Here is a 1,098,119-nt window from a genome sequence, read left to right as displayed (position 1 = left end):
AGCTGCAGTTTTTTTAAAAATCCTGCTTTAAAGTAGAGCTGACGATTTCTCGAACATGTTCGAGAAGAAATTTCTCGTGAGACTCGCCTTCTCGCGAGATTCTCGAATCTCGAATTACTCGTAACTCTCGCGAGATTCTCGAATCTCGAATTTCTCGTAAGGCTAGCGAGATTCCCTAATCTCGAATTACTCGTAAGGCTCGCGAGCTTCTCGACATTCAACTTAATCGATTCATTGGCTGCTTTATATAGAGCTTACGATTTCTTCTGGAGCACAAGCCAAATGTCCGCCAAACCAAAAGTAAAAAACCCCGAAATGTATAGAATATTGCCAATGCAGCGACTGAATTGAAAGTCGAGAAGATAGCGAGTATTACGAGTAATTCGAGATTCGAGAATCTCGCGAGGAGGCGTGTTCTTGATGTCTCGTTGAAAAATAAAATATTGCGAACAAAATTAAATGTATAATAAATATGTTTTGAGTTAAATGTTATTGGAAGCAATATAGTCAACAAAAAAGTAACAAATAAAAAAAACTAAGTGTATAAATACTGTCCATACAGCGATTAAGTAAAATGTCGAGAAGCTCGCGAGATTTACGAGTACTTCGAGACACGAGAATCTCCATTTCTCGGGTCTCGAAAAGCTCCCTTGTGTTCGAGAAGAAATCGTAAGCTCTACTTTAAAGACATAACTCATATGAAGAGTATATAAAAAAAAATTGTCGGAAATATTTTAAATACAATTTAGCGAAATCACAAAATCCGGAAAAATCTCATGATCATTAGTAAGATTCCTATTGTCTGAAATAAACTAACATCTAGTTCTTGAAGAGTGACAAAAAATTCGCCTAGTTGATTTAACAGCCTCCTTTCTTTTGAGCATAGTTTCCTTCTATCTACGACACTTTTCTTACTTTTTTTGTTTTTTATTTTTTTGCTTCAAAATAAAGCGAAAAAAAACCAACACGAAAATAGCGGTTACAATTTTTATCACGTCGATAAATTTTTCTTTTCGTTTTTTGAATTTCGTTACTGAAACAATGTTAACCAATATCGAAAGAGTTTGAAATAAATACAAAAATTCGAGAAAATTTAGAAAAATTTTCGTCTTTTTCGTGTATTGAAAAAATAAAAGAGTAAAGTAATTTGTTTTATTAAACATAATCTTTTTTATTACAAAGTTGATTACAATATAAAATTTTTGTATAACTAAACTTTGGCGTAGTGCCGTCGGTTTATAAGTACTTGTAGTAAGTTTTTCTGTACATTATATAATAAAATATTTCTTAAATATAAGTTCCAGAATTCCTCTTCCAAAACTGATTCAATGTGATCCAGTTTTTACCATTTAGGTATTAATTAATCTCTTAGTTACACTTTTTTTAAAAAATAATATTCTATATTCCATAAGTACGGGACAACTACCCAGAAAGTGTTATTGGACAGCGGTCATCTGGATGCTGAAGATGAAGTTCATAATTTAGCTTCAATTAGAGTTGTGCTTTTCGTTCATTTCGGAGATTCGAATCTTTCGTTCTTTTTCTGATGAACGAACAAGTTGTTCTTTTTGTTCATTTGTTCATTTTTTCTTTTTTTTTTCAAGCAAATTTGTTCACTGCTGTTCGCCCCCGCGGAAAAAGCCAACAAGTATAGATTGGGGTGTGTTGCAGCAATGCTTTGTGTAGGTATATTTAAATGAGTTATGAATAAATAAGTTAATATATATATATATATATATATATATATAATTAACTTAAAAAAAAAAAGTTACAAATTTCGGAAGATCCAGGAAATTGAAAGAGTACAGACACAAATTGTAAATATGAACTTTTCAAGTTTAATAAATGTAATAATTAGTTTCTTACAAAACATGTTTTTCATAAATAGTCCATACAATATTGTTGTAGCAGATCACCACACATATCTTTAGTGCTCACTGTGAATTTCTGCGTACATATGTATGAATTTACGCATGTATGTTCGCGAAATAGATGAGAGAAAGAATAACATTAGATAAAACGAACTAAAAGAACAAATGAACTAAATAGTTCTCCTCTTACGCGAAACAAATTGCTGATTGCATATATGCTAAATTCATCTCTAAAATAATTAAGCTCACAAAGATTATGTTCGAGGACGTGGTAGGTTCGTCTTACTTCGCTAGCTTGAGCTTTCAACAGAAAATGTTCTCTTTTCACTGCGTCTATTTTAGCTAATATATTGCGGTGCCAATGTCTCCACAACGTGTTATCATTTATTAGAATTTTGGTTTAGCAGAGAGGAAAAATGTGCTACCAAACTTCCGCATCTAACTGTGCACTCTTCGCGAACCCCGAACCATTTAGCTTCTTCACAAACACCCAGTACTCTGTACTATCTTTAATATCGCAAAGTTTCTAAATTGCTTCTAATGAATTTAGATGATAAAAGTAGTTGTATCATCTAAGTGGGAAATAATATATCCCCAAAAAGACGGATAAACAAAATGGATCGAAAGGTCTAATTGTTGACGATCGCTTCGTGTATTGATTTTCAACAATTTTTTTTGGAAGAGTGTCTTATACTTTGTTCTATACGAACAGCGAAGAGGATTTAACACTTACTTACTTACTTAATTGGCGCTTAACCGTCTAAACGGTTATGGCCGTCCAACAAGGCGCGCCAGTCGCTCCTTCGCTCCGCCAACCGGCGCCAATTGATCACACCAAGGGAGTTTAAATCGTTTTCCACCTGGTCCTTCCAACGGAGTGGGGGCCGCCCTCTACCTCTGCTTCCATAGGCGGGTTCCGATAGAAACACTTTCTTGGCCGGAGCATCATCATTCATTCGCATAACATGGCCTAGCCAGCGCAGCCGCTGCGTTTTAATTCGCTGGACTATGTTCATGTCTGCGTATAGCTCGTACAGCTCATCATTAAATCTTCTTCGGTACTCGCCATCGCCAACGCGTAGAGGTCCATAAATCTTTCGAAGAACTTTTCTCTCGAACACTCCCAAAGCCGCTTCATCTGCTGTTGTCATGGTGCATGCTTATGCCCCATATAGCAGAACGGGTACGATAAGTGACTTGTAGAGTATGATTTTCGTACGCCGAGAGAGGACTTTACTTTTCAATTGCCTACCTAGTTCAAAGTAGCATTTATTGGCAAGATTGATTCTTCGCTGGATTTCAGTGCTGATGTTGTTGCTAGTGTTGATGCTGGTTCCCAAATAAACGAAGTCTTTTACTATTTCGAAATTATGGCTGCCAACAGTAGCGTGGTTGCCAAGGCGCGAATGCGCTGCCTCTTTGCTGGATGACAGCAGGTACTTCGTTTTGTCCTCATTCACCATCAAACCCATCTTTACTGCTTCTTTTTCCAGTTTGGAGTAAGCAGAACTAACAGCGCGGGTGTTTAGGCCGATGATATCAATGTCATCAGCAAATGCCAGTAATTGCACGCTTTTATAGAATATTGTTCCAGTGCGGGTAAGTTCTGCAGCTAGTATAATTTTCTTCAACATCAAATTAAAGAAATCGCACGATAGGGGGTCACCCTGTCTGAAACCTCGTTTAGTTTCGAACGGCTCGGAGAGGTCCTTCACAATTCTGACTGAGCTGATGGTGTTGCTCCACGTCATTTTGCACAGCCGTATAAGTTTTGCGGGGAAACCAAATTCAGACATAGCGGCATATAGGCAGCTCCTTTTCGTGCTGTCGAAGGCGGCTTTAAAGTCGACGAAGAGGTGATGTGTGTCGATTCTCTTTTCACGGGTTTTTTCCAAGATTTGGCGCATTGTGAAAATCTGGTCGATGGTAGATTTACCAGGTCTGAAGCCGCACTGATAAGGTCCAATCAGCCGGTTCACGGTGGGCTTCAATCTTTCGCACAATACACTTGAAAGGACCTTATATGCGATATTAAGAAGGCTGATTCCACGATAGTTGGTGCATTTTGCAGTACCCCCCTTCTTGTGGACTGGGAAAAGAACACTTAGATTCCAACCGTCGGGCGTGCACTCGTCCGCCTATATTTTGCTAAGAAGCTGCTGCATGCGCCTTACCAACTCCTCGCCGCCGTACTTGAATAGCTCCGCAGGCAATCCATCAGCGCCCTCGGCCTTGTTGTTTTTCAATCTGGTTATTGCTATTCTAACTTCGTCATAATCGGGCGGGGGGACATATATTCCATCATCATCGATTGCGGGATCGGGTTATTCATCTCGGCGCCGTGGATTGCTGCCTCCATTTAGGAGAGCAGAGAATTATTCCCTCCATAATCTAAGCACTCTCTGGACATCAGTTACAAGGTCGCCGTTTTCATTCCTACAGGAGTTTGCCCCGGTCTTAAAACCTTCCGTCTGTCGCCGTATTTTTTGGTAGAATTTTCGGGCGTTATTCCTGGTGGCAAGCAGCTCAAGCTCCTCGCACTCACGCCTTTCTGCTTCTTTCTTCCTGAAAAGGCGTCTCGCTTCCCTTTTCAACTCACGATAGCGTTCACACACTCCTCTTGTGGCGCTCGCTTTTAATGTAGCCCTGTAGGCAGCGTCGTTTCTTTCGGTTGCAACGCGGCATTCTTCATCGTACCAGTTGTTTTTTCGTGGCCGCCGGTAACCAATTTTTTCCTCGGCGGCAGTACGAAGTGCTTTGGATATATGCTGCTATGACACTGCTCCTGTATTCCTTCAGGATGAATTGTGCTCTCAGAGAGCAGGTGTGAGAGTCGAGTTGCGAAATCATTGGCAGTATGTTGTGATTGAAGCTTTTCGACGTCTAGCTTTCCTTGCGTTTTTTGTTCCTTGGTTTTAGCCGCGTTGAGGCGGGTGCGTATTTTGGCTGCAACGAGATAATGGTCCGAGTCGATGTTAAGTCCTCGGATCGTGCGCACATCTAAAACACTGGAGGCATGCCGTCCGTCTATCACAACGTGATCGATCTGATTGCGAGTATTTCGATCAGGAGACAGCCATGTAGCTTGATGTATCTTTTTATGCATGAACCTCGTGCTGGATATGACCATGTTTCGAGCACCGGCGAAGTCAATCAGCCTCAGTCCGTTAGGAGAAGCTTCATTGTGTAGTCTGAACTTTCCGAATGTAGGGCCAAAAACACCTTCTTTGCACACCCTGGTCAAGTACGACTTTTATATCGTGGCGGGGGCAGCGCTCGTATGCGCGTTCTAATTGTTCATAAAAGTGTCTTTCACCTCATCGTTTTTCTCCTCCGTCGGCGCATGGGCGCAGATGAATGATATATTAAAAAATGTTGCTTTTATTCGGATAGCGGCGAGACGCTCGTCCACAGGCGTGAACGCCAGCACTTGGCGACAAAGTCTCTCTCCCACCACGAATCCGACGCTGAAACTGCGCTTATTCGTATGGCCACTCAAATTGATGTCACAATTTTTGATCTTCTTTCTTCCTTGCTTCGTCCACCGCATTTCTTGGATGACGGTGATGTCAGATTTTGCTTTGACGAGGACATCAACCAGCCGGGCATCTGCACCAATCCCATTCAGGGATCGAACATTCCAGGTGCATGCCCTCAATTCATTGTCCTTCAAACATTTGCCATGATCGTCATCAATAGAGAGAATATTTATCCGAGGCTTGTTGTTATATTTCATTGGAGTATGGTTTTACGTGGCGGATCAAAAGCCCAGCGCACAACCCGCTCAGTGGGGGTGAAAATATTACTTGCACGTTTATATAGCGAGACGCTTGCTCCAAGACAGGCACTAGCTTGCAGCCGCACCTAGAGGTGTACAGACGCTGCCGATGAGATCTCCCCCGGCTAGCCCTTAAACCGATTATGTCAGAGTGGCCTAGCCAGGTTGTCGCCTTCTCACATTAGCTCACCGCTAAACGGATGTTTGGAGGCTACCCAGAGGATACTTGGCCGCAAGCGACCGGCAGTAGTGAGCTGCTTGAACCGCATGCAAAAGAATCGCTCTGGCCATTCCCAGGTGAATGGCGGTCAGAAGCTTTCCCCACTTTCGTGAACTTCTTTACACGGCTCCACCCACCCTCCACCCTAGGGGAAAAATGTCAGAAATCAATGTGATTATTAAAAGACCTAAAATTTGTTCTTTGACTAAAGTTTTTTCTTAGTAAGACTAAAATTGAGGGCTACTACAAAAAGTTCAAAAAAATCTAAAAGAAAAATGTCGAGATTTTCGTAAAATTTTCTCGACTTTTCGAGATTTGTTTGAAAATGGTTCAAGGATTTGTTTGTTACAAATTTCCTTGGCATTTTTTTTATGTTATCGAAAACCAAAAAATACAAATTTAGTTGACGAAATTTGAGAAGAATTGCCACTGATATTTAGAAAAACTGGATCTAATTTAAATAGGGTAATAAGTTAAGAGGAAATTTAATAAAAAACGTTTATATAAGAAAAAAAAAAATAGCAATTACAACGCAAGAAATTATGAAAAACATTTAGAAAAATTTAAAAGAAACTAAAATATAAATAACACCAACTAATTTTATTTAAGAAACAAAAACAAAGAAGACCGCAGAAAAAAATTTTTCCCAAAGCAAAGAATTGAACTTATTTCGACTTCATTCTAGCTTTTGAAATTCCAAGATCAAATCTGTAATATTTTCAGAACACTCGAATCGAAATCTAAAGAATTGCTGTCTGTGATTTTACTTCGATATAGAATTTCCTTCTGTGAAATGTTTGTTGAAAATGCAAAAAAAAAAACAACAATAAGAAATTTCTTAGCCCAAAAAGGGATGCGGCCACCGTGGTGTGATGGTAGCGTGGTCCGCCCACCACACCGAATGCCCTGGGTTCACATCCAGGGCAAAGCAGCATCAAAATTTTAGAAATAAGGTTTTCCAATTAGAAGAAAATTTTTCTAAGCGGGGTCGCCCCTCGGAAGTGTTTGGCAAGCACTCCGAGTATATTTCTGCCATGAAAAACTCTCAGCGAAAACTCATCTGCCTCGCAGATGCCGTTCGGAGTCGGTATAAAAAAATTAGGTCCCGTCCCGCCAATTTGTGGGAAAAATTAAAAAAGAGCGCGACCTAAAATCTCTTCGGAGGTTATCGCGCCTTACATTTATTATTTTATTGGAAAAAGAATGCCAAAGAATTTAGGATACAGTTATCGCCTTGAAAGAGGCATAGTAACTAATTTCAAAAATTTTCGGATCTCCAGCTGAGATTAGAGCGTATTAGGGATTAGGGCGTATAAAGACTCAATATATTAATATACCGCATACATGGACCAATAGGGAGCTAACTGAAAAGTCTGAAATTTCGAAGCCCTGAGTAGCTCCGAACTTCCCAGCTCAATACCTACCGAATTGTATACTCGTTTTATAAGTAAATCTAATAATCAACGAGAAAAGACTCTGAGACTGGTTCAGTCAGTTTTGGGACGCCAAAATCTGGAAGTCATGGGAATAATTTATTATGTAGACTATTTCTGGTGTTGGGAGTAGACATCTCTTGTACAAGTTTCAACACTTATAAGCTATACAAAAGTATTAGTTGTGTCAAGTCGTTGGCTACATGGAAGATCATCTATTTTTATAATTCTTATGGAAAATAAGCAGCTTTAATTTTTTAGGTGGAGGACTACCACACTTCAAACGCTTGCGTGGACGTTAAGCAATTATTAAATTAAGCTTTAAGCAATTTCTAAGATATCTTTGGTTTAGATTTCAGTCCACACATTTGAAAAATATCATTATAGATGAAAAATTTAAAAGTAAAGCCAAATAGTTTTACCAGTACCCCGTTTCTAAACTTTTTTGTTCTATATTGTTACAATATTAGCAACACTAAGGGGTACTGCCATCTCTAAGCCGATGCTAAACAGTGATATCAGCACATCCATAGATCAGTCATTATGTATCTACATAAACGAATCAATAATTGCGTCTACACATATGTACGTATACGAGCAGCGGAGAAGCAATGCACAAACACATGCATATATCTTATCTGACATGCTCACAAGAGAGGGCAATAATTTGTGCAAGTATTACTCAAATGAAAAGTTATAAACGTAGTTGTGGCTGGCGATTTTGTAGCTGATAACTAACTAGTAAGTTCTGGAATGGAAAGGCCTAGAAGTATGCAATGAGAAATCAGAAAGTATAAAAGGCGTGACAGTAGAGACGAGAAGTCAGTTTTCATTTGAGCTATCAATCAGTTTGGTTGTTAAGCAAGCTAGTTGCAAAGTATAAGTGTTATTGTGAAGTACTTTAATAAAGGCCATTTTTCCATTATTCAATATTGGAGTTATTTATTCAACAGTTTAGTGATTCGAACTTAGCAGAAGGGCAAATAAGAGGATTTGCAAGTAAATTCGTTACAATTGGTGTCAGAAGAGGAATTGTTGAATAAATTCCGAAGATTGGGAATACTACTTGGACATGGCAAAGTTGAGTAAATTGAGGATCCAGCAACTGAAAAAGGAGTTGGAGAACCGTGGATTGAATACAACCGGCAATAAGATCGAACTTCAAGCACGGCTACGAGAGGTAATGGGGTCGCAAGGAATCAATGTGGAAGATTATGTCTTTTATCCTGATGGCGACGAGACAACAACAACAATTGAAGAGAAAAACGAATCATCGCAGACAGTTACGAGCACAGACTTGAACATGATTTTGGCTGCAATATCTGCTCAAACATCGACAGTCTCAACTCAACTGGAAGAACAGAAAACGTATATTTCATCAAAGATGGAATCCCAAGAGACATGAAAATCATCGGAGATTGAAACACAGCTCGAAGAACAGAAGACATATATGGCATCCCAACTGAAAGAGCAGAAGACATATATGGTATCCCAACTGGAATCACAGGAGGCACGTATTTCAGAAATGACGTCGCAAGTGTCATCTCAACTGGAAGACCAAAAGACATATATGGCATCTCAATTGGAAGCGCAAGAGGCACGTATATCTGAAATGTCCGCAGAAATTTTGGAACAGGTGTCATCAAAACTGGAAGCGCAGGATGCAAAAATGGCTCAATTTCAGGCATAAGTAGATGATTTAAAATATCGTATGGAGCAGTTACAATTAAACCGCCCAGCTGTTTCAACAAGCAATCCAAAGATAAAAACACCATCCTTTGACGGTTCTGTTCCTTTCCAGGTGTTTAAGATTCAGTTTGAGAAGACCGCAGCAGTGAACAAATGGAGTGCTGAAGATAAAGTTGCTGCACTATTCGTGCCATTGAAAGGATCTGCTGCTGAAATCCTACAGACTATTCCCGAGGGAGAGTGGAACAACTACGAAACATTGATGAGCGCTCTAGAGAGGTGATACGGAAGCGAACACACCACTACCAAAAAGCTAATGAGACTTTGCAGGAGTTTGCGTCAGATGTCGCAAGGCTTGCACATTTGGCGAATGCCGACGCACCCGTGGAATACACCGAAAGGGTAAAAATTCAGAGCTTTATAAATGGAATATGGGACGTCGAAACGAAGCGAGCCACATACGCAAACCCAAAGCCAACATTTGCAGAAACGGTATCACATTCATTGACTCAGGAAACTGCCGCAATATTGAGTAAACCAGCATACAAAGCTCATCGTGTGGAAATGGAAAGACCAGATTGGGTAGACACAATTTTGGAAGCACTGAAGGGATCACAACAGAAGAATGCCGGAGTTATTAAATGTTTCAAGTGCGGCAACCTAGGTCATATTGCACGACATTGCAGCACCGGTCCCAATAGCTCCAACAATGTGGGTGGCTGCAAGAGCAGAGCTGAGGAGATGAGCAAATCTTCAAGTCCACTCAATCGTTAAACTAAAGCGAGTCAGCCGCAAGGGGCGACAGCTGGCTCCCTCAATTGAATGTCGCATAATCTCTATCTCACAAATTGGAAGAAGGTCAAACAATCTTACTGTTGGAGGACATGTGGATGGAAAGGAACGTATACTGACTGTAGATACGGGCGCATCTCATTCCATCATTCGAGCGGATTTAGTAATCAAAAAGATAAGACCATTGCTTGGAGCAAGATTACGTACAGCCACGGGAGAGGACACCCAGGTAATTGGAGAAGTAGAATGTGAAGAAGCAATTGGGAACGTCACGGTACTACACAATTTTTTAGTGTCAGATATTGTTGATGAAATCATAATAGGAGTGGATTAGTTAAACAACCAAGGCATCAAGATCTATATGCAAAGCAAGACGATGCGATATAAGAACATGCATGTGCCGCTTAAATTCGGCTACGAGAGAGGCTACAGCAGTAAACGAGTGCTGGTGGACGTTTTCCGGTAAGAGTACTCAATGAGTTCAAGTCACCATTTAATTTGACCAAAGGAGCTATTTTGGGAAGATGCCAAGAGGCTGAAGTAGTTATTAACTGTGAACAGCTCCAGGAACACGTTTCATTTAGTAATACTGATCTTTCAAATTACATCACGGCATGGACGCATGCTCCTAAAGAACGCGAACATATTTGACCAGGATGGTTCCAAACCAGGCCGCACCAATGTTGTGAAACATCAAATTGACACTGGAGACGCGAGGCCGATACGCCAAGCTCCTCGTTCCACTGGCGAAACGGGAAGTTGTGAGTCAAATCGTATAAGAAATGAGCGACAGCGGCGTCATCGAACCATCTGCTAGTCCATGGAGCTCACCGGTATTACTTGTAAAGAAAAAGGATGGAAAAATGAGGTTTTGCGTGGACTACCGGAAGTCGAATGACGTTACGAAAAAGGATAGCAACCCATTGCCAAGAATGGACGACACTCTGGACTCGCTATCTGGTACGAAATGGTTTTCCACACTTGACTTGAAAAGCGGCTACTGTCAAGTGGAGGTGGAGGAGGAAGATAAAGTAAAAAAAGCCTTCAGTGTCGGTGATGGTCTTTGGCAATTTACAGTGATGCCTTTTGGACTTTGTAATGCACCAGCTACTTTTGAGAGACTCATGCACCAGGTACTAAAAGGACTACATTGGAAAACATGCTTGGTGTACCTGAACGGCATCATCGTATTGGGGAAGAACTGTGATGAACATCTTAAGAATTTGGAGGAAGTTTTGCAGAGAATAGCTGGCGCTGGTCTGAAGTTAAGTCCCAAAAAGTGTACGCTGTTTAAAAAGGAAGTAAATTATTTGGGTCACAAGGTAACGACAGAAGGTATCTGTACAGCGAATGAAAAGATAGAGGCAGTAAAGGATTGGCCAAGACCACAGAATCTGCATGAATTGGGAAGTTTCCTTGGGCTGTGCACATATTACCGCCGATTTGTACCAAATTTTGCCAGCGTAGCCAATAGTCTCCACGAGCTAACAAGAAAAAATAAAGCTTTTGAAGAAGAAGGAGCAAGAAGTAGCTTTCCAAACATTGAAAGAGCGTTTGTGCACTGCCCCATTGTTGGCATATCCGATTCCAGGAGCAACGTTTATTCTAGATACAGATGCGAGCGGACATGCTATAGGAGGCGTTTTATCACAACTGGTCGATGGACAGGAGAAGGTAGTTGCATATTACAGCCGTTCAATTGGAAAAACAGAGAGGAACTATTGCGTTACACGGAGAGAGCTGTTGGCATTGGTAGAGTGCATTAAATATTTCCACAAATACCTCTACGGCCAGCGATTCTGCGTCAGGACAGATCACGCAGCGTTGAAATGGCTTCTGCAGTTCCGTATTCCGGAAGGACAATTGGCACTATGACTTTTCCATTGAGCATCGAAAAGGTAGTACCCATGGAAATGCTGATGCAATGTCACGAAGACCATGTAGTTTGGAATGCAAGCACTGTTCAAAGGCCGAGGCTAAAGAAGACATTATAGATGTCCGGCTAATGACTATAACATGTACAGATGAATGGGACAAGGAACAGCTAAGAAAGTGTCAGCTAGAAGATACAGATCTGTCACGTATTATGCAAGGGCTCGAACGAAACGAAAGACCAAACAGAGAAGATATGTCAGCAGAGAGTTCCATTGCGAAGTCATATTGGGCACAGTGGAACGGTTTAGAATTGATATCCGGTTGCCTTCATCGAGTATGGGAGAGTAAGGATGGTAAATGCAAGAAGAAACTGATAGTTGTTCCCAGAAAGAGGATTCCTGACGTGCTCAGCGAGCTGCATAATGGTCCAAGTGGAGGTCATCTTGGAATCACGAAGACGCTCAATAAAATTAAGCAGAGATTCTATTGGGTTGGTTGCCGTCAGTCGATCACCGAGTGGATTGCCAACTGCGAGGTTTGCAACAGAGCGAAAGGGCCCAACACACGAAGTCATGGCCAGATGAAGCAGTATATTTCAGGTGCACCATTTGAAAGGATCGCCATGGATGTCGCAGGTCCATTTCCTACTAGCGACCACGGAAACAAATACGTACTGGTGGTTATGGATTAATTCAGTAAATGGCCAGAGGTATACCCAATCCCAAACCAAGAAGCAGAAAAAGTAGCAGAAGTGGTTACAAACGAATGGGTTGCAAAGTATGGTGTACCAATGGAGATACATTCTGACCAAGGCAGGAATTTTGAATCAGCTGTGTTCCAAGAAATGTGCAAGAAGTTGGGCATTCGAAAAACACGGCCAACTGCATTGCATCCTCAGCCCGATGGTATGGTGGAACGTTTCAATAGAACATTGGAGGAGCATTTAAGGAAAGTAGTAGACAAGTACCATAAGGACTGGGATACACACATATCATTATTCTTGATGGCCTACAGATCGGCAGTACATGAGACAACGGGCTAAACTCCCGCAAAGGTAATTTTTGGCAATGACCTTCGACTGATTTGAAGTATGGGATAGATGCCGATGCGAAGTGGAATGTCAAGAAATCCACTGGTGTCTTGGAAGAAGAGCTGAGAGAGATACACGATCTGGTAAGGCAACGAGCGAAGATTATGAGTGACAAGATGAAAGCGAGGTACGATAAAGCAATTAATTCGGAAGGGTTTCAGGAAGGAGATTTGGTGCTGCTATACAACCCACAACGAAAAAAAGGTTTGTCCCCGAAATTGCAGTGTAACTGGGAAGGCCCATACAAAGTTGTAAAACGGATCAACGATGTAGTGCACCGCATACAAACCATTGGCAAACCACGAACCAAAATGAAAGTGGTTAATTTGGAGAGGCTAGCAGCGTTTAGATCGAGAGATTTGTCTGATCGGGACGATCAGACTTAAGCGGAGGGCAGTGTTTCAATATTAGCAACACTAAGGGGTACTGCCATCTCTAAGCCGATGCTAAACAGTGATATCATGCACATCCATAGATCAATCATTATGTACGTATACGAGCAGCGGAGAAGCAATGCACAAACAGATTCATATAACTTATCTGAATTGCTCACAAGAGAGGGCAATAATTTGTGCAAGTATTACTCAAATGAGAAGTTATAAACGTAGTTGTGGCTGGCGATTTTGTAGCTGATAACTAACTAGTAAGTTCTGGAATGGAAAAGCCTAGAAGTATGCAATGAGAAATCAGAAAGTATAAAAAGCGCGACAGTAGAGGCGAGAAGTCAGTTTTCATTTGAGCTATCAATCAGTTTGGTTGTTAAGCAAGCTAGTTGCAAAGTATAAGCGTTATTGTGAAGTACTTTAATAAAGGCCATTTTTCCATTATTCAATATTGGAGTTATTTATTCAACAGTTTAGTGATTCGAACTTAGCAGAAGGGCAAATAAGAGGAGTTGCAAGTAAATTCGTTACAATTGGTGTCAGAAGAGGAATTGTTGAATAAATTCCAGAGGACAACAGGGACATGGCAAGTTAAACTCTTTTAGAACTCTAACAACAGGAGCATTGGCCGCATAATTGGTCCTCGCCGGCCCAACGTATAATGAAGCATGATTCCTTAAACAAATATTAGGAATAACAAAGAATATGCGTTCAAGTAAAAAGGGGAAGTCAACCACCCCAGATATTAAATTAAAAATGAAAGTGAGAGATAGGAAGGTTCTCCTACAGTTTAATGTATTTAGATCAATAAGCATACATCTAGATTCATACGCCGGAACAGGAAGATCAAAATGAAGGGGGCGCAGAGCGTACTTTATAAAGACTTTCTGAACTCTCTCCAAACGACTTATATGACAGGAATAATACGGAGGCCAAATAATATTCAAATCTCGAGCGCACCAGTGAGGTAAAGAGAGTTTTTAAGGTATACGGTTCCGAGAAATCTGAGCTGAAACGTCTAACAAAAGCCAGCATAGAGTAAGACTCAGCTATAATATAATTAAGATGGCTTTGAAACGAGAACTTCGAGTCAAAGATCAGTAATTTTGGAAAAAATGCTTAGTTGTGAGCCTGCAATATAATATGAAGTAGGGATAGGGGAGCGGGATTTGGAATAGGAGACATGGGAGCATTTTTTATTATTTAAGGGAAGCATATTTTTCTGGCACCAAGCTACAACATCGTCTAGAACACTCTGAAGTTTCAACGAGTCAGCGGGACACGTAATATTACTAAAAATCTTCATGTCATCAGCATATAAGAGAAATTTTGAAAATCTAAAACAACTAGTAATATCGTTGATGAAAATCACAAAAAGAATTGGGCCTAAAATGCTTGCCTGAGGAACGCCTGAAGAAGCACTTAAAGAGTACGACAACACCCCGTCAACTACAACTGAACAAGATCGATTTGAGAGGTACGATTTGATCCAGCTTAAAAAACTTGAGGGGAAGCCAAACCACCGGAACTTCGATAATAAGATACGATGATTGACTTTATCAAACGCTTTCGAAAAATCAGTATGCACGGTGTCAACTTGGGCCCGGTTACTAAAAGCTTCAATGCAGTATTCGGAGAAAACTGCTAAATTAGAGGTAGTTGATCTCCCCGACATGAAACCATGCTGGTCTACCGAGATGAGACGACTAATGGCAAAGAAAATTTTCTTTTTTATTATACATTCAAAAAGTTTTGAGATAGTCGAAATTTTAGAAATTGGACGATAATTGGTGATATCATCTTTATTGCCAGATTTAAAAATTGGCGTAATAAAGGAGATTTTCCATGCGTCAATGAAAACACCTTGCCAAAGAGATTTATTAAAAAGCAGCCATATTGGGTAGGCGAGAGTTGAACAATTCTTAAAAAGGTGAGACGAAAAACCATCAACATCAGTCTGGGACGACAAATTGATTTCACGAATTCCCAGTACAACATCGTCTAAAGATATTTCAAGAGCCCCAAAGTTTAGCGCGGAACTACTAGCACCAAAACCACTGTAAAAATCACTAGTACTCTACTGGCCTCAAAATTCGAGCTGAAAAAATCCGCAAAAAATTTGCAGCAACTGATGCTGAATCAGCTTGTGTATTCTTGTAAAATACAACAGAGGGAATACTCGAACACGATTTTTTATACTTCACAAACGCCAAAAAGCTTTCGGATTCAGTTTAATATCCTCTTCGAACTTTCCTATAAAGTTATGCTTCAAGACTTTTCTCAATGATTTAAACTCGTTCAAATATTTTATATACATTTCTTTGTAAAAAGGAAGCCTTGAATTTTTAAATTTTTTGAAAAACTCCTTCGTGAATCAAGGAATTTTGTAAACTTTTTTCTTTATTTTAGGAATGTGCTCACTACAAATACAATTTAGATTATTCTTAAAAATATTGAAACAACCGGTCGCATCAACCTCAGTAAATAGCGTATCCCAATCAATACAGTCAATTGCTGCATTAACCACATCAACATCATAATTTTTAAAACAAAACTTGGAAATTGTATCCTCTACCTCTACGTAGTATTAAACTTCTAAAATTCCAAATGAAGAACCAGCGGAACATGATGTGGACCAGGATCGGACAAAGGGTCCAGACATTCCTGAAGGCAAAAGTTCATGTTATCACTTAAAAATATGAGATCCAATATTCTATGAAAACTGTTATTAAAACTGTTAATCTGACTAAGGTCACATCTTGAAAAACCGTCATTCACATATGTTTCAGCAAACGCATTTGAAGACTTTGGAAGAAGCCCCCTACTATTGTCAAAAGTAGACCATTCTAATTTACTGAGGTTGAAGTCGCCAATTACGCAAACATTTTCATGGCTAGATGCTAAGGCTGAAATATTATCAACATGCTCTTTATAAAGTAAATCGCTACTAGAAGGGGGTATATACGAAGCACAAACTAAAAGTGTAGAAACTCCATGAAGAGAAATGCAGAGGATATCCAATAGGGAATCAGCATTCGGCAAAGGCACCAAAGTCGCACGAAATTTTCGTCGAAACGAAATTAAAACGCCTCCTCCTCTTGATAAACCAGTTTATGATGCATCGCGATCTTTACGAAAAATGCAGTATAAATGTTTATCGAAGAATTCACCATCCATAAAAGTATCAATAAGCCAAGTCTCAACTATTACAAATATATCATAATCCAGGTTTGAACTCATCGTAAAGAGTGAGTCGGATTTGGTTCTTAGGCCAGATACATTTTGAAAGTAAATTTTAATATCTTTGTGAGAATGTGTATTTACTACAACCCATTTTGAGGTGGCCCGTCCTTGCGAAAAGAACGAAATGGCCGTATTTGAATATTTGTAGGCCAGATTCTGGTGTTAACTACCTTATCGTAGAAGCAGAGCGGCACGGCAAGTTTAAAACTAACTTTAACCAACTCATGAATATCAACATCCCGCTTAACGAGGGCATAACAAACCAAAAACTTAGGGTTGATTTCAGCGTACTTCGATACATAGGCAATAATATCAGCATTCGTCACGTTTGAAGAAAAAGACGACAGATGCAGCCACCTCATTTTAGGAGCAACCTGAAGTTCTAGGTTATCACTCGATCCAACCACTATAGGCTTGCTCAGATTTCTGAGTGAATTTATGACAGCATTCCCACTGGGTGCATTTACTTCCTTTTCGCCAGCATTCCCACTGGGTGCATTTACTTCCTTTTCGCCAGCATTCACACTAGGTGCATTTATTTCATTCTCGGCAGAGGCATTTGTCACAGAAGCGGTAACAGCGGCGGCTGACGTCGACGCCCTTTGTGAAGAATAAGGCGCCAAAAGCGAATGAGCGCAAGACAAACTAACAGCACCAGGATAAGTGTGTGCACTAGCGAGAGTAGCACCAGATGTAGTGTTAATTGCACAAACAACAGACAGGAATAACTGTATCAACAAGCACTTCAGTGCTCTCAGCATTGTTTTTGTTCGACTCGTCAATTGGTGTATCATTAATAGGGCTCGGAATCTTATGCACATGCAAGGTGTTGTTATTCCGTTCGCCTGGCTTAGCAGAGTTTGGCTGATCAGCAGATATAATTTGCTTGTTGTTTTTAGCTTTACGCTGCTATGTCTGAATTTAAGTTTCTTGCAAAGTATATAAGACTCTGCGAAATGACTTTGAGTGATACCACTTGCTTTTTAAGAATTTAGAAAGACCTCTCCGAGGCATTCGAAACCTAACGCGGCTTTAGACAAGGCCACTCTGTTTCATGCGATTGCTTTAAAGAAATTCTGGAGAAGATAATTCTAGCACTAAACCGTGATGGCTCAATCTATTATAAGAACGTACAGTTACTGGTGCTGCTAAAATTGATTTAATTTCCTTAGCAAACGCTCCATTAATTTTTCCTCTTCTTAGTTAAATAAAGATGCAAAATAGTGGGTCTTGCGATAAATAAGAACAGAATGTAGAGGTTGCTATTATGCAAAAAGATTCGGCATTCCCGCATTGGGTGCCACGGCACTGTTGGAGGGTATGAATTCGAGACTGCGAAGGACTTCGGCTATCTGGAAAATAATGTCTTTGGACTACGTAGTCACTTAAAATGTAAAGTCCTCTCTCGAGGAAACAAAATTATTGCTTTGCAAGTCGCTCATCATACCTGTCCTGAAGTATGTCTTGGAATGTCGACACGGACGATGTCGATAAAAGCTAAGATGGCCCTTGGAGTGTTCGAGAGAAAATTTTCTGTCAGATTTATGGTAATTTTTGTGCTGCTGATGGAGGATATGGAAGACTTTAAACTATGACCAGTATGAGCTTTAAGCATATATGAAAACTTCAAGCCCTCGCAGATTACGTCCTGTTTTGCGAATGGCCAAAGACGTTCCGACTAAGAATGTATATACAGGAACTGAAGTCCAAAGGGTCATTTTACACTAGACACGTGGATGACATAATAGGCGTTTTAACTACTATTAACGATGAGCCAGCATGGGAGTATCTCAACAAGCAGCACCGGAAGCAAATATTCACAATGGAAGCCGGGAAGGGCAGAGGAATCAACAATCTAGACCTCAAGATAAATATTGATAAAGTTTCCATTTGATTTACCAAAAACTTATATAGAAAGCCAACGGCCACCGAAATAATACTTACAAATCACCTCGACAGCATAAAACTGCAGCATTAAGGCATTTGGTAAATAGGCTTGAAAGAACACCTCTTACACAAAAAGCATATAAGATAGAGCTTGAGGTAAAATATAACATTGCTGCAAACAACGGATATAAAAAAGCACTAGTAAATAAACTCGGAAGCAATCATGGAGAACCAGAAAGAAATATTGAAAAGGAAAATACTACACTTGGACGACTTTGACATATACTTGAAAAGCAACAAATAAATTAGCAAACGTTTACAAAAAATAAAACATTTACACAGCATTCAAAATATCGAACAATTTAAGCGAAAACTAAGAACTTACACAAACTCAGGGGATCCGTTGAGCAGCCACGGCGTGTACAATCTTAACTGTAGATACCAACACAGTTAGATAGGACAAACAGAACGGCAAATAAAAACGAAGTTCAGAGAAAAAATTAGAGATTCCAACAAAAAATACGGAATTCAAACTTCCTACCAGAGTCCAACTTCACGAATCACATGGCCGAAAATGAATGTTTTCCCAAAACCATCTATAAGACAGTCAAGTTCCTTCACATACAAGCAAAAGCCCGACGTCTGAGCGTACCCGGAAACATGGAAATCCACAAATAGAAATATTCGACGGTAGAATAATAAATGAACAGGCAAACACAATTTCTGACACAATATTTGAATCTTTCAAACTTGTTTTCAAGAAACAAACTAATAGCACAGGCAAAACAGACAACCACAAAGCAATAAACGCACCAGAGCAACAAACATACAAAGGTGGTAAAACGACTAGAATTACTGACCTCTACCTACCTCAGTCAGCCACACAAATCGATCAGTAAAAACTACTCTCGGAACGAACACACAGCACATACATATACGCAAACATCCATTTTTCCAATGCCTAAAACTATAAATGGGTAATTCTCACTAAATCTTGAAATTCCTGTCATTTCAGGTTTTACAAAAATCTAACCGACATACGATGGTAACTTTTTTTCCTTGAAGAGAAGGGTATTAAGCCTAATTCTAATTGTGTATAATTTTTGATCCATGTGGATATCTTTAAAGAATAACAAAAATACAGTACCCTCAATATCATTCCCTCACTATGTCCCAAACCCCAGATTATAACACCTCCGAATTTTTAGATCAAAATCTTCTCAAAAATTCTGTTTGCAGCTTTGACTAATTGATTAAAAATACAATAAATTTTCAAAAATTTTATGTATTTTGAATAAAATGTAAAGAGCGAGTTTTTGACAAGGGTTTTACCTGTGTTCCACAAAAAAAAAAAATCATTCCCTCACACCTTTACCGACAGTCGATAAGTAAATGTATTTTTAAGAATTCAAACATTACCCTCATTGGTTTTTGATAGTTGGCAATAGTGTCAATTATTCGAAGCAGTGAATTCATCTTGTGGTCGCTACAGAACTTGTTTCAACAATTTTTCATTGAAATTTTAAATAATTACATTTTTGGTCGTCATTCCATCACATAAAAAAAAAAACAGGTATTTACAATATATAAATATTAATTATTCAGTGAAGTAGGTTTTGAGAGATAGAAAGCATATACAAAAATTTAGACGCGGCAAATTGTTATGGTGCAAGTTTTGTTTGGTTATGTTTGATTTCATCATTCCCTCACCGCCATTCCCTCATTTCGATTTCGTATAATTTGGTTAAAACACATGTATTCTGGAGACCACTATGCTGTTAAAATCTAATAACATAAGTACTACAAAAGTGACAATAAAAAAATAAAAATTGATAAAAATATTTTTTATAAATTTATTTATATCTTATTTCAAGATTTCGTGAGAATCACCCAAATATAAGACAAACGACATCAACAGATCAGAACGAAAATTGACAGTGATGATGACACAACGGCGAAACCGGCTTGTCTCGAAACCAAATTTGACAAGGGATGACGGAAAACCGTTCCAATATACATCTATTTCAGAGGAAGGGGAAGACCTCCACTAAGTTGGGGAGATGTATTGGAGAAGGTCGCATTTGTGTTATATCTTCTTAAACTTGAGAACAGATTGGCAAAGTAAATAAAAAGTTTTCTGCCAGTGGACATTTTTAAAAGAAAACAAGTAAGGAAGGTTAAGTTCGGGTGTAACCGAACATTACATACTCAGTTGAGAGCTATGGTGACAACATAAGGGAAAATAACCATGTAGAAAAATGAACCCAGGGAAACCCTGGAATGTGTTTGTATGACATGTCTATCAAATGAAAGGCACTAAAGAGTATTTTATGAGGGAGTGGGCCATAGTTCTATAGGTGGACGCCATTTAGGGATATCGCCATAAAGGTGGATCAGGGTTGACTCTAGAATTTGTTTGCACGATATTGGTATCAAACGAAAGGTGGTAATGAGTATTTTAAAAGGGAATAATCCTTAGTTCCATAGGTGGACGCCGTTTCGAGATATCGCCATAAAGGTGGACCAGGGGTGACCCTAGAATTTGTTTGTACAATATGGGTATCAAAAGAAAGGTGTTAATGAGTATTTTAAAAGGGAGTGATGCTTAGTTCCACAGGTGTACGCCGTTTCGAGATATCGCCATAAAGGTGGACCAGGTGTGACCCTAGAATTTGTTTGTACCATATGGGTATCAAATTAAAGGTATTAATGAGGGTTTTAAAAGGGAGTGGGCCTTAGTTCTGTAGGTGGACGCCTCTTCGAGATATCGCTATAAAGGTGGACCAGGGGTGACCCTAGAATTTGTTTGTACAATATGGGTATCAAAAGAAAGGTGTTAATGAGCATTTTAAAGGGAGTGATCCTTAGTTCCATAGGTGGACGCCGTTTGGAGATATCGCCATAAAAGTGGACCAGGGGTGACCCTAGAATTTGTTTGTACGATATGGGTATCAAATTAAAGGCATTAATAAGGGTTTTAAAAGGGAGTGGTGGTAGTTGTATAGGTGGTCGCCTTTTCAGAGATATCGCCATAAAGGCGGACCAGGGGTGACTCTAGAACGCGTTTGTACAATATGGGTATCAAAAGAAAGGTGTTAATGAGTATTTTAAAAGGGAAAGGCCTTAGTTCTATAGGTGGACGCCTTTTCGAGGCATCGCAATTTAGACTTTGTTTGTACGATATGGGTATGAAATGAAAGGTGTTAATGAGTATTATTAAAAGGGAGTTGGTCTTCTTTCTATAGGTGGTCGCTTTTTCGAGATATCGCCATAAAGGTGGACCAGGAGTGACTCTAGAATATGTTTGTACGATATGGGTATCAAATTAAAGGTATTAATGAGAGTTTTAGTTTAGTGGTGGTAGTTGTATATGTGAGGGCGTTTTCCAGATATCGACCAAAATATGGACCAGGGTGACCCAGAACATCATCTGTTGGATACCGCTCATTTATTTATATATGTAATACCTGCCAAGATTTCAAGGGTTTTTTATTTCGCACTGCAGAACTTTTTCATTTTCTTCTACTTAATATGGTAGGTGTCATACCCATTTTACAAAGTTTTTTATAAAGTTATATTTTGCGTCTATAAAGCAATCCAGTTACCATGTTTCATCCCTTTTATCGTGTTTGGTATAGAATTATGGCATTTTTTTCATTTTTCGTAATTTTCGATATCGAAAAAGTGGGCGTGGTCATAGTCGGATTTCGTTAATTTTTTATGCCAAGATAAAGTGAGTTCAGATAAGTACGTGAACTAAGTTCAGTAAAGATATGTCGATTTTTGCCCAAGTTATCGTGTTAACGGCCATGCGGAAGGACACACGGACGACTGTGTATAAAAACTGGGCGTGGCTTCAAACCGATTTCGCCCATTTTCACAGAGAACAGTTATCGTCCTAGGATCTAAGCTCCTACCAAATTTCACAAGGATTGGTAAATTTGTGTTCGACTTATGGCATTAAAAGTATCCTATACAAATTAAATGAAAAAGGGCGGAGCCACGCCCATTTTGAAATTTTCTTTTATTTTTGTATTTTGTTGCACCATATCATTACTGGAGTTGAATATTGACATAATTTACTTATATACTGTAAAAATAGTTAAATTTTTTTAAAAGTGGGCGTGGTCTTTTCCGATTTTGCTAATTTTTATTAAGCGTACATATAGTAATAGGAGCAATGTTCCTGCCAAACAGACGGGCGGACAGACGGACGAACATTGCTCAATCAAATTTTTTTTCGATCCTGATGATTTTGATATATGGAAATCTATATCTATCTCGATTCCTTTATACCTGTACAACCAACCGTTATCCAATCAAACTTAATATACTCTGTGAGCTCTGCTTAACTGAGTATAAAAATAGTGTTATTAATTTTGTGGCAAAGCAAAGATGAAGTCATACTTGAATAAACATTGTCAGTTTATTGATAAAAACAAAAAAAAAAAAATAAAAATTATACGAAAAATGAATTAAATAAGAGTTTTGAAGTAGCAGTACGGTGTCTACAGCGCTCAGATATAAGCGAACATATGTCATGTATGTACAAGGAACCACTTGAGTTTAAAATTGGTGTATATACATATCTATATAAACGTTATTTAATAAACATAGATATATAACATTAAGTGTAGAATAAATAAGATCAGGGTTGTCCAAAAATGTTTATATTGAAGTGCAAATAAAAATACAAAATTATATGTACACTGAAACTATTTAAATAGCAAAAAAAATAATAAAAATAAATAAATAATTTTTTAAATGTTTAAAGAATTTTGAATTAAATTTTTTCTCAGTGCTACAATATTGTTGTGTTGTCAATTAAACAAAAAATAAATGTAAGGCGCATTAACCTCCGAAGAGATCTAAGGCCGAGCTTCTCTTCCAATTTGCGTCGCGCTCCAAATGATTTTCCCTACAAATCGGCCGGACGGGACCTACATGTTTTATGTCGACTCCGAACGGCATCTGCAAGGCAGATGAGTTTTCACCGAGAGCTTTTCATGGAAGAAATACACCCGGAGCGCTTTCCAAACACTTCCGAGAGGCGACCCCGCTTAGAAAATCTTTCTTCTAATTGAAAAACCTTATTTCTAAAATTTTGATGTTGCTTTGCCCGGGGTGTGAACCCAGGGCATACGGTGTGGTAGGCGGAGCACGCTACCATCACACCACGGTCGTCAATTGGTTAGTATGAATTTGAATATTATACCGAAGTGCCTTGGCTTCATATGGAAGTGCTTTTTCTTTGCACTTTCATATGAAATTCAGGCACTTTAATATGAATCGAATTAGTATGAGGGCATATGGGAGTGCCATGAAAACTTTTTTTATATTAAAAGTGTGAATTTGTATCTATGCCTATTCTTCAGAGCAAACCAAAAACAAAAGAGCTATAAAAGTATTGGGGTTGAGCAGCTCTAAATATGATATACATATATAAATTAAACTTTCAACCAAAAAACTCAGTCTGAGTTGCAGAAACGTTATCTACGGTTTCAATAACGTTGCTAATACGAAGTCACCTTGGCAAGATTAAATTTTATCGTTATATATATTTGTATTAACTGTGACAATTTATTTGAGTTTAGTGAGATCAAGATTTTCGCGAATCTCTTTCGCTATTACGGGATAAATCCCAGAGTTTAAATATTCATTGTTTTTCAACAAGTCGGCTTCCAAGTTGAATCATAAGCACAAGGATTTCATCGTAATTTCGAACTCTGATAAAAGCAACAATATTGTTATGACATATAGCATGAAGTTAAAGCATAAAATGTGATAATTACTGAATGACAGAAACTTGCAAGGCCAAACGAAAATTTCAGTCCAAAAACTACGACTGGTAATAAGATCAACAGTGGAAGAACATATTTGATCTTAATTCCTAAAGCGATGTGAAAAATACCAACTACTATACTTCTTCAAAGAGAGGCGGTGCCACGCCCATTTTCAAATATTTTTTTTTATTTTTCCAACTTTTTAGTATTGTATCGAATTTAGGGGAAGCTCCGCTTATTTTACACTTCAACAAATGTTCGTATCGCTAAACTGTTGAATTAATAACTCCAATATTCAATAATGCAAAATGGTCTTTATTAGACTACTTTGAAAATACAGTTATACTTCGCAACTGATAGCGTGCTTAAATCAAACTGATACTGATTACTCAGCTTTAACTCCTTATATACTCTCTGATGTCTCGTTCGCATACTTCTAGGCGTTCCTTCTTCTAGAATTTACTACTGGGTTACCAGCTATAAACTTACGAGCTATAAAATACATATTTATTTATTTATTACAGCTTATAAGCCTAGATTAATAACTCCATATCACATATTACATATTATATGAGATCTCTTCTATCTATCTTAATGCAGTTGTACGACAATATGACATTAATTTCTTTTTAGATACATTCAGCTCTTCACAGTTTCTTATATCTATAGGAAGTTCATTAAATCTTTTTAATCCTTTGTAAAATAAGTTGAGCTGTCCGCTTTCCGTGGAAAAGAGCGGAAGCCTAAAATTATTATTATTTCTAGTATTAATATTGTCAATATCTTTTTGGTATGCAATATTATTGCTCAAATACTCCGGTAAATTCCCTTTTTTAATATTAAAAACAAAAATCATTACAAAATAAAGTATACGCTGTTTAACACTAAGCCAATGTAATATGTTCAGCATATCACTTGTCGGAGTATCATGTTCTTTATTTAATATAAATCTCATCGCCTTATTTTGCATTTTTTGTAAGCTATCTATTGTGTTATCTGCCACCAGAAATAGTATGGTAGGGCAGTAATTAAAATGGCCCTCCACTATAGTTCTATATACTAAGATCTTGTGCTTCTTCGATACGTATTTAGATGACCTGTACAGCAAACCTATTTTTTTAGCAATCTTTTGCTTACGACCATTTATGTGGTCTTCAAATTTCAATCTATTATCAATAACTATACCTAAATAGTTTAGTTTTGACACTTCCATACGTACACTGTTGTCTATTTTTAGTTCATAACTGTTACTAACGGGGGTTCTACTCAGAATCATATACTTGGTCTTATCGGCATTTATATTTAATTTGTTTTGGCACGTCCATATGTATATACTAGCTAGGTCTGATTGCATTTGTTGCATAGCTATATTAAAATTTTTATCGCTTATCAAAATAAGAGTATCATCTGCAAACAACTTTAAGTTACAATGCTTTACTGATTTAATTATATCATTTATATATATTTTAAACAATATTGGTGCAAGTACTGATCCTTGTGGAAGGCCAATATGGACTGGTATTTGATTTGAGAGAAATGTTTCATTTACTAGTGTTCTTTGGCGACGATTTGAGAAGTAAGCGCTTTATCTCTCACTCCAATGCTGTAATGTTTTTCTATCGCAATTTGTTGAGATATTGTTTCGAACGCTTGTTTTAGGTCTAAGAATACCGCAATTACAAAATTTTTTTCATTAAGTTGGTTTTTCCATTCAAAAACAATTGAGTTTAAAACAGACTCGCAAGAATATTTTTTCGAAAACCAGATTGCTCTGGTATTACAATTTTGTTCAACCCCAGGTACTTTTCCAGCTGTTCTTTTACAATTGATTCAATGATTTTTTCATCGGCAGGCAAGGTATTTATGGGTCGCATTTCATTAGATTTTATAGTATTTTTAACTTTTTGAATAGGTATAACTGTTGTTAGCTTCCAAAAGTCTGGCATTGTACCAGTTCTGAAGCTTTCATTAATAATATTCGTATAAAAGTATCCTCTGTACATAACAGAGTCTTTAATTACACCTTCCGTAATAAGACTATGTCCGCCTATCTTATGTTTAAACTTATTAACAATTTGTGTCACTGTATCGACAGTCACTTCATCAAATTCAAAGTAGCTGGTCACGTTGTATTCGTGGTTAAAGTTATTTGTGACTATTTCAATGTCATTGTTTATATCTTTTATACTCTTAACGATAAATATATTAAGATTATTAGCTATATCTTTTCCATCTTCATATACTTTGTTATCGATTTCGATCTTTTTAATTAGAGATTTTTATTTTTTCATATTTACGGTGTCTTTTAGACATTTCCACATTTGTTTACTATTTTTGCTATTTATCGAAATTTTATTTTCTAGGTGTTTAGTCTTCTTAATTTTAATTAATTTTTTGTATTGCTTGTTTATAGTTTTATACTGCATCCAGTCACCGTTTATTTGACAAATTTTATACAAGCTATTTTTACACTTATTTAAGTCTGTTAGCTCTCGATCATACCATTTGTTCATGAGTTTTACTTCAACTTGTTTTTCAAAAGTTAAACATTTCATGGCTTGAGCCATAACATCATTTATTATTCGAACTTTTTCTTCGACTGATACCATATTCATTAAACTCAGGTTATAGTTTCGGAATATATTCCAAAGATTTTCAGCACTGTAGTATTCCCATGAGGTTATACACGTTTTAAACACATTTGGTATTCTTTCTCTGATATCAGATTAAACCTAATTGTTTCGTGGTCAGATATTTTATTATCTTCAAGTCTCTCACAATTAATGTTATCACTATTAGAGTATAATAAATCAATCCTTGTTTGGGAGGTTTCTGTGATTCGGGTATTGAAATCAATTTTTTGAGTCATGCATACATTTGCTAGAGTGTCATTTAAGTTATTTCGAATTGTAGTATTTCTGTTCATGTCTATATTGAAATCTCCTATAAGAATATTACTCTCAGTTGGTACAAATTTCACTAAAATACTTTCATTTAAGTAATATATAAAATCAATGTCATTACTATTGGGTGAATGATATAATACTCCGACACACCATTTTGTACCACTGTTCCTTATTTTATTAATTATACACCACACATTTTGGCTTATACTGCTGTTGTATATAACCTTATATTCTATTGTTTCATGCACGTATATAAGCACACCGCCAGTATATCTGCTGTGCGAATCACATCTAACGATATTGTAATTAGTTATTTTTAATTCGCTTTCTTCTATATTACATGTAGTTCTAGATTCGGAACATAACACAATAAACGGATTTTTTCATATATTAGCATTTCAAGTTCATATTGGTTAGCTAAGATGCTATTTATATTAAGATACATATATGCCTAATAGTTTCTATTTACGGTTTGGCTTTTTTGTTGGCAGTATTTTGTATATGCCGGGCATTTAACACTAAATGCAGAATGATTCACGTCAACGTCTAATAACTTTTTTTGCACTAGTTCGTAGCAATTAACACATTTTATTACTTCAGACTTACAGTCTTTTTCTTCATGTGCACCACCGCTCTTTACACCGGCAATTTTGTTCATACATTCACTGGATTTGTGTTGAAAGCCTAAACATTTAAAACATCTTAGTACGTTGTAATATTCGAACACTCTGCAACTATCGTATTCTATTTTGATTATTCTTTTCGCAATTAGCAACTCACATGTATCAAAATCACTCTCAGATGCACGATTATAGCTTCTCGCATAGCCATATACGCGTGTATATATGAGTGATACTCCCACCGATGATGGCACTTTTGTGAGTAGCTCAGATATATGCATGTGTTTGTGCGTTTCTCTCCGCTGCTTGTATGTTCATATGTGTAGACATAATGATTGATTTGTTTATGTAGATACAAGTGACTGCTTAGTATCGGCTTAGAGATGATAGTATGCCTTAGTGTTGCTAATATTCGTCACAGTATTAAAGTATTTCGGAAGTAAACAAAACATTTATATATAGTAACTTTTTCATAATGCCGTGTTTTTTTACATGTATATACATCCACATTTGCGACTACAAAAAGCGTCATCGACATTTGCTCATAGTAGTGTATGGAGAAATAGTAGAGACACAAACCTTTCTGGTCATAGTGTGTAACGCATACCAAAATTGAAAGTGGAGATTAGTGGATTAGTGGAGACATACACTTTTAGTAATAATTTTATGCGCACCAATTTCACAAGTGAAGATAAAGTTATGCACTTAGCAGTCCATATAAAGTTTGAGTGCTTATGTATATACATACATATAAGAAAATGTCGTTTATAACCTTTTACGATCCTTTCAATTTTTTTTTAAATAAAAGCAGGCGTGGTCATTGCCGAGCTTGCACATTTTTAAAAGAAATTTTCACATTTTCACAATTTGTGGCGATAGAAGAACTCACCTTCGAGTTGTTGCCCGCGAAACGTAGGAAAAGGCTTCGACGAAAAAAGGACGATGCCCTTTTTCAAAAATTTGAGAACTTGCCTTTTATTCTCATTTAAGATCGTTTTAAAATCTTCTGCATAAAAGTGGGCGAGGTCGAAAACCGATTACGATATTGGTTTTCAGGTACATTACCTCTTCTAAGAAAATCTGATGAACCAATTTTTTTTTGATGACAGCTGAGTATAAAAAGAAACGATATTAGAGATAGTATTTAATTTTGTTTGCCTCCAATAAATGTTGTTGACATTAAAAAATGAAATCTTTATACTCATATTAGATGCTCTTATTTGTTTATTCTACCTTTGGTTTGCAACTGGGCAAAAAGCTTAGGGGTCGGGGTAAATCTGGATTAAACTGAGCTCGTCCTCTTCACAAGAAGGTACAAAACGCCGAACCTCATACCTCCTAAGGTTGACGGCGTAAACCTAGTTTTCATCATTCTGGATAGGAAATTACTCTGGAGAGACAATATTGAGGACAGGGTAAAGAAAGCAACAACTGCGTTGTTTTCTTGCAAAAGGGCAATTGGAGTCTCGTGGGGTTTCTCTCCAAAAGTAGTACATTGGATCTATAGAGTCATTTTGCGCCCAATTCTTTTGTATGAAGTTCTGGTCTGGTGGTCGGCGCTCAAAAAGATCACGAACCTCAAATGCTTACAAAAAGTCCAGAGGAGTTCGGAGCTCTTTATTAGCGGCGCTCTTGTTTCCATTCCCACGAATGCACTCAACAATATTCTGCACCTTCCACAACTTGATTTGGTGGCAAAAGAATCAACCGTTATCGCGGCGCTACGGGTTAGAGAAACTGGTGGCTGGAGGAATGAGGGTGGTGGCCACTCTAGTATCTTGAGCACTGAAGTCTTAGCAATACGCGGTACTGTAAATCAGTTGGCACTTGTTCGAGCGACCATTTGAAGACGCCAAGAAAAGAGCAAGGACACAAACAATAGCTAAGTGGCAAGAACGGGCGGGAGGCTCGAGTAAAGGGCGTTGGACCTTCACGTTAGTTTGGGACGTAGCTCAATGGAATGAGCGGAAGCACGGCGAACTGAACTACCATCTCACGCAGATATCGAGGGTACATGGCAGTTGCAAAGAGTATTTATGGAAGCGTAGGATAGAGGAAGATCCTCTTCCAAGATGTCCCACGGACACTTTTATTTAATTGTGTGATGACTAGTACCTAAGGCCTACCTAATTATTTTATAGCTTTTAATATTATTATTACTTCATGTAGGTATTGTTTTCAATAAAACCGTTTAACTTAAAAATTTTTTTAAATTATTTTATTTAGTCTACGCACACACGGTTGCTACGACGGCAGCAATTATGGTGCATTAGGCATTTTTCAGCCCTCCCGTAAAAAAAAAGAAAAATCGCTACAAGTTAGCAAATATAAACATATACACATACAAATATGCTTCAGTAAACATATTGTAGGTATATTCTAAAAAACCTTCCGAGTTTCACAAAATTTAACTTTATCCCTTAATTTTTTTTAATACTCCCCTCGAATTTCGGCATCAATATTAAGGGCCATGACAACCACTTTCAATTGTTTGTAATTTTAGCGTTGAAAACTCTTTCAAAAACTTTCTTTCCATTAAACGCCAGCTGTCAGTTTACAGCTGCAGGTAATAGTAACCGATTTGAAACTAAAAATTGTTTAAATTAACTTAATTCAACCCCAATTTTTCTCGCTAAACTTTTTTAATGCACTTTGTGCGCATTTTGTGTAAATATTTGCAATTTGTAAGCAATTATTTCTTTTAAATTTCGTAAACAAAACTAACCCCCAGCATTTGTGTGCGGCAGCAACTTGACTGAGAATTCACTGGGATTGATTTCATTTCAACATACAAACATCAAACATACTAATCCATTGATAAAAATCAAAGTTTCGTATACGACACGTACGCCATGATCCAAATATGTGTGGAATCTAAGTGTGCTTGTGTGAGTGTGTTGGTGTTGGACTGCATTTGTGTAGTTTTTAGTTGAGCCTCGAAATTCGCACTCGTAACCACAAAAATTATTGTGAAAACTTTTCTTTTGTTTCCGCTTTAGGCGGGGGTTGTAAAAAAAGTTTTGCTTGCATAAGCACACAAACTCATGGTGAGGTGGTTTTATTAGTGATGTGCTAATCAGTGTAAATACATATTTACCAATGTGGGTTAGGCGAGCTCAGTTTCAGTTCGACTGTTTTGTGTGGTTTCAGTGCACAACTTAACCCAATTGATGATTACAAACAATACAAATCCTTGGTTTTTTTGCAATTAAATTTTGAGTATTTTAGAATTTGAATAACTGGTCAGCTTTTTTTTAACCGGTGGCGTAGATTAGGGCTGATGATTTTAATCGGGGGCAATGAGAAACCCGAATACCCATGTGGCGGGTTTCTGGTTACATATTAGGATAATAGCGGAACACCCTGAATATGTTTAAAGTAAGCTCTAAGGCAATGCGCAAGTTTTTGTTGAGAGTAAAATTTGGAAAAAAGTTGGAATAGATCGCCAGCTTAATTTGTACACGAAAATAGAATATAAAACTGCTCCATTTTGCTATTTCCTGGGGACTTTTGATGCGTACAATATGTTAGGTATTATTTCGGAAATGATTCTAAAAATCACCTGATTCTGAAAAAGTATCCGGATCCGAAAAAGTAGCAGGGTTTGAAAATGTACTGTAGCTGGTTCTAAAAAAAAACGCGAATCAAAAAAGTAGTCGGTTTACATTAAGGACCCGGTTTTAAAAAAGTAGCTGGTTCTAAAATGGTATCCGGTTGTGAAAAACTAATCGGTTTTAAAAATGTACCAGGTAACGTAAAGTATTCACTTCTAAAAAGTACCCAAATCCGTACAAGGTTCAAAAAAAGTACCCGTTTCTAGGAAACTATCTAGCTCTACAAAGAATGCGGATCTGGAAAAAAGGTTCAAAAAAGAACCTTTTTTAAAAAAGTACATGGATCCAAAAAGGAAACTTTTCAAAAAAGTACCCGGCTTTAAAACGTTGGCTTTAAACGGTTGTAAAAACGTACCGATCCGAAAAAGTACCCCGATCAAAAAATGTATCCAGATTTGAAAATATACCCGGTTCTCGAAAACAACTCCTTCTAAAAAATTGCCCGGTACCTAGAAAAAACACACCAAAGGCACTTGGTCACAATAAAATATCCGGTTCTAAAAAAGTGGTTAGTAATTTCGCAGTTTAGCTTATCGTGGAAATTTCTAGATTGAAAGCCGCCTTTTTGAAACCTCCTCATACAAAATTCCCAGTGATCTCGTGGTGTTGCTCAATATGCATACTTTTTACCAAATCCACCGTGTTTGAACAACTCGGCTGAGAGCTAAATATTGCCGGCGCTTCGTTGCTTTTTTAGCCGTGATATCGCGTTCTCACTTCACCACTGTCGGATGGCAGGAAGTATATTCTGTCGTCAGAGATGGGAGCAGATATCGAGTTTATCAATTTCCTACGCTCTATCCTTACAGCATTTTTGAATATTAATCTGAGGCGCCCTGTCCGGAGTGCCATTCGGCATTACAAACCAATAACTCGTCGATACCAATTCGGTGAAATGCCGATAACAAATCGATAACTTTTCGATAACAAGTCTAAACTTTCCGATAACTGTTTGATGATAAAGCGATAAATTTTCGATAACTTTTCGATAAGTCGTCGATAAAAACTCGATAAACCGTCGTCAAAGAGGAAATGGCCTAGAAGGTTTAATGTGGTCATCTTAATCGTTCCTGAGATGGTCGGGCTCGTACCTTAATCCAGCAAACGACCAGCCCCAATTGCCCCACGCTCATATTCTGGATTCCCCCAAACCGCTAGAAAATTTGCTCATACATAAAAAAGTTGCAGGTTTAAACTCTAATTAACTTTAAATGTGGTTTAAACTCGCACTGAAAATTCGGGTCCAATTCACAGAGTGTTAAAATATATGTGAAGCCTCATTGGCACAATTGTGCTGTCTGTGTGTCTAGTAACCGAACTCTGCAACACCAGCGAAAAGGTAAGCACAAAATAACGAAAGCTACATAGACTGTGCAGACTTATTTAGTGCAGCGTATATACACGATATGCTGATTAGTTTGATATTAGCTCATTGTAAGTAAACTATGGTGAGATATGGTATATTGTGAATATTACTAATATTGCTTATGGTGAAAAATCTAATCATTTGTAAACAATAGGCGAGTTTTTTTTCATATGCACTTAAACTTTATATGGATTGCTAAGTGTGTAACTTTATCTACACGTATGAAATTGTTGCGCATAAAATTATTACTGCTAAATTTCAGTATGAATTGTTCTCAATTGTAACTGAAATGTGTCTCTACACTAGTTTTCACTTCTATGACGGAAAAGGGTGTGTGTCCACTATTTATCGCAAGCGATTCAGTTATAGGTTATACACTACGACCAACATAGATGCGTGTCTCCGCTATTCCGTACAACCCGTTTTGTGGCGAGTTATTTACCACAAGCGCGAGTCTTCAATAATTGTCGCTAGATGCGTCTCCTTAACATTATCCAAATGATGATAAGCGTATTTTTTTTAACCACAAACGTAGATGTATATACATGTAAAAAATACGGCTAAAATTTCCGTGTAGATATTGTGCCGAATATTAGCATCACTAAGCTGGTAGTAAATAATCACGCAGCAACAAAAACATGAACCAGCCAATCTTATGTATGTGTGCACGCTAAAGCTAGCAATACTTATCTAGAATGCGACGAAGAGCTATCTCACAAACACAGATGTAGTCATAAGTCAGTCAGTAGTTACTCACACATACATACGCATATGGCTATAAACTACAAATATACATGTATTTATATAGCTAGTAACAAACCAAGCATGAGCTACACTTACTTACTTACTTAATTGGCGCTTAACCGTCTAAACGGTTATCGCCGTCCAACAAGGCGCGCCAGTCGCTCCTTCGCTCCGCCAACCGGCGCCAATTGGTCACACCAATGCAGTTTAAATCGTTTTCCACCTGGTCCTTCCAACGGAGTGGGGCCGCCCTCTACCTCTGCTTCCATAGGTGGGTTCCGATAGAAACGCTTTCTTGGCCGGAGCATCATCATTCATTCGCATAACATGGCCTAGCCAGCGCAGCCGCTGCGTTTTAATTCGCTGGACTATGTTGATGTCTGCGTATAGCTCGTACAGCTCATCATTAAATCTTCTTCGGTACTCGCCATCGCCAACGCGTAGAGGTCCATAAATCTTTCGAAGCATGAACTACAACTGTTCGCGAAATTACTAGACTTTAGGAGAAATGGGTTAACGAGGAAACTGAGAGTATAAAAGCAGCGCAAGCTGAGTAATAACGAGTCAGTTTTGATTTAAGCACGCTATTGGTTGTGAAGTTTATTTGTGAAGTACGACTCCCAAAGTGATCTAAATAAAGGCCAGTTTGCAATACCGAATATGAGAGAGATTTATTCAACAGCTTAGCGATTCGAACATTAGCAGAAGGTTTCAAATAAGCGGAATTTCCCCAAAATTCGTTACAATATTTTATTTAAAAAATCAATAAAACGAAAAAGCGATTGCAATAAATTGATGAACTATCAAATTTGTCACAATATTAAATATGCTTGCCTTAAACCTAATTACATTTCGGCATCAAATCGGAAAACTATTTCAGTGATTTCTTTTAAAATGGAAAATATTTGTGGTGAGAGAAATTGGTGATTTCGTCGTACTTTTGCACGACCCTGTATACGTATGTATGAAAATAAAGCTATTAAAACAATGTGCATTTTAGTTTGCATAATCGCTTGTATGTGTATATGTATGTATGTGAGTATATACGTGTAAGTAGTACATTTCTCCCCACTCGAGCGCGATTGTTTTTTGCAGCCATCACCTCCGACGGGGACGCCTGCTTTGACTGCAGGGCGTTTATGCCGTTGTTCGTATTTTACGTAATTTAACTACATATTTGAAATATGCAAACAAGTGCACATACAATAACAAACAGGTAAATGTGTGTGTATTTGTTTGGTTTTACAAAACGTCATGCAGATGTAGTCCAACTTTATTTTTGTTAGCTTTTTCAATCACTTTTTGTTGAGTAAAATATTTTTGCACCACAAAACCACAACTTTAGGTTAGAATTACTGTGGCAAAAACAAAGCAAAGCAAGTTTCAGGTAAAAAGCAAAAAAGAAAATCAAATATGTGATATTCTGACTGAGAAGTTGGGCTAAAACGCCAGTGCAAGTGTTGAAAATGTTTGAAGTGTGGATTTGTTAAAGATCAACCAAGTGGCAGTGATAAGCCAGCTGAATGTCATTATTGTATGAAAAAGTTCTTCACAAGTTTTTTACGCACACGCATGCAAAAATGTAGATATTTACATATGTGCATAGGTATCTACATAAAATTTCTTGTTCTGAACTGGTGAGATTCTAGTGCATAAAGAACTTTTACTAGTTCCTCGTAAATCTTTACGCTATCAACTGGCGAGGAAATTTTTCTAAACGGGTTCGCCACTCGGCAGTGTTTGGCAAGCCCTCCGACTGTATTTCTGCCATGAAAAGCTCTCAGTGAAAACTCATCTGCAGTGCAGATGCCGTTCGGAGTCGGCATAAAACAACTAGGTCCCGTACTGCCAATTTGTAGGAAAAATTAAAAGGGGCACGACGCAAATTGCAAGAGAAGCTCGGCGGCTTGAACATGGCGCTATTCCAAGTAGTGAAAGTCCACCGTTTCAAACGTGTTCGCATATCGGTACCAAATTGTTCACTCTGTTATCAACGGCAGGCATAGCAATACTGTGCTGGAGGCGTGCACCCTACAAGGATCAAATATAGAGGAAAGTGCGGGAAGTAACACAAGAAAATCATACCCTCAAGTAGCATATCAGCTTAGCCCTCAAATAACTGTACTCGGTTATCGGACCTGCTGTTTGAAATAAAACTATTATTGTGTTGATAAAAGTATTATTACCATCGTAGTGCTGGTGGTTTATTCTTCGATTAACGATCAACAAGGCAAGACATACGCACACACACTTGTCAACACTCAACGCAAATAAACAACAGCCTCATCGGATGTTGCCCGGTCGCGTGCTCAGAACTACAAAACGAAAGAGAATAATAATATGTGTGAAGTAAGCGAGAATTATTATTTCATAAACTGACGAACTGCTCTAAAACTCACTTATCGAACTCGGCTTGCCAGATAGTGAATACGCATGGACATCAGATGGGGTGGCTATGGGAGTGTTCGAGGGGTAAAGTTCTTCAAAAGATTTATGGACCTCTAAAAATTGATGAGATCGGTCGTATATATAGTATATATCCCCCACAACCGATTGTTCAGATAAAGAACTTTTCGTAATTACTGCCCTATTTTAAGAGCTAGAGGCTTCAAATTTCAACGAATGCTTACGTATATAGCATATATTGATGTCTGAAAAAATCATAAAGATCGGTGGTATATATAGTATATATATGGTGGTATATATATTATATATATATAGTATATATATATATATTTTCGCAAATTTTAGCCCCATTTTAACAGCTAGAAGCTTCAAATTTCACCGAATACTTACGTATATAGCATATATTGTTGTCTGAAAAAATCATAAAGATCGGTGGTATATATAGTATATATATGGTGGTATATATATTATATATATATAGTATATATATATATATTTTCGCAAATTTAAGCCCCATTTTAACAGCTAGAAGCTTCAAATTTCACCGACTACTTACGTATATAGCATATATTGTTGTCTGAAAAAATCATAGAGATCGGTTGTATATATAGTATATATCTCATACAACCGGTTGTTCAGATAAGAAACTTTTCGCAATTTCTACCCCATTTTAACAGCTATAAGCTTCAAATTTCACCGATTGCTTACGTATATAGCATATATTGTTGTCTGAAAAAATCATAGAGATCGGTTGTATATATAGTATATATCTCATACAACCGGTTGTTCAGATAAGAAACTTTTCGCAATTTCTACCCCATTTTAACAGCTATAAGCTTCAAATTTCACCGATTGCTTACGTATATAGCATATATTGTTGTCTGAAAAAATCATAGAGATCGGTTGTATATATAGTATATATCTCATACAACCGGTTGTTCAGATAAGAAACTTTTCGCAATTTCTACCCCATTTTAACAGCTAGAAGCTTCAAATTTCACCGACTACTTACGTATATAGCATATATTGTTGTCTGAAAAAATCATAGAGATCGGTTGTATATATAGTATATATCTCATACAACCGGTTGTTCAGATAAGAAACTTTTCGCAATTTCTACCCCATTTTAACAGCTATAAGCTTCAAATTTCACCGATTGCTTACGTATATAGCATATATTGTTGTCTGAAAAAATCATAGAGATCGGTTGTATATATAGTATATATCTCATACAACCGGTTGTTCAGATAAGAAACTTTTCGCAATTTCTACCCCATTTTAACAGCCATAAGCTTCAAATTTCACCGATTGCTTACGTATATAGCATATATTGTTGTCTGAAAAAATCATAGAGATCGGTTGTATATATAGTATATATCTCATACAACCGGTTGTTCAGATAAGAAACTTTTCGCAATTTCTACCCCATTTTAACAGCTATAAGCTTCAAATTTCACCGATTGCTTACGTATATAGCATATATTGTTGTCTGAAAAAATCATAGAGATCGGTTGTATATATAGTATATATCTCATACAACCGGTTGTTCAGATAAGAAACTTTTCGCAATTTCTACCCCATTTTAACAGCTATAAGCTTCAAATTTCACCGATTGCTTACGTATATAGCATATATTGTTGTCTGAAAAAATCATAGAGATCGGTTGTATATATAGTATATATCTCATACAACCGATTGTTCAGATAAGAAACTTTTCGCAATTTCTACCCCATTTTAACAGCTATAAGCTTCAAATTTCACCGATTGCTTACGTATATAGCATATATTGTTGTCTGAAAAAATCATAGAGATCGGTTGTATATATAGTATATATCTCATACAACCGGTTGTTCAGATAAGAAACTTTTCGCAATTTCTACCCCATTTTAACAGCTATAAGCTTCAAATTTCACCGATTGCTTACGTATATAGCATATATTGTTGTCTGAAAAAATCATAGAGATCGGTTGTATATATAGTATATATCTCATACAACCGATTGTTCAGATAAGAAACTTTTCGCAATTTCTACCCCATTTTAACAGCTATAAGCTTCAAATTTCACCGATTGCTTACGTATATAGCATATATTGTTGTCTGAAAAAATCATAGAGATCGGTTGTATATATAGTATATATCTCATACAACCGGTTGTTCAGATAAGAAACTTTTCGCAATTTCTACCCCATTTTAACAGCTATAAGCTTCAAATTTCACCGATTGCTTACGTATATAGCATATATTGTTGTCTGAAAAAATCATAGAGATCGGTTGTATATATAGTATATATCTCATACAACCGATTGTTCAGATAAGAAACTTTTCGCAATTTCTACCCCATTTTAACAGCTATAAGCTTCAAATTTCACCGATTGCTTACGTATATAGCATATATTGTTGTCTGAAAAAATCATAGAGATCGGTTGTATATATTTATTTATTTATTTATTTATTTATTTATTCATATTATAGTCTAGGACAATCAGAACCTCCTTACAGACTATTTACTAATATATCTTAACTAATAAATATAAAATATTCAAATAATTTCATTCAATAGCAGTTTAAACCTAAATTTATTTAATGCAAAATCAATATCTATAGAATACAGCAAATTAAACTCCCTCATTGCCCTAGCAATTGGAGAGTTGGAAGCATAAGTCGTTCTAAATCTATCTAACCAGAAAAAATCGTGACATCGAAGGGTTCGCGATGGTACATTGAACCGTATACATTCTAAAAGATAGGGCGAGTCAACCGTCCCATTGATGATATCATATAAAAATGTCAATGAAAGCATTGATCTTCTACTCACTAAAGATTTAAGGTTAATTAAAAGACACCTAGAACTGTATGTTGGAACAGGGTCTTGAAAACGCAAAGACCGGAGGGCAAATCGCAAAAATATTTTTTGAATACGCTCAAGTCGGTCTATATGGCAGGCATGGTACGGCCTCCAAATGAAAACAGCATATTCTAGTTTAGACCGCACTAGGGTTGTAAATAAAAGTTTTAGAGTATAAGGATCACTAAAATCCATACTGAAACGGCGAATGAACGCAAGTGTGGAATAAGACTTCGCAATGACATAATTAATCTGACTGTGGAATAGAAACTTCGCATCAAAGACTACACCAAGATCTGATATTTCATCAACAACCCTCAGCGTAGAGTCCCCAATATGATACGAAACAGGAAGAACATTTCGAGTTTTAGCAAAGGTAATACTAAAACATTTACTTATATTTAAAAGCAGACGATTCCGTTTACACCAGTCCATTACGTTATCAAGATCAGCTTGGAGCATAGTGGACTCAGATTGAGTCGTGATTGATGCAAAAATTTTCAAGTCATCAGCAAACAATAAGAATTCAGCATAACTGAAACAATGACGTATGTCATTAATAAAGATAACAAATAATAAGGGACCCAACACGCTCCCTTGGGGTACACCAGAATTGGCAGTAAACGACCGCGAAGAAATACCATCTACCACAACAACACAGCTACGATCTGCCAAGTAAGATCTCACCCAAGATAGCATACTAGAATGGAAGCCGAAGCCAGCAAGTTTAGATATTAGTAATGAATGGTTGACTTTGTCAAAAGCCTTCGAAAAATCGGTATAGATAGTATCAACTTGCGCCCTCCTATTAAATGAAGAAATACAGTATTCAGAAAATACTGCTAGATTAGTTACAGTTGATCTGCCAGGCATAAATCCATGCTGATTAGGTGAAATCAAGGTCTTTACTGCGAAGAATATTTTATCCTTAACTACAATTTCAAACAATTTCGAGACAGTGGAAAGTTTAGAAATAGGACGGTAGTTGGCAACATTACTTTTATTACCACTCTTGAATATCGGGGTAATAGACGTTACCTTCCAAGCGTTTATGAAATCTCCATTCATGAGAGATTTATTAAAAATTAATAAGATTGGATACGCAACTGCTGCAATATTTTTAAACAAAAAAGAACAGAACCCATCTACATCCATTTGCACTGACGACTTGATCACCGAGATGCCACAAATGACATCTTCAAGAGTCAGGGACAATTGACCAAAATTAATAGGGGTGTCATTTTCCGTATCTGGTTCCTCGGTGAGAAACGTCCCAGTCTCAAAATTCGCCCCGAAAAAATCAGCAAAGAGGTTGACAGCTTCGCCGAGGGAATACGCAGATTTTCCATTGTAAGAAACTTTAGATGGGATACTTGCACACGACTTTTTAGCCTTAACGTAACGCCAAAAAGATTTAGGGTTTAACTTAATATTCCTTTCAAATTTAGCAACATACTCTTTATGAAGTTTCTTACTCAAAGATTTAAACTTACTTGAGTATAATAAATATTTATCCTTATGAAGACGCATCTTCGATAATTTATACCTTTTAAAAAACTTATTCCTTAAATTTTTAAGTCTTTTCAACTTTCTTGTATACCAAGGTATTTTGTAACATTTCCTTTTCACTCGAGGAATTAAAGTGGAGCAAATTTCATTGACTTTAACTTTGAAAAGATCAAAGCATTCATTTACACTCTTCCCAGAAAATATAGTATCCCAATCATGCAAATTGATTCTATCGCTAATGGCATTAAAGTTGCAATTTTTGAAACAGTAATTAACCGGTAGCAAATCTAAGTCGACATTTCTAAATTCGTAAAACTCCAGTTGCAGGACAAGAGGAACATGATGCAAGCCGGGGCATGACAGAGGGTCGAGACATTCTTCCAAAGAAAAACTCATATCTTCACTTAAAAAAATTAGATCTAATGTTTTAAACAGTTTATTTAAAATTGAATTAATTTGAGTAAGATTGACGCATAATAAGTTGTCAACAACATACGTTTCGGAAAAGCTAGTTACATTGTTGGGGTACAAAGTTAAACTCTCACCCACTGGCGCCCAGCTCACATCTCCTATATTGAAATCACCTAAAATACAAAAATTACACTCTGATTTCGTAGAAACTAAGTCTATAAGATTATCAGTATGTGCTTTATACAAACTGTCAATACTACCAGGCGGAATGTAAGATACACATATAAAGAGTGTCGACGACCCATTGACACATACACACAGTTGATCCAACCGAGTGTCCTCATTCTGCAGTATATATCTCATACAACCGGTTGTTCAGATAAGAAACTTTTCGCAATTTCTTCCCCATTTTAACAGCTATAAGCTTCAAATTTCACCGATTGCTTACGTATATAGCATATATTGTTGTCTGAAAAAATCATAGAGATCGGTTGTATATATAGTATATATCTCATACAACCGGTTGTTCAGATAAGAAACTTTTCGCAATTTCTACCCCATTTTAACAGCTATAAGCTTCAAATTTCACCGATTGCTTACGTATATAGCATATTTTGTTGTCTGAAAAAATCATAGAGATCGGTTGTATATATAGTATATGTCTCATACAACCGATTGTTCAGATAAGAAACTTTTCGCAATTTCTACCCCATTTTAACAGCTATAAGCTTCAAATTTCACCGATTGCTTACGTATATAGCATATATTGTTGTCTGAAAAAATCATAGAGATCGGTTGTATATATAGTATATATCTCATACAACCGATTGTTCAGATAAGAAACTTTTCGCAATTTCTACCCCATTTTAACAGCTATAAGCTTCAAATTTCACCGATTGCTTACGTATATAGCATATATTGTTGTCTGAAAAAATCATAGAGATCGGTTGTATATATAGTATATATCTCATACAACCGGTTGTTCAGATAAGAAACTTTTCGCAATTTCTACCCCATTTTAACAGCTATAAGCTTCAAATTTCACCGATTGCTTACGTATATAGCATATATTGTTGTCTGAAAAAATCATAGAGATCGGTTGTATATATAGTATATATCTCATACAACCGGTTGTTCAGATAAGAAACTTTTCGCAATTTTTACCCCATTTTAACAGCTATAAGCTTCAAATTTCACCGAATACTTACGTATATAGCATATATTGATGTCTGAAAAAATCATAGAGATTGGTGGTATATATATTATATACTTCATATAAATTGTCATTTTTGCCCCTTTTTTACGGCTAGAAGCTTCAAAATTCATCAAATTTCATCAAATAGTTACGTTTACGTCATATATTTTTGAAATACGTGATTCGTAGTCATAGTTTTTACACGCAGACCACAAAAAACGTGAAGCTTTGCATCCTCACACAAAGTACCTACCTATTTTTTATTTTATATTTATCTTAAAAATCGTTTAGGTATGTAGATATGTTCACTATATATTTCTTATCTTATACATCGGAGATTACGAACGGGATAAGATTATTGTTCAGCTCCATTCATGACAGGTATGAAGCCTTCGGCACAGCCGAAGACAGTCCCGTTCTTACTTGTTAAAAAAAAAAATAAATGTAAGGCGCGATAACCTCCGAAGAGATCTAAGGCCGAGCTTCTCTTCCAATTTGCGTCGTGCTCCTCTTGATTTTTCCCTACAAATTGGCCGGACGGGACCTACATGTTTTTATGCCGACTCCGAACGGCATCTGCAAGGCAGATGAGTTTTCACTGAGAGCTTTTCATGGCAGAAATACAATCGGAGCGCTAGCCAGACACTGCCGAGGGGTGACCCCGCTTAGAAAAATTTTCTTCTAATTGAAAAATCTTATTTCTAAAATTTTGATGTTGCTTTGCCCGGGAGTTGAACCCAGGGAATACGGTGTGATAGGCGGAGCACGCTACCATCACACCACGGTGGCCACCTTACTTGTTACCATATGATTTATTCAAACATATGTAGGAAAAGATAAATCTAGTAGCAGATCTAAACCGCAATGGCCCAATCTAATACAAGGGTGTTCACTCGCTGACGCGTGCTTATGATTATAATTTATATTACTTAGGGGAAATGTGTCCTCCATAGCTTAAGCACACATTTGACTCGGTCTTGATACCTTCCGTCTTCCTCCGGATTTTTTTGGTAAAATTTTTGGGCATTATTCCTATCAGAGAGCATCTGAAGCTCCTCTTATTCAAGCCGTTCTGTGTCACGTTTTTTCCCCCTTAAAGAGGCACCTCTTTTCCTTCTTCGCGTACTAGCTATTCTTGCAGGGCTGCTGGAAACCTATGGTGTCAGTAGCGGCTGTACGTATGAGAAAGAAAAATGCTTCCACTGCTTGGTCACATTGTTAGGTCGAAGATTGTCCTAAGTGAGCAAGTGTGACATTGTACAGCGAACCTTTTTTTCTAAGACACCAAAGTTCTTATTGTTCGAACTTGACTAAAGGCCTCTAGTGACCCCTCTTTAAATGCAAATAAAAAATAACTCAGGAAAAAAATATCGAAATAGCTACAATGCAACAAAAATTTCGAATTTTATTGGACCGTTAGGCTAAGTTGAACTGGCCGGTCCATAAGGACCACACATAGACTAAATGAGTCCGCAGTGTTACCAGAAGTTTGCTTAATGACCAAATTGAAAAAATCTATCAAAAACCAGGATCTAGGTTACGAAATAACTTCGTCCTCTTGTCAAACAATATTCCCCCTGTGGGTTAGGGGTTAGAATATGCCTACGGTAGGTATACCGGTCGTAAAAGGCGACCATAATACCATGGGTACCCAATCCATGAGTAAGGTGTTTTACTAGAAAGGTAGCAGGGTGGACGCGGGTATCACCCTGTGGGACCCTAGGCAAGGTCTTTACAAAAACTGCTACCGCGGGAGAAGGAGAAGCCAGTGTGATCTGGTGCACTGCATCAAACGATGCTTTGTACTCAGGTCCCACCTCCTGTCCTGGGATGGCCCCCTTGTGGGAGCAACGCGGTGGCTGTGGTTTCAAATAGAGTTCACTTATGACACACGCTCTGAGTAGACTTGTTTTCCCTTGGGGCGTGCAAACCCAAGGGAATTCGGTATCATGCTTGCCACAGCAGTCCCAATTTCATTGAGAAACTGACCCTGAGGGACAGAAGAAAGGTTGGTCACATCCCTTGATTGTGGCAACCGGAGATGCCGGTTACATATGCTGAAAAACGGTGACGAAAGATGGTGAAGAAACGCATGTCTATCGTCAGCCGAAAAACAATCGATAATTGTACGAGTGGGCCGGTGCTCATCTCGTCTTTTGAGATGTTTGAGGCTGCTTTAGACTGCGTAAGCGAATAGGAGGCGTTCGCGGAATGGATGGCCACACCCAAAAATGTGGCAAGATTTGACGCTGTCAAATCACTGCAGTGTGGCGGACTGCAATGCAAGGATGTTGCTGGGGCAGGTACTCGGTCACTTACAGGTCTGTGAGCGGAAAAGGTTGGACACATCCCTTTAATTGTGGTAGGAGTGTAATTGGAGGCAAAATGAAGCATAATTGTTGCGTAATTGAGTGAAAATTGGAGTGAAATAATAGTAGCAAAAATGGAAGCCAATAGTAGCACAATATGGCACACAATGGCAAGTCAACGTAGTGTGGCCTCAAGCGATGTCGAGGGCTTTGTTGAGGCGGGCACTCGGCACTCACAGGTCTGTGTGCGGAAAAGGTTGGTCACATCCCTTGATTTTAATTGTGACGGAGTTTAAGACGGAGCATAATTGGTGCCAAGCTCACTCTGTTTGTCAACGTAGTGCGGCCCTTAAGCAATATCTAAGCAAAACCAGCTCCGTCGTCAACAATGTTTACATTGTTGTCACACTGCAGGACAGGAAAGGTTGGTCACATTCCTAAATTGCGACAAAACACAATATCTCAATCTGATTAACATGTTAATATTGCCGTGCAACCGGGTGCCATTACCCCAAAATGGAAGAGGAGGATGGATAGTCCTCCTCGGCCAAACCAAGGCTGGTTGACTTGAACACCCCAGCTCACCGATTGGTACCAACTTGTTGGGCAGAAGATCAACGGACATTGATCTGTGTTTTACACCGGAGGTAGGTCTACGAAGACAGGGACTCCTGTAAGCACGCATTGTCTGTCTGTCAAACAATATAAGCTTTCTAGGACCTGTGCTACATGCTGCTACTAGATCTCACAGCTGTATCCCCCCTAATAGCTGGAGTCTTAGCCTGGTAAGCGCAGGGCACGTGTTTGATCCTTTCTTACTTAAAACTGCACTACCTTAATCTGGTATCATCGACCAAGCCTAATTTAAAGAAATTTGACGCCAGAAGGCGTACATACATGAGTATATATACTTCTCTTTTTCATGATAGAAGTAACTTTGTCAGCTTAAGGTTGTAAGACCTACACATAATCTTCGACACTTTACAACCCCGCGCTTGGCTTTACGCCTTTCCCGCTTGGTCGATCATGTGCACCTCTCGTCTTCTCTTAATATCGCTCAATTTAATTGGGGCATCTAAGGAGCAAGCTTCAAGGGATGCGCCCTTTTTTAGCTAGTTCATCCCATTTTTCATTTCCATCTATTCCCGTATGGCCTGGGACTCAATATAGATGTATGCTTCTACCTGTTCCGTTTCTTTCCAGGGATTGTTTGCTCTCTAACATACTTTTAAATGCTGTGCTATGCGAGATGATTGCCTTAATTGCTACAAAGGCTGTCAATATAAAAGTTAACACGGCTACAGTTTAAGCTATTTTCTTGCAGTTTTTCTACTGCTTTGGTTATGGCTCCTAATTTCGACTGAGAAACGCTACAGTAATCTGGCAGCTTGTAGGATCTGATTATTTCTGAATCAAGCCAATATACCACAGACCCTACTCCTTCCACTTGTTTGGAATCATTGGTGTACACGTGTATCGCTTCGTCTGTCATTTGGGCACCCTTGCGCCAACCATCCACCTCTATTGTGGCTTTAAGAGCTCCTTGTGAAGCGCAGTTACGGTAAAAGATAGTCTGTCTATTCGTCCTGTAATTGATGATGGTCATATGGTCTGCGCTCAAGCTGCCCCGTGGCACTCAGCCTGCCTCGTGTTATTAATTAAATTGTATGCTTGAAATTAGTTTAAAGTAAGTTTAAATAACTCACTCTTTACAAGAAAATAATATTCTATACACAATTTAATATTGTATAACCGCAAAACATTTATCGATTAATTAAATTATGCGATAAATTGAAACAATAGCCCAAAGGTGAATATAGACTGCTGTCATTTAAAACATCAGCGCTAGATTACATTAAGCAATTAACTGATATACAACTAATTGAATATGCGTTTCAACTGAAGAGCACAATGCAATTAGTTAACAATATTGGTTTAGTGCATCGTGCCTGAGAGTGGAATAAAGTTGTGCATTTGACAAAACTGTTATAGAAGTTGAATTCTTGTGAATTGAGTTACATGAGCTGTGACTTTAAGGAATGGCAAAATTTATTTATTTGGGTATTTTATTTTTTGCTTTGCTCACTCTGACCGAGACCAAGCTGCGCGTTATCATTGACGAAACAAGTCGGGATCATGAACCTTTTGCCAAATTGGCGTTATATATGACCGAACGTTTCATTAGTCCAAAAACGAATACTCTCATTATAATTGAGAAATGTGCACACTGTAGAATGGGTCTACAAAATATGCATACGCGTTTGTTACGTCATTTTTTGAAAAGATTTACGCCCACAATGTCATTGCAGTTATTTTTTGGTTTGCCAGAAGATCGTCTATGGGATTATAATATGTTTATTGTGGATTCAATTAATGCTTTTAAGTGAGCTTTTAATGAGTTTTCTACCCAGTTGTACTTGTACACAGCGTATTATAACTGTGATTGGATAACGGTTGGTTGTACAGGTATAAAGGAATCGAGATGGATATAGACTTCCATATATCAAAATCATCAGTCCCGAAAAAAAATTTGAGTTAGTCATGTCCGTCCGTCTGTCTGTCCACTATAACTTGAGCAAATTTCAAAATATTCAGTATACGTGCTATCTGGACTCAGAATAGATTGTTACTGAAAATGAGTGAAACCGAACGATAACCACGCCCACTTTTTCGATATCAAAATTTAGAAAAATGGAAAAATGACATAATTCAAAAACGAATATCGCAGCAACGAACGCAAAAATGACCGCAAACATAAATTCACAAAATTTTTAAAATATGGGCGTGGCACCGTCCACATTTATAAGAAAATTGGAAGTTTAAGAAGCCGTTAAAGATATAACATTGAAATTTGACACAGGCACCATCCTTGCCAAATTATATAGACTGAGTGAAGATAATCAAAATCGGTTAAAGAACACGCACACTTTTCCGTAAGCTCTAACCCTAATCCTAGGAAGCTTCTAGTATTTGACAAGAGGACGTAGTTATTTTATAACATAGGTCCTGGTTTTTTATAGGGTTTTTCAGTTTGGTCGTTAAAAAAAACTTATGGTAACACTACGGGCTTATTCAGTCTATGTGAGGTCCTCATGGACCGGCAAGTTCAACCTAACCTAACCCTGGCAAAGTTGGCAATATCTATCTGGTATTTAACTACATTTAACTGATATTCTAACTCAGTATGGTTGAGCTAATAATAAAACTTAAACATATTTTGAAAATGGGCGTGAGCCGCCCCTTTTTTTGTTACTCTTTCCAAAATACTTTTAATGCCATAGGTCGAACAAAAATTGCCCAATCCGAACGAAATTTGTCATAAACATTTTTTTCATAGCTACAACTGTCTGCACTAAAAATTGGCGAAATCGCCTGAAAGCCACTCCTACTTCAGCGTTTCAAGTGCACAGCTGGGTATGTAATGTTCGGTATCAACCAAATTTCAGACTTTCTTACTCCTTTTCTTTTTAAAGAAAAATAGTAAATTATTTATTTTTTTCTTTCTGCAGGAATTTAAGTATCAACATGCCTGTGACACGTTACGAGTATTCATTACATTTTTCATCATATTGACATTACGCTCCAGAACCGAGCGTCCGGCCATAGAGCATATGAATAAAATATTTAACGAATGTTTGCGCTTTCATGTTGATCACGCTGTAATTATGTTACAAATGCCACGCAATGAAGATTTTGGTTTTTATACGTACACTGCTTTTGGTGTAGATTTTACGAATGGACGTTTAATGCAAGATCGCCTATTTAGCCCACCTTTGCGTAGTTTTCATAATTGTACATTAAATATTAGAGGTAATCATAGTAGTTTGGAACACCTACAAGATATTAATCGCTTGGAAGGCATAGAAAGTGATGTTTTAATTGATCTGGAAAAGACAATGATTTGTAGTGTAGAATTCTCAATACCAGAAGGCGAGAGTATTATTGGCGATCAGAACGATTCGGAGGGCTGTTTTGACGAGGTAAATGTATAAATGATTTTAAAATTAATATTAAAGGAGTTTGCATTTCGGCGATTGAGGGGTGTATCTCAGTTGCCGTATGGTAATCGTTCATCTCAGCAAAAAAATGTTTAATGACCCATCCCAGTATTCACGTCAAAAACGCCTTAGCTTACATATGTTTGAAGAGCGCTCTGTGTATTGAAACGAATTTTAGGAAATTTCTGATTATTTTGCAGCTTCTCTTAGCGTTCGAATCTCTGAACTGACGAATAAATAACTCAAATATTCAGTGTAGTGAAATTTTCTTTATTTACACTACTTTGGTAGCAGTACTTCATAATTACAATACTCACGTACTTTACCAATAGCGTGTTAGCTTCACAAACAAATTTTTATAGCGATAATTGTGGTTTTTGGCTGGGTGCTCTAAGTCCTGTGGCCAAGCTTGATTTATTCGTGAGAAGAAATAAGATCTCTGCATTGAGATCATCCTCTTTTGGTCGAGTACCGCTGTTATTATCGGTAGAGTTAAGTACTTTTACATTAAACTGAAGAGCAAGCTGTCATAAAAGCTTGTTATTAAAAGAAGAGCTAGGACAACGTTGTTTGCTGGGAGAGAGTTGGACACTCCAGCATGAGTACTGATCGTCTCGGAGTCAGTATGGCTATGAAAGGATATCTCGGGCAGGGTGTCATCCAGTGTATCATATGTTAGGGGGCTTAACATCTACTTGGGCAGGTAGGCGGTTAATAAGCCAATACAAAACGGAAAACTAGACGCATTTTTTGGAATAGCCGAATGAGATGTCCCAATCCGCTTGAGCGGAATTAAAACCCGACGGGATTTGCAAACGATCCATCAAGCGTAGGCGTGGATAGAAGCACGGTGCTGCAAAACTTCCAATATCATTAGACTCGCAAAATTGCTCCTATCTATTAAGAGAGGAGACTTACGGCTCACGATGGGCATGATGGACACTGCCTTTTGACGTCACATGCTTATAAATTAGTCCTCGATAGTAAAAGCACATTTAGGAAGAGAAAGCTGCAGGAAGAAACGGTGGATCACGTTCTGTGTTTGTAGCTACTAGGTTCTAAAAAACTTCTAGTATTTTAACTCCGTAGTATAATAACTCCGTTCCCCTTGTTATTCTATAATATAAATTTAGGTAACTGATTGGGGGTTTCCGTTGGTCATCAAACAAATTCTCCAACACTATGTACACATGTGAAATTATAGAGGTATATCGCTGTTACTCGGCGATTCATTTCTAATTGGAAATCAATATCGCCGTTAGTTAATGTGGCACTATAACTGGCCGTAACAGTGTTCCAGTGACTAACTATGCACTGGCACTTGAAATGCGCTGTTTTCCCCCGGTGAAACAGCTGTCAGTCAAGTTAAGCTAGGATAGCAGAATCCGTTCAGAGTGGTATAAAAACCGTATTTGCCACAAATTTGTAGGAACAATTTAAAAGTTGTACAACACAAGTTTGAGGAGAAGCTTGGCTCCGGATATTATTTATCTCCTCTTTTCTTTCACTTTCTATCTTCGTCCCTTTTTATACCCAGCTGTACTTGTACACAGGGTATTATAACTTTGATCGGATAACGGTTGGTTGTACAGGTATAAAGGAACTGAGATAGATATAGACTTCCATATATCAAAATCATCAGTATCGAACAAAAATTTGATTGAGCCATGTCCGTCCGTCCGTCTGTACGTTAACACAATAACTTGAGTAAATATTGAGATATCTTCACCAAATTTGGTACACGAGCTTATCTGGACCCAGAAGAGATTGGTATTGAAAATAAGCGAAATCGGATGATAACGACGCCCACTTTTTATATATATAACATTTTGGAAAACACAAAAAACCTGATATTGAGGCTTTTGATAAAAATTAGAAATTTTTTTTTAAATCGGCGTGGCACCGCCCACTTCTGATAAAATCAATTTTACAAATATTATTAATCATAAATCAAAAATCGTTAAACCTATCGTAACAAAATTGGGCAGAGAGGTTGCATTTACTATAAGGAATGCTTTGAAGAAAAATTAACGAAATCGGTTAAGGACCACGCCAACTTTTATATAAACGATTTTTAAAAGGGCCGTGGACTAATAAAATAATCTATATATTTTCAAAAAGAGCTATATATCAATGGTATTTTCCCAAGTCGATTATAACAATAAATAGGAAAAAAATTAATTTAAAATAATGGGCGTGGTACCGCCCCTTTTATGACTTCGGGAGCCATAACTCGAAGAAAAATTAGTTCAGAATAGAACCATATGTATATGTATTATTGCGCAGCCTTGTAACACTATTAACAAACAACAACAGCATATCAAGGGTACAGCAGGGTATGTAATGCTCGGTTATACACGAACTTAGACTTCCTTTCTTGTTATTTTTTCACCTCGATACTTTTCTAATAAAGTTTTTTTTTCTATTTTACCACAGGTTGCTACATATAAGTCGGACGTTGCAATTGGCTGTTTCAGTAGCTCAGCTTATCTTAGCTATCTCTTTAGTTATACTATACCATACCATCAGAGCACGAAGGTATTTATTGTACGTAGTGGCTTACATTTCGAACCGATCGAGCAATTGGGAAACGCATTTTGCTATGAAGTTTGGCAATGCCTTGGTTGTTGTTGCATTATTGGTATGATTTTCAAACGAATAATCGTTAAATATACAAGTCGTGAGGTATGTCAGCAAATAGTCGGTGAACCGAGTAGTAGCAATTTTACTAGATTAATCACCGCTTTGATGGGCAATCCACTACAAGTAATGCCACGTCACAATTATGCCCGTCTTTTGCTTATGTCATGGTTAGTGGCAACATTTTTCTTACGTAATGCATATCAAGCTAATATGTTTGACACATTACGTATATCCAGACGTATACCCATACCACACGGCATTCAAGGTTTAATAGATCAGCAATACACGCTATTATCACATAGATATGTGGAATTTTATCCAAAAAATATGACCTTGATTGTATTAAATATAACGCAACGTTATGCACTTGTACAACAGAGTGAAACACTAAAAATGGCTACTTATTCATCGTTGGCTACTTTGGCATGACATAATCGCCAAAATTGGAAAACAAGTCGTTTGACATATGTTACAGAACCGATTTATCAAATGCAAATATCGATGGTTCTTAAGAAACACTCCAAGTTACGTTCGATTTTTGATTTTCGTCTGAAACAATTAATGACAGCTGGCATAACGGCACATATTGGCGAAAAACATATAAAGAATCAATTTGAAGTTATGAATGCTGGCTCACAACTTTTGCCAGAAATTAGTCTTAATATGTTGAAAGGCCTGTTTATGTTGTATGAAATGTTAATGGGCCTAGCTTTTGTGCTTTTTATCCTGGAAATTCTGGCTGGCAAATTTTCGTTTTTCAAGGAAATGATGGATTGGATGCACTGTTTAAAGGCTGTGTAAGTTGAAGAAGGAGAGCATGATATATCCTTCGTTCACCCTTAATTAAATAATTGAAAAAAAAAACAAGTAAGGACGGGACTGTCTTCGGCTGTGCCCAAGACTTCATACCTTTCATGAATGGGGCTGAACAATAATCTTATCCCGTTCGTAATCTCCAAATAATCGGATGTATAAGATAAGAAATATATAGATGTACATACCTAAACGATTTTTAAGATAAATATAAAACAAAAAATGGCAAAAGCTCCCTTATCTGAACGATCGGTTGTATGGGATATATATTATATATAGCTCCGATCAAAGTGATTTTTTCAGGAAATCTTCTATGATATATTAGAATATATATCACCGAGTTTCACGTTTATACTTTTTAAATTGCGGCAGGAATGACCAAAATCGTCTTATCTGAACGATCGGTTGTGTGGGAGATATATGTTATAGTGGTCCGATCCTACTGTATCCGACAATTGTCTAAAATAATACAAAAATACATCCTTGTGCCAAATTTCATTGAGATATCTCAAAATTTGAAGGACTAGTTTGCGTTCAAACAGACGGACATGGCTATATCAACTCAGTTCGTCGCCCTGATCAATTCGGTATACTTAATGGTGAGTCTATCTTCTATATTTCTCAACGTTACAAACATCGGACCAAAGTTAATATGCCATTTCATGTTCATGAAAGGTATAAAAAACAATATATTTTTGAATATACCGTAAGGCCAGCTAGCAGTGGCTTAACAATATGTTTCATTAACTTATGGAGCAGAAAACGTAGTCGCTTTTGTTCGGGCATTGGGCAAATTTAATGATATCGGTGATATCACATCGCAATAATAACGTTCATTGCTTGTCGTACTAGTTTACTCTAAAAAAACTACTTATGTATTTGTATGTACACATAATTTTTAAAGTTCCAAATAAAATTATAAATTTAAACTGAAAACTACAAAATATGTTTTAATAAATATTTGGCCGATATGGCAGACTTTGCCTTGACAAAAGATTGGCCTACCTACATGCTCTACCTGCTCTCTTATCACTATCTTCTTATCTATCCTTCAATTGTCCATCCCACTGTTGCTTTCTGTTTCTTTGTCTTCGCCTTAGCCTCTTCTTCCTCTTCCGCTTCTGTTAACGTCTTTCGTTCATCTCCATCTACAACTCCATATCCATTTCTATTTTTATTTCCATTTCCATCTACCTCTCCATCTCTATCTTTATCTGTATCTGTAATCCCTCTCTATCTCTATCTCTATATCTATCTCAATCTCCATCTCTATCTATATCTTATACCTCCATTTCTATCTTCGCCTCCATCTCCCTATTGATTTCCGTCTCCATTGTCATCTCTTTCTCCATCTTTATCGCATCCCTATCTCCATTTTGATCTCCATATCCGTTTGCATTTCTATCCCCATCTTCATTTCCATCTCCATTTGAATTTCAATATCCATCGCCATCTCCTTCTTCGTCTTATCTACATCGACATATTCATCCTCTTTTTCGTCTTGTCGCCATCAACAACTCCGCTTCATCTCCACCTTGGACCCGCCTTCGTCTACAGCTCCATATCACTCTTTCACCCCTATTATCGGCCACCAGCACCGCTATGAACTCGGTAACCTATCCTCAATGTGCAAAAGAAATCACCACCATCACCAACTTTGATGGTTATGTGTTTTTTACATGTATATACATATGCATTTAAACTTTATATGGAATGCCAAGTGCATAACTTTATCTACACTTATGAAACTGTTGCGCAGAAAGTTAGTACTGTTCAATATGCATTATACTCAGTTGCAACCGATATGTGTCACGTCTCTCCATTTTATCTGTACATTATTCTTCACTTCTATGATCGAAAAATGTATGTGTCCACTATTAATCGCAACCGATTCAGCTATTAGTTATACACTATGATTTACAGATATGCGTATCTCCGCTTTTCAGTACAACCAGTTTTGTATCTAGTTATTTACCACTACCTAGAAGCTGGACTGAGGCGAAATATGGAAGAACGCTCCAGAAAAGCCACATTGGCGCTCACCATCTGTAGATCAGCTATTGGAAAAGGGTGGGGTCTTCAGCCTCACATTGTACATTGGATCTACACGGCAGTTGTGCGACCCATACTCTTCTACACAGTCACCGTATGGTGGCCGGCTCCGGATATCGAAGCTAACAAGAGCAAAGCAACAAAGGTGCATTATTCTCAAGCTCAATATAAATAAGAGCCTACACTTACCAGACTACTGTACTGTTTTTCAAGCTGAGCTTTTAGCTATCTGGAAAGCTGCTCTTTATCTAATCAACCTGCCGGTAACTAACTCTGTTTCCATTTGTTCCAACAGCAAAGCTGCCATAGAATCTCTGCATCGTAGTGATATATCGTTACTATTGGCGTTTAAGTGCAGGGGAGTTCTAAACAAGCTAGCTAATAAGTGCAACCTGAGCATAATATTGGTCCCATGCCACAGTTACATCTCGGGAAACTACACTGCCGATGAGCTGGCAAGTGAAGTCACTAGCACGCAAACAACCACCTCTGCTGGCTGCGTGAATCCTCTTCTGAATACTTGTAAGCACTGGCTGCGATATCAGTTCACGGAACAAGCTAAAGCGAGATGGGCCATTGAACCAGCATATAGGTTGTCCAGGCAAATCTGCCCCAAGCTGGATGAAAAGAGTTCGCAATCGGTCATACGTCTGGATCGCCTCTCTATTAACCCATTAGTGGATATGCTAACAGGACGCTGTCTTATGGGTGCCCATGTGGCTCATATGGGTCTGCAAACAAATTACTTATGCCGCAGCTGCAGTGACGAGGAAGAGCTAGAAAGTGTAGAGCACTATCTACGTAATTTTTCCACAGACACTTCTTTGGGTGCATTGCAGAGCATTAATTTGCAAATATAAACGAATTTCTGCACTATATTAGGTGGTTTTAGCTTTACGTTTGTACGAATCACATTCCGCAGAAGGGAAAAAAGGGCTCTTTCGTGGTATTATAACAGGCCACATTGCCCTACGTGAGCCTCCGCTTGGGCAGTGGAGGCGGCCACTTTAACCTAACCTAACCTACTGCCGCGAGGGATCTCCTTAACATCAGCTAAGTTATGATAAGCGCTTCCTTACCACAAATGTAGCTGTATAAGAAAACACGGGTATTATAGTTATATAAGGTAAGGGTATATCCCTTTTCAGACAACTTTGATATGTAAAATATGTTTAACAATATTTGGTAATATAAATTCAACATAAGTTGCTGCTTTCAAAGTCTATCATAACAGACGTTGAATAGAAAAACCACACGCAACGTAATAAATGTCGAAATTGGCAACACAGAATGACTGCAAACATTTAAAAATATTAACTTAATTTTTAAAGAAATCAAATATCAAAACTGACAGTGATGCCCAACCTCAATGTCAACTGCATTTTCATTGTCTGTCACACCAATGAAAGAAAAACTACCAGAATATGCTTTTAAAAGTCAACAAAAGAAAAATGAATGCAACACAATAATATTGATTTTTATACTCAGCTGAGCAGAGCTCACAGAGTATATTAACTTTGATTGGATAACGGTTGGTTGTACAGGTATAAAGGAATCGAGATAGATATAGACTTCTATATATCAAAATGATCTGCGCGAAAAAGGAAACACGATAACTTTAGTAAATTTTGAGGTATCTTGATAAAATTTGGTATGTAGGTTTCTGGGCACCCACCTCAGATCGCTATTTAAAATGAACGAAATAGGACTATAACCACGCCTACTTTTTCTATATCGAAAATTTCGAAAAACCGAAAAAGTGCGATAATTCATTACCAAAGACGGCTAAAGCGATTAAACTTGGTAGGTGGGTTGACCTTATGACACAGAATAGAAAATTGGTAAAATTTTGGACAATGGGCGTGGCACCACCCACTTTTAAAAGAAGGTAATTTCAAAGTTTTGCAAGCTGTAATTTGGCAGTCGTTGAAGATATCATGATGAAATTAAGGACGAACTTTGCTCCTATTACTATATGTGCGCTAAGGAAAAACTAGCAAAATCGGATTACGAACACGCTCACTTTAAAAAAAAAATTTTTTTTTAAAGTCAAATTTTAACAAAAAATTTAATATCTTTACAGTATATAAGTAAATTATGTCAACATTCAACTCCAGTAATGATATGGTGCAACAAAATTCAAAAATAAAAGAAAATTTCAAAATGGGCGTGGCTTCGCCCTTTTTCATTTAATTTTTCTAGAATACTTTTGATGCCATAAATCGAACAAAAATTTACCAATCCTTTTCAAATTTGGTAGGGGCATAGATTTTATGACGTTAACTGTTTTTTGTGAAAATGGGCGAAATCGGTTGAAGCCATGCCCAGTTTTTATACACAATCGACCGTCTGTCCTTCCGCACGATAACTTGAGCAAAAATCGGCATATCTTTACTGAACTTAGTTCACATACTTATCTGAACTCACTTTATCTTGGTATAGAAAAATGGCCGAAATCCGACTACGACCACGCCCACTTTTTCGGTATCGAAAATTACGAAAAATGAAACAAATGCCATAATTCTATACCAAATATGAAAAAAGAGATGAAACATGTTAAATGGATTGGTTTGTTGACGCAAAATATAACTTTAGAAAAAACTTTGTAAAATGGGTGTGACACCTACCATATTAAGTACAAGAAAATGACAAAAGTTCTGCAGGGCGAAATCAAACGCCCTTGGAATCTTGGCATGAATACTGTTCCTGGTATTACATATATAAATAAATTAGCGGTACCCGACATATGATGTTCTGGGTAACCCTGGTCCACATTTTGGTCGATATCTTCAAAATGCCTTCACATATACAACGAAGGGCCACTCCCTTTTAACCCGCTCATTAATACCTTTAACTTGATACCCATATCGTACAAACACATTCTAGAGTCACCCCTGGTCCACCTTTATGGCGATATCTCGAAAAAGCATCCACCTATAGAACTAAGGCCCACTACCTTTTAAAATACTAATTAACGCCTTTCATTTGATACCCATATCGTACAAGCACATTCTAGAGTCACCCCTGGTCGACCTTTATGGCAATATCCCGAAATGGCGTCCACCTATAGAACTATGACCCACTCCCTTTTAAAATACTCTTTAATACCTTCCATTTGATACGCATGTCATAAAAACATATTCCAGGGTTTCCCTAGGTTAATTTTCCTACATGGTGATTATCCCTTATTTTGTCCCCAAAGCTCTCAGCTGAGTATGTAATGTTCGGTTACACACGAACTTAGCCTTCCTTACTTGTTTATTTATTATTTTTGCAGAGGCAATACAACTCCACTGCACTTGCAACTGACTGACAGGTCGTCAGACAACTGACAGTTACATACCAACACACATTTATACTTGCAATGATTTTTTTTAAGCTTGGAATTTTGTCGACTTTATGGGAGTAGCCGTATATTGTGGGTTGTAGTATACTGAAAAGAAGAGCACGACTTTAGTAATTTTTTAACCTCAAGTCAAATTCAGCATAATATGAAAGTCTTTCGTTGTCGACAGAAATGTGGTTAACTAGCTAATATATTTTTGTATGTTATTTATGTGACCAAAAAAAAAAAAAAACAAAAAAAAAAGAGACTCTCATTGCACAGATATTTAGGCCCGTAATCATAGTCGAAATAAAATAGAGTTTTATTGGTTTAAACATGGTTCTAAATTAAATATCATTTTAAGTCTGTTATAGTCCACTTAAACACTATTTTATCTCTAAAAAAGTAATCACCCCTATTCTGCATTTCGATTACGTTCCCGTTCTACGCTCCGCTTTAATAGAAGTTGAGTATTCTGCACTACGACGGAATTGTATTGAGAAGAGGAAGAGCAAATGTTTTTTCGAAATCAGCTGTTTGTACGGAGTGTGTGAACATTGGAACAAAATAAATTAAAGAAAATTTGTAAAAAACACTGAAAAACGTTTATATTTTATTATCCAAGCCATTTTGTACAAAGAAAAGGAATAGAATATATTACCCCCGTGTTATATTATTTTGAGTGAAGTGCTTTCATAATTGTAAGTGTGTTTTTGTCGTTCTTTTGGCCAATTCCTTGCCGTGGCCACCAAGTTTTGTTAAAACGGATTCCTGAACGAATATAGTTGATATTTTCTGAATTTTATGGATGCCAATTTCACTGCACTGGTCTAAAATACTTTATGAAGGTTTATTTATTCTTTCCGCAAGGATTGTTTACGTTTTCGCTTCACCTTCCTCTACTCCGGCAGCTTGCTTTGGCATATAACTGGACCCAAGGAACAGACACAAATTATAGCTGTCTATTATAATGGAACAATAGCCGCGGCATTATTTGTGGTGTTTTAAAACAACTCATACGAAAATGGCCAGGCGAGTATGGAAAGGCAAATATTGCGAGATTTGTGTAATCCATTTGAGATGGGTGACGAATTGTAAGAAATTGAACTTAAAAGTGGTAAAGTTTAATGACTTATTTTCTTATTTAGGTTCAAAAAAAACTTTCGACTTAATAAGGATGCTTTCAAGTATGTGTTAGATACTTTTGCGGGAAAATTCGTCCAAGAACTTCGGCATCGGGATCTGCCTTAATATTATAGTAGCTGCTTTGAGATTTGTTGCAGAAGGCAGTTACCAGCATGTACAAGGGGCGGATTATAATGAAGGAATGGGAGAGTCAACAGTGTCAAAGTCACTGTCTACGTTTCTGGATGTAATGCAACCAAAATTATGCCCTCAGTAGATAACATTTGTACAAAATGAAGAGGAGAAAAGACAAGCGAAGCAAGAATTTGATGCGAAAGCTGGCTTCCCAGGAGTCATCATATCCCGCTTTGTTGCCATTAAATTAGCCAACGTCTCATACTGCACTTGTATTGGAGACATATAAAAAACAATCACCATCAAGCCTTTTACGCTTCTCAACAAGTTTTACTTACATTTTTGTTAAAATTCTGTTATAAATTAATAAAAAAATAAAAAGAAAATATTTTTCCGCCAACAAATTTGCAACTTAGAAAAACGGAACAACGATTGAAATGCAGAATACACAAAATCGAATGATTCGAAGTTGGATCGAAAGAGATTGGAAAACAGAATACCAAAGTTGCCAAATCGAAAACATTCCAATCCAAGTAGAAATGCAGAATAGGGGTGATTCTAAATTTAAAATGACATGAGCGCGATTTTAATTTGTATACTCAGTTGAGCAGAGCTCACAGAGCATATTAAGTTTGATTGGATAACGGCTGGTTGTACATATATAAAGGAATCAAGATAGATATAGACTTCCATATATCAAAATAATCAGGATCGAAAAAAAATTCGATTAAGCCATGTCTGTCCGTCCGTTAACACGATAACTTGAGTAAATTTTGAGGTATATTGATGAAATTTGGTACGTAGGTTCCTGAGCACTCATCTCAGATCGGTATTTAAAATGAACGATATCGGACTATAATCACGCCCACTTTTTCGATAACGAAAATTTCGAAAAACCGAAAAAGTGCGATAATTCATTACCAAAGACAGATAAAGCGACGAAACTTGGTGGATGAGTTGAATTTATGACGCAGAATAGAAAATTAGTAACATTTTGGACAATGGGCGTGGCACCGCCCACTTTTAAAAGAAGGCAATTTAAAATTTTTGCAAGCTGTAATTTGTCAGTCGTTGAAGATATCATGATGAAATTTCGCAGGGACGTTACTCCTATTACTATATGTACGCCTAATAAAAATTAGCAAAATCGGAGAAGGACCACGCCCACTTTTAAAAAAATAAATTTTTTTAAAGTAAAATTTTAACAAAAAATTAATATCTTTACAGTATATAAGTAAATTATGTCAACATTCAACTCCAGTAATGATATGGTGCAACGAAATACAAAAATAAAAGAAAATTTCAAAATGGACGTGGCTCCGCCCATTTTCATTTAATTTGTCTAGGATACTTTTAACGCCATAAGTCGAACAAAAATTAACCAATCCTTTTGAAATTTGGTAGGGGCATAGATTTTATGTGAAACGGGCGAAATCGGTTGATGCCACGCCCAGTTTTTATACACAGTCGTTCGTCTGTCCTTCCGCGATAACTTGAGCAAAAATCGACATAGTCTATATAGTCTTCTATACCAAATACGAAAAAAGGGATGAAACATGTCAAGGTAATTGGATTGGTTTATTAACGCGAAATATAACTTTAGAAAAAACTTTATAAAATGGTTGTGACACCTACCATATCAAGTAGAAGAAAATGAAAAAGTTCTGCAGGGCGAAATAAAAAACCCTTAAAATCTTGGCAGGTATTACATATATAAATAAATTAGCGGTATCCAACAGATGATGTTCTGGGTCACCCTGGTCCACACTTTGGTCGATATCTGGAATACGCCTTCACATATACAACTACCACCACTCCCTTTTAAAACTCTCATTAATACCTTTAATTTGATACCCATATCGTACAAACACATTCTAGAGTCACCCCTGGTCCACCTTTATGACGATATTTCGAAACGGCGTCCACCTATAGAACTAAGGCCCACTCCCTTTTAAAACCCTCATTAATACCTTTAATTTGATACCCATATCGTACAAACACATTCTAGAGTCACACCTGGTCCACATTTATGGCGATATCTCGAAACGGCGTCCACCTGTGGAACTAAGCATCACTTCCTTATAAATACTCATTAACACCTTTCTTTTGATACCCATATTGTACAAACAAATTCTAGGGTCACCCCTGGTCCACCTTTATGGCGATATCTCGAAACGGCGTCCACCTATGGAACTAAGGATTACTCCCTTTGAAAATACTCATTAACATCTTTCGTTTGATACCCATATTGTACAAACGCATTCTAGGGTCACACCTGGTCCACCTTTATGGCGATGTCTCGAAACGGCGTCCACCTGTGGGACTAAGCATCACTCCCTTTTAAAATACTCATTCAAACCTTTCTTTTGATACCCATATTGTACAAACAAATTCTAGGGTCACCCTGGTCCACCTTTGTGGCGATATCGCGAAACGGCGTCCACCTATGGAACTAAGGATTACTCCCTTTTAAAATACTCATTAACACCTTTCTTTTGATACCCATATTGTACAAACAAATTCTAGGGTCACCCCTGGTCCACCTTTATGGCGATATTTCGAAACGGCGTCCACCTATGGAACTAAGGATTACTCCCTTTTAAAATACTCATTAACACTTTTCATTTGATAACCATATCGTACAAACGCATTCTAGAGTCACCCCTGGTCCACCTTTATGGCGATATTCCGGAACAGCGTCCACCTATAGAACTAAGGCCCACTCCCTTTTAAAACCCTCATTAATACCTTTAATTTGATACCCATGTGGTACAAACAAATTCTAGGGTCACACCTGGTCCACCTTTATGGCGATATCTCGAAACGGCGTCCACCTGTGCAACTAAGCATCACTCCCTTTTAAAATACTCATTAATACCTTTCTTTTGATACCCATATTGTACAAAAAAATTCTAGGGTCACCCCTGGTCCACCTTTATGGCGATATCTCGAAACGGCGTCCACCTATGGAACTAAGGATTACTCCCTTTTAAAATACTCATTAACATATTTCGTTTGATACCCATATTGTACAAACAAATTCTAGGGTCACCCTTGGTCCACCTTTATGCCGAAATCTCGAAAAGGCGACCACCTATACAACTACCACCACTCCCTTTTAAAACCCCCCTTAATACCTTTAATTTGATACCGATATCGAACAAACGCATTCTAGGGTCACACCTGGTCCACCTTTATGGCGATATCTCGAAACGGCGTCCACCTGTGGAACTAAGCATCACTCCCTTTTAAAATACTCATTAACACCTTTCTTTTGATACCCATATTGTACAAACAAATTCTAGGGTCACCCCTGGTCCACCTTTATGGCGATATTTCGAAACGGCGTCCACCTATGGAACTAAGGATTACTCCCTTCTAAAATACTCATTAACACCTTTCTTTTGATACCCATATTGTACAAACAAATTCTAGGGTCACCCTTGGTCCACCTTTATGCCGAAATCTCGAAAAGGCGACCACCTATACAACTACCACCACTCCCTTTTAAAACCCCCCTTAATACCTTTAATTTGATACCGATATCGTACAAACAAATTCTAGGGTCACACCTGGTCCACCTTTATGGCAATATCTCGAAACGGCGTACACCTGTGGAACTAAGCATCACTCCCTTTTAAAATACTCATTAACACCTTTCTTTTGATACCCATATTGTACAAAAAAATTCTAGGGTCACCCCTGGTCCACCTTTATGCCGATATCTCGAAACGACGTACACCTGTGGAACTAAGCATCACTCCCTTTTAAAATACTCATTAACACCTTTCTTTTGATACCCATATTGTACAAACAAATTCTAGGGTCACCCCTGGTCCACCTTTATGGCGATATCTCGAAAAGGCGTCAACCTATGGAACTAAGGATTACTCCCTTTTAAAATACTCATTAACACCTTTCATTTGATACCCATATCGTACAAACAAATTCTAGGGTCACACCTGGTCCACCTTTATGGCGATATCTCGAAACGGCGTACACCTGTGGAACTAAGCATCACTCCCTTTTAAAATACTCATTAACCCCTTTCTTTTGATACCCATATTGTACAAACAAATCCTAGGGTCACCCCTGGTCCATCTTTATGGCGATATCTCGAAACGGCGTCCACCTATGGAACTAAGGATTACTCCCTTTTAAAATACTCATTAACACCTTTCTTTTGATACCCATATTGTACAAACAAATTCTAGGGTCACCCCTGGTCCACCTTTATGGCGATATCTCGAAACGGCGTCCACCTATGGAACTAAGGATTACTCCCTTTTAAAATACTCATTAACACCTTTTTTTGATACCCATATTGTACAAACAAATTCAAGGGTCACCCCTGGTCCACCTTTATGGCGATATCTCGAAACGGCGTCCACCTATGGAACTAAGGATTACTCCCTTTTAAAATACTCATTAACACCTTTCATTTGATACCCATATTGTACAAACAAATTCAAGGGTCACCCCTGGTCCACCTTTATGGCGATATCTCGAAACGGCGTCCACCTATGGAACTAAGGATTACTCCCTTTTAAAATACTCATTAACATATTTCGTTTGATACCCACATTGTACAAACGCATTCTAGGGTCACACCTGGTCCACCTTTATGGCGATATCTCGAAACGGCGTCCACCTGTGGAACTAAGCATCACTCCCTTTTAAAATACTCATTAACCCCTTTCTTTTGATACCCATATTGTACAAACAAATTCTAGGGTCACCCCTGGTCCACCTTTGTGGCGATATCTCGAAACGGCGTCCACCTATGGAACTAAGGATTACTCCCTTTTAAAATACTCATTAACACCTTTCTTTTGATATCCATATTGTACAAACAAATTCTAGGGTCACCCCTGGTCCACCTTTATGGCGATATTTCGAAACGGCGTCCACCTATGGAACTAAGGATTACTCACTTTTAAAATACTCATTAACACTTTTCATTTGATACCCATATCGTACAAACGCATTCTAGAGTCACCCCTGGTCCACCTTTATGGCGATATTTCGGAACGGCGTCCACCTACAGAACTAAGGCCCACTCCCTTTTAAAACCCTCATTAATACCTTTAATTTGATACCCATATGGTACAAACAAATTCTAGGGTCACACCTGGTCCACCTTTATGGCGATATCTCGAAACGGCGTACACCTGTGGAACTAAGCATCACTCCCTTTTAAAATACTCATTAACACCTTTCTTTTGATACCCATATTGTACAAACAAATTCTAGGGTCACCCCTGGTCCACCTTTATGGCGATATCTCGAAACGGCGTCCACCTATGGAACTAAGGATTATTCCCTTTTAAAATACTCATTACCACCTTTCGTTTGATACCAATATCGTGCAAACAAATTCTAGAGTCAACCCTGATCCACCTTTATGGCGATATCCCTAAATGGCGTCCACCTATAGAACTATGGCCCACTCCCTCATAAAATACTCTTTAGTGCCTTTCATTTGATAGACATGTCATACAAACACATTCCAGGGTTTCCCTGGGTTCATTTTTCTACATGGTTATTTTCCCTTATGTTGTCACCATAGCTCTCAACTGAGTATGTAAAGTTCGGTTACACCCGAACTTAGCCTTCCTTACTTGTTTAAAATAGGTTTTAAGATGGTGGTCAGCTGTAAAAAGTTGCGAGAAATTAAACAATTTGCTATTTAAACGCGATGAACTTAAATGGAAGTAAAAAAAAGGCTTCCCCGACAAGCAAATATGCGTCAGGAGCTAATTTATTATACCTATAATGCGTATTAATATGTCTGTGACGAAAATTACACAATCTTAAAATGTGCGATGGTTACTTCGCTCCACATATGCGAAATCTTTAATTAAGACTATTCCGCATGCAAAGATATTTGTGAGTTTAGTATCTTTTGAGGAAAAAGTAGCATTTTATACTGATTTTGGCATTAAATTTAGAAATAAATATTCAATGAGAGGAATTATTTACCACAGGCGTCGATTTTTAACACATGTCGGGAGAGGTGTCAAATGACGCGTTTTAATTTCGGAAGCAATAATAATCCGAAGGCTGCAAAGGACTACTTGTACTCTGCCAATATATTTTTGCACAAAAAAAGTTTCAGACTTTCATGTGGTTGATGTAATTTTGGTGATATTGTTGTACACTGAAAAGAATTAACTGAAAAGGCGTTTTGCGCTGGTACAATTTTCACCAGTTTCGCAGCCATTTGAGAGTAATTATTCGGGTTTTTGTGAATATCTATTAATAAAAGAACAATTTCTTATTTCCGACTTCTAATTATTGAATTACATTACAGAGTTCTTGAATTCAATTCTGCTGACATTTCCTTTTGTGTCTTCTATTCCCCTTTACATTTGCCAATTCCTCTTAAAAAAAAGCGTGAAATAAAACACGGAATACAACAAGGATTAGCAACAAAAATTTTAGGAACTGTTTGGTATGGGTGCCGCTGAACTACTTGGAATCCAAATCTATAAATAAAGCTTTGGTTGTAAAGATAGAGATTCGGGCTATTAGCGAGCTTTGGGCAATTTTGGTCGTAGTGCTTCGGTTTAGCTATATTATATAATCTATTTGTAGTATGGCACTATAGTGAATATTTGCACTGCATTACCGGTAGTTGCTACCATACGCCAGCTGTAAGTTTTATTTGATTGATAGAACAGCTGATTTCTGTTGATATTTGATAAGATACTTTTATATTGGTTGCGCAAGATGCGCACGGGTCCGGCTCGTCTGTCTTAATGCAAACAACTTTTCCTTACAACATTTTTACAAACTATTCAACATTAGTATGAGTGTAGGAGTGGATAGCCTTGTTGCTTCCTTGGCTTTAAAGAGCCCAAATGCGCTTGAACTACCTATTCGTTTATGTTGCGAGATTTAAATAATTTTTTAAGTACGAAATTAAGTAAATTTTCTTTAAATAAGTATGTTCATGTTCAATTAACAGATTGTGCACTCAATTTTAAATTGACGGCTGATAAAAAATAGCGATTTTTTACAAAACGGTTGCTAATAACTTTTAAATAGAATTAAATGATAATTACCCGCCACCGGATTATGATCAAAACACGTTTTCGGGTAGGTAGTTGAAATGGCTGCGATCCTGGTCGCCCAAGTAGCTATTTAAAGCCGTTTTGATGCCATGTAACTCGTCTAAAAACCTACGGAATGTTACGGTCAATGTATTAAAACCAGCCAGAGTTGTTGATAAAATTAAGAATATTCGGGGTTGCTATCACAGATAACCCTCTGAGGTCTTCTAGAAACGGGGTTCCAAGGAACCTTAGCCGGAATCTAGCTAGAGCCGGGCATTTACACATAAAGTGTTCTGCTGTCTTCCTGGCATTTGGAACTTTGCAGCTTCTGCAGTACTCGTTATACGGAATGCACATCTTTTCCGCATGCGTACCTACTCCCCAATGACCGGTGCAGACTGCTATCAGTTTGCGTGTGTTAGCCCTGGATTTGTTCAGAAGACTTCTCGTCCTCTTTCCATCATAGTTTGGCCAAAAAGATTTTGATATCGCAGAGGTGGTGATGTTATTACACTTTGTTTGTGCTTTCTTCAAGGAGAAGCTTTGGATATTCCCCTTGGCTACTGCTAAGGGTATGCCTACTTCGACACTGGTGCATTTTCGGGTACTCCTTTGACAATTTTTGTGGTATTTCAGAGTTTTTGTCAAGTAAATAATTGCAATTTTTTATACGTGGAGACAAGTAAGCACGGTTGTAAGGAACAGGGTGAACTTTTAAAACTTCTAAAAAAATTTCTTCATAACGCCAATCAATGCCTTTTTTTTATGCGGATACCTTGTCCATGCTTATTTTAGCTGAAAACTGTGTTTAATATGTCTATGACCGACCAAAATTTTAAATCCCATTTTTAATTTAGGCAAAATTTAAATTAAAGATTATTTTAGTCAGCGACTATGTTTACGGGCCTTAGTGTTCGCATGCACAGACACATGAATATATTTGTATACTTATTTGTTTGCAAAAATAATTGCAAACAGAAAAGGAAATGTGTATTCGTATTGAGCTTCAATGCAAATTGTGTGAAATATTTAACCAACATACCCTGCAGGGAGAAAGCAATTTTTAAAGTTTTAGTTTTTACAAAATTGTTTTCTTCTTAACACGCTTATATTGTCTACACTTGCATGTATAGTTGAGTGTAACTCTCTAGGCTGGACGCGCAAAGGAGAGTTAGACCCATCTAGCGGCAATTATTGAAGACTCGCGGCAGTGGTTAAATAACTCGCTACAAAACGAGTTGTGCTTAATAGCGGACACACGAACCTTTTTTATACCAAGCTGTACTTGTACACGCATAAGCCGTTTCTTTGTTATCAAGCCGGACTTTTATTTTGGCCTTAAAAAATAAAAGTCCGGATTTAACTTTCATTTCCGGACTTTTAATTTTAAAAGTCTGAGTTTAACTAGTTCTATCAAACTCAAAAAATAAAAATACAGATTTTACTTTTATATGTGGACTTTTATGGAAAAAGTTCGAAAAACAAAAAGGATGCATGATTCGACATGATATTGCTATAGGGATGAACTCAAACATTTTCACCTACGACAATTTTTTGACCCGTACTTTTTCGACTCGGAAAAAAAAGATAATAATTATTTTCCGTCCCTGAAAAAAAAATGTCGCAAATTTTTTAAAATCTACGAAAACGTTTAAAGAATTTAGTTTTGCATTGATATATATATGTAAATACATATACAATTGATTCATTCCATAAAACTTTCCAAAACATACCACCGCACTATGGCAGCCGCCCGCACCACGGCAGCACCTTCCATACAAATACGATAATTCCTACTGCATATCTCCGGAAGTGTTTATGGAAATAACCTGTTAATTTGTATAAAGTTGTAGTTGCTAAAAGGAGAGGATGGGAAGTAGTCAATTAGAATGAGAGAAAATGGGGTTTGTAATAAATGAAAGTCAAATTAACACATAACAAGGTCTGACTGGTCTACTAGTTTTTTTTTTTATTATTTTGTACATATATTCTTCACTATTAACGGAAACGGCTTGACCTGTTTCGATAAAAGTATGTATGTAAGTAATAGGCAACATACAAAGCTTCTTGTAGCGATAAAGAGACTACCCGACCATTTTGGGAAGCTTGATCGAGGTTGATGGCCCTTTGCTAGATACAGATTCGGTACGTTTCGAAAACTAGTACCATCAAGATACTACCCCGACCATCTCGGAAACGATTTGATATGACCACGTCGAGCTTTCAGGGTCATTCAACCGCCTCCTTCCGTAAGGAATACGAAGTCGCCAGAGCCTCGGCTGCTAAAAAAAAAAGAATAAGTCACAGTTAGGTGAGGTTTAGAATTGGGATGAACCGAATAATTGCACATTAGTGTTGCTTATTAGGCTGACAATGCTGTAACCTGTTTGATATGAAAGATGTTTTACATAGATTAAAAAAAAAATAAAATTATTGTGTAGAGTTGCCACCTTAGAGCTGTTACCTATAATTATATCAATGTATAATTGTGTATCGTGAAATCGTGGAAGCTCTGAGGTAAAGTAAGTCACGCCGTAATAAATTCGGTCTCGCAACTACTTAGAATTATTTCACTTCATATAGAGAGACTTATGTACATCTTAATATATTAAAAACATGTGTCACAACATTTTTGGGTGCAATGGACTCCTAAACTACTGAACCGATTTTGAATTTGTTTTGCACCCCGTGTGTAGTTTGATCTAACTTGAGAGATAGGATAGGTTATATCTCAGTTCATAGTCGCAATATTATTTTGTTGCAAATGTTTTTATTTGTTTATACGTAATAATAAAATGGCAGTGGCACTCATATTTTCAGATGATTCGGATATACAACCGCGTAATTGCTTGGTGTTTAATTAAACAACCTGCTTATCAATAAAAAATATTATAGCGAATGATATCAAGTATAGCACATCACCAGGCCCGCCGAGAGGGTGGGGTTTCTGAGGAGGCCCGCGATTTAGAGGTACTATGACATTTTTTTTTTAATTCAGGCGAGTCTTTAGTTGTGTAGAGGGTAATTTTGATACCCCTGGGTGACTAGGGTCTCGAGATATAGGCCAAAACGTGGGCCAGTGAATGCCTAGACAGTGTTTATACAATATGGATATCAAATAAAAGCCGTTGATGAGCGCTTTGGTACAGAGTAATATATTATCCAGAAACGGACTGGAACTGGGATTAGGACTAGGACTGGGACTGAGACTCGGTGAGACTGGGACTGGAATAAAATACATACCACCCTCTGGGACAGGCAATAAGGGATGCAGAAGAATGAGAAGAAATTAAGAGAAGAGAAAAGAGAGAAGGAGATTGAGAAAGAGAGAAAATGAGACGAATATGGAGATAGATGAAGCGAAAAAGACGGAGGAGGAGTGAATAAAAGGATTAGGAAAAAGTGTAGAGGGGGGAGGGCAGTCAGACGGAAAAAGCGTATTAAAATGTATGCAGATAGGCCAAATTTAGGGCAGGACAACGTCTGCCGGGTCTTCTAGTACATATATATGCATATGACAATTTTTTCTATCTCATAGCACTGGTGTTTGAACTTAAAGGTGAGTTACTCAATTAAGCACGTTTGTGCCGAAAATAGAAACCGAGTAGAAACCTGTATTTTTAAAGTGGAGAATTAAACCATCCTATTCGTCAAAGGGTTAGTAAAGCCCGAATTATTTTTCATCCCATTAGATATTAAAAAAAAACTTTTTTAAATAATCGTACTGCGTGAGTAAAATGCCAACAATTAAAAAGTATTCACATAACAAATTCTAACGCTCGACTATTTGCCAGTTTGTTTATTGTTGGCGGCTAGAATTACAAGTGGTTTAAGTTTTTGCTGGCGGCTTGAATTGCAAGTGGTTTAGGAAGCTTCATACTCCTTCTTCACCTAACGCATTCCTGTTAACTTAAATAAAGTCACGTTTCGGTCGTTAGCGCGCAAAACTTCGCGGAGTTTGCAGTTGAAATCTTGACTACTTATTACTTGCATACACGCTTAACTTTCGGCAATGACTTTGGAGTAAAGCTGCATCATTAAATACATATGTGAATTGAAAACTCGTATATGAATGTAAAAAGAGGACACCTAGAAGAACTCTCTCTATGATAAGCGAATGAGATGTGTGTGAGAGTAACGTGTGATGATAGTAAGAGCTAGTTAGAGGCAAGAGAGATGGATGCTAAAACCGTATTCAACCCCTACCTAAGATACAGAAGTAACGCCACTGCGGAAGCTAAACCTTCAGAATAGGAGGACAGCAGTCTAGCCACACACCCATGACGGCCGCAAAGGTAAACATAAGTATGTATGCAGTTTGGGACGGTAGGTATTCAGTTGACCAGAAGAAGAAATGATTTGCTAAATGTAGCGAGACTGATTTTAAGAGGGAAAAGGAATGGAAGCGCCGAGTGGTAAGGAAGGTAACGCCCATCGACAATATCCTGCGAGATCTATAGCTATAAGACTGATGCCTCTATAGCGAAGAAAAAGGCAAGACAAAAACGCAGCGCCAGGATATAAATCCCAATTGTGGTAAAGTTGAAGGATGCGATGGCCTGAATATACCAGTACGGGATTGTGGAACACTTCGCCTATCTAAGCCTACGAAAGAGGATCAGCATTACAAGCTACGATATGTATTACACAGATTGGCAAATTGTCCTGCGAAACAGACAATATGTAATTACGCATCATAAAGAGAAGTCCTAAGAAAAAAAGGCATGAGTACCAAGTACTGGTGAAGCTCGATGTGTACAACTAGAAAGCTAATGTTTTTAAGTAAGGGAAAGTTCACACCACAACAGAGGTAACTTAACCAAAAGCAAATATTTTCGGTATTTTTGAGGAGGGCTTCGTCGGCTTATTATAGATTACAACCGATACCGCGGTCGGTATGCCTGTCGTAAGAGGCTACTAAAACATCCTAATGATTAAAAGGGTTGTGTAGCGTAACCCTTTCAAGGGCATGCCAGCGCAATTGTCAACCTCACCTACCTGGCGACCCCAATTTCCTTATGAAACTAGAAAGGGGCGGAGAAGGTTCAATGTGGTCATATTAAATCATTTCCAAAATGGTCAAGCCTGTACCTTAATGGTGCCTGTAGCCGGAACGTACCGGGTCTATATCCGGCAAAGGATAATCAACATCCATAACAGTCCCTAAAACCTTCGGGTAGTGTCTTTATCGCTGCAACAACAACAACAACAACTAATTGTTTTACTGTCGGCTTATTATCGATAGCTAATTATCATCGCCGAGTTACTTACTTACTAACTTAATTGGCGCTTAACCGTTTAAAGGGTTATGGCCATCCAACAAGATGCGCGAGTCGCTTCTTCTCTCTGCTAGCCGGCGCCTATTGGTCACACCAAGGGAGTTTGAATCGTTTTCCACTTGGTCCTTCCAGCGGAGTGAGGGCCACCCTCTACCTATTTTCCATAGGCGAGTTCCGATAGAAACACTTTTTTGGCCGGAGCGTCATCTTTCATTCGCATAACATGGCCTAGCCAGCGCAGCCGCTGCGTTTTAATTCGCTGGATGTCTGCGTAGAGCACGTACAGCTCATCGTTAAATCTTTTTCGGTACTCGCCATCGCCAATGCGTGGACCTCTACGTCTTTAGAAGAACTAACTCTAAATCTTTAGAAGAACTTTTCTCTCGAACACTTTCCGAGTTATCGACTTGTTATTGAGTTCTTCGAGTCATCTGCTTTGTATTCGTTTCTTTTCAGATTGTTTTCGATGGAATACAGACGTTTCATCGGTTTTATATTGAAGTTTTAGCCGTATCTGTTTCCTAACAGGCCGATTAATCATTGTTAACAAGTCGATAAAAAATCAGTAATGATCCGATAAGAAATCCATAATTTTTCGGTAAAAATTGCATTTCTGATAGCAAAACGAAAACTTGTACAAAAAATAGATAACACCTCGATTACAAGTCGATGTTTTTCAGTAACGAATTGGTAATTTTTTGAAAATATATGGATAAATTTCGAAATCGATAGCACGCCGCTAACAAATTGGTGCTGTATTCCGATAACAAATCTATAATTTTTGGATAAATAATCGAATGTTCTTCGATAATCAAGCTATAACTTTTCGATAACAAACTTGTGAATAAGAAATATTAGCAAATTCTGATTTTATAAGTCATTCAAACCCTTTAGAGACCTTGAAAAATCACACTCTGACCAAAAAGGGTCGAAAACCAAATAATTGAGTACCTGCTAAAATAGAGCAGTATGATCAAGCCTATCCTATAATTCAATTAAAATACAATTTAGTGCTTTTGACACCTGATTAACCTTCCTTATGCATGCTCACCATCAAATGGGCTTCTTCAATTAATGCGACAATATATCCAACAACTGTCAAACCGAATCAGCTAACAGTGCTTCTCACACATAAATTTGCCATCTTGACATGGTTTTGAATGAAAACGCAAACGCAGACATTATTGCACAAATGTACTTGGTCATGCGAAGGGGGTGCAAATGTTGGTGGCGCGTAACATCAGCGATATGAGCTAACAAAAGAAACCGCAGTACTCCCACTGGGTGTCAAATACACGAAAAGGGAAGGCAGTCGCTAAAGGCTGCTTGCAAGTACTCAGTGTAATGTGTAATTGATAGTTGTTAGGAGGAAAATGGGGGTGCAATGTTGACTAACAAATAGGCGCGCGTACCAGGCATCTGTTTGCTTAGCAGCTGCTCTCCTTCTCCGAGTGCAGATATTCCACTTATTCACTTCAAGTTGAAATATGCCGCCTGACGCTGACATATTTGCCACTTAACAGCATTGGTATCCTACAGCAAAAGTAAAGCAGTCAGCAACACCAGTTGCTGTTGTTGTAGCGCTGCGGAACTGAATCTCTTGCCATTTGGTTTTAGTTGAACTGCTGCAATTGGCGTAAAATGCACAATTAGGGTTTTGTGGTTGTAGCAAATACGAGCGAAAAAAAAAGCTAAGAAACAAAAATGACGCGAATGCAAACATATTAAAGAATCAACAAAAACTTAAATGGGGCTACAAAAAGTGCTCTTACACTTTCTTCATGCGCATCTTAAGCCTTCACTTGCATCGCACGCATTCACAACAACAATAACCACCAGAGAAATAAGCCAGTAAACACGCAGTCGAGCGCACTTACCGCATTTGCTCAATTTGTGGCAATTTACGCTATGCCATTTGTGGTAACGCCACTCGCTATCCTTCACACTCCCACTTGAATTATTTTTTTCTGTACCAAATGTTAACCGCACAGTGGTGTAAGGTTGGTAGAAAAAGGCGTGAGTACCAAGTACTCGTGAAGTTCGATGTGTAAACATACAGGTGCACGTTTAGAAAACTGATGTTTTCATGTTAGCTAGAGCTCGCCCAGGCGTTGAAGCATTGGGGTTAAGGTAACGTTACCAGAACCTAATAACTTTGGACTTTATGAGAAAAGAAAAGTCGGCTTATCATCGTTAGTTAATTATTATCGTCGAGTAATCGGTTTATTATGGGCTTGTTATCACCAAGTCATTATCGGTTTCTTACTGATTTCTTATCGGCTTGTTATGAACGGGTTACAGATGTCTATGGGTATCTGTTTTCAAAACAAAGGGATGAGTCGCGGTAACAATTCGGTAACACTCTGATAAGAAATCGATAGCTCTTTATATCAAATCGGTAACTTTTTTCAAACAAATCGAAAACTTTTGGATTACAAATCTATAATGTTTTGGTAACAAATCAATAAACTTTCGATAGCAAGCCCTTAACAAATTGATGATACCCCATTAAGACATTAATGCCATTTTCATAACATATCGATTTTTATAAAAACTAGATCACTTTTGGATAATAAACCGATAAATTTTCGAGAAAACTTCGATATCATATTACCAACTTTTTTTTTAAATCTCGATAACTTTTAACTATTAAATCGAAAGCTTTTCGATAGTAAATTGACAACAAACCAATAACTCGTCGGTTGAATACAAAAACTTATTTACAACTTTTGTGCCAATAGCAAATTGATAACAGTTGGATAACAAATCAATAACTCGCCTATACCTCGTCGATAAGAAATGAACAAAACGCCCATAACCGGTCGATAAAAAACCATTCAAACTTGGAAATCTAATTGATATCTAATATTTCCTTTCCACTCCCCTGCTTTCTCTTTTCTTCTTTCCACGACTTGTAGCTGGAGCCTTGGCCTCGCAAGAAAGCAACACAGGCTTAGAGAGTATGTCGATAAAACTACGATAAGAAATCAATATCTTTTATATCAAATCCAAAACTTTTTTTCAAGATAAATCGAAAACTTTTTGATAACAAATCCATAATATTTACGTGACAAGTCTCAAGCCCAGATACAGCCTCAGTCGGGGAGAGATTTATGCGCACGACCGCTAGTTAATGGGCCTACGAAGTTTTGAATGGTAGAATTTCGCCTTCCACGTAGCGTGTAACCATTAGAAAAAGAAACAGCATCCTTATCGGACTTTGCGCAGTCTTCGTAAGCAACAATCCCGGAAGGAAGCTTGTTCTGTCATTATCCGAATTCAACAGGCCGCTCCATTATTTCTCCACCACCTTTATTCGAACGTCGCTGCTTTTCTACTTGCGCAATCTCCATCTCCATAAAAACACGGTTGGTTGCTTTATAGCTGCCATCTCGTGTCACGTGACGCATATGTCTGTCCCTCCATAGTATTCCTCAGGTATCGACCAACTGCAGCTGATCACTAGCAGCATTTTTACCATCGCCCAATATTATCAGAAGCTATTGCCGATAACTAGTTGTACCGCAACGCTGATGTTGCCTACCTATTGCTGTTACGATATCATCTACAAACATCGGCCTCTTACAGTTTAAATGCTGTTTCCGTTACCGCTTACTGCTGCTCAACTGTTGTCGTGAACCGGCCACCTCATCTTACAAGTGGTCTCTGATACGATCCAATCCAAATTGATCCGTTCGTAGTTACCGATATGCTAGGCCATCTTTAAATTTCACTTCCTTACTCTCTTAGTACGGAAATTTGGGGTTTGTTGGAGCCTGGATTGTCTGCTTGCTACATCCGCAGCCGTAGTTAATTTCATCATAGCTAAAGACGAGAACTGGGTACTTGAAGAACATCTTTGTAAAGGATAAAGCCCTCGTAGAAAAGCTCTATTTCTGCCAGCTGACCTTGCCTTTCTTGGCACGCGTTCCTTAGATTCCTGATACCGATTGACGAATTTGGTCGTGGCTGTGTTTCGGGCTTATGCGGGCGGTCTGTACCAGAAATATAAAAGGAATTCACATCTTCCTTTTGAATGTTGTGAATGGCCCAGCCTGCTTCATAGACGATAGTCCGGCACAATAAGTAGACATTTTGGGACCGTTTAATAGTGGAGATTTGGTAGACAAATATACAATATTGTGGCGAATGTTGACACCACCAGGATGTTAGTAAATAATCACGCAAAAACAAAAACATGAAGCAGCCACTCTTATATACATGTCCACATTAAAGCTAGCAACACTTATGTGGAAGGTGATATCTCACACACACACACATGTAGTCATCAGCCGAAGTAGATACTCGCATATGGCTATAAACTACAAATATACATGAATATAGCTGGTAGCCAAGCATGAGCTACAAGAGTTCTAGAAGCTGAAACGTCTAGACCTTTCGAAAAATATGCGAACGAAGCAACGGAGAGTATAAAAGCAGCGCAAGCTGAGTAATCAGTAATCAATTTGATTTAAACACGCTATTAATTGCGAAGTGCAGTATCAGTCGTGAAGTATTATTGTACTACTCCCCAAGTAAACTAAATAAAACCAGTTTGCAATACTGGATATTGGAGTGATTTATTCAACAGTTTAGCGATTCGAAAGTTAGCAGAAGGTTTCAAATAAGCGGAATTTCCCTAAATTCGTTACAATATGAACCGGAGCTATCCAGATTCTTATACAGCTAAGGACAGCTTAAAGAGCAACGCAAATTCAATATACTTACTTGCCCATAAGTATGAAGGAGTTACCTGTGAAATAATGATTAAATTTAAGTATATCTATTACTTTTGTCCTTCAGTGTTTTGAATATTGACCACTGTACAGAGAGCGTTTATCGAGTGTGCATTTAGTAATAGAAAAATCACTTGAGCTCATTTATAATTCAATTTTCTGTATGTACTTGTGGTGTTTTGTTGAGGTTATTCTAGTTGTTGTTGTTGTTATTATTATTTGCTTAGGTTGCAGTTGTTAGCGTGTGAAATTTGTTGGATGTCATGTGCAGTGTTGACTTAATAGATTGTAAGCACATTACTTATGTAAGTAAAGCAAGTGTTTGGTGGCAAGCAAAGTGTGAGTTGGCTAACGTTTATTACTCCTAATGTTAAGCATGAAACGCTGTGTATGCATGTATATATGTTAGTGTGTGTATGTGTTTACAAGTGTGTTTGTCAGTTTTTCGAGTACACTTTGATTAATGCGAATCTGAGTGTGAAGTGGCGAGTGATGTAATTGCTGAGTAAGTATTTTAATTATAATACGAGTAATGTTAATGGTTTTTATAGACTTGCCCTGCGTGTAATGTTGTGTGAAATGTGTGAAATTAGTCTTAAGTGTAAATGTTAGAAAACAACGCGTCTTGTTGAGGTTGTTGCCAAAGAGAAAATAGGTATTAGAAAATCTAGTACGTAATAAGAACGAAGAGGGGCAGCATACATGAGGCAGATAAACCCAGCTGGGTTTATCCAGCTCATAATAATATGAGTATTCGCTCATGGAATTGAGGAATCCTGAAAGAAAGCGTAAGATGTAAATGTAAGCGTTAGTGTAATCGTAGTTTTTGTAAAAGGGGTGTTCCATGTGGGATACATGTAGGATGTAAGTGCAGGCGTAGTGTGTAATATTGGTAGGCTATCCGGAGTAATAAAGTGTGAGAGCGTAAGTATTGTGGGAGCAAGCTATCCGTCAGCCATTGTCCACAGTAACCAGCTCGATAATACTATACGCAGCACCATTGTGGCACGGATCGAAACGAATCCTTCAAAAAGATATATTAGCAGCAATACCGACTTGCAGCTATAATAAAGCAAGTGCTTATCGGACGGTGTCCGACGACGCGATACTGGTCCTAACCCGTAAAATCCCAATGGACTTACTGGCAAGCGAAACGGTCGATCTGTATAACACTAATATCGAGCGACCATTTGAAGACGCCAAGAAAAAAGCAAGGACACAAACAATAGTTAAGTGGCAAGAACGGTGGGAGGCCTAGAGTAAAAGGCGTTGAACCTTCGCGTTAGTTTGGAACGTAGCTCAATGGAAGCACGGGGAACTGAACTCCCATCTCACGCAGATACTGAGTGGACATGGCGGTTTCAAAGAATATTTATGGAAGGGTAGGATAGAGGAATATCCTCTTTCTCCAAGGTGTACCATGGAGTTAAAAACTCAGGACACGTCAAGTTCGACTGCCCCCGTTTTGACGAGGAAAGACTCACCTTGCATAGAGTTTTTGGGGAGGAGCCTACCACCAGAAATTTAGTATCAAAAATGTGCAACAAGAAGGAATGCTGGACTGCAGTGTGCAAAATGGCATTTATAGTCATGACACGCCTGATGGATGCTGAGAGGGAGGGCAGAGAAACGTGCAGGCGAAGCAGTGGCGATTAAATCGAATAGAGCAAATAGCGCGAACCTGGAAGCAGGGACAACAGTAGGCTCTTAAAAAATGAGAAATATGGAACGCCACCCTGAAGTAATGCGAGAGCGGTACAGGGATGGGCGACGGTTCCAAAACTTGGGTTGCTTTTTAGTCTACGGACACACGGTTGCTGCGGCGGCAGCAATTATGACGCAGTAGCCATTTTTTAGCCCTACCGCAAAAGCCCTACTACAAAAGAAAAAACAAAACAAAAAACAAACCAAAAATGTGGGAGCAAGGTTCGTGGTAGCGTTGATATGAGCGAAATCACATAGCAACTCGATGCAAAAATGTCACGTACGCATGAATCTAAGTCTTTAAGCATATACAAAAATTTTTTTGCATGCAAGTGATCGAACAGATGTATACATTGCTATTTTGTTGGAAATAACGAGCTAGAACAAAATGAACAGATGCAAAAACTGTTTACAAAAAAAAAGCACATGGTTAGGCAAAATATAATAAAATTAAATAAATTTAAATAAAAACAAGTAAGGAAGGCTAAGTTCGGGTGTAACCGAACATTACATACTCAGCTGCCAAATTACAGCTTGCAAAACTTTTAAATTACTTTCTTTTACAAGTGGGCGGTGCCACGCGCATTGTCCAAAATTTTACAAATTTTCTATTCTGCGTCATAAGGTCAACCCAGGACGGACATGGCTAAATGAATTTCTTCTTTCGCCCAGATCATTTTGATATATAGAAGTCTATATCTATCTCGGTTAGTTTATGCCGTTACGGTGTACCGTTATGCGAATAATATATATAGAAGTCTATATCTATCTCGATTAGTTTATGCCGTTACGGGGTTTCGTTACGCGAACAAAATTAATATACTCCGTGAGCTCTACTCAGCTGAGAGAGTCGAATAGAGCTCAAGGCCTAACAATAAAAAAGTGTTAATAAATATGACACTATGGCATCATTGCCATGATTCGTCTTTGCAACAGATATTGCAGCGCTGTGAAAATCAATTGGCAAGAACCAGGATAGAAGTAGAAATAATGAAGGTAAACAAACAACCGCTCTGTTAGCTGAATGGTTACAGCAGCGGCGCCTAAACGTTGCCAATGAAGGAATTTAGCGGTTCCCGAAATGGATCTGTACAACGAGCTTTGGCAGTTGTCTAAAATTTTTTCGTTCTTATATTCTAATTTAAAAACTGTTTCATTTGAGAAAAAATTTATGATAACAATAATAATGGTAAAATAATTATTTAAGGCCTTGAGCACGATTCGAACCCGTGATCTTAAAAAGGAAATAGTATAAAATATATAGAATAAAATTAAAAAAAAAAAATTTTATAAAAAAATTTTAAGCACTTCCTTTATATAAATGGACAAAAATCAGCGAAAAATTTCTCCTTATATAAACACATATTCTTGCTAAACTTTAATTTTTAAATTTTGACATAGAAATTGCAAAAATATTTATGAGAAGTAAAAATATAAAAGTGGAGCGCACATTACTTGGATTGGAAAGTTGGTAGGAAAGGAGGTATTATTAGTCAATTAATTGCGCTCCACCTTTATATTTTTACTTTTCATAAATATTTTTGCAATTTCTTTGTCAAAGTTTAAAAATCAAAGTTTAGCAAGAATATGTCTTTATATAAGGAGACATTTTTCGCTGATTTTTGTCCATTTATATAAAGGAAGTGCTTAACATTTTTTTGTTATATTTTTTATTTTCTCCTTTCTTATATTTTCATGGTGTCTTAACCTAAGTGTTAAGTTTCACGATTGTAGCTCAGTGAGAACTTACATAAAAATCAATCGCAAAATTCCCTCCGTTCCGTTTGATGTTTTTAAATATCTCAGTCCGTGCGCTCCGTAGCGAAACTTTTTGTATTGTGTCATCGGCTGTCATCGACCTCCGAATTAAGCTCCAAAGTTTTAACCTCTAGCTCATCGAGAAGTTACATAAAACCCGGTTTGAAAATTTCAAAATTATTATCTAATTTTTTCGATCCGTGCGCCACCTAACGGAATTTGTTTCTCCTTTTGATCCGTTGTCGCGGCGTCTTAACCTGTCTCTGAGGTTTCATGTTTGTAGCTCAATGAGAAGTTACTTTAAAATTAATCTCAAAACACAAAATTTCCAAATTTTTATCTAAATATTTCGATCCCTGCGCCACGTAACGGAATTTTATTCTCCATTTCTTAAATTTTCTCGGCGTCTTATCCTATCTGTGAAGTTTTACAGTTGTAGCTCAATGAGAACTTACATAAAAATCAATACCAAAATTTCCTCTGTTTCGTGCGATTTTTCTAAATATCTCATCCCGTGCGCCCCCTAGCGAACCTTTTTGTATCGTGTCATCGGCTGTCATCGACCTCTGAATTAAGTTTGAAACTTCAAGTCTCTAGCTCATCGAGAAGTTACTAAAAAGCTGGTTTGAAAATTTTCAAATTCTTATCTAAATATTTCGATCCGTGCGCCACCTAACGGATTTTCCCTTTTGTTGCATTGTCACGGTGTTCTAACCTATGTGTAACATTTAACGTTTGTAGTTGAATGAGAAGTAACTTAAAAATCGATTACAAAATTTGTATGAAAAGCGGGCAAACATTCAACCGACCTAATATAAAGGTAGTAAAAATATGTAAAAATAAAACAAAATAACAAAATTAAATAAAGTAAAATGAAACAACATAAAATCAAATAAATTAAATTAAAGTTAAGCTAAGTTAAATAAATTTTTTTTGTAAATGCACAAATTAACTACTTCGCCGACCCGTTGCGAATCCTGTTACTTTAACAGTCGAGGCTATGGCGACCCAAGTTCCTCATGGATCCAGGATGTGGAAGGGTCGGATGGCATTGAAAGTTTCATGTGGTATACTAAATCGTTCCCGAGATGGTCGGGCTAGTGCCTTAAGGGTACTTGATACCGGTACGTACCGGATATGCATCCGGCAAAGGACTATCAGCATTGATAACACTCTCCAAGGCCTTCGGGGAGTGTTGTTATCGCTATAACAACAACAACAAACAGTGTATATCAGCCATGAAAAGCTTCTTAAGCAAATTCATCTGCCTTAGGATGATTTGAAAATAATTCTAAAATCTCGTAGTGGCACTGAAGCAATAATGATATAGTCCAGAAATTATCCAGAAAACAAGCCTGGAGTTTTGAAATCGTCCCGAATCGCTGCTAAAATCAAATCTAAAGTAGTTTTCCAATAGTGTTAATTGATCCCGAATAAAAATCCATAAAAAAACCGAAATCATCTCGGTGCAATTGACACCAAAAGCTACCTCGAAATGGACTCAACAGCTCGGTAAGCGCTGCTTGTAATTTTGGTTTTTGAATACCACATAAACTTCCTTTGGTCATATATTCACAGTAAATAAATAGAAGATGTGAGTAGAAGTGGGAGTGTGAGTGAGAGTGTACTGCGTGTGGAAGTGGGACTTGGCGTTGAACTTTGAGTGGGAGTGGTGTTAGGTGTGAGAGTCGTACTTTGGATCGCCAAACCAGGCAATATATCGTTCCACAGTATTGGGTCTCTGGATATGAAATTTCAACTAATTTCTATGCCGCCCTTCTGACGTGTTTGAGTAGCAAAGTCAAACGTCACCCACGTTTTCATTTTATAATATTGTAACGAATTTTGGGCATTTCTGATTATTTTGCACCTTCTTGTATCGTTCGAATTCCGAATCGCTGAACTGTCGAATAAATAACTCAAATATTTAGTATAGCAATATCTCCTTTATTTACAACTCTACTATATTAGTAGTACTTTACAATACTCGCGTACTAAAAGCGTCTTAAAATCAAACTGATTCCCTCTTCCTCAACTTGCGCTGCTTTTATACCCTCTGTTGCCTCGTTCACATTTTCATTTTAATAATCGTAAAATTTAAAAGAAAATTCTTTCAAAAGAAACAGCAGATTCTATACATACACAAATTTATATTGCTTGAAATGGCTAATAAATACAAACAATAGCAAAAATAAAATCGAAAATTGCGGGATTAACAAGAAAATTCTAAATGCAAATACAAAACGTCTTGACCAACAATTTTTTTTGTTATTGTTATTAATGCCGGCTTAATATGGAGTGTAAATAAATATGTATGTACATATATACATATATATACAAGTTTATGTATTTATGCATACGCATTTATGCCTATCCTTGAAAGTATGTATCTTTGTATTTGCAATGTCGTTTAAACTACAGAATAACCAGAATTCATGCGTCAATAATTTATTCATAACTACACATTTATTATGCAAATATTGTGCAGACATAAATGCACACATACACACCTATACATGCACACATACATATACACACAATTGATAAAGCAAATACGAGATGTACGATGAGCGAAAAATAAAGCAATAACTTGGAAAAAGCCATATAAGATATTTATGCACACATTGCCACCCATCATAGTTCTGCCATCATAGCCGCAACAACAAAGTTCCGCACCCGAGGCAAATCATTTCCTTTGGGGTGAGCAGAAATAGAAAATGTTCATGCATATCTACATATGTATGAATTCGGTTCAGCGACTGACTAACGGACGATGTAAATAGTTTTTATTAGTTTGTATTCGTGTATGTATTTGTGTTATTGGCAACTGACAGGAAGTGTGTAGAAAATTGCACACACATACACACTCAGCCACACATACTTGCATGGTTTGGTATTTGATACTTTGCTGGTATAGATGACTAACTATCAATGTATGACAACAATTTTGTTGTTATGCCTAGTTGTGCTTAGTGCATGAGGTATTATAATTTTGATCCCTTCACAGGTCTAAACCAAGGCTCACTAGTCCAGAATGAGCTGATTTTTTTTTTTAATAAATACAGATAATCATCATGTTAATTCCCAATAAATTAGTGGGTTACTGTAATTTTTGATTACATTCCTGTTGAAAATGGAGATTTTCGTTTTACATGTGTGGGAAATAATGGCATTCACAGACCACGTCATCATGTTGGATAGCCCGACTTGCACAGTCATGAGTAAATGAGAATCCTAATCTCAATATCACGAGCCTGAGCCCTACGTTGATTACAAGCCCGGTTAGCTTAGTTGATAGTGAATGAGACTTTTAATTTCCACACCTGGGTCTTGACCCCAAGTTGGGCACAAATGTTATGCCGTTAATTTGTTTGTTGTAAGGTTGCGCCACCGTTCATTAGGAACAATACCGCAATAGGAGTATTATGCATTACCAGTTAAGTTAACCGGGTCTAAAGCGATGCTAAACGAACCTCACATCCATTTGTGCAAAATATATGCTAATCGGCACAGTCAAATAAGCTTACACCTACCATTAAATGAGTCCACAATGCTACCAAAAGTTGGTGGTAAATATTGCCAATATTTGCCACGTCCACTTTGTAAATAAGATCGCTGAAGGCTTGGCCCATAGCGTCGCGTCATTAAGATTGAACTTCGTATTTCTTGTTTTAATCCACGTTGTTCCAACTTCTTTTTGAGTTGTTGGCCCTCCAGTTCGCTCCCCAACTTTACCATATCATTATTGATCTCCTGGCCTTGTTTAGCGAACCCCTTTAGCTCACCCCTTATTTTTGTTTTCTTTGACATTTACTGTTGGCTTCGTTTTTGCATATTTGCATATGTGCCTGTAGCTTTCGAAATCGCGTTCCTACGTTGTCCTTGTTTGCTAGTGGCGGGAGTAATAGTTGTGGTGGTGTCGATACTGGACCACTTTCAATTGGATGCTATATTTCAAGCCAGATCCTTAGAAATATATACAGAAGGAAATTGCTTTGAAATTGAAGACTATGTGCGAACAAACAAACAGACGAAATAAAGTTTTTAAAAACTGTTGATTTGGTTTTTTTTCGTAAAAATAAGAATCAAGTACGATTTGATTTCTCCTTAATTTTACAAAAGACCCACAACTAGTTATATAATAATCACTTCTACGCTAACTCTATCTTCCTAACCTACTTCTGCCAGTATTTTGTCGCCTGTTAGTTTGATTCATATTTAGTTAGTCTGATGTTTTCGAGGGAGGGTGCATAATAATTTTAACGCCCCGAAGGAGTTCTTGACAAGCACTCAAAAAAGAAAGCAGAATAATATTTACGTAACAAATTTGTCGTACATTTATTTATCGAAAATATCCGAATGACTTAAATGTTTATGCTTATGAAAGCAATAAAATTTTCTAAGCAATTTACAAATTATTTGCTTAAAGTCTCATGAATAAATGTATGTACATAAGTATTTGTGTTTAGGAGATAAATACATTTTTCGTTATATTCTTATATGCACCCTGTAGTAAATAAAACTAGTTTGGAACAACAGCAAAACTAGGAAAAATACGGACAAGTGATGGAGGGTGTTAAAACTTAACTGAAGTCAATTTAAACGAGTACAACTGAGAGATAAGGAAGGATAAGAGATAGAGTTAAAAAAATTATTTGTCAAGGAAGTATGTACAACCATCCATGAGGCGGTAACACCTTATAAAGCTTCAACCAAATAGTAAAAGGGAGATAAATGTAGCTTCTCGCTTCCTGCAGGATATTATAAAACCACAGTGAAAGAGAGTACTGGCCCCTTCTGGAAGCCATTTTTCCTGGAAGTGAGGCCAAGCACATTAGAAAAGCTTCCAAAGAGTGGGCTTCTTGTCCTCTTCTAGTAGTATACATAAGTTTTGGTAGGCTGATAGGATAGTACCTAGTGCAATCTTACAATCCATGTTCGAGGTGGGCCAGAGTCTTGAAACATGGAGCACGCATCAGAACCCAATTACAACTAAGCATGGGGGGAAAAATTTACTAGGTGATCCAGTGATCGAACAAACTAAAAACTCTCCCAACTTTCAAGGAACTTGCCGATAACTTAGAGACTTGAAACTTTATACAGGGCCCTATTAAGTTGTAATGTTTAATATTCAAACATTTTCTATATGAGGTGGGGGTCGAGATAATTAGAAAATGTGTAACGTTCCGCCGAGCTGTAGCTTTGCTTGCCTTATACACGCTACGTGGTCCAGGGATCGTGAAAATTTAAAAAATCATCCAAACTTGGAAAATCTGCTTTCTAGCTTTAAGGAACTTCCCAATAACCCAGAGACCTGAAAGACAGGGATCGTGATACTTAGCATTGGGGCAATTACTCGGAGAGCTATATTCTTGAAACTAAGAATATGCTTCATAGCCCCATGGCAACGCAAATATGGAAATTTTACTTTCGACTTTCAAGGAACGTCACGATAATTTAGAGATATGAAATTTATTCATATCCCAGAGCCCTATTAAAGTTGAAATGTTTAACAAACAAAAATTTTCTAGATGAGGCAGGGATCGAGATAATTGGAGACTTAACGAAAATTAGTATAATTAGACAAACAAACGGTCTTGGAATGGGAAGCCCCACATCAGCCATTCTTATGGAAGTGTTCATGCAAAATCTGGAAGAAAAGTACATACAAGAGCTGAAGTCCAAATTAGGTGTGTCATTTTATGCTAGATACGTGGATGACATAATATGCGTTTTAACTACTAATAACGAAGAGCTTGTACTGGAGTACCTCAACAAGCAGCACGGAAATATAAAATTTACAATGGAAACCTAAAAAGACGGAGGCATCAACTATCTAGACCTCACGATAAATATTGATAAAGAAGCCAAAAGATTTAACTATGACATATATAGAAAGTCAACGGCCACCGATACAATAATACACAATACCTCAAATCACCCTCAACAGCATAAAAATGCAGCATTAAGGCACTTGGTACATAGACTTGAAAGAACACCGCTTACACAAGAGGCATATAAGAGAGAACTTGAAGTAATATATAATATCACTGCAAACAACGGATATAAAAAAGCACTAGTAGATAAGCTCAGAAGGACAAATGGACAACCAAAAAGAAATAATGAAAAGGAAAATAATATCTGGACGACTATGACATATACTGGAAAAGCAACATATAAATTGGCAAACTTCTTTAAAAAATACAACATTAACACAGCATTCAAAACATCGAACAATCTAGGGCGAAAACTAAGAACTAACATTAACTCAGAGGATCCGTTTAGCAGCCACGGCGTATACAAGCTTACCTGCGGATGCCAGCATAGTTACATAGGACAAACAGGACGGCAAATAAGAACGAGGTTCAGAGAACATATTCGAGATTACAACAAAAAAATACGGAATCCAAACATTATATCCGAGTCTAACTTCGCGAATCACATGGTCGAGAATGAATGCTCCCCAGCAAATATCAATAAAACAGTTAGGGTTCTTCACATACAGGAAAAGGGCCGACGACTCAACGTACTCGAAAACATGGAAATCTACAAACAGAAAACATTCGACGGTAGAATAATAAACGAACAGATAAACACAATTTCTGACACAATATTCGAGCCTTTAAAACTTGTTTACAGGAAACAACTTAATCATACAGGTACAACAGACAAACACACAACAACAAATAAACACAAAACAATTAACACACCAAAACAAAAAACCGACAAAGAAGGTCAAACGACTAAAATCACAGATTTCTACCTACCCCAGTCAGCCACACAAATCGATTAGTAAACCACCCTCGGTTCTGAATGAACACACAGCACATACACATAACTAAATATACACAAGCATCAATTTGGCAATACCTGCTCTTATACCTACGAACTATAAATACAGGACAAACGACAACAGCAGATCAGAACGAAAATCGACACTGACGATGGCACAACGCCGAAACCGGTTTGTCTCAAAACCAAATTTGACAAGGGATGACGGAAAATCGTTCCAATATACATCATTTATCCACCCTGTCGGAAAATCAACCAAACAAGATAAGAAAATTAGTAACTTATCGTGAAGCTGGATTCTTGAAACTTTAAACATACTTCAGAACCCGAAGACTTGGAGTGGCACAGCTATCAGATCTAGAAGCAGCATGTAGCATAGGTCCTAGAAAGCTTCTTATATTTACCAAGAAGACGGAGATACTTATAGCTAATATATCCTGGTTTCTAATAAGACTTTTCAGTTTGGCCATTGTGCAAACTTCTGGACTCATACATTCTATGTAAGGTCTCACGGACCAGCCAGTTCAACCTAACCTAGCCAGTAGGCTGATAGCGTTGAACCCAGCGTATAAATTTTAATTCCAGGCCTTTACAGATCACCCTATTTCAAACAATATCTAAATAAAGTGTTTTTTTTTTTAAGTTTTCGAATCGGCAGACGAGATAGGGTATTATTCCACTCAGATGTTGATATATGAAGCTAACAAAGCACGCTTCAAAATTTGCCGATCTCATAAACGAAAAATTTATTTAATTTGAAAAAGGTTTCATTTGACATGAAAAGCTTTCATTTGCAAAGAAGAAACTTCATTTGAAATAAAAAGGTTTCATTTGATTTGAAAAAGTATCATTTGATTAAAAAAATTTTAATTTGAAATAGAAAAAGTTTAATTTGAAATTGAAAAAGATTCATTTGAAATGATAACAATTTCATTTGTTTTGAAAACCTCCATTTGGTCTAATTTAAAATTAAAAAAGTTTAACTTGAAATTAAGAAAGTTTAATTTGAAGCAAAAAATTTGAATTTGAAAGAAAAAGTTTTATTTGATTTGCAAAAAAGTTCATTTGAAATGAAAAAAAAATTATTTGAAATACAAAAGATTCGTTTGGTTTGAAAAAAGTTTCAAGGTATTATTTAGAATAAATATTTTTTCACTTGATTTGAAAATAGTTTCATTGTAGACGAAAAAAGTTTCATTTGAAATTAAAAAAGTTTCATTTGAAATGTAAAATGTCTCATTTGATTATTTGAAATATAAGTTTAGTTTGATATTTGAAAAGATTCATTTGAAATGAAGAAATTTCATTTGTTTTGAAAAGTTTCATTTGGTTTAATTTAAAATTAAAAAAGTTTAACTTGAAATTAAATGAAAGGAAACTTAGTTAACTTGGAATTAAGAAAGTTTAGCTTGAAGCGAAAAAAGTTTAATTTGCAATGAAAATAGTTTCATTTGAAATCAAAAAGTTTTATTTGATTTGATAAAGGCTTCATTTGAAATGCAAAAAAAATTATTTAAAATAAAAAATTATTCACTTGATTTGAAAAAGTTTCGTTTTATAGGGAAAATGATTCATTTGACTTGAAAAAATTTCATTTGATTTCAAAAAGTTTAATTTGAAATGAAAAAGGTTTTATTTGAAATGAAAAAATTATTTTAAAAAGAAAAAAAAAAAAAAAAATGATTCAAGGCTCGATTCAAGCTCAAGGCCAGAACAATAATTTTTTTTCTAATGATAATTATTGTTATTTTTTAATTTTTCTAAATTTGAAAAATTGTATTTTGCTTTTGGAATAGTAAGTAGAAATTTTTTCAGACAACCTGCCATAGCTGCGCAGATAGATCCATTTCGAAGGATGTTAAGCCTCAGCAGTAAGCTCTAGGCACGCTGCGCTAACCGTTGAACTATACAGCGGTGGTTTGTTTGACTAGCAAAATGGCTACTTCTATTCCTTTTACCAACTATATTTATTCAGTGTTGCGCCATCTGGTGCAAATCACTGATAATGCTGAATTTTTGTTTATTGTCAATTACTTTGTTTGACATTCCCAAGTGCTCATGGTTTATTAACAATTGCTTTTGTTTTTCTACTTACTATTCCAAAAACAAAATACAATTTTTCAAATTTAGAAAAATTAAAAAATAACAATAATTATCATTAGAAAAAAATTATTATTCTGGCCTTGAGCTCGAATCGAACCTTGAATCATTTATCAATAGGCTGATAAAAACAAAAACAATTGAAAAAAAAAAAATGTTTCTGTTTATTCGATCATTTAGGCTTAACTGCAACAATTTGATATCCCTCGGTTGCTTTAAGGATTCTGATTATGAATTGATGACTTCTTCAATTATTGTTATCGGTTCGTGTCTCTTAATTGCTAATATTATATACAAAAACACTGGTTACAAACAACTAATTTTATTAAGAACGGACAATACAAGGGAAATTTCCAACTTTACGAGTTAAAATCAAATTGGGTCTTCGTGCGAGGACTTAGCCCCGATTATATAGCCCACCAGTGCGCTAGAGTTCTCTCACTTGGTTGCCTCCTCGAGCGTCTAGATTGCTTACGTGTATGACATTGTCGAACGCATCTGATATATCGGCATATTACAGCGTCTACTTAACTAATTTGCTAGTACTTCGCCGCCATATTAAAAATTAAAGTTGCATTGATTCCCACTAAATGCCTAATTTCACTACTACTATTTGTTTTAGGAAAAAGCGCTGGAATCATGTAACTTATATTATTCTGCAGTGATATTTATTTACTTGTATGTATGTCTTTGTTTGCCGGCTACAATAATTTCGCTCAGCAATTCATTTCATACCGAATTTCATTGTTGCCTCGAGCGGTAATTCATCAAAATTTTACTAGTAGTGAGAAAATGGGCGTAACATAGAATGGGCGTGTATGTAAGTGCAACAGCCAATTTTTTCATTACAGAACGCGTTTACTATTCATCTCTTTAATACATGCACATAGTCTTTTTCTTCCTTCCTCTTCAATGTCTGCCAAAAGATAGAGAAATCCCAAAAATTGCGGGCCGCATATGCAGCTCGTGTTGCAAGTGCTGCGACTTACTTACGCACATATATATGTATGTAGTACATGCATATGTGGCAAGTTGCGTGAAGTATCTCAAGCATCTGTCAGTGGTAACAGCAGCAGCAGCGGAACAAAGCATCAGATGCCTCGAAAATGTTAACAATTTCTTGGCAAAGATTTGAAATGTTTCTAAAATTGTTTTTGTAGCACGTAAATGGTCTTTGCATTTATTTGGCTTGGTATGCAACACATGCAATGCATTGCTCTATCAGTTGGGTTTGTTCTACTTTTTCATTTGTCTGCCATTTTGACAAATGTTGGAAAATAATCAACTTTTTATTTATTACATTTTATTCGCGAATTTTTAAGCCGTCAGATAAGACACATTCTCACTTGATTAGTACACATTTAGTTGCGTAAGTTTGTGATTGTTTTCCACTTGATTGATGCATAAGATAGGAACACAGGATGAGGAGGGCTGCTAAAAGTAAGGATGCCAACTTTGAATAATTTCAATCCTTGAGGTTTGATCTACCAGTAAGGCGACCTGATAGCTGGTTTATATTAAAAAGCGTATGCTTGAACATAGGTGATTTTCAATGTAATCTTAACCGAGTATGTTCCATACCGCTAGGGCTTAGGACGCCCACCAGGTGGCGCTGTGATTAAGAAATTAAAACAAATCGTATTTACTGACCAATTAGGTCAATTTTTAAAGTATAGTTTAACGAGCTGTTAATAAACACTTTTACTAAAAATTTACTTTTAAGGTGGTGTTGAAATCGACCAACGCGTAAAAATCGGTCACTATTAGAGTATAGCTTAAGTATAGATATATAGATGAACGATTTAGGTTACAACTGAATTATAGACCACAACTGAATTATCGCCCCAGTGGTTTAGGGGGCTTAGAATATACCTGGCCTTAGGTATGCCTGCCGAAAGAGGCGACTCAAATACCAAATTCATTCAAGGGATTGTGTAACGCAACCCTATCAAAGGCGTTGTCAATGCAATATATAGCTTCTCCAACCCAATTGCCAACTTCACCTACCCGTGGCAAATCCTGTCTCATTAACAGCCGAAGCTCTGGCGACCCCGAACTCCTGATGGATCTAGGGGGTGAGAGGGTGGTATGGCTTAGAAAGTGGTCATACCAAATCGTTCCCGAGATGGTCCGGCTAGTCCATTTATGGTGCTTGTTACCGGAACGTACTGGATCTGCATCCGTCAAAGGACCATCAACATCGATAGCACTCCCCAAGTGCTCTTCTCGCTACAACAACAACGACCAATAATTGATAAGAAGTGTTTTATCAAAAATATATAAAAATTATTTTCAATTAAAATTTTAATTTCTAGGTCGTGATGTGGTTGTTAATATAAAAACATATATGTAGGTGCTGGTTAAAGTAGATGAAAGGTTGACCCGTGAGTACTAAGTACTCGTGAAGTTTGATAGTCGTGTCTTGAAAACTAATGTTTTTAAATTAGCTAGAGTTCCCCTAAAGGTTGAAATAAAACCAGAACAGAAGTAGTTTTACCAGAAAGAAACTGTTTTTGGCTGTTTGGTAATAGCTTTGGTGGTTTTTAACACCATAACATTAGCTTCATCTGTATCTTTGTTTGTTTGTTTGTAACCGAATCCTTTAGACTCGATTTTGACTTGCTTTGAACGAACATATTTCATTCAAACTATGCACACTTATCAAAAACCGATGACAATGCAATAATTTAATGATGAGGTGACATAAGGTCAACGGACACTAGGTCGGTTGGCTTTATTTTATGACCACTTCAAATGGCCATAAGGTCAATTTTAACTTTGCGCACTGTACCAAAGACCGTGACTTAAATTTAACGGACATAAGGTCAATTGGCCAAATGAACATTTTAAACGGCATTAAGTTCAATCGAAAACCCTACACATGATCAAGGGCCAATAACAATGCAATCCATTTAATGTTGGAGTGACATAAAGTCAACGGAAATAAGGCCACCTCAAATGACCATAAGCTCAATTTTAACTTTGCACATGTATCAAGGACCGATGCAATAATTTGATGGTGGGGTGACAAAAAGTCAACCGACATAAGGCCAACTTAGCTTATGGGCATATGAATTCGTCGTAAGGCGAATTGGCTATAAGCCAACGGACTTTGTGACATTTACCAATTTGGTGTAATGTCTTTTTGGGAAATTTCCGTTTGACCATGTGGCTATTTCGTGGAAAAGGCCATAACCCTATTTTTAAAGAATTGAGACCAGCACAAAGACAAGAACTAAAAAACTAAAAAATAAATAACAGTTAGGAAAAACTAAAAAAAAGCAAACCTTTTATAGCTAACTGAACTAAAAATTTAAAAATAATGTTTAATCACAAATAATTTATTTCCTACCACCGATACGATACCCCTCTCTTTCTAGTCCACCCCTGTTGAAACCGCATGTTTTCTTGAACTCCCTTTAGAGGATATTGATGACAATTTGTGAGTGGTCGCATCTATTTGATGGGGGCGAGGCACTACTACAACAACAACAACGGGTTAATGCTATAATATCGGCTTATTAGCGATAGCGAAATCACCATCGAGATTTTTATCAGCATGTTATCGCTGATTAAGCGGCTTCTTATTGATTTCTTATCCGCTCGTTACTGACGGTATGTGTCATCCAATATATATTGAAGTTAAAACGTTTTATGACAAACCGATAAGTTTCCGATAGTAAATGGAAAATACGCCGATAATACTTTGGTAACACTTCGACAATAAATCCATAACTTTTTATTAAAAAATCGATCTTTTCGAAAAAAAATCGTATTCTTCGACAACACGCCGACAACAAATTGCTAACACTCCAATAAAAAATCGGCAACTTTTCGATAATTTTTCAAAACCAAGTCGAAAACTTCGCAATAAAATATTTATAACTTTTCGATAGCCAGCCGCCGAATCGTTGAAAAAATGTCGAAAGTTCATCGATAGCACATTTTTAACCTTTCGACAACAAATCGATTACTCGTCTTCTCTATAACATATGGATAACAAAGTCTCGTTACATTTGCTCTAGAAGGGGATGTGGATAAAATGCAGCCGCCGGGATTATTTTATGGGATCCCGTTATACAATTCATTGATAGCCTCTATATTTGTGTGGCTTTCCAAAAAAGAACTACTCAGCAAATTGTAATCATACCATATATTTTGCTTTACTTATGTCATTTCAAACCCAACAACAAATTATGCTACGCAGATTTGCTATATAAGACACGTATATACTCTTGGCAAATACTACAAGTTTCTTAGAACCTTCCTAACATGCTCTAAGACCTACCTTACTTGCTGCTTAGAGGTCTGATACCTGTGCCACTCCTTTGCCATTTTGATGTAGAACAATTATGGTCACATTTTCATATGAGCATACTCAAATTTATAGAGGTGTGGCTACTATACCTCGCAAAGGTTTTCACTTGACTTTTCAAAAATAGCATTATATAGCCTATATAATAGACCTTTGTAATATGAGGTGTTGAATGCGTACGTAAAATTGCGAGCTAAGTTTATTCGCGCACTCAAACTTTAATAAAGATCGAACGGACATTATATTTTTTCTCCATTCTGCTGTGCTTTTAAATCAACAGACACAATGATCCATCTATGGAACAATGTTTATGTTATAGATTCGAATATCTACAGCAGCGAACAGAAAAATAGCAGTAGAATTTTTTATCTATTACACTCATTTTCTTATTTTAAATATTTTAAGAATAAACTTCTATGAATTTGGCACCTGGAATTGTGTAAAAAAATTTCAAAGCGTTTTCGAAAAAATTTTATCAAAGCTTTGATTTTGAGTTTTTGATTTTTTTTGTTGGTTTTTTCAGATCTTCTTTCATATAGGAAATGTATGTACACGATTTATATGAAGCAAAATCCAAAACAGCCTTTGGGAAAAAATTTCAAAAAAACCTACGAATTTGGAGAGATCTTTAAATTGTACTCAGTGATTGAAAATGCTATGCTACTCTGAAGTGTTTTTTGCTTTTGCTCTGGTTTTGAACATAAACAGAGCATAGAGCAGAGCCGTATCACAAAATAGTAATAGCATTTCTTAGGCTCTGCTACGAGCTACGTTGTGTTTTAAAGCGGAGCAAAGATTAGAATACAGCTCGGATTATATGCTTTTTGTAGCGGAGCGATATCAACAAATAGATTTAATGCTTTTTGCTCTGTTGGGCATTATCGTGCAAAGCTTTATCTGAGAGCCTAGGAAATGCTTTCACCTTTTAAACGGTTTTATTTAGCGCTTGACTGTGTAGAAGGCGTTCTTTGCGAATTTTGTAATTGAAACTTAAGTAACTTCCCGATAAGCTACAAGCTTGAAACTTGGAATGTAGTTCAGAACCCGACGACAATACAATAAAAAGAAGAAAAAACTCCGCAAGGTGGCGCATGGATCGATATGTTTCGAAAAATCGTTTTTTGGTCCAATTTGGCTCATATTTGGAACACATATTACATGCAGAAATAAAAATCGCTTTATGAAAAAAACTTCCCGCTAGGTAGCGCAAGGATCGAGATATTTCAAAAAATCGTATTTGTGATCCAATTTGGCTCATATTAGGAACACATATTACATAAAGAAATAGAAACTGCTTTGTGAAAAAAAATTCTCGATGGGTGGTGCAAGGATCGATATATTTTAAAAATTATCGTATTTGTGGCCCGATTTGGCTCATATTTGGAATAAATATTACATACAGTCCGGTAGAAGTAACATCAGAATATTTTCGAGCTCTAGAAGGGACAAGCATACGTGGCGCTGAGTCGAGTGAAGTCTTTGGAAGGATTATGTATTAAGAGTCAGATTGTAACAAATTGTCAGGAAAGAGTCCTTGTAATAATGAGTCACTAAATGAACTAAATAGAATGAGAAATAATAGGAAATTAAATAAAAACTAAAAACTTGAAAATAGAATAATTATAAAATATGTTGAAGTTAAACGGTTTTATTGAAAGCTATACTTACATTAAGTAATAATAATACTAAAAGCTAGAAAATAATTAGGTAGGTCGTAGGTACTAGTCATCACACTCCTCATCAATATAGGACATTGATCAGATAAATTAATGAAAGCGTTGGGGGCGTGAAATTTCTAAAAACGTAAGGCGTAGCATAACCTGATTAAGGATCAGTTGGTCTTACTTAAACATATATTAAAAAATTATTTGTAAAGATAAGAGCGGTTGACTATCAATAGAAATTTGACGCGACCCACGCTTTTATTTATTTGTCCGATCAACGCCCTACATTGATGAAGAGTGTGATGACTAGTACTTAGGACCTACCTAATTATTTTCTAGCTATAATATTATTATTACTTAATGTAAGTATTTTTTACCGTTTAACCTGAAAATATTTTTTAAATTATTTTATTTGTGCTATGGCTCTGCTCTCTTCATGTTCTGAGCCGCAGCAGTAGCAGAGCATGCTTATATTTAGAGTTCAAATTAAGTGTTCAAAATTTTCTCGTGTTTTAGAGAACATTTTTGAGATTAGATTGGATAGTTTTAGTTACAATTTTTACTGAAGTTTTTTCTAAAAATATCGAAAATAAAAACGGGAAGAATTTAATTGACGAAATTTAATAAAAATTTCCGCTGCAGTTTTTCTGTTCGCTGCTGTGTATACTTATGGCTTTATGTTGTAAGTACATATGAATCTATGCACAAAATAAACAAAAACAGGAAGTTTAGCTGAATTTTTATCAGCGAAAAAGTTGTTCCGCTTCCCTAGAAAAAGTATTTAGCAAAATATTTTTCGTATGCAAAATCAACTTTCGAAAGTGCTTTACAACAACAACTGAAGACGCATACATACAACGTATGTATGTATTTGCGGAATATGCTAAATGGCTTCTTAGATAAGAATGCCAGCAAATCTATTAAGACTACATTAAGATGTAACGAAATAAATCACCAGAAAAAGAGAAAGAAAATTCATGCCGGACGTCATCAATCACTTAAAAGTCGTTAAATTGCATCCAGTATATTGTTAAAAGTTATGATACAAGTATTGCTAATATTTGTTTTGTTTTTGTATGAAACTTCACTTTTCTAGTAGAGCCATCAATTAAGTACGCTTGAGAGATTAAATTGTTTTTTGTTTAAAGTTCGTTCATCTTGTACGTTCATCTTGATAAACATAATACAAAACTGAATATTACCAGTAAACTTACAGCCGCTCTTACAGCAAAAAAGCCGTGGACAAAAGCACGGGGCTGCAGAATTTCTAAAAGCATGTGCAAAGCCTACGGCAGAGTTGCTTCATCTATATGCCCAATAAGTCCCTCATTTACGATGATTAAACTGAAATAACAAATCTTGATATGGTGAGATCCAAGTTTTTACGCGACTAGGAACTGGCTGTTGTAGGTATGAGATAAGCTTTGTGTAGTTGGCACCTATATGTGCGATTAATTGAAAAAACCCATATCTCATTCGTTGGTCTACCTTTTGGTAAAAAATTATATATAAAACAAACAATTTTATAACTTTTTAACAAAACGTAGATAGACGAAAACTTTTCTTAGAAAAACATGGAGAAACGATGGGCAAACGACGGACGTACGATTTAGCACAAATTAGATATGGTTTTTTAATTAATCGCACAACTACACAAAGCTAATGAGATAATCATAAGTTATAGTATTGAAGTCCTAATTAAAGCCCGACAAGGACAATGACATAAGCCTAAAATTATTTGCTTGATGGTGACCATGCTAAGGAGAAAGAAATGTGTCTGGAGCTTAGACGGACAACTGAAACAATATTGGCGTATTTGTGTAACTGTACTGATGTGTTTTACCCATTGAAGAACTGTAACGATGGTACAAGGCCGAAACCGGTTTGTCTCCATACCAAAAATGACAAGGGATGACGGAAAATCGTTCCAATACACATCAATTATCCAACCTGTCGGAAAATCAATAAATAAAAACATTGTATGTGTTAGAACCACATTACAGTGGCACCAAAATCAATTTTTCAACTGAAGAAAGCTCCTAGTGGTGACACTGAACAGAGCTCTAACGTGAATTGCTCATGTTGGAGCTACCGATAGCAAATGAACAAGACATTTTTATAGTGGTGGAGATTCCACAAATGGTGCTTGAAAACTTTAACATATTCCTGCGGCTAAGATAGGAAATATGGCAGAACATATGAAGATTGTGAAAAAGTTCATAGAGAATCCTAATCTGCAACTGTGTGTTGCAATAGCCCCTATACTCAGAATCTCACGAAACTTTGGGTGTCCCCTTTGATCGGTGTGATTTGGGAATTTATACACTGAGCTTAACATAGACGTTTGACTCGCTTATGGATCAAAATTGCATAATCATACAACGCGAGCCGATAACTATGAACCAAAATTCAATAAATCGATAACAAAAATAGGTTACGGTAAATAATAACTACATCAAGATTTGACCTTGAGGCGTATCTATCAGTCTTGCGTAGCTAGTAGAGATGAGCTAGAAGCATGGGTTTATTAGGAAGAGGCAGACAACCTTACCTAGCAGGATGTTACAACAGCATATTATGGTTCATAGCCTTTGAAAGGTTAGCAAAGCTCACAAAAAAGAAGTCATGAGTTACTGGAAAAAAAAGTAGAGACGACACTTGATTGATTGCTAAGGGCAACGACAGGCCAAGTTGTTTCTACTCAACAAAACAAGTGTATGTAAAAAAGACATCAAAATGTTGGCACCGGTTACTTTTCTGCCACCGGCTGCTTTTTGCAACTGTTTGTGTTTATTATAACCGCTAACTTTATGGAAGTGCTTACTTTCTCACAACCGGTTTCTCTTTTGGAAGCGGCAACTCGTTTGAAATCGATTACATTCCGTTACATTTTAGAAATCGGTTACTCACTGTTAATACGCTACTTTTAGGAACCGGTGTCTTTCATAGAACCGGGTCCTTTTTGGAATCGGGTACTTTTTTGCAAAGAGTTACTTTTTTGTAAAAGGTAACTTCTTTCAACCGATTACTATATTACGTTTATTACGACCGATTACTTTCTTGCAAATATTTACTTTTCAGAAATGGTCACGCTTTAGGATCCGGTGTTTTTGAACCGGTCACCTTTTAGAACCGGTGACGTTTTTGAGGCTTTTACGTTTCTGGAGCCGGTTACTTTTTTGGAACCGGTTACACTTTGACAGCTGGTTACTTTTTTGGAACGGGTTACTCTTTGAAAGCTGTGTATTCTTTTGGAACCGATTACTCTTTAAATGCCGGCTATTTAAAAGTATCCGCTTCTTTTTATTGAGCCGGTTACTTTTTGAAACCATTCGCTTTTTCGTTTCCATCTACCTTCCAATGCCCGGGGACCCTATGTAGATGTATGTTTATCCCTGTATAAGTATAGGGATAATTTAAGCTCATACTTTTAGGCACTTTTCGAAATATTTTGCTATATGATAGGATTGCCTCAATTGTTGCTTAGCTCTCACCACAAACGTTGACGCGATGTAGTTGAAGCTGTTTTGCCCCATTATTTCTACTGGCTGAACGCAAGCAGGACCCAAACTCTTCCTTTCGCCTAAAAAACACTACATCGATCTGAAAGCTTGTAGGGTCTATTTAATACCGGTGCCTCCATTAGTTTGACACCATCGAGGTACACGTGTATCGACTCATCAGCCGTTTCCGCGTTCTTGCGCTAACCTTCCACCTTTATTGTGGCTGCAAGATCCTCATCGGTGCAAAGGATGCAATATTCCTCAAGACATTTTTATGGGAACCTAATAAATATGAGTTTCGAAAATTTTTGTGAATGAGTTTATAACCCCATCAGAATTGCTAACGAGATATTGATTAAATTCATGGAAAACACACTTTGGTAGTACTAACGTCTCATCATTCGTCCTCACCTCCTTCTCATCTACGTACATATGCTGATGTTCATTTCTACCCCATACATTTGCTGCCAATGTTGCCAAACCAAACGACTTACTGTCCGAGACAGTTGTCATATTGAATGCTTTTTAATCGACTGTTGATGATGTTCAGTTGTTTATTGTTTTTGACGTTATTGTCAGTGCTTGTCGTCATTCATGCTATTGAATTTATGCTTTTTTTGCAACTTTTTCTTAGATGCACTACAGTCTTCGATGAATCATTGCTTTCGTTTCCTTTATTTTGCGTATTGTTACGAACTCTCTGATTATCATTTGCTTGGGGTCAAGGATATGGTCGTTGTGAACGATTTTTTCTATTTTACACGTCATTCTCTTATATAATCACTTGCTAGTATCTATTGATTTGTCTGCCACAGAGTCCGTTGAGTTATCTTTGAGTCTATGCATATCTTCTTGTGATGAATAGCCAGTTGATCGCTTGTACTTTGTCTACCCAAAAATGTGTCCGTGTGCTCCACAAAGATTGTAATTGAAATGCACTCGTGCTGTTGTAAATTACTTACGTGATTGAAATATGAATGCTTTTCAATAATATTCTTGTCATTTTTTCAAATCAAGTAAATATTTACTGGTTAGGTTTAAAGTGTGAATTACTTTGTAGAGCATGAAGGGGTAATTTGACAGTAGCATAGAGTGGGGTGGCAAACATGATGGGACATGACAGGAAATTGTTGAAGATAAATAATAGCTGCAAGAGTCTAAAGTCCCTTCATCGTACAGCTGCTCTGCGATTAGCGTCCGCTTAGAGAACCGTATCAGGACCATAATCGTCGGTAAAATCTACCTATCGATCTATCGACCAAGCAAGAAGGCGGTAGACAAGGAAGTAGGGTAGGAGTGTATACATTCTGTTGCGAAGCATGCTAAATGAACAACGAGGACGATGAGCACAGGATACTGATCACAGATGCTACAAGATGCATCATTAGAAGTTTGGTGAAGTAAGTTTCTATGTTACTCAAATGTTCTCTGGACACGGATATTTCAAAAAATTGCTCTGGAAAAGGCCGGAAAGGGTGACAAAAAATCAGCAGCTTTAGAGAAGCTACAGGCAGAGCTGAATGCGACTAAGACGTAGTAAAATATTGTTAGGACTGCATGTTTGTCCCAAGAGGCGACTAAAAGCCACATATCACAAGTTTCGACGGGGCCAACAAAATAGCTGCCTCAGGTGTTGGGCTTCTACCGTAGCGTACACGGTCCACATCCGACAAAGAACAACCCAAATCTAGCTAAACCTATGGGTAGTCTTTTTGTTTTTGATTCTTAAAAATTAAGAATTATACAACGTAACCCTGAAATAATGAAAAAACGGAAAAGGTGAAGAGATGTTTTAAAATTTTAGGAAAGTTTTTTAGTCCACGAACATGTGGTTGCTGTGCTGGCAGCAATTATGATACACTAGGCATCTCATCAAAGACATAGACTTACTGTGACTTGTAATACTAGTCGTGTGATACTGTGCTGGCCTAACCAACAATGGTTCCTGATTTAAATGATGAGATCAGACACATTAAAATAACAAGGAACATTGCTCTAAAACCAGATAGCTCCTAGCAATTATTTGAGAAGCACCTCGAGTGTATTTCAGCCCCCCCAAAGGATTAGGGGGCTTAGAATATACCCACGGCAGGTATGCTTGTTGTAAGAGGCGACTACAAGGTGTTGCCAACGTAAAATATAGCTTCTCCAACCCAATTGTTAACTTCACCTGCCCGTTGCGAATCCTGTTACTTTAACAGCCGAGGCTCTGGCGACCCGAGTTCCTCATGGATCTGGGGGTTGGGAGGGTCGGATGGCCTTAAAGGTTTCATGTGGTATACTAAATCGTTCCCGACATGGTCGGGCTGGTGCCATAATGGTGCTTGTTACCGCAACGTACCGGATCTGCATCCGGCAAATGACCATAAACATTGATAAAACTCCCCAAGGCCTTCGAGAGTGTTGTTATCGCTAAAACAACAAGAACAACAAACAGTGTAATTCAGCCATGAAAAGCTTCTTAAGCAAATTTATCTGCCTTAGCATGATGTGAAAATAATCCTAAAATGATCTCGAAGTGGCACTGAAGCAGTAATGATGTAGTCCAGAAATTATCCAGAAAACGAGCCTGGAGTTTTGAAATAGTCCCGAATCGCTGCTAAAATCAAATCTGAAGTAGTTTTGCAATTGTGTTAATTGATCCCGAATAATAATCCAAAAAAAAACCAAAATCATCCCGGTGCAACTGACACCAAAAACTAACTCGAAATGGATTCAACAACTCGGTAAGCACTACTTGTAATTTTGGTTTTTGAATACGACACAAAATTGGTTTGGTCATATATTCACAGTAAATAAATAGAAGATGGGAGTAGAAGTGAGAGTGTGAGTGAGAGTGTACTGCGTGTGGAAATGGGACTTGGCGTTGAACTTTGAGTGGGAGTGGTGTTGGGTGTGAGTGTCGGAGTAGTACAGAGAGTAAGAGTAGAAGTGGCTTAAATTATTGTGCAATACTAGTGGAAGTGGGATAGTGAATGAGAGTGGGAGTGGGTGCGTAATTAGGATTGGGAGCGGGATACACAGATAAAAGGAATAAGAGAAGGAAGGAAAAGTAGACAAGGATGGTATGGAAAGTGATAGGTGGATAAGAGATACACTTATCAAACGTGGAAACACCTAATTTTCGGGCAGGACAGCGTCTGCTTGGTACGCCAGTAGCTAATAAATAATATCCCTTTTCTAATTGCGCTCATGTAAATTCAACCAGTAACATGTCACGATTAAGTCGCATGATTCTTTCATCACGTAAGCAAAGATGTTAACACAAAAAACTCATGGGGGGAGGGAACATTACCTCGATAGTCGGAGACAACCATAACTGATCTTCCGGTCCTACTTAAGTTCGTATGGGAAAGTAATTGCTTCAATGAAAACTAAGCCAGACCTATCTGCTGGCACGAATGTGCCTGACTTTCAGTATTCACAATAGACAAGAATGTCTCCGATAGGAATCATATCAAATTTCTTGTACGTCCCCTCAACCTAACATAAACCATATTACGTCATAGGTAATTGGCACTTAACAACCTAAGCGGCTTTGTCCGTTTTGTGACTAGTAACGGCAGCTATCATTGTTTTGGGAAAATTTACGCCAATTAAGAGCACCAAAGGAGGTAAAGTCCTCCTGCCTCTCCCAACTCAGTGTAGGTCGCACTCTCTTCTGCTGCCAAATGCGCATATCGATTGAAATACTTTCTTCGCCTTTAGTACATTCGGATAACATGACCTAGCCAGCATAACATTTGGTATTTTATTTGTTCCACTATCTTCATAATTGCTTAAAACTCATCATTATACCTCATTGCTGTTGGCATCACGTAGAAGACCATAAATCTTCCGTAGAACTTATCTCTCAAATTCTCCATTAGCTTTCATATTTTCTTTCAACACCGTCCGTGATTCGAGCCACACATTGAGACAGGTCGGACCAGTGACTTTAACTATTATACAAACTTGTATAATTTTAAGCCCTCCAAGCTTATTTTATGAGTTTTTGATATCATATGGATTTAAATTTTTCATTCAAGAAGATTATTTATGTTGTTGTATTAGAATTTGAAATACTTATACAAATAAGCCGCTGTTGCCTGTTTGTTGGTAAGAAAAGTTTTCCTTTATTTTGTGTATTCTCTAAAGCTGTCAAATATTCATGAGTTACAAATGTTTTTCCACCTGATTTCGCTGAGAAAGAAAAAAAAATAGACGCAAGCTGCCCACTTCTCCGCCAACATTGCATCGCTGCTTACCCCACCGCATTAAACATAAAAAATTTCCACTTCAATACGCCGAGTACTTCTGCTTATTTTTATACCTTTCATGAACATGAAATGGTATATTAACTTTGGTCCGATGTTTGTAACGTTGAGAAATATAGAAGATAGGCTCACCATTAAGTATACCGAATTGAACAGGGCGACGAACTGAGTTGATATAGCCATGTCCGTCTGTACGTCCGTCCGTCTGTCTGTTTGAACGCAAACTAGTCCCTAAAATTTTGAGATATCTCAATGAAATTTGGCACAAGGATGTATTTTTGTATTATAGTAGAAATTTGTCGGATCCGGTAGGATCGCGCCACTATAACATATATCTCCCATACAACCGATCGTTCAGATAAGACGATTTTGGTCATTCCTGCCGCAATTTAAAAGTACAAACGTGAAACTCGGTGATATATATTCTAATATATCACAAAAGATATCCTGAAAAAATCACTTTAATCAGAGCTATATATAGTATATTTCCCATACAACCGATCGTTCAGATAGAAATATTTTGGCAATTTCTCCCTTAATTTCCAATATAAAAACGTTAAACTTGGTGATATTTATTTTAATATGTCATAGAAGATTTCATGAAAAAATCATTTCGATCGGAGCTATATATAATATATCCCATACAACCGATCGTTCAGATCGTAAAAATCGTTTAGGTATGTACATCTGTTCACTATATATTTCTTATCTTATACATCCGATTATTTGGAGATTACGAACGGGATAAGATTATTGTTCAGCCCCATTCGTGAAAGGTATGAAGTCTTCGGCTCAGCCGAAGACAGTCCCGTCCTTACTTGTTTTCCTTTGAACTTGCTTTTGTATTTGTTGTTGTTATTATTCTGTTACATTTCATTTGTTCGACATTAAAGGCGATGAAAAAAGTTGAGAAAGTTGTATGGACGCGTCGCTTGCTTAACACGCTTGGTTGATATTAGTTGTTGTTGTTGCATTGGTTTTTGAAGTGTGGCCAACTGCGTTTTGGTTGCCACACTTCATGTTGCCACAGATGTGGTGACTTTCTCTCAATTTCTATTTATGTTGTTGTGGCTTTTATTGCAGGCACTTGCTGTAGTTATTTTGCAATAACGCCAGTTGTTGTTGTCGCTTTTTGTTGTTGTAGCCTGTTGCCTTTTGCTTTTGTTATTGAAATTTATTATTGCTACAACGATTGAATTTCTGCTACGCTTGCAGCTTATTCCTTTTTTTACTCAACTCACCTACTCCTCCATTCGTCTAGCAACTTATTTGCTCCCTCTTCAATGCTTACGAATTGGGTTATTTGCTTTAAGTTGTTGCAACATAAATCATTTTTTCCTTCTACCACTTTTTCAATACATTGCTTTTCGCCAAGTTTGTAGAAATTTACAAGCTACACAAATGGACAACAAAGCAATAATAAGTAGCCCAGTAGAAAATAGAAAGCGTAAGGTGCTTAATTACAGACGCTGTTCCTAGGGCTCCATCTGTATAATTTTGTTAATAAATTTTTAAATGAAACGAGCCAAAGTTTTGGGGCTGTTGTTTCCTTTCCGAATAAATGAAAGACATTGCCTCTTCGGGATTTAAGGGTTTTATAAGCGCAATACAAAGCTTTATAGCTTCAAAACTTCCGAATTCTAATTCTCAACCTACGCGAGGGGAATCCTGTTACAAATATGAATGTATCATACACACATTTAGCCGGCGAGGCTCTGGCGACCCCAAGACCTTCATGGAACTAGGGGGTGGGGAGGGAGGGATGGCCTGAAGATTTAATGTGGTCACATTAATCGTTCCCGAGATGGTTGGGCTAGTGCCTTAATGGTGCTTTGTTACCGGAACGTACCGGATCTATATCCGGAAAAGAACCATCAACATCGATAATAATCCCTAAAACCTTCGGGGAGTATCTTTATCGTTAAAACAACAACAACAACATTGCTTCTTGACTAGTTTGGTTTGTCTTGGATTTACGCATTGCCAGTTTGCTGCTCAAAAATGAGGAAGCGCTACCGGTGAAGTGCTGCATAGCCGTGTTTTGCTATTGCTTAGAAGTTGGTCTGTAACGACTGACAAGAAAGAGCCTTTCAAAGATTTTCTTCTGGGACTAAATCCACATACTTCTGTGTATGAAAGCGGACCAAAGCAAAAAAAAAACGTAACTGAAGTTATAAGTTATTTTTACTTATAAAAGTGGCACACATTGGAGGGATTCGATAGAAAATGACTAACTGTTATCTGTGGCGAAAGTGTTGCACAGTGGGATACTCTTAGCCTTTGATTTTTGGCTTTGGTGTTGGTAGTTTTATCTGCACATGAAATAAGAGATATGCATTGCTTGAATCGGTATAAATATATAAGACAGTCTGTACGAGGTTGGAGCATCACGCCTAAACCACTCCACCGAATAACGTTTAACTAGTCACAGGTCTATATTTTGCCATCGGAACGATAACAAGCATAGTTTTCATGGTTTTTTTGACAGAAAATGTTGGGTAGTGGAGCAGGGGCCGACCTATTCTAAATAAAAAAGTGTACGATGCGATTTACTTGAAATTCTATATATGGGTCCTAGCGTGACTAGCTTCCTCCATCGGGTTAGGGGGTTAGAATATACCCGCGGCAGGTATGCCTGTCGTAAGAGGCGACAAAAATACCAAGTTGATTCAAGGGGGATTACCTATTTGGCCAAGATAAAATTTGAGAAACTTTTCATTTCGGAAAGTCTCCCAGGGCCCAACCTTTTCTAAATAAAATAGTGTACGGTGCGATTTGCTGGAAATTCGGTATAGGGTAACTTCCGTGAATGGCTCATTATTTTAGCAAATTTTCTTTCCGGGAAGTGGACCAGGAACCGACCTATTCCAAACATTTTTATCTATGGTGTGATTCTCCTGAAATTCTGTACAGGAGACTGCATTGAAGAACGATAACCCATTGATAAATTTTGTTAATTAATAACGGTTCGATAACTCATTTATATTTCATCGAAAGCACTTGGATAAAACCCGATAATAAATGGCAACTCGTCGATCAATAACAACCCGTACATTAAAAAAAAATAAATACAGGGCGCGATAGCCTCCGAAGAGATTTCAGACTGAGCTTCTATTCCAATTTGCGCCATGCTCCATTTAGTTTTGCCTACAAATTCACGGGACGGGACCTGCTTGTTTTATGCCGACTCCGAACGGCATCTGCAATGCAGATGAGTTGTCAGTGAAAAGTTTTTCATGGCAGAAATACACTCCAATTGTTCACTAAACCACTGCTGAGGGGCAACCCCCGCTTAGAAGGAGTTTAATTTTAAGAGCTTGTTTCTAAATTTTTGATGTTGCTTTGCCCGAGAATCGAAACCAGGGTCTTCGGTGTCGTAGGCGAATACTTATTCAACTCATAATTCATTTCCAGTTTTGAAGCTATGCAGGGTTGGTATAGTCTTCCCATAAATTAGTTTATACAGACAGCAGCAAAGTTGACGAAACCCGAAAAAAGTGAAAGAAAAGTTATTCACTGGAAACATTTTTTTAGGTGTGCTATATTTTCCCAGTTGATACATATCTCATTGAATAGCTCTAAATATTTTCATATACGATCTCAATAGAAACTGAAAATCGGGTTAGAGCCAACAAAGTTATAGGCTCGCAAGAGTCAAAAGGTGCGAAAAACCGGTGTTTGGCCGTAACTCACGATTTTGGGGTTGTCCGAAAAAAATCTTGTCTACAGTCATTGTTAAATTTTCACAATATACTAGAAAATGATATGACTAGCAAAGTTAGATAACGAAAGTTTTTGATTCTTGTGGTGAACATTGATAATACTTCAGCTTTTTAGGCGATATGTTAGAACGAGAAAATTAGTAAGCCCCTAGCAGTTTTCGTAAAACTGACAGTATTTAATGAAATAAATAGTGTCGTCCTTAAGGAAAAAACTTACATAATTATTTACAAACTGCAAATCCCTCGAAATATCTGAAAATCTTAGGCAATGTACATTGCAATGGATCATCCATTAGGGGATTCTGGATCAAAAATATGGAATCGATGACTTTATCCACTCGTTCTGAAAGCCGTTAAGCACGAAAGGCCACTGAATACGGTGGTAGGGATATCATCAAGAGCACATTTAAAACTACTGCAGACATTGCCACAGAGTTGGAGGATAGTATAGACATGAAAATTAGAATGGCAACGATACACCGTCTATTGAGGAAGAATAATTTGATGGCCCATGGCTAGAAAAAATCCGCTTCTCATCACAAAAAAAAAAAGATCCAGCACGCTAAGTTGGCACTCTCTTATGAGTTCAAAATAAATTTTATTCAGTTAAGGTTCGCGATGCGCAGCAACTCCAAAAAATACAACAAGATTGAGTCTAAGCCGTGGTAAGGTGAGCGTGAATGGTTACTTGTATGTACGCAAGAAAGCCCATGGAATTTGCTTAGATTTTGTTAATGAACGCAGTTCTGAATCAAAACCTTTTTATTAAGGTCACTTACAAATATATGTACGTAAAATATCACAATTTGTATAACTACAACTAACACATCGATACCATCTGTGCGTGATACATTTGTCAACTAAAATTAAAAATTATATGCAAAGCAAATAAGCCGCTACAATGCAATTAGTGTCCTCTTTCATGTTTACTGTTTTGTACCTTTTCTGCATTATTCTTAAGCTCTCTATGGTGTATCTGATCTTCATCCGTTTTTCTTTATCTAATATTTTGGCATTTTGTAAATCAGCTGTGAGGCCACTCGCTGTAGTGTGCTGTGAGAGAGCTGTGTTTGTTTTCTTCTTTCTAAGGTCCGCTTCATGTTCATTTAGTCGAACGCCAAAGCTTCGTTTGGTTGTGCCTATGTATATTTTATCACAGCTTTCGTTCTCTGTCCCTTTGCCTGGTATTTCGTATTACTATTATGTTGTGAAGTTTAAAGTAGGGTTTTTGTTTTTGTAAAAATGCTTCCTAATGTTTTGTTGGATTTATATGCCAAGCGTATGTTATTTTTGTTGGATGTGATTTAAGAAGGCTTAAATAGATTTTGGCATATGACGACAGACAAATTCAAATCGACTTGGCCTTTTTGCTATCCCGCCGTCTTCTTCTTCTTGTGCTACTCTGTTGATGCTGCTGTGGCACCAATTCATTACTCATTTCAGTGAATACCATATGAAACGCAATAATGTGCATTGTTTATACTGTGAGGAATATTAGCATCACTAAGCTGATACTAGCATCACTAAGCTGATATTAAGCAGCCACTCGTTTGTACGTAAACAAATCAATCATCATTATCATTTACACACATACATACAAGGCAACGGAGAGATACTCACAAACACATGTAATCACCTGCCGAAGTAGTACTCACATATACACACGCATATGCCTACAAACTACAAATATACATGGTAACCAAGCGTGCAGTTCGCGAAATTACTGGACCTTAGGAAAAATGGGTGAACGAAGAAACCGAGTGTATAAAAGCAGCGCAAGCTGAGGCATGACCAATCAGTTTGATTTAAACACGCTATCAATTGCGAAGTGAAGTTTAATTGTGAAGTATAATTGTACTACTCCCAACGTAGTCTAATAAAGACCATTTTGCTATACAGAATATTGGAGTGATTTATTCAACAGTTTAGCGATTCGGACGTTAGCAGAAGGTTGAAAATAAGCAGAATTTCCCGAAATTCGTTACAATACTTTATTTCTTAATTTCACACAAATTCGTAACAATAATTAAACTTTTAAATTTTAAACAAAATAAGAAATGCGCAACGAAATTCCAATTGACAAAACAGCTGACCTTAAAAATTCGAAATTCCTATTCCCCAATTATTGTTCTCAATTGGAGAAAAGAATTGGAGGAATTTTTCCGTGGGAATAAAAAAATCCGCGAGAAAAAATTCCGAGGGAATATTTAGAATTGGGTTGTATATAAGTGAATTAAACACAGCGGCTGCGCTGGGACTCGCCTATGGAAGCAGCGGAACGGCGGTCCTCACACCGCAGAGAGACCAGGTGGTAAACGATTTAAATTCCCTAGGTGTTAACAATTGCCACCAGTTAGCGGAGAAGCGACTGGTGCGCCCTGTTGGGCGGCCAAAACCCATTAAACGGTTAAGCGCCAATTAAGTAGCTAAGCAAGGGGAAGTCGTTGGGTTGCAAAACGAAGCTATGTCATGATATTGTAATAAATTGTTACTGAGAGGTTTAATTATGCTGCTCGTATTATCTGCTACATCATGCGATTAAAGAAATTGTTTTCTTACGATTCGGTTTAGCACTAAAGAAATTACAATTCCACTTTCTACTTTTTTTTAAAGAAATTTTCGTTCCAAAGGGTCTGAACCCTTAAAATAGTTTTTATATTTTGTGAGCAAGAATCAATACATTAATTTTACTTTAGTTAATTTAATGATTTTTATATTAATTTAAATTTTTTTTATTTCTCTTCTTCCAACTAACCGTTTTCTGCTTCCAACTGCCCACATAAGGTGGCAGTTGAACTGGACTATCGGACACCACCATTGGGCCAAATTTTAATTTGTTTAGCTTATAAATTGCTAAATTGATAAATTGTTGACCGGCTATCATTAAAAATCTTTTTATTTTACGCAGTACAAATCTATATTGAATATATTTATTTTGAGACCAGTTTCTTTTTTCGCAGTACAAGTTTAGCAGCGGGGAGACTGTTTTTTTTGTGGTAAGAAGCTCGTTTTACTCTAGCGAGGGCCCACCTAATTAATATACGTCAAGTGACGGTGCACCAACGATACTATAATTTTCACGTTTAAAATTTCCTTCAATTCCGCAGAACTTTTTGGAGCATTTTAAAATGTATTAAGAAAAGATACATGATGATATTCGTATCAACGCGTTCAGTGGCCTTTCGTGGGCGTCCATTTGGATAACGGGGAGTTAAAGTAACCTTTACAGTATATTTCGCCCATAATATTGTGGTGAGTTTAAATATCACTATGATGTTATTAAATAATTAAAACAACAAAAAAAGCAAGCAGCCACACTTATGTACATGTAAAAATTAAAGCAAGCAGCCACACTTAATTACAAGGCAACGAAGAATAGTCCACACACATAATCACCAACTCGAAGTCCAGAGATTATTTCACATACACATATTTAGTCATCAGTTAAGAGCAGAAGTTGTTAATCACACATATACACGCATATAGCTACATAACCAAGTCTAAGATATAACTGTTCCAAAAAGTATGTTCGTGAAAAGTATAGAGACATATGCGAACGAGGAAACAGAGAGTATAAAAGTAGCACAAGCTGAGGAATAACTAATCGGTTTGATTTGAACACGCTATTAGTGAAGTATATTTGCGATTGTGAAGTACTATTCCCAAAGTAGTCTAAATAAAGACCATTTTGCAATATTGAATATTGGAGTTATTTATTCGACAGTTGGGCGATTCGAACGTTAGCAGAAGGTGTATAATTATGAAGTATTCCTCAAAATGTACTCCGCCTACGCTTCTCATATTTTGCGCGATTTTGCCTTTGTAGACAATTATATAAACTTTTTTTTTTTCAATGAAAAAACTAATACTTTTATGAAATAAAGCTGCTTTTAGGAAAACTGCTAGGGACATTCTAACTTCGTAGCCTTAATTAGGATGCCACATACAGAGTTAAGGAATTATCGATGTTAACCAAAATAACTAAAAAATGTTTGTTGCGTAGTTGTAGTGACCGCAGAAACGGCGTAACAGGGACAACATTTCGGTCGAATTTTTTTTTTTAACCGTGAAGTATTTGAAAAAAAAAAAAAATAATAAAAATTAAGAATAATTTTTAGTACAATTTGCGTATTTTACAGAAAAGTTTTTCTCTTTCTCAGCAACTGTAGAACGAGAACTACCCAAAACATTTTTTCTTGTTTTTCGAGGTTGGTATTCCAAAAAAATTTTGCAAACTCAAAGCAACTTAAAACACTATATGCGCCATTGCACACTGGTCGGTCTTATATGGAGTTGGTGGCCAAAAATACTTCCAGTACAGATATCAAAGTGAAACTTTGGTCACGGCTTTACAAGTATGTGAGAGTTATTTTTTCAGAAAATAGGTGCGGGTGATAGCTTCATACCATCCCACAACCACCCACTTCCACCGCATGCATACAAAAAGTAAGTAGATGTGGTGGGAAAATTGGTAAGATGTGTCTATCTCAAATACAATGTTTAATAGGATTAAATAAAGAAATTAAAGTTATTAAAATAAAAAAAAAACAAAAAAAAAAAAAAAAAAAAAAAACAGCAAGCTAAAGACTTTAGAATTATTTCAAAATGAAGTAAATAACTTTGACTTCAATATTGTTTTTTATTTATTTCAATACAATGATATTACATGTATTTTTAACTTGCTCACACTGCAAACACCAACTGATATCATAACCTCACTTTTGAAGCTATTCTTAAAGAGTTCAGTTCGAATACAACAAAAAGAAAAATGAATTTTTAAAGGGCTGCTCCCATAAGAGATACTAACGACACACTTGGTGACAAACTTTTCATTTTTATTTTTTTATTTTTGGCCTACTGAAGTGACCACTGTGCATTGTCCTCTTCGGTATGTGTAACTAAAAAAAACTAAGCTAATATATGCACAGCTATTGCCTATATTGAAAAAGATACATATGTACATATGTTCATATGTGGAAGATTAAGTTGCGGTGCGTTTTGCTTCCTAACCTTAAATATGTGCTTAAGTATATTTCTACTTGCGGCTACATTCATAAGTTTAGATATGTAACTATGTTCGTTACGCTTTTTTGCTACGGTTTCATATTTCATATGTTACATGAGTGTTTCAACCGCGTCTGGAACTTTTAGTGAAAAACGAGCGTTTGAATTTTTTTTTTAAAGAGTAAAAGAAGAAAAAGTGCTCAAGAATTTGCTTTAGACCCATTCCACTAATGCCCTTCGATATGTTGCTTGTTCGCTGCCTGCCGCACCATTGTCATTATTCAAACATTTTGCTTAAGTTGCTCGATTATTTATTTTGTTTACTTGTAGTTAGTGTTGTTGCGGTTACCTTACTTCTTAAGTTACATCTGTTTTGTTTTTTGTTTTGCGTCTGCAACACTAGTGTATATGTGTATGTGTGCATATGTTTCGTGTATATTTATCGCTTTGACTATAATTTATGCATGATACTCATGTTTCTTGTACGTGTCAATACGTTTCGCCTTCTAGGTCAGACAAGTCAGTAACACAAGCTACAAAAGCAAAAGAAACATTTTAAAATTAAAACGGACAAGAAAAATAAATAAAAAGTGCTTTTTTACCCTTTAGTAATACTACAGGCTTCCTATAGTGAAGAACCCCGACGGTATGAGCTCAGCATACAATTTCTGGATTTAATAATTTCTTCAAGAGTCAATGTCGGAAACATGTCGAAAGGTTACTCATACGCCGTGGCGCATACGTCTCTAGAAACTCTCTGTATGTAAACATATATGTACATTATGAAATATGTATTGTTATTATTATTATGTATTTAGGATTAAAATGAATTTTAAGACTATATGAAATATGTAATTTTACTATGCTTCGTTAAATTTAATTTTTTCGCCTACTTAGAAGTAAATACTTATATATGTACCTGCTTCTTATTTGCGAAAGTTTAGAAATAAAAAAAGTAAGTGCCTAATGTGAAGTAAGGATAGTCCTGGAATGAGTTTTTACGCTATGAGTAGTAAAACGAAAGGTGATGAAAACGGGTTGTAAAATAAAGTGAAATTTTGTATACCCAGCGTGTAGTTGAAAACAAGAATATTGTTCTAACGGTATATAGGAATCGAGATAGATATGGATTTCAATATATCAACACTATCAGCATCGAAATTTTTCTGATGCGTTACTAGAAGTTTGCCAATCAACAGAACTGCAAAACCCAATCAAAAATCAGGTGCTCAGTTGTAAAACAACTTTGTCCCTCTTGGCATATACCAGAAGCATTTTCTATGCTAATTGTTTTTCTAGACGTGCTCGATCGTTTTCTCCTCCAATTCGTACTTTCTACCTCTGCTACCACTCACTAGGCCTAAGCATGTGATGCGAGAAGGTAGTGTCTACGAATACTCATCATGAGCCTACAGTTCCCTCTTTTCAATGATAAGAGTAACTTTGTTAGTCTATAATTGAAAGACCTGCACATGATCTTTAACACTTTGCAGCCACGCGCTTGGTTCCACGGCTCTACTGTTGGTCGAATGTGCATTTCTCGCCTTTTTTCAACCTTGATAGATCTAATTGGCACGTCTACGATACGAGCTTCAAGGGGCGCGCCCACTTTAGTTGGCTTATCCGCGTTTCCATTTCCATGTATTCCCAATATATCTAATATATAAAATTCTTCTGTCACGGTTTTAGAGGCTGAACTCCTTCGAAACGGCTGAACCGATTCTCATGAAATTTTGTGAGCATATTGGGTAGGTCTGAGAATTGGCCAACGTCTACCTTTTTTTCGCTACGTGCCTAGGGTCTGATCAAAACGTCCACCCGGGTACCCCTAGAATGTGTTTATACAATATGGATATCAAATTAAAGCTGTTGATGAGCGCTATAGACAGGATAATTTTCATACCCCTGGGTGACTAGGTTCTCGAGATATAGGCCAAAAAGTGAACCCGGGTACCCCTAGAATGTGTTTGTACAATATGGATATCAAATGAAAGCTGTTGATGAGTGCTATAGTACAGGATAATTTTCATACAACTGGGAGGCTAGGGTCTCGAGATATAGCCCAAAACGTGGACCCGGTTACCCCTAGAATGTGTTTATACAATATGGGTATCAAATGAAAGCTGTTGATGAGTGCTATAGTACAGGATAATTTTCATACAACTGGGAGGCTAGGGTCTCGATATATAGCCCAAAACGTGGACCCGGATACATCTAGAATGTGTTTTTACATTATGGGTATAAAATTGAAGCTGTTGATGTATGCTTTAGTACAGAGTAAGTTTTACACCGCTGGGTGACTACGGTCTCGAGATATAGGCCAAAACATGGACCCGGATACACCTAGAATGTGTTTTTATATTATGGGTATCAAATTGAAGCTGTTGATGTGTGCTATAATACAGAGTAAATTTTGCGCCGCTGGGTGACTAGTGTCTCGAGATATAGGCCAAAACATGGACCCGGATACACCTAGAATGTTTTTTATATTATGGGTATCAAATACCCCTAGAATGTGTGTGTATTATGGATATCAAATGAAAGCTGTTGCTGAGAGCTCTAAAGTTCATTGCGATATTCGATTTAGTCGCATCAACTAGGCAAAACTGAAAAATATGCAAGACAAGAATTAATAATACCCACATACCCATTTACATACGTCCTATTCGATTTGCCTGAAATTTCATATATAAATTTGCCTATATTAGTATTTACGATGCTTTTTTCCGGGAAGTATACCAGAGGCGGACTGGGACTGGGATTAGGACTAGGACTGGGACTGAGACTCGGGGTGGGACTGGGACTGAGGCTCGGAATGGGACTGGAACAAAATACATACCACCCTCTGGGACTGGCAATAACAGATGAAGAAGAAGGAGAAAACCTTAGAGAAGAGAAAAGAGAGAAGGAGACTTAAAAAGAGATAGAATGAGATGAAGATGGAGATGACGGAGGGAGGAGTGAATAAAAAGATTAGGAAAAAGTGTAGAGTGGTAGGGCAGATAGGCCAAATTTAGGGCAGAACAACGTCTTCCGGGTCTGCTAGTCTTAATATATAAAAATCACGTGTCACTATGTTTGTTCCCGATGGACTCCTCAGCTACTGAACTGATTTTGAATTTCTTTTGCACCCCGTGTGTTGTTCGATCTAACTTGAAATATAGGATAGGTTATATCTCAGTTTATAGTCGCAATAATAATAATAATAAAATAATAATAAATATAATAATAATAAAATGTTACGTATACGCACCGGCACTCACATTTTCAGGTGGTGCGGATATACTTCCATGTAATTGGTTGGTGTTTAATTAAACAACGTGCTTATCAATAAAAAATATTATAGCGAATGATATCAAGTATAGCACATCACCAGGCCCGCCGAGAACGTAGGGGGGGGGGGGGGGGGGGATTAGCCCCGGGCCCTGGATTTCTGAGGAGGTCCGCGATTTAGAGGTACTATGAAATTTTTTTTTATTCAGCAGAGTCTTTAGTTGTTCCATGTGCAATTTTTAAGCCGAATTTCAAAAGCAACGAAAATATGAATTTCGTTTTAACATTGTAATGAAGTGTGAAAAATGAACATCTATATACATATGTAAAAAGAAAGCCCAAAATGTGTGTTAGTTGGTCGCCGGTGTTTGAAGAGATGCGTCTGTCGATTTTGTTCAAACCTTCACACAAGTTGCGTAAACCTCACGCGGTGGTTACTACATAGGTTGGTTGCGATCGACGTACAGGGTCTCGAGATATAGGCCGAAACGTGGACTCGAGTACCCCTAGAATGTGTTTATAGAATATGGATATCAAATGAAAGCTGTTGATGAGAGCTTTAGTACAGAGTAGTATATTATCCATAGACGGACTGGGACTGAGATTAGGACTAGGACTGGGGCTGGGACAGGCAATAAGGGATGCAGAAGAATGAGAAGAAATTGAGAGAAGAGAAAAGAGAGTGGGAGAAAGAGATTGAGAAAGAGATAGAATGAGACGAAGGTGAAGCGAAAAAGACGGAGGGAGGAGTGAATAAAAGGATTAGGTAAAAGTGAAGAGGGGGGGAGGGCAGAGTCAGACAGAGAAAGCTTATTAAAATGTATGTAGATAGGCCAAATTTAGGGCAGAGTAACGTCTGCGGGGTCTTCTAGTATAGCTATATATTTCTACCTATGCTGATTCTTTCTAGGGACTTCTGTAACACACATTCATATGTTGTGCTCTGCGAGATTATTGCCTTAATTGCTGCATTGCTGTTAATGTAAGTCTGACGCGTCTACAGTTTCAGCTATTTTTTTCCATTGTTCTTACTGCTTTAGTTACGACTACTACTTCCGCCTGGCAGGTTGTAGGACGTGTTTATTTCTTGAAGAGCGTAGTATACTGCATAACCTACTCCTTCCATTACTTTGGAGCTATCGGTGTTTAAGTGTACCGCCTCGTCTGCCCTGTAGAGAGTTTATACAGTATTGTGGCTTTAATAGACCCATCGAAGCGCAGATAGGGAGCTAGGTACTCTGCTCGTCCAATGTTTGTTAACGCTATACTATTATGGTCGTATGGTCTGTGCCTAAGCTGCCCCGAGGCACTGAGTCTCGTTGCAGTTGTCAACACTATGTTCTACGCCAGCTGGTATATATGAATGTCGTATAGTGCAGCCGTTATGTTAAACATTGATAACCTGTATACCCCCTGTAATTTTTTGAGGTAGGTTCTTTTTTATGCGGTCGTTTACCAAAGAAGAAATCTATAGTATAGTGTGGGCATTACAATCGCTGTAAAAATCCAATGAGGGAGAGAGAGAGAGCGATCGACCACGTACACCCCAGCATTCTGTTAAATACATAAAGTGCCGTAGAGGCCTTCTTCACTCTCTCCTCCACGTTGAATGATTCCTAAGTAATTGGTACAAGGTCTACACTGCAGGGTCACTCCTCATAGTTTAGGCCTAATCAGATTCGGGACCATGTACCTCCTGGTAAACAATATTGTATTTGTCCTCTGCATGTTGGCGCTAAACCCGACATTAGATACCCAGGTTTGTATATCCTGAAGTGCAGGAGATGCGATTCAGTTGTATGCACCCGTTCAATATTATTTTGTATCATTCGACGATCGCTGTACTGGAGATTTGTAGCATGGCAGAGAATGTACCATCTGTGCGGCGAAAAGCGCTTCAAGGAACTATTCACTACTACTACGTAACCATTCCTCGTTCTCTTTCCTTATTAGCCCCTGTACTGTATTTCCCCCAGCTGGGATTAGACTGGTATAGAAAGTGAGAGAAATTGAGCGATGACTTTTCGATATAAAAAGTTTCATGAAATGCAAAAAAATGTGATAATTCATTACCAGTAATATTTTCAACAGGCACTCTTAACATTGTGGTGTTCTACGAAATGGCCAAGAACTTTTCGACTCGTTCTCAATTGGTTTAGCGGTTCCGAGATCGTCGCTCGTACTTAAGCGCAGTTGGCATTAGCGTGGCTACCAATTGTCCCACTCTGCATGCTATTAGCACCAGTTCGGGGAAGAAATTAAAGCTGTAGCACGATATTCGTGCTTTGCGTAACTGTCTTTTATTTTCTCTGCAGGGTCGAAAAGATACTTTGACTCCAGTCAGTGTGGATTATCGAGTTGAGCTCTACCTTATATATATGCTACCCAGGCTTCTTACGCGGAATAGTTCGAATTTGCCTTCATTAGACAGTACCAACCAATACGAGTCCAGCGCTTTCTGAAACGTGGGCAACGTTAGGAAAATAACTCACTTATTTTTTAAAAAGAAATATTACCATTTTGTTAGGGTTTATAGCCAGTCCGAATGATGCCATCCACCTGGTCACCATGGCCAGCTAACCCTGCAAAATATTGTCCACCTTAATAATGTCATTTCACTCTACACGTATCGGACTAAAATGGACTGCGGTTTGAGGGCCGACTTCTTCTCTGAACAGATAATAATATCACACTCAATGGGTGCAACCACTCAGAAGTTGTTATCAAAGTCATCTAACAGAAGTCTGAGGACTAGAAGTTCTAACAGGGGTGGACCATATGGAAGCTGGTAGGTTTCATATTAAAATGGAAAGATGGTTGATATCATGTGGGGACACATCACACGTGGGCAAGTAAGAGTTGAACCTGCTGAGACATCCCGTAGCAGTACTGTGTGCAGCATTTGTAAGAAAGCAATGCAGCAATTCTTTTGCAAGTGTGTAGCACTAGGCAGGTACTGAAATTTAGGAAGTTTTGTATTGTTCATCGCGATACTGTGTCCGAGTGCTCTGTAAGTAGCATTCTATAGGGGTGACATAATTTCAACAGCCATAACATCGATTCACCTTATAACACTTCATATGACCGCAGGATAGCTCATCCTACGGTTTATGATGTGATCTCAATTCATTGGTTATGAGATCAAACGTCGAATTTAAAAAGGTCTTATAAAAATTTCAAGTGGCGGCCGCCGTGGTGTAATGGTAGCGTGATCCGCCTACCACACCGAAGATTCTGGGTTCACACCCCGGTCAAAACAACATCAGAATTTTACAAACAAGGTTTTCCAATTAGAAGAACATTTTTCTAAATGGGTTTTCTCCTCGGGAGTGTTTGGCAAGTACTCCGATTGTATTTCTGTCATGAAGAGCTCTCAGTGAAAAGTCGTCTGCCTTGCAGATTCCGTTCGGGGTCGGCATAAAACAAGTAGGTCCCGTACCGCCAATTTGTAGGAAAAACTAAAACGGAGCACGACGCAAATTTCAAGTGAAGCTCGGCCTAACATCTCTTCGGAGGCTATAGCGCCTTACATTTATTTATTTAATTAATTTAAAGTGATTATCAGGCCAATTGCCCTTATGACCATTTGAAGCGGTCATAAGGTCGTCGAACTTAAGTCGCTCCACCAAGCTTCTCACTCTTCGACGACCGACGGAAAATTATTGTCCAGTATAAGCTTCAAGGATTCTTCGCCGCACATCGCCAAGAATAACATTGATATTCTTCAGACCGTAAACAGCGCGAATCGTAGCCCACGAGATATTCCTTGAAACTCTCCACGTTTTCGCAGAAGCTACGCCACGAGAAGGATTTCGCCTTCCCGAGTTCTGACTACTTAATAGGTAAAAACTAAATTGACTTTTCACATGAAATTCTTTACATTGCAAATAACCTGTTGTTGTTGTTGTTGTAGCAGTGCTTCGCTCCATCCAATAGCTGCGACCGATCACAAATTGCCATCAAACCTCTAACGGGAGTCCAAGGAAACTTGCTGTTTCAACAGAGGTGGACCATAACGAGAGGGGTGTTAGAGCCGTTAGTTCCACAATACAGTTGAGGAGATGGTTTGTGTCATTCTAGATAGGTAAGAGTTTAACCTGTTATAGTATCTAGATCGATGTTGAGCTAGAGTGACTCGCGTTTCCCTAGGGAGCGTGCGTTCCTCTTCTGCAAGTTTTGGGTATTGTTCTTTGAGTATAGGATTCACCGGGAAATTCCTGGCATAGAGGTCCGACGCCTGTTTGTGGAGTTCACTGAGGGCCTGCTTGTGTTTTTGGCTTCATATTTCCTCATAACCATAGCGGTTCTGAGGGCAGTATTTTCGCAGGCCTGTTGCTTCTTATCGGGGATGTAGCGACCATATCGGGGATGCTTGCAAATATTTATTATTTTATTTGTTACCCCATTTGCAAATGACCTCACTCCTCATAATCCAAAAAAAGTTTTATATCAAATTTTATTGATATTAATATTAGACCGATTTTGATATTTACAATTTGTTTCAGATATTTGTTTTACTAAATGTTTTTCATGCTCAATTTCAATATGCGAACACAAATGCTGCTGCTTCTATGTGCTTCCCATTCAAACCAAGCGTTGTTGGTGTAAAATCTCATTTAACAAATTAATTGCCGCTTAATGCTTTTTAGCAACTTTCTTAAGTTCTCTTTACATTTGATGGTTCGTTGCGCGTACCAGTGGCGTTACAATAACAAAAAGTAGTCGAACATAGAAAAAAGTTAAAGGGAACTTAAAACAAGTAAGGAAGGCTAAGTTCGGGTGTAACCGAACATTACATACTAAATAAGGGAAAACCACCAAGTAGGAAAATGAACCTAGGGTAACCTTGGAACGTGATTGTATGACATGTGTATCAAATGAAAGGTGTTAACGAGTATTTTAAAAGGTGGACCAAGGTGACTCTAGAATTTGTTTGTACGATATGAGTATCAAACGAAAGGTATTAATGAGGGTTTTAAAAGGGAGTGGTGGTAGTTGTATATGTGAATGCGGTTTCGAGATATCGACCAAAATGTGGACCAGGGTGACCCAGACTATCATCATTCCAAGGGCTTTTGATTTCGCCCTGCAGAACTTTTTCATTTTCTTCTACTTAATATGGTAGGTGTCACACCCATTTTACAAAGTTTTTTTCTAAAGTTATATTTTGCGTCAATAAGCCAATCCAATTTACATGTTTCATCCCTTTTTTCGTATTTGGTATAGAATTATGGAGTTTTTTAAATTTTTCGTAATTTTCGATATTGAAAAAGTGGGCGTGGTCATAGTCGGATTTCAGCCATTTTTTATACCAATACAAAGTGAGTTCAGATAATTACGAGAACTGAGTTTAGTAAAGATATATCGATTTTTCCTCAAGTTATCGAGGTAACGGCCGAGCGGAAGGACAGCCGGTCGACTGTGTATAAAAACTGGGCGTGGCTTCAACCGGTTTCGCCCTTTTTAACAGAAAACAGTTATCGTCCTAGGATCTAAGCCCCTACCAAATTTCACAAGGATTGGTAAATTTGTGTTCGACTTAAGGCATTAAAAGTATCCTAGACAAATTGAATGAAAAAGGGCGGAGCCACGCCCGTTTTGAAATTTTCTTTTGTTTTTGTATTTTGTTGCACCATATCATTACTGGAGTTGAATGTTGACATAATTTACTTATATACTGTAAAGATATTAAATATATTTTTTTTTTAATTTGACTTTAAAAAAATTTTTTTTTAAAAGTGGGCGCGGTCGTTCGCCGATTTTCCTAATTTTTATTAAGCATACATATAGTAATAGGAGTAAGGTTCCTGCTAAACTTCATCATGATATATTCAACGACTGCCAAATTACAAATTGCAAAACTTCTAAATTACCTTCTTTTAAAAGTAAGCGGTGTCACGCCCATTGTCCAAAATTTTACTAATTTTCTATTCTGCGTCATAAGTTGAACACACCTACCAAGCTTCATCGCTTTATCCGCCTTTGGTAATGAATTATCGCACTTTTTCGATTTTTCGAAATTTTCGATATCGAAAAAGTGGGCGTGGTTATAGTCCGATATCGTTCATTTTAAATAGCGATCTGAGATGAGTGCCCAGGAACCTACATACCAAATTTCATCAAGATATCCCAAAATTTACTCAAGTTATCGTGTTAACGGGCGGACTGACGGACGGACGGACGGACGGACATGGCTCAATCAAATTTTTTTTCGATACTGATCATTTTGATATATGGAAGTCTATATCTATCTCGATTCCTTTATACCTGTACAACCAACCGTTATCCAATCAAAGTTATTATACTCTGTGAGCTCTGCTCAACTGAGTATAAAAAGTTAGAGGGGGGAGGGGGGTGGGAGGAATTGAGGAAGAAGTAATGCTACCTAAGTGAGATTCTACTCAGCTCAACTTTGCTTGCTGGCCGCCTTCCAATATTAGTTGGCTCAGAAATCGTGCGCGCCAAATGATTCAATTTAAATTAATTATTATTTGTGCCACAAGTGTTTTTTGAGATGCACAAGAATACACACATACACACACAGGCATACACACTACACTATAGAACTTTTAATTATGGTTGGCAGCGTGTTTGTGTAAAATAGCAAAGTAATAAAATAGCACGTTTTTTGTTGTTGTAAACTTTTATGCAGCATCGATTAAAAGAATCGTTCTGTTGATGAAGCCGCTAAGGGCGCTCCAATAAAACCAAAACAAACGCTTTGCCAATTTCAGTTGCTACTACACCGGCAGCTATTGTTCTTGTTGTTGATGTTGCAATATGGCGGCCAGCTTTGTTGTTCTCCCTACAACATTTCCGTTCCTACGTTTGTTCGTTGGTTGTTTGTTGCAATTTTATGCCAGCTCCTTTTTGGTTGTTTGCAATTTGGCGCTAACGCAGCGAAATTTGTTGAAATTCAATTTTGTCAAAACTTTGCCATAATCATCTACGCCTTCGGGCAGGTGTAACAGGCATGCCATGGCGTATGCGGTTAGCAACAGTTGTGCAACCAAAATCTCATTATTTCTCGCATCTTTCTGCATAATAGCGCAGAGTTGAGCTAAGTAGTTAAGGTAAGGAGGAGTGAAAGGAAGGAGATCGAAGAATAAAAAAGTAGATATTTTGTTTCAAGTTTTTTTTTTTTTTTGTTTTTTGTTTACTGCTTGATGAAGTGTTGCAAGTTAGCTGATTCTGTTATTGCTAACCATTCATATTGCCTTGCAGGTGTAACTTTTGTTTGTGTCAGCTTCTTTTTAAATTAGTGCAGGCTGCACCGGGTTTGCCGAGCTGATATTTGGAATTCGGGCTCAAAGTAACAAAAAGAGAACTTAAGGAGGATAATGTCAAATAAAAAGTGATTTATAGCAATTATCTTTAATGAATTTTCTGTGTATCGAAAAGTTTTGGATTGAGTAAGTGTGATTTCGTAAATAATTCAAAACAATGGCTGTTAATAATAACAAGTAAGGAAGGCTAATTTTGGGTGTACCCGAACATAACATACTCAGTTGAGAGCTTTGGAGACAAATGTTGGAGTGGAATCTTGACATAATTTACTTATATACTGTAAAAATACTCAATTTTTTGTCAAAATTTGACTTTAAAAATTTTTGTTAAGCGTTCATTATCGTCGTGTTCGTCATCCGATTTTGCTAATTTGGAACACATATTGTAACAGGGGTAATGTTCCTGCCAAATTTCATCATGATATCTTCAACGACTGCCAAATTACAGCTTGCAAAACTTTTGAATTGCCTTATTTGAAAAGTGGGCGGTGCCACGCCCATTGTCCAAAATTTTACTAATTTTCTATTCTGCGTCATACGGTCAACCCATCTCCCAAGTTTCATCCCTTTACCCGCCTTTGGTAATGAATTATCGCACTTTTTCGGTTTTCCAAAAGTTTTCGATATCGAAAAAGTGGGCGTGGTTATAGTCCGATTTAGCTCATTTTAAATAGCGATCTGAGATGGGTGCTGAGGAACTTACATATGAAATTTCATTAAGATACTTCAAAATTTACTCAAGTTATCGTGTTTACGGGCAGACAAACGGACGGACGGACATGGCTAAATGAATTTCTTTTTTCGCCCAGATCATTTTGATATATAGAAGTCTATATCTATCTCGATTAGTTTATGCCATTTCGGTGTACCGTTATGCGAACAAAATTAATATACTCTGTGAGCTCTGCTAAGCTGAGTATAATAATAAATCGGTATAGCACTCGGCTGAGTATTGTATCAAAGCGTTTTTTGAAGATATTTATCTATTAGGAAAACGAATCTCTAGAGCATCATGTACTCGCGAAGTTCGAGTATAATTGTATGTCGAGAAAACAAATGTTTTTAAGTAGATTAGATTTTGACTTGAAGTTAAAGCCCATCCACCACAGAGGTAACTCCCGCAGAAACAAACAACTGCGACCTTTTTGAGAAAAGCATTGTCGGCTTCTTATCGATAACAATCGATACTGAGAAGTTTTTGTCTCATTATCGGCTTGTTATCGATAGCAAATTATTATTGTCTAGTTATCGGTTTGTTTAAGCCGCGTAAACGACTTTTTATTCGTTTCTTATCGGCTTGCTTAAATAGGATACAAATATTTCATTGATTTTGTAATGAAGTTTTATCGATATCTGTTTTATAACAAAGCGATGAGTTGTCGATAACAAATCGCCCACAAGTCAATAAAACACTGAAATTACTCCGATAAGGAACTGCTAACTTTTTGATATCAAATTGTTAGCATTCCGCAAATAAATGGATAACTGTTCAATAGCAAACCAATAACTTTATGATAACAAATCGATAACTTTTCGATAGCAAAACGATATCTTTTTGATAGCTATCAGATAACTTTCCATTCACATACTGAAAACATGTCAATAACTCGGTAACACGTCGATAAAAAATTGTTACTACTCCGCAAACAAATTGATAAATTTTCGATAGCATACCGATAAATTTCTGATAACATATCAATACGTTTCTGATAACAAAGCGATAACTTTACGATAAAAAATCGATATATTTTCGATATCAAAACGTTAATTTTTGTGATAGCTATTAGATAATGTTTCTTTAACAAACCATTAAAACTTCCGATAACAAATCGCTGTGATGCCGCTAAAACCCGTTAAAAATAGATATTTTCTCAATAAATAAACGATAAATTTTCGATAATGAAATCTTGGATAAAAGACCGATAACTTAACGCAACCTTTTCGATAACCAACCGATAACTCGTGAATAAAGTGTATAACTCATCGATCACTTATTTTATCAGTTTAGTTAATTTGCAGCATCTCGACAACAAATCGGTATTGATCGTCTATATTCTATTAACAAAACAATAACTCGCCTAAAATAATGTATAACACAACAACGACAACAACAACAAAATGGATAACGTGCCCATAATACGTCGATAAAAAAAATGAAAACTCATCAACTCAACATGCCGTTACTTCGCTAACTCGGTTTCGGTTCCAGTATTTACTTCTAATATTTTTTTTCGTCTCCCTTACTTTACCTTTTTCCTATAAACAAAACGATAACTCCTTTCTTTTCTTTTACTTCCATATCCTTTCTGTCGGATACATTTTTGTCCACTGTGAGTCTACTTAGAGAGTGACGGCACATTCGGCAAATGGAATTACTTCTTAGTGGTCCTCAACAAACCACTTGTTATGAGTTGATTTCTCTTCCTCCTCATTCTGACAGATCCTACAGAGTGAGGTTGTTGGTATGTGCCACCGTCGGAGCATCAGTGCAATAACGCAATGACCTGTGATGACACCTTTAAGTACTTCCACTGAAGATTTGTTTAGGATGAGAAGGAAGGTAGCTCCTTTCCTATCCAAACATCGGCATAAGGAACTTGAGACCTCGCAATCAAGGCTTTTGGTCCAGGGAAAGTCAGTTGCTCTAATCTCATATTCCTCGAATTTCCTTAGGAGATCACCCAGTGGTGCTCTTACGGAGCTGTCTGGCTCGCTTATGCTCATTTCAAAACCTTTCCTATCCGTCACATCTGCAAATTCATTCGCTTCAATAACGCTGTGCCCCGGGACCCGGCAAATCGAAATATATTCCAATTTATAACGTTAGATTCCTATTTCTTTGAGGCGACGTGGCTGTCGACAAAGATTGTTACATTGGTGTCTGGGACCGTATTTTTTCGGAGCAGCATAGCTGCTCTTGCTGTATCATAGTCCTCCGCTAGGAAGACGCTGAGTACAATCCAGCTCTCTTTCCCTTTTCAATATTCGAAAGTCTGTGTAGATTTAATGCACCTACTACTGTATAGGCTTTTCTATCATTCCTCCGTTGACGGATATCTTATGATTCCGTTTAATCCTATAATTCCAGGCATTGTACGAATACTTGTAAAGGCATCAAGTGAAAAATTCGGATTAACATTTCCAGAGGTAGTAGTTGTCAAATCATTTGGGTCGGAGACAATCGGCTGGAAAGGCTTAACCTCTGAAACAAACCAAATTAGAAGTTTGGGTTAAGTCAGGTTAAGCTAGGTGAAGTGGTTTGTTGGCTATCACGTAGAAGAAACTCAATTCAACTGCATGCAGATCCAATGTGCCATAAAAACTTAGAAAATCGCTGTACGGCACCGATGTAGTTTCAATACGTATAATCTTAACCCAAACAAAGCCCCTTGACATCTAAGTGTGTAGAGACTAAAGTACTTTCGATCAGTTATAGGAAAAGAGAGCCAATGACTTGCAGGCTACGCCAAACGCTCCCAGACATAGTAACTGCTTAGCTGTCTGAGAGGTTATGTCCCGTTTAGGGAATCAGTAAAAAATTTTCTCGGGTCAGACCTTTTTACCTAACTTATCAAATCGTATATTGGTTCCCAGGTCAACTGAGCTTTTTAACAGGGTCCTTAAAATAATTATCCAGTCTATTTAAGTTCTACAGCCTGTATTAATTTCTCCATTATGAAATTAAACACATCGAATGATAAAGATAACCCTGTCTGAAACCACGTTTAGTATCAAGCAGCTCGGAGAGGTCCTCTCCGAGTAGTAGTAATGATTTTTTCTTTAATCCGAGTTGTTTTGTGTTATCAATTAAGTCTTTGAATTTGCGTTGGTTGTAAGTGAAATGTGGCTAATGAACTTGCTAAACATCGATGAAGAAGTCGCTTCGCTTTTGGTTTGGGTGCTGCCATTAATTACTTTCAAATGGATTCAATGTGCATATAAAACAACAACAAAGAACTTTGAAGAACTGCAGTTCCATCAAACAATTGCATTACAATTAAGTTTTCTTTGAATTACCCCCCATATTTCAAATGACCTCAACATTTTCCTTTTGTCACGCAAAACTACTCTGCAACACTTAAACGTGCTGCGAGCTCAAATTGCAAAATGAAGAATGATTATTTCGATACAACCAAACTACAAAGTTCATTTACACAACACCCATTTGAACTTGCTTAATGTCGCCAATGGCCAGACCACTTTAATTTATATTTAGCCACAAAATTCGATTAAGTAAAACCTCAATGCCCAATGGGGCAGAGTGAAATGACTAGTGGGTTTGGGTGTATGTGTGCCACAAAAAATGCAATTCAAACCTGAAGAGGACCAGAGTTCGAGCTATTATTGCTGACGTCTTTGTGAAATTTCAACAATTATTGTATCTTACCCGTGTGTGTTGGTATGTATATATGTGTGTTGTTACGTGTAAGTATTGATATATCTGCAAAGTAGTTGATTTTCCTATGCGTCATCTTAGCAACTTCAGACGACAGTTCCGTGCAACATTCATCACCCTCCATTGCCCTTCTCAAACAATTATTGCAATTCAATGGCATACAATGTCCGCAATTGGTTCTGCCCATGGTCCAGCCGTACAGTCAAGCTATTGTTTATTTATTTGCTTGAGTTGGCTTATTGTTCTATGGTCGTAATATTGAACTTTAACGTTTTTGTTGTATATACCTACAAACATATTATTTTGCCGGAAGGAACTAAGGAAACATGTACACTTATGCATTTGGATGTATGTATGTAAGTTAGTATATGTATGACGTCCCAATGAACAACAACAAAAAATCTCGGAGTTTTGGTAAAATTGCAATTTTCAGTTAGTCTTCGAAAACTATTTTGTTTCAACTTAAGCCTTTTAATTTAAGAACTCATATCACCATTTCCCTATTATCTCTTTTACTGTTAAAGGAATAAGCCCGTTGTTTTACTAAAAAACAACCAATTACACCCAAACATATTCCTACCACATGAAAAGACGGTTACCGTTGCGCAAACGTAACATTTTTTTTACTGTTTTGCATAATAGTTACATATATATATACATGTGAAGCTCACAAAATGGTCTTAAATAAAAAAATAAAAAAACAAAGTTTAGTTAAACGGTTTTATTGAAAACAATACTTACATTCAGTAGAAAGGTTCCGACTTAGATATAAGTGAGGTGGACAGCTCTGTCCGACCGCCGCTGAGTTTTCTCCTAGGGAGAATCCACGAATATGAGAATAAGGCAACGGACTTGCTATGGACCAATAGGGTTGACTGCGAACTCTCAAGGTCATTATGGTCATGCTTGGATAGGAAAGGCACAAGCTTCCTTCTCAAACTGAACAAATCTTCGGTGAGGGTACTTACGGGTGCCATCACATGTCATTGTGCTATCGCGAATACCAACAAGCTCCCTCTGCAGAAGCAGTCAGGATGAGGAGGAAGAGGAGTCGATCTACCACTTTCTCTGCCGATGTCCGGCGCTTCAAAGAAGAAAGCTCAGATTTCTGCGCTCACGCTTCTTCGACAGCCTGGCAGAGGTTGGGAAGGTGGACGTCTCGCTTCTTCTTGGGTTCATTAGAGAAAGCAAGTGGTTCATTGAGGACCACAGGTAATGAATTTTCCGCCACCCTGTACTTACTGAGGGCACTCACAATGGACAAATATGTTTCCGAGTGGAAGTGTGGGTAACACGCACGCACGCCCCCTTAACCTGACCTTACTTACATTCAGTAATAATAATACTAAATAATAGAAAATAATAGATACTAGTCATTACACTCCTCACCAATTTAGGGCGTTGATCAGAAAAATAAATAAAAGCATTGGGCGCGTGAAATTTCTAAAAACGTGAGGCTAACGATAACCTAATTAAGGTTCAGTTGATCGTACTTATGCATATATGAAAATATCATTTATAAAGATGTAAGCGGTTGACTATCAGTAGAAATTTGACGTGCTCACGCTTTTATTTAATTTTATGATCAACGCTCTAGATTGATGAGCAAAAATCGCGAGTACTCCAGGCATGCATGTATGGATTACTCGCTATGGACCAAGCGAGTGTTCCAAAATTAACCACAATTCATACAAAAAATATGGTCCAATTAACATTGCGATGTCCTAGGGCTGGACCATATACTCCAGCTCCGCATTAGATCGGAGTACTCCATGGAGTACTCACAGTCCAATAAACATCGTGTAGTGATTACAATCGTTAAAAACGAGCAATGATCGGCTTAAAATATGTTTGTGTAGAAATATGAGTTGGTCCATTGCTGCATTACAGCGGAGTATAATGGTACGTACTCCAGTGGACCGATCATGATCCAACGATTTTTGCAGGGTACTCGCGATTTTTCCAGGGTAATATTTGTTCAATGAGCCAAATTGGACAGACAAGTACGAGTTTTTTAAATATCTCAATTCTTGCGGCACCTAGCGTGAATTTTCTTTACTAAAGCGGTTTCTATTTCTGCATGTCATATATGTTTTCCAAATATGAGCCAAATCGGACCAAAAATACGATTTTTTTAAAATATTTCGATCCATGCGCCACTTATCGGAGTTTTTTTCTTATTATTGCATTGCCATCGGGTTCTGAATTATATTTCAAGTTGCAAACTTGTAGCTTATCGGGAAGTTATTTAAATTTCGTTTAAAAAACTCGTTCACAACGGCCGGCCGGCCGCCCTGTCATGTGAAGCTAAATAAAACCGTTTAAAACATATTCCATCATAAAGTAATTTTAGCATTCAGGGGGTTGCCAGCGCAATTAATAGCTTTTCCGCCTCAATTGCCCAAATCACCTACCTGTGACGAATACTGTTTATTTATCAAGCGATGCTTTGGCGTCCTCTAGTTCCTTACGGAAGGAGGCGGGTTGGATGACCAAGAAGGCTCATCACGGTCACATAAAATAGTTCACATCACGACTGTCTGACTGGCGAATTACATCTTCTTTGCCTGCCCTCACATTAAAATCGGCCGTATGTGAGTTTCATGCGCGCGTAGAAGGTGCCCGTATCATCATCGTCCATATATTAGACTATTCTGCCTGCATGCTAGTGGTGCTAAGATGGTGAAGAAGTCTGTCTCCCACTGGAGCGCGGTTTTATGTGACCAGTTCCAAGCGCAGTGCAAAACGCGATCTATGCTTATGTAGTGATCTGATTGATCTACGACAGATGCCCGGTTGCCCATGAATCCCTCCTGCAAGTCCTTAAACCGATTATGCAAGCGGCCTTGTCGTGTTCTCACTTTTTGACATTTAGCTTACCACCCAATGGATGTTCAGTGGCTACCCAGAGAAGATTTGATACAAGTGACCGATGAAATGTTTTATATGCATACAAAAGCATCGCTCTAGCCATTCCCTGGTGGCTGGCGATCAGATTAGTTAGTAGGAATACTTTGGTTGCCCATCTGCCACTTAATTTCTTCTTCGTTGTTTTTTGACATTCGTCGGACAGCCTAAAGGAACTTTGTTCTATGAGGAGGCTGACGTTTCGAATTCGAACACCATCTGGAAAGGAAAACATTCCTCGAGAGCCGTTTCGGCATCTCGACACGCCTACTGTGACGAAAGGTGTACGGAAACAGCTCTTCGTTTGATTTTGAAATTATAGAGGGGTCCATCGAGACCAAAGAATTTGTTCTAGGAGCTTCTCTTGAAATAGACGGAGTCTTGAACATTGTCCTACCAGCGGCGATTCAAAAGGCCTTTGAGCACTTGGAGTCGCATCGACTCTGGTCGAATATATCAGCACATTTTTGAGAGACAGAATTGAATCGGAGTGGGGAGAGGGGAGCGACGGCTGAGAGCAAAGATTATTGTAGAGAACAGAGCGTTTAACGCTACGGTTGCCTTGTACAGCTGTGAAGGGGCAATTGCCAAACGCTGGAGTTTTCTGGAAGGGTGGTACATTGGCTGTACGATATGGTGTTCAAGTCGATTTCGTTCTATAATGTTCTGGTCTGGTGGAGAGCATTAGACCCATGGTCACAAGGTTGGAAGCATTGCAGTGATGGTTGAAATAAGCGGGGCTTTTCGTACAAAACCTACAATGGCACTAAAAGCAATGCTTAATTTTTACCCACTTGATATCGTGGACAAAATGGTCACATCCTGGGCTGGAATTCGGCTTCGTGACATGAAATATTAGCTTGTGAATTACAGGCACTCTTACATTCTGACCGACTTTTACTTCATCCCTGGCAGGACATACTACTGTGCGCTGACTTCCACTCCTGTTGCCATATTCACCATTCATAGCCCCGTCATGTAAGGAATATAGTGGGGAATTAATACGGGACGGTAGTTTAGTGAGCATGTGCACGGATGGATACTTGATGAACGGCAGGATTAGGGGTAAGCTATTCTGACATTAACTCGTTGTTGGCCTGAAATTTCGGCTGTTCGATCACTGCAGCGTCTTGTAGGCACGGCCACTATAAAGGTTTTTATTAAATGCCTGGGTATAGGGATTTTTTTATTTATTTTTTATAGGGATATCCCCGGCAGCTACGAGGTTCTTGGCGCGGGCAAGTACTGATGCACTGAACGTGCCTACTAATGAAGACTTTAGGATTCCGCTGACCACTTTATATCTACTTCTGAACCCCTTTTTATATTAAGCTGAGCAGAGCTCACAGTGTATATTAATTTCGTTCTCATAACGGTACCCTGGAACGGCATAAACTAATCGAGTTAGATATAGACTGATCTGGGCGAAAAAAGAAATTAATTTAGCCATGTACGTCCGTCTATCCGTAAACACGATAACTTGAGTAAATTTTGAGGTATCTTAATGAAATTTGGTATATAAGTTTCTGGGCACTCATATCAGATCGCTATTTAAAATGAACGAAATCAGACTATAACCACGCCCACTTTTTCGATATCGAAAATTTCGAAAAACCGAAAAAGTGCGACAAAAGATTGCTAAAACGAGGAAACTTGGTAGGTGGGTTGACCTTATGGAGCAGAATAGAAAATTAGTAAAATTTTGGATAATGCGCGTGGCTCCGCCCACTTTTAAAAGAAGGTAATTGAAAAGTTTTGCAAGCTGTTATTTGGCAGCTGAGTATGTAATGTTCGGTTACACCCGAACTAAGCCTTCCTTCTTTGTTGTTGAGGCTTTCCAGGCCCCTTGTTGACTCCAAGTGCTAGACAAGCTAATACGAAGTGTTTAACAAAGTTCATCTATCCATGGGTTTTTGGCGTGTTATAACGGCACTGCTTACTGGGTGGTATGCGGTATCCCTTAATATTCTGGATGGCTCGTGCTGTGTTAGCTGTATTGAAGTAGATGAGGTGGAATCATCCATTCGCTTTATGATCAGGTGTATATATCTCGATAGGGATGTATTCCCCTTTCGGAAGGAATATTTCAAAATCAATATATGCGTTATTCGTAGCTTTATCGATTCGCTAAATAACCGATAGAATATGGTGTAACAAAGCGGATCAGCAAAAAGTGTCCTTAGTACACAGTTGCCACCCAACCTAACCTAACTTAACCTAACCTTAGGCAGTGTTTAAGATGCACTTCCCATTGAGAACGTTTTCACCGTTTCTTTTAATATTAGTTCGCCAATACTTTTCAAATTAATATTGAGAAAATATGTTTATTGGGATGCAGGTACGTCCATACTTTATATGTATGAGTGTAACAGTTGGCAAGAGCTCAACTATTACTTACGGCTTGTAGGCCATATCAAGGTTTGATTAAATTGAGTCGGATGTAATAAAAATATAATATACCTACTATCTAATCGTAATGAAAGTGTTCAATAGAGATATAAATAAACAAAGTGAAATCAAGTAGGAGGATAATATGAACTCATTTAAAGAAGATACGAAAATGAGAAAGTTTGTGGTTGGATAGTATTTAAGTGATATAAAAATTGGATGGTGATTACATACAAAATGAAATACTTAACGGAGGAGTTTTCACTAGCTTTTCACAGCTTAGTTAGTTTTCCATTACAGTTACAAAATGGTTGATAGGTGTAATGTTTGGAAATATCACATGCGAGACCTACATCACGTATGCGGGGGTGATCCCAGATCGAAGCAGGAAACACGGTTTTAAAACCGAACCTGATGCTTTGGAGGAAGCCACCTCATGTGTGGATACGTTTGCGAACTAGCACATGTTTTTCTGGATGAAACGGTCGGATCTCATTTTTGTACTTACGAAGATTTCTTCTTTCCATACTGGAGGAGCGACCTCATCAAATAGCTGTCTACTGCAATGTCGCCGATTATTGTGCTTATTAACCGTTTACACTTTCGCCTAGCTTTGTAAATAGTATACATATATAAGTGATAAGGAAACATTATACTCCAGTCACGACTGCGGAGTTTTGGTAGTCCTGCCACTTAGTGTGCTGCGAAGAAGCGATACGAGGATGTTTTTATGACTCAGTACTTTGGAAGCAATTGCGGATACATGTGCGCTGAAGCAGTCACTATGATTGTGTTCTGCGGTTGATAGCGTTACGCATTCAACTTAAATATACAATTTTTGTGTTATCTACCACGCCCATATCATAAACACTGCAGTCATAGATTAAGTCAGTGACACTGTCAAGTAAATTAAAGGAGAAAAAAAACCGAGACCAAGGGAGGATTCTGTTTATTATGGAGCAGCTGACATCTATCGAAGGTGGAGTCGCTTGCAAAACACCGACTTTACCCCCGTTAAATTTCTTATTTGCTTCTTTTGGGCTTTAGTTTTCAAGTAAAATACCAGCGGCCGCCGTGGTTAGCGTGCTCCGTCTACCACACCGAAGATCCTGGCTTCAACTCCCGGGCAAAGCAACATCAAAAATTTAGAAACAAGGTTTTTCAATTAGAAAAAAAGTTTTTCTAGGCGGGGACGCCCCTCCGCACCGATTTGCCAAACACTCCGAGTGTATTGCTATATGAAAAGCTTCTCAGTAAAAACTAATCTGCTGTGTCGCTCTGAGTTTACCGTAAAACAGGTAGGTCCTGTACCGCCAATTTGTAGGAAAATTATAAGGAGCACGTCGCAGGTTGGAAGAGAAGTTCGGACTAAATCTCTTCGGTGATGTATCGCGCCTTATATTTATTTATTTCTAATTCCATACCCAGTACAAATATTATATTATTTATTACACCTAATTTCAGAACCTTTGTGTGATGGCAAATGTTTTCACCTTTTATTAATTTCATTGAACCAATGCTGAGAGATTCAAGTTATTGGTTCATTTAAAACTATACCTTACCATAGCTTCAAGAAATCCTAAATTTCAGATTGAAAAACACTCATTAAATCTGGTGGGCGCATAGATATGGATGTGACCTGAGCTAGTGTACATCTTTTCATTTCTCAACCACAGCCTATTTTAGATCCGTGCGTGGAAACTGAAATATCGAATTTCTAAGTAAGTACACATCTTCTCAGTACTTATTTGTTGGAAAGTGAAACCTTAGTTTTTATCGTAGTACCATTAGCACAATTTAGTATGTTTTTGATAAAGGAGCCATACACTATCCTTAGCTCCAACTATCGCAGCCGTAGGACACCATAGCTCGACACAAAGGTCGATAAGTATAAAATAACATATCACGTTTATGTTGCATATCGTGTTAAGGCCTCCGAAGGGCACTAACGAATTACCTTGTCGCAAGAGGGCTTAGTGTTTCCTATATGATTCCAGTGATGCCAATTATCGAGCTACAACGTTACTTTGCTTGGGGCACCACTTAAGCTCCATTCATTTTATTCTGAAGAAGTTAATAAAAAAAACTGCTATTTCCTACATTATGAGGTACTTAGGATACTATTTTTCTGGATAGCGAAATAGGGAGCGATCTTAGCGAAACATCTGATTTATGATGCGATCTTTGATAACTCGCTTACATTAATACTTCCCATATTTTTTTTAGGAAATGGATAACTTGCAATTTGGATATTGGAAACGAAAGAAAGCAACACGAGGGAAGGAGGAAGAGATATAGTTCGATAAAGATGGAGAGATACAAAAAGATCGAGCGGGGGAGTGAGAAGGGGAGGCATCCAGAGATAGGGAGAGGATTGGGTAGAAAATGCCGGAAAGGAAAAAAGAGACGCATCCGGTTAGGGGGCTTAGATTATACCCCCGGCAGGTATGCCTGTCGTGGTAGACGACTAAAGTATCCTAGAGATTGCAGGGGTTGCTTAGTGCAACCCTTTCAAGGGACTACCAGCGCAATTTATAGTTTCTACAATCCAATTTTCCACCTCAACTCCTCGCTGATATATTGGGCTGAGCGGTCACATACGTAGCAGATTTTACACTGAAAGAAAAAGACTGGTAAAATCAGCCGAAATACGGGTCAATTCAACCGAAGTTTCTGTCAATTTTTATCCATCGCATTAAGATATTGAATCAACTGCGCACAAATCGTTGATTCGCAATTAACCGTTTTAGTAGTCAAATGAACAAGAAAAAGGTGTTGCGACAGCTTTGTACGAAAGTACCTATGTTGCCATATATATAAGTAAATAAATAAATGTAAGGCGCGATAACCTCCGAAGAGATCTAAGGCCGAGCTTCTCTTCCAATTTACGTCGTGCTCCTCTTGGTTTTCCCTACAAATTGGCCGGACGGGACCTACATGTATTATGCCGACTCCGAACGGCATCTGCAACGCAGATGAGTTTTCACTGAGAGCTTTTCATGGCAGAAATTCACTCGGAGCGCTTGCCAAACACTGCCGAGGGGCGACTACGCTTAGAAAAATTTTCTTCTAATTGAAAAACTTTATTTCTAAAATTTTGATTTTGCTTTGCCCGGGGTGCGAACCCAGGGTCTTCGGTGTGGTAGCTGGAGCTCGCTACCATCACACCACGGTGGCCACCATATACATACGTAAATACGTGAATGCATAAATACGCATGCTTGCTACATATACATATATATGTACGCACTTAATAATCGAATTTCAATTGGGCGTACATCAAATATGCTGGCGCCCATTAAACATTATACACTTTATTATTTTGTTTTATTAAACGCACTTTCACCAAATTTTATATATTATAATTTATATTTGTTGTTTTTTGGCCTTCAATATTTAAATTATTCAATTTTTCGAGCTCAAGGCCACACATAAATAAAAAACCAAATATTTTATATCTTTCAATAAATATATTTGTTTAATGGTTGATCGATATTTCGACCTCAAACTGAGATCGTCCTCAGGACTAAAAATATTACAAAACAATAAAAACATCAAAAAGTGCATTTTACGTACATCCCTATAACACAACTTACACTCTTGGCTGTGCCTGATCGACTAATTTTAAAAGATTACAAATCAAACGAATATAAACAATTTAATTTAAACAAATAAAAACCGTAAATATAAACAAATTTTTGACAAAAACAACCATATACAAATTTCTCCAACTATTCGTCGCGCTCAGCATACCTATATATGTACATATATCAGCTACAGGTAAACTGTTGTTGTCTAACATTATAATACAAATATTGGTGGGACATTAAACTAACAAATTACTCTCAAAGGGCTTTTTTGTTTCTGCTTATTAGCTGCCTATAGGCCGAAGCACAATTTTCCGTGTCCGTTTTAAAATTTATCCGTTTTTCGCTCTCTATATTGATAATATGAAGCATTTCAAGTATGTATCTCTTATTATGTTGCTTCTCTTGTTGCAAAATTCTCACATTGTCTAAATCTGGACAATGTCCCGTAGCGCTACATTGATGTGTTATCGTTCAAATTATTTCTGTTTTTTATATTCGACTTGTGTCCGGAAATCCTTGTCTTAAGCTTAGATTTAGTTGTCCCCACATATACTTTGTTGCATAAGTGGGACCCGTCACCATTACAATTAATTTGGTATATTACGTTGGATTTCTCGTATTTTTCAATCCTGCTTTTCATGTTGCTGTGTATTTGTCGTAGAGTGTTGTCGTACGTGAAAGCTATTTGGAACTTGTCCCGGTCATACATATTTGAATTCTTCAGTCTGTTGGACAAGCCTGGAATGTATGTGGCTGTCTTGAATATTTTCTTGGCGTCCTGTCTGATCTCAGTAGTATTCGCTTTAGCGTAAAAATCTCTTATTTAGCTATTGATTAAAGATGGAGAAAAATCGTTGTATGTTAATATTTGCTTGATCAGGGCAATATTTGCTTCATGGTAACATGCGTCGCTAATAGAGAGAACTCTTCTAACAAAGTTCTTTGCCGTGTTTACTATGATTCTTCTTTCATGCTTGGAATAAAAGTTTATTAATCTCACAGACGCAGTGGGTTTTTGTACCATTTAAATGTAAGTTTATTGTTATGTCTTATTATCATCGTATCTAAGAATGGTAATTTTCCGTCAACTTCCATCTCTGGCGTGAACTTTATAGACTTCATATAGCTATTTAGAGTGGCCACCGTTTCTTGGACTTTATCTGTTTTGACGATAGCAAATATATCATCCACATATTTCGTAAGCAAACGTGGTTTATGTGAAAAATCTTCCATGCATTTGTTCAGCAATTCCCCCATTACAATATCTGCAATGACTGGCGATGCTGGGGATCCCATAGGCATTACATAGCGATGTTCGTATATTTTGTCTCTAAATTTAAAATATCTGTTGACCTTTATGCAGAATCGTACTACCCCAAGAAATAAGTCCTTCGTTAACGAAGTGTGGCTTTTTATCAAATCCCTCTTAATTTCAATAATTTTCATGGCATGGTCTACTGGAACGCTAGGGAAAAGAGATACCACATCAAAAGAAACTAAACTTTCATCGTCATATATATATGTCTTTTTTATTTTGTCTTTAAACTCGATTGAGTCTTTTACATTGAAAATGGAAGATTTTGTTATGTTCTCAGGTATGTTAGTGAGGTATTTACAAACTATATGATGGCGAATTTACTGATGAAAATTTTGGTCTCAATGGAATTCCTTCCTTGTGGACCTTCGGTAGACCATAGAGTCTAGGCGAATTAGCTGTTTCGCTTAGCAGACGGTATTTTTCACTCAGACTAATCATTTTGTTTTTAAACATCTTTTCGACAAATTCATTATTCTTTTCTTGGAGTTTGTTGTGGGGATCTCTTTTCAGAACTCTGTATGACGTGATGTCATTAACTATTTTCCCTAACTTCGTTTCATATTCAGATTTTTCCAAAACCACTGTAACATTACCTTTATATGCATTGAGGACCAGTAGGTGTTTATTATTACTGAGGAACTTGAGCTCGAAAAATTGAATAACTTAAATATTGAAGGCCGAAAAACAACAAATAAAAATTATGGATCGGAGAGCACACCGAAATGACAACAATGCAATTGGAGTCTACAAAAACATCAAGAACAGGTATGACATGAAGACCAGGAGGTGCACAAAACGTTATCAATATAATACACAACAACTGATTGGGCTGACGGAGTCGATAAAAGTTTTGGGTAGATGCAGGAAGAGCGGCATAATACCAAATTTCATCAAAAATGCCACCAAAACATTGTATACATCCTTGAATGCAACATCAAATACGAGAAAATTTTATCAAAGATCAACAAAGCAGCGTCATCATATTTGGTAACAGTCCAAAAGAAATTATTAAATATAATTATCAAAATCAAGCACGAACTTCGGAAGAAAAAGGAAAAGGAGTTAAATAAACTAACAACAAATTTAAAACAACAATTAAAAGATTCCGTCGTATTTTTCGAGAATGAAACTCTGCTAACTAACAAACTTACAACAAAAATCAAGAAAACACAAACGAACAAATTTTATAGACTTAAAGACGAAAAAAAAACAACTACTAAACATAAAACACATTCGCCAGTGGTTTTGTAACTCGACATCAACAAATATACCACCTGACACTCAGTGGCTTCTCTCGTTAGGTCCAAAATATGCTTTGCCAACAACAACGAAAAATTTTCCACTTTTTAAGATAATAGCAGACGAAGAAGACTGTATACAAACCATCGGAGACAGAGAAAGGCAAGAGACAGAAAGAAATAATTTAACCACATTAATACGGGATCACCTTAAAAGGCCAAATTATAAAACGAGAGATCATTTTGTTTTAGACACCCTACATTCAACAAAAGAGTTCCTAAGTAACAATAAACACCTACTGGTCCTCAATGCAGATAAAGGTAATGTTACAGTGGTTTTGGAAAAATCTGAATATGAAACGAAGTCAGGTAAAATAGTTAATGACATCACGTCATACAGAGTTCTGAAAAGATATCCCACCAACAAACTCCAAGAAAAGAATAATGAATTTGTCAAAAAGATGTTTAAAAATAAAATGATTAGTCTGAGTGAAAAATACCGTCTGCTAAGCAAAACAGCTAATGCGCCGAGACTCTATGGTCTACCGAAGATCCACAAGGAAGGAATTCCATTGAGACCAAAATTTTCATAGTAAATTCGCCATCATATAGTTTGTGTAAATACCTCACTAACACACTTAAGAACATAAAAAAATCTTCCATTTTCAATGTAAAAGACTCAATCGAGTTTAAAGACAAAATAAAAAAGACATATATATATGACGATGAAAGTCTAGTTTCTTTTGATGTGGTATCTCTTTTCCTAGCGTTCCAGTAGACCATGCGATGAAAATTATTGAAATTAAGAGGGATTTGATAAAAAGCCACACTTCGTTATCGAAGGACTTATTTCTTGGGGTAGTACGATTCTGCATAAAGGACAACAGATATTTTAAATTTAGAGACAAAATATACGAACATCGCTATGGAATGCCTATGGGATCCCCAGCATCGCCAGTCATTGCAGATATTGTAATGGGGGAATTGCTGAACAAATGCATGGAAGATTTTTCACATAAACCACGTTTGCTTACGAAATATGTGGATGATATATTTGCTATCGTCAAAACAGATAAAGTCCAAGAAACGGTGGCCACTCTAAATAGCTATATGAAGTCTATAAAGTTCACGTCAGAGATGGAAGTTGACGGAAAATTACCATTCTTAGATACGATGATAATAAGACATAACATTAAACTTATATTTAAATGGTACAAAAACCCACTGCGTCTGTGAGATTAATAAACTTTTATTCCAAGCATGAAAGAAGAATCATAGTAAACACGGCAAAGAACTTTGTTAGAAGAGTTCTCTCTATTAGCGACGCATGTTACCATGAAGCAAATATTGCCCTGATCAAGCAAATATTAACATATAACGATTTTTCTCCATCTTTAATCAATAGCTACATAAGAGATTTTTACGCTAAAGCGAATACTTTTGAGATCAGACAGGACGCCAAGAAAATATTCAAGACAGCCACATACATTCCAGGCTTGTCCAACAGACTGAAGAATTCAAATATGTATGACCGGGACAAGTTCCAAATAGCTTTCACGTACGACAAAACTCTACGACAAATACACAGCAACATGAAAAGCAGGATTGAAAAATACGAGAAATCCAACGTAGTATACCAAATTAATTGTAATGGTGACGGGTCCCACTTATGCAACAAAGTATATGTGGGGACAACTAAATCTAAGCTTAAGACAAGGATTTCCGGACACAAGTCGAATATAAAAAAACAGAAATAATTTGAACGATAACACATCAATGTAGCGCTACGGGACATTGTTCAGATTTAGACAATGTGAGAATTTTGCAACAAGAGAAGCAACATAATAAGAGATACATACTTGAAATGCTTCATATTATCAATATAGAGAGCGAAAAACGGATAAATTTTAAAATGGACAAGGAAAATTGTGCTTCGGCCTATAGGCAGCTAATAAGCAGAAACAAAAAAGCCCTTCGAGAGTAATTTGTTACGTAATGTCCTACCAATATTTGTATTATAATTTATTTAATAATTTTTAATTTATTGTATTATAATGTTAGACAGCAACAGTTTACCTGTAGCTGATATATGTACATATATAGGTATGCTGAGCGCGACGAACAGTTGGAGAAATTTGTACATGGTTGTTTTTGTCAAAATTTGTTTATATTTACGGTATTTATTTGTTTAAATTATATTGTTTATATTCGTTTGATATGTAATCTTTTAAAATTAGTCGATCAGGCACAGCCAAGAGTGTAAGTTGTGTTCAGATTGAGGTAGAAATATCAATCAATCATTAAACAAATATATTTATTGAAAGATATAAAATATTTGGTGTTTTATTTATGCGTGGCCTTGAGCTCGAAAAATTGAATAATTTATTATAATTTATTTAATTTAGAGTTTTGAACTTCGCTTTTCAAAGAGAAATGAAAATAGTAGTCACAAAACTGATTCTCAATTCTTTCAGTTGCAACTCAGCTCATTCTCAATTTCTTCTCTCGCATGTAGTTGCCACACTTGATTGTTTCGAACAAAACTTGTAGTATAAATGTTTGACATAACATTTTAAATAGAGAACTTGTAAGTTATAGAAAAGTAAAGAATTAAATCGCAGGAAGGTAATTCACCACTGGAGTAACTTTACATGTAATTCTGCAAGTTTAATTTTGGTAACACTTTAAGTTGAAACGATTCCAAAACAACTCAAACTTTTATGTTGTCGGAAACATCAACATTAAAAAGGATGTTTTTTATTATCTTATTAGATTCGTTCGCGTGAGTGAAAATTCGTAAAGCCTTGAACAAAATGTTACTAACTTTGGAAAAATCCTGTTCGTAAGGGGCGCAATTTTGCATGTCGCTTGGAGGAGAGGGTGAAAAATTGTACCCGATAAATAGGTGTCCCGTTATCTCATAATTTTTGCACAGTAAATTCAAAAAAGGGTTTTTACGTTTTGAATTGATAACTGATAAACTAGCTTTTTGTTGTTTTCCCATTTTGTGTGTTTTTTCGATTTGGTGGTTTTCTTATTTTGAAGTTTTTTTTTTTAACAAGTGGTACCATCGTCATAAGTACAAAGTAGAGAGCCCAGTGAGCGTAAAATTCTCTTTGAAATTTGCTCATGTATTGACTGTTGATCGTTGTTGAAATGACCAGTGAGATTAGTTGTGTTAACAAAAAAATCAGTTAGATTGATTAGGAATCTGTCAATTTTACAGAATTTTGTTAACTTAAGAGCGACAATTTCTGTTCTGTTGAAATGACTAAACTAATTTGTTTGCTTGACAAAGAACTCGGTCGAATTAACCATAATTCGATCAATTTCATCGAATCTCCGTCATGTCGGGAACAACAGAACCGATTTGTTGATTTTACTAGCATCATTTCCTTCAGTGTACTATCAGCAAGAACTTTGGAATTCCGCTAATCACTTGCCGTCTACTTCGTCTCTGGTCGGGCTGACCAATGAACTTAATGAATAAACGACAAAATACACAAGAAATCTTAAGTAATTTTTGAGGAGAGCCAAAACAACAGCAGCTACAACTTGGATTGTCTAGTTAAAGCGGAATGGCAATTTAAAGAAGGGATTTCCGTATGAAAAAGTAGACCTTAGAAAGCCCTTACTATTAATTTTCTAAAAGCGAATTCTTTACAAATAATTTAATTACATTCACTACAAAAGCTTTAGCATACATTTAAATTATCTTTGAATTTTTGTCAATCATCTCCTCTAAGCCACACAGTATATCTGTCTGTTAAAGGTTTCGGAACTTCCACTATCTGTGTCTGCTGCTTAGTAATTTATACCATTTCATGCTGTTATGTTAGCCTTTCATTGTTATTATTGTTAATTTAATTCTTGTGATTATTAGCTTAACATTTGAGAAAGTTTTGCCCTACCCAATACGGATGCATTAAATAACTTTATTGAAATCATTGAACCAAAAAGTTTTCGGTCAATAATCATTGACAGCACATAAAGCAATGAGCATATTTCCGTTTTGATTATATTTGAAAAAAAAAACTTCGTTTGTTTGAGAATTTGTCTCTACTCTCAATGCATAAGAGGGTTTCTGTTATACCTTTAACAGGGCGGGATTAACCCTTAACGGGCCCTAGGCAACCATCAATTTGGGGGCCCATTTTTTTCACGTCCGTTCCCTTCTTCTTTCGATTATAAAATACTAACTTACATATATCTTTCATAAAAATTTTATTGTTACAATGTAAAAGTATCAATAAAATTACTATCTACATTTTTAAATTGTCGTTCTACATTTGTTTTCGGTAAATTCACCAATTATATCATCAATATTGATTTTGTTAAATAAATCTGACTCAACGCAAAGTATACCTAATATCTCTTGTCGAGTTTTAGCTCTTTCAGCAGCTTTTATTCTTTGTAATTGCGAGAAGGTAGAACAATTTGTGATCATTAATTTAAAAAAAAATCCGAAGAGATATTTTTGTGTTAAGAAATACAGCGGCTAATTGATCTTCGATTAGAATCTTATACAAATGACTATGAGTTTTTTGTGCATCAGTGTATCTGGAGTTCACGTAACTTTGGAATTGTTCGACTTCAATGAAAAATCCTCCCAAATCTCTAGAATAAAAACAAACTAAGTTATTTATAGCTTCGTGGAGGTCTCCATCACTTAGAGAAAAGTTGATGAGAAATGCAAATCTCTCTGAAACTTCTATATGCACTTTCGCACGTCGTTTGATTTCACTGTGAAAATTGTCGATGATTTCGAGGAAACCTCTTGTCCTAAAATCATAGCGAGGCGAAAATTCTACTTCTGGACTTCTGGCGCATTTCCGTCATTAGGTTGGTTTTTCTACGACGAGCACGTTTTACGATATAACGTTTTATGTATAACCTACACCAGGTAATAATTGTTTTGTTTTTTCTTCGAAATCATTGAACTTTTCACGGAATGAAACTAAACTCTCTTCTAATAATCTGTACAAAAAACCACACGTTTGGAAATCTGCTTTTTCACTTTGCAATGACTTACTCACTGAACGCATAGCAGTCAAAATAGAGTTCCATAAAATCGACATGAAACCAAATTCGAATTTTTGCATTTTGTTCGCGATACACGTCGCCTCATAACGAGTATCAGTATTTTGTAACTCATCATCAGCAATGGTTTCTAGAGCCTTTAATATGATATCAAATGAATCGTAAACTGCATTCGTCGCATTCGAATGTGCTTCCCAGCGTGTAGTTGACAATGTCTTCAAAGTTTTCTCATTATTTATTTTATTTTTTACGCCCCAACGATAGGTGGAAGCGGAAAAAATTATATAATGTCTGTATAATGGCGAAAAAATATACTGCATAAAAAACAGCACTTAACAACGTGCCCTCCAAACAAATTAAGGAAATGCGCGGAACAGGGAATATAGATCGCATTCTCATTAAAACTCAATATTCTTGCTTGCACAACTTTATACTTGCCGCACATGTTTAATGCGTTGTCGTATTATTGTCCTCTACAAATTTAAATATCTAAACCACAGTCTTCAGTAAGAAACTTTAAAGTTTGATTCACCAGTATGACCTTCCAACTGAAGAAAAGTTATAAACCTTTTTTATTATTCAATATACTCCCCTTTCACTTCGATACACTTCTTTGCACGCTCACACAATTTGTCAAATGAGTCGGAAATGTCCTTTTTAGGAGTCTTGTCTAGTTTGTCGATCGTCGCCTTTTGAATGCGGTCGATTGAGTTTAATTTATTTGAGTAAAATTTATTTTCAATTCTGATAATATTTTTGTTTCACTCTGTAGAATTTTATGTCTGTAAGAAAATTTTAGAAGTCTTTTTAATTTTTCGGGGCCCCCTAAAATCGGGGACCTCAGGCAACTGCCTATTCTGCCCACTTGTTGATAAGGCCCTGACTTTTACTAACAATAGTTAACACCACAAAAATACTGCCTTCAACTACCAAATAAAAGATAATGAAAAGTTTTCTTATTATCTTTTCGATATTTCCAATTAACGCTTTGTTTGTGCTTTTCTGTGCGCTCACCTTCGCATCTATTTTGTGTGTCAAAGAAGAATATGAAGAAATATTTCCATATTGATTAGCTTTAGGTTTTGTTATGAGGTTAGAAAAATATAGTAGAATCAAGTTTTGTAAAAAATTAGCCAATGACTTTATTTGGTAATAATGTTATATTAAAACTTTTGCTTGAATGTTAGTTTAGGTGGTCTGTTAAATTACCTTGTAGGAAAATTTAGGCAATAACTTGAAACTGTTTTTATAGTATTTTATAGTAGTAGTAGTATTAACAATGATTTTTCAGCTTTTCGAGGCTGTCAGATTCATCTACCTTCTCAAGGTTTTTGGCATAGACCTGTTTAAACTTAAAGTTAAGAGGAATTGAAGCGATGCATAAAAAGACCTTTAGAAACCACCATGTGGGGAAAATCTCAAAATTGGTGCGCTTCTAGTATATACGTAACCACTACCAGTTCTCCAACCATCTCTTTTACATGCCTTCAACTGACCAGATTAACAAGGCGATGTCCTAGGCAGTGCGAATTCTCACGCTGCATTACCCTTTCTATAGTTTCGAAATAGATAAAAATTTCCACTGTAGAACCAGTTGCTAGTGAAAGTGTACAGTTTAGTTGTAGTTCTTTTCTTGGTAATATTTCGTAAGCTTCGAACTGGACTGAGATTCTACATGTTGCTTCTAGTACGATATTATCCTTTTTTGTTAGTTCCGAAACGGTGGGAAAGAAGCCATACTCGATGTCGAAGCTACTGAAGTTGGTACTTACCAGTTTTCTTTGTTGGTGGCCTATTTCTCAAAAATATATGTTAAATATGAAATATAAAAACTCATACTTTCGATTTTATAAATAGAGAGAAAACTAGTTACTAACGGACTAGTACTTATTTGAAACTTTGGGTCTAGTTTCGAGCCAAAAATTTGTATCACTAGTTACTGACTTCCCTTCACGGCAGTTACTCTGATATTCCTCACTGAAATCTGAAGAAAAAAATCGTAGATAATTCATAACATAATTTCTTCGGAGTCTTGTCTCACTATATAGCGTTTTCAGATCAAATGAAACCTTAGTCAAGCCAAATTTGACTTTTTTCAAGTTAAATAAAACATTTTTTAAATCAAAATAAACTTTTTCAAATAAAATGCAACTTCTTTCAAGTCAAATTAAACTTTTTTCAAGTCAAACTAAACTTGTTTCTAGTTACTGCTGACTGAGCTGTTCAAAGTTGGCGACACTCGTGAGGACAAGCGTAAGCAAATCAAAAATATGGAGGGTTCTCCAAGAAGATACAAATATTTGTCTCCAAAAATTGAAGATTGCTCCTTTTTAAACAGAGCCACATAAAAATGCTCGCATTGAGTTCACCAAGAAACATATAAAAATGGACTAGTCTTAAGTAGGGAAGTTTAATTGGTTTTTTTGAACCCATATTTATGTTTCGCCTTTTTTGCAGGTTATATTTTCAAATAATAAAAAATGGAACTTAGATATCCCGGACGGAAATAGAGGATATTGGAAAGATTTGAAGATGGAGCCACACATTTTATTAAAGATAAATTTTGTACTTATATTTAAGAATTCATGAGCTTAACACCGGCTTATAATAATTGAATTTCAATTATTATGTTTTTCTAAGAGAAACTGAAAAGAACGAAACATTTACTGGCATATGCGATGGTACCATTTCGAAAACCGCCACGTAATCATCATTAGGCAATTTCATAATGTTATCAAAGGTTTCACCGAGATTCGAACCGCGAATCACACGGGGAAACTGCAGTTGCCTTAACCACTAGGCTATCCTGCTGGTATTTGTTCATGCTTATTTCAGTTTTTCTCATTTCTACACTAACAACACAATTGAGACTCTATATTAATTTGTGTGCCATGTAGATTTGTTTTTGTAAAGTGCTTCATCGCTGAGAATGAGAAGTTTTGTAAAATCGGGCTCAGTTTTACATATTTATGTTTGTTTGTTGAATGGTGTGTACAGTTTATAGTTATATTTAAGAATTTATGAGCTTAACACAATTCAAACCGTGAATCTCGGTGAAACCTTTGATAACATTACAAAATTGCCTGATGATGATTACGTTGGCGGTTTTCGAAATTGTTCCATCGCAATATGCCAGAAAATGTTTCTTTCTTTTCAGTTTCTCTTAGAAAAACATAATAATTGAAACTCAATTACTATAAGCCGGTGTTAAGCTCATGAGTTCTTAAATATAAGTCTAAACTGAACACACCATTAAACAAACATAGATAAATTTTGTACTTGTGTCGTTGATGATTTGGGGAGCCTTTGCAGTCGACGCCGTACTAGACCTGCATTTTGTGAGCTCAAACATGAAGAGTTCACATTACGTTAATGTATCTCAATGCAGCCATCTTCCCTTTTTGCGAGCAATTAGTGAAAAACGGTGGACTTTTCAGTAGGCCAATGCACGCATAGCTGTAAGTCGCGCGAAAAAAATTGTTTTTTTCTGAAAATAGATTTACTGTTTTGGATTGGCCAGCTTGTTCGCCCGACCTTAATTCCATGGAGAATATATCGACATTATTAGCCCGCAGAGTCTATGCCAAAAACCACCAAACGAACTGAAGTATACCATTGTAGATAAATGGGAGCAACTGGAGGACAATTTTCTTTTGAATTAAGTAAATTCTATGTATAATAAAATTTTTGAATGTATTCAACATTCAAATGGAAATCCAATAAATCAAAGATATCAATGAAAAAACTCGAATTTTATGATACGATTTCCTATAAGGGCACTCTGTTGCTTTTCTATGACGTTAACATGATTGGAAGAATTCGAAAAGTCAGTCGCTGAAACGAAAGAGGATAAGTAGCTGTACTTATCCACATTTTTATTTTGTTTCTATTTCGTTTTGGGTTCACACCCAGGGCAACTCAACATCAAAATTTTAGAAATAAGGTTTTTCAATTAGAAGAAAATTTTTCTAAGCTGGGTCGCCCCTCGGCAGTGTTTGGCAAGCGCTCTGGGTGTATTTCTGCCATGAAAAGCTCTCAGTGAAAACTCATCTGCCTTGCAGATGCCGTTCGGAGTCGGCATAAAACATGTAGGTCCCGTCCGGCCAATTTGTAGGGAAAATCAAGAGGATCACGACGCAAAATGGAAGAGAAGCTCGGCCTTAGATCTCTTCAGAGGTTATCGCGCCTTACATTTATTTTTATACTCAGTTGAGCAGAGCTCACAGAGTATATTAACTTTGATTGGATAACGGTTGGTTGTACAGGTATAAAGGAATCGAGATAGATATAGACTTCCATATATCAAAATCATCAGTATCGAAAAAAAATTCGATTGAGCCATGTCCGTCCGTCCGTCCGTCTGTCCGTTAACACGATAACTTGCGTAAATTTTGAGGTATCTTGATGAAATTTGGTATGTCGGTTCCTGGGCACTCATCTCAGATCGCTATTTGAAATGAATGATATCGGACAATAACCACTCCCACTTTTTCGATATAGAAAAATTCGAAAAATTGTAAAAATTCGATAATTCATTACCAAATACGGATTAAGCGATGAACCTTGGTAGGTGAGTTGAACTTATGACGCAGAACAGAAAACTAGTAAAATTTTGGACAATGGGCGTGGCACGGCCCACTTTTAAAAGAAGGTAGTTTAGAAGTTTTGCAAGCTGTAATTTGGCAGGCGTTGAAGATATCATAATGAAATCACTCTTATTACTATATGTCTGCTTAATAAAAATTAGCAAAATCGGAGAACGACCACGCCCACTTTTTTAAAAAAAATTTTTTTAATTGAAATTTTAAAGGAAAAGTTAATATCTTTAGAGCATATAAGTAAATTATGTCAACATTCAACTAAGGCCTACTCCCTTTTAAAATACTCATTAACACCTTTCATTTGATACCCATATAGCACAAACAAATTCTAGAGTCACCCCTGGTCCACCTTTATGCCGATATCTCTAAAAGGCGACCACCTGTACAACTACCACCACTCCCTTTTAATACCCTCATTAGTACCTTTTATTTCATACCCATATCATACAAACGCATTCTAGGGTCACCCCTGGTCCACCTTTATGGCGATGTCTCGAAACGGCATCCACTTATGGAACTAAGGATCCCTCCCTTTTAAAATACTCATTAACACCTTTCGTTTGATACCCATATCGTACAAACAAATTCTAGAGTCAACCCTGATCCACCTTTATGGCGATATCCCTAAATGGCGTCCACCTATAGAACTATGGCCCACTCCCTCATAAAATACTCTTTAAATTCATTTGATACACATGTCATACAAACACATTCCAGGGTTACCCTCTCAGCTGAGTATGTAATGTTCGGTTACACCCGAACTTAGCCTTCCTTACTTGCTTTTATTTTACTTTAGCAAAGAAAAGTGAGTTTAAGTATGTAAATCGATTTAATTTTATTTCAAATTTTTCTACGGGTCAAGTAAGTGTTTTGCTTGTGTTTCAAAAAGGTGAATTTCACAAAAGTTTGTCAAGTAAATTGATTGAGTTATCATTGATATTGAAATGTGTCAATGCGGTTTACGATAGCCATACTTATATACATAAGTATTTTGCATTGAAAATAAACTTTTTGTAAAGGGGTTGGATTTAATTAACACAGATTTATGTTGTTTGCGGTGACACTTCTTTTTTTTTTGCTGTGTACACGCACATTCGAAAGCGTTAATCGTATTAGTCACTGGATTAACTATGCAAACAAGAAATAAAAAAGTAAGTTATTAACACATTTTAACAGTTACTTTACTGCCTCGACTTTAATTGCTACAGGAATAGCAAATTTGAATAGTATTTTTAGTTAAAATACAACTTTTTTCAAATTAAATGAAACCTTTTCAAAAAAAGTGAACATTTTTTCTAGTCAAGTGAAGCTTTATCAGATTGACTGGAAATTTTTCAATTCAAATTAAACCTTTTAAAAATGAAATGAAACTTTTTTCTGTTCAAATAAAACCATTTTTTCTAATTAAATTAATCTTTTTCGAATAAAGTAAAACATTTTCAAATAAAGTGAAACTTTTTGAACGGTTTTATTTAGCTTGAGTTGGCTGGTTGGCACGAATTTTGTAATTGAAATTTAAGTAACTTCCTGATAAGCTACAAGCTTGAAACTTAGAATATAGTTCAGAACCCGATGACAATGCAATAGTCAGAAAAAAAATTGCCGCTAGGTGGCGCAAGGATCGAGATATTCACAAAAATTGTATTTGTTGTCCGATTTGGCTAATATTTGGAACACATAATACATAGAAGACTAGAAAGCGACCTATGAAACAAATCGCCGTTAGGTGGCGCCAGGATCGAGATATTCACAAAAATCGTATTTGTGGTCCGATTGGCTCATATTTGGAACATATAATACATACAATAATAGAAAGCGGCCTATGAAAAAAAATCGCCGCTGGGTGGCGCCAGGATCGAGATATTCACGAAAATCGTATTTGTGGTCCAATTTGGCTCATATTTGTAACACATAATACATACATGAATAGAAAGCGACCTCTGATGTCCGATTTGGCTCATATTTGGAACAAATATTACATACAGTCCGGTAGAAGTTACATCAAAATATTTTTGAGTGCATACGTGACGCAGAGTCGAGTAAAGTCTTTGGATTATATATTGAGGACTTAGATTGTAATAAATTGTCAGAAAAGAGTCCTTGTAATAATGAGTTACTAAATGAACTAAATAGAACGAGAAATAATGACTAAAAACTTGAAAATAAAATAGTCAGATCAAACTTTTTTCAAATTAACTGATTTTTTTCAAATCAAATGAAACCTTTTAAAAATCATATGAAATTTTTCAAATGAATTGAAATGTTTTTCTAGTCAAATGAAACTTTTTTCTAGTAATATGAAACTTTTTTCAATTAACGAAACATTTTTTTAGTCAAATTAAACTCTTTTAAATTAACTGAAAATTTTTCAAATCAAATGAAACTTTTTGTTAGTCAAATGAAACTTTTTTCAAATTAAATGAAACTTTTTCAAATACAGTGGAACTTTTTTAATTATTTGAAGGGGTATACAATTTTTGGTATATATGCAGATTCTATAATTGTATTCTATATATGAGGTCATTTAGATTGGACCGGTAGTGGCCGTAAAAGTGGGTGCAGGAGTGACGTGAATGAAACAATGATAAAATTCTCCTTGCCACCGTAATCTGGTGAAGGTGGTATCCAATATTTGGTACATAGATTCCATATGTGAAGTAATTTAGGTGGAAAAGGTAGAAGGAGTGTAAGAGTGGTAATGGGAATGATAGTGGAAGTGGAAATGGAATATCTTTGGAAGTGAGAGGGAGAAAAAAAATGAGAAGAGATTGAAGAAAAAGGAAATAAGGAAAGGACAGGTAAGAGAAGGAGAAATTTAAGAAAAAGTACTGAAATTGTAGTTTGGTCGATAATATTATAACGCATTTTAGAGGTATTCCTCTTATCTGCAACCCTCTGATAACGTTCAAATCACTAAACTGTTGAATAAATAACTCCAATATTCAATAATGCAAAATGGTCTTTATTAGACTACTTTATTAGACTACCTTATTATAGACTACTTCTACTTCTCAACAACTAACGTGCTTAAATCAAACTGATTACCATGCCTCAGCTGGCGCTGCTTTTATACTCTTCGGTTTCCTCTTTTGCATATTTCTAGGCGTTTCTAGAATTTACTATTTGTTTACCAGCTATAAACTCACCAGCTATAACTACAGATGCACTAATATAACTTCTTGCATAGCCATATGCGCCTGTATATGTGAGTGATACTTCCATCGATGATTGCCTACTTTTGGGAGTATCTCAGATATGTGCATGTATTTGTGCGTTTCCCTCCGCTGCTTATGGATATAATGATTGATTTGTTTATGTGCATGCAAATCACTGCTCAGTATCGGCTTAGAGATGATAGTATCCCTTAGTGTTGCTAATATTTGTCACAATATAGAGAATGATAGAGGGAAGGGAAGTCCAATTTTCAAAAATAGGTCAGGAGAATGTCTGCCGGGTACGCTACTATTCAATAAAATAAAAAGGAATGCTTACAAAAATGTGTACAAATAAACTATATTTTTATCAACTTTGTTTTGTATTTACATATGTCGAACCACATATCTTCAAAAAATAATTCTTTAAAATTCGTTGAACAAACTAAAAATATATATAAACTTATTTGAAATGATAAAAGAAGAGCACTTAATACTGTGCGATGCACTAAGCTGTTGCTTTTGACAGTTTGACGTTTTTATTAAATTATGTCACCACTTCAACGCACACAGTTGAGCATGCACATTAGACTGAACCGTATTTTTTTTACAGAATTTGCGATTCCCAAACACCGGATAAAAAGATACAAACCAAAAATTTGCCGCCATCCTGGTTAAAATAGTGGGCGCTCAATTCCAGTAGGATATGAAAATATTTGAAACAAAATCTATTTTCTGAGACTTTATCTTAGAAAAGCAATACAAATTTGAGACGTAGGAAAATTTGAGATAAGGATGTTTTTCCAAAATAACAGCCAATCTAATGTATGTAAACAATAACACAGAGCTTTAGTTTTTCAACCAGCAAAGTCCATAAATGTAGCATACGCCACCTACATACGTGTACTTATGTTTCCGTATAAAATCGTAGATCAGAAAAGCTTGCATTTTCCCAAGGCGTGTCATATTTTGTTGTTGTGCACGTTTTTTTTGGTAAAGCACACATGCGTCCCTAAATGCTTAGCTAAATGCCACAAATAACCGACAGAGCACCCAGATTGACTTTCACACTGCTACGCACGCACACAGATAACAAAAAAATTGTGCTCTACCATGTGTGTACATATGTATGTATGTATATTCAAATGTATCCCCCAAAGCGTTTATACTCTTACTCACATATACCCTATGGTCAGTCCAACTATTAATAAATTACCTCGCAACTTGTACGAATCAGCTTTCCAAGTATTCAGTCAACATTCGTTTTCCATTTAGGAAATTCCTTACTTATATTATTAAAGCAAACGGTTTATGTGGCTTTTGCCGTCCGGCAAGGTGCACCAGTCAAAAGAAAAGAAAACAAGTAAGGAAGGCTAAGTTCGGGTGTAACCGAACATTGCCTACTCAGCTGAGAGCTTTGGAGACAAAATATGAGAAAATCACCATGTAGGTATTTTAAAAGGTAGTGGACCTTAGTTATATAGGTGTACGCCTTTTCGAGATATCGCCATAAAGGTGGACCAGGGGTGACTCTAGAATGTGTTTGTACGATATGGGTTCAAATTAAAGGTATTAATGAGGGTTTTAAAAGGGAGTGGCCCTAAGTTGTATATGTGAAGGCGTTTTCGAGATATCGACCAAAATGTGGACCAGAGGTGACCCAGAACATCATCTGCCGGGTACCGCTAATTCATTTATATATGCAATACCACGAATAGTATTCCTGCCAAGATTCCAAGAGATTTTGATTTCGCCCTGCAGAACTTTTTCATTTTATTCTATTTAATATAGGAGGTGTCACACCCATTTTTCAAAGTTTTTTCTTAAGTTATATTTTGCGTCAATAAAATAATCCAGTTACAATGTTTCATCCCTTTTTTCATATTTGGTATAGAATTATGGCATTTTTTTCATTTTTCGTAATTTTCGATATCGAAAAAGTGGGCGTGGTCATAGTCGGATTTCGGTAATTTTTTATACCAAGATAAAGTGAGTTCAGAAAATACGTGAACTAAGTTTAGTAAAGATATATCGATTTTTGCTCAAGTTAATGTGTTAAGGGCCGAGCGAAAGGACAGACGGTCGACTGTGTATAAAAACTGGGCGTGACTTCGACCGCTTTCGCCCATTTTCACAGAAATCAGTTATCGTCATAGAATCTATGCCCGTACCAAATTTCACAAAGAATTGGTTAATTTTTGTTCGACTTATGGCATTAAAAGTATTCTAGACAAATTAAATAAAAAAGGCCTGAGCCATGCCCGTTTTGAAATTTTCTGTTATTTTAGTATTTTACTGCACCATATCATTACTATAGTTGAATGTTGACATAATTTGCTTATATACTGTAAAGATATTCAATTTTTTGTTATAATTTGACAAAATTTTTTTTTTAAAGTGGGCGTGTTCGTCATCCGATTTTGCTAATTTTTATTAAGCATACATATAGTAATAGGAGTAACGTTCCTGCCAAATTTTATCATGATATCTTCAACGACTGATAAATTGCAGCTTGCAAAACTTCTAAATTACCTTCTTTTAAAAGTGGGCGGTGCCACGCCCATTGTCCAAAATTTTACTGATTTTATATTCTACATCATAAGGTCAACCCACCTACCAAGCTTCATCCTTTATCCGTCTTTGGTAATGAATTATCGCACTTTTTGGGTTTTTCGAAATTTTCGATATCGAAAAAGTGGGCGCGGTTATAGTCCGATATCGTTCATTTTAAATAGGGATCTGATATTAGTGCCCAGGAATCTATGTATCATATTTTATCAAGATACCTCAAAATTTACTCAAGTTATCGTGTTTACGGACGGACGGACGAACATGGCTAAATAAATTTCTTTTTTCGCCCAGATCATTTTGATATATAGAAGTCTATATCTGTCTCGATTAGTTTATGCCGTCACGGATTACCGTTATGCGAACAGAGTTAATATACTCTGTGAGCTCTGCTCAGCTGAGTATAAAAAAAAGAGAAATGAAAAGGAAGAGGAAAAGAGAAGAAAGGAACTGAAATGAAAGGAAAGAAAAGGAAAGGAAAGGAAAGGTAAGGAAAGAAAAGGAAGGGAACGCTAACAGTAAATGTTGGGAGAGGAAACGAAACATTAGATGTTCAAAGTGTTCTAAATGTCTGTCATTGATGAGTTTGCCGTTTGTTATCGACGGATTATGGAATTGTTATTTATTTCTTATCGACAAGTAATGGGTTTTTTATACATATAAGTGTTTTCGATTTGTTATCGTAGTGTTATATATTTGCTATCGAAAACGAAGATCATCAAAATGTTACCGATTTTTATTGACGAGTTAACGATTATTAATTAACCTATTATCGAAAAGCTATCGATATGTTAACAAAAGATTAAATCAATGATATCTATTTGTTATCGAAAAACTTTGTATAGAAAACATATCGGTATGTTATTGAAAATCCATTGACATATCATATATAACTTATCTAAAGATTCTCGATTTGTTATCAAAAATGTATCGATTTCCTATCGCAGAGTTGCTGATTTGTTGTCGGCGTGTTAACGATTTGTTATCGAAAGTTTATCGCTTTGTTATCAAAAGGGTGTTGGAGCCAATAAAAAATAGAAAACATCGAAAAGTTATCGATTTCTATTGAAGTGTTACCAATTTTCACGCCACGTTATCAATGACTCATCGGTTTATTATGAAATAGATACCGACACAACATCGATGACATATATATAACCCGTCGATGACAAGAAAAGCGTCTACAAGCAGAATGAATTTTCGCCAAGAAGCTTTTCACGGCGGGAATACACTCGAAGTACTTGCCAAGCTAATGCAGAAGGGCGATGTTGTTTTATCGGGCCTTTGGCCCAAGAGTGAGTTAGGCGAGCGTGCTACCTTCACATCACGATGGCCGCTTAATAAGGACTAAGTCAATACGAAGTCAAAAAGTGGTGAGACAAACCCCCCACTAAATAAATACACATAATTTGCGTTCTAATATCTAACCTCAGACACACTGGCTAAGGTGGTAAGAGGAGGTTTCGAAAGAATTGGATAGAGAACTTGCCTCTCCTAGTAGTGAGACGCGGACTAAGTAGTGTCAGGTGGCGGTATCATTGGTGGCGAAGCAATTTAGCTCTGAAAAGTGGTAGAGCTGGAGGCGTTCGATTGTAATCAATGTGTGTTAGGGAGTTTGCGTTTGACGGTGGATGCTTCTTCGGAGATGTCCTTCAACATTAAACTTCTTTCAGGGAGTAGCCGCATGCTACGTCCTTCGTTTTAATAAGTTTGATATAAGTAAAGTTATTCAGGAACTGTGGGCTTGATTAGAACCAAACATAATTTTAACTATGTAGTTATACAAAGAAATTGGCTTGGACTCTAAACACTAACATCCAGTCTTAACTATATGGATCGGCTGCATGTTAAATTGCAGGAAGATTACCTCACAATGGAGATTGTATGAGGCCACGAAATCAGTGAACAGGGGCACGCCATAGGGTGGGGTGCTATCACCTCTCCTGTGGACGCTGATCACCAACCAACTGCTAAGGATATTCGATGAGGGACCCGTAAAATTTACGGCTTACGTAGATGACATTGCAATTGACAAAAGTGGAATCTGCCTTCCAACGTTTAGCTCTTTGATGGATCGGGTGCTTCGGCATATTCATACTTGAACATTTAATGTCGAGTTGACAGCCAACGCGGAGAAGACGGATTGTAAACGCTATTCTATACGAAGAGCGTAAACCATATTCCATACTATGGAGTTCTTGTTTGGTGGAGAACCACACAAAAAAGAACCTACCTCAAAAAATTAGAGGGAGTATGCAGGCTATCCATGCTTAGCATTACGGGAGCCCTGTAAGCAGCCCCGGCGGCTGCACTGTATGCGATTCTGCACATTCCACCTGTATACCTGGTAGCAAAGAACATAGCGTTAACAACTGCAATGAGGCTCAATGCCTCGGGGCAGCTTGAGCGTAGACCATACGGCCATAGTAGTATAGCGACATCAATTACAATTACAGGACGAACAGACTACCTGATTTCATATCTGCACTTCGAGGGAGATCTTAAAGTCACAATAGAGGTGGATGGTTGGCGGAAGGGTGCTCAAATGGCGGACGAGGCGATAAATGTGTACATAGATGGTTCCAAAGTATTGCAAGGAGTAGGGTCTGCAGTATACAGTGCTGATCTAGAAATAAAAAGATCCTACAAGCTGTCAGATCACTGTAGCGTTTTCCAAGCGGTAGTATTAGCCGTAACCAAAGCAGTAGAAATACTGGAAGAGAATAGCTTAAACTGCAGCCGTGTTAACTTTTATATTGACAGCCAAGCAGGCAATAATCTCGCAAGCACAACATCTAAAAGTGGGAAAGACGGGAAAAGCAGTCGACTATATTGGGTTCCACGGCATATTGGAATAGATGGGAATGAAAAAGCGGATGAACTAGCTAAAACCGGTGCATCCCTTGAAGCTTTCTCCTTAGACGTCCCAACTAGATTGGTAGAGATTAAGAGAAGGCGAGTGGTGCACATGACCGACCAAGCGGGAAAGGCGTGGATCTAAGGGCGGGCCTGTAAAGTGTCAAAGACTATGTGTAGGTTTTACAACCCTAGACTAACAAAGTTGCTTCTATAATTAAAAAGAGAGGACTGCAGGCTCACGACGGGTATTCTGACTGGACACTGCCTTCTGGCGTCAAACGCCTTTAAATTAGGCTTGGTCAGTGATAGCTGATGTAGGAAGTGCGGGTTGGAGGAAGAAACGATGGAGCACGTTTTGTGCTCGTGCCCTGCGCTTGCCAGGCTAAGACTCCAGCTATTAGTAGTGATACAGCTGTCAGATCTAGAAGCAGCAAGTCCTAGAAAGCTGCTAGTATTTGCCAAGAGGACGGAGATATTTTATACCGTAGGTTCTGGCTCTTGATAGGGTTTATCAGTTTGGTAAACTTCTGGTAGCACTACGGACTCATTCAGTCTATGTGAGGTCCTCATGGACCGGCCAGTTCAACCTAACCTAATACTAAAATGGAAAATGCGAAGTCTTTAATAACGCTTTACTCTTAAAGTTGGGCTGTCGAAAAACGCTGGAGTACTGGTTACTGATTACTGACACTTTGACTTCGTCAGGCTTTGCATGCTGTTTTAGATGTTACCCCTAGAGAAGAAAAAGCTCTAGAGTCTAAAAATATAGCCCTCTGCGCTTTTATTGATACATATATTAGTGGCTTTCGATAGCACAACACATCAAGCTATCGAACAAGCTATGATTGACAAGGACATAAGCCCTATAATAATTCGATGGGTGCTGTCCATGTTAAAGAGTAGAAAAATCCATTGGGACCTGGGAGGGATAACTGAATCAATTGCGGCCATATGAGGATGCCTACAAGGAGGTGTGCTCTCCCCTCTCCTGTGGACCCAGGTCACAGATGACCTCCTTTATTTAATGAAAACAAAGGGATTTGACACACAAGAATATGCAGATGACCTAGTTATTTTCATCACAGGTATGCACGAAGATACAATATCAGATCGTATGCAACAAGCCCTTTGCATCATAGAGACGTGGGGCGATACCAAAGGAGTGTCTATCAATTCTAACAAAACGTATAGTGCCTTTCACCCAGAGAAGGAAAGTATTCATCCCAGAACCATCCCTGGGTGGTACAAAAATGCAATTATCAATGGAGGCTAAATATCTAGGGGTCACGCTGGATAGAACCCTCACATGGAATGCTCATTTGGATAGTATCCAGGCTTTCTTTGCCTGGTCTCTATGGCAAAACATGGGGGATATGTCCAAAAATGTTATATTGGACTTTTATACTGTTGTAAGGCCAATAGTCACCTATGCTTCCCTAGTTTGGTGGCAGAGGGCCACGCAAAGAACGGCAACAGCTAAACTAAGCAAATTGCATCGACTAGTTTACGTTGGCATAACGGGGCGATGAGAACCGCCCCTTCTGATGCACTTAGTGCTTTAGTGGGAATACCTCCCTTCCTTATTCTGATAGAGAAAGAGGCAACGCTAGGCGCACTAAGACTTCCAAATATTTCTGATTTGAAGCAAGGAAAGAAAAGTATCAGTCAAAATCATTAATCGAAGCAGGGAGGACCTAAGAACTCTCACTGGGTACTATACGCGACACTGCGGTCTACGATATCACCTACGTATATTAAATCTATCCGATACCCAAATTTGTTATTTTCTGTGAGCTGGATGATGAAACACCGGTTCACATTCTCTACGAATGCGTCGCTCTAGCTAGGCAGAGACTATCCCATCTAGGTGGTGGGACTCTTAATCCATATATGATAGAAGAAGTACTCAGATATCAAAAGCCTCCAGATACAATATTAGGCTGAAAAGTCTTGCACAATAGATCTGTACAAAGGTCGCAGTGCTTCCAGACTTATTAATAATAATAATACCCCTAGAGAGGGCGCAGGTACAATAAACGCAATGCGAGTATCAAATTAAGTAAGCGAAGTTAATATTAGTATCGGACCAAGTATAGTCCTTTCCAGTGCGATTTCACTCAATAAATTAATGTTGTGAACCAGCGTCTTTTCGTTTACCAATTTGTTGTACCATTGCATGGTATATATTTTATCCACATACATACATTTTCAACGGTGTATTTCGAGTGTACGCACTTACACACGCACGAGTATTTTTTGGTAAATTTTTACTTACTTACTTAATTGGCGCTTAACCGTCTAAACGGTTATGGCCGTACAACAAGGCGCGCCAGTCGCTCCTTCGCTCCGCCAACCGGCGCCAATTGGTCACACCAAGGGAGTTTAAATCGTTTTCCACCTGGTCCTTCCAACGGAGTGGGGGCCGCCCTCTACCTCTGCTTCCATAGGCGGGTTCCGATAGAAACACTTTCTTGGCCGGAGTATCATCTTTCATTCGCATAACATGGCCTAGCCAGCGCAGCCGCTGCGTTTTAATTCGCTGGACTATGTTGATGTCTGCGTATAGCTCGTACAGCTCATCATTAAATCTTCTTCGGTACTCGCCATCGCCAACGCGTAGAGGTCCATAAATCTTTCGAAGAACTTTTCTCTCGAACACTCCCAAAGCCGCTTCATCAGCTGTTGTCATGGTCCATGCTTCTGCCCCATATAGCAGGACGGGTATGATAAGTGACTTGTAGAGTATGATTTTCGTTCGCCGAGAGAGGACTTTACTTTTCAATTGCCTACCTAGTCCAAAGTAGCATTTATTGGCAAGATTGATTCTTCGCTGGATTTCAGTGCTGATGTTGTTGCTAATGTTGATGCGGGTTCCCAAATAAACGAAGTCTTTTACTATTTCGAAATTATGGCTGCCAACAGTAGCGTGGTTGCCAAGGCGCATATGCGCTGACTCTTTGCTCGATGACAGCAGGTACTTCGTTTTGTCCTCATTCACCATCAAACCCATCTTTACCGCTTCTTTTTCCAGCTTGGAGTAAGCAGAACTAACAGCGCGGGTGTTTAGGCCGATGATATCAATGTCATCAGCATATGCCAGTAATTGCACGCTTTTATAGTATATTGTTCCAGTGCGGTTAAGTTCTGCAGCTAGTATAATTTTCTCCAGCATCAAATTAAAGAAATCGCACGATAGGGGGTCACCCTGTCTGAAACCTCGTTTAGTTTCGAACGGCTCGGGGAGGTCCTTCCCAATTCTGACTGAGCTGATGGTGTTGCTCAACGTCATTTTGCACAGCCGTATAAGTTTTGCGGGGAAACCAAATTCAGACATAGCGGCATATAGGCAGCTCCTTTTCGTGCTGTCGATGGCGGCTTTAAAGTCGACGAAGAGGTGATGTGTGTCGATTCTCTTTTCACGGGTTTTTTCCAAGACTTGGCGCATTGTGAAAATCTGGTCGATGGTAGATTTACCAGGTCTGAAGCCGCACTGATAAGGTCCAATCAGCCGGTTCACGGTGGGCTTCAATCTTTCGCACAATACACTTGAAAGGACCTTATATGCGATATTAAGAAGGCTGATTCCACGATAGTTGGTGCATTTTGCAGTATCCCCCTTCTTGTGGACTGGGCAAAGAACACTTAGATTCCAACCGTCGGGCATGCTTTCGTCCGCCCATATTTTGCTAAGAAGCTGCTGCATGCGCCTTACCAACTCCTCGCCGCCGAACTTGAATAGCTCCGCAGGCAATCCATCAGCGCCCACGGCCTTGTTGTTTTTCAATCTGGTTATTGCTATTCTAACTTCGTCATAATCGGGCGGGGGGACATATATTCCATCATCATCGATTGCGGGATCGGGTTCTTCATCTCTGCGCGGTGAATTGCTGCCTCTATTTAGGAGAGCAGAGAAGTGTTCCCTCCATAATCTAAGCACTCTCTGGACATCAGTTACAAGGTCGCCGTTTTCATTCCTACAGGAGTTTGCCCCGGTCTTAAAACCTTCCGTCTGTCGCCGTATTTTTTGGTAGAATTTTCGGGCGTTATTCCTGGTGGCTAGCAGCTCAAGTTCCTCGCACTCACGCCTTTCTGCTTCTGCTTTTTTCTTCCTGAAAAGGCGTCTCGCTTCCCTTTTCAACTCACGATAGCGTTCACACACTCCTCTTGTCGCGCTCGCTTTTAACGTAGCCCTGTAGGCAGCGTCTTTTCTTTCGGTTGCAACGCGGCATTCTTCATCATACCAGCTGTTTTTTCGTGGCCGCCGGTAACCAATTTTTTCCTCGGCGGCAGTATGAAGTGCTTTGGAGATATGCTCCCACTGCTCCTGTATTCCTGCAGGATGAGTTGTGCCCTCAGAGAGCAGGTATATATGGGGAGTGGTGGTCGTTGGATATGTGAAGGCGTTTTCCAGATATCGACCAAAATGTGGACCAGGGTGACCCAGAACATCATCTTTTGGATACCGGTAATTTATTTATATATGTAATACCTGCCAAGATTTCAAGGGTTCTTTATTTCGCCCTGCAGAACTTTTTCATTTTCTTCTACTTAATATGGTAGGTGTCACAACCATTTTACAAAGTTTTTTCTTAAGTTATATTTCGCGTCAATAAACCAATTCAATTACCATGTTTCATCCCTCTTTTCGTATTTGGTATAGAATTACGGCATTTTTTTCAATTTTCCTAATTATCGATATCGAAAAAGTGGCCGTGGTCATAGTCGAATTTCGTTCATTTTTTATACCAAGATAAAGTGAGTTCAGGTAAGTACGTGAACTAAATTCAGTAAAGATATGTCGATTTTTGCTCAAGTTATCATGTTAACGGCCATGCAGAAGGACAGACGGACGACTGTGTATAAAAACTGGGCGTGGCTTCAACCGATTTCGCCCATTTTCACAGAAAACAGTTAACGTCCTAATATCTATGCCCCTACCAAATTTCAAAAGGATTGGTAAATTTTTGTTCGACTTATGGCATTAAAATTATCCTAGACAAATTAAATGAAAAAGGGCGGAGCCACGACCATTTTGAAATTTTCTTTTATTTTTGTATTTTGTTGCACCATATCATTACTGGATTTGAATGTTGACATAATTTACTTATATACTGTAAAGATACTAAATTTTTTGTTAAAATTTTACTTTAAAAAATTTTTTTTTTAAAGTGGGCGTGGTCCTTCTCCGATTTTGCTAATTTTTATTAAGCGTACATATAGTAATAGGAGTAACGTTCCTGCCAAATTTCATCATGATATCTTCAACGACTGCTAAATTACAGCTTGCAAAACTTTTAAATTACCTTCTTTTTAAAGTGGGCGGTGCCACGCCCATTGTCCAAAATTTTACTAGTTTTCTATTCTGTGTGATAAGGTCAACCCATCATCGTTTTAGCTTTCTTTGGTAATGAATTATCGCACTTTTTCGGTTTTTCGAAATTTTCGATATCGAAAAAGTGGGCGTTGTTATGGTCCGATTTCGTTCATTTTAAATAGCGATCTGAGATAAGTGCTCAGGAACCTACATACCAAATTTCAAGTTATCGTGTTAACGGACGGACGGACGGACATGGCTCAATCAAATTTTTTTTCGATCCTGATTATTTTGATATATGGAAGTCTATATCTATCTCGATTCCTTTATACCTGTACAACCAACCGTTATCCAATCAAACTTAATATACTCTGTGAGCTCTGCTCAAATTTTTACTGCCCCACAGCAATTGATGATGTCCAAAATGCTCAGTCACCTATTCTGCTTCAATTTTATATGATTTTTATGAAGTGCTTCTCCACTTCTGTTCGTTCCTCCTTGCTTGCGTCACGTCTATTCACCACCCGATAAGCTGTCTGTCAAGGACACTTTATTAGGGTTATTAATTTTAGTGCCTACTGGACATATTGTCAAAGAATGAAAAAAAAACTGAGTTTGTATGTTGAGGCATTTGTGTATTAAAGTCTATTGGTCTATTAAACTCAGTAGCAGACGCGTTGAGTGCAAACTGCCTACAGGGAAGGAAAAACAAAATAGGACAAACTTTTTTCTCTCTTCCGTATTATATATGTATGTACGGTTTGGAAATTTCACAATGCCGTCGAAGTGTACCTACATGCGTACACAATGAGTACAATATGACTACTTTTCTATTGTTCATACATATCAGAGTGTTAGAAAAACTTTTTCCGCGGCAGAAGACATTCTATATAGCAATAGAATAATGGAGTGCATTATTAATGATTTGAAAATATCTTCAGCAACACATTTAGCTATTGAAAATGTTTTTAGACACTCGATTTGTACAAAAGGACAAATATTATGCGTGCCATAAGGGTTGTGAGTGGATATAACTGACAACTACCTCAGTTACATGAGAAAAATCCTCTTAGAAACATGAATGTACCAGCTCTGGCTCTGGCTACCCCAAGACCCTTACGGGAGGAGAGGGCGCGATGAGCTAGAAGGTTCAACGTGGTCTTATCAAATCATTCCCGAAATGGTCGATCTAGTACCTCTTTGGCTTCAGGAACATAATGGACGAATATCCAGCAACGGAACTTCAAAATTGGAAACATTTTCTAAAACCTTGAAGAAGTGTCTTAATTCCTTCAAACAGAAGAAAAGGAAGTTGGTTCTGTAGGCAAAGCTAATTTGTGTGGGATATTAATACTTCCAAAGTCTACAGAGGGGGATCGAATTATTTCTATGCAGCTTCAAAGCTCTTTGTGAATTCCTTGCCGGGAGTTGGCCATTATTTACTCAAATATCTAGAAATTGTGCTATATAACAAAGTCTTGAAGCATATTAAAAAACCATCTTCACTTCAAAGGCTGGTTCACATCTACCTCCTTCTTAAAAACCTCAACCAATCAGTATGTCTTCATTCAATTCACAAATAAAGGAGACATTAGAACTCAAAAAACTTACTCCGGGTGCTTTCTGTGCATCTCGAAGCCAGCCGCCGATAAACTGGCAATTTTTTTCAGGGGTTAAATTACACCCTGAACCAAACGATGTCATTTAAGTAGATTGGATATTAAGCTTCGTGAAATAATATGCGGGCCCATAGTTCTTACCAACTTTGACTTTATCCCAGTCAGTACAGGTCAGCGTCTTAATTTTCTCGGGACAGTTAAAGGAGAGGGGTCCAACCGTGGCAGTGGATCTGTTGACAGATTCAAGCCAAATTCGAGAGGGAGGTTGGTGGCGTGGTTTACTGTAAGAAGCGTAATTTAAGCCGCAATTTCAAGCTGCCTAATTACTGTATGGCCTTCCACGGAAGTCGCCATCACGAAGGTTGAGCTGTTTCTAATGCCATAAAGTGCTGCCACGGTTAAAGAATTTAACACCAATTGCTAAGCGGCAATCCAAGCTTTTAGCTCGAATGGGTTGTTGCAGCGCGCGGTCTTGGTTGTCTAGAATTTATATAACATTGGGAACATCTAAATAACGAAGCAGGATAAAAAAAATGTAAGGCGCTATAACCTCTAAAAAGATATTAGGCCGAGCTTCTCTTCCAATTTGTGTCGTGCTTCTTTTAATTTTTCCTACAAATTGGCGAGACAGGACCTACTTGCTTTATGTCGACTCCGAACGGGATCTGCAATGCAGATGAGTTTTCACTGAGAGCTTTTCATAGCATAAATACACTCGGAGTGCTTGCCAAACACTGCCGAGAGGCGACCCGGCTAAAAAAATTTTCTTCTAATTGAAAATGCTTGTTTCCAAACTTCTGATGGTGCTTTTCCCGGGGCGTTAACCCAGCACCTTCGGTGTGGACGGCGGAGTACGCTGCCATCAAAACACGGCGGCAGACCATCGAACGAAGCAGGATTACATCTTAGAAATTTGTTGCGCAAATCTTTTAGCCCGATTTGGCTGGACTGGGCGTACATTGCAGTAGGGATCCGTTGACTAGCTGTAGTCTGCTCTTGTACATATGGTCGTAGAGTCAGCTACAAAACCGTTGGGCAGGCACTCCCTTTCCGGAGCTAGACAGAACAGAAATGAGAACCAAAAACGGACCGGAACTGAAAACGGCCTAAGACGAAAGTGAATTTGGAATTGAAACTGGATATCAAAGCCTTACCGCAGCAGAGCCCAGAGCAAGTTCGAGGTCCAAATGAAGCTAAGATAAGAACCGAAACTAGAATAGAAAAGAGAAAACATGCCACAACAGAAATAGAATCCAGAAGTGAACCTGAAGGTTAGTGGTGGGATCTCCGATCAGAAGCCGAATTAAGCTGGAAGTTTGAGTTATACAAATTATTTTAACATTATAGGATTATCTGTGTTCCGGCGCATGATAATATCCCACTAACTGTATCGTGGATCTTGTGTTAGAGTATTTGAACCGGACGTGAATCCTATATAGGGAGTTCGGAGTTCTACTGGTCACCTATGGTCTGCTGCTGCTACGCAACGACTTCTAAGTAGCTGTAGCTTACGTCACCGTTATTTTATGTGGTATCACAGGGACCCATGCTGTCCAAATGACCCTCCCCTACCAGGGCAGCTACCACCTAACCTAATCTAATGTGCAGAGAGATTATGGGACTGCTGTGAGTAAAATAGCTTTTCTAGTTATGCTGCGAGTACACATGCTGAAAGGGAGCACACAGAAATGCGCATGCGAAGCAGTGGTGAACTAATCGCCTCTGGGATTGGGATTGGACCGAAAACGATGGCTACAAAGGGACAGGAGTGATAAGAAAGGGGGGGAAGGATATTTTCCAAGTAAAGGCAAGCCAAAAAAACGTGTTGCTTAAAAAACTGCATGCGAAAATAATAAAATGTGTGCATGTATATTTTAATGAAAAAACGAATAAAAACATGTGATGAATTTCATATCAAAACCTATAAAATAAATAATAGTTTAAAAAACTAAAACAAAAACGCTTTTATAGCAAACCGAACTAAATAAATAATAGTTTAAAAAAACTAAAAAAAACACGCTTTTATAGCAAACCGAACTAAAAAATAGAAAATAATTTTCAATTAAAAAGAGTTTATATAACAAAATAAAATTATAATAAAATTTAAGTTATTAACAGAATAATTTAATTCACAGTAAAAAGCATGGGGTGCTTGATATTGAATGTTACAATCATTCTATTGGCAACTATCTGAGAGGAAAGATATGAAATGTAGTCAAATGCACCCCACGCTTTTTACCCTGAATTAAATTATTCTGTTAATAACTTAAATTTTATTATAATTTTATTTTGAGGTGATTAACTATAAACGATTGTTTGACCTTCTACTACTGTTATACAAACTCTTTTTAATTGAAAATTATTTTCTATTTTCTAGTTCTGTTTGCTATAAAAGCGTGTTTGTTTAGTTTTTTTAAACTATTATTTATTTATTTCGGTTTGCTATAAAAGCGTGTTTTTTAGTTTTCTTAAACTATTATATATTTTTAATTTTTTAGTTCAAGTAATTTTAAAAGTTTTAGTCGAGAGTGATGAAACCTCGAAACGCCAGCTGTCCATGGATGAATCCAACCCCACGGCACAGAAAAGGGCCTGGACGCGGTCTTTCGCCGAAATTGCCAAGGGTCGGCAGATCATTGGCATTATAGATGAGATTGACCTTATGGCCGTTGACCTTATGTCACCACACCATCACATTAATGCATTGTCATCGGTCCTTGATACGTGCGCAAAGCTTCAAATGAATCAGTCTTCTAGAAACCGGTGAAAATTAAGCTCAAAGATTCCGCTACATGCAGGCCAAGCTAATAAAAGCGTGCTAAAAAGGGCTCCAGTATCCTCTTTCGTAGATGTGCTATGCATCCACTTCTGTCATTAATAAAGGAATGTGTTTTTCGCATTATGTGCAAGGTTTCAAATTTATGGCCATTTGGGGTGGCCACAAGATCAATTGACCTTATGTCCGTTAACCTTATGTGACCCTACCATCACATTATAGCATTGTCATCGAGCCTTGATACGTGTGCAAAGTTTCAATCAATCTTATGGCCATTCAAAGTGGTAATAAGGCCAATTGACCTTATGGCCGTTGACCTTATGTCAACACACCATCACACTAATGCGTTGTCATCGAGCTTTAATACGTGTGAAAAGTTTTAATCAAACTTATGGCCATTCAAAGTGGTAATAAGGCCAATTGACCTTATGGCCGTTGACCTTATGTCACCACACCATCACATTAATGCATTGTCATCGAGCTTTGATACGTATGCAAAGTTTCAATCAAACTTATGGCCATTCAAAGTGGTAATAAGGCCAGTTGAGCTTATGGCCGTTGACCTTATGTCACCACACTATCACAATAATGCATTGTCATCGAGCCTTAATATGTGTGCAAAGTTTCAATCAAACTTATGGCCATTCAAAGTGGTAATAAGGCCGTTGATCTTATGTCACCACACCATCACATTAATGCATTGTCATCGGTCCTTGATACGTGTGCAAAGCTTCAAATTAATCAGTCTTCTAGAAACCGGTGAAAATTAAGCTCAAAGATTCCGCTACATGAAGGCCAAGCTAATAAAAGCGTGTTAAAAAGGGCTCCAGTATGCTCTTTCGTAGATGTGCCATGCATCCACTTCTGTCATTAATAAAGGAATGCGTTTTTCGCATTATATGCAAGGTTTCAAATTTATGGCCATTTGGGGTGGTCACCAGATCAATTGACCTTATGTCCGTTAACCTTATGTGACCCTACCATCACATTATAGCGTTGTCATCGAGCCTTGATATGTTTGCAAAGTTTCAATCAATCTTATGGCCATTCAAAGTGGTAATAAGGCCAATTGACCTTATGGCCGTTGCCCTTATGTCACCACACCATCACACTAATGCGTTGTCATTGAGCTTTGATACGTGTGAAAAGTTTTAATCAAACTTATGGCCATTCAAAGTGGTAATAAGGCCAATTGACCTTATGGCCGTTGACCTTATGTCACCACACCATCACATTAATGCATTGTCATCGAGCTTTGATACGTGTGCAAAGTTTCAATCAAACTTATGGCCATTCAAACTGGTAATAAGGCCAGTTGACCTTATGGCCGTTTACCTTCTGTCACCACACTATCGCAATAATGCATTGTCATCGAGCCTTAATATGTGTGCAAAGTTTCAATCAAACTTATGGCCATTCAAAGTGGTAATAAGGCCAATTGACCTTATGGCCGTTGACCTTATGTCACCACACCATCACATTAATGCATTGTCATCGGTCCTTGATACGTATGCAAAGCTTCAAATTAATCAGACTTTTAGAAACCGGTGAAAATTAAGCTAAAAAATTCCGTTACATAGATACAGGCCAAGCTAATAAAAGCGTGATAAAAAAGGGCTCCAGTATGCTCTTTCGTAGATGTGCCATGCATCCACTTCTACCATCAATAAAGGAATGCGTTTATCGCATTATGTGCAAGGTTTCAAATTTATGGCCATTTGGGGTGGTCACAAGTTCAATTGACCTTATGGCCGTTGACCTTATGTCACCACACCATTACATTAATGCATTGTCATCGACGCTTGATACCCTTGATACACCTCGTTTTTAGAAATTGTACTTTTGAAAATTGTGGGCGTGGCAAGATGTTAAAGTTGTGAAAAAATGCGTGAAAAATGACGGTAATAGGTAATTTTGAGCTGTGATAACTACAGAATGGCTCATCCGAGTTCCAAGATCTTGGTACCATTGGAAAGGTGTTCTAATCGGCTATCGAAATTGTACACTGAGACAATTTTTGTGACACAGAAAATCATTTTTTTGTTTTTAAATGCTTGATCTTTGTAATTTATTCCAAGTTTAGTTTTTAAAAAACTTAAAAAAAAAAAACAAGTAAGGACGGGACTGTCATCATATCTTTCATGAATGGGGCTGAACAAAAATCTTATCCCGTTCGTAATCTCCAAATAATCGGGTGTATAAGATAAGAAATATATAGTGAACAGATGTACATACCTAAACGATTTTTAAGATAAATATAAAATAAAAAATGACAAAAAACCCCTTTATCTGAAAGATCGGTTGTATGTGATATATATTATATATAGCTCCGATCGAAATGATTTTTACAGGAAATCTTCTATGATATATTAGAATATACATCACCAAGTTTCACGTTTTTATATTTGAAATTAAGGGAGAAATGGCTAAAAATCTTTCTATCTGAACGATCGGTTGTATGGGATATATATTATATATAGCTCCGATCGAAATGATTTTTTCATGAAATCTTCTATGATACATTAAAATATATATTACCGAGTTTCACGTTTATATTTTCTAAATTAACGAAAAAATGGCCAAAAATCTTTCTATCTGAACGATCGGTTGTATGGGATATATATTATATATAGCTCCGATGGAAATGATTTTTACAGGAAATCTTTTATGATATATTAGAATATACATCACCAAGTTTCATGATTTTATATTTGAAATTAAGGGAGAAATGGCTAAAAATCTTTCTATCTGAATGATCGGTTGTATGGGATATATATTATATATAGCTCCGATCGAAATGATTTTTTCATGAAATCTTCTATGATACATTAAAATATATATTACCGAGTTTCACGTTTATACTTTCTAAATAAACGGAAAAATGGCCAAAAATCTTTCTATCTGAACGATCGGTTGTATGGGATATATATTATATATAGCTCCGATCGAAATGATTTTTACAGGAAATCTTATATGATATTGTCACGGCTATTAGCATCCCTAAGCTATACCATCACTAAGGCGATGCTAAGCGATGTTCACGTCAATAATCAAATCATGTATACACATATATAAGGCAGCCGAGAGATGTCACACACAGATGCATTTACTTATACGCCTATGTGTGTGCGAGAGACTGTAAACTACAAACTCACATACATCTGAGAGACGCTGAAAAGTAGAAAATTGTAAACAAGTAGAAACTATATGAGAACTATAAACACTCGAAATAGTTGGTAAGTTCTGGAAATAGAAGAGCCTAGATGTATGCAGCGTAAACTATAAAAGCGGCACAAGCGAGTAAAATGGAATTCAGTTTGATTTGAATTGTCCAGCAGCTACGAGTAAGACGATATCTAGCGAGCAATAGCACTATTATTTTGAAAGTCAGTTTCCTTTAAGATATCAGTTTGGTTATTAAGCTATTCGTTGCACAGTTTGAGTGTTATTGTGAAGCATTTTAATAAAGGCCATTTTTCCATTATTCAATATTGGAGTTATTCATTCAACAGTTTAGCGATACGAACCTAGCAAAAGGGGCAAATAAGAGGATTTGCAGCAAATTCGTTACAATTGGTGTCAGAAGAGGAATTGTTGAATAAATTCCGGAGGACAACAAGGACATGGCAAAGTTCAGTGAATTGAAGATCCAGCAACTAAAGAAGGAGTTGGAGAGCCGTGGATTGAATACAAGCGGCGTTAAACTTGAACTTCAGGCACGGCTACGAGAGGCAATGGAAGCGGAAGGAATTGATGTGGAAGAGTATGACTTTCATCTTGATGGCGAGGAAGTAACAAAAATTGAAGAGAAAAACGAAACATCGCAGACGGTTACCAGCACAGACTTGAACATGATATTGTCTGCAATATCTGCACAAACATCGACTGTAGCATCAATGTCGTCACAAATGTCATCACAACTGGAAGAGCAGAAGACATATATGGCATCACAACTGGAAGAACAAAAAACGTATATGTCATCTCAACTGGAAGAACAGAAAACGTATATGTCATCTCAACTGGAATCGCAGGAGAACCGTATAACATCGAAGATTGAAGCACAAGAGGCACGAATATCCGAAATGTCGGCACAAATATCAGCGCAGATCTCTGCTCAACTGGAAGAGCAAGAAGGACGTATTTCCTCGAAGTTGGAGGCGCAAGATACAAAAATTTTACAGTTTGAAGAAAAAATCGAGGCCGAGGTGGATGCTTTGAGAGGACGTATCGAGCAGTTGCAACTAAATCGCCCAGCAGTTTCAACGAGTAATCCAAAAGTAAAAACACCTTCTTTTGACGGTTCTGTTCCTTTTCAGGTCTTTAAGCTGCAGTTTGAGAAGACCGCAGCAGTGCACCAATGGAATGCTGAAGATAAAGTTGCAGCTCTGTTCGTGGCACTGAAAGGGCCTGCCGCGGAAATCTTACAGACTATCCCAGAGTATGAGCGGAACCACTACGAAACATTGATGAGCGCTTTAGAGAGACGTTACGGAAGCGAGCATAGGAAACAGATATTCCAAATTGAGTTGCAAAACCGCTACCAAAAAGCAAATGAGACATTGCAGGAGTTTGCTTCAGATATTGAAAGATTGGCTCATCTTGCAAATGCAGACGCACCCGTGGAATACACTGAAAGGGTAAAAATCCAGAGCTTCATAAATGGCATACGAGATGTGGAAACGAAGCGGGCTACATATGCGAATCCAAAACTAACGTTTGCTGAAACGGTATCGCATGCACTGACTCAGGAAACAGCCTCACTTTTGAGTAAGCCAGCGTACAAAGCTCATCGCGTGGAAGTGGAAAAGCCAGACAGGGTAGACGCAATTTTGGAAGCATTGAAGGGTACGCAGCAGAAGAATAATGATGCAGTCAAATGCTTTAATTGTGGAAAGCCAGGGCATATTGCGCGTTATTGCAACACCAACCCTAACAGTTCCAACAATGTGGGTGGCCGTAAACGCAAAGCTGGCGGAAATGAGCAAGAGCGTGTCGAATGTAAAGAACGGAAACTTGCCCCGGCTGTTGAATATCCTGTGATATCTGTGTCGCAAATTGGAAGGAAATCAAGCAGTCTTACCGTCAGAGGGAATGTGGATGGTAAAGAGCGTGTACTGACTGTAGATACGGGGGCATCTCATTCCTTGATTCGATCTGATTTGGTCTACAGGAGAGTAAAGTCATTACCTGGAGCAAGGTTGCGTACGGTAACAGGCGAATATAATCAAGTCCAAGGCGAAGTGGTATGTGAGGTATTAATTGGAAAAGTCATGGTTCTACACAAATTCGTTGTGGCGGAGATCGTTGATGAAGTCATATTGGGAGTGGACTTCTTGGTTGACCATGACGTCAGGATCGATATGCGGAGAAAAATTATGCGCTATAAGAACCAGGACATACCACTTAACTTTAGTTTGGAAAAAGGGTTCAGCAGTAATCGGGTACTGGTGGAGAAGACTCGACGAAAGCCACGAAATTCAAAGGTAAAGGTTGATGGAACAAATGGGCCAAACAAATCAAAACCGAAGGTACCTGTGAGAGAAACACTGGCATTAAAAAGCCCTAACGGACGTACTGAAACGAAGAAAGAATGCAAGGGTGGTTTCAAGCCAAGGCACACTACTGTTGTGAAGCGTCGGAACGATACTGATTATGCAAAGGAAATCCGTCCAGCGCAAGCTCTACGAAGTAGTTCTTCATTGGTCAAGAAACAGAGTGCGAGGGAACGATTCAGGATAATGAGTAGTAAGATGAAACACAGGTACGACAAGGAAAATAATTCGAAAGGTTTCTTGGCGGGAGATTTGGTACTGTTATACAACCCTCACCGCGGAAAGGTGTTCCATCCAAATTTCGGTGCAGTGGGGAAGCCCGTACAAGGTTGTGAAGAAGATCAGTGATACTATCTACCGCATACAAAGCATTGAGAAACCACGGAGTAGAAGAGTGGTACATTTGGCGATGCTAGCAGCGTTTAGATCGAGAGATTTGTCTGATCGGGACGATCAGACTTAGGTGGAGGGCAGTGTCACGGATATTAGCATCCCTAAGCTATACCATCACTAAGGCGATGCTAAGCGATGTTCACGTCAATAATCAAATCATGTATACACATATATAAGGCAGCCGAGAGATGTCACACACAGATGCATTTACTTATACGCCTATGTGTGTGCGAGAGACTGTAAACTACAAACTCACATACATCTGAGAGACGCTGAAAAGTAGAAAATTGTAAACAAGTAGAAACTATATGAGAACTATAAACACTCGAAATAGTTGGTAAGTTCTGGAAATAGAAGAGCCTAGATGTATGCAGCGTAAACTATAAAAGCGGCACAAGCGAGTAAAATGGAATTCAGTTTGATTTGAATTGTCCAGCAGCTACGAGTAAGACGATATCTAGCGAGCAATAGCACTATTATTTTGAAAGTCAGTTTCCTTTAAGATATCAGTTTGGTTATTAAGCTATTCCTTGCACAGTTTGAGTGTTATTGTGAAGCATTTTAATAAAGGCCATTTTTCCATTATTCAATATTGGAGTTATTTATTCAACAGTTTAGCGATACGAACCTAGCAAAAGGGGCAAATAAGAGGATTTGCAGCAAATTCGTTACAATATATTGGAATATATTTCACCAAGTTTCACGTTTTTATATTTGAAATTAAGGGAGAAATGGCTAAAAATCTTTCTATCTGAACGATCGATTGTATGGGATATACATTATATATAGCTCCGATCGAAATGATTTTTTCATGAAATCTTCTATGATATATTAAAATATATATTACCGAGTTTCACGTTTATACTTTCAAAATTAACGGAAAAATGGCCAAAAATCTTTCTATCTGAACGATCGGTTGTATGGGATATAACTATATATAGCTCCGATCAAGTTATTTTTTCAGGATATCTCCTATGATATATTAGAATATATATCACAGAGTTTCTCGTTTATACTTTCTAAATTGCGGCAGGAATAACCAAAATCGTCTTATCTGAACGATCGGTTGTATGGGAGCTATATGTTATAGTGGTCTGATCGTACCGGATCCGACAAATGTCTAATGTAATATAAAAATACATCCTTGTGCCAAATTTCATTGAGATATCTCAAAATTTGAGGGACTAGTTTACGTTCAAACAGACAGACGGACGGGCGGACAGACTCACATGGCTATATCAACTGAGTTCGTCGCCCTGAACAATTCGGTATCCTTAATGGTTGGTCTATCTTTTATATTTCTCAACGTTACAAACATCGGACCAAAGTTAATATACCATTTCATGTTCATGAAAGGTATAAAAATAGGTTTACAGCAAAACAAAAATTCTTTCAGTATACGTTTTCCAAAGCCTATTTGAATACCTTTCTAATGGTACGAAGACCTTTAAAATCGGTTCAGCCATTCTGTAGTTATAACAGCTCAAAGGTACTATGATATCAAAATATAGAGAGATGAATTTACTTAAATATTTTTATAAGAAAAAAGGAAAAAAAATCCATTTTAGTTTTCGGATATGTTATATTTCCTAAATATACCTTACTAATAATAATATATATTATTTTAAAAAACTACGCCTTTGAAATTTTTTCCAAGTTTAAAATTTTATTTTTGAAACAAAAAATTTTTCAGTGTATATACTTCACAGTATATATATATTTCACAGTATATATTTTCGAAAGCCGATACAAAGACCTTTATAATGGTACCAAGATATTTGAAATCGGTTGAGCCATTCCGTAGTTATCACAGCTCAAAAGTACCTATTACCGTCATTTTTCACGCATTTTTCACAATTTTAACACCTTGCCACGCCCACAATTTTTCAAAAATGAAACTTATAAAAATGAGGTTGTGTTTGTATAGGTAAAGTGTACCTGTATGCAAAGTTTCATCAAAATCTGAGGGGGTCGGGTTCAATGCACATCGGTTTTGATATGAAATTCATCTTGTCTGAAAATAAATGTGAGCCTGAAAGTGCAGAACACCTCATGGGATACCATTAAAAAAAAAAAAACGTTGCTCAATCAGACGGAAAACTATTTCCGGCATTTTACTTACAAATGCAGTTACCTCCATACGATTCGGCATGGCATACAGCCGCTAACACACACTTACAAACTCATTGAATTTTCGCGACTGTTGCGCACCATTTACCACGCTTCACAGCTGCCCTTATCTCAAGTTTTGTCAACCAATTTTGGTGCTGTTAAGTTTTGCCGTTTTGCCACTTTGCCAATTTGGCCAACCGGCTGCACTATCTCGCAGTCACAGTCGAGCTGATCGCGCGTGCAGTTTTCTCCCATATTTTGTTTTTGCAGCTGCTTTATTTGTCGTCAGTTTTGCAGTTTGTTTAGATAAGAAAATGCCGCACGGTGCATTGTGCAACTTACCGGCAACTTCCGTTTCCTTTCCCACCAACCAATATAAGCGTGGATGTCTAATATAAGTTGTCGCTCGTTGTAGGGTCGTTCGCGCATGTAAGTTAGTGCGTTTGTGTGTGCTGTATTAAAGAAGATGTAATTTTAAGTTTGAAAGTTGTTTGCCAAATATGCTGAACATTGAATACTAAGTAAAATTTGTTAGAGAAGCGCATTCAAAGTTACCGGCTACTAATACTAAGGCGGATCTCACACTGAACGTTATCTTCAAGCCATTCTTTCGTAGGCTGCTTTGAATGCCCATATGCATATATTGAAGTAGATATAACTTTTTCAGTGTTTGCATTTGTTGCCTCTGCATTGAGCAAGTTCTAAGTGCTGCTGCTGTTGATTGCTGACAAAATCTTACTTGGCAACATGTGTCGGCCGAAGTTTAATTTGTGAAATTGAACGAAAATTGTCAAATTTGCATAGTGAAAATTGAGTTGGAGATATTTCTTTGATGGTGATAGATTAAATTCGTATTTGAATGTAAAAATGTTATTTACGCTTTATTAACGGTAGTACACTTTGGTGTGATTAAAAAATTTAGAATTTAGCTGCTAAGAGATGCTGTTTTCGTATCAAAATTTAAAGAATTTTTATTAAATTATAGCCAATTACGGATTCTTCTTCTGAATAGTTGATATCTTTGCCCTTGGTGTTACCGTTTGAAGGATTTGGAGCGGGATTGGGGGTTGGAGTCGGAGAGGAAGTAAATGTATGCGTGGGAGTCGGGAGGAGTGGAAGTGGATGTGGAAGTAGGAGTGACTGTGGTGGTTGAGATGGGAGGTGGTAAAGGAACGGAGGAAGTGGGAGTGGAAATGAAAGAGGGAGTAGAAGCGGGATTGAGATAGAGAGTGGGAGTAAGAATGAGAGAGAGATTTGAGTGATAGTGAAAGTGAGTGTGGGAGTGGAAATGAGTGCGGGAGTGGAAGTGGAAGCTGGAGTGTGAGTGGATGTAGGTATGAGAAAAGGAGTGGGAGTTAGATTTGGAGTGGGATTGAGTGTGAGAGTGGGAAAAGCAGGGGATGGGAATCGGAGTGGGAGTGATAGTAAAGGCTGAAGTGAGAGTGGTATTGGGAATGGGAATATGATTTGGAGTGCAAGTGCGACTTAGGGAGTAGGAGTGAAACTGGCAGCACCCATATGGTCGCTGCCGAATCTGCTCAGTATGCTAAATATACCATCTGTATAAACGTGGATCGCCTGTCCCACAATTTATTCACCTACAATTTATGCCAAGCTTCAACCACTATTGTGTCTCTATGATGCACATCCAAGCACAGCTATGGAGTCACATAATCTGTACACGCAATGTTAAATGATGATACATGACTAAAGCCGTATGGTTTGCGGGCAGAGTTCCGCAAGGTATTGTGCTTCGCTGCATTACTTAAAGCGGTATTACTTCCGTTGCCGTCGTGGAGACCAGAACAAACGGTGCAAAAAGTGGTAGGGACTAAGAGTATGTTTTCCTAACCTACGCGATTGCTGCCGGAAAGAGGGGGAGAAGAAGGCAACAAGGTGTCCTTAGGCCAAGGCTGATGGCTGACGCTCGGCATTGCTACCGACTCTACTACGAAGATTGTAGTTATGAGTGGGAGCGGCCGTTTGAGCTGGTTGTGCCTTAGGGCGCGAGCAGCAGCGGGTACTTGTTGTGGTTTGCTGAGCAACAGGACTGCTGGAAGGTAGTGGGGGGGGGGGGGGCGCTAAGGTGCAGACAACGGGACGCCCTTGGGCGGGCGTGAACAGCAAGGGGCCAAAAAATATTTATAAAAGTTACGAGGATGTCGGGTTTTGGGGTCTAGCCCAGAACAACGTGTCCGATGCAACCATCCCTTGCACGTCACACACTGGCAAGACTGTGACCGTCCTAAAAAGATTATTTTTCGGCAAACGTAGGAAAACCATTTCTCAGGACCGGCGTCAGGTGAAGGACCCGGATTGGATCTTTCCCGGAGCAAAAAGGTATGGCGCAGTCCCACTGCGGGGACCTGCTGGGAGGATGAAAATTTGTGGGGGACGCAACAAATTAAATGGGATTACATTGAAATGATAGCCCTTGGTCGGGAAAACCCCGAGTTGCTCCGGTACGTAGAACTGCCTGCCTTGGGAAGCAGTTAATCTCTGCATCTCGTAGTTTGGTTTGCGTAGCTTCGAAATTTGACTATTCCACCGTCACTTGTATCGTGTCTCTCCATGTTCCTCTGCGTATCATGATTGACTGCTTGCTTTACTGAATGTATTTCGCTGCGCTCGCACGTCTCGTAGTTTTCTAAAGCTCTACGAAGCACTCGAGTACACGACTGTTTTATGCTTGTAAAAATATATGAAAAAGCATAACTTTTAGCAAGCGTTGTGCTCAACTTTCTCCACCAAGCCTGACGGCATTTAAATTACACATTATAACAAAATTGGAGCAATTATGGTATTTTCCTTAAAGCACTCTTCGCACAGAGCATTCTTGATGAACACACTTAAAGGTTAGGGACTGGGAGTGGTATTCCGTCAAATTATAAAAAAATCTGGATGAGTGGCAACCTCAGTATCCTAGAAGTGTGAATGTGAAAATTTGTGAAAATGCCACGTGAAATTTAGCAACCCGTTGCAATATCATGTAGCAACAGTCGATGCCTCCCTGAAAAGAGTAGTGAATTTTTTCCAAGTGTTAGTATTCAACTCTGCATGATTCTGTGCACTTGGCCAAAGGACACCTTGTTACCAGTTTAGCCTTTCATCGCAAATTAGAAGTAAACTAAAGCAAACAATTCAAGGGGTTGCGTAGCGGAACCCTTTAATGGGGGTAGGGGGCGGAATGGCCAAAAAAGTTCAATGTGGTCATATTAAATCCTTTCCGAGATGGTCGAGCTTTTATCTTAAAGCTGCTTGTTACCGGATCTGCAAAGGATCATCAACATCGATAACACTCCCAAAACCTTCAGTTGCGCCTTTGTCGCTACAACAACAACAAATACATTTAGTCTTGGTATCATATTCAGATATTGGTATATCATTCAGAAAAACCTATCTTGTAGCATTGCTGATCACACCTTTTGATTTGGGCCATGGCTCAACTATGTATGTATATGGTTGGCTCACGTCGTCAGTTGATTTTATTTATTTCATATCACTGGCGTAGGAATTGTCAAAAGGAGAAACTCAAAATGAAACCAACACATAGACAACACACAAAAAATGCTAAGTTTTATGTTTTCATTCCATTCCATTCGCCTAACACCAACACTCAGATTTTGACAATCTGAACAAAGGTATGTGTTTGCTTTAGAGATGAGCCAACAATAAAGTTGAGCCATGATTTGGGCGAAGTTTATTGATATTGTGGTGAATATTAGCATCACTATGCTGTTAGTAAATAATCACAACAAAAAAAAAAAACAGCAAACCGGTACACTTATGTACATGTACACATACAAAGCGACGAAGAATATTTCACACATATAACGAGCTTGGTAAAGCAAAGAGATTATCTGACATACACATATTTAGTCATCAGCTAAATGCAGAAGTCGTTACTGATACATACACACGCATATAGCTAAATTACCAAGCAGTGGACACAAGAGTTCTAGACGGTGAAAAGTCTAGACCTTAGGAGAAGTATGCGAACGAGGCAATAGCGAGTATAAAGGCAGCGCAAGCTGAGTAATAACTAATCAGTTTGATTTAAACACCCGATTAGTTGTGAAGTGAAGTATAATTGTACTACTCCCATAGTAGTCTAAATAAAGACCATTTGCAATACTGAATATTGGAGTTATTTATTCGACAATTCAGAGATTCGCACGTTTTCAGAATGTGTACAACTATCGGAATTTCCCCAGAATTCGTTACAATGTGAAATTGAATCGTATGACATATTACGTATACGCAGTGTTGAACCAAAAAGCAAAACATACTAAAATTTATATAAGATTATCAAATGGCTAATAAATATGTGTTGAATTCTATGTTAAAAACCCTACCAACAATCGTAAATGAAAAAGAGACAATTTGTGCGACATGAAAAACCAAAATCCATTACAACTTTCTAATAATGAAAATTAAAAGTCTGCCAACTTGTTGGTCGCGCACATCCATCTAAATTGTTGTTGTAATTGTTGTGGCGACTAACTGGCATTGCTTTGATTTTCCTGCCATTGTTGTTGTTTTAATACAAACTTTGATAATTAAACTTTTCGAAAAAATTGAACACAAAAGCAGAAAGACATACTTTTTTAGGTGCATGTAGGAATCCATAAAGAAGACTAGAAAGAACAGGAAAATGTGTGTGAAAATTCGCTGCTTACATAGATGTACATTTGTATCTCAGAACATAAAGCCGACAAACCAAAAATAGTTAGTGAATAAATGAAAGCGAATGAGTTGTCATAAAAACTACAACTTGAAAGTTGGCAATACAGCAAAATCTCTCTGAGAACTTGAATACAACACTAATATGCTAAATGTTAGCATATAGCGAGTAGCATACAAATTTTCGAGGCTAGTAGAAACATTTTTAGATGATTTTGTTGTTGTTAAATTAATAAACTGCACCTCCACAGAAAGCAATTTCTAATGCACTTTCACAATTTTAAGCCAAACTTGAAAGGAATTGAATTTTTAATTTTTTTTTTAATCTTTGGACTTGACCAAAAAATCGTGAGTACCAATGACTCGGGAAGTTCGATGTGTAAGCAACAGCTGAAGTTAAACCATTATATTTGAGAAGTGTTTCGTCGGTTTGTTATCGATAACAACCAATATCGACATGTTATTGTTTTAGTATCGGCTTACTAACGTTGGTAAAATTATCGTCGAGCCATCAGTTTGCTATCGCCGAGTCATCAGATTCTGCAAATAGATGAGTCGTCGTTGGCAAATCTAAAACACGTCGACAACAAGTTGATAACACTCCGATAAGCAATCGGTAACTTTTCGCTAGCAAATCGATAACTTTGATAGCTTTTTTAAAATATTGGATCACTTTCCGATAAATAGTCGATAACTTTTACATAATAACTATATGACTTTGCAATAACAAATCGATAACAACTTTCATAACAAATCGGTACATTGTCGATAAGATAGCTTTTCGTTAAAAAGTCGAAAATTTTTGGGTAAAAAAATCAATAACACTTTCATAAAAAATCGAACATATCAATAACTTCGCGGAAATAAATCGATAACTATTCGAAAACCTATCGAGAGCTTTTGATAACAAATCTATAATAAACTAATAATTTCTTTATAACAAATTGATAGCTTTTCGATACAAAATCGATAGCTTACCAATATTCAAGTTATAAAAAAGTGTTAACACCCCAATAACAAACTGAAAACGTTTGGATAAAAAATCTATTCTTTAATGATAAATATAGCGATAACTTTTTGAAAGTTATTTGGCAAATTTTTGTCAAAAGTATAAGCAATAAAACGATAAGTTCCGGTAACCCATTGATATCCTCTGTTATCGAAAACAAATTTATATAACTTCGATAATAAATCGATAACTTGTCTTTATTTCGTCGAAAATCAACCTATAACACGTCGAAAAGAAATGGATAACACGCCGATAACTCGTCGACAACAAACCGACAAATCATCGATAAGAAACCGTTAATACTCCGATAACAATACAGCACCTGAGAACTCAGCCGTATGTAGAAGAAAAATGCAAAAAGGTCTCCAGTGATATCTACAAAACAGCTCCGGACCTTTGTGCCGGAAATTGCCCGGCGAAAATAAATACCCTGAACTTGCAGAATTGGAAAGCGATTTGCCTAGGGAGACACGCGCCACTCTAGCTCAACTTCCATATGCATAATGTAACACGTTAAACTCTTATCTATTCGAAATCAACCCTGCTTGCAACGTGTCACCAAATGACACCAATCATCTCTTTAATTGAAATGTGGAACCAACGCCTCTAACACCCGTCTCGCTCTTATCCACACTTGTTTTCTCGACTCCCGTTATATTGCTGACAATTTGTGAGTGGTCGCACATTTAGGATGGAGCGAAGCACTGCTACAACAGCTTCGATAACAAATTGATACCATCTCGCTTTGATTCACGCTGTTTGACTTGGGTTTTGACTTGGGTTTTGACTTATAATATGTTCTTTCTTTCTCCTCTCCTCTCCTCTCCTCTCCTCTCCTCTCCTCTCCTCTCCTCTCCTCTCCTCTCATCTCCTCTCTTCTCCTCTCCTCTCCTCTCCTCTCCTCTCCTCTCCTCTCCTCTCCTCTCCTCTCCTCTCCTCTCCTCTCCTCTCCTCTCCTCTCCTCTCCTCTCCTCTCCTCTCCTCTCCTCTCCTCTCCTCTCCTCTCCTCTCCTCTCCTCTCCTCTCCTCTCCTCTCCTCTCCTCTCCTCTCCTCTCCTCTCCTCTCCTCTCCTCTCCTCTCCTCTCCTCTCCTCTCCTCTCCTCTCCTCTCCTCTCCTCTCCTCTCCTCTCCTCTCCTCTCCTCTCCTCTCCCCTCCTCTCCTCTCCTCTCCTCTCCTCTCCTCTCCTCTCCCCTCCTCTCCTCTCCTCTCCTCTCCTCTCACATCCTCCCCTCTCCTCTCCTCTTCTCTCCTCTCCTATCCTCTCCTCTCCTCTTCTCTCCTCTCCTCTCCTCTCCTCTCCTCTCCTCTCCTCTCCTCTCCTCTCCTCTCCTCTCCTCTCCTCTCCTCTCCTCTCCTCTCCTCTCCTCTCCTCTCCTCTCCTCTCCTCTCCTCTCCTCTCCTCTCCTCTCCTCTCCTCTCCTCTCCTCTCCACTCCTCTCACATCCTCTCCTCTCCTCTTCTCTCCTCTCCTATCCTCTCCTCTCCTCTTCTCTCCTCTCCTTTCCTCTCCTCTCCTCTCCTCTCCTCTCCTCTCCTCTCCTCTCCTCTCCTCTCCTCTCCTCTCCCTCCTCTCCACTCCTCTCACATCCTCCCCTCTCCTCTTCTCTCCTCTCCTATCCTCTCCTCTCCTCTCCTCTCCTCTCCTCTCCTCTCCTCTCCTCTCCTCTCCTCTCCTCTCCTCTCCTCTCCTCTCCTCTCCTCTCCTCTCCTCTCCTCTCCTCTCCTCTCCTCTCCTCTCCTCTCCTCTCATCTCCTCTCCTCTCCTATCCTCTCCTCTCCTCTTCTCTCCTCTCCTCTCCTCTCCTCTCCTCTCCTCTCCTCTCCTCTCCACTCCTCTCACATCCTCCCCTCTCCTCTCCTCTTCTCTCCTCTCCTATCCTCTCCTCTACTCTTCTCTTCTCTCCTCTTCTCTCTTCTCCTCTCCTCTCCTCTCCTCTCCTCTTCTCTTCTCTCCTCTCACCACCACTCCTTTCCTCTCCTCTCCTCTCCATCCTTCCTTTTTACTTTTCTTTTGCTTTCCTTACTATCTGTTTTCGCTTAAACCACGTAAATTGTTCCCATATTCAACTACACTAAAGCTTACATTCTGTATTCCCCATATGGTGAGCAAAGATTTTTGCACAAAAAAAACCTATGCAGCACCATATGCGTGACAAAAGTTAACTTCTTGTTTTAAATGTAATATCTCCCGCATACATACTTGGCCACAGAAAAAACCCAATTCTAGTTAAAATTTTGGCTGAACTTTACACTTTTAATTCCACGTTTTCAGATAGTACTGCAATTTTGTTGGCGTAAAAGCGTATTAGCGCACAATAATTTTGGCGTATTGACGTAAATGCGTAACAGCGTATTAGCATAATAGCGTAGAATATATTAATTCGCTACAGATGATTACAGCCAAATAGACGAAGCTTAACCATAGACGCATAAAATACTATCTATCGCAGGGCTGGGGTTCATAGTGGTATAGTTGTAGTCATAAGCGCATAATGCGTATTAGCGTATATAATAAAAGCGTATTAGCGTAAGCGTAAACGAATTTAGCACATCTCTGACAACATATGTATGTATATATGCCATTGTGTGCTGTTGCTGTGAATAATGTGCGCAAAGTGGAAACAGAAAATATCTCTCGGTTTTTCATTTTTGTAATTCTTTTTATATTTGACTTATTTAGTTTTATTTCGCTATATTCCTTTTGGTGCTAACCAACTTAACTAACTTTACAAACTCGGCTAATCTACTGTTGTTGCTGCTAATTATTTTCCTTTTAAGAGTCACTATGATAGTCTTGGTAAGTTGACAAGATTTGTGCGCCTTTATGTGGTATTTGTGAGATTCTTCGAGTGTATGGAAAGTCATTAAAGCCAGTTTGATTGCCCTCTTTGGCTTAATTTGCAAGGATTTTAAGATGAATGCCAGTGCTTAGAACAAGTGTTGGTTACTAAATATAGGGTATAACTGTTGGTGTTCTTACTTAGAATGGGTTCCTTGTTGTAGCGTTGTTTGGAGTTTTATACTCAGCGTGCTTTGCACACAGAGTATATTAACATTGATTGGATAACGGTCGGTTGTACAGGTATAAAGGAATCGAGATAGATATAGACTTCCATATATCAAAATCATTAGTGTCGGAAAAAAATTTGATTTAACCATGACCGTCCGTCAGTTTGTCCGTTAACACGATAACTTGAGTAAATATTGAGATATCTTCACCAAATTTGGTACACGAGCTTACCTGGACCCATAATAGATTGCTGTTGAAAATGAGCGAAATCGGATGATAACCATGCCCAGTTTTTATATATAAAACATTTGGAAAACACAAAAAGGTCATTATTTAGTAAATAATACACCTAGAACGTTGAAATTTGACGTGAGGACTGATATTGAGATTCTTGATGAAAATTAAAAAAAAAATTTTTTTTAAATGGGCGTGGCACCGCCCACTTGTGATAAAATCAATTTTACAAATATTATTAATCATAAATCAAAAATCATTAAACCTATCGGTACAAAATTCGGCAGAGAGGTTGCCTTTACTCTAAGGAATGCTTTGAAGAAAAATTAACGAAATCGGTTAAGGACCACACCCACTTTTATATAAAAGATTTTTAAAAGGGTCGTGGGTGAATAAAATGAGCTTTATCTCTGCTAAAAATAGCTTTATATCGATGGTATTTCATTTCCCAAGTCGATTCATAACAGTAAATAGGAAAAACTTTAAATTCTAAAAAAACGGTGTGGTACCGCCCCTTTTATGACTAAGCAATTTTCTATCATAGATACGACGAAGGGCGGCATGCTTACATTGTTGCTGGGAAGCCTTTGAATTATCTATTGAAAGGGGAACAATTAGAAGCGGTTTCCAATTTATCCCTCTACATAGCTACAATATACGAAGTTTCGCGTTGAGGGCAAGAGCGATGATAACCAGCAACCCTCAGCGTCATCTCTTTATTTATGCCGATGGTCTCTTATTTTGGTATGCACTACTCAAAACGAAATTATTATCTCTTCAGCCTTTTCCGATTTTGTTCTCTGTTGTGAAAACACCGTAGATTTGTGAAGCGTTCGTTCGTTCTATGATCTGAAAGTAGTCCTAAATTTTGCTATGCCACAATTTTGTTGATCATCCCCAAAAACTTACGTCAATTAGATTATATTACTCAGAGTTTCGCTCTCTAGATGATAAATCCTCCAGTAGAAGACTAGAACGATATATCTACTGCAGGCACTGAGTCGACGGCCATATTTATGGCTGCTCCGAGCTCAATCCTAATGTGGGCAGCGATATCTATTCAGAAGATATTTCCCTTACCTAGAGTATGAGGCTGCCGAGCCACTTTGGCATCTTTCAGGTAATTGAAGCCATAATGGTTGCTTATCGATGACCGTCATTTTTAAATTCATTTAGCTTAAAAGCTTAAGTGGTTGAAAAAAGGGCATTTAAGGGGTTGATTAGCGTAATTAATAGCTTCCGCAACCCAACTGTTAATCTCACCTACGCGAGGGGAATCCTGTTACAAATATGCATGTATCATACTGTGACGAATATTAGCAACACAAAGGGATACAATCATCTCTAAGCCAATACTAAGCAATCACTTGTATCTGCATAAACAAATCAACCATTATGTCTAGGCATATGTGTATACAGCAGCGGAGAGATACTCACAAAAGTATGCAATCATCAGCAAAGTAGTTCTCACACATGCACATGCATATTTCTGAGATTCTCACAAAAGTATACAATCTTCAGCGAACTAGTAAATTCTAGAAGGAGAAACGCCTAGAAATATGTGAACGGGGAAACCGAAGAGTATAAAATCAGCACCAGCTGAGGCGTGATCAGTCAGTTTGATTTAATCGCGCTATTGGTTGTGAAGTGTAATTGTGAAGTACTTTCAAGTAGTCTAATAAAGACCATTTTTGCATTATTGAATATTTATTCAACAGTTTAGTGATTCGAATGTTAGCAGAAGATTTGGAATAAGCGGAGTTTCCCTAAATTCGTTACATTACAAATACTAAGCAGGCGAGGCCCTGGTGACCCCAAGTTCCTCATGTAAATCCCGCCGTATGTGTGATTGCATAGAAGGTTCAATGTGGTCATTTTAAATCGTTCCCGATAGAGTCGGGCTAGTACCTTAATGGTGATTGTTACCGGAACGTACCGAATCTATACCCGGCAAAGGTAGCAATAGGCAGAAGACAGCCAATAAAGGAACTTGCTTGGTGTTGACATATTTAAAAGATCACATTGGAACTATGCTGCCGATGAAAAAGCGTGCAGGCTATTGAATAAAGCGAGTTGAACCACGCTCTTCGGCTTGTTACGTGAAAAGTACTTATTCGTGTCTGTATTCACCAAAAAAGCTATAGTCAGAGTAGCACTGAAACCCAGATGTGGGATGTCCAGCTAAGGTGTCCAACAAACTTGGCCTCGCATAAATAAGCACCGAGCTGGATTCTTAATTTGTTTCTCTTAAAGTTCACTGATTGGCATATTAATGGGAAAATGTCTAATGCCTAGTGAATTCATGGAAATCTCAAGAAAAAAATTTTTTGGAGCCCTGGGGACGGAAAGGAAATACTACTTTGAGATGTAGTATTCAAAACTAACTTTTCTCTACACTGATCAGAGTAAGTATGGTGTATCTGAACGAGTACTTAATCGGCAGTTTGTATACCCGCTACCATCTCGAAACATGTTGACCCACCAGGATGACATTTGTTGTCACTCTAAGCTCTGCTGCTTGTATGTTGCCTACTTATGATGATGTTGAATGGTTGCCACTTATTTGAAATAAAAAAACATGTAAAACGGGTATAAAATGAAATGTGTTTTAGGTGGTTTTTCTATACATATATTTTGCTATATAGGGTTGCCATATAAAGTTATTATATTTTACTCCTTTATTTATCCGTTACAATGTTGAAAACGGTCTAACCATTTTCATTGAAATTGTTTCGTAGGTAACACGCTGCATTCTTAGCTGTCATGCTAAGGCTTATCTGCGAAGAATCTTTCATGAGGTTACCACTTGTTTGAAAAAAAAAAAAATAAAATAAAAATTTAATAAAGTATATATAGTGTCACGGATATTAGCATCACTAAGCTATACCATCACTAAGGCGATGCTAAGGCCATGCTAAGCGATATTTACGTCAATAATCAACTCATGTATACACATATATAAGGCAGCCGTGAGATGTCACACACAGATGCATTTACTTATACGCCTATGTGTGCGCGAGAGACTGTAAACTACAAACATTCGCATCAATAATTCAGTCGTTATGTCCACACATATGTAGGTACACGCAGCTGAGAAGCAAAGCACAACCATATGCAGACATCTTATTTGAGATGCTCCTAAATGTAGGCAATTATAATTGTGGAAGTGTCGCTCACACATACAAGCATGGGGTATGAGAGAAGCTATAAAATCGTGCAATTTTAGTTATAGCTGAGAAGTTTGAGAGCTCATGGACAATGCTAGTAGATTCTAGAAGATGCGAACGAGACAACCAGGGAGTATAAAAGGCCGCAGATGTAGATGCGCTGTAATTCAGTTTGATTTGAGTTTCGATTAAGACGATATCTAGCGAGCAAAAGCAGTATTATTTTGAATAGTAGAGTTTCATTTGAGCTATCAATCAGTTTGGTTATTAAGCAAGCTATTCGTTGCAACAGTTTGAGTATTATTGTGAAGTACTTTAATAAAGGCCATTTTGCATTATTCAATATTGGAGTTATTTATTCAACAGTTTAGCGATACGAACTTAGCAGAAGGACAAATAAGAGGGATTTGCAGTTTGTTACAATAGGTATAAAACGGAAGGTATTCAACTTAATTCCGTAAAAAAAAAATATTTTTTTAAAGGGTTGCTACCTAATCCTAACTATATATTGAGAAGCACTCGAATTCCTGAGGCAAAGAAACACCACCTAAACCACATATCTTCAAAAAATGGAGTAGACATTGTGCCTTTTGGCAAAAGTAATTAAGTCCAGCAAACGTGAAAGGCTATTGAACAAAGCGAGTGGAACCACACTCTTCCGCGTGTGACGTATTCACAAAAAAAGGTATATCCAGAGTATCACTGAAACCCAGATATGGGATGTCCAGCTAAGGTATCCAACAGACTTGGCTTCGTATAAGTGAGCACAGAGCTGGGTTCTTAATTAATTTCTCTTTAAGTCGACTGATTGGCATATTAATGGAAAAATGTCTAATGAGAGTACACTGTGAATTGATGGAAATCTCAAGAAAAACCTTTATTGGTGCCGTGAGGACGGAAAGGAAATAGAAAGTGTTCAAAACTATGGAGTAGACATTGTACCTTTTGGCGAAAGCAATTAAGCCAGAGTTAAAGGCATGTTTTGCTCACTCTCTGTAGAAGTTCAGCTATAGCATAAAACAAACACTTTTTTTCTGATAATATGATTCTATAACTTTTTGTCAGATCTTCATTTAAATATGTCAAATATCGTCAATTTATTTTATTTTCTAACAGTTATCTATTCAGTTAATAGTGCACAACAAAATATTCAACCTAACCATCATCGTCTCGATTAGTAAATGTTTCACTCCACTTTGATTTGAGTAGCGCATACAAATCGCTTTCATTTGGTATAATTATTTCGTTAGATTATTTTATTATATATATATATTTTTTTTTACCACCTCAGCCACAGTTGAAGCTTAATCCTTACTAAATTTCAACAATTCAACTTGGTCCACTTGAAATAAATTTGAAATATTTTTATCTAAAATACTTTGTGGGTTATTGTACGACCGAATGACTAATGCAGACCGAAAAACATCAGATTAAAATAAAGTAACAAAACAGTTTAAATTGTGGGCAAGCAGTAATGAAGCAGGGAGAGTGCGGTTGGATATATAGCAATCAGCAGTCGGCTTGTTGCCACAATACGAACATTGCCTAATTCCATCTGTTTAACGTAATTCTCGTACAATTGTTATATTGGCAAAACATCAACAGAAACAGATCAAAAAGTATATTCAAAGCAATCATTTGTATCTCCTTTTTACTACTAACCCTACTCTGCTTACTTACCCCTCGCTGCTTTGTTTTGGATGCATCATAAATAAATGTTTACTTCAGTGGCTGATCCTGGATTTTGAGAAGGGGGATCCAATATATATATATACTTTTTTGCTTGCTTTTAAAATAAAATATTTGTTTGTATTGGCAATGAGGATCGTAGTTGAAAAATCAAGACCTGGGTTGGTTAGTTTGAACTGGCCGGTCCATGAGGACCTGGGAAAAGCTACAAAATTGGCAGATGATGCTTTGAGAGAATTTAAGGTAAAGCGGCAAAACGCTGACTCGTGCTTTCATTTTATCTTCGAGAAGGTTGTTGAAATGTGTTTCAAATAGGACATTGAAAACAAAAGGCTGCTTAGCCAAAAATTTTAATATTTTCTAACTTTTGTTATAAATCCACTAAGAAAGTAAGATATCATTGATACTAAACTCCTTTTCGCAAAGGTATAGCTTTTTATATTCGTCTACGCCCCTTTTAAAAGTCTTTTATATAAATGTAAAGCGTGGCCTTTAACCGATCTCGTCCAGTTTTTCTAGAAATATTTCCTGCTACAAGGAAAATTTGTGAAAATGTAAGGCGCGATAACCTCCGAAGAGATTTTAGGCCGAGCTTCTCTTCCAATCTGTGTCGTGCTCCTTTTTTTATTTTTCCTACAAATTGGCGTGACAGGACCTACTTGTTTCATGCCGACTCCGAACGGCATCTGCAAATTTTTTCTAAAATTTTTGTTGCTTTTCCCAGGGCGTGAACCCATGATCTTCGGTGTGGATGGCGGAGTACGCTACCATCACACCACGGCAGCCGTCATAAAAGGGGCAGTGCCACGCCCATTTTAAAAAGTTTAAATTTTTTCCTATTTCTTGTTATAAATCCACTTGGAAAAAGAAACACTCTCTTTTAGAAACCATTTTGCTAATTTTATTCGTTCACGACCCTTTTAAAAATCTGGATGTGTTCTCTCATTGATTTTGATAATATTTCTTCAAAGCATTTCTTATCCAAAGTAGTGGTTCCTGCTTCCAAAGTAGTGGAGGGAGTAGGGTCTGCGGTATACTGTGCTGATCCGGAAATAAAAAGATCCTACAGGCTGCCGGATTACTGTAGCGTTTTCCAAGCGGAAATAGTAGCCGCAACATACGCAGTAGAAACCCTGGAAGAAAATAGCCCAAGCTGCAATCGTGTTAACATTTTTATTGACAGTCAAGCAGCAATTAAGGTAATAATCTCGCCTAGAACAGCATCTAAATGCGTGTTAGAGTGTAAGCAGTCCCTGGAGAGAATCGAGACGGGGAGAAGCATACATCTATATTGGGTCCCAGGGCATATGGGAATAGATGAGAATGCAAAAGCGGATGAACTAGCTAAAAAAGGCGCATCTCTTGAAGCTTGATCCGTAGACGTCCCAATTAGACTGGGCGAAATTAAGCGAAGGCAAGAGGTGCACATGATCGACAAAGCAGGAAAGGCGTGGGTTCCAGCGCGGGGCTGTAAAGTGTCGAAGATTATGTGTAGGTCTTGCAACCTTAGACTAACAAAGCTGCTTCTATCATTAAAAAGAGAGGACTGTAGACTCATGGCGGTTATTCTGACTGGCCACTGCCTTCTGGCGTCACATGCCTTTAATCTAGGCTTGGTCAGTGATGGCAGATGTACGAAGTGCGGGCTGGAGGAGGAAACGATTGAACACGTTCTGTGTTCGGGCCCGCGCTTGCAAGGCTAAGACTCCAGCTATTAGGAGTGATACAGCTGTCAGATCTAGAAGCAGCAAGTGGCTTAAGTCCTAGGAAGCTTCTAGTATTTGCCAAGAGGATGGATTTATTTTATAAAATAGGTCCTGGTTTTTGATAGTGTTACAGTTTGGTCGTTAAAACAAACTTCTGGTAACATTACGGACTTATTCAGTCTATGTGAGGTCCTCATGGACTGGCCAGTTTAACCTATCCTAACCTATTACTTATAATGTAGTTCCTTATATATATATAAAGGCATCGTCTCTGCCAAATTTTGTTAAGATAGGTTTGACGATTTTTGATTTATGATTAATCCCATTTTCCAAATTTTTATCAAGAGCCTCAAAATCAGTCCCCACATGAAATTTCAATATTCTAGGTGTATTATTTACTAAATAATCAGATTTTTAATGTTTTCCAAAATATGATATACTAGAATTTACCCGCGGCCACGTCCACAAAGGAGAAAATAAAATAATGGGCTATTAACGTTAGCCTGCTTATCAAGTTATCTGTTTAATAAAAAAATGTCTGTCTAATGTATTTTACAGAAACGATCCCTGAAGGGTACCAAAATGATCCCAAAATAGTCCCGAAAAAGCTCCGAAACGACCCTGACGGGCTCCTGGACGGACCACAAACACCATCCAGAAAATATACCTGAAGGGTCCCTAAATTATTCCGACATAGTCCAGAAAAAGTCCCGAAATGATGTCGACGTCGGGGATCCCGAAAACCATCAAGACATTATGGCGGAAGGGTCCTCAAATAATCACGAAATAATCAAGAAAAAGTCTCGAAATTACCCTGACGGGATCCCGCACGGATCCCTAAAATCATCCCAAAATGATGCCGCAAGGGTCCCAAGGTGATCCTGAAATAGCCCCGAAATGAGCCTGACGGAATCCCGGACGGATCCCCACAATCATCCCGAAATGATGCCGGAAGGGTCCCAAGGTGATCCTGAAATAGTCCCGAAAAGAGCCTGATGGGACCCCGACAGGATTCCGAAAACCATCCAGAAATGATGCCGCAAAGGTCCCCAAATAATCCCCAAATAGCCCCGAAACGACCCTGACGGGATGCCAAAAACCATCCAGAAATGATCCCGGAATAGTCCCGAAAAAGACCCAAAATATCACCGACCGGGTCCCGGAAGGATTCCGAAAACTATCCAGAAATTATCCCAAAATGATCCCGAAGTAGTCCCGAAAAAGACCCTAAATGACCAAGACGGGATCCCGGACGGATCCCGAAAACCATCCAGAAATGATCCCGGAAGGGTCTCGATATAACCCTGACGGGATTACAAATAAGGTGAAGCTAATTATAAAAGCATGCCAATAAGGCAACGGGCGCGTTGAAGCGAATGAAGAGTTACAAATAAACATACAGGTAAAGCAAATAAAAGCGTGCTAATAAAAACAATTGAAGGAGGGAGATGGCGGGAGGAGACGGAGCAACACCGATCGTTTTTTCAAAATTGTTTAGATCTCGATCTGTATGAGCCAGATACCAAAAATTATTGGTTTAGGAAAAAATTTATATTGAGTTATAACAATTTATAGATTTTGTGCCAGAGGGGGTGACAGGGAAGGCGGGGTGAGGAGACGGAGGGTGTCACTGCTCACTTTGTAAGCCTTCGACTTATTTGACCTATTGAGTTTGTAATATTGCTGAAGGTCAGTAAATGTAAAGTTATAATGTGTAAAAATTATTAAAAAGTAATTGTTCCAAGGATCGTGGGCATCCCCCTTTCCATTTTCCTAAAAAATTTCGCCAGTAGACTATTGTCTACCTGTGTCTCAAATTACATCAAAATCCCTGTAGCCCTTCTGGCGTGATTCAGTCACAAAGACGAAAAAATACAATAATTCAGTTATAACTGTTCCTAGGGGGAGGGGACCTCCTCCCTTTTCAAAAAAATATAGCTAGTAGATCCCTTTAGACCATTGGCTATATGTGTGCCAAATTTCATCCAAATCCGTACGGACGTTCTTGCTTGATTCGTCACAAAGACAAAACGTCCGGACATCCAAAAATCCAAACATTCGCATTTATAATATTAAGATTAAGATCAAGATAAGATAAGATGGGTATGGGGGAAAGCCAAAAACTAATTGGTTGGCTATGTTATCGTTACGACTAAGGCGTTATTCTATGACTTCCATAGAGTTGGTTGAGCCAGCTGTTGTTTGCGAAGTTTGACAGGACCTCAAAGTAGTTATTCCGCAATTTTTGTTTTTATCTCATGATCTATTCATACACGTGGGAACTTTACAGTCGTGATCAAAGTTCGGTCTCACATCTTAAGTCATTTACATGCACCGCACTTTAATTGTATGCAATAAAATATATTTATTTACTCGTCATAACAATTTATTTTTACATGATATAAGACAAAAATATTGCTATATCGACTGCTGAGTAGTGGGATATCACCATAAATATCTCAAAGAATGTGTTGAAAATGCGTTATCTTAAACGTCATCGCGTAATCTATTTGGCGTCTTAAAAAGTATGCAACATCTGGGTCTGTTACATCTGTATATAAACCGGCAGCACCGGGGTATTCACAAGGGCTTTGTACCACCCCACAAAGTCGTCCTTCCACAAGGGCCCCTGCTCCAACATCTAATTCACACACACCACTTCCACTACATGCAGCACACTTTATTGTTGTTGGTAAAACTTTCCGAAGAAGACTGTTGCACTCCGACCTTGCCTTTAGAATGAATTCAGCTGTTTGGATAATAAAATGTGGAGTATCAATATCTGCAGCCCATCCACTAACATGCATCACTGTGCCCGGTGTTAAGGAAACACTGCAAAGCTCGATTGGTTTTACGGCATCATTCTCCTTAACATGCCGATCCAATATAAGCACAGCTATATCGAACTTGCCTGTTTCTGGATTAAAATTATGGTGAAATCTCTTTGCCACATAGGCCTTTTGCCCTATTCCTGCATTTATGTCACATATATCGGCTGCACCAACTAATACTGCAAGTACCATCTTTTCTATTATGCAATGCGCAACGGTAACCACCACATTGCTACGGACTAAGGTACCAGCGCACTTATAGACGAGAGGATCAAATATAGCAACCAAATGCGAACTCTGCTCTATTGTTATACTTCGGCCATTTTGAACACGAAACTGCGCATCCGTAAATGTGGAATGGCAGCTTAGCCCGACAAACAGGATCGTTAAATGAATGAGAGTATTCATTTTATTTTTAAGAACTTTTCGCAACACTTTTTAAGTATGAAATACATCGAGATTAATTTTGTGAGCGCTATTTATACCTAATTGAGTGGTGTGAATAAAAAATAAGCAAACACTTTTCAGTCAAAATTTCAGGAATTTCAAATAACAACAATACATCTTAATTATAGTTAAAGCTATACAATAAACAATCTTGTTTGTTTTCATTCGGTTCATTATAAAAAAAAATAAAATAAATACATGCAACGTGCTAACCTCTGAAGAGACTTTAGGCTGAGCTTATCTCCCAATTTGCGTCATGCTTCTTTTAATATTTCCGTAGTTTTTAATTAGTTAAACAAACAGATTTTCTCTATTAATAAAACAAATTCAAGGTTTTTACCCATATTTCAGCGAAATAAAATGAACGCGACCACCGTGGTGTGATGGTAGCGTGCTCCGCCTACCACACCGTATGCCCTGAGTTCAAACCCCGGGCAAAGCAACATCAAAATTTTAGAAATAAGATTTTTCAATTCGAAGAAAATTTTTCTAAGCGGAGCCGCACCTCGGCAGTGTTTGGCAACCGCTCCGGGTGTATTTCTGCCATGAAAAGCTCTCAATGAAAACTCATCTGCCTTGCAGATGCCGTTCGGAGTCGGCATAAAACATGTAGGTCCCGTCCGGCCAATTTGTAGGGAAAATCAATAGGAGCACGACGCAAATTAGAAGAGAAGCTCGGTCTTAGATCTCTTCGGAGGTTATCGCGCCTTACATTTATTTTTTTTTTTATTTAAAATGAACGCGGCTTTAACAAAATATTTTTTACTTGTTGCTTTATATAAGTACTAGTCTTTAAAATATATGGGCTATTCAAGTTAAAAAAATAACTAAATGAGCTAAAAAGCTGAAAGGCACGCTTACGTGAATAGAACAATACAGTTTTTTCGAATTAAAAAAATACATTTTGTTTTGTTTTTAAGTTAAATTATTAAGTTATATTTGTTTGCAAACTAATTATGTGATCTATTGTATACTGCCATAAAACCAGATTAAATACGGAAAAGCAAACATATCCCACTCATTAAGTTGTATTTGTTTGCAAACTAATTATTTGATCTATTGTATACTGCCATAAAACCAGATTATGTTATATCTGGTCCCCGACGGAATCCCGAAAACCATCCAGATATGACTCTGGAGGGATCCTCAATTGATCCCGGAAGTCTCCAAATAACTCCGACGGGATACCGGACGAATTCCGAAAATCATTCAGAAATTATCCCGAAATGGTCCCAAAATGAGGACAGATCCCGAAAGTTACCCAGAAATTATCCTGGAGGGTTCCCAAAATGATTCCGAAATAGTCCCGAAAAATTCCCGAAATTACCCTGATGGGCTCCCGGACGGATCCCGAAACCCATTCAGGATTGATCTCTGAAGGGTCCGCAAATGATCCCGAAATAGCACGAAAAAGTCCCGAAAAAACTACGACGGGATCCTGGACAGATCCCGGAAATCACTCAGAAATTATCCAGGATGGGTCCCAAAATGATTTCGAAATAGTCCCGAAAAGTCGCGAAATAACCCTGATGGGATCCCGGATGGATCCCGAAAACCATCCAGAAATGATCTCTGAAGGGTCCGCAACTGACGCCGAAATAATACTGAAAAAGTCCCGAAATAACCCCGACGGGATCCCGAAAACCATCCAGAAATTATCCCGGAAGTGCATCGATATAACCCTGAAGGGATTACAAATAAGGTAAACCCAATTATGAAAGCAAGGAGACGGAGGTTGTCACTGCTCACTTTATAAGCCCTCGACTTATTTGACCTATTGAGTTTGGAACATTGGAAAAGGTCAGGAAATGTAAAGTTATAATGTGTAGAAATTCTAAAAATTGCAAAAACTTGAAGGAAAAGAAATCAAATCTGATAGTAAAGGAATTTCGCCATAATCAATTTCAAGAAGTTGTTTATCAAATGCTGCCGCTGAAGTGTTTCCGCCAATATGAGCTCTCATATTTTTAAAGAGAGTAAATTTTTGTACGTAAAGCCATCGATATACGAAAAAGCACGCACTTACTTCATCTGCGGCTGTTCCAACAAGTAAGAGGGAAGCACCACCCTTGAGATGATCATCACACCTCAAATCCTTAAGGGTTCGGTCTAAAACTTGCAGCGCCTTTTTATGAGTTATGGTGCACTCATTCCACACACTCACTTTGGCCTGACCGTTTGTTTATGTTGCACATCGGTGTATCAGAAGTTTGCACGCAGTGGTAATTTAAATGCAGAGTGAGCTGTACGTCCACCACACAAAGGGTATCCGCGGTATCTGAGGAAGCAACTGGCAAAGTGATTTCTCTTTTCGCTTTTACATCAATTAATATCAAATTTAGCAGAAATGTTCTTTTCCGGTTCCTCCAGGAGCATCCAGAAATACCAACCCTAAAGATAACAAACCCCAAAAGAATACTAAGGGAATAACAGCCAAACCCAGCTCTGCAATCAAACTTTACGGGTTGAAATAACCTAAGGTTTTACAGCAGCCATAGTTTTGAAAAATACCATTTATCTTCCTTTTCTCAATTCCACATTTTACTGGAGGCGTTAGGACTTAACGTCATATACCTCCTTACCAATTCTCATTATCCTACCATTACTACATCCAGAGATATGCAATATGATATATTCCATTTGTATGGGAGGTGCCACCTTCTCCCTCAGCCCACATTTTGTTGGTAGTGTTAGGGATATAACTCCTTACTGAATTTCAATGTTCTAGCATGAATACCTTCAGAGTTATGCAGTACCAAAGATTCCATTTGTATGCGAGGTGCCACGCCCCTTTTATATATCGAACCATCCCTTGGCGGCCACCGTGGTGTGATGGTAGCGTGCTCCGCCTATCACACCGTATGCCTCGGGTTCAACTCCCGGGCAAAGCAACATCAAAATTTTAGAAATAAGGTTTTTCAATTAGAAGAAAATTTTTGTAAGCGGGGTCGCCCCTCGGCAGTGTTTGGCAAGCGCTCCGGGTGTATTTCTGCCATGAAAAGCTCTCAGTGAAAACTCATCTGCCTTGCAGATGCCGTTCGGAGTCGGCATAAAACATGTAGGTCCCGTCCGGCGAATTTGTAGGGAAAATCAAGAGGAGCACGACGCAAATTGGAAAAGAAGCTCGGCCTTAGATCTCTTCGGAGGTTATCGCGCCTTACATTTATTTTATTTTTATCCCTGGAAGGTTTCTAGTGGGTTGTGCAAATTTGGTTGTGATCGGTTGATCCGTTTAGGACGCAACCCGATCTATACATACATATATAATTTAAATTTTATATATATAGATTAGATTAGATTATGGCGAATATTCGCATTTCTAACATCACTGTGCTGTTAGTAAATAAACACAACAGTAAGCCATTTACACATATAAATAGAAGGCGACGAAGAATATTTCAGAATCTTAACCAGCAGCTGGAAGCAAAGAGATTATTTAAGATACAGATATGCAGTCATCGGCTAAGAGCAGAAGTTCTCACTCACACATACACACGCATATAGCTAGAAGATATACATGTATATAACTATATAACCAAGTATGAGATATAACTGTTCCGGAAGGTACTAGGAGAAATAGGTGAAAGAGGCTAACTGAAAGCATAAAAGCAGCGCGGTGTAAAATATAATCAATCAATAATTTGATTTTAACCCGGTAGTTCCCATAACTTTTTTTGTCTTGTATTTAGTTGGAAAGAAGCTGTCTTATAGATTTTGACCTCCTGAACACGAAAATGGTGTCCATTTATTAATTCACTGTTACGCTTTTCCGGAAAATCGGGAAAACTTGCGTTACCATGTGGTAACCCTGGGTCGTCTAGGGTACAGGTTTTTGATGAAAGAAAACACTACTTTGGACATGTTTTTTTTTTAATTTTATTTCACAAATAATAGCCGTTTTTAAACATTTTTATTAAACCGTAAATAAGGAAAGAACAAGTTTATAAAAATATAATAGAAAAACATTTTCTGAACTAAAATATAGGTGGTTGAAGTCATGGTTTAGTACGGTAACTTGCAAAACTTTTCACACAATTCATACATGCTGTTTGTCCCTTAGCTTTGCATTTTTCACCGGAACAACGGCTACGATTCGATGGTACTACAACACGTACCTCTGATCAAAAGGGGGCATACGTTATCAGGGATTCCAGTACAATCATCTTCAGATACTCTCCGCCAGATATGTTTCCGCCTACAGGAGGCTCGATATAAAGAGTGGTTGGTATATCTTGAATGTAATCAAGTATTTGTCGCGACGATAAACCTCTGAAAATCGTAGTATTTAAAAAATTCTGCAGATTATATCAGATAAATTTACAAAAAGGCACAGAAAAGCCATTGATACGCGTAGAAAACTGTAACCTAGCATAGAAAATCCCATGAAATACGAAGAAAAAACCTGTACCCTAGCCGACCCACGGTTACCATATGGTAAAGCCTTAAATAAAATGTAAAAAATAACTAGAAATTAAATAATTATAGCAAAAAATTAACTTAAATATAATAACTTATTTCATTAGTTACCGACTTTTATAGTTTTTATTTAAATGTTCTTAAAAATTATTACTATAATCGCGTACTTACAGACGTGCCATATTGAAAAACGAGAATTTTCCACTTTTCTTTTTCTCACTTAAATTTGACGTACGATAGCTTCACTATTTGAACCCAGACTGACCAAAGCTTTGTTTTTCGGAAAGTCACGGATATTCTGTATAAAATAGCGTTATTAATTTTTGGATTTGTTGTGCAGGTTAGATTTAATTCGTGGAAATATAGCGACACCTTTTGCGTTACCACATGGTAATCGAGGGTTATTTCGGGTTAACACGCTTTGGGGAAGTACGCGGTGATTGTGAAGTACTACTCCCAAAGAAGTCTAAATAAAGACCATTTTTCAATATTGAATATTGGAGTTATTTATTCGACAGTTCAGCGATTCGAACGTTAGCAGAAGGTGCATAATTATCAGGAACTCCCAAAATTCGTTACAATATGTAAAAATTGGGCGTGGTTATCATCCGATTTCGCTCGTTTTAAATAGTTAGGAGATGAGTGCCAAGAAGCCCATATATCAAATTTGAATAAGATATCTCAATATTTACTCAAGTTATCGTAATCACAGATAGGCGGACAGACAGACGGACCGACGGACGGACAAGGCTAAATCAATTTCTTTCTTCATCCTAAGCATTTTCATATATGGAATTCTATATTTATCACGATGCGACCAATTTTCCAAAGCTTGACAATAACTGGTCAAGCTGAATTCGAAAATGGAAATTGCATAGAACTTTACAACATTTATGAATAGTTTCTGGATTGTTTTGAAAGTGATTTCGTCTCTGGTGTCAAAATGTGAAGGCAACGAATTTGCGATCGAAGCACTGGGTGCGTTGTTGGTAAATTTTCTAAAAATTAAAATCTTTAGGACCATATAATTTTAGCAAGTTTTGGCAGTATTGACTGTTACTACAGCAACTCTGAAACGTGCTTTTTCAATCTTAACAAGAAACAAGAATTATTTGAGCAATACGATAAGAGAAGAGCGTTTCAATGGTCTAGCTTCATATACATAAACGGATTTTTTTGATTGAAGACGAATTCCTGAACGAATTTTCCACACCCCTTCGAACTTCTCCTCCCCGTGGATACGCCCTTGGCTTACTTACTTATTTACTTACTTACATATTTACATTCTGCTATTTTTACTTTGTGGTGCACAATTGGTTGTTTTTGTTATTTGTTGTTAATGTTTTTTGCTCGTTTTAAATTTAGAAACTGCAAAAAGTTTTTCATCAATTTTCACATGACATTTGTGTTGATTTTCATTCATTTCCACTTTTGCAGTTTGCATTTCCAAATGAGCTCAATTTTATTACAAACAAAAATATTTATTTTCAAATTAAATGGGAATTTCACTAAATTACTTAAATAGCTAAAGTGAAGGAAGAAGATTTTAAAATCGAAGATCAATTGTCGCTTTGAAACCTCATATAAATAATACAAAATATATGTGGGGGTTGTATTTAATATTTTGCATATTTAAATTTCTTAAGGATCTGGGTGAGTGAACTTAGCTCCGAGAATTCTATTATTTATTAGTACAAATTCAAAAATTCAGAAAGAACGAATCACTTTACTTCAATGCATTAAAATAATGTTTTTGAGTTAAAGAATGTTTATCTGATATTAAACAAAAATTTGAAGGATTGCTACTTTTCTGGAATTGTTTTTGGTATGGTTCCAAGACAATTTCATAGTTGATTCCCAGATCATTTGGTAGTATTTCCAGGTAATTTGAATTGTTTTCGAGTTCATTTTGAGCGGATGCCGAGACTATTTGGCTAGGATTACTGCGACTATTTCAGAATCACTTTTTGACCATTTCGAGATTGTTTTCAAGACCGAATGTAAGCTGGACAAAAGAGTTTAGTGATCCTTACGTTACAAAAACCCTTTTTACATTATTGGTGAGGCCGATATTAGAATATGGATCAATAATTTTGAATCCACGTTATCAAGTTCATGTGGCTAGACTAGAATCAATTCAAAAACAGTTTTTACTTTTCGCCTTGAGAAATCTGCAATGGGACTCTCCGTATAAACTTCTTCCTTACGCTAATCGGTTAAATATAATAAACCTTCCTACCCTTGCAAGTCGTAGAGTAATGTTAGGTGTACTATTTATGGCTAGATTTTTAAATGGATCGATTTCAAGCCCATTTCTTTTGAACGAAGAAAACTTGAATGTTCGATGCCGAGTTTCAAGGCATTATAAACCTATAATTCTTAAACAATGCAGAAGCAATTTCCAACTAAACGAACCTTTTCTATGCTTGTGTGAAGATTATAACTCTCACTCGAGAATAATTGATGTTTCGGACTCGCTCTTTGCCATAAAAAACGGTTTTATCTTCTCTTAATAATTAAAAAGTTATATTTATACTTTTAATCTATTGTATTTGTGAATCTCTATTTCTCAGCTGATGAGTTTCACTGTAGCTGAGCGGTTTTATATCTCGGCGCCTCTCAAAGACTCGGTAACAATAAAAATTATAAATTATAAATAAAACATAAATAAGATAATTAGGATACAAAATACAAAAAAAAAAAAACTATGTATGAAAAAAAATAATAATAATAACAGGATTAGCCTGGTATCATCGAGCCACTTGAGGGCAGTGCGCTGCCACAAAAAAGCGGGAAACACAGAATGAAGGCGTAATCGGGGAACAATGTACGTGACAGATTTGATATAGGCGAAATCAATCAACAAATCAGATAATGGAAAATAACGCAGACAGAACTAAAAATCTATAAAAGAAAGGAACTAAATGAAAAAAAAAAAAAAAAATTAATAGAATAAGAGGGCGAAGAAACAGTCCAATGCCCATAATAATGTAGATAATAACAACGCTTATATTGATTGTCATGTTTCCTAAGATAAGGCAAGGAAAGAAAAGCATTAGGTTAGGATGAACTGGCCGGTACATGAGGACGTCACATATACGGAATGAGCCCGTAGTGTTACGAGAAGTTTGTTTAACGACTAAACTGAAAAATCGAATCAAAAACCAACACATACGTTATAAAATAACTCCGTACTCTTGGCAAATACTAAAAGCTTTCTAGGACATATGCCACTTGTTGCTTCTAAATCTGACAGCTGTATCACTTTAATAGCTGGAGTCTAAGCCTGGCAAACGCAGGGCACGAGCACAAAACGTGCTTGATCGTTTCCTCTTCCAACTAACTTTTCCTACATCTAATATCACTGCCTATTTTAAAGGCTTGCGACGCCAAAAGGCTGTGTCCAGTCAGTATACCCGTTATGAGTCTACACTCCTCTCTTTTTAATGATAGGAGTAACTATGTTAGTCTAAGGTTGTGAGACCTAAGCATGATCTGCGGAACTTTGCAGCCCCTCGCTTGGGTCCACGCGTTTCCCGCTTGGTCACTCATGTGCACCTCTCGACTTCTCTTAATATCGCCCGATGTTAATTTAAAAGTTGACGCGGTTGCAGTTTAAGCTATTTTCTTCTCAGGCAGCTTGAAAGATCTGTACAGTATACCGCTGATCCTACGCCTTCCATTATTTTGGAACCGTCGGTGTACATGGGTATCGTTTCGTCCGCCATTTGCGCTAAACATCCACCTCTATTGTGGCTCTTGGAGCCCTTTCAAAGGGTAGAAACGGAATCAGGTAGTCCGCTTGCCTTGTAATTGATGACGCCATACTATCATGTTATTTTCCATCAGGTCTGCAGGTGAAATGTGCAGAATGGCATACAGTGCAGCCATCGGGGTTGGATTTAGAACTCCAGTAATGCTAAATATTGATAGCCTACTTACACTCTCTAAGTTTTTGAGGGATGTCTTTTTTTGAGCGAAATGGAAGGGAAAGGAAAGAAGTGAAGTCAAATCCGGAGCCGGAACCTAACCGGATGGCGTGTTGTCAATTTGTGGTCGAAGCGTTAACGGTTTTTTATCGAGTAGTTATCTGTTTTCGAGTGGAGCCGGTCGCCCTGGTGTGGCGGTTGGGTGCATCTGGGTTCAACTCCCGGGGAAAAATTTTATTTATTTATTTTGAAAATATACGTACACTTGTATATTCAAATACGTGGCAACCTTCTGGGAACCAACATTGAAGTAAAAGAGCTTGGAATAAAGTATATACTTACATACCAAATTTTATCCAAATAATATAAATAATAATGCAGGGTTGTTATATTATAACTATGTCTGGCACAGGCGCGGATCTACGGGGGGGGGGTTGCCGAAAGTCGACATAGTCGGCACTAGTTCATTGTTTTCAAAAGAAACAAATGATAATACTATATCCGATTTCTCCAGGGACGTAGGTCATTATATCGGCCTAAAGATAAGCGACTTAGTGAAAAGAGAACTCCTGGAAACCCCTTGGATACCATCAAGTAATTACACATTTCCATTTTCTACTAGAACAATTTGTGGCAAAGAGATTACAAATTATGTATCGCATAAATATTTAGCTGATTACAGTAAATGGCTGGTTTTGTCTGATATAAAAAAGGGCTCTATTGCAAGTACTGTCCATGGTTCACTATTAATAATGTAGGAGGTTATGCAAAAAATACACCTTTAAGAGTGCTCGTCACGAAACCCTTAGTCAACTTCAAAAATATATCTGGCAAATCGGGAGTACTGGAAATCCATTCTCAAAAGCTATACCACAAGAATTCAGTTGCCGCAGGCAAAGACTTTTTGAAAAATTACCACAATCCACAATTCGACGTGCGCAATGTGATTAATGAAGATTACCTATTACAACGTCAAGAAAACAGAAAATTTTTGAAGTCTATTGTAAGAGCAGTTATTTTTCTCGGAAGGCAAAACATGGCATTTCGTGGGCATAGGGATGACGGAAGTATTATAGAAGAATCAGTCCCTGAACGGAACGAAGGAAATTTTCGGGCACTGCTCAGATACCAGTTTGAATCAGGAGATGCAATACTAGAAAACCGCTTAAAAATTTCTTCGTCGGTTGCGACATATACCAGTAAAACAACACAAGATAAACTAATCGATTGCTGCTGACTTGATATTCAAGAAAAAATTTTGCGACGTGTCAGTGAATCTGAATTCTACTATATTAAATTTGATGAAACCTCAGGAAAAGCACACGTAAATAATTCTCTCTTTTTTTCTAACATCTTCAATAAATTTCCAATAAGAAAAGTAATTTTTCAAAACCTAAAACCTAAAAAAAAGAAGGAAATTTTTTCTAAGCGCACAATCTTTGACGGTCATAGGTAGTAAAATGTTGAACTTATGCTTTCATTGCCTACTTTCAAATGCATAATCAGCAGCGAAGAGAATAAAAACTCCACACATCACTGGCAAAAGCGAAGCAAGTTTTCGTTCGTCAAAATTTTTGGCAAAGAAACAAAAGCAAACGAAAATAACCAGTGACTGACCATATGCTTTGCTAATTTTTAAAATATTTCTTTTCCACACAGATAAGTCTCATACTACGCTATATCGACGTTTCTTCCGGAAGACTTTGCGTCAGAGAAGACTTCATAGATTTTGTTGATGCTTTTGGAGAACTTTCAAAAGAAGTAAATAGACGTGGTGGAGATCTCAACGACTGTGCAAATTTTGAAGATGTTGGTGAAGAAAGTGAAAATACAGAAGATGGCGTAGAATTATCACTGACCGGGCTAGCCCTAGGGAAAATTGTTTTGAAGATAATGAAGAAACTAAACTTAAATTTGGAAAACTGTGTCTCTATAGGGGCTGACGCGTGCATTGTTAATATTTCAGAAAAATGTGGAGCTGTCAATGAAATAAAAAAAGAAGCAAAAAACGCTGTTATTTTACTGTGCTTATCCCACAAGCTGAACAGCAGTCTAATGAAATCTTCTAATATTCAGTCAATTCAAAAAGTTTGCGACATCATACGGCAGGTGACGAAATTCTTTCAAAATGCACATCCTAAACGTTCTACAGCATTATCGGAAGTTCTTGGGCATAAACTCAAAAGTTTATGCGATACAAGATGGGTCGAACGACACGATTCTGTACTCCAGTTTGTCGCAGATTTTCCAAACATTATTAAAGCGTTAAATAAAGTTAGTAAATCGAACAACAGAGAAACAGCGGGTAAAGCAATAGTACTTATTGCTGCTCTGAGTGCATTCAAATTTATCATAGGACTGTTTTGTGTAAGTGATGTTTTATCTTTGACGCGCCCCCTTAGTGTATCTCTTCAAAAAGATGACACAGATTTGGCAAACGCTTCCCAAGAAATCGCATCGCTAATCGCAGTTTTGGCAGATCAAAGACGAGAGGCCGAAGAAAAGTTTAGGCAAATATTTACTGATGCAAAGAAATTGGCAGAAGAATTGAACATAGATGTGAGGAAACCAAGAACAATTGGAAGACAAATAAAACGAGAAAATCACGAAACATCTAACTGTGAAGACTATTTCCGCGTCTCCATGTACATTCCTCATCTAGAAAATATTATAGAAGATTTGAAAATTCGATTTTCTCCAGAAGTTTTGTCTGGCTTTCAGAAATGTTCATTGCTACCGAAGAGTATAAAAGATACGACAACGAGTCAAATTACAAATTTAGTCGAATGTTTAACACAGCGCTTCTCCACACTTTTGAAGGAATCCGATAAGCTTCTCTACTAAAGACTTCAAGGAGAAATGGCTCATTGGCAATATTTTTGGAAGCAAAAGATAGTCGAAAATTCTCAAACAACCTCTGGTATACCAACTAACGCTGTGGAAACTTTGGAATTTTGTGACAAAAATGTATACCCAACCATCCATGCTTTGCTCGAAATTTTATGTACGATGTGTGTCACGAATGCAAGCGCCGAAAGGTCCTTTTCAACAATACGTCTGTTGAAAACATGGCTCAGAACGACTATGCTTCAGCAAAGATTGGTCCGTCTGGCGTTGCTGAATATACATTCGGACATTGAAATGAAACTAGAAGATAGCGTCGAATGATTCGCGAATCAGGGAGGACATAGGATGGTTTTATAGTGCGTGTTTATTTTTGAGTGAACATTTCTGAAAGTGATCACCTAAGAACGTCATAATTTATTTTTGAGCAACAAAGGTATTATTTGATAGCTATCGATAATACAAAGAAATGCTCGTCTTCGATTTTTCCAACAAAAACTGTATCCTTAATTATCGCCATTTGAATTTTCTTTGTCCTTTTCCTTTTAAAGTTGAATAGCAGCCGATAGGCTCCTCCGATTTTGACAATTCAAACACCAATTTGCTTGTAATTAAAAACTCTTTAAAGGCAATTTTTTTTATTTCTGTGAAATAAACTTATATTTTTAAAATTGTTGCAAAAGCCGTGCAAAAAAAATTCGGATCATCGTTTAGGCTCTGAGCAACTGTTCCTTCGGCCACCACTAAGTGTAACATTCGTTACTTCGGCCATCGAAACATGGGAGTCACTACCTAGCTTTGTCTAAAATGCATAAACGGTTTAAAAGGCTAAGTGCCAATCAAGTTGGCAAATAAGTTATTTGGCTTGATATACATCCAAAGAGATTTCGATTTTCGCTGTGTTTTTTAAGTTATTTCTGAGAGCAATACAATTTGTAGTCTTACCATACCTGCTGCGGGAGATGATCCCATTTGAAAACTTTCTAACCTGGTATCTTCGACATATTAAGCAAACACACTACCTGAAAGCCTTAACGGCTAGTAGATATTTTATTTCCAATATCTCCCTTGAAACCATAACCAATATTCTCTACTCAGCAAAGCTTAAGCGTATGGTTTTAAATATCCATTAAATGATTGGCAATTAATACACAAGTAGCCTTTTCATAATGCCAACAGAAACCTCTCAAAGGAATTAAATACTAACAAAACAAGCCAAATAGTAAACCGTGTTTTTTTATATTACGTAGTAAGTACATTCATTTCTTTCAATTTCACACTTTTACAAATAATACACAAGTTTAAATATTTGAAACCACACCAGGCTTCCACTGCAAGTAGGCGCCGCTAAGCTTAATGGAAATTTGTTTGAATGAATCGATATTTAAATATATCCCACAGTATCATCAGCTTAATGTAAGCTACCTCACAACTAGTACGATTCCCAAGCGAACGAGTCCACCAATGGTTTTTTTTTTTTTTCAAATAAGCCAAAAGTATTTTCGAGGCATCGCAACGGTTATGACTTTTGAAATAAAAGTCTATTTTTAAAAGCTATTTTTTTACTTTTATCATAACAGACAAATTTTAAGACTTTTATTATAAAAGTCAAAAATAATAATAAAAATTTTATATTATTTTAAAAGTGAATAGTTTGCTTTTATTATAAAAGTCAAAAATAGTAGTTGACATTTCAGTTTTTTATATGAGTCAAAAATAAAAGTTAAATTTAATTATTAAAGTCAAAAACAAAAAATTAAAATTTTTATTATAAAAGCCAAAAATTAAAAGTTAAAAGCTGACTTTTATTATAAAAGTCAAAAATAAAAGTTAAAAGTTGAATAATGGTTAAAATTTGACTTTTATTATAAAAGTATAAAATAACAGTTAAAATTTGACTTTTATTATAAAAGTCAAAATAGACGTTAAAGCTCGACTTTTATTAAAAAGTTAAAAATAATAGTTAAAATTTGAACAGTAGCTAAAATTTGGCGTTTGTTATAAAAGTCTAAATAAAAGTTAAAAGTTGCCTTTTATTGTAAAAGAAAAAGAATAGGTAAAATTTGTAAAAGTTGTTGTAAAAGTCAAAAATAAAAGTTAAAAGTTGAATAATGGTTAAAATTTGACTTTTATTATAAAAGTATAAAATAACAGTTAAAAGTTGACTTTTATTATAAAAGTTAAAAGTTGAATAGTGGTTAAAATTTGACTTTTATTATAAAAGTATAAAATAACCGTTAAAAGTTGACTTTTATTATAGAAGTCAAAAATAGAATTTAAAACTTGACTTTTATTAAAAAGTTAAAAATAAAAGTTAAAAGTTGACTTTTATTAAAACTCAAAAATAATAGTTAAAATTTGACTTTTATGATAAAAATAAAAAAATAGGTGTAACTTGACTGTTATTATAAAAGCTAAAAGTTAACTTTTATTATAAAAGTCAAAAATAGAAGTTAAAAGCTGAGTTTTATTATAAAAGTAAAAAAAAAATTAGAATTGTAGTTAAAATTTTACTTTTATTATAAAAGTCAAAAATAAAATTCAAAAGTGGTTTTTCGATTTTTTTTATAATAAGAATCAACTCAGAAACGAAAAGTGCGCTTTTTTGGATTAGTTTGATATCAGCAAGACATTTTTTTCTGTAGCTACAGCGTATACATACATACGTTTGATGTATTCACATAAATGACGAACGCAATACAAGGCATGCAATCATAAAAGTTCAATTAATTTTCACTGATTAACTTTAAATTGAGTTCAATTGCAAAAAGCGTCAGCACCAACTATAGATCAGGTTAATAAAATATGATTGCAGGTGAAGATTTAAAGTATATGCTCGGACTATTATGTTCAGTATTCATCATTCAGTTTCTTAAATCGTTCTTTCAATTGTTAAAAAAAAGTCGTGAGTACTAAATACGCGTGAAGGTCGGTCACACAGATGTTCGGCGAGAAAATGTTTAAGTTAATTCACAACAGAGATAAAATTGCCGAAACCAAATAATTTCAGAGTATTTGAAAAGAACTTCGTCGACTTCTTATCAGTAAAAACCAATACCAACAAGTTAGAGTTTAATTATCGTCTTATTATCAAAAGCGAAATCATCGTTGGTTTGCTGTTGGCTCTTATCTCCAAATCATTGGCTTGTTATCGCCGGGTAACACATGTGACATAGATTTTGTATTGAAGTTTTATAAGTATTTGTTTCGTAATGAACCGATGTGTGGTCGATAGAAAATGGGTACCTTTTCGAAAACATATCGATAAGTTTTTGATACCGAATCGATAAGTAATATTAAACACGCCATTAACAAATTGGTAGCACTCCGATTGCAAATCAATAAAAAAGCGATAGCGTGTTGATAACTTTTCGAATAATATCAGTTTATCGATAACAAAAGTTAGTAACAGAAAATTAGCTTATCGAAAACAAAGGTTAATAACACTTAATATCTCTTCTGTACCTCGTAGATATTTCTTCGATAACACGCCCTTATTCCATATTTGACCAATCGATAACTCGCCGATAACAAACCGTTATAAACAATGATAAATGGAATGATGTGAATATTCCAATAACCCCAAAATTATAAGCTATTAGCTATATCGCAGCAAATAAAAATTTATAATATTACTCATACGCCCTAGGGCACGAAATATTAACGATTCCAAGTATTGGTTAGCACTAGGCCAGAGGAGGCTGCAGCTTAAATAAAATGAAAGCAACACAGACACGTGTGAGTAGACGAAACCCCCAGCGAGTTAGGGGGCTTAGAATATACCCGCGGCAGGTATGCCAGTCGTAAGAGGCGACTAAATTATCTAATTGATTCAGAGGGGTTGAGTAGCGCAACGCTTTCAAGGGGTTTCCAGCGCAATTTATAGCTTCTTCAATCCAATTGTCAACCTGACCTACCCGTGGCGAATCGTGTTTCCTTACCAGCCGAAGAGGGTTTCATATGGTCATACTGAATCGTTCCCGAGATGGTCGACCTAATACCTTAATGGTGCTTGTTTCCGCAACGATCCGCATCCGGAAAAGGATCATCAACATCGATAACACAATCGCTACAACAACAACAACCAGTAAAACGAAAAGAGTAGGCAATGAAGTTTATAGGAAAGTTTATAGGAAGTAAATAGGAATTTGGCATCAACAGAAACAACCATCTAGTGAATTTGAACTGGCTGGTCCATGAAAACCACGCATAGACTGAATAAGTCCATAGTGTAAAAAGCCAGTGAAATTTCGTGCTTTAAGAGAAGTGCCTCGCACTGCCAAGCTTTAAAAGAAATCCGCTGAGGAGAGAGGATCTCCATTTGTTTTATGGGTGAATGTTAACAATTTATTAAAACGGACCTGAGATTAGCTGGTAGGAAGGATAGTTTTCAACGTTTTAATATTATCCGAAATGGTCACGCTGGACCACCAACACTGATAACCTTTGTGGAATATATTTATCGCTACAACAACAACAATAGGGACCTTACTATTTAATTTATATGCCTACATGATACTGACATGTTGATATTTACTTTCGTCATATAGGAACTAATTGAAGTCCTCGGTATGGCTCTTTCAGAACTAGGCATTCCGAAAATATGGATATAGTGACAAAATAAATCTGTTTTCTCGGGAAACATGCTTATCAGGGTGAGTCCTATGAAACAATATCTCTCACTTCATTATTAGCACTTTAAAAGATGGTGCCGCCTTAGGCTACATTGAGCTGGCTGGTCTGAAGGGATGGTTGTGCCTTATTGTTGTGATAACAAACTTTTCAGACAAATGAAGGTATTACGCAACATCTTTGAAAGAAACTGGCCGTTCGATGGAACTCAACTTTCATTGAGTCAAAAAATAAGTACTACTACTTGAAGCTTAGGCAATACTAAGGAAGACGTTTGTCCAAAAAATCCAGGGAAGCGTTAAAAAAACACATCGCGTTAACAACTGCAACAAGGCTTAAGGCCTCGGAGCGGCTAGAGTGCAAGCCTTATCGCCATATCAGTATAGTGCCATCTAATATCGGGCAAACGGAATGTATGGCCCGCGTATGAGCTCTTGGGGCCACAATTGAGCCGATGATAGGTGTCAGAGTACAGAAATGGCAGAACATACTATTCACGTGTAAACTGATGGCTCCAAGTTAACGGAAGTAGTCGGGTCTGCTGTTTACTGTGTCGACCCAGAAATAAGTAGATCCTACGGCTGCCAGAATACTGAAGCGCCTTTCGGGCGGAAATTATATCAGTGACGAAAGCAGCTGAATTTCTGGAGGAAGCGTGCTTAAGCTGCAGTCGCGCCAATATATATAATAATAGTCAGGCGGGGATTAAGGCAATAATCTCACACAGTGCTTCATCAAGAAGTGTTCTGGAAAGCAAGGAAGCATTGTAGAGTCTTTGCTCAGGCCGGATCATACATCTATACTGGGTTTTCGGTCATAAAGGTATAAAAGGTAACGTCCCATGAGTTGGAAAAGGAGGGTGCAACACTCGCTGAATCGACAATAGACTTCCCAATCTGTTTGGGAGAAATAAAAAGGAGACAGCAGTTGCATAAGTTCCACCAAACAGGAAAGTTGCGATCAAAAGCGCGGGGCGGCAAAATTTCCAAGATTATGTGCAAAGCCGACGATATAAGACTTACGATGGGCATACTAACTGGACGTTGCCTTCTGTCGTCACATGCTTACAAGTTAGGCCTCGTCAATAACAGCAGGAGTAGGAAGTACGACCTGCAGGAAGAAATAGTTGAGCACGTTCTGTGTTCCTGTCCTGCGCTCACCAGGTCAGGTCCATCTATAAGGGGCGGCAGAGCTGCCATATCTCAAGGCAGCAACTAAGCTAGGTCCTAGACATTTTCCAAGAGGACAAAGTTATTAAACGGTTTTATTTAACTTGAGTTGACAGGCCGCATGGCCGCATGCACGGCTGCACGGCCGTTGTGAACGAATCTTGTAATTGAAATTTAAGTAACTTCCCGATAAGATACAAGCATGAAACTTGGAATATAGTTTAGAACCCGCAATGACAACGCAATAAAAAGAAAAAATCGCCACTAGGTGGCGCATGGATCGAGATATTCGCAAAAATCGTATTTGTAGACCGATTTGGCTCATATTTGGAACACTTAATACATACAAGAATAGAAATCGACCTGTGAAAAAAAAATCGCCGCTAGGTAGCGCATAGATCGAGATATTCACAAAAATCCTATTTGTGGCCCGATTTGGCTCATATGTGGAACACATAATACATACAAGAATAGAAAGCGACCTATGAAAAAAATCGCCGCTAGGTGGCGCATGGATCGAGATATTCGCAAAAATCGTATTTGTGGACCGATTTGGCTCATATTTGGAACACATAATACATACATGAATAGAAAACGGCCTGTAGAAAAATCTCGCTAGGTTGGCGCATTGGAACATATAATACATACATGAATAGAAAACGGCCTGTGAAAAAAATTACCGCTAGGTTGCGCAAGGGTCGAGGTATTCATAAAAATCGTATTTGTGGTCCGATTTGGTCCATATTTGGAACATATAATACATACATGAACAAAAAGCGACCTATGATGTCCGATTTGGCTCATATTTGGAACAAATATCACATAGAGTCCGGTAGAAGTGACATCAAAATATTTTGGAGTTCGAGGAGGGACAAGCGTACGTGGCGCAGAGTCGAGTAAAGTCTTTGGATGGGTTATGTATTGAGGACTTAGATTGTAACAAATTGTCAGGAAAGAGTTCCCGTAATAATGAGTCACTAAATGAACTAAATAGAATGAGAAATAATAGGCAATTAAATAAAGACTAAGAACTTGAAAAAAATAAAAATAATAAAAATAAGTAAGGAAGGCTAAGTTCGGGTGTAACCGAACATTACATACTCAGCTGAGAGCTATGGTGACAAAATAAGGGAAAATCACCATGTAGGAAAATGAACATGTATGACATGTATATCAAATGGAAGGTATTAAAGAGTATTTTAAGAGGGAGTAGGCCATTGTTCTATGGGTGGACGCCATTTGGGGATATCGCCATAAAGGTGGACCAGGGCTGACTCTAGAATTTGTTTGTACGATATGGGTATCAAATGAAAGGTGTTAATGAGTATTTTCAAAGAGAATGGGCCTTATTTCTATAGGTGGACGCCTTTTAGAGTTGTCGCCATAAAGGTGGACCAGGGGTGACTCTAGAATGCGTTTGCGAAATATGGGTATCAAATGAAAGGTATTAATGAGTATTTTAAGAGGGAGTGGTGGTAGTTGTACATGTGAAAGCGTTTTCGATATATTGACCAAAATGTGGACCAGGGTGACCCAGAACATCACCTGTCGGGTGCCGCTAATTTATTTATATATGTAATACCACGAACAGTATTCCTGCCAAGATTCCAAGGGCTTTTGATTTCGCCTGCAGAACTTTTTCATTTTCTTCTACTTAATATGGTAGGTGTCACATCCATTTTACAAAGTTTTTTCTAAAGTTAAATGTTGCGTCAATAAACCAATCCAATTACCATGTTTCATCCTTTTTTCGTATTTGGTACAGAATTATGGCATTTTTTTCATTTTTCGTAACTTTCGATATCGAAAAAGGGGGCGTGGTCATAGTCGGATTTCGGCCGTTTTTTACACCAATAGAAAGTGAGTTGAGATAAGTACGTGAACTGAGTATAGTACAGATACATCGAATTTTGCTCAAGTTATCGTGTTAACGGCCGAGCGGAAGGACAGACGGTCGACTGTGTATGAAAACATTTATCGTCCTAGAATCTAACCCCCAAATTTCACAAGGATTGGTAAATTTTTGCCCGACTTATGGCACTAAAAGTATCTTAGACAAATTAAATGAAAAAGGGCGGAGCCACGCCCATTTTGAAATTTTCTTTTATTTTTGTATTTTGTTGCACCATGTCATTACTGGAGTTGAATGTTGACATAATTTACTTATATACTGTAAAGATATTAAATTTTTTGTTAAAATTTGACTTTAAAAAAAATTTTTTTTAAAGTGGGAGTGGTCGTTCTCCGATTTTGCTAATTTGTATTAAGCATACATATAGTAACAGGAGTAATGTTCCTGCCAAATTTCATCATGATATCTTCAACGACTGCCAAATTACAGCTTGCAAAACTTTTAAAATACCTTCTTTTAAAAGTGGGCGTTGCCACGTCCATTGTCCAAAATTTTACTAATTTTCTCTTCTGCGTCAAAAGGTCAACCCACCTACCAAGTTTCATCGCTTTATCCGTCTTTGGTGATGAATTATCGCACTTTTTCGATTTTTCGAAATTTTCTATATCGAAAAAGTGGGCGTGGTCATAGTCCGATTTTAAATAGCGATCTGAGATGAGTGATCAGGAACTTACGCACCAAATTCCATTAAGATACCTCAAAATTTACTCAAGTTATCATGTTAAGGGACAGACGGACGGACATGGCTCAATCAAATTTTTTTTCGATACTGATGATTTTGATATATGGAAGTCTATATCTATCTCGATTCCTTTATACCTGCACAACCAACCGTTATCCAATCAAAGTTAATATACTCTGTGAGCTCTGCTCAACTGAGTATAAAAACATTTTTAAGTTCAACGGTTTTATTGAAAACAATACTTTCTACTTAAAAGCTAGAAAATAATTAGGTAGGTCCTAGGTAGATACTTCGCAGAATTCTTGATGATGCTTTATTTCTTGGAGAAAAAGGATTGGCATTTAGAGGGGATAATCCATTGATCGGAAGTCCAAAAAAAGGAAACTTTCTTGGTATTTTGGAACTGATCAGCAATTATGACCCCCTATTGCATGAACATTTGGAGAAGGTGAGGGAATCTCAAACGAAAAAGAATCGTCTCCAAGAACATTATTTGTCTGATGGAATACAAAATGAGTTCATAGAAATCTGTGCAAGTCAAGTAATTAGAAAGATAGAAGGCGAGACGAAGTCCGTCAAGTATTATACAGTAATAGTGGATGCAACCCCTTATTCGGCGCATGCTGAGCAGACTGTTTTTATATTGCGTTATGTTTTATTAGTTAGGGACTCCGGGAAATGGAAAATCCATGAACGCTTCTTAGAGTTTGTCGAGCGTAACGCAAAAACAGGAGAAGCTATCGCTGAGCTGATTCGCAGCACTCTAAAAAAGCACAATATTCCCCTGTATGACTGCCGTGGGCAAGGGTATGATGATGGCAGTAATATGAGCGATCATTACAAAGGAGCGCAGATCCATATCCTGAGAGATAACTCCCTGGCAATATTTGTACCTTGTGCAATTTGCTGAATGTTGTGCAGAAGTGATCACATTTTTCGGTATTATGCAGAAATTGTATAATATCTTTAGCGCAAGCCCTCAGAGATGGGAAATTCTCAAAGTAAAAACGAATTGCCCCTTGCACAGCATGTCAAAAACATGATGATCTGCTCGTGTGGATAGTGCGAAACCTTTTGCAACTCACATTCCCCAAATATTGAATCTGAGTTCAGAAACAGTAACGGATTCGAAAGGTATTGAAGCATATATGAGGAAATTTGAGTGTATCCTCTTAGCCTCCATTTGGCTCAAAGTGTTGACGGTAATCAACCATCGAAATCTGGTGCTGCAAGCTAGAAATGCCACACTGGACGTGGAAACAGAAAATATGCGTAGCCTGATTGATGAGTTGAAGAAATTCAGGCATCAATGGTAAGGTTCTGGCAGGGAGTATATGAGTTGTGAACACCTTCGCACAGAAAAGAAGGAAGATAAGAAAGCACCAGTTCGATGAATTACCTGGCGAATGACCTGAGTGTGATTCCGAAACTCAATTCAAACAGCAAGTTTTTTACGTTCTTTTGGAGTGCTTGATTGGTAACATGACAAGATGTTCCGGAGCCGTAAATGACATTGCGATTAAATTTAGTTTTTGTGGAAGTATCAGAATCTGACGGAAGAGCTCAGAGAAAAGGCAGCGGCATTCTGCACGATTTATGGTATCGATATTTCTACGGATCTAATAGATGAAATCATTCACCTCAAAGCTATCCACTTAGCAAATTTGGGATGTGATTCGCTGCCACCATTTCAACTTCTGAACAAATTTCATGACTTGAAGATGGAAGTATTACTTCCGAACATCTGCATAGCATTAAGAATATTTTGCACACTTCCAGTCAGTGTGGCTGAAGGGGAGCGTTCTTTTAGTCTATTATCTTGCGTGAAAAATTTTTTACGTTCTACTATGAGCCAAAATTGCTTGACAAGCCTTGGAACATTGGCGTTGGAGTCCAGCCTTGCTCGCAGCATAAGTTTTGAATCGGTAATTTCCATATTCGCAGACCAAAAAACACGGACGGTTTTCCTTGGCTGATTCAAGCTCTCAAAATGTACATATTTAGAAAAAGTTAATGTAAGCAAATCAAACAATGAAATCTAACATTTCATTTATGTAAGTGCTCCCGTAAATCTTATTTTATATGAAATAAAACTGACAATGTGAATTGAAAAATTTATGTATGTTATGTTATTTTTTTACTGGATTGAGTATATTTTTCAGGGGGCCCGGCTCAGCTCTCTGCGGCCCTGAATACTTTTTATATTTTTTATTTGGTACTTTTATTATCACTGGGTATGTACATTTCATACTTATATAATTTTAATACACCAATGTACTTAATAATAACAATGTAAATAAATTTTATGTTTAAAGACACAGAGTGAAAATTCCTTAAAGTGATTTTTGAGCAACAAAGTTATTATTATATATATATTATATCGATAATACAAACAAATGCTCGTCTTCGATTTATCCAAAAAATACTGTATCATTAATTATCGTCATTTGAATTTTCTTTGTCCCTATTCTTTTAAAGTTGAATAGCAGCTGATAGGCTCCACCGATTTTGACAATTCGGTAAAAGTCTAGTTGAGGGGTCGATTGCTAATACGCTACTAAAAATATCGAGAGAGGTGTCAAACGACGCGTATTGACCTCAGTATTAATACTCCGTAGGCGGAAGCGGTTTAGCAGTCGATCCCTCAACTAGACTTTTACCGAAAACTCAAACACCAATTTGCTTGTAATTAAAAACTCTATTTTTTCACAGATGCTTGGTATTGTATTACTGCAGGTCTGTCGGCCCTGTGCCCTTGCCCGCACACCCATGCAACTATATGTAAAATACTGAAAGCTTTCATGGTCAGAAACCAAACCAATCCCCAAAAAATAAAATTAAAAAAAAAAACTGAATAAGGCACTCTAAAGTCGCGTTTTATGCAGCATCAAGTCATGTCAACGGCAGATTTTATCAAGTTGTTGTTGTTATTGCTGTCCTTGTTTTTCACTCTTCCTTTTGGCTGCCTTGCTTTCAGTTTATTTATGCCACATGCGGCACATCAACGATATTGCCATTCGTCTGACATTCATAACACCATCATCCACGTCATCATCTCCAACATGATTGTCATCATTAGCATTCACAGCGTATTTAACACCAGCTACAATGATAACAACAGCAATAAAAACAGCATATACATCACTGACTGCAACAATTGCATTGTTGTTTTTGTTAGTCTCATGTCGTCAAGTGAAAACATTGGCGCCCAACGCACTCATAAAGCATTGCCTAGGCAGATGACTCAATTTTCTTTTCTCACCCACCCCAATCTACCCACATTCACACACTTCCCATCAACTTCAATCAAATTCAATTGAATTGTATTTTTATTGAGGCATAAAATGTTCTTAACACGCGGCGCCACTGAATATGTTCTGATTTGTTGGGCTCATTGTAGGCAGTTAAAAAGTACTCGCATATATTGTGGGGAAACATTTACACATAATCACATTTCACCTTTAACGTAATGAATATTTTAAAGGTGTTTCATTGATTCTTTATTTGAACTTTCCTTTTATGTTTTTATACTCAGCTGTGCAAGCGGAATTAGTGCACTAAAGCTATCTAAAAGTGATTTTTCCAGAGCTACCTGGAGCAATCTTTGACGAAATAGATAAAAGGCGTGAATACCAAGTACTCATTAAGTTCGATGTGCGTTTAATTGTACTACTGAAAAATAATATCTGGCCTCTTGAGGGATCGATTTGGGAGCTTTTTTTTCATTTTTTTCAGAATCTATTTGATTACAAACTCATGAAACGTCGATAACATTATGGATAACACACCGAAAACTCGTCTATAACAAATCGATAACGCACCCACAACACTGCGGTAACAAATCAATAACATTTCAATAGCAAACTGATAGCTTTTCGATAGCAAACCGATAACTTATCGCTAAAAAAATCCATAGCCTGCCGATAATAAACCGATAACTCATCGATAGCGTATGTGATCGATAAAAATGTATAACACTCGATATCATATCGATAACTTTTCTATATCTCGTCGATGGCACGCCGATGAGAAACCGATTACAAATGTATAACAAACCGATAACTCGTCGGTAAGGTTTGTTAAATATAACAAAATGCTAAGACATCGATATCAAATCTATGGCAGACCTTCATGAAGGCTTTACAAAAAGATAAGGCAGCATCTTCAGCTTCTTCCCATGCAAATCACTTGTCTCTAAGGATATCACTCCCCTGATGATGCAGAATCTTGGTAAGCCTAGAGTTCTCATTCTACCCAAAATTTGTCAAAGTTGAAGGAGGAAATCGCTGAACAGTATAGACACACAGGCCTTACCTCGTCCATGCTGAATGTCATTTAAAGGGAGGTTATTCGTAACTGCCATCCATGAGCTCGTAGCTGCCATGGACACTACAAATAATGCACTATGGTAGCCCCTTTCAACTTAAAGGTAACACTATAGAAACCAACTTGATTACCAACGCCTAAAGTGGAGCTGGTAGAAACAGCCATATCCGCCACCGCACACACCGTAAAAAAAAGCTAACAAAAAACCACGTGTAAGCAGAGTAACTTACCAGAAAGCAGTTTTCTCACCACTTCTGAATAAAATTCTAAGTACTGGAGCTAAAAACAATACAGATAACGGGTTGCTCCTACAATCGGCTATCTGTCTGTGCGACCAAAACCAGGTAGAATAGAAATCGTAAAAAGGCTGAGCTGACTCTCTTTACTAACAAAAATTAAATATTACACTTTCGTCTGCTCACGAGAATTAAGTGTATGGATTCATTAGACCCACACTAATGTGTGGATCGATGTAGAGCGGCCTGCCTTAGATATACAATATAAACTTTAAAATCTTAATAAGGGACGGCGGGCAGTCTTCTAAGTGGCAAAAAGAGCACTTAGGTCGAATCCAACTAAACAAGATCATCGTCAACCAGCTACTTCGGGACTTTCGTATACAGGAAACCAGCAACTGTTCAGTTGTAGAACTCTGTACGTCTGTGTATGGCCACATTGGTATCTTCAACAGTTTGTATCATCATAAGATAACCAAGCGCAATCGCTGAGTCATGGGATGAGTTGTAAAATAAGGTTCTCCTCAGGGATTGGTGGCTAGACGAACTGCAGCATTAGAGCTGGGATTTTTTTCTGATTAGCTTAAGTTCGCTCTTTCTGTACGGCTTATTGACTCAGCTTCGAGCACACACCGCGTTTAATACTTTAGCCCACTATATATTGTCGAAACTTAAGAATTTGATAGAATGCTCCATACAGGATAGTAAGGGGGTCATCGACCGAACCATTGGGCAGCTAACAATATTGTCGTATTCATGTAAAATTTTTGGATTTGAGTTTTACAGTTACAGTCGCAGTAATGGCTACGGTTAACTTGAACGTTGCATTAAAATTAAATAAGAGCTACAACTGGGGTTATTGTTGCGGTTGCGTTTACTGGTATGGTAGCGGTTTTTACACTATTAATGTGTGGCTTGCGGTTGCATTTATGAATACGGCGATGGCTTTGTTGACTGGTTATAGCTATGGCAACAGCTTCAGTTACGCTTACAGTTTAGCACAGCTATGGTTTTGGTTACAGCTACAGTAACGGTTATAGTAAGGGTCACATTAAAGGTTACGTTCACCATCGTGCTGAAGGTTTTATTGACTGTTTCGACTATCCTTACAGTGAAGGTTATACTGTGGATTACTGTTGCCGGCACAGTTCCACGTTGACTGTTTCTGTTTGAGTTACACGCGCAGTTATGGTAACAGGTACGGTTGCGTTTACCATTATAGTTATGTTTACGATAGCGGTGAAGCTCACGCTGACTCTTATGCTAACCGTTACCATTTAAGTCAAGGTTGCAGGTACAGTGAGAGTTAAGCCTGTGGTCTGTGTTACTGTTACGGTTAATTATTATGGTTACAGCTACGGACGCGGTTATGTTTACAATTCTGGTAACTACTATTGCTACGATTACAGTTACATTTACGTTTACAGTGACGAATGTGGTTATGTTTACGGGTATGGTCATTGTTACAGCAACGAGTATTGTTACGGTTACGACTATGGTTGCGGTTACAGTTACATTATTGGTTACAGTTATAGTTATGGTTACGGTTATTGTTACGTTACGTACATGGTTACGGCTACGACTATGTCTACGGTTACGGTTATGGTTATTGTTTCGGCAACGACTATGGTTACGGTTACGATTGTGGTTGCGTTTACAGTTACATTATTGGTTACGGTTATAGTTATGATTACGGTTAAAGTTACATTATTGATTACGGTTACAGTTGCACATATAATAAAATGAAATTCATCATTGCATTCTCATTTTTGTCCATTTTGTTCATATCACTCGAAGTTTGTGTCCTTACTCAGCAAATGTCTCACTTGCTTTCTTGTTAACAAATTTTCAAAACGTGCAGCTGACTATACATACATACATTTCTATGTTTCAATATATACATTTTTGTTTCATCTGAACCTTCATAAGCCTACCGCTTTTAAATATTTCTTTCCTTCCTTCCTTTTTATGATATTCACCTTCCCATGTAGCCTTAAATGACTAATATTGCTTATGTGACTCAATTTACGCTTACGTCTCTTACACTTTTATACAAGAAACGCCTTAAAATTTACTTAATTTTTTCACACGACCTGAGAACTTCGCAGCCATTTTTTTCGACATAGCCCACTCAGCATTTGGGTGATTAAATTTTGAATTTCCCTGCATATCAATACAATTTGAATACTCTTTCTGACTAAATAATGAGTTATCATACAATTGAACAAAAGAAATAATCAAATGTGAATACTTTTGATGATCAAAAACTGAATATAGTTTTTCAATCACATTTTGGAATCAAATTTGAATCAAATGTGTTTATTTTACGTGATCAAAAATTTTTTATCATTTTTCATTCAGCTTTCTGAATACCTTTGTTGACTGAATAATGAATTTTATACTTGTTGAAATTTTACTATTCATTAAAAATTTTATTTTTTTCAAATACACATATTTTTTCAATCATGATCATGAAGCTAAGAAAAAAAATATAAAAAATTTATTATTTATGCAAAATACATTCTTCAAGACAAAAAATAATGTAATGTTGCTCGTGAACGAAGTTTTCCCCAACCATTTCTCCCCTTCAGCTTCCCAGAAAATACATAATGATTGGACAATACATAGGTTGTGAGCTATTTGAACCCCAGGTAAGTGAAACTATCTTGATATATCTGGATACGCCTTCAACATCCCGTATCGTATCCGTATTTTAAGATGTAGACGATAATGCTGATGTTGGATGTTGTAGTCGCAGGTGTATATCGGTAAAGTTTGTTTGCGAGTTAGCTGTGGTTCGAATAGCTCACTTTCGCATGCTTTCTTCCCCTGATGGAAAAGATTATTATGTAGTCCTATTTTGAATGAGATATGAAGAATAAATGCATTATAATGGCATTCAAAAATGATTCAAAAATCTCAACCAAAACGATTGAAATATATTCACGAATATGATCAGAAAATGACTGTGAAAAGCAGTAAAATATTACTCTAAAACTATTAAAGCTCAATTTTACAATGATATAATATATGAATAAAAAACGTTTCGAAATAGGAATCATAAATGATTATTCAAGAATAATCACATTTATGGTACATTTTTCTCCCGACGATATATTAATTTTCGAACAGAAAATGCTTTTGAATTTGAACGTTTTTGATCATCTTGGGGTATGATATTTAAATATTTTTTGATCAAAATGTTCAAAAAATGCTGGCTGGGAGGTTTTCGTTTCATTTCTAGCGGAGCTTTGAGTTCAATTGAAGTCAACTGAGTGCTTTTATAAGTGACGTAAAATGTGTGAGTATGTGTTCTTTTGATCGTGTGTGTCAACATATTGTTTCACTTCAATTCAATTTGTTTGCTTTCAGCATCATATACTTAAGAAAGTGGTGTGTTTAAATAGATATATTCCCAGTCAGCCATTGCGCTCAATGATCCCTCGAACTCCGTGTCTATCGACAAAAACTATATCTACTGCAAAAAATTTTCTCAGAGGAAAGATGGCAGCTCTGATATTAGTGCTTTCCATTTTGATGTTCAGTTCTCGGTAGTTGGTGGATTCAAATGCAATATAAGCCTCTGGAATTTGGGCCCTTTTAAGTGACATTTTTTTTTGCTGTACTATTGAATGGCTAAGCAATGAAAGGAAAACTTATTTTTATTTTTTTGTGTACTAGAAATAATAAATTATCATTACAAATATGGTTGGTTGGGTTGTGTATGCGCTTAAGGATGTCATGGTCTGCCTCTAATAATAAAACATACATATATATGTACTTTCTTATAAGTATATAGCAAAAAATAAACGTTTACCTTACAAAAAGCTTATTTAATTTGTTCAAGAGGCTTACAATACGAGACCTTTGTGATGTGAAAACATCTTTGCCCACGAAATTCAAAATGTAAGCGTAGGCGTAAGTGTAAATGAAGTCAGTATGCTGTAGTCTAATATAGCAACAAAGTATGTCTGTATGTGTTAGAGTTGATAAGAGCGCATATATACGGCAAATCAGTTATAGAAAGGAAAAATATTAAAATCGGAAAATAAAAAACAGAAACTTCGATGGAAAAATAGAAGTAAATGTAAACAGGAGAAAAGAGAAATAATGATGTATGGGAGAGAAGCGAAGGAAAGGAAAGCCTAAGAAACGGTAAGAAACCAAAACCGGAACGAAAAAAGAAACCGAAACTAAATCCGGATCAAAAACAAGACTCGAAACAAGCACCGAAGCTATAACTGATGCCGGAGCTTAATCCGAAATCAATTTCATAGCAGGAGCCGTAATCCAAACCGAGTGCGAACAAAACCCGACACAAAACAGGAGTCGAATCCAAAACAGTAATCGAAACCATAAACAGAACCGAAATCGTAATCAAACAAAAGAATTTGGAACTCAAAACGGAAACGGAACCAACCAAAACCTACTTGGTGCTGAAAGCAGACCCAAACCCGACACTTAGACCAAAACCGGAATCGAAACCAATCAAAACAAACTTAGAACTAAAACAGAGATCAAACCTGAAACTGACACCGGAACCAAACAAATCAAACTTGGAACCGAAACCAGACCTAAAACAGGAACCATAACCGTAACTGAGACCAAAACCAGAACCGAAACTAGAACCAACAAAAACAGACTTCAAGCCGTCACCATCTATAAAAATCGATATAAAAGTTTAAAAATCTTTACTATCTGCTATCTAAAGTGCCCTTTATGATAAATTTGCAATCACTTTAGAACTTTTTATATTTTTCTTGAAAACCCAATGCTTTTGACGGAATACGTGAAAAGTACTTGCAAGGTATTTGGGACCACAAGCAATGTTCACTAAAAACGCCCAAACACGCTCGACTTTTGCGTCGTTTTGGTGCTGGCCTCGCTTCGAAGGGGCTTTTACAGCCACAGTGAAAGGGATCCCAAATCGGGGAAGGGGCGATAAACGTGTACACCGATGCTTTCAAAGTGGTGGAAGAAGTAGGGTCTGCGGTATACTGTGCCAGATCACTGTAGCGTTTTTCAAGCGGAAGTAGTAGCAGTAACCTAAGCAGTAGAAAAACCTGGAAGAAAATATCTCAAATTATAGCTGCTCCAACTCTTATATAGACAACCAAGCAACAGTTTAGGCAATAATTTCGCATATCACAGCATCTAAAAGTGTGTTAGAGTGTAAGCAATCCCTGGAAAGAATCGGGACAGGGAGAAGCATACATCTATATTGGGTCCCAGGGCATATGGAAATATATGGGAATGAAAAAGCGGATGAACAACGCATCCATCGAAGCTTGTTCCTTAGACGAACAAAGCTACTGCTTTCATTTGAAAAGAGAGGACTGTAGGCTTATGATGGGTATTCTGACTGAACACTGCCATATTGCTGCGCATACCCTTAAACTAGACTTGGTCAGTGATAGCAGATGTAGGAAGTGCGGGTTGAAGGAGAAACGATAGAGCACGTGTTGTGCTCATGCCCTGCGCTTGCCAGACTAAGACTCCAGCTATTAGGAGTGATACAGCTTTCTGATCTAGAAGTAGCAGGTGGCATGGGTTCTAGAAAGCTTCTAGTATTTGCAAGGAGGGCGAATTTATTTTATAACATAGGTATTGGTTTTAAAAAGAGTTTCTTAGTTTGGTCGTTAAACAAACTTCTGGTAACACTACGCACTAATTCAGTCTATGTGAGGTCCTCATGGACCGGCCAATTCAACCTTACCTAACCGCCGGAGCTCTCCCAGCGAGAAGGAGACGAGCCAAAGTTTATTCAATGACCTTTCGGAAAGCACATTCCCTTGACGGAGACCAATTTGGATAGGGACGACAGAGGTAAGATGATTAAGATCGTACATCTACAAGACGTGGTTTTGTACAAGGTTTTTGACAACATATCGATCATCGCAGGGGTGACTCGAATACTACTTCCGGGCGAAAAGTTATTTTAACCAAAATATTAAAAGAAAGAACGCTCGTTAAAAGTTTTCCTGCCACATACATTAAATAAATACATTTTTTAATTCGAAAGATATTATTGCAAATTAAATAAAACCAATTGAAAACATAATCAGTTCGAGCAAAATTCAAAGGTTAAAAAGAAATGAAATGACAACGCCAGAAAAAGGTAAGTTTTTTAAATGTTTTTCGTTACTTTAGCGTTCCTATTGCCTTGTCGGTGGATTAAGAACCATCACATAAAGACGTGTGTGTTCAAAGTCAGCTGTTGACTCAACGTAAGCGCCAAAACGACGCAGAAGTCGAATGTATTTGGGCTTTAAGAGGTTCATTAAAATCACGTATACAATTTTGTGTTGGTTATGTTTACAATATGCGAACATATGTACATATATTGTTGAATGTATGTATGTATGGCATTGCGTATGAGCGACAAAGTGTGCATTGAATTTAGCTGCGAGTTAACAAAATCGCTAGAGGATAATAACGTGACAAGAACATGACTTTCAGAAAATTTCTACGAGCTAAAAGAGGTGTGTTTGCTTAAAAAGAATTATGCATAATTTTATGCGTCGGCAAGCACAAATCGCGAAAACTGCATAATTTACTCACTTAAATAAATTTTATTTAGAATTTGAAAGTTGCCATTTTTGGAAGTGCCTAGTTTAGGAATAACAAGTAAGGACGGGACGGCACAGCCGAAGACTTCATACCTTTCATGAATGGAGATGAACAATAATCTTATACATACATAAGCGATTTTTAAGATAAATATAAAATAAAAGTAATTTAAAAACAATTTTTAAGTTCAACGGTTTTATTGAAAACAATACTTGCATGAAGTAATAATAATACTAAAAGCTAGAAAATAATTAGGTAGGCCCTGGGTACTAGTCATCATACTCGTCATCAATCTAGAGCATTAATGAGACAATTAAATAAAAGCGTTCGACGCGTGAAATTTCTAAAAATGTGAGGCGTAGCATAACCTGGTTAAGGTTCAGTTGGTCTTACTTATGACTATCAATAGAAATTTGACGCGTTTAACACGTTTATTTGTCTGCACAACGCCCTAGGTTGATGGCGAGTGTGATGACTAGTACCTAGGACCTACCTAATTATTTTCTAGCTTTTAGTATTATTATTACTTCATGCAAGTATTGTTTTCAATAAAACCGTTGAACTTAAAAATGTTTTTATACTCAGTTTAGCAGAGCTCATAGAGTATATTAAGTTTGATTGGATAACGGTTGGTTGTGCAGGTATAAAGGAATCGAGATAGATATAGACTTCCATATATCAAAATCATCAGTATCGAAAAAAAATTTGATTGAGCCATGTCCGTCCGTCTGTCCCTTAACATGATAACTTGAGTAAATTGTGAGGTCTCTTAATGAAATTTGGTACCTAAGTTCCTGGGCACTCATCTTAGATCGCTATTTAAGATGAACGATATCGGACTATAACCACGCCCACATTTTCGATATCGAAAATTTCGAAAAATCGAAAAAGTGCGATAATTCATTATCAAAGACCGATAAAGCGATGAAACTTGGTAGGTGGGTTGACCTTATGACGCAGAATAGAAAATTAGTAAAATTTTGAACAATGGACGTGGCAACGCCCACTTTTAAAAGAAGGTATTTTAAAAGTTTTGGAAGCTGTAATTTGGCAGTTGTTGAAGATATCACTTTGAAATTTGGCAGGAACATTACTCCTATTACTATATGTATGATTAATAAAAATTAGCAAAATCGGAGAAAGACCACGCCCACTTCTAAAAAAAATGTTTTTTTAAGTCAAATTTTAACAAAAAATTTAATATCTTTACAGTATATAAGTAAATTATGTCAAGATTTAACTCCAGTAATGATATGGTGCAACAAAATACAAAAATAAGAGAAAATTTCAAAATGGGCGTGGCTCCACCCTTTTTCATTTAATTTGTCTAAGATAGTTTTTTAATGCCATAAGTCGAACAAAAATTTACCAATCCTTGTGAAATTTGGTAGGGGCTTAGATTCTAGGACGATAACTGTTTTCATACACAGTCGACCGTCTGTCCTTCCGCTCGGCCGTTAACACGATAACTTGAGCAAAAATCGATGTATCTTTACTATACTCAGTTCACGTACTTATCTCAACTCACTTTGTATTTGTGTAAAAAATGGCCGAAATCCGACTATGACCACGCCCCCTTTTTCGATATCGAAAGTTACGAAAAATGAAAAAAATGCCATAATTCTGTACCAAATACGAAAAAAGGATGAAACATGGTAATTGGATTGGGTTATTGATGCAAAATATAACTTTAGAAAAAACTTTGTAAAATGGGTGTGACACCTACCATATTAAGTAGAAGAAAATGAAAAAGTTCTGCAGGCGAAATCAAAAGCCCTTGGAATCTTGGAAGGAATACTGTTCGTGGTATTACATATATAAATAAATTAGCGGCACCCGACAGATCATGTTCTGGGTCACCCTGTTCCACATTTTGGTCAATATCTCGAAAACGCCTTCACATATGCCACTACCACCACTTCCTCTTAAAATACTCATTAAGACCTTTAATTTGATACCCATATTGTGCAAACGCATTCTAGAGTCACCCCTGGTCCACCTTTATGGCGATATCTCGAAAAGGCGTGCACCTGTAGAACTAAGGCCCACTCCCTTTTAAAATACTTATTAACACATTTCGTTTGATACCCATATTGTGCAAACGCATTCTAGAGTCACCCCTGGTCCACCTTTATGGCGATATCGCGAAAAGGCGTCCCCCTGAAGAACTAAGGCCCACTCCCTTTTAAAATACTCATTAACACCTTTCATTTGATACCCATATCGTACAAACAAATTCTATAGTCAGCCCTGGTCCACCTTTATGGCGAGTTCCCCAAATGGCGTCCACCCATAGAACTATGGCCTACTCCCTCTTAAAATACTCTTTAATACCTTCTGTTTGATATACATGTCATACAAACACATTTCAGTGTTACCCTAGAAAACAATGTTTGCTCTATACGTAAGCATTCGTTGAAATTTAACAGTTAAAGTGGGCCAGAAATTACGAAAAGTTTCTTATCTGATCAATCAGTTGTGGGGGATATATGTTATATATACGACCGATCTCATCCATTTTTCCAGCAACAATATATGCAATATACGAAAGCATATGGTGAAGTTTGAAGCTTCAATCTGATAAAATGAGGAAGATATGACAAAAATCATCTTTTCTCAAAAATCGGTTATATGGGGCAGATATACTATAGTGGCCCGATCCGGCCGGTTCCGACAAATGTCTAATCGGACACCTAAATACACCCGCTCACCAAATTTTATCAAGATATCTCAAAAATTGAGGGACTAGTTTGCATACAAACAGACAGACGGACATGGCCAAATAAACTCAGCTCTTCATCATGATCATTTCTGTATACTTATTGGTGGGTCTATCTCTTCTCCAAAAGCACGCGCGCAAAAATACTGGAGCAATAGAAGGAAAACCATTAGCTCTCGAGCACAGCTCACTATGCGAGTCACCATTAATGTGCAACAGGGGTCCTATCGCACGGTGGGGTATTTGATCAATCTAGCTGGCCGAAACTAGATTTTTCAAAATATTCCAATTTTTTTCTTTTTAATATACTCCCTGTTGTTCCTAGATGTCCACTGAATATTATACATACCCCAAAACCCATCTGTAACATCAACGGAGCTATCCGCGCACATCTAAAGTTGTATAAAAATTGTATGCAGTTCGATGTATTTTTGGATTAAAAAGCAATATACCCTTCTATCCTAAATACTTGAACACTTGTTTAGCATTAATCATTCTCTTCTAGGACAGGTAAATTTGTTTTTAATTCATTTGTTAGATTTTTTGTTTTAACTTGCAATACTACCACTTCTCAATATTAATTTTTTAAAGAAAAATAAAAGCGTTGAGCAGGTGAAATTTCTAAAAATGTGAGACATAGGAAAACATGATTAAGGTTCAGTTGGTCTTATATATGACTACCAATAAAAATTTGACCCGTCCAACGCTTTTATTTAATTGTCTGATCAACGCCATATGTTGATGAGGAGTGTGATGACTAGTATCTAAGATCTACCTAATTATTTTCTAGCTTTTAGTATTATTATTACTTCGTGTAAGTATTGTTTTCAATAAAACCGTTTAACTTAAACATTTTTTTTAATTATTTTATTTTCGAGTTTTTAGTCTTTATTTAATTGCCTATTACTTCTCGTTCTATTTAGTTCATTTAGTGATTCATTATTACAAGGACTCTTTCCTGACAATTTGTTACAATCTAAGTCCTCAATACATAATCCTTCCAAAGACTTTACTCGACTCTTCCCCACGTATTCTTCTCCCTACTCCAACTCCAAAATATTTTGATGTCACTTCTACCGGACTGTATGTATTATTTGTTCCAAATATGGACCAAATCGGACCACAAATACGATTTTTTTGAATTCTCGACCATTGCGCCACCTAGCGGTGATTTTTTTCACAGGCCGTTTTCTATTCATGTATGTATTATGTGTTCCAAATATGAGCCAAATCGGACCACAAATACGATTTTTGTGAATATCGCGATCCTTGCCTCACCTAGCAGCGATTTTTTCATAGGTCGCTTTCAATTATTGTATGTATTGTGTGTTTCAAATATGAGCCAAATTGGACCACAAGTACGATTTTTGTGAACATATCGATCCTTGCTCCACCTAGCGGCGATTTTTTTCTTATTACCGTATTGTCACCGGGGTCTGAAGGCCAGACCATACATCTATACTAGATTCGCGGTCATAAAGGGTAAAAGGTAACGAAAAGGCCAACTCGATGAAACGACAGTAGGCGTCTCAATCTTTTTGGGAGAAATTAAAAGAAGACAAGAGCTGCATATGATCCATCATGCAGGAAAGGCGTGGACAAAAGCGTGGAGCTGGAAATATCTAAGATCATATGCAAGGTCTACGATATTAGACTCACAAAGTGGCTCATATCTCTGAAGAGAGAATACTTAAGGCTCACGATGGGCATACTAATTGGACATTGCCTTCTGGCGTCACACGCTTATTAGTTAGGCCTCTTCAGTAACAGCAGTTGCAGAAAGTACGAGCTGCCGAAAGAAACGGTTCAGCACGTTCTGTGTTCGTTCGTTTCCTGCGCTCGCCAGGTCAAGGCTACAGTTATTAGGGGCAGCAGAGGCAGCAATTAAGCTAGGTCATAGAAAACTTCTAGTGTTTGCCAAGACGACGGAGTTATTCTACAAAATAAGTCCTGGGACCTTATTGGGCTTCTTCTCTTTAGTCGTCAAACATATTCTGATATCACTATGAACACTTTCAATCTAAGTGAGGAATTTATTGACCGGCCAGTTCAACCTAATCTAACCTCACGAATATGTTAATCAGCGCCGTGCGTTTATAAAAAAAATTTGCTCTGTATGCACTTTCTTTCAATTTTAAAGAGCACACTGAAAACATATTAGTGGTGTTACCATGTGGATAAGATTGGACGCCGACTGTTTGGAGAGTAATTCCTCTCAACTAGTAAGTGTAAGAAATAAGTGAAAAAGCACTCAGCCGTCTTTAACGTTACGAGATCATACTTTGTCGAGATCACTGTTGTCGCCCTTTTATATTGTCCGACTTCCTCGTTGTATATTGCTAGGCTTTTCTAATTCCAGAACTTACTAGTTAGTTATAAATTTCTCAGCTACAACTACAGATGTATAATTTTTATAGCTTCTCTCATACCCCATGCGCTGGTATGTGTGTGCGACACTTCCACAATCACAATTGCATATCTTTAGGAGCATTTCAGATAAGATATCTGCATGTGCTTGTGCGTTGCTTCTCAGCTGCGTATACGTACATATGTGTAGACATAATGATTGAATTATTGATGTGCATTCACGTCACTGCTTAGCATCGGCTTAGAGATGACAGTACCCTTAGTGTTGCTAATATTTGTTACAGTATTAATGGTTTTTCATCCACATTCAAATACTCGCGCTACTGCCGAACGATCGATTTGACATGGCCACGCTTGATCTTCTAGCACATCTCACCCTCATCTTCCATAAAGAAATAAAGTGTTTCCAAAGCCTGCTGTTGACACTTGGATTTGAGATAGTAGCTACATATTTGTTGATCTTAACAGCCTCTTGAATTTCACAGTGAAGTGAACGTGGTCAATGTATATAAGCTACAAGAAAGCGCTCTACTGTTAGATGACAGAAGAAATGACCGTATCGTTGAACTTGGGCTTATCTGCTTGTTCTTGATTACTTAGGAGTCCTCTAAAACCGGGCACCCTTAGACGCTGTTTTAATCATCTTATACAGAAAATGGTTCTGACTTTTATACAAAACTATGTAAAGCTGCCTCCTTCAAACTCATGAAGTTTCCAATATTTGCAAACCATTCCATACATATTTACTGCACACATACTCACACTTTCATTGATACTCGTTGAATTCAGCTAATATGATAAAAGCCCCCCATAAAGGCTAATGTCATATAATAATAGAGAAAATTTTATAGAATGCTATCATTTTGACTTTGGTGAGAAATTGAGATACATAAAAGCAAACTTTGCGAAAAAGTTTAAAGACGTTGAGCAGATCGAGGGGCTATGAGTTGTATGAGCGTAAAGTGAACGACAATTGCAGTAACTTGACAATTGATTCAATTTAGAGGCATACAAAAGCACATGCAAAGACACATTTATGCTCATTTCAATGCCCCACCCTTGTATCCACACACACATACACACATACATATAAATGAACATACATACACAAAGCACATGCGTTGAACGGCTTTGCTGTTGGCATCGTTAATGTCGAAAAGTTTGATTATGGGAAAACTTTTAAAATAGCCATAATAGTTGGCGAATAGTTCGAATGCGTAGGTTACTTTTATACCCAACGTGCTTTGCACACAGAGTATATTAACTTAGATAACATAACGGTTTATCGTAATGGCATAAACGAATCGAGAGAAATATAGGCTTCCATTTGTCAAAATGCCCAGGATGAAAAAAGGAATTGATTTAGCCATGTCCGTCCGTCCGACCGTTCGTCTGTCCGTCCGTCTGTCTGAGTTCACGAAAATTTGAGTAAATATCGAGAGCTCTATATCAATGGTGTTTCTATTCCCAAGTGGAATTATAACAAGAAATAGGAAAAAATTAAATTTTTTGAAAATGGGCGTAACACCGCCTCTTTTAACTAATTAAATTTCCATTGTTTCGGGAGCCATAATTTGAACAAAAATTAATGGATCGTGATAAAATTGACAATACATACTTTCTTTATAGCAGGAAATGTATGTAGTAAAAATTAACGGGATCGGTTAAGCACCACCCCCACTTTTATTTAAAAGATGCTTAAAAGGGTAGTACTCTAGAAAAATAAGCTATATCTTAACGAAAAATAGTTTTGTATCAATGATATTTCACTTACTAAGTTTTATTGTAAGAGGAAATTTGGAGACATTTTTTTTAAATGGGCGGTGCCACGCCCCTGTTTCGATCAAGCATTACACAATATTTCTAGAGCCTCAAAAAAATTATCGGTAACAAAATTCGATACACATGTCAGTCTTATAAAAAGAAATATTTCTGGTAATAAATGCCTAGAACGGTTAAAGACCACGCCCACTTTTATTTAAAATATGTAATATGCAAAGTCTATTCGAAACATTTTTTATATCAGTGATATTTTACTTTCAAAGTGTTATTATAACAAGAAAAAGGAAAATTGAAAAAAAGTTTAATAGGTGTGGCATCGCCCTCGTATGTTTTTGGAGCCGTAACTCGAACAAGAGTTGATGTATACATAAGTTGGTACACATATTTCCCTTATAATGGAAATGTTTGGTTAATAGCCACACACTCTATTGATAATACTTTTTGTCAAAAATTTTCCTTTAGTAATATTGGAAAAGTAATATATCTGAAAGGAACTCACGCTGAGTATATACATAAATGTTCGGTAACACTCGAACTTAGACACCCTTACTTGTTATACATAGCTGTGCTAGTAGGCAAACTGTTATAATGTTGGTAGTACTGTTACCAGGGCCGTAGAGAGAAAATCCGGGCCTGAGACTAAACAATTTGCGGGCCCCCTATAAAAAAAAGACTAATACATTTGATTAATTTGAATTAATGACGTCTCATTCATGAATCATTATTGATGGATTACATAAAAAAAATTGTTGGCACATCAACGAAATGCTTTTTGGACTAAGAGCTGAAAATAAAATTCACACAGAATATTTACTATTTATACTGTTTTATTGTAACGTAGAAATAAAATTCTCTTTTAACATCCACATATTGTTTCATATAATCTTTTCTAGTTATTTGGTAACATTTTAATACATTTCTGTTAAATTTAATGGTGATTATAAATTTTAATTATTCAATATAGAAAGTTCGGATTTCAAAGAGTGGCTTTATTTGCTTGTTTCGCCGCAAAATTTTTTATAATAATATCAAAATTTAACTGTCTTGCCAAAACGGATTCAACACAAAGCGTGGCAAGTCTTGAAACTCGCTCTTGACATGAACAAAATCTATGAAAGTTTTTGATTCTTGCAAGAACGCTGAAGGGACGTTCTGCACTAGCTACAGTGACAGGTATAGTGCAAAAGATACGTGAAGCAACAGAAATGTTGGGGAAAATTGAATACAGATTTTGAACATAGAAGGCATTTAGCAATTCCAATGGTGACAGATCTTTATCAAAATTTGCTTCGTAAATGTGTTCCACCTGAATTATTTCGCATTCTAAGCTTTGAGAAACGTCCGACTTGTATTTTTCTACAAATTTTGCTGCGCTAGCCCGAACCGTAGTTTCATCCATGTCTCCAAATTGCCACAAAAAGGAAAACGTGTCGCTCAAATTTCTCATAGCTGCAAATCGTTTAGTAATAATTTCAGTGATTACCGAATCAACGATCACTAGGAATGTATTGTTTTTAAAATCAGACTCTGAATCATCCATAATCATCCCATTTAAATTATATTCAAAACGTCTTTTGGGTGTTCTCCTTCGAATGTCCGGAAACTTTGGCGAGATGTTCAATTGAATAGCAACTGTTTTGCATTCGTTTAAAATTGTCTCCCATTGCTTCCTGAGCAACTTCAAATCAGCCACTAAGGCATCTAGATGTCGGACTTCAACATCTATGGTGGCGTCACTAGCTGGTAGTCAGTATTTTGAACCAAATTGAGGACAGCAAGATACATTCGAACTTGCTGATGTACTTGAGAATGCCGGTAACATCTCTGTATGCTTGCGCAGTCAAATTTGACTTTTGGCTGAAAGACTATGAAGAGAGCTCGGTACATTTTTTTTGAGGATATCCCATCGTTGTGGAGTGCTGTTGAAAATAGTAAAAAATTTTTTACAACTCCGAAGAAAGTTATTGCAGCCGTGCAACATTCTGCAGCATCAACGCTACATAAATTGAGACTGTGGGTTGCACAAGGCGAGTAATCAGCATTCGAGTTTTTGTCGAGAATGTGACGTAGTGCTCCGTTGTAAGCTCTTTTCATATTTGCGCCATTATCGTACCCTTGTGCACGACAATCTTTTAATGGAATTTCATTTTTACCTAGAGTATGGCAAATTAGATCAGCGATTTTCTGGACAGTTCTTTGGTCACAATTCACGAAAGCCAAAAACCGTTCTTGAATTGTAAATTTTGTTGCTTTCGAATTGAAATGGAGTTAGCGCAAAATGAACGTAGTGACGTGACTAGCATCAGGCATAGCATCAACGATAATAGCAAAATACTTGGCTTTCTTTGCCTTGATCTAATATAGTTTACCTCACGTGCACAAATTTCTATAAACTCGTTCTGAATGTCTGGGGAAAGATAGTAACCTGTAAACGTTTGTGCTGCTGTTGTGAAATCCTAACTATCTCCAAATGATCTCTAAGTATCGGATCATAATGGCTTATGAGATTTTAGATGCCCAAAAAATGTCCATCGTTTCGTTCACCAAGATATATACTTTCGCCTTTGAAAGCTAGGCCTATTATATCCAAAAATAAAATAGTGTCCAAAATTCTATATAAAATTTCTTTCCACTTTTGAGTTTCAGTGATTAGCTGTTCATTGATAACTATATCAATTTTAGCCTCCTTTTGAATTAGATTTTGTAAAGATCGCCATTGAATATAACATTTAATGTGATCTTGAGTATTTTCGTGTGATGGCAGTTTATCGTATAGCTTCTTCCATACCTGGAATTTCGAATATCTGCAGAACAAATTTTAGGTCGATTTAAAGTATTGGTGCTTAATAGACGACATGGTAGGCAATAAAAGCATTGCTACTGGCACTCCACACTAACCAGTCACGCTCCACTCTCTCTCCATTTGGTAAGATTCTGTTTAACAACGATGTAGGAAATGCCTTGTCATGACAATCACGTGGAAAAATAATAGGACAGTTTTGATTACCTAGACGAATTATTTCGTTGACTTCTTCAGATCGCAAAAACTCATTATTCACGGTACCGATATCGAAGTCGTTTAAATAATCTGGACTTTGATACAGAGTTGGTGGTATTGTTCGAAGACTTTTTGAAGATGAGCCTTCATCACTGTCACCACGAAAACTTTACGATTTCGGATTCATGTAAACATACATTTTTGTTTGATGTTTTTATTGTCTCCTCGCTGTTCGAAGGCCCAAGCTAAGAATCATTATCAATATTCGTTGCTTTTGAAATTCGGCTTAAAATTTGCACATGGAACAACTAAAAACTCTCCTGAATAAAAAAAAATGTCTTAGTACCTCTAAATCGCGGGCCCCCTGAAAAACCCCGGAACCGGGGGAATCCCCTCATTCCCCCCCCCCCCCTTTCACCGGGCCTGAATGTTGCAGCTCACCGTCTGGTTGTATGTGTTTGGCTTCAGCTAAGACTTCCTTGCATTTTTTGTTGCTGTTGACTGAAACTAACATTTATTATTTTAGTAATTTCTCTGGGCAAGAGTGTGAGTAGTGCCAATTTCGGATGCTAATAAACGGTAGGCGAAGCAATGCCGTGTCGACTCGGGCAACGGATTAGCAACAGCATTCAAAGCGAGCCAATGATTATGATGAGCAACTTGAAACATTTGCAATTTCTATAGCCGAAAGCGAAAAAAGTAAGCTAAAGTCGAATTCATTGTAAATAAGGAGCTGCTTGCAACTAACGAATCGAAGTTTTATGAGTTACGAGTATTGTGTTGTTGTATTGGCGCTGCAATTGGTTGTGCTGCTCACAACGTTGCTCTAAATTCGTTGCATATGAGAAAATTATTGAACAACAACTGTTTTTAAGATCGCGGGTTCGAATCGAGCTCAAGGCCTAACAATAATTTTTTATCATTATTATTGTGATGAAATATTTTTCTTAATTGAAAAAATTTTTAAATTAGAATAGAAGAAAGAAAAAATTTTAGACAACTGCCAAAGCTCGTTGTATAGATCCATTTCGGGAACTGCTAAATTCCTTCATCGGCAACGTTTAGGCGCCGCTGCTATAACCATTCAGCTATCACACCGGTTTTTTGTTTGTCTTCATTAATCCTACTTCTATTCTGTTTTTGTTTTTATCGGCCTATTGATAAATGATTCAAGGTTCGATTCGAGCTCAAGGCCAGAACAATAAATAGTTAGCGCAGCGTGCCTTAAGCGTACTGATGATGAAGGCTTAGCACCCTTCGAAATGGATCTATCTGTGCAGCTATGGCAGGTTGTCTGAAAAATTTTCTACTTACTATTCCAAAAAGAAAAATACAATTTTTCAAATTTAGAAAAATTAAAAAATAACAATAATTATCATTAAAAAAAATTATTGTTCTGGCCTTGAGCTCGATTCGAACCTTGTTTGAACAACAACATAAAAATGCTATAGAGAAGAAAAGTTCGAATTTGAAAATCACTATGTAGTTATTGTGTTTATCCCATGGTATTTGCAATTTATGTTGTGCGCTCCTTTCTATTGTTGTTTTTATTGCCATTCGTTAGCATCAATTGATTTTATGCAGCCAGGCGCACAGTGCATTGTGCATTGATGAAATTCGATATACATTCATATTACACTTCTAGATCTAGAGCAGGGCTGTTCAAAATTTTTGTATATTGAAGTGCAAATCACAATACATATAAAAAATTTAATGTATACTGAAACGTTTTAAATGAAAAAAAAAATTATTATAAATGTTTAAAAAAATTTGATGGCCCCCTTGATGAATAAATTTTGAATTAAAATTTTTCTCAGCGCTACAATAATTTTGAAAAATTGTTTATTGTCAATTTGTTAGTGTAAATTTGAATATTATACCGAAGTGCCTTGCCTTCATATGGAAGTACTTTTTCTTTGCACTTTCATATGAAATTCAGGCACTTTCATATAAATCGGATTCACGTATATGTGAGGGCATGATTTTTTTTTATATTAAAAGAGTGAATTTGTATCTGTGCTTATTTTTCAGGGCAAAACAAAAACAAAAGTGCTATAAGTGTAAAGGGCTTGAGCAGCTCTGATTTAGAGCAAGCTAACTCGGAAATCTTTAATTTTCAAATTGTGCACAATACCGCGTTCCTCATTTCAATACCGATTTGTACCTCCCTTAAAGCTGCACAACTCACCGATAAAAGCCTTTAAGTATGCGTTTTCTAATACTTCCTTGACAGCTTTCCCTACAGAGAGTTTGTGAAAAAGTTTTTATATGTATTTAATTAGAGACTTGCTCATATTGCTTTATACAAGAGTTTTTTCTCTAATATCACTAACGAAAAAGTTTTTCTCTAATATCAATAACAAAAACAAAAGTTTAAATGTTTTTATACCCAACGTATACTTGTACACAAGGATATACAATTTTGATTAGATAACAGTACTCTGGCAAAAGTATTCGATCATATATTGCATGGTAAACTATTCGATTACATCGGTAATGCTATAGTTGAGTGCCAACATGGATTCTTTCCTGGAAGATCCACCTCCACTAATTTAGCTTTGGTCACCAATCAAATTGTCGGTGCTTTTGAGCACCAAGAGCAACTTGATGTTATTTATACGGACTTCTCTAAAGCGTTTGACAAATCGATCATTCTATACACAAGCTGGCGATGTACGGTATCAATGGTAACCTGCTTACAATTCTTCTCAAGTTTTTTGGAAAACAGGATGCTGTATGTGTCAATTGGAGCCGATAGGTCATCCTTGCTTATCAACGCCTGGTCAGGAAAACCTCAGGGTACCCATTGCAGTCCTCTACTATTCCTAATTTTTATCAATGATCTGCCTCAGCAATTCAAGTTCGCTAAATGTCTAATGTTTGCAGACGACGTCAAGATTTTTCTAAGAGTCCGTGATACTTCCGACCACTTAAACTTACAATCCGATCTCAATTATTTTGCCGAATGGTGCTCAAACAATAACTTGCTCCTAAACACAAACAAATGTTGTGTTATTTCATATTCTAAAAAAAATCGACAAATTTTTGATAATTCGATAACTTTTCGATGTGGTTCTATACGACAGCATGACATTCTTAACACACCCCCGCGGTTGTGTAGCGCAACCCTTTCAATTGTTTGCCAGCGCAATATATAGCTTCTTCAACTCAATTGGCAACCTCACCTTCCCGTGGCGAATCCTGTTTCTTTAACAGCCGAGGCTTTGGCGACCCCAAGTTCCTCATGGATCTAGGGGTGGGAGAGCGTTATGGCCTAGAAAGTTTCGTGTGGTCATTCCAAATCGTTTCCGAGATGGTCGGGCTAGTACCCCAAAGGTGCTTCTTACCGAAACGTGCCGGATCTGCAAAGGACTATCAACATCGACAACGATCATCTGGTAGTGTCCTTATCGCTACAACAACAACAGCATTCTTAGCACAAGTCCGATAGTATAGGAACGGACGTCCAAAACGCCCTTAAACATTTTCCTTCTGTTAAAAGATATTTGCAAAGCAATTCAAATTTTTCATGTGGTTATTGTTATTTGTTGTACACAGAAACTAATACGTAGAAAAGTTATTTCCGCGGATGTAGTTTTGATCCCGAACCGTTGTTGGAGTAAATTACAATTTTAACATCACTTTTAAAAATGTTTTCCTGGAATATTATTTCCGGTGACGAGCTACAGCAGTGGTGAAAGCAAAGCAACCTGTGGCGAAAAAAGGGGATGATATCCAGTCTCTTGTTTGTTTTTTCATATCTGACGAACCGAGTGCGGAGTGTATTCATCAGATTTTACGTTGTTAAAAGCGCCTTCCACGTCAAAAAATGTCGCTAGGGTGAATTTTTCACGTCGAAGCGATTTCCCTCACTCTATACACTACTTCATGAAGTTGAAGTGGATTTTGCTGAGAGATATGCATACTGTGCCGTAGAGAGGGGGAACTCATCGAGAAGTTCTTTTATGCCTGGATGCATGTCATTTATTGGCCTGATATTCTTACCCAGACAATGCCCCCTTCAGCACGGTTTTTGATAAAAAACTATGCTTGTTTTGCTTAGCGTGGCGATAGTAATGTTCAGACGAATGCATACAATGCATATTTTCTAAATTAAAGATTTCTGTATCTTCAGCAACAAAATGTAGAAAATGCCAACTACTGATTCATATAGCAAAAATCTGTTGTTGTTGTTGTTGTTGTAGCGATTAAGACATTTCTCAAAGGTTTTGGGGAGTGTTATTGATGTTGATGGTTGAACACAGATCCGGTACGTTCCGGTAACAAGCAACATTTAAGTACAAGCCCGACCGTCTCGGGAACGATTTAACATGACCACATTGAAGCTTCTAGGCCATCCCACCACACATCACCTAGTTCCATGGAACTTGGGGCCGCCAGAGCCTCGACTGCTAAAGAAACATGATTCCGCACGTGTAGGTGAGGTTGAAAATTGGGTTGGAGAAGCTATAAATTTCGCTGGCAGCCCCTTCAATCATTTGGATATTTTAGTCACCTCTTACGACAGGCATGCCTACCGCCGATATATTTGAAGCCCCCTAACTCGTTGGGGTGCAAGAAGCTCTTCATTTCCAAGGGCATTTTTTCTTCGGGTATTATTTTTTCATCCAACAACTCATTTGCTACCTGATGTGTTGTTTATGCAAATCTTGGTCCTGTATGTTGGACAGGATGCTTTGTACGCTGACTGAGAATTTTTACAAGAGACCTAACGCAGTCATTCATATTGTAACGAATTTTGGGAAATTCCGCTTATTTGAAACCTTCTGCTAACGTTCGAGTTGCTAAACTTTTGAATAAATCACTCCAATATTCTGTATTGCAAAATGGTCTTTGTTAGACTAATTTGGGAGTAGTATAATTATACTTCACTTGGCAACTGATAGCGTATTTAAATCAAACTGATTTATTATTACGCAGCTTGCGCTGCTTTTATTCTCTCTGTTGCCTCGCCCGCATATTTCTTCAAAGGTCTAGACGTTTCACCTTCTAGAACTTTTGTATCCCCTGCTTGGTAATTAGTTATATGCGTGTATATACGTGAGCAAGAACTTCGGCTGATCATTACATGTGTTTGTGAGTACCTCTTCGTTGCCTTCTATGTATGTGTATAAGTGATTATTTATGTGTTCATTTACACCAGTGTGGCTCGCTTTAACGTGGGCATGTATATAAAAGTGGCTGCTTCATGTTTTTGTTGTTGCGTGATTATTTACTGACAGTCTAGTGATGTCAACATTTGCCACAATATTGTCTATTGCTTGGATATTGTAGTCTTAATGCTATAGAAAATCTGTCGAATAAGCTCCCAGATGTTCTGTTCGGATTTCTGTGTTGAGGATTCAACTCCCTCTCCATGTCTATATCAAGGAGGATGGTATGGTGGTTCGATAGAGAGATTTTTTCGAAACCTGCCAGTTCTTTACAGAAAGATCTTGGGAATTATGAACTACTGTAGCATCAAGTTCCTCCTTCAAATCTGCAAAGTTGTTTGAACTTGGAGAGATAAATAATTTGAAGTCATAAGACACTCACCTCGTTACTCACAAATAGTTTCACAATATTCTGAATCTTATGAGCTTCAACTTCCATACTTCTTAAATTGACGTTTTTTTTTATTTTACCCGGAGGACAAAAGCGCATAAGCTTATGATTATTTCTGACAGCTTTTTGCTATTCAATTCAATATTCAATGAAATATATTTCACTGTAGTTCTTTATAATAAATAATATAATAAATTGCAACAATTGAAGTGCAACTACGACAGGAAAACAACAGTCGCTGAGGGAAGAGAGGAATACAAAAAGTGAAAAAGGTCTTGACTCCTGCATTGTTGTAGTGAAATTTCTTTTCCTTAGTCGCAAAATGCTGTCGCAGTGCAATAAATCGTTTTACCACATAAATAAATCTGTCTTCGTTATTCCATTTGATTTAATCGATTACAACTATCGACGAGCACAGGAATGAAATGCTTCTTTGTATGAAGGCATATGTAGTTTGGAGTATCGCACTATGCTCGAGTTCATATGTACTATGAAAATATAAATTTATATTTGTGCGCATTTATTCCACTCAATTGAATTACAACTCAATTATTTATGAATTTTTTCTGAAATAATGCGGAAAGATAATCGCAAAATAATTTGTGGGCTTTAGATAAGTGAAAATAAATTGTTTTGAAGATTAAAGAAATCGAAGATAGGTAAAGGAACAAGAAAGGATTTTTTTTTGTGGATAAGAGCAAAAATTTGCCTAATCAAACATATTGTGACGAATATTAGTGACACTAAGTGATGCTCACATCACTAGTCTGATGCTAATTATATGAAGCCACAACAACAATAAAGCAGGCAGACACTTGTAGCTACATAAACGAATCAATCATTATTTCTACACATATGTACATGAATATATCTTATCTGAGATGCTCCCAAAAGTAGGCAATTATCTGTGGAAGTATCACTCACATATACACGCGCACATGAGAAGCTATAACGTGCATCTGTAGTTATGTTATAGCTGGTAGCAAATTCTAGAAATAGAAACGCCTAGAAATATGTCAACGAGGAAACCAAAAAGTATAAAAGCAGCAGCAGCTGAGGCATGAGAGTCAGTTTTATTTAAGCACGCTATCTGTCGAGAAGTATAAGTGTTATTGTGAAGTACTTTAATAAAGGCCATTTTGCATTATTGAATAGTGGAGTTATTTATTCAACAGTTTAGTGATTCGAACGTTAGTAGAAGGTTGCAAATAAGAGGATTTGCCCAAAATTCGTTACAATATTTACAAAACGAGCCGCTTATAAACACGATATTGCCTGTTTGGCCACCTTTTATTCCAGGACAGCAACCCGAGGTGCATGGGAGTGTTACTTTGACGCGAAGAAGGAAGTGGAAAAAGAAACGTGAGGTAGTTGATGGCGGATGTCGCAAGGTTTAAAGACCACGCCAATTCCCCCAAGAATGACAATGAGTAAATAAAATTAATACAAGGCGCTATAGCCTCCAAAGAGAATTTATGCCGAGCATCTCCTCTAGTGTGAGTCGTGTTCTGTTTAATTTTTCCTACAAAGTGGCGGGGCAAGACCTACTTGTTTAATGCCGACTCCCAACGGCATCTGCAAGGCAGATGAGTTTTCGTTGAGAAGCTTTTGATTGCAGAAATAGACTCGGAGATATCACTTATCTCATTGTTTTTCCTAAAAACGTTTGAGTGGCGTCATTTATTTGTACATAAGGGGAATGGAGTTCTTCGAAGCTACTGTCCGCATCGAAACAAAAATATTTTAAGGGCCGGTGAATTAAAATGAGACTTCATTCCATTGTAATGCAAATAATAATCATTTATTTGTACATAAGGGGAATGGAGTTCTGCGAAGCTACTGTCCGCATCGAAACAAAAATATTTTAAGGGCCGGTGAATTAAAATGAGACTTCATTCCATTGTAATGCAAATAATAATAAAAAAATTGCTCTTTTGACCTTTCCGCTGGGTTGTCGACAGGTGACAGAAAGGTGTACAGTTGCACGCCAACTGGAGTTTTCTTAGGTATATGGGTCTTTAAGCTAATGACTACAAAGTCACTGCATACGCAGATGACCTGGAAGTCCTAGTCAATGGTAAATTTCTAAATACGCTGCACGATGTTCTGCGGAACCTTCTATAGATTAGCCAAGTCGTGTGAATTGACCAAAAACCCCAAAAAAACGGAACAGATATTGGTCACCTCCTGCAGGTTTTTCTCCATTTAACGATGATAAAAGGTCTGAGCTCGACTGTGTTGCTTTCGTGGGTAGTCTGGAAGTGCCTGGCATCGCTTGAAATTGCCTCAAATTATTTTAATATGTGGATCATCTGGCTCCCGGAGCATAGCAACAATTTTTATGCGGATCTCTTAGTCTGAATGGGCACAATGGGGACGTGGCAGGCTGTATGAAATTTGTAGTCCCGATATGATCCAGCTTTATCAGAGCTCGGGAAAAGTATTTCGGCAACGATTCATTCCTATCTCTGGTTGATTTACCCAAGGTTGATATTAGTCATAATCGCAACCATAGGTCGTTTCATAGCTATGATCCAAACAATTCTAGTTTATATTATCGTTTGGCCGGAACATCATCTTTCATTCGCATAACATACCCTAGCCCTGCGCACCATAGGAAGGTGTTGTGATTTCAAAAGACTGTTTATCAACCTAATCATAGTTCCTTTCAATCTGAATAGGGGAAACCCCCCTATCCCCTATCCCCCCCCCCCCCCCCCCCCCCCTTCCCCAAAAAGGTCGAGAAACCCGAATTTGGTGCAGAAATTAAAATATACACTTATTGAAATCATTCTTCGTTCGGAAATGGTTCATGCCTATTATCTATTTTCAAATTGTTAGATTACAATGATTTTTAATTTTGTAAGTAGTGTGTATTAAACAACATGTTGTAAACACACGCCAAACCTGTGCAATCGATAGTCATTTGCGTGCTGGTATATCTTGCTACATGCATGCTGCTATGAGTGCTGGTATATCGATATATCGATCGAATGTGAATATACAGTCAGAACTATTGCGAATATATCAAAGTGGAAAAGTGTTTTTATTAAATTGTGGAAGTTATAATATTTTATCCTTCGAGATAAGTGCTTGAATTTGCTTTTTAATAAAGCAGTTGTGAAAAATAGAAAGTGGTAAGTAAATATGTTGTTACATGCATTAGGAATTCAATGTTCCGCACTCAGTGGGCAACAAATAATTTAAAATTGATTTGACTCGTACTCGTTACAGTGCGCGATGAAATTACATATTGTAACGAATATTAGCAGCACTAAGGGACACTATCATCTCTTAGCCGATGCTAAGCAGTGACTTGTATGCACATCAATAATTCAATCATTATGTCTACACCCAGAAAAAAAACAACATAAAATCAAAAAAAAAAAAAAAAAACCATATTGATTCAATAAGAAACATTAACGAAAGTCTAGTAATGTCGAAAATTCTTATTTCAATATAGAACAACTTTATTTTAATATTGCGCAATATTCAACATATTTAATATTTTTCGACATTGATTTAATATTTGATTCTTTGGAATTGAGTTGTCGTCTTATTGAATCAATATGAAAGAATTATTAAATTAATAGTGAGCATTGTTGATGCAAAACAGAAGCAATACTAAATTTAGAATGCCAATTACTAATATTAAATTAAAACGTTATTAAATTAAAAACGTACATTATTAAATTAAAAACGCACGCTATTAATATTAAATTACGAAATTGTAGACCTCTCCCCCTCCTTTACTACCCCCTTTAAGGTTTTACTGACTTTACGAAACCTTCAGTAAAATTCATATACCATTTTTTATTCGTATTCTTCGATATAAAGAGCTTCACTTACCAAACTCTTGTGAAATATAAACACAATATAATTTTCAAGAGAGAACAAAAATTCAAAAGATTTCTTGAAAATACAACGTAACAAATGTTTTACCATTGCATAGCGGATATAGATGTAGAGGCGAAGTATTTAACTCTGAAAATGTTTTTATATCTAAACTTTCCTTTAAAGATCCAATTTCATACGATTGGAAATGTGAACCAAATTTATTTATGAAAACTTCTTGACATAAAATATAAGCTATGCTATTTTGATACAAAAACATTTTTATTTTATATAACTTAAATGCGCTGCTATGTAAGTTGGTGGACAAATAATATTTTTTTTTTTTTATTTCATTCCACTATAAATACGTTCATAACAATATTGTATTCTTTTCAGGTCGATATCGTATGTTTGAGTCATTTTAGAGAAATAGCGTTGTTTGGTAATATCAACAAATTCTTCTGATTGAACGCTTATGATAGGTTCGATTCCATTTCATCCAAAAGACTTGATGAATCCTAAATATAATAAACAAAAAAACTGAAATGTTTACCAAAAAGTTGCGCTTTAATTACTTTATTAAGACAGCCATGGACATTGCATACATCTAGAAGAAGGGATGGCGCTGGAGATGGACTATTAAGACTGCTTTGTTTCATCCATTTTCTAAAGTCCGACTTTAAGGAATCTTCTTCATATTCAATACCAAACTAAAAATAATTTCAAAGAAAAAATCATTTCAAAATGCTTGAGATAGGCGGCAAAGCACTTCTTACCTCTTTCTTTCTCCATGCAATGAGCTTGCTGTGAAACTTTTCCCGGTGGCCAATCGGTGGAATAGCCTCCTTTATGTCATCCTTGTCTAAATCCTGAAGGCTTTCGAGAGTTACCTACGCATCTACACTTATATATACAAATTTAAAATTATAATTTTTTAATATTAATAATAATAGATAAACTTGCTTTGAAGGTACACCAAAACTTTTGATAATGCATGATCTTTCAGCCATTCGATCAGCTTTTTTCTATCTTCTTCGTCATTGGCTTCATCGATGGACACAGTATTTTGGTCACTTTCACTGAAATTCACATTTTCTAGTGCAAATTCTTCAACAATTGCACCTTGATCTTGCATTATTGTCACAATTTCACCATTTTTGGTGAATAAAATACCGTCTTTTAAATTTAATTTAATAGACATTTTTTAAAAGCACGTGTTATAATTTGCAACAAAGAACGATTCAGCTGATTGATTTAAAATGTTGCCATATTGATTTAAAAATTTTTTCTTATTGATTCAATGCTTTGCAATTTTAACGTCATTGATCCATGTTGTCTCAATATTGATTTAATGTTGTGCAATATAGATTTAAAAATGTTTCAATTTAGCGTTAGAATCAATATCAAAAATTCTTAAAATAATATGGGTGCAGCATTAAAATAAAGGTTTTTCAATATTATTTTCCAAATAATTAATAAATACAATCAAATCAAAGTTCAAAATTGTTAAATTAATGTTTTTCAATATTATTTTTCCCCTAAGTTGAAAGTTATTGAATTAATATGTCGCGTTCTTGTTTTTACAATGCACGTTTTGGCTCAGTGTACACATATGTACGTACACGCAACGGAGAAGCAACGCACAACCACATGCATAAATCTGAGATACTCCCGAAAGTATGCAATAGTTGTGCAAGTATCGCTCACACATACAAGCGCATGGGGTTTGAGAGAAGCTATAAAATCATGCATCTGTAGTTACAGCTGAGTAATTTTATAGCTGATAACTAACTAGTAAGTTCTGGAAATAGTAAAGTCTAGAAATATGCAACGAGGAAATCGGACAGTATAAAAGGCAGCAACAGTAGAGGCACGACAATCAGTTTCATTTAATTACGCTATCTGTCGAGCAATAGAAGTGTTATTTTGAAAGTAGTCTAATAAAGACCATTTTGCATTATCGAATATTGGAGTTATTTGTTCATCAGCTTAGTGATTCGAACGTTAGAAGAAGGTTGCAAATAAGCAGAATTGCAGTAAATTCGTTACAATATTGTGTAATAAAATTTATGTTTCCAGTCTTATCAGCAGCCGTCAATTTCCACTTTCTTTCAACCTCTTAAGAAAAAAAGATTGAAGAGGCTTTCTCAGATCATGCTGACGTGAAACATCAAGTTACAGATACTACAGCAAATAATACCTCATTGGATCAAGAAATTCCAAGTTCATCGAAAGTCGACATAGTCGGCATTAGATCATTGAAAAAATTTCTGAAACAGATCACTTAAAAACGTGATAATTTATTTTTGAGCAACAGAAGTATTATTTGAAAGCTGCCGATAATACAAAAAAAAGCATATCTTCGATTTTTCCAAAAAAAAAAAAAAATTGTGGCCTTAATAATTGCCATTTGAGTTTTTTGTCCTCTTTCTTTTGAAGTTGAGTAGCAGCCTATAGGCTTCACCGATGTTAACAATTCAAACAACAATTTGCTTGTAATTAAAAACTTTTTAAAATCACATTTTTTTCTTTCTGTGAAATAAATTTCTATTTTTATAATTGTTGCAAAATCCGTGCAAAAAAAAAATGTTCTGGAGCACATTTTTGCACGCAAGGAAGACCACATACTCAAAATTTAACTCTCTATGATATTCCGTTGAGAAAAAAATGGCCCGCAGTATTGATGCTAGTATTTTCTTATTTATTTTCATTTGAACACCTTGGACTTGAAGACATACAAAATTTTATTTTTCAAATACTATATCGGCTGCTATTCAACTTTAAAAGAAAAAGGACAAAGAAAATTCAAATGGCGATAATTAAGGATACAGTTTTTTGTTGGAAAAATCGAAGACGAGCATCTGTTTGTATTATCGATAGCTATCAAATAATAATACCTTTATTGCTCAAAAATAAATTATGACGTTTTTCGGTGATCACTTTCAGAAATTTTCACTCTGTCTTTAAACATAACATTTATTTACACTGTTATTATTACTTTATTTTTTTTTAAATTATATAAGTATGTATAAGTATATCACGGTGGGTTTTAAAAAATTTAAATTTTTCTGCCGAGCACCCGGGAAATTTTTTTGCAGGCTTATTCTAGGAGGTGCCTAGTGTCAAAAAAAGCCAACCGCGAAATCTCATATTCGGCGTTTTTTTTTAGAGTCATTTGAACTTTTTAATTTTTTAAATTTTGCAATTAAAGCTTTCATACGCGTTACAATTTTTAAAAAAACTGAGCGTGTTCTTTTCCGTTTTCTTCCCAAGCTCTGACATTTTTATCATAGGTATAGTTGAGTCAACTCTAAAAAATTATGAAAATGTTTCATTATTATGGACATCATTAAAGCTTGATAAATTTAAGTGTAAAATCGCAACAGGCTTGAAATTAGTGAATATATTAATAGGCATTATGAACATGCCAGTAAATATCCTTGCACTTGGTGTACAGTATCTAGTGACAATTTAAATACGTGCGGTATGCCAAGTGTTCGGCGGTTGCTTAAAAAATGTTAGAGCTTGGGAAGAAAACGGAGGTAAAAAGAACATGCTCAGTTTTTTAAAAATTGTGTAAACAAACCTCTCTTTGATTTTGATGATAACATTGAAATAATAGAGTTCATTCCACCTCCGGAACTTCATCTCTTACTTGGCGTTATAAAAAAACTTTATGAAAGCACGTTAAAAGAATTTGAAAAAGAAAGCAATGAATGGGGTAAAGAATGCCATGTCGATCGTGAATTTTACTTCGGACAGTCTTCTTTTAACGGCAATTCCTGCAAAAAATTGCTTAAAAATGTAGATATTTTGAGAAGAATTTCAGAAAAACATGACCGTAAATGTATGAAATATCTTCAGTGTTTTCAAGATTTTGGTATGGTAGTTAACTCTTGCTTTTCGCATAATCTAGACCCTCATTTCAAAGTGCATATTAATAAATTTAAAGCAAGTTATGAGGACTTGGAAATTAGAATTACACCTAAGGTTTATGCTGTAATTGAACACGTGCCTTACTTTTGTTCAAAACATGGAAAAGGACTCGGTTTTTGGAGAGAGCAAGTTTTTGAATCTGTGCATGCAGATTTTGAAAAGACGTGGGTTAAGTAAAGTGTTAAAATATATCATCCAGAATACTCTAGTCGTTTATTGAGAGCAGTTTGCGAATACTATAGTTGCCATTTGTGATTCAAATACATTGGAGAAGCTGATTACCGAACTTTTGTGGTTTCAAACAAAAATATGCATTATTATGTAAATTTTGTTTAAAATAACTGTCTGCATTGTATGTAACGTTACATGAAATAAATGTTTGCATTATTTTTTGCAAAGAAACATGATTATTATTGCGTTAAAATAGATTTCCCTATCAATAACGCGTAGACAGCTTTAATTGCAAAAATTAAAAAATTCAAGTGACTCTAAAAAAAAGCGCCGAATATGCGATTTCGCGGTTGACTCTTTTGACACTAAGCACCTCCTAGAGTAAACCGACAGAAAAATCTCCCGGGTGGTCGGCAGAAAATTTTAAATTTTTTAAAACCCACCGTGATATAATTATATAAGTATGAAAAGTACCAAATAAAAAATACAAAAAGTATTTAAAAAGAGAATACATACATACTTTCGAAAATACTTTGAAATCGAAAGCTTACATTTTGGAATTATTAAGCGTTGTACGCAGATTAGAAGCAAACATTCAAGAAAAATTTTGCATTTTTCTTGAGCATGAAAATAGCAGTAAGCACAAAATATTGTCATTTCACGATGCATGACAATTAATACCGCTTTTATAAAAATAAAACAATATTTTAGAAACTTTTTGATACCAATCACAATACTGGATTGAATGCCCAGGATGAAGGCAGGTCAAATTCTTTATACTCCCAGCAACATAATGGATATGGAAAAATCAAATTTGATCTAGAAAAGGTAGGTGGGTTATTACATGAATTTGTTTATATAGTAAATATTGCATTCTGCGTGCTATGTACACCTGAGTATAATTAATTGCCCTTTCTAAAAAATGAAATACATAACTCTTTTTTAGCCATTACTTTTGAAAAGCGACAGCGCCACCTTTAGTTCAAGTATTCGTGCTTTCGAGGGTTGCAGCAACTGTGCAGCCGCTATGGCCCGCCAGATGTCGCAATTATTACAAAACAGATAACCCTTGCCTATCTGTATATATAGATACTTTTACCGCAGATAATGCCCACATTTTGTAGTAAAAACTTTCTCGCCATGGCTGTATAATCAGATAATGTTAATTAAACCAGATAACTTAACAGGGAAGATACTTTTGGCCAAGATAACAAACACAGTCTAGCCAGTGAATATTAGAAATATGTTAGGTAATAAAACCTCTTTTAGCCACGCCTGTTGAATAAATGAAGAAAAGGTAAGAATTTTGAACATTCAAGTCATTAAATTCCAACCTTAGCTAATAAAGCTAAAACCAGCTAGAACGATTGTTTAACCCAGTTTTTCAGTGCGAGTTTAAACTACAGTTAAAGTTGACTGGTGTTTAACCTTGCCACTTTGTTCGATAACATAAAGTTTTGCTGCTCTTCTCAGCTTAAGCGGCCGAAGTTGCAGGTTTAAGACTAGTCAACTTTAACTTAGTTTAAACTTGCGCAGGCATTCGAATGCGGGGGCTGGTATTAGGGAATTGACAAGAACTTGAAATTATTAAACTAGTTGTTCTAAATAAATTTAATTTTGTTCGCCAATAGATATTCAAAGTAATTGCTAATAATATATTAAACAAAAACTTAAGAATATATACAGTTTAGCCATTTTTGTAGAACGCTTATTTAACTTTAGTCGTTCTTCCACTCTTTTGCTCCATCTTATATTCAAAGGAGAGCTTTTGATCAACTTAAGCTGAAAGGTAACTCACCATTAACTTATTTTCTTACCGCATGGTGAACAACTCGCCCGCCATGCTGCAGCGGTTTGCGGGTGTGGTGATTTTTCCTTTATCGTGATTGAACAAGTAAAAGTCAAAGAGGATAAAATGATGGAAAATTCTTTTGTTGGTTAAATTATAAATAAAAACAAGTATGCGCATATAATAAATAAACGGAATATACAAATCTATGTAATAAATAGCTAACTGAATAAAATAAGACTAAAAAACCAAACAAACAACTCACACTTTCCTGGTTTTCCTCCCTTTTTCTTCTTCGTTTGCAGAAATGGCCGCTATTACATTTCCGCTTGCATTTCACAATTTAAATATTCAATTAAACACTTTATATACCTTTATTAACACGCTATAACACTTTATTCCACTTTCACTGCACTTAAATAATTAAAATATGTATGTAGTTTATCATCTGCATTTATTTTCCAGATCACAAAAACGGAACATTAGAAAAACGACGCGCCCGCCACTTCAAAGCAAAACTTCACAACTTGAAGCTATGAGAATGGCCAACGATGAACTGTCAACTTACGATAGGTAGCTCACCACATTAGAGCTGATTACATTCAACACGGCGTCTACAGACCACAACCACAATAAAGCAAAGCTTGATGCCAACCGTAGTCAAGCACTCGCGGCAGCCACCAATATAAATTACAGCAAACAGTAGCGAAAAATTTAGAAAAAATATTAAACACCCAAAAGAATGATTTTAGTTTTTTATTGTCTGTTGTTTACTTCTATTGTAGTTTTTATTGACAAAATAAAAAGGACGCCACTCACTGTCACTTCCCAAAAATAGAATTAGGTTTAATCTGGCTACAACGGCCTTCGTGATTGATTGTCGTGCCGCTCTGTCGCGCTGAAAATAATGTAATTAGCCCTATTGCCTGCCGGAAGATTATCAATTGCTTTACACTACGTTTCCACCATACCCAAACTCCACCTAGACCCGACCTTTTAATGCAATATAAAATAGAATCGAATAAAATGAAATAAATCGAAATAAAATGAAATATTAATACAAAAATAAACTAAATAAAATAAAATAGAACAAAATAAAAATATATTAATGAAAAAAAATATATAATAACTTAAAAGAAATTAAAACAAGTAAAGGTGTTCAAGTTCGGGTGTAACCGAACATTATATACTCAACGTGAGCTTCAATTGTACATTACATTTCAAATAAATTACTTTTCTACATAACACGTGGCACCGCCCGTTAAAAAAAAATGTCTCCCCATTTCCTCTTACAATAAAACTTGATAAGTGATATTGATTCAAAACTATTTTTTGCTAAGTTATAGCTTATTATTCTAGTCTACGACGCTTTTAAACTCGTTTTACATCTAAGTTGCCGTGGTCTTTAACCGATCCCGTCCATTTTTGCTAGAAAAATTTTCTGCTACAAGGAAAATATGTGTATACAATTTCATTACGATATGTTAATTTTTCTTCCAGTTATGGCTCCCGAAACATAGAAAATTGTTTAGTCATAAAAGGGGCGGTGCCACACCCATTTTCAAAAATGTTAGTGTTTTTCAATTTAATGTTATAATTCAATTTAGAAAGTAAAATTCTATTGATACAAAGCATTTTTTCGCTAAAATATATCGTATTATTTTCGTCTACGACCCTTTTAAAAATCTTTTATATAAAAGGGGGCGTGGTCCTTAACCGATTTCGTTAATTCTTCTTCAAAACATTCAATATAGTAAAGGCAACCTCTGTGCCGAATTTTGTTACGATAGGTTTAACGATTCTGGATTTATGATTAATAATATTTGTAAAATTGATTTTATAACAAGTGGGCGTTGCCACACCCATTTTAAAAAATTTGTTCAAATTTTTATGAAGAGTCTCAGTATCAGTCCACATGTTAAATTTCAACATTCTACTTGTATTATTTCCTAAATAATCAGGTTTTTTGTGTTTTCCAAAATGTTATATATATAAAAAGTGGGCATGGTTATCATCCGATTTCGCTCATTTTCAATATCAATATATTCTGGGTCCAGATAAACTCGTGTACCAAATTTTGTGAAGATATCTCAATATTTACGCAAGTTATTGTGTCAACGGACAGACGGACGGACATGGCTCAATCAATTTTTTTTCGACACTGATGATTTTGATATATGGAAGTCTACATCACCCTCGATTCCTTTATACCTGTACAACCAACCGTTATCCAATAAATGTTAATGTACTCTGTGTGCGAAGCATGCTGAGTATAAAAATACAGTGAAATAAAATAGAATAAGACAAACCAAAACAAAAATAAAACGAAATAAATTAAAATAAAATAATAAAGTAAAATAAAATAACAAAACTGAATATAATAAAATAGAGTGAAATAAAATAATGTATTTTTAAATTTTTGAGCTGAAGGCCAATTTAAATAAAAACATAACTTTTTGTATTATAGTTGTATAATTTATTCTTGTCGATATTTCGGCTTTATTCTAAAGCCATCTTCGGGACTAGGGGTATAAAAAAAAAACAAACCATTAGAACGTATTCATCATAATGTTTACGTATATATGTACATATAATAAGCGACTTACTCATATAAATATGTTCGATCGACTAAATTAGCAATGGACAAAAATCTGTGTTGAAGGTACAAAAAGCGAGAGCATGAAAAATAAACAAATGTACAGAATACCGCAAATGTAAACAAATTTTCAAGAACAGTAAGTATAAACAAAAATTTTACAATAATAAAATACATGTAACAATAAGACATAACTTAGTATGTATATCAACCCCCTTTTGCTTAGTTGTTGTCTTGAAGTGTGCTGGATGCTGAATATTCTTATTTAAGTGAGCGCGGTGTATGTTGTTGTTGTTTCAAAATCAAATTGCGATAAGCACTCGCACAGTGGGCAGTGTCCATTTTAAAATTAATTCGTTTTTCACTAGGAGTGTTCAATATATGTAGCATTTCTAAGGTATAGCGTTTTTGGTAATGTTTTTCCTTCTCCAATATATTTACGTTCTCAAAATCAGGGTGATGTCCTGTATCTTTGCAGAGGGCAGATAGGGCCGTCTTATTTCCTGAAAAACTGTTCCTTAATTTTATGTTTGACCTATGACCGGAAATCCTTGTCAGGAGCTTGAGTTTTGTTGTCCCCACATATACCTTCTCGCATACGCGGGACCCGTCGCCGTTGCATGGGATTCGATAAACTACGTCAGATTTCTCGAACTTGGGGATGTTATCCTTTAAATAAATAAAAAAATGTAAGGCGCGAAAACCTCCGAAGAGATCTAAGGCCGAGCTTCTCTTCCAATTTGCGTCGTGCTCCTCTTGATTTTTCCCTACAAATTGGCCGGACGGGACCTACATGTTTTATGCCGACTCCGAACGGCATCTGCAAGGCAGATGAGTTTTCACTGAGAGCTTTTCATGGCAGAAATACAATCGGAGCGCTTGCCAGACACTGCCGAGGGGCGACCCCGCTTAGAAAAATTTTCTTCTAATTGAAAAATCGTATTTCTAAAATTTTGATGTTGCTTTGCCCGGGAGTTGAACCCAGGGCATACGGTGTGATAGGCGGAGCACGCTACCATCACACCACGGTGGCCGCCGATCTTATCCTTTATGTTATTAAAAACTTGCCTTAGTGTATTTTTGTACGTGAACGCTAGATTATAGCTATCCTCGTCGTATAGATTGGAGCTCTTTATCCTCTCCGATAATCCTGGAACATATTCCATTGTCAAATACTTTTTGTTGGCAGCGTCCGTTCTTTTTTCTTCATTATTTTTCGTGGTATGAAAATTGTGAATAAGTCTATTTGTTAACTCTTTGGGAAAGTCGTTCTGTTCCAGGGTTACTTTAATTATTTTAATATTTTTCTCGTGGGAAACCTCATCACTGATTTGTGAACCCTGCTAATAAAATTTTTCGCCGTGTTTATTATTGTCCTTCTTTCATGCTTGGAGTTGTAGCTTATCAGCCTTCCAGAAGACGTTGGTTTCTGATACCAGTCAATAAGTAACTTGTTATTCTTTCTGACTATTAACGTATCGAGGTAGGGGAGTTGACCATCCCTTTCTATTTCTACTGTAAATTGTATGTTCTTGTGGTACGTATTAAGCATGTGGAGCATATTTTGAATGTGTTCTTTTTTGACAACAGCAAAGATGTCGTCCACATATTTTGTTAGCAGCCTTGGTTTTTCTTTGGACTCTAGCTCAAATTTTGTCAGTAGCTCTTCCATAACTATATCCGCTATAACTGGCGAGACTGGTGACCCCATAGGCATTCCTAACCGTTGCTCGTATACTTTGTCATTATATTTAAAATATCTGTTTTCTTTTATGCAAAATTTAACTACTGTTAAGAAAAACTCTTTGTTCATCAACGTATATTTTTTGATATCATTCCACCTCGAGGCTATGATTTCAATCGCCAAATCAACAGGAATACTGGGAAATAACGAAACCACGTCAAATGACACCAAACTCTCATCGTCATAAAAATTCTAGGACCTATTTTACATGCTGCTTCTATGGGGCCTGTATTCACACCATTTCGCTACAAAAGGGGCGAGCGGGATGTTGGTTACCAAGACTGCCAAGCTCTAATCCTGGGTGTTATGCGGGCCGTGCACTTTCAATTATTTGCTGTCAGGGAGCATATTTGGCTGAATTTACACGGACTCTTCCCGATACCGGACCGCCTCGAGAAGTAACAAGAGCCACTGCAAGAGGGTTGCATGACGGGCAAGTGGTCGTAAGACCAAGATGAACTCCAAAAAATTGCAAGAGGAAGGAAGGACGAGGAAAATATAGAAAAAGCGACGCAATCCAGGAATAGGAAATCACTATCGGTGATGAATCGGACGCGGTTAGCGAGGAAAGTGTGCAGTCAATGAGCTTCAGAAAGAAACGGTCTGCCAGCCGGAACAAACAACAAGAGTTGGAACGGAAACGAGATGTAGAGTTTAAGAGAACTCTCTCCGCGCATCATTAAGAAACTTCGCTGAGCGTGAGCGCTTAGTGGAAGCAGGTCGAAGACAGTTCACTGACAAATAATTTGCTCGAATCTGCAAACATTTTGAGAAAAAAGAAGCCCCGAATGGAAGAAGAGACATCGATCGACTGAGAGCGACAAGTCTTCTCTTAAGAGGCTCTTAAGCCAATCTAGTCGGAAAGACAGGACCCACTCCTCTAGATCTACAAAGCAGAGTACAGAGGGAAGTCTTAGTATAGAAAAATCATGTACCTCAAAAGCTGCAATGCAGATAAAAAATGGTAGCATATGAAGAAAAGAGGAAGAGATTGATAAGCTAAAGGGTGGCAACGACGAGCGCTGATTCCCACAATACCAAAAGCTAAAGGACAAACAGCTGCAAAATTCTGCAAGCAAAGAAGTAAAAAGGAAGCTCGAGAACATGAAAAAAGCTGTAAAAATTCATATGTAGGAAAAGTTTCTAGACTCAGCATGCGCTAATTTGGCACCTTTTAGCAACTTAAAGCAGGGTTAAAGCTGCAGTCATTGTAGTCTGATATGCTTTCTAACTTCAGCACTAAAGACTTAGCGGTGGTTCAAATATAGCTGGAAAAAACAATCCCTTATCCTGGCATAAAGCTACAAGGCTCACAACATGGATGCCCCACTAGAATGCTCGAAATATTGGTGTATCAAGAAGGACGCAAGAGACGACTTGTTATAGGCGCGGGTGCTAATGCGCATCACAGCGTATGGAACGGGACGATATTAACGATTACGAGCTCCTTTTTGGTATATACTAAGAGCAGTCAATAAGTGTCGAGGTCTTTCAGGCCCGTTGTTTACTTGAAAGCGTATAGCGGAGATATCAGGGTTGACAGAAGCTCATCTATCTATGGTTATTGGAATAATAACAGGACACGGCCCAACGAGAGCCTATGGTGTGCGCCTTAATATACTGAACAGAGCCGGCTGTATTAGCCGTATCTAGGATGACAAGATGGAATTATCCAGTCACTTTAAGCTCACCTGTCCGGCTTTTGCCATATCGAGGGGTAAATGTCTAGGTCAGGGCGAAAACGACGATACGGAGGAAGTTTGCAAGATCGATGTGTGCCTCATTTGTAGTTGTATCGTTGCCACGCAATTCCTAGCTAAAGAACTGTAAACCAGTTACACCAAACCTAACCTAACACAGCCTGGTAACCAGTTGGTTTGTTTGGTCGTTTGGTCGTCAAATAAATTCTTGTAAAATTGATGTATATTGGAAAAACTGTCAACACATTTAGTCTATGCGAAGCCTTTATTATAATTCTAAGCACCTCGTACTGCCGCGAAGAAAAAAATTGGTGACCGTCGACCACGGAAAAACAACTTGTACGATGAAGAATGCCGCTATGCTACCGAAAGAAAAGACGCTGCCTACAAGGCTACATTAACAGCGAATGCAATAAGAGGAGTGTGTGAACGCTACCGCGAGTTGAAAAAGAAACCGGGATGCCTTTTCAGGAAGAAAAAAGCAGAGGCAGGAATGAAGAAAAAAAATTCGGCGACAGGCGGAAGGGGAAACTCCTGTAAGAACGAAAACGGCGACTTGGAAACCGATGTCCAGAGATTGCTTAGATTATGGAGGCATCATTTCTATGCTCTTCTAAATGGAGGCGGCCATGTACCACACAGGGATGATGAGCCCGATCCCGCAATAGATGTTGATGGAATAAATGTCCCCCACCCGATTATGACGAGGTAAGATTCAAGGAAGCTGGCGCCGATGAATTGCCTGCGGAGCTATTCAAATTCGTCGGCGCGGAGTTGGTAAAGCACACGCATAAGCGGGCGAGTGCATGCGTGACGATAGGAATCTATTTGTTCTTTGACCAGTCTACAAAAGTGGGATCCTGCAACTGCGACCAATATCGCGGAATCAGCGCTCTGGAACAATATTCTATAAAAGCACGGCGTATGCTGATGACATTGATCGGGGTAAGTTCTGCTTACTTTAAACTGGAAAATGAAGCGGAAAAGATAGGTTTGATGGGCAATGAGGACACGAACGAAGTACCTGATGTCATCGTGCAAAGAGTCGGCACATTTGCGCCATGATTTCAGAATAGTAAAAGGCTTCGTTTATTTGAGAACCAACAAATATACAAACAACAACGGCAGCTTAGAAATCCAGCGAAGAATCACTCTTGCCAATAAATGCTACTTTGGACTAGGTAGGCAATTGAAAAGTAAAGCCCTCTCTCGGTAAATAAAAATCATGCTCTACAAGTCACTTATGGTACCCGTTCTGCTATATGGTGTAGATGCATCGACATTGACAACATCCGATGAGGCGGCTCTGGAAGTGTTCTAGAGAAAAGTTCTTCTAAAATTTGCGGACCTCTACGCGTTGGCGACGGCGAGTACCGAAGAAGATTTAATGATGAACTGTATGAATTAAAACGCAGCGACTACGCTGGCTAGACCATGTTTTGCGAATAAAAGATGATACTCCTGCTAAAAAAGTATTTTTTATCGGAACCTGCCTATGGAGGCAAAGAAAGAGGGAAGGACCAGGTGGAAAATAATTAAATTCCATTGGTTTGAGCAATTGGCGCCAGATAGCAGAGCCAAGAAGCGACTGTCGGCCCTTGTTGCACGATCATAACCGTTTAAACTGTTAAGCACCAATTAAGAAGAAGAGAAGTTCTTGTGATTGTACCGCCAATTACAAGCTAATTTGGTACCAATGATTCGGTTACGAAGTGCTTGGGTAAGGATGGGTAGATCCGTGTGTTTGACATTGTGAGGTGGAGCCGAAGAGGCAGGTAATCACGTTAAACGTATATATTTTAATTTTCTCCGTTCTCGCCAAACACTTACAAAAAATGGAAAGTACGCAAATGGGCAAACGAAGTGTAAGCTCAAAGTTGAACGCCAGTCTATAATTACATTTCTATGAAGTTGGTGCTCTGCTCAGAATAAATATGAACGCATTGTTAATTTTTTGAGCAAATTTTTTTACGAATGTCTCTCAGTACTTTTGCTATGTCGCTTTACATTCGTTATTATATTCTTGCTAGCAGAACATTGGCGCTTATAAATTTTCCACGTACGGAAAAATTATGAATTGGAAAATAAAATAAATACAGTTTTTCCACCACTACAGTTATTAGTATAGAACAAACATGAAACGAGAATCTAAAGCAGAACAACCACACAAAGCGGAAAGCACAAAACTTGCGAATGAATATATCGAAGTATTAAAGTTGAAAGGCGACATTAGAAACAACGCGCAAATGCAAAACAAACAAAAAAGCTTAAAAAGGGGTTACAAAGCATGAAAATTTTAAAAACAAAAATAACCAAGTAAGGGTGTCTATGTTCGGGTGTAACCGAACAATATATACTCGGCGTGAGCTTCAATTAAAAAAGTTCATTTCAGATAAATTACCTTCATAATCCTACTGAGTCATATTTTAAACATAAACTATTTCCAAGAAAAGTAAGGGAGTCTAAGTTCCGGAGCTGAAGTTGCATTAACGTTGCTGTTTATTTTACACATCTGCATTTTAAGAAAACATACCTAAAACTTGAACTTTGGATAGGTTTCAAAATTGTGAACTTTGTTAACATAACTGTTGATCTTAGCGGCATAAACGAATCGAGATATTTATAGACTTCCATATATCAAAATGCTCAGGATGAATAACGGAATTGATTTAGTCATGTATGTACGTCCGTCCGTCCGTCCATCTGTCTGTGATCACGATAACTTAATTAAATATTGAGATATCTTATTGAAATTTGGTATATGGGTTCCTTGGCTCTTTAAAATGAACGAAGTCGGTTGGTAACCACGCCCAATTTTCATATATATAACACTTTGGAAAACACAAAAAACCTGATTATTTAGTAAATAATACACCTAGAATTTTGAAATTTTATTTAGGCCATTTTAACTGGAAATATCTCTTATTATAAGCCTAACATGTGAATCGAATTTTGATACGAGCGATTTATTTTTTTTGAGGCTCTAGAAATGTTGTGTAGTTCTTGATCGAAATAGGGAAGTGGCACCGCTCATTTAAAAAAAAAAATGTCTCTCAATTTCTTCTCACAATAAAACTTGGTAAATGAAATATCATTGACACAAAACTATTTTTCGCTAAAATATTGCTTATTATGCTTGCGACGACCCTTTTAGACATATTTTTTATAAATGGGGGCATGGTTCTTAACCGATCCCGTCCATAGAAACATTTCCTGCTATCAAGAAAGGATGTATTACAAATTTTATTAAGATATTTTAGTTTTTCTTCGAGTTATGGTTCCCGAAACATATAAAATTGCATGGCCAAAAAAGAGGCAGTGCCACGCCCATTTTCAAAAATTTTAATATTTTCTAATTTTTTGTTATAATTCCATTAAAGTAAAATGTCATTGGTATTAAGCTTTTTTTTGCAAAGTCAAAGCTTATTTTATTCGTCTACGACCTTTTTAAACATCTTTTTTATAAATGTGGGCGTGGTCCTTGCCCGATCTCGTTTAGTTTTTCTAGAAATATTTCCTGCTATAGGAAAAGTTCTTATACCCAATCTTAGTACGATCCGTAAATTTTTCTTCGAGTAATGGCTCCCGAAATATAGAAAGATGTCTGACATTTTTCAAAAATTTTAATTTTTTCCTATTTCTTGTTATAAATCCACTTGGGAGATGAAATACCATTGATATAAAGCTCTTTTTTTGAAAAGATATAGCTTATTTTATTCGTCCACGACCCTTTTAAAAATCTTTTATATAAAAATGGGCGTGGTACTTAGCTGATTTCGTTAATTTTTCTGCGAAGCATTCCTTATTGTAAAGGCAACCCTTCTGCCGAGTTTGGCAATGATAGGTTTAACGGATTTTGATTTATGATTAATAATATTTGTAAAATTGATTTTACCACAAGTGGGCGGTGCCACGCCCAATTAAAAAATTTTTTTTCAAACTTTTATCAAAAGTGCAAACATCAAATTTCTACATTCTAGGTGTATTATTTACTAAATAATCGAGTTTTTTGTTTTTTGAAATATTATATATATAAAAAGTGGGCGTGGCTATCATTTGATTTCGCTCATTTTAAATAGCAATGAGAGATGAGTGCCAAGGAAACCATATATCAAATTTCAATAAGATATCTCAATATTTACCCCAGTTGTCGTGATCATAGACAGACGCACGGACCGATGAATATGGCTAAATAAATTCCTTATTTAATTCTGAGCATTTTGATGCATGGAAGTCTATATTTATCTCGATTCCTTTATGCCGCTACGATCAACTGTTATGATATCAAAGTTAATATGTATACTCTCTGTGCAAAGCACGCTGAGTATAAAAATACAATTAAAAAAAGCGCAAAGCCAACAACACCAATAACAAAAGCGTGTGAGCAATTTTTTTGTTCTGCTTTCGCACCTGCATTACCAGCTCGTTTACTCTTTGTTCGTTGGTATGTTCGCATCGTTTACCTTCGGTGGCAAAATTTGCTTTGCTTTGCGTTTTCTACATTTTCTGCATTGTAGGTTGTGCCACTTGCTTTTGTTCACTTCATTCTTTCTGTGTCTTGCATGGCTATCTATTCTGCCGCTTATTTTGCTGGTCTAACTTCTTTTACGTTCTCATTCGTTTGCTTTCATCAAACTAAAGTAAAACGCTCTGCCATAGCCGACTTAGGTTCGTGTCTTAATTCTTTGGTTTATTTCATGTTTAGTTTCTTCGTGTGCTTCGTAGGTGTTGGTTGTGTTTAGCGATTGAGAGCGGCTGACTGTCTTATTTATGTAGTATTTTTAATAAAAGCTGAATATCTTAACTGTGCTGATGTGAGTTATCAACGAAAAACTCAAATTAATTGTATGGGAAACTAGCGAAAAGTTTGAAAATGAAAACAAAGTGATTTTTTCTCTCGTTTCAATATTAAATGAAAAATAACGAAAAGAATTTCACATTTGCAAAATACCAAAACCAAAAATATAGCAACAACGAAAAATATGCCTATGGTCTTTTCTATAGTTTGTCTTTGCAAAGTCAGTGTGTAAAAACAAAACAGTGCAAGTGCATGTGTGTGAGTGTATGTTTATATTAGTACTAATGTGAAAGTGCTAATAAAAGCTAATAAAACAAACAAAATAAATGATTACATGGAATGAATGCATATTCCAAATTATTCCTGGTGAAATTTTCTGCTTGCAAATAAAATAGAGAATTTGCATAAAATAGTGACAAAAGAAAATAAAAAAAATAAAAACAAAAAAAAAAAAATTCGGAACACGCTACGTTGCAGCTGAGTCTGATAAAAAAAAATATTGAAAAGTAAGCAAAATCACATACGTATATATTTTTATGAATTTCTGATGCATATAAAACATATAAAGAGAAATATTTTACGTATTGCGTACTTTGAAAATATGGAAGAACTAAAAGCTGTCTACTACGGAGTTCCTTACTTAACATCATTTCTGCTCAAATCCTTTGAGCGGCTGATAGATGTGTAAATAAAGTCCAACGTAAATGAAAAACTGTTCTTCACAACACAACATGCGTACACCAAAGGCAAGTCGTTAGACATTGCACTGCATAGGGTGGTAAAAAAAAAACACAGAGAGTCTTGGAATATAAGGAGTATGCCTTAGAAGTCTTCTTAGACATTGCCGATGCTTTCAACAATGTCTCTAATCAGGCGATCATGTATGGTCTTGACTACATTCAAGTACATACAGCCATAACCAGATGGATCGGCTGCATGTTAAATTGCAGGAAGGTTACTTCACAAATGGGTATTGTATGATGCCACGAAACCAGTCAACAGGTGCACGATGCTGGACGCTGTGTTATCACCTCTGCTGTGGTTGCTGGTAATAAACCAACTGCTCAGGCAGCTCGAGGAAGCACCTGTCAAACATACGGCTTACGCAGATGAATTTACAATTGTTACAAATGGAAAGTGCCCTTCAAAAATTAGCTCTTTGATGGATCGGGCGCTTCGCGATAAACATAACTAGGCATCTAATGTCCAACTCAGAGAATAAGAATATGGTTGTTGTTGTTGTTGTTGTATTAACGATAAAGACACTTCTCGAAAGCTGTGGGTAGTGTTATCGATGATGATGGTTCTTTGCCCGATATAGATCCGGTACGTTCCGGTAACAAAGCATCATTAAGGTACTAGCCCGACCATCTCGGGAACGATTTATATGACCACATTAAACCTTCTAGGCCATCCCGCTCTCCCCACCCCCTAGTTCCATAAGGAACTTGGGGTCGTCAGAGCCTCGGGTGTCAATGAAACAGGATTCGCCACGGGTAGGCGAGGTTGACAATTGGGTTGGAGAAGCTATATATTGCGCTGGCAACCCCTTGAGAGGTTGGCCCTATACAACCCCTTGAATCAATTTGGTATTTTGGTCCCCTCTCACTACAGGCATACCTACCGCGGGTATATTCTAACCCTCTAACCTGCTGGGGTATAAGAATATGTTCTTCTATACTAAGCGGTACAAGATCCGAAATTGTACCAGACCCAAGCTAGGAGGGCTTATCCTGCAAGAGATACCTTGAACAAAATATCTTTGAAATATTCTACATAGTTAGTTGTTGTGGAAGCTCAACGTGGAGGAGAGAGTAAAGCAGGCCTCTACTACATTTTATGCATACAAAAGACTGCTCGGGTATACGTGAGGTTAATCGCCCTCTCTCTCTCATTGGGTATTTACAGTGATTGTAAAACCTATCCTATACTGCAAAGTTTTGTTTGCTGGACAGCCACATAAAAAGAACCCACCTGAAAAAATTAGGAAAGGTATGCAGACTTGCAATGCTTAGCATAACGGGAGCCCTAAAAAAAACCCGAAGGATTTTATGTATGCCATAGCTTATTGTGATCTAGGAAGTGATTATGTGCGATTTTATATGTATGCCTCCATTAAATTCTTGTCTTCCACAGCAACGCAAATGCAGAAAAACTCCTCTCCCTTATTTATTGCCGTTGCCTTCTCAAAAATTCCCTCCATCCGTGATAGATTGGACCAAAAGATCTGGGACCATAATGGCAGGCTTTATGCACTCATGCAAGCACTGGTAGGGACTCAGTCTGTTGACGAGTAAAATTTAATAAATCAAAGTAAATATCTGAACACGATCGAAAAATATGCGGGCTAGTCAATCTTATAGGCTTCCTGAATCTTGAAATATCTTTAAACCTTAGGTCTATGTCAGAGATATCGTTCCAGCACTTTTGCGTATCTAACTCATACTGCAAGGATATTTCAATATTGTTCGTAAGACTAAGTCTCGCTGGCGTTCAGAGAAGACCATAAGGCTTCGATTTTCCTGGTCTCGGGACACAGGAATATTGAAAGGAAAGAAGTTGCTGCCGTCATTGCCAGGAAGGATTCCGAAATCGATATTAGCAAAGTGAAAAGCTTTGTATCAGCCTATTGGTGTATTTACTGAAGAGAAGTGAACCAGCTTTAATCGCAAACTAAACTAATTTGCTTTGAAAGTACTTCGGGTTTCAACATAGGCTACTGTAATCTAAGCCCAATCCATAAGAAAGAAGATGCTGCGAACTGCCTCATCTATCACGGAATTAGATGGTATTATCACCAATGCTGTGGATGCTGCTCATCAAGCAATTGCTTAGGCGGAGAACCAGCCGAAATTTATGACGTTTCAGTCATCATAAGTGGCAGAAGCAGAAAATCAGCTCTCTGATAGAGCTGTAGTCGGATTAACAGACAATGCGGAAAAACCATAAAAATTCTATCAAAAAATATCCATGAGTTTTACTAGATAGTATGTTGTCGTGGAAAATCCATGTGGAAGACAGAGCGAAGAAAATCTCTGCAGCACTGTATGCATGCAAAATGGAGCCAGGATTCACGTGGGGCCTATCACCCAAACTCTCTTAGTGGGTATTTACGACAGTTGTCAAACCTATACTTTAATATGTGGTGCTTGTTTGGTGGACAGCCACACAAAAAGTACGTAAACACGAAGCACGTAAACCCAAAGAAGCACGGGGCTGCAAAATTAATAAGATCATGCGCAAATACGACGATATTAGACTCACACAGTGGTTCATATCTCTGAAGAGAGAAGACTTAAGGCTCGCGATGAGTATACTAACTGCTTTCTAGTGTCACATGTTTATAAGTTGGACCTCGTCAGTAACAGCAGATGTAGGAAGTGGGAGATGCAGGAAGAAAAGGTTGAGCACCTTCTGTGTTCGTGTCCTGCGCTCGCCAGGTCAAGGCTCCAGCTATTAAGGGCGGCGGAGTATCCAGCTATCGAGGCAGCAATTAAGGTCCAAGAAAGCTTCTAGTATTTGCCAAGAGGACATTGTTATTCTATAACATAAGTCCTGGCACCTTATTAGGGTTCTCCCGTTTGGTCGTCAAACAAGTTCTAGTAACATTATGGACACATTTAGTCTATATGAGGGCTTTATTGGCAAGCCAGTTCAACCTAACCGACCTAACATATGGCTTCATGCTCAATTTTAATGCTTGACATGTAGTTTTAAATACCAAATTATATACAAGGTCTTAATATTATTTTAGTATTATTAAGTACTACGCCGTTATCGCAGCAATTTATTCCAAAATATTTAAACAATTTCGCTTGCTTTTGTTTTTGTTCATATGTTTTTACTTTATGTTTTTTTATTTTTAATTTTTGTGCTTGTCACGTTTATTATTTTGTTTTTTGATTTGTAATTAATTTTTTCTGTAGCTGTTTTTTCATTCGCTTTTTGCTTGGCTAAGCAAATTTTCCAGTTAGCGTACGATCATGAATGTAATAAATTAATGCACAAAAAAAAAAAAACAAAAACAAACAAAAAAACACCGGCATAAGCTAGGTAAATGTATATGTTAGAGTGGTCCTTAAATATTGTGTGAAACATATATTTCAGTCTCACCTTAAGCTTTCGTTTTCTCGAATTTGTTCGAGAAGGAGGTTCTTGCGAGTCTTGGCTTCTCGTGATATATTGTCGAATCTTGAAATACTCGTGAAGCTCGGGAGATTCTCGACATTCAATTTCATCGCTGCATTATCAGTATTATATTGAGCTTAAGATTTCTTCTGAGACATAAGCGAAAATTTCTATAAAACTGCAAGTAAAAAACAACGAAATGCATAAAATACGCTCACCGCAACCCTTTCCAATTTTCAAGTGTTACCTTTAACTATAGGCGTCTCTATTTTGGATATTAACTAGATAAAACAAGGAATATTTGATTCAACCCGTTTTGGCATTAGAAAAAAAAGAGTCCGCATAAAGATACCTAAATTTTGACCCATGTGCGACACATCGCAACCACGTTCAATCGGAGCCAAAGTCGTTCATTTTCCCTTAAAGAACCACCCTTGTCTACACACATACATACAAAACACTCTCATACATACACACATACACATACCTTGAACACTGATTGGTGTGAAGATAAGTTTAAAAATATAAATTAACGTCATTGTTCGACAGTTTAATGTCAATGATAATTAAAGCTTAGCTATAATTAACGGAGATTCGAATAACAAAATAAATGTAAATTAAAGATCAATATACTTATATATAAGAATAGCTTATAAAACAGAATAGCTTTCGAAGATTAGGACTTTCCTACAAGCGAGGCCCAAACTTGTTCAAGGTAAAAGTGAACACTACGATCTGGTCGTATAGCATAGCTTCCATCATGGACTCTTAGTAAATAAGTTTAGTAGTGCACTACTTAAAAGAAGTTTGCTATTACTCTTCCTTCAAAGGAATTTAAATGATGAATATAGCAGATTACACAATGTTACAAAAAAGACAAAAGTGAAAATACCTCGGAAGTGATACCATTTTTATAGTAGATATTGAAGACCTAAGAATAACTGCGTACAAGATTTCCCTCAGACAACCTCAAAACGTGTACCTTTGGACTCTTCAGAGCCTGAAGAAGAGATTTAGAGATAAAGTTTTGTCTATCCAAAAATGTTAAATGGTCTTAAATAGTCTTTATTGGAACGATTTTCCGTCATCCCTTGTCAAATTTGGCTTTGAAACAAATAGCTTTCGTCATTGTGCCATCACCAGTGCCGATTTTCGTTCTGATCTGTTGTTGTCGTTTGGCTTGTATTTATAGTTCGTAGGTATGTACATGAGGAGGTGTTGTCAAAATTGATGCTTGTGTAAATTTGTGTGTATGTGCTGTGTGTTCATTCAGAACCGACTGTGGTTTTTACTGATCGATTTGTGTAGCTGACTGAGGCAGGGAAAATTCAGTGATTCTAGTCGTTTGATAACTACAAAAGTTACAGTCATATCGGTCTATAAAAAAAAAACTTCTGTAATGCAAAGAAGCATTGGAAACACTTTGCTCAAGCCGGACCATACATCTATACTGGCTTCCTGGTCATAACGGGATTGAAGGTAACGAAAAGGCCTATGAGAGTGCAACGCCCGCTGTTTCGACGAAAGAGTTGCATATGATGCATCAAGCAGGAAAGGCGTGAACAAAATCACTGTGCTGCAAAATCTCTAAGATCATGGGCAAAGCCTACGGTATTAGACACAAAAATCGGCTCATATCTCTGAAAAGAGAAGACTTAAGGCTCACGATGGACATACTAACTGGACACTGCCTTCTGGCGTCACAAGCTTATAAGTTGGGTCTCGTCAGTAACAGCAGGTGTAGGAAGTGCGAGCTGCAGTAATAAACGGCTAAGCACGTTCTGTGTTCGTATCCTGCGCTAGCCAGGTCAAGGCTACATCTATAAGGGGCGGCTGAGTTGCCAGATCTCGAGGCAACAATTAAGCTAGGTCCTAGAAAACTTCTAGTATTTGCCAAGAGAATGGAGTTTTTTATAACAAAACAAAATGGCCGATGAGTTGGCAAAGGAGGCACTCGCTAAATCGACGATAGACGTCCCAATCAATTTAGGAGAAATCAAAAGGAGACAGGAGTTGCATATGATCCATCAAGCAGTAAATGCGGGGGCAAAACCACGGGACTGCAAAATTTCTAAGATCAGCAGGAGGACGGAGTTATTAACATAAGCCTTGGCATCTGATTGGGGTTCTTCCGTTAGATCGTCAAACAAATTCTGGTAATCCTATGGACACACTCAGTCTATGTGAGATATTTATTGGCCGGCCAGTTCAACCTAACCTAAACTTGTTGTTGTGACTTTACAATCCGGACAAATATGCATTCCATGCACCGTTTTCAAGAAAAAGCGAATCCCGCTATTATCATGACAACTGACAACAAGCTTTTTGTTTAATATTTGAAATAGTTTGCACATATTTTTTTTATTAAGAAATTTAATGGTTTCCTTTTTCCACAATGGATAATTTCGATTGCTTTGCAACACGAAACAAAAAAATATGAGAGAATAGTTTAGAGAAATTGTTGAGAGTTAAATAGGAGGCTTTCTCTAATACTCCGGACTTTACAATTTAGTTCTGGACCAAAACAATATTGGAATATAATTCACTGCGAGTTTATAACAAACAAATAGCTGATTTGCCTTTCCTTGTCCTCTTTTCTTGCCCTTTAGAAGGCCGAATAGCTTTATTTCATACTGATTGTTTTTGACAACATCGAAGCTGAAGGTAAGAACAAGAATACGTAGGTAATTTCTTGTTCACTGTCTAGTGCATTTCTAAATTTGCAAATACTGCAAATAGTTAGCCAAGGAAAGAATTTTATTGGCAATAAAACACGTCACCTACAATCAACATAATCGCAAAGATACCATTGACAACTACAACACAAACGAAGCGTTAACCAAAAACGGCCAAACGCCGTTGTATGCTTTTTATGTTGCGCTGCTTGAGCTTAACAAACCATAGAGGAGATTATTGTGGCTTCCACAATAACAACAATAATTATAAATAAGAACGTGAAATAATGAAGAAACAAAGAATGCACAACTACATAAAACAATAAAAATAAAAAACAACTAAAACACAACCCCAACATTAAAAAATACAAGATAGTAAAATTGAATACATTGAAAAGAACAAGAAAAGAAAGGCAAGACAACAACAGCAGGTAAAACACCAAAAGCTACACAAGTCAGTTATTTAGTCACGAAGTGCGTTGCACAGTGGGGTATTTTGAAAAAAGGTCTCAAAATAAAAATTCTGCAAAACTGAGAAATTTACTTCCTCATATTTTTATACTCAGTTGAGCAGAGCTCACAGAGTATATTAAGTTTGATTGGATAACGGTTGGTTGTACATATATAAAGGAATCGAGATAGATATAGACTTCCATATATCAAAATAATCAGGATCGAAAAAAATTTGATTGAGCCATGTCCGCCCGTCCGTCCGTCCGTTAACACGATAACTTGAGTAAATTTTGAGGTATCTTGATGAAATTTGGTATGTAGGTTCCTGAGCAATCATCTCAGATCGCTATTTAAAATGAACGATATCGGACTATAACCACGCCCACTTTTTCGATATCGAAAATTTCGAAAAACCGAAAAAGTGCGATAATTCATTACAAAAGAACTTATGACGCAGAATAGAAAATTAGTAAAATTTTGGACAATGGGCGTGGCACCGCCCACTTTTAAAAGAAGGTAATTTAAAACTTTTGCAAGCTGTAATTTGGCAGTCGTTGAAGATATCATGATGAAATTTGGTAGGAGCGTTACTCCTATTACTATATGTACGCCTAATAAAAATTAGAAAAATCGGATAAGGACCACGCCCACTTTTAAAAAAAATTTTTTTTTAAAGTAAAATTTTAACAAAAAATTGACTATCTTTACAGTATATAAGTAAATTATGTCAACATTCAACTCCAGTAATGATATGGTGCAACAAAATACAAAAATAAAAGAAAATTTCAAAATGGGCGTGGCTCCGCCCTTTTTCATTTAATTTGTCTAGGATACTTTTAACGCCATAAGTCGAAAAAAAATTAACCAATCCTTTTGAAATTTGGTGGGGGCATAGATTTTATGACGTTAACTGTTTTCGGTGAAAATGGGCGAAATCGGTTGATGCCACGCCCAGTTTTTATACACAGTCGTCCGTCTGTCCTTCCGCATGGCCGTTAACACGATAACTTGGGCAAAAATCGACATATCTGTAATGAACTTAGTTCACGTGCTTACTTGAACTCACTTTATCTTGGTACAAAAATGAACGAAATCCGACTATGACCACGCCCACTTTTTCGATATCGAAAATTACGAAAAATGAAAAAAATGCCATAATTCTATACCAAATACGAAAAAAAGGATGAAACATGGTAAGGTAATTGGATTGTTTTATTGACGCGAAATATAACTTTAGAAAAAACTTTATAAAATGGTTGTAACACCTACCATATTAAGTAGAAGAAAATGAAAAAGTTCTGCAGGGCGAAATAAAAAACTCTTAAAATCTTGGCAGATATTAAATAAATAAAAATAAATGTAAGGCGCGATAACCTCCGAAGAGATCTAAGGCCGAGCTTCTCTTCCAATTTGCGTCGTGCTCCTCTTGATTTTCCCTACAAATTGGCCGGACGGGACCTACATGTTTTATGCCGACTCCGAACGGCATCTGCAAAGCAGATGAGTTTTCACTGAGAGCTTTTCATGGCAGAAATACACCCGGAGTGCTTGCCAAACACTGCCGAGGGGCGACCCCGCTTAGAAAAATTTTCTTCTAATTGAAAAATCTTATTTCTAAAATTTTGATGTTGCTTTGCCCGGGAGTTGAACCCATGGCATACGGTGTAATAGGCGGAGCATGCTACCATCACAGCCGCCGATTGGCAGATATTACATATATAAATAAATTAGCGGTATCCAACAGATGATGTTCTGGGTCACCCTGGTCCACATTTTGGTCGATATCTGGAAAACGCCTTCACATATACAACTACCACCACTCCCTTTTAAAACTCTCATTAATACCTTTAATTTTATACCCATATCGTACAAACTCATTCTAGAGTCACCCCTGGTCCACCTTTATGGCGATATCTCGAAAAGGCGTCCACCTATAGAACTAAGCCCCACGCCCTTTTAAAATACTCATTAGCACCTTTCATTTGATACCCATATCGTACAAACATATTCTAAAGTCACCCCTGGTCCACCTTTATGCCGATATCTCGAAAAGGCGAACACCTATAGAACAAAGGCCCGCTCCGTTTTAAAAATACTCATTAGCACCTTTCATTTGATACCCATATCGTACAAACAAAGTCTAGAGTCACCCCTGGTCCACCTTTATTGCGATACCTCGAAAATGCGTCCACCTATAGATCTAAGGCCCACTCCCTTTTAAAATACTCATTAACTCCTTTCGATTGATACCCATATTTCACAAACGAATTCTAGAGTCACCTCTGGCCCACCTTTATGGCGATATCTCGAAACGGCGTCCACCTATGGAACTAAGGATTACTCCCTTTTAAAATACTCATTAACACCTTTCTTTTGATACCCATATTGTACAAACAAATTCTAGGGTCACCCCTGGTCCACCTTTATGGCGATATCTCGAAACGGCGTCCACCTATGGAACTAATGATTACTCCCTTTTAGAATACTCATTAACACCTTTCATTTGACACCCATATCGTTCAAACGCATTCTAGAGTCACCCCTGGTCCACCTTTATGTCGATATCTCGAAAAGACGACCACCTATACAACAACCACCACTCCCTTTTAAAACCCTCATTAATACCTTTAATTTGATACCCATATCGTACAAACACATTCTAGAGTCACCCCTGGTCCACCTTTATGGCTATATCCCTAAATGGCGTCCACCTATAGAACTATGGCCCACTCCCTCATAAAATACTCTTTAATGCCTTTCATTTGATACACATGTCATATAAGCACATTCCAGGGTTTCCCTCGGTTCATTTTCCTACATGGTTATTTTCCCTTATGTTGTCACCATAGCTCTCAACTGAGTATGTAATGTTCGGTTACACCCGAACTTAACCTTCCTTACTTGTTTTTTTCTAAAAACGGACCATAAAGGTTGGCGTGATTACCGTGGTTATGGGTGACCCAAGTTTGGCGTCGGCCACTATTATCAACATATTTTAGAAAACTTGCCTAAATCGAAGTCGCCTGTCGGCAGTTGTTTGGTGTGCCCTTTGAGCGTATTTCAATCATTAAAAGCTTCTTGCAAACTCATATGCCTTTCGGAGTCGGCACAAAAAAGCTAGTTTGAAAATATTGAAAAGGAAGTACAGCAGAAATCGAAAGAGAAGCCGGCTTTAATCTCTTTAGAGGTATATTTATTAATAAAAAAAAAAAAATATGAGGCTCTGAAAGGCTCTCTTTTACACAAAATTTTAATCAACATAACCGTTTCTCCATTCATAGAAGATTACAACTGCTGCCGCAAGAACCCCAATATCCCAATGGCCATGTACTATTTCAATACATTTTCTGTAGTCTTAGTCGACAAGAAAGAGGAACGTATCTGAGGACATGGAATCACCTACGTATAAGACGACTGACAACTTTGCCAGAGTAGATGCTGGATAGACATTCATAGGTACCAAAGCACTCCCCGCCATCGAAGCCACGGACAGACACTTTGCGATTATTTGAGAAAGTCGAGACTGGGAACTATCGACGGGCTCATGATATCATCGACAGCAGAATATCTAGCTAGGTGTCTGGTGTGAAAAACGGCACTGCAGACAATTTGTAGAATTGCTGGCTGGTCATTTCATGGGATACAAAGGCGTTTCTGTGAGCAGTTCACATGTCGGTCTAGAGTTGGCTGTGTATTTTTTGTCTATTTGTTCCAATCCGGATTTTTCACTGTGAAAAAATACAACCCTTCATAAAACCTTAAGACGCTAAAAACTCCACCAAACCTGCTATCTCCAAAATTAATCCCAAACGAGAAAGCTGTTGTTGTTGTATAAACGACAAAGACAGTCTCCTAAGGTTTTGGGGAGTTTTATCGATATTGATGGTCCTTTTCCGGATACAGATCCGGTACGTTCCGGTAACAAGCACCATTAAGATACTAGCACGACCATCTCGGTAACGATTTGGATTACCACCTTCTAGGCCATCCCACCCTCCAACCCCTAGATCCATAAGCAACTTGGGGTCGCCAGAGCCTCGGCTGTCAAAGGAACTGGAATCGCCACGGGTAGGTGAGGTTGACAATTGGGTTGGAGAAGTTATATATTGCGCTGCCAACCCCTTCAATCAATTTGGTTATTTAATGTCGCCTCTTACGACAGGCATACCTGCCGCGTGTATATTCTTAGCCCCCTAACCCGTTGGGGATATCTTTTTTTTACTTTATTCGTTAAAACCTATCATAATACGGCAGTAACTCCCGAAAACTATAGACATACCCCGATAAAACGCATTATTTTTTAGAGAGGGTAAGTCACAGGGAGCCTGAGTTTTTAATGTTATTAAAGACAAGCGCCAGCTCTGCTTCTATCAGACATAATCTCTTCTTCCATGAATTGTCCTAGAGCAGGTAACATTTCGCTGGTCTAAAACAAAGCAATAATAAGATCGACAAGATACCGCGTTTAACATGTTCTTGGCGCTTATGATTGTGATAGGTGGGGTCGAACATAATTATAACATACGAAATAAACTTAGCGAAAGTTTTGACAGAAATTATAGAGTGTAGTTTTCCCAAGTAGGAGTGGAGGGAAGAGCGGGTATGCAGACAATAGAAACTCTTATTCTATATCGAACGATCCAAAAGGGACTACGGCGTAGGAGCTGTTACTTTCTCTGCCAGATTTAGGCTTTGTTTTCAGTTCTGTCTTTCTGCCTCGGCTAATATTTTCTAGCGGAAATACTCCATGTAAAAAGACCCTCTAAACTCCTGTCGGCGGACTTAGTGAGAAGGTGTAAAGTATGCATTTACTCATACAGTCAAGCAGCTCTTATGCCGCAAAGGATGATTTATCCCACTAAAATGGAGTTACCAAAGGAACATTGGATGCAATAAGGAAAGAGATGAAGTTTTATGTCATCGGTCGCTAAATCATTGAAGCGATTCATAAAGGCAATGATAGCAAGCTGATGCTATGAAATGGAGACACCAGTTTCAAAATCAGGCGCTCTTAGGTGGTCTTTATGCACCATTCACTCAAATTACAAAAAAAAACATGGGAGGTTAAAGGAGATAACGATTTGGAAATGTGGAAGTACTCTTCAGAACCTGTTGGTCATTCAAAAATGCATGTTATGAAGAGAGCAACGGACCTGCTAACCAGAGACCGTAAAATAAATACTTAAGAATACTCGCACAATCATGAAAAGAGGACCGCCACTGAACTACATATGCGGATATAAGGGAGAGGATGTCTGCAAAGAAAAATTCGCACTGCATCTGTGCTAATGCTGAGCACAAGCACGTTTCGACGTAAATAAAGAAATTGCCAGCTTCCTCATAAAGTGTATCAGGAAGTTCATCGAGCGAATCAAACATAATATGCGATACTAATCAAACAGCAGCTAGTAATAATGGGTTCCAGGTGAAGGTGTATCAAATAGAGCACCGTTTGCTCCTTGGGCTTGGATTATTATAACCTTGGAGGCACATTAACCAACTAATTAAACATTATATCTAATAACCTATAGATTATTTAATACCAAGTAAGTGAACGAAACATTTTTTCACCTATAGTCGACCGATATTGACTACCCCCTCGATGTCTAGGAACACTGAAAGATTAAATTATTTCGTATATATCCATCTTATGAACCACGCGATGTGGGGAAGAGCCACAGTGCCTCTCCTTCTGAGAATTCAATAGTAGACTTGGAGTTTTTTTTAATTTCTTTCTTTTTTTTTTTTTGCTTATCTACACTTTAAGAAGTTTTAAGTCCAACTGCATTCTCTGCAATATCGCTACCATATTTACCATATATATATTTCAACAAAATACTCCACAGTGTGGATCAACAAAAAAACACTAAGGAACATGTTGTAGTATAGGAAATTAATTTTCAGAAGTAAACAAAAAAATATAACGAACCAAAAACCATCGCCCCATCGTCGATAGTTCCGCTAACTTGAACGCAACGCGTCTCACTTACCTTCACCAGCGACCCATAAACGCGAGCGACCAGCAAACGAATGGCTAACGAAACGAGCAAAACCTACCACTACTACAACATCCAACAACAAATGGCACCACAATGCGCACCACACACGGCACAATCAGTCAATCAGCAAGACGTTGAGAAAGCAATAGAGAAAATAGAAAAAAAAAGAAAATAAAAACTAAAGGTATTCTGTTGTTCCGCTTTAGAGTTCCTTCTTTTACATTTCTACTTCTTTTGCTTCTTCTTGCATCTCCCTCACCTACTACCTAGCCACTTGACAAGCTGTTAGTGTGTCTCTGGTTACACTGCACGCTTTTGACGGGTTTCTTTTTAGCCAACTCGAATTGAGGCTTTCGTTTGGTGAGCGCTGCACCTTCCTCAAGTGTTTACAAAAACAAAAAAGTATGTAGCTGAAACTGTAAGGTGCAGTGAGAAGGCATTCATAAATAAAGAAAGAAAAGAAAACGATAAGAGATACCGCTAAGCGTAGAGTAGCTGCCACTTGAATGCCGCCAGCAAAATCAGCTTTTTGAAATCAATAATCAAACAAAGAAAAAAAAACTTGTAAAAAATTTATTTATGTAAAGTGTTGTAAATTTATTTAAATTGATAAAAAAATTTTTACAAAAAAATGTGACCAATAACAAAAACGCTTTATCATAGCAAAAAATAATAGTTCGTATATTAGAAAAACCAGAATAGTAAAAAAAATATAAAGATTGCAAAAAACCATCTGATGTGTAAAAAATATACTTAAAACACTGCTCTTTAAATTTCCAGAAAATAAAAAAATATTTTTAAATTCCAAAATCGCTGAGCCACAATTTCATATTCCCACGGGATAAAATAATACAATTCCTCAGGTGAGTTACATTTCATCTTACTACCTCAGATTTATCTTCCTAAATATACAAATACATACAGTAACCGCCAATCAATATGATATTGATATTTATTTTTAAATTTTTCATTTTAAAATTGCTTAGGATATTTTGTAAATGGTAGAGCTTTTATGTTTTCGAATACAGGCAAATTGTTCTTTTTGGCGTCTTATTAAAAACGCAAACATTTAAATTTTTCTAGATATTGTTGTTGCTGTACTAACAATAAAGACACTCTTACTGATGTTGATGGTCCTTTGCCTAATATAGATACGATACGTTCCGGTAATAAAGCGCCATTAAGATACTATGTAGCCCGACCATCTCGGTAACGATTAACATGACTCCATTAAACATTCTAGGCAATCCCTCGTGACATTCGATCAATACCTACATTTTGGAGAGCATTCAATTAAAATTATACCTAAGATTCAGAGCTTTAACAAAACCTTCAAATCTCTCACAGACAGCACTTGAGGCAAAGGCAAAGAAACATACACAGCCACTTATGAATCAATTGCCCAGTCGTTTGCTACGCGTACCATATATGGTCGCCGAGCTTAATGGAAACAAACTGTAGAAAACTGCAGGCCTGTCAAAACACTGTGCTCATAACCACGTGACGCCTTCTTATGTGACCACAACATCAGCTACACAGTGAGGCGAGAAAACTCCCCATTAAGAAAAGAAATCAAATGCTGAGTAAACAGTTTCCTTTGAAAACCCAGAAACCTTGGCAGTCAAACGGACATCTTATTGAAGAGGCTCCACCTCCAGGCAGGAGTCGACTCCGTTGGCACTATGACGAAATTCGGCACTCAAGAAGTCAGCAGTTTGGAAAAAAGCATTCAAGGGCTCTCAGAGACATCCACAAAAAGTCAGCAAATTACTATGTCAATAAATGTGCGGCGAGCGCCCATCTCAATAACAAATATCTCAAACTCGCTGCTGAGTAAAGCAATCTCCAAAGAAGACGCACGTCACTCTGGCTCAACTTCGATCTGGATAGCGTATTTGGTTAAACTCTTACTTGTCCAGAATCAAACCCCTATATACCCAATATATTTCACGCTTTTAAAGTCCTCCACTTGACAACAATCATTTTTTCATTTACTAGTGCTTACTTAGGCTCTTTTGACCATTGGCGTTTGGTGCAAATAAAAACAAACTTATTTCACCATTCCAACCCGACGTTTCGCTAGTCTCTCTAGCTTTTTTAAGGGCGATCTGTGTATTTTAATAACAAAAAGCAATACATTAATATAAAACCAGAAAAGGCATAAGTGCGTAACATTTCAATATTAGTAATCACAGTATTACATACAAACAAATATCACAAAACAAGAGGCAAAATTTTTTCAATTGTAATGTAGAATCAACGCCCCTAACACCAATATTTCCTTCGTCCAACCCTGTTAAATCTGTAAGTTTCCACGGACTTCCGTTAGACAATATTGATGACAATAATAAGAGTGTACGCACCTATACCATATGGCGAAGCACTGCTACAACAACACCAACAACAGTAGCTTAACATAAATTATGGAAAAAACTTTATTAACATAAATACTAAGAAAGTTTTAAGAAATACCTTAAAAATAAAAGCAATTATAAAAAAGAATTGAAAAAATAAAACGAAAATTTTAGAAGATGATTTCTTCTTCTATTAAATGCAAGTTCGAATGTTTTACAATACTTTACGGATTAGACTATTCGAATAATCGATTAGTCGATTAGCAAAAGTAGTTTAGAAAAATAATCCACTATCAATAATCAACTAATTTTTTTGCATTCGACAGATTCGACTATTCGAATAATGGTTTTATTTTCTAATTTTTAACGAGTTCTGCGATTTGTAAAGACGTTGTCGAGTTATTGTAATGTATCTGCAACTCAGATATTTTAAATTTAGTTCTTTGGCATGCTGAGAAATAAAAAAGAAATTACATACCCGGCTGCGTTTCCGGAAACTAATTTTCCAGCAAACAACAACATTTTTGTCTTGATTTTTTTGACAAAAAATTTTATTTATGAATACGTCACTTTTGAATATTCAAAATTTATCGATTGCATGTTATGTTGAAATTAAATACCAGTAAACTTGTCGATTTTCAATCAGTGCAAAAGTTTCAACACGACTTATCTACTCGTCGACTAGCCGAATAATCGATTACAAATGAATGTCTCTTTTGCAGCTATAAAATTTAATCAAAATCTAAAACTGAATTAAAATTTAGAAAATATTGTAACGAATTTTGGGAAATTGCGCTTATTTGAAACCTTCTGCTAACGTTCGATTCACTAAACTATTGAACACATCACTCCAATATTCTGTATTGCAAAATGGTCTTTATTAGACTATTTTGGGAGTAGTACAATTATACTTCACTGCGCAACTGATAGCTAGTTTAAATCAAACTGATTAATGACTACTCAGCTTGCGCTGCTTTTATACTCTCCGTTGCCTCGTTCGCATATTTCTCCTAAAGTCTAGACGTTTCACCTTCAAGAAGTTTTGTATCTCCTGCTTGGCTAGTTACCAGCTATATAAATACATACATATTTGTAATTTATAGCCATATGCATGTGTGTGTGTGACTAACTAATTCGGTTGATGACTACATCTGTGTGTGTGAGATAGCTCTTCGTCGCCTTCTACATAAGTTTTGCTAGCTTTAATGTGTACACGTACAAAAAAGTGGCTGATTCATGTTTTTGTTGTTGCGTGTTTATTTACTAACAGCTTAGTGATGCTAATATTCGTCACAATATTAAAATTTTTGATAATGGCTGTGGTGCTGCCCCTTTTTTGACTATGTTTCGGGAGCCATATCTTGAAGAAAAATTAGCATATCGTAATAAAATTGGGAAGACATACTTTCTTTATAGCAGGAAATATTTCTATTAAAAATGGGAGCGATCGGTTAAGAACCACGTCCACTTATATAAAAAAGATATTTATAAGGGTCACGGACTGGAATAGTAAGATATATCATAGCGAAAAAAAGCTTTGTTTAATGATATTTAACTTACCAAGTTTTATTGTAAGAGGAAATTGGGAGACAAGCGATACACAACATTTCTAGAGTCGAAAAAAAATAAATAAATTCCTCCTAACAAAATTCTATACACATGTTAGGCCTATAACAAGAAATAATTCCAGTTAAAATAACAAAAATCAAATTTCAACATATTTGGTGTATTATTTACTAAAGAATCAGTTTTTTGTGTTTTCCAAAATGTTATATATATAAAAAGTGGGCGTGGTTATCATCCGATATCGCTCACTTTAAATAGTTATGGGAGATGAATACCAAGGAACCCCTATACCAAATTTCAATAAGATATCTCAATATTTATTTCAAGTTATTGTGATCAAACAACGGCGGACGGACGGACATGGCTAACTCAATTCCTTTTTTTATCTTCAGAATTTTGGTATATGGAAGTTTAAATTAACCCGATTCGTTTATGCTATTACGATCATAATATTGAAACATATCGAAAGCTTCAAATTTTAGGTATATTACCTTAAAACGAAGATATGTAAATAAATATGGGGCATTCCATCCCATTTCGACCAATTTTGAACCCCACCCCTTTAGAATTGGCTGACAGTTTTTCTTCTTTTTCTAGCTTACTAAAGACGTTTTTCAGAAGTTTTTCAAATTTTTCATCCAACTCAAAAAAAGTTATGTATTTAAAAAAAAAACACCGTTTTTGTTTTCAAAATGCTTTGAATTTTTCAAAAATTGACCATTTGGGATCTTTTTTTTTTAAATTTGTTTTTAAATGTACTTTTCGGAAAAAATTCAAAAAAATGTTTAAAGTTTTTTTTTTGAAATTTTTCAGTTTTTCGAGATTTTTCGAATTTTGCCCTTTTTTCTCATAAAAAATTTCAAACAATTCTGCAATCATCCCCACTTATCCCGGAGTAGGCCGAGAATTTTTTTTTTTTTTTTATTTAATTGAAAAAACAACTTTAATTTTTTTTTTGTATTTTTTCCGAAAAGTACATTTAAAAACATATTTAAAAAAAAAAATGATCCCAAACGGTCAAAATATTTAAAACTTATTTTGAGTTGGAAAACGGTGTTTTTTTCAAATTGCTATAACCTTTTCAAAAATTGAGCGTTTGGGATCATTTTTTTTTTTAAATAGGTTTTTAAATGTACTTTTCGGAAAAAATACAAAAAAAAATTTTAAAGTTTTTTTTTTTCAATTAAATAAAAAAAAAAATTCTCGGCCCACTCCGGGATTAGTAGGGATGATTGCAGAATTTATTGAAGTTTTTTATGAGAACAAAAAAACAAAAAAAGGGCGAAATTCGAAAAATCTCGAAAAATTGAAAAATTACAAAAAAAAAACTTTAAACATTTTTTTGAATTTTTTCCGAAAAGTACATTTAAAAACAAATTTAAAAAAAAAAAGATCCCAAACGGTCAATTTTTGAAAAAGTTATAGCATTTTGAAAAAAACACCGTTTTTTTTTTAAATTCATAACTTATTTTGAGTTGGATGAAAAAATTTGCAAAAATTCTGAAAAACGTCCTTCGTAAGCTAGAAAAAGAAGAAAAACTTTCAGCCAATTCTAAAGGGGTCGGGTTCAAAATTGGTCGAAATGGGATGGAATACCCCATATGTAAAATAAACAGCAGCGTAAATGCCAATTCGATTTCACCCGAACTTAGACTCCCCTATTTTTTTTTGGAATAGTTTGTGCTTAAAATATGCCTCAGTAGGATTATTAAAGTAATTTACCTGAAATTAACTGTACAATTGAAACTCACGCTGAGTATATAATATATTCTGTTACACCCGAACTTAGACACCCTTAATTGTTAATTTTTATTCCTATTCCTCTCTCAATTCCTATACATTTTACTACTCTTCTTCTTATAACTTTTCATTTCCCATTTGCTTTCCTATTGTTATTCTCATTCCCAATTTCGTTCCTATTCCTATTCCTTTTCCTATTCTCATTCATATTCCTATTTCTGTTTCTATTCCTATTACTATTGCTATTCCTATTCCTATTCAAATTCCGTTTTCCATTCTTATTTTTATTCCAATTCCTATTCCTGTTATAATTCCAATTGCATTGCAATTTGTTTTCCCTTTCCTATTCCTATTTTTTATTCCTATTACTACTTTTCTTACTATTACTTTTTATTTCCTATTGACTTTCCTGTCCTTATTCTCATTCCTAGTCTCGTCCCTTTTACTTTCACTATTCTTACTCCTACTCCTACTCCCCTCATATTTCTATTCTTACTTCTATTCCTACTCCCACTCCTATTCCAATTCCCACTCCTATTTCTATTCCAACTCCTATTCCTTCTCCTGCTCCTATTATGTCCTTTTTGTTATTCTTTTTCTTATTCATATTTCTAAAAAGTATCGATTATTGAAAATTACAAAAATTTTTAGTTGTTTCAAATCTTCAAAATTTAAAAATTTCCAAAAATTTCATATTGCTAAGTGGATAAAGGCCTTGCCTTTACACTAGTATAAAGTATGAATGCTGGAGATTTCGAGTTCAATACTCAGCTCCCGAGAAGCTAGCTGATGAAGAAGTGGAATTCAGAAACATGTCCTAGAAACCATAGCCGTTTGTAAACTTTGTAATTTTCTCTAATAGCAATAACAAAAACAATTTTTTGAAAATTTTAAAATATTCTTAAGAATTTTATAATGTTAGGAGCACATTACAAATTTCTAAAGGAATTCATTGGTATATAATTTTTTGAGCTCGAAAATACCTTCTCACTGTATCGCAGAATTTCCTATCCCTCTTTCTCCTTCGCTCGCTTTAGAACTATAAATACATTTTTTTTTTTTTCAAATATATCACCCCTTTCTAAGCCCCCTGAAACCGATTCTACCATTAAGGGTAGCAGGGTGATTACTTTCGTCTTATGTACATAATTTATGCTCTTTTAATTTTTTTCTATATACGTAAATATTTAAGATTCAATTGGGAAGAAGTTTTTAGTTGTAACAAGATCCGAAACATTTTTGACGACAGACATACATACATATATACATACATACATATTTTCATGTCTTAATGCATAAGTGTGTTTCTTAATGAGAATCAAGCAGGAAGTTTCATGCAGCGACGATTAAAAATCTCCATAAATTTAGCTTAGAATTAAAGCTTCTGCAATGGCATTGAACTGTTAGTAATTCTCCTCTCAAATTCTTAATCTCCTTTTATTATTTTTTTATTCTAATTTCCTTGTTTTTTTTTTTTTTTTTTTTTTTTTTTTTTTTTTGCTTTGTTATATAGAGAGAGGTCAATGGCATTCACTTTTGACTTGGGGCACATCAATATAGACAAAATTTTTATACTCAGTTGAGCAGAGCTCACAGAGTATATTAACTTTGATTGGATAACGGTTGGTTGTACAGGTATAAAGGAATCGAGATAGATATAGACTTCCATATATCAAAATCATCAGTATCGAAAAAAAATTTGATTGAGCCATGTCCGTCCGTCCGTCCGCCCGTTAACACGATAACTTCAGTAAATTTTGAGGTATCATGATGAAATTTGGTATGTAGGCGATCTCAGATCGCTATTAAAATGAACGATATTGGACTATAACGCGTCCACTTTTTCGATATCGAAAATTTCGAAAAACTTAAAAAGTGCGATAATTCATTACCAAAGACGGATAAAGCGATAAAACTTGGTAGGTGAATTGAATTTATGATACAGAATAGAAAATTAGTAAAATTTTGGACAATGGGCGTGGCACCGCCCACTTTTAAAAGAGGGTAATTTAAAAGTTTTGCAAGCTGTAATTTGGCAGTCGTTGAAGATATCATGATGAAATTTGGCAGGAACGTTACTCCTATTACTATATGTATGCCTACTAAAAAATTAGCAAAATCGGAGAACGACCACGCCCACTTTAAAAAAAATTTTTTAAGTCAAATTTTAACAAAAAATTTAATATCTTTACAGTATATAAGTAAATTATGTCAACATTCGACTCCAGTAATGATATGGTGGAACAAAATACAAAAATAAAAGAAAATTTCAAAATGGGCGTGGCTCCGCCCTTTTTCATTTAATTTGTCTAGGATACTTTTAGTGCCATAAGTCGAACAAAAATTTACCAATCCTTGTGAAATTTGGTAGGGGTTTAGATCCTAGGACGATAACTTATTTCTGTGAAATATGGCGAAATCGGTTTGAAGCCACGCCCAGCTTTTATACACAGTCGACCGTCTGTCCTTCCGCTCGGCCGTTAACACAATAACCGACATATCTTTACTGAACTTAGTTCACGTACTTATCTGAACTCACTTTATCTTGGTATAAAAAATGAACGAAATCCGGCTTTGACCACGCCCACTTTTTCGATATCGAAAATTACGAAAAATTAAAAGAATGCCATAATTCTATACCAAATACGAAAAAAGGAATGAAACATGGTAATTTGATTGGTTTGTTGACGCAAAATATAACTTTAGAAAAAACTTTGTAAAATGGGTGTGACACCTACCATATTAAGTAGAAGAAAATGGAAAAGATTTGCAGGGCGAAATAAAAACCCTTGAAATCTTAGCAGGAATACTGTTCGTGGTATTACATATATAAATAAATTAGCGGTATCCAACAGATGGTGTTCTGGGTCACCCTGGTCCACATTTTGGTCGATATCTGGAAAACGCGTTCACATATACAACTACCACCACTCCCTTTTAAAACCCTCATTAATACCTTTAATTTGATACCCATATCATACAAACACATTCTAGAGTCACCCCTGGTCCACCTTTATGGCGATATCTCGAAAAGGCGTCCACCTATAGAACTATGGCCCACTCCCTTTTAAAATACTCATTAACGCCTTTCGTTTGATACCCATATTGTACAAACACATTCTAGAGTCACCCCTGGTCCACCTTTATGGCGATATCTCGAAAAGGCGACCACCTACAGAACTATGGCCCACTCCCTCATAAAATACTCTTTAATAACTTTCGTTTGATACACATGTCATACAAACACATTCCAGGGTTACCCTCCGTTCATTTTCCTACAAGTTTATTTTCCCTTATCTTGTCACCATAGCTCTCAACTGAGTATGTAATGTTCGGTTAGACAGGAACTTAACCTTCCTTACTTGTTCAATGTTGAGGTTGTAATTTTTGATAGGAACTGAATTTTGAGTATTTTTATGGGCTTAGCATAAATTTGAATTTGTAGCTCTTTGAAAAATTTAAATACAGATTTTCACTGAAACGTTGAATTGTTTTATCTGCCTAAAAGCATATTTTAAAATAAATTTAGCTTAAGTGATATTATTGGATCATAGACGAATAAAAATTGTAACGTATGTACATTTGCATGTAAGCATATGTAGTAGGGCTGCTTTGTTCTAGAAATTCGTGATATTTTTGGTACACAGTCAATAAATCGAACATGCAATTTATTTGCACCACTAAATAATGATAATATCTGTCCAGGTAACGAACTTCTTACATTTGACAAGTTCCACACTCAAACCATTCGCCTAAAGTAGGTGGCAACAGATCTAGAAGATTCAACGTGGTCATATGAAATCGTCTCAGAGATAGTAGGGCTACTACCTTAATAGTGCTAATTTCTGAAACATACTGGATAAATATCCGACAAACATACAAGAAGAAGAAGGCACACTGTTCAAAGAATGTCATAGGTTGCCTGAAATCAGCTTTCACCGAAATGATTTTAGTCCCCTGGGAAACATCATTTGTGAAACATGCCATTTTTCTCTGTCATGCAAAACTGCTCGACTAAAATGCCGTTGTGACGTCAAACGACGACAATGTGTGGTAGTTCTTAATGCATTTGCTCGCACGCAGTATTTTCCTCTTGAGAATTTCAGTATAACTTAGTATTTTTATGGTAAAGGTGGTTGAATGGAAGGGGTGACATAAGGTCAATTTCAAATAGGGAGGGTTATCGTTGTTGATGGTCCTTTGGCGGATATATGTAGGTATCCGTTACGTTCACGAAACAAGTACCTTCGGGAGTGTCTTTATAGCTAAAACAACAACACGAGGTCAACGACTATAACCCACTTTAAATGACCACATATTCAATTGAAGTTATGACCATATGAAATAGTTAAACTTCAAAGGGTTACAATGTCAACGATGTTGACATTATGACTATTCTGCTTTACCAAAAAAGTCAAAAAGTAACTCTTTTTTTCTTAACTGGCCATAAGGTCAATAATTTTTACTATACTTTTGCTATACTTGTATTCAATCGTACGAAAAATAGTTTTTTTTTTAATTTTTCAATGTTTCTGTTAGACGCGTAGGTTCCACATTACAATTGAAAATATGGTTGGAGTAATGTGGGGATACATCGCATGTAGGATATACGTTACGCATATCGGGGTTGATTCGGGACTAGTAAGAGTTTAACCTGTTACAGTATCCAGAACGAAGTTGGGTCGTGTCTCTCTTAGGAGTCTGCTCTCTTCCCCTATAAGGGCTAAACATATTGTATTCATAACAAGGTCCGAGTGCGACCTAGTGAGGGTGTATGTCGATTTTGTATGGATTACGCTTAGTGGCTTCTTACGCTTATCTGAATCTAACGGCTGCATAGGTAGTTGCCGAATCTCATCATAATGCTTGCAATTTCTAGGGCATATGACTGATAGTGAACGTCCAATATTTGCGCCACCTGTTCCTTGCACGCAATAAATAGAACGCTCGTGGATCTGGTTGGTGATAGATCACGCGAGGTGAAGAAACGAAAAAGACTGGATACATAACTATTTATTTTAGAAACTGATTCGCCTGTTGCCATTATTGTGCAGTCGTCGGCATAAGAAATTATATTAACTCCTTGAGGTGGGGCCGGCAGTTTTGATATTTAGAAATTAAATAGAATAGGAGACCATACTATGGCATCCCTTGTATAATTCTCCTAGGATTTTAGGTTTCGAAAGAGCGTCCCATGGTTAACTGTGTCAAAAGTGCCACAGGTAAAGTGCCACGACCACCGTCCTGGGATATAGTTTTGGCTGGCTTGGTCCGTAATTTATCTGGGTGTTTATTGCGTTTAGCGCGCTTTTAGTGTTATGCATTTGGCGGAAGTCATACTGATGGGTGGCTAAGCGAAGATTCGCAGTAAAATGGGGGAGAAGGACGATTTACAACGCCTTCGCTACTGTCGTAACCACATTTAATTTGGTGTACTTAATCCCGAAGTGGTCATAAGATCAAACGGAAATTTCCTAAATCTTTTATAAAGTTTAATTGAGCTTTTTTGGAGTTAACCTTATGTCACATTACCGGTTGAATATGCTTATCTATTATTTTTGGTGCTTGACGTATCACGAACTTTTGAATGGCTCATTTAGGTTGTGGATATGATATGAGCGGATTTAGCATATGCTAAAACCATGTTTTGAAAAGTGATAATACGATAAAGATTGAAAGAATACCCCTTTGATGTGTTCCGAACATCTGATCAATGTTTGGGAAGCTTTCTTCTAGGTAGAATAGGTCTTACGATAGCAATATCGAAAACATATCGTACATTGAACCGAAAATGTACACATAAAATACAGGGAGCAGTGACATGAGGTCAACTGCCAGAAATGGCTACAAGGTCAACCATATTGACATTATGTTCACTCTGCTTTTTTGAAGTGGTCACAAAGTCAACTCATATTTCTTAAACGGCCGAAAGTTAAATTATTTTGCTTCGTACTTGAACGTTCATACTAAAATTTAACAGGTGGCGAATTATCAGTTCTGTGCTTCAAAAATTTCATGTGAAAGCTAAAATTGGAAAGTCGGCTAATAGATCCGATATTTTGCTCAAACAAGCCTTTAGATTTTTAAACCGTACGGATAAGCTTTATGGGTGAGGTTATCTACCAGATATAACCTTTTCAGATGACATTCGCATACCAAAAGAAGATGTAGCTGAGCTCTTTACGAAATTTTAAGATTCGTGTTAAAAGGCTTCTGATGAAAACAAAGTCTACGCGTGGTGCACATTTTTTGTTGGGCTTATATTTCTGAATTCGCAATTATGTTTATATCTATGTTTTATTCATTTCGCTTGCGGTTTTGTTTAGCGATTTATGTATCTGACTTACGTGCACGACTTTTATTCTTCATCTTCAGTTTCTTTCTGCTTTTATACCTTTCATGAATATGAAATGGTATATTAACTTTGGTCCGATGTTCGTAACGTTGAGAAATATAGAAGATAGACTCACCATTAAGTATACCGAATTGATCAGGGCGACGAACTGAGTTGATATAGCCATATCCGTCTGTCTGTTTGAACGCAAACTAGTCCCTCAAAGTTTGAGATATCTGAATGAAATTTGGCACAAGGATGTATTTTTTTTATTATATTTGACATTTGTTGGATCCGGTAGGATCGGACCACTATAAGATATATCTCCCATACAACCGATCGTTCAGATAAGATGATTTTGGTTATTCCTGCCGCAATTTAGAAAGTATAAACGTGAAACTCGGTGATATATATATTCTAATATATCATAGAAGATATCCCGAAAAAATCACTTTGGTCGGAGCTATATATAATATATATCCCATACAACCGATCGTTCAGATAAGGGGGTTTTTGCCATTTTTTATTTTATATTTATCTTAAAAATCGTTTAGGTATGTACATCTGTTCACTATATATTTCCTACCTTATACATCCGATTATTTGTAGATTACGAACGGGATAAGATTATTGTTCAGCCCCATTCATGAAAGGTATGAAGTCTTCAGCACAGCCGAAGACAGTTCCGTCCTTACTTGTTATTCTTGCTCTCTTCATCTAATTCTTTATTACTACCAATCAAATGCAATGCTTTTGCAAAAAATGCCTCTGGCAACGTTGATCTATGTATTGTTATATCTATTTATTTGATACTAATGCCGTTCGAAGAACTTCTTGTGCAACTGCTAAGTTCGAGCAGTCTAGGTTGTCCGGTCATGCGGCTGAGCCCATTCGAGCCATCTAATTACTTATACTTTCTTGTATCATCTACCTTGCGAGGCTGCCTCTGGCGTTTGCTTAATGAAGTAAAACACAAATAGTGCAACACAGTTTAGTGCTCTAGCCTATGCTATTAGAAAAGCCTTGAGCGGCACTAATCTCCTTCATATCGACACTTGGAGCCATGTACTACCGCAAAAGTCCACTTATGATAATTTAGTGAGCACATCGCTATGTCAGATAACAAAAATTGATTGCTGCACAAATTAAGGCAAATTGGCAGTTAAGTTGGCAGCAAATGTTGGATATAGAGGAAGGAGATGCTGGTGACGTGGTAGGGCTAAGTCAAGCTTCATTTAACAGTCTTAACATACGCTTCATCGTCGGCGGCTTAAGATTCTACTCTTCTTCTTCTTCTTATGCAGAATGTGAATATTTCATTAGTTTTTATGGTTTTACGCTTGTCTGAGGCAAGAAGAAGGTAAATGCTTTGTAGATATACAAATATAATTTAGAAGCATTTCAGTTAAGATATTGTGAAGATCGCATACGTGCATAGTTCGTTCTTGAGAGGAAGAGAGGAGGAAAGTTCGCTGTAAATGCGAGTTGGTACCACTGTGATCAATCTTCTGTGTGATGCATTTGCACTTGTGAAGAGTTTAGCTACGCAAAGAATTTAAAGAAATGAATTCATAAGGTCGAACTGAAATTCAATGGACGAGCGATATTATCATATGCCTAATTTATCTTTCGGAGAAGTTCTTCGTGTACTTTATTTCTTGTGTAATGAATTTAACGCGTGATGCAGCAAACGTCGCGTGATGTATATATCATGTGATGATTTAGAAATGCTTCGTAATTTTTGGTGTGATAATTTTTCTGTCAGAAGTATGGGGAGAAGAGAATTTACAGAAAAGTCCGAAAAACCATCGAAGTTTAACCACATTAAACTGTCTTTCATGACAAACAACTCCACCGGGGGAGGAGGGAGGTTGACGTGAGAGAAGGAGAGAAATTAAAAAGGTAAGAAGATGAGAGGATAAGAAGGAAAGAGTGGGAAAAATGAGGGGGGGGGGGGGGCTAAAAGGCGACTAAATGTAAGACGCGAAGGAGCGAGGGACTCAAGCATTTGAATAGCGCTATCATTTCAAGGGGTTTCCAGCGCAATGTACAGCTTCTCAAAACCAATTTTCTACCTCAGCTACCCGTGGTAAATCATGTTTATTTACCAGGCGATGTTCTGGGCGATCACAGTAATTTCTCGCGGAAGTTGGGGGCGGATGTCGCAGGTGACTTAACGCGCTCATATCAAAACGTTCCCGAGATGGGTGGGCTAGTACCTTTATAGCTTTATTTTTTTTGGAACGTACCAGATCAATATTGACCAAAGGCACATTAACATCGATAAAACTCTCCAAAATGTCACGGGAGTCTCCTTATCACTACAAGAAAATCAAGATGAAGTGGCGGAGCGAAGTATGGAATAGGAGAGAATTAAAGGCACGGAGGTTTGGGTAGAGGTAGACATTAAGCAAGTTTGAGAACCTGGAAGAATATGAGTGCGGGAGAGCTAAAGCGAAAGCATTTAGATTCCAATCATCAGGCAAGAACTTATCCCTCCATATTATGTAAAAAAGAAACAAATTATGAACCCAGGTTATCCATCAGCGCCAGTCGAGTGGGGCAACATTAACACCATCGCCAAGGATTGAGGCCTTCTGGCGCATCCCTGGGCGCTTTGTTCTACCACCCATATACGAAGGCAAGTGTTCACTCTATTCTTTAAGTAAATGCTGGATATAAGCAAATGTTGTATATTTGAGACCAGGTCGCTTATTTCGTTTTTATAAGAGTTTGCCCCGGTCTTAAAACCTATCGTTTGTTGCCCAATGTTTCGGAAATATTTTCCGCCGCTATTCCTGCAGGATACCAGCTACAGCTCTTGGCACTCACGCCTTTTCCAATTTTTTCTTCTTACAACAGCACTGAAGTTTGTTGTCGATCGATGAAAAAAACGATAAATTTTCTGTAATAAAAAATCATCGTAGTCGACATTGGCGACTAACCGACTAAACGTTTTAGCCCTTCAGTGACATTTTACGCCAGCTGTCACTATTTCGCGATAACTGACTGACTGATCATTTGGAGCGCCAAGGGACGCTAACTCTGCCTCCATATGCCTGTCTCAACTCAGTTAGGGTCCTCCCTTCCTCTCCTTCCAAACTGCGGTGTCGACTGAAATCTTAAACGTCTTAATCCACTCGCATAACATGACCAAGCTAGCGAAGTTTTTGGGATTTTATTCTTTGCACTGTACTCATACTTGGGTAAAGCTCATATAGGTCACCATTATGCCTAATTCAATACAAGCCATCGATATAACGGACAGGACCATTAATATCCCGGAGAAATTTTTTACCCCACACTACGAGGGCCTTCTCATCTTGTTTCGACACTTTTCATGATTCCGAGACATGAATCAAGATTGGGATGATGAGCGACTCGTAGAGTACGTCGAGAGAGGACTTTATTTTCCAATCACGCACTCAGCCCAAAGTAGCAGTTGTTGGCAAGAGTTATTCCTCGTTTCATTTCTTAGCTGTTAGTGCTGGTTTCCTGGTAAAGGAAGTCGATTCTTTCTTGTATGACAGCCGATAAATCAGGGCCTTGTCCTCATTTACCGCAAGGCCGACTTTTTTTTCTTCTTCCATGATAAATCGTTGAGACTTCAATATTAAATCGATTACTTTTCGATAAAAAATCTATATTTTTCGACAATTATTCGATAACTTTTTGTTATCGATAACAAATATATAACACTTTAATAACTAATCGATAACTCGTCTATACCTCTTCAATGACAGAGCGATAGCAAATGGATAAAAAACCGATTACTCATCTAAAAATAAATGAATAGCACGCCCATACCCCGTCGATGACAATCCGATCATTAGGTTCATAAGCTTACCTGCAATAAGTGCCTAGCTCAACAAGGGCTCAACCCAATAAACTAATTAGGCTCAATCTAACAATATAAAGTTTATTAAGCACATTTTATGAGGACAATTTTCCATAAAACTATACCTTGTTGGGCTATCTGCATGGAAAACCTGCCATATTTTCGATGACTCGGCTCGCCGAATGATTTTGCTGCTACAAGTCCATACATGTTTGCAACATGGCTAGATCGACCGACCATTCACCCATAAAAAAACCATTGCAACCTTCACCATTGATATTGTTAACTATTATTGCATGCATATAAAAGGGCAAGCGTTGTTGTTATTGTCGATATATTTGGAATAGTTTGAAATGATCTGCTACAACAACAAAGTATTGATGTTGTTCCTGCTACCAAAAGCAAATACTTCTTTTATTTCGATTTCAGTAGTTTGCTTAGACTAAACTTCAAATGTGTGTTGTTGTATTTGTCCTTTCCGTTGTTGCTCTGTTGTTATTGTAAACTTAGCTTTTCTTTTTGTTTGCTATGCAATTTTCTATTCGCCTTGCAAAAGTTAACCACATTAGCATGTCAACAATAGCAGCAACAACAAAATTTCCACACTTACAACAACAACAACAACAACAGCAATGTTAACTTAGCATCATCATTTCGTTTGTTCGAAAGGCATTGTGGACAAACAATTTTAACAAAAAGAAAACTACATTCACCATAGTAAAAATTTTGTGAATAAATAGCATTCAAAGTCAAATGATTGCCACAGCGCCATATAAAAAGATCACCAGCAACAACACCAACAATGGAAATGAAACTATATAGCGACGTAGGCAACAACATTCACTGCCAAAAGCGTTGGTTTATTACTAAAGCTTCTTCTGATGATTTACTAACTTGCTCGTTATTGTTGCGTTTATTAATTTTTTCTTGGTACTGTTCATTTATTATTTTGTTATTGCTTTTATTTTTTGTTTTAGCTCTTTTTTTAAGTATTTTTTATTAATTCTTTTGACTTCCTTTATATTAAGTCGGTGTCATGTTTGCCTGCGAATTTCAGTACAAAATAGAGGAATTTCGCCGGCGATTTTTGAGTAACTTTTCATAGAGCTAAAACTTGTTTCAAAACCCGACAAAAATGCAGCGGGTTAGGGGGCTTAAAATATACCCACGGTAGGTATACCTGCCGTAAGAGGCCACTTAAATACCAAATTGATTCAAGTGGTTGCCAGCGCAATATATAGCTTGTCCAACCCAATTGTCAAACTCACTAACCCGTGGCGAATCCTGTTTCTTTACAGCCGAGTCTTTGACGACCTCAAGTTCTCCATGGATCTAGGAGGTGGGAGGGCGGTATGACCTAGAAGGTTTCATGACGTCATACCAAATCGTTCCCGGGAAGTTTGGGTTAGTACCTTAATGGTGCTTGTTACCGGAACGTACCGGATCTACATCCGGCAGAGGACTATCAACATCGATAGCACTGCCCAGGGCCTTCGTGGAGTGTCCTTATCGCTACAACAACAACCACAACTACAACAACAATGCAACATAAGACAAAAAACTGGGGCTATGCGACACGGAGATCGTAACTTTCATGAAGTAACTTTCTGATAACTTATAGACCTGGAACTTAATAGCTTAGAACCCTATTAAAATGCAATATTTGGGTTCAAAAATTCTGTAAGATGTAGAAGAGAAGGAGATAGTTTGACATATTTACACAAATGTGGGATCTTAAGATCAATTTACAAGTAACTTCTCATTGAGCTAGCAGCTTGAAACCTCACATTTAAAGAAATGTCCTCGAATGCAAGGCACCATTAGAGGTAATTCGCACAGGTCGATGTGTTAGCAAAGTAGGGTTCAGCACTCGACTTATCCACAGTAGACGTCTCGATTCGCTTCGAAGAAACTCAAAAGAGGCAGGAGCTGCATATGATCAACCAAGCAGTTACGGCGTGAATCGAAGTGCAGGCCTGCGAGTTTCTAAGATTGTGTCCAAACTCGCAATTTGGTTCTGGTTCTGTTACCTAGTTCTATATTATGTCTGCGATGATATTGAAGGCTCCCGATCATTTTTCGTATCTTTGAACCATACTTGGACGCAAGCGCATGAGTGTTCGCGAGCTGCTTGACGACCATGCAAATTCATCGCCCTAAGCTTTTCTCGGTAGAAGCTTTATCTATTTGCATGGATTTACGCTCACAGCTCTAGTCTGCTGTTGGTTATATGATGTTCAGCTAAACTTGGACTTTTAGTTTTATTTTTTTTGCCTCCTGTTATGCCTTGGCTTCTCTATTACTTTGTTATTTCTACTTCCTTTTCATCTTCTTCTAGCGTCTCGATTAACAATAGGAGGTAACTACCACCAACCGACAGCAAATCTGTAGCGCGCAAATACATTCATTGCCAGTCGCTTCGACTTCTGAATTTTAGATCATATTGTGCCTCTATAAAAGCTACAAGGTACGCCAGCAGCTGCCGGCAACTCAACGCCACACCTCTAATAACCAAACTATGCAGTGCGGCTACTCGCAATCGACATTCACTTGAGTGGTTGGAAAATTCACGGCTGTGAATGTAACGAGTTATTTTTCCTTACTACAATATCAATTGCAGCTTAAATTTTTCCCTCTCGATGCTTGTTTTGTTGTTCTTATTTCAATTCTTATTCTACCTACCTACTAACCTAGGCGTAGATACAGTTCTTGTGGTGTATGTGCGATGTTGTTGTATGCGAAATTTTTATTCTTGGCATCTGCAACGTTTGCTTGTTGTTTATTTCCGACTGACAATTGCTGCCATTACAGCCGGGCATATTCATAGGTAGCAACTGAATACAGCAGCAGCAACGGTAACAGACAATAACCTACAAACAACAATAACAATGGTTATTATGCTTATTGCAACGCGTTTTGATTTTGTAGTTTTGCAAGCAAAATGAATGCAATAAAATGAAATGAAACTGCATTCCTCAATCGAGCTGTAAAGCTTCACCTAATATCTGGTTCTAGATTTTTCGTTCATAACCATATCAACATAGAACTTGATTTAATACAGAAATGCAATTTATTATCTATACCAACGCACGAAGTGTCATAATGAACATGTTTATTACATTCTAGTTCTTTATTAATGAAATCATCGTGATCAATGTCTTTGAATTTTTTTTCTGCTGAGGGCAGACTCCTCTTATATAGCAGCTGAGCTGGATTGGAGAGATTTAATTTATCGATGTATACATATTGTAATGCAATGTGGTGGTAACACTGGACAAGCAATCCCTGTCGCGGTCACATGCTCAATTCATCTAGCCAAGTTTACGCGGATGATATTGTCGTTTTGTATTTGCTCACGGTATGCGGGAACACAGAATGTGTGTGTAAGGTAAGTGTAGACGTAAGCATAGCCTTTAAAGTGTTACGCTATATGTGGTGTTGGCACACTGTATGGAGGAATACACAATGTAAGCGTAAGTGTAGTCACTATAACGTAATGTGGAAACAATGAGCGTTGTAGAGGTGAAGTGAGTGAAATCAGACAGCAAATTAAGGAAAGGCAAAACAAAGAAAGGAAAAAACATTTGAAACGGCGGGAGAGAAAAAAAGAAAAGGAGAGGAGGAGAAAAGAAAGTAAATATAAGAAACAGGTAAGGACGGGGCTGTCTTCCGCTGTGCTGAAAACCTCATACCTTTCATGAATGGAGCTGAACCATAATGTGTTGAAATTTCAAAAATTTATAAAATCTGAATCAGTTGTATGGGACATCTTAATATATAAAAAACACGTGTCACCAAATTTTTGGCCGCGATGGGCTCCTAAACTACTGAACCCATTTTGAATTTGTTTTGCGCCACGTGTGTAGTTTGATCTAACTTGAAAGATAGTATAGGTTATATCTCAGTTTATGGTCGCAATATTATTTTATTGCAATATTTTTTATTTGTTTATACGTAATAATAAAATGTTACGTACACGCAACGGCACTCACATTTTCGGGGGTGCGGATATACTTCCGTGTAATTGCTTTGTGTTTAATTAAACAATCTGCTTATCAATAAAAAATATTATAGTGAATGATATCAAGTATAGCACATCACCAAGCCCACCGAGAGGGTGGGGGGAGGGGGTCCTGAGGGGGCCCGCGATTTAGAGGTACTATGACATTTTTTTTATTTTTTTTATTCAGGAGAGTCTTTAATTGTTCCATGTGCAATTTTTAAGCCGAATTTCAAAAGCATCGAAAATCTGCATTTCGTTTTAATATTATAGTGAAGTGTGAAAAATAAAAATCTATATATATGAAAAGAAAGGCTAAAATGTGTGTTAGTTGGTCGCCGGTGTTTGAAGAGATGCGTCGGTCGATTTTGTTCAAACTTTCACACAAGTTGCGTAAACCTCACGCGGTGGTTACTACATAGGTTTGGTTGCGATCGACGTACAGGGTCTCGAGATATAGGCCGAAACGTGGACCCGAGTACCCCTAGAATGTGTTTATAGAATATGGATATCAAATGAAAGCTGTTGATGAGGGCTTTAGTAAAGAGTAGTATATTATCCAGAGACGGACTGGGACTGGGATTAGGACTAGGACTCGGACTGAGACTCGGAGTGCGACTGGGACTGGAATAAAATACATACCACCCACTGGGACAGGCAATAAGGGATGCAGAAGAATGAGAAGGAATTGAGAGAAGAGAAAAGAGATTGAGAAAGAGAATGAGACGAAGATGGAGATAGATGAAGCGAAAAAGACGGAGGGAGGAGTGAATAAAATTATTAGGAAAAAGTGAAGAGGGGGGAGGGCAGAGTCAGACGGAAAAAGCTTATTAAAATGTATGCAGATAGGCCAAATTTAGGGCAGGACAACGTCTGCCGGGCCTTCTAGTAAATTATATATATGTAGTGTTTTTATTTTAATATTTATTAATTCATTTTATTTTGTAATATAAGAATGTTAATAATAGTACATAGTTTAGATTAATAGCAGATAAATCATTTTAAGTTCAGTATAGTTAAATTGATAACTTTAATTAAAGTTGTATCGACTACTTTTTATATTAGCGCGCGCGTCTATCGAGATTGGGTGTCCGTGTTCAACTGTCCTTTTTGAATCGTTCGTTAGCTGTTCGTATAGTTTTGTAGTTGGCGTTGGTTAAGCTCGGCAGCGTTTCGTTCAGTCTGTCCTAACGTGTATAGGGTTGCATTTGCCTTAACCCTTCCTACATATATGAGAGGACGTGACGATTTTTTTAGCCAACAATTCATGCCTTACATGTAATCATCCTGCGAAATTTCAATTTTATTGCTGTTAAAATTAAGAATAAATGAAAAAACTATATTTTTCGAAAAATTGGTTGTGTAGGGGTATATACTATGGTAATCCAAACCGGTCGGTCCGACAAATGATCAATCGGACACCCAATTATACCAGTTCACCAAATTTCATTAATATATTTAAAAAATTGAGTGACTAGTTTGCGTTTAAGCATACAAACGGAAATGGTTAAATCAACTCAGTTCGCCATCCTGTTCATTTCGGTACATACATATATTGGTTGATCAATCTCTTCTCTTTCAAGGACTTACAATTTTGAGGTTCGCGACAAACTTAATATACCATTTAATTTTCATGAAAGATATAACAAACCTAAGTCAGAGCTTAAACCCACCGGCGTGTTATCAATTTGTTATCTAAATGTCATACATTTGCTACCAACAACATAGGTTTTTAAGGATATACTAATTTTTATCGACTAGCTATCGGTTGTCGGAAAAGTTATCGGTTTGTTATCGAAAATGTATCGATATGTTGTAAAAATGCGAGCGATTTGTTATCTAAATTTATCGATAGACAATCGAAAATTATTAAATGGTTATCGATTTTTTATCAAAAATCGATCAGCTTGGTATCAAGAAGCTACATAATTTTCTTGGACAAGTTATCGATTTACTAACGATAAGTTATTGAATATCTATCGAAAGTTTATCGATATGTTACTAAAGTGATATCAATTTTTATCAAGCTGTTATCGATTTGTTATCTTACAGCATTATATGGAAACAAAAAACAGAGCGAAAATGAGCGAAATCAGACAGGAAATTAATGTAACGCAGGGTAAGGAAAGAAACGCAAAGAAAAGGATAGGAAAGGAAAAAAGAAACGGGGGGTTATGGTAAAGGAAAGATTTGACTTCAAAACCAAAGACAATACCAATGATGGGAACGAAAACGGCCTGCATGTTATCAATTTGTTAATGAAGTGTTAATGGCATTGGCAATGGCGAGTACCGAAGAAGATTTAACGATGAGCTGTACGAGCTGCACGCAGACATCAACATAGTCCAGCGAATTAAAACGCAGCGGCTGCGCTGGCTAGGCCATCTTATGCAAATGGAAGATGCCGCTCCTGCTAAGAAAGTGTTTCTATCGGAACCCGCCTATGGAACAGAGGAAGAGGGCGGCCACTACTCCGCTGGAAGGACCAGGTGGAAAACGATTTAAACTCCCTTGGTGTGACCAATTGGCGCCAGTTGGCAGAGAGAAGAAACGACTGGCGCACCTTGTTGAACGGCCATAACCGTTTAAACGGTTAAGCTCCAAATAAATAAGTAAGTAAGTGGTAACGTCTTGTTGTTCCTGAGTTTTCGGTTTGCTATCGGCGGGCTATGGAGCTTTTGATATTCGATTAATAGAATATTCGAATTACTCGAACTCCCTAATATTCGGTTTTCAGAGTACGATTATGTAAAATCGAATAATAGTGCATCGTCGATTATTCAAATAATTGCTCTTTGTTGATTATTCGAACAATCGCTGCTGAATGATAATTCGAAATGAAATGTGATGAAATGACCTCGAACTATTGGCTTTTTGTAGCAGACGGTTAGGATAAGAGGGCATTGGCTTTTGTATTTGCCTTTGGAGTCACCCGCGATGATTATACGGACTGTCGGAATGATTTGGGGAATTTCCTAATGATCTTGTGGACTATTTCAGGGTTCTCCCGGTGTCAACTAGGGATCACTTCGTGGTAAACTCGGGATGGTTTTGGAGACTTTCACGATGTCATTTCAGGATCATTTTATGGTAACTTCAGATACTATCAGCGTCATGTCCTAATAGCTTAAGGAAGGTTTTGAAGACTATTTCTTCCAGGGTCATTTCGTGATTAATTTGTGGTGATTTCGTGATGTTTCCGGTACTCAGGCAACCTCCAGGTTCATTTATGCCTACATATTACAGCAGTTGCCATGCCTAACGGCTTTAAATTTTACCCACATTACTTATTTCTTCCCTCTTGCAGCATAATCACTATATGTATGAGGTTCCAATTATGTTGTCTCTTACAGAACACTGTTGTTGTAATGCTGCATATATGTTTGATGCACTGAAGTGCCTAGTTTATTTCAAGAAAGATAAAGGGATTGGCGACACTGAAATTTTTGGGAATAGATTTCAAAATTTTTTGGAATAATATCGAAATGAAAATGATAAACATTTTCGAGCATGTCTGGTGTTTAATGGTACCCAATGTAACTCCTTAGTGTGTAATGCCGAAAAGTCTCAAAACTATCCCGTAATATCCTCAAAATTATCGAGCATTACTCTGAAACTAATCACGAAACTAGCGGTGACATGTCTCTGAAACAAAATTAATTGGTAGCACTTAGGTCATATTTAGTTTCTTGCAACTCAAGTAAGTATTTGTAAAAACCGTCTGCGGTTTTGCGATTAATTATGTGGACTTGAATTTAAAGCAATGTGCTATGAACAGAGTGATCCTAAATGGCTTTTAAAAACTTTTCTCACGTTTTCTTGGATCCAAGGCGGATTTTCAGTTTCATAGAACATTTTCAAGAAATCGGTGTTCAAAGCTTACTTCTCAGCCTATTGTCACTGATCACATTTCGAGCGTACTTTTGATCGTAGAAATATGAGGTACATGACACGTTAGAAAAGTACGGACGTCGCCTTTATTTTTAAAATTGAAAAAAAAAATTCGATAATTGACCATTTTTTTACTCTCTTACGAAAATATTAATATTTCCCGAAAATTTGTATGTTTACTTATGATTTTCTCACCGGAAGCTGAAAGTTCGGAGAATCTTACTACGGACACCATTTTTGAGACATACCGTTTCAAGATTTCAATATCTACTAATAAGTCGAATTCACAAAAACTGAGCAGAGAAAAATATTTTTACATGCATGGCGTATGCGTAAGTTTTTTGTATAAAATTTTCAAACAAAATCGAACTTCGATTTTGAAAATCGAATAAGCGCTGAATGGCAATTTTTCGAATAATCTAAACAAATCAACTCTTCCAAAAGTGAAATTCGATTGATTAACGTACAAAAATCTAAAATCGAATAATCTAAAACTCGATTTATCGAAAAACAACTAGGGCTCTTAACTACTTGTTATCAATTTTTTATCGACTAGCTATCGGTTTGTTAACGAAAATTGGTCGATTTATTATCGAAAGAGTAATTGATTATTTAATGGAAAGTTATCAAGAATCTGTAAATTAGTTATCGAAAAGTCATTGACTTGATATCAAAAAACTATCGATTTTTTAACAAGCGATTATCGATTTGTGATCATAAATTTATCAATGAGTTATGAAGAAGCTATCGGTAGTTGTAGGTAGCTCTAGATAGCAACCCTATATGGCATACCCTGCAAAAATTGTTGGATTACGTGTTCCATTTTCTTCATGTTGGAGTACTCTAACAATACTCCTTTGCAATGCATTTGCGGACCATCATCAGCCGATCATTGCTCGTTTTTTAAGGACCGTGATTGCGACACGATGACGATCGGACAGAGTTGCCAAAAGTAAAATATTGCGTACAAATAACTGATAATAAAATTTTACTATGGCAACTCTGATAAAATGCAACCGCGCAATGGTTTTATGTATACATGTTATAGTATAGAGAAATATTAGTTTCTTTATTCACGCAAATGCTAAATAACATAAGAACATTCGCAGTATAAAACATAAAAGTTGTATTGCCCCTCTTCATTTACTTTCATTTTAAATTAAATTCACTCCGATAATTCTTTCCGACACAATTCCTCTTTAGTATTTTGGCATATGATCATCTGTGGGTGTTCCATGGAGTACTACAGTGAAAGTACTGTGGAAAGTACTCTCACGTATGTACTCTATGGAATACTCACAAACAAAGCGAGAGTGAGATCACCTACTCCTCTCCTAGGACATCGTAATGTTAATTGGAGCACATTTCTTGTATGAATACAGATTAGTTTTGGAACACTCCTATACTCCTAAAGGAGTATTCCTTACACTATTTATGGAGTACTCGCGTTTTTCGAAGGGTAGCTCATTTAATTTGGAAACAATTTGTTGAACCTTGTAAAATTATCATAAGTGGCAACACTTGGTAGAAAGTCTTAAAATGTGATAATGCATCATTCTCGTTTTGATGTCGGCGCTATCTTTTAAACAATTACCATTGAATAAGATAAATGTACAAATTTCATTTTAAAAAACAACAGGTGAATTTTTTTATCGTAAATGCTTAATATTTCAATCAACAAGCTAATTTAATTTTGTTTTTGTTTCCTCCAATTTATAGCTTACCATCTAACGCAATTCGTTTCCATAATAAAAAGAAAACTTGTTTCAATAAATTTCTTGTTTCCAATGTCTGCTTCATAAAATATGAAAAATTATTAACTTGTTTTATCATAAATTAGCATTAATTATAAATTAGACAGCTACATACATACAAACATAACACACGATCAGCGACATATGAATAAAGCAAAAGTTTGTAAAGAAAATGTTGTAGCTCCACTTCACCAATCAAGTTGTTGTAGCTGGTTCGGCGTTCGAGGTGATTGTATGCAAATCAACAAATGCGTTCACATTTGCGCCTGCGCAATTGAATCTCCTCGTACAGCATTACTCCGGGGCGCTAACAAACAAGCAACGAAAAAATCATTCAAGCATTCAAAAACAAAAAACACGTTTCATTCGTGTTAATAAGTTTAATTTACTTTGTTGGTTTTGTTTTTTGTTTTGTTTATCTACTTCAGATGCTAAAACGTTGAGTTCATCTTTAAATTTTCAGTTATGATTCAGGCTTAAACAATTTTTTGCGTTGAAGTTAACATTCATATTTCGTATAGAATTTTTAATTAAGTGATTAATGCATTTGCACTTGTTTTTGGAATTAAACTTTTTGGTTTAAAAATCTCCTCTCAATATGGCACAAATGTTTTATCAAAAAATTAGATATGCAGCGGAAGGTTCGTGCAAATTTATACATGTATGTACATGTATGGCGAACTGGTATAAAGCCTAAGCAAGTAATGAACCTGATACCGTAACCAACAAGCATAAAAATTCCATGGAAATTCGCCCATTGCCAGGATGTGCTAGTTTGGGCTGTGTTATCAAGTTAGCATTAAAATTGTCTTTAAGAGAGTAAATATCATGTTCTATAAAGTTCTAATGGTATTCGAGAATAAGTTCATCCGGCTGATTAACGCAGCTGTAAAAATAATGCGGCAAATAAGATCCGCAGGGTATTCCTATTTAAACACAACTTTTTCAGCATAAAACAACAGAAGCTGCTATAGAGTTGGGTATATCACTTTCAGGATGGCTTTACATCCTTTGCTAACACTTCATTTCAAGCATGCGTGCCTCATCCATACTGACGACGAAAACTAAAAAATAAAACAACATTAGTAGAAAACAAACAATGAAGCGAGCGTGATCGCCGTTCGTTTGTTCATACGACGTTCATACTCGTTGTTGTTGTTAACCCCAGCGGGTTAGGGGGTCAGAATATTCCCGCGGTAGGTATGCCTGTCGTAAGAGGCGACTAAAATACCAGATTCAAGGGGCTGTGTAGCGCAACCCTTCAGGTTGCCAGCGCAATATATATCTTCTCCAAACCCAATTGTCAACCTCACCTATCCGCGGCGAATCCTGTTTCACTAACAGACGAGGCTCTGGTGACCCCAAGCTCCTCATGGAACTTGGGGGAGGGGAGGGAGGGAATGGCCTGAAGGTTTAATGTGGTCACATTATTTCGTTTCCGAGATGGTCGAGCTAGTCTGTTGTTGTTGCTTTTGTAACGATAAGGATACTCCCCGAAGGCCTTGGGGAGTGTTATAGATATTGAGGTTGCAGATCCGGTACGTTACGGTACCAATCCCAACCATCTCGGGAACGATTTGTTATGACCGCATGCGACCTTCTAGGCCATACCGCCCTCCCACCCCTAGATCCATGAGGAGCTAGGGGTCACTAGAGCCTCGGCTGTTAATGAAACAGGATTCGCCACGGATAGATGAGGTTGACAATTGGGTTTGGAGAAGCTATACATTGAGCTGGCAATCTGAAAGCGTTTTGGGTCTTCCTTAACCGTCTGAAAATGATAGTTCAACTTGACTAAGTATAGTTATTTATTGTGCAGATAAGTGCGCTACAGGGTTGTGCTACACAACCCATTGAATCTATTTGGTATTTAGTCGCCTCTTACGACAGGCATACCTACCGCGAGTATATTCCAACCCGCTGGGGGCGTCGAGCGTTTTAACGGTCCTTGTTATCGGAACGTACTGGATTTATATTCGTCAAAGGACCATCAACATCGATACCACTCCCCAAAGCCTTCGGGAAATTGTCTTTACCGCTACACCGACAACAACAACAATAAGTAAATTTAAACAAAAAATGTATAATATACTATCATACCCGATAGGCGTTCTCTGGCCGAAAATTTCATTACGTACGTTTTAAAAGTATTCCTTACTTCCCTCCTTATCATCTATTCCACTTTATGTTTAATTTCTTCTTCCTTTTCCAGTTCCACGCTTATATACGTCCCCATCTCTCTCTCTCTACATCACTCATACCCTCCCACTTCCATGCCCATTTACACTCTGAGCCCCATGTTTGCGCTCAGTTTCACTTCCGTTTCCGCTCACACTCACACGCATTACTGTCCTGTGTACAGTAAGTCACCAATGCTATGCTAGCTCTTCGCATCCTACTTCAAACAGCTTTGCGTGTATTACCTCATTTCATTAATTTTTAGTGGATATATTTACACTGTCAATTTGTCCAGGTAGAATGCTCAAACTTACTCACCATCGCATGCTTTGGGATATCAGTGGCATTATCTGCTTCACAATGACGAAGTGTTTCTCCTATAAAATAAATATGCTCTGTATATCGGCTACCAGGCCGCCACTCTTTTTCCTGCAGGAACTCGCGCCTATCATGAAACCTTCCGTCAAGAGATTAATTTCTTCGAAGAAATTTTAGACAAGCAGCCTAATTTTTTCGCACTTACTTCTCGCATACACTTTTTTGCACTCATGTCGCTTACTGCCTCTTTTTCTGCCTAGGCGTTTCTCTACTCTCTTCGTGTCACACTTATGCTTACTAACAATACGCGTTGCTCACAAGCGCAAATTGCTAAAGAGTCGATTTCCTGGTTAAATCTTTTCAAATACTAAGCGACTATTCATGCATAACTTGTTGTAATATAGTGAGGGATAAATATGCTCCTACTCAGAGCCGGTGAAAGACGTGGGCATATATCCCCACCTGGCAATTAGTGAAAAAAATTTCAAATAGTCGATAGAAATGACAATAAAAACTTATATTATTACTTGCCGATAGATTATTGATCATAATTGTAATTTGTAGAATAATATAACCCCTCGTGCCACTTTTATCGCCGATTCAAACACCTCACCTGGATTTTGCACATTTCGCCGGCCCTGATCTTACGGTTGTTATATATGCGTGTGCAAGATTCGATAGCAGTTATTCTATCCTATTTGCCTATCCCACCCAACTTTCGATATTTTATATTTGAAGCTGGTAATGGTTAGGGAGATCCATTAAATTTAAATAAAACCGCTACATTCAATGGCTTTTAAGCTGATGCTTACGGCACTTCGAATGTGCAGAACACAAATTCGTTTGATGAATACCCACACTGCTATTAACAATTAAGTGCATAAATTCATGCAGTTATACTATGTACTTAAACAGCTTGACATTTATTAGTTGTTAAAATATCTACTATAGCTAATATTTGTATAAATATTTGCACAATGCATAACACAACAACAAACTACAAAAAAAAAAAAAAAAACATAAATAACAACGCCGACAACATATTTACAAGATATTACAAAATCATCTTGAAGACTACAAAGCGTTTGCTTAATCGGCGTAACCATTTGATATAATCTGTGTTTTTTTACTTTGAGTAAATATAAAAAATTTTACAAACAAATAATAAAATCTACAAAAAATTATTTATCTAGCATCTATCTATGCAAAATAATTTAAAAAAAAATTATCAAATAAAGGTGTATGTTTTTATTTAATAGATACTGGAAAAAAATTTCCCACTAGTATCTGAGAAGATTCATTCGCCTTGCACCTGTACCATGTAGTACTGGTTACAGAGTAGTCTCAAAGTAATGCATTTCAAATGCAATAACAGCCAGAATATGAAGTTCGATTTAGGAGTGGTCATGGTCATTCATCGGTTTAAGCATTTTTGAAACTTTTTTGTACTAAACTAGATCCTTACAATTTACTTCTCTTTGTTTGTTTTTATACTCAGCGTGCTTTGCACACAGAGTATATTAACTTTGGTTGGATAACGGTTGGTTTTACAGGTATAAAGGAATCGAGATAGATATAGACTTCCATATATCAAAATCATCAGCATCGAAAAAAAATTTGATTGTGCCATGTCCGTCCGTCCGTCCGTTAACACGATAACTTGAGTAAATATTGGGATATCTTCACAACGAGCTTACCTGGACCCAGCATAGATTGGTGTTGAAAATGAGCGAAATCGAATGATAACCACGCCCACTTTTTATATATATAACATTTTTTAAAACACAAAAAACCTGATTATTTAGTAAATAATACACCCAGAATGTTGAAATTTGACGTGTGGACTGATATTGAGACTCTTGATAAAAATTTGAAAAAAAAAAATAAAAATTTTTAAATGGGCGTGGCACCGCCTACTGGTGACAAAATCAATTTAACAAATATTATTAATCATAAATCAAAAATTGTTAAACCTATCTTAACAAAATTCGGCAGAGGAATGCTTTGAAGAAAAATTAACGAAATCGATTAAGGACCACGCCTACTTTTATATAAAAGATTTTTAAAAGGGTCTCGTGTACGAATAAAATAAGCTATATCTTTGGAAAAAATGGCTTTATATCAATGGTATTTCATCTCCCAAGTGGATTTATAACAGTAAATAGGAAAAACTTCAAATTTTAAAAAATCGGCGTGGCACCGCCCATTTTATGACTAAGCAATTTTCAATGTTTCGGGAGCCGTAACTCGAAGAAAAATTAACGGCTCGTAAAATTGGGTACACAAATTTTCCTTATAGCAGCAAATATTTCTAATAAAAATGCACGGGATCGGTTAAAGACCACGGCAATTTAGATACAAAACAAATTTAAAAGGGTCGTAGACTAGAATAATAAGCTATAAAAAAAAAAATAAATGTGAGGCGCGATAACCTCCGAAGAGATCTAAGGCCGAGCTTCTCTTCCAATTTGCGTCGTGCTCCTATTGATTTTCCCTACAAATCGGCCGGACGGGACCTACATGTTTTATGCCGGCTCCGAACGGCATCTGCAAGGCAGATGAGTTTTCACTGAGAGCTTTTCATGACAGACATACACCCGGAGCCCTTGCCAAACACTACCGAGTGTGGCCACCGTGGTGTGATGGTAGCGTGCTCCGCCTACCACACCGTATGCCCTGGGTTCACACCCTGCGCAAAGCAACAACAAAATTTTAGAAATAAGGTTTTTCAATTAGAAGATAATTTTTCTAAGCGGGGTCGCCCCTCGGCAATAATAAGCTATAACTTAGCAAACAATAGTTTTGAATCAATGATCAAGTTTTATTGTAAGAGGAAATGGGGAGACATTTTTATAAACGGGCGGTGCCACTTGTTATGTAGAAAAGTGATTTATCTGAAATGAAATGTACAATTGAAGCCCACGATGAGCATATAATGTTCGGTTACACCCGAACTTAGACACCTTTACTTGTTTTTTACACTCAGCTGAGCAGAGCTCCCAGAATATATTAACTTTGTTCGCATAACGGTAATCCGTACCGGTATAAACTAATCGAAACAGATATAGACTTCTATATATCAAAACGATCTGGGCGAAAAAAGAAATTTATTTAGCCATGTCCGTCCGTCCGTACACACGATAACTTGAGTAAATTTTGCGGTATCTTGATGAAATTTGGTACGTTGGTTCCAGGGCGCTCATCTCATATCGCTATTTAAAATGAACGAAATCGGACTACAACCACGCCCACTTTTTCGATATCGAAAATTTCGAAAAACCGAAAAAGTGCGATAATTCATTACCAAAGACGGATAAAGCGTTGACACTTGGTAGGTGGGTTGAGCTTATGGCGCATAATATAAAATTAGTAAAATTTTGGACAACGGGCGTGGCACCGCCCCATTTTAAAAGAAGGTAATTTAAAAGTTTTGCAAGCTGTAATTTCGTAGTCGTTGAAGATATTGTAATGAAATTTGACAGACACATTACTCCTATTACTATATGTGTGCTAAATAAAAATAAGCAAAATCGGATGACGACCACGCCCACTTAAAAAAATTTTTTGAAGTCAAATTTTAACAAAAAATTTAATATCTATACAGTATATAAGTAAATTATGTCAACATTCAACTCCAGTAATTATATGGTGCAACAAAATACAAAAATAAAAGAAGATTTCAAAATGGGGGTGGCTCCGCCCTTTTTCATTTAATTCGTCTAGAATACTTTTAGGGCCATAAGACGAACGAAAATTTACAAATCCTTGTGAAATTTGGTAGGTAGGTAGGTTGAACTGGCCGGTCCATGAGGACCTCACATAGACTGATTGAGTCCGTAGTGTTACCAGAAGTTTGTTTTAACGACCAAACTGAAAAACCCTATCAAAAACCAGGACCTATGCTATAAAATAACTCCGTCCTCTTGGCAAATAATAGAAGCTTCCTAGGACTTAAGCCACTTGCTGCTTCTAGATCTGACAGCTGTAACACTCCTAATAGCGGGAGTCTTAGCCTGGAAAGTACAGGGCACGAGCACAAAACGTGCTCGATCATTTCCTCTTCCAACCCGCACTTCCTACATCTGCTGCTATCACTGACCAAGCCTAATTTAAAGGCATGTGACGCCAGAAGGCAGTGTCCAGTCAGAATACCCGTCATGAGTCTACAGTCCTCTCTTTTTAATGATAGGAGCAACTGTGTTAGTCTAAGTTTGTAAGACCTACACATAACTTTCGACACTTTACAGCCCCGCGCTTGAAACCACGCCTTTCCCGCTTGGTCGATCATGTGCACCATTCGCCTTCGCTTAATCTCGCCTAATCTAATTGGGATATCTACGAAGCAAGCTTCACGGGATGCGCCCTTTTAGCTAGTTTGTCCGCTTTTTCATTCCCATCTATTCCCATATGCCGTGGGGCCCAATATAGATGTATGCTTCTCCCTGTCCCGATTCTTTCCAGAGACTGCTTACACTCTAACACGCATTTAGATGCTGTGCTATGCGAAATTATTGCCTTAATTGCTGCTTGACTGTCAATATAAAAGTTAACACGGTTGCAGCTTAAGCTATTCTCTTCCAGGGTTTCTACTGCTTTGGTTACGGCTAATATTTCCGCTTCGAAAACGCTACAGTAATCCCGCAGCCTTTATGATCTGCTTATTTCCGGATCAGCGCAGTATACCGCATACCCTACTCCTTCCACTACTTTGGAACCATCGGTGTACACATGTATCGCTTCGTCTGCCATTTGCGCACCCTTGCGCCAACCGCCCACCTCTACTGTGGCCTTAAGATCTCCCTCGAAGCGCAGATAGGGAATCAGGTAGTCTGTTCGTCTTGTTATTGATGAAGCTGTACTACTATGGCCATATGGTCGGCGCTCAAGCTGCCCCGAGGCACCGAGCCTGGTTGTAGTTTTTAATGCTATGTTCTTTGCTACCAGGTCTACAGGTGCAATGTGCAGAATGGCCGGGGTTGTTTTCAGGGTTCCCGTAATGCTTAGCATCGATAGTCTGCATACCCCCTCTAATTTTTTGAGGTATGTTGTTTTTTGTGTGGCTTTCAACCAAACAAGAACTGTATAGAATACAATAGGGCTTACAATCGCTGTAAAAACTCAATGAGAAAGAGAGGGCGATAAGCCCCACGTACACCACAGCATTCTTTTACATGCATAGAGTGCCGTTGAGGCCTTCTTGACCCTCTCCTCCACGTTGAGCTTCCATGACAGCTTACTGTTTAGGATGATTCCTAGATATGTTGTGCAAGGTTTCTCCTGTAAGGTCACCCCTCCTAACTTAGCCCTGGTCCAATTTGGGACCTTGTACCTCTTTGTAAACAAGACCATATCCGTCTTCTCTGCATTGACTTTCAACCCGACATTAGATGCCCAGGTATGAATATCCCGAAGCGCCCGATCCATCAAAGAACTAATCGTTGGAAGGCACTTTCCACTTATGACAATTGCAACGTCATCTGCGTAAGCCGTAAGTTTTACGGGTCCCTCATCGAATTGCCTGAGCAGTTGGTTGATGACCAGTGACCACAGCAGAGGTCATAGCACCCCTCCCTGCGGCGTGCCCCTGTCCAATGATTTCGTGGCCTCGTAAAATCCCCATTGTGATGTAATCTTTCTGCAATTTAACATGCAGCCGATCCATCTGATTAAGGCAGGATGTACTTTAATGTAATTAAGACCAGCCATAATCGCCCATTTTGCAACATTATTGAAAGCCCCGGTAATGTCCAAGAAGACTCCTAAAGCATACTCCTTATATTCCAGGTATTTATCTATGCTTATTACCACCCTATGCATTGCGGTGTCTACCGACATGCCTTTGGTGTACGCGTGCTGTGTTGTGGAGAGCAGCTTTTCATCCACGTTGGACTTTATGTACACATCTATCAGCCTCTCAAAGGTTTTGAGCAGAAATTATGTTAAATTAAATGGGATACACGTGACCGATCTTCCCCGCCTGTGGTAGAAAAGCTACACGAGCAGTTCTTCAAGAGTGCGGTACATGATTCAGTCTTATGCACCTATCGATTATTATTTTAAGCCATTCCACGACCGCCCTACTTGAGACTTGTAGCATGGCCGGGAATATACCATCTGGGCCCGGCGATTTAAACTTAGAAAACGTCTTCACTGCCCACCCGATCTTGGTATCGGTCACCAAGCCCGGCACTACTAGCTCTGTGATCGAAGTGTGAGTGATGTCTGCTGGCTCTTCTAAACCGTCTCCCGATGGGAAATGTGTATCGACAAGCACCTCAAGGGATTCCTCACTATTACGTGACCATTCCCCGTTCTCTTTCTTTATTAGTCCCTGGACTATGTTTCCCTTTGCTAGGACTTTTTCAAAGTGCTGTTTCGCTGGAGCACTCTATGTCCGTACAGAAAGTTTTCCATGAGTTTCTCTTCGCCCTGGTAATTTCACGCTTGTAGATCGTCAGTAGATCCCTGTACTCGTCCCGACACGCTTCGCTTTCCGCGGTCTTTGCGAGCTTAAAAATTTCTTTTACCTGTCTTCTTAGAAGAATCAGCTCATTGATCCACCATGGCGGCTTTGCTTTTCCTCTGAATCTTCTTAGAGGGCAAGCTTTGTTATACGCAGTCATAAGCGTCCTTGTTAGGAATACATTCGACTCCTCCAGTTCCTCTACATTAGCAACCTCTTTGGGTTGTCCCAGTTTTGTTTCTACATGTTTCTGGAATTTAGTCCAGTTCGTTGACCTAGGGTTTCTAAAGGTTCCTCACTTCTCTACCCTCTTTAGGGGGATGCTGAAGCTGATATACGCATGGTCGGAGAGGGATGGTCTCTCAAGAACCATCCAATCATACCTTGATATATCACGCTCGGAGCTCAATGTAATATCCAGAACATTGCTGGATGTTGGACCAATGTATGTAGGGACATTTCCCCTGTTGGCTATATGCAAATTGGTTTGCAGGATGTAACAAAACAGAGATTCGCCTCCCTCGTTCGTATCTGCTCCTCCCCACGCATTGTGGTGCGCATTTGCATATGCGCCTATGAACAAATGCCCTTTGCGCCCTTCCTCCTGTACTAGCATTTTGCACTCTATCGGTGGAACCTCCGCAGCATGAGCCATGTAGCAGGCCGCCAGGATAAATGCCTGCTTATTCTTTTGCTCAACGGCCACCGCTACGAGATCCTCAGTGGTGTAATTAGACAGCATATATGAATGCAGCTGTTTCCTTACCATTACTACAGCTCGCACCCGTCCTTCCGTTTGCGCGTAGTAAACGCCAAACCCGCGCGCGCTAAGTCCAGAAACCTTTCCTCCCGATAAGAGCGACGGCTCCTGGATCAGCGCCACGTCAAACGAACCCTCCTCAAGGGTTAGGAGGAGTTCGCTCGACGCCACTTTACTGTGTTGGAGGATTATCTGTAGGACTCGCAGCACCATTGGGCTGTTTGTCCCCCTCCAGCACCTTCGTCTTGACGTCGTCGTCCTCCCCTTACCCTTTTGGTTTAGAGTATTCGAGGCCCCCTTCAGCCTCTTGTGACTGTTGTGCCGGGTGTTCCTCTGTGCGAGTCACAGCACCATTTAGCGGTTGGTCCTCTTCTAGCACGTTCGGGGTGCATCGGGGACCTCCACCTCTCTTTTTTCCCTTAGGCTTTTGAGGTCCTATTCGACTTCGCCCACCTCTAGCGTGTTAGGGTTTTTATCCTCGGGACTTCTTTTCCTGAGTCGCATGTAAATTTTGCCAGTGCCAAAGGACATTTTGCCAAGCTGCGTGTACAAAATATCTTCCGCCTGCTTGTTTATTTGGAAGATGTAGAGCTGACCATCCTCAGTAGGCCGAGATACAGTAAGTACCTTTCAATCCTGTGTCGGTATGTTCGGATTCTGATTCTGCAGAAGTCGCAGTGTATCCTCAGACTTCATCACGCATAGTATCCATACCTTAACTTTTGGTACCGTGGGGATTTGCGCTTTATCCACCACCTCAAACCGCGCGTTTGTGCCTTGTCTTTGCAGGTTTGGAACCACTTCCTCCACCTACCGCAAGCTCGCGATGTTGTCGCACACTATCATCTTCACACCATTATACCATCGCCCCGAATCAAAGGTTGGAAGGGGCTTACTTGGTTGTTCCCGCATCATCTTAAGCATTAAGCTAATAAGCTCCCTTTCCACAGATCTCCACCTTTCAGTAGTCATTTGTCCGAAAGGACTGCTACGATCAACCAGCGCCATAGTCAGTGACTGCTTTGCCACATCACTCATCTTCTCGGGAAAAGCAGGAGTCTTAGTGTTATCTCCTTTTGGCACCTCCGAGAAAGCCGAATTCTTAGCGTTAACTCCCTTTAGCGCCTCCGAGAAAGCCGGAGTCTTAGCGTTATCTCCCTTTGGCTTATCTCCTACTTCCTTAATTGGAACTTCCCTCTGACTCGCAGCTTTCGAGGTAGTTGCTACCTCGCTATTGGATCCCATCTGTCTTACAGCTTTGGGCCTACTTGTCTTGTCTATGCGACTGCCCTGCCTCACGGCTCTAGGACTGGGTCCTTTCTGCCTCTTGAAAGCAGGCTTGTCGCCTTCCGCCGAACGTTGCCTCTTCATTCTGCCATTCGACGCTTCTTCCTCCTCGTACCGGTTGCATAACCGAGGATTTCTCGCAGCAAACCTTTTGAACTGCCTTCGACCTACTTCTACCGCTTCATGGGCCCATTCCAAGCGCTCGATCTCCACTTCTGTTGGGTCGGCCACTACTCCCAAGCGTTGTACAATTCTTAGTGCTGCATGATACTGCGAGAGAGCTCTTTTACTTCCTCTGCTCCGTACCCTTCTCCACTCTTCTACTCCGTTTTCATTTGTGTGCTTCTTCAACACGGAGTTCATTGAATCAGCACTACTCTCGCTCCCCGAGTCCGACGCATCGCTTAATTCGTATTTGTCGTCCTTGGATTGCGACTCAGTCCTCCTATTTACATCGTCCTTATTACAATCAGGTAATGAGTCGTTCATCTTGGTCGTACGACCACCTGCCCGACAAGGTGGGCTCAGCGGTCCAGCATTATATACGGGGAAAGAACCGTCCGCCACAGCAGCGCCCCTTACTTTGGTAAGGCCACTAATACTTCCCGAGGTGGCCCGGTATCGGGAAGGCTCCGTTCGAATACAGCCGAATTTATCCCCTGGCTGCAAATCGTCCAATAGGCACGGTCCGCATAACACCCTGGATTAGGGGGTTGGCAGTTCTTGGTCACCTCGTATGAGGCGAAACGGCGTAGATGTCAGTCCTAAACAGCTCCGCCTCATAGTCGGGCGCTATGGAGTTCGGCTAAACCCTCACACCAACGACAAGGTGCCTACCCTAGTGAGGGTGAAATTTGGTAGGTGCGAAGATTCTATGACAATAACTGTTTTCTGTGAAAATGGGCGAAATCGGTTGAAGCCACGCCCAGTTTTTATACACAGTCGACCGTCTGGCCTTCCGCTCGGCCGTTGACACGATAACTTGAGCAAAAATCGATATATCTTTACTAAACTCAGTTCACGTACTTATCTGAACTCGCTTTTTATTGGTATAAAAAATGGCCCAAATTCGACTATGACCACGGCCACTTTTTCGATATCGAAAGTTACGAAAAATGAAAAAAATGCCATAATTCTATACCAAACACGATAAAAGGGATGAAACATGGTAACTGGATTGCTTTATAGACGCAAAATATAACTTTATAAAAAACTTTGTAAAATGGGTGTGACACCTACCATATTAAGTAGAAGAAAATGAAAAGGTTCTGCAGGACGAAATCAAAAGCTTTTGGAATCTTGGCAGGAACACTGTTCGTGGTATGACATATATAAATAAATTAGCGGTACCCGACAGATGATGTTCTGGGTCACCCTGATCCACATTTTGGTCGATATCCCGAACACGCCTTCACATATACAAATAAGGGCCACTCCCTTTTAAAACCATCATTAATACCTTTAATTTGATACCCATATCGTACAAACACATTCTAGAGTCACACCTGGTCCACCTTTATGGCGATATCCCGAAATGGCGTCCACCTATAGAACTATGGCGCACTCCCTTTTAAAATACTCTTTAATACTTTCCATTTGAAACCCATGTCATACAAACACATTCCAGGGTTATCCTAGGTTCATTTTGCTAAATGGTGATTTTCCCTTATTTTGTCTCCAAAGCTCTCAACTGAGTATGTAATGTTCGGTTACACCCGAACTTAGCCTTCCTTACTTGTTTTTTTTTAATTTTTATTCAGTATCAATTTAAAATTAATTTGAACCATAAGTCTAGAAGCTTATATTGTTTTGCAATAAAACCAAAAGAACAATTTTTGTAGTTATATCGGCTTCCTGATTTGTCTATTCCAATGTAAAAAAAACTTTCATTTAAGAAAAATTTTTGAGTTTTGTTTATAGTGTATTTTAAATTTTTGGTGAGTTATTGAGCTCAAACCCGCGATAAAACCAAAAGTCTTTAATAAAAATAAAAATAAAAATAAACACAAGGCTCCATATACCTCTGAAGAGATTTAGGCCAACCTTCTCTTCCAACGTGCGTGGTGCTCCTTGTCATATTTCCTGCAAACAGGCGGGACCTAACTTAATTGATTTACGCCGACTCCAGAAATATACTCAGAGTACTTGCCAAATCACAGCCGACTCCGTTTAGAAAAACTTGTTTCTAAATTTTTGATGTTGCTTTGGCCGGAGCACGCTACAACCAAAAAAGTTTTAAAAATCTAAAAACGGTGTGGCGAATATTCGAAGTTTTATACATCACTATGATGCTGCTAAATAAATGCACAACAACAACAAAGCAAGCAGCCACACTTATGTACATGAACACACTAAAGCAAGCTGCCATACATACACATAACCAGCAGCTTGAAGCAAAGGGATTCTTTCACATACACATCACATTATCATCAGCTAAGAGCAGAAGTTGTTACACACACATACACAGCTAAATAACCAAGTATGAGATACAACTGTTCCAGAAGGCATGTTCGTGAAAAGTCTAGACCTTAGGAGAAATATTCGAACGAGGTAACCGAGAGTATAACAGCAGCGCAAGAAAGTTGAGGAATTAGTAATCAGTTCGATTTAAACACGCTATTAGTGAAGTATAATTGTGATTGTGAAGCACTACTCCCAAAGTAGTCTAAATAAACACCATTTTGCAATACTGATTTTGGAGTTATCTATTCGACAGTTCAGCGATTCGAGCGTTAGCAGAAGGTGTATAATTATCAGGAATTTCCCAAAATTCGTTACAATAGAAACTTGTATTCACTTCTGGGCTTAAAAGAAAACCAAATCGTTTCAAAAATCTAAAAATGGAAACTTGTATACCCGTCTGGTTTTAAAACAAACCCCAAGAGTTTAAAATTGCTGCTGAAAATTTTAGAATGATTTGATTGATGAATGAATTTCGTTTGTGAAAAGTGTTGCAATTCATAGATTCTTCTTCGAAACATATTGTTTTATATATGAAGTGTTTTGTTATGTGGCACGTCGATTCGAAACCAGGACACCGCCCATTTTCCTTTTTTATAACTGCAACTCTTTATTTTCAAATTGAAACCCATTTCTGTGCACATATTTTCAGAAAGACTGGTTTAATCTATATTTGAACCCAAATTTGGTTTGGTCATATATGAATGTAGTACACACATTAACATGGACCTTCCAGATAAAGCAAAGATAAAGCCTTGCCAATTTATCAATGTTTTTAATCATTTCACTTGATTTTCATAAGCAAGCGCAATTAAAAAGCAAAAACAAAAACCACAGTGAGTGAAATCAGTCTAGTCAGATGCAGAGCTTAATTGTTTGAGACCCACCGGGACCAACGAAGCAATTTTATTAAATAGTTTCTTATCAACGGTTTCTTTTCGACCGATTTATAAAGAAGTCGTTTCTTACATATTTTTTAAGTTATTGAACGAAAGATTACAATGAAGTTAATGGGAAAAATGCAGTGTCTCGTTCGTACATCATAAGTTTTAAGTCTTCTCTCTTTTGAGATACGATCAACTTTTTCCTGCTTGATTTATTGAGCAAACGGATTCGGATATATATCATAGATTTATCGAGTGCTGCACCCTTCTTTGCCAATTCACCAGTTTTTCGTTATCTTATTTCTCTTAATGACTGCGAACCCAGTATATATATATATATATATATTGACACGACAGCAGATTATACGAACTACCTCTAGAATCTCTGCCTTTTACGCAGCTTTCCGCCAACCCTCCAACTTTATTGTGGCTCCAAGATATATTTCGAAGCTCAACCACGGAGCCATATAATCTGTTCGCGCTATATTAAAGGACTTTGTACTGCTATGGCCTGCACTCAGCCCGCCCCGAGAAATACTTACCTTATTCCCTAAATGTTTTTATACTAAAACCGGAAATGAAATAGGGACCAAACAATTTTAAAAAAGTTTTATATAAGATGCGAGTAGCTTGAAATTGGGTACACAGCTACCTCTTTGCCTCGGTCTGATATACTTTCCTTTCCAGGGACTTATTTGTTTCAAATTTTGAACATAGTAAGCCTTTTGAAAAGACTTTTCTCTGGGAAGTGAACCAAATAGCACATATTCGAAAAAAACTAATGGGTTTAGCGATTTTCCTGATGCTTGGTACAAAACTTTTCACTGTTGTTAGTATTTGGGATACTTTCCATTCCAAAAAATGCACCAGAGACCTTCCAATTTTAAAAATTTGTATTTATGATGTCTGTTGTGGACAGCGAGAGGGAAGGGAAGGCAAAGAATTAAACGAACAGAGACATGGTAAGAGCAAACGCGCTGTGAGTTCTATATTTTCAGGACTAGATAACGAAGCAAAAAAAGTTGGTCTGGCAGTTCATCCAAGAAATAATCGGCGCATTTCCGCCTTTCCAGTTAAGTCACTGTTGACCGATATAACTTCGAGACTGTGAAGGAGTTCGTCTATTTGAGAACAAGCAATAACTAGCTCTTGCTACTTTGAACTGAGTAGGCTTATTGAAAAGTAACTTCCTCTCTCGACAAACAAAAGTCACGCTCTACATGTCGCTCATCATACCTGCCCTTATTTATGGTGCGGAATTATGGACGGCGTCGAGAGAAGATGAGAAGGCTCTTAAAGTGTTCGAGAGCAAAATTCTCTGATAGATTTATAGTCATGTTCGTGATGCCGGCGGCGAATATCGAAGGAGGCCTTAATGATGAGATGTATGAGCTTTACCAAAGGCTTCGCTGGCTAAGTCATATTATGCGGATGGACGAAGACGCTCAGGCCACAAACGTATTTCAGTCAGCACCGCAGTTTGGAAGCAGAGGAAGGGGGAGACCTCCGTCGAGTTGGGAGAGGCAGGTCTAGGAAAACTTTACCTCTCTTCGTGCTCCAACTTGACGTCAGTTATCGCAAAATAGGGATAGCTGGCGCGGCGCGACTTGTTACAAAACAACCAAAATAGCTAAACCGGTTAAGTGCCAATGAACGCTAAATGATGACATAGCGAGGCAATGAGAAAGGAATGTATACATTGACGGAAGTGAGACAGGGGTTAGAATGGGGAGAAAGTTATGGAAAGAAAGAAGTAAAGGGATAGGAAATGGGAGAGGGAGATGCAGAGGAAGAGGGCTAGGGAAAGGAGAGAGAGAGCCTTCGGACTGACAAAATGGTTATAAGAATACAACAAGTATTAGGGGAAAGAGGAAAAGTGAGAGAAGCAAGAGTATTAATGATGATCTAAATGAAATTAATTTTTAAAATAAATGTTGGTTTCTGCAAAAAAAAACTAGAGCGGCGGCAATTGCTTTTTAATATATAGAGTGTGATAAGGTGCTTATTTACTTATTTAATTAGCACTTAACAGTTTAACCGGTTATGGCAGTTCAACAAGGCCAGCCAGTCGCTTCTACGCCCCCACATGACAAAACCAGCTCTTCAATTTTAATGGGGAACCAACGCCTCTAACACCCCTCTTACTATGGTCCACCCCTGTTGAAACTGCAAGTTTCCTTGTACTCGCGTTAGAGGACATCGATGACAATGTGATCGGTCGCACCTATTGTATGGGGCGAAGCACTGCTACAACAACAACGCTCTGCTAATTCACCTAGTCCTTCCATAGGCGACAAGGGATATCAGCTAACTCCAAAAGTCTCTCAAGAGCTATTGCCCTGCGACCAGTCCCAGATACAGGACGGACTAAACACATTTTTTGCAGGTATAACTAAACTTAAGTCCAATGATTTGTAAGCTTTTGATTTTGATCGTTGCTAAGTTTCCACTTCATTTATCGCAATGACGATGCCGTACGGCTGCATTCAGTTGGTTTTGTAATATAAATAAATATATATGCATATATGTATTTCTATGGTTATGTAAGCAATGCAAGCAAATCATCAATACCTGCGAAAACAGCAAAACATTTGATAGCGTTGGGTATATAAAAAAAAAAAAAACAAAAAAAAAAAAACTTTAAAAAACATTTGAAAATATATTCGCTAATATTTCAAAGTGGTGCTCATAAATATTTCACGCTAATTTTAATTGTTAATCGATTTCGTAGTCTTCCATTCGGAACCCGTTTTTATACTCAGCGCACTTTGCACACAGAGTATATTATATTAACTTTGATTGGATAACGGTTGGTTGTACAAGTATAAAGGAATTGAGATAGATATAGACTTCCATATATCAAAATCATCAGTATCGAAAAAATATTTGATTGAGCCATGTCCGTCCGTCCGATTGTCCATCCGTTAACACGATAACTTGAGTGAATATTGAGATATCTTCACCAAATTTGGTACACGAGCTTATCTGGACCCAGAATAGATTGGCACTGAAAATGAGAGAAATCGGATGATAATCACGCAGACATTTTATATATATAACATAACACAAAAAACCTGATTATTTAGTAAATAATACACTTAGAATGCTGAAATTTTACATGTGGACTGATATTGAGACTCTTGATACAAATTTGAAAAATTTAAAATTGCCTTTACTATAAAGAATGCTTTGAAGAAAACTTACCGAAATCGGTTAAGGACCACGCCCACTTTTATATAAAAGATTTTTAAAAGGGTCGTTGGCGAATAAAATAAGCTATATCTTTATATAAATGGCACTTCATTTTCCAGGTGGATTTATAACAGTAAGCAGGAAAAATTTCAAATTTAAAAAAATGGGCGTGGCTCCGCCCTTTTATGACTAAGTAATTTTCTATGTTTCGGGAACCATAAATCGAAGAAAAATTAACGGATCGTAATAAAATTTGGTATACAAATTTTCCCTATAACAGGAAATATTTCTAGAAAAATGTACGAGATCGGTTAAAGACCGCGCCCACTTTTGTATAAAAGATTTTTAAAAGGGTCGCAGATGAAAATAATAACCTATAATTTAGCAAAAAGTAGTTTTGAATCAATGATATTTCACTTATCAAGTTTTATTGTAAGAGGAAATGGGGAGAATTTTTTTTTTTTAACGGGCGGTGCCACGTGTTATGTAGAAAAGTAATTTATCTGAAATGAAATGTGCAATTGAAGCTCACGCTGAGTATATAATGTTCGGTTACACACGAATTTAGACACCTTTACTTGTTTTTTTTAACATTTCTTTTTTTTTTTGCAATAAATTTTTATGGTTACAATTTTTGGTTTTTTCTTTTACAAGAAATAGCGGTAACACAATTCAGCTACACGAGGACAAATAGGTAAACATATGTACGTATTTCATATTTATTTACATGGCTTATATCGATTTACAGTTACATGTGAGTACAAGTTGAAATAAAAAAACAAAAAACGGTCATTGAAGTCGAAATCGAAGCGTATATGAAATCAAGTGCTTCCGCACCGATACAACAATCAATGGCTTTGGTTGGCATATATTTAGTATTATAGTTGTTGTCTACAATTATAGTGTTATTGATCATTGCATTAGATATACATTCACTAGGGTGGTTCGAAAAAGTCGAAGTTAGCGTTAAGCGGCTTAGAATATATTCGCGGCAGGTATGCCTGCCAAAATAGGCTATTATAATACCCAAATAATTCAAGGGGTGGCCAGCGCAATTTATAGCTTCTTCAACCCAATTGTCAACCTAATCTACCATGTCGAATCCTGTATCTTTAGCAGCTGAAGCGCTGACGACCCCAAGCTCCTCGTGGAAGTTGAGAGTGGGGAGCGGGAAAGTCAATGCAAAGCAATGTGGTCATATTAAATCGTTACCGAGATGATCGGGCTTGTACCTAAATGGTTCTAGTTACCAGAAAGTACCGGATCTATATCCGTCAAAGCACCACCAATAACGATGGCACTCCCCTATACTTTCGGGAAGTGTTTTCACGCTACCACAACAACAACAAGTTCTACATTATTTATTTATTTATTTGTATAAACAATTTGTACAAGTAAGACTAAATACTTTTAGGTAGTACATCAATCAGTCTTAAAGATTACAAAGGAAATATGACACATATAAATATAATTCCAAAGAAATAATAAAAAAGAAAACCATAATAATACTAATAACATTAATATCTTAAAAATAGCATTATACATTTTAACATAGAAACATTTTCGGTACACAGATTAAGAATCAAAGATCGAACTATCTTTTAAGATAAGTTAAGAGCTGAGGAAAGTTATTACTGCTCGTTTGAAACATCCTGCTTTTCGTATAGCTTTTGTCTTAGATGGAAGTGAGTTCCATAGACGGATTGAACTGACAAAGAACATTCTGGATGATGATGAGTACCTAAAGTTCGGAACCAAAAGATTCATAGTTCGAGTAGACTGGCACAAATTTAGTTTTTTAAATAAGTAAGGTGGATTTTGGGAACAGAGTAGCTTATGCAAAAAGCAAAGATTTCTCATTTTTAAGAAAGTATATATGCACAAGAAATGCGTTGGACGAAGCAAGGAAGAAAGAAGATCAAAAATTGTGACATATATTGGGGTGGCCATACCAATAAGCGCAGTTTCGGCGTCGGATTCGTGGTGGGAGAGAGACTTTGTCGCCAAGTCCTGGGTTCACGCCTGTGGACGAGCGTCTTGCCGCTATCCGAATAAAAGCAAAATTTTTTAATATATCATTCATCTGCGCCCATGCGCCGACAGAGGAGAAAGACGATGAGGTGAAAGACACTTTTTATGAACAATTAGAACGCACATACGAGCGCTGCCCCCGTCATGATATAAAAGTCGTGCTTGGCGACTTTAACGCCAGGGTGGGCAAAGAAGGCGTTTTTGGCCCTACAGTCTGAAAGCTCAGCCTACACAATGAAACTTCTCCTAACAGACTGAGGCTGATTGACTTTGCCGGTGCTCGAAACATGGTCATATCCAGCACGAGGTTCATGCATAAAAAGATACATCAAGCTACATGGCTCGTTGCAGCCAAAATACGCACCCGCCTCAACGCGGCTAAAACCAAGGAACAAAAAATACAAGGAAAGCTAGACGTCGAAAAGCTTCAATCACAACAGACTGCCAATGATTTCGCAACTCGACTCTCACACCTGCTCAATTAGAGCACAACTCATCCTGAAGGAATACAGGAGCAGTGGGAGCATATCTCCAAAGCACTTCGTACTGCCGCCGAGGAAAAAATTGGTTACCGGCGGCCACGAAAAAACAACTGGTACGATGAAGAATGCCGCGTTGCAACCGAAAGAAAAGACGCTGCCTACAGGGCTACGTTAAAAGCGAGCGAGACAAGAGGAGCGTGTGAACGCTATTGTGAGTTGAAAAGAGAAACGAGACGCCTTTTCAGGAAGAAAAAATCAAAAGCAGAAAGGCGTGAGTGCGAGGAGTTTGAGCTGCTAGCCACCAGGAATAACGCCCGAAATTTCTACCAAAAATACGGCGACAGACGAAAGGTTTTAAGACCGGGGCAAACTCCTGTAGGAATGAAAACGGCGACCTTGTAACTGATGTCCAGAGAGTGCTTAGATTATGGTGGGAATACTTCTCTGCTCTCCTAAATGGAGGCAGCAATTCACTGCGCAGAGATAAAGAACCCGATCCCGCAATCGATGATGATGGAATATTGGATTTGGATTGCCCGCGGAGCTATTCAAGTACGGCGGCGGGGAGTTGGTAAGGCGCATGCAGCAGCTTCTTAGCAAAATATGGGCGGACGAGTGCATGCCCGATGGTTGGAATCTAAGTGTTCTTTGCCCAGTCCACAAGAAGGGGGATACTGCAAAATGCACCAACTATCGTGGAATCAGCCTTCTTAATATCACATATAAGGTCCTTTCAAGTGTATTGTGCGAAAGATTGAAGCCCACCGTGAACCGACTGATTGGACCTTATCAGTGCGGCTTCAGACCTGGTAAATCTACCATCGACTAGATTTTTAGAATGCGCCAAATCTTGGAAAAAACCCGTGAAAAGATAATCGACACACATCAACTCTTCGTCGACTTTAAAGCCGCCTTCGACAGCACGAAAAGGAGCTGCCTATATGCCGCTATGTCTGAATTAGGTTTCCCCGCAAAACTTATACGGCTGTGCAAAATGACGTTGAACAACACCATCAGCTCAGTCAGAATTGGGAAGGACCTCTCCGAGCCGTTCGAAACTAAACGAGGTTTCAGACAGGGTGACGCCCTATCGTGCGATTTCTTTAATTTGATGCTGGAGAAAATTATAGTAGCTGCAGAACTTAACCGCACTGGAACAGTATTCTATAAAATCGTGCAATTACTGGCATATGCTGATGACATTGATATCATCGGCCTAAACACCCGCGCTGTTAGTTCTGCTTACTCCAAGCTGGAAAAAGAAGCGGTAAAGATGGGTTTGATGGTGAATGAGGACAAAACGAAGTACCTGCTGTCATCGAGCAAAGAGTCAGCGCATACGCGCCTTGGCAACCACGCTACTGTTGGCAGCCATAATTTCGAAATAGTAAAAGACGTCGTTTATTTGGGAACCAGTATCAACACTAGCAACAACATCAACACTGAAATCCATCGAAGAATCATTCTTGCCAATAAATGCTACTTTGGACTAGGTAGGCAATTGAAAAGTAAAGTCCTCTCTTGGCGAACGAAAATCATACTCTACAAGTCACTTATCGTACCTGTCCTGCTATATGGGACAGAAGCATGGACCATGACAACAGCAGATGAAGCGGCTTTGGGAATGTTCGAGAGAAAAGTTTTTCGAAAGATTTATGGCGAGTACCGAAGAAGATTTAATGATGACCTGTACGAGCTATACGAAGCTATCAACATAGTCCAGCGAAGAAAGTGTTTCTATCGGAACCCGCCTATGGAAGCAGAGGTAGAGGGTGGCCCCCACTCCGTTGGAAGGACCAGGTGGAAAACGATTTAAACTCCCTTGGTGTGACCAATTGGCGCCGGTTGGCGGAGCGAAGGAGCGACTGGCACGCCTTGTTGGACAGCCATATCCGTTTAGACGGTTAAGCGCCAATTAAGTAAGTAAGTAAGTAATATATGTACATCGCATCCGAGGATTTGTGTGGAAAATGAAGATATATGATCATACTTCCTTTTAGAAAAAATGAACCGGACCGCATTGTTTAAGGCCAATTGTAATTTGTTTAGCGATATCGAGTCAAGGTTACCGTATATAAGCTCACTGTAGGAAATAGGAGGTACAATAAGAGATTTTACCAGCTTCATCTTGGTGTCTCGCGACAACAAATAGGCAGTTCTGTATAATCTTCGTAGAGTACTATAACTTTTAGCAGTGACAAGGTTCATATGATCAACACAAGTCAGAGTGGAGTTGATTTTAAATCCTAAATTGGTAACCACATCGTGGAAGAACATTTTGTCTCCATTAAGCAAAATTTCAGGAAGGTCTTTTAAGTCATACGAGACGTTCGATATTGCTATTGCCTTTGATTTAGTTGCATTAAGGGATAGTTTGTTTAATTGAGCCCACTCTCCTATGCGTGTTAAGTCTTCATTCAGCCTGAAAAATAGGTCTTCGGAAAGACCAATTGGACGAGACATATATATCTGAGTATCATCGGCATAAAGATGAATGGAGACATTGCGACAACAGGCGACTATGTCATTAATAAAAACCTTAAAGAGTATTGGACCTAAGATAGATCCTTGCGGAACACCAGATGTTATGGAATTTAAATTTGAGGAATTTTTCTTGTTGAAACCGATAACAGAGGTAGTTTTGCACTAACTTTATGGCATATGGGCTGAAGTTAAAAAAAGACATTTAATAGCAAGATATCTGGTAGCCGTGATCGTAGTGACCCACATAGTACGAACTATTTCGAACTCCATTTTGAGTTGCTGGGTCGTCAATTCTTTCATTTTTGCCACTTCAAGTACTGTGTATAATTGAAGAATCTCCTTTCTGACACCATTTTCTTTTTTTGACCAATGTACCCTGCAAAAAATGCGATTAATCTACGATAAGTCGGGGATCGGTCGGAAAGGAGCATGCGACTAATGCCAGTTTTGATCTCTTTATATGCTTTGAACTGTTCCTTTATCTTTGAGCACGTCATATGAAGAGATTAATTGTACGCATTTATACCCGACCAATCCCCTTTCTACTCATATGGGAACAAATGAAGACTAATCTCTTTTCTCATCGAAAAGTGTTAGTTTTCGTATGGTACGAGGTTACGTACATTTGAAATGCAATATTAAAACTTACAAAAAATTGTTATCGTCTATGTAAAAAGAATTATGAAGTAGCGAACTCATTCCAAGTGTTATGGGTCCACGATAATGAAACATATGGTCCAAGTCATGTAGGTTAGGTATAGGGCTCCACATTTTTCTTAAATAATTCAAATCAATCACCTCTTAAAATGGACTAATTGAATTTCAACCTGACTAATCTCAACTGTGCCCAAAAGGGACTAGAGGGGATAAATTTTGACCCAATGTAGACAAAAGAGGTCAATCGGAGACCGCTCTCTTTAAGGACTAGTCGCACTATATTTTGAAGGGTAATATATAGTTATACAAATACATATTAATGTAATGTGACTGAATTGTAATAACAATATAATATGTTCAGTCATATAGAAATCTGCATGGTGTATTATTCATATGTTTGTATCTGACTTTAAGTTGTGGCCAACGGACTTTGTTTGGGGAAGTCGTGTGTACGGATTGCGATTTTTAAAGAAAGAAAAAATTGTTTATGCTTTTGTGAACGTTAACATGAATGTCAATATTTTTTTTAATAGCGCATTTGAATATTGTCAATAATAATCGTGAAGATCTGGTCGACAGTGGATTTACCAGTTCTAAAGCCGCACTGATAAGGTCCAATCAGTTCGTTGATTTTGGCTTCAATATTTCGCACAGTACGCTAGATAGAACCTTGTACGCGATAATAACTAGACTGATTCTGCGATTATTAGCGTGATTTGCAAGATCGCTTTTCTTGTGGATTGAGCTGAGCATACTTGATTTCCAATCTGAAGGCATGATCTCATTCGTCCATGTTTTGCCTAAGAGTTGATACATGGTTTTTACCAATTCTTCGCCTGCTTGTTTAGATATCCTCTAAAAATTACGTCCCAGCGTTAATGTGATACGGAAACAGCTTTGTAGGTGCTGGCTATAGTTGGGAAGAAGACTTAGACTTATGAACCACGTCGCATTGTTAAAATTGCTTGGCTCATTAAACGGATCGATGGCAAAGAATGAAAAAAACTATAAACTCCTCATAGCACTCCGGATAAATACTTAAGCACGTTGTAGATGTTTTATTATCAGTAAAAGGTATAGAATGAGTCAATGGACTTGCAGGCTTTGGTCTTCCAGATAGTTTCCTGATACACCGCAGTAGAGGGGAAAAGACTGCGTCATTCGTCCTTATGCCTGTGTAACTGCCTGGCCCACCGAAGGATACATACTTACCGACTTATCATCAAGTTTAATTGAGTTGAACAAAGATTTGACTGTTTTTTATTACGTTAGCACAGATGAAGCTACAGGACCCTAAATAATATAAAGATATCCTAGCGAACTATGTATCTTCTATATTGCGCTATCACGGCCGGAGAGTAGATAGGCAAGAAATATAACAATTTCATTATATATTTGCTATCAATAAGTTAAAATTTAGCAGGCACTTTCACCCAAAATTTTTAAAACGCTATAATGGATCGCAGTAGTGTGGTAGTGTCGTGCTCCACCTACCACAGCAAAGATCATGTGTTCAATTCCCGGGTAAAGCAACATCAAAAATTTAGGAACAAATTTCTCAATTAGCACAAAGTTTTGCTAAGCGGAATCGGCCTTCGGCAGCGATTTGACAAACACTCCGAGTGTATATATGAAAAGCTTCTTAGTGCCTTGCAGATGTCATTCGGAGTCGCCTGCCAATTTGTAGAAAAAACTGAAAGGAGCACGACGAAAATCAGAAGAGAAGCTATTGATTTATAATGGGCAGAAAAAAGAAGATTCTCTTTGTACAACTTTAAATTAAATTTAGAAGTATCTTTGTTATTTCAAATTCCGGAAACCTAGAAGAAAATGTTTTTGCTTATATTTTATTCACACAGCCCAATATTGTACAAATAGCGCCCATAAAATTAATTTCGGTGTATTTTATACTTAAAAAGTATCGAAAGAGTCCTAAAGTAAAATGTTTCGGGAATCATATCGGAAGAACTGCTACCAAATATTTTTTAACTCTAAGCGAATCTGTTCGTTGTTTTCGGAATTATTTCAAGTTCATTTCAAAAGATAAGTTTTTTTAGGGGTGTTATGACTCAAAATTTATATCTGGATCTGTGGCAGTAAACAATAGAACATTAGCAGTTTGGAAACAGATAAAGCTAATTAAGTGTTCCATTGTACTTTTCTGTGTTTATTCATCAAAAATACAGTCATTGTACATATTTCAAATTAGTAATACAATTCAACTCCGCCAATACATACCTACATAATCAAACAATTACTAGGAAATTTTCTTTTGAAAAACTAAAGCACGTGTTTTGTTAAAGCTGAGCTCATTTCATTTCCCTGGAATATAGCAAAACCAATTCATTCAACTAATTAAACATAAAGATTTTTTTTTGTATTCGTGGAACCCATAAAAAAAAGTTGTCGTTTATTTTTTATTCACACAGCCCAATATTGTACAAATAGCGCCCACAAAATTAATTTCGGTGTATTTTATACTTAAAAAGTATGGAAAGAGTCCTAAAATAAAATCTTTCGGGAATCATATCGGAAGGACTGCTACCAAATATTTTTTAACTATAAGCGAATCTGTTCGTTGTTTTCGGAATTATTTCAAGATCATTTCAAAAGATAAGTTTTTTTAGGGGTGTTATGACTCAAAATTTATATCTGGTTCTGTGGCAGTAAACAATAGAACATTAGCAGTTTGGAAACAGATAAAGCTAATTAAGTGTTCCATTGTACTTTTCTGTGTTTATTCATCAAAAATACAGTCATTGTACATATTTCAAATTAGTAATACAATTCAACTCCGCCAATACATACCTACATAATCAAACAATTACTAGGAAATTTTCTTTTGAAAAACTAAAGCACGTGTTTTGTTAAAGCTGAGCTCATTTCATTTCCCTGGAATATAGCAAAACCAATTCATTCAACTAATTAAACATAAAGATTTTTTTTTGTATTCGTGGAACCCATAAAAAAAAGTTGTCGTTTATTTTTTATTCACACAGCCCAATATTGTACAAATAGCGCCCACAAAATTAATTTCGGTGTATTTTATACTTAAAAAGTATGGAAAGAGTCCTAAAATAAAATCTTTCGGGAATCATATCGGAAGGACTGCTACCAAATATTTTTTAACTATAAGCGAATCTGTTCGTTGTTTTCGGAATTATTTCAAGATCATTTCAAAAGATAAGTTTTTTTAGGGGTGTTATGACTCAAAATTTATATCTGGTTCTGTGGCAGTAAACAATAGAACATTAGCAGTTTGGAAACAGATAAAGCTAATTAAGTGTTCCATTGTACTTTTCTGTGTTTATTCATCAAAAATACAGTCATTGTACATATTTCAAATTAGTAATACAATTCAACTCCGCCAATACATACCTACATAATCAAACAATTACTAGGAAATTTTCTTTTGAAAAACTAAAGCACGTGTTTTGTTAAAGCTGAGCTCATTTCATTTCCCTGGAATATAGCAAAACCAATTCATTCAACTAATTAAACATAAAGATTTTTTTTTGTATTCGTGGAACCCATAAAAAAAAGTTGTCGTTTATTTTTTATTCACACAGCCCAATATTGTACAAATAGCGCCCACAAAATTAATTTCGGTGTATTTTATACTTAAAAAGTATGGAAAGAGTCCTAAAATAAAATCTTTCGGGAATCATATCGGAAGGACTGCTACCAAATATTTTTTAACTATAAGCGAATCTGTTCATTGTTTTCGGAATTATTTCAAGATCATTTCAAAAGATAAGTTTTTTTAGGGGTGTTATGACTCAAAATTTATATCTGGTTCTGTGGCAGTAAACAATAGAACATTAGCAGTTTGGAAACAGATAAAGCTAATTAAGTGTTCCATTGTACTTTTCTGTGTTTATTCATCAAAAATACAGTCATTGTACATATTTCAAATTAGTAATACAATTCAACTCCGCCAATACATACCTACATAATCAAACAATTACTAGGAAATTTTCTTTTGAAAAACTAAAGCACGTGTTTTGTTAAAGCTGAGCTCATTTCATTTCCCTGGAATATAGCAAAACCAATTCATTCAACTAATTAAACATAAAGATTTTTTTTTGTATTCGTGGAACCCATAAAAAAAAGTTGTCGTTTATTTTTTATTCACACAGCCCAATATTGTACAAATAGCGCCCACAAAATTAATTTCGGTGTATTTTATACTTAAAAAGTATGGAAAGAGTCCTAAAATAAAATCTTTCGGGAATCATATCGGAAGGACTGCTACCAAATATTTTTTAACTATAAGCGAATCTGTTCGTTGTTTTCGGAATTATTTCAAGATCATTTCAAAAGATAAGTTTTTTTAGGGGTGTTATGACTCAAAATTTATATCTGGTTCTGTGGCAGTAAACAATAGAACATTAGCAGTTTGGAAACAGATAAAGCTAATTAAGTGTTCCATTGTACTTTTCTGTGTTTATTCATCAAAAATACAGTCATTGTACATATTTCAAATTAGTAATACAATTCAACTCCGCCAATACATACCTACATAATCAAACAATTACTAGGAAATTTTCTTTTGAAAAACTAAAGCACGTGTTTTGTTAAAGCTGAGCTCATTTCATTTCCCTGGAATATAGCAAAACCAATTCATTCAACTAATTAAACATAAAGATTTTTTTTTGTATTCGTGGAACCCATAAAAAAAAGTTGTCGTTTATTTTTTATTCACACAGCCCAATATTGTACAAATAGCGCCCACAAAATTAATTTCGGTGTATTTTATACTTAAAAAGTATGGAAAGAGTCCTAAAATAAAATCTTTCGGGAATCATATCGGAAGGACTGCTACCAAATATTTTTTAACTATAAGCGAATCTGTTCGTTGTTTTCGGAATTATTTCAAGATCATTTCAAAAGATAAGTTTTTTTAGGGGTGTTATGACTCAAAATTTATATCTGGTTCTGTGGCAGTAAACAATAGAACATTAGCAGTTTGGAAACAGATAAAGCTAATTAAGTGTTCCATTGTACTTTTCTGTGTTTATTCATCAAAAATACAGTCATTGTACATATTTCAAATTAGTAATACAATTCAACTCCGCCAATACATACCTACATAATCAAACAATTTACTAGGAAATTTTCTTTTGAAAAACTAAAGCACGTGTTTTGTTAAAGCTGAGCTCATTTCATTTCCCTGGAATATAGCAAAACCAATTCATTCAACTAATTAAACATAAAGATTTTTTTTTGTATTCGTGGAACCCATAAAAAAAAGTTGTCGTTTATTTTTTATTCACACAGCCCAATATTGTACAAATAGCGCCCACAAAATTAATTTCGGTGTATTTTATACTTAAAAAGTATGGAAAGAGTCCTAAAATAAAATCTTTCGGGAATCATATCGGAAGGACTGCTACCAAATATTTTTTAACTATAAGCGAATCTGTTCGTTGTTTTCGGAATTATTTCAAGATCATTTCAAAAGATAAGTTTTTTTAGGGGTGTTATGACTCAAAATTTATATCTGGTTCTGTGGCAGTAAACAATAGAACATTAGCAGTTTGGAAACAGATAAAGCTAATTAAGTGTTCCATTGTACTTTTCTGTGTTTATTCATCAAAAATACAGTCATTGTACATATTTCAAATTAGTAATACAATTCAACTCCGCCAATACATACCTACATAATCAAACAATTACTAGGAAATTTTCTTTTGAAAAACTAAAGCACGTGTTTTGTTAAAGCTGAGCTCGTTTCATTTCCCTGGAATATAGCAAAACCAATTTGTTCAACTAATTAAACATAAAGATTTTTTTTTGTATTCGTGGAACTCATAAAAAAAAGTTGTCGTTTATTTTTTATTCACACGACTCCTTTAGGTATAAATAGCGCCCACAAAATTTATCAAATAGTACTTTATATTTAAAAAGTAGTGCAAAAGGTCTTAAAGTAAAATGTATTCAAGCATTCATTTCGTGATCTTGTCTCTCGTGCTTAGCAAATACTTGACAAATACGAATGCGCAATTACGCATTGTAGGTGGTGAGGATATAAGTATAGAGCAGAGTCCTCATTCGATTGCAATTTTTCACGAAAGCAAGTATATATGCGTTGGTAGCTTAATCAACATGAATATGGTGGTAACAGCTGCGCATTGCGTAGTACAACCAGATGTGACGCAGTTCGTCGTTGTAGCTGGCGTAACCGATTTATATGAAGTAAACATTGGTGGAGGGCAACAACACATTTTGGATACAGTATATTATCATTGTGACTATGATAGACCAACAGCATATATAGATATAGCTGTGGTTAAAGTGGATGGATTATTTTGGGAGACATATCAAGTAAAACCAATATCTCTTTGCGAAAATCAATTAATACCGCGTACACCACTGCAAATTAGTGGATGGGGTTCGGCACAACCAAATGCTATAAGTTATTATCGTCTTCTCCAATTTATTGAATTGAATATAGTAAGCTTTGAACAATGCACGAATATTTATTTGCATCAACAACCACCGATATATTTACGAGACACACTCATTTGTGCTCGATGTCCCGGAAAAAGTCCATGTCATGGAGACTCTGGAGCAGGAGCCCTTGTGCAAGGAAAACTGTGTGCGGTAGTACGTGGTGGTTGTGAGGACTCCAATATTCCGAGTTTATATACAGATGTAAGACATCCAAAATCTAACGAGTTATTAAGTTTCGTGATATTAATGTAGTAATTGAAGGGTGTTGTTATAAATTGACTGTTGACTGGAATATCACCCTAGCTCGGCTGAGCGCGGAATAACGAATTATTTGGAGATGTGGCGTTTTCCAAACAGCAGCTGAGATATAATCTTATTCCACTCAGCATTCGAAATAGCCATATTTTTATATTGTTTCAATTACAAATAAATTTTTATAATTACGAGTCAATAAATATTTTTGATTATTTGCAATAAAAGTGTGACGTAAGTAAATGCTTTTAGTTGTGTGACCAAGTTTTGCTCACGACTGTAAAGTTAAATCATGTATGAATAGATCATGAGATAGAAAGAAAGTTGCGAAGTAACTACCAACCTTATGGAAATTAATGTAATGGACTATTGAAGCCATAGAATAACGTTTTTTTCATAACTAACGATACCATAGCCAACCAATAAGTTTTTGGGTTTCCACCATATTCATAATCTATAAATTTTTGGGTTGGCGAATTTATTCACATTTTGGAGATTTTATTTTTTTTTTTTTAATTTTTTGACGTTTCCCATTTTATGAAGTTATCACATTTCTTAGGTTTATTTTCAGGACCTTTAAATGATCGTATTAAAAAAAAAAAAATTTATAGCTGCGTCCGGTTCCGAGAAAAGTGAGTGTCTGCTGGCTTAAGTCTCAACCCAGCTGCCATTTCGTGAAAACACAACGCACAGATCCCGAACGACCTGAACAATTTATATCTCATTTAGTGGCATTTTATTACCGCCACAAAAATGTATAATTTATCGAAACTATCGCTTGTAGCGATTAAGTGGAGCAGTATAGAGGAATTATAAGTTTATACATAATATGAAACGCATTGGTAACCCTTGTTATGCTGGCATGTTGTAACGCTTTTTGTCTTTTGTCCAAAAATATCGGGAGAGGTATCAAACGATGTGTCTTGACTCCGAGAACAAAAATCCGAAGGTGGAAAAGAGAAAGTGTAAGCTGTTAGGAGATGTTTGTAGTTGAATTTGAAAGTTTTCATTTGGTTGTTGTAACGTTGTTGTATACAACAAGTGAATTGGTGTAGAAAGAGGTTATTCACGGATTTAATTGCAATCCCTAAGAAGTGTTGGACTGGCCAGTGCAATTTAATGTAAGCGCGGGCGAAAGCCGCCAATGCAGAAAAGTATTCTGTGTAAAAACCAGGGTTGCAAATCGTTTCAAACCCCGAACGGACCCGCTATTTTGGGGCTTTGAAGGGAACTACGAACCGAACCGTCTTTTCTTTCATAACTCCAAACACCGTCCCGAACATATCGACAATACGCTGGTAACTATCCGATAACAAATCGATACATTTTTGATAACATATTGATAATTTTTTGATAACATATCTATAGTTAATCGATAACATTGCGATGATAAATAGGGAACTTTGATGGCAAATCTATTAAGTCGAGTCGATAAAAATCGAACACACGGTGATAGCAAATTGATAACACTTTTCGATAGCAAATCAATAATTTTTTATCAACACCTCTATAAATTCGCGATTAATAAGCGATAACCTATGGATTACAAAAAGATAATTTTCGAATAACACACCGATAATTTTGCGATAAATATTCGAAAACTTTTTTATAGCAAACAGATAACTCGTCTATAATTTCGACAACTCACCGATGACGTTTGTTTTTGATACCAAATTTATCACAAATCGATGACTCGTCCATAATAAACGGGTAACACATCTATAATAAATCGATAACTCGTCGATAACAAACCACTATCAAAACATTTCACTCACAACGCTACAGTAAAGTGACTGCACATACGCTTACATTCTGTATTGCCCCATACAGCCTACCAATAACACATACTACGCTTACACTTATGCTTACACTCTGGATGCTCCCATGCGGTGAGCAAAGCTATTTACACATCAATAAGTCCTAGAGACGGTCGCTTAAGAGTAACCACATGGCACTCTTTACGACTAATTCGATGGTCGTAAGCTTATCGAATTTAATGTAGGGTAATTATCATTCAAATTACATTTGCTGCAACAAAATATGTATGTCGATGTATTAAGGTGTCATATTAGGATTCCTTTAAGGAAATAATTTGTGAGTCTTATATCTTAGGATTTTCAAATGATCTTAGAAATGTCGCAGCCTGGCGCTTCTTTCCACGCCTTTTGCTTGATGGTTCATATGCAAATCTTTTCTCCTTTGATTACTCTCAAAGGGATGCTATATCGTTGATTTAGCGAGTGCTGCACGCTCCTTTGCCAACACATCGGACTTTTTGTTACCTTTTGTGGCTTTATGACCGGGAACCCAGTACTGATGCATAGTTCTTGTTGAAGTACTGTGTGCGTTTATCACCTTAAGTGCTGCCTTACTATCAATATAAATATATTGAAATAATCAAAGTTTCAACGGAAAACTTGCAAGAAAAGTTTAAAAGATAGCATAATAGAAATAGTGGCATAAAATATATAGCACATCTACCACTTTAACGGTAGCAATTCGAGCACTAATCAGTTGCAGCATACCAGAAATATTGCAAACAAATAAACTGGAGTTTCAACGAGATATTCCGGAAACAAAGTTTACGCATCACTTGATTGTTCTGCGTCAGGGAAATGGAAACTCGTCGCTCTATATTAAGTATGGTAACTGATAGGCTAACCAAGGTTGTTGATATGTTTGATATGGCAATGCAAAATCAGCGAACACTAGCGCAAAGTAGAAAGAGAGTGAAAAAGCGAATACAAAAATAATTGACTGTGCAATGAAGATAACTGAAAGTAAACAAAGTGGTGTTTGAGATAAGTGAGGAAAACAATTTTTAGTCAAGTCTTACTTGACTAAATGTTGAGGCGATCAGTTACGAGTGTGTTATATTTATCTCACTTTCGACAAAAACTGCGCGCCCAACACTGGTATACGTCTTCAATCAAATTTAATCATTATGCAGCTGTATTAGCTGCGAACGAAATACGCGAATATTCAAACCAAGGCTGATTTAAAGTGGTGTTTAATAATTAGTTTCAAACCCTAAGAGATTAAACAAATTATATAAAATTCACTCACTTACACCCAAAGGCGTCTTATACGGTGGTGGATCGTAAATTGACAAATAACTATAACTTATATTTTCCTCAAAGAAATTTAGATACATAGATATTGTTAAAAAAAAATTCAAAAAAATCGGTACAGCGTTACTCATCCAAATTTAGAGTGAAGTCGTGGCACTAAAACATAGTAAATCATTATGCAGCTTTTGAGTTAGGCACATCTCACACGCGTAAGAAATGTTAGCTTCCCTGTAGGGAAACTCTCTGCTCTCTGTTTCAATATCCTAGGCGGTGCAAATTATTCTCGCTGCATTGCATTTCCTGTAGTTCGAACTACACCCTTTTCAATTTTAGTTCAGAAAGTTGAAATTGAAGTTCAGAAAATTACAATGAAGTAAAATTTTAAAAATTCAAATCGAAATAATTTCAAACAAGGAAAAAATTTGTCAAAAACAAGAAAAGCAAGTAAGGACGGAACTGTCTGTTGTGCCGAAGACTTCACACCTTTCATGAATGGGGGCTGAACAATAATCTTATCCCGTTCGTAATCTCCAAATAATCGGATGTAGAAGATAAGAAATATATAATGAACAGATGCACACACCTAAGCGATTTTTAGGATAAAAAAAAAATTTACAAAAAATTAGGTAGGTAATTTGTGTGAGGATGCAAAGTTTCACGTTTCTTGTGATCTGCATGTAAAAACTATGACTACGAATTACGTATTTCAACAATATATGACGTAAACGTAAGTATTTGATGAAATTTGAGTCTTCTAGCCGTTAAAAAGGGGCAGAAATGATAGTTTATATGGGGTATATAATATATATACAACCGATCTATAAAATTGTTTCAGACAATAATGACGGCTTTATACACTGAAAGAAATGGTGCTAGTAAAATCAACAAATCGGTTCTGTTGTTCTTGACTTAACGGAGATTCGGTGAAATTGATCGAATTACGGTTAATTCGACCGAATTCTTTGTCAAACGAACAAATTAGTTTAGTCAATTCAACAGAAGAGAAATTGTCGCTCTTAAGTTAACAAACTTCTGTAAAATTGACAGATTCCTGGTCAATCTAACTGATTTTTCTGTTAACACAACTGAACTCACCGGTCATTCCAACAGCAATCAACAGTCAATACATGAGCAAATTTCAAAGAAAATTTTACGCTCACTGCGCTCTCCACTTTGTACTTATGACGATGGTGCCACTTGTTTAAAAAAAATACCAAAATAAGAAAACCACCAAATTGAAAAAACACACAAAATGGGAAAACAACAAAAAACTAGTTTTTCAGTTATCAATACAAAACTAAAAACCTCTTTTGAATTTACTGTGCAAAATATTATGAGATACCGGGACATCTATTTATCGGGTACAATTTTCCAACTTCTCCTCCAAGCGAAATGCAAAATTGCGCCCTCTTATTGAAAAAGTTTTGTTTGAACGAAGAGGATTTTTCCAAAGCTAGTAACATTTTGTTCAAGTTTTTACGAATTTTCACTCACGCGAACGAATTTATTCAGATAATAAAAAACATTATTTTTTAATGTTGATGTTTCCGACAACATAAAAGTTTGAGTTGTGTTGGATTCGTTTCAACTTATAGTGTTACGAAAATTAAACTTGACGAATTACATGTAAAGTTACTCCAGTGGTGAATTACCTTCCTGCGATTTGATTCTTTACTTTTCTATAACTTAGAAGTTTTCTATTTAATAGTTATGTCAAACATTTATACAAGTTTTGCTCGAAACAATCAAGTGTGGCAACTACATGCAAGAGAAGAAATTGAGTATGAGCTGAGCTGCAACTGAAAGAATTGAGAATCAGTTTTGTGACTACTATTTTCATTTCTATTTGCAAAGCGAAGTTCAAAACTATACATTAAATAAATTATAAAATATAAAATTTGGTGAAAGTGCGTTTAATAAAACAAAATAATAAAGTGTATAATGTTTAATGTATTTTTGCCATGAAAAGCTCTCAGTGAAAGCTCATCTGCCTTGCAGCCGCCGGTCGGAGTCGGCATAAAACATGTAGGTCCCGTCCGGCCAATTTGTAGGGAAAATCAATAGGAGTACGACGTAAATTGGAAGAGAAGCTCGGCCTTAGATCTCTTCGGAGGTTATCGCGCCTTTCATTTATTTATTTATATGGCAACATAGGTACTTTCGTACAAAGCTGTCGCAACAACTTTTTTTGTTCATTTGACTACTTAAACGGCCAATTACGAATCAACGATTTGTGCGCAGTTGATTCAACATCTTGTTGCGATGGATAAAAATTAACAGAAATTTCGGTTGCATTGACCCGTATTTCGGTTGATTTTACCAGTCTTTTTCTTTTAGTGTACGTAAGCATTCGGTGAAATTTGAAGCGTCTATTTATTAAAATGGTGCAGTAATTACGAAAAGCTTCTTATCTGAACAATCGGTTGTGGGGGATATATACTACATATATGTATATCGGTCGTACATCATCCATTTTTTCAGACAACAATATGTGCAATATACGGAAGCATATGGTGAAGTTTAGCTTCAGTCTGATAAATTAAGCAAAATATGACAAAAATCCTCTTTTCTGAAAAATCGGTTGTATGGGAGATATATGCTATAGTGGTCCGATCCGGTCGGTTCCGACAAATGTCTAATTGGGTACATAAATATATCCGCTCACCAAATTTAATCAAGATATCTCAAAAATTTGCATATAAACAGACAGACGGACATACTCAGCTCTTCATCCTGATCATTTCGGTATACTAATTCATCTATTTTCCTTTAAGGACTTACAATTTTGTGATTCGCGACAAAGTTAATGCATCATTTCATTTTCATGAAAGGTATAAATATAAAGGCAATTCTGTCAGTCTAAAAAACGGGGTAAACGTAGAAACTATGACACGTATTCTGGGCCAAATATACAACACTCAGAGAACGCACCACTTATACATAGTTGTATCTCTTCTATCTGATCCTGCATATAGCGGCAAAAGTGAAATATAAAATGTACATATTGCGACGAATATTAACATTTTTAAGCTGTTAGTAAATAGTCTTATGTACATGTACACATTAAAGCTAGCAACACTTATGTAGAAGGCGACGAAGAGCTATCTCACACACACAGATGTAGGTACCAGGCGAAGTAGGTACTTACACATACACATGCATATGGCTATAAACTACAAATATACATGAGCTACAACTGTTCGGGAAATTACTAGACTTTAGGAGAAATGGGTTAACGAGGAAACCGAGAGTATAAAAGCAGCACAAGCTGAGTAATAACGAATCAATTGTGATTTAAGCACGCTATTGGCTGTGAAGTAAAATTGTGAAGTACTAATTCCAAAGTAATCTAAATAAAGACCAGTTGGCAATACTGAATATTGGAGTGATTTATTCACCATTTTAGCGATTCGAACGCTAGCAGAAGGGTTCAAATAAGCGGAATTTCCTCAAAATTCGTTACAATATTATATATCTAAAAAGTTTACATTTTTCGCGCACAGAAAATTTTTTTTTCTTTTTTGTAATGAAATTTCAGTCTAAACGTTCTTGTCACGTTTATAAATTTTCTATTCAACTATACATGAGTTTGTGTCATGATGTAATAATAAAGGGGAAGTCAACAACATAACATCACTTTTTCGATAGCCTTTTTTCCAGTATTTACTTGTATTACAAAAGTATTACATTTTGATTGCTTAATTTTTCGTATAAAATTCCCCAAAAAATTTGTTTTCTGCAAAATTGGTTCTATACTCTTTTGGCTAAACAATTCTATTAACGGCTTATATAGTCATAATATTTCTAAATGTTTAGCAAAATCTACTCCGATCGTAGTAGAACTCAAAGGCAGTTCTGTATGATAGACTACCCTCTAAGGTATGCATGCCAAACTTGTCAGAATAAGGGAAACATCAACGGGATGAGAACACCTGAATATTCATTTCATCATGAGTTTGTGTATAGAAAATGTGGAAACAGTAGAAAATTGTTCACAAATGTATTTTGGTTTTGCGTGTAGAAAACTTTTGACTGTAAAATGGAAAATGGTTTCTAGACAGAGAGAATACCCTTTTTAAAACGTGGGAAAATTTTCATTTTCTCAGGCCATATTCAGATGACTTTTTTTTTGAATTTCATCAGTTTAGAAAAAAATCCGTCCCCTATGCCCAGATCAGCCAGAATAAGAGCTATCTGTGTTTGGCTATAGTTTGGATGTGATGCATGGCTGATCGGAAAAATTTTTTTATTAAAAAAGTTTCACATTGGCGGCCGCCGTGGTGTGACGGTAGCGTGCTCCGCCTACCACACCGAAGATCCTGGGTTCACGCCCCGGGCAAAGCAACATAAAAATTTTAGAAAAAAGTTTTTTCAATTATAAGACAATTTTTCTAAGCGGCGTCGCCCCTCGGCAGTGTTGGCAAGCACTACGAGTGTATTTCTGCCATAAAAAGCTTCTCAGTGAAAATTCGTCCGCCTTGCAGATGCCGTTCGGAGTCGGTATAAAAACAAGTAAGTCCCATCCCGCCAATTTGCAGGTAAAAATAAAAAAGGAGCACGACGCATATTGGAATAGAAGCTCGGCATAAAATCTCTTCGGAGGTGAAAATAGTAGACTGGTAGTCAGTTGACATGTTATGTAGAAAGAGCCACCTCTGTCTATTTATCGGCCATTTCGATCATACAAAATTAGTTAAAAAAATATAGATAATAGTGTTTGTTAGCTAATGCGAAACCAACTTTTAATTAGTTTCTTTTCCTGCTGGGTATTTACCAAAAATTTAAAAATTGATCATTAAAATCTCCCCTAAAATTATACTCAATAGTGTTAAAAAGCTTGTACGAGTAGTTATGTTATTTATGTAATTTTGTATGTATGTAAATGTGTATGTACAAATGTAAATAAATATTAGCGCGTGGTGATTGTTTTGCACCATTACTTTCGTTAATCTATCAATTTGTTTGACGGAAATGAAAATCGCAATTTGTTGGCATGCTTTTAAGCAATTGGTTTTGATTTCAAGTGAAATTTTTAATGAAAAAAATCCAAATTTTTTAAACTTAATTATAGTGAATGCTAATAAAATTAACAAAATTTACTTATTTATTTATTTATTATTCTACAAATTTAACAATTAATCATACCAAAAATAGTTAGGGATTTACTGTACAGATGCAAGGTGAACAAAATTTATATTGTAACGAATTTACTGCAAATCCTCTTATTTGCAACATCCTGCTAAGTTCGAATCACTAAACTGTTGAATAAATAACTCCAATATGTAATAATGCAAAATGGCCTTTATTAAAGTACTTCACAATAACACTCCAACTATTTTCAAAGTAATACTGCTATTGCTCGCTAGATAGCGTCTTAATCGAAACTAATTGATAGCTTCAATGAAACTAAACTCTCGTGCCTCTACTGTCGCTTTTTATACTGTCTGATTTCCTCGTTGCATACTTCTAGGCTTTTCCATTCCAGAACTTACTAGTTAGTTATCAGCTACAAAATCACCAACCACAACTATGTTCATTGCTTCTCATATGCGCGCGAGTAATACTTGCACAAATTATTGCCCTCTCTTGCGAGCACCTTAGATAAGATATATGCATGTGTTTGTGCGTTGCTTCTCCGCTGCGTTTACGTACATATGTGTAGACGCAATTATTAATTCGTTTATGCAGATACATAATGATCGATTTATAGATGTGCATGATATCGCTGTTTAGCATCGGCTTAGAGATGGCAGTACCCCTTAGTGTTGCTAATATTCGTAACAATATTATATAGCATGTATGCACATATATTATTAAATCAGTTGTCGGTATGGACTGTGATGTCGAGCCACGGGAATTAATTATTAGTATTGGCCGTAATTTCGAGAGGTTAATTTATATATACACCCCACTAGTTGGGGCTGCGTTGTCTGGGAGGTTGGAAAGGACGTGATTCCAAGCCACGCACCCGAGCAACGGCAATCGATTATTAGTGCTGTCGCAATGGAAGTGACTTCGTGCAGCTGATGTATAATTAACACACAATTAGTAGGGCTGCGATATGTGGGAGGTTGGAAAGGACGTGCTTCCAAGCCACCCGCCCAAAATTATTGCAGCTGGTTGGAAAGGAGGTGATTCCAAGCCACCCACCCAAATCATTGCGTATTTAAAGTAGTCAGTAAATAATTTTTTCTTTTTTTAGTTAACATATGTTGGTAAATTTTGGTTAAAAAAATGTTTTTTTTTAATTATTTAGCTAAGTAAGATGGTAGCGTGCTCCGCCTACACACCGTATGCCCTGGGTTCACACCCCGGACAAAGCAACGTCGAAATTTTAGAAATAAGAGCACGACAAGCTCGGCCTTAGATCTCTTCGGAGGTTATCGCGCCTTACATTTATTTTTTTTAAGATTGGTTTTTAATTACAGTATTTACATGCCTAGTTATATTTATAAACAGGCAGACCCGGCAGACGTTCTTCAGCCCTAAATTTGGTTTATCTGCATAATTTTTAAGTAGTTTTTACCTCATACTCTGCCTCCGTCTCTCTCCCCCTTTTCATTATCCTTTCATTCACTCCTCCCTCTGCCTTTCACTTTCCCTGCTTCTTTTTCTCCCTCTTCGCCTTTTCTCTCACTGCTTTTTTGCTCCGTCTTTCCCTATCTCTCTATTTTCGCCTCGTTCTATCTGTTTCTCAGTCTCTTTCTCCTTCCCACTTTTCTCTTCGCTAGTTCTTCTTATTTTTCACCATCCCTTATTCCCAGTCCCAGTTTCTGCTAAAGACCCAGCCCAAGTCCAAGCCCTAATTCCTGTCTGAGTCCAAGTTCAAGTCCAAGTCCCCGTCCCAGTCCCAGTCCCAGTCCCAGTCCCGGTCCATGTTCAAAGTTCCAGTTCTAATTCTAGTTCAAGTTCCAGTCCCAGACTCACTCCCAGTTCCAAGTTCTAGTTCTAGTTCTAGATCCAGTCGCACTCCCTGTTGACCCCTGGTCCATTTCCCGGAAATAAAAGTGCCGTAAATACTAATAAATGCAAGGTTGCCTATATACCGAATTTCAGGCAAACTTAACGATGAATAGAATTTGTTCGAATAGATCAGTCCCTGTTCCACGTTCCAAAAAAAAAGGTTCGTAAATACTAATATAGGCAAAGGGATACTTAGATAACACATTTCTGGCGAATCGAAATATGAACAGGATTTGTTCGAATAATTTAAGATGCATTACGCATGCCTGTCCACAAATCACTGCACCATACCAACGACACGCTTTTGACAGTGAAAGCTTAAATTTAATTAACATTTGTAAGTGTATACTTACATACATGCCAACCAAATAAATGTTTTAAAAATTATAATCATGAGAATAGCAATTGTTCAATGAGAAAGTCAAGCAATATGTGACCCTAACGTTGCCCGCCAAAAAAATCTTATAAACAGCTTTTGCAGCATTAGCTTGACCGCTTTAGAATTATTATAATCAATTGATGCTTAACTGCCTATGCGCTTTTGGACGTTTCATAAGAAATCACGCCAGCTATCTCCATTTCGCGATAGTTGACATCGATTTGGAATACCAAGGGAGATCAAGTCTTTCTACATCTCTCAGCTAAGTGGAGCTATTTTCCTTCAACTGTTTCCAAATATGGATTTCGATAGAAATACTTTCTTGGCCGGAGCGTCTTCTTGAAGTTGAACCACGGTTTGGAAGGATCTCCATAAGACTGACCGAATGAGTACATAGTGTTATCAGAAGTTTGCTCAACGACCAAACTGAAAAACCCTATCAGAAACAAAAACCTGCGTTATAAAAAAACTCCGTCCTCATGCACAGTACTAAAGGCTTTCTATGACCTCTGCTACTAGCTGATTCTAGATCCTATAGCTGTGCACGAGCACAAAACGTGCTGACTTGGTTACGGACCAAATCCACGGCGACCTTATTTGCAGCATGGACATGACAAATATCGACCATATTGTACAACGACGCCGATGACTATACGCCACCGACTGTCCTACATCAAAAAATACTGGAGGTGAAGTTCGATCAGGATTTATTTTTTGGCGAGCATGGAACTGCAATCATACCTAAAGTCCAGAGCCGCTACAAAATCCTCAAGTCTTTTGCCGACAGCACTTGGGGCAAAGATAAAGAAACGCTCGTAACCACCTATAAAGCTATTGGCCGGTCACTTGCATGCTACGCGTCCCCAATATGGTCACCGAGCCTACAAACCCAATGTATGTCCCGCTTGTAATGTGTCCCCACATGACACCAACCATCTTTTCAATTGCAATGTGCAACCAGCACCTCTAACACCTATTAGAACTGATCCAACCCTATTAAAACTGCAAGTTTCCTCGGACGCCCGTTAAATGACTTTGATGGCATTTAGCGAGTGGCCGTACCCATTGGATGGGGCGAAGCACTGCAACAAACACAGCAACAACAACAAAACGTGTTCGATCGTTTCCTCCACCACACTTCCTACATCTGCTATCACCTACAAAGTGCATTTCAAAAGCATGTAACGCCAGAAGGCATTGTCATGTGGGAATACCCAATCATGAGCTTACAGTCCCTCTTTTCAATGATAAGAGTAACTTTGTCGTAAGCTCGTAAGACATGCTCGTTATCTTTGACATTTTGCAACCCAGCGTTCAGTTCCGCGCCTTTTCTGCTTGGTCTATCATGTGCAACTTTCGCCTTCTTTTATCGCGCCCAATCCGATTTGAACGTCTACGATGCAAGCTTCGCGGGATGCGCCCTGTTTAGCATCATGCCAGGGGACCCAATATAGATGTATATTTCTCCCCATCCCCATTCTTTCCAGGAATTACTTACACTCTTACACACTTTTGGATGCTGTGCTATGCGAGATGATTGTCTTAAATGCTGCATGACTCTCAATGTACAAATGACACGGCTGCAGTTTAAGCAATTTTCCTTCCTCTACCGCTTTAGTTACGGCTACTACTTCCGCCTGAAAAACACTACAGTGCTCTGGCAGCTTACAGGATGTGTATATTTGCGGACCAGCGCAGTGTATCGAAGGAAGGAAACTACCTTTTGTGCGGTCATCAACCAAACAAAAAGTCCATAGTATAGGATAGGTTTTAAAATCGATATAACGGTCTAATGAGAGACAGAGAGAGCGATATACCCAACAAACACCACATCATTCTTTTATATACATAAAGCGCCGTCGCGGCCCTTTTCACTCTCTCCTGCAGGTTACGCTTCTACGACAACACAGAAAAGTCCATCCTTATAGGGTATGGTGTTGATTTTGTTGCGACCGCGGTGGTGTGGTGGTAACGTGTTTCGCACCAAAGAGCCTGGATTCAAACCCCGGCAAAGCAACATCGAAAAATTTAGAAAAAAGTTTTTGCCTAGCGGGGTCGCCCCTCGACTGTGATTTGGCTAATGCTCGGAGGGGTTCCGTCATGAAAAGCTTTTTGAAACCCAACGAAAGTCGCTGTTTCAACAGCGTTGCACCAAAGGAGCATGGGTATAAGAGACGTTGGTACCATATTGTAGCTGAAAATATGCAGGTCGGTGTTTGATTCTAAGTTGCTTAGTGCAAGTTTAACCTATAAGGGTATCCAGATCGAAGCTGTGTTAGAGTAGCGCTCGTTCCTAAAAAATCTGCTACCATCGTATACAACTTTGCATACTCTTTGTGTATAAGGCTAAAGGTCTGTTGTTGTTCATCTGGTTCAAACGGCTGAATGCTTGTGGGGGCAGAGCAAACTTAAATTCCGATTTAGAGCAATGCATTCGTCCGACCATAGGAGTTGCTGCATGATTTCTACCAACTTTTAAGGCTCCGTGGTTGCACAGCTCGGTGAGTAATCCGCCATTGCCTGGCGGCTTGTTGTTCTTTAGCTGGGATATTGCCGTTCTCACTTCGTCACGTGGAGTTTTGCTCCAACCGCTTCCTTAGCACACTCTGTACATCAGTTACCAAGTCGCCATTATCATGAAAAACAAGTTCGGTGCGACTTCGTATTACTGCGGTTGCTATCGGGATATAAAACGGACGACCATCAAAAAACTACTTTAAAAAGAGGACGACCGTCACAACAGCGACTAATATTTCCACATTAATTGATATAAACTTTTTATTAATCCTCTGATTAGAAAAAATTTAATAAAAAATTTTATGCACTTCCTTTATATAAATAGACAAAAATCAGCGAAAAATATCTCCTTATATAAAGATACATATATTCTTGCTAAACTTTGATTTTTAAATTTTGACATAGAAATTACAAAAATATTTATGAGAAGTACAATTATAAAAGTGGAGCGGACATTACTAGGATTGGAAAATTGGTAAGGAAGGAGATATCAATTGCGCTCCACCTTATATTTTTACTTCTCATAAATATTTCTGCAATTTCTATGTCGAAGTTTAAAAAGTTTAGCGTGTCTTTATATAAGGAGAAATTTTTCGCCGATTTTTCTCTATTTATATAAAGGAAGTGCTTAAAATTGTTTTAATTTATTTTTATTTTCTCCTTTTCAGTTCTAGGTGGAAAAGAGTAATGCCTTATGATTTACAAGGTGAAAAACTTACTGTGTTAAGGAAGTCTCTTAAAATTTGATAGCGAGATTCCCCCCGTTACGTACGATTTGTCGCCCCCTATTGAAACACTTTGTAATATGTTTTCACTGTCATAGCCCTCTAGCTCACCGAGAAGTTACTTAAAAACCGATCTCTTAATTCCCAATTTCGAAATCCGTATCTAAATATTTATTATCTAATTATTTCAATCCGTGCGCCACCTACCGGATTTTTTTCTTTTGTTGCATTGTCACGGTGTTTTAACCTATCTAACCTAACCTAACATCTGAATTAAGTTTGAAATTTCAAGTATCTAGCTCATCAAGAAGTTACTTAAAAGCTGGTTTGAGAATTTTCAAATTCTTATCCAATTATTTCGATCCCAGCGCCACCTAACGAAGTTTTTTTTTTGTTGCATTGTCAAGGCATCTTAACCTATCTGTGAAGTTTCATATTTATAGCTCAATGGGAAGTTACTTAAAATTCGATCTCAAAACTCCAAATTTCCAAATTCTTATTTAAATATTTCGATCCGTGCGCCATCTAACGAAATTTTTTCTCCTTTTCTTACATTTTCTCGGTATCTTAACCTATCTGTTAAGTTTTACGCTTGTAGCTCAATAAGAACTTACATAAAAATCAATCCCAAAATTCCCTCCGTTCCGTTTGATTTTTCTAAATACCTCAGTCCGTGCGCCCCCTAGCGAAACTTTTTGTATGTCATCGGCTGCCAGTGACCTCTGAATTAAGTTTCATAGCTCATGGAGAAGTTACTTAAAAGCTGGTTTGAAAATTTTCAAATTCTTATCTAATTATTCCGATCCGTGCGCCACCTAACGGATTTTTTTCCTTTTGCTGCATTGTCACGGTGTTCTAACCTATGTGTAAAGTTCCACGTTTGTAGCTCAGTGAGAAGTTACTTAAAAATCGATTGCAAGATTTGTATGAAAAGGGGACAAACATTCAACCGACCTAATATAAAGGAAGTAAAATATCAAATAGAAATAAATACAAAGTGGAGTATTTCGTGTTACGAAAATGAAAAAGAAAAAATTTATTTTCGCAAAACCTCAAAATCTGTTTGAGTTATTTCATGCTCGCTGATATATTTCATTACGTTATGTAAGTTCGATTACAAAACAGAATTACAAAACTGTTGCTTATTTTACTATGTCAATGGGAACTACTTATAAATTGTCACCAAATCAAGAGCAAAATGCCAAAAATTGTAAAAACTAAAAAAAAACATTTTAAAAAACCTTGAAACTACCGTTGTTCTCAATTTCAAATGAGGTTTTTAATATTTTTTTTTCTATATACATATAACGGTTTCGCTTTTCAAATGACAAAAAATCAGAAACCACGTTTTGCGCAAAATTGTATACGATCTTAAGTGCAATGGTTTTTTACATATACGTACAAGCGTGCATACGTACTACATACGTGTAAGTAACTCCATTTACGTATATCTTACATACCCTTTCATTCACACAAGTAGTCACAGTTTACTGTTACAGCTAAAGTTGCACTTGGTTCCAAACAATTGCAAACACGGAATTTCATGTTAAGCCAAAAACAATTGAAATCGCAAAACAAGAGTGTGAGAAAATCTCGGTATTCAATATCTATGTATGTATGTTTATTGAATGCTTTATACCAGATATGCAGGCCTTTTGTTTTTGTGCCTAAGCATATATAAGCGTCGCCACCACAAACGGTTAACCTCAATACCATTCAGTAGAATTCAAAGCCATAGCACCACACGTGAGTGAATTGCACATAAAAAGTGTTGGCGGTGGAATTGGTGACGCTGCTGGCCAGTCAAGTAGACAGCGAGTCAACAAATAGAGCAAACATTGTTGTTTAACAAAATAAAATAAAGGAAATGCATACTTTTTCATATTTAGATAACTGGCTTTTGTTTTAGATACGTTTTTGCCCATTTTTTTCGTACAGCGAATACTTTCAGCTTCTACTTTAGCTTGGCTTCATTTGCATACAATTCTACAACAAAAAGTGTTGTTGTTAACTGGTTTACATATGTAATTTCTGTCACGCCACAACACCCACCCAAAGGCGTAAGATTTCTGCAATGCAAATTTTTAATTTTATTTAAAAAAAAAAACTGTTTTCTTTTTTCTGCTGATAATCGCAATGGCGTTGCACAGTGGGCGATTTGCCCGCGCTGGCGGTGTGAAATTTAACTCTAATGTGAAATAAAGCGTGACGTTTTTTATTTCTTATCGATACCGCAGCGGCCACCGTGGCATGCTCCGTCTACCACACCGTATGCCCTTTTTTTTTTATTTTATTAATTTATTACTAATTTAGCCAAATTTATTTTCAAATAACAAAAAAAAAAATATATTTTTTTAAAATGTTTTTCAGATTCTTCAGACTTTTTTCGAATTTCTGTTTTTTAATATTTTGAAATGAATTGATTCTATTCAATTTTCGGGAAAGAAATGTTAAGATAAGTTATTTCCCAATTTTTTTTTTTATTAAAAAAGCGAGTTTCTTTTAAAAATAATTTTTATCATACCTTTTCAAAAACAAAAAAATTTAAAATGACAAAAAATATTTAATTGCAAAAAAAATATTTTCAAAATTTTTGCATTTTTAATTTAAAACAAGTAAAGGTGTGTAAGTTCGGATGTAACCGAACATTATATACTCAGCGTGAACTTTAATTGTACATTTCATTTCAAATAAATTACTTTTCTACATAACATGTGGCACCGCCCGTTTAAAAAAAGTTCTCCCCATTTCCTCTTACAATTAAACTTGATGAGTGAAATATCATTGATTCAAAACTATGTTTTGCTAAGTTCTAGCTTATTATTCTAGTCTAGCACTTTTTTAAACTTGTTTCATATCTAAGTTGCCGTGGTCTTTAACCGATCCCGTCCATTTTAAGCGGTTTTATTTAGCCGCACGGCCGGCTGCACTGCCGTTGTGAACGAATTTTGTAATGAAATTTAAGTAACTTTCCGATAAGCTACAAGCTTGAAACTTGGAATATAGTTCAGAACCCGATGGAAATGCAATAATAAGAAAAAAACTCCGATAGGTGGTGCATGGATCGAAATATTTCACACAATCGTATTCGTCCGATTTGGGTCATATTTCAAAAAATCGAATTTGTGGTCCGATTTGGTTCATATTTGAAACACATAATACATACATGAATAGAAAAGACCTATGAAAAAATCACCGCTAGGTAGCGCAAGGATCGAGATATTCAAAAAAAATCGTCCTATTTGGTCCATATTTGGACAACATCATACATACATGAATAGAAAGCGACATATGAAGTCCGATTTGGCTCATATTTGGAACAACATACAGTCCGGTAGAAGTGACATCAAAATATTATGGAGTTGGAGGATGGACAAGCATACGTGGCGCAGAGTCGAGTAAAGTCTTACGAAGGATTATGTACACTGAAAAAATGTTGCTAGTTAAATCAACAAATCGGTTCTGTTTTTCTTGACTTAACGGAGATTCGGTGAAATTGATCGAATTATGGTTAATTCGACAGGGTTCTTTGTCAAGCGAACTAATTAGTTTAGTCATTTCAACAGAAGAGAAATTGTCGCTCTTAAGTTAACAAAATTTTGTAAAATCGACAGATTCCTAATCAATCTAACTGATTTTTCTGTTAACACAACTGATTTTACAGGTCATTTCAACGGCGATCAACTGTCAATACATGAGCAAATTTCAAAGAGAATTTTACGCTCACTGCGCTCTCAACTTTGTACTTATGACGATGGTGCCACTTGTTAAAAAAAACACCAAAATAAGAAAACCATCAAATCGAAAGAACACACAAAATGGGAAAACAATAATAAACTAGTTTTTCAGCTATCACAACAAAACGAAAAACCCCTTTTTTGAATTTACTGTGCAAAAAATTATGAGACACCGGGACACCTATTCATCGGGTACAATTTTGCAATTTCTCGTCCAAGAGATATGCAAACTTGCGCCCCTTGTTGCAAAAGTTTTGCTTGAACAAACAGGGTTTTCCAAAGTTAGTAACATTTTGTTCAAGTTTTTATGAATTTTCACCCACGCGAACGAATCTAATAAGATAATAAAAAAAATATTCTTTTTTAAGGTTGATGTTTCCGACAAAATACAAGTTTGAGTTGTTTTGGAATCGTTTCAACTTAAAGTGTTACGAAAATTAAACTTGCCGAATTACATGTAAAGTAGCAAGCATGCGTATTTATGTATTCGCATATTTACGTATTTATATGGCGGCCGCCGTGGTGTGATGGTAGCGTGCTCCGCCTACCACACCGAAGACCCTGGGTTCACACCCGGGAAAATCAGCATCAAAATCTTAGAAACAAATTTTTTCAATTAGAAGACAAATTTTCTAAGCGGAGTCACCCCTCGGCAGTGTTCGGTAAGCACTCCGAGTGCATTTCTGCCATGAAATGCTCTCACTGAAAACTCATATGCCTTGCAGATGCCGTTCAGAGTGAGCATAAAACAAGTAGGTCGCGTCCCGGCAATTTTTAAGAAAAATCAAAAAGGAGCACGACGCAAATTGAAGGAGAAGTTCAGCCTAAAATCTCTTCGGAGGTTATCGCGTCTTACATTTATTTATTTATATGGCAACATAGGTACTTTCATACATTTGTTCAATTGACTACTAAAACGGTCAATTATGAATCAACGATTTGTGCGCAGTTGATTCAACATCGTGTTGCGGTGGATACAAATTGACAGAAATTTCGGTTGAATTGACCCGTATTTCGGTTGATTTTACCAGTCTTTTTCATTCAGTGTATTGAGGATTTAGATTGTAACAAATTGTCCGGAAAGGGTCCTTGTAATAATGATTTACTCAATGAACTAAATAGAATGATAAATAAAAGGCAATTAAATAAAAACTTAAAACTTGAAAATAAAATAATTTAAAAAAATTTTAAGTTAAACGGTTTTATGGAAAACAATACTTACATGAGACGATAATAATACTAAAAGCTAGAAAATAATTAGGTAGGCCCTAGGTACTAGTCATCACACTCCTCATCATTTTAGGGCGTTGATCAGACAATTAAAAAAAGCGTTGGGCGCGTCAAATTTCTATTGATAGTCATATATAAGACCAACTGAACTTTAATAAGGTCATGCTTTGCCTCATTTTTAGAAATTTCACGTGCCAAATGCTTTTATTTATTTTTCTGATCAATTTATGTTGATATAAAACAGAGTCTTACAAAATTTGTATAAATAACTTGTTAATTTAAGAAAAATATATTTTTAAAAATTGTTTGAGTTATAAAGTTATCTTTGAACTTTAAATGACTCGATTAAACTCGAACTTGACACCGAATAATTATTTTGTAGCATTTATTGAGTAAAAATTAAAATCCGAATTTCTTAAAGAACTTTTGGAGATATTTAATTTACTTTAGGAGCTATTAATTTCCCCCGCAAGCGAGGTCAAATCGACCACTATGCATTAGTGATTATGCTATTTACATTTCTTTTTAATTTTTTTTATGGCTTTTGGCTTTTTTCTCAATAGGTTTGTATATGATTTTTTGCCCATTGTACTTAGTTTGGTTGTTTTTTCACGCTTATATTGTCTTCTCGTTCACATACTATTTTTTGCACTTTCTTCTACATTTTTTATTTTTATTTTTTGGACTTCTATTGTCGGTAACTTTTCTATGTTTTAGGGATTTTTTCACCTGAGGGTATTTTAAATACATACGTAGTGAGATATGCAATTATGAATATACATACATATGTACTTCTCATAACTAGCTCTACAGCTAACTAATCAATTTCTCGACTGGATCTTTTCATTTTACTATTTTATAGAAGGGAAAGTGATATTGTTGGTCTCAATGAGTGTAACTTGTTGGATTATGCGGAAAATGTTGTCTGAGGATGGCTTACGTCCATATCTGAATATAAAACCCATACCTCCATATGAAGTATAACTTCAACACTTCTTTGCTTCTCAGGTTAACTGTGTTTTGGAACAGTTTTCCGTCATGCCTTGTCAAATTTAAGGTGGTACAATCCGGTTCGGAGTTGACAGCTGTTCGTTGACTTGAATGTGGTCTGGTTTTTTGAGTAGCATACTGAAAGTTCAGTCAATCTTTTAATATAATTTCTAAAAGTCTTTATAAACTTTTAGAAGATGAGTACTACAGGCTAATGAACCTTATATACAGAAAATTATCACACCAAATTTTCTGTTAAGCTGTTACAATAAGCTTTCGGTAGTAGCCCTAGGTTGTTTTCTTGACATACTTTGCAAGCATTTAGGACTCGAGTTAGAATTACATATTCGAAAACTAAGAAGATACACGTAAGTTACTCAATTTCTGTTAACCACAGTCATACCGAGAGCACCCTGCTTTGTATGGGGAGCAGTTGCGTAGCCTCCGAAAGCTGCTATTGGGTAAAAACAAATCACTTAAATGTGGGAGAGTTTCTCAACGCTCGATTTAGCACACAAATTTAAACGTTGTTACTCTTCTCATTACAGTTGAATATCTTAAACTTTGATGTTGTTAAGCCACAAATCGTGTAAATGGCTATTGATCAAGAATGAAGCCCACCTCACCTAAGACCAGCTGAAGGAGATGAGTTGCTGATGCTAACGTTTACTGATATGAGGTTTTCCAAACGGCAGCCGAGATATTATAGGGTCTCAGCAGTCTAGATATTAAATTTTTGTGTCATATACTTCAGCTAACTTTCGCAGAGTTGAGTTTAAGAAGAGCTTAGGCAGTTTCTAATCGGTAACAACTGATACCAGCAAAGTTATGCTTTAATTATCTTCATAATATCGTTAGCGAATTATTATAATCGAGTCATCCGTTTGTTATCGGTTTGTTGATGCTTTTTGATTGGCTTGTTATCGAAGGGTTAGAGATGTACCATGGATTTAATATCGAAGATTTATCGAGATCTATTTTATTAAAAGCTGATGAGCCATCGACATAAAATCGACAAACGGCGATAGCAAATTTCTAACACTCTGAGAAGAAATAGATATTTTTTCGGTATCAAACCGAAAATTTTTTGATAACTAATCGATAGCTTTTCGATAATGTGTCGACGATAAATCGATAATAAGCCAATAAAAAATTGGGTCCACTCCGATAATTGTCGATAGTGAATCGATAACTTTTGGATAACGAATCGGTAACTTGTCAATAACAAATTTATATCAGTTTCACCCAATCCGAAAACTCTTGTATACCTCGTCGATAACATACCTTTACGAAACTGATAGCCACCGATAAGAAATGGATAACAAGCCCTTAATCCGATACCTCTCGATAAGTAGTAACCCTTCAAGAAGAAATCGATATTTTTCGATGTCAAATCGAAACCTCTTTGATGACAAATCGATAGCTTATCGACGAGTCGACGATAAATGGATAGCCGATAACACTTCGATAGTAAATGGATAAATTTTCGATGACATGGCAATAAATTTTGTATAACGAATCGGTAAGTTGTCGATAAGAAATCTATATCAGTTCCACCCAAATCGAAAACTCCTTTATACTCCATCGATAAAACACCTATAAGAAACTGATAGCCACCGATAAGAAATTGATAACAAGCCCTTAGTCCGATACTCATCGATAAGTAACCCTCCGAGAGGAAATCGATATTTTTTCGATGTCAAATCGAAACCTCTTTGATTACAAATTGATAGCTTATAGATGAGTCAACAACAAATCGATAACATGCCGATAACAAATTTGTAACACTTCGATAGTAAATCGATAAATTTTCAATTACATGGCAATAACTTTTGAATTTCGAATCGGTAACTTGTGGATAACAAATTTATATCAGTTTCACCCAATCCATAACTCGGTTATATCTCGTCGATAACACACTTATAAGATGCTGTGTAATACCGAAAATAAATAGATAACAATCCATTAATTCGATGATCATCGACAAGTAACCGTTATTAAGTCTACTACATACAATGCAGTGACAAAACTTACGCCGCAATTGTGCCGAAAATCCAGAGCCGTAATAAAATCCTCAAATCTCTTGCTGGCAGTACTTGGGAAAAAGATAAAGAAATGCTCATTACCACTTACAAAGCAATTGGCCAGCCGATTGCATGCTACGCGTCATCGATATGTTCGCCAAGCCTAAAAAGTACTCACTGGAAGAAGCTACAGGCCTGCCAAGGTATTGCCCTCAGAATCGCCACGGGTTGTGTTCTTATGTCCCCAGAACATCATCTACATAATGAGACGATAATACTCCCCATCAGGGAGAGAAATGAAATGCTAACAAAACAGTTCCTGTTGAATACTCAGAAACCTCGGCATCCCAACAGACATGTGATTGATGAGCCAACACCGCCCAGGGGCATAAGGAGTCATCACTGTAAGCATTATGAGGAAATACGGCACCTGAGAACACGGCCGTGTGAAGTCAAAAAACACAATCAGGTCGTCAGGGAATTCCACAAACAGGCGTCGGACCTCTAAGTCAGGAATTTCCCGGTTAATACTGTAACAGGTTAAACTCTTACCTATCCAGAATCAACCCCGACATACAAAATGTATGCTCTGCTTGCAATGTGTCCCCCATAACACCAACCATCTCTCCAATTATAATGTGGAACCTACGCCTCTAACACCCCTCTCATTATGGTCCAACCCTGTTGAAACAGCAAGTTACCTTAGGACTCTCGTTAGAGGATATTGATGAAAATTTGTGATCGTTCGCACCTATTGGATGGGGCGAAGCACTGCTACAACAACAACAACAACACACTACGCTTATGCTTACATTCTATGTTCCTCCAAAAAGCATACCACTTCCAAGGCTACGCTTACGCGTACATTGTGAATTCTCGCATATCATGAGCAAAGATGTTTACACATCAAAATAAGTAGAGTCAAAGTCAGGACAAAGCGTTACGAAAGGGAAAATTATCAACCACATGAGGCAGCAGGGCAAACAATAACAACGACAGTTATATTGTCACATAAAAGTGAAAAGCTAGTGTATATAATTGGCTGCTGTTTGTTGATAATAAATTGCACCTTAGTTGAGGTAGCAACAGCACCAGCAGCAAGGAGGACCAAAATTCCAAGCATCAAAAGCTGAAAAAGCCACTTTTGTCCACACTCGTTGTCTGCATGTTTTGTTTGTAGTGAAAGTTTTTCGTTTGCGTTTTTAATTTGAGTTGTAGTGAAGTTGAAGTTAATCAATGAAAAGTGATGACAGTGAAACTGCGTGATGATAATTAAGTGAAGATATGAGGTACATACAAACATGGTGGAAACTTTTGTTGGAATTTCATAATTAAAAACTTACAGATATTTATATTCTCTAAGGTACTCTTTAAACTTATCGGATTGAAAATATTTATGTTTGTTTTGGGGAGGTTGCATGCTATATAATATTTCTAGAGGTCCTAGGACTCTCCGCAATCGACTCGATAGGTCTTGAGAGCTTATAAAGACCACTAGTGATAGAAAAGGGAAAGACTGAAAGCAGAACCCAACAAAAAAAAATGGTGATGTTGTATTTCAATGCTGAGGTCGAATTATACCATGTTATCTTACTACAACTTGGATCCTCGATGCTTACATAGATATTCACTAGAACTGTAAGCCAAACTGCAATGCTCTCAACTGAAGAATATACAGAATTTCAACTCTCAGCTAACATCAATACTTCAACATGACTAACAACTAGTTATAGTTGTCCAAGATAATAAATTGCACCATATGGACTCACATCATACACTGCCTTATAGACATTCTAAGTACTATGGATAGATGTGGTTCAGCAGGTCCTAGTAATTCAGCAAAACGCTTGAGATCAACAACTGGCCACATGGACCTTGACAACTTGCAAAATATTGTGTCAGAAAAGCATTTGCTTAGCTGATACTGGATGCGACTGTCCGGAATCAGATACCAAGTAGCCAACGGAATTCCAAAGCCCGTACTTAGCAGCCACGTTCAGTACACATGTGGCCAAGAGATCAGCGTGACATTTGTTCAAGATGTCATTATGCGCTGGCACTCAAATAATTAAAAAAAAAAATAGTTCAATGCAACGCGATCAAGGCCATGTACTTCGCCTTTAATAGCCGCGCGTCCGAGTAATTATTTAATTTCATAACAGTGAAAGCGGCGAAGAGCATTCCATACATCGCATTCTTAAAAGCGATGACCTCCACCTGAACAATGCTGCAGTGATAGCGCAATCTTAGTTTTTCGCTGACGCTGAGACTCTGAGGGAATACATAGGAATTTCGGAGTAGCCATGATCAGCAAGCATTTAAAAGCATCCCAAAATTTGATACCAACCAGGCTATGAAATATTGAACTGCTTTCATCTGCTTGGCCGCGAAGCTGTATCTAGCGTTGTCTACCAAACCAGAAATGCACAGAAGAGAATCGACTTTGACCAACTTATCATGCAGCCAATTTAACACTATTGAATAGATACGATTATATTTCCCGTTGCTATGACAGCACCAGCTGTACTGACCTAATTGAGAACGGTCTAAATTCCGGAACCAAGTTTTTTCTTGGAATCGTGGAAGGTGTGCGTAGAAGATGGGATGACCCTTAATGTATTTATAAATAATGTAAAAAATAAATGTAAGGCGCGGTAACCTTCGAAGAGATTTTAAGGCTAGCTTCTCTCTTCCTTTTCCTACAAATTGGCGGGACGGTAGGTGAGTTGAGTTTTCATTGAAAAGCTTTTCATGGCAGAAATTCAATAGGAGTTCTTGCCAAATACTGCCGAGGGGCGACGCCGTTTATACAAGTATTCTCTTAATTGAAAAAGCTTGTTTCTAAAATTTTGCTGTTACTTTATTTGGGGCGTGAACCCAGGATCTTTGGTGTGGTAGACGGAGCACGCTACCATCACACCACGACGGCCGCCAAAAGTATTTTTAACTATTCCAAATAATAAAACAAAATTTCGCAATGATTACGATGAAGAGAAGACTGAATAAAATGTTTTTCCAATCAAAAAAAAAAAACTCTCAGAACATGCAAAATGGGATTAATGTAAAAATTTTAAATGTATGTAAGACAGCTTCGTTGTTTTCAGAAAAATTTTATTGTTTTGGAGTAGAAATTGTATATCCATTTTACCGAGTCCTTTCTTTCTGAAATATGATGCTCAGGCCTAGAAAGTATTTCTATCGAAACTTGCCTATGGCAGCAGAGGAAGAAGGCAGCCCCAACTCCGCTGGAAAGACCAGGCGGAAAGCGATCTAAATTCCCTTGGTGTGACCAATTGGCGCCAGTTAACCCAAGGAATAAGCGATTGACGGCCATAATCGTTTAACCTGTTAAGTGCCAATTAAGTAAATTTCTTTCTGTTCACCATGAAGAACTCACAAACTCACTCCAACATAGGTTGTACATCAACGTACATACATGTGTTTATATTTTAAATTTTTTTCATACACCTCTGTAAATTAACTCAAGCGAAAACAAGTAAGGACGGGACTGTCTTCGGCTGTGCCGAAGACTTCATACCTTTCATGAATTGGGCTGAACAATAATCTTATCCCGTTGGTAATCTCCAAATAATCGGATGTATAAGATAAGAAATATATAGTGAACAGAAGATGTACATACCTAAACGATTTTTAAGATAAATATAATAAAAAATGGCAAAAAACCCCCTTATCTGAACGACCGGTTGTATGGGATATATATTATATATAGCTCCGATCGAAATGATTTGTACAGGATATCTTCTATGATGTATTAGAATATATATATCACCGAGTTTCACGTTTATACTTTCTAAATTGCGGCAGGAATGACCAAAATCGTCTTATCTGAACGATCGGTTGTATGGGAGATATATGTTATAGTGGTCCGATCCTACCGGATCCGACAAATGTCTGTTGTATTATATTACAAAATTAAATCCTTTTGCCAAATTTCATTGAGATATCTCAAATTTTGAGGGACTAGTTTGCGTTCCAACATACACACGGATGGACGGACGGACAGGCGGACGGACGGACAGACGGACATGGCTATATCAACTCAGTTCGTCGCCCTGATCAATTCGGCATACTTAATGGTGAGTCTATCTTCTATATTTCTCAACGTTACAAACATCGGACCAAAGTTAATATACCATTTCATGTTCATGAAAGGTATAAAAAGTAGTGGAAATTTATTTTTCTACTTCGCTAAGATGAAGCGGCATTTTCCGACGGATTTGTGCCATATCTTTTTTGCATTAATAGCTTAGAAGTATACATATATATGTATATATATACTAGTAACTAGTATATCATTAGAAAATTTTTGCACAACAGAAACAAATTTGTGGAACGGAAGCATGTGAGTGGCCGAAATTTTGTTAGAAAGTTGTGAAAGATGATGCGTCCGGAATCAAAGAGCTTACATTTACATATTTTTTTTTAAAGACTGGCTGGCTGAGTGCTGCACTTAAGTAATTGATAAATGAAACTGGTTTTTGTTTGGCGCGCATAAAACTATTAACGTTTTCACATCTTGTATACCATTTATTATTACTGGTTTCTTAAATATTTTGTGATATATATAACAGAAAGTTGCTTTAGTGGTTGGCTCCGCAGCTTCGAAGGAAATCGTTAATCCCTGAAATAATACATTACTTCATCTTTTCATTATCATCGTTAGTTGGTGCTTAACCTCCAACCTCCAAATACGGGTACCGATGAGGATACTTTCTTAAGCAGAGGATCTCCTTTCACTTCCTTAACATGAACTAGCCGGCGAAGCCATCAATTCAGGCTTTAATTCGCTGCACTATGTTTTTGCATATAATCCTTCTTAAATACACGTCGTTGGCATCATAGACAGGACCATAAATATTCCTAAGGGATTTTCTCTCGAATACTCGAAGGGCTGTTACATGCTCTCTCGACGACGTTTATGATTCCGAGTCATATATCAGGACAAATATGAGAATTAGATATTAGAAATTTATGGAGAATGAGCAAGAATCCGCATGGTAAATGATCGCTTCATCTGAAGCATCGTTTGGTTACCAATGGCTCGAAGGAAACTTCAATTTGAAAACTGCTTTGAAGTTAAAAATAATTTTGAACCAGAGGGTGCGGTCGGAATGGCTCAAAATGTTCAGTTTGGTCATTCTACATCGTTTCCGAGATAATCGGAGTAGCAGCTAATAATTCTTTTTACCGAAACATACAGGATCTATATCCGGCAAAGGACCATCAACATCGATAACACTCCACAAAACCTTCGGGGAGTGTTTTTATCGCTACAAAAACAACAACAATAAGTAAAAAAAAATGGTGCGTATCGATTTTCCTATCGTGTGCTTTCTCCAGTATATGCTATATCGTAAAGATCTGGTCGATAGTAGATAAATTAGGTCTGAAGCTACACCAATAAGGTCCATTCAGTTCGTTGAAGGTGGACCTCAATCTTTCCCACAATACGCCGGATAGAACCTTAAACGTGATATTATGAAGGGTGATTCGCGGTAATAAGTGCGGTTTGAAAGCTTCCCTCTTCCCCAATATTTACAGGTAAAATTTTCGATTGTTATTCCTAACAGCCAGAACCTGAAGCTTCTCGCTTTTACGCAGTTTTGCCTCACGTTTCTTCTGAGAATATGTCAACGTCCGTACGCCAAGTGGTCCGATAGGCAGCTTCTCAATGTGTGCACTTCCTTTGCATACACTTGGACGGACTGTAGGTAGTAGCCGCAGGCGATATTTGGGATTCGTAGCGTGAGTATTTCCAAGGCAGCGATGAAAAGTCTGCAGTCAATCGCTAGGTGATCGAGCTTGGTTTAACATTCTTCTATCAGAAGATAAACAAGTAGCTTGGCGTATAATTTTCAGCTAGAACCTAGCACTGCAGTGTCGTTGCGGCAAGTTATATTGCGGAGGTTGGATTTTTCTACAGTAGAACCAAAGGTGCCTTCCTTGCGCACACTGACATTTAAGCCGCAAAGCATCACGGCGAGGGCGGTCTTCATATGGCTTTTCGAGTTTCTCATAGCCCTTATCTTCCTGGACGGCATCATTTTTGAGGCATTAAGGCTCAGCGATCCGAATAACTTTTCCCCTGTCATGACCTTTGCGAGAGATATCACAGTATTGTCATCCTGTCTTATGTCGTCTAACGTGTGGCAGCCTTTACCTTCATGAGGTCATAAGCCAGTCGGGTACACGCCTTCAAATCATAGTCCTTTCCACGTTTTTATCATAGGTAGGGGTTTTTGGGTGGCGGGTCCCAAACGAATCACACCCCGAGTATGGTCGGAGGCAAAATTATGGCCAGCATTTGCTATAGTCTCAAAGATACCTAATAAGTTTGCATAACTACATCCACCGGTACAATCTATCGCTTTACTTCCCTTGGCACCGGTTAAGCATTCACAGCTTAGTGGTGTCCGACCGACACCGTTATATTCGGTATAACATATATATCCTCCATCGCTTACAGATTTTACTGATAGCTTTGGCGAAGTCCATCTCCATGACCCTTTATTCGCCTTAGTAGGTACAGCTCTCTGACACGGTACTTTTTTCTGCCACAAATATTATCAACTAACCTAAAGTTTATTGAAAAATAAAGAAGTGGGTCCACCAGAGCCATTTGTGAGATGAATATTATAAACATAAATTGTCGAGTGTTGGCAGATCAGGTGTTTCAGGGCTAAGCTGTCTTGGACATCTCATGTCTCAACTACTCCCGATATCAGCTGGCCTCTACCAGCTGACTCATCTTTCGTTTAATAATAATAAACATTTTAGTGGATCTCGAAAGGTTGGTTCTAATTTCTCGATCATCTCTAGCAACTAAAATTTGCTTCAAGTCATTCTTAATTCGCATCGAAACAGCGCGGTTTATTCGGTATTATTTCATTATCGTTTCAGTGCCCAGTTCCAAGTGTCTCAATAAATCCTAGACTGGCGTTCATAGTTCGGCGACGAGTCTTGATCTTGACTTTGATTTGCCTAGGTCTCTGTTTAAGTGACGCAGTTTAGCACCAAATTAGCCTTTAATCTAGTCAGTAAGATTTGTTACCATTGACTTAATAAAGATTTATTTGAAATTATATCTGTGGTGCCACTTACATTAGCCACGTGCTTCCATCCACTTAGCCACTAAAAAATGAAAATCTTCAAAAAGGAAAATCATGTTCTGCGCATGCTTACAATTTTGCCAGCTTCCACTCCAAATTACGTTCTACCACTTTTTCGCAAGGTAATTTCCCCCACAACAAGAGAAATCGTTGTAATGCTGGCGAGAAAATACCAATCATAAAGAAGCTCATGTTACAGTTTTGCAAAAAAAAAAAAAAAACAATAAGAACTATTCAAGAGCCGGCCTTTGCATGTTGGTAATATGACCCTACTGAAAAGTTTTATCTTCACTATGTGCGTACTCGTTCTGTATTTGAAATACACGTGCTATGTACTCCTATATAAGATATGAACTTTTTCTCAAAACTGTTTTAGTTTCACAGTGCAGTGCTTATGTAGGTACAAACATATGTAGGTATAATTACATTAGTTTTAATATATACGCACTTACCCTCTAGGAAAAATGTCTAGTTCAAAACTGGTGACCCTTCGGAACCCCTACTAGTTCCTCCTATATTCTTTTTGAATGCTTTTAACCGGCGGATTTTTAAATGGCGATGTGCTAGGCGGTGGAAATCGTTCCCGCTGCATTGTGTTTTCTGTACTTCCGAACTACACCTTTTCCAGTTTAAGTTCAGAAAATTACAACTCAAGTTCAGAAATTTACAATTAAAGTTCAGAATTTCTAATTCAAGTTCTGGTTGTATTCAATTCAAGTTCTGTTGAATTGTAATTTTATTCAATTTCAGAAATTCCAATTTAAATTCAGAAAATTACAATTCAAGTTCAGAAATTCCAATTTAAATTCAGAAAATTACAATTCAAGTTCAGAAAATTACAATTAAAGTTCAGAAAATTGCATTTCAAATTCAGAAAATTACAATCTAAGTTCAGAAAATTAGAATTCAAGTTCAGAAAGTTTGTCAAGAATTTTTTCTTTCATGCACTTCTTAACTCACTTCTGAACTTCTTAGCTCACTTAAATGAATTTTGCTCACATGAAGGAGATAGCGAAAAACGCCGCTTCCTCTCTTCTCTCTCCTTCTCTCATAAGAGGTCAGTCACAAGGACATCCAGCTATATTCCAAAGGTCACAAGCATTCATCTGCATTGAGTATGACAGCAGTGATGACGAAATCAACAGAGCGTCCACAATCCCGCAAGTAACGTATAAGTACTGTGTGCACAGATCGAGTCTTCCTCCACCTGCCTCTTCTACATAGCAACTCTGTGGAGGTGTCCCCCTTCCATTTCTTCCAAACTGAGGTGTCGACTGAAGTACTCGATGTACCCGCCTTGGGGAAAACTTGGGCCACAGTATATCCAAGCCACCAAATAACATATAAGTATTACATTACGTAGTATGAATTGGAATAACTTTTGAAAAATAACACCCTACTTATAATTTTCTGAATTTGAATTGTAATTTCCTGCACTTGAATTGTAATTTTCTGAACTTGAAATGAAAATTCTGAACTTGAATTGTAATTTTCTGAATTTAAATTGGAATTTCTGAACTTGAATTGTAATTTTCTGAACTTGAATTGGAAATTCTGAACTTGAGTTCTAATTTTCTGAACTTGAATTGTAGATTTCTAAATTTCAATTGGAAATTCTGAACTTAAACTGGAAAAGGTGTAGATAAAATTTCCACTTTAGAAAGTTTATAAGCACTTTTTTCTTTTACTTTGAGATCTGTTTCTCTTGTTAATACTAATTCGTTGGTTCCGAAGCATTCCTCATGTTTTTTATAAAACGATTTTTCGGCAATTCCAAACCACTAAATATATTTCTGCTTTGTAAATATCAACCACCTTTTTAAGCGTTCTGATCCAAGCGAAAATTCGAAATGTTTTAGCTAAGACCTTTCTGCATTGCCGGCCTTCGGTCTTTCTATAAATGAATATCCCTGGATCGGTCTAACACCGACTACGCGAAACAAAGCATTTACTGGTAGAAGTCCTTTTATAAGTGTAAGGACTGGTAAAGAAATTCTGCGAATTGAGAACTCCTTATCAGTTTTTTAGTAATGAAACAGTAGGATTGGAATAAATTATTATTTTTGAATTGGCATGACATTTTTAAAAATATATTAGCTTCTGAAGTCAAGCCTTCAACAAATTCAAAGATTAATATGAAAAATCCCAAAGTTACTTACAAAAAGCTGGCGAAACTTACAAGATCACCCTACGACAATGCCCAAAGATCGGATTTGAAAGGGGGCTTAGTGAGGAATAAGCAAGTGGCCGCCCAAAGGGATCAGCACACGCCCGAAAAATGTCCGATACACGTCAAAGAGAAATCTTGCCAAAATAGCCAAAACCACAAATGTGTAAGTCACAGGAATCCATCAGAGAAATGCCATTAAAACATACAAAAAGGAAAAAGTTCGAAAACGGAATGCAAAAAAGACGTCAAAAAGCTTTTCTCTTGCACGTAAACTCCATGAGATCATTTTGGCAAACGAACATTTTTGTGTGATTATGGACGACAAAACCTACTTATAAATGGACCTGAGAACGTTACCAGGTACCCAGTTCAACTGCTGGCAGTCTGGAGAGGACATTCCTGATTCGGATATAACCATCCAAATAGAAAAGTTTACAGAAAGGTTCCGATTTGGCCAGCTATATATAAACACAGAAATTTACGTGAAAGAGTGTCATCAAAAACCTATTTTCCCATTCATACGTCGTCATAATGATCCAGCTATGTATATTTTGGCAAGACTTGGCCCCAGCACATTGCGCAAATGTTACCGGAAAGTGGTTCGAAGATAACAGCGTAAATTATGTTAGGAAGAACATTAATCCACTCAACGTGCCTGAGTTACGGTCAATTGAGCAATTTTGGGCTCAGAAGAAAGCAAAACTTTTGAGAATATGGAAACCAACAAAACCCGTTAAAAAAGTTAAAATAATGTGGCTAACAGTGTGGCTTAAAGTGGATAAAACAGGATGTCGATTCTTTCCATAAAAGTTCCGTCATACAGACAGAAACATAAAAACTGATAAAATTTCCATAACTGTGATTGATATAAATATGTATTTCCATGTTAATAAAAAACAAAAGTAAAGAAAAGGAACGGTTACTACTGTGGCAAATATTAGCATCATTATGCTGTTAGTAAATAATCACAACAACAAAAACAGCAAACAGCCAGACTTACATATGTACATGTACACACTAAAGCAAGCAGCCACACATATGTACAAAGCAACGAAGAATATTCCATACATATAACCATCAGCTTGAAGCAGAGAGATTATTTCAGATACATACATGTGGCCGGCAGCTAAGAGTGGTTACTCACACATACACAGGCATATGGCTATAAGAAAAACATAAACTACATACACATATTATGTACATGTATATAGCTAAGTAACCAAGCATGAGATACAACTGTTCTAGAAGGCATGTTTGTGAAAAATTGACACCTTAGAAGAAATATGCGAATCAGGTAACCGAGAGCATAGAAGAAACGCAAGCTGAGGAATCAGTAATCAGTTTGATTTAAACACGCTATTAGTGAAGTATAATTTTAATTGTGAAGTACTATCCCAAAGTAGTCTAAATAAACACCATTTTGTAATACTGAACATTGGAATTATTTATTCGATAGTTCAGCGATTCGAACGTTAGCAGAAGGTGTATAATTATCAGAAATTTCCCAAAATTCGTTACACTACTTTATTGGCATTTTTTAATTTGCAGATCTTTTTGTATCAGTTCTTATATGTGTATAAGAACAATACGAATTCACTCAAATATAAATTGCCCTTTCTTGCCAGTTTGCTTAACTATATCTATGAAGTTTACGTAAGGCAAAAGCTTTAAGATTTAGGGAAAAAAGGCATACACATAGTCGAGGCCCCTTATTACAAAACCCACACTGTTGATATTTGAACTAGAGAGAATCTAGTTAATATCTTACTATAAGTCTCGTTTTGAACCATATATTTGTATCCTTAATTATCGACTTCTCTACAGTGAACATATACAAATTTATCATGCTAACAAAACAGAACTGTTGCGCTCTATAACCTCGAGTTGCAACGATGTTGTTTTAGTTTATGCAATTTCCATTGTATTTTCTACGATTTTGTTGTAAAAGAAAATTGCTTCAAATTACATTAATTTGCTTGAGAATCTGCGCAATGACGACTTAGCTCTGACGCTGATCCATTTTTATGCTTCATGCATTTGTATTTAAATGAAGGCTTTACTGGCTAGTAGCTAGTAGAATGTGTACTATATGCTTGCTAACTGCTGACAAAATGAAATTAGAGTAGAAGCCGCATCTGGTATTTTGGTCATTTTACTATGCTTTGTTCATTTTAAGTGCAAATATATACCGCAGCCCACAAAGAGCAAGACGAAATTCACATTAACTTGCTTCGAGGGCAGCTATAGAAAGTCTCAGTCTGATACACAAATAAGTGTATCAGTTATTTTTCTCGCTGACCTATTTCACTCTTGCCCAAACTTCCAAAGTTCCTCATTATTTTATTATTCTTCCTCCTCTACTTCTCGCTCATCGCACTACTAAATGCAAGGCGAATGCAATACCAGGTGCTGTTATCCTAACAGTGAATTGCTTCTTCTTGATTATTTTCCATACAACGCCTTGTACTGAAACATGTCAGTTAATCGGAATGAATGAAAATTTTCTTTTGACTTGACATTATTCTGCACGGCGAATTGGTTGAATTCGCTTTGACACCACGTGGTATGGATTCGCCTAGACTAAATGGGATAACTATACCAAATTTGTTTGAAATAGTTGCTGAGATTTTTGTTTATCAAATGGTTGCAGAAACCATCTCGCACAACCAAACAATGCAAAAACTTTCCGGAAAAAGTTCTGAAAGTATCGGCATAAAAAATTAAGACAATCCCTAAATAGTATAGGAAGTATCTCAAATCCCGAAATGACATCGAAATTGTTTCGAAACATCTCCAAAACATCATGAAGTATTATCAAAAGGATTCAAATACAATTCCGACATCTTCCGAAATGGTATGAGAACAATCGCGAAATAGATCAAATATACCCTCAGAATTTATTGAAAACAGTCTCGAAATATTCCAAAGACAGTTCCGAAGTAATCTGCAGATAGTTCACTTTTGGGTTTTAAAACTATTTAGAAGTGATCTGGAAAACAATACGGATGTTATTTGATCATAGCCTCAAAATGGCCCTGCCATGATTAGAAAATCCTACCGAATTAGTCTTTTAATGACACGAAGTTTCGAACTGATTGGTCCGTAAATAGTCTCAAAAAATTTCTGAAATATTCAAGAAAATATCCCAGAATTATCACAAAGCAATCGCGAAATTATTCAAAAAGAGAATTGAAATTTTGTGAAGATACACTCAAAAGAAAAAAATAACTTCCTTAGAACATGCAAAATGGGATTGATTTTTCGCTAAAGAAATTTGTTTTTCAATTTAATATACAAATTGTTGAATAATGAAGAAAATTTCACAACAGCTGATTGCTTCTTCTTCATAATTTTCCATACAACGCTTTGTACAACAATATGCAAGGCGAATTCATACCAGGTGGCAAAAGCGAATTTAACCAATTCGCCATGCAGAAGAATGTCAAGTCAAAAGAAAATATTCATTGATGTTGTAGTACAAGGCGTTGTATAGAAAATAATCAAGAAGAAGCAATCAGCTGTTGGGATAACAACACCTGGAACTGAATGCGCCTTGACAATATGTCAGTTAATCGAAATCAATGAAATTTTTCTTTTGACTTCACATTCTCCCGCAGGGCAAATTGGTTGAATTCGCTTTGCTACTACCTGGTGTAAGTTCGCCTTGGTTAGTAAGACAGCTTTCCTTATTTTTAGAGAAAGTTTTTGGTTTTGAGCAATCAATTTGTATGGCGAGAAATCATTCCTATTTTGAAAAAAAAAAGTTTTCTGAGTTTACTCTCGAAATTATACGGAAGTAGTCTCAAAATTAACCCTAAATCATCCATATAAAAAATATGTTCACACTTTGGAGGACACCCAAAAACAACCTTCGGAAAAAAATGTCAAAAATCAACGCGAATTTCCAGAGACCTATAAGCTTTACTCAAAACAAGTAAGGAAGGCTAAGATCGGGTGCAACCGAACATTACATACTCAGCTGAGAGCTTTGGAGACAAAATAAGGGAAAATCACCATTTAGCAAAATGAACCTAGGGTAACCCTGGAATGTGTTTGTATGACATGTGTATCAAATGGAAAGTATTAAAGAGTATTTTAAAAAGGAGTGTGCATTAGTTCTATAGGTGGACGCCATTTAGGGATATCGCCATAAATGTGAACCATGGGTGGCTCTAGAATGTGTTTGTACGATATGGGTATCAAATTAAAAGTATTAATGAGGGTTTTAAAAGGGAGTAGCCCTTAGTTGTATATGTGAAGGCGTTTTAGAGATATCGACCAAAATGTGGACCAGGGTGACCGAGAACATCTTCTGTCGGGTACCGCTAATTTATTTATATATGTCATACCACGAACAGTATTCCTGCCAAGAATCCAAGGGCTTTTGATTTCGCCCTGCAGAACTTTTTCATTTTCTTCTACTTAATATGGTAGGTGTCACACCCATTTTACAATGTTTTTTCTAAAGTTATATTTTGCGTCAATAAACCAATCCAATTACCATGTTTCATCTCTTTTTTCATATTTGGTACAGAATTATGGCATTTTTTTCATTTTTCGTAATTTTCGGTATCGGAAAAGTGGGCGTGGTCATAGTCGGATTTCGGCCATATTTTATACCAAGCTAAAGTGACGTCAGATAAGTACATGAACTAAGTTTAGTTAAGTTATATCTTTTTTTGCGCAAGTTATCATGTTAACCGCCGAGCGGAAGGGCAGACGGTCGACTGTGTATAAAAACTGGGCGTGTCTTGAACCGATTTCGCCCATTTTCACAGAAAACAGTTATCGTCATATAATCTATGTCCCTACCAAATTTCACAAGGATTGTGAAATGTTTGTTCGACTTATGGCATTAAAAGTATTCTAGACGAATTAAATGAAAAAGGGCGGAGTTACGCCCATTTTAAAATTTTCTTTTATCTTTGTATTTTGTTGCACCATATCATTACTGGAGTCGAATGTTGACATAATTTACTTTTATACTGTAAGGATATTAAATTTTTTGTTAAAATTTGGCTTTAAAAAAATTTTTTTTTTTAAAGTGGGCGTGTTCGTAATCCGATTTCGCTAATTTTTATTTAGCACACATATAGTAATAGGAGTAACGTGCCTGCCAAATTTCATCATGATATCTTCAACGACTGCGAAATTACAGCTTGCAAAACTTTTAAATTACCTTCTTTTAAAAGTGGGCGGTGCCACGCCCATTGTCCAAAATTTTACTAATTTTCAATTTTGCATCATAAGGTCAAGGCGCCTACCTAGTTTCATCGCTTTATTCGTCTTTGGTAATGAATTATCGCACTTTTTCGGTTTACGAAATTTTCGATATCGAAAAAGTGGGCGTGGTTGTGGTCCGATTTCGTTCATTTTAAATAGCGGTCTGAGATGAGCGCCCAGGAAACTACACGCCAAATTTCATCAAGATACCTCAAAATTTACTCAAGTTATCGTGTTTACGGACGGAAGGACGGACGGACGGATATGGCTAAATGAATTTCTTTTTTCGCTGAGATAATTTTGATATATAGAAGTCTATATCTTTCTCGATTAGTTTATGCTGTTACGGATTAATGTTATGCGAACAAAGTTAATATACTCTGTGAGCTCTGCTCAGCTGAGTATAAAAAAAAATACTTGGCGCGGTTTACCTCCGAAGAGATGTACGCCGAGCTTCTCTTCAAGTTTGTGTTGTGCTCCTTTTAATTTACCCGACAAGTTGGCGGGACGGGAACGAATGGGAACGTTTTAAGCCAACTCCGGACGACATCTGAAAGGCAGATGAATTTTCAATGATGAGCTTTTCATGGCAGAAATAAATACACTCCGATTGTTTGCCGAATCACTGCCGCGTGGCGACTCCGATTAGAAAAAATGTTTCCTAATTGAAAACTCTGTTTTCTGACTTTTTATGTCACTTTGCCCGGGAGTTAAACCCAGGACCTGCGGTGTGTTGGGCATAGCACGCTACCACCACACCACGACGCCCGCCGTACTTGTACTTTGTTGCACTAATATTGTTTGGGCTACAAAACTGTATACTCAAAAAATTCTGATAATTCTAAAAAAAAATTAAAACTTTCGTAAAACCTTCGAATTTTTCTAAAACGTTTTTCATAATGGTTTTCACAGTTTCAGTTAAAAAAACATAAGAGTAGCTAACAGTATCGAAAATGACGAAAGAAAAATTAAATTGACGAATTTTTATAATAACTACCACCGCTATTTGTCTGTTCGATGTTGTATATTTTTATATGCCTACAGGTTTACTTAGCTGTCACAACACCGACACTTTTGCATATTTCGCCTTCTGGCATTTTGTGGGTTGGTCGCAATTTGATACATTGTACAAATTTACTGTCAAATCTTGAACGCCTAGAAAGGATTTTATTTATGTATTATAAAATTCATACATGTACACCATCATAAATAATATTGCAAATAACAAAAATTGCGCAAATTTTCAGCAGTAAAAATTCCTGTCGTCATAACACATTCCTAAGACCACTTATGTACATACTTAGGCACTAACAAACTTACATATGAATGCAGATATAACAAAGTATGCACATATTTAAATAGCGCATTTGGGTGCCAGACTCCAATTGCAATTATCGCAATTGCCGACAGGGCGTTGAAATTCATCTATAGCTCATATAGAGTCTTCCAAATGTACAACAAAATGCAATAAAAAAAATACAAAAATTGTTATGATATTTATAGCTTTTAAGTGTTTAGGTTTTGTTTTTTAATTTTTTCAAAAACGTCACCTATTTTTACTCAATACCTTATTTAAACTTGGTAGCACCTGGGCGACCGAGCTTTGCTCAGCAATCTTCGAGTATGCGGCATAACATACTTTGTTCTACATGTCATCATTTATCAAACTCTACTTTTTTATATGTACATATTTTATCTTATATCTCGTTTAAAGAGCAATTCATGTATATTTGTATATATGTATATATTTGTGGACGCACGTTTACGCAAATCCTCCAAACGCTGCGTACGTTCCCTCGAATGATTCATTAGCTAACCGTTGCGCCTTGCGCAAACGGCCCTGGCAACATTAAAAGAATAAGATTTTTCATCACTTACAGTTTTTGCTATATTTTCCAAGCATCTCGATTTTGCAGCACGCGTAGGGCGTTGTGCTGGCAACGTTTCTCGAGCATCTTCATGCGCCGAATTATTAATTTTAAAAATTTTTTTCGTTATACACTATGAAAGACTCACAATGTTATTACATTCCAAAAACTTGCAAATTTCACGAATGACAACTATCAGTTAGTTTAATTAAACGTCAACTTACTTCCATAAGCGCCATCTGTTGGTGAGAAGTTAAATGGTTAGATGTCGTTTTTAAATTGAACATACATATGCCTCTAGTATTCAACTGTAGCAAATTACCATGGTGAAAAATTTTCTAATAGTAATATGTGAGAAATTGCAATTATTCATTTCATATTTGCCAAAAATATGCATTTAAATATATTTTGCTAGAATTTGCCACGGTGCCTTCATATTGCATTTCAATTTTATAGCGTGTGTGAAATTAATAAAATTAAGTCGAAACATGTGTAAGATTTTTTTACGACGATTTTTTACTTTAATATTCTCCTTTAAAGCTTTAATAGAATATGAGTAAGTAGAGTATTATTTCGTCTAACCCCAACCCTAAATGGCAACCCTACTTAAAAATGTCCATATTGTAATGCGGAGTGAAATACGTTTCGTTTGATTCCCATATCGCCATATCTCATGCAATTTTTTTTAAATTTCGAATACGTGGCAACTCTAAATGGCAATCCCACTCAAAAATGTCCCTATTGCAATGCGGAGTGAAATACCTTTTGTTTGATACCCATATAGGCATATCCCATGCAATTTTTTTTAATTTCCAGTAGGTGGCAACCATAAATGGCAACCCTACTCAAAAATGTCCCTATTGTAATGCGGAGTGAAATACCTTTCGTTTGATACCCATATTGGCATATCTCATGCAATTTTTTTTTTATTTCGAATAAGTGGCAACCCTAAATGGCAACCCCACTCAAAAATGTCCCTATTGTAATGCGGAGTGAAATACCTTTCGTTTGATACCCATAACGGTATATCTCATGCAATTTTTTTTAATTTCCAGTAGGTGGCAACCCTAAATGGCAACGTCACTCAAAAATGTTCCTATTGTAATGCGGAGTGAAATACCTTTCGTTTGAAACCAATATCGGCATATCTCATGCAATTTTTTTTAATTTCGAATAAGTGGCAACCCTAAATGGCAACCCCACTCAAAAATTTTCCCTATTGTAATGCGGAGTGAAATACCTTTCATTTGAAACCAATATCGGTATATCTCATGCAATTTTTTTAATTTCGAATAGGTGGCAGCCCTAAAAGGCAACCCCACTCAAAAATTTTCCCTATTGTAATGCGGAGTGAAATACCTTTCGTTTGATACCCATATAGGCATATCTCATGCAATTTTTTTTTTTAATTTCGAATAGGTGGCAACCCTAAATGGCACCTCCACTCAAAAATATCCCTATTGTAATGCGGAGTGAAATACCAGTAGGTGGCAACCCTAAATGGCAACCCTACTCAAAAATGTCCCTATTGTAATGCGGAGTGAAATACCTTTCGTCTGATACCCATATCGGCATATCTCATGCAACTTTTTTAATTTCGAATAGGTGGCAACCCTGAATGACAACCCCACTCAAAAATATTCCTATTGCAATGCGGAGTGAAATACCTTTCGTTTGATAGCCATATCGGCATATCTCATGCAATTTTTTTTTTTATTTCCAGTAGGAGGCAACCCTAAATGGCAACCCTACCCAAAAATGTCCCTATGGTAATGCGGAGTGAAATACCTTTCGTTTGATACCCATATCGACATATCTCGTGCATTTTTTTTTAATTTCCAGTAGGTGGCAACCCTAAATGGCAACCCTACTCAAAAATGTTCCTATTGTAATGCGGAGTGAAATACCTTTCGTTTGATACCCATATCGGCATATCTGATGCAATTTTTTTTAATGTCGAATAGGTGGCAACCTTGTGAAACATTCTGAGTGGCAACACCTAGGTAGAAAGTCTTAGAAGGTGATACATTATCTCTGTGCCAAATTTCATTTAAATCGGTTGAGCCGTTCCCGAGATCGTTCGGCTATACAAACATAAAATATACGAATATATTTGCTCGTTTAAAGTTATAAGATATGACTTATTGGTACGTATGTGTATATGTATTTGACTATAATTTAAAGCTCAGTTTTACACTTCAACGAATTTAACTAATACAAAATTTGTGGTTTGAAAACTCAAAAGTGCAAACAAGTGCTGTCCGCACTAACGCCTCCTTGTCAAAACTGCCATGAATGAAAAGCTAATAAATAAATAAGAAAAGTATATTTCAAAACATTTTAAAATTCAAAAGTAAACAATAAATAAATAACAAAAAAACTAAATTTTTTCTTTTCTCTTTTCTTTATTTTGCAGTTATCGAATACATTCGTCCATAAAAATTGGTGAGTGTCAATTCTTTTGTTTACATCTTCTATACATGAGAAAATTGAATGGGTGAAATTTCACTTTCTAATATTTGAACAAACAAAAGTGCATAACCACTCACGCATACATACATATCCACACACATACATGCCACGTCCAACGAAAACTCTCAATTTTCGTTGAGGTAGGGTGGCGTTGCAGGGCAAGCTTACTTGGACAATATGAAGGATCGTTGTAATAGCAAATAAGATAACGGTGAAGTGAGCTATAACTACTTAGATAAGACCGATTACGACCCTGGATAAGTCCCGCGGAGATCATAGTGAGCCTAGACCGGAATACTTTCGCGTATTTATGGTAAAAGCTGGACAAACAAGCATGAAGTGCCTCGATAATTCCACGTCGCCATGCTCCATGAAGCTGCAGCAAGAGGATGTATGTTGAGGCGTACTCTCCATTGATAGACGGGCCTTAGTGACACACAATAATAATTTCGGAACTACTTTGGAACAGATTCCTAACAATATCGGAATTTTTTTTGGTTTTATTTCCGGATTATTTAGGTCCCATTTATGGTTTTGTTGAGAAGATTTCGAAACTACTTTCGAACCGGTTAGCAATACATACGGGACTATCTTGGAGTTGATTTAGAGAATATTTTCTGAATTCTTTCCTCTATTTAAAACGATTTCCGTAATGTCCCGTCTACTGTGTACACACACACACACACACACACCCCCCCCCCCCCCCCCCTTCTCCTTTTTTCCCTAATACTTTATGTTGTATAGCTGCTAATCAACGATTGCCGTAATGTGCTCTGTGTCAGATGTAAGGTGAGTTTGAGCTCCGTTTTATCATCTTCCTTCTATACCATCTAATATATGCTCCGAAGGCCTTTGCGCACGTATACTAAAACAGAGCTTTTCTTTTGCTATGCGAGAATTATGCCAAAATTTTTGTTGCAAGCTGAGAAAGGGAGTTTTTGATAGCCTAGGGAACAGGACATGTTTGGTTTTTGAGAACAAAGTGCTGTGACCGTAATACACTAATCGTTTGAAGGAATTTACGTAAAAATAGTTTCACGTCAGCATAGGCGACCAGATTTGTTCCTTTTGCTCGGAGGGTTTGCAGTACTACATTAGCCAGTGTCCATATAAGAGGCGACAACACATCTTCCTGAATACACTAAATGCCTGGAAGCCAGACCGACTATACTCATTGACGATTTAAACAAATCTTTATTTCCGAGCTGCATCTATACGGGGAATGTAACATCGTTTCGTATTTTCAAGTAAATAAGCCGCAGGATGAAGGAAGAGAGGCATTTTGTTATGGAATCTCTGGCATCCTCAAGGTTTAAAATTCTACATTAAGTGGGAAAGTAATCCGTAGGCTTCGATAGGCTTCCGGTACATAATCATCTTTTAATCATCTTCACAAAATTGCAAGTAGGTGGGATACCAATTTCTACCCAATCATGTCCCCCGAATTGGTTATGCTCGAATAATTTGGAAGCAAATCTATCTTGTTCTGATCTGCTATGTCAGAGACGTCAGTTTACGACAACGAAACGAAAGGTACAGGTGCCCAAGGGTATTGCGTATTACCTAGAGCATCTACATTCGATTCAATTCTACCCAGGAGGATGGGCGCTAGGAAATCCGCGTGACATTTTCCAAGGATATTGCTTTGATATGGCACCAATATTATAGTTATTTTTAAATAGTTTGACGTAGCCGCAAGCATGTTCAGGCATTTCCATACCATCTATGATCGAACCACAGTCGAATTTAGGGCTTTAATAGCCGTTATCGGCTATCAGAGTAGACAGCATTCAATCCACCGCATCCCTTATAGGTGCAACTTCAGCTTGTGTTACTAAAGTGATCGGGGAACTTAAACTTTCAGCTTACATTGATCTCCTGAAAGTTAGTCCCGCTTCCCCTCCAAGCTTCTCGTCCTATTTCAGCGCATCTGTGAACAATTAATTTCGTACCCCACTCCTACCTTACCCTAAAGTGTCAGCCGGATTCCGGAAGTCCCGAAAGCAGGCATTTTGTACATCCTCGTAAAAATTACCTACTTCGGTTATTCATAGCCAGTCCACATAGCTGAGCCCGCTTTGTCACTGATTTCAGATAGCCTTGCATAGTATCGCGCATGATGTCCGGTAACAACCGATATCCACAAGTTATTATTTTGTTACCGGACTTATTTTCGGAGGTAAAACTATCGTCGAGCTATCGGCTTGTTTCCACCGCGTCATAGCCTTGTTACTGGTTTCCAATCGGCTTGTTATCGAGGTGCTACAAATGTGCAATCGATTTTGTGTTGAGGTTTCATCGGTATCTGTTTTATAACTAGCCAATATGCCATGAACAACTAATCGATAACATACCGATAACAAATTGTTGATACTTACTTAAGAAATCGATAACTTATTGATAACATATCGAAGAATTAACGATAGATAACTGACATCTTTTCGATAAGAAATGTATAACCTTTCGATAGAAATATATAATTTGTCAATAAAAAACATCGATAACTCTACGTTAGATTTTGTTATCGATAGCAAGTTTATAGCACTTCGACAACAAATCGTTAACTCGTCTACGCTTCGTTGACGAATACATACCGATAGCCCGTCGATAAGAATTAGATAACTCACCCATATCCCGTCGACAACAAACCGATAACTCGTCGATAACATACCGTTAATACTTCGATAATAAATTGATAGCACGCCGTCCGCTCCCGCTCTTCAGTTTTGACTTCTAAACTATCTCTTACGTTCCCCCCTTTATTTAAATTTTTTTTTGTGAGTAAAGATGTTTACACATCAAAAATTCTAACAATGGTCGGTTGGCATGTTACTTCATAATAATTTGCTCTGACAGTTTCCCTAACAATAATTGAAAGTGATTTTCTTCTTTTCCGCTCTTTGCTTTCTATTTATAAGGAAAAGTATAAAGCGGTCAAACCAGCAGACCAAGCACTTAATTTCAGTTGTTTTGGGTGTTGACTTTCGGTTGAAAACAATTGTTTTTTTTGGCTTCTGCACTTTTCACTTTTCAACAAATATGTAGAAAAATAGAGCTACTCATATAATTACATACGTATTTCATACAACCCAAGCTCGTATATATGGTAACTAATTTTTACTTACTTACTCGGTATACATTTTTAGGTAATTATTTAACAGTAAGCAATAAAGAAGCAATAAAATGAAAGTCCATTCAAGTGTCGCATTTTTACGCTTGGGTATATACTTAATTATGTATTTTTGTACAAACAACAGCAAAGTGTAAAATCCACGTAGACTTCCGCATTTTACCATTGCGGCAGTCATATATTTCGTTTGACGAGCTTATCGTCGTGTGTTGTTTAGGCCAAGTCAAATGCGCATGCGTAGCGGTCATAATGTGAGGCGTGCTTATTATACGTATGTATATGGGTGGGGTGTATGTAAAACATTCATGTGGGCAGATCTGCATGCTTATTATGTTTATGCGGTAGTAAATACTTGACGCTTTACTCCCAAGGCTGTAATTGTTGTTGGTGATTGTTTATCATATTTTTTGTGTAGCTGCTGACCGTTTTTATTGTTATATATTTATTTTTCTCGTTTTGCTTTAAATCCCTGCTGTCATTTTCGCTTTCAAACAAGAAACGAGCCACTCGGTCTACCATGAATTATTTGCATTTTTTTTTTTCACGTTCACACATAGCACTTGGCTTCATAAAAATCTGTTTGTTGCCGCTGTTTCTGTTGCTTAGTTTTCTGGTTTGCTAAAAAGTCTTTACTAAGTGTATGACGAGTGTCAAAAATTACAATTTTTTTTTTTTCTTAGATAATCTTGGTTGAATATTGCATGTTAGCAAGCTGTAACACAAGGACATATTGTGATAGATTTACTACTATTATTATTAGGCCTGGAAGCACTGCGACCTTTGTGTAGATCTATTGTGCATGACTTTTCAGTCTAATTTTGTATGTGGAGGCTTTTAATATATTTAAGTAATTCTTCATGTTTTTACTCCATATCACAAAGGGATTAAAAGTCACACCACCTAGATGGGATAGTCTCTGCTTTGCCAGAGCGACGCATGCGCAGAGAATGTGAACCGACGTTTCATCCTCCAGCTCACAGAAATGTCAGATTTGAGTACCGGATAGATGCAACAAACTTAGGTGATATCATAGACCACAGTGTTCCGTATAGTACCCAGTGAGAGTTCGTAGGTCCTGCCTACTTAGTTAATGAGTTTGGCTGATACTTTCGTTGCCGGAAGTATAAATAGTTTGGCCTGTTTTTGCCCTGGGCTGTCAATCCAGTGACGTCTGAATTGTTTTGTTTCCCACTTACTTATGGTTTTCCTGGTGTGTGCTTTTGTGAGTACACAAAAGGGCTCTGGACCATAGAATGCTGCTGTAGCACCCTGCTTTGCTAAGTAATCTGCATGTTCATTACCTTCATGTCGCTGATGTCCGTGAACCCATCCTAAGATAGATTTAAAAATTAGCCTCATTGAACTATTAGAAATTTGGGTTTAAAGGATTGCATCAAGGATTACCAATCAACGGCCTTAATGGCTCTTTGCGGCTCACAACAAGATCACTTTGGCTCTTTTTAGCTGTCAACAAGAAACAATTAAGATAAGGGCGGCTACCTGGGTTCACGCCTCGGGCAAAGCAACATAAAACTTTAAGAAAGAAATTTTTTCAATTAGAAGAAAGTTCGGCAAGCACTCCGAAAGTATCCCTGGCATGAAAACTTTATCAGTGAAAACTGAGAGGCCTTGAGGCCTTGCGGACGCCGTTCGGAGTCGACATAAAACATTTAGGTCCCGCCCCGCAAATTTGTGGGAAAAATTAAAAGTAGCAAATTGAAAGAGAAGCTCGGCCTAAAATCTTATCGAAGGTAATCGCGTCTTACATTATTTGTCTGTTTTTTATTTATGAATATCTAGTCAGGATTCCTGATATAACTTTATTTACTGTAGCGAGTCCTCGAGTCGCCTCCGTTTCCAGTTAATTCGCCATTTTGATGTCTCAATTCGTGTATTAACCAGTAAAAAATGTTTCAAGAAAACTGATTAATGTTCGAAGGTTCCCACATCCAATTTTGTTCGACCCCTTGAGTTTAAATATTTGAGAAGCTCTTCAGGCCCATCTAAGTTTATTAAGTAAATTTCTTCAACGAAAGTGGATCGATTGCTCCTACATGCACTAGAGAACTGCATACGCTTTCACTTATTATTGTTCTCGTCGAATAAGTGCTGAAAAATACAAGCCTTGATGAGATCCAGGCTGCAAGGATCTCTTTCGCTACTGAAATATCAAGTGCCAACTTATGTCGTGCTAGCTCATCAGAAATCTCGTTCCTTTTTATGCTACGATGTCCTTGCTCACAAAATAGTGGGCTCGACAGATTCACGGCCACTCTACCCACTGACTAAACATATTTGGTAATATCGTTGGTGACCCGGGAGGTGTTGTTTGCATCCACTTATGCTTTACTATCCTAGATAATCCTAGACATTGAGGAAATCAAATTGAAACATTGTTTCTTCGTTCGAGAGATGCATTGGTAGAGGCTTAATTCCGGATCTCTGATTGAGGTTATTATCTTTCCAATTACTCCTTGTAGAAAAACGATTCTTACAATTTGTATCTAAACCGTCATACTTTATGTCTTAGACTATATAGTCGCTTTATATGTAGAAGTCGTTTATATTCCCTCGTTCCAGAGTTCCGATATCCGAATGCTTAAAATATTCTGCGATGCCATTTCCCTTATGAATAGATCGGGCCATATCCCGTTCGGAGGCTCTGTCTATTATGATTCAATGACACGCAGCACACCGTTGAATTTTTACCAGCAAGGTACTTGACCTCGTTCAACACTACAAGCGGTAGCCCCTTTGTTAAAAGAGTGGTTTCAACTCAAACACCTTGTGAACAGAATTATTTGACTTATCAGTTAGTCCATAGGATTCAAACAATATGCCACAATACAAAATGTGCAAGAAGAGTACACAAAAACATTTCTCCTTCACCGAATTTCCAGGCCAACAGTATAGACCAGATCTTGGCAGCCCAGCCCGAATTTTTCAGGTCCTTAAAGAGGTCGTTCAGAACTACGATCCTGGGGACAAGAAATAGTACACTACCTTGTAGCGTATCCCTTCCTTCTCTAAACTGCTCCTTATACGCGGTACTCAGTGGGCGCTGTAATGTAAGTGGAAGTGGTATGCTATATAGGGGAATATAGAATGTAAGTGTAGTCACTACACTGTAGGCTAATGTGGGAACAATGTACGGTATAGACGAGTTATTGACTTAATATTGAAGTGCTAAAGATTTGCTGGTGATAATAAAAGTTATCGATATGTTATCCTATTTATATCGACGAGCTATCGGTCTTTGATCGGTTTGTTATAGATTTTTTATCTTTCTTAATTTATCGATTTATTGTCGATTGCTAATCCGAAAATTACAAAAAGTTATTGTTTTATTTTTGATAAGTTATCGATTTTTCATCGCAGTCATACCAACTAACTATCGGTCTGTTATCTAAAAGGTATCGATTTGTCTTATAAATTTTTTATCGGCCTGTCATCGATTGGCTATCGAAAATGTAATGATTTGTTATCAAAAAGTTATCGATTTAGTATCAAAAAATTATCGACTTCTCGAAGTGAAACCCATTATTTATGGGCATCTTATCGATTTGTTATCGATGACTGATCGATTTATTATAAAAGAGATATGATAAAACTGCGATATAAAATCGATGATACATTTGTAGCCCTTCGATAACAACTCAGTCGATGACTTGACGACAACAAGGCGATAACGAACGGCATATAAAAATTTGGTTTCGATGATAAAAAAAAAAATGAAAAAAAAAACTTGGCGCGATTTACCTCCCAAGAGATTTAGGCCGAGCTTCACTTCAAATTTGCGTCGTGCTCCTCTTTAATTTATCCTACAAACTCGTGGAACAGGACCAACATGTTTCATGCCGCCTCCAAACGGCATCTGCAAGGCAGATTAATTTTTTCCTTAGAAGCTTTTCATGGCAGAAATGCACTGGCAGTGTTTGCCAAATCACTGCCGAGGGGTGATTGCGCTTAAAAATCGATTTTTACAATTGCAAACACTTTACTTTTCTTTTCTTTTTCTAAATTTTCGATTTGCTTTGCCCGGGACTTGAACCCAGAACCGTCAGTGTAGTAGGTAGAGCAGGTTACCACCGCACCAACACACCATCGCCACCTATAATAAGCCGATAAGAAGTCTATAATAAACCAATTAGTTGTCAGCACCGATTTTCACCGATAAACAGGTGATGAAGCTCTTTTCAAATATCCCGAATATTTTTTGCTTTTCCTAAAGTTACCTCCGTTGCGATCTAACTTCAACCCCTCGGCGAGCTTTAGTTAACTTAAAAACATTCATTACACATTAAACCTCACCGCAAGAATTTGAAACTAATCCTTTTTTTCTAAATTAGTGAAAGGGAAAGAGAGTTCCACATTAATTTTTTTTACTTCGAAAACGATAGCCTCAAAGGCAACTAAGGACCGTCATCATTTCAAAAACTCAAAAGCGGCCATAAAAGTGTTTAATTATCGGTTTGTTTTTTCTTTTTTCTTTCTCTTTTTATTATCAGACCAATACCCGAATATTTCTGCATCAAACCGACAATTCGACATTGATCAATTTCCGCCTCTTCATCAATAAAATTTTCTAAGCTTCTTTTAATCATCTGACCAGAGTAGGTTAATGAAGAAAACGTCGTTAATCTTGCTCTCATTCAATTTAATGACGTTCATAAAAGCAAACGCAGATTAAAAATTTAATACATTTTTATGTAAGTAGCAAAGTTAAGCTTGTTTTTTTATATCGATCCATACGTATGTCTGTTCGATTGCAGCAAATTAATTGCGTTTTAACAGCAAGAAAAAATAAGTAAGTAAGAAGGCTAAGTTCGGGTGTAACCGAACATTACATACTCAGCTGAGAGCTTTGGAGACAAAATAAGGGAAAATCACCATTTAGCAAAATGAACCTAGGGTAACCCTGGAATGTGTTTGTATGACATGTGTATCAAATGGAAGGTATTAAAGAGTATTTTAAAAAGGAGTGTGCATTAGTTCTATAGGTGGACGCCATTTAGGGATATCGCCATAAATGTGAACCATGGGTGGGTCTAGAATGTGTTTGTACGATATGGGTATCAAATTAAAAGTATTAATGAGGGTTTTTAAAGGGAGTAGCCCTTAGTTGTATATGTGAAGGCGTTTTAGAGATATCGACCAAAATGTGGACCAGGGTGACCGAGAACATCATCTGTTAGATACTGCTAATTTATTTATATATGTAGTACCTGCCAAGATTTCAAGGGTTTTTTATTTCGCACTGCAGAACTTTTTCATTTTCTTCTACTTAATATGGTAGGTGTCATACCCATTTTACAAAGTTTTTTATAAAGTTATATTTTGCGTCTATAAAGCAATCCAGTTACCATGTTTCATCCCTTTTATCGTGTTTGGTATAGAATTATGGCATTTTTTTCATTTTTCGTAATTTTCGATATCGAAAAAGTGGGCGTGGTCATAGTCGGATTTCGGCCATATTTTATACCAAGCTAAAGTGACTTCAGATAAGTACGTGAACTAAGTTTAGTTAAGATATATCTTTTTTTGCGCAAGTTATCATGTTAACCGCCGAGCGGAAGGGCAGACGGTCCACTGTGTATAAAAACTGGGCGTGTCTTGAACCGATTTCGCCCATTTTCACAGAAAACAGTTATCGTCATATAATCTATGTCCCTACCAAATTTCACAAGGAGTGGTAAATGTTTGTTCGACTTATGGCATTAAAAGTATTCTAGACGAATTAAATGAAAAAGGGCGGAGTTACGCCCATTTTAAAATTTTCTTTTATCTTTGTATTTTGTTGCACCATATCATTACTGGAGTCGAATGTTGACATAATTTACTTATATACTGTAAAGATATTAAATTTTTTGTTAAAATTTGACTTAAAAAAAAAAATTTTTTTTAAAGTGGGCGTGTTCGTAATCCGATTTCGCTAATTTTTATTTAGCACACATATAGTAATAGGAGTAACGTGTCCACCAAATTTCATCATGATATCATCAACGACTGCCAAATTACAGCTTGCAAAACTTTAATATTACCTTCTTTTAAAAGTGGGCGGTGCCACGCCCATTGTACAAAATTTTTCTAATTTTCTATTTTACGTCATAAGGTCAACGCACCTACCAAGTTTCATCGCTTTATCCGTCTTTGGTAATGAATTATCGCACTTTTTCGGTTTTTCTAAGTTTTCGATATCAAAAAAGTGGGCGTGGTTGTAGTGAATTTCTTTTTTCACCCAGATCATTTTGATATATATCTATCTCGATTAGTTTATGCTGTTACGCATTACCGTTATGCGAACAAAGTTAATATACTCTGTGATCTCTGCTCAGCTGAGTATAACAAGTAAGGCCGGGACTGTATCTGGCTGTGCTGAAGACTTCATACCTTTCATGAATGTGGCTGAACAATAATTTTATCCAATTCGTAATATACAAATAATCGGCTGTAGAAGATAAGAAATACATATATGTGACCCGGCCTATTAAAAGGTGGCTTATGACTCAAAAAAGAAATTGCGAGAAACAGCTGTTAAAGATAAACAATGCGTTTCTTCTCCGTTTCTTAGTAGTTTTTCTTTTGCATTATGAACAGTCATGCCCAAAAGGCAAAGCACAAACCAGTTTTTGACCGATATTTTGGCTCCATTGCCATCGAAAAAATGCTATCAAAAAAATCTGAGGATGCTTCAGCAGCCAGCAAAGTGGCATCGAAGGAAGCAAAGGCTTCATCGTCTTTCATGTGTGCTCTTCTTTCTCTACATTTTCTAGCAAGTTAGGACGTTCTCAAATACTATCGAAACCAGAAAAAAGTGGAAACATTTTTTTTTAGTCATAAGCAACCTTTTCATAGACCGGGTCACTTATAGTGAACAGATGCACATACCTAAGCGGTTTTTAAGATAAATATATGTAAAATAAAAAATTGGTAGGTACTTTGTGTGAGGATGCAAAGTTGCACGTTTTTTGTGGTCTGCATGAAAAAACTGTGACCATGAATCACTTATTTCAACAATATATGACGAAAGCGTAAGTATTTGGTGAAATTTTAAGCTTCTTGCTGTAAAATGGGGCAGTAATTACGAAACTGGCGGCCGGCGTGGTGTGAAGGTAGCATGATCCACCATCCACACCGCAGATCCTGGGTTCATGCCCCGAGTAAAGCAACATCAAAATTTTAGAAACAAGTTTTTTCAATTAGAAAACAAATTTCTAAGCTGCGTTGCCCCTCGGCAGTGTGGCAAGCACTTCGAGCGTATTTCTCAGTGAAAACTCATCTGCCTTACAGATTCCGTTTATGCATAAAACAAGTAGGTCCCGTCCTGTCAATTTGTAGGAAAAATCAAGAGGAGCTCTACGCAAATTGGAAGAGAAGCTCGGCCTAAAATCTCTTCGGAGGTTATCACGCCTTACTTTTTTTTTATTAATTACGAAAAACTTCTTATCTGAACAATCGGTTGTAGGGGATATTTTCATTTTTACATTTATGTACAACATACGAAAGCATATGGTGAAGTTGGAAGCTTCAATCTGATAAATTGATGAGGATATGGTAAAAATCTTCTTTTCTGAAAAATCGGTTGTATGGGGGATATATTGTAGTGTTGCGTGGAATTCACCTAATTTCGAATGCGCTTAACGTTAAAAATATACATACACACCAACGTTCATATTTAACTGACCCAGATAACCACTATGAGTTCATTCGCATTTGCCAAACCGCCCAATATATAGATTCGTCATACCAACCAGCTTATATGCAGATCATATTGACAATATGTAGGTCAATAAAATAATATGCTGACAAACAATTATTTATTATGAAATCATGTACTTTTTAGTATGTAAGCATTAATGTAATTATGTATGTGTAGTTTAAGAATTTTTGTATAAATAGAAATGGATTTCTTTAATATGCAAGAATCACTTTTTAACGCTACACATCGGCGTTCCTCTTTGTTTATTTAACGTCCTTACAATATGCTTTAGTCGTTCCATCCGACCGGTTCCGACAAATGTCTAATCGGATACATAAATATACCCGCTCGCCAGATTTGATCAAGATATCTCAAAAATTGAGGGACTAATTTGCATACAAACAGACAGACGGATATGGCGAAATCAACTCAGCTCTTCATCCTGATCATTTCTGTATACTTATGGGTGGGTCTATCTCTTTCTTTAAGGACATACAATTTTGAGATTCGTGACAAAATTAATATACCTTTACATTTTCATGAAAGGTGTAAAAAAGTCCTAAGCACAAGTCAAAGCAACTTAATGCTGAAAAACAATAAATTTGTAGAAGAAAAAAACTAATAATATTCAAAATGGCATAAGCCAACGTACAAACATCGATCAAATGCTTTTGGCAGTGTCGTTAGCAACAAAAATAAGCCAAACAAGCAAAAAGTTGTTGCCTCCTTCCACTATTATGACTAAAACATCTCCATCGCTCAGTCAACAATCCATACCTACACTACAAGTCGGAGTCAACAACATTTATGTATTTAAAGTAGCAAAAAAATAATAATAACATTAACAATTGCGAACATATCTTCTTTTTTTGGCACTCTCGTTTGCCTTTGGCATAACTGAGACTCCCTCCATGCGTGCGTGCCACATGACATTACATGACGCGACTCTACAACACGATTGGCGAAAGGTGTATCCTATTGTTTACTTATACATATTTTGTTTTTGTTGCTAAACTTTATTACATTTATTGTTGTTGTTGTTGTTGTGAAGCTTGTTATAGGCTGCTTATGATTAAACGAACAATCGGCTATTGCAAACGGCTACACAGTTCGAGACGCAATGACAGCCATCAATGCACAGATACGAGTCGATACGCATGCGCTTGTACAACGGGGAAAAACACTTTCTAATGACATTTTAACCAGTTCAAATGTCTTGCAGTGATTTTAAATACAAAAAGTAATTACGATAATGAAAATTTTATTATGCAGTTATGCTCGTGCATTCATTTATTTGTATTTAATTACTTATTTAGCTTTTCGTATACACAAATGATTGAATAGTAGCGAATTTGAACAAGAAGTAATCAAATTTATTCAAATTTAAATTAACTATCGTTAAATGTTCGTATTGAAAATAAGTTGCAATAAGTATGAGTGGAACGGGTTTGGTGACATAATTTCAACGGCCAAAAGGTCCATTGACTTTATAGCTCTCCTCAATTTCACTTTATAGCCATTTATGATATTTCTGTTTAGCCTTATGAGCACTTCGGCGAAAAGACCATAATCGTAACCACTAACAACAATTTAAGATCAGCACAAAATCAAAAAACGTTTGCAAGATTTGTTAAACGTTTAGTTGAATATTTTCTTCTATTTTTAAAATAATCTAAACCGGCCCAGATTTTAATCCGGCTTTGCACGAACCCAGAATTGTGCAATTTTTTAGCCCAAATTTTATCTTAATTTTTAGTTGAATAAGTGCTTATGGAAGCAGTCAGAGGAAGAGAGTGGCCTTCACTCCGCTGAAACGACCAGGTGGAAAACGATTTAAATCCCTTTGGTGTGACCAGTTGGCGCCAGTTGGCGGAGAGAAGAAGCGACTGGCGCGTCTTGTTGGACGGCCATAACGGTTCAAACGGTTAAGCGCCAATTAAGTAAGTAAGTTCTTATCTCTTCGCTGACCTGACTGGGCCAGTTTTTATCACATTTTTCACTAGAATATTAGTATATGTGAGGTCCTCATGTATCGGCCAGTTCAACCTAACCTAACCTTCACTAGAATGAGACCAAAATATAGGAAATGGAGCGCAGTATCCGGTGGTGGCTTCAATACCACCTATCATATTAAGTTTTAAAGCTAAACATATTTATTTTAATACACATGTTGCCATTAAAGTTGTGCTAAAAGGCTACTAAAATCTTTTACTGTATCAACTTAATCAATTTATTAATAAAATTAAAAATCATTTTTATATGTTTTTTTTTTTTTTGGTTTGAGTGAATGAACACAACTTCGTCCGTTAAAGTATGAGCGTGGACAAGATGTCTAACGACAAAATTGCAGCGATCGCTTTGGAGCCATCAAGAGTGCAACATTTTTCACTACTTTGTCACTTGAGGTCTATCAAGTGCATGCGCGTGTGGCATAGCGTGTAAGTCAGATATGCGTATGAATGTGCGAAAGTGTGCGATGTCGATAAATATAACTGGTAAAAAAATGAAATTAAAAACCAGAATTTGATTTAAAATTAAGCGCAATTTTGGTCATAAAACTTTGATCTGGAATTGGCTAAATGGTGAATACCAGCGCTTCACACCGCAAAATACAGTTTTAATTACAAGCGTATGTGTGTGTGTGTGTGAACAGCGCTCGTGTAGCCAGCAATTGATCTCACTCTTCGTATTTGTCCTTTTGCATCATCTGGTAATCAAACTGTGCGTACTTATCTAGCTCAACTGGTTTGTTTGCTAACAAAAGCTCCAACACAACAAATTTAGATGAGCAGCAACAGCAATCGCAACAACATTAACTGTTAATGGTCGAGTGATAAAAAATGTTGAAGCTTATTTATTTTAAATGATTTTGCGTATTTTTTTTTTTTTTTAATAAATCGTAACTTTTCATTTCACCCTCGTCAATTTCAGTTTGGCAAAAGTCATTTAGTTTGCTGTAGGGGAGTTCATGTACCTTTGGGCATTACACAATTTTTGTGATTTTATAGCGCCTATGTTGCTTGTATGAATGTGTATTTTGTAATGATTGTAAATTGCCTTTAAATTTTTAATTTCTGTAACATCGCCTTTTAAGATTTCTTGACGAGACAACTATCACAAAACAACATTTCTCAAGGCTGTCATACACTGAGCATAAACTCTTAACTGGTTGCTTTAATGCTGACAAGTTTGTTGAACAATTTAATAGCGAAAATTAAGTTGTCATATCGTTGATCAAAAATTGTTTTTAAAATTTAAATTTTTATGATGTTATGGAGGCTTTTCAGTCATAATTAACTAGATTTTGGATTGACCTTCAATAATAATATTATCAATAATTAGAAGAGCCGGCAGACATTGTTCTGCCCTAAATTTGGCCTATCTGCATACATTTTAATAAGCTTTTTCCGTCTGACTCTCCCCTCCCCCTCTTCTCTTTTCTCTTCTCTCAATTTCTTCTCATTCTTCTGCATCCTGGCCTTTGGCCTGGGTTCGCATCCCGGGCAAAGGAACATCAAAATTTTAGAAATAAGGTTTTTCAATTAGAAGAAAATTTTTCTAAGCGGGTCGCCCCTCGGCAGTGTTTGGCAAGGACTCCGAGTGTATTTCTGCCATGAAAAGCTCTCAGTGAAAACTCATCTGCCTTGCAGATGCCGTTCGGAGTCGGCATAAAACATGCAGCTCCCGTCCGGCCAATTTTTAGGGAAAATCAAGAGGAGCACGACGCAAATTGGAAGAGAAGTTCGGCCTTAGATCTCTTCGGAGGTTATCGCGCCTTACATTTATTTTATGTTATACTAAAGCACTCATCAACAGCTTTCATTTGTTATCCATATTCTATAAACACATTCTAGGAGTACTCGGGTCCACGTTTCGGCCTATATCTCGACACGCTGTACGTCGATCGCAACCAAGCCTATGTAGTAACCACCGCGTGGGGTTTACGCAACTTTTTTGAAAGTTTGAACAAAATCGACCGACGCATCTCTTCAAACACCGGCGACCAACTAACACACATTTTAGCCTTTCTTTTTATATATATAGATTTTTATTTTTCACACTTCACTATAATATTAAAACAAAATACAGATTTTCGTTGCTTTTGAAATTCGGCTTAAAAATTTTACATGGAACAACTAAAGACTCTCCTGAATTAAAAAATGTCATAGTACCTCTAAATCTCGGGTCCCCTCAGAAACCCCGGGCCCGGGGCTAATCCCCCACCTTCTCGACGGGCCAGTGATGTGCTATACTTGATATCATTCTCTATAATATTTTTTATTGATAAGCACGTTGTTTCATTAAAGACGAACCAATTACACGGAAGTATATCCGCACCAGCTGAAAATGTGAGTGCATGTGCGTATACCTAACATTTTATTATTAGTATAAACAAATAAAAAAATTTGCAATAAAATAACATTGCGACTATAAACTGAGATATAACCTCTACTATATTTCAAGTTGGATCGAACTACACACGGAGTGCAAAACAAATTCAAAATCGGTTATGTACTTTAGGAGTCCATCGGGAACAAACATAGTGACACGTGATTTTTATTTATTAATATGTGCGATATGCGTCCGAGGAAATTTAGACCAAGCTTCTGCTCCACCTTCGTCTTGCTACTTTTAAATGGTTCCTACAAATGGGCGGGACGAGGCCTGCACTTTTTGTGTCGACTCTGAACTACATCTGCAACGCGATATTGTTATTGTTGTTGTTGTTGTTGTAGCAGTGCTTCGCACCATACAATAGGTGCAGCCTATCACAAGTTGTCATCAATGTCCTCTAACGGGAGTTCAAGGAAACTTTCAGTTTCAACAGGGGTAGGCCATAGTGAGAGAGGTGTTAGAGGCGTTGGTTCTACATTACAATTGAAGAGATGGTTGGTGTCATATGGGGACACATTGCAAGCAGGACATATATTTTGTATATCGGGGTTGATTCTGGATAGGTAAGAGTTTGTTGTTGTTGTTGTAGCGATAAAGATACTCCGCCAAGGCCATGAGGAGTGTTACCGATGTTGATGGTCCTTTGCCGGATGCAGATCCGGTACATTCCGGTAACAAGTACCATAAAGGTACTAGCCCGAACATATCGGGAACGATTTGGTATGACCATATGAAACATTCAACGCCATACCGCTCTCCCACCCCCTACATTAATGAGGAGTTCGGGGTCACCAAAGCCTCGGCTGTTAATGAAACAGGATTCGCCACGGGTAGGTGAGGTTGATAAATGGGTTGGAAATGCCATATATTGCGCTGGCAACCCCTTGAAAGGGTTGCGCTACACAACCTCTTGAACCAATTTGGTATTTTAGTCGTCTTTTACGATTGGCGTACCTACCGCGGGTATATTCTAAGCCCCCTAAACCACTGGGTGTGGTAAGAGTTTAACCTGTTACACTATCCACATCGAAGTTGAGTTTGAGTGACGCGCGATTGCCTAGGTAGAGTGCGTTCCTCTTCTGCGAGTTCTGGGTATTTTTTTTTTGAAAAATATGACTTTTTGTTGAGCAACTTTATATTATATTCAGGATGCCAAAACACTGCCGGCAGTGCTTAGAAACAACTTTTTGTGGTAGGCGAGCACGCCGCCTCCGCAAAGATGATTTTAAAACGCCAAGCGGAAAATAAAAAAAGACCAAGAAGGAATACTGTAAGAGCAACAAGGAATCACGTAAAATCGTTCCAATATATATCAACAACACCGAGCCTCATGTGTACACGCAGACCCGCACTTTTTAGAATGCACCAAGAGAGCACCAACTTATGCCTATCGGGGAAAAACGACCATTCCGTTTCGCAGTCAATCAACTCCTATATGGTTGCATTTATTTTAGAATACGAGTAGACGGGACTTCAAGATACCTTTCCAGCTACCTTCTTTTTTCTGCTGCTGCGTCTGTTAGTCTTTTCTCGTCAGAACTCTGGAAAAAACTTCAAGAAAACTTAATTAAAAATAGTTTATCTAATTGACTAATACAGTGCTCAGAATATGTGTTCTGCTTTCCACGTGTGGTCACAGAGGAAGGAACATGTCCAACCCCTATTAGAGCTGCTTAAGACCGCACTTAACCCACAAGGCTACTGGTCTTGTTACAGCAGCCTTATAGTAAGCAAAATTTAAGATACATATACCACAGTTTGGATCATCACTCTTAAATGGACTGTGGCACAACTTTTCATCGAGTACGTTAAATAGTCATGTGGAACCGTAAACTGAACTGGAATAGACATATCTAAAACATACCTGTCGAAAGCAGATCCAGAAAGACCAGCAGCTCGAAGCGATGAGATTAATTCACATACACATATGTAGTCAGCAGATAACAGCGCAGAAGAAGGAGAAACAATCACATATCACGTTATCATCAGCTAATCACACATTCATACGCATATATGTAGCTAAGTAACTTAGTATGAGATAGAACTGTTCCAGGAAGCATGTTCGTAAAAAGTCTTGACCTTAAGACAAATATGCGATCGAGACAACAGATGGTATAAAAGCAGCAAGCGCTATTAGTGACGTATAATTGTAATTGTGAAGTACTACTCCCAAAGAAGTCTAAATAAAGACCATTTTGTAATACTGAATATTCGAGTTATTTATTCGATAGTTCAGCGATTCGAACGTTAACAGAAGGTGCATAGTAATCAGAAATTCCCGAAATTCGTTATAATATGGTATACAATGAAAGGCCGATTTTAATGAAAAATGCACCAATCTAGAGGGCTGGTGTATAGACCAAAATATGAAAAACGGAATATATCTTATGGTAATAATGCCAGGCTAATGATACTTGGCAGGCAGATTCAAAACGAAGATATTGTGTCAGGGAAGCTAAGGAGCAGGAGTTGAAATTTAGCTGTGAGCTCACATATATTCTTATACCTTTCATGAAAATGAAATGGTATATTAATTTCGTCACGAAACCCAAAATTGTAAGTCCTTAAAGGAAAATAGATAAACCCACCCTTATGTATACCGAAATAATCAGGATGAAGAGCTGAGTTGATTTAGCCATGTCTGTCTTTCCGTCTGTCCGTCTGTCTGTTTGTATGTCCCTAGTCCCTCAACTTTTGAGATATCTTGATAAAATTTGGTGAGTGGGTGTACTTGGGTGTCCGATTAGACATTTGTCGGAACTGACCAGATCGGACCACTATAGAATATATCCTCCATACAACCGATTTTTCATAAAGAGAGGATTTTTGTCATATCTTCCTCAATTTAACAGATTGAAGCTTCTAACTTCACCATATACTTTCGTATATTGCACATATTGTTGTCTGCAAAAATTGATGAGATCGATCGTATATATAGTATATATCCCCCACAGCCGATTGTTCAGATAAGAAACTTTTCGTAATTACTGCACTATTTTAATAGCTAGGGGCTTCAAATTTCAACGAATTCTTACGTATATAGCATATAGTATTGTCTGAAAAAATCATAGAGATCGGGGGTATATATATAATATTTTTGCCCCTTTTATACGGCTAGAAGTTTCAAAATTCATCAAATTTCATCAAATAGTTACGTTCACGTCATATATTTTTGAAATACGTGATTCGTAGTCATAGTTTTTACATGCATACCACAAAAAACGTGAAGCTTTGCATCCTCACACAAAGTACCTACCTATTTTTATACTCAGTTGAGCAGAGCTCACAGAGTATATTAACTTTGATTGGATAACGGTTGGTTGTACAGGTATAAAGGAATCGAGATAGATATAGACTTCCATATATCAAAATCATCAGTATCGAGAAAAAATTCGATTGAGCCATGTCCGTCCGTCCGTCCGTCTGTCCGTTAACACGATAACTTGAGTAAATTTTGAGGTATCTTGATGAAATTTGGTACGTAGGTTCCTGGGCACTCCTCTCAGATCGCTATTTAAAATGAACGATATCGGACAGTAACCACGCCCACTTTTTCGATATCGAAAATTTCGAAAAATCGAAAAAGTGCGGTAATTCATTACCAAATACGGATTAAGCGATGAAACTTGGTACGTAAGTTGAACTTATGACGCAGAATAGAAAACTAGTAAAATTTTGGACAATGGGCGTAGCACCGCCCACTTTTAAAAGAAGGTAATTTAGAAGTTTTGCAAGCTGTAATTTGGCAGTCATTGAAGATATCATGATGAAATTTGGCAGGACGTTACTCCTATTACTATATGTCTGCTTAATAAAAATTAGCAAAATCGGAGAACGACCACGCCCACTTTTTAAAAAAAAATTTTTCTAAATTCAAATTTTAAAAGAAAAGTTAATATCTTTACAGTATATAAGTAAATTATGTCAACATTCAACTCCAGTAATGATATGTTGCAACAAAATACAAAAATAAAAGAATACTGATGAAGATAACTGTTTTCTGTGAAAAAGGGCGAAATCGGTTTAAGCCACGCCCAGTTTTTATACACAGTCGACCGTCTGTCCTTCCGCTCGGCCGTTAACACGATAACTTGAGCAAAAATCGATATATATTTACTAAACTTAGTTCACGTACTTATCTGAACTCACTTTGTATTGGTGTAAAAAATGGCCGAAATCCGACTATGACCACGCCCACTTTTCGATATCGAAAATTACGAAAAATGAAAAAAATGCCATAATTATATACCAAATACGAAAAAAGGGATGAAACATGGTAATTGTATTGGTCTATTGACGCAAAATATAACTTTAGAAAAAAACTTGGTAAAATGGGTGTGACACCTACCATATTAAGTAGAAGAAAATGAAAAAGTTTTGCAGGGCGAAATCAAAAGCCTTTGGAATCTTGGAAGGAATACTGTACGTGGTATGACATATATAAATAAATTAGCGTTACCCGACAGATGATGTTCTGGTTCACCCTGGTCCACATTTTGGTCGATATCTCGAGAACGCCTTCACATATACAACTAAGGGCCACTCCCTTTTAAAACCCTCATTAATACCTTTAATTTGATACCCATATCGTACAAACACATTCTAGAGTCACCCCTGGTTCACGTTTATGGCGATATCTCGAAAAGGCATCCACATATAGAACTAAGGCCCACTCCTTTTTAAAATACTCATTACCACCTTTCATTTGATACCCATATCGTACAAAAAAATGCTAGAGTCACCCCTGGCCCACCTTTATGGCGATATCCCGAAAAGGCATCCACCTATAGAACCTTAGGCCCACTCCCTTTTAAAATACTCATTAACACCTTTCTTTTGATACCCATATCGTACAAACAAATTCTAGAGTCACCCCCGGTCCACCTTTATGGCGATATCTTGAAAAGGCGTCCACCTATAGAACTAAGGCCCACGCCCTTTTAAAATACTCATTAACACCTTTCATTTGATACCCATATCGTACAAACAAATTCTAGAGTCACTCCTGGTCCACCTTTATGGCGATATCTGGAAAAGGCGTCCACCTATAGAACTAAGGCCCACGCCCTTTTAAAATACTCATTAAAACCTTTCATTTGATACCCAAATCGTACAAACAAATTCTAGAGTCACTCCTGGTCCACCTTTATGGCGATATCTCGAAAAGGCGTCCACCTATAGAACTTAGGCCCACTCCCTTTTAAAATTATCATTAACACATTTCATTTGATACCCATATCGTACAAACAAATTCTAGAGTCAGGCCTGGTCCACCTTTATGGCGATATCCCTAAATGGCGTCCATCTATAGAACTATGGCCCACTTCCTCTTAAAATACTCTTTAATACCTTCCATTTGATACACATGTCATACAAACACATTCAAGGGTTACCCTAGGTTCTTTTTACAACATGGTGATTTTCCCTTACTTTTCTCCACAGCTCTCAACTGAGTATGTAATGTTCGGTTACACCCGAACTTAGCCTTCCTTACTTCTTTATTTTATATTTATCTTAAAAATCGTTTAGGTATGCACATCTGTTCACTATATATTTCTTATCTTCTACATCCGATTATTTGGAGATTACGAACGGGATAGGATTATTGTTCAGCCCCATTAATAAAAGGTGTGAAGTCCCGTCCTTACTTGTTTTTTTTTTTTTTTTTTTTTTTTGCAATATCGCTACAGCCTTTAGAGTTGATAAAATTTTTTTACCTTGGTCGAATTTTCCGCAACGAGCTAGATTTAATATTGAGGTATTGACATGGCACTCCGTATAGATTTTAGGCCGGACTTCTCTTCCTGTTTGCATCGTGCTCCTATTTAATTTTTCCTACAATTTGGAGGGACGGGACCTATATACATGTTTCACACCGACTGCGACCGGCATTTGCAAGGCAGATAAATTTGCTCTGAGAAGCTTTTATTGGCAGAAGTACATTCGGAGTGATTGGTATTTGTTGTTATTTAACACAGCTTTGTCTTTCTTTTTTCTCCTTGCCTACTATTGTTAATGCTCACCAAATATAGCCAGTGTATTAAAACCTATTACCTAATGCCTTCAACCTTTCCCAATTTCAACTTAATACAAATGAATTAATTACTTATTTCTTCATTAATATCTCTAATGATGTATTTCCTTCCGAAACATATATAATTTATATCCAAATTATTTTCAAATACTTGAATATTTCAGAACTTAGTTTTCGTAACAGTGTTGGTAGTTAAAAAATAATTTGCGAATCTATTTTATAATTATTTTTTAATGGATTTAGCTAATTTTGGTAATAAATTACTTAAGATATTAATCAAGTTATGACCAACACATCAACTTGTGTGATTCTAATTTGGCAGCGAGTTTGGCATTGGCGAACTTTTTTAATTTTATTTTAGTGCAACAAATATGAGACAGCTCAATAAAAAGCAACATTAATAATATCAACAATTGTGCATATCAATTTGTGTTACTAAAACATTAATTACGCTCTCATTGCCAACTAAAACAAAGAAATCAGTTCCAAAAAAACGGCAAAGTCATCTAAAAACTTGAAAACAAATAAAAATAAAATTATAAAAGTTTAAGCACTTCCTTTATATAAATAGACAAAAATCAGCGAAAAATATCTCCTTATATAAAGATACATATATTCTTGCTAAACTTTCATTTTTAAACTTTGACATAGAAATTGCAAAAATATTTATGAGAAGTAAAAATATAAAAGTGGAGCGCAATTGATTGACTAATAATACATCCTTTCCTACCAACTTTCCAATCCAAGTGATGTGCGCTCCACCCTTATATTTTTACCTCTGATAAATATCTTTGCAATTTCTATATCAAAATTTTAAAATCAAAGTTTAGGAAGAATATTTCTTTATATAAGGAAACATTTTTCGGTGATTTTTGTCCATTTATATAAAGGAAGCGCATAAAATTTTTATATTTTATTTTTATTTTCTCCTTTCTTTACATTTTCTCGGTGTCTTAACCTATCTGTTAAGTTTTACGCTTGTAGCTCCATGAGAACCTACATAAAAATCAATCCCAAAATTCCCTCCGTTCCGTTTGATTTTTCTAAATATCTCAGTCCCTGCGCCCCCTAGCGAAACTTTTTGTATTATGTCATCGGCTGTCATCGACCTCTGAATTAAGCTCTAAATCTTTAGCTTCTAGCTCATCGAGAAGTTACTTAAAATCCAATTTCAAATTTCCAAATTATTATCTAGTTTTTTCGATCCGTGCGCCACCTAACGGAATTTTTTCTCCTTTTCTTAAATTATCTCGACGCCTTATCCTATCCATGAAGTTTTACAGTTGTAGCTCAATGAGAACTTACATAAAAATAAAACCGAATCCCAAAATTCCCTCCGTTTCGTACAATTTTTCTAAATGTCTCATCCCGTGCGCCCCCTAGCGAATCTCTTTGTATCGTGCCATCGGCTGTCATCGACCTCTGAATTAAGTTTGAAATTTCAAGTATCTAGCTCATCGAGAAGTTACTTAAAAGCTGGTTTGAAAATTTTCAAATTCTTATCTAATTATTTCGATCCGTGCGCCACCTAACGGATTTTTTTTTTTTTGCTTTTGTTGCATTGTCGCGGTGTTCTAACCTATGTGTAAAGTTTCACGTTTGTAGCTCAATGAGAAGTTACTTAAAAATCGATTGCAAGATTCGTGTGAAAAGCGGACAAACATTCAACCGACCTAATATAAAGGAAGTAAAAATCAACCTTAACTAGGCAAAAGTAAAAAAAAACAACAACATAAAAAAACTTAAGCCAACCTGTTTTGTTGCAAAGCTATGCTTATGTGTCACAAAGGAGTGTTGCGCTATTTTTTCTTTCTGCATCTTATGTACAATCATTTTATTATTCCTGGTGTCATCGTTGCTTCTATAATATGAATGTTATAACCAGTAAAGTACAAGCGATAATAATACAACTTGCATTTGCATATACATACATACATATACGTTTATCTACAGTCAATACCGCACCACTGCCAAAGTAATCAAAATACCAAAGTACATCTGTACCGCGGCGTATGGGTAACCATACTTGGGTGTAACATTGAAGGAATTATAACAAAATATCGGCATAGATTGGACTATCTCGCTGTATAAACAAATCATGCAGCCAGTGCTGTAAGTAGCCGCATATTCGAATATCTGTATATCCATCCGGATTATCCGCTGACACGGATAAAATACGGGAAGCATGCATACCTGGTTAATATTCATTTGTGAAATTATCCGTATATTTGGACTTATGAAGATTCGGGTTATAACCGTATTTTCGGATATTCAGTGAAAGCAACAAACTGATGTACCATGTTCTTTGATTTAGCAGTTAGGTTAGATTAGGTTAGGTTCAAGTGGCTGCCGTTCACATTTGAGCGGCACACTTAGGCCTTTATAGGCCCATTGTGAAACCACACGGATTTGTTCCTACTCTCCTAATCAAATCACTTCGTTGAGTTTATGAAGCTAAGTAAGCGTCGTGTATTGACCTCAGCTATATGAGTCAGATCTACGAGAAACATCTTGCCCATAAAATGTTACCTTCTTCTACCGAGCGCTGGACATTCACAGAATAGATGCCTAACAGTTTCAGGGTCTTCTTCGTTGTGCAGCTTTGACAATAATCATAGAATGAGCGCCAATCCTTTGCGCATGCAGTCCAATACAAACATGACCCGTGAGAAGACCTAAAACTAAGGAAAGATCCCTCTTGCGTAAGGTGAGAAGCTCTCGCAATCTCTTCTCATTCCATTCCGGCCATGTGAGTTTTGCCGTGTGGCAACTATCATGATGCTCCCACCTCGCTCCCGTTTCCATCAGTAGAGCCTCCTTTATCTTGAGCTTACAGGTGGAGAGCGGCATGCCCAACTCCTTCCAGGATGGCGAAAGTGGAAGCGAGGCACCCTTTCTTGCAAGCTTATCCGCCATCTCATTACCTGGTATGCCCTTATGTCCCGGAACCCATACCAGATGCAGAGTAAACTGTTCAGCCATCACGTTAAGTGATCTGCGACAGCCTACTACAGTTTCAGAATTAGCTGTGACAGAGTCAAGGGCATTCAGTGCTGCTTGACTGTCTGGGAAAATATAAATGTGCTTCTGGAGACTGCCTTCTCCCTAAGGCAGTCCACAGCGTTTTGTATGGCCGCAAGCTCGGCCTGAAAAACGCTACAGTGATCCGGAAGGCGAAACGATCTTTGTGTCTCCAATCGTTGTGAATAGACACCCCCTCGACCCTGTTATCCAGTTTAGATCCATCTGTGTATAATGCTGTTAGTGAACCAATCAGGGTCATTCACCCACTGTTCCCTCTCAGGGATTAATATCTCGTATCCATTGTTAAATTTGGTATGTGGTTTGCAGAAATCTGTCCATTCTGATATGCAGAATCTGTCGAGAATTTCAGTATGTTTGCAGTGAGACCATGTGGTCAGTTTCCTCATCCTAATAGCTGCACATACTGCATATTTAATGCTTACTATATCTATGGGTAGTAGGTTCAGAACGAAGATCGACACTGATGATGGCACAACGCCGAAACCGGTTTGTCTCAAAACCAAATTTGACAAGGGATGACGGAAAATCGTTCCAATATACATCATTTATCCACCCTGTCGAAAAATCAACAAAACAAGATAAGTTCAGTATTACATTCATAGCCACCGTTGGCGTTGTGCGGGTGGCTCCGCTTATGCATAGTAGTGCAGATCTTTGCACCTTTTGAAGAGCAAGAAACGTCGACGATTTATTCAGGGCGGGCCACCATACCGCCACCCCGTATAGCAAAATTGGCCTAACTATGGCCGTGTATATCCAATGTACTATCATAGGGGACATACCCCATTTCCGTCCAGTTGCCCCTTTACATGTGTAGAGGGCAACTGTGACCTTACGGTCACGTTCCGTGTTGGTTTGTGTCCAGTTCAATTTCTTATCAAGCGTGAGCCCTAGATAGTTGGCGGACTCACTTAACTTAAGCACTGTCTTTGCCAGCACTGGAGTTGAGAGACGTGGTATCTTATACCTCCCCCTTGATTTAACAGTAATAACAGTACTTAAATCCTGGCAATATTTATCATTCCAAATAACAGTGAATACAAAAAAAGGCTCGTATTGAGAAATATATTATTTGGCATTGAAATATTCTTATGCTGGTATAAAAAACAAGTGCCGGTATCAGTTTTCAACTACTCAATTTCCGGCACAGGGAAATATCATTTCAGAAGCACTTGAAATGGCCACATATCCGAGTTTTCAAAGATTGGAAAATATTTGTTCACGATCTTGCCACCAATTTCTGGCACTGAGTTTTTGGTTTAATTGTTCTTAGAAAATCTAGCGCCATTCCTCCTTTGTATCACTCTCATTATCATTTAGGATTAAATCCATGGCCGTGGAAACTGGGATCTCAGTTCCGTTTATGTAGCCGGATATCCGGATTTTTTGCATAGCTATCCGAATACTCGAACATTCGGTTTATACTTTTGTCTATTTTCAGCCCTTTCAAGTCACCAGGACTGGATGCGATCCAGGATATAAATCTTATATTGTATTTGTTTCTTGTAACCAGAGCAGAAAACTTATGACAGAATTATCCCTTGGCGTCCGCAAAATCCGATTTTCCATAGAAGCAAAATACCTTGGGGGCACACTCGACAGAATTCTCAGGTGTAATTCTCATCTAGATGCTACCTTCAACAATGTAACAAGAGCTCTCTTCACCTGCACTCCACTCTATGGCAAAAGAGGGGTATTAAATATCTCCCAAAATGATATATTGGAAGCCAATAGTCACAAAAAAAAATTTTTGAGGAACAACGAATCCATATACTGACGCTGATTGCGAGGACTGGTTCACGGGTGGATCAAATTTGGACGCATATATCTGCCGAATTTTATTACGATAGGTTTAACTGGTTTTGATTTATGATTAATAATATTTTTAAAATTGATTTTATCACAAGTGGGCGGTGTCACGCTCATTTTCAAAAATGTGTTTTTTCAAATTTATATCAAGAGTCTCAATATCAGTCGACACATACATATACCAAATTTCAATAAGATATCTCATGTATATTTTGACTGTCATCAAGAGTAGACGTGTTTTCAGTGTGTGTGGGGTACGCGCATTTGATATCGCTTTTTACATTATTATTATAATCAAGTTTTATTAAAATTTACGCTAAGTTTTCACTTCAAACAATGAATTGTAAAATCTGCAATCAAAAAGTAGACCGCGCGGACGGTGGTAAAGTCACCTGTGCCGACTGCAAATATATTTTTCATTGTGTGTGCGTCAATTTAAATAAATCCGATGTCAATTTTATGAGAAGCAACAACACCAAGTTTAGATGTGATGTATGTGGTGTCGCTCGTCGTAAATCGTTGCACATTCAGCCTCTGCCACCACCAGCGACTGCCTATGGGTTTGCAAATACCTCCAAAGCTGATTCGATGCTGGAAAAAAATTTGGCATCTACAAGTTTGGATCAAGCCAAAAAACAACAACAACTGTCCGCAAAAGCAACTTCAGGTAATGCAAATGGGCAAGGCAATGGCTAAAGAAAACATTGCGTCTAATACGAACATAAATATGTAATCAAAAATAGCAGATAGACAAATACACGGGTCAACAACCTAACGATAACTCCGACAGCAGTAGCAAAGCAGTCTCTCTTCAGTTGTTATATGAAGAGATAATTGCGCTAAGAGAAGTCAACATCAATGTTCTTAATGCACTCGGCGTGCTGAAAGAGGAGAATGAAGCACTTAAGAAAAAGGTGACAGTATTGAAGAGCAAACTCATTTGGAGAGAGCATGGAGATTATGGGAATTCAATTGAAATTACTGGCATCCCACAACAGTACAGCAGCAATGCTAAAGCTTGTGTACAAAAAATTATTGTGGACACATTAGGAGTCACAATCGCGACTCAGATATCGACAAATGCGTGGTAAAAACCATTAAACGTAAAAATTACTCTTCGTGTGCCCGTGACGTAGTTTGCGTGCATTTCTCATCTAATGCAATCAAGAAGAGAGTGATGACCGCAAGAAAAGCAAAAGCGCGCTCGCTGTCAGCAAAGCTATTTGATGACTCCAACAATAATAAAATATACATAAACGATGCTCTCTCATGATCTACTTGAGCTTTGTTTACTGCGGCATATAAATTAAAACAAGAAAAACGATATAAATATTTATGGTTAGGAAAATCTAGCTTCCTAATGAAAAAAGCCGATAATGAGAAGGTTATCAGTATAAGAACATTTGATGATTTGCATTTAATAGTTAACCAACTAACTTTAGCTCTTCTCTTAATTTTTATATTTACTTTTAAAGATGTTCTCAGATGTTCTGCCTAAAGGCTCCATTACTGATACTTAGCATAGGCCTGACTTGGCTTGCGAACTGTCACTTACAGTTCTGTTAAATTAACATTGCATGTTACTGATTACTCAAAACTTAACTTGACTTAGAAGTCTGTTGAATTTTGATTTTCTATGTAAGTTCTAAGTGACGTTTACATTTTGAGATGCCATTTGTTTGTTTCCATTTCATTTTGACATTTGTCATACAAATTGACATTTATTTAAAAATAAATTTCAACGCTGATTATGACGCCAAGTGGAGTATAATCGTGGCTAAGTTGCCAAGTTTACGCCAAGTCAAGTCTATGCTAAGTATCAGTAATGGGGGCTTAATGATCGTCGCTAGCAATAATGTTTTGAATAACTCGGCCTCAGCTGATTCTAACAAATTATTAGTTATTCATCAAAATATACGTAGTCTTAGACAAAATTTCAATGTATTCGTTGGTAATATAGAAGCGTTAGGTATAAAACCAGATATTATATTTTCGTCTGAAATATAGATTTTTTCGTATGAAGTAGGGGATTATAAAATCCCCAATTATAACTTTTATACAAATACTAATGACAGCTTACAAAGTGCAGATACGTTACAGCTTTCCATTAATATCAAATGCGAACTATTTGTTTGCTTGGGGGTATACCGATTTCAGTCTATACCTATCTCGTTATTCCTTGAAAAATATTCCTCTTTAGTGGTAAATGCGAAATCGGTAAATTTTTTTATTCTTGTTGACATCAATTTGGATATTTTGCATCGTTCCAGTATTACTAACGAATATTTGGCTTTAATGGCGGTAAATTGTTTGGAATCCTACATAAATGAACCAACACGAACAAGTTCAGGCACTTGCATTGACCACGCGTTTTGTCGTTTCAACTCGCTTCCTAATAGAAGTCTTAATATGGACTTGCAAGTAACCGATCACACGATGACTGGTATACAGCTAACTGGTATTACGTCAGGCAAACCAAGTATCAACCGCGCTCGTAAATCGATTTCTAAGGTAAACTTTACGATGCTGAATAAGAAGCTTCTTCTCGAAAATTGGTCAGACGTGTACGCGGAAAGTAACGTATCGGCAGCTAATGGTATATTTTTAAACACTTTAAAAGTGCATGTCAATAACTGCACTCTTAATGTGATTCAGCGTGAACAAGTTCTACTACTCAAACCTTGGATTACCCGAGATCTATTAAGGAAAATAAAGTTCAAAAATAAGTTAGGCAAAAAATGTGCTAAGCATCCTAATTGTAGGAAGCTTCGCACTCGCTACAATAAAATTAGCAATCAGTCCAATAAAGCAATACGCACTACGCGCGATACCTTTTTAAAAACAAGTTTAACTCAGCTTTGGACAATACCAGAAAAGAATGGGACGTCATCCACAGTTTCCTAAACCTCGACAGTGTAGGGAGCCACGAGCCAGTTACCTTACGTGCTGAAAGTCAGCTGACTACAGACCCAGAAGAAGTTGCTAACAAATTTAATACATACTTTACCTCGATTGGTAATTCAAGTGCAACCCTTTGTGATTGGCAGTTTGCAGCCAATCTACCCTCATGCCAATTTGCAACTAATAGTTTCTTTTTTAACCCCGAAATCGCTAAAATTATAAAAACGTTAACCAACTCTAGCTCTTGCGGCGATGACGGTATTTCAAATAGTTTATTAAAAAAAATATCGCTTAAAATAGTAGATATACTGAAACATTTATTCAATAAAAGTATAACTCAGGGTGTTTTTCCTGATGATCTTAAATGTGCCATTATAATCCCGATCTTCAAAAAAGGGGATAAAAGGGACGCACGTAACTACAGGCCCATATCTCTACTCCCAACGATTTCCAAAGTATTTGAAAAGGCGTTTAAAAATAGAGTAGTGAACTTTCTAGATAAATCGAACTTTTTCAGCCCCATGCAGTTCGGATTTCGATCCAGACTCTCAACAGAGGACGCTCTGCTAGATTTCTGCTCAAAGGTGTACAAAGCTCAATATAGTAAAAGTAACTGTGCTGGTATATTTGTTGACATCACAAAAGCTTTTGATATGGTAGACAGGAATATATTTCTGGACAAAATACATCGTGCAGGTTTTCGTGGCTTTATGTACAAATGGTTTACATCTTATCTTTCTAATAGAATACAAAAAGTTAAAGTGGGTAGTTACTACAGTAGCCTGCAGGACGTTAATCTGGGCGTACCCCAAGGCTCTGTCCTTGGCCCGGTACTGTTCCTGATTTATATTAATTCAATTTTTTCAATTCCACTGAAGGGCAAAACGACTGCCTTTGCAGATGATGTTGCCATTGCGTATATTACAACGAGCTACTTCGAACTAATATGTGATATTAGCCACGATGTACATATGCTGAGGACTTGGTTTGCTTTACACAAGCAGGCTTGTGATCTTTTTTTTCATTCAGCAGAATGCGCACGTTTTAACATGCATCATATGGCGTACACTTTGAATGCCACAAAAAGTTCATTCGCAACCAACGTTAAATGCAGCGGTAACTGCTTCAGGATTGATGTTGTTGAAAATCTCAAATACCTAGGTATTATAATCGATAGTCATTTAAATTGGTCTGCACACATTCAGAAACTAAAACATTACTTTCTGTACACTACCCGTCACTTCTATCGTCTTAAAATTGTTGCACTATGCCCACTCTAAAAGCTGTTTACTATGGTCTAGTCCAATCGAAACTTCAATATGGGATTACCTGCTGGGGTGGCGCCTTGGCTAGTAAGTTGTCACCCATTGTTACACTCCAAAAGGGAATTATAAGACGCATATGTGGCGCAAACTACAGGTCTCACGCTATGATATCTTTTAGGAGACTAGATATACTACCATTTCGTCATCTATATTTATTTAAAGTCCCAAAAACTTTCTTTATTAGATCGGGGTACTTAGAAAGTTATCCTTCTGAAGTCTACAACCTTAGGAGCAATCTGCTTCCATCGCACAGTGTTTCGTGTAGAACAAACTAGCTGGACAAAAACAAAGTTCTTAAAAGTTCAAGAAAAGTGTAATGAGAAATGAAAGAAAACAAACAAAGTAACGGGATTTTTGCTTTTTTTTTGATATTTTTGCTCATATATATTGAGTAATTGAAGTAAGAAAGCAGGAGTGGCCGTAAAATTCATTGATTAATTTGCAAAATTCTTGTTGAATATTAAGCTTCATATTTCTTTTAAGTGAACACTTTTATATAATTTTTTTGATGGATTCTAAGCTCGAAGGCAAGTACAATTTTTTAATAGTAATTCTTTCGCAATTAGAGTATTTTCAATATATTTAGCATTCCGTTATTAAGAAGAAACGGTGTTTTTTCTCTATATTTTTAAATTTAGGGACAAAAAATTTACATACATCCGCGGACATCCGGGCTAAATTTTACATATGCTATAGTCGCAAGTATTCTCTAGTAGTCGGAAGAAAAAACCATTGCGAATTCTTTGCACATCTATTTTAAATTTTTTTTTGTAGATTTAGTTATCTCTACATATAAAATAGGATGTGACGTACCAGCTCCGACGCGATATTTGAACATTTAAAGCTGATCTACAAACGAATTCTTTGCACATCTATTTTAAATTTTTTTTTTGCAGATTTAGTTATCTCTACATATAAAATAGGATGTGACGTACCAGCTCCGACGCGATATTTGAACCTTTAAAACTGATCTATAAACGGCAAAACCAATTCCCAGGTACAGGGAATAAACACGTAGCCATAAAAACACACAAATATAAACGCGCAAGGTCAACAAGAGCACACCAAAAGCAAAAAGGCGAAGATCACTGACTTCAACCTGCCACAACATAGCGCACCAGTCACCAAGGCATAAAAACACATATAAAGCAATCCTAATGCAGGTATAACCACACAGGAACGCTACACAAAACAACCCCATTTGGTAGCATCTACGTCAATACCTGAATGTAATATAAATACTGCACAACTGATAACAAATCAGAACGATCAATGATACTTAAGATGGCAGCACAACAATCATCAACTATTCACCCTGTCGAAAAATCAACAACACAAAGTAGTTTAGTTATAACCGTGCCAAGAAAGGAGTTTTTTGACATTTGGGTTCAAAATTTGAAGGAAACCAGATGTAAAGAATTATTGAGTTTTGTTGTACTTAAGTACGATTTAAGCGAAGCAGCCGAGTATTCAATAAAAAGTTTAAGCTTACAAATATCGGCATATTCGTCGAAGCTGGTTCAAAAGTGGAACACTTCTGGAAGACATAAGGAGCGATTTTTGAATAAAAACTCGGAGTTGCTTTCGGGTCCAGACTTCACATTTACAATAACGGTGGATTCAAAGTTGCCATTAGACCAACCAACCACTTCTTCAGGTAACCCCTGAAGGACTTTGTTAGCTGCAGTGAAAAAACCAAACGGCGTCGAGTGAATGAACTCTTGCAATCTAGAAGTCCTGGAGAGTTACTTTATGCGGCAGAAGTATCAACGCGTATGTCCGGCAACAGAAATGTTGCTAACATTATAAAAAAATCACAGGAAACCACTCAAATATTCGGCAAAAAGGATGACATGTGAGCCAGGTGCAAGATGCTTCAGCAATGTAGAAGCTTTAGCATACTACGTAGATAGAAATTCGACGACTCATGGGTACAAAACGACTTGGAAGTGGAGCATCAAGGCAGGCCATAAGGTTTATCCATCATTTTATAGTCTAAGAAAAGCTAAGGCAGAATGCTATCCAAATGAAATTAATGTGGGTGAAACACGTGCGGAAATTAAAGTCCAGTCCGTATTAGATAAAACTGTTGAGCGTTTAGTTTTAGCAAATCAAGAAGTTTTTGTTAGTTTATTACCTACAAACTTGACGTATACTTTAATCAGCAAGTGGGGTTGCAATGGAAGCTCTGGCCATAGCACATATAAGCAAAAGTTTACATGCAGTTCTGACACTGATGAGTTTTTGCTTATATTTTCTTTCGTTCCTCTTCAAATACAGAATGAAAAAGGTAACATTGTTTGGCAGAATCCTCGACCTTCTTCTACCATGTATTGTCATCCAATTAAATTTATTTTTTCTAAAGAAACAAAAGATTGTATTGTTTTTGAAACGAACAAAGTTTTAGAGGAGATAAATGCGTTGTTGCCAACAAAGTATATGCTCGAAGAATACGAAGTTTCCGTAAATCACAATATGCTTCTAACAATGATTGACGGAAAAGTTTGCAATGCTTTGACTGAAACTTATTCTGCACAAAAGTGTTACATTTGTGGTGCCACTCCAAAAGATATGAATAATGAGTTACGGGACTTTACGCCTAACCGAGATAATCTTGGTTTTGGTTTGTATACTCTCCATGCATGGATAAGATGTTTTGGATGCTTGCTTCACATAAGGTATCGCCTCGAAGTAAAAAAATGGCAGCTTAGGAATGAGGCAGATAAAGAGAGTGTAAAACTACGTTCCAACGAAATCCAGAATACATTTAAAAGTGTACTTGGATTGATAGTAGATAAACCAAAACCAGGTTTCGGCAATACCAATGACGGCAACACTTCTCGTAGGTTTTTCGAAAATTCTGAGGCTAGTGCTGGGATTACGGGATTGGATGTAACGGTCATCAAAAGATTCGACACTCTCCTTCGCGCATTAACATCTGGGTACAATATAAATATCCAAAGATTTGAAAAATTTGCGGTCGAGACTAAAAAACTATACATAGATCTCTATCCATGGTTTAATATGTCTGTTACAGTTCATAAAATCTTAGTGCATAGTACTGATATTATAGAATCAGCAATTTTACCTATTGGTCAAGCACAGGAAGCTCGTAACAAAGATTTGAGACGATTCAGGGATGATAGCACACAAAAGCAGTCGCGTGAAGCCACGAATAGATATCGTGTGAAAATGTTGCTTATAACATCGGATCCTTTAGTTAACAGTTTTAGGGAGATACCTAAGAAAAAATTTAAAAGTCTGACTTCAGAAGTCTTAAATTTACTGTCCCCCGATAATGTTGAGGAGTCAATAAATACCCCAGTTGTTTCAAGCTTTCGCAGTAGTATTGCTGATGCTCATGACTATTCCACAAGTGACTCATCGAATTAAAGTGATGATAGCGAATAATAACATAATTATAAAAGATAACCTACCCTATAACTTTTTGTTGGATCAGGTTTTATTTAATTTAAATCTACTGTCTTTTCTATTTTGTATGATACTTTACTTTTAAGTTTTTGTAATAAGTAATTTTTACATAATTAATTTAATTATTTACATTGCTATTATTATTATTGTAATTCTCTTTTACATTCCTGACTGGTACTATAAAATAATTTTGTAAAAATTGCAGTGCCAGAATAAATAATCAAATAAATACAAAATATGTATATACATATGTACAGTCACTCACATAAATAAGTAGACACCCCTTTTTGGACAATTCTTACAATTTTCGCTTTCGCAAATTTATTTTAACTAATTTCCCATAAGAAAATTTGTCACGATCTATAACAAAAACTAAATTATATTTAAAAAATGTTTGAAAAATTCGACGAATTTTCATATTTTAACTAATTTCCCATAAGAAAATTTGACACGATCTATAACAAAAACTAAATTATATTAAAAAATTTTTGAAAAATTCGACGAATTTTCATAAAAAATTATAATTTTTTTTTTCCGAATTTTTAGAATTTTTTAGAGTATTGAGATTTGTAGTCCATTCAATTTAAGTACAATAAAGTAATATTCTTAAGTCCTTTAAATTTATTTGGATCTATGACACTTATTCACATGAGTTACGGTATATGAAATAAGCAAATGTATGCATACGAAGTAAAATTTTGGAAAAAAATAAAAAAAAGAACATATGGCTGAAAAAATGACGTAGTTGTAATAAATGACTGTATATGAAACGGAAAATCTCATAAAATAATTTTGTCTAGCATGTTCTATACGAAACACTGTGCATCGGTACAAATCCCGCATGCTAGGACATCCCATTTCAGAAGCTTTTATACATACACGTCGTGCAAAATGTTCAAATCTCTCCCTGCTTCTGTACAGGTTATAAGAAATCGGAACATTAACTAATTAACTGAATTATTATGAGCTTATTCTATAATATTATTAAAAACTATACACCCCACACTGAAAAAGAATTTTACTATGTGAACTCACATTTAATACTATTTTAAAATTTAATATAAAAAATACCATGTACTTTTCTTATGCTATATAGTAATAGAATGTGCTCTTTCAATATTGTAATTTATTTAAAATATGCATTAAGAAAATGTTTAATAAATAAATAAAATAAAATGAATAAATATTTACTCAAGTTATCGTGTGCACAGACAGGCGGAGGGACGGACAGCCGAGCGGACGGACATGGCTAAATCAATTCCTGTTTTCATCTTGAGCATTTTGATATATGGAAGTCTATATTTATCTTGATTCGTTTATGCCGTTACTATCACAGGTTATGTTACTAAAGTTAATATACTCTGTGTGCAAAGCACGCTGAGTATAATTGAGCACCTTAATGTGTATGTTGAATAACTGTTATTAATTTACTTTGAATTGATTTAGTGATATTACGTAACAGCAAACAACACGTACAAAGTAGTAATAACAATTACACTTACAAAGCATTTATTCTTAATCTAGTCATTATATGTAAATGACAGCGTCGAACTTACATGCATCTATACGTACGTAGGTATGTACTTTCATATGTACGTATGTATATGCACGCGTGTTAAATGGTTTGATTATTACAATGTCAGCTGGTCCATTAACAGCCAAGGTCATTACACTTGCACTGCCTCACATGACTAAGCATTGCACTAAATAAACACGTACATATGTTTATGAATAAATGTAAACATGTTAATATATGTACACATACATACACAAAGATATTTAATGGGCTGATTTAACTGTCAATAATTATGATATGCACATTCGCTTTGTTAAAAATAAAAAGCATGTGTTTTTCAATGAAGTTTTAGCCACTTTTTAAGCTCAACGAAACTGCTGCATCACTTCTTTGAAATCATAACTTTTACGTTTATAACATAACCTCACAACATGCATCTGTGCCTCAGCAACCACGTTACTGTAGGTGATTGTACAGTTGCGGTTAAAATATTTGTAGTGCATTTCATTTAAGTGGCCAAGATTTTTTTAGCACAACAGGATCCACTGTAAAATATATTAGACAAAGAAGTCGACTTCAAAATTTGTATGACATTTCAGTTGCAACGGCTTTTTAGTCAGTCAAGATCTAATAGTACGTGAAGAAGTGTATAAAAAGTTAATATTGTGGCGAATATTAGTATTTCTAGCATCACTATGCTGTTAGTAAATAATCACAACACAAAAAAAGCAAGCAGCCACACTTATTTACATGTACACATTAAAGCAAGCAGCCACACTTTTTTACATGTATACATTATGGCAAGCAGTCACACTTATGTACCAGGCAGCAAAGAATATTCCACACACATAGCCAGCAGCTCGAAGCGAAGAGATTATTTCACCTACACATATGTAGTCAGCAGATAAGAGCGAAGAAGAAAGAGAAGCAATCACACATCACGTTATCATCACCTAAGAGCAGAAGCTGTTACTCACACATGCACACATGTAGCTAGAAGAAAAACATAAACTACAGATATAGCTAAATAACCAAGTATGAGATACAACTGTTCCAGAAGGCATGTTCGTAAAAAATGTAGACCTTAGGAGAAATAGGTGAACGGGGCTAACTGAGAGTATAAAAGTAGCGCGGTGCAAGCGATAGTCAATCAGTTTGATTTTAACACGCGGTATTTGTGAAGTACTACTCCCAAAGTAGTCTATAAAGCCCACTTTGCAATACTGAATATTGTATTTATTTATTCGACAGCTCAGCGGTTTGAACGTTATCAGAAGGTCCATCATTATCAGGAACTCCCCAAAATTCATTACAATATTATCGCGATTCTCCTTGTGAAGAATTTAAAAAGAATGCTTAAGTTTAGTTTATATAATTGATTTTCTATATTATTATTACTCCTTGTTCAGTTATGTCGAGAAAGATGAATTGCACACCTTAGCAGCGCGCTCTCAACAAAAAATGTATTGCTGATGGCAAAACTTTTGTGGAAATGCAAATTGGTTGCTCACCAACAATGGTACGTTATGCCATCAAGTACCAACCAAGTAGCAAATAGCGTGGAAGAAAGATTGATTGCTTTGGGTAAAGAAAGTTGAGTCCGTCAATTCTACACCTCAGTGCATTTCATCGTAGTTCAATTAGATTAGGTCGAAGTGGCGGCCATGGAGGCACACTTCGGCCAGAGTCAGGAAGCCCTTTGCGATACCATTACCTCTTCTATTCGAACTATTTCGAGGAACTAGTAAGAGCTACTAAGTCTTTGATTGCGTACTCCATGACCTGGTGGTAGATTATGCAAAAAGGGAACTCTATCTGGTAGTACTTTACGCCGTGCAGTCGCACCTGAGGTGGTCTACCGTTTTTATTGGGCAAAATCTTGAAGAGATCAGCGACAGTTTAATTTTATTACTATCAGGATTGAATGATTAAGAGCCAAGGTGTTTGATAGCCGCTTGGCTGTCGCTAGAAATTAAGAATTCATGTGTTTTTTGCTATTCAAACTGAGGCTGCCATGATATCTGATACTTTTACCTAGAAAACACTAGAATGATCATCTAGTCTGAAAGAGGTGGATGCCTTGCTCCTTTGAATATACCTCTCCTCCAAACCTGCCGCTTAACATAGAACGTCGATATATATCGATACGCTGCCACAAGCAGTGAAGCACCGACCTGACTAAACCCGAACATCCCTGCTGGAAATGGTAACAATAACGTTGCTGTCCGCAAGAGACGAAAACAATATATTTTTTTATTGGACGTTGGGGTAGCGAACTACCCTCAAGTGGCCCAATGAAACCAAGCTAATCTTCTTCATGTGTCCGCACCCCGTGGGACCGCCCTTAGACATAACGTCACGGGGGGGGAAAGGCGATTTAGTCGCCACTACTTCGTATGCGCATTTATCTGCGCTCCCTTTCAGCATGCATCAATTTCGTCATAACTATAAAAGCCATCTTGCTCAGAGCAGTCCAACAATCTTTTTGTGCACACATTCGGGGAACTAAATTCCTAATGGAAAGGGCCTCTCCAAATCTCTGTGTAAAGAGAGTCTTTCGCCATGAAAACGAGGGCAGTGAAACATTAAATGTTCTACGCTTTCCAATTCGGAGGGACGGTGTGGACAGAAAGGATTTTCCTCTATACCACGCTTATGTCGAAAAAGGACTTTTCAATTGCCTACGCAGTTAAAAGTAGCACTTATTGGTACGAGTTATTCACCGTATCATTTCTAAGCTGGCCTTTTCATCACGGGTGCCCAGATAGAAGCATTACTTCCGCAGGGTCGAATACTAGCGGAAGTTTGCAGAAAAACTTAAAAAAGATCACGACTCAAATTGGAAGAGATATGCGAGGCCAAAAAATCTGAAAACAGAGTTACGTCGCATGGTGGGGTATTACCATCAATGCCGTGGACGCTGGTGATCAACCAATAGCTAAGGCAGTTCGACAGAGGACTATTCCAACTAGCGGCGTATGCAGATGACGTTACAGTCATCATAAGTGGCAGATGTCTACCAACCATCACCTCTCTGATGGATCAGGCGCTTCGGGATGTACAAGCCTGGACATCTGGAGTCAGATTAGCCGTTAACGAGAAAAAAACGATCTAGTATTACTTACCCTATAATTATAAGAATACATAGTAACCTGTTGTGGAAGCTCCGTGTGGAAGAGAAAGCCTTCGTAGCGCCATATGCCTGCAAGGTAATGCTAGGATGCACGTAGGCTCGTCTTCCAAATTATCTCTCTAACTTTCACGTTAGGTTTTTATGGTAATTGTCAAGCCCTACTTTACTTATATCACTTGTAATTGCAACAAGGCTTAAGGCCTCGAGGCAGCTTAACCACAGCATATAATGCCAAGTCCCGCGCCTGAGCTTCGAAAGAGTTTTTGGGGCCACAACAGAGCCGGACTGTTGGCGCAAAGGTGCGAAAATGGAAGAAAATACTACATACCTGTATATCGATGGTTCCAAGTTAACGGAAGGAGTCAGATCTACTATTTACTGTGTCTATCCAGAAATAAGTAGATCCTACAGGTTGCCAAATCATTTCAATGATTATCACTTGGTAATTGAAGTAGTGAAGAAAGCAGCAGTAGGAAGCGTTCTTAAGCTGCAGCAGCGTCAATTTAATCCCATAGAGTACTTCATTAGGAAGTGTCCTGGAATGCAAAGAAGCAGCTCAGGCCGGACCATATTTCTGTTCTGAGTTTTCGGTCGCAAACGGATAGAAGTTAACGAAAAGGTCAACGAGTTGGCATAGTAGGGAGTGACAGGAGTTGCGTATGATCCACGAAGCAGAAAAGGCGCGGACAGAAGCGCGGGGCTGACAAATTTCTAAAATCATGTGCAAATCCTAGAGGCTTCGACTCGCAAAGTTGCTCATATCTCCTAAGAGACAAGACTCAAGGTTTACGATGGGCATCCTAACTGGACACTTCCATCTGGCATCATTTTCTTATACCCTGCAGTAAAAAGCCAAAGCAGTCAGCAGGTTATTCATATTCATGGATAGTTTATTGACTAGAATTCTGTTGCGTTATTCATACTTGGTAGTATTTTATTTAGATTTTGTCTGTTGTCCGTTGCTTCTGCGTACGAAAGAAGCCATTAAAAGGGTCAGGCCTTTTAAATCGATAGACCTAGAGGGAATAGCTATGCCGATGCTAAAACACCTAGGTCATGGTCATAAGGACATCAACCTTACGCATGTTTTGTACTGTCATTTAAGCCTTGTCTTTTCAGAATAATAAAGAAATGAAATACCAAAGTGAGGAAACTCAGCTAATGATGGTGAGTCGTATCTACAGATGTCATTCATTTAAAGACAAATATTCTGTTAGCCAGCCATCAGCGTGGCTTTCGTTAAATACATATCACTACCACCGCATCAAACGAGATTAATACCGAGATATATTGCGGACTGAACCAACCAAAACTCCATCGTGGGACGGCGCTCGTGGCACTTGATCTGCCAAAAGCTTTTGGCATAGTCAACCACAGCGCACTATTCCCAAAGGAATAGGGAAACAACTTCGTAAGTACTACGATGAGATACGGCGCCTTCCAACTCATCCGGTTGAATCAGATTAACATAAGGAGGTGCTAGTCCACAAAAATTCATGAGATATGCCTATATGCGTATCAAACGAAAGGTATTTCACTCCGCATTACATTAGGGACATTTTTTAGTAAAGTTGCCATTTAGGGTTGCCACCTATTCGAAATTTAAAAAAATTGCATGAGATATGCCGATATGGGTATCAAACGAAAGGTATTTCACTCCGCATTACAATAGGGACATTTTTTAGTAAAGTTGCCATTTAGGGTTGCCACCTATTCGAAATTTAAAAAAATTGCATGAGATATGCCGATATGGGTATCAAACGAAAGGTATTTCACTCCGCATTACAAAAGGGACATTTTTGAGTAGGGTTGCCATTTCGGGTTGCTATCTACTGGAAATTAAAAAAATTTCATAAGATATGCCTATATGCGTATCAAACGAAAGGTATTTCACTCCGCATTACAATAGGGCCATTTTTGAGTAGGGTTGCCATTTCGGGTTGCTATCTACTGGAAATTAAAAAAATTTCATGAGATATGCCTATATGCTTATCAACCGAAAGGTATTTCACTCCGCATTACAACAGGGACATTTTTGAGTAGGGTTACCAATTAGGGTTGCCAGCTATTCGAAATTAAAAAAAAAATTGCATGAGATATGCCGATATGGGTATCAAACGAAAGGTATTTCACTCCGCATTACAATAGGGACATTTTTTAGTAAGGCTGCCGTTTAGGGTTGCCACCTATTCGAAATGAAAAAAATTGCATGAGATATGGCGACATGGGTATCAAGCGAAACGTATTTCACTCCGCATTACAAGAGGGACATTTTTGAGTAGGGTTGCCATTTAGGGTTGCAACCTATTCGAAATTTAAAAAAATTGCATGAAATATTCCGATATGGGTATCAAACGAAAGGTATTTCACTCCGCATTACAAAAGGGACATTTTTGAGTAGAGTTGCCATTTAAGGTTGCCACGTATTCGAAATTAAAAAACAGAAACGTTGCCAGCACAACGAAACATTGCAGAGCAAAGCTCGGTCGCCCAGGTACTACATATATATTAGACTGACCCGATTTTGCGAAAGCGAATGATTAAGCACCTCCAGCGAGTGATTTTTTCTAGAAAACTCCGAAAATGATTAAAACAATACAATATCGGAATTATTAACGAATTAAAAGTTTAAAAACTTAGAATTAACCCGATTACACGAAATATTACTGTTTTTCGTATTAGGAGCATTTAAGTATTTTGCTCAGATCTCGAAGCGAGTCGATTCAAATTGTGCCATTTTATTTTAGCATTCAAAGTGATAATTTCCTATTTTTTGTACATTTTTTGTAAATTGTTCGTGATTTTTGCGAGATATATTGGTTGTAGAGAAAAACTACCGGCATCGTGTTCAGCGACCTCGAAAACATATACATAGTTAGCCTATTGTCGGATACATTTTTTATTATCAACTATCCTCGCCTTCTCTGCAAGGAAGCTCTAAAAAAGAGTCGTAAGAAACAGACACTCGCATGGGGCAAAGTTTCGATATTCACCTCCAAACTCTGTGAAATGACTTCTGAGACCTATTCGAAGGTTTTTAGCATTCAGCATCAATAATATAGAGATATGATGCAAAATTAATTGGGTAAGTTTAATATATATATATATATATATATATATATATATATATATATATATGTGTGTGTAGCTTTTATTGTCTTCTACCTACATTGTCATTGTTTTTGATGAAGCGTTCGTTAGCCACAATGATGACATGATACGAAACATTCATTCTCTCTCAATTCGTTTCCAGGAATGGGTCTTAAAGTTCATTCAATTGTAAACATTGGTTCATTCGATTGTAAACAAACTTCATTCGTTTCCAAGAATGGGTCTTGCAGATCAGAGTTGCGTAAACCGCGCAAAAAAAATTCCAAGAAAATCGGTGCGTTTTCATTATTTTTCATTTCAAGTGTATTCAACTACATAAGCGGATCAAAAATTTGTAAAAAAGGTACAAGAAATAACAAAATTAAATGAGCTGTTATATTAACGCACGAAAAGAGATAAGTACATTTTATCTTAGCTATCAAAAACTTAAATTTCACGTGTTGACACGGAAAAATTTTTAACGGGTAAAATAAGCTTTTTTTTGTATTTGTGATCTTGAAAAAATTCGAGTTTTTTGATATCCCATTTGACAATTTTGAGTAAGTTTTCGGTGAAAATCATAAATTAAACCTTTACCATGTAAAATACCCCAAAGTTATTCCGAAACGCCCAAATTTGATTTTGAGGATGATGGCATCTATGGTCAATGTTATAAAAAATGCACGTTTTCACGCGCTCTCAGAGTGCGAGAAGTTTCATATCATGTCATCATTGCTTAGACAGTTGGGAATAAGAGTTACATAGTGATGTACGATGCTTGATAGCGATATCATAAAAACTATTTTTTGCAAAACATTACACAATTTTTAAATACAAAAATCATAAAAATGAAACGTCATGAGAAAAAATAGAATATTACATATTTCACAGCAAGCTTTGCAAACGTAAGCCATCTTAAGTATCATATTAAATCAACCAAAAATTCAACTGTGTACAAAGCATAAGTAGAAGTTAAAGTTTTATGGTCACCCGGTGGCATTTATGACAGAGCAGTGCAGAAATAAATAAACAAAATTAAAATATTGTTTTACTAATGCCCGATTGCGCAGGCGCATGTACTTGGTAGTAGTAAGCATATTCATCGCCACAAGCTCACCAGTTGTGGGAATCATTAATTAAATATGAATTTTCATTACCTTATTATTGCGGCGACTCGGTCGTAATTTTTTGTGACTTGAGACACCATTGCGTATACTTTATTAGCTATCCGGCACAGTGGATTCTGAAACAAAGATGTTGAAACAGAAATATGAATTATTTTCATAGTTTTTCTTTTAATTTTAGTGTTTGTGTTGCCTTAGCTATCATAATATCATATACATATCTTTTACATTCATATAGCTAATTATTATAAGTCAATTGCTTGTTTGTTGTTACCACAACAAAATTTACGATGAAGGCGTTACTCGCCACTGTATCGCTGGTACTTAAGATGACCCGCCAATTATGAAGCTTTTTTTGGTCTTTTATTTGCGTATTACTTCAGTCTTGTTTAATTATACTGTAATTGAGCGGTGTCGCCTTTGTGACAAATTAATTATTGTTGCATAAGCTAAGTAAACATTTTCTTAGCGCTTGAGCTTTTTGTCTGTCGAAAAGATTTCTTTGTTGCAAACAATTTTTTGTTTAGCGAGGTTCCATGAGAAGGTGAACCTTGGTGCGGAGATAATTTTTCTTATTATACTGGAGACATTGTGGATACTAAAAATAAAAAAATAAAAAATAAATGTAAGGCGCGATAACCTCCGAAGAGATTTTAGGCCGAGCTTCTCCTCCAATTTGCGCCGTGCTCCTTTAAATTTTTCTTACAAATTGGCGGGACGGGACCCAATTGTTTTATGCCGAGTGCGAACGGCATGTGCTAGGCAGATGAGTTTTCACTGAGAGCTTTTCATGGCAGAAGTACTAGTAAAGTACTTCACAATAAATAACACTGTTATTGCTCGCCAGATAGCGTCTTAATCAAAACTGATTGTAGCGCCTCTACCTTTGGTTCTTTTATACTCTGTGATTTCCTCGTTGCATCTTCTAGGTGCTTCCAGAATTTACTTAGTTACTGCCATATAATTATAACTACAGATGCACGTGTAAAGCTTCTCATATGCGCGCGTATTTATGAGCGACACTTCCACAATTACAATTGCATACTTTCGGGAGCATTTCAGATAAGATATCTGCATGTTTTGTGTATCTCTTCTCCGCTGCGTATACGTACATATGTGTAGACATAATGATTGATTCGTTTATGTAGATACATAATGATTGATTTATGGATGTACATACAAGGCGCTGCTTAGCATCGTCTTAGAGATGGCAGTACCCCTTAGTGTTGCTAATATTCGTAACAGTATTTATACAAAATTATTCTAGTTAAATCTTATGAGCTACCTACATTACATATTTACATTAATACATACTAAGTGTACAAAATATAATTAGGCGCTTTGCCAGCGAACTCTGTAGATACATGTATTCAGTTCGGTGGAAAACGCAAGCTCAGCATAAATAAAATTAGTTGTGGAAAATGCATAATAAGCAAAAACGGAATAGGGTATGGAAAATGCAGTTTTAAGTGTAAACAAGTCGTGCGAATAAATTGTGTGTTGGCAAGATTTGTGGTGATCAATTAGCCAGCTTTAAATTGAAATAGAAGAAGCCTCAAGATACGTGACGTAGACCGTTGTAGCTCGTGTCGGAATATGTATGTACAAATGAATGAATATGTATGTAAGAGTTCAACGCATCTCAAGACATACCGAAACGAGTCAAAATATATGTTTGTACAAATGAATGTATGACTGAATGAATGAGTGAATGAATGAATGCTACAGAGTGTGTCAGGTGGAGCACGATACCATCACAATACAGCGGCCGCACAAAAAAATTTTCAATCAACCTAAAAATATTATATTTGGGCTGAGTGAGAGTTCGCTAAATTTTAGGTATCTATACTAATATTAAACTGGAACTTTTCGGCACTGCTACATTTTAAACAAAAAAACTGTCAAAAATGTGCGTGTTAATTTGACAACTAAATATTGGTTGCTTATGCAAATTATGCAAAATTACGATGACCTTGTATATGCAAGCTTCAACAGAGCAGTGATCGAGGGAGGTCAATTATCACTAGATCGAAGTACAAGAAAATGTAGCGTCTCCAGTTTATACAAAGGGCGTTTTTTCCGGACATCGTAAAGCACGTGGATAGGGACGGATGTCACCGACTCAAGCTGAACCTTATGATGTGACTAACATTTTGTGTGACCCATATAGCTTATTTCAGGGTAAATGTGGTGTGCTGAGAAGTATGAACCGATTTCGATGCACATCTGATGATCAAGAATCCAATTTTTATTCCGCCAGCAATAAAGCAAGGCTATTTGGAACCATCACTACACTACTCAAGAATCAATCGGACACCAACTGCTGCGCCAATCCTAGTCCTATGGTAATATATGGTGCTTCTTATGAATGCACAGGCGGAGTTTGTTTGCACTTACAAATGGAAAAAATGAAATAAAATTATCTAGATTTTTTTTTTAACATTTGGCATTTATATTTAGGTTAACAAGTATGTATGATCGAAAGAATTTTAAATTTTCTATTTTGCACTGCTCTGTAGATAGTTTCCAGTTGTTCAGGTTTTTTCTCAATTTAGGTAGCAATTTAGAAAAACTTGAACACAGCCTAAAACTGTGCGAGTTTACTTGACAAAATGAGATCGCAGCCAGTGCTTGCAAGTACTCAGATGAGGATTTACCCACCCAACAGAGGTGATTTCTTGCAAGCTATTTGTTGCTTCCCTAAGTAGCTCTGAGCAGCGCAGTTTCCTGAGATGTAACTATGGCGTGGGACTAATACTATACTCAGGTTGCACTTACCAGCTAGATTGTTTAGGCTTCCCAGCCATTTAACGCCACTAATGACGATGTATCATTGCAAGGATTACATTGCAGGGATTTTATGGCAGCTTGGCAGTCGTAAAAAATGGAATGAGAGTTAGTTACCGGCAGGTTAAGTAAATAGAGGGCAGCTTCCCACATAGCTTTAAGTTAAGCTTAATAAAACACTGCAGGGGTCTGGTAAGCGTAGGCTCTTATTTGTATTGAGCATCTCTGAGAATATTTCACTGTCAACTCTGTTGTTCAGTTTAGATGTAGATACAGATTTCTTGGCTTCAGGTTCCAAGCAATTTGCTCACTCGATCCTCTCCGGGATCTTCGTGGAAATTTCGTTGTCACAGCAAGGGAAAGTTATTGTGTGGTCTAGCTTTAAGAATGTATCGGATACTTTTTTCAGGATTTGGGCATGCCCAAACCTGCAGTGCGTTCAAGGTTCGCTGCATTGAGCCTTTCCCCGATGCAGATGGCAGAATATTTCCCATTAAGGTCAGTAGGGAGAAGAAATAGTTGTAATAGTAGTAGAGAAATAGTAGTAGAGAGAAGAATAGTATGGTATAGTGCACCGCAAGTAAGCATAGCCACCCAGTAAGCGAAGCTCTTTTGAGCTTCGATATCGAGAGCCGTGCACCATACGGTAACTCCGTAGAACACTATGACTGGCAACACTGCCAGCAGTATTATTCTATAATATAAGTTGTGCTACTTCCTTTGGCTTTTCTAAGAGCAATTCGAAAATCGGAAAAATTTACGATTTTCCTTCGGGTGCTCGAGCATAAATTACTCTAAAAAACATGTTTGGTCAAAAGCACCATAAATTGGAGATATTTACTAATATAGCATGGCCTCATCTTCCTCTGATTGTTAGCACAGCAAATTAAACACTTTTTGTCGCAATTATTAATCTACAAATTTTCCAGAAGTATGCAAGCAAAAACTTTAAAATATTTCTAAAAATTACATTACAATCGCAGTTGTTTTGCAATGCCCCAAGCAAGGTGTGTTTAACTTCTTATGCAAGCAAACATAGTGATTGGCATAATTGATATGAATTGGGTGTAATTATCAAAGCACTTTATAAAAAAAACCAAGTTTTACTAAAACTATTTAATTTTTATAGCTCGCGTGAAATAAGAATAATAAAAAAATTTAATTAATATTGTCACGAATATTAGCAACACTAAGGGATACTATCATCTCTAAGCCGGTGCTAAGCAGTGACTTGTATGCACATAATTAAATCAAGGATTATGTCTTCACATATGTACGTACACGCAGCAGAGAAGAGATGCACAAACACATGCAGATATCTTATCTAAGATGCTCCCAAAAGTATGCAATTATAATTGTACTCACATATACGCGCATATGAGAAGCTATAAACGTAGTAATTTCATAGCTGATAACCAACTAGTAAATTCTAGAAATGGAAGCGCCTAGAAGATGCGAACGAGAAATCACAGAGTATAAAAGGCAGCAACAGTAGAGGTACGACAATCAGTTTCATTTAAGCAAGCTATTGGTTGTGAAGTATCAGTGTTATTGTGAAGTATTTTAATAAAGGCCATTTTGCATTGTGAAATATTGGAGTTATTTATTCAATAGTTTAGCGATACGAACGTTAGTAGAAGGTTGGAAATATGAGGATTGCACTAAATTCGTTACAATATCAATGACAAATTAAACGTATTTTTGTATTTCATTTATAGCGTTATAGTAGCTCATTGCTTTTAATGTATGAACTTATTTTCTTCTTTTTTTTTTTTTTGATAATTTAATAATTTGAGAAAAAATGTGACGTCAAGATGAAGAAGGCCACAGCTTGTTGATTATACCATGCAAATATCTGCAAAGCTTTTTTCACGGTAGTGAGATTCCAACCTGCACTCCTGCGAAAATTAAACGGTTGACCAACAAATTCAGCTAAAGCCATGCTTTTGTTGTTGTGAAAAGAAACATAAATCACTTATCAGCCTAAAGAGCTACGTATTTGTATCTAGATAGCTTTTTATGTTTGTAAACAAAGTCGCACTAAACCAATTGTAAAGAAGGACAAACGTCACGATTCAATGACAATGGTAACATGCTAATTGCACCAATTATCTATATTTGTAGGTATTTTACACTGAAATAGAGTTGCTTATATATATATATAAATGTAGCTACACATATTTCTATAGCTACATTAGAGTGACCCTTATTTGTGTGGAAAAAAAATTTTCAAATTTTTAAGGTCTTACCCCCTGAAATGGTTATATATAAGGAGCAAATAATCCTCACAAAATTTTGACTTAATTGACCAACGTAAACTCGTGCCACAAACGTGTTGAAATAATGAACCAAGCCATTTACCACTCTTGGGTGCTGATATGAAGGTGATTCAACAGACATATATGTTTACATATTACAGAAATTAATCCTCTCAACTTTTCATTTATTTAACAACAAATAATTCATGTACATATAGGTAAAAAAATGTATAAAATAATTAACTTAAATCCTGCTGAAGCTTCATTGAAAGCGTTTGTTTTTGATAATTTGGATACTTTTTTTGTAATCCGACACAACTTGTATGACAAACTGTTTCTGATCTTCATCCGTGCTCAACTTGGAGTTATACTCTTCGATCAACCGTACCCCTCTCTCAGCTGTATCATTACAACCTTAATTTTTTTAGCAATTTTTTTCGCCTCTCTATACTCTTTATTCGACTCCCATCCGAAGGCTGATTCATTTAAAAAAGAGGCACTTATACCAAATCGATTAAAAAACAAGTAAGGAAGGTTAAGTTCGGGTGTAACCGAACATTACATACTCAGTTGAGAGCTATGGTGACAACATAAGGGAAAATAACCATGTAGGAAAATGAACCGAGGGAAACCCTGGAATGTGTTTGTATGACTGTGTATCAAATGAAAGGCATTAAAGAGTATTTTATGAAGGAGTGGGCCATAGTTCTATAGGTGGACGCCATTTAGGGATATTGCCATAAAGGTGGACCAGGGTTGACTCTAGAATTTGTTTGTACAATATGGGTATCAAATGAATGGTGTTAAAGAGTATTTTATGAGGGAGTGGGCCATAGTTCTATAGGTGGACGCCATTTAGGGATATAGCCATAAAGGTGGACCAGGGTTGACTGTAGAATGCGTTTGTACGATATGGGTATCAAATGAAAGGTGTTAATGAGTATTTTAAAAGGGAGTAATCCTTAGTTCCATAGGTGGACGCAGTTTCGAGATATCGCCATAAAGGTGGACCAGGTGTGACCCTAGAATTTGTTTGTACAATATGGGTATCAAAAGAAAGGTGTTAATGAGTATTTTAAAAGGGAGTGATGCTTAGTTCCACAGGTGGACGCCGTTTCGAGATATCGCCATAAAGGTGGACCAGGGGTGACCCTAGAATTTGTATGTACGATATGGGTATAAAATTAAGGGTTTTAATGAGGGTTTTAAAAGGGAGTGGTGGTAGTTGTATAGGTGGTCGCCTTTTCGAGATATCGCCATAAAGGTGGACCAGGGGTGACTCTAGGGACCCTAGAATTTGTTTGTACAATATGGGCATCAAAAGAAAGGTGTTAATGAGTATTTTAAAAGGGAGTAATCCTTAGTTCCATAGGTGGACGCCGTTTCGAGATATCGCCATAAAGGTGGACCAGGGGTGACCCTAGAATTTGTTTGTACAATATGGGTATCAAAAGAAAGGTGTTAATGAGTATTTTAAAAGGGAGTAATCCTTAGTTCCATAGGTGGACGCCGTTTCGAGATATCGCCATAAAGGTGGACCAGGGGTGACCCTAGAATTTGTTTGTACAATATGGGTATCAAAAGAAAGGTGTTAATGAGTATTTTAAAAGGGAGTGATGCTAAGTTCCACAGGTGGACGCCGTTTCGAGATATTGCCATAAAGGTGGACCAGGTGTGACCCTAGAATTTGTTTTTACGATATGGGTATCAAATTAAAGGTATTAATGAGGGTTTTAAAAGGGAGTGGTGGTAGTTGTATAGGTGGTCGCCTTTTCGAGATATCGCCATAAAGGTGGACCAGGGGTGACTCTAGAATGCGTTTGTACGATATGGGTATCAAATGAAAGGTGTTAATGAGTATTTTAAAAGGGAGTGGGCCTTTGTTCTATAGGTGGACGCCGTTTCGAAATATCGCCATAAAGGTGGACCAGAGGTGACTCTAGAATGTGTTTGTACCATATGGGTATCAAATTAAAGGTATTAATGAGAGTTTTAAAATGGAGTGGTGGTAGTTGTATATGTGAAGGCGTTTTCCAGATATCGACCAAAATGTGGACCAGGGTGACCCAGAACATCATCTGTTGGATACCGCTAATTTATTTATATATGTAATACCTGCCAAGATTTTTAGGGTTTTTTTATTTCGCCCTGCAGAACTTTTTCATTTTCTTCTATTTAATATGGTTGGTGTCAAAACCATTTTATAAAGTTTTTTCTAAAGTTATGTTTCACGTCAATAAACCAATCCAATTACCTCACCATGTTTCATCCCTTTTTTCGTATTTGGTATAGAATTATTGCATTTTTTCTTTTTTCGTAATTTTCGATATCGAAAAAGTGGGCGTGGTCATTGTCGGATTTCGTTCATTTTTCATACCAAGATAAAGTGAGTTCAAGTAAGTACGTGAACTAAGTTCATTAAAGATATGTCGATTTTTGCTCAAGTTATCGTGTTTACAGCCATGCGGAAGGACAGACAAACGACTGTGTATAAAAACTGGGCGTGGCATCAACCGATTTCGCCCGTTTTCACAGAAAACAGTTAACATCATATAATCTATGTCCCTACCAAATTTCAAAAGGATTGGTTAATTTTTGTTCGATTTATGGCGTTAAAAGTATCCTAGACAAATTAAATGAAAAAGGGCGGAGCCACGCCCATTTTGAAATTTTCTTTTATTTTTGTATTTTGTTGCACCATATCATTACTGGAGTTGAATGTTGACATAATTTACTTATATACTGTAAAGATATTACATTTTTTGTTAAAATTTTACTTTAAAAAAATTTTTTTTTAAAAGTGGGCGTGGTCCTTCTCCGATTTTGCTAATTTTTATTAGGCGTACATATAGTAATAGGGGTAACGTCCCTGCCAAATTTCCTCATGATATCTTCAACGACTGACAAATTACAGCTTGCAAAAATTTTAAACTACCTTCTTTTAAAAGTGGGCGGTGCCACGCCCATTGTCCAAAATTTTACTAATTTTCTATTCTGCGTCATAAATTCAACTCATCTACCAAGTTTCGTCGCTTTATCTGTCTTTGATAATGAATTATCGCACTTTTTCGGTTTTTCGAAATTTTCGATATCGAAAAAGTGGGCGTGGTTATAGTCCGACATTGTTCATTTTAAATAGCGATCTGAGATGAGCGCTCAGGAACCTACATACCAAATTTCATCAAGATACCTCAAAATTTACTCAAGTTATCGTGTTAACGGACGGACGGACGAACGGACATGGCTCAATCAAATTTTTTTCGATCCTGATTATTTTGATATATGGAAGTCTATATCTATCTCGATTCCTTTATATATGTACAACCAACCGTTATCCAATCAAACTTAATATACTCTGTGAGCTCTGCTCAACTGAGTATAATAATTTTGTTGCTGGACAAGTAAACTGATGCAGTCCTTTGTTCGTCTGTAACAACCGTCTGTTACAACCGAACGTGTAATCATTACTCTTTTAGGTGGCCGCATTTCTTCTTCCGCTTCAACTACAATATTTATGTTTGTTCGCATATTCTCCTTCGTTTCCAAGTCAATTTCATCATCAAATAAGGAAAATGCCATTGCTTCAGGACATAGATACCATAGATGATTAAGCAATTTACCTAAAACTGTACCCGATAATTCTTCATTTACATTTCTAAATTCATGCAAATACATAATAAGCTTCAAGTCAGTCTGTGGCGCTTTCATAGAAAGTGAAATAAAAACCAGTACTCCACATAAATTTCTACTATGAAGATGCAAAGGTCACGTAACGTTGAAGAAGTAGAAGCATTCATCTTAAATTCAGTTCTAAATAGATATATTTTTAAAGTATAAATGGCCTTGGACATCCACCGAGCGTGGTGCATTGCTCCTGGATATTTAAAGCTTATATTTTTCTTTGGAAATTCGCCCAAGAAAATCAAACAAAGTACAGAAAATTCTTCATAATCATTTCGAGTAAAATTGTGAAAGGATCTCAAAAACTCCACTATCGTGCATTTATCCACATTGAAAATATCAGATATTTGTTTTTCTTCAACTCCAGGTAAGAATTTGCTTTTATCAGTATTTGGCCAGCCATCTTGAAATCTTTTAAACAATGGAACATTTGAACCAGACGATTTGGGAAGTTTGCACTCAAAAGCTGCCCTTAACAATATCTTAGTTATATGATGTCTACAGGGCAGGTAAAGAAGTCGTCTTTCTAGAAGGCCTTCGAGAAGAACGCACGCTCCATTCAGTACACCAGTCTTGGTCGCAGTTCTGTCCAAACAACAAGCTTTTACAGAACTATCCAAACCCCAGTCAAACAACGCGTGAAAGACAGCTTCTGTTTGTATTTTCCCAGTACCATTTTCAAGAGACGGCACATGTAGAATTTGTTCTATATCCCCATTACTTATAATAATCGGAAGTCTATCAACTATTTCACGACCCATTAATCCAGGTAAAAGCTTTCCATCCCAGTGAACTACTGCCGAATTCAGATCAATGTTATTGAACATCTTTTTTATTTTTTCAGCTTTTTTCTTTCGAAGTGCCCGCCGGCAGCTTGGTAGGGATGTTCTATTTAACACCAAAGTATTCAAATCATGGCCCAACGCATCAGCAATAGCGGAAATTAAGTGCATTGCTTCTCGATCACTTACTTTACACTTATCTAGGGTACAAATCATACGTTCATTGATCACCTGGGCCCGAATCGCAACACACGATCACAGGTCGGCAACCATACGAAAGAAAATTACGTGATACGATACGATAGCAAACGGAACGTAATTTATTTTCAATTCACAATAAATTCTACGATCCACATTAGGTTGGATTGTATTTTTAGCTCACAATAGATTTTGAAATGTCAAATTGGTTGACAAAATATAAAAAATAAAGTAAATAACTGCGATGTATCAAATTTTATTGTTTTGTTTGAGCTCCAGTAATAGCGAGGGCGATGAAAAGATAGTTCAAAGGCGGTTAAGAGAGTGCAGTAACCCTTTGGACTTATCGAACAAAGCGCAAGCATATCATTTATGTATTATATCTTTGTAACAAAAAATTATTGCAGTTTCTTGAAGAGATTGCGCTTAACTTAAGAAGCTTTTAGTTACTATCTGGAGAAGTTAAATTTGAAGCAAGCCAAAACGGGTGTCTTGCCATGAATTTCGCCAATATTTCATTTTGGCTTGGATGCAGCTTGTTTAACTTCGACCTTTGTTAATAATAAGAGTTTGAAATTTGTTATTATATTTTACATGGTAATCTACTTTAACAATTTTCTTACATTTTCATTGAAATTTGTTTGTATACGATCGCCAGTTTGTGTTCGAATGAAAGTGGAACGGAACGTGTACGTTCAGCCACTCGTCACGTATGTTATGATCCAAGATTACGATCGAAGTAGTACGTTCACCTATGTCATAATCCGAAAATCATATTTTTACGTGACGAGTTATACGATCACGGATGTTACGATTTGGTCTCTGCTTTCTGCCGCGTCTTCTTTGTGGAACATATTCCTCAATTTTCCTATCTAATGGTTTTCTGACACAAATGGTTTCCTCACTTTCGCTTGTATCATATAGGTAAACTTCTTCAGCTAAAAAATTGTATTGCGTCATAATCAGAATAAGATTTATTTGTCACGGAAAGCCGATAAAACTTACCTGACTCCTCCAATATTTGATTCCACCTCCGAAACATTTGCGTGACTAGCCAAAGCAGCACTTACTAGAAGTGATGCTGCCAATGCTCGAAATTCGAGCCGTTTGTGGCACGGGTTAGAGTTGTTAAATCGGGTGGAAATTTTTAGGGAACTCTTTTTTTATCACATACAACCATTTCAGGGGATAAGACCTAGACATTTCCGATTTCGCAAAATAAGGGTGACTCTAAGCTACATATGTGGTATAACTGCCGGTACCTTCCAAAAAACATTTTTGTCAATTCTCAGTTTGAGATACGTTTGTGAAGCAGCCCATTTCTCACATTTCAAACGTTAGTTTTCAAATGCATTTCAAATAACCGCTGATAGCATTCTCAAGCTAAAAGGCACATTTTTAATATGGAATTTTTCTTTATTTTTAAATTGAGAATTTTTGGATTCTCAACTCCACTGTTGTGCCACTTTCGGTAATCAAATGCATTATTTGCCTCACTTCACTTTTAACTTGTTTAGAGTTATGCATAATGTAGTACAATATAACTTAATATTATTAAAATGTATAAATAATTTCTTATTTTTTCACTTTATATCCAACTTCACTCAATAAAATCGCTTGTTTACATTTCCAGTTAAAATATGCAAATTAGAGATCGACGAATTATCAACGGCATTATCGATAGCATTGATGTAAAATAAGCATGTTGTACTATGTTTTATTTTATTTTTGGGTTTCATGAACACTTATTATGTACTTTAAATTTGGCGCAAAAAGTATTCACATTATTATTAACAAAAATGTTCCATGATATCGTTGGTTTTCAGCCAGAATGGAACGAAATGCAAGTATATCTCAAACCATTCTTAAATTGAAGAACAACGTTTGAGAAGAGGTTGAGAGAATATTTAGCTTCAAATGATTAATAATGCTGAATATCAAATATTTCAGAGAAAAAAATTTTCAAGTATGTCTCAAATTATTCTCAACTTGAAGAAAAAGTCGAGTTTGAGAAAAATCGAGAAAATATTTTGTTTCAAATGATAAATAATGTTGAATATCAAACTGAGAATCAATGTTTTTCTCAAACATTTGAGATTTTTTTCTTCAGTGTTTGTTGAGCTTCGTCTGTCAAACATAAAAAACACATACATACACAAACATACATTCCCTAACACTATATTTACGAATAACAACAAGAATCAATGGCAGCTTTTTAGTTAGTTTACAATGTACATATGTACAGTTGCGAACAAGAAATTAGCAATAGCAAGTTTTATCAAATTTCAGCAATTAATTTTTTTTCCGATAATTTAAGAAAAAACTTCATGACTTTCGTAACTGATACTATGCAAACCAGTCTCAAAACGCTTTCACTTTTGTAGCCCAATCAATTTTAGTCTTAGTAATGAGTTTCTCAAAGTTCGAGTTGATTTCGAACAATTTTTTTTTTTTTTCTTATTATTTAAGTATTCATGAGCTTAACACCGGCTTATAAAATTGAATATTCAATTATTATGTTTGTTTAAGAGAATCTGAAAAGAGAGAAACATTTACTGGCATATTGCGATAGAACCATTTCGAAAACCGCCACGTAATCATCATCAGGCAATTTCGTAATGTTATCAAAGGTTTCACCCAGATTCGAACCGCGAATCACACGGTGAAACTGCAGTTGCCTTAACCATTAGGTTATCCTGCTTGTATTTGTTTCCTGGCGTAATTCAATTTATCGCATTTCTACACTAGCAACATAATTGAGACATTCTGTGTCTGTATTAATTTTTGCGTTATGTATATTTGTTTTTTGTAAAGTTTCTTTTTCGTTGCGAATTAGAAGATTTGTAAACTCGGGCTCAGTTTCTCTTAGAAAACATAATAATTGAATATTCAATTATTATAAGCCGGTGTTAAGCTCATGAATTCTTAAATAATAAGTATATAATAGAGAAAAATCTAAAGCACCCTCCGAAAAAAAGGAGACATCAATGCAGAATTTTAATATCGTTATTGTTGGTTGGTCGCTATGCTGCCCGACCGGCGCCTGGCTTAAGTAGCGTCCTAGGCGCGCCTTTTGAAGCACCTTCACCTGGAATCAATTAGTTAACATGTATTTTGAATCGTTGTACAATGAGCTTGTTTTTACTCCAACCTTCTGCTTAGTTCAATAAACCTTTTCAAATCTTCTACGGCGCACTTTGACTACACTCTTAGAAGGAACAGCACGAAACCGCCTAGAGATCGGTACTTGATATTTGCCAACGGTGGGCATTAGCAGAGGAAACGAGTAACCGTTTCCGTACAACTTTCTAGGTTGCAATTCCTGCACCTGTCGTTGAAGGGGATTTCCATTTTTTCTGCGTGTGGACCAAATTACCAATGTCCTGCAATTGTAACTGTCGTCTTATATATTTGTTTCCTAAACAATTTTATCAAATCACCCTTTTTCTCTTATAGTCCGGCCAAATTTTTTGGTGATCCCACATGAGTCCGTAGAGTACCAATTTTAAATAGCGTGTTTCTTTAAATGCAAATTTTTATTGATGTAAGCAGTTGATATACCGCGACTGCCTCGGAAACATGAAATAATGCACCACTCTTTGTCATTTCATCCGCTTTATTTCTGGAGTCTACTTTCCTGTGACCTGGTATCTATGAGGTGAATCCAACGCCATAAGCGCTGCTTGGCCATTGAAAATTTGCATATTTTTACTAATTGTAGAGTTCTTCAATAGGAAGCAAAAGACCTTCTCTATTCCTAGCAACTCTTGTAAGATACAAGCCTGAATTTGGAAGATGGATTAAGCGTGCGATTTCTAGCTGTTCGGAGGAGACCCCTGCACTAACATCGCAGTCAATTTGGAACACGTCGGTGAAGAGTGAGGAGACACCCTTCTTATGGTATGTAAGAAAGTTGTCATCTCGGCTGACCATTCCCTTCTCCTTAAAGTTTTTGTCAAAGCTCAATGTAGGTGAAAGATAATGTATTGTTCAATCTACATCGGGTACACTTCTTTGGTTACCGCTGTGATTAGGATACTGCCTTTCTTTCCAGTATAAAGGCTACCTAATTCTGATGACAGATGTAGTAGCTGTACGGCGTAGATGGAGGTCCAGTGGAAGCTGGTTAAAGATAACGGGTAACGCATCGGTCGTGCACAACCTAAGTACTCCTGTTAATGTTGTTTTGCTTGTCCAGAGCTGGTATCAACATTATCGCTCCGTACGATAGGATGGGTCTTATGACTGTTGCTTAAAGTCACATCGTAAGTCTTGGTCTCAGGCTCCAGTTTCTGCTAAATGTTCTTTAAAGCGAGTAGTAGTGGATGTACGCTTTATTTTCTCTTCTTCGAACTTGGAATTTCTAGTTATTAAGAATGAAATTAATTGGGCTATCTGTCTATTTAAGAATTCTGAAAACTCTAAAAAAAATCGAGATTTGCGTAAATGGGGTTATAATGAATGAAATGTCAGTCCTTGGTCGGGAAAAATCCCGACTCGCTCCGGTACATAGAACCAACTGCCTTGGGAGGCTATGAGGAAATATGGCACCTGAGAACACAGCCGTATGAAGCCAAAAAACATAAGCAGGTCCTTGGTGAAATCCATAACAGGCGTCGGACCTCTATGTCAGGAATTGCTCGGTGAATCCAGTACTCAAAGAGCAATACCCTAAACTTGCGGAATAGGAACGCACACTCTCTAGGGAACGCGAGTCACCCTCGTCCAACTTCGATCTGGATACTTTAACAGGTTAAACTCTTACCAATCCAGAATCAACCCCGACATAAAAAATGTATGCCCTGCTTGCAATGTGTCCCCACATGACACCAACCATCTCTTTAATTGTAATGTGGAACCAATGCCTCTAACACCCCTTTCATTATTGTCCACCCCTGTCGAAACAGCAAGTTTCCTCGAACTCCCGTTAGAGGACATTGATTACAATTCGTGATTGGTCAGACCTGTTGGATGGGGCGAAGCACTGCTACAACAACAACAACAACAGATTTGCGTATAATTTACTCGAATTTTAAAATTGTTCCGAAAACGGTTTGAGATTGGCATTCAAGCAGTTACAATATTCTGGCAGTTTTTTTTTTTTAATTACCGAAAATAAAAAAAAAAAACAAGAAAATAATTAGTATAATTTTCCAAGAATTGCCACTGCCTTTTTGGTACTCGCAGCTGTATACAAATGTAGGTGACTAGTACATATACTAAAACTTCTGCTGCAGTTTTTTTTATGTCACTTAGCAAGTTAGTAAATTGTTGGCAGAATGCTTTTTTTGCTTTCATAATCTTCTGTAGCCTCATGCGCTGTCATTTATTATTTTTTGCCCCGTTCAAGCGACATACAGGCTGAGAACATTGCCCATTGAAATTCATGTTATGCTCTTTTTTTGTATGGTTAATAATTGCAGCTCACCACGGAGTACACCGATAATGAAATGGGTTGTGCTGAAGGTGTGACATCTTGTGACCGCACCTGTAATTTATATTAATTCAAGTCGCATAATGATGATATGGTTATAATAGAGCCAAGCTTACTTTCCAGTGTAGAAGATGGTACTTCGTATTTGCATACACACTGAAAGAAAAAGACTGGTAAAATCAACCGAAATACCAGTCAATTCAACCGAAATTTCTGTCAATTTTTATCCATCGCAACAAGATTTTGGATCAACTGCGCACAAATCGTTGATTCGTAATTGACCGTTTTAGTAGTCAAATGAACAAAATAAAATTCTTGCGACAGCTTTGTTGCGACATTTGCAAGGCAGATGAACTTCACTGAAATCTTTCCATGGCAAAAATACACTCGGAGTGCTTGCCGAACAGTGCCGAGGGGCGACCCCGCTTAGGAAAATTTTCTTCTAATTGAAAAACCTTAATTCTAAAATTTTTATGTTGCTTTGCCCGGGATGTGAACCCAGGATCTTCGGTGTGGTATGCGGAGCACGCTACCATCACACCACGGCGGTCGCCATATACATACGTAAATATGTGCATAAATATAGTACACAGCATACATAAGTACAAAGCATAGAGCACAGTGAGCATAAAATTCTCTTTGACATTTGCTCATGTATTGACTGTTGATCGCTGTTGAAATGGCCAGTGAGATCAGTTGTGTTAACAAAAAAATCAGTTAGATTGATTAGGAATATGGCAATTTCACAGAATTTTGTTAACTTAAGAGCGACAATTTCTCTTCTGTTGAAATGACTAAACTAATTTGTTCGCTTGACAAAGAACTCGGTCGAATTAACCATAATTCGATCAATTTCACCGAATCCCCTTTAAATCAAGAACAACAGAACCGATTTGTTGAATTTACTAGCACCATTTCTTTCAGTGCAGTTTTATTCAATGTTGTAAGTTACTTCGGTGTATTTGTTTGGCTTACAAAATTACTATATTATTTATAATTAAATAACATGCAAAATCTACTTAACAACGTTGGTGATAGTTTTCTGTTAACCTTTGCATTTTATTGTTTGTTAATGAAATAGTTTCAGGCATAATTATATTTATTCTTTCACAAAAGTTTTTTTTTCATGCAAAGCTGGCACTTATGTGGAGGTTTGAATGGCCTAGACTATATCTATGGCTATTTGCTGGGAGCAGCATAGCTGAAATAAGGTCACGCAATCTTAGATATATAATTTTCGTGTCCCAGTGTTTGTGGTGGAACTTCTTTCGGGAAGGATCGACTGATTCTCTTTAAATTTTGTAAGCACATTGAGTAGGCTTGAGAATCGGATCTTATCTATTTTTCATACCTCAAAAATGGTAAGGGTGATCCACCACTTAAGTTTTTTTAGACAAAATGTTTTGTTTAATTTTTTTATGAAACGTCTTTCAAAAGTACATACAACCCTCTAGGACTGGGAGTACAATCAGAGAAAAAATCGTTCTAAAACGAACGAAACAAGTTCAAAATTAACAACATTCGTTGACAAAAGTCTGATAAGTACGTTTTTACTTAACTCGTGGCCGACGGGCTTGTTTTAAGAACAGTTTTCCAAGCACACCGTTCGTATTTTATGACCAGTTTGATCGTAACCTTCTGTGCTCATTTCAAGCACTACTTCAGTTAAGATTTTTCGTACTAACTCTTCGAGAACGAAGTGTGGTTGATTTAACATTTTTCTGCCTCAATTCAAGAACGGTTTGTGCTTGATCTTTGGGAGGGGTGGGAAGGTAATATTTTCAATAGTACCCATTTATTTATTTTTTTATTAATAATATTTTTTTGTCATTAATACAAAATATTAATGACAAAAAATCTATTATTAAAATTCAAAAGATGAAAAACGCATATTATGCATTTTTTTATGTATTTCTCTTATTGAGAAATTCTTATTTTTATTGATGCAATCTGAATATATACTTAAAACATTTCATAACAAGTTTGAGAATTACCTGTGCATATGTGAGTGGAACTGAACGAAAAATAAGAGTTAAAAAGATAGAACATAAAAAAATTGTTTTAAAAGACTTCAGAGTTTGACGGCGATCGAACTCGCGCCACACGATCGCAACCGCAACATCATTACCGCTGGGCCACTACAACTGCTAAGTAGCTTGTGCTAAATATATTATTTAACACTGTAGTGCACACGAGTTGTACCGGTTCTTTTAATTTAAGAACATCGTTCTCATTAATAGAACATTTGTTCATATTTTAAGACCAACCGTTCTCTTTTCAATAAAATGGTGTTAATTTAATAACAAGGTTCTTGTTTTAAGAACAGGTCATTCGTTTTTCAAGAACAAAAAAATAAAAACATGAAAAGCTTGAATTGAGTCCGGTGGTGCTGGACTTTAGAACGGCGTTTTTCTCTGAGTATAGGAATAAGGGATGGAGTAGACTAAACAGAACTAGAGAGAAGAAAAACAAGGAATGGAGAAAAAGACTGAGAAAGTGTTAGACGAAGCTAGAGAAGTAGGGATAGATGGAGTGGGGGAGGCTGAATAAGAGAGAGCTAGCGAGAAAAGAAGGGACGAAAAAAATGGAGAAAGCTAAAGATAAGCATAAAGATATGAGTGAATAGAAGGATAAAAAAGTGTGTGTGAAAAAAGATATGCTGTTTCACCAAAATATGGCAGAACAAAGTCGGCCGGGTCTGTTAGTATTTTATTTTCTTTATATTAGGTCGGTTCAATGTCTGTCCGCTTTTCATACAAATCTTGCAATCGATTTTTAAGTAACTTCTCATTGAGCTACAAACGTGAAACTTTACTCATAGGTTAGAACACCGTGACAATGTAACAAAAGGAACAAAATCCGTTAGGTGGCACACGGATAAGAATTTGAAAATTTTCAAACCAGCTTTTAAGTAACTTCGTGATGAGTTAGAGACTTGAAATTCCAAACTTAATTCAGAGGTCGATGCCAGCCATACAGGATCAGATATTTAGAAAAATCGTACGAAACGTGGGGAATTTTGGGATTGATTTTTACATAAGTTCTCATTGAGCGACAACTGTAAAACTTCACGGATAGGATAAGACGCCGAGATAATTTAAGAAAAGGAGAAAAAAATTCCGTTAGGTGGCGTACGGATCCAAATATTTAGATACGAGTTTGGAAATTTCGTGTTTTGAGATAGATTTTAAAGTAACTTATCATTGAGCTACAAACATAAAACCTCAGAGTATCCTCAGCCCAATTCTAAACAAAAATTCCGTGCGAGTTTTTTCCCTTCTCCCATTCCTCGTATTCTAAATAAAAATTCCTTGTGAGTTTTTTCACTTCTCCCTTTCCTCCTATTCTGAACAGTGTTCGAAAAAGTGGAAACCGGTTATGGGAGAAAAGTAGGTATTATGAATTTGAGTCAGAGGGAGATTTACCTGTCATTTCTTAGGAGTTTTTTCACTTGTTAAATTAAAGGGAATGCATCAAAATAGTTAAAGGACATTGGTCCTTTTAAGAAAGAACACTTATTTGTACAAATTTGTGCTAAAATATATACATTCTACCACAATATTCCTTATTTTAAGTCGAAAGGTATATCATAAGCAATGGAAGAGCTCTTGGTATATTTGATTCAGCCATGCAGAAATTGCGCAAGGATTTTTTAAGAATGCTTAAATAGATTTTAGTATATGGCGAAAGACGAACTCAACTCGACTTGGCCGCCAGAAAATTGCTTTGCTGAATGGAAGCAGGCAACTCCAGCGGATTTGTGTTATCCCGCCATCTTCTTTTTCTTATGCTCCTCCGTTGATGTTGCTGTGGCATCAAATCATTTCAGTGAATACCACATGAAATGCAATACTGTGCAATCAAATTTGCAACAATAATTAAACTTTTAAATTTTTTAAACTAAATAAGAAATGCGCAACGAAATTTCAATTGACAAAACAGCTGACTTCGAAATTCCTATTCCCCAATTATTGCTCTCCTTAGGAGAAAGAATTGGAGGAAATTTTCCGCGCGAATAAAAAAATCCGCGAGAACAAAATTCCGAGGGAATATTTAGAATTCGGCTGCCTGTCTCTGACACCGTGACAAAGGAACAAGAGGAAAACAATTCCGTTAGGTGGGCACGGATCGAAATATTTAGATACGAATTTGGAAATTTGGTGTTTTGAGACAGATTTTAAAGTAACTTCTCATTGAGCTACAAACATGAAACCTCAGAGACAGGTTAAGGTACCGTGACAAAGGAACAAAAGGAGAAAAAAATTCCGCTAGGTGGAGCACGGATCAAAAAAAATTAGATAAGAATTTGGAAATTTGAAACCGGGATTTAAGTAACTTCTCGATGAGCTAGAAGCTAAAAATTTAGAGCTTAATTCAGAGATCGATGACAGCCGATGACACAATACAAAAAGTTTCGCTAGGGGCGCACGGACTGAAAAAATTTAGAAAAATTAAATGGAACGGAGGGAATTTTGGGATTGATTTTTATGTAGGTTCTCATGGAGCTACAAGCGTAAAACTTAACAGATAGGTTAAGACACCGAGAAAATACAAGAAAAGGAGAAAATAAAACTAAAATAATATATTTTTGCTAAACTTTGATTTTTAAATTTTGACATAGAAATTGCAAAAATATATATGAAAAGTAAAAATATTGTAACGAATTTACTGGAATTCCGCTTATTCCAAATCTTCTACTAACGTTCGTATCGCTAAGCTGTTGAATAAAAAACTCCAATAGTTAATAATGCAAAATGGCCTTTTTTAAAGTATTTCACAATAACACTGATACTTCACAACCAATAGCTTGCTTAAATGAAACTGATTGTCGCGCCTCTACTGATGCTGCTTTTATACTGTGCGGTTTCCTCGTTCACATATTTCTAGGCGCTTCCATTTCCAGAACTTACTAGTTAGTGCTATATAATTATAACTACAGATGCACGTATATAGCTCTCATATGCGCGTGTATTTGTGAGCGACACTTTTACAATTATAATTGCATACTTTTTGGAGCATCTCAGATAAGATATCTGCATGTGTTTGTGCGTTGCTTCTCCGCTGCGAGTACGTACATATGTGTAGACATAATGATTGATCTATTTATGTGCATACAAGTCACTGCTTAGCATCGGCTTAGAGATGATAGTATCCCTTAGTGCTGCTAATATTCGTTACAATATAAAGGTGGAGCGCAATTGATTGACTAATAATATTTTCTTTCCTACCAACTTTCCAATCCAAGTAATGTGTGCTCCACTTTTATATTTTTATTTCTCATAAATATTTTTGCAATTTCTATATCAAAATTTAAAAATCAAAGTTTAGTAAGAATATGTATTTTTATAAGGAAACATTTTTCGATGATCTTTGTCCATTTATATAAAGGAAGTGCTTAAAATTTTTTTATTTTATTTTTTTTTATATTAATTTCATCATATTATTGACCCAGCAGCCAAAATATTTCTTAAGTACTGGTACAGAAAGCTCTGCAAATTTCGAGCTCCCTATAAGTTTCTTGAAGGCTTTGAATTAAGTATTTCTCAATTGGTGTTTCATAACATTTTTACAAATGTATTTGCTTCTGAAGACAAGCCTTCCACAATTAGGAAAATGAGTAAGAAGGAAGAGCTACGTAAAAAAATTGTGTACATTTGGACTAATAATTCCAATGTTAGTTACAAAAATATAAAAAAACTCACAGCATTATTTTATGAGACTGCCCCAACAAGGGTTTTTTATTTCAAGGAAGGCTTAGTAAAGAACCAGCCAAGGAGTGACCACTCAAAGGGTTCAGCAGGCGCCCAGTTGAAGAATAGTGTGCCATCCCTACTGACCGAGCCATGTCAACAAGAGATGGTGCCAAAATTTCATATGAGCCAGTCAGAGAAATAATATTAAAACCTACAAAAGTAAAAAAGTTCCAAAACGAAGTGACATCAAAAGTATTTCTTTGCACATAAAAAGTATTTATTTATTTATTTATTAATAGTAAAATAATAGTGAAACTTATTATTCTACTTAAAAGCTAAAGCTACTAAGGCTTTCAGCTATTTAAGCTGAAAAATAAATGTTAATAGATAATATAATAAATATTAGATAAGATAATAAAGGAAATAAATCGACTATATATTTTTATTTTTTTACTTATGTATGTAATGGTGTATGTGTTTGATGCTTAAATCTGACGTAACTATAAGTTTATATTGAAACGAATTTTGGAGAATTCCGCTTATTTCAAACCTTCTGCTAACGTTCGAATCGATAAAGAGTTAAATAAATAACTCCAGTATTCAATAATGCAAAATGGTCCTTATTAGACTTCTTTGAGAGTACTTCAAAATAACACTTATACTTCACAACCAATAGCGTGCTTAAATCAAAACTGATTAGTCATGCCTCAGCTTGCGCTGCTTTTATACTTCGGTTTCCTCATTCACCCATTTCTCCTAAGGTCTAGTAATTTCGCGAACTTAATTCTTGGTTACCAGCCATATATATGTATATTGGTAGTTTGTAGCCATATGCGTATGTATATGTGAGTACTACTTCGGCCGATGATTACATGTGTTTGGGAGTATCTCTCCGTTGCCTTGTATGTATGTGTATAAATGATGACTAATGTGTTTATGTTTTTGTTGTTGTGCATTTATTTAATAACCTCAGTGATGTTAAAATTCGCCACAATATTTTATTGAATAGTCCTGTATTTAGTAGAAAATCATTGATATTTTGTATATTTTCTGTAGTGGGCGATGCTAGTAGGTCCAGAGGGTTGGCCGAATTGCAGCTGCTCCTCCTGTGGGTGGGTGGTTACGGTTGGGCAATGGATGAGGATGTGCTCGATACTTATTATCTCCCTTAAGCAAAAATGGCAAATGGGCTTTGGGGTTTTGTTTAAAATGTGTTAGTGTGTTAGTTTGGTGTGGCCGATACGGAGCCTTACCAAATTAGCGATGTGGCTTGGCAGGCAATGGGTAGGGTAATCTGGTTTTTCTATTTTTGGTTTAATTTGCGTATGGTGATGCGATATATTTTTCCACTCTTCAAGGGAGTGTTCTCTGTTACGTATTGTAATTTCTCTAAGTATGTCCTTTTTGTTTATGTATGGAAACGTGAGCAAGTGCTGGTTAGTGGCAAGCTTAGCCCTTTTGTCAGCATACTCATTTCCTGTTAGACCCGCGTGGCCGGGTAGCCACATAATTTTTATTTTGTTGGTGTTGTTCAGTAGCTTACTTCTTATAGTGGTTATGACGGGGTCGTTGTTTGAGATATTTTGGACCGCGCATATAATTGATAAGCTTTCGGTGGATATAATAAACTTTCCTCTCTTTTTTGTGGCATATTCGACAGCTTTGAGTATCGCTGTAGCTTCAGCTGAGAAAACTGAACAAAAGTGGGTAAGTAAGCCTGCAGTTATTGTGTCTCCCCGAAATCTATAAGAAAAAGTTGTTGTTTATTTTTTATTCACACGACTCAATTAGGTATAAATAGCGCCCACAAAATTTATTACTTAGTACTTTATACTTAAAAATTAGTGCAAAAGGTGTGAAACTAAAAAATGAATTCAATTATTCATATCGCGATTCTGTCTCGCGTACTTAGCTGGTGTTTGACTGACGCTAATGCGCAATTTCGCGTTTTCAATGGCAACGATATAAGCATAGAAGAGAGCCCACATTCGATAGCTATTATTTATGATAACGCATATAAATGCGTTGGCTCCTTAGTCAGTTTGGATTCGGTGGTAACAGTGGCGCATTCTGTAATACAGCGAGAGCCGAAATTGTTCCTCCTTCTTGCTGGCGTAGCCGATTTACATGAAATGAACACAGAAAGAGCACAAAAACGCATTGGGCTGAGTACACATCCTCATTCTGACTATAATGGAGCGAAAGCATATGCCGATATAGCTGTGATTAAAGTGGCTGAATTATTTTTGAAGACAAATCAAGTAAAACCCATATCCCTTTGTGTTCTATTATAAGAGTGCACACCTCTGCGAATTAGTGGTTGGGGTTCGGTAAACCGGGGTGAAAAAGGTTTTTATAATCTTCTCCAAACTGTTGCATTATATATATCAAACTTAGAAGAATGCAAGTTAATTTATCAGAATATAAAGCGGGGATATTTGTCAGATACAATCATTTGTGCTCGAGTTACTGGATCAAATCCGTTTTATGGAGACTCTGGAGCAGGGGCCGTTGTAGAAGGAAAACTTTGTGCGGTGGTACAGGGTGGTTGTGATAGCATAAATATTCCGAGTTTATATACAGATGTAACACATCCAATATTTAACGCCTTTTTAAGATCCATGATAAAAAGTAATTGAAGAGTGTTTTTATAAATTGACTGTTGACTGGAATATCACCCTAACTCGACTGAACGCCGAATTTTGAATTATTTTAAGATGGGCCGTTTTCCAAACAGTTGTTGAGACATGGTGATATTCCACTCAGCAGTCGAAATAGCCATATATATTTTTTTTTGTATCATGTACAAATAAATTTTTATAATTATGAATCAGGAAATATTTTTGAGTGTTTGCAGTAAAAGTGTGACGTAAGTAAATGTCTTTAGTTGTGAGACTAAATTTTGTTCCCGAGTTCAATCATGTATGAATAGATCATGAGAGAGAAAGAAAGTTGCGAAATAATGACCAGCCTTATGGAAATTAATGTAATTGATTATTGAAGCCATAGAATAACGCCCTTGTCATAACAACACCATAGCCAACCAATAAGTTTTTGGTTTTCCGCCATATTCATAATTTATAAATTTTTGGGTTGGCGAATTTATTCACATTTTGGAGATTTTATTTTTTGTTTTAAAATTTTTTGACGTTTCCTATTTTATGAAGTTATCACATTTTTTAGAATGAGGCACCAATAACAGATGCCAATATACATATGGGGTATTCCTTCCCATTTCGACCAATTTTGAACCCGATCCCTTTAGAATTGGCTGAAAGTTTTTCTTCTTTTTCTAGCTTACGAAAGACGTTTTTCAGAATTTTTTCAAACTTTTTCATCCAACTCAAAAAAAGTTATGAATTTTTAAAAAAACACCGTTTTTGTTTTCAAAATGCTATAACTTTTTCAAAAATTGACCGTTTGGAATCTTTTTTTTTTAAATTTGTTTTTAAATGTACTTTTCGGAAAAAATACAAAAAAAATTTTAAAGTTTTTTTTTGTAATTTTTCAGTTTTTCAAGATTTTTCGAAATTCGCCATTTTTTTTTTTTTTTTTTCTCATAAAAAACTTCAATCAATTCTGCAATCATCCCCACTATTCCCGGAGTGGGCCGATATTTTTTTTTTTTTTATTTAATTGAAAAAAAAAACTTTAAAAATTTGTTTGTATTTTTTCCGAAAAGTACATTTAAAAACAAATTAAAAAAAAAAAGATCCCAAACGGTCAATTTTTGAAAAAGTTATAGCATTTTGAAAAAAAACACCGTTTTTTTTTTCAAATTCATAACTTATTTTGAGTTAGACACCGTTTTTGTTTTCAAAATGCTACAACTTTTTCAAAAATTTACCGTTTGGGATCCTTTTTTTTTAAATTTGTTTTTAAAAAATACAAAAAAAATTTTAAAGTTTTTTTTTTCAATTAAATAAAAAAAAAAAATATCGGCCCACTCCGGGATTAGTGGGGATGATTGCAGAATTGATTGAAGTTTCTTATGAGAAAAAAAAAATGGCGAAATTCGAAAAATCTCGAAAAACTGAAAAATTACAACAAAAAAAAACTTTAAAAATTTTTTTGTATTTTTTCCGAAAAGTACAGTTAAAAACAAATTTAAAAAAAAGGTTCCAAACGGTAAATTTTTGAAAAAGTTATAGCATTTTGAAAAGAAAAACGGTGTTTTTTTTTAAATTCATAACTTTTTTTGAGTTGGATGAAAAAATTTGAAAAAATTCTGAAAAGCGTTTTTCGTAAGCTAGAAAAAGAAGAAAAACTTTTAGCCAATTCTAATGGGGTCGGGTTCAAAATTGGTCGAAATGGGATGGAATACCCCATATAAATACATATGTTATAAATATGGCAAATTTTTTAGGGCCTTAAAAGCGCCGATATTCTATCAAAATAAGATTTTACTTTGGCAATACGTATCGCACTGATTGGAAAAAAAAAATAGGTGGGGCCATTTGCGTCCGTAGTAGAGGTTTACGCCAGTCAGTTAATCGGCGGCGGCGACTTAGACTCTATTATACACCGGCGGCGGCGGCGTGGCCGGCGTAAACCTCTGAATTGAATGGCTGGACTTCAGAGTATCACACTGTCCATATAGAAACATACTGCTGACGTCAGGGGTATGTTTAACGATATGGAACAATATCATTAACTTGCGGATGGGTATCTGGGAGGCTTGTAAAGCTAAAACTAAAAAAAATAATATTTGGAAAGGTTTTGTTTATATGTATTTAAGGAAATCGACGTTTCGGCAATTTCGGAAATATCCGCGGTTTTTGCCTCAAAATCACGCGGATCGTTCAAAAAATTTCGAGAGTAGAGAGGGAGAAATACTTAAAATGGTCAAACTTTTGCAGCGTAGTTTCACCGAAGCAGATGTGCTGGGCTAACTCTAATACCCGTCGTCGGCACGGTTTCTTTAAATAATTTGTGGCTACATGCTGGTCACGCACAAAGGCGACTTATTGTTGCTATCAATTATCTACTAATAGTCATGCCTCTCGTGGCACAGTTTTAGCGATAATCATCAATGCTGGTTTATTGTTGATCGCGCCAAAGGGCGTCTTCAGTTTTTTCTAGGAGCTGCAATTCCCTACGTGCGAACAGTAGCAATCCCCACCACTAGTCACTACCACGCATCCTGGCCCTTATACCATATGCCAGCACAGAAGCTATAGGACTGCGGCTTCGAACTCATAACTTCGTCGACGTCACTTTCCTAGAAGCCCTAGGTGTAGCTCCGAAGACTTTCTGACGGAAGTTTTTGTCGCGCTATGCTTTCGAGCTACACCAAAAAAACACCTTGGAACGTTAGGGAGTAACTATTCGGCCAAGGATGCCGCCCTCGAAATCATAAGCAGTCTAAGTGGATATCATTGCATAACACATGGGTGAAAGTCGTATAATCCTTGTCGCACCTACATAATTTAAACTTTAAAAGGACCGTGGATAAAAGTCTTAAAATGTGGACCAAAATTGCAGACGTTTGTGTTCGGTACATTGAACTCAATAGTCTTCGTTTACGGCCTTATGATATAAGAGCTCATTATGGATTACCGCCTTCAGTTTTCTGAAAAGTTCGACTATCCCCTATGTTAGGTAGTAGAACACCCGGTAATTTCTTCGACTTTTTTGAGAAAGCTTTTGCTTCACCACTTTGAGTGTTCTTACGAAGGACAAAGCCTAACCTGGTTAAAAAATATGCCTACGTGTTCAGATTTGTAACAGGAGCCGGCGCGTGTTGGTCATATTTAAACATGGTTGATAGGCTATATCCAATGTGATTTACTCCAAAGGACTAGTTGGGGATAGGGCCGCCAACTTTAGGAAATGTCGAACCGGGAGACTTGGGTATTGAATGATGAAGTGTGAAAATCAAAATTAAGATTTCAGACGCTCTTTTATAGTTAAGCAAATAAAGTGATTTTTCAAACCCTTCTCATACGTGTTGAAGATATATGCAACTTAAGTGTGAGCTGAGAATCATTTCAAAGGAGAATTTAAACCACTGGAGACTACTAAAGGATTTTTGCATCACTGATTTCGCTTATTCTTTCATCCAATCGGGTTATAAAATTTGGCACCTTTTTCGGGTAACTTGCTTTTTTAACAACTTGCGGACAATTTCAAATATGTTCGACATTTTGGGACATTTTATATAAATTCTAATAATAATTTAAATTTTGAAAGAATTATGCGATTATAAATTTATTATATAATTTTTTTTTTAAGTGTTTTGTTTTAATAACTTGGTGAATTCGACGGCGGCGGCGGCGTATATCTCTACTCCGTAGCAATTTAAGCCTAAACTTCGCTTCCAATTTTCGTTGTGGTTCTTTTAGGGTTTTCCTACAAATTGGATGGACGGGAGCTACTTGTTTATTGCCGACAGAAATGCATTCGGAACGTTTGCAAAACCGCGGCCGACGAATGACCACGCTTAGAGTAAACTCAAATGAAACAACTTTTTGCGAAGTTGTTGATGTTGCTTTGTACAGAATTCAGCCCAAGACCTTGGCGGAGCCTTAGACGGGGTCGCAAAAAACAGTCGCAAAAGTCTGCGTAAGACTAATAGTAATTCATGTACCGAACTCTTGTAGAACTGCTCGTTAAGCGTTCCTACCAAAGATGAGGGGAAGATTGGTCATATGTATCGTAAAGACTGCAAGGCCATTAGCTTAATATCAAAACTGCCCTCGACAACACAACATGCGTATACCAAAGGAAAGTCCTTCGACACTGCACTGCATAGGGTGGTAAGAAACATACAGAAAGCTCTGGAATATAAGGAGTATACCTTAGGAGCCTTCTTAGACATTGCCGGAGCTTTCAACAACGTCTTTAAACAGGCGATCATGGATGGTCTCAGCTACAATAAAGAACATCCAGCCATAACCAGATGGATATGCTGCATGTTAAATTGCAGGAAGATTACTTCAATGAGGAATGTATGGGGTTTCGAAATCGGTGGACAGAGGCACGCCGTAGGGCGGGGTTTTATCACATCTGCTGTGGACGCTGGTTATCAACCAACTGCTTAGGTACTGAAGTAGGGGACTGTAATTAACATTATATGCAAACTAATTTCATTGTAAATAAGTATATTGTTTATTTGTATTTAGGGAAATAAAGTGTTTGTGAAAAATTGGTGGGATATAGGGTAGTAAACCCATCATATTTTTAAGTTCTTCTGTTATTGGTCTAATGGTTGTGCATAATGGATAATACTTTGAATTCGGGATTGTCATCCAAGGAAGTTTTATAAAACAACTTATATGAAGCAATTTTAAGAAATGAGATTCATTGTATTATAACCCAAGACACAGCTTCTCCATTAGTGTTTTTCTTTCCATTATTGATTGATTTAGTTGTTTTGTGGAAATTAAATCTTTTTTACTACCATCAAGTAAAGGACTCTAAGCCATTTTTACTACCATCAAGTAAAGGACTCCAAGTTCGGGTATAACCGAACATTATATACTCAGCGTGCAGCAAGCGATGATGATGGAATATATGTCCACCCGCCCGATTATGATGAAGTTAGAATAGCAATAACCTGATTGAAAAACAACAAGGCCATGGGAGCTGATGGATTGCCTACGGAGCTATTCAAGTACGGTGGCGAGGAGTTGGTAAGACGCATGCAACAGCTTCTTCGCAAAATATGGGCTGACGTTGCATGCCCGACGATTGGAATCTAAGTGTTCTTTGGCCAGTCCACAAGAAGGGGGATACTGCAAAATTCACCAACTATCGTGGAATCAGCCTTCTTAGTATAGCATATAAGATCCTTTCAAGTGTATTGTGCGAAGCCCACTGTGAACCGGCCGATTGGACCCTATCAGTGCGGCTTCAGAGCTGGTAAATCTACCATCGACCAGATTTTCACAATGCGCCAAAAACCCGTGAAAAGAGAATTGACACACATCACCTCTTCGTCGATTTTAAAGCCGCCTTCGACAGCACGAAAGGGAGCTGCCTATATGCCGCTGTGCCTGAATTAGATTTTCCCGCAAAACTTATACGGCTGTGAAAAATGACGTTGAGCAACACCATCAGCTCAGTCTGAATTGGGAAGGACCTCTCCGAGCCGTTCGAAACTAAACGAGGTTTCAGACATGGTGACCGCCTATCGTGCGATTTCTTTAATTTGATGCTGGAGAAAATTATACTAGCTGCAGAACTTAACCTCACTGGAACAATATTCTATAAAAGCGTGCAATTACTGGCATTTCAGCGCATCTCTGCTGTGTACGAACGTGTTTCACTAGAGCTCTGTGTTTTTCGTTTCACGATATTTTTCTATTTGTGTAATACAAATATATTTTGTGCTAAACAAATATAAACAAATATTAACAATTTGTGCAAAGCAGATTTAAATCAATTCTGTGCAATTCAATATATATATAAACAATATAAATTATAAAGTAGTGCAGGTGTATGTTGATTTTAGCTGTTGACAGTTGTCTGCTTCGTATATTCTTTGCCTTGTCTACACGTTGTTTTTGTCTTCATAGCTGGTTTTCACAAACAATATGCCGTTTCTGTGGACACAGAGTTAAACGCGCTCAAAGCAGAGTGCAGTGTGAAAAATGTAAAAAAGTTTATCACCTGCAGTGTGTTGTTGGTACCTTAGCTGCCGATTTGGATTACTTTAAAAATTCGCCGAAATGTATATTTGTGGCGATTGTGCTGTTGGTGACAATGCTATTGCTGTACAAAAACAACAGCAACAACATGTAAATGATAATAATCTAAATTTTATGTTATCGTCTATTCTTGCCGAAGTGAAAAGTTTGCGAGCACAGCAAGCAATCGTGTTTGCCGGTATACACTCTCTGCAAGCGGACAAAAACCGGTTATTAGGCGAATTAGAAATTTTACGTTCAGAGCTCAGTAATTTACATAAGCTCTATGATGAAGCGGTGTGTGGTGTACTGCGTGGTAGTGCGGGCAAAAAAAGAAACGAAACAAAGACAAAGGCACAATCATGGTTAACAATTCTGCCGACGCTAACATTGAAAAGAGTTCTGGCCCCGTTTCTGCTGCTAATGTCCAAAGCAATTTCAATGATGCTGTAAGCTCTGCCGAAGTGCCTTGCGCTACTAACACTGCTAATGCCGGCGCTAACATTTCTATGAACACTGCCCCTTCTCATGCTGTTAATAACCAAAATATTAGCCGTGTTTTTTTCACACGCGTATACGTTTACGTTTGCGCGTATAAAAAAGCGCTTATCCTCGCTTAGATAATGCTTAGGAGACCCATCTAGCGGCAGTGGTTAAATAACTAGAGCTACAGCACAGAGTGTACCGAAAAGCGGAGACACAACCCTCTGATGGCCATAGGGTATAACATACAGCTGAATCAGTTGCGATGAATTGTGGACACACATAGAATACGTAGAATTAGCTTAGCAGTCAATATAAAGTTTAAGCGTAAACGGATACACGCGTGTTAAAAAACACGGCTATTTTTGATGTTGCTGGAAATTTGGGTGATACTAATTTAGATCCGGCTGGTCCTAGGTTGGTTACTGCCGTGCCGCCCCGACGGGCAATTTTCGTATCAAGATTGCATCCATCTCTGACGGAGTCTGATGTGGTAAATTATATCTTAGCTAAGATTAATAGTACAGTTTCTATTAACATTAGTGCACATAAATTTGTTTTTAAGTATGTGAGGGATTTTTTTTTTTCATTTAAAATATCGGTTCCAGATGTATGTTTTGATATGGTTCTTGACAAAACTTTTTGGCCTATACATACGGTGGTACATTTGTACACCACAAAGTCGAAGGTTGAGCCTCACGCACGTATAGTTTCAAAAAACTTGATTACCAGCCCTGCAAATACAATTCAAAAGTAACTATTCACTATCAGAATGTCCGTGGTTTACGTTCTAAATTAAATGCGTTTTACTTTAACAGTTTTACTTTTACAGCGGAAGTGATTGCTTTCACAGAGACTTGGCTAAAACCTGATAATTTAAATTCAGAGTTATTTTCAAATGACTACGTTGTTTTTCGGTGTGATCGTCAGTCGAGAGCAGGCGGTGTCCTGATCGCTGTATTGTCCAGTATTTCTACTGAATTGTTGAGCTTTGATGACGTGCTTGACATTGAATTCATAGCTGTAAAGCTCTTGTTCCCGAATTTTTTCTTATATATTTCTTGTTCCTACATACCGCCTCGGTCAGATGTGTACGTGTATGATTGCCATAAAGCAATTATCCACAGCCTATATTCTCGTTTGCGTGATAACGATCGCCTAGTGATTCTTGGGGACTTTAACTTACCATACGTTAGTTGGATTGGCAACGATGATTGAAACTTTTTGACTCCTCTCACTCAGCATGATTTTATTGGTTCGCTTATTGAATTGCCGCTAGTTCAGATAAATAATGTGGTGAACTCTAAAAATAAGTTGTTAGATTTCGTTTTTGGTGATAGTTCTATAGGTACTGGTCTCTGTCGAATCCCTGCCTTATCCCTGCCTGAAGATCCCCCACACTTGAGGTTACACTGGATAATTTACTGCCTACGATTAATTTCATGGAAGTGTCATGTTGTTCTCGTTCGAGATGTTTTAATAAGGCTAACTTTGATTTGCTTAATCAACTGTTAGCTTCCCACGATTGGTCTGACCTTTATGCTTGTACTGATGTTGAGGCTGCCACGTCTATTTTTTATAGTTACCTAAGTGACTTTATTAATCGTTGCGTTCCGGTTCATTTTGTTAAGGCTAAAAGTAGTAAACTACCTTGGTTCTCGAGGCAACTTGCTAACCTGACAATATTAAATCGAGGCTCTATAAGCGTTTTAAAAGATCTGGTTCTTCTGAAGATTTTTCTAAATATTTAGTTGTCCGTTCTAATTCCAACGCCTGAATCAAAACTGCTACAAGTCGTATTTAACAAGATGCCAAATTGAGTTTTTTAACAATCCTAAAAAATTTTATGGGTTTGTTAATTCAAAACGCAAATCTTCGGGATTTCCATCATCTTTGTCTTTGGGTGGCAAGAATGCTAGCCTTGACCATGATATTGCCGACTTATTCGCAGACTTTTTCAAATCGACCTATTCGTCAATCTGTACCCAAACCGGTAGTTATCCGTTCGAAATAGTTAGTTCTAACTGTATTCTCAATCCAGTCATTGATAGTGCCACTGTACTTCAGAGTTTTTTAGCTCTGAAACCGATTTTTTCTCCAGGGCCCGATGGTATTCCTGGCTGTGTGCTTAAGTTCTGTGCTGTGAACTTAACATAACCGAACGCAAAATTGTTCAATTTATCTTTGCAATCGGCGTCATTTCCATCAATTTGGAAACAGTCATTTATCATACCTCTGCACAAAAAAGGTAGTAGATCTAATATTGAGAATTATAGAGGAATTTCTAAGCTTTCAGCTATTCCTAAAACCTTTGAACAAATAATTACCTGTCAGCTGCAACATTCGTGTACTTCCATATTATCACCCTTTCAGCATGGGTTTGTGAGATGTAGATCAACCACCACAAACCTACTTGAATTTACCTCTTTAGTTCGAGATGGTTTTTTGGCTAGAAAGCAAACAGATGTGATTTATATGGATTTTAGTAAAGCTTTTGATCCAGTGAATCACGAAGTTCTGATTCTGAAGCTTGATTTACTGGGCTTTCCGAAGAATCTGACTTCTTGGCTCTCAAGCTATCTTTCTAATAGAACCCAAAAGGTGCTTTATAAAAATATTATTTCAAAATCAATTAATGTTACCTCTGGTGTACCTCAGGGCAGTCATTTAGGCCCATTGCTTTTTACTCTTTTTATTAATGATCTGTCACAGATTTTGAATCATTCACGAGCTCTAATGTATAATGAATGTATATGATGTAAGAATTTGCTATACATGCTTGCCTTCGGATTTAACTCGCTCAAATCTACTTCAGGTTGATTTGGACTCATTTCAACGTTGGTGTATAATAAATGCATTAGTTCTAAACTGTTCCAAATGTAAGTTCAGGACATTTCATCACGTGAAGCCTGTCCTGTCGTCTTATGCACTTTATGGCACTCTCATGGAACGTATATCTTCGATTAACGATTTAGGGGTTCTGTTTGACTCGAAACTGAGCTTAAATTCACATATTTCAGCTACTGCGAAGAAAGCAATGGCTACACTTGGTTTTGTTAAACGCTGGGCTAAGGAGTTCAAGGATCCGTATCCGACCAAAGTCCTCTACACTTCGCTGGTCCGCCCAATACTTGAGTATTGCTCGTGTGTTTGGTGTCCATTATATATTTCTCATATAAAGCGTATTGAGTCTGTGCAGAAACAATTTTTAATTTTTGCTCTACGGGCCTTTAACTGGGACTCAAATCTTTATCTTCCGTCTTATAGAAGTAGACTTCTTCTCATTGATTTTCCAACTCTGGAAAATCGTAGAATATTACTCGGGGTAATGTTTCTGCATAAGCTAATTCTAGCTGAGCTTGACTCCTCTGAGCTGCTAAGCCGATTGAACTTTGCAGTTCCTGCTAGGGTGTCCAGACACTACGTGCCCTTCCATTTACCCCTGTGTCGTATAAATTTTGGCAAAAATGATCCTATACGTGTTTGGTGCTCGTACTATAACGACTTTTATAATTGCATTAGTATCGAATGTTCATTTGTTGCCTTACGCAATGCTATAATTTTCAGTCTCAACTGATATCTTAAAGTTTAATTGTTTAATTTGTAATGATAGTTTAATTTTAGTTCTTGTTCAACGTTAAACAAAATTGGAAATTTTTAATTCTATACTTGTATATATTTTTACGCTATCTTTTTTTATGTTACTTTCCTTTCTATTTTGTTACTCGACCACTCTCGTTAGTTGACTTTAAATAATTAAATAAATAAATAAATAAATATGCTGATCAAATTGATAACATCGACCTAAACACCCGCGCTGTTAGTTCATCTTACTCCAAACTCGAAAAAAAAGCGGGAAAGATGGGTTTGATGGTGAATGAGGACAAAACGAAGTACCTGCTGTCATCGAGCAAAGAGTCAGCGCATACGCGCCTTGGCAACCACGCTACTGTTGGCAGCCATAATTTCGAAATAGTAAAAGACGTCGTTTATTTGGGAACCAGCATCAACACTAGCAACAACATCAACACTGAAATCCATCGAAGAATCAATCTTGCCAATAAATGCTACTTTGGACTAGGTAGGCAATTGAAAAGTAAAGTCCTCTCTCGGCGAACGAAAATCATACTCTACAAGTCACTTATCGTACCCGTCCTGCTATATGGGCCAGAAGCATGGACCATGACAACAGCAGATGAAGCGGCTTTGGGAGTGTTCGAGAGAAAAGTTCTTTGAAAGATTTATTGACATCTACGCTCTGGCGATGGCGAGTACCGAAGAAGATTTAATGATGAGCTGTACGAGCTATACGCAGATATCTACATAGTCCAGCGAATTAAAACGCAGCGGCTGCCCTGGCTAGGCCATGTTATGCGAACGAAAGATGATGCTCCAGCCAAGAAAGTGTTTCTATCGGAACCCGCCTATGGAAGCAGAGGTAGAGGGCGGCCCCACTCCGTTCGAAAGACCAGGTTGAAAACGATTTAAACTGCCTTGGTGTGACCAATTGGCGCCGGTTGGCGGAGCGAAGGAGCGACTGGCGCGCCTTGTTGGACGGCCATAACCGTTTAGACGGTTAAGCGCCAATTAAGTAAGTAAGTAATATACTCAGCGTGAGCTTCAATTATACATTTAATTTCAGATAAATTAATTTTCTGCATAACACGTGGCAGCGCCCCTTAAAAAATGTCTCCCCATTTCCTCTTATGTACAATAAAACTTGATAAATGAAATATCATTGATTCAAAACTATTTTTTGTTAAGTTATAGCTTATTATTTTCGTCTACGACCCTTTTAAAATTCTTTTATATAAAAGTGAGCCTGGTCTTTAATCGATCTCGCCCATTTTTTCCAGAAATATTTCCTACTATAGGAAAATTTGTGTACCCAATTTTATTACCATCCGTTAATTTTTCTTCGAGTTATATCTCCCGAAACAAATGGGAATTTGTAAGTCATAAAAGGGGCGGTGCCACCCCCATTTTTTAAATTTGAAGTTTTTCCTATTTATTGTTAGAAATCCACTTGGGAAATGAAATACCGTTGATGTAAAGCTAATTCGCAAAGATATAGCTTTTTTTTATTCGTCCACTACCTTTTAATTAAAAGTGGACGTGGTCCTTAACCAATTTCGTTAATTTTTCTTCGAAGCCTTCCTTATAGTAAAGGCAACCTCTCTGGCGAATTTTGTTCCGATACGTTTAACGATTTTTGATTTATGATTAATAATATTTGTTAAAATTATTTTATCACAAGTGGGCGGTGCTACGCCTATTTAAAAAATGTTTTCCAAATTTTTATCAAGAGTCTCAATATCAGTCCACACGTCAAATTTCAACATTCTAGGTGTATTATTTACCAAATAATCAGGTTTTTTGTGTTTTCCAAAATGTTATGTATATAAAAAGTGGGCGTGGTTATCATCCGATTTCGCGCATTTTCAATACCAATCTATTCTGGGTACAGATAAGCTCGTATACCAAATTTGGTGAACATATCTCAATATTTACTCAAGTTGTCGTGTTAACGGACAGACGGACATGGATCAATCAAATTTTGTTTCGATACTGATGATTTTGATATAAGGAAGTCAATATCTATTTCGATTCCTTTATACCTGTACAACCAACCGTTATCCAATCAAAGTTAATATACTCTGTGTGCAAAGCACGCTGAGTATAAAAATGGGGTTTTCTTTTTATATTATTACTAATTATAATAATGATCAAGAATGTATAAATAATTATATTTTTAAACGGTTTTATTTAGCTTGACTTGACCAGCTGGCTGGATGGATGGATGGCCGGCCTGAATTTTGTAATTGAAATTAAAGTAACTTCCCGATAATCTGCAAGCTTTAAACTTGTAATATAGTTCAGAACCCGATGACAATGCAATAATACGAAAAAAATCGTCGCTACGTGGCGCAAGGATCGAGATATTCACAAAAATCGTATTTGTGGTCCGATTTGGCTCATATTTGGAACTTATAATACATACAATAATAGAAAGCGATCTATGAAAAAAATCGCCGCTAGGTGGCACAAGGATCGAGATATTCACAAAAATCGTATTTGCGGTCCGATTTGGCTCATATTTGGAACACATAATACATACAAGAATAGAAAGAGACCTGTGAAAAAAATCGCGTTGATCAGACAATAAAATAAAAGCGTTGGGCGCATCAAATTTCTATTGATAGTCATAAGTATGACCAACTGAACCTTAATCAGGTTATGCTACGCCTCACATTTTTAGAAATTTCACGCGCCCAACGCTTTTATTTTATTGTCTGATCAACGCCCTAGATTGATGAGGAGGGTGATGACTGATACCTAGGACCTACCTAATTATTTTCTAGCTTTTAGTTTTATTATTACTTCATGTAAGTATTCACCCCTATTCTGCATTCCGATTATGTTCCCGTTCTACGTTCCGCTTTAATCGAAGTTGGGTATTCTGCATTACGACGGAATCGTAACGAGAAAGGGAAGAGCAAATGATTTTTCGAAATCAGCTGTTTGTACGGAATGTGTGAACATTGGAACAAAATAAATTAAAGAAAATTTGTAAAAAAAACACTGCAAAACGTTTATATTTTATTATCCACGCCATTTTGTACAAAAAAAAGCAATAGAATATATTGCCGCAGTGTTATATTTTTTTGAGTGAAGTGCTTTCATAATTGTAAGTGTGTTTTTGTCGTTTGGCCAATTCCCTGCCGTGGCCGCCAAGTTTTGTTAAAACGGATTCCTGCACGAATATAGTTGACTTTTTCTGAATTTTATGGATGCTAATTTCATTGCACTGGGGCCGTATTCAGTAACTGTGAGTTTTAAAATGTACACTTTTCCTTCATATAATTTGTATGAAAGAAAAATGTACATTTCAAAACTCATAGTTACTGAATACGGCCATCCTGGCCTAAAATATTTTATGAAGATTTATTTATTCTTTCCTTAAGGATTGTTTACGTTTTCGCTTCACCTTCCTCTACTCCGCCAGCTTACTTTGGCATATAACTGGACCCAAGGAACAGACACAAATTATAGATGTCTATTATACTGTTTTCACACAGAAACTTAATGATCTCATTTCACCTGCTAATGAAATCGTAAATTTTTTGCTTTCACACAGAAGTAACTGCTCGATTAGTATGAAGGATGAGACAGACAATCATGGCGGAATGATACAAGGTGTGAGCATGGTGACATACCTACAAACAAAAACAAATCGGCCACGACGACACGATGCGGCACAAACGATGCGGCCACCTTGTATCGTTCCGCCATGCAGACAATGACATTTGCTTTGACAAATGACATTTTTAAGCACTGAACACACCAAAAACTAAGAAGCGGAATGCTACCAACAGAGTTGCATTGTGCTTTTGACTTCATTAGCTGAATAAGCGTCTTAATGTAGAAAATTGCCTTTATTATTCAATAAGCCGTCTGTGTGAAAATAGTATTATACTGGAATCAATAGCCGCGGCATTATTTGTGGAATTGGAAAGCAACACATACGAAAATGGCCCGGCGAGAATGGAAAGGCAAATATTGCGAGATTTGTGTAATCCATTTGAGATGAGTGATGAATTGTAAGAAATTGAACTTAAAAGTGGTAAATTTTAATGACTTATCTTCTTATTTAGGTTCAAAAAAAAACTTTCGACTTAATAAGGGTGCTTTCAAATATGTGTTAAACACTTTTACGGGGCAAATTCGTCCAAGAACTTCGGCATCGGCATCTGCTATTAATATTGTAGTAGCTGCTTTGAGATTTTTTGCAGAAGGCTGTTACCAGCATGGAATAGGGGCGGATTATAATCTAGGAATGGGAGAGTCAACAGTGTGAAAGTCACTGTCTACGTTTCTTGATGTAATGCAACCATCATTATGCCCTCAGTGGATAACATTTGAACAAAGTGAAGAGGAGAAAATACAAGCGAAGCAAGAATTTTATGCGAAGGCTGGCTTCTCAGGAGTCATCATATCCCGCTTTGTTGCCATTAAATTAGCCAACGTCTCATACTGCACTTGTGTTGGAAACATACAAAAAACAATCACCATCTGCCTTTTACGTCTCTCAACAAGTTTTACTTACATTTTTGTTAAAATTCTGTTATAAATTAATAAAAAAATAAAAAGAAAATATTTTTCCGCCAACAAATTTGCAACTTAGAAAAACGGAACTACGATCGAAATGCAGAATACACAAAATCGAACGATTCGAAGCTGGATCGAAAGAGATTGGAACACAGAATACCAAAGTTGTCAAATCGAAAAAATTCCAATCCAAGTCGAAATGCAGAATAGGGGTGATTGTTTTCAATAAAACCGTTTAACTTAAATTGTTTTTATATTATTTTATTTAATTTTAGTTTCTATCAAACGAAAATCGCAATCATTTGGCAAAAAAAGGACCACATACCATACATTTACGATCAACTGTTTCAACATTATTATTAGATGAATGAACAACTTTTAACCAAATTAAAGCTATGTTAATGTTACGATTTTGTCCTGAGCAAGCATCACTGTAAGCTGTGACATGCTTTTGCGTAGTAATGTTCCGAATATGCTTTACGAAGCAGGACGCAACTTCCTTTGATCCTCTTGAGGCGATTGTTTTATCCAATGCATACATTTTAGCATTTTCATTGTGGACATTTTGAGCCCCTAAATTGTATACATACGTACATGTAGCGCTTATAATAAACTACCGAAATAGAAATTTTTGGGTAAGAAAGTGCTTTCTGTAAATCAAATGTGAATCTGTAATATTCAGTCGGTTCATCTTTTGCTTTTTGTATGTCATCTGTTAAACTTTTTTTAGCCTGTTCGGCACTGCTAAGATGTGAATCATAAATTTCCATAAGATTCTTCATTACCGGATGCTTAAATTTTTAGTTTTAGCGTATCACATTTTTGGCACATGTCTTTACGGAGTGTATGAAAATTTAAGTCGAACTCCATATTGAATATTTTCCTGTAAGTCCACTCCTTCACACATGATGTATTATTTTCATCACATTTTTTCACACACAGCTCATACATTTTTCGAATATCTAAGTCAGCACATACATAGATACTTTCAACATGAAGTGTGATGTGATCTCGTGTAATGGCTCTGACATGCTGGAAAACTCAGAATATGTTCTCGTACCACTTTAATTTTTTCTTCATCTGTTTTTATACTCACTTGAGCAGAGCTTACAGAGTATATTAACTTTGATTGGATAACGGTTCGTTGTACAGGTATAAAGCAATCGAGATAGATATAGACTTCCATATATCAAAATCATCAGTATCGAAAAAAAATTTGATTGAGCCATGTCCGTCCGTCCGTCTGTCCGTTAACACGATAACTTGAGTAAATTATGAGGTATCTTGATGAAATTTGGTACGTGGGTTCCTGGGCACTCATCTCAGATCGCTATTTGAAATGAACGATATCGGACTATATCCACGCTCACTTTTTCGATATCGAAAATTTCGAAAAATGGAAAAAGTGCGATAATTCATTATCAAAGACGGATAAAGCGATGAAACTTTGTAGGTGAGTTGAACTTATGACGCAGAATGGAAAATTTGTAAAATTTTTGACAATGGGCGTGGCACCGCCCACTTTTAAAAGAAGGTAATTTAGAAGTTTTGCAAGCTGTAATTTGGCAGTCGTTGAAGATATCATTATGAAATTTGGCAGGAACGTTACTGCTATATTTATATGTATGCTTAATAAAAATACTCCCTTTTAAAATACTCATTATCATCTTTCGTTTGACACCCATATTGTACCAACGCATTCTAGGGTCAACCCTGGTCCACCTTTATAACGATATGCCGAAAAGGCATCCACCTATAGAACTAAGGCCAACTCCCTTTTAAAATTCTCATTAAAACCTTTCATTTGATACCCATATCGTACACACAAATTCTACAGTCACCCCTGGTCCACCTTTATGGCGATATCTCGAAAAGGTGTCTACCCATAGAACTAAGGCCAACTCCCTTTTAAAATTCTCATTAAAACCTTTCATTTGATACCCATATCGTACAAACAAGTTCTAGAGTCACCCCTGGTCCACCTTTATGGCGATATCTCGAAAAGGTGTCTACCCATAGAACTAAGGCCAACTCCCTTTTAAAATTCTCATTAAAACCTTTCATTTGATACCCATATCGTACAAACAAGTTCTAGAGTCACCCCTGGTCCACCTTTATGGCGATATCTCGAAAAGGTGTCCACCTATAGAACTAAGGCCTACTCCCTTTTAAAATAGTTATTAACACCTTTCATTTGATACCCATATCGTACACACAAATTCTACAGTCACCCCTGGTCCACATTTATGGCGATATCTCGAAAAGGTGTCTACCCATAGAACTAAGGCCAACTCCCTTTTAAAATTCTCATTAAAACCTTTCATTTGATACCCATATCGTACAAACAAGTTCTAGAGTCACCCCTGGTCCACCTTTATGGCGATATCTCGAAAAGGTGTCCACCTATAGAACTAAGGCCCACTCCCTTTTAAAATAGTTATTAACACCTTTCATTTGATACCCATATCGTACAAACAAATTCTACAGTCACCCCTGGTCCACCTTTATGGCGATATCTCGAAAAGGCGTCTACCCATAGAACTAAGGCAAGCTCCCTTTTAAAATACTCATTAACACCTTTCGTTTGATACCAATATCGTACAAACACATTCTAGAGTCACCCCTGGTCCACCTTTATGGCGATATCCCTAAATGGCGTCCACCTATAGAACCAAGGCCCTCTTAAAATACTTTTTAATACCATCCATTTGATACACATGTCATACAAACACATTCCAGGGGTACCCTAGGTTCATTTTCCTACATGGTTATTTTCCCTTACTTTGTCTCCATAGCTCTCAACTGAGTATGTAATGTTCGGTTACACCCGAACTTAGCCTTCCTTACTTGTTCTAGATGAACCAGCCATTTTGCCACGACCATCTGTTCAGGGTTTTTTAGCATTTAAGACACGGCTTAATCTTCCGTTAGATATTTTGAAAGTATTCAAAACAAACTTCAAATGAAACTTAAAACTACATTTTCTCATATATTCTTCGTAATTTCTGGGTCGTCTTTGTTTTATTGATTGTGTTCGAACCAAACCATACAGAAACTAATTTATTTCTCGAAACTTGCTTATTTCCAAAAATAATCAAAATTAGCTTTCCTATCTTCATATCCGATTCAATTTATATATTTTTTGGAACAAAGGCAATCTTTATTTTCGAAAAGTTTACCACTCATATGCTTAGGCTCTTTTGTTTCATATTCCTCTCCACTATTTCTCTTCATTTTAATTATATTTTGTGCATAATAACGTTGATTTCGTGCCCCCTTTCCTGATTTCATTTTGCTTTCTTACATTTGTGAGGGTTCCGAATTCACATTTAAAGTATGAACTGATTCATCTGGAGACGATATTAGTCTTATTCGTTTCCGCTTATTAGAGCATTACTTATACTTCTTCGCCTTATAATGTGTACAATTAACTATAAATAGTACATTTTGACATTAAAAATATTACGTGATTATTACACTGGGTCGATTTATTAAACGATATCGCGCCATCGATTTTTCGATAGGATTTGGGCTCAGGAAAAAAGTTCCACTACGCATACACAAAAAAATAATTTTCGAGCCTGCGAAAATTTTTTACTTTTTTCGACTTTGACTTTTAAGGTTTTTTTCATGACCTACTAAAAAAAATTTCATTTGATTGTAAAATTCTTATGTATATCCTGTCCGCTAAAAACGTTGTCGATAACAGTTTTTTGAAAAAAAAAAAAAATAATAATAATAATAATACAGGGTATGCATATGAAATTTTTTGTAGAAGATCATGAAAAAAATGGGTCTACCATGTTATCTCCAAAATCAAAATCCCCAACACAAAATCCCCATTTTATGTGTGAAAAAATTCAAATTAGGTTTAAAATCGCCGCGACCAAAAAAGGCTAATAATCCATACCAACATTCTGCATAGGCGGCCTTCGGCCGCGCTTATAAAAAATAACCTTGGGCTACGCCATCCAAGGCCGGGTGTGTGGTATAACCGTGGCTACCTCCACGGTGATGTCCTTCTGCGTAGTACACGCTTCTTTTAGCTTGTTCGAATTATACAAACATAAATATGAATGAAAGAGCAAAGAGATATTGCTATTTTTTACACGGTCATGATGTTTATAATAGCACTGGGATTTTGTGTTTGGGGATTTTGATTTTGGGGATTTTGATTTTGGGGATTCTGATTTTGGGGATTTTGAATTTGGGGATTATGTGTTTGGGTATTTTTTTTTTGGGGGATTTTATGTTTGGGTATTTTTTTTGGGATTTCGTGGCACTCCCGAAAAAAACCTTAAAAATCAAAGTCGAAAAAATTTAAAAAAATGAAATTATGCAGGCTCGAAACTTTTTTTGGGTAGGCGTAGTGGAACTTTTTTTCTGAACCTAAATCCTATCGAAAAATCGATAGCGCGATATCGGTTAATTTTCGTCCATACAAATCGACCCACCCTAGTGATTATACCTGAGCCGCTATCTGAAGACATGACAAAATTACCAATTGTTTTGCCAAACTTTGTCAAACATTTTATCGAGTTAATTTTCATGGCATACAGCCAATCTCTTCAGATAATGTTATTTTATTAGGATTCGATATGAAATAGCTTATTAACTAGATTTTTTAAATTTTTGACTTATACCACTTTCAAAACAAAGGGCTCATATACAAAATGAAATAATTATTAGTTTTTGATAACAGTCAACTTGCGGTAGAAAAAAATGAACTTTGTGGCTCGCATTAAAATAGTTTTTGACTCTTGTAATTATAACGAAAAAGTTAACACACACGCACACAGCTACATAAAAACTAGCAAAAAGTGAACGCGCTGCAGATCAACTCCTAAGTGCTTCATTATCTACAAATGATGAGTGTCATATCAAAACCTATCAAAAAAGGCACATTTTGAACCCGACCCCCTCAGATTTTGATGAAATTTTGCATAAGGGTACATGTTAACTATACAAACACCACCTCGTTTTTAGAAATTGCATTTTTGAAAAATTGTGGGCGTGGCAAAGTTTCAAAGTTGTGAAAAATGTGTGAAAAATTACGGTAATAGGTAATTTTGAGCTGTGATAGCTACGGAATGGCTCAATCGATTTCCATGGTCTTGGCACCATTGGAAAGGTATTCTAATCGGCTATAGAAGTCGTACACCGAGAAAATTTTGCAAAATTTTTATTACACTGAAAAGCATTTTTTTTTTAATGCTTGGTCTTTTTAATTTTTTTCAAGTTTAGTTTAAAAAAATGGTTTTTCAGCGAAACCAAAATTCTTACAGTATACCTTTCCAATGGTATCAAGATCGGTTCAGCCATTCGGTAGTTATCACAGCTCAAAAGTAATATGATATCAAAATATAGAGACATGACATTTACTTAAAAATTTTTATAAAAAAAAAGCAAAAAAACGACATTTTAGTTTTTGGATATGTTATATATAATAAATAGACCTTTCTAATAAAAATATATTTTATTTTAAAACACTTGACCTTTGAATTTTTTTCCAAGTTTAAAATTTTATTTTTGTAACAAAAAAAATTTCAGTGTAATAAAATTTGTTCACGGTACTAGAAGACCCGGCAGACGTTGTTCTGCCCTAAATTTGGCCTATCTGCATACATTTTAATAAGCTTTTTCCGTCTGACTCTGCCCTCTCCCCCTCTTCACTTTTTCCTAATCCTTTTATTCACTCCTCCCTCCGTCTTTTTCGCTTCATCTATCTCCATCTTCGTCTCATTCTATCTCTTTCTCAATCTCCTTCTCTCTTTTCTCTTCTCTCAATTTCTTCTCATTCTTCTGCATCCCTTATTTCCTGTCCCAGAGGGTGGTATGTATTTTATTCCAGTCCCAGTCCCATTCCCAGTCGTAGTCCTAACCCCAGTCCCAGTCCGTCTATGGATAATATATTACTCTGTACTAAAGCACTCATCAACAGCTTTCGCTTGACATCCATATTGTATAAACACTGTCTACGCATTCACTGGCCCACGTTTTGGCCTATATCTCGAGACCCTAGTCACACAGGAGTGTGAGAATTACCCTCTACTAAAGCACACATCAACAGATTTCATTTCCTATCCATATTCTATAAACACATTCTAGGGGTACTCGAGTCCACGTTTCGGCCTATATCTCTATACCCTGTACGTCGATCGCAACCAAACCTATGTAGTAACTGTAGGGTTATATTTATATTCAACTTTAAATGTACCTACATTAAATAAATTGAATTTTTTGTTCTTGTTAATTTTTTATATTTCAATTTTGAAATGATTGTTTCAAAAATTTTCATTCTGATATAAAATTTTTAAAACGAATTGTTAGCATACATTTAGGAGTGATTATAATAAAGATATTTTATAAAAATAAAATAGTACATGTACAATAATTAGTGGTATATTTAACGACTACCACATTGGCGATCAGTCAGCCTTTTTAAAAACGTACAAAACAACCAAGCAAACATTAAATAATAACAACACCGTGCAAGAAAAACAAGCAGCAACAAAAGCAAAAGCAGTAGCAGCAACAGCAGTAGTAACAAAAACAGCAAGAAAGGAAAAAAAAACGCTCCTCGTTGATTAAAACAAAATAGTTGGAGCCGAACAATACATATTGGGCTGAGTGGGTAATCCTTGTGCATTTTAAGCCAAAATTGTATTAAAAGAAAAAAATTAGATACACACAATAAGCAGTGCGATTTATTATTATTATAACATCCTGTATACAATTAATATAACTCCAAACTACAATCTAAATTTAACTAAAGAATTCATTTGAAATAAAGAGCAGTAAACTAAAACAACTACAATAGAAAGCCGGAACACACAACAACAAATGTAATAGAAACAACAGCTCGCCCGTGAGTACAGGGAACGTGTGGGAAGGAACTTAGGACATTTTTTACGAAGTTTTGGGTCTTCTGGACAAACACCTTTTTTCAAAATCAGTAAAAAATATACAATTGCGACAACTATCAACAACAAATAAAGGAATTTGGTGAGCTGTATCTAACATTTAGTTTATTTAAATGTATATTATCTATATGTATATGTATCAAAATAGATTAAACATTTTTGTTTTGTAAACGCTTCTTTCCGGACATTTTTATTTCTTCCTATATTATAATTTTTGTAATTAATTTTATTAACAATGTTTCATTCACCACCAAATAATACACATACATCTACACCACGAAATCAAGTAAACGATTCGCTTATTGATTTGGATAATGAAAATTATGAAAATGATTTACCAAATCCATATGCGAATCAAAATAACGAAATTTTTGCTACATCGGTAAAACTTCCCCAATTTTGGACTAATTGCCCTGAAGCATGGTTCATCCATGCTGAAATGCAATTTAGTCGAAAGAACATTACTCAGGAAGGGACAAAATATGAATATGTCATAACTGCACTTACGCAGAATGTAATTATGACAATTCTTGATTTTATTCAAAATCCTTCTGAAGATGACAAATTTTCTGCATTAAAGAAAATTTTAATTGAACGGCACTCATTAAGTGAGAATGCCAAGTTAGATCGAGTGTTATCCGATTCAGAAATGGGAGATCGTAAACCTTCTGAGTTTTATCGGTCTCTGGTGCTACTCTCTGGAAACAATTTTAGCAAGGAAATTCTTAAAAATCTTTGGATAAGAAAGTTACCAAAAAATTTAAGTATTATTCTTGCTAGTTCGAATTTGACTGAAATAAGTGAATTAGTTAAATTAGCCGATAATATATGGGAAGCTTATAATAAAAATGAAATAGCTTCAGTTAGTAATTTTCCAAATTCTAAAAGCGAAAATACAATTATTTCAAATTTGGTTCAAACAACTAACATTATTTGCAAAAATTTTGAAAAATTATCATTAGAGATCAGTGATTTTAAAAATCAGATGAGTCAAAATTATTCAATGTCCCGATCTTTTAGTAGGAATCGCTTTAGAAGTCCCTTTAGATATCGATCAAAGTCTCGTGACAACCCAAATTGGCTCTGTAGGTATCATTATAAGTTTGGTAATCAGGCTTTGAAGTGTAAACAACCATGCGCTTTTAAAAATAACAATTGTTCGTCAGACTAAAGTCATCCGTTGTTGCGGCGACAAACAACGGAAATTTAGACACCTTTAGACGTCGCTTATTTATTTTTGATAAATCAAACAAATTGAATTTTTTAATAGATAGTGGAGCTGAAATTTCAGTGCTTCCGGTATCAAAATCTTCATGTTCGAGAAAGTCATCAGATATTATTCTAACAGCAGCTAACGGTTCAACGTTTTCTACATACGGTAAAAAACTTTTAAATATAAATTTAGGACTGCGTCGCGAATTTCCGTTCACGTTTTTAATAGCAGATATAGCTAAACCTATTATCGGTGCTGATTTTCTGTGTAAATATGGTCTCTTAATTGATGTTAAACGCAAATGCTTAGTAGATCCGGTAACAAGTCTTTCAGTTAACACAATTTCATGTGTTTGTAATGTTTCGCTACCAAAAGTTTTCGCTGTTGATAACAAATTTACAACCTTATTGAAAGAATTTCCTTCTTTATTTTCTGAACCAGATTATTCACAACCAGTTAGACATACAACAGTTCACAGACTAGTCACTGAAGGAAATTTGCTATTTTCTAAACCAAGGCGTTTAGACCCTATTAAATTCAAAGTAGCTAAAACTGAATTCGGTTTTTTAGTAAAGACAGGGATATCAAGGCCATCTAACTCAGCGGTAGCATCTCCTTTGCATTTTGTACCCAAGAAGTAGTTAAATGACTGGCGTCCTTGTGGAGATTTTAGAAGATTAAACGTTGTAACAGTCCCTGATCGTTATCCTTTGCCCCATGTTCATGACTTCAACATGAATCTCAGAAATAAGAAAGTATTTTCGAAGCTAGATTTGGTAAGAGCTTATCACCAAATTCAAATGGCAGAAGAGGATATCTATAAAACTGCAATCACTACGCCTTTTGGCATGTTTGAATTTGTACTCCGCGCAAACTTTTCAACGATTTATTAATGAAGTAGTTAATGATTTAGACTTTGTTTTTACATATATTGTGATCCCTTAGTGGCAAGCGAAAATGAGGAACAACATTTCAAAGATCTTCGCGTACTATTTCAGCGCCTCACGGAGTACGGTTTAAATATAAAACCAAGTAAATGTACTTTTGGCGTAACAAATGTTTACTTTTTAGGACATAATATTTCTGAAACGGGAATTAGGCCCTCGGAAGAAAAAGTTTTAGCCATTCGAAATTTTGATCGTCCAAAATCTATTAAGCAGGCACAAAAATTTATTGGTATGGTTAATTATTACCATCGATATATACCAAAATTAGCAGAGTTTACGACAGTTATCTATGATTTAATTAATAGAAAAAATAAGAAGCGAGACAAGATTTTAATTTGGGATGATACATCTAATAAGGCTTTCGAATGCATTAAAGAAAAGTTTGCATCTGCGATATTGTTAAATCATTTTAACAAAGATGCAAAACTTTCTTTAAATATAGATGCATCCAGTACGGCAATAGGTGGTGTCATACATCAGACTTTTAATAATAAATCAGAACAACTTGCATTCTTTTCAAAGAAACTGTCTCCATTCGAAATTAAATATAGTGCATTTGATAGGGAACTGTTAGCTATTTATTTGAACATTAAACATTTTCGTTACCTTCTAGAAGGACGTCAATTTACAGTTTTCACAGATCACAAGCCTCTAGTATTTGCTTTAAATTCAAAAACAGAAAGCAGTCCAAGACAAACTAGACATATGGAATTCATTGCACAGTTTACGAATGACAATAGGTATATTAAAGGACAGGAAAATGTTGTAGCTGATACTTTATCTCGTGCGTTTGAAGTAGAAGCGATTAATAATGCTGACATTAATTTAAAAATTTTAAAAAGCGAACAACAACAAGATAGTGAATTAGGCAAACTTACCTCAGAGCAAACATTTTTAAATTTGAAACTAATAAAAATTCCTGTTCTTAACTTTAATATATGGTGCAAAGTGTCAGGAGAAAATCCTAGACCATTCATTCCAAACAATTTAAGAAAAATAATATTTGATATGTTACATGGGATTTCACATCCTGGTAGTAGAGCTACACGTGGTTTGATAGTTAAGAAATATTTTTGGCCAAAAATGAATAAGGACATCAATACTTGGTCCAAAGAATGTATAAGTTGTCAAAAATCGAAAGTACATCGTCATACAAAATCTCCAGTTGCGAAAATTCCAAACGCTAGATTTGAACACATTCACTTAGATATTGTCGGACCCTTGCCTGTTTCAAAGGGATACATATTAACTATAATTGATAGATTTATACGTTGGCATTTGCGCTAAGAGATATTTCTGCAGTTGCGGTTGTAAATAAATTTTTTAAGGAATATATTTCACGTTTTGGGTCCCATTAGAAATAATATCGGATCAGGGATCTCAGTTTACTTCAAACTTGTTTTCAGAATTAACGAAACTTCTTGGAAGTCATCAAACAACGACTTCTTCCTATCATCCCCAAGCTAATGGAATGATAGAACGTTTCAATAGATAGCTTAAATCTTCAATAATGGCTAGGAATGGGTCCAGGGATTGGTATGAAGAGTTACCAATAGTGATTATGGGTTTGCGATCGATTTTTAAGGAAGATATTTCGGCAACACCAGATGAAATGGTTTATGGCCAAAATTTAAGATTACCTGGTGAATTATTTGTTTCAACTACAGAGAAGGTAACTTCAGCGGATGTTTTAAATAGTTTGCGTGAACATTTTAAAAAATTTAAATCAAATTTGGAACATCATCAAAATTCTAGCGGTATTTTTGTTCCAAAAGATTTAAAAGATTGTCATTTTGTTTTTGTACGTGTAATAAACACACATTCCTTGCAGCGTCCGTATGAGGGTCCTTATAGAGTTATTGAAAAAGATATTAAAAATTTGAAAATTGAGATAAATAATGAAATTAAATCTATTCCTATTGATCGTTTAAAACCAGCAATGATTGATAAAATACAGATACCTAACACAAAAACAAAAAAGAAAGTTACTTTTAATTTATTTAACGTTAAATCTCCGGAAGGGGGAGTATTGTAGGGTTATATTTATATTCAACTTTAAATGTACCTACTTTAAATAAATTGAATTTTTTGTTCTTGTTAATTTTTTATATTTCAATTTTGAAATGATTGTTTCAAAAATTTTCATTCTGATATAAAATTTGTAAAACGAATTGTTAGCCTACATTTAGGAGTGACTATAATAAAGATATTTTATAAAAATAAAATAGTACGTGTACAATAATTAGTGGTATATTTAACGACTACCACAGTAACCACCGCATGAGGTTTACGCAACTTGTGTGAAAGTTTGAACAAAATCGACCGACGCATCTCTTCAAACACCGGCGACCAACTAACACACATTTTAGCCTTTCTTTTTATACATATAAATTTTTATTTTCACACTTCATTATAATATTGTAACGATTTACTTGCAAATCCTCTTATTTGCAATCCTCTGCTAAGTTCGAATCACTAAACTGTTGAATAAATAACTCCAATATTGAATAATGGAAAAATGGCCTTTATTAAAGTACTTCACAATGACACTTATACTTTGCTACTCGCTGGCTTAATAACCAAACTGATTGATAACTCAAATTGAACTCTACTATTGGCCGCCAGATCGCGTGCTTAATCAATAACTGATTGATTGCTCAACTCAAACTGAATTGCAGCGCCTCTACATCTGTTGCCTTTTATACCCTTTGTAGCGACTAATCCTAGCAAATGAAACTCAAAGGAAATAAGTATTACTTGCTATTAATGGATTTATTTGACAATATTAAAATTTGATGTTTTCTCGGCGGTGTCAATTTGTGAATGTTATAATTTGCACAGTTCTTCGAATCAATTCAGTTTAACTCTAACGGAATATATTTACAGGCAAATGGGGATATATATACGTACATATGTGCGCTATAATATGAGCAAATGAGAGGGTTCGAATATTTAAGTGAGAATTCATGAATATGTATACATATGTAAGAAATATAAATGATCCAAAGTTACATTTGTATAAAGATAAATTAGGGTGCACCCCATTAGCATGAAGTAAAATTGTAAATTATATTGCGGTAGCAATAACATTCCACCTCCAGGTGTATCACTAAGAGGATTCACAATCATCAAATGCGGCTAGCTTATTGCCTGGTCGTCGTAATACGCCCTGGCTGGTTTGTACTAATGCGGTTCTAACTTGGCCGTCTTTAGCAGTGACTACGTCTTTTATTATACCCTTTATCCATTGGCTACGGGGTAGACCGGAATCGCAAACGATGACAACCTGGCCTGGCTTTAAAGGTTCCACCATCTCTCTCCATTTGGGTCGGCGTAGTAATGATGGCAAATATTCTCTTACCCATTTCTTCCATAATTTGTCTTTTAAAGCTTGCGATATTCTGTATTGTTTTCGTAGACATGTATGTTCTTCCTCGAAATTGGCGTTAGGGTAGAATTAAGGCTACCCAATAGGAAGTGGTTTGGGGTTAACGGCTCCGGGTCATTCGGAGATACGGGAACATCCGTAAGAGGGCGACTATTTAATATGTTTTCCGCTTCGATGAGCGTACTTCTAAAGGTTTCCAAACGTGGTGACACTTCTTTTAGGACGTGGTAAAGCAGACGTTTTACGCAACGTACTAACCTTTCCCAGCACCCGCCAGCTGATGGATTGGCAGGACAATTAAATACCCATTCAATGCCACGCTTCGTACACTCTTGTTCGATCCTGTTGAAATCAAATAGGCTGTTCCCGGACCGCAGGATTTTCTGGGCGCCAACAAAATTAGTACCGTTGTCACTTCTAATTCGGATTGGCGTTCCCCTTCTGTTGACAAAGTTTCGTAAACAAATCAGAAATGAATCGGTAGACAAATCTTCTGCCACCTCCAGATGTATAGCTCGTACGGTGAGACAAGTGAATAGAGCGACCCAACGTTTTTCACGTCGTCGACCAATAGCTATTTGGAATGGACCACAATAGTCGACCCCTGTGTAATTAAAAGGGCGAGTATATGGCGTTAAACGGTCGATTGGCAATTGTCCCATCATTGGCGTATTAGGCTTTGCGGCATTCATTTTGCACGTTGGACATGATCTTTTTACGCACTTCAATACCGAGCGGATGTGCGGTGCCCAGTACTTTTGCCTGACTTCGTTTATGGTTAAGTTGTCGTTTTGGTGGTGAAACATTTTATGGAAATGATCAACGATCAAGCGAGTGAAATTTTGATTTCGCGGCAATATAACTGGACGACGAGCTGATACTGGGAGACAAAATGCTGTATCGATACGACCGTTGACCTTTATTAACCCATCGGCATCAAGAAATGGAGTTAGTCCGTAAATGTGACTGGTCTTATCGACTCTTTGTTTGGATTGCAATTGGAGAAGTTCGGCAGCGAATTCATGATTCAGCAATTTCGAAAGGTTTCAGTTCCCCTGTACGTCGTTGAAAACTTTTGACGTTGTGTATAAATCTCAGTACCCAACCCATGACTCTTAGTACCTTAAAAAAAGATGAAAATTTATTTAAATTCAAGATATACTCATCTTTTGGCAACACGAGCAACATAATGTTCTTTTTCTCTTCGTTGGCGCATTTATCGGATGTGAAATCAGCGGGTTCTGGCGGCCATTCTTCCTCTCCGGATCTTAAAAATTCTGGTCCCTTTATCCATCTACCGTTTGGATTAATTTCTGACACAGGTTTACCTCGTGTGGCATCGTCAGCCACATTTAGCGATGTTGATACCCACCTCCACTGACACGGTTCTGTTAAAGCAAGAATTTCAGCTACTCTGCATGCGACAAATTGTTTATACTCCCGTGTGGTTGACCTGATCCGCAACAGCACTGTTTTAGAGTCACTCCAATAGACGATTTTATCAATGTTAAATTCATGGCAATCTTGTACGGATTTTGACAAACGGCACCCTAAGACAGCTGCCTGAAGCTCTAGACGAGGTACCGTCATACCTTTCAGCGGAGCGCATCGTGCTTTAGCTGCAACAAAGGCGACATCAAGGGTACTATCTTTGCACATACGCAAATAGGCAACGGCTGCTTATGCACTTGAGCTAGCGTCGACGAACACGTGCAGCTGGATTTTATCAGCTGACATTAGTACGGGTGAGTAGCACCTTGGTACGGAAAATGACGACACATTTTGAAAACTTTCCCACCATGATATCCATTGGTGATTGAGCTGTTGTGGTAGTGGATCGTCCCACTGCGTTTGACATTTCCAGAGTGATTGTAGAAACAGCTTCATGTAGATGGTAACATTGGCTAAAAGTCTAAATATATCGTAAATTGCCATTACGATACCTAAAAGTTCACGCTTCGTTGGTGGACGGTTACCGCTCAACACATCTCGAGCAATTTTATGAAATTTGATGTGGAATTCGAAAGAATCATTGAGTGTGTTCCAAAACATACCCAAGACCTTATCTACATTAGGCTCGTGCTCCATGTTCACGAACGTCATCGGCGTCTCTATGTCACCACATAGTATACTTTGAAGTGCCTTATCGTTTGACAAAAAGTTTCGTAATTTGAAACCAGCGGCTAAACTTATGACAATGGCTTCTTTAACGACTTTCTCGGCTTCAGTGGGATCGTTAAACCTGATTACTAAATCATCGACGTACATATTGTGGATTACGGCTGCGGAACCCTGTGGCATGGTTGACTTAAACCTGGCAGCGTTTGTATTCTTAACAAATTCGGCACAGCATGGAGAACAAATTGCTCCGAAAATCATTGACGACATTACATATGTCTGAATCGGCTTTGTCGGATCACCGTTCCGCCACAAAAATCGCTGCGAACTTTGATCGTCATCTCTTATTTTCACCTGCGAAAACATCTCTTAAATGTCGGCTGCTACTACCACGACACCCTGTCGGAATTTGTGAATAATTGCAATGAGTGGTTTCGCATGGTCAGGACCTTTTAACAAAACTGAATTTAAGGAAACATTGGAGGTGGCGGCCGCGGCGTCGAAAACAATACGTAATTTGTTTGGTTTATGGGGATTAACCACCCCAAAATGCGGCAAATACCAGGTAGTAGGTCTTGACTTTAACCTTTCTTCCTGTCGCAATGGCCGGGCGTAACCTTTACTTATATACGCGTCTATCTCGTTTTTATATCTCTCAGCAAAACTAACATCCTTGAGCATTCGTGTCTCCAGATTTTCTAAACGATGACAAGCCATATCATAACTAGGCGGTAGTATTGTTGTATCACTTCGCCATAACAAACCTACTTCGTATTTTTTACCAATTTCTTTAGTGGTGTTTTGTAAAATGGCCCTTGCTCTACGGTCATCATCTGACTCCATCACGACGTTCGTACTACGTACCCCAAAGTTCTCTACCGAATAGTGCTCTTGCACTAACCTATGCAACTCTTGTAATGACTGTGACTGACGAACGTGCAACACTCTTGGTTGCGAAACTTGCTTATGTTGGCGGGGTCCATACACCACCCACCCCAATCGCGTGGCTGTAGCAATTGGTTGCTTCGGACCTGCCTCTACCGTGCTGTCACTTATACCAAGGTAACTGTTGTCCAGACCTAACAACAATATCGGCTTAACATTTGTATAACCTTTTATTGGCAAAGACTGCAAATGTGCAAATTGTTGTTTATCAAAAGTTTGATTTGGCAAATTCAGTGACTTGACTGTATGTACTTTTTTAAGATAAAACTCTGTTGTACTACCCTTAATGGCAACCGATACTTCTCTGGACTGTCTTTGACTTGACTTTCGCCATACCACTGCAATGTAAGCGGCATGGTCCTACCACGAAGACCTAATTGGTTGGCAATATTTTCTTCTAATAACGTGATTGACGACCCTTCGTCGAACATTGCGTATGCAGACAACTTTCCGTTTGGACCGTATAATGTGATGGGCATGATTTTAAAAAGTGTCGACTGCCCATAGGAGGAACAGTTTAAAACGCGTTCTACCTCTTCGGTGGCCACGGGAGCGGATTCGGATGCACTTTGATGTAGCGACGTGTGATGCATGCGCTTACAACCATCAACCGTACATTCTTTACGTTGGCGGCAATTGCCTAAACTATGGCCTTTGCGCAAGCAACCAAAACACAAATGATTATTTTTGACAAAGCTCCACTTTGTTGGGAGATCAAGCGAAAGAAATTGTTTACATTCACCTATTTTATGAGGCTGACTACATTTTAAACATACACCCTTCGTTTCCGGCTGCACTTCTTTGTTATGCAATACACGACGTGCATTATTTGCACTAGAACGAATAACGCTCTTTGACTGCGTAGTCGACGCTGCCTGCATAATGTTGGATTGGATGGAGCGGAGCGATACATCCGACACACCTGGCAACAATGACACGAATTTGGCAATTTCACTAAGCCATTTCGCAAAATTTTCTACGGTAGGAAAGGGGGTAATACCTGCCGCGCGCTGACTCCACTCGTATTGCTTCGATGGAGGCAATTTCGCAACTAAACACTCAAGCAATGTAGGATTCATTAGATGATGAGCACATCTTGCCGACTTAAAAAATGCAACCATATTTCTGGTGCGGTTAGAAAAATCTAAAATCTGATCTAACCGACTCTCATCTATAGATGTAAACCTCTGTACCCTCTGTAATTGGGCTTTTATTAATAACTCAGGGCGGCCAAAGTTAAACTCAAGTTCTTGAATAACCTTTGGCACATCTTCGGGATATATTAGCAGCGACGTAATTGCTCGTTTCGAGGCGCCTTGCAAGGCTTTGTGAAGGCGTATCAGATTTTGTCTGTTACTATATTGAAACTCCATGGTTGTGTCATTATAATTGGCTAAGAAAAGTGGCCAGTCTTCCGGATTACCATCAAAATTTGGCAACGGAAAAAGCTTGGCGGCAGAATTGTCCATAAATGTTAACGTACCTGTATTGAATGTTTGCGTTGGCAGCATTCGTGTTGGCAAATATGTAGATGACAAAGGCTGTTGTATTTGTGGTGGTATATGTATTGATGACGAAGGCAGATGTCTCTGCGATGTTAAATACGTTGATGACGGCAGCGGCTGCTGGAATTGTGACGTCGAATAAGTTGGCATATGGATTGACGACGAAGATTGCTGTGTTGTTAAGAACGTTGACGATAGTGGCTGCTGTGTCGGTGCTGGCTGCTGAACAACATGCGGGCGTAGCTGCTCTGCTGACGATTGCGTTTGCGGTGACGTTTGTAGCGGTGGCGGAGCATTGTCGGACCGAACAGCGTTGGCACAGCTGTCTCCGACCACATGCTTACTACGGGTGGCGTCAATTCGCAACTCCTCGACATATTCACGAAGCGATTTAATGCTGGACACCAATAACGCTATTTGATCAGCAGGAAGCGCTATTGGATGACTTCCAGCTGCAGCTTCTTGTTGTGCTTCATTCTTACCTTGTCCCTGTTGTTCTTCCGCGTCCGAGTGTTCACTTATGGATTCTGAGCTTCCTGTTAGCTTTTTTGCGTTTCTTGTAAGCGGCATTTTGTAAATGACACCGAGAAAACAAATTTTAAACAAATGTAGCGACTAATCCTAGCAAATGAAACTCAAAGGAAATAAGTATTACTTGCTATTAATGGATTTATTTGACAATATTAAAATTTGATGTGTTCTCGGCGGTGTCAATTTGTGAATGTTATAATTTGCACAGTTCTTCGAATCAATTCAGTTTAACTCTAACGGAATATATTTACAGGCAAATGGGGATATATACACGTACATATGTGCGCTATGATATGAGCAAATGAGAGGATTCGAATATTTAAGTGAGAATTCATGAATATGTATACATATGTAAGAAATATAAATGATCCAAAGTTGCATTTGTATAAAGATAAATTAGGGTGCACCCCATTAGCATGAAGTAAAATTGTAAATTATATTGCGGTAGCAATAACACCCTTTGTTTCCTCGTTCGCATTTTTCCAGAATGTACTAGCATTGTCCATGAGCTCTCAAACTTCTCAGCTATAACTAAAATTGCACAATTTTATACATCTTTTAGGCGCTTCCAGAATCTACTAGTTCAGTAGCTCTCAAACTTCTCAGATATATGCATGTGTTTGCGCATTGACTCTCCGCTGCTCGTATTCGTACATGGTACATATGTGTAGACGCAATTATTTATTCGTTTATGTAGATACATAAAGATTGAATTATTGATGTGAATGTTTGTAGTTTACAGTCTCTCGCGCGCACATAGGCGTATAAGTAAATGCATCTGTGTGTGACATCTCTCTGGGCTGCCTTATATATGTGTATACTTGATTTGATTATTAACGTAAATACTGCTTGGCATGGCCTTAGCATCGCCTTAGTGATGGGATAACTTAGTGATGCTAATATCCGTGACACTGCCCTCCACCTAAGTCTGATCGTCCAGATCAGACAAATCTCTCGATCTAAACATTGCCAGCCTTTCCAAATGGACCACTTTCATTTTGGTTCGTGGTTTACCGATGGTTTGTATGCGGTACACTACATCGTTGATCCGTTTTACAACTTTGTATGGGCCTTCCCAATTACACTGCAATTTCGGGGACAAACCTTTTTTTCGTTGTGGGTTGTATAACAGCACCAAATCTCCTTCCTGAAAACCTTCTGAATTAATTGCTTTATCATATCTGGCTTTCATCTTGTCACTCATAATCTTTTTACGTTGCCTTATCAGATCATGTATTTCTCTGAGCTCTTCTTCCAAATCACTAGTGGATTTCCTGACATTTCTCTCCGCATTGGCATCTATCCCAAACTTCAAATCAGCTGGCAGTCTAAGGTCATTGCCAAAAATTACTTTTGCAGGGGTTTGGCCCCTTGTCTCATGCGCTGCTGATCGGTAAGCCATCAAGAATAATGGTATGCGGGTATCCCATTCTTTATAGTACTTGTCTACTACTTTCCTTAAGTGCTCCTCCAATGTTCTATTGAATCGTTCTACCATACCATCGGATTGAGGATGCAATGCAGTTGTCCGTGTTTTTCGAATGCCCAATGACTTACACATTTCCTGGAACACAGCTGATTCGAAATGCCTGCCTTGGTCAGAATGTAACTCCATTGGTACACCATACCTTGCAACCCATTCGTTTTTAACCACTTCTGCTACTGTTTCTGCTTCTTGGTTTGGGTGGATTTCCTGACATTTCTCTCCGCATTGGCATCTATCCCAAACTTCAAATCAGCTGGCAGTCTAAGGTCATTGCCAAAAATTACTTTTGCAGGGGTTTGGCCCGTTGTCTCATGCACTGCTGATCGGTAAGCCATCAAGAATAATGGTATGCGGGTATCCCATTCTTTATAGTACTTGTCTACTACTTTCCTTAAGTGCTCCTCCAATGTTCTATTGAATCGTTCTACCATACCATCGGATTGAGGATGCAATGCAGTTGTCTGGGTTTTTCGAATGCCCAATGACTTACACATTTCCTGGAACACAGCTGATTCGAAATTCCTGCCTTGGTCAGAATGTAACTCCATTGGTACACCATACCTTGCAACCCATTCGTTTTTAACCACTTCTGCTACTGTTTCTGCTTCTTGGTTTGGGATTGGGTATACCTCTGGCCATTTACTGAAATAATCCATAACCACCAGTACGTATTTGTTTCCGCGGTTGCTAGTAGGAAATGGACCTGCGACATCCATGGCGATCCTTTCAAATGGCGCACCTGAGTTGTATTGCTTCATCTGGCCATGACTTCGTGTTCTGGGCCCTTTCGCTCTGCTGCAAACCTCGCAATTCGCAATCCACTCAGTGACCGACTGACGGCAACCAACCCAATAGAATCTCTGTTTAATCTTCTCGAGCGTCTTCGTGATTCCAAGATGACCTCCGCTTGGACCATTATGCAGCTCGCTGAGCACGTCAGGAATCCTCTTTCTGGGAACAACTATCAGTTTATTCTTGTATTTACCATCCTCACTCTCCCATACTCGATGAAGGCAACCGGATATCAATTCTAAACTGTTCCACTGTGCCCAATATGACTTCGCAATGGGACTCTCTGCTGACATCTCTTCTCTGTTTGGTCTTTCCTTTCGTTCGAGCCCTTGCATAACACGTGACAGATCTGCATCTTCTAGCTGGCACTTTCTTAGCTGTTCCTTGTCCCATTCATCTGTACATGTTATATTCATTAGCCGGACATCTATAATGTCTTCTTTAGCATCGGCTTTTGAACAGTGCTTGCATTCCAAACTACATGATCTTCGTGACATTGCATCAGCATTTCCATGGGTACTACCTTTTCGATGCTCAATGGAAAAGTCGCAGCTTTGTAGTCGCTCGATCCACCGTGCCAATTGTCCTTCCGGATTACGGAACTGCAGAAGCCATTTCAACGCTGCGTGATCTGTCCTGACGCGGAATCGCTGGCCGTAGAGGTATTTGTGAAAATGTTTAATGTACTCTACCAATGCCAACAGATCTCTCCGCGTAACACAGTAGTTCCTCTCTGGTTTTCCAATCGAACGGCTGTAATATGCAACTACCTTCTCCTGTCCATCGACCAGTTGTGATAAAACGCCTCCTATAGCATATCCACTCGCATCTGTATCTAGAATAAATGTTGCTCCTGGAATCGGATATGCTAACATTGGGGCAGTGCATAAACGCTCCTTCAATGTTTGGAAAGCCACTTCTTGCTCCTTCTTCCATTCAAAAGCTTTGTTTTTTCTTGTAAGCTCATGGAGGCTATGGGCTACGCTGGAAAAATTTGGTACAAATCGGCGGTAATATGTGCACAGCCCAAGAAAACTTCTCAATTCATGTAGGTTCTGTGGTCTTGGCCAATCCTTTACTGCCTCTATCTTTTCATTCGCTGTACAGACACCTTCTGTAGTTACCTTGTGGCCCAAATAATTTACTTCCTTTTTAAACAGCGTACACTTTTTGGGACTTAACTTCAGGCCAGCGCCAGCTATTCTCTGGAAAACTTCCTCCAAGTTCTTAAGATGTTCATCAAAACTCTTTCCCAATACGATCATGTCGTCCAGGTACACCAAGCATGTTTTCCAATGTAGTCCTTTCAGTACATGGTCCATGAGTCTCTCAAAAGTAGCTGGTGCATTACAAAGTCCAAAAGGCATCACTGTAAATTGCCAAAGACCATCACCGACACTGAAGGCTGTTTTCTCTTCATCTTCCTCCTTCACCTCAACTTGCCAGTAGCCGCTTTTCAAAGTCCAGTGTGGAAAACCATTTCGTACCAGATAGCAAGTCCAGAGTGTCGTCAATTCTTGGCAACGGGTAGCTATCCTTTTTCGTAACGTCATTCAACTTCCGGTAGTCCAAGCAAAACCTCATTTTTCCATCCTTCTTCTTTACAAGTACTACCGGTGAGCTCCATGGACTAGCTGATGGTTCGATGACGCCGCTGTCACTCATTTCTTGTATGATTTGACTCATAACTTCCCGCTTCGCCAGTGGAACACTACGTGGAGCTTGACGGATCGGCCTCGCATCTCCAGTGTCAATTTGATGTTTCACAACATTGGTGCGGCCTGGTTTATAATGATCCTGGCCAAATATGTTCGCGTACTTTAGGAGCAGTTGTTTTGCCTTACTCTGATATGCTTCCTCTAGCCCCTGCGTCCATGCCGTGATGTTATTTGAAAGATCAGTATTACTAGCTGAAACGTGTTCCTGGAGCTGTTCACAGTTAATAACTACTTCATCCTCTTGGCATCTTCCCAAAATAGCTCCTTTAGTCAGCTTGAGTGGTGACTTGAACCCATTGAGTACTCTTACCGGAATACGTCCATCTTGTTTTGTCATAGCCAGGGTTTTTGCTACAAGTATGTTTAGTGCTGATTTGTTTGCTGCTTCGACAACCCACAATTTGTTTGTCCCACAATCTCCATTAACCTTTTCCCAGATCACTGCTTCGGATTTTGGTGGTATTTGCTGACTCTCTTCCACCAGCACTCGTTTACTGCTGTAGCCTCTCTCGTAGCCGAAATTAAGTGGTACATCCATGTTTTTATATCGCATCGTCTTGCTTTGCATGTCGATCTTGATGCCCTGGTCGACTAAGAAGTCCACTCCAATTATGATTTCATCAACAATTTCTGCCACTATAAAATTGTGTACTACCGTGACGTTTCCAATTGCGACTTCACAATCTACTTCTCCAATTACCTGGGTGCCCTCTCCCGTGGCTGTACGTAATCTCGCTCCCAGCAATGGTCTTATCTTTTTGTTGACTAAATCCGCTCGAATGATGGAATGAGATGCACCCGTATCTACAGTCAGTAAACGTTCCTTTCCGTCCACATGTCCTCCTACAGTAAGATTGTTCGATCTTCTTCCAATCTGCGAGATAGAGATTATGGGGCATTCAATTGCGGGAGCCAGCTGTCGCCCCTTGCGGCTGACTCGATTTAGTTTAACGATTGAGTGGTCTTGGAGATTTGCTCATCACCTTCTGCTCTGCCTTTACGACCACCCACATTGTTGGAGCTATTGGGACCGCTGCTGAAATGTTTTGCAATATGACCTGGGTTGCCGCACTTGAAACATTTAATAACTCCGGCATTTTTCTGTTGTGATCCCTTCAGTGCTTTCAAAATTGTGTCTACCCAATCTGGTCTTTCCACTTCCACACGATGCGCTTTGTATGCTGGTTTACTCAATAGTGAGGACGTTTCCTGAGTCAATGCATGTGATACCGTTTCAGCAAATGTCAGCTTTGGGTTTGCGTATGTAGCTCGCCTCGTTTCCACGTCCCATATGCCATTTATGAAACTCTGGATTTTTACCCTTTCAGTGTATTCCACGGGTGCGTCCGAATTTGCAAGATGAGCCAATCTTTCAATATCTGATACAAACTCCTGCAATGTCTCATTTACTTTTTGGTAGCGGTTTTGCAATTCAATTTGGAATATCTGTTTTCTATGCTCGCTTTCATAACGTCGTTCTACAGCAGCCATCAATGCTTCATAATTGTTCCGCTCTCCTTAGGGAATCGTCTGTAGGATTTCCGCTGCTGGCCCCTTCAATGCCACGAACAGTGCAGCAACTTTATCTTCCGCATTCCATTGGTTCACTGCTGCGGTCTTCTCAAACTGTAGCTTAAAGAGCTGAAAAGGAACAGAACCGTCAAAGGATGGTGTCTTTACCTTTAGATTACTCGCTGAAACTGTTGGGCGATTTATTTGCAACTCCTGTATATGACCTCTCAAAGCTTCTATCTCGGCACCCATTTTGTCCTCGAGCTGTACAATTTTTGTATTCTGTGATTCTAACTGCGAAGACATTTATGCCACCTGCAATGATAAGCGCTCCTCTTGTACTTCCATCTTGGATGTAATCTGTGTCGACATTTCTGAAATACGCGTTTCTTGTGCTTCAATCTTCGATGTTATTTCTGACGACATTTCTGCAATACGTGTCTCCTGTGATTCCATCTTGGATGCCATATATGTTTTCTGTTCTTCCAGTTGAATTTCCATCTTGGATGTTATACGTGTCTCCTGTGATTCCATCTTGCATGCCATATATGTTTTCTGTTCTTCCAGTTGAGTTGCCATTGTCGATGTTTGAGCAGATATTGCAGCCAAAATCATGTTCAGGTCTGTGCTCGCAACTGTCTGCGTAACTGTCTCTTCAATTTTTGTTGTTTCCTCGCCATCAGGATGAAAGTCGTACTCTTCCACGTCAATTCCTTCTACTTCCATTGCCTCTCGTAGCCGTGCCTGAAGTTCAAGTTTACCGCCGCTTGTATTCAATCCACGGCTCTCCAACTCCTTCTTCAGTTGCTGGATCTTCAATTCACTGAACTTTGCCATGTCCTTGTTGTCCTCTGGAATTTATTCAACAATTCTTCTTCTGACACCAATTGTAACGAATTTGCTGCAAATCCTCTTATTTGCCCTTTTGCTAGGTTCATATCGCTAAACTGTTGAATAAATAACTCCAATATTGAATAATGGAAAAATGGCCTTTATTAAAATACTTCACAATAACACTCAAACTGTGCAACGAATAGCTTAATAACCAAACTGATAGCTTAAATGAAACTGACTTTCAAAATAATACTGCTATTGCTCGCTAGTTATCGTCTTAGTCGCAACTGCTTGACAACTCAAATCAAACTGAATTTCAGCGCCTCTACATCTGTCGCCTGAATACTCTTTGATTTTAACATTCCCATCTTCTAGTCGCTTCCAGAATATACTAGTACAGCAGCTCTCAAACTTCTCAGCTGTAACTACAATTGCACAATTTTATAGTTTTTCTCATTGCATACTTATAGGAGTATCTCAGATATATGCATGTGTTTGCTCATTGACTCTCCGCTGCTCGTATTCGTACATGTTACATATGTGTAGACGCAATTATTTATTCGTTTATGTAGATACAGAATGATTGAATTATTGATGTGAATGTTTGTAGTTTACAATCTCTCGCGCACACAAAGGTGTATAAGTAAATGCATCTGTGTGTGACATCTCTCTGGGCTGCCTTATATATGTGTATACTTGATTTGATTATTAACGTAAATATCGCTTAGCATAGCCTTAGCATCGCCTTAGTGATGGGATAACTTAGTGATGTTAATATCCGTGACAATATTATCTTTCTTAAAATAACTAGTATACCATATAGTATAATTCTGACGAGAGGCTGACTGGTGTATTAATTGGTATTGTAACGAATGTTAGCAGCACTGAGCGATGCTATCGTCTCTAAGCCGATGATATGCAGTGACGTGAATGCACATCAATAATTCAATCATTATGTATCTACATAAACGAAACAATAACCGCATCTACATATATGTACCATGTACGTATACGAGCAGCGGAGAGTCAATGCACAAACACATGCATATATCTGAGATACTCCTATAAATATGCAATGAGAAAAACTATAAAATTGTGCAACTGTAGTTACAGCTGAGAAGTTTGAGAGCTACTGGACTAGTGGATTCTGGAAGCGCCTAGAAGATGCGAATGTTAAAATCAAAGAGTATAAAGGCGACAGATGTAGAAGCGCTGCAATTCGGTTTGATTTGAGTTTCGATTAAGACGATATCTAGCGAGCAATAGCAGTATTATTTTGAAAGTCAGTTTCCTTTAAGCTATCAGGTTGGTTATTAAGCCAGCTATTTGCAAAGTATAAGTGTTATTGTGAAGTACTTACTAAAGGCCATTTTTCCATTATTCAATATTGGAGTTATTTATTCAACAGTTTAGTGATACGAACTTAGCAAAAGGGCAAATAAGAGGATTGCAAGCAAATTCGTTACAATTGGTGTCAGAAGAGGATTTGTTGAACAAATTGCAGAGGACAACAAGGACATGGCAAAGTTAAGTGAATTGAAGATCACGCAACTGAAGAAGGAGTTGGAGAACCGTGGATTGAATACAACCGGCATTAAACTCGAACTTCAGGCACGACTACGAGAGGCAATGGAATTAGAAGGAATTGATGTGGAAGAGTAAGTCTTTCATCTTGATCGCGAGGAGACAACAAAAATTGAAGAGAAAAACGAAACATCGCAGACAATTACCAGCACAGGCTTGAACGTGATATTGGCTGCAATAACTGCTCAAACATCGACAGTAACATCCAAGATGGAAGCGCAAGAGGCACGTATAACAGAAATGTCATCACAAATATCCACAAATATGGCATCCCAACTGGAATCGCAAGAGACACGTTTAACATCTAAGATGGAAGCACAAGAAACGCGCATGTCAGAAATGTCGACACAGATTACATCCAAGATGGAAACACAGCTAGAAGAACAGAAGGCATATATGGCATCGCAACTGGAAGAGCAGAAGACATATATGGCATCCCAACTGGAATCACAGGAGGCACGTATTTCAGAAATGACGTCGCAAGTGTCATCTCAACTGGAAGATCAGAAGACATATATGGCATCTCAATTGGAAGCGCAAGAGGCACGTATATCTAAAATGTGGGCAGAAATTTTGGAACAGGTATCATCAAAACTGGAAACACAGGATGCAAAAATGGCTCAATTTCAGGCAGAAGTAGATGATTTAAAAGGTCGTATGGAGCAGTTACAACTAAATCGGCCAGCTGTTTCAGCAAGCAATCCATAGGTAAAAACCCCATCCTTTGACGGTTCTGTTCCTTTCCAGGTGTTTAAGCTACAGTTTGAGAAGACCGCAACAGTGAACAACTGGAATGCTGAAGATAAAGTTGCTGCACTCTTTGTATCATTGAAAGGACCAGCTGCCGAAATCTTACAGACTATTCCAGAGTACGAACGGAACAGCTATGAAGCATTGATGGCCGCTGTCGAAAGACGATACGGAAGCGAACACAGGAAGCAGATACACCAAATATAGTTGCAAAACCGCTAATGAGACTTTGCAGGAGTTTGCGTCAGATGTCGAAAGGCTTGCACATTTGGCGAATGCCGACGCACCCGTGGTATACACCGAAAGGGTAAAAATTCAGAGCTTTATAAATGGTATACGGGACGTCGAAATGAAGCGAGCCACATACGCAAACCCAAAGCCAACATTTGCAGAAACGGTACCACATACATTGACTCAGGAAACTGCCTCACTATTGAGTAGACCAGCATACAAAGCTCATCGTGTGGAAGTGGAAAGGCCAGAGTGGGTAGACACAATTTTTGAAGCACTGAAGGGATCTCAACAGAAGAATGCCGGAGTTATTAAATGTTTCAAGTGCGGCAACCCAGGTCACATTGCACGTCATTGCGATCTTGGTCCTAATAGTTCCAACAATGTGGGTGGCCGTAAACGCAAAGCTGGCGGAAATGAGCAAGAGCGTGTCGGATGTAAAGAACGAAAACTTTCCCCGGCTATTGAATGTCCTGTGATATCTGTGTCGCAGATTGGAAGGAAATCAAGCAGTCTTACCGTCAGAGGGAATGTGGATGGTAAAGAGCGTGTACTGACTGTGGATACGGGGGCATCTCATTCCTTGTTTCGATCTGATTTGGTCTACAGGAGAGTAAAGTCATTACCTGGAGCAAGGTTGCGTACGGTCACAGGCGAGTATAATCAAGTCCAAGGCGAAGTGGTATGTGAGGTATTAATTGGAAAAGTCATGGTTCTACACAAATTCGTTGAGGCGGAGATCGTTGATAAAGTCATATTAGGAGTGGGCTTCTTGGTTGACCATGACGTCAGGATCGACATGCGGAGAAAAATTATGCGCTATAAGAACCAGGACATACCACTTAACTTTAGTTTGGAAAAAGGGTTCAGCAGTAATCGGGTACTGGTGGAAAAGACTCGACAAAGACCACGAAAGTCAAAGGCAAAGGTTGATAGATCGAATGGGTCAAATAAATCAAAATCAAAAGTACCTGCGAGAGAAACACTGGCAAAACCTAAAAGACGCAGGAAAATGAAGCAACGAATTTCCGAGAAAGAATGCTAGGGTAGTTTTAAGCCAGAGCGCACTACTGTGGGGAAACGTGGGAACGATACTGATTATGCAAAGCAAATCCGTCCAGCGCAAGCTCTACGAAGTAGTTCATCGGCCAAACAACAGAGTGTGAAGGAACGAACCAGGGTATTGAGTAGTACGATGAAACACAGGCACCATGAGAACAATAATTCGAAAGGTTTCTTGGTGGGAGATTTTGTACTGTTATACAACCCTGACCGGCGGAAAGGTGTTCCATCCAAATTTCGGAGCAGTTGTGAAGGCCCGTACAAGGTTGTGAAGAAGATCAGTGATACCATCTACCGCATACAAAGCATTGAGAAACCACGGATTAGAAGAGTGGTACATTTGGAGATGCAAGCGACGTTTAGATCGGGAGATTTGTCTGATCGGGACGATCTGACTTAGGTGGAGGGCAGTGTAACGAATGTTAGCAGCACTGAGCGATGCTATCGTCTCTAAGCCGATGCTATGCAGTGACGTTAATGCACATCAATAATTCAATCATTATGTATCTACATAAACGAAGCAATAACCGCGTCTACATATATGTACCATGTACGTATACGAGCAGCGGAGAGTCAATGCATAAATACATGCATATATCTGAGATACTCCTATAAGTATGCAATGAGAAAAACTATAAAATTGTGCAATTGTAGTTACAGCTGAGAAGTTTGAGAGCTACTGGACTAGTAGATTCTGGAAGCACCTAGAAGATGCGAATGTTAAAATCAAAGAGTATAAAGGGCGACAGATGTAGAGGCGCTGCAATTCAGTTTGATTTGAGTTTCGATTAAGACGATATCTAGCTAGCAATAGCAGTATTATTTTGAAAGTCAGTTTCATTTAAGCTATCAGTTTGGTTATTAAGCTATTCGTTGCACAGTTTGAGTGTTCTTGTGAAGTACTTTAATAAAGGCCATTTTTCCATTGTTCAATATTGGAGTTATTTATTCAACAGTTTAGTGATACGAACTTAGCAAAAGGACAAATAAGAGGATTGCAAGCAAATTCGTGGCAGTATGATCCTGATGCAGAGACTGGCAATTGATATTTCGTAGGATACCGCCATGTTAACAATACCAGTTACAAATATGGAAAAAGGCAGAACCCTAACTAGTTGGGTTTTTTTTTGCAAACTAGCAGTTTTCTAGTATACAACTAATTGGCTTAAATACAGGGTAGTTAGACCTCGTCAGTAGCAGCATACGCAGGAAGCGCAAGCTGCAGGAGGAAATTTCTGAGCGCGTTCTGTGTTCGTGTCTTGCGCTCGCGAGGCCAAGGCAAAGTGCCAGATCTAGTGCCAGCAACTAAGCTAGGTTCAAGGAGGCTTCGAATATTTGCCAAGAATACGGAGTTATTCTATAGAATAAGTCCTGGCACCCGATTCGGGTTCTTTGTTTGGTCGTCAAACAAATTCTGATTCAGTCCATGTGAAGTCCTCATCGACCGGCCAGTTCAATCTAATCTAGCTTGATAACCAGCATATGGCACAATCTGCGTATATACAGATATATTATAGACTGACTCGATTTTGCGAAAGCGAATGATTAAGCACCTCCAGCGAGTGAGTTTTTCTAGAAAGCTCCAAAAATGATTTAAACAATACAATATCGGAATTACTAGCGAATTAAAAGTTTAAAAACTTAGAATTAACCTCAATAGTCTATTCCCGGAGTCATTGACCCGATTACACGTAATATTACGGTTTTTCGTATTAGGAGCATTTAAGTATTTTGCTCAGATAATTTCCTTTTTTTGTTTTGTTACATTTTTTGTAAATTGTTCGTGATTTTTGCAAGATCTATTGGTTGTAGAGAAAAACTACCGGCATCGTGGTCAGCGACCTCGAAAACATATAGTTAGCCTATTGTCGGATACATTTTTTATTATCAACTATCCTCGCCTTCTCTGCAAGGAAGCTCTAAAATGGAGTCGTAAAAAACAGACACTCGCATGGGGTAAATTTTCGAGATTCACCTCCAAACTCTGTGAAATGACTTCTGAGACCTATTCGAAGGCCTTTAGCATTCAGCATCAAAATTATAAAGATATGATGCAAAATGGGGTAAGTATAATATATATATATATATATACATATATATATATATATATGTGTATAGCTTTTATTGTCTTCTTCCTACATTGCCATTGTTGTTGATGAAGCCTTCACTAGCCAGGTGGGAATAAGAGTTACCTAGTGATGTACGATACTTGATAACGATATCATAAAATCTAATTTTTGTAAAACATTGCACAAATTTTAAATACAAAAGTCATAAAAATGAAATAAGTCATGAGAAAAAAAAATATTACATATTTCATAGCAAGTGTCTAAGCTTTGGGCAATTGAGGGCGAGCAGTTTAATAAGAGTTATAAGTGAGTAATTTTATGTGCTTGTAAGCGTATGAGTCGTGGCACAGTGGCTGACGTACCCGACCAAACGCCCGGGGTTGCGGGTTCAACTCCCACCAAGCATTCCCTTTTTTTTAATTTATAAATTATTATTATTAATGGACTGTATTGAGTTTATGGGGTTTTTGATTTAATGTATTCCATTTATTGAGTTGGGTAGTTTGAGTGTTATTGGTGTATTTAAGTCATGGGAGGATGCATAGCATCAGTACACCTTTATTTATTTATTTGTGTTTATTTTAAGGGATTCAGTTTATTAAGTTGGGTAGTTGTAGTGTTATTGGAGTGTTTAAGTCATGGGAGGATGCATAGCATCAGTACACCTTTTATTTATTTAATTTGGGGGCAAGCACTGGGGGCTCTGAGGCTTCGCTCTACTGAGCCACCTCATCCTCTATTTGAAGAACCCTTTAAAATGTGATATGGAGGCGAGCACGGGACGGCTCTGAGGTATTGGCACCCCATTTTCTACAAGAAAAACCTCTATTTATTTAATTTGGGGCGAGCGTTGGGCACTCTGAGATTTCACTCTAATGAGCCACCTCATCTTCTATTTGAAGAACCCCTTCAAAGTGTGATATGGAGGCGAGCACTGGGCTCTGATGTATTAGCACACCATCCGAAGAACCTCGATTTTAATTAAAAACCTCAAACTATGTCTTTAGAATATTTCACTAACCAGTTGAGAATTACAAGCACACTCAATGGCTACTGAAATAAACGAACGAAAAATGTTCATAGTTTAAGTCGCTTAAACATACTGAGCCACCTCATCCTCTATTTGAAGAACCCCTTCAAAGTGTGATATGGAGGCGAGCACTGGGCTCTGATGTATTAGCACACCATCCGAAGAACCTCCATTTTAATTAAAAAACTCAAACTATGTCTTTAGAATATTTCACTAACCAGTTGAGAATTACAAGCACACTCAATGGCTACTGAAACAAACGAACGAAAAATGTTCATAGTTTAAGTCGCTTAAACATACTCCCCCCTTAGACGGCTTAGTCGTCTAATGAAACTTCCATACGAGCCAGTCATCCGGCTCGAAGGACCATGTCTAAGCTTTGGGCAATTGAGGTTGAGCAGTTTAATAAGAGTTATAAGTGAGTAATTTTATGTGCTTGTAAGCGTATGAGTCGTGGCACAGTGGCTGACGTACCCGACCAAACGCCCGGGGTTGCGGGTTCAACTCCCACCAAGCATTCCCTTTTTTTTAATTTATAAATTATTATTATTAATGGACTGTATTGAGTTTATGGGGTTTTTGATTTAATGTATTCCATTTATTGAGTTGGGTAGTTTGAGTGTTATTGGTGTATTTAAGTCATGGGAGGATGCATAGCATCAGTACTTCTTTATTTATTTTTTTGTGTTTATTTTAAGGGATTCAGTTTATTAAGTTGGGTAGTTTTAGTGTTATTGGTGTGTTTAAGTCATGGGAGGATGCATAGCATCAGTACACCTTTTATTTATTTAATTTGGGGGCGAGCACTGGGGGCTCTGAGGCTTCGCTCTACTGAGCCACCTCATCCTCTATTTGAAGAACCCTTTAAAATGTGATATGGAGGCGAGCACGGGACGGCTCTGAGGTATTGGCACCCCATTTTCTACAAGAAAAACCTCTATTTATTTAATTTGGGGCGAGCGTTGGGCACTCTGAGATTTCACTCTAATGAGCCACCTCATCTTCTATTTGAAGAACCCCTTCAAAGTGTGATATGGAGGCGAGCACTGGGCTCTGATGTATTAGCACACCATCCGAAGAACCTCGATTTTAATTAAAAACCTCAAACTATGTCTTTAGAATATTTCACTAACCAGTTGAGAATTACAAGCACACTCAATGGCTACTGAAATAAACGAACGAAAAATGTTCATAGTTTAAGTCGCTTAAACAGCAAGCTTTGTAAACGTAAGCCATCATAAGTATTATATTAAATCAACCAAAAATTCAACTGTGTACAAAGCATAAGTAGAAGCTAAAGTTTTATGGTCACCCAGTGGCAATTAAGACAGAGCAGTGCAGAAATAAATAAACAAAATTAAAATATTTTTTACTAATGCCCGGTTGCGCTGGCGCATGTACTTGGTAGTATTAAGAATATCCATCACCACAAGCTTACCAGTAGTGGGTATCATTAATTAAATATGAATTTTCATTACCTTATTATTGCGGCGACTCGGTCGTAATTTTTTGTGACTTGAGACACCATTGCGTATACTTTATGAGCTATCCGGCGCAGTAGATTCTGAAACAAAGATGTTGAAACAGAAATATGAATTATTTTCATAATTATACCTTTCATGAACATGAAATGGTATATTAACTTTGGTCCGATGTTTGTAACGTTGAGAAATATAGAAGATAGGCTCACCATTAAGAATACCGAATTGATCAGGGCGACGAACTGAGTTGATATAGACATGTCCGTCTGTCCGTCCGTCTGTCCGTCTGTCTGTTTGAACGCAAACTAGTCCCTCAAATTTTGAGATATATCAATGAAATTTGGCACAAGGATGTATATTTGTATTATATTAGACATTTTTCGGATCCGGTAGGATCGGACCACTATAACATATATCTCCCATACAACCGATCGTTCAGATAAAACGATTTTGGTCATTCCTGCCGCAATTTAGAAAGTATTAACGTGAAATTCGGTGATATATATTTGAATATATCATAGAAGATTTTCCGAAAAAATCACTTTGATCGGAGCTATATATAGTATATATCCCATACAACCGATCGTTCAGATAGAAAGATTTTTGGCCATTTCTCCCTGAATTTAGAAAGTATAAACGTGAAACTCGGTGATATATATTTTAATATATCATGGAAGATTTTCCGAAAAAATCACTTTGATCGGAGCTATATATAGTATATATCCCATACAACCGATCGTTCAGATAGAAAGATTTTAGGCCATTTCTCCCTTAGTTTCCAATATAAAAACATGAAACTTGGTGATATATATTCTAATATATCATAGAAGATTTCCTGTAAAAATCATTTCGATCGGAGCTATATATAATAAATATCCCATACAACCGATCATTCAGATAAGGGGGTTTTTTGCCATTTTTTATTTCATATTTATCTTAAAAATCGTTTAGGTATGTACATCTGTTCACTATATATTTCTTATCTTATACATCCGATTATTTGGATATTACGAACAGGATAAGATTATTGTTCAGCCCCATTCATGAAAGGTATGAAGTCCTTAGTTGTTTTTTTTTTTTTTTAATTTTAGTGTTTGTGTGGCCTTAGCTGCCATAATATCATATACATATCTTTTACATTCATATAGCTAATTATTATAATTCAATTGCTTGTTTGTTGTTGCCACATCAAAATTTACGATGAAGGCGTCACTCGTCACTGTATCGCTGGTACTTAAGATGACCCGCCAATTATGAAGTTTTTTTGGTCTTATATTTACTTATTACTTTAGTATTCTCTAACTATACTGTAATTAAGCGGTTTCGCCTTTGTGAAAAATTAATTATTATTGCATAAGCTAAATAAATGATTTTCTTTGCTCTTGAGCTTGTTGTCTGTCGAAAAGATATCTTTGTTGCAATAAATTTTTTGTTTAGGGAGGTTCCATGAGAAAGTGAACCTTGGTTCGGAGATAGTTCTTCTTATTATACTGGAGACAGTGTGGATACTAAAAATAAAAAAATAAAAAATAAATGTAAGGCGCGATAACCTCCGAAGAGATTTTAGGTCGAGCTCTCCTCCAATTTTCGCCGTGCTCCTTTAAATTTTTCTTATAAATTGGCGGGACGGAACCCAATTGTTTTATTCCGAATGCGAACGGCATGTGCAAGGCAGATGAGTTTTCACTGAGAGCTTTTCATGGCAGAAGTACAATCGGAGTGCTTGCCAAACACTGCCGAGGTTCGATTCCGTTAGAACAAATTTTCTAATTGAAAAAATATGTTTCTAAAATAGGTTTGATGTTGCTTTTCCCGGGGGAGATGTTTAGCAGACTGCTTTTTAAATAGCAGTCTGCTTGTTATCAAGCAGGTATGGCAGGATCGCCATATAGTATAAATGCAATGAATTAGTTTCTGGTTTGATGTCAAAACAATAATTATTTTTATTAGCGAAGTTACATTAGTATTGTAACGAATTTACTGCAATTCCCCTTATTTGCAATCTTCTGCTAACGTACGGATCACTAAACTGTTGAATAAATAACTCCAATATTGAATAATGGAAAAATGGCCTTTATGAAAGTACTTCACAATAAATAATACTGCTATTGCTAGCCAGATAGCGTCTTAATCAAAACTGATTGTAGCGTCTCTACTTTTGGTGCTTTTATACTCTGTGATTTCCTCGTTGCATCTTCTAGGCGCTTCCAGAATTTACTTAGTTAAAAAAAAAATGAAAAAAGATCTAAGGCCGAACTTCTCTTCCAATTTGCGTCGTGCTCCTCTTTTGATTTTCCCTACAAATTGGCCGGACGGGACCTACATGTTTTATGCCAACTCCGAACGGCATCTGCAAGGCAGATGAGTTTTCACTGAGAGCTTTTCATGGCAGAAATACACCCGGAGCGCTTGCCAAACACTGCCGAGGGGCGACCCCGCTTAGAAAAATTTTCTTCTAATTGAAAAACCTTATTTCTAAAATTTTGATGTTGCTTTGCCCGGGGTGTGAACCCAGGGCATACGGCGTGGTAGGCGGAGCACGCTACCATCACACCACGGTGGCCGCCAATTTACTTAGTTACTGCCATATAATTATAACTACAGATGTACGTGTGTAGCTTCTCATATGCGCGCGTATTTGTGAGCGACACTTCCATAATTACAATTGCATACTTTCGGGAGCATCTCAGATAAGATATCTGCATGTGTTTGTGCATCTCTTCTCCGCTGCGTGTACGTACATATGTGTAGACATAATGATTTATTCGTTTATGTAGATACATAATGATTGATCTATGGATGTGCATGCAAGGCGCTGCTTAGCATCGGCTTAGAGATGGCAGTACCCCTTAGTGTTGCTAATATTCGTAACAGTATTTATACAAAATTATTCTAGTTAATTCTTATGAGCTACCTACATTACATATTTACATTAATACATACTTACATACTAAGTGTACAAAATATAATTAGGCGCCTTGCCAGCGAACTGCGTAGATACATGTATTCAGTTCGGTGGGAAGCGCAAGCTCAGCATAAATAAAATTGTGGGAAATGCATAATAAGCAAAAACGGAATAGGGTATGGAAAATGCAGTTTTAAGTGTAAACAAGTCGTGCGAATAAATTGTGTGCAGGCAAGGTTTGTGGTGAGCAACTAGTCAGCTTTAAATTGAAATAGAAGAAGCCCCAAGTTACGTGACGTAGACCGTTGTAGCTTGTGACGGAATATGTATGTACAAATGAATGAATATGTATGTAAGAGTTCAACGCATCTCAAGATATACCAAAACGAGTAAAAATATATGCTTGTACAAGTGAGTGAATGACTGAATGAATGAATGCTACAGAGTGTATCAGGTGGAGCACGATACCATCACAACACGGCAGCCGCACAAAAAAATTTTCAGTCAACTTAAAAATATTATATTTGGGATGAGGGCGAGTTCGCTAAATTTTAGGTACCTAGACTAATATTAAAACTGGAACATTCCGGCACTGCTACATTTTAAACAAAAAAACTGTCAAAACTGTGCGAGTTAATTTGACAACTAAATATTGTTTGCTTATGCATATTATGCAAAATTACGATGACCTTGTATATGCAAGCTTCAACAGGGCAGTGGTCGAGGGAGGTAAATTATATCTAGATAGAAGTACTAGAGAATGTAGCGTCTCCGGTATATACAAATGGCGTTTTTGCAGACATCGTAAAGCACGTGGATAGGGACGGATGTCACCATCTCAAGCTGAACCCTATGATGTGACTAACATTTTGTGTGGCCCATATAGCTTATTTAAGTATGATCAAGAAGCCAATTTTTATTCCGCCAGCAATAAAGCAAGGATATTGGAACCATCACTACACTACTCAAGAATCAATCGGACACCAACTGCCGCGCGAATCCTAGTCCTATTGTATATATGGTATTTCTTATGAATGCACAGGCGGAGTTTGTTTGCACTTATAAATGGAAAAAATTAAATAAGATTATCTAAATTTTTTTTTTCAACATTTGGCATTTATATTTAGGTTGACAGGTATGTATGCTCGAAAGAATTTTAAATTTTCTATTTTGCACTGCTCTGCAGATAGTTTCCAGTTGCTTAGGTTTCTTCTCAATTTAGATAGCAATTTAGAAACCCTAGAACACAGCCTAAAACTGTGCGAGTTTACTTGACAAAATGAGATAGCAGCCAGTGCTTGCACGTACTCAGAGGAGGATTTACCCACCCAACAGAGGTGATTGCTTGCAAGCTGTTGCTTCCCTAAGTAGCTCTGAGCAGCGCAGTTTCCTGAGATGTAACTATGGCGTGGGACTAATACTATACTCAGGTTGCACTTACCAGCTAGCTTGTTTAGAGCTTCCCAGCCATTTAACGCCTTTAATGACAATGCATCATTGCAAGGATTTTATGGCAGGGATTATATTGCAGGGATTTTATGGCAGCTTGGTAGTCGTAAAAAATGGAATGAGAGTTAGTTACCGGCAGGTTAAGTAAATAGAGGGCAGCTTCCCACATAGCTTTAAGTTCAGCTTAATAAAACACTGCAGGGGTCTGTTAAGCGTAGGATCTTATTTGTATTGAGCATCTCTGATAATATTTCACTGTCAACTCTGTTGTTCAGTTTGGATGCAGATAAAGATTTCTTGGCTTCAGGTTCCATGCAATTTGCTCACTCGATCCTCTCCAGGACCTTCGTGGAAATTTTGTTGGCACAGCAAGGGAAAGGTATTGTGTGGTCTAACTTTAAGAATGTATCGGAGACTTTTTTCAGGATTTGGGCATGCTCAAACCTGCAGTGCGTTCAAGGTTCGCTGCATTGTGCCTTTGCCCGATGCAGATGGCAGAATATTTCCCATTAAGGTCAGTAGGGAGAAGAAATAGTTGTAATAGTAGTAGAGAAATAGTAGTAGAGAGAAGAATAGTATGGTATAGGGCACCACAAATAAGCATAACCACCCAGTAAGCGAAGCTCTTTTGAGCTTCGATATCGAGAGCCGACCACCATACGGTGACTTCGTAGAACACTATGACTGGCACCACTGCCAGTTCTTAGAAAATTTCTAGTATTTGCCAAGAGAGCAGTATCACTCTATAATAATGTAACGAATTTAATTTACTTGCAAATCCTCATATTTGCCCTTTTGCTAAGTTCGTATCACTAAATTGTTGAATAAATAACTCCAATATTGAATAATGGAAAAATGGCCTTTATAAAGTACTTCACAATAACACTTATACTTTGCAATTAGCTGGCTTAATAACCAAACTGATAGCTTAAATGAAACTGACTTTCAAAATAATACTGCTTTTGCTCTCTAGATATCGTCTTAATCGAAACTGATTATAGCGCCTCTACCGCTGGTGCTTTTATACTCTTTGATTTCCTCGTGGCATCTTCTAGGCGCTTCCAGAATTTACTTAGTTGCCGCCATATAATTATAACTACAGATGCACGTATATAGCTTCTCATATGCGTGTATTTGTGAGCGACACTTCAACAATTACAATTGCATACTTTTGGGAGCATCTCTTCTCTGCTGCGTCTACGTACATATGTGTAGACATATTGTTTTATTCGTTTATGTAGATACAAGTGACTGTCTGCTTTATTGTTGTTGTGACTTCATTTACTTAGCATCAGACTAGGGATGTGAGTGGTTAAAAGCACCATAAATTGGAGATATTTCATAATTTACTAATATAGCATGGCCTCTGATCGTTAGCACAGCAAATGAAACACTTTTTGTCGCAATTATTAATCTACAAATTTTCCAGAAGTAGGCAAGCAAAAATCTTTAAATATTTCTAAAAATCACATTATCATCGCAGTTGATTTGCAATGCCCCAAGCAAGATTGCTTTAGTGTTTAGTGTTTAACTTCTTGTTGTTGGCATAATTGATATGAATTGGGTGTAATTATCAAAGCACTTTATAAAAGAAAAACCAAGTTTTACTAAAAGTATTTAATTTTTATAGCTCGCGTGAAATAGGAATAATAAAAAAAGAAAAATAAAAAAAAATCAATGACAAATTAACATATTTTTGTATTTCATTTATAGCGTTACAGTAGCTCATTGCTTTTAATGTATGAACTAATTTTTTGTTTTTTTTTATAATTTAATAATTTGAGAAACAATGTGACGTCAAGACGAAGAAGGCCACAGCTTGTTGATTATACCATTAAAATCTCTGCAAAGCTTTTTTTCACGGTAGTGAAATTCCAACCTGCACTCCTGCGAAAATTAAACGGTTGACCAACACATTCAGCTAAAGCCATGCTTTTGTTGTTGTGAAAAGAAACCTAAATCACTTATCAGCCTAAAGAGCTACGTATCTACATAGCTTTTTATGTTTGTAAACAAAGTCGCACTAAACCAATTGTAAAGAAGGACAAACGTTACGATTCAATGACAATGGTAACATGCTAATTGCACCAATTATCTATATTTGTAGGTATTTTACACTGAAAGAGGGTTGCTTATATCTATGTATATATAAAATTAAAATTATATATGTATGTATGTAGGTATAGATCGAGTTGCGTCCTAAACGGATCGATCGATCACAACCAAATTTGTACAACTCACTAGATACCTTCCAAGGATGGTCATAGGCTAAAAATAATATGGATATATAAAAGGGCCGTGGCACCTGCCATACAAATGGAATCTTTGATACTGCACAACTCTGAAGGTATTCATGCTAGAACATTAAAATTCAGTAAGGAGTTATATGAGGTCAATCCCTAACACTCCCACGAAAATGTGGGGTGGGGGAGAAGGGGGCGTGGCAGCTCCCATATAAATGGAATTTTTCATTCTGCATATCTATGGATGTAGTAATGGTAGGATAATGAAAAATGGTAAGGAGCTATATGAGGTTAAGTCCTAACACATCCAGTAAAATGTGGAATTAGGGAAGAGCAGGCATGGCTCCTTCCCTAAAAAATGGAATTTTTGAGGACTATGACTGCCGTACCAACTTAGGTTATTTTAAAAGCTAACGTTTAACTACGGACTTCAGTTTGGATGTTATTCCGTTTGGACGTTTAGTAATCTGCCGCCGTTAAAACTTTTTGTTAATTTCAGTCTGTCTACATCTTCTATATTTATATAAAATTCAAACAAACGCGACAACTTATCAATCCATTGACACAGTCGTAGAAGAATCGCAAGTTGTGCATTGTCCGGTTGAGTTTCTTAACTCCTTGGAGCCGTTAGGAATTCCTCCTCATCGATTGATCCTTAAAAAAGGGTCCATGATATTATGCTTCGTAAGTTGGATCCTCCGCGCTTATGTAATAAGACAAGGCATATCATCGCAAAACTTCCAATGTCATTGAAGCAATGATTTGATCGGAAAATTTCGAAAACAACAAAGTTTTCATACCAAGTATTTAAATGCACTTTGCTCTCTCCAAATAAAAGGTTAACGCGTAAGTGTTATTTGTGAATTAGTATCTTCACTAAACTGTGTGGTGGTCGGCAAGCACAGCTGAGCTGCATTTGGGCTTGGCCGCACTGGCCGGGTGTTGCCAGACGGAGGGGGCGGACTTAGTCCGTAAACTGGATCATGTCTTAAACACCAAGGATTCAATTAATACCGACAGATATTCCTTTAAATTTCAAACGCCTCAAATTTCCTATTAGGTTAGCATTCGCAATGTCTATCAATAAATCTCAAGGACAGTCATTAGCTGTAGTAGAAGTCAATCGTACCAACTCATGTTTCACCCATGGCCAATTATAGGTAGCCTACTCCAGAGTTGGCTCATCAAAAAATCTTTTTATGTATACTCAAAATAATTTACAAAAAATATTGTATATCCTATGGTTTCAGCAGTACCTAAATTCGCAAATGCACATCCTTAAAATAACTTTAAAATTTGTGTTATTTACTTTGCATATTTTTATAGAAACGTGGGGTTGAACCCACGGGAATAAGCTAGTCTATATATAAAGTTAAAATTATGATTGTTTGTATGTAGGTATAAATCGGGTTGCGCCCTAAACGGATCGGCCGATCACAACTAAATTTGAATCACCGACTAGGAACCTTCCAAATATGGTCATAGGCTAAACATAACTTCAATATAAAGAAAGGGAGTGGCACCTACCATACAAATGGAATGTTTGATACAGCATAACTCTGGAAGTATTGCAAGAACATTGAAATCCTGTAAAGAGTTAAATTGGATCAATCCCTAGCACCACTACAAAAATAAGGGGTGATAAGAAGGGGCGATAAGAAGAGGCGTGGTACCTCCCATACAATTGGAATAATGCAAATTGTAAGGAGCTATATGACGTTAAGTCCTAACAGCACCAGTAATATATGGAATTGAAATAAAAACCAGAGAAATGGAACTTTCAGAACTATGGCTGCCTTAAAAACTCAGATTATTTCAACACGTAAAGTTTGATTGCAGAGTTGGGTTTGGATGGTATTCCTTTAGTATTCTTTTATGTTATTTTTAGGGTTGGTATTTTTGGAGACGCCTGGAGGAACCGGAAAAAAAACATTTCTGTTTAATTTCATATTAATTGATGTCAGAGCAAAAAGAGAAATGACTATGGCAGTTGCTTTCTCAGATACCGCGGATACCCTTTGTGTAGTGGATGTACAACTCCGCATTTAAATGACCAATGTGTTCAAACTTCTGATATACCGATGTGCAACATAAGCAAACGGTCAGGCCAAAGTGAGGGTGTGCGATGTGTTCACCATGACTCATGAACAGTCGCTGCAAGTTTTAGACTGAACCCTTAAGAATTTAAGGTGTAATGATCATCCCAAAGGTGGCGTTTTCCTGTTACTTGCTGGAACAGCAGCAGTTGAAGTAAATGCATTCTTTTTCGTCTATAGACGGCTTTACGTACAAAAATTTACTCTCTTTAGAAATATGAGAGCTCATATTGGCGGAAATACTTCAGCAGAGCTTTTGCTAAACAACTTCTTGAAATTAATTATGGCAAAATTCATATTTCTTTACCAACAGATTTGATTTTTGTAACGGTCCACTATAGAGGTGGGTGAATTTATAGGTGGTTCCTAGGTGACGACATGAGGAACGAATCATTAACCTATGGACAGTTTAAGGGTCGCGGCCGGCGGAATCCTCTGGTGCCTTAGCACTTTCGTCGTGGGGTGGAGTTTGCCTTACCTTAACTGCCTTCACATAAATTTATTTTTATAGGATTCCTGACTGGAGAATAAAAATTAAAACAAACTGGGAAATTATGTATGGTAACATGGGCGGAACTAAATACCAAGAGAAAAAAAGGGGACACCCTACTGTTAATCATACTGATGGATTCAGCGAGGTCTAAGATGTTATTCGACCTGCGCTTTCTATACCCGACCCAGCCATGGATCTTCTTAACAACTGCATTTGCTGAAGATCCCCAAAGAATGTACAGTTCCCTACCTCCCTATGCCATCCTATGCCTCCAGGAAAACTACATTTAACACATAATTATATGTTATAAATTCACTTTACATATTTATTCATTTTCAATCAGAAAAATATCTATATTTACGTTTTCTATAATATATACTACATTCTTTATTTGGACAATATGCGCCAAAGGCGTTTAGATACAATGGCACCCGTTTTGATAGGTGAGAATAATTAGTTAGCTATGTATCTAGTGTAAGCAATCCAATTGTGCCTCGAATGCTAGGAGCTCAGAAAATTTAGCTAACCGCAGTTGGGTGTGATCGCCTTCAGAAGCAATTTGTAAACAAACAAATCTATGGTTTCTTTTTCTTTTTCTTTAGCGCATTTCTAAGGGCATATTGATAATTGTTGTTGCGTTTATGGGCAAATATGGGAGCATTGTTATCAAGTCGACATTGGTATGCAAAATTGGTACCAACAAATATGTAGGTATGTATGTCGTCATAGGGAGCAGGTTTATTGCTTGCTATGTACGTACATACTAATGTCGATCTGACTGTGCTTATCAGAAAAAAATTAAGAAGGTCGAACAATAAGAAAATATAAAAAAAAAGTACAATTGACTTACATGTGTTTATGTGTATGTCAATCGACGCCGATCCCTCGTTGAAAGGCCTTCCAGCGATGAATGTGCGGGACAGCTTGTACAGTTGTTATTGTTGGTGTTTTATTTTAGCGAAATTCTTGTAAGTTGGGCGTATTACTGTACCCTAACAATTAGGTGTTTTTGCTTTTCAGCTGCAAGTCTGACGTCATGGATTTTAAACAAACTACAAACTGACATTAGCCCGTTCAAAAAAATCAATTTTTTTTTTTATGTTGAAAATTTTCCCTCTGCTAACTGATCACACTAGCACAACCACGACTGCTATACGTTTTCTCTTCCTTTTTTTTTTTGTTTCTAGACAAGCTGTACATGTTTTAATTATCATATATCTATTCTAGGTTTTGTAATTTTGAATTTAATTGCTACTTTAAATAGTCAATTTCAACACTTTTCTAATTACGTTAAAGAGACCACGATTGTTGACCTAAGGTTTAATTACGAATGTTTAAAAATTCTAAATTCATTAGCGAAAACCAAAAATAGGTTATTTCAATTACGTAGATTTTACTAACTTCACCTGCTATAATTATTTTCACATATACATTATTATGGGCTATTTCCCTCGTGGGTTATGCCATCTGCACAAACACTTATAATGACATAGGCAATTGCCTCTTTCCTGCTTTATGGACTTTTGTCCTCTTTTTGTGGGCTGTTAAATTTCCGCGATGATCAAGATGCGCGCCTGGTATGCGCGTTCGTGGCGCGTTGCAAGTTTTTGTTAGCGAAGGTGGCTCCTTGGAAGCTAAAGCAACCGAATGGGAGTCATTCCGCCAAGCGGACTTATATTTCGGTCTTCCACGGTAGTTTATGTTTATCCACGGAACTGTCCACCTCCACACTAGTGCGCCAACGTTCCAACTGAGCCGATGCAGACGCTGGCTACCAAAGCTGGAGGTGGATGGCAATCTGGAGATCGTGCTTCGCACGTATATGGTGTTCTTGGCACTGGCCACTCTCTAAGCTATTAGGCGTGGCCGTGTAAAGGACGCGGGTGAGAAGGCCAATCACTTGGTACTTTGACCTACGGTTTTGACACAGACCTAAATAACACAAATTCGAATAAAAAACCACTTCACTTTTTAATAAATTTAAAAACCTACCTTCCAGAATAGAATTCGGAAATTTTTTTCCGCTGGTGATCTGCTGCTATTTATTTCACCCCTTCGGTGACTCGCTTGTACACAGGAGGTAGAGATGTCCAAAAAAAGAGGCTAACTGTAGGCACATGGGCCCTTTTATACCTTTCAGAGGCCGGAAGTTAAGCTTCTCATTGTGACAGATGCGATATATCACGATATGGAAGATGTAAACAAATTTTTAGCTTTTTGTATACTAACTTTTTATTAGGCACAAGACAACAGCGCCATCAACGAGTCGAACTTTGATTCTGTTGTCGCATGCGATAATTTTTTCCAAAATATGAGTAATACTAGCACGCTGGCTTATTCGCCACTGACCATTACATTTTTTTCCTGCAAGTTTTTGCGAAATTATGACATCACCTGAAGCTTTAATAGCTAATGTTTCTTCCAAATATTGAAAATTTCTTTACAAACTATAAATGGCTTTGAGAAATGGCATTTTAGGCACCTTACAATGAGGATGTTAATATTACTAGAACCAAGACAACTTATCACTCTATTAACACAGTCTTGGAAGAATCCCAAACTGTGCATATCCGTTTGAGTTTATTTGCTCTTTTGAGCCATCAGAAATTTCTCCTCATCGATTGATCCTTAAAAAGGACCCATAATATCATAATATTTATATCTCGTTATTTCGATTCTATACGCTTATGTAGTGGGACAAGGCTTTTCATCACAAAACTTTTACGAATGTGATTGAAGCAATTCATTTTATCAGAAAATTTCGAAAACAAAAAAGTTTAAAACCAAGGATTCCATTGATACCGATATATTTGTTTTTTCAATTGTAAATGCTTCAAATTTCCTATCCCTATCAATGAAGCTCAAGGGTGATCATTAGCTGCGAATCAAGGGATTGATGAGCGAAATACAAACTTTTATAGCTTCAGGGCTTCTGCAACTCAATTGTCAACCTCATCTACGCGAGGGGAATCCTGTTACAATTATGACTATATCATACAACAACAGTCATTAGCTGTAGCAGAAGTCAATCTTACCAACTCACGTTTTACCCATGACCAGATACGCGTAGCCCGCATATTTTTATAGAAACGTGGGGTAAAACCCACGGGCATAAGCTAGTGATAATATATATGAAAGAAGTATAACTTTAACAATTATGAAATTCATTATTTTGCCAAGAGAGGTAAAATGAAAAGATTAAGAAAGTTAATTCAAAAATTAATCCACAAGGGTTGTAAATATATTTTGTTCTATTCTAAAAAGCACGTAAAGCCTTTACGGGGTATTTCGTTCTTTTGTGAAAATTGTTGCCTGCTCGCAACGCAAAAGCGTTACATTTTTTGTGGATAAACAAATTTACATATTTGGCGAAAATAAACATCAGCTGATGTTGTTTACAAATACGTCATCTTGCATCATTGATTATGGCGCTGTTACTGTCACGCATAAGCTTGTGTTAAACGCATCTATATGAAAAATGTCATTGTGTCACGGTCTAATATACATACATCAGCTCGTTGTGTAGCAAAAAAGTACGTGGCTTAGTGCAAATGCACTTATTCAACTCTATACTTTGTTCCAAAAAGCATCATATTTCGCTAATAAATATCAGAATTGAAAATAAGGTAAAGCGAGGAAGAGGCAGAAAGAGCGCGTTTATTATTTTCTTAAGCTACGTATATATATGTTGCTTTGTAAGCAATTAACTGTTTGCATATAATGTGTTTCATATTACAAACACAAAAACAAAGTAATGCAAGCGGTATTTGCCAAGAGCGAACTGATGCATTCTCTTTGGCTGTGAGCTGTGAGTATATGTATCTCTTTAGTGCAAATACACTTGCTCAACGTTCACTTCACAAATACAAAGATTTTGTGTCCCGCTGTAGGTAGGGTTTGACCATCGACAAGTTTTATGCTTGCATTATTTGGGGGTTTTCATAAACTTTATCCTAAAATAAAATAATTAAAAAAAAATATTTTAAGATACACGGTTTTATTGAAAGCAATAGTTACATGAAGTAATAATAATACTACCCTGCAAAAATCGCGAGTACTCCATGCATGCATGTATGGAGTACTCGCTATGGACCAACCGAGTGCTCCAAAATTAACTACAATTCATACAAAAACAAGTAAGGAAGGTTAAGTTCGGGTGTAACCGAAAATTACATACTCAGTTGAGAGCTATGGTGACAACATAAGGGAAAATAACCATGTAGGAAAATGAAACGAGGGAAACCCTGGAATGTGTTTGTTTTATGAGGAAGTGGGCCATAGTTCTATAGGTGAACGCCATTTAGGTATATCGTCATAACGGTGGATCAGGGTTGACTCTAGAATTTTTTTGTACGATATGGGTATCAAATGAAAGGTGTTAATGAGTATTTTAAAAGGGAGTAATCCTTAGTTCCATAGGTGGAGGCCGTTTCGACATATCTCCATAAAGGTAGACCAGGGGTGACCCTAGAATTTGTTTGTACGATATGGGTATCAAATTAAAGGTATTAATGAGGGTTTTAAAAGGGAGTGATGGTAGTTGTATAGGTGGTCGCCTTTTCGAGATATCGCCATAAAGGTGGACCAGGGGTGAATTTAGAATGTGTTTGTACAATATGGGTATCAAACGAAAGGTGTTAATGAGTATTTTAAAAGGGAGTGGGCCTTAGTTCTATAGGTGGACGCCTTTTCGAGGTATCGCAATAAAGGTGGACCAGGGGTGACCCTAGAATTTGTTTGTACGATATGGGTATCAAATTAAAGGTATTAATGAGGGTTTTAAAAGGGAGTGGTGGTAGTTGTATAGGTGGTCGCCTTTTCGAGATATCGCCATAAAGGTGGACCAGGGGTGACTCTAGAATGTGTTTGTACAATATGGGTATCAAACGAAAGGTGTTAATGAGTATTTTAAAAGGGAGTGGGCCTTAGTTCCATAGTTGGAGGCCGTTTCGAGATATCGCCATAAAGGTGGACCAGGGGTGACTCTAGAATTTTTTTGTACGATATGGGTATCAAACGAAAGGTGTTAATGAGTATTTTAAAAGGGAGTAATCCTTAGTTCCATAGGTGGAGGCCGTTTCGAGATATCTCCATAAAGGTAGACCAGGGGTGACCCTAGAATTCGTTTGTACAATATGGGTATCAAAAGAAAGGTGTTAATGAGTATTTTAAAAGGGAGTGGTCCTTAGTTCGATAGGTGGACGACGTTTCGAGATATCGCCATATAGGTGTACCAGGAGTGACCCTAGAATTTGTTTGTACGATATGGGTATCAAATTAAAGGTATTAATGAGGGTTTTAAAAGGGAGTGATGGTAGTCGTATAGGTGGTCGCCTTTTCGAGATATCGCCATAAAGGTGGACCAGGGGTGAATTTAGAATGTGTTTGTACAATATGGGTATCAAACGAAAGGTGTTAATGAGTATTTTAAAAGGGAGTGGGCCTTAGTTCTATAGGTGGACGCCTTTTCGAGGTATCGCAATAAAGGTGGACCAGGGGTGACCCTAGAATTTGTTTGTACGATATGGGTATCAAATTAATGGTATTAATGAGGGTTTTAAAAGGAAGTGGTGGTAGTTGTATAGGTGGTCGCCTTTTCGAGATATCGCCATAAAGGTGGACCAGGGGTGACTCTAGAATATGTTTGTACAATATGGGTATCAAACGAAAGGTGTTAATGAGTATTTTAAAAGGGAGTGGGCCTTAGTTCTATAGGTGGACGCCGTTTCGAAATATCGCCATAACGGTGGACCAGGGGTGACTCTAGAATGTGTTTGTACGATATGGGTATCAAATTAAAGGTATTAATGAGGGTTTTAAAAGGGAGTGGTGGTAGTTGTATAGGTGGTCGCCTTTTCGAGATATCGCCATAAAGGTGGACCAGGGGTGACTCTAGAATGTGTTTGTACAATATGGGTATCAAACGAAAGGCGTTATTGAGTATTTTAAAAGGGAGTGGGCCTTAGTTCTATAGGTGGACGCCGTTTCGAAATATCGCCTAAAAGGTGGACCAGGGGTGACTCTAGAATGTGTTTGTACGATAAGGGTATAAAATTAAAGGTATTAATGAGGGTTTTAAAAGGGAGTAGTGGTAGTTCTATAGGTGGACGCCTTTTCGAGGTATCGCAATAAAGGTGGACCACGGGTGACTCTAGACTTTGTTTGTACGATATGGGTATCAAATGAAAGGTGTTAATGAGTATTTTTAAAAGGGAGTGGGCCTTCGTTCTATAGGTGGTCGCCTTTTCGAGATATCGCCATAAAGGTGGACCAGGGGTGACTCTAGAATATGTTTGTACGATATGGGTATCAAATGAAAGGTGTTAATGAGTATTTTAAAAGGGAGTGGGCTTAGTTCTATAGGTGGATGCCTTTTCGAGATATCGCCATAAAGGTGGACCAGGGGTGACTCTAGAATGTGTTTGTACGATATTGGTATCAAATTAAAGGTATTAATTAGAGTTTTAAAAGGGAGTGGTGGTAGTTGTATATGTGAAGGCGTTTTCCAGATATCGACCAAAATGTGGACCAGGGTGACCCAGAACATCATCTGTTGGATACCGCTAATTTATTTATATATGTAATACCTGCCAAGATTTCAAGGGTTTTTTATTTCGCCCTGCAGAACTTTTCCATTTTCTTCTACATAATATGGTAGGTGTCACAACCATTTTACAAAGTTTTTTCTAAAGTTATATTTCGCGTCAATAAACCAATCCAATTACCATGTTTCATCCCTTTTTTCGTATTTGGTATAGAGTTATGGCATTTTTTTCATTTTTCGTAATTTTCAATATCGAAAAAGTGGGCGTGGTCAAAGTCGGATTTCGTTCATTTTTTATACCAAGATAAAGTGAGTTCAGATAAGTACGTGAACTAAGTTCAGTAAAGATATGTCGATTTTTGCTCAAGTTATCGTGTTAACGGCCATGCGGAAGGACAGACGGACGACTGTATATAAAAATTAGGCGTGGCTTCAACCGATTTCGCCCATTTTCACAGAAAATAGTTAACGTCATAAAATATATGCCCCTACCAAATTTCAAAAGGATTGGTAAATTTTTTTTCGACTTATGGCATTAAAAGTATCCTAGACAAATTAAATGAAAAAGGGCGAAGCCACGCCCATTTTGAAATTTTCTTTTATTTCTGTATTTTGTTGCACCATATCATTACTGGAGTTGAATGTTGACATAATTTACTTATATAATGTAAAGATATTAAATAGTTTGTTAAAATTTTACTTTAAAAAAAAAAATTTTTTTTAAGTGGGTGTTGTCCTCCGATTTTGCTTATTTTTATTAAGCGTACATATAGTAATAGGAGTAACGTTCGTGCCAAATTTCATCATGATATCTTCAACGACTGCCAAATTAAAGCTTGCAAAATTTTAAATTACCTTCTTTTAAAAGTGGGCGGTGCCACGCCCGTTGTCCAAAATTTTACTAATTTTCTATTCTGAGTCATAAGTTCAACTCATCTACCAAGTTTCATCGCTTTATCTGTCTTTGGTAATGAATTATTGCACTTTTTTGGTTTTTCCAAATTTTCGATATCGAAAAAGTGGGCGTGGTTATAGTCCGATACCGTTCATTTTAAATAGCGATCTGAGATGAGTGCTCAAGAACCTACATACCAAATTTCATCAAGATATCTCAAAATTTACTCAAGTTATCGTGTTAACGGAAGGACGGACGGACCGACGGACATGGCTCAATCAAATTTTTTTTCGATCCTGATGATTTTGATATATGGAAGTCTATATCTATCCCGATTCCTTTATATCTGTGCAACCAACAGTTATCCAATCAAACTTAATATACTCTGTGAGCTCTGCTCAACTGAGTATAAATATGGTCCAATTAACATTGCGATGTCCTAGGACTGGACCATATAGTCCAGCTCCATATTACATCAGAGTAATCCATGGAGTACCCACAGTCCAATAAACATCGTGTAGTGATTACAATCGTTAAAAACGAGCAATGATCGGCTTATTATATGTTCGTGTAGAAACATGAGTTGGTCCATTGCTGCATTACAGTGGAGTATAATGGTAAGTACTCTAGTGGACCACATGATCCAACGATTTTTGCAGGGTAAAGTTAGAAAATAATTAGGTATGTCAAAGGTACTAGTCATTTCACACCTCATCAATCTAGGGCGTTGATCAGACAATTAAATAAAAGCGTTGGCCGCGTCAAATTTCTATTAGTAGGCATAAGTAAGACCAACTGAACCTTAATAAAGTTATGCTACACCTCACATTTTTAGAAATTTCACGCGCCCAACGCTTTTATTTAATTATCTGATTTTTTTGTCTGATCAACGCCCTAGATTGATGAGGTGTGAAATGACTAGTACCTTTGATATACCTAATTATTTTCTAGCTTTTATTATTATTATTACTTCATGTAAGTATTGTTTTCAATAAAACCGTTTAACTTAAAAAAATTTTTTTAATTATTTTATTTCAAGATCTTGGCATATCGTACGGACTGGGACGCGGTTTTAGGCTTGTTTTACAAATACGTGAAACATGAAGAGACGTTTAAATCCAAAACAATCAGCCCATTTAAGTTCGAGCAGTGTTGTTGCTCAGAATTTCGTGCACTTCTCACAACTCTGGTTTTTTGGCAGTATACAATAGAAACTATTAGCAGTTTGAAAAGAGATAAAACTAATTAAGTGAAACCTTTGTATTTTTCTGTATTTATTCACTAAAAATACATCCATTGTACAGATATCAATTTGATAACAAAATTCAATTGTGTAAATATACATATACTCGAATATAAACAAACAATTCCTAGGAAATTTTCTTTTGACTAGACTATAGCAAAATGTTTTGTCAAAGCCACGTTCATTTCATTTCGCTGGTATATGCGTAAATTAGTTTCGTTTGTTTAGCTAATAAAAATTTCCATTATAATTTATTTAATAATTTGGGAAAAATTTAAACAACGTGACATCAGGACGGACAAGGCGACAGCTGTTTCGATTATACCTTGTAAATCTCTTCAAAGCCTTTTCTCCCGGGAGTGGGAGTCGAACTCGCACCCCTACGATAGTTGAAATGGTTGTAAACGCATTCAGCTACGTCATGCCTGTTGTTAAGTCTTTCCCAATTGCCTTCTTTATGCATATTTTAATCTTTTACACATTGCATACTTCGTATGCAATTTATGTGTTAAAGCTATGCTTGGTACGGCGGTTTTCAAAGAAACTTTGGTTTTTTTGTTGCTGTTTTCGTTCTATTTATAGAACTACAACGAATTAACCAATTTTGTCTGTTTGTATGATTTGAAGAGATTTACAAGGTATAATCCAGGCATGCTTAACCAACGAAACGATATCATTTCGTTACGATAATCAACGTTAATAAACGAAACGAAGTCATTTCGTTTCGTTTATTAACGTTAAGATCGTCAAATTAACGAAGTGATTTCGTTTCGTTTTCTGCCATATCAAAACGAAATCAAATCGTTTATGTTGATTATTAATTTCAAACTATGCTGGCAAAGCTGATTGATGGCGGAGTCATTAAAGGTGAAAGCATTAGCCAGGCTGATCGCAACTTTTCTCATGAATTTTGACAGTACGAACATTTCTCAGAGTATTTTTGACATTACCACCAACGAATTACACAAACAAATTACATGGAGTTTGTGTGTGTATGTGCGCTCGTTGTTGCCACCTTACGGCTTCACCATGGCTATAGCATTGCCAGCACAATTCAAACATAAAGTATCACGTTTTTGTTAACGTTTTTAACGTTAACGAAAGCTTTTCGTTTCGGTTAAAAACGAGATACAATTTATCTTGATAATTTCTTTATCGATAATATTTCGAAGTGTTTCAACGGAAACGGTGGAAATTTTTTGATAAACGATTAGCTTAACGTTAAGGTGCATCCCTGGTATAATCGAAACAGCTGTCGCCTTGTCCGTCCTGATGTCACGTTGTTTAAATTTTTCCCAAATTATTAAATAAATTATAAAATTAAAAAAATTGCTTCAAATAAATGTTTTCATACATTTAAAAAAAAGCAATATGGGCAATCCCCGATTATTAAAAATTTCCATTATAGTTATTAATTAAATAGGCTTATTAGGCGCCTATATCACCGAAAAATTTACACAAGCCATAGTTGATCGAGGCGGCCGCCGGGGTGTTATTGTAGCAGCTCTGCCTACCACCCCGAGGGTCCTGGGTTCAACTCCCGGGAAGAGTAACATCAAAAAAGAAGAAACAAGTTTTTTAATTAGAAAAAAGTGTTTCTAATCGGAGGCGCCTCTCGACTGTATTTCTGCCATGAAAAGCTCATAACTGAAAATTCATCTGCCTTGCAGATGCTGTTCGAAGTCGGCTTAAAAGAACGTAGCTGTCGTCCCGCCAATTTGTAGGAAAAATTAAAACAAGCACGACGCAGATTGGAAGATAAGGTCGGCCTAAAATCTCTTCGGAGGTTAGCGCGCTTTGCATTTATTTGTTTATTTTATTTATAATGAACCGGGTGAAAACAAACAAGATTTTTGTTATGTAGATTTGACTTTAATTAAGTTGTATTGTTTTTATTTAAAATTACTGAAATTTTGACTGAAAGGTTTTTGCTTATTTTTTATTCGCATTGTTCAAATTGGTATAAATAGCGCCCACAAAATTTATCTCGATTTAGTTTACACTTGAAAAGTGATGCAAAATTTCTAAAATTGAAATGAATTCAAGTAGTATTTTCGCGATCGTCTTTGTCGTTCTACGCTGCTTCTTAGCCAAAACGAATGCCGAGTTTCGTGTTGTACGTGGAGAAGATATTAGTAGAGAGGAAAGCACTCATACTGTAGCAATACTTTTTGATTCCCAGTATATTTGCGGTGGTACCTTAATCTCTTTGGAGTCGGTGATTACAGATGCATGTTGCATATACGAATTCAGGGAAGAAAATCTCAAGGTTATGGCTGGTGTAAACTATTTAAAAGGAAGAAACAATAATCGTCAAGAAAGCGGAGTTTGCGACGTAAACTTTATTGATGGGTATAACGGAAAATTCGAATCTATAGCTGTTGTTAAAATGGATCCAGGTTTTCAAAGGGTGGACAATATTGTAATTCCTGCAATTATTTGCCCTATGCATACCCCATTAGGAGCGGGCAGGGATATGCGTGTTATTGGATGGGGTACGGGAACTTATCTCACAAGTGCTTGGATGCCTGTAGTAGAAAAGGGTCAATGCGAGGACCTTTATAGAACTAAGAAGCCATCGTTCGTTTTACAAGACACAACCATTTGTGCTGGATGTGAAGGAAGTTGGCTTAATTCTAGAGATGCTGGGGCAGGGGCATTTGTGGATGAAAAACTTTGTGCAGTAGCAACCTCTTATAATGCTGGCTCCAATATTCCGAATATATTTACAGATTTAAGAAATGAAACACTTAGATCATTAATGGGTGTCAATTAATAAATTCACTGTTGAGTGGAATATCAACCGTACTCAACAGAACACCGGATTTCGAAACATTTTGAGATATGGTGACATTCCACTCAATAGTCGATACATGTTTTATATATCATGCACATTTTATATATCATTTGTTTTATATGTCATATACAAATAAATTGTTATGATTGCGAGTAAACTAATATTTTTGATTGTATGCAATGAAAGTGGTACGTATGTAAATTCCTCAAATTCTGAGGCCAAAGTTTGATGACGTGTATGATTAGATCATGAGATAAGAAGAAAATTGCGGAACAACAACTTTGAGGCACTGGTAAACTCGGTGTAAAACAGCTGATCCAACCAACTCTTTGGAAGTCAACGTAACCAGTTATTGAAGTCATAGAATAACGCCTTAGTCATAACGATACCATAGCCAACAAATTAGTTTTTGGTTTACATCCATACCCATAATCTATAAATGTTTGCGCTGGCGAATTTATTCACATGTTGGAGATTTTTCGTTTCGAAAATTTTTACATTTTCTATTTCATGGAGTTATCACATATTTTAAGTTAAGCAGGCGCTCAGGCGCGCAGGCAGGGGAGGGGAGGGTTTGTGGGTTATATTTGATCATAAAACTCCTGGTCATTATTTGAGTAAAAGCAATTTTAATAACACGTACACGTATATTTTGTTATGTCGTGTTTTCTAATTGCCAGTTGCTAGGCAAAAAACAGCAACAATGACATTAACACCCCGATTCTAGTGTGGTAACAACATTCTTCACCACGGTAACGAAATCATGTGGCACCTTTTACACCCTTTTGGTATTCTACCTGCGAAAGTAGCCGGATAATTTTTTACCCACAAAAGTAGGTGGTTACATCGAAATAACCACACAACAGCTGCTGTTCAGAAAAGGGCAAAACTGAAAAATAACGAATTGTAAACGCAAATAAGTAAAGATAATACTAAAAAAGTGTTGCCTCTTGCTATAAATATTTGCTTACATATGTACTTTCACAGAATAAATTACAATATACCTATGTAAAAAATTATCATGCATAATATGCATATACACATCGTCCCGTTTATTCGTTAACCTCGTATCTACAAGTGAGACATTTTCGGTAAAGCGAACACGGTTGCCACACCATGTTTTTATTTGGGACCAAAATTCATCGAAAAAAGAACCAAATTTTTGTTTTATTTTATTAGTACAAAATACAAAATTTTAGGATGTTTCTATATAAACATAGTGAAGACTTTCCTTTAATTCAAGCTGAACAAACAAATATATGGGCATGCAACCAAAAATGATATTTTGACATAGGATAAGTCTATGTCTTCCACCAAACAAACGTTGTGAACCTAGTTTTGGTCACAAAGCTCTTGGTTCCAGCATTATGTTGTTGATTGGAATGATATGGTGCAGTTAGGTTTTAGTAAGAAACGGTTCAAAATTTGCGTTCTGGTGTTGCCGAACTATGTATGTGGAAAACACAGTAAATCATAAATGAAACTAGGCAATTTTGTTAGTGCTATTTTTATAGATGCTTACTTTTTCTCTTAAGGTTTAAACTTCATATCAGAGCCTGGATTCAGTAGATGTGAGTTTTGATCCCAGGCCTCAGGGCATCTGCTAGCACCTACGGGAATAATTTTGTACAAAACATTTCTTCCGAAATTAAATCTTATTTGCATTTGCTTCCATCTGTCTTCCAGTTAAAATATTTCTTGTGCGAAGATACTTAGCGTGGCTTAACACCACAATAGTCCTGGAATTCCTTGAACTCATTGAACTGGGCGAGAAAGATTTAAATATCAAAGTTCCAAACGAGAAGTAATGCATCGAATTTCCTTGTATAAGTTTTGAAAGTGTTAGGCTCACGACAGAGTGCTCGCTATAAGCTATGCTAGGCGAGAAGAAATTTCTATTTTCATATATTTTACATAGTGTTGTATAACCGATCGAAATATCTAGCCGTTATTAATATTATTATAAAACAAGAGTTTTTTTTTTTTGATTAGTCGGTTATTTCATCAACAATTAACGACAATGTGTTTGCCAACACTTTTCTTTTTAATGCCTCGCTTAATTATATCATAGGTGAAATGTTATTGTTCTGGTACATTTTACTGACTGAGCAATTTTTTATGGTGAGAGTTTCATTGAAGTAAATTCAAAATTATATGGGGGCAAACGAAAGTGTGGCGAATTTTTGGGCAATATTGTGAATTTTTACCTGAGTGAAAAAGAAAGAAAAGTACCAATCGTGGCTACTGCCTAAAAAGGACCAAAATTGAAGAAAAGGGACCAGCGGACCAAATGGGGTTGGAAGGGACCATTTTTGGTCCAAATGGACCAAAGTGGCAACCGTGAAAGCGAAGAAAACTACCATCCAAATTTCTCCACAGACACTGGTGAGTTTCTTGGTGATGACAGCGTTACCACTTGGGCCAAAATCGCGAATAAAAGAACTGGTAACGATATTAGGTTACATAATGTTCTGGGAACTATTTTACCGGTAACGCTCAGAATCGAGGCGTAAAAAGAGTTTTGCGTTTTGCGTTTTGCTATCACAATAACATAGCACACACAATATGTATGTGTGCACAATAACGCATAAATTTGGTAGTTTTTCTTAAAGCCGGTACACATTCGGCTTTGGCGTCGTTTTGGCGTTTGCGTTGCGCAAACAGTTGACTTTGAACACACACGTCTGGATTACAACCAGGGCCGGCTCTACCATATACGCGAACTACGCGACCGCCTAGTGCACCAAGTTCTAGGGGGCAACAAATTCGATAAACACTTTTGTACTAAAATCCTTTTTGAACAACAAAAAAAAAATATTGTAGGGGCCCTATATTTAGTTTCATTAAAAAATATTTTATTTTCGCCTTTGTTATATTTTACAACACAACTTGTCTGGTTTCATGCCCAATTTAGTATTTTGTTGACGATACCAATGTCGGTTGCGAGTAGCGAGCGTAGCTTTTCGAAACGGAAATTAATCAAAACATACTTGTGTTCGGCCATGACTCAAGAAAGGCTTGTCGGTTTAACATTGCTATCAATAGAGCACAAAATTGCGCAAAAATTAGATTTAAGTAAAATTATATCAACTTTCTCTGATATGAAGGCGCGGAAAACGAAGTTTCAGTAAACTCTAATATAATTAAAAATACTTTTGTGTGTTATATTTTCGTTCTTTTGTTGAAAAAAATATATTTAATATGCAAAAGAAATATTCTGTTGTTTTATTGACACTAAGTTTGAATTTAATATTTCTGATCTCTAATTTTCTGATCTCCAATTTCTTTCTATAAATACGGGAGAAAGGGGCCGCAAATAATAACTCGCCTAGGGCCCCAAATTTTCTTGAGCCGGCCCTGATTACAACCCAACAAGCAAAGCAAACGTAATGTATGTTTTTTATAACTTTTCTGAAAAAAATGAAGCTTACAAAACCTCAATTTTTATACTCAGAGTGCTTTGCACACAGTGTATATTAACTTTGATTGGGTAACGGTTGGTTGTACAGGTATAAAGGAATCGAGATAGACATAGACTTCCATATATGAAAATCATCAGTATCGAAAAAAAATTTGATTAAGCCATGTCCGTCTGTCCGTTAACACGATAACTTGAGTAAATATTGAGATATCTTCACTAAATTTGGTACACGAGCTTATCTGGACACAGAATGGATTGGTATTGAAAATGGGCGAAATCGGATGATAACCACGCCCACTTTTTATATATATAACATTTTGGAAAACACAAAAAACCTGATTATTTAGTAAATAATACACCTAGAATGTTGATAAAATCAATTTTACAAATATTATTAATCATAAATCAAAAATTGTTAAACGTATCGTAACAAAATTCGGCCGAGAGGTTGCCTTTACAATAAGGAATGCTTTGAAGAAAAATTAACGAAATCGGTTAAGGACCACACCCACTTTTATATAAAAGATTTTTAAAAGGGTCGTGAACGAATAAAGTAAGCCATATCTTTGCAAAAAAGAGCTTTAAATCAATGGTATTTCATTTCCCAAGTGTATTTAACACACTAAATAGGAAAAACTTCAAATTTTAATAAATGGGCGTGGCACCGCCCCTTTTATGACTAAGCAATTTTCTATGTTTCCGGAGCCATACCTCGAAGAAAAATTAAAGGATCGTAATAAAATTTGGTACACAAATTTTCCCTATAGCAGGAAAGATTTCTAGAAAAAATGGACGATATCGATTAAAGACCACGCCCTCTTTTATATAAAAGATTTCTAAAAGGGTCGTAGACGAAAATAATAAGTTATAACTTAGCAAAAAATAGTTTTGAATCAATGATATTTCACTTATCAAGTTTTATTGTAAGAGGAAATGAGGAGACATTTTTTTTAAAGGGGCGGTGCCACCTGTTATGCAGAAAAGTGATTTATCTGAAATGAAATATACAATTGAAGCTCACGCTGAGTATATAATGTTCGGCTACACCCGAACTTAGACACAGCGTCAATAAGCGTCAGTAATCGAGACATCTACAAAGGCGAACCCGAAGAATACTTCCGACGGTCGGTTTAAATCGTTTGTAGTTTTTTATTTATTTATTTATTTATTAACAATTTTTGTTGTTAGGCCTTGAGCTCGATTCGAACCTGCGATCTTAAAATCAGTAGGCCGATATAACAACAAAAATTGTTAATCCATCCCAGAGCACGGGGAAAAAAGTGTCAATAAATTATGACACTATGGCGGCATTGCCAACAAACAAGTCCAATTTTCACAGCCATTCTGCAACAGATGTCGCAGTGTTGTGAATATCAATTGGCACGAAACAGAATAGAAGTAGGATTAATGAAGACAAACAAAAAACCGCTGTGATGGCTGAATGGTTATAGCAGCGGCGCCTAAACGTTGCCGATGAAGGAATTTAGCAGTTCCCGAAATGGATCTATACAACGAGCTTTGGCAGTTGTCTAAAATTTTTTCTTACTTCTATTCTAATTTAAAAATTTTTCCAATTAAGAAAAAATTTATCATAACAATAATAATGATAAAAAATTATTGTTAGGCCTTGAGCTCGATTCGAACCCGCGATTTATTTATTAACATATATATTCATCCTGACACAACAATTTTGAAAAAATTATTTAACAGTGCCAGTCACGTATGATACAATGAGATATTCTGACAATTAAAAATAAAAAAATAAAATAAATGTAAGACGCGATAACCTCCGAAGAGATACAAAGCCGAACTTCTCTTCCAATTTGCGTCGTGCTCCTCTTGATTTTCCCTACAAATTGGCCGGACGGGACCTACATGTTTTATGCCGACTCCGAATGGCATCTGTAAGGCAGATGAGTTTTCACTGAGAGCTTTTCATGGCAGAAATACACTCGGAGCGCTTGCCAGACACTGCCGAGGGGCGACCCCGCTTAGAATCATTTTCTTCTAATTGAAAAACCTTATTTCTAAAATTTTGATGTTGCTTTGCCCGGGGTGCGAACCCAGGGCATACGGTGTGGTAGGCGGAGCACGCTACCATCACATCAGCAGTACTTAACATAAAAAGGAGAAAAGTAAGAAAATGAGAAATAAGGATGCATTATAAAATGGAACACAAAGAGGAGAAAGAAAATGAGGTAAAAATATTTTGGAAAAAGAAAATATATAAAAGTTCACATTCAATAGTGTATAAGGTATTAAAATATAGCTGCAGTGATTAACAATAATTTTAAAAGCTAAACATTTTATTTCTAAATTGCCGTATATTAGTAAGAAGCCTTAAACTAACTGAAAGTGAGTTCCAAAGACGTACCGCATAAATAAGTAATGCAATGTAAATAAGCAGTGCCGACCTTATTGAAAAAATCTGAATAAATAATTTGTTTCCTTCGTATGAATAACCTTATGTATGAACAACACTGTTCTGAATTTTAACAAATTTTCAAAAGAAATATTTAACAACTTTACGGCATACGCAAACACATGGTCAAGTCATTTCAGCCTAAACTCATATCTGGCGATGTTGTTATAAACCATGAATCAATTACTAGAGGTTTGTTCTCCAATGATGGCAGCACTATCTCAAAATTTGTTTCAAAAACTCCCTGTATGAACATAAGTTCAATGCATTTTGACATAAGTGAGCGTTAATGAAAAGCACTCTGAGATGAAGCGTTCTTCAATCTAACTCTAATATAGGGCGGTTTTGTGACAAATCCTGAATTGAAGTTTTTGAAAAATATTTTGAGATAGCACGATTTTGAATAGGCAGCCGATATGGGGTGATACGCTACTCAGCAGCCGCAATGAACTGACAAAAACAAAAATAAAAGAAAATGGCTTATTGTCTTAGAACCTTATATTCCTACCTTGACTTTGACAGAACAGTTAAGCTTTCCTGCAGTCCTGCTACACAGGGAGTATTCGCCTTTTTATTCTGAAATTTCAGAAAGCTCTTTTCCGTTAAGTATTCATGGAAGCGTTCCGGATAAACCGACTTTTAATACGCGCCCAAAAATATCGAGAGAAGTGTCAAAGACGCGTATTGACCTCGATAACAATAATTCGAAGACGGAAATAAAAATTTAAGCTCGTTCAAAAGATATTGACGAAAAACCGAAAAATGACCAGGGTTGCGTTAGCGGCCTACAGCCGAGCTTATAAGAAATTACCCTGGCCGGTCCACCAATGAGGTAGGATCCAAATTAAATGCGTGCAAAATCCCTTTGTACACAAAATCTTTTTCAGTGCACAAAAACATTAGAACAATCACATGAAAATTGCCAACTTCAACTGCAAATATCTCCGGACACAGATATAATTTTTCTTTTCCGCCTTCCCATTATTGTTGTCGAGGTCACCTCTCCCGATATTTTTGGACGCGTATTAGCAGTAGACACCTGTTCTAGACTTTTACCTGAATAAGTTAACATGCCCAATGAGTACATTTCGTTATGGCATCTCCATTATTTACTTATGACATTTTTACGTGAATATACTTGATAACGATATCATAAAATCTAATTTTTGTAAAATATTGCACAAATTTTAAATACAAAAGTCATAAAAATGAAATTAGTCATGAGAAAAAAAAATATTACATATTTCATAGCAAGCTTTGTAAACGTAAGCCATCTTAAGTATCATATTAAATCAACCAAAAATTCAACTGTGTACAAAGCATAAGTAGAAGTTAAAGTTTTATGGTCACCCAGTGGCAATTAAGACAGAGCAGTGCAGAAATAAATAAACAAAATTAAAATATTTGTTACTAATGCCCGGTTGCGCTGGCGCATGTACTTGGTAGTATTAAGCATATTTATCACCACAATCTCACTAGTTGTGGGTATCATTAATTAAATATGAATTTTCATTACCTTACTAGAAGACCCGGCAGACGTTGTTCTTCCCTAAACTTGGCCTATCTGCATACATTTTAATGAGCTTTTTCCGTCTAACTCTGCCCTCCCGCCCTCTTCTCTTTTTCCTAATACTTTTATTCACTCCCACCTTCGTCTTTTTCGCTTCATCTATCTCCATCTTCGTTTCATTCTATCTCTTTCTCAGTCTTCTTCTCCTTCTCTCTTTTCCCTTCTCTCAAGTTCTTCTCATTCTTCTTCATCCCCTATTGCCTGTCCCACAGGGTGGTATGTATTTTGTCCCAGTCCCAGTCCCATGCAGATATTCGTTGCTTTTGAAATTCGGCTTAAAAATTGCACATGGAACAACAATAGACCCTCCTGAATTAAGAAAAATGTCTCAGTACCTCAAACCACGGGCCCCCTCAGAAACCACGGGCCCCTCTCGCCGGCCCTAGTGATGTGCTATACTTGATATATTCGCTGACCTGAAAATGTGAGTACCGGTGCGTATACGTAACATTTTATTATTACGTATAAACAAATAAAAAAAATTTGCAATAAAATAATATTGCGACTATAAACTGAGATATAAACTATCATATATTTCAAGTTACATCAAACTACACACGGGGTGAAAACAAATTCAAAATCGGTTCAGTAGTTTAGGAGTCCATCGGGAACAAACATAGTGACACGTGTTTTTTATGTATAAAAATGTCTATAGCTTTTATTGCCTTGTACCTACATTGTCACTGTTTTTGACGAAGCCAGGTGGGAATAAGAGTTACATAGTGATGTACGATGCTTGACAACGATATCATAAAAACTATTTTTTGCAAAACATTGCACAATAAATACAAAAATCATAAAAATAAAACAAGTCATGAGAAAAAATAGAATATTACATATTTCACAGCCAGCTTTGTAAACGTAAGCCATCTTAAGTATCATATTAAATCAACCAAAAATTCAACTGTGTACAAAGCATAAGTAGAAGTTAAAGTTTTATGGTCACCCGGTGGCAATTATGACAGAGCAGTGCAGAAATAAACAAAATTAAAATATTTTTTACTAATGCCCGATTGCGCAGGCGCATGTACTTGGTAGTATTAAGAATATCCATCACCACAAGCTTACCAGTTGTGGGTATCATTAATTAAATATGAATTTTCATTACCTTATTATTGCGGCGACTCGGTCGTAATTTTTTGTGACTTGAGACACCATTGCGTATACTTTATGAGGTATCCGGCGCAGTGGATTCTGAAACAAAAAGATTGTGAAACAGAAATATGAATTATTTTCATAATTTTTTTTTAATTTTAGTGTTTGTGTTGCCTTAATATCATATACATATCTTTTACATTCATATAGCTAATAATTATAATTCAATTGCTTGTTTGTTGTTACCACGACAAAATTTACGATGAAGGCGTTACTCGCCACTGTATCGCTGGTACTTAAGATGACCCGCCAATTATGAAGCCTTTTTTGGTCTTTTATTTGCGTATTACTTCAGTCTTGTTTAATTGTACTGTAATTAAGCGGTGTCGCCTTTGTGACAAATTAATTATTGTTGCATAAGGTAAGTAAACATTTTCTTAGCGCTTGAGCTTTTTGTCTGTCGAAAAGATTTCTTTGTTGCAAACAATTTTTTGTTTAGGGAGGTTCCATGAGAAAGTGAACCTTGGTGCGGAGATAATTTTTCTTATTATACTGGAGACATTGTGGATACTAAAAATAAAGAAAATAAAAAATAAATGTAAGGCGCGATAACCTCCGAAGAGATTTTAGGCCGAGCTTCTCCTCCAATTTGCGCCGTGCTCCTTTAAATTTTTCTTACAAATTGGCGGGACGGGACCCAATTGTTTTATGTCGAGTGCGAACGGCATGTGCAAGGCAGATGAGTTTTCACTGAGAGCTTTTCATGGCAGAAGTACAATCGGAGTGCTTGCCAAACACCGCCGAGGTTCGATTCCGTTAAAAAAATTTTCTAATTTAAAAACATGTTTCTAAAAAATAAAATAATTATTTTTATTAGCGAATTTACATTAGTATTGTACTGCAATTCCCCTTATTTGCAATCTTCTGCTAACTTTCGAATCACTAAACTGTTGAATAAATAACTCTAATATTGAATAATGGAAAAATGGCCTTTATTAAAGTACTTCACAATAAATAATACTGCTATTGCTCGCCAGATAGCGTCTTAACCAAAACTGATTGTAGCGCCTCTACCTTTGGTGCTTTTATACTCTGTGATTTCCTCTTTGCATCTTCTAGGTGCTTCCAGAATTTACTTAGTTATACCTATATGACACTACTTTATTTTCGTGTATTTTTTCTTGTATTTTATATTTTATCTATCGTAAGTGTGTAAACTATATTTGAAAAAACTAACAAAATACAAGGAAAATACAATCTAGTTCATTAAAAACAAACGAGCCAGCTTGTATTTCGATAGGTTTTTTTGACATTCGGCCGTTTTTTTCTTTATTTTTTTCTGACACATGAAAATTTTGTTTTTAGTTCGAAAATTTGGTGCATAAAAACATAATTAAAACCAACTTTCTTGTGAAAAAAGTGAACCATTAGAGACCGAAGTAATTTTCGCATGTTATTTGCATTGTTTTTATTGTTAAAAGTGTTAATGTAAAAATAAAATGTAAAACATAAACAAAAACATGTCAAGCTTACTAATTTTTGGGGGAATAGGGGTCTCGGTTTTTCATGATAGAAATTGTTTTTGTGTTTTGAAGTTCCGATAAAGTTTCGTCAGTATTTTTAGCTTGGAATCCAAGCAAAATAAAGCAGTGTCATATATGCTTTGCTGCCATATAATTATAACTACAGATGCACGTGTAAAGCTTCTCATATGAATTTGTGAGCGGCACTTCCACAATTACAATTGCATACTTTCGGGAGCATCTCAGATAAGATATATGCATGTGTTTGTACATCTCTTCTCCGCTGCGTGTACGTACATATGTGTAGATATAATGATTGATTCGTTTATGTAGATACATAATGATTGATCTATGGATGTGCATGCAAGGCGCTGCTTAGCATCGTCTTAGAGATGGCAGTACCCCTTAGTGTTGCTAATATTCGTAACAGTATTTATACAAAATTATTTTAGTTAAATCTTATGAGCTACCTACATTACATATTTACATCAATACATACTTACATAATACATACATACATACATACATACATAAGTGTACAAAATATAATTAGGCGCTTTGCCAGCGAACTCTGTAGATACATGTATTAATTTCGGTGGGAAGCGCAAGCTCAGCATAAATAAAATTAGTTGTGGGAAATGCATAATAAGCAAAAACGGAATAGGTTATGGAAAATGGAGTTTTAAGTGTAAACAAGTCGTGCGAATAAATTGTGTGCAGGCAAGGTTTGTGGTGAGCAATTAGTCAGCTTTAAATAGAAATAGAAGAAGCCTCAAGTCACGTGACGTAGACCGTTGTAGCTCGTGTCGGAATATGTATGTACAAATGAATGAATATGTATGTAAGAGTTCAACGCATCTCAAGATATACCAAAACGAGTAAAAATATATGCTTGTACAAATGAGTGAATGACTGAATGAATGAATGCTACAGAGTGTGTCAGGTGGAGCACGATACCATCACAACACGGCGGCCGCACAAAAAAATTTTCAATCAACCTAAAAATATTATATTTGGGCTGAGTGCGAGTTCGCTAAAGTTTGGGTACCTAGACTAATATTAAACTACGGCACTGCTACATTTTAGACAAAAAAACTGTCAAAACTGTGCGAGTTAATTTGACAACTAAATATTGTTTGCTTATGCAAATTATTCAAAATTGCGATGACCTTGTATATGCAAGCTTCAACAGGGCAATGGTCGAGGGAGGTAAAGCATCCCTAGATAGAAGTAAAAGAAAATTTAGCGTCTCCAGCTTATGCAAAAGGCGCTTTTCCGGGCATCGTGAAGCACATGGATAGGGACGGATATCACCTTCTCAAGCTGAACCCTATGAACTGACTAACATTCCGTGTGGCCCATATAGCTTATTTCAGGGCAAATGTGGTGTGCTGAGCAGTATGATCCGATTTCGATGCACATATGATGATCAAGAATCCAATTCCGCCAGCAATAAAGCGAGGCTATTTGGAACCATCATTACACTACTCAAGAATCAATCGGACACCAACTTCTGCGCGAATCCTAGTCCCATGGTATATATGGTACTTCTTATGAATGCACAGGCGCAGATTGTTTGCACTCACAAATGGAAAAAAATGAAATAAAAGCATATATGTAATACTCCTATATTGCTACAAAAGGCTAGGTACATTCCCAAACATCAGAGTGTCGATATATTGCTGTTTGAACGTTTTTATACTCAGTTGAGCAGAGCTCACAGAGTATATTAAGTTTGATTGGATAACGGTTGGTTGTACATATATAAAGGAATCGAGATAGATACAGACTTCCATATATCAAAATAATCAGGATCGAAAAAAAATTTGATTGAGCCATGTCCGTCCGTCCGTCCATCCGTCCGTCCGTCCGTCCGTCCGTCCGTCCGTCCGTTAACACGATAACTTGAGTAACTTTTGAGGTATCTTGATGAAATTTGGTATGTAAATTCCTGGGCACTCATCTCAGATCGCTATTTAAAATGAACGATATCGGACTATAACCACGCCCACTTTTTCGATATCGAAAATTTCGAAAAACCGAAAAAATGCGATAATTCATTGCCAAAGGCGGTTAAAGCGATGAAACTTGGCAGATGGGTTGACGTTATGACACAGAATATAAAGTTAGTAAGATTTTGGACAATGGGCGTGGCACCGCCCACTTTTACAAGAAGGTAATTTAAAAGTTTTGCAAGCTGTAATTTGGCAGTCGTTGAAGATATCATGATGAAATTTGGCAGGAACGCTACTACTATTACTATATATGTGCTAAATAAAAATTAGCAAAATTGGATGAAGAACACGCCCACTTTTTAAAAAAAAATTTTTTTAAATTCAAATTTTAACAAAAAATTTAATATCTTTACTGTATATAAGTAAATTAAGTCAAAATTCAACTCCTGTAATGATATGATGCAACAAAATACAAAAATAAAAGAAAATTTCAAAATCGCCGTGGCTCCGCCCAGTTTCATTTAGTTTGTCTAGAATACTTTTAATGCCATAAGTCGAACAAAAATTTATCAATCCTTCTCAAATTTGGTAGGGACATAGATTCTATGACGGTAACTGTTCTCTGTGAAAATAGGCGAAATCGGCGGAAGCCACGCCCAGTTTTTATACACAGTCCACCGTCTGTCCTTCCGCTCGGCCGTTAACACAATAACTTGAGCAAACAACGATATATCTTTACTAAACTTAGCCCACCTACTTATCTGAACTCACTTTATCTTGGTATAAAATATGGCCGAAATCCGACCATAACCACGCCCACTTTATCGATATCGAAAATTACGAAAAATGAAAAAAATGCCATAATTCTATACCAAATACGAAAAAAGGGATGAAACATGGTAACTGGATTAGTTTGTTGACGCAAAATATAACTTTGGAAAAAACTTTGTAAAATGGGTGTGACACCTACCATATTAAGTAGAATAAAATGAAAAAGTTCTACAAGGCGAAATCAACAGCCCTTGGAATCTTGGCAGGAATACTGTTAGTGGTATTGCATATATAAATAAATGAGCAGTACCCGACAGATGATTTTCTGGATCACCTGGTCCACATTTTGGTCGATATCGCGAGAACACCTTCACATATACATCTAAGGGCCACTCGCTTTTAAAACCCTCATTAATACTTTTAATTTCATATCCATATCGTACAAACACATTCTAGAGTCACCCCTGGCCCACCCTAATGGCGATATCTCGAAAAGGCGTCCACCTATAGACCTAATGCCCACTCCCTCTTAAAATGCTCAGTAACACCTTTCGTTTGATACCCATATCGTACAAACATTCTAGAGTCACCTCTGGCCCACCCTAATGGCGATATCTCGAAAAGGCGTCCACCTATAGACCTAATGTCCACTCCCTCTTAAAATGCTCAGTAACACCTTTCGTTTGATACCCATATCGTACAAACATTCTAGAGTCACCCCTGGCCCACCCTCTTGGCGATGTCTCGAAAAGGCCTCCACCTATAGACCTAATGCCCACTCCCTCTTAAAATGCTCAGTAACACATTTCGTTTGATACCCATATCGTACAAACATTCTAGAGTCACCCCTGGCCCACCCTAATGGCGATATCTCGAAAAGGCGTCCACCTATAGACCTAATGCCCACTCCCTCTTAAAATGTTCAGTAACACCTTTCGTTTGATACCCATATCGTACAAACATTCTAGAGTCACCCTTGGTCCACCTTTATGGCGATATCTCGAAAAGGCGTCCACATATAGAACTAAGGATTACTCCCTTTAAAAATACTCATTACCACCTTTCATTTGATACCCATATCGTACAAACACATTCTAGAGTCACCCCTGGCCCACCCTAATGACGATATCTGGAAAAGGCGTCCACTTATAGACCTAATGCCCACTCCCTCTTAAAATGCTCAGTAACACCTTTCGTTTGATACCCATATCGTACAAACATTATAGAGTCACCCCTGGCCCACACTAATGGCGATATCTCGAAAAGACGTCCACCAATAGACCTAATGCCCACTCCCTCTTAAAATGCTCAGTAACACCTTTCGTTTGATACCCATATCGTACAAACACATTCTAGAGTCACCCCTGGCCCACCCTAATGACGATATCTCGAAAAGGCGTCCACTTATAGACCTAATGCCCACTCCCTCTTAAAATGCTCAGTAACACCTTTCGTTTGATACCCATATCGTACAAACATTCTAGAGTCATCCTTGGTCCACCTTTATGGCGATATCTCGAAAAGGCGTCCACCTATAGAACTATGGATTACTCCCTTTTAAAATACTCATTACCATCTTTCATTTGATACCCATATCATACAAACACATTCTAGAGTCACCCCTGGCCCACCCTAATGGCGACATTTCGAAAAGGCGTCCACCTATAGACCTATTGCCCACTCCCTCTTAAAATGCTCAGTAACACTTTTCGTTTGATACCCATATCGTACAAACAAATTCTAGAGTCAGCCCTGGTCCACCTTTATGGCGATATCCCTAAATGGCGTCCATCCATAGAACTATGGCCTACTCTCTCTTAAAATACTCTTTAATACCTTCCATTTGATACACATGTCATACAACCACATTCCAGGGTTCCCTAGGTTCATTTTCCTACATGGTGATTTTCCTTATTTTGTCTCCATATCTCTCAACTGAGTATGTAATGTTCGGTTGCACCCGAACTTAGCCTTCCCTACTTGTTGTTTTTGTACTCAATAGTCGAATGTAGCTAAATTTTAATTTTTTCTTGTCACACTTATGCTGCTACAATCACAAAATTTTATAGGCTGTCTTGCTTTGATTTCGAATTCAAAACACATTGCGAGCATTTTCTATTAGCAATATAGGAGTATTACATATATGAATAAAAGTATCTAAACATTTTTTTTAACGTTTGCCTTACTGACAGTTTCCAGTTGTTTAGGTTTTTTCTCAATTTAGATAGCAATTTAGACAAACTAGAACCCAGCCTAAAACTGTGCGAGTTTACTTGACAAAATGAGATCGCAGCCACTGCATGCAAGTACTCAGAGGAGGATTTCCCCATCCAACAGAGGTGATTGCTTGCAAACTGTTGCTTCCCTAAGTAGCTCTGAACAGCGCAGTTGCGCGAGATGTAACTATGGCCTCGGACCTATATTATACTCAGGTTGCACTTGCCAGTTAGCTTATTTAGAGCTTTCCAGCTATTTAACGTCACTAATGATGATGTATCACTACATTGCAGGGATTTTATGGCAGCTTGGCAGTCGTAAAAAATGGAATAAGAGTTAGTTACCGGCAGGTTAATTAAATAGAGGGCAGCTTCCCAGATAGCTTTAAGCTCAGCTTGATAAAACACTGCAGTGGTCTGGTAAGCGTAGGATCTTATTTGTATTGAGCATCTCTGAGAATATTTCACTGTCAACTCTGTTGATCAGTTTAGATGGAGATAGAGATTTCTTGGCTTCAGGTTCCATGCGATTTGCGCACTCGATCCTCTCCGGGACCTTCGTGGGAAATTTGTTTTCAAAGCAAGGGAAAGGTATTGTGTGGTCTAGCTTTAAGAATGTATCGGAGACTTTCTTCAGGATTTGGGCATGCCCAAACCTGTAGTGCGTTCAAGGTTTGCTGCATTGAGCCTTGCCCCGATAGAGATGGCAGAATATTTCCTATTAAGGTCAGTAGGGAAAAGAAATAGTAGTAATAGTAGTAGAGAGAAGAATAGTATGGTATAGGGCACCGCAAGTAAGCACAGCGGCCCAGTAAGCGAAGCTCTTTTGAGCTTCGATATCGAGAGCCGTCCACCATACGGTGACTCCGTAGAAAACTATGACTGGCACCACTGCCAGGTCCTAGAAAATTTCTAGTATTTGCCAAGAGAGCAGTATCATTCTATAATATAAGTTGTGCTACTTCCTTGGGCTTTTCTAAGAGCAATTCGAAACTCGGAAAAAATTTACGATTTTCCATCGCGTGCTCGAGCATAAATTTCTCTAAAAAAACATGTTTGGTCAAAATCACCATAAATTGGAGATATATACTAATATAGCATGGCCTCATCTTCCTCTGATCGTCAGCACAGCAAATTAAACACTTTTTGTCGCAATTATTAATCTACAAATTTTCCAGAAGTATGCAAGCAAAAACTTAAAACTAAAAAAATATTTCTAAAAATTACACTACCATCGCAGTTGTTTTGCAATGCCCCAAGCAAGGTTGTGTTTAGCTTCTTATGAATTGGGTGTAATTGTCAAAGCACTTTATAAAAGAAAACCCAAGTTTTACTAAAACTATTTAATTTTTATAGCTCGCGTGAAATAAGAATAATAAAAAAATTTTATTAATATTGTCACGAATATTAGCAATACTAAGGTATACTATCATCTCTAAGCCGGTGCTAAGCAGTGACTTGTACGCACATCATTAAATCAAGCATTATGTCTTCACACATGTACGTACACGCAGCAGAGAAGAGAGGCACAAACACATGCAGATATCTTATCTAAGATGCTTCCAAAAGTATGCAATTATAATTGTGCTCACATACACGCTCATATGAGAAGCTATAAACGTAGTAATTTCATAGCTGATAACCAACTAGTAAATTCTAGAAATGGAAGCGCCTAGAAGATGCGAACGAGAAATCACAGAGTATAAAAGGCAGCAACAGTAGAGGTACGACAATCAGTTTCATTTAAGCAAGCTATTGGTTGTGAAGTACTTTAATAAAGGCCATTTCGCATTATTAAATATTGGAGTTATTTATTCAACAGTTTAGCGATACGAACGTTAGTAGAAGGTTGGAAATATGAGGATTGAACTAAGTTCGTTACAATATCAATGACAAATTAAACGTATTTTTGTATTTCATTTATAGCGTTATAGTAGCTTATTGCTTTTAATGTATGAACTAATTTATTTTTGTTTTTATTTTTTGATAATTTAATAATTTGAGAAAAAATGTAACGTCGAGATGAAGAAGGCCACAGCTTGTTGATTATACTATGCAAATATCTGCAAAGCTTTTTTTCACGGTAGTGAGATTCCAACCTGCATTCCTACGAAAATTAAACGGTTGATCAACACATTCAGCTAAAGCGATGCTTTTGTTGTTGTGAAAAGAAAACTAAATCACTTACCAGCCTAAATAGTTACGTATTTGTATCTAGATAGCTTTTTATGTTTGTAAACAAAGTCACACTAAACCAATTGTAAAGAAGCACAAACGTCACGATTCAATGACAACGTTAACATGCTAATTGCACAAATTTTCTATATTTGTAGGTATTTTACACTGAAAGAGGGTTGCTTATATATATATAAGTGTACCTACACATATTTCTATAGCTACATTAGAGTGGCCCTTATTTGTGTGTAAAAAAATTTTCAAATTTTTAAGGTCTTACTCCCTGAAATGGTTATATATAAGGAGCAAATAATCCTCACAATATTGTGACTTAATTGACCAACGTAAACTCGTGCCACAAACGTGTTCAAATAATGAACCAAGTCATTTACCACTCTTGGGTGCTGATATGAAGGTGATTCAACAGACATATATGTTTACATATTACAGAAATTAGATCCTCTCAACTTTTCATTTATTTAGCAACAAATAATTCATGTACATATAGGTAAAAAAATGTATAAAATAATTAACTTAAATCCTGCTGAAGCTTCATTGAAAGCGTTTGTTTTTGATAATTTGGATACTTTTTTTTGTAATCCGACACAACTTGTATGATAAACTGTTTCTGATCTTCATCCGTGCTCAACTTGGAGTTATACTCTTCGATCAACCGTCCACCTCTCTCTGCTGTGTCATTTACAACCTTAATTTTTTTAGCAATTTTTTTCGCCTCTCTATACTCTTTATTCGACTCCCATCCGAAGGCTGATTCATTTAAAAAAGAGGCACTTATACCAAATCGATTAAAAAATAATTTTGTTGCTGGTCAAGTAAACTGGTGCAGTCCTTTGTTCGTCTGTAACAACCGTCTGTTACAACCGAACGTGTAATCATTACTCTTTTAGGTGGCCGCATTTCTTCTTCCGGTTCAACTACATTATTTATGTTTGTTCGCATATTCTCCTTCGTTTCAAAGTCAATTTCATCATCAAATAAGGAAAATGCCATTGCTTCAGGACTTAGATACCATAGATGATTAAGCAATTTACCTAAAACTGTACCCGATAATTCTTCATTTACATTTCTAAATTCATGCATATCCATAATAAGCTTAAAGTCAGTCTGTGGCGCTTTCGTAGAAAGTGAAATAAAAAGCAATACTCCACATAAATTTCTACTATAAAGAGGCAAAGGTCACATAACGCTGAAGAAGTAGAAGCATTCAGCCTAAATTCAGTTCTAAATAGATATATTTTTAAAGTATAAATGGCCTTGCACATCCACCGAGCGCGATGCATTGCTCCTGGGTATTTAAAGCTCATATTTTCCTTTGGAAATTCGCCAAAGAAAATCAAACAAAGTACAGAAAATTCTTCATAATCGTTTCGAGTAAAATTGTGTAAGGATCTCAAAAACTCCACTATCGTGCATTTATCCAGATTGAAAATATCAGATATTTGTTTTTCTTCAACTCCAGGTAAGAATTTGCTTTTATCAATATTTGGCCAGCCATCTTGAAATCTTTTAAACAATGGAACATTGGGACCAGACGATTTGGGAAGTTTACACTCAAAAGCTGCTCTTAACAATATTTTAGTTATATGATGTCTACAGGGCAGGTAAAGAAGTTGTCTTTCTAGAAGGCCTTCCAGAAGAACGCACGCTCCATTCAGTGCACCAGTGTTGATCGCAGTTGTGTCGAAAGAACAAGCTTTTACAGAACTATCAAAACCCCAGTCAGACAAGGCGTGAAAGACAGCTTCTGTTTGTATTTTCCCAGTACCATTTTCAAGGGACGGCACGTATAGAATTTGTTTTATATCCCCATTAGTTATAATAATCGGAAGTCTATCAACTATTTCACGACCCATTAATCCAGGTAAAAGATTTCCATCCCAGTGAACTACTGCCGCATTCAGATCAATGTTATTGAACATCTTTTTTATTTTTTCAGCTTTATTCTTTCGAAGTTCCCGCCGGCATCTTGGAAGGGATGTTCTATTTAACACCAAAGTATTCAAATCATGACCCAACGTATCAGCAATAGCGGAAATTAAGTCACCTGCTTTCTTCCGCGTCTTCTTTGTGGAACATATCCCTCAATTTTCCTATCTAATGGTTTTCTGACACAAATGGTTGCCTCACTTTCGCTTGTATCATAAAGGTCAACTTCTTCAGCTAAAAAATTGTATTGCGTCATAATCAGAATAAGACTTACTTGTCACGGTAACTGCCGATACAACTTACCTGACTCCTCCAATATTTGATTCCAACTCCGAAGCATTTGCGTGACTAGCCAAAGCAGCACTTACTAGAAGTGATGCTGCCAATGCTCGAATTTCGGGCCGTTTGTGGCACGGGTTAAAGTTGTTCAATCGGGTGGAAATTTTTAAGGAACTCATTTTTTATCACATACAACCATTTCAAGGGGTAAAACCTAGACATTTCCGATTTCGCAAAATAAGGGCCACTCTAAGCTACATATGTGGTATAACTGCCGGTACCTTCCAAAAAACATTTTTGTCAATTCTTAGTTTGAGATACATTTGTGAAGCAGCCCATTTCTCACATTTCAAACGTTAGTTTTCAAATGCATTTCAAATAACCGCTGATAGCATTCTCAAGCTAAAAGGCACATTTTTAATATGGAATTTTTCTTTATTTTCAAATTGAGAATTTTTGGATTCTCAACTCCACTGTTGTGCCACTTTCGGTAATCAAATTCATTATTTGCCTCACTTCACTTTTAACTCGTTTAGAGTTATGCATAATGTAGTACAATATAACTTAATATTATTAAAATGTATAAATAATTTCTTATTTTTTCACTTTATATTCAACTTCACTCAATAAAATCGCTTGTTTACATTACAGCTAAAATATGCAAATTAGAGATCGACGAATTATCAACGGCACTATCGATAGCATTGGTGTAAAATAAGCATGTTGTACTATGTTTTATTTTACTTTTGGGTTTCATGTACACTTATTATGTACTTTAAATTTGGCGCAAAAAGTATTGACATTATTATTAACGAAAATATTCCATGATATCGTTGGTTTTCAACCAGAATGGAACGAAATGCAAGTATATCTCAAACCATTCTCAAATTGAAGAACAACGTTTGAGAAAAGGTTGAGAGAATATTTAGCTTCAAATGATTAATAATGCTGAATATCAAACTGAGAATTAATGTTTTCTCGAACATTTGAGAGAAAAAAATTTTCAAGTATGTCTCAAATTATTCTCAACTTGAAGGAAAAGTCGAGTTTGAGAAAAAATTGAGAAAATATTTCGTTTCAAATGATAAATAATGTTGAATATCAAACTGATAATCAATGCTTTTATCAAACATTTGAGATTTTTTTTTCAGTGTTTGTTGGGCTTCGTCTGTCAAACATAAAAAACACGTACGTGCACAAACATACATTCCCTAACACTATATTTACGAATAACAACAAGAATCAATGGCAGCTTTTTAGTTAGTTTACAATGTACATATGTACAGTTGCGAACAAGAAAATAGCAATAGCAAGTTTTATCAAATTTCATCAATTAATTTTTTTTTCCGATAATTTAAGAAAACACTTAATGACTTTCGTAACTGAAATTATGCAAAACCAGACTCAAAACGCTTTCAGTTTTGTAGCCCAATCAATTTTAGTCTTAGTTATGAGTTTCTCAAAGTTCGAATTGATTTTTAACAATTTTTTTCCTTATTATTTAAGAATTCATGAGTTTAACACGCGCTTATAATAATTGAATATTCAATTATTATGTTTGTTTCAGAAAATCTGAAAAGAGAAAAACATTTACTGGCATATTGCGATAGTACCATTTCGAAAACCGTCACGTAATCATCATCAGGCAATTTCGTAATGCTATCAAAGGTTTCACCCAGATCCGAACCGCGAATCACACGGTAAACTGCTGTTGCCTTAACCATTAGATTATTCTGCTTGTATTTGTTTCCTGGCGTAATTCAGTTTATCCCATTTCTACACTAGCAACACAATTGAGACATTCTACACTAGCAACACAATTGAGACATTCTGCGTCTATATTAATTTGTGTGTTATGTATATTTGTTTTTGTAAAGTTTCTTTTTCGTTGCGAATGAGAAGATTTGTAAACTCGGGCTCAGTTTCTTTTAGAAAACATATGTTATGGTTTTCGCATTTACAGTGGAAGCAGTAAGGAAGGCGGTCGGCATGATGTGTTGGTGCACAGTGGCTAGTCATTGTCGGCTGGGGCGGGTCCTTGCCAACCTTACTGTTCCTGCGCCATAAACAGAAAAAAGTTCCTATCATGCCTATCAAAACGAGCAGCTGTCGAATTCAAAACAAACTGACAGAAGCGCAGAGACCGACTCAAAACGCTTATAATTCAAACTAAAACAACATCCGGCTGAACCGGATGTCACGGACAGACCGTTAACATTCAAAAAAATTCAAAAATCTAAAATTCAAAAAAAAACTGGCGCAAAAAAAAAAAATTACCGAACCGGACATGACCGGTTACTAACTCTAAAAACCAAATTCAAAAAAAACTGCTGAAATTAAAATAAAATAACCAATGGGAAAATAAACATAAAGGGCCGAATATATATAGGGGGCGCCGCGGGTGTTGTTGCGACGCCCGGTGCTAGACCCACCCTCAAAATCCATGGCCACCGACGCACCTATTTTTCGGTGGCCCCTTACCTGGTAACCCTACGTGCCTTCTAAATAAATGGCGACGCCAGCATTCCCATTTTAAATATTAATTTATTTACAATTCATTATCAAAACATTTCAGTAAAAACTTATTCCGTATATACCTGGCATTACAGGCTATATAACTAAAGCTATACTAAGGCTTATGAAAAATTATTATAAGGGAAACCTTAAGCAAAAGAAAACTCAAGGGTAAGTGTATTTTAAGATGTGATAGTATCTGACTTACTTGGATATACTTGTCCACGGCGAGTACAACCCAAGGCTCCTAAGAAAATTGCTACTCTAAGTTTTCCTCTTTCTTTCTTACGCTAGATTAGTAGGGGTACCATCCCGACGCGTACCTGTACTCCCTCTTTAAAAGTTTCCTCAACTTCCTACCTATTCTACCTTCATTATGTTTTACTTTATTTTACCTTACGTTCCTTCCTTTTCTATTTTTTTTCTTGTATAATCCTGGTAAGTAGTGTTGTTCGGGTTTTAATAAGGTTTCCAAATAATATAGATACATAAATAATAAAGCAACTTAGGAATAAATACGCAATATATTTACAGAGGCACGTCTCTTAAAAATTCAAATTTGTGCTAAATAAACAAGACTGTCATATATTTCTTTTTATCATTTACGCAAGCTAGCAATTGATTGTTAAAACCTCGTCAAATCAGAGTTTGGTTAACATTGTGTTAAAAGGTTTTTACTTACAAGCTCAAGTAAAGTTACTGTAAACTATGATTATATATTTAACTGATGCTGTGGTTCGCTGTTTCATAAGCAATGAAGGGAGAAAACTTGTAATAATAGCGATATTCTTTCGTAATCGCGCTGCAAAGAAAAACAGCCTGTAGAGTATTGGAAGCATAAAACTTGGGCAATATTAAGCCGTTTGGAAGCAACTCGTTCTGCTCAAGTTACAAAGACTCTTTCGATTCTCACGTTCTCACATACGTCGGTCGAAGATGTGAAGAGTCAACGATTTTCAACCGTAATGATTTCGAAATTTCCTCAGTTCTTTCTTTTATTTTAGTTAGTAAAAGAGAGATTCTTTAATACCGAAATCTTTATAAACTGACTCTAATATTTTAGAAAAGTTAGAGGATTCACAAAAGGAATCTTTTATTGAGAAATTCCAAAAAAAAAATTTTGAAGTTCAAGAAGCTTTATTAGTATGAAGCCCGTTTTCGAACGTGCCTTCGAAAAGTTCCAAAGATTACCTAAAATTTTAGATAATTTCAAACCGTTTCCAAACATTTACTTGGAATTTCAAGAATCTTATAGTGTGCATGATTCCAGTCCAATTAATGTTAGTTAGTTAATCAAAAATATAATTTTCTTTGTCCATCCCTCTTAAAGAATATTCCAAGTTTTCTCCCCTAAGAAAAACTTAATTTTACATACATTATATTAAAAAAAATCCACAGATGCCTTTGAAAAAAAAAATTGTCAAAATTAAGTGTTATACCGGTCTGGGCCGAAATGAACTAGACGATACAACCCAGGGTAAAAGTAAAGTTTTGAAGCTTAGATAAAAATTGGTAGAAAAAAAAATTCATCAGAATTTCTCATTCTCTTGTTTTGAAAATATCTTCCGTAACCGGAACGAACTCACCGCTTTAGATGTTGTTGCTGGTAGTTGGTACTATGAGGTCATTGCCGGTAAGTTGTCACAGCTGGGTGGTTGCAGCAGGCCTATATGCGGCGGCCCTGCTATTGTTGGTGGTTGCGCTCGTTGTTGGCGCAATCGATTTGGTAGCGCGCGGTATTGCACGCAATAATGGTGACAGCCCTTAGGCCTGACGATGCTGTTGGCTCCGCGAACGTCCAGATGTGAGGAATGTGAATATTGAGGTGCTATCAATTGTTGATGTTGCTGTTCGAAAGATTGCACCCGCTGTTATTGTTAATATGTCACTCCAGGAGTGGTACTCTGCGTCTTGGCATATGACGATGCCGGGGTCACTGGATATGGTTGAGGGTGGTGATATTGTAGTTGGTGTGGATGTAAATGACACCGCTAAGCCAACACCACTATTGCTACTGATCATTAGATGAACACATGTTGTTGATAATTATACTTATGATGTAGTTATTGGTGCTGCTGTTGTGTTACTGAAACGCTACTCACAGTTGAGGAACCATGTATATTACGTGGCAATCGTTGGGAATATTCCAACATTCCCGTGCTCCTCGCATACGCGGAGGAGGCAACGCCGATGCCTTTCAATTACTATTTATTAATATTAGTATTCACGATGTTTGGGAATTTAGCACGTCCTGAGAGCAAGTTAAAACAATTTCAATGTGGCCACCGGCTAGCTTACTTCGTTTTTAATTGAATTCACTCATTTCGGAGACAATTTTCGGGTTAAAATGTTGAAATGTAACTTCACGTATGTACATAGCTCCTCAGCCTTTCAAAATTTGGCTATGTATATAAGCACGGCTTTGAGGAATTCAGAAAATACGATGAACATATATAGAGGAGTGGTTTTATGATTGCTATAAACCGCCCGATTTTTGATGGTGAACTATCTGTATTTGAGGGCGGCGCTCGTCAGTTCCACCAACTATATGCGGATGCACTTATGTGTATTGTCTGCCGAATGGGAAAAAACTTTCGTGCGACTTTTACCGGTAACCTGTTGTAATTGTGATCGCTGCAATTTCCACTTTTGCCACTTTTAGGTCACGAGGGTTATCTTCCTACCGCCTCAGGCCGCAAGAAAAAAGGAAAGAGTTTTTCCTATCTCCGGAAACTCGTGGTGGTTTTTTTCTTCTTTTTCTCGTGATGGCCGGTCTGTCTGTTCCCTTCCTTTTTGATATCTTTTTATCGCAACATTCGCCACATCGCTAGGTGTGTTCGCGTGAACACGCTCCCAAGTGGGTCGTAGCCGTAGACCGTAGCAGCAGACCGTAACACATAATAATTGAATATTCAATTATTATAAGCCGGTGTTCAGATCATGAATTCTTAAATAAACGGGTAACCGTTTTCGTACAACTTTCTAGGTTGCAATTTCTGCACCTGTCGTTGAAGGGGATTTCCATTTTTTCTGCGTGTGGACCAAATTACCAATGTCTTACAATTGTAACTGTCGTCCTAGATATTTCTTTCCTAGAGAATTTAATGAAATCACCATTTTTCTCTTATAGTCCGGCCAAATTTTTTTGGTGATCCCACATGAGTCCGTAGAGTACCAATTTTAAATAGCGTGTTTCTTTAAATAGGAAAGCATGCCAATTTTTATTGATGTAAGCAGTTGATATACCGTGACTGCATCGGAAACATGAAATAATGCACGGCTCTTTGTCATTTCATCCGCTTTATTTCTGGAGTATATTTTCCTGTGACCTGGTATCTATGAGGTGAATCCAACGCCATAAGCGCTGCTTGGCCATTGAAAATTTGCATATTTTTACTAAATGTGGAGCTCTTCAACAGAAAGCAAAAAGCCTTCTCTATTCCTAGCAACTCTTGTAAGATACAAGCCTGAATTTGGAAAATGGATTAAGGGTGCGATTTCTAGCTGTTCAGAGGAGACCCCTCCACCAACATGGCAGTCAATTTGGAACCCGTCGGTGAAGAGTGAGGTGACACCCTTCTTATGGTATGTAAGAAAGTTGTCATCTCGGCTGACCATTCCCTTCTCCTTAAAGTTTTTTTTAAAGCTCAATGTAGGTGAAAGATAATGTATTGTTCAATCTACATCGGGTGCACTTTAAGGTTACCGCTGTGATTAGGATACTGCCTTTCTTTCCAGTATCAAGATTACCTGATTCTGATGACAGATGTAGTAGCTGTACGGCGTAGACGGAGGTCCAGTGGAAGCTGGTTAAAGATAACGGTTAACGCAGCGGTCGTGCACAACCTAAGTACTCCTGTTAATGTTGTTTTGCTTGTGCAGAGCTGGTATCAACATTATCGCTCCGTACGATAGGATGGGCCTTATGACTGTTTTTTAAATTCACATCGTAAGTCTTGGTCTCAGGCTCCAGTTTCTGCTAAATCTTCTTAAACGCGAGTAGTAGTAGATGTACGCTTTATTTACTCTTCTTCGAACTTCGAACTTCTAGTTACTAAGTCTGAAATTAAATGGGCTATCTGCCTATTTAAGAATTCTGAAAACTCTAAAAAAATTCGAGATTTGCGTAAAATTTACTCGAATTTTTAAATTGTTCCGAAAACGGTTTGACATTGGCATTCAAGCAGTTAAAATATTCTGGCAGTTTTTTTTTTTTAATTACCGAAAATAAAAAAAACAAGAAAATAATTAGTAGAATTTTCCAAGAATTGCCACTGCCTTTTTGGTACTCGCAGCTGTACACAAATGTAGGTGACTAGTATATATACTAAAACTTCTGCTGCAGTTTTTCTATGTCACTTAGCAAGTTAGTAAATTGTTGGCAGAATGCTTTTTTTGCTTTCATAATCTTCTGTAGCCTCATGCGCTGTCATTTATTATTTTTTGCCCCGTTCAAGCGACATACAGGCTGAGAACATTGCCCATTGAAATTCATGTTATGCTCTTTTTTGTATGGTTAATAATTGCAGCTCACCACGGAGTACACCGATAATGAAATGGGTTGTGCTGAAGGTGTGACATCTTGTGACCGCACCTGTAATTTATATTAATTCAAGTCGCATAATGATGATATGGTTATAATAGAGCCAAGCTTACTTTCCAGTGTAGAAGATGGTACTTCGTATTTGCATACACACTGAAAGAAAAAGACTGGTAAAATCAACCGAAATACCAGTCAATTCAACCGAAATTTCTGTCAATTTTTATCCATCGCAACAAGATTTTGGATCAACTGCGCACAAATCGTTGATTCGTAATTGACCGTTTTAGTAGTCAAATGAACAAAATAAAATTCTTGCGACAGCTTTGTTGCGACATTTGCAAGGCAGATGAACTTCACTGAAATCTTTCCATGGCAAAAATACACTCGGAGTGCTTGCCGAACAGTGCCGAGGGGCGACCCCGCTTAGGAAAATTTTCTTCTAATTGAAAAACCTTAATTCTAAAATTTTTATGTTGCTTTGCCCGGGATGTGAACCCAGGATCTTCGGTGTGGTATGCGGAGCACGCTACCATCACACCACGGCGGTCGCCATATACATACGTAAATATGTGCATAAATATAGTACACAGCATACATAAGTACAAAGCATAGAGCGCAGTGAGCATAAAATTCTCTTTGACATTTGCTCATGTATTGACTGTTGATCGCTGTTGAAATGGCCAGTGAGATCAGTTGTGTTAACAAAAAAATCAGTTAGATTGATTAGGAATATGGCAATTTCACAGAATTTTGTTAACTTAAGAGCGACAATTTCTCTTCTGTTGAAATGACTAAACTAATTTGTTCGCTTGACAAAGAACTCGGTCGAATTAACCATAATTCGATCAATTTCACCGAATCCCCTTTAAATCAAGAACAACAGAACCGATTTGTTGATTTTACTAGCACCATTTCTTTCAGTGCAGTTTTATTCAATGTTGTAAGTTACTTCGGTGTATTTGTTTGGCTTACAAAATTACTATGTTATTTTTAATTAAATAACATGCAAAATCTACTTAACAACGTTGGTGGTAGTTTTCTGTTAACCTTTGCATTTTATTGTTTGTTAATGAAATAGTTTCAGGCATAATTATATTTATTCTTTCATAAAAGTTTTTGTGCATGCAAAGCTGGCACTTATGTGGAGGTTTGAATGGCCTAGACTATATCTATGGCTATTTGCTGGGAGCTGCATAGCTGAAATAAGGTCACGCAATCTTAGATATATAATTTTCGTGTCCCAGTGTTTGTGGTGGAACTTATTTCGAGAGGGATCGACTGATTCTCGTTAAATTTTGTAAGCACATTGAGTAGGCTTGAGAATCGGATCTTATCTATTTTTCATACCTCAAAAATGGTAAGGGTGATACACCACTTAAGTTTTTTTAGACAAAATGTTTTGTTAAATTTTTTTATGAAACGTCTTTCAAAAGTACATACAACCCTCTAGGACTGGGAGTACAATCAGAGAAAAAATCGTTCTCAAACGAACGAAACAAGTTCAAAATTAACAACATTCGTTGACAAAAGTCTGATAAGTACGTTTTTACTTAACTCGTGGCCGACGGGCTTGTTTTAAGAACAGTTTTTCCAAGCACACCGTTCGTATTTTATGACCAGTTTGATCATAACCTTCTGTGCTCATGTCAAGCACTACTTCAGTTAAGATTTTTCGTACTCACTCTTCGAGAACGAATTGTGGTTGATTTAACATTTTTCTGCCTCAATTCAAGAACGGTTTGTACTTGATCTTTGGGAGGGGTGGGAAGGTAATTTTTTCAATAGTACCCATTTATTTATTTTTTTATTAATAATATTTTTTTGTCATTAATACAAAATATTAATGACAAAAAATCTATTATTAAAATTCAGAAGATAAAAAAAACGCATATTATGCATTTTTTTTATGTATTTCTCTTATTGAGAAATTCTTATTTTTATTGATGCAATCTGAATATATACTTAAAACATTTCATAACAAGTTTGAGAATTACCTGTGCGTATGTGAGTGGAACTGAACGAAAAATAAGAGTTAAAAAGATAGAACATAAAAAAATTGTTTTAAAAGACTTCAGAGTTTGACGGCGATCGAACTCGCGCCACACGATCGCAACCGCAACATCATTACCGCTGGGCCACTACAACTACTTAGTAGCTTGTGCTAAATATTGTATTTAACACTGTAGTGCACACGAGTTGTACCGGTTCTTTTTTCCCTGAACTTAATTTAAGAACATTGTGCTTAATTTAAGAACATCGTTCTCATTAATAGAACATTTGTTCATATTTTAAGACCAACCGTTCTCTTTTCAATAAAATGGTGTTAATTTAATAACAAGGTTCTTTTTTTAAGAACAGGTCATTCGTTTTTCAAGAACATAAAAATAAAAACAAGAAAAGCTTGAATTGAGTCCGATGGTGCTGGATTTTAGAACGGCGTTTTTCTCTGAGTATAGGAATAAGAGATGGAGTAGACTAAACAGAACTAGAGAGAAGGAAAACAAGGAATGGAGAAAAATACTGAGAAAGTGTTAGACGAAGCTAGAGAAGTAGGGATAGATTGAGTGGAGGAGGCTGAATAAGAGAGATCTAGCGAGAAAAGAAGGGACGAAAAAAATGAAGAAAGCTAAAGATAAGCATAAAGAGATGAGTGAATAAAAGGATAAAAAAAGTGTGTGTGAAAAAAGATATGCAGTTTCACCAAAATATGGCGGAATAACGTCGGCCAGGTCTGTTAGTATTTTATTTTCTTTATATTAGGTCGGTTGAATGTCTGTCTGCTTTTCATACAAATCTTGCAATCGATTTTTAAGTAACTTCTCATTGAGCTACAAACGTGAAACTTTACTCATAGGTTAGAACACCGTGACAATGTAACAAAAGGAACAAAATCCGTTAGGTGGCACACGGCTCGAAATAATTAGATAAGAATTTGAAAATTTTCAAACCAGCTTTTAAGTAACTTCGTGATGAGCTAGAGATTTGAAATTCCAAACTAAATTCAGAGGTCGATGCCAGCCATACGGGATCAGATATTTAGAAAAATCGTACGAAACGTGGGGAATTTTGGGATTGATTTTTATGTAAGTTCTCATTGAGCGACAACTGTTAAACTTCACGGATAGGATAAGACGCCGAGATAATTTAAGAAAAGGAGAAAAAAATTCCGTTAGGTGGCGTACGGATCCAAATATTTAGATACGAGTTTGGAAATTTTGTGTTTTGAGATAGATTTTAAAGTAACTTATCATTGAGCTACAAACATAAAACCTCAGAGTATCCTCAGCCCAATTCTAAACAAAAATTCCGTGTGAGTTTTTTCCCTTCTCCCATTCCTCGTATTCTAAATAAAAATTCCTTGTGAGTTTTTTCACTTCTCCCTTTCCTCCTATTCTGAACAGTGTTCGAAAAAGTGGAAACCGGTTATGGGAGAAAAGTAGGTATTATGAATGTGAGTCAGAGGGAGATTTACCTGTCATTTCTTAGGAGTTTTTTCACTTGTTAAATTGAAGGGAATGCATCAAAATAGTTAAAGGACATTGGTCCTTTAAAGAAAGAACACTTATTTGTACAAATTTGTGCTAAAATATATACATTCTACCACAATATTCTTTATTTTAAGTCGAAAGGTATATCATAAGCAACGGAAGAGCTCTTGGTATATTTGATTCAGCCATGCAGAAATTGGGCAAGGATTTTTTAAGAAGGCTTAAATAGATTTTGGCATATGACGAAAGACGAATTCAACTCGACTTGGCCGCCAGAAAATTGCTTTGCTGAATGGAAGCAGGCAACTCTAGCGGATTTGTGTTATCCCCCCATCTTCTTTTTCTTATGCTCCTCCGTTGATGTTGCTGTGGCATCAAATCATTTCAGTGAATACCACATGAAATGCAATACTGTGCATTGCTTATATTTTATTTCTTAATTTTAATCAAATTTGCAACAATGATTAAACTAAATTTTTTAAACAAAATAAGAAATGCGCAACGAAATTTCAATTGACAAAACAGCTGACTTCGAAATTCCTATTACCCAATTATTGTTCTCCCTAGGAGAAAGAATTGGAGGAAATTTTGCGCGGGAATAAAAAAATCCGCGAGAACAAAATTCCGAGGGAATATTTAGAATTCGGCTGCCTGTCTCTGGCACCGTGACAAAGAAACAAAAGGAAAAAAAATTCCGTTAGGTGGGGCACGGATCGAAATATTTAGATAAGAATTTGGAAATTTTGTGTTTGGAGATCGATTTTAAAGTAACTTCTCATTGAGCAATAAACATAAAACCTCGGAGACAGGTTAAAACACCGTGACAAAGGAACAAAAGGAGAAAAAAGTTCCGTTAGGTGGCGCACGGATCGAAATATTTAGATACGAATTTGGAAATTTGTTGTTTTGAGACAGATTTTAAAGTAGCTTCTCTTTGAGCTACAAACATGAAACCTCAGAGACAGGTTAAGGTACCGTGACAAAGGAACAAAAGGAGAAAAAAATTCCGTTAGGTGGAGCACGGATCAAAAAAAAATTAGATAATAATTTGGAAATTTGAAACCGGGATTTAAGTAACTTCTCGATGAGCTAGAAGCTAACAATTTAGAGCTTAATTCAGAGGTCGATGACAGCCGATGACACAATACAAAAAGTTTCGCTAGGGGCGCACGGACTGAAAAAATTTAGAAAAATTAAATGGAACGGAGGGAATTTTGGGATTGATTTTTATGCAGTGTGTCATGGAGCTACAAGCGTAAAACTTAACAGATAGGTTAAGACACCGAGAAAATGCAAGAAAAGGAGAAAATAAAACTAAAATAATATATTTTTGCTAAACTTTGATTTTTAAATTTGGCATAGAAATTGCAAAAATATATGTATATGAAAAGTAAAAATATTGTAACGAATTTACTGGAATTCCGCTTATTCCAAATCTTTTACTAACGTTCGTATCGCTAAGCTGTTGAATAAAAAACTCCAATAGTTAATAATGCAAAATGGCCTTTATTAAAGTACTTCACAATAACACTGATACTTCACAACCAATAGCTTGCTTAAATGAAACTGATTGTCGCACCTCTACTGATGCTGCTTTTATACTGTGCGGTTTCCTCGTTCACATATTTCTAGGCGATTCCATTTCCAGAACTTACTAGTTAGTGCTATATAATTATAACCACAGATGCACGTGTATAGCTCTCATATGCGCGTGTATTTGTGAGCGACACTTTTACAATTATAATTGCATACTTTTGGGAGCATCTCAGATAAGATATCTGCATGTCTTTGTGCGTTGCTTCTCCGCTGTGAGTACGTACATATGTGTAGACATAATGATTGATCTATTTATGTGCATACAAGTCACTGCTTAGCATCGGCTTAGAGATGATAGTATCCCTTAGTGCTGCTAATATTCGTTACAATATAAAGGTCGAGCGCAATTGATTGACTAATAATATTTTCTTTCCTACCAACTTTCCAATCCAAGTAATGTGTGCTCCACTTTTATATTTTTATTTCTCATAAATATTTTTGCAATTTTTATATCGAAATTTAAAAATCAAAGTTTAGCAAGAATATGTATTTTTATAAGGAAACATTTTTCGCTGATTTTTGTCCATTTATATACAGGAAGTGCTTAAAATTTTTTTATTTTATTTTTTTTTTATATTAATTTCATCATATTATTGACCCAGCAGCCAAAATATTTCTTAAGCACTGGTGCAGAAAGCTCTGCAAATTTCGAACTCCCTATAAGTTTCTTGAAGGCTTTGAATTAAGTATTTCTCAATTGGTGTTTCATAACATTTTTACAAATGTATTTGCTTCTGAAGACAAGCCTTCCACAATTAGGAAAATGAGTAAGAAGAACGAAGAGCTACGTAAAAGAATTGTGTACATTTGGACTAATAATTCCAATGTTAGTTACAAAAATATAAAAAAAAAACTCACAGCATTATTCTATGAGACTGCCCCAGCAAGGGTTTTTTATTTCAAGGAAGGCTTAGTAAAGAACCAGCCAAGGAGTGACCGCTCAAAGGGTTCAGCAGGCGCCCAGTTGAAGAATAGTGTGCCATTCCTACTGACCGAGGCATGTCAACAAGAGATGGTGCCAAAATTTCATATGAGCCAGTCAGAGAAATGATATTAAAACCTACAAAAGTTAAAAAGTTCCAAAACGAAGTGACATCAAAAGTATTTCCTTTGCACATAAAAAGTATTTATTTATTTATTAATAATAAATTAATAGTGAAACTTATTATTCTACTTAAAAGCTAAAACTACTAAAGCTTTCAGCTATTTAAGCTGAAAAATAAATGTTAATAGATAATATAATAAATATTAGATAAGATAATAAGGAAATAAATCGACTATATATTTTTATTTTTTTACTTATGTATGTAATGATGTATGTGTTTGATGCTTAAATCTGACGTAACTATAAGTTTATATTGAAACGAATTTTGGAGAATTCCGCTTATTTCAAACCTTCTGCTAACGTTCGAATCGATAAAGAGTTGAATAAATAACTCCAGTATTCAATAATGCAAAATGGTCCTTATAAGACTTCTTTGAGAGTACTTCAAAATAACACTTATACTTCACAACCAATAGCGTGCTTAAATCAAAACTGATTAGTCATGCCTCAGCTTGCGCTGCTTTTATACTTCGGTTTCCTCATTCACTCATTTCTCCTAAGGTCTAGTAATTTCGCGAACTTCATTCTTGGTTACCAGCCATATATATGTATATTGGTAGTTTGTAGCTATATGCGTATGTATATGTGAGTACTACTTCGGCCGATGATTACATGTGTTTGGGAGTATCTCTCCGTTGCCTTGTATGTATGTGTATAAATGATGACTAATGTGTTTATGTTTCTGTTGTTGTGCATTTATTTAATAACCTCAGTGATGTTAAAATTCGCCACAATATTTTATTGAATAGTCCTGTATTTAGTAGAAAATCATTGATATTTTGTATATTTTCAGTAGTGGGCGATGCTAGTAGGTCCAGAGGGTTGGCCGAATTGCAGCTGCTCCTCCTGTGGGTGGGTGGTTACGGTTGGGCAATGGATGAGGATGTGCTCGATACTTATTATCTCCCTTAAGCAAAATGGCAAATGGGCTTTGGGGTTTTGTTTAAAATGTGTTCGTGTGTTAGTTTGGTGTGGTCGATACGGAGCCTTACCAAATTAGCGATGTGGCTTGGCAGGCAATGGGTAGGGTAATATGGTTTTTCTATTTTTGGTTTAATTTGCGTATAGTGATGCGATATATTTTTCCACTCTTCAAGGGTTCTCTGGTACGTATTGTAATTTCCCTAAGTATGTCCTTTTTGTTTATGTATGGAAACGTGAGCAAGTGCTGGTTAGTGACAAGCTTAGCCCTTTCGTCAGCATACTTATTTCCAGATAGTCCCGCGTGGCCGGGTAGCCACATAATTTTTATTTTGTTGCTGTTGTTCAGTAGCTTACTTCTTATAGTGGTTATGACGGGGTCGTTGTTTGAGATATTTTGGACCGCGCATATAATTGATAAGCTTTCGGTGGATATAATAAACTGTCCTCTCTTTTTTGTGGCATATTCGACAGCTTTGAGTATCGCTGTAGCTTCAGCTGAGAAAACTGAACAAAAGTGGGTAAGTAAGCCTGCAGTTATTGTGTCTCCATTATTATCAACGACGGCAAATGCGGTACCCCTTTCATTCTTAGAGCCATCCGTGAAGATACACTTCCCACTATTAGATGTATAGGGTTGGATATTATGTTTGTATTGTTGGTAGTAGATATCTGGACTGGTTGTATCTCTTTTGCAGTTCTTTAAAACCAGAATAAACGACGAATTTTTTAAGAGCCAAGGTGGGATGATGTCTGGTTTATTGTGAGTTGGCGACAGATGAAGCCCGATTTCTTTTAATCCATTAAATCATCTATATATTGCGGACCGCCATCTTGGTAACTGCAACTATATTTAGCCTCTTAGATATATTGTTTTTAATAAAATTACAGTGATCTTTAAAGCTAAGTGTAGAGTCAAAATAAATCCCTATTATTCTAAGGCACTTGATAACTTGTATGCAAATATTATCAAAGGTTAAAGGTGGAAGGTTTTTACAATTTTTACATTTTTCGTAAGATAATTTGGCTCCTGAGCACAGTGTAGCTTTTTTCACTTTTAGGATGCCAAAATTAATAACAGCCAAACCAATGGAGCAATTCATTTGAAATTTTGCAGTGTGATTGCAGATACCTAAATCTGATTTGAGAATAAAAATGGGCGTGATCCGCCTACTTTTTCTCCTTGCCCTCATATAAGGTGTAATTTTACATAATCATATTTTCTACTTTAAAAGCATTTTCCAGTGACAATATAAATAAAAATTGTTTATACCTTGTAAATCTCTTCAAGCCTTTTCTCCCGGGAGTAGGAGTCGAACCCGCACTCCTACGATAGTTGAAATGGTTATAAAAGCATTCAGCTACGTCATGCCTTAGTTGTTGTCAAGTTTTTCCCAATTGCCTTCTTTCGCATATATTATCTTCCACACATCACACAATTCGTATGTAGTTATGTGTTAAATTTATGCATGTTTTTAAGGCGGTTTTCAAAGAAAATTTGTATTTTGTTGTTGTTTTTGTTCTATTTATAGAACTACAACGAATTAACCAAATGTTGTCTACTTATATGGGTTAGCCGGGGATTGCCCGTATCGCTTTAAATGTATGAAAACATTTATTTCAAGCAATTTTTAATTTTATAATTTATTTAATAATTTGGGAAAAATTTAAAAAACGTGACATCAGGACGGACAAGGCGACAGCTGTTTCGATTATACCCTGTAAAAATTGTTTATATTTCTTAATCTTCGCTCAGAGGCTTTTGATTAATATTTAAAAAATTTTATTTTCAAAGTCAAACACAACATAGGTACATACCATGATGCAATTACAAGGTGACTGACGTTGGCAGCTTCTCTTTCTAATCCGCCATCTTGAACTCCCACTCTGAAACTCAATTTGCCTTTTTGCTAAAGTACTTTTTCATTCAGAGGAAAGATTGTAGAAAAAACCATACAAATTAATTTTCCTGGAAAAATATGCAACGGCATCACTTTTTTCTCCAACTCTGTTTTGTGTTGACTTTTCTTTCATTCAAATTGATGACAATTTTCATAAAAATAATCTTGTTTATTTAATAAAATTAGAGAAATTTTAATATTATCCACACAAAATGAAAGTAATTTGTTTAAAATAATTATCATAATGTACATCTAAATTCTTTTACCCTTTCCAGGTACTTTTTTCCTGATTTTCGCCGCTCCGAATGTGGTCTAAAAGCATTTCTTCCACCCGTCCGAACATGGTCGACGTGGTTGGATCGAAAGGCAGGATATGTAATGACTTTGCCAATGTTTCGGGAGGTGGGAAAATTTATTAGGCTCTATTGGGTGAGATAGCTGGGGGCTATGTTTTCATTGGGATCAGTTACACTCTTGTTAACCCTTGCCAAAGTCGCCAAGCACCACTTTTATATTATGGCAGAGGTGGCGCTCGTATGTGCATTACAATGGGATGTAATGAAATACCCCAGATCCGGCATCAAATTAAAGCTCTTCTAGAGTTAACCATATTTCTATCGCATCTCTTTGTGGATGTTCTGTTTTCTTGTGTGTGTTGTTTTATATGGCAAGTGCCAATTCCAGCGCATATCTTGATCTGCAGGCAATAGTGTTTGATTACACATTGTAAAGCAGGTTTTCATCAGAAAACCTTCAACTTCAAACAAACTAGGACCGAGTGATCCCTCCTGGTTTTAGCCTTAAGCACATCACTATACTGATAGTCGATTCTATGGTGAAGGACGTTTAGGAAGCTTCATAATTGTGTGAATTTTTTGTTACTTCATCCTTCTGTAATTTTTAGCCCTGCATATTATTTCACCTCTGCGATGCTGATAAGTGAATCTCGGATCGGGTTGTAAAACGTACCCTATAAAATGCAGCAGTTACGCGATTCGTTGTTCTCGCCAAAACAACAATGTCTGACACGGCAAACTCTCACGTTGTTACTGGAGCCAGCTGCCCGAATAATTTGGTTAATGCCTGGTAACCGCATAATAGGATAGCCGGGTATTATCTGACCTTTGCTCACATATTTGGTGTTATCTTCGGACATAGGGATTTTCGGATACTCGGGTAATATCTGGGTAACCGGATTCCCGCTACCTGAGTACCCGGGTATCTCATTACTCAGGTAAAATAACCAGCCCTACTTCTCACCAGGCTTTTAAAATATTATAAGGGCACACTGGAAATTCAATCGTCAGCGCATGCTTAGCCAACTGTGTTAATTGGCTACCGATCCACACTTCTATCGAACCTTTCTCCTCCCCCTGCATCTACATACAAAACGAGCTCTCGTGCTCTTAAAAAACGCCCGAGGTAGCGAAAGTAATTTCAGCAGGGTAGCTGCTTTTTCTAGCTAATATCGTCGGTCCAATGCCAAAGTCACGAATGTGCATATTTGGTGTATTAAGAAAAACGCGTAAGACTTTGTTTAAAATAGAGATTTAATATCGTTTTTTCAACCACTATTGGAAGGTTTACTTTTGTAAACCACGAAGTAATGTTAATTGAAAAATGATTTTTTAATTTTTTTTTTTTTTTTCAAAAAATGCACATTTGTTTTATTGGCTTTGCAAAATTTGACATATATAATATTTCGTTAAAATAACAGTGGTACATTAGTGACTTTGGCATTGTACCGACGATATAATAACAGATATTATCTCTTAGGCTGAAGCTTCGCCGAGATAGTGTGTCCCTCTTAATTCAGGATTCACGATACGCATTCAAAATCCGTATCTCAAGGTATCTGATAAAGGTTTTTATGGCAGAAATTTACTCGAAGGGCTTTATAAAGCTAATTTCTAGGGACAATCTCTTTCAAAAAACAAAAAAAAAAACAACTGTTTGAAGTTTTTCTACAGTATCCCGATGATTGGTTTCCCTGGACTTGATTAATCACTCTCGGTATAAAAGGCCAACACCACTACTCTATATCTGCTTTGCTCTGTCTTGACTAGCGTATATTAATATGAGTAATGTCTTTTTAAACAATTTAAATAAACACCCAATTTCGTCACCATTTGTGGATTTAGTGCATTGATACAAAAAAAGTTAAAAGTTATTTAATACTATTTCACAAAACGACCTCTTCTATTCTTCCCCTTTCTCTCATCATTCGTATTGTATGGGAGTTTTCAAAATGAGCTGTCACTACATAGACCACCTTGTCGTTATTACATCATGGGTACATACATTTGTAAAAACTGAATCGAAATACGTACTTATAAATAAAAAGTGATATTTTAACTGGTATAAAGTTAGTCGGAGTCAATATCGTCGACATGTTCTGCTTCAGATAATAAGCCAATAACTTTACTCGTTAATGCTCGCCGCTTTGACCTAAGGGATTTCCGCAAACTGTTTATGAACGGGTCTGAGGATATCAGCAATATATGCAGCAAACCCAAGTTACTACAAATTCTTGACTTTTTTGTGGTGAAAAGTTCACAATAGTTTCGTGCATCTTTGTTTCTTGACTCTTGGAAGAATGTAAAGGGGAAATTCCGAAAGCAAGCATGCTTTTGTCAACATTTCGCTCTGACAGGGCTCGCATATTGTTCATAACTTTTGGAGAAGCCCCACATATGTAGCACTTTTGCGATGATGTATATGCCGACAGAGTGTTAGGTAAGCGTTTATCTGGTGTATATATACATATGTATATTCCCGAAGCACTCAATTGATTAGAAGTATCACCCATAATAGACGACCCTCAGGTAGGCGTGCATACATAACATAAGTTGATGGGATAAGTGCACAACTCGTTAACTATGGGAAAACTCTTATGACAAACAATGAAGGCTATTCAGTGAACAAGTTTCCTTTTTCTGGGTTTTTACCATTTCAGGTATAACTGTCTTTTTTGGGATCTAGTATTGTAGACAAGAATTGAGGACATTCCATTGTTAGGTCACTGCGCTTCATATGTGAGCGAGGGCATAGAGACCTTAAGTTGGCGATTACAAAGAAAAACGCAAAACTTCGCAATGGTTTGTTTTTTTATCTGAAACTATATGAAATTCCCTTTAATGTGTATGTATTCGTTCATTGGAATTGGGCGGAATCAGGCAACGAATAATTTTCTAAGCTTACCAAACTTTTAGTGGCTGTCTAAAACAAAAAAAAAAATGTTTAAATGCCTACGTAGCTGAGCAGAGTGATTCGCATTTCCCTGGGGAGTATGCGTTCTTCTTCCGCAAGTTTTGGGTACTGTTCCCTGAGTACTGCATTCACCGGGCAATTCCCTGCATAAAGGTCCTACGCCTGTTTGTGGAGTTCACCAAGGACCTGCTTGTTTTTTTTTTGCTTCATACGGCTGAGCTCTCAGGTGCCGTATTTTCTCAAAATGCTTACGGAGATGACTCCTTAAGTCCCTAGGCGGTGTTGGCTCATCAATCAGATGTCTGTTGGGATGCCCAGGATTCTGGATATTCAACAGGAACTGCTTGGTTAGCATCTCATTTCTCTTCCTGATTGGGAGTATTCTCGCCTCATTATGTAGATGGTGTTCTGGGGACATAAGAAGACAGCCCGTGGCGGTTCTGAGCACAGTATTTTGGCAGGCCTGTAGCTTCTTCCGGTGGGTAGTTTTTAGGCTTTGCGACCATATAGGGGACGCGTAGCACGCAAACGGCTGGCCAATTGCTTTGTATGTGGTCATGAGCGTTACTTTGTCTTTTCCCCAAGTACTGCCAGCAAGGGATTTGAGGATTTCAATACGGGTTTGGATTTTCGGAACAATTGCGGCTGCGAGCTCACCAAAATGTAGATCCTGATCAAACGTCACACCCAAGATTTTGGGGTGTAAGACAGTCGGTAGCGTAGTGCCATCGACGTGGATGTTCAAAATGGTCGACATTTGGGACGTTCAAGTTGTAAATAAGGTCGCGGATGACACCATGGTTTTTGGTACTAACAGCCGTTGAGGCTGCCAGTGCACTGTAATAGTGGCCGTGATTCTGTATATTTCCTTCCTAGACCTATTTAGTAGATCATCGGTTCTTTTCTGGCTGTACTCTGGCCAGATTAGTTTGGTGATTCTACAGGTGTTCGTAAAGTACCAATCACATATTGCTATTTTCCTAAGATAGGTGAGAATGCCTCTTTTAATTGTTGTAAGTGGTCGATGCACCGTGACTGCTTCCGTGATGTCTAATGATGCTCCTGCCTTTGCTGTTTCAATTATTTCCTATGTTACATTCAATAGCAATTATATAGAGATTGGATATGATATCTATTTTTTATGGGATATATTATTTTTAATCAAAATAGCGTTTCCCTGTTTTGCATAAGTGTTCATATCTAGGTTATAAAAGTAACCTGTGCACTGACAAGGGGTTGAGGGGCTATTGTTTATGGGTAAATGTGTTTCGTTTAACGTAACTGTACCTGGTGAGTACTCTTTTAATAATATTTGAAGACTATTAACGTTGTTATAATACCCTTTAATATTCCACTGTAATAGTCTTACCACTAATCAAGAGAAAAAAGGAAAAACATTAGAGAGACAACAGCTTTTAATATCGAGAGTAATAAGACTAATACTCTGACTAAAAGATAAGCTCTTATGTGTAATGTGTAAGAGGTGATTTTTCGCAGAATACGAGCCAGCTCACACAGTCAAGCGGAAACCACAGACTTTCAATTTCTAAAGCAACCAGCCTAAAAGTCGACCGCTCATCACTCAATGGCAGTGCACGGACTTTACCACTTTATTGGTAGATCTACCAACTTTTTAGCCCATTTTCATTTTCTACCACTTCTACCACCAAAGCCCAAAAATCTACCAACATTTGCCTTTGTAAGGAAATTAAGAAACAATTCAATTTCGAAGACGAAAAGTTACACCTTTTGGAAAATGTTGATGAAAAAAATATTAATTCTAGTCAAATGACAATGATTGTTCCCTTATTTAAAACTTTTCCATTTCACAAGACTTCCATGGAAATTCTTAACAACGAATGGCGATCATTAATGTTATATGATAATGAAATAATAGAAAAGATATTTTCCGAAGATATTCTTAAAGGATGGATAAAATTGGGAACTGAAAAAGAGTTTTCTAAAAGAAAATTTGAGTGTATAAATGTTCTCCTTAGCAATATTACCTCACCGTAGTGCAGCCGCAGAAAAGTAGTTCTCTATAATGGACGACATAAAAACCGCCAAGCGTAATGGATTAAAGATGTCAAGCATTTCCAATCAAATATTAATAAAAGAGTATTGTATCGGACAGACTTTATTTCAGCCTCCAATTATATTAATAAGATTTTATAAAAAATTTTACTTTGTAGGTGATTTTGTTCCTTGTATTTAATAACATCCATCCCAGCCAACATTTTTTGAAAATTTTTATCAAAAAATATTCAAATATCATACCCCCAGATGATTGAAAACGTTCAAATTTAAAAGTATTTTTTATTCGAAAATCAATGTATCTTCGGGAGAAAAGTGTACCTTAAATGCGATTATTCGTGAATGATCATTTATGATTCATATTTCTAAACATTTTTTATTCATCTTTTTATCGTACTTGATATTACTGGAAGATTGTACTATACTTCTTTTGGAATAACATTTGATTATTTTTCACAGTCATTTTTTGATCACATTTAAGAACATTTTTCAATTATATTAAATGATGATTTGGAATCATTTGTGAATACGATTGTGATTAATTTTTCCATTATATTTAATACATAACTAAATACTATATAAAGATCATATTTCATCAGGGGTGAAAGCATCCGGAAGCTCGGCAGTAAGCTTTTGAACCGCAGGTAGTAATTAATTTGACCGTTGTACACACACACGACTACAACATCCAAAATCATTTATGATCATCATCTTAGATCATGGTAACGATGTCACTTTAAAAATCACGATTTTACTATGTCTCATATCATTCTTTAAATATAACTTGATGTTTTTGACAATCATAGCTCATGGAGGATGTTGAAGCCGGGTCCAGGCGTGTCGATCAAGCTTAACTTACCAGCGGTTCAAACAGCTTACAACTTCCGTACATCTGTTCCATCCAGTATGTCCCTCATGGGAAGCCGCATCTAGAGAAATGCTAGAAGACATCTTAGGTTAGAAGCAGCATTTATATTACTTTTAGTCTTGAATATGTTTTGTATATTTGTAATTTTTTTTGGAATTTATGATTGAAAAAATGTGAGCAAATGAAGAAAAATCAGATTTTCAATGAGAAGTATAGTTTTAACAAGTAAAAAATGCATCATTTATTCAAGAAAGGTAGTCTGCAAATATTAAGAAAGTTGATTGAAAAATTATTTTAAATTTTTGGTCACCGAAGGTAAAGAAATTAAATTCAAAAATTATTCCAAATTGTGATTGAAAATTTGTTCCCAGTTATTGATCATCAAAAGCAAAAAAGTTTTATTATTCTCTATGTTTATTTTTATAAAATCTTAAAATTTATTTATCAAAGTTATTCTAAAATGATTTCAAAAAGTGATCGAAAAATGATTTCCAGTTTGTGACCATTAAAAGTAATCTTATTTTATTATTTATTTTGTTCAACTGTATGAAAACTCAGTATTTATTCGCAAGGAGTAATCAAATTGTATTGATATGAAGGAAATTTCAAATATGTATCATCTAAATGCTGTGTGGGATATAGAACTAGATTTTTCTTTTGTTTTTTTCTGACAATTTTTTTTTTTTTTTTGTGGAAATTCGGTTCTTATTTTGAAAAATTTGTGCACAAATTCAAACAAGAAATAAATTAGTTTATGAAAGAAATGTAGTAAATGAGCTCGCAAATATTTTCTTGCTATATTTTCATCAGTTTTTTTATGAATAATTTCGAACGAAAATAAAAAAAGTTTTAAGTAAACGATAACATGCCAAAAAGTGTTATTTCCGTGAAATATGCTTTATTTCTTTTACAATAAAATATGAATTCTTTTGTACAAATATAAAATGTAGCTATTGTTTTCTTGAAAAAAAAAATCTACCAACTTCTACCACTATTTTAATTTTTCGTCTACCAACATTCTATTTCTAAAAGTCCGTGCACTGCTCAATGGGCGCCCTTTGAGAGGTGATTTGCAGACAATTAGCTAGATAGCTGCTTTAGAATTGAAAATCTACTGCCGACTGCGGAGTGCGAGCCAGATCGCCCCGCGAAAAGGCCTCTTAGTAAGTTTAATAGTCAACGGTCATGTTATCTATATCGTTAAAGAGAGTGTGAGTGTCATTGGGAGTGTGCTGTATCGAATTTTGAACGGAAGAAGACGAGTGAAATGTGTGAAGTGAGAGTGATGAGTGTTTCATCAGAAAGTGAAGAAGTATTAAGAAATGAGAATAATGAAGAAGATCGATTATTGAGTAGAGTTGCATATGACTGGGTGGTTGTTTCAGAAATCGTGGTTGTAGTTTGTTGAGTTTGAGAGAGTGTTAGGTATGATGATGAAGTAGACGCCTTATCAGTGATGAAGTTTGGATAATTGACATTTGTTTGCTCTGAATACAATGATGTGACTGTACTTTCGTTTAAAAAGTTAAAAGTTGAAGGTGGTTTGTAAATTTGGGTTGAATTTTCGAGTAGATTAGAGGACAATTCAGAAACCTGTTTTTGGCGGTTGTGTGATTGTTGGGTATGTTGTGGTTCTTGATGACTTACGATGTGCATGCAGTGACAGCTGAGACTACAGCTTCTGAACTTTTGTTGTTAATTTTGTTTTCTTTTTCTCTTTGATTATGATCTTTTAAAGTAGCGAAGTACAGAAGTAAGATGGGTGGGACGTTGTTTCGGTTATATATTGAATGTCTTCAAGTTCACTACTTATGGAGTCGAGCGCTTTTTTCTTTGCAAATACGCTGAAATTCGCAAGCGGTTTTTTCCAACTGCTAAATATAATTATAAATTTTGGGTGTTTTATAGAGGTTTTAATTGGTGGTAGTGAAGGGAATAATTCTTCAGTCAGAGGCTGATTTCTCCCTACCTTTCTTTTTTTGGTTCGGCTAGGGGGGTTCACCCTGAGGGTTTCAGGTGACATTGCGTAGCCTTTCAAATCAAAAAGATAATAGGTTTTTATTAAAAGCTATACAATTTTCGGATACATTCACTCACGTGGCCCAAGATATAAAAGAGAACAAACTTTAGAGTAAGAGAAGTCACTAATTACAAATGTTCGTGTCTACGGTCGACCGATGACTGTCAATTAGGTATAAATCATTTGGAAACAAATAAAACTAATTAAGTGGACCCTTTGTTCTTTTCTGTATTTATTCATTAAAAATACGGCTATGTACACATATTTAATTAATAACACAATTCAACTCTGCGAATACATACATATATAAAAAACTCATTACTAGGAAATTTTCTTTTGAAAAACTAAAGCACGTATTTTGTTAAAACTGTGCTCATTTCATTTCGAAAAGATATGCGTAAGCACCTTAAAAAATCTGTTTGTTCAACTAATTAAAAAAAAAGCAAGATTTTTTTTTTCTACTATTCCCGAAATCTATAAGAAAAAGTTGTTGTTTATTTTTTATTCACACGACTCAGTTAGGTATACGTAGTACTTTATACTTAAAAATTAGTGCAAAAGGTGCGAAACTAAAAAATGAATTCAATTATTCATATCGCGATCCTGTCTCTCGTACTTAGCTGGTATTTGACTGACTCTAATGCGCAATTTCGCGTTTTCAATGGCAACGATATAAGCATAGAAGAGAGCCCACATTCGATAGCTATTATTTATGATAACGCATATAAATGCGTTGGCTCCTTAGTCAGTTTGGATTCGGTGGTAACAGTGGCGCATTCTGTAATACAGCGAGAGCCGAAATTGTTCCTCCTTCTAGCTGGTGTAGCCGGTTTACATGAAATGAACACAGAAAGAGCACAAAAACGCATTGGGCTGAGTACACATCCTCATCCTGACTATAATGGAGCGAAAGCATATGCCGATATAGCTGTGATTAGAGTGGCTGAATTATTTTTGAAGACAAATCAAGTAAAACCCATATCCCTTTGTGGTCTAGTTCTATTAGAAGAGTGCACACCACTGCGAATTAGTGGTTGGGGTTCGGTAAACCGGGGTGAAAAAGGTTTTTATAATCTTCTCCAAACTGTTGCATTATATATATCAAACTTAGAAGAATGCAAGTTAATTTATCAGAATATAAAGCGGGGATATTTATCAGATACAATCATTTGTGCTCGAGTTACTGGATCAAATCCGTTTTATGGAGACTCTGGAGCAGGGGCCGTTGTGGAAGGAAAACTTTGTGCGGTGGTACAGGGTGGTTGTGATAGCATAAAAATTCCGAGTTTATATACAGATGTAACACATCCAATAGTTAACGCCTTTTTAAGATCCATGATAAAAAGTAATTGAAGAGTGTTGTTATAAATTGACTGTTGACTGGAATATCACCCTAACTCGACTGAACGCCGAATTTTGAATTATTTTAAGATGGGGCGTTTTCAAAACAGTTGTTGAGATATGGTGATATTCCACTCAGCAGTCGAAATAGCCATATATTTTTTTTTTTGTATCATGTACAAATAAATTTTTATAATTATGAATCAGAAAATATTTTTGAGTGTTTGCAGTAAAAGTGTGACGTAAGAAAATGTCTTTAGTTGTGAGACTAAATTTTGTTCACGAGTTCAATCATGTATGAATAGATCATAAGAGAAAAAGAAAGTTGCGAAATAATGACCAGCCTTATGGACATTAATGTAATTGATTATTGAAGCCATAGAATAACGCCTTTGTTATAACAATACCATAGCCAACTGATAAGATTTTGGTTTTCCGCCATATTCATAATTTATAAATTTTTGGGTTGGCGAATTTATTCACATCTTGGAGATTTTATTTTTTGTTTTAAAATTTTTTGACGTTTCCTATTTTATGAAGTTATCACATTTTTTAGAATGAGGCACCAATAACAGATGCCAATATAAATATGGGGTATTCCATCCCATTTCGACCAATTTTGAACCCGATCCCTTTAGAATTGGCTGAAAGTTTTTCTTCTTTTTCTAGCTTACGAAAGACGTTTTTCAGAATTTTTTCAAATTTTTTCATCCAACTCAAAAAAAGATATGAATTTTTAAAAAAACACCGTCTTTGTTTTCAAACTGCTATAACTTTTTTAAAAATTGACCGTTTGGAATCTTTTTTTTTAATTTGTTTTTAAATGTACTTTTCGGAAAAAATATAAAAAAATGTTTAAAGTTTTTTTTTGTAATTTTTCAGTTTTTCAAATTTTTCGAAATTCGCCCTTTTTTTTCTCATAAAAAACTTCAATCAATTCTGCAATCATCCCCACTATTCCCAGAGTGGGCCGATATTGTTTTTTTTTTTTTATTTAATTGAAAGAAAAAACTTTACAAATTTTTTTGTATTTTTTCCGAAAAGTACATTTAAAAACAAATTTAAAAAAAACAAGTAAAGAAGGTTAAGTTCGGGTGTAACCGAACATTACATACTCAGTTGAGAGCTATGGTGACAACATAAGGGAAAATAACCATTTAGAAAAATGAACCGAGGGAAACCCTGGAATGTCAAATCAAATGAAAGGCATTAAAGAGTATTTTATGAGGGAGTGGACCATAGTTCTATAGGTGGACGCCATTTAGGGATATAGCCATAAAGGTGGATCAGGGTTGACTCTAGAATGCGTTTGTACGATATGGGTATCAAATGAAAGGTGTTAATGAGTATTTTAAAAGGGAGTAATCCTTAGTTCCATAGGTGGACGCCGTTTCGAGATATCGCCATAAAGGTGGACCAGGGGTGACCCTAGAATTTGTTTGCACAATATGGGTATCAAAAGAAAGGTGTTAATGAGTATTTTAAAAGGGAGTAATCCTTAGTTCCATAGGTGGACGCCGTTTCGAGATATCGCCATAAAGGTGGACCAGGGGTGACCCTAGAATATGTTTGTACAATATGGGCATCAAACGAAAGGCATTAAAGAGTATTTTATGAGGGAGTGGGCCATAGTTCTATAGGTGGACGCCATTTAGGGATATAGCCATAAAGGTGGATCAGGGTTGACTCTAGAATGCGTTTGTACGATATGGGTATCAAATGAAAGGTGTTAATGAGTATTTTCAAAAGGGAGTGTGCCTTAGTTCCATAGGTGGACGCCGTTTCGAAATATCGCCATAAGGGTGTACAGGGGTGACTCTAGAATGTGTTTGTACGATATGGGTATCAAATTAAAGGTATTAATGAGGGTTTTAAAAGGGCGTGGTGGTTGTTGTATAGGTGGTTGTTGTACAGGTGGTCGCATTTTCGAGATATCGCCATAAAGGTGGACCGGGGGTGACTCTAGAATGGGTTTGTACGATATGGGTATCAAATTAAAGGTTTTAATGAGAGTTTTAAAAGGGAGTGGTGGTAGTTGTATATGTGAAGGCGTTTTCCAGATATCGACCAAAATGTGGACCAGGGTGACCCAGAACATCATCTGTTGGATACCGCTAATTTATTTATATATGTAATACCTGCCAAGATTTTAAGTGTTTTTTATTTCGCCCTGCAGAACTTTTTCATTTTCTTCTACTTAATATGGTAGGTGTCACAACCATTTTATAAATGGATTAATGTTGGATACCGCTAACTTATTTATATATGTAATACCTGCCAAGATTTTAAGTGTTTTTTATTTCGCCCTGCAGAACTTTTTCATTTTCTTCTACTTAATATGGAAGGTGTCACAACCATTTTATAAAGTTTTTTCTAAAGTTATATTTCGCGTCAATAAAACAATCCAATTACCTTACCATGTTTCATCCCTTTTTTCGTATTTGGTATAGAATTATGGCATTTTTTTTCATTTTTCGTAATTTTCGATATCGAAAAAGTGGGCGTGGTCATAGTCGGATTTCGTTCATTTTCCATACCAAGATAAAGTGAGTTCAAGTAAGCACGTGAACTAAGTTCATTAAAGATATGTCGATTTTTGCTCAAGTTATCATGTTAACGGCCATGCGGAAAGACAGACGGACGACTGTGTATAAAAACTGGGCGTGGCATCAACCGATTTCGCCCATTTTCACTGAAAACAGTTAACGTCATAAAATCTATCCCATACCAAATTTTAAAAGGATTGGTTAATTTTTGTTCGACTTATGGCGTTAAAAGTATCGTAGACAAATTAAATGAAAAAGGGCAGAGCCACGCCTATTTTTAAATTTTCTTTTATTTTTGTATTTTGTTGCACCATATCATTACTGGAGTTGAATGTTGACATAATTTACTTATATACTGTAAAGATATTAACTTTTCTTTTAAAATTTGAATTTAAAAAAAAATTTTTTAAAAGTGGGCGTGGTCGTTCTCCGATTTTGCTAATTTTTATTAAACAGACATATAGTAATAAGAGTAACGTTCCTGCCAAATTTCATCATGATATCTTCAACGACTGCCAAATTACAGCTTGCAAAAGTTTTAAATTACCTTCTTTTAAAAGTGGGCGGTGCCACGCCTATTGTCCAAAATTTTACTAATTTTCTATTCTGCGGCATAAGTTCAACTCATCTACCAAGTTTCGTCGCTTTATCTGTCTTTTGTAATGAATTTTCGCACTTTTTCGGTTTTTCGAAATTTTCGATATCGAAAAAGTGGGCGTGGTTATAGTCCGATATCGTTCATTTTAAATATCGATCTGAGACGAGTACTCAGGAACCTACATACCAAATTTCATCAAGATACCTCAAAATGTACTCAAGTTATCGTGTTAACGGACGGACGGATGGACGGACGGACATGGCTCAATCAAATTTTTTTTCGATCATGATTATTTTGATATATGGAAGTCTATATCTATCTCGATTCCTTTATATATGTACAACCAACCGTTATCCAATCAAACTTAATATACTCTGTGAGCTCTGCTCAACTGAGTATAAAAAGATCCCAAACGCTCAATTTTTGAAAAAGTTATAGCATTTTGAAAAAAACACCGTTTTTTTTTAAATTCATAACTTATTTTGAGTTAGACACCGTTTTTGTTTTCAAAATGCTATAACTTTTTCAAAAATTGACCGTTTGGGATCCTTTTTTTTAAATTTGTTTTTAAATGTACTTTTCGGAATAAATACAAAAAAATTTTAAAGTTGTTTTTTCAATTAAATAAAGAAAAAAATATCGGCCCACTCCGGGATCAGTGGGGATGATTGCAGAATTGATTGAAGTTTCTTATGAGAAAACAAAAAAATGGCGATATTCGAAAATCTCGAAAAACTGAAAAATTACAACAAAAAAAAACTTTAAAAATTTTTTTGTATTTATTCCGAAAAGTAAATTTAAAAACAAATTTAAAAAAAAGGTCCCAAGCGGTCAATTTTTGAATAAAGTTATAGCATTTTGAAAACAAAAACGGTGTTTTTTAAAAATTCATAACTTTTTTTGAGATGAAAAAATTTGAAAAAATTCTGAAAAACGTCTTTCGTAAGCTAGAAAAAGAAGAAAAACTTTCAGCCAATTCTAATGGGGTCGAGTTCAAAATTGGTCGAAATGGGATGGAATACCCCATATACATACATATGTTATAAATATAGCAAATTTTTTAGGGCCTTAAAAGCGCCGATATTCTATCAAAATAAGATTTTACTTTGGTAATACGTGTCGCACTGATTGGAAAAAAAATAATTGGCGCGATTTGCGTCCGTAGTAGAGGTTTACGCCAGTCAGTTAATCGGCGGCGGCGACTTAGACTCTATTATACACCGACGGCGGCGGCGTGGCCGGCGCAAACCTCTGAATTGAATGGCTGGACTTCAGAGTATCACACTGTCCATATAGAAACATACTGCTGACGTCAGTGGTATGTTTAACGATATGGAACAATATCATTAACTTGCGGATGGGTATCTGGGAGGCTTGTAAAGCTAAAACTAAAAAAAAAATAATATTTGGAAAGGTTTTGTTTATATGTATTTAAGGAAATCGACGTTTCGGCAATTTCGGAAATATCCGCGGTTTTTGCTTCAAAATCTCGCGGATCGTTCAAAAAATTTCGAGAGTAGAGAGGGATAAATACTTAAAATGGTCAAACTTTTTTAGCGTAGTTTCACCGAAGCAGATGTTCTGGGCTAACTCTAATACCCGTCGTCGGCACGGTTTCTTTAAATAATTTGTGGCTACATGCTGGTCACGCACAAAGGCGACTTACGGTTGCTATCAATTATCTACTAATAGTCATGACTCTAGTGGCACAGTTTTAGCGATAAGCATCAATGCTGGCTTATTGTTGATCGCGCCAAATGGCGTCTTCAGTTTTTTCTAGGAGCTGCAATTCCCGACGTGCGAACAGTAGCAATCCCCACCACTAGTCGCTACCACGCATCCTGGCCCTTATACCATATGCCAGCGCAGAAGCTATAGGACTGCGGCTTCGAACTCATACCTTCGTCGACGTCACTTTCCTAGAAGCCCTAGGTGTAGCTCCGAAGACTTTCTGATGGAAGTTTTTGTCGCGCTATGCTTTCGAGCTACACCAAAAAAACACCTTGGAACGTTAGGGAGTAACTATTCGGCCAAGGATACCGCCCTCGAAATCATAAGCAGTCTAAGTGGATATCATTGCATAACACATGGGTGAAAGTCGTATAGTCCTTGTCGCACCTACATAATTTAAACTTTACAAGGACCGTGGATAAAAGTTTTAAAATGTGGACCAAAATTGCAGACGTTTGTGTTCGTTACATTGAACTCAATAGTCTTCGTTTACGGCCTTATGATATAAGAGCTCATTATGGATTACCGCCTTCAGTTTTCTGACAAGTTCGACTATCCCCTATGTTAGGTAGTAGAACACCCGGTAATTTCTTCGACTTTTTTGAGAAAGCTTTTGCTTCACCACTTTGAGTGTTCTTACGAAGGACAAAGCCTAACCTGGTTAAAAAATATGCCTACGTGTTCAGATTTGTAACAGGAGCCGGCGCGTGTTGGTCATATTTAAACATGGTTGATAGACTATATCCAATGTGATTTACTCCAAAGGACTAGTTGGGGATAGGGCCGCCAACTTTAGGAAATGTCGAACCGGGAGACTTGGGTATTGAATGATGAAGTGTGAAAATCAAAATTAAGATTTCAGACGCTCTTTTATAGTTAAGCAAATAAAGTGATTTTTCAAACCCTTCTCATACGTGTTGAAGATATATGCAACTTAAGTGTGAGCTGAGAATCATTTCAAAGGAGAATTTAAACCACTGGAGACTACTAAAGGATTTTTGCATCACTGATTTCGCTTATTCTTTCATCCAATCGGGTTATAAAATTTGGCACCTTTTTCGGGTAACTTGCTTTTTTAACAACTTGCGGACAATTTCAAATATGTTCGACATTTTGGGACATTTTATATAAATTCTAATAATAATTTAAATTTTGAAAGAATTATGCGATTATAAATTTATTATGTAATTTTTTTTTTAAGTGTTTTGTTTTAATAACTTGGTGAATTCGACGGCGGCGGCGTATATCTCTACTCCGTAGCAATTTAAGCCTAAACTTCGCTTCCCATTTTCGTTGTGGTTCTTTTAGGGGTTTCCTACAAATTGGATGGACGGGAGCTACTTGTTTATTGCCGACAGAAATGCACTCAGAACGTCTGCAAAACCGCGGCCAACGAATGACCACGCTTAGGATAACCTGTTCTCTAAATGAAACAACTTATTGTGAAGTTGTTGATGTTGCTTTGTGCAGGAATTCAGCCCAAGACCTTGGCGGAGCCTTAGACGGGGTCGCAAAAAACAGTCGCAAAAGTCTCCGTAAGAAGAATAATAATTCATGTACCGAACTCTTTTAGAACTGCTCGTTTAGCGTTCCTACCAAAGACGAGGGGAAGATTGATCATATGTATCGTAAAGACTGCAAGGCCATTAGCTTAATATCAAAACTGCCATCGGCAACACAACATGCGTATACCAAAGGAAAGTCGTTCGAAACTGCACTGCACAGGGTGGTAAGAAACATACAGAAAGCTCTGGAATATAAGGACTATACTTTAGGAGCCTTCTTAGACATTGGCGGAGCTTTCAACAACGTCTTTAAACAGGCGATCATGGATGGTCTCAGCTACAATAAAGAACATCCAGCCATAACCAGATGGATCGGCTGCATGTTAAATTGCAGGAAGATTACTTCACAATGAGGAATGTATGGGGTTTCGAAATCAGTGGACAGAGGCACACATCTGCTGTGGACGCTGGTTATCAACCAACTGCTTAGGTACTGAAGTAGGGGACTGTAATTAACATTATATTCAAACTAATTTCATTGTAAATAAGTATATTGTTTATTTGTATTTAGGGAAATAAAGTGTTTGTGAAAAATTGGTGGGATATAGGGTATTAAATCCATCATATTTTTAAGTTCTTCTGTTATTGGTCTAATGGTTGTGCATAATGGATAATACTTTGAATTCGGGATTGTCATCCAAGGAAGTTTTATAAAACAACTTATATGAAGCAATTTTAAGAAATGAGATTCTTTGTATTATAACCCAAGACACAGCTTCTCCATTAGTGTTTTTCTTTCCACTATTGATTGATTTAGTTGTTTTGTGGAAATGAAATCTTTTTTACTACCATCAAGTAAAGGACTCTAAGTCATTTTTACTACCATCAAGTAAAGGAATCTAAGTTCGGGTATAACCGAACATTATATACTCAGCGTGCAGCAATCGATGATGATGGAATATATGTCCACCCGCCCGATTATGATGAAGTTAGAATAGCAATAACCTGATTGAAAAACAACAAGGCCATGGGCGCTGATGGATTGCCTACGGAGCTATTCAAGTACGGCAGCGAGGAGTTGGTAAGACGCATGCAGCAGCTTCTTCGCAAAATATGGGCTGACGTTGCATGCCCGACGATTGGAATCTAAGTGTTCTTTGGCCAGTCCACAAGAAGGGGGATACTGCAAATTTCACCAACTATCGTGGAATCAGCCTTCTTAGTATCGCATATAAGATCCTTTCAAGTGTATTGTGCGAATGATTGAAGCCCACTGTGAACCGGCCGATTGGACCCTATCAGTGCGGCGTCAGAGCTGGTAAATCTACCATCGACCATATTTTCACAATGCGCCAAAAACCCATGAAAAGAGAATTGACACCCATCACCTCTTCGTCGATTTTAAAGCCGCCTTCGACAGCACGAAAAGGAGCTGCCTATATGCCGCTGTGCCTGAATTAGATTTTCCCGCAAAACTTTTACGGCTGTGAAAAATTACGTTGAGCAACACCATCAGCTCAGTCTGAATTGGGAAGGACCTCTCCGAGCCGGTCGAAACTAAACGAGGTTTCAGACAGGGTGACCCCCTATCGTGCGATTTCTTTAACTTGGTGCTGGAGAAAATTATACTAGCTGCAGAACTTAACCTCACTGGAACAATATTCTATAAAAGCGTGCAATTACTGGCATTTCAGCGCATCTCTGCTCTGTACGGACGTGTTTCACTAGAGCTCTGGGTTTTTCGTTTCACAATATTTTTCTATTTTTCTATTTGTGTAATACAAATATATTTTGTGCTAAACAAATATTAACAAATATAAACAAATATTAACAATTTGTGCAAAGCAGATTTAAATCAATTCTGTGCAATTCAATATATATATAAACAATATAATCACTTTTTTTCTAGCTGGCTTGAGGTCTGAGTTGAAATAAAAACACAAGGGTTTTTTTTTTTATATTACCAATATATTTCGATTACACACGGTAATCGTCTTCAGGGTGAACACTACAAAACATAAAAATGAAATAAAACTATTGTTAAGAAGAAATGATTTTCCTGAAAACATAATTAAAACACTTTTAAATAAATATCAAGAAGAAAAGAATCAAGAAAAAGAAAAAGAAAAACCGCAGAAAATATTTAAGTCAGTAGCTTATGTGCCAAAATTCCCGGAACGATTGGCCAAATCAGACTGATACAACAAAGATGAAGTAAAAATAGCCCATAAGCCGATAAATACATTAAAAAACATATATAATCAAACAAAATCAAAAATTCCACATACAGAAAAAAGCAATATAGTTTACGAAATCCCTTGCAATGGAAAAAACAACCAACCATGCCACAGCGTATATGTTGGAACAACAAAAGGCAAACTTAAAACTAGACTAGCGCAACACAAATCGGATTACAAATATTGCCAACATACTGCAAACCAAAAAACTGCACTTATGACCCACTGTACTGAAAACTCCCACTCACTAAACTTTGACAAAGCTACTATTCTTCAACAAGAACAACATTACAGAAAACGATTTACTCTGGAAATGCTTCACATTATTAACACACCAACCAGTAAACGAATGAACTACAAAACGGACGTAGATAACTCTGCTAGCTTCTATAGATATTTGTTGACAAACAAACGATCAGTGATAAACTCCACGTCAAGTGATACACGTGTAAAAAATGTATGTTATAATTTTTTTAAATTTGTATGTTAGAAAATTTTTTATTTATTTATTTATTTTGTTGTTTTTATGTTTTGTAGTGTTCACCCTGAAGACGATTACCGTGTGTAATCGAAATATATTGGTAATATAAAAAAAACCCTTGTGTTTTTATTTCAACTCAGACCTCAAGCCAGCTAGAAAAAAAGTGATTAGTTAATAAAAAGGTCGCCAAAATCAAAATTTATAAACAATATAAATTATAAAGCAGTGCAGGTGTATGTTGATTTTAGCTGTTGACAGTTGTCTGCTTCGTATATTCTTTGCCTTGTCTACACGTTGTTTTTGTCTTCATAGCTGGTTTTCACAAACAATATGCCCTGTTTCTGTGGACACAGAGTTAAACGCGCTCAAAGCAGAGTGCAGTGTGAAAAATGTAAAAAAGTTTATCACCTGCAGTGTGTTGTTGGTACCTTAGCTGCCGATTTGGATTACTTTAAAAATTCGCCGAAATGTATATTTGTGGCGATTGTGCTGTTGTTAAAAATGCTATTGCTGTACAAAAACAACAGCAACAACATGTAAATGATAATAATCTAAATTTTATGTTATCATCTATTCTTGCCGAAGTGAAAACTTTGCGAGCACATCAAGCAAGCGCGGTTGCCGGTATACACTCTCTGCAAGCGGACAAAAACCGGTTATTAGGCGAATTAGAAATTTTACGTTCTGAGCTCAGTAATTTACATAAGCTCTATGATGAAGCGGTGTGTGGTGTACTGCGTGGTAGTGCTGGCAAAAAAAGAAACGAAACAAAAACAAAGGCACAATCATGGTTAACAATTCTGCAGACGCTAACATTGAAAAGAGTTCTGGCCCCGTTTCTGCTGCTAATGTCCAAAGCAATTTCAATGATGCTGTAAGCTCTGCCGAAGTGCCTTGCGCTACTAATGCGGCAGTTACTCACGAACGTACGTACCAAAAACGTGTCAGCTGACACGACCTATCTTATGAGTGTGCAATGTAAACGAAAACTCACCGACGTGCAACGGCCGTACGTACGTAGCCCGGAACGTAGAAATCAAAACAATTTTGATTTTTTCCGTAAGAACGTGTCAGCTGATCGCTCTCTCACTAGACAGAGTTGCCTAGTAAACTTTTGTGCGCTAATTTTTGACCGTTTGCAGTTATTATACAAAAATGCCTAAAGATTGTTTAAAATTTTGTTGAAATATCCCAAAATTATTATATAAAATTGGAGGTTACAAATAAATGAACTAGAAATTCTTATTCAATATTTGCTTCTGCCATTTGCACCATGAAAAATTGTAATTCCAAAAGTTGATGTTTGCATAAGCATGCATGCAAACTAGTGAATGGCAACAGTGCTTTGCTCTAAACAATACACACACAAATATGTTATGTACATGTACACAGCCGCACACATTGATTCCTACGGGCTTGAGGCTTCGGTCAAACGTGTTTCGTACGACAAACGTCCGTACGTACGGCACACGTCGGTGGGTAACTGCCGCATAACACTGCTAATGCCGGCGCTAACATTTCTATGAACACTGCCTATTCTCATGCTGTTAATAACCAAAATATTAGTCGTGTTTTTTTCACACGCGTATACGTTTACGTTTGCGCGTATAAAAAAACGCTTATCCTCGCTTAGATAATGCTTAGGAGACCCATCTAGCGGCAGTGGTTAAATAACTACAGCTACAGCACAGGGTGTACCGAAAAGCGGAGACACAACCCTCTGATGGCCATAGGGTATAACATACAGCTGAATCAGTTGCGATGAATTGTGGACACACATAGAATACGTATAATTAGCTTAGCAGTCAATATAAAGTTTAAGCGTAAACGGATATACGCGTGTTAAAAAACACGGCTATTTTTGATGTTGCTGGAAATGTGGGTGATACTAATTTAGATCCGGCTGGTCCTAGGTTGGTTACTGCCGTGCCGCCCCGACGGCCAATTTTCGTATCAAGATTGCATCCATCTCTGACGGAGTCTGATGTGTTAAATTATATCTTAGCTAAGATTAATAGTACAGTTTCTATTAACATTAGTGCACATAAATTTGTTTATAAGTATGTGAGGGATTTTTTTTTTGATTTAAAATATCAGTTCCAGATGTATGTTTTGATATGGTTCTTGACAAAACTTTTTGGCCTATACATACGGTGGTACATTTGTCCACCACAAAGTCGAAGGTTGAGCCTCACGCACGTATAGTTTCAAAAAACTTGATTACCAGCCCTGCAAATACGATTCAAAAGTAACTATTCACTATCAGAATGTCCGTGGTTTACGTTCTAAATTAAATGCGTTTTACCTTAACAGTTTTACTTTTACAGCGGAAGTGATTGCTTTCACAGAGACTTGGCTAAAACCTGATAATTTAAATTCAGAGTTATTTTCAAATGACTACGTTGTTTTTCGGTGTGATCGTCAGTCGAGAGCAGGCGGTGTCCTGATCGCTGTATTGTCCAGTATTTCTACTGAATTGTTGAGCTTTGATGACGTGCTTGACATTGAATTCATAGCTGTAAAGCTCTTGTTCCCGAATTTTTTCTTATATATTTCTTGTTCCTACATACCGCCTCGGTCAGATGTGTACGTGTATGATTGCCATAAAGCAGTTATCCACAGCCTATATTCTCGTTTGCGTGATACCGATCGCCTAGTGATTCTTGGGGACTTTAACTTACCATACGTTAGTTGGATTGGCAACGATGATTAAAACTTTTTGACTCCTCTCACTCAGCATGATTTTATTGGTTCGCTTATTGAATTGCCGCTAGTTCAGATAAATAATGTGGTGAACTCTAAAAATAAGTTGTTAGATTTCGTTTTTGGTGATAGTTCTATAGGTACTGGTCTCTGTCGAATCCCTGCCTTATCCCTGCCTGAAGATCCCCCACACTTGAGGTTACACTGGATAATTTACTGCCTACGATTAATTTCATGGAAGTGTCATGTTGTTCTCGTTCGAGATGTTTTAGTAAGGCTAACTTTGATTTGCTTAATCAACTGTTAGCTTCCCACGATTGGTCTGACCTTTATGCTTGTACTGATGTTGAGGCTGCCACGTCTATTTTTTATAGTTACCTAAGTGACTTTATTAATCGTTGCGTTCCGGTTCATTTTGTTAAGGCTAAAAGTAGAAAACTACCTTGGTTCTCGAGGCAACTTGCTAACCTGACAATATTAAATCGAGGCTCTATAAGCGTTTTAAAAGATCTGGTTCTTCTGAAGATTTTTCTAAATATTTAGTTGTCCGTTCTAATTCCAACGCCTGAATCAAAACTGCTACAAGTCGTATTTAACAAGATGCCAAATTGAGTTTTTTAACAATCCTAAAAAATTTTACGGGTTTTTTAATTAAAAACGCAAATCTTCGGGATTTCCATCATCTTTGTCTTTGGGTGGCAAGAATGCTAGCCTTGACCATGATATTGCCGACTTATTCGCAGACTTTTTCAAATCGACCTATTCGTCAATCTGTACCCAAACCGGTAGTTATCCGTTCGAAATAGTTAGTTCTAACTGTATTCTCAATCCAGTCATTGATAGTGCCACTGTACTTCAGAGTTTTTTAGCTCTGAAACCGATTTTTTCTCCAGGGCCCGATGGTATTCCTGGCTGTGTGCTTAAGTTCTGTGCTGTGAACTTAACATAACCGAACGCAAAATTGTTCAATTTATCTTTGCAATCGGCGTCATTTCCATCAATTTGGAAACAGTCATTTATCATACCTCTGCACAAAAAAGGTAGTAGATCTAATATTGAGAATTATAGAGGAATTTCTAAGCTTTCAGCTATTCCTAAAACCTTTGAACAAATAATTACCTGTCAGCTGCAACATTCGTGTACTTCCATATTATCACCCTTTCAGCATGGGTTTGTGAGATGTAGATCAACCACCACAAACCTACTTGAATTTACCTCTTTAGTTCGAGATGGTTTTTTGGCTAGAAAGCAAACAGATGTGATTTATATGGATTTTAGTAAAGTTTTGATCCAGTGAATCACGAAGTTCTGATTCTGAAGCTTGATTTACTGGGCTTTCCGAAGAATCTGACTTCTTGGCTCTCAAGCTATCTTTCTAATAGAACCCAAAAGGTGCTTTATAAAAATATTATTTCAAAATCAATTAATGTTACCTCTGGTGTACCTCAGGGCAGTCATTTAGGCCCATTGCTTTTTACTCTTTTTATTAATGATCACGAATCATTCACGAGCTCTAATGTATAATGAATGTATATGATGTAAAAATTTGCTATACATGCTTGCCTTCGGATTTAACTCGCTCAAATCTACTTCAGGTTGATTTGGACTCATTTCAACGTTGGTGTATAATAAATGCATTAGTTCTAAACTGTTCCAAATGTAAGTTCAGGACATTTCATCACGTGAAGCCTGTCCTGTCGTCTTATGCACTTTATGGCACTCTCATGGAACGTATATCTTCGATTAACGATTTAGGGGTTCTGTTTGACTCGAAACTGAGCTTAAATTCACATATTTCAGCTACTACGAAGAAAGCAATGGCTACACTTGGTTTTGTTAAACGCTGGGCGAAGGAGTTCAAGGATCCGTATCCGACCAAAGTCCTCTACACTTCGCTGGTCCGCCCAATACTTGAGTATTGCTCGTGTGTTTGGTGTCCATTATATATTTCTCATATGAAGCGTATTGAGTCTGTGCAGAAACAATTTTTAATTTTTGCTCTACGGGCCTTTAACTGGGACTCAAATCTTCATCTTCCGTCTTATAGAAGTAGACTTCTTCTCATTGATTTTCCAACTCTGGAAAATCGTAGAATATTACTCGGGGTAATGTTTCTGCATAAGCTAATTCTAGGTGAGCTTGACTCCTCTGAGCTGCTAAGCCGATTGAACTTTGCAGTTCCTGCTAGGGTGTCCAGACACTACGTGCCCTTCCATTTACCCCTGTGTCGTATAAATTTTGGCAAAAATGATCCTATACGTGTTTGGTGCTCGTACTATAACGACTTTTATAATTGCATTAGTATCGAATGTTCGTTTGTTGCCTTACGCAATGCTATAATTTTCAGTCTCAACTGATATCTTAAAGTTTAATTGTTTAATTTGTAATGATAGTTTAATTTTAGTTCTTGTTCAACGTTAAACAAAATTGGAAATTTTTAATTCTATACTTGTATATATTTTTACGCTATCTTTTTTTATGTTACTTTCCTTTCTATTTTGTTACTCGACCACTATCGTTAGTTGACTTTAAATAATTAAATAAATAAATAAATAAATATGCTGATCAAATTGATAACATCGACCTAAACACCCGCGCTGTTAGTTCATCTTACTCCAAACTCGAAAAAAAAGCGGGAAAGATGGGTTTGATGGTGAATGAGGACAAAACGAAGTACCTGCTGTCATCGAGCAAAGAGTCAGCGCATACGCGCCTTGGCAACCACGCTACTGTTGGCAGCCATAATTTCGAAATAGTAAAAGACGTCGTTTATTTGGGAACCAGCATCAACACTAGCAACAACATCAACACTGAAATCCATCGAAGAATCAATCTTGCCAATAAATGCTACTTTGGACTAGGTAGGCAATTGAAAAGTAAAGTCCTCTCTCGGCGAACGAAAATCATACTCTACAAGTCACTTATCGTACCCGTCCTGCTATATGGGCCAGAAGCATGGACCATGACAACAGCAGATGAAGCGGCTTTGGGAGTGTTCGAGAGAAAAGTTCTTTGAAAGATTTATTGACATCTACGCTCTGGCGATGGCGAGTACCGAAGAAGATTTAATGATGAGCTGTACGAGCTATACGCAGATATCTACATAGTCCAGCGAATTAAAACGCAGCGGCTGCCCTGGCTAGGCCATGTTATGCGAACGAAAGATGATGCTCCAGCCAAGAAAGTGTTTCTATCGGAACCCGCCTATGGAAGCAGAGGTAGAGGGCGGCCCCACTCCGTTCGAAAGACCAGGTTGAAAACGATTTAAACTGCCTTGGTGTGACCAATTGGCGCCGGTTGGCGGAGCGAAGGAGCGACTGGCGCGCCTTGTTGGACGGCCATAACCGTTTAGACGGTTAAGCGCCAATTAAGTAAGTAAGTAATATACTCAGCGTGAGCTTCAATTATACATTTAATTTCAGATAAATTAATTTTCTGCATAACACGTGGCAGCGCCCCTTAAAAAATGTCTCCCCATTTCCTCTTATGTACAATAAAACTTGATAAATGAAATATCATTGATTCAAAACTATTTTTTGCTAAGTTGTAGCTTATTATTTTCGTCTACGACCCTTTTAAAATTCTTTTATATAAAAGTGAGCCTGGTCTTTAACCGATCTCGCCCATTTTTTCCAGAAATATTTCCTACTATAGGAAAATTTGTGTACCCAATTTTATTACCATCCGTTAATTTTTCTTCGAGTTATATCTCCCGAAACAAATGGGAATTTGTAAGTCATAAAAGGGGCGGTGCCACGCCCATTTTTTTAAATTTGAAGTTTTTCTTATTTATTGTTAGAAATCCACTTGGGAAATGAAATACCGTTGATGTAAAGCTAATTCGCAAAGATATAGCTTTTTTTTATTCGTCCACTACCTTTTAATTAAAAGTGGACGTGGTCCTTAATCAATTTCGTTAATTTTTCTTCGAAGCCTTCCTTATAGTAAAGGCAACCTCTCTGGCGAATTTTGTTCCGATACGTTTAACGATTTTTGATTTATGATTAATAATATTTGTTAAAATGATTTTATCACAAGTGGGCGGTGCTACGCCTATTTAAAAAATGTTTTCCAAATTTTTATCAAGAGTCTCAATATCAGTCCACACGTCAAATTTCAACAATCTAGGTGTATTATTTACCAAATAATCAGGTTTTTTGTGTTTTCCAAAATGTTATGTATATAAAAAGTGGGCGTGGTTATCATCCGATTTCGCGCATTTTCAATACCAATCTATTCTGGGTACAGATAAGCTCGTATACCAAATTTGGTGAACATATCTCAATATTTACTCAAGTTGTCGTGTTAACGGACAGACGGACATGGATCAATCAAATTTTGTTTCGATACTGATGATTTTGATATAAGGAAGTCAATATCTATTTCGATTCCTTTATACCTGTACAACCAACCGTTATCAAATCAAAGTTAATATACTCTGTGTGCAAAGCACGCTGAGTATAAAAATGGGGTTTTCTTTTTATATTATTACTAATTATAATAATGATCAAGGATGTATAAATAATTATATTTTTAAACGGTTTTATTTAGCTTGACTTGACCAGCTGGCTGGATGGATGGATGGCCGGCCTGAATTTTGTAATTGAAATTAAAGTAACTTCCCGATAATCTGCAAGCTTTAAACTTGTAATATAGTTCAGAACCCGATGACAATGCAATAATACGAAAAAAATCGTCGCTACGTGGCGCAAGGATCGAGATATTCACAAAAATCGTATTTGTGGTCCGATTTGGCTCATATTTGGAACTTATAATACATACAATAATAGAAAGCGATCTATGAAAAAAATCGCCGCTAGGTGGCACAAGGATCGAGATATTCACAAAAATCGTATTTGCGGTCCGATTTGGCTCATATTTGGAACACATAATACATACAAGAATAGAAAGAGACCTGTGAAAAAAATCGCGTTGATCAGACAATAAAATAAAAGCGTTGGGCGCATCAAATTTCTATTGATAGTCATAAGTATGACCAACTGAACCTTAATCAGGTTATGCTACGCCTCACATTTTTTGAAATTTCACGCGCCCGACGCTTTTATTTTATTGTCTGATCAACGCCCTAGATTGATGAGGAGGGTGATGACTGATACCTAGGACCTACCTAATTATTTTCTAGCTTTTAGTTTTATTATTACTTCATGTAAGTATTCACCCCTATTCTGCATTCCGATTATGTTCCCGTTCTACGCTCCGCTTTAATGGAAGTTGGGTATTCTGCATTACGACGGAATCGTAACGAGAAAGGGAAGAGCAAATGATTTTTCGAAATCAGCTGTTTGTACGGAATGTGTGAACATTGGAACAAAATAAATTAAAGAAAATTTGTAAAAAAAAACACTGAAAAACGTTTATATTTTATTATCCACGCCATTTTGTACAAAAAAAAAGCAATAGAATATATTGCCGCAGTGTTATATTTTTTTGAGTGAAGTGCTTTCATAATTGTAAGTGTGTTTTTGTCGTTTGGCCAATTCCCTGCCGTGGCCGCCAAGTTTTGTTAAAACGGATTCCTGCACGAATATAGTTGACTTTTTCTGAATTTTATGGATGCTAATTTCATTGCACTGGGGCCGTATTCAGTAACTGTGAGTTTTAAAATGTACACTTTTTCTTCATATAATTTGTATGAAAGAAAAATGTACATTTCAAAACTCATAGTTACTGAATACGGCCATCCTGGCCTAAAATATTTTATGAAGATTTATTTATTCTTTCCTTAAGGATTGTTTACGTTTTCGCTTCACCTTCCTCTACTCCGCCAGCTTACTTTGGCATATAACTGGACCCAAGGAACAGACACAAATTATAGATGTCTATTATACTGTTTTCACACAGAAACTTAATGATCTCATTTCACCTGCTAATGAAATCGTAAATTTTTGCTTTCACACAGAAGTAACTGCTCGATTAGTATGAAGGATGAGACAGACAATCATGGCGGAATGATACAAGGTGTGAGCATGGTGACATACCTACAAACAAAAACAAATCGGCCACGACGACACGATGCGGCACAAACGATGCGGCCACCTTGTATCGTTCCGCCATGCAGACAATGACATTTGCTTTGACAAATGACATTTTTAAGCACTGAGCACACCAAAAACTAAGAAGCGGAATGCTACCAACAGAGTTGCATTGTGCTTTTGACTTCATTAGGCATTCGATTAGCTACTAATGAAATAATAATAGATTCGAATTTTGTAGGGAAGATTGAGCTGAATAAGCGTCTTAATGTAGAAAATTGCCTTTATTATTCAATAAGCCGTCTGTGTGAAAATAGTATTATACTGGAATCAATAGCCGCGGCATTATTTGTGGAATTGGAAAGCAACATATACGAAAATGGCCCGGCGAGAATGGAAAGGCAAATATTGCGAGATTTGTGTAATCCATTTGAGATGAGTGACGAATTGTAAGAAATTGAACTTAAAAGTGGTAAATTTTAATGACTTATCTTCTTATTTAGGTTCAAAAAAAAACTTTCGACTTAATAAGGGTGCTTTCAAATATGTGTTAAACACTTTTACGGGGCAAATTCGTCCAAGAACTTCGGCATCGGCATCTGCTATTAATATTGTAGTAGCTGCTTTGAGATTTTTTGCAGAAGGCTGTTACCAGCATGGAATAGGGGCGGATTATAATCTAGGAATGGGAGAGTCAACAGTGTGAAAGTCACTGTCTACGTTTCTTGATGTAATGCAACCATCATTATGCCCTCAGTGGATAACATTTGAACAAAGTGAAGAGGAGAAAATACAAGCGAAGCAAGAATTTTATGCGAAGGCTGGCTTCCCAGGAGTCATCATATCCCGCTTTGTTGCCATTAAATTAGCCAACGTCTCATACTGCACTTGTGTTGGAAACATACAAAAAACAATCACCATCTGCCTTTTACGTCTCTCAACAAGTTTTACTTACATTTTTGTTAAAATTCTGTTATAAATTAATAAAAAAATAAAAAGAAAATATTTTTCCGCCAACAAATTTGCAACTTAGAAAAACGGAACTACGATCGAAATGCAGAATACACAAAATCGAACGATTCGAAGCTGGATCGAAAGAGATTGGAACACAGAATACCAAAGTTGTCAAATCGAAAAAATTCCAATCCAAGTCGAAATGCAGAATAGGGGTGATTGTTTTCAATAAAACCGTTTAACTTAAATTGTTTTTATATTATTTTATTTAATTTTAGTTTCTATCAAACGAAAATCGCAATCATTTGGCAAAAAAAGGACCACATACCATACATTTACGATCAACTGTTTCAACATTATTATTAGATGAATGAACAACTTTTAACCAAATTAAAGCTATGTTAATGTTACGATTTTGTCCTGAGCAAGCATCACTGTAAGCTGTGACATGCTTTTGCGTAGTAATGTTCCGAATATGCTTTGCGAAGCAGGACGCAACTTCCTTTGATCCTCTTGAGGCGATTGTTTTATCCAATGCATACATTTTAGAATTTTCATTGTGGACATTTTGAGCCCCTAAATTGTATACATACGTACATGTAGCGCTTATAATAAACTACCGAAATAGAAATTTTTGGGTAAGAAAGTGCTTTCTGTAAATCAAATGTGAATCTGTAATATTCAGTCGGTTCATCTTTTGCTTTTTGTATGTCATCTGTTAAACTTTTTTTAGCCTGTTCGGCACTGCTAAGATGTGAATCATGAATTTCCATAAGATTCTTCATTACCGGATGCTTAAATTTTTAGTTTTAGCGTATCACATTTTTGGCACATGTCTTTACGGAGTGTATGAAAATTTAAGTCGAACTCCATATTGAATATTTTCCTGTAAGTCCACTCCTTCACACATGATGTATTATTTTCATCAAATTTTTTCACACACAGCTCATACATTTTTCGAATATCTAAGTCAGCACATAGATACTTTCAACCTGAAGTGTGATGTGATCTCGTGTAATGGCTCTGACATGCTGGAAAACTCAGAATATGTTCTCGTACCACTTTAATTTTTTATACTCAGTTGAGCAGAGCTCACAGAGTATATTAAGTTTGATTGGATAACGGTTGGTTGTACATATATAAAGGAATCGAGATAGATATAGACTTCCATATATCAAAATAATCAGGATCGAAAAAAAATTTGATTGAGCCATGTCCGTCCGTCCGTCCGTCCGTCCGTCCGTCCGTCCGTCCGTCCGTCCGTCCGTCCGTCCGTTAACACGATAACTTGAGTAAATTTTGAGGTATCTTGATGAAATTTGGTATGTAGGTTCCTGAGCACTCATCTCAGATCGCTATTTAAAATGAACGATATCGGACTATAACCACGCCCACTTTTTCGATATCGAAAATTTCGAAAAACCGAAAAAGTGCGATAACTCATTACAAAAGACAGATAAAGCGACGAAACTTGGTAGATGGGTTGACGCTATGACGCAGAATAGAAAATTAGTAAGATTTTGGACAATGGGCGTGGCACCGCCCACTTTTACAAGAAGGTAATTTAAAAGTTTTGCAAGCTGTAGTTTGGCAGTCGTTGAAGATATCATGATGAAATTTGGCAGGAACGTTACTACTATTACTCTATATGTGCTAAATAAAAATTAGCAAAATTGGATGAAGAACACGCCCACTTTTTAAAAAAAAAATTTTTTTAATTCAAATTTTAACATAAAATTTAATATCTTTACTGTATATAAGTAAATTAAGTCAAAATTCAACTCCAGTAATGATATGATGCAACAAAATACAAAAATAAAAGAAAATTTCAAAATGGGCGTGGCTCCGCCCATTTTCATTTAGTTTGTCTAGAATACTTTTATTGCCATAAGTCGAACAAAAATTTACCAATCCTTCTCAAATTTGGTAGGAGCATAGATTCTATGACGGTAACTGTTCTCTGTGAAAATGGGCGAAATCGGTGGAAGCCACGCCCAGTTTTTATACACAGTCCACCGTCTGTCCTTCCGCTCGGCCATTAACACAATAACTTGAGCAAAATCCGATATATCTTTACTAAACTTAGCCCATGTACTTACCTGGGCTCACTTTTTCTTGGCATAAAAAATGGGCGAAATCTGACCATAACCACGCCCACTTTATCGATATCGAAAATTACGAAAAATGAAAAAAATGCCATAATTCTATACCAAATACGAAAAAAGTGATGAAACATGGTAACTGGATTGGTTTATTGACGCAAAATATAACTTTGGAAAAACTTTGTAAAATGGGTGTGACACCTACCATATTAAGTAGAAGAAAATGAAAATGTTCTACAAGGCGAAATCAACAGCCCTTGGAATCTTGGCAGGAATACTGTTAGTGGTATTGCATATATAAATAAATTAGCAGTACCCGACAGATGATTTTCTGGATCACCTGGTCCACATTTTGGTCGATATCGCGAGAACGCCTTCACATATACATCTAAGGGCCACACGCTTTTAAAACCCTCATTAATACCCTTAATTTGATATCCATATCGTACAAAAACATACCAGAGTCACCCCTGTCCCACCCTAATGGCGATATCTCGAAAAGGCGTCCACCTATAGACCTAATGCCCCCTCCCTCTTAAAATGCTCAGTAACACCTTTCGTTTGATACCCATATCGTACAAACATTCTAGAGTCACCCCTGGCCCACCCTAATGGCGATATCTCGAAAAGGCGTCCACCTATAGACCTAGTGTCCACTCCCTCTTAAAATGCTCAGTAACACCTTTCGTTTGATACCCATATCGTACAAACATTCTAGAGTCACCCCTGGCCCACCCTAATGGCGATATCTCGAAAAGGCGTCCACCTATAGACCTAATGCCCACTCCCTCTTAAAATGCTCAGTAACAGCTTTCGTTTGACACCCATATCGTACAAACATTCTAGAGTCACACCTGGCCCACCCTAATGGCGATATTTCGAAAAGGCGTCCACCTATAGAACTAAGGATTACTCCCTTTTAAAATACTCATTACCACCTTTCATTTGATACCCATATCGTACAAACACATTCTAGAGTCACCCTGGCCCACCCTAATGGCGATATCTCGAAAAGGCGTCCACCTATAGACCTAATGTCCACTCCCTCTTAAAATGCTCAGTAACACCTTTCGTTTGATACCCATATCGTACAAACATTCTAGAGTCACCCCTGGCCCACCCTAATGGCGATATCTCGAAAAGGCGTCCACCTATAGACCTAATGTCCACTCCCTCTTAAAATGCTCAGTAACACCTTTCGTTTGATACCCATATCGTACAAACATTCTAGAGTCACCCCTGTCCCACCCTAATGGCGATATCTCGAAAAGGCGTCCACCTATAGACCTAATGCCCACTCCCTCTTAAAATGCTCAGTAACACCTTTCGTTTGATACCCATATCGTACAAACATTCTAGAGTCACACCTGGCCCACCCTAATGGCGATATCTCGAAAAGGCGTCCACCTATAGAACTAAGGATTACTCCCTTTTAAAATACTCATTACCACCTTTCATTTGATACCCATATCGTACAAACACATTCTAGAGTCACCCTGGCCCACCCTAATGGCGATATCTCGAAAAGGCGTCCACCTATAGACCTAATGCCCACTCCCTCTTAAAATGCTCAGTAACACCTTTCGTTTGATACCCATACCGTACAAACATTCTAGAGTCACCCTTGGTCCAGCTTTATGGCGATATCTCGAAAAGGCGTCCACCTATAGAACTAAGGATTACTCCCTTTTAAAATACTCATTACCCCCTTTCATTTGATACCCATATCGTACAAACACATTCTAGAGTCACCCTGGCCCACCCTAATGGCGATATCTCGAAAAGGCGTCCACCTATAGACCTAATGCCCACTCCCTCTTAAAATGCTCAGTAACACCTTTCGTTTGATACCCATATCGTACAAAGATTCTAGAGTCACCCTTGGTCCACCTTTATGGCGATATCTCGAAAAGGCGTCCACCTATAGAACTAAGGATTACTCCCTTTTAAAATACTCCTTACCACCTTTCATTTGATACCCATATCGTACAAACACATTCTAGAGTCACCCCTGGCCCACCCTAATGGCGATATCTCGAAAAGGCGTCCACCTATAGACCTAATGCCCACTCCCTCTTAAAATGCTCAGTAACACCTTTCGTTTGATACCCATATCGTACAAACATTCTAGAGTCACCCCTGGCCCACCCTAATGGCGATATCTCGAAAGGGCGTCCACCTATAGACCTAATGCCCACTCCCTCTTAAAATGCTCAGTAACACCTTTCGTTTGATGCACATATCGTACAAACACATTCTAGAGTCACCCCTGGCCCACCCTAATGACGATATCTCGAAAAGGCGTCCACCTATATACCTCATGCCCACTCCCTCTTAAAATGCTCAGTAACACCTTTCGTTTGATACCCATACCGTACAAACATTCTAGAGTCACCCCTGGCCCACCCTAATGGCGATATCTCGAAAAGGCGTCCACCTATAGACCTAATTCCCACTCCCTCTTAAAATGCTCAGTAACACCTTTCATTTGATTCCCATATCGTACAAACACATTCTAGAGACACCCCTGGTCCACCTTTATGGCGATATCTCGAAACGGCGTCCACCTATGGAACTAAGGATCACTCCTTTTCAAAATACTCATTAACAGCTTTCATTTGATACCCATATCGTACAAACACATTATAGAATCACCCCTGGTCCACCTTAATGGGGACATCTCGAAAAGGCGTCCACCTATAGACCTAAGGCCCACTCCCTCTTAAAATGCTCAGTAACACCTTTCATTTGATACCCATATCGTACAAACAAATTCTAGAGTCAGCCCTGGTCTACCTTTATGGCGATATCCCTAAATGGCGTTCATCCATAGAACTATGGCCTACTCTCTCTTAAAATACTCTTTAATACCTTTCATTTGATACACATGTTATACAACCACATTCCAGGGTTACCCCAGATTGATTTTCCTTATTTTACCTCCATAGCTCTCAACTGAGTATGTTATGTTCGGTTACACCCGAACTTAGCCTTCCTTACTTGTTCTTCATCTGTTTTTATACTCACTTGAGCAGAGCTTACAGAGTATATTAACTTTGATTGGATAACGGTTCGTTGTACAGGTATAAAGCAATCGAGATAGATATAGACTTCCATATATCAAAATCATCAGGATCGAAAAAAAATTTGATTGAGCCATGTCCGTCCGTCCGTCTGTCCGTTAACACGATAACTTGAGTAAATTATGAGGTATCTTGATGAAATTTGGTACGTGGGTTCCTGGGCACTCATCTCAGATCGCTATTTGAAATGAACGATATCGGACTATATCCACGCTCACTTTTTCGATATCGAAAATTTCGAAAAATGGAAAAAGTGCGATAATTCATTATCAAAGACGGATAAAGCGATGAAACTTGGTAGGTGAGTTGAACTTATGACGCAGAATGGAAAATTTGTAAAATTTTGGACAATGGGTGTGGCACCGCCCACTTTTAAAAGAAGGTAATTTAGAAGTTTTGCAAGCTGTAATTTGGCAGTCGTTGAAGATATCATTATGAAATTTGGCAGGAACGTTACTGCTATATTTATGTGTATGCTTAATAAAAATACTCCCTTTTAAAATACTCATTATCATCTTTCGTTTGACACCCATATTGTACCAACGCATTCTAGGGTCAACCCTGGTCCACCTTTATAACGATATGCCGAAAAGGCATCCACCTATAGAACTAAGGCCAACTCCCTTTTAAAATTCTCATTAAAGCCTTTCATTTGATACCCATATCGTACACACAAATTCTACAGTCACCCCTGGTCCACCTTTATGGCGATATCTCGAAAAGGTGTCTACCCATAGAACTAAGGCCAACTCCCTTTTAAAATTCTCATTAAAACCTTTCATTTGATACCCATATCGTACAAACAAGTTCTAGAGTCACCCCTGGTCCACCTTTATGGCGATATCTCGAAAAGGTGTCTACCCATAGAACTAAGGCCAACTCCCTTTTAAAATTCTCATTAAAACCTTTCATTTGATACCCATATCGTACAAACAAGTTCTAGAGTCACCCCTGGTCCACCTTTATGGCGATATCTCGAAAAGGTGTCCACCTATAGAACTAAGGCCTACTCCCTTTTAAAATAGTTATTAACACCTTTCATTTGATACCCATATCGTACACACAAATTCTACAGTCACCCCTGGTCCACATTTATGGCGATATCTCGAAAAGGTGTCTACCCATAGAACTAAGGCCAACTCCCTTTTAAAATTCTCATTAAAACCTTTCATTTGATACCCATATCGTACAAACAAGTTCTAGAGTCACCCCTGGTCCACCTTTATGGCGATATCTCGAAAAGGTGTCCACCTATAGAACTAAGGCCCACTCCCTTTTAAAATAGTTATTAACACCTTTCATTTGATACCCATATCGTACAAACAAATTCTACAGTCACCCCTGGTCCACCTTTATGGCGATATCTCGAAAAGGCGTCTACCCATAGAACTAAGGCAAGCTCCCTTTTAAAATACTCATTAACACCTTTCGTTTGATACCAATATCGTACAAACACATTCTAGAGTCACCCCTGGTCCACCTTTATGGCGATATCCCTAAATGGCGTCCACCTATAGAACCATGGCCCTCTTAAAATACTTTTTAATACCATCCATTTGATACACATGTCATACAAACACATTCCAGGGGTACCCTAGGTTCATTTTCCTACATGGTTATTTTCCCTTACTTTGTCTCCATAGCTCTCAACTGAGTATGTAATGTTCGGTTACACCCGAACTTAGCCTTCCTTACTTGTTCTAGATGAACCAGCCATTTTGCCACGACCATCTGTTCAGGGTTTTTTAGCATTTAAGACACGGCTTAATCTTCCGTTAGATATTTTGAAAGTATTCAAAACAAACTTCAAATGAAACTTAAAACTACATTTTCTCATATATTCTTCGTAATTTCTGGGTCGTCTTTGTTTTATTGATTGTGTTCGAACCAAACCATACAGAAACTAATTTATTTCTCGAAACTTGCTTATTTCCAAAAATAATCAAAATTAGCTTTCCTATCTTCATATCCGATTCAATTTATATATTTTTTGGAACAAAGGCAATCTTTATTTTCGAAAAGTTTACCACTCATATGCTTAGGCTCTTTTGTTTCATATTCCTCTCCACTATTTCTCTTCATTTTAATTATATTTTGTGCATAATAACGTTGATTTCGTGCCCCCTTTCCTGATTTCATTTTGCTTTCTTACATTTGTGAGGGTTCCGAATTCACATTTAAAGTATGAACTGATTCATCTGGAGACGATATTAGTCTTATTCGTTTCCGCTTATTAGAGCATTACTTATACTTCTTCGCCTTATAATGTGTACAATTAACTATAAATAGTACATTTTGACATTAAAAATATTACGTGATTATTACACTGGGTCGATTTATTAAACGATATCGCGCCATCGATTTTTCGATAGGATTTGGGCTCAGGAAAAAAGTTCCACTACGCATACACAAAAAAATAATTTTCGAGCCTGCGAAAATTTTTTACTTTTTTCGACTTTGACTTTTAAGGTTTTTTTCATGACCTACTAAAAAAAATTTCATTTGATTGTAAAATTCTTATGTATATCCTGTCCGCTAAAAACGTTGTCGATAACAGTTTTTTGAAAAAAAAAAAAAATAATAATAATAATAATACAGGGTATGCATATGAAATTTTTTGTAGAAGATCATGAAAAAAATGGGTCTACCATGTTATCTCCAAAATCAAAATCCCCAACACAAAATCCCCATTTTATGTGTGAAAAAATTCAAATTAGGTTTAAAATCGCCGCGACCAAAAAAGGCTAATAATCCATACCAACATTCTGCATAGGCGGCCTTCGGCCGCGCTTATAAAAAATAACCTTGGGCTACGCCATCCAAGGCCGGGTGTGTGGTATAACCGTGGCTACCTCCACGGTGATGTCCTTCTGCGTAGTACACGTTTCTTTTAGCTTGTTCGAATTATACAAACATAAATATGAATGAAAGAGCAAAGAGATATTGCTATTTTTTACACGGTCATGATGTTTATAATAGCACTGGGATTTTGTGTTTGGGGATTTTGATTTTGGGGATTTTGATTTTGGGGATTCTGATTTTGGGGATTTTGAATTTGGGGATTATGTGTTTGGGTATTTTTTTTTTGGGGGATTTTATGTTTGGGTATTTTTTTTGGGATTTCGTGGCACTCCCGAAAAAAACCTTAAAAATCAAAGTCGAAAAAATTTAAAAAAATGAAATTATGCAGGCTCGAAACTTTTTTTGGGTAGGCGTAGTGGAACTTTTTTTCTGAACCTAAATCCTATCGAAAAATCGATAGCGCGATATCGGTTAATTTTCGTCCATACAAATCGACCCACCCTAGTGATTATACCTGAGCCGCTATCTGAAGACATGACAAAATTACCAATTGTTTTGCCAAACTTTGTCAAACATTTTATCGAGTTAATTTTCATGGCATACAGCCAATCTCTTCAGATAATGTTATTTTATTAGGATTCGATATGAAATAGCTTATTAACTAGATTTTTTAAATTTTTGACTTATACCACTTTCAAAACAAAGGGCTCATATACAAAATGAAATAATTATTAGTTTTTGATAACAGTCAACTTGCGGTAGAAAAAAATGAACTTTGTGGCTCGCATTAAAATAGTTTTTGACTCTTGTAATTATAACGAAAAAGTTAACACACACGCACACAGCTACATAAAAACTAGCAAAAAGTGAACGCGCTGCAGATCAACTCCTAAGTGCTTCATTATCTACAAATGATGAGTGTCATATCAAAACCTATCAAAAAAGGCACATTTTGAACCCGACCCCCTCAGATTTTGATGAAATTTTGCATAAGGGTACATGTTAACTATACAAACACCACCTTGTTTTTAGAAATTGCATTTTTGAAAAATTGTGGGCGTGGCAAAGTTTCAAAGTTGTGAAAAATGTGTGAAAAATTACGGTAATAGGTAATTTTGAGCTGTGATAGCTACGGAATGGCTCAATCGATTTCCATGGTCTTGGCACCATTGGAAAGGTATTCTAATCGGCTATAGAAGTCGTACACCGAGAAAATTTTGCAAAATTTTTATTACACTGAAAAGCATTTTTTTTTTAATGCTTGGTCTTTTTAATTTTTTTCAAGTTTAGTTTAAAAAAATGGTTTTTCAGCGAAACCAAAATTCTTACAGTATACCTTTCCAATGGTATCAAGATCGGTTCAGCCATTCGGTAGTTATCACAGCTCAAAAGTAATATGATATCAAAATATAGAGACATGACATTTACTTAAAAATTTTTATAAAAAAAAAGCAAAAAAACGACATTTTAGTTTTTGGATATGTTATATATAATAAATAGACCTTTCTAATAAAAATATATTTTATTTTAAAACACTTGACCTTTGAATTTTTTTCCAAGTTTAAAATTTTATTTTTGTAACAAAAAAAATTTCAGTGTAATACAATTTGTTCACGGTACTAGAAGACCCGGCAGACGTTGTTCTGCCCTAAATTTGGCCTATCTGCATACATTTTAATAAGCTTTTTCCGTCTGACTCTGCCCTCTCCCCCTCTTCACTTTTTCCTAATCCTTTTATTCACTCCTCCCTCCGTCTTTTTCGCTTCATCTATCTCCATCTTCGTCTCATTCTATCTCTTTCTCAATCTCCTTCTCTCTTTTCTCTTCTCTCAATTTCTTCTCATTCTTCTGCATCTCTTATTTCCTGTCCCAGAGGGTGGTATGTATTTTATTCCAGTCCCAGTCCCAGTCGTAGTCCTAACCCCAGTCCCAGTCCGTCTATGGATAATATATTACTCTGTACTAAAGCACTCATCAACAGCTTTCGCTTGACATCCATATTGTATAAACACTGTCTACACATTCACTGGCCCACGTTTTGGCCTATATCTCGAGACCCTAGTCACACAGGAGTGTGAAAATTACCCTCTACTAAAGCACACATCAACAGATTTCATTTCCTATCCATATTCTATAAACACATTCTAGGGGTACTCGAGTCCACGTTTCGGCCTATATCTCTATACCCTGTACGTCGATCGCAACCAAACCTATGTAGTAACTGTAGGGTTATATTTATATTCAACTTTAAATGTACCTACATTAAATAAATTGAATTTTTTGTTCTTGTTAATTTTTTATATTTCAATTTTGAAATGATTGTTTCAAAAATTTTCATTCTGATATAAAATTTTTAAAACGAATTGTTAGCATACATTTAGGAGTGATTATAATAAAGATATTTTATAAAAATAAAATAGTACATGTACAATAATTAGTGGTATATTTAACGACTACCACATTGGCGATCAGTCAGCCTTTTTAAAAACGTACAAAACAACCAAGCAAACATTAAATAATAACAACACCGTGCAAGAAAAACAAGCAGCAACAAAAGCAAAAGCAGTAGCAGCAACAGCAGTAGTAACAAAAACAGCAAGAAAGGAAAAAAAACGCTCCTCGTTGATTAAAACAAAATAGTTGGAGCCGAACAATACATATTGGGCTGAGTGGGTAATCCTTGTGCATTTTAAGCCAAAATTGTATTAAAAGAAAAAAAATAGATACACACAATAAGCAGTGCGATTTATTATTATTATAACATCCTGTATACAATTAATATAACTCCACACTACAATCTAAATTTAACTAAAGAATTCATTTGAAATAAAGAGCAGTAAACTAAAACAACTACAATAGAAAGCCGGAACACACAACAACAAATGTAATAGAGACAACAGCTCGCCCGTGAGTACAGAGAACGTGTGGGAAGGAACTTAGGAAATTTTTTACGAAGTTTTGGGTCTTCTGGACAAGCACCTTTTTTCAAAATCAGTAAAAAATATACAATTGCGACAACTATCAACAACAAATAAAGGAATTTGGTGAGCTGTATCTAACATTTAGTTTATTTAAATGTATATTATTTATATGTATATGTATATGTATCAAAATATATTAAACATTTTTGTTTTGTAAACGCTTCTTTCCGGACATTTTTATTTCTTCCTATATTATAATTTTTGTAATTAATTTTATTAACAATGTTTCATTCACCACCAAATAATACACATACATCTACACCACGAAATCAAGTAAACGATTCGCTTATTGATTTGGATAATGAAAATTATGAAAATGATTTACCAAATCCATATGCGAATCAAAATAACGAAATTTTTGCTACATCGGTAAAACTTCCCCAATTTTGGACTAATTGCCCTGAAGCATGGTTCATCCATGCCGAAATGCAATGAATATGTCATAACTGCACTTACGCAGGATGTAATTATGACAATTCTTGATTTTATTCAAAATCCTCCTGAAGATGACAAATTTTCTGCATTAAAGAAAATTTTAATTGAACGGCACTCATTAAGTGAGAATGCCAAGTTAGATCGAGTGTTATCCGATTCAGAAATGGGAGATCGTAAACCTTCTGAGTTTTATCGGTCTCTAGTGCTACTCTCTGGAAACAATTTTAGCAAGGAAATTCTTAAAAAGCTTTGGATAAGAAAGTTACCAAAAAATTTAAGTATTATTCTTGCTAGTTCGAATTCGACTGAAATAAGTGAATTAGTTAAATTAGCCGATAATATATGGGAAGCTTATAATAAAAATGAAATAGCTTCAGTTAGTAATTTTCCAAATTCTAAAAGCGAAAATACAATTATTTCAAATTTGGTTCAAACAACTAAATTATTTGCAAAAATTTTGAAAAATTATCATTAGAGATCAGTGAAATTAAAAATCAGATGAGTCAAAATTATTCAATGTCCCGATCTTTTAGTAGGAATCGCTTTAGAAGTCCCTTTAGATATCGATCAAAGTCTCGTGACAACCCAAATTGGCTCTGTAGGTATCATTATAAGTTTGGTAATCAGGCTTTGAAGTGTAAACAACCATGCGCTTTTAAAAATAACAATAGTTCGTCAAACTAAAGTCATCCGTTGTTGCGGCGACAAACAACGGAAATTTAGACACCTTTACACGTCGCTTATTTATTTTTGATAAATCAAACAAATTGAATTTTTTAATAGATAGTGGAGCTGAAATTTCAGTGCTTCCGGTATCAAAATCTTCATGTTCGAAAAAGTCATCAGATATTATTCTAACAGCAGCTAACGGTTCAACGATTTCTACATACGGTAAAAAACTTTTAAATATAAATTTAGGACTGCGTCGCGAATTTCCGTTCACGTTTTTAATAGCAGATATAGCTAAACCAATTATCGGTGCTGATTTTCTGTGTAAATATGGTCTCTTAATTGATGTTAAACGCAAATGCTTAGTAGATCCGGTAACAAGTCTTTCAGTTAACACAATTTCATGTGTTTGTAATGTTTCGCTACCAAAAGTTTTCGCTGTTGATAACAAATTTACAACCTTATTGAAAGAATTTCCTTCTTTATTTTCTGAACCAGATTATTCACAACCAGTTAGACATACAACAGTTCACAGACTAGTCACTGAAGGAAATTTGCTATTTTCTAAACCAAGGCGTTTAGACCCTATTAAATTCAAAGTAGCTAAAACTGAATTCGGTTTTTTAGTAAAGACAGGGATATCAAGGCCATCTAACTCAGCGGTAGCATCTCCTTTGCATTTTGTACCCAAGAAGTAGTTAAATGACTGGCGTCCTTGTGGAGATTTTAGAAGATTAAACGTTGTAACAGTCCCTGATCGTTATCCTTTGCCCCATGTTCATGACTTCAACATGAATCTCAGAAATAAGAAAGTATTTTCGAAGCTAGATTTGGTAAGAGCTTATCACCAAATTCAAATGGCGGAAGAGGATATCTATAAAACTGCAATCACTACGCCTTTTGGCATGTTTGAATTTGTACTCCGCGCAAACTTTTCAACGATTTATTAATGAAGTAGTTAATGATTTAGACTTTGTTTTTACATATATTGTGATCCCTTAGTGGCAAGCGAAAATGAGGAACAACATTTCAAAGATCTTCGCGTACTATTTCAGCGCCTCACGGAGTACGGTTTAAATATAAAACCAAGTAAATGTACTTTTGGCGTAACAAATGTTTACTTTTTAGGACATAATATTTCTGAAACGGGAATTAGGCCCTCGGAAGAAAAAGTTTTAGCCATTCGAAATTTTGATCGTCCAAAATCTATTAAGCAGGCACAAAAATTTATTGGTATGGTTAATTATTACCATCGATATATACCAAAATTAGCAGAGTTTACGACAGTTATCTATGATTTAATTAATAGAAAAAATAAGAAGCGAGACAAGATTTTAATTTGGGATGATACATCTAATAAGGCTTTCGAATGCATTAAAGAAAAGTTTGCATCTGCGATATTGTTAAATCATTTTAACAAAGATGCAAAACTTTCTTTAAATATAGATGCATCCAGTACGGCAATAGGTGGTGTCATACATCAGACTTATAATAATAAATCAGAACCACTTGCATTCTTTTCAAAGAAACTGTCTCCATTCGAAATTAAATATAGTGCATTTGATAGGGAACTGTTAGCTATTTATTTGAATATTAAACATTTTCGTTACCTTCTAGAAGGACGTCAATTTACAGTTTTAACAGATCACAAGCCTCTAGTATTTGCTTTAAATTCAAAAACAGAAAGCAGTCCAAGACAAACTAGACATATGGAATTCATTGCACAGTTTACGAATGACAATAGGTATATTAAAGGACAGGAAAATGTTGTAGCTGATACTTTATCTCGTGCGTTTGAAGTAGAAGCGATTAATAATGCTGACATTAATTTAAAAATTTTAAAAAGCGAACAACAACAAGATAGTGAATTAGGCAAACTTACCTCAGAGCAAACATTTTTAAATTTGAAACTAATAAAAATTCCTGTTCTTAACTTTAATATATGGTGCAAAGTGTCAGGAGAAAATCCTAGACCATTCATTCCAAACAATTTAAGAAAAATAATATTTGATATGTTACATGGGATTTCACATCCTGGTAGTAGAGCTACACGTGGTTTGATAGTTAAGACATATTTTTGGCCAAAAATGAATAAGGACATCAATACTTGGTCCAAAGAATGTATAAGTTGTCAAAAATCGAAAGTACATCGTCATACAAAATCTCCAGTTGTGAAAATTCCAAACGCTAGATTTGAACACATTCACTTAGATATTGTCGGACCCTTGCCTGTTTCAAAGGGATACATATTAACTATAATTGATAGATTTATACGTTGGCATTTGCGCTAAGAGATATTTCTGCAGTTGCGGTTGTAAATAAATTTTTTAAGGAATATATTTCACGTTTTGGGTCCCATTAGAAATAATATCGGATCAGGGATCTCAGTTTACTTCAAACTTGTTTTCAGAATTAACGAAACTTCTTGGAAGTCATCAAACAACGACTTCTTCCTATCATCCCCAAGCTAATGGAATGATAGAACGTTTCAATAGATAGCTTAAATCTTCAATAATGGCTAGGAATGGGTCCAGGGATTGGTATGAAGAGTTACCAATAGTGATTATGGGTTTGCGATCGATTTTTAAGGAAGATATTTCGGCAACACCAGATGAAATGGTTTATGGCCAAAATTTAAGATTACCTGGTGAATTATTTGTTTCAACTACAGAGAAGGTAACTTCAGCGGATGTTTTAAATAGTTTGCGTGAACATTTTAAAAAATTTAAATCAAATTTGGAACATCATCAAAATTCTAGCGGTATTTTTGTTCCAAAAGATTTAAAAGATTGTCATTTTGTTTTTGTACGTGTAATAAACAAACACTCCTTGCAGCATCCGTATGAGGGTCCTTATAGAGTTATTGAAAAAGATATTAAAAATTTGAAAATTGAGATAAATAATGAAATTAAATCTATTCCTATTGATCGTTTAAAACCAGCAATGATTGATAAAATACAGATACCTAACACAAAAACAAAAAAGAAAGTTACTTTTAATTTATTTAACGTTAAATCTCCGGAAGGGGGAGTATTGTAGGGTTATATTTATATTCAACTTTAAATGTACCTACTTTAAATAAATTGAATTTTTTGTTCTTGTTAATTTTTTATATTTCAATTTTGAAATGATTGTTTCAAAAATTTTCATTCTGATATAAAATTTGTAAAACGAATTGTTAGCATATATTTAGGAGTGACTATAATAAAGATATTTTATAAAAATAAAATAGTGCGTGTACAATAATTAGTGGTATATTTAACGACTACCACAGTAACCACCGCATGAGGTTTACGCAACTTGTGTGAAAGTTTGAACAAAATCGACCGACGCATCTCTTCAAACACCGGCGACCAACTAACACACATTTTAGCCTTTCTTTTTATACATATAAATTTTTATTTTCACACTTCATTATAATATTGTAACGATTTACTTGCAAATCCTCTTATTTGCAATCCTCGGCTAAGTTCGAATCACTAAACTGTTGAATAAATAACTCCAATATTGAATAATGGAAAAATGGCCTTTATTAAAGTACTTCACAATGACACTTATACTTTGCTACTCGCTGGCTTAATAACCAAACTGATTGATAACTCAAATTGAACTCTACTATTGGCCGCCAGATCGCGTGCTTAATCAATAACTGATTGATTGCTCAACTCAAACTGAATTGCAGCGCCTCTACATCTGTTGCCTTTTATACCCTTTGTAGCGACTAATCCTAGCAAATGAAACTCAAAGGAAATAAGTATTACTTGCTATTAATGGATTTATTTGACAATATTAAAATTTGATGTTTTCTCGGCGGTGTCAATTTGTGAATGTTATAATTTGCACAGTTCTTCGAATCAATTCAGTTTAACTCTAACGGAATATATTTACAGGCAAATGGGGATATATACACGTACATATGTGCGCTATAATATGAGCAAATGAGAGGATTCGAATATTTAAGTGAGAATTCATGAATATGTATACATATGTAAGAAATATAAATGATCCAAAGTTGCATTTGTATAAAGATAAATTAGGGTGCACCCCATTAGCATGAAGTAAAATTGTAAATTATATTGCGGTAGCAATAACATTCCACCTCCAGGTGAATCACTAAGAGGATTCACAAACATCAAATGCGGCTAGTTTATTGCCTGGTCGTCGTAATACGCCCTGGCTGGTTTGTACTAATGCGGTTCTAACTTGGCCGTCTTTAGCAGTGACTACGTCTTTTATTATACCTTTTATCCATTGGCTACGGGGTAGACCAGAATCGCAAACGATGACAACCTGGCCTGGCTTTAAAGGTTCCACCTTCTCTCTCCATTTGGGTCGGCGTAGTAATGATGGCAAATATTCTCTTACCCATTTCTTCCATAATTTGTCTTTTAAAGCTTGCGATATTCTGTATTGTTTTCGTAGACATGTATGTTCTTCCTCGACATTCGGCGTTTGAGTAGAATTAAGGCTACCCAATAGGAAGTGGTTTGGGGTTAACGGCTCCGGGTCATTCGGAGATACGGGAACATCCGTAAGAGGGCGACTATTTAATATGTTTTCCGCTTCGATGAGCGTACTTCTAAAGGTTTCCAAACGTGGTGACACTTCTTTTAGGACGTGGTAAAGCAGACGTTTTACGCAACGTACTAACCTTTCCCAGCACCCGCCAGCTGATGGATTGGCAGGACAATTAAATACCCATTCAATGCCACGCTTCGTACACTCTTGTTCGATCCTGTTGAAATCAAATAGGCTGTTCCCGGACTGCAGGATTTTCTGGGCGCCAACAAAATTAGCACCGTTGTCACTTCTAATTCGGATTGGCGTTCCCCTTCTGTTGACAAAGTTTCGTAAACATATCAGAAATGAATCGGTAGACAAATCTTCTGCCACCTCCAGATGTATAGCTCGTACGGTGAGACAAGTGAATAGAGCGACCCAACGTTTTTCACGTCGTCGACCAATAGCTATTTGGAATGGACCACAATAGTCGACCCCTGTGTAATTAAAAGGGCGAGTATATGGCGTTAAACGGTCGATTGGCAATTGTCCCATCATTGGCGTATTAGGCTTTGCGGCATTCATTTTGCACGTTGGACATGATCTTTTTACGGACTTCAATACCGAGCGGATGTGCGGTGCCCAGTACTTTTGCCTGACTTCGTTTATGGTTAAGTTGTCGTTTTGGTGGTGAAACATTTTATGGAAATGATCAACGATCAAGCGAGTGAAATAGTGATTTCGCGGCAATATAACTGGACGACGAGCTGATACCTGGAGACAAAATGCTGCATCGATACGACCGTTGACCTTTATTAACCCATCGGCATCAAGAAATGGAGTTAGTCCGTAAATGTGACTGGTCTTATCGACTCTTTGTTTGGATTGCAATTGGAGAAGTTCGGCAGCGAATTCATGATTCAGCAATTTCGAAAGGTTTCAGTTCCCCTGTACGTCGTTGAAAACTTTTGACGTTGTGTATAAATCTCAGCACCCAACCCATGACTCTTAGTACCTTAAAAAAAGATGAAAATTTATTTAAATTCAAGATATACTCATCTTTTGGCAACACGAGCAACATAATGTTCTTTTTCTCTTCGTTGGCGCATTTATCGGATGTGAAATCAGCGGGTTCTGGCGGCCATTCTTCCTCTCCGGATCTTAAAAATTCTGGCCCCTTTATCCATCTACCGTTTGGATTAATTTCTGACACAGGTTTACCTCGTGTGGCATCGTCAGCCACATTTAGCGATGTTGATACCCACCTCCACTGACACGGTTCTGTTAAAGCAAGAATTTCAGCTACTCTGCATGCGACAAATTGTTTATACTCCCGTGTGGTTGACCTGATCCGCAACAGCACTGTTTTAGAGTCACTCCAATAGACGATTTTATCAATGTTAAATTCATGGCAATCTTGTATGGATTTTGACAAACGGCACCCTAAGACAGCTGCCTGAAGCTCTAGACGAGGTACCGTCATACCTTTCAGCGGAGCGCATCGTGCTTTAGCTGCAACAAAGGCGACATCAAGGGTACTATCTTTGCACATACGCAAATAGGCAACGTCTGCTTATGCACTTGAGCTAGCGTCGACGAACACGTGCAGCTGGATTTTATCAGCTGACATTAGTACGGGTGAGTAGCACCTTGGTACGGAAAATGACGACACATTTTGAAAACTTTCCCACCATGATATCCATTGGTGATTGAGCTGTTGTGGTAGTGGATCGTCCCACTGCGTTTGACATTTCCAGAGTGATTGTAGAAGCAGCTTCATGTAGATGGTAACATTGGCTAAAAGTCCAAATATATCGTAAATTGCAATTACGATACCTAAAAGTTCACGCTTCGTTGGTGGACGGTTACCGCTCAACACATCTCGAGCAATTTTATGAAATTTGATGTGGAATTCGAAAGAATCATTGAGTGTGTTCCAAAACATACCCAAGACCTTATCTACATTAGGCTCGTGCTCCATGTTCACGAACGTCATCGGCGTCTCTATGTCACCACATAGTATACTTTGAAGTGCCTTATCGTTTGACAAAAAGTTTCGTAATTTGAAACCAGCGGCTAAACTTATGGCAATGGCTTCTTTAACGACTTTCTCGGCTTCAGTGGGATCGTTAAACCTGATTACTAAATCATCGACGTACATATTGTGGATTACGGCTGCGGAACCCTGTGGCATGGTTGACTTAAACCTGGCAGCGTTTGTATTTTTAACAAATTCGGCACAGCATGGAGAATAAATTGCTCCGAAAATCATTGACGACATTACATATGTCTGAATCGGCTTTGTCGGATCACCGTTCCGCCACAAAAATCGCTGCGAACTTTGATCGTCATCTCTTATTTTCACCTGCGAAAACATCTCTTAAATGTTGGCTGCTACTGCCACGACACCCTGTCGGAATTTGTGAATAATTGCAATGAGTGGTTTCGCATGGTCAGGACGTTTTAACAAAACTGAATTTAAGGAAACATTGGAGGTGGCGGCCGCGGCGTCGAAAACAATACGTAATTTTTTTGGTTTATGGGGATTAACCACCCCAAAATGCGGCAAATACCAGGTAGTAGGTCTTGACTTTAACCTTTCTTCCTGTCGCAATGGCCGGGCGTAACCTTTACTTATATACGCGTCTATCTCGTTTTTATATCTCTCAGCAAAACTAACATCCTTGAGCATTCGTGTCTCCAGATTTTTTAAACGATGACAAGCCATATCATAACTAGTTATGATGACTCCATCACGACGTTCGTACTACGTACCCCAAAGTTCTCTACCGAATAGTGCTCTTGCACTAACCTATGCAACTCTTGTAATGACTGTGACTGACGAACGTGCAACACTCTTGGTTGCGAAACTTGCTTATGTTGGCGGGGTCCATACACCACCCACCCCAATCGCGTGGCTGTAGCAATTGGTTGCTTCGGACCTGCCTCTACCGTGCTGTCACTTATACCAAGGTAACTGTTGTCCAGACCTAACAACAATACCGGCTTAACGTTTGTATAACCTTTTATTGGCAAAGACTGCAAATGTGCAAATTGTTGTTTATCAAAAGTTTGATTTGGCAAATTCAGTGACTTGACTGTATGTACTTTTTTAAGATAAAACTCTGTTGTACTACCCTTAATGGCAACCGATACTTCTCTGCACTGTCTTTGACTTGACTTTCGCCATACCACTGCAATGTAAGCGGCATGGTCCTACCACGAAGACCTAATTGGTTGGCAATATTTTCTTCTAATAACGTGATTGACGACCCTTCGTCGAACATTGCGTATGCAGACAACTTTCCGTTTGGACCGTATAATGTGATGGGCACGATTTTAAAAAGTGTCGACTGCCCATCGGAGGAACAGTTTAAAACGCGTTCTACCTCTTCGGTGGCCACGGGAGCGGATTCGGATGCACTTTGATGTAGCGACGTGTGATGCATGCGCTTACAACCATCAACCGTACATTCTTTAGGTTGGCGGCAATTGCCTAAACTATGGCCTTTGCGCAAGCAACCAAAACACAAATGATTATTTTTGACAAAGCTCCACTTTGTTGGGAGATCAAGCGAAAGAAATTGTTTACATTCACCTATTTTATGAGGCTGACTACATTTTAAACATACACCCTTCGTTTCCGGCTGCACTTCTTTGTTATGCAATACACGACGTGCATTATTTGCACTAGAACGAATAACGCTCTTTGACTGCGTAGTCGACGCTGCCTGCATAACGTTGGATTGGATGGAGCGGAGCGATACATCCGACACACCTGGCAACAATGACACGAATTTGGCAATTTCACTAAGCCATTTCGCAAAATTTTCTACGGTAGGAAAGGGGGTAATACCTGCCGCGCGCTGACTCCACTCGTATTGCTTCGATGGAGGCAATTTCGCAACTAAACACTCAAGCAATGTAGGATTCATTAGATGATGAGCACATCTTGCCGACTTAAAAAATGCAACCATATTTCTGGTGCGGTTAGAAAAATCTAAAATCTGATCTAACCGACTCTCATCTATAGATGTAAACCTCTGTACCCTCTGTAATTGGGCTTTTATTAATAACTCAGGGCGGCCAAAGTTAAACTCAAGTTCTTGAATAACCTTTGGCACATCTTCGGGATATATTAGCAGCGACGTAATTGCTCGTTTCGAGGCGCCTTGCAAGGCTTTGTGAAGGCGTATCAGATTTTGTCTGTTACTATATTGAAACTCCATGGTTGTGTCATTATAATTGGCTAAGAAAAGTGGCCAGTCTTCCGGATTACCATCAAAATTTGGCAACGGAAAAAGCTTGGCGGCAGAATTGTCCATAAATGTTAACGTACCTGTATTGAATGTTTGCGTTGGAAGCATTCGTGTTGGCAAATATGTAGATGACAAAGGCTGTTGTATTTGTGGTGGTATATGTATTGATGACGAAGGCAGATGTCTCTGCGATGTTAAATACGTTGATGACGGCAGCGGCTGCTGGAATTGTGACGTCGAATAAGTTGGCATATGGATTGACGACGAAGATTGCTGTGTTGTTAAGAACGTTGACGATAGTGGCTGCTGTGTCGGTGCTGGCTGCTGAACAACATGCGGGCGTAGCTGCTCTGCTGACGATTGCGTTTGCGGTGACGTTTGTAGCGGTGGCGGAGCATTGTCGGACCGAACAGCGTTGGCACAGCTGTCTCCGACCACATGCTTACTACGGGTGGCGTCAATTCGCAACTCCTCGACATATTCACGAAGCGATTTAATGCTGGACACCAATAACGCTATTTGATCAGCAGGAAGCGCTATTGGATGACTTCCGGCTGCAGCTTCTTGTTGTGCTTCATTCTTACCTTGTCCCTGTTGTTCTTCCGCGTCCGAGTGTTCACTTATGGATTCTGAGCTTCCTGTTAGCTTTTTTGCGTTTCTTGTAAGCGGCATTTTGTAAATGACACCGAGAAAACAAATTTTAAACAAATGTAGCGACTAATCCTAGCAAATGAAACTCAAAGGAAATAAGTATTACTTGCTATTAATGGATTTATTTGACAATATTAAAATTTGATGTGTTCTCGGCGGTGTCAATTTGTGAATGTTATAATTTGCACAGTTCTTCGAATCAATTCAGTTTAACTCTAACGGAATATATTTACAGGCAAATGGGGATATATACACGTACATATGTGCGCTATGATATGAGCAAATGAGAGGATTCGAATATTTAAGTGAGAATTCATGAATATGTATACATATGTAAGAAATACAAATGATCCAAAGTTGCATTTGTATAAAGATAAATTAGGGTGCACCCCATTAGCATGAAGTAAAATTGTAAATTATATTGCGGTAGCAATAACACCCTTTGTTTCCTCGTTCGCATTTTTCCAGAATGTACTAGCATTGTCCATGAGCTCTCAAACTTCTCAGCTATAACTAAAATTGCACAATTTTATACATCTTTTAGGCGCTTCCAGAATCTACTAGTTCAGTAGCTCTCAAACTTCTCAGATATATGCATGTGTTTGCGCATTGACTCTCCGCTGCTCGTATTCGTACATGGTACATATGTGTAGACGCAATTATTTATTCGTTTATGTAGATACATAAAGATTGAATTATTGATGTGAATGTTTGTAGTTTACAGTCTCTCGCGCGCACATAGGCGTATAAGTAAATGCATCTGTGTGTGACATCTCTCTGGGCTGCCTTATATATGTGTATACTTGATTTGATTATTAACGTAAATACTGCTTGGCATGGCCTTAGCATCGCCTTAGTGATGGGATAACTTAGTGATGCTAATATCCGTGCACTGCCCTCCACCTAAGTCTGATCGTCCAGCATGGCCTCTGATCGTTAGCACAGCAAATGAAACACTTTTTGTCGCAATTATTAATCTACAAATTTTCCAGAAGTAGGCAAGCAAAAATCTTTAAATATTTCTAAAAATCACATTATCATCGCAGTTGATTTGCAATGCCCCAAGCAAGATTGCTTTAGTGTTTAGTGTTTAACTTCTTGTTGTTGGCATAATTGATATGAATTGGGTGTAATTATCAAAGCACTTTATAAAAGAAAAACCAAGTTTTACTAAAAGTATTTAATTTTTATAGCTCGCGTGAAATAGGAATAATAAAAAAAGAAAAATAAAAAAAAATCAATGACAAATTAACATATTTTTGTATTTCATTTATAGCGTTACAGTAGCTCATTGCTTTTAATGTATGAACTAATTTTTTGTTTTTTTTTATAATTTAATAATTTGAGAAACAATGTGACGTCAAGACGAAGAAGGCCACAGCTTGTTGATTATACCATTAAAATCTCTGCAAAGCTTTTTTTCACGGTAGTGAAATTCCAACCTGCACTCCTGCGAAAATTAAACGGTTGACCAACACATTCAGCTAAAGCCATGCTTTTGTTGTTGTGAAAAGAAACCTAAATCACTTACCAGCCTAAATAGCTACGTATCTACATAGCTGTTTATATTTGTAAACAATGTCACACTAAACCAATTGTAAAGAAGTACAAACGTCACGATTCAATGACAACGGTAACATGCTAATTGCACCAATTATCTATATTTGTAGGTATTTTACACTGAAAGAGGGTTGCTTATATCTATGTATATATAAAATTAAAATTATATATGTATGTATGTAGGTATAGATCGAGTTGCGTCCTAAACGGATCGATCGATCACAACCAAATTTGTACAACTCACTAGATACCTTCCAAGGATGGTCATAGGCTAAAAATAATATGGATATATAAAAGGGTCGTGGCACCTGCCATACAAATGGAATCTTTGATACTGCACAACTCTGAAGGTATTCATGCTAGAACATTAAAATTCAGTAAGGAGTTATATGAGGTCAATCCCTAACACTCCCACGAAAATGTGGGGTGGGGGAGAAGGGGGCGTGGCAGCTCCCATATAAATGGAATTTTTCATTCTGCATATCTATGGATGTAGTAATGGTAGGATAATGAAAAATGGTAAGGAGCTATATGAGGTTAAGTCCTAACACATCCAGTAAAATGTGGAATTAGGGAAGAGCAGGCATGGCTCCTTCCCTAAAAAATGGAATTTTTGAGGACTATGACTGCCGTACCAACTTAGGTTATTTTAAAAGCTAACGTTTAACTACGGACTTCAGTTTGGATGTTATTCCGTTTGGACGTTTAGTAATCTGCCGCCGTTAAAACTTTTTGTTAATTTCAGTCTGTCTACATCTTCTATATTTATATAAAATTCAAACAAATGCGACAACTTATCAATCCATTGACACAGTCGTAGAAGAATCGCAAGTTGTGCATTGTCCGGTTGAGTTTCTTAACTCCTTGGAGCCGTTAGGAATTCCTCCTCATCGATTGATCCTTAAAAAAGGGTCCATGATATTATGCTTCGTAAGTTGGATCCTCCGCGCTTATGTAATAAGACAAGGCATATCATCGCAAAACTTCCAATGTCATTGAAGCAATGATTTGATCGGAAAATTTCGAAAACAACAAAGTTTTCATACCAAGTATTTAAATGCACTTTGCTCTCTCCAAATAAAAGGTTAACGCGTAAGTGTTATTTGTGAATTAGTATCTTCACTAAACTGTGTGGTGGTCGGCAAGCACAGCTGAGCTGCATTTGGGCTTGGCCGCACTGGCCGGGTGTTGCCAGACGGAGGGGGCGGACTTAGTCCGTAAACTGGATCATGTCTTAAACACCAAGGATTCAATTAATACCGACAGATATTCCTTTAAATTTCAAACGCCTCAAATTTCCTATTAGGTTAGCATTCGCAATGTCTATCAATAAATCTCAAGAACAGTCATTAGCTGTAGTAGAAGTCAATCGTACCAACTCATGTTTCACCCATGGCCAATTATAGGTAGCCTATATGACGTTAAGTCCTAACAGCACCAGTAATATATGGAATTGAAATAAAAACCAGAGAAATGGAACTTTCAGAACTATGGCTGCCTTAAAAACTCAGATTATTTCAACACGTAAAGTTTGATTGCAGAGTTGGGTTTGGATGGTATTCCTTTAGTATTCTTTTATGTTATTTTTAGGGTTGGTATTTTTGGAGACGCCTGGAGGAACCGGAAAAAAAACATTTCTGTTTAATTTCATATTAATTGATGTCAGAGCAAAAAGAGAAATGACTATGGCAGTTGCTTTCTCAGATACCGCGGATACCCTTTGTGTAGTGGATGTACAACTCCGCATTTAAATGACCAATGTGTTCAAACTTCTGATATACCGATGTGCAACATAAGCAAACGGTCAGGCCAAAGTGAGGGTGTGCGATGTGTTCACCATGACTCATGAACAGTCGCTGCAAGTTTTAGACTGAACCCTTAAGAATTTAAGGTGTAATGATCATCCCAAAGGTGGCGTTTTCCTGTTACTTGCTGGAACAGCAGCAGTTGAAGTAAATGCATTCTTTTTCGTCTATAGACGGCTTTACGTACAAAAATTTACTCTCTTTAGAAATATGAGAGCTCATATTGGCGGAAATACTTCAGCAGAGCTTTTGCTAAACAACTTCTTGAAACTAATTATGGCAAAATTCATATTTCTTTACCAACAGATTTGATTTTTGTAACGGTCCACTATAGAGGTGGGTGAATTTATAGGTGGTTCCTAGGAGACGACATGAGGAACGAATCATTAACCTATGGACAGTTTAAGGGTCGCGGCCGGCGGAATCCTCTGGTGCCTTAGCACTTTCGTCGTGGGGTGGAGTTTGCCTTACCTTAACTGCCTTCACATAAATTTATTTTTATAGGATTCCTGACTGGAGAATAAAAATTAAAACAAACTGGGAAATTATGTATGGTAACATGGGCGGAACTAAATACCAAGAGAAAAAAAGGGGACACCCTACTGTTAATCATACTGATGGATTCAGCGAGGTCTAAGATGTTATTCGACCTGCGCTTTCTATACCCGACCCAGCCATGGATCTTCTTAACAACTGCATTTGCTGAAGATCCCCAAAGAATGTACAGTTCCCTACCTCCCTATGCCATCCTATGCCTCCAGGAAAACTACATTTAACACATAATTATATGTTATAAATTCACTTTACATATTTATTCATTTTCAATCAGAAAAATATCTATATTTACGTTTTCTATAATATATACTACATTCTTTATTTGGACAATATGCGCCAAAGGCGTTTAGATACAATGGCACCCGTTTTGATAGGTGAGAATAATTAGTTAGCTATGTATCTAGTGTAAGCAATCCAATTGTGCCTCGAATGCTAGGAGCTCAGAAAATTTAGCTAACCGCAGTTGGGTGTGATCGCCTTCAGAAGCAATTTGTAAATAAACAAATCTATGGTTTCTTTTTCTTTTTCTTTAGCGCATTTCTAAGGGCATATTGATAATTGTTGTTGCGTTTATGGGCAAATATGGGAGCATTGTTATCAAGTCGACATTGGTATGCAAAATTGGTACCAACAAATATGTAGGTATGTATGTCGTCATAGGGAGCAGGTTTATTGCTTGCTATGTACGTACATACTAATGTCGATCTGACTGTGCTTATCAGAAAAAAATTAAGAAGGTCGAACAATAAGAAAATATAAAAAAAAAGTACAATTGACTTACATGTGTTTATGTGTATGTCCATCGATGCCGATCCCTCGTTGAAAGGCCTTCCAGCGATGAATGTGCGGGACAGCTTGTATAGTTGTTATTGTTGGTGTTTTATTTTAGTGAAATTCTTGTAAGTTGGGCGTATTACTGTACCCTAACAATTAGGTGTTTTTGCTTTTCAGCTGCAAGTCTGACGTCATGGATTTTAAACAAACTACAAACTGACATTAGCCCGTTCAAAAAAATCAATTTTTTTTTTTATGTTGAAAATTTTCCCTCTGCTAACTGATCACACTAGCACAACCACGACTGCTATACGTTTTCTCTTCCTTTTTTTTTTGTTTCTAGACAAGCTGTACATGTTTTAATTATCATATATCTATTCTAGGTTTTGTAATTTTGAATTTAATTGCTACTTTAAATAGTCAATTTCAACACTTTTCTAATTACGTTAAAGAGACCACGATTGTTGACTTAAGGTTTAATTACGAATGTTTAAAAATTCTAAATTCATTAGCGAAAACCAAAAATAGGTTATTTCAATTACGTAGATTTTACTAACTTCACCTTCTATAATTATTTTCACATATACATTATTATGGGCTATTTCCCTCGTGGGTTATGCCATCTGCACAAACACTTATAATGACATAGGCAATTGCCTCTTTCCTGCTTTATGGACTTTTGTCCTCTTTTTGTGGGCTGTTAAATTTCCGCGATGATCAAGATGCGCGCCTGGTATGCGCGTTCGTGGCGCGTTGCAAGTTTTTGTTAGCGAAGGTGGCTCCTTGGAAGCTAAAGCAACCGAATGGGAGTCATTCCGCCAAGCGGACTTATATTTCGGTCTTCCACGATAGTTTATGTTTATCCACGGAACTGTCCACCTCCACACTAGTGCGCCAACGTTCCAACTGAGCCGATGCAGACGCTGGCTACCAAAGCTGGAGGTGGATGGCAATCTGGAGATCGTGCTTCGCACGTATATGGTGTTCTTGGCACTGGCCACTCTCTAAGCTATTAGGCGTGGCCGTGTAAAGGACGCGGGTGAGAAGGCCAATCACTTGGTACTTTGACCTACGGTTTTGACACAGACCTAAATAACACAAATTCGAATAAAAAACCACTTCACTTTTTAATAAATTTAAAAACCTACCTTCCAGAATAGAATTCGGAAATTTTTTTCCGCTGGTGATCTGCTGCTATTTATTTCACCCCTTCGGTGACTCGCTTGTACACAGGAGGTAGAGATGTCCAAAAAAAGAGGCTAACTGTAGGCACATGGGCCCTTTTATACCTTTCAGAGGCCGGAAGTTAAGCTTCTCATTGTGACAGATGCGATATATCACGATATGGAAGATGTAAACAAATTTTTAGCTTTTTGTATACTAACTTTTTATTAGGCACAAGACAACAGCGCCATCAACGAGTCGAACTTTGATTCTGTTGTCGCATGCGATAATTTTTTCCAAAATATGAGTAATACTAGCACGCTGGCTTATTCGCCACTGACCATTACATTTTTTTCCTGCAAGTTTTTGCGAAATTATGACATCACCTGAAGCTTTAATAGCTAATGTTTCTTCCAAATATTGAAAATTTCTTTACAAACTATAAATGGCTTTGAGAAATGGCATTTTAGGCACCTTACAATGAGGATGTTAATATTACTAGAACCAAGACAACTTATCACTCTATTAACACAGTCTTGGAAGAATCCCAAACTGTGCATATCCGTTTGAGTTTATTTGCTCTTTTGAGCCATCAGAAATTTCTCCTCATCGATTGATCCTTAAAAAGGACCCATAATATCATAATATTTATATCTCGTTATTTCGATTCTATACGCTTATGTAGTGGGACAAGGCTTTTCATCACAAAACTTTTACGAATGTGATTGAAGCAATTCATTTTATCAGAAAATTTCGAAAACAAAAAAGTTTAAAACCAAGGATTCCATTGATACCGATATATTTGTTTTTTCAATTGTAAATGCTTCAAATTTCCTATCCCTATCAATGAAGCTCAAGGGTGATCATTAGCTGCGAATCAAGGAATTGATGAGCGAAATACAAACTTTTATAGCTTCAGGGCTTCTGCAACTCAATTGTCAACCTCATCTACGCGAGGGGAATCCTGTTACAATTATGACTATATCATACAACAACAGTCATTAGCTGTAGCAGAAGTCAATCTTACCAACTCACGTTTTACCCATGACCAGATACGCGTAGCCCGCATATTTTTATAGAAACGTGGGGTAAAACCCACGGGCATAAGCTAGTGATAATATATATGAAAGAAGTATAACTTTAACAATTATGAAATTCATTATTTTGCCAAGAGAGGTAAAATGAAAAGATTAAGAAAGTTAATTCAAAAATTAATCCAATGCGCACAAGGGTTGTAAATATATTTTGTTCTATTCTAAAAAGCACGTAAAGCCTTTACGGTGTATTTCGTTCTTTTGTGAAAATTGTTGCCTGCTCGCAACGCAAAAGCGTTACATTTTTTGTGGATAAACAAATTTACATATTTGGCGAAAATAAACATCAGCTGATGTTGTTTACAAATACGTCATCTTGCATCATTGATTATGGCGCTGTTACTGTCACGCATAAGCTTGTGTTAAACGCATCTATATGAAAAATGTCATTGTGTCACGGTCTAATATACATACATCAGCTCGTTGTGTAGCAAAAAAGTACGTGGCTTAGTGCAAATGCACTTATTCAACTCTATACTTTGTTCCAAAAAGCATCATATTTCGCTAATAAATATCAGAATTGAAAATAAGGTAAAGCGAGGAAGAGGCAGAAAGAGCGCGTTTATTATTTTCTTAAGCTACGTATATATATGTTGCTTTGTAAGCAATTAACTGTTTGCATATAATGTGTTTCATATTACAAACACAAAAACAAAGTAATGCAAGCGGTATTTGCCAAGAGCGAACTGATGCATTCTCTTTGGCTGTGAGCTGTGAGTATATGTATCTCTTTAGTGCAAATACACTTGCTCAACGTTCACTTCACAAATACAAAGATTTTGTGTCCCGCTGTAGGTAGGGTTTGACCATCGACAAGTTTTATGCTTGCATTATTTGGGGGTTTTCATAAACTTTATCCTAAAATAAAATAATAAAAAAAAAATATTTTAAGATACACGGTTTTATTGAAAGCAATAGTTACATGAAGTAATAATAATACTACCCTGCAAAAATCGCGAGTACTCCATGCACGCATGTATGGAGTACTCGCTATGGACCAACCGAGTGCTCCAAAATTAACTACAATTCATACAAAAACAAGTAAGGAAGGTTAAGTTCGGGTGTAACCGAAAATTACATACTCAGTTGAGAGCTATGGTGACAACATAAGGGAAAATAACCATGTAGGAAAATGAAACGAGGGAAACCCTGGAATGTGTTTGTTTTATGAGGAAGTGGGCCATAGTTCTATAGGTGAACGCCATTTAGGTATATCGTCATAACCGTGGATCAGGGTTGACTCTAGAATTTTTTTGTACGATATGGGTATCAAATGAAAGGTGTTAATGAGTATTTTAAAAGGGAGTAATCCTTAGTTCCATAGGTGGAGGCCGTTTCGACATATCTCCATAAAGGTAGACCAGGGGTGACCCTAGAATTTGTTTGTACGATATGGGTATCAAATTAAAGGTATTAATGAGGGTTTTAAAAGGGAGTGATGGTAGTTGTATAGGTGGTCGCCTTTTCGAGATATCGCCATAAAGGTGGACCAGGGGTAAATTTAGAATGTGTTTGTACAATATGGGTATCAAACGAAAGGTGTTAATGAGTATTTTAAAAGGGAGTGGGCCTTAGTTCTATAGGTGGACGCCTTTTGGAGGTATCGCAATAAAGGTGGACCAGGGGTGACCCTAGAATTTGTTTGTACGATATGGGTATCAAATTAAAGTTATTAATAGGGAGTGATTGTAGTCGTATAGGTGGTCGCCTTTTCGAGATATCGCCATAAAGGTGGACCAGGGGTGAATTTAGAATGTGTTTGTACAATATGGGTATCAAACGAAAGGTGTTAATGAGTATTTTAAAAGGGAGTGGGCCTTAGTTCTATAGGTGGACGCCTTTTCGAGGTATCGCAATAAAGGTGGACCAGGGGTGACCCTAGAATTTGTTTGTACGATATGGGTATCAAATTAAAGGTATTAATGAGGGTTTTAAAAGGGAGTGGTGGTAGTTGTATAGGTGGTCGCCTTTTCGAGATATCGCCATAAAGGTGGACCAGGGGTGACTCTAGAATATGTTTGTACAATATGGGTATCAAACGAAAGGTGTTAATGAGTATTTTAAAAGGGAGTGGGCCTTAGTTCTATAGGTGGACGCCGTTTCGAAATATCGCCATAACGGTGGACCAGGGGTGACTCTAGAATGTGTTTGTACGATATGGGTATCAAATTAAAGGTATTAATGAGGGTTTTAAAAGGGAGTGGTGGTAGTTGTATAGGTGGTCGCCTTTTCGAGATATCTCCATAAAGGTGGACCAAGGGTGACTCTAGAATGTGTTTGTACAATATGGGTATCAAACGAAAGGCGTTATTGAGTATTTTAAAAGGGAGTGGGCCTTAGTTCTATAGGTGGACGCCGTTTCGAAATATCGCCAAAAAGGTGGACCAGGGGTGACTCTAGAATGTGTTTGTACGATAAGGGTATAAAATTAAAGGTATTAATGAGGGTTTTAAAAGGGAGTAATGGTAGTTCTATAGGTGGACGCCTTTTCGAGGTATCGCAATAAAGGTGGACCACGGGTGACTCTAGACTTTGTTTGTACGATATGGGTATCAAATGAAAGGTGTTAATGAGTATTTTTAAAAGGGAGTGGGCCTTCGTTCTATAGGTGGTCGCCTTTTCGAGATATCGCCATAAAGGTGGACCAGGGGTGACTCTAGAATATGTTTGTACGATATGGGTATCAAATGAAAGGTGTTAATGAGTATTTTAAAAGGGAGTGGGCTTAGTTCTATAGGTGGACGCCTTTTCGAGATATCGCCATAAAGGTGGACCAGGGGTGACTCTAGAATGTGTTTGTACGATATTGGTATCAAATTAAAGGTATTAATTAGAGTTTTAAAAGGGAGTGGTGGTAGTTGTATATGTGAAGGCGTTTTCCAGATATCGACCAAAATGTGGACCAGGGTGACCCAGAACATCATCTGTTGGATACCGCTAATTTATTTATATATGTAATACCTGCCAAGATTTCAAGGGTTTTTTATTTCGCCCTGCAGAACTTTTCCATTTTCTTCTACATAATATGGTAGGTGTCACAACCATTTTACAAAGTTTTTTCTAAAGTTATATTTCGCGTCAATAAACCAATCCAATTACCATGTTTCATCCCTTTTTTCGTATTTGGTATAGAGTTATGGCATTTTTTTTCATTTTTCGTAATTTTCAATATCGAAAAAGTGGGCGTGGTCAAAGTCGGATTTCGTTCATTTTTTATACCAAGATAAAGTGAGTTCAGATAAGTACGTGAACTAAGTTCAGTAAAGATATGTCGATTTTTGCTCAAGTTATCGTGTTAACGGCCATGCGGAAGGACAGACGGACGACTGTATATAAAAATTAGGCGTGGCTTCAACCGATTTCGCCCATTTTCACAGAAAATAGTTAACGTCATAAAATATATGCCCCTACCAAATTTCAAAAGGATTGGTAAATTTTTTTTCGACTTATGGCATTAAAAGTATCCTAGACAAATTAAATGAAAAAGGGCGAAGCCACGCCCATTTTGAAATTTTCTTTTATTTCTGTATTTTGTTGCACCATATCATTACTGGAGTTGAATGTTGACATAATTTACTTATATAATGTAAAGATATTAAATAGTTTGTTAAAATTTTACTTTAAAAAAAAAAAATTTTTTTTAAGTGGGTGTTGTCCTCCGATTTTGCTTATTTTTATTAAGCGTACATATAGTAATAGGAGTAACGTTCGTGCCAAATTTCATCATGATATCTTCAACGACTGCCAAATTAAAGCTTGCAAAATTTTAAATTACCTTCTTTTAAAAGTGGGCGGTGCCACGCCCGTTGTCCAAAATTTTACTAATTTTCTATTCTGCGTCATAAGTTCAACTCACCTACCAAGTTTCATCGCTTTATCTGTCTTTGGTAATGAATTATTGCACTTTTTTGGTTTTTCCAAATTTTCGATATCGAAAAAGTGGGCGTGGTTATAGTCCGATACCGTTCATTTTAAATAGCGATCTGAGATGAGTGCTCAAGAACCTACATACCAAATTTCATCAAGATATCTCAAAATTTACTCAAGTTATCGTGTTAACGGAGGGACGGACGGACCGACGGACATGGCTCACTCAAATTTTTTTTCGATCCTGATGATTTTGATATATGGAAGTCTATATCTATCCCGATTCCTTTATACCTGTGCAACCAACAGTTATCCAATCAAACTTAATATACTCTGTGAGCTCTGCTCAACTGAGTATAAATATGGTCCAATTAACATTGCGATGTCCTAGGACTGGACCATATAGTCCAGCTCCATATTACATCAGAGTAATCCATGGAGTACCCACAGTCCAATAAACATCGTGTAGTGATTACAATCGTTAAAAACGAGCAATGATCGGCTTATTATATGTTCGTGTAGAAACATGAGTTGGTCCATTGCTGCATTACAGTGGAGTATAATGGTAAGTACTCCAGTGGACCACATGATCCAACGATTTTTGCAGGGTAAAGTTAGAAAATAATTAGGTATGTCAAAGGTACTAGTCATTTCACACCTCATCAATCTAGGGCGTTGATCAGACAATTAAATAAAAGCGTTGGCCGCGTCAAATTTCTATTAGTAGGCATAAGTAAGACCAACTGAACCTTAATAAAGTTATGCTACACCTCACATTTTTAGAAATTTCACGCGCCCAACGCTTTTATTTAATTATCTGATTTTTTTGTCTGATCAACGCCCTAGATTGATGAGGTGTGAAATGACTAGTACCTTTGATATACCTAATTATTTTCTAGCTTTTATTATTATTATTACTTCATGTAAGTATTGTTTTCAATAAAACCGTTTAACTTAAAAAAATTTTTTTAATTATTTTATTTCAAGATCTTGGCATATCGTACGGACTGGGACGCGGTTTTAGGCTTGTTTTACAAATACGTGAAACATGAAGAGACGTTTAAATCCAAAACAATCAGCCCATTTAAGTTCGAGCAGTGTTGTTGCTCAGAATTTCGTGCACTTCTCACAACTCTGGTTTTTTGGCAGTATACAATAGAAACTATTAGCAGTTTGAAAAGAGATAAAACTAATTAAGTGAAACCTTTGTATTTTTCTGTATTTATTCACTAAAAATACAGCCATTGTACAGATATCAATTTGATAACAAAATTCAATTGTGTAAATATACATATACTCGAATATAAACAAACAATTCCTAGGAAATTTTCTTTTGACTAGACTATAGCAAAATGTTTTGTCAAAGCCACGTTCATTTCATTTCGCTGGTATATGCGTAAATTAGTTTCGTTTGTTTAGCTAATAAAAATTTCCATTATAATTTATTTAATAATTTGGGAAAAATTTAAACAACGTGACATCAGGACGGACAAGGCGACAGCTGTTTCGATTATACCTTGTAAATCTCTTCAAAGCCTTTTCTCCCGGGAGTGGGAGTCGAACTCGCACCCCTACGATAGTTGAAATGGTTGTAAACGCATTCAGCTACGTCATGCCTGTTGTTAAGTCTTTCCCAATTGCCTTCTTTATGCATATTTTAATCTTTTACACATTGCATACTTCGTATGCAATTTATGTGTTAAAGCTATGCTTGGTACGGCGGTTTTCAAAGAAACTTTGGTTTTTTTGTTGCTGTTTTCGTTCTATTTATAGAACTACAACGAATTAACCAATTTTGTCTGTTTGTATGATTTGAAGAGATTTACAAGGTATAATCGAAACAGCTGTCGCCTTGTCCGTCCTGATGTCACGTTGTTTAAATTTTTCCCAAATTATTAAATAAATTATAAAATTAAAAAAATTGCTTCAAATAAATGTTTTCATACATTTAAAAAAAAGCAATATGGGCAATCCCCGATTATTAAAAATTTCCAATATAGTTATTAATTAAATAGGCTTATTAGGCGCCTATATCACCGAAAAATTTACACAAGCCATAGTTGATCGAGGCGGCCGCCGGGGTGTTATTGTAGCAGCTCTGCCTACCACCCCGAGGGTCCTGGGTTCAACTCCCGGGAAGAGTAACATCAAAAAAGAAGAAACAAGTTTTTTAATTAGAAAAAAGTGTTTCTAATCGGAGGCGCCTCTCGACTGTATTTCTGCCATGAAAAGCTCATAACTGAAAATTCATCTGCCTTGCAGATGCTGTTCGAAGTCGGCTTAAAAGAACGTAGCTGTCGTCCCGCCAATTTGTAGGAAAAATTAAAACAAGCACGACGCAGATTGGAAGATAAGGTCGGCATAAAATCTCTTCGGAGGTTAGCGCGCTTTGCATTTATTTGTTTATTTTATTTATAATGAACCGGGTGAAAACAAACAAGATTTTTGTTATGTAGATTTGACTTTAATTAAGTTGTATTGTTTTTATTTAAAATTACTGAAATTTTGACTGAAAGGTTTTTGCTTATTTTTTATTCGCATTGTTCAAATTGGTATAAATAGCGCCCACAAAATTTATCTCGATTTAGTTTACACTTGAAAAGTGATGCAAAATTTCTAAAATTGAAATGAATTCAAGTAGTATTTTCGCGATCGTCTTTGTCGTTCTACGCTGCTTCTTAGCCAAAACGAATGCCGAGTTTCGTGTTGTACGTGGAGAAGATATTAGTAGAGAGGAAAGTACTCATACTGTAGCAATATTTTTTAATTCCCAGTATATTTGCGGTGGTACCTTAATCTCTTTGGAGTCGGTGATTACAGATGCATGTTGCATATACGAATTCAGGGAAGAAAATCTCAAGGTTATGGCTGGTGTAAACTATTTAAAAGGAAGAAACAATAATCGTCAAGAAAGCGGAGTTTGCGACGTAAACTTTATTGATGGGTATAACGGAAAATTCGAATCTATAGCTGTTGTTAAAATGGATCCAGGTTTTCAAAGGGTGGACAATATTGTAATTCCTGCAATTATTTGCCCTATGCATACCCCATTAGGAGCGGGCAGGGATATGCGTGTTATTGGATGGGGTACGGGAACTTATCTCACAAGTGCTTGGATGCCTGTAGTAGAAAAGGGTCAATGCGAGGACCTTTATAGAACTAAGAAGCCATCGTTCGTTTTACAAGACACAACCATTTGTGCTGGATGTGAAGGAAGTTGGCTTAATTCTAGAGATGCTGGAGCAGGGGCATTTGTGGATGAAAAACTTTGTGCAGTAGCAACCTCTTATAATGCTGGCTCCAGTATTCCGAATATATTTACAGATTTAAGAAATGAAACACTTAGATCATTAATGGGTGTCAATTAATAAATTCACTGTTGAGTGGAATATCAACCGTACTCAACAGAACACCGGATTTCGAAACATTTTGAGATATGGTGACATTCCACTCAATAGTCGATACATGTTTTATATATCATGCACATTTTATATATCATTTGTTTTATATGTCATATACAAATAAATTGTTATGATTGCGAGTAAACTAATATTTTTGATTGTATGCAATGAAAGTGGTACGTATGTAAATTCCTCAAATTCTGAGGCCAAAGTTTGATGACGTGTATGATTAGATCATGAGATAAGAAGAAAATTGCGGAACAACAACTTTGAGGCACTGGTAAACTCGGTGTAAAACAGCTGATCCAACCAACTCTTTGGAAGTCAACGTAACCAGTTATTGAAGTCATAGAATAACGCCTTAGTCATAACGATACCATAGCCAACAAATTAGTTTTTGGTTTACATCCATAGCCATAATCTATAAATGTTTGCGCTGGCGAATTTATTCACATGTTGGAGATTTTTCGTTTCGAAAATTTTTACATTTTCTATTTCATGGAGTTATCACATATTTTAAGTTAAGCAGGCGCTCAGGCGCGCAGGCAGGGGAGGGGAGGGTTTGTGGGTTATATTTGATCATAAAACTCCTGGTCATTATTTGAGTAAAAGCAATTTTAATAACACGTACACGTATATTTTGTTATGTCGTGTTTTCTAATTGCCAGTTGCTAGGCAAAAAACAGCAACAATGACATTAACACCCCGATTCTAGTGTGGTAACAACATTCTTCACCACGGTAACGAAATCATGTGGCAACTTTTACACCCTTTTGGTATTCTACCTGCGAAAGTAGCCGGATAATTTTTTACCCACAAAAGTAGGTGGTTACATCGAAATAACCACACAACAGCTGCTGTTCAGAAAAGGGCAAAACTGAAAAATAACGAATTGTAAACGCAAATAAGTAAAGATAATACTAAAAAAGTGTTGCCTCTTGCTATAAATATTTGCTTACATATGTACTTTCACAGAATAAATTACAATATACCTATGTAAAAAATTATCATGCATAATATGCATATACACATCGTCCCGTTTATTCGTTAACCTCGTATCTACAAGTGAGACATTTTCGGTAAAGCGAACACGGTTGCCACACCATGTTTTTATTTGGGACCAAAATTCATCGAAAAAAGAACCAAATTTTTGTTTTATTTTATTAGTACAAAATACAAAATTTTAGGATGTTTCTATATAAACATAGTGAAGACTTTCCTTTAATTCAAGCTGAACAAACAAATATATGGGCATGCAACCAAAAATGATATTTTGACATAGGATAAGTCTATGTCTTCCACCAAACAAACGTTGTGAACCTAGTTTTGGTCACAAAGCTCTTGGTTCCAGCATTATGTTGTTGATTGGAATGATATGGTGCAGTTAGGTTTTAGTAAGAAACGGTTCAAAATTTGCGTTCTGGTGTTGCCGAACTATGTATGTGGAAAACACAGTAAATCATAAATGAAACTAGGCAATTTTGTTAGTGCTATTTTTATAGATGCTTACTTTTTCTCTTAAGGTTTAAACTTCATATCAGAGCCTGGATTCAGTAGATGTGAGTTTTGATCCCAGGCCTCAGGGCATCTGCTAGCACCTACGGGAATAATTTTGTACAAAACATTTCTTCCGAAATTAAATCTTATTTGCATTTGCTTCCATCTGTCTTCCAGTTAAAATATTTCTTGTGCGAAGATACTTAGCGTGGCTTAACACCACAATAGTCCTGGAATTCCTTGAACTCATTGAACTGGGCGAGAAAGATTTAAATATCAAAGTTCCAAACGAGAAGTAATGCATCGAATTTCCTTGTATAAGTTTTGAAAGTGTTAGGCTCACGACAGAGTGCTCGCTATAAGCTATGCTAGGCGAGAAGAAATTTCTATTTTCATATATTTTACATAGTGTTGTATAACCGATCGAAATATCTAGCCGTTATTAATATTATTATAAAACAAGAGTTTTTTTTTTTGATTAGTCGGTTATTTCATCAACAATTAACGACAATGTGTTTGCCAACACTTTTCTTTTTAATGCCTCGCTTAATTATATCATAGGTGAAATGTTATTGTTCTGGTACATTTTACTGACTGAGCAATTTTTTATGGTGAGAGTTTCATTGAAGTAAATTCAAAATTATATGGGGGCAAACGAAAGTGTGGCGAATTTTTGGGCAATATTGTGAATTTTTACCTGAGTGAAAAAGAAAGAAAAGTACCAATCGTGGCTACTGCCTAAAAAGGACCAAAATTGAAGAAAAGGGACCAGCGGACCAAATGGGGTTGGAAGGGACCATTTTTGGTCCAAATGGACCAAAGTGGCAACCGTGAAAGCGAAGAAAACTACCATCCAAATTTCTCCACAGACACTGGTGAGTTTCTTGGTGATGACAGCGTTACCACTTGGGCCAAAATCGCGAATAAAAGAACTGGTAACGATATTAGGTTACATAATGTTCTGGGAACTATTTTACCGGTAACGCTCAGAATCGAGGCGTAAAAAGAGTTTTGCGTTTTGCGTTTTGCTATCACAATAACATAGCACACACAATATGTATGTGTGCACAATAACGCATAAATTTGGTAGTTTTTCTTAAAGCCGGTACACATTCGGCTTTGGCGTCGTTTTGGCGTTTGCGTTGCGCAAACAGTTGACTTTGAACACACACGTCTGGATTACAACCAGGGCCGGCTCTACCATATACGCGAACTACGCGACCGCCTAGTGCACCAAGTTCTAGGGGGCAACAAATTCGATAAACACTTTTGTACTAAAATCCTTTTTGAACAACAAAAAAAAAATATTGTAGGGGCCCTATATTTAGTTTCATTAAAAAATATTTTATTTTCGCCTTTGTTATATTTTACAACACAACTTGTCTGGTTTCATGCCCAATTTAGTATTTTGTTGACGATACCAATGTCGGTTGCGAGTAGCGAGCGTAGCTTTTCGAAACGGAAATTAATCAAAACATACTTGTGTTCGGCCATGACTCAAGAAAGGCTTGTCGGTTTAACATTGCTATCAATAGAGCACAAAATTGCGCAAAAATTAGATTTAAGTAAAATTATATCAACTTTCTCTGATATGAAGGCGCGGAAAACGAAGTTTCAGTAAACTCTAATATAATTAAAAATACTTTTGTGTGTTATATTTTCGTTCTTTTGTTGAAAAAAATATATTTAATATGCAAAAGAAATATTCTGTTGCTTTATTGACACTAAGTTTGAATTTAATATTTCTGATCTCTAATTTTCTGATCTCCAATTTCTTTCTATAAATACGGGAGAAAGGGGCCGCAAATAATAACTCGCCTAGGGCCCCAAATTTTCTTGAGCCGGCCCTGATTACAACCCAACAAGCAAAGCAAACGTAATGTATGTTTTTTATAACTTTTCTGAAAAAAATGAAGCTTACAAAACCTCAATTTTTATACTCAGAGTGCTTTGCACACAGTGTATATTAACTTTGATTGGGTAACGGTTGGTTGTACAGGTATAAAGGAATCGAGATAGACATAGACTTCCATATATGAAAATCATCAGTATCGAAAAAAAATTTGATTAAGCCATGTCCGTCTGTCCGTTAACACGATAACTTGAGTAAATATTGAGATATCTTCACTAAATTTGGTACACGAGCTTATCTGGACACAGAATGGATTGGTATTGAAAATGGGCGAAATCGGATGATAACCACGCCCACTTTTTATATATATAACATTTTGGAAAACACAAAAAACCTGATTATTTAGTAAATAATACACCTAGAATGTTGATAAAATCAATTTTACAAATATTATTAATCATAAATCAAAAATTGTTAAACGTATCGTAACAAAATTCGGCCGAGAGGTTGCCTTTACAATAAGGAATGCTTTGAAGAAAAATTAACGAAATCGGTTAAGGACCACACCCACTTTTATATAAAAGATTTTTAAAAGGGTCGTGAACGAATAAAGTAAGCCATATCTTTGCAAAAAAGAGCTTTAAATCAATGGTATTTCATTTCCCAAGTGTATTTAACACACTAAATAGGAAAAACTTCAAATTTTAATAAATGGGCGTGGCACCGCCCCTTTTATGACTAAGCAATTTTCTATGTTTCCGGAGCCATACCTCGAAGAAAAATTAAAGGATCGTAATAAAATTTGGTACACAAATTTTCCCTATAGCAGGAAAGATTTCTAGAAAAAATGGACGATATCGATTAAAGACCACGCCCTCTTTTATATAAAAGATTTCTAAAAGGGTCGTAGACGAAAATAATAAGTTATAACTTAGCAAAAAATAGTTTTGAATCAATGATATTTCACTTATCAAGTTTTATTGTAAGAGGAAATGAGGAGACATTTTTTTTAAAGGGGCGGTGCCACCTGTTATGCAGAAAAGTGATTTATCTGAAATGAAATATACAATTGAAGCTCACGCTGAGTATATAATGTTCGGCTACACCCGAACTTAGACACAGCGTCAATAAGCGTCAGTAATCGAGACATCTACAAAGGCGAACCCGAAGAATACTTCCGACGGTCGGTTTAAATCGTTTGTAGTTTTTTATTTATTTATTTATTTATTAACAATTTTTGTTGTTAGGCCTTGAGCTCGATTCGAACCTGCGATCTTAAAATCAGTAGGCCGATATAACAACAAAAATTGTTAATCCATCCCAGAGCACGGGGAAAAAAGTGTCAATAAATTATGACACTATGGCGGCATTGCCAACAAACAAGTCCAATTTTCACAGCCATTCTGCAACAGATGTCGCAGTGTTGTGAATATCAATTGGCACGAAACAGAATAGAAGTAGGATTAATGAAGACAAACAAAAAACCGCTGTGATGGCTGAATGGTTATAGCAGCGGCGCCTAAACGTTGCCGATGAAGGAATTTAGCAGTTCCCGAAATGGATCTATACAACGAGCTTTGGCAGTTGTCTAAAATTTTTTCTTTCTTCTATTCTAATTTAAAAATTTTTTCAATTAAGAAAAAATTTATCATAACAATAATAATGATAAAAAATTATTGTTAGGCCTTGAGCTCGATTCGAACCCGCGATTTATTTATTAACATATATATTCATCCTGACACAACAATTTTGAAAAAATTATTTAACAGTGCCAGTCACGTATGATACAATGAGATATTCTGACAATTAAAAATAAAAAAATAAAATAAATGTAAGACGCGATAACCTCCGAAGAGATACAAAGCCGAACTTCTCTTCCAATTTGCGTCGTGCTCCTCTTGATTTTCCCTACAAATTGGCCGGACGGGACCTACATGTTTTATGCCGACTCCGAATGGCATCTGTAAGGCAGATGAGTTTTCACTGAGAGCTTTTCATGGCAGAAATACACTCGGAGCGCTTGCCAGACACTGCCGAGGGGCGACCCCGCTTAGAATCATTTTCTTCTAATTGAAAAACCTTATTTCTAAAATTTTGATGTTGCTTTGCCCGGGGTGCGAACCCAGGGCATACGGTGTGGTAGGCGGAGCACGCTACCATCACATCAGCAGTACTTAACATAAAAAGGAGAAAAGTAAGAAAATGAGAAATAAGGATGCATTATAAAATGGAACACAAAGAGGAGAAAGAAAATGAGGTAAAAATATTTTGGAAAAAGAAAATATATAAAAGTTCACATTCAATAGTGTATAAGGTATTAAAATATAGCTGCAGTGATTAACAATAATTTTAAAAGCTAAACATTTTATTTCTAAATTGCCGTATATTAGTAAGAAGCCTTAAACTAACTGAAAGTGAGTTCCAAAGACGTACCGCATAAATAAATAATGCAATGTAAATAAGCAGTGCCGACCTTATTGAAAAAATCTGAATAAATAATTTGTTTCCTTCGTATGAATAACCTTATGTATGAACAACACTGTTCTGAATTTTAACAAATTTTCAAAAGAAATATTTAACAACTTTACGGCATACGCAAACACATGGTCAAGTCATTTCAGCCTAAACTCATATCTGGCGATGTTGTTATAAACCATGAATCAATTACTAGAGGTTTGTTCTCCAATGATGGCAGCACTATCTCAAAATTTGTTTCAAAAACTCCCTGTATGAACATAAGTTCAATGCATTTTGACATAAGTGAGCGTTAATGAAAAGCACTCTGAGATGAAGCGTTCTTCAATCTAACTCTAATATAGGGCGGTTTTGTGACAAATCCTGAATTGAAGTTTTTGAAAAATATTTTGAGATAGCACGATTTTGAATAGGCAGCCGATATGGGGTGATACGCTACTCAGCAGCCGCAATGAACTGACAAAAACAAAAATAAAAGAAAATGGCTTATTGTCTTAGAACCTTATATTCCTACCTTGACTTTGACAGAACAGTTAAGCTTTCCTGCAGTCCTGCTACACAGGGAGTATTCGCCTTTTTATTCTGAAATTTCAGAAAGCTCTTTTCCGTTAAGTATTCATGGAAGCGTTCCGGATAAACCGACTTTTAATACGCGCCCAAAAATATCGAGAGAAGTGTCAAAGACGCGTATTGACCTCGATAACAATAATTCGAAGACGGAAATAAAAATTTAAGCTCGTTCAAAAGATATTGACGAAAAACCGAAAAATGACCAGGGTTGCGTTAGCGGCCTACAGCCGAGCTTATAAGAAATTACCCTGGCCGGTCCACCAATGAGGTAGGATCCAAATTAAATGCGTGCAAAATCCCTTTGTACACAAAATCTTTTTCAGTGCACAAAAACATTAGAACAATCACATGAAAATTGCCAACTTCAACTGCAAATATCTCCGGACACAGATATAATTTTTCTTTTCCGCCTTCCCATTATTGTTGTCGAGGTCACCTCTCCCGATATTTTTGGACGCGTATTAGCAGTAGACTCCTGTTCTAGACTTTTACCTGAATAAGTTAACATGCCCAATGAGTACATTTCGTTATGGCATCTCCATTATTTACTTATGACATTTTTACGTGAATATACTTGATAACGATATCATAAAATCTAATTTTTGTAAAATATTGCACAAATTTTAAATACAAAAGTCATAAAAATGAAATTAGTCATGAGAAAAAAAAATATTACATATTTCATAGCAAGCTTTGTAAACGTAAGCCATCTTAAGTATCATATTAAATCAACCAAAAATTCAACTGTGTACAAAGCATAAGTAGAAGTTAAAGTTTTATGGTCACCCAGTGGCAATTAAGACAGAGCAGTGCAGAAATAAATAAACAAAATTAAAATATTTGTTACTAATGCCCGGTTGCGCTGGCGCACGTACTTGGTAGTATTAAGCATATTTATCACCACAATCTCACTAGTTGTGGGTATCATTAATTAAATATGAATTTTCATTACCTTACTAGAAGACCCGGCAGACGTTGTTCTTCCCTAAACTTGGCCTATCTGCATACATTTTAATGAGCTTTTTCCGTCTAACTCTGCCCTCCCGCCCTCTTCTCTTTTTCCTAATACTTTTATTCACTCCCACCTTCGTCTTTTTCGCTTCATCTATCTCCATCTTCGTTTCATTCTATCTCTTTCTCAGTCTTCTTCTCCTTCTCTCTTTTCCCTTCTCTCAAGTTCTTCTCATTCTTCTTCATCCCCTATTGCCTGTCCCACAGGGTGGTATGTATTTTGTCCCAGTCCCAGTCCCATGCAGATATTCGTTGCTTTTGAAATTCGGCTTAAAAATTGCACATGGAACAACAATAGACCCTCCTGAATTAAGAAAAATGTCTCAGTACCTCAAACCACGGGCCCCCTCAGAAACCACGGGCCCCTCTCGCCGGCCCTAGTGATGTGCTATACTTGATATAATTCGCTGACCTGAAAATGTGAGTACCGGTGCGTATACGTAACATTTTATTATTACGTATAAACAAATAAAAAAAATTTGCAATAAAATAATATTGCGACTATAAACTGAGATATAAACTATCCTATATTTCAAGTTACATCAAACTACACACGGGGTGAAAACAAATTCAAAATCGGTTCAGTAGTTTAGGAGTCCATCGGGAACAAACATAGTGACACGTGTTTTTTATGTATAAAAATGTCTATAGCTTTTATTGCCTTGTACCTACATTGTCACTGTTTTTGACGAAGCCAGGTGGGAATAAGAGTTACATAGTGATGTACGATGCTTGACAACGATATCATAAAAACTATTTTTTGCAAAACATTGCACAATAAATACAAAAATCATAAAAATAAAACAAGTCATGAGAAAAAATAGAATATTACATATTTCACAGCCAGCTTTGTAAACGTAAGCCATCTTAAGTATCATATTAAATCAACCAAAAATTCAACTGTGTACAAAGCATAAGTAGAAGTTAAAGTTTTATGGTCACCCGGTGGCAATTATGACAGAGCAGTGCAGAAATAAACAAAATTAAAATATTTTTTACTAATGCCCGATTGCGCAGGCGCATGTACTTGGTAGTATTAAGAATATCCATCACCACAAGCTTACCAGTTGTGGGTATCATTAATTAAATATGAATTTTCATTACCTTATTATTGCGGCGACTCGGTCGTAATTTTTTGTGACTTGAGACACCATTGCGTATACTTTATGAGGTATCCGGCGCAGTGGATTCTGAAACAAAAAGATTGTGAAACAGAAATATGAATTATTTTCATAATTTTTTTTTAATTTTAGTGTTTGTGTTGCCTTAATATCATATACATATCTTTTACATTCATATAGCTAATAATTATAATTCAATTGCTTGTTTGTTGTTACCACGACAAAATTTACGATGAAGGCGTTACTCGCCACTGTATCGCTGGTACTTAAGATGACCCGCCAATTATGAAGCCTTTTTTGGTCTTTTATTTGCGTATTACTTCAGTCTTGTTTAATTGTACTGTAATTAAGCGGTGTCGCCTTTGTGACAAATTAATTATTGTTGCATAAGGTAAGTAAACATTTTCTTAGCGCTTGAGCTTTTTGTCTGTCGAAAAGATTTCTTTGTTGCAAACAATTTTTTGTTTAGGGAGGTTCCATGAGAAAGTGAACCTTGGTGCGGAGATAATTTTTCTTATTATACTGGAGACATTGTGGATACTAAAAATAAAGAAAATAAAAAATAAATGTAAGGCGCGATAACCTCCGAAGAGATTTTAGGCCGAGCTTCTCCTCCAATTTGCGCCGTGCTCCTTTAAATTTTTCTTACAAATTGGCGGGACGGGACCCAATTGTTTTATGTCGAGTGCGAACGGCATGTGCAAGGCAGATGAGTTTTCACTGAGAGCTTTTCATGGCAGAAGTACAATCGGAGTGCTTGCCAAACACCGCCGAGGTTCGATTCCGTTAAAAAAATTTTCTAATTTAAAAACATGTTTCTAAAAAATAAAATAATTATTTTTATTAGCGAATTTACATTAGTATTGTACTGCAATTCCCCTTATTTGCAATCTTCTGCTAACTTTCGAATCACTAAACTGTTGAATAAATAACTCTAATATTGAATAATGGAAAAATGGCCTTTATTAAAGTACTTCACAATAAATAATACTGCTATTGCTCGCCAGATAGCGTCTTAACCAAAACTGATTGTAGCGCCTCTACCTTTGGTGCTTTTATACTCTGTGATTTCCTCGTTGCATCTTCTAGGTGCTTCCAGAATTTACTTAGTTATACCTATATGACACTACTTTATTTTCGTGTATTTTTTCTTGTATTTTATATTTTATTTATCGTAAGTGTGTAAACTATATTTGAAAAAACTAACAAAATACAAGGAAAATACAATCTAGTTCATTAAAAACAAACGAGCCAGCTTGTATTTCGATAGGTTTTTTTGACATTCGGCCGTTTTTTTCTTTATTTTTTTCTGACACATGAAAATTTTGTTTTTAGTTCGAAAATTTGGTGCATAAAAACATAATTAAAACCAACTTTCTTGTGAAAAAAGTGAACCATTAGAGACCGAAGTAATTTTCGCATGTTATTTGCATTGTTTTTATTGTTAAAAGTGTTAATGTAAAAATAAAATGTAAAACATAAACAAAAACATGTCAAGCTTACTAATTTTTGGGGGAATAGGGGTCTCGGTTTTTCATGATAGAAATTGTTTTTGTGTTTTGAAGTTCCGATAAAGTTTCGTCAGTATTTTTAGCTTGGAATCCAAGCAAAATAAAGCAGTGTCATATATGCTTTGCTGCCATATAATTATAACTACAGATGCACGTGTAAAGCTTCTCATATGAATTTGTGAGCGGCACTTCCACAATTACAATTGCATACTTTCGGGAGCATCTCAGATAAGATATATGCATGTGTTTGTACATCTCTTCTCCGCTGCGTGTACGTACATATGTGTAGATATAATGATTGATTCGTTTATGTAGATACATAATGATTAATCTATGGATGTGCATGCAAGGCGCTGCTTAGCATCGTCTTAGAGATGGCAGTACCCCTTAGTGTTGCTAATATTCGTAACAGTATTTATACAAAATTATTTTAGTTAAATCTTATGAGCTACCTACATTACATATTTACATCAATACATACTTACATAATACATACATACATACATACATACATAAGTGTACAAAATATAATTAGGCGCTTTGCCAGCGAACTCTGTAGATACATGTATTAATTTCGGTGGGAAGCGCAAGCTCAGCATAAATAAAATTAGTTGTGGGAAATGCATAATAAGCAAAAACGGAATAGGTTATGGAAAATGGAGTTTTAAGTGTAAACAAGTCGTGCGAATAAATTGTGTGCAGGCAAGGTTTGTGGTGAGCAATTAGTCAGCTTTAAATAGAAATAGAAGAAGCCTCAAGTCACGTGACGTAGACCGTTGTAGCTCGTGTCGGAATATGTATGTACAAATGAATGATTATGTATGTAAGAGTTCAACGCATCTCAAGACATACCGAAACGATTCAAAATATATGTTTGTACAAATGAATGAATGACTGAATGAATGAATGAATGAATGAATGCTACAGAGTGTGTGAGGTGGAGCACGATACCATCACAACACGGCGGCCGCACAAAAAAATTTTCAATCAACCTAAAAATATTATATTTGGGCTGAGTGCGAGTTCGCTAAAGTTTGGGTACCTAGACTAATATTAAACTAGAAATTTCCGGCACTGCTACATTTTAGACAAAAAAACTGTCAAAACTGTGCGAGTTAATTTGACAACTAAATATTGTTTGCTTATGCAAATTATTCAAAATTGCGATGACCTTGTATATGCAAGCTTCAACAGGGCAATGGTCGAGGGAGGTAAAGCATCCCTAGATAGAAGTAAAAGAAAATTTAGCGTCTCCAGCTTATGCAAAAGGCGCTTTTCCGGGCATCGTGAAGCACATGGATAGGGACGGATATCACCTTCTCAAGCTGAACCCTATGAACTGACTAACATTCCGTGTGGCCCATATAGCTTATTTCAGGGCAAATGTGGTGTGCTGAGCAGTATGATCCGATTTCGATGCACATATGATGATCAAGAATCCAATTCCGCCAGCAATAAAGCGAGGCTATTTGGAACCATCATTACACTACTCAAGAATCAATCGGACACCAACTTCTGCGCGAATCCTAGTCCCATGGTATATATGGTACTTCTTATGAATGCACAGGCGCAGATTGTTTGCACTCACAAATGGAAAAAAATGAAATAAAAGCATATATGTAATACTCCTATATTGCTACAAAAGGCTAGGTACATTCCCAAACATCAGAGTGTCGATATATTGCTGTTTGAACGTTTTTATACTCAGTTGAGCAGAGCTCACAGAGTATATTAAGTTTGATTGGATAACGGTTGGTTGTACATATATAAAGGAATCGAGATAGATATAGACTTCCATATATCAAAATAATCAGGATCGAAAAAAAATTTGATTGAGCCATGTCCGTCCGTCCGTCCGTCCGTCCGTTAACACGATAACTTGAGTAACTTTTGAGGTATCTTGATGAAATTTGGTATGTAGATTCCTGGGCACTCATCTCAGATCGCTATTTAAAATGAACGATATCGGACTATAACCACGCCCACTTTTTCGATATCGAAAATTTCGAAAAACCGAAAAAATGCGATAATTCATTGCCAAAGGCGGTTAAAGCGATGAAACTTGGCAGATGGGTTGACGTTATGACACAGAATATAAAGTTAGTAAGATTTTGGACAATGGGCGTGGCACCGCCCACTTTTACAAGAAGGTAATTTAAAAGTTTTGCAAGCTGTAATTTGGCAGTCGTTGAAGATATCATGATGAAATTTGGCAGGAGCGCTACTACTATTACTATATATGTGCTAAATAAAAATTAGCAAAATTGGATGAAGAACACGCCCACTTTTTAAAAAAAAATTTTTTTAAATTCAAATTTTAACAAAAAATTTAATATCTTTACTGTATATAAGTAAATTAAGTCAAAATTCAACTCCTGTAATGATATGATGCAACAAAATACAAAAATAAAAGAAAATTTCAAAATCGCCGTGGCTCCGCCCAGTTTCATTTAGTTTGTCTAGAATACTTTTAATGCCATAAGTCGAACAAAAATTTATCAATCCTTCTCAAATTTGGTAGGGACATAGATTCTATGACGGTAACTGTTCTCTGTGAAAATAGGCGAAATCGGCGGAAGCCACGCCCAGTTTTTATACACAGTCCACCGTCTGTCCTTCCGCTCGGCCGTTAACACAATAACTTGAGCAAACAGCGATATATCTTTACTAAACTTAGCCCACCTACTTATCTGAACTCACTTTATCTTGGTATAAAATATGGCCGAAATCCGACCATAACCACGCCCACTTTATCGATATCGAAAATTACGAAAAATGAAAAAAATGCCATAATTCTATACCAAATACGAAAAAAGGGATGAAACATGGTAACTGGATTAGTTTATTGACGCAAAATATAACTTTGGAAAAAACTTTGTAAAATGGGTGTGACACCTACCATATTAAGTAGAATAAAATGAAAAAGTTCTACAAGGCGAAATCAACAGCCCTTGGAATCTTGGCAGGAATACTGTTAGTGGTATTGCATATATAAATAAATGAGCAGTACCCGACAGATGATTTTCTGGATCACCTGGTCCACATTTTGGTCGATATCGCGAGAACACCTTCACATATACATCTAAGGGCCACTCGCTTTTAAAACCCTCATTAATACCTTTAATTTCATATCCATATCGTACAAACACATTCTAGAGTCACCCCTGGCCCACCCTAATGGCGATATCTCGAAAAGGCGTCCACCTATAGACCTAATGCCCACTCCCTCTTAAAATGCTCAGTAACACCTTTCGTTTGATACCCATATCGTACAAACATTCTAGAGTCACCTCTGGCCCACCCTAATGGCGATATCTCGAAAAGGCGTCCACCTATAGACCTAATGTCCACTCCCTCTTAAAATGCTCAGTAACACCTTTCGTTTGATACCCATATCGTACAAACATTCTAGAGTCACCCCTGGCCCACCCTCTTGGCGATATCTCGAAAAGGCCTCCACCTATAGACCTAATGCCCACTCCCTCTTAAAATGCTCAGTAACACATTTCGTTTGATACCCATATCGTACAAACATTCTAGAGTCACCCCTGGCCCACCCTAATGGCGATATCTCGAAAAGGCGTCCACCTATAGACCTAATGCCCACTCCCTCTTAAAATGTTCAGTAACACCTTTCGTTTGATACCCATATCGTACAAACATTCTAGAGTCACCCTTGGTCCACCTTTATGGCGATATCTCGAAAAGGCGTCCACATATAGAACTAAGGATTACTCCCTTTCAAAATACTCATTACCACCTTTCATTTGATACCCATATCGTACAAACACATTCTAGAGTCACCCCTGGCCCACCCTAATGACGATATCTGGAAAAGGCGTCCACTTATAGACCTAATGCCCACTCCCTCTTAAAATGCTCAGTAACACCTTTCGTTTGGTACCCATATCGTACAAACATTATAGAGTCACCCCTGGCCCACACTAATGGCGATATCTCGAAAAGACGTCCACCAATAGACCTAATGCCCACTCCCTCTTAAAATGCTCAGTAACACCTTTCGTTTGATACCCATATCGTACAAACACATTCTAGAGTCACCCCTGGCCCACCCTAATGACGATATCTCGAAAAGGCGTCCACTTATAGACCTAATGCCCACTCCCTCTTAAAATGCTCAGTAACACCTTTCGTTTGATACCCATATCGTACAAACATTCTAGAGTCATCCTTGGTCCACCTTTATGGCGATATCTCGAAAAGGCGTCCACCTATAGAACTAAGGATTACTCCCTTTTAAAATACTCATTACCATCTTTCATTTGATACCCATATCATACAAACACATTCTAGAGTCACCCCTGGCCCACCCTAATGGCGACATTTCGAAAAGGCGTCCACCTATAGACCTATTGCCCACTCCCTCTTAAAATGCTCAGTAACACTTTTCGTTTGATACCCATATCGTACAAACAAATTCTAGAGTCAGCCCTGGTCCACCTTTATGGCGATATCCCTAAATGGCGTCCATCCATAGAACTATGGCCTACTCTCTCTTAAAATACTCTTTAATACCTTCCATTTGATACACATGTCATACAACCACATTCCAGGGTTCCCTAGGTTCATTTTCCTACATGGTGATTTTCCTTATTTTGTCTCCATAGCTCTCAACTGAGTATGTAATGTTCGGTTGCACCCGAACTTAGCCTTCCCTACTTGTTGTTTTTGTACTCAATAGTCGAATGTAGCTAAATTTTAATTTTTTCTTGTCACACTTATGCTGCTACAATCACAAAATTTTATAGGCTGTCTTGCTTTGATTTCGAATTCAAAACACATTGCGAGCATTTTCTATTAGCAATATAGGAGTATTACATATATGAATAAAAGTATCTAAACATTTTTTTTAACGTTTGCCTTACTGACAGTTTCCAGTTGTTTAGGTTTTTTCTCAATTTAGATAGCAATTTAGACAAACTAGAACCCAGCCTAAAACTGTGCGAGTTTACTTGACAAAATGAGATCGCAGCCACTGCATGCAAGTACTCAGAGGAGGATTTCCCCATCCAACAGAGGTGATTGCTTGCAAACTGTTGCTTCCCTAAGTAGCTCTGAACAGCGCAGTTGCGCGAGATGTAACTATGGCCTCGGACCTATATTATACTCAGGTTGCACTTGCCAGTTAGCTTATTTAGAGCTTTCCAGCTATTTAACGTCACTAATGATGATATATCACTACATTGCAGGGATTTTATGGCAGCTTGGCAGTCGTAAAAAATGGAATAAGAGTTAGTTACCGGCAGGTTAATTAAATAGAGGGCAGCTTCCCAGATAGCTTTAAGCTCAGCTTGATAAAACACTGCAGTGGTCTGGTAAGCGTAGGATCTTATTTGTATTGAGCATCTCTGAGAATATTTCACTGTCAACTCTGTTGATCAGTTTAGATGGAGATAGAGATTTCTTGGCTTCAGGTTCCATGCAATTTGCGCACTCGATCCTCTCCGGGACCTTCGTGGGAAATTTGTTTTCAAAGCAAGGGAAAGGTATTGCGTGGTCTAGCTTTAAGAATGTATCGGAGACTTTCTTCAGGATTTGGGCATGCCCAAACCTGTAGTGCGTTCAAGGTTTGCTGCATTGAGCCTTGCCCCGATAGAGATGGCAGAATATTTCCTATTAAGGTCAGTAGGGAAAAGAAATAGTAGTAATAGTAGTAGAGAGAAGAATAGTATGGTATAGGGCACCGCAAGTAAGCACAGCGGCCCAGTAAGCGAAGCTCTTTTCAGCTTCGATATCGAGAGCCGTCCACCATACGGTGACTCCGTAGAAAACTATGACTGGCACCACTGCCAGGTCCTAGAAAATTTCTAGTATTTGCCAAGAGAGCAGTATCATTCTATAATATAAGTTGTGCTACTTCCTTGGGCTTTTCTAAGAGCAATTCGAAACTCGGAAAAAATTTACGATTTTCCATCGCGTTCTCGAGCATAAATTTCTCTAAAAAAACATGTTTGGTCAAAATCACCATAAATTGGAGATATTTACTATTATAGCATGGCCTCATCTTCCTCTGATCGTCAGCACAGCAAATTAAACACTTTTTGTCGCAATTATTAATCTACAAATTTTCCAGAAGTATGCAAGCAAAAACTTAAAACTAAAAAAATATTTCTAAAAATTACACTACCATCGCAGTTGTTTTGCAATGCCCCAAGCAAGGTTGTGTTTAGCTTCTTATGAATTGGGTGTAATTGTCAAAGCACTTTATAAAAGAAAACCCAAGTTTTACTAAAACTATTTAATTTTTATAGCTCGCGTGAAATAAGAATAATAAAAATTTTTTATTAATATTGTCACGAATATTAGCAACACTAAGGTATACTATCATCTCTAAGCCGGTGCTAAGCAGTGACTTGTACGCACATCATTAAATCAAGCATTATGTCTTCACACATGTACGTACACGCAGCAGAGAAGAGAGGCACAAACACATGCAGATATCTTATCTAAGATGCTTCCAAAAGTATGCAATTATAATTGTGCTCACATACACGCTCATATGAGAAGCTATAAACGTAGTAATTTCATAGCTGATAACCAACTAGTAAATTCTAGAAATGGAAGCGCCTAGAAGATGCGAACGAGAAATCACAGAGTATAAAAGGCAGCAACAGTAGAGGTACGACAATCAGTTTCATTTAAGCAAGCTATTGGTTGTGAAGTACTTTAATAAAGGCCATTTCGCATTATTAAATATTGGAGTTATTTATTCAACAGTTTAGCGATACGAACGTTAGTAGAAGGTTGGAAATATGAGGATTGAACTAAGTTCGTTACAATATCAATGACAAATTAAACGTATTTTTGTATTTCATTTATAGCGTTATAGTAGCTTATTGCTTTTAATGTATGAACTAATTTATTTTTGTTTTTATTTTTTGATAATTTAATAATTTGAGAAAAAATGTAACGTCGAGATGAAGAAGGCCACAGCTTGTTGATTATACTATGCAAATATCTGCAAAGCTTTTTTTCACGGTAGTGAGATTCCAACCTGCATTCCTACGAAAATTAAACGGTTGATCAACACATTCAGCTAAAGCGATGCTTTTGTTGTTGTGAAAAGAAAACTAAATCACTTACCAGCCTAAATAGTTACGTATTTGTATCTAGATAGCTTTTTATGTTTGTAAACAAAGTCACACTAAACCAATTGTAAAGAAGCACAAACGTCACGATTCAATGACAACGTTAACATGCTAATTGCACAAATTTTCTATATTTGTAGGTATTTTACACTGAAAGAGGGTTGCTTATATATATATAAGTGTACCTACACATATTTCTATAGCTACATTAGAGTGGCCCTTATTTGTGTGTAAAAAAATTTTCAAATTTTTAAGGTCTTACTCCCTGAAATGGTTATATATAAGGAGCAAATAATCCTCACAATATTGTGACTTAATTGACCAACGTAAACTCGTGCCACAAACGTGTTCAAATAATGAACCAAGCCATTTACCACTCTTGGGTGCTGATATGAAGGTGATTCAACAGACATATATGTTTACATATTACAGAAATTAGATCCTCTCAACTTTTCATTTATTTAACAACAAATAATTCATGTACATATAGGTAAAAAAATGTATAAAATAATTAACTTAAATCCTGCTGAAGCTTCATTGAAAGCGTTTGTTTTTGATAATTTGGATACTTTTTTTGTAATCCGACACAACTTGCATGATAAACTGTTTCTGATCTTCATCCGTGCTCAACTTGGAGTTATACTCTTCGATCAACCGTCCACCTCTCTCTGCTGTGTCATTTACAACCTTAATTTTTTTAGCAATTTTTTTCGCCTCTCTATACTCTTTATTCGACTCCCATCCGAAGGCTGATTCATTTAAAAAAGAGGCACTTATATCAAATCGATTAAAAAATAATTTTGTTGCTGGTCAAGTAAACTGGTGCAGTCCTTTGTTCGTCTGTAACAACCGTCTGTTACAACCGAACGTGTAATCATTACTCTTTTAGGTGGCCGCATTTCTTCTTCCGGTTCAACTACATTATTTATGTTTGTTCGCATATTCTCCTTCGTTTCAAAGTCAATTTCATCATCAAATAAGGAAAATGCCATTGCTTCAGGACTTAGATACCATAGATGATTAAGCAATTTACCTAAAACTGTACCCGATAATTCTTCATTTACATTTCTAAATTCATGCATATCCATAATAAGCTTAAAGTCAGTCTGTGGCGCTTTCGTAGAAAGTGAAATAAAAAGCAATACTCCACATAAATTTCTACTATAAAGAGGCAAAGGTCACATAACGCTGAAGAAGTAGAAGCATTCAGCCTAAATTCAGTTCTAAATAGATATATTTTTAAAGTATAAATGGCCTTGCACATCCACCGAGCGTGATGCATTGCTCCTGGGTATTTAAAGCTCATATTTTCCTTTGGAAATTCGCCAAAGAAAATCAAACAAAGTACAGAAAATTCTTCATAATCGTTTCGAGTAAAATTGTGTAAGGATCTCAAAAACTCCACTATCGTGCATTTATCCAGATTGAAAATATCAGATATTTGTTTTTCTTCAACTCCAGGTAAGAATTTGCTTTTATCAATATTTGGCCAGCCATCTTGAAATCTTTTAAACAATGGAACATTGGGACCAGACGATTTGGGAAGTTTACACTCAAAAGCTGCTCTTAACAATATTTTAGTTATATGATGTCTACAGGGCAGGTAAAGAAGTTGTCTTTCTAGAAGGCCTTCCAGAAGAACGCACGCTCCATTCAGTGCACCAGTGTTGATCGCAGTTGTGTCGAAAGAACAAGCTTTTACAGAACTATCAAAACCCCAGTCAGACAAGGCGTGAAAGACAGCTTCTGTTTGTATTTTCCCAGTACCATTTTCAAGGGACGGCACGTATAGAATTTGTTCTATATCCCCATTAGTTATAATAATCGGAAGTCTATCAACTATTTCACGACCCATTAATCCAGGTAAAAGATTTCCATCCCAGTGAACTACTGCCGCATTCAGATCAATGTTATTGAACATCTTTTTTATTTTTTCAGCTTTATTCTTTCGAAGTTCCCGCCGGCATCTTGGAAGGGATGTTCTATTTAACACCAAAGTATTCAAATCATGACCCAACGTATCAGCAATAGCGGAAATTAAGTCACCTGCTTTCTTCCGCGTCTTCTTTGTGGAACATATCCCTCAATTTTCCTATCTAATGGTTTTCTGACACAAATGGTTGCCTCACTTTCGCTTGTATCATAAAGGTCAACTTCTTCAGCTAAAAAATTGTATTGCGTCATAATCAGAATAAGACTTACTTGTCACGGTAATTGCCGATACAACTTACCTGACTCCTCCAATATTTGATTCCAACTCCGAAGCATTTGCGTGACTAGCCAAAGCAGCACTTACTAGAAGTGATGCTGCCAATGCTCGAATTTCGGGCCGTTTGTGGCACGGGTTAAAGTTGTTCAATCGGGTGGAAATTTTTAAGGAACTCATTTTTTATCACATACAACCATTTCAAGGGGTAAAACCTAGACATTTCCGATTTCGCAAAATAAGGGCCACTCTAAGCTACATATGTGGTATAACTGCCGGTACCTTCCAAAAAACATTTTTGTCAATTCTTAGTTTGAGATACATTTGTGAAGCAGCCCATTTCTCACATTTCAAACGTTAGTTTTCAAATGCATTTCAAATAACCGCTGATAGCATTCTCAAGCTAAAAGGCACATTTTTAATATGGAATTTTTCTTTATTTTCAAATTGAGAATTTTTGGATTCTCAACTCCACTGTTGTGCCACTTTCGGTAATCAAATTCATTATTTGCCTCACTTCACTTTTAACTCGTTTAGAGTTATGCATAATGTAGTACAATATAACTTAATATTATTAAAATGTATAAATAATTTCTTATTTTTTCACTTTATATTCAACTTCACTCAATAAAATCGCTTGTTTACATTACAGCTAAAATATGCAAATTAGAGATCGACGAATTATCAACGGCACTATCGATAGCATTGGTGTAAAATAAGCATGTTGTACTATGTTTTATTTTACTTTTGGGTTTCATGTACACTTATTATGTACTTTAAATTTGGCGCAAAAAGTATTGACATTATTATTAACGAAAATATTCCATGATATCGTTGGTTTTCAACCAGAATGGAACGAAATGCAAGTATATCTCAAACCATTCTCAAATTGAAGAACAACGTTTGAGAAAAGGTTGAGAGAATATTTAGCTTCAAATGATTAATAATGCTGAATATCAAACTGAGAATTAATGTTTTCTCGAACATTTGAGAGAAAAAAATTTTCAAGTATGTCTCAAATTATTCTCAACTTGAAGGAAAAGTCGAGTTTGAGAAAAAATTGAGAAAATATTTCGTTTCAAATGATAAATAATGTCGAATATCAAACTGATAATCAATGTTTTTATCAAACATTTGGGATTTTTTTTTTCAGTGTTTGTTGGGCTTCGTCTGTCAAACATAAAAAACACGTACATGCACAAACATACATTCCCTAACACTATATTTACGAATAACAACAAGAATCAATGGCAGCTTTTTAGTTAGTTTACAATGTACATATGTACAGTTGCGAACAAGAAAATAGCAATAGCAAGTTTTATCAAATTTCATCAATAAATTTTTTTTTCCGATAATTTAAGAAAACACTTAATGACTTTCGTAACTGAAACTATGCAAAACCAGACTCAAAACGCTTTCAGTTTTGTAGCCCAATCAATTTTAGTCTTAGTTATGAGTTTCTCAAAGTTCGAATTGATTTTTAACAATTTTTTTCCTTATTATTTAAGAATTCATGAGTTTAACACGCGCTTATAATAATTGAATATTCAATTATTATGTTTGTTTCAGAAAATCTGAAAAGAGAGAAACATTTACTGGCATATTGCGATAGTACCATTTCGAAAACCGTCACGTAATCATCATCAGGCAATTTCGTAATGCTATCAAAGGTTTCACCCAGATTCGAACCGCGAATCACACGGTAAAACTGCTGTTGCCTTAACCATTAGATTATTCTGCTTGTATTTGTTTCCTGGCGTAATTCAGTTTATCCCATTTCTACACTAGCAACACAATTGAGACATTCTACACTAGCAACACAATTGAGACATTCTGCGTCTATATTAATTTGTGTGTTATGTATATTTGTTTTTGTAAAGTTTCTTTTTCGTTGCGAATGAGAAGATTTGTAAACTCGGGCTCAGTTTCTTTTAGAAAACATATGTTATGGTTTTCGCATTTACAGTGGAAGCAGTAAGGAAGGCGGTCGGCATGATGTGTTGGTGCACAGTGGCTAGTCATTGTCGGCTGGGGCGGGTCCTTGCCAACCTTACTGTTCCTGCGCCATAAACAGAAAAAAGTTCCTATCATGCCTATCAAAACGAGCAGCTGTCGAATTCAAAACAAACTGACAGAAGCGCAGAGACCGACTCAAAACGCTTATAATTCAAACTAAAACAACATCCGGCTGAACCGGATGTCACGGACAGACCGTTAACATTCAAAAAAATTCAAAAATCTAAAATTCAAAAAAAAACTGGCGCAAAAAAAAAATTACCGAACCGGACATGACCGGTTACTAACTCTAAAAACCAAATTCAAAAAAAACTGCTGAAATTAAAATAAAATAACCAATGGGAAAATAAACATAAAGGGCCGAATATATATAGGGGGCGCCGCGGGTGTTGTTGCGACGCCCGGTGCTAGACCCACCCTCAAAATCCATGGCCACCGACGCACCTATTTTTCGGTGGCCCCTTACCTGGTAACCCTACGTGCCTTCTAAATAAATGGCGACGCCAGCATTCCCATTTTAAATATTAATTTATTTACAATTCATTATCAAAACATTTCAGTAAAAACTTATTCCGTATATACCTGGCATTACAGGCTATATAACTAAAGCTATACTAAGGCTTATGAAAAATTATTATAAGGGAAACCTTAAGCAAAAGAAAACTCAAGGGTAAGTGTATTTTAAGATGTGATAGTATCTGACTTACTTGGATATACTTGTCCACGGCGAGTACAACCCAAGGCTCCTAAGAAAATTGCTACTCTAAGTTTTCCTCTTTCTTTCTTACGCTAGATTAGTAGGGGTACCATCCCGACGCGTACCTGTACTCCCTCTTTAAAAGTTTCCTCAACTTCCTACCTATTCTACGTTCAATATGTTTTACTTTATTTTACCTTACGTTCCTTCCTTTTCTATTTTTTTTTCTTGTATAATCCTGGTAAGTAGTGTTGTTCGGGTTTTAATAAGGTTTCCAAATAATATAGATACATAAATAATAAAGCAACTTAGGAATAACTACGCAATATATTTACAGAGGCACGTCTCTTAAAAATTCAAATTTGTGCTAAATAAACAAGACTGTCATATATTTCTTTTTATCATTTACGCAAGCTAGCAATTGATTGTTAAGACCTCGTCAAATCAGAGTTTGGTTAACATTGTGTTAAAAGGTTTTTACTTACAAGCTCAAGTAAACTTACTGTAAACTATGATTATATATTTAACTGATGCTGTGGTTCGCTGTTTCATAAGCAATGGAGGGAGAAAACTTGTAATAATAGCGATATTCTTTCGTAATCGCGCTGCAAAGAAAAACAGCCTGTAGAGTATTGGAAGCATAAAACTTGGGCAATATTAAGCCGTTTGGAAGCAACTCGTTCTGCTCAAGTTACAAAGACTCTTTCGATTCTCACGTTCTCACATACGTCGGTCGAAGATGTGAAGAGTCAACGATTTTCAACCGTAATGATTTCGAAATTTCCTCAGTTCTTTCTTTTATTTTAGTTAGTAAAAGAGAGATTCTTTAATACCGAAATCTTTATAAACTGACTCTAATATTTTAGAAAAGTTAGAGGATTCACAAAAGGAATCTTTTATTGAGAAATTCCAAAAAAAAAATGTTGAAGTTCAAGAAGCTTTATTAGTATGAAGCCCGTTTTCGAACGTGCATTCGAAAAGTTCCAAAGATTACCTAAAATTTTAGATAATTTCAAACCGTTTCCAAGCATTTACTTGGAATTTCAAGAATCTTATAGTGTGCATGATTCCAGTCCAATTAATGTTAGTTAGTTAATCAAAAATATAATTTTCTTTGTCCATCCCTCTTAAAGAATATTCCAAGTTTTCTCCCCTAAGAAAAACTTAATTTTACATACATTATATTAAAAAAAATCCACAGATGCCTTTGAAAAAAAAAAAATTGTCAAAATTAAGTGTTATACCGGTCTGGGCCGAAATGAACTAGACGATACAACCCAGGGTAAAAGTAAAGTTTTGAAGCTTAGATAAAAATTGGTAGAAAAAAAAATTCATCAGAATTTCTCATTCTCTTGTTTTGAAAATATCTTCCGTAACCGGAACGAACTCACCGCTTTAGATGTTGTTGCTGGTAGTTGGTACTATGAGGTCATTGCCGGTAAGTTGTCACAGCTGGGTGGTTGCAGCAGGCCTATATGCGGCGGCCCTGCTATTGTTGTTACTAAAATCGGTGGTGGTTGCGCTCGTTGTTGGCGCAATCGATTTGGTAGCGCGCGGTATTGCACGCAATAATGGTGACAGCCCTTAGGCCTGACGATGCTGTTGGCTCCGCGAACGTCCAGATGTGAGGAATGTGGATATTGAGGTGCTATCAATTGTTGATGTTGCTGTTCGAAAGATTGCACCCGCTGTTATTGTTAATATGTCACTCCAGGAGTGGTACTCTGCGTCTTGGCATATGACGATGCCGGGGTCACTGGATATGGTTGAGGGTGGTGATATTGTAGTTGGTGTGGATGTAAATGACACCGCTAAGCCAACACCACTATTGCTACTGATCATTAGATGAACACATGTTGTTGATAATTATACTTATGATGTAGTTATTGGTGCTGCTGTTGTGTTACTGAAACGCTACTCACAGTTGAGGAACCATGTATATTACGTGGCAATCGTTGGGAATATTCCAACATTCCCGTGCTCCTCGCATACGCGGAGGAGGCAACGCCGATGCCTTTCAATTACTATTTATTAATATTAGTATTCACGATGTTTGGGAATTTAGCACGTCCTGAGAGCAAGTTAAAACAATTTCAATGTGGCCACCGGCTAGCTTACTTCGTTTTTAATTGAATTCACTCATTTCGGAGACAATTTTCGGGTTAAAATGTTGAAATGTAACTTCACGTATGTACATAGCTCCTCAGCCTTTCAAAATTTGGCTATGTATATAAGCACGGCTTTGAGGAATTCAGAAAATACGATGAACATATATAGAGGAGTGGTTTTATGATTGCTATAAACCGCCCGATTTTTGATGGTGAACTATCTGTATTTGAGGGCGGCGCTCGTCAGTTCCACCAACTATATGTGGATGCACTTATGTGTATTGTCTGCCGAATGGGAAAAAACTTTCGTGCGATTTTTACCGGTAACCTGTTGTAATTGTGATCGCTGCAATTTCCACTTTTACCACTTTTAGGTCACGAGGGTTATCTTCCTACCCCTCAGGCCGCAAGAAAAAAGGAAAGAGTTTTTCCTATCTCCGGAAACTCGTGGTGGTTTTTTTCTTCTTTTTCTCGTGATGGCCGGTCTATCTGTTCCCTTCCTTTTTGATATCTTTTTATCGCAACATTCGCCACATCGCTAGGTGTGTTCGCGTGAACACGCTCCCAAGTGGGTCGTAGCCGTAGACCGTAGCAGCAGACCGTAACACATAATAATTGAATATTCAATTATTATAAGCCGGTGTTCAGATCATGAATTCTTAAATAAACGGGTAACCGTTTTCGTACAACTTTCTAGGTTGCAATTTCTGCACCTGTCGTTGAAGGGGATTTCCATTTTTTCTGCGTGTGGACCAAATTACCAATGTCTTACAATTGTAACTGTCGTCCTAGATATTTCTTTCCTAGAGAATTTAATGAAATCACCATTTTTCTCTTATAGTCCGGCCAAATTTTTTTGGTGATCCCACATGAGTCCGTAGAGTACCAATTTTAAATAGCGTGTTTCTTTAAATAGGAAAGCATGCCAATTTTTATTGATGTAAGCAGTTGATATACCGTGACTGCATCGGAAACATGAAATAATGCACGGCTCTTTGTCATTTCATCCGCTTTATTTCTGGAGTATATTTTCCTGTGACCTGGTATCTATGAGGTGAATCCAACGCCATAAGCGCTGCTTGGCCATTGAAAATTTGCATATTTTTACTAAATGTGGAGCTCTTCAACAGAAAGCAAAAAGCCTTCTCTATTCCTAGCAACTCTTGTAAGATACAAGCCTGAATTTGGAAAATGGATTAAGGGTGCGATTTCTAGCTGTTCAGAGGAGACCCCTCCACCAACATGGCAGTCAATTTGGAACCCGTCGGTGAAGAGTGAGGTGACACCCTTCTTATGGTATGTAAGAAAGTTGTCATCTCGGCTGACCATTCCCTTCTCCTTAAAGTTTTTTTTAAAGCTCAATGTAGGTGAAAGATAATGTATTGTTCAATCTACATCGGGTGCACTTTAAGGTTACCGCTGTGATTAGGGTACTGCCTTTCTTTCCAGTATCAAGATTACCTGATTCTGATGACAGATGTAGTAGCTGTACGGCGTAGACGGAGGTCCAGTGGAAGCTGGTTAAAGATAACGGTTAACGCAGCGGTCGTGCACGACCTAAGTACTCCTGTTAATGTTGTTTTGCTTGTGCAGAGCTGGTATCAACATTATCGCTCCGTACGATAGGATGGGCCTTATGACTGTTTTTTAAATTCACATCGTAAGTCTTGGTCTCAGGCTCCAGTTTCTGCTAAATCTTCTTAAACGCGAGTAGTAGTAGATGCACGCTTTATTTACTCTTCTTCGAACTTCGAACTTCTAGTTACTAAGTCTGAAATTAAATGGGCTATCTGCCTATTTAAGAATTCTGAAAACTCTAAAAAAATTCGAGATTTGCGTAAAATTTACTCGTATTTTTAAATTGTTCCGAAAACGGTTTGACATTGGCATTCAAGCAGTTAAAATATTCTGGCAGTTTTTTTTTTTTTTAATTACCGAAAATAAAAAAAACAAGAAAATAATTAGTAGAATTTTCCAAGAATTGCCACTGCCTTTTTGGTACTCGCAGCTGTACACAAATGTAGGTGACTAGTATATATACTAAAACTTCTGCTGCAGTTTTTCTATGTCACTTAGCAAGTTAGTAAATTGTTGGCAGAATGCTTTTTTTGCTTTCATAATCTTCTGTAGCCTCATGCGCTGTCATTTATTATTTTTTGCCCCGTTCAAGCGACATACAGGCTGAGAACATTGCCCATTGAAATTCATGTTATGCTCTTTTTTTGTATGGTTAATAATTGCAGCTCACCACGGAGTACACCGATAATGAAATGGGTTGTGCTGAAGGTGTGACATCTTGTGACCGCACCTGTAATTTATATTAATTCAAGTCGCATAATGATGATATGGTTATAATAGAGCCAAGCTTACTTTCCAGTGTAGAAGATGGTACTTCGTATTTGCATACACACTGAAAGAAAAAGACTGGTAAAATCAACCGAAATACCAGTCAATTCAACCGAAATTTCTGTCAATTTTTATCCATCGCAATGGATCAACTGTGCACAAATCGTTGATTCGTAATTGACCGTTTTAGTAGTCAAATGAACAAAATAAAATTCTTGCGACAGATTTGTTGCGGCATTTGCAAGGCAGATGAGTTTTCACTGAAATCTTTTCATGGCAGAAATACACTCGGAGTGCTTGCCGAACAGTGCCGAGGGGCGACCCCGCTTAGGAAAATTTTCTTCTAATTGAAAAACCTTATTTCTAAAATTTTTATGTTGCTTTGCCTGGGATGTGAACCCAGGATCTTCGGTGTGGTATGCGGAATACGCTACCATCACACCACGGCGGTCGCCATATACATACGTAAATATGTGCATAAATATAGTGCACAGCATACGTAAGTACAAAGCAGAGAGCGCAGTGAACATAACATTCTCTTTGACATTTGCTCATGTATTGACTGTTGATCGCTGTTGAAATGGCCAGTGAGATCAGTTGTGTTAACAAAAAAATCAGTTAGATTGATTAGGAATATGGCAATTTCACAGAATTTTGTCAACTTAACAGCGACAATTTCTCTTCTGTTGAAATGACTAAACTAATTTGTTCGCTTGACAAAGAACTCGGTCGAATTAACCATAATTCGATCAATTTCACCGAATCCCCGTTAAGTCAAGAACAACAGAACCGATTTGTTGATTTTACTAGCACCATTTCTTTCAGTGCAGTTTTATTCAATGTTGTAAGTTACTTCGGTGTATTTGTTTGGCTTACAAAATTACTATGTTATTTTTAATTAAATAACATGCAAAATCTACTTAACAACGTTGGTGGTAGTTTTCTGTTAACCTTTGCATTTTATTGTTTGTTAATGAAATAGTTTCAGGCATAATTATATTTATTCTTTCATAAAAGTTTTTTTGCATGCAAAGCTGGCACTTATGTGGAGGTTTGAATGGCCTAGACTATATCTATGGCTATTTGCTGGGAGCTGCATAGCTGAAATAAGGTCACGCAATCTTAGATATATAATTTTCGTGTCCCAGTGTTTGTGGTGGAACTTATTTCGAGAGGGATCGACTGATTCTCGTTAAATTTTGTAAGCACATTGAGTAGGCTTGAGAATCGGATCTTATCTATTTTTCATACCTCAAAAATGGTAAGGGTGATACACCACTTAAGTTTTTTTAGACAAAATGTTTTGTTAAATTTTTTTATGAAACGTCTTTCAAAAGTACATACAACCCTCTAGGACTGGGAGTACAATCAGAGAAAAAATCGTTCTCAAACGAACGAAACAAGTTCAAAATTAACAACATTCGTTGACAAAAGTCTGATAAGTACGTTTTTACTTAACTCGTGGCCGACGGGCTTGTTTTAAGAACAGTTTTTCCAAGCACACCGTTCGTATTTTATGACCAGTTTGATCATAACCTTCTGTGCTCATGTCAAGCACTACTTCAGTTAAGATTTTTCGTACTCACTCTTCGAGAACGAATTGTGGTTGATTTAACATTTTTCTGCCTCAATTCAAGAACGGTTTGTACTTGATCTTTGGGAGGGGTGGGAAGGTAATTTTTTCAATAGTACCCATTTATTTATTTTTTTATTAATAATATTTTTTTGTCATTAATACAAAATATTAATGACAAAAAATCTATTATTAAAATTCAGAAGATAAAAAAACGCATATTATGCATTTTTTTTATGTATTTCTCTTATTGAGAAATTCTTATTTTTATTGATGCAATCTGAATATATACTTAAAACATTTCATAACAAGTTTGAGAATTACCTGTGCATATGTGAGTGGAACTGAACGAAAAATAAGAGTTAAAAAGATAGAACATAAAAAAATTGTTTTAAAAGACTTCAGAGTTTGACGGCGATCGAACTCGCGCCACACGATCGCAACCGCAACATCATTACCGCTGGGCCACTACAACTGCTTAGTAGCTTGTGCTAAATATTGTATTTAACACTGTAGTGCACACGAGTTGTACCGGTTCTTTTTTCCCTGAACTTAATTTAAGAACATTGTGCTTAATTTAAGAACATCGTTCTCATTAATAGAACATTTGTTCACATTTTAAGACCAACCGTTCTCTTTTCAATAAAATGGTGTTAATTTAATAACAAGGTTCTTTTTTTAAGAACAGGTCATTCGTTTTTCAAGAACATAAAAATAAAAACAAGAAAAGCTTGAATTGAGTCTGATGGTGCTGGATTTTAGAACGGCGTTTTTCTCTGAGTATAGGAATAAGAGATGGAGTAGACTAAACAGAACTAGAGAGAAGGAAAACAAGGAATGGAGAAAAATACTGAGAAAGTGTTAGACGAAGCTAGAGAAGTAGGGATAGATTGAGTGGAGGAGGCTGAATAAGAGAGATCTAGCGAGAAAAGAAGGGACGAAAAAAATGAAGAAAGCTAAAGATAAGCATAAAGAGATGAGTGAATAAAAGGATAAAAAAAAGTGTGTGTGAAAAAAGATATGCAGTTTCACCAAAATATGGCGGAATAACGTCGGCCAGGTCTGTTAGTATTTTATTTTCTTTATATTAGGTCGGTTGAATGTCTGTCTGCTTTTCATACAAATCTTGCAATCGATTTTTAAGTAACTTCTCATTGAGCTACAAACGTGAAACTTTACTCATAGGTTAGAACACCGTGACAATGTAACAAAAGGAACAAAATCCGTTAGGTGGCACACGGATCGAAATAATTAGATAAGAATTTGAAAATTTTCAAACCAGCTTTTAAGTAACTTCGTGATGAGCTAGAGATTTGAAATTCCAAACTTAATTCAGAGGTCGATGCCAGCCATACGGGATCAGATATTTAGAAAAATCGTACGAAACGTGGGGAATTTTGGGATTGATTTTTATGTAAGTTCTCATTGAGCGACAACTGTAAAACTTCACGGATAGGATAAGACGCTGAGATAATTTAAGAAAAGGAGAAAAAAATTCCGTTAGGTGGCGTACGGATCCAAATATTTAGATACGAGTTTGGAAATTTTGTGTTTTGAGATAGATTTTAAAGTAACTTATCATTGAGCTACAAACATAAAACCTCAGAGTATCCTCAGCCCAATTCTAAACAAAAATTCCGTGTGAGTTTTTTCCCTTCTCCCATTCCTCGTATTCTAAATAAAAATTCCTTGTGAGTTTTTTCACTTCTCCCTTTCCTCCTATTCTGAACAGTGTTCGAAAAAGTGGAAACCGGTTATGGGAGAAAAGTAGGTATTATGAATGTGAGTCAGAGGGAGATTTACCTGTCATTTCTTAGGAGTTTTTTCACTTGTTAAATTAAAGGGAATGCATCAAAATAGTTAAAGGACATTGGTCCTTTAAAGAAAGAACACTTATTTGTACAAATTTGTGCTAAAATATATACATTCTACCACAATATTCTTTATTTTAAGTCGAAAGGTATATCATAAGCAACGGAAGAGCTCTTGGTATATTTGATTCAGCCATGCAGAAATTGGGCAAGGATTTTTTAAGAAGGCTTAAATAGATTTTGGCATATGACGAAAGACGAATTCAACTCGACTTGGCCGCCAGAAAATTGCTCTGCTGAATGGAAGCAGGCAACTCTAGCGGATTTGTGTTATCCCCCCATCTTCTTTTTCTTATGCTCCTCCGTTGATGTTGCTGTGGCATCAAATCATTTCAGTGAATACCACATGAAATGCAATACTGTGCATTGCTTATATTTTATTTCTTAATTTTAATCAAATTTGCAACAATAATTAAAATTTTAAATTTTTTAAACAAAATAAGAAATGCGCAACGAAATTTCAATTGACAAAACAGCTAACTTCGAAATTCCTATTACCCAATTATTGTTCTCCCTAGGAGAAAGAATTGGAGGAAATTTTCCGCGGGAATAAAAAAATCCGCGAGAACAAAATTCCGAGGGAATATTTAGAATTCGGCTGCCTGTCTCTGACACCGTGACAAAGAAACAAAAGGAGAAAAAAGTTCCGTTAGGTGGCGCACGGATCGAAATATTTAGATACGAATTTGGAAATTTGTTGTTTTGAGACAGATTTTAAAGTAGCTTCTCATTGAGCTACAAACATGAAACCTCAGAGGCAGGTTAAGGTACCGTGACAAAGGAACAAAAGGAGAAAAAAATTCCGTTTGGTGGAGCACGGATCAAAAAAAAATTTGATAATAATTTGGAAATTTGAAACCGGGATTTAAGTAACTTCTCGATGAGCTAGAAGCTAACAATTTAGAGCTTAATTCAGAGGTCGATGACAGCCGATGACACAATACAAAAAGTTTCGCTAGGGGCGCACGGACTGAAAAAATTTAGAAAAATTAAATGGAACGGAGGGAATTTTGGGATTGATTTTTATGTAGGTTCTCATGGAGCTACAAGCGTAAAACTTAACAGATAGGTTAAGACACCGAGAAAATGCAAGAAAAGGAGAAAATAATACTAAAATAATATATTTTTGCTAAACTTTAATTTTTAAATTTTGACATAGAAATTGCAAAAATATAAATGAAAAGTAAAAATATTGTAACGAATTTACTGGAATTCCGCTTATTTCAAATCTTCTACTAACGTTCGTATCGCTAAGCTGTTGAATAAAAAACTCCAATAGTTAATAATGCAAAATGGCCTTTTTTAAAGTACTTCACAATAACACTGATACTTCACAACCAATAGCTTGCTTAAATGAAACTGATTGTCGCGCCTCTACTGATGCTGCTTTTATACTGTGCGGTTTCCTCGTTCACATATTTCTAGGCGCTTCCATTTCCAGAACTTACTAGTTAGTGCTATATAATTATAACTACAGATGCACGTGTATAGCTCTCATATGCGCGTGTATTTGTGAGCGACACTTTTACAATTATAATTGCATACTTTTTGGAGCATCTCAGATAAGATATATGCATGTGTTTGTGCGTTGCTTCTCCGCTGCGAGTACGTACATATGTGTAGACACAATGATTGATCTATTTATGTGCATACAGGTCACTGCTTAGCATCGGCTTAGAGATGATAGTATCCCTTAGTGCTGCTAATATTCGTTACAATATAAAGGTGGAGCGCAATTCATTGACTAATAATATTTTCTTTCCTACCAACTTTCCAATCCAAGTAATGTGTGCTCCACTTTTATATTTTTATTTCTCATAAATATTTTTGCAATTTTTATATCGAAATTTAAAAATCAAAGTTTAGCAAGAATATGTATTTTTATAAGGAAACATTTTTCGCTGATTTTTGTCCATTTATATAAAGGAAGTGCTTAAAATTTTTTTATTTTATTTTTTTTTTATATTAATTTCATCATATTATTGACCCAGCAGCCAAAATATTTCTTAAGCACTGGTACAGAAAGCTCTGCAAATTTCGAACTCCCTATAAGTTTCTTGAAGGCTTTGAATTAAGTATTTCTCAATTGGTGTTTCATAACATTTTTACAAATGTATTTGCTTCTGAAGACAAGCCTTCCACAATTAGGAAAATGAGTAAGAAGAAGGAAGAGCTACGTAAAAGAATTGTGTACATTTGGACTAATAATTCCAATGTTAGTTACAAAAATATAAAAAAAACTCACAGCATTATTCTATGAGACTGCCCCAACAAGGGTTTTTATTTCAAGGAAGGCTTAGTAAAGAACCAGCCAAGGAGTGCCCGCTCAAAGGGTTCAGCAGGCGCCCAGTTAAGAATAGTGTGCCATACCTACTGACCGAGCCATGTCAACAAGAGATGGTGCCATAATTTCATATGAGCCAGTCAGAGAAATGATATTAAAACCTACAAAAGTAAAAAAGTTCCAAAACGAAGTGACATCAAAAGTATTTCTTTGCACATAAAAAGTATTTATTTATTTATTTATTAATAGTAAAATAATAGTGAAACTTATTATTCTACTTAAAAGCTAAAGCTACTAAGGCTTTCAGCTATTTAAGCTGAAAAATAAATTTTAATAGATAATATAATAAATATTAGATAAGATAATAAAGGAAATAAATCGACTATATATTTTTATTTTTTTACTTATGTATGTAATGGTGTATGTGTTTGATGCTTAAATCTGACGTAACTATAAGTTTATATTGAAACAAATTTTCCGCTTGTTTCAAACCTTCTGCTAACGTTCGAATCGATAAAGAGTTGAATAAATAACTCCAGTATTCAATAATGCAAAATGGACCTTATTAGACTTATTTGAGAGTACTTCAAAATAACACTTATACTTCACAACCAATAGCGTGCTTAAATCAAAACTGATTAGTCATGCCTCAGCTTGCGCTGCTTTTATACTTCGGTTTCCTCATTCACCCATTTCTCCTAAGGTCTAGTAATTTCGCGAACTTCATTCTTGGTTACCAGCCATATATATGTATATTGATAGTTTGTAGCCATATGCGTATGTATATGTGAGTACTACTTCAGCCGATGATTACATGTGTTTGGGAGTATCTCTCCGTTGCCTTGTATGTATGTGTATAAATGATGACTAATGTGTTTATGTTTTTGTTGTTGTGCATTTATTTAATAACCTCAGTGATGTTAAAATTCTCCACAATATTTTATTGAATAGTCCTCTATTTAGTAGAAAATCATTGATATTTTGTATATTTTCTGTAGTGGGCAATGCTAGTAGGTCCAGAGGGTTGGCCGAATTGCAGCTGCTCGTCCTGTGGGTGGTTACGGTTGGGCAATGGATGAGGATGTGCTTGATACTTATTACCTCCCTTAAGCAAAAATGGCAAATAGGCTTTTGGGGTTTGTTTAAAATGTGTTCGTGTGTTAGTTTGGTGTGGCCGATACGGAGCCTTACGAAATTAGCGATGTGGCTTGGCAGGCAATGGGTAGGGTAATTTGGTTTTTCTATTTTTGGTTTAATTTGCGTATAGTGATGCGATATATTTTTCCACTCTTCAAGGGAGTGCTCTCTGGTACGTATTGTAATTTCTCTAAATATGTCCTTTTTGTTTATGTATGGAAACGTGAGCAAGTGCTGGTTAGTGGCCAGCTTAGCCCTTTCGTCAGCATACTCATTTCCTGTTAGTCCCGCGTGGCCGGGTAGCCACATAATTTTTATTTTGTTGCTGTTGTTCAGTAGCTTACTTCTTATAGTGGTTATGACGGGGTCGTTGTTTGAGATATTTTGTACCGCGCATACAATTGATAAGCTTTCGGTGGATATAATAAACTTTCCTCTGTTTTTTGTGGCATATCCGACAGCTTTGAGTATCGCTGTAGCTTCAGCTGAGAAAACTGAACAAAACTGGGTAAGTAAGCCTGCAGTTATTGTGTCTCCATTATTATCAACGACGGCAAATGCGGTACTCCTTTCATTCTTAGAGCCATCCGTGAAGATACACTTCCCACTATTAGATGTATAGGGTTGGATGTTATGTTTGTATTGTTGGTAGTAGATATCTGGACTGGTTGTATCTCTTTTGAAGTTCTTTAAAACCAGAATAAGAGCCAAGGTGGGATGATGTCTGGTTTATTGTGAGTTGGCGACAGATCAAGCCCGATTTCTTTTAATCCTTTAAATCGTCTATATATTGCGGACCGCCGTCTTGGTAACCGCAACTATATTTAGCCTCTTAGATATATTGTTTTTAATAAAATTACAGTGATCTTTAAAGCTAAGTGTAGAATCAAAATAAATCCCTAGTATTCTAAGGCACTTGATAACTTGTATGCAAATATTATCAAAGATTAAAGGTGGAAGGTGTTTACAATTTTTACATTTTTCGTAAGATAATTTGGCTCCTAAGCACAGTGTAGCTTTTTTCACTTTTAGGATGCCAAAATTAATAACAACCAAACCAATGGAGCAATTCATTTGAAATTTTGCAGTGTGATTGCAGATACCTAAATCTGATTTGAGAATAAAAATGGGCGTGCTCCGCCTACTTTTTCTCCTTGCCCTCATATAAGGTGTAATTTCACATAATCATATTTTCTACTTTAAAATCATTTTCCAGTGCCAATATAAATACAAATTGTTTATACCTTGTAAAACTCTTCAAAGCCTGTTCTCCCGGGAGTGGGAGTCGAACCCGCACTCCTACGATAGTTGAAATGGTTATAAAAGCATTCAGCTACGTCATGCCTTAGTTGTTGTCAAGTTTTTCCCAATTGCCTTCTTTCGCATGTATTATCTTCCACACATCACATAATTCGTATGTAGTTATGTGTTAAATTTATGCATGTTTTTAAGGCGGTTTTCAAAGAAAATTTGTATTTTGTTGTTGTTTTTGTTCTATTTATAGAACTACAACGAATTAACCAAATGTTGTCTACTTATATGGGTTAGCCGGGGATTGCCCGTATCGCTTTAAATGTATGAAAACATTTATTTCAAGCAATTTTTAATTTTATAATTTATTTAATAATTTGGGAAAAATTTAAAAAACGTGACATCAGGACGGACAAGGCGACAGCTGTTTCGATTATACCTTGTAAAAATTGTTTATATTTCTTAATCTTCGCTCAGAGGCTTTTGATTAATATTTAAAAAATTTTATTTTCAAAGTCAAACACAACATAGGTACATACCATGATGCAATTACAAGGTGACTGACGTTGGCAGCTTCTCTTTCTAATCCGCCATCTTAAACTCCCACTCTGAAACTCAATTTGCCTTTTTGCTAAAGTACTTTTTCATTCAAAGGAAAGATTGTAGAAAAAACCATACAAATTAATTTTCCTGGAAAAATATGCAACGGTATCACTTTTTTCTCCAACTCTGTTTTGTGTTGACTTTTCTTTCATTCAAATTGATGACAATTTTCATAAAAATAATTTTGTTTATTTAATAAAATTAGAGAAATTTTAATATTATCCACACAAATTGAAAGTAATTTGTTTAAAATAATTATCATAATGTACATCTAAATTCTTTTACCCTTTCCAGGTACTTTTTTCCTGATTTTCGCCGCTCCGAGTGTGGTCTAAAAGCATTTCTTCCACCCGTCCGAACATGGTCGACGTGGTTGGATCGAAAGACAGGATATATAATGACTTTGCCAATGTTTCGGGAGGTGGGAAAATTTATTAGGCTCTATTGGGTGAGATAGCCTGCTAGGGGCTATGTTTTCATTGGGACCAGTTACACTCTTGTTAACCCTTGCCAAAGTCGCCAAGCACCACTTTTATATTATGGCAGAGGTGGCGCTCATATGTGCATTACAATGGGATGTAATGAAATACCCCAGATCCGGCATCAAATTAAAGGTTTTCTAGAGTTAACCATATTTCTATCGCATCTCTTTGTGGATGTTCTGTTTTCTTGTGTGTGTTGTTTTATATGGCAAATGCCAATTCCAGCGCATATCTTGGTCTGCAGGCAATAGTGTTTGATTACACATTGTAAAGCAGGTTTTCATCAGAAACCCTTCAACTTCAAACAAACTAGGACCGAGTGATCCCTCCTGGTTTTAGCCTTAAGCACATCACTATACTGATAGTCAATTCTATGGTGAATGATGTTTAGGAAGCTTCATAATTGTGTGAATTTTTTGTTACTTCATCCTTCTGTAATTTTTAGCCCTGCATATTATTTCACCTCTGCGGTGCTGAAAAGTGAATCTCGGATCGGGTTGTAAAACGTACCCCATAAAATGCAGCAGTCACACGATTCGTTGTTCTCGCCAAAACAACAATGCCTGACACGGCAAACTCTCACGTTGTTACTGGAACCAGCTGCCCGCATAATTTGGTTAATGCCTGGTAATCGCATAATAGGATAGCCGGGTATTATCTGGCCTTTGCTCACATATTTGGTGTTATCTTCGGGCATAGGGATTTTCGGATACTCGGATAATATCTGGGTAATCGGATTCCCGCTACCTGAGTTCCCGGGTATCTCATTACTCAGGTAAAATCACCAGCCCTACTTCTCACCAGGCTTTTAAAAAACTATAAGGGCACACTGGAAATTCAATCGTCAGCGCATGCTTAACCAACTGTGTTAATTGGCTACCGATCCACACTTCTATCGATCCTTTTTCCTCCCCCTGCATCTACATACAAAACGAGCTCTTGTGCTCTTAAAAAACGCCCGAGGTAGCGAAAGTAATTTCAGCAGGGTAGCTGCTTTTTCTACACCTAGCTAATATCGTCGGTCCAATGCCAAAGTCACGAATGTGCATATTTCATGTATTAAGAAAAAACGCGTAAGACATTGTTTAAAATAGAGATTTAATATCGCTTTTTCAACCACTATTGGAAGGTTTACTTTTGTAAACCACCAAGTAATGTTAATTGAAAAATGATTTTTAAATTTTTTTTTTTTTTTTTTTTTTCAAAAAATGCACATTTGTTTTATTGGCTTTGCAAAATTTGACATATATAATATTTCGTTAAAACAACAGTGGCACATTCGTGACTTTGGCATTGTACCGACGATATAATAACAGATATTATCACTTATTATCTAATATGCTGAAGCTTTGCGGAGATAGTGTGGCCCTCTTAATTCAGGATTCAAGATCCGCATTCAAAATCCGTATCTCAAGGTATCTGCTAAGGCTGATAAAGGTTTTTATAGCAGAAATTTACTCGAAGGGCTTTGTAAAGCTATTTTCTAGGGACAATCTGTTTCAAAAAACAAAAACAAAAAAAACTGTTTGAAGTATTTCTACAGTATCCCGATGATTGGTTTCCCTGGACTTGATTAATCACTCTCGGTATAAAAGGCCAACACCACTACTCTATATCTGCTTTGCTTTGTCTTGACTAGCGTATATTAATATGAGTAATGTCTTTTTAAACAATTTAAATAAACACCCAATTTCGTCACCATTTGTGGATTTAGTGCATTGATACAAAAAAAGTTAAAAGTTATTTAATACTATTTCACAAAACGACCTCTTCTATTCTTCCCCTTTCTCTCATCATTCGTATTGTATGGGAGTTTTCAAAATGAGCTGTCACTACATAGACCACCTTGTCGTTATTACATCATGGGTACATACATTTGTAAAAACTGAATCGAAATACGTACTTATAAATAAAAAGTGATATTTTAACTGGTATAAAGTTAGTCGGAGTCAATATCGTCGACATGTTCTGCTTCAGATAATAAGCCAATAACTTTACTCGTTAATGCTCGCCGCTTTGACCTAAGGGATTTCCGCAAACTGTTTATGAACGGGTCTGAGGATATCAGCAATCTATGCAGCAAATCCAAGTTACTACAAATTCTTGACTTTTTTGTGGTGAAAAGTTCACAATAGTTTCGTGCATCTTTGTTTCTGGACTCTTGGAAGAATGTAAAGGGGAAATTCCGAAAGCAAGCATGCTTTTGTCAACATTTCGCTCTGACAGGGCTCGCATATTGTTCATAACTTTTGGAGAAGCCCCACATATGTAGCACTTTTGCGATGATGTATATGCCGACAGAGCGTTAGGTAAGCGTTTATCTGGTGTATATATACATATGTATATTCCCGAAGCACTCAATTGCTTAGAAGTATCACCCATAATAGACGACCCCCAGGTAGGCGTGCATACATAACATAAGTTGATGGGATAAGTGCACAACTTTTTAACTATGGGAAAACTCATATGACAAACAATGAAGCTTATTCAGTGCACAAATTTCCTTTTTCTGGGTTTTTACCATTTCAGGTATAACTGTCTTTTTTGGGATATAGTATTGTAGACATGAATTGAGGACATTCCATTGTTAGATCACTGCGCTTCATACGTGAGCGAGGGTATAGAGACTTTAAGTTGGCGATTACAAAGAAAAACTCAAAATTTCGCAATGGTTTGTTTTTTTATCTGAAACTATATGAATTTCCTTTAATGTGTATGTATTCGTTCATTGGAATTGGGCGGAATCAGGCAACGAAGAATTTTCTAAGCTTACCAAACTTTTAGTGGCTGTCTAAAACAAAAAAAAATGTTTAAATGCCTACGTAGCTGAAACTTACCAATGCTGTTACAAACTACCCAAATATGTTAAATAAAATAGTTTGAAGTCAAAACAGTTATCGAAAAATCCACCACGTGGCAACAAATTTGGTCAAAATTTTGGACTGTGAAATTACTTTTATACCTGTTTCAATTATCCAAGTTTCAGAATGCTTATCATGGTGATCGTGGGTTTTTTACTTTGCTGTGTATACATTTTCTTAACAATTGGTTATTAATCTGTTGCATGTCAAAACATTTTTGAGATTGGAGAACATTGTTTTTTGGACTTTTGGCATCCTAAAAGTGAAAAAAGTTACACTGTGCTGAGTATTTGCTCCATTCAGTGATATCCGCAAGGATATGTGAGAAATATTTGAAAACTTCTGATATATCTTTTATGGCGGAAAATATAAGCACAACGTCGGCATATATAATATGCTCCATGTTGTTATATTTTGATATTATGTTACTAACATTGATGAAAGCGATTATAAACAGGATGGTGGGTAAGGGAGACCCTTGAGGAATGCCGTTGTTGAGGGAATATACATTACAGCATATATTGTTAATTTGCGCGCAGAATTTTCGGGTTGTTAAAAAGCTTTTCGTGAAATTATAAATTTTTACTCCAACTTTCCAATCATTGAGCTGTTTCAGAGCAATTTGAGCTCCGATCCGATCAAAAGCTTTTTGAAAGTCAAGATTCAACGAAGTAAGATGGTTTTTGGTTGTTGTTGTTGTTGTTGCAATGTTTCGCCCCACCTAATAGCTGCGACCGATCACAAATTGTCATCAATATCCTCTAACGGGAGTCCAAGGAAACTTGCCGTTTCAACAGGGGTGGACCATAAGGAAAGGGGTGTTAGAGGCGTTGGTTCCACATTACAATTAAAGAGATGGTTGGTGTCATGTGGGGACACATTGCAAGCGGGGCATACATTTTGTATGTCGGGGTTGATTCTGGATATGTAAGAGTTTAACCTGTTAGAGTATCCAGAACGAAGTTGAGGCAGAGTGACTCGCATTTCCCTGGGGAGTATGCGTTCCTCTTCCGCAAGTTTTGGGTACTGTTCCCTGAGTACTGGATTCACCGGGCAATTCCCTGCATAAAGGTCCGACGCCTGTTTGAGGAGTTCACCAAGGACCTGCTTGTTTTTTTGTTTTTTGCTTCATACGGCTGAGTTCGTGAGGCGCCGTATTTCCTCAAAATGCTTACGGAGATGACTCCTTAAGTCCCTAGGCGGTGTTGGCTCATCAATCTGATGTCTGTTGGGATGCCCAGGTTTCTGGATATTCAACAGGAACTGCTTGGTTAGCATCTCATTTCTCTTCCTGATTGGGAGTATTCTCGCCTCATTATGTAGATGGTGTTCTGGGGACATAAGAAGACAGCCCATGGCGGTTCTGAGCACAGTATTTTGGCAGGCCTGTATCTTCTTCTAGTGGGTAGTTTTTAGGCTTTGCGACCATATAGGACACGCGTAGCACGCAAACGGCTGGCCAATTGCTTTGTATGTGGTCATGAGCGTTACTTTGTCTTTTCCCCAAGTACTGCCAGCAAGGAATTTGAGGATTTCAATACGGGTCTGGATTTTCGGAACAATTGCGGCTGCGAGCTTACCAAAATGTAGATCCTGATCAAACGTCACACCCAAGATTTTGGGGTGTAAGACAGTCGGTAGCGTAATGCCATCGACGTGGATGTTCAAAATGGTTGACATTTGGGACGTTCAATTTGTAAATAAAGTCGCGGATGACACCATGGTTTTTGGTACTAACAGCCGTTGAGGCTGCCAGTGCTCTGTAATAGTGGCCGTGATTCTGTATATTTCCTTCCTAGACCTATTTAGTAGATCATCGGTTCTTTTCTGGCTGTGCTCTGGCCAGATTAGTTTGGTGATTCTACAGGTGTCCGTAAAGTACCAATCACATATTGCTATTTTCCTAAGATAGGTGAGAATGCCTCTTTTAATTGTTGTATGTGGTCGATGCACCGTGACTGCTTCCGTGATGTCTAATGATGCTCCTGCCTTTGTTGTTTCAATTATTTCCTATGTTACATTCAATAGCAATTATATAGAGATTGGATATGATATCTATTTTTTATGGGATATATTATTTTTAATCGAAATAGCGTTTCCCTGTTTTGCATAAGTGTTCATATCTAGGTTATGAAAGTAACTTGTGTACTGACAAGGTGTTGAGGGGCTGTTGTTTATGAGTAAATGTGTTTCGTTTAACGTAACTGTACCTGGTGAGTACTCTTTTAATAATATTTGAAGACTATTAAGGTTATTATAATACCCTTTAATATTCCACTGTCTTACCATTAATCAAGAGAAAAAAGGAAAACAATTAGAGAGACAAGAGATTTCAATATCGAGGGTAATAAGACTAATACTCTGACTAAAAAATAACCTCTTATATGTAATGTGTAAGAGGTGATTTTTCGCAGAATACGAGCCACCTCACACTCCACAGTCAAGCGGAAACCGCAGACTTTCAATTTCTAAAGCAGCCGGCCTAAAATTCGACCGCTCATCACTCAATGGTCGCCCTTTCGTATTGAAACAAAAGGTTAAACACTGAGAGGTGATTTGCAGACAATTAGCTAGATAGCTGCTTTAGAATTGAAAATCTACTGCCGACTGCGGAGTGCGAGCCAGCTCGCCCCGCGAAAAGGCCTTTTAGTAAGTTTAATAGTCAACGGTCATGTTATCTATATCGTTAGAGAGAGTGTGAGTGTCATTGGGAGTGTGCTGTATCGAATTTTGAACGGAAGAAGACGAGTGAAATGTGTGAAGTGAGAGTGATGAGTGTTTCATCAGAAAGTGAAGAAGTATTAAGAAATGAGAATAATGAAGAAGATCGATTATTGAGTAGAGTTGCATATGACTGGGTGGTTGTTTCAGAAATCGTGGTTGTAGTTTGTTGAGTTTGAGAGAGTGTTAGGTGTGATGATGGAGTAGACGCCTTATCAGTGATGAAGTTTGGAGAATTGACATTTGTTTGCTCTGAATACAATGATGTGACTGTATTTTCGTTTAAAAAGTTAAAAGTTGAAGGTGGTTTGTAAATTTGGGTTGAATTTTCGGGTAGATTAGAGGACAAGTCAGAAACCTGTTTTTGTCGGTTGTGTGATTGTTGGGTATGATGTGGTTCTTGATGACTTACGATGTGCATGAAGTGACAGCTGAGGCTACAGCTTCTGAATTTTTGTTGTTAATTTTGTTTTCTTTTTCTCTTTGATTATGATCTTTTAAAGTAACGAAGTACAGAAGTAAGATGGGTGGGACGTTGTTTCGGTTATATATTGAATGTCTTCAATTTCTTATGGAGTCGAGCGCTTTTTTCTTTGCAAATACGCTGAAATTCGCAAGCGGTTTTTTCCATCTGCTAATTGTATAATTATAAATTTTGGGTGTTTTATAGAGGTTTTAATTGGTGGTAGTGAAAGGAGTAATTCTTCAGTCAGAGGCTGATTTCTCCCTACCTTTCTTTTTTTGGTTCGGCTAGGGGGGTTCACCCTGAGGGTTTCAGGTGACATTGCGTAGCCTTTCAAATCAAAAAGATAATAGGTTTTTATTAAAAGCTATACAATTTTCGGATACATTCACTCACGTGGCCCAAGATATAAAAGAGAACAAACTTTAGAGTAAGAGAAGTCACTAATTACAAATGTTCGTGTCTACGGTCGACCGATGACTGTCAATTAGGTATAAATCATTTGGAAACAAATAAAACTAATTAAGTGGACCCTTTGTTCTTTTCTGTATTTATTCATTAAAAATACGGCTATGTACACATATCTAATTAATAACACAATTCAACTCTGCGAATACATACATATATAAACAACTCATTACTAGGAAATTTTCTTTTGAAAAACTAAAGCACGTATTTTGTTAAAACTGTGCTCATTTCATTTCGAAAAGATATGCGTAAGCACCTTAAAAAATCTGTTTGTTCAACTAATTAAAAAAAAGCAAGATTTTTTTTTTCTACTATTCCCGAAATCTATAAGAAAAAGTTGTTGTTTATTTTTTATTCACACGACTCAGTTAGGTATACGTAGTACTTTATACTTAAAAATTAGTGCAAAAGGTGCGAAACTAAAAAATGAATTCAATTATTCATATCGCGATCCTGTCTCTCGTACTTAGCTGGTGTTTGACTGACGCTAATGCGCAATTTCGCGTTTTCAATGGCAACGATATAAGCATAGAAGAGAGCCCACATTCGATAGCTATTATTTATGATAACGCATATAAATGCGTTGGCTCCTTAGTCAGTTTGGATTCGGTGGTAACAGTGGCGCATTCTGCAATACAGCGAGAGCCGAAATTGTTCCTCCTTCTAGCTGGCGTAGCCGATTTACATGAAATGAACACAGAAAGAGCACAAAAACGCATTGGGCTGAGTACACATCCTCATCCTGACTATAATGGAGCGAAAGCATATGCCGATATAGCTGTGATTAAAGTGGCTGAATTATTTTTGAAGACAAATCAAGTAAAACCCATATCCCTTTGTGGTCTAGTTCTATTAGAAGAGTGCACATCACTGCGAATTAGTGGTTGGGGTTCGGTAAACCGGGGTGAAAAAGGTTTTTATAATCTTCTCCAAACTGTTGCATTATATATATCAAACTTAGAAGAATGCAAGTTAATTTATCAGAATATAAAGCGGGGATATTTGTCAGATACAATCATTTGTGCTCGAGTTACTGGATCAAATCCGTTTTATGGAGACTCTGGAGCAGGGGCCGTTGTGGAAGGAAAACTTTGTGCGGTGGTACAGGGTGGTTGTGATAGCATAAATATTCCGAGTTTATATACAGATGTAACACATCCAATAGTTAACGCCTTTTTAAGATCCATGATAAAAAGTAATTGAAGAGTGTTGTTATAAATTGACTGTTGACTGGAATATCACCCTAACTCGACTGAACGCCGAATTTTGAATTATTTTAAGATGGGGCGTTTTCAAAACAGTTGTTGAGATATGGTGATATTCCACTCAGCAGTCGAAATAGCCATATATTTTTTTTTGTATCATGTACAAATAAATTTTTATAATTATGAATCAGGAAATATTTTTGAGTGTTTGCAGTAAAAGTGTGACGTAAGTAAATGTCTTTAGTTGTGAGACTAAATTTTGTTCACGAGTTCAATCATGTATGAATAGATCATGAGAGAGAAAGGAAGTTGCGAAATAATGACCAGCCTTATGGACATTAATGTAATTGATTATTGAAGCCATAGAATAACGCCTTTGTTATAACAATACCATAGCCAACTGATAAGATTTTGGTTTTCCGCCATATTCATAATTTATAAATTTTTGGGTTGGCGAATTTATTCACATTTTGGAGATTTTATTTTTTGTTTTAAAATTTTTTGACGTTTCCTATTTTATGAAGTTATCACATTTTTTAGAATGAGGCACCAATAACAGATGCCAATATACATCTGGGGTATTCCTTCCCATTTCGACCAATTTTGAACCCGATCCCTTTAGAATTGGCTGAAAGTTTTTCTTCTTATTCTAGCTTACGAAAGACGTTTTTCAGAATTTTTTCAAACTTTTTCATCCAACTCAAAAAAAGTTATGAATTTTTAAAAAAACACCGTTTTTGTTTTCAAAATGCTATAACTTTTTCAAAAATTGACCGTTTGGAATCTTTTTTTTTTAAATTTGTTTTTAAATGTACTTTTCGGAAAAAATACAAAAAAAATTTTAAAGTTTTTTTTTGTAATTTTTCAGTTTTTCAAGATTTTTCGAAATTCGCCATTTTTTTTTCTCATAAAAAACTTCAATCAATTCTGCAATCATCCCCACTATTCCCGGAGTGGGCCGATATTGTTTTTTTTTTTTTTTTTATTTAATTGAAAGAAAAAACTTTACAAATTTTTTGTATTTTTTCCGAAAAGTACATTTAAAAACAAATTTAAAAAAAACAAGTAAAGAAGGTTAAGTTCGGGTGTAACCGAACATTACATACTCAGTTGAGAGCTATGGTGACAACATAAGTGAAAATAACCATGTAGGAAAATGAACCGAGGGAAACCCTGGAATGTCAAATCAAATGAAAGGCATTAAAGAGTATTTTATGAGGGAGTGGGCCATAGTTCTATAGGTGGACGCCATTTAGGGATATAGCCATAAAGGTGGATCAGGGTTGACTCTAGAATGCGTTTGTACGATATGGGTATTAAATGAAAGGTGTTAATGAGTATTTTAAAAGGGAGTAATCCTTAGTTCCATAGGTGGACGCCGTTTCGAGATATCGCCATAAAGGTGGACCAGGGGTGACCCTAGAATTTGTTTGTACAATATGGGTATCAAAAGAGAGGTGTTAATGAGTATTTTAAAAGGGAGTAATCCTTAGTTCCATAGGTGGACGCCGTTTCGAGATATCGCCATAAAGGTGGACCAGGGGTGACCCTAGAATTTGTTTGTACAATATGGGTATCAAAAGAAAGGTGTTAATGAGTATTTTAAAAGGGAGTAATCCTTAGTTCCGTAGGTGGGCGCCGTTTCGAGATATCGCCATAAAGGTGGACCAGGGGTGACCCTAGAATATGTTTGTACAATATGGGCATCAAACGAAAGGTGTTAATGAGTATTTTAAAAGGGAGTGGGCCTTAGTTCTATAGGTGGACGCCTTTTCGAGGTATCGCAATAAAGGTGGACCAGGGGTGACTCTAGGCTTTGTTTGTACTATGTGGGTATCAAATGAAAGGTGTTAATGAGTATTTTTAAAAGGGAGTGGGCCTTCGTTCTATAGGTGTTCGCCTTTTCGAGATATCGCATTAGAGGTGGGCCAGGGGTGACTCTAGAATTCGTTTCTACGATATGGGTATCAAATGAAAGGTGTTAATGAGTATTTTCAAAAGGGAGTGTGCCTTAGTTCCATAGGTGGACGCCGTTTCGAAATATCGCCATAGAGGTGTACAGGGGTGACTCTAGAATGTGTTTGTACGATATGGGTATCAAATTAAAGGTATTAATGAGGGTTTAAAAGGGCGTGGTGGTTGTTGTGTTGGTGGTCGCATTTTCGAGATATCGCCATAAAGGTGGACCAGGGGTGACCCTAGAATTTGTTTGTACAATATGGGTATCAAATTAAAGGTTTTAATGAGAGTTTTAAAAGGGATTGGTGGTAGTTGTATATGTGAAGGCGTTTTCCAGATATCGACCAAAATGTGGACCAGGGTGACCCAGAACATCATCTGTTGGATACCGCTAATTTATTTATATATGTAATACCTGCCAAGATTTTAAGTGTTTTTTATTTCGCCCTGCAGAACTTTTTCATTTTCTTCTATTTAATATGGTAGGTGTCACAACCATTTTATAAATGGATTAATGTTGTATACCGCTAATTTATTTATATATGTAATACCTGCCAAGATTTTAAGTGTTTTTTATTTCGCCCTGCAGAACTTTTTCATTTTCTTCTACTTAATATGGTAGGTGTCACAACCATTTTATAAAGTTTTTTCTAAAGTTATATTTCGCGTCAATAAAACAATCCAATTACCTTACCATGTTTCATCCCTTTTTTCGTATTTGGTATAGAATTATGGCATTTTTTTTTCATTTTTCGTAATTTTCGATATCGAAAAAGTGGGCGTGGGCATAGCCGGATTTCGTTCATTTTCCATACCAAGATAAAGTGAGTTCAAGTAAGCACGTGAACTAAGTTCATTAAAGATATGTCGATTTTTGCTCAAGTTATCATGTTAACGGCCATGCGGAAAGACAGACGGACGACTGTGTATAAAAACTGGGCGTGGCATCAACCGATTTCGCCCATTTTCACTGAAAACAGTTAACGTCATAAAATCTATGCCCATACCAAATTTTAAAAGGATTGGTTAATTTTTGTTCGACTTATGGCGTTAAAAGTATCGTAGACAAATTAAATGAAAAAGGGCGGAGCCACGCCTATTTTGAAATTTTCTTTTATTTTTGTATTTTGTTGCACCATATCATTACTGGAGTTGAATGTTGACATAATTTACTTATATACTGTAAAGATATTAACTTTTCTGTTAAAATTTGAATTTAAAAAAAAAAATTTTAAAAAGTGGGCGTGTTCGTTCTCCGATTTTGCTAATTTTTATTAAGCAGACATATAGTAATAAGAGTAACGTTCCTGCCAAATTTCATCATGATATCTTCAACGACTGCTAAATTACAGCTTGCAAAAGTTTTAAATTACCTTCTTTTAAAAGTGGGCGGTGCCACGCCCATTGTCCAAAATTTTACAAATTTTCTATTCTGCGGCATAAGTTCAACCCATCTACTAAGTTTCGTCGCTTTATCTGTCTTTTGTAATGAATTTTCGCACTTTTTCGGTTTTTCGAAATTTTCGATATCGAAAAAGTGGGCGTGGTTATAGTCCGATATCGTTCATTTTAAATAGCGATCTGAGATGAGTGCTCAGGAACCTACATTTCATCAAGATACCTCAAAATTTACTGAAGTTATCGTGTTAACGGACGGACGGACGGACGGACGGACATGGCTCAATCAAATTTTTTTTCGATCATGATTATTTTGATATATGGAAATTTATATCTATCTCGATTCCTTTATATATGTACAACCAACCGTTATCCAATCAAACTTAATATACTCTGTGAGCTCTGCTCAACTGAGTATAAAAGATCCCAAACGGTCAATTTTTGAAAAAGTTATAGCATTTTGAAAACAAAAACGGTGTTTTTTTAAAAATTCATAACTTTTTTTGAGATGAAAAAATTTGAAAAAGTTCTGAAAAACGTCTTTCGTAAGCTAGAAAAAGAAGAAAAACTTTCAGCCAATTCTAATGGGGTCGGGTTCAAAATTGGTCGAAATGGGATGGAATACCCCATATACATACATATGTTATAAATATGGCAAATTTTTTAGGGCCTTAAAAGCGCCGATATTCTATCAAAATAAGATTTTACTTTGGTAATACGTGTCGCACTGATTGGAAAAAAAAATAATTGGCGCGATTTGCGTCCGTAGTAGAGGTTTACGCCAGTCATTTAATCGGCGGCGGCGACGTAGACTCTCTTATACACCGGCGGCGGCGGCGTGGCCGGCGTAAACCTCTGAATTAAATGGCTGGACTTCAGAGTATCACACTGTCCATATAGAAACATACTGCTGACGTCAGTGGTATGTTTAACGATATGGAACAATATCATTAACTTGCGGATGGGTATCTGGGAGGCTTGTAAAGCTAAAACTAAAAAAAATAATATTTGCAAAGGTTTTGTTTATATGTATTTAAGGAAATCGACGTTTCGGCAATTTCGGAAATATCCGCGGTTTTTGCCTCAAAAGCACGCGGATCGTTCAAAAAATTTCGAGAGTAGAGAGGGAGAAATACTTAAAATGGTCAAACTTTTGCAGCGTAGTTTCACCGAAGCAGATGTGCTGGGCTACTCTAATACCCGTCGTCGGCACGGTTTCTTTAAATAATTTGTGGCTACATGCTGGTCACGCACAAAGGCGACTTAATAGTCGTGCCTCTCGTGACACAGTTTTAATGATAATCATCAATGCTGGCTTATTGTTGATCGCGCCAAATGGCGTCTTCAGTTTTTTCTAGGAGCTGCAATTCCCGACGTGCGAACAGTAGCAATCCCCACCACTAGTCGCTACCACGCATCCTGGCCCTTATGCCATATGCCAGCGCAGAAGCTATAGGACTGCGGCTTCGAACTCATACCTTCGTCGACGTCACTTTCCTAGAAGCCCTAGGTGTAGCTCCGAAGGCTTTCTGATGGAAGTTTTTGTCGCGCTATGCTTTCGAGCTACACCAAAAAAACACCTTGGAACGTTAGGGAGTAACTATTCGGCCAAGGATACCGCCCTCGAAATCATAAGCAGTCTAAGTGGATATCATTGCATAACACATGGGTGAAAGTCGTATAGTCCTTGTCGCACCTACATAATTTAAACTTTACAAGGACCGTGGATAAAAGTTTTAAAATGTGGACCAAAATTGCAGACGTTTGTGTTCGTTACATTGAACTCAATAGTCTTCGTTTACGGCCTTATGATATAAGAGCTCATTATGGATTACCGCCTTCAGTTTTCTGACAAGTTCGACTATCCCCTATGTTAGGTAGTAGAACACCCGGTAATTTCTTCGACTTTTTTGAGAAAGCTTTTGCTTCACCACTTTGAGTGTTCTTACGAAGGACAAAGCCTAACCTGGTTAAAAAATATGCCTACGTGTTCAGATTTGTAACAGGAGCCGGCGCGTGTTGGTCATATTTAAACATGGTTGATAGACTATATCCAATGTGATTTACTCCAAAGGACTAGTTGGGGATAGGGCCGCCAACTTTAGGAAATGTCGAACCGGGAGACTTGTGTATTGAATGATGAAGTGTGAAAATCAAAATTAAGATTTCAGACGCTCTTTTATAGTTAAGCAAATAAAGTGATTTTTCAAACCCTTCTCATACGTGTTGAAGATATATGCAACTTAAGTGTGAGCTGAGAATCATTTCAAAGGAGAATTTAAACCACTGGAGACTACTAAAGGATTTTTGCATCACTGATTTCGCTTATTCTTTCATCCAATCGGGTTATAAAATTTGGCACCTTTTTCGGGTAACTTGCTTTTTTAACAACTTGCGGACAATTTCAAATATGTTCGACATTTTGGGACATTTTATATAAATTCTAATAATAATTTAAATTTTGAAAGAATTATGCGATTATAAATTTATTATATAATTTTTTTTTTAAGTGTTTTGTTTTAATAACTTGGTGAATTTGACGGCGGCGGCGTATATCTCTACTCCGTAGCAATTTAAGCCTAAACTTCGCTTCCCATTTTCGTTGTGGTTCTTTTAGGGGTTTCCTACAAATTGGATGGACGGGAGCTACTTGTTTATTGCCGACAGAAATGCACTCGGAACGTTTGCAAAACCGCGGCCAACGAATGACCACGCTTAGAGTAAACTCAAATGAAACAACTTTTTGCGAAGTTGTTGATGTTGCTTTGTACAGAATTCAGCCCAAGACCTTGGCGGAGCCTTAGAAGGGGTCGCAAAAAACAGTCGCAAAAGTCTGCCTAAGACTAATAATAATTCATGTACCGAACTCTTGTAGAACTGCACGTTTAGCGTTCCTACCAAAGACGAGGGGAAGATTGGTCATATGTATCGTAAAGACTGCAAGGCCATTAGCTTAATATCAAAACTGCCCTCGACAACACAACATGCGTATACCAAAGGAAAGTCCTTCGACACTGCACTGCATAGGGTGGTAAGAAACATACAGAAAGCTCTGGAATATAAGGAGTATACCTTAGGAGCCTTCTTAGACATTGCCGGAGCTTTCAACAACGTCTTTAAACAGGCGATCATGGATGGTCTCAGCTACAATAAAGAACATCCAGCCATAAACAGATGGATCTGCTGCATGTTAAATTGCAGGAAGATTACTTCAATGAGGAATGTATGGGGTTTCGAAATCGGTGGACAGAGGCACGCCGTAGGGCGGGGTTTTATCACATCTGCTGTGGACGCTGGTTATCAACCAACTGCTTAGGTACTGAAGTAGGGGACTGTAATTAACATTATATGCAAACTAATTTCATTGTAAATAAGTATATTGTTTATTTGTATTTAGGGAAATAAAGTGTTTGTGAAAAATTGGTGGGATATAGGGTAGTAAACCCATCATATTTTTAAGTTCTTCTGTTATTGGTCTAATGGTTGTGCATAATGGATAATACTTTGAATTCGGAATTGTCATCCAAGGAAGTTTTATAAAACAACTTATATGAAGCAATTTTAAGAAATGAGATTCATTGTATTATAACCCAAGACACAGCTTCTCCATTAGTGTTTTTCTTTCCATTATTGATTGATTTAGTTGTTTTGTGGAAATTAAATCTTTTTTACTACCATCAAGTAAAGGACTCTAAGCCATATTTACTACCATCAAGTAAAGGACTCTAAGTTCGGGTATAACCGAACATTATATACTCAGCGTGCAGCAAGCGATGATGATGGAATATATGTCCACCCGCCCGATTATGATGAAGTTAGAATAGCAATAACCTGATTGAAAAACAACAAGGCCATGGGCGCTGATGGATTGCCTACGGAGCTATTCAAGTACGGTGGCGAGGAGTTGGTAAGACGCATGCAACAGTTTCTTCGCAAAATATGGGCTGACGTTGCATGCCCGACGATTGGAATCTAAGTGTTCTTTGGCCAGTCCACAAGAAGGGGGATACTGCAAAATTCACCAACTATCGTGGAATCAGCCTTCTTAGTATCGCATATAAGATCCTTTCAAGTGTATTGTGCGAATGATTGAAGCCCACTGTGAACCGGCCGATTGGACCCTATCAGTGCGGCTTCAGAGCTGGTAAATCTACCATCGACCAGATTTTCACAATGCGCCAAAAACCCATGAAAAGAGAATTGACACCCATCACCTCTGCGTCGATTTTAAAGCCGCCTTCGACAGCACGAAAAGGAGCTGCCTATATGCCGCTGTGCCTGAATTAGATTTTCCCGCAAAACTTTTACGGCTGTGAAAAATTACGTTGAGCAACACCATCAGCTCAGTCTGAATTGGGAAGGACCTCTCCGAGCCGGTCGAAACTAAACGAGGTTTCAGACAGGGTGACCCCCTATCGTGCGATTTCTTTAACTTGGTGCTGGAGAAAATTATACTAGCTGCAGAACTTAACCTCACTGGAACAATATTCTATAAAAGCGTGCAATTACTGGCATTTCAGCGCATCTCTGCTCTGTACGGACGTGTTTCACTAGAGCTCTGTGTTTTTCGTTTCACGATATTTTTCTATTTTTCTATTTGTGTAATACAAATATATTTTTTGCTAAACAAATATTAACAAATATAAACAAATATTAACAATTTGTGCAAAGCAGATTTAAATCAATTCTGTGCAATTCAATATATATATAAACAATATAATCACTTTTTTTCTAGCTGGCTTGAGGTCTGAGTTGAAATAAAAACACAAGGGTTTTTTTTTTTATATTACCAATATATTTCGATTACACACGGTAATCGTCTTCAGGGTGAACACTACAAAACATAAAAATGAAATAAAACTATTGTTAAGAAGAAATGATTTTCCTGAAAACATAATTAAAACACTTTTAAATAAATATCAAGAAGAAAAGAATCAAGAAAAAGAAAAAGAAAACCCGCAGAAAATATTTAAGTCAGTAGCTTATGTGCCAAAATTGTCGGAACGATTGGCCAAATCAGACTGCTACAACAAAGATGAAGTAAAAATAGCCCATAAGCCGATAAATACATTAAAAAACATATATAATCAAACAAAATCAAAAATTCCACATACAGAAAAAAGCAATATAGTTTACGAAATCCCTTGCAATGGAAAAAACAACCAACCATGCCACAGCGTATATGTTGGAACAACAAAAGGCAAACTTAAAACTAGACTAGCGCAACACAAATCGGATTACAAATATTGCCAACATACTGCAAACCAAAAAACTGCACTTATGACCCACTGTACTGAAAACTCCCACTCACCAAACTTTGACAAAGCTACTATTCTTCAACAAGAACCACATTACAGAAAACGATTTACTCTGGAAATGCTTAACATTATTAACACACCAACCAGTAAACGAATGAACTACAAAACGGACGTAGATAACTCTGCTAGCTTCTATAGATATTTGTTGACAAACAAACGATCAGTGATAAACTCCACGTCAAGTGATACACGTGTAAAAAATGTATGTTATAATTTTTTTAAATTTGTATGTTAGAAAATTTTTTATTTATTTATTTATTTTGTTGTTTTTATGTTTTGTAGTGTTCACCCTGAAGACGATTACCGTGTGTAATCGAAATATATTGGTAATATAAAAAAAACCCTTGTGTTTTTATTTCAACTCAGACCTCAAGCCAGCTAGAAAAAAAGTGATTAGTTAATAAAAAGGTCGCCAAAATCAAAATTTATAAACAATATAAATTATAAAGCAGTGCAGGTGTATGTTGATTTGAGCTGTTGACAGTTGTCTGCTTCGTATATTCTTTGCCTTGTCTACACGTTGTTTTTGTCTTCATAGCTGGTTTTCACAAACAATATGCCGTTTCTGTGGACACAGAGTTAAACGCGCTCAAAGCAGAGTGCAGTGTGAAAAATGTAAAAAAGTTTATCACCTGCAGTGTGTTGTTGGTACCTTAGCTGCCGATTTGGATTACTTTAAAAATTCGCCGAAATCTATATTTGTGGCGATTGTGCTGTTGTTAACAATGCTATTGCTGTACAAAAACAACAGCAACAACATGTAAATGATAATAATCTAAATTTTATGTTATCGTCTATTCTTGCCGAAGTGAAAAGTTTGCGAGCACATCAAGCAAGCGCGGTTGCCGGTATACACTCTCTGCAAGCGGACAAAAACCGGTTATTAGGCGAATTAGAAATTTTACGTTCTGAGCTCAGTAATTTACATAAGCTCTATGATGAAGCGGTGTGTGGTGTACTGCGTGGTAGTGCTGGCAAAAAAAGAAACGAAACAAAAACAAAGGCACAATCATGGTTAACAATTCTGCCGACGCTAACATTGAAAAGAGTTCTGGCCCCGTTTCTGCTGCTAATGTCCAAAGCAATTTCAATGATGCTGTAAGCTCTGCCGAAGTGCCTTGCGCTACTAATGCGGCAGTTACTCACGAACGTACGTACCAAAAACGTGTCAGCTGACACGACCTATCTTATGAGTGTGCAATGTAAACGAAAACTCACCGACGTGCAACGGCCGTACGTACGTAGCCCGGAACGTAGAAATCAAAACAATTTTGATTTTTTCCGTAAGAACGTGTCAGCTGATCGCTCTCTCACTAGACAGAGTTGCCTAGTAAACTTTTGTGCGCTAATTTTTGACCGTTTGCAGTTATTATACAAAAATGCCTAAAGATTGTTTAAAATTTTGTTGAAATATCCCAAAATTATTATATAAAATTGGAGGTTACAAATAAATGAACTAGAAATTCTTATTCAATATTTGCTTCTGCCATTTGCACCATGAAAAATTGTAATTCCAAAAGTTGATGTTTGCATAAGCATGCATGCAAACTAGTGAATGGCAACAGTGCTTTGCTCTAAACAATACACACACAAATATGTTATGTACATGTACACAGCCGCACACCTTGATTCCTACGGGCTTGAGGGTTCGGTCAAACGTGTTTCGTACGACAAACGTCCGTACGTACGGCACATGTCGGTGGGTAACTGCCGCATAACACTGCTAATGCCGGCGCTAACATTTCTATGAACACTGCCTATTCTCATGCTGTTAATAACCAAAATATTAGTCGTGTTTTTTTCACACGCGTATACGTTTACGTTTGCGCGTATAAAAAAACGCTTATCCTCGCTTAGATAATGCTTAGGAGACCCATCTAGCGGCAGTGGTTAAATAACTACAGCTACAGCACAGGGTGTACCGAAAAGCGGAGACACAACCCTCTGACGGCCATAGGGTATAACATACAGCTGAATCAGTTGCGATGAATTGTGGACACACATAGAATACGTATAATTAGCTTAGCAGTCAATATAAAGTTTAAGCGTAAACGGATATACGCGTGTTAAAAAACACGGCTATTTTTGATGTTGCTGGAAATTTGGGTGATACTAATTTAGATCCGGCTGGTCCTAGGTTGGTTACTGCCGTGCCGCCCAGACGGGCAATTTTCGTATCAAGATTGCATCCATCTCTGACGGAGTCTGATGTGGTAAATTATATCTTAGCTAAGATTAATAGTACAGTTTCTATTAACATTAGTGCACATAAATTTGTTTATAAGTATGTGAGGGATTTTTTTTTTTTCATTTAAAATATCAGTTCCAGATGTATGTTTTGATATGGTTCTTGACAAAACTTTTTGGCCTATACATACGGTGGTACATTTGTACACCACAAAGCCGAAGGTTGAGCCTCACGCACGTATAGTTTCAAAAAACTTGATTACCAGCCCTGCAAATACGATTCAAAAGTAACTATTCACTATCAGAATGTCCGTGGTTTACGTTCTAAATTAAATGCGTTTTACCTTAACAGTTTTACTTTTACAGCGGAAGTGATTGCTTTCACAGAGACTTGGCTAAAACCTGATAATTTAAATTCAGAGTTATTTTCAAATGACTACGTTGTTTTTCGGTGTGATCGTCAGTCGAGAACAGGCGGTGTCCTGATCGCTGTATTGTCCAGTATTTCTACTGAATTGTTGAGCTTTGATGACGTGCTTGACATTGAATTCATAGCTGTAAAGCTCTTGTTCCCGAATGTTTTCTTATATATTTCTTGTTCCTACATACCGCCTCGGTCAGATGTGTACGTGTATGATTGCCATAAAGCAGTTATCCACAGCCTATATTCTCGTTTGCGTGATAACGATCGCCTAGTGATTCTTGGGAACTTTAACTTACCATACGTTAGTTGGATTGGCAACGATGATTAAAACTTTTTGACTCCTCTCACTCAGCATGATTTTATTGGTTCGCTTATTGATTTGCCGCTAGTTCAGATAAATAATGTGGTGAACTCTAAAAATAAGTTGTTAGATTTCGTTTTTGGTGATAGTTCTATAGGTACTGGTCTCTGTCGAATCCCTGCCTTATCACTGCCTGAAGATCCCCCACACTTGAGGTTACACTGGATAATTTACTGCCTACGATTAATTTCATGGAAGTGTCATGTTGTTCTCGTTCGAGATGTTTTAATAAGGCTAACTTTGATTTGCTTAATCAACTGTTAGCTTCCCACGATTGGTCTGACCTTTATGCTTGTACTGATGTTGAGGCTGCCACGTCTATTTTTTATAGTTACCTAAGTGACTTTATTAATCGTTGCGTTCCGGTTCATTTTGTTAAGGCTAAAAGTAGTAAACTACCTTGGTTCTCGAGGCAACTTGCTAACCTGACAATATTAAATCGAGGCTTTATAAGCGTTTTAAAAGATCTGGTTCTTCTGAAGATTTTTATAAATATTTAGTTGTCCGTTCTAATTCCAACGCCTGAATCAAAACTGCTACAAGTCGTATTTAACAAGATGCCAAATTGAGTTTTTTAACAATCCTAAAAAATTTTACGGGTTTGTTAATTAAAAACGCAAATCTTCGGGATTTCCATCATCTTTGTCTTTGGGTGGCAAGAATGCTAGCCTTGACCATGATATTGCCGACTTATTCGCAGACTTTTTCAAATCGACCTATTCGTCAATCTGTACCCAAACCGGTAGTTATCCGTTCGAAATAGTTAGTTCTAACTGTATTCTCAATCCAGTCATTGATAGTGCCACTGTACTTCAGAGTTTTTTAGCTCTGAAACCGATTTTTTCTCCAGGGCCCGATGGTATTCCTGGCTGTGTGCTTAAGTTCTGTGCTGTGAACTTAACATAACCGAACGCAAAATTGTTCAATTTATCTTTGCAATCGGCGTCATTTCCATCAATTTGGAAACAGTCATTTATCATACCTCTGCACAAAAAAGGTAGTAGATCTAATATTGAGAATTATAGAGGAATTTCTAAGCTTTCAGCTATTCCTAAAACCTTTGAACAAATAATTACCTGTCAGCTGCAACATTCGTGTACTTCCATATTATCACCCTTTCAGCATGGGTTTGTGAGATGTAGATCAACCACCACAAACCTACTTGAATTTACCTCTTTAGTTCGAGATGGTTTTTTGGCTAGAAAGCAAACAGATGTGATTTATATGGATTTTAGTAAAGCTTTTGATCCAGTGAATCACGAAGTTCTGATTCTGAAGCTTGATTTACTGGGCTTTCCGAAGAATCTGACTTCTTGGCTCTCAAGCTATCTTTCTAATAGAACCCAGAAGGTGCTTTATAAAAATATTATTTCAAAATCAATTAATGTTACCTCTGGTGTACCTCAGGGCAGTCATTTAGGCCCATTGCTTTTTACTCTTTTTATTAATGATCACGAATCATTCACGAGCTCTAATGTATAATGAATGTATATGATGTAAAAATTTGCTATACATGCTTGCCTTCGGATTTAACTCGCTCAAATCTACTTCAGGTTGATTTGGACTCATTTCAACGTTGGTGTATAATAAATGCATTAGTTCTAAACTGTTCCAAATGTAAGTTCAGGACATTTCATCACGTGAAGCCTGTCCTGTCATCTTATGCACTTTATGGCACTCTCATGGAACGTATATCTTCGATTAACGATTTAGGGGTTCTGTTTGACTCGAAACTGAACTTCAATTCACATATTTCAGCTATTACTAATAAAGCAATGGATACACTTGATTTTGTTAAACGCTGTGCTAAGGAGTTCAAGGATCCGTATCTGACCAAAGTCATCTACACTTCGCTGGTCCGCCCAATACTTGAGTATTGCTGGTGTGTTTGGTGTCCATTATATATTTCTCATATAAAGCGTATTGAGTCTGTGCAGAAACAATTTTTAATTTTTGCTCTACGGGCCTTTAACTGGGACTCAAATCTCCATCTTCCGTCTTATAGAAGTAGACTTGTTCTCATTGATTTGCCAACTTTGGAAAATCGTAGAATATTACTCGGGGTAATGTTCCTGCATAAGCTAATTCTAGGTTAGCTTGACTCCTCTGAGCTGCTAAGCCGATTGAACTTTGCAGTTCCTGCTAGGGTGTCCAGACACTACGTGCCCTTCCATTTACCCCTGTGTCGTATAAATTTTGGCAAAAATGATCCTATACGTGTTTGGTGCTCGTACTATAACGACTTTTATAATTGCATTAGTATCGAATGTTCGTTTGTTGCCTTACGCAATGCTATAATTTTCAGTCTCAACTGATATCTTAAAGTTTAATTGTTTAATTTGTAATGATAGTTTAATTTTAGTTCTTGTTCAACGTTAAACAAAATTGGAAATTTTTAATTCTATACTTGTATATATTTTTACGCTATCTTTTTTTTATGTTACTTTCCTTTCTATTTTGTTACTCGACCACTCTCGTTAGTTGACTTTAAATAATTAAATAAATAAATAAATAAATATGCTGATCAAATTAATAACATCGACCTAAACACCCGCGCTGTTAGTTCATCTTACTCCAAACTCGAAAAAAAAGCGGGAAAGATGGGTTTGATGGTGAATGAGGACAAAACGAAGTACCTGCTGTCATCTAGCAAAGAGTCAGCGCATACGCGCCTTGGCAACCACGCTACTGTTGGCAGCCATAATTTCGAAATAGTAAAAGACTTCATTTATTTGGGAACCAGTATCAACAATAGCAACAACATCAGCACTGAAATCCAGCGAAGAATCAATCTTGCCAATAAATGCTACTTTGGACTAGGTAGGCAATTGAAAAGTAAAATCCTCTCTCGGCGAACGAAAATCATACTCTACAAGTCACTTATCGTACCCGTCCTGCTATATGGGCCAGAAGCATGGACCATGAAAACAGCAGATGAAGCGGCTTTGGGAGTGTTCAAGAGAAACGTTCTTCGAAAGATTTATGGACCTCTACGCTTTGGCGATGGCGAGTACCGAAGAAGATTTAATGATGAGCTGTACGAGCTATACGCAGACATCCACATAGTCCAGCGAATTTAAACGCAGCGGCTGCTCTGGCTAGGCCATGTTATGCGAATGGAAGATGATGCTCCGGCCAAGAAAGTTTTTCTATCGGAACCCGCTTATGGAAGCAGGTGTAGAGGGCGGCCCCCACTCCGTTGGAAGGACCAGGTGGAAAATGATTTAAACTCCCTTGGTGTCACCAATTGGCGCCGGTTGGCGGAGCGAAAGAGCGACTGGCGCGCCTTGTTGGACGGCCATAAGACGCCATTAGACGGTTAAGCGCCAATTAAGTAAGTAAGGAATATACTCAGCATGGGCTTCAATTGTACATTTAATTTCAGATAAATTACTTTTATACATAACACGTGGCACCGTCCCTTAAAAAAAAGTTCTCCCCATTTCCTCTTATGTACAATAAAAATTGATAAATGAAATATCATTGATTCAAAACTATTTTTTGCTAAGTTATAGCTTATTATTTTCGTCTACGACCCTTTTAAAATTCTTTTATATAAAAGTGGGCGCGGTCTTTAACCGATCTCGTCCATTTTTTCCAGAAATATTTTCTACTATAGGAAAATTTGTGTACCCAACTTTATTACGATCCTTTAATTTTTCTTCGAGTTATGGCTCCCGAAACATAGAAAATTGCTAAGTCATAAAAGGGGCGGTGCCACACCCATTTTTAAAATTTGAAGTTTTTCCTATTTATTGTTATTAATCCACTTGGTAAATGAAATACCATTGATATAAAGATATAGCTTTTTTTATTCGTCCACTACCCCCTCAAAAACCTTTTATATAAAAGTGGGCGTGGTCCTTAACCGATTTCGTTAATTTTTCTTCGAAGTATTCCTTATAGTAAAGGCAACCTCTCTGGCGAATTTTGTTACGATAGGTTTAACAATTTTTGATTTATGGTTAATAATATCTGTTAAATTGATTTTATCACAAGTGGGCGGTGCCACTCCCATTTAAAAAATATTTTTTTCAAATTATTTCAAATTTTTATCAAGAGTCTCAATATCAGTCCACACTTCAAATTTCAACATTCTAGGTGTATTATTTACTAAATAATCAAGTTTTTTGTGTTTTCCAAAATGTTATATATATAAAAAGTGGGCATGGTGATCATCCGATTTCGCTCATTTTCAATACCAATCTATTCTGGGTCCAGGTAGGCTCGTGTACCAACTTTGGTGAAGATATCTCGACATTTACTCAATTTATCGTGTTAACGGGCGGACGGCCGGACATGGCTCAATCAAATTTTTTTTCGAGGCTGATGATTTTGATATATGGAAGTCTATATCTATCTCAATTCCTTTATACCTGTATAACCAACCGTTATCCAATCAAAGTTAATATACTCTGTGTGCAAAGCACGCTGAGTATAAAAATGGGGTTTTCTTTTTATATTATTCTACTAAATTATAATAATGCTTAAGGATGTATAAATAATTCGATTTTTAAACGGTTTTATTTAGCTTGACTTGACAGGCTGGCTGGCTGGCTGGCTGGATGGCCGGCCCGAATTTTGTAATTGAAATTTAAGTAACTTCCCGATAATCTACAAGCTTTAAACTTGGAATATAATTCAGAACCCGATGGCAATACAATAATAAGAAAAAAAGTCCTATAAGTGGCGCATGGATCGAAATATTTCAAAAAATCGTATTCGTCCGATTTAGCCCATATTTGGAACACATAATACATACGAGAATAGAAAGAGTCCTATAAAGAAATATCGCCGCTAGGTGGCGCAAGGGTCGAGATATTCACAAAAATCGTATTTGTGGTCCGATTTGACTCATATTTGGAACTTATAATACATACAAGAATTGAAAGAGACCTGTGAAAAAAATCGCGTTGATCAGACAATTAAACAAAAGCGTTGGGCGCGTCAAATTTCTATTGATAGTCATAAGTATGACCAACTGAACCTTAATCAGGTTATGCTACGCCTCACATTTTTAGAAATTTCACGCGCCCAGCGCTTCTATTTTATTGTCTGATCAACGCCCTAGATTGATGAGGAGTGTGATGACTGATACCTAGGACCTACCTAATTATTTTCTAGCTTTTAGTTTTATTATTACTTCATGTAAGTATTCACCCCTATTCTGCATTTCGATTACGTTCCCGTTCTACGCTCCGCTTTAATCGAAGTTGGGTATTCTGCATTACGACGGAATCGTAACGAGAAGAGGAAGAGCAAATGATTTTTCGAAATCAGCTGTTTGTACGGAATGTGTGAACATTGGAACAAAATAAATTAAAGAAAATTTGTAAAAAACACTGAAAAACGTTTATATTTTATTATCCACGCCATTTTGTACAAAAAAGCAATAGAATATATTGTCGCAGTGTTATACTTTTTTGAGTGAAGTGCTTTCATATTGTATGTGTGTTTTTGTCTTTCTTTGGCCAATTTCCTGCCGTGGCCACCAAGTTTTGTTAAAACGGATTCCTGCATGAATATAGGTGACATTTTCTGAATTCTATAGATGCTAATTTCATTGCACTGCCTAATATACTTTATGAAGATGTATTTATTCTTTCCGCAAGGATTGTTTGCGTTTTCGCTTCACCTTCCTCTACTCCGGCAGCTTACTTTGGCATATAACTGCATATACTGGAATCAATAGCCGCGGCATTATTTGTGGAATTGGAAAGCAAAACATACGAAAATGGCCAGGCGAGAATGGAAAGGCAAATATTGCGAGATTTGTGTAATCCATTTGAGATGAGTGACGAATTGTAAGAAATTGAACTTAAAAGTAGTAAAGTTTAATGACTTATTTTCTTGTTTAGGTTCAAAAAAAAACTTAGTAAGGGTGCTTTCAAATAGGTGTTAGACACTTTTGCGGGGCAAATTCGTCCAAGGACTTCGGCATCGACATATGCCTTTAATATTGTAGTAGCTGCTTTGAGATTTTTTGCAGAAGGCAGTTACCAGCATGGAATAGGGGCGGATTATAATGTAGGAATGGGAGAGTCAACAGTTTGAAAGTCACTGTCTACGTTTCTGGATGTAATGCAACCATCATTATGCCCTCAGTGTATAACATTTGAACAAAGTAAAGAGGAGAAAATACAAGCGAAGCAAGAATTTTATGCGAAGGCTGGCTTCCCAGGAGTCATCATATCCCGCTTTGTTGCCATTAAATTAGCCAACGTCTCATACTGCACTTGTGTTGGAAACATATAAAAAACAATCACCATCTGCCTTTTACGTTTCTCAACAAGTTTTACTTACATTTTCGTTAAAATTCTGTTATAAATTAATAAAAAAATAAAAATAAAATATTTTTCCGCCAACAAATTTGCAATTTAGAAAAACGGAACTACGATCGAAATGCAGAATACACAAAATCGAACGATTCGAAGCTGGATCGAAAGAGATTGGAACACAGAATACCAATGTTGTTAAATCGAAAAAATCCTAATCCAAGTCGAAATGCAGAATAGGGGTGGTTGTTTTCAATAAAACCGTTTAACTTAAATTTTTTTTTTTATTATTTTATTTAATTTTAGTTTCTATCAAACGAAAATCGCAATCATTTGGCAAAAAAAGGACCACATACCATACATTTACGATCAACTGTTTCAACATTATTATTAGATGAATGAACAACTTTAACCAAATTAAAGCTATGTTAATGTTACGATTTTGTCCTGAGCAAGCATCACTGTAAGCTGTGACATGCTTTTGCGTAGTAATGTTCCGAATATTGTTTACGATGCAGGACGCAACATCCTTTGATTCTCTTGAGGCGATTGTTTTAGCCAATGCATACATTTTAGCATTTTCATTGTGGACATTTTGAAACCCTAAATTGTATACATACGTACATTTAGCGCTGATAATAAGCTACCGAAACAGAAAGTTTTGGGTAAGAAAGTGCTTTCTGTAAATCAAATGTGAATCATCGCGGGTTCGAATCGAGCTCAAGGCCTAACAATAATTTTTTTTATCATTATTATTGTTATGATAAATTTTTTCTTAATTGAAAAAATTTTTAAATTAGAATAGAAGAAAGAAAAAATTTAGACAACTGCCAAAGCTCGTTGTATAGATCCATTTCGGGAACTGCTAAATTCCTTCATCGGGGCAACGTTTAGGCGCCGCTGCTATAACCATTCAGCCATCACAGCGGTTTTTTGTTTGTCTTCATTTTGTCTTTATTTTTTTTTTTTTTATTCTGGTTCGATATAACAACAAAAATTGTTAATACATCCCAGAGCACGGGGAAAAAGGTGTCAATAAAATATGACACTATGGCAGCATTGCCATCAAATAAGTCCAATTTTCACATCCATTCTGCAACAGATATCGCAGTGTTGTGAATATCAATTGGCACGAACCAGAATAGAAGTAGGATTAATGAAGACAAACAAAAAACCGCTGTGATGGCTGAATGGTTATAGCAGCGGCGCCTAAACGTTGCCGATGAAGGAATTTAGCAGTTCCCGAAATGTGGATCTATACAACGAGCTTTGGCAGTTGTCTAAATTTTTTCTTTCTTCTATTCTAATTTAAAAATTTTTACAATTAAGAAAAAATTTATCATAACAATAATAATGATAAAAAAATTATTGTTAGGCCTTGAGCTCGATTCGAACCCGCGATGTTAAATTCAGTAGGCCGATATAACAACAAAAATTGTTAATACATCCCAGAGCACGGGGAAAAAAGTGTCAATAAAATATGACACTATGGCAGCATTGCCAACAAACAAGTCCAATTTTCACAGCCATTCTGCAACAGATGTCGCAGTGTTGTGAATATCAATTGGCACGAAACAGAATAGAAGTAGGATTAATGAAGACAAACAAAAAACCGCTGTGATGGCTGAATGGTTATAGCAGCGGCGCCTAAACGTTGCCGATGAAGGAATTTAGCAGTTCCCGAAATGGATCTATACAACGAGCTTTGGCAGTTGTCTAAAATTTTTTCTTTCTTCTATTCTAATTTAAAAATGTTTTCAATTAAGAAAAAATTTATCATAACAATAATAATGATAAAAAATTATTGTTAGGCCTTGAGCTCGATTCGAACCCGCGATCTTAAAATCAGTAGGCCGATATAACAACAAAAATTGTTAATACATCCCAGAGCACGGGGAAAAAAGTGTCAATAAAATATGACACTATGGCAGCATTGCCAACAAACAAGTCCAATTTTCACAGCCATTCTGCAACAGATGTCGCAGTGTTGTGAATATCAATTGGCACGAAACAGAATAGAAGTAGGATTAATGAAGACAAACAAAAAACCGCTGTGATGGCTGAATGGTTATAGCAGCGGCGCCTAAACGTTGCCGATGAAGGAATTTAGCAGTTCCCGAAATGGATCTATACAACGAGCTTTGGCAGTTGTCTAAAATTTTTTCTTTCTTCTATTCTAATTTAAAAATGTTTTCAATTAAGAAAAAATTTATCATAACAATAATAATGATAAAAAATTATTGTTAGGCCTTGAGCTCGATTCGAACCCGCGATTTTTGATTTATACCACTTTCAAAACCAAGGACTCATACATAAAATGAAATAATTATTACCTCTATAGTTTTTGATAACAGTCAACTTGCGGTAGAAAAAAAAGTCAACTTTGTGGCTCGCATTAAAATAGTTTTGAACTTTTGTAATTATAACTAAACAGTTAACACACACGCACACAATCGCATAAAAACTAGCATTGCAGAGAGTATTTCCTTTGCACTAGACCTAATTGACAAAAAAAAATTTTTGGACGACGAAATGTCTTTGAAAATGGACCTAAGAAATTTGCTACGTACCCATTTCTATTGCTTTCTGTCTAGAGAGAATATTCCTATTCGAAAAAAAACCAAATCGACAGAAAAGTTTTTTTTTTTTTGAACCATCTTTTAAGTTTCGAATCTCTATTTCACCGGAAAAGTACCTAAATACTCACTCCGAAGTTGCATTGATTTTGTAAATAGCTTGGTCCATGCACCATCCATCTGATATTTCTCTCTTAATAATATATATTCTCTCTTAATAATATTTTCATCATGAACTTTAGGTGAGTTTTCATGTATCAAACTCACCGAAAAAGCATTTGAAACTGCAACTCACTCAAAGTTTCTTAGCAATTGATAGGAAGCTTAACGCAGACCTCCACATACTAAAGTGAATATGCTGGCTGAGCCATGTTATGCGAATGAAAGTTGATGTTTCGGCTAAAAAAGTATTCCTATTGGAACCGAATATGGAAGAAGAGGGAGGAGGCGGCCCTGACTCTGCTGGTAGGACCAGGTCGAAAACGATTCGAATTCCCTTGGTATGATGAATTGGCGCCATTTAACCCAGCGAAGAAGCGACTAGCGCGCCTTGTTGGACATCGATAATTATTTTAACGGTTAAGCGCAAACTAAGTAAGTTTCCAGATTAAACTGCAAAGCTAAAGACATAAAATTCATAAAAGTATTTTCGTTATATAATAATTAACTTGGCCGTTTTGTATCAAGTCACGCCAACTATCCCTGTTTCGCGACAAAACGCCGCCAATTTTGAGCACCAAGGGAAGTAAAGTTTTTCTTCACCAGCCTCCCCTAACTCAGTGAAAGTCGCCCCCTTTCTTTGCTTCCAATATGCGGTGTGGATTGAAATACTCTTTTGGCTGAAGTGTGTTAATCTAATCGCATAACATGGCCTAGCCAGCGAAACCTTCGCTGCATTATCGTCCTATCTGCGTTAAGCTCTTGCAGATCATCATTATATTTTCTTTGATACTCGCCGTGGCCATCAACGACAGCACCATAAATCTTCCGAAGATTTTCCCTCGAACACTGCAAGAGCTATCTCATGTTCTCTCGACACTGTCCATGATTCCCAGCCATACATCATGGCAAGTGTGTTGAGCAACTTGTCGAGCATGATTTTTGCTAGTGGAGAGATGACTTTAGTTTTCAATTGCCTACTCACTCCAAAGTAGCACTTGTTGGCAAGAGTCATTCTCCATTTCATTTCTAAGTTGACATTGTTTTTGCTCTTAATGATGGTTCCCCAATAGACGAAATCCTTCACAGTATCGGATATATATCCGTCAACAGTGAAGTGGCTCCCATGGCGAGAAAACACCGATTCTTTTTTGAGTGACAACAAGTACTTTGTCTTATCGTCATTCACCGCAACACCAACTTTTGAATGACAACAAGTACTTTGTCTTATCGTCATTCACCGCAACACCAACTTTTTTTTTGCTTTTTTATTTAATCCCGAGGAGGGGAAACACACAGCGCGTTTTTCCAGGCCAATAATATCAATATCATCAGCATATGCATAGAAGTATCTTCTCCAGCATTATGGCAAGAAAAGGGAATCGCCTTGTCCAAAGGCTCTTTTGATTACCAATGACTGGGAGAGGTAATTCCCAATCCTTACGTAGCTGGTGGTTCAACGTTGCATTATTGAATCTATACTAACGTAAGACGTTCTTCAATAGTATTATGTATTAGGCTGTTCTCCAAAGGACAATAGAGATAGAATGATCATTTAGCCACACAACGGTATATAGACATTAATAAATACCTTTATATCCAGCTGTACTTGTACACAGGTTATAAAGTAATCGAGATAGATATAGACTTCCATATATGTATAAAATAAATTAAAAATGGTTAAGTTAAACAGTTTTATTGAAAATAATACTTACAAGAAGTAATAATAACACTAAAATTTTGAAAAAATTAGGTAGGTTCTAAGTACTAGTTATCACACTCCTCATCAATCTAGGGCGTTGATCAGACAATTAAATAAAAGCGTTGGGCGCGTGACATTTCTAAAAATGTGAGGCGTAGAATAACCTGATTAAGGTTCAGTTGGCCCTACGTATGACTATCAATAGAAATTTGACGCGTCCAAAGCTTTTATATAATTGTCTGATCAACGCCCTAGATTGATGAGGAGTGTGATGACTAGTACTTAGGACCTCCCTAATTTTTTCCAACTTTTAATATTATTATTGCTTCATGTAAGTATTGTTTTCAATAAAACCGTTTAACCTAAACATTTTTTTTATTATTTCATTTTCAAGTTTTTAGTCTTTATTTAATTGCCTATTATTTCTCATTCTATTTAGTTCATTTAGTGACTTATTATTACACGGACCCATTCCTGACAATTTATTACAATCTAAGTCCTCAATACATAATCCTTCCAAAGCCTTCACTCGACTCTGGGCCACGTATGCTTATCCCTGCTCCAACTCCAAAATATTTTGATACTTCTACCGAACTCTATGTAATTATTGTTCCAAATATGAGTCAAATCGGACCACAAATACGACTTTATTGAATATCTCGATCCTTGCGCCACCTAGCACTGATTTTTCTTCATAGGTCGTTTTCTATACATGTATGTATTATGTGTTCCAAATATGAGCCAAATCGGACCGCAAATACTTTTTTGAATTTCTCGATCCTTGCACCACCTAGCGGCGATTTTTCTTCATAGGTCTCTTTCTATTCTTGTATGTATTACATGTTCCAAATATGAGCCAAATCGGACCGCAAATACGACTTTTTTAATATCACGATCCTTGCGCTACCTAGCGGCGATTTTTCTTCATAGGTCTCTTGCTATTCTTGTATGTATTATGTGTTCCAAATACGAGGCAAATACGACTTTTTGAATTTTTCGATCCTTGCGCCACCTAGCGCCGATTTTTCTTCATAGGTCGCTTTCTATTCATGTATGTATTATGTGTTCCAAATATGGGCCAAATCGGACCACAAATTCGACTTTATTGAATATCTCGATCCTTGCGCCACCTAGCAGCGATTTTTCTTCATAGGTCGCTTTCTATTCATGTATTTATTATGTGTTCGAAATATGAACCAAATCGGGCTACAAATGCGATTTTTTTTAAATATTTCGATCCATGGACGTTTTCAAAACCGCAAACGAGGAAGGATGTTAATCTACCCATCAGTATGTTGGGCTTAGATAGGGCGTATGCAGCATTTTCAGATTGGTTTCGATGATCTGTGTGTAGCTAACATTGCAGTATCAGAGCCAAATTACAAAATATCTGGTTCATAAAATATTCGGTAATCGCATGAAAACTTAAAAAATGTAAAAAAATTTTATTAAAATTTTAGTCTTGTTGACATATATAACTACTGAAACAACACCAAATACACCTTTGTAATTACTATACGGTTTACCATAGTAGGTGGATATTTTTTTGCAATAAAAGCGGTACGTTGCCTTTTTTGTTCTTGTATTAGTTACCAATTTTATTATTTTTTGGTTGTTTACCGGGTAACGTGCATCACGTTTGGAGATGCAATTCCAAAGATAACTGTGCTTAGTTTTAATGCTTTTTTGCAATTTTTGTGTACATTTTGTTGCAGCGTGGTTAAGAGTGCTTACATAATCGAGCAAAGCATTTGAAAAGGCAAATAACCACACAAAAAAAAAAACGTATGAACAAAACACTGTTAAATTTATATTAAGATTTAGTACTACTAAAAACGGAAACAAAAAAATTTCAAAGCATTAACAAAAAAATAAAAAAAATATGCAAACGGAAGAGGCTGCAGCATGAAAAAATGTCCAGTGATGTGAGGGATGCCTAAAGCGAAGCAAGCACCAGAATTGAAGAAGAAATACGGAAAAAGAAAAATCTTTAAAGGAAAAGAAATAATAACAAAATAACGCTGTTTGCTCAGACCCATAATTATTTTGTTGGATTTTTTTCCAATTTTTTCCCAGCATCGTTTTTTTTTTTTTTTTTTGTTTTTTTATACATTTTTCGTTAAACTGCCTTGCCTTGATTCGCTTTTAGTCATTGTAGCTCTCAAAGCGACCGACTGCAATTGCATGCCTGTCCGCGTGACTACTTGACTGCCTGCTTTGTGCATTGCACTCGCTGCTCTCAGAATGTAGGTCAATTGCTTACCATCATCAGCACAATCATCATCAGCAGCAACTTGAAATCGCTTGACTTTTGAGGCATGCACAGTACGGCTAGTACCATTAGTTGAAACAATGTTGTGGATATATCGAAAGTGATCCGCTATAGCTAAGTATATAGCCCAACGCTCTCATGGCGGTCTATTAGTGTGACTGCCTCAACTCATTATTAGACATTTTGTTTAGCGGCAAATGCTTTTCACTGAAAGAAAAAGACTGGTAAAATCAACCGAAATACGGGTCAAGTCAACTGAAATTTCTGTTAATTTTTATCCATCGCAACAAGATGTTGAATCAACTGCGCATGAATCGTTGATTCGTAATTGACCGTTTTAGTAGTCAAATGAACAAAAAAAATTGTTGCGATAGCTTTGTACCTATGTGGCGGCATTTGCAAGGTAGATGAGTTTCCACTGAGATCTTTTCATGGCAGAAATACACTCGGAGTGTTTGCCGAACAGTGCCGAGGGGCGACCCCGCTTAGGAAAATTTTCTTCTAATTTAAAACCATATTTCTAAAATTTTTATGTTGCTTTGCCCGGGGTGTGAACCCAGGGTGTTCGGTGTGGTAGGCGGAGCACGCTACCGGCCGCCATATACATACGTAAATATGTGCATACATATAGTACACAGCATACATAAGTACAAAGTAGAGAGCGTAGTGAGCGTAAAATTCTCTTTGAAATTTGCTAATGTATTGGCTGTTGATCGCTGTTGAAATGACCAGTGAGATCAGTTGTGTTAACAAAAAAATCAGTTAGATTGATTAGGAATCTGTCAATTTTACAGAATTTTGTTAACTTAGGAGCGACAATTTCTCTTCTGTTGAAATGACTAAACTAATTTGGTCGCTTCACAAAGAACTCGGTCAAATTAACCATAATTCGATCAATTTCACCGAATCTCCGTTAAGTCAAGAACAACAGAACTGATTTGTTGATTTTACTAGCACCATTTCTTTCAGTGTTTGTACTAACGTAATTTGAAGTATTGCACTAACTATTTAACATTTTATTGTGCGCACACAAGCCGAAATACGAACGCAATTAGTAAAATTTGTTAAGAAAAAATAATTAAAAGAAATGTTATATATTGTTGTTAATTAACTATTTTCTTTTTTTTCGATTTCAATTGCAGCTTTGTTGACAAATTGATGAACAAAACGGTATACTCACATTACTTGTAAGTATTTGTATTTATTATTGTTATTTTTTTTTTTTTTTTTTTGATAATTAAGTGGTCTTAATTAAAATTTACGTTAGTAATTACATTTCCTGCTACCTGCCGCTGGTTGGCCATCATCTACACTAACTGCCTCAGGCTTAACTATATCCCGAAGTCTTGGCACACGGTTAGGGTCATCTTCATTCCGAAGGCCGGCAGACGCTCTCATGTATCACCTAAGGATTTCAGACCAATCAGTCTCTAGTTGTTTCTTCTTAAGACTTTTGAGCGGTTGATTGACCTGTACCTACGGGAAAGGATTCCTCTGGGGTTACTGTCGGCTTCACAGCACGCCTACTGCAAGGGCAGATCGACAGAAACGGCTCTGCGTTCGATTGTAAAGCAAACAGAGGGGTCCCTAGAACACAAAGAGTTTGCTCTGGGTGCCTTTCTTTCGGCTCTGGTTGAATTTATTAGTAAACTTCTATGCAGCAGAATTGTCACAGCGGAGTGGGGAGGGGCCATAATTGAGAGGAAGGTGTGCAGGGGCATGCCGCAGGGGTGTCCTATCTCCTCTGCTCTGGGTTGTGGTAGTCAACGAACTTCTTGTGGAGCTGGAAGCCAATGGCTGTCGGGTGGCTACCTATGCAGATGGCCTCGCTATCCCAGTCAGAGGCAAATTTCTGGGCACTGTGTGCGATGTTCTGCGGGGATATCTGGATACGTGGCTAGGTAAGCTGAATCATGTGGATTGCGGTCAACCTGGGAAAAACGGAATTGGTTACTTTTACAAGGAGATATAAGGTGCCCGATTCCAGAACTCCCTTGAATTGAGGGATGCCGTTGGTACTTTCTAAGAGGATTAAATATTTGGGGATTGCTTTGGACAAGAAACTGTCGTGAAGACCCAATGTGGAAAATAGAGCCAGGAATGTCAGGAGTGGTACACTGGCTTTATGAGATGGTGGTCAAACCGATTCTGCTCTATGGGGTGCTGGACTGATATAAAGCATTGGACACGGCGAGCACCTCCAAAATGTTAGTGTCAGTGCAACGGACGGCGCTGATCGGTAACATTGGCACTCTCAGAATAACACCTACCTCGGAACTGAATGGCATGCTGAAAATACATCCAGTAGATATTGCGGGAAATGCAGCCGCGGTCCGGTCGTTGGTCGGCTTCGTGATATGGGCTGTGGGCTTTCTGACTTCGGACACTGTAACCTTCTTATTTTGTTCGACTTTATCCCTGGCAGGACGGACTATTCTATGCCGATAACTGCTCCCTATACAACCTTAAACCCAGTCATTCCCCCGAGAGAGGAGTGGGGAAGAGAATTCATCTGTGGCAGGGGACCGGATGACTTGTTCAAAAATGGGTCGAAGTTGGACGGAAAGGTTGGAGGGGGTGTCTTTTTTCAAGAGCTAAATGTAAGCCGCAAGTTCAAGTTGGCTGGTCACTACAATGTATTCCAAGCGGAAGTTGCTGTGATTAAGGATAAGATGGATAAAATTCTATCCAGTGTTACTACGGTTAGGGAATTCAACATCTACTCTGATAGCAAAGCGGCTATCAAGGCGTTGAGTTGAACTACAGTGAGATCGAGGGTGGTCTGGGAGTACCTGACCTCACTTGCGATTGTATCGAACTATTTTATAATTAAGATTATCTGGGTCACGGGCCATAGTGATATCTCGGGGAACTCTCAAGTGCATCTCTTAGCCCGCATCGGTACAACTGAACCGGATGAAGATGGCTGTAGGGATCTTGGGACTCTGCGGGCCACCTGTGGTTTGCTCCTCCATAGCTGGGCCTCGAGTCGGGTCAGCAAACATCTTTCTGGCCGAAAGTGGATGACAGGAGGTCTGCCGAAGTACTTGAGTTCACTAAGGCTCCCATATCAATGGTCATTGGTGTTTTGACAGGGCACTGGCCCATGGGTATCCATGCGGTACATCTCAATATACTGGAAACTCTATCCTGCTGCAGATGTATGGAGGATGATGAGATCGAATCATCAAATCACTTTATGCTTGATTGCCCAGCTTTTGCCAGAGCAAGGCAAAAGGATTTCGGTCGCGACTCACTTGTATCTCCCGAGAATTTATCCAAGGTTGAGATCGGTATCATTCGGGTAGCTACCACCAAACCTAACCTAGTTATTCCTACTGCTTATATAGCAAAATACTTAATTTCATTTTACTAACAAAAGACTTAAGAAACAAACCTGACCACACTTAACTTATAAAGGACTTAAGAAACGAACCCGTTATAGTAGATTTTATGTGCATAAGATAGATCTGCCAACTACGATTAAAACCTGAGCCAAGTTATTACTTAATTGCAAGCATAAAAAAACGGTTTTTATTAAATAATATCATTTACTTTAAATCGAATTTCCTTGAAAGCATAAACATTCAGCACTAAACTTAATTCACAGCCAACAAAGTATTTTACCAAAACCCATTTTTTTGCATTACAAAAATGCAGCAACATTTCTTGGTTGTAGATTTTACCAAAATCAGGTACGACAAAAATTATGTAAACATATCTACATACGGCATAAACCAGCATAAACCATCCAAAGCAAAAGTCCAAAAAATCACCATCACAATGCAGTCAATATGTCAAATTGCTCGCTCGAAAAGCTCAATCAAATGTCAACGCTTTTAGAAATTGGCATGTGCAAGTTACTATAAACGTCCTTCACAACAGCAAAACAATAAAAATAAACTCGAATTAAAAATGCAGAAATGAAAGCAATACTTTGCACAACAGCACGCGGTTGAATCAAATAATAAAAACAAAGCCTGTGCAAACAAAAAGTGCAAAAATATTTTAAAAAGGACAAAACCAGAAATATAACACTGGTCGACAAAGGTTTTGTCGTATGGGATTTTTTGCATGAAGCATAAAGTCGTTTTTTTCTAGCAGCTCTAGTTTCCGAAATATTACTTTCTGTACACTACCCATCACTTCTGTCGTGTCAAAAAGTGTTGCACTATTTCCACTCTAAAAGCTGTTTACTATGGTCTAGTTCAATCGAAATTTCAATATGGCATTACCTGCGGGGTGCCGCTTCAGCTAGTAAGTTGTCAGCCGTTGTAACACTCCAAAAGCAATTATAAGACGCATATGTGGCGCAACCTAGAGGTCTCATGCTATGATATATTTTAGGAGACTAGATATACTACCATGTCGTCATCTATATTTATGTAAAGTCCGAAAAACTTTCTTTATTAGATCGGGGTACTTAGAAAGTTATCCTTCGGAAGTCTACAACCTTAGGAGCAATCTGCTTCCATCGGTACAAATTCCGCATGCTAGGACATACCACTTCAGAAGCTTGTATACAAACACGTCGTGCAAAATGTTCAACTCTCTCCCTGCTTCTGTACAGGTCATTTTAAATCTTAACCAAATTCAAAAGAAAATAAAAATGTATCTAATTAGTTTTAGCAACTACGATCTAGAAGCCTTGCTGAGGACATTGTTGTAAACCACATCTAATTTTTGTATCTATATCAACTGTTTCTCTATCGTAATCTTAATTATTTAACTAATTATGAATTATTTCTCTTTCGTAACCTTAACTAATTATCTGAATTATTCTGTCCTTATTATATAATATTGTAACGAATTTACTGCAACTCCGCTCATTCTAAATCTTCTGCTAAAGTTCGTATCGCTAAACTGTTGAATAAATAACTTCAATATTCAATAATGCAAAATGACCTTTATTAAAGTACTTCACTATAGCACTGATACTTCACAACCAATAGCTTGCTTAATAAAAACTGATTGTCGTGCCTCTACTGTTGCGGCCTTTTATACTCTGTGATTTCTCGTTCGCATCTTCTAGGCGCTTCCATTTCCAGAATCTACTAGTTGGACATCAGCTATAAAATTACTACGTTTATAGCTTCTCATATGCGCGTGTATGTGTGAATACAATTATAATTGGATACTTTTGGGAGCATTTCAGATAAGATATCTGCATGTGTTTGTATGTGTGACCGACACTAGCACAACCATTGCATACTTTCGGAAGTATCTCAGATTTATGCATGCGGTTGTGCGTTGCTTCTCCGCTGCGTGTATGTACATATGTGTAGACATAATGATTGAATTATTGGTGTGCATACAAGTCACTGCTTAGCATCGGCTTAGAGATAATAGTATCCCTTAGTGCTAATATTCGCTACAATATTATTAAAAACTATACACCCCACACTGAAAAAGAATTTTACTAAGTGAAATGGCGTTTAATACTATTTTAAAATTTAATAAGAAAAATGACATGTACTTTTCTTATGCCATATAGTAATATCATGTGCTCTTTCAATATTGTAATTTATTTAAAATATGCGTTAATAAAATGTTTAATAAATAAATAAAATATTTAATAATAAACCTTTTAGTAAAAATAATTCTTTTAATAAATAAATACATGAATAGTTACAGTGAATTAAACTTTTTTAAAGAGATTTTCTTTTAAGAGTTGATTCAACAGCAACACTTTGAGTACTCCAGCAGTAATCAGCTAACACATGCGCGTTTCAGTGCCTTTGATATCGTTCTTCCATAGTGCGGAGGTGCTGGTGAAAACTACCACGTTGCTTTTCACGAGTTCGCCTAAATTTTTAGGAAAACGCTCCAGATGGCTATAGAGAAAGAGCATTTTAATACTCATGTCTACACCATGATGTTGAAAGTGTAGCATCATTTGGTCCATATGCTCAAAAAAGTTAGGTAGCATACTGTTTCCTTCAAAGTTTTTTACAACCCAAACAAGCTTTTCCCATGCAAACTTTTCAAGTGCTTTTACGCGGTTAGTGAACTCTGGATCACAAATTAGTTTTATAATCTATGTACCCTCGAAAAACCCAGCTTTCACCATTTCAGAACTTAGTGTTGGAAATGATTAATAAGTGTATTTAAAACACTCACAACTTTTGTTTAAGGCCTTTACATATTGCTTCATAAGACCCAATTTGATATGCAGAGGAGGTAATTTTATACCATAGCAATCAGTAGCTTGAGATAAACCCATTTAGAGTAATGTCTTCACTTTATTCCTGTTGTGTTTACCACACAGAAATAGCAGTCCCTGTGATGGTCCCACTGCTCAAGCCATATCACAGGAGTTTGCTCCTAGAAATGCAGTATTTTTTTATTTTCCCATAAGCGTAATGACTCAATACAACTTTTACATATTAAATTCGAAATCAAAGTTGTTTTATTAGTTTCATATGGGGAACCGAACAAGTTCATAAAAGCACGTTTCACTAGGTCTGACAGATTCAAACGAAACTCCTTGAACATATACGAGGCACAAATAAAACAAAAACTGTGCGATTGGTCAACTCATAACCTACTAAGTTTATATGTGAACTGAGAAGTGCTTTTTTGTATGATATCCGTAATTTTAAATCTCGAGCTTCTAGAAGAAATTTGAGACCAGATTTGAAATTAGCGATCCCAAATTAGTAAGACATAAAAGAAAACTCCATGCAACAGGAAAGAAGTGCTACTTTGTTCATCAGTGTAATTATTCGCTTATAAGCTTAATTTTATGTGCCTATGCGTACATGTACAGATTTAGCTAATATAAAGTATTGAAAAAGGTGCGGCAAATACAAAGCAGTAACAATTTCCTGCAGAAGCTGAGTATCTTATTATGTGAAACAGGTTTGATATTTAAAACAAAAATTTGGCAAAAAAAATAGATTAAAAATCACTAAAATATATTTATTTAAGCTCTGCTATGCAGCCTTGAAAACGCTGTCATGAAAAAGAAAATTTTTTTTTTTTTTACTTATTTTTACGAATTCATGAGCTTAACACCGGCTTATAATAACTGAATATTCAATTATTATGTTTTTCCAAGAGAAACTGAAAAGAAATAAAGAAACATTTACTGGCATATTGCGATGGTACCATTTCGAAAACCGCCACGTAATCATCATCAGGCAATTTCGTAATGTTATCAAAGGTTTCACCGAGCCCGAGTTTACAATGCTTCTTATTCGGAACGAACAGGAACTTTACAAAAACAAAATCTACATAACACACAAACTAATATAGAGACAGAATGTCCCATTGTGTTGTTAGTGTGGAAATGAGATAAACTGAATTAAGAAAGGAAACAAATACAAGCATGACAGCCTAGTGGTTAAGGCAACTGCAGTTTCATCGTGTGATTCGCGGTTCGAATCTTAGTGAAACCTTTGATAACATTACGAAATTGCCTGATGATGATTACGTGGCGGTTTTCGAAATGGTACCATCGCAATATGCCAATAAATGTTTCTTTATTTCTTTTCAGTTTCTCTTGGAAAAACATAATAATTGAATATTCAGTTATTATAAGCCGGTGTTAGGCTTATGAGTTTTTAAAAATACGTATAAATTGAACACACCATTAAACAAACAAACATAGAAAACTTTTCTTTTTCAATATTTGTGATTGTTTTCACCTAGGTTTGCTTGAGCAAAATAAATGCCGATATGTTTATTATAAATAGAGCACAATAACCGCCGAAGAAATTTTAGGCAGAGCTTCTCTTCCAATTTGCGTCGAGCTTCTTTTAATTATACCTATAATTTGGCGGGACGGAATCTTCATGTTTTACGCCAACCCCGAACGGCATCTGCAAGTTGCCACTGAGAAGCCTTTCATGGCAGAAATACAGTCGGATTGTTTGCCAAATCAATACTGAGGGGGGCCCGCGTATAAAAACTTTCTTTTAATCGAAAAAACTTATTTGGCAATTTTGTATGCTCCTTTGCCCGGGAATTGAACTCAAGATCTTTGGCGTGGTACGCGGATAACGCTATCCCCACACTACGGCGGCCGCCAAATTAACAGTTTAATACCATAGATAAATTAAATTGAATAATATATTACGAAAGTCGTTTATCCACAAACCTTAACTAAATCACCTATGCGAAAAGATTCATGAAAACTGGTCAAATAACTACGCAGGCGCATTTGCGCTGACCACTGATTATAACTGAACACTCCAACGTGTGACGTGTGCGATAATGCACTCGTTAAGCTGCGATACACATCGTTAAGCCTTTTGCAGCGTTTAATACTTGATTTAAATTAATTCAGTTTCCTTTTCAAAAGCAAAATATAAAAATCCAAAAACACAAAACTTTTGCAAACTACCGTTCGCATGCAGCAGCCTAAGAGTACGCACAATCAGCAGCCGTTGAGAGATTGAAAGTAGCAGTGCAGAAATACAACAGGCAATTGTATACCATACCAACAACAATGGCAATTGTATCGACAGCCGCAATATACAAATGGTGAAACATACTATAAACATAATGAAGCAACGGCAGCAGCAGGTGCATGTGATGGCAAATCGCATATTTGGACTTATTGTGTTGCACAAGCGGGCGGTTGCACCCAAGTGTGCTGTTATATAAAGAATTTCACCGTGCCTGGTTTTGCGTATAAACAAAACGAAAATATTCATGCTTCATGCAACAAATCCCCCGATTCGTATCAACGTGAAAGTTCAAAGAATCGCTGCAGTAACGAAGGCAAAACAATGCAAACAATGCATAGACTTTTTTTTGTATCAGCAGGTATGTAAGTACATGCGTATAGACTTATGCACATGTAGCCAAATATATAAACATGTTGAAGTACTTTTGCTTATGGTGGTATATCGAAATGAATAGGTTGCTACATCGTACCACGTACCACGGGCGCCATGCGCCGCAGCGTTCATTGCAACATAAATGATCAAGATGAAATTTTATTGTGACTAGGGGAAGAGGGAAATTTTGCACACCTCATATGTTGTTGAAACATTTTTTCTTGATTTTTAAGTAAAAGTGAAATATATATAAAAATAAGATATGTTATGTACATTACGGTGGTCAATGCGTTTTAACTAAATGGTTTCGGTTGTAGGCTTTCCAAAACTGTGAACCCGTTTTTTAAAAGGAGAAGAGAAAGGGGGAAATGTTCGAAGATCGTTATAAAAATTTAAACATTGAATGTTATAAGTAATACAAATAAACAAAAATGCAGGCAGGTAAGGACGGAACTGTCTTCGGCTATGCTGAAGACCTTATACCTTTCATGAATGGAGCTGATAATGGCTGAATTTTCAAAAAATCATAAAACCTGAATAATCCGTTATATGGTATATATATTATACATATGACTGATCTTGAAACTTTTTTCAGACAACAATGTATACCTTATATACAATCATTCTGTGATATTTTAATCTTCTAGCTGCTAAAATGAGAAAGAAATTAAGTTAAACCTTTTATCTGAACAATCGGTTGTGTGGGATATATTTTATATATATGAACGATCATGACGATTTTTCAGACAAAAACGTATGACACATCTGTTAGCATCTTATGAAATTTCGAGCTTCTAGCTGCTAAATTGAGGAAGAAACTACGCTAAACCTTTTATCTGAAGAATCGGTTGCATGGAATATATATTATATTGTAACGAATTTACTGCAAATCCTCTTATTCGCAACCTTCTACTAACGTTCATATCGCTAAACTGTTGAATAAAAAAATCCAATATTTAATAATGCAAAATGGCCTTTATTAAAGTACTTCACAATAACACCGATACTTCACAACCAATAGCTTGCTTAAATGAAACTGATTGTCGCGCCTCTACTGTTGCTGCCTTTTATACTGTCTGGATTCCTCGTTGCATAGTTCTAGGCTTTTCCAGAATTTACTTAGTTACTGCTATATAATTATAACTACAGATGCACGTGTATAGCTCTCATATGCGCGTGTATTTGTGAGCGACACTTCCACAATTATAATTGCATACTTTTGGGAGCATCTCAGATAAGATATCTGCATGTGTCTGTGCGTCTCTTCTCCGCTGCGTGTATGTATATCTGTTTAGACATAATGATTGATTTATTGATGTGCAGACAAGTCACTGCTTAGCATCGGCTTAGAGTTGATAGTTTCCCTTAGTGTTGCTAATAATCGTAATATGTATGATCTTCGGCCGTTGTGTTTGTCGTTTTTCAATCGGCTAGTAATCTGTTTTTTATTTACCACTTTTAGTTTTTTTCTACTTTTTACAAATAACAACTGTTATAGGAGAGTTTTCGATAACAACTCAATTACGAGCCATCTACTCACGGATAATGGACTAATTAGTTACAACAAACTGACAAATAGGGCAACCCAAAATATGCAAAAAAAAAAACTACTGATTATAGGCACTTATAAAATACCTTTAAAATTTTATTTTATGCTTAAAAATATAAATTTAGGGTCTTTATAAACTGTAAGAAATGCTTTTATATTCTGAAAGTACCGGTTGGACCAAAAGTAATCACGCTATTGGAAATCGCTAAAACTTTTGCATATGACGCCAAATGTTACTTCGGGTTTCATATTTTTGAAGTAAACAAAGAGAGAATACTAATCGGGATACACCGGCTACCTCTTCTTGAACGTGAAATGTTCTGAAGGAAGCACTCTTTGACAAAATTACCGCATTTTAAGCGACGCAGACTTCCTTTTATGTTTTTTTTTTTTTTAAGTCTGGGCTTATGTGAATATAAACCGCAAACTCTTGAATCTCTGAATATAATTATGCGAAAGTTCTAGCAAGGTAGGCGGAATCACAATAGAACGTGTCATCAACTCTTCCTGCGACCATTTGATCGCATAAGTTTTCTAGGCTTTATTGAATAAAATCTAATGCATTAAATGAACAAATATAAAGTATTTCAGTAAAACAAAAAAATGAAAAATCATCGGCTGTATCCTACAATTTAGCACAGAGGCTAAAACTTCACGTTAACTTCAGCGAACAAAATTTGAATATAAATATTTTGTACAAAGATTATATTATTGCCTTACTAAAACTCATATTTAAGCTCTGACTGCTAGAAAAATTTAAGAAATATAACTATTCATATAAAAAATATGCTACTCCATAGGGTTGCCCTGCTGATAACAAACCAAAACACACCTCGATAACAAACATATATCATGTTTGGTTGATTTTCCGACAGGGTGGATAAATGATGTATATTGGAACGGAACGAAAATCGACACTGATGATGGCACAACGCCGAAACCGGTTTGTCTCAAAACCAAATTTGACAAGGGATGACGGAAAATCGTTCCAATATACATCAAACATATATCAGTTGTTAGAGAATACAGGAGAGCGGCACGTCTATAACAAGCGAACAACGACAACGTTTCTTATCGATAATTAACCAATAGCTCGCCGATAACAAATTGATAGCTCAACGATGACAAACCGATAACTTGTCGAAAATAAAATAAAATGTTTTGTTATCAGGTGCATAATGTAATGATAGAAGGTGGAGGAAGATTTGACAACTGTCATATCGAACGCCCTTAGCTCCAGTGAGCTCCAGGTTGTATTTTGGAAGTACACGAGAAAGAGGGAATAAAAGATGGCCCCTTTTTGAAATAGTACTTAAATTCATACTTCTTAAATAATCATAAAATACAGAAAGGAGTGTACGTAGCTTGATTACTGAGCAATTTTATCATAAAAATTATGAAATAAAGATCGCTTTATTAAATTTTGAGACGATTTCAACTTATAAACTTCTTGTGAACGCATCAATTTTGCTGGTAATACTTTAGGACAGAGGTGGAATGCTTGTAAACGAGCAAAAATGTCGGCAGAGGTGTCGAAAGACACGTTTTTAGCTCGATATTAATAACCTGAAAGTATATGTTTTACTGATGCCAAAAGATATTTGCAAAATTAGTGTTGAACGTTTTATGCACAAAGGTGTTCTACCCCGGTTTTGGAGCGACCAGGGGTTGTTGTCCGGATTACTAATACCGGGGTAAAAACGTGTATTTTGAACTCTCTCTCGACATTTTTGGGCATGTAACAACAGTCTAATCCTGTCCTGGAGTATTAAAGAAAGCAGTTTTTAATATATTACATCAGGGGAAAATGTTATTGAGAACACAACAGGAGGACGGACAAGGCATCAGGTAGATAAATTTGGTGGAATATTAATTGAGGTTTTGGCTTTAGTCTTGATCCCTATCATTGAATTCGCCGCTGCGTTCAACTATAGGTAGGGGGTCCGAAACCGAAGAGAGTGTGTACAAATCTAGCCAAGCCTTCGCTGACAGTAAAGATACCAAGGGAGCAGCTGCAACTTTTCAGATGCCCGTTCGAGTCATTGTCATGAGCATGTTCTAACGAACATAACGTATAGATTATACATTATATAAGTTCGACGCAAAGGCCAATTGTAGGCAGTGAGTCTGAGTCTAAGAGGAGCATCGGTCACCGGTCCGCACATCTAGCTTTCGATGAAAGTAAAGATATCAAGCGAGGTGCTACAATGGCGGCCGCGATGGTGTGGTGGTAGCTTACTCCGCCTACCACACCCGGGGATCCTGGCAAAAATTGGAAACACGTTTTTTTTCAATTAGAAAAAAGTTTAACAAACACTTCGAGAGTATTTCTGCCACAAACATTGAAGGTGCCGTCCTGCCAATTTGTAGGAAACATAAAATAGGAGTACAACGTAAATTATAGGAGAAGCGTTGTTAAAACTAGCATTACGTCTACATTATATAGCGAAGGTTGTTGTTGTTTTGATGATAAAGACATTCCCCGAAGGTTTTAGGGAATACTATCCTTTGCAGGATGTAGTTCCGGTACGTTCAGGTAACTAGTACCATTAGGGTACTAGCAGGACCATCTCGGCTGACTTGTAAATTAATCGGATCACTATACAAAGGTATAATATACTGGGCGTGGACCCGCCACATAAAAATAACAACAAAAGAAAAGCTACTTGGCTTAGAGAGTGCATGTAATTTCCTATTAGAGAATCATATAAGCGGCGATAGATGTAAGAGGTCGGTACCCACAGCAGAAAAATTTGCGCCTACTACACTCACTGGGTTACTCGGTCACAGGAACATTGACGACAATGAAAAAATTAATGGACTATTGAAGGCCGATGTTTCGTTAAACATTTCTGAAGCAGAAACGGCACACGAAGCAAACTTGGCCTTACAATTACAGGTGCTACCCGGTTAAAGGGCGGAATCAAAATGCTCCATAAAGGACATCAGCAGACCTAAGCAAACGGCTTGAGTAAAATACTCACAGAGTATATTAGGCAACCAACCAAACCACCACAAGAGCCCCGGCTACTACCACTTTTGATGCTGACCATGACAAAAGTTTTAACCCCAATGATTTGAGGTCATTAACTTCCGGTCCATTGGTGCCATTGTCCGGCTAGTCTTTGTCAAGGAAAGCGATAACATCGGCATACAATAGATGCGATGGATTGAATAAAGAAAGGCGCAGAGTTCGTCTCAGAATGGTGGTGAATGAGATACGTCACGGTTTGCAAATATCTCTCGAAAGAAATCAAATTTTCAATTTCCGCTTTCAGATTCGTGGTCCTGGGTCCAAATCGCCTCTTTTAACATCACTTCCGATATTTTTGGACGAGTTTTAGCAGTTGTGAGAAGAATTACCCCAAAACCTACAAGGAAAGCTGCAAAAATATATTTAAAACATTTATTATCGATTTTATATTAATATTGCAACATCTTACCATAATTTAATTAAGAAAATATGCTAGTTTTAATAATTTTGTTCAAATAAACAAAAGTATTGAATGAGAATTGTCACACGTTTGAATCATATAAAAGTCAACACAAAACGTTACTTGAGAAAAAAAGTGATGCCGTTGTATATTTTCTCAGAAAATAACCATTTGTATAGTTTTACATACATTTTTTCCTCTGAATAAAAAGTAGTTATATAAAGCGACAACTTTCTTATTTCTAAGAGTGTTCAAGATGGTGGCGTTAGAGCGAGAAACTGCTTACATCCGCCACCTTCTATAATTCCATCATGATCAGGTGTAGAGTCTTTAAGCATTCCATATCGTCCTTAAACTGAGCGCAAGAAGTTTTGCATTATTGATATATGTAGATGGCTATGCAAGTTATTCTGAAAGCTGTCAGATTGCCAACAATGTTTAAAGCTTGTAAAATATAACTTCAGTTCTAGAGTAGTTTATAACAGGCATTCTGCCCTAAGCTTAGCTTTAAATAGAATGTGCAGATAATGAATTTTGAATGTTTAGATTCGTTTCTTAATTATAAAAAATTCCAATTGAAACTATCTATTTGACTTTGGGAGTTATTAATTTTCCAACGCTAGCGGGGGCAAATCGTCCACTGTGTAATGTTACGATACCCTGTTTACAAGTAGAGTTAAGCATAAAGCTTACTGCCAAATATCTCACTACTATTATCACCTGAAACATATGATGTGTGTTATTTACGCGCTCAAAACATACTCATCGAGTCGGGCTGATGGTTAATTCTTCTTTTTTCTTTTACTAAGGCGAAGCTGTAATGAAATATGTCAGTTATAGTCAGCGTTGCAAAGCACTTTCACCTTCATGCCAAGTGCAAATCAAGTCAATCAAGGTTGCCTATACTTACATTTGTATGTAAGCCTTGCACTCGATACTCGTCTTGCCTGAGCTATAAAAATTTGCTGCTGTTTTTCACTAAATACCTGTGTGCCCTTTCATACCGAGCGTGCAATAGCACTGTAAAATTTACAGTTGCAGAGGTTCCATTAAGCAGTAAGTTAAAAATTTTTTGAATGATAGTGATACATTTTTTTAATGGCATTTAAGCAGTTTCAATTACACACTGATATAATTGAATATAATAGTGCAAATACAAGTGGTGTGGATTACACCGAAAGATATGAAGTTAGTAAAATCACTGTTTTTGTTTTGCCCTGAAGAATAGACACAGATACAAATTCACACTTTGAATTGGATTCATATGGAAGTGCCTGAATTTCATATGAAAGTGCAAAGAAAAAGCACTTCCATATGAAGCCAAGGCACTTCAGTATGATATTCAAATTTGGACTAACAAATTGAAAAAACAAATAAATTTTCAAAAATATTTTAGCACAAAGAAAAATTTTAATTCAAAATTTAGTCATTGAGAGGACCATCAAAATTCTTCAGCTATTTCAAATATAATTCGTTTAGTTTTTATCGGCCTATTGATAAATAATTCAAGGTTCGATTCGAGCTCAAGGCCAGAACAATAAATGGTTAGCGCAGCGTGCCTTAAGCGTACTGATGATGAAGGCTTAGCACCCTTCGAAATGGATCTATCTGCGCAGCTATGGCAGGTTGTCTAAAAAATTTTCTACTTACTATTCCAAAAACAAAATATAATTTTTCAATTATAAAACAATTAGAAAATAACAATAATTATCATCAGAAAAAAAATTATTGTTCTGGCCTTGAGCTCGAATCATTTCAAATATATATATATATATATATATATATATATATATATATATATATATATAAGTTAAGGAGCCCAAGGACTAGGGCTCCAAAAAGTTAAAGTTAGTAGTAGTGAGTTTTCTCCAGATAATGTAGCATACGGCTGCCACAATAGCCAAGGCAATAGCGTCAAAAATTAGCGAAAAGTTAAAAATTATTGCCAAGTTGTTTAAGCTGATTAATATTTTCCATGCTCAGGCCGTGAATGTAGTTAAGGTTCAATTTTAGTCCTTCGCTCGTGATGTTTTCCAAGGGCGGTGGCAGGGCCTGCGCTGTGCGTACTGATCTGCTGGTGAATGTTTGATTTCCCACCGTGACTATTTCGTTGTTCAAAATAATGACGTACGTTCGATTTAGGGTTGTGGAGTAGTTCCTCCCTTGTAATAGGCCTTCAAAGTTTGTAACAAATATTGTTGAGTCTGTGATCATCTCGACGGTTTTGGTGTTGTCTGGTTCAAAGCGGCATTTGGCATCGCCACCTTTAACTAGCCTAGCTAGGCACCCATTTTCCCGAAGTTTGGTCAGGGATTTGGGAGAACAAATTGTTGTATTGCTGATCGAAGGGCAATCCTCGTTCACCCCGAACGTTTCAACTTCATTTATAAACATTTTTTTATAGCTGAGGTCAACGTGTTGTCCTTTTATAACAGCGGCCCGTGTTATTAGGAGTCGGTAGCCATCTGGTTTTACCTTTGGCATTGAGAGTACGTACAAAAGTGTGCTACCGTTTGAATACACGGAGGCCGACCCGTACTCTATGGCTTCAATGGTGTCCTAATATGGTAGGGAATCTTCCTCCATTATGAGCCTTCCAATCTCGTCTCGATCAAGAAGATTTGTGTTGATTACGCCAGATTTCGCCATTTGGCACGCTTGGACGACTTCTGACACCTGTTCCTTCAAGATAAGGACTTTGCTTAGGTTAAGAAGTTCGATATTCTCCTCGCTAATGCTTTTGCTTATAGCGTTAATGTGGAGTATCGCTTCGTTTGCTTTCTCGATTGGCTCGCGGGTACCGATGAATAGTTTCTCGTTGACCCGGTACTGGTGGTTGTTGTTTATTATCACGTTATTCATGCTTCGAAGAATATAGTCCCAATCCGCTGCATCTGGAGACCCAGCTATCCACTTCCATGCAGAACCAATCCAGTCAATGGAACGTACCCTTCGTGATTTGCTTATTTGTAGTTCGTCGAGACGCAGCTTAGTTTGATTTAGGTGGAATTGTAACACAGTCCGCACAGCCCTGCTTGTAATGTCGTGCTCTGTTGACTCCGTCAATTTGACCAAAGCCGTGTTGAAGTAGTTTAGGTCGACCACATGGACTAAACTGAAGTGTCCGTTCAGGATCCAACCACGCCCGTGCTCAATAGTTACCAGAGGGGAGCCATAATTGTAGATGTTGAGGCCGTACACGCCAGATATTAAAAATAAACTGTGTTCCATTATGGAGAGAAAAAAAACTCATTAGTGTTGGTAAGATTAGTATTGACCATTTTTTGTTTTTAGGCACTTTTATTATTTATCCCAGGGACGGTGAACTAATAATAAATGGTTACATAATGTAAATCTTGTTTTCTTTTGTGTTTTTTTCTTTTATTATTACTATTTAAAGAACATTCCATTGTATAAAAAAAAAAAAAAAAATCTTTCCACACTAAAGGAGAAATTAAATTTTTTGTGTGCTTTTTTGAATAGAACTGCAATTTATTTATGTGTTTTTTATTGCGTTTAAATGTATTCCTATATCCTACCACCGTCCCCGGCTACCCATCGTGGTACTTGGAAGGTCCACAGGATCCGAGAGCATGGATATGAAAGGGAGGTAGTTTGTAATTCTTTACTTTTGTTTGAAAGGTAGCGTTAAAGGTTACTACCCTTGGATCCTGCCGCCTTACAAAAACTCGTGGTAAAGAAGCTGAGGAAAGAGGATAATATTTCTAAGAATTACTTAAATGTTTCCTCTTTACTCCCTTCTTTAAAGTTTTTTGTTTTTTTTTTTTTTTTGTTTTTTTTTCTCTAGTTTTTTGTTTTATCCAATTTGTCTTTTTTAAGTAAGCGCATAATCAGTTTTTTGTTGTGGGCAGATTTCTTCTTAAGAAAAAAAAATTTATTTTTTATTTTGCCTCTTTTATTAAGCGTGTAATTAATTTCTTGTGGGCAGATATTGCTTCGTTAAAAATTTTTTTAAACGAAAAATCGTTTCCTCTGTTTTTTTATATATTTTTTTTTTTTTTTTGGCAATATTTTATGTTGCCTCTATAATCGCTTATGTGGTTTGTTATAGAAAAGATCTTTGATCTTGAAAATTGGCGGACGCCTTTTTTGCGTCATCTGTGCTATAGAATTTCAAATATTTGTGGTCCCTTATTGGGACATCTTTTTGTTGTTGACTTCCCGTGGTGACCTTATTATATTTTTATTTTTTTATATCTTATGTTGGCGTATTTATACTCAGTTGAGCAGAGCTCACAGAGTATGTTAAGTTTGATTGGATAACGGTTGGTTGTACATATATAAAGGAATAGAGATAGATATAGACTTCCATATATCAAAATAATCAGGATCGAAAAAAAATTTGATTGAGCCATGTCCGTCCGTCCGTCCGTCCGTCCGTCCGTTAACACGATAACTTGAGTAAATTTTGAGGTATCTTGATGAAATTTGGTATGTAGGTTCCTGAGCACTCATCTCAGGTCGCTATTTAAAATGAACGATATCGGACTATAACCACGCCCACTTTTTCGATATCGAAAATTTCGAAAAATCGAAAAAGTGCGATAATTCATTACAAAAGACCGATAAAGCGACGAAACTTGGTTGATGAGTTGAACTTATGACGCAGAATAGAATATTAGCAAAATTTTGGACAATGGGCGTGGCACCGCCCACTTTTAAAAGAAGGTAATTTAAAACTTTTGCAAGCTGTAATTTGGCAGTCGTTGAAGATATCATGATGAAATTTGGCAGGAACGTTACTCGTATTACTGTATGTACGCTTAATAAAAATTAGCAAAATCGGAGAGGGACCACGCCCACTTTTAAAAAAAAAATTTTTTTTAAGTAAAATTTTTACAAAAAATTTAATATCTTTACAGTATATAAGTAAATTATGTCAACATTCAACTCCAGTAATGATATGGTGCAACAAAATATAAAAATAAAAGAAAATTTTAAAATGGGCGTGGCTCCGCCCTTTTTCATTTAATTTGTCTAGGATACTTTTAACCCATAAGTCGAACAAAAATTAACCAATCCTTTTGAAATTTGGTAGGGGCATAGATTTTATGACGTTAACTATTCTCTGTGAAAATGGGCGAAATCGGTTGATGCCACGCCCAGTTTTTATACACAGTCGCCCGTCTGTCCTTCCGCATGGCCGTTAACACGATAACTTGTGCAAAAATCGACATATCTTTAATGAACTTAGTTCACGTGCTTAGTTGAACTCACTTTATCTTGGTATGGAAAATGAACGAAATCCGACTATGACCACGCCCACTTTTTCGATATCGAAAATTACGAAAAATGAAAAAAATGCCATAATTCTATACCAAATACGAAAAAACGGATGAATTTGGTAATTGGATTGTTTTATTGACGCTAAATATAACTTTAGAAAAAACTTTATAAAATGGTTGTGACACCTACCATATTAAGTAGAAGAAAATGAAAAGTTCTGCAGGGCGAAATAAAAAACCCTTAAAATCTTGGCAGGTATTACATATATAAATAAATTAGCGGTATCCAACAGATGATGTTCAGGGTTACCCTGGTCCACATTTTGGTCGATATCTGGAAAACGCCTTCACAACCACTCCCTTTTAAGACTCTCATTAATACCTTTAATTTGATACCCATATCGTACAAACTCATTCTAGAGTCACCCCTGGTCCACCTTTATGGCGATATCTCAAAAATGCGCCCACCTATAGAACTAAGCCCCACGCCCTTTTAAAATACTCATTAACACCCTTCATTTGATACCCATATCGTACAAACACATTCTAAATTCACCCCTGGTCCACCTTTATGGCGATATCTCGAAAAGGCGACCACCTATACGACTACCATCACTCCCTTTTAAAACCCTCATTAATACCTTTAATTTGATACCCATATCGTACAAACAAATTCTAGGGTCACTCCTGGTCCACCTATATGGCGATATCTCGAAACGTCGTCCACCTATCGAACTAAGGATCACTCCCTTTTAAAATACTCATTAACACCTTTCTTTTGATACCCATATTGTACAAACGAATTCTAGGGTCACCCCTGGTCTACCTTTATGGAGATATCTCGAAACGGCCTCCACCTATGGAACTAAGGATTACTCCCTTTTAAAATACTCATTAACACCTTTCATTTGATACCCATATCGTACAAACAAATTCTAGAGTCAACCCTGATCCACCGTTATGACGATATACCTAAATGGCGTTCACCTATAGAACTATGGCCCACTTCCTCATAAAACAAACACATTCCAGGGTTTCCCTCGGTTCATTTTCCCATATGGTTATTTTCCCGTATGTTGTCACCATAGCTCTCAACTGAGTATGTAATGTTCGGTTACACCCGAACTTAACCTCCCTTACTTGTTTTTATCTGCGCTTCATGAATCCTTTTGCCAGTGTCTGTGAGCAATGTCACTGTATTGTCCTTACCAACCGTTTCCTTTTTGTAAAGTGCCTTTTATTTTGATTTTATCTGTTTATCCCTGACGTAAATCTCATCTCCTGGCCTAAATTCCTTAGCTCTTTTCCTTTTTTTATTCAATCGGAGATTTCTTAACTCCTGGTTTCTCTTGATTTGTTCCCTGATCTCCTTGTGGACCCTACTTTTGAAGTTGGTTAGGCCTTGGTAGTTAATTCTTTCGGTTCTGTTAAAAACTATGTCGCTAGGCTTCCTCTTCGTTACAGAGTGTATTGTTGTGTTGTAAAGATCGACAGCAATATACACCAATTCCTTTGGTCTAGCGTTATTAGTTTCTTTCCGGAGGCACCGATAAATCTCAATAATGGTAGAGTGGAATTTTTCGATCTGGCCGTTTACTTCTCTTCTTTGAATTGCAGTCTGATATAGTTCGATTCCCAAACCTCTTATGTAGTTACATACCAAGGGAGTCATAAATCCCCTCTCATTGTCGGTGACTATCATTTTAGGAGTTGTGAAATAGTGTATTACATTGGCTAGCTTAGCGCGGAGAGTGACGGATGCTTTATTTTTAATATGAAAAAGCTTGGCAAATTTTGAAAATTTGTCTATGCAAGATAAAAATTTCTCCCCTTGAATTTCAAAAATGTCCACATGCACTATTTCGCATGGATATTTCGGCACTGGAGTCTCTTTTATCGGTGGTACTGCCGGATGCCTATCATACTTGTTAGCAAGGCAGGTTTCACAGTTAGAAGTGAAATTTTTTATCTTACTAGCCATTTTGGGAAAATAATACTTTTCCAAGATTTGTTCCCTATTTTCTTTTGAGTTTCTATGGGCCCTCCTATGTTCTGTCTCTATTATACCGCAAATCCTATCCTCGTTGGCCACATCCTCGACCACCCTCTGAGTTATCCTAATTTTGTATAAAAGGAAATATTCTATATATACTTCTTGTAGGAGTTGCAAGTTACTTTCTGGAATCTTTATTCCATTTATGAATGCTGGGTTTAGGCGTTCCTTCAAGGCTTCGGTTAAGCTGGCCTTTTCAATTATATGTATTCTCACATAATGACGAGTGAATCCTGGATGTGGGTTTTCAACACAAGTCATTGCATTCCCCTCCGTAAAAATTATTTGGTTTCGGAAAACGTTCAAAGGGACTTCTACGTATGGAATAAGGTCCGAGGAATCCTGTTCAGCACTGTCAGCTGTCCCCTCGTCACTTCTAGCTTTTGTTGGTGCATCGTTGGGTTCCGATGGTGCTGTCAAATGGTTTGCCTGGCATGGAATTCTGGAGAGAGCATCCGCCACGACATTCGATTTACCAGGAGTGTAAATCAATTCGTGGTTATACTCTTCTATTCTAGCCTTCCACCTCTTCAACTTAGCGTTATAGTTTCGACTTCCTAACGCAAAAGTGAGAGGCTGGTGGTCAGTGAAAATTCTAACTTTTTTCGCCCCATAGAGGTAGGATCTCAAGTTGTCTAGAGCCCAAACGATAGCCAACATTTCGTTCTCGTTTGTGGCATAGTTTTCCTCTGTTCTACTTAAAGATCTTGAGATGTAGGCGATGGGTCGATCTTTCCCTGTTTCTCCTTGGGATAGCACCCCACCAATGACATAGTTTGAGGCGTCGGTGGTAAGGTTGAATGGTTTTTCGAAATCTGGAAATGCGAGAATATCTGAGGAAACGAGTAGTTTTTTTCTGGGATCGAAGGCCTGAAGGGCCTCGGAATTCATTTTGATACACACTCTTCTAGATTGGTTTGCCTTAACCTGCGAATTCTCACCTCGTGTGAGATTGGTCAAGGGTTTAGCAACCTTAGAGTAATCTCGAATGAACTTTCGGTAATACGACGTCATTCCCAAAAAGCTTTTTAGTTCCTTAAGCGTTTCTGGGGGTGAGAGGTTCTCTATAGCTTGGACCTTTGAAGGATCTTCCTTCATCCCGTGGGATGTTATTACATATCCCAGAAATTTTACTTCCGTCCTCATAAACTTAGTTTTTTCCAAATTCACTCTCAAATTAGCATCCGCAAGCCGTTTAAACACTATCTCTAAATTTACTAAATGTTCGTCGGTACTTTTTCCAAAGACAATAATGTCGTCGATATACACGTAGCATATCCTCCCTATATACTCTTTAAGGACGTCATCAATCATTCGCTGGAATATAGCCGGAGCGTTTTTTAACCCAAAAGGTAATCGTAAAAATTCGTACTTTCCCTTCATGGTAGAAAACGCTGTTTTGGGTATATCTGTTTCTTTCATTGTGATTTGGTGAAAGCCTGAGGTCAGATCTATAGTTGTGAAATATTTTGCGTTCCCTAAACTGGCCAGCGTTGCATTAATATCAGGAATAGAATAGGCGTCTGGCACGGTGACTGCATTCAGACGTTTGAAGTCCACTACCATTCTATACTGCTTTTCACCAGAGGGTTTGGGTTTTTTCGGAACTACCCAAATAGGAGAATTGTACGGGCTTTTGGATGGTCGTATGATTCCTTCTTCAAGCAACTCAGTAATTTGTTTTTCTACCTCTTCCCTCATGTTTGCAGGATATGGGTAAATTTTCGTGTATATGGGCTCATTCGTGGTAGTCTTTATCTCAGCTCGAACTGTGGTTTTAATATTTGTTTTAATGTTAAGTGGACCGAACAAATGAGAATATTTTTCTATCATGGCTTTTAGGCTTGGGAGAATTGCGTCGGGTATATCGTCAGTTTCGAAAAAATTTAGGCTTCCTACGACTTTGTTTTTGAGCGGAATTCTTATATTGGGATCTATTGTAAGGACATGTTTTTTCCTGTCTATGACGGCACCCAGTTCTTTGAGGGTGTCATCGCCTATTATCCCATCAAACGAGCTTAAACCAGGAAGTGCGTAAAAGGTCACCATAGCTTCGTTACCAGCATTTTGGAAAAATCTCCCACTGATTTTTTTGTTTATTACTACAGGTCCTGCTACGGTGGTTACTGAGAAAGGTGGATTGACTGGGACTGTATTAGTTGCCAATTCAGGTCTTATAAAATTTTTATTTGCCCCTGTGTCAACTAAGAACCTTAGGGCTACTTTTTTTGGTGTCAAACAAGTGAGATAGGGTATACTGGATTGCGCGGTAGTCCTCATATGAAATAGGCTGGTGGCCCGTCCGCCATAAAATTTACCTGCTGGAAGTTGTCTTCTGTCGATTCAGCATACGCCGAAGGTCTGCTTTCTACATCTGCGCTGTTGGCTTCCATGTTGTAGAGCCTCTGCTGTGTGGGCATCTTTTCAATCGATGTTGTAGGTCCCCTTTTGAAGGCGTTGTTATTCGTCGGTCGGTTCATGTAGTTCACCTGTCTGGTTTGAACACTGTCGTCGACATCCATTCTTTCCGCAGGTTTTGGGGCTGCGGGTTTACCAGGAGGTGCGGTGTTCGTCCCTTGATTGCCTTGGAATCTGTTGTAGGATGACTGGCTATTCCCTTGAGTATTGTTCCGATTCGTCCAGTTGTATGTAGACCGTGAACGAGGAGGTAATGGTGGTCTCTGAGTAACTTGCGACAGGGTATTGGTGGGGACAACTACTCTATTTGGAGTGTTTGCATGGACTATTGTGTTCCTTAACGTTAGGTTCTGGATGTCAAGGCAGGCCGAGTACGCTTCTGGCAGAGTTCTTGGCTTCTGCACTATAAGCATACGCGACAATTCTGGACTGAGACCCCGTATGAAAACATCGAGTGCCCTGTTACGGTACGTTTCCACAAGGGCCGATACGGTTTCCTGGCTATAGTCATCGCACTTGATTTTGTTCACTATTAGAGACAACTGATGATTGGCCGTTGCGTAGAAGTCATCTTTTTTTGAACCTCTCTGAGCTAGCTGATTCAGTTGGTGCTCTAAAGTCCTAATGTCCCTTTTGTCTGCATAATGCAGCGATAATACCCTTTTTATTTCTACCCAATCGCTATCGAAAACATTATACGCTACCAGTGCTGCATCGGCAAAGCCACGGATTTTCTGCCTAATATGTTGCAGGATGGCACGATACAGGGGCCTTTCCTTGACGATATCGTAGTCCGACAGAATTCCTTCAACGCTGTGAACCCATGAGATATAAAACTTGCAGCTCCTTCACGCAGTCGGGAAGTCTGCCAATATCCTTTAGGTCTTGCTCCGACAGTGGTGTTCGCACCGCTGCCAATACCCCCTATGGCTGCGTTCTTACGCCGCCCTGTTCTACTCTTCCCAATCGCTCATCGATTCTGGCAAGATTTTGTTCTAAACTCGCGTTATTGCATTCAATTTTTCTTAGCCTAGAGTTCAGAGCAACACCGTTGCTTTCGATACCCCCAAGGCGTGTCTCAAGCCGCCTAATCTGCTCGAGGAGAGCATTGATGCCCCCATTAAGTTCATTAACTTTCGTGGCTAAAGCGTTCATTTCAGATAAAAAAAAATTTAGTTTGAGATTAAAAAATATATTTTTAAATTTTAATTTGGCACACGGTGGCTCTTTAAAAATTGTTTTTATTTTTTTTTGTGTTACTTACTGGCGTTCGCGATCACCTGACGGGATAGTCCTTATAGCACAGACGATTTGTTTGTTTTTTGTTTTAGTTTTAAGGTTGTCCTTACACTTTGACAGTTTCCTGCAAAGAAAAAAAGGACCTTAGTTACATTTGTGAAACTTTTACCGTGTTCTTATGGCAACGGCGACATGTACCAAGTTGGCGTTTCAAAGTACATTAGTCTTTAAATAATTATGGTTTTGGCCAGGGGAGGCTGTGTCATTCCTTTTTAGTCGTCGAATATCAGATTGAAGGCAACCTACTAGGGCACAGTTACTCCACAACGCTCTGGACATATTGCAAATCTTTAGCGTGTTCTTATGGGTACGCTGAAAGTATCGCAAGTAAAGAGTGACCGTTTCCAGTGTGTGCTGGAAACTCCACAAAATGATAAGCCGGTCCAAGTGTGTTCTTATGTGTACGCTCGGGTTAACTTTTAAAGCCGGCCCAAGTGTGTTCTTATGTGTACGCTCGGGTTAACTTTTTCAGAAGGAAATTTTTGCCGTATCCTGAAGGGAGCGGCAAGTTGCATATTGCAAAAAAAATGTTTGTGTACATGACACGGTCACAGGAGTCGTTAACCATTTTTCGGCCTTTGGTATGGTGAGGTCCGTCGTAGAAGTATAGGTATACGGACTCACCCAGCCAGTGTGATTATACGTGCACTTGGAATAGCAATAGTGGGGCCGTAGGATAATTCACTTATCAAATGTTTCAATTTTCGTGTTGAATTTTATTCGCGCGCCAGGGGATCTTAGGGATCACATGCTCGCTTCTTTTGATATTATTCCTGTATAGCCCTCTGAGGGCTTTTAGGATTGGACGTAGTAATTTATTGATTGTACATTACTTTTCACTCAACTTTTTGTTATTCACTTGTTTTTTTTTTTTTTTTATTATTCGTTTTACCTCTCCTGGGGAGAGGAGCTTTTATACCCTGGAGGGTCCCGAAGGGAATCGCAGAGTTAAGCTATCGTTATAACCGAAGGGTCCCCTCGAAGGTGAATCTCGGTTTTGGTATTTTCGTTATTGGCTGTGCAAGCCTTAAATTATCTAAGCTGAGGTCTTGCCTCTCTATATATTTTTTTTTATTCCTTTATCGGTAAAATTTCTATTATTTTTTTCCTTTTTTCCTTAGCACTCCACTATCACTATCACTTTGTCACTAATCACTATGGACCTGACATTTAAGGAGGTCCTTTTTGAAGGACCCACTTGCCAGTGGGTTCCTGCTCGGGCGCCAGTTAAGGAGCCCAAGGACTAGGGCTCCAAAAAGTTAAAGTTGGAGGCCGCCCCGCGGCCCCATTGCAACCTGTAAAGATCCAAATAAAAATAGTTTTTTCCGCTTAATAATATTTACCATTTATTTCCGTTCAATGTCAAAAACAGACTGACTATCATTAACTTAAACTAAGCTCTAAGCTTCTACATTAGTCTAAGTGATTTCATAATTGCTGACACTGCACTTCCCACGACTGGCCAAAATAATATTTTATCGCTTGCGTGGCGAATCACACGACTTGCATTTTGGCCGCATATCATATCGCTTACGCTGCAGTTCCCATGGATTGCATTTTGTCTGCTTACGCAATATGATATCGAATCAATTACCTACGTTGGCTTTGCTCGTGTTTGTTGAAGTGTGGTGTCAGCACATTCTTACAAGTAAGTGTGTCTGCCCCCTTGTTAAGTTATATGTATATTTTTAATTTTAAAAAGTTAGAACTTTGTTTATGTATTGTGATTTGCACTTGAATATAAAAATTTTGAACAGCCATGCTTATCTCATCAGATACCGTTCGGAATCGGCATATGTTAAATATGTAGGAAAAATTAAAAAGGAGCACAACGCAAATTCGAAGAGAAGCTCGGCCTAAAATCTGTTCAGAGGTTATCGCGTCTTACATTCATTTATTTATTTTGTTAAGAAAACAAATTCTTTAAGTTTATTCAACAGTAGAAACTCCGTTGGTCATCACATCTGTAAAAATAACAGATTCTCAATCAATCTAACTGATTTTACTGTAAAAAAAATCGATTTCATATAAACGGCTACTGTTATTCTAATGTTGATGGGAATATGTTATTTGAACAGTTTTCATTGATATTCCGAGCAGATTAGAGCTCGGCCACTAGCACCAGCGTAGTGTGATGGTGGCGAGCTACGCTACTGTACCATACCATAAAACAAGAGTTCAAGGCCTGAAAAAGCAATATAAAAGTTTTTAGAAAAAATTCTTTATGTTAAACAGCTATAGGTGCGCGTTACGGCGATGACGACGACGACGTGAGGACGCGTCATTAGAGAGTCATTTGGGGATCACTTTAAAGTCGTTTCGGGAGTGAGTGTGAGTTTTGAAATGTACATTTTTCTTTAATACAAATTATATGAAGAAAAAGTGATCCCAAATATCCCTCCCAGGGCATTTGAGGGTCATTTCGGAATGATTTTGGTGACTTCCTGGGGGCCCTCAAGAGGATATTTGGGGTTAATTTCGGGATGGTCTTGGGAAATCACTCGGAATTTTCCCGGGGTTATTTGTGGGTCATTTCGGGTTAATTTTTGGACGCCCTCGGGGTCTTCCTGGAATAATTTGGTGGTAATTTCACCGCCTTCCTCGGATACCTCCCAAAGTACTTTTTTTTTGAAGCCTTTCGGGATGATTTAGGAGACTCTCTTGGGGTCCTCTCAGGATGATTTTTGGGGACCCCCTTGGGGGTCATTTCGGAGTGGCTTTTGGAGTCCTTGGGATCTTCCTGAGGTCATTAAGGGGGTCATTTTGTGATGACTTCAGGGACTCTATCGGGGTCCTTCTGTAGTAAATTCGGGATAATTTTTGGGCCTCAATCGGGATCCTCCCAGATCATTTGGGGATCACTTCGGATCGTTGAGGAGTAATTTCGACGTCTTCGTGGGGTCATTTGCGATAACTTTGAGGTCTCCCAGGGCCACCTGGGGTTCACTTCAGGGTCATTGGGGGGCATTCCAGGATAGCTTTTTGGAGTCTCTCGAGATCTTCTCGGGGTCAAGTAGGTATCACTACGTGGTAGTTGGGAGATCTTTTCGGGTTTCTCCCAGGTTCATTTGGCGATCATTTCGGGATGATTTTGGGGATTCCCTATGGATCCTCCAAGGGTGATTTGGGCGTCTCTTCGGAAAAAATTGTATTATCTATTTTTCTGCATATAACTATGTTTCACATCTGCCAGTCGTCCCGTGACGTCTCCACTATTTACATTTCATGAACTTTTTTCTGATATTTGCGATAGATATAAATTTACAGAAATATCGGTTGGGTTACTCCCTAATGCGATTGATTTTATCAGATTTTTTCTTTCAGTGTAATACAAACAGTGCAAATACTTACACAAATACTCGCCAAAGCAACAAATTAAATGCCAGCTAATTATTATGTTGCTACTTTTGGTTAATATAATTTTTTAGCGCATACAATTTTATCAAGCTAATGAGCACTTGCACCGGTGCGTGTACAAATGTCAAATGCACATCACAGGTGTACATTTAATTGTCCGCATTAAACAAAGGGAAAGGTTATATAGCTTCAAACAATGGAAAAGCGCAAAAATAAATGCAAACTGAAAGCATAGCAACCAGCAAAACCTATATGTAATCAAATTCCAATTACTGCAAAAAGCTCGAATCAAACCCACAATGGTCAGGCTACTTAAAAATTTGTATTGTTTCTTGTACGACATGACAATCGTTAGAGTTTTTTCTATTACATATACGCACATTAAGCTTCTGAAATACAAAACAGCATCCCACTCAGCATTTGGATGATTAAATTTTGAATTGCCCTACATATAAATAAAATTTGATTACTCTTTCTTACTAAATAATGAGTTATCATACAACTGAACAAAAGAAATAATCAAATTTGAATACTTTTGATGATCAAAAACTGAAAAGCATTTTTCGATCACTTTTTGGAATCATTTTTGAAGTCCTTTGATGACTAAATTTTAATATTTAATAAAAACCAACAAAAAGAATAATCAAAAACGCTTACCTTTGATGATCAAAAACTGAATATAGTTTTTCAATCACATTTTGGAATCATATTTGAATCAAATGTGTTTACTCTAGGCGATTAAAAATTTATAATCATTTTTAATTCAGCTTTCTGAATCTTTTCTGACTATAATTGTTGACTGAATAATGAATTTTATACTTGTTAAAATTTTACTTTTCATTGAAAATCTTTTTTTTTCACATACACACATTTTTGCAATTATGAAGTTCAAAAAAAAATATGTATATAAAATTTGTATTATTAAGACATTCTTCAAGACAATGTAATGCAAATGCTGCTCGTGCCCGAAGATTTGCCCAACCATTTCTCCACCTTCGGCTTCCCAGAAAATACATAATACATAGTTGGACAATACAAAAGTTGTGAGCTATTTGAACCCAAGGTAAGTGAAACTCTCTTGACAGATGTCCATGTATATGTCTTCAACATCCCGTACCGTATCGTATTTTAAGATATTGACGATCGTAGGTGATGTTGGATGTTGTTGTCGCAGGTGTATATCGGTCAAGTTTGTTTACGAGTTACCTACCTGTGGTTCAAATAGCTCACTTCCTCATGCTTTCTTCCCCTGATGAAATAAAATTTTTATGTAGTATCTTATTTTCAATGAGATATGAAGAATAAATGCATCAGAATCGCATTCAAAAATGATTCAAAAATCTCACCCAAACGATTGAAATATGTTCACGAATATGATCAGAAAATTACTGTGAAAAGTAGTCAAATATTACTCTAAAACAATTAAAGCTCGATTTTACAATGATATCAAATATGAATAAAAAGCGAATAATCACATTTATGGTACATTTTTCTCCCGACGATGCATTAATTTTCGAACAGAAAATGCTCTAAATTTGAACGTTTTTAATCATCTTGGGGTATGATATTTAAATATTTTTTGATCAAAAAATGCTGCCTGGGATATATTAGGATTACTAGCAGACCCGGCAGACGTTGTTCGGCCTAGTTTTTACCTCTTACTCTCCCTTCCCCTCCGTTCCCCTCTCTAGCACTTTTCCTTATCTTTTTATCCATCCTTCCTTCTGCCTTTTTTTTCTGCGTCCCTTTGTCCCTCTCTATCTTTTCCCTCACTTCTTTTCCGCTCCATCTACCCATATCTCTCTATCTTCGTCTAAATCTATCTCTTTTACTTTTCATCTTTTCTCTTATCTCTAGTTCTTCTCCACCCCTTGCTCCTAGTCCCAGTCGCAGTTCCAGTCCAATTCCGAATCTCAGTCCCAGTCCCAGTCGGTCCGTGCTCCATTTCCCGAAAAAAGTGTCATGAATACTAATCTAGGCAAGGGACTACCTATATGCCCAATTTCAGCCAAATCGAATAGAATCGGTCCCTGGTCCACTTTCCGGAAAGAACCGAATATCACAATAAAAAATACTTTCTATAAAGTTTTCATCAACAGCTTTCATTTGACATCCATTTTGTATAAACACATTCTAGGGGTATTCAGGTTCACGTTTTGGCTAGACCCTAGTCACCCAAGGGTACGAAAAATTACCGTGTACTAAAGCACTTAACAACAGCTATCATTTGATATCGATAGGTTATAAACACATGCTTGGGGTACCCGTGTCCAGGCTTTGGTCTATATCTCGAGATAACATAGCGAGAATAAAGTATGCCGAGAGACTTCCGTGGGGGAAACTATATAAGCATGTGCAATTTTTAAGTTATTAAGTTTTGTAGTTTAGGCGCCATTACATGACATTACTAAACAACATACAGACATTCTCATATACAGATATGTATATAGATTGACCCTGCGTATTATACTGACCTGATATCACACAATTCATCATTCCTGAACAAAAAAAAACTTAGGAATTATTTTGGTCTTTGTGTAACTAGGCTCACCAGTTATTCCTTATAGATTCATGCCAACTGGAAGCACAATACAAGTTCAAGTCTCCATTCATCTGAACCACCCAGACTTTTTTTCATTCCCGTATGACATGAGCACATAAAGTTAATACAGGCTATCCTTAAACATTTCTCGGTACGTCATTGGCTTCGCGGACATGATCATACGTCTTCCACAGAAATTTTCTCTTGAATACTCTAAGAGCCATCTTCTCTCGACGAGGCCTGATCAGGCTATATAGATATAGGAGAGGATTTCACTTTGGAATGGCCACTTGCTACAAAGAACAGGTTTATCTTCACAGTCCTTTCTCCCTTTTCGGCTTACGAAACTTGACATTATAGTGGACTAAATACATAGCCATAGTCTTTATGACATGAACAATATATGTAGATAAAAACACAACTAGATGTATACGTCATTTGCAGCACCCAGCCGGCTTTCAACTGAAATTTTTGTAATGTGTAGGAATCTTTTCTTACGGTTTCTCTACACCATCCAGAATGTAAGATTAAGGAAAGCGTAGTCTTTGGAAGTGGTATGCTGTATGTGAGAATATAGAATAGCCGTGTTTTTTAACACGCGTATATCCGTTTACGCTTAAACTTTATATTGACTGCTAAGAGACAAACTATAAATACACCTCTGAAATTGCTGCGCATAAATTTTGTCCTACTAAATTTCAATACGCATTATACTCAGATGTAACTGAAATATGTGTCTTTGTTTCACCCTGTACACTAATTCTATGTATTATATGTGTGTCCACAATTCATCGCAACTGATTCAGCTATATGTTATACCCTATGGCCATCAGAGCGTTGCGTCTCCGCTTTTCGGTACACCCTGTTGCTGTAGCTAGTTGTTTTACCACAGCCGCTAGATGGGTCTCCTAAGCATTATCTAAGCGAAGATAGGCGTTTTTTAACACGCGCAAACGAAACGTATACGCGCGTGTTAAAAAACACGGCTAATGTAAGCGTAATACACTTACCCAATGTGGGAAAAATGTACGTGGTAGGGTGGATGCGAGGGAGATCAAATAGCAAATTAGGCATTGTCAACGAAGTGTTAATGGTTTGTTAACGATTAGTTATCGGTAATGAACAATTTTTTATTAATGAGTTATTGGCTTTAAGGAAAGTGGTCGATTTATTATTGAAATGTTATCGATTAGCTTTAAAAAAGTTATCAATTTCTACCTATATGCTATCAAGAAAATTTCGACTTATCGATTATTATTCTAGAAGCTATCAATGTCAAAGTTTCAATTTTTTATCAAAATAATATCGATAATTTATTGAAAAGGTGTGGATAGTTTATCAAAAATCTATCGATTTGTTATCACTTATTTATCGAAAAGTTATCGATTTATCTATCGAAAAGCTGCCGGCATACTATCAAGAGTTAATCCATTTTTATCGAAAAGTTGTGGATATTTTATCAAAGGCATACCGATTTACTGTAGAAAAGTGATCGATATGTTTAAAAAAAGTTATCGAATCATTTATCGATAAGTTATCGATATGTTATCATAAAGTTGTCGATTTGGTATCGAAAAGTTATGGGTTTCTCATCGTAGTGTTAGAAATTTGCTATCAGCTTGTTATCGGTTTGTTCGATAGAGCTTCAAGACAATGACACATCTGTGGCCAGTCCTTTGACTAGCCGATAAAAACCAATAAAAGGGCGATGACTAGGCTATGAAAAATATAACTCGACAAAATTCAACTTGATACCAAGTCTATAATAAAAGAATAGGGCTTGTTGGTAGCGATTTCTTCCGATAAAAAGTCGACGAAGCTCTACTCCAAAACACCGCAATTATTTTCTCTTGTGAAGTTACATATCTCTGTTGTAATTGAACTTCAACACCTGGGCGAGCTCCAGTTGATTTAAAAACATTATTTTTCTGGACGTAGACCTGTATGCATATACATCGAAATTCAGGAGTACTAGGTACTCGTGCTTTTTTCCTACACTGCGCGAAATTCTTATCGGACAAGTGGTTTTTCTTTATTCACTGGAAGCCGATGGTGGCGGAAGTATGTAGTGAATGAGCAATGCATCACCACTGATCAGTTCCATCACCACTGATCGGTTCCACCACCAGTTAAAATGATTGCTCGTATTGTTATTTTTGTGGTTATGTTAACGATAAAGACACTCCCCGAATGTTTTGGGGAGTACTATCGATGTTGATCGTCCTTTGCCGGATATAGATTCCATACGTTCCGATAACAAAGCTCCATTAAGTTACTAGCCCGACCATCTCGGAAACGATTAATATGACCACATTTAACCTTCTATGTTCCATTAGGAATTTGGGGTCGCCAGAGCCTCTCCTTCTAAATATGTGTATGAAACATTCATATTAGTAACAGAATTCCCCTCGCGTAGGTCAGGTTGACAATTGGGTTGCGGAAGCTTTGAAGCTAGAAAGCTTTGTAGTGTGCTTATTAACCACTTGAATCCCAATGATTGCTCATAACAAGAGGGCGTGAAAGCCGAGTGGAATAATCAAAAGTCTCTCTTTTGTAACCAGCTTTTCGATGGCAAACTTTCCTTTGGTCAATGCGTGCATTTAATTCGGAAACAATCTATCCCCTATTAAAAACTGTGCAACCATTTTGATTTCTAATCGCACATAATATTTTAAAATCGTGCTATTCATTTGAATATTTGACAAACAAACTTAAATGCAAATTTGATTTCCCTCTATTCGAAATAAATACATATATGTATGACCTTTAATATTTTACTTTCAAACTTATTTTTATGCCATTATAAACTTTTAACGATTTTTCATATCAATGAATTGTTCAAGTTAGCAAAACCTTTATATTCAACAATTGAGTTATAAACTTAGAGTGTACCCACCTGAAATAAATAAAGAAAACCTAGCATCTTAGATTGAAGATTAAATAAAAAATGCTTCACCCAAAAAGCTGGTGTGAGTACAAACAAGTAAGAAAGACTAAGTTCGGGTAAACTCGAACATTACATACCCAGGTGTGCACTTGAAACGCTGTTGTTTTTTGCTTTTTGTGGTTAGTAGTGTTATAAGGCTGAGTAATAAGACCTTTAGGAAAATTGGGCATGGTCTTTAAACATCTCTGATTATCTTCACTCAGTCTATATAATTTGGCAAGGGTAGTGTTTCGGCCAAATTTCAATGAAATATCTTTAACGACGTTTGATTTACGGCTTAATAAACTTCAGAATTTTCTTCTTTTAAATGTGGGTGGTTCCAAGCCCATATTCCCAAATTTTTTTGAAATTTATGATTTGCGTCATAAAGCCAATCTACCTACCAAATTTCATTGGCTTAGCGGTATTCGTTTTTGAATTATCTCATTTTTTCTATTTTCGATATCGAAAAGTGGGCATGATTATCGTCCGATTGCGCTCTGGGTCCAGATAAGCTGGTAAACCTAATTTGATGAAAATATCTCAATATTTGCCCAAGTTATCGTGTTAACAGATGGGCAGACCGCAGCAGGAATGCCTACCGAAAGAGGTGACTAATATAAACAAATAATTCAAGGCGCTGTGTAGTGCAATCCTTTAGTGAGTTTGCCAGCGCAATTTATAGGTTCTCCAACCCAATTGTCAAGCTCACTTACCCCTGACGAATCCGGTTGCTTTAGCAGCCAAGGCTATGGCGACTCCAAGCTTCTCATGGAATTCGGGGGTGGGGATGTGATGGGCTAGAAAGTTCAATGTGGTCATATCAAATTTTTCCCGAGATGGTCGGGCTTGTACCTTAATGTGCTTATTACCGGAACGTACCGGATTTATATCCGGCAAAGAACCGCCAAGTCGATAACACTACTTAAAACCTTCGGGTAGTGTCTTTATCGCTACAAAAACAAGGATAAACATGTTGAAGAAATTGAATCGTAAAAATCGTGTCAAATATTAGCAGTTAACAAAAATGGAAATGAGCTCTGCTTAAGTATAATCAAATTAATTTGGCTAACTTCTCTTTCATTTAAATTTTTTGGCAATTTCCCTTAAATTTTTTTCCTATTAATTTAATTTTATATATCAATATATTTTTGCAATCTTTGATAGTGAGCTTTTGGCCTTGATATCACTACATGCAAAAATACTCTGCAATCACAATCGCACTCAAATTGCATTTTATGCGAATTTGTTGAATTTTAATTTAACAGTCACTTCATCGAAATCGTCTGCTCAATCAATTTGTTGTAGCAATCATAAAATTTACATACAAACATTTCGAAAGGCGCTTGTCTTTTGTTGAATTGTGAATATGCCAAGAAATTAGAAAATTCATTTGGCATTGCAAATGGCCTTGCCTCTTTCGTTTCAACGAAACAAAGCAATATAAAACTGAAGACTTAAGACACGTACTCGTTTATTGCTTTAGTATTGCATTCGATGTTATTTCGGTTTGCATTTTAATTGAAATTTCTGAATTGCATGACATTTTGAATGTTAAAATTTTATTTAATTTTATTCAGTTTAATAATAAAATTATGTGAATGTAAAATGTATGTAAAAAAGGTTTGTTTCGAATCAAATTTTAATGCCATAACCAATCAAATTTAAATGTTTCCTTAAAAATTATAGAACACTTTTTGTTTAAAGTACCAAAAGATAGCATCACTGAATGCATTCGTTACAGCCACATTTCCTTCTCGATGAAGAAATCAAGGGTGGTTTGCATACCAAAGTTGGGCAAAAGGGAAAATGAACAGGCCAAATATTTCAGACCATTAAGTTTTACATCCTTCGGAAGTTCTTGATAAGGCTCCCCTCTTTCAATGGGGAAATCACATCTGCATATACAATTTACTCTGGCAGCGTCTGTTGATGTGGAAGGCGCTTTCAAAAACGTGAAACTCGACGGGATAGATTCTTCCTTCGGTAAGGCAGAAATATCAGCTAGGCTAGAGTAGCGAAAATTAGTAAGCAGATATGTAGAGGCACCCCACAAGGTGGGGCTCATTGCTAAATATTATAAAACGCGTAAAACTTGATACAAATGGTGTACGCTGATAATTTAGATATTCTTATTTTGAGGCCAATCTATTCCACGATCAGTGAAACTATGAACAAAAACTGTGGCAAACTAAGTAGGGTAGCACTGGGTTGTGGCCTTAGGCTAAAACTAGCGAAGATAGATGTGCTACTCTTCATGGCCACAAGCGGCCTTGATCCCCCTAAGCCTGCTTTCGCACTAAGATTGAAGGAACTTCTGCTGGATAGATATTCAGAAAGGGGAAGGGAGTATCCTAAGATTACTTCGGGCGGTAACATTTCGTTCGGAAACAGCTCATCATGATTGGAGAGAGAGTACGGTTCGTACTGATAATGGGACCAGGTGTAGCGCCTGGCGTCTTTTTGCAAGTTGCGGCATGTTGAAATGTGCTTCAATCAGAACTGCTTCCAATTTGGCAAACTTGCAAATCGTTCGAGGTCCGGAACATAACTAACAAGGCAACTGTTTTACCTGACAACCAATCAGCAATAAAAGCACTAGCTAAGTCAAACACAAGTTTAAAGCTAGTACGGACGTGCATACCACCTTTACACGCGCTAACCGACACCCTAGGAATATCCATTATTTGTGTTCCGTGTCATAAAGGAATCGAAATGAGGAAGAAGGCAAAGAAATGAGGAAATAACAGTCGTCGGTGTAGGCATAACCCTACGCGCATCTAAGACGCAAAATCGAAATTTCTACTTTTACAATGCTTATCCAAAGTGAAAGAATTCCACGGGCTGTGCAATATCAAGAGCTACATGATCAGACTACAATGAGAGCAGGAAGGGAGTCAACTAAAAATTCGATCTTAATTCGATAAACTTAACACTGTTAACACAACAACAACAAGATAAACTTGTAGCGGTAACTGGGCTTTAGGCACACATTCGGAAATTTGGGTATTCTGCATAGTGACCTGTGCAGAAGCTGGTAAGAAGTAACTAACGAAAAGGCCTTCTGTTTAAATAACTTGCTCTAGCTAGAACATATCTTAGATCCTTTGGAACTCTCTTTATAGAACATCGTAACCTCCCTACGGACATAGCAATTCCAAGTGTTCTTAATTTTATAAACAGCTCGGGCTCGTTGTAATATACTCCAACGAGTTCTTCTGATTAGATACTTGGACTGCCTGCTGTTTATGGAATTTGGTTAAACAAGTAATTGTACTACGCGTGCTACCAGGAGCATCATCGAAAGACGGCTATAACTTGTAATTAGTTTAACTTGAGATGTTCTCTGCTATGCAGCTGAAACAATTGTAAATTGGGTACCGGAACATAGGGAAGAGACAGAGTATAACAAAAATGTCGATCAATTGGAACAGGATGATGCGCCTATCGATCGATATGCGTATTAGATGTGAAAAACCATTCGGGAGGAATAAAAATAACATGAGCTGCATATGATCAATCAATCAGCAAAAATCTCTAACAATTTACATAACTTTTATGATATTAGTATAACATAACTGCGTCGATTTGTTAGAAGAGGAGAATTCAGGACCATCAGGCGTCTCCTAACCCTGGGGTGACGGTTCAAATAAGGCCAAGTCAGTGAAAACAGATAAAGGAAATGCGAGCTCGCGAAACTATCATTCCAGCTATTAATAAGATGGGTACACCAATGCTTCTAGCATTTGACTAGTTGATGCAGTTTTCTCATAAAGTAGCTCCTTTTGCAAAGCTGTAATTTTCTGATTGGTAATTGAACAAATTTTGGTAGCACTATGGGCACATTCAGTCTATGTAAGGCGCTACCACTTCAATCTCACACAATCTAAGAGCTCAATGAATACATTTCCCACCCGTGAATGAATGCCTCATCTGCCATGTTGTCACCATTGTTACAACCACGCATAAGTGCTCTTCCGCCTTATTAATTTGCGGTAGCAGCAAAATAATCATTTGGCAGGCCAAAGCACAATTACAAGATCATCAGTGCGACTCTTGACATCGTGGAATGACATGTTGTAACAGGAACTACGCTAACTTTGCTACAGACTAATACTTCCGAATCAACTTCTTTTGCTCTTGTGTTTCTAATATCTCAACGAGAATACCACACAATGTGGTAATTATATTTAAAAAAAATACAGTTAACTGTGCACTGATAATGCAGGCCTTGCGTCACGAACGACCAGAAAAATATGTAAATGAGAAAGTAGTCATAGAGGTACAACTAAGAGTGTGTGTGTATATATGTATGTGTGCTGAATATAAGCTTAGAACAAAATACTTATGCATCTTTAATTGCGTGCAAACACGTCAGGCTCAAATCAACAATGATATATTTATGTAAGTAAGCAGCTGCAGTAAAATGCACTCTAGCAATCACAATTGCAGCATTTACTGTTTTATTTTAAAGAATTCAGATAGCGCAGAGATTATTCGCCTCTAACTATTAAAACTATTTTAATTTTATTTTTCATGACAAACAAGTAAACAGTTATCACCCTTGCCTGCCCACTATTTTACGCTTCCGGGGTAAGTCTAGCTTTTTTGTGCAGTGTCATGTGACTTGTACATAACCTTCGGCACTCTGCAGCCCCACCCATGATTTCACGCCTTTCCTACTTGATTGATCATCCCCAACACCCACGTTATTATAATCTCAGCTGATCTAAAGTCTATGGTAATTACTTCGAGGGTTGCGCCCTTATTTGCAGCTCTTACATCATTTTTTTGCCATCTACTAAATGCCCTGGAACCCAGAAAAAATGTATGTTGTCTAATAGAAACCAGACTGTCGAAACACTGGACTCATAACTAAAAAGTAAGATTTCCTATGATACTAGAACCGACATTAGACGAAAACACTCAATAAAAACAGTGAAATGAAATGTTGAAACATCGAGCCATTCTTGCGGAAAAGTACTTGATGCAGCACCGCTCCCAGGTAAAATAATGGACATCTTCGTAAGCACTGTAATGACACTGCTATCTTAGAACACAGATCGCTTACCCCCAGCGGGTAGGACGCTTAGAATATACCCGCGGTAGGTATCCCTGTCGTGAGAGATGACTAAAATACCAAATTTATGCAAGGGGTTGTGTAACGCAACCCTTTCAAGGGGTTGCCAGCACAATTTATAGCTTCTCCTACACAATTGTCAACCTCACCTGCCCGTGGCGAACCCTATTCCTTTAGCAGCCGAGCCTCTGGCGATCCCAAATCCTTCATAAATCTAGGGGAAAAGAGGGCGGTAAGGCCTAGACGGTTTCATGTGGTCATACGAAATCGTTCCCGAGATGGTCGGGCTAGTACCTTAAGGGTGCTTGTTACCGGAACGTACCAGATCTCTATCCGGAAAAGGACAATCAACATCAATATCACTCTCACCTTCGGGGAGTGTTATTATCGCTACAACAACAACAAGAACCCAGAGGCTTGGTCTGAAGAACCATTAACATGCCCCAAGCCTTATCTAAAAATAACCCGTAAACTATTTTGCTGGGTTGTGCCCCGGGAACCCTATTAAAAACATAATTGTAATGTGAAACCAACGCCTGAAGAATCAGTCTTCGCTATAGTCTTACATCGTTTCTTTCAGCTCCTTTTAGAGCATTTTGCTGACAGTTTCGAATGACAATCTAATTTGAAGTAGCCCAAGTATTGCTACTATACTCAACAGAAACGAGCTAAAGTTGTGTGGCCCATAGTTTAGAGTATTTAGCAAGTGTATCATGAGAGAGATACTAATGAGAGCAACTAGGCAAATGGTGCTCAAGGAAGAATATGCTTTGCCGGACTTTTATTAAGTCAATGAACGGTCGTCGCGCCAATCCGGAAAAATGTGCTTGGATTTGGTGGTAGCCAAACATGATGCCATAAATGAAACTGTTAGTATAATAATTAATTAATTAAGAGCGCTTACTGTAAATAGGCGATTACTTACAAAATCGTGTACATAGCATCACGGTTTTTCACCACGTCAAAAGGCCACTTTTTCAAGGCCGAGACAGGCAGATAAATATCAATATCCCACAACTTTATACACCTTTCAATATGTAACTAAATTTAAATTAAGTCAAATTGCGAGGTGCGATGTACCTGTTTTACGGAGCAAGACTGAAGTTATAAGCTGTTTTTTTTTTTTTTATGACAAGATAGACTGGATGGATCTATCTGATATAGATTGTTTGCGGTACAATTTTCACTCTAAAATCTACTTTCTATCATCAGTAAATGGTGCTTAGCCGCCTAAGCGATTTTGGCCGTTTGGTAACAAGTCTAGCCAGCTATTCCTGTTTCGCGATAACTTACGCCAATTGGGATCACCAAGGTAGTTCAAGTTTTCATCCACCTGACTCTAACAACACAGTGGAATTCTCACCCTTCCTCTGCTTATATACTGCGGTGTCGGCTGAAATACTTGAAAAGATTTTGGAAAAGGTTTTAAAATCAAAATAGCTCTTGTCAGGCCACGAGCGTTAGATAATCTGCCTCCATTCCACGTCACTTCTACCCGTCCAGCTCAAGCAGCTACAAAACTCAGCCAATTAGCAAGCAAGAGGGACTAAAGTGAGGTGCAGGGAGGGCAAGGGAAATGTTTTGAAGGGGAGTTTAGATGAGGTGGTTGAAGTAGGCTAATGCGCTTTATCATATCATATATATTATTTATAATTGCTTTTTTTATATACAGATCCCCTTTTCGCTCTTATTTGGAATCCAAATCTATAAATAAAGTTTTGGTTGTAAAGATGGGGATTCGTGCTATTAGCCGTAGTGCGTTATTAGTCGTAGTGCTTTTGTTTAGCTATATTTTATTAAAATAATTTGTTAAAAATACACGATTGTTAGCACACAAAGAAATCTATTTGTACTATGGTACTATTGTCAATATTTGATTTGAGCTAGCACTGTAAGTTTATAGATGTTTGATTGATAGAACAGCTGATTTCCGTTGATATTTGATATGAGACTTTTATTTTTGTTGCGCAAGATGCGCACGGGTCCGGCTCGTTATCCTTAAATTGTTTACGTTCCACATATATTTACGCTTATAACTACGATACAACTGCGGAAGGTTCCTCATTGAACTAGGGATGGAGCGGGATGGCCTAAATCGTTTCCGAGATAGTCGGGCTTATACTTTAGTGTCTTTATCGCTACAACAACAACAACAACAACCACAACTATGGCCACTTCTACAACCATAACTGCTGCTATGGATATGACTACGAACATAACTACGATATTTCACAAGACAAAGGAAAAATAGGAAATGTAAAAAAGATGGAAAAGGAAGGAAAAGAATAGCATAACAACAAATGTTGATAATGATGTGGATGACAGTGACGATTTTTATGGCTATTCTCATGTTTGTGAAGTCAAATGAAGGAGAAGAAAGTGAAGGAAGAGAAAGGAAAGACAAGAAAAGGTAAGGAAAAGAAAAAAGTTAAAAAAGGGAAAGGAACTAAATGAGAGAAAAAAAGAACAGGCGGGGAGAGAGAAAAAGGGGATCTGAATCAAAAACGAAAGCCGAAAACGGACGGCGTGTTATCAATTTTTTATCAAAGAACTTAATTTTCGATGAGTTATCGGTTTTTTATACTTCTGTTATCGGCGAGATATAGACGAGTTATCGGTTTGATATTGAAGAGTTATAAATGTGCCATCGAAAGCAAAGATTATCCTGTGTGAATTGTTATTCATTGATATGTTAAAATATATTTATTGATTTACTGTAGAAAAGTTTACTATTGTTTATCACAGAGGCCGCCGTGGTATGATGGTAGCGTGCTCCGTCTACCACACCGAAGCTCCTACGTTCCAGCCCAGGTCAAAGCAACATCGAAAATTTAGAGAAAATTTTTTTCCATTAGAATAAAGTTTTTCCAAGCGCGGTCGCCCTCGACAGATGCTATTCAAAGTCGGCATAAAACATGTAGGTCCCGCCTCGCCAATTTGTAGGAAAAATTAAAAGGATCACGTCACAAATTGGAAGAGAAAGTCGGCCTAAAACTCTCCGGAGGTTATCTCGCTTTGCATTTATTTTCTATTTTTATTGATAAGTCATCAAAAATGTATCGATTCCCTACTGAAAAACTATAGACTTTTTATCAAAAAGTCATCCATTATATAAAGAAATGTTATCGGTTTGTTATCCATCTGTTATCGATTTGTTATCAAAAATTTATCAACGTGTTATCAGCTTTAACCTGTCGATAACTCCCGGATATGAAATCAATAATGAGTCGAAGATTCGGCGATAATATAGCGACAACTCGACTATAATAATTCGGTATCGATAACACGCAGATATTAAAAAAATAAATTGTTCATATTGGCTATAAGAAGCTGAAGAAACTCTTCTCAACTTCAGTCACTTAAAAACCTTCGCTCTTTGGACGTCCACCTATGTGATTACATATCGAGCTTCACACGCATTTCGTACTCCCGTCTTTTTTTCATATGCGCAACTTCCATGCCCCTTACTTTAGATTGCTGTTTACACTAAGAAGGCACAACAAATATATTTAACAATATGATGTTTATACTTTATCAACCCTGGACAATTTGCGTAATGTAATAGCAACCAGGCATGTGAAATGTGAAATTCAAGATAGCCTTGAAGTATTTATTAAACTGCAAGTCGAGAAAAAAATTTTCAACACGCTTATGTGATATATTTTAACTGTTTTTCATGATTAATAATTTTTCCTGTTTATATGTTTTTTTAGTTTGTTTTGTTTCTTCTTTCTATTTTCATATGCAAATTGATTGCATCACGCAGGCAGCAATTTATGAGGCTGTAGACTTGAAGAAGCGACTGCGTAGCAGCTTCCTGTATGAAATATTAGTATATTGCAGCATCGTGTGTCCGACACGACTAGAGATTTGTAGTTTGTGTGCTCACTTGCAACATCACAGCAAAAAAGTTTTAAATGCTTCTGGAAAAAATTGATGAGCTTGTGCTTGGAAAACAACAAATCTTATTTTTTTGTCGAAAAGGTAAAAAAAAGGTAGCAAGAGTTACTTGGATAAAAAAAAATATTTGCAGATATAAAGTATACCCAATCACTCATAAAACAAAAGACTTAAGACACGAACTCTTCAAACTTTTTTACGTATAAACGTTCTATTAATTTCAAAGTAAAACGACAGTATAATAGCGTAACAAATGAATTCAATGTTGCTTTATACCTTTGTGAAAATATATACATAACTTTACATATGTACATTAGGGTGACCCTTATTTTCCAAAGTGGCCCGATTCTCGATCTTAAAGTTAAAATTACAAAAATGTTTAGCTCAATCAATTTGACTTTCACGACGTGCAAGTTTCAAAATGCTTTCGGCTTCTGTTTGATTTTAAGAATTTTTTTCGTGACGGGTGTTGGTCATTTTCTTCTATACAATGAATGACGCTAGGAAACAGGAAAGGAAATATGAAAGTAATAAGAAAATTCATAGGAAATCCCAAGTTACAACTAAGTGACATAACATCACCTAAGCTTGAAGTCTGACAGAACTTTGAAGTGCCCATTGTGGACAGAACCCACTGAGAAACAGGGAATTCTTATAATCCCTGACTCAGAGGTTCTTGGGTGGATTGAAATTCGAAGGCAGAACGGGAGATGCCATCTTTGGACCGAAGTTCAAGAAATCGATACCAATGGAATGGTACTCCACCATATTTCAGGCAGAAATCCATGCAATAGAAGTTTGTGGTAGAGAATGTCTACGGAAAGACTCAACCTCGAACAGCATCTACATTATATCGGACAGCCAGGCGGCCCAGCGTGCCTTGCAATCCTACTTAATTACATCTAAGCTAGTGGATAACTGCATTGAAATCCTTAATGACCTGGAAGCTAAAAGAAGGTTTTGTTCAGATGGGTTCCCGGGCATCAGCGAAATGAGGGTATTAAACATGCGAATGACCTTGCCAAGCAGGATGCTACTGCAGCATTCTGTGGTCCAAAAATCTTATGCACAGGGCAAAGACAGCCCAAACTGTTTATACATCCGGCAACGAAAGTATCAGTCAAACTCATTTATCTAAGCAGGGAGGACCTACGAACTCTAACTGGTTACTATACAGGACACTGTTGTGTATGATATCACCTAACTAAGCTAAATCTATCCGATACTCAAATTTGTCGTTTCTGTGAGCTGCAGGATGAAACGCTGGTTCACATTCTCTGCGAATGCGTCGCTCTGGCAAAGCAGAGACTCCCCCATCTAGGTGGTGTGACTCTTAATACCCTTGTGGTATGGAGTACAAATCCTGAGGAGGTACTTAGATACATTAAAGACCTCCACATACAAAATTAGGTTGAAAGGTAATGCACAATAGATCTTCACAAAGCGCGCAGTGCTTCCAGGCCTAATAATAATAATAATAATGAATGAAAAAAAACTTTTTTATTTAAATTATGTTTTAGTCTGTAGCTCTGTTATTAATCTAAGATTGTAGGAATTTTAATAAAAGACATAAAACTTGCTTTGAAAAGGAGTAAACATTTCTAGGATAAAGTATTATGAACACTTCAAATGTTAAAGTTCTTCCTTTTTCAGGACTTCAAGTTACTCGAACAACCTCGTACTCTAAATATATTGGCATAAGACTTCGTATATATCCGTTTATGCGCTATTCGCATTTTCCTAGGTGGCGAAATTTAAAATCCAAAAGAGTCACCCTAATGTACATACGCACATTAAAAATGCAAAAAAGCGAAAAACAAAATTTCGCGCTATCAAATCTGGTGCGCATCCAATCGAGTTCAATGACTTCAGAAAAAAAATTGCTAAAATTAACAAAATCCAGACCCAAGAGTATTCCAAGTAACTAAGTAAAAAATGCTCAAAACTTACATTTAGTACATACGCATTTAAATTAAAAAGCATAAAAAAGCTCTTTATACAAAAAAGGGTGTCTCATGTAAATAACATGTTTGAATAAATTTATTTTGCTTTGTTTTCAATTCGATTTGTATGGCCAGCTCAAGCACTGGAAACTATTTATTGCCAGCGGCATATTTGTGAATTATAAATTTGTAAAGCGAGATTTCAGTTATTGTAAAAAAAATATATAAATATTTGGTTTTATTAAATGCTCAATTAAATTTTTGGAATTCATAAATTTTACGCATTACGTAATGGAATTACTTCATTTTCACAATGGGGGCTAATGCGTAATTAAAATTACTTCAAGAGTCAATGACCGTAACTTTGGTAAAGTAACACACTTTCCTTCGGTTTATTTTAAGTAGTATTTTGTTGTTGTTTATTATTATACTCAGTTGAGCAGAGCTCACAGGGTATATTAACTTTGATTGCATAACGGTTGGTTGTACAGGTATAAAGGAATCGAGATAGATATAGACTTCCATATATCAAAATCATCAGTATCGAAAAAAAATTCGATTGAACCATGTCAGTCCGTCCGTCCGCCCGTCCGTCCATCCGTCTGTCCGTTAACACGATAACTTGAGTAAATTTTGAGGTATCTTGATGAAATTTGGTATATAGGTTCCTGGGCACTCATCTCAGATCGCTATTTAAAATGAACGATATCGGACAATAACCACGCCCACTTTTTCGATATCATTACTCATTAACACTTTTCATTTGATACCCATATCGTACAAAAAAATTCTAGAGTCACCCCTGGCCCACCTTTATGGCGATATCTCGAAAAGGCATCCACCTATAGAACTAAGGCCCACTCCCTTTTAAAATACTCATTAACACATTTTATTTGATACCCATATCGTACAAACAAATTCTAGAATCACCCCTGGTCCACCTTTATGGCGATATCACGAAAAGGCGTCCACCTATAGAATTATGGCCCAAACCCTTTTAAAATACTCATTAACACCTTTCATTTGATACCCATATCGTACACAAAAATTCTAGAGTCACCCCTGGCCCACCTTGATGGCGATATCTCGAAAGGGCATCCACCTATAGAACTAAGGCCCACTCCCTTTTAAAATACTCTTTAGCGCCTTTCATTTGATACCCATATCGTACAAACAATTTCTAGATTTACCCCTGGTCTACCTTTATGGCGATATCTCGAAAGGGCATCCACCTATAGAACTAAGGCCCACTCCCTTTTAAAATACTCATTAACACATTTTATTTGATACCCATATCGTACAAACAAATTCTAGAATCACCCCTGGTCCACCTTTATGGCGATATCACGAAAAGGCGTCCACCTATAGAATTATGGCCCAAACCCTTTTAAAATACTCATTAACACCTTTCATTTGATACCCATATCGTACACAAAAATTCTAGAGTCACCCCTGGCCCACCTTGATGGCGATATCTCGAAAGGGCATCCACCTATAGAACTAAGGCCCACTCCCTTTTAAAATACTCTTTAGCGCCTTTCATTTGATACCCATATCGTACAAACAAAATCTAGATTTACCCCTGGTCTACCTTTATGGCGATATCTCGAAAGGGCATCCACCTATAGAACTAAGGCCCACTCCCTTTTAAAATACTCATTAACACATTTTATTTGATACCCATATCGTACAAACAAATTCTAGAGTCACCCCTGGTCTACCTTTATGGCGATATCTCGAAAAAGCATCCACCTATAGAACTAAGGCCCACTCCCTTTTAAAATACTCATTAACACATTTTATTTGATACCCATATCGTACAAACAAATTCTAGAATCACCCCTGGTCCACCTTTATGGCGATATCACGAAAAGGCGTCCACCTATAGAATTATGGCCCAAACCCTTTTAAAATACTCATTAACACCTTTCGTTTGATACCCATATCGTACACAAAAATTCTAGAGTCACCCCTGGCCCACCTTGATGGCGATATCTCGAAAGGGCATCCACCTATAGAACTAAGGCCCACTCCCTTTTAAAATACTCTTTAGCGCCTTTCATTTGATACCCATATCGTACAAACAAATTCTAGATTTACCCCTGGTCTACCTTTATGGCGATATCTCGAAAGGGCATCCACCTATAGAACTAAGGCCCACTCCCTTTTAAAATACTCATTAACGCCTTTCATTTGATACCCATATCGTACAAAAAATTCTAGAGTCACCCCTGGTCTACCTTTATGGAGATATCTCGAAAAGGCGTCCACCTATAGAACTAAGACCCACGCCCTTTTAAAATACTCATTAACACCTTTCATTTGATACCCATATCGTACAAACAAATTCTAGAATCACCCCTGGTCCACCTTTATGGCGATATCACGAAAAGGCGTCCACCTATAGAACTATGGCCCAAACCCTTTTAAAATACTCATTAACACCTTTCATTTGATACCCATATCGTAAACAAAAATTCTAGAGTCACCCCTGGCCCACCTTGATGGCGATATCTCGGAAGGGCATCCACCTATAGAACTAAGGCCCACTTCCTTTTAAAATACTCTTTAGCGCCTTTCATTTGATACCCATATCGTACAAACAAATTCTAGATTTACCCCTGGTCTACCTTTATGGAGATATCTCGAAAAGGCGTCCACCTGTAGAACTAAGACCCACGCCCTTTTAAAATACTCATTAACACCTTTCATTTGATACCCATATCGTACAAACAAATTCCACCTTTATGGCGATATCTCGAAAAGGCGTCCACCTATAGAACTAAAGCCCAAACCCTTTTAAAATACTCATTAGCACCTTTCATTTGATACCCATATTATACAAACGCATTCTAGAGTCACCCCTGGTCCACGTTTATGGCGATATCCCGAAAAGGCGTCCACCCATAGAACAAAGGCCCACTCCCTTTTAAAACACTTATTACACTTTTCGTTTGACACCCATATTGTACAAACGCATTCTAGAGTCAACCCAGGTCCACTTTTATAACGATATTCCGAAATGCGTCCACCTATAGAACTTAGGCCCAATCCCTTTTAAAATACTCATTAACACCTTTCATTTGATACCCATATAGTACAAACAAATTCTAGTCACCCCTGGTCCACGTTTATGGCGATATCTCGAAAAGACGTCCACCTATAGAACTAAGGTCCACTCCCTTTTAAAATACTCATTAACACATTTTATTTGATACCCATATCGTACAAACAAATTCTCGAGTCAGGCCTGGTCCACCTTTATGGCGATATCCCTAAATGGCGTCCATCTACAGATCTATGGCCCACTTCCTCTTAAAATACTCTTTAGCGCCTTTCATTTGATACCCATATCGTACAAACAAATTCTAGATTTACCCCTGGTCTACCTTTATGGAGATATCTCGAAAAGGCGTCCACCTGTAGAACTAAGACCCACGCCCTTTTAAAATACTCATTAACACCTTTCATTTGATACCCATATCGTACAAACAAATTCCACCTTTATGGCGATATCTCGAAAAGGCGTCCACCTATAGAACTAAAGCCCAAACCCTTTTAAAATACTCTTTAGCGCCTTTCATTTGATACCCATATCGTACAAACAAATTCTAGATTTACCCCTGGTCTACCTTTATGGAGATATCTCGAAAAGGCGTCCACCTGTAGAACTAAGACCCACGCCCTTTTAAAATACTCATTAACACCTTTCATTTGATACCCATATCGTACAAACAAATTCCACCTTTATGGCGATATCTCGAAAAGGCGTCCACCTATAGAACTAAAGCCCAAACCCTTTTAAAATACTCATTAGCACCTTTCATTTGATACCCATATTATACAAACGCATTCTAGAGTCACCCCTGGTCCACGTTTATGGCGATATCCCGAAAAGGCGTCCACCCATAGAACAAAGGCCCACTCCCTTTTAAAACACTTATTACACTTTTCGTTTGACACCCATATTGTACAAACGCATTCTAGAGTCAACCCAGGTCCACTTTTATAACGATATTCCGAAATGCGTCCACCTATAGAACTTAGGCCCAATCCCTTTTAAAATACTCATTAACACCTTTCATTTGATACCCATATAGTACAAACAAATTCTAGTCACCCCTGGTCCACGTTTATGGCGATATCTCGAAAAGACGTCCACCTATAGAACTAAGGTCCACTCCCTTTTAAAATACTCATTAACACATTTTATTTGATACCCATATCGTACAAACAAATTCTAGAGTCACCCCTGGTCCACGTTTATGGCGATATCCCGAAAAGGCGTCCACCCATAGAACAAAGGCCCACTCCCTTTTAAAACACTTATTACACTTTTCGTTTGACACCCATATTGTACAAACGCATTCTAGAGTCAACCCAGGTCCACTTTTATAACGATATTCCGAAATGCGTCCACCTATAGAACTTAGGCCCAATCCCTTTTAAAATACTCATTAACACCTTTCATTTGATACCCATATAGTACAAACAAATTCTAGTCACCCCTGGTCCACGTTTATGGCGATATCTCGAAAAGACGTCCACCTATAGAACTAAGGTCCACTCCCTTTTAAAATACTCATTAACACATTTCATTTGATACCCATATCGTACAAACAAATTCTCGAGTCAGGCCTGGTCCACCTTTATGGCGATATCCCTAAATGGCGTCCATCTACAGATCTATGGCCCACTTCCTCTTAAAATACTCTTTAATAACTTCCATTTGATACACATGTAATACAAACACATTCCAGGGTTACCCTAGGTTCCTTTTACAACATGGTGATTTCCCTTACTTTGTCTCCACAGCTCTCAACTGAGTATGTAATGTTCGGTTACACCCGAACTTAGCCTTGCTTACTTGTTTTTATTTGTTCTGCTTACATTTTGTTGTAGTTGCCAAGAAATGGTGTTAAGTGCTGATTGTGCGTTCAATTGGAACAAAGTGTCACGGTTAGTAATCAGATGCGAGTGCATTAAGAAATAATTAGTTGTTTCTTTTTTTATAAAATCAATTATATTCAGACCTATATACGTAGTATGAACATACATATGTATGTATATATTTATGGTTACACGTATGAATATACGTGCACAGACTTTGTCAAATATTATGAATGCGGGATGAGTCGCAAAGGGGTATGCGACCAATGCCAGCTTTGATCTCTTTGTATGTGTTGAACTGTTCCCTTTTGTTTGAGCATGTCCTGTGAAGAGACTAATTGTTCCAATTTATACCCGAAAGGGATCGATAGGACCAATCCTCTTTGTACCCATATGGGAACATAAGAAGACTAGTCCATTTTCAGTTCTATAAGGACTCAAATAGGGCCCAGGCGCATTTTTCATGTCAGAAACACAATCGAAGGGTTTGCCAAGCCACAAAATCTATTTGATGTAAATTGTTTCGCCCGCTTTTCCAAATGGAATAAAAGTATTCTCCGAAATTGTAACCCCCTACTCCGCCGTAGTCGTTAAGTCCTAGTAATTTAGGTTCGGTATAGGGCTCCGCATTTTCCTTACATAATTCGATTCAATCATCTGTAATCGTTTTTATTTTACTTCGTCGTTCTTTTTTTTTAATATTTCTTAAAGTGGGCTACATAGATATCAAACTGACTAATACCAACTGCACCCGAAAGGGACTATAGAGGATCAATTATGTCCAAATGTAGACAAAAGAAATCAATGGGAGATCAATCTCTTTAGGGATTAATCGGACGATTTTTTGCAGGGTTGGCTCAGGTTTTACTCGTAGTGGGCAGATCTACCTTAGGGCGCATATCATCTACTATAGTGGGTTCGTCTTTTGTTAGTGAAGTATGTTGGGTTTGTTTCTTAAGTCTTTTGTTTATAAAGTGAATTCAGGTTCGTTTCTTAAGTCTTTTGGTATTCAATGAAATTAGGTATTTTGCTATATAAACAGTTGGAATTGCTAACGTAAATTTTAATTAATACTGCTTAATTAGGAAAAACAAGTAAGAAAGTCTAAGTTTATGTGAAACCGAACATTATATATCCAGCTGTGCTTTGTGTGGTTAATAGTGTTATAAGGTTGCGTAATAATACATATATGGTTCTATTCTGAAGTCGTTTTCGTTCGAAGCAAAAAGGATACAGAGGCTACCACTAATGAATTTGAGCGAGTAAAAATGCAGTTTAACAATTGAATTATGAAAAAAATGTGCCAAATTTCGTTCGTATTGGGAGACTTTTGTTAGACTTATGGCATTAAAAGTATTTTGGACAGGGGCGGGTAACGCTCTCTTTCAAAATTTTTTTAAGTTTTGTTCTTAGCTCAACCATAACAATACTGAGGTAGAATATCAGTCAAATGTAATTAAATGCCATAAAGTTATTGTATACTTTGTTGAGGTTAGAGTAGCAGCACGATGCAAACTGGTAGAAAAGGCCTGCCTAAGTCTCCTCGGAAATGTAACGCAATTTAAATTTATTTAATTTTTCAAACAAAAAATAGTCATTAAAAAACGAAATATTTCGAAGGAAGAAAATTCCAAAGAAATATTTACCCGACTGCTGCACAACAGGTGCACTCGACACCTCAAATAACTTAATTTACATAGCAAATAAAATAAGACAAGTAGACACATGCACGTGTTAATCCCGTACATATGTTAAGATAAAATAATAAACAAATATTTGTACTTAAAATGATTGTAACCAGCGCAGCAAGCACTTAAATCACACAACGCGTGCGCGCAGGCGCAAACAAAAAATCATATATGTAGCAAAAATACATACACATTTACATGCAACACAAGTGCTTGCGCTAATTTATGCAAGCCAATTCTTTATTTACCATTTTTAGATGGTGTTTTTGTTGTTACGACCACACATTATAAGTAATTTATGTTATTCTTTTTCACCACCCAACCACGAACTTGCCACAATTCAACTTCCGTTGGCATTCAAAATTCTCATTTCTTATGAAAAAAATAAGCAGCAAAATCAAGTAAGTAAAATGGCCATAAAACTATTTCCTTCAACAAAAGAGTTGAGGCGTTAAAGCGTATTGTTTATTAGTTATTTGTTATTAGTTATGTGAAACATTTCAACTTATTTTATGCTTACTTTAGTCTATATTTTTTCAAATGTATAATTTTTTCAAGCAATTTTTAAGTGCACACTTGGTGGTTGATACAAAAGACTTAAGCAACGAACTTTGCTGCCGTTATTACTTTGCAATAACCTTGAACTAAGTTAGTTCATAATTGCAAGCACCACTTACTTAGAATTAGTAACGGTTATTAAAAATTGGTGTGAGAATACTATAAAAGAGTAAAATGTGTGAATATTCGTTACATAATAAGGGCATGGCCGAAAAAGCAAGCTTAAATTTACTTTTTTAATACTTACTTGCCAAACATGTATGAAAATATTTTGTGTGTAGCTTCATCGTTAAGATAACATTTCATGAATCTTTAACACGCTCACATACCGTTTCTATCCAAATATTGAATTGAGTACTGCTCAATAATTTGTCGTATTTTTGTATACATAGCTGTAGCTTATATACAAGTCTAGGTTCGAATAACCCATACATTCGAGACTGTGAAGCATTTGGTCTACTTTGCAACAAGCATTAACAGCAAAAACAAAGTCAGCTTAGAAATCAAACGGAGGATTACTCTTGCCAACAAGTGCTACTCTGGCAGTAAGTAGGCAAGTGCAATGTAAAGTTCTCTCTCAATGGACGAAAATCATGCTCTACAAGTCGCTTATCATACCTGTCCTGATTTATGGCTTCCGTGGATAGGTCATGTTACTCGGATGAACGAAGACGCTCCGGCAGTTTGGAAACAGAGGTAGGGGAAATCTCGACTCAGTTAAAGGAAGACAGGACCTGCCTTGGATCTCCCAACTACCTCCATATATCGCGAAACAGAATAGCGTGACTTGTTATGAAACCTTTAAAATCGCTTGATCTGTTCAGCGCCAATTAATGATGATGAGGTTCGAATAAAATTTGAAAATTCTAGAAAATAGAAAAAAACAAAGCGCTCAGCACAATACTATTATTTCTCTTTTGGTACGCAGCCAAGCTGTTGGAGGGTATTTTGCTCCTGTATCTTGCTGAAAATGATAGAAATGTAGATGCTCTTTTCTGGCTCTTCTGAGTCATATTCCACAGGGAAATGTGTGTCGAAAAGCCCCCCAAGAGACTCCTCACTATTACGGGACCATTAACCATTCTCTGTTCTTATTAGTCTCTGGAGTTTTTACTAGGTTAGGTTGCACTGGCCGGTGAATAAAAACCTCACCTTGACTGAATTCAGTACCAGGACTTTTGTTATAGAATAACTCCGTCCTCTTAGCAAATACTAGAATTTGTTTAGGATCTAGCTTAATTGCTGCCATGAGATCTGGCAACTCTGCCACTCCTAATAACTGAAGCCTTGACCTGGCGAGTGCAGGACACGAACACAGAACGTGATGAACCATTTCTTCCTGCAACTCGCACTTTCTACATCTTCTGTCACTGACGATACCTAACTTGTAAGCGTGTGACACCAGAAAGTAGTGTCCAGTTAGTATGCCTACGGTGAGCCTTAAGTCTTTTCTTCCCAGAAATACTTTGTGTGTCTAATATCGTAGGTTTTGTAGATGATATTAGAAATTTTGCAGCCCCGCGCTTTTGTCCACGACTTTCTTGATTGATGGATCATATGCAGCTCCTCTTTTATTTCAATTTCTCCTAAACGAATTGGGACGTCTATTGTCATTTCAGCGAGTGTTGCCTCATCCTTTGTCAACTCATCGGTTTTTTCGTTACCTTGTATACTTTTGTGACCGGTAACCCAGTAAAAATGTATTTTATGGCTTGAGCGGAGTTTTTTCAATGATTCTTTGCATTCCAGAGCACTTCTTGATGAAGTTTTGAAGATATGAATGAAGAGATTATTGCCCTAATCGCCGCCTGAATATCAATAATATATTGACGCGACTGCAGCTTAAGCACGCTTCCTCCAGAGTTTATACTGTGTTCTTCACGGCTACATATAATTTTCTGGCAGCCTGTAGGATTGACGCAGTAAACATCAGATCCGACCCGTTCCATTAATTTGAAACCATCCATATACACATGTATAGTATTTTCTGCCATTTCTGCACCGTGGTACCAACCTTCCGGCTCAATTGTGGCCCCAAAATCTCTTTCGAAGCTCAGGCACCGGACCAAACATTCCGTTTGCCCGATATTAGTAGGCGTAATACTGCTATGGTCATATGGCCTGCACTCAAGCTTCCACGAGGCCTTAAGCCTTGTTGCAGTTGGTAACGCGATGTTTTTTGCCATTAGGTCTGCAGGCGGCATTTGTAGAATGGCGTACAATTCTGTGTTCGGGGTAGTTTTTAAGGCTACCGTTATGCTAACCATTGTTAATCTGCATATCCCTTCAAGTTTTTCGGTGAACGTACTTTTGTATCTGGCTGTCCACCAAACAAGAACTCAATAGTAAATGAGATCAGAGAGTTTGGGTGATAGGCCCCACGTGCATACTAGCATCCTTTTACATGCGGAGGCTTTCTTCGCTCTCTCTTTCACAAGTTTTTACTAACAAATGGGCAAATTGTTTCATAAATAAAAAATGTTATTTCAAAGAATAAAAAAATTTAATTAATTACAAGTGCACTCACATGAAAAGACGTAGTGAAAAGAGCTTCTCATCACACACTCGCATACTATATTCTATATATTTAGAGACGAATATAAGTAGTTTTATACATCACTATGCTGCCACTGAATATATGCACAACAACAATAAAGCAAGCAGCCACACTTATGTACATGTACACATTACAGCAAGCAGTCACACTTATGTACATTTAAACATCGAAGAGAATATCTTACAAACATATATGTAGCCGACAGGTAAGATCAGAAGTTATTACTCACACATACACATGCATATAGCTAGTAGAAAAACATAAACTATAGATATACATGTACATAGCTAAATAACCAAGTATGAGATACAACTGTTCAAGAAGGCATGTTCGTGAAACGTCTAGACCTTAGCAGAAATATGAGAACAAGGTAACCGAGAGTATAGCGCAATCTGACGAATCAGTAGTCAGTTTGATTTAAACACGCTACTAGTGAAGTATAATTGTGAAGTACTACTCCTAAAGTATTCTAATTGAAGCCCCTTTTTGAATACTGAGTATTTGAGTCATTTATTCGACAGCAACTCGAATGTTAGCAGAAGATGCAAAATAATCAGAAATTTCCCAAAATTCGCTACAAACTGGGCGTACATCTTTTTCAATAAACAATTTCTATTTATGTATGAATGACTTCAATTTTAGCGCACCAATTCAACATAATTTAAATATGCGTACATACAAACCAATAAATAAAAACTGATGCAAAGTTAAGCAAACAATAAAAAAGAAGCTACATAATTTGAAAAAAAAAACAAAATGCAGTTCAACAATCAATTTGACAAATGACCACAAACCCGTTTAAACACTTTCACTCGACTGTTCAGTTAGGTGGATATTTTGCTATTAAACATGAGTCACATCTGATGCGCTACTTTTACGCTTAAGTTCCAAACGCATTCGTTGTAAGTGTCGTGTGCACAACGTGTATTTTTAAACATGAAAATTGTATATAAAAGGTGGAGTTTGATATTTAATTTTAAATGTTTTGTAACATTGACAGTAAAAGTAGTGTTTGTAGTTATTCGTATTCACCAGAAAACAATGTGCAAGAAACCAGTGGTGATCGACGATGTATCGCCGGTTTTTACAGAAAACGAAGAGGAAGCTATATCAGATCAGATTTCGAAAAAAGACGAAGATCAAGTTCAAGCTCTTCCGACTCCTCAGATGGTGGAAGTGGCTTTGACCAAGGAAAAAAAAGGAAGAGGAAATCAGGCGATCAGGAAACAACGAAAAAACTTAAATTGGATATAGATGGAGAAATCAAGAAGGCATCAACCCTACCGGAGAATTCGGACAATATTTCTCTTCTTTCTCTCCTGCTGGTGATATGGACGAAGGAATTTCTTTTGGATATCAATTCGATATTGCAGATATTGATATCTCTCTCTTTGGTGGAGAAGATGTACGAGGCGAAGAGGTACCTGCACAATATGATGGAGTCGATGACAAACAAATACAAACTAAAATGCCAGCAACCGCAAACTTTTTTAACGTTGGAGCAAAAAATGCGGTCATCAAAAGTTTTAATCGCAAAATAATAAAACAGCTGCCAGCTGATTATTGTATTTGTTTGTGTAAATATGCATGTATACGGCTATAAGGCGTGAATACTTTATGAGACCACATATTCAATATGATTTTATGCAATTTGTGGCCTTAGGTATTTTAATTAGTTAGTTGGCAGGTTTCTTGCTTAAGTCTTTTGTTGATGAAATAATAAATTGTGAACGATTAAATTGCAGTTAAATCAAGTGTGCGCAACCATTTTTTAAAAAAAATATAGAACAAGTAAGGAAGGCTAAGTTCGGGTGTAACCGAACATTACATACTCAGTTGAGAGCTGTGGAGACAAAGTAAGGGAAAATCACCATGTTGTAAAAAGAACCTAGGGTAACCCTGGAATATGTTTGTATGACATGTGTATCAAATGAAAGGTATTAATGAGTATTTTAAAAGGGCGTGGGCCTAAGTTCTATAGATGGACGCCTTTTCGAGATATCGACATAAAGATGGACCAGGGGTGACTCTAGAATTTGTTTGTACGATATGAGTATCAAATGAAAGGTGTTAATGAGTATTTTAAGAGGGTGTGGGTCTTAGTTCTATATGTGGACGGCTTTTCGAGATATCGCCATAAAGGTGGACCAGGGGTGACTCTAGAATTTGTTTGTACTATATGGGTATCAAATGAAAGTTGTTAATGAGTATTTTAAAAGGGAGTGGGCCATAGTTCTATAGGTGGACCACTTTTCAGAATATCGTTATAAAAGTGTACCAGGGTTGACTCTAGAATGCGTTTGTACAATATGGGTATCAAACGAAAGGTATTAATAAGTTTTTTAAAAGGGAGTTGGCCCTAGTTCTATGGGTGGACGCCTTTTCGGGATATCGCCATAAACGTGGACCAGGGGTGACTCTAGAATTTGTTTGTACGATATGGGTATCGGATGAAAGGTGTTAATGAGTGTTTTAAAAGGGCGTGGGCCTTAGTTCTATAGGTGGACGCCTTTTCGAGATATCGCCATACAGGTGGACCAGGGGTGACTCTAGAATTTGTTTGTACGATATGGGTATCAAATGAAAGGTGTTAATGAGTATTTTAAAACGGCGTGGGCCTTAGTTCTATAGGTGGACGCCTTTTCAAGATATCGCCATAAAGGTGGACCAGAGGTGACTCTAGAATTTGTTTGTACGATATGGGTATCGGATGAAAGGTGTTAATGAGTGTTTTAAGAGGGTGTGGGTCTTAGTTCTATATGTGGACGGCTTTTCGAGATATCGCCATAAAGGTGGACCAGGGGTGACTCTAGAATTTGTTTGTACTATATGGGTATCAAATGAAAGTTGTTAATGAGTATTTTAAAAGGGAGTGGGCCATAGTTCTATAGGTGGACGCCTTTTCAGAATATCGTTATAAAAGTGTACCAGGGTTGACTCTAGAATGCGTTTGTACAATATGGGTATCAAATGAAAGGTGTTAATGAGTGTTTTAAAAGGGCGTGGGCCTTAGTTCTATAGGTGGACGCCTTTTCGAGATATCGCCATAAAGGTGGACCAGGGGTGACTCTAGAATTTGTTTGTACGATATGGGTATCAAATGAAAGGTGTTAATGAGTATTTTAAAACGGCGTGGGCCTTAGTTCTATAGGTGGACGCCTTTTCAAGATATCGCCATAAAGGTGGACCAGAGGTGACTCTAGAATTTGTTTGTACGATATGGGTATCGGATGAAAGGTGTTAATGAGTGTTTTAAAAGGGCGTGGGCCTTAGTTCTATAGGTGGACGCCTTTTCGAGATATCGCCATACAGGTGGACCAGGGGTGACTCTAGAATTTGTTTGTACGATATGGGTATCAAATGAAAGGTGTTAATGAGTATTTTAAAAGGGCGTGGGCCTTAGTTCTATAGGTGGACGCCTTTTCAAGATATCGCCATAAAGGTGGACCAGGGGTGACTCTAGAATTTGTTTGTACGATATGGGTATCGGATGAAAGGTGCTAATGAGTATTTTACAAGGGAGTCGGCCTCAGTTCTATAGGTGGACGCCTTTTCAAGATATCGCCATAAAGGTGGACCAGGGGTGATTCTAGAATTTGTTTGTACTATATGGGTATACAATGAAAGGTGTTAATGAGTATTTTAAAAGGGCGTGGGCCTTAGTTCTATAGGTGGACACCTTTTCGAGATATCGCCATAAAGGTGGACCAGGGGTGACTCTAGAATTTGTTTGTACGATATGGGTATCGGATGAAAGGTGTTAATGAGTATTTTAAAAGGGAGTCGGCCTCAGTTCTATAGGTGGACGCCTTTTCAAGATATCGCCATAAAGGTGGACCAGGGGTGATTCTAGAATTTGTTTGTACTATATGGGTATACAATGAAAGGTGTTAATGAGTATTTTAAAAGGGCGTGGGCCTTAGTTCTATAGGTGGACGCCTTTTCGAGATATCGCCATAAAGGTGGACCAGGGGTGACTCTAGAATTTGTTTGTACGATATGGGTATCAAATGAAAGGTGTTAATGAGTATTTTAAAAGGGCGTGGGCCTTAGTTCTATAGGTGGACGCCTTTTCAAGATATCGCCATAAAGGTGGACCAGGGGTGACTCTAGAATTTGTTTGTACGATATGGGTATCGGATGAAAGGTGTTAATGAGTATTTTAAAAGGGAGTCGGCCTCAGTTCTATAAGTGGACGCCTTTTCAAGATATCGCCATAAAGGTGGACCAGGGGTGATTCTGGAATTTGTTTGTACTATATGGGTATACAATGAAAGGTGTTAATGAGTATTTTAAAAGGGCGTGGGCCTTAGTTCTATGGGTGGACGCCTTTTCAAGATATCGCCATAAAGGTGGACCAGGGGTGACTCTAGAATTTGTTTGTACGATATGGGTATCGGATGAAAGGTGTTAATGAGTAGTTTAAAAGAGAGTCGGCCTCAGTTCTATAGGTGGACGCCTTTTCAAGATATCGCCATAAAGGTGGACCAGGGGTGATTCTAGAATTTGTTTGTACGATATGGGTATCAAATGAAAGGTGTTAATGAGTATTTTAAAAGGGCGTGGGCCTTAGTTCTATAGGTGGACGCCTTTTCAAGATATCGCCATAAAGGTGGACCAGGGGTGACTCTAGAATTTGTTTGTACGATATGGGTATCAAATGAAAGGTGTTAATGAGTATTTTAAAAGGGCGTGGGCCTTAGTTCTATAGGTGGACGCCTTTTCAAGATATCGCCATAAAGGTGGACCAGGGGTGACTCTAGAATTTGTTTGTACGATATGGGTATCGGATGAAAGGTGTTAATGAGTATTTTAAAAGGGAGTCGGCCTCAGTTCTATAAGTGGACGCCTTTTCAAGATATCGCCATAAAGGTGGACCAGGGGTGATTCTAGAATTTGTTTGTACTATATGGGTATCAAATGAAAGGTGTTAATGAGTATTTTAAAAGGGCGTGGGCCTTAGTTCTATAGGTGGACGCCTTTTCAAGATATCGCAATAAAGGTGAACCAGGGGTGACTCTAGAATTTGTTTGTACGATATGGATATCGGATGAAAGGTGTTAATGAGTATTTTAAAAGGGAGTCGGCCTTAGTTCTATAGGTGGACGCCTTTTCAAGATATCGCCATAAAGGTGGACAAGGGGTGATTCTAGAATTTGTTTGTACGATATGAGTATCAAATGAAAGGTGTTAATGAGTATTTTAAGAGGGTGTGGGCCTTAGTTCTATATGTGGACGGCTTTTCGATATATCGCCATAAAGGTGGACCAGGGGTGACTCTAGAATTTGTTTGTACTATATGGGTATACAATGAAAGTTGTTAATGAGTATTTTAAAAGGGAGTGGGCCATAGTTCTATAGGTGGACGCCTTTTCAGAATATCGTTATAAAAGTGGACTAGGGTTGACTCTAGAATGCGTTTGTACAATATGGGTATCAAATGAAAGGTGCTAATAAGTATTTTAAAAAGAGTGGGCTTTAGTTCTATATGTGGAAGCCTTTTCGAGATATCGCCATAAACGTGGACCAGGGGTGACTCTAGAATGTGTTTGTACGATATGGGTATCAAATTAAAGGTACTAACGAGGATTTTAAAAGGGAGTGGCCCTTAGTTGTATATGTGAAAGCGTTTTCGAGATATCGACCAAAATGTGAACTAGGGTGATCCAGAACATCATCTGTCGGGTACCGCTAATTTATTTATATATGCAATACCGCGAACAGTATTCCTTCCAAGATTCCAAGGGCTTTTGATTTCGCCCTGCAAAACTTTTTCATTTTCTTCTACTTAATATGGTAGGTGTAACACCCATTTTACCAAGTTTTTTTCTAAAGTTATATTTTGTGTCAATAGACCAATACAATTACCATGTTTCATCCCTTTTTTCGTATTTGGTATATAATTATGGCATTTTTTTCATTTTTCGTAATTTTCGATATCGAAAAAGTGGGCGCGGTCATAGTCGGATTTCGGCCATTTTTTACACCAATACAAAGTGAGTTCAGATAAGTACGAGAACTGAGTTTAGTAAAGATATATCGATTTTTGCTCAAGTTATCGTGTTAACGGCCGAGCGGAAGGACAGACGGTCGACTGTGTATAAAAACTGGGAGTGGCTTCAACCGATTTCGCCCCTTTTCACAGAGAACAGTTATCGTCCTAGAATCTAAGCCTCTACCAAATTTCACAAGGAATTTTTGTTCGACTTATGGCATTAAAAGTATCCTAGACAAATTAAATGAAAAGGACGGAGGCACGCCCATTTTGAAATTTTCTTTTATTTTTGTATTTTGTTGCACCATATCATTACTGGAGTTGAATGTTGACATAATTTACTTATATACTGTAAAGATATAAACTTTTCTTTTAAAATTTGAATTAAAATTTTTTTTTTTTTTAAAAAGTGGGCGTGGTCGTTCTCCGATTTTGCTAATTTTTATTATTTACATATAGTAATAAGAGTAACGTTCCTGCCAAATTTCATCATGATATCTTCAACGACTGCCAAATTACAGCTTGCAATACTTCTAAATTACCTTCTTTTAAAAGTGGGCGGTGCCACGCCCATTGTCCAAAGTTTTGCTAGCTTTCTATTCTGCGTCATAAGTTCAACTCACCCACCATGTTTCATCGCTTAATCCATATTTGGTAATGAATTATCGCACTTTTTCGATTTTTCGAAATTTCGATATCGAAAAAGTGGGCGTGGTTATTGGCCGATATCGTTCATTTTAAATAGCGATCTGAGATGAGTGCCCAGGAACCTTCATACAAAATTTCATAAAGATACCTCAAAATTTACTCAAGTTATCGTGTTAAGGGACAGACGGACGGACGGACGGACATGGCTCAATCGAATTTTTTTTTCGATACTGATGATTTTGATATATGGAAGTCTATATCTATCTCGATTACTTTATACCTGTACAACCAACCGTTATCCAATCAAAGTTAATATACTCTGTGAGCTCTGGTCAACTGAGTATAAAAATCAATGTAGGGTATTAGTAATAGATTAGTTGTATTAATTTAATTTAACTTTGTAAATTTATTACTTTGAATTTTTATAATTTTCAATATGTATCTAAATATTATTTTTCAATGGTGAATTTTACTTACTTACTACTTACTTTATTGGCGCTTAACCGTCTAAACGGTTAAGGCCGTCCAACAAGGCGCGCCAGTCTCTCCTTCGCTCCGCCAACCGGTGCCAATTGGTCACACCAAGGGAGTTTAAATCGTTTTCCACCTGGTCCTTCCAACGGAGTGGGGGCCGCCCTCTACCTCTGCTTCCATAGGCGGGTTCCGGTAGAAACACTTTCTTGGCCGGAGCATCATCTTTCATTCTCATAACATGGCCTAGCCAGCGCAGTCGCTGCGTTTTAATTCGCTGGACTATGTTGATGTCTGTATATAGCTTGTACAGCTCATCATAAAATCTTCTTCGATACTCACCATCACGTGTAGAGGTCCATAAATTTTCGAAGAACTTTTTTCTCGAACACTCCCAAAGCCGCTTCATCTGCTGTTGTCATAGTCCATGCTTCTGCCCCATATAGCGGGACGGGTACGATAAGTGACTTGTAGAGTATGATTTTCGTTCACCGAGAGAGGATTTTACTTTTCAATTGCCTACCTAGTCCAAAATAGCATTTATTGGCAAGATTGATTCTTCGCTGGATTTCAGTGTTGATGTTGTTGCTAATGTTGATGCTGGTTCCCAAATAAACGAAGCCTTTTACTATTTCGAAATTATGGCTGCCAACAGTAGCGTGGTTGCCAAGCGCGTATGCGCTAACTCTTTGATCGATGACAGCGCGTACTTCGTTTTGTCCTCATTCACCATCAACCCATCTTTCCCGCTTCTTTTTCCAGTTTGGAGTAAGCATAACTAACAGCGCGGGTGTTTGGGCCGATGATATCAGTGTGATCAGCGAATGCCAGTAATTGCACGCTTTTATAGTATATTGTTCAGTGCAGTTAAGTTCTGCAGCTAGTATAATTTTCTCCAGCATCAAAGAAATCGCACGATAGGGGGTCACCCTTTCTGAAACCTCGATTAGTTTCGAACGGCTCGGAGAGTTCCTTCCAATTCTGACTGAGCTGATGGTGTTGTTCAACGTCATTTTGCACAGCCGTATAAGTTTTGCGGGGAAACCAATTTCAGACATAGCGGCATATAGGCAGCTCCTTTTCATGCTATCGAAGGCGGCTTTAAAGTCGACGAAGAGGTGATGTGTGTCGATTCTTTTTCACGGGTTTTTTCCAAGATTTTGCGCATTGTGAAAATCTGGTCGACGGTAGATTTACCAGGTCTGAAGCCGCACTGATAAGATCCAATCAGCCGGTTCACGATGGGCTTCAATCTTTCGCACAATACACTTGAAAGGACCTTATATGCGATATTAAGAAGGCTGATTCCACGATAGTTGGTGCATTTTGCAGTATCCCCCTTCTTGTGGACTGGGCAAAGAACACTTAAATTTCAACCGTCGGGCATGCACTCGTCCGCCATATTTTGCTAAGAAGCTGCTGCATGCGCCTTACCAACTCCTCGCCGCCGTACTTGAATAGCTCCGCAGGCAATCCATCAGCGCCCACGGCCTTGTTGTTTTTCAATCTGGTTATTGCTATTCTAACTTCCTCATAATCGCGCGGGGGGACATATATTCCATCATCATCGATTGCGGGATCGGGTTTTTCATCTCTGCGCGGTGAATTGCTACCTCCATTTAAGAGAGCAGAGAAGTATTCCCTCTATAATCTAAGCACTCTGTGAACATCAATTACAAGGTCGCCGTTTTCGTTCCTACAGGAGTTTGCCCCGATCTTAAAACCTTACGTCTGTCGCCGCATTTTTTGGTAAAATTTTCGGGCGTTATTCCTGGTGGCTAGCAGCTCAAGCTCCTCGCACTCACGCCATTTTTCTTCTGCTTTTTTCTTCCTGAAAAGGCGTCTCGCTTCCCTTTTCAGCTCACGATAGCGTTCACACACTCGCGCTCGCTTTTAACGTAGCCCTGTAGGCAGCGTCTTTTCTTTCGGTTTCAGCGCGGCATTATTCATCATACCAGTTGTTTTTTCGTGGCCGCCGGTAACCAATTTTTTCCTCGACGGCAGTACGAAGTGCTTTGGAGATATGCTCCAACTGCTCCTGTATTCCTTCATGCTGAGTTGTGCTCTCAGAGAGCAGGTGTGAGAGTCGAGTTGCGAAATCATTGGCGGTCTGCTGTGATTGAAACTTTTCGACGTCTAACTTTCGTTATGTTTTTTGTTCCTTGGTTTTAACCTTAATGTTAACGCCGACTTCGAATAGTTGAATATTGTCTTGGTGTTTGCGAAACCATTACAAAGTAGACGGAGTACGCTACTACCACACCAGGGCATTCCGGTATTTTTGAATATAGACATGAATTTAATCGACAATTTGCTTATTCTGCTGTCAGCTTGCCGAGGGTACGAACCATCTCCCTACGATACAACCCGTAGAGAACTCAGACAAAAGTAAGAGAGATTTGGTGGGAAATATTTCACCCAACGTTGACGACAGGAGGTTTTTAGCTTTATATGCCGAATTAAAATGGGAAGATTCTAACATCTTGGTATAAAATAGAACACTTACAAGAAGGCAATTAACGAAATTATTGATCACGATTGTTATAGTTCGCAGCATACTCCAGGACTTTAAACATTTTATGTGCTTGGGGATAGTATAAATAGACCAATTCGCCATCATTGTGAGAGAAAAATTCTCGAGTTATCTATGCAAAATTATTGGATGTGATGTGGATTTGCTTCGACTGTGAACCCAATGAAGAGATCACCACCTCTTTCACGAGAATATACCCAGTTCTTAGTACCGAAAGTTGCTTGGGGCTATAACAAACAGAAGTGTATCATTATCTCATCTGAGGCACTGAATTGAGTCTAATCTTTCGGGAACTTGAAGTTAGTTAAGAATGTAGCCTATCTAGTCACTGCGTCATCTTACATTTTGATATTTTTATTCAATGAAATTTTTTACTAAACGGAAAAAGCGATCAAGGCGGATAAGAAGTTTGCGAAATACTTACTCTCTCTGCTTCCATGGGGAGGCCTCAGCCAAGCAAACGCTATGATAACATCACTCCCTTCAACAACGCGAGATCATTACAACCCATTGCTTACGCCAGGAACTCAACTCTATGGACTTTTTTTTTGGGTTGGCAAAGGTTGATCAATACAACTTCCAACTTTAACAGGGCTTTCTCCAAGAGAAATGCATGGGGTGCCATTAAGCTTTCAGAGCAAGTCCATCACATATTAGTACCCCTCGGCAGAAAGAGGACGTCTGCCTATAGGTTCCACCAGTTCTTAAAAGAAAATAAAAGAACACACCTCAAACCATACATGAATCTCAACCTAAAATTCGTCGGATGATAGGTTGTTATTAACAAGTACTTCTGCGCCACATATACGCTGCCCTGAGTGTGAAATAGCTTGCCTCCATTTCACAAAGAGTCCTTCTCACCCTCTTTATCAATCTTTTCACCTTCATATTTATTATCCCATATTAAAAATGTCTCATTCCGACGTGGTGTGATGATAGCGTGCTCCGTCTACCACACCGAAGGTCCTGGGTTCACGCCCCGCTCAAACCGACATCAAAATTTTATAAACAAGGTATTTCAATTAGAAGATAATTATTATAAGTGGGGTCGCTCCTCGGCAGTGTTTGGCTAGCACTCCGAGTGTATTTCTGCCATGAAAAGCTCTCAGTGAAAACTTATCTGCCTTGCAGAAGCCGTTCGGAGTCGGCATAACAAAATTAGGTCCCGTCCCGCCAATTTGTAGGAAAAATTAAAAAAGGAGCACGACGCTAATTGGAAGAGAAGCTCAGCCTAAAATCTCTTCGGAGGTTATTGTACCTTACATTTATTTATTTACAATCTTACTTTTGTAATTTTCGCATTCCTTCTCCAAATAACGAGGTATACAACTATCAAATTTTGAATACATCAAAAAATTGATTATAGACCGTGGTAGTTTGAACTATTCGCCTCCGTCATTCGCCTATTCTCAGACGCCCTCCCACTCTCACTTTAACTCCCACTTCTACTCCTACTCCAAATCTTACCCCAAACCCCTAATCTCACTCCCACTCCCATTCCCAATCTCACGCTCACTATCCCTCTGATTCCCCATCCCACTACCACCCCCCACTCGCACTCCCACCCTCACTCCCACTCTGACTCTTACTCCCAGTCCCACTGCTACTACCACTTTTGCTTCCACTTACTACTGCCACTGCTACTCCCACTCCCATTCCTTATCCGAATCATGATCCCACTCTCATTACCACTTCCACTACACCTCCCAACCCCCGTTCCCAATTTTCTTTCTACTCCCTCACCTAAATCTTATACAACTCTGCCAATTTTTTAAAAGGTTTCAGTGTGTTAGTATGAATACTTCCAGAGCTATGCTGGAAGAAAAAATCCGTTTATGTGGAAGGTGCGAAACCCTCTTTATGTGTCAAAATTATTTTCGCCCAATTCTTTTCTTAAAAGATTTTAATTTAAAATTTCCCAAATTCTACACAATATGTCTAATTTGAGTGTTACTTTCAGAGCTAAATTCCAAAGTGAAAACATCCAATCTGTCACATGCCACAAAGCGGAATTTCTACTACAACTAACAAGTTTTCGCTAATAAGGAAAGTCAAAATGTTAAAAATTAAAAAAAATATTGCCACTCGCGTTGTCTAATTGCAATTTGTTGTACTTGCTCTACATGTGAAATGCATCAACAATAATATGGAGGTGCTACCAGACGGTGATGTACCAGAAACCGCGTGCGCTCAATTTAGAATTGCATGAAATTGCTGAGGCACATCATCGGTTGACTAAGTTTCTGCACTCAATTGCAGCCAATTGAATTGGCGCACTTTTTTTCAAACACTCTATGCGCTAAGCGCTACAATATTGCAGGTGTAATTCTGCTACTTGCACAATGACTTGGTTGCCTCTCAAATCGCAAATAGAACAGTAGCAATCAACCAGACCGTCAGCCAACCAAACAACGCTGATGCAGCTGTCATCGTTGCCAACTTTCCTTTATTGCATTGAACTTGTTGTGCACATTTCACCTGCAAGTTTTTCTAATATTTAATATTTATAAGTTATTCTCTTGTTGTTATGAATTACGTGTATCGAAGCAAAAGCATATGAATGAATGAGACAACGTTGTAGTAAAATTATATACGTACATATATACATACTTGCCAACGTTGCCTTATTCTACTACAAACGCTTTTATCAATGAAATTCCGTCAAGCTGCGTGTGCAGAGAAGAGCAATCCTCTTGTGTGCTACCTACAAACTGCAACAACTTTCACATTTCTTTGCTACACAAACACTGATATTGAATTTATATATTATCTATATATCGTTAATAGCAACGCCAATCCAATTATGGCTCATAGTACCTATACGAGTGACAGTCTGAGAGCCAGTACGTCAACAGGCCAATGAGCTGTCAATCATAAAAACTATAAGTCAGTTCAACAATTTACTTGTTGTTACAATCTATTGATTTCTCAGCTTTAGTTTCTATTTTGCAATTCTGACAGTTTCAGTCCATATAAGAAATCAAGACTTATTTTGCCTTGAGTGGTGGCAGTGAGAAGCTGCAGTGAATTTCATTGCTTTCAGGCATAGCGAATTGAGAAAATTAATCGTTAAGTGAAATTTTTATTGACGCTGGTATTTAAGAGGAAATGCATTAATTTGATACTGTAAAGCGGTGTTGACTAATTGTTAAACACGATTTTCTACAAAAAAAACTGAAGACTTAAGAAACGAACTTGATTTATACATAATTCGTAAATAATTTAATGCATCTATTTTGATTTACATCTGCAATAATTGTTGAATTGTTTTTTGTTTTTTTTTTTTTCAATTCTTCTTAGAGATTAACAATAAAGTCAAACCTTTTAAATTTTAATAACGATTACTAATGAATTTATAATACTTCTCTTTTAATTGGTAAAGATAATTTTTCCAAAAGAGAAACCAGTTAACAACTTATAACTATTAGAAAAAGAATGGGTATTTTGTTTATTATAAGAATTAAAAACGAGCTGAGTCCTGATTATCATAATTTCAGAACACTCTGCCAAAACAACAGCTAATGAAATGAACAAAAGCAGAAAGGCAAATCAATGATACATAAAATATAAAGTGAAACGACAAGGAAAAAGAAGTAAATGCAAACAAAATAGAACGCAAGAAGAGAAGGTAGAAAAAGAGCAGTGTAATAACAATGTCAATAGTGATGAGGATAAAATTGACAATGCTTTTTATTATCGGCATGGTTGCGAATCCAAAACAAGGCAATAAAATGCAAGGAAAGAAAATGTAAGGAATGTAAAGAAAATGTAAGGAAAGGAAAGGAAAGGAAAGGAAAGGGAGGAAAGAGAAAGGTGACACGATTAGCTGGGGAGAGAAAAGGAAATATTAGAAGTCAAAATTGAAGCCGGCACCGACACCGAACGGCGTGTATCAGTTTTGTATCGAAGTCTTAACGCCTTGTTATATATGAGTTGTCGTTATCAACGGAATATTGGTAACGTGTTGCGTCGAATGTTGATATCACTAGGCTGTTAGCAACGAAGAGATATCTCTCACACACATACATGTAGTCATCAGCCGAAGTAGTTACTCACACATAAACATGCATATGGCTATAAACTACAAATATACACGTAAGCTAATATAGACCATTTTGCAATACAGAATATCGGAGTGATTTATTCAAAAATTTAGCGATTCGAGCGTTAGCATAAGGTTTCAAATAAGCGGAACTTCCCAAAATTAGTTACAGTATCATTGAGTCATCGAGCTCTGGATCACGACCAAATCTCATTTGAATGATCAGGATCAGTACTCTGAGAGTTGGCAGCACTCAATAAATGTGTACACATAATAGGGTGCCTGTTATATTCAACCTTTTTTCCCCCTAATCGCTCCATAAAATTTTACCTGAAAAGCTAAAACAAATTATCGAACCAATAACTAGTATTATGAGTTCTTTAAATCATGCCAGAAATGCGATATATTTTCCATATAAATTGTATGGGATTTTGCACTTAAAAAAAGCTAGACCTCTTATGCTCAAAAAAGGGGTCGGCACTTAAAACACGTCCGAAAATGTCGGAAGAGGTGCCAAAAGAATTGCTTTAAACTAAATAACTATTGTCCCAAGGCTGATATTAAATATTTTACTTCTGGCAAGAGCTTTGTGCAAAAAGCCATTGCACATTATGTTGTGGGACTTGTATTTTTCAAATCAAAAATGTATAGTTTTTCTATCATAATTTAAAATTAATGTAATGTAATTATTTTATGACCTTAATAACTTTTTTTCGGACTTAAAGTTGAAATTTTTGAGTCGTCGAGTGGAAAAAATATGTTAAATATCGGATGCCCTAGATGCCCTATATATCTGCAAGGGCTACCAAGTGCGAGGGTTTGCTGTCAAAAATCTTCCACAAAAAACAAATCCACAGAGCCACCCTGATGATCCGAAATTGACTCAGATAGATATCAGGATCACAGCGTTGTTGCTGCATTTGTGTGTTAAATTTCTATCCGTATCTGGATCATGTTTCATTGGCACGCAACTATTGGCACCTTATCCATTTGTTATCGAACATGCTATCGATAACAGAGGTTACCGACAAGTTTTATATTTTTTATCAACGAGTTATCGGGGGTTAACGAAAAATGTCTTATTTTGTATCGAAAATTTTTCGATTATTTTACAAAAAATATTAAAATGTTATCAAAAAGTTAGACTATTGCTATCGCAAGTCGCTTTGTTATTGAAGTGCTATTAGTTTTTTATCAGCTGCTTTTTAGAAAAAAAGTAATTGATTTACTTTCAAAGAGTAATCTATTATTTATCAAAAAATATCGATATTTTATCAAATGCTTAAAGACTTGTTTTTAAAAAAGTCCTCAGTTTGATTCAAAAACAGTTACAGATTTGCTATCGAACATGCTATCGATGGCTTATCGGAGTATCACCAATTTGTTCCTGCCGTGTTGTCGATTTGCTATCAATAACTGATCGATTTGTTTTGAAACACATACCGACAAAATTTTACATCTGTTTTCGTCGATAACGAGCTGATAACAGTACAATAGCTCGACGATAATTTCCTTTTCGATTATAAGCCTACAATTGAACGATAACCTATGTTTGTTTTTGATAAATTTACCATACTTGTGGTTAAACTTCAACTAGTCGGCGAGCTCTGATTAGTTAAAAGTCTTCAAATTTCACCACCCATATGTTTACACATCGTACTTCACGAGCACTTAATTAATGGATTTCAGTTACCTCTTGTGACAGGCAAGTCTACCGCCGCCCTTTTTTTGCCGCCTCCGAAAGGCATCTGCAAGGCAGCTGAATTTTTACTGAGAAGCTTTCCTTGGAAGAAATATGTTTGAAGAGTTTTTCAGACAACTGCTAAGGGTCCTGCTTCAAAAAAACTCTTTTCCAAAGTGTTTTGAAGTTCTTTTTCCCGGAAACTGAATCCGAAGCTTTTGGTGTGGTAGGCGAGCACGCTATCACTACACCATGTGGCACATACTTTTCACCAAACAAAAAAATTGCGGACTGAACCAAGAGCCCACCATAGAGCGGCACTCAAAGCTCTAGACTTATCAAAAGTCTTTGACATAGTCAATCACAGCAGGTTACTGCAAGATTTGGAAGCGTCCACCCTTCCTCGCAGTCTCAAAATCTGGACAGCAAATTACACGGTGCTACAAAAAAAAAATCAAAACACTTTTGAAGTGACCTAGTTTACGTTGTAGGCCTTGCCGGGTACATCATGATAATGTGTTTCAAAATTGCCTAACACCCCCAAATTTTCAAGTTATTGTCCAAAAACCATTTTTCGTCTACTGCGCGCACTCTAGCAATCATAACGTCGTCATATCTGAACCCATTTTCGATTTCTTTACGGCTTTGGAAAGAAGAAGATTCATGCTTCAAGCTGATATATATTTGTTTAAACTTTATGCGAAAATATTGGGACATTTAGTGAAACTCCGCTTATTTTACACCTTCTACTAACGTTCGTATCGCTAAATTGTTGAATATATAACTCCAAAATTCAGTTATGCAAAATGGTCGTTATTAGACTACTTTGAAAATACAATAACACTTATACTTCGCAACCAATAGCGTGCTTAAATCAAACTGATTGCTCATGCCTCAGCTAGAGCTGCTTTTATACTCTTCGGTTTCCTCGTTCGCATACTGCTAGGCGTTTCTTCTTCTAGAATTTACTACTTGTTTACCAGCTATAAACTCACCAGCTATAAACTACAGATGCACGTTTATAGTTCTCATACGCGCGTGTATAGGTGAGTGACACCTCCACTGATGATTGCATACTTTTGTGAGCATCACAGATATTTGCATGTGTATGTGTGAGAACTACTTTGCTGATGATTGCATACTTTCATGAGTATCTCTCCACTGCTGTATGTATATATGTGTAGACATAATAATTGATTTGTTAATTTAGATATAAATTACTGCTTAGTATCGGCTTAGAGATGATAGCGTCCCTTAGTGTTGCTAATATTCGTCACAATATAGAGACTCCTTTCTCCACCAGAAGGAGTTACAATTGTTTCCTTTCATTAAAGACTTGTCTGCCTAGGCTTTCCAGTTCTTTCACCATGCGAAATTTGAGCTTGGGAATCATCTCTATAAGCACTATAAAGAAATTTAACACTCAAGAAGTCAACCTTATGAAGAAAAGGAGCGCAAAATTGCCCACAAAGCGATCCACAAAAGTAGTCAAATTACTATGCCAACAATTTCCAATTAAACACCATTCTTAAAGACAAATACCCTAAGCTCGCAATTGAGGAAAGCGACCCTCCCATGGAGACGCACGTCACTCTAGCTCAACTTCGATTTGGATACTCTAATAAGTTGAACTCTTGCTTATCCAGAATCAATCACGACGACACGATTTAAGTCCAGTTTATATATGACGTGTCTCCACATGACATCAACCATCTTTTCAATTGCAGTGTCGAACCAACGCCTCTAACACTCTATCTGTTTGGTTCAACCCTGTTGAAACAGCAAGCTTCCTCGGACTCCCGTTAGAGGATAATGATCACTAATTATCACTGTTGCATCAACAACAACAATAACAACAACGGTTGCTGTGATATTAGTCATAGAGCTGAGGTAGCTTGCTTCGATGGTTTCTCTATAGATTTTTTTACATTTCTAATGTATCAAACTAATTGCCGTATAAATTGAGCTACTGCCGTTATCATTTCACACTCTCAAAATTATCTAAGTCACTTTAAGATACAATCGCCATTTAATTAATAGGTAGCTACTTGAAATTGCTGCTCAAGCATAGAAATTTTAGAAGACTTTTTAAAAGCACCTAAAAAATTAAAAAAAATAAAAATATTTTATGTGACTTAAAAATTTCACCGGTCACCATAAATTAGCACAAGCACACAACATAACTGTCAAAACGAAAAATTTGCCATATAAATCGTAATGAATTAATTAAACACAAATGTCATGAACAACAACACGATAATCAGCTACAACAACAACCACGATGCACAGCTGCTATTTTCAGGGTATTTTAAACAGTCGAATGACTTTCTGAGTAAAAAGTTTAGCGCGAATTTCAATCCTCATAAAATTGTTTGTTTTTGTTTGTTTTTGCAGCATTTGAAATACATGTCAAAGCCACTTTAATGCCTCACGAACGCATGCGAATGCCATCTTTATTTTTGTGTGAAAATTGAAGTATGCACCATAGTGATTGAATGAGTGCATATCAGCAAATATTTTTATTTCGAGATTTTTTATTGCCCACTCTTTTTTTAGCTGTACAATGTTGTAGCAGCGCGCTAAAAATCAAAGCGGTTTGACATGGTCGCCCAACAGCTTTCGGATTTTCGCTTAACTTTTTTTATTCGTTTGTTCTCTTGTTAACATTTTATTTTGTTTATGTTACTACAACCAACCTGTCACGCTGTGTCTCAGATGCTACTCCTTAGCTGGCGCCGAGATAAGCTTGCAGCTTCTTAACTTTGCTGATTTTAGAGTGAAATTCCACCGCACCCAAAAATTTAATTGTGTGCAAAATAGATTAGACACTAAATTGCTGATTTCTTTTATAGCAGGGATCGCAAATAATTATTATTTATGAAAACTTTTGCTCTAGAACCAAAGCACAGAAGAAGCATCGATTTCTCTGGTAAATGTTTATCTGAAACTTTATATTTTAATTTAAGGAGTTTTAAACAGTTCCTTACTCTCCTTTAAAAAAGACAAACCTAGCGAAGATTATTCAATATTGTAACGAATTTTGGAAAATTCCTGATAATTATATACCTTTTGCTAACATTCGAGTCGCTGAACTGTCCAATAAATAACTCCAATATTCAGTAATGCAAAGTGGTCTTTATTTAGACTACTTTGGTAGTAGTACTTCACAATCATAATTATACTTCACTAATAGCGTGCTTAAATCAAACTGATTGATTATCGATTGTACCGCACTGCTTTTATACTCTCAGTTGGCCTCGTTCACCTATTTCTCCTAAGGTCTAGACCTTTCACAAACATGCCTTCTAGCACAGTTGTATATCATCCCTGGTTATTTAGCTATATACATGCACATATACATATCTGTAGTTTATGTTTTTATTCTAGCCAATGCATGTGTATGAGTAACAACTTCTGCTCTTAGCTGCCGTCTACATATATGTATGTGAAGTAATCTCTCTGCTTCAAGCTGCTGGTTATGTGTATAGGATGTTCTTCGTTTCCTTGTACATAAGTGTGGCTGCTTGCTCTAATGTGTACATGTACAGAAGTGTGGCTGCTTGCTGTTTTTGTTGTTGTGATTATTTACTAACAGCATAGTGATATATTCGCCACAATATGCTTTAACATAAGTACCTGTCAATGGACGACTCAACCCCACGGTGTCAAACACGGATCTAATTGCATGATCAGTGGCCCAACTATCATCTCCATGTGGGCTGCCTCAACACTTCATAGCGGAATCATTGGTACCAAATTTGCTTGAAATCGGTTGTTTCAATCACAATTTCTTACCTTGGTCTGATATGGAGTCTGCCCAAGCTTCTACCATTTTAATGATAATGGCATCCGGTTGCGAGACAACTCCACCTTGAATTCCATTACTTTTCTATACCAAGCACAAATAGCTCACTGTAACATGCTCTAATGCTAGGGCTCATTAGATACATAATACAATTGTACAATTTTAAAACCAGTATTAAGAGATGTGAAAAACCTGTTCTGAGCACCTGAAACAATAATAAAAGAGACCTTCTTCAAAATTAAGGGCTGTGACTCCACTTTGCCAACACATTATGATTGAAATATCCGTTCGCTATTAATAACTACTTTGACGTCATCTATTAAGGATACATTTTCTTATATCACAGTTACCTACAACATTGACTCTAGATCATATGCCATCAGATCAGCATAGCTTAACGCAGTTTCAAACATTTCAAAAAGAAGTATGAGGACCAACCCACTCTTACAATTATCAACTGTAATCAACAAACGATATTCATCTTCTTATTCTTCTTTTATGTCTCCCATTTATTGTGATCAACCTTTTCTTTGATCTTCCTCAGAAGCGTCTTTGAGATATTTATGCTCAGATTAGAATAAGTCAAGAGGCAGTTTACCCTTGTGGGCGGACCAAGAGTAAACTATATGCCAACTATCCACAGAAGAAGACCGCATCAGTCCGAAGAGAATACTTTACTCTCTGATTTGAGGACTGAAGTGACCGCATTACTCAGAAGAAAATGCTTTATTGCCAACTCCAGCGAAGAAGAGACTGTATAGCTTCTTTAAGTATTCTTACTGTCAACTTCTCCGAAAGTTAATTCATCCCATTAAGGAAAAACCAAAGAAAAATCTAAAATACAATATGAAACCACAGCCCCCGCGATTCATCAAAATCCTCAAGGCGGGAATCAAGACCTGGATACAAGCATCTGCGATACATTGTATCAAGTCCCAACTGGCTTGCCCTGCTCGCTGCGGTACAGTTCTAATTGACCATGATAGAGGGTAGTGATCCCTTTCGAGTAAACATCACTCCAAGATTAGATAGCCTTATTTATAAGCGTCACTAATACGATGACATCAATTTGCTACGTGGTAATGCGGGTAAATTCGTTGGACACAAAAATGACTGCTATTATTTGATACCTTCCGCTTCTCTCGTTTCCTTCCTTCCGCTTTTTCACTCTGCCTACTTCAGCCGGGTTCTTTTGGTATACTTTTAGATTTCCGAATATCTCATTTATACGTATACGATTCGTTATCCCTATCACTATCACTAATTTCATCTCTACCTCCACCTATGTGTCCTTCTCTATCTCTATCTCGATCTGTATATCAGTTTATATCTGTCTTCCTCTTCTCTTTACTCATATTTTCACTTTCAAGTCTATCTTTGTCTCACCCCCTTTATTTACCTATTTCTATCTTTACTCTGCCTGTATCTCTGTCCCTTTCACTCTCCGTATCTATCTCTTTTTTATGCTATCTTCCTCCCTATAATTATTTTCCTCTCTGTATTAATCTTTATCGCTGCCTTTGTAGCCATCGGCTATCTGCCTTTTAACTTTCCATTTATTGACTTCTCGCCGTTCTCTTCCGTGAAAGCAGATAAATACCTACGAACATTAGACGTACAGAATTGATGCCATAATGAGTTAAGCATACCTACTTCTACTCTTTGTTTCCCAATCTCGACCTATCAAAATACTCACTGACTGAAAGCGCAGTGATGACTCTTTCTAGTTCTGAATATGTAGCTATACTCAAGCGCCACATTACTAATTCTCCACAGTATAGTCGAAAACTTCGGAAATTGTGAATACCTCGGCTTAAAACTCCGAGCCGTGCTTCCCAAAGGAAAGTGAAGTTTGTTGCTATTGTCTTGAACAAAAGCCACAGACCCTGTCCATAGTCAGTTTTGATGCTGTCTTTAGAAATTCTGGAGAAGCTTGGGCTATTCTTATTGGTTTTCAGCTAATATAAAAACTGAGTACACTAAAAATAAAAGGATCACCTCAGTCAAGGTTCCAAAGACCCGGGTGTAACGCCTGTCCGTCAGTAATAGACATATATACTCATTTTAATTTATAAATCTCATTAGAAACTGAAACTACAACAAACGTAACGATCTCTGTTCTATACAAAAACGCATGCGCGCGAAGCGACTTTTGTAGAGAAAATCTAGGTATATTTTCGCATAACATACTTATGTTACATATGTAAACATACAAAAATCTTAGCAACTTATACACGCTTTCGAGTTGCCACAGTGATTAATCCTAAGCCAACTCAGCCGACTTTTTTAAGCTAAACGAAGAAATTTCATCTCTCTTGGCCATTGCAGCCAACGCTTTGCACTCTTAAGTCGGCGTCTATGATGTTTCGATGTCGGAGCTCCATCCGTTAACTACTTTGTAATTAATATCAACTTTATAAATAACTCAGTCAGTAGGTGTTGTGGTGTTGTAAATATGCGAAAGTGACTCAACAACTCATTGGTTTGTCATTAATCGCCTTTACATATGAATTTATATTGTCTGAGTTTTTTTGTTTTTTTTTTCATTTTTAATAATTAATACAACATGAAGACGGACGTTTATTGGGATGCAACATCATAAGCTTATATACGATTCAATACATTAAGCAACGCTTTCGCATTGGAGCTGCTATAAGAAAACGGGCTGTGGGTCATGGGAACATACCAACTATTGATCTGTGTTGTAGCTATCGGCAACAGTTACCAATATATAGTACGTGTTTTGTTCGGTGACTGCTTATCTATGCTGTCCCTCACCCCTATCAGAGAAATTTATTTGACTGCTGCTGTAATGACGGATCAATTCTTGTCGTGCCTGTGTAGGTAGTAAGCTCTGTTTCTTTCGTCCGGACAAAATACATCGGTATATTACCAAGCCAGCTGTTAAAAATACACAGAGTTAAGAGATATTCGTAGCGCACCTCTGCTTTAAAACAAGGTAGGAGCAGTTCATTACTTTCGATATTTCATTGCATTCGGTTTTGATACAAGCCAGTTTCAGCGTTGTATCATCTTCAGTCCAATTTTTCATTAGAACCACTACACCCTTTCCAGTTTAAGTCCTTATTGGGTCTAATTAAGCCCTGCTATCTAGCTCTAGTTCCTTTAAACCAGAAGATAACTTACTTAATTGGCAAAAAAAGCGCCAGTCGCTTCTTCGGTGGTTTAACTGCCGCCAATTGGTAACACCAAAAGAAAGATTCGAAAAAACACTTTCTTAGCCAGGGCATCAACTTTCATTAGCATAACATGGTCTAGCTATGATGTGTGCATAAAGCTCGTACAGCTTGTCATTAAATCTTCTTCGGTACTTGCCGTCACCAACACGTAGAGGTGCTTAAATCTATCGAAGAACTTTCCCAGAGCTGCTTCATCTGCTGTTGCCATGGACATGCTTCTACATCACATGACTGGATACGATAAGTGACTTGTAAAGCATAATTCTAGTTTGCCAAATTGGAACTTCACTATTCAATTGGAATCGTAGTTCACAATAGCATTTATTGGCAACAGGGCTTCTTCTCTGGATTTCAGAGCTGATGTTATCGTTTGTTTGTTGTTTATGGCCGCCAACAGTTTCGTGGTTTCCAGGACACAAATGCGCTGACTCTCTGCTTGATGACAGGCACATAATTTTTTCTTCACAACATCAAACCCGTCTTTACCACTTGTGTCTGAAACCTTGTTTAGTTTCGGACTGCTCGGAGAGGTCCTTACCAATTCTGACTGAGCTCATGGTGATGCTCAGCGCCATTTTGCACAGCCGTATAAGTTTTTTGGGGAACCCAAATTCAGATTTGGCGGCATAAAGGCATATCCTTTTTGTTCTGCCAAAGGCAGAAGTGGTGATGTGTGTAAGTTCTCTTTTCGCAGGTTTTATCTAAGGTTTGGCGGATTGTGAAAATCTGGTCGATGGTAGATTTACCAGGCCTAAAGTCTCATTGACAAGGTTCAATCCGCCGATTCACGGTGGGATTCAATCTTTCGCACAATACGCTTGACAGGACCCTTTTTCCGATGCTATGAAGGTTGATTCGCTCAGTTTGCAGGATCTCACTGGGTATCTGAGCCTTGGCAAAGAACACATAGTTTCCAGTCATCAGGCATGCACTCTTCCGGTCATAGTTTGCAAAGCAGGTGCTCCTTGAATAGAACTGGTCTTATGTTCGTCCCGGTATTTTCAAATATTTCTTTATCAATCATTTTCAAGGTTATATCTACTTTAAAACCGTGCCGACAAACTACAGTTCATCATTTTTTTTTTATAAATTTGTAAAATTAATTCAGAATCGAAGCCAACTACATCCTTGCTCACCACATTTACGCAAAAATATAGCACAAGCTCCCTGCCATCTACATGCTCAAGGTTTTGAAGCCATTGCAAAAGCCGAAATTTTGTGTGCAAAAGCGACAAAAGCGACTACAGCAGCAACGGCAGCCACATCACCATTAGGGGTGGGTAATGGCGCAATTTTGTATGCGATGATACAATGCTGCAATGGAGTGCGTTACTGGAACGATCTGCAGCGAATGTATACAAAATGCAGAACTTTGCACGGCCCAACGCTAAATATGCTCACATTGTCACACATCCGTGCCAGATGGAATTTTCTATGCTAGTTTAGGTAAAGTTGAGCTTTTTGGTCCATTAGGCAAATACCACAAGCTTTCTGGGACCTATGCCACTTGCTGCTTCTAGATCTGGCAGCTCTATCACTCCAACGTGAGGATTCAAAGGGTTGATAAGTGCAATTCAGAGCTTCCGTAACTCAATTATTAAGCTCACCTAGGCGAGGCAAACTCTGTTAAAATTATGAATGTATCATAGGCATATTTAGCAAACGAGGCCATGGCGAGCCCAAGCGATGGCCTAGAAGGTTAAACATGGTCAAATCAAACCGTTCCCGAGATAGTCGGGCTAGTCGTAACGGGTATATATCCGCCAAAGGACCACCAGCATCGACAACACTGCCCAAAACCTTCGAAGAGTGTCTTCATCGCTACAATAACAGCACAAAACGTGCTCTAGCAACCAACACGCACGTCCTGCATTTTTATCGCTGACCAAGCCTAATTTAAAGGTATGTTACGCAAGAAGGCAAGTGTTCAGCCAGAATACCTGTCATGAGTCTACAGTCCTTTAATGATAGGAGTAACTTTATTATTCTAAAGTTGTAATATCAACACATAATCTTCGACACTTTACAACTCTGCGCTTGGGTCCACGACTTTCCTCATTGGTCTTAATCTCTTAACTCTCTTAATCTCGCCCAATCTAATTTATACGCCTATGGAGCAAGTTTCGAAGGATGCGTCGTTTTTAGTTAGTTCATCCGCGTTTTCTATGTTAGCAACTGACCATCGTAATAACGGTCTCAAATAAAGGGCTATATCTATGCCCTTCAGTGTGTGCAGAATGTTTGACCAATTAGCTTTACGTTGAAGGTATTTTGATAACTAAAATCTTATTAAGTTTTTTTTTCTTTAGAGCCTTCGGGGTTAAGGGATTGAGGGGTGGTAAGTCATTCCTAAGGTGAGTAAAATCCATAAAGGTGCGTCGATTCTAAAAATCGTGACCGCAGCAGTCGGGCTAGTACCAGGAGATACTGCCACCAGAACAGCGGAAATTATTTTTAGGATGAGGTCACCTTCAGTCATCATTTTATGACTTACATTTAAAAAATTTACAAATTTTTTACTGTTGTAAATATTTTTGATTGCATTCATCTGAGGGAAGACTTAAAATAAACTTGAATTAGGTTCTGTGAGGCTGTGGCAACAGCACGAAAGCCTGGCATTTACAAGTTAACTGGCATTAAAAAGCTTCAATTTAAGATCTAAAAGAATGCATTCATATTACTATTAATTTGAAACTTTATTTTTTGGAAAATGGTATCAAACAATTTTTGCTTTCTAGGGCCAAGACTAGAAAAATGAAGTCATTATTAAGTCATCATCATCTATGACTAAAATAATATTGATGTTCAATTTTTTTTTTGCAATCCCTCGAGAGATTGCAATCATTTTAGAGATTTATCTTTATTATGTCAATTAAAGTCATTTGAATCTTGTGTATGAATTATAGTAATCATAAAAAGACTGCAGAATTAATTTTTAAATCTTCAGCCAAAACGTTAGTCATTGAAAGATTTAAACATTTTAATTTAGCCGTTGTGACTTTTAATTATGCCTCACAAATGAGTGCACTCATTTGTTACCCTGCAGTTAAGCACGCTGTAGGTACTCAAATATTGATGTAAATATTGATGTGTATTGTGTAAAGTCCAACTTATGTACTGCTCTTTGTACACTGTCTGAATATATTAAAGTTTTTTGTCCACGATTACCTCCAGAGGTAGAGGGAAAGGTCTTATATAAAAGAACCCAGCATTATTTACATGTGAATATGTTGTTGTTGTTGTTGTTGCAGTGCTTCGCCGTATTTATTAGATGTGTTCACTCACAAATTGGTGCGAATTTCCTCCAACGGGAATCGAAGGAAACTTGTAGTTTCAACGGGGTTTGAGCAAAGCCTCTAATATGCTTTTAGAGGTTTGGACATTAGAAGCGCTGATTTCACATTACAGTTGGTTGGCGTCATGTGTGGACACGTTACAGGCGGGACATTCATTACGTATGTCAGGGTTGGTCCTGAATAAGTAAGAGTATAACCTATTACAGTATCCAAATCAAAGTTAAGCTAGAATGGTGTGCGTCTCCCTGGGGAGTTGCTTTTCACAACTGCAAGTTTAGGATATTTTTCTTTATTGGCATAGTCGTTTGATGACTTTTTGTGGATGTGTCTGAGACCTTTTCAGTGCTTAATTTTTTCCATACGGCTAAATTCTTTAGTGCCCATTTTCTTCATATTGCTTGCGGAGATGACATCTTGATTTCTTTGGAGGAAGCGCCTCTTCAACTAAATGTCTGTTGAGGTTCCCAGGTTTCTGGGTATTTAACTGTTTGTTCGGGATTTAATTTCCCTTTCCTTATGGGGAGTATTGTCGCCTTATTTTGTAGATGTTGTTCTGTTGACATAAGAAGACATTCAATGGCAGTTCTGAGCGCAGTGTTTTGACAAACGTACAGTTTCTTCCAGTGTGTTTCTGTTGAGCTCGCCTAGCTAATTTCTTTGTAAGTGACTATGAGCATTTCCTTTTCTTTGCCCCAAGTGCTGCCAGCGAGAGACTTAACGATTTTGTTACAGATCTAAACTAAAGGTACACTTGCGGCTACATGCTTGCCAAAATGTTGGTCCTGATCGAGCGTCACACTTAGTTTTTTTGGGTGTAGGACAATCGGTAGCGTAATGTCATCGACGTGGATGTCCAATGTTTTTTTGTTGTGGTGAAAAAATGGAGAGATAAGGAAAAAATTCGTTAATTTTATAGCATACCTCATCAATGGATGAGCCAGAACCTGTTGCCATTATCGTGCAGTCATCAGCGTAGGACACTAAGGGTACTTGCTCCTTCTGATGGGGAAGGTAGCTTCGATATGTTAATAGCCGCGTTTTTTTTACACCCATATACGTTTACGTTTGCGCATAAAAAAACGCCTATCCTCGCTTAGATAATGCTTAGGAGACCCACCTAACCTAACCATTGGTTAAATAACTAGCTACAGAACAGGGTGTACCTAAAATCGGAGACACAAACCTCTGGTGGCCGTAATGTATAACATATAGCAGAATCAGTTGCGATGAATAGTGTACACGCACAGAATACATAGAATAAGTGTAGAGGATGAAACATAGACACATATTTCAGTTACATCTGAGTATAATGCGTATTGAAATTTAGTAGTACAAATTTTATGCGCAGCAATTTCAGAGGTGTATTTAAAGTTTGACGCTTAGCAGTTCATATAAAGTTTAAGCGTAAACGTCTATAGATGTAACAAGTAAGAAAGGCTAAGTTTGGGTGTAACCGAACATTACATACTCAGCTGAGATCTTTTGAGACAAAATAACGGAAAATCACCATGTACCAAAATTAACCTAGAGTAACCCTGGAACGTGTTTGTATGACATGGGTATCAAATGAAAGGTATTAAAGGGTACTTTAGAAAGGACAGGGCCATAGTTCTACAGGTGGACTCCTTTTCGAGATATCGCCATAAAGGTGGACCAGGGGTGACTCTGTAATGTGTTTGTGCGATATTGGTATCAAATTAAAGGTGTTAATGAGGGTTTTAAAAGGGAGTATCCCATGGTTGCATATGTGAAGGCATTTTCGAGATATCGACCAAAATGTGGACCAGGTTGACCCAGAAGATCATCTGTCGGGTGCCGCTGATTTATTTATATCTATAATACCACGAACAGTGTTCCTGCCATGATTGCAAGGGCTTTTGATTTCGCCCAGCAGAACTTTTTCATTTTCTTCTACTTAATATGGTAGGTGTCACACCCATTTTACAAAGTTTTTTGCATAATTATATTTTGCGTAAAAAAACCAATCCAATCACCATGTTTCATCACGTTTTTCGTATTTGGTATAGAATTATGACATTTTTCTTAATTTTTCTAAATTTTCGATATCGAAAAAGTGGGCATGGTGATAGTCGGCCTCCGCCCATTTTTAAACAAAGTGAGTTCAGAAAAGTACTGAACTAAGTTTAGTAAAGATATATCGATTTTTCATCAAGTTATCGTGTTAACGGCCGAGCGGAAGGACAGACGGTCGACTGTGTATAAAAACTGGGCGTGGCTTCAACCGGTTTCACCCATTCTCACACAAAACAGTTACCGGCATAGAAGCTATGCTCTTACCAAATTTCATAAGGATTGGTGAATTTTTGTTCGACTTATGGCATTAAAAGTATTCTAGACAAATTAAATGAAAAACGGCGGAGTCACGCCCATTTTAAAATTTTATTTTATTTTTGTATTTTGTTGCAACATATCATTACTGGAGTTTAACCTTGACATAATTTACTTATAACTGTAAAGATATTACATTTTTTGTTAAAATTTGACTTTTAAATTTTTTTTTATTTGGGCGTGTTAGTTGTTGTTGTTGTTGTAGCAGTGCTTCGCCCCACCTAACAGGTGCGACCGATCACAAATTATCATCAATATCCTCTAACGCGAGTTCAAGGAAACTTGCTGTTTCAACAGGGGTGGACCATAATGAAAAGGATGTTAGAGACGTTGACAATTAAAGAGATGGTTGGTGTCATGTGGGGACACATTGCAAACGGGGCATACGTTTTGTATGTCGGGGTTGATTCTGGATAGGTAAGAGTTTAGCCTGTTACAGTATCCAGAACAAGGTTGAGCTAGAGTGACTCAAGTTTCCCTGGACGTTCCTCTTCCGTAGGTTTTGGGTAATGTTTTTGGGTACTGGGTTCACCGGGAAATTCCTGGTATAAAGTTCCGACGCCTGTTTGTGGAGTTCACTGAGGACCTGCTTGTGTTTTTTTTTTTCTTCATACGGATGAGTTCTCAGATGCCGCATTTCCTCATAATGCTTACGGAGATGACTCCTTAAGCCCCTAGTCGGTGTTGGCTCATCAATCAGATGTATGTTGGGATGCCCAGGTTTCTGGGTATTCAACAGGAACTGTTTGGTTAGCATCTCATTTCTCTCCCTGATGGGTAGTATTCTCGCCTCATTATGTAGATGGTGTTCTGGGGACATAAGAAGACAGCCCGCATCGGGAGCAGCTCAGAGCAGTATTTTGGCAGGCCTGTAGCTTCTTGCAGTGAGTAGTTTTTAGGCTTGGCGACCATATAAGGGACGCGTAGCATGCAATCGGATGGCCAATTGCTTTGTATGTGCAATGAGCGTTTCTTTGTCTTTTCCCCAAGTACTGCCAGCAAGGGATTTGAGGATATTATTACGGCTCTTTATTTGCGGTACAATTGCGGCTGCATGCTCACCAAAATGTAGATCCTGATCAAACGTCACACCCAAGATTTTGGGGTGCAGGACAGTCGGTAGCGTAGTGCCATCGACGTGGATGTTCAAAATGGTCGACATTTGGGACGTCTATGTTCTAATTAAGGTCGCGGAGGATTTAGTCGGTGATAATGCCAGGTTTCGCGAGGCGAAATAACTGCAGAGATCAGGGAGGTAGCCATTTATTCTGTTGCAAAACTCATCGATCTGCGGGCCTGGGCCTGTGACTATTATTGTGCAGTCATCGGCGTAGGAAGCGATTTAGTTAATTTGTTGGGCGTGTTCTTCGAGTTTCATCGCTTTATTCGTCTTTGGTAATGAATTATCGCACTTTTTCGGTTTTTCGAAATTTACGATATCGAAAAAGTGGGCGTGGCTATAGCCCGATTTCGTTCATTTTAAATAGCGATCTGAGATAAGTGCCCAGGAACTTACATACCAAATTTCATTAAGATACCTCAAAATTTACTCAAGTTGTCGTGTTCACGAACAGACAGACGGACGGACGGACGGACATGGCTAAATGAATTTCTTTTATCGGTCAGATCATTTTGATATATAGAAGTCTATATCTATCTCGATTAGTTTATGCCATTACGGGGTACCGTTATGCGAACAAAATTAGTATACTCTGTTAGCTCTGCTCAGCTGAGTATAAAAAAAAGCACAGCTAATATTAAACAAAAGTGTGGATAAGACGCCACCCACCGGCGCCCCTTGTTTAGTTATTCTGGGTTTTGATGTAACGTTTCTGAACTGTTATTGATTTAAAATGCTATATTCCAACGAAATATTGGCTATCAGCGCAATACCGTAACGCAATGCTGAGCTAACCATACTTATTGGGTATTGGCAAGTGAAGCTTGCATACAAGCTTTGCTGCTACTTCAGCTAAGCAAGTAACTCACTCAAAGGCGGCAGAGACAAGCAGATGAATAATTGGCAAGAAGGCTGAGCTGCGTTTTTTGACGTGACAGTCGCTGGGATAGGCGTTGAATTGTTTTCTGTTTTTGTTTTTGCCGCGGCTATAATATTTATGCAGCTTGTAGTGATTGTTATTTTTTTTATTATTGCTGCTTTTGCCATTGGCATTTTTCTTATCGCTGGTTGGCGATCTATTACAGGTATAAACACACATACACACAAACACATTAATTTAATCTTATTTTACTCAGTGTAGCTTCTTTTTCAACAATTTTTATTTCTGTTTACAGATGATGCTGATTGAGGAAAAAAATAAATGAAAAAGCGCACAAAAAATTTACATTAAACTAAAATATTTCCATTATGAAAATTTCTCGCCAAACAGACAAGCACACAAAAGTGAGGCAGTGTTTTCATGCTTCTATTGAAAGAAGTGGATTGAATATATCTCTGGTATTTTTTTTTTCTTTCTATACCCAGCTGTACTTGTACACAGCGTATTATAACTTTGTTTGGATAACGGTTGGTTGTATAAGGGTATAAAGGATAGATATAGACTTCCATATATCAAAATCATCAGTATCGAAACAAATTTGATTCAGCCATGTCCGTCCGTCTGTCCGCTAACACGATGACTAGAGTAAATATTGAGATATCTTCACCAAATTGGGTACACGAGCTTATCTGCACCCAGAATAGATTGGTATTGAAAATGAGCGAAATCGGATGATAACCACGCCCACTTTATATATATATAACATTTTGGAAAACACAAAAACCTGATTATTTAGTAAATAATACACCTAGAATGTTGAAATTTGATGTGTGGACTGATATTGAGACTGTTGAAACAAATTTGAAAAAAAAAAATTTTAAACGGGCGTGCCACCGCCCACTTGCGACAAAATCAATTTTACAAATATTATTAATCATAAATTAAAAATCATTAAACCTATTGTAACAAAATTCAGCAGAGAGGTTGTCTTTACTATAAGGAATGCTTTGAAGAAAAATTAACGAAATTGGTTAAGGCTCACGCCCACTTGTATATAAAAGATTTTTAAAAGGGCCGTGGATGAATAAAATAAGCTATATCTTCGCAAAAAAGAGCTTTATATCAATGGTATTTAATTTCCCAAGTGGATTTATAAAAATAAATATGAAAAACTTGAAATTTTAAAAAATGGCGTGGCACCGCCCCTTTTATGACTAATCAATTTTCTATGTTTCGGGAGCCATAACTCGAAGAAAAATTAGTTCAAAATAGAACCATATGTACATATATGTATTATTGCGCAGCCTTGTAACACTATTAAGCACACAAAACAAACAACAACAGCATTTCAAGTGTACAGCTGGGTATGTAATGTTCGGTTTCACCCGAACTTCGACTTCCTTACTTGTTTGACTTACGTTTGCTTTTCTTTTATACGCTTTTTTCTTAACGCAATTGAATTGAAATATAACCTTATCGATTTTGGGTGAAACTTTGATGGCGTGTCATCGGGTTAGCAGGTAAAACTCGTTGGTATCTCAAATGGTGTAGGGTTAAAAGTGGCAAGGTAGCGGCATTTAATTTGATTGAAGATTATTGGTTGCACTTTAATGATGGGAAATTTTTTGGCAAAACCATCAAATTAAGTAAATATTTTTGGCTGCCAAGAAAATTTTATTTTTTAGCTGAGATAATGGTTAAAGATAAAACACAACGTTGGTTATAAACCTATAGTTGTGCAGGTTCCATGAAAAACTTAAGAGTTGTCAGTAGTAATCGATTTGAAGGCCGTTATCGACTGCGATCGTACCTCTCTTGCAATCACTCCTACCTGGAAGGATACTATCAAGACTGACAAATCAGTTTCCTAATCAGGAATGATGATTAAATCACTTCTGAAGAAAACTCTTGAGAAGCTCAGGTGAGTGTCTAGGGATAATCTATATTATATTTCTTCATGGAGGTTCCATACATCTTAAAGTTACAGAGCCGTTGAAAACTGTCATGGGAGTTGATCTAGTTGATCTTTAATGGCTTATCACAGAGGGAGGGCCCTTTTGAAAGAGATTGAACCCTGTGCGCTGCCTGAAACTTGTTTACCATAGCTATATCTTTGACTAAGCTGCCAGATCACTGGAGCGTTTTCCAAGCGGAAATATTAGCCGTAACCAAAGCATTGGAAACACTGGAAGAGAATAGCTAAAACTGCAGCCGTGCTAGCTTTTATATTGACAGTCAAGCAGCAATTAAGGCAAACATCTCGCATAGTACAGCATGTAAAAGTGTATTAGAGTGTAACCCGTCTCTGGAAAGACTCGGCACGGGGAAAAGTATACATTTATATTGGCTCCCGCGGCATATGCGAATAGATGGCGGATGAACTAGCTAAAAAGGGCGCATCCCTGGAAGCTTGCTCCGTGTACGTCCCAATTAGGTTGGGCCATATTAAGAGAAAGCGAGACGTGAACATGTTCGACCAAGCGCGTGGCTGTAAAGCGCGAAGATTATGTGTAGATCTTGCAACCTTAGACCAACAAAGTTGCTTCTATCATTCAAGTGAGAGGGCAGTATACTCATGACAGGTATTCTGACTGATAGCAGATATAAGAAGTGCGGGTTGAAGGAGGATTTAGGAGTGGTACAGCTGTCAGATCTAGAAGCAACAAAAGGCATATGTGGGTCCTAAAAGTTCTAGTATTTGTAAAGAGGGCGGAGTTATTTTATAACATAGGTCGTGTTTTTGATAGGGTTTTTCAATTTGGTCGCTAAGTAAGCTTCTGGTAATGCTACGGACTCATTCAGTCTATGCGACGTCCTCATGAAGCAGCCATTTCAACCTAACCTATACCTTTTATCTTACTCGGTCGTGCAGTTTGTCTATAGATTGTTGATAGGATATTTTTGGTCGACGGAACTTATCACTTACTATCGTATTGACTAAAAGTCATGTATTTCATTTTATATAAAAAAAGAGGGGGTGAGTCACACAAGAAGATTTTGATCGACATTGCCCAGTTCCGAAATATTCTGGGAGTTAGCATCCATTCAAAACTGCCAATTCATCCATGGGAATTCTCCACGCTGCCGCACAGCCACCAAGTGCATGCTCGGTGCCTTCTCGGAATGCCAGGATGGTATTAAATTATTGTCTAGTCGATTGTCAATCCAATCCAATTTTGGCAAAACGTTTAAAAAACCCCTAAAGAAGCCATCTGCCCTCTTTATTACCCTACAGAAGGGTTGAAGGCAGGATTTGTATTATTTTCCATAAGGTGTTCAACAACCATCACAACTGGCTAAGTCCCAATGGAGTTTCATACTTTTAGATATTTTCCTATATTATTACTACTCGCATCGACAAGACCATCCTGAAAATGATATCTGACCATCTCTCCGAAAGCGTACCTTGTCTATGCGGAAACACTGGTAAAAAGGCCTCCCTTCTCCTTTTTGAACTTTCTTAGCGCTGCGTTGGTTAAGATGTCATCTATTCCGGTTCGTCGACTGTTTAGTTTTTTGTTGTTGTTGTTGGTGTGGCTGTACTCTGACCTTATTAGCTGGGAGAGTCTATGGCCACTTAATACTTGCGTCAGTTGGTATTTCAGTTTATCGTGATTCTTCTCTTACCGCTGCTCTATATTCTGCGCTAAGGTGAAGGTCCACTGCCTCCAGCTCGATTTCTTCCACCGTGTTTGTCACATAACTATTGTTCGTAAACTTGTGCCTTCAGCTGTCAGTATAACTGCTGTGATTTACTAAAAAAGAACAAGGCCTGCGTCGGCTGGCTTATTTACAAAAGGGCTCTGCTAAATTTAGATATAAAGGCTCACGAAATTTTGAGGTGTCCGTTGTGTACCGAACTCTTTGGGAAACAGGGCATCCATATACTTATCCCGACTCAGAAACCTGGTTTACGGATAGATCAAAATTTGATTACAGAAAAACGTGAGCTGGGATGAACTTCAAGAAATCGACACAAATGGGATGCTACCCCACTATTTACCAGGAAGAAATGCATGCAATAAAAGTTTGCGCTAGATGAAGTCTACGAAGCTAGTGGATTAATGCATTGAAGTTCTAAATGATTTGGAAGTCAAAAACAAGACTTTGTTGGGATGGGTTCCCAGGCATCAGGGACATAAAGTTTTTAAAGAGGCAGACTATCTAACCTAGCAGGGTACTATAGCAGCATTTTATGGTCTCCAGGCCTTCTATGGACTCACAAAGGAACACACTAGGGAAACAATTAGTAAAAATAGATTCCTTAAACCGATCAGACGTGCTATTTGAAAGCTAATTTTAAGTCAATGTATACTCTTTAATATTTTAGGGGAGGCTTTGAGGTGGTCTAACAATCCCCTATGGATAGGAATAATTTATTTACAGCACACTATGAGCCATTAACAGTCTCATCATACATAACAGCGAATTTAATAGACCTCAAGAATGGGTTCAGCATGTGGTAATATATGTCGATTAGGCCGGGTCGATTTGTGGGGAGGCAACAAAATCGCCCATTGCTCTGTGAAAATCATATTCTAGGGATCAAAATAAGAAACTTTGCCGAAGGGTCGAACTTTTGGGTAGGGGCAAATTTTGAAAAATTCCACTTTGACCCATTTAGAGTGCTCCAAACGAGTCCAAATGTATGACCGACCCCCACTAACTTTGGATGCCCGACCCACCGATGCCAGTGGCACACCCCCTGGAACCCTCCTTGGGGTTCACCATACAAACATTTCAAAAAATCGCCGGTTTTGCACTTTACATGAAAAAATCAGCGAAATGGCTATATTTTTTTTTTTTGGAGTTTATTTTTCTCTTTAGAAATTTATTTAGTCAGAACATATGTAAATGAAAAAATGAATTTAACTTAGTAATAGAAAAGAAATTAAAAAAAATTATTAGAAATTAGCGTTTTTACAACCCTTTTAAAACCAAGGCATCACTGTGGCACAATTGCAGATCGTAAAATTGCTTGTGTTGTTTTTTTAAGCCACCGCAAGACACAGCAAGTAGAATTGAAATTACCATTTCATTCTTATTACCTCGTCTCGTAGACCATATATAATGCAACAGTTTTTGTGAATGCATTAAGTCGTTGTGAAGAACTCAAAGTGTGAAGTGCTAATTTCAGATAAAAAAATATTTCAAAAAAAATAATAAGTGAAGTTGTAATATTACCATCGTGGTCATCTGTATGTCCATTCTGGTGGACATGGATTTTTGCCATGTACTGGCTAGAATACGGTTTCTATGCCGAAAATGTGCAATCAATATGCGCACTAGTTTGTACTCACGTGATTTCTGTTTACGCTTTAAATAAAATGTTCACCACTCTTAATTGTAATATGTTTAGAGTATATTTAATAAAAAGTTATATTTAATTTACACAAATGAAGTAACCGGGACTATATATATTTTTATAGTTTTAATTTACACATCAAGTGCAGGCACGACCGGTCAGTTTCAATGCGCGGAATTAATTGGCTTCTATTCATTTGACAAATAGCCCTTATCGTGAATGTGTTGTTTTGACAGGTAACCCTTATTGTGAATTGTGGTTATGTTTAATAAGCATTGCTTGACTTTATGGTCACGCAACACTTACCGTAAGGGTTACCTTACAAAATGACCATTCCAAATCAAAAAGTTTACAATGAATCCACCATCCTCTAAACCGCAAGATGAAGCAACTACATCAACAACTATCGAAAACCCAATGAGTCAAATACCCAAGCATGATGTTACTATTTTTGGTGTGTCTACTGATTTAACTGATCTCAATTTACCAACCCATCTGGATATCTTGAAATATTATTTTTACTTAAGCCAACGTGCTAAAACAGAACAAAAAAAGTTTTCCCATAAATCATTCACTACTCAAGTACAAGATAAGTTGATTGGAATTTGGGAAAAACTTGATATGGAAATAATGATGGAAAAAGTGTATTTAATAAATTGAATAAATTGCTTGACAAGTATCAAGAGCAAATCAAGAGAAGAAACAACACCCAACAATTTACAGAGTATGTAAAATCTTTGGAAACAATTTTTTACTTGTGAAACTCTTCCGGTAAGTTATTGCTATCACTCATTTATTATAATTGTCAACCATTTTTAATTATTTTATTATTATATATATTCAGGTGGTGGACGGCTTCCAGAAAATTGAGTTGCAAAATATGCCCCGTGCTCCAGAAAAAATTGAATTTTCCACCGATTCGAAGTACTTATACGACATGGCCCATGCAATTACTAGCGGCGTGGTTCCGTTCATTGGTTGGTCACGATTTCCAGAAACTCGTTTACCCAAAATTGTCAATCAAGTAATTAAAGATAATTCATATTATGCGCATTCGGAAAATATCTTGTTATCAATGTTGTTTGATGATAGCAAAGAAAAGCGCGACTGTGCCATCAAGAAAATTCTACGCTATCGAACCGATGTTGACGAGCCAATGGAACTTAGAGTTTATAAAAAACCAGATATAAACTTTAATTGCACAAGTTATACGTAAATGATCAATTTGAATGATATAAATATCGTATTTGAACCACCATTCACGCGAAGCATTCCGTACGATACATTGAAAGAATATTTAAATCAAGATGATCCACCGTTTAATTATCCAAAAATTCCATCACACATACAAGGAATGGAACGACATGTTCAATTGCTAGCTAGCGTTTCCAAACGGGTTATACCGGAAAATGTAGAGGCTGTTATGGCGACGACATTAGAGAGCCGTGCGAAATTTCCCAGACTTGAAAGTAAAAAAGACTTCAAACAAAAATTTTTTTTAGTTTCTTTTCTATAACTCACTTAAATAAATTTTTTCATTTACATATGTTCTGACTAAAAAAATTTCTTAAGAGAAAAAATAGATATTATTATAAATAAATAATAAATATTATTATATTTTAAAAATATTTTTATTTGCCTTCAAATATTATTATTTATTAAATTTTGATGAGCTCGAGGCAATTTCAATTTTTTAAACTGCCTCGAGCTCATCAAAATTTAATAAATTAAAATATTATTATAGATAAATAAATAAAAATAACAAATAACATAGCCATTTAGCTGATTTTTTTATGTAAAGTGCAAAACCGGCGATTTTTTTTAAATGTTTGTATGGTGAACCCCCAGGGGGGTTCCAGGGGGTGTGCCACTGGCATCGGTGGGTCGGACCTCCTAAGTTAGTGGGCGTCGGTCATACATTTGGACTCGATTGGAGCACTCTAAATGGGTCCAAGTGGGATTTTTCAAAATTTGCCCCTACCCAAAAGTTCGACCCAAATTGGGGGACATCAGAATTCGTTTTAGAGGTATGGTTCCTTCGGCAAAGTTTCTTATTTTGATCCCTAGAATTTCCACAGATTTCCACAGAGCAATAAGCGATTTTTAAATCGACCCGCCCTAATGTCGATAGATTCGACGTTGTTGGCACGAATTCTATTACAGGGAGTTTTCTGAGATAGGACGTTTTCAAAACGTCAGACGCCCTTTTCATTAAAAGGACGAGGGTGAATTATTTGAGTCTTTGAAGAACCTCCTAGAAATTTTCAAGGAATCAAACATAAAAACCTTTGGAGGGTTTTCGCAAATCTCTTTTCAAGGTGAAAGCTTACATAAAATTATCTGGGCGAGGCAACACATACAGCAGCTTGACCTCGTGCACATGTCATGTAAGTCAATTACGCTACCCACTATGCTACACCAACACGGTGGTGTATGTAAATTCATCACATGCAAAATCGCACAGGTGGGCATAAACATAAAATGGATTTATTTGTTTACCATTTACACATGCTGACAACTAAAATTTCAACTAACTCCTGCACAGGCAAAGTACCACGCAAAAATGCTCTGAGATAATCATAAAATAACATCAAAATATATTGTTTTCGGCATTAAATGGTCACTAGCCAAGCGACGACAACTTTTAGTTTCAAACGAAAACAACACCAAACAAAATTTAAATTCAGCAAATAGCATTGGAAAATTGGGGGGAAATGTGTAAAAATACCACTTTCAGCTTTCTTTGGCAAAACTATGAAAACAAGCAAGCCAGTGTATGGACATGCGCATGTATGTATATATAAAATATTAGGGAGGATCTTAATTATTTATAAATTCATGAATTTGATTGGTGATTGAAAAATTGGAATACTGAAGATTTCTTTTCTAACTCAATATTTTCAAAGTATATTGCCACATGTTTGAAAGCTTGAGTTAATGAAGAGATGCAGCGAAAGAAATTAAGCTAGTAAAATCAACAAATCCGGTTTATCGTTGTTGAATTAACAAACACTCAGTACTGTCGCATTATGGTTAGTTCAACCGAGTTTTTTGTCAAGCAAATAAATTTGTATAGTTCTTTTAGCAGAAGAAAAAGTGTTGGTCTCAAGTAAATAATATTTTGTAAAAATTACAAATTCGCAATAAATCTAACTAATTTTTCTGTTAAAATAACTGATTTCAAAGGTCACTCCACCAGCGAACAACTGTCAAAGGAATCAGCTGATTTCCAAGGAAAATTTACTCTCACGGCGCTCACTACTTTGTTATTATGACTAACGTGCCACAAAAATCTGTCATATTAACAGCTACTGATATTGCAACCTTTTCGGAAATCTGTTATCAGAGCTAAGCGGGCGCCGTGGTATGATAGTAGCGTGCTACGCACAGTGATTGAAAATGCTATATTGCTCTGAATTTTTTTCTTTTGCTATTGCTCTGGCTCTAAATATGAACAGAGCGTAGAACAGAGCCGTATCATAAAAACCTCATAGGCTTTCTTATGCTATGCTGCGTCTTGTTTTAGAGCGGACTAGTAGCAGATTAAAATCTGCAGACGAAATGCTATTTGAAGTGGAGCGAGAGCAACAAATATAATTTTTTGTTATTTGCTTTGTTGAGCAGTTTTTACTTTTTTATGCTACGGCTCTTCTCTAAGCTCTGTACATGCTCAGAGTCGGAGCAGTAGCAGAGCATAATTTTCTCTGCTTGACTATTGAAAAAACTCAATTCAGTATCGACAATATTTGCGCAGTTGATTCAACAGCTTTTTGCTATGGATAAAAGTTGTCAGAACTATTGGTTAAATTGAACCGTAATTCAGTTAATTCTACCAGCTTTTTTCGTTCGATAGATAGCGAAAATAAGAATTATTCACAACACAGGGAATCCGCAAAAAGCAACCTTGATGACATCAGACGAGAACTTAACCATGAAGCTCTCGAAAATCCCTGGCGGATTAAATCAATTAATAGACTCTGATTAAATCAATTAATATACTGCTGCAGAACAGAATGATACGGCTGGGGTGCAACCACAATCCAGAGATGACTGTACGAAGATACATCACAAGGAGGTATTATGCTCCCTCTACCCCGGATTGTAAGCTTAGGCGGCCGTCTGGTGGATCTCAAAGTCAATGGCTTCTAAGAGATCGGCAACCCTGGTCCATGAAAAAATATGGGGGGTATTCTGCGTCACGGAGGACTAAATGTCAAACTTAGCAAATTGGAACTTGTTCTTTTTTACGATATGTCATGAGATCACGGCTCTCGGGTCACACCCGATTGAGGAAGTGACAGGTACTTTTTGATAGTGTTCAGTATTTTGAATGTATGCTGGACGTTGGACAGCAAGCTATGATGGAAATATAATGTAGCGGACAATGCTGGGAAAACCGGGGACGGCTTAAACCGAACATCGGCAAGAGTTGGAAGGTCTCGCAAAGGAATCGTAAACTGGCTTTGTAGTTTCGTTATAAAAAACGGGTGTCCTTATTTTCTAATGGAACGCATTGTACTCTTCTAGTACCAAAGGCTGACAACTCTAATTGGCATCATTGGGATCTTAGAACAACAACTTGGTATTGAATGTCATGTTGAATATATATTCGAAGCATATTGCAAACAAGACAACTGCATTCGGGCGTTAATTTCGCTTCGTCATATTCTGTATGACATTCGCGGGCATTCAGAGTTCCGCTGACCATCATTAGACATCACTTATAGACCTTCCTGTGTTTTTTATTTTTGTTACAGCTAAACCACTCTCTACAGGTGAAGAAGGTGTTGCTTAACGCAGGAACATTTGTCTAATCCATCCGTATGACAGCCATGTGTGTTAACGCGGAATTATTCCTAGCATTTACACACATGCACATAGAGAGAGCAGCCATACCGCTCGGGGACTGTACTGTCTCAGACACTAATGTAAAGATTTTTGTAGACAGGCCTGCCTAATTAGCATCCAACTTGATAAAATCGAGTAACATATGAAGGTGTCGAGGCTCGCTGACCTCCATAAGACGTTTCGATATCTATAAAAATTGAGGATTATAATATTGAAGAAACGGACTTGCTGTGAACCAGCCGGGAGAATTGCAAGACCTAAAGGTCTTTATGGCCATGTTTGGATAGGAAATTAACAAGCTTTCCCTTCAAGCTAAACAAATCTGCAGGGAGTGTACTTATGTGTGTCATCACAACATGCTCTCTCTGCAGAAGCTAACAGGATGAGAAGGAAGCCAATCTTTAGGACTACAGCTGGGGCGAATGGATTTACGGATGCATCATGGGCTTTCGTAAGGGAGGCAGAAGTTGGGAAAGTGGATATTTCGCTCTTAAATTCATCAGAGAAAGAAAGTGGTTCGTTTGGGACTACTTGGAAGTAATCTAGAACTTACTAAGGGCATTCAGAATGGACTAGTATATCTTTGAGTGTATGTGTGTGTGTGTATGTGTGCGTATATACATATAAAAAAGGACAAGATATCACTTGATGATTAAAAGCTGGAATTTTTTGGAAATACTTTAAATTTATTTATTTATTCAAAAGCTAAAATTATAATATGAAATTATAATATAGCTATAAAGCCATAGCCGCAAGGGCCTTAGGCTATTATACTTCAAATTGGCACACTATATTCTTCGGAAAATGTATGCAGAGTAAAGTTTGAATTTGTTGGCAATTTAATGTTGCAATGCATAGATTTTCTAAGTGGTTAAAGCTTACTTAGTAAGAGCTAGTTCTTATATAACAAATGTGCAGTGCTGCTCGTGAACGCGAACAATTTGACACCATCATTAGTTGCTTGCACAAAGCTGGACTTGTACCACGTTTTATACATAGATTTTATGATCTCTTTACTAAAAGGTGTAGGTTCGGGGTGAATAGAAGGCATCCCTTCCAACTCCTCAATTAACGTAAAGTTAAGTGATTTAAGTCTCGTCCATTTCATTAATATCATTGATTATACAAGGCTAAAATAGTATAAAAAATGGTTACGTCCGAAGTATGTCATGTCAGCGTGTCATGTCTTCCCCAACTTTTTAATAAGCAAAAACTAAATGCTTGGAGTCGCGCTCATTTCTATACCATTACTTGCTCTGCAGAGATAAAATTATAGCACATTTGAATTGTAAGTTACAACTTTCAAAATGCTCCGCGCAAAATATAAGTTTGGGGGATTTCAAACGCGTCCTTTCCATCTTCCCAACGAAAAAAGAATTTGAATTTTGCCACGCTTTACTCATCAGTTTGGGGGAACAGACTTAGCGATAGTCTTCAAAAGTTAATAGTTTTTCAGGAATCAGAAATGCGTCTCTTTTAACTGCTCAATAAGCAAAACATTTGTGTTCGGAATCACGTCCATTCCAACATCATCAACAATATATTGTTTAAGCATGCATGTAATAATAATTTAGTTAAGCGAAACCTTATACTATTAAGTTTGTAATATTTACAGCACATTTACATATACATGTGATGTTGTATGCGCTGTAAGATCTGTTAAATCTGTCGACTTCGTAAATAAATAAATCATTATACCTAGCTCTGGAGCCAGTGTATATATACCACAAGGTATAGAACAACCCTAATGTATAAAGTATTTCTTGCTTTTCGTGTCAAAAGTGACTATAAACTTAAATATTCAACAACTTTTATTGCTTGTAGGGTAATAACTCCGCTGTTTGTACAAAGTTTACTAAAACATCTTTTTCTACCCTCCCTAGTTATCGATTTTTATGCTCGCTGAGTATCGATCGTTCAACGATCAAACGCATGCGCTCTTTGCTATTTGTGGGTATTACTGGTGAGCCTAAGCAGTAACCAATACAGGTTGGTGGACTGGTTGGCTAACTTATGTTGTTATTGACGCTATTTTTGTTGCTGTTAATATTGAGCGCCATTGCCATCAAAGCGGTAAACCACCCAAAAACTCAGCGAAGCCACCACAGTTAATCACTTGGCGTGGCGCTGGTGAGACACGATAAGAGCGCGCTCGCTTCTCGTTCATAGAAAAACAATAAATATTTTATAGCTAGTCAAATGAAAAAATAAATAGAAAATGGAGACGTGAAGTTAATTAATACAAACTGAAGACGTAGAAAAGCGTGAGCCAAAACTGCCAGTGTGTGTGTTGGTGCAGCGCTTGCCGAAAAAAATTACAAATACAAAACATGGCTTAATTATATTGGCAATGAAATTTTTAAAGAAAATGTTTAAATTGTATGCGCGTAAAAAGCTTGAAAGCCAAAATTGTATGCAAAATAAATATCAAATATCTCAAAATTGTAAGTGTTTTTGTTGTAATTTGACAACATGAAAAGAAATCATCCGTTAAAAAGATCATACTAACTAACAATTTGTATCTTAATCTAAGGATTTATATATGAATATATGACAGTGTAGTGCGTTCCATAACAAAAAATTCAATCATTAAAAAAAATTTTTTCGAAAGTTAAAATTCTGAGAACTCAATGTTATTTTTATTTTTATTTTATCATGGACTCAATGTTTTCATACACTTAAATATAAAAAAAGCAATGACGGCAATCCCCGCTTAATTCATACAAATAGACAACATATAGGTAGGTAGGTTGAACTGGCCGGTCCATGAGGACCTCACATAGACTGATTGAGTCCGTAGTGTTACCAGAAGTTTGTTTTAACGACCAAACTGAAAAACCCTATCAAAAACCAGGACCTATGTTATAAAATAACTCCGTCCTCTTGGCAAATACTAGAAGCTTCCTAGGACTTAAGCCACTTGCTGCTTCTAGATCTGACAGCTGTATCACTCCTAATAGCTGGAGACAACATATAAAAATATTAAATTTGTTACAAAATATTTTTCAAACAAAAAACTTTAACGGCACTTTTTCTTATCTTTGGCAAGAATTGAATAAAAATTTACAATGATTCAACAAACAATTTTTAACTGAAAGTGTTTTTTTAATAACTGGTAAAAATGGAAAAGAGCTAAGTAAATTTTTTTTCAGCAAAAATTTGATATCTGAATGCAAATTTTTGTAAGTGATTTTGAAAAAAAAAATTTAGTTATGTATATAAGATGTTAAAAAAAATTGAAAAATAAATAAAAGGTTCGTAATAATTCGAAGATACCTATTTAGAATTAAAACTCAAATCTCAATGCATAATAAAATACAAATTTTAAATTTGTCACAAAAAAATTTTTTTTTCACACAAAAAAACTTTTACAACACTTTTTCTTACAAATGCAAAAAGTGAATGAAAACTCACAATGATTCAACGAAAAATCTGTATTTAAAAGTTTTTTTTTAATAACTGGAAAATGGACAAGGCTATAAAATATTTTTTTCAGAAAAAATTTTATTTCTGAAAAAGCAAATTTAGTTTTTATATATATAAACAATAAGAAAATTAGAAAATAAATAAAAATTTCGGAATAATTCGAAGATACCAATTTCAAAATTTAAATCTATTCTTCTTAAATCATTAAGCTTAATTAAATTTATATTACAAAAGAATTCAAAGTATGTTTGAGCTCTAGGCCAATATATACATATGTTTATTAAAATACAGCAAATGTGTTTAAACAATGTATATTTATTTGTCGAATGGTTTGTCTTGCCAAAATATTTCGACTTCAATCTGAAGTCATCTTCAGGAACTGAAGAAGACAAACCATTCGACAAATAAATATACATTGTTTAAACACATTTGCTGTATTTTAATAAACATATGTATATATTGGCCTAGAGCTCAAACATACTTTGAATATATTAACTAAAAGGCCGGAATACAAGAAATTAATTACAAAAGAATAAAAACCAAAAAGTTCAAAAATCAAAAATATATAAACCTCTTAAATAAACTCAGTAAAAAAATACAAAAAAATTGAGTAATTTAAATAAAACAAAAAAAAAATCAAGTAAACTTAAAAATAGTTTTGAAAGAGTTAAGTTGTTACAATTTTTATTTTATTTTTTTTTCAATTTTACCTAAGCGTTAAATTGCAGATGGTTTTGTTTAAAGTTAGCGAAAGAGTTAAAAAATAAAAACAAAATAAATAATTTGCATAAACAAAAAAAAATTATACAAATTGTTTTGAAAAATTTCAACTTATACCAGGATTGGAAGATTTTACTTTACATATTAAAACTTAAAAGAAATTTATTTCTAGAACAATTTTTTAAAAACATATTTTTAATACTGATTCGCTGAGTTTTTTTCTTTTTTCACTTTCTGTAGAATTAATAACTTTTTAAATTTTTTTTTAGTTAAAACTTGAAAAATTCAAGACGCTACAAAATTATATGGCCACAAATTTATTTTAAATTCTCTTTAAGAATTTCGGTTACAAAATTTTCAAAATTTTATATTTTATTTAAATAAATTTTGCCATGGAATAGAAAATTTGTGATTTTTAAGTTTGAAATCATTTTTTATAAAATAAAGAAGGCACAAACAAGCACCAAAACGCGGGGGAGAATGAAGGAGAACGTAATTTTTTTCTTTATAATATCACCGACCAAAACTCGAATTACTTCTGTGCAAAAATGTGTGGTTTCAAATGTTCTTCACTGTATGCATCAATGAAAGGCCTTATGCATATCGATCACCTAGGCCAATAATGAATTAAGTCGAAAATCTGAACTTTTGAAGTTGTGCATACTACCGGGTACAACGTATACCCATATTTCTACTCTATTTAGGGTGTGCTTGAAAAATACTAAAAATTACACTGGCGCATATGGGATGAGTTAGCCGGTCAATAAGGACGTACACATACACTGAATGTGTTAATTTTTGCCTTCCTGAATATTGTCATTTTTTTACTTGATCGCAGTTTTCAGTTTTACAGTTTACAGTTTACAGTTAGTGTCAGTTTTGTTCGATAAAATCACTTCAGCCACGTTTTTAATGCTCGCCACTGTTTCGTGCGCCGATTACAGTGTCACGTCATAACAAATACCGTTAAAATCAATATATTTACTACGGCACAATTAACCATTTATGTACATTAAGTGTATACACCCTTCAATTACGCATTTGGCTCACTCAAATATTCAACACGTACAAACATAATTATAACGCGCACTTTCCAATTCTTATCGCATTAAAAAAAAATACAAAAATATGTGTTTTGGTGTTGAGTCCGTGGTATAAGTTGGCTATTTTCCTTGTAGTTGTTTATGTAAATTTTTTATATTATTCAACAAATGGAGCTCCAAATTTAGTGTCAATATAATCTTAACGAGCACACACGTTTGGCGAAGGGATTGACGCTGTTTTTAAGGCACTCATTTGGATTATGCTAATAAAACTATAACCGAATAAATTAGCTGATTATTTAAACACATTTATTACATATACATATAAACAATGCTGCGACTACATTATTGTATAACGTAATAAAATATAAGCTTAATGCTTAGTGAATGTGAATCTGTTAAATCTTTTAATAGTTTTAGCCATGACAACTTGTTTTTATGCATAAAGTTCGTGTCCTAAGTCTTTTGAATTGAATGGTCACATTTCGATAGCCAACTTGTGTGCAATGTAAGTGTTAGTGAAAAAACTTGGAAAAACGTAGAAAATGTTTAATGAAGAGTAAAAACAAACGCCAACGAAATTATGGAAACCGCAGAATTATAACAAAATAAGCTTATAAAGTTAATAAAAAAAAATAAAAGCAAAACCAATCAATGAAGAAACACTACTCTACTGGGTATGTAGCAATAGTAAGCTATTTTTGGATTGTATGGGATTAATATAAACAAAACAACTTTACAAATAGTTTAATAAAAATTAAAGAGGTAATAGTGCAGTGTGATTCTCAATAGATTCCTGTATTTTGACCAATTCGTGCGCCGTACGTAGGATTAACAACCCAGGCACATAAGGAGTCATCTCCACAAGCACTGCATATAAATTTAGCGGTCTGAACCCGATGAGCAGCCTCATCCACAACAATTCGGCATAGTCATATGCGTATAAATGTCTGGAGAGTCCCGTTCTCACAGGCCAATACCAAAAACTCGCTGGTGCCAAAAAGCACATGAGCGGCCAGGCTTTTTAAGTGGTTAGCAACGTTTTTTTTTTTTATCTTTTTCCAAAGTACTGCGGGCAAGCGAATTGAGAATTTTGTTGCGAGTTTGTACTTTGGATAAATTTCGGAGGCATGTGGCATGAAGGTGAGAGTGTTATCGAACGTTGCCCTAAAGATATTTGGGTAACTTACAGTCGGTAGCGTAACACCAATGACGTGAACGTCCAGCATTTGCGTCGCCTGTTCCTCGCACGTCGTTAACAGAGTGACCGTGAATTTGGTCGGTTGGTACCAGATTGCGTGAGAAGCATAAACAAGAAAGACTGTGGATATATCTCCTCATTCTAGAAGCTAATTCGTCTATTGTAAGGCCAGGCTCTGTTGCCATTATTGTGAAGTTGTCGGCTTAGGAAATGCTAGTAACTCACTCTGGTAGAAAAGCAGTTTTTATATTTAGAAATTAAACAGAAGTGGGGATAGGGCACCAGCCTGTGGCGCCCCCTGTTTCATTATCCTAGGTTTGTAAGTTCTGGTCCTTAATCTAGCCGACGCTTGCCAACCATTCAGATAATTTCGGTTCATTTTCTCGACCGATTGTTACGAAATTTTGTGAGCATATTGATTAGGTCTGAGAATCAGATCTTACATTTTTTTCATTTCCCAAAATGGTATATTTATTGTTTTTATAATTTCAAAAATACATACAACCCTCTGGAACTGGAACTAGGATTGGAGATAAGGGATGGAGAAGAATTAATTATTAATTAGAAAAACGAGAAAGCAGAAAGAGGTTGAGAAAAATAGAGTGATGTATATATATATATATACGGAGCGCGGGAGGAAGAAGAAGAAGCAGCTAGAGAGAAAATAAGGGATGAAAAAATGGAAAGGCAGATAGAAACTCGGAGAGAGAAGTGAATAAAAGGATAAAGAAAAGGGGAGAGAGGAAGAGGGCGAGTAAGAAGTAAAAACTTTTTAAAAATTATGCAGCTAGACCAAAGCTTGTTATTTCATAGTAATCTAGGCCAAACGTGCTATATGTACCAAATTTCAGCAAATCCTATCATAATTAGTGACAACAAGTAAGGAATTCTAAGTTCGGGTGAAACCGAACATTACATACCCAGCTGTACACTTGAAATGCTGTTGTTGTTTGTTTTGTGTACTTAATAGTGTTATAATGCTGCGCAATAATACATCTACATATGGTTCTATTCTGAACTAATTTTCGTTTAAAAGAAGCAAAAAGGATACAGAGGCTACCACCAATGACCTTGAGCGGGTAGTAATGCAGTTTTCCTTCAGATATGGGGATTTCCCTACTGTTTGTTTTAAAATAAAGATATAACAGAACAAAGAACATAAAACACAAGTGCCATTGTACTAAAAAGCGTTATTACAAAACAAGGGCAGAGTTATTAACGAAGTTTTCCAACTTTTACTAGAAATAGCTTATTACCTGCATCTACGCACTTTTACGAAATCTTTTATATAAAAGAGGGCGATTTAACCGATTTAGTCCATTTTTACTGAAAATATTTCCTGTTAAACAACAAATTTTTCGTCGAGTTATGGCTCCAGAAACGTTGGCAAATGCATTGTAAGAAATGGAACTGCCACGCCCATTTTTCACAATTTGAATTTTTTCGCATTTCTTGTTAAAATGGCACAAAATACGATTGGTACAAACCAATTTTTCGCTAAGATTTAACTTATTATTTTTGCCTACTACCCTTTTAAAAATCTTTTATATAAAAGTGGGCGTGGTCCTTAACCGATTTCGTTAGTTTTTCTTCAAAGCATTCCTTATAGTACAGGCAACCTCTCTGCCGAATTTTGTTACAATAAGTTTAACAATTTTTGATTTATGATTAATAATATTTGTAAAACTGATTTTATCACAAGTGGGCGGTGCCACTCCCATTTTTAAATTTTTTTTCAAATTTTTATCGAGAGTTTCAATATCAGTCTACAGGTCAAATTTCAACATTCTAGGTGAATTATTTACTAAATAATCAGGTTTTTTGTGTTTTCCAAAATATTATATATATTAAAAGTGGGCGTGGTTATCATCCGACTTCGCTCAATTTCAATACCAATCTATTCTGGGTCCAGATAAGCTCGTGTACGAAATTTGGTGAAGACATCTCAATATTTACTCAAGTTATCGAATTAACGGACAGAAGGACGGACGGACAGACGGGCGGACGGGCATGGCTCAATCAAATTTTTTTTCGATACTGATGATTTTGATATATGTCTATATCTATCTGGCGGTCACCGTGGTGTGATGGTAGCGTGCTCCGCCTACCACACCGTGTACCTTGGGTTCGCACCCCGGGCAAAGCAAAATCAAAATTTTTGAAAAAGGTTTTTCAATTAGAAGAAAATTTTTCTAAGCAGGGTCGCCCCTCGGCAGTATTTGGCAAGCGCTCCGAGTGTGTTTCTGCCAGGGAAAGCTCTCAGTGAAAACTCATCTGCCTTGCAGATGCCGTTCGGAGTCAGCATAAAACATGTAGGTCCCGTCCAGCCAATTTGTAGGGAAAATCAAGAGGAACACGACGCAAATTGGAAGAGAAGCTCGGCCTTAGATCTCTTCTAATCTATCTCAATTCCTTTATACCTGTACAACCAACCGTTATCCAATCAAAGTTATAATACCCTGTGTAGAAGTACAGCTGGGTATAAATATTCTTTTAGACGAAACGTAAGGTTCTCCCAGAATCTATATTTTAGTTTTTTCATAAATTTACTGAAGGTTTAGTATGTATGCATTGGTTAACTTAATTTTCGTTTTTTTTTTTCTTGTCTATTTTCAGTTGTAAAAATTTGCCTTCAACCTAAAACCTTGCTGCCACAAAACATAGAAATTCGTTAAAGTTGTAAACAAAAAACAAATTTGCAAAAAATTTACAAGCTCCAAACCACCTACCCACATAACTCACAACAAATCAAACCATTGCTTCCTTTTTTGCTTCTTTTGGAATTTGACAAAGTCACAACATTATCGCAAAAAGTGTAAAAAATGGCATTACGCCTACGACGTGATGTACAGAAAGCATCATATTATGTTTGGTTTTTGGGTGCCGAGGAGGCGAAAGGTTTGCGCGGTACACGTGTCATCAATTCAGTTCTGCCGTATCTGATTGATCGGTCACGAGGACAAGAGCCGCTTAAGGTGACGCTGCAGGTCTCTCACAAAGGCATCAAAATTTTGCAGGTGAGTTTATGTGCTTGTAGTGGCTATGCAAAAAAAATTCAGTGCAAAGCTTGAAAATATTTAGGTCATGTGGTGTTATGTTGTGTCATGCTATTTCGTATTATATATTACATTATGTTATATTATTTTGTTTGGAAATCGTATTTCGTGTTATCGTATTTACAGCTATATATGCATGACATTATACTTAACATCCGTTGTGAACTATTTTCTTCTGATTTGATTATGCTATGTAATGTCATATATAACGTACTGTATATCTACGTAACAATAATTTTATGCCTCTGTTCTAAAGAGTTATTTCTGGGCACTCACCCTTTGACAATGGATTACTTTATTTCACTCTTGACAAGGTGCGCCCAACTAGATTTTTTTAAGTTACTCGTACATTAGACTGTATTCTGCAATAGTACCTATAAGTTTAGCAAGCCATAGTACCTTTCGTAGTCATAAATCAGAAATTGGAAGTACTAGGTACCAAGGCACTTCTACAGAAGAAGTCACAACCCCAAGCCCACACATCGATGAGCTTTGTAATAAAATAAACAGCTATCTCCCTAATCTCTCCATTTTTTTCTCCTCGCGAAACTTTATTTACAACACAGACACGGTAATACTGGGTGTGACATTCGATCAGGATCTATATTTTGGAAAACATGCAACCGCAATTGCACCTAAAATCCCTAGCCGCAATAAAATTTTCAAATCTCTTGCTGACAGCACTTGGGATAAAGACAAAGGAACGCTCATTACCACCTGTAAATCAATTGACCAGCCGATTGCATGTTACGAGTCCCCTATATAGTCGCCAAACCTAAATGTTATTTGTTGGAAAAAAAATTAGGCCTCCAAAACTGCGTTCTCAAAACCGCTGCAAGCTGTCGTCTTATGTCCCCAGAACACCACCTACACAATGAGGCACGAATACCAACCATTAGGGAGAGAAATGAAAAACTAAACAAACAGTTTCTGTTGAATACCAGAAACCTGGGCATCCCAACAGATATCTGATTGTAGAGGCCACACCTCCCAGGGGCTTAAGAAGTCATCTCCGTATGCATTATGAGGAAATACGGCACCTGAAACACACAGCCGTATGAAGCAAAAAAAAACACAAACAGGTCCTCAGTGATATCCACAAACAGGCGCCGAACCTCTATGTTAGGAATTGGCCGGAAACCCGAGATTTTGAAGAAAAATCTCCAGAACTCGCAGAAGAGGAATGCACTCTCACCGGTGTGACGCGCGTCACACTAGCTCAACTCCGATCTAGGTACTGTAACAAGTTGAACTCTTACCTATCCAGCATCAATGTATGTCCAGCTTTGAATGTGTCTTCCCACATGACACCAACTATCTTTTCAATTGCAATGTGGAACCAGCGCCTCTAACACCCCTCGCACTATGGTCCACCCTTGTTGAAACTACAAGTTTCCTTGGACTCCCCTTAGAGGATATTTCTGGCAATTTGTGATCTGTCGCGCCTATCGGATGGGGCGAAACACTGCAACAACAACAAAAACAACATGAGTGGTGAGAAACCTTGGAGGTCTTTTATAGGCACCTATTTTCATTAATTTAATACAGATTTCGCAGCAAACTCCTAATTCTCTACTGACCATTTTCGGTCCTCTATTAGTGGCAGACACCCGGGTGCACCCCCATGGGGATATCAGTTATCTTAAGCTCTACAAGTTTTCGTGGCCGGATGGTATCATTTCGGCCCAAAATACAGCGCTCTACTGACGTATGGCTTTCTCTCAAAGACTTTAGACCAGGGCTCTTCAAAACTGTTACTATGGCTGTGTTGGTAATGGTATTATGATAGTATTGGTTGTGGTTTAGTTGTTGATAAACGAGCAATAAATCAAGACGACTGTACGGGTTGTATGAAGCAATCCTTGTGAATCAAATTTGCACAACTGTGCTATGAATATACGACCCCTGTTTTAGACCAATCTTCTTCTCAACATCTTTATTAAAAACACTGGGGCACCAATAATAACAAGGTAAGGCGCAGACTACGGGACGTCCTAGAGCGTGAACAGCAAGGAGCCACAAAAGATTTATAGAAGTTACGTGGACGTTTGGTTTAGGGATCTAGCCCAGAACAACCTGCCCGATGCAACCATCGCTTACAAGAGACACACTGAGAAGTGTATGACCGTCCTAAAAAGATTCTTTTCCGGCAGATGCAGCAAAACCATTTCTCAGGACCGGGGTCAGGAGACGGAAGGATTGGGTTCGATACCTTCCCGGAGCAAGAGAATATGGAGCAGTCACGCTGCAAGGAGCTGCTGGGAGGATGACAATTTTTGGGACGCACGCAACAAATTAAATGGGGTTATACCCTTTACATCCCTTTACGTAATGGACACTGTACACTGATTCTACATCTTGCAAGCTATCGCGATCTTTCTGAAACTGTTAACCCATACACTCAGCCTAAATTTTTGTGATTTTATATATATGCGGCCGCCGTGGTGTGATGGTAGCGTGCTCCGCCTACCACACCGAAGATAATGGGTTCACGCCCCGGGAAAAGCAACATCAAAAATTTTAGAAACACTATTTTTCAATTAGAAGAAAATTGTTCTAAGCGGGGTCGCCCCTCGGCAGTGTTTGGCAAGCACCCCGAGTGTATTTCTGCCATGAAAAGCTCTCAGTGAAAACTCATCTGCCTTGCAGATGCCGTTCGGAGTCGGCATAAAACAAGTAGGTCACGCCCCGTCAATATGTAGGGAAAATTAAAAAGGAGCACGACGCAAATTGGAAGGAAGCTCGGCCTAAAATCTCTTCGGAGGTTATCGCGCTGTACATTTGTTTTTTTATTTATATATCCGGCAGCTACATGGAAAGTAAGGAAGTGAAATAATATAAGTATCTTCATGTTCTACGTTTCTCAGAACCCCTAGCTCACTTATCCATTGTCAAAGTCTAGATCAGGCTACGTTGGATGGCAGCTGCCACTTCAATGGAGCTCACTTTAGATAGCGTACATCTCCTGTCTTTTTTTATTAACTTCACCCGGTGATTCCACCATTCTCACGCGTGGTGAGAATTTTAAAATTTTTTTAAGCGTCATTTGCCTCTCACCGGATTCACCGTGTAATATTTTTATAATGTTTCATACATATACATACATATGTACATATATATCACTAATTTCATTTTCATTTTGTTTTATAACAGGGCTCCTCAAAACATTTTATACCACACAGTGCCATTACCAGCTCCGTGCAAACAGATGATATAGTTTCATGCGTTTTGTTGCTATATAATCCAGCAACAAAATGTCCATTGCACGTACATGCTTATCGTTGCGATTCCGAGTCTACAGCTGAGGCGTTACAACAACAATTACAGACACTAATCAATCGTCCAGAAAATCAAAAACGTTTTGAAGAATTGGAAACACGGTGAGTTGACAAAAAACAAAAACAATTTTACATTATTCACAAACTCATACAACAAGTGAGTTTGTGTCTTAAGTCTTCCGTTTGAAAAGTCTTCAAGTGAAAGTCATTCATAGTAAATTTTCGATGATTGAGCACATATTATTTGACGAATATTTAAATGTGTACGAAATTCAAGCAAGTGTAATTGTTAAATGCTTAAATATAATTTTTGGCTATAATATATGAACAATGCAAATTGTATTTGAGGAAATTGAGGAAGTGATCCCACGTTGGATAGCATCAAATAGTCATGCAAGAAAATAAATAAATTGAAGAAACGAAAGGTGCATTTGGCTAACTTTTAAAACGAAAATTAAATTACTAAAAAAATACTTAATTCACATGTGTATATGCATTTGAGTAGATAATTTGTGCATGCAATAATAAAATGCAAGTAATATTAAAAAAAAGTTATAAAAAATCAAGAAAAATTTGTTTTCCTTAGTTGCAACGTCAAATTGTTTATGCGGAAGACAATTATCCAAAATAAACATCTGACGTAAGGAATGAAATGCACCCAATATCTAAAGCATAGACTCAAAAATCAAATGAGTTTCAAAGTCACGCGCGTTGATTACACGCCAAAAAGCGCAAAGTAGGCAAATGCCTTATAATTGCCACCACTTATGATGTAACCGTCATTCCATACTCCTTTTACGGTTCTTCCTCAATCGATTTCTGCATGCAATATACTGCGATTTAGGTTTTGATTGAGGGGTTTTAGCATTATTTCGCTTACAAGTTGACATCGAGTATTTTTTAATTATTTTTCTTTGAGTCTTTATGAACAGTTATTTGATTAGTTTGCACTAAGTGCTGGTGTGACAAAGTCATTAGTTGCTTGTGTTAATAATTGAAAAAGCAAACATCGTAAATGTAGCAGTTGCATGAAAATTTTAGCCAAACTTTGGTCTATCAAATTGGATCTTAAAATCGAGTTCCCATGGAAGGTTTAAGCGCAGTTGAACTATAAAACAAGTAATGGTGTATAGGTTCGGGTGTAACTGAACATTATATACTCAAGTTTTAATTAAACGTTTATTTCACATAAATTACTTTTTCGAATTTCGTTACGAGGTATTTGTTTTTTTTTTTTTTGTTTATGAGGCCCTAGAAATCTTGTGTAAGGCTTGATCGAAATAAGGGCGTAGCACCGCCCATTGGAAGAAAAAAATGTCTAGCAATTTCCTCTTACAACAAATCTTGGTAAGTGATATATCATTAATACAAACTACTTTTCGCTAAGTTATAGCTTACTATTCTAGTCTACTACCCTTTTAAACATCTTTTATATAAAAGTGGGCGTGGTTCTTAATCGTTCCCGTCCATCTTTATTAGATATATTTCCTGCAAGAAAGAAAATATGTTATCCCAAATTTATTACGATATGTAACTTTTTCTTCGAGTTATGGCTTCCGAAATATAGAAAATTGCTTCGTCAAAAAACGGGCAATGCCACGCCCAAAAATTTCAAAAATTTTAGTATTTTCTAAGTTTTTGTTACAATTCCTCTTAGAAAGAAAAACACCATTGATATTACGCTCTTTTTCGCAAAAGTATATCTTATTTTACGTTTTAGATAACAAAATCGATACATTTTTCATAACACGCTGACAACAAATCGACAACCCTCCGATTACAAATCTATACGTTTCTGAAAACAAATTGTAACCCTTTTTATAAAATATCGATCATATTTCGGTAAAACCAACAATAAACATTTGATAATAAATCGATAACTTTTCGATTAGACTTCGATAAGAGATTGGTTTTTTTCAAAATATTTAAAATTTATTTTGAGTTGGAAAACGGTGTTTTTTTGAAAATGTTATAGCTTTTTCAAAAATTGACCGTTTGGGATCATTTTTTTTTTAATATGTTTTTAAATGTACTTTTCGGAAAAAATTCAAATAAAATTTTTAAGTTTTTTTTTTTTCAATTAAATAAAAAAAAATTCTCGGCCCACTCCGGGATTAGTGGGGATGATTGCAGAATTGATTGAAGTTTTTTATGAGAAAAAAAAAGGGCGAAATTCGAAAAACTGAAAAATTACAACAAAAAAAACTTTAAAATTTTTTTTGAATTTTTTCCGAAAAGTACATTTAAAAACAAATTAAAAAAAAAAGATCCCAAACGGTCAATTTTTGAAAATGTTATAGCATTTTGAAAACAAAAGCGATGTTTTTTTTTAATTCATAACTTTTTTGAGTTTTTTGATTTGAAAAACGTCTTTCGTAAGCTAGAAAAAGAAGAAAAACTTTCAGCCAATTCTAAAGGGGTCGGGTTCAAAATTGGTCGAAATGGGATGGAATACCCCATATATATTAGATATGTGGGAGATAGTATACTAATTCCAAAGACTCAGGACTCTCCTTTATCGTGAGAAAAGATGTTTACACATCAAAGATTAACGCAAAAATGTCAGCTTGAAACAAAGCGAGTATTTTTACTCTCTTCTTTCGTGGTATTTTCGCAACTATTTCTTTGCTATGCTTTTTTACTTTTTTGTGGAAATAATATCCCCATATACATTTCAACTATCTACATAAATTTGTTTGTATATTTGTATATGTTAATGATTTACTCCCAGCACTTGTCAAATATGTTGGCATTTTTAAAAAAGCACACTTGACCCTCTTTTCACATGAGTATGTACCCACTTATTTATATACAATATGTACGTACGCCTGCAGCACTTTCTCCTTAGATTTCTCCTAAATCAATAGCTATGTAGATAGGTACATTGGCAAACCTTAGCGTAAATGAACAAGTAAAGGTGTCTAAGTTCGGATGTAACTGAATATTATATACTCAGCTTGAGCTTCAGTTGCACATTTTATTTAGAGAAATTACTTTTCTACATAACACGTGGCACCGCCCGCTTAAAAAAAATATCTCCCCATTTCCTCTTACAATAAAACTTGATAAGTAAAATATCATTTATTCAAAACTATTTTTGCTAAGTTATAGCTTATTATTCTAGTATACGACCCTTTTAAACTTGTTTTATATTGTAGTGGTCTTCAACCGATCCCGTCCATTTTTACTAGAAATATTTTCCGCTATAAGGAAAATATGTTTACACAATTTTATTACAATATGTTAATTTTTCTTCCAGTTATGGCTCCCGAAACATAGAAAATTGCTTAGTCATAAAAGGGGCGGTGCCACGCCCATTTTATTAAATTTGAAGCTAATCCTATTTATTGTTATAAATCCACTTGGGAAATGAAATACCATTGATACAAAGCTCTTTTTTGCAAAGATATAGCTTATTTTATTCGTCCACGACCCTTTTAAAAATCTTTTATATAAAAGTGGGCGTGGTCCTTAACCGATTTCGTTAATTTTTCTTCAAAGCATTCCTTATAGTAAAGGCAACCTCTCTGGCGAATTTTGTTACGATAGTTTTAACGATTTTTGATTTATGATTAATAATATTTGTAAAATTAATTTTATAACAAGTGGGCGTTGCCACGCCCATTTTAAAAAATTTGTTCAAATTTTTATGAAGAGTCTCAGTATCAGTCCACATGTTAAATTTCAACATTCTACTTGTATTATTTCCTAAATAATCAGGTTTTTTGTGTTTTCCAAAATGTTATATATATAAAAAGTGGGCATGGTTATCATCCGATTTCGCTCATTTTCAATACCAATCTATTCTGGGTCCAGACAAGGTCGTGTGCCAAATTTGGTGAAGATATCTCAATATTTACTCAAGTTATCGTGCTAACGGACAGACGGACGAACGGACATGGCTCAATCAATTTTTTTTTCGATACTGATGATTTTGATATATAGAAGTCTATATCTATCTCGGTTCCTTTATACCTGTACAACCAACCGTTATCCAATCAAAGTTAATATACTCTGTGTGCAAAGCACGCTGATTATAAAAAGCGCAAATATTTTTTGGCATTCATTGACACACTTACACTTGATTTTGTTTACACTAACAAGTTAACGGCATTATGCGTACTTTTTGTTTACTTTATTTCTAAAAACTCATGTGCGCAATTGGAAGATATGCGAAATTCCCTTTTATTGTACTAATCCGTTTTTCCGTGTGTACATCAATATGTCACAAAAGCCACTTAAATAAAATCGAACTCTTTGATACTTAAAGAGTAGTTTCGCTATATAAGTGGAGTTCCAATTTTGCCTGCGGTTTTCAAACTCTTGATGAAAGTAAAAGAATTAGAAAAAAAAGAGATACAAATTATTATAACACTATGAACACATTCGGTCTATGTGGCGTCTTTGTTGGCCGGCCATTACAACCTATTTTAACACTTCCTTTATATAACTTCCTCGAAACGCAGAAAAAATTGTGTTCGTAAATACAGACATAATGTTGATGAATTTTGATTTTGGAATTTTAATAAAAGCAACTGTAAAAAGCTTATCAGAAACAAATTTATATTTCTGCTTATGCTTATACACCTTGATGCGGTGATTGTGATGTACCTAATATAGAACTTTTAGTAAAAGTATCGCTACCGGTCATATAAAATACTCGGATCAAAGTATCAATGCTAGTACTCATACTCAGCAAAAGGTATCGAGTATACTCGATCCAAGTGAGTACTTCGGAGTTTTGACTAAAAGTGAAGAAACTTTTCCTTCATAAGTCTCTTTCTATTCTTGTATGTATTATGTGTCCCAATTATGGGCCAAATCGGACCACAAATACGATTTTTTGAAATATTTCGATCCATGTGCCACCTATCGGATTTTTTTTCTTATTATTGCATTGTCATCGGGTTCTGAACTATATTCCAAGTTTCAAGCTTGTAGCTTTTCGGAAAGTTACTTAAATTTTAATTACAAAAGTCGTTCACAACGGCCGGCCTGTCAAGTCAAGCTAAATAAAACCGTTTATTAAAAAATAAACAATTGTGAACACACAAATAAATCTATTTGTACTATGGCACTATTATGAATATTTGCACTGCATTACCAGAAGATGCTACCATACGCCAGATAGCATCGAAATTAAATTGATTGATGGAACAGCTGATTTCTGTTGATATCTGCGAAGAGACCTTCATATTGGTTGCACAAGATGCGTACGGGTCCGGCTCGTATGTTAACATGGCACGACGCAATTTGGAAGGGAAAATCGGTCTAAATCTCCTCAGAGGTTTATCGCGTCAAGTATTTATTTATGTCATTAAACGTTTTGTGGAGAGATTAACTAAATAGAAGAGGATCAAAACGATATTCCTTTTTTAAACTTTTGTACTTTACACTAACATATCTCTGCTGGTAGTATTGTTATATGTATATTGGACATTTTGTTAAGATTGAAACTGTAAGACTCTTTTTATACTCAGCGTGCTTTGCACACAGAGTATATTAACTTTGATTGGATAGCGGTTGGTTGTACAGGTATAAAGGAATCGAGATAGATATAGACTTACATATATCAAAATCATCAGTATCGAAAAAAAATTTTATTGAGCCATGTCCGTCCGTCGGTTAACACGATAAGTTGAGTAAATATAGAGATATCTTCACCAAATTTGGTACACGAGCTTGTTTGGACCCAGAATAGATTAGTATTGAAAATGAGCGAAATGGTATGATAACCACGCCCACTTTTTACAAATAAGTTAAGCACACAAAGTTTATGACCACCCTTATATCTCTGTTATGACGTCATCTCCAACTTTATAAATATAACACTTAACACCATCGCCATTATTTGCAATGCAAGAATGCGCCAAGTGCTGTGAGAGCGGACCGAATGGTTGGCAGTGGAAACCAAGATAACGGTAGCCTTGCTTTGGTATTTCTAATTGGAATAGAGTGTAACTCTGAGGAATGGCATCGAAGAGCGAACTAGTGGAAGTAAACAGCATTTCTTATTGGAGCAAGGCTAATTAGATTTAAGTTGCAATTGGATTACCGCGGACGTAGCATTTTACCAAGCGATATTATAAAACATTTTATAATTAAAATATAACAAATAAAATATCGAAGATTTATATAACATTTTTGAAAACACAAAAAACCTGATTATTTATTAAATAATACACCTAGAAAATTGAAATTTGATGTATGGACTGATATTGAGACTCTTGATAAAAATTTGAAAAAAAAAATTTTAAGTGGACGTGGCACCGCCCACTTGTGATAAAATCAATTTTACATATATTACTAGCAGACCCGACAGACGTTGTTCTGCCCTAAATTTGGCCTATCTGCATACATTTTAATAAGCTTTTTCCGTCTAACTCTGCCCTACCCCTCTACACTTTATCATAATCTTTTTATTCACTCCTCCCTCCGTCTTTTTCGCTTCATCTCCATCTTCGTCTCATTCTATCTATTTCTCAGTCTCCTTCTCTCTTTTCTCTTCGCTCAAGTTTTTCTCCTTCTTCTTCGTCTCTTATTGCCAGTCCCAGAGGGTGGTATGTATTTTGTTTCAGTCCCATTTCGAGTCTCAGTCCCAGTCACACTCCGAGTCCTAATCCCAGTCCCAGTCCGTCTCTGGTATACTTCCCGGAAAAAAGCATCGTAAATACTAATATAGGCAAATTTATATACGAAATTTCAGGCAAATCGAATAGGACGTATGTAAATAGGTATGTGGGTATTATTAATTCTCGTCTTTATTTCGGCTTCGCATGCATATTTATCAGTTTTGCCAGGTTGATGCGACTAAATCGAATATCACAATGAACTTTAGAGCTCTCAGCAACAGCTTTCATTTGATATCCATAATACACACACATTCTAGGGGTATCCGGGTCCATGTTTTGGCCTATATCTCGAGACCCTAGTCACTCAGCGGTGTAAAACGTACTCTGTACACACCAACAGCTTCAATTTGATACCCATAATATAAAGACACATTCTAGGGATACCCGGGGCCACGTTTTGGGCTATATCTCGAGACCCTAGCCTCCCAGTTGTATGAAAATTATCCTGTACTATAGCACTCATCAACAGCTTTCATTTGATATCCATATTGTATAAACACATTCTAGGGGTACCCGGGTCCACGTTTTGATCGTAATACCCTAGGCACGTAGCGAAAAAAAGGTAGACGTTGGTCGATTCTCAGAACTACCTAATATGCTCACAAAATTTCATGAGAATCGGTTCAGCGGTTCGGAGGAGTTAAGCCTCTAAAACCGTGAAAGAAGAATTTTATATATTAGATTAATCATAAATCAAAAATCGTTAAATCTATCGTAACGAAATTCGGCAGAGATGTTGCCTTTGCTATAATGAATGCTTTGAAGAAAAATTCACGAAATCGGTTAAGGACCACGCCAACTTTTATATAAAAGATTTTTAAAAGGGTCGTGGACGAATAAAAAAAGCTATATCTTTGCAAAAAAGAGCTTTATTTCAATGGTATTTCATTTCGCAAGTGGATTTATAACAACAAATAGGAAAAATTTCAAATTTAGAAAATGGGTGTGGCACCGCCTCTTTTATGACTAAGCAATTTTCTATGTTTCCGGAGCCATAACTCGAAGAAAAATTAACGGACCGTAATAAAATTTGGTACACAAATTTTCCCTGTAGCAGGAAATATTTGCAGAAAAAATGGATGAGATCGGTTAAAGACCACGCCCACTTTTATATAAAAGGTTTTTAAGAGGGTCGTAGACTAGAATAATAAGGTATAACTTAGCAAAACATTGTTTTGAATCAATGATATTTCACTCATCAAGTTTTAGTGTAAGAGGAAATGGGGAGACATTTTTTTTTAAAGAGGCGGTGGCACGTGTTATGTAGAAAAGTAATTTCTCTAAATGAAATGTGCAACTGAAGCTCAAGCTGAGTATATAATATTCAGTTACACCCGAACTTAGACACCTTTACTTGCTTTATAATAGATAGGCTTGGTTCGTTTGTGGGATGAACATTGATGTATTGATTCGAAACATAAAGCTTAAGCCATAATGCCGAGAGTAAAATCTTCATAAGAGTAATTATTGTAACTGTGCCATAAAATGGAGTCGGTTGTTATTTATAAAGTTTTTCAGATAAGTGATTCATGCTCAAAGCTTTCTCATGCAGACCACAAAAAGCGTGAAACTTTGTTTCCTCGTAAAAAGTACCTATCTATTTTGATTTTATATTTATTGAAAATGTCGCTTAAGTTTGTAAATATGTTCTCCATATATAATATATTTGATTTAGTCGATTACTAGGACATTACGAATGGAATAATGTTATTGCTCGTCTACATTCATCGAACCTCCTTTCAATATTTTATTCCAAAACGCCCTAGGCTTAAATTCAATATATTTTAACGTAAGCTGAGACGTTTATGAAATGACTCTGAAATGGAGCGTTTAGCCGAGATAGCCTTTCAAAATGAAACATAATACACTTCCTTTAAAAATTCACCAACAGCTTTATTATTAAACTAATATAAAATAATCACTCAGTATTTCACAATAGAATATTTCGCAACAATGGTATCGATAGCCGGACGGTAATTAGCGAGCTGACTTCTTCTTCAGTTTCCTGGACCGCTAGGAGTCAGGAAACTCTTTAATGTATATAGGGTATTCCATCCCTTTTCAATCAATTTTTAACCCGGTTTAGAATTGGCTGAAAGTATTTCTTCTTTTTCTGGCTTACGAACGACGTTTTTCAGAATTTTTTCAAATTTTTTTCATCCAACTCAAAAAATGTTATGAATTTTTAAAAAAACACCGTTTTTGTTTTCAAAATGCTATAACTTTTTCAAAAATTGACCGTTTGGAATCTTTTTTTTTTTTTAATTTGTGATTAAATGTACTTTTCGGAAAAAATACAAAAAAATGTTTAAAGGATGTTTAACCATCGATAAATTGTATTATGAAATTCTTAACTTCTGGGTCAGTTACATTTACATAAAATTGCGGATTTTTGTGGACCCCAGTATCCGAAAATATTCCAACCGCACAAAGGTGTCCATTCACGACGCCCGGTATTCCAGAATCCCTATCACAAACTACATCGCCACCTTTACCACAAATCATATTTTCTTCCATTGTTCATAAGAGGTAGTTTTCCGAACATTCCTCTAGTTTTAATATAGTTACGTCATGTTTTATGAGTATATGATCAAATGGATTTTGCGGTTGTCTAGACCATCCACTAATTTCCATCTTTGTGCTCTCCAAAAGTTGACCTTCGCAAGGTGGTATTGGCGCCATGCCATCTTTTTCAAAGGGTTTATCCAGTTCAATTGCATCTATATTCCTATCGCTTCTGTTGTATCCTAAACTATATAGACGAATTACTCTCTTCACATTACGACGTGGTCCGCAGAAAGTTTCTGCATTTGCAACTGCATTTGCTGTATTACCTACAACGTTGACTTCTCTTATAAATAAAGTGTACAGGCATTGCGCAGCTGTAATCACTATGTGCATACTGACTAATGAACCGACACAATAATATTTTTCATCCTTAAGTAATGCTACCAAATAACGCCGATCGTCAGTTTGCCAATTTATATGGGTCAAAAGAAAGCTAAGAACGAAACCCAGGATTGCGATATGATTATTTAAATTCATTTTAGTTTCTGACTTTTACCACTGCTTGTTAAGTATAAAGAAGTATAAAGTAACTAAAGCAAGAAAGGTTTTGTGGGTGTTATTTATATACAGTGGTGAAGCTTGGTGAAATATTCGGGTGCAAGTGCACGGTTAGAAATCTGAGCCTAAATTTTTAACCATTCGTCGGTTTAAACACTTTTTGAAACATTTTGCTACTAAATTAGAAACCTCTCAATTTACTATGGGTTGTTTTTTTGTAACTTTATTGGATTTAAAATTAGTTTAGTCAATAAGTTTAATATTGTAACGAATTTAGTGAAACTTCGCTTAATTTACACCTTCTGCAAACGTTCGAATTGCTAAGTTGTCAAATAAATAACTCCAATATTCGGTAATGCAAAATGGTCTTTATTAGATTACTTTTGAGAGTAGTACAATTATACTTCACTTCGTAACTGATAGCGTGTTTAAATTAAACGGAATACTGACTACTAAGCTTGTGCTGCTGTTGCCTTGTCCGCATATGTCTCCAAATGTCTAGACGTTTCTTCTTCTGGAATCTCCTACTTGGTTAGCAGCGATATGCGTGTGTATATGTGTGTACTACTTCGGCTTATGATTACATCTGTGTGTGAGTTATCCCTTCGTTGCCTTGTATTTCTTTGCTAAATAATGATTAATGGGTTTATGTAGCTTGCTTTAATGTTTTTGTTGTTGTGCATTTATTTAGTGATGTAAAGATTCGCCACAATATATTAAAATTGTTTTAAAACAAAACCAAAAAAAGTTTCAAAAAATCCAAAAATACAAACTTGTACGTCACTTCTAGGTTTGAAAGAAAAGCAAAAAGTTTCAAAGATCTAAGAATTGAAACTGAAATTGAAACGTTTGGTATTAAAACGTATACTTCGAATTCAAGTTTTCGAAGATGGGCGTGGCACTCCCCCCTCCCTGTTATGACCAGACATATTTCTATGTTTCGGGTGCCATAACTGGAAGAAAAATGAACGGATTGTAATAAAATTGGGTACACAAATTTTACCTGTAGCAGCAAGAAATATTTCTAGAAAAAATGGACGAGGTCGATTAAAGACCACGCCCGCTTTTATATAAAAGGTTTGTAAAAGGGTCGTAGACTGAAATAATAAGCTATAACTTAGCAAAAAATTGTTTTGAATCAATGATATTTCCCTCATCAAGTTTTATTGTAGAGGAAATGGGGAGACATTTTTTTTAGGCGGTCGGCGATGCCACGTGTTATGTAGAAAAGTAATTTATCTGAAATGAAATGTATAATTTACTGTTGTACACCTTAACTTGTTTTTATTTAAAAATAAAATAACTAGTTTACAGCCATGCAGATAACAATCATCGATTTAACAGTCTCTTAAAACTGACTGGCGGCCGCCCGCTTCTCCCTCCACACCGAGGGTCCTGGGTTCAATTCCGGGGCAAAGTAGCATCAACAAATTTTACAAATGGTTTTTTTAATAAGAAAAAAGTTCTTCTTATCGGGGTCGCCCCTCGGAAGTTTTCTACAAACACTCGGAATGTATTTCTTCTATGAAGAGCTTCTCAGTGAAAACTCATCTGCCTTGCAGATGCCATTTAAAGTCGACATAAGAACATGTAGGTGCCATCGCGACAATTTGTAGGAAAAATTAAAAAAGAAGCGCGACGCATACTGAACCCCCCAACGAGTTAGGGGATCAGAATATACCCGCGGTAGGTATGCCTGTCGTAAGAGGCGACTAAAATACAAGATTCAAGGGGCTGTGTAGCGCAACCCTTCAGGTTGCCAGCGCAATATATATCTTCTCCAAACCCAATTGTCAACCTCACCTATCCGCGGCGAATCCTGTTTCACTAACAGACGAGGCTCTGGCGACCCCAAACTCCTCATGGAACTTGGGGGTGGGGAGGGAGGGAATGGCCTGAAGGTTTAATGTGGACACATAAATCGTTCCCAAGATAGTCGGGCTAGCACCTTAATGGTGCTGTGGTACCGGAGCGTACCGGATCTGTATCCGGAAAAGGACCATCACATCGACAATACTCCCTTAAGCCTTCGGGGAGCAACCTTATCGCTACAACAACAACAACAACGCATACTGAAAGTGAAGTTAGGCCAAAAATCTTTTCGGAAGTTATCGCGCCTTGCATTTATTTATTTTTTAAATTGATGTACGGTTTTTCGATCCGTGCGGCTACAAGCACCCACCTTTTAATGTTAGATCCTCCCTGGGGCCTCTGAAATATGTTTTAAGTTTCAGTTGCCTAGGTTACCGGGAAGACACATAAAATTGAACTGAAATATTCCAAATCTCATATGAATTTTGTTTATAATTTTGGCTCGTGTTCTTGTGAGGCTACAAGTTTGTAGTTCAACAGAAAGTTTCTTGAAACCTATCTTGAATTATGTCTTGAACTATCATTGAACACTGACTCACATTTAAAATTCCAAGCCTCTTGCTCACCAGGAAGTTACTCAAAAACTGACCAAAATATTCCAAATCTCATATGAGTTCTCTTATTATTTTGTTGCATTGTCACGGTGTCTTGATCTGAGTGTAAGTTTTCAAGTTTCTAGTTCAGTGAGAATTTACTTAAAAATTAATCACAATATTACACGTGCTTCTTCGAGATTTCATAAAGATCTCTAAATACCTCCATCTAGTACAATTTTTTATCTTAAGCCATTTCGATACTTAAAGCATTGAACATGAGGTTTCTATTTTCAATGCTTTAAGTATCTAGCTCGCCGCAAAGTTACTTAAAACCCGATCTCAAGACTTTACCTATCGGCCAGTGCGCCACCTAGCGGATTGTTTTCATATTGAAGCACGGTGCCCTACTCTAAGTGAAAGTTTTCAAGTTTTAAGCTTAATGGGAAGTTTCACGTTAGCTGACACCAATTTGGTGATTAAATCTTCCTCCATTTACCTTCCCCCACTTCAGTGAAGGTCTTCCCATTCCTATGATTTTAAGTGTGGGGTCGTATCCTTTGGGCTTTTCTTCGTTGCACATCATCATATCTGCATAAAGCTTCGATACTCGCCGTCGGGATAACGAACAGAACTACAAATTTTTCGAAGAATTTTTCCTTAAGATTTATGGTCCTGTACCAATGCACCAACTGATAATCAGCGACTTTGGAATGGCTGCAAAAAGTTGCTCCAGACCTTCAAAAATAAGAAAGCGTACGGTTGAAGGTGGTGGATAGAGTACTGATCCCCACGAAACCAAAGGCCACGGTTTGGATACCCCGAGTGGTGAAGGCGAAGGACACGCTTAACATGCTGCAGCGTCAAAACTCGAGTATGCCACCACGGACTTGGAATGCTCTTCATGTGTATCGACCCATGACGGATAGCAGTACTACATTATCTAAGTTAATAAAGAATGAAAATACTCTTTTATTGGAATCTTACATTAGAGCCCAATTAGAGAAGCACACTTGAGTCAGATCGGCCGCTTAAGCTCAGATTAAACTTCAGTTAAAGTAGACTGAAAAACTGCGGAAAAGGCTTAAGCGTAGTTTAGCTGATAAAATGAGTTGAACTTGTACTGAAAAACCGGGCCTTAAGGATATTGTAACGAATTTAGGGAAATTCCGCTTATTTGAAACCTTCTGCTAACGTTCGAATCGCTAAACTGTTGAATAAATCACTCCAATATTCAGTATATCAAATTGGTCTTTATTTAGATAACTTTGGGAGTAGTACTTCACAATTATACTTCACAACCAATATCGTGTTTATGTCAAAACTGATTCGTTATTACTCAGCTTGTACTGCTTTTATACTCTCGGTTTTCTCGTCAACCCATTTCTCCTAAAGTCTAGTAATTTCCCGAACAGTTGTAGCTCATGCTTGGATAGTGACCAGCTATATAAGTACATGTATATTTGTAGTTTGTAGCCATATGCGTGTGTATGTGTGAATAACTACTTCGGCTGATGACTACACATTTGTATGTCTCAGATGAGATATCTCTTCGTCGCCTTCTACATAAGAGTGGCTGCTTTATTGTTGTTGTGCATTTATGTAGTAGCAGCTTAGTGATGCTAATATTCATCACAATATATTCTGGTCCAAAGAATATTCCCCTGTTAATTTCAGCCAATCCACGGGATTAATCTCTTTCTTATTTGAAGAGCACAGAATAATATTTATAAGAACAAACCATATCAGACCCAGTCAGAGTATATAAGTATGGCAATCAATTCTCGGTGACTGAGACCGTAAAAAATATCAGGAATGCATATAGATATACATAAATACCTACCTACTATTAGGTTGATATTCGCATAAATAAAATGATGTAATCAATTTGGCGTTGAATTTGCTTAAGGTGCAGCCAAAAGTTGTCGTGCAGCTGATGACTGAATAAAAACGAATTGATTTAATAAATAAATATACATACATACTCAGCATACTTAACTAAAAAATGGTACACGGACAAAAACAAAAATGTGTATTTAACCTTAATCCATGACGAACGCTCATCATAGCCGCCTTGGAAATTATAAAAAATAATTTAAATTTCGTCTGCGAAGATACTACCAAAGTTACATGCTGTTCCGCTATGCATAGTCGGAGGGATGTTATGGAAGTGAGCTTACCGAAACCGGAATTCGAATCCTGTTTTGAGTGAGAAGTCTAATCAGGGTAAAAGGGGCACATATTGAGTAAGAAAGATGTCGAATGGCATGATCATCTACATTATTGGTTAGTCATAAAGACTGGTGCCGATTGTGAGTACCGAAGAAGATTAGGTTTTCCTCCACCTTTATCGATACACGCCGTTAACATCGTCGTTATAACGATAGATCTACGGAGAGCTGTTCTTTGCGATGACATGGAGAGTGGTTGAAAGAAGCACGCCACAGTAAAGTTTTACTTCTCTCCTGCTTTGAACTGTGGTAATGGACGACCTGACTCAGAACCTTGAAGGTGGGGGCTGACAAGTGGTGACTTATACCAATATCTGATAACTCTTGTCAGGGGTAAATTTTTGCTTAAGCAAAGATTCTTTTGGCAGTGTTACCTGGATGCCGTAACCATGTGGTCTGAATTATGCGGATTAGCTGTTAACCCTTGCAAAACGGTCCTTGTTATGTTTACAAGGATTTAAAAATTTCCTGAATTTAGGCCACTCTCTATTGGGGGAGTACCAAATGCAATGCTGAATCTGTAGCCTGTTGACAAATGGCCGCAGCTCAAACGGCTTTAATGCCTCGTTCTAGTTATGGGCTTATGAATTATGAGCACTCTATCATTCTGGCCGAGTTCGACTTCATATATTTCAGGACAGGCTACTGTACGCCGTCCTCCTCACTTTTTACCTAATTCAACAGTCATTTTTTCTCAAGGAAGGAATGGAGTGGACAACTTATATGAAACGGGATTCACGGATAGATCCATGTTAGATGTTAGAAACATCTGCAAGGCTACATAATCTCAAAAATGGGCAAAAACGGTGTTTTTGCACTTTTAGATTAGGATATCTCGAAACGGAGATGAGAGAGCAATTTTGAGGCCAGGTTTCGATTCATCGCATCAAAATCCTTTCAAAATATATAGTCCGGTTTCTTGGTCTGAGATGCTGTCGGCCTGTGTAACCGGAGATATGTTCTCTCGATAGAATAGTAGTAGTAGTTCAATGGGGATAAACTAAGATTTACATGTTTAGACACTACTGTGTCCAAGTGAAATTGTGGGAAATCCCATGAACGCTACCTCTCCATAATCTAACTTAAAGACATGTATATAAAGGGACACATTCAGTCTATGTAAGGTCTTTACATACTAGCCAGTTCGAACTTGCCTATGTACATATATGGCGTGATGTTATTACAGCTTGGCTACTGGCGGCCGCCGTGGTATGATGGTAGCGTGCCCCGCCTACCATACCGAAGATCCTGGGTTCACGTCCCGGGCAAAGCAACATCAAAATTTTAGAAACAAGTTTTTTTCAATTTGGCAAGCACTCCCGAGTGTATTTCTGCCATGAAAATCTCTCAGTGAAAGCATATCTGCCTCGCAGATGCCGTTCAGAGTCTGCATAAAACATGTAGGTCCCGTCCCGCCAATTTTCAGGAAAAATTTATAAGGAGCACGACGCAAATTAGAAGAGAAGATCTGCCTAAAATCTCTTCGGATGTTATCGCGCCTTTCATTTATTTTGTGTTTTTTTTTTTTTTTATTTATTATTGGATTCAATCCGATTTAAGATTCCCGCACCTTACTTCAAAGTGAAACAAAACAACGTTTGGGTAACTCTCTTTCGCTTCGTTGGAATGTCGTCATCTATTTCCATTTGCATTAATACAATTATTATGCGATGGCATCTCTCTGACGTCTAGCATTTGTGTTGGAGCGCTATAAGGTGCTAGTAAGCATCCCATTACAAGTCGAATTACGAATAGAACATTAAGGTGGTCGTTTTAGGAAGTCGATAAATTAGTTTTAATTTGAGTGAATAAGTTGTTAAAGACTCTCAGATAGATGTCATTTTGTAAGCCCTAAATATCTACTGATGGGTTGATCTTCTTTACGCTTTCGCCATCGATTTTACGTTTTACAGAATCAGTGACTATTTTCCTAAGTATAGGCCTACTTCCGAATGTGTTGGTTGAGTCGACTTCTTTCTCATCCCTCATCCCCGCGGCAGGGTTAATTGAATTCGAATAATAGCGAAATGGACTAAATGATAAGCGGATAGACTAATGGCAGGTTTGGGGTACAATAAAGAAATAAAAGTCGGCACATTACCCCATGACATCACGCCGTTGCACTGTGTACCTTTTTTTACTTTTAGGATGCCAAAATTAATAACAGCCAAACCAACGGAGCAATTCATTTGAAATTTTGCAGTGTGGGTGCAGATACCTAAATCTGATTTGAGAATAAAAATGGGCGTGATCCGCCCACTTTTTCTCCTTGCCCTCATATAAGGTGAAATTTCACATAATCATATTTTCTACTTTAAAAGCATTTTCCAGTGCCAATATAAATAAAAATTGTCTATATTTCTTAACTTTAGCTTAGAGGCTTTTGATTAATATTTAAAAAATTTTATTTTTAAAGTTAAAAACGACATAATAAATAAATAAATGTAAGGCGCGATAACCTCCGAAGAGATCTAAGGCCGAGCTTCTCTTCCAATTTGCGTCGTGCTCCTTTTTAATTTTTCCTTCCAACGGCATCTGCGAGGCAGATGAGTTTTCACTGAGAGCTTTTCATGGCAGAAATACACTCAGAGCGCTTGCCAAACACTGCCGAGGGGCGACCCCCGCTTAGAAAAATTGTCTTCTAATTGAAAAACCCTATTTCTAAAATTTTTGATGTTGCTTTGCCCGGGGTGTGAACCCAGGGCATACGGTTTGGTAGGCGGAGCACGCTACCATCACACCACGGTGGCCGCCGTACATTTATTTGTAAAAACTGAATCGAAATACATACTTATAAATAAAAAGTGCAATTTTAACTGGTATAAAGTCGGAGACATGCTCTGGTTCAGATAATAAGCCAATAACTTCACTCGTTAATGCTCGCCGCTTTGACCTAGGGGTTTTCCGCAAACTGTTTATGAACAGGTCTGATGACATCAGCAATCTGTGCAGCAAATCCAAGTTACTACAAAATCTTAACTTTTTTGTGGTGAAAAGTTCACGATAGTTTCCTGCATCTTTGTTTCTGAACTCTTGAGCTTCTTCCGAAAGTTTACCAATAGGAAGAATAGCAGACACGATTATACTCTTTCTATGAAACAGAATTTTATGTACGCTCACTGGCATATTGTACCAAACATATTCCGATAAATATAGTACCCTTGTCTCTGTCACATAGTGGTCAAAAACTTCAGAATTTATTTGAAACCCACATCCTATGCATGAAAGTATTGTATGAAACCTTTTCAAAAGATTGATGTTTATGCCGAATATGTCTGATGTTATTTCAGGATCTCCAAAGAATCTTCTCGCAGTGTTGTCATAATTTGTGTTGCCGGTTTTTTGCTTTGGCATATTTATCAAAAGCCCAACTTCTTTCCTGAATCTACTTTTAGATATGTTCTTTCGCCTTTTTCATCTTTTCTTTATTTTCTTCGGCCCGCACACACCAGGTCTTCATTTCCATTCGATAAGCGATGTGTAGCATACATTCCATGCATCGTATCCAAGAATGTAAATGGGAAATTCCGAAAGCAAGCATGCTTTTGTCAACATTTCGCTCTGACAGGGCTCGCATATTGTTCATAACTTTTGGAGAAGTCCCACATGATGTATATGCCGACAGAGCGTTAGGTAGACGTGTATGTGATGTATATGGGGTATTCCATCCCATTTCGACCAATTTTGAACCCGACCCCTTTATAATTGGCTGAAAGTTTTTCTTCTTTTTCTAGCTTACGAAAGACGTTTTTCAGAATTTTTTCAAGCTTATTCATCCAACTCAAAAAAAGTTATGAATTTTTAGAAAAACACCGTTTTTGTTTTCAAAATGCTATAACTTTTTCAAAAATTTACCGTTTGGGATCTTTTTTTTTAATTTGTTTTTAAATGTACTTTTCGGATTTTTTTTTTTTATTATTTAATTGAAAAAAAACTTTAAAATTTTGTTTGTATTTTTTCCGAAAAGTACATTTAAAAACATATTTTAAAAAAAAAAGATCCCAAACGGTCAATTTTTGAAAAAGTTATAGCATTTTGAAAACAAAAACGGTGTTTTTTTAAAAATTCATAACTTTTTTTGAGTTGGATGAAAAAGTTTGAAAAAATTCTGAAAAACGTCTTTCGTAAGCCAGAAAAAGAAGAAAAACTTTCAGCCAATTCTAAAGGGATCGGGTTCAAAATTGGTCGAAATGGGATGGAATACCCCATATATACATATGTATATTCCCGAAGCACTCAATTGCTGAGAAGTATCACCCATAACAGACGACCCTCAGGTAGGCGTGCATACATAACATAAGTTAATGGGATAAGTGCACAACTCGTTAACTATGGGAAAACTCTTATGACAAACAATGAAGGCTATTCAGTGCACAAGTTTCCTTTTTCCGGGTTTTTACCATTTCAGGTATAACTGTCTTTTTTGGGATCTAGTATTGTAGACTTGAATTGAGGACATTCCATTGTTAGGTCAATGCGCTTCATACGTGAGCGAGGGTATAGAGACTTTAAGTTGGCGATTACAAAGAAAAACGCAGAATTTCGCAACGGTTTGTTTTTTTATCTGAAACTATATGAAATTCCCTTTAATGTGTATGTATTCGTTCAATGGAATTGGGCGGAATCAGGCAAGTTTTATTCTATTGAAAACGAAAAATTTTCTAAGCTTACCAAACTTTTAGTGGATGTCTAAAACAAAAAAAAATAAAATTTACAAAAATGCCTACGTGGCTGAAACTTACCAATATTGTTATAAACTACCCAAGTATGTTAAATAAAATAGTTTGAAGTCATAACAGTTATCGAAAAATCCACCACGTGACCACAAATTTGGTGAAAAATTTTGGACTGTGAAATGATTTTTACACTTGTTTCAATTATCCAAGTTTCATAATGCTTATCATTGTGATCGTGGTTTTTTACTTTGCTGTGTATACATTTTCTTAACAGTTGGTTATTAATCTGTTGCATGTCAAAACATTTTTGAGATTGGAGAACATTGTGCATCCTAAAAGTGAAAAAAGTTATGCTGTGCGTTGTACACATCCCGCCTGCAGACCTTATGGCCAAAAACATCGCTCTAGCAACTGCAACAAGGCTTAAGGTCTCGGGGCAGCTGTAATACAGGCCATATAGCCATAGCAATATAGCGCCATCAAATATCGGGCAAGCGGTATATGTAGTCCCATGCCTAAGCTCGGAAAGAGATCTTGGGGCCACAATTGAGCCAGGGTGCAGAAATGGCAGAAAATACTATAAATTTGTATATGGATGGTTCCAAATTAATGTTAGTGGTCGGAACTGTTGTTTACTGCGTCGCCCCAGAAATAGGTAGATCCTCCAGGTTGCCGGATTACTGCAGCATCTTTCAGATGGATATTATAGCCGTGAAGAAAGCAGCACAAATTCTGGAGGAAGCGTGCTTAACCTGCAGCTGCGTCAATATATATACTGCTAGTCAAACGGCGATTAAAGCAATAACCTCACACAGTACTTCATCAAGAAGTGTTCTGGAATGCAAAGAAGAATTGGAAAGTCTTCGCTCAGGCCGAAGGTAACGAAAAGGCCAATGAGTTGGCAAAGGAGGGTGCAACAGTCGCTGAAATGACAATAGACGTCCCAATCCGTTGGGGAGAAATTAAAAGAAGAAAAGAGCTGCATATGATCCATCAAGCAGGAAAGGCGTGGAAAAAAGCGCGGGGCTGCAAAATTTCTGAGATCGTGTGCCAAGCCTACGATGTTAGACTCACAAAGTGGCTCATATCTCTGATGGGAGAAGACTTAAGGCTCACGATGGGCATACTAACTAACTGCCTTCTGGCGTCATATGCTTATAAGTTAGGTCTCGTCAGTAACAGCTGGTGTAGGAAGTGCGAGCTGCAGGAAGAAATGGCTGAGTAAAGGCTTCAGTTGTCAGATCTCGAGGCAGCACTTAAGCTAGATCCTAGAAAACTTCAAGTATTTGCCAAGAGGATGGAGTTATTCTGTTACATAAGTCATGGTACCTGATTGGGGTTCTTCCGTTTTTATCGTGAAACAAATTCTGGTAACAGTATGGACACTTTCAGTCTATGCGAGGTCTTTATAGTTCCTCCTAACCTAACCTACCCATGGCATCGCTCAAATTCTGCTAATGAGGATGGAATGACGCCAACTGACAGGATGGCCTCTTTCTCTCCTCCCCCCCCCCCCTAATCTTTCCCTTTTCCCACCTTATTCCACATTTTATATTTAACCCCACTTTCTTCCTTCCTCATACATGCATGCAGGTAAAAATCCCTTTTTGTACATGTGTTTGTGGGTGAGGAAGGTGGTGAAATACCCCGCCCAAGACGACGAGTAGGCCTATGATGCAAGCATACCAGCTTATCGCTTGTCCTCACCACCAAAACAGTTAGCCACGCAACACCTGATATATGGCTCAGAATAACAGAAAGTTTCATAAGAAGTATTCGGGAGAAAACTTTTCCGGAGGATTCATGGTATCTCTTATGATTTGAAGTTTGGCAGTCTCTGGTCTACCGCTGCACCAATAGACTATTGTTATTGTTTTGGAGTGAAAAATAAATAAATAAATAAAATAAATAAAGCTTTATACTTCGCAATTGCTGTTCTCTCTTTCTAATGAGAGAAGGTTGGAAGGTTAATGTACTGTACGTATAAGAGATTGTATCTGAATAAAAACAGAACCCTCCATCTGCATGCAACAGTAACCTGAAGAACTATTAAAAACTAAATTTGCTCTGAATCAAACATCATTTTATGCTTTCAAGAGAGTCGTTTGAAGATTAGAGCCAAGCTGGACATTTTCTCGGATACGTCAAATTCGTAAAAAGTTTAAAATCGTGTCCAGGATCTTATGTGACATATCTTAAAGACGGCGAGATATGATTGATTGGTACTTAAGCCAATTCAGCACTTGAAGACTTGAGCACAGCTATTTCTTACCTTTGCACTTCTCGCAGTCGCAGTAAGAAAACTTATAAGCGCTTGAGCTCTCCAAATGCTTTAGAATAATTTTTCGATTCGAATTTAACCCACCCTAATGCTAATACCCAGTAAAATTATGCATTGTTACAAATTTGTTCTTGCGCATGCGCTTGTAACTTTTGTTTATGGCGCCCTTCGGCAAGTTTCGATGTCTTGAGTTGCGCATAAATTGCAACTGACGGAAGCCAACGAACATTGCAACGGCCCATGTCTGCAAGGTATCCTTTCTAGTGCTTGTAACACGCCTACTTGCCATATTTGTAGACAAAGTACTTATGGATATTTTATTGTTGCCTACTTTTGTAAAAGAATTTGTTTCCACCTCATTTATTATTTTCCTTTTCTCTTTCCAGTTTGGGCATCCTGCCGCCACTGCCCACGCCTGGAGGTGGTAATAGCAACAAGTCGTCTGCATCCCACATGCCCAGCAATGGACATAGTAACGAACACAAAAATATCCCGAAGCAACACTATTTGTCACAACAACAACAAAAGCAACAACAATCACAACACAAACCACAACAACAAAATCCCCGCCGTCATGACTCGTCACCGAAACGTTTTAACTCATCGCTGGGCAGTGACACAGGCAATAGTACACGCGATTCCGAATGCAGCGAAGAGCATAGCGGCGGTTCGCCTGTTTCTCGTTCACCACCACACACAGCAACAACAAAGCCACTACCACTGCCACAACCCACTAATGAGCTATTCGATTCGTTGGCCGCAGAACTACGTGCCAAATTGAATGGCAATGGTCCGCCTTTGTTGTTGCCGCCACGCGACTATGACACCGTACATCGCTCTAAGGGCAATTTGACGGCCATTGAGTTGCGACGCTGCCGTAATGCTTTGATTGTGGGTGGCGCCAACTCCAAAGAGACAGTAGTGCCCACAGGTGGCAAGCAAATTTCATCGCGTGGTTCATCGGGTATCGGTTCGGACTTAGCACCCAGTCCAGAGCGGCAAGAGATAAACAGCTCCAGCGGTGAGTAAAAACAATACAAACATGATTTTTTTTCTATTTACAAATTTTTCTCTCATCCTCTTTTTCCTAACTTTTTTGAACACAGACGATGAACAATGGTCTAACGAAGCAGATAACTCAGTCATCGCGCTAAAACCATCCCAGATTGCTATGGAGCGTTCGTCACCCATAAAACCACATCATCCGCAATTGAATCGCAAGAGCGCAGTTCAGCCACCTGAAGACAGTTATTTGCGCGATCTACCAGCTAAGCCTTACACTCCACGTCCGAGTGCAATTAGTAATTCGCATCGTGAGAAGATCGTTGCTTCTTCGCAAGAGCGCGACTCACGCTCAAAAACTTCGTCGACAACGAGCTGGTCACGCGAAGACGAGATAAAACCGATTATTGTGCGTCCAGCCGATTACAACGCAAAATTCAGTCGTGTAATGCAAACAGAAACCAAGCAAGACTACCATCGTCGCGCCGATGGTGGCATAGGTGGCGGAAGCCGTGAACGTGAACATCCGAAATTGCGTGACTCAGACAAATATAATGAGATAAATCGCTTGCTAAACAATAAACTGACACTGGAACGCGATTCACCCGACGAACATTTTGCGAAAATCAAGCTTGACGATGCAGAAGACTTTAACGATTCAGACCCACCTAGCGATCATATGCCTTTACATGCGCCAACTTCAAGCTATCACAAAGAGAATCTAACAGATAAACAGAAATTTATGGAATATTCGGCAAAGAAACAGTCAAAATCATATGCTGCTGAAGAAGTTCAGCGCTACGGCGCTCGTCATCGTTATGTCGATCCGGCTGATCTACCATTTGAGCAGCCCACAAGTCGTAATAAGTATGCTGCTATTCATCGGAGTACGCTGTCACCAGACCTTGGCCATACGCGCATGGCTGAGCGCGAGCGTGAGCCAGAACGTGCGCGCGAACGAGAACATTGGCGAGAACGCGAACATGAACGAGAACATGAGCGTGAGCGCGAACGCGAACGTGAGCATGAACGACAGCGCGAACGCGTGCAAGAACGAAAACAATATTCACACAGTAATGAGCGTAACCCATACCGTGAACCAGAAAGTCTACCCTACATAGAAAGTATGGAAAAAATGATGAAATCTTCAGCTATGCGTTACAAAGCATTTGATGCGACACAAGACCCACCAGTACTTGTGCCACCCAAAGAAGAACTGCAAGCCAAACTGAGCGGACAGCGCAGCCGATTGTATACGAAGCATGGCGATCAAGATGTACGCCCCATAGGCTATGCGCAATCTAGTTCGCGTTCGGATGTTACACCCAAGGATCGTTTCAAAGATGCCAAGGACAAGTTTCGTGCTATGGAACGTACAGGTAGTCGATATGACTTAAATGATGAAAAAGATGCCACCGATTTTCGACCGAGACGCCGCTGTGGTTCAGTTGAACCCTCAGACAATGGGCGCGCATATGCTGATTGGAGTGACGAAGAGCATAATGATGATCCATCACCACCAACACAAATAGGAAATCGTTCACGCTCACGCTCGCGCAGTCAATTGTGGGAAGAGACGGATATGATGCCACCAACATCACGTGATAATCATATGCGTGAACGTGCTCGAGAACGTCTATATAAAGAATATAAAGAACCAGAAAGACGTCCATTAGTGCGAGAAATGTCTAGTAAACGTTCAGAAACCCAGCATGAACGTCCGAGTGATGTGACAGATGGACGCGATCCCTATCACGATGCATATCGTTATGATCAACGTGTAGTGCGTGATCATTCACGTGATGCGCCGCAATCACGTCATGACGAACTCGAACGACACAGAGAACTTCGAGAACCGGTACGACGTGACTACTCACCAGATGTTCGTAGTGGACCACAAGACCATCATCGTTCCAGTCGTAGACAAGCTGAGAAGCATTCACACCAGTACCCATCTACCATAACGCCGACACCACCAACGAATGGCCCATCCTTACCCAATGGTAAAGGTATAGCCAATCTATCGAAAGGTTATCGTCATAGTTATGCGGAGCCGGTATTTGCTCGCGGTGCTGGCCGTGTTGGATTGGCGGCTGTTAATCCGTACTAAGCGATATGAAGAAAATTCGAATGGATTTTAGTTATAGAAAGATCTATTTGCTTGCAAAAATTATAAGTAGTATTGTAATTAATTATTATGCTAGTAAATTTAAGCCGCTACACATTAGGGTACTTCGTAAACACACATCTCTGATGACAGTACTACTTCCGGCACGATATCCACCCAATACATTCAAATGTCGACTTCCCCATGAAATTGTGGATATTAAATAAAACTCTGTTCTTCATAAGGAAAGGATTCTGGCGATAAGTTGGCAGCCAGTTAGGCGAGAATGCGAAACAGACTTAAGTCGTTTGTAGTTCACTCTAATTCTGTCCTCGGATTCCAGGCCAGACGACTGTCGAGAGGCGGCTGCGTTCAAAAGATTGTTTATAAGGTATTTTGAAGTAAGTTTTCTTATAACCACTGCATGGTGGCCGTTGAAAGGAAAAATTCAAATCAAGCTTAATTGGCGTTAACATTTTAATCCAACCAATCCAAATTTGAAGCCAATTTTTTAATGAAGTATTTTCAGCCGCTTATTCAAGCTTATAAAAAACATTTTGAAGGACCTTATTTTCTCTATTTGCTTGATACAATAGTATTTAAATGTTCGTAATAAAGTTAGGTTGAACTGGCCGATCAATAAAGACTCACATAGACGGAAAAGCCCAATTAGAATTATTCCGTCCTCTGGCAAACACTAGAAGTTTTCTATGACCTAGCCTAATTGGTGCCTCGAGATCTGGCAACTTTGCCGCCCCTAGTAAATCCCGCCTTGAGCTCGCGAGCACAGAACGCGCTCAATCAATACTTCCCGCAGCTTGCACTTCCTACATCTGTTGTTACTAACTGGGTCGCATGTGACGCAAAAAGGCAGTATCCAGCTAGTATGCCCATCGTGAGCCTTAAGTCTTGTCTCTTTGGGGCTGGAGATGGCTAGCAATAAGACAGAAGTGGGTTTGGTGAGCTCAGATCAGATTGTGGATGAGTTAGTCCTAACCATAGGAGATTATCAAATAAATTCAAAGCCTTTCTTGAAATATCTAGGAGTAAACATTGACTCAAAACTGACTTTTAAAGAGCACTTTAGGGCGGTGGGGGAGAAAGTTTCTAGAGTTAGTGGAGCCCTAACGCGAATAATACCCAACATCGGCGGCCCAGGCGAATCTACCTGTCAGCTATTATCCAACGTAACCAGCTCGATAATATAATATGCAGCACCAGTATGGCACGGATCTAAAATGGTCCACCAACCAAAACGATACACTAGCAGCCTACCGTATTACTGCTATACGAATAACATGTGCTTATCGGACGGTGTCCAACGACGCTGTCCATGTTATATTCAGGAAAATCCCAGTAGATCTACTCTCAGGTGAAATGGCCGACCTGTATGGCATTGGAATCAGCCGACCATCTGAAGATGCTAAGAAAAGCGCAAGGTCACGTAAAATAATTAGATGCAAGAATGGTGGGAAGAATCGAGATAAGAGCACTGGACCTTCATGGTAGTTCGGAAAATAGCGGAATGGTACAAACGAAAAAACGGCGAGCTAAATTACCACCCCACACAGATATTGAGAGGGCACGGCGGATTCAGTGAATATCTACATCAGAGTGGGAGAGGAAAATCCTTCCTGTACACACGGTGTCTCCAAATTAGAAAGCGCAGAACACGTTATGTTTCACTGCCCTTCCATTAGAATTTTAGTACCCCGAATGTGAATACAAATAGATTGAGGGACCGCTGTGAGCAAGATGGCCTTTATAATTATGACGAAATTGATGCATGCTGAAGGGCAGCGCAGAGAAATCCACATGCGAATTAGTGGCGACTAAATCGCCTTCTCCCCCGTAACATTGTGCCTAACCGTGGACCCACGAGTTGCGGACACATGAACAGGATTAGCCTGGATTCATTGGGCCAATAATGAAAAAAAGTCATGTCTCTTTAGAGATATGAGCAACTTTGAGTATAACTTCATAGGCTTTGGACATGATCTTAGAAATTTTGCCACCCCGCGCTTCTGTCCACGCGTTTTTTGCTGGATGGATCATATACAACTCCTGTCTCGTTTTAATTTCTCCCAAACGGATTGGGAAGTTTACGATTCATTGAGTGCTGCACCCTCTTTGCCAACGGTATCACAGTATAGATGTATGGTTCGGCCGGAGTGAGAGCTCTGCAATCCTTTTTTGCGTTCCAAAACCTTCATGAAGTACTGTTTAAGACTATTGCCATGATTGCCGCCCTAGTATCAATATATATATGTATGTGTATTGATGCGATTGCAGCATAAGCACGCTTCCTCTAGAATTTCTGCAGCTTTCCTTAAGGCTACAATTTCCCACTGCAGAGATCTGGCAGCCTTTGGGATCTACTTATTTCTGTATCGACACAATAAATAGCAGACCTGACCTTGCCGTTAATTTAGAACCTTCGTTATACACGTGTATAGTATTGTAACGAATTTAGTGAAAATCCGCTTATTCCAAACCTTCTGCTAACATTCGAATCGCTAAACTGTTGAATAAATAACTCCAATATTCAATAATGCCAAATGGTCGTTATTAGACTAATTTGAGAGTACTCACAATAACTCTTACTTCACAACTAATTGCGTGTTTAAATCAAACTGCTTAGTCATGCCTCAGCTTCAGCTGCTTTTATACTCTCGGTTTCCGCGTTCACCTATTTCTGCTAAGGTCTAGTAATTTCGTGAACTTCATGCTTGGTTACTAGTCATATACATGTGTATTTGTAGTTTGTAGTAATATGCGTGTGTATATGTGAGTACTACTTCGGCTGATGATAACATGGGTTTATGAGTATCTCTCTGCTGCCTTGTATGTATGTGTGTACATGATGATTGATTTGTTTACGTCAGGGTTAACCAAAGTTAAAAGTGTGGCTGTATTAGTAAGAGCGCGACGATTGTACAAATCACTTGATGCAAGATTCATTCGCCTATTAACAAGCAATCAGGCAACATCGTATGCAAGAATTTTGTTTATTTATGGCCAAGATTACGAAATTTCGCACATTAATAGCATAGTCGTACGCAAACAAGCGACACCATCAATCAATGTTGCTACTCTGCCTGTTGAGCGACAACTAAAGACGAAAAGCATAACAAATACGTGTGAAGTGGCGCCAATAATTATACAACTAAATGGTTAACACACACTGGTTTACGTACATACGGGTGGCTGTGTATCGCTTTGTGATGCTAATATTCGTCACAGTATTTTCTATAACCAGGGCATAGTACAGGTCTACAAGTAGGATATGTAGCAGCACGCACATACACAGCCACGCTCACCTGATAAAATGTTTGTTCTTGTTCGTGTTTTTTGTGGATGCTATTTGGCACTGTTGTACTTCTTAGGACCAAAAAAAGTTTAGTAGCTGCTATCGAAAACTGCTTAAAATTTTTATGGTTATATTACAAAGAAATATACTTATTTACTTTCAAACGAACGCTTAATTACATCTCTCTTTAATATCCATATATTTTGGACAATTTTAATTAACAAATTGTGATACTTTATTACCGGGGACGATTGCTAAAACACGACCAAAACCGTCGGGGGAGGTAGACGCATTTTTGCCTCGCTTCCAATAATTCGGATACTTTTTCTCTTTGGACTATTGATAACGGGACAAAACGCGTCTTTTCATTTCTCTTTCCACATTTTTGGACGAGTTATTGCAGTCGACCACGGTTTCAAACTGTTTTTCGCGGAGAACTTTTGAACGGGTAGAAAAACTTAGCACCTGTGTTGGTTTTCTTAATGCTGGAATAACTACGCGTCCTCAGATACCCCAATTCAAGACTTTTGTATAATTTTCTGTAGGACCCATATAGGGCACTACATTTTCATACTAAATACGTTCAAAAAAATTTACCATCACAGCAACCCATATCTGATATTCCGCTCCTTTTTTTGTTTCCCTGCGTCGCTTATACGGCAGCAACCCCGGTAATTTTGACACTTCGTTCAGTTTCAAACTCATGTTCCACGCTAATTTGACACTGACCGAAGTGTCAAACTGCAGTGTGTTAGAAAGAGAAAGGAATTATTTCCTTGTCATACATATCATACTTGTAAACCTGTACTATGAACTAGGGCACTTCCAGTTTCCAAAATGTGGCGTATTTACGGCGTACCCTAATATTAATTTTAGGTAAAATATTTAAAACATACAATTTGATATGCTCTTTAACCTCTAACTAACCACAAGTGTCCCATACACATCATTTTAACTATTTTCACTTACTAGACGGTACTGGTCAGATACATCACAAATACTTTCAACGTCGTTAAGGGGTAATTATTTTCTCTGCTTGGTAAATATATCTAGAACTTAGTCTAAAAAAGAAACTCTGTATATCTATCTTATGTGCCTTCGTATATAAAAAAAATTTGTTAAATTTATCAAAAAAAAAAAAAATCCAAGAAATTAATACAATACAATTCATTATTGGCGTAGGAGTTAACGTTTAAATAAAGATAACAATTGTCAAATGTACCCAAATCAAGTTCGAAAATTTCATATGTTTGTATGTATTTTTATAGTAAATTTCGCTAAGCGTTAAAGAAAATGATTTATACACTGATATTTTTGAAATATATAATCAATTTTTATGATCAGTTAAATAATTGTTACTTATTTAATGATTAAGATATGAAATATTATTTACATTATTGTTTTTTAAGTAAGAATATATCCCCGTAACTATGGCAACTTCAAAATTCAATAAAGGAATCTAGTGGATATATCTAATCGTTTTATTTTATATTCATGCAAATGCTAGGTTGATAGCACTAAACCGTTAGTTCTAAACAGCCACTTAGCCTAAAGATAACTTTTTTAATATGTGATTTTTTCCACTTCTCAAATGGAGAAATTTCATATTCTCAGGGATAAATTCTTTCAACAGAGGACCTGCCGTTTTATGGAAAATTCAATTCTGAGACAGAGAAACCGAGTAGGGTAGCTCACCTAAAGCGCAAGGAGGCATGGATTTAGCAGAGGAAGCAATATGATTCTGTAGAGTAACAAAGAGGGAAAGATGTTGTTGTTGTTGTAGCAGCGCTTCGCCCCATCCAATAGGTGTGACCGACCACACATTGTAATCAATATCCTCTAACGGGAGTCCAAGCAAACTTACTGTTTCAACAGGGGTGGACCATAATGAGAGGGGTGTTAAAGGTGTTGGTTCCACAGTACAATTAAAGAAGGGACACATTGCAAGCAGGGCATACATTTTGTATGGCGGGGTTGATTCTGGATAGGTAAGAGTTTAACCTGTTACAGTCCCCAGATCGAATTTGAGCTAGCGTGACTCGCGTTTCCCTAGGAAGTGTGCGTTCCTCTTCTGCAAGTTTAGTGTATTTTTCTTTGAGTACAGGATTCACCAGGCAATTCCCGACACAGAGATCCGACGCCTGTTTGTGGAGTTCACCAAGGACCTGCTTGTGTTTTTTTGCTTCATACGGCTGAGTTCTCAGGTGCAGTATTTTCTCATAATGCTTACGAAGATGACCCCTTAGGCTCCTGGTAGGTGTAGCCCCGTAAATCAGATGCCTGTTAGGATGCCCAGGATTCTGGGTATTCAACAGAAACTGTTTGGTTAGCATTTCATTTCTTTCCCTTATTGGGAGTATTCTCGCCTTATTATGTAGATGATGTTCTGGGGACATAAGAAGGCAACCCGTGGCGGTTCTGAGGGCAGTGTTTTGGCAGGTCTGTAGCTTCTTCCAGTGAGTAGTCTTTAGGCTTGGCGACCATATCGGGGACGCATAGCATGCAATCGGCTGGCCAGTTGCTTTGTAAGTGTTAATGAGCATTTCTTTATCTTTTCTCCAAGTACTGCCAGCAAAAGATTTAAGGATTTTATTACGGCTATGGATTTTCGGTACAATTGCGGCTGTATGCTCACCAAAATGTAGATCCTGATCGAACGTCACACCCAAGATTTTGGGTTGTAAGACAATCGGTAGCGTAGTGCCATTGACGTGGATGTTCAAAATGGTCGACATTTGGGACGTCCATGTTGTAAATAAGGTGGCCGATGATTTAGTCGGTTATAATGTCAAGTTTCGCGAGGTGAAGAAATTGGAGAGATCAGGGAGGTAGCCGTTTATTTTGTTGCAAAGTTCATCGATCTGTGGGTCTGGGCCTGTGGCCATTATTGTGCAGTCATCGGCATAGGCAACGATAGTAACTCCTTCTAATGGCGAAGGTAGCTTTGATATGTAGAAGTTAAATAATAGTGGGGATAGGACACCACCCTGTGGCATCCCCTGTTCAATTCTTCTTGGTTTTGATGTTTCGTTTCTAAATTACACCGATGCGTGCCGACCACCCAGATAGTTTGCGGTCCACCTTTTAAGACATGGGAGAAGGGTAGACCCTTCCAGGTCTTGCAGTAACGTACCATGGTTGACCGTATCAAAAGCTTTTGATAGGTCAAGCGCAACGAGTACTGTTCTATGGTGGGGGTTTTGATTTAAACTGCAAAGTATCTGGATGCTAATGGCATTTAGCACGGTGATGGTGCTATGAAATGTTCTAAAGCCATACTGATGACAAGCTAGCTGCAAATTTGCTTTGAAGGAGGGGAGCAAAATGGCTTCAAGCGTCTTGGCTACTGGCGATAGGAGAGATATCGGGCGATATTACTCTCCTATGTTAGCTGGTTTCCCGGGCTTTAGACGCGGGACCACCTTGGCCATTTTCCATTTTTCGGGAATGACAAAGGTGGAAAGGGGCAGGTTGAAGACATGTGCTAAATATTTGAAACCCTCTTTTCCTAGGCTTTTAAGCATCGGCATGGCTATGCCGTCTGGGTCCACTGCTTTAGATGGCTTAGCTTGACCGATGGCATCCTCAGCCTCTTTGGCGGTGATGGTAATTGGGGACGCGCTGAATTTATGTTTATGTGCGTGTCTGTTGGCCCTCCGTCTAACTTTGTCAACCGTAGAATGCATTATATATTGTCGGCAAAAATCGCTCGCACATTTTTTCGCCTCCGACAGCACTTTATCGCAAAGGCGATGGAAATTTTGTCATTGTGCTTGGACGGATTCGATAGGGACTTTACGGTGGACAAAGCTTACCCACACCGGCAGAGAGGTTACAACGACTTAGATGCTCCTCCCATTTCCCCTCTTGTGTTCATCCACAAGCAATCTGATGCGTTGGTTTATATCCCTTATTTGGGGGTCGCCGGGATCGAGCTGTCTTATAAGGTCACGTTCTCTCGCTAAATTTGCGGCCTCCGCCGAAATATGAGGCCGAAGTTCGGGAATTCTTCCGGCGGGAATAAAGCGAGCCGAGGCGGATTCAATGAATTTGCGGAAAGCACGCTCCCCTTGGCGAGCATCAGTCGGGATAGGGAGGGCAGCAAAGCGGATGTCTGTAAAGGATTTAAATTCATCCCACTTTCCTTTTTTAAAGTTTATGAAAGTGCGTTTTTCGGTGACGATGAAGTCGGCGGTACGCTCGAGCGAAATACGTATTGGCAGGTGGTCGGATGCCAATGTTACCATCGGCTGCCACTTGACGCAGTTTACGATTCCTGCGCTCACGATTGATATATCTGGCGAACTGTGACAGCTTCCTACCATACGAGCGGGGGCGTCTCCATTTATTGTGCAGAACGTCGTTTCTTCTATTTGATCCGCCACCATCTCACCCCTGCTGTCTGCCTGCAAGTTTGAATGCCAAAGGTCGTGATGGGCATTGAAATCGCCTAAGATAATGCGATTATCGCCAGTGAGTAAGGCGCTAATATTAGGGTGGTATCCATTGGGGTAGCAGGTGGCAGGAGGGATGTAGATGTTGATGATTTCTAGGTTTACATCGCCTGACCGGACAGATAAGCCGTGACGTTCTAGGACATTGTCCCTGCGGCCGATGTCGGGATCAAATATATGATATTGCACTGAGTGGTGTATGATAAACGCGAGACCACCTCCATTTCCACTCTCGCGATCTTTTCTGTGGACATTATACCCAGAACAGGTCTGCAGAGCAGTGAGTTTAGTCTCTTGAATCGCAGCAACGCGGATGTTATGCCCCTTCATGAAATCGACTATCTCCGTGATCTTGCCAGTTAATACATTACAGTTTAACTGCAGAATTCTGAAGTCCAGCGGGGGAGACGTTATCACTCTAGGAGTAAGTAACGGGTGACTACGCCTGGGTTGTGAAAGGCTAGGACGCAATTGCTGTTGTGGCCCTGGGACTGGACGTCCCTGGACAAGTATTGAGGTACCCGGTGTATTTGGGTTTGCGGCCTGGCAACATGGCGCAATGAAGCCCGTCGGTGGGTTCCGTCGCGGAGACCAGAGCATCTAGGAAAGTTGTACCGCCCATGGCAGGAGCTGCATTGGGCGGATGTCGCAAACATATATATTCTGTGCTGGAAAACGGTGCAAAAGGTGGTAGGGACTACGAGTCTGTTTCCTGACCGACACGATTGCTGCCGGAAAAGAGGTGGAAGAAGGCGGGGGCTGATTCTCGGCATTGCTACCCACTCTACTACGGAGATTGTAGTTATGGGTGGGAGCGGCCGTATGACTTGTGGCTTAATGAGCAGCAGAGCTGCTGAAAGGTAGTGGGGGCGCTAAGGCGCAGACTACGGGACGCCCTGGGGCGTGAACAGCAAGGAGCCAGAAAAGATTCGTAAAAACTACGAGGACGTCTGGTTTTGGGATCTAGCCCAGAACAACCTGTCCGATGCAACCATCCCTTACACGTGACACACTGACAAGAGTATTGTAGTTTACAATTAAAATTCTTTTTATAGAAAACGTATTTTGGTTTTAAGTTTATTTCAAAACCTTTTGTTTAACAAAATTTCAAAGAATGAAAATTTTTGATGTTATAAAATTCAACATTGGAAAATAAATAACATTTAGATACATATTGAATAATTCAAAGTAATAAATTTATAAAATAAAAAATGTAAGGCGCGATAACCTCCGAAGAGATCTAAGGCCGAGCTTCTCTTCCAATTTGCGTTGTGCTCCTCTTGCTTTTCCCTACAAATTGGCCGGACGGGACCTACATGTTTTATGCCGACTCCGAACGGCATCTGCAAGGCAGATGAGTTTTCAATCAGAGCTTTTCATTGCAAAAATAAAACCGGAGCGCTTGCCAAACACTGCCGAGGGGCGACCCCGCTTAGAAAAATTTTCTTCTAATTGAAAACCCTTGTTTCTAAAATTTTGATGTTGCTTTGCCCGGGGTGTGAACCCAGGGCATACGGTGTGGTAGGCGGAGCACGCTACCATCACACCACGGTGGCCGCAAATTTACAAAGTTAAATTAATTTAATAGAATTAATCTATTGCTAATACCCTACAAGTATGACCGTCCTAAAAGGATTATTTTCCGGCAAACGCAGCAAAACCATTTCTCCGGACTGGGGTCAGGAGACGGACCCGGATTGGGTTCGAGACCTTCCCGCAGCAGTAGAGTATGGTACATTCCCGCTGCGAGGAGCTGCTGGAAGGATGATAATTTGTGGGAGGGCACAACAAATTAAATGGGGTTACACTGAAATGACAGTCCTTGGTCGGGAAAAATTCCGAGCGCTCCGGTAGATAGAACCGACTGCCTTGAGAAGCCAAGAGGGAAAGATCGGGGATATAATCGTTACACATTCAAAAACCCCAAAATAGGAATAACCTTTGCACATATTGTCTGGCATTCTGGTTTAGATACGGGCAACCTCCTCTAATTTTCTTTATATGAGTAATAATATGAGTGGCCAATTACATATTAAGGACTCTAGTAAGATATTCAACTCCCATGGGGCGCAAAAGCTGCAAAAATGGCGTGTATAGCACAGCGTTGCATCTAGCTTTAGATTTAAGTGGCCTTCCCAATGGCATTCAAAACCTCAGGAAGGGCAACAAGCGAACTGATTGTGGGACGAACTGACGCCGAGACAAGAAGCTCTTTGGATTCACATGGCATAGTAAATGCCACATGGTCGTTGTGTTTGAAAGGGCATGAGGAGATTCTGATCTCCACGAGCAGCTCAGCATAGTTGATCATGCTAGCAGTCATGAAAAACGTAGTAGAAAGCCTCCTCTGCGAAAAATTCTTGTTCATTTTTAGTGTACATTACATCTCGAAGCTATTGTACGAACTGCAATCACAGCCCGTGAAAAATAAGAAAAGTATTGGCGTTGTGGGCAGTTCTTTGCTTGATTATGATCTGGTACCAGATCATCTTCCCTGCTTATTTGTTTCTCAGACTATGTTTCCAGTTAACAGTGCCATCTAAAGTGCAAGGAAGCACTATGTCGATATAGAGAGGTGAACGGTCTCATTATAGTAGATCAACCATCGAATTATAACACGTCTACTTCCTGTATTCAGTATACAGGAGAGCGTCTACCTTCACTCGGTTAATGTTTTCTATCTAAATTTGTTAAATCTGTCAAGTATCATTCCCATCATTAAATGTACCGACCATCTTGGAAGTTCTGTTACCTGCACAATGAATATGGATGCTACCACAATATCTAACAGTAGAATTGGTTTCCAATTGTTAATCGAATCGGTGGGCGGCAGGGATATAGTTCCGGATAAGACAGACATTGATCCCGAATGTTTTTTTCGGAAGTATGCAGTACATTGAGACGGAGACATCGTCGTCTTCTTTACTGCTGAAACAGCTGAAAGAGATCGACGCAGCAGTTGCCAAAAATTTCAGTATGACCTGGCAATCGTATTATTTAGACCAAAAATTAGTTCGATTCAGCCGCGTGGCAGAGGTCACCGACTGTTGACTGCAGAGGTAAATATAAAAATCCATAACAGCTGATAATGGCGAATCCCTTTTTCCATAACTGCTTTAACTTGAGAAGCCAAATCTCGAGTAAAAAAATCTCACTCTATAAGTCTCTCATCATACCAGTCCTGATGTGTGACTTGGAATCATGAACGATGTGGAAAGCAGATGGGAAGTCCTTGTACTACTTGGGAAAAAAGTTCTGTGATATATGGTCCTTTAGTGATGCGAAAGGAAGTTAATGTTGCGCTGAGAAGCGCAAAGTCTTCCTGGCTAGATTAACTTATGCGAATAACAGAGAAGCTCCAGCCAGATACTTTTCCTCTCAACACCCGTCTTTTGAAGCAGAGGCAGGGGAAGGCCTCTTCTAAATTTTGGCGGACAAGTAAAGGACGACTGCTGTCTGTTATAGCGAAGGAGATTTGTCTGGCATGGCGTGTAACATTGCGCCCAAATTTCAAGGAGGGTTATCGTGGCCAACTATTATTACAGGCTTACAACTATTACCTTCAGGCCATCCCTCCCTCCCCAACCCCAAGTTCCATGAGGAGCTTGGGGTCGCCAGAGCCTCGTCTGTTATGAAACAGGATTCGCCGCTCGAAGGTGAGGTTGAAAATTGGGTTGGAGAAGCTACATATTGCGCTACACAACCTCTTGAATCGCACGTGTTTTGGCCTCATTATTAAAAATTCGAAGGAAGAAAAAATATAATCCCGAAAACCGGAAAAGGACCGCGGACCTCTCCGAAACTGCATTGGAGGCTTTCGGCAGCACTTATAAAAAATTACCCTGACCGATCCACCAATAGTGTGGGATCAAAGTTAAATTCGTTCAAAATCCCTTCGTATACAATTTTTTTTTTCTGTGTACAACAAAATTACAAGAACCACATGAAAATTATCATTTTCAACTGCAAATATCTCCTGACAGCGTTAAAACTTTTCTTTTCCGACAAAGCTTTATAACTTCAAAGCTTCCCCAATTGTCAAACTCACCTACGCGAGGGGAACCTTGTTACAAAAATGGATGCATCATACACATATTGTTATGGTGCACTTGGGAGATTCACCCTTGGAACGTACCAGTTGGCTAGTGATAGGGAAAAAGTAGGATTCACCCTCACTCATGTCTGCCTGGGGTGGTTAAAACAAATGTTTGTTAATTTCGCGCAGGTGGCACTGCGAAAGAATCCAATGGTGTAGGAAAATTCCCAATAACGGCAACCACCATGGCGTAACTATGCAAGGTGACAACTGACTTGTAGTTTTTATACGATTTGACACTTCACCTTTCAGCGCAGTACGATTTTGACATTAGTTCATCATTTCACAAAAATAAAGTATATGGAACTTTTAATGATGACCGCAGGAATATCACCGCGACTACCCCCTTGTATGGTTCCACCATGGCAACCACAGTTAAATCATGCGATTTAACGGCGCCGTTCCACTGCGCAGTTGCAAGATTGGAAAAAAATTTTTTTTTTATATACGCCACGACAGCACGGGGCCAGCTTGCAAGAAAGAAAGAGCATTAAAAAGATTGCAAGCGTCGTGGTCGGTGGTGGTCAAGAAAATAACACAAGTCGTGTTTTTACACACGAATTTTTTTTGGTGTAAATTTTGTGCAACGTTTTAATGGTTTACAATTAAGTATATAGTTTTAAACCATTGGATTTCGAAAACTAAGATTTTTATATAACTTCTGCTATTAAGCTGATAAAAGCGAGCGTGGCGAGTAACTGGGTTAAAATTTCCTGAAAAAAAGGCATTTTTCGGTGTGTGTGTACGGTTAGAAAAAACATAAAACACGCTGCCGTGGTGGGTCCTTCGAATTGCCGCTACTGCTGTCCTACCATTTTGAATCGAACAAAATTCGTCTGCCTCCAATATACGACAAATTGGCAAACCTTAAAAAGGAGATTATAAATAAGTAAATACCGAGGCAGCACGGTATACCAATTGTAAAAGGCAAAAGAATAAGTGAAAAGTTGCTAATGCAACGTTCGAACCGCTCTTTCATTGTTACGTTGTTGCGGACTATGTCGATATAGAGCCTATTTGGTACATGCCTCTGCAGGTGGTCGAGAATTTGCGGATGAAGCTAGCGTACGGGAATTTTGTGCGATCTTCTTCTAAGAAGTGGTGAGTCGTTAATATATTGAAGAACCAAATCTCGTGCGTTTTTTTAGGGTATGTGCACGCGGATACATCTGTGGGAGACTAATTAAATTTTTGCGAAACTCAAAGTGTTGTGGCATATTAGTAATAAGCAGACAAGCAGAGGAGTGTTCTAAATACACAACCAAACAATTTTGCTAAATCTCATAATATTGTAGATTTTGCGCAAATAAGAACTTCCAAGCGTGTCACAATATGCGATTCGTAGGACCTTGGACAGGAGTCGTATGCTTTGTGTAGAATAAACCCGATGCATCGCATTAATCCATTCAATGAGCGGCCAATACAACGTCCCGCACAATTCACGTCGCTCGCCAACGAAGAAGAAGATCGCCTATAATTACCAAGTCAATTGCAAGCCAGGATATATAAAATACATAAGACAATAATAATAAATTAAACCAGCCAAACAACAAATACAAAACGCGACTGCATTTCTTTAATTAGGCAGCCGAATTCCGCCACCTCGTCAGCGCCTACCACCTCGCTCAGCCACTATCAATAGCACCACCACCACCACCAATATCTTACCACCACCATCAGCGCCAACATTGCGCGCCAAATCCGCGCACGGCCGCTTATAACAGCGCCAACACCACGCGCTGATTACCAGACGCAACCACAACCACTTCGTCGCATCAACCACGAGCGCCAACGAAACCGCGCGCTGCCACCATCGTCGCGCGCAACACCGCGCGGAATCACCACCAATAACGTCAACGAAACCGCGGGCAACCACCATTGATCGCGCCACAGCGCGCTACCAGGAACAACCGCGCACTAACACCATCACTGTATGCAACACCGCGCGCCACCATCGGCAGCGCCTACCAAACGCTGCAACACCACCAGATTTAACAACAACAACAGCAGGGCCGCCGAACATAGGCCTGCTGCAACACCACCAGATTTAACAACAACAACAGCAGGGCCGCCGAACATAGGCCTGCTGCGTCGTGCAGCACCGTGCAACACCGCGCGCCACCATCGGCAGCGCCACCATCGGCAGCGCCTATCAAACGCTGCAACACCACCAGATTTAACAACAACAACAGCAGGGCCGCCGAACATAGGCCTGCTGCAACACCACCAGATTTAACAACAACAACAGCGGGGCCGCCAACCATAGGCCTGCTGCAAATCCCGACTACGACAACCAACAACTACATTTAAAGCGGCGAGTTCGTTCCGGATACGGACAAAATATACGTATTTGTACTCTTATTTTTCTTCACTTTCGACTCTGCAACAACATATAAATATTAATATACAAACATATTTAAACTTAAACCTACAACACAATTAGACAAATTTCACTTAAACATAATTTGTAATTGGTGTATTGAAATGTCAGCAACCTTTCTTTAGACAAGTTATTTCTTTATATCCGCACAGAGCTCTCTAGTTTAATTTCTTATTTTTAACTAAAAAAAAAAAACAAGTTTTTTTTGCACTCCAAATTATCATGTCATTAGTATAGTGTTGCTATTTGTAATTCGTTGGCAATAAATTGCCCTATACCAATCGTAAGCATTCAATGAATTTTTTTTTTTTTGATTTTCCTTTTTGGAAAAGGTTCTGGTGTGCATACGATTTCGTATATACATTGTGATGCGTACTTTAATTAACAAAAAAATTCGTCTTTTTTTCAATACAATTCTTAAGGCCCATTATAATTATACTTGTCTAAAGATAGCAAACTACAAAACTAGATTTTCATTACTTTAGATGAAAAGATGTTATCATTTGTTTTCTCTTAATTGTTTTTTTTTTTTTTTTTTTATAAAAAATTTCGTACAATTCAGAGCTGGGACTTATACCGTTTTCACACAGAAACTTAATCGAATCACAATTCTAATTAATCAAATAATTAAGTTTCCCTTTCCATACAGGAGCTTTTGCTTCATCAAGCGAACAAACAAAACAAACAAAAAAATATTTAGTTTTTACCAAAAATAGTTCAAATGGAAAGCAGCGTTTCTTTTTTAAATATAAATACATCAAAATAAAATGCATGCGCTACTAACCATAGGTGTTGCACCTAACCAAGTATGTGCTTATTTTCGAGAAAGCCATATTGTCTTTGGCAGCGAATGCAGCGAAAATTAAAATTTGATTTTTTCGCGGCTTTCTATTTTCGTAAATTATTGCAAACAATTTAATTTTGATTGTTATTTCTTACATTGACAATAATATTCGAAGCACCGATTTGCATTCGATTAGGCATTCAATAAAGCAATAATGAGATATTTAAGAACTTGCGTTTTGTATGGAAGATTTAACTCGATTAGGGCTCTAATGTAGCAACTGGACTAAATATTTCATTAAGCCTCTGTGTGAGATTGGCATTAGTCAGCCCTTAGATAAGAAAATTATTTAACGTACACGGTAGGATAGATATAACATGCCATATAAGTATATACATAAGTAATGTTATAGTTATGCGACACAGTTAAGGCTGGAAACGAAATTAAAGAAAAGAAAAAGGGAGGGGGCCCGATTTTTTTTTTGGTTGCACAATCTAATGTACAGTTATATAAGAAGCGAACGTAAGCACTAAATATACCACACATTCGTAGTGACAACACCGACACATGCATTGATTTTATTTAATTAGTAGCATTTAATGCATGAATACTAATACATAACCATAAATACTAACACCTACCCCTAAAGTACTAATAATCCAACAAGTAGAAAAAAAATTTTTTTCTCCGTTTCATTGTTTTAATGTAATTGGGTGCGAGTATCCGTACTTTCAAATTATTCGAAGCGAATCTAATCGAATAGTTCGAACAATCCTACTAATTAGAGTAATTTAAAGAAGTGCAGGCCATTTAAAATTTTGGGTGTTTATTTGCACTTAAGTTTTATAGGAATAACAAAACAAAATGATAAGTACCAAGAAAATTTAATTGGTTTAAGTTTTTGATAATAAAACATTTATTATTAAAAAAAAATAGAATGTATGCAAACAACATTCTAGCGATGTTTAAAACACAAAAAAAATTTCGCTTAATAAAAAATTAAATAACTGAATAGGTTTCAGGCATGCTTAACCAACGAAACGATATCATTTCGTTACGATAATCAACGTTAATAAACGAAACGAAGTCATTTCGTTTCGTTTATTAACGTTAAGATCGTCAAATTAACGAAATGATTTCGTTTCGTTTTCTGCCATATCAAAACGAAATCAAATCGTTTATGTTGATTATTAATTTCAAACTATGCTGGCAAAGCTGATTGATGGCGGAGTCATTAAAGGTGAAAGCATTATCCAAGCTGATTGCAACTTTTCTCATGAATTTTGACAGTACGAACATTTCTCAGAGTATTTTTGACATTACCACCAACGAATTACACAAACAAATTACATAGAGTTTGTGTGTGTATGTGCGCTCGTTGTTGCCACCTTACGGCTTCACCATGGCTATAGCATTGCCAGCACAATTCAAACATAAAGTATCACGTTTCTGTTAACGTTTTTAACGCTAACGAAAGCTTTTCGTTTCGGTTAAAAACGAGAGACAATTTATCTTGATAATTTCTTTATCGATAATATTTCGAAGTGTTTCAACGGAAACGGTGGAAATTTTTTGATAAACGATTAGCTTAACGTTAAGGTGCATCCCTGATAGGTTTAGGTAAAATGATTAAGAACTATTGTTAAAATTAAATTTAAGATAAGCATAGAAAACTACGAAAAATTGTAGTATTATTATTTTCCAAATTGCAAAAAGGGTTTTCTCTAAGAAGGTGAGAAAATTCAAAATAATAGAATCTTAAAAATCAAAAAGAAAAAAAAAAACTTGAATTAGTTCTGCGCTTTTTGACCATTTTAAAGGCATGATAGGAACTTTTTTCTACCTTTTTTCTGTTTATGGCACAGGACAGCAAGATTGGCAAGAACCCAGCCCAGCCGACATGACTAGCCACTGTGCACCACAATATCACGCCGACTGCCTTCCTTGCTGCTCCATTGAAGATGCGTATTCCATAACAATATTTAGCAGAAGAGGCTCTGGCGACCCCAAGTTTCTTAACTAGGGGGAAGGAGTGGGCGGGCTAGTATCTTAATGATGCTTGTTACCGAAACGTACCGGATTATCATCGATCTCATCATCTTCATCGTTAATAAAACAACAAAGGCGCTTTTCTAGATTTCAACGCACCTACCTCGTTAACTGCGGTGTGATTCAATAAGGGCCAATTAAACGTCGGTAACCCTAACGCCATAGTCACAACCATATTTTTACTTATCCATATCAATTTGACATCAGTTATTGGTGCCTTAACCTAAAAATCGTGAAAATTTCATAAAAATGAACAAAACGCAAAAAATTACAAACATATACCACAAAAAATAAGTCTCTTAGTTAAAACGCATGCAAAACAATAAACAAAATCTACTAAAAGTTAATAAATTCTCCGACTGAAATATTTTTAGGTTATGGATATGGCGCAAAACCAAAAACCAATTGCTTGGCTATGATATGGTAATGGCTTTAGCGTTATGCTATGCCACCATTAATCGATTACATTGATTTCCATAAGGTTGGTTCGATCAGCTGTTTTATCTGGTTATGGATAAGGCACCAATTAAACTTCCGTAACCCTAACGCCATAGTCATAACCATATTTTTACTTATCCATATCAATTTGGCATCAGTTATTGGTGCCTTAACCTAAAAATCATGAAAATTTCATAAAAATGAATAAAACGCAAAAAATGTCAAACATATACCACAAAAAATAAGTCTCTTAGTCAAAACGTATCCAAAACAGTAAATAAAATCTACTAAAAGTCAATAATTTCTCGCTCGCTACTGTGGCCGTTAAGGTCAAAAAAGATTACCCTGGTCAGCCGCCTTCTTATACCGATGCGGGGTGGTTCCAGGGCAATATCAAACTAATTGCGTGTGAGGACGCCAGGTCGGCGAAGCTTTACAAAGCCGCCGTCTCGCTGATAGGGGAGGTGTATCCGGGCGCGCGCCTCAAGGTAGTGGAGGCGTGTGATATCCCCTCACGACCAAGGGCGAGAGCCTGGGTTCCAGTGACGCCAACGGACCCCGCTGATATCCTGCAGCTCCTCCAGGAGTACAACCCGGGTCTACCGACCCAAAACTGGAAGGTGGTTAACGTGGAGAAGACTGAACGGGCCACGATGCAGATAGTCCTGCTGCTCGATAGCGCAAGCGTTGAAAAGGCAGGATTTCAGGGTAAGCTGCGGCTTCAAAAATATAAGCCTTACGGTTTATAAGGCTGCCGTTGAAGCCTTGGTAAACCTTGCATCTCGTACGGAGGTGGCTGAACTCCCTCCCCCCCCCCCCCCCCCCCAGCGAAGACGAGATGGAGGTAGACGAGGGCGAAGAAGCTGGTGGCTATGCTTCGTCAGGCTCGAGCGGAGGCTTGGCTCTCAGAGGGTTGTACTCTGAGGGTCAGCATCTGGAGGGTGGCGATTCGGACGCGACGCTCACGGAGGAGAGCACAAACAAGCAGTGATCCGAGTCCTCCAAATAAACCTGCATCACTGCATAGCAGCATCAGCTGCACTCCTACTGCACCTGTCTTCAGGTGCGGTAGACATCGTTCTAGTCCAGGAGCCGTGGATCGCTGGCAATAGGATCTGTGGCCTGCGGACACCAACGTATAAGCTTTATAGCGCTCAGGAAAAGGGTAAGCCTCGCACATGTATATTGGCTAAGCCTACTCTTAATGTTTTTCTTCTACCCAATTATAGCGTTGAGGTGCTAGGGAGGAGCTTTAAACTTGCCTCCTTCTACCTAGCGCACGATCACCAAGGCTCATTACCACCGGATAATTTCAAGGATTTCGTGAGAGCGGCAAATCCACGAAACGATTTCATCCTACTCGGAGGCGACGCCAATGCTCATCACGACCAGGGGGGCAGCAGAGATACAAATGACCGAGGTGAGTCTTTATTTAACTATCTGTTAGGCACTAATCTAAGTATATGTAATAGGGGAAATGATCTCACTTTCATTACAAGAAACCGCGAAGAGGTCCTTGACATAACACTGGTTACAGACTATTTCAGTGGCCTGATCGTTTCATGGAGAGTTCTAAAGAAGCACTCCTTTTCTGACCATAGATATATAAGTTTTTCTATATCACAAGCTCACGCAAGTCCTAAGTACATACAAAATGTTAGAAGAACGAACTGGGGCTACTATAAGAATATAATAGGTAAAAAGCTATCTGAAGAGGTACGAGCCCCAGAAAGCGAGGAGGAGCTAGACGTGTTTGTAAATAATTTCAGTCAAAAATGTAGGAATGCTTTAGATAGGGCTTGCCCGACTAAAAAGGTTTGGAAACTCACAAACCACCATGGTGGTCGTCCGATCTTGATAAGCTTAGGAAGTCATGTAGGACGGGCTTTAATAAAGCAAAGCATGATGGACATGAATCTCATGGGCTGCTTATAAAGCGAAAATAAATATATATAAAAAAGCAATCCGACATGGAAAGCGATCCTCCTGGAGGGATTTCTGCGGCAGGATTGAGTCCACATCCGCGGCCTCCCGGATAAGGAAGATGCTATCGAAATCTCCAACTCAGCTAAGTTACGTCCAAAATCCGGATGGGCACTGGACGGACTCCAGCGAATTTTTTCGGCTCAGCTCCAGTATACTGCCGAACTTATAAGGCCCTGGATTAAAGGGATGTTTATAGGTTGTCTTAGGCTCAATTACGTACCAGTATCGTGGAGGGAAGTCAACGTGGTCTTTATCCCCAAGGCAGGGAAACCCTCCCACTCTAAACCAAATGATTATAGGCCTATAAGCTTATCTTCTTTTGTGCTTAAAGCGCCCGAAAGACTCCTAGAAGACTACATCAGGAGGCAGAGGCACTCCGCAGGGAGGTGTTCTATCTCCGCTACTTTGGGTGGTTACCGTCAACCAACTACTACGCCTCATGGAATCAGAAGGTCACCAAGTGATCGCGTATGCAGATGACATCTGCGTCACCATGCGGGGGAAATTTCCGCAAACTCTTTACAACCTAATGGAAGGGGCACTATCCAAAATTTCGCACTGGGCCACAGCCACAGGTTTGGAAGTCAACCCGGATAAAACCGAGCTTGTCCTCTTCACGAGGAGGTCCAAAGTACCAAATCTAGATAGATATATAATTAATTGAGGATCGCACTGCGACCATTGGTCTATTGTTCCCTCAACTGCTTCACAGCACCTCATCCAAGCCGACTTCTCTGATGAACCCTAGCAGTTCACCTGGCTTGAGGGATTTGATGTGAGAGTGCTTTGGCCATGGTGAGCCCAAAAACTTAGCCCTACGTCTTGAGATTGCGTCACATTCCAGGAGTATATGTTCCGCCGTCTCCGCTGATCGATCACAAAATCGGCATGTGTTGTTCGATAGTATGCCCAGCTTTTGCATGTGGCTGTTCAGTCTTCAGTGTTGATTTTATTTCAGACGCCGAGATCGCCTTGAGGGCGGCCTGACTGTCACTGAGTATGGCAATTGTCTCGTTGGAGTATTCGCGCTGAAGGTTCAGGTCAGCACACTGGCTTATAGCGAATACTTCCGCTTGAAAAATGCTCGTGTGTGCTCCCAGAGGCGTTGATATCTTGGCTCTGGGTCCAATGACTCCAGATCCAATCCCCTCTGGCGTCTTCGAGCCATCTGTGTACCATACTATTCTATTTATCTGATGAATGTACACAATTCTGCTTTCCTCCCACGTACCCTTGTCTCCCAATTCTACTTTGTACCTTCTCTCATAGGCTATCTGCCTGAGGATATCATCCCTCGGGAGTTGAGAGATTGGGATCTTCTCTCTCAATTCCTCCATGTTTCGGGACGATATAACTTTACCTATGCCTGAGCCCTCCTTAGCAATATTCAGGAGGGTTCGCTTGGCTGATTGCTCTATTGATATATGCAGCGGGGTCAGATCGAGGATAGCCTCCAGCGCTGCTGTAGGGCATGTGCGCATAGCTCCCGTGATGCATACACATGCCAGTCGCTGAAGTTTTGACAGCGCTTGCCTCGTCGTCGCCCGAGTTGTTTTCGATGCCCAGGCTATCGAACCGTATGTTATCATAGGTTTACTATCATGGTATACATCCATCTTAGCACATGCGGGCTACAGCCCCATGATTTGCCTGCTAGACGTTTGCATATCATGATGGACCTCGTGGCCTTAGCTCTCATGGAGTCGAAGTGCTGTTTCCATAGGAGCTTGGTGTCAAAAGTGACCCCCAAGTATTTCACCGCGGTTCCATGTTCTAGTGCCACGCCATCTATTGTAATTGCTCTCAGGGCTGGTAGGGCCCTTCTTCTGGTGAAAGGGTTGATGGTCGTTTTAGATGGGTTGATGTTAAGCCCCACACTGGCACACCATCCCTTCATAATATTCAATGCTCTCTGTATTATGTCACAGAGCGTACTCTCGAACTTACCCCTTGCAATTATGACGATGTCGTCAGCATATCCCTGGCATCTTATACCACTGTCAGATAGCTTTTGCAGGAGTTCGTCCACTACTAGGCTCCACAGAAGGGGTGATAGAACACCTCCTTGAGGGCACCCCCTCGTGGTATTAACCTTAACTGCGCTGTTGCCTACATGGACTTCAGCAATTCTTGTGAGGAGTAGATTGTCAATCCATCTCTGGATAGGCATCTGAATTCCTCTTCTCTGCAGTGCTATGTTTACGCTTTCATGAGATGTGTTGTCAAAGGCACCCTCAATGTCAAAGGACTTTGCCTGCGAATAGTCCTTTTTTCCTACTTTTGGTATGAAAACCACTTTTGCTCTTCTCCACATCATGGGTTTGTATAGCAGTGCCAGGCTATCTCTCATGATCCTGGCCAGATGTGGGATAATCTGTGTCCCTTGCTGCATTAGCACCGGGTAAATGCCATCCACCCCCGGAGATTTGTATTTCTCAAAGGATTCCACAGCCCATCTGACTCTGGCCTCACTGAAGAGGGAGTTGGCCAGTTGCCAGTCTGATGGGGTTGGTTTCACTCTGGGGACACAGGTTCCGGTACTTGCGGAGAGGCACCCGGAAAATGCGTGTGTAGCAGGGCCCTCGCTCGCTCCTCCACCGTTCCGGTATAGGTACCGTCTGGAAGCCTAATCGCTAAGTTAATCTCCCTCTGCTCTTTGGCTAGGACCTTGTGGAGCCTTGCCGCTGCAGGTGTGCTAGAAATTCCCTCACAGAAATTTCTCAAACTTTCCCTCTTAGCTTTCCTTATCTCTTTATTGTACTTTGTTAGATTTTGAGTGTATTCCTCCCAGTTGCCGGTTCTTCTTGCCCCGTTAAAGAGTTTCCTGACTTTCTTCCTTAGTAGTGTCAGGTCATGTCCCTTACCTTTCCCTTGTAAGCCCAAGGTTCTTGTATGAGGGCGATGCCCAGATCATCCGAGGCGAACCTCCTCACCAGTACAGCCGAGGCTGCAATGACGTGATGGAGGTTGATCTGGGCTATTTTTATGCTTGTGCCGGTCATTTTGGCCCGGCCGGCCTCATCGGATCATCGTCATCCGACAATCCGCTCTTGCTTTCGTCCCGCCTATTCAGCTCCAGCTCCTGAAGGTCGAGGCCCTCGATGAGCTCTTGTGTGGTGGGGATTTCTTTTTCATCCCCAGGCCGATTTTGTCCTTGCTTGCTGCGGTGGGAGGGTTTGTGGTCTCGCGAGCTCTGATGGTATCGGTGCTTGCGTCCGTCATGTTCTCGTCCGACAGCTCGCCTCTGTCGGTGCCCTCTGCCTCCGCCTTGTCTTCCGGCTGCTCACTATTGCCTGGTTGCCTCTGCATCCAGGGTCTCACTAGGACCAGGCCGTACCTATAGTGCAGCTTAAGTCCGTTCCTGCGTATGATTTGATACAATTCCTCGTCTATGCCTACGTCGAGACGTAGGCCTGTTTCCTCTGCGCTACAATTAATGAACCGCCATCTCTGCGTCCTGAGGCCCTCATTTTGGTTGGCGAGGAGCCGTATCGCAAACTCTTTGGGGCGCACCGCACTTCTGGGGAGGAACATAGTCACATTATGCATTGGCGGTATTTCATCCCCGCGTCTCGTGCATAATTGTGGCCCTGTCCACCCCTCAAGCGTCGGTATTACTTCAACGAGCCACTTAACCGTTTTTTCGTCCTCGCAGTCCACGAGGAGGAGCCCTGCTCGGAAGTATACCCCGCAAAAAACTAGGGCATGCCCACATCCCCTGAACACTCCGTCCATTATGAGCTCTTGGAGATTCGTCAGGTCCTCTTGACTTAGGGCCTCCGCCGGTTAGTTACTGGGCAGAACAGCTATTCGGATACCCCTAAGGGCTTCCGAATAGCTCTGCTGCCTTGGTGCCATCCCAGCGGGTACCCCAGTCGCCCTGGCTTGAATCTCCCCGCCCGTGGGTGCAGTGTTCCTGGGAGCGTGGGCCCGTTGCCTTTTTGAGCTTGGAGTTTCCTCCGGCGTAATTTGCCCGATCCTGCGCTTTTCAGCGGGAGCGGGCGCATGCTGGTCAGCTGCCGCTGGCTGTGCTCTTCTTCCTTCTCTGCTTCCACTTTGAGCATTGGCTTTTCTCTGCCCGTGGTCTGGTTCATGCCTGCACTCATCTGCCCTGGCTCTTGCCTCCCTGGGCGACAGGCCTTCCTCTAGATATCGGAGATATCTTTTTACCCCAGCCCCACTTAGTCCAAAGCGTCTCTTATCATCCAGCGCTCCTGGACTGCCCCGTGGTGGAAGTGCAGGTTGCCTGCCTCTGTTGTGCCTTCTGTTAGGCCGCTTCCACTCCTCCGGGTTCCGCTCTTTATTTTTCCCTTCCTGGGACCTTCCATAGGTACTCTGTGAGCTGCTACTTGAGTCATGCTCCGACGGTGAGCGCCTATACTTACTCGCCCCTCTAGAGGGACTGCTAGGGTGGTGGTTTTCGTGCTTGGATGCACCGTCGTAGCCTCTCTTTGTCAGCTTTTCTCGCTCTCCGGCAGTTACATCTTTTATTTTATCTTTCGGCCCGCGCTGCGCAATGGAGGTGCTGGGCCCTCCATGGATCGCGGGTTTGTTTCCTGCCGCCGCCTTCTGCTCACCTTGTTTGACTTGCCCGCGCTGATCACCAGTGGATAGGGGTCCACTGGGGATCGCGGGTTTCTCTGCTTCCTGGTTGGAGTGCTCTTCGGGCCCGCGCTGCTCTCCTTGGGTTTTGGTGTTGCCCTTGGGGTTCGCGGTTTTAAGAGTCGGTTCTCTGTATACTCCAGTGCTAGTGGAGGGAGATTCATCCCTCTGATGCTCTAAGAAGAGCATTGCCTCCTCTCTCGTGAGGCTTTCCAGGAATTGCCTGGAGTACGTGCGTGGCCTGCTGCTTCTCTGCCCGCTGCTCTTCTTGGAGCCCGTTTTTTTTTTGTTGTGCTTTTATTGTTATTGTTGTTGTTCATCATTTTTATCTTACGACAACTTGCTTGACATGGCAAGCGTTGTTGTCTCTGCTTTAATTTGGGGAACTGGGTTGGTCCGCCGCGGCAGAGCCCCTTAACGCGGTAAGGCCATGGTTACTCCCCAAGGTGGCCCGGTGTTGGGGAGGCGCCGTTATAATACAGCCGGTGTTGTGGACCTCCTGGCTGCAAACCAGTCCAATGGCGTCCAGCGTAAGCCCCCACACCGCTACAAGGAGGTACCAAATCTAACACCGCCAAGAATTGGGGGTACATTTTTAGCGTTTAGCGATCAAGTCAAGTATTTGGGAGTAATACTGGATAGAAATCTATTATGGAGTGACCATATAGTGGAGCAAGTGGAGCGGAGCAAGAAGGCAGCAGCAGCGCTGTTCACCTGCAAGAGGGCAATTGGCACCTCCTGGGGATTCTCCCCCAAGGTGACATACTGGATTTATACAGCCATTGTGCGCCCGATTCTTCCTTATGGTGCCTTGGTCTGGTGGCCTGCACTAGCTAAAACTACCTATCTTAAAACGCTTCAAGAGGTGCAACGGAGTTCGGAGCTCTGCATCACCGGGGCTCTCGGCTCCACTCCATCTGAAGCACTCAACACAATGATATACCTTCCACCTCTTGACCTGGTGGCGAAGGAAATAGCGGTCATCGCCGCTCAACGCATAGGGAAACAGGTCTCTGGTCAAATGGATATAGTGGACACGCAAAAATCCTGGGCACGAACGCCCCAGTCCCAATACCGGTACGCACTGACTACTGCACGCCAAATAACGTCTTCGTTAAAAACTACAGTATATACATACCATCGCGACAGGACTGGAATACCAAACAACATACGATACCGGGTGCCATCAACATATTCACGGATGGTTCTAAGCTTGATGGAAAGGTGGGAGCAGGCCTCTTTTCGCCGCATCTGGGTCTAGAGATCTCTTTTCGCCTGTAATGTTTACCAAGCGGAAATGCTGGCAATACACAGGGCTGTGAACCATCTAGGGTCTATGCCTAAGGATGGTAAACGGGTGTTTATTTTCTCAGACAGCCAGGCCGCATTAAAGGCCCTGGACTCATTCGTCGACAACGCAAAGTCGGTCACTGAATGCTGCAGATCTCTTAACGAGATGGCTCAACACTTCAGTATCAGCCTTATATGGGTACCTGGGCACAGGGATATTGAAAACAATTGCAGAGCAGACGAGCTGGCCAGAAGAGGCACCACCGACCATATCCTTCCGGGAAATGATTCAGTAGGCCTACCCATGGCCACTTCCAGGCTTCGTGTGAACACAAGCACTATAAGAATCGCAAATGGACTATGGTCAGCCATATCATCGTGTCAGACATCCAGGCAAACCTGGCCCTCATATGACAAGGGGCGCACAGAAGCGCTTCTGATTTTAAACAAATCAGTTCTATCGTCCCTAATAAGGGTTCTAACAGGGCTATTGTCGCAGCTGCAGATGTACAGAAGAGGATAAACCTTTTCTACATGACCTCGCTGAGGTCTCTAGCTATGAAGTAAAGGCTCTAGCAAAATTTGTAATTTCCACGAGGTGTTTAGACCCGCTTTAGGCAGGGTAGGGGTCCTCTTTGAGACCGTATAAGGTATTACAATGGGCCCACTGGTGGCCTAAGTAGTGAGCTGTTACCATAGAGTCCAGCTCAGCGCTGCAACCTAACCTACCCTAATAATTTCTCCAACTGAAATATTTTTAGGTTATGGATATGGCGCAAATCCAAAAACCAATAGGTTGGCTATGATATGGTTTTAGCGTTATGCTATGCCACCATTAATCGATTACATTGATTTCCATAAGGTTGGTTCGATCGGCTGTTTTATCTGGTTATGGACAAGTTACCATTAATTGGCGCTTCTACGGCCCTTTACGTTTATTTTGAATAAACAGGCTGCTAAATGGAAATATTTTTGCCATACAACATTTCTCAAATGCACTGTTCCGTTCCCTTTCACAGCTGATCTCATTGACGTTTTGTTATAAACAATTCAGCAATCAAATTCGACAAAATGTCAACAAATGGTAAATATTAATTAAAAAGTAATTATATGTTACATTTTTAATAACTATGTGCTCTAAAGGTATAGCACCAAATGCAAAAAGACCCAAATTGGAGACCAAATACACGCCGAATGGGAAGTTCAAAGAGGACAATGATGAGTATGGTAAGAACTCGTGAGCTGCATTGGAATACTCCCTTCACATTGCTAATAATATATGTATATTACAGAGCTAGAGCCATCTGCCTTCAATCCAAAGTATCGCGTCTGCCCATACCTAGACACAATAAATCGCCACTTACTCGACTTTGACTTCGAAAAATTGTGCTCAATCTCATTGACACGCATCAATGTATATGCATGTCTCGTATGCGGCAAATACTTCCAAGGTCGTGGTAACAAAACACATGCTTACACACATTCCGTATCAGAGGCGCATCACGTTTTCCTCAATCTACAAACGCTACGCTTCTACTGCCTACCAGATAATTATGAAATCATTGACTCTTCTCTAGATGATATAAAATATGTGCTGAATCCAACATTTGAACCGAAAGAAATAAGACAACTAGATCGCGCTGAGCCTAAATATTCGCGCACAGTTGATGGTACTTTGTATTTACCTGGTGTTGTGGGTTTGAACAACATTAAAGCCAATGACTATTGCAATGTGGTATTGCATGCGCTTTCGCATGTTGGACCATTACGTGATTACTTTCTGCGTGAACAAAGTTATGCAAAAATAAAGCGTCCACCCGGTGATTCCATATTCAATTTAGTACAACGATTTGGTGAATTGATGAGAAAAATGTGGAATCCGAGAAATTTTAAAGCACACGTATCACCACATGAAATGCTGCAAGCGGTTGTGCTGTGGTCAAATAAACGCTTTCAAATCACCGAACAAGGTGATCCAATTGATTTTCTTTCATGGTTTTTGCATACGCTGCATCGTGCTATGAAGGGTAATAAAAAACCCGATTCATCTATAATTTATAAAATATTTTTGGGTGAAATGAAAATTTATACACGTAAAATCCCGCCAGTGGAATTGGACGATACGCAAAAATCGCTTTTGATCGCCACTGAGGAATATCAGGAAAAATGCGAAAACTCCAATTTTTTATATCTCACTTGCGATCTACCGCCTCCGCCACTCTTCACAGATGAATTTCGTGAAAATATAATACCACAAGTGAATCTTTATCAATTGTTGGGAAAATTTAATGGTGCCACAGAAAAGGAGTACAACACATATAAAGATAATTTTCTGAAACGTTTCGAAATCACGCGATTGCCACAGTATATTATTTTGTACATAAAACGCTTTACAAAGAATACGTTCTTTTTGGAGAAGAATCCAACCATTGTTAATTTCCCTATCAAGTAAGTGAATGCTTTATGTTTTTTTTTCTTTATACCCAGAAGCGACCATCTATAGTATATATATACCATCGCGACAAGACTGGAATACCAGACAACATACGGTACCGGGTGCCTTCAACATATTCACGGATGGTTCTAAGCTTGACGGTGGGAGCAGGTCTCGTTTCACCGGATCTGGGTCTCTTTTCGCCTACCAGATCACTGTAGTGTTTACCAAGCAGAAATGCTGGCAATACACAGGGCTGTGATTCATCTCGGGTCTATGCCTAAGGATGGTAAACGGGTTGTTGTTGTTGTAGCGATAAGGTTGCTCCCCGAAAGCTTTTGGGAGTGTCATCGATGTGATGGTCCTTTGCCGGATACAAATCCGGTACGCTCCGGTACCATAGCATCATTAAGGTGCTAGCCCGACCATCTCGGGAACGATTTATGTGGCCACGTTAAACCTTCATGCCATTCCCTCCCTCCCTACCCCCAAATTCCATGAGAAGCTTGGGCTCGCCAGAGCCTCGTCTGTTAGTGAAACAGGATTCGCCGCGGATAGGTGAGGTTGACAATTGGGTTTGGAGAAGCTATGTATTGCGCTGGCAACCTGAAGGGTTGCGCTACACAGCCACTTGAATATGGTACTTTAGACGCCTCTTACGACAGGCATACCTACCGCGGGTATATTCTAATCCCCTAACCCGCTGGGGGGATGGTAAACGGGTGTTTATTTTCTCTGACAGCCAGGCCGCATTAAAGGCCCTGGACTCATTCGTCGACAACGCAAAGTCAGTCACTGAATGCCGCAGATCTCATAACGAGATGGCTCAGCACTTCAGTATCAACCTTACATGGGTACCTGGGCACAGGGATATTGAAGGCAACTGCAGAGCAGACGAGCTGGCCAGAAGAGGCACCACCGACCATATCCTTCCGGGAAATTATTCGTTAGGTATACCCATGGCGTGTGAACACAAGCACTATAAGAAATGCATATGGACTATGGTCAGCCATATCATCGTGTGAGACATCCAGGCTAACCTGGCCCTCATATGACAAGGGGCGCACAAGAGCGCTTCTGATTTTAAACAAATCAGTTCTATCAGGGCATTGTTTAATAGGCACACATGGTGCTAGAATGGGGGTAATGACCGACTATTGTCGCAGCTGCAGATGTAGGGAAGAGGAGGAGAGTGTCCACAACCTTCTCTGTCGGTGTCCAGCGCTCAGTAGGCGTAGGTTGGCCATCCTTGGTAAACGTTTTCTACATGTCCTTGCTGAGGTCTCTAGTTATGAAGTCAAGGCTCTAGCAAAATATATAAATTCCACGAAGTGGTTCGATGCGCTTTAGGCAGGGTAGGGGTCCTCTTTGAGACCGTATAGGGTATTACATTGGCCCATTGGCAACCTAAGTAGCGAGCTGGTACCATAGTGTTCAGCTCAGCCCTCGCAACCTAACCTACCTACCCAGAAGCGCTAGCAAATTATTTTAACTCCAACTAGCCGGTTTCGATTTATACTTCCTTACGTGCATCTGGAATAGCTTGCTTCTTTTTTGTTTTAATTGACTTACGCGGTCTGAAATCGCTTTGCATCATGCGCTGAGTGAGTGAAAACGACGTTTCCATTGCTAGTTTACATCTTAACGTTTGTTTATTTGTTTTGCAGTAGTAACACTCCTAGAAGGTTTTGTGGAGTGCCTCCGGTATGAGACTGTGTTGACATCATTCATACATTCCAAAAATCCATTCAAATAGTAGAATCGACCGCGCCTAAAGCAGAGTACAATGCGGATTCATATACGGTCAAGGGTATCAAGTCCGGCAGCACTCTCCGAAAACCTAGGGAGGTCATTTTGCCTCTGATACTTGTTTAGATAATAAGAAACTATCTTAAACGTAATGACACACGTTATCTGAGTTGAAGCGCAGGCAAATCAGTATACAGGTATAAACATACTTGATATGACAGCAGCTTCTGGATATATAGTATTTAGTTGCGCCATCTCACTGAGACTCTTTTGAAAAAGCAATTTTTTTTTTTTTTAGGAATGTGGATTTTGGCGATATTCTGGCAATGAAGAATCGCGATCAACTCAAAAATACCAAATACAATCTGGTGGCGAACATTGTACATGATGGTGAACCAAAAAAAGGTACTTATCGAGCGCATATCTTGCATAAAGCCAACGGTCAGTGGTATGAAATGCAAGATTTGCATGTTACGGAAATTTTACCACAAATGATAACGCTTACAGAATCTTACATACAGATTTATGAACGTAGTACTGAATAAAAGTAAATAAATATAATACAGACATATGATAAGTATGTATGAAAACTCATTTTTCGATAAGTTTGTGTTCAAGTTTGTATGTAATAAATTTAAATTTGTATTTTAAGAAAAATAATTGAAAAACGACAACTTGATTAGTTTCGATACTAACGATATTGAACGATGATACACCGTACGTTGCAACGTGAGTGTTCCACCGGTAAGGAGCCACATCGTGATGCTCAGCAAAGTATTTGATAGGAGAGGGCGTAGTCCCATCTGACACTAATCGATTTTGTACTAAGACAATTTAAAGGTTTTTGCACCAGAAAGGGTGCTATTTGCATCGATCATTCGGCGATGGTGTATACTATGGGACTCTGTTAAAATGAGAAGGTAGAGTAGTTGATTCAACACTTTTGTGGAATTCAAGAGGAAGCATTTTATTAAATTTGGTGTTTCACGCCCTAAAAAGATAGTATGGGGCATTCAGTGGCTATAAAGGGTTAGTAAGAACTATTTGGTTGAAAGACCAACCTGCTCATTCTAGACGCACAGGGAGAAATCGCAGTGGGCATACAAATTTTCGAGCGTAAGTATGGGCAATAGCTGGTAAGAATCCTAAAAGCTATTCTTACAGGACACTGTAGACTTGAACAGCCACAATCCGAAGCTGGGCATAATATCGAACGGAGATGGGAGACCATATCCTCCTGAAGTGTGATGCAATCTCAAGACGCAAGGCTAAGTTTATGGGCTCACCATGGCCAGAGCATTCTTACATCAAATCCCTCAAGCCAGGTGAACTGCTAGGGTTCATCAGAGATGTCGGCTTGAATGAGGAGCTGAGGGCACAATAGACCAATGATCGCAGTGCGATCATCAATTAATTATCTATCTTTCTATGGGCAATCTTTGCTAGTAAAGCTTTATGTATCAACCATATAGGTTCCCTTGCGACCTCTCAAGCTTATATTATTCCGACTTTTAAATGGTGGGCGTCAAATAGATCTTTCCCGAAAGGTAAGCTTCCGTGTTTAAAGATAATTATCTAATAACTAAGTTTAAACAGAGACAAACAACGAGACACCAATAATTTATCGCTGAAATTTAGTCACAAGAAAGCATATCGATTCAAAACGTCTTGGACATAGTAAGACTTATGGGGAACCACAATGCGCCTTTGACTATTCTTGTTATTCTTGAATATCGTCAAGGAGGGCTCGGGTAAAGGTAAAGTCATATCGTCCCGGAACATGGAGGAATTGAGAGAGAAGAGCCCAATCTCTCAACTCCCGAGGGATGATATTCTCAGGCAGAACTGGGAGATAAGGGTACGTGGGAGGAAAGTAGAATTGAGAACATTCATCAGCTAAATAGAATAGTATTGTACACCGGTGGCTCGAAGACGCCCGAGGAGATTGGATCTGGAGTCGTTGGACCCAGAGCCAAGATATCAGCACCCCTGGGAGCATACCCGAGCATTTTTCAAGGGAAGTATTCGCCATAAGCCAGAGCGTTGACCTGAACCTTCAGCGCGAATACTCCAATGAAACAATTGCCATACTCAGTGACAGTCAGGCCGCCCTCAAGGCGATCTCAGCGTCTGAAATAAAATGACCACAGGCCCTTGATTGCGTTGAAAAGCTAAATCAACTATGAGCACACAACGAACTACTGTTGGGCTGGGTTCCTGGCCACAGAGGAGTTGAGGGTAATGAGCAGGCGGACAGCCTAGCCAGAGAGGCAGCAACGACACGACCTATGGGTCCCGAACCGTTCCTGTCAGTAGACCCGCAGGAAATTAGAGGGCATCTATTAGTAGAAGAAAGGGAAAAGAAGGACGAACACTGGCGCAATATGCCAGGCCTGAGACAATCTAAGTTACTATTAGGGGGTTACAGCACAACTCGATATAGGGCATTAATATGCCTCTCGAAGGATAACCTAAGAATCCTAACAGCTATTCTTACAGGACACTGAAGACTGAACAGTCACATGCAAAAGCTAGATATATTATCGAACAACACATGTCGGTTTTGTGATCGATCAGCAGAGACAGCGGACATTGTACTCCTGGAGTGTGGCGCAACCTCAAGACGTAGGGGTAAGTTTATGGGCTCACCATGGCCAGAGCAAGGAGCTAGTGTTCATGTTGTTGTTGTTGTAGCGATAAGGTTGCTCCCCGAAGGCTTTGGGGAGTGTTATTGATTTAATGGTCCTTTGCCGGATATAGATCCGGTACGCTCCGGTACCACAGCACCATTAAGGTGCTAGCCCGACCATCTCGGGAACGATTTATGTGGCCACATTAAACCTTCATGCCATCACCTCCTTCCACACCCACAAGTTCCATGAGGAGCTTAGGGTCGCCAGAGCCTCGTCTGTTAGTGAAACAGGATTCGCCGCGGATAGGTGAGGTTGACAATTGGGTTTGGAGAAACTATATATTGCGCTGGCAACCTGAAGGGTTGCGCTACACAGCCCCTTGAATCTGGTATTTTAGTCGCCTCTTACGACAGGCATACCTACCGCGGGAATATTCTGACCCCCTAACCCGCTGGGGTGATATGCTAGGGTTCATCAGAGACGTCGGCTTGGATGAGGTGCTGTGAAGCAGCTGAAGGCACAATAGACCACTGGTCGCAGTGCGATCCTCAATTAATTATCTATCTATTTATTCTTGTTATTCCTTTTTGCCGCAGTAAAACCTACGAATACAACGGGTTTCAAATTTTAGTAGAAAAATCTGGCGCATGCGTCGATCCACCTGTATCTATTACCATGTACCACTGACATTTGTGTCATAATCAAACGTTCTTTCCTTCTGGCAGTGTTTACCTTGACCAATGCCATTTGGTAAAAGGTAACAAATAAAAAATCGATTTAACACCATACACAGCAGACTACGCAATTTAAATTAAAACTAAAAATAAAATAAAGTTATGGCTGAAGGTACATATGAATATGAATGTATGAGAGCAGAATTGTTGGGCATAGAAAAACCCAATGAGGAGGAATTCGAGAAAGCGCGCGCAGAACGCTTGAAACGTGAGCAGGATGAGCAAGAGGCAGCCGAGGCTGCGGTAATAAAAACAAAATAACGATACATTCAATATTTTTATAAACAAACCTTGTTTAAAAAGAAAATTATGTTCCTTTTTTACAGCTACTGGAACAGCAAGAGGATCAAATGCGTAATGTTGGAGGCCGTCTTGATGAGCTAAATACCATACTCACTTCGACGCAACAAAAAATCAATCGCTTCAAACAATCAGCAGCGGGAAGTCTCTCGAACATTTTTAGCCGTGGTTCGGTTGATATACCAGATGGCACACCCTCCACATCAGCGACCGCCAGTCGACGCAATACTACTGCAACTGGCGGTAGTAATAGTGGTCAGAGCGATGAGAAGACTAACTCAGCAGAAGCTTACGATGATATGAAAGAACAAGAAGAAGCCGGAGATATAAAACCGATTATACCGACAGCGAAAATTCGAGAAGCTAAAATGGATATGCAGAAAAAGATGACCACACATCTAGATAAATTGGATAGCTTAATTAATAAGGCCGAGAACGCAGAGGTTTCAATGTCGGAGCAAACAAAGCAAATGAGACGTATGGCAAAGTAAATAGGGATAGGTGGTTGTGAAAAGGTTTTGGAATGCGTCGGGAATAAAAAAAGTGAATATTTTTAAGTTAAATGTTTAATTTTAAGTGGTAAACCAGTTAATTACAAATTCGAAAAAATTCTTCCGACCTTCTGCTTCGCGGAAGTTACATATACATTAAGGTGGGTCGATTTGTATGGACAAAAGTTAACCGATATCTCGCCATCGATTTTTCGATAGGACTTGGGCTCATGGAAAAAAAGATCCACTACGCATACCCAAATAATTTTAGAGCCTGCGAAATTTAATTTTTTTTTACTTTTTTCGACTTTGATTTTAAGGTTTTTTTCATGGCCTACTAAAATATTTTCATATGTATGTATACGCTGTCCGACCCCATGATTCAATCACAAGAGGTTTGCTCGACAGCCAAAATTTTTGACAATTGCGGCCATCTTGCTCCCAAGTTGAACTGACATCCCCTGACTGTGTTGCTTCTTGGCAAGTTCGTTTAAAAAAAGGAGTTAAAGGAAAAATCTTAGAATAAAAATATATTTCAGCAACACTTATATCTATTTGACGTTGTAATTTTTATTTATTTTTGAAAAAAAAAAACTTTGTTTTGATCACATGAAAATTGGTAAGTTTAGACAAAAATTTAATAATGAAGCAATATACAGGAACTATTCTTGATTTTGCAGGTGTTAAGCATTACGAAGTACCCGCTGCTGCAGTTTAATTGTTGTGAATTCGATTGCTTAGTTTGAGGTAAGACAATTAATTGTAAAACATAAATTTAAAATTTATTCGTGACCATTTTTCAGATTAATCAAAATAAAGGACACCCATCCAAAACCATTGTGACGGTGAGTGACCGGTTCTGCACATTTTAAGCACACATTAAGGTATGCATAAGTAGTTCACTTTCAGTTTTAGCCTGTTTAAATTAGTTGAAAGCACACACATACACTCATGGACAAAATAAGAGTCGTACACACCTTTGGTTCTTTATCATTACAAGATTTTGAATGAAAACCAATTTTGTGTAATAATATTAATAACTCTAGTTACATATACTAAACATATGTAAGTCATTATAATTCATTCATTTTATAACTGGCAGTGATGCGCATCCCGTGATACTCGACCATATCGGACCAATTTTCGAAATTAACTTCTTGAGGTTAAGGCCGAACCTGAATCCTTAACGGCAATCGTGATACCGGTTGGACAATTTTCAACAAACCGACGAACAACTAACATTTGCGAGCGCAACTTGTATAGTTTCCCCACCCTAGGCATATTGATAAGGTAGTAAAGCTACGCCTAATATATTATTATTGCAATTGGTAAACATTTTTATTTATTTTCAGGTCTTATGGGGGCGTATCGCCTTTTACAACCAGGCCGTGTTGTGATTTTAGAATTAAGTCACCTATAATTATATTATAACATAGAATGAAATAAATGGATAATTATTTAACACACAATATATATTTCAGTTAAAATAACCAAGTTGTAGCAAATATTTTAAAATTCACTTATACTTAATTAACTATAATTAAGTAAAATTTAAATTAAAATGTTAATGCAAATATTTATAATAAACCACTTTTTCCATTGAAACTGCTCATGAATATTTGAAGGTTTGGTCATATACGGTCGAATGGTTGAAGCGAATTTTCTCCAATTCGCATTCCTAGCACCTGTGAAAATCTTATTCTTGCTTACCGGTGCACTTAACGGACAATGTGAGCATACAAGAATTATGTATTTGTAAGAAATTAATACAAAGTACATATGGGGTATTCCATCCCATTTCGACCAATTTTGAACCCGACCCCTTTAGAATTGGCTGAACGTTTTTCTTCTTTTTCTAGCTTACGAAAACGTTTTTCAGAAGTTTTTCAAATTTTTTCATCCAACTCAAAAAAAGTTATGAATTTTTAAAAAAAACACCGTTTTTGTTTTCAAAATGCTATAACTTTTTCAAAAATTTACCGTTTGGGATCTTTTTTTTTTTAAATTTGTTTTTAAATGTACTTTTCGGAAAAAATACAAAAAAATTTGTAGTTTTTTTTTTTTCAATTAAATAAAAAAAAATCGGCCCACTCCGGAATTAGTGGGGATGATTGCAGAATTGAAGTTTTTTATGAGAAAAAAAAATGGCGAAATCCGAAAAATCTCGAAAAACTGAAAAATTACAAAAAAAAAAAACTAAAAATTTTTTTGTATTTTTTCCGAAAAGTACATTTAAAAACAAATTTAAAAAAAAGATCTCAAACGGTCAATTTTTGAAAAAGTTATAGCATTTTGAAAACAAAAACGGTGTTTTTTTTAAAGTTCATAACCTTTTTGGAGTTGGATGAAAAAATTTGAAAAAATTCTGAAAAACGTCTTTCGTAAGCTCGAAAAAGAAGAAAAACTTTCAGCCAATTTTAAAGGGGTCGGGTTCAAAATTGGTCGAAATGGGATGGAATATCCCATATACAAACTTTGAAAAGCTTGAATTTGCATATGTTTTGTTGCAAAGATTCGCAGTCCCCGCGAAAGTATCTGTATGGTACTGTTTAAGCCGTCTTTATCAATACATCAACGGCGGCGAACTTCTTATGCGCAGCCGTGCGCGGCGAGTGGACAGGCGCCAACACGACCACTACCATCGTCCTAAATAATGCACAGCAATGAACTAGTCAAAAACCAATAGCCGGCAATCGCGGGCGCGCTTCTTTTGGTTATCTTTGCATACCAATCGTGTATATACATATATTTAGTTTGAATATATGTATGTATATTGACGCTAATTTCATTTAGTATTAAATGTTTGTAAAAAGTGAATTGTGTAAAATCATTAATAAACATTAATAAACTGAAACTATGACGTCTTGCAAAAACTAAACAATCATATTTTTATTTGTGCAAAAAGTAGTGCAGTGCAGCGAAGAGACGCCAATTATTCAGGAACAGTAATACTATTATACATATGTACTTATTTATTTCGTCTGTGCGTTTAAACATACTTAAAATGCAAAATTGATAACTATTAATATACTACCTTTCTTACTAGTCTACTACCATTCTTACCATCATGGGGAAAAGTTATTCCCCTTTTTCCTTCCTTCAGAAATACAACCCGGAGTGATTTTAGAATTTGGGAGTGTCAAAGCTCTGCTGCCAGTTGGAGAACAAACCTCTAGTAATTGAATCATGGTCCGACCCAAAAAAAAAATTTTTTTATCGCCAACGTTTTTAGCGGGCATTTTTGGGTCGGACAGGGTATACATGAAAATTTTACAATGAAATTTTTTTTAGTCGGTCATGAAGAAAACCTTAAAAATCAAAGACAAAAAAGTTAAAAAAAATGAAATTTCGCAGGCTCGAAAAGTATTTTTTGGGTATGCGTAGTGGAACTTTTTTTTCTGAGCTCAAATCCTATCGAAAAGTCGATGGCGCGATATCGGTTAATAAATCGACCCAGTCTAATATACATATATTATGAAAAAACATGCACGCATAAAGAACAGTTCCGAAATTTTTTTGAAATTAGTTGGAGCTGTGAAAGTCTTAAACCGAGTATGGTCATATCATCTTATATGTAGTCATCCCTATAGCACAAAGTTGTTGTTGTTGTTGTTGTAGCGATAAGGTTGCTCCCCGAAGGCTTTGGGGAGTGTTATCGATGTGATGGTCCTTTTCCGGATACAGATCCGGTACGCTCCGGTACCATAGCACCATTAAGGTGCTAGCCCGACCATCTCGGGAACGATTTATGTGGCCACATTAAACCTTCATGCCATTCCCTCCCTCCCCACCCCCAAGTTCCATGAGGAGCTTGGTGTCGCCAGAGCCTCGTCTGTTAGTGAAACAGGATAAGCCGCGGATAGGTGAGGTTGAGAATTGGGTTTGTAGAAGCTATATATTGCGCTGGCAACCTAAAGGGTTGCGCTACACAGCCCCTTCAATCTGGTATTTTAGTCGCCTCTTACGACAGGCATACCTACCGCGGGTATATTCTGATCCCTTAACCCGCTGGGGGGATAGCACAAAGTCTTCTGCTCCAGTATATCACGACCATATGCACATGGCTTTAAAAAGCATGCCTAACCCCTCCATTCCCATGAAAGATAAATGGATTACCGGACTTTCGTTGAATGAATTTCGGAAATTTAGTTAACTTATCTTTGATTTTTGAATTTTCCCCATTTTCAAAGTTCGCTTCCGAAACATACATATATACATACATTTAGAGGTAGCGAACCTTTCCAAAAGAACCCTACCTAATATATTTTATTTATTTACTTTGTCTGAAAAATTTAAAAAAATTTAAAATGTTATCATGATCTGCTTTCAATTTCTCATTTGAATTGCATAATTTTGTTCAAGCTCATATATCAGGCATTTATTATAAGGGGTCAAAAGGCAGATCTTCGAATAAAATGAAAAGCGCAGATACAAAAAAAAGTTGGCTGAATCTGTATCTGAACCATACCAGCATTCGCCTATCCTGCTTCGGCCCTTACGTCAAAAACACTCAATCGCCAGTGATTTTTTCAGTTTTTGAACTCGTTTACTTTTATAAAAAAAAAGTCACTTGTGCCAAGCAATTCAGTTGTTCCAAAGAATCACTAGAGACTAAAATTCACTGCCTTCATGTAACAAACGTTTCCAAAGAAGAAATCATTAGTGACAAAAAGTCACTTCTACCAAAATATAACCCAGTTCCCCAAAATTCGCTGGTGATAAAATGGTTACTTGTTCGAAATTTTTACTTTCTGAATCCAACTTGAAGTTGTCGCAGAAAAAAGTACCGAAGTATGTCCGAAAGCAATGTCAAAATTGTTTCGACTAGATCTGAAGATGTTTACGAAACAGTCAGGATATGATCCCAATAGAAGATATTTGAACAGATTCCAAAGAAAAATAAACTTGGCCCAAAAGAGCCCAGGTAGGTTCGGGAGTCTATTTCTTGAGGCAGCAGTTTTTTTTTTTTTTTTTACACAATTTTTGACTATGCATATGCTTCCGAAAATATTTTCGCTAATGCAATTGAAAAGATAATTTTATAATTCAATTAATTATTCTTTCTCGCATGTTGTATTGAATCTATAAAAAATAGGTCTATAGGTTTAGCAGAAATTAATGCGAATATTGCTTTAATCAACATTCATTAAGTAGAAAGTCTGCACGAAATAATTAAATAACCAAAACACCAAAAAAACAAAACACTTCTATAATTCTGGGAAACGAACATACCATATTTTTAAGATATCAAAACTGATAAGTAAAAAGTCATTCAAAAAATTTAACAACACAAAAATGTATTTATTTTATTTTTTATGATTCAAGAACCCGAAGACTTATATTTAACTAAATTAATCTTCGTTTTTATTGCAATAATTTTGCCTACAAGATTTAAACGTCTATTTACGCACAGAAGTTTCAAAAATTTTACTTACTTCTGCAAGCGTATAGAGGAATTTGGATTGTTTCGTTCCAACGTCATGCACGAAGCTACACATATTGCGCCTAGACAAGCGTCGGGAGGTGGTGGCGATCCAAAGGAAATGTTGAAAACACCAATGGGTGAATGTAAGCTTAATTTATAGAGTATTTACTAGAACCTTTGCTGTATGTTAGTTTTTGTTTTTTATATTTTACATTCAATTTATTGATAATGAACACAATTACTTTGATTACGTTTTTGGCTAGTTCCATATACATAGATAATTATACATTATGGAGGCTCACAACTGCTTCAAAACAGCTAGGATCGCTGCAAACAAAGCCATTAGGTCAGCTAAGCAGAAATTTTATAATAACAAGTTTAGTGCTGCTTTGAGTTCGAAGGAAACCTGGAAGTCGATTAAACATATTGGTATTGGAAAATCCAAATGTGATATTTCTGTCCTCCCTGATGTAGACATTAATGAGATAAATATAAATTTTGTAAATCTGCCAATCTCAACTGACAATATATGTGCTGATAAGTATTGTATTCGCGCTAATGTTGATTTTGGTCCTCTTGAGTTTGCTAGTGTCGATGATTGTGATGTCGTTCAAGCCATTCTTTCAGTAAAGTCTAATGCTATGGGGTTCGATGGTATATGTCCGAAATTTTTAAAAATATTTCTTCCTAAAATCCTTCCTCACTTAACCTACTTGGTTAACTCTGTGCTGACGTCCTGTGTATTTCCCAAATGTTGGAAAGTTGCTAAGGTAATCCCAATCCCCAAGCAAAACAAGGAGTATAGGCCTATAGCTATTCTGCCTTTCCTTTCCAAGGTCGTCGAACGAATTTTGCACTGCCAGATAAATACTTATGTGCAGAATAATAACCTTCTCACAGATTCCCAGTCTGGATTCAGGTCAAATCGTAGCTGTAAAACGGCGCTCCTATCGGTGATAGAGGATATTCGAGAACAAGTTGACAAAAATTTTACTGCTTTCCTGACTCTTCTCGACCATTCAAAAGCGTTTGACTCGGTCGACCACACCGTTCTCTGCAAGAAGCTGGACAACCTATTTTATTTCTCCAACTGTGCAACAGCCCTAATCAGATCGTATTTGGCCGACCGAACTCAGGCAGTAAATGTTGGTAGCAGAAAGTCTGACTTCGTCAGTGTTTTAAGAGGAGTCCCCCAAGGCTCAATCCTTGGTCCCCTGTTATTTGTTTTGTATATAAACGATTTGCCTGGTGTTCTCAAGTATTGTAATATTCACATTTATGCTGACGACGTACAATTGTATATGTGCTGTCCTAGTGATCGTACCAGTTCATGTATTAATAACTTAAATTACGATTTGTGTCAAATTGGTACGTGGGCTTCTATGAACGGCTTATGTCTTAACCCTAAGAAGTCGAATTGTATAGTCATTCATAGAAGGTCACTAGATAAAAGTGGAATGGAAAATTTAATTTTAGACAACACTATTATAGAATACGTTGACACGGCAAAAAATCTAGGTATAGTTTTTAACAAAACCCTGACATGGAAAGATCACATCTTCCGCACAGTGGGAAAAGTGTATGGGATGCTTCGTACACTCTGGCTTACACAATATTTTACTCCGTTACATATTCGTCTACTAATAGCAAAAGCGTACTTAATACCTACGCTCCTTTATGGTTGTGAGGTTACTCCAATTGTGACTATGTATGTAATAGGAAACTTAATGTTGTGTATAACAACATTGCTAGATACGTCTATGGGTTGAAAAGACTTGACCACGTCTCTCAACATGCTTACAGGTTGCTAAACATTTCTTTCGATAACCTTATTAAACTTAAAACGCTCACTGCGCTACATAAATTAATATATATGAAGGAACCTGACTATCTGTATCGGAGGCTAAATTTTCTCCAGTCGTCTAGATCTGTTCTCCTTACCCACTTCAGACATCGTATGCTAATATCTGATCGCTAGTTCTTCATTAATTCCATACGTCTTTGGAACTCGCTCCCTTCTAGACTTAGGCTTATAAGCAATGCTCTGCTCTTCAATAAAGAATTAACAAGTTTCTATAATAACCTAGACAATTAAATTACTGATTCCTTCTAAGCAAATGTACTCTATCATTCCTTTATTTATCTATTTACTATTTATTAAATATATTATTTGTTGTAACCTTTTCTTAGCCATAGTCATTAGCTTTAAGTTTCAAGATTAGATTGTTCCTATTTTATGCCTTTTACCGACTAGCACTGTAAAATAATTTTTGTCAAATTGTTGTGCTGGGATGAATTGCCTAATAAATACAAATGCAAATATGAAACACAAGTACATATGTATTTACATACCTGCTGAGTACCTTAAATTGTTGCAAATTAACTTATATGTATAACCTCTGAATACTTAACGATACTTTGAATTTAAATTACGAAAAATCATACAATTTGATTGTTAATTACAAACTTAGCAAATTAAGCGTATTGAAAGTTCATTAATACACACAAATAAATAAACTTATATAATCAAGAATACTAAGTGCATATCTATATATATATATATAATTCAAATTATGTATGTTAAAATTCCACTGGAAACCTTCCAGAGATTGTCATGGACAAAAAAAAGATTCCGATATATGAAGATAGCTTGTCAAAAAAATGGGATTGGGATAGATATAGAGATACGGAGTGCATGAATGAGGAAGGAGTGTTCCAGAAAAGTGGCTAGTGTAAAGGTTTTTAAAATTAATGAAAGATAAAGTTGCTTGAGAAAACAAAACTGCTCGTTCCACTAATAGTCTACACAATCTCTAAATAAAAAAATGGTAATAGGTAGATGGGATAGGTCTGTACAATGAAGATGTTAAAGCAAAATGGATAGAAGAGGTCAATTTTAGCTCAATGCCCCCAAAAAAAAGATTTGGAATTTTTGATCGCATATCACTCGGAACCAACTGAATTGACCTCAGTGCAGCTTTCACCGTTGTATGAAGTATGGTTGGTTGGTTGGTTGGAGTGGCAAGTCCCAATTGAATGTATAAATTATAGTCTGACTTATAGTATATATAAATACAACACACGCCAACTTTCAGCTCATTTCTTGAACGCAAAGTTTCGCCGATTTGGATGAAATATACAACAATTGGTAGGAAAGAGACTTCTTCAGTGCATAGGTAGTAATTTTTTGGTATGTAGGAGCGTGGCATTAGATAAATATATCAAAATATGAAAGTCAAATATCTCTGAGGGTAGTTCTGCCAAACACTTTGCAGGCAGATATCCGATATTATATCAGTGGAGAAAAGTTGGAAGAATATTGCTAATGTGGGGAATTTGCAAAAGGAAGTATGCACTCATAGAATTATATTATCATAAATGTATAATACTACGTTATACCAATGATATTTTAACTTCATTTTAATTTTGACCAATTGTATGGTTAAGCCTATTTTATTAAGTTATTCGCTGATTTCAAGATAATTGCGTCGGTACCTACGTTGAAAGTTTTTTCCAAAAGCTGAAATACCAAAAGCGAGACATTGCTATAAATTTTGTTTGGGCGTACTTCACATAAACACCGTGTTGTACTGAGGAGTAAAAATTATTCGAAAGGGATTGCGGCACATCTGTCATAAAGGGAAATGTTTTTCTCATGTCCTGAAAGCTTCTTGCAAGCTTAAATTTTTTATCCCTTATCCTTATCCTTATTAGTTCTTTATAATCATTAGAAACTTGAGATATCCCCAAAGATATGGACTCAGATGATTTTAGATACAATTATTCCAAGTGATATGAGATAAATGGGAAATAATCTCTATCCTATCCAAAAACTTAAATAACGAATGTTTGTAAGCCTAATATCAATTTGAATCTTCATAAAAAATGTAACTTAGCTGAAAATGGTCTTGTGTATAACGATATAATTCCGGTAATAATAATGCATTATCATGTAGCTCATTTAAAAGCGAACCAAATAGCGTAGGCGAAACCATCACCACATGTATGGACATATCCTCTTTCCAATCCTTTAGTAATACATTATCACTATTAGTACTACATGCACTGCTAGCATCGTTAGTATCTCCATTTTCTACGTTTTTCTCTCCTGCTCGTCCACCTCCTTCTTCTTCGGTATCATCCAGTAGCCGAAAGAGTAATTTGAAACATTTATACCGTTCCAATTGTACCTCTAATATATTATTATTATTATGACCTCCGTGTGCTAATTGTTTGGTATTACGCAGCACCTGCAATTGTTTTTCTAGTACTTGCAACAATAAATATTTACGTTGTCTGTTGGGAAATATTGCTTCCAATAATACTTTACAAAATTGCATTGGTTGAGGCAAGAAGACCTCGTCTTCACCACCACCACCACCACCACCAGCAGTTACTTGAGTATCATCTATAATTTTATATAAAAGTTGGCAAGTTGGCGGAAATTTATCGTCATTAAAAATGCTCATTGTATTTATTTGTGCTCCTTCCTCATCTGCATACCTTTTTAAGAGCAAAGTATCAGCCCAAAGCTTCACTGCTTTATCGTTCAACATTGTTTCTCCGAGATATTGCAGACAACGCCCACAGTAAACATGCTTGTCTTTCAGTTTGATGCGCTGCAGCACTTCATCCAAATTAAGTACAATAAATTGAAAACCATAGAAGAAATCAGTTAGCTTGGGTACTAATACATCATCAAATGTTGGTCCATGATGGCAGAAAAATTCATTCATATCAATTGACCCAGATGGAAATTCTCTAACTCGTTGGCATTCATCTTGTGTTTTGAGTTCACATTTGCAATTATTGCATAAAATAATATACTGTGTACCTTCTGCTACATTTGGCTTGAGTGTGGAAAGCTTCTCTTTATTGGCAACTTGACTTGCTGCGTAATGCGCATCAGTTGGCACCAAATCGTTGGTAATGGTTAAACGAAAACTGGCATTGCATTCTTCCACTGTTAGGTTGCTAATGGTGCGCGCTTCTGCTGTGAAGAATTTTCCAAGTGCCACCCGTGTTGCTGTTGAGTATTCACGAAATGTTAGCGCATCATTTTCTACAATTATTTTAAGAAATTCCGTTTCGGTTAAACTATGATCAAATTGCAGGAAAACGTTTGCACAGCGCAAGTTTTGGCGTACTTCAATGCAAATGAAGCGCAGAGACATGCTCTGTGGAACGGTAATACTAATACAACCTCTTTTGATGCGTTAACTTGGTCGATACATGTAAAATGTATACTTTTCAGTGTCCAAGGTTAAAATTTTTATAGAAAATGTTTACGTTTGCTGTTTTGTAAATGTCATTGATTTCACCGCAGAAAATGTAGTTCCCTTTGTTTATTTTTTTGGCATTCGCGCTTTCAAGCAATACTGTCATTCTTTTCATCACAAATTTGGCTGCACTAAATTACTATAGTTCAGTTGTGGCGAACGCTATCGAATATTCGACGTCACTATACTGTCGCGAATATAACAATTACTATACATCACTTTGACAGTAAGTCTCAAGAATCGCAGTCCCGAATACCTGGCCTCCCGAGCCATTTCTTTTTTTTTTTTTTGATATAAATGACACTGCATTCGAAAGTGTCGTATGGTACGGTGCTTAAAAGAGCCCTTATACTGCCAGGTTGTCTAAAATTACTTATTCAATTCCGTTATGCATTTGCATTTAATTCCGTTAGTTTGCATATCATCAATATGTATTCAATATTCAATTTGTTCAATATGTATTCTTGGTATTTTAAGTGGCACCACGCCAGTTATTTGTTTGATTTAACTTAGAAATTTCTTTCATCTTATTTCGCATTTTGTATATAATGTATGGTATTTAAAATGGCACCACGCCAGACTTTCAATTTTCATTTATTCGGCTTAAATACATTTTCTATACTATTGGATTTTTTGCGACCTGTGTTCTTGCAAATATTTGGCGATTCTGCTGGCTCAAGGTCTCTTTAAATAAAACACATAGGTTTTTTTCCTTCCGATATATTTCGGTTACACTACGGTAACCGTCCTCAGGGAACTAAAAACGTACACAAATTTTTTATTAATAAATAAAGCCAAAAACTTTACAATAAAATTGATTAAAAATATCACATACATTATTTTACACGTCCTTCCGCCGTGACGTGGAGTTTGGTACTGGTCGTTTGTTTGTTAGTAAATATTTATAGTTGTGAGCGGAATGGTCAATGTCAGTTTTATAGTTCAGTCTAATGTGTTCTAGAGTGTTTACGATATGTAGCATTTCCAATGTAAAGCGCTTATTGTAGTGTTGCTCTTGTTGTAGAATGCTCGCGCTCTCGAAGCTCGGTATATGGCCGCTAGCTGCACAGTGAGACATTAGTGCAGTTTTTTGATTATTAGACTGTTGGCAATATTTTAAATCTGATTTGTGTTGCGACAATCTGGTTTTTAATTTTGATTTTGTTGTTCCTACGTAAACGCTGTTACATGGTTCGTTGTTTTTGCCGCCGCATGGGATTTTATATATGACATTGCTTTTTTCGGTTTCCGGTATCTTTGCTTTTGTTTTGTTAAAGAAACACCTTAATGTGTTGTTAGGTTTATGTGCAATTTTAACTTTTTCTCCGTCATAGCAATCAGACTTTGCGAGTCGTTCTGATAACCGCGATTTATATGTTACGGATCTAAAAATGGTAGGTTTTTCGGATTTTTGTATTCCTTTGTTAGATTTTGCATTTTTAATTAATGTTTTAATAATGTTGTTCGGGAAATCATTGCTCTTCAATATATTTTCCGCTTCTCTTATTACCTCGTTGTGGTACGTGTCGTCCGATATACGCAGCATCCGTTGTATACAGCGCATTGCTGTATTCATTATCATTGACTTCGGGTGTTTTGAGTGGAAGTTGATGATTCGTCCTGAAGAAGTGCAGTAGATCGTGCAATAATAGACACAGTGGGGCAAACGCGGAAATTTTTAAATCAAAATAAAAACATAAAAATTTTAACTTCTGAAAAAGGAAATAAAACTGTAGCAATGGAAAAAGATGACTATGAAAATAAAATGACCAATATATTAAGCGACCTGACGACCTACAGAGTTCAAAGACAAGATCCCACATCGAAACTTCAAAGCAAAAATAATAGTCTGGTGGAAAAACTTTTTAAAATGGGAATTATTTCAAAGGAAGAAAAATTTAAACTGTCCACAACTACTGCATTGCCTCCAAGGATATATGGTCTCCCGAAAATACACAAAGAAGGAACCCCACTGAGACCAATATGCTCAGCCGTAGGATCACCTTCATATAGTTTATGCAAATTCATCACCAACATTTTAAGCAACATAACAGCGAACTCTGCATTTAATATCAAAAATACAATTGATTTTAAAGAGAGAATTAATAACACATTTATATGCGACGATGAAAAATTGGTTTTTTTCGATGTGGTCTCGCTGTTTCTGAGTATACCAACACAGTTAGCACTCGAAGTAATACAAAGTAAATGGCTGCTGATAAAAAACTACACGAAGATACCAAAACAAACATTTATGGAAATTGTAACATTCTGTATTGAAGAGAGCCGTTATTTCAAGTTCAACGACCAGGTATACACACAACTAAAGGGAATGCCTATGGGATCCCCGTTGTCCCCAGTGATTGCGGACATAATATTGGAAGAACTTTTAACCACCACAATAAAAAAACTAGCACAGCCACCGAGATTGCTAACAAAGTACGTTGATGATCTGTTCACGATTGTCCCCGAAAAAGAAGTACATAACACACTCAACGCTCTCAACACTTTTCATAAAAACATTAAATTTACATTAGAAATAGAGGAAGATGGAAAACTACCGTATCTAGACTCCATTGTGATAAAAAGAGGAAATCAACTAAAGTGATCGTGGTATAAGAAGCAAATATCTTCAGGACGAATCATTAACTTCCAAAGTCAATGATAATGAATACAGCAATGTGCTGTATACAACGGATGCTGCGTATATCGGACGACACGTACCACAACGAGGTAATAAGAGAAGCGGAAAATATTGGCAACAGTCTAATAATCAAAAAACTGCACTAATGTCTCACTGTGCAGCTAGCGGCCATATACCGAGCTTCGAGAGCGCGAGCATTCTACAACAAGAGCAACACTACAATAAGCGCTTTACATTGGAAATGCTACATATCGTAAACACTCCAGAACACATTAGACTGAACTATAAAACTGACATTGACCATTCCGCTCACAACTATAAATATTTACTAACAAACAAACGACCGGTACCAAACTCCACGTCACGGCGGAAGGACGTGTAAAATAATGTATGTGATATTTTTAATCAATTTTATTGTAACGTTTGTAGTTCCCTGAGGACGGTTACCGTAGTGTAACCGAAATATATCGGAAGGAAGAAAACCTATGTGTTTTATTTAAAGAGACCTTGAGCCAGCAGAATCGCCAAACATTTTATATATAAATGTGGCTAGACGCCATGTTTTTTCCATAAGTAGCTAGACGCCATATTGTTTCACTATCCCATGTTGTTTTATTTCGAGGATCTTCCTTGCATAACTGTATATTGTTTTCTATATGTCACTAGACGCCATATTCTTTCAATGAATTTTTGATTCCTGTTAGGAATGAAAGAATACCACCCTAACTCCTGTCAGGGAGGTATCGCATCTTCTAACTCCGCCAAAACGCCCGAGGGGAGCACCGGAGCCAACCTTGAGGCCTATTTTATTTTCCACTCAACGCAAAAAAGCCCGAAAATTGACGTTGAGCCGAGGATGACACCGCACATCCGCTCACGCGAAAAGACAAGACCGGAATGCCCGAGCCATTTCATCAACAGAACCCTGCAAAAATTGTTGGATTACGTGTTCCATTTTCTTCATGTTGGAGTACTCTAACAATACTCCTTTGCAAAGCGGTTTCGGACCACCATCAGCCGATCATTGTTCGTTTTTTAACGACAGTGATCACGACACGCTGACGACTTGGCGCTTCCCAAGGCAGTCGGTTCTATGTACCGGAGCGACTCGGGATTTTTCCCGACCAAGGACTGTCATTTCAGTGTGACCCCATTTAATTTGTTTCGTCCCTCCCACAAATTGTCATCCTCCCAGCAGCTCCTTGCAGCAGGACTGCTCCATACTCTCTTACTCCGGGAAGGCATCGACTCCAATCCGGGTCCGTCTCCTGACCCCGGTCCTGAGAAATGGTTTTGCTGCATCTGTCGGAAAAGAATCTTTTTAGGACGGTCATACTCTGTTCAGTGTGTCTCGTGCAAGGGATGGTTGCATCGGACAGGTTGTTCTGGGTTTGATCCCAAAACCCGACGTCCACGTAACTTTTATAAATCTTTTGTGGCTCCTTGCTGTTCACGCCCAAGGGCGTCCCGTAGTCTACGCTTAAGCGCCCCCCCCCCCCCCACCTCCTTCCAACAGCCCCGCTGCTCAGCAAGCCACAACAAGTACCCGCTGCTGCTCGCGCCCCACGGCGCCAACAACTCAAACAGCTGATACCACTCATAACTACTACCTTCGTAGTAGAGTTGGTAGCAATGCTGAGCATCAGCCTCTGCCCCCGTCTTCCCCCCTCTTTTCCAGCAGCAATCGTGCAGGTCAGGGAAACAGACTCTTAGTCCCTACCTCCGTTTGCACCGTCTGCCAGCACAGAATATATAGGTTGGCGACATCCGCCCAATGCAGCTCCTGCCTTGGGTGGTGCCACTTTCCTAGATGTTCTGGTATCCGCGACGGCAACCCCCCGACGGGTTTCATCGCGCCATGTTGCCATGTCGCAAACCCAAATCATCCGGGTACCCCAATGCTTGCCCAAGGACGCCCAGTCCCAGGGCCACAACAGCAATTGCGTCCTGGCCTTCCACAACCCAGGCGTAGTCACCCGTCACTTACCCCCAGAGTGGCGGCATCTCCCCTTATGCACTACAGAATTCTGCAGTTAAACTGTAATGGACTAACTGGGAAGATTACGCAGATAGTCGATTTCATGAAGCGGCACAACATCCGCATTGCTGCTATTCAAGAGACTAAACTCACAGCAAGATCTGCATTGCAGAGCTGCTCTGGGTATAATGTCCACAGAAAAGACCGCGAGAGCGGAAATGGAGGCGGCCTCGCGTTTATCATACACCACTCTGTGCAATATTATATATTTGATCCTGGCATCGACCGCAGGGACAATGTCTTAGAACGTCAAGGCCTATCTGTCCGGTCAGGCGATGCAAACCTAGAAATCATCAACATCTACATCCCTCCTGCCACCTGTTGCCCCAGTGGATAACGCCGTAATATCAGGGCCTTACTCACTGGCAACAATCGCATTATCTTAGGCGATTTCAATGCCCATCATGATCTATGGCATTCAAACTTGCGGGCGGACAGTAGGGGTGAGATGTTGGCGGATCAAATAGAAGAAACGACGTTCTGCACAATAAACGGAGACGCCCCACACGTATGGTAGGAAGCTGTCACAGCTCGCCAGATATCTCAATCGTGAGCGCAGAACTCGTAAACTGCGTCAGCTGGCAGCCGATGGTAACATTGGCATCCGACCACCTGCCCATACTTATTTCGCTCGAGCGTACCGCCGACTTCATCGTCACTGAAAAACGCACTTTCATAAACTTCAAAAAAGGAAAGTGGGAAGAATATAAATCCTTTACAGACAACCGCTTTGCTGCCTCCCTATCCCGACTGATGCCCGCCAAGGGGAGCGTGCCTTCCGTAAGGTCATTGAATCCTCCTCGGCACGTTTCATTCCCGCCGGGAGAATTCCCGAAATCCGGCCCCACTTTCCGGCGGAGGCCGCTAACTTAGCGAGAGAACGTGACCGTATAAGACAGCTTGATCCAGGCGACCCCTAAATAAGGGATATAAACCAACGCATCAGATTGCTTGTGGATGAACACAACCGGGCGAAATGGGAGGAGCACCTAAGAGGTTGTAACCTCTCTACCGGTGTGGGTAAACTTTGGTCCACCGTAAAGTCCCTATCGAATCCGACTAAGCACAAAGACAAAGTTTCCATCGCCTTTGGCGACAAAGTGCTGCCGGATGCGAAAAAATGCGCGAGCGCTTTCTGCCGACAATATATAATGCATCCTACGGTCGACAAAGATAGACGGAGAGCCAATAGACACGCACATAAACACAAATTCAGCGCGTCACCAATCACCATCACCGCTAAAGAGGTTGAGGACGCCATTGGTCGTGCTAAACCATCCAAAGCAGTGGACCCAGACGGCATAGCCATGCCGATGCTTAAAAACCTAGGGAAAGAGGTTTTCAAATATTTAGCGCATGTCTTCAACCTGTCTCTTTCCACCTTTGTCCTACCCGAGAAATGGAAAATGGCCAAGGTGGTCGCGCTACTAAAGCCTGGGAAACCAGCTAACATAGGTGAGTCGTATCGTCCGATATCTCTCCTATCGCCAGTGGCAAAGACGCTTGAAGCCATTTTGCTCCCTTATTTCCAAGCAAATTTGCAGGTAGCACCTCATCAGCATGGCTTCAGAAATCTCCATAGCACTACCACCGCGCTAAATGCCATTAGCACCCAGATAAATTGCGGTTTAAATCAATACCCTCACCATAGAACAGTACTCGTAGCGCTAGACCTATCAAAAGATTTTGATACGGTCAACCATGGCTCGTTACTGCAAGACCTGGAAGGTTCTACCCTCCCCCTGTCTTAAAAGGTGGACCGCAAATTATCTGGGGGGTCGGCAGGCATCGGTGCAATTTAGAAACGAAACATCAAAACCAAGGAGAATTAAACAATTTGCCACAGGGTGGTGTCCTATCCCCGCTTTTGTTTAATTTCTACATATCTAAGCTACCTACACCACCGGAAGGAGTCACAATCGTTTCCTACGCCGATGACTGCACAATAATGGCCACAGGCCCAGGCTCAAAGATCGATGCGCTATGCAACAAAATAAACGGCTACCTCCCTGATCTCTCCAGCTTTTTCGCCTCGCGAAACCTGGCATTATCACCGACTAAATCTTCCGCGACCTTATTTACAACATGGACGTCCCAAATGTCGACCATTTTGAATATCCACATCGATGGCACTAAGCTACCGACTGTCCTACACCCCAAAATCTTGGGTGTGACGTTTGATCAGGATCTACATTTTGGTGAGCACGCAGCCGCAATTGTTCCGAGAATTCATAGCCGTAACAAAATCCTCAAATCCCTCGCTGGCAGTACCTGGGGAAAAGATAAAGAAACGCTCATGACTACATACAAAGCAATTAGCCAGCCGATTACGTGCTACGCGTTACCCATATGGTCGCCAAGCCTAAAAATTACCCACTGGAAGAAACTACAGGCCTGCCAAAATACTGTTCTCAGAATCGCCACGGGCTGTCTTCTTATGTCCCCAGAATACCATCTGCATAATGAGGCGAGAATACTCCCCATCAGGGAGAGAAATGAGATGCTGACCAAACAGTTCCTGTTGAATATCCAGAACACGATGACGATCGAACAGAGTTGCCAAAAGTAAAATATTGCATGCAAATAACTAATAATAAAATTTTACTTTGGCAACTCTGATAAAATGCAACAGCGCACTGGTTTTATGTATACATATTATATTAGTTTCTTTATTCACGTATGTGTATGCGTATTATATTAGTTTCTTTATTCACGCAAATGCTAAATAACAAGAATATTCGTAGTATAAAATATAAAAGTTGTATTGCCCCTCTTCATTTACTTTCACTTTAAATTAAATTCACTTCGATAATTCTTTCCGACACAATTCCTCTTTAGTATTTGGCATATGATCCTCTGTGGGTGCTCCATGGAGTAGTACAGTGAAAGTACTCTCACGTATGTACTCTATGGAACACTCACAAACAAAGCGAGAGTGGGATCACCTACTCCTCTCCTAGGGCATCGCAATGTTAATTGGAGCACATTTTTTGTATGAATACAGATTAAATTTGGAGCAATCCTATCTCCCAAAGGAGTATTCCTTACATTATTTATAGAGTACTCGCGTTTTTGAAGGGAACATTTGAGTGTATTTACGCAGACGACGCAGATTTATCGAGAATTCTTAAATTACAATACAATCGATTGCCGTCACTAAGAACGATGCGCCTTCAATAAAAATCCATGTGTTGCAATGGACACTGATCTAGATCCCGATAAAACTTTAACATGCAAATGCAACAACAAATTGTTCGATTTGAATCACATTGTTGTTGCATTTGCATGTTAAGTTGTATCTGGATCACTGTCCATTGGAACCCGGAGAACGGGCGCTTTCACCAAGCACAAGTGTTGATCAATCGTTGAGCGATAATTTTCTGATTGCACCGTTCAGTATTTTTGATCCATTCAACGGTTAGGACTTAGCGTCAAAATACAGAGCATAATTTTTTTTCGGTATATTCGCTCAACGTGTTTATTTAACTAACTGACAGTTCTTTAACATCTTACTTACGACCAATATATTACGAAATAATTATTCCAAAATTTTATGAAAAAGGACCCACACTTTGAAATGTCAAAGAACTTCAGACAGCCGAAACAACACGTGAAGTGAATGTTTTTCTTTCTTCTTCCTTTTGGCAAAAACCCACTCATCGCAGGTTTTGGGAAGTATTATCGATGTTGATGGTCTTTTGACGGGTATGAATTCGGTACGTTCCTGATTATCAATGTACTAGCCCTCGGGAGATTTTACATAGGCTCGCCGTACCTTTCAGTTCTGTGTATTTTAGTCGACTCTTGCGACATCCATTTCTAACCCGAGAATATATTAAGCCGGAGTCATTGGTGCCGTATGTCGTATTGCTGTATCCGTATCCCTAACGTAATCAGCTGTTTATCGTTACGACGGTAAACCAAAACCCAATTGGTTGGCTACGATACGGTTACGACCTTAGCGGCACCACATTGGTGCTTTATCGGTAGCCTTATAACAGCTGATTCGACCAATCTTATGGGAATCAATGCAATCGATTATTGGTGCCGCTAAGATCGTTACCGTATTGTAGCCAACCAATTGGTTTTTGGTTACCGTCGTAACGATAAACAGCTGATTACGTTAGGGATACGACTACAGCGATACGACATACGGCACCAATGACTCCCGGGTTAGCCGTGTTTTTTTGCACGTATATACGTCTACGTTTGAGCGTAAACAAACGCTTATCCTCACTTAGATAATGCTTAGGAGACCCATCTAGCGGCAACTAGCTACAGAACATGTTGTAACGAAAAGCGGAGACACAAACCTCAGTTGGCCATACCAGCCATACTGTATATCCTATAGCTGAATCGGTTGCGGTGAATAGTGGACACACACCATTTGTTGAGGTAATGTATAGAGGTAAAACATAGACACATAGTTCAGTTGCATCTGAGTATAATGCGTATTGAAATTTAGGAGTACTAATTTTTTGCGCAGCAATGTCAGAAATCAGATAAAGTTTAACGCTTTATATGGACTGCATAAAGTTTAAGCGTAAACGTATATAGATGTAAAAAAAAACACAGCTATTATATGTCCTAGGCAAACTTGGCATATTTTCCTTTCTAAGGACTATTATTTCCGCATGACCCCATTTATATTGTCGCTGATAAGTTAATTACGTACAATCTTGCCTCTTTGTTCGGTTTTACACGACACAGAGTTCTATATAGGGCCGAATTTACACGTAACTCATCGCTTTTTTTTTTGTCAATTTGTATGGCCGAGCAGTCCACTCATATGGCCAGGGTAATCAAAACAGTATGAATTGCAAGATGTTAAGTTTTTTTCCTTTAATTCCAGTGGTTGATAATTGATCTTTGATAAAATTCAATAAGTTCCAGTTGTGAAACAGCTTTTTTTTTTTTTTGTCAATTTGTATGGCCGAGCAGTCCACTCGTATGGCCAGGGTAATCAAAAACAGTATGAGTTGTCAGATGTTGAGTTTTTGTAAATTATGTGTTTTCTTTATTTTGCATTCCTCTGTCGTTGTTTGTTGCCAAATAATGTATGTTTATATCCGTGATTTCAATGTATATATCAGCACGTCTCCATAATTTCACTGTGTATAGCAGCTCTTATTTGTAGTTACTCATATGTCCAAAAATGTTAAAATAGATTTAACCGGCTATAAAAAGTTCTAGATTTAATTTTAGTCTCTTTAGGTTGAATGCATTACAATAGTTAATCAGCCCTATTCTGCATTTCGACTTGGATTGGAATTTTTTCGATTTGGCAATTTTGGTATTCTGTGTTCCAATCTCTTTCGATCCAACTTCGAATCGTTCGATTTTGTGTATTCTGCATTTCGATCGTAATTCCGTTTTTCTAAGTTGCAAATTTGTTGGCGGAAAAATATTTTATTTTTATTTTTTTATTAATTTATAACAGAATTTTAACAAAAATGTAAGTAGAACTTGTTAAGAAACGTAAAAGGCTTGATGATAATTGTTTTTTATATGTTTCCAGGTCAAAACCAACAACCGGGCGTATTTGCCCCGCAAAAGTATCTAACACATATTTGAAAGCATCCTTATTAAATCGAAAGTTTTTTTTGAACCTAAATAAGAAAATAAGTCATTAAACTTTACCACTTTTAAGTTCAATTTCTTAAAATTCGTCACTCATCTCAAATTGATTACACAAACTTCACAATATTTGCCTTTCCATTCTCGCCTGGCCATTTTCGTATACGTTGCTTTTCAACTCCACAAATAATGCCGCGGCTATTGGCTCCTGTATAATAGACAGCTATAATTTGTGTCTGTTCGTTGGGTTCAGTTATATGCCAAAGCAAGCTGCCGGAGTAGAGGAAGGTGAAGCGAAAATGTAAACAATCCTTGCGGAAAGAATAAATAAATCTTCATGAAGTATTTTAGTCCAGTGCAATGAAATTATTATCCATAAAATTCAGAAAATGTCAACTATATTCGTGCAGGAATCCGTTTTAACAAAACTTGGTGGCCATGGCAGGGAATTGGCCAAAAGAAAGACAAAAACACACATACGATTATGAAAGCACTTCCCTAAAAAAAATATAACACTGCGGCAATATATTTTATTGCTTTTTTTGTACAAAATGGCGTTGATAATAAAATATAAACGTTTTTCGGTGTTTTTTCAAATTTTCTTTAATTTATTTTGTTTCAATATTCACACATTCCGTACAAACAGCTGAGTTCGAAAATTCATTTACTCTTCCTCTTCTCATTACGATTCCGTCGTAATGCAGAATACCCAACTTCGATTAAAACGGAGCGTAGAACGGGAACGTAAACGAAATTCAGAATAGGGGTGAATATCTCTTTTTTTTATACTCAGCTGAGCAGAGCTCACAGAGTATATTAACTTTGTTCGCATAACGGTAATCCGTAACGGCATAAACTAATCGAAATAGATATAGACTTCTATATATCAAAATGATCTGGGTGAAAAAAGAAATTCATTTAGCCATGTCCGTCTGTCTGTAAACACGATAACTTGAGTAAATTTTGAGGTATCTTGATGAAATTTGGTATGTAGCTTCCTGAGCGCTCATCTATATTTAAAATGAACGAAATCGGACTACAACCACGCCCACTTTTTCGATATAGAAAATTTCGAAAAACCGAAAAAGTGCGATAATTTATTACCAAAGACGGATAAAGCGATGAAACTTGGGCGTGGCACCGTCGACTTTTAAAAGAAGGTAAACGTTTTGCAAGCTGTAATTTGGCAGTCGTTGAAGATATCATGATGAAATTTGGTAAACACGTTACCCCTGTTACTATATGTGTGCTAAATAAAAATTAGCGAAAACGGATGACGAACACACCCACTTTTAAAAACATTTTTTTTTTAGTCAAATTTTAGCAAAAAATTTAATATCTTTATAGTATAAAAGTACCCTCACTAGGGTAGGCACCTTGTCGTTGGTGTGAGGGCTTAGCCGAACTCCATAGCGCCCGACTATGAGGCGGAGCTGTTTAGGACTGACATCTACGCCGTTTCGCCTCATAGGAGGGCGGCGGGATGTCGGTGACCAAGAACTGCCAACCCCTAATCCAGGGTGTTATGCGGACCGTGCCTATTGGACGATTTGCAGCCAGGGGATAAATTCGGCTGTATTCGAACGGAGCCTTCCCGATACCGGGCCATCTCGGGAAGTATTTATGGCCTTACCGCAGTAAGGGGCGCTGCTGTGGCGGATGGTTCTTTCCCCGTATATAATACTGGACCGCTGAGCCCGCCTTGTCGGGCAGGTGGTCGTACGACCAAGATGAACAACTCGTTACCTAAACGTAATAAGGAGGATGTAAGAGGAGGACTGAGTCGTAATCCAGGGACGACAAATACGAATTAAGCGATGCGTCGGACTCGGGGAGCGAGAGTAGTGCTGATTCAATGAACTCCGTGTTGGAGAAGCACACAAATGAAAACGGAGTAGAAGAGTGGAGAAGGGTACGGAGCAGAGGAAGTAAAAGAGCTCTCTCGCAGTACCGTGCAGCACTAAGAATTGTACAACGCTTGGGAGCAGTGGTCGACCCAACAGAAGTGGAGATCGAGCGCTTGGAATGGGCCCATGAAGCGGTAGAAGTAGGTCGAAGGCAGTTCAAATAGTTTGCTGCGAGAAACCCTCGGTTCTGCAACCGGTACGAGGAGGAAGAAGCGTCGAATGGCAGAATGAAGAGGCAACGTTCGGCAGAAGGCGACAAGCCTGCTTTCAAGAGGCAGAAAGGACCCAGTCCTAGAGCCGCGAGGCAGGGCAGTCGCATAGACAAGACAAGTAGGCCCAAAGCTGTAAGACAGATGGGTTCCAATAGCGAGGTAGCAACTACCTCGAAAGCTGCCAGTCAGAGGGAAGTTCCAACTACGGAAGTAGGAGATAAGCCAAAGGGAGATAACGCTAAGACTCCGGCCTTCTTGGAGGCGCTAAAGGGAGTTAACGCGAAGACTCCAGTGTTCTCGGAGGTTCCAAAGGGAGATAACACTAAGACTCCTGCTTTTCCCGAGAAGATGAGTGATGTGGCAAAGCAGTCACTGACTGTGGCGCTGGTTGATCGTAGCAGTCCGTTCGGACAAATGACTACTGAAAGGTGGAGATCTGTGGAAAGGGAGCTTATTAGCTTAATGCTTAAGATGATGCGGGAACAACCAAGTAAGCCCCTTCCAACCTTTGATTCGGGGGGATGGTATAATGGTGTGAAGATGATAGCGTGCGACAACATCGCGAGCTTGCAGTGGCTGGAGGAAGTCGTTCCAAACCTCCAAAGGCAAGGCACGAACGCGCGGTTTGAGGTGGTGGATAAAGCGCAAATCCCCACGGTACCAAAAGTAAAGGTATGGATACCATGCGCGATGAAGTCGGAGGATACACTGCGACTTCTGCAGAATCAGAATCCGAACATACCGACACAGGATTGGAAGGTACTTACTGTATCTCGGCCTACCGAGGATGGTCAGTTCTACATCTTCCAAATAAACAAGCAGGCGGAGGATATTTTGTACACGCAGCTTGGCAAAATGTCCTTTGGCACTGGCAAAATTTACATGCGACTCAGGAAAAGAAGTCCCGAGGATAAAAATCCTAACACGCTGGAAGTGGGCGAAGTCGAAAAGGACCTCAGAAGCCTAAGGGAAAAAAGACAGGTGGAGGTCCCCGACGTCACCACGAACGTGCTAGAAGAGGACCAAACGCTAAATGGTGCTGTGACTCGCACAGAGGAACACACGGCACAACATTCACGAGGGGCTGAAGGGCGCCTCGAATACTCTAAACCAAAAGGGCAAGAGGAGGACGACGACGTCAAGACGAAGGTGCTGGAGGGGGACAAACAGCCCAATGGTGCTGCGAGTCCTACAGATAAACCTCCAACACAGTAAAGTGGCGTCGAGCGAACTCCTCCTAACCCTTGAGGAGGGTTCGTTTGACGTGGCGCTGATCCAGGAGCCGTGGCTCTCATCGGGAGGAAAGGTTTCTGGACTTAGCGCGCGCGGGTTTGGCGTTTACTACGCACAAACGGAAGGACGGGTGCGAGCTTTAGTAATGGTAAGGAAACAGCTGCATTCATATATGCTGCCTAATTACACCACCGAGGATCTCGTAGCGGTGGCCGTTGAGCAAATGAATAAGCAGGCATTTATCCTGGCGTCCTGCTACATGGCCCATGCTGCGGAGGTTCCACCGATGGAGTGCAAAAGGCTAGTACAGGAGGAAGGGCGCAAAGGGCGGTTGGTCATAGGCGCAGATGCAAATGCGCACCACAATGCGTGGGGAGGAGCAGATACGAACGAGAGAGGCGAATCTCTATTTTGTTACATCCTGCAAACCAATTTGCCGATAGCCAACAGGGGAAATGTTCCTACATACATTGGTCCAACATCCAGCAATGTTCTGGATATTACATTGAGCTCCGAGCGTGATATATCAAGGTATGATTGGATGGTTCTCGATAGACCATCCTTCTCCGACCATGCGTATATAAGCTTCAGCATCCCACTAAAGAGGGTAGAGAAGGGAGGAACCTTTAGAAACCCTAGGGCAACGAATTGGACTAAATTCCAGAAACATGTAGAAACGAAACTGGGACAACCCAAAGAGGTTGCTAATGTAGAGGAACTGGAGGAGTCGAATGAATTCCTAACAAGGACGCTTATGACTGCGTATAACAAAGCTTGCCCTCTAAGAAGATTCAGAGGAAAAGCAAAGCCGCCATGGTGGAGCAATGAGCTGAGTCTTCTAAGAAGACAGGTAAAAGAAATGTTTAAACTCGCAAAGACCGCGGAAAGCGAAGCGTGTCGGGACGAGTACAGGGATCTACTGAGGATCTACAAGCGTGAAATTACCAGGGCGAAGAGAAACTCATGGAAAAGTTTCTGTACGGACATAGAGTGCTCCAGTGAAACAGCACGGTTGAAAAAAGTCCTAGCAAAGGGAAACATAGTCCAGGGACTAATAAAGAAAGAGAACGGGGAATGGTCACGTGATAGTGAGGAATCCCTTGAGGTGCTTCTCGATACACATTTCCCATCGGGAGACGGTTTAGAAGAACCAGCAGACATCACTCACACTTCGATCACGGAGCTAGTGGTGCCGGGCTTGGTGACCGATACCAAGATCGAGTGGGCAGTGAAGACGTTTTCTAAGTTTAAATCGCCGGGCCCAGATGGTATATTCCCGGCCATGCTACAAGTCTCAAGTAGGGCGGTCGTGGAATGGCTTCAAATAATATTCGATGGGTGCATAAGACTGAATCATGTACCGCACTCTTGGAGAACTGCTCGTGTAGCTTTTCTACCAAAGGCGGGGAAGATCGGTCACGTGTATCCCAAAGACTATAGACCCATTAGCTTAACATCATTTCTGCTCAAAACCTTTGAGAGGCTGATAGATGTGTACATAAAGTCCAACGTGGATGAAAAGCTGCTCTCCACAACACAGCATGACACCGCATTGCATAGGGTTGTAATAAGCATAGAGAAATCCCTGGAATATAAGGAGTATGCTCTAGGAGTCTTCTTGGACATTGCCGGAGCTTTCAATAATGTTGCAAAATGGGCGACTATGGATGGTCTTAATTACATTAAAGTACATCCTGCCTTAATCAGATGGATCGGCTGCATGTTAAATTGCAGGAAGATTACATCACAATGGGGATTGTACGAGGCCACGAAATCAGTGGACAGGGGCACGCCGCAGGGAGGGGTGCTATCACCTCTGCTGTGGACACTGGTCATCAACCAACTGCTCAGGCAATTCGATGAGGGACCCGTAAAACTTACGGCTTACGCAGATGACGTTGCAATTGTCATAAGTGGAAAATGCCTTCCAACGATTAGTTCTTTGATGGATCGGGCGCTTCGGGATATTCATACCTGGGCATCTAATGTCGGGCTGAAAGTCAATGCGGAGAAGACGGATATGGTCTTGTTTACAAAGAGGTACAGGGTCCCAAATTGGACCAGGCCTAAGTTAGGAGCGGTGACCTTACAGGAGAAACCTTGCACAAAATATCTAGGAATCATCCTAGACAGTAAGCTGTCATGGAAGCTCAACGTGGAGGAGAGGGTCAAGAAGGCCTCAACGGCACTCTATGCATGTAAAAGAATGCTGGGGTGTACGTGGGGCCTATCGCCCTCTCTTTCTCATTGGGTTTTTACAGCGATTGTAAGCCCTATTCTATACTATGGAGTTCTTGTTTGGTGGAAAGCCACACAAAAAACAACATACCTCAAAAAATTAGAGGGGGTATGCAGACTATCGATGCTTTGCATTACGGGAGCCCTGAAAACAACCCCGACGGCTGCACTATATGCCATTCTGCACATTCCACCTGTAGACCTGGTAGCAAAGAACAAAGCGTTAACGACCGCAACCAGGCTCGATGCTTCGGGGCAGCTTGAGCGCCGACCATATGGCCATAGTAGTATAGCGTCCTCAGTCACAAGACGAACAGACTACATGATTCCCTACCTGCACTTTGAGGGAGATCTTAAGGCCACAATAGAGGTGGACGGTTGGCGCAAGGGTGCGCAAATGGCGGACGAGGCGATACATGTGTACACCGATGGTTCCAAAATAGTGGAAGGAGTAGGGTCTGCGGTATACTGCGCTGATCCGGAATTAAGCAGATCATACAGGCTGCCGGATTACTGTAGCGTTTTCCAAGCGGAAATATTAGCCGTAACCAAAGCAGTAGAAACCCTGGAAGAGAATAGCTTAAGCTGCAACCGTGTTAACTTTTATATTGACAGTCAAGCAGCAATTAAGGCAATAATCTCGCATAGCACAGCATCTAAATGCGTGTTAGAGTGTAAGCAGTCTCTGGAGAGAATCGGGACAGGGAGAAGCATACATCTATATTGGGTCCCAGGGCATATGGGAATAGATGGGAATGAAAAAGCGGACGAATTAGCTAAAAAGGGCGCATCCCTTGAAGCTTGCTCCGTAGACGTCCCAATTAGCGAAGGCGAGAGGTGCACATGATCGACCAAGCAGAAAAGGCGTGGGTTCAAGCGCGGGGCTGTAAAGTGTCGAAGATTATGTGTAGGTCTTACAACCTTAGACTAACACAGTTGCTTCTATCATTAAAAAGAGAAGACTGTAGACTCATGACGGGTATTCTGACTGGACACTGCCTTCTGGCGTCACATGCCTTTAAATTAGGCTTGGTCAGTGATAGCAGGTGTAGGAAGTGCGTCTTGGAGGAGGAAACGATCGAGCACGTTCTGTGCTCGTGCCCTGCACTTGCCAGGCTAAGACTCCAGCTATTAGGAGTGATACAGCTGTCAGATCTAGAAGCAACAAGTGGCTTAAGTCCTAGGAAGCTTCTAGTATTTGCTAAGAGGACGGAGTTATTTTATAACATAGGTCCTGGTTTTTGATAGGGTTTTTCAGTTTGGTCGTTAAAACAAACTTCTGGTAACACTACGGACTCAATCAGTCTATGTGAGGTCCTCATGGACCGGCCAGTTCAACCTACCTACCTAGTATAAAAGTAAATTGTGTCAACATTCGACTCCAGTAATATGGTGCAACATAACACAAACATAAAAGAAAATTTCAAAATGGGCGTAACTCCGCCCTTTTTCATTTAATTCGTCTAGAATACTTTTAATGCCATAAGTCGAACAAAAATTTACAAATCCTTTTGAAATTTGGTAGGGACATAGATTCTATGACGATAACTGATTTCTGTGAAAATGGGTAAAATCGGTTGAAGCCACGCCCAGATTTTATACACAGTCGATCGTCTGTCCTTCCGCTTGGCCGTTAACACGATAACTTGCGCAAAAAACTACATATCTTAACTAAACTTAGTTCACGTACTTATCTGAAGTCACTTTATCTTGGTATCAAATATGACCGAAATCCGACTATGACCACGCCCACTTTTCCGATATCGAAAATTACGAAAAATGAAAAAAAATGCCATAATTATGGACCAAATATAAAAAAGGAGATCAAACATGGTAATTGGATTGGTTTATTGACGCTAAATATAACTTTAGAAAAAACTTTGTAAAATGGGTGTGACACCTACCATATTAAGTAGAAGAAAATGAAAAAGTTCTGCAGGGCGAATTCAAAAGCCCTTGGAATCTTGGCAGGAATACTGTTCGTGGTATGACATATATAAATAAATTAGCGGTACCAGATGTTCTGGGTCACCATGGTCAACATTTTGGTCGATATCTCGAAAACGCCTTCACATATACAACTAAGGACTACTCCCTTTTAAAACCCTCATTAATACTTTTAATTTGATACCCATATCGTACAAACACATTCTAGAGTCACCCCTGGTCCACCCTTATTGCGATATCTCGAAAAGGCGTCCACCTATAGAACTAAATATATATATGTACGCCTAATAAAAATTAGCAAAATCGGAGAAGGACCACGCCCACTTTAAAAAAATTTTTTTTAAAGTAAAATTTTAACAAAAAATTTAATATCTTTACAGTATATAAGTAAATTATGTCAACATTCAACTCCAGTAATGATATGGTGCAACAAAATACAAAAATAAAAGAAAATTTCAAAACGGGCGTGGCTCCGCCCTTTTTCATTTAATTTGTCTAGGATACTTTTAACGCCATAAGTCGAACAAAAATTAACCAATCCTTTTGAAATTTGGTAGGGGCAAAGATTTTATGATGTTAACTGTTTTCTGTAAAAACGGGCGACATCGGTTGATGCCACGCCCAGTTTTTATACACAGTCGTTCGTCTGTCCTTCCGCATGGCCTTTAACACAAGAACTTGAGCAAAAATCGACATATCTTTATTGAACTTAGTTCACGTACTTACTTGAACTCACTTTATCTTGGTATGAAAAATGAACGAAATCCGACAAAGACCACGCCCACTTTTTCGATATCGAAAATTACGAAAAATGAAAAAATGCCACAATTCTATACCAAATACGAAAAAAGGGATGAAACATGGTGAGGTAATTGGATTGGTTTATTGACGCGAAATATAACTTTAGAAAAAACTTTATAAAATGGTTGTGACATCTACCATATTAAGTAGAAGAAAATGAAAAAGTTCTGCAGGGCGAAATAAAAAACCCTTAAAATCTTGGAAGGTCTTACATATATAAATAAATTAGCGGTATCCAACAGATGACGTTCTGGGTCACCCTGGTCCACATTTTGGTCGATATCTGGAAAACGCCTTCACATATACAACTACCACCACTCCCTTTTAAAACTCTCATTAATACCTTTAATTTGATACCCATATCGTACAAACACATTCTAAGAGTCACCCCTGGTCCACCTTTATGCCGATATTTCGAAACGGCGTTCACCTATAGAACTAAGGCCCTCTCCCTTTTAAAATACTCATTAACACCTTTCGTTTGATGCCCATATTGTACAAACAAATTCTAGGGTCACCCCTGGTTCACCTTTATGGCGATATCTCGAAACGGCGTCCACCTATGGAACTAAGGATTACTCCCTTTTAAAATACTCATTAACACCTTTCTTTTGATACCCATATTGTACAAACAAATTCTAGGGTCACCCCTGGTCCACCTTTATGGCGATATCTCGAAACGGCGTCCACCTATGGAACTAAGGATTACTCGCTTTTAAAATACTCATTAACACCTTTCATTTGATACCCATATCGTACAAACGTATTCTAGAGTCACCCCTGGTCCACCTTTATGGCGATATCTCGAAAAGGCGACCACCTATACAACAACCACCACTCCCTTTTAAGACCCTCATTAATATCTTTAATTTGATACCCATATCGTACAAACACATTCTAGAGTCACCCCTGGTCCACCTTTATGGCGATATTTCGAAACGGCGTCCACCTATAGAACTAAGGCCCACTCCCTTTTAAAATACTCATTAACACCATTCGTTTGATGTCATATTGTACAAACAAATTCTAGGGTCACCCCTGGTCCACCTTTGTGGCGATATCTCGAAACGGCGTCCACCTATGGAACTAAGGATTACTCCCTTTTAAAATACTCATTAACACCTTTCTTTTGATACCCATATTGTACAAACAAATTCTAGGGTCACCCCTGGTGCACCTTTATGGCGATATCTCGAAACGGCGTACGCCTATGGAACTAAGGATTACTCCGTTTTAAAATACTCATTAACACCTTTCATTTGATACCCATATCGTACAAACGCATTCTAGAGTCACCCCTGGTCCACCTTTATGGCGATATCTCGAAAAGGCGACCACCTACAAAACTACCACCACTTCCTTTTAAAACCCTCCTTAATACCTTTAATTTGATACCCATATGGTACAAACAAATTCTAGGGTCACACCTGGTCCACCTTTATGGCGATATCTCGAAACGGCGTCCACCTGTGGAACTAAGCATCACTCCCTTTTAAAATACTCATTAGCACCTTTCTTTTGATACCCATATTGTACAAACAAATTCTAGGGTCACCCCTGGTCCACCTTTATGGCGATATCTCGAAACGGCGTCCACCTATGGAACTAAGGATTACTCCCTTTTAAAATACTCATTAACACCTTTCATTTGATACCCATATCGTACAAACGCATTCTAGAGTCAACCCTGATCCACCTTTATGGCTATATCCCTAAATGGCGTCCACCTATAGAACTATGGCCCACTCCCTCATAAAAAACTCTTTAACACCTTTCATTTGATACCCATATTGTACAAACAAATTCTAGGGTCACCCCTGGTCCACGTTTGTGGCGATATCTCGAAACGGCGTCCACCTATGGAACTAAGGATTACTCCCTTTTAAAATACTCATTAACACCTTTCATTTGATACCAATATCGTACAAACGCATTCTAGAGTCAACCCTGATCCACCTTTATGGCTATATCCCTAAATGGCGTCCACCTATAGAACTATGGCCCACTCCCTCATAAAAAACTCTTTAACACCTTTCATTTGATACCCATATTGTACAAACAAATTCTAGAGTCAACCCTGATCCACCTTTATGGCGATATCCCTAAATGGCGTCCACCTATAGAACTATGGCCCACTCCTTCATAAAATACTCTTTAATGCCTTTCATTTGATACACATGTCATACAAACACATTCCAGGGTTTCCCTCGGTTCATTTTCCTACATGGTTATTTTCCCTTATGTTGTCACCATAGCTCTCAACTGAGTATGTAATGTTCGGTTACACCCGAACTTAACCTTCCTTACTTGTTTTAATTTGTATGGCCGAGCAATCCACCCATGTGGCCAGGGTAATCAAAAACAGTATGAAATGACAGATGTTAGGTTTTTAAGATGATGTGTTTTCTACCATATGTAATGATTTGTTTTATTTATCTAGATTACTAATTTTTTTTTAATATTTAATGTATTTATTTTAACTTTCATTTTTAATGTTGAGTAGAACTGATTACGCAATTACTGTTCTTTTTACAGTTTCGTAGATCCGTTATGTCATGTAGCACATTTTTTCCTTTATACAATGTTTAATGTCTGTATTTTAAATTTTATATAAAATGCATAGATCCAATCACGCAAATTAATTCATTATATTTATTTATTTTGAATTTATTTCACAATCTTTATTAAATATCAGCGCATTTTGTTTAATTTATAATTAGTACTGTATTAAATGATTTTTATTATGAAATTATTAGTTGATGTTTAAATTGAATGTACATGACTGTACATATTTTGTTACAATAATCTCTAAGTTGATTTCATTTTACTGTTTAGTATTTCCGTTATATATGTTATATCATACGACTATGAACTCTATTTTAAGTAGATTTGATTTTAATATTGCATATCCTACAATTTTTTTAATTTTATTTTAATAAACGAAAGTTTATTTGAATAGACAAACATAATTTTTTTTTTGCGTTACACAAAACATATTTTGGTAGTAGTGCAGTTTAGGGGCCCCACCCTAAAGCTGGGCCAAGATTTTCGAGTGAGGTATCAAAAGACGCGTATTTACGTCTATAATAAGACATTGTGAATGAAACTAAGTGTGATATCTTATCTGTCAACTGCCTGGCAGGATGTTCAATATGGCTACTTTTCAGCGTTTTGACAGGGTGTACAATATGGCGGCGCATACCTTAAGCGGTTGATAGAAGGAGATACAGAATGAGACAGCGATAGTCAATTACAAATCAGGTGATACAATCTCTTTGGAATTTTGACGTCTATGAAGAAGATATCACACTTAGTTTCATTCACAACGGAATTCTTATTCCGAAAGCGGAAGTAAACTTTTTTCACCCGTTTAAAATTTATCGGCGAAAAACAGGTTTGTGTGATACATATTGTTCCCGCACGTTTACAATCTTTTAAGCGGACACATCACTTACTTTTTATATTTAGTATATTAACATAATCTAACTTGCACGAATTAACAAAAAAATTTTGTTAAATTTAATGAATATGCATCTTTTGATACCTCACTCAAAAAAAAGGGCCAAATTTTAGGGTGGGGCCCCTAAACTGTACAATTACCCATATTTTCTTTAACAAAAACATATTACATTTAAACGAATATGTAATAATTACGCGGGCATAACTAACAAATAATATTGCTGCTTCGGCAGTATATTGACGAGTGCTCTTATCGCATTGCTTGGCTTTGATGTTAATTGAGACGAACCGATAACGGAAAGAAAGGGAATAATCGAAACTCTTCACAGTACTTTCAGTCGCTGCGACAAAACAAAACGCGAACAAATATTTGCCAACTCTAGTCGACTTCATCGTTTGACATCTCTAATCGTTGTTGACTCGGTCTGGCACAGCTTGCGTTGTTATTATAACTTTGGTATTCGTAGAAGAAAAAGTGCTTTTAATTCCTTTTATTTGTACTTCCGAGCTTGGTGTTGCCCGTAAAACTAAATATTAATTACAAAGGCAAAAAGTGCATTTACTTTGAAACACGTGTATTGTATTAAGTGAAAAATTTTAAAGACTCGAAGAAGAGGAACATGTGTAAGTAATTTCTGGATGCAGGGATCAATCGCATTATGAAATCACGTACATATACATATACAAACACCCCAAAACACACATCTTATGATCTTTTAGTGTTAAACCAACAAGGTAACTAAAAGGAAAGCAGCCACGCTGGAAAATGAAAGTAAAATTTCTCTAAAACGTATTACCTTTGTTGCTGCTTCCGATGAATCTTTCACCGCATTCCTTTTCGTTTTCTTTGTACGCTTTATACATTTCTTCTGGTTATGCACTGCTTAGCTAAGAGACGACAAAGAAAATAACTACCACACAAAGAAAACATGATGATAGCGGAAGCAACGGGGCAATATCAGTAGGAAGGTGCTTACAACATGTATTGAGTCAATTCCATCTAGTTGAGCAAATTGGCTTCCCGCTAGTCTCTATGCATATCGACCCCCCACCCCTCTAATGGATATCTACTGGGAATAACAGGGGATTAAGTACTCCTTGATAAAGTAAAGCAAAATTTTTTTTTTTTTGAAACTACGTCAGAGATATGTGTAGCCATCCTTTAATTAAAAAAATTAAAAAGAAACACCTTTTATTTTAGTAGTTTGCTTATAAATTGTATGAACTGTTTTCCTTTTCAGATTAGCTATAGGTAGTCGGGCAATTAACATTTTTATATTTCTAAATAACATGCCTATATCGTCGTCTTCACGGAAAACTGGAGACCCTTTTTTAGATTTGTGGATGAAAATTAAATATATTGAAGTTCTAGATCAGCGGTGCACAACGCCTGTGCGTGTTTGAGCATAAAATTCAATCAGTTTCTTCAACCCTTCTGTAATTTCAGACTTATGTTGCCACAATTAGGGGATGCGGCCAACCTTTTCAACTGGGGGTGTCACACCGCCCCAGCGGGTTAGGGGGTTAGAATATACCCGCGGTAGGTATGCCTGCCGTAAATAAATGTAAGGCGCGATAACCTCCGAAGAGATCTAAGGCCGAGCTTCTCTTCCAATTTGCGTCGTGCTCCTCTTCATTTTCCCTACAAATTGGCCGGACGGGACCTACATGTTTTATTCCGACTCCGAACGGCATCTGCAAGGCAGATGAGTTTTCACTGAGAGCTTTTCATGGCAGAAATACACCCGGAGCGCTTGCCAAACACTGCCGAGGGGCGACCCCGCCTAGAAAAAAATTCTTGTAGTTTAAAAAGCTTATTTCTAAAATGTTGATGTTGCTTTGCCCGGGGTGCGAACCCAGGGCATACGGTGTGGTAGGCGGAGCACGCTACCATCACACCACGGTGGCCGCCTGTCGTAAGAGGTGACTAAAATACCAGATTCAGGTGGTTGTGTAGCGCAACCTTTTCAGTTTGCCAGCGCAATATATAGCTTCCCCAAACCCAATTGTCAACATCACCTTCGAGCGGCGAATCCCGTTTCACTAACAGACGAGGCGCTAGCCGCTTCCCAAGGCAGTCGGTTCTATGTACCGGAGCGGGATTTTTCCTGACCATGGACTGTCATTTCAGTGTGACCCCATTTAATTTGTTTCGTCCCTCCCACAAATTGTCATCCTCCCAGCAGCTCCTTGCAGCAGGACTGCTCCATACTCTCTTTCTCCGGGAAGGCATCGAATCCAATCCGGGTCCGTCTCCTGACCCCGGTCCTGAGAAATGGTTTGCTGCATCTGCCCCGCTTGCAATGTGACCCACATGACACCAACCATCTCTTTAATTGTAATGTGGAACCAACGCCTCTAACACCCCTTTCCTTATTGTCCACCCCTGTTGAAACGGCAAGTTGCCTTGGACTCCCGTGATCGGTCGCGGCTATTAGGTGGGGCGAGCATTGCTACAACAACAACAACAACAACAACGAGGCTCTAGCGACCCCAAGCTCCTCATGGAACTTTGGGGTGGGGAGGGGGGATGGCCTGAGGGTTTAATGTGGCCATATAAATCGCTCCCGAGATGGTCGGGCTAGCACCTTAATGGAGCTGTGTTACCGGAGCGGATTGGATCTGTATCCGGCAAAGGACCATCACATCGATAAAACTCCCCAAAGCCTTCGGGGAGTAACCTTATCGCTACAACAACAATAACAACAAGCATAAAATTCACGCAAGAAATGTTTACTCCTTGAAGTACCACCTAAAACTGATTCACTGCTTGCTTTACTGAATCTCTGTCGCTGCGCTCTCACGACAGTTAGGTAAACGCCGAACAGTTTTCCGAAGTTCACGAGTGCACCACTGTTCTAGATCGCAATATAAAAGCTGTTACGTCCCTAGAAAATTGAAAGGCTTCTAACTCCATATATCGTCGCCCCGGCGGTAAAAGCCGTTAGGTTAGGTGGAACTGGCTGGCCCGTGAAGACCTCAGATAGACTGAATGAGTCCATTGTGTCACCCGACGTTTGTTTAACGGCCAAACTGAAAACGCCTTCAAAATCCAGGACCATGACAAAATATACTCTAAATGCAACACCTCTGGAGCGGTTATCTGCAGTTAATCAATTTGGTGTAATTTTTGACCCAAAACTATATTTTAATACGCATATTTCATCCATCGTAAATAAGGCAATGGGTATACTTGGCTTTGTTAAACGTTGGGCCAAAGAGTTTAACGAACCTTATCTCACGAAAATCCTATGCACTTCCTTGGCCCGACCAGTACTTGAATATTGCTCGTGTGTTTGTATGTCGGGGTTATTCTATTAAACAATTGTTCTTCGCTACATAGTACGACCGCTAATGATTATATTCAATAATCGATTGGCATCAGGTATTATTTATTGATGACCCAAAGCAAGCATCCGCCACTCCCATATTTAAGTCTGGCAATTAAAATAACTGTTCTAATTACCGACCTATTTCTTAACTGTCTACAACCTCGAAGCTTTTTGAATGTGTAGTCAAAGATAAACTTAACTTTAGTATTAAACGCCTGATATGCGCCAATCAACATGGTTTCTTCGCGGCTAATAATGAACCTCGCTGTCTTCTGAGGATTGTTACATGGAATTTAGGCGGTTAAAACCCCGTTGATGCAATATACTTAGACTTCTCCAAGGCATCCGATAAAATTTCTCATAAAATTTTAATTGCGAATTTAGCTTGCTATGGATTCCACTATACGTTTCTGCAGTGGATTAAATGTTACTTGTACAACAGAAGTAATGTTGTAAATATCGACGGTGTTTGCTAGAAACAATTTTGGGCCACCTCTGGAGTACCTCAGGGTAGTATTCTTGGCCATTTATTATTTATCTTGTTCGTTAATGACTCAAACCAATAGGTCGATTCAGCAAATGTCAAGAATTTCTTAGGTTCCAACTTAGCCAGACCACAAAGATTGTCAAAGAAGGGAGATCCCAGAGATTTCTTACTCTTGGGGTGATGCGCAGAGCGCCCGCAACGTAGACTATAGCACTTCTTTGTACCTTCTGGAATACTCGTAGGTTCGACTTTGTATCTAAGCTCGTCCACCAGACCAAAGCCCCGTATAGAAGGATTGGTCTTACCACAGCAGTGTAGAGCCACAGGGTAATATCCGTTGATAGTCCCCATCTTCGTGCAACAGCTCCCATACAGCTGTACAGTGCCACCGTTGCTTTCCTCACACGCTCCTGTGCGTTTTCCTTTCAGAATAATTTCCTGTCCTAAATTACTCATAGGTATTCGGCAGAGTCCCTCAGCGTCAGGGTTGTTGTTGTTGTTGTTGTAGCGATAAGGTTGCTCCCCGAATGCTTTGGGGAGTGTTATCGATGTGATGGTCCTTTGCCGGATACAGATCCGGTACGCTCCCGTACCACAGCACCATTAAGGTGCTAGCCCGACCATCTCGGGAACGATTTATGTGGCCACATTAAACCTTCAGGCCATCCCCTCCCTCCCCACCCCAAGTTCCATGAGGAGCTTAGGGTCGCCAGAGCCTCGTCTGTTAGTGAAACAGGATTCGCCGCGGATAGGTGAGGTTGACAATTGGGTTTGGAGAAGCTATATATTGCGCTGGCAACATGAAGGGTTGCGCTACACACCCCTTGAATCTGGTATTTTAGTCGCCTCTTACGACAGGCATACCTACCGCGGGTATATTCTGACCCCCTTACCCGCTGGGGTCAGCGTCAGGGTCGTACCCGCTAGCACCGGCAGCTGCAACACAGGTATCTTATATTTCCTAGTGAACAGAACCAGTTCAGTTTTGGCTGAATTGATCGATAGACCTTTACTCCTGGTCCAGTTCTCCACCAGTCCAGCTTAGTTTGCATTAGATCGCATAGTGTCTGCGGAAACTTCCCGCTAACTTACAGCGCGAGGTCATCTGCATATGTAATTACCTTGCTGCATCCGTCCTTCTCCAAAATAACCAAGAGCCGCCTCCCCCCTCCTCCGGGGTGTATACTTCGACTCAAAGTTTAATTTTAACACACTTCGCTTCACAATTTCTAATGCGCTTTCAATGCTTGCATATGTGAGACGCCATACGGCAAAATTCTCTGACCCCTACCGACTCAAAGTATTATAATATATATATATATATATATTATTCGTCCTGTGTGCCGTCCAAACTTGATTTAGGGGCCTTACCACGTAGTTCACATCAATCACCTGGAGCGGGTTCAAAAAATCTTTATGGGCTTGGCCCTTACTTCAACTATCTTTAAACAACCGCAGAATTCTTTTGGCCTCGTTGTTCGTCTTTGATATTCTAGAAAGAATATATAAATAAATTTCTGGCATAGAAGTCCGACGCCTTTTTGTGGATATCTCTGCGGACCTCTTTATGCTTTTCTTCTGTATACGGCTGAGATCTCAGGATGACTTCTAAGTTCCTGAGAGGTGGGACCTCTTCAAGCAGATGTCTGTTGGGGTGCCCAGGTTTCTGTGTATTCAGCAGAAACTGTTTGTTTAGCATTCTCCATTATGATGAGGACTCTCACTGTGTAGATGTTGTTTTGGGAACATAAGAAGACAACCCCTAGCAATACTGACAGCGGTATTTTGACAGGCCTGTAGTTTATTTCAGTGTCTTTCCTTTAGGCTCGGTGAAACTTTTTGGGGACGCGTAAGCTAGAACGTAACCCGCCATCTGACTTGCAGTTCTGGTTATACATACTGTATCGCTATTGCATCTTCTAATCCTCGTACCCTTGACAGTTCTCAATTCATACTATGTATGACTAACAGCTCCCAGTATATTTCTGCCATAAATAACTTCTCCGCCAATTTGGTGGGAAAATTAAAAGGCGTACGAAGCAAAGGTAGAGAAGCTCGGCCAAAATCTCTTCGGAGTTGTATTGCGCCTATTTACTATATTTACTATGATTAGCAACATCCTCAGTATAGTATTGTGACGAATATTAGCAACACTAAGGGATACTATCATCTCTAAGCCAATACTAAGCAGTGACTTGTATGCACATCAATAAATCAATCATTATGTCTATACATATGTCCATACAAGCAGCGGAGAGCAACGCACAAACACATGCATATATCTGAGATACTCCCAAAAGTAGGCAATAATTTGTGCAAGTATCACTCACATATACACGCGCATATGAGAAGCTATAAACGTAGTTATAGGTGGTAACTAACTAGTAAATTCTAGAAATAGAAGCGCCTAGAAATATGTCAACGAGGAAATCAAACAGTATAAAAGCAGCAACAGTTGAGGCACGACAAGTCAGTTTGATTTAAGCAAGCTATCAGTTGCGAAGTATAAGTGTTATTTTCAAGTAGTCTAATAAAGACTATTTTTGCATTATTCAATATTGGAGTTATTTATTCAACAGTTTAGTGATTCGAACGTTAGCAGAAGATTTGGAATAAGCGGAATTTCAGTAAATTCGTTACAGTATGTATTGGGGTCCATCGCCCCCTTCTTTACCCCTGCGCTAGCGAATATATATCTAAAGGGTTAAAGTGCAACCATACTTTCTTGCTTTCAAAACCCTTTTGTTTACTTAGTTTTGTCTTTATTATATTTGTTTTTTCAATTTTTAGTTTGCTTTGTTGTTGCGACTAATGCAATATATGTACGTATGTACATATGTATGTATCTGACTCCATTGACCGACTTCGCTTGATTTGTTTGCTCGCTTCTGTGCCTTTCTTCTGTTGTGCAAATTACACAAACTGGTTTTCATTTGTAACGGGTGCAAACGAAAACGATATTCATGTCTATGTACATACAAACAATACTTTTAAGCTAAAGTCACAGCGACGCACTATGGCGCCTTTTGAGTTTTTTCTTTGCAAAAATCATAACTTTTGAGCTAATGAAGATATTTTAAAGATTTATACTGCACCTGAAAGCTAATTATTTAGACTTTGGACAGTTTTAAATACAGAGTGCCAGAGTAACAGGGTGCTTCACAATAATTCGTCAAAATCGAAAATTTGTAGAAAAAAAAAAAAAAAAAAAAATTGTTAAAAACTGAAAGACAAACTTTGAAATTTTTTTTATGAGGATGTATTTGAACATGAAATCAGATAAACTTATGATTTGTATGAAGGAACGTGGCTCTACCCACTTATGTTTAAAAGTTTTGTCTTAGTAGCAAGGTTATCAATCTCCACCAAACTTGATGGACGCATTACTTCTTTTAAGATGTTATACTCTTATAAAAGTGAAATGTGTACGCTAGGGGATAAGTATATAAACATTGTTTGAAAATGCATTGTATAAATTTACTTACATATTTCAGAAAAATTCAAAGACCAAATATTCTATTAACTAAGAAAAATTATTAAAAGTTGTTCAATATTATTGTATTTGAGCCAAAGATGAACAACTAATAAATTTTTGAGCACTGCCTACTTATGATAAACAGTTTTATCGTAATAACCGCTTTACCAATTTTGTTAATTTCTGTAAAAATTTATTACTCTTGTGATAGCCAAAGCCTAAGCTTTAAAATAAATATACATAAAGGGTGCTTCAAAACTCATCTTAAAATTTGATAAATTTTAAAAAGATGTAAAAACGAAAATTATATGATTATAATTACTAAATGAAATAACTGTATTATTTATAATAAATAATAAACTTGTATTTATTGATTTCTTTTTTTTCAATAAAATAACAAAACTAAGTACTAAATAATTTTTTTGCTGTGATAGGAAAAGGTGGATCATTTATTTAATCTTAACGTAGTCTTCGTCACTTGAAAATATATGTAAAGTATGATATTTTAATTAAGCAAACGAATGATACAAAGTTAATAAAAGGTAATATTATTAAAACAATTAACAATAAAAAATGACTGCTGGTACTTTAGTGATTGCTTTCTAGTATTACGGCTGTTGCTGATGTCTGCTGTTCGGATGTTAGTCGCAATCTGTCTGCACTTACTCTCTTTATGTGCCTTGATTGTGGTTAACAGATGCAGCGTAGATAATTGTGTAGGGATGCCACCATTTTACACTCGGCCAGCCTGATCATCATCTGACCCGGATGACCAGTCTTCTGCGGTCTCAACGAACCTCCATAATTTAACATTGTCTGCACTTGTCGATGTACGATTGGGCCCCTGAATGTCAGCTGATTTTTCTACGTCATAGCGGCTGTTACGTTTAACCTTCACGATTTTGTATGGCCCAATATATTTGTTTGCTAGCTTTTTACCAGCTCTGAACTGTGTGTACTTAATTGCAACAAGATCTCCGACTCGATACGCATAGCTTGCTTTGCGTTTTTTATCGTACTGTGCTTTGTATATTTCTTGTGCTTTCGATATCTGGGATCTAGCTTCTTTCATTATGATGCTACGTTCGTCGTTCAAAGATTGAATACTTTTTTCTCCCAACATCTTGATTAACTCCGCATTCAGCTCGTGCCTAATTTTTATGCCGAACAAAACCTCAAATGGTGTGTGTTTAGTTGAATCGTGGACATGCGCGTTGATCGCTTTTTGCACCTGGCCTGTGTGCTTAAACCACTTTTCGGGCTCCGCTGCTGACAACTTCGATAGTATTGATAATATTACCCGGTTTACGCGTTCTATCTGGCCGTTGCCTCTTGCTACACCAGTCGTAACTTCAATATGGTTAATATTGTTGTGTGTACAGAAGTCCTTAAACATGTTGGACGTGAACGCCGATCCTTTGTCGCTTACCAGTATTTCTGGACTTCCAAAGATATTTACCCAAGTCTGCATGTGTTTTACAACTTCTTTTGCATCAGTCGACTTTGTAGTAAACAACCAAACAAATTTCGAGAAACCATCCACTATGGCAAATATGTATTTATACCCCTTAACCGTCGCATCAAGTGGCCCAAGATGGTCAACATGAATAGTGTTTAGCGGCACTTGCCCTTTGTCTATGCAATGAAGGAAATCTTCTTGTTTACCTAATTTTCTATTATGCGTTATACACTGTATGCAATTAGCTATGTGCTGCTTAACTTTACTTTCTAAATGAGGGATAAAATACTCCTGCTCGATAACATGCATCGTTTTTTTACTCCCATGTGGCCATAGTTGTGTGCACTCGTAACGATTTCTTTCTCCATACATTTCGGCAAAACGAGTAGGTTTTGACCATTGTAAATTTTACCAAGTAGCGCAACTAACAGCTGATCGGTGAAAATTCGCACATTCACACGCACAGTTCTCGACTCAGTTTCAGAAAAAAATTTAGATTATTTATTTCAAATTTTAATGTGAGATAATCCTTACAAATTTATGTATACAGAATATATATGGCGTTTTTGTTGTTATTAAACAATAGTTTTATTTATATTAAATCTTTTATCATTTTTTTTTGTAACTTTGAAAAAACTCCGAACACCATCCTTCATTATATGACATTCGACTGCCTAGTCCACTGCCTTCAACTCTATTCGCAACATAACCTCTACTTAAGCTGCCAAACTATACAGTAAACAATGGTTTTGACCTTGCCGCTGTTTGTAGAGTAGCGAGCCTATCATCTTGTAGTCGCCAAACTGACGTTGTTTTAGCACCTCTTGAACTGCCTGTATATGTTCGTCGCTCTGCTGCGTGTTGTGTATTCGTGCCTGCAACTCGGATGTGATGACCATAATAGGAAAACGGCTTAACGAATACACATGTTTCATCCGACTTCCCGGTCTATGCTCGACGGTGAAAGAAAAGTCTTGCATGTACATTATCCACTGCGCTATTAAGCTTTTTATCAAATTCTTCGATTAGAGCTTTTGTACGTTTCTTTTTGTCGATTACGTTCACCTCATTCTTTTTCGTTCCTTGGTTACAATTTTTCGCCATATGACCGCTGCCATTGCACTTAAAACATTTTGCCTCTGCCCTGCAATCTGCTCTTTTATGACTCGATGATCCACAGTTGAAGCAGTGCTGCTTACGCTCGTTTTGTTTTTGTTCATCTTCGCACCTTTATGTACATTTTGCCTGGTTTCGCCGTGTTGTTTGCCAATCGCCAATTCCATCAAGTCGTGTTTGTCGCGTAGCTCTTTAAATGTTGTTACTGCGTATAGTTGCATTGCTAACTCTGCTCTCAACGCCAAACCATCTACAATATAGCGAATGGTCGATTGCTCGTCTACTGCACTTAACACAGCCAACTTTCGCATTTGTAAAATGTACTCGTGAAAACTCTCACTATCGCGTTTTTTCCTGCTACTTAGTAGTCTGTGCACCTCTGCGCTATTAAGCTTTTTATCAAATTCTTCGATTAGAGCTTTTTGCAAGCTTTCGTAGTTCAAAACAGATACTGATTCCAAAAACAATTTCGCTGTTCCAGTCAACTTGCTTCTTGCATTGACATATTTCTGTTTATCGCTTAGCTCATACGCTTCGGCATTTTGGTTAAAGTTTTCCAGCCATTGTCGTATTGGAATTGAAGCGCCGTTGTATTCTGGAATAACTTTACCGAAATTTTCCACTGATATGTTCTTGGTTTCGTTTTCTTTCTCTAATTTTGCGGAAAAAAGCCGTATTAAGTCGCCTAAGTTCTCCATCGTTGTTTCGTTACCTGGAGATGATTCCTGCTGCGCTTCTAGCGGATATTCCTCTTTATATTCGATAGTGTCGTTTTCTTGTTGCCCTTTTGTTTTACTTCTCGTCTGTATGCTCATTTACATTAATGTTCCGTTCTATAGCTTACCGCATGTGAATTTTCATGGGTCGCCTTCGGTTGAGCCCCCAAATGTAAAGTATGATATTTTAATTAAGCAAACGAATGATACAAAGTTAATATAAAGTAAAAGTATTAAAACAATTAACAATAAAAAATGACTGCTGGTACTTTAGTGATTTCTTTCTATTATTACGGCTGTTGCTGATGTCTGCTGTTCGGCTGTTAGTCGCAATCTGTATCCACTTACTCTCTTTATGTGCCTTGATTGTGGTTAACAGATGCAGCGTAGATAATTGTGTAGGGATGCCACCATTTTACATATATCTAACAAGGAAACCATTTCTGAGCTATAGATGTCTGTAAGATCTTTTTGTGATCTTACATGCCTCGTGGTTGATATGACTGGATCAGAAGAGATGGCCAACAAGTTGAAAAGGTCCTCGTTTTGCCTAACTAGTGAAATTTTGCAAGCGTTAGTACTTCTATATCTTTTGTAGTCCTTGTTTTTAGATTCTTGAGCTTCTTCAGACAATTCTCCTAATGGTAAGCACTGGTATTCTATTGAATCTTTTCCATGGGCCAAAATTTTATGTACCGTTGGTGTGAGCCTTTTCTCAGGATACTTTTGAAGCAGCAGCTCTGCAGTTTTCGATGCATATTCTCCAAATTTAGGTCCATTAACTTGTTCATGGCAATTTAAAATATTTAAAATTACTCCCAATCGTTTGACAATATCTCCACCGACTCCAGTAATGCGAGCAGTCATTTCATCGTGTTTAAAAAATCTTTTCGAGGAGTTTCCATCATTTGTGTTCCCGTATCCATACTTTGGGCAGTCAACTCTCAGGCCTAGCTCTTTATAGAATGCATCTTGAATTATTTTTTTTCCTAATGTTTTGTTTTTCCTTAGATGTTGCATTGTCGTCGAAAACTTCACCTTGTTGCGGTAGTGTATAAGCCAGTTTTAAAACGAATTCCATGCACCATATCCTCGCGTGCAAAGGAGATATTCCATACTCATAATTTAGTTCGTTAATAATTGAATAATCAATATTTTCAAAGTCATTTTGACTCTTCTTACAGATTGGACATTTCAATGTAGATGGCGTGTTTGTTAGTAAGTTTAAAACGTTTCCATCGACCATTGTTAGAAGAAAATCATGCTTTATGGTAATAACACTTCCGTCTTCGATTTCAATTAATGCTGGTTCTAATTTTGCGATTTGATTTTTTATATCACTCACTGTAGCTTTTATGAGTTCCGAAGACTCCTTCTAATATTTAAATAATATCGGCCGGCACAATTTAACTGATGATGGCCGTGGATTTTTCCAATATTTTGAAGCTTCATCTTTTAGACCTGGTGTTTTCTTCATCCTTTTTATATTTAATAGCCAATGCTTCTGAAAGATGAGTCGTGGTGATAGTTCTAGTATAATCTTACAGCTTCCTTTTCCTTGTGTAGGTCGAACATTATTCTATGGGTTTTGTTGGTCTTCCTCTAGTTCGATTGGTTAATGTGCTAGGCATTTCTTCCTCCAAAAAACTTTTACCAGCTAACCAGCTTTCATGCTTACTTATAAACCTTGAAGTAGAACGACCGACTACTTGCCATTTTCTTTGTGTTGGAATGTAGAGGAAGCCAATTTTATCTTTCAAGTCTTTGTCTTCGTTGTTGCATGCTTCATTTGGTAATTCTGTCATAATAGCCTCAACGAACTCCGCTTTTGTCTTTGAAGCTTTGAACACCTAAAATAGTTTGGAGTTTTCTAGAGACATATTAAAATTTGCCATCGAGTATATCTTACTAAAAAAATATGTGAGCTATATTTATGTTTATTTAAATAAACAGAATACTTTAATCTATAGACTCCAAAAAACGACTGATTTTGGGCGTTATATTAAACATTGCTTTATATAATCAAATTATGGAAATGAGTTCCAGGCATATTATGCAGCTTGTAACCGAAAAATTTGGTTTTATTAACAAATCCCAACAACAAAAGTGACCGTACTAAATTCGCCTCCTTCTTACCTATGTATACCTGCTCAGGTGTGTATTTATACCCAAGGTTGCTTCACTTTATTTGATGTAAAAAGCTAAATGCAGGTAGACCTTATGAATTCAAGTAACTGAATATTTAGCAAATATCTATTGTAAATTTCACGGAGACCTTTTTTGTTATTTCCATCAAAGTTCGAAAAAGGTCCTAAAAATAGGCTTTTCGAAAACAGGTAGATCTGCCAACTTTTATAAAAAAAAAAAAAAACAAATTTTATGTTTTGCTTCAACCTAGAATTAAATATCCTTTCGTTATAATAAAAGAAAACAGTAGGAGGCCGTTTTATTTAGAAACAAAACAATTTTTAATACAACGAAAAAGAACAAAAACCACAAATTTTTCTAAGTGTTAAAAATTAATCTACTTTGAGCGTCTCTACTTCGTAATCCCTGGAAAATTTTCTATTAAATACATGTATTGGGTTTATCGAACGCTTACATGAAATTTTTGATTTTTGCCAGGCTTTTCGGGCAGAGGTGCCATAGTGCGGCGGTGGTATCGTTGACTAGATCACATCTATGGGCTAGAGCAATCGGAGCCAATACGGAGCGGTTTCGTCGTCGTTGCTGCTAGCAGACTAATCGTAGTGATTGTTTGTGTTTTTTTTTTCACATATTGTTTCCTATTTTGTTGGTTGAGTGTTCAGTTGCGTTTGTTATTCTTAGCTTATTACCTTGACAAACCCACTGAACTATTGATACAAATACTACGAACTGGTTGGTCTTTATCTAACGCCTCACCTTGCACAATCTCTATATCTCCTCATCTCACTTTTAGGCCACACTTTTCAGAATTAATTCTTTTTTTTTTTACTACGTAGTGTATTGCTTTGTAATAATTTTTTGTTTTCTCAATGCTGTGCTGATTTGTGCAAGCTATCATTTATGACGCTTTGTGGGTTCTCTAATCTTACTTTTTAATGTGTAAACGCAGTGTTATGCGTTACAAAAACGAGCTTTAGTTCTGTTCTATGAACCAAATATACTTTTTCGGAAAGGGGAGACAAAATAAAAATACATATGTATCGGCGATTTTCATGTACACGTCAGATTTTTTTTTATGTAAATGTAAATTTTTTTTAAATGGTTATCGGTTTTTTTGTAACGGTTTCAGCTCATTAAAAAATCGATTTTTTTTATTAAAATTGTTACAATAAAAATGTCAATGCTTTTAAAGAAACGTTTTCGCACAACAGAACTTTTAAAACAATTGTCAAAGTAGCGCAACTGTCAGCTGATCGGAACAAACACACAAAGGGCACAGAGTGTGTTGAATCAAACAATAAATTAAACGAATTTAAATGATGCAATATTAATTGTGCAATGTGTTTGCTGGGTTGAGCACATATTGTCAAAAAATTAAAACCCATTTGTTGTTGTTTTTCCCGACGTGTTTCGACGTTCTTTTTTCTCACGTCATCTTCTGGGGATTTCTTTAATGATAAATACATATGTAAAAATAATATACATATTGTAACGAATTTACTGCAAATCCTCGTATTTGCAATCTTCTGCTAAGTTCGAATCACTAAACTGTTGAATAAATAACTCCAATATTGAATAATGGAAAAATGGCCTTTATTAAAGTACTTCACAATAACACTTATACTTTGCAACTAGCTTGCTTAAAAACCAAACTGACTGATAGCTTAAATGAAACTGATCTATTGCCCGACAGACAACGTGCTTAACTGAAAACTGCTTCTAGCGCCTCTACCGCTGGTGCTTTTATACTTTGTGATTTCCTCGTGGCATCTTCTAGGCGCTTCCAGAATTTACTTAGTTACCGCCATATAATTATAACTACAGATGCATGTATATAGCTTCTCATATGCGTGTATTTGTGAGCGACACTTCCCCAATTACAAATGCATACTTTTGGGGGCATCTCAGATAAGATATCTGCATGTGTTTGTGCATCTCTTCTCTGCTGCGGTACGTACATATGTGTAGACATAATGATTTATTCGTTGACGTACATACAAGTGTAGCAGCTTGCTTCATTGTTGTTGTGGCTTTATTTACTTAGTATCAGATTAGTGATGGGAGTGTCACTTAGCGTCACTAATATTCGTCACAATATTAACATTTGATACTTTTTTCTAACAATAAACATGAAACTAACACTTCACACAAATTTTTTCTTTTACTTACATTAATTATATTACAATTAAATTAGAAATTGCACTTTATTTTAAACAAACATAAAGAGTTGGCACTTGCATTTTTTGTTTACTTCGATTTGCATCTCTGAATAACAGCTGAGTAGACGCTGCTGATGTTGTCAAAGTCTTCTTTAAAATTTAGTGTGTTGAGTATTTGTTGTTGTATTCGTATGCTTTCTACAGATATTCTCGTTTTTTCTCTTTTTTCTCATTTTTCAATATCTAATATTTCGACATTTGAGAAGTCCGCCATATGGTTGTTCTTTGTTAAGTGATGAGCTAAACCGGTGTTCGTTTTTTTGTAGTAAGACCCGGCATGTATGTTGCACCGATGTACTTTTTATTAGTGTTGTCCGGCGGTAAATTGTCGCGGTTTTGACTAATTCTGTTTATTGTGTTATTAATTAGTCTATTAATAAAGGTGCTTGGATAGCTATTTTTGAATAATATATTCTTTATTTTCTTCATGTTTTCTTCAAAGTACTCTTCATCACTGAGTAGCGCTACTTTTCTTATCATACTTGTTGCCGTGTTAATTTTTTGCTTCCAAGGGTGGTTTGAATGATAGTTAATTAATCGGCCCGATGCGATGGATTTAGTGTACCAATTCATTAATAACTGTTTGTTTTTTCTAATTATTTCTACATCTAGGAAGGCTATTTTATTTTCCTTTTCTTTTTCCATAGTGAATTTTATGCTTGTATGTTGCGCATTTAATATTTTTAAGATGTCTTCCGCGGGCTTGGTTTTTATGATTGCGAATCATCATCTACATACTTGTTAATGTATTTGATGTATATGTCCTTTTCTTTTAATTCGGCTATGCTGTCGTCTAGTATCTTGTCCGATACTATATCCGCTATAGTCCCATTGGCATCCCGTATGTTTTGTGCAATTCTATGTTTCATCTGTCATACCAGTTGTAAGTGTTGTAAAAGTTATTAACAGTTTATTGTTAGCAAGTTACTATTGATAAACTACAAATATGTGGAGTAGGATGGGTCGAAAAACAATTTTTTTTAGTAGTTGTAAAATTTGGAGTCTCTTCAAAGTTATGTCGAAAAATGTGAAAAAAAAATAAAAAAAAAAAAAAATCAGTAAAATCTGAGAATTGATAAAAATCTATTTTTTTTAAATTTGACGTGATACAGACATTTCCACGAATCTGCCTGCAAAAATTAGCTCGATTGGATCACGGAAAAAGGGTTAAAAATCGATCCAAAGTCTTTCACACAGGCGGACAGACGGACACTACGAGCTTTTTACTTTATAAATAAAAAAATTCTGACGTATACATGAAAATCTCCGATACACGTGTATTTTTATTTTTTTCTCCCCTCTCCGAAAAAGTATATTTGGTTCATAGGATAGAATGTGTGTAACGCGGTGTTAATACATTTTCTTTGTAAATTAGGGGATTATTAAACGTACTCGGACGCGTTTACCCATAGTAGTGGAAATCAACTGCATTTGCTATGAGATTTTGCTAAGTATCTTAGCTGATTATCTGTGCATTTATGAACGTATTTTTATTTATTACTGCATTTTTATTTGTTATTTTTTAATACATTTTTTTTACTATTGATATTAGAGAAAAATTGCAAAGTTTACAAACGGCGATGGTTACTAAGACATGTTTCTGAATTTCACTTCTTCATCAGCTAGCTTCTCGGGAGCTGAGTATTGAACTTGATTCTCCAACATTCACACTTTTATTGCTAGTGTAAAGGCAGATGCCTTTAACCACTCAGCCATATGAATGCCCCGCTGCTCGCATTTATCCAAGTTGAAATATAAACTGTTCACGCAATATAGAAAAAGTTAAAAAATAGCCTTTTTTGAGATATTAATTTTTGCAAAAAAGTCATAAATTTTTACTAATTACAAAAAAAAAATTGTTTAACTATATGCTATTGTTTATAAAATTATATAAAAGTAAATGTAATAACGATCATTTCGTTTTTTTTTTTGTTTTTGGGATTTACTCAATCACCCTTATCGCGAGTTTTATTTTCACCCGAAAATATTCACAGTTTTTGTTCACCCTATCGCAGAGGGTGGCGAAAAAATTTTTCATGTTCGAAAAAGATTTCACCTTATCGGCAACTCTTTGTTCGGGCGAAATGAACAGCGGGGAAACCCAAATTTGTTCAGTTATATTTTACAGGCGAACGAGAAGAAAACAAAATGTAAGTGATTTTTTGTTTTGAAATTTGATACTCTTATATGCACTTTTATTATTAGAAATAAATCAATAAATAATGCACAATCGGAAGCTGAGTGGAAAAATGTGAAATTCCTGTATTGCTGTAAATTCTATTTTTTATGACAACGTATCAGTCGGCCAAGTTATCCATTGTGGACAAAGCAACGGTTCCAAAATGTTGAGCACCTCGCTGAAACAAGATCGGCTAAGACCCACTTCATGGTCCTTTCCGACGCCTTTTCCCTATGGGAAAAAACGAAGACATGTACTCAATTTTACAATTGGTGGAACTCCAAATTTGTGCTTCAATGGTGGCAAGGATTTGGTAAGAATAACTATCAAATATTAGAATGCCGACTTGTTTAGCCTGTAATATTGGCGAAAGCTAATTGAATAAAATTAACTTGTTATTCAAAAGTGCTGAAAATAGTAATTTTTAGCTTATAGTGAATCATTTAGCTCCAAAGGGTTAGAACAGTCCCTTAATTGCCTCCGAATCGCTTTCACATTTATATTTTCCTCGGCCTCAATCAATACCAACCTAAGTGCAATACTAAACATTATTTTATTAATTTTTTATTTATATTTTTGTTGTATTTTAAGGAAATATATGCTTGGTTACAAAATTTACACAATTGTAAGTAAATTATTTGTTCACTGCCAATTCGCAATAGAGCATCAGCTGTTTCGAAGTGAACTTTTGTTCGCCCGAAATTGCCGATAGGCGGAAAAAGTTCACCCGAACAAAAGAAGTGAAGGCGAACAATTTTCCGCGTGAACTTCGCGATAAGGGTGAATATGTGTTCAGGGTGATTGGCGTCGACTAAACCGATAATGCCAGATCAAAATGTACATGAAACGATTTTGGTTTTTAAATGGCACCACGCCAGTTTTTAAATCTCATTTCGAGAATTTTCTATTATCTAATTATGTGTTGTGATGCGGATTATTACCTTCTCTTGTAGATTTACCTTTTGCGGCTAATACCTGTAGCGGGTTGTCAGTAGGCAAGAAATGCTTCTGCTGCTCTGATGCGGTTTCCAAATCGAAATCAACACTCGAGAATACTTTAATTCTTAACAACAAATAACTTTATTAATTCAAATTAATGTACTCAAAAATATTGGCAAGTATTAGCAAAAGCAATTATTCGATAGCGAGAGGTATATATAAGAAAAATGGACTGTATGCCAGAATGTAAGAAAGAATTGTGAACAAAAGGAATACGAGATAATGCAAATGTCAATAAATACAGGATTGGCATGATTGTGCATTAACCCTTGTAGTAATAAATAAATACATATGTCTCATGGTTGAAAATTCGAACTCAACATAACGCCGCCCTTGAACTATCTAGTTACGTATGATACGTTCAACTTTAAATTACATTTGATTTTACATTTCTTATGTTTACAAAATAGAAAAATAAACTTAACAGAATTTAATCATTATATAAAAAAAAAGGTTTAACAGAATTAGATTATTATGTTCAGATTCGACTGTTAACAAAACAATGTTTAAAATATAAAAAATGTGAGCAATTTTAACATGGTTAAAAAATGTGTCTTCATGATTCTTCGTTCTCGCAAAATAAGTCACCTTTCGTAGGTAGAAGGCATATTTTCGTAATCGGCCGTTTGAATTCGCCATTAGGAGTCTTTACCGTGACGACCCTTGTGCGACCGTCAGCTCCCGGATGACATCCAACTACCCTCGCTAGTGTCCACTTTGTGGGAGGGGTAGCTTCGTCGAATACAGCCACAACATCTCCATCTTCAAGGTTACGCGTCGGTCTAAACCACTTGGTGCGGCGTTGTAAACTCACGAGATACTCGTCTCTCCAACGACGCCAGAAATGCTGTCTTATGGATGATATCAACTGCCACCTTTGCCGGAGATTTCCCCGGAACCCTTGACCCTCAGGTTCCGGGATAGACTTAAGCGGTTCGCCGATAATAAAGTGCCCCGGTGTTAGAGCTTCGAGGTCGAGTGCATTCGTAGAAACCTCGCACAATGGACGGGCGTTTATGCAAGCTTCCACTTCCGTTAATAGCGTGCTGAATTCCTCGTAAGACAAGAGGGTTTCACCTAAAACGCGTTTCAGATGGTACTTGATCCGTTTTATACCGGTTTCCCAGTATCCGCCCATGTGAGGCGCGGTCGGTGGATTGAAGCGCCATTCTATGTGCGAATCAGCGAAGAAATTCTACAGCGTATCGTCTTCCATACATTTTTCGTACATGACACGAAGCTCCTTCTCGGCTCCGACGAAATTCGTGCCATTATCGGCAAACATGGTCTTGCAGTATCCTCTACGATTAATAAAACGCTTGAACGCGTTGAGGAATGCAGGGGTCGACAGATCTCCTACGAACTCCAGATGCATCGCACCCGTGCACATACAAATAAAAGTACAAACATATCCCTTAATGGATTTCGCTCCTCTTCCATGGGTAAACTTATACGAATAGGGACCGGCGAAGTCGACCGCAGTGCGTGTGAAGCAGCGAGAGTAAGTCGTACGAAACGCTAGAAGGTCACCCATGGACTGTTTGGAGGCGTTGCGATTGATGCAAGTGCACTTAACACACTTATGATAAATGCTACGGATTAAACTGCGGACGCCAATTATCCAGTAGCGACGTTGCAATACGACCTGCATTATGCGCGGCCCAGCATGTAATGTAAAACGGTGAATATCAGAAATTATTAATCGAGATAGCGGGGAATTTTTAGCTAAAATTATTGGATGCCTGACATCATTCGTGACCTCTGCGGATTTTAGTCGTCCACCTACCCGAAGGATACCGTTCCGGTCGAGAAAGGGCTGCAAGCGCAACAAGCTACTGCGTACCGGGATCGGCCGATTTGCGGTGCAACAGGAGATCTCGTTAGCAAAGTAAAGGGTTTGGGAATACTTTATTAAGCGACGTTCAGCTTCCATTAACTCCAGACCGCTTAAAGACCCAGCTCGTTTTTCATCGAGGCGTTTGACAGCAGCACGAGAGTTTGATATAAACCTTAATATGTAAGCGATGACAGACGCAACTTGGAAAACGACGAATATTTCCTAATGACTGGCCAGTGGTCATCCGAGTTGATCACGTGTGCTACGACCTTGTTGCGGACGCCTTGATCGGTTGTGTGCGGCTTCAAGGAACCTTCCTTCCAGAACTGGTTTGTACCCTTCAAAAAATCAGGACCGTTCCACCACAGCTGCTGTCCAAGCAAATCAGAAGGCGATATACCCTTTGAAGCACAATCAGCAGGATTCAATGGTGTACGCACATGATTCCAACACTCGGGAGGCAAGATTTCTTGAACGTCGGCAACTCGGTTTGCTATGAAGGTCATCCATCTGCTAGGGTGTGCTTGCAGCCAAGCTAGCGTGATCGTCGAATCCGTCCAAGCGTACAGCGGGTAACGGAGATTACACCAACTGTTCAATACGCTACGAACTAACTTTGAAGCTAAATGCGCCGCACAAAGTTCTAGACGCGGCAATGTGGTCGTTTAGAGCGGTGCCACCTTAGTTTTCGACGAAATGACAGAAACTGTGACCGTGCCGTCGTATTGCAAGGTGCGAGCGTAGATAACAGCAGCATAAGCGCGTTCCGCGTCAGCAAAAACATGTAGCTCGGTGAGTGTCCCGGTTGTTCCAGATCCAAGCCAGCGATTCACCCTCAATTCTCTCAGTTTCTGCAGCTGAAACCGGTGATCGAGCCACGCCCTGGCGATTGAGTATGGGATCAGGTCATCCCATCCAACTGCAGAGCGCCAAACGTCTTGGAGCCACATCTTCGATTTGATTGTTACCGGAGCGAGTAAGCCCAAAGGGTCGAACAATATGTGGCATCGGCCAAGAACGATCTTTTAGTTAAACGTGTAGGTTCCTCCTTCAGGTTGACTGCAAAGGTGAAATGATCTTGCTCGGTATCCCACATTAAACCAAGCGCATGTACGTCCTTACCATCCACCACGTAGTGTGATATACTTCCTGATGACTCGGAGATACTTTCGTTCAGCTCTTTGCAATTCGTTGCCCACTTTCGCAGTTCGAAACCACCTTCCTTCAAAATCTCCGACACGTTCCGTTGTAATGATTGCAAATGAGTTTTACAGGATGCACCAGTGAGCAAATCGTCCATATAAAAATCATTAAGAATCGCTGAAACGGATCTTTCGCAGCTGTTCGACGAATCTTTTGCGGTTTGTTTTAGGGCTTTTACAGCTAAATGAGACGCGGCCGCCACACTATAGGTTACTCGAGCATGCGGTAGTCTTGAATAGGCAAAGATGGGTCACAACGCCAAACGATGCGTTGCAAATCCACGTGCTTCGACGATACGCATACCTGACGATACATCTTAGCAACATCCGCTGTTACAGCATAGCGATGAGTTCGAAAGCGTAATAGTATGGAATACAGATCCTGTTGCAGTTGCGGTCCAACAAACAGCCCGTCGTTTAGCGAATTTCCGGACGAAGTTTTGGCGGGAGCGTTGAAAACGACTCTTAGCTTCGTCGTGATGCTGGACTCCTTCAACACTGCATGATGCGGCATGTAATAGACAGCATTATTCGTTGCTCCCGTTACGGCTTCCATATGTCCCATTTCCATAAGCTCTTGCATGAACTCGTTGTAATGTGCCTGCAACTTGGTGTCACGAGTCATCCTCCGTTCCATATGCAGCAGACTGCGAAGTCGCGAGAGTCACCCAATGGCACGTCAACTTTCAGCGGTAACTCCACTAGAAAGCGACCATCAGGCAACCGGCAGTACGTAGATACGAAGTGATCTTCACAGAAGCGCTCTTCGAACGTCAAATGCTGTTTACGTGGAGACTCTTCAAGTTCCCACAGCCTAGTCAGAGCTCGATCGATTTGCACATCACAGTGCAGCGTTTGTACTTGTTGGGTTGACGACGGCGAAGTATCAACATTTCCGCACAAAGTCCAACCGAATACTGTTTTTTGCGCTATCGGTGTGCCGGGTGGACCTTTGCGAAGTTCGGTACAGATGAGACGGCCCATGACATCCATTCCAACCAAAATGTCGATGCGTCCGGGTTTCATGAAGTCCGGGTCTGCCAGAAGCAACCCCATAATATGTGGCCATTCAGGGATGTCCAGCTTTTGCGATGGCAAGTCGCCTGTAATTTTTTGTAAAATCAAGGCATCTATTGAGTAGCAGTCATCCGAAAAACTCGATGAGAGTAAAAGTGATGTCTCACCCTTACAGCGACCTCCTTGGGATGAACCGATCCCAGTGACCACTACGGAAGCCGATGTTCGGGGTAGTCCTAAACGCTGCACACACGCCTCGGTTACGAACGTCGCATGTGCACCCGAATCAAATAACAGACGAGCTGTCTGCCATCTATTGGAACTATCGCGAACCTTCACGGCAGCGGTTGAAAGCAAAACGGCATGTTGCCTTATGGCTAGCGGGTTAGCCTTAGAGCTCAGGCATGACGAAACAGATGTGGAAGCGGAAGTTAATGGTGGTTTAACGATAGTGGATGTGGTACTAGTCGAGAAAGTTGTAAGGGGGATAGCAGATGGAGCAGTCGTTGCATTGCAGTCAGCCTCAGCGATGAAATGAGCTGTTGTAGTGCTATCGGTTGATACTCCCATACCATGAAGCAGTGTGTGATGCCGTTGGTGGCATATACGGCATGCGGAGGTACTGTTACAGCGGTCTTTGAAATGTCCAGGACTCAAACAGTTAAGACAGGCTTTGGGTTCTTTAAGGAATTTCGATTTGGCGGTGGCATCTAGATTGCGGAACTTCTCACAAGCATAAATCCTGTGACTTGCATTGCAGTATAGACATCGCGTATTGGCTCGTTCCGAGATCGCGTGCAAAACTTTTGTTGACTTTCCAGCTGATTTTGACGGGGTTACCTTCCCTACTGTGGTCTGGGTATCAGGCGTAGTTAGCATCGCTAACGAGCGGCATCGTATTTCTAAAGAGGTAGTCAACTGATCAAGGGTTGGTGGCTCATCGCTTACCAGCGACAACTCCCACTGCTTCCGGGTCTCGAACGCTAGTTTGTTAACGATCTCGTGGACTAGCCAATCGTCCCAAAACTCGACCGGCCTACCTAACGCTTTGAGCTCTCGAATGTGCTGATGAAATGCATTAAGAACGCTTTTGATGGCATCAGCAGTCATTAGTGACCTTTTTAATGTCACCTAAGGCCCTAATATGCGCTTCAACGATGTCGCGCATAACCTTGTAACGCGCCTTGAGCAGGTTCCACGCCTCAGTATAGTTTGCGTCGCTTATCTTAAAGCCACTTATTATGCTAAGGGCGTCTCCTTTTAAACAACTACGCAGATAGTACAACTTTTGCCCGCCCGACAAGGTAGTATTGTTTTCGACTAGCGAACAAAAAGCATCATAAAACGCGATCCATTCAGTTGAATCGCCGGCGAATGTTGGAAGATCCATTTTGGGCAGTCGAATGGATGCAAACACAGTTGCTGACGACGAAATTGGTTGCGACACAATATTAATAATAAATAAATACATATGTCTCATGGTTGAAAATTCGAACTCAACATGTTGTATCAACGTGTTAGCCACGTTTTTTCACTATTCCGTTATGTATATAAAAAAAGTTTGGCACCACACCAGTTCTTAAATCTCAATGTTCCAGCTCCGTTATTCACAGTAGCTTCGTTATTCAATAATACTACGCTACGGACTCAATCAGTCTATGTGAGGCCCTCATGGACCGGCCAGTTCAACCTGGCACAACGCCAGGCACAAAATCAAAAGCAATTTGGTTTTTAAATGGCACTACGCCACAAAGTCCGCAATAATTTGTTTTTAATCAGTAATATATATTTAAAAAAAATGTGTCACTTCAAGTTGGGAGGACAGAAGCTATCCTTGAGACAGGACCTAGGATGCTCTGTCCATCCCATCATCACACGTTCACGATTCAAGTTGTACTCTAACGAACATTTCATAGAAAAAATCATGAGAATCGGTTAATTTTTGACAAAGTTATTGACAGTTGAGAAAATAGGTGAATAAAAAATCGATTGCATTTTATCGAATTCAATTGCCGATAAATACGAAAAAATTTTTTTATGAGGCAAAACAAACACACGTGTTTCATTATTTTGACCAAAGAACAACATATTAAAATTCCATCGAAATCAAAAATCATGTCCTGCCAGGACCGGTTGTCTTGAAATGGAATCAGCCTGTATTAACGTATACATGCTTCGTTGCTGAGTAAAGGTAGTAAATATTTCATTGTTTGATATAAGTTTACAATGTTTACGAGGCGTTAAGGTGTATTATACGAATTACCTTTCTATTCTATAAATGTTTACCTCCGACTTCTCTTAATCTGGCAAGAATTATGTACATATGGTAACGGACTTTATTTTTGCAAACAATTATATAGCAACCCAAGTTGTATGTGTATGTATCATATCAAGTATTTTTGCCTCTATAGGAGCTGGAGTGGGTGGATTCGAAACACGTCCTTTTCAACCTCCCAAAACATTGGACGATCAATTTCGAGACGACAGTTGTTATGCTGATCGGAATTTATTTGCTTCCCGACAGCATATATGTATATAAAAACTATGTTACGTAATTCCTGGAGCAGGACTTCTGGTCTGGAAGGTCTTGTTGTTGTTGTTGTATTAACAGTGCTTCGCCCCATTCAATGGGCACGACCACTCGTAAATTGTCATCAAAATCTTCTAACGGGAGTCTAAGGAAACTGTCTGTTTCAACAGCGGCGGACCATAGAGAGATGGGTTAAGAGGCGTAGGTTCCACATTACAATTGAAAAGATGGTTGGTGTCATGTGGGGACACATCACATGCAGGACATACATTACGTATATCGGGGTTGATTCTGGACAAGTAAGAGTTTAACCTGTTACAGTATCCAGAACGAAGTTGGGCCAGGTTGACTCATGTTCCCCTTGGTAGTGTGCTTTCTTCTTCTGCAAGGGTGGGATTTTGCATATTAATAACGGGGTTCACCGTGCGCGTCCTGACAAAGGCGTTTACCGATTCTGTGTAGATTTGGCTAAGGGCCTGCTTATGCTTGCCTGGATCAAACGGCTGTGTTGGCAGGTGCTGGATATCGTCTTAGTGCTTTAGGAGATGTTCCCTTAATCCCCATGGAGGCGGTGCTAAATCAAGCAGTTGTTTGCTAGGATGGTTTGTGACAATTAAGAAAGAATTGCTTGTCCATCATTTCGTTGTGTTCTTTAATATTGAGCTCTTTTTTCCTCATGTACTGCCGGAAAGCGACTTTGTACTTTAGAAACAATCTCGGTGGCATGAGCCCTGAAGGTTAGAGTATTATCGAACGTTACCCCCAAGATCTTTTGGTGACTGACAGTCGGTAGTGTGACACCATCGACGCGTACGTCCAATATTTGGGACATATGTTGCTTCCACGTCGTAAACAGGGTGGCCATGAATTTTGTCGGTGATAATGCCAAGTTGCGCGAGGTGAAATAACCCCCAAGGCCTTGGATAGTACTATCGATGTTGATGGTCCTTTGCGAGAGGCATATCCGATACGTTCCGGTAAAGAGCACCATAAAGGTACCAGCCCGACCATTTCGGGAACGATTTGGTATGACCACATGAAACCTTATAGGCCATAACACCCTCCCACCTCATCAGGAGTTCTGGGTCGCCAGAGCTTCCACAGGTAGGTGAGGTTGACAATTGGGTTGGAGAAGCTATATATTGCGCTGGCAACCCCTTGAGAGGGTTGCGCTACAGAACCCCTTGAATCAATTTAGTATTTTATTCGCCACTTACGACAGGCATACCTACCGTGGGTATATTCTAAGCCCCCTAACCCCCAGCGGGTTATTGCGAAGAAACATTGCAAACACGTTCTTTCCAACCTCCCAATAAGTTGACTCCAATGCTTGTCCTTTGGAATTGCCAATTTCTGTGCTGTTCCAAATTTCCTTCGTTCCGACCGCTTAAAGATTAGTATTTATATAATTTTGGGCTTAGAAAGCCGTAATAATAAATAAATAAATAAATTACTAACAACTCCTCAAGTACTTAAATCGGTAAATTATATTATAGAAAAGATGCGAAACTATATTATAGTTCCTGCCCTCTTCGTTTCGTTTTCCTCCCTCCCTTTCTGCTCCGCTTCATTCCCTTTCCCTTTACTTCACCCCCTTACTTTTCCACTCATTCTTCCTCTTCCGTTTCATCCCGTATCCTGTTACCATTCATCATCTTCTGAAACACCAGATTTTTGACTCTTAGGCTTTCGATAAAGAAATAATGAGATAATTAAGTATTTGTATTTTGTATGATCGTAAATACCGATAAGACCAAGTACATGATTCTGAGTAGAACCCCCGTTAGTAATAGTTATGAACTAACAAGTAAGGAAGGCTAAGTTCGGGTGTAATCGAACACTACATATTCAGCTGAGAGCTGACAAAATATGGAAAAATCACCATTTAGCAAAATGAACCTAGGATAACCCTGGAATATGTTTGTATGACATGGGTTTCAAATGGAAGGTATTAAAGAGTATTTTAAAAGGGAGTGGGTCATAGTTCTATAGCTGGACGCCTTTTCGAGATATTGCCATAAAGGCGGACCAGGGGTGACCCTAGAATGCGTTTGTACGATATGGGTTTCAAATGAAAGGTGCTAATGATTATTTAAAAGGGAGTGAGTCTTAGTTCTATATGTGGACGCCTTCTCGATATATCGCCATAAAGGTGGACCAGGGGTGACGATATGGGTATCAAATTAAAGGTATTAATGAGGGCTTTAAAAGGGAGTGACCTTAGTTGTATATGTGAAGGCGTTTTTGAGATATCGACCAAAATGTGGACCAGGGTGAACCAGAACATCATCTGTCGGGTACCGCTAATTTATTTATATATGTAATACCACGAACAGTATTCCTGCCAAGATTCCAAGGGATTTTGATTTCGCCCTGCAGAACTTTTTAATTTTCTTCTACTTAATATGGTAGGTGTCACACCCATTTTACAAAGTTTTTTCTAAAGTTATATTTTGCGTCAATAAACCAATCCAATAACCATGTTTCATCCCTTTTTTCGTATTTGGTATAGAATTATGCAATTTTTTCATTTTTCGTAATTTCCGATATCGAAAAAGTGGGCGTGGTCATAGTCGGATTTCGGCCATTTTTTATACCAAGGTAAAGTGAGTTCAGATAAGTACGTGAACTAAGTTTAGTAAAGATATATCGATTTTTGCTCAAGTTAAGGCCGGGCGGAAGGACAGACGGTCGACTGTGTATAAAAACTGGGCGTGGCTTCAACCGATTTCGCCAATTTTCACAGAAAACAGTTATCGTCATAGAATCTATGCCGCTACCAAATTTCAAAAGGATTGGTAAATTTTTGTTCGACTTATGGCATTAAAAGTATTCTAGACAAATTAAATGAAAAAGGGCGAAGCCACGCCCATTTTGAAATTTTCTTTTATTTTTGTATTTTTTTGCACCATATTATTACTGGAGTTGAATGTTGGCATAATTTACTTATATGCTGTAAAGATATTAACTTTTCTTTTAAAATTTGAATTAAAAAAAAAAAAATTTAAAAAGTGGGCGTGGTCGTACTCCGATTTTGCTATTTTTTATTAAGCAGACATAAAGTAATAAGAGTAACGTTCCTGCCAAATTTCATCATGATATCTTCAACGACTGCCAAATTACAGCTTGCAAAACTTCTAAATTACCTTTATTTTAAAGTGGGCGGTGCCACGCCCATTGTCCAAAATTTTACTAGTTTTCTATTCTGCGTCATAAGCTCAACTCACCTACCAAGTTTCATCGCTTAATGCCTATTTGGTAATGAATTATCGCACTTTTTCGATTTTTCGAAATTTTCGATATCGAAAAAGTGGGCGTGGTTATTGTCCGATATCGTTCATTTTAAATAGCGATCTGAGATGAGTGCCCAGGAACCTACGTACAGAATTTCATCAAGATACCTCAAAATTTACTCAAGTTATAGTGTTAACGGACAGACGGACGGACGGACATGGCTCAATCGAATTTTTTTTCGATACTGATGATTTTGATATATGGAAGTCTATATCTATCTCGATTCCTTTATACCTGTACAACTAACCGTTATGCAATCAAAGTTAATATACTCTGTGAGCTCTGCTCAACTGAGTATAAAAATAGGTTTCCTGTACAGGTCATGCAAATACGTATCAAAGAAGCACATGATCTTAGTATATAGAACTATAGTCGAGCCCCATTTTAATTACTGCCCTACCATACTGTTTCTGGTGGCAGATAACATAATAGATATCTTGCAAAAATTGCAAAATAAGGCGATGAGGTTTATATTAAATAAAAAGCATGATACTCCTACAAGTGATATGCTGAACGAAGAACAATGGCTTAGTGTTAAACAGCGTATACTTGATTTTGTAATGATTTTTGTTTTTAATATTAAAAAAAGGGATTTACCGGAGTGTTTTAGCAATAATATTGTATACCAAAAAGATATTCACAGTATTAATACTAGAAATAAGAATAGTTTTAGGCGTCCGCTCTTTTCCACCGAAAGGGGACAGCTCAATTTATTTTACAAAGGATTAAAAAGATTTAATTAACTTCCTATAGATATAAGAAACTGTGAAGAGCTGAATGTATTTAAAAGGAAATTACTGTCATATTGTCGTACAACTGCAATAAGATAGATAGAAGAGATCTCATGTAATATGTGATATGGATTTCTTAAACTAGGCTTATAAGCTGTAATAAATAAGTAAATAGTTTGTTGGAAGAAAAGCTCTATCTTGCAATTTATTTTCCAGAACGTTCTATCTCAGCTAAAAATGTTTTAAAATAACGCTGTGGTCTTTTGTAAAACTTCTTCTAACAAATTCTGATACAGTACGTTTTTCGGAAAGTCGGTGAAATAGAGCGGCAACCGAGATAAGGCGGTGATCTACAGCATGTCGTCGACATATTCAAGTGAACAGAAATATCCGTTTTTTTTCAGGAGCGGCCAATATTAAAGTTTTTTATTTGGACTATTAAATAATTAGGGATTTTTAAAGCTGGAATATTTATTATTGAATTACTCTCAAAAGAAAATAGTCAGAATCACTGTTCAAAAGAAACGATTCGATTGGTTTAACTGACTTATTTTGTTTTGTTGAATTTCCGACAGGGTGGATAAATGATGTACATTGGAACGATTTTCGGCCATCCCTTGTTGTTGTTGTTGCTGTAGCAGTGATTCGCCCCATCCAATAGGTGTGACCGATCACAAATTGTCATCAACGTCATCCCTTGTCAAATATGGTTTCGAGACAAACCGGTTACAGCGTTTTGCCATCATCAGTATCGATTTTCGTTCTGATTCGTTGTTGTCGTTTGTCTTATATTTTTAGTTTACAGGAGCAGGTATTGCAAAATTGATGCTCGTGTATATTTATGTGTATGGGCTGTGTGTTCATTCAGAACCGAGGGTGGGTGGTTTTTACTCATCGATTTGTGTGGCTGACTGAGGCAGGTAAAAGTCAGTAATTCTAGTCGTTGGACCTTCTTTGTGGGTTTGTTGCTTTGGTGCGTTTATTGTTTATTTGTTGTTTTCTGTTTGTCTGTTGTACCTGTGTGATTACTTTGTTCTTTGTAAGCGGGTTTTAAAGGCTTAAATATCGTTTATTATTCTACTGTCGAATGTTTTCTGTCTGTAGATTTCCATGTTTTCGAGTACGTTCAGACGTCGGCCTTTTTCCTGTATGTGAAGAACCCTAACTGTTTTATTGATGTTTGCTGGGGAACATTCATTTTCGACCATGTGATTCGCGAAGCTAGACTCTGGTATAATGTTTGGATTCCGTGTTTTTTTGTTGTAATCTCTGAACCTAGTTCTTATTTGCCGTCCTGTTTGTTGTTGTTGTTGTTGTTGTAGCAATGCTCGCCCCACCCAATAGCCGTGACCGATCACAAATTGTCATCAATATCCTCTAACGGGAGTCCAAGGAAACTTGCCGTTTCAACAGGGGTGGACCATAAGGAAAGGGGTGTTAGAGGCGTTGGTTCCACATTACAATTAAAGAGATGGTTGGTGTCATGTGGGGACACATTGCAAGCAGGGCATACATTTTGTATGTCGGGTTTGATTCTGGATAGGTAAGAGTTTAACCTGTTACAGTATCCAGAACGAAGTTGAGCAAGAGTGACACGCGTTTCCCTGGGGAGTATGCGTTCCTCTTCTGCGAATTCTGGATATTTTTCTTCAAGTACTGGGTTCACCGGGCAATTCCCGACATAAAGGTCCGACGCCTGTCTATGGAGTTCACCAAGGACCTGCTTGTGTTTTTCCGCTTCATACGGCTGGGTTCTCAGGTGCCGTATTTCCTCAAAATGCTTACGGAGATGACTCCTTAGGCCCCCAGGCGGTGCTGGTTCGTCAATCAGATGTCTGTTGGGATGCCCAGGTTTCTGGGTATTCAACAGAAACTGTTTGGTCAGCATCTCATTTCTCTCCCTGATGGGGAGTATTCTCGCCTCATTATGCAGATGGTGTTCTGGGGACATAAGAAGACAGCCCGTGGCGATTCTGAGAGCAGTATTTTGGCAGGCCTGTAGTTTCTTCCAGTGGGTGGTTTTTAGGCTTGGCGACCATATGGGTGACGCGTAGCACGTAATCGGCTGGCTAATTGCTTTGTATGTGGTCAAGAGCGTTTCTTTATCTTTTCCCCAGGTACTGCCAGCAAGGGATTTGAGGATTTTATTACGGCTCTGAATTCTTGGAACAATTGCGGTTGCGTGCGCACCAAAATGTAGATCCTGATCAAACGTCACACCCAAGATTTTGGGGTGTAGGACAGTCGGTAGCGTAGTGCCATCGACGTGGATGTTCAATATGGTCGACATTTGGGGCGTCCATGTTGTAAATAAGGTCGCGGAAGATTTAGTCGGTGACAATGCCAGGTTTAGCGAGGCGAAAAAACTGGAGAGATCAGGGAGATAGCCGTTTATTTTATTGCATAGCTCATCGATCTTTGGGCCTGGGCCTGTGGCCATTATTGTGCAGTCATCGGCGTAGGAAACGATTGTGACTCCTTCCGGTGGTGAAGGTAGCTTAGATATGTAGAAATTAAACAAAAGCGGGGATAGGACACCACCCTGTGGCATCCCTTGTTTAATTCTCCTTTGTTTTGATGTTTCGTTTCTGAATTGCACCGATGCCTGCCGACCACCCAGATAATTTGCGGTCCACCTTTTAAGACATGGGGGAAGGGTGGACCCTTCCAGGTCTTGCAGTAGCGAGCCATGGTTGACCGTATCAAAAGCTTTTGATAGGTCTAACGCTACGAGTACTGTTCTATGGTGGGGATATTGGTTCAAACCGCAATTTATCTGGGTGCTAATGACATTTAGCGCGGAGGTAGTGCTATGGAGTTTTCTGAAGCCATGCTGATGAGGGGCTAGCTGCAAATGTGCTTGGAAATAAGGGAGCAAAATGGCTTCAAGCGTCTTTGCCACTGGCGATAGGAGAGATATCGGACGATATGACTCACCTACGTTAGCTGGTTTCCCAGGCTTTAGTAGCGGGACCACCTTGGCCATTTTCCATTTTTCGGGTATGACAAAGGTGAAAAGAGACAGGTTGAAGACATGCGCTAAATATTTGATACCCTCTTTCCCTAGGTTTTTAAGCATCGGCATGGCTATGCCGTCTGGGCCCACTGCTTTGGATGGTTTAGCGCGACCAATGGCGTCCTCAACCTCTCTAGCGGTGATGGTAATTGGTGACGCGCTGAGTTTGTGTTTATGTGCGTGTCTATTGGCTCTCCGTCTATCTTTGTCGACCGTAGGATGCATTATATATTGTCGGCAGAAAGCGCTCACGCAATTTTTCGCATCCGACAGCACCTTATCGCCAAAGGCGATGGAAACTTTGTCTTTGTGCTTAGTCGGATTCGATAGGGACTTTACGGTGGACCAAAGTTTACCTACACCGGTAGAGAGGTTACAACCTCTTAGGTGCTCTTCCCATTTCGCCCGCTTGTGTTCGTCCACAAGCAATCTGATGCGTCGGTTTATATCCCTTATTTGGGGGTCGCCTGGATCAAGCTGTCTTATAAGGTCGCGTTCTCTCGCTAAGCTCGCGGCCTCCGCCGGGAAGTGGGGCCGGATTTCGGGAATTCTCCCGGCGGGAATGAAATGTGCCGAGGCGGATTCAATGACCTTACGGAAGGCACGCTCCCCTTGGCGGGCATCAGTCGGGATAGGGAGGGCAGCAAAGCTGCTGTCTGTTGCAGATTTATATTCTTCCCACTTTCCTTTTTTGAAGTTTATGAAAGTGCGTTTTTCGGTGACGATGAAGTCGGCGGTACGCTCGAACGAAATAAGTATGGGCAGGTGGTCGGATGCCAATGTTACCATCGGCTGCCAGTTGACGCAGTTTACGAGTTCTGCGCTCACGATTGAGATATCTGGCGAGCTATGACAGCTTCCTACCATACGTGTGGGGGCGTCTCCGTTTATTGTGCAGAACGTCGTTTCGTCTATTTGATCCGCCCACATCTCACCCCTACTGTCCGCCCGCAAGTTTGAATGCCATAGGTCGTGATGGGCATTGAAATCGCCTAAGATAATGCGATTGTTGCCAGTGAGTAAGGCCTCGATATTAGGGCGGTATCCACTGGGGCAACAGGTGACAGGAGGGATGTAGATGTTGATGATTTCTAGATTTGCATCGCCTGACCTTGTTGTATGCGCAGTCCCTCTAGTGTCATCCTTCTACGTGTTCTGCTTTCCACATCCAGTATTGTTGCGTTGTCGAAATCAGCTGTGTGTTTCTTTTCCGTAAGGTGTTGAGCCAGTGCTGTGTTGCTTTTGTTGTTTTTTGCATCTAGTTTATGTTCCTTTATTCTCGTTCCTAGTGATCTTTTTGTTGTGCCGATATAAACTTTGTTACATTTCTCTCCTTCTTTACCATGACATCGAATTTCGTAAACTACGTTATGTAGTTGTTCCTTTTCAATTTTGTCCTTTGTTTTTGTATATATGCTTTTTAATGTATGATTAGGTTTGTGCGCATAGCTTGTGTTACTGCTTGGTATGATTTTGTGTAATGTTTTGTTGTCTGTTAGGTGTGGTATGTATGTAACGCTAGTGTATGTTTTTTTGGTATTTTCGCTATTTGCTGTATTCAGATTCTTGTGTTTGTTTTTGTTTATTGCTGTTTGTATTAAATTTTCTATTGTATTGACTGGATAACAATTTTTGCGTAATATGTGTATCACTTTCTCTCTGTTGTGATTTATGAACTCCTGGTCGCTCAAGGTGTAAATTTTCGATATAAAATTGATAATGGTGTTCTTCTTTTGCGTCCATGGGTGGTTTGAATGATAGTTAATTAGTCTTGATGATGCTATGGATTTTGTGTACCAGTTAGTTGTTAGTTTGTTATTGGATTTGTATATTTCTATGTCCAGGAATGCCAGTTTGCTACCCATTTCTTTTTCTATTGTAAATTGTATCTTTGTGTGTTGTCTATTGAATGTTCTTAGAATTTCGTCCACGTCTTTGACCTTAACTACGGCGAATATATCATCTACATATTTCGTTATGTATTTGATGTATATGTCGGAAGATTTTAGCTCAGCGATGCTGTCGTCAATAATTTTGTCAAGGACAATGTCTGCAATGGTTGGGGATAAAGGATTTCCCATTGGCATTCCGTAAGTTTGCTGATAATAGGTTTCATTGTAAAGGAAGTAGTTATTCTCTCTCAGACAAAATTCAAGTAGTGTTAAAAAGTTTATTTTGTTGATGTTTGTAAAAGTCTTCAAGCTTGACCACTTCTTCATTATTGTGCTTATGGCGAATTGGATCGGTATGTTTGTGAAGAGGGAGACGACGTCCAAAGATATGAGAATTTCATCCTCTTCAATATTTAAATTTTTTATTTTTTCTTTTAGGTTTACGGAATTTTTAATATTCAGCGTTTCAGACACTACGTTTTTTAGAACTTTCCCAACAAATTTGGATAGTTTGGAGCAAGGTACATTGATTGATGATGAGATAGGTCTAAGTGGTGTGTTAATTTTGTGAACTTTTGGCAAGCCATAAAGTCTGGGAGCCGTAGCTGCTGTGCACATCAGATAGCTTTTTTCTTTCAAGGTTATGTTGTTGTTTTTGTAGAGACAGTTTACAATGTTGTTGTTTTTGCGCACTAGATATTGGGCGGGATCATTTCTAATTGTTTTATATGTGGTTTTATCGTTTAACAGGTCTTGCATTTTCTTCTCGTAATCTTCTTTATGCATCACCACTGTTTTGTTGCCTTTATCTGCATTTGTGATAATTATGCTATATTTATGTTGACTAATAAATTTTCGTGTATTCTCGTAGATTTGGAGTATGAATTTATCTTTTGCGTTGTTCTGAATTTTGTTCCTAAAGGTATTAATTTTCTTCGCGAAATTGCATCTAGCCATATCTTTCTCCCTATTGTCTGTTATTGTCTGTATATTTTGCTCAATATCAGCAATTAGATGTAGTGGTGAAAAAGTTTTCCTTGAAACTGGTAGCGCGAATTTGTTACCTAATGATAGTATCCATTTACACTCCGGGGGAATGGTGATTTTAGTATTATTTGTAATCCAATCCTCATTATATCTCAAATCAAATTTTTCAAAATTTCTCTTAATTGAGTTATGTAGTTTTGTCGTGAGGGTACTTTCTGACTTTATTTTTGTATTTTCTAAAAATTGTTGTTGTGTTTCTACAATTGCTTTGTAATCCTTTTCTTCTACTTTTTGGCGCAATTTTTTCTCTATTTCTCTTGTAGTGTCTTTTATTAGTTTTATTTGTATGTTCGTTTCTTTTACCTCTAAGCTTAAGACTTTTTCCAAGAATTTCCTTTCTATCTTCTCCATTTCCTTCTTCGTTTTTTCTAATGTGAAGCCTTTTGTAAATTTACCAGCCTTACCGTTTAAGTGTGATGGTGTGATTCCAAAATCTTTGCATTTTAGCAGAAATTTCAGCCTTTGTTGTTGTTTTGCCAATGATTTTTGGTTTTTGCCGTATTGTTTAATAATGTAACAGGTGTCCATGTCATACTTGTACTTGATGTGTCGGAAGAAGTGTTTCATTTTAAAGTCTTTATGTTTTTCGTACTTTGTTGTTGCGGGTTAAGCTCTCCGCTCTATTTATTATATGATTGAGTTGGGCCAAATATTTGCTTAGCTATTTAATATGAATTTGGAGCTTTTAGGCCGATTTAATTAAATAAAACAAGTTTATTTTTTTATTTCCGACGCGTTTCGACACATTTTCGTGTCTTCCTCAGGGAATCTATTTATTAAATACGAAAAACATATATGTTACATATACAATAATTGATATTAATGTTCAATATTAAATCACTTACATTATTTAAACCAGTGGTTTTTGTCACATTTCTTTAAAAATATAAGTACACATATTAATAACAAACAAATAAGAACAATAATTAAAAATCACACCGACATTTGCTACATTAAAATACCGTCTATTAACATTAAAAACAATTTTCTTTTCATTATTTCTTTTTGGTTCCCCGTGTGTCCTGAGATTATCTACTACACCTTTTCCAGTTTAAGTTCAGAAAATTACAATTCAAGTGCAGAATTTCCAATTTAAATTCAGAAATTTACAATTCAAGTTCAGAATTTTCAATTCAAGTTCAGAAAATTACAATTTAAATTCAGAAATTTACAATTCAAATTCAGAAAATTACAATTCAAGTTCAGAAATTCCAATTTAAATTCAGAAATTTACAATTCAAATTCAGAAAATTACAATTCAAGTTCAGAAATTCCAATTTAAATTCAGAAATTTACAATTCAAATTCCGAAAATTACAATTCAAGTTCAGAAATTCCAATTTAAATTCATAAATTTACAATTCAAGTTCAGAAATTTCCAATTCAAGTTCAGAAAATTACAATTTAAATTCAGAAAATTGCAATTCAAGTTAAGAAAATTACAATTCAAGTTCAGAATTTTCAATTCAAGTTCAGAAAATTGGTCGGGTATTTTTTTTCATCCAATGGAAATAAATGTATGTAAGATGGTATCTATGTGTTAATGAAGCATTGGACATCTTAACTCCTTTAAATCAATTTTGCGAGATAGCGAAGAAAAAACTCTCGCTCATAAGAAGCAATTGCAATGCCATCCAGCTATATTCTTAGCGTCACAAGCATTGATCTGCACTGAGTATGACAGCAGCGATGAGGAATATGTGACCACTTAAACAGTCAACGGAGCGTCCACACTTCCGGAACTAACGTATAGATACTGTCTGCATAAATCTTGGCGCCATATGTCAAAATATCTCAACTTATCCGCCATCATCATCATTCATCATGAATTGGCACTTAATCGCGATTTTGGCAGTTTCGTAACAAATCATTCCAGCTTTCCCTGTTTCGGTAACTGACGGAAAGTCAGGAAGGGGTCAAGTCTTCCTCCACTTTCGCAACTCTGTGGAGGTCTCTCCCTTCCACTGTTTCCAAACTGCTGTTTCGACTGAAGTACTTTCTTGGTCGTAGCGTCATCATGCACTTGTTAGAAAGAATTATCCTCCATTTGATTTCAAGGTTCGGAATGTACACACCTTGAAGAAAACTTGGGGTGCACTATACCTAAGCCGCCATTTTGGCAACATGGTCAACGAAGCATCAACACTTCCGCAAGTAACATATAAGTATAAAATTAATTAATTAAAATAACTTTTGAAAATTAACACCCTACTTATATATTTCTGAATTCGAACTGTAATTTTCTGAACTTGAAATGTAATTTTCTGAACTTGAATTGTAATTTTCTGAACTTGAAATGAAAATTCTGAACTTGAATTGTAATTTTCTGAACTTGAATTGTAGTTTTCTGAATTTAAATTGGAATTTCTGAACTTGAATTGTAATTTTCTGAACTTGAATTGGAAAATCTGAACGTGAGTTGTAAATTTCTGAATTTACATTGGAAATTCTGAACTTGAATTGTAATTTTCTAAACTTTAATTGCAATTTTCTGAACTTGAATTGTAAATTTCTGAAATTAAACTGGAAAAGGTGTAGTGCTTTTAATATCCGTTGTTTGCAGCAATGGTATATATTACTTCAAGCTTTCTCTTACATGCTTCTTGTGTAAGTGGTGTTCTTTCAAGTCTATGTACCAAATGCCTTAATGCTACATTTTTATGTTGTTGGGGGATTTGAGGTATTATGTAATACGGTGTCGGTGGCCGTTGGCTTTCAATATATGTCGTAGTTAAATATTTTCGCAACTTTATCAATCTTTATCGTGAGGTCTATAGTTGATACCTCCGTCTTTTCGGTTTCCATTGTGAATTTTATATTCCCGTGTTGCTTGTTAAGGTTCTCCAGTACAAGCACTTCGTTAGTTTAACCGTTGCATTCCTTGATCATAACTTTAAAAATATGCCTGCTTTTTCAAAATTTTTTTTGAATACACCACTGCGCGCCGTCACCAATCAGAAAATTAATATTTCCAACTATTTTATTTTTTTTTTTATTTTCAAAAACTAAAAAATAAATTACGCATTGTTATGCATTTAAATGTATTTGCCACGCCAACACCATCAACTCTTAATTTGATCACTGACTCTATTGCCTGTGCAATGGGCAACGAGATTTATTTTTTTGGTCATATACCAACATGCAAATAGTTGCGCTACGATTTACCTCCTCAATACGACGTCAACATTTGTCCAAGCGTTTACCAACCGTTTTTACATGCAAATACAAAACATTTGGACTTCGTAAAAATTACTCAACTACAACCGCAACTCTATTTCCAGCCACTACAACAACTACAACTACCACAACCAACAATCCATATGCTATAACGCCACAAAAATTAGAAAAATGGCGGAAGGATTTCTATAATGAGCCGAAGAATGTGTTTGCACAGAATGTTTGCTCGCGCATGGATCCCTTCGATGTTTGTTTGTCACGCAAATCACTCGAGAATACAAATCATGTATTTACTTATAAGGTGAGTGCGTACTAAGAGAAAGAAATCTGCATTTAAGAAATATTTGTATAAATAAAATCTTTTTTTTAACAGGTGGAAAGTGAAGGCAAACCCATAACTAATCAAAAAAGTTCCGGCCGTTGTTGGCTTTTTGCTGCGCTCAATTGCATACGACTGCCATTCATGAAGCGTTTAAATATCGACGAGTTCGAATTTTCTCAGGGTTATCTATTCTATTGGGATAAGATTGAACGTTGCAATTATTTCCTTAATAATATTGTTAAGACCGCGAGACGTGGTGAGGTGGTGGATGGCCGTTTAGTTTCATTTTTATTGAATGTAAGTATGTAAGAAAGTCGAAACTAATAATAGTAATAAAAGTACTAAAAAGCGGCTCTCTGAGTGTTCGAGAGAAAATTTCTTCGAACCTCTACGCGTTGGCGATGGCGAGTACCGAAGAAGATTAGTCCATCGAATTAAAACGCAGCGGCTGCGCTGACTAGGCCATGTTATGCAAACAAAAGATGGTGCTCCGTCTTATAAAGTATTTTTTTTTATCGGAACCTGCCTATGGAAGCGGAGGAAGAAGGCGCTCCCCACCCCGCTGGAAGGACCAGGTGGAAAATGATTTAAATTCTCTTGACGCGTCCAATTGGCGCCAGTTAACCCAGCGAAGAAGCGCTTTGTTGGACGGCCATTACCGTTTAAACGGTTAAGCGCCAATTAAGTAAGTAATAAATGAGAAACGTGTACTTCGTAAGCATTATGAAGAAATACGGCACTTGAGAACACAGCCGTATGAAGTGAGAAAACACAAACAGGTCCTCAGTGATATCCAAAAACAGGCGCCGAACTTCTATGCTACGAATTGCCCGGTGAATCCAGTTCGTAAAGAAAAATATCCATAACTCGCAGAACAAGAACGCACTGTCCCCAGGGCGGCGCGCGTCACTCTAGCTCACCTCCGATCTGGGTACTGTAACAGGTCAAACTCTTACCTATCCATAATCAACCCGACAAACATAATGTATGTCCTGCTTGCAATGTGTCCCCACATGACACCAACCATGAAAAGATCATAGCAGGGCCAGAAAAACAAGTGCAAACATGAAATAGCATAATATAGCACTAAAAATTAAGTCACCAGCTCAAACACAGTCATGAGAGCCGAGTGGTAAGAGGCGTTGCGAAGAGGATCTGATGAAGGAACAAAGGCTCCCGGAAACTTATAATCTATGCATATCTGTGTTTTAGTGTGCGACTTTATGTAATTTTAATCAATTATTTAGTTGGTTGTATTTTTTTTTTTTTTTTGAGAGTATGGATTCTGGCACAGATGTTTTGTGATGCACAAATCGGTATTCATTATAATTATACGATTATTTCGAGTTAACTTTTCAGCACTTCCTACATTTCTATTTAACAGGATCCTACCTCCGACGGCGGCCAATGGGATATGCTAGTTAATTTAATAACCAAACATGGTTTAATGCCAAAGAAATGCTTTCCAGAGACTTATAGTTGTGAGGCGAGCATGCGCATGAATGCGATATTAAAAAGCAAGGTTTGTTAGCGAAAAGGAATCTACTACATATTAAAATATTAAATTATAAAATGTCTCGCTTTCTCTTCTTGCCTTAGCTTCGTGAATACTCTAAAGTGTTACGAGATCTTTTAGAAAACTCGCCCACCGAAGATGAGGTTGCACATAAGATTGATGAAATGATGGGTAGTATTTATAAGATAGTTGGCATATGCTTGGGCATTCCATCTGAACGTTTCACCTGGGAGTATTATGATAAAACCAAAGCTTATCAATCTATAGGGCCAGTGACGCCATTAGAGTTTTACGAAAACGAAGTTAAACCAATATTCAATGTAGTAGATAAGGTATACATCAGTTTTGATGCAACTGCATATGATATTAGTGAACTTGCTTTAATTTATTTTTCTTAATAGGTTTGTTTAGTTAATGACCCACGTCCATCTAGTTATTATGATCAAACATATACAGTCGATTGTCTTGGCAATGTTGTGGGTGGCCGTCAAGTACTTTATAATAATCAACCTGTCGAGAAATTATTACAGCTTGTAGCAGCAAGTTTAAAAGCTGGCGAAGCTGTTTGGTTTGGTTGTGAAGTTAGTAAACGTTTTGCATCAAAGCAGGGCATTGAAGATTTGAATGTGTAAGTAAAACTGATATTTTTGATAATAATTTTGAATTTAAACAATTTTTTTTGCGTATTACAGTCATGATTTCAAACTGGTATTCGATGTTGACATTCAAACACCTTTATCGAAAGCGGATCGACTTATATTTGGAGAATCAGCAATGACACACGCTATGTTATTCACTGCTGTATCGGTTGATGTAAGACAAACATGTTTACAAACAATTTGCTAATATTTTAAAATGTATGCTTTTTATTTAGGAAAATGGTGATGTGAAAAAACTGCGCGTAGAAAATTCATGGGGCGAAGATCGTGGTGAAAAAGGTTATTTGGTTATGACCGCTGAATGGTTTAAGGAATTCGGTTTCGAAGTTGTCATCGATAAATCATTTGTGCCGCCAGAAATTTTACGAGTCTTTGACATGGAACCAATTGTGCTTCCAGCTTGGGACCCGATGGGTACTTTAGCTAAATCTACATAAACCTGATATAAATATAAATAAATACGTAACACTCTTTTTACTTTTACATACATACATAAATACAAATATATGCGAACATAATACATAAATATATATTAAATAGTTTGTGTACGTTTTTCAAATTATGTGAAATAAATAACTACAATTCTATATATAAAAAAAAAATAAGGGAACTTCACCATGTAGGAAAATGAACCAAGGGTAACCCTGGAATGTGTTTGTATGACATGGGTATCAAATGGAAGGTATTAAAGAGTAACAGGAGTGGGTCATAGTTTTATAGCTGGACGCCTTTTCGAGATATTGCCGTAAAGGTGGACCAGGGGTGACTCTAGAATGTGTTTGTACGATATGGGTATCAAATGAAAGGTGTTAATGATTATTTAAAAGGGAGTGGGCCTTAGTTCTATAGGTGCACGCCTTTTCGATATATCGCCATAAAGGTGGACCAGGGGTGACTCTTAATTGTATATGTGAAGGCCTTTTCAAGATATCGACCAAAATGTGGATCAGGGTGACCCAGAACATCATCTGTTGGGTACCGCTAATATATTTATATATGCAATACCACGAACAGTATTCCTGCCATGATTTTGAATTTAAACAATTTTTTTTGCGTATTACAGTCATGATTTCAAACTGGTATTCGATGTTGACATTCAAACACCTTTATCGAAAGCGGATCGACTTATATTTGGAGAATCAGCAATGACACACGCTATGTTATTCACTGCTGTATCGGTTGATGTAAGACAAACATGTTTACAAACAATTTGCCAATATTTTAAAATGTATGCTTTTTATTTAGGAAAATGGTGATGTGAAAAAACTGCGCGTAGAAAATTCATGGGGCGAAGATCGTGGTGAAAAAGGTTATTTGGTTATGACCGCTGAATGGTTTAAGGAATTCGGTTTCGAAGTTGTCATCGATAAATCATTTGTGCCGCCAGAAATTTTACGAGTCTTTGACATGGAACCAATTGTGCTTCCAGCTTGGGACCCGATGGGTACTTTAGCTAAATCTACATAAACCTGATATAAATATAAATAAATACGTAACACTCTTTTTACTTTTACATACATACATAAATACAAATATATGCGAACATAATACATAAATATATATTAAATAGTTTGTGTACGTTTTTCAAATTATGTGAAATAAATAACTACAATTCTATATATAAAAAAAAATAAGGGAACTTCACCATGTAGGAAAATGAACCAAGGGTAACCCTGGAATGTGTTTGTATGACATGGGTATCAAATGGAAGGTATTAAAGAGTAACAGGAGTGGGTCATAGTTTTATAGCTGGACACCTTTTCGAGATATTGCCGTAAAGGTGGACCAGGGGTGACTCTAGAATGTGTTTGTACGATATGGGTATCAAATGAAAGGTGTTAATGATTATTTAAAAGGGAGTGGGCCTTAGTTCTATAGGTGCACGCCTTTTCGATATATCGCCATAAAGGTGGACCAGGGGTGACTCTTAATTGTATATGCGAAGGCGTTTTCAAGATATCGACCAAAATGTGGATCAGGGTGACTCAGAACATCATCTGTTGGGTACCGCTAATATATTTATATATGCAATACCACGAACAGTATTCCTGCCATGATTCCAAGGGCTTTTGATTTCGCCCTGCAGAACTTTTTCATTTCATTCTACTTAATATGATAGGTGTCACACCCATTTTACAAATTTTTTTTCTAAAGTTATATTTTGCGTCAATAAACTAATCCAAATACCATGTTTCATCCCTTTTTCGTATTTGGTATAGAATTATGGCATTTTTTTCGTTTTTTGTAATTTTCGATATCGAAAAAGTGCGCGTGGTCATAGTCGGATTTGCTTATTTTTAATGCCAAGATAAAGTGAGTCCCGATAAGTACGTGAACTAAGTTTAGTAAAGATATATCGAGTTAGTTATCGTGTTAACGGCCAAGAGGAAGGACAGACGGTCAACTGTGTATAAAAACTGGGCGTGGCTTCAACCGATTTCGCCAATTTTCACAGAAAACAGTTACCGGCATGGAAGCTATGCCTTTACCAAATTTTACAAGGATTGGTAAATTTTTGTTCGACTTATGGCTTTAAAAGTATTCTAGACGAATTAAATGATGAAGGGCGGATCCACGCCCATTTTGAAATTTTCTTTTATTTTTGTATTTTGTTGCACCATATCTTTACTAGAGTTGAATGTTCACATAATTTACTTATATACTCTAAAGATATTAAAGTTTTTGTTAAAATTTGACTTTAAAAAATTTTTTTGTTTAAAAGTGGGCGTGTTCGTCATCCGATTTTGCTAATTTTTATCTAGCACACATATAGTAATAGGGTAACGTTCCTGCCAAATTTCATCATGATATCTTCAACGACTGCCAAATTACAGCTTGCAAAACTTTTAAATCACATTTTAAAAGTAGGCGGTGCCACGCCCATTGTCCAAAATTTTACTAATTTTCTATTCTGCCTCATAAGGTCAACCCATCTACGAAGTTTCATCGCTTTATCCGTCTTTGGTAAAGAATTATCGCACTTTCGGTTTTTCGAAATTTTCGATATCGAAAAAGTGGGCGTGGTTATAATCCGATTTCGTTCATTTTCAATATCGATCTGGGATGAATACCCAGGAACTTACATACTAAATTTCATTAAGATACCTCAAAATTTACTCAAGTTGTGTTTACGGACTGACCGACGGACGGACGGACATGGCTAAGGCCCCTATTATGAGCATCTTTCGATCTTCAACTGTGGTCGAAAGAGCTGATCGAACGAATTTTCATTCGGTATTATGACGCACGTTCGATGAAGGCAAGCATTATTGTGAAATTCGATAAATTCAAAAGTTCACAATAGCACATTTCCTTCAGCTGTCAAATAAAATAAAATAAATAGACAAAAGCAGAACTAGTTATTAAATGCAAATTGTGGTTTTATGATTCGTCAGATAAAGAGAAAAGCTTACTGGAGCTAGTCAGAAGTAGAAGACGCGTGAGGGATGCTTCAAATACTTTGAAAATGAATTCCACCACGTAAGTGTAGCTTTATAAATAAGTTGTTAAATTGTTGAAATTATAAGTTTTGTTTATAGATTTATTCAAAACTTCAGACTGTCCAAAGAAGCGTTCATGGACTTGTTGTCCAGTACAGATGAACTGCTTCAGCAATGCACAAGAGCCAAGCATATTCCTAATATTCTAAAATATGCAACAGTTCTCCGATTTTGTGCTCGGGGATCCTACCAACTGAGCATTGGAAACGAAAATGCATTCGTACTTGCCCAGCCGAATGTGTCTGTGGTTCTAACAGAGGTGTTGAATGTCTTGGAAATTTTTATTTGTGAAAGATGGATAAAATTCAATTGTGAGGAGGCTGAGATACATCAATCAAAGTTGCATTTCTATAAGGTTAGCAGAATTCCAGGGATTATCGGTTGTGTTGATGGCACACATATTAAAATTGTTGCTCCCAAAAAAGAATTACAGAATTTATATTACAACAGAAAAGGATTCTACAGCATTAATGCTATGATTGTAAGTATACCATTTTGATATTAGTTTCAGGTTGTAAATACATAAGTTTACATCTTTATACAAATATTTTTTTAAGTTTGTGACCATTCTATGACTATACGATACATAAATGCAAAATATCCGGGAGCAACACATGATTATTGTGTGTTCAATATGTCGGCCTTGAAATCACATTTGGAACAGCAAGAGCCCTTCACTACACACCAGAAAAAGCAATACAAATTATAAACGTGTGTGCGGCTTTGCACAATACAAATTTCTGTAGACGAGTTATCTAATGAAGAGGACGACCATGATATCCCATTCGCCGAAATTGAATCCACAACCAACTCGGAAGCAGAAGAAATCAGAAACTAAATATTGCGAGTTTTGTAGATACTTCATTTTATTGAAATAAAAAATTCATCTACATGTATATATTGTCACGGATATTACCACCCCTAAGTTATCCCATCACTAAGGCGATGCTAAGGCCATGCCAAGCAGTATTTACGTTAATAATCAAATCAAGTATACACATATATAAGGCAGCCCAGAGAGATGTCACACACAGATGCATTTACTTCATGGCGGAACGATACAAGGTGGCAGCATGGTGACATACCTACAAACATAAATAAAAATTCCATGTACTTTGTTTTTGTAAATTCGATGGACAAATGTCAAAATCGTACTACGCCGGAAGTTGATGTATCATATCAAATAAAAAAAGTTTATAGTCAGCTGTCCCATGCTGCCACCTTGTATCGTTCCGCCATGATTTACTTATACGGCTATGTGCGCGCGAGAGACTGTAAACTACAAACATTCACATCAATAATTCAATCTTTATGTGTTTACATAAACGAATAAATAATTGCGTCTACACATATGAACGTATACGAGCAGCGGAGCGGCAATGCACAAACACATGCATATATCTTATCTCAGTGGTCACAAGAGAGGGCAATAATTTGTGCACGTAGTTGAGGCTGGCGATTTTGTAGCCGAAACAACTAGTAACTTCTGGAAATCGAAGAGCCTAGAAGTATGCAGCGTAAACTATAAAAGCGGTGCAGGCGAGTAAGAAGTAATTCAGTTTGATTTGAATTGTCAAGCAGTTACTAGTAAGACGATATCTAGCGAGCAATAGCACTATTATTTTGAAAGTCAGTTTCCTTTAAGCTATCAGTTTGGTTATTAAGCTATTCGTTGCACAGTTTGAGTGTTATTGTGAAGTATTTTAATAAAGGCCATTTTTTTCCATTATTCAATATTGGAGTTATTTATTCAACAGTTTAGCGATACGATCCTAGCAAAAGGGCAAATAAGAGGATTTGCAGGAAATTCGTTACAATATATAAAAAAATATTTGGTAAATTCATTATGGTTCTTAAAAGCTAAAGATTTTCGGTTTCATAATACAGTCTTAAATTTTATTATAAATTTGGTATAAAAAATATCACTTCAGTTTCATATGTTGGTTAAAAAAAAAAATCAGGTATTGTTCAGCACTTAAAGCATAAATTTGTGATGGCCTTATTTTTTCATTTGGCTTTTATACAACTCCAGCTTTTCCTGTTTCAATTTCAAAAAATCACGTTTATAATAGTACTCCAAGCTATACGTTCTCTTCGCATACTTTTCTGTCTCAAGAGCATTTTTTTTGATCTCTTTTCAGCATCTCTTCTTAAACATTTTTTTGATTTGCTGTCTGCTCTTGCAATAGTTTGAGCCTATCGTTTTTGCTGCACTTTTTCGATTTGCTTTTCGTGGCCTCTCCTCATCAGGTGCACCACTTTGTCCACTTACTTCCAAATTCTCATCCGATTCTAAGTTATAACTATATAATCGCTCCACAATCATATCTTCACATTCTTCATTCGCATTAGTACTAAGGCCATGCTCTTGTCCAGGTGGATCTACACTGGTCTGAAGACTTAACAAACCCATTATAGACTCTTCTGAATGCGTAAAGATATTTAACCTGTTTGGTCCACCACCAGTTGCACGGTATTCCACTATGTTCTCCGACATTTTTGTTTTTGTTTTTGACTTCATGTCAGCCCACACCTGAGACGACAAAAATACAGTTGTATTATACAGAACTTTAGTTCACCTTAATCCACTTTTCCGTCGTTCTTACTGGTGGTCCTAAACAGTTCAGCTCCACTGTTATATCATCCCACTTTTTTGTCACCTGAACCTTTGTGCAAGTTCATTTTGCTATATGGGAATTTTTTTCCATAATTGAAACCAGTCTTTCAAGCTGTTGTTTTGTACTCACGACCTTGGACCTATATAAAATTAATTCAAATATTTTAAAATTACTACTAGGTAGTAAAAAATTAGAACATAAATACAAAAAACTTACATTTTAAACAATTCTTTTTCTGTTCGATACAGCGTCGACAACAAATTTCTATTCGCTACAAAATTCGGTACACAACGAAAATTTCGACAGAGATGAGGTGTCATAATACCAACTTCTAATTCGATTTTCGATGTTCGATAGCCAACGAAGATCGAAAGATGCTCATAATAGGGGCCATAAATACAAAAAACTTATATTTTCAACAATTCTTTTTCTGTTCGATACAGCGTCGACAAAAAATTTCTATTCGCTACAAAATTCGGTACACAACGAAAATTTCGACAGATATGAGGTGTCATAATACCAACTTCTAATTCGATTTTCGATGTTCGATAGCCAACGAAGATCGAAGATCGAAAGATGCTCATAATAGGGGCCTAAATAATTCTTTTTTTCGCCCAGATCATTTTGATATATAGAAGTCTATATCTATCTCTATTAGTTTATGCCGTTCCGGATTACCGTTATGCGAACAAAATTAATATACTCTTTGAGCTCAGCTGAGTGTAAAAATACTAAACATTATTCACCCTTATCGCGGAAAAGTGTTCGCCTTCACTTCTTTTGGTCGGGTGAACTTTTTCCGCCTATCGGCAATTTCGGGCGAACAATGGGGGTAAGGAGTTGGTAAGATATCTAGCAAATATTAGAATGCCGGCTTGTTTACCCTGTAATATTGGCAAAAGCTAATTGAAAAAAATATAACTTGTTATTCAAAAGTGCTGAAAATAGTAATTTTTAGCTTATAGTGAATCATTTAGCTCCAAAGGGTTAGAACAGTCCCTTAATTGCCTCCGAATCGCTTTCACATTTATATTCTCCTCGGCCTCAATCAATGCCAAGCTAAGTGCAATACTAAACATTCTTTTATACATTTTTTATTTCCTTTTTTGTTGTATTTTAAGGAAATATACGCTAGGTTACAAAATTTCCACAATTGTAGGCAAATTATTTGTTCACTGCTAATTCACAATAGAGCATCAGCTGTTTCGAAGTGAACTTTTGTTCGCCCGAAATTGCCGATAAGCGGAAAAAGTTCATCCGAACAAAAGAAGTGAAGGCGAACACTTTTTCACGTGAACTTCGCGATAAGGGTGATTATTCTGGATGCGACATTAAGATTATTTCTAATTTGTAGTGTGTTGTCCAACATATCTTTCGAAAAATTGTTGGATTTCTAAGACGAACGCATATGCGAAAGTAGATGGATATTCTGTGAGACGTTTTTCATGGATTTCCAACCAATCGGAAGGATTTTGGTGCTACCTGAATCGAAATTTTAATATTTAAATGTGATAACACGGCGGACTTCATTGAATAAAGGGTGTATACAAAATCTACCTACCTGCACGTCCGAACAGGCAGATAACATTCGAAAAATTCAGCTACGAAATATAATAATTAGCTCTGCTTTGAAAACAACGATGTTAATGTACATTTGCTCGGTTGTTTAGTGATTTCTTTTTCAAATACATTTAATGAACTTTTAAGGCATCACATTTCAGTTTTTGAGCATCATAACATAAAAGCTAAGACACTTTTTATAAACATGTAAAAAACCTTAGGCGGTAGTTTGTATTATAATTCAAAAACTAAAAATGGCCTTCATTTATCGCCTGATACAGAGTGCAGTTCACGTATATGCTTCTTATATTTTAAGCGCAAGCTATACTCATATTGCAGTCGAAGCCAAATACCCTGACACATTTTAACCAAACGTCCGTCGATCGTTTTTTGTTTCTTAGCGAACTTATATTGTTCACGTATCATATATTTTGCTTGTCTTAGGCGTCCAGTTTGTATGAGCGAAATGCTATAATACAATTTGCAGCGTGCTTGTATAAACGGATCTCCTAGACGCAAGCCAATATGTAGTTGACGTAATGAAATTTTACCCGCAACCTCAGCCTTGAATATAAAAAATAATGCTGAATTATTTAAATTTTTTTAATTATTTATCACCGGAAGCATACATATTTTGTAAATTGTTCGCCAAGCGCCGAGTAGCCACCACCAAGTGTGGATAGCCATGACATAAGATATTCCACTTCTATTCGTTCCCATAATGTATGAGATAAAATCCGATTCCTGTTTTTTAGGAAAAACATTTTGAAGTTAATATAAACAATACGGAACGTCATGCTGAACATATATCCAGTAGATATTGCGGGAAAGGCGGTCGCGGCAAGGTCGTTGGTCAGGCTTCGTGATATGGGCTATGGGCTTTCTCACTTCGGACACTAGCCTTCTTACCAGTTTCGACTTTATCCCGGACAAAATGGACTATTGTATGCCGATAACTGCTTCCTATACAACCTTCACCCCAGTCATTCCACCGAGAGAGAAGTGGGGAAGAGGAATTATCTGGGGCATGGGACCGGTTAACTTGTTCACGGATGGGTCGAAGTTGGCCGGAAAGGTTGGTGGGGGGGCCTTTTGTCAGGAGCTAAATGTAAGCCGCTGATCACTGCAGTGTATTCCAAGCGGAAGTTGCTGCGATTAAGGATGCGGTGGATGAAATGCTATCCAGTGCTACTACGGTTAGGGAATTTAAGATCTAATCTGATAGCCAAGCGGTTATCAAGGCCTTGAGCTCAACTACAGTGCGATCGAGGTTGGTCTGGGAGTGCCTGACCTCGCTTGCGATTGCATCGAATTATTTTACAATTAAGATTATCTGGGTCCCGGCCATAGTGATATCCCGGGCAACTGTCAAGCGGATCTCTTAGCCCGCATCGGTACAACTGAACCGGATGAAGATGGCTGTACGGATTTCGGGATTCCGCTGGCCACCTGCGGATTGCTCCTCCATAGCTGGGCTTCGAGTCAGCTCAGCAAACGTTAGCGGACACCACGTCTTGCAGAGTAGTCAGATCTTTCTGGCCGAAAGTGGATGGCAGGAGGTCTGCTGAAATAATTGGGTTCACTAAGGCTTCCATATCAATGGTCATTGGCGTTTTGACAGGGCACTGTCCCATGGGTATCCATGCGGTACGTCTCAATATACTGAAGCTGTATGGCGGATGATGAGGTGGAATCATCAAATCACATTATGCTTGATTGTCCAGCTTTTGCCAGAACTAGGCGAAGGTACTTCGGTCGCGACTCATTTGGATCGGTAATAGTCTAGTTGAGGGGTCGACTGCCAATACGCAACTAAAAATATCGGGAGAGGTGTCAAACGACGCGTCTTGATATCAGTATTAATAATCCGAAGGCGGAAAATAAAAATTTTAACTCGTTCAAAAGATATAACCCAAAAACCGAAAAAAGACCCGCGGGTACCTCCGAAACCGGGGGTCGGATCCATAGTATTTTTGCGCAGAACACCTTTTTGAGTTGGCGGCCTTCGGCCGCGCTTATAAAAAATCACCCTGGGCTACGCCATGCCAAGTCCGGGTGTGTGGTATAACCGTGGCTACCGCCACGGTGATGCACAATTTTTTTGTGGGTAAAAACACAACAACAACCACATGGAAATCGCCAACTTCAACTGCAAATATCTCCGGATAGAGATACAATTTTTCTTTTCCGCCTTCGGATTATTGTTCTCGAGATTAATACGCGTCTTTGGACACCTCACTCGATACTTTTGGTAGCGTATTAGCGGTCGACCCCTCAACTAGACTATTACCGTTGGATCTCCCGAGGATTTATCCAAAGTTGAGATCTGCATCATTCGGAGCTTTATAGTTGCTACCCAACGATTCTCTAAGTAGCTAGATCTAAGTCACCGTTATTTTTGGTGTATGTGGTACCACAACGTACCTTCGTGTTGTCCAAGAGAGCTATCCTTATCAGGGCAGCTACCATCCAACTTAACCTAACCTAAACAATATTTTGGGAAGATGAGTTGAATTGAATGCAACTTTAACGGGTTGTATAGCGCAATCGTTTCAAGAGGTTGCCAGCGCAATTTATAGTTTCTCCAACCCAATTGTCAACTTTACCTACCCGTGGCGAATCCTATTTCTTAAGCAAGTTGCTCATGGAACTAGGGGCTGGGTGTGGGATGCCCTAGAAGGTTAAATGTTGTCCAACAAAATTGTTCTCGATATGGTCGGGCTTGTATCTTAATGGTGCTTGTTACTGGAACGTACCGGTTATAAATTCGGCAAAGAACCATACACATCGACAACACTCCCCAAATCCTTCGGGGAGTGTCTGTCGCTATAACAACAACAACAAAACGGTATAAGGCTAGATACTATTTCCAAGCATACTGGAGTTTCCAAGTACCTTGACAACCTGCTTTACAGATGGTCGTTTCGGATTCGAAGACTAGAAATTTGTGGAAATAAACAATGTACTGAAGGAACGCTTTTAAAAAACATTACACTTAAAGTGTAGAAAGAATATATCCGCGGTAGGTATGCTTGTCGTAAGAGGCGACTAAAATACAGGATTCAAGGGGCTGTGTAGCGCAACCCTTCAGGTTGCCAGCGCAATATATAGCTTCTCCAAACCCAATTGTCAACCTCACCTATCCGCGGCGAATCCTGTTTCACTAACAGACGAGGATCTGGCGACCCCAAGCTCCGCATGGAACTTGGGGGTGAGGAGGTAGGGATGGCCTGAAGGTTTAATGTGACCACATAAATCGTTCCCGAGGTGGTCGGGCTAGCATCCTAATGGTGCTGTGTTACCGGAGCGTACCGGATCTGTATCCGGAAAAGGACCATCACGTCGATAACACTCCCCAAAGCCTTCAGGGAGCAACCTTATCGCTACAACAACAACAACAACATTGTTTTTTCCTAGAACCTTTGGTTCCATGTATTCAAGTCGCCTATTATGACAGGTATCCTCTGCTATGGCAGGCACCTTGCCGTGGTGCGGGCGCTTACGCCGCTTCCACAAGGCACTGAGCATACAAACGGAAAGGCTCCGGATTCCGCTCGTATGGTTCGAACTTCGTGGAGCGGTAACCAAGAACTGCTGCTTTTGCTTTAACGGCTACAAGTGTGCCACTGTTTTCCCATGTTAGGTACTTCTTGTCCGCCGGATGCGGCTGTTTCCCCATGTTAGGGGCAGCATCTGTAACACACAGCCTAACGGGTCAGCACGATTGCTTCACATTAGGCCCTAAAATGTTTACCCCATTCGTTATTTTGTGCATGCCAGCCTCTTGTATCCTACACACCTTTGCAACAGTTGCTGAATGTAACTATAATTATTCTTACCATTTGTAATCGATTATTTCCTTGTTTGGTGGACGCAGTTGGAACCAAAATATATCAACATCACGTAACGCCGGATTAGAGCTTAGCGACAAACGAAATTGTGTGAATTGTTCCAACTCACGTATCATATAAAATGCATTAATACCATCAATATCGACCAACAGGCGGCGCAATGTTGGACGTTGGTTAGCGACCGCTGGCCAATTTTTATTATTTCCTTGCGATTTTCGGTGTTCACGCAGAAAGATCACGCGATCTCGAAGTGAGTTCCTTGGCAGTGCTTTCACATTATTTTCATTATCAATCTCTTTAAAGTCCCTTTTCCCAGTTAAATCGCAAATACAATAAAGTAGTATGGTCATTCCAATGTAGAAATATGATTTGTTTTTGTTGTGAGAACTCTGATTAGCAATAGCTGATTCCACAAATTCTTCTTCTGTTGCAAAATTAACTTTGTAAACAAACCAAAAATAATGAAATCAGCTGTTAGCAGCTGTCACTTTGTGGATTGTGTTCTAATGGGTATGGTGGTATCTGCTTGAACGGAAATGGTGACGGAAACAAATTTAAAGCTGGAGACATTGGTGCTTTATCGGTAACCGTATCGGTAACCTTTTAACAGCTGATTCGACCAACCTTATGCGCTTCCCAAGGCAGTCGGTTCTATGTACCGGAGCGACTCGGGATTTTTCCCGACCAAGGACTGTCATTTCAGTGTAACCCCATTTAATTTGTTTCGTCCCTCCCACAAATTGTCATCCTCCCAGCAGCTCCTTGCAGCAGGACTGCTCCATATTCTCTTGCTCCGGGAAGGTATCGAATCCAATCCGGGTCCGTCTCCTGACCTCGGTCCTGAGAAATGGTTTTGCTGCATCTGCCGGAAAAGAATCTTTTTAGGACGGTCATACTCTGTTCAGTGTGTCTCGTGTAAGGGATGGTTGCATCGGACAGGTTGTTCTGGGCTTGATTCCAAAACCCGACGTCCACGTAACTTTTATAAATTTTTTGTGGCTCCTTGCTGTTCACGCCCAAGGGCGTCCCGTAGTCTACGTCTAAGCGCCCCCCCATTACCTTCCAGCAGCCCCGCTGCTCAGCAAGCCACAACAAGTACCCGCTGCTGCTCGCGCCTTACGGCGCCAACAACTCAAACAGCTGCTACCACTCATAACTACAATCTTCGTAGTAGAGTCGGAAGCAATGCTGAGCAACAGCCCCTGCCCCCGTCTTCTCCCCCCCTCTTTTCCGGCAGCAATCGTGTAGGTCAGGGAAACAGACTCTTAGTCCCTACCTCCGTTTGCACCGTTTGCCAGCACAGAATATATATGTTTGCGACATCCGCCCAATGCAGCTCCTGCCTCGGGTGGTGCCACTTTCCTAGATGTTCTGGTCTCCGCGACGGCAACCCCTCGGCGGGTTTCATCGCGCCATGTTGCCAGGTCGCAAACCCAAATCATCTGGGTACCCCAATGCTTGCCCAAGGACGCCCAGTCCCAGGGCCACAACAGCAATTGCGTCCTGGCCTTCCTGAACCCAGGCGTAGTCACCCGTCACTTACCCCCAGAGTGGCGACGTCTCCCCTCATGCACTTCAGAATTCTGCAGTTAAACTGTAATGGACTAACTGGGAAGATTACGGAGATAGTCAATTTCATGAAGCGGCACAACATCCGCATTGCTGCGATTCAAGAGACTAAACTCACAGCACGATCTGCATTGCAGTCCTGCTCTGGGTATAATGTCCACAGAAAAGATCGCGAGAGCGGAAATGGAGGCGGCCTCGCGTTTATAATACACCACTCTGTGCAATATCACATATTTGATCCTGGCATCGACCGCAGGGACAACGTCTTAGAACGTCAAGGCCTATCTGTCCGGTCAGGCGATGCAAACCTAGAAATCATCAACATCTACATCCCCCCTGCCACCTGTTGCCCCGGTGGATACCACCCTAATATTAGAGCCTTACTCACTGGAAACAATCGCATTATTTTAGGCGACTTCAATGCCCATCATGATCTATGGCATTCAAATTTGCGGGCGGACAGTAGGGGCGAGATGTTGGCGGATCAAATAGAAGAAACGACGTTCTGCACAATAAACGGAGACGCCCCCACACGTATGGTAGGAAGCTGTCACAGTTCGCCAGATATCTCAATCGTGAGCGCAGAACTCGTAAACTGCGTCAACTGGCAGCCGATGGTATCATTGGCATCCGACCACCTGCCTATACTTGTTTCGCTCGAGCGTACCGCCGACTTCATCGTCACCGAAAAACGCACTTTCATAAACTTTAAAAAAGGAAAGTGGGGAGAATATAAATCCTTTACAGACAACCTCTTTGCTGCCCTCCCTATCCCGACTGATGCCCGCCAAGGGGAGCGTGCCTTTCGCAAGGTCATTGAATCCGCCTCGGCACGTTTCATTCCCGCCGGGAGAATTCCCGAAATCCGGCCCCACTTCCCGGCGGAGGCCGCAAACTTAGCGAGAGAACGGGACCTTATAAGGCAGCTTGATCCAGGCGACCCCCAAATAAGGGATATAAACCAACGCATCAGATTGCTTGTGGATGAACACAAGCGGGCGAAATGGGAGGAGCACCTAAGAGGTTGTAACCTCTCTACCGGTGTGGGTAAACTTTGGTCCACCGTAAAGTCCCTATCGAATCCGACTAAGCACAAAGACAAAGTTTCCATCGCCTTTGGCGACAAAGTGCTGTCGGATGCGAAAAAATGCGCGAGCGCTTTCTGCCGACAATATATAATGCATTCCACGGTCGACAAAGTTAGACGGAGGGCCAACAGACACGCACATAAACACAAATTCAGCGCGTCACCAATCACCATCACCGCTAAAGAGGTTGAGGACGCCATTGGTCGCGCTAAACCATCCAAAGCAGTGGGCCCAGACGGCATAGCCATGCCGATGCTTAAAAGCCTAGGGAAAGAGGGTTTCAAATATTTAGCGCAGGTCTTCAACCTGTCTCTTTCCACCTTTGTCATACCCGAGAAATGGAGAATGGCCAAGGTGGTCCCGCTACTAAAGCCTGGTAAACCAGCTAACATAGGAGAGTCGTATCGTCCGATATCTCTCCTATCGCCAGTAGCAAAGACGCTCGAAGCCATTTTGCTCCCTTATTTCCAAGCAAATTTGCAACTAGCCTCCCATCAGCATGGCTTCAGAAAACTCCATAGCACTACCTCCGCGCTAAATGCCATTAGTACCCAGATAAATTGCGGTTTAAATCAAAACCCCCACCATAGAACAGTACTCGTAGCGCTAGACCTATCAAAAGCTTTTGATACGGTCAACCACGGCTCGTTACTGCAAGACCTGGAAGGGTCTACCCTTCCCCCATGTCTTAAAAGGTGGACCGCAAATTATCTGGGTGGTCGGCAGGCATCGGTGCTATTTAGAAACGAAACATCAAAGCCAAGGAGAATTAAACAAGGGGTGCCACAGGGTGGTGTCCTATCCCCACTTTTGTTTAATTTCTACATATCTAAACTACCTTCACCACCGGAAGGAGTCACAATCGTTTCCTACGCCGATGACTGCACAGTAATGGCCACAGGCCCAGGCCCACAGATCGATGAGCTATGCAATAAAATAAACGGCTACCTCCCTGATCTCTCCGGTTTTTTCGCCTCGCGAAACCTGGCATTATCACCGACTAAATCTTCCGCGACCTTATTTACAACATGGACGTCCCAAATGTCGACCATTTTGAACATCCACGTCGATGGCTCTACGCTACCGACTGTCCTACACCCCAAAATCTTGGGTGTGACGTTTGATCAGGATCTACATTTTGGTGAGCACGCAGCCGCAATTGTTCCGAGAATTCAGAGCCGTAACAAAATCCTCAAATCCCTTGCTGGCAGTACCTGGGGAAAAGATAAAGAAACGCTCATGACTACATACAAAGCAATTAGCCAGCCGATTACGTGCTACGCGTCACCCATATGGTCGCCAAGCCTAAAAATTACCCACTGGAAGAAGCTACAGGCCTGCCAAAATACTGCTCTCAGAATTGCAACGGGCTGTCTTCTTATGTCCCCAGAACACCATCTACATAATGAGGCGAGAATACTCCCCATCAGGGAAAGAAACGAGATGCTGACCAAACAGTTCCTGTTGAATACCCAGAAACCTGGGCATCCCAACAGACATCTGATTGACGAGCCAGCACCGCCTAGGGGCTTAAGGAGTCATCTCCGTAAGCATTTTGAGGAAATACGGCATCTGAGAACACAGCCGTATGAAGCGAAAAAACACAAGCAGGTCCTTGGTGTACTCCACATACAGGCGTAGGACCTTTATGCCGGGAATTGCCCGGTGAACCCAGTACTCAAAGTAAAGTATCCAAAACTTGCGGAAGAGGAACGCATACTCCCCAGGGAAACGCGTGTCACTCTGGCTCAACTTCGTTCTGGATACTGTAACAGGTTAAACTCTTACATATCCAGAATCAACCCCGACATACAAAATGTATGCCCCGCTTGCAATGTGTCCCCACATGACACCAACCATCTCTTTAATTGTAATGTGGAACCAACGCCTCTAACACCCCTTTCCCTATGGTCCACCCCTGTTGAAACAGCAAGTTTCCTTGGACTCCCGTTAGAGGATATTGATGACAGTTTGTGATCGGTCGCGTCTGTTAGGTGGGGCGAAGCACTGCTACAACAACAACAACAACAACCAACCTTATGAGAATCAATGCAATCGATTATTGGCGCCGCTTAAGCCGGAGTCATTGGTGCCGTATGTCGTATCGCTGTATCCGTATCCCTAACGTAATCAGCTGTTTATCGTTACGACGGTAAACCAAAACCCAATTGGTTGGCTACGATACGGTTACGACCTTAGCGGCACCAATAATCGATTGCATTGATTCTCATTAGATTGGTCGAATCAGCTGTTATACGGTTACCGATAAAGCACCAATGTCTCCAGCTTTATTGTGCAGTGCTTCGATCCACCCAATAGGTGCGACCAGAGAATTTATACACAATTGTGTGCGACCGATCACAAATTGTCATCAATATCCTCTAACGGGAGTCCAAGGAAACTTGCTGTTTCAACAGGGGGGACCATAATGACAGGGGTATTAGAGGCGTTGGTTCCACATTACAATTAAAGATATGGTTGGTGTCATGTGGGGACACATTGCAAGCGGGGCATACATTTTGTATGTCGGGGTTGATTCTGGATAGGTAAGAGTTTAACCTGTCACAGTATCCAGATCGAAGTTGAGCTAGAGTGACTCCTGTTTCCCTGGGGAGTATGCGTTCCTCTTCCGCTAGTTTTGACCTGCTTGTGTTTTTTGGCCTCATACGGTATGAGTTTTCAGGTGCCGTATTTCCTCATAATGCTTACGGAGATTACTCCTTAAGCCCCTGGGCGGTGTTGGCTCATCAATCAGATGTCTGTTGGGATGCCCAGGTTTCTGGTTATTCAACAGGAACTGTTTGGTTAGCATCTCATTTCTCTCCCTGATGGAGAGTATTCTCGACTCATTATATAGGTGCTGTTCTGGGGACATAAGAAGAGAGCCCGTGGCGGCTCTGAGAGCAGTATTTTGGCAGGCCTGTAGATTCTTCCAGTGAGTAGTTTTTAGGCTTGGCGACAATATAGGGTACGCGTAGCATGCAATCGGCTGGTTAATTGCTTTGTATGTATACCAAGCGTTGAAATAGGCTCGTTGCGCAGGAAGAGGTTGGTGTAAAATTATATAGCGGCAGAGGTTTTACAGCAACGATGCTTCCACAAATCAGAGCTTATAGATTTAATTGATGGTAAAAAACTAAACTTTGGCTTATCGGAATTTTATTTTCAACAACTCTGGCTATTCCTGGAAACGTTTAGACAATCATGAAATATCCGTATGATCATCCCGACAGACATGGTTCCGACTTTCTCTATCTAACCGCTGCCTCTCCTTTGACTACCTTTTTTCTTCCTCTCGAACTTGAATTGTAAATTTCTGAACTGGAATTGCAATTTCCTGAACTTGAATTGTAAATTTTTGTTTCAAGCTATTCCTACTTGTACTCTCACTCTCTCTTCTTCTCTTTACTTTTCCGACTTCCCTCCGACTCAACTTTTTAAAAACTTCAAACAGTTTTGGAATTGCTCATTTCGTTCTTGAGATATATATGATAAAGTGGACCCAAATATTTTTTTGTTTTTTTGAAATAACGGTAATTCGTAAATATCTCAAAAATGTTACAATAGAATTAAAAATAACCTTGATTTTCGGAATCAGGGGGTGATTTTACATAGGAATTTCATAATGGCGTCTCTGGTGCTGAAAAAAGTTGGAATTTGTGATCCAGTGTAATTATTTCTTAACGAAACTGTACAATATTTATAATTTAAAAAAACGAGCCGGACCCGTGCGCATCTTGCGCAACCAACATAAAGTTAAATAAATAATAAATTAAAACTTACAGTTGCGCTGCCATCTAGCGCATGGTAGCAACTGCCGCTAATGTAGTGCAGATAGTCACAATAGTGCCATAGTACAAATAGATTTCTTTGTGTGCTCACAATCGTTTATTTTTAACAAATTATTTTAATAAAATAGGGCTAAACAAAAGCACTACGACTAATAATGCCCAAAGCTCGCTTATAGCCCGAATCTCCATCTTTACAACCAAAACTTTATTTATATATTTGGAATCCAAATAAGAGCGAAAAAGGGACCCGTACATAAAAACAACAATTAGAAATTATATATATGATGCTTCTAGCAAAAATCTGCGGTTGATAAGATAAAATAGTTGCAATTTACACTTATGACGCATCATTTGACAGTCTATTGCGATTTTTTAATTCTTAGTAACGAATAATGACGAATTACTGACAAATATATATATATGCAGGTGCTGATTAGCATTTTTTTTATACAAATGTACATAATTAGCAGTTAGTTCTCTACTAACGGTAAACAAATTCTGAAATTAAATAATTCGGTGAAGGGGTGGTACATATTTTCTAACCAGCCAAACAGACAAAAGGTTTTGTTTAGTGCGCCTCAGTCTACTCACATAGTTATAAAAGATTCTAGTCGATAAATTCATGTGGTAAATCTAATTGGAATCTTTTGGTCAAAATACCAAACATTGCTGTGGGTAATGAAATTATTATCTTCATGCTATCTGTGATCTTTATGTAAACGAATTGTGTATATACCACAAAGGTATGAAGCTAGGGTGCTTACGTATCTGTACTGCACGGTAACGATTTTTGGGAATTCCTGATTGTATTATGCATGCACCTTCTGCTAACGTTCGAATCGCTGAACTGTCGAATAAATAACTCTAATATTCAGTATTGCAAAATAGTGTTTATTTAAACTTCTTTGGGAATAGTACTTCACAATCGCAATTATACTTCACTAATAGCGTGTTTAAATCAAACTGATTGAATATCTCTTGCACCGCGCTATTTTTGTACTTTCAGTGAGACTCGTTCACCTATTTCTTCTAAGGTCTAGACTTGTCATCAACATGCCTTCTGGAACAGTTGTATCTCATACTTGGTTATTTAGCTATATGCGTGTGTATGTGTGAGTAACAACTTCTGCTCTTAGCTGATGACTGCATATGTGTATGTGAGATAATATCTTCACTTCGAGCTGCTGGTTATGTGTGTGGAATATTCTTCGTTGCCTTGTACATAAGTGTGGCTGCTTGCTTTTTTATTTTTGTAACATCATAGTGATGCTAATATTCGCCATAATACTGTGGAATAACACCTACTATGGTTGTATTTTGAATTTACTTTTTACACAAAAGTTTTGAAAATTAATCAGGTTTAATTTGGGGCTTCTAACCAGGGCCGGTGCCCCCTTTTACGATTAGTGTCTGAGAACCATTTTCACTCAAACGATAACTCTGCTACTGTCAAACTGTTTCTAAAAATCATAATAGGATATGGATCTTACGAGTAGTTAATATTTAAAAAGGAGTTTCGATCACGGATCGTAAAACGTTATACAGACCCGGGGTTCAAAAGCCAAAATACGCTCTTGCTCCGTCTTACTCCTCACTTATGTCCATTAGACTGGGTCGATTTATTAACCAATATCGCGCCATCGATTTTTGGATAGGATTTGGGGTCAGGAAAAAAAGTTCCATCCTATTGCGAGTACCGATCGGAAATGAAACGACTATTTGCCGATCGAATCTATTTTAATTTTGTTATTGCGCAAATTAATCGCAAAATCTTTGGACTATTATATTATTCGCTACAAAATTCAAACATTTTTTCACGTCACGTTGTATATAACATATTTTTCATAAACAAAAAATAAATGTAAGGCGTGATATCCTCCGAAGAGATTTTAGGCCGAGCTTCTCTTCCAATTTGCGTCGTGCTCCTTTTAGTTTTGCCTACATATTGACGGGACAGGACCTACTTGTATTATGCCGACTCCGAACGGCATCTGCACGGCAGACGAGTTTTCACTGATAGCTTTTCATGGCAGAAATACACTCGGAAAGCTTGCCAAACACTGCCGAGGGGCGACCCCGCTTAGAAAAATTTTCTTCTGATTGAAAAACCTTGTTTCTAAAATTTTGGTGTTGCTTTTCCCGGGGCGTGAACCCAGGATCTTCGGTGCGGCAGGCGGAGCACGCTGTCATCACACCACGGCGCACGGTGGGGTATTTGATCAATCTAGATGGCCAAAACTAAAACAACAGTTATTTCTGTTCAAAAAATTGTTGTCTCACTTCATTGTTATGAAGCGAAATATTTAAAAGTAAATTCACGATGTTCCGCGCAGAATTACTATGGATGGGGGCCCCGGTTTCGGATGGACCCGGTGTAATTTTTTTGCATTACATGATATATGTCAATATGGGTATCAAACGAAAAGTATTTTACTCCGCAATTCTATTGACATTTTTAAGAAGGATTGCTACCTCACCTTCTTTTTTATATTTCTTTGTATATCCACTACCATCTCGGAAACGGCTTGACCGATTTGAATCAAATTCGGTACATCGACATAGTATTACATTCTAAGACTTTTCACCTTCAACAACAAGGCCGTGGGTGCTGATGGATTGCCTGTGGAGCTATTCAAGTACGGCGGCGAGGAGTTGGTAAGGCTCATGCAGCAGCTTCTTAGCAAAATATGGGCGGACGAGTGCATGCCCGACGGTTGGTATCTAAGTGTTCTTTGCCCAGTCCACAAGAAGGGGGATACTGCAAAATGCACCAACTATCGTGGAATCAGCCTTCATAATATCGCATATAAGGTCCTTTCAAGTGTATTGTGCGAAAGATTGAAGCCCACCGTGAACCGGCTTATTGGACCTTATCAGTGCGGCTTCAGACCTGGTAAATATACCATCGACCAGATTTTCACAATGCGCCAAATCTTGGAAAAAACCCGTGAAAAGAGAATAGACACACATCACCTCTTCGTCGACTTTAAAGCCGCCTTCGACAGCACGAAAAGGAGCTGCCTATATGCCGCTATGTCTGAATTTGGCTTCCCCACAAAACTTATACGGCTGTGCAAAATGACGTTGAGCAACACCATCAGATCAGTCAGAATTGGGAAGGACCTCTCCGAGCCGTTCGAAACTAAACGAGGTTTCAGACAGGGTGACCGCCTATCGTGCGATTTCTTTAATTTGATGTTGGAGAAAATTATACTAGCTGCAGAACTTAACCGCACTGGAACAATATACTATAAAAGCGTGAAATTACTGGCATATGCTGATGACATTGATATCATCAGCCTAAACACCCGCGCTGTTAGTTCTGCTTACCCCAAACTGGAAAAAGAAGCGGTAAAGATGGGTTTGATGGTGAACGAGGACAAAACGAAGTACCTGCTGTCATCCAGCAAAGAGTCAGCGCATACGCGCCTTGGCAACCACGCTACTGTTGGCAGCCATAATTTCGAAATAGTAAAAGACTTCGTTTATTTGGGAACCAGCATCAACACTAGCAACAACATCAGCACTGAAATCCAGCGAAGAATAAATCTTGCCAATAAATGCTTCTTTGGACTAGGTAGGCAATTGAAAAGTAAAGTCCTCTCTCGGCGAACGAAAATCATACTCTACAAGTCACTTATCGTACCCGTCCTGCTATATGGGGCAGAAGCATGGACCATGACAACAGCATATGAATCGGCTTTGGGAGTGTTCGAGAGAAAAGTTCTTCGAAAGATTTATGGACCTCTACGCGTTGGCGATGGCGAGTACCGAAGAAGATTTAATGATGAGCTGTACGAGCTATACGCAGACATCAACATAGTCCAGCGAATTAAAACGCAGCGGCTGCGCTGGCTAGGCCATGTTATGCGAATGAAAGATGATGCTCCGGCAAAGAAAGTGTTTCTATCGGAACCCGCCTATGGAAGCAGAGGTAGAGGGCGGCCCTCACTCTGTTGGAAGGATCAGGTGGAAAACGATTTAAACTCCCTTGGTGTGACCAATTGGCGCCGGTTGGCGGAGCGAAGGAGCGACTGGCACGCCTTGTTGGACGGCCATAACCGTTTAGACGGTTAAGCGCCAATTAAGTAAGTAAGAAGTAAGTTGCCACTGAGTTTGTTTTCACAAGGTTGCCACCTTTTGCCAATAAGGGTATCAGTCCCTTACAAAATCGATCACCACTCAAAAAACCGCGGGTACGCGCAGCCTTTTTTGTACTTAAACTTTGAAACAAACACAAGCTTATGTATTGCCAAAAAATTACTGACATGTTATGCCATGGTTTTTAAAAAATTTGTTTGCAAGGTTTTTAAAAAATTTAATATTGAAAAGTACTAGTATTACAAGTAAAATAACTCAGTTAATATATAAAAAATCTAACATATGAATTGGGAACACATTTACCTGTCCTAAAAGAAAATGTAACTAGATTTGATTAAGGCTAAAGAAGTGAGCAAGTGTTTAGGTTAGAAGGGTTTATTGCTTTTTAATCTAAAAATACATCGAACTGCACACAATTTTTATACAACATTAGATGTGCGCGGTTAGCTCCGTTGACGTTGCAGATGGGCTTTGTTGTATGTATACTATTCAGTGGACATCTAGGAACAACATGGAGTATATTTAAAAAAAAATATATTTATATATAGAATATTTTGAAAAATCGACTTTTTGCCAGCTAGATTGATTAAATACCCCACCGTGCGGCGCCGCAACAAATAGATACATTTAAATTTTGTAACACATTTTCGAGAAAGAAAAATTATTTTTTACAAATGGTCTAATGTACACAGGCGAAATGAATGCTTTCTTATCAAAGTGCTGATAAAGATAAAATATTGTATGCATGTATGTACGGTTATCAATTTATGATATTCATTTATGTTAATAATTTTTAGTTACGCACTTAAGCTCAACGAGTTGGGATATTTTCGCGGAAAATTTAATATTTTATTGTTAAAGTTAAACACTATGTACTTGTCAGAGAAAAAAAATTAAGCAATGAAGTTCTACGTGTTGATATTTGTCGCTGTGGCCTATTTGGCTTACGCGCATGCGGGTAATGTGAAACTAATAAATTACACTGGATCACAAATTTCAACTTTTTTTCTGCACCCGAGACGCCATTATGAAATTCCTATGTAAAATCACCCCCTGATTCCGAAAATCAAGATTATTTTTAATTCTATGGTAACGTTTTTGAGATATTTACGAATTACCGTTATTTCAAAAAAAAAAAAAACTTTAAATCGTTTTGGAATTGCTCAATTCGTTCTTGAGATATATATGATTAAATGGACCCATTTTTTTTTTGAAATAACGGTAATTCGTAAATATCTCAAAAACGTTACCATAGAATTAAAAATAACCTTGATTTTCGGAATCAGGGGTTGATTTTACATAGGAATTTCATAATGACGTCTCTGGTGCATTTTGGCTCTAAAACAGCGTTATTTAACAAGTACATATGTATGTGTCTCCGGCCGTTGTCAATATATTTGCAAAATTTTGAAGCATAAGTACAGTTTCACTCGATTGTGCTTTTTCGTTCCATTGTAAAATTTTGATGGAAAGAGTTAGCAATTTTTGATATCGACAATAAGCATGAGTTATTAGAATGGTGAATATCACAGTAAAATGTGAAAGTTTGGTAACAATGAACGAATAACCAAGTATTTTCCCAAAGGAAGAGTACAAATTTGATCAGTATGACGGGTATAAAACGGCAAAATTTGCTGTTCCCAATGAAAAACTAAGTAATTGGCAATAAGTCCGCGAAAAATGTACAAAACAGGCGTGAGTGAGTACCAAGTACTCGTGAAATTCGATGTGTAAACAAACAGGTGTGCGTCTGGAAACTAATTTGTATACCAGCTGTACTTGTACACAGGGTATTATAACTTTGATTGGATAACGGTTGGTTCTACAGGTATAAAGGAATCAGGATAGATATCGACTTCCATACATAAAAATCATTAGTATCGAAAAAATTTGATCAAGCCATGTCCGTCCGTCTGTCTGCCCATTAACACGATAATTTGAGCAAATATTGAGATATCTTCACCAAATTCGGTATTCGGGCTTATCTGGACCCAAACTAGATTGGTACGAGCCGTACCGTGCGCATCTAAAAGTCTCTTATCAAATATCAACAGAAATCAGCTGTTCTATCAATCAATTATGGGGTATGAGAGCAACTGCCGGTAATGCAGTACAAAAAGATTTCTTTATGTACTCACAATCGTTTATTTTTAGAAAATTATTTTAATAAAATATAGCTAAACAAAAGCACTACGACCAAAATTGCCCAAATCTCGCTAACAGTTTGAATCTCCATCTTTACAACCAAAACTTTATTTATATGAAGATTTTGATTCCAAATAAGAGCGAAAAAGGGACTCGTACATAAAAACAGCAATTAGAAATAATATATATGATTGAAAGTGAACCAATTCGGACCACTTTTTCGATATCGACAATTAAAAAAAAAATATGGAAAAATTAGATAACTTAAAAACGAATACCACTAAGCTAATGAAATTCAGTAGGTGGATTGATTTTATGACGTATGTAAAACATAAAATTCAAACCACCACCCACATTTAGAAGAAGAAAATTTGGAAGTTTAACAAAGCCGTAAATCCATAGCCGTTTAAGGTATTACATTGAAATTTGGCAGAGACACTCTCCTTGCCAAATTATATAGACTGAGTGAAGATAATCAAAATCAGTTAAAGTTTAACGCCCACTTTTCCTAAAGGTCTAACCTTAACAAGGTTTGCAATAACTCTATGGTATTTGACTGATATTCTACTTAAACAAATTTTGAAAATTGGGGTGACCCGCGAGATTATTGCGCAAGCTTAAAACACCATTAACCACACAAAGAAAACAACAACAGCGTTTCAATTGCACAGCTGTTATGTTCGGTTTCACCCAACATTAGACTTTCTTACTTGTTATAAGTTAACTAGAGCCCAGGGATTAAAGTCAAAACACAACAGAGGAACTTTATCAGAAACAAGTAGTTCCGTGATTTTTGATAAGAGCTTCGTCGACTTCTTATAACAACCATGTGGTTTTATAATCGGCTTATTGTCGATGACGAATAATTATTATCGACTCATCGGTTGTTATTCCGAGTCATCGGCTTTTTATTGGTTTCCTAGCGGCCTGTAATAGAAGGGTTAAACATTTGTCATCAGTTTAATATTAAAGAAATCGATAAATTTTCGATATGAAATCAATACATTTTTGATAACGAAATAGATAACTTTTCATATTTTTATATTGGGTTCCGATCGATTTGTAAACTTTTTTGTGTATTTTTAAGCTCGTTCGATCTAAATGGGTTGAGTGCAAATAAAACGAGTTATTTCACCTTACGGCCCAACGTTTCGCCAACTTTCCTTGGCATCTTCAGGGCGGATCTATATTTTTAACAATAAAACATACCAAACAACAACAGTTAATGATTTAAAATAATCCCTAGAAGAACATAGTTTCATACACCAATAAATTGAAAACATTCACTTACATTGGTATTTAAAAATTGAATCTAAAATACGAATTTAGACATTGATTGTTGTCATTAAACTAAAAAACTGATTTTTACAATTAAAAATGATACCATCTAATGTGGTACACTTGTCATACTAAAACTAACTAAATAATATTAAAGCTCATAAGCATAATAGGTAGCTAGCCGCGATACCGTCTGTGTCCTCTTTCTTGTTCATCGTTTTATCTCTGTTTTGTAAAATCCGTAAGCTCTCTAATGTGTATCGTGTTTTTTCTTTGGCTTCCTTGTCTATAATTTTCGTGTTTGCAAAATCAATGTTGTTGTTGTTGTTGTAGCGATTAGGTTACTCCCCGAAGGCTTTGGGGAGTGTTATCGATGTGATGGTCCTTTGTCGGATACAGATCCGATACGCTCCGGTAACACAGCACCATTAAGGTGCTGGCCCGACCATCTCGGGAACGATTTATATGGCCACATTGAACCTTCAGGCCATCCCTCCCTCCCCACCCCCAAGTTCCATGAGGAGCTTGTGTGTTGTTGCGTGTTGCGAGAGAGCTGTGTTTTGTTTTTGCTTCCTAATATCAGCTTCATGTTCGGCTATTCGCGTGCCCAATGCGCGCTTAGTTGTGCCTATGTAAATTTTATTGCAACTTTCATCGTTGTTTCCTTTGCATTCTATTTTATAAACCACGTTGTTTTGTTGTTCTATGTTGAGTGAAGTTTTTGTTTTTGTGAATCCTCTCGATAACTAGTTAGATCGGTAGGCTATTGTGATATTTTGCTGTTTAATTATGTCTTGTGCTAGATTTTCTGTTAGCCTGGGAATGTGAGTGACACTATGGTATTGCTTTGTTTCTTTATTGGTTGTTGTTGGTGATTGATTTGGGGTCTGTTGGATTTCATGTAATTTGTATTGTATTAGGTCCGATATGAGGTGGTTTGGGTAATTATTTCTTTTCAGCGTCATTCTTATTTTCTGTATATTAGCGTCATGAAATTGGCTATTGTCAAAACTTTGTTTATAAAATTTTCCATTACACGCCGATAACAAATTGGTAGCACTCCGATAGCAAATCTATAAGTTTCCTAAAACAAATCCTTTTTATAATGTATCGAACACTTTTTGATAACAAATCGATACATAAGAAATTCATAACAATTCGATAACGAATCGATAAAATATTGATAATTCTTCGATGATAAATCCAAACTTTTTCATAACCTCGATGGAAAATTGATTTAATTTCATTTAGTTAATTTTTTAAATTTTATTATATTTCAATTTATTTATTTTTTACTTTATTTTATTTTTTACTATTTCTTTTTATTTTATTTTACTTTATTCAATTTTATGTAATTAATTTTTTTTTTCATATTGTTTTATTTTGTGTTATGTTATTCCTTTCTTATTCCTTTAATTTTCTTTTAATTTTTTTTTAATTTAATTTAAATTTTTTATTTTTTGCACTTTATTGCTTCATATAAATCCAACAAAATAATGTGCAAATATGTTTCAACCAAGAAAACCCTAAAAACAGACACTTATTTCAACTTAAACTTGAATACCTTGAATACCACGAGTTTTGTTTTTTGTAAACATTTTTTGTAGCAGTAATATAAATCATGCGTTTGTTTATTTCTCCTCTGGCTCTTTACTTCCAACGAAACAGCAGTGTATACATCTGTTCGAGCACTTGCATGCACATAAATTGAGTATATGCTCAGATACTTCAATTTTCCCTATTCAGTATTCCCCTATGCGGTGGTGAGAGATGTTTACACATCAAAAAGGAATATTGTCGGTATTTAGTCTATACTTATCCGTGAAACTTATTCATCTAGTGTCATATTTATTTATATTAAAACTTATTTCTTTGGGAATAAAAAAAAAAAACTGAAAAAGAATTTAGGTTGACATGATAACCTAAAATGTGAAAAGGTAATCGTTTGTCACAAACTTACAAATAAAATACGGTAATTTTCTGTTAATCTTATCTTGCGATTTTTTATGTCGATTTGTATGTGTACAATGTTTAGTATTTGTTAAAAAATTGATACTAAATACACCTGAGCAAATAAATACGAAAAACGCACATAAATTAAGTTTGACAAATATTGGCACCTAATTTTCATTTCGACCCAAAAATTAAGCCGTTTAAATATGACTACTAGGGTGGTCCTTATAAATCCAATAAACGGCTTTTTCCAGTCTAACCACTTTAAACCTAGGTTAAAAATATCTTATATTAAATCTTAGCCCGATTTGAGATACTTAAGGCGACCGCCGTAGTTTGGAGGTAGTGTGCTCCACACAATGAAGATCCTGTGGTTAAGTCCCGGGCAATGCAACATCGAAAATTGAGACGTGAGTTTTTCTAAGCACAGTCGCCTTTCTCAGTGAAAATTCGTCTACCTTGTAGATGCCGTTCGGAGTGGGCATAAAACATGTAGGTCCCATCCCTCCAATTTGTAAGAAAAATTAAAAGGAACACGACGCAATTTGGAACAGAAGCTTAGCCTAAAATCTCTTCGGAGGTTATCATGCCTTGCATGTATTTATTTATTTTTATTTAGGGGCTATCGACAAACTTAAAATTCAATTTGAGTAGCGGTCTCCGCCCACCACACACAAGGTCCTGGGTTCAAGTCCCGGGCGAAACAACATCAAAAATATATAAAACATATTTTCAATTGCAAAAAAAGATTTTTGTAAGCGGAGTTGCCCCGCGACAGTGGCTTCTCAGTGAAAACTCATCTGCCTTGCAGCTGCTGTTCGGAGTTTACATACAAAATGTAGGTCCCTTCGCCCCAAACATGTCAAACATCCGTCAAAAATGTATTTTTCATTTTTTATAGTTGGAGATCAGAAACTTTAAGGGTTGTCACATAGTGTTTAAAGTATAGATTTTACATTGAGTCTTCATAGGACAATCTTAGTTCGGGTGCCTTCAGAGGACGCCTTAACCATTTCCAATAGGGACCAAAACTTATGTGTGATATCGTCAACTAATTTATGATCGATTTTGAGTATCGGGCTTAAAAAAAATTCAATTTGAATATTGTGAATCTCCATTAACTGTCTCCAATTAATTTGTGATATTTTTGACTTTGATATTATCGTCTAAAGGGGTGAAACTAGAAAATATCGTTTATTTGATTTATAAGGACCACCCTTATGAAAAATTTTTGACGGGCGTCAAATGTTCTTTGTTAGCTAAGGAGTAAAGCTTTGCTACTTAACATGTTTATTAATATGTGGATTTCATGACCAGGATTAGGAGGTACCTCGCAAAGCCATTCGAAATCAAACTAGACAACTGCCTATCGCGATATTTCTTAAATGTGTGGGTGGAGAGATAATTTTACCAGCAGGTCTAAGCCGCAAAGAAACAATTTTTTAAACGTAATATGTTAATATAATACAGACGCCGTGGATTCTACGTTTTGTGACCTCACGTAAATTATGGGTCTTGCAATGAACTAAAACAAGACGAAGTACCTGTTGGCATCGAAAACTGGTGACACATATATATGTATGTTTCGAAACGGTGAAGGGCTATGTCTATTTGGGGGGCTTAGAATATACCCGCGGCAGGTATGCCTGTCAAGAGGCGACTAAAATACCAAACTGATACAAGTGGTTGTGTAACGGAACCCTTTCAAGGGGTTGCCAGCGCAATATATAGCTTCTTCAACCCAATTTTCAACCTCAACTACCCGTGGCGAATCCTATTTCTTTAACAGCCGAGCTCTGGCGACCAAATTCCTCATGGATCTAATGGGTGGGAGGGCGGTATTGCCTAGAAGGTTTCATGTAGCCATACCAAATGGTTCCCGAGATGCTCCGCTAGTACCTTAATGGTGCTTGTTACCGGAATGTACAGGAACTGCATCCGGCAAAGGACCATCAACATCGGTAACACTCCCCGAGGAGGACCTTCGAGGAGTGTCCTTATCGCTGCATGAACAACAACAACATGCCTATTTGGAAACCATTACTGGAACTTGGCAACAAGAGCTACTTTGAAATGCGAAGACAATTGAAAAATAAAATAATCCTCTCTCGAACAAAGATTAGGCTTTTCCGTCTCACATCTTATCTGTTCTGATGTTTGGCGCGGAAGAATGGACTAGAGAAGATAGGTTGGCTTTGGAGGTATTCAAAGGAAAAGTTCTCCATAAGATTTGTGGTTCTCTCCTTAAAGCCAACGTTATATAGAAAGAAGTTAACAGCTAAATTCGCTAAGTCGTCTCTAGTCACTATAAGATGCATTTTGGGGTAAAAATCAGTTTTGGGACAATTTGTTATTCTGCACGTTGTCTCGCATCCCTTACAAAACCGATCACTAACATGTTAGCTGGTCCGGTGAATAAATAATTATCACTAGAAAGCATTGGAATATAAGGAGTGCTTCTTAGAATTTTTTTTATGATATTGCCGGAAGGTGTACATTGAAATACATCTAGCCCTAACCAGATGCAATTGCAGGAAAATTACTTCGCAGTGGGGGCTGTATGAGGCCATAAAATCGGTGGACAGGGGAACGCCGCAGAGCGGGGTATTGTCACCGGTGCTATCTGGTTGAGCGCCAACGCGGAGAAGTCATATAATGTCATGTTTACTAGGAGGTATAAGGCCATAGAGACACCTTGTACCAAATATCTATGACTAATTCTAGACAATAAGTCGTCGGGTAAACTCAACGTATAGGAGAGAGTGAAGAAGAACTTGACGGCACAAAGGAATGCTGGCGTATACGTGGGGTCTATAGCCCTCTCTCATTGGATATTTACAGTTACATTGTGGTTACAGTGGTGGTAAGCCACTCAAAAAAGAACGTACGGCAAAAAAATAGGAGGGGGTATGTAGGCTATCAATGCTTAGTAGAGCGGAAGCCCTAAAAACAACCTCGACGGTTGCATTGTATGCCATTCTGCACATTACGTAACTGCAACGAGACTTAATGCCGCGGGGAAGCTACCTTGTTGCATATCTGCGCTTTTATGGGTTTCCTAGGTCCTATAAAGCTTCCAGTATTTCCCAAGTGGACGGAGTTATTTTATACCACTGGTCCTGGTTTTTGATAGGGGTTTTCAGTTTGGTCCTTGAGCAAACTTCTGGTAACACTATGGACTCATTCAGTCTAAGTGGGGTCCTCATGAACCTTAACTAACCTAAACTATGGCTTAAACTGGCACTCAAAAAAAGATATTTACAAATTAATTAGGAGGACAGCATATATTGAATGATAAGCTTCATCAATCCGTTGGAAGAAAATTGGTCCCAAATTATTAACTTTTTTAAAGATATGGAAAAGTATAGACTTCTTGTTTAGATTTTGGGCATGAATCGAAATATTCATGAACACGCGCAACTTTATATCAATGACAAGTGTTTAAATTCTTTGGCAACAAAATAGATAACGAAAATCTTATCTTTTTAAAGGCGCGGAAAGCAAGGTGCGAGATGTTTGTTTAAAATTAGATTAAAAGTCGTTTGCCGTCTCAAGTCGTCCAATACGAATAAATAATTACTTTTTGACACTTACTAAGTTGGAAAAAAAGCGAACTTTCGCTTTTAATATAAAACTGAAACCAGTTATTTTCAACGCTATGAGGCCTGCGCTTTCTTTGCTGCAAAATACGAGTTTTGTAGAAATACTTTCTGGGCCGGCGCGTACCTGTTCTTTCGATCAAGAAATTTGCTCCCACAGAGTGTGAATATTAATCCTCTTCCGGAGACATATTTTCTCGAAACCTCGAAGGTCATCTTCTCCGCCTTCGACAGGGTTCATTATTCCCTGTTAATACCTCTCTTGTTTGTTGAACTTCGTTATGTTGTTGTTGTTGTAGCAATGCTCGCCTTACCTAATAGCCGCGACCGATCACAAATTGTCATCAATATCCTCTAACGGGAGTCCAAGGAAACTTGCCGTTTCAACAGTGGTGGACCATAAGGAAAGGGGTGTTAGAGGCGTTGGTTCCACATTACAATTAAAGAGATGGTTGGTGTCATGTGGGGACACATTGCAAGCGGGGCATACATTTTGTATGTCGGGGTTGATTCTGGATAGGTAAGAGTTTACCCTGTTACACTATCCAGAACGAAGTTGAGCAAGAGTGACACGCGTTTCCCTGGGGAGTATGCGTTCCTCTTCCGCGAGTTTTGGATAATTTTCTTTAAGTACTGGATTCACCGGGCAATTCCCGGCATAAAGGTTCGACGCCTGTTTATCGAGTTCACCAAGGACCTGCTTGTGTTTTTTCACTTCATACGGCTGGGTTCTCAGGTGCCGTATTTCCTCAAAATGCTTACGGAGATGACTCCTTAAGCCCCTAGGCGGTGCTGGTTCATCGATCAGATGTCTGTTGGGATGCCCAGGTTTCTGGGTATTCAACAGGAACTGCTTGCTCAGCATCTCATTTCTCTCCCTGATGGAGAGTATTCTCGCCTCATTATGCAGATGGTGTTCTGGAGACATTAGAAGACAGCCCGTGGCGATTCTGAGAGCAGTATTTTGGCAGGCCTGTAGTTTCTTCCAGTAGGTAATTTTTAGGCTTGGCGACCATATGGGTGACGCGTAGCACGTAATCGGCTGGCTAATTGCTTTGTATGTAGTCATGAGCGTTTCTTTATCTTTTCCCCAGGTACTGCCAGCGAGGGATTTGAGGATTTTGTTACGGCTCTGAATTCTCGGAACAATTGCGGCTGCGTGCTCACCAAAATGTAGATCCTGATCAAACGTCACACCCAAGATTTTGGGGTGTAGGACAGTCGGTAGCGTAGTGCCATCGACGTGAATGTTCAAAATGGTCTACATTTGGGACGTCCTTGTTGTAAATAAGGTCGCGGAAGATTTAGTCGGTGATAATGCCAGGTTTCGCGAGAGATCAGGGAGGTAGCCGTTTATTTTATTGCATAGCGCATCGATCTTTGGGCCTGGGCCTGTGGCCATTATTGTGCAGTCATCGGCGTAGGAAACGATTGTGACTCCTTCCGGTGGTGAACGTAGCTTAGATATGTAGAAATTAAACAAAAGTGGGGATAGGACACCACCCTGTGGCACCCCTTGTTTAATTCTCCTTGGTTTTGATGTTTCGTTTCTAAATTGCACCGATGCCTGCCGACCACCCAGATAATTTGCGGTCCACCTTTTAAGACATGGGGGAAGGGTAGACCCTTCCAGGTCTTGCAGTAACGAGCCATGGTTGACCGTATCAAAAGCTTTTGATAGGTCTAGCGCAACGAGTACTGTTCTATGGTGGGGGTACTGATTTAAACCGCAATTTATCTGGGTGCTAATGGCATTTAGCGCGGTGGTAGTACTATGGAGTTTTCTGAAGCCATGCTGATGAGGGGCTAGCTGCAAATTTGCTTGGAATTAAGGGAGCAAAATGGCTTCAAGCTCTTTGCCACTGGCGATAGGAGAGATATCGGACGATACGACTCACCTATGTTAGCTGGTATCCCAGGCTTTAGTAGCGGGACCACCTTGGCCATTTTCCATTTCTCGGGTATGACAAAGGTGGAAAGAGACAGGTTGAAGACTTGCGCTAAATATTTGAAACCCTCTTTCCCTAGGCCTTTAAGCATCGGCATGGCTATGCCGTCTGGGCCCACTGCTTTGGATGGTTTAGCACGACCAATGGCGTCCTCAACCTCTCTAGCGGTGATGGTGATTGGTGACGCGCTGAATTTGTGTTTATGTGCGTGTCTATTGGCTCACCGTCTATCTTTGTCGACCGTAGGATGCATTATATATTGTCGGCAGAAAGCGCTCGCGCATTTTTTCGCATCCGACAGCACTTTGTCGCCAAAGGCGATGTAAACTTTGTCTTTGTGCTTAGTCGGATTTGATAGGGACTTTACGGTGGACCAAATTTTACCCACACCGGTAGAGAGGTTACAACCTCTTAGGTGCTCCTCCCATTTCGCCCGCTTGTGTTCACCCACAAGCAATCTGATGCGTTGGTTTATATCCCTTATTTGGGGGTCGCCTGGATCAAGCTGTCTTATAAGGTCACGTTCTCTCGCTAAGTTTGCGGCCTCCGCCGGGAAGTTGGGCCGGATTTCGGGAATTCTCCCGGCGGGAATGAAACGTGCCGAGGCGGATTCAATGACCTTACGGAAGCCACGCTCCCCTTGGCGGGCATCAGTCGGGATAGGGAGGGCAGCAAAGCGGTTGTCTGTAAAGGATTAATATTCTTCCCACTTTCCTTTTTTGAAGTTTATGAAAGTGCGTTTTTAGTGACGATGAAGTCGGCGCTACGCTCGATCGAAATAAGTATGGGCAGCTGGTCGGATGCCAATGTTACCATCGGCTGCCAGTTGACGCAGTTTACGAGTTCTGCGCTCACGATTGAGATATCTGGCGAGCTGTGACAGCTTCCTACCATACGTGTAGGGGCGTCTCCGTTTATTGTGCAGAACGTCGTTTCTTCTATTTGATCCGCCAGCATCTCACCCCTACTGTCCGCCCGCAAGTTTGAATGCCATAGATCATGATGGGCATTGAAATCGCCTAAGATAATGCGATTGTTGCCAGTGAGTAAGGCCCTTATATTAGGGCGAGATCCACTGGGGCAACAGGTGGCAGGAGAGATGTAGATGTTCATGATTTCTAGGTTTGCATCGCCTGACCGGACAGATAGGCCTTGACGTTCTAAGACATTGTCCCTGCGGTCGATGCCAGGATAAAATATATAATATTGCACAGAGTGGTGTATGATAAACGCGATGCCGCCTCCATTTCCGCTCTCGCGGTCTTTCCTGTGGAAATTATACCCAGAGCAGGTCTGCAATGCAGATCTTGCTGTGAGTTTAGTCTCTTGAATCGCAGCAATGCGGATGTTGTGCCGCTTCATGAAATCGACTATCTCCGTAATCTTCCCAGTTAGTCCATTACAGTTTAACTGCAGAATTCTGAAGTGCATAAGGGGAGACGCCGCCACTCTGGGGGTAAGTGACGGGTGACTACGCCTGGGTTGTGGAAGGCCAGGACGCAATTGCTGTTATGGCCCTGGGACTGGGCGTCCTTGGGCAAGCATTGGGGTACCCGGATGATTTGGGTTTGCGACCTGGCAACATGGCGCGATGAAACCCGTCGGGGGGTTACCGTCGCGGAGACCAGAACATCTAGGAAAGTGGCACCACCCAAGGCAGGAGCTGCATTGGGCGGATGTCGCAAACCTATATATTCTGTGCTGGCAGACGGTGCAAACGGAGGTAGGGACTAAGAGTCTGTTTCCCTGACCTGCACGATTGCTGCCGGAAAAGAGGGGGGGAGAAGACGGGGGCAGGGGCTGATGCTCAGCATTGCTACCAACTCTACTACGAAGGTAGTAGTTATGCGTGGTATCAGCTGTTTGAGTTGTTGGCGCCGTGGGGCGCGGGCAGCAGCGGGTACTTGTTGTGGCTTGCTGAGCAGCGGGGCTGCTGGGAGGTAGTGGGGGGGGGGGGCGCTTAGGCGTAGACTACGGGACGCCCTTGGGCGTGAACAGCAAGGAGCCACAAAAGATTTATAAAAGTTACGTGGACGTCGGGTTTTGGGATCAAGCCCAGAACAACCTGTCCGATGCAACCATCCCTTACACGAGACACACTAAACAGAGTATGACCGTCCTAAAAAGATTCTTTTCTGGCAGATGCAGCAAACCATTTCTCAGGACCGGGGTCAGGAGACGGACCCGGATTGGATTCGATGCCTTCCCGGAGTAAGAGAGTATGGAGCAGTCCTGCTGCAAGGAGCTGCTGGGAGGATGACAATTTGTGGGAGGGACGAAACAAATTAAAGGGGGTCACACTGAAATGACAGTCCTTGGTCGGGAAAAATCCCGAGTCGCTCCGGTACATAGAACCGACTGCCTTGGGAAGCGTTGGACTTCGTTATCCTGTTTTTACACAGACCTGGATTACTACGACTGCAGCTTCTCGAAACCTAAAAGTTCTGCTTGTACAACTCTAACAAGTAGACAAGAGGAAACAGCGGATCAGCACTAGCTAAGTTCTATGAGCGCGTCTGTTTTGAACGGCATCGTCGAATGCATTTGGACGATGAATATTCAGTCGCCTCATCAAATACATAGTACAGCAGCCCTGTTTCATGAGTTTTCTTTTTTTTTTCTTTTAGATGCTTGTGTCCAATGCAACTCAGCTAACGACCCCAAATGTGCTATAGAACCGGAAAACTATCTTGCTAAGTCTTGCAGCGACAATAAATCTGTATGTTATACACGGGTCTTCAGTAAGTTTCTTTTGAATAAAGTAATTATTTAAATATACCAATTAACACATTTATAAATTCCATTCATTCCTTTCTTTGATAATTAGACGGAAATACAATTCGTGGTTGCGCTTCTGAGTTGGACAATGAGACTGCCGCCTCCTGTCACAATGAATTGGAATGTTTGATTTGCTCGTTTGCCGAAGGATGCAATCGTCGTGTGTTTCCATTGAGTCGTACGCAATGTCTCCAATGTTCTGGCAATTCAACTGGCAATTGTGCCATTAATGTCTTTTCAAAACCGACAGTTTGTCCGATTTACAAATTGGGCGATAAATGTTTTATTAGAGACGATGGTAAGTATTTAAAAAGCCAACTTTTAATGACTAAGGGCCATTTTCATCATCTTCTGTTAACTCTGACTGATACTTTATATGACCGCAATCGAATGATCTGTCTCAAACGAAGTTCCAGTTACTGCTGCTTTTTTAGTAGCTTCCAATCCTGAAAGTAAGGATTGATCAAACTGGGATTGGTCTCAGATGAGTTTGTTTTAATTGAACTTGTGAAGAGGTGGTTCGGATTGTATGTTAGATGCAAGCTCGATTAATAAGAGTTTATTGTATTACAGTATCTACGCTCCTCTACAACAGGTGTTGATTGAGCTCCTATTACGCCTTGGTCGATGTTATGGTGATAGAATGGGACAAACCGCAGAAATCCTAAGAACGGTGTTATGATAGACTTTCATCCAATGCATTTTTAAAGGGCAAGCTAACATTAAAATTTTAGTTTGACTGGCAGTCGGCTATGCAGGAACATCGAGGTGTGAATGTAGTTGTAGACATATTTTCCATGCCCACGACGAGAATAGAATGGCCGCGGAGTTAATCGGTGACAAGTTTATTAGTATTATTGTTACTATTGATCAGTCATTAGCTTATCTTAGCTGCTTTCTTACATAATGGAGTTACAATTTACAGAAGTCAAACAAGGGTGAGGATAGTGTACCAACTCGCTTTATATCTAATTAAATTCAGCTTGATTTAACTAGTACTCCTAAATTCTACTGAATCCTGCCGAATATTCTTGTTGTTGTCGTTGTACCGATAAAGACACTCCCCGAAGGTTTTGGGGAGTGTTATCGATGTTAATGGTCCTTTGCCGAATATAGGTCCGGAACGTTCCGCTAACAAGCACCATTAAGGCACTAGCCCGACCATCTCGGTAACGATTGAATATGACCTGATTGAGCCTTAAGTGCTTCGTCCCATTCAATTAACGTTGCTAACGAATTCTCATCGAAATAGTTTAAACGAGGTCCAAGGAAACTGACCGTTTAAACTACGTTGAACATTACTGTTAGCGGCGTTGGTTGCACGTGCAGAACATATATCGTGTGTATGTAAGTAAGATCGAAGTTGAACCAGAGTAGCGCGCGACTCCCTAGGAAATCTGCTTGCCTCAACTGCAAGGATTGCATATTAGACTCTGAGACCTGCATTGCCGGGGCTCGTCAATATAATTTTCCCACTGTATGTGCTGCTTTCTAAAATGCCGAATGTCACTATGGTGCTTGTAGGGTTCTTATTAGTTTTATTTAACTTTGTATTTTAGTTACTTTGAGCTTTGTAATTTTAAAATGTTTTATCAATATTTTAATTTTCAATATTGATTTTTCAATTTTTAAAAATTTTGATTGTTGTGAAAAATAAAAAATAAAATAGACGCATACATTTAGGCGTTTTAAAAAATATAATTTAAAGTTTCGTTATACAATAAAAACGTGGTTTCAATTACTACATTGGCGATCTCTGTCTATTTTAAAAAATTGTGTGTGTGATCATACAAATATTTAAAAACAATTTTAAATATATAAATTATACGGGATTCATAAACGCAACTGTAGTTATTATGGAACATTCTTAAATTAAAATTTTGCAAAGGAAACGATTTTTCCTGTTCATTGCAGTAACTTGGTGGGGTGGAATTATCAAAAACGTTTTTATTTTGAGGTCATATTTGACCAAGATAATTCAGACGGCTGTTCAATTCGATAAAAATCGCAATATAGTGCACACCGCCACAATTAATACAATTTGTATTAAAAAAAAAAACTAAATAAACAATATAACTCAATGAAAAGTATATATACTCAATTTAAGTCGTATCATAATCGATATTTGCTTCTAACACCTGCTATGCATTTTTGATTTGGAACCTACGAGTTCTTTGAGCAAAATTCATCTATGCGTTTGTGAGAATGAAACGTTCTATTAAAATATTTAACTTAATTAAATCACATAAAATTAACGAAAGGTATTAAAAAGGAGGTCCACATTTGTCAAATGCAAATGCTTCAAAACAGTGAAACAAGCATCAATCAATCTGTAAGAGGCTCAATCCTTTCTAAAGCCATTGCATAATTTCATCAATCAATTTTAAAGCCATTGCACAATACATTGTCCAATTTCATCAATCAATTTTAAAGCCATTGCACAATATTAAAACCATCGTCAAATTTCATCAATCAATTTTAAAGCAATTACACAATTTAAAAGGGAACAAAATTTTGGAAGAAGAATTTTGAGGTTGGTTTGTTTTAAGTTAAATATATATATATTGTTTATTTAAACAGTTATTATAAAATATAAATATTTTTTTTTAATATTGATATTTAATATTTTACTAAATTTGTAAACTCCTTCTTCAATTTAGTTAAAATGTTTCATTCTCCACGACACAATACACACACTTCTACACTCACACAAAATTTAAATGATTCGCTTATTGATTTACAGAATAATTCTTCTCAAGAAGAATTAGAAAATCCATATGCAAATCAAAATAATTCTGAAATTTGTGCTACATCTGTCAAACTTCCACAATTTTGGACTAGTTGTCCAGAAGCGTGGTTTATACACGCTGAAACACAATTTAGCACCAAAAATATAACTCAAGAGAATACCAAATACGAACATATTATAACAGCACTTCCACAAGACGTAATAGTAACAATTTTAGATTTTATCCAAAACCCTCCCCTCACTAACAAGTTTAGTGAACTCAAAAAAGTTTTAATAGAAAGACATTCTCTTAGTGAAAATTCAAAGCTTGATAAAATCTTAAATGATTCTGAAATGGGTGATCGCAAGCCCTCTGAATTTTATCGGTCATTAATTTTGTTAGCCGGTTCAAATTTTAGTGAAAATATTTTAAAGAGAAAACTTCCCAAAAATTTAAATGCAATTTTGGCTGGCTCAAGTCTAATAATATTAATGAATTAGTAAAATTAGCGGATAACATTTTTGAAGTTATGAATAAAAAAGAAGTTTTCTCAGTAAATACAATATCAGCTACAAAAGCTCAAAATTCAGTTATTGAAAACCTAGTTAAAACCACTTCTTTAATGTGTGAAAGTTTTCAGAAACTTTCTTTGGAGTTAGCAGAAATTAAAACAGAAGTGTATCGGAATAAATCTAGGTCACGTTCTAATTCTAGGAATAATTTTAAAAATTCTTTTAGGCATCGTTCTAACTCGCGTTATAATCCCAATTGGTTGTGTTGATTTCACTACAAATTTGGAAATAATGCTAGAAGTTGTGAACAACCTTGTTCTTATAACAAAAACAAAGATTCAACAAACTAAATTCTTCCGTTGTCAGCAGCGACGAACAACGGAAATTTAGAATTTTCGACGCGTCGCTTATTTATTTTTGATAGAGAAAACAAACAAAATTTTTTAATTGATAGTGGAGCAGAAATTTCGGTATTACCCGCGTCTAAATTTCCTCTTACGAAACGTTCAGACATAATTCTCACTGCAGCTAATGGCTCAACAATTGCCACTTACGGGAAAAGGCTTTTAAACGTAAATTTAGGTTTAAGACGTGAATTTCCCTTAACATTTGCGGATATAGCCAAGCCAATGATTGGCGCTGATTTTCTTTGTAAATATGGTCTTCTTATTGACATTAAACATAAACGTTTAGTAGATCCATTAACCAATCTCTCAGTTAATGCAGTATCTTACTTTTGTGATATTCTATTACCTAAATTATTTGTGGTTCACAATAAATTTACAAAATTATTAAGAGTTTCCGTCACTTGTTTCAGAATCAGATTATACTAAACCTGTTAAACATACAACAGTACATCGACTTGTAACAGAAGGTAGTCTTCCATTTTCTAAGCCCAGGCGCTTAGATCCGGTAAAATACAAAGTCGCGAAAATGGAGTTTGATTTCTTAGTTAAAACAGGCATTTGTCGGCCTTCAAATTCTTCAGTAGCATCACCACTTCACCTTGTACCTAAAAAAGAGTTGAATGATTGGCGTCCATGTGGTGATTTTAGAAGATTGAATATTGTAATTGTTCCCGATCGTTATCCCTTACCTCGCATTCAAGATTTTAATATGAACCTTCGTAATAAAAATATATTTTCAAAATTAGATTTAGTTAGGGCATATCACCAAATTCCTAAGGCTGAAGAAGATATTTATAAAACTGCTATTACAACTCCTTTCGGTATGTGTGAATTCATGAGAATGCCTTTCGGACTTAGAAATTTTGCACAAACCTTTCAAAGATTCATAAATGAGGTAGTAGGTGACTTAGATTTTGTATATGCTTACATCTACGACTTACTTATTGCAAGTAAAGACGAAGAACAACATTTAAAAGATTTACGTATCCTTTTTCAACGCTTTACAGAGTACGGTTTAAACATTAAACCAAGTAAATGTACTTTTGGTGTAACAAATATAGATTTTTTAGGACATAACATTTCTGGAACAGGTATTCGACCTTCCGATGAAATGGTATCAGCTATTCGCAATTTCGAACGTCCAAAATCAGTTAAGCAGGCACAGAAATTTATTGGTATGGTAAATTATTATCATAGATACATACCAAAACTAGCAGAATTTACAAACAAAATTTATTATCTAATTAACAAAGTAAATAAGAAACGTGACAAAACTTTGGTATGGGACGAGAATTCGAATGAAGCTTTTGAATGCATTAAAGATAAATTTGCATCTACGATATTGTTAAATCATTTTAACAAAGATGCGAAATTATCTTTAACAGTAGATGCATCTAACACAGCGGTTGGGGGCGTTATACAACAAAATTACAACAATAAAATTGAGCCCATTGCATTTTTTTCTAAAAAACTTTATCCAACTGAAATTAAGTATAGTGCTTTTGATAGGGGATTATTGGCGATTTATTTAAATATAAAACATTTTAGATATCTTTTGGAAGGACGACAATTTACAGTTTATACGGACCATAAACGTTTGACTACTGCTTTAAATTCAAAAACTCCTAGAAAAACGAGACACTTGGAATTTATAGCACAATTTACTGATGACATACAATACATTAATGGAGAATCCAATGTTGTGGCAGATACGCTATCTAGAGCTTTTGAGGTTAATGCAATATATAATACAGAATTGAATTTTAAAATTTCACAAACAGAACAACAAAAAGATGACGACTTAAATTAACTTTTATCTGATTCTCAATATCTAAATTTAAAGTTAATTAATATTCCCATTTTAAATTTTAATATTTGGTGTGAAATTTCAGGAGAAACCCCTAGGCCATTTGTACCGAGTAATTTGCGAAGACAGTATTTGATATTTTACATGAAATAGCACATCCGGGTACAAGAGCTACACGACGGCTCATAGTTAAAAAATATTATTGGCCTAATATGAATAAGGATATTAATGTTTGGTCAAAAGAGTGTCTTAATTGTCAAAAGTCTAAAGTTTATCGTCATACAAAATCCCCTGTTGTCAAAATTCCTATTCTTTGGAATTTGAACACATCCACTTAGATATAGTTGGGCCATTATCTATTTCAAAAGGACATCGCTATATTTTAACGATTATTGAAAGATTTACCCGTTGGCCTGAGGCATATGCATTAAAAGATATTTCAGCAACTATAATTGCAAATAAGTTTTTTAGAGAATATATTTCTCGGTTTAGAGTTCCGTTAAAGATAACAACTGATCAAGGTAGCCAATTTACATCGAAATTGTTTTCAGAGTTAACTAAATTACTTGGTAGTCACCAAATTACAACATCTGCATATCACCCTCAAGGAAATGGTATGGTTGAAAGGTTTCATAGACAATTAAAGACTACTGTAATAGCTAGAGAGGACACAAATAATTGGTAAGACGAGTTACCTGTCATATTACTTGGTTTGCGATCTATTTACAAAGAAGATATTTCGGCTACACCAGCGGAAATGGTTTTCGGTCAGAATTTACGTTTGCCAGGGGAACTTGTTGTGCCATCAGCTAAAAATTTCTCATCAACTGAAATTTTAAGTAATTTACGTGAACATTTTCGAAATGTTAGATCAAATTTAAGTCATCATAAAGATTCTGATACTGGAATTTACGTTCCACAAGATCTTCAAACTTGTAAATTTGCATTTGTTCGAGTCATTAATAAACATTCACTACAACAACCATATGAAGGACCTTACAAAATTGTGGAAAAAGACCAAAAATGTTTTAAACTTGAAATAGATAATAATATTAAAACTATTCCTACTGATAGATTAAAACCTGCAATAATTGAAACAACAGACACAAACAACACCAAGAATTTACATAAAAAGAGAGTTACGTTCAATTTATTTAATATTAAATTTTCTTGAAGGGGGAGTAATGTAGGGTTCTTATTATTTTTATTTAACTTTGTATTTTAGTTACTTTGAACTTTGTAATTTTAAAATGTTTTATCAATATTTTAATTTTCAATATTGATTTTTCAATTTTCAAAAATTTTGATTGTTGTGAAAAATAAAAAATAAAATAGACGCATACATTTAGGCGTTTTAAAAAATATAATTTAAAGCTTCGTTATAAAATAAAAATGTGGTTTCAATTACTACAGTGCTAACAATATTTGCCTGGGTCACAGGGCTGCTTCATCTGTTGGCTCTCTGGTGAAGTCCTACGCAGCAGCAGGATATTAATACCGAGTTTTAATACTTACGGAGCATATGTATAGCGTGTAGGGTGATAGAAGGTGGAGGAAGATTTGGCAGTTGTCATATCGAACGCCCTTAGCTCCAGTGAGCTCCAGGTTGTATTTTGGAAGTACACAAGAAAGGGGGCATAAAAGATGGCCCCTTTTTGAAATAGTACTTAAATTCATACTTTTTAAATAATCATAAAATACAGAAAGGAGTGTACGTAGCTTGATTATTGAGCAATTTTATCATAAAAGTTATGAATTGAAGATTGCTTTATTGAATTTTTAGACGTTTTAAACTTATAAACTTCTTGTGAACGCATCAATTTTGCTGGTAATACTTTAGGACAGAGGTGGAATGCTTATAAACGAGCAAAAATGTCGGCAGAGGTGTCGAAAAACACGTTTTTAGCTCGATATTGATAACCTGAAAGTTTATACATATTTTACTGATGCCAAAAGATATTTGCAAAATTAGCGTTGAAACTTGTATGTAGAAAGGTGTTCTACCCCCGGTTTTGGAGCGGCCAGGGGTGTTATACGGATTACTGATACCGAGGTAAAAACTTGTCTTTTGAACTCCCTCTCGACATTTTTGGGCGTGTAATAACAGTCTACTCCTATCATGGAGTATTAAAGAAAGCAGTTTTTAATATATTACATCAGGGTAAAATGTTTTTGAACACACAACAGGAGGACGGACAAGGCAGCAGGTAGATAGATTTGGTGGGACATCATGAGCATGTTCTAACGAGCTAATGTCTACATTATACATCGCACGTTTTTGTTTTAACGATAAAGACACTCCCCAAATGCTTTGATAGTCCTTTGCCGGACATAGATTCAGTCGGTACGTTAAGGTACTATCACAACCATCTCGGGAACGATTTGATATGACCAAGTTGAACCTTCTAGGTCATAGTAACCTCCTCACACAGGCAGAAAAGCTTCTGATAGTCATTCACCTGGAAATAAGACCATCATGGGCGGCTGACTTATAGATCAATGGTATCATTATACAAAGGTGTAATGTAACAATAATCCCCGCCCTGGGCTCGGAAACCCGCCACATAAAACGACATTAATACAACAATTAAAGCAGAGTTACTAGGTTTAGAAAAAGCGTGTAGCTTCCTATTAGAGAATCGTGTAAGCGGCGGTAAGATATGCCTATACTCAGACAGCCGAGCAATAGATTTACCTAATACGTTCGTACTGGCGTATCGTTAGAGATCTAGGGAAAATGGTGACTTCAAATTGAGCAACGGAGTTGACAAAGTTCGTACGGGTTATCAAGTTATGCCAGCTGTTACAATTTGCCAATATTCTGTAGGGGAATTTTATTGTTCATGGTCCATAAGGTCGGTATTTGCTTTATTGCTGCGCTATGGTGGGGAAGAGATGTTATCCCGTGCAACATATCATAGAACATATGTAAATGAGTTCAGTCACGCAGTTTCCGCTTTTGTTTAGATTTCATTTCTGAAAACATATTTTAAAGAATAAATATCAATTAGAAATCTGTTTCTTAATATACGCAACAAAACTCACCTTAATTTAAAGACGAAAACATGCAAATTTCTTTAGTTCTGCAATTAAATAAAATCTTTTTCTGAATTTTCATACAATTTTATAATAGAAAATCAGAGCAAAACAAAACTGGAGAAAAACAGTTATGCCGTTGCAATTTTTTAAACAAAATTTGATATGTGTTGTTTTTAGTACACTTTTTCCATTGAATAAAATAGAAGTTTTGTAGAGCAACAACATTCTTATTTCTAAGGGCGTTCAAGATGGCGGCGTTAGAGCGAGAAACTGCTTACATCCGCCACCTTCTATAATTCCATCATGGTGTAGGGTGCTGATTGAGATAAGATGAAAGCAAATACTCCAGTTAAAACAGTTCATTAGACATGTGCATCTTGTTCTAACCCCACGGAAGGCCAGAAAGTATTTCCAACTCTTGGAAATTTTGATTATAATGTCGTCCTGTAGCAGTGTCAGCTCATCCTGCCTCAGGACCTCTACGGGGTAACACCGCATTTTACTATTTGAGTATGGCATCTACTCCGACGATATATGGCCTCTTTTCCACTTCAGCGACGGCTGTATAACATGGTTCTATGCGGAAGAGTGTATGTGGTACAATTCTGAACGCTCTTATAACTAGTGCTGCAAAAGTGCTGGCTGTGCCGTAGAGTGTTTTCCTCAATGCTTGATGGTAGGAACAGGTGGATTTTTTGCTCCGTTCCACATGTGGAAAAGATTTTGAGTTAGCGACTACGGAGTTTGCTTTGCTTCGCTAAGCCTTTTCTATCTTTTGTGATCTTAAGCCACCTGGTTTCAATTCGTAAGAGTGGTTGTCCACGTTTTCGTATTCGCCTCCCTATTCTTCTTTGTCTTCGTCTTTATATTTTTCTTAGTTTTAATATTTGTTTCCTTCTTTCTCTTCGATGTTGACTTGCGTTATGGGAGCGTGGCCAGTTCGTTTCCGGATATGTAAGCCCTTAACCCATAGCCGTCTTCGTTTTTATCTCTGTTTTCTTTTTAGTAATCCTTTTGACTTGATGATTATACTTGTGTTTGCCTTTTTTCTTGTTGTTGTACCGATAAGGACACTCCCCGAAGGTCTTGGGTTGTGTTATCGATGTTGATGGTCCTTCGCCGGATGCAGATCCGGTACTTTCCGGTACCAAGCCCCACCATCTCGGGAACGATTTGTTATGACCACATGCGACCTTATAGGCCATACCTCCCTCTCACCCCCTAGATCCATAAGGACTTCGGGGTCGCCAGAGCCTCGGTAGTTAATGTAACTTGTTCGCCTCGGATAGGTGCGGTTGACAATTGGGTTCGGCGAAGCTATATATTCCGCTGGCAACCCAAAAGGGTTGCTCTACACAACCCCTTGAATCTATTTGGTATTTTAGTCACCTCTTACGAGAGGCATACCTGCCGCGGGTATATTCTGATTCCCTAACCCGCTGGGGATCTAAATTCCTGCTCTTTTTTCTTGTCTTTATTTGTCTTCGTATTTCTCCTGGTAATTGACTTAATTTTGTCTTGGTGTTCGTTACTGTCGTCTTCTCCTCCAAATTTTTTACCGTTTGCGTCTTCCTCTCCTGATTAGTCTTCGTATTTTCTCCGTCTTCTAAGGAAAATTTCATCAAATCACCAGAAAGTTAAAGTTAGGAACGAGAAATTTTTTGTAATTTTTTCGAACTGATTCCGAAAACCTCATATCACGAAAGACACCATTAATGATCTTTCAATTTCTTTTGCAGGAAAAAACAAAACGGACTCCTTTCAACGTGGCTGTCTTTCTTCTGTCCAACCTAAGAAGCTCTGTGTAAATGAGTCAAATTGCTTTGTATGCGAAGGTGTCGGCTGTAACTTCCTTGCCGCCAATAGCGATCAGATTCCACTTGCACGGGATGGTTCCGCTTATGTAAGCTCATCCATTGCCTTACTCGCTGCTGCTTTGATTGCGTTGCGATCATTTTAAAAAAAATATTTGAAATGAACTTTTAATAAATTTATAATATTTAATATCATTTTTTTTATTACCAAAGCAATATCTTATATGTATTTAATATGTAAATATATATAAATACTTTTTTTGTTTTTAATATAAATTAAAGAGATTTTGAGAATAAGCGCACGGAGAAGAAATATTTTCAGAAATATATAGAGAATACACCAAAAACGAAAATCCTTTTCGATACAGGAAATGGTAAGCAAAATTGCTAGCAGCTAAGGAAATATAAAAACAAAAACAAAAAAAAATTAAAAAATATATAAGAGAACACATGTGTCGACTCTATGTGCATGTTCGAATGTGCACATGAAAATTACTTTTAATTTTATGAAGTGTGATCAAAATAATCTTGCCACGCAAAATGTTTGCCTCAAATGGTTGACTTTTCCCTTCTCCCCATTTCGCTTTATTTTCTTGGGAATATAATGTTTGGTATTTTACAGCTCCATCAACATTTGTAATTTCATAGGGAATCATGTGCATAAGTAGTGCATAAGTGAACAAATTAATGTATGCAAGAAAGTTGAAAGTTTTTAGTAAGGTGATCAATTTTTAAATTTTTTTTATTACCGACAGACCTAAAACATGGTCTGCCCGAACATTTACAACATAGTAAATTATCTCCCGCCCTTCGTCTCTGTTGCTCCATCTTATTCTTCTTCCTTCTCTTTCCCTCTGCCACTTCTTTCCTTATTCCTGTTCCTACTCCTATTTCTATAACTTTTTCAATACCCATTCCAACTAATGCCCTTATTCCCATTCCCATTTCTATTCCTTTATTCCTATTCCTATTTCCGTACCAATTCCTATTCCTATTTTTATTGCAATTGCAATTTCTATTCCTACGTTCATTCCTATTTCTATACCTATTTTTAATCCAATTCCTTTTCATATTCCTATTTCTATTACTATTCCTATTGTTATTTCTATACCTAACTATGCCTGCTTCTACTCCTATCCTATTCCTATTCTCTTTCCTATTCCCATTCCTACTCCCATTTCTATTTCTATCTTTATTCCCATTTCTATTATTCTATTCTATTTTTATTGCTATTGTAATTTCTATTTCTATTTTCATTCCTATTTCTATACCTATTCTTAATCCAATTCCTTTTCCTATTCCTATTTCTATTACCATTCCTATTGTTATTTCTATACCTAACTATGCCTGCTCCTACTCCTATCCTATTCCTATTCTCTTTCCCATTCCCATTCCTACTCTATTCTATTCCTATCTTTATTCCCATTTCTATTCTTCTATTCTTATTTTTATTTCTGTACCGATTAATATTCTTATTTTTATTGCTATTGCAATTTCTATTTTTATTCCTATTTATATACCTATTCTTAATCCAATTCCCTTTCCTATTCCTATTTCTATTACCATTCCTATTCTTATTTCTATACCTAACTATTCCTGTTCCTACTCCTATCTTATTCCTATTCTCTTTTCCATTCCCATTCCCATTTCCACTCCCATTTCTATTCCTATCTTTATTCCCATTTCTATTCTTCTATTCTTATTCCTATTTTTGTACCGATTCATATTCTTATTTTTATTGCTATGCAATTTATATTCCTATTTTCATTCCTATTTCTATACCTATTCTTAATCCAATTCCTATTCCTATTCCTATTTCTATTACCATTCCTATTCTTATTTCTATACCTAACTATTCCTGTTCCTACTCCTATCCTATTCCTATTATCTTTCCCATTCCCATTCCTACTCCCATTTCTATTCCTATCTTTATTCCGATTTCTATTCTTTTATTCTTATTCCTATTTCCGTACCGATTCATATTCTTATTTTTATTGCTATTGCAATTTCTATTCCTATTTCTATACCTATTCTTAACCAATTCCTTTTCCTATTCCTATTCCTATTTCTATTACCATTCCTATTCTTATTTCTATACCTAACTATTTCTGTTCCTACTCCTATCCTATTCCTATTCACTTTCCCATTCCCATTCCTACTCCCATTTCTATTCTTATCTTTATTCCCATTTCTATTCTTCTATTCCTATTCCTATTTCCGTACCGATTCATGTTCTTATTTTTATTGCTATGGCAATATCTATTCCTATTTTCATTCATATTCCTATTTCTATACCTATTCTTAATCCTATTCCTATTCTTATTTCTATTACCATTCCTATTCCTATTCCTCTTTCTATACCTATTCCTACTCCTACTCCTATCCTGTTCCTATTCCTATTCCTATTCTTATTTCTATTTGAATTCCTATTCATATTTCTATTCCTATTCCAATTCTAAATCAAGGGAAGGGGTCTGCTGTTTACTGTGGGTCAGCTGTTTACTGTGTCGATCCAGAAATAAGTAGATCCTTCAGGCTGCCAGATAACTGTACCGTCATTCAGGCGGAAACTATATCTGTGAAGAAAGCATCAGAAATTCGGAGGAAGCGTGCTTAAGCTGCAGTAGCATCAACATATATATAGATAGTTAGGCGCCGATTAAGGTAATAAACTCACTCAGTACTTCATCAAGAAGTGTACTGGAATGGAAAGCAGTGAAAATTTTGCACAGAACGGACCATGGATCTATACTGGGTTCCCGTCCATAAAGGGACAGAAGGTAACGAAAAGGCCACTTAGTTGGCAAATGAGGGTGCAGCACTAGCTGAATCGACGATAGAGGTCCCAATCCATTTGGAAGAAATCAAAAGGGGGCAGGAGTTGCATATGATCCATCAAGCAGGAATGGCGTAGACAGAAGCGCGGGGCTGTAAAATTTCTAAGATTATGTGTAAATCCTACGACATAAGACTCACAAAATGGTTAGTATATCTGTAGAAAGAAGCCTTAAAGCTCATGATGGCATACTAACTAGACACTGCCTTCTAGCGTCACATGCTTATAAGCTAGGCCTCGTCAGTATCAGCAGATGTAGGAAGTAGGAGCGGCAGGAAGAAACGGTTGAACACGTTCTGTGTTCGTGACCTGCGCTCCCCAGGTCAAGGCTTCAGCCTTTAGAGGCGGCAGAGTCGCCAGATCTCGAGGCAGCTATTAACATAGGTCTTCGAGATCTTCTAGTATTTGCCTATAAACTGGGGCTGAGTAGAAAACTGAAAAATAAAATTGTCTCTTGAGACCGTCATCATACCTGCCTCCTACGCAAACTTTACAGTGCCTAGGAAGCACAGCATCAAGTAATGATGATGACGGCTCCTTTCCACTGACAGTTGAAATGAACAAAGCCTTCTACGCTATTTGCAGTAACGCGAAGGTTCACTGGACTTGTTGACGATGTTGATATTAGGGATGTTGATTCCACGAATGGACATGCACCTGTTCGGCCATATTAATGATGTCATCGATTTGTTGACGCGCTTTATGATAACGAGGCAGTCGGATAGCTTTGAAGCAAGGCGAATCTATACCAGGTGTTGGCAAAGCGAATTCAACCAATTTGCCGTGCAGAAGAATGTCAAGTGAAAAGAAAATGTTCATTGATTTCGATTAACCGACATATTGTTGGATAAGGCGTTGTATGGAAAATAATCAAGAAGAAGCAATCAGCTGTTGGGATAACAACACCTGGTAATGAATTCGCCTTGGCTTTGAATAGAGAAAACATCTGTCACCAGCAACAAATCGTTTCGATCACCCTACGAAATATTTACTCTCGTTTCGCTAGAAGTACCGGAAGGGCGCCTTTATGTGCGCTATATAAATGTGTCAACGCCTTTGAATTGTTGCCACTTTATTGAACTTTTATTGAAGTTTATGCGAGTTGTGAAAAATATTTATGCACTAAATGCACTTAAATTTCGGAAAATCGCAAATAATTTGTTGTAATGCCTTGAGAGATAAAATGCAAGCAAGGATGTAAGTTATGGTGTTAATATCACTGGGGAGGTAAATCAAATGCAATGAAAATAATGAATATTAACGAAATTTTTATTGGTACATATTTTGAATGAATTTGCTAAATTATGGAGTATATACACACCTTGGAGTGTAAACATATCGTAGAAAGTATTGCATCTCTTCCGGTATTTAACGGAAGCTTTTCAAAGAGAGGAATATTTAGAACGTTTATCGAATAGTCAAACTGATGACAAGTTATCATATGATTTGTGGTAAAAAAAATATGAAGGGGGCAATTGAAACCGTTTTCTATGTAAAAATGCGGCCAGCTAATGATTAGCAAACTCCGACGTTTCCATAAAACGTAGTGAGTTCGGTACCACGATTCAGACCAGATTAACTGCTTTCCCCGAATTAAACCGACGATGTGTCTTTTTAACACATCCCTAAAGCAAGGGATATTTCCCAGAAAGTGGAAAGTCTTTTATAATACCACTTTACAAAAATTGGAACAGATCCTGTGTTTTAAATCACCGAGGAATAGCAAAGCTTAATGCTATTCCCAAACTCTTTGGATCGATCGTCACAAAGCAACTAGCTCATAGGGTATCCTCAACCATTGACTTGTCTCAACATGGTTTTTGCATGGGTAAATCTTCTGTGACTAACTTGCTTGAGTTCATAGCTCATGTACTGAACGGATTTAAGGTTAACAGCGAAATTTATGTCCTTCAAACTGATTTAAGTAAAGCTTTCGATAGGGTTTCCCATTCACTTCTTCTTCAAACTCGATCGATTTGGCTTCCCGCCTTTGTTGCTATTTTGGGTACCTTCATACTTGATGGAAATTAAACAAACAATTATATTTAATAACTGTAGGTCAGAATCTATCGATGTTACTTCTGGTGTTCCTCAAGGCAACCAGTCCAGTCCAGTGCTGTTTCTGCTGTTCTTTAACGACCTTCCAAATAATTGAAGGATTGCAAGCCGCTAATGTACGCTGATGATGTCAAACTTGTTATGCCTATCCGCTCACCAGTGGATATATCAAATGTACTATCGGATATGAATAGCCTAGTTGAATGGTGCTCCACGAGGAAATCCTACCAAGTCACTAGCTTCGTAGACCTTGGCGTTAAATTACACATAGAAGGTTGCGTGAACAGAGCCAAAGGAACTTTATCATTCGTCAACCGGTGGTCGAAAGAATTCGCTTAACCATATATTACTTAAAAACTCTCTTTATCACCCCTATTATGAATCTTCATACGATAGACGATAAACGCTTGCTAGCGTATCGTAAAAACTCAGCTTTCATATTGCGATTTCCACACGCCCAATAGATGTACTATTGTGAATGACAGCAGAGTTTTTCTTACAAATTTTTGTGAATTTATACGAAACAGATAGCAAAACAAAACAAAAATACTAAATTGAATTGTCTTTTATGTAAGAGTGGCAAAAGTTTTTAAAAGATTTAATAAAAAATGTTTGCTGCAACCTCTGTTGCCTTTTATAAAAATGAATAAATTGACGAAATTCGGATAGAGACCATAGAAAGAAGAAAATTGAGAGATGCTTCCAATCCTCTTGAAATGAACTCTACGCTTTATGTACTTGACATACTTAAAGTAAAAAAAAGTTTAATAAAACAAGTGAGGAAGGCTAAGTTCGGGTGTAACCGAACACTACATACTCAGTTGAGAGCTGTGGAGACAAAGTCAGGGAAAATCACCATGTTGTAAAAAGAACCTAGGGTAACCCTGGAATGTGTTTGTATGACATGTGTATCAAATGGAAGGTATTAAAGAGTATTTTAAGAGGAAGTGGGCCATAGTTCTATAGATGGACGCCATTTAGGGATATCGCCATAAAGGTGGAGCAGGCCTGACTCTAGAATTTGTTTGTATGATATGGGTATCAAATGAAAGGTGTTAATGAGTATTTTAAAAGGGAGTGGGCTTAAGTTCTATAGGTGGACGCCTTTTCGAGATATCGCCATAAAGGTGGACCAGGGGTGACTCTAGAATTAATTTTGTACGATATGGGTATCAAATGAAAGGTGTTAATGAGTATTTTAAAAGGGAGTGGGCCTTAGTTCTATAGGTGGATGCCTTTTCGAGATATCGCCATAAAGGTGGACCAGGGGTGACTCTAGAACTAATTTTGTACGATATGGGTATCAAATGAAAGGTGTTAATGAGTATTTTAAAAGGGAGTGGGCCTTAGTTCTATGGGTGGACGCCTTTTCGAGATATCGCCATAACGGTGGACCAGGGGTGACTCTAGAACTAATTTTGTACGATATGGGTATCAAATGAAAGGTGTTAATGAGTATTTTAAAAGGGAGTGGGCTTAAGTTCTATAGGTGGACGCCTTTTCGAGATATCGCCAAAAAGGTGGGCCAGGGGTGACTCTGGAATAAATTTTGTACGATATGGGTATCAAATGAAAGGTGTTAATGAGTATTTTAAAAGGGAGTGGGCCTTAGTTCTGTAGGTGGATGCCTTTTCGAGATATCGCCATAAAGGTGGACCAGGGGTGACTCTAGAACTAATTTTGTACGATATGGGTATCAAATGAAAGGTGTTAATGAGTATTTTAAAAGGGAGTGGGCCTTAGTTCTATGGGTGGACGCCTTTTCGAGATATCGCCATAAAGGTGGACCAGGGGTGACTCTAGAATTAATTTTGTACGATATGGGTATCAAATGAAAGGTGTTAATGAGTATTTTAAAAGGGAGTGGGCCTTTGTTCTATAGGTGGATGCCTTTTCGAGATATCGCCATAAAGGTGGGCCAGGGGTGACTCTAGAATTTGTTTGTACGATATGAGTATCAAATGAAAGGTGTTAATGAGTATTTTGAGGGCGTGGGCCTTAGTTCTATATGTGGACGCCTTTTCGAGATATCGCCATAAAGGTGGACCAGGGGTGACTCTAGAATTTGTTTGTACGATATGGGTATCAAATGAAAGTGTTAATGAGTATTTTAAAAGGGCGTGGGCCTTAGTTCTATAGGTGGACGCCTTTTCGAGATATCGCCATAAAGGTGGACCAGGGGTGACTCTAGAATGCGTTTGTACGATATGGGTATCAAATGAAAGGTGTTACTGAGTATTTTAAAAGGGAGTGGGCCTTAGTTCTATAGGTGGATGCATTTTCGAGATATCGCCATAAAGGTGGGCCAGGGTGACTCTAGAATTTTTTTGTATGATATGGGTATCAAATGAAAGGTGTTAATGAGTATTTTAAAAAGGAGTGGGCCTTAGTTCTATATGTGGACGCCTTTTCGAGAAATCGCCATAAACGTGGACCAGGGGTGACTCTAGAATGTGTTTGTACGATATGGGTATCAAATTAAAGGTATTAATCAGGGTTTTAAAAGGGAGTGGCCCTTAGTTGTATATGTGAAGGCGTTTTCGAGATATCGACCAAAATGTGGACCAGGGTGATCCAGAACATCATCTGTCGGGTACCGCTAATTTATTTATATATGTAATACTACGAACAGTATTCCTTCCAAGATTCCAAGGGCTTTTGATTTCGCCCTGCAAAACTTTTTCATTTTCTTCTACTTAATATGGTAGGTGTCACACCCATTTTACAAAGTTTTTTCTAAATTTATATTTTGCGTCAATAGACCAATACAATTACCATGTTTCATCCCTTTTTTCGTATTTGGTATAGAATTATGGCATTTTTTTCATTTTTCGTAATTTTCGATATCGAAAAAGTGGGCGTGGTCATAGTCGGATTTCGGCCATTTTTTACACCAATACAAAGTTAGTTCAGATAAGTACGTAAACGAAGTTTAGTAGATATATCGATTTTTGCTCAAGTTATCGTGTTAACGGCCGAGCGGAAGGACAGACGGTCGACTGTGTATAAAAACTGGGCGTGGCTTCAACCGATTTCGCCCTTTTTCACAGAAAACAGTTATCGTCCTAGAATCTAAGCCTCTGCCAAATTTCACAAGGATTGGTAAATTTTTGTTCGACTTATGGCATTAAAAGTATCCTAGACAAATTAAATGAAAAACGGCGGAGCCACGCCCATTTTGAAATTTTCTTTTAATTTTTGTATTTTGTTGCACCATGTCATTACTGGAGTTGAATGTTGACATAATTTACTTATATACTGTAAAGATATTAATTTTTTTGTTAAAATTTTACTTTAAAAAAAATTTTTTTTTAAAAGTGGGCGTGGTCCTTCTCCGATTTTGCTCTGCATTGTCCAAAATTTTTCTAATTTTCTGTTTTGCGTCATAAGGTCAACGCACCTACCAAGTTTCATCGCTTTATCTGTCTTTGGTAATGAATTATCGCACTTTTTCGGTTTTTCGAAATTTTCGATATCGAAAAAGTGGGCGTGATTGTAGTCCGATTTCGTTCATTTTAAATAGCGATCTGAGATGAGTGCCCAGGAACCTACATACCAAATTTCATTAAGATACCTCAAAATTTACTCAAGTTATTGTGTTAACGGACAGACAGACGGACGGACATGGCTCAATCGAATTTTTTTTCGATACTGATGATTTTGGTATATGGAAGTCTATATCTATCTCGATTCCTTTATACCTGTACAACTAACCGTTATCCAATCAAAGTTAATATACTCTGTGAGCTCTGCTCAACTGAGTATAAAAATAGCCTTCAGAGTAATTTCCGTCTTTCAAAAGAAGCTTTCATGTATGTCTTAACAGAAGTAGAAGGCAGTTTGCGCGCCCGTAAAAATAGGACATCGATCCCAAATATTTTGAGAGTTTGTGCCACATTAAGGTTTCTTGCCCAGGGATCATATTAACAGAGTGTTGGAAATGAGGCTTTAGCTGGATTAGCTCAACCAAAAGTTTCAATAGTGTTGACTGAAACACTAAATGCCTTACAAAGAGCACTTTGCAGTAAATGGATAAGATCGAAGTATACAGAGGAATTTTTTTAGTAGAAGCAGGATTCCAGGCGTAATCGGATGCATTGATGGTACGCACGTCAAGATTGTGGCACCGGAGAAAGGTTAGCAACATCTTTATTACTGTCGGAAGGGATACTTCAGTATAAATGCAATGATAGTGAGTATGAAAAAGAAAAATTGTATATACAAATTTGTAAAACTAATTTTGCATACATTTCAGATGTGCGATGATTTAATGAATATTAAGTATGCCAATGCCAAGCACCCAGGGGTAACACATGACTCCATGGTTTTTCAAATGTCTGGGCTAAAGCCACAGTTGGAAGCAATGTATGATCGTGGTGAAGCTAACACTTGGTTGTTAGGTATTTATTTATTTCCAAAATAGGTTCAATATGTTACTTTAAACATACGTATTATTAAGGTGATGCCGGTTACGCCTTGACTCCTTATTTGTTGACGCCTTACAGAAATCCTGTCGAAGGTACCCTAGAGAGCATTAATAATAAGCGACATTCAAAGGCTAGAAACATGATTGAAAGAACCATTGGGGTTTTTAAGCGCAGATTTAGATGTTTGCTAAGTGCTATAGCCCTTCACTACACTCCACCAAAAGCCACTTTAATTATAAATGTTTGTGCGGCTTTACACAATATCTACAACCATTACAATGTACCCTATGATGATGTGGAAGCTGAAATAAATCAAAATGGAGATTCGGAAGTTCTGGAAGATGGTGTCAACAATGATGGCACTACCTCACACCAAGCAGCGGAACAAATAAGAAGAAGTGTGGTATTGTGCTTACGTTAAAATTCATCTTTTTATTTTATCTTAAAGAAATAAATCATTTCATTTAAAAGGTACATGTTTTAATTTATAAGGTACAAAATTAGTATCACATTCATTGCGAAAAATTGAAAAAACTTAAATACTAGGTAAAAAAAAATTCTTTCCAAATTTAATTTAATCCTAATCATTACATGACATTTACTAATATTTCTTTCTGTGCTTATCGCACATACATAGTTTTTCCAGTTGCCTCTTATATAAGTATAACTTTTCTTTTTTGAGGGCCAACTTTTCTTTTTTTAAATGGTAACATTTTGTCTTGATATTTTCTATATTGGCTAAACGGTCGGCTATTTCTCTAAAAGTATTTAAATACTCCCTTTGGAACTCAGCTTGCTGAGCTGTTTGTCGACCCAGTAGTGCAATTTGTTCTTCTTTTCTCACTCTCCGAGTTATATGAGGCACCTCGCCATGTAACTTTTAATTTTTATAAGGTACCTCCTCATCATAGAGGATCTACACGCTGAAAAATTGCTCATTTTCGTTGCCATAATTTTCGTCGACATCTGCACCAAATTCTTCTCCTGGGGGATCGTTATAAATTGTGTAGCTCATTAGCCTGTTTGCTGTTTCCTCCAGGTTTGAAAGACTGACGGTGTTGTTTGTTCCCCCTCCTGTGGCAGTACATTCTGCACGATTATGGGCGCTCTTTTTTGTTTTGTTTTGTATTTTAGATCATTTCATACCTACATTTTAAATACAGAATAATATATTCGGTTGAAAGATCGCAACTTCTAATATTCTTACCCGTTGCCATGATTCAGAAATTCTTAATGGTGGTCCTATTGAATTAAGTTCATCTGCTATTCTCTCCCATCGTGACTTGCAAAGATTCTTTGGGCATAAACCTCTTGCAAGGTCCGTGTTTGCCGCCATTAAGAAAACAAGCCGCTCTAGCTGACGCTTTGTGCTTACAATTCTCGGCCTGAAAAATCACAGTATGATTACACTGCCTTTCAAAACTAAAAGGGACTAACTGCGCGATCCCTTAAGGATTCTTCCTCCCTGCTCCTGCCGCTTAGAACATATTCAGCTCCCTATGTTACAGAGTAGTAGGGAGATGGTAGGTGTGTTATTTTTAGTAAAACTTATTAGACGGATGGTAAATAGCCCGTTTCTGCTTGGTGAAATTTTATTTAATGTTCCCTTTAGACCATCTAGACATTTTCAACCGCTTCATATAAGCACATGCAGGTCGAATTTTGAAATGCACGAACCTCTTCGTTGTCTGTGTACTGTTTTCAATAAGCACTGCAAAAACATTGATACGTGTGACTCACTCCTCGCAATAAAAAAAATATCTACTGACTACCTTAAATACGCAATGATTTGGGTGAGTGGCTTGGAATCACGTCCTTTCTAACCTGCCACACATCACAGCTCTACTTGTTGGGTGTTAAATATACATCAGATGCTCGAAATCACGTCCATTCCGACAGCACTAATAATCAATTTCCTTGGCTCAGCACCACTGTCCATTCCGAGAACTGATTTAATAATATATGTTCATACAACTTTATAACTTAAATTTTGTTCACCTTGTATCACTTTACATCTGTACAGTAAATCCGTAACTATATTTAGTATGATTAATTGTTATATTTGTGGACTAATAAATAAATAAATAAATAAATATGCATATTTCATGAAAAAGATTACTTTAACCTGATGGCACTACTGGCTAAGATGCAATGTCTTAAAAGATCCTACAATTGTTGGCACATGCTGACGATGTGGATATCATTGGCCTTAACAGCGGGTCGTATTTTCCATCTTCTCTGAATTAGCGAAAAAAGAGTGTCTTACAGTGAACGAGAACAAGACCAATTACTTGCTAACTTCAACCAAGGAAACGGTGCATACGCACATTGGCAGCCACATCGCTGATGAGGAATATGAACTCCAGAATGTGACTGAATTTGTTTATCTGAGAATCAGCATTAACAGCGAAGACAATGTAAGTGTAGAAACCAAATTTAAAATCATTCTTGTTCAAAAATGCTATTTTAAATTGTGTAAGCAATTGAAAAAAAATTAAGTGCTCTATGAACAAAAAAAAAAATGCGTGAGTACTAAGTACTCGTAAAATTCGATGTGTAAACATGTAGGTGTACGTCTGAAAACTATTTTTTTTTAAATTAATTAGAGCTCGCCCAGGGGTTTAAGTTAACCCACAACCTTACCAGAAACCAATATTTCCGGGCTATTTCAGAAGATCTTCGCCGGCTTTTTATTGGCAACAACCCACATAGTTTTATAATCGGCTTAATTTCGATAACGAATAATTATCGTCGACTTATATGTTTGTAATCTGCTTGTTATTGTTGAGTCATCGACTTCTTATTGGTTTCTTATCGGCTTGTCTTGGAAGGGTTACACATTTGCTATCGATTTAATATTAAAGTCGTATAGATATCTGTATCATAACAAGCCGACGAGTCGTCGTTAACAAGTCGGTAGCAAACTACGATAAGAAATCGATAACTTTTCGATTAGAAATCGGTAAATTTTTGATAACTTTTCCAAACACTTCTATAACTTCGGTAGCACTCCGTTGACAAATCTATACGTTTCCCAAAACAAATTGATATCCTCTTTATAATATATATATATGACTTTTCGGGAAGTAATCGAAAACTTTTTGATAACAAATTGATAACTTTCGATAATACTCCGAAAGAAATTGCTAACAATCTGATAACAAATCGATAATTTTTCGATGATAAATCCAAGAAATTTCGATAACAAACTTATGACTCATGATAATAGAATTTTATTTTACTTCATTTCATACATTTTTTTTTATTTTAGCTTATTTTTTTCATTTTATTTTTTTTTTTTAGTTTGTTTTTGTTATTTAAATTTTTTTATTTTATTTTTTTTTTCGTTGACTTTATTTTTATTTTTTTTAATATTTTCTTTTTTTCTTTCAGCAATTATTATTTCATATAAATCTAACCAAATAATGTGCGAAGATGTTACACGCAACAAAACCCCAAAAAGAAACTAATTTCAACTTAGACCTATTACATAACTACGTGTTTAGTAAACACGTTGTGTGTCAATTATAAAAATTACGCATTTGTTCATGCTTGCTCTGGCTCTTTATTTCCAAAAAAAAACAAAAAAAAAACACAGCAGTGTATACATCTGCTTGAACACTTGCCTGCACAAATATTGTGTGTAAGCTCTGAAACTTTAATTTAGACATACGTATGCAGGTGACATGTTTGCCTTGAGTTGTTATGCGGTTTCGGTGTTATCAACTCTACCTTGTTTCTTGCTCCTACATTACGCTACAGTGCCTATACTTACGCTCTGATTCTTTATTACTCCATACAGCATACCAATACCACACACTATGTCTACATTTATATGGGGTTACAATGATTACAATTACGACCACTGAACAGCACCTACATAGTGTTATCAATATACAATATTCTACTCTTGCAGAATAATAAAGTACACTACCAAGGGAGACACGGGTCACCCTGGCCCAATTTCGTTTTCGATACTGTAAGAGGCTAAACTTTTATGGCCGAGACACAGTAAATTTTTTCATCGCTATCTTATGCACGCCATTAATATCGCCACAATCACGCAAGATGTGGCGTTTGTAAATAGAAGTAACTTCAGACTTGGAAATTGAAGTTTATTTCGCCTTGCCCATTCACGTACAAAATTTTTCGAATCACTGTTATAAGCATTTTCACTATACAATAAATATGCTTGCTAACATATTATATGTCCTAATCATTTGTTAAATTGCAGTTTTAACTGTGAAAACTGTTAGAAAAGTTACCACCGAGTGGGAAAAATAGTTACACTTGCAAAGTGTGACAGCACCCTTTACCAAAGCAAATGTCAAATTCTTCTTCTCATGCTTTGCTTGCAAAAAAAGGTGAAATATGGTTACTTTTTCATGTCAGATGGCGCTAGTGTCGCTCCAACAACCGTTCTCCATAAAAATACCTGCAATCTACTCATAATGCATAAGATTGTTTTAAATGAATCTATATGAAAAACTGCTTATGTGACGGGGCTTTTACTTGGCCAGAATCAACCCTGACATACGTAATGTATGTCCTGCATGCGATGTGTCCCCAAATGACACCAACCATCTTTTCAACTGTAATGTGGAAACTATGCCTCTAACACGAATCTCACTATTGTCCGCCCGTGTTGAAGCTGCCAGTTTTCTTGGACACCCGTTAGAGGACTTTGATGGCAATTTGTGAGTGGTCGTGCTCATTGAATGGGGCGAAACACTCTGAACACAACAACAACGCCTACACTTTTGTATACATTCTTTAGTACTCCATACAGTACATATACCAATATTACTATATGAGTTTGCCCCACCAGCCTCTCTGTTTTTTCAGTTTTGATTTTGGCACCAGGGAAAAAGTTTATTATTCCTGCTACTTTGGCGGTTTTCATACCTGCTGTTACACCTCTTTCGTATATGCAATATTTCTCCATTTCGTATATGCTAAGAAAGATATGAATTTAAATTTTTCCTATGCAACCAGTGCTGCCGCTCTTATATTTCGTTTGTACCAAAAACGGACTAAAAGTCGCCTCTTACAACGGGCATACCTGCCGCGGGTACATTCTAAGACCCCAAACCCGCTGGGGTAGGTAGCCTTTTGCCTCGATTAGTGTTTACGATACTCGGGAAGAAGACCAGGGCCCGATCTTTTCGAACAAATTCTGTTCTTGGTTCTATTTACCTGAAATTGGACATATACATAGGTAGGCCCTTGCCTAGATTAGCATTTATGACACTTTTTTTGGGGCAATGGAACGACCGACTGGGACTGGGACTGGAATTGAGAAAAAGGGATGGAGAAGAGCTAGAGAGAAGAGAAAAGAGGGAAGGAGATAAAGTTAGACGAAGATAGACAGATATGATAGATGGAGCGGAAAAGGAGAGGGAGAAAGAGAGGCAGAAAAAGAGGATGGCAGAGGGAGGAGTGAATAAAAAGATAAGGGAAGGGATAGTAAGAGGTAAAAACTGCATAAAAGTTATGCAGATAGACCAATGCTAGGGCAGGGCTACGTCTGCGGGGTCTGCTAAATTTCAATAAAGAGAAAAGTTGTCCCTGTCAATAAATAACTTAGTTGTAGTAAAAGCACGTCTAAGAAGTTAAGTGGTAGTGAAACTATTTTACACCCTCAAAACTAAATTTAGATCCCAGCACTAGTATTTTGGACACCTAATATAAATAGGATTCTAATTCTTGGGTTACCTGTAAAATAAGTGCCTGTTAGCATTAACCGGAGATAAAGAAACGCTACAGGTAGTGAATAGAAACAAAAAAATTCCAGCAACATGCCAACTTTAAGCTTCTATAAACAAAGAAACAAAAACTAAAAAGTAAAAAAAATTGTATTATTAAGTTGAGTGTGGAAAAAAAAATGTAGTTATCGTTTAGATAATCTATTGAGTCGTGAATAAATCAATTCTCTTAGCAATTCGATTTTTAATATTTTAATTATTATTATTTATTTTTTGCTTTTTTCGCTCGTGTTAAATGTCTGATAAAAAAACGAAAATTATTTAGCGTTATCTAAGTAGTAGGCAACTTTATTGGCACTGAAAAACTATCAGATCTCTACATAGAAAGATAAAATCCTTTCAAAACATAATTTGCATTGATTATGAGCATAAAAACTTTTCTGCGCAGAAGAAGCTGTTTTGACGACCGTACAGTTCCGAGCTTCATATCAACTCTTTAAAAGTATGTTCGCAAGTAATTCCTAACCACCCTTATTGCTGGCAATTCTAAAGATCAGAGGAAACTAATCAAGTCCTTTCAAACCTAAATACGTAAAAGATTTGAATACCAATAAACACTGATATCATCAATAAACACATATCCCGATAAAAATTTACCATTTGAGTGCAGCCATAACGTTTTGATCCTGATATTGCTCTGAATAAATTTATCCACAGGGTAGCTTTGTTGATTTCGTTTTGTGAAGTAGATTTTTGACAACTCATCCTTTTTACTTGGTATGACTTCCAGACATATGCATTAGGGTGTCCGATATTTTTTTTTTCACTCTACACCCCATACATATTGTAACGAATTTGCTGCAAATCTTCTTATTTGCCCTTTTGCTAGGTTCGTATCGCTAAACTGTTGAATAAATAACTGATAGCTTAAATGAAACTGACTTTCAAAATAATACTGCTATTGCTCGCTAGATATCGTCTTAGTCGTAACTGCTTGACAACTCAAATCAAACTGAATTACTTCTTACTCGCCTGCCCCGCTTTTATAGTTTACGCTGCATACTTCTAGGTTCTTCGATTTCCAGAACTTACTAGTTATTTCGGCTACAAAATCGCCAGCCACAACTACGTGCAAAAATTATTGCCCTCTCTTGTAACAACTGAGATAAGATATATGCATGTGTTTGTGCATTGCCGCTCCGCTGCTCGTATAAGTTAGCACCAACTAAGTCAACATTCGAGCTGACGCTAACGTAAAGAGCTTAGTCAGCAATACGCAAGTTGATGGCTCAAAATACTTAATAATAATTTTGAAGCAAACAGGAAAAGGCCCAGACGCCTGATCAGCAAAAACACAAATATTGTGAACGACATCCGGAATTGAATTGGGAACAACATCCGCCATGCGCCGAACGAAATAATGCTGGCACAGGTAGAATTAAGTTATATTTAGAACTAATTTACCATTTTTAAGTCAGTCAGTTGTAAGCAGTTAGTTGTAAACGTTTAGTTTTAATTAGTGAGTAAGAAAGTAAGGTCTTACGACCAATAATTAAATTAGTGAATAAATAATAATAAAGGTCTTGAGACCCAAAAAAATTATTTTTTTAGTATCCTTAACAAAGGATACAATAATTGGCGCCCGAGCTAAAAGGCTTGGCCTGGTAAAGTTATAGTGTTGTAAAATCGGTATAAAGCTTAATAAAGTGCCGCGAAGGAAACTGTTATCAAAAAATTCCAAAAGTGCCACCAGTATAGCATTAACTTTCAAAAAAAGTGCCACAATACAAAAAGTGCCACAATAGAAAGAAAACCGGTAGAAAAAAACTTTCAATAAGTACCACAAATAATAAAGTGCTACGAAAGAAAAACTATTCCAATTTGTATTACTAAACGATACCTATAAGAAGAGGCGTGAAAGGGGTAGTGAAAACTTACAAACTTCCCGGACGCCCCAACGATACCAGCCAAGGAGCCACCCCCAGCAACAAGGTATAAGCCAGTGTACCACGAGTACCGCCAGGAAAAGGGAAAAATACACACTTATCGAGATGGAGCTGAAATTAATGTAAGAAAATATTTATATATTTAAGAAAAATATTTAAAACAAAAAATTCAAATCTACTAAATTTTGAAATTTCATCTTAAAAACGCATATTTGAAAAATTTAGAAAGTAATGAGCGAAAAAAAAAATTTTTTTTAAGGAAAAAGAAAAATATTGAAAAATAAGTAAATTTCAAAAAGATTTATAGGAATTAAAAATTATAAAAAAATAAGAGAAGTAAATTACTACATAAAAATTACAATTACGAAATTCGAATACTTATTGTGGAAGTCACTCAAAAATTTAAATAATTTAGAATTTAATAACTTAGATATTTCATTTTAAAAGTGAAAGTGCGGAAATAAAAAAAAAAAAAAAAGAAAAAATTTAGGAAAATCCTTTTCAAGACAATCGTAATTTTTTTTTGTGATTTAAGAAGTCCAGAAAATCAAGAGTGTCCTTAACAACACAACAAATCCTATCATAACTGATCAAACTATAGACGCCCAATTCCAAAATAATATGAGTGAAATGGATAAGATTCCAGATGTTGTACGTTCATTAAGAGAATTCTCAGGAAATGCCTCAGAGTTTAGCTCCTGGAAAAAGAGTGTTGAAAGAATTTTGAGAATTTATGAACCCTCAAAGGGCACACCTAGATATTTCGGCATTTTGAATGTTATTAGGAATAAGATAATTGGAAAGGCAGACAAAGCTTTAGAATCGTACAACACCCCTTTAGATTGGACAGCAATTTCCCGCTGTCTAACTACCCACTATGCCGACAAACGAGACATAGGCACTTTAGAGTACCAAATGACATGTCTCATACAAGGACGAATGTCCATTAATGAGTTCTACCAGAAGGTATACGGACACCTATCACTACTTTTAAATAAAATAGGCTGTATGGAGATAGGTGAAGAAGCAGTTCACCTGTTAACTGAGAATTACCGAGCTAAGGCCCTCGACACCTTCGTCAGAGGACTTTCGGGTGATCTCCCCAGGTTACTTGGCATAAAGGAACCAAAGAGTTTGCCAGAAGCCTTACACCTTTGTCTGAAGCTCGAAAACCAAAACTTCAGGGCATACCACGCGAACAACCAGATGTCTAACTCCCGTCAACAAAGCTTTAATTCTCCGAATCCACGACAGCAGCACTTCACGGTAAAATACCCCCAGCCGCAATCTTACCAACAACTCCAACCACAATCAAGGTTTTATCCCGAACTAGCACACCTACCTCAACCCATATCAAATCCCATTCCACAAAACTATCATCAACAAAATTTGAATCCTCCCAACTATCAGCTATACGCCAACCAAAACCCAAACCAGGTAAATAGATACCAACCACAAAACCCTTTTAACCAACAACACCACGCTCCTCCAAGACCACCTAAACCACCTCAACCCATGGACGTAGACGAAAGCGTCAGGACAAGAGCGGTAAATTATATGAACCGCCCTAAAGCTCAAGAAATGGGCAAACGGCCACCTAATACATCAATGATAAACCATCCCCCTATCAAAGTTCAAAGGAACTTTCACGTAAACACCGACGGAGCGACGGATAGCCAACACTACCATAACCAATACTACCAAGACCAATACTACGAAGATCCAAACGACCACAATCAGAACACAACCTTTAACAACGAAAAGGAAGAACCGCAGGATCTGAGTGATGTACATTTTTTAGATTGAACAGCTCTTCGTTACCCTACTTTAGATGCAGGACGAAGAGCGGCGAAATTTTAAACATTTTAGTGGACACTGGATCTAACAAAAATTATATCCAGTCCAGCTTAGTAACAAAATCAATAGAAAACGACAACCCCTTTTTTGCAAATTCTGTCGGGGGAAAAATCAAAATTACCCACCACACATATCTCAACCTCTTCAACTTAGAAAACTACAAGCTTAAATTCTTCTTGCTACCCACTCTCAAAACCTTTCATGCAATACTAGGCAATGACAGCCTAAAGGAACTCTCAGCGGTCATACATACGAAAGAAAATTTTATGGTTATAGCAAACATAAAAAAAATCTTTTTAAGACAATACAGTGTACAAAATGTTAACACAATACAAATTCGGGACCAACACATGACCACGGAAGAAAAAAACGAAATTAAACAATTAGCACAGAAACACCGTAATTTATTTTCAGAGCCAAACGAAAAATTAACTTATACAACAAAAGTAGTTGCCGAAATTCGCACAAATTCTGACACACCAATATACTCAAAATCATACCCATATCCCATGAGCCTTAAGCAGGAAGTTGAAACTCAGGTAAACAAACTGCTAGAGGACGGAATAATACGCAAATCAAGATCCCCATACAACTCACCCGTCTGGGTCGTGCCTAAAAAGGACGATGCCTCAGGGGAAAAAAAATTTCGAATGGTCATTGATTACAGGAAACTTAATCAAGTAACAATCGCAGATAGGTACCCAATACCCGAGATAAACGAGGTACTTTCCCAATTAGGAAAGAATCGAATTTTCTCAGTGATTGACTTAAAAAGCGGTTTCCATCAAATCCCTCTTAAGGAATCCGACGTGGAAAAAACAGCTTTTTCAGTGAACAACGGAAAATACGAGTTCACGAGACTTCGTTTTGGCTTAAAGAACGCCCCTGCCATCTTTCAACGGACACTGGACGACATACTTAGGGAACACATAGGTAGAATTTGCTATGTATACATAGACGATATAATTATATTTAGCGAGGACGAAAAAACGCACGCTGAACATATTGACACAATTTTCGAAACTCTAAACAAGGCAAACATGAAAGTCCAGATTGACAAATGCGACTTTTTCAAAAAGAAAGTCGAATTCCTGGGATTTGTCGTCTCTTCTGACGGAATCTCTACAAACCCAGCCAAAGTACAATCAATAACAGACTTCCCCTACCCCAAAACAATTAAAGACTTACGCTCATTCTTGGGTTTATCCGGATATTATAGAAGATTCATCCAAGATTATGCGAAACTAGCAAAACCACTGACATCCCTACTTCGAGGAGAGGAAGGAAGAATGTCTAAAAGCAGTTCAAGGAAAATTCTAATAAATTTGAATGAAAAAGCAAAAGAAGCATTCAATAAAATTAAAGCCACCCTCACATCCAAAGATGTTATCCTACAATACCCCGATTACAGTAAAGGTTTCGACTTAACTACAGATGCCTCACAATATGCCATAGGCGCAGTTTTGGAACAGAATGGCAAACCGATCACATTTATTTCAAGAACATTAAACAAAGCTGAAGAAAATTATGCAGTAAATGAAAAAGAAATGCTTGCAATAATTTGGGCTTTAAATTCCTTCAGAAATTACCTATACGGCACAGCGAAAGTTATTATAAACACTGACCATCAGCCACTCACCTATGCCTTAAGCAATAAGAACACTAACTCTAAATTAAAACGATGGAAAGCAATACTAGAGGAATATAACTATGAAATACAATATAAACCAGGAAAGGCCAATGTAGTTGCAGATACATTATCAAGGCCATTTGAGTTAAATTCTTTATCAGTCGAGACGCACTCAGACGAGAGTTCATCGCACAACCTAATCCCAGCAGTAGAAGGACCCATAAATGCCTTCAAAAACCAAATTTGGATCTCGCTAGGAGACGAAGACAGCTATCAGTTTAAAATACCATTCCCGACCTATCATAGACACTTAATTTGTAAACCCCAATTTTCAACCGACGATTTAACAGCACTACTAAAACGTTACCTAAATCCTTCAGTGATAAACGGCTTATTTACCTCTGAAGAAATAATTGGAAAAATTCAGGAAATCTATCCCCTTCATTTTTCCAATTACAAAATTCGCTATACCCAAACAAAAGTACAAGATTTAGTAAACGAGGATGTTCAAAATGAGGAAATATTAAAAGAACACACACGAGCACATAGAAACAGGGATGAAAACAAAAAACAACTAATACAAAAATATTACTTTCCAAAAATGACAGCAAGAATAGAAAATATAATTAAACAGTGCAAAGTTTGTAAAGAAAATAAATATGACCGTCACCCTAATAAACCACATCTACTTAAAACCCCAATTCCCCAGTACCCTGGTGAAATAGTTCACATAGATATCTATAATACGGAGAAACGCCTGGTACTAACAGCAGTAGATAAATTTTCTAAATATGCCCAGGTAAGAATAATACAGTCAAAGGCAATAGAAGATATCAGAGAACCTTTGCGACAAATACTCTTCGCATTTGGTGTACCTAAGACAATAGTTATCGACAATGAAAAGTCCCTAAACTCACTATCCATACAATTCATGGTAGAAGATCAACTTGGAATTAAAATCTTTAAAACACCCCCATACGCAAGCACAGTTAATGGTCAAGTGGAAAGGTTTCATTCCACCTTATCGGAAATTATGCGCTGCCTCAAATCAGAACGCACCCATCGTTCATTTCAAGAACTATTAGATAGATGCACATATGAATATAATTACTCCATACACTCTGCAACAGGAAAACGACCTATAGAAACATTTTTCGGTAGACGAGTCTCGATAGACCCAGAACAATACGAGAATTCAAGGCGAGAAAACATAGAAACCCTTCGGAAAAGACAAGAAAAGGATTTAGAAATCCATAATAAAACACGGAAACCCATTAAGACATACACTCCTGGTGACATAATTTATGTTAGGATTAATAAAAGAATAGGATCAAAACTCACTGCTAGATATAGGAAGGAAATCGTGAAAGAAGATAAATCTAGTGTAGTAATTACTGAAAAAGGAAGAATAGTACATAAGAGTAACATTAAGACTTAATATGATTTTAGTAAAATAAGAAACTCCCCCTTCAAAATTCTCTCTTACAGACTTCTCGTGCACCTAGTGTACGCGGACTTTAAAATAATAGATTACTCCAACTCTCAACTTGCAACATTTAATACGGGACAAACCAAAATTCAAACAGGAACGTACAAAATTATACATAAAATAGATCTGGACGTATGCCAAAAGACACTAAATGAACTTAGCCATACCATTAGGACACAAATCAATGAAGGAAACCCCCTCTTGCCAATTCTCAATAATGAATTAAGATCAATACAAGATTATTTGAATAGACTTAAACCAAGGAAATTTAAAAGAGCAATTAATGAACTAGGAACCATCTGGAAGTGGATCGCAGGAAATCCCGACCACGACGACCAAGTCATCTTAGAAAATTAAATAAATAATATAGTTGAAAATAATAACCAGCAAGTGGTAATTAATAAAGTAATTTTTGATAAAATAAATGAAATTACAGCAATTTCTAATAAAATCGCGAAATCCATACAAACGGATGAACACACTCAACATAATTTTGCTATTGAAATGAAATATAAGTTAAAAATTATAAAAGAAGAAATAATTAATATAGACTATGCGATACATTGGGCTAAGGCCGGCATAGTCAACTCCTATATATTTTCAAATGAAGAAATTATGTTAATTAAATCAATATATGAAAAAAACAATTTTACCCTAAGTAGTATAGAAGAATCACTAGAAATCGCAAGCGTAAAAATTGCAACAAACGATAAAATGTTATTTTACATAATAGGATTACCAATAACAAATGAAGACATTTGTGAGTCAATCTTGATAAAACCTATAAAGATAGGAAAATTTATTAATAAAGTCCCTTACGAGGACATTGTAACATGTAATAATAACTTAGTATATGGAATTGAATCTAAATGTAAAGAAAATAATAATGTAAGAATATGTAACCGTAAGGATATAGTAGACATTAGCAACACTACCTGTGTCCCACCTCTACTGAGAAGCAAGCCAGCTGAATGCGTTTTTGTTAATAACCAGCACATCCCAACCGTAGAAAGCATCACTCCTGGCATCATACTACTAAATCAATACAACGGCACTATAGATATCGACAACCAAAAAGTAAACCTGACAGGGTCATACGCAATACAGTACCATAATTCCACAGTTCGTATCAATAAACAGATATATTCTTTTAACGAACTACTAACCAGCAAACCACTACCTGCAATTCTCCAGTCAAATGTCCCATCAAAGCAAGAAGAAGAAATCCTAAGTTTGGAAATGATGAAGGAACTCCATATAAATAACACAAATCGTATAAATTCATTGCGCACAAAACACAAAGCAGCCATAATCACAAATTTTTCTCTAACAATCATGATAATAATCTGCCTAGGAGGACTCATATTCGCACCAGTAATAAGAAGACATTTTACAAAGGAACCAGAAGAGCTATCAAGCTACAAAGTAAGCATCCAGGTAAACGATAACAAGGAACCTGTAGCATCCGAAATACCTACCTTAACAAACGAGGACGTTCGTTTTTGGGGTGGAGGAGTTAGCACCAACTAAGTCAACATTCGAGCTGACGCTAACGTAAAGAGCTTAGTCAGCAATACGCAAGTTGATGGCTCAAAATGCTTAATAATAATTTTGAAGCAAACAGGAAAAGGCCCAGACGCCTGATCAGCAAAAACACAAATATTGTGAACGACATCCGGAATTGAATTGGGAACAACATCCGCCATGCGCCGAACGAAATAATGCTGGCACAGGTAGAATTAAGTTATATTTAGAACTAATTTACCATTTTTAAGTCAGTCAGTTGTAAGCAGTTAGTTGTAAACGTTTAGTTTTAATTAGTGAGTAAGAAAGTAAGGTCTTACGACCAATAATTAAATTAGTGAATAAATAATAATAAAGGTCTTGAGACCCAAAAAAATTATTTTTTTAGTATCCTTAACAAAGGATACAATAATTTATACGTACATATGTGTAGACGCAATTATTTATTCGTTTATGTAGATACATAATGATTGAATTATTGATGTGAATGTTTGTAGTTTACAGTCTCTCGGGCATACATAGGCGCATAAGTAAATGCATCTGTGTGTGACATCTCTTTCAGCTGCCTTATATATGTGTATACATGATTTGATTATTGACGTAAATACTGCTTGGCATGGCCTTAGCATCGCCTTAGTGATGGTACAGCTCAGCGATGCCAATATCCGTGACACTGCCCTCCACCTAAGTCTGATCGTCCCGATCAGACAAATTTCTCGATCTAAACGCTGCTAATCTCTCCAAATGAACCACTTTCATTTTGGTTCGTGGTTTGGTAGTGGTTTGTATGCGGTACACTACATCGTTGATCCGTTTTACAACTTTGTATGGGCCTTCCCAGTTACACTGCAATTTCGGGGACAAACCTTTTTTTCGTTGTGGGTTGTATAGCAGCACCAAATCTCCTTCCTGAAACCCTTCCGAATTAATTGCTTTATCGTACCTCGCTTTCATCTTGTCACTCATAATCTTTGCTCGTTGCCTTACCAGATGTGTGTATCCCAGTCCTTATGGTACTTGTCGACTACTTTCCTTAAATGCTCCTCCAATGTTCTATTGAAACGTTCCACCATACCATCGGACTGAGGATGCAATGCAGTTGTCCGTGTTTTTCGAATGCCCAACTTCTTGCACAGTTCTTGGAACACAGCTGATTCAAAATTCCTGCCTTGGTCAGAATGTAACTCCATTGGTACACCATACCTTGCAACCCATTCGTTTTTAACCACTTCTGCTACTGTTTCTGCTTCTTGGTTTGAGATTGGGTATACCTCTGGCCATTTACTGAAATAATCCATAACCACCAGTACGTATTTGTTTCCGCGGTTGCTAGTAGGAAATGGACCTGCGACATCCATGGCGATCCTTTCAAATGGTGCACCTGAAATATACTGCTTAATCTGGCCACGACTTCGGGTTTTGGGCCCTTTCGCTCTGTTGCATACCTCGCAATTGGCAATCCACTCGGTGACCGACTGACGGCAACCAACCCAATAGAATCTCTGCTTAATTTTCTCGAGTGTCTTCGTGATTCCAAGATGGCCTCCACTTGGACCATTGTGCAACTCGCTGAGCACGTCAGGAATCCTCTTTCTGGGAACAACTATCAGTTTCTTCTTGCATTGACCATCCTCACTCTCCCATACTCGATGCAAGCAACCGTATATCAATTCCAAACTGTTCCCCTGTGCCCAATATGACTTCGCAATGGGACTCTCTGCTGACATATCCTCTCTGCTTGGTCTTTCGTTTCGTTCGAGCCCTTGCATAACATGTGACAGATCTGTATCTTCTAGCCGACACTTTCTTAGTTGTTCCTTGTCCCATTCATCCGTACACGTTATAGTCATTAGCCGGACATCTATAATGTCTTCTCTAGCCTCGGCCTTTGAACAGTGCTTGCATTCCAAACTACATGGTCTTCGTGACATTGCATCAGCATTTCCATGGGTACTACCTTTTCGATGCTCAATGGAAAAGTCATAGCTTTGTAGTCGCTCGATCCACCGTGCCAATTGTCCTTCCGGATTACGGAACTGCAGAAGCCATTTCAACGCTGCGTTATCTGTCCTGACACGGAATCGCTGGCCGTAGAGGTATTTGTGAAAATGTTTAATGCACTCTACCAATGCCAACAGCTCTCTCCGCGTAACACAGTAGTTCCTCTCTGGTTTTCCAATCGAACGGCTGTAATATGCAACTACCTTCTCCTGTCCATCGACCAGTTGTGATAAAACGCCTCCTATAGCATATCCACTTGCATCTGTATCTAGAATAAATCTTGCTCCTGGAATCGGATATGCTAACATTGGGGCAGTGCACAAACGCTCCTTCAATGTTTGGAAAGCCACTTCTTGCTCCTTCTTCCATTCAAAAGCTTTGTTTTTTCTTGTAAGCTCATGGAGGCTATGGGCTACGCTGGAAAAATTTGGTACAAATCGGCGGTAATATGTGCACAGCCCAAGAAAACTTCTCAATTCATGTAGGTTCTGTGGTCTTGGCCAATCCTGTACAGCCTCTTGTGCTTCAATCTTCGCTGTAATCTGTGTCGACATTTCTGACATACGCGTTTCTTGTGATTCCATCTGGGATACCATATACGTCTTCTGTTCTTCTAGTTGAGATGACATATACGTTTTCTGTTCTTCTAGTTGTGATGACATATTTGTGGATATTTGTGATGACATTTCTGTTATACGTGCCTCTTGCGCTTCCAGTTGGGATGCCAATTGCGACAACATTGATGCTACTGTCGATGTTTGTGCAGATATTGCAGCCAATATCATGTTCAAGTCTGTGCTCGTAACTGTCTGCGATGTTTCGTTTTTCTCTTCAATTTTTTTTGTTGTTTCGTCCCCATCAGGATAAAAGACAAACTCGACCACATCAATTCCTTGCGACTCCATTACCTCTCGTAGCCGTGCTTGAAGTTCGATCTTATTGCCGGTTGTATTTAATCCACGGTTCTCCAACTCCTTTTTCAGTTGCTGGATCTTCAATTCACCGAACTTTGCCATGTCCTTGTTGTCCTCTGGAATTTATTCAACAATTCCTCTTCTGACACCAATTGTAACGAATTTGCCCTTTTGCTAGGTTCGTATCGCTAAACTGTTGAATAAATAACTGATAGCTTAAATGAAACTGACTTTCAAAATAATACTGCTATTGCTCGCTAGATATCGTCTTAGTCGTAACTGCTTGACAACTCAAATCAAACTGAATTACTTCTTACTCGCCTGCCCCGCTTTTATAGTTTACGCTGCATACTTCTAGGCTCTTCGATTTCCAGAACTTACTAGTTATTTCGGCTACAAAATCGCCAGCCACAACTACGTGCAAAAATTATTGCCCTCTCTTGTGACAACTGAGATAAGATATATGCATGTGTTTGTGCATTGCCGCTCCGCTGCTCGTATACGTACATATGTGTAGACGCAATTATTTATTCGTTTATATAGATACATAATGATTGAATTATTGATGTGAATGTTTGTAGTTTACAGTCTCTCGGGCATACATAGGCACATAAGTAAATGCATCTGTGTGTGACATCTCTTTCGGCTGCCTTATATATGTGTATACATGATTTGATTATTGACGTAAATACTGCTTGGCATGGCCTTAGCATCGCCTTAGTGATGGTACAGCTCAGCGATGCCAATATCCGTGACAATATTTACATTAAGGCCCGGTACAAGTTCAGTACAAGTTCAACTCAATTTGTCAGTTAAACTACGCTTAAACTTATTCTGCAGTTTTAGCCTACTTTAACTGAAGTTTAAGCTGAGCTTAGTTGCCGATCAAGCAGGTTTCAACTCTAGTTAACCTATCAGTTATTTGCGTTCGTTCGAAATAGCGTCGAACATACCCAATAAGCATTTGGGCTTGAGTACCATTAGAGCTCATGTTGATAACTAGGCATACCTTTAAAATCGCAAGAGTTGTTTCGAAACAGTGGCTCAAGTCGAGAATCATAGCGTACTCAGCAAAAGAGGGAATTTTTTATATAGCAAAAAATGTTATAACTTAAGTTAAAAAAATTTAATTGCCAACTTGTGGTTCTCTAAATGGACTGAAATGTAAGATTGCAATACTACAGATTTTTACGAAAATAAAATAAAATAATATAATTTATTTTTGATTAATTCGTTAGTTCGTTACTGCTATGAACCAGGTGTTCTTTTTTTTTCAACTTCACCTCAACTCGATATGCAATGTAGGTTATCAACTGGAGAAATGTGTTGGATATTTATTTGAGAACTGTACATTTCCCAAAATCCCGCAAAGGTTGGATAATAAACTGATAACGATAATAACGTTGGAGATCAACTCGAGAACTCTAAATTTTACAAAATTTCTCAAAGGTTGGATAGTGATTGTTGAACGAAGTTGGATATCAACTCGAGAACTATCTGGTTTAAGAATAATTAAATAGTGATGTTGGATATCACCGCCGGAACTAGATATATATTTCGCTGGAGAAATATTTTTTCCATGTTTGTTGAGTAAACAAAATCCAGCTGTTGCCATATCTGCAAATTATCAATATAATAAAAAACCAATGTTGCCGTACAAAAAAGCGTACCCCAAAGGCGGCCAAGGCGGCCTTAAACTGCAACTGAAAAACTGCTCAGTAGTTTAACTGGAATTTGAATTTGACTAGAGTTTGAGCAAACTTAGTTTAAGCTTATCTTAACCAACTACTGAAAAACCGGGCCCAAGTTTGACAGCAAATTATATAGGCCATAAAATAACTACATTATATTAGTTTTGAGTAATGCTGGAAAAACGATACATTTGCCACGTCAAAATATTGTAACGAATTTGCTTGCAAATCCTCTTATTTGCAATCCTCTGCTAAGTTCGAATCACTAAACTGTTGAATAAATAACTCCAATTTGTAATAATGCAAAATGGCCTTTATTAAAGTACTTCACAATACACTCAAACTGTGCAACGAATAGCTTGCTTAATAACCACACTGATTGATAGCTCAATGAAACTCTACTATTCAAAATAATACTGCTATTGCTCGCTAGATATCGTATTAATCGCAACTGCTTGACAACTCAAATCAAACTGAATTACTTCTTGCTCGCCTGCCCCGCTTTTATAGTTTACGCTGAATACTTCTAGGCCCTTCGATTTCCAGAACTTACTAGTTGTTTCGGCTACAAAATCGCCAGCCACAACTACGTGCACAAATTATTGCTCTCTCTTGTGACAACTCAGATAAGATATATGCATGTATTTGTGCATTGCCGCTCCGCTGCTCGTATACGTACATATGTGTAGACGCAATTATTTATTCGTTTATGTAGATACATAAAGATTGAATTATTGATGTGAATGTTTGTAGTTTACAGTCTCTCGCGCGCACATAGGCATATAAGTAAATGCATCTGTGTGTGACATCTCTCTGGGCTGCCTTATATATGTGTATACTTGATTTGATTAATAACGTAAATACTGCTTGGCATGGCCTTAGCATCGCCTTAGTGATGGGATAATTTAGTGATGCTAATATCCGTGACAATATGTATGTAGATGTAATTATCAAATTTTTCTAGAAAATTTCAATTTACTGCAATGAGCTGCACAATCTTTTCAGAAATTAAAGAGTTTAATAAAAATTGGATGAACACACTCTGTGAAATACTTTTGAAGTCAAAACTGAGGTCTTTGATTTTGGTATCGACCCTTAGCGAAAATTAAAAATTTTGTTTCTGTCAAAATTTGTTAAAAAAAAAAACAGAAAATAACTCATTTGTGGAATGTTTTAAAGAACTAATAATACTAGTTATTTGTTTAATAATTTGTTTTATATTTTAAACTAAAATTTAAGAGGGCGTTTCGGAGAAGCTTCCAACTCTCATAGAACTGATGGTTCCAGTGAGATTTGATCGGGATCCAGAGCTGGATAGCTCATTGGAACTTAACTGTTGCCACAAGTCGAAACCAATTTATCTCCAATCCTGATTTGACACAGGGTGACACAAAACTGTTGCAATATACGACAAGAAGTGTTCCTGCTTTATACATCGGTTACCAGCAGCCGGATTCTGAACGTCACTAATGCCATACCTCCGTTACGTTACTATTTGAGAAATGTTTCTTTCCGGGAAGTTGACCACTGCCGATCTATACCAAAATATCTGATTTATGATGTAGGTTGCTTGAAATTTGGCACATAGGTACCTCTTTGGGCACGCAAATATAAATGGTGAAACTTTCATTTCCGGGAAGTGGACCAGGGGTCGACGTAATATAAAAAATATTTTGGTTCAAACGTGGTTCAGGGGTACCTCCTAGACTGGACTAATACTTGAAAAGCTTTTGATTTTCGGAAAGTGGACCGGGCCCTATTCTTATTAACTTTTCGAATAAGTAAATATTTGGGATCCTTTTTGTTCCGGAAAGTGGAACAGGAACACGCCTATTCCAAAAAAATAAGAGGAAAAATAATAGGAGAGGGAGGAGTGGGACAGAGGGCGTGGGAGAGATGGACATCTATCGGTAGAGGAAGAGGGATAGGTATTAGAATATTATGACTATTTTGTTATTTGTTAAGAAAAAATATTGTGGCGGATATTAGCAGTTCTATACATCACTATGCTGCTACTAAATAAATGCACAAAAAAGATAAAGCAAGCAGCCACACTTATGTACATGTACACATCAAAGCAAGCAGCCACACATACATGTAAACAGCTAAGAGATTATCTTACTTACACACGTGGAGTATTCAGCTAAGAGCAGAAGTTGTTACTCACGTATACACACGCATATAACTAGAAGAGAAACGTAAATATCAGATACATAAAGGAGACATAAATAAGCAGTTGTTCGCGAAAAGTCTTGACATCAGGAGAAATATGTGAACCATGGTTTAACTATACATGATTGGCTCATCTGTAAAGCAACAAAATATGTCTGTTCAAATTGTCGAAAACTTAGCAGTTTTTGTATGTGTAAGTAAAATGTTGCCAATGTGTTGGTTTCATTTTGAGTTTGCCATCTCCTTTTGACAATCACTTCGACCATGCAATGACATAAATAAAATCAGCTAATGAGATGAGCCAACCTGTATAATTGAACCATGATGTGAACGACGCAACATAGAGTATAAAAGGAACGTAAACTGAGGAATAATGAGTTTTTTTTAGTTAAATCGAAAAATTTGCTTATTTCAAAAAATATTAAAAAAAGAAGGAAAAAAATAGTCCCGGACTGATTGGGCCGGAAATCATAATATTTCCGGGTGGGGCTTCTTTCTGCCATTTAAAAAAATATCTTCGGACATGCAAAACATTTCGGCTTAAGTGTGGGTGCCTTTACAACAGATTATGAAAAATCCAACAGCTACATGAAAATTAGTTCCTGCAAAACTTGCCAAAACCAGCAACAACTGGCACAATGTGGCAATTTCTGGTTTTGTAAAAAAACCGAATTTTGATTAAATCTTAGCTTGGCTTCCTGCGTTTCAGGATTACAACTTGGCGAGATTTTGAAAGTTCATTTGCTTCAGCGTTTTAGTAATATTTTAGCGCCCCCAACGGGTTAGAGGCTTAGAATATACCCGCGGTAGGTATGCCTGTCGTAAAAGGCGACTAAAATACAAAATTGTTTCAGGGGATTGTGTAGCGCAATCCTTTCAAAGGGTTGCCAGCGCAGGTTATAGCTTCTCCAACCCAATTGTCAACCTCACCTACCCAAGGCGAATTCTGTTACGTTAACAGCCGATGCTCTAATTTGGCCATATTAATCGTTCACGGGATAGTCGGGCTAGTAGCTTAATGGTGCTTTGTTACCGGTAAAGGACCGGCAAAGGGCCACTAACATCGATAACACTCCCCAAAATCTGCGGGGAGTGTCTTTATCGTTAATGTACCACCAACAAAAATAGCATATTTTAGCATCCAGGCTATGGCGATTAATGGAATTCGGCTGCAGATCGGTCGAAGCGCAGAAGTTTTGGTATTGATGATTTTTAGATTTTCTCGTTAATTTTTCGATATATCCTATATATAAACTATACTTGAGCCGTGATAATGCTATCCGTATTTCGTTATAAGGGGCAGGGAATGGAGATTCCATGTTGTTGTTGTTGTAGCGATAAGGACATTTCCCAAAAGTTTTTGCGAGTGCTATCGATGTTGATGGCCCTTTGCTACGTTCCTTTACCAAACACCACGAGGAGCTTGGGTCGACAGAGCCGCGGCTGCTGAAAAACAGGATTCGCAACGGATAGGTGAGGTTGAAAATTGGGTTAGAGAACCTATAAGCTGCGCTGGAAGGTTGTGCTACATAACCCATATAATCAATTTGTTATTTTAGTCGCCTCTTACGACAGGCATACCTGCCGGGGGTATATTCTAAGCCCCCTAACCCACTAAGGGGAAATTTAAATTCGTCAGTTAAAATATCAAAATTATTGTTCAAACAGAAGATTTTGATCTAGAACCTACTGTAATTGTGTAATTTCTGGTCGCTACTTCTACCAACTAACGTGTCAAACTCCCTGAACTCGCATTTCTTGGCTTCAGTTTGCTTCTTTACAAAAATTCGGATCGCTTCACTACCGAGAGGCATAGATGTCGCTTTACATTCTTTTTCGATGTGATTCCATAGCTAGCAACCTTGGCTTCCATAGGATGGCGGTCCAGCTCCATTTTAAGAGATCTGAGTGTGCGCAATTCTAGAACGCTGGAGCTACATATGTCTGCCATAATGAGCCCATCGTCTAAAAATGATCGGAGTTCTGCAACAGTTGGAACACACTAAGGATCGAGATATTAAATTACTGGACAAAAATACTATCTTCGTAGCTTTCAGGATGTTTAAGGTTATCTCAGATGTTGTATCTGGAATTTTTAGAATATAATTATTTTTAGTTATTAAATCTTTGTTTAATGGCCTACACGTAAGACGAATCACTGGGCACGCACGACATACTAGAGCCTGATACAAGCAATCGCAAGATCCAAAAACAAATGCAAGCCAAAGAATAAGAAAATAAACAAAAGAAAGGAATCACAAGAACGTTTTTTATTTTGTTAATGATATAAACCAGATCACTTCAACTTTGGTTCTGGTGCTGCCCTAAATCGCAAAGATGGAAAATGTTGCAAGGAACTGTTTGGTAATGCATATACACAAATCTCAGGGAAAAATAATAACAATTACACCAATAGTTTCTTGCACTAAATTTGGGCATCAAACGAAGCGAATACGCCGCTACAAAATGAACGACTTGTCCAGGGCCGGATTAACCCTCAACGGGGCCCTAGAGGCTCCTTTTTTTCACGTCCGTTCCCTTCTTTTTTCTATTAAAAAATACAAACTTATATATTTCATAAAAATTTTATTGTCACAATGTAAGAATATCAATAAAATTACTATCTACATATTAAACATGTCGTTTTATACATTTGTTTTCGGCAAATTCATCGATTATATCGTCAATATCGATTTTGTTCAATAAATCTGACTCAATGCAAAGTATACCTAATATCTAGAGTCGCTCTTGTCGTGTTGTAACTCTTTCAGCAGCTTTGATTCTTTTTAATTGCGAGAAGGATCGTTCGGCAGAACAATTTGTGATCATTAATGTTAAAAAAATCCGAAGAGCTATTTCTGTGTTAGGAAATACATCGGCTAATTGATGTTCCATTAGAATCTTATACAAATGACTACACTCAGAGAAAAAATCGTTCTAAAACGAACGAAACAAGTTCAAAATTAAGAACATTCGTTGACAAAAGTCTGTTAAGTACGTTTTTTCTTAACTCGTGACCGATGGGCTTGTTTTAAGAACAGTTTTTCCAAGCACACCGTTCGTATTTTATGACCAATTTGGTATTGATGTGTGAACCTTCTGTGCTCATTTCGAGCACTATTTGTGCTTAAAATAAGATTTCTCGTTCTCACGTTCGAGAACGACTTGTTGTCGATTTAGTAGTTTTCGTTCTCAATTCAAGAACGGTTTTGGGCTTGATCATTGATGGGAGGGGAAAGTATTTTTTTCAAAAGGTACCCATTTATTTTTTATTAATAATAATTTTTTTGTCATAAATAAAAAATATTTATAACAAAAAAATTTTATTATAGTCCAAAAATTTAAGAAAAAATGCATAATATGCATTTTTTCATATCTTTCTCCTATTGAGAAATTATTCTTATTTGAATATGTAATCTGCATATATACTTAAAACATTTCATAACAGGTTTGATAATTATCTGTGCATAAGTGAATGGAAAAATAATTGAACGAAAAATAAAAGTTAGAACATTGCTTTAAAAAATTGTATAGTTTGGCGGTAATCGAACTCGCGCCACGCGATCGCAACCACAACATCATTACCGCTGAGCCACTATGACTGCTTGATAGCTTGCGCCAAATGTTATATTTAACATTGTAGTACACACGAATTTTACCATTTCTATTTACTTGAAATTAATTTAAGAACATTGTTCTTAATTTAGGAACATTGTTCTCATTAATAGAACATTTGTTCATATTTTAAGACCAGCCGTTCTCTTTTCAAGAACAAGGTTGTTGTTTTGAGAACAGGTCGGTCGTGTTTCAAGAACAAAAAAGTAAGAACATGAAAATCTTGAATTTTTATTTATTTATTTATTTATTCAGTCTATGAAGATACAGGCCTTACAGACTGCCAATAATGGTAGATACAAAAAATATTTGCACAAAGATAACAAAATATACTTGTAAATATGTATATAGTTTACAATAAATAATAAGTTCTTATAACAAACAAATTAAAAACAATTAAATAGCTGACTTTAAAATATTTATAAAAGCGTCCCTACACATAGAAAAATCAAGCTCAATAGAAGATGAAATCTTATTGAATTCGTTTAGGACACGTGCAATTGGCGCATTCCTTCCATAATTGGTTCTAATATTGATACCATAAAACAGGCAAACATTACGAAGATCCCTCCTTGGAACATTAAAATTAATTTCCACAAGAAGGTCAGCGCAGTCTACATTTCCGTGGATAATGTCAAACAAGAAAGTCAAGGAGAGAATAGATCTCCTGGCTTCCAGGGATTTAAGATTCAAAAGAAGTAAACGAGCAGTATATGGAGGAAGAGGGTATGTAAACCTTAATGACCGTAAAGCATACTTAAGAAAAACTTTTTTAACTCGCTCAAGCCTGTTGATTGAGAATTGTTGGAAAGGTCTCCAAATGATGGTAGCATACTCAAGATGAGAACGCACGAATGAGGAGTAGAGTACTTTTAAAGTATACGGGTCAGAAAACTCCGAACTATTACGCCGAATGAAGCCTAGCATAGCATAGGCTTTGGCAATGATGCAATCAATATGGTTCACGAACATAAATTTTGTATCAAATACAACCCCAAGATCTTTGATTTTTTCAACAGTCTGCAACGTACTGTTAGCGATACTAAACGAACTGTTGAGATTTGAAGGAGATTTTGAGTAGGTTACGTGGAAGCATTTATTTATATTTAATGAAAGATGAGATCTAATGCACCAGGAGTAAAGTTTATCAATATCAGCTTGAAGATTAATCATATCGTTTGCGGAATTTACAACAGAGTAAACGGCGTACAACAGAAATCTAGCGTAAGAGAAGCATGAGATAATGTCATTGATGAATAAGACAAAAAGTAATGGCCCCAAAATACTACCCTGCGGGACGCCCGATGTCGCCAAAAAGGGATCTGATGATACCCCATCAATAGAGACGGCACACCATCTATTACTTAGATATGATTTTAGCCACTGCAAAAAGGTTGAATGAAAGCCAAGGCAGTACAGTTTGTGAATTAGAACATCATGCGATACCTTATCAAAAGCTTTGGAAAAGTCGGTGTAAATACAGTCGACCTGAAGGCCAGATGAAAAGGCAGAGATACAAAATTCACTGAACTCCACAAGATTGGAAACGGTAGAGCGACCAGAAACAAACCCATGCTGTCTCGGACAGATCAAGCGCTTCACTGAAAAATAAACAACGCACTCAAATAGCTTAGAAACGGTGGAAAGCTTTGGAATTGGCCTGTAATTTCAGATATCAGTCTTACTGCCAGATTTATAAATAGGAGTTATCGAGGCGAATTTCCAAGCATCAATAAACTCACCAAAGCTAAGTGACAAATTGAACATGATCTCTAACGGGACAACTAGGGAAGTGCATCCTTTAGCAAGGCAGCCGAGAGACCATCAATGTCAGCTTTAGTAGAGTTGCTCAGTTTCGAGATACCACTGAAGATATCTTCAAATGAAATTGACATTGAACCAAAATTTAGGGACGAAGAAATTTCAGACGAGAAGTCAGACGAGGGACTAGCATCATGATTAGCAAAATGGTGGTGCTGGATTTTAGAGCGGCGGTTTTCCCTGAGTGTATGAGTTTTTTGTGCATCAGTGTATCTGGAGTTCACGTAACTTTGGAATTGTTTCGTTTCAATGAAAAATTCATCCAAATCTCTAGAATAGAAACGAACTAAGTTATTTATACCTTCGTGGAGGTCTCAATCACTTAGAGAAAAGTTGATGAGAAATGCAAATCTCGCTGAAACTTCCATATACACGTTCGCACATCGTTTGATTTCGCTTTGAAGATTGTCGATGATTTCGAGGAAACCTTTTGTCCTAAAATCATCGCGAGGCGAAAATTCGACTTCTGGACTTCTGGAGAATATCCGTCATTAGGTTGGTTTTTTCTACGACGAGTACGTTTTAAGATTTCTGTATAACCTACACCAGGTAATAATGGTTTTGTTTTTTCCTCGAAATCATTGAACTTTTCACGGAATGAAACTAAACTCTCTTCTAATAATCCGTACAAAAAACCACACGTTTGCAAATCTGCTTTTTCACTTTGCAATGACTTACTCACTGAACGCATAGCAGTCAAAATATAGTTCCATAAAATCAACATGAAACCAAATTCGAATTTTTGCATTTTGTTCGCGATACACGTCGTCTCATAACGAGTATCAGCATTTTGTAATTCATCATCAGCAATGATTTCTAGAGCCTCTAATATGATATCAAATGAATCGTAAACTGCATTCGTCGCATTCGAATGTGCTTCCCAGCGTCTATTTGACAATGTCTTCAAAGTTTTCTCATTGTTTATTTTATTTTTTAATACGCCCCAACGATAGGTGGAAGCGGAAAAAAATTATATAATGTCTACATAATGGCGAAAAAATCTACTACATAAAAACAGCACTTCACAGCATGCTCTCCAACCAAATTAAGGGAATGCGCGGAACAGGGAACATAGATCGCAAACTCAATATTCTTGCTTGCACACCTTTATACTTCCCGGACATGTTTAATGCGTTGTCATATTATTGTCCTCTACAATTTTGAATATCTAAACCACAGTCTTCAGTAAGAAACTTTAAAGTTTGATTCGTTAGACTTTCACCAGTATGACCTTCCAACTGAAGAACAGTTACCTATAAACCTTTTTTATTATTCAATATATTCGCCTTTCACTTCGATACACTTTTTTACACGCTCATACAATTTGTCAAATGAGTCGGAAATGTCCTTTTTAGGAACCTTGTCTAGTTTGTGGGTCGTCGCCTTTTAAATGCGATCAATTGAGTTTTATTTGAGTAAAATTTATTTTCAGTTCTGATTATATTTTTCCTTCGCTCTCTAGAATTTTATGTTTGTAAGAAAATTTTAGAAGTCTTTTTCATTTTTCGGGGGCCCCTAAAATCGGGGGCCCCAGGCAACTGCCTATTCTGCCTATCTGTTAATCCGACCCTGCCAATGATCATTTGGCTGACTATACCTACGCCATTGTTCTGGTTACCATTGGACTTACATATATGAATTGTTTGTGGCGCAGGTTCACCATTTTTAACTGAAAGCACCCGCTGCGAATTAACTTGGCCATTTGTTTATTTGTTACGAATACAGACGTACGCGCATATCTACCTACATACTAGTGATTTAGCCTTCCGTGTATTTAAAAAAACCGATTATGGCAGGTCCGGTTTCGCCAAATTTCGTTTGTTTTAAATAACATGGTCTTTAATTGGATGATATTTTCTCCATTTTGTATGCCAAATAAATGGTATATAACTTTGGTTCGATATTTGTAAAAAATCTTATATATTATTTTTAATTGCTGTTTTTATGTACGGGCCCCTTTTTCGCTCTTATTTGGAATCCAAATCTATAAATAAAGTTTTGGTTGTAAAGATGGAGATTCGGGCTATTAGCGAGCTTTGGGAAATTTTGGTCGTAGTGCTTTTGTTTAGCTATATTTTATTAAAATAATTTGTTAAAAATAAACGATTGCGAGCACACAAAGAAATCAATTTGTACTATGGCACTATTGTGAATATTTGCACTGCATTACCGACAGTTGCTATTGTATGCTAGATGGCAGCGCAATTAATTGATTGATAGAACAGCTGATTTCTGTTGATATTTACATATATGAGACATTTTTATTTGTTGCGCAAGATGCACACGGGTCCGGCTCGTACCATCTATAAGTAATACCAAATTCCCACAGTGACGGTTTGTTGCTTTAACGAAAACTCTTTGCTCCGCTTTGGACATATCTGTCCGAAATTTTTACACGGGATATTGTTGCGGAGGTTGGGATTGTTTTCGGTGGAATGTTCCGATTTGCGGGGCACATTTCGCATCGATGACTCAGTGTGGTGTATAATAGGTGAAACTGTGGCCCGTACATTGAGACAGAGAGAGAGAGGAATTGACTCGGAAAGTTTGTAGGGCGGCAGACGAAGTAAAAACAGAAATAAAAGCACGTGGTTTCAGGAGAGCTAGAGGGAGGGAAGAGAAAGGAAACTTCTTGGAGCTTATTTAGAATTTTGTAAACAACCAAACATCTAAGATACATTCTTTTAATCTACTCAGTCTAGCCTGTCCAAATTTACTAAGCTTATAAGCGATGGTCGAAGAAAGAAGTGGACTTTAGGAACAAGGGATTTCTTGTTTTTAGAGTTATTCATAATCAGTCGTCTCATTCCAAGGTACTACTGTAGCTTGGTTGTAACTGTAGATGAATAAACTCATGCACCTCCTTCTTCGATAACCACAAATTAGCATTGAGTATATCTAATTTACCAGCACAGCCACCGGATTGGCCTATTTCAATATAAATATAATTTGAATCCAGGGGCATAGCAACTCCCGGACAATTGTCTGGCCGATATCTTGACCCGCATGAGTACTTGTGAACCATAGGCGATGGGTTGTAGGAAATTTGACGTTCCACTGGCCACCTGTAGTCTGCTTTTATACAAATGGGCTTCGAATCAGTAGACGAAACGCTGCGGTGCAGACATTATCTTTTGCAGGGATTTGTATCCCTCTGGTCAGAGGTGCATTTCGCTCGATCGGAATGATTGTGTTCACTAAAGCTCGTTTATCCGTGGTGATTGTTGTTTTGACATGCCACAGCTTAATGAGAGTTTATGCGGGTCGTTTGTGAATATTGGATAGTCCCACTTATCGCAAGTGCATGGAATATGACTTGGTAGAAACTTTATGTAAATACTAAACATCCCTTTGAGCTTAAGTTTAGCTTTTCAGTCGTGATGTCCTTGAAGTGTAAAATGATTTATTCTTTCTAGGGGTTGTGCAATGTCACAGTATGTGATCCCCCACTTTTAGCACCGCAGCAATTTTGCTGCTGTGATAGTTATATGTTTTATTCCAATCCCATCTGTGATGAGCGAACTCTAAAACCAAATAAGATCGTATATTTTCATAATAAGGTCATGACTTTCTACTGGCTCTGTAACCGTTCCCAGATTTTATTAACCCCGATAAACTAGCCCTGAAAGTTACAGCCCTTGATAAGGCCGAGGAGTGCAGGAACCTTCTCAAGCTCCCGCGACATCTTTTCGCTATATGCTATGTTGCTCTGACGCCAATGACCCCGCAATAGGTGTTTCTTTATAATATCCGGTTTTAGTGAGTGGAGGCAATTGTTTACATATACCCGCAGTGTAGATCCCTATCTCTTCTAACAATTAATATGTGCGATCTCTTTGCTGCTAATACTGATCATGCGAATGGCATTTCGATTGCAGCTATTAGTTAGATTCGAATTTAGTATCTGTACTATGGGGTAATTCGTTTTTATGGCAAAATATATTGCCATAATCTAAATTGAATAGGCCATGTGTAACTAGACGGCGATCTGCAGCAAGCTTCTTTGCAAAGCTGTGACTAATGGAGAGCACATCAGCATTTACATTTTGGCTCATTTTCAAAGTAAGTGGGCGGAGTAGACTTCCATATGGAGGATAGGCACACTGTGCGTGAGAGAGAACGAATACATCAGAGAGGTCCAGCTACAGTAGATACTGGATAAACTTACTTGTTTTGGTTTTGGCATGGACATTGAAAGTTAATTTTAGTGTTACAAAAAAATGTTTTCTGCCTTCTATTCCACAGAGTTAATGATTTCCACGTAAAAACGCCGCTCATTCTTCTTTGCGGTAACTAACGCCAGTGAGGTTTTCTCTGTTTGATTTTTCAAACTGTATTTGAGAAACGACCAAATGTATTTGAGTAACGGCCAAATGTATTTGAGCAATCATCAAATATATTTGAGAAAGTGCAAATATATTTTGGGACAATATTTTTTTTTATTATTCTCTGAAACATATTATTCCATTTCTCATATAATTCCTCCAATTCTTCCTATTCTCAAATACATTTGCCCGCTTCTCAAATACTTTTGCCCCTTTCCTTAAATATAGTTGCAAAAGGCGTAGAATATTTACATGCATTCTCTTTCTGTTTTCAGGGGTGGTACGTAATGAGCAAGAGTAAGGCTACATGATGTGGTCGAATATTGTTCTCAGAGAGCGGGTTTGAGAGTTGAGACATATTGAGTTTAGGATCAGCTTTTTGACAGCAAACTTTCCCTACGATGCTGTATCCCCTTTTTTCGTTTGAATGGGCTTATTTCAGAATTTGTGTCATAAACGCCCTATCTCAGAATTCGGTTGAAGAATACTCTATCTCAGAATTGGTTTCACAAGGGCCTCAGTTAATGTCAAAATGTATTGAATTTGGGTTCAGATTGGACGATTTTGAAACAAATTATGAAATAGGGCATTACTCAAATGTTTTTCGAAATAGGACGTTTTCGAAAAGGTCGCCGAGATAGGGTGATATTCCATTCAGCAGCCGATATGTATGAATATGCATAATTTGGTTGCCACATGAGTACTGTCCGAATCTGTACTGGAACGCCAGGGTCTGTCATCAATGACGTGTTGATCTATTTGGTTTCAGGTTTTTTACCATGACTATTATTACTATCTATTTTTTTGTCTAGCCTTTATATCAAATATTGAATTCTTTTTGCCAAGCCCATACATTGGTTAGGTTGTGCTGGTTGGCCGATGAATGGCCTCAGATAGGCGGATTAGACCCGAAGAAATACCACGACCTCTTGAAAACAAGGCTTACCACAGCAGTTTATATTAATAAAAAGCAACAAGAATTGCTCATTTGCTTTTTCCATTCTGATCTGCCTTCCTCCACATTTTGGAGTTTACAATATTTCAGAGTACAGCAAGTATAGCTTCATTACGGAAGCATATATGCGGAATAACAGAGTATGCGTCCTAATACGGAGGAGCAATCAACAGCTCCGCGTATTAAATTAAAGATGAAAGTGAGGAGAAAGGTTCCCTGCAATTTAAGGTCTTAAGGTTTATAAGAAAAGAGCTCTCGCATAAAAAGGAACTGGGCCATCAACATAAATGGGACGAAGAGAGTCGTTAAAAGAACACAGGCCGACTAAGTTTAACCAACATTCAGACCCAGAAACTAGACTATATATTTCCGAATGTTTATGATGCGCTGAATCCAAATTTCAAGATACCCTAACCTAAAAGTGTAAAAAACACCGTTTTTGCCCATATTTGAGGTTATGTAGCCTTAAAGATGTTTTCTTTCACCAAAATTAAAGGATGGCATCTTTAAACACAAGTCTTGTTCTTTGAAATAGCGTTGAGTTTGCTCAAATGTAATTTTTTTTCGCTGAGATATCGCATTTTGAAATTTTCATGTTTCTAAATTTTCCTACACCTGAAAATCGATTGAGATAACATATATGGGGAAATCCGCCAAACTTCGGTTTTTTTGGGATCACACAAATATCTTTTTGTTAGGAACATTGAGGGGTAAATTGGAGCTATAGTGCATCGCCGTTACTCGTCTTACATAATGCCTCAAAAAGATATAGATAGATCGAGCAAAATATATATAAATTGAGGTCCCAATATTAAATATACATTTATTTTAACGAAATATGGAGATATTTGCAGCTGTTAGCTATGTAAAATTTCTTTGATACATGAGACCCAGTTTTGTAGATATCGGTAAAAATATAAAACCGAATAACCGCCAATTATTTTTTACTGCAAAGTTTGCAACACATTTATTTTAACACCTTTCTACCGATTCTTTTGAAACTTTGAAAACGTATAGATATGTTTAGGTAAAAAAGTTTTAATACCCCAGATCCGGTTTTGAAGATATTGATAAAAATATAAACCCGGAAAACCTTAAATTTGTTTACTTATTTAAACACTTCTTAACCGATTGTGTTGAAATTTTATCAGGATGAACATATCTATGTGAGGTATATTTAGGTAAAACCCGAAACCCGGTTTTAGAGATATCGGAAAAATATGAAACCGGGTAACCATCAAATATTTCATACCAGTTTGTTAATTTTTTCTCTACACCACAGCAGTATACCAACAATTGCCTCATCTTGGAATATTCACGCAAGGAAAGTTATTGATGTTTGTACATGGGGCAAATATACGAAATTCGCCAAAAATTGGCAATCGTCAAAAAGTGTAGAAGAAAAAATTTTTTTTTTAATTTTTGTACCAAATTTGTGTTTCTTTTTATTTACTTTTAAATAAATTTAGGATTAAAAAAAATAAAAAAAAATTTTTCTACACTTTTTGACGATTGCCAATTTTTGTCGGAAATTTCGTATATTAGCCCCATGTACAAACATCAATAAATTTCCTTGCGTGAATATTCCAAGATGAGGCAATTGATGGTATACTACTGTCGTGTAGAGGAAAAATTAACAAATGGGTATGAAGTGATAAAAGTAAAATTGTAGCTGTGCCCACAGAAAAACATGCTCCTGAAAAAAATTTACGCAACCAAGTGCTCCACTTTTCTGCCTCTACCTTCCAAACCGAAAGGGGCACATCGAATTTGAAGCCCCAGGTATTTTTAGTCCCTGATAGGCTATCATCGTGCATAATCCAAATTTCAATACTCAGTTGCCTCAAAAAGCTATAAGCAAAAAACTAACAATATTGAAAATGACAAAAAAAAAAGTATCGCTACTTTGATTAATGATAATTTTGAGTATTGGAGGGGCACATTAATTTTGCTCATACTTTTAGAATCTCTGTCTCAAAAACACCATTCAGTTTAAATTCCATAGCGTTTCAGCGATGCCTCAAAATTTTATCGAAAAAATTCAAAAAATTAAAAATCAAGGGTATCGCTTGAAAAAGTGTAAAAATCGACGTGTTTTACGTTTCGAAGTTCTGCAAAAACTTCCTATCAAATTTCTTGATTTTTAAAATTATCAGATCGGATAGTCAAAAGGTCAAGCTTAATGTCCTTGTACTTTTTTCTGGCCTTAAGTTTTTTGCCCGAGTGTAAAACCCGAGTATCCAAAAAGTAAACGTTTTTGGGATTTGCCCATATGTACATGATATAGTCGATTACTATTTTTCTTGAATTGAGTCTTATTTTTCTTAAAATTTTGTCTCACACTATAAGTGTGCTAACTCACCACACCTCTACACTATCTAACCCTCGGGTACCAAGTCACACACAGCCCTAACCCCTAGAAACCACCCCTATCATACCGCAAGCAGGCTAACCCACTTAACCCTGGGGACAGCGTTTACTCGCATATTTTTCTTAAAATAAGTCTTATTTATCTAGATATCTCACACCACAAGTGAGCTAACCAACTTAACTGTTAACCCATCAACTCCCGTATCCCCAAGCCCTAGAAACCACCACTACCTCACCCACCACAAACATGAAAATTTCAAAATGCGATATCTCAGCGAAAAAAAATTATATTTGAGCAAACTCAACGCCATTTGAAAGAAGAAGACTTGTACTTAAAGATGCCAGCCTAATATTTTAGTGAAAGAAAACATCTGCAAACATGGGCAAAAACGGCGTATTTGCACTTTAGGTTAGGATGTCTCGAAAACCAGAGCTGATAGAGCAATTCTGAGGCTAGATTTGGATGCAGCGCATCAAAATCTTTCGAAAGTATATAGTCCGGTTTCTGGGTCTGAGATGCTGTCGGTCTGTGTAATTTTTGAGTAAAAAGTGATTTTAAAGTAGACGGGTCTGTCAAATCGGCACTGCGCAGCGCCGCATTAATGCCAGCATAGAATAGGACCTGGCTATTACATTATCTATTATTATAAGATCAGCAATTTCGAAAACAATGCTTAGTTGCGAGCCTTCAATTTCTTAGAATGTAGGGATGGATAAGCGGGATTTAAATATCAATATGGTAAATTTTTCGATATTTAGAACATGCTTGTTTTTTGGACACCAGTCTAGCATCAATAAGGTACTATATCGACCATATCAGAATGAGAGTTAAGGTAGTTATACTCCTGCAGGGCAATAACTAGTCTTCACATATTATATTTCTTCCGTATATGCCTTCACCTACATGTCTATTGAGCGCAGAGACTAAGATTTAGCAAGGAAAAAGTAAATCGGTTATCGCTTGCAAAGCGATAGTTTCACCGAACTGGTGCTAATCGGATGCATTGTGATGTGATGATATTGTGACGAATATTCACACCACTAAGTGATACTAGCATCCCTAATCCGATACTAAGCAGCCACTTGTATGTACGTAAGGAAATCAATCATCATTTACACACGTACATACAAGGCAGCAGAGAGATACTCACCATCAGCCGAAGTAGAACTCACATATACACACGCATATGGCTATGCGAGAGACTATAAACTACAAATATACATGTACATATATGGCTGGTAACCAAGCATGAAGTTCGCAAAGTTACTAGACCTTTGCAGAAATGGGTGGACGAGGCAACAGAGAGTATAAAAGCAGCGAAAGCTGAGTAGTCAGTAAGCAGTTTGATTTAAACACGCAATTAGTTGTGAAGTAAGAGTTATTGTGAAGTACACTCAAAGTAGTCTAATAAAGACCAGTTTGCATTATTGAATATTGGAGTTATTTATTCAACAGTTTAGCGATTCGAACGTTAGCAGAAGGTTTGGAATAAGGGGAATTTCACTAAATTCGTTACAATATTTTTTCAATTTATTCAGCCAAAGATGGCGACACTCTCAGAACCACTTACGACCAAATCAGTCAAGTACTCGTTCAAAAGGCCTCAAAAGGACACTTCGTATGACATCACAAAGTTTAAATTGTCAGTTGAATACGAATTACTACCGTCTCTTAATGCGAAAGATCGGAGCTACTTTGGTACGCTGCAGGGCTCTCATGCATAAAAACTAAGCTAAAAGTTTCTTTCACAATTCACACTCTGTCAGATAAAGTGAAGCTTAGTCTCAAATGGAAATGGTAAAAGCGGCCTTTGGTATTTTTCCTATCAAAGAGTAGCATTTATCCGCGTTTAAGTGTACTTTTCTCCCAGTATGCATATTTTTTTCCATAGCAGCAACTCCCAGCAAGAGAAAAATAGCGCCGACGCAAAACAAGGCACACTAATTAAACAAACGATCTGCTGATTGGTCCATCAGCCACAACCAACCGAAATTTGTTGTTGACTTGAAAAACACTTAAAAAGTTGTAATGTCGAGCAAGCAAGGCAGGGAGCATCATACGGACGGGAAGCAGTCTACTTTTAAAAATAAAATTAGCATGCAGTATATGTATGTATGTATGTATGTATGACTGTTCAATATATGCTGAGGCGCATATGTACATAGCTGAGATAATTGGAAAAACACCAAACCCCTGCGATCATTGGTTTATTCAAAGATCTTTTATCGCAACTGATCAGCGTTGGCGGCAGCAACGCCAACAAAAGAGATGTGTACAACAATGCAATAACTTTTAATATGATTCAGCAGCAAAACTGCCGTTATTCTGTTTTAACCCGTTACACGGCAAGCATATACAGAACGCTTAAAGTGAAATCGGAAATTACATTAATACAAAGAACGGAAGGACATACGACGAAACGGAACTTCCGCTACACCTGTAGACATACATACATATTTAGTTAATTCGCGCCGCAAACTAATCAAAGTTTTTTCTTCGATTTCTTTCGCAGTTCGTTGTTTTTGTTTTGTGATTTGTGTTTTGTTTAGCAACAACGACAAGGTGTCAAATGAGTGGCTCAACATTGGTGAAGCGCCATCAACGAAGAGATTCCATCATTTCGCGCTTAACGGATTGTGACTATAAGTATACATGCATACATACTTAGTTGAAAGTTTAATTGTGGTGTTAAAAAGGTGAAAGCGCTGAAAACACAAATATGTCAAGATCTGTATAATTCGCAAGTTAATAGCGCCATCACAGTTTTTCAACATTTCAACACTGGTCGCGTGTGAATCGATCGTCGTGTAGTGATGTGATGTGCAAGTGATCTGACTATTGTGTTGTAAAAGGATGATATTCGCGAATAACTCTACGACTGTGTATGAAACAGTAAAAATATTTACAACAAAAACTTGTGCCAATAAAGTGTTATTTGATTGATTTGCAAGAAGAAGACGAATTCTCATGTCTATAAAGATTTATTGCACAAGTGCTGAGTTCTATTGCAAAGCAACAAGAAGCACGACATACAGTTAATCGATCTTCCGGTTAATAAAATATAACTGAAAAAAATATTTAAAAAATAAAGAAAATTAATTTGTTTTTCACTTGATTGATCTCAAAACTCCCTAAATGCTAATACACTTGTAAATAGCCAAGTTGTTGCATGCTACACATCGCGTGATCGCGCACAGCTTTTCAACACTTTCGGACATTGTGCTTACTACAAAAACCATCAAATCAACTATCGAATAGAATGATACATGCCAATTCTGGTATCGACATTTTTATTGTTCGTTCTGTGTGAAATGATTTACGCTTAATTTTGCTCTAAACGCCCCGATTGGCGCCCGAGCCGTGCAAAGAATAAACGAAATTTAATTATAATTTGACAAGTGCGCGAAAACTTAAGTGTGAATGAATTTCCAATGAAATCATTTTAGGCAGGAATTCGTTAAAAACACAATTAATTAATAATTTAGATTTTTATTAAGTGAAAATCAATATTCATAGTTCGCCGTGAAGTGTTTAAGTACACAGTTTGAGTGCATTTAGTGATTTGCGTGATTTCTTTATCGCAAGTTCTCTGCTTTGTTATGCATCAGGCGCTGTACCGACGTCCCGTTACAAATTTTATGGCAGCTAGCGAATGTGCCAGCGCAATGGTTTCTACAATGTCTTTCATGGATAATGGTGGTTTGAGTGCGAATATTGCGGATTATGGTTGTTATACCACAGATTATTGGGCCACCTCGTACACAGGTGGTCCAAGTCCAATGAAACAGATTGAAGGTAATATGAGAATTAAACATTGAATATTTTAGATTCTTATACGATTGTTTGATTTCAATGTCAGAGGTTCGATTTTGTTTTATTGTAATCAAAAAATACCTAAAGCGTCATCATCATAGAGCTGCAAAACTATCGATAGTTTTTTTATTTTTGAAAAAACATCGGCTTTTGTTGGCCGAATCCAAATTTGCTAAGCTGCGAACTCTATACAGGTGCAAAATATTTTGAAATATCAACGTATTAATTACATTGATTACATTGACTTTGTTGCATGGAGTTAGGAGCAAATTGTTTTGTAACTTTCAGAACAGCCGCCGGGGAATAGGTTCTTCTTATCTTTTTTTTATCAGATTTTCACTAGAATGGGGCCAAAATATAGAAAAAATTGCTCCGTATCCGAAAATTTGAAATAAAAAAATTTTGATTTTCATTCGACTGAATAAAAATATAGCATTAAAACAAGAAAATGTTAATGTAAAAGTTGTAAACTTTTAATACAAGGCGGTGCAAAACAAAACTATTGACCTTATGGCCACACGAGAAAAACAGAGTTGACTTGCTGACCATTTCCGAATCAAGATCGTCGAAATTGTTTCATCATTCATCATTAATTGCCGCTTATCCTCAGGAATTTTGGTAAATCTACTTTCGACCAGATCTTCACGATGTGCCAGGTCCTGGAGAGAATCGACACTCACCGTCTCTTTGTCGACTACAACGCAACCTTTGACAGCGCGAAAGGAAGTTGCTTGTATGCTGCTGTGTCTGAATTTAAGTTCCCTGCAAAGTAAATAAGGCACTGCACGTTTAGCAACACAAACAGCTCTTTAAAGATTTGGAAGGACATCTCCGAGCCATTCGAAACCAAACGAGGCTTCAGACAAGGCGACTCCCTTTTATGCGATTTCTTTAACATAATACTGGAGAAGATAATTCTAGGACCAGAACTAAACCGTGATGGTACAATCTATTATAACAATTACTGGTGTATACTGATAAATGCGTACAAGACGAAGTACATGCTGTCATCCAAGAAAGAATCGGCCTATTCGCGCTTTGGCAGCCAGGCCACTGTCGATTAAAAACGCCAAGGCTTCGCTGGCTAGGTCATGTTATGCGAATGGACAAGACGCTCCGGCCATAGAATTATTTCGGTCGAGACCGGAATTTGGAACCTTCACTGATTTGGGATAGGCAGGGGAGAAACACTTGAACTCCCTTGACATTTGGCGTTATGGCTATTTATACGGTCATAACTTCAACTGACTTTGTGGCCATTTGAAGTAGTTGTTGTTGTTGTATTAACGATAAAGACACTCGCCGAAGGTTTTTGGGAGTGTTATCGATGTCGATGGTCCTTTGCCGGATACAGATCCGGTACGTTCCGGTAAGAAAACACCATTAAGGTACTAGCCCGACCATCTCGGAAAAGATTACTTTGACCACATTAAACCTTCTAGGCCGTAACGCCCTCCCCACCCCATGAGGAACTTGGGGTCGCCAGAGCATCGACTACTAAATATGTGTATGATACATTCGTATTTGTAACAGGATTCACATCACGTAGGTGAGATTGACAATTGGATTGCGGGAGCTTTGAAGCTATAAAGCTTTGTATTGCGCTTATGAACCCCTTGAATCCCCATTTGACGTGGTAATGTGGTCAATTGACGTTATGGCCGTTTTCCTTATGTCTCATATCCGTATGGTTTTGTGGAACAATTCGTTACTCGGACCGTTAAATCGATGAATGTTTCCAAACATTTTTAATATTTTGAGCAATTTTTCTGAAAAAGAGCAAAGATGTGGTTCATCTTACCTGATAAGAAATTGGGTCATAACTTTAACTAGCCAATATATGAAACCTTGGCGGCTACTGTGGTGTGATGGTAGCGTGCTCCGCCTACCACACCCTATGCCCTGGGTTCACACCCCGGGCAAAGCTACATCAAAATTTTTGAAACAAGCTTTTTTAATTAGAAGAAAATTTTTCTCGGCAGTGTTTGGCAAGCGCTCCGGGTGTATTTATGCCATGAAAAGCTCTCAGTGAAAACCCATCTGCCAATTTGTCCGGCCAATTTGTAGGAAAAATCGAGAGGAGCACGACGCAAATTGGAAGAGAAGCTCGGCCTTAGATTTCTTCGGAGGTAATCGCGCCATACATTTTTTTTTAGTATATGAAACTAATCGCACTTACGCCTTTTCCTTTCTTCGTTTTGAGCAGGCGTCTTTATTAACTCTTTACGTAATGATAACTTTGTTTTTCCCTCGTACCAGTTGTTTATCTGAAGTCGCTGAAGTCGACGGTACGTGAAATATGCAACCGCTACTCGGCAGCATCGTTTGGTCGGGAACAAGCTTTCCTTATGTTGCTATGTGTACCTTAAGCGCCGCACAGAAGGCACCGCGAAAAGTGTGCACACCCAGAACGCTTTCAGCTATTGCATGTCTATCGTCGCGCATTCTTTGACTGATGATAGTTTTGAGTTTTTTTATCAGCAGGCGGCAGGGTAGCTTAGAGCTCTTTTTATGCTGAAATCGGGTATTACTTTTCCCGTCTTTGCCGAAGTTAGCGTATTTTGATTGGAGGAATTTTCATGCGGTGCTGTTATTTTAAGTTAAACTCAAGTTTAATAAAAAAAAGTTTGGTTAGGTTGGGTGGGAGCAGCTCACTTTAATACTTTTACGGTCAATTGTGATACCACATTATCTAACGGTGCCACTAATCGGATGAGGCAAACATCGACCTGCAAAATTTCCTCCAATGATTTGTATACATCCCTACCGAGATATTAACGCCATGTCAGTGCAAAACCTGGACAAGCACAATTAGTGTTTTGCAGAATATGATATGAGTAGCACTGCATGTATTCCTAAAAGGCAATGTCCACCATGCTTCAAACACCATTGATAGATTGGCCTTAGTTAACCCTAGTACTATCGTTGAGAGTTTTTTATCACAACCGCAAGAAGGATCCCGACACCCCGAAAAAGGTGGCATCATCCCAGCGCTTGCATTGTTGATCCGAGGTCTTACTGCAAGTGGCGAGCGGACCACGTACCAGTTCGGTCTACGACATGCGCGTGGCAGTTGCCAGGCATGCCGTTATTCCCTGGTACCCAAATAATCTCCATTGAAAAGTGCGACTATGCTCAACCTCACGGTTTAAGAGCATAGCGCTTTGATAACCAAAATATAGGTTGTATTGCATAATGCCAATATAAAGAAATTAAGATCGTCGTCTGATGCGCTGAAAGCTAGAGAAGTACGAAGAGAACAGATCATATAAACAGCTAAGTTGTTGTTGTTGTAACAGTGCTTCGCCCATTCCAATAGGTGCGACCGATCACAAATGGTCATCAATGTCCTCTAACGGGAGTTCAAGGACACTCGCTGTTTCAACAGGGGCTTACCATAGTGAGAGGGGTGTTAGAGGCGTTGGTTCCACATTACAATTGAAGAGATGGTTGGTGTCATGTGGGGACATATTGCAAGCAGGACATACATTTGGTACGTCGGGGTTGGTTCTGAATAGGTAAGAGTTTAACCTGTTACAGTACCCAGATCGAAGTTGAGCTAGAGTGACGCGCGTTTCCCTAGGTAGAGTGCGTTTCTCCTCTGCTAGTTCTGGGTATTTTTCTTTAAGTACTGGGTTCGCCGGGCAATTCCTGGCATGGAGGTCCGACGTCTGTTTGTGGATATCACTGAGGACATATCGCTTCCCAAGGCAGCCGGTTCTACATACCGGAGCGACTCGGGATTTCTCCGACCAAGGGCTGTAATTTCAGTGTAGCCCCGTTTAATTTATTGCGTCCCTCCCACAAATTGTCGTCCTTCCAGCAGATCCTTGCAGCGGGACTGCGCCGTATTCTCCTGCTCCGGGAAGGTATCGAACTTAATCCGGGACCTGTACCTGATTCCGGTGCAGAGAAATGGTTTTGCTGCGTTTGCCAGAAAAGAATCTTTTTAGGACGGTTACAAACAGCTGAGTCGAATATCCCTTTATATTGGTTGCTGGTTCGAAAAAGGCTTTTCTCAGGAAACACTCGAAAAATGCCCTGTCTAAGAAATTTATTCCAAAACGACCTACATACATATATCAGAGTAAATAAAGTCGATTCCATATATCACCGATAGGATACTGTTCACTAGTTTTCTGAGATAGGTCCAGCAGTTGAAATATGGCGATCTTCCACCCAGCATTAGCTGAGCTAAAAAATGCATCAGAATTGAAAGATGCTCAGTTACTTAAATATTGTATATGGTCAAGCTTGAAATGCTGAGGTATATGCTCTCAAGTAAAGAAAAAAGTTTGAAACCCTACCTAACGATGAAGGAATCTGAGTCCTCTGTGGCAACAAGTGCCATTTTAAGAAATAAAAGAAAAAATGGTTTCCATATTTTGAGTAAGACCAAAGACCAACAAATAGACGCACATTTTTGAAACTATTATGCGTTGATTCCATAAACATCTGTTACGATTGCTAAAATTGTTGCTCCATGAATCTCTGACGAATTTAGTCGATGAATCAATTTTAACTCATACCAGATGCAAAAATCTGCTAGCATTCTGCATCTACAACACTAACAAAGGCCAGTCCCACACAACCCTTTTTTCTTAAAATTTCACTTTCTGTTGTGTGCCACAATTAAAAATATAAATCATTTTTTAAAAATGTTTTGCAATGTTCAACATAAATTGCCATCATAGAAGTAAATGTTTATGTTTACGTTTGTAATATTTACATATATATGTACATATGTATATCAGTATTTTTATACCCAGCTGTACTTGTACACAGGGTGTTATAACTTTGATTGGATAACGGTTGGTTGTACAGGTATAAAGGAATCGAGATAGATATAGACTTCCATATATCAAAATCATCAGTATTGAAAAAAAATTTGATTGAGCCATGTCCGTCCGTCCGTCCGTCTATCCGTTAACACGATAACTTGAGTAAATATTGAGATATCTTCACCAAATTTGGTACACGAGCTTATCTAGACCCAGAATAGATTGTTATTGAAAATGAGCGAAATCGGATGATAACCACGCCCACTTTTTATATTTATAACATTTTGGAAAACACAAAAAACCTGATTATTTAGTAAATAATACACCTAGAATGTTGAAATTTGACGTGTGGGCTGACATTGAGAGTCTTAATAAAAAATTGAAAATTTTTTTTTTAATGGACGTGGCACCGCCCACTTGTGATAAAATCAATTTTACAAATATTATTAATCATAAATCAAATATCATTAAACCTCGTAACAAAATTCGGCAGAGAGGTTGCCTTTACTATAAGGAATGCTTGAAGAAAAATTAATGAAATCGGTTAAGGACCACGCCCACTGTTATATAAAAGATTTTGAAATGGGTCGTGGACGAATAAAATAAGCTATATCTTTGCAAAAAGAGCTTCATATCAATGGTATTTCATTTCCCAAGTGGATTTATAACAATAAATAGGAAAAACTTCAAATTTAAAAAATGGGCGTGGCACCGCCCCTTTAATGACTAAGCAATTTTCAATGTTTCGGGAGCTACAACTCGAAGAAAAATTAACGGATTGTAACAAAATAGGGTACACATATTTTGCTTATAGCAGAACACATTTCTAGTAAAAATGGACGGGATCGGTTAAAGACCACGGCAACTTACATATAAAACAAGTTTAAAAGGGTCGTAGACTTGAATAATAAGGTATAACTTAGCAAAAAATATTTTTGAATCAATGATATTTCACTTATCAAGTTTTACTATAAGAGGAGATGGGGAGACATTTCTCTTTTAAACGGGCGGTGCCACGTGTTATGTAGAAAAGTAATTTATCTGAAATGAAATGTGCAATTGAGGCTCACGCAGAGTATATAATGTTCGGTTTCACCCGAACTTAGACTTCCTTACTTGGTTTGATTTATTTCACTTAAAGTGTGGCGGATAAAATTGAAAGGATGATGATCAGCATGCAAAGAAACGTCACACTCAGTCAAACATGAAGTACATAATATTGTTCTTGTAATATGATTTGGCATGGATGATCTCGAACCGTTAAAGAAGACATCAAAACATGTTGAATGTCTGATTTGTCGCCCATAAATACGACAAATTACATGGAGACAGAATACAAGTGACGTGATGGTGGTTGTACTCGTATCACTTAGATCCGCTTATCTCCCTACTTCTACGGAGCCACAATATTGCTACAAAACTGACTGCTACATAGGTACACATTGCATGGAAAGAAAGGGCCTTAAATGCGGGCGGAATGACACACATTTTTTGTTTTGTAGTAGTATGATGAATTGGCCAGTTTTAGCTAGTCTAATTATCATTCGCAGTATTTGTTTCAATTTTGAATAAGAGGGACAGAGAAGCGATGAGTGATGTACACGTTTTCCCGTCTAAGGTGCATATAAGCATGATTCTGTACGAAGGGCACAGTAGCCATACCAATTTTTGTTTTATCTCCCTACACCAGGCTACATTTGAAAGTTATACGCGTAAGTGCGTGTGTATGTAGGTTTGTAAGTTTATTCACAATTTCCCTTTTCTACAAATAGTAAAAACCTCTAGTTTACAATTTCGAGAAGTCTCCCGATTTGACCTTTGTAGCTTAACAGGTCGCCAAACCATTAATTGTCGCGAACACAACATAGGAATGCATTCTTCGGTCGCCCTTGCCTTAAATTACATTTTTGTGTTACAAGGGCAGTGTCAAAAGTACGAAATTTTACAAGAAAAGTGGGAATGTGCGCTTTCAGCAGACACAAATGTTGAGCAGTCGTTAAGTAAGTGATGTCTTTCTGTATGCACCGTTCAGTAGTTCTGACGCAAAAATTATAGCCAATTGTGAAAAAACGGCTTAAGAAGTCCTTTTACTTAAAATTTAAGCATAATTACTTCCTTTGACAATCGGCTCAACTTGACGTTCATATAACAAATTTTCTATGACTCAACTGACTGAAACATGTTTGCAACCTATCAATAAAGATTTGTGAGCTGAGATATTTAGTTTGCTCCAGTTAGTGTTACAGAGCCTTGTTCATCATATTGTAACGAATTCTGAGGATTTCTGACAATTATGCACCTTCTGCTAACGTTCGTATCGCTAAACTGTCGAATAAATAACTCCAATATTCTGTATTGCAAAATGGTCTTTATTAGACTACTTTGGGATTAGTACGATTATACTTCACAATTATACTGCACTTCGCAACTAATAGCGTAGTTAAATCAAACTGATTGATTATTACTCAGCCTGCGCTGCTTTTATACTCTCGGATTCCTCGTTCACCCTTTTCTCCTACGGTCTAGTAATTTCGCGAACAGTTGTACCTCATGTACCTGTAGTCCACGCCTCTCCCATAGCCATATGCCTGTGTATGTGTAACCACTTCGGCCGATGACTACATATTTGTGTGTGCGAGATATCTCTTCGTCGCCTTCTACATAAGAGTCACTGCTTTATTGTTGTTGTGCATTTTTTTAGTAGCAGCTTAGTGATGCTAATATTCGTACCAATACATTAATTTAATTAATTAATTATATTAATTAACTAGCTAATGCCCGATACTTCGTATGCGAGGAACTCCAAATAAAGTCTAATCATTTTTATTTTTGCAGATAAAGTGAACCAAATACCAATAAAAAAGATTTCGTCATTAGAGACCAAAAAATACTCACAAGCATAGTCGCATAATTGGGTCTGAAAATGTCCTGAGTCCTGGGCTGTTTAAAATCATTTATTTTATGAACATGAACAAAATTTTATGTTCTATCAATAGAAGAAAAATTGTTTGAAATAATGGGTATGCTGGGTATGGAAACTATTTCACCAGCTCCATAGCCCGTAAGAATTTCTGCTTCTAAAATATTATTTTGGTTACCTCTGGCCCACATTAAGGTGGCTATTTTTTGAAGAAAGTTAGATATTGAAATATAAGATATCATACGCTAATATCCCATACGCTCAATACCTCCTTTGATACCTATTTAGTGAAAATACATCCAGGGGTACTCCTGATCCACTCGGAATGGGGTTGAGATATCGAACCTTCTTAATGCTACCAACGATACGATAAAGCATCTAAACAGTATATATAGCAACGGGTTCTGTTGTCTAAATGAGCTTAGTCAGGATATGCATACAAGGAAGGGCAATAGTTCAAGTACCATAATTGATCATGACAGAGTAAATTACAAATATGTTTTTGCATTGGAAGATCCCCCTATATCTGATCATAGAAATATACATCTATCTGTAAGTTTAAATAAAAATATAAATCAGCCTAGGAGAAACAATTACATGGATGTATTGGATTATAATGCCTTTGAGAGAAACGGCTATATCAATGACCTTCTCTGATTTTCACGCCTCTTTGTGCTCTAGCATAAGTAAATCAACAAAATCTATTAAAAAGTCCAGTGAAAAGTATAATAGTCCGTGGATGAGTAGTGAACTTTTAAATCTAATTGGGAATAGAAACAGGCTACACAAATTAAAAACTAAGTATAGAAATAATATTTACTTTGAAAGGGAATTTAAAAGACTCAAAACTCAGGTCTGAAACTACTTTGGGCAAAAAATTCAGCAAAACCTTTACTCTGCAAAGAGAACTTGGTCTATTCTTAAAGAACTAATTTATGGCCAGTTATCGTACAAAGGAGAAATTGGAACAGACCATATCAGAATAGCAGACTGCTTTAACGAATATTTCACGACTGTTATAGATTCTCCCTCAAATATTCAGTACGTTGACGAGCCAGCAACAAATATCAATACACCTTTTACCCTAAGCGAATGTGATCCATTAGAAATCGAGTTAGCCATAAGAAACTTAAACGTAAAATCTGTGAACGGGCCTGATGGCATTTCAGCGCGTCTTATGAATAAATATAGAGAGTATTTTAGCCACACTTTATGCCAAATTATTAATGAGTGCTTCCGAAAAGGTGATAATCCTAAAGAATTGAAAATAGGCGCAGTTGTGCCAGTACACAAATCTGGAAGTAAAGAAATGTGTGCAAACTACAGACCCATCACAAAATTAAGCACGATCGACAAGATTTTTGAAAGTGTTTTGCTCAATAGGTTTAAATCCTTTCTCCTTGAAAATAAAACCATTGACAAAAATCAATTTGGTTTCATGGAAAATTCGAATACGCTGTCTGCTTGCATATCGTGTACTGAATATATTTATGAAAACTTAGACAGGAAGAAATATGTAGCGTTACTGGCAATCGATCTTTCAAAAGCATTTGACTCGGTAAATTTATATATAATGATTAGAAAACTGGCCGAGTTAGGTTGAAACGATAAGGAACTCAAAATCTTTGAAAGTCTTTTATTAGATAGAACAATATGTTGAGATAAACAACGTTAAAAGTGCGAAAAGGCAGGTAAAGACGGGAGTTCCCCAAGGTTCTAAATTAGCAGCCACTTTGTTTCTCATATATTTAAATAACGCGCTAAAACTCAATCTTCACGGGACTCCGCAGTTCTATGCAGATGACGGTAGCTTTATGTATGCAGAAGAATCATTCGAAAATTTTATTACAAACATAAAACTAGACTTGGAAAAAATTAGTCAGTGGTTTGACAAAAACATGCTGAAAGTTAACCTTTCGAAGATTGTTTTCAAAATTTACAAACCTCTTCCGGACATTAATGAGTTTTCTGGAATAATGTAAAGATTTCTAGAGTAGAAAAGCTAAAGTACCTAGGTATCTGGTTCGACTCCAATTTAAATTGGAGCGAACAAATAAATAACATTAAACTGAAATTAATTCCTTTTAACTTTGCTCTATACAGAAATAGGGGCATCATTCCACGCAAGCAATTGTGGCTTTTATATAACGTATATTTTATGTCCAAGATCAGTTATTTAAATCCAATTTGGAGTCGGTGTGCAGAATATAAAATAAATGAACCTCAGCGTTTGCAAAATAAAGTAATAAAGAATATTCTCTCGCTTCCAAGACGAACTTCCACTACAAGTCTGTATGAAAATAGGCTTGATATTAAACAAATATGTATTCTGCAAACACTATTAGTGGTTTTCAAGATCAAAAATAATCCTATAAAGCATAACCTTAAGCTCAATACAATAGATCGTTCAGTATATAGTCTGCGTCAGGTAACGAGTATCAGAACCACGTTCTTTCGAACAGGAAAAAGTGCAAATTCATTACGCAATTATGGTGTGAAACTGTTCAACAAACTACCAGAGTATGTTAAAACATCTCACAACATTATCACTTTTAAACGTGAAGTGATTCTGTTGTTACTTCAAAGATACGATTTCAGTACCGACCAATATTCATGATACAATGCATTTAATTAATTGTGCCAAAAATTCCTTTCTTTCTCTTTTATCTTTTAATCAAACATTAAAAGAAACCCAAACCTTATATTTTATACTAACTCTACTGTATTTATCAATTTGTGTTGCATTTTTATATACCATTCAATATGTTTTATTTTTATTTTTTTCTCTACATATAACTGAATAGCGACTGCATGACTGTATGCGTAGAAATTGTTAATTATCTAAGCTAAATTCTCACACAAAAAGTTAATTTTTCTGAGAATGCATATGTATTATTGTATACATATATCCAATGAATAAAGGAAAAAAAAATCAGAGTTACACAGTTTTTAAGCCTTCGTCAGGTGCTTTCATTTGATATACATATTGTGCAAACACATTCTAGGGTAACCCTGGTCCATATATTGGGATCTTGGCGCTAGTGACCTACCGGATTATCATGTACCCTACTCTTTAAGTTAGAGGTCAGTGTTTCACAACGGCGAAAGTCACATTAAATTCTATGCAGTGGTTATTGAGTGATGCCCGGTCAAACGTACAGACAAACAAACATTTTTAAAAACTGTTGATTTTGACTCAGTTGCTCTAATAATTACCCCTTGCATCAATTATTCCTTTATTTCTTTAATATACAGACATCGACGTGTTACAATTTTATTATATGTAGAGATAGTTTAGGTTGAACTGGCCGGTCCATGAGGACCTCACATAGACTGAATGAGTCCGTAGTGTTACCAGAAGTTTGTTTTAACGACCAAACTGAAAAACCATATCAAAAACCAGCACCTATGTCATAAAATAACTCCGTCCTCTTGGCAAATACTAGAAGCTTTGTAGGACTTAAGCCGATTGCTACTTCTAGATCTGATAGCTGTATAACTCTTAAAAGCTGGAGTCTTAGCCTGACAAGCGTAAGGCACGAGCACAGAACGTGCTCGAGCGTTTCCTCCTCCAGCCCGCACTTCCTACATCTGCGATCACTGACCAATCCTAATTTAAAGACATGCGACGCCAGAAGGCAGTGTCCAGCCAGAATACCCGTTATGAGTATACAGTCATCTCTTTTTAATGATAGAAGCAACTCTGTTAGTCTAAGGTTGTAAGACCTACACATAATCTTCGACACTTTATAGCCTCGGGCTTGAACACACGCCTTTCCCGCTTGGTCGATCATGTGCACCTCTTTCCTTCTCTTAATCTCGCCCAGTCTAATTGGGACGACCATGGAGCAAGCTTCAAGGGATGCGCCCTTTTTAGCTAGTTCATCTGCTTTTTCATTCCCGTCTATTCCCATATGCCCTGGGACCTAATATAGATGTATGCTTCTCCCTGTCCCGATTCTCTCCAGAGACTGCTTACACTCTAATAAGCATTTAGATGCTGTGCTATGCGAGATTATTGCCTTAATTGCTGATTGAATGTCAATATAAAAGTTAACACGTTTGCAGCTTAAGCTATTCTCTTCCAGTGTTTCTAATGCTTTGGTTACGGCTAATATTTCCGCTTGGAAAACGCTACAGTAATCTGGCAGCCTGCAGGATCTGTATATTTCCGGATCACCACAGTATACCGCAGACCCTACTCCTTCCACTACCTTGGAACCATCTGTGTACACATGTATCACCTCGTCCGCCATTTGCGCACCCTTGCGACAACCATCCACCTCTATTGTGGCCTTAAGATCTCCCTCGAAGCGCAGATAGGAAACCAGGTAGTATATTCGTCTTGTGATTGATGACGCTATACTATTATGGCCGTATGGTCGGCGCTCAAGCTGCCCCGAGGCACCGAGCCTGGTTGCAGTTGTTAACGCTATGTTCTTCGCCACCAGGTCTATAGGTGGATTGTGCAGAATGGCATACAGTACAGCCGTCGGGGTTGTTTTCAGGGCTCCCGTAATGCTAAGCATTGATAGTCTGCATACCCCCTCTAATTTTTTGAGGTAGGTTGTTTTTTGTGTGGCTTTCCACCAAACAAGAACTCTATATGTAGAGATAAAAAATTGAAAAAAAAAAAACAATTTAAAACTGAAATATTCCTGCCAGAAATTTTCGGGTAAATTTATCGTCTATCGCCGAGAAGTAACTAATTTGATACGTTTTGCAGTTACTAAATTACTATTTTGCTGGTTCATGTGCCTTAGGAAACTCCTCGCCGCCGTATTTGACTAGCTTCACAGGCAATCCATCAGCGCCCGTGGTCTCGTTGGTTTTTATCTGCTTATAGCTATTCTGAGTACGTAATAATGGGGTCATCATCTATTGTGGGCTCCCATTCATAATCCCTGGGCGGTACATCGCTGTCTCCATTTAGGAGGGCAAAGAAAAATACCTCCATAATCTAAGTACTGTCTGGACAACGGTTACAAAGTCGCCAATTTCGTTCTTACAGGAGTTTGCCCCGGACTTAAAACCTTCTGTCTGCTGCCGCACTTTTTGGTAAAATTTGTGGGCGTTATTCCTCGTGGCTCACCTCCTTTTCCAACTCGCAGTAGCGTTCACACACACTCAAGGTATTGACGTTATTTTGCACAGCAAACTAATAGTTTTGCGTAGAAACCAAATTCAGAAAAAGTAGCATATAGGCCGCTCCATTTCATCTTGTTGAACGCGGTTTTAAAATCGACGAAGAGATTTTTTCGCAGTTTTTTTCAAGATTTGGCATATAGTAAAAATCAGGTATTATTATTCCGATTTTCCTTACACTCTTCACTTATCTCAAGCTTTATGGTCAAGCCGCTTTGAACATAATTATGAAGTGCGAGAACTCTAAATTAGTAACACAGCGCCATGCAGCTTATAGCACTTTGAGAACTACCCTAGAGCAAAATCGTAGAAATAACCCAGTAATCGTAGTAACAATTTAATTTTTGCTGTAGTTTTCTCAAATCACAACTATTATTAATGTAAAACTGAAGATAACTGATCAGGCTTAAAGAAATACCCAGCTAAATTTTCGTATCTTCTGCTAGGAAATTTGACATTTCTTTTATCTACACATAAAACTATTTTTCATATATTCCACCTTTTCCTAAATAAATAATACGATAAAACAAATTTTATTTTTTTTTTTTTCAAAAATTACTACTGGCAGAGAAACCTTAAGCAACGTTGGAGTATTTCATGAGTATATTTTACATGCAAACCTAGATCAACAGGGATCTAACTCATTCATCTGAAGTTTCGTAACTAGAGTGAGATATCTGGTAGCCACACTTTTACCAAAAGCGCCTACGTCTGAGCTATACGAATTTAAACTTATTACTCAAGGCCACCTACTATTACACCTACCGCTTAACCAGCTAAGAACGCATTCTTAAGGTCTGCAAAGGAGGGCAACTGTGATTTCGTAGGACATCACAATGTTAAGTCTCAGTCGAAAGCACTGCAAGGAGACAGAATTAGAACTAGTACCTTCTTTGAATTAGTTAGTTTTGCGATAGTTCGGAACCGATTCGCCTATTTCTATTCAAAATTTATGTCAGGTACTTCAAGGACCACCCTCGTAAATTTTTCCTTTTCAACAACAGTTGGTTGTATTCTAAGCAGTGTTGGAGTTTTTTGTCGCCTATTCTTGGTATATATTGACAATTATTTTATTTTTAAATTTAAATTAATGAATTCGAAAATCAATTAGCACTTGGCACTGCTTGCTGAATGTCTTTTTCTCGAACTATACTATATCTTCAAATAAAACACTGTAAAAAATATCTGAGATAAGTAGGTAAATGGAGGACAAGTATGTATGCAAATAGTTCCAATTCGTATCTCAAGGGTAGGAATAACAAGTAAAGGTGTCTAAGTTCGAGTGTAACCGAACATTATATACTCAGCGTGAGCTTCAATTGTACATTTCATTTCAGATAAATTACTTTTCTACATAACACGTGGCACCGCTCGTTTAAAAAAATTTTCTCCCATTTCATCTTACAATAAAACTTGATAAGTGCAATATCAGTGATTCAAAACTATTTTTTGCTAAGTTATAGGTTATTACTCTAGTGTACGACCCTTTTAAACTTGTTTTATGTCTAAGTTGCCGTGGTCTTTAACCGATCCCGTCCATTTTTACTAGAAATATTTTCTGCTGTAAAAAAAATGTGTGCACAATTTCATTACGATATATTAATTTTTCTTCGAGTTATGGCTCCCGAAACATAGAAAATTGCTTAGTCATAAAAGGGGCGGTGCCACACCCATTTTCAAAAATTTTAGTGTTTTCCAATTTAATGTTATAATTCAATTTAGAAAGTAAAATTCTATTGATACAAAGCTCTTTTTCGCTAAGATATAGCTTATTATTTTCGTCTCCGACCTTTTTAAAAATATTTTATATAAAAGTGGGCGTGGTCTTTAACCGATCTCGTCCATTTTGTCTAGAAATATTTCCTGTTATATGGAAAATTTGTGTACCCAATTTCATTACGATATATTAATTTTTCTTCGAGTTATGGCTCCCGAAACATTGAAAATTGCTTAGTCATAAAAGGGGCGGTGCCACGCCCATTTTTTTAAATTTGAAGTTTTCCCTATTTATTGTTATAAATCCACTTGGGAAATGAAATACCATTGATATAAAGCTCTTTTTTTGCAGAGATATAGCTTATTTTATTTGTCCACGACCCTTTTAAAAATCTTTTATATAAAAGTAGGCGTGGTCCTTAACCGATATGGTTAATTTTTCTTCAAAGCATTCCTTATAGTAAAGGCAAGATCTCTGCCGAATTTGATTACGATAGGTTTAACCATTTTTGATTTATGATTAATAATATTTGTAAAATTGATTTTATCACAAGTGGGCGGTGCCACGCCCATTTTAAAATTTTTTTTTCAAATTTTGCTAATTCTATACGACACTGCTAATACGCGTCCAAAAATATCGAGAGAGGTGTCAAACGACGAGCCTTGACATCAGTATTTATAGTCCGAAAGCGGAAAATAAAAATTTTAACTCGTTCAAAAGATATTAACGAAAAACCGAAAAATGACCCGCGGGTCCCTCCGAAACCGGGGGTGAAATCCATAGTATTTTTGGGCAGAACACCTTTCTGCGTTGGCGGCCTTTGACCGCGCTTATAAAAAATAACCCTGGGCTACGCCATGCCAAGTCCGGGTGTGTGGTATAACCGTGGCTACCGCCACGGTGATGTCCTTCTGCGTTCACAATTTTTTTGTGTGTACAATTACAACAACCACATGAAAATCGCCAACTTCAACTGCAAACATCTCCGGACAGAGATAAAATTTTTATTTTCCAGTTTCGGATTATTGTTGTCGAGGTTAATACGCGTCTTTTGACACCTCTTTCGATATTTTTGGACGTGTATTAGCAGTGTCATGCCGTATAGAATTACCCAAATTTTTATCAAGAGAGTCTCAATATCAGTCCACACGTCAAATTTCAACATTATTTACTAAATAATCAGTTTTTTTTGTTTTCCAAAATGTTATATATATAAAAAGTGGGCGTGGTTATCATCCGATTTCGCTAATTTTCAATACCAATCTATTCTGGGTCCAGACAAGCTCGTGTACCAAAGTTGGTGAAGATATCTCAATATTTACTCAAGTTATCATGTTAACGGGCAGACGGACGGATGGACGGACATGGCTCAATCAAATTTTTTTTCGATACTGATGATTGTGATACATGGAAGTCTATATCTATCTCGATTCCTTTATACCTGTACAACCAACCGTTATCCAATCAAAGTTAATATACTCTGTGTGCAAAGCACGCTGAGTATAAAAAGACATGAAACATTAGCATAGGTCCATAGTTTTCACTTATTTTATGTTGCATAAGTATATGTGAAAAGACTTCAAAAAATGTTCCCAAAAATACTGCACCAGCCCATTAGAAGTGTAATTGGGTTCTATCGTTGGGCAAGCAGTCCCAGTTGCATGGCCACGCTCAAACCTGACTCTTATTTCATCCTTCGAGCAACGTCAACAGTCTAGCTGCAAGATGCTGTAACCAACTGGTATGACCCTAAGCTCGTGACAAAAATAAAGGAAGTCTCGTTGAGAAGGGACATGGTTTCCAGCCTATTTCGATAGCTTTCTCCGAGATATGTATGTATTTATAAATGTGTAATTAGTCCAGTGGCCAGGTTACCATGCCATGGCATGTACCTGGGATTTCTTCTAGGAAGATGCCTAAGTCCGGCAGGTTGTAGTCCTCACAAAACCAAATGCTGACATCACCGACGGTCAGGAAATGCGATGGATGAGGCAGGGTATGAGACAATCGACTATCCGATATACACCACCACGCGCATGAAGAGGGAAGCGGAACACATTCTCCGCTTTCCTGTAATGAGGAAATGAGAATTGAAATATCCTGGAGGAAAAAATGTCAGGAAAAGACGAGCTACACGAGATTCAGACTGTTTATTAATGCAATAAAGGTTCTACTTACTCTAAGGAGCGTGTGAAAAAAACAACGATGGCACTGGAAGATGGGGACTATCACTGGATATTAGCCTGTGGCTCTACATTGCTGTGGTTAGACCAATCCTTTTATACGAGGCATTGGTCTGGTGGACGGGTTTAGATACTAAATCAAACCTATTAGTATTCCAGAAGGTACGAAGTGCTCTATTTTACGTGGGGGTTGCTCTGCGCACTAGCCCTGCGGAGACGCTGCTCACTCTTTTTAATGTGTTGCCAATACATACATATATTTAATGGCCAAACAATGTGCGGCCTTTTCTGCTCTGCGGCTGCGACAGTTATCCGGCTGGAGAGACAATGTGGATGGTCATGCAGCCATCCTTAAGAATCTGGATTCGTCGGACTATTGTGCTCACACTATCTTTTTCGATATGAAGTACAAGGTTGTTATCCCAGATAGGAATTATTAGTTGAAGGAGCCGCCGGACCTGAGCGACGGCTCCAAATTCGATAATGAGGTGGGTAGTGGTGTCTTTACACCTAAACTGAGGTGGAATCTGTACTTTAGCCTACCCGATCATTGCAGGGTCTTTCAGGAAGGGTGGCTGCTATTAACGAGGCCGCTAATCACCTGAGAAAGACTGTTCACGGCTATAACCTAATCTGTATTTACTCTGACAGCCAGGCTGCACTAAAAGCGCTTGGATCGGTCACATGTAAGTCCAGGACAGTAGAGAAGTGCCACAAATCTCTTTACGAGATCGCTGAGCAAATTTCCCTTAGTCTATTATGGGCGCCTGGACACTCTTATATACCGGATAATGAGATGGCTCACGAACTTGCCGAGCCGTTCCGCTTTCGTCGTCCTGGGAGGGATTCATCATGCCGCTCGCTAACTGTAAGTTCACTTTAAAGGGAATTTTCCTTAGGGAAGCGGGTGTGAGATGGAGCAATCTTGAATCCTGCTACTACACTAACCTCGTGTGGCCTGAATGGGACGAGAGACGCACGAGAAGTCTGCTTCACAACAAGACCTTTATGGGCCTAAGTGCACCGGTTCTCGCAGCAGTGGTCACCCCAACCTAACCTGCCCAACCAGTTTGGCTTCACATTTAGTTCCTCAAAATCTACTAAAGTTCATATCCTGAAGAAGACGTACAATTGCAGCGAGAAAGAAATTGCCTGTATGCTGCTTTGGCTGAATTCAAGTACTCTGCTAAACTTACACGGCTTTGCCAAACGGCAATGAGCAATCAGACGTAATTGTGAAGGACCTCACTGAGCTATTCGAGTCACTAAGATAATGCGAGTCCCTCTAGTGCGACTGATTTAACTTCACGCTAGTGAATTCAGTTCTAGCAGTAGATCTAAATCACATAGCACAATATTTTACAAGAGAGAAGAATGGACGCTCTAGGGTCTTGACAGCCACGATACAGATAAAAATACGAAACTATCTTCTCTATTTGACTTATACAAAGAACTCCGGTAGCTCTAGTATTTTAAGTGTCAGCTCTTATATGAACTTAATCAATCTTGGTAAATTTAAAGCCAACCTACCTGTATTAAATGGGTTGTCAAAATATACCACAACTACATATTTATATGATATTCGGTTTCATTCGAACTTAGACCCCCTTACATGTTTTACACAGTTTTTATACCCAGCTGTACTTGTACACAGGGTATTATAACTTTGATTGGATAACGGTTGGTTGTTCAGGTATAAAGGAATTGAGATAGATATATTCATATATCAAAATCATCAGTATTGAAAAAATAATTTGATTGGGCCATGTCCATCCGTCCGTCCGTCTGTCCGTCTGTCCGTTAACACGATAACTTGAGTAAATATTGAGATATTTTCACCAAATTTGGTACACGAGCTTATCTGGACCCAGAATAAATTGGTATTGAAAATGAGCGAAATCGGATGATAACCACGCCCACTTTTTATATATATAACATTTTGGAAAACACAAAAAACCTGATAATTTAGTAAATAATACACTCAGAATATTGAAATTTTACCTGTGGACTGATATTGAGACTCTTGATAAAAATTTGAAAAAATTGTTTGAAATGGGCATGGCACCGCCCACTTGTGATAAAATCAATTTTACAAATGTTATTAATCATAAATCAAAAATCGTTAAACCTATCGTAATCAAATTCGGCAGAGATGTTGCCTTTACTATAAGGAATGCTTTGAAGAAAAATTAACGAAATCGGTTAAGGACCACGCCCAATTTTATATAAAAAATTTTTAAAAGGGTCGTGGACGAATAAAATAAGCAATATCTTTGCAAAAAAGAGCTTTATATCAACGGCGTTTCATTTTCCAAGTGGATTTATTACAATAAATAGAAAATTTAAAAAAATGGGCATGGCACCGCCCCTTTTATGACTAAGCAATTTTCTATGTTTCGGGAGCCATAACGCGAAAAAAATTAACGGATCGTAATAAAATTGGGTACACATATACACACCTTATAGCAGGAAATATTTCTAGTAGAAATGGATTAGATTGGTTAAGGACCACGCCCACTTTTATATTAATGACTTTAAAAAGGGTCGTAGGCAAAAATAATGAGTTAAAGATTAGCGAAAAATAGTTCTGTACCAATCGCATTTTGTGCCATTATAACAAGAAATGGAAAAAAATTTAAAATCTTGAAAAATGGGCGTGGCACTGCCCCTTTCTTACAATGCATTTCCCAACGTTTCTGGATCCATAACTCGACGAAAAATTTGGTGTTTAACAGGAAATATTTTCAGTAAAAATGGACTATATCCGTTAAATCATTCTTTTATATAAAAGACTAGAAGACCCGGCAGACGTTGTCCTGCCCTAAATTTGGCCTATCTGCATACATTTTAATAAGCTTTTTCCGTCTGACTCTGCCCTCCCCCCATCTTCACTTTTTCCTAATCCTTTTATTCACTCCTCCCTCCGTCTTTTCGCTTCATCTATCTCCATCTTCGTCTTATTCTACCTCTTTCTCAATCTGTTAGTCAACCTGTGCTAAGTCAACCTGTCAATAATATCAATCTGAATTACTAGTAATTTCTTTGTCCGCGCATTTTATTTATTTATTTAATTCATTCTAAAAGTACACGCTTTGTTGTTGTTGTTGTATTAACGAAGGCTTTGGGGAGTGTTGCCGATGTTGTTGATCCTTTGCCGGATATATATCCGGTACGTTCCGGTAACAAAGCACTATTCAGATACTAGCCCAACTATCTCGGGAACGAATTATATGACCACATTAAACCTTCTAGGCCATACCGCCCTCCCAATCCCCTATTTCCACAGCCTCGGCTGTCAATCAAACAGGATTCGTCAAGGTTAGGTGAGGTTTACAATTGGGTTGGAGAAACTATATATTGCGCTGGCAACCCCTTGAGAGGGTTGCGAACACAACCCCTTGAAATTGGATTCACCCAAGTGAGACATGCTTTTGGTGTTTGATAAATGCTTTGCGCTGACCATAATCTACTTCAATGCTTACATGTCGATAACTACATGCTTTCTTACAGACTAGTTAAAAATAGAAAACAATTCAAGCTTAAACTTATATAAGCTGTTATTAAGATTAATAACACTACTGAATCGATTTGCTAGGTGTATAGTCCTAGTTATAGGTTCATTCATAGCATAATTCGTTTTATGAGTTATTTCGATAAATAATCTATTATGCCGAAGATCACGCATTGGAATATATGGAATGAACAAATTAGATAATTCAGAGCAACTCGTGCTAAAGTTTATTACATTATAGGCAAGCATGAGTAAGATAAAAGTTCTTCTGTCATGCAAAGCCTGAGGACCAAGCAATTTGTGCCTGCTCGTATATGATGAGAGGCCGTCTGGCCAGTGAAGAATACGTAAAGCAATTTTTGTAAAAATTTTTTGAACTTTCTCAATTTTATAGAAGTTAGATTCATAGAGAGGATTCCATATTATTGAGCAATATTCAAGAACACTTCTGACCAAGGATATATAAAGTGCCTTCAACGTCATAGGGTCCTTAAAGTCACTGGTGTTACGTCTACTGAACCCAACCATTGCACCAAATTTTGAAACAATGAAGTCAATGTGACTAGAAAAAGAGAGTTTGGAGTCAAAAATTACACCCAAGTCTTTACTTTCTTGACAAGGATTAAGAGATTTAGCATTTAGTTTGTAGATAAAGTATGTGGCAGTTGTCTTTATGGAATAAGACACAACACAGCATTTGTTTGAATTTAAAAATAAATTATTCTCTGCGCACCATCCCGCAAAAGAGTCCAGATCAGAACCGTTAGAAATAGTTTGACAAATAAATAGTATTTTTTGTGAAATATATAGTTTTAGTGTTATATTTCAATCATTAAAGGGGAGGAGTGATGGGGAAACATATTGAGTAAAAAGTGCCCAGTCAGGATAAAAAATTTGTTTTGAGTGCGGAAATTGTGCTAAGTCATAAAATAGCTGCTGGGTTAACATAGATGATTTTTATTTATCTTTCTCAAAGCTTCCACACTCAAAAGTATTGCAACTAAAGTATCCTCATTCACAGTTTTGAAAAAAAAGGTTATTTCAAAAATTATTCATTTTTTTCGTCTCCTGTAAAATTCGTAAAAAGTGACTTAGCACATTTTCACATTAAGCTAACGATATAGATTTTTATTTTTCACACTTCACTATAATATTAAAACGAAATGCAGATTTTCGTTGCTTTTGAAATTCGGCTTAAAAATTGCACATGAAACAACTAAAGACTCTCCTGAATTAACAAAAATGTCATAGTACCTCTAAATCTCGGGCCCCTCAGAACCACGGGCCCGGGGCTAATCCCCCCTCCCCCCCTTCTCGACGGGCCTGGTGATGTGCTATACTTCATATCATTTGCTATAATATTTTTTATTGATAAGCACGTTGTTTAATTAAACACCAACCAATTACACGGAAGTATATCCGCACCCCTGAAAATGTGAGTGCCGCATAAACAAATAAAAAAATTGCAATAAAATAATATTGCGACTATAGCCTGTCCTATATTTTAAGTGAGATCAAACTACACACAGGGTGCAAAACAAATTCAAAATCGGTTCAGTAGTTTAGGTGTCCATCGCGGCCAAAGATTGTGACACGTTATATATTAAGCTTTTGTAAAAGTGCTTAGATGCAGGTAACAAGCTATTTCTAGTAAAAGTTAATAACCCTGCCCTTTTTTTGTAATAACGCGTTTTAGTACAATGGCACTTGTGTGGTTATGTTTATTGCTCTGTTATATCTTTATTTTAAATTAAACAGTAGGGAAGTCCCCACATCTGAAAGAAAACTGCATTATTACCCGCTCAAGCTCATTGGTGTTAGCCTCTGTATCCTTTTTGCTTCTTTTAAACGAAAATTAGTTCGTAATAGAACCATATGTATATGTATTAGTGCACACAAAACAAACAACAACAGCATTCAAGTGTACAACTGGGTATGTAATGTTCGGTTTCACCCGAACTTAGATTTTCTTACTTGTTTAATTTGTATTTTAATACTTAAGTTACATAATTTATTTATTTCATAATTAGCTTGTATACAAACAGCTGGCAAGGATCGCGCTTCCTACAAGCCATTGGAGCATATAGACGCCAAAATATCAGATCTAGAGACGCAAAGCAATAATAGCAGCGGTGCCAACAGCATAAGCAGCAACACGGGGAGCAATTATTCAGAAAACAACAACAACACTAATTATAGTAGCAATAACGAAAATGGAAACAACAGTATTACGACACAAAGTAAAAAATATAAAAACAACAAAAAGGATGCGAATACAAATAGCAACAATAATAATAACAAAAGCGTAAGTGTCGAAAGAGCAGAGCTTCTCAAAAGGTTATGAAAATTTAGTTTAGATTGTTTTTTTTCGATTCTCATCAACGACAGGAAGAACCAATGCATCCAACTCTAGCGCAAGCCGTTGTTGTGCTAGAAACAAAAGCTTTGTGGGACAAATTTCATGAGCAGGGGACTGAGATGATTGTCACCAAGACAGGGCGTCGCATGTTTCCTACATTTCAAGTGCGCATCGGTGGACTGGATCCACAAGCGACATACATAATGATGATGGATTTTGTGCCTGTTGACGATAAACGCTATCGTTATGCATTCCACAAGTGAGTGTTATAATGGTTACGGTAACCGTATTATTAAAAAAAAAAATACAATTTCAAAGTACATCGAACGAAAAAGTTTAAATATAATTTTTAAAATTATCTTCAAACAAGAGTGAAAGAAAAATATTATAGTATAACTAGAAGACCCGGCAGACGTTGTCCTGCTCTGAATTTGGCCAATCTGCATACATTTTAATAAGCTTTTTCCGCCTGACTCTGCCCTCCACCCTCTTCACTTTTTCCTAATCCTTTTATTTGCTCCTCCCTCCGTCTTTTTCGCTTCATATATCTCCATCTTCGTCTCGTTCTATCTCTTTCTCAATCTCCTTCTCTCTTTTCTCTTTTCTCTTCTCTCAATTTCTTTCATACTTCTGCATCCCTATTGCCTGTCCCAGAAGGTGGTATTCATTTTATTCCAGTCCCAGTCCCAGTCCCACTCCGCGTCTCAGTCCCAGTCCTAGTCCTAATCCCAGTCCCAGTCCGTCTCTGGATAATATATTACTCTGTACTAAAGCACTCATCAACAGCTTTCATTTGATATACATATTGTATAAACACTGTCTAGGCATTCACTGGCTCACGTTTTGGCCTATATCGAGACCCTAGTCACACAGGGGTATGAAAATTACCCTCTGCTAAAGCACTCATCCACAGCTTTCATTTGATATCCATATTCTATAAACACATTCTAGGGGTACCCGGGTCCACGTTTGGCCTATATCTCGAGACCCAAGTCACCCATGGGTATGAAAATTACCCTCTAATAAAGCACTCATCAACAGCTTTCATTTGATATCCACATTCTATAAACACATTCTAGGGGTACCCAGGTCCACGTTTTGGCCTATATATCGAGACCCTAGTCACCCGGGGTATGAAAATTACCCTCTACTAAAGCACTCATCAACAGCTTTCATTTGATATCAATATTCTATAAACACACTCTAGGGGTACCCGGGTCCACTTTTTGGCCTATAGCTCGAGACCCTAGTCACACAGAGAGATGAAAATTACCCTCTACTAAAGCACTCATCAACAGCTTTCATTTGATATCCATATTTTATAAACACACTCCAGGTGTACCCAGGTCCACGTTTTGGCCTATATCTCGAAACCCTAGTCACCAAGGGGTATGAACATTACCCTCTACTAAAGCACTCATCAATAGCTTTCATTTGATATCCATATTCTATAAACACACTCTAGGGGTACCCGGGTCCAGGTTTTGGCCTATATCTCGAGACCCTAGTCACCCAGGGGTATGATTTGATATCCATATTCTATAAACACACTATAGGGGTACCCGGGTCCACGTTATGGCCTATATCTCGAGACACTAGTCACCCAGTCACCTATCCTATATTTCAAGTTAGATCAAACTACACACGGGGTGCAAAACAATTCAAAATCGGCTCAGTAGTTTAGGAGTCCATTGGCCTCAATTGTGTGACACGTGTTTTTTATATATAGTATAATTGTAAAGAACGTCGGTCAATCGATTTGTAGTTTTTAAGACTATCCCTATTCATCCGGTTAGGTTAGGTTGAACTCGCCGGTCACTAAACCTCTCACATAAACTGAATATGTCCATAGTGTTGGCAGAATTTGTTTGACAACCAAACGGAAAACCCCAATTCGTCCACTTGGCAAATACTAAAAACTTTCTAGAACCTAGCTCAACTACTGCCTCGAAGTCTGTCTACTCTGTCGCCCATAGAAGCTGGAACATGCTCAACCGTTTCTTCCTTTATCTCGAACTTCCTACATCTGACGACTTCCTACATCTCTGTATGTGACGTAAGAAGGCAGTGTCCGGTTAGTATGCCCATCGTCAGTCTTGTCTCTTTGAAGATATGAGTAGCTTTGTGAATCTAACGTCATATGGTTTTTCCACCAGACTAGGACCCCATAGTAAAGAATGCGCGTGACAATCGCCGTGAAAGTTTGGGCGAAAAAAGTGACGTTTTCGGTTATACCGGAAAGCCACAGATTTATTTTACTGTTAAGTGTTTCTTCCGTTTTTATTGCTTTTCTTGTGGTTTTAGTTTGTTTTATTACGTTATTTTTCCAATGTTTCTTTTGGCGTTACTTTTGTTGCGAATAAATTAACAACAATTTTTCTTGACGAATAAGAACAAAATTATTTGTCCTGAAATTCCGTTTAGTTACTTTACGCATCCTGGTACTTTTCCAAAATCGGATACTTTTCAAAACCGGGTACTTTTTTGCTTTCGGGTGTTTTTTGGGATCAAGGTACTTTTTCGAACATTGGCTCTTCTTCAGAACGGCGTAATTTTTCAGAACCGGGCACTTTTCCGGATCCGGCTACTCTTTTAGGGGTAGTGCCACTCGGCCAACGAGAGCTTTTAAAGTAGTGGGATACATTTTGGAATCTGTGTACCTTTTCAGAACCAGGTACTTTTCACATTCGGATACTTTTTGGGGTTCGGGTACTTTTTCGAATACGGGTACTTTTTCGTATACGCATACTGTTTAAGTGGAGGGATATATTAACTGTAATAAGCAACTCGGCCAACGAACGCACTTAAAGTTGAGGGATGCGCTAGGAATGTACTAAGACTAATAAGAAACTGTTAGTCCGAAGGAGTGAAGAGCATACAAAAAATAAATTAATTAATTAATGTAAGGCGCGATAACCCCCGAAGAGATTTTAGACCGAGCTGCTCCTCGAATTTGCGTCATGCTCCTTTTTAATTTTTCATACAAATTGGCGGGACGGGACCCTTCTTGTTTTATGCCGACTCCGAACGGTATCTGCAAGGCAGATGAGTTTTCACATAAAGCTTTTCATAGCAGAAATACCTCGGAGTGCTTGCCAAACACTGTCGAGGGGTGACCCCGCTTAGAAAAATTTTCTTCTAATTGAAAACCTTGTTCCTAAAATTTTTATGTTGCTTTATACGGGGCGTGAACCCAGGATCTTCGGTGTGGTAGGTGCAGCACGCTACCATCACACCACGGCGGCCGCCAAGAAGAGCATACAACTGAAGCTAATATAAGAGTCTTTAACAATATTATTGATATTGATATCACTTTCATCAAATTTTGAAAAAAGTACGGATGGTCACCGTAAACATGCTGCTCGTCTAATACAAAAATTCACACTGAAACTACATATTTCATTTCATTAATTAATGGTACATTTTTATAAATATTTTATATTCAGCTCAAGTTGGGTAGTCGCTGGTAAAGCTGATCCCGTCTCGCCCCCGCGCATACACGTCCACCCTGATTCACCAGCGGCAGGTGCTAATTGGATGAAACAAATAATTTCGTTTGACAAACTGAAGCTTACCAATAATCAACTGGATGAAAATGGGCACGTAAGTAGCCAAAAGTTTAAAACTACAATTATAAATATTTTTTTTCTCTTTGCCTGTCAGGTGTTGAAAGCAGAAGAAAATGAAATAATTAAAAAAAAATGTCAAGTTAAACGGTTTTATTGAAAACAATACTTACATGAAGTAATAATAATACTAAAAGCTAGAAAATAATTAGGTAGGTCCGACTAGTACCGTCACACTCCTCATCAATCTAGGGCGTTGATCAGACAATTAAATAAAAGCGTTGGGCGCGTGAAATTTCTAAAAATGTGAGGCGTAGCATATCCTCATTAAGGTTCAGTTGGTCTTACTTATGATTATGACTATTACATTGGACCTACCTAATTATTTTCTAGCTTTTAGTATTATTATTACTTCATGTAAATATTTTTTTTAATAAAGCCGTTTAACTTAAACAATTTTCTTTTTTTAATTATTTTATTTTCAAGTTTTCAGTCTTTATTTAATTGCCTATTATTTCTCATTCTATTTAGTTCATTTAGTGACTCATTATTAAGTATGAGTCGGTCGTTAGTAGTTTAGGGTTCAAACTAAATTCCAATTTTAACTGTGTTGATCATGTTAACTACGTTTTATCAAAAATTTATATTGTGTTAAGGAAATTATGGTACACAGCTGCTTTTATTCCTCCAAATGTCAAATTAATGTTAGTCAGATCACTAATAGTTCCTTTCATTTCGTTGGGAGGGTTAGTGTTTGGTGACTGCAGGTCTAGAAACAAGCTACAACTTGCATTGAACAATTGTGCAAGATATATCTACTTGAAGCGTAAATTTGACCACATATCAGAGTTTTCGTTTAAAATACTTGATTGCAGTCTTACTACCTTCCTAAACTATCGCAATCTAATTTTCCTGAATAAATTAATTTATAAAAAAACAACCAGAATACCTATTCCGAAATTTATGTTTTGCTAGATCTGACAGAACCTGTAACCTCATCGTTCCACGCCATAAATATCTCTCATCATCAAGGACGTTCTTTGTCAGTACTATCAAAGTATGGAACTCATTACCTAATTTTATCATAAATGAGCCCAATGCATCGCGCTTTAAATTGGCTTTGTCTGAATTTTTTGATTCTAGCTATTTTCTCGAATCTACATTGTATATTTCTGTTATTTCTTTTATATTAATATAAATATTGTTATACTCACATTATTATATTGTACACATATCCAAATATCGATGTACTTTAAGAGACAATAGTCTCACTTGTACAAATGTGTTAAATAAATTGAATTGAATTGAAATTGAATTGAATTATTACAATGACTCTTTCCTATCAATTTGTTACAATCTAAGTCTTCAATACATAATCCTTTACTCGACTCTGCGCCACGTATGCTTGTGCCTCCTCGAACTCCAAAATATTTTGATGTCACTCCTACCGGACTGTATGTAATATTTGTTCCAAATATGAGCCAAATCGGACATCATAGGTCGTTTTCCATTCATGTATGTATTATGTGTTCCAAATATGGACCAAATCGGAGCACAAATACGATTTTTTTGAATATCTCGATCCTTGCGCTACCTAGCGGCGATTTTTTTCATAGGTCTCTTTCTATTCTTGTATGTATTATGTGTTCCAAATATGAGTCAAATCGCACCACAAATACGATTTTTTGAAATATTTTGATCCATGCTGCACCTATCGGAGTTTTTTTTTCTTATTATTGCATTGTCATCGGGTTCTGAACTATATTCCAAGTTTCAAGCTTGTAGCTTATCGGGAAGATACTGGCCAGCCAGCCAGCCAGCCAACCAGCCTGTCAAGTCAAGCTAAATAAAACCGTTTAAAAATATATGGTTTCACTTCCTTTTGTATGTAATATCTTACCCGACCTGACATCCTCATACAGGCCGCTTTGTATGTTGGATTCGATAGATAAGATCAGGGCCGGATTAACCCTCAACGGGGCCCTAGGCAACCACGGGGTCCTTTTTCACGTCTATTCCCTTCTTATTTCGATTAAAAAGTACAAACTTATATCTTTCATAAAAATTTTATTGTCATAATGTAATAATATCAATAAGATTACTATCTACATTTTAAACATGTCGTTTTCTACATTTGTTTTCGGCAAATTGTTCCATAAATCTGACTCAATGCAAAGTATACCTAACATCTCGAGTCGCTCTTGTCACGTTGTAGCTCTTTCAGCAGCTTGGATTCTTTTTAATTGCGAGAAGGATCGTTCGACGGAACAATCTGTGATCATTAATGTTAAAAAAATCCGAAGAGCTATTTCTGTGTTCCATTAGAATCTTATACAAATGACTATGAGTTTTTTGTGCATCAGTGTATCTGGAGTTCACGTAACTTTGCAATTGTTTCATTTTTATCCAAATCTTTAGAATAAAAATGAACTAATTTAATTATACCTTCGTGGAGGTGTCCATCACTTAGAAAAAAGTTGATGAAAACTGCAAATCTCTCTGAAACTTCCATATACTTTCACTGTGAAGATTGTCGATGATTTCGAGGAAACCTTTTGTCCTAAAAAGCGCTCGTTTGCAAATCTGCTTTTTCACTTTGCAATCACTTACTCACTGAACTCATAGCAGTCAAAATAGAGTTGAAGGCTTCTACACCCTATGTTCCAAAAATAACCGAAATTTTTCAAAATAAAAACAACCAGTATACATTTTGAGATAATTCTTTTTTATTATTCAATATACTCTACTTTCACTTCGATACACTTCTTTGCACGCTAATACAATTTGTCAAATGAGTCGGAAATGTCCTTTTTAGGAACATTGTCTAGTCCGTCGGTCGTCGCCTTTTGAATGCGGTCAATTGAGTTTTATTTATTTGAGTAAAATTATTTTCAGTTCTGATTATATTTTCCTTTCACTCTCTATAATTTTATGTTTGTAAGAAAATTTTAGAAGTCTTTTTAATTTTTCGGGGGCCCCAGGCAACTGCCTATTCTGCCTACTTGTTAATCCGGCCCTGAATAAAATTCTCGAGCATATTATTAGTGAGCGTCTACAGCAGACCCTGCAAAGCCCAGATGGCTTGTCAAATAATGAGTTTAGATTTCGAAAAACAAGATCCACGATAGATGCAATACAAACAGTTTTCATTCTAGACCATGAAGCCATAACCGCAGGTCAAAGTAAAAGAAAGCTCTGTGCACTGATTACTGAATGCAGATAATGACAGTGCTATGAAACTTTGACACATCTGCTTGCCTGGGCAGAATAAATGGTGGCTAATTGAACGACAGAGTAATCCTATTTGATACGGAGGAGGGAACAAGAAAACATTACATCACCGGCGGCGTCCTTCGGAGATCGGTTTTGGGACCAACGCTATAGAATGCGATGTATGACGGTGTTCTAAAGATAATATTGTCGTCGTAGCAAAGACCAAGAAACTGGATCTACTTCAAGCACTATTTAATAACGCGGCAGGAAGAATAAAGGAATGGCTTTACTGGGCTGAATTAGCTCATAATTTTGCCAGAAGTCGTTGAATGAACAGTTTGGTGCACATGATTATTTCTTGATATCTTTAGGAAATGTTTTCCTATTCGCGTAGAAGCCCATAGCACCCATAAAAATTGGAGCTCTTAGCGTGAACCCCTTTGTCAATGGTTCTTAAGTAAATTTTAGATATTGAAGAGGAGTTTAATAATGTTCTGACTGAGATCATCGAAAATACTGTTTTTTAATTTAGGAGTCGGGGTGATCTGTGTGTGAGGAGAGGGGTGGGGCTACAATCGGAAGAAAGGTATGCAGTGACATACCGCAGGGTAGAATTCTGTTTCCTCTACGCCCGGTTATGGACGCTAAGGAGTTGCGCAAAGCGAAACTGGATACTTTTACGAAATACAAGATCCTCGCTTTCAGCACTTTCTTGATTGGAGGAGTACCGCTGTTTTCTTTGCGATAACGTCAAATATAAAGGAATTATTTTGGACAGGTAAATATGCTGGAAGCTCATTGTGGATTACATTGCTGGGAAGGCTTCGGTTGTCTTATACAGCTGCGGAGGGTCTTCAGTTGGGGACTCTCGCCAAGTGAGTCACACAGCTAGTCTGGTGTAGCATTGTGGACAAGGGACCATTACCAAAATGTTAGTGGCAGTGAAATTTATAGCGCTTGCTGGTATTAGCGGCGATCTAGCAACAACATATATCTTGGCATTAAATGTCATGCTGAACTGATCTTTAATCTGGATTCGTGATATGAACTCTAGCTTTTCTGAATTCGAGTATTTTTACCAGCTTTGATTTCATCCCAGGCAGGACAAACAAACTATTGTGTGCCGACAGCAGCCCCCCGTGCAAACTTCAGTACAATCATTCCCGGGAAGAGGTACTCATATTGGTTAGTGGACTATATAACAGGTTCACTGGTTTTTGGTGGCGAAAGGGACTGAGGAGTTTTCTGTCAGAAGCACGGTGTAAGCCGCAATGCCAAGCTGTCCAATGACTGAGTTCAACTGTGGTGCGATCGAGCTAGGTCTGATTTGCCTTGCGAATGCGTTGAATTATTTTGAAGAATATGATCACTTGGACCTTGGTATAACGGCATTCCGGGCAATTTTCACAGGGATCTTTCTTATTCCGCAAGGAAACAATTGAAACGGATGTAGACGGCTAAGCACCCGCTGGATAGACACTACTTCTTGCAGGTTGGTGAGATCCTTCTAGCCGAAAGTGAATATCAGGTGATCTTCCGAAATTATAGAATTCAGCGGGGCTCATTTATTATATATCGGTCAAAGGTCGGTCTTTTAAAAGACTACATCTTTGCTCATCAACGGTTTTCTAAGTACCTACAGATTGCGTTACCGTTATCTTATAAGGTCTCTTCGAAAACTGGAGACAAAAAACTAACTTATTTATCGACTCCTTTTAAACTCATTAAAATTTATGTTTCTTTTAATATATTTTTAGATAATATTAAACTCAATGCACCGATATCAGCCACGCTTTCACATTGTTTACCTGCCACCTAAAAACACATCTCTGGATGAAAACGAGCATTCGAGCCATTATCGCACATTTGTTTTTCCAGAGACATCCTTCACTGCGGTCACTGCCTATCAAAATCAACGCGTAAGTATTATTTTGTTGTGTTCAAGGTACCTACTACATTCATAATATACTGAAAAATAGTTGTCAGTTCAGCAACTTGCGCCAAAAACTTTGTTGGTCTTTTCGGAACAAATTAAGGGCTCTTTGGAATGAGTTATAGATCTTGTAAGGCTTGGGAGTACTTTATTGATTGAGGTTGTTGTTATTGTTGTTGTTGTTGTAGCGATAAGGACACTCACCGAAGGCCTTGGGGACTGTTATCGATGTTGATGGTCCTTCGCCGGATGCAGATCCGGTACGTCCCGGTACCAAGCCCGACCATCTCGGAAACTGTTTGTTATGGCCACATGCGACCTTCTTGGTCATACCGCCCGCCCACCTCCTGAGAAGTTCGGGGTCGCCAGAGCCTCGGCTGTTAATGAAACAAGATTTGCCACGGATAGGTGAGGTTGACAATTGGGTTGAAGAAGCTGTATATTGCGCTGGCAACCCCTTGAATCTATTTGGTATTTTAGTCGCCCCTTACGACAGATATAACTACCGCGTGTATATTCTAACCCCCTAACCCACTGGGGCTATTGATGGAGGTATTTGATACCGGTGTGTGAACAGATTGGAGTCCTTTCAATATAATTTCTTGATCGATTTAGAATTTTTTCGGGGTATATACGAAATTTTTCTTCCATTATATGGTATTATTCTCATTTGGGATTTTTTTAAGACGAACTCATTCAAGTTAAATTCGGGAGCATATCGGTATCAATGACTCCAGCACAAAAAAACGCACCGATACCGAAAGGATACCGCCACCGAAAAACCATTCAGTTTCGAAAAAGTATCCGCTTCCGAAAATGTAACCCGTTTTGAAAACATTTTTGATTACAAAAATAACTTATAGTAACGAAATATCTGGTTTCAAAAAACCCAGGAGAACATAAATATTAAGCTACGAAAACTTTAAACGTTCTTTTTTAAGACTCGGTTACATTTTCGGTACAAGAATCATTGCAACCAAAGTAATTTGGAAATCAGTCGTATAGTCCTGCGAGAATGCCAAAGCAATCCCAAAGTGTTCCATACTAATCCCGAAATACTTAACTCAAAAAGGGTAAATAAAGATACCAACTTGATTAAGCAATCCCAAGCTAGTCCCCGTTGGAACTTATTCCAAAAACATAACAAAGTGTGCTTTAAAGGGTATTGAAATCGTTCCTAATATTTCTGGTATGGAACGCAAAAACAGTCCTGAATACAAACTGAGATTATCAAGAAAATAGCACCACATATTAGTTTCTAAATTATAACCCTGGAAACAGTCCTAAAATTATATCTTAAGATAATAGAAATAAAAACGAGTAAGCCAAATGGCATGTCGGTAGATTCGGCACTGCATAGGGTGGTTAAAAACATAGAAAAAATCTTAGAATATAAGTAGCACGCCTTAGCAGTCTGCTTAGACATTGCCTGGGCTATCAACAATGTCTCTAAACAGGTGAACATGTAGCGTCTTAGATGCATTGAATTAATCCAGCCCTAATCAAATGTATCGAGATGGAGATTACTTCACAGATGGAGATTACTTCAGAGGAAGTTTTTTTCAGACATTGTCGGGGCTATCAACAATGTCTCTAAACAGGTGAATATGTAACGTCCTAGATACATTGAAGTACATTCAGCCCTAATAAAATGTATCGAGTTGGAGATAACTTCACAGTGGGGGCCGTATGAGGCCACAAAATGGACAGTGTGGACACTGTTCATCAACCAACTTCACAGGTGGTTCTATGAGGGACCCGTCAAATTTACTGCGTACGGAGATGACGGTGCAGTTGTCATACTATAGGGTATTATGCCTGGACACTGTCTTCCGGATGAAACGGTCGAACACTTTTGTGCTCGTGCCTTGCGCATGCCAAGCTAAGATGCCAGCTATTAAAAGTGGTACAGCTATCAGATCTTGAAGCAGAAAGTAGCATAGGTCCTAGAAAGCTTCTAGTATTTGCCAAGAAGCCGGAGGTTCTTTATAATATTGGTCCTTGTTTCTGATAGAGTTTTTCAGTTTTGTCGTTGTGCAAACTTCTGTTGCCACTACATACTCATTCCGTCGACTTGGAGTCCTCACGGACAGGCCTAACCAAGACGCACATAATTAGGAAAAGCTCGACCTAAATTCTCCTCGCAGGTACATCGCCACAAGTATAAATCTATTTTTATTTAAATAGAAAAGTTCCAAGCAAATTATTTTTAATTTCATATTTTATTTTATTTTTATATTCACAGGTAACTAAATTAAAAATCGTTAGTAATCCTTTTGCCAAAGGCTTTCGTGATGATGGCACTAATGATGTGTAAGTATATGATATGACATATTAAAATGATAATTATATTGTTAATGAAAGTGTCAACATGTACTTTTGTTCATAAAATCTGCATACAAACATCCATACAAACCTACATACATTCGTAGAAAGAAAGCTTAAAGAAAGTGTTCGAACATAAAATGCAAAAATTATGACTTGATGATATTTTACATAAATCCATCCAAACTGGAGGCAGGCATACGAACTTTAAATATATTATAGCGCGCACATACATACATACATAAATTCAAATATTATTTTAAGCACATAATTTTCATACAATGAAACATTGTTTATGAAATGAGTTTTTTTTTTGTTGATAACTTGACCCAATTTATTCGAATAACAACTCAACGAAATGTCAGACACAATGACGACGGCATGCAAGTGGCTTCTGAGCGCCAAGGGGCAATGATGAAAAAGTAGCGCCAAAAGGGCATCATGCAACATATTCCGTAGCACTTTGCGCTACAACAATAACAAGGCTGCAATAGGTGGGTGGGTGGAGAGCTTTTGGGACTGTAAATCAAACAAATACATTTTTTAATATCAAAATCGGGCCCATCATATTTTGAAAGATTTACAAAAATTTATATGTAACTGTGCTCCAAACAAATCCTAAATAATTCTAAGAATTACCAAACTCCAATAATTTACAGAAATATGTATGTATGTACTGCATTTGCTTAGATACATTTGTTTGTATTAAAAAATAATGCAGAGTTTGCATCTTATTTTTTTTAATGACAAAGATAAACAAAACTGTGATGTGATAGGGTTAAAGTGGGAATGATGAAATGAAGGGCAGACAGCAAAGAAATTAGAAATGAGATTTGATGAAAGCAAGCAAAACAGGGACGACAATGAAAAAAAAAAAAACACACAACTCCGATCAGCAATTAATTTTGGTAAACAAAAATTTCTGATATCTTTTTTTTTTTAATATATACTTTATCTATGCTATACGAAGGATATACATACATATGTATGTATGTAGAATGTGAATGCGGGCGTAGTATGTAATATTGGTATATGTATTGTAAGTAGAACTTGAGAATGTGTAAGCATAGGCGTAGTGTGTGGTATTGGTATGCTGTATGGAGTAATAAAGAATAAGAGCGTAAGTATAGTCACTGTAGGGAAATGTGGGAGCAAGGAACGTGGTAGAGTTGATAAAAGCGAAATCAATTTGCATCTCAAGGCAAACAAGTCACTTACATATGTATATATTAAAATATCTGAGTATACATGTACATTATTTTTGTGTATGCAAGTGCAAGTGATGTACACGCTGCTGCTATGCAGCAGCTTAAAAAGAACCAGATATATTATGACAAATGTGAGATAATAATACTAATAAAAGTGTTTACAAAAAGAAAGCACGTGATTAGGTAATTAGGTTTAAGTTGAAATTTGTTTCTTTTTGTGGGTTTGTAAGTTGTAAAATATTTGTACATTTTTTGGTTCGATTTATATAAAATAATAATTGATATTAGAGAAAAATTGCAAATTTTACAAACGGCGACGGTTACAAGGACATGTTTCGAAATCTCCAACATTCATACTTTATACTAGGGTAAAGGCCTCGCTGTTCGCTTTGCAATTTGCCGCTAAGTATTGTCTTTTTGTTGCTATTCATTTATTCACCATTTAGGTACATACTATTTCTATATGCTTTTTAGTCCCAATTGAGTGGAGTATTTATAAGTGCGCTTAACAAAAAGGCAATACTTATGGCTGAGTGGTTAAAGGCATCTGCCTCTACACTAGTATAAAGTATGAATGTTAGGGATTTCTTGTTCAATACTCAGCTCACGCGATGCTAACTGATGAAATTCAGAAACATGTCCTAGTAACCATCGCCGTTTGTAAACTTTGCAATTTTTCTCTAATTCAATAGCAAAAACAATTGTATAAAAAGCAATATGAGTATGTCTCGCTAATTAAATACAGATAAAATAATTATAGCACAAAGAAAAATATAAAATAATTTAAGAAATAAAATTTAATTAAATAAAATGAAAAAAATAATTTAATAAGAAATAAATAATAGTTTAAAAAAACTAAAAAACACGCTTTTATAGCAAACCGAACTAAAAAATAGAAAAATATGAATACGTCTCAAACTCAATAAAATTTGCGAATGTATTAAATTAAATTAGATTCCATATTAAACTAGAAGACCCGGCAGACGTTGTTCTGTACTAAATTTGGCCTATCTGCATACATTTTAATAAGCAATTTCCATCTAACTCTGCCCACCCCCCCCCCCCCACCCTCTTCACTCTTGCCTAATCCTTTCATTCCCTCCTCCCTCCGTCTTTTTCGCTTTATCTATCTCCATCTTCGTCTCATTCTATCACTTTCTCAGTCTCCTTCTCTCTTCTCTCAAGTTTTCCTCATTCTTCTTCATCCATTATAGCTTGTCCCAGAGGGCGGTATGTATTTTGTTCCAGTCCCAGTCTAAGTCCCACTCCGAGTATCAGTCGCAGTCCTAGTCCTAATCTCAGTCCCAGTCCGTATCTGGTCTACTCCCGGAAAAAAGGATCGTAAATACTAATATAGGTTAATTTATATACCAATTTCAGGCAAATCGAATAGGACGTATGTAAATAGGTATGTGGGTATTATTAATTCATATCTTTATTTCGGCTTCGCGTGCATATTTATTAGTTTTCCAGGTTGATGCGACTAAATCGAATATCACAATGAAAACAATCAACAGCTTTCATTTGATATCCATATTACCCACACATTCTAGGGGTATCCGGGTCCACGTTTTGGCCTATATCTCGAGACCCTGTACGTCGAGCGCAACCAAACCTATGTAGTAACCACCGCCTGAGGTATACGCAACTTGTGTGAAAGTTTGAACAAAATCGACCGACGTATTTCTTCAAACACCGGCGACCAACTAACAAACATTTTAGCCTTTCTTTTTATATATATAGATTTTTATTTTTCACACTTCACTATAATTTTAAAACGAAATGCAGATATTCGGTGCTTTTGAATTTCGGCTTAAAAATTGCACATGGAACAACTAAAGACTCTCCTGAAATCGAAAAAATGTCTTAGTACCTCTAAATCGCGGGCCCCTTCAGAAACCCCCCCCCCCCTCTCTCGACGGGCCTGGTGATGTGCTATACTTGATATCATTCGCTATAATACTTTTTATTGATAAGCACGTTGTTTAATTAAACACCAACCAATTACACGGAAGTATATCCCACCTGAAAATATGGGTACCGGTGCGTATACGTAACATTTTATTATTACGTATAAACATATAAAAAAAATTGCAATAAAATAATATTGCGCCTATAAACTGAGATATAACCTATCCTATATCTCAAGTTAGATCAAACTACATACGGGGTGCAAAACAAATTCAAAATCGGTTCAGTAGTTTAGGAGTCCATCGCGGACAAACAATGTGACACGTGATTTTTATATATCAAGATTATATAAAATAAAAAAAAAGTTTAATAAAGTAAAACAAAATCAAAAAGAATCATAAAATAAAATAGAATAAAATAAAATCAAATGAAATGAATTAAAACAAAATTTAATTTAAAAAAATGAAATTAAATTAAATTAAGTTAAATATAATATAAATAAATTTAACTTAATTCAATAAAATTAAATTAAATTAATTAATCAAAACTAAATTAAATAAAATGTATTTAAATTTTGTTAAAGCGATTTTTAATCAACGAGTTATCCGTTTTTTACCGAAAGGATATAAATATGTTTTCGGAATCTCATAAATTTTTATCAGAGTGTTAGCAATTTATCGAAAAGTTTTCAATTTAGTATTCAAAAATATATCGATTTGTTATTGAAAAGTTGCCGATTTCTTATCGGCATTTGATCGATTTGTTAATCTCGACTCATCGGCTTGTTATGAAACAAATACCTTCAAAACTTCAATGCAAAATCGATGCCGCACATGCAACCCGATAGCAAGCCTTTAAGAAACCAATGAGAAGACAATGGCAAGCTGATAACAAATCGATATCTCGAAGATAATAATTCGCTATTAATAATAAATCATTATAGAACATTATAGAATAGCTTGTCTGTATCGTTTGTTCCTGATAAGGAGCCGACGAACGTCCTATCAAAATTATCTGGTAAAGTTACCTTTGTCGTGCGTTTACTCCAACCCTCCCTGAGCTCTAGTTAACATAAAAACATTATTTTCCTAGACGTACATTTGTCTTTTACACATCGAACTTCACGAGTACCTGGTACTCAGACCTTTTTTTCAGAATGAATACCCGCTCCAACTTATTTATATTTTAAAATTTTTTTTATAGCGCTGATGGTCCGATGGGAATGTCTCATATGAGTCACGAAAGCCAAGCTAGATTAAAGCAGCATAACGCAAATCATCATCATAATCATCAGCAACTGCAATTACAACAGCAGCAACAGCAATTGAAAGCTAACAGCAAGGATCCAAATTTAGGTAAAGTTTGTACATAAATTGTATATAGTTTTTGGTAATTGTTTATTCAGCATCGATTGTAGACAAACTCGATTCTTGGGGACGCTGTAGGTTCTTCTTAAAGCAGTGCTTTTGTCCTTGGGAGAACGTTGCCTCTAGTCCAGTATTACATGTAATCGGGTGGAGCGGTGGTATGGGATGTGCCAATATACGTACATAGATGTCTTTTGTACTAGTGTTTATTGTTATCTACTTAGTAGCTGCTTTAAATACACGCCAGACGCGAATGTTGTAGAAAACAATGATTTTCAGGATGCACATTGACTTTGTGTGTCTTACTAAAAGCATATACAAAATTTATGTATATGACGTATTTTCTTAATTTTCGCTGTCAATGCACGAAAACGAAGAGATAGCGAATGAGAATATACCCCCTCACTTTCTGAGTACTCACAGTTACTGCGTAAATCCATCAACGCGTCCATTCAACACTGTTCATAATGAATGTGTCTCACCCCACTTCCAATTTTCAATACAATTTTTTTAAATTTATTTACAGCAGTAGCAGAATTGGAAAATCATCAGAATTCATTGATTTCAGCACATGTGATTCAATCGGTAAATACACCAACCAATACAACACCCGAACTCTTAAGCTACCAACAATGTCTACCTCATGGTAGTAACAATAACCTGAATGGTGGTAGTGGTGGATTATTACCAACAGCAAATGCACATCAGAATCAACACCATCAACATCATCACCTCCAACATCATGATCAGCACAATGTCTCACCAAAATTAGATCATGCAGCTACCGTTGCTACTACGACAACACCAAGTACTGCCGTAGCTGCAGCTGCAGCCAACAGTGCGCCCACTCCATATGCACATGCCACACTCACCGCACATAATGGGGATAATCGCGGCAGCAGCAATGTCACTAACCTCATGCCACCTCATTCACACGCACATAGTACACATCATAATATGAATCTCAGTTCCGCTGACGCTGCTCAAAATCAAATGATGCCGTCGTCGGCTATGGCTACACAATCGCACGTTACACATTCACAAGCAATGGCAGCGAATATTTATTCGACCATCAGCCAACCATATGCTAGTGAGAATAGTAATTTTGGCGCCATCTATCATCATCAACATTATCACAGCGGTTATGGCCATCCGTATGATAAACTCAAGGTATCAAGTCATATGCGTCCGATGATGGCTAGTGCGTCCAATAGCAGTCCAACAGCGATGGCTTCAGCGGCAGCAAGCGCTTATGGCATTAGTAGCTATCAATCGTTCTATGGTTCGCCACATCAAATTATGCGCCCCAATGGTTATATTGATTTGGTGCCACGGTAAGTACGTGGACTACTTTGCGAATCTGTTATAGTGGTGCACTCTAGAGCTACCTAGAGTTTCGAAAAACTGTTCGGCGTTAACCCTGCATGTCGTGTGAGCGCAGCGAGAGGGATTCAGTGAAGTAAGCAATCAATCAGTTTTGTACTTGAGGTAGTAAACCGTGAACCAATAAACAGATCACGCATTAAAAAATGAGAAAGCAAAAATCATAGTTAGCTGTGAAATAAATTTTCTCTGCGTGACGTAACGCTTTTGACAAAATGTTTCATTGCTGACGCAGTGTTCAGACTTTATTCCAATCGGAGTATTTTGCTCCGTTCTTATCTCCTAATACATTTTTTTCTCAAAGGTTTATTTGGGTCGAGTTGAAAAATAAATAGTATTACTACCTAATGTCTTTTGGTTGAAGTTTTCATTGCATACGTATGAAAAGCTGATTGTTGGATGAAATGACGTGAGTGCATTGTTCGTGTCTTAAGACATGTTTGTTCACATTTGACTTACAGTTTTTATTTTTTTTTTCGTACGGAATGAAAAGAGAAGGAGCAATATGTAAGCAAACAATGCCGGACGCGATCTGTAAATCCTGCCAAAATTTAATATACAGCACTTCTTGAAGTTTTATATAAAAATTAAGTACGTTGACTTAATGAGGTCACCTAACCCTATCTTGCGCTAACAGTCGTCAATCGGGAGCAACAAGCGAGGTTAAATCTTCCTCCAACTGCCTCTCCCAACTCAGTGAAGGTCTTCACTTTCCTCTGCTTACAAACTGCGGTTACTTTCTTTCTTGTCCGGAGCGTGTTCGTCCATCCGCATAACATGACCTAGCTAGCGAAGCTTTCTGTTTTTATTTATTCGCTGCACTATCATCATATCTGCGAAAAGCTCATATAGCTCATCATTATACTTCCTTCGATACTCGCTGTCGGCATTCCGGACAGGTATATAAATCTTCCGGGGAACTTTTCTCTCGAATACTCCAAGAGCCATCTCATCTTATTTCGACACTTTCCATGATTCCGAGCCATACATCAGGACAGGTATGGTAAATGACTTGTAGAGAGAGAATTTTGTTCGTCGAGAGAGGACTTTACTTTTCAATTGCCAAAGAAGCACTTGTTGGCAAGAGTTATTATTTGATTTCTAGGTCAACATTGTTTTTGATTTTAATGCTGCTTCCCAAATATACGAAAATCTTCACAGTCTCGAATTTATGTATATCCGTCAACAATGACGTCGCTACAAGGGCCACGATGACAGCAAGTACTTCGTCTTGTCCTCATTTACCGCAATACCCACTTTTTTGCTGCTTTATTTTATGCCAACTCTTCGCCTCCATGTTTGAAAAGCCCGGCGGGTATCCCGTCATTACTTGGCACCTTGTGATTTTTTGGACGGGAAATTGGCATTCTCACTTCGCCATAGTTGGATGCTGGAGCGTGTTTTTTATCATCGCCTATCGGGTTCGTGTTCCCCCACACTCTGTTATTCAGATACCAGATCGCCATTATAGTTCCTGCAGGAATCTGCCCCGGTCTTCAAACTTTCCGTCATTAAAATAACATGAAATATGTATGGTAAACCGAAAATAATAGTAATAATATTTTTTCGCGATAAATGTTAAGGTAGATAGAGCTCACTTTTCTTCCACAATGTGGTGTGTTAATGGGAACATTAATTGGTCATCCTACACGTTTTACCACGACTCCATGTGCATCTGATAACTTTTTTGCTGAGAAACATTTCATTACAGAAACACAATCGAAGGGTTTGCCAAGCCACCAAATCAATTTGATGTTAGTTGTTCGTTTGCTTTCAAAAAAGGAAGAAAAAATATATCTACTCCGAAAATATAATTTTTACTCCGGCGTAGTCGTTTACTCAGGTAACAGTTTTAAATACTCCGAACACTGGTAGTGAAATATGAGAGAAATGCAATAAATCGAAATATTTCAAAAGCGCTGCGTCATCAGTCTTTTTTTTTCAAATTCGATTACAAATACAACAATTCCGGAATGCGTGATCTTGTCTCATTTGTTTATGGTAGTAAACATATCATGCGTGGATTCTAAGCTCAAACATTCTCTATGTAAACACATACGACCATAAAAATAGTTGCGTTTGTATTCGAAGCTCTGCCGGCGTTGTGCACCACTGATCTTCACAATTATCGAGTGCCAAAAACAAAGGTAAACCAGTGAAATATTGTAATAAATAAAAATAAAATGAATTAAGTCCTAACAAATGTCTTTGTTGAAAGTATTAACATTTTAGTCATGAATGTATTATTCAAGATCGTCATAGATATATATTTTGCCAAAATACATATATGTATAAATAACTGTTCTTAGTCAATCAACCAAATATGTAGAATTAATGTTATGTTTAATGATAGTAATTATATTAATGTACTATTAATAATTTGTTTTCAATTAGCTAATTATTTAATATTTTTGTTTATAAGTTCCTTAATTTATTTTTGGTTTCAAAGTTTTATTCTATACTCTGTTTAATATCATTCGTAGCCTAAGAAATTACTTCTTGTTTGTAATGCATTACATTACATTAATTAAAAATGTAAATAATTTTTAAATTATTTAAATGTGAAATAAAACAAGTAATAAATTAATACATATACCCGTACATTTGTATGTGGGCAGTGGTGTATACTCAACAGATCTTTCGCCCTCCTTAAGCGTTAGGCTACCGAGCCATTGCAGCGTCTTTCAGGCAGAAGTAAAATCCATAATGGAGGCTGCCCGATGGATACTATCTAAGAATTTCACGTCCATTGAACTTTCAATTCTCCTCACTTTATTTACTTACTTAACTTGCGCCTAACCGTTTAAACGTTATAGCCATCCGTCCAATAAGCGCGCCAGTCGCTTCTTCGCTCTGCCAACTGGCGCCAATCGGTCAAACCAATGGAGTTTAAGTCGTTTTCCACCTGGTACTTTCAGCGGAGTGGGAGCCGCCCTCCTTCTCGGCTCCCATAGGCGGGTTCCGATAAAAATACTGTAACGAATTTACTGCAAATCCTCTTATTTGCAATCTTCTGCTAAGTTCGAATCACTAAACTGTTGAATAAATAACTCCAATATTGAATAATGGAAAAATGGCCTTTATTAAGGTACTTCACAATAACACTTATACTTTGCAACTAGCTTGCTTAATAATAGCTTAAATGAAACTGATCTATTGCCCGACAGATAGCGTGCTTAACTGAAAACTGCTTCTAGCGCCTCTACCGCTGGTGCTTTTATACCCTGTGATTTCCTCGTGGCATCGTCTAGGCGCTTCCAGAATTTACTTAGTTACCGCCATATAATTATAACTACAGATGCACGTATATAGCTTCTCATAAACGTGTATTTGTGAGCGACGCTTCCACAATTACAATTGCATACTTTTGGGAGCATCTCAGATAAGATATCTGCATGTGTTTGTGCATCTCTTCTCTGCTGCGTGTACGTACATATGTGTAGACATAATGATTTATTCGTTTACGTACATACAAGTGTAGCAGCTTGCTTCATTGTTGTTGTACCTTTATTTACTTAGTATCAGATTAGTGATGGGAGTATCACTTAGTGTCACTAATATTCGTCACAATACTTTCTTAGCCGGAGCGTCATCTTTCATTCGCATAACATAGCCTAGCCAGCTTTGTCGCTGCGTTTTAATTCGCTGCACTATGTTAGTGTCTGCGTAAAGCTCGTACAGATCATCACTTAATCTTCTTCGGAACTCGGCATCGTGTTCGTGTAGAGGTCCGTAACTCTTTCGAAGAACTTTTCTCTCGAACACTCCCAGAGCCGCTTCATCTGCTGTTGTCATGGTCCATGCTTCTGCATCATATAGCCAGACGGGTACGATAAGTGACTTGCAGAGCATGATTTTCGTTTGCCAAGAAAGAACTTTACTATTAATTTGTCAACCTACTCCAAATTAGCATTTATTGACAAGACTGATTCTTCGCATTGAGGCATTGGGATTTGATTATGTATGTATATTAGGGTGTTCCCTAAAAATAACATAAAGGATTGTTCCAGTTTCACACTTTTAAATGGCATAAGAAGGTCCAGGACTGTAATTTATATATTAACTCATCTTCTATAGAATTATAGGATCTGGGTTTTATATGGGTGGACGGTGAATCCGTGTGTAGAAATCCACGAAAATGGGAAAAGTTTCTGACCGGCATTCACCGGGGAATCGCCAGAGCGATCCTTTTGCATGGGGTTCAAGAAGCTCACTTCCGATAACTTGCGGCCAAGTATACTCTGGGTAGCAACTGAACATCCGCTTAGTGGTGAGCTAATGTGAGAAGGCGACAACCTGTCTTGGCCACTCTAACATACTCGGTTTAAGGGCTAGCTGGGCGATGCTTCATGAGAAGCCTGTGCCCACCACGAGGTGTGGCTGGAAGCGGGCGTCTGTCTTGGATCGAGCGACTCGCTATATAAACGTGCAAATAATATTTTCATCCCCGCTGAGCGGGTTGTGATCTGGGCTTGGGACCCGCCACATCAAACTACACTCCAATGAAAGGAAACAAGAAGCCTCGGATATGAAGACAACCACTTACTGATGACCCTGGAAAACGTTTAAAGGAGAATGATTTCATGGCATGCACCTGGAGCGGTCGTTCCCTCAATGGGATTGGTACAGACGACCGGCTGGTCGATGTCCTCGTCAAAGCAAAATCTGACATCACCGCCATCCAAGAAATGCGTTGGACGAAGTAAGGAATAAAGAAGATTAAAAATTATGACATCTATTGGAGTGGCCATTCGTAGTGAGAGAGAGACCTTGTCGCCAAGTATTGGCGTTCACTCTTGTGGACGAACGGCTCGCCGCTATCCGAATAAAAGCAAAATTTGTATACTCAGTTGAGCAGAGCTCACAGATTATATTAACTTTGATTGGATAAAGGTTGGTTATACAGGTATAAAGGAATCGAGATAGATATAGACTTCCATATATCAAAATCATCAGTATCGAAAAAATTTGATTGAGCCATGTCCGTTCGTCCGTCTGTCCGTTAACACGATAACTTGAGTAAATTATAAGGTATCTTGATGAAATTTGGTATGTAGGTTTTTGGGCACTCATCAAGAGATCACTATTTAAAATGAACGATATCGGACTATAACCACGCCCACTTTTTCGATATCGAAAATTTCGAAAAACCGAAAAAGTGCGATAATTCATAACCAAAGGCAGATAAAGCGATGCAACTTGGTAGGTGAGTTGAACTTATGACGGAGAATAGAAAATCAGTAAAATTTCGGACAATGGGCGTGGCACCGCCCACTTTCAAAAGAAGGTAATTTAAAAGTTTTGCAAGCTGTAATTTGGTAGTAGTTGAAGATATCCTGATGAAATTTGGCAGGAACGTTACTCCTATTACTATATGTGTTCTAAATAAAAATTAGCCAAATCGGATGACGAACACGCCCACTTTTAAAAATGAAAATTTTAAAAGTCAAATTTTAACAAAAAATTGAATATCTTTACAGTATATAAGTAAATTATGTCAATATTCAACTCCAGTATGGTGCAACAAAATACAAAAATGAAAGAAAATTCCAAAATGGGCGTGGCTCCGCCCTTTTTCATTTAATTTGTCTAGAATACTTTTAATGCCATAAGTCGAACAAAAATTTACCAATCCTTGTGAAATTTGGTAAGGGCATAGCTTTTATGCTGGCTGTTTTCTGTGAAAATCGGCGAAATCGGTTGAAATCGCGCCCAGTTTTTATACACAGTCGACCGTCTGTCCTTCCGCTCGGCCGTTAACTCGATAACTTGAGCAAAAATCGATATATCTTTACTAAACTTAGTTCACGTACTTATCTGAACTCAATTTATCTTGGTATTAAAAATGGGCGAAATCCGACTATAACCACGCCCACTTTTTCAATATAGAAAACTTCGAAAAATGAAAGAAATGCCATAATTCTATACCAAATACGAAAAAAGAGATGAAACATGGTAATTGGATTGGTTTTTTGACGCAAAATATAACTTGGGAAAAACTTTGTAAAATGGGTGTGGCACCTACCATATTAAGCGGAAGAAAATGAAAAAGTTCTGCAGGGCGAAATCAAAAGCCCTTGGAATCATGGAATACTGTTCGTGGTATTACATATATGTATAAATAAAATAGCGGTACCCGACAGATGATGTTTTGGGTCACTCTGATCCACAATTTGGCCGATATCTCGAAAAGGCTTTCACATATACAACTAAAGGTCACTCCATTTTAAAACCTTCATTAATACCTTTAATTTGACACCCATTTCGTACAAACACATTATAGAGTCACCCCTGGTCCACCTTTATGGCCATATCTCGACAAGGCGTCCATCTATAGAGCTATGGCCCACTCCCTTCTAAAATACTCTTTAATACCTTTCATTTGATACCCATGTCGTACAAACACATTCCAGGGTTACCCCACGTTCATTTTCCGACACGGTTATTTTCCCTTATTTTGTCTCCAAAGCTCTCAGCTGAGTATGTAATGTTCGGTAACACCCGAACTTAGCCTTCCTTACTTGTTCCAATTGAATTTGCGACCATTTGAAGTGGTCATAAGGGTAATTGATGTTATGTCCGTTTACCTTATGACAACATTAAATATTTTACGGTACTTTTATCCCGAATACGCCCAGAACCGCTTCATCCGATATTATCGACATCCATACTTCTACACCGTACATATGCTACATGGATGCTAAACAACTTAGTATGAGTATCTATGCTCAATTCCAAATTTACCGCCATCTTATTTGTTTGATTGAACTCGATAAAAAAAATTTTATTACCTATACCAAAAATGGCTGAAACTTTAGCTTCCATTGGTGCTGAAAGATAAACAAACAAATCTGAAAAATCTGGCTTATTCCATGGCACAGTTTACCTTTTCCTATTTATGTATTGTTTACAAGTTAAATTAAAAACAAATGTCTTGGTTGCAGGTGCACATGGTGTGCTATGAAGCAGAGCAGCAAACGTTTGCTCAAGTGGAGAACTTACATACCTCACTATGATTCGATCATTCATTGTGGGTAGTACCTTTTTGAAAAATATGTGACGTTTGTTGCAATTCGATTGTTAATGTGTAAACATTTTTGCTCACGGTATGGAGGAAACCTAAATGTGAGCGTAAGATGTAAGAGTAATCGTAAGCGTAATCTTTGTTTGTGGTATGCTATAAGGAAGATATAAGTAGAATGTAAGTACAGGTGTTGTGTGGGATATTGGTGTACTGTACAAAGTAATAAAGAGTAGTGACTACACTGAAGCGTAATGTGGTAAGAAGGTGCGTGGTAAACCTGGTACGGGTAAAATTACACAGCAACTCAAGGAAATACGTCACATACATATCTAGGTGTATGTCTATATAAAAATGCGATGCTGTTCCTTAGTTTCGCCAAAACTCATAAACGGTTTGACCGATTTCGATAATTTTCTTTGTTTCGTTCGTTATGGTTCAAGGCTGGTTTAGAATGTTTTTCTTTGAAAAAGTAAGCAGTGCCCTGCGCCCTCTTTGAACAAATTTTAATTCGCTTAATGTCCGCACTTATTTTAGGAAAGCATCTAACATTTATCATAGAGATTCCGTATACGAGAGGGGTTGGAGTGGGAGTGAGAGTTGGCCTGGAAGTGGGAATGAAAGTGAAAGTTAGAGCGGCAGTGGAAGTGAAAGTTGGAGTTTGGTGGGAGTTGGAATCGGAGTGAGAGTGGGAGTGAGAGTTGGCCTGGAAGTGGGAATGAGAGTAGAAGATAGAGCGGCAGTGGAAGTGATAGTTGAGGTTTGGTAAGAGTGGGAATCGGAGTAAGAGTGGGAGTGAGAGTTGGCCTGGAAGTGGGAGTGAGAGTGAAAGTTAGAGCGGCAGTGCAAGTGAGAGTTGGAGTTTGGTGGGAGTGGGAATCGGAGGGAGATTGAGAGTTGGAGTGGTAGTGGCGAGAGCAGGTGAATGTGATGGAATTAAATGGAAGTGATGGACAAAAATAAGAAGAGTAATGGAGGATAGAGTAAACGATAAAGGTATAGGGAGAACATAGGCAAACCAATTTTCGGGCAGGACAAAGTCTGCCGTTTACACTAGTGCATGTATAAATTAAAGTCTCCGAGACATATAATAATTTTTATGGATGCAAGTGCACGAGGAGATGTATACATGCTGTTTTGTTGGAAATTCGACCGCCGTGATGGGATGGTAGCGTGCTCCGATTACGGGGAAAGCAACATTGAAATTTTAGAAACAAGGGTTTTCAATTAGAAGATAATTTTTCTGAACGGGGTCGCCCTTCGGCAGTGTTTGGCAAGCACTCCGGGTGTATTTCTGCCATGAAAAGCTCTCAATGAAAACTCATCTGTCTTGCAGATGCCGTTCACAGTTGGCATAAAACGAGTAGATCCCGCCCCGCCAATTTGTAGGAAAAATCTTTTGGAGCACGACGCAAGTTGGAAGAGAAGCTCGGCATAAAATCTCTTCGGAGGTTATCGTGCCTTACATTTATTTTTTATTTTAATGAGACAGAGATACAATGGCGAATATAAGCAAATGCGTAATTTTTCTTACTGATACACAAAATCTTTACAAAAACAAAGCACGTGGTTAGGTATCCAGGATTAAGTAGAATTTCTTTTATTTTTTGGGTCCTGTTGATTGTAACATTTTTGTACATTGTTTGGTTACATTACATATGAAATAATAAAGTGCAAACAAGGAAACAAATTTTTATTAAATTTAGTTAAATAAATTAAAAAAAATTATAAATGTAAACAAAACAAAATTATTGAAAAGTTCTTAATGATAATTTATAAATATATTATTGATTTGTAATCAGACTGTTACTAATTTCTAACCGGTGTTATCGAAAAGCTCTCGATTTTTTATCAAAAAATTATCGGTTACTTCTGAAAAGTTATCGATATATTATTAATAGAATATTATTTTTATTTCTATAGCTTAAGGATTTGTTATCGGAGTATTCCCGATTTGTTATTGGCGTGTATCGAAAAGTTATCGATTTTGCTATCAAAAGCATATCGATTTTTTATCGAAAGGTTATCGATTTCCTATCGGAGTTTTAACAATTTGTTATCGGATTGTCACCAGTTTCTTATTGGAGTGTTATCAAAAAGCCAAAAATTTTTTATCAAAGAAAACAACGATTAGTTATCGATACGTTATCAAAATTATCAATTTTATTTCTATAACTTAAATATTTCTTATTGGAGTGCTACTAATTTCTTATTGGAGTGCTATCGATTTTGTTATAAAAAAGTATTGATTTGTTATCAAAAGGTTATCGATTTGTCAACGACGACTCATTGATTTGTTATGAAACAGATGCCTATAAAAACTCAATTTGAAATCGATGAAGCATTTGTAACTCTTCGATAACAAGCCCATAAGAAAACAATAAGAAGACGAATACAAGCGAATAAGAAATCGATAGGAAGCTGATAACAAATCGAAAACTCAACGATAATAATTTGGTAGCAATAAAAAACCGAGAATGAAACAACAACATGTCAGTTTGTGTTGTTATCGATAAGAAGCCGACGAAGCTCTTCGCAAAAGACCTGAAATTATTTGTTTTTGGTAATGTTACCTCTGTCGTGGTTTAACTTCAACCCCAGGACGAGCTCTAGTTAACACAAAAACATTAGTTTCCTAGACGTACACCTGTATGTTCGAACTTCACGAGTACTTGGACTCACATTGAACTTTTCTGTCAGATTTTGCAGGTCTCTAAAGCTAGCCCAACCTTTCCATTCCAATCAAATAACGAGACCGTACTAAATTCCACAATACTTAAAGCTAATTTAATACGGGTTAATTAAATTTATTACACTTGTATTTTAAAAAATATCGAGGGTTGGGCTAGCTTAAAGTTTACAAAAAAAGTTTAAGCTAGCCCAATCAAAAAACGAAATCGTATTTAATTACACCATATTTAATGCTAATTTAAGACGGGTTCATTAAATTTATTACACTTGTTTCTTAAAAAATATCGAGGGTTAGGCTAGGTTAAAAGGGTCTCGTTTTTTGATTGGGCTACCTTAAGAGACCTGATTTTGCCTAACAGTAGAATTTTTTGTGGTATAAATAAACATTGAAAAATTTTAACCCTCTATGTTCAGAACATTTTTTTAAGTGATTGACAGTGCTTGGTAATTCAATTATTTACAGTAAGAGCGCAAAAGAAAATTCAACCTTGCGATGGCGTGACATTTCAAAAAGTGACAGCCAAGTCATTAGTAACGCCAAAACAAACAAAATAAGCAAGAACCTAAAGACAATTAAGGTATAAATAAGAAGCATTTTAGAATTTGGAAATAATGGTATAGGGTTCAAAGATTAAACATTTTAGGATTAATTTTAATTATTAAACTTTCTTCTTTTTTTCTAAATACACAACTGGTCCTTGCATTTTGCAGTGATCTTAAGTGAAACTAATCTCTTAAGTACTAAAAAATTTACTCAAATCAACAAAAAATTATTTATTGCTTTAGCTTCCGACTATTTGTGTGCGTTTGTCGGCGATAAATACACACACATAGTCACCCAAAGAAAAATGTCCACATATCCGCTGATATATTTCAAATTCCTTAAATAAACAAAAATAAATGCCAAAATTAATAGCAACATTTACCCAAACTGGAGATAAATTTAAAATCAAAAGATGAGGTAGACAAAAAAAGTAAAAAGGCTCAATGGAAACAGGGCCGAATTAACCCTCAATGGAGCCCTAGGCTACCATCAATTTGGGGCCCTTTTTTTCACGTCCGTTTCTTTCTTTTTTCGATTAAAAACTACAAACTTATATCTTTCATAAAAATTTTATTGTCACAAAGTAATAATATCAATAAGATTACTATCTACATTTTAAACATGTCGTTTTCTACATTTGTTTTCGGCAAATTCAGCGATTATATCATCAATATCGATTTCGTTCAATAAATTTGACTCAATGCAAAGTATACCTAACATCTCGAGTCGCTCTTGTCGCGTTGTAGCTCTTTCAGCAGCTTTGATTCTTTTTAATTGCGAGAAGGATCTTTCGGAAGAACAATTTGTGATAATAAATGTTAAAAAACCCGAAAAGCTATTATTGTGCTAGGAAATATATCAACTAATTGATCTTCCATTATAATATTATACAAATGACTACCCTGCAAAAATCGCGAGTACTCCATGCATGCATGTATGGAGTACTCGCTGTGGACCAATCGAGTGCTCCAAAATTTACCACAATTCATACAAAAAATATGGTCCAATTAACATTGCGATGTCCTAGGACTGGACCATATACTCCAGCTCCGCATTACATCAGAGTAATCCATGGAGTACCCACAGTCCAATAAATATCGTGTAGTGATTACAATCGTTAAAAATGAGCAATGATCGGCTTACAATATGTTCATGTAGAAACATGAGTTGGTCCATTGCTGCATTACATTGGAGTATAATGGTAAGTACTCCAGTGGACCACATGATCCAACAATTTTTGCAGGGTATGAGTTTTTTGTGCACCGGTGTATCTGAAGTTCACGTAACTTTGGGATTGCTTCATTTCAATGAAAAATTCTTCCAAATCTCTAAATCTGCTTGCATACCTTTATACTTCCCGGACATGTTTAATGCGTTGTCATATTATTGTCCTTTACAATTTTGAATATCTAAACCACAGTCTTCAGTAAGAAACTTTAAAGTTTGATTCGCTAGACTTTCACCAGTATGACCTTCCAACTGAAGAAAAGTTATAAACCTTTTTTATTATTCAATATACTCTCCTTTCACTTCGATACACTTCTTTGCATGCTCATACAATTTTTCAAATGAGTCGGAAATGTCCTTTTAGGAACCTTGTCTAGGGTGCCGGTCATCGCCTTTTGAATGCGGTCAATTGAGTTTTATTAATTTGAGTAAAATTTATTTTCAGTTCTGATTATATTTTTCTTTCACTCTCTAGAATTTTATGTTTGTAAGAAAATTTTAGAAGTCTTTTTCATTTTTCGGGGGCCCCCGATTTTACGGGCAACTGCCTATTCTACCTACCTGTTAATCGGGCCCTGAATTGAAGGGACATACACACACTATATAGTATCTATAGCCATAAATCGCAATTCGAGTGTAAACAGATTTGTTTGTATTACCGCGTCTCATTTGTCGCACGAATAACGCTTTGGTATCATATTCAAGAGATGACAAAACAAAAACAACGAAAGTTAAAAAACAAAGAAACAAATCAAAACTGAAACTATAATCACAAAAACTACTTTCCCATTCAGCTAATAACTATGCAGCATCTTTCAAGTGTCACAGATCACTTGAGCCACTTGAGTTACGCACACGCTCTATCATGGCATCACACACACATACAGATGATATACCAACAAACCAGCAGAATTTTTGTATGAGACTGCAAAACCCCAGTGACCATTGATAGGTGAGCCTTGGTGAACCCAATTATTTCGGCAGACCTCCTGCCATCCACTTTCGGCCAGAAAGGTTTTGCTACCCTGCAAGAAGTAGTGTCCTCCCGACGTTTGCTGAGCTGATTCGACGCCCAGCTAAGGAGGAGCAAACCACAGGTGGCCAGCGGAACCCCGAAATCCCTGCAGCCATCTTCATCCGTTTCAGTTGTACCGCTGCGGGTAAGAGATCCATTTGACATTTACCAGGGATATCACTAAGGCCCGGGACCCAGATAATCTTAATTATAAAACAGTTCGATGCAATCGCAAGCGAGGTCAGGCACTCCCAGACCACCCTCGATCGCACTGTAGTTGAACTAACGGCCTTGATAGCCGCTTGGCTATCAGAGTAGATGTTAAATTCCCCAACCGTAGTAGCACTGGATAGCATTTCATCTACCGCTGCTGTTGTATAAGTAGCAATAAAAATACTTCACGAAGGGTTTGAGCAGTGCTATCGATGTCGACAGTCCTTTGCTGGATATATATCCACTACGACGCGTAACTAGCATCTTCAGTAATTGGCCCGACTTTTTCGCGAACTGTGTAACATGCCCTTTACGAACATTCTGGAATATCTCAACCACTTCTTCTGTAAGAAACTATGGGTCGGCAAAGTCTCGCTTGCTTGATAAAAATGTGTACATGATAAGGAAATGCGCCGTGTTGTGGTGTTAGCGTTCTCCGCCTACCACACCGAAGATCCTGCGTTCACGCCCCGGGCAAAACAACATCAAAATTTTCAAAATACGTTTTTTCAATTAGAAGAACTTTTTTCTAAGCGGGGTCGCCCCTTGGCAGTGATTTGGCAAGCATTCCGAGTGTATTTTAGCCATGAAAAGCTTCTCAGTGAAAACTCATCTGCCTTGCAGATGCTGTTCGGTTACGGCATAAAATATTGTAACGAATTTAGGGGAAATTCCGCTTATTTGAAACCTTCTGCTAACGTTCGAATTGCTGAATTGTCGAATAAATAACTCCAATATTCTTTATTGTAAAAAGGTCTTTATTAGACTACTTTGGGAGTAGTACAATTATGCTACTCTTTGCAACTAGTAGCATGTTTAAATCAAACTGATTCGTTATTACTCAGCTTGCGCTGCTTTTATACTCTCGGTTTCCTCGTTCACCCATTTCTCCTAAAGTCTAGTAATTTCGCTAACAGTTGTATCTCATGCTTGGTTAGTTGCCAGCTATACATGTATGTCTGTAGTCCACGCCTCTCCCATAGCCATATGTTAATGTATGTGTGAGTAACTTCTTCGGCTGATGACTACATATTTGTGTGTGTGAGATGTCTTTTCGTCACCTTCTACATTAGAGTGGCTGCTTTATTGTTGTTGTGCATTTATTTAGTAGCAGCTTAGTGATGCTAATATTCGTCACACTAATTTTTAAAAAAATTAAAAAGGAGCACGACTCAAATTAGACGAGGAAATATTGAGCTGACAAATTCGCCAGATGGCTATCTAGCAACATCCCTAGAAAACATGTTGTTTGTACATTTTGCAACCAAATTTATATGTGTTGCCAGGCGAGGTGTTTGAATGGGCTTAATACGATATTCAAGGTTAAACTGTGAAAGGTTAACCGGTCTCTACAGTCGGATGAGTTTCTCACCAGCAATGTATCCAATTTCAGAATTCGGCGGGCGAAAGTTTAATTAACGGAATCTCGGTGAATGTTGTATGTATTACCGCATCTCATGGCTCTTAGTTCTCGGCAGTGTGTCATAATACGCATTGAAAGCATATCCGGGACAAGATAGAGTCTGTCATAATGCACTATTACAATTACTCCCCCCTTCTTCACTTAATGGGCTACCTATTAAAACCTAACCTCCCACGGCCCGCGTATTTCCGCACCGGGGACCTTGTTTTGCTTTATTTCAGGTACGGAAGCACGCTACTTGAGCTCTTTGGCTACTCTCATGTTATTGCACTGAGCAACCGTCTTTCCATACATTATTCATGGATCAGGTAGAAATCGGCCCCTCTATGTGGCCGCTTCAACCATAAGAAGAAGAATTGCAGGTCCGTTGCTTTCGGATAGATTGCGTCGGATAGATTTTTTTTGCACCTGCACGGCAGCAACATCTCTACTTAATTCTCCTCGGAGGTGATAAATTGATCTCCTTTCCTCAGACATAAGGTATTTCTGTACCATACAAAAGAATAGAACTGGAAGCGGTTGCGAACAGCTTTCTTTTACATGGAATTCGCCCGCCTATGTTTGCCATTATTCGACCTAGATAAGTGTGAAAGTATTCTGGGAAGGTTAGCTTCTTCTGACTGAAGAAAGATGGGAGGGCAATTTGTTAGAAAGCTTACAAAAACGTATTTGCTATTATTAAAAGATCAGCCGCCATGGTTGATAGACTTTGAAGCTTTCGCTTTTTTGATGGATTCCTGAATTTCTATGGTGATAATAGCTAAAGATAATGAATACATTGCCACTGTGCTTGCTCTGATTAGACAAGGCTGTTAAGGTTGGCATCAGCTTGCTCACGCTACCAAAGGAGTTAGGCTTTATAGTCACATTTTGTTGTTTTACCTACTACATCAAATTATCTGGCTAATGCTGACGTTTCGGCGGGAAATATGGCCTTATTTCCAGTATTTTACATGATGTTATTCTTTAGAAATTACTAGGATTCCCCAGCGGGTTAGGGAGTTAGAATATACCCGCGGTAGGTATGCCCGTCGTAAGAGGCGACTAAAATACCAGATTCAAGGGGTTGTGTAACGCAACCTTTTCAGGTTGCCAGCGCAATATATAGCTTATCCAAACCCAATTGTCAACCTCACCATCGAGTGGCGAATCCCGTTTCACTAACAGACGAGGCTCTGGCGCACAAGCTCCTCATGGAACTTGGGGGTGGAGAGGGAGGGATGACCTGAAGGTTTAATGTGGCCATATAAATCGTTCCCGAAATGGTCGGGCTTGCACTTTAATGGAGCTGTTTTACCGGAGCGTACTAGATCTGTATCCGGCAAAGGACAATCACATCGATAACACTCCCCAAAGCTCGGGGAGCAACCTTATCGCTACAACAACAACATGGTATTTCTAATGAGTGTGATCCGGCTACGCAAATTGGTTGTGTGGGTATCGACTACCGCCTACATATTTATCAGCAAGTTGTTGCTGCTTTTTTGGCGTTTGTGAGCTATTTGACACACAGCTCACACGGAACTCTGTGAATTGCAGCGCCACGAAAAACTATGCGGTAGGTCTTTAATTTTTTAAATTCGTGAATATTTTATCTATCCAAATGAATTTAGCTCCGTTTGCTGTAAATCATATCGACTGTGCGTGTGCCCTTGTCGAAAAAGTCCTTCTTGCACATCTGCACACACATATACATACACAACCGCTGGAGGTGTCACGTTGCTTAGTTTGACATTTGGTGGTGAAACAGTTTTTATGTGATTACACGGTACATTTGATTGAAGGAGTTTACAGTTGTAAGACTTACATTATGTACCTCACATAGGGGGACTGCTTGTCCTGCAAGATTTGGAAAACGATTTAGTGCCAACATTAGATTTTCGATCTTTTGCTATAAATATCTAAATATCCTAACTAAGATACGAGACAAACCTCTTATAATAAGCATTATTAGTGTGCTCAGAACAATACCGAGGGAAGCTCTAAATACAATCCGGGATCATTGACATTTAGAGTTGGGAAGAGAAAGAACTGGAATACGGCATACGAAAACCATCTTCATCTATACTAACGTTTCTAAACTAAATAGAGGGATTGGCTAGTTCCTCCAGAAACTCACCCAAAACGGTTTTATGGGAAGTCACTGTAATGCCTTTAAAGCATAATGGATGCTGAGAAATAACTGGGGACTAATCATTTGGGAAAATGATATTAAATTTAATTTCAGGCCAGACCTTCCACTGAATGGAGACATCCTGAAGTAAGAGACCAGATTTACTACGTTTAACAAAGAAAGTAGAAAATAAGACCAAGATCCAGCTTGTCCGAAAAGAAAGAAGGCCCAAGATATAAGCGGAAAATATCGAGCCATATAAGAATAATATTATTTGTAATAAGTCAGCAATAAAATTACTGACTAATGGAACAGTGCGCAGGTCAAATGCTTCGCAGAAGCTGCGGATGAGGATCCGATAGCACTGTTCTGCTCTGGTGATATTGGATATCAATGCTTGAATGCTTCATTTTTGGAATGGTTAAACCAGGTAGCCATGGCTGGTATAACGGAACTAATAAAGAATGAATAACAAATGTTTTCTATGACAATCGAACTCTTTGCATTTGGCTTAGGTAGGTAGATATAATGGCTAATTACGATCATGAATTAGCGTCAAAACGCCTAAGTGATTTTGGCTTCATAACAAGTCACGCCACGACGTCAATTTGTGGCACCAAAAGAGATCAAGTCTTTTCCACATGACTCTCCCTTTTCAGTTCAGGTCTCTCCCTTCCTCTGCGGGTTGTATGCCAATATCATCTGCCTGGAAAAATGGCATTAATCGTTCTCTTAAATTCTATTTTATGATGAAAATAATCTAGATTCGAGAAAGTGAAAGGAGATTAAGGAAACTGATATGCACAAGCTAAGTAACTCTTTAACACTCAAACTGCTTTAGTTTCGCCGCTGAGCAGGTTGGATGAGCTCCGGTGGCACCAAGTAGCTGGTGGCTGATGAGATTATAGTTCTTCCAAAAACTTTCTCACCTTAATATAGAGCCATAAGCCACGACAGGTCACACCACCGTCTCGTGTATTAATACTACCATTTTCGGCTTAATACTACATTTCTTACCGAGCGTCGATTTACAAGCGTAATAAAGTAATAAATGCTTTCCACATCTGCTCGTCTACGTAAGCATTTCAGATTCTTGGCGCTAGATTGGTAGGGCTGGTTGATAGGACTAGTTATATTTGACTTCCTACCATTGTAATGACCGTATTTAACCGTCGCAAATAATTAAAAACAAAACCAAAATACTACTAAGGGCTACCACAACACTCTCACTCTGGTACAGCGCCAACGATTCCGCTCACAGCATGTCTAATGACATAGGTCGAAAACGAAAACCTGAACAGACATAAATAATACTACCTTTTGGCGGATAAATTTAGACTACGAACAAACGACCCGCCATGACAGGCCAATACCACTCAACTCAAAGATGCTCCATCTTCTCTCCAAGCGAAATATTATCCTAATGACAGATTTGGAAAAGCTAGTAGTTTCGCTTCTACCAATCAACGTCCGAGGTCTCCATACAAATTTTTTTTAGAGATTCATATACAGGTTTTAAGAGATTTATATACATACTTCCACCAAAGCGATTGAAAAAGTCAAGTTATATAACTCTTCATATGTCCTTCCTCTCATCCCGTCGCGCAAAACTCTACTCAGTAGGAATCTACATTATTTTATCCATTAATTTTCATCGATCTTACAATTTTTCTTTAACAGTTATAGATACAACATAAAAAATAGATTTTTGTTTCTTTTTCAAGTTCAAGTGGCAGTGTTTTCTTTGATGTCGCACCCCTTTTATGCAGAACAACAATTCTAGTAGAGTTTGAATGTGGTAATAAATAAGAGTAGAACAGTTTCTGGCTGTACCGAAAGTATTATACCTTTCACAAATGTAACTCAGAGAACGTATATCCAAATACTGAAGGATTCATCTATTTCAAAGGGTACAATAAGTAACTGAAGTATGCGGTGCCACGCCCCTAGCAATAAGTGGTTTGACATTGATACAAAGGAAGAGTTGGGTAGACATATAGATAGGGAAACGTGAAGTGCAAGAAGAAGAGAAAGTGGAGCACAGTGTGCAATAAAAGAAAGGGAGAGATTGAAATAGTGGAATATGAAGGGAGTGCGGTAAAGAAGGTATGTGATAAATGAGTGAGTATGGAGCAAAGCGAAAAAAAAGGAAGATGACGAGAATGTAACCGAAAAAGGGAAAGAAAATGAAAATGGAGAAGCACAGGAGTGGAAACTGAAGGTGCGAGTTGAAACTATAGAGAAAGCAGAAAGTAAGGATATTGTTTGGAAAAAAAGCAGGCATGCTTAACGAACGAAACGATATCATTTCGTTACGATAATCAACGTTAATAAACGAAACGAAGTCATCTCGTTTCGTTTATTAACGTTAAGAACGACAAATTAACGTTAATTTGACGATCTTAACGTTAATAAACGAAACGAAGTGACTTCGTTTCGTTTATTAGCGTTGATTATCGTAACGAAATGATATCGTTTCGTTCGTTAAGCATGCCTGAAAAAAAGGCTGAATGTAATAGCAAAAGAAAAAAGAACGGAGGAGAGAGCGAATCAAAGCGAGAATAAGAAATGAACAAGGCGAATTCAGTACCAGGTGTTGTTATCTCAACAGCTGATTGCTTCTTCTTGATAATGTTCCACACAACGCTTTGTACAACAATATGTCAGTTAATCGAAATCAATGAAAATTTTCTTTTGACTTGACATTCCTCTGCACGGCGAGTTGGTTAAATTCGCTTTGCCACCACCTGGTGTAGATTCGCCTTGGAAATGAAGGAAAGGGAAAGCAAGAAAAACAACTAGCGTAGGAGCAATAAATAAAGTACAGAGAACGGAAAAGGGAAACGGAACGGGATCAACAAAAAGAAATACCATATATCAGCCTCAGACGCAGGAAGCGAGGAATAAGAAGATGAAGAAGAGGGAAAGCAAGAAAAACAACTAGCGTAGGAGCAATAAATAAAGTACAGAGAACTGAAATAGGGAAACGGAACGGGATCAACAAAAAGAAATACAATATATCAGACTGAGACGCAGGAAGCGAGGAATGCTTGCCTAGAGTATATTAGATCACCGATTTTGACGGCTTATTAGGAAAATGTTATCGGGAAAACGCCTTATCCGAGCATAAATTCAAACATTTTTTTACTAGAAAGAACGTTATAAAAAAAGGAGAGATAGCGCGTTTATGAAAAATATTCTTAGACAGGCTGTTTTCGAAATGACAGCCAAGATAAGGTGATATTCGTTATATAGCGCTAACAACTGCAACAAGGCTTAAGGCCTCGGAACCGCTTGGGTGCAGTACGGACGGTCATAGCAGTAATATTTACCTTAATTGGCGCTGAACCGTTTAAACAGTTATGGCCGTCCAAGTAGACGCTCCAGTCGCATCTTCGCTGTGCTAACTAACGCCAATTGGAATTTAAATCATTATCACTATAGCCCTATCCAACAGATTTCATAATCACATGCCTGAGTTTCGAATAGATCACGTGTATTATACCGATGGTTCCAATTAACGGTTGAGGTCGGCTGCGAGATCACTGTACTGTTTTTCAAGCCTAAGTTTTTGCATTTAAGAAAGCAGCAGATATTCTGGAGGTAGCTGCAGTCGCGTCGACACTAAAGCGGTCATATTAAACAGTTTTTCATCAAGAAGCACTGGGGAGACTTCGCTCAGGCCGGGCCAAACATCCCTACTGGGTTTCGGTAATAAAGAGATAGAAGATAATGAAGAGGTCGATGCATTGGCCAATAAGGGTGCAGCACTCGATGAATCGACTAGACAAAGTTACATCCCTAAATAGAAAAGACTTAAGGCGCATTAAAGGCATACTGACAGGGCACTGCCTTCTGGAGTCACACGCTCATAAAATAGGTATGGTCAGTAACAGCAGATATGTTAAGTGCGGCCTGCAGAAATTAACGGTTTAGCACGTTTTGTGTTCCTGTCCAGCGCTCGCGAGGTCAAGGCTCTACTAGGGGCGGCAGACCTGCCAGATATCGAGGAAAAAAATAAGATAGAACGCTTCTAGTATTTGCCAAGAGAACGGTTTTATTTTGTAACATAAGTCTTGGTAACTAATCAGGGTTTCTCTGGTTGGTTGTGAAACAAATTCTGGTAATACTATTTACACATTCAGTCTAGGTGAGGTCGTAATTAACCGGCCAGTTCAACCTGACCTAACCTAACCTGGGATAATGATATTGTGGCGAATGTTGATATCACTAGGCTGTTATTAAATAATCACGCAACAACAAAAACAATAAAGCAAGACACATTTGTGTACATGAACACATCAATCATCATTTACACACATACATGGAAGGCGACGAGAAGTACATGCACACACATAACCAGCAGCTCGAAGTCAAGAGGAATATATCACACACACACATGTAGACATGAGCCGAAGATCTTACTTACACATACACACGCATATAACTAATTACCAAGCAGGATATACAAGAGTCCTAGAAGGTGAAACGTCTAGACCTTTGGAGAAATATGGGGACGAGGCAATAGAGAGTACAAAAGCAGCGGAAGCTGAGTAATAACTATTCAGTTTTGATTTAAGCACGATATTGGTTGTGAAGTATAATTGTGAAGTACTACACCCAAAGTAATCTAAATAAAAACCAGTTTGCAATACTGCATATTGGAGTGATTTATTCAACAGTTAGCGATTCGAACGTTAGCAGAAGATGCATAATAGTCGGAATTCCCCGAAAATCGTTACAATATGATATGCTACAATAAACTGATTTAGTCGGTTGCGAAAAATTGTTTTAGGAAAACATTAGTACAATGTTTTATGAGGACATCTCACGTTCAAGTTTGCGCCGCCGGACTGATGCACATGGAGAAATGGAATTAAGGAAGACGTCCTCCCTATAATATTGGTATACTTATAGGTGGGTCTATTTGCCTTCTTACTTACTTACAAACTTCTATCAAAGAACCACTGTTACTACACCATTTCATGTACGGTATAAAAAGACAATGTGAGTGGTAGCTCGAGGCCGGGCGTCTTTTTTGGTTGAATACGCGTGTGCAATACATTTTTGTACTTCCTCTTTTAATCTAACAATGTAAACACAAAGTCTTATTTAACTTCATACCTCCATAGTACTAGTACATAGTCATACCTACTAATAAAAGACTGATATGATCATGTTGAAGGGCGTCTGCATAACTGAATGTGTTAGACACGCCTACTTCAGTTTTTAAGTTGTTAGCCTTTTTGTGCCATGCAATCTCCTGAAACTGTGCCGCTAAATGAATGACTATGAACTTCATAGGTTGATATGACGGATATTTAGTTTGTTTACATTTTCGATATTACAGAGCTCTTAAGTCAGTTTTGTGTATATTGCTCTGATCATTTTGGTTTGAACTGGTAGATCCGTAAGAACTTTAGAAGTTTGCTGGCGATCAAACTGTAAAATCCAATCTAGACCAGTTCCGGTGTTAGAGAATATCTTTGACCCTTAGGCAAATACTTAAAGTATTCTAGAACCAACCTTACTTGTTGCTTCTACAATGGAAAACTGTGCCACTAGTAATAGCGAGACTTTTTACCTGGAGAGCTGAGGATACGCGAAGTTTCTACATCTGCTGAATGCAATACCGCACAAGAACATGATTTATTGATTTAATCAACTGCCAAGACTTACATAATGTCGGAAGGCTAAAATATAATATTTAAAGCTCTACAGCCCCTCTTGGTTTCCAGTCTTTCCTGCGAAGTATAATGTCGAAAGGTTTACTTAATGTCGAAGGACTTAGGTTAGGTTAGAGTGGTCACCGGTGCGAGCACCAGTGCACTTAGGCCCAAAAAGGTCCCATTGTGATACCACGTCGATCTCTCCCCTACTCAAACCAACAGATCGATACAGCAAACGTCAGGAGTTTCTTAGATTCCAACTTAGCCAAATCACAAAGATCGTGAAAGAAGGGAGATCCCAGAGATTTCTTCCTCTTGTGCCAAAGCCCGGGACAATCGCACAGAAAATGTTTGACTGTTTCTATCTCCTCTTCGTCTTTGCAGCTCGTGCAGTTATCATTATGGGGACCACCCAGCCGTTGTGCGTGCCTCCCGATTGCTATATGGCCGGTTATAAGTCCAACCACCAGAGATATGCCCCCCCTACCAATAAGAAGGAGACTTTTTATACGCCTCGCATCCCATTCAGCCCACACGAGCTTGGAGTGATAGCAGGATCCAAGATTGCTCCGTCTCACACCCGCTTCCCTAGGGAAAATCCCTTTCAAAATGAGCTTACAGGTAGCGAGCGGCATGCTCAATTCCTTCCAGGACGACGAAAGCGGGACGGATGTGCCCCCTCTTGCAAGTTCGTCAGCCATCTCATTGCCCGGTATATTTGAGTATCCAGGCACCCATACCAGACTGAGGGAAGTTTTCTCACCGATGTCGTTAAGAGATTTGCGGCACTTCTCTTGTCCTGGACTTACATGTGACCAATACAAGTGCTTTTAGTGCATCCTGGCTGTCAGAGTAAATACAAATTTGGTTATAGCCGTGAGCAACCTTCTCCAGGTGACCAGCGGCCTCATTTATAGCAGCCACCTCCGCCTGAAAGACGCTGCAAAGATCGGGTAGGCTAAATGATAGATTCAACCCTAGTTGAGGTGCAAAGACACCGCTACCCACCTTATAATCCAGTTTGGAGCCATCAGTATATATCTGCAGCCTATCGCTCAGGTCCGGCGGCTCCTTCAACCAATAATCCCTATCCGACATAATAACCTCGTACTTCATATTGAAAAATACAGTCGGAGTGCAATAGTCCGACGAAGGCGAATCCAGATACTTAAGGATAGCTGCATGGCCATCCACATTGTCTCTCCATCCGGATAACTCTCGCAGCCGCAGAGCAGAAAAGGCCGCACATTGCTTAGCCATTAAATCTATTGGCAACACATTAAAAATAGTGTCCAGTTACATATAAATAATATAAATATAAGGTGCGATAACTTCCGGAAAGATTTTAGGCCGAGCTTCTCTTCCAACTTGCGTCGTGCTCCTTTTTTAAATTTCCCTAGAAATTGGCGGGATGGGTCCTATTTGTTTTTATGCCGACTCCGAACTGTATCTGCAAGACAGTGCTTGCCAAACACTGCCGAGGGGCGACCCCGTTTAGAAAAATTTTCTTCTAATTGAAAAAACTTGTTTCTAAACTTTATATGTTGCTTTGCCCGCTGCGTGAACCCAGGATCTTCGGTGTGGTAGGCGAAGCACGTTACCATCACACCACGGTGGAAGACTTACATATGATCTTTAAAGCTCTACATTCACTCTTGGTTTCCAACCTTTTCTGCATAGTTGATCATGTGGAAATCTTGCCTCCTTTTCATCTCATGAAATTCCTACCGCATATGCTCTATAAGTTGCAACCTCGTTTGTCAGCTCACCACCCCTATGGAGGTATAATATGGTACAGTATTGAGAACCGGAATATTATACGTATTGGGCTCATAGTATTTACAATTGCTAAACAAAATCTTCTAAGTTTTACTAGGACTAAAAACTCGGTATTTTCAATAATTTCCTATTTTTTCAGCGTTAAAATACTACTGCCTAGACGAGGGTTGATTAAAATACGATCGGGCATTTTTTCCAGGCACCCAATTCCAGAAGCCTAAGTCACTAATTTTATATCACTTTTGAGCAGGAACGGAAAATAATAATTTTTTTTTCAGAGTCGAAAAAGTCCTGGTCAAAAAATTCTCCTAGGTGAAAATTTTTGAGTTCCCAGGTATCCCTATAACAATATCATGTCGAATCATGCATCCTTTTTATTTTTCGAACTTTTTCCATAAAGGTCCACATTTAAAGTAAAATCTTTATTTTTATTTTTTGAGTCCGATAGAACTAGTTAAAAAATAAAAGTTAAATCCGGACTTACCCGAAATAAAAAACATTTTAATTCGGATAAGCCGTATCTTTGTTATCAAGCCGGACTTTTATTTTGGCATTAAAAAATAAAAGTCCGGATTTAACTTTTATTTCCGGACATTTATTTTTTAAAGTCCAAGTTTAACTAGTTATATCGGATTCAGGTAACAAAAATCCGAAAATAATTTTTATCTTGATCCAAATATATTAAAAGTCCAAAATTAATAGTTTTACATGGAATTATATTATGAAAGGAATAACAGTTTCCGCCCCTGCTTTTGAGGCATCTGAGAGCTTCATCTAATCGCCCTGTATCCGCGATCGCACCACAGGCTATCATTTCCTCAGCACGTCAGTCATGCCAAATATATATATGTACTCGCGCCCGCCTTTCAAGGTCTGATTCGTCATTGCCCAGAAATAGACATACGTAGTTTAGCTGAAAAAATTGACTCGGCGGAAATTGCTTTACACTGCAAAAAAGAACAGAGATACAGCTAGCCATCTAGTTCTTTAGTAGTTCTGCCGACCTTAGCTCGAATTGAGAGCAGTCCGCACGGATTGAGGTTCAATTCCACTGCCGGAAGCACTTTTTCACTATGACGCCCCTTTTCAGCAATAAGATCTCTATTCAGCGAATACATCGACTTACTTATGGTAATAGGAGCCCCTAAGTCTTGACTAGCGGTTTCTCGAGTACTTATATACATATATAAACATATATCTACATACATATGTAAGCACCTAAGGATATTTGGCTTGGTGCCTGCTGTGGTATTCGATGACAAACATTGTTGCTACTGTCACAACTACTTACAACAAAGTTAAATCGCATTCTTTACGAGGCGTGAACAGCAAATTACGAAATTTATGCATTTTTATAGCGAAAAGCGGACACATTTATAAATACATAAATGTTTATACCCAGCGGTCAATGCAATAAGTTGGCAAATACTTTTTAAGAGGTCCAAAGGAGCAGTAAGATACATGAGGAGAGGGGTTGCCGCATACCACAGCCGGGGAGCTACCCCGCTTGAAAAAATATGTTTTCCCGGCCCTTTACCCCTGGGCCATCGGTGTGGTAGGCGAACACGCTACCACCATAGCCATAGCTTGCTGTTTTTCTGCATAACAGGGAAGCCTTAGGTCGCGGAGGGATTCAAGAACACGATAGTACCGTTGCAGTCAATGGATTCCGACTTCGCAGATCCAGATCCTTTCTTAGTCGTGGTTGTTGCAAGCTATCACTACAGCTTTCAGATATTCTGGTCCTTATCGTGATGCCAACGTGAAATATCGAAGAAAATTTAATATCTAGGCCGATATGAACTTAAGGCAGTGAAGGCTTCGTTGGACAGGTCATATTATACAAATTAATGCAGAAGCTAAGCCTGCCAAGAAAGTGTTCCTAACGGCACCGAAACTTGAAAGTAAAAGAAGGGGGAAGATCCCCACTGATTTGTAAGAAACAGGATGTGGAAGACTTGATTTCGCCTTAGTGCCTCCAATTGAGATCGATTATTGTATATGCAGATCCTACAAGCTACCCGATCACTTAAGGTCTTTTAGGCGAAAACTGTAGTAGTAGAATTATTGAAACAAATGTCCTTAAGCTGCAGTCGTTTCAATATATGTGACCCATTCTATGAAAAGGTAGCTTATGACTAAAAAAAGAAATTGCGAGAAACAGCTGTTAACATCTGTTTGTTTTTTTTTTTTTTTTAGTCATAAGCCACCTTTTCATAGACCGGGTACATATATTGATAGCCAGGCAGCTGTTAAGGTAATAATCTTACATACCACTTCATCGAAGCGTGTCTACATCTAGAAGACTTCTTGTATCTGCCAAGCAGTTGAAGTTATTTTTAATATAATACGAAACTGAAAAATTAAACTAACTCCGCTTCGTCGAAGAAATTCTGGTAACTCTAACGGGAGCCTTAAAAGCTACCCCAACAGCAGTATTGCATGCCATTCTTAAAAAAAAATCACGTTAGCTACTGCAATAAGGCTTAACACCTGGGGGAAGCTTCAGGGCAGTCCTTATGGGCATAGCAATATAGCGCCATCTAATATCGGGAAAACGGAATACGGAATGGTCCCATGCCTGAGCTTCGAAAGAGATCTGGCCGCCAGAATTGAGTCAGAGGGTTGGCGCCAGGGTACAGAAATAGCAGAACATACTAAGCATGTGTATACTGATGGTACCAAATGAACGGAAGGGGTCTGGTCTGCTGTTTACTATTTCAATCCAGAAATAAGCAGATCCTACTGGTTGCCAGATTACAGTAGCGTCTTTCAGGCGGAAATCATAGCCGTGAAGAAAGCAGTAGAAATTCTGGAGGAAGCGTGCAGTCGCGTTAATATATACATTGATAGTTAGGCGACGATTAAGGCAATAATCTCACACAGTACTACATCAAGAAGTGTCCTGGAATGCAAATAAGCATTGGCCCGGGTTTCCCGGTCATAAAGGGATGGAAAGTAGAGAAAAGGTCGATGAGTTGGCAAAGGAAAGTGCAGCACTCGATGAATCGACGATAGACGTCGGGATTCAAGGGGTTGTGTAGCGCAACATATAGCTTCTTCAACCCAATTGTCAACCTCACCTTCGAGCGGCGAATCCCGTTTCACTAACAGACGAGGCTCTGGCGACCCCAAGCTCCTCATGGAACTTGGGGGTGGGGAGGGAGGGATGGCCTGAAGGTTCAATGTGGCCATATAAATCGTTCCCGAGATGGTCGGGCCAGCACCTTAATGGTGCTGTGTTACCGGAGCGTATCGGATCTGTATCCGACAAAGGACCATCACATCGATAACACTCCCCAAAGCCTTCGGGGAGTAACCTAATCGCTACAACAACAACAACAACACCATAGACGTCCCAATCTGTTTGAAAGAAATTAAAAGGAAACAGGTGTTGCATATGATCCATCAAGCAAGAAAAACGTGGACAGAAGTGCGGGGCTGCAAAATTTCTAAGATCGTGTGTAAACCCTACGATATTATACTCACAAAGTGACTTATATATCTGAAGAGAGAAGAAACGTTTAAGCACGTTCTGTGCTCGTGGTCTGCGCTCGCCACGTCAAGGCTCCAGCTATTAGGGACGACAGAGTTGCCAGATCTCGGGGGCTCCATTGAGCTGGTTCCTAGAAAACTGCTAGTATTTGCCAAGAGGACGGAGTTATTCAATAACATAAGTCCTGGTACCTGATTGGGGTTCTTACGTTTGGTCGTCAACAACATTCTGGTAACAATGTGGGCACATTCGGTCTATATGAGGTCTTTATTGACTGGCCAGTTCAACCTGACCTAGTCTAACCTAGTTCTCACTGGGTTGTTTGAAATTCTTAAAATGTAGTTTTATGAACTGCTGCTGAATCACCATTCCACCAATATTTATTTTAAATGCAGTAAAATATTTATACATATGTAAGTGCAAATAAATTGTATAGTTTTGTTGTGAATTGTTTTAACAATTTATCAACGTACTTGTAGTATGTTAGTCCTATATATGTAGGTATGTACATATGTACATATGTATTTATCACAAAGCTAAAGAATGCGAAACAAATTGCGGCCACCGTTCATTTATTTGGGCCCATCAATTAGCGCTCACGCACAATGGCATGCGCCAACACGCCATCACCACATCAAAACACCAGCCAACCAACCACAACAACATCAACCGCTGCTGGGTTGATATTTGGTGGTGGCAAGCACCATCAGTGGCTATATCAACGCGAGCATCACATCAACGATCAGTAAGTCGCCTCGTCTTGATTCATTGGAAATTGAGCGGATAATTCGAAATCAAGCAAACAGCGAAGATAAACGACAACGGCAGTACCTACCATCGAAAATTTATATTCTCATCCAATATGCTGAGAAGGCAGCAGTAGCCAAGAAGCTTGCCGCTCGAAAGTACTATTATATGTGAAACCATGATAGGAAGTTGAAAGCAATTAAAATTGGAGGCACTCTGGCTGCTCCATCAACTCCATTTATTTTTGTCATTTGAATTGCAGCTGAATTTACGTGAGTATGTAAATCAAATATGCGCTTCCCATCCCTATTTTCTGGGTAGGGTAAATGTGGTACCTTCATCAATTCTGTCCCTTCGTTTGCAGCTATGAAAGTGATGAAATGTTGAATATTAATGCCATTGATGACGTGAATGAAATAGTTTTTATTGTTATTTTATTCTCCACTCATAGGCTCAAGTAACTAACAAAAGAGGAGCAAATCGCGTTGGATACAAATTTACATATATTGGATACATGTTGTAAAAGAAATACATGCAATCACATATATTTTCTCATCGAGGTATCTCGAATTGCTTCGCATGAGTATCTTTGGCATTCAAACTCATGTAATTACTGTTGATAAAGAGCCAAGAATTTTGTCTACAGTATGGGCGAATCTTTAACAAGACTAAACGTTTGCCTGTGATGACTATGAAGCGTCGAACCCAAAACCCATCTGTTAAGGCGGTGACACAATGACATTTTTCATATAGATGCGTTTAACACAAGCTTATGCATTCCAATAACATCGCCACAATCAACCAAGAACTTCAGACTTGGCAATTGAAGTTTATTACGCCTTGCCCATTCACATACAAAATTTCGCGAGGCACTGTTATAAACATTCTCCCTATACAACAAAAATACCTGCTAATATATTTTGCGTCGTAATCGATTGTTATATTGTAGTTTTTAATTGCGAAAAATGTTAGAAAATTTACCAACCAGTGGGAAAATAATTTCACTTGCAAAGCGTGTCAACACCCTTAGCCAAAGCAAATGCCAAATTCTTCTTCTTATGGTTTGCTTGGAACAAAATTTGGGATATGGCTACTTTTCAATATCAGATGGCGCCAGTGTCGCTCATTCTACCGTTCTCCATAAAAATACGTGCAATCTACCCATAATGCATAAGCTTGTGTTAAACGAATCTATATGATAAACTGCTTATGTGTAGATAACTCTAGTGTAGTTGAAGGTATGTACGTTGTGGGCGAGCGAGAGGGAAGATATATATATGGAGAGATGGAGCGATATGAAAAGAAAAGTGTAAAGATAGAAAAAGAAAAAGAGGGCGGAAAGAGATAGAGGACATCGAAGGAAAAGAAGAGGAGCTATGAGCCTTCTTGAAATTCTATTATAGGTAAATCATAGTTCGGGTTAGAGATGTAACGGAAGTAAGTGTACCGGAACCGGAACCACAATCGGAACGTACAAATGTGTTCAATGGAATCAAAATCGGAACAGAACTCACAACTAAGAGCAAGATTTTAACGGAGACATATCTACTAAGTATATTGAATTACCAATAAAATATTACAAATTAGATAATATTAAAAGTTTTTTTCAATCAGCGGCTTGAGTTGGCACCATGACTTGCTAAGAAACTGAATAGGCAAAGCACTCTTGAGAAAGCACCATATGGTTTTCCATTAACCATCCTGCTAATCGGCTTTCATTACAGATTTGATTCCAAAACAGTAGAAAGTCTAAATCGATCAGAATATCCGACAAATCTTATCCGGGCGGGACTACGTCTTGTTTCCTGGAAGTGGCCAGAAACCAACATATTCGAAACATTCTTAAGGGTAAGAGGGAGGAACAGAGGGAGAGGCGGGAAAGATAAAGGGATATGAGGACTATGACAGAAAATGAGAAAAGGGAGAGAGGGAGAGATAGTGGATCTGACTTGATGCAAGAAAGAAACTGTATATAGCGCAGTGGTCGGCAAAAATTCAAATGCAAGTGTATTAGTGAGAGCAAGAGCTACCCAGCAGGAAATTAAAGTTTAAATTACAACATGCAGATGGTGCAATTATTAAAAACAGATACACCAAAAATGTTGGAAAATTTCATTTTTGATTCAGAAATAGTTTGAAATAGGTATTCTCAAGTCCTTCATTTCATCAGGATTTACTCGCTTCGAAGGGTAACCGATATTTTTGCATGCAAATGCACATGAAGTTTGTCAAATCGGCTCAACACGGCAAATATCGAAAAAATATTGCCGATCCCTCGCCTAAGAAATTATATTTCCGAAACTAATACATTTGCCGCAACCAGGGAAATGCAAAATGTGTAAAAAATATGTAGCTGACTTAAAAAAAATGCATTCATGTCAATTTTTTTACTATTCGGCGAAGTTTCTATAAACATTCAATAGTAGTTTTTTGCAGTACAAGAAGTTCAAGTTAGCTCAGAAAAAAAGGGAGTTCAGAATGAAATTGGTACAGCTTTTGTTAAAATAATTTAAAAATACTAATATTGTATTGAAAAGTCATTAAATACAACATACCCGAAAAGATAAAAGGACAAATTTAAGAAGAAGATGAGGTACATATGGAAATGACGTTATTCCAGTTGCGTTTCCCCATCGTAAAATTTCTCACAGGGAACCTTAACATTTGTGCGACAGCCGTGCGCTGCATTTATTCGTTGCTGTTTGGCTAACAACTGACGATGGAGAGTAAGAATATGTGTGAAGCGGGTCTGGCTCAACTTAGCTATGGCGCGCCGATCACTGAAATAGCGTCACAACGGGCTCAGTTGTAACCTAAGCGACCAAGTCCACCGTCTCGTTCCTTCAAACATTTTTTTTTCTTCAGAACATACTACCTAACTGAGTAAATGAGTTTATATCACGCCGCGGGACTCCCTTTGCGACGGCGTCGGGGGCTGATGCCTTTAAGACTACTGTCAAGCTCTAGCTCTGACAGTGGACCGATGTGTGACCATAGGTCTTCATGCTGTGCCTTAGTACACACTCTGCCTTTATCTTAGATGCAATTATGTTGTAGGTGGTGTCTGGCTACAGGTCCAGGATTCTAACCAGAGTCTTCGTAGTTTCATCAGAGGCTGTTTTCACTGTGAAAAGCATTCGCTGCCGTTCACTTATTACTCCTTAAAGGGAGGAACCCATTCCACACACCGCTGGGATTATCCCTTCTCGTCACCTAAGCTTTATTATCGACTTTATTATCTTCCCATTACCCCAGCTCCTCTGCTGCAAGGCATGCGTCGTTCTATTACTGATGTCTTGCTCTACCGCTCAACGGTTGTCAATCGCTAGCTGCTCTAAATCCCGTGCTCTGTACTCCATCCCAACTGCTGCCAAACTATTCCTGCTTAGCTGCCCCAGCCCTACAAAATTTATATACATTAGGGGTTTATGGGACTTCTACCCCTGCCTTTGTCAATATTTTCGAACTTATAACTAAGAACATACAATGAATTGCAGCCTACTTGCATTATTGGCTCCAATTAGAACTAGAGAATAGACCGAGCACCGCGAAACACATTAACAAACAAAAAAAAAAAACAGAATATTATTGCCAACTGTTAACAGATTTGTGATACATTTCCATATCCACATACGATCACTTTGCTGTCGACGCAGCTCACAACCAATTTCCTTCCTGTTTTATATTAGGGCTCTTGTAGAATTATCGCTCTGTTGCTGTTATGCTGGGGTTGACATAATGTTTGTGATATTGAAGCATTGAAAGTTATACGACCGCATTTTAGCATCTTCATACCCAAACAAAGTAAAAGCAGAATATATTATTGAGGGAGTATTGTTATTGTATATGAAGCTTGAAAACTCATAAAACTTAGGAGATACATAAATTATAGAACATCACCCTGATGAAGCTGCTACAATGCACAAATATAGGACTTTTTTCCCAGATCGGATCGCTGCTTTTCTCATTAAGTATTTACTTAGCCTGCTATCAATATTATGTTTGACACAAGCCATAAAATATCCAAATACTAAACCGAACCCACCACCCCTTTCGCAGCAGCCTCTGGCATACTTTGTACGTTACGAAGATTTCTAGCGAACACCAGCATAAGTGTGTTTTTTCAAATACATAGAGTTAAGCTCTTCGGTGGGCAATAGGGAGCATTTCCAAATCATTGCTTAGAGTAGATCCACAGACCAATCATCAGGTGAGACGTTTTTCAAACTGCCTTTAAGGAACATTTATTGAGCTGCAGACAATATTAGGCATATTAGCCCATGCTTTTTGTGTATAGGTTCTCCGGAGTTTGAGGTTGCTTCTAACCATTCGTCTACTAAACCTAATACAAATAAAATATCGCAACCAAAAAGCTTAAAATTTATATCACATTGCCGATAAAATCACTTGATAAGATGTGATTATATTGAAATTTATTGGATACGCTGGGTATGATCTAAGCTGATTTATCAATATTATCTTTAAATTCTTATTATGGAAGTACATTTTCGAATGTGATTTTATCTGGACTTATATGTTAGAATGCGTATCAAATATGATCTTTTTAGAATGATACGATGTAATGTTGTGATATGATATCAGTTGATACATCGGTATGATCGATCATTAATATTATCTGATTGGATATGGTTGGATTTGATCTAATATGTCGTTAACGGGTCGTTACATTGTCATATGATTTGAATTGCACAAAAAAATATGCAACCCACACATAACTACCCTACAGCGAATCGCAATAGTTCCGAATTAACGCAGAACTATCTCATTGATAGACGGTACTAGTGCTAATTCTTACCCCTATAACTGACACTTTTAACATTGTGATGTCCTGGTTCTAGTATTTGTTGGTGCTTTGAGTGACTGCCTCCCATTTCGCTGCAGGCCCGTTAAACTATTGTTAAATGTAACACAACAAAAATGTCATAGCCTTTTGGTTTCTTTATATCACATTGCCGGCAACTCCACTTGATAAGATGTGATATGGTATGAAATTTTTCAAATAAGTTTTGTGTGATATAAGCTGACTTATACGAGAAAATCAGTTTTTTTTAGTGGAACACTCTTATTCCACACACATAACCAGTAGCTCGAAGTGAAGATATGTATATCAAACATACACATATGTAGTCATCAGCTAAGAGAAAAAGTAGTTACTCACACATACACACGTATATGGCTAGAAGAAAAGCACAAACTACAAATATACATGTATGACATACAACTGTTCTCGAACAGTTTTTCGCGAAACGACTAGACCTTAGGAGAAATGGGCGAACGAGAAAACTGAGAGAATAAAAGCAGCGCAGGCTGAGGAATGACAAATCAGTTTGATTTAAACACGCTATTAGTTGTGAAGTGAAGTATAATTGTGAAGTGAAGTATAATTGTGAAGTACTCTCAAAGTAATCTAAATAAAGACCAGATTGCAATACTGAATATTGTAGTTATTTATTCGACAGTTCAGCGATTCGAATACTAGCAGAAGGTGCATAATAATAAGGATTACCCTAAATTCGTTACAATTGGCGTCAGAAGAGGAATTGTTGAATAAATTCCGAATATTTCGAATACAAATTGGACATGGCAAGGTTAAGTGAATTAAAGATCCAGCAACTGAAAAGGAGTTGAAGAACCGTAAATTGAATACAAACGGCAATAAGACCGAACTGCAAGCACAGCTACGAGAGATAATGTAGTCGGAAGGAATTAATGTGGACGAGTATGTCTCTCATCCTGATAGAGACGAGACATTAATAAAAGAGAGAAGAACGGAAGTCCGGGTCCAGTCGCCAGCGGCGAGGCTAATGCGATATTAGCTTTGTTATAACAGATATCGACAAAAATGGAAACCCAGGAAACACGCATAACAGAAATGTCGTCAGAAATATCCACAAATATGTTATCCCAACTGGAATCACAGGAAACACGCATAATATCGAAGATTGAAGCACAATTGGAAGAACAGAAGACATATGCATATATCATCTCAACTGGAAGCGCAAGAGGCACGCATATCAGAAATTGCGGCACAAATTTCGGAACAGGTACCAGCGCAGCTCTTTGTGAAACTAGAAGGGCAGGATGCAAAAATTTTACAACTCAAGAACAAAATTGATGCCGAGATAGAAGCGTTAAAAGGTCTTATGGAGCAGTTACAACTAAATCGCCCAGCTATTCCAGAAATCCGAAGGTAAAAACTCCATCTTTTGACGACTCTCTTCCTTTCCAGGTATTCAAGCTGCAACGTCAGCAGTGAACAACTGGAATGCTGAAGATAAAGTTGCTGCATTGTCGTGGTATTGAAAGGGCCTGCAGCTGGAATCTTACAGACGTTACGGAAGCGAGCATAGGAAACAGATATACCAAATTAAGTTGTAAAACCGCTACCAAAAAGCGAATGAGACTTTGTAGGAGTTTGCGTCAGATGTCGAAAGGCTGGCCAATCTAGCAAATGCGGACGCACCCGTGGAATACACCGAGAGGGTACCCCATCGGGTTAGGCGTTAGAATATAACCGCGGTAGGAATGCCTGTCGTAAGGGGCGACTAAAATACCAAATAGATTCAAGGGGTTGTGTATCGCAACCCTTTCAAGGGGTTACCAGCGCAATATATAACTTCTCCAACCCAATTGTCAACCTACTATCCGTGGCGAATCCTGTTTCATTAACAGCCAAGGCTCTGGCGACCTCGAACTCGTCATGGATCTAAGGGTGGGAGGACGGTATGGCCTAGAAGGTCGCATGTGGTCATACCAAATCGGTCCCGAGATAGTCGGGCTTGGTACCGGAACGTACCGCATGTGCATCGACAAAGGACCATCACCAACGATAACACTCCCCAAGGCCTTATCGCTACAACAACAACAACACCGAGAGGATAAACATCCAGAGCTTTATAAATGGCATACGGGACGTGGAGACGAAGGGATCTACATACGCAAACCCAAAGCCACCATTTGCTGAAACGGTATCCCATGCTCTGACTCAGGAAACAGCGTCACTTTTGAGTAAGCCCGCATACAAAGCTCATCGCGTGGAAGTGTAAAGGCCAGACTGGGTAGACACAATTTTGGAAGCATTAAAAGGAACGCAGCAGAGAAACGATGGCGCCATCAAATGCTTTAAGTGTGGCAAGCCAGGGCGCATTGCACGTTATTTTAGTACCATCCCTAATAGTTCCAACAAAGTGGGTGGCCGTAAACGCAGAGCTGTAGGAGATGAGCAAATTTCCAAGTCCACTCAATCGTTAAACTAAAGCGAGTCAACAGCAAGGGGCGACAGGTGGCTCCTGCAATTCAATGCCCCATAATCTCTATCTCGCAAATTGGAAGAAGGTCAAGCAATCTCATTGTCGCAGGACATGTGGATGGAAAGGAACGTTTACTGACTGTAGATACAGGTGCATCTCATTCCATCATTCGATCGGAAGATAAGACCAATGCATGGAACAAGATTGCGTACAGCCACTGGAGAAGACACCACGGTTCTAGGAGAAGTAGCATGTGAAGTAGCAATTGGGAACGTCATGGCACTACACAATTTTATAGTGGCAGAGATTGTTGATGAAATCATAATTGGAGTGGACTTCTTAATCGACCAAAGCATCAAGATTGACCAAGGCATCAAGATCGACATGCAAAGCAAGACGATGCGATATAAGAACATGGATGTGCCACTTAATTTCGACTACGAGAAAGGCTACAGCAGTAAACGAGTGCTTGTGGAGGAGAATAAGCAAATACCACCAAAATCGGAGACGGTCATTTTGGCAAAGATTGATGGAGATTGTGGGACAAACAAAGTATGAGTTGTAGAGGCAGCAAATAAATCAACACCAAATATACTTGTAGGAAGAACCCTGGCTATGACATTCAGTTTTATATTTGATGCGATTTTTAGTTAATAACACTATGTATGGGTGAAATGTAGAAGGCCCTTCTAGAAAATATTGTAAAAGTTTGGAAATTTTCATGAAGATTTTTAAAAAATCCTGATATTTTTTCGAAAATGTTTCAGACTAGTTTATAAAGTCTTCCTCATGCTTTTCGAAATTATATTTGAAATAAAGCCGTGGTTAGTCCAGAATCATTTCCGCATTATGTTTGTGCTCATTTAAAGGTGTTTTTGGATAGTTTAAAGACAATTGGAACTATTTTTGAATATAGTTTCGGTTTTAATTTGCGGTAGGTTTTGAACTATTTTAAGATTGGTTTAGTATATGTAATATCAATATAATAAAGATAATATTTCAGTAAACTTACCAGTACAGTTAGATTTACATTTATTGCTTTTTTATATTTCTATCAGAATTACAAAATCACTCACACAATAAAGCCACTTTTAGTTTTTAATTAACAATTTTTTCAATTTCACCTTTTTCACAATGGCCCAGAGTCATACTCAAATGAAAGAGGATGTAATCAAAGAAGAGCCAGCAGTTTGCTACGAGTGGCGAGCAACTCGCTGGAATGTAAACCATCCATGCCCAATGGTTTCAATGAGGAAGATTTAGTTAATTGGCTCCTACATACATACATATGTATGTATATGTATAAGTGTAGTCACCTTGCGAAATTGTGATTAACTAAATACAATCATTAAAATAAATACGCCACAAAAATGTGCCGAACCCTCTTATATAAATAGATATGTATATCTCACAAAAAGAACCAGCGACCGTATATGTATGTATATATATATATGTACATATGTACCTCATAGATCATAGACAACATCATTGCGGAACCATCCGGCGGAACCATCCGCCATTCAAAATATCAAGTAATTGGCCAAAGTAATGAACTGACGACACTTTTAAATCTATACTCAAATTGAAATAAGTTTTAAAGTTACTTACAGCTTTTTGATATAATATTCTATGAGCAATCGTTTCTTACTTCGGCCAATTACACGATGTTTTCTATGAGGTAGTTGCTGGTTTTGTTTTTGTGAAATAAATTCATAAAAATGCCTTCTATACATTTTATTGGCGTATTTCTGATTGTATTAACGATTATGTTTATTTAATTACTTGATTCACTTACTAAAAACCACAATTCGGCAAGCTGATGCACCGCTTTAATATGTACATACATACATACATGTATAGGATGCAATTAACAAAACCTGCATCATACAAAAAATACGGCAGCCATTTTTTGCTTTTCAGCGAGTTACTCGCCGTTCGTACCAAACTTGTGACTGTTATTTAAATATATCCACTTTGACTATGCGCCAATATACACATTTAATTCTTTAAAATTAACAATAAAAAACGAATTGCGCGACGGTGGGCGGAATGAAAACCGCGAGTTGCGGGTATAACTTTAATATATAATTTATCACTAAAACGAACGATGCACGTGGGCGCGCGGCTTAAGAAAAACCGAGGTAAATATAGCGGTGGTACCCAGTGTTGCCACTCATATATTTTTTTTTCGTACCATAAAGCTTACCAAAATGCCTTTGAAAGTCCCAATTTTTTTTATAATAATAATAAGAGAGATAAGTTTGTGCTATTACAGGCTATAAAGAAAAGTTTAACTCGTTCAAAAAAAACAAAAGCGCAATAACTTCGAGAAAAGTCGAATTTCGATTGTCATAAATGGTATTTGTTTTTTAAATGTCAACTACAAAATTATAAAAAATGAACAAAAATTCGACCAAGCAAATGTTGATACACTTCGTAGAATTTCGCTCTAAAACTAAATTTTTTTTAAACCACTGCAAAACTTACATAGAACAGCTATAGCACAATGCAGCAGCACTTTTTTTTTTGGCGGGACAAACCGCGCCAACTTAGAATGTTTACTTCCGTTAATCATGCATTACAGATCGATTGTAGAATCCACCACTATAGAAACCGCAATTTGGCAGCACTTAAACGTCAAAACCAGCTGGTAGCTTTGTAAATATTTTGTTTATACGCCGTTTCGCATTTTCCCCAAATTAATTTAAACAACTCGAATACAAAAACCACATTAATCGCTAGGAAGAAAACTCAAACATGTGTAAGCTGACTACAAACTTGCAGGTCCGGTAGCCAAACAAAAAACTTCAAAGTATCCGCGGCAGGAGCAACGCGTAAGAAAATAAAACAAAAAATTCTAACCGAAGAAGTGTACATTGAGGAGATGGCAAAAATAATACAACGGGACTTCTTTCCACACTTGGATAAATTGCGAGCACAAAATGATTACCTCGATGCAATGGATCGTAAAGATTACGCTCAAATGAAAGCGATACGTGCCAAATATAGTGGTCGCAGACCAACCGACATACAGCGGAACACCAAGTTGTTGTTGTTGTTGTTGTAGCGATAAGGTTGCTCCCCGAATGCTTTGGGGAGTGTTATCGATGTGATGGTCCTTTGCCGGATACAAATCCGGCACGCTCCGGTACCATAGCACCATTAAGGTGCTAGCCCGACCATCTCGGGAACGATTTATGTGGCCACATTAAACCTTCAGGCCATTCCCTCCCTCCCTACCCCCAAGTTCCATGAGGAGCTTGGGGTCGCTAGAGCCTCGTCTGTTAGTGAAACAGGATTCGCCGCGGATAGATGAGGTTGACAATTGGGTTTGGAGAAGCTATATATTGCGCTGGCAACCTGAAAGGTTGCGCTACACAGCCCCTTGAATCTGGTATTTTAGTCGCCTCTTACGACAGGCATACCTACCGCGGGTATATTCTGATCCCCTAACCCGCTGGGGTAACACCAAGTCCTGGCTGTGAATGAAATGTCTCAGATATGCCCAGGTATACTGTTTCTAGTTCTTCTAAAACGTCTGGGAAGTCGTTAATGGATAAAATGACGGATAAACATTCATTAGACTCATTTCTGCAACACTACACAAGGAAGATAATCACAATTTTCAAGATTTCTATACGAAAGCATGACACTCCTCACCGCCATTACAACTGAAGAATATACGCGTCTTTTGACATCTCTCGATATTTTTGGACGCGTATTAGCAGTGGACCCCTGTTTTTGTTGTAGCTATAAGGACACTTCCCGTCGCAGTTGACCCCTGTTCTAGGCTGTTACCGAGATTTCTAGCGACCTTTTATCTTACAAGAAAAGCTTCTATAAGATACCGACAATAGATACTTGAGCTTTAAATCAGATTACGAGTTATGCTCTCAGCATTTCCAGTTCTTTTATGATTTCGCTAATCACATTGGCGAACAAACCATCAAATATCTAGTAGATATCATTAACGTTACAAAAAATACTGTATTTTTTTGTTTTTTCTAGATTGAGACATTGGCATGAACAAAAACTCCCTTAGGTACATTCCCGTTGGCGTTGAGCTTACTAAGCAAGAACAAAGAGCAGCAGCAAAAAACGCAAACCTTTTACTAACACTAACCCTTTTACTGAGGCCACAACCTCAAACTCAAATAATGTACTTTTGGTTTAGATGGTAATGTCACAATACCAGGCAAGAATAGCGGCGAGGGTACACAACTGCGCGTGACATAAAGAATTGAAAATTTAATAAAAATCCGCTAAATGATTTTTCGGTGCTTTAAATGTTGCCAGTTACATCTTCCTAATTGTGGTGTAATACCGATCCCATAAAGGGCCGGCTTTCAAATATAAAATTTTAGCGAATTTGCTCCGTTTATCGCTTTTTTTAGGACGAGGCCAAATATGAGTGTCTGCTCGCGCTTCCCGTGCTGTAACTCGGAAATGGTTGAGCCCATCAAAAAATACTTCAAGCTAGATTAGTGTATAATTTGCGAATATCTTAATGGCTCTCACTGGATTTATTGCAACTTTTTAGACCACCTTAACAATGAGAAAATAAAGGCGTACGCAAGTTGTCAGCTTCTTACCTCGAGGTCAGAGGGTAAATCCTAATATGAATGAAATATTCATGCCATCAAAATATGCATGAGTTTTGCTTGTTTTTCAAAAAATTTAAGAAGTTCATCATTCTTCCATTCAGTTGGCTTTTTGCACGCAACCCCTGAATTAATATTTTCATTTCTTTTATTTGCGATAATTTAAGTAACTAAAAATATGCAAAACTATCTCAAAAAGATTTCGAAAAATCGCGAAGTCTGCATGGAGACTTCGAAACTTTTTTCTAGAATTCTTTTGAAGACTTTTATTTTGTACCTTGTTAAGCTAAAATTGATTGGGCTAAAAAAATGGCATACTCAATAAAAATTCCGAAAATTCTGTTTTGCATAGTTTCAGTTACAAAATAAAACCGTTTAAAAATAGATACATGTAAATATATACAACATTAGTATTTATTCAAATTTTTAAAACTTAAAATAGCTTTATTTAACATGAAGGCAGGACAAAAAATTATGAGGAATTAAGAACCTTTAAATTTGTAAATTTTACCTACCTTTATATTAAGTCGCTTTCATGTTTGTCCCCTCATTTCCATCTTTTTCGGTAACTTCCCGTTGAGCTAGACACTTGATACTTAGAACATAGTTCAGAGGTGGCGCACGGATCGAGATATACAGAAAATTTATTTTAAAATGGATATATTGCGATCCACTTTTAACTAACTTCTCGGTGATCCCGAGACTTGAAACTTAGGAAATAATTTGCGAGTCGATGGCACTACAATTCGTGGTAAACAATATGCCGCCAAGTGGCAGACGAATCGAGATAAAGGAAAATCCCTGAAAAAACGCAGGGAATCTTGCTATCGATTTGTAAGTAACTTCCCGGTGAGCTTGAGACTTGAAACTTGGGCCGTGAGTCAGAACCCGGTGACAATGCAATATTTGATCCAAAAAATTCGCTAGGTGGCGCATGGATCGAGATATTAAGAAAATTAGTTTTGATTTGGGAATCTTTCTATCCATTTTTAACTAACTTCCCGATAACCTTGTTTGGTTTTCATCTACTTACTTACTTCGTTTTATCCACATTGTACTTATCTCACCTTGTACTTTAATAACCCTACTCCTAATATTTATCGATTAATCTTAATATCAATTATTCATCAGCACTACTTGTTAACCATCACTACTTTGAACAAAACAAAAGATATTAGCAGTAAAATTCAAACGTGTTGAATTTTTATTTATTGTTAATGCACTAAAGTCAATGTAGTGAGTTCTTTTTTCTATTAATGTATCCAACATTAAATGGTGCCGAAACCCGGGAATAACTGATTCTACAATCATCCCACATCAATTGCCAAACTTACCAGCTAAGTAAAGAAAAGTAATCACGTGGATTACCTAACCTCTTTATATCTATACACTTTATAAAAATTTCTAAAATGGCCACCGTCGATTCGATGATCGAGGACCAGCGAAAGACATACAAGCAACTACAAAGGTTCCAAAAAAACTTTGACGAAAAACCCGCTGCATCAAAAACTGCGGGTCTTATACAAGGCCTTCTTACAGAAATTGAATTGCTGTTCCGTACTTTTAAGCAAGGCCACGACGACATCTGCGCGGAAGTACGAGCAAACTCTATTGCTGATGCCGACGTTCCTTACCTAAAAGATGAGACCTTTTACGACTGCTATGATCTTTTTATCAATTTCAAATCAAAACTGTTAGACTTACAATTGGAACTTGCTTTGCCTACGACACCTGGTACAAACAGTACATTCGCCGCCACTAATTCAAGCAACGATACCATTTCAGCTGCCGCTCGCTTGCCTAAAATCGATATTCCTACGTTCTCAGGGGACTACTTGGAGTGGATTCCGTTCCGCGACATGTTTCTGTCGCTCGTACACAACAATACCAACTTATCGCAGGTGCAAAAATATTTTTATTTAAAGGGTTCATGTACTGAAACTCCCAAAAAAATGGTAGAGGAATATCCAGCTACAAATACCAGTTATGAACCAGCTTGGGCTGCGCTCGTGAATCGGTATCACAACAAACGCAAACTCGTTGACCAAATTCTAAGAAAATTGGTTAATGCTGAAAACACAGACGGACGTCTTCGTACTATACAACAATTGCTAGACATAACACGCAATTGCTTGGCCCTTTTAAGAACATTAGAGGTGGACACCTCGAACTGGGATCCAATTCTTATGTTTTTGTTAATACTGTTTTCACACAGAAATTTAATGATCTCATTTCACCTGCTAATTAAATCGTAAATTTTTTGCTTTCACACAGAAGTAACTGCTCGATTAGTATGAAGGATGAGACAGACAATCATGCGGAACGATACAAGGTGGGAGCATGGTGACATACCTACAAGCAAAAAAAATTCCATGTACTTGTAAATTCGATGGACAAATGTCAAAATCGAACTGCGCCGGTAGTTGATGTATCAAATCAAATAAAAAAGGTTATAATCAGCTGTTCGATGCGGCCACCTTGTATCGTTCCGCCATGCAGACAATGACATTTGCTTTGACAAATGGCATTTTTAAGCACTAAACACACCAATTTTTACAACAAGAAATAAGAACATAAGTTTGCGGTCAGCTTACAACAAGCACTTTAATCTAGAATGCCAATTTCTTTTACTGCCAAGGGTTACAACATACTCTCCTACTGCAATCGATCCCAATTACCTGAAGGATTTACCAAACGTATTCCTTGCAGATCCAGAATTCAATTCTCCATCTAAAGTCGATTTTATTTTGGGTGCTGAGCTTTATTGTAACATTTTGTTCTCGGGAATGATAAAATGTGAAAATGGTTTACTACTGCAAGAAACCTACTTTGGATGGATGATTTCAGGTCCTGTAAAAACCAATTTTAATGAATGCAATCTCTCTGCAAATTTATCGTCAACGATTCCATCGATAACCAACTGCGTCTGTTTTGGGAACAGGAAGATATGGTGGATCTTCCGCTAATTTCTACTGAGGAAGCTGCAGTAGAGAAACATTTTTTGGAAACTCACTCTCGTGACGACACTGCTCGATATCAAGTCCACTTGCCATTCAAACGTCTTGTTTTGCAAAATGGGTTACCAACGTTCAGTCACACCAATTTTAACGCCCTTCGAAGACTGAATCAGTTCGAAAAACGATTCAGATCTCAACCTGAGTTTTCGAGGCTTTATAGAGACTTTATGGAGGAGTACGTTCGTTTAGGTCACATGAAGGAAATCGGAAACTATCCGCAAGGTCTTCCAGCTAACTCATATTTCCTATGTCATCACGGTGTCTGAAGAGACAGCAGCAGTACTACTCAGTTAATAGTATTCGATGGCGGAAATCATCATCAAAACCAAAACTCCCTTAACCTGGAACTCGCTGCAGGAACTGCTTAACAAAATAGTTTGTCGCTTATATTGTCTCGATGGAGACTACATCTCATAGCTTTTACCGCCGACGTAGAAAAAATTTTTCGACAGATCAATATCTGTGAAGAACACCAGCTGTTCCAATGTATACTCTGGAGAGACGCTCCTACAAAACCAATAAAAATATACAAACTCTGCACAGTTACTTACGGTATTACTTCAGCGCCTTTCTTGGCCATACGTGTGCTACATCAGCTAGCAAATGATGAGCGGAGCTCATATCCTCTTGCAAGTAAGATCCTCTTAACTGACAGCTACGTCGATGATATACTTTCAGGTGGAGACTCTATTCAAGAGGTAACCGAATTATACCAACAGCTGACGATGCTTACCAAAAGTGGTGGTTTCAATTTAAGGAAGTGGAACTCTAACTCGGCAGAGTTGCTGGAATCTATTCCACTAGACCACATTGATAAGCATCACTCATTCGAGGTAAGTTCCGAAAATTTTGTTAAAGCGCTTGGACTTCATTGAGATACAAAAGATGATAATTTCTACTTCAAAATTAGCTTTGAATTTTCTGCCACCGTAACTAAGAGCAGCCTTCTTTCTGAAGCGACCAAGCTCTTTGATCCACTTGGTTGGCTAGCACCTACCATTATCATTGCAAAAATTATATTTCAAAAATTATGGTTAAAAGGACTGGATTGGCAAGATCCGCTTCCACCTCAACTTCATTCAGAATGGGTTCGATATCGTCACTCTTTGAGAGAGCTAGAGCAAATCAAGATTTCAAGATGGATTGGCTGCAAACAAACAAGTACAGTTGATTTACACGGGTTTTGGGACGCCTCTCAAGCCGCTTACGGGCTGTAGTGTATGCAGTAGTATGTACAGGCGTTCTCTCATCAAAATTAATACAATTGAAAACAAAGGTAGCACCGCTTAAAGCCGTATCCATTCTTCGACTTGAATTATTTGCAGCAACACTTCTGGTAAAACTAATGGGCACAGTAAAAACATACTTCACGTCAAATCTTAGAACTACTTATTACTGGACCGACAGCACCACTGTTCTAAGTTGGTTTCGAAGTCATTCGAATCGGTGGGCAGTATATGTCGCGAATAGGGTTGCTGAGATTCAACGGCAATCCAGCACATCTCAATGGAAATATGTTTCAACTAGCGAAAATTCCGCCGACTGTTTAACACGAGGTCTAACACCTTCAAAACTTCGTACACATGTGCTGTGGTGGAATGGACCACCATGGATAGCAACTTCATCTCGCTGGCCGACACAAAATTTGAATTTAAATACTGAGCTTGAAGAACGAAAGACTAAGGTCAACTTTCACAACACTGCTGTAACCTCAGATAAGCATGAATATTTTTCTTTAATTACTAAATACTCTACTCTTTCGAAGCTTCTTCGCATTACAGGTTACATTCTTCGGTTTTATAATACGCTTAAATCAGCTGTGAACAAACGCAAACAGCAAATGCACGAAACAGGTTTTTTAAAATCGTACGAGTTAAAGCGAGCACTTATCACAATCGTTAAAGTAGTCCAACGTGTCGACTTTGCAATTGAAATCGACTGTTTATCAAAGAAGAACACGTTAGGCAAAAACAATCGCCTCCTACAACTTGCTCCATTTCTCGACGACAACAATATACTTCGAGTCGGAGGCCGACTGTCTAAGGCCATCATTGCCTACGACAGTAAACATCCAATAGTGCTAACTAAGCAAAATCCAATATCGTTACTCATATTTAGAGATTCTCACAATCAAACACTTCACGGTGGAGTGCAACAAATGATGGCATACGTTATGCGTCAATTTTGGATCTTATCTGCCCGAAGCCTGGCTAGATCAGTACTTGTGTTTCAAATATGTTGCGAAAATGCATGAACAAAAAATGGGTAATCTACCAGCAGTGAGACTTCAACCTACCAGACCATTCAAACACAGCGGACTAGACTATGCTGGGCCCGTTTTAATAAGAAATTCTACATCACGTAAAGCCCCAGCTGTTAAGGCTTATATCTGCATTTTCGCCTGCATGTGCACGAAAGCTATTCACCTTGAAGTAGTATCCAGCTTAACTACGGAGGCCTTCATGGCAGCTTACCGAAGATTTATTTCAAGAAAAGGACGTTGCACAGACTTGTATTCTGATTGCGGCTCAAGGTTCATTGGAGCCGAAACAGAACTTAAAATTTGCTTCGAAATTCAAAAATTAGAGTTACCCGAGTATTTGGCAGCTGGACTGGCTAACGAAGGAACCACCTGGCATTTTATTCCGCCCGGCTCACCTAACTTCTGTGGTTTATGGGAAGCGGGTGTAAAATCCGTAAAGCATCATCTGCGACGTGTTATGCGTGATCAAAGACTTATCTTTGAAGAATTGACCACGCTTTTAGCCCAAATTGAGAGCTGCTTGAACTCACGACCACTGTGTCCTTTATCCGGCCAACTTGCCGACAACCACGCGCTAACTCCCGCACATTTTCTTGTTGGTGAACCAACAACCTGTGTATCTGAATATGATCTACTAGCTTACGAGGAAAATTTTTTAAGCCGCTGGAAGTTAGTTGAACGACTTAAACGGCATTTTTGGAAGAGTATATTCACACCCTACAAACACGTTCCAAATGGCCTCATACTAATAAACCTAGAAGTTGGCTACGTTGTTTTACTGCAGCACGAACAAAGTGCACCAGGGTACTGGCCCTTAGCGAGAGTACATCAAACCCATCCTGGGACAGATGGACTGGTAAGGGTGGTTACACTTTTACTCAACGGTAAACTGCTGAAACGTCCGATATCCAAGGTGTGTCTGCTACCAACAATGGAGTCTACCAACAAGGACCAGGAACAACCTGAACCAGAAGATAACACCTAAGCAATTCAAGAACAGTCGTTCTTAATGGGGGATCGATTTACGAGTAAATTCCCGATGAGCTAGAGACATGAAACTTGGGCCGTAAGTCAGAACCCGGTGACAATGCAAAATTTTAGCAAAAAAATTCCGCTAGGTGGCGCATGGATCGAGATATTGAGAAAACTAGTTTTAAATTGGGAATCTTGCAATCGATTTTTAACTAACTTCCTGGATGATACAAAAATTTTAAGGACTACCGATTTATATATGGACCAAAAAATAGAAGGCAATTTTCCTTTAATACAGACATAGTCATCCCTGTTTCGCGAGAAGTGCAGCCAATTGGTAGCACCAAGGGAGGTCAAGTCTTCCTCCACCTGCCAAACCTTCTTCTGCTTCCAAACTGCGGTGTCGATTGAAATACTTTCTACGCCGAAGCGTCTTCGTCCATTCGCATAGCATGACCAAGCCAGCGAAGCCTTCGGTCTCTCGACACCGTCTACGATGGGCCTTGCATAGCGCATGATTTTTGTTCATGGAGAGACTTGCTAACTGACACTAAACTCACTCTTTCAATGCAAACACTCGGTCTCCTACCTGTAAATTGTACATCATCCACACATTTTACACGGACCAGTAGTACCCATTTAAATGTATTTTTTATAGATTCAGGAACGAAGGTGCTTTTGTACGTCCAACTATCAGTGCCATACTTTTCTAAACATGATCTTTTATTTCTCACATATGACTCATATCTCCCATGATTTGATTTCGTTTACGTATCGTGATTTTGCACATATTTGCCGTCTTTCAGTGAGTTTTACAGCTCCGGCTCACGCTCAATTCTCACGGGAATGCTCTGGATCATTGAGAGACTTGAGAAGCAGATGTCGTGAAATTTTCGCACACGTGAAATGTGATAGGCAGATGTCGCCGCTGTTTTTCATTTAACTCATACGGCGAAAGGCTAAGCAGCGACATCTATTTGTGAAAAATTAGGTGTATTAAAGGCCGCGTTGCCAATCTAAAAAGAAGTAATTAACAAATTATCTGGCTCACAAATGGAACCAGACTTCTATCTGGATTTATCTTGCTCAAATCGTTGTTGTTGCATTTACATGCAAAATTATTTATCTGGCTCAGGATTTTGCCACCGGATGATAGCTATTAGCGGCCTTTAATATACCTACTTTTTCAAAAATAGATGTCGCTGCTTAGCCTTTCGCCGTATGGGTTAAATGTAAAACAGCAGCGACATCTGCCTATCACATTTCACGTGTGCGAAAATTTCACGACATCTGCTTCTCAAGTCTCTCAATGATCCAGAGCATTCCCGTGAGAATTGAACGTGATCCGGAGCTGTAAAACTCACTGAAAGACGGCAATTGATTACCACCAACTAGAGATGGAAGTTGATTCGGTAGATTGGGGATTAGTCTATACCCTAATATCAGCAGATGATCAGATAGAATTCCTCCAATCAAAAATCAATAATATGTTTGAAAAGTTTGTGCTCTTAAATCATGTTCAGATTACACTCTAAAACAAGTGTTTTAGCATAAAACACCTCACATAAAACAAGTACGTTCACACCTTCGATTCTTATTTTATTTTGACAGCTCCAATGCAACCATGGGTAATTTAATATTATTGTAAGCGATTTTATTAAATTTGATAATATTGTGTCTTGGTGAATTTTATTCTAATTTGAAATGAGTGATAAAGAGAAAAAAGTGATGAAGATGAATGATGAAACCCTTCAGGATTATAAGTTTTGAAAGGTACCACAAGCTGGTACATTTGTGTATACAGTGGCCAACTTGAAGGTGCGCTGCCAGATGGTCCAATTTGTGCCTTCTCCTTCCTTTGTTAATAAATAAAATTATAATAAAAAAATCTTTGTCAAGTATTAAGACTACCAACTCACTTGTATCTGAACGTCAGGTTATGCATTTTTTATATTATTTTTCTCCATTGTAGTTCAAAAATTTTAAATTAATTTATCACCCGCAAATAACACTCAAAAAAACACAATGACATATTAGTTATGGGACAATAGGTTTATCGATTATTACCGATAAGTTCTAGTGCCGACAATGGTTTCAACTTGTTTTCAATATAAATTTCGCCGAAAAGAAGTGTTTTCAACTTATTTTATTGACAGATTTTACAAGGCGAAAACACGTGTTTTCAACTTGTTTTACTCATAAAACAAGAATGAGTCGTTAAACGAGTAAGTCTGAACATAATATTAGTTGTGAAGTCAAAATGCGCCAAGAGCCGCCCATGGTTTAACCATCAAATAAAATACCCTACAAGAAACGCTGATAGTTTTACTAATACACTCACACTTGTAATTGACAATGCGGATCCTGCGAAGACGTAAACATTGATACTCAAATTTATGTATGTTCCTTTGTTCGCTCACGCATGTCCACATGTTCCCAACGACAGCCTATAATCATGAAAAAGGACTCAAACTGGGAAAGCTTCGGACACCTGGTTCAGAACAAAAGAACATACAGCAGATACCATTATGCATGTGAGACAGATACATAATTCTCAACGGAATTTTATGTATGCGAGAACAATTTATCCGATTTAATCATGTTGTCACTACTGACTGTCATATGACAATCAAATGATTATCACGGTTGTTTTGTTATTTTTTAAATTCCGCCATTTTCAACCGACGAAAACCATATAAAAAATAAGTTTAAAAAATGAAAAAGAGAGCATTTCAAAGCTCCATGCTAAAAGAAAAAAATCGAAAATAATATTAAAAAATACCAAAAGCTGTCGGAATGTATGGGGCGCACTCAAAAAATTGATACGCGAAAAATAATAGTGGTTAGTGGTGATTCATTTTTAAATGTGTTTCCGCATGAGGAAAGCGCTCTTCTGTTGTTTTGTTATTTTCTGAATTTAAATTGAACATTCTGAACTCGAATTCTTATAAAACTATTTATTTTAAACAAATAAGAAACACGTATGCTTTTATCACGTACAAAAATAAAAACGTAATGAAATAAAGTAAACAAAAAGCAAAAAGCATTGTTTCATTTTTTGCGGAATATAACAATGGTCATTTATGATAGTATAACAGTCAAGCCTGATATCTACAGTAAACTATCATTTATGACACTATTTGATAGTTAGAGTGTCAGCACTGATCCAGGAAAAGGAATGAGAGTGAGCAGTACGGCTATATACTTAATCAGTAGGCCATGTTGGTGTATAAGAAGGAGACAAAAACTCACACGTACACAGTTGTTTACATCACATTTGCGCAAGTCGCCTTAAGTTTGTGATAGAAAGTTTGTACGAGGCGCTGATCGTTAGGTTGACATTGCTGACAATCAGATGATAGTCAGTATTCTTGTAGGGTAGTTGATTGTTAAACGAATAAAGCGTATCTAAAATGGAAGCAATGCAGGTCTGAGGAGGTATACCATGATTTCAAATTTAAGAGAAGGGAAGTAACAAAAGCCATTAAACGTGAAAAGTTGGCGTTTTATGAAAACCAATTCAACTAGGCCATAGGCTCAAGTCAAATATGGAAACGTATTCGCGAAATAGGCATTGGTGCTAAAAATAATTTTAATGATGAATCCATGGACATCAACGACTTAAACGAAAAATTTGTCGATTTGTCGGTATGTAATAGTAATATATGCTATGACCGTTACAATGAAAAAGGTAGTTTAGCTGCGTCTAATTTCAGTTTTAAGAGCGTTGATGAGTGCGATGTTATTCAAGCTATACTTAGCATAAAATCTAACGTCACGGGTTTCGACGGGATTCACCTGAAGTTTTTGAAGTGCTTACTCCCAAAAATCTTACCATACCTTACGCTTTCAATACAGTTTTATTTACGTTGAGGTTTCCAAACTGCTGGAAAAAATCTAAAATTATTCCGGTTAGGAAACCCAATGGCGACTTAAGGCCAATTGGCATCTTACCATTCTTATCTAAGGTTCTTGAACGACTAATGCACAATCAAATATGTTACTTCATTAATAATAACTCACTGCTTAGCCAGTATCAATCTGAATTTAGACCTACCAGGAGCTGCACCACAGCTCTTCTAAAGGTCACCGATGATATATGGTCAAACATAGACAAAAATAGCGTAACATTTCTAACTCTATTTGATCACTCCAAAGCTTTCGACTCTGTAGATCACACACTTTTATGCATAAAACTCAATAATTTGTATAGTTTCTCTTCATCGTCACTGAGCCTAGTTCAAACTTACCTTTTCGGTCGTTCACAAGCCGTAAGTATGGGAGACTCAACACCGAAACTTTTGAATGTAACAAAAGGTGTCCCTCAAAGATCAATTCTCGGTCCACTTTTATTTGTGCTTTATATAAATGATATCGTGGATGTTATAAAGCATTGTAACATTCATATCTATGCAGATGACGTTCAACTATATCTTCGACCTAGATCAGATCTACAATTGGGCCTGTCATAATGGCCTAGTCTTGAACCCCAACAAGTCCCAATGTATCGCAAAATATAAACAACGATTTGACCTCGCAAATTTTCACGAGATAAAGTTGAATAACACTTTAATAAAATATGTAGACACTGTAAAAAATCTGGGTGTTATTTTCAATAGAACGCTAACATGGAACAACCAAATAATTGCTAATGTAGACCACGTGTATGGAATGCAATTATACCGAAATTGCTATATGGCTGTGAACTATATGCCGGTTGTGATAGCATGGGTAGGAGGAAACTAAAAAATCCTATACAACAACGTTGCTAGGTATATTTTCAGTGTTAAAGGTTATGATCACATTTCAACTTTTGCTCTCAAAATATTTTCCATCTCATTTGAAAATCTCTTAAAACTCAGATGCTTAACATTATTACATAAGGTTATAGTTACACATGAGCCAGATTATTTGAAGGAGCGTTTTAGTTTCATGAGACCCTCTCGATCACTTGCTATCTGTAGCATGAAATATACTTGCCCGGTTACCGAGCGACAGTTTTTTGTTTTCACAGTTCGCCTTTGGAATAATCTAGCAATAGCAATTAGAGGTTTGAAAAACACAAACCGGTTCAAACACGAAGTTATGCAACACTTTGTCAAATGATTTGTATAACTGTCTCTCTATTTCTTCATTGTATATGTTTTTCATCTATTCTAAGTACTCCGAATATTGTTTTTCTTCAAATATTCTCTGGTTATAAACATCAGCTTAGTTGTCTACTTAACTGGTTAAGGATTATTTTATTTTTGAGTATTTGTATGTGTGTGTAAAATTATCACTTATTAACCTGGTAACCCGATACGAAGGCCTACATGAATAGACTACAATATTATAAGTACATTTTTATTTAAAATGTTAGTGTGTAAGATATCATGCACTGCAAATATAACCATTGATTGTTGTGTGTGATTAAAGAATAAAGAATAAAATAATAAAGAGAGGACTTTACCTTTCAATTGTCAACTCAGCAAAAATAGCATTTGTTGGCAAGAGATATACTCTTTTGATTTCTAAGTTAAACTTCAGTACCTGGGCGAGCGAGCTTTGCTCGGCAACGTTTCGTAATAGTAATCTGTGAGAAATTGCAATTATTCATTTAAAAGAAAATTATTTAAAATTAAGTCGAATCATGTGTAAGATTTTTTACGAAGATTTTTAACTTTAATGTTCCCCTTTAAAGCTTTAATAGAATATGAGTAAGTAGAGTACTATTTCGTCTAACTACCCCAACCCTAAATGGCAACCCTACTCAAAAATGTCCCAATTGTAATGCGGAGTGAAATACCTTTCGGTTGATACCCATATCGGCATATCTCGTGCAATTTTTTTAAATTTCGAATAGGTGGCAACCTTGTGAAACATTCTGAGTGGCAACACCTAGGTAGAAAGTGTTAGAAGGTGATACATTATCTCTGTGCCAAATTTCATTTAAATCGGTTGAGCCGAGATCGTTCGGCTATACAAACAAACAAGAATTGCTCGTTTAAAGTTATAAGATATGTATAATAAATTGTTTCGAAAAGGACTCCATGCCTTGCAGCACTTTTCACAAATGAAATTTTTTATTTTTAAATTTTCAACACCAACTTTGACCTCTTGGGTGCGTTTTGTAACCAGACGTACAAGTTTCTGTTTTTAGATTTTTGAAACTTTAGGGTTTTGTTTTTAAACAAATTTAATATTTACGAATTAGGCCCACTTGCAGAGTGGCAAATTGTTATTTGAGTTCAGAGTAAAAAATGTATGAGTTTAACTGCTCATGCCAAGTTAACCCTGAGTTAAAAAGATAATTTGCCGTTCTGCAAGTGGATCTTATTGTTGAAATAAGTTCTAAATTAGAACTGAATAAAATTAAAGAGTATAGTAGTAAATTGAGAGGTTTCCATTTTAGTACAAGAAAGTTTGGAAATTTGCTTATAACGATGAATGGTTAAAGATTTAGGCTCAACTTTCAACCATGTATTATAGGAGCTTTATGAAAATATTTGATTTTTTTTATGAAAAAGGTGTCAGGTATAATGTCAATTTTAAATCAGTTGAACAAACAGCTTATGATATACCAAAATAACAAATTCAAGATAATTATGCATATTCCAGCGAAATGAAATGAACGCAAGTTCGACAAAATATTTGATCATTCTTTTTCAAAAGAAAATTTCATTGTAACTGTTTATTTATAGCGCATGCCTGCTCTGTTGCGAAAAATAGGCGCGCCTGTTCTTCGGGATTGGTAAGGCTGCTGTGTTTCTTATGAATATTTACTTAACGGACAGGTGTCAACATCGGTACAGTACATTCCTGATATTAGTTTGAACAACCAAACTTGAGCACCGTTGGAGCTCAACTTAAGAATAGCGTTTTCAGCAAAAATTCTATTTGTTTAAAGTAATAAATGCTATTACTTAAGTTGCATATATATACTACTTCTATATCAATACCTTCCTATCTTTCTAATGTGCAAATTTTCTGTCAATCATTATTTGCTGAAACTGTGCAAATATATGTTCTGCGCATGCGCGGGCTTTATTAAGGGCCCATTACTGATACTTAGCATAGACTTGTTTTGACTTGGCGTAAACTTGGCAACTTAGACACGATTATACTCCACTTAGCGCATAAAATCTGGCATCATAACCAATAAATGTCAATTTGTATAAGTAAATGTCAAAATGAAATGGAAACAAACAAATGGCATCTCAATATGTAAACGTCACTTAGAACTTACATAGAAAATCAAAATTCAACAGACTTCTAAGTCAAGTTAAGTGTTGCTAAGTTTTGAGTAATCAGTAACATGCAATGTTCATTTAACAGAACTGTAAGTGACAGTTCTCAAGTCAAGTCAAGTCTATGCTAAGTATCAGTAATGGGCCCTTTAGTGTTAGTGAATTGTAGTAGCGTGTGTAAAAAAAGTATTAAAGGGGTTACAACGGGTCACTATCCCCTTTACCCAACTTCTGCATACTAATTGTTATAAAATCTCAGTTTAGTCGATTAAACAATGAAAAGGCCAACAAATACAATACAAGGCTTGATGTGTTTATTATTTAAACATGGACTGCAACCATACAAAGTACATTATTTACATAAATAGTAAAAAAAACAAGGCGAAGAATTCATATTTTTAAAACGAAAAAAATTTAAATATAAATGTATAAAAATATACTTATACATACATCCCAACAAGCATTTCTTTATACGTTGTTAGTTTTTTAATGATGTAAATTTTTGATGAAGTAAACAAAATATGAGTCCAGTACTCACTGATTGCTATTGGTGTTGAAATAATATCAATTTTGTAAATTTTTTTCTAACATACTCTTTTTCATCCGTGCTTTTTTTCGATTCAAAAAACAAACGAATATCCGAATAAAAACTTATTACTTCCTTACACAGCTGTGTCCGGTAAATATTAAAGATGTGATGGTCAATAAATTTTCGGTGGCTATGTGATCGTCCATGATACTATTGGAGAATGCATCACTTGTATTTTGAAAAATTTGATTTATTAAACTTAATTTTGCATTTCCAATTGGGCATGCCAGAATTTGTCTTAAAGCTTTCTCTGACACTATACAAATATTATATACGTCCAGAGATGCGACAAACGGACCTTTATTTTTGTGCGCTGAAAGTAAAGGCATTTCTTTACCTATCAATTGCCCTTGATATATGGAACATTTTATTTTCTTTTGTACCTTTATTTTCCTTTTTTGAGCGAAATAGCCTAATGTACAATATTGATTGAAGCAAGACGGCTTGTTGAAATATACCTATATTTAAGCGCCTTTTTTACAAAAATTTAACGACAGCCTTGAGGATTTGTCTCCTTCTCTCGTTGTATATCTGTACTGTAATGATTGACAGGCTGCACAGTTCAGTAGTAGTGATATAGAAGTATTACATATATGTTAAGTTGACAAAAAGATAGTTCTCAACTTGTGCTCAAGTGTGGCTTTCTAATTGGATTCAAATGTAAGATTCTGATACTACAGTATTTTAGCGAAAATTAAATAAAAGATGTATAGATAATTTTTAATTTGATACCAACCAAGAGTTTATTTCTCACAATAAACAGCTCTTGGCTTTGGTGGTACACCTTGGAGAACATTTTTTTTTCAACTCCACCTCAATTCCGTATATAATGTAGGATATCAACGGGAAAAATGTGCTGGATATAGATACATTTGAGAACTAAACATTTCTCAAAACCTCCAAAAAGCTGGAGAATAATTTGAGAATAACGTTGGAGTTTATTTCGAGAACTATGAATTTAAAAAAATTCTAAAAGGTTGGATAGTGATTAGAGAATGATATTGCATATCAATTTCAGAACTAGATATATATTTCTTTTAGGTGGGAGAAATATTTTTTCCATGTTTGTTGGGTAAACAAAATCCAGCTGTTGAGGTATGTATATACAAGTTATTTATGTAAAATCAAAATGCTTCTCCGGCTTGTTGATATTAATTTCAACGGCCGTCAGTGTAGTGCCGACTCCGATGAACATGTAGTGAAACCACATAACGCGAATAAACTCATGGAGAACATTACTAGGTCCTCCAAAGCGAATATATATACTCTGAGGCCATTTCTCACAGAAAAATGCGTGTTTTGATAGCCAGTGCTCAAACTTACGCAAGAAGTTAATGAACGCTTTAAATATGCTGAGAAGGAGGAATACAGAGTGACATAGGATTAAGTACCTCACTCTTCGTAATAAATATGTTAAGCTCTGTAACTGGAAGAAATAAGAGTGGCGATGTAAGGAAATTGAACAGCTTAATAGCGTTAGGAATTCAAGTGACTGGTGGCGGCTAGCAAACTCACTTAAAAAGGTTCGTTGTAAAGTAAGTTGTAACCTTAAGATCCGTGGCTTCTATATTAATTTCAAAGAACTCCTGTGCCGTAATAATATTGATTCGTGCGTTCACTTGGCAATGTCCCAGCTTTCTGACACCTTCCTTGATGCTCCTGTTGATTGAAGGGAACTTCAATTGGTTATTGATGGTACCAAATGCAAAAAAGCAAAGGGCAGGATGGCGTATGTTATGAATTCTACAAGTTTGCTCTCCAATGTTTCCTCAATGACCTTTTGGCGCTTCTAAATTTCATTGACTTGAGAAAGCAGATTCCTTCCTCCATCAGTTCCTCCATCTTGATTGCCCTCTTTAAGAAAGGTGACCCTAACGCTAATACAAATTACAGAGGTCTGTCTCTGCTAGACACTATTATAAAATCTTTTCTGGGCTTTTACTTGGTCGCATAAATGTTTGGATCGATTCTAACAATATTTTAAGTGAGTCTCAGTCTATTTTTCGCAGAGGCTATTCGACGGTAGACAATATCTTTGTGCATTGCCCAACTGAATTGTTCACGTAGTAAAATAACTTTTGCCTTTTTTGTAGATTTCTCGTGTGCTTTTGATTCCCCGAAACATGCTCTTTTATAAACCAGCTGTTTCCCTGTTAATCACAGTGTTTGCTAAGGCTGCCTTTTAAGTCCGGTTTTATTTTCTTTGTACTTAAATGACCTGAATGCCTATTTGTGCGTGGGTGTCAGGGTTAATAACATTAATGTGAAGGTGCTTATGTACGCAGATGATCTGGTCTTGCTTGCGGAATCACCTGAACAGCTACAGGAAATGATAAACTACCTTTACAACTATTGTAGTCAATGGGCATTAACAGTCAACTTGAACAAGTCAAAAATCATGGTATTTAGGAAAGGTGGTAGAGCCCCCGGCTCATGGAAATGGATCTACGGTAGCGAGGTTATTGAAGTATTTAACGAATACAAATACTTAGGTGCGCTTCTCACTTGTCAACTATCTTTTAATAAACATTTGGACTCAAAGCTATTGGATGCTAAAAACGCTATGAACGCAACGTGGCTGAGCTATAATAACCCTCGCATCTGTTTGTCGCAGATAATAAAAATCTTCGAGGCTGATTTCAGGACCATTATGTTTAAAGGCGCGCAGGTATGGGGGTTAACGAATTAGACCAAGTAGAGAAACTTCTTGAATTTTTCGTAAAGAAACTGATCTTCCTTCCCTCTAATAAGCCAAACTACATGTTGCATCTGGAAATAGACGTGTAGCCCCTATATTTACATACGCTTCATCTGCACATGCTCTATATAGCTCGTTGCTTTAGGCTATCACATGACAGAGTTCCGCGTATTCTAGCGGAGGAGACTGCCAACCTGGGAATTTCTTGGATAAAGACTTGGAAAGAACTTGCTAACACTGTCAATCTACCTTTCATTTCGCAACTGCCATCAGCTAATATACAGACCTTCACTTCCTCGCTCTTAGAACGCTTAGCAGAGTATAATAGAAATAGGTTCCTCGAAATGGATCGGAAGTTTACTACCCACGACCTTTATCCGGTCCTAGTGCCGTTGGAGAGTTTGTATTACACTGATGATTACAGTGCATATGCAGCCAGTCTGATTATCCGGGCACTGGGAGGTTTGTTGTATCAAACTCAAGAATCTATAAAAACATATTGTCTGCACTTTGAATAGTATGTAACTTGCAGGAGCCAGAAGACGTGTTTCACTTTATTGGCACATGTCCGATATATGTGACCCGGCCTATGAAAAGGTGGCTTATGACTAAAAAAAAAAGGAAAACTACTAAGAAACTGAAGAAATGCATTGTTTATCTTTAACAGCTGTTTCTCACAATTTCTTTTTTTATAAGCCACCTTTTCATAGACCGGGTCACATGTAACAACATTAGTTCCCTTTACTTTGGTGAAAGAACTTTAGATATGGCCAGTTTAAATGGATTTAACTTCGAGGCTCTGGTCAAGTTTCTCGCGGATAGCTTTGAAATTTGGGACTTATTATTTAATGAATTTCTGTAGCTCGTTAGTATTTTATTTAACGCATGGTGCGACACACAACATACTCTGTTATTGTCGCTAGTATCTACTTTAGTGTATTTAATTAAGTGTTTCGATGTACGCAAAAGCATAAGTCATACTCTGCATGTTTTTTTTTTTTTGGAAAAAATAAATATGTACTAGATAATTATAAACACAAATGTTGGCTTAAAAAAAATCTACACCAAGGGCGGCATAAAGCTGCGACGGAAAAATTGCTCTGTAGCTTAACTGAAGTTTAAATTTGACTAGAGTTTAAGTAAACTTAGCTTAAGCAACTGCTGACAAACAACTGTTCTATTTTGGAAGATTTTTAAAATGTATTGGTATTGACGTTCTCTTAAACTGTGCGACTGGAATGGTATATTTAGATAAATTGGCAAGCAGTGGTTTGCAGGGCAGTAAAAAAGATAAAAACTGATTATATTAATGAGGAGTTTTTCTGAACCTTGGTTATGACTAAATTTTAATCCACTTACCTAAGGCATTTGCATGCGTCACACTTTCATTGACTACAACCAAAAATGTTTATTAAATCTCAGTCATAAATATTTATTTAGATATAATACAAAAAAAAAAAATATATCGCTGTTTTGTATTTGTATTTGTATTTATTGCTGAGTGGAATATCACCACCCTCAGGAAACTTCCGAAATGGGGCGTTCAGCCAAGATAGGATGATATTCCACTGAGTAGTCGATTTATAGCAACACCTTCCAATTAACATGCCATCCAATCTTGTATAAACTTTAGATTTTCTTCCGTTCCTGCATCTGTATATACATGCGGATATTGTGTGTTCCCACATTTCGCTCCAGATGATGCCACCGCACAAAGTTGTCGATTCACAACGCCCGGTGTTCCATGATCTGCATAGCACACACCAGTTTCCTTACCTTCAGCACAAATCGTTAATTTTGATAAAGTTCTTTTTAAACGAGTGACACATTTCTTCTGTGATACTATAGACACTTTAGTACTTTGAAGTTGAAGTATAGGGTTCGTACGATGGGTACTTGCACCCCATCCACTAACTAGCATTTCTGTGCCCCTTTTTAGTTTAGAACTGCAAAGATCTATTGTTGATATTTTATCACTCTTCGTAAAGCTTGCATTCAGTTTAAGCACACCTATATCAGAATGATATAATTTGGAACCATAATGAGGTGGATATTTTGCCTCCTGCCCAGTTCGACGTTCTCCCTCTTCATTTATATTGGTTATTCCAGCTACAACGGTGATTTCGCCTTTTATAAAATTTATCAGGCAGCTTGCAGCTGTAATTACAACTTGCAGAGTGACTAACGAGCCAACGCAATAATATTCGCCTTCATAAAATAATGCTACCAAATATGAGTGATCCTCTATATCCGACGGCTTGCCATTATAAACGCGAAATTGCGATTTCGAAAAGGTGAAAAAGCAGATGAACACGAAAAATTGGAGCGTGAAGTGATTTTTTAAGTTCATTTTAATTTTGTACTTTCTGCGTGGCTTGTTAAATATTAAGTAAAGCTAGAAAAGTTTTGTCGGCACTATTTATACATTTAAAGCTTGTAGAATTTTTTGGGTGGAAGTCAAATCACACATTCGAAAGTGTTAACACAAGACACATGCGCATATTTCGTGAAATTTCAATTAAAAATGATTTG

The 1,098,119-nt window shown here is 37.5% G+C and overlaps 9 protein-coding genes and 1 long non-coding RNA gene across 26 annotated transcripts; 7 read left to right on the top strand and 3 right to left on the bottom strand.

The window, feature by feature from the left end:
- The first annotated feature begins 257,706 nt into the window (after nt 1-257,706).
- Nucleotides 257,707-804,169, top strand: LOC137250634 (peptidyl-prolyl cis-trans isomerase G). Of its 14 annotated transcripts, none has more exons than XM_067783771.1 (9): nt 257,707-258,332; nt 290,040-290,301; nt 366,906-366,934; nt 669,010-669,054; nt 712,111-712,377; nt 771,273-771,673; nt 774,866-775,092; nt 796,668-797,302; nt 797,388-804,169. In XM_067783771.1, the coding sequence occupies exons 6-9, from the start codon at nt 771,479-771,481 to the stop codon at nt 799,391-799,393; spliced, it is 3,063 nt and encodes a 1,020-aa protein (XP_067639872.1). In that variant the 5' UTR covers nt 257,707-258,332; nt 290,040-290,301; nt 366,906-366,934; nt 669,010-669,054; nt 712,111-712,377; nt 771,273-771,478; the 3' UTR covers nt 799,394-804,169. The 14 variants fall into 14 exon arrangements, with proteins under 14 accessions (XP_067639872.1, XP_067639869.1, XP_067639866.1 ...); XM_067783768.1 differs by lacking the exon at nt 290,040-290,301 and adding an exon at nt 271,745-271,944; XM_067783765.1 differs by lacking the exon at nt 290,040-290,301 and adding an exon at nt 271,416-271,944.
- A 21,581-nt stretch (nt 804,170-825,750) lies between these two features.
- On the top strand, nt 825,751-829,616 carry Usp39 (ubiquitin specific protease 39). The gene is made up of 4 exons (XM_067779205.1): nt 825,751-825,863; nt 825,923-826,006; nt 826,072-827,227; nt 829,261-829,616. The coding sequence occupies exons 1-4, from the start codon at nt 825,851-825,853 to the stop codon at nt 829,505-829,507; spliced, it is 1,500 nt and encodes a 499-aa protein (XP_067635306.1). The 5' UTR covers nt 825,751-825,850; the 3' UTR covers nt 829,508-829,616.
- A 2,681-nt stretch (nt 829,617-832,297) lies between these two features.
- Nucleotides 832,298-833,186, top strand: LOC137250633 (uncharacterized). Its single transcript, XM_067783763.1, has 2 exons — nt 832,298-832,572; nt 832,656-833,186. Exons 1-2 carry the CDS (start codon nt 832,432-832,434, stop codon nt 833,118-833,120), a joined length of 606 nt encoding a protein of 201 aa, XP_067639864.1. The 5' UTR covers nt 832,298-832,431; the 3' UTR covers nt 833,121-833,186.
- Nucleotides 833,187-838,396: 5,210 nt separating this feature from the next.
- Nucleotides 838,397-843,916, bottom strand: LOC137250632 (uncharacterized). The gene has a single exon (XM_067783762.1). The coding sequence runs from the start codon at nt 843,717-843,719 to the stop codon at nt 842,409-842,411; it is 1,311 nt and encodes a 436-aa protein (XP_067639863.1). The 5' UTR covers nt 843,720-843,916; the 3' UTR covers nt 838,397-842,408.
- A 22,373-nt stretch (nt 843,917-866,289) lies between these two features.
- LOC137250630 (bleomycin hydrolase-like) lies at nt 866,290-906,854 on the top strand. Of its 2 annotated transcripts, none has more exons than XM_067783760.1 (8): nt 866,290-866,504; nt 903,857-904,053; nt 904,126-904,371; nt 905,459-905,596; nt 905,674-905,922; nt 905,992-906,218; nt 906,283-906,403; nt 906,465-906,854. In XM_067783760.1, the coding sequence occupies exons 1-8, from the start codon at nt 866,501-866,503 to the stop codon at nt 906,684-906,686; spliced, it is 1,404 nt and encodes a 467-aa protein (XP_067639861.1). In that variant the 5' UTR covers nt 866,290-866,500; the 3' UTR covers nt 906,687-906,854. The 2 variants fall into 2 exon arrangements, with proteins under 2 accessions (XP_067639861.1, XP_067639860.1); XM_067783759.1 differs by having other exon boundaries at nt 903,725-904,053.
- A 437-nt stretch (nt 906,855-907,291) lies between these two features.
- On the top strand, nt 907,292-907,870 carry LOC137250631 (bleomycin hydrolase-like). Its single transcript, XM_067783761.1, has 2 exons — nt 907,292-907,433; nt 907,495-907,870. Exons 1-2 carry the CDS (start codon nt 907,395-907,397, stop codon nt 907,714-907,716), a joined length of 261 nt encoding a protein of 86 aa, XP_067639862.1. The 5' UTR covers nt 907,292-907,394; the 3' UTR covers nt 907,717-907,870.
- A 4,034-nt stretch (nt 907,871-911,904) lies between these two features.
- On the bottom strand, nt 911,905-913,382 carry LOC137248336 (uncharacterized). Its single transcript, XR_010952156.1, has 3 exons — nt 912,584-913,382; nt 912,329-912,506; nt 911,905-912,282 (listed from the first exon to the last, which is right to left on the bottom strand). It is a non-coding gene; the product is annotated as an uncharacterized lncRNA (long non-coding RNA).
- A 658-nt stretch (nt 913,383-914,040) lies between these two features.
- LOC137248335 (uncharacterized protein F58A4.6) lies at nt 914,041-918,213 on the bottom strand. Its single transcript, XM_067779204.1, has 3 exons — nt 917,767-918,213; nt 914,557-914,671; nt 914,041-914,491 (listed from the first exon to the last, which is right to left on the bottom strand). Exons 1-3 carry the CDS (start codon nt 918,126-918,128, stop codon nt 914,189-914,191), a joined length of 780 nt encoding a protein of 259 aa, XP_067635305.1. The 5' UTR covers nt 918,129-918,213; the 3' UTR covers nt 914,041-914,188.
- A 10,923-nt stretch (nt 918,214-929,136) lies between these two features.
- LOC137248334 (uncharacterized) lies at nt 929,137-952,634 on the top strand. Its single transcript, XM_067779203.1, has 4 exons — nt 929,137-929,285; nt 941,879-941,992; nt 942,079-942,327; nt 952,263-952,634. The coding sequence occupies exons 1-4, from the start codon at nt 929,228-929,230 to the stop codon at nt 952,481-952,483; spliced, it is 642 nt and encodes a 213-aa protein (XP_067635304.1). The 5' UTR covers nt 929,137-929,227; the 3' UTR covers nt 952,484-952,634.
- A 45,390-nt stretch (nt 952,635-998,024) lies between these two features.
- On the top strand, nt 998,025-1,041,469 carry org-1 (optomotor-blind-related-gene-1). 3 transcript variants are annotated; one of them, XM_067783757.1, is made up of 8 exons: nt 998,025-999,469; nt 1,021,775-1,022,049; nt 1,022,133-1,022,362; nt 1,025,550-1,025,706; nt 1,030,640-1,030,801; nt 1,033,061-1,033,128; nt 1,037,463-1,037,614; nt 1,038,195-1,041,469. In XM_067783757.1, exons 1-8 carry the CDS (start codon nt 999,274-999,276, stop codon nt 1,038,962-1,038,964), a joined length of 2,010 nt encoding a protein of 669 aa, XP_067639858.1. In that variant the 5' UTR covers nt 998,025-999,273; the 3' UTR covers nt 1,038,965-1,041,469. The 3 variants fall into 3 exon arrangements, with proteins under 3 accessions (XP_067639858.1, XP_067639857.1, XP_067639856.1); XM_067783756.1 differs by having other exon boundaries at nt 1,038,156-1,041,469; XM_067783755.1 differs by having other exon boundaries at nt 1,038,153-1,041,469.
- Nucleotides 1,041,470-1,098,119: the final 56,650 nt, after the last annotated feature.

The sequence above is a fragment of the Eurosta solidaginis genome, chromosome 4 (genome assembly GCF_040869045.1).
Source record: "Eurosta solidaginis isolate ZX-2024a chromosome 4, ASM4086904v1, whole genome shotgun sequence".
Classification (NCBI taxonomy): Eukaryota; Metazoa; Arthropoda; class Insecta; order Diptera; family Tephritidae; genus Eurosta; species Eurosta solidaginis.
The sequence above is the reverse complement of the archived record's forward strand: the minus strand, read 5'-3'. Positions and strand labels throughout refer to the sequence as shown.

Excerpts from the sequence above, each read along its gene's own strand:
- LOC137250633 (XM_067783763.1), top strand. The coding sequence starts at position 832,432 with ATGGCTGAAGGTACATATGAATATGAATGTATGAGAGCAGAATTGTTG. Across the intron at positions 832,573-832,655 it reads AAGAGGCAGCCGAGGCTGCG|CTACTGGAACAGCAAGAGGA; the intron begins GTAATAAAAACA and ends CCTTTTTTACAG.
- LOC137250630 (XM_067783759.1), top strand. Across the intron at positions 904,054-904,125 it reads ATCATGTATTTACTTATAAG|GTGGAAAGTGAAGGCAAACC; the intron begins GTGAGTGCGTAC and ends TTTTTTTAACAG. Across the intron at positions 906,219-906,282 it reads GGCATTGAAGATTTGAATGT|TCATGATTTCAAACTGGTAT; the intron begins GTAAGTAAAACT and ends TGCGTATTACAG.
- org-1 (XM_067783755.1), top strand. The coding sequence starts at position 999,274 with ATGCATCAGGCGCTGTACCGACGTCCCGTTACAAATTTTATGGCAGCT. Across the intron at positions 1,022,050-1,022,132 it reads ACAATAATAATAACAAAAGC|GAAGAACCAATGCATCCAAC; the intron begins GTAAGTGTCGAA and ends CATCAACGACAG. Across the intron at positions 1,030,802-1,033,060 it reads CTGCCTATCAAAATCAACGC|GTAACTAAATTAAAAATCGT; the intron begins GTAAGTATTATT and ends TTATATTCACAG.
- Usp39 (XM_067779205.1), top strand. Across the intron at positions 826,007-826,071 it reads AGAGGACAATGATGAGTATG|AGCTAGAGCCATCTGCCTTC; the intron begins GTAAGAACTCGT and ends TGTATATTACAG. Across the intron at positions 827,228-829,260 it reads ATTGTTAATTTCCCTATCAA|GAATGTGGATTTTGGCGATA; the intron begins GTAAGTGAATGC and ends TTTTTTTTTTAG.
- LOC137250632 (XM_067783762.1), bottom strand. The coding sequence starts at position 843,719 with ATGTCTCTGCGCTTCATTTGCATTGAAGTACGCCAAAACTTGCGCTGT.
- LOC137248335 (XM_067779204.1), bottom strand. The coding sequence starts at position 918,128 with ATGACCATACTACTTTATTGTATTTGCGATTTAACTGGGAAAAGGGAC. Across the intron at positions 914,672-917,766 it reads GAAATAATCGATTACAAATG|GAATCGGATTTTATCTCATA; the intron begins GTAAGAATAATT and ends CCTAAAAAACAG. Across the intron at positions 914,492-914,556 it reads GCGAACAATTTACAAAATAT|GCTGAGGTTGCGGGTAAAAT; the intron begins GTATGCTTCCGG and ends TTTATATTCAAG.
- LOC137248334 (XM_067779203.1), top strand. The coding sequence starts at position 929,228 with ATGAAGTTCTACGTGTTGATATTTGTCGCTGTGGCCTATTTGGCTTAC. Across the intron at positions 941,993-942,078 it reads ATGTTATACACGGGTCTTCA|ACGGAAATACAATTCGTGGT; the intron begins GTAAGTTTCTTT and ends TTTGATAATTAG. Across the intron at positions 942,328-952,262 it reads ATGTTTTATTAGAGACGATG|GAAAAAACAAAACGGACTCC; the intron begins GTAAGTATTTAA and ends TTTCTTTTGCAG.
- LOC137250631 (XM_067783761.1), top strand. The coding sequence starts at position 907,395 with ATGACACACGCTATGTTATTCACTGCTGTATCGGTTGAT. Across the intron at positions 907,434-907,494 it reads TCACTGCTGTATCGGTTGAT|GAAAATGGTGATGTGAAAAA; the intron begins GTAAGACAAACA and ends CTTTTTATTTAG.
- LOC137250634 (XM_067783772.1), top strand. The coding sequence starts at position 771,479 with ATGGCATTACGCCTACGACGTGATGTACAGAAAGCATCATATTATGTT. Across the intron at positions 771,674-774,865 it reads AAGGCATCAAAATTTTGCAG|GGCTCCTCAAAACATTTTAT; the intron begins GTGAGTTTATGT and ends GTTTTATAACAG. Across the intron at positions 775,093-796,667 it reads TTTGAAGAATTGGAAACACG|TTTGGGCATCCTGCCGCCAC; the intron begins GTGAGTTGACAA and ends TTCTCTTTCCAG.